Here is an 855307-nt window from a genome sequence, read left to right on the forward strand (position 1 = left end):
TTTTAAGTAGTATCTTCATTCACTCCAAAAACATTTATGGAACATCTGTGTATGTGTCCCACATAGGAGACAAATATGGCATAGTCCTTATCATCAAAACTTTAGAGTAAATACATCTTTCCATGTAAAAACCAGTGGTTGAAGCAAAATATTTCTATCTTATTTGTTTACTTTCTCTTAAAATAACAATGTGTTCAGCTTAGAGGTGTGATACGAATAAGTCCATTTTTATTACCCCACCTAAAGCAATGAAACAAGTTGTGCTTCATTCAATGTTATCATTTTGTTGAAATGAATCAGCACAAGAAAATTTTGGTGATTTTCCATGACATTATAGGAGATTAAACCATTTTTACATTTATTTTAAAACATAGCACAGAGAAAAAAAATACAGGTAAACCTGCATTAAGTCAATGAGGAAATATGTCTATCTGCACTCTCATTCCTTTAATTAAAAGGTACACTGCTATATTTTGGTATGTTTCAAATAAATGTCAGTCTCCAGATAAAGAGAAGAACGTGATGACATCCTGAAACCTTATCAATGACTTATGATATCAGTATCCTGAGAAAAATAGATAAGAGTTTCTGAGGCTAACAAACAAACAAGCAAGACCAAAAAACATGATGTTTCTTTCCTGCATTACATGAGGTTTATTTTGATGCAATTTCCTCTTAGAGTGAGTAAGCCTGGAGGCTGAACTGGAGGCTCATATTTCTGGCACCAAAATCTCGTTATCAGCAAAAATGACATCACAATGGTTACTGGAGTTTTAGTGGTCCTGTAGTATAAAGCCAAATCTCTTAAATGTGTGCAATCTATGGGTAATGACTGGATCCCTACAATGATAGAAGACAGAATTTAGTTATTTTTATTAAAAATTCCAACTCAAGACACCTCTGATTATCTGAACCAGAAATTTGGCATTGAGCTCTGAACATTCACTCACTGATTCATGTCACAAATATTAACTGAGCGCTTCAATCTTCCAAAGACTGTACTTGGTATACATAATTGTGATGAATTCAGGCAACCTTCCTGCTTCTAATGGGGGGAATAAGGTAGCAGAAAGCATTAGGAAACCAAACAAAGCAGGCTAAAAGGATAAAACATGATAAGGGATGCTATTTAGATGAGGTGGTCGGGGAGGGCCTCTCAAAAAAGATGATATTTGAACAGAGACCCAAATAAAGTAAGATAGTGAGCCATATTAGTATCTGAGGCAAAGCAAGTGCCAAAGCCCTGGAGTAAGAGTATATATATATATATATATATATATATATATATATATAGAGAGAGAGAGAGAGAGAGAGAGAGAGAGAGAGAGTATATACTCTATAGAGTATATATATATAATCACCAAAACTCCTGTGAGTGAAACAGAATGGACAAGAGAAAGTGTGATAGTAAGTGAAATTAAAGAGACAGGGATCAGAGAATGACAAGATCTTGGGATTTTAGTCTAAATATAAGAAGACGTTGGATAGATTTGAGCAGGGAAATGATATAATCTAAATTTTCTTTTTAAAAGGATCTCTTTGACTGCCAAATAGAAAGAGGAGGTTGAGAAGAAAGATAATAATGGGGACAAAGAGGTTCTTCTAAAGTGTAACAGTAGCACAAAAAGATAGGATGGGGCTTAGACTGGAGAGTGGAGGGACTGAGAAGGGTTGATTAAGGATATAACCATGAATATATTGTGAAGAGAGGGTTGGAAACAGTTGCTGATGGATTGATATGTGATATGAAAGAAACAGATCAGGATAACTCCAGAATTTTTAAAAATTGAAACCATCAGGTAAGTAATGGTGTGGTTGACTGAGTGGTAAAGAATGGGTTAGGAGCATATTTGGGAAGAAAAATCATGTTTTGGAATGTCAACTGGAGATATTTATTAGGTATCCTAGTAAAGTAGCAGGAGGGTCTACAAGGCTGGAGTAAGGGAAGAAGTTGAGCTGAAACAAACCTGAGCATAATCAGCTTGTAAGTGTTATTTATAACCATGGGACTGCATAGATCACCAAGAGACTAAGTGCAGACAAAGAAGAAGTCCAAAGATGGAGGCATTTCTTGCTCCAACATATAGAAGTCAATAAACAGTTGAATATCCTGAGAAATGTCCAGTGAGGCAAAAACCAGGAAGGTCTGCTGTCCTGGAAGCCAAGTAAAGGTGTTTAAAAAGAAGGGAATAGGCACCTGGGACAATGCTGCTAGAGTGGCTAAAAAAGATGGGGACTGAAGGTTCACAATTAGACTTGATTTTTATGAAGACCTTTATTGCTGACCTTTAAGAGAGCATGTTCTCGGCAGTATTAAGCAGGAAAGCATGACTACAGTGAGTTCAAGAGAATATGGGAAGTGAGGAATTAGAAATAGGTAGAGAAAATGCAAGAGTTTTTTTTCTAGAAAGTGAAGCAGAAGAATCATGTGGAAACTAGACATAAATACAACATGAAGAGAGAATTTTAGGAAAGCTATTATAGTATGGGTATATGTTGATAGGGCCAACACATAAAGAGCAAGATTCATAACACTAGAAAGAAAGAATATTTATTTGAAGGAGTAATGTGCTAAAAAAGGCCAGAGGTATGTATATGGTCCTCCCATATACACTTGGCTGAGTTGGAGCAGGTGGCACAGTCAAGGTGATGCGTACAGGTTGCATGTAGACAGTTGGGTAGATGGATGATGGTACATAAGGACTTACTCTTCTGGTATTGTTTTCTCAGTAAAAACAGGTTATCAGTAAGTTTGGTTATAAGTAAAGTTACTAGCTGAAAATGGGGAGAGGAAGAGCTTATGGAGGTTTGAGAAGTGTAAAACTGACCTTGAAAAGTATGAGGTTAAGTTACTAGACAGTGATGAGAGCCATGTGAACCATACTTATATAGATATAAGATGGGACAAGTCATCCCATGGTGGATGGTGGTCTTCTGTTCTCCAGCCATTTGTGTTTCTCAGGTGCAGGTTAAGAATGAACAGGAATTGGGTTTAGCCAGAGTTGGGTGTTTTTCTTTCCCAGATGAGTACAGTGGTGGAAGAAAATCTGAAGGGATTTGAGAATGAGGAAAAGAATAATTATAATGAGGAACCACAGATGAGCTAGTCAAGGAAGGAAGCAATGACATGAGGGAATGATAGCCAATGAAAACATAGCAAAGTCAATGGCTTGTCTACTCTTTGGGAGTTTCTAAGAATTTTTGGAGTGATGGTGTTAAGGGAATTACCTAAAAAGGGAATAGATGATGATGAGACAGTGAGTGCTTGAAATGGAAGTTTTGGTGATAGTGTAGTTATTGGAAATGGCGTGGAATAAGGAAAACCATGGGGTGGCTGATGTTCGGGCAGGAGAAGATCAAGATTTTCAGAAATGATCAGCTCAAGGAGCTGTGTGGCCAAGTTGGTGGATGGCAGAGGAGTATTGATTTGGGGAAGAAAAAAAAAACAGGTGCTAAATAATTGGTCATGTGACATGTACTTCTATGGAGTTATTAGGGAAGTGGGAAGATCTAAGGTCTGGAAGTAGCATCAAAGAGCAAAGCAAGACCTAACTTTCTTACAAGCTAATGACATGCAGATTGTGAGAAAGGAAAGTAGCCATCCTTGGGAGGGCTGCAAGAAGTGGTGTCTTTAGGAGGTAACCATGTTTTGGAGAAGATTTAGGGGAAGATAATGGCAGCTGTTAGGCTCTCGCATGTATAACGGAAAAGTCTGAGGAGTGGAGAGAGAATCAGAGTTTGAAGCAAATGAGGGAACATGCTGAGCAATGTAGGGATAAACATAATAGTGAAGGCAAATGACATATTTGGACGATTTTGGCAATAGGTGACCAAGGATGAGGGCAAGATGGCACAACCCTAGAGATTACTTTGGTGTGATATGTAATGGATTCTAGTGAATCACGAGGAGGCAGGGAATGTGTGTTGGCAGGAGACGGATTGGATGGCATAGTGTTCACAAAAACAGGTGGTATGCTGAAGGCCAATTTAACACCTTATTCAAACAACTCAGTACTTTCTACTTGAATGGGCTGGTCTCACCTGGGTTTAGCCCTCCAAGGGCTAGAAAGGTAGCAGCTACACATAGTCCATTAATAAAGAGTGTCATTCAGTCCCGGACCTGAGCCAAAAATGGTGCATTAAAAAACACACTTTACATCTGCTAAACTTTATACTCGAAGATCTACAGTAGGTTTGGTAGGTTTTAGCTGCTTGGGGAGCTGTTAGTTTTTCACATCACTTTGCAGCAAGAAGCCCTTAAGCTGGGCAGTCAACCCATTCCCCACTTGTGCAATTAAAGAGACTATAAAGAGAATAACAAAATAAGCCTTTGAGAGTCACAATTCCATACTCCTTTTCTGTGGTTTGTGAGTTCCAACAGGGCAAAATGTGTCTGGCTTTGGCTGTTTTATTTGGATATAAGGGAGTGGAAGCCACATGGGTCCTAAGTGTTTTCCCATCTCCTGGTGGTGTGTAAGTGAGTCTTTATGCACAAGGCCACCCTAATGGCACACACATGATAGGTCATTTTTATTTCATTGGAAAGGCCCCCTAGGCTCCGCCCTGAAGGCACTTAACACATATTTTTCCCTGGACTAGAGAAGCTCTTGCCCCAAACTGCTATCCTGTCTGATAACTTCCTACCTATTCTTTAGGACTCACATAATAGTCATGGCTCTGACGTGCTTTACCCAGACTCACTTTTGTGGTCTCTAACTACTTTCAGAGAACATCATCTCATGTGGTGGTTATTTATAAACTAGGTATCCCATGCATCTAGTCTAGTGCTGACATGACACGTAGAGGCCTTCAATAAATATTCACTAATGGTGATGCACTGGTCATATTCTTAGACTTTCATTATACTTTACCCAAGAGCTTTAAAACTGAACATATTCTTCAGTGTCCAAACAGACAGAGTTGATGCAGGGACAGTTATGGGTGGTCCTTTGGACATTATTCTCAGATCATGGATGCAATTGTATTATCTCAGGTAAAAAAAGATACCTTGGGTTACCTCTTCCTTCCTATTAAATCTCTGGTGGATTATCTGGGCAAAAGTAAAATTAGCCTCTCTGGGACAGGACAGAATTGTATCTTCTGCTGGTGAACATGCTGGCCAAATTCTTGAGGCCAGAATTCTATTTTCTGGAAGCTGGAACACCCTTTGAACACTCAATAGAAACAGAATAGAAATAGAAATAGAAATAGAAACGTTTGAGTGCTGACAGCTACCATTTACGGAACACTTACAATATATATTGTGCTAGTCATTAACTTAGTCATTTCTCAAGACAAAATAAAACAAAAACCCAATGAGGAAAAGACACTAGTATTATCCTACTTTACAGAAAAACAAATTGAGTCTTACAAACGTCATGTAACTTTTCTTAAATTCTTATAGCTACAAAGTGGTAGAACTGAGATTTGAATCTAGCTCTCTGATTCCAAAAGCTTATGCATCATCATTTTCTGTGATGCTATTCTAAGTAGGATGCAGTTCTGCAGTGAAAGGAACACTGAGGTTTTTGGCTGGTACCACAGTCTTCAAATTCTCCTGGATTTCCAAGGGGAGATAATTATATTGATGATTTAAAGTATCCTACCTGGAAATGCCCTATTTTTTTTTTTTTTTTTTCATTTAGGGCTTAGCTTGTGAATAAATAAAAATAAATAGGAATGACATTATTTAAGTTTCCCTTCACGTTTTTAGTCATTTAATAACAAAATGACATATAGAAACTACATTTACATTTAAAAAGCATAGGCTTCAGGGATCCCTAGGTGGCTCAGCAGTTAAGCGTCTGCCTTCAGCTCAGGGCATGATCCTGGGGTCCCAGGATCAAGTCCCACATCTGGCTCCCTGCATGGAGCCTGTTTCTGCCTCTGCCTGTGCCTCTGCCTCTCTCTATCTGTGTCTCTCATGAATAAATAAATAAAATATTTTTTTAAAAGTATAGACTTCAGTATGCCTACTGTCATTCACAATTCTATTTTAAATGTTCTCTGAAGGATACCCAGCCATATGGCTTGGCTAATGAAACCAACATTATAGACTCAACACTTGGAAGCAAATCCTTTCTCCTGAACGCATAGTTTAAGAATCATTCTAGTTACCTAAATAGTTTTATTTCTATTTATTTTTTTAAAGATTTTATTTATTCATGAGAGACAGAGAGAGAGAGAGAGAGAGAGATTGACAGAGACATAGGCAGAGGGAGAAGCAGGCTCCATGCAGGGAGCCTGACGTGGGATTGGATCCTGGGTCTCCAGAATCACGCCCTGGGCTGAAGGCAGGGGCTGAACATCTGAGTCACCTGGGCAGCCCTACCTAAATAGTTTTAAAGAAGCCTATACAGGATGTAGCAAATGAACACTTGGTACTATCTACTTATTTCCAATTTGTTTTTAATCTTTTTTTTTTTTTTAATTTTTATTTATTTATGATAGTCACACAGAGAGAGAGAGAGAGAGGCAGAGACACAGGCAAAGGGAGAAGCAGGCTCCATGCACCGGGAGCCCGACGTGGGATTCGGTCCCGGGTCTCCAGGATCGCGCCCTGGGCCAAAGGCAGGCGCCAAACCGCTGCGCCACCCAGGGATCCCTCCAATTTGTTTTTATGTCAATTTGCAGTTGATATTTTCTAGGCATTTGGCTGGATTAATAGAAAAACTAATAGAAACCCAGATGGACAAGCTACTCATGGTATCCATTGATCAAAGGTTATCATCACTGAGATTGATAATTAAAATTAACGGCAGCATCCCTCATAAATCAAAGGCCAGATTTATGGCTAACTCTCCATGCTGGCCCTCTATGGAATAAAAGGTAGAGATGGAGGGATTTGAGAACAATAGGACAACAATTCTACTCTCTTAGGTTTGGAAGCTTCATTTATTAATAGAGCTGTCAGTGGAGCTAAGTGGTGGTCCCTGGGATAGTCACATTACATATCACTTTTAAGTATTACAAAATTCCTAATTGGTAAGAGTTATTACCTCCACTTTACAGAGGGAAAAACAAGAGGCTCAGAGAAGTTAAGTGACTTGTCGTTGCTGGGCATCTTGCCTAAGGTATGTCGAGATGCATATCTAGGTCTGTTTGGCTCTCTGTTTCCTGCTATTTCTATTCTACCATGCTGCTTCAAAAATGTTTCTTATTTGGTGAAGAAAATAATCAGACGTGGAAAAGACTAAAAGCAATACACAAATTGGGAGCACAAGGTACTTAATTCTTAGTTGAGATCCTAGAAGCTTTATAGGGGAACTGACGTTTGATTTAGCTCTTAAAAAAATGGTAGGACTGTGCCAGATAGAAGGAAGGTAGTCAAGATGGACATGACAATAAAAGGTGGAAAGTTTCACAGGCATGAAATGGCACAGCAGGGGTGAGGGAAGTGGTAGGAGGTGAAAATAAAACTGTAGGTCACAGCCTTATCCACCGTGTTAAGGGCATATCCTGTGGGGAAGTGAGATTCTTCACATGATAGTAGTAAGGCCATGATATGGTCAGATGGGCAGCCTGGAAGGAATATCCTTCCAGGAGAAGTAGCTTTCCTGAAAGATGAAGAGCAACCGATCAAAGAGAATAGATTCAAAAGGCAAGGGTGAGTGGACTAGATAGTACTTGCTGAGTGAATTTCAGAGTGAAGAAGAGTGGAGAGAAAACAAGAATGAACATTTAGGGCATCCTTTTTGTACACTCAGGGCTGTGCTCAGCTCTCACACAATCTACACCTCAATGAAACTACGTTAACAAGTCCATGAGAGGAGCATCTGTGTTATTCCCAGTCTACATCAAAAAAAGTGATGCCTAGAAGTCTGAGTCACAGCTAGTGAATTGTGGAAAAATTGAATGCAGGCAAGTTGACTGTATGGCCTTTGATTTTTACTATTGCATCCTTCAACTTGGGATGAGTCCCAAGGTTTTCACTCACTAGGACAGGGACTGGATGAAATGAGAGATGGAAATGTATAGAGAAAGACCCATTGAGATCAACATTGCACATTTGAGTTTGACTTTTCTATATGATACTCAGGTGGAAGTATCTGGTTAAAGAATCAGAAGAGAGTGAGAACAGGAAACTAAAGGTAAAGAAGGTATCATTATTACAGATAGTGGTTAAAACCCAGGGACCATGAACAAAAGTGAATGGTGACAAGGCTGGATGTGGTAAAGACTATTCTCCTCTTTGAAATAAGACATAGAACCTTCTAAACACAATCCTATAAACTCAAGCAGTTTTTATTTCTAATCATGCCTTTTGTGACTTTTTGTTCTAGTGTGAGAAGTATTTATTTGCCTGGCTTCTCAAGATCACTTGGAGTGTGAAGAGTTGTTTTCCCCAAATTCCAGCTCCAGAGAGCCCTGGGCTCCTCTAGATGGTCACAATTACTAATTGTCATACTTTTTTCAAAACTGGACCTTTACACCTTCACGTCTTAAAATTATTGTGAATAAATACATTTGCAACTGGGAAGAACAATATTGTAAAAATTAGAAGCAAAGTAGTTGTTCTTTCCAAACATGTGTCTCCTTCTCCTTCTGGTCTATCTGCTCCATCCCCTCCTCTTGCTACACTACCTTTGTCCACTGTCCTGTAGACAGAATCCCAGGTGCCAAACCAACACAGGCCTGAGTGAGAGAAAAATGTCACTACTTGGCACATACTTTAGCAGTTTAACTGAGAGGGTTACGGTCTCACCAGATCACTGCCTGCATTGTAAAGTGTGTTCGCTGGGGGCATGGAGGAAAGAAAGGTCTGAGCAGACAAGAGGTGTTCCTGTGGCACAGCATAACAAGTGGTGTTTTTCAACCTCCCAAGAGTGGGAAGAAGTTTTCTTGAAACCATCTAGCAGTTACAGGGACTAGATCCAGAAGGTCAGAGTAATTCATGGCATGGCTCATTTTATGCTTTTACCACTTCCCCCCCACCCCAAAGTGCAACCTGCACCGGAGACATGCATCTGTGCAACGGACCAGGCAGACAATAGGCCTTGAGAAGGGGGCTTTTTTGCAAAATCCAAAATTCTCTGTGTCCAGGCACCTCACAAAGAAAACCGAGCAGTGTCGAGGGAAAAACTTAAAGAGCAAATCAAAGGTTCCTGGTGATTCAATTGTATTTTATAAAACTATTTACATTTCTCTTTTTGGTCAATGGCGAGGTCTATTGGCACAAACAGCACAGCCACAAAGTATTGTTTTGATTTTAATAACTCATCTGATATATATTTATATATATTTATATATCTGCTTATCTTCGTTTCCTCAGCAAAAGGGGAAATAAAAATATTGATCTATAAAATAAGCTGATGATAACACAATGCCAAAAATAGCTTATGTTAAGTGCAAGGGGTGAAGCTTGGAAGCAAGCTAAATTGCAACAACATATTGATTTAACATTTTAAATACAAGACTTGCAATAAAATAATTCTTGAGATATGCTTCTCATTTTTTAGCTTACTTTTTAAAAACTACTCTCTATACACATATCCAGTTGTAACACTTGACAGTAGCATTATGGGGCATGATATAACTTTGGTACACATTGCAGATATGGATGGATAATGTCTGTAAATGATATTCCTTCACCAGTTAGAGCACTGTACAGCAGGTGACCAGCCACCTGATCCCATGTAATGTTTCCACCGGAACCCCAGAGCCCTTCCCAGATCCGCTGGGAGACAACGGGAGGAAGCAGGCTCACTGGATCCATATTGTGTTTCCTCTCTCGGTTCTCCTGGGTTCCACTGTCAGCTCCCCAAACGTGGAAAAAAACTGCTCCATTTCTTTCTGAAGCATGTCATTTCTTTTCTCTGCATCTTCTTTTGCTCGCTCAGCATTTCGCATTTTGATTTCTATCATTGTGAACTTTTTCCTTTCTTGATCCAGTTCATCGTGGAGGGTCATCATTTCTGTTTCCAAAGTCAAGTTTCGCTGTTCCAAGCTAGATGGGAGGGAGGGAATAAAAGGGAAAGTGATTTTATTCACTTGAAATGTGACAGGGACACAGATTTTCTGAACTCTGTCTCCATAATAGTTAGGAAATTGTAACGGGCCCTTTAGAACCAGTGAAGCAAGGTCTAATGGTTTAAAAGATGTATTGTTATTAATTCATTCATTGTATATGCTAGGATGATTTACTATCATTTAACAAGAAGACCCCAAGACCTCACTTGGAAGCACTTAGTTGGTATCTGATTGTGAATAAATGAATGTCAGCACAGAGAATGTCAGCACGCTGAGGAAACGAAGAGAATGTCAGCACGGAGATTGATTATCAGGGAGCGCAGAATGGCAGCTGTAGGAGGCAACCCAAAGCACAGGGCTTTCTGGACTCATTTCATGTGAAGCTGGCTTTATTAAAAGGAAGGGGAAAGTCTGGTAAAGTGGGAAGGAAAGAGGACATCATATTTGCTTTCAATCAAGGGAAAAATAATGATAGTGAAAATGTCATTGCTAGGTATTTCACAAGTCTCTTATGCCAGAAAGTCACGAATCAAAAGTGGCATAGCAATATTAGTACCCAGAAAAAGTAGGTTTCTGGCAAAAAAGTGATTACAATTAAAGATGACCATTACTTAATGATAAGAGGACTAGTTCATCAGGGAGATATAAACAATACTTTATTTTTATTTACCTAGTAGTCTAGCCTCAAAGTATTCAATATAAAATTTAACAAAATTATAAGGAGAAATCTATAATAACATTAGGAGATTTCTTTCTCAGAAATTATATATATCTATCTGATAGAAATTAGGGGAAATGTAAAAGATTTGAACAACTTGATTAACAGACTTGATCTATTAGTCATATATATATAGAATCTCAAACCAGTGAAAAGAGAATAGTTTTAACCAGGCTAAATAATTGATATCATAGAAACAATTATCTCTGAGCACAAACAGTAAAGTTAGAAACTAATTTTGAGGGAGTAAAAGAACATGAAACTTACATGTTTAAAAGCTAAACAACATATATCAGTGATTGATAACTAAACAAAGTAAAATATTATCTATCACCTACCTATATCATCTATCTATGAATTTGTCTCTAACTTTAATATTTATGGGATGGAGTTTAAAAGAAATTGAAAGAGAAATGTATGCCTATAATTAGGAATGACCAAAATTTACTAGAACAAATAACCTCTCCTATTTCTGTGGTTTGGGCATGGGGCAGCTCCTCTGCTGTGTATCTCCTCCTCTGGTGGTCAGGCAGGTAAGAATGCTACAGTAAAAGGGCCCATTGAGATGACATTCTCCTGGGAAGTTCAATTATTTTATCAAGGTCTCTGAAATGTGCCAGATTACAGAACATAAATAGGCCACCAATGTTCTCATAAGTGAAAGTGTCCACCAGCAGCCATTCAGAACAGCTTTTTCCCCTCTGTTCATACAAGTACTAAGTTGAAAGTGCTATCTCTCGTTTGCCAGTGCTAAGTGCTAAGTTATCATCATGCATTGGCAGAAACTCCAGAGTTCTGGTAGCCAGTGGTTCCAAAAACTACACTTAGAAACAGAGTTACCTTATAAGCAGAGGACATTTCTTTTCTTCCATAAACCTCCTGTCACTTGGCATTATATAGAAAAATTCAAGCCAAGTGTCTGCTCAGGAAGGTTTACAAAAATGACTTTCTAAGAAAGTAATTTTTCAACCTAATGTATAAGTAGTACTTCAGTTTACTTGACCAAAGTTCTTGGAATATGTATCGTTTGGCCTGATAATTGACAAATGGGTGGGACACAGTAAAATACGTTGGAGCCACCTTTATGTATAAGGAAGGAGCCCTGTGGCGTCTGGAGCCATGGCAGCAATTGTAGTAGGACAAAGAATGATGTCCATTACTGTGAGGACCCTAGAACGCCCATGAAGGAGGAGGGCCACCAAGTCACACAGCCTGACACTGGCTGCTCCATGCTGAACTGAGCCTCGGGCCGTCTCCTCCTGGAGAGTTAGTGTCCTTTCCCCTACACTAAACTGAAGGGAGAACATAAAGACCATAGGTTTTAGAATTTCTGTAACCACGGTGAAAACACGGGGGTGGGACTTCTGGTTTCTGGCCCAGGGTCCTGTTTGTGAGCCTTGGGCTCATTCTCCATATTCCCACCTCTCAAGTCCATGAAACATCTGAGAGTCAGGGCTGTGAACACAGGACACCCGGCAAACACCCCTTATCCAGCCTAGGCAGCTTCCCTAGAGAAGTTGCTAAGCATACTTCCACCTTGGTCACCTTATGAGAAAATGTAAACTGATATAAATTAGGTTTTGGCATAATTCTTCCTTACAAATCACAGTTTTTGCTCCTTGTTTAGCCTACAGTTTCCCTTGTCCATATGAACACACGTCATATTCACACCTTTCTCAAAACCTCCACGGACTCCAATCTCAGATAAAAGTCAGATTTACAATGATCCCCAAGGTCCTCTGTCACCTCGCTCTGTTCCCTCTTGGGGTCCCCTGCCTATCCCAATTCATGGCATTTCCACTTGCTCCTCTCCAGGTATCTGCTCAGCTTCCTCTGTGACCACACGTGAATTTAGACCTCACCAAGGCATCTGACTCCACTTCCCTGCATTAGTCTTCTACTTAGCATCCGATCTACTTTACTTATTGCTCTGGTTCCATGAGGGCTGAGTTTTGGTATGTTTTATTCACTGCTTGAACCCTCAAGGCCTGGAGCTGAGCCCAGCAGGCAGCGGACACTCTCTTAGCATTCAAAGATTAAAAGAATGAGAAAAAAAGATCTGGGGTTTTTTTTTGACACCTTTTCTTCACCCTCATTTCATCCTCTTCACACCAGTGAAAACAGGATCCTTACTTTCCATTTATCCCTGCCACTCTCTTTCCAGGCCTTAACAGAAACCCACATATCTAATTACAGAAGATAGCATTACTGAGCACTGATTCTGTGCCAGGGACAATGCTTAAGGATTTCTCACATGCTTTTAGGGTAAAAACTACTCATATTTAAGATTTTCACAGTAAGAATCCAAAGCTCATAGAGAGCCTCCCCCATATCCCACAGCTTACAACTAAAGAGTGAATCCTGGACTTGAACTCAGGTCTGTGACTCTGGAGCCAGTTCATTTAACCTCCTGTGCAGACGTGTCCCACAACAGGAGGTTGTTGCACCCTTTCTGGTAGTTAGGAGCTCCAGATTTTCCTCACCTTTTTATCCGGGACTCATACTCTATCTTCTGCTTGGTCATCTCCTGTTTTAGGCTGGACACTAAGCTGTGCAGTGCACTGTGGTTGCTGGTGTTGTTGCCCACAAATGTCTCACTGTTGTCACTGCTGCTGGTGGCACGACTACTGCGGCCTCCCACACTCCTCCGGTCGCTTTTGTTTTCATAGTCCCCAGGGTGGGAGAGGTCATCCTGCGGGGGCCCATCCAAAACAGGGTCCTCAAAATTACCCCCATAAAAGTCTTGCTCTGGGCAGGTGGTGGTGGAGGAACGGCAGGAGTTGGAATTCTCGGGGAGGGAGATTTCACAGGAGGAAGTGGACCAGGTGGCGCTGTCAACACTCTGCTTGTCATCAAGGTTCATCATGGAGAACTGCTGATGGACATTATCATAGGTGGAGAGCCTATTGTGCTGGCCTGACTCTCCTGCTTGCTCTTTCTGCTTATTATCCCTCAGGGTCACGTAGCCATTAGGCAGCCAGCTCATGCTGCGACCGTTCAAGGGGTTCCCAAGTGGGTCGGGGTTCAAAATGCCCATTCGCACCGTTCCATTCTGTACACTGTGGGTGCCCATTTTGGTACCAGACCCCTTCAGCGAAGAGGTCCTTCTGGCCTGTAAGCTCCCATTGGGAGTGGTTTGGGTTTTCTCCAGACCTTCTGCATTACCGCTGCTGAAGGACCCATTGGTGACTATCCCACTGCCCTTGTTGAAAGCAGGATTCTTTTTGACCATGAGAGGGGGGCTCCTAGAGACATCCAGCTTATGAACGCTGTTCCTTGGGCTGTTGGTTTTACTCCCTGGTAGAGCTGTGGGGGATCCATTATCCACGCTGCTTCTCTGGGGAGACTCGGACTTTTCCCAAGAGCACTGCCTACCAGGACTATCCTTGGTATTATTGTTCTCCTTGTTCTGTAACTGGCCCATGGTGGCTTTCTTCTGAATTTCATTGTTGTTGTTGCTCACTCCATCTTGGGGTTTGCCTTGTGGTTCTGTATCTTTAGGGAAGAGGCGATCATGTTTGCTAATCATTACTGACATCAACTGCTGGACCACCACAGTGCCTGTAATTGCAAAGAAAACACAGTTGTATGAGTGAAATAGTTTTATTCCTCATTTTGAAAAAGACTCTTAAAGAACCACATTCAGATGAACATTAAGCATTACTGTCAGTACTGCTGAACTATATTCTTAATGATGACAATAGCAAAAGAAGCTAAAAGTGCTTGAGCATTTACTATGTATAATGAACTGTACGAAGCACTTTACTTTTGTTAGTTTAGTTGGATTTTAAAACAAATCTATGAATAGGTAGTATATTATCATTGTATTGCAAATGTTAAATAACTTGACCAAGGTCACAAAGCCATTAAGGAGCAGAATCAGGGCTTGAAACAGAGTGAGCTAGTTCCAGAGAATAGGCTTTTAATCATTATACACCATTTCCTAGAAGTTTGAGATTTAATTATGAGAAGTCTTAAGAGAAGGTCAATGTTATCTCTCATTTGACAATTGACTCAAACGATCAATATATTTTAGTGGCATTTCTTAGTAGAGTCCTATATGATCTCTGGTGGGTATATGGTCTGTCTTTCTAATGTTGCAAGATAATGAAGTTCCATATGACTTTTGTTCACTATTCAAAAGCTTTGAGGCGTTTTAAGTAACATCAGCCAGAATGGTGTAATAAGGATCTCCAAAAATCCTCTTCTCCATAAGAGCAATTCACAAAAGTATTCTGAATCAACATTTGTAGGAATCTGGAAGTTAATTAAAGGCTCGATACAGTCTAGAAAATGTTTATTCAGGAAAAAAGGTTGACTCAGTAAGAACATCAAGCTCTGTGGTATTTTAACTTTGTCCTCATCCTATTCTCCCTAGCTTTGCAATAGCCTTAAAGACTAATATTCCACAATCACAGTGGGAACTGGCAGCTTGGCAGTCCCTGCAATGGCCAGAACACAGTTGGAATTCCAAAACTCCATTCCCAGAATATTGCCATTGTTTGACCTGTTTGGTGGTTCTCTTGAAGACGCACTCACAATGCATGTCCTTATTTGATCTGACTAGGAATTTGACCAGTGTGAAGAGCGTTTTTCTCAGGGGCGTTTGTCAGAAATAATGAGGGCTCTTTTGTTTACATCATGGCTGCCAGAAGCAGCGGAATAACAGTTGGGACAGACAATAGGCTAACCACAAGCTTAAAAGATAATTCTGAGGAATGAGATTTCCATAGGGGGTTTTGAAAAGCTTGGATCTATTCCAGGGAGTTTAGAAGACTACACGCATGTTTAGGGTTATGTACATCCCTGCAGCTGTGTGCATGCTCAGGAAAGAACTAATAAGTCCCTAGGCTCTCACCTCTGGCTGATTTTGAGGCTCTGTACAAGCAGAAACTGAAGGCTACTGCAGAGTTGCAAACTTCCTACCTGACTGTCAAAGATTTGCATACAGAGCCCCTTGGCAAAAAAAAAAAAAAAAAAAAAAAAAAAAGGGAAACTTATTAGCCGAGGCAATAGAAGGAAATCTTTGTCAATAATTAATTGACAACCAAGCAAACCAAGCATAAACTTCAGTGGCCACATTTGGTGAAGAATATAAACTTTATAGAATTAGTTCAGAAAAAGCACTAAACAAACAACAGCAAATCTGAGGAGGGAGAGGACCTGATATCCAAAGCCCTCACAGTATTTTACTACTAAAAATGTCCAGGGATGCCTGGGTGGCTCAGTGCTTTTAGCACCTGCCCTCGGCCCAGGACACGATCCTAGAGTCCTGAGATCAAGTCCTGCATCGGGCTCCCTGCGTGGAGCCTGCTTCTAACCTCTGCCTATGTCTCTGCCTCTCTCTGTGTCTCTCATGAATAAATAAATAAAACCTTTAAAAAAATGTCCAGTTTTTCAATGAAAATTATGAGACATACAAAGAATAAAGACCTTATGGCCCATATGTAGGAAAAATACACTCTGAGGAAGCCCAGACAGGGCACTCACTAGATAAAGACTTTAAATTGGTTATTTTGAATGTGTTCTAATAACTAAAGGAAACCATATCTAAAGAGACCAGATGAAAATGAGAATACTGTCTCACCAAATAGAGATTATCAATAAAGATATGGAAAGCATATAAATGAACCAAATATTCTGGAGTTAAAAAGTATAATAAATGAAATGAACAAAAAATCAGAGAGGGAATTAACAGCAGATATAAGCAGGCAAAAGAAAGAATTGTAATACCTGAAAATGAGAATGCAAAAGGATCTAAACCTAGACCCATCATAGTCAAGCTGTCTTAAACTAAAAAAAAAAAAAAATCTTGAAAGTAGCAAGAAAGAACCAACTCATGTACAAAGGATCCTTAAGAAGATTAATAGCTGATTTCTCATAATTTCTCATTGCCAGAAGGTAATAGGATATGCAAAATGTTGAAAGACTGTCACACAAGAATTCTGTATCCAACAAATCTATATTCAAAATGGAGGGGAAGGGCAGCCCAGGTGGCTCAGTGGTTTAGCACCGCCTTCAGCCCAGGGCCTGATCCTGAAGACCCGGGATTGAGTCCCACATCTGGCTCCCTGCATGGAGCCTGCTTCTCCCTCTGCCTGTGCCTCTGCCTCTTTCTTTCTCTCTGTGTCTCTTATGAGTAAATAAATAAAATCTTAAAAAAAAAATGGAGGGGAAATAAAGATATTGCTAGATAAACAAAAACTGAGTAAATCTTTTACTACCAAACCTGCTCTATAAGAAACAGCAAAGCCTTAGGCAGGGCATTTTAAACAATGAAAAGAACTTTGAGAAACAATAATTATCTTATACAGATGAAAATACTATAATTTCCATTCGATTCTCATATTTTTTACTATGCACTGTAAAGTATGAATTAGAAATGAATACAAATTTCAGACAGTAAAATTAACAGACCATAATGGATGAAATAGCTGATTTATTATTAAAAGCAATAATTTATTTAAAAAAATTAATGGGTTTATCAATTTCAGCATATTAGCTGAAATCTCAAATATATTTTCATATATTCCTCACTGCCTTAGAAACTGAGTTCCTATCCCTTAAAATTGGCTGTCATCATTAACCAGGCTTCTCAATTAGTTTTCTAACTTGGAGCCCCTCCTCCCTCAATAGCCCAAGAAAATCTTTAAATATTCGGTTATTCATGTACCCATAATAAAACAGTATAGGCTAATAAAAACATCAATCATCTTTGCTTTGGCTTGAACTATACTGATCTGATGTGTTAACTGGGATTATACGATCTTGCTAAAAGCTCTTAGGAATAATCTCCAATAAATAGACACAGCAAAACAACTTAAATTCTAGTTAATAAGTGTAGTTTCTATATAAAATACTTAAATTGAGATTTTGTGAACAAAATGATGAGAAGGGCTTTGACAATGCAGGTTTCTACCAAACAGCTACTAACTGAGTAGCTGTCAGAGAGTAGAGGCCTGATATGTGGGGAGGTCATTCTTTTGCTTAAAGCAACAGTTTGACAAAATCTGACTTGAGTATAATTCAAAATCAAATTTTGAATATGAAAAAATTGTGTTAAATCCATCTATGTCCTGCACACTTCTGTGATCATCCAAAACTTACAGTATATTTAGATCAAGAATCTTCAGTGTGCCAGGTCTGATGTTGGTCAGTGTTGCTCAAACATTAATATTCATTCAAATTACCTGAATTCTGTTAAAATGTAGGTATTGTGGGGGGCATGAGATTTTACATTTCTAACCAGCTACTTGATGACACTAGCAGTAACAGAATAGTAGCATAAATATCACCTGGGAGTTTCAAAATTGCAGGACCTGCTGCAGACCTTCTGAATCAGAGCTTGCATGTTAACAATATCTCCAGCTGATTCCTATGTATATTAGAGTTTGAGAAACACTATGTTAGGTGGAGATGTTTCACTTAAATCTTTTAAATTAAGCTTCTCAAAGGCTATAAGATAGGACTTGAAACTTTCCAGATGAGAAAACTGAGGTTCAGAGAGGTTAAGCTGTTTGCTCAAGGTCATATAGATGATAAATGACCAAGGTGAAATTTCATACTTTGTCTTCTTCCTCCAAAGCATGCACTCATCCTATTATGTTTCAGCTGTTGGAATTTTAACTGTAGTAGTAACAAGTAAACTTAGGGTTATTCTAAATAAGAAATTAAATAAAAGACATCTATTTATTTGTGGAAGAAAAAGGACTCAATAAAATTAATGGTCTTATATATCTATCTTTTCTAGCTACCTCTGAATTTGTCATCCTATTTTCAGTGCATGGAGGAGTGAATGATTCTGATGAAAAGATTTTAGTATAGTTAAAATGGCTGTCAACACTCTCATTATGTACTGTTTGAAGACATGTGTACTTAGTCCTATTTTACTATTTGCTCATATGACAGACACAGTTTCAAATATTAGCAGCCTCTATTATATATGACTCTGTCTAGTACTTTGGGAAAAATGGAGCTTTTCCTCATCACTGGAATATTAACATTTGAAGCATCACTGCTTCTCACTATAGCTGTGAACTATGTAGGGCATTTAATTAATTGAAGAGCGACATTCCCAAGGTCTCTATCATGAGTCTGTGAACAGTCATGCCAGTTACCTGCCATAATTATAGAGTGACTGTCACGGCCCTAGTGATCTAGAAATCTCTTTCTTCTACCTTGGGAGGCTTTGCTTTCATCTAGTTTCCAGAATAATAAATGGCAATAGTTCTTGTAAAGGGAATTTCTTTCAATTTTTATATCTTTTTAGGACAGACTAGCTTAGTAATGATCAAGTATGTATCACTATATACTCTCTTTTCCTTTTTATTTCTTCCTCTCTGTCATTCTCTTCATTGGGTTACTAATGAAAAACATGAAGCCCAAATAATGAGGTCAGAATCACCAGCCCATTCTGAAGAGTCCGAGCAGATTCAGGAGTCCCACTGTGCTACATGATCCAGAAATTCTCTCTCGCTTGTACACTTCTATGAAGGTTGAATTTAAACCACATTATAGGCACTTCTTCATAAAAATTGGATAAGAATTCAATTTTGCTTTAAAGGAAAATTATGTAGGCACTTTAAAATACATATACACATATATGACAGCTCTCTGTGAAATGTAGTTTCAATTTGTATTTTTGCAATGAATAAACTTGTACATGTGTCATTTTGTATATGTGTAGATGTAAGTTATATCATGAATTTTGACAAATGACAGTCCTGGAAACATCTAATCATGATATAGACAATTCCCTTGTGCCTATTTGTAGCCAATTCCCTACCCCCATCTCCCAACCATGACAACCACTGATCTGCTTTCTAACACTATAGTTTTTCTGTTTCTAGAATTTCACATAAATGGAATTATACAATATGAAGTCTTTGTGTCTAGGCAGTATTCACTTAGCATAATACTTATGACATTTACCCATATTATTGGATGTATTAATAGTCCATTCTTTCTATTGCTGAGTAGTATTCCATTTTATGAACGTACCAAAAATTACCTGTTCACTGATTGATGGACACCTGGTCTGTGTTCAGATTGGGGTATTTTGAAATAAAGTTGGTATGAACATTTGACTAAAAGTTTTGGATGAATATTTAAACAGATAAGCAATTTTTCAGTATCATTTGTTGAAATGACTATCACTTTCCCACCGAACTAACTTGGCACATACATCAAAAACAAATGATGACATGTGTGGGTTTATTTCTGGATTCTGTTCTATGACATTGATCTATATGTCTATATTCATATCACACTGTCTTGATTACTGGTGACATTATATTGAGTCTTCAAGTAGTATATTTCAACTTCGTTTTTCCTCTTCATATTGTTTTGGCTATTCTACATAATTTTTATTTCCATGTAAGATTTATAATCAGATTGCCAATTTCTACAAATAAAATTTTTTCTGTGATATTTTTTGGGAATTACATTGAGACTATAGATAAACTTTAGGAAAAGTAATAGCTTATTGATTTTGGCTATTCTAATTGATGAACATAGTATATTTCCCTATTTACATAGTTTTTTTCATAAATGTTTAGTAGTTTTCAGGATATATGTCTTATTTATATTTTCTTAAATTTATCCGTTTTTTATATTTTTTTCCCCACTGTGCGACCCGTTTTTTATATTTTTAAGTGTTGCTCTAAAATTCTATTTTTATTTCAATTTCTAATTATTCAATGTTAGTGTATAGAAATAAATGAATTTTTATGAATTGACATTATACCATGTGACCTTGATGAGTTCACTTATTAGTTATAGTAGCTTTCCTTGTAGATTCCCTAGAATTTTCTACATAAATTATCATGTTGTCTGTGAATAAACAGAGTTTTACAACTTCCTTTTCTAATCTGTTTGCCTTCAATTCCTTCTTAATATTTTGTTGTACTAGCTAGGATTTACTACAGATGAAGGGCCAAAAATAGGCAATCTTACCTTATGCCCAGTCTTAGGGGGAAAGCATTCATCTTTCACCATTAAGTATAATATTATAACTAAATTTTTTATAGACAACTTTTCTTAGGTTAAGTTCCTTTTATTTCTAATTTGCTAACAGTCTTTATCATGAATGGCATTAGATTTTGTAAAATACTTTTTTGTATCCATGGAGAAGATTTTTAAGAAAAATTATTTTGTCTGTTAATATGGTGAATTACATTGATTTTTAAATGGCTAGCCAAGTTTTCCTTCCTGGGATTAAAACTCACTGGTGTTGGTTTATTATCCTTTTTATGTTACTGAAGTCAGGATATTAGGGCCAAAGATGTTAAAAAGATATCAAATAAAATAATTGTAAAATTAAATATAACGCCCAAGAAATATATTTTGTTGATAAAACTATACCGAAATGCAAGGAAGTGATTGATTAAAATGTCTGTGTAGTAAAATAGAATTTTAAGTGAGTGGAGCAGTAAGATGGAGGAACAGGACACAGCAATGGACTTTTGCGATGCCTAAAAAAGTTTTCTTTCTCTACCTAGGTGATGATTTCTAGAGTATTGTCTTTTTTTTTTTTTTTTCCAAAGATTGTATTTATTTATTTGTGAGAGACACACAGAAAGAGAGGCAGGGACACAGGCAGAAGGAGAAGCAGACTCCCCACAGGGAGCCCGATGCAGACTCTATCCCAGGACCCCAGGATCATGCCCTGAACTGAAGGCAGACACTCAACCACTGAGCCACCCAGGCATTCCCTAGAGTATTTGTCTTATATAAATTCACTAAGATTTATATGTGTGCCTGTTATTGGTGGTTTTCCTTATCATATACATTCTAGTTTATAATAAAAGTTTTTAGAAAACAATAGACTTAAGTATCTGTATGCTTCGTATAGCTTCACATTTTACATTTCCTAATGTCTGCTAAACTCTTCCAAAAGAAATTACGTTTTCTGTACCAACTAACGTACTGCCCAAAATGTGATGTTCGGTTGATATCGCCCTAAATATCTGACAAGGAAATGAAGCTGAGCTTATGTAGGCAGACACTTAAAAAGCTTTCTGTCTCATATGACATAGAGGAATGAAAATATTAGAATTTTCAAGAAAGGAACGTATCAGGAGTATATTTTGTTCTAAATAAGCTCAGAGTAAAACTAAAAATCATCATTCTTTCTCTTTCCCCCTTCCTTACTAAATTCTTAAATGTTCAATTAGTCCATTTTTTAAAAAAAGATTCTATTTATTTATTCATGTGAGACACATAGAGAGAGGCAGAGACATTGGCAGAGGGAGAAGCAGGCTCCCTGTGGGGAGGCCAATGTGGAACTCAATCCCAGGACCCTGGGATCATGCCCTGAGCCAAAGGCAGACAATCACTGAGCCACCCACGTATCCCAATTAGTCCAATTTTTAGAAAACAATGATAGTATTAATGGCCATAGGTAAAAAGGGCACTTAAGCAGTAAGGCCTGCTGGAAACAAATGGAAGTAGAAGTTCATAGTGGAAAAGAATTTGAGGCATTTTCTAATCTAAAAAACAATTCATGTTTCAAAACAGTTTATAAGCAGCATTATCTTACAGGGAACCATTTTTTCTACTTCTTGAAATCAGTCAAGTAAAACCAAAATTAATAAAAATATATTAGCTTAAAATAGTTACTTTTAAAACTTTCTGAAAATTGCATGAGGCTCAAAAAGTGAACTAGATTTTTCTAGTTCTTTCATTAGTACTTTACAGCTGATTTACTCTTGTAAGGCGACTGCAGAATCTTTTAGTAAATTATGTTTAGTAAACTCAAAAGAATGCCTGAATCCTAATAAGAAGATTTTGCACTTAAAGAACTTAGGTCAATAAATGGAGTTACCACACAGATACGTATTTCCCTAGATTCCTCAAAAAAGAATACACTCTGATCAGCCAAAAGACAGGTGATTAGGAGTGCCTGGCTGGCTCACTCAATAGAGCATATGACTCTTGATCTGAAGGTTGTGAATTAGAGACCCACTTTGGGTATAGAGAATATAAATAAATTTTAGAAAAAAACAAAACAAACAAAAGAGTTTATTGTTCTCTTGATGAAGGTATAGGTTAATAATTTACTTACCCTCCATGATAGTCAAAGGATCTTCCACTTTGGGGCGCAGGATATTAGGGCCAAAGACAGTGGCCAAATTCTGCACACTCATTTTGTTAACTCCAGAATAGGACTGTACTTCATCCAAGAACCTGTTGGGTATAAGAACATGAACAAAACAATGGGATCAAATTTGTCAGTGGAAGAAAGTGATTTATTGGGAAAATTATTAAGTAGAATATGTTCAAATCCAATATAGAGACAAAATTATTTAGAAATTCAAACATCTCTCAGTCACATGTTGGGAAAATATATTGTAAATGATTAAGAATCAGACTTGAGGGGATCATATCAAATATCATCTCTGGCCTAGCTTAGTTTCACTTCCTGTGTCGATCACAGAAACACGTGTATTTGGATAATATGGACATGAGATTCAAGAATGTGGATTTTCTTTCAATCCTTAAATAAAACATTAAATTTATATGTACATTCTATTTGAGAACTATAAATAAGATCATCTGGTACAATCCTTTATTTCAGAGAGGAGGAATCAACCCACCTTATTGAGTAATTTGTGAACTTCAAATTTATAGCCTATTAAAAAATGAATTCAAACATGGTTTAAATTAAAACCTTAGTTCACTGATATGAAAAACTGGAACTTTTTTTTCAATTTATCAGGTGTCAAAGAATAAAAGATGTGAAAGTGACTCCTCCCCCAAATAATTTTAATAGGAGGGATTATTTTTGTAGTTTTGCTGTCTTTTCTCATTCCCCATCCCCTCTTCATTTCTAGATTTCATGGCTTACTAATTGTACTGATGAGACAAAGAGGAAGTGATGAGAAATAAGAAAGAACTTATTATTTTTTCATTTGGTTTTATTTACTTATTTATTTATTTTTATTTAAATTCTAGTTAGCTAACATACAGGAGTAAGATTTAGTGATTCATCATTTACATATAACACCCATTGCTGATCCTGACAAGTGCCATCCTTAATACCCATCACCATTTAGCCCATTCCCCTCCCCTGCCTCCCCTCCATCAACCCTCGGTTTGTTCTTTACAGTTAAGAGTCTTCTATAGTTTGCCTCTCTCTCTCTCTCTCTCTCTCTCTCTCATTATTCCCCCTCTTCCCCTATGTTCATCTCTTTGACTTCTTAAATTCCACATATGAATGAAAACATATGGGGTTTGTCTTTCTCTGACTGACTTATTTCACTTAGCATAGATGAATGGGTAAAGAATATATATATATTCACATATACATATATTATATGAAGAATATAAATATTATATAAAGTAAAGAATATATATTATATTCATATATATAAAGAATATATATATTATATTCATATATAACATATGTATATGTCAATATATATAATGAATATATATACATATATATAATGGAATATTATTCAGCCATTAAAAAGAATGAAATCTTGCCATCTGCAACAACATGGATGAAGCTAGAGTGTATAATGTGAAGCAAAATGAGAGAACTTATGGTGATTTAAAATAATATATTTTATGTGTTTATATATTTCATTGTTCTAACTTATTAAAGTCTCAAAGCAACTGTGTGAGGAAAATACTATGCTTATTTCCACTTTACAGATAAGACACATGTGGCACCAGAGTGGTTAAGAATATTCTCCAAGGACACAGAGCTGAGATTTGAACCCAGATCATCTGACTCTAGAGTCTGAGTTCTTGACTATTCCCCTGTGACTTTGAAGAAAGGCACCTGTTCCACATATTAATTACTGTTAGATAGGCCAAGCTATGATAAAACTGAAGGGCAAAAACTCATACCACCATAATTTCTTATTTGAAATAGCTGAAACCAAAAGTCTGCTTAAATGTTCAAGAGAAGTAAAGTTCTCCTGTGGAGATAAAGACTATAATACAGTTCTCAAGGAAGTGCCTTCTCCTTTTTAAAGAGGATATTCCCCTTTTTTCATTTAACACAACAGCTTAAATTAGTTTAAAATCTTAGAACAGAACCCTGATGTATTAATGACCCTATGTTATCAGTGAGACTATTTCTTTTCATTTTTAAATTATGAAACCTAAGCTCATATTTGCTTCCTACTATCACCAGAAAAAGTTACAGTAGGATATTCTTGAATTTCTACTAAATTACGGTTGACAGTGAGATCCACAATGTCTGGCATAGTTCTCAGTCTGGTGAACATTTATCTAATCATGACACAACACAAAAAAACATATCCACATGATAATACTGTATTGAATTAAAAATTTGAATTACTTAAAAATAAACTGGTAAGCTTTCATTTAAGATATCTTACAGTGACTTACAGTGTCAATCATCATCTCATTATTTAAATGTTTCAATTTTATTTATCTGATGTGTTTATTCTTTAAGTTTTATTTACATTCCAGTTAGCTAATATACAGTGTATTATTAGTTTCAGGTGCACAATATAGTAATTCACCACTTCCATACCACATCCAGTACTCCTCACAACAAGTGTCCTCCTTAACACCTATCACTGATTTCACCCATCCCCTCACCCACCTCCCCTCTAGTAACCATCAGTTTGTTCTCTATAGTTAAGAGTCTGTTTCTTGGTTTGTCTCTCTTTTTCCCCCCATTATTGTTTGTTTTGTTTCTTAAATTCCACATAGAAATAAAATCATATGGTTTCTTAAACAGGTGCACAGACATGGCATATACTATCACAGGGCATAAGATAAATATGGTCATGAGTGAGGGCTTTACCAGGCACAATTATTGGCCTAACAGAATTGAATAATAATGTCTTTTTAATGAATTGAGATAAGAGAGAAATAAAAAGAAAATAATATTTATCAATTTAAAATACAATTTAAATTTTAAAACAACTGTGTGAAACATGTGTTTTCAATACTCTTTTGTCTGAGAGAACACTTACAGAGGCTAAGAAAATTGCATAAAGACACAAGAAGTCAGTGATAGAAACTAGACTCCCGATCATTTAAAAATCAGGACAACGGATTATGTGCAAGATGGCAAAGGAGTAGGGGTCCTCAACTCATCTGATCCCACAAACTTACCTAGATAACTTTCAAAACATCCTGAACAGCTACTAATTCAACTTGAGATTTAAAGAGACAACAGCCAGGAACGCTACAGAGAGAAGGGTTTTCACTTCTAACAATGTAGGAAGGTGAAAAAAAAAAAAAACACAAAAGAATAAAGTGGGACAGGGGAACCGTGACTAGCAGGGCTGAAGCAGAGCAGCAAAAGCCTCCGAGGCAGGAAAGCCCAGTCCTGGAGAAGTGGAAACTTTACAAATCTGCACAGGAATTTTCCCTGATGGAAAAGTGCTTAGCAGGGAAATTGGGCAGAATCACAGGAGGGGTAGTGAAGCCTCAAGATTCATGACGTCACTATAAGAGGAGGGGCCCCTGGGGGAAAGGTGACTGGAAAATGCGGTCCGAAATTGGTAAAGGGCTGGAGGGCAGCAACCCTCTGGGGGCATTTGGGAGAGGCCAGTTAGGTGGGTAGGCTCCGGAGTGGCCTTTACACTAGAGCCTGGCAATGGATGGAGGTGGCTGTGCCCCATTTCCTCCAGGAGAGGTGGTCCCTGGGAGCACGGGTCCAGTGGCACAGGGCCCCAGATCCCAGGGCATCCAAGTGGACAAAGCCAGCCATCCTGCACTCCCCCTGGGACAGGCAGAAGCGGGGAGGGCACAGGAAAGTAAGAACCCTCCTGCTGCTGGATGCCCCCAAGCTGTGCAGATCACTGCAGCCACACTGGCCCCCAGGAGAATCTAGACCAGTGTTGACAGGGAGACTGGCTACTGACTTGACTCCAGAGCTGGAAACCTGGCTGCTGCCAGTGTTGTTGTTCCTCCTTGTTTCACTATGTGCCTAGGAGAGGTGGGGCCACTAGGGAACACAGGGCTCACAAGTAGACAGCTCCCACCGAGCCCCCACCTGGCAGGAGGCGGGACATCTCCCCCTGGTACAGACACCTGAGAATCAGCACAGCAGACACCTTCCCCAGAAGACCAGCTAGAAGGACAGGGGAAAAGCAAGTTTACTGAAAAAGCAGGACTGGAAAGCTCCAGGACTGAGGGAAAATAGTATATTGAACTAAAGGGTCCTTTTTTTTTTTTCCATTACGACTCATTTTTATATCAGACTAAAAATTTCCAATATTTTTTTTCTCTTTTCCCACCTTAAATACAATATTTTACCAACTCTTCATTTTTAAGTTTTTTTCCTTTTTGACTTTCATATTTCTACAATTACATGTCTTAGATATATTTTTCACTTCTGGATTCTCTTCAATGTATTCAACTTAATTTTGGTAGATATATGAGATATGGGTATTTTGTTTTGTTTTTCTGCCTCATTTTGTTTTACAATGGTGGAAGTTAGTACCTTCTAACACACAACCAAAATATACCCAGAACTAAGTGGAACACTGTGTTGGTTAATTCTGTGAGATTATATTCTCTCTTTCCTTCCCATTCTGTACCCCCTTTCTAATCTTGTTTATGGTTTTGTGGTCAGTGTTGGGGCTTTATATAAGGATTGCTGGTTTGTATAAATTTGGGATTGAGCATCTTCTAACATACAGAACTTAATACACTCAGAACCAAGAGGATCACCCTGTAGGACCTCTCAAGTAGACTACATTCTCTGTCCACTACTACTTCCTCACCACCACCATCCTCTCCTTTTCTTTTCTTTAATTTTCTTTCTTTCTTTTTTCTTCTTCTTTGTTTTTGGTTTTTGGCTTTTGATTTTTACTACTTTGTTTTAAAATTTGTTTTTCACTTTAGTGGTCTTTTTGTTTTATTTTGTTCTATTCTTCTTTTCTTTTATTTTCTGATCTCTGACCTCTTCAGAATCATCAAGGGTGTATTTTACTTAGGTCATGGTTGATATTTTTGACTCAGCCTACTCATAGAGCCACTCTGCACTGGATAAAATGACTAGAAGGAAGAATTCACCACAAAAGAAAGAACCGGAAACAGTACTCTCTGCCACAGAGTTACAGAATTTGGATTTCAATACTATGTCAGAAACTCAATTCAGAAGTACAGTTATAAAGCTACTGGTGGCTCTGGAAAAATGTGTAAAGGACTCTAGAGACTTTGTTACTGCAGAATTAAGATCTAATCAGGTTGAAATTAAAAATAGAGTAAATATGATGCAATCCAAATTGGATGTTCTAATGGCTAGGGCTAATGAGGTGGAAGAGAGAGTGAGTGACATAGAAGACAAGTTATGGTAAGGAAGTAAGCTGATGAAAAAATAGGAAAACAAGTAAGAGTCCATGAGGAAAGGCTTAGAGAAATAAATGATAGCCTAAGAAGGAAGAATATAATCTAATTGGGATTCCAGAAGAGGCTGAGAAAGAGGACCACAAAATATATTTGAAAAAATCAGCTGAGAACTTCCCAAATCTGGGGAAGGAAACAGGTATTCAGATCCAGGAGATAGAGAGGACACCCCAAAAAATCAATGAAAACTGTTCAACACCTCGACATTTCATAGTGAAACTTGCAAATTCCAAAGATAAAGAGAAAATTCTCAAAGCAGCACAAGACAAGAGATTCTTAACTTATATGGGGAGAAATGTCAGATTAACAGTAGACCTCTTCACAGAGGCCTGGCAGGCCAGAAAGGGGGGGCATAACATAGTCAGGGTCCTAAATGAGAAGAACATGCAGCCAAGAGTACTTTACCCAGCAAAAGTACTTTACTTTTCTCATTCAGAATAGAAGGAGAGATAAAGGGCTTCTAGGATAGGCAGAAACTGAAAGAATATGTGACCACCAAACTGGCCCTGCAAGAAATATTAAGGGGGACGCTGTAAAAGAAAGAGGGAGCCCAAAGAAATAATCCACAAAACAGGGATTGAATAGGTAATATGAGGACACTAAATTCATATCTTTCAATAGTTACTTTGAATGTGAGTGGGCTAAATGGTCCCATCAAAAGACACAGGATATTGTACTGAATAAAAAAGCAAGACCCATCTATTTGCTGTCTATAAGAGACTTATGATAGACCTAAGGACACCGTCAGCCTGAAAATGAAGGCGTGGAGAACCATTTACCATTCAAATGGTTCTCAAAAGAAAGCTGGGGTAGGAATCCTCATATCAGATAAATTAAAGTTTATCCCAAAGACTGTAGTAAGAGATGAAGAGGGACACTATACCTTAAGGGGTCTATACAACAAGAAGACCTAACAATCATGAATATTTATGCCCCTAATGTGGGAGCGATCAAGTATATCAATCAATTAATAACTAGAGTAAAGAGATACTTAGGTAATAATACACTAGGAGTAGGAGACTTCAACATGGCACATTCAGCAAATGACAAATATTCTCATCACAACATCACCAAAGAAACAAGAACCTTAAATGATACACTGGACCAGATGGATTTCACAGATATATACAGAACTTTCCACCCGAATGCAACAGAATACACATTCTTCTCAAGTGCAAATGGAACTTTCTCCAGATTGGACCACATACTGGGTCACAAATCAGGTTTCAACTGATTCCCCTACATAGTTTCAGATCACAATGCTTTGAAACTAGAACTCAATCAAGAAGAAATTTGGAAGAAACTCAAACACATAGAGGTTAAAGAGCATCCTACTAAAAGATGAAAGGGTCAACCAGGAAATTAGAGAAGAATTAAAAAGATTCATAGAAACTAATGAAAATGAAGATACAATTGTTCAAAATCTTTGGGATACAGCAAAAGCAGTCCTAAGAGGGAAATACATCGCAATACAAGCATCCCTCAAAAGAGTGGAAAAAAAACCCTCAAATACACAAGCTAACCTTGCACCTAAAGGAATTGGAGAAAGAACAGCAAGTAAAGCCTACACCAAGCAGAAGAGAGATAATAATGATTTGAGCAGAACTCAGTGAAATAGAGACCAGAACTGTAGAACAGTTCAACAAAACCAGGAGCTCGTTCGTTGAAAGAATTAATAAGATAGATAAACCCCTAGCCAGCCTTATTAAAAATAAAAAAGACTCAATAAAGTTACGAATGAAAGAGGAGAGATTACAACCAATACCAAGGAAATACAAATGATTTTAAAAACGTACTATGAGCAGCTATATGCCAAAAAAATCAGGCAATCTAGAAGAAATGGATGCATTTCTGGAAACCCACAAATTGTCAAAACTGGAACAGAAAAAAATTGAAAACCTGAACAGGCTAATAACCAGGGAAGAAAGTGAAGCAGTTATCAAAAACCTCCCAAGATGCAAAAGTCCAGGGCCAGATGGCTTCCCAGGGGAATTCTACCAAATGTTTAAAGAAGAAATAATACCTATTTGGGACACCTCGGTAGCTAAGCAGTTTGATGCCTGCCTTCAGCCCAGGGGTGTGGTCCTGGAGTCACAGGATTGAGTCCCATATTGGGGTCCCAGTGTGGATCCTGCTTCTCCCTCTGCCTGTGTCTCTCTGTGTCTCTCATGAATAAATAAATAAAATCTTTTTTTTTTTAATAATGCCTATTCTACTAAAGCTGTTTTGAAGGATAGAAAGAGAGGGAATACTTCCAAACTCGTTTTATGAGGCCAGCATTACCTTGATCCTAAAACCAGACAAAGACACCACCAAAAAAGAGAATTACAGACCAGTATTCTTAATAAACATGGATGCAATAATTCCCACCAAGATACTAGCCAATAGGATCCAACAGTACATTAAGAGGATTATTCACCATGACCAAGTGGGATTTATCCCCGGGATGCAAGGCTGGTTCAACACTGGTAAAATAGTCAATGTGATACATCACATCAACAAGAGAAAAAACAAGAACTATATGATCCTCTCAATAGATGCAGAAAAAGCATTTGACAAAATACAGCATCCATTCCTGATTAAAACTCTTCATAGTGTAGGGATAGAGGGCACATTCCTCAATATCTCAAAAGTCATTTATGAAAAGCCCACACCGAATATCATTCTCTTTTTTTTTTAAGATTTTATTTATTTATTCATAGACACACACAGAGAGAGAGAGAGAGAGAGAGAGAGGCAGAGACACAGACAGAGGGAGGAGCAGGCTCCATGCAGGGAGCCCGATGTGGGACTCGATCCTGGGTCTCCAGGATCACACCCCAGGCTGCAGGTGGCGCCAAACTGCTGCGCCACCAGGGCTGCCCCGAATATCATTCTCAATGGAGAAAAACTGAAAGCCTTTTCCCTAAGATCAGGAACAGGACAGGTATATCCACTCTCACCACTGTTATTCAACATAGTACTCGAAGTCCTAGTCTCAGCAATCAGGCAACAAAAAGCAATAAAAGGCATTCAAAATGGCAAAAAAGCCAAACCCCCACTCTTTGTAGAGGGCATGATATTGTATGTAGAAAACCCAAAAGACTCCACCCCAAGATTGCTAGATCTCATACAGCAATTCAGCAAGGTGGCAGGATACAAAATCAACGCACGAAATCAGTGGCATTTCTATACACTAACAGTGATACAGAAGAAGGAGAAATTAAGGAATCAATCCCATTTACAATTGCACCCAAGAGCGTAAGATACCTAGGAATAAACCTAACCAAAGAGGTAAAGGATCTATACCCTAAAAACTTCAGAACACTAATGAAAGAAATTGAGGAAGACACAAAGAGATGGAAAACTTTCCACACTCGTGGATTGGAATGGAAGAATCAATATTATGAAAATGTCTATGCTACCCAGAGCAATGTACATGTTCAATTCAAGCCCTATCAAAATACCATGGACTTTCTTCATAGAGTTGGAACAAATCATCTTAAGATTTTTATGGAATCAGAACAGACCCCAAATAGCTAGAGGAACACTAAAAAGAAAACCAATGCTGGGGGCATCACAATGCTGGATTTAAAGCTGTATTACAAAGCTGTGATCATCAAGATAGTACGATACTGCACAAAAAAAACACATATAGATCAATAGAACAGAATAGAGAACCCAGAAATGGGCCCTCAACTCTATGGTCAACTCATCTTCTACAAAGCAGGAAAGAATATCCACTGGAAAAAGGGCAGTTTATTCAATAAATGGTGCTGGGAAAATTGAGACAGCCACGTGCAGAAGAATGAAACTAGACCATTCTCTTAACACCATACACAAAGATCAACTCAAAATGGTTGAAAGATCTAAATGTGAGGCAAGAATCCATCAAAATCCTAGAGGAGAACACAGGCAACAGCCTTTTTGAACTTGGCCACAGCAACTTTTTGCAAGATACATCTATAAAAAAAAAAAAAAGATACATCTATGAAGGAAAGGGAAACAAAAGCAAAAATGAATTATTGGGACTTCATCAAGATAAGAAGCTTCTGCACAGCAAAAGAAACAGCCAACAAAACTAAAAGACAACCTACAGAATGGGAGAAGATATTTGCAATGACATATCAGATAAAGGGCTAGTATCCAAGATCTATAAAGAACTTATCAAACACAACACCCAAGAAACAAAATATCCAATCATGAAATGGGCAGAAGACATGAACAGAAATTTCACCAAAGAAGACATAGATGTGGCCAACAAGCACATGAGAAAATGCTCTGCATCACTTGTCATCAGGGAAATTCAAATCAAAACCACAATGAGATACCACCTCACACCAGTGATAATGGCAAAAATGAACAAGACAGGAAACAACAAATATTGGAGAGGATGTGGAGAAACCCCTTTTTCCCTCTTGCACTGTTAGTGGGAATGCAAACTGGTGCAAGCCACTCTGGAAAACAGTGTGGGGGTTCCTCAAAAATTTAAAAGTAGAGCTACCCTATGACCCAGCAATTGCACTACTGGGTATTTACCCCAAAAATATAGATGCCGTGAAATGCCAGGACACCTGCACCTCAATGTTGATAGCAGAAATGTCTACAATAGTCAAGCTGTGGAAGGAGCTACGATGTCCTTCGACAGATGAATGGATAAAGAAGATGTGGTCTATGTATACAATGGAATATTACTCAGCCATTAGAAAGGACGAATACCCACTATTTGCTTCGACGTGGATGGAACTGGAGGGTATTATGCTGAGTGAAGCCGTCAATCAGAGAAAGACAATCATATGGTTTCACTTGTACGTGGAATATAAGAAATAGTGAAAAGGATATAATGGAAAGGAGGGGAACTGAGTGGGAAAAATTAGAGAGGGAGACAAAGCATGAGAGACTCCTAATTCTGGGAAACAAAGGGTTGCTTGCGGAAGGGGAGATGGGTGGGAGATGGGGTAACTGGGTGATGGGCACTGAGGAGGGCACTTGATGGCATGAGCACTGGGTTATACTATATGTTGGTAAATTGAACTTAAATAAAAACAAACGTAAAAAAATAAAATAAAAATCAGCACATTTTATATAAAAAAGGAAAAAAAAAACTAGACTCTCATACAGGTCTTTTTCATGCCAAGGTAAATGCTCCTTCTCTAAACAAAGATACATGGCACATGTACAAACAACTTTGATGGAAGTTCAAAGCAACGTATCTTTAATATGTAGAAGTAAGAAAGACTCAGAAGAAACAAATTACAAAATCAAGCAATTTTAGTGCTCAAAGAAACCTTTCAGATCATCTTGTCAAATCCTTTAATTTTATAGAGGTCAAAACTAGAACTCAGAGCAGTTCAGTGACTTTATTCATTGTCAAAAGTTAGTATCAGGCTAAATATAATCTTGTTCTGTTTAGTTTTGTCTTTAGGGCAATTCTTACCTGCAAATATACTTTAGAAGGTTGTAATTGACCACTGGCAAACTCTTCACCTGCTTTGCTAATTCCTTAACACCCTGAGTAAAAAGAAATAGAGAACAAATGTTATCTAAGTGTTGCTCTTGGAATTAAAGCAAATAAAAAATCGGTATACAGGTTTTTTTTCCATTAGTTTCACATAACATCAGTGAAGAATCCTGTCCTGAAACCTTGCCACTATTACAGAGGGCATTTCACAAATATTTTCAAAGATTTTAAAAAGTATTTCAAATATTTCCATAAGTACTATTCGTGGAAAAACAGATGTAAGGGAAGCCTTTTTAACATTTTTAGTGCTTGCTAACAGTTGATGAAAAGGGAGGATAGCCTCATTTATAATAAGGTTATTTGGGGGAAAAAAAGTAGCCTTAATGTAGTGAAGGTCTTTTCCGTTTCTGGCATGCTCAAAACAGACAAACACATGTCTACTGACAAACAGGTCTCTCAGGATGGGCCATGTCTAGGATACACTGGGTGGGATGGAGAATGAAAAGCCTGCTCTTCATGGACATTTTGCAAAGGGATTAATTGCTTGGGTTCTTCTCCTTGTAGACCTTCTAAAATGTAAATGGTCCCAGAAAAACTAATAGATAATGTAATTAAATTTGATTTGTTCTTCTTTCTGAAAAAGGCCAGATGGTAAATATTGCAAGCTTTCTGAGACATATGGTCTCTGTCTCAACTACTCAACTCTCCTGTTGTGGTACAAAAGCAGCCACAGACAATATTACATAACAAAGTAAAACTTCATTTTAAAAATAGGCAGCAATTTCAACAAGAGTGCCAAGAAAATCCAGTGGAGGAAACAATAGTCTTTCCAACAAATGGTTCTGAGACAACTGGATAGCCATATGCCACAGGATGAAGTTGGACCTTTCCTCATATCATAAACCAAAATGAACTCAAAATGTATCTGAAAACTTAAATGTAAGAGCTAAAGTCACAAGAGTCTTAGAAGAAAATATGGGAATAAATCCTGGTGAACTTGGTTAAAGACTTCTTAGATATGACATTAAGAGCATGAGTGACAAAAGAAAAATAGGTAAATTGGATTCACTGCAATTAAAAACTTTTGTGTTTTAAAGGACACCATCCAAAAACTGAAGAGACTTGGAGCACCTGGGTGGTTCAGTTGTTGAGTGTCTGATTCTTGATTTTGGCTCAAGTCATGGTCTCAGAGTCATGGGATCGAGTCCAGCATTGGGTTTTGCACTCAGCAAGAGGTCTGCTAAAAATTCTCTTTCCCCTTCTCTCTGCCCCTCCCCCGCACGTGCACATGTGAGCAAGCTCTCTCTCACTATGAGCCAATAAGTACATGGAAAAATGCTTAACATCATTAACCATCAGGTAAATGCAACTCATGCTCAATGAGATTTCACTTCACATATATTACAATGCCTGTGGTAAAAAACAGAGATAAAAAGTGTTGGCAAAAATGTGCAGAAGTTGGAATCTGCACACATGGCTGGTGGGAATTTAAAATGACAGAACCTCTTTAGAAAACACAGAGTTACATATGGCTCAGCAATTCTGCCTCCTAGGTATATACTCAGGAGAAATGCAGATATATGTCCATGCCAAACTTTGCTCATGGATATTCACAGCAGCATTAGTAATAATAGCCAAACAATGGAAACAAGGCACAGGTGCTACAACTGATAAATGGATGGATGGATGGATGGATGGATGGATGGATAAATAAATAAATAAATAAGTAAATAAATGCCATGAAATACTGGTATATGTGGAATAGTGTGAATAAACTTAAAAAACAGTGAAAGAAGCCAGTCACAGAAGACAATGTAATGAATGATTCCATTTATATGACACAGCCAAAATAGGCAAGTCTATAGATCCAGAAAGTAGATTAGTAGCTTCCAGGAGCTGGGAAAGAGTAGGTGGGCCTGGGATATAAGTATGGGATTGGCTATAAGATGATGAAAATGTGCTGAATATTCTAAAATTAGATTTTGGGAGTGGTTGCACAAATCTTGAGAATACAGTTGACCCTTGAGCAATGTGGGGGCTCGGGATGCCAATCCCTCCCCCAACTTGAAAATCCATGAATAACTTTTGTCTCCCTCAAAACTTAGTTACTAATAGCCTATCGTTGACTGGAAACCTTACTGATAACATAAACAGTTGATTAACAAATATTTTGTGTGTTTAATGCATTCTTTGCTGTACTCTTAGAAAAAGGTAAGCTAGAGAAAAGAAAATATTAAGAAAATCATAGACAATAGCCAAACTGTGGATGGAGCCTCAGCGTCCATCGAAAGATGAATGGATAAAGAAGATGTGGTTTATGTATACAATGGAGTATTACTCAGCCATTAGAAATGACAAATACCCACCATTTGCTTCAACGTGGATGGAACTGGAGGGTATTATGCTGAGTGAAGTAAGTCAATCGGAGAAGGACAAACATTATATGTTCTCATTCATTTGGGGAATATAAATAATAGTGAAAGGGAATATAAGGGAAGGGAGAAGAAGTGTGTGGGAAATATCAGAAAAGGAGACAGAACATAAAGACTCCTAACTCTGGGAAACGAACTAGGGGTGGTGGAAGGGGAGGAGGGCAGGGGGTGGGGGTGAATGGGTGACGGGCACTGAAGGGGGCACTTGACGGGATGAGCACTGGGTGTTATTCTGTATGTTGGCAAATTGAACACCAATAAAAAATAAATTTATTATAAAAAAAATAAAAAAATTTTAAAAATTTTAAAAATTAAAAAAAGAAAGAAAATCATAGGGAAGAAAAAATACATTTATAGTACCATATTGCAAAAAATCTATGTGTAAGTGAATCCATGTAGTTCAAATCCATGTTGTTTATGGGTCAACTATATACTAGAATGCACTCAATGTATACTTTAAATAGGTGATTATATAGTATATGAATTATATCTCAATAAAGCTGTTTTTTTGGTAGATAAGATTTGGTAGGAGGTAATTTAGGTAATTTAGAGGGGAACACAATGAAAAAGAGAATATGAAATAAGGCATTCACTTTGCTCATGGAATGTTTGGCCTAATGCAGCACATAATCGTTTAGAGGAACAAAGTAGGCAAGGAGTGCTCATTTCATTTATTGACCTGCATTTTTCTTTTTGATTAGTAGGGGATCAAAAATGGGACCTGAGTTGTGTGTGTAATATCTAAGTGTGCATAATGTCAATAAATACAATAGTGGAAAACAATCCAAGAATGAGACAAAAGGAAATTTACAAGTTAAAAACTAAGAACAATGACAAAAAAAACAAATGAAGGCTTTTTTTTTTTAGAAATAGATGCATCCACTTACAGCTTCTTCTTCTTTGCTGAGCAGTTTGGCACAGGACAAAAAATCTTCATACTTTGCATAAGGAATGACCGGTTCTGGGAGTTCTCGGAGATAGAGTTTAAGAAGTGACGCCACTGTGTGTACATCTGTGTTGCTGTGGAGATAGAAGTGTGAAGATATTCTTCAGAGTAAATTTTATATTATCCTGTTTAGCTTTTCATTGAAAACACGTTTAAGAGTCAGAATTCTATACGAACTGGCAATTAAATCAGTAAATTCAGCTTTTAAGAGGCACATACTTTCATTCTGCCTTTGAAATGTTACTACAGGTAGAGAAGAAAGGGATCTCGAAGGACTCTGGGAAGTTTCAGTGTGGTTTGAAATATTCAGAAGTTCAAGCACTTTTCTTTTGTCTGTACTTGATGTTAGGCAAAAGTGGTAACTTTGGAGAACAATGCCAAGATACCAGACTTTAGATGAAATATAATACAATTTACAAAAAATACGGAATCCACCTATGCGTGCATGCATGTATTCAATATCACAATTAATCAGTTCTGAATCCTAGCTTCATTTCTTATCCTTTAGAAGACATTGGTGATTGGTTACAGATATCAGAAACTTTGTACATGTTATAACTTTTTAAGCAGAACTGATTTTGAAGATGATTCTCAGCATGATTTCTCATCTAATATTCTAACATAGTTGGGAATCCTTAGAGTCTTCTAGAAAGAGAAGGAATGTACTACAAAAATAAACAATGAAAATACACCTGTCTTTTGTATAATGTGCAAAATTTATTTTTATTCCCTATTGACAACCAGAGTGACAGGATAATTTCTTCAAATATTAATTTACATTTTGTGCTCTCTATCTCTATGTTAATTCATGAAGATGGCTCACAGTAAAGACTACAAGAAGTGAATTTTGTTTGTTTGTTTGCTTTATTTATTTATTTATTTATTTATTTATTTATTTATTTATTATTTTGGGTGAGGAGGATAGAAGTGTGGCAAGGAGGAATTGGTGTGCAGGGAGTGAAAGGCCAGTTGACCCTGAGAAGTGGAAGAGTGGTGGTGGACAAGGTCAGGGATACTGCAGGTATTGAGAATGAATATCCCACTGTGCTGCATATCTCCAGGGAGGTAGACCTTGAGAGATACAATATAGCTGAATTTTCTGCCTCAGTGAATAGTCTCTTGCCCCAAGGGTGATATGGAAGCAGTGTTGACATCACAAATCTATTCAGGCTGGGACAATGGGCATCTTAGTTCTCAATTTTGGACTTAGGTTGATTTCATCAGCTATTTCCCACATGCCTACACCATATTGAACTATAGAAAACACAGTGGCTAGGAACCCAAATGGTTAAAAAAGATTATTGCAGCTTGCTTGTAATTTATAATCTAGTGGGACAAGGAATATTAAGTAGATAATAACACACATATTGCAAAGTATGGTGAGTGGTAATAAGACAAAGTGTTGGATGATACCTAATAACAAGAGAGAACAATTAGGGGTTGGAGGGCTTCTCTTAGGAAATGATGCACAGGCCAAGGTCTGAAGAGGTGTAATAATTAACGGAGTGAGAGCAGAAGCACAAAAGAAGGCATTCCTGATTAAAGCAAGGCAGGTAAACAGAGCCCAAAGTGGGAGGGAACATCCTGTCCTTAAGGAGGCAACAAAAAGCTAACGGAGAGCCAACTTCAGAGTGGGACTGGATGAGGTTTGCCTGTGGCAGCATTCTCAAGAGCCTGGGACTCCACCCTCCTCCAAATTAGGGCAAAGGCTGAGCTTTTTCATTTCCATGTCAGTCAGTCAGAGCAGATGTTTTGTCAACCATTTTACAGATGTTAAAATGAGGGAGGTGATCTAATAGGGCCTGTCTTAAATTAATTTTGTTCTTTCATAATTATATTTATTCTTTTTTTCTTACAATTCTGAATTGATAGGCAGTATAGAAGTCAACTCAGAAGCTAGTAAAGAAAATAAAAATCACATCTCTGGGACACCTCAAAAACTGTGCCTGAACTCATTAATTCCTCAAATTGCTTTCTTTCTTTCTTTCTTTCTTTCTTTCTTTCTTTTTTAAAGATTTTATTTATTTATTCATGAAAGACACACAGAGAGAGGCAGAGAAACAGGCAGAGAGAGAAGCAGGCTGCATGTAGGGAGCCCGATGTGGGACTCGATCTTGGGACTCCAGGATCACACCCTGGGCAGAAGGCAGGGGCTCAACCGTTGAGCCACCCAGACGTCCCCTCAAATTACTTTCTACAAAAAAATTTTAAACTGATAGGTCTATCATAGTGTCAATATGTAAGACTAGTTTTTGTTTTGTTTTGTGTTTTGGAAAAAAACACTGTATTTTATGCATATCAAAGCCCTTCTGTTTCCCTGGCTAGGTAGTGAAGCACCTGACCTTTGAAGGTACAATCATCAGCACTGACAAAACCACAACCCATAACTATGTTGGTTGTGTTGTCTTCAAAGACAATGACCATTGTGTTAGAATTATAGTCAGGTATGGAGAATAATATAAAAATAAAATATAAAATAAGTATAACTTCAAAACATGGAGTGTTGTCTACAATTTGTATGACCATATAGACAGAATATATAAACATATTTGTGAAAGAAGTGTAATAAATAAATGGAGCAATAATGAGAAATGAGAAATAAGAAATTCAATGAAAAATCTGTTCTAGTGTTTCAATGACTGAAGTTCATCACATTGACTCCCCCTCACCACACTGTTTTTAAGGTAACTTGCTTGCTACACATATTTTGCTAACGAAGTTAAGGGGTGTGCTGAGGACGTGTGAACACTAGATGGCACCATTGCAAAGTTAGAGTAGTCAGAGGGTTCCAACGTTGTGAAGGGTGAAAAGGCTGCAGACTCATTTTTCATCCACCAGCAATTTTCTTAGCACCAGAGCTGCAGCAATGTTCCAAGAATAGAAATATTTGAGCTATGAATCAAGGTAAGAGACGTGGATGGTATGATGATTTTATTCCTTTCCTAAAGTGATACTTTACATTAACTTTCTAGCATTATAGTACACACCCATACATGGTTAGTTATATAGAAACGATGAAAAAAACGACCAAATACTTTTCTGTGTTTTTTTTTTTCCAAATAACAAAGGCTAGTAAATTTTTACTTAGAGGCTAAAACTTAAAAAAATATACTACTCTCTTTCTGGGGCTTTATTAAACTTAGGTTATTTGGTAGAAATAGAAACACCTACATTTTCCTGGCATTCTCATTTTTGGCTCTGTCCTTTTCCACTAAATGGAAGAAAACAATTACTTCTGGGAAGACCCCAGCATGTGTGCCAGTTCTTATTCACCTTAAGGCGCTCACAGTCCATCTGCCCTTCTTGCCAGAATGCCACCCTCTACAACGGGAAGTCTGGTGCTTGTCTGAAAAATTTCTTCGTATCCACTGTACAAAATGGGAGCCATCTGCATCACACTGTCCAGCCTATTTCTCACTGAAAACCCATGACTTTGACTAATTAATATTTGCTTACTATGGACAGCCAGATAAATACTAATATTGTATGGTAATTGCCCAATGTGCCTAGGAGTATGTGCCATCTTTGTCTCAGAGAAATATATTGTCAGTCTTTACCAAAGTGAAATGATAGGGTGCCTGGGTGGCTCAGTTAGTTGAGTGTCTGACTCTTGATCTCAGCTCTGGTCTTGATCTCAGGGTCATGAGTTCAAGCTCTGCATTGGGCTCCACATCGGGTATAGAGCCTACTTAAAAAAAAAAAAAGGTGAAATGACTGCATTGTGGCAAGTCAGTATACAATGGAGAATGAATGAATGAATGAATGAATGAATAAAATAGCAGCAGCAGCACACCTCTATGTATCTCACTCTCTTGTCAGGCCCTCACAACAGTCCAGTGAGCAGGTCCTGTTACTAACCCTATTTTGGGTACTTGAACAAGAAACCAACCACCCTGGTATGAAATTCTGGTTAATCACTAAGACATGAGTGGCTTTAAAGTCATGCTTTTTGGGTAGAAATTCAAGACTACTTGCAAATGTATAATCAATACACAAACCTCAGGTCTCTTTCACTCATCTGGTGGTAGAACCTGTTTTCAGAAATTAAAATAAATAATCATGCACATTCTAACCAGTGATGGCAAAGAGGGAGAGACAGGCCCCGGATCCTGAGTAAAGGAGCCAGCAGAGCAGGAGACACTCTGTATCATGTGTTAATTGATCAGCAAATAGGTTTTGTTTTCTTCTTATATTGCAATTGGACTTTACTTCTGAGTCCTGCTTCCTCACGTATAGTCTTTTCATGAGCCTTTCGATGATCGACCTAATTTTATAATCTCACATGTGTGTCTTTGGTCATTCTGGAATCCTTCTATCAAAAACAGTTCTGGAATACTTATGATGGGCTTGGCTTTATGCCACATGCTGGGTGAAACAGAAATGAACAACATAGGTCTTTTTGTCCCCCTTGGGTTTATCTCTAATCACCATCAATACTCTTCCATACCATACCAATACCTCATTTATTCTACTCCTTAACACTTACTGTAAATTCTGCTATTAAGTCCCTGTCAGATGTGAGATCTTAAGAATGTGCTTTAGAGTTCCTGGAAATTGCCTGTCCTACTTATAAACTATGTATAATATAGGCCTCTCACTGATCTGAACAGGGATAAAGAAGTCTGACAACAATCCTTCCTTGTTCATCTGCTATCTCCACCCCCTCTTTCCCTGATAAACAGACTCTCATACATGGATCAGTGCAAATGCCTCAGTAATTACAAGTGTAGTAATAACACAGAGGCAAAAACCTTGAAACTTTTAAACCTCAGAATTAGAAATGGGATTTTTTTTTTTTTTTTTTACTCTGGATGCTATGTACAGAACACAATATAATCTGTTGATTTCACTAAAGAGAATGAATTTCCAATGCACCCACACTGGAAATTATTAAGGATATTGTGAACTTATTTGCAACACACACACACACACACACACACACACACAAACACACACAGAGTAAGATGACCTAAGCTTCATTTGAAATTAAGAAAAAAGTCATATCCATCAAACTCTAGGGAGAACATAGATGACACTTAGGATATTCAGCCACACTACCATGATGCAGACTACTGTCAAATTTTCTCAAATAACATGTTGTTCTTTACACCCAATTCAAAGGCACAGAAAAGCAAATCTGAAGGTAGTACATAGTTCCAAACTAAACTACATGTTTGCAAGAAAAGTCTGGTTCTGTTCAAACTTATTTTTCTTATGTATCTGTCAAAACTGGTACACTTTGAACTGCCACTTGAATCTGGTTCTGTGTTGTTATGTGTTACCACTGGATTATACACAACAAGAAGACAGTTTTACCTGTCTGGACTACACTGAATTAGTTCTTGTGCCAAATGAAGCTCTTAGTTTAAAGGTAATGAAGGCAGACAACTGCATGATGATATCTACTATCACCTGAGTTGTGCCCCCTCTCTCATTCACATGTTGAAGCTCTAACCTCTGATGTGATGGTATTGGGAGATGGAACCTTTGGGAGAGATAATTGGGGTTAGAAGAGCTCATGAGGATAGGACCCTGGTTTGATGAGACTGGTGCCCTTATAAGAAAAGACACTAGAGGGCTTGCTCCCCAGCCCCTTGCTCCCTTGTATATGCAAGGAGAAAAGGTTGTGTGAGCATAGGGTGAGAAGCCAAAGAGAGCCCTTATCAGAACCTGACCAAGCTGGCACCCTGATCTCAGACATCCAGGCTCCAGAGCTGTGAGAAAATAAGTTTTTGTTGGTTAAACCACCCAGTCTGTGGTATTTTGTCATGGCAGCCTGAGGTGACTAATATAAACTCCCAAATCTGTATCTCATGAGCTTACCTATAAAACCATGAATTAGTATTGTTAAAGTACTAGGTAATGAAATGTTAGCAGAAACTTAGAAATGTGCTTTCAGATAATGTGGATTTATGGAAATATTGTCAGATCAATGTGATAGAGGAAAAAAGTGATCTTGGTTGCACACTAGAGTCTCATGAAAATTTTTTCAAAATGCCAATGATTGGGTCCTATATATTCTGATATCATTGGTAGGGGCAGTGAGATTTTTAAAAAGCTCCTCAGATGATTCTCATGGTTGAGAAACATAAGTACAAAATATGTAAGCTCAATTATCACTTTTCTATGATAACTACAAAGTATACCTCTTTACATCAGACCTTTCCTTTTTAAAGTCTATCTATCTATCTATCTATCTATCTATCTATCTATCTATCTATCTATTTATGAGAGACACAGAGAGACAGAGGCACACACACACACACACACACACAGAGGCAGAGACATAGGCAGAGAGAGAAGCAGGCTCCATGCAGGGAGCCCGATGTGGGACTCGATCCCAGCATTCCAGGATCATGCCCTGGGCCAAATGAAGGCAGGCGCTCAACCACTGAGCCACCCAGGCATCCCTATACCAGACCTTTCCATTGAATTTGTAATGTTCTGTACATATTTTGAACTCCATGTAAGCAAAGCTGGATAACAAGAAAAAACCTTGCAATAAAATTATTCCTCCTTTGCCATTTTCTCAACCATGGATGGCATCACCATTCACACAAATAAACAAGAAACCCAAGAAGTCAGCTTAAGTTTTGCTTTTCCTGAGACCCTAAATCTTAACAGTGGTTAGTGATTCTCAGACTGAGCTGCACATTGGAATCCCCTGGAAAGTTTTTAAAAATATTCATGACTGGATCCCATAAATTGTCATGTAAAACCTGCTCAAATGAAGTTCAAATCACTCACCTCCATTAATGTAATATAATGCTCACTGGTTTTTATGTTGCAAGTCTGTCTTCCTATATTCAGTTTCCTGAACATACACATATAAATGGTAATTGTTAGGAACAAATAAACATAAATGACAAGTAAATGCCTTGTCATATAGCTTTTGAATATTAGATTTGAGTGAAAGGGCAAATGTATAAGCATATGTAGATAAATATACATCACAAAGAAACAGTATACTTACTTTATAAAGTAGTCATTAGAGTTGTCATCCTTTAGTTAGTTTGAGCTAGAGAACATTGATTCACTTTATAAATAGCTAATATGTCGAAGTAAGTTAAAGTAAATCCCTACATTAAAGAAAGAAGATAAAATCTGACTTCCTCTGCTATATAGTAACAAGATGAGTCTATTGGAGAGGAAAGGCTAGTGGGATTGAGGCGTTTATAAGGTTTGATGTAGAATAGTCACAAAAGTTTCCTTAAAGCAGTATTAGATCAATATAACTATTTTAATAGGTTACCTTGTACATTTATATGCATACACTTTCAAAAACAATAACAAAAAACTATAACCTTAAATTTCAGATAGCAGGTAAATTCTGGAGGTCCAATGTACAGCATATTGAATATAGTCAACAATGCTATTTTATAAACTTCCAAGCTGCTAAGAGCCTTGATGTTAAAGTTTCCATCACAAAAAAAGAAATTGTAATTATGTGACTTGATAGGGGTGTTAGCTAACACTATGGTGGTAATCATATTGCAATACATAAATGTATCAGACCAACACATCATATACCTTAAACTTATACGATGGTATATGTCAATTATATCCCAATAAAAATAAATAATTTTAAAAGAACCCAAGTGTCATTGTTTACTAAATTAATCAGCATGGCTATTAAAATGAATTAATATGTCCCTCCAACTCTGGTGATTTGGTACCTAAGTACCAATATTATATACAAATTTACCTTCGAAGCAATATTCAAATGCATGTGATTTGTACTATAGATGACACCTTGTACTATAGGTGACACCTTGTACTATAAGTGACATTAATATTGTCCAAACTCTTAACAGCCAAGTTATAAAAATTTTTTCCTATAGAAATTAAAGCTGAAGTCAATGAAGCCACAAAGATTTTTCTTATTAAACTGAGATCCTACTCATATCAATTATGCATATAATTGCTTAGAAAAAGGATTGACCTAAGAAATTATTTGAAAGTCACCAATGATAAAGAGATTAGGGGTTAGGGATAGTCTTTTTACAAACCACAGAGGTTCTATTTTTAGTGTGTGGGTATCTCTACATCCTATACATACGCACATAACACACAGATACTGCATACACATAAATATATATTTTGTTCTTTGGAAATCTAGTCACATATGAAGAAAACTAAGACTTTTCTTGATTGACTGTACATGTTGGACTTTGTTCTCACTAATTAGTGCCAGCAGATCTTCACTGCATTTATATATAATTGTTTCAGTAAAAAGCTCAAGACTTTACAGTTCTACAGAGTATCTATAGTTGCCCTTAGATGAAGTAGACAGTTTGCTTGCTCAGCATTTGTAGTAAATATGAGCATTCTTAATCTAGATTGGTAGTTATGCTGAAGTAATATCTATACATTAGCACTTTCTCTGGCTATTCTATGGAGCATAATTTCCTAAACTCACAAAGTATAAAATAAATGCCACACCGCGTTGGCCCTGACAGGGCCCTGAGCACCTAGGTTCTGCCTTTGTGGGGGGGGGGGGAGGGTATTTGTGGCAGGACCATTGGCCTGCAATAAAGCTCTAGTAAGGTAAAAAAATAAATAAATAAATAAAATAAAATAAAATAAATGCCAAAATGTAATAATGATTAAAAAGATTAGATTATTGCTGACTTAGATGACCTATTTTTAGGTGAGTATAAAGAGACTACTCACAGTAACAGATATAAAGAAAATTCACTTAGAGAAAATATAAAATTATACTAAACAAATAGCACTTACTATTTAATGAATTATGTGACTATATGAGGGAGGTGGGATAAGACATCGCTTGCTCACCTCACATTTCCTCTAGGAATGGCTCATAAATAAAAATAACTGGAAGACATACTTTATATTATCTATTTGGATTTTGTAAGTGGTGAGCTTCCAGTTGTTGCTTAAATGGGATATGCTATTTTTCCCAACATTTGACTCCTGACATACAGAGCCTGAGGCATTCTTTCAGAGAGAGTTTACATGACTCTACCAGTTTCCATGTCTTTACCTTAGTAAATGTATATATCTGAGACTTTATCACATAGCCCTTTCTTGTTTCAATTGTATCAAGGGCTTGAAGTGCTATGGGTTGTAATTTCAGTTTCATATAATCCTCAACATCTTAGCAAATAGCTAATGAACTTGGCTTAGCTACAGTAGAGAAGTTACAGCTGCATTTAGTTACTTCACAATTTTATACTGTTTTGCTTACTTATTTTTCCCTTTACTAAACTCTGCAGAAGGAATTTCAGAAGAAACAAAAAAAAATGTGATCATCAAAATACATTCAACAATTTATTTTCTTCCTGGAGAGATTTCAGAATATGCAACCAGGGATTTCTCAGAAAAGTATTGTTGAGGTTCTGATTCGAGGGGGTATATTTATGCTAAAAATGTATTTTTAAATTTTCTTAATAGCATATAACACCGACATACATACTTCAATCTTTCTATTTTAAAATAAAAAATAAAACAGAGCCAAATATCACAATAATTTTCTAGCTAACAAAGACTAAATAGCAACTATATATATATATATATATATATTGGAGACACAGTAACAACACTGACTTTATTGCATATTGCCCATTTCCTTCCATAACTGCCAAACGTTTGAAGAATTTTGATTATCTGATTCTGGGATAAACAATAAATCATGAAAAATTCTTTTCCAGAAAACTTATTTTTTTCTAGTAAAGTCAGTAAGGTAGAAAACAAAACCTTTGTGTCTTATAAAGGAGCAGATTAAATATAAGCCTGGTTTTACATAGTTGAATCTCTAACTAATAGTGCTAGAAGGAACTTGAAAGGATTTGCTGATATATCCAGATGAGTCTAACTCCCAAACCATCCAAGTCCATGCAAAACTCATTCCTTCTCTGAACACTTCAACAGTCTTTTGTTATAATATAAAAGCATTCTTAACATATAGGCTAAATGACATCATCCCAGTTTATTTTAATGGATACATATATTGAGAGAGAGGACAAAAAGTTTTTAAAAAATCCAACTGCATATTTGTTGTGAGTCTCATATTAAAATCTGTCACACTTTTTGTTGGAAAGGATACTTTGCTCCCACAAACACAGAAATTTATCATATTAGCTCTGTTTTCTACTTGGACCATTTTAGGAGAAGTCAGTGTAAGTGGGAAGTATGGTGCATCCATATTCATGAGAGCATTTCTAGAGTACAAAACAAATAAAGGTACTGGACTTAATTTAGAGCTGTGACCCTTATGAAATTTTAAACCCATTCATGAGATTATGACTCTACATTGACACAGGTGGACATTTTGCTTCAGTGGACAAAAATGATATTCTGACAGAATTTTAGAAGTTGTTTTGAAACATGACAATTTTCAGGCTTCCTAAATTGTAAGCTATGAAAATAAACACAGGGTTTGTCTACTTATTGAGATATTAGAAATACTGGCATCCATTCATTCAATAAATATATTCAAATTGTACTTCTTATATCCATTTATTCAACTAAGGTTTGTTGAGCACCTACAGTGTGTCAGACATTTTTCTAGGTGTTAGGGATAAATAAGGTGATCAAGGTTCATAAAATTCCCCACTTTCTGTAAGCTCATATTCTATATGAGTGCTATTTTATGAATACAAAGTTTTAAATGAATATCCACAGTGACATCCTCATGGGTATGAAGATTTATGCTCTCATGGTATCACAGTTATTTATCTCAAATCCTAAATAGATTCTCCCAGAACATTATTATTGATTCTTCAGCAATTTTCAACCATTTCCTTATAATAAATTATCAGGATAATCAAAGAAATCAAATGTTTTAAAACCACAGGACTTCTAAAGGGCACATATAAATGATTCATAAGCACATAAAAAGATAGTCATTAGGGAAATGCAAATTAAGACAATGCTACCATTTCACACTCACTAGAATGGCTAGAATAAAATATTGGCACACTCATACATTGCCGGTAGAAATGTGAAATGATGCAGCCACTTTGGAAAACAGTTTGGTAATTCCCCAAGTGTTAAACATAGCTATGACAAATCTCCTTCTGGGTATATCCCCAAGAGAAGTGAATATGTATGTCCACACAAAAACTTGTACATGCATGTTCACACATTATTTATAAAAGCCAAAACACGGAAACAACAGAAATATCTGCCAACAGATAGATGGATAAACAAAATGCAGTGTATCCACAATATGAAATTCTATTCCTGAATGAAAAGCAACAAACTACTGATATATGTTACAATATGGACAAACCTCAAGAGCATTATGCTAAGTGAAAGAAACTGGATATAAAAGACCATATATTGAATAATTCCATGTCCAGAAAATGGAAAATCTATAGAGACAGAAAGTGAAATAGTGGTTGTCTAGGGATGAGGGCTGCTGGAAATACCAAAGGCATAAGCGATGTTATTCAGGTGATGACAATGTTCTAAATCGATATGTAGTAATGGTTGCATAACTTGGTAAATTTGCCAAAAATTACTGAATTCTACCCTTGCAGTGTGTCTGTCACATGATATGTAAAATATGACTCAATAAGTTTATTTCAGAAAAACACATCCCTTTAAGGGATGCACTTTCACCAAGCTCAGGCAAGAATATTTACAATCTGGGCAGCCCCGGTGGCCCAGCAGTTTAGTGCCACCTTCAGCCAAGGGCATGATCCTAGAGGCCTGGGATCGAGTCCCACATCAGACTCCCTGCATGGAGCCTGCTTCTCCCTCTGCCTGTGTCTCTGCCTCTCTCTTTCTCTCATGAATAAATGAATAAAATCTTTAAAAAAAAGAATATTTACAATCTGATTTCTAAGACACATGCAAGCATCCATTTTCAGAAAGTAAAACCTTGCAGGAATCTTATTTCTTTAAGTCGGAATTGCCATGGAGATTTCAAGACAGAAATGAAGATATACTAGATTTAAACACTAAAGACAGAGTGTAGCGATAGAGGGAACATTCCTCAGCATCTTAAAAGCCATCTACGAAAAGCCCACAGCAAATATCATTCTCAATGGGGAAACACTGGGAGCCTTTCCCCTAAGATCAGGAACAAGACAGGGATGTCCACCCTCACCACTGCTATTCAACATAGTACTGGAAGTCCTAGCCTCAGCAATCAGACAACAAAAGACATTAAAGGCATTAAAATTGGCAAAGAAGAAGTCAAACTCTCCCTCTTCGCCAATGACATAATACTCTACATAGAAAACCCAAAAGCCTCCACCCCAAGATTGCTAGAACTCATACAGCAATTTGGCAGTGTGGCAGGATACAAAATCAATGCCCAGAAGTCAGTGGCATTTCTATACACTAACAACGAGACTGAAGAAAGAGAAATTAAGGAGTCAATCCCATTTGCAATTGCACCCAAAAGCATAAAATACCTAGGAATAAACCTAACCAAAGAGGTAAAGGATCTATACCCTAAAAACTACAGAACACTAATGAAAGAAATTGAGGAAGACACAAAGAGATGGAAAAATATTCCATCCTCATGGATTGGCAGAATTAATATTGTGAAAATGTCAATGCTACCCAGGGCAATTTACACATTTAATGCAATCCCTACCAAAATACCATGGACTTTCTTCAGAGAGTTGGAACAAATTATCTTAAGATTTGTGTGGAATCAGAAAAGACCCTGAAAAGCCAGGGGAATATTACAAAAGAAAACCAGAGCTGGGGGCATCACAATGCCAGATTTCAGGTTGTACTACAAAGCTGTGATCATCAAGACAGTGTGGTACTGGCACAAAAACAGACACATAGATCAATGGAACAGAATAGAGAATCCAGAAGTGGACCCTCAACTTTATGGTCAACTAATATTCGACAAAGGAGGAAAGACTATCCACTGGAAAAAAGACAGTCTCTTCAATAAATGGTGCTGGGAAAATTGGACATCCACATGCAGAAGAATGAAACACCATACATGAAGATAAACTCTAAATGGTTGAAAGATCTAAATGTGAGACAAGAATCCATCAAAATCCTAGAGGAGAACACAAGCAACACCCTTTATGAACTTGGCCACAGTAACTTCTTGCAAGATACTTCTATGAAGGCAAGAAAAACAAAAGCAAAAATGAACTATTGGGTCTTAAGATAAAAAGTTTCTGCACAGCAAAAGAAACAGTCAACAAAACTAAAAGACAACCTACAGAATGGGAGAAGATATTTGCAAATGACGTATCAGATAAAGGGCTAGTATCCAAGATCTATAAAGAACTTATTAAACTCAACAGCAAAGAAACAAACAATCCAATCATGAAATGGGCAAAGGACATGAACAGAAATCTCACAGAGGAAGACGTAGACGTGGCCAACAAGCACATAAGAAAATGCTCTGCATCACTTGCCATCAGGGAAATACAAATCAAAACCACAATGAGATACCACCTCACACCAGTGAGAATGGGGAAAATTAACAAGACAGAAACAACAAATGTTGAAGAGGATGTGGAAGAAGGGGAACCCTCCTGCACTGTTGGTGGGAATGTGAACTGGTGCAGCCACTCTGGAAAACTGTGTGGACGTTCCTCAAAGAGTTAAAAATAGACCTGCCCTACGACCCAGCAATTGCACTGCTGGGGATTTACCCCAAAGATACTGATGCAATGAAACGCCGGGACACCTGCACCCCGATGTTTCTAGCAGCAATGTCCACAATAGCCAAACTGTGTAAGGAGCCTCGGTGTCCATCGAAAGATGAATGGATAAAGAAGATGTGGTCTATATATACAAGGGAATATTACTCAGCCATTAGAAACGACAAATACCCACCATTTGCTTCCACGTGGATGGAACTAGAGGGTATTATGCTGAGTGAAGTAAGTCAATCGGAGAAGGACAATCATTATATGGTCTCATTCATCTGGGGAATATAAAAAATAGTGAAAGGGAATATAAGGGAAAGGAGAAAAAATGAGTGGGAAATATCAGAGAGGGAGACAGAATATAAGAGACTCCTAACTCTGGGAAACGAACAAGGGGTGGTGGAAAGGGAGGTGGGTGGAGGGTTGGGGTGACTGGGTGACGGGCACTGAGGGGGGCACTTGATTGGATGAGCACTGGGTGTTATGGTATATGTTGGTAAATTCAACTCCAATAAAATAAAAAATAAAAATAAATAAAACAATGAAGAGTTGAGGTTCAAGCATATTATTACTTTTGCTTATCATATAAAATGTTAGAATCATCATTATCATGAACATCATGATACCTATGACAACGGCAATAACTGTGCTAAGTGCCCTCTTCCATTGTATCACTTCTTCTGGTGTTTTTGTTCCATTTTGGTTTATTTATTTGTTCAGTTTGTTTTTTTAATTAAACTTTTTATTTTATTTTAATTCCAGCATAGTTAATATGCATTTTGTTTTATTTTTAAGTGCATTAATACAACAACCCTGTGGGTTAAGCATTATTATTTTCATTTTACACTAGTAAAATGAGTAAATAGGTGGTTTGAGAAGTAACTAGTCCCAGGTTGTTAACTTTGGTAGTAAATGGTGGGGCTGCCTGAACTTTTACTCTTACACTGCATCCTTGCAAATAAGTATATTAACACCAACTGATATGCCAAATACTGGGAAGCTTCTTGCTAATTGACTATTTTTATTTATAACTCAATCTGGTTTCAGTGGAAGTGAGTTCCAAATTTACTCAAAGATAAATTTATTCACACTAATCAGAATGACTAAAATTAGTAAGTCGGGAAATGACAGGTGTTGGCGAGGATGTGGAGAAAGGGGAACCCTCCTACACTGTTGGTGGGAATGCAAACTGGTACAGCCAATGTGGAAAACAGTATGAAAGTTCCTTAAAAAGTTAAAAATAGAACTACTTAGGACCCAGCAATTGTACTAGTAGGCATTTATCCAAGGATACAAAAATAGCAATTCGAAGAGGTACATGCACCCTAATGTTTATAGCAGCAATGTCCACAATAGCGAAAATATGGAACAAGCCCACATGTCCATCAACTGATGAATGGATAAGGGTGCCTGGGTGGCTCAGTCGGTTAAATGTCTGCCTTCAGCTCAGGTCATGGTCTCAGGGTCCTGGAATCAAGTCCTGTTTTGGTTTCCCTGCTCAGTGGTGAGTCTGCTCTTTCCTCTTCTTCTGCCCCTCACCCCCAATCATACTCTCAAATAAAATAAAATTAAATTAAAAGTTAAAAATGTGATATATATATTCCTGTATATATTCCCATATACATATATGTAGGAATATTACTCAACAATCAAAAAGAATGAAATCTTGTCATTTGTAATGACATAGATGGAACTAGAAGATATTATGCTAAGTGAAATACTTAGTCAGAGAAAGACAAATACCATATGATTTCACTGATATGTGGAATTTAAGAAACAAAAGAGAAAAACATAGGGGAAGGGAAGGAAAAATAAAATAAAAGCAGAGAGGGAGGCAGACTATAAGAGATTCTTAACTACAGGGAATAAACTGATTGTTGCTAAAGGGGAAGTTGGGGGTGGGATGGACTAAATGGGTGATGGGTATTAAGGAGGGCACTTGTGATGAGCCCTAGGTGTTATATGCAAGTGATGAATCACTAAATTCTACCCCTGAAACTAAAAATACACTATATGTTAACTAACTTGAATTTAAATAAAATTTTAAAAAGAGAAGAAGTTAAAGAACAAAGATATATTGAAAGGAAAGTGAAACTCATGTCCTTGCCTTCCACTGTACAGGCTTTTTACATACATCACCAAGAGAGTAAGCATAATGAAACATGACAGATTTCTAGCTAACAACCTGTACTCCATAAAATATTTAGTAAATATCCATTCATGTGAAGATTTTCCATATAAAAATATTTTCCTTTAAAGCTCATTAATTTGTCAGACCCTGGTATGTTTACAAATGGGTTTCATGGAACCCTAGTGAGTTACACTCATTGTTCAAATTAGATAAGAAGCCACATGCTCCCGGAAGCGGGCCTGTCAGTGTTGCTGAAGAGTGATCTGAAGTGTAGGCTATTCCGAGTACAATGCCACACAGACAGAACACTATGTAACATCAAAACACACAACAGGAACGTTAGTCCTTTTCTTATTATCTTTCACCTCTTCTGATTATATCAAGTAGGAAGTACCAGTTGGAAATGAGAGCAGTGTTGAAGTGGTACTAATACTTGCCAATCTCTGTTTTTCTCAAATAAACAGAAGGCCCTAGGGCCAGACTTCAGAAAGCAGCTGTATTCAGCTGGCATTTAACATGTCTTGTTGTCATTGCATTTATGATATAGTGACCTTGTAATTTACAATGAGTGGTGCTGGTTTTTCAACGAACAATAATGATATCAAGTTCCTTTTACAACAAGATTGATAAAACAATGAATAAATTTAAAGGAAAATCATGATGGTGCTATGGGAATGACAGAAGTTTGGGATGTACTCTAAGGCAATGGTTATCAAATCTGGTCACACCATCATAATACCTAAGAACTGCATCAAAAAATAGGAAAGTTAAAAGTCACCACAGTTAAATAGTTGTTCAGGTCATTGCAGGGCTGACTCCTCTCCTAGCTTCAGAGAATCATGTCAAGTGCTAAAAACAGGTAACCAGTTTACCATCTACACATTCAGGGTTTGCCTTAGGCAAACTTCTGGGAGTCAGTTCTGTGCTTTTCCAACTCTTCACCTATCCGTATGCCCTGAAGCTACCTACCACTTGCTTTTTTCACTTTCCTCCATCAAATCCTACCCGTGGATCCTTTATTCACACTATGATACAGAGGCTCTGTAACCCTATAGGTTGCTACTGAACTCCTCAGTGTTTGATTTTTCACACGGATCAAAGCATAAAGGAGCAGGGAAGTTCTTTTTAGATTGTTCTAAAATTTCAGGCCCATTTCAGCAGGTAGGAAAGAACATATTTTACACATTAACTGTAGACCTCAGAAAATAAGTTATTTTTCAGAGTAGCTTAAGACCAGCCTAGCTGAGTCGGAACTAACATGCTACTCTTCAACCTCAGTGAGGTTGATTTTTTCTCTCATTTCATATATGAGAAAACTGAGGCACGTCACTTCAAATGAGCATTTCTTCTTGCCCCACACTCCTGTACTCTATAGTGTGGCTGGTATTCTCCAAGTTATGATTTGAGAATCATGCACATAAGAATTACTTGAGGATTTGTTTAAAATTCAGATGCCTACACATCCCCCAACTTTCTAAAATTGCAATGAGAGACAGTGGGGTGTGAGCATCTGAATCCTGAGACACCTTGCTGGGTCATTCTTACACAAACTAATGTTTAAGAATCTCTACTATCTGTCCTGCTCTCCACTTTCAAGTCCACTTTTTATAACTCAGGTCAGTGATATTCAAAGCTATATAGCTACTCAGAAGATAAAAATTGAAATATGTGTCTGGCTTTCCTGCCTTCTAAATTTTAGACTTAAAAAAAATCTCTGTAGAGTTGCAGTTGTTTTGCAATTCTAATTCAGTCACCAAAACAAATAAAAACCAAACAAGATGGTAGAAGAGGAGAAAGAGGGTCAAGGACAAAATGAACAGAGTACATGGGAAGGTGTCAGGGGTAACTCGGACTATCTTACAGGATTCTTGGACAGAATTTGTAAAATCATTGACTTCTACAGCCTTCTGTCCTTGCTCTTATAAGGGTGTTGTGTTGTAAAGTGCATAGTTTTTTTGTTGCTGACAATGAAAACTTTGATGGTGACGCCCACATGGTCATTCTTGACCTTGTCTTCCCAGCAATTCCAAAATGTATCTTCTTTAACAGCTGATGCCACCTGGAGCACTTTGGAAATGAAAGAACATTCCGCTTCTAATTTGATTTTACACATTCTGTATTTCATTTTTATCCCCTCAAAGTGGGGAAATTTAAATAAAAGGTTATGATTTGATTTGTTTTCATTTCTGAGCAGATATAATAAAGAAAAGAATGGCTAGTAACTATTATATCTGTTGTTTTTTACAGTTGACATAAATTGATAAAATACAAATTATTTCCGGTCAATGAAAATGTCCTTTCTCACAGAATTCACTTTGGTCGAGGAGTCTGTGGGAATATGTCATCCAACTGTAGGAACAAAAAGTCATGCACACATGAAAGTCTTAAACCTCAACCTCAGAACTAGGAAAACAGCATGAGATAATTAAAGAACAGAAAGTGCATGGTTTAATAAAAGCTAGTACATGTGCCTACCTCTCTAAATTTAAATAATGTATCTTCCAAATTTCTTCTTCTTAAACGATCTTTTTTTCTCCCATAGGACAACATACTTCTTCTCATTCAAATATGAAATATTATTTTCCAAATGGACCCATAGCTCCAAAAGCACAGGCCAATTTTTGAATATAGATGGTTGTTAGCATAGGACTGTTGTGTACAAAAGATTGAAAATGACAGATGCAGAATTAGATAAAGCAATGCACTGATATGATGATTTATTACATAGTCCTTGAAATTATGTTTGTGAAAGCTACTTAGTGACATGCAAGTTGTTCATGATATAATGTTAAGAACAGGAAAGATGTAAAAACTGTGATTCCAATACTTTGTATATATACATATCTGTATTTAGATATATCTGTATGTTTAAGTTTCTACATGTTTACTTTTTTATACATTACATATAGCAATAGCTTCCTAGGTTATCTACTTTTGAAATACTCCTCCTCCCTTCTTCTATTCTTCTATATTCTAAATTGTATACAAAATGTAATAATTAAAATATGATCTTAATAATATTTAAATTAAATTTTAATAACACTTTATACTGTTATAATTTTAAGTTATTAAGAAAGCTCACTTTAAAAATCTAATTTTAGGGCTTCATATTGGAGCTTTAATAACAGTAGGCCTTAAAATTATAATTAGAGATTATCTTTGCAGAATTACTGTGAGAATTTCTTTCTACATTTTAACATACATGGAGATGAAAGCTACATCTTGTTGACTCTTCAGTGAGATAGAAGCGTTTTGAGGCTACACAGGAGAATACACTCATTCAATCTCACTCTGTCTCATATTTCACAATGAAAAATTTCTATACTTTTCTTTACATCCTAATAAATATTGAAAACATTATACACAGTCTATATTTTAAACTTACACCCTTTTAAAAATCAGTTTGATGGTGAACGTTGGTGAAACAAATTCTAACCAAATGTTCCAAGACAGTTTGTTTCCACTCCTGAAAACCAAAACCTGAGCTAGCTAGTACTTGGCCATGAGAAATTTCAAACTCAGACAATTAAATGAAAAAGCACATGGAACAGACTACGTGTTCTGAAAATAATCTTACTTTCCTTGGGAAATTATGGCTTATTTATTCCCCTACCAGTGTAGTTAGCAATTATATTTTGCCACAAATATGTGACTCTGTTCTTTTTATTTCCCCGTTCATGGATCTGGAAGTCTTTTTTTTTTTAATTTTTAATCAGCAGAATTCAGGAATTCACATATGTGCCTCCCTATGACAGGACTCAAGCTTGACAATTTATTTATCAAAACAAGGATATTTAGATTGCCAGAATGTGACATTGTGATACAATAAGAAATATATTTTGTGTGTGGTTTATTTTTTTTTTCATGGCTCCTGGTCAGAGCTCCTAAAATCCTTCTAATTTTCTAAATGATAAAAGTAATAGAAATATCTTTTGTTATGGTATTTGGTTTTTATCCCTAGTTTCTGAAGTAGTTCTAGTGATGTAGGTGAAAGAAAAGTCCTCATTATTCTTAAAAAACCCCTTTCAATCGTACCTGATGAGGTTAATGAGGTGACTTTTGGAAAGCCCCTAAAATAGGAGGTGGGTGGTTACCAGAGGAAGGAAGCATGTGATTAGGGTGTTGGAACTTTCAGCTTTACCCCTCAATCTTTGGGGGGGGACAGGGTACTAGAGATTCAGTTCAGTCACCAATGGCCAAAGATTTAATCAATCATGTTTATACAATGAAGCCTCTATAAAAATTCCTAACTGAAGGGATTCCAAAAGCTTCTGGACTAGTGAACACATCCTCCTGCTGGGACGTGGCCTGCCTGGTGAGGTCCTGGAAGCTCTTCACCTTTCCCTATATCTGCCCTATGCATCTATTCCAATTGGTTACTCCTGAATTGTATCCTTTTTATAATAAACTTGTAATCTGGTAAGTAAACTGTTTTCTTGAGTTGTGTGAGCTCTTCTAGCAAATTACGAAGCCCGAGGAGTTTCTGATTTATAACTGGTTGGCCAGAAGTATGTGACAACCTGTGACTTGCCATTGATCTCTGCAATTGGGGGGATGGGCAGTCTTGTGGAATCGAGCCCTTAACCTTCAGAGTCTGCACTAACTCTGGACAGTTAGTGTCAGAATTTAATCAAATTGTAGGACATCCATTTGGTGTTCACCAATAATTAGAGAATTGCTTGCTGTGGAAAACCTACACATTTGGTGTCAGAAATAGTCTATGGATAGAATAATAGAAAATATTAGTTATCCTTTACAGAGTGACCATTTTTTAACATGTAAATAAAATTATTCCATTTACTTATGAAAAATGTTTCAATGTATTTCCTTTTCACTTAGAAGGAAAGTGAAATTCCTTATCACAATCTATGGAAGCTACACAAGATCCACCATCTCTTCCACCTATCTCCCCACACTGTATTCATCACTCACTGTATTCCAGCCACAATGTCCTTCTTTATGGTCTTCAAACAAGCTAAGCTGTGCCCATCTCAAGGCCTTTGTAGTTGATATTCTATTTTTAAATTTTTTAATTTATTTTTAAGATTTTATTTATTTACTCATGAGAGACAGAGAGAGAGAGAGAAAGAGAGAGAGAGAGAGAGAGAGAGAGGCAGAGACATAGGCAGAGGGAGAAGCAGGCTCCATGCAGGAAGCCCGATATGGGACTCGAACCTGGGACTCCAGGATCATGCCCTGAGCCAAAGGCAGACCCCCAACCGCTGAGCCACCCAGGCATCCCTGTACTTGATATTCTATCTACAATGTGCCTCTACCACATCTTAAATATGGCAAGTTTCTTCCCATCATTCAAGCTGAACCTAAAAGATATTCTCAGGGAGGAGATGTGTGTTTTCACCACTTCACTCACTAACATATTAGCATGTCATCCTTATCACTCTTTGAAATTATTTACATATTGACTGTTTATTGTTTATCTGTCTACCACTAGTAATGCAAACCCCAGAAGAGAACTGATGGTCTTTTGAACTTAGAACAGGTGTCTAAGTGTCTGAGACATACTAAACATCTAAAATTATTTGTTGAATGGATAAATGAGACAGATTATCTGCAAAGATGACTGTCAATAATTTCCCATTTGTATATATTCATGTCTCTCCTTCTACCAAGAAGTAGAACCAATTTTTAATCTCTTTTGATCTGAATTGGCCTTATGATTTACTTTGAACCAAAAGTATTTAGTGGATATGATATTGTGCCAGTTCTGGGCCTAACCCTTCATAGGCCTTATGGCTTCCACTCTTAGTGTCTTTTGGTCCTGAGATACTTACTGTGTATGAATAATTAGTTAAAGAGAGAAGCCTATAGGACATAAGACCCCAAAGAGAAAGAGACAGGCTCAACCCATCATCAGCCATTTCAGCTGGCCTAGCTTAGGCACATCTCAAGAGGTAACTCTCTTGGATACATTAGATTATGGCAACTGATACCAAGTCTTTGCCAAGCACTGTTCAAATGCAGAATCTGAAAGGGTTACTGTTGGTTTGGACTGGTTTACTATGCAGCAATAGATACAGGAAGCAGTCACTGGAAGCAGAAATTGGGTGCTGCCACAAGAAAGCTCTAATGTATGGTGCTGGCTTTGACCAGGCAGTGTCTGGAGAGTCAGGAGGAGACTATCAGAACTGGAAAAACAATGATAAAATTGCTATGAAAGCTTGAGAATGGTAAAAGCTGATTAAGTAGTGGTTGGAAAAATTTTCAAGATTATAGGCTGCCATAACTCACCATATAAAAATGTTCCTGATGAAGCTAATTAGAAACCGTTCAACTCTGAAGAAGAATTTAGAGAAACTATAGTGCTCCCAAGACATGTCTCCAGTTGGTGAAATCTTCTAAAAGTAAGAAATGGCCCTGGAGCAAACATAAAATCCAGGGTGCTGTCAGTCAAACATGACCTGAAGGTAAAGACCAAATGATGGTGTGATTTAAGATTCCTCATTAAAACCTCTGAAAGACTTAAGGCAGCACCTTACAGATTCTCTCAGCAATACAAAAGGATTTAGAACGAATTTTAAGGTTGTTCCATAAAATCCTCATAGACCCCATATGGTAGGACCTAATATAAAGGGATTTATGGATGTGATTTTGTTTCAGCAGGAGGATTATAATTTGACACTTCCAAGGTTTTTAAAGGAACTATGGCAACTTGGAATAAAAGGTACAATACCAGTTCAAAATGAAACAAGTATTTAAGACCCCAACTTTCTATGAGCAGGAAGCAGACTGAGAAACTACTCAATTAGAAAAATGAGCCATTTCTTGTTGGGGGCAGGGAAGAAGTCTCACGGAGCAAAACAAGAGTCTAGAGAGTAGATCAAAGAGCAGAGAAGCACCAAAGGTTAGAGAACCAAGCCCTAACCTAGGTGTATTACCCAGCCACCCGCCCACCCCCAGAGGAGGGGTCCTGACAACACATATAGCAGGAGTTCAGAAGTATGGATGAGAATCTGTTCACAGTCTTCACAGAGTAACAGGTATTATATCTTCTATCAAAAATGAGAAAAATAGTCAAAACAACTTTTTTAAAGATATTGGACAATAGTGCAAAAATGTGACCCTTAAGAGTATGGAATCAAATGAGGTAAATCTTATGCTTTCTCCAGCCTTTGTGAATTGTCACTCACCAGAGTCTCGGACAGGGATTGGAACTCTAAAGAGAGAAGAGCAGTCTCCCCAAGGTAAAGAGACAGAGATTACAGTTTGGAAAGGTTGAAGCAGTTGTCATTTGTGATACAGACTACTAGAGAGGAGAGAGCTTTGCACAAAAGGACTTCTTGAAATCTACACATATGTCTTCTTAAGTCTTCATCTAAATACCAAGATGAGCCTGCAGAGGGAAACATCCTATGGGGCTAAACGCAGAACAGCTACCAGGGAAAGAACAACTATCAGGTTTAACAGAGTATATGAGAAACATGTTTAAAAGAGAGAAAATCGATGACACCAAAACTGGTTCTAAGGCTTAATGAAATTGATAACACATAAATAGACTAAAAAAAAAAACGATGAAACATTCCCTAATATCAGAAGAGAAGGAGAGGACTTTCCTAAAAAGTCTACAGATATTACAGATATACATAATTATTAATTATGTAAATATAATTACAGATATTATATTTCCTAAAAAGTCTACAGATATGCATGTTACAGATATTACAAAAAAAAGAATATTATAAACAACTTCATGATATTAAATTTGAAAAGTTACATGGAACGGGAAAATGTCATGAAAGAGACAAATTATCAAAACTGGCACCAGAAGCATTAGAAAAGCCATCTCCAAAACCTTCCCCATAAAGATAACTTTAGGGTTAAATGACATCACTGGTAAATTTTATCAAAGATTTATGGAGGAAATAGTACAAAATACACATATTCTTTCAGAAAACAAGGATAGATGGGACACTTGCTAACTAATAGGGGGGCCAGAATTTCTCTGATAACAAAACTAGTTGAAGATAGTATAAGAAATCCACAGGTCAGTACCCTTGATGAATGTAGGTCCCCAAATCCTTAAAAAGTTATCTGCAAGTCAAATACAGCAATATATAAAAAGTATAATGTACCACAAGTCAATGTGGCTTATCTTAGCAAGGTAAAGTTGGTTTAACATTTGAAAATAGATTAATGTAATTCAGGACATTAACATCACAAAAGGGAGGAATCAGATAATTTCTGTAATAAATGCAGAAAGAAATGGATTTTATAAAATTTGAATCTCCTTATTAAGAATGTTTGAATCTCTTTATTAAGAATGTCGGCAAACTAGAAATAAAAGGACATTTCCTTATCTCGTAAAGGTCATCTACAATAAACTTATAGCTACCTATTAAACCTATAGCTACCATTGCACATTATAGTGAAAGACTGAAAAGCTCCCTCTACATACAAGAAAAGTATGTCCACTCACTACTATGATTCTATGGTTACCAAGTTCTTAGTAAGTACAAACAGACGAAAGAAAGAGAAAGAAGAATGAAAGAAAGAAGAAAGAAAGAAGAAAAGAAAGCAAGAAAGAAAGAAAGAAAAAAGAAAGAAAAAAGAAAGCAAGAAAAGGAAGGAAATGCAAGGCCTACATATTGAAAAGGAAGGGATAAAACTCTCACTAGGTAAAGTCAACAAGATATGTACAATGAAAATTCTAAGGGATCTACATAAGTCCTGCTAGCACTAATAAATGAACTTGCCAAGTTGGTAGGACAAAAGATCTATATACTAAAAAATCAATTGTGGGCTCCTGGGTGGCTCAGGTGGTTAAGCATCTGCCTTCGACTCAGGTCATGATCCCAGGGTCCTGGGATTGAGCCCTGCATTGGGCTCCCTGCTCTGTGGTGAGTCTGCTTCTCCCTCTGCCTCTGTCACTACCCCTTTCCCCCACTTGTGTTCTCTCTCTTTCAAATAAATAAATAAAATCTTTTAAAAAATCAATTGCATTTGGATAATCCAGCAGTGAGCAATAGGAAAATTAAATATTAAAAATAATACCATTTACAGGAACATCTATAAATATTAAGGATATTATTTATATGGAGCAAGATCTTAACATTGAAAAATACAAAACCTTTTGGAAATGTAGAATGTTCTAATGAAATGGAGAGATGGGCTATGTTCATGAATTAGATTTCATATTTTTGAGATGTCAAAATTTTCTCCCAGTTGATTTCTGGATTCAGTGAAATTTCAATCAAAATCCTAACAGACATTTCTGTACAACTTAATAAGCATACGCTAGATTTCTTTTTTTTTTTTAATGGAGATGTAAATGACCTAGAATTGGCAAAACAATCTTATGAACAAAGAGGATTTACTCCACTTGATTTCCAGACTTTAAACCTATAGTGATTTTCTCTAAAAATAGCCTCCTGCAAATCTTCCTTCTCTTTATGCGCTTACCCCTTTCTCCATCAAGTGGCAGAGTTTATTTCCTTTCTCCTCAAATGTAGGCTGGCCTGTCTTGTGACCTGCTTTGACCAATAGACTGCACCAGAATCACACTATAGTCTGGACCTGGCCCTCGTGAGGCTTACAAACTGTCATTTTCATTTTCTTGGAACCCTGGGGTATCATGTCACCAAGTCTGAGTAATCTGCTAGAGTTAAAGGCCATATGAAGAGTCGCTCTATTAGATGTGATATTTACAGAGAAAAAAAGAGCAAAGAGGGCATGAGGGAGGAGGAAGGAGGAGGAAGGAAGTGAGGGAAGGGAAGGGAGGGATGAGGAGGACAGGAGGAGGAGAGAGAGAGAGAAAGAAAGGCCCAAGCAGCCCCCAGCCATGTTAGCCATCTCAGACAAGGCTCTGGACATCTGAGTAAAAGCATCCTGGATCCTTCAGACCTAACTGATCTGTGTGAATCCACATCCTGGGCAGGAGAAAGGGGCGCATCCTGGCCAACTCCTACCCAAAGTGCAGAACCACAAGCAATACCGGTTGTTATGACTTATGTCACAAAGTTTTGGGGTGGCATGTTACACAAGTGTAGAAACCCTGAAACACTGAATGACTGGGCAAATGTATGACACTCTTTTCCTTGTAGGATGCGAGGGGCGTTACTGTATTAATAGTCCTAACGCTGAAATACTCTCTGCAACTTTCTATAGGTTTTCTAGTTGATAGGTAGCTTCTGTAATTACTCTTTAGAAATTAAAAGATAAGAAAATTTTTCCAGAGCATAAAATCACCAGGTAATTAAAAGATCTTTCAGAATAAATTTATGATTTTAGAAGTAATGGAATCACAATATTAAAAAAGGAAAGAAAAAATCATTTATCATTCATTATTCATTATCCCACGAAATCCGTGTTTATCTTTTGTTACCTTTCCTTCAGTCTGTGTGTGCATTAAAGTATTTCATACAAAAATAAATACTTCTTTATAAGTGGGATCATATTTTATATAAAGATTGCACAGTATTTTATTGTCAGCTCAGTTATTAAGAGCATGATTTGGAGATAATTGCTTATAGGGCATCTTTTCTTATAGGTATCCTAAAACTTATAAAATATCCTTCCATTATTTCACATCACTGAGAATCTTGTTATAATAACCAAACTGTAAATACCTATAGCAAAATAATTTTTAATAAATATACTTTTCTATAATGTCATCTGCATATATATTAGGTCATATATAATATAAGAAAAGGCCATTGAAACTTATTAATGTCACATGAAGTTCATTGTAGAAGATGTTGTTTATCTCATTATATGATATTTTATTATGAGGATCTCCCTAACAAATTTCATTCAATTTTGGAGCCAAAAAATTGCATTTTGTCTAGATAAACCATGTGTATATCCTGTGAATAGGTCTGAATTTTAACTACTTGTTTAGGTTTTCTTCTTCAAAGTATAAAATAAGACATGGGGCTCCCCTGCCAAAGTATATCTGTATTCTTGAAATTTGCTCTCCAACTCTGGTTTTGAATTCATGTTTTTGTCTTCACATTTAATTTTTCTCTTTCAGAGATAATTTAGGAATGCCTATAAACTGTTATACTTTCTGTTAACAGGTAGGATGTTAATCAATTAATTGCTCCTGTCTTATTTTTCCATTTATTATTTCTACTTATGACTGTATAATTAGCATATTTCCAAAAGTTTAATAATTGTATGACATTTTACTATATTAATGCACTATTATTTAATTAACATATTCTGCTGGAGATAATAGATTGGTGTTATTTTTATTATTACTAAAATTGTAATAAGCAACTTTGCACTTAAGTTTTTTTCTACAGATCTGATTTTTTCTAGGACTAGAATTTCCTGCTAAAACGCTTTTAAAATATATTACCAAATTTCTTTAGAAAGACTAAAAATAATTTGCACTCTCACCATCAAGGTACCTAGCCTATATACCTTGTTAGCACTGAGTATTACCATTATTCAAGATTTTGCTGATGTAACTAGTAGAAGGACATTAAATAATATAATGTGCATTTCTTGGATTATTAGAATTAGCCCATATTCCCAAAGGTGCTTCCTTTGTCTTATAGTATGTATTCAAGTATCTACTTGTCTATCTGTTCCATAGATCTGTGTCTATATATCTGTGTACTAATAATTCTATGTTTCCAAAGCAAAATGATACTTAGTATATAATTTTCAATTTTCAAGTAGTAAGAGTATTCTTATCCACAAAGCTCAATACTGAGAATCTCTCCTGAGGAAATAAACCAAAAATAGAAAATATTTATGTAAATGGATACCCTCTACAATATTATTTACAGTGATAAAAATGATAACATAAATGTCCAAATTGTTGAAATGGTTATGAACAATATGCTTGTAGAGTGTAATATTAGATATGAAAAATTATGCTTACAGAGGGTGCCAACCATCAAGTATTCAGCTAAAATATATTGTAATATTGGGGATATTTCAAATAGTAACATGAAAAATATGACTATGCTAAATTGATAATATCAGGATAAAAAAATTATTATTTTCTACTAAGTTAAAAAGAGTGACGAGAAGGAGGTAATTTACAAAACATTACCATAAGTGTTTAACTCTTAATTAGCAGAGTTATGGATGCTTTATATGTTCTTCTGAAACTTCCATTATCTCCTGAATTCTATTATGCTATACTTCTCCTTGATTCTTTGTAAATCAATTCTAGATTAAGGTGAAGCTACATATTTAAAAATATAGTGCTTTTATAATTATTATTAAAAACAGTTACTTTAATTACATTGCCAATATCCCAATCTCTGCTTATTAATACTTGTAATATCTCTTAGCTGAAAGAATTAAAAAAAAAAAAACTGTGAACAAGAGAAGACTTTTCTGACACAAAAGTTTAATATAGTGTTAATTTAGGACCAATGGAAAAGAATAAATAATATTTTAAGGGGGACAAAAGTATGGAGGAGAAAGATACCTAAAGTGCTAATTTTTAAAAAGATTTATTTATTTATTCATGAGAGACACAGACAGAGAGAGGCAGAGACGTAGGCAGAGGGAGAAGCAGGCTCCTCGCCAGGGAGCCTGATGAGGGACTCCATCCCTGATCCCCTGAGCCAAAGGCAGATGCTCAACCACTCAACTGCTGAGCCACCCAGGCGTCCCTAAAGTGTTAATTTTTTTGACTCTATAAATGAATAAAAACAAACCATCTTTGTATGGCTTATATAATCCATATTCTAAACCATTATAATATCAGTTAAGGTTATATCATCTTAGTTCACTGCCTTCTTTCTGTTTAGTTTGGATTTCTCAGTGAAGGATGATTAGTAAACTCTTGAAATCTACCTGTCAAATGATGGCTTCTCTCCACAGTCAAAGGCATCCTGGAGCTCCTTCACTAGGTTAGCCTGGCCTGGCAGTCGGAAGAGACCCTCTTCTTTTAGCCCCCTTTGTCGGATAAAGTCCACACACTGCTCCACCAACATTGGAGCCAGACGGTTCCCATATCTCTTCTCATAACGGACAGTGTCTTCCAGTTTCTGTCCAAAAATGCCTGGAGAAATAAAGGATCACAATGAATTTGAGGAATTTATATCACCCCACTTTGTTACTTTTTAAAAAACTCAATATAAAGGAAAAACAAAGACTGAAATGCTGGCAAGTATTTAAGAACTTGTACTTCACATTTTTACAAAACCAAATCCATTGTACACAATTCTTCAAATGAAAAGACTTTGCCTTATGCTGCCCTTTCCCCCTATAGTCCATATTCAGCCCCCAAACCAAACAGAAATATGAAGTTGGAGATATCCACTTCGATATAAGAAACACTGTAATAAATAAAATTTTAGTTTTGAGTTTTCTTTTTCTTTATTTTTGAGTTTTCTTTTTCTTTTTTCTTTTTTCTTTTTCTTTCTTTTGGGAAAGGAATTGTATTGAGAAGCAGAATATCTGCAGAGAATGGTCAAACTCTACTTTTTGTTACAGCTGTAACTTTAAGTCCAATTTTCATTCAGTATAAATATTGTCCATTTATTTTTTTGTTCACCTTTTGTTTTCAAACAAGTGATGATGCCATGATTATTTTGTTAATTTTTTATTTTCATTCCAGTGTAGTTAACATACAGTGTAATATTAGTTTCAGGTGTGCAATACAGTGATTCAACACTTCCAGTAACATCCAGTGCTCATCACATGTGCCCTCCTTAATTGCTATCACCTATTTCCCCATTCCCCCACCCACCTTTCCTCTGGTAGCCATCAACTTGTTCTCTATAGTTAAGAGTCTGTTTCTTGGTTTGTCTCTCTCTCTTTTTTCCCCTTTGTTCATTTGTTTTTGCTGATTTCTTCATTGAGTTATTTTCTTATTATTGAGTTTTGAGAGTTCTTTATAAATTCTAGGATCAGATATGATTTGCAAATACCACAAGTCTGTGGCTTGTTTTACCATTTTCTTAATGTCTTTCAAAGAAAAGTTCTAAATTTTGATAAAGATCCATTTATCATGTTTTCTTTCATGAATTATGCTTTCAGTGTCATATCTAAGAAATCAATCAAAAAATTTTTCCTAATCCAAGGCCATAGACTTTTACCTACATTTCTTTAAAAAATTTATTCATAAAAAATTTTATTCATTTAAGTTTGACATTTCGATCTACAATCCATTTTAAGATAGTTTTTAATTACTTTTTTAAATTAATTATTTTTTTGTATATTTTTTTATTGGAATTCGAGTTGCCAACATATAGCATAACACCCAGTGCTCATCTTGTCAAGTGCCCCCCTCAGTGCCCATCACCCAGTCACCCCATCCCCCCGCCCACCTCTCCTTCCACTAACCTTAGTTCATTTCCCAGAGTTAGGAGTCTCTCATGTTCTGTCACCCTCCCTGATATTTCCCACTCATTTTCTCTCCTTTCCCCTTTATTCCCTTTCACTATTTTTATATTTCCCAGATGAATGAGACCATATAATGTTTGTCCTTCTCTGATTAACCTACTTCATTCAGCATAATACCCTCCATTTCCATCCATGTCGAAGCAAATGGTGGGCATTTGTCGTTTCTAATGGCTGAGTAATATTCCATTGTATATAGAGACCACATCTTCTTTCATCTTTTGATGGACACCGAGGCTCCTTCCACAGCTTGACTATTGTTGACACTGCTGCTATAAACATTGGGGTGCAGGTGTCCTGCTGTTTCACTGCATCTGTATCTTTGGCTAAATACCCAGTAGTGCAATTGCTGGGTCATAGGGCAGTTCTATTTTTAACTCTTTTGAGGAAACTCCACACAGTTTTCCAGAGTGGCTGTACCAGTTCACATTCCCACCAACGGTGCAAGAGGGTTCCCCTTTCTCCACATCCTCTCCAACATTTGTGGTTTCCTGTCTTGTTAATTTTCACCATTCTCACTGGTGTGAGGTGGTATCTCATTGTGGTTTTGATTTGTATTTTCCTGATTGACGCCATGATTATAATCAAGGTGATAAAACCAGGTAAAAATGCCCAGAATTTTCATCAGAAATATTTCAGACAGAAATATTTCACCTTTTAAAATCCTAAACTACTGGGACACCCGGGTGGCTCAGAGGTTGAGCATCTGCCTTCAGCTCAGGGAGTGATCCCAGAGTCACAGGATCGAGTCCCACATTAGGGTCCCTGCATGGAGCCTGCTTCTCCCTCTGCCTGTGTCTCTGCTATTTTCTCTGTGTCTCTCATGAATCAATAAATAAAATCTTTAAAAAAAAAAATCTTAAACTACTAATTTATTTGAAAGGGAAAAATTTGAATTATGAAGCAGTGCATACCAAAAATGAGGAGGTGGAATCATGATGGTTTGCCCTGACAGACAGGAGGACATATTTTACCACACATTGTCTAGAACTGCCAGCATATGATAGTAATAAAAAGCAGGCCAATTTTGATCAGTTTTATTAGATTTTAAAATAACCACAAAGGGTAAATTTTTTCCTCTATGCATTTGGGTCTAAACATCCCTACTATTCACCCTTGAGGACCCACTGATTAAGAAACAACTCCTCTAGGCTGTTTGTAGTGGGTGTGACAGCTTCAAGGTTAAATTGGAGCACTGGTCATGCAGGCCCTAAGGGCCTGCAGTTGCAGTGGAGTCACTGCTGTGCTCTCCGTAGCATCTGGAGCTGTTCTACTGATGATGAAGAGATGCCTGGGCTGGAAATGGAGTCCATGGTGGCTGCATGAGGCAGCTCATGCTGCCCTTTCAATATGCCAGCCCCAAAGGCGGCTTCAGGTAACAAAGAGGGCCCTAATCTTGTCCCGTCTATCACTAACAAGCAAATAGTGGGGTGTATCTATGAAGAGGACAAGAGTGCTATCATCTGGTTCTGGTTGCACAAACATGAGACCCAACAGTGCCCTAACTGTGGAGTTCATTAAAAGCCAGTGTCCACCAGTTGGCCCACTGAGCCTTTACACTAACTTACTCAAAATGTGCTGTAAAGTGTCTTCTTTCTAATAAAGAGTAGCCATTGTACTGGCTTCTTCTATCAGGAAGAAAGAAAGAAAGAAAAAAAGAAAGAAAGCCAGCCAGCCAGCCTCTAAAATATATTAATCAGGTGGTAGCTTGGCAAAAATGATCAACCTATGAGAAAAATGGTGGGGAAAGCCAAAGCAAATGTCACTCCAATGTACCCAGATGGGATGAGTATCACTAAATGGTTTTAGCGGTCTAATGGTTTCATAAAAGGGGATGAAAAATTAGTGTTGCATGTCAAAATTATGTGATACTCCAGAATACTTGGGGAATTATTTCAAAAACATTAGGTTAAGAACTTGACAATAAAAACACATGTTTTATCTCCCTATCTGTAAAATAATTTATGCATGGACTCAGCAATGCAAAACCATCACATTCTAAGCAATAAATATTACTACCAAAGAGAAAATTTTTAGCCTGGTAGAGACAATAAAACAACAACAAACCAAACTATTCAACACCTGATATCAAATCTGACATTAATGGAATTCATATATTTGTTTTGGGAAAAAGTATTGAGTGAACTAATATTAATATTCAAATACATAGAAAGCAGAATTAGAAAATGGCATCTTCTAAGGGTAGAAAAATTAATTAATTTAAATTAATGTAGGTAACAGGCTACATTAGTCTTTGGAAGAAGCAGTTTCTCAATGGCATGTCAAAAATTGCTTGATAACTCAACAGACATTCATACCCCTGTTTTCTCTTGTCATTTCCATTTTAAGGGCTGGAAAATGCTTTATCTGTATTTCTTTCATTTAGAATTCATAGGACTTTATGACGTGGGCACCACTATTTTGCCAAGGAGAATGAAGCATAGAAAGGTTAAGTGACTTGCTGAATGTCACATAGCTAGTGAATGATGGAGTCAAGATTTGTTCAAGGTTGGATTTCAGAGCCACTCTGTATCTATTACACAATACTGTGTACTGCACACATGTCTGAAAAATGAGTTAATGAGGGAGAAACTTGCTGCCTGCTAGCTTTCTGACCTAATTTCTGCCATCATGCTAGGAGGAGTGATTTCTTCTGAGAAAATGCAAATTTGGAGGAAGGTCAGAAAAGAAAATAGAGAAGGAGAAAACTCTGAATATCTTGTGCCTCCTGTCCAAGGAAATAATTTCCTTTATGTAAAGAGCTATGTTTATTTAGCAATATAATATATAAAAGAGCTAAAGCACATAGACAAAAGATACACATCCTTAGATATTCTTATGGAAAATTAATAGTTTTCTGCTCTAAGTCTGGTCTTGCAAAGATTAGTGATTTTAATAAATGTATACTTTCCATTTTGTGGCACTGGAATAGAATGTCCCAAAAATCTCTTACAATGGTAGATGTGAATTAATGTCCTATTGATCATGTTTTTTTGCGTGTGAAAAGTTAGGGTAAAAATTTTTTTACACTCTTTTGTTTAGAATTTTGGTTGAGGAAGCAGTGAAACTTCAAATTTTAAGATTAACAAGAAAGAGCAAAGGTCATGAGCCTATTCTGGACTAGCAGCATGGGGAAAAGGACACATTGATTAGTAGATTATTAACAAGAACATACTCTGTGATGTGAGTCATGTAAACAGTTCTAGCTATGTCCATTTAAATTCCCAGGGGGGTTTCACACTCCCTGACAAAACCATCCCTGGAATTTCTGGGTGACAAATGTACATCATGTGTACTTCCCATGGAACTACACAAATGTACATCATGTGACTTCCCTTGGAAGTACAAATGTACATGGAAGTACACTGATGATGTCATAAAGCATCACCAAGGAGGTAACTTTTCACTGGATTGAGAAAGTAAATTACACAGGTGATTTTATTATACTTGTGGGAGGCTGTTCCAACGAGAGAGAGAGAGAGAGAGAGAGAGAGATCTAAATCTCCTTCAGGATTTGTGAGGTTCTTCCTTTATGTGTGATTTATACACTCAATAGCTAGAGGCAGACTGTGAAGTTAACTGAGTATGATCAGATAACTATTCATATTCCATTCATATTAAATATGAATAAACAAACACAAAACCAAACTGTTTTGGACTTCCTGTTCCTTGCAATTTATTCCTTTTGCTCCTTGGTTCCTGGTTAAGTATGACTCTGGCTCCATTTCATTACTTTCTATCCTTTTGCCAACCTATTGCAATTTGGACTCTGCTACCGTCATTCTACTAAAAGAACTTTTTCTATAATCATTAACAACTTCCTACTTGACAAATCATTGAAAGCCAAATCTATTCTTTGTATTACTTCATGCCTCGTTCCCTTTAAAACTGTCAATGTCCCTCTTCTTGACACTTCTCATGTGTTACATAGTTCTTGCCTTCCGGAATACTCTTATTGATCTCCTTCTTGACTGTGCTACTTACTTACTACACCCTTCTCATGGATTTGTTCGTCCTTAGGGTTCTGTCCTCAGCCCTATTTTTATGTTACTTAACACAATTTCTTTGCTTGACTACATTTAATCTCATTGTCTATCAAGTATTCTCAGATCTGTATCTTAATTTGGGCCACTCTTATGATCCTTGGTATTAGATTTCTAAGTACCCAATAGACCCCCTCAACATGAATAGCTCAAAAACATCCTCAAACTCAGAATTTCTAAAACTAAATCATCTTGTCTTTAAAATCTGTTCTACTTCCTGTAATCCTGGTTTTGGTTATCAGTTCCCATTATCCCCCTAAACACTGAAGTGCCATCTGAGAGTCAACCTAGATTCTTCCTTCCATCATGACCTTCATTTAGTGACCACATTGGTTCCTTTCAAACTCACTGTCACTATATTAGGCTAGATCCTCAATATTTCTTAAGTGATTTTTTTGAAGAGCAGAGTATTTATTCCTGGCAAGTGCTGCCATAGTGATCTTCATAATATTTAAATTGGATCATGACATTCTTTTGCTTTATTTCTTCCAGTTGTGCCTACTGGCCAACTCTTTTTCATGGAATACAGAGTCTCCACAATCTGATCTCTGCCTCTTTATCTGCCATTCAACCGACAAATATTTAGGTGGCACCCACTGTGTGCCAGGCACTGTGTCATATCCACCCTCCTTTCTACTGCTTGCTCACAAACAACATGCTCTGTATCCATACTGGACTATTAATGGCTTCCTAAATGCAATATGATTTATCCTATCTTTAGGCCTCCTTCAAGAAGATAGGTTTCGCCATCATGGGTCAGCCTAGGGCAACTTACTCTGCAAGATTCAATTCATATCATCTCCTGTGTGAAGTCTTTACTAACATTCTCTCATCACTCCAGACCCAAAGCTTGATATGTTTCTTCTTTGGTTTCTTAGCATTGCTTTGTAATTACTGCCTATCTACCCTGGACTACTCTCTCTCACCAGTCACAGGATGATTGTACTTTTATAATCACTACAGTAAAATCATTATCTTGCATTTGTTATTATTACAAATGATATGGGATAACACCTGTAGAATATGTGTCTATCCAATAAACATCAGAGAAGGGTAGGAAAATTTCTCAGGGTGCCACAGATATCAAGACTGAGCTGGAACTTGAGCCAAATCTGAAGGACTCCAGAGCTCATGCTCCACTCTACCACAGTGCCATGGTTGGAATGTCTATCCCCCCACCCCCGCTTCAACAATTCCTATGTTGAAAACCTAATGCCTAGTGATGGTATTAGGAGGTGGGGCCTTTGAGAGGGTGATGAGGTCATGAGGGTGGAGCCCTCCTGAATGGGATTAGTGCTTTGGTTAAAGGGCTCCAGAGAGCTTTCTCGCTCCTTCCTATTCTGTCACTTGAGAATACAACTGGAAATTGACAGTCTGCAACCCAGAGAAGGGCTCTCACCAGAACCCAACCATACCGGCCTGATCTCAGACTTCCAGCCTCCAGAACTATGAGAAATAAACTTCTGTTGTGTATAAGCTACATGGTCAATGGTATTTTGTTACAGCAGCTTGAATGCACCAAGACAGAGACACAAACTCTCTTCCTTATGTCCCTGGAACTTAATACCCAAGTGGGTAAGGATCAAATGCTCCATAAACATTTGTGGAATTAATGTGTGCATTAAAATAAAATGCTATGCTTCCTCAGTTGTGGAAATAAGTGAATAACTCCAATGTTAAATACTCATCGATAATTCCCAGGCTGTGACACTGATTTCTATAAAAACTTGAAAACAAAAAAGTCTGTGGTATGCTGATGAAAAACCAGAAGTTATACAACTTTTTGGTTATTATTCAAATTTTCTGCTGTCAGTGATTTCTCAGAGTTCCTGTCCTCTTCCTCCTATAGATAACATGCTAAGCCATATAGAGAATCTGCTTTTACTTATCCTTCTGCTTACTGCGCTCCTGCTAGCAGAATAAGTCTTGGTATCTCCAGGATTATAATAATTTTTAATTAAAAATGAACATTCACCCATAATAAACTGACAAATCAAATAAAAGACATTCAGCTTAGTACAGAACTAAGAAACAATGACAGCCAAAGTTTACTTCAATCTGTCACCAATGCTTTCTAAGCAACCAAAAAATCTTTATATGAGTAAATATGAGTATGAGTAAAAATCTTTTAATCCCAGGAGCTCTGAATCTATATAGCCAGTGAATGTCTGGTAGAATCTTGATTCTTTTTGTAGTCAGGGTGGAGAAGGAGGGAGATAAAGAAAGTCTTAGATAAACTGAGAAGTGTAATTATGCCAGCATAGTGGTCTAGTGGCCTAGGCCCCAGACCAGCAGACACTATTGATGTTAGGTACCAAGCCATGCAATTTATATGCATTTTCTTATTTGACACAAGTATTCTTCAAGGACGTCTCCCTTCTACAAACTGATTCAGAGATGATAGGTGATCTGAGATCACACATCTAGAAAGTGGCAGATCTGGGATACAAACGCTTGTCTATACAATTCTAAAAATCTTCCTTTTCTACTATGTTATATTAATTCAGACATTTTTTTTTCATAGGCATGCTGACTACTCTCTTAGGATAATATAGGAGAAAATGTCTAAATCTGATTTCTATCTAAATGATTAAATTTGATTTCACATAGTTCAGATGAATCCAAATAAGCCCATAGACGGTCTTTTGTTCAAGGGCTCCCCAGTTTTCATATATAATTTGTTGTAGTTCTTACCACAGAGTGACTATGTCTCTTTATCCTCAAGGGAGTGTGTGAACTCATAGATTCAAGGCAACCTATCTTATTTGCTTATTCATCTCCAGAATCACCTGGTTATGTGTTCCATAAAATTTTGATATAATGAATTAATGAACTACTCATTTATAGCACCATTTAAAATTATATGCATTTGTGAACAGCTGTATGCCAATAAATTAGGAAATCTAGAAGAAATGGATGCATTCCTGGAAAGCCACAAACTACCAAAACTGGAGCAGGAAGAAATAGAAAACCTGAACAGGCCAATAACCAGGGAGGAAATTGAAGCAGTCATCAAAAACCTCCCGAGACACAAGACTCCAGGGCCAGATGGCTTCCCAGGGGAATTCTATCAAACGTTTAAAGAAGAAATCATACCTATTCTACTAAAGCTGTTTGGAAAGATAGAGATGGAGTACTGCCAAATTCGTTCTATGAGGCCAGCATCACCTTAATCCCGAAACCAGACAAAGACCCCACCAAAAAGGAGAATTACAGACCAATATCCCTGATGAACATGGATGCAAAAATTCTCAACAAGATACTAGCCAATAGGATCCAACAACACATTAAGAAAATTATTCACCATGACCAAGTAGGATTTATCCCTGGGACACAAGGCTGGTTCAACACTCGTAAAACCATCAATGTGATTCATCATATCAGCAAGAGAAAAACCAAGAACCATATGATCCTCTCATTGGATGCAGAGAAAGCATTTGACAAAATACAGCATCCATTCCTGATCAAAACACTTCAGAGTGTTGGGATAGAGGGAACTTTCCTCGACATCTTAAAAGCCATCTACGAAAAGCCCACAGCAAATATCATTCTCAATGGGGAAGCACTGGGAGCCTTTCCCCTAAGATCAGGAACAAGACAGGGATGTCCACTCTCACCACTGCTGTTCAACATAGTTCTGGAAGTCCTCGCCTCAGCAATCAGACAACAAAAAGACATTAAAGGCATTCAAATTGGCAAAGAAGAAGTCAAACTCTCCCTCTTCGCCGATGACATGATACTCTACATAGAAAACCCAAAAGCCTCCACCCCAAGATTGCTAGAACTCATACAGCAATTTGGTAGCGTGGCAGGATACAAAATCAATGCCCAGAAATCAATGGCATTTCTATACACTAACAATGAGACTGAAGAAAGAGAAATTAAGGAGTCAATCCCATTTACAATTGCACCCAAAAGCATAAGATACCTAGGAATAAACCTTACCAAGGAGGTGAAGGATCTATACCCTAAAAACTATAGAACACTTCTGAAAGAAATTGAGGAAGACACAAAGAGATGGAAAAATATTCCATGCTCATGGATTGGCAGAATTAATATTGTGAAAATGTCAATGTTACCCAGGGCAATTTACACGTTTAATGCAATCCCTATCAAAATACCATGGACTTTCTTCAGAGAGTTAGAACAAATTATTTTAAGATTTGTGTGGAATCAGAAAAGACCCCGAATAGCCAGGGGAATTTTAAAAAAGAAAACCATAGCTGGGGGCATCACAATGCCAGATTTCAGGTTGTACTACAAAGCTGTGGTCATCAAGACAGTGTGGTACTGGCACAAAAATAGACACATAGATCAATGGAACAGAATAGAGAACCCAGAAGTGGACCCTGAAATGTATGGTCATCTAATATTCGATAAAGGAGGAAAGACTATCCATTGGAAGAAAGACAGTCTCTTCAATAAATGGTGTTGGGAAAATTGGACATCCACATGCAGAAGAATGAAACTGGACCACTCTCTTTCACCATACACAAAGATAAACTCAAAATGGATGAGAGATCTAAATGTGAGACAGGATTCCATCAAAATCCTAGAGGAGAACACAGGCAACACCCTTTTTGAACTCGGCCACAGTAACTTCTTGCAAGATACATCCACAAAGGCAAAAGAAACAAAAGCAAAAATGAACTATTGGGACTTCATCAAGATAAGAAGCTTTTGCACAGCAAAGGATACAGTCAAAAAAACTAAAAGACAACCTACAGAATGGGAGAGGATATTTGCAAACGACATATCAGATAAAGGGCTAGTTTCCAAAATCTATAAAGAACTTATTAAACTCAACACCAAAGAAACAAACAATCCAATCATGAAATGGGCAAAAGACATGAACAGAAATCTCACAGAGGAAGACATGGACATGGCCAACATGCACATGAGAAAATGCTCTGCATCACTTGCCATCAGGGAAATACAAATCAAAACCACAATGAGATACCACCTCACACCAGTGAGAATGGGGAAAATTAACAAGGCAGGAAACCACAAATGTTGGAGAGGATGCGGAGAAAAGGGAACCCTCTTACACTGTTGGTGGGAATGTGAACTGGTGCAGCCACTCTGGAAAACTGTGTGGAGGTTCCTCAAAGAGTTAAAAATAGACCTGCCCTACGACCCAGCAATTGCACTGTTGGGGATTTACCCCAAAGATTCAGATGCAACGAAACATCGGGACACCTGCACCCCGATGTTTCTATCAGCAATGGCCACAATAGCCAAACTGTGGAAGGAGCCTCGGTGTCCATCGAAAGATGAATGGATAAAGAAGATGTGGTTTATGTATACACTGGAATATTACTCAGCGATTAGAAACGACAAATACCCACCATTTGCTTCAACGTGGATGGAACTGGAGGGTATTATGCTGAGTGAAATAAGTCAATCGGAGAAGGACAAGCAGTGTATGTTCTCATTCATTTGGGGAATATAAATAATAGTGAAAGGGAATATAAAGGAAGGGAGAAGAAATGTTGGGAAATATCAGGAAGGGAGACAGAACATAAAGACTCCTAACTCGGGGAAACGAACTAGGGGTGGTGGAAGGGGGGAGGAGGGCGGGTGTTGGAGGGGAATGGGTGACGGGCACTGAGGTGGACACTTGACGGGATGAGCACTGGGTGTTTTTCTGTATGTTGGTAAATTGAACACCAATAAAAATTAATTTAAAAAAAATGAAAAAAAAAAATAAAATAAAATTATATGCATTTGGATAGTAGCATTCTATTGAACAAATCTACTGTCATAAATCTGACTACAAAATACACAACATACAATAAAGAAAATGTTGGTTTTATTCAACCATGTCACAACCATCACAAAGGTAACCTATTTTTTTAAAGATTTTATTTACTCATTCATGACACACACACACACACACAGAGGCAGAGAGAGAGGCAGAGGGAGAAGCAGATTCCATGCAAGGAGCCTGATGTGGGACTCGATCCCAGACCCCGGGATCACGCCTTGAGCCGAAGGCAGACGCTCAACCACTGAGCCACCCAGGCATCCCAAAGGTAACCTATTTTAACTCATTATTGCCTATGGACTGATAGGAAAAGATATATAATGATACTGTACTTCACTGATTTGCAATAAACTTCGAATCCTTGACTCAATAGACCATTCTTCATCCTGGGAAGAAGTAGACAAATCTCTATCATCTATCTATCTATCTATCTATCTATCTATCTATCTATCTATCTATCTATCTCTATCTTTCACCACAAATGTATATGAAGCACTTTACGATGGCTATAAAGATAAGGTGGCCAGGAGGCAGCATATAAGAAATATAAGGACTACACAGAAGGTTTGGGTGAACAGAGAAGACTTGATGAGAAATGAGAACCAATAATGCCTGGAAGGAAGCATAAAGTTTGAACAGAGCAGGGAAAGTGTCATAGAATAGTGGGAAAAAAGCAAAGAGGTAGAGTAGCACACATGTTTAGGGAGAAAGAGTGGGATAGTCTGGGGAACTGGGAGTTTATTCTCTAGTGGAACTGGTTATAAGGCCTTGATAATTACTTGAAACAGTTAGGACTTCCTCTTGAGAGCAATAGGGACTCATAAAAATGTTTGATCTGTGTGGGACACTTGAGAATACTATTTCAGAAATATCCATTGGTCAGTGCTTTACAAATGACCTGTGTGTTGTAGGACTTTGTGAAGAACATTAGGGTGGAAACAAGTGAGGATGGATGCTGTCTTGAAGAGCTTCTTCTGAGGTTAAAATATGTTGTGCATGAAGTAAAAAAAACAAAAAACAAAAAACGGCACAGGGAGCTAAGGTGATAGAAATTGCAATGGAGCTGGAAGTCTATAAAGAAAGAAGAATCAAGAGTGTACAGCTACTAACTGGTTACCATGTAGGGGAAAAACTCTAGAGAATGAATGATGACTTATCTCTAAGAAGAGAGCAATTCAGAAAAAACAAAACAAAACAAAACCCCAAAAAACAAAAAAACAGAAAAATTTTCTTCAGTGTGTCCTGTGAGTATAACAACCCGAAATCAGCTAGCTAGCCTATTATGACTGGAAATTAACACTACCATTCAGGAACCTAAATAGTATGCACCTCCAGGTCATCAAAAGGCTGGTTGTGCCTCACATATTATATATTAGTCTTAGGTAAAAAAAAAATTACATATATATATATATATATAGTTTCAAAATCAACAAGGTAAAAATACATTGTAATCATTCTCTCTCCAGAACATAAATCCAAAGCACTGCCTAAGAAATGTTTTTCAGCTCCTAGATTTTTAAAACCCCTGGAAAAGCATTTTCAGTGATCTGTATTAGCACCCAAACAAAGAAATGGAGCGATGAAAAGGACAGTAAAGGACCAAACGGATCTGGAAGAGAAAGCAACCCTGAGAAGTCATTTAGGGCCTGCTCAGCATGCAGGCTCCATTACCACCAGGCCTCTGGAAACTTTAAGTCAACTCCACACTTCATTCTGAGGGCATTTCTAAAGTGGCAAGTCTCCTCTTCTGTTGGCCTAGCCTTGACAACGGTAAAAAAAAAAAATATATGTTTTAAATGTGGATCGGGAAAAGCAGATGCGTCAACATTCTTTGCTTCTGGGTGCTTTTCCATGAATCATGCACTCTTCCTTTTGCTTTCATTGAAAATGACTTAAGCCGATGCTCTGCAATAGGCTTGGTTGAGGAAGGCAGAAACGCAGAACCCAGTCCACTTCTTGAACTACTTGAGCACCCGGGAGATTAAACAAGGCACAAAAGAACACTCTCTTCTTAAGGTAGCATGGTTGGGGGGCCCAGGATGGAAAGAAAAGTCCATTCTTTTCAGTGCAGGCCCTTAAATAAAGATGTAAACACTCTGTGAGTCATGCCACAGCGGGCTCCAGCCATTAGGCTGCACACACAGAAGCAGCTTCTCTCCCAGAGCCTCACTGCACAACTGTAGTGTGCAGCCAGGGAATGAGAGAGCCTGGTGTGCCGCCAGCTCTGGCTGGAGGGCCAGAAAACCTACAACAGCTCCATGCTTCTGCTCCTCCTCTCCTTTATGGTTCTGCCAGAAGCCACAATATGGTTTTGTAAATTAGAAATCTGTTCATCCTTGAGTCCCGTGCTGAACATTCCTCAGATTACGAAGACTGCAAAGGACAGGACAAGAGTTTAAAAATAACCCACAGGAGTGATGATAGGTGGAAGCATTCCTGTGGGTGCCATTTGCCAGCCCATGGGAATTCTCCCTGCAGGCGCTGCCTTCCCTCCCTGGTATTTAAGGAGAAAGGGAAGAGGGCACCACAAAGAGCAGTGTTAGGCAGGATTCTTGCAGATATGCTATGCTCCACTATTGGAGAGAAGGTGGAAAAGGTCAAAACCACCTTGCTCTGTGGTTCAAAGATACATTAATTGTCCCCAGAATATCTCATGCTACAAATGAGCACCAAAAGCCTGGAAAAGTAGACCTCCTCTGCCTGTTTGGATAAACTTGATTTAGTTGCTGAGGGCTGGAAGAGCTAGAAAGAAAGTCCTTTAAGCAATTACTCCATAGCTTTTTTCCAATTTCTATTGTTAGCAATTTCCCTGTCAAAGATGCAGGCTTAACAGTAACCACACATGTATCTCTCACTTAATTACCTTTGTGGATGAGAGAGGAATATAAATTAACACCTGTATTCTTTGCTAATAATATATGATAATGACTACAGGTAGATCTTAACTGCTCAGAGGGAAAGACTCAGAAGGAACAACGTTTAGTCTTAAAAAGTTCCTACTATATTTTACTTTATACATGTGGTTTTTTCTTTGTTTTTTTCTTTTTCTTTCTTTCTTTCTTTTTTTTTTTTTTTTGGTTGGTAAGTAGAAAGGGTTAATGAATAGATAGCAGATCAAAAAAAGGGAGAAAGAACCTTTGATGCTAGTCACATCTGCTCCTGATTAAATTATTAGCTCACTATGCATGACATTAAAATCATAACTACCTAGTTCCAATTTAAATAACCACTTCATTTAATTATCCCCATTTTAAAGCAAAGTGACACTTAAAAATATTTTGATACATACATGTTTTCTAAAAGCATTTTATTTTACCTATGCTGTACCCTTCCACTCCCCTTGCACAAATCAATTCTGAAATGCATAGCTCCTTTTATTGATCATAAATTGCTATATTTTCCCATTCCTTACTCCTTATAGTTCGTATCTTTGGCTTCTGACAAGGCCACCTTTTGATACATCTGGAAAGTCAAGGTGACTCCTATTTCCAATCAGTGTTAGTCAATATGGTCAAAAGGCTCCTGAAAAGGGGTCACTACAGATAATCTAGTTATTAAAATTTTCTCAGCGGGGGAGGTGAGGCACAGGCAACCAGAGCAAAACCAATGTGATGGGAATAGAGAACAAGGATTTGAGAGGAGGGGCTGAGTGCAAGAAGCAACAACATGGCTGCTTGATTTGGGTCTGACAGCAGCCCAAGGTGGCCAACCCGGCCCCTCCTCCCCGAAGGGCCAGGCCAGGCCGGCTCCCCGGCTTTCCATCAGTCAAGGTGATCCCTATAGGACTCCCATTCTTTAAGCTCCACCTATCCAGCCCACTCACAGTCATCAACAGATCAATATGAAGCTTGAAAAACAAATACAGACCAGCAGAGACACGCACAAATCCCTCCTGTACAGTTCTAAGCTCTTGGTTTTCAAAGTCCCATTTTATCTGAACATAAACTGACCTTAAAACATCAGAGAATATATGAATATTTTTTAGATGGACATTAACAGATCATCTACCTACCTTTCCGAAAGCTAAAACACCGTTTGATTCTTCTGTATGTAGTTTTAGGAATGAAAGGAGATGACGCTAGGGCACCTGAGGGGCGTCCCCCAGTAGTTCGGTCCTCAGGCATCATACAGGCCCGAAGTTCTGAACCAGTTTCAGGCTTCTTTTAAGACCTGCCTCTGCGCGATACCCCACAGCCACTCCTTCTCATGTTGATTTGTTAGGGTTGAAGTGCTGATTCCTAGAACTTGAAGGCTGTTATCCTCCAGCTCCTGGATCAGGGGTAAGTTACCACCTCTCATTGACTTCTTTTTTTTTTTTTTTTTTTTGGCAAAAACTTCCTTTTCTCTCCCCTATTCCAAGGAGTTTTAAGGTTTGGGTGTTTTGTTTTGTAAGTTTCTGCAGACATTCCAAAATGTCACAGCAAAAAAGAACTGCAGCAAGGCAAGCTGCATCTCCCATTCAAACAGCAGGAATTGTTGTAGTTTTTTCTCTTTCTTTCTTTCTTTCTTTCTTTCTTTCTTTCTTTCTTTCTTTCTTTCTTTCTTCTTTCTTTCTTTCTTTCTTTCTTTCTTTCTTTCTTTCTTTCTTTCTTTCTCTTTCTTTTTTTATTAAGAACGGTCTTCTCAGCTGGAACTGGGGGGTGCTGAGATTCCTCTGGAAAGGTCAGCAAACAGCCGTGCGCAAGGGGGAAAAGGAACAATGACAGAAAAGGCCCCTGAGGGCTGCTTCAGGACCGTCCTTGCCGGCTCCTTTCATCTGAGCAAAGGGGGAAGCAAATAATGGCACCTTCTCCAGAAAGCACTGCAGGGCCTGATAGGTTCTTGTCAAAGGACTCCCCGGTTCCTCTCAAGGCACCCCGCAGCCTTTGATGCTCTCTGCGGGCTTCTCCCTCTTCCCTCCGTCTTCTAAGTCCCGGGGCTGCCAGGAAGCTCCACGTCAGGAGAGTCGGCGCCCGGGCCGCGGGGGAGGCCGCTCTGCAGGGAGCCTCTCCTCCCCCTGCGGCCGCGGCGTTCGTCCCCCTTTCCCCAATGAGGGCTGGGCGGGCGCGGCGGCGGCGGCGGCGGCGGCGGCGGCGGCGGCGGCGGCTCGTACCGGCCCCGCGCGGGCTGCGGCTCGCTGCTTCGCTGCCGCCGGGCACACGCAGCAGGTGCAGGCACAGCAGAGCGGCGGGGCGGGCGCTGGGCGCCTCGCGGCTGCGGACCCCCTGCTCCCTCCTCTCACCTGGCGTCCGCTGCCGGCCCTTGTGCGAGCCGCTGCAGAAGTCCAGCAGCACCTACCCGACGCCAAGGGGGTGAGCTTTTACCCCCCCACCCCACCCCCACGACCATCCCCCCTTCCTGCAGGGACCCTCTTCCTATGCAAGACTTTGCCCAGGATCCGGCAGTTCAGCCTGTCCGTGAGTGCCGGCCCCAGTGTGCCTATCCCGTACACACGTGTGTGTCTGTGAAGTAGAAAAAATATTCCCAATCTGGTAACAAAGCCCCTGCAGGTACAGCCACCATAAAAGAAGTCAACTCAACTCATGGGTGCGTATCCATGCGTATTTATACATATGTATCTACTTATCGACATCTCTGGTTATGGTTTGAAAACCAATCCTGTTTTCGACTTTCTCCTCTGCTCTTGCACGCACCCTCTCCGCCCCAGCCCTCATGTCCACCAACACTCAATCCCCCTGGCTGAACAATTTACTCCCTGGGTTAATCATTCATCCACCTGGCTGTTCCATGGGCAGATTCAGAATGCTAGTGCTTTCACCCCATCTGACCCCCAAGGCCTCGGGGTTCCTTCCAAGCTATTTGACCCGAGTGCTACAAGACTGTGAGGAATCCTGCAAGGGTACTCCCTTTCGAAACATCACTTCTCTGATAAGCATGCCCAGATAGGTAATAGTTTGTCACTGAAGGAATCAGTAGTGACTTCTGCCCTATGGTTCAAATTTTTGCCCTCACTGTCACAGCATGCTACTAGAAAAATAGGGAACCACAAAGTATTACTCAGTATAAACAAGACAGTGACAATGCTGGACCCAGAGGCATCAGCCAGCTGAAGACCTTACTGACCTGAGCATTGGGATGGAGGGAACACATGTAATCACAGGACTCTGGAGCCAGAAAGAATCTCAGTTAAAATGGTTTTGTCTAATTTTCTTATTTTACAAACAAGCAAACTGAAAGTCTGGAGAGGGGGTCCTACTCCTTACCCAAGGTCACACAGCTGACTCTGTCAGAGGTGAGAGACCACATTACCTCTTAATTAACCCTTGCTTGGCCACATGCCAGGTGTTCATCATGAGAATTATTCACATGAAGTATTTTTACTGCATCAATAGGTCTCTGGCTCAACTCTTTTTGTAAGGAGACAGAAATACAGGAAGAACCGATTTTGTTAGTCATTAAATTTAGGCAAAACGCTCAGATCTAATGAAAACTCTGTGGATTTACACTCTTCCCACACGCTTGGGCTTGGCACTTCCATACACATTGCTTCAAAAACAATTGAAAGGAATTAAAACAAACAAACAACCCAAACAGTGCAGGGGTGCCTGAGTGGCTCAGCTGGTTAAGCAACCAACTCTTGATTTCAGCTCAAGTCATGATCTCAGGGTCATTGGATCAAGCGCTGTATCAGACTGCCCACTCGGTGAGGAGTCTGCTAGAGATTCTCTCTTCCTCTCTCCCTTTGCCTCTCCCCCTGCTTGTGCTCTCTCTCTCTCAAATAAATAAATAAATCTTTAAAAAAAAAAAGTGTAAAAAAAAAAAAGCAAAAATAAGTAAGCAAAACAAAACCACTGAGTTTTTCCAAAGCTAAATAAATGCTTTGACATCCTAAATTTCGGATTTGACTTTTAGACAGAAACCATGCCCCTCTCAACATTTTTAATGGGGAAACAGCTGTTTACAAGTGGTTTTAAGCAGATAACACAAAGCTGAAGTATCTAGAGTCAATAGATACTTTTGTTATCAGGCTCCGTTGTTAAGTGAATGCCTACTTCTTCCATTTCCATCGGTTCCCTTCCCTTATCTGATTATCTGTTGTAAGTTTGATTTCTTTAATAAAAAGAAAGAAAAAAAAAACAATTCCACAGCTCTACATTTTAAGATTTTCACATTACATTTTTTCATTCCTAAGAGTTTGAAGAGCTTGGCAAGCTTCTCAGGTGTCTCCTACTTTTCATCAAATTGTTATTGTAATGGTAAAGGGGGAATATTTTACATGCATATGCAACCTGAACTAGGATAAGCCTAGGTGTCTCATGATAAACTTTACTTTTTCAAAACACAGGCTATGAAAGTGCAGTAGAGGTCATGAAATGCCCTTTCTGTAATAAACACATTTAAAATGTACCCAAAGGTGCTATACAGAAATTACACATTAAGAAAAGAAATTATACATCAGAGTGATATGTCACCTTCCAAGTGTCTTTGCAAATACCATTTAATCAATAACCATAACAATATTTAGGCACCAGGAAGGAGACTGGAGTCTAAGAGGTCTTTATTTAGGATTAACAGAGTCTTGGGTTCCATAACTAAGATAAAGAGGAGAAATGTATTTTCTTATGAAAGGCAATTACAGCAACTGAGGAATTTTTTTAACAGATTTTTTGAGATATAATTCACATATCATAGAATTCATCCATTTCATGTATATAAGTCAGTGACTTTTAGCATATCACAGATATATACAATCATCATCTCTTTTTTGGCTATTAACATTAATGCTGCTATAAATATTCATGCACAAGTTTTTGTGTGAACATATGTTATTTCTCTTGGGTATGTATCTACCTAGGAGTGCAAATGCTGGTCAGATGAGAACTCTGTGTTTAACTGATTGAAGAAATACATCAGATTCTTTTCCAAAGCAGCTGCTCCATTTGGCATTCTGTTTAGCAATGTAGGAGCATTTTGATTTTCCTACATCTCACCAATACTTGCTATTATTGGACTTTCTGACTCTAGCCATCCTAGTGGGTATCAAGTGGTACCTTATTGTGATTTTGATTTGCATTTTCTGGAGACTAATGACACTGAGCATTTCTCCATGTGCTTTTTGGCCATTTGCATGTTTTCCTTGGAGAAATATTTATTCAGATTCTTTGTTCATTTATCAGTTGGGTCAAAACGAGTCAATTTTTTAATTTCCCTTCTATTACTGAGTTGTAAGAGTTCATTATAAATTCCAGATACAAGTTCATTACTTAGATATATAATCTGGAAATACCTCTTCCCAATCTGTTGGTTGTAGTTTCACTTTCCATCATTGACAGTGTCAAATTCAGGTGTTTTTGAATGATTTGAAAAACTATATTTATTTTAATTAGCATAATTACAAATTTTTTGTTTTCATATACTTAAGGATATACTACTAGTAATTGTGGGTTTTTCATTCCCACAGTAGCAGTAATGGATCACATTATTGTGCGAGAAAGTAGGAGGATCTCACAAACCAGAAGCCTTGAGTTTTCTTCCTAGTTCTGTTCCTCACAGTGTGATTGGCAATTGGCCAATCACCCTCCCTGGGTCTTAATGACCTAATATACAAAATGTGGGATGGAACTAAATCAGAGGTTTTAAAATATTCTTTATCAGTAGAAAGCATATTTTCAATGAAATGTTAAGTGTATTTCTAGTATATAAGATAATTAAAAGGATTTGTAGTTCTATAAATTTGTTTGAAACACAAATTTATAATATTTCTTTAAAATTCAATCAGTGACCAGAGAGGGTCCCAGATTATGGGTGACAATTGCGATCTTCTACAAATGATTTACTTTAAAAAATTGTATGGTTCAGTTGACTCACAAAGGATTTATTGCAAATGGAATATGTAGTTTAAAAGCTTCCCTTGCATTCTCATAATATTCTTTAATTAAATAAAAAGGGCAGAAAAATTTTTATTGGAGCATTGTTTCTATGGTAAGCATCCTAAGCTAAAATATATCTTTTTGTTTTACAAGTAAATTTGAATCAAACATTTACAAGATCCCTGAAGCTCATTTCATAGGATAAAGTATAGTAATCCTCTCTTATCCACAGGAAATATGTTCTAAGACCCCCAGTGGATGCCTGAAACTGGGATTCAGTCCTGAATCTTATATATACTGTTTTTTCCTACAGATACACACTTATGATAAAGTTTAATAATAAAGCAAGCGCAGTGAGCAATCAACAATAATAACTAATAATAAAATAGAATAATGACAATACACTGTAATAAAAATAATGTGAATGTGGCCTCTTTCTCTCAAAATATCTTGTAGTGTATCCACCCTTCTTGTGATGATGTGAGATGATAAAATGCCTATATGATGAGATGAAGTGAGCTGAATGACACAGATATCATGACATAATATTAGGCTTCTATTGACCTTCTGATGATAGGTCAGAAGGAGCATCATCTGCTTCTGGACCATAGTTGATTGTGAGTAACTGAAAACCGCAGAAAGAGAAACTGCAGATGAGGAGGGACAACTGTACATCAACTTATCAACTACCAGGGCTCCCTGCTAAGTTCATAAATTTGAAGATTTATATACAGCTCCTGTCTAGTCCTGCTGTGAGAACTTCTGGGACTCCTGGGCTGGTAGGACCTCTGTGCCTACTAATTCGATAGAGCTAATTGGACTTCAGTCATTTTTTTTTTCAGAAAAGGACAGATGGAAGAGGAGGAAAGGGAGAAAATAGGACACTTTATGGAAATAATTCTGAACAAAAATACTTCCTTCAGGAGGTACTAAGGATCCTCCTAAACTCAGAAGCCACAGAGATTTGGTAATGGGGGAAAGAGAGTCTTTAGAAGACACATCTTCAGACACCCCACAAATCCCTGGCTCTGGAGGTACCAGCAAAACTCCAGCGGGTGAGTATATGTCCCAAGGACAATCATGAGGGGCTCCTGGGTGGCTTAGGGATTGAGTGTCTGCCTTTGACTCAGGTTGTGATCTCAGGGTCCTGGGTTTGAGTCCCATATCAGGCTCCTTGAGGGGTACCTGCTTCTCCCTCTGCCTATGTTTGTGCCTCTCTCTCTGGATCTCTCATGAATAAATAAATAAAATCTTTTAAAAAATAAAAGAACAATCTCGAGCAAACGTTTGCTAACGTTGTAGATGGGATATCAGCCCACAGGTCTTTTCAAATGTTTGTCATAGTTATTTACTAGCCATTTTAGGATATAAATAGGGTCACTGTCTAAGTTGTCACCAAAACTAGGACACCATGAAAGTGAAAAGCAGCACTATGAAAAATTATCATCCTGGGACAGCAGTTTGAGGGGAACCAGACTGTCACCAGGCAAACTGGATGAAGAACCTCCTCCTTCCCCAGCAGAAGGCACTGCTAGATAACAGACAATTTGCAAACCTGTATCATTTACCTGGTAAAACTTAACCTTCCAGCTTTTAAAGTATACCTTTGAAGTTATTCTAAAATGTAAAATGGTGAGTCAGCCTAGGAAGTAACTGATATGTTAGGTGGAAAAAAATTCACTTCTGAATTCAGGGTGCTGACAATAGACAAAAGAGAATATAAAATAAATATTGGAATTATAATTGGTTTGCTAACTATGAATTTGATTTAATACAATTTATTTTAATTACATCAAAATAAAATAATTAGGCTTTACACTGGGAAATATGTGTTGGTTATAGGTAATTTTTTTTTAAGATTTTAATTATTTATTCATAGACAGAGAGAGAGAGAGAGGCAGAGACACAGGCAGAGGGAGAACCAGGCTCCATGCAGGGAGCCCGATGTGGGACTCGATCCCAGGTCTCCAGGATCACACCCCAGGCTGCAGGCGGCGCCAAACCGCTGCACCACCGGGGCTGCCCAGTTATTGGTAAATTTTTTGGAGTCCTTATCGTTTCCATTCCACTTACTGAGTTTTTGCTTTATACAATTTGTCTGTTTATGTCATATCTTTATATTGAATAATCTTTGATAGACAAAGATCATGTTTTTTACCCCTTCTTCCTCCCTTTAGTTCTATTTACAGTGCCATTTAATTTATTTCTCACAGGGTGCATTCTCAAAACTACATTAACTAAATTTTAAAAAAATTTATTGAATCCACAAACACTTGCCTGATCACAAAGCATTTTGTTACTCTAGTCATCATCAGATTCTCATCTAGAGCTTTGCCATTCTTCTTTGATATCACTGATCATCTCAGGGCTAGGTTCCCCTCCAAAGATACTCTTCAAATTTTTTTTTGCCCCATATCCACATGGTCTTCACTAATCTACATTTATAGTACCATTCTTATGACTGACTATTTATTGTCAGTGAAATGGAAAAATCCAAAACAAAAAAACATATCATCCCTTTTTTATAATTCAAGATAGTCATTTAAAAAGTTGGTTATTGATGATATTTGATTTAAATGAAACTTCTGGGAGTTACTCAGATATATGTCTTAATAATAACATAGAATAGTTTGCTATTTATTTTAACAGTCATCCATTTGAAAATAGGAGCTGATACTAACATCAGTTGAGAGGGTCAAGATGAATAGGTTTGGCCTACCTTTCTATTCTTCCATAATTCTATATATACTCACCTCCTCCAAAAGGTCCCCATATGACTCGGCGGATGGACTTAACCCAGTCTTCCATATCATTCTGGGTGCTCGCCATAAGGAGATAGCTCTCATGGTTTGCTGTCATCCGATCTCGATCGCCTCCTGTAAGAAGGTAACACATGAGTGTGTGCTCAGCTGAAGATTCCCCATCAGCAGTGGGAGTCCCTGAAATGTACAATATGCCTACTCAATCAATTGGAAATATTTACCATGGTTTCAGAATGAAAAAAATCTGCCTAAAAAGGAAAGGCTCTTATGTTTCCAGGAGAAAACTGGGAACAAATATTATTCCCCAAACAAAGCCTGCCTTTTTGTCCTAGCAACAACCCATAGGTCTACATTAACTAATAATCCAATCTATTCACAATGCGCTGCTGAATAAGGAGAAATAACAGTAAAATGAAAGGTGGAGAAGTAATCCACAGAGCCTGGATATACATTGGAAGCAAGTGCTGAGCAGTCTGAGTACTGCTTAACAGACACACAGTGGGTCCATCCATCGTGGACGAGCAGCAGAGTTTTGTTAAGGGAAAAGAACCACAAGAAAAACTTTTGGCCCAGAGGTCCTCCTCTATTGCTCTATCATGGAAGGGAAGCTTCTTCCTCTAGAATACACCTTCAGGGGAGCAAATAAAGAGAAGAGAAGACATAAGCCTGGTCAGCAACAAGGCCAAATCGACGTCCTAGATGGTCCCCGCAACCAAAGCGTGAGACTTAGGAAATCCCAGCGGTGTCTCCATGCAAAAGCTTGATGATTTCTCTCATTTTACCACCCCTCCAAAGAAGAACCCCTAAACTTTTAAACTTTTATAATCTCTAATATCAATTTTGAAGTGCTAGACTTCTGGTGCATGTGATTTAATTTCTTATCTGAACACCTTCATAAGGAGCTTGCAGGCTCCAATTCACAACAGGCCCATCACTCACTATTCTTTCCCATCCAACTGAATACACACATATCTGTGAAAGCTATAGGCATTTGAATCTGTGACCTCTAAATTTTATACAATAGTTCTAGGTTGAGAAATACAACTATCCTACCACTGAAGTAAATTTCTAGATCATGTGAAAGGTCAGAGAAGTGAAATAACTTTAACTCAATAGGATGAACAATTAGGATTGGTATTGTACATTTTAATGCATGAGAGAAGGGGGGGGGCTGAGGAACCACATAAAATTGATTTCTTAATGTTTTCAAAATTCTTGAATAAATAAAGCTAGCCTTCTCATACTATAAAGAACATCTCACTATTTGAGAAATAATGACCCCCTTACCCCTTAGGTCTATCCTTGGTCAATCATCACCGTAAGCAACTTGTATCTGAAGAAGCATAGATTCAGGAGTCAGAGAAAACCCAGTTGAAATCTTAATTTTACCTTGTATTAGCTGTTTGAATTCTGGGAAATTACATAATTTTTGGAAACTCAGTGTTTTTATTTTTATTTTTTTTAAAAGATTTTATTTATTCATGAGAGACAGAGAGAGAGAGAGAGAGGCAGAGGCAGGCTCCATGCAGGGAACCTGACATGGGACTCATCCTAGGTCTCCAGGATCATGCCCTGGGCTGAAGGCAGCGCTAAACCGCTGACCCACCCAGGCTGCCGAAACTCAGTGTTTTTAATCATGCTTTAGACATAATACTGATATAGTAAATTTTTGTGAGAATTTGATGAAATAAAGTAAAAATACTAGCCCTGTGTTAGGCTAAAGGAGAAATTCTGCAAATACTGATTCAGTCTCATTTAACTGCTTCCACACCTACAAATGCAAAAAGAATATATTATATTTATTTTTTAAAATAATATTTTTTTATAGAAATGCTGCAGTTTATTTTTTAAAGATTTATTTATTTATTTGACAGAGAGAACACTTGAGAGAGCATAGGCATAGGGAGTGGCAGAGGAAGAGGGAGAAGCAGGCTTCCCCGATCAGGGAGCCCAAGGCAGGGCTCCATCCCAGGATGCTGGGATCACAACCTGAGCCCAAGGCAGACACCCAATTGACTGAGACACCCAGGCTCCCCATATAATATCTAATTTGATCTCAGACATATTATGTCTAGCAAGTGCTTGGGAACAATTAGTCAGTAGTATATAATATAAATATGGATTTATATTACAAATCTATTTCTTTGATACTTAACAATGCATATTTAAACTGTATAACGTTTATGTATATAAATATGCCACATATTAATATGCATGAACACGGTCATATTACGTAGAAGTGGCAGAAAGAGCTAAATGACAAAGGAAGACATGCTTCATTTGGTGTAGCACAGTATTAACAATTTACTCTGTATCCTTATCCACTTATACCACAATGCTAGGCCAAAAAGAATTACCATTTTGAAATCAGAATATTTTAATTATTATCTTTGCCTAAGGGATACTTAGCAATTCAGACAGCAATATCCTGCTGTGTCACTCCCAGCCCAGGCAGAGACAGCCCTAGTAATGAGTGAGTGACAGCCGCTAGAGTGTGTTTCTGCCTGAAAGCAGGGGAAAAAAAAGAGAATGATAAGCACAACTGGCCATTATCCCCTGACTTTTCATTTGATTCTCTCTCTGCCAGTGGTGCAGTATGTCTGACCCTGAATCTCATTTAGACTGTCAATCACAGATATGAAATCCCATCTGTGAATTTCACCCATGGATATGGATCTTGATTCCTCAGTGTATTAACAAGAGAGAGGGAAATGATTAAAAAAAACTATCTACCAGTCTCAGTGGAAATATAGAATCATTGCTATGAATGTGATTGAAACAATTGGAGACATTTATATAAACTTGAACTAGACACTCTACTAGAAACATGCGATTTCCACCTAGAGATGCTATCTGTTCTAATTCACAACCCCTTAGGTTCTGAGAGCTGGTACTTGGAATTGAAGCAGTTCAAAATCACTTACTAAATGTATGATCTGATAAATAAGTAAACTCATTATTGCCTTTCAACCATGTGAATCAAGTTTCACTCTCTTTGTTAATCCTTTACAGGGCTTAATGTTCCATTTAACTATTAATGGATCTAAAATTTTTTCAAAAGGTGAGATTTTAAAAAGTAGTCTCGAGATATAATTATCACTGGAGTGAGAGTGTCATAGTCATCTTCAATCCCTATATGCATATATATGTGTGTGTATATAATATGACATATGATAGATATTAAAGCCAGTACATATTTTTCATTGTTAAATTCAGCTTGAAGACTAATACCGGTGCAGCTTTGTTTTTATTTTTTAATAGTACTTTAGATTTGCAGGCATTTTTAAAAGACACAATGTTTCAGAAAATTGTATACATCTTTTAAATATTAGCATAGGTTGGTAGCAACGCTTTGGTGCTAGTGTTAATACTTCACACATTTGTGACTTTAAGTGAGTAGGTCACATCATTCAATTTTACTTGTTTATGTATAATTGAAAATATATGTGCACTTTATTGGGATCTTCTGTATATTTGCATTTGATATAAATTTTTCTTTCCCAGAAATAATGTAGATTCTTAAATAAAATACTTGACACAATTTCTATAAAAATTGAAAGGTAGATTAAGAAAAGCTTAATGAATTTAATAGACTAAGAAAAAGCTTGATCTAAAATTAAAAGGTAGTTTAAAGAAATCTACAATAAAGTAAATGCACAGTTAGTTTTAAAATGAGGTGCAATATCCATTAACCATACAGAAAGTTTGACTCCTCTAATAATTATAAAATAATAATTTAAGAGGTAATAGTTTTGGTGTATAACTTTGCATAGAATTTTTAAAATTTTTATTTTTAAGTAACCTCTACACCTAACGTGGGGCTTGAACTTACAACCCCAAATCAAGAGATGCATGCTCAGCCGACTAGCCAGCCAGGTGTCTCTGCATAGAATTTTCCTAAATTTTAAGAGAAATATTGGAAAAGTTATGCCAAGATATACATGCTCATTGTTTAGAAAAATGTTCCTTACGATGAAGCCACTAAAATAGGATTTTGAAGGATTACTTATTAATGTAAGTATTAATATGAGTTTTTGTGATACAAAAGGAAATATGCACATTTTTATGTGATATTATCTCAATTTTCATATAGGCAGAAAGTTAGATAAATAAGACACTAGATTGAAATACACAATAATGTTAACAATAGTTAGATCTGAATGATAGGATTGGGAATTTCTTTGCTCTCCTTTTGTACCTTTCTGTATTTTCCAGATGCTCAACCATGTGTTGTTTCATGTAATATTCCAACATTTTATAATGTATTATTTTATATGGGGAAAAAAGCATTACTGAAAAGAGTAAAATGATTGGAATGATATGGTCATGAAAGCACTAACCCATAAAAAGTCAAGATGAGCTGGAAGATAATTGTCACTAACCTCACTCAATGATGCTCAAGATTATTCACTTTGAATTCTCATTAATTTACCTATAACTTCACCTCTCTCTTTCCGCAGATACCGATCCCTAACTACATCGCCAAAGGAAGATTGGGACAGGAGGCCACTCTGCTCAGAGTGCCGACTACATCATGTCACTAGGATTTTCTCAGTAAAAAAAAGACTACTACTGCTATGTGCATTACCTTTCTTAATAAATATATTTAAAGAAATATTATTCTGATTTATTGTGTGGAAATTTCCAAAAATAGTTACCAATGTAAATTTTTGTTATTTTTTCCCCTAGAAAAAAGTACTTGTAAATTGCCAAAATTGTGAACTAAAAAGCAAAATAATTACTCCGAATTTAAATGTGTGTCATTTTGAGTAAGTGAACTTTTAAAGATATACAGTAAATTATTTCTTTGCATTTACATTTTAAAACTAGTTGTTCAAGGAAAACTGTGGTCATAGACATTTGGGTTTATTTCCAAGTATAGTTCATGGTACAGACCTGAGAACATTTCAGTGAATACCTCTGATACTGTTAATAATTTCAAGAGCAAAATGTTTCCTCATTCCTAATTGCAAATCAGGTCAAAACTAAACCTATTGTACTATTTGTTTTCTATAGCTTACAGAAAAATATTTATATTCTAGTTAGAGTTATTAATTTTCATTCATATAACTGAAGATATTATTTTATTTTTTAAAAGCACTACTTACCTCAAAACTTGGTTTGGGCCTTTATTGGTAGTAGAACTCCAATGATAAATTGCAAGATATACAGTAAATTCTGAAGGGTATCAGTGGAAAATTACTGAGGAAAACATTTCCTCCCTTTCATGGAGCCTGATATTTGGAAAACCACCTAAGTTATGTGAAGTGCAAAGTATAGATCACAGGTTTCTATGGATACAACCACATCTTAATAGATAACAAAAATAATAAAATAGCACATAATTTATAAAATAAGTCCAGAAAACAAATTGGTCTCACAGTCAATAGCATATTTAGTTTTTGTTCATATTGTTTTGTATATTATAGAGACATTGTTATCTGAAAATTAAGAGTTTTGGTATGCTTTGGTAATCATATTTTTTTCCAAGTATCTCTTCCTCAAAGGCTAATTTCAAAAGTATCAGAAGAGCAAAATTTCAATGAATGTTGTCAACAGAAAAGTTGTACAACTCTCTAATGAGATTTTGAATATTTTAAAACCCCTATATCAGAAAATGAGAATTAAGGAACTAATAGCAATAATCATCATTTTGTTTGTAGTGTGTAGTCAATACCATACAACAAACACATTGCCAATGCTATCCTCCACTATAATAAAATTAATGCTATATTTTCATTTCAAGGGTACTTTATAATACTGTTTTACATATTTCTTTTACCCCTTATAAGGTATAATCTCTTTGTAAGAATCCCCTTGCATTACACAGCTGACATGTTTAAGATGAAAGTAGCTATAAACATATACTTTTTAACCAATTATAGATCGATTGGTATTTATTATTTATGGTAGATTTTTTTTTAAGATTTTACTTATTTATTCATGAGAGACACACAGAGAGAGATGCAGAGACAGGCAGAGGGAAAAGCAGGCTCCATGCAGGGAGCCAGATGTAGGACTCGATCCCGAGACCCCAGTATCATGCCCTGGGCCAAAGGCAGACGTTCATCTTGTGAGCCACCCAGGCGTCCCTACGGTAGATTTCTAATCATTAAGTTCAGAAATGATTTGCTCGAAGTCTCTCTGTTTGGATACAGATATAGAGAGCAATGACATAAATAAACATCTTGAACTGTACAAGTTAGTTCCAACTTACCTTTCCTCAAATTTCATTATAAAAAATGTCTAAAAAATGTGAATATGAGACCAAAAGTGCTGGCTGGATCAAACTGCAAAAAACAAATAGTACTTACAAGGAAGTACTAAAAACTGGTCAGTGAAGGACAATGAAGTCAGATTCACCAAGTTCAAATCAGTCATTGATTAGCTGTGAGATCCTGCATCTTTAACTGAGAGTGCTAAAAGCACCTGCCTCATGGTGTTATTGTGAATTAACTGAATGAATAATACCACAAAATACCTTGAATAGTGTTTGGGACATGGTTTGCTATGCTGTCATTTTTATTCCAAGTATAAAAATTTTGATCCTAAATTTTTCAATAATTTATATATAACTTGAACTCTTTAAAATGCAGAGAGCTAGCTTATTTTTGAACACATATTCTGAATACATCTATAAGGAAAAATCCTTTTATAGGAAAGTAACTATTGATTTATTTTTCAAGCAAATACTGATTTTCATATTGGTCATGTATTTATTTTTTGTTTTAAAGATTCTATTTATTCACTTGAGAGAGAGAGAGAGAACTAGTGGGGGAGGGCAGGGACAGACGGAGTGGGAGAAACAGGCTCCCCACTAAGCAAGGAGCCTGAGTTGGGGCTCAATCCCCCAACTCTGAAATCATGACCTGAGCCAAAGGCAGATGCTTAACCAACTATGCCATGCTAGCACCCTTTTATTGGTCATATTTTTTTTAAAAAGTACAACTGTGATTTATTTACTTTTAAAAAATTAATGAAAAATTTAAAACCTCAAATAGGCATAGTTACGTTTCCACTAATTTTTCACATTCTTGGACTCATTCTTTCAAAATACCTACTATTTGTGCTAGGTACATTAACTACAAAAATCATACAGTTCATCACATTTTGGATATCTGTTTTCCAGATTTTCCTGAATCTGGAATAGAGTCTGAACTTAAGTCCAACAATGTATTTTGACTTATGTCAGGTCTTAGGAATCTAGGCACTTCCTTCGCAGCATCTAATTAAATTCTCACTGATATTCCCAAGAAATAGATATTTCCTTGGCAGAGCTGAGACATCTAGAGCTTATGTCGTCTTCTAATTTAGCTTGGCTAGTTTGGGAGATCAGTGAATTCAAAACTTTATTGGACCAATGGAGGAGGCAGGCAGGTAAAATAGCTGACATGTACATTTAGATCAGTGCTACTCCAGCAATGATGATACAGAGCAGTCACAAGGGAAAGCAAGTCTCCATGCAATAATCACCGATTTGTAGCAAATGGAATGCCATTTCAAAGAAATGTCAAAGAAGCAAGGCAGAGAGTTTGTCGGCTTGAGTAAAACTAAAATTAAAAGCACTGTTTTATTAGGAGGTCTCTTAATACACACCACAAATGATCCTTTTTTTTTTTTTTAAGATTTTTATTTATTTATTCGAGAGAGAGAGAGAGAAAGGGAGAGAGAGAGAGGCAGAGACACAGGGAGAGGGAGAAGCAGGCTCCATGCAGGGAGCCTGATGTGGGACTCGATCCTGGGTCTCCAGGATCACACCCTGGGCCAAAGGCAGGCACTAAACTGCTGAGCCACTCGGGCTGCCCACAAATGATCTTTTGAATGTTGAGGAATATTGGAAAGTTTGGGGAAAACATTTTGGAGTCATAATTGAACATTTTAATAGCCCCCAAGAACATGTAAATAAACCCTCTAGTGTAGTGTTTCTCAAAGTGTGATGAAACTAGAGTGTATATGTCCAGAAAGATAGGAAGAACTGGGTATTTGTGGGAAATGCAAATTCCTGGGCCCAAGCTCAGATCAATTGAATCAGAGACTGTGGTGGTGGGACCCAGAAATCTGTGCTTTTAGATGCCTGCCAGATGATTCTGATGTATCATAAAGTTTGAGAATCACTACTATTGTAAGACAATTTTCTTTAATAGGCAGAGGCTATAAATCTTAGAATTCATGTACTTCAGCCACACTCATCCCATTAGCTTGTACCCATATCTTATTCTTTCAGTGACAGCCACTCAGCTCACAAAGCATTATGCTCTAAAGCTACGGATCATATCACTTTTCTAATTGCTTATTTGCATTGTTAATGATTAACACTGTGCAACTAGCCTTGCAAGGACATGTCATTTAAGTTGACATTACTGAATGTAGCAAATTTGTGAGCCTCATACATTAAAGATACCATACTTTTATCAGATCAAATATTAGAGCATTTCTTTTTGTATCTGAATACAGATTTGTTATATCTCTTTCCCTGAAGTCCAGAGTTTGATGAATGATATAGAACACTGAATTTGGGAAGACATAACCACTTTTGAAGATCTAGTTTATAAAGATGAAATCCATTTTAAAAATTCTCTCATATCCCACTCTTTAATTGTTTTTGAATAATAGAAATCTGCAAGATTAATAACTGCAGGTTGATATACAGTTTGCAAGTTACTTTTATATCCCTTTTTAATTATTTTTTATAATAACCCTGGGAAGTAAAGCAGAGCATTAATTAATTTATCCAACATATATTTATTCAACATTTGTATTGTGCCAGTCACTATTCTAGGTTCTGATGATACAGCAGTGAACAAAACAAAGTTTGCAGTCCAGAGGTAAGGTCCAAAGATGCAGATGTGGAAGTCATCCATGTGACGATATTTAAAAACATGGGACTTAATGATGTACCTAGGGAATACTGTTGCTAGAATAGCAAAAATGAAGTTCAAGTGAACTCCAATGTTTAGAGATTGAGAAAAGGAAGAGGAACCAGCAAAGGAGATTGAGAAAGTGCAGCTAGAAAGATTGGAAGAGAAACAAGAAAGTATGAGAAGAGAAAGTGATCAGGTGAGTCAAGTGCTGTCAAGAGGTTAAAGTAAAATGATGATTGAGTGAGTACAGACCACCAGTTTAGGAAACATGGAGATCATTGAATTAGGCAACATGGGGATTACTGGTGTCTTTGGAGGACCGATCAGACCAGCACAAATAAAATCATCGTCAGAATGCTTTCATAAGATTATGGAAGAGAGAAAACAGAAACAGCCAGTATAACACTTCTATGCATTGCAGTATATAAAGGAGCAGAAAAATGGGGGGGGGGGGGGGGTAGGGGTGAATAGGTAAGGGAGTTATGGGGCCAAGAGGATTTAAGATGAGAAATATTACAGAATGCTATATATATTAGGAGTATTAGGGGGAGGAGAGGGAAAATTGATGAAGTAGAAGAGAGGAGGTTTATAGATGCCTCCATATTTCTTTAAAGCAATACTCGATTTTTCTCATTCTCCTCAATATCTTCAGTAAGTGGTGACAATTAATGTAATTGATTTCTCCCCAAAGTTTGCTACTTTAAAAGTATTTGAAACATCTAGAAGAGAATCACTGATAGAAAATGAACTAGCATTGAGCAGATGTTTCTACACAGCTCTGCCCACAGGCAAAATAGGAAGGAATGGGGTTAAATTCATAAATCATTTTTTAAAGCTAAATTTTACTACCTCTACTTGAATGCAGTGTCTGGTATTTGTTCAATAGGAGATTTAATTTAATTGGGACATTTTCCTTTATACAATATCTATTAGTTTTTTAACTGTCACAGATGCTAAGTATTCAATTTTACATAGCAGTTTTATAGAATGGGTTTTGGTATATACAAAAGAACTGGTATTTTAAAATAAAATGCTATGATAGATAGCTCAAAATCAAATTATTCCACTCAATGAGTGACAACTAGTAATCATAGTGTAAAATAATAGTGTAAAATTAAGAAAACTTAATAGTGTAAAATTAAGAAAACTCTTGATTTTGGTTTGAATTTGAACTTTTTTTCTCTTAAGCAACTAAAATTAAGTTTATAATCAGGACAGCTTAACTGTCTAGTACTTCGTCTCTCACAGTTTATGTCTGGATTTGCGGGGTTTCATCAACTCTACTGTGTATGTTTGGAAGGGCAGGATATAAAACTTGCCCTGGGGCTCTGGAATTTGAACCCAGCCTTCTAGCTAACTTCACAGAGAACACATCTGTATAATGTGACAAAAATGCTAAGAATTAGCATCTAAATGCTAAGAATGATGTTTCAAAACTATTATCATTTTCACTAGTCAGGATATTGTGAATATTTTTCTAACTTGCTTGATATAAACATTTCACAAACTATGGTTTCCTCAAGTGTAAGCTGTTTGCTCAAGAAATGTTGAAGAGTCTCTGTTCACTTTGTTAATTTCTCAACCTATGCCTGGAATTGGGGGTCTCATCTAATTGTCTCATTCTAATTACAAATAATTCCAAGACCCTACAGAGGGAATAAGGGCCAGAGTCACATGTTGTTCCCAAACTGACTGTGGACATAGAAATTCCTATAAAGAATACTATGCTTTATCTGCTTCTTAATCCAAAATCCTTGTATACTAATTTAGAATGATTAACACTATCAGGATAAGTGAACATTTTTTTTTTTTTTTTAGATCTCATATTGGTGAAATGAACACATTTTAGGATGATTCCTTTTAAAATAAACACACATAAATGCACAAACACAACTACACTGGGGCTGATTATAGAATATTTGGCTATTTCTTAAAACATGACTTCTTATTATAGGCAAGATTTCCTAATTCAGTCAGTCTTATATGTATCTTAAACATTTTTTAAAGAACTGGATTTCCTTCCAAATTTTCTGGAACTCAAAACTTTTACTACTTTGAAAATTGATGGGTTATTCCATTAATTTTCAATATTATCAACATCACAAACATACAATCAGGGTGAATGAGTCAGCAAAAATTATTATTAAAGGAGGGTGTAGTATTGCTTTAAATTCAAATTGGTTGGCAAAGAGATGGTTTAAAACCAAACAGGGTATGTGTGTGCAGAATCCAAGTAACACAACTGAGTTTTTAGACTTTTAAAAGAAAAATATATATGAAATATAAGTCTTAAGATATAATGGGTTGGTAAATACTCATTGTATGCTTGGGAAGATTTTGGCAGATCTATGTCTGCCTTGGAAGGTGACAGTTGTACTTAGGAGAATTATATATATTATTATGGTTTAAAATAGCTCAGGGATGCGACAACATGGATAGACTTAGAAGGTATAATGCTTAATGAAATAAATCAGATTGAAAAAGAAAAACACCATATGATTTCTCTAATATATGAAATCTAAAAAACAAAATAAACGAATGAATGAACGAAGAAACAAAAAGCAGGATCAGATCTATAAATACAGAGAATAAACGGATGATTACCAGAGGGAAGGGGATGGAGGATGGGCAAAATGGATGAAGGGGAGTGGAAGGTTTCCCATTATGGAATGGGTAAGTCTTGGGAATAAAAGTCACAGCATAAAGAATATAGTCAATGTAATGGTAATAATTCTGTTTGGTGACAGACAATAGCTACATTGGTGGAGAGCACAGCATAACATATAGAGATGGGGAATCACTGTGTTGTATACCTGAAACTGATGTAACACTGTGTGCCAAATATACCCAAATAAAACAATAAAGAGATAATAGGGTTGCCTGGGTGGCTCAATTGGTTGAGCATCTGCCTTCAGCTCAGGTCTTGATCAAGACCTGCATCAAGCTGTTTCTTCCTCTCCTTCCTGCTTGTGTTAGCGCACGCTCTCTTTCACTATCTCTCTCTCTCAAATAAATAAAATCTTTAAAAATTTTAAAAAGAACAATAAATAAATAAATAATCAAATAAAAGCTCAGGGATTTCTATTAGTGCATAAACATTTAAATATATAGGGAAATCTAATGTGTCAAATTTATAAGCTAATTGAACTTTAACCAAAAACAACTAAAAGTTATTTTGTAATCACAAAATGGAACATGTGACTTTCTGACACCTATTCCTTCTGTAAAGTCTTGGAACTATATGTAATTAGAATGGGACAATTAGTTTTGACCTCTAATTCCAATACAGGTTGAAGAACAATCATCATCATAATGATAATGATCATGATGAAAATTGGAACTGAAATTTAAGGCTCAGAAAACTCTAGCGTTCTATTTCTTTAATTAAAGGAGTATTATTTTAAGTGCAAGTAGTATTGAGGAGTGTTTACCTAACAAATAGATCTCCACTTAAATGGTTAAAAAAAAAACTCCCACAACTTTAATGGACACAATTTTGATGCTCAGAAATACATCAAATTCATTATACTAAACCACTAACTCCTTTCTATTTACTCCAAATTAGAGTCAATCTTTTTTTTTTTAAATTAGAGTCAATCTTGTTAAATATTTTAGAATTATTACAGCAAGGTTTTCTTGGACTTTTTAAAAAGTTAATTTTATAATTTTGGATAATATTATGTAAGCAAATGAATGAAAATTTAAATTCTCCCTTAAAACTATGACCCTTAATAATTATTTGCAAGCACTTGGAAACATAAATATGGAATCTTATGTATGAAAGTTTCTTATAATAAATGAGAAACATCTTAAGAAAACCATCCTTGGGATGCTTGTGTGTCTCAGTGGTTGAATGTCCATCTGCCTTTGGCTCAGAGTGTGATCTCAGGGTCCTGAGATGGAGTCCCACCTCTCAAAATAATCTTCAACTACTTCTATAATCTTTAAAAAAAATGGTGACTATCCTTAGGAAAAAAGTATAACATCACTTAGGGCAACAAAAAGAAGTTCAAAGTTCTAACAGTTATCCACATGACAACCAACATGCTAAAAAGAAAAAGTCACCTAGCTTTTATATGAATTTTAGGTAACTGAATCCAAATGAGAACTTTTTTAAATTAAAGAAAAACAAAGGCAAGTAAAAGCTCCTAGAAAAAGCTGTCAGATGTTTTACATTGTAGTCACTTTTTTGTTATATAGTATCTTTCATATCTACTACAAATATAAACTTCTTTATTCCTAAAGCTCTAGTTTACTAGACACATGCAATAAGTTAAAATTTGATCCTGCCTGCTAACAGATTAATATTGTGTCTCCTAATTTTAAATTTTAAATCTGCCAGAATCTGCAAGTCAATTCAACCCAGCATATCATTAATTAACATTTAATGAATGCCCAAAGATATATGCAGTAGTATTAAAAGTCAGTAAACCAACTGCTGTTTGGGGGCATGTAATATGATTCATACATAATTGCCAAACTAAATCTGGATAAACTCTGAATATAGATTGGCAAATTGATGGACATATTATATTGATAAACTAAAGGCAAGATTCCTAAAAAGCATTCAATGAGAAATAACAGAATATTAAAAAAATATGATGTAAAAAGGGCACCAAAGAAGTAATTTTTACATGCTGTAACTTTCCTGATCTATTCTGTAGGGGTGGGGCAACGGGGCCAGGGGCAACGGCATAAAATAAATGGACTGGCACATAAAGGTACATTATATACACCAAGATAGAAAAATTAAAAAAAAAACATATAAAGCCAGTTATTTACTGAAGAAGAATGTTTTGTAGGTGAAAGCAAGACTAAATCAAGGTCACTGGGTTTCTCTTCAGCAGAGTCCATAAACACCTCCAACTTAGTAAACTTGATAGCTTAGAGAACAGCAAAACCTGACCCCACTCAGAAAATCTGAAGAAAGCAGGAATGAACTAGTTATAATAGTTTTTAAAAGATGTTTCTTGAATAAATGGAGAATTGAAGAATTATATGACTACGTTCATTAAAAGTCATTACTTTAGTGCTCTTTAATATGCACACAAGCTGGGCCTGAAATATATTGAAATTCATGTAGGGAAGACCTTTGGATGGTTTACAACATATTACAAAGTAATAAGTGAGCAAAGATGGAAATTATTCGGTACCAATAGTAGAGGCCAACAGAGAACAACCATAAAAGGGAAATAAATGATAGCATTGCTTACTATTATAAGTGATCTCCACCCAAGATGTAAGTTATCATATAACTCCAAGTTGGAAAATTATTTTGTTGATTTGTTTGTTTGCCTTTTTAATCTATAGTTTCTCAGCCTAATAACAAGTTATCACTTTGTAGCTGAAGTGATTATTTGGAAATAGTCTCTGAGTCTAATGAGAATGCTTCTAGGAACTGCACATAATTATTGATACTTTTGATATATTATCTCATTTAATCAGTGCAAATAACCTGCAAGGGAGGAATTACTGTTCCTGTTTTAGAAAAGGTAAAACTAAACACCAGAAGTATTTTGTTCATTTCTCAACATGACATAGCTAATAAATGGCAGGGCTGGAGTTTGAACAGGTTTCAGTTTGACTCCAAAGGAAAAATTTTCTTTTTTCATTATTCAGGTTGTTTTTCAGAGTCATGTTATGCTTTATCATGACTCACCCTGTACACCCTGTGCATAACATTTCTGTCTTCCTTTCTTCATTGAGATCTTTAAGGATCTTACCCAAAATTAGAAGGCTTGCTGACTCTCCAAGTAAAGTTGGTCCCTCCCTCCTCCCACCACACTCTTTGTGTATCCCTGGTATGGCACATACAACATTACTGGCCATTTAAAGTGGAGTTGCATCGTATAGGCATTTGACTTTGTGCATTCAAATATATGTTTATTATTATTATTATTATTATTATTATTATTATTATTATCTAAGAGAAAATAATCCCCATAGTAGTACAAGTTTTTAAGGATCAGGACAGGTTTCAATAAGAGATAATGTGCCAAATATCTTCCATGTTCCCCTTCAAATACACTCTCTGCCCTTCTCTACCCAGCTTCCTGCACAGGGAGACTAACTGGTATGGATGATGGCAGTGGGTTTTTAGCCGACAGCTTCCCATTGTGTTTGGCCAATAGGCAGCCATGGCAGGAGATAGGAGGGAGGAAGAAATGTAAGATCAGGCTATTTATTTCCTTGATTTCCTAGCTCTGGGGTTGCCTTGAGTTGGTTCTGCATTTTGATCAAAAATCACTCCTCCTCCTCCCTGGAAAACTTTTCACATGGTACTCTTTTTTCAGAGTTCTACTAAGACCTTTTTGCCATTGTCCCTTAAACCTCAGACTGGAAAAGCTCCTTCGCTATTACTAAACCCATGTTATTTCACTATTGTTCGGAATCTCCCTACATGCCACCCACACTTGAACAAGTAATACTGTGGTACAGAAACTTTCTTCAAATTACCCTAACTTGAGTGTGTTACTTTTTTCAGTTGGGACTGTAATGAATCCAGTTCAGGGTGGGTAACCGATTCATTTTAAACCCTTTAAATCACAACATTCTCCTCCTTTCTAAAAGTCTGATATGTTGTTAGTTCAGTGTAAAGGAAAAACATAATAAACTTCCAGTTAGTTTAATGCCACACCTACTTACATTTTATATAATTTCGGAACTATGAAGGCACTGTGAGGAGTACAAAAAGAATTTATGATATACTCCTCCACCAGGGCATTTTGATCTTATTAAGGATACAAAGCAAGAAATGAAGAAAATTATAAAGGAAGCATGAACTGAACAGTCAGGTGCAATCATTTATGATCCAGAGAATAAGAGGTATCATTTATTTATTATGGCTCCCACATACTCTGGACTTCCTCCAGCCTGGATCTAAGCTCTAAGAAACTCCACAAGAGCATTCTCTTTTGGTCCATTTCCCTGAGCCTTTTTTAGCTCTTCTTCTACAATGCCATATTTTTTCCAGGTTCATTCCAGATAACTGCTCTATTATTAGAAAATCCCCGAGATAAATTTAATAGAAACAAGGCATCATTTTTTGGATGAGTTCATCTTGAGCAGTGCTACATGGCAGGCACCAAACTAGTTAAGAACCGTTGATACAAAGATGATTAAGTTATAATTGTTGTTTATAAGTGGCATGCCACCTGATAGGGGAAATTAACAAGTATATGCATCTCCAATTCCTAATTCCAATAAAAGTCAAGACTGTGGGTAAATACAAATGCTTATACTCACACAAACACACACATCTGTACATACAAACACACACATACACTTAATATATACACATGCTCACACATGTGCACACCTTTGCTGGTAATTCTGAATCAGCCAGGAATTCATTTGCATATGAGCTTATAGAAAAGAGAAAATATATAATGTTGAAATCATCCAGGAAATCAGTTTCAAAAAGAGTAGAAAGTGTAGGGTCCTTGATAATTATCAAGATAATATTTATTTTAATTGAATTCATCTGGATATATCTACTTGGGTTTCAGAAAGTGATTCAGGTGAGAAAAATATATTGAATGCTTCAATACATGTAAAATTTTAAATAAAATAAATTAGATATGAGTGGCTATCGATTTTTATGTTGGCTGCTATAGGAATAACAAATGATACAACATTGGCCACTGGAGGGCTTTCCCTTTTTCTTAGAACCTAGAAATATATTAACACTAGCAATATATTAACAACTGTAGAGGTGCAAATTTGAAAATCTTTTTCAAAGATTTTGAAAATCTAATAAAGGATCTCAGATTTGGTCAAGGCTGAGTCTTTATTTCATAGTAAGAGTCTGAGCAAGCAAGATTTCTTATATATCAGATTTAATTTTCTGTTCATTTTGTTTCTGTATGAAGATGAAAAAGATAAATTCCTTGCATGCATACTCAATCTCCATTTTCACCAATATTTACCCTCCTGTCAGAACTTTTAACCTTCTTCTTACCTAAAATAAAAATAATGAAAATGTCTCCACAGTTCCTAAAGAATAGAATGAGGGGAATTTGCCTTGGATATGGACTTTGTTTATATATATGTAGGTCACAAATCTTTTTTTTTTTAAATTTTATTTATTTATTCATGAGAGACACAGAAAGAGAGGCAGAAACACAGGCAGAGGGAGAAGCAGGCTCCATGCAGGGAGCCCAATGTGGGACTCGGCCACTGGATTCTGGGATCACACCCTGAGCCAAAGGCAGACGCTGAGCCACCCAGGTGTCCCTAGATCACAAATCTTATGTAGCTCAGCCACATCTCCTTTATTCCTCGCTTCATGAAATTTGGGCTGTGAATCAATTATTGACTTCTGGTGATGTTGATAACTTTAATGCCCAATATTAAACACGAAAAAAAATCTCAATGCAGGTAATGGTGAAACTTGGAGTTCTGTTACTCACTTACATGAAATACGGGGTCAGTATGATGATTTTTATTACACTATAATCTTCCATAGATCTGAGTTTTCAGCTTACGTCAGTTTGTAGAGCCAAGATTAGAATGGCTCGGAATTTAGGGAGCACCAAAATAATCAGTAATCAAGGTAAATGCTATTTTAATAACATATTAAAAAAACAAATTCACATAAAAATCCATAATAAGCAAAATATCAAAATAAAAACAGGATCACTATTACAGATTTTTTTTGCAAGTTTCCAATATCACTATTATTGATCCTAGCCCTGTTAGTTTGGATATTGTCAACCCCAACTAGTACTTTCCTTCCAAGCCCCCATATCTGCCAAGTAAGCACACTCCCTGCCTTCCAGATGCCATAGTTGTCACCACTTATCTGTTATGAGAAACAGCAGAGAATGATATAAGCAGCTTCCTTATATGAATAATGGGTTTTAGTATGCTGGACAAATCCATAATATGTACTTTGTATGCTACTAGTTGTTGCCATAATTCTGAAGTATTTGTGATATATTTTCACTATCTTTCTTTTGTATGAAAAATGAAAAAAAAAACCTGTGTATCCTCTTTTTATTATAAGCATCCTGCATATAAAATAGCTTCTGGACTAAGCAATGTCTTTAGTCTCTAGCACTAGGTTAAATACAGCTTAGCAGTGACCTTGGTGTCAAGATGAAATAAGCTGATGACCTCATTTGAGCTTCTTCCTGGCAGATGTCCAAAGTACTAATTGGCACCCAGGTGACAGCATCATGCAACTGACCAAGGTGAATCAAATGTGAGAAGTAATCCATGTACACAATTTCAGATCTTCTACATACTTGAAACCAGGCATATTGTTTTATTTTGCTTTGCTCCACTAAATATGAGGAGACTGACTGCTTCTGACAGTCCTGCTATCAATACAATTTAAGGTAAAATGCTCTTTGTATGTATTAAGGAATAAGGTGCAACAAAACACTAATGTACAACATAAGCTCAGTAAGAAGACTAATGTTCAATGGAAACCAAATGGAAGGGAATCTTCTCGCCACACAGAACACATGGAAGCATGGCTCTTCATTTAACATTTTTCAGGGAATTTCACTGAGTGAAGAGCACAGGGGTAATTTCCAAAAAGGAAGAAAGAATTAGAATAAGAGAGGATGGGGCAGACAAAGGAAGAAAATGGAGACAGGGTGGAAAGTGTGAATATAGATGTAGAATGTAAAACTCCATTATAACAACTTCTTTGGTTTTTATTATTCAAAAAAAACCAAAATCTTTTCTATAAGTATAAAAGAATTTGAAGAAAATTTCTTTTACCCAAATGAAATAATGTTCATAAAGTGTCTAGTTTAGAGACTGGACCACATGATCTGATTAGATGTTGTTAACAAATTACCCTCCCTCCTCTTCTTTTCTGGAAGGTAAAACTAATGACTCTGCCTTTCTTTTTTGATAATATTTCCCAAAGCTATGGAAGTGCTTCCTTTCTTAGAATTGTGACTGAGTCTCTACCTTCAGACCCAGAACCTTTCTAGTATTTTTCCTATGGAAGAAAAATGTGAATTAAATATATTCCAATCCTCTTTGAGCATATTACATGACATGAAAAGAAATCAAGTAATCCATTTTCACAAAGTCTCTGTCCCTCAATATAATTTTAGGCTTGGTTCTACAATTAAAGATAATAGTAACAATTAAGCATTTATAATTTCTTTTTTTTACCAGTCTATTTTTAAAGTCATGTGATATGAAAAGATCACTCACCAACAAAATGTATTTGCTTACAAATTTCAATTCAGCAATATGGTGACAAGAGCACTTTTAGTAGTTTAGTTTCAGAGAGCCATTATTCTTTTCAGGGAACTGTCACCTAAACCACTGAAATGAGCCATTTTTCTTTTTTCTTTTTTTAATTTGCTTTCTTCCCAGTAATTTTGTCTAATAAGAAAATAAATCATACAAAAGTAGTATGGATCTTCATGTTAGATGCCATGTTAGGTCATCAAAATATTCCATTTATAGGTCTCAACAAAGGTAAAATAACCCTTAATGGCCTTGAAAGTTGCACATTCTCAAAGCTGTCATAATGACATTGCATTAAAAGCAGCACTAATGTAAATAACAATTTAGATCTTGTCAAACTTCATTTAGTAAAATTACTCAAAAACATACTGGGGAAACTAAGTTTTAAGGTTTAGAAAGAGATAGCATGATGGAAATGTTATCCAGGATCAAATACACTGGAGAAACTACAGGTTAAACTCCATTAGACAAGGATTCTTCTCTGCAGGACTTCTCAGTCTTAAGTATTCAGAAATGTTCTAAAAAACTCCAGTAAAAGATAATAAGCAGAGGATTCTTTTCCAACTTGACTATGGAAACTTTTCATCGCAAATCATCTCAAGGGATTTGTGTTTCATGGGATATAGCTTTGCCTTTTAATGACAGTCACCATATTGTACTGATGTTTGGGGTGCACACAAAATCTGGAGAGAGTTGTAAACAATTGGGGTGCCTGGGCCATATTCAGATCAAGTGAATTAGAATCTCTGGGGATGCAGCCCAGAAATTCATGATTTTAATAAAGCTCCTGAAATAATTTTGATGTTTTAGACACTCTAGTACCATGGCTTGTGTAGGTGTGTGTTTTAAAGAATGCTTCAAACTAAACAGTTTTAAGTCTTGAAGTTGTCCATTGCATTTGTTTCTTCACATTACTAATCGTGGAAATTTTCAAGCGTATCTCTTATGTGGTAAATTTTTAATAACCTTTTGATTTACTGAACTAAGCCATCTAATATCACTACATTCTGGAAAAAAATACACCCAAATATGACTGCTATGCAATATCAGAAGCTTGAGGTGAACGAATTGTGAGATTTGTAATCAAACAAGAATTAAAAGCCCATTTTAAATCATAGTAGCTCAGCTGCAGTAAAATCAAATCCTACATACATCAGTGCTCTTAACATTGCTACAGCTCCAGCAAAATCCAAAATTTTTAGATTTTAGATGCTTTTGACCCAAGATCAAAGCGTTCGGTTAATTAGAAAAAAAAAAAAAATCTGACCTTGGGGCTGTCTTTCTCACGTGGAATACAAAAGTGCAAAAAGTTTCTAATTTAATAAAAAAAACACAATGTTTTTGATCTTTTCAATAAATCAGAGGAGATTTATTTTCAATAAAATTTCAATTACATCCTCAGGTGATTATTTCTAAGCATATAGGAAAAAAATCTGTTTACTGGAGAAAACTAACAAACCAACTGGGGTATGGTTTAACTCTTGACCAAAGTCCAGATCAGTTCAACTAAAAAATTTTAAGTTTTCATCAAATTTCAAAACTCTGGTCACATCTGATTGGTTTTGTTGCATTCTGTTCTAGACAGTACTGAGGGGCTTTTTAAAAACAGATTTGTGACCCAGCCCAAGGGGAGCATGTTACAAATAAAGACAACCCAAGATTACCAGACCATGATTGCCAGAACATGGAGGTTTTATTTTCTTCTCTCAGCCAACCTTAAAAATGAGTGGTCAGTTAAAGCTGCAAGGTTATCTGAGACAGGGAACTATGGTGTTGTATCAACCTACATTGGAATGTAGAAGTGTGAAGGCACTAACTAGATCCATTCAATGTAACCATTTGGAAATAAAGCTTCCTGGGAAAGAAAATATCATAATCTTTAAGTGAGACAGACCAGTAGGGTTCAGATGTTAACCCTGTGCACTGTCTGAGTTTACAGAGATTTTAAGTATCTCCAGGAATCTCAACCACAAAATAAGCGTTACACATTAAATAGGTCCTGAAGAATAGGGTTCAGTCAGTATAACCCCAAAGCCATTTATCATTTGGTAAATAGATTATCAACAGAATGACCCATCTCTTCTGGTTAGTAAGGCTACAATAAATATTTACTTCTTGTTTGGCAAATAAATTAGCTGTAAGTTGAACATTCTTGAAAGAGCAGAGCTACAATAAAGTTGTTATAGAAACCAGTAAGTTATTTGGCTTAATTACTTTCCCATATATGTTCTCAAGTTGCTTGCTGAGTAAATGCATCTCTCAAGAAGGCAAACTATCACCTAACAAATGTCATTGATCCTAGTCAAGTTTTCAATATGCTACTATGTTTAGGATTCTAAAACACTATGTAAAAACCTGGTCACCTATCAAATGTTCAATTATGTCTACTATGTCCACTGCAACTAGTCTACTTTATGATAGGTAATTGGAACATGAAGAAGGAGATTTCTTATTGTTTCAAGGTTCTTATCAGCTACTTATCAATTCTTGCTTCTTGGTTTTTCATAATGGATCCTGACAAGAAACAAATCACCATAGTTTTCTTACTACTTCTTTTTTAACATGAGGGGATAACAGCAAATGAAAGCAAAGGCAGGTCTCTGTGACATTAAAAAATAAAACAAAACACCTTTGATTGGTGTGCAACTCGGATTGGTAAATCATTTATTTTTCCTTTTTTTTCTAATACATTTCTAGTGCCAAAAACAAATTAGAAAGTAAATTCCTTTGAGTTCAGTAATTTGCCCTGAAAAAATTCCTTTTACTCAAGAGAAAATAAGGTGACTCCACTTAGCAAGTTAAAGTATGCATCAGTAGTGAAAGGTTAACTTTGCCTTTAAGAATGTAGGCCTTGGTTCCAACTGAGAGGACATACTGTGAATGCAAACAAAAGACAAGAGTAATAGCTATTGTACCTTCCCTATATGCCAAGCATTGTGTTTGGCATTTTCACACATTTCATTTTATTCTCACAGTAACACTACAATGAAGATTTTATAAACGTCTATTATAGGGATGAGATAACCGAGGTTTATAAATACTGAGTACTTGACTGACATCTGAAAGTCACTTGTCCCTGGGCAAGGCACTGATGTTCACTGTGCTCAACTTTTTCAGTGACAAAATGAGACCATTCTTCTTCATAGCTACATTGCTTTAAATAAGCAACAAGTTTCATGAAAAGGTCCACATAATCTTCATGGTGATGGTAATAATTATTAACAAGAACACACTTCAAGGGAGGTAGAAGCAACTTAATTTTGTTCAGACCAAATTTTACTCTGGTTTCTCTAACTCATCCACTCTGAATGCCACAAAGTCTCGCTTTATAATTCTTGCCCTGTTTGTGACCTTTCCTTCTTCCTTCTTAATCGCAAAAGTATGACCTGCTATCAGCTACTGTACTTCCACTCATAATTCCTCTCTCCTTAGCCAATTGTTTGGATGGTTTAATTTTTCTTGTTCCTAAAAATGTAATAGGTAATCCAGGGGAAAAAAAGAGTTGCAGATATAGAAAATTTTGGAAATGTGTAATACTGTATCCCCCGTGAGAGATGCTCAATGTCACAATGTACATCAGCATATTAAAAAATTGGTAAGGGCGCCTGGCTGGCTCAGTCAGTTAAGTATGTGACTCTAGTTTTTGGCTCAGATCATGATCTCAGGATTGTGAGTTCAAGCTCAGTGTTGGGCTCTGTACCAGGTGTGAAGCTTGCTTGAAATTCTCTCTCTCTCCCTCTCCCTCTTCCCTGCTCATGCACTCTCTCTCTCTAAAAATAAATAAATAAATAAATAAATAAATAAATAAATAAATAAATAGTATGCACAGGATTTTCTAAACTTAAATGATCTGAAAACATTTATTGCCCTTTAATTATGGGCAAAGGATCTGAGGAACTCAGTTTCACTATGCTAATATTCTGTATTATACATGTATGAAAGGTTCAGATCTGCTGACACAAAAGAGTCTTACATTTCAGTAAGGCCTTAACATATCGTCATGAATGTCACACCAAAACTGTCCACAAATGACTTGGTAGGAAGACACGTGTTTAAGTATTTCAATCATCATATTTTTGTATCAGCAAAACACCCTTGTGTAGAAAGTTTAAAGTCATGTAGGAATTATTTTTGCTCCTCTTTTTTGAAGCAAAATTTACTGTACTTTCATAGGGGATAGCAACTTCTTTACCCTGAGTTCTCCCAAGAAGATAAACAATGTCAATGAGGCCAATAGGCTTACTCGTGAAAGGTAAAAATGAAGTTATAGACGAAGTATTGCCAAATATGGTGAGAAGAAAAGAATAAGAGAGAGAAAAAAGAAACAGAACAATAAAGAGAAATGAAAGAAATATAGATTGAATCTTGAGAATGGTTGTATGCCATCCAGAATAGACTAATTCTGAAGTATTTATTTGAAAGTTTATGGGTGAGGAAAATAACATATACCTCAACAAAGAAGTTCTACAGTCTTGACATAATAAAAATGAATTTAGAAGAGAGTTTTTTTTTCACTAGCTTTTATCTCATCAATGCATTGGATAACGAACTTTTTCAATTTCCCTCTGTAAAACAGTTTATTGTTACTCATGGCACCCTAAATTTTGTGTCTAATTTCTTTCTTTTTCTTAAGATTTTATTTATTTATTCATGAGAGTCACTGAGAGAGACAGAGAAGCAGAGACATAGGCAGAGGGAGAAACAGGCTCCATACAGGGAGCTCGATGCGGGACTTGATCCCAGGACTCCAGGATCATGCACTGAGACAAAGGCAGGCACTAAACCACTGAGCCACCCAGGCGTCCTAATGTCCAATTTTTTTTAAATATGTCTGTTCAATTTCTACTTCCACCAGCTTGGTAAGATGTGTTTGCTGCCAAATCCATTTGTGTAAGTTACATTTGTTGCAAATGCCATTAAAAAGTCATTCAGACAAAGTCAAAGTCACTTGTATAACTTGCTGTACACTAGCATTTCCTAAACTTATTTGTTCTGAAAACACTTAGAACCTTCCAATACCTATAGACAAATGGTCCAAGGAACCATTTCATAAATATTACCTTGTATACATACAATATTAAACATTCAAATGTCGATAAGGAAACAAAGTGAGATACTTTTATAAAAACTAGTTTAATGCTTTGCAATCAGAACTTATGTAAAATAAAATTACAGTTAAATTAAATGTGGACAAAACAACAATTGTTGATTTTAAAAAATAAAACCTTAGATGTCACTATTTGTAGATGCCATGATACTGTATCTGTAAAACCCTAAAGACTGCACCAAAAACTATTAGAACTGAAAAAATAAAACCTATTAGAACTGATAAATGAATTCAGTAAATTTGCAGGATACACAATTGATATACAGAAATCTGTCGTGTTCCTATACACTAATAACAAAGTAATGAAAGAAATATTAAGAAAACAATCTCATTTACAATTGCACTAAAAAGAATAAAATACCGCTTTGGTTAAACTTAACCAAAGAGGTGAAAGGCCTATACTGTGAAAACTATAAGATGTTGATGAAAGAAACTGAAGATGACATAAACAAATGGAAAGATTTACGTGTTCATGGATTGGAAGAACTAACTTCGTTAAAATGTCCATACTACTCAAAGCAATTTACGGATTCAGTGAAATCCCTATTAAAATACCAATAGCATTTTTCATAGAACTAGAACAAATAATCCTAAAATTTGTATAGAACCACAAAAATCCTTGAATAGCTAAAACACTCTCGAGAAAGAAAGCTGGAAGTATCAAAATCCCAGATTTCAAGATATACTCTAAAGTTATATTAATCAAAATAGTATGGTACTGGCACAAAATAGATGCATGGAATAGGATAGAGAGCCCAGAAATAAATCTACATATATATGATCAATTACTCTACAACAAAGGAGGAAATAATATGCGAACAGGGAAAAGACAGTCTTTTTTTAATAAATAGTGTTAGGAAAACTGGATAGCTACAGGTAAAAGAATTAAACTGGACCACTTTCTTACACCATACACAAAAATAAACTCAAAATGGATTAAAGACCTAAATGTGAGACCTGAAATCATAAAACTCCTAAAAGAAAACATAGGCAGTAATTTTTTGGAAATCAGTCTTAGCAACATGTTTATGGATATATTGTCTTAGACAAGAGAAACAAAAGCAAAAATAAACTATTGGGACTACATCAAAATGAAAAGCCTTTTCACAGCAAAGGAAACCATCAACAAACCAAAAAGGCAACCTACTGATTGGGGGAAGATATCTGAAAATGATATATCCAATAAGGGGCTAATGTCCAAAATACATAAAAAACTGATATGACTTAACACCACACACACAAAAATACTCTCATTTAAAAAATGGGCAGAGGACCTGAATACACATTTTTCCAAAGAAGAGGTACAGATGACAAACAGACACATAAAAAGATGCTCACTAATCACTAGAGAAATGAAAATCAAAACCACAATGAGATATTACCTTATGCCAATCAGAATGGTTAGTATCAAAACAACAAGAAATAACAAATATTAGTAAGGAGAAAAGGAAACCTTCACGTGCTGATGGTGGGAATGTAAATTGGTACAACCACTATGGAAAGCAGTACAGAGGTTCCTCAAAAATTAAAAATAGAAATACCATATGATCCAGTAACTTCACTACTGGGCATTTACCAAAAGAAAATGAAAACACTAATGCAGGGCAGCACTGGTGGCACAGCGGGTTTAGTACTGCCTGCAGCCTGGGGTGTGATCCTGGAGACCCGGGATCGAGTCCCATGTCGGGCTCCCTGCATGGAGCCTGCTTCTCCCTCTGCCTGTGTCTCTACCTCTCTCTCTCTGTGTCTCTCATGAATAAATAAATAAAATCTTAAAAAAAAAACACTAATGCAAAAAAGTATTTGATTTATGTTCATCACAGCATTACTTACAATAGCCAAGTTATGGAAACAACCTGAGTGTCCACCAATAAATAAATGCATAAAGATGTGGCATGGATATATACATAATGCAATATTATTCAGTCACAAAAAGGAATGAAATCTTTACTATTTGTGACAACATGGTTGGACCTAGATGGTATCATGCTAAGAGAAATAAATCAGAGAGAGACAAATACCATCTGATTTCATATATATATATATATATATATGGAATCTGAAAAACAAAACAAATGATGGAACAAACTTATAAATACATAGAACAAACTGGTGGCTGACAGAGGGGAATGGGCAAAATAGATAAAGAGGATTAAAAGGTACAAACTTCTAGCAAAGGATACAGTCAACAAAACTAAAAGACAACCTACAGAATGGGAGAAGATATTTACAAATGACATATCAGATAAAGGGCTAGTTTCCAAGATCTATAAAGAACTTCTTAAACTCAACACCAAAGAAACAAACAATCCAATCATGAAATGGGCAAAAGACATGAAGAGAAATCTCACAGAGGAAGACATGGACATGGCCAACAAGCACATGAGAAAATGCTCTGCATCACTTGCCATCAGGGAAATACAAATCACAACCACAATGAGATACCACCTCACACCAGTGAGAATGGGGAACATTAACAAGGCAGGAAACCACAAATGCTGGAGAGGATGCAGAGAAAAGGGAACCCTCTTACACTGTTGGTGGGAATGTGAACTGGTGCAGCCACTCTGGAAAACTGTGTGGAGGTTCCTCAAAGAGTTAAAAATAGACCTGCCCTACCACCCAGCAATTGCACTGCTGGGGATTTACCCCAAAGATACAGATGCAATGAAACGCCAGGACACCTGCACCCCGATGTTTCTAGCAGGAATGTCCACAATAGCCAAACTGTGGAAGGAGCCTCGGTGTCCATCGAAAGATGAATGGATAAAGAAGGTGTGGTTTATGTATACAATGGAATATTACTCAGCCATTAGAAATGACAAATACCCACCATTTGCTTCAATGTGGATGGAACTGGAGGGTATTATGCTGAGTGAAAAAAGTCAATCGGAGAAGGACAAACAGTGTATGTTCTCATACATTTGGGGAATATAAATAATAGTGAAAGGGAATATAAGGGAAGGGAGAAGAAATGTGTGGGAAACATCAGGAAGGGAGACAGAACATAAAGACTCCTAACTCTGGGAAACGAACTAGGGGTGGTGGAAGGGGAGGAGGGTGGGGGGTGGGGGGGAATGGGTGACGGGCACTGAGGGGGACACTTGACGGGATGAGCACTGGGTGTTTTTCTGTATGTTGGTAAATTGAACACCAATAAAAATTAATTTATTAAAAAAATAAATAAAAGGTACAAACTTCTAGTTATAAAATAAATAAGTCCTGGAGATATAAACTACAGCATAGGGAATACAGTCAAGATTGTAATGTTATATGGTGACAGATGGTGATCATATACAGACATCCAAAGAACAGAGCTCAACAGAACTGACTTTAAAAACAAATCAAATAATCTAGGAGGATTCTGAATTTAAGTTACTTTACAAATGTACTTTGTATAAATGAATCTGGAAATTATAAGCGATACATTATAGGTGCAACTTATGCAAAGACAAAGAGAATACCAATTATTTGACTTCTATTCAAAGAAAAGAACTTGATTTCACATCATAATTAACAAATGTGTTTATACTTAAATATTTTAAATTGATTTTTAAAAGTCTGTTTTATATGTATTATTTCACAGCTACCTGCTTTCACCATATTTTTAGGGGGGCTAATTAATCGAACATCTACAGTTCAAATGTGGTAAAGGTGGCTGCATTGACATCATACAAATTTATCTTGTGGGTACCTGTCTTTTTCCTAGAGGAAGCTGTCCTTTTCTGCTATTGCAAAAGAGAAACCAACAATGTGGAGCTCAAATATGAGTGGGATTTGGAAGACTGATTTTGTTCAATATAAAGGAATCAGGTCTGGAAGTCCAGCCTCAGCATTTCTGGGCCCCAGGAGAATCTCATGACTTCCTGGAGCAAAGAACATTCTTTCTTCTGTACAACAAAGGTATAAGCATTAAAAATGATCTGCAGGATAAGGCAAATTTAAATTCCTCACATTACTTAGTTTTGCATATAAATATACATTAATTATGCTTGCCACAAACTCTATTCCTCCCAGACTTGGTCAGAATGATCAGCCAGTGCTGCTGAATCCACCCTGAATAGTTAAGAGAATAAAATACACTGATAGAGAAAGGTAAACTGTTTATAAATATATCAACCAGCTGGTAGACATCATCAAATGGCCATTATAGACCACTATATTAAGTTTTCCATTCAATAATTTTGATGATTACTCCAGCTTTGCTTTGGACCATAGGTTGACCACATTAACATGTTAATATACACATCCTTTTTGTTCTTATAATTTATTATGGCATCCATTTTAATATTGTAAAACTTAGTGAATATTACTGTATGATCTTTATGATCTTAGTTATTCTGTGAATATCCTTATTACCTGAGGTTCATCACATTTTCAAAATAACATCTTGATGTATATGGACTACTTTTAAATTGTAATATATATTGCAAATAAAGATACATTCAGGGATGTTTTGCAATTTCGAATAGCACTGAAAAGAAGTTAGACTTTTAATTTACTGTTTGGTTTCAATTTAATTTTACCCAGGAGTTGACCAGATGATATCTCAAAGTATATTTTATCTCCAGAACTTATTATTTTGGCCACATAATATTATTTTTGTCTTATTTCTTTATCACTGGATATTATCTTAAGGGCCCCTCACCTAAAAACAAAACAAAACAAAACCTTTGTATCTTGTTTTTTCTTGTTGATTCTGTTTCTGCATAATAGTCAAATAAAAAGTAAAGAAATAGTGACCTAAGTATGTGAATAAAGCAAAGATAGGAAACGAAAAGTCCTATCAAATGGTGCCTGTAACATAGCCAAAGTCATTTACTGATTAACTGACCTTGTCCCAAATGCAAGGGAAGTAAAAATCTATTTTGGTTACCAATACACATAAAAAGTTTTATTCTTTTCTTATTCACATTCTATAAATGTATGCCAAGCTATCTATCGAATATGGAAATCCTTATTCCCTCTAAAGATTTTTTCTTCACAAAACTGGAGGTTCCCAAAGTGAAGCAAAGATTTTTAACTTTAAATACATTTACTGTATTTAAGAACATTACTTTATATTACATTACATAACATTACATTACTTTAAAGCTTGTGCTTTAAAGAATTCCTGGAAAAGTTATCTAATTTTTTTAATGCAGGATTTAGCACAGTTACACACTAAGCCATTAAAACACGTATGCACGTATTAAATCCCAATCGTATAACTAGAGTAACTCTTTTTTTTTTTTCTAATTTATTTATTTGAGAGAGAGAGAGAGAGCGTGTGAGCCCAAGCAAGGGGAGCAGCAGGCAGAGGGAGAGGGAGAAGCAGACTCCTCGCTGAGCAGCAAGCCCAGTTCTGAGCTGGATTCCAGAACCCTGGGATCATAACCTGAGCTGAGGGCAGATGCTTAACCAACTGAGCCACCCAGGAGCCCCTTGGAGTAACTCTTTTACATCTTTCTGGATGTTCGTATTTTAAGAGAAGTGGCGAACCAACAAGATCCCAACTAAAACATGTGAGTGGTAAATCACGATAGAGGAAATATATTGTATGCTGGCTCCCCCTCAACCGCCACCTCAACTCACAGTGAACACACCACACATAAACAAAACTTCCTTTTCCCCTCCTGAGCATTTCATTTGCTTCCTCGCTTCACTGACTTGTTCTGCCTAACAATCTGACTGCTTCTCAGGTTGAAATAAAAAGCAGGAAAACTAGAAAAACATAGGAAGAAGAAGTGATGAGGAAATGTCATAAATAAAGAATGAGGAAGATAAATAAGAAAGAACAAACAAAAGAAATGGAGGGTGGGAGAGGAAGATTAAAGGAATAAGAAAGACAGTAAAATGAGAGCCATGGGGAGAGGGAAGAAGGGGAAAGAAAGCTACTTGCTTTAGTGTTAATATTGGTGATAATGTTAGTTTTTATAAAGGGACCCACAAAATGGAGGCCTCCCCAGTGGCCCAGCCTACATCACAAATCTAAACCTAAGTCAGCCTGCACTTACAGGAAATACCTCATGGTGGAGGAAATATGATACTAATCACAATTCTACAACGCAGCTTCAGCTAGCTTCCCTTACCCTAGAAGACCAGACCTGCCAGCCTTAGAGAATCCCTGACCTGGCCAGTTATGCTCTAGTTGCCCTTTGTGGTTTCTACTGTTCTAGAACACCTGCTCTTGCCCCCAGATCCCTCAGGAATAATGTTCCACTGCTTGTGAGGCACTGCATTCCCCTAATCCATGGATTGCTTGCCCTTGAATTAAAGGCATCAATTTCATTACTAAACTGTTTTAGTTGTTGCATCATTTGACATTTGTTAATCATCCTTTAAATTTCCTGTAAAAATTTTGTCTCCATTCGTTTAGCTATTTATATACTGGTAAATTGTCTGACTTGTATTATAAAATCAGTCAATCATTTTTAAAATCGGGAAGAATAATAATACATAATTCCTTAACATTGGCCTATAGTCCGATGACTCAACCTGGTAATATCTTGGGGTCACATTTACCACTAGGACCAATAATTTATGTTGGTGAAGGTAAGCTAGTACACATATATAGTCCTTAAATACATTCCAAATAGGGCGCCTGGGTGGCTTAGCCTGTTAAGTGTCTGCCTTCACCTCAAGTCATGATCCTGGGGTCCTGGGATTGAGTCCTGCATCGGTGAGGGGTCTGCTTATCCTTCTCTGCCTGCTACTCCCCCTGCTTGTGCTCACTCTCTGTCAAATAAATAAATAAAATCTTAAATAAAATAAATTCCAAATAAAGAGCATAGATTTAAAAAAAAACTAAACATGCAAAAAATCTATTTGTATGCAATATATAGAGCGACAGTTCCTCATATTTGTTTTTGGAATTAATATTTACTTGAAGTGGGTAGTGCCTTTCCCTGAAAACTGATCAGTGTCCACATTAGCCTTCAGACTGAGAGCCTGGTGGAGCTGGGATTGATTTCATGTGTCAGCTGACATTCTTTCAAGAAAGAATTCATCCTGTGGGAAGACAGATTGAGACAGCCATGTCTGTCCGGGACCATGGGAATAGATAACTGTTAATGGAGAGAAAGGGATCATGCAGTGTAGAGTATAATGCACTCTACTTGCAGTGTCCTCAGTGTGGTACATAAGCAATACCTAAGGTGAAAGGGATTTGATAAAGACAGAATAAAATCTCCAACAGATTTTTAAACCAAATCTCATGAAAGGTTTTGAGAGTTCAAAGAAGTTCACTGGCCAGCACTCACAGGGTGTATTCATCCCCCCCAATGGGGCATGTAAGGTCATGAAAAGAACAGAATATCTTAAGCAGCAATCCAGCCCAATCTATATTTGAGTTGAGAAACGAGAAGACATGGCATTTCAGTGACATTCAAAAGAGACCCTCAAAGCAGAAGCGGACAGTGACAATTACAACACTGGGATCTGAGAGTACAATTGAAAAGTATGAAATGCTGCTGGGCCTTTGAGCATCAGGAGAAGAGGAAGTAGTAAAGGGGCAAGATGTCTCAAGCTAGAGGAGCTTTAGCCCAAGGTGTCCCCAATGAACAAGTAAATGAACGTGTGATGCTTTTTATGCAAATGAAACTTCAAGAAGAACAATCCAACATCCCATTCTGGATATATTCTACAAAGAAATTCTATGACAACACTGTTAGGAGGAGAGGAAACTAGAATTCCCAGCATGCAACTGGAGAAGTGTACAAAACAAATGTTTTCTTGGTAGGAGATAGCCACAAGAGAAATAGATGGAAGTTTCTTCAAGACTGAGGGAGAAAATTATTTTAAAAAGGACAATAACAAGCAAGTAATTAAAAACTAGCAGTAAACCTAAAAAAGGTAGCATTAACCTGACAATTGCATAATGGTGTCATAACCTAATGTCAACAAAATAAACCGCAGTAAATACTTCTGTTATATTTGTATCATTTTGTTAAAACTTACTAAATGGTTTAAATTTCCATATTGTCAGGCAGGCAGCCTAGAAATAATAGCAAAATGCTAAGAAATAAGGTGCAAATAGTCCAGCACTAAGCTTTTTGAGGCTGACTTGCTGATCATTAGTCTTCCATATGCCACATAAGCTAAATTCCCATATAATACTCTTCATCCATACACTTTACCATTTGTATCTAGAATCATCTCTGATTTCAAAAATGGCACAGAGGTCAGGCTGGATAAATGTTAGGGAATTAGAAATATGAATTCTCCCATAAACACTGATTCAGACATCCCACATCAGTAGTTGCCAAACACACACACACACACACACACACACACACACACACACAACCTCCCCTACAAAGAATTTTTCCCAGGAAAACAAACAAGCAAACAAAAATAATAATAATAAAAAAAACCCCAGCTGCTCAGAGTGCATGGGTTGAATTCCATGGTCATTTAGATGTCTCTTTCTGAGTGTCCTGCTGGCTGAAGCCCAGGTGATATTCTTTGGGATAAATGCCTTTAACATGAGAAACTAGTCAGAGCATGAATAAATTTCCATGGGCTGTGCCAGTTCTGGTTCTAAACTTGCCAATGTAAAATTCTCCATAGCAAACTATACAAGCTGAAAGCAATAAATGAATAAATTGTGTCCTATGTTTTCATTCCTTTACCAATTCTGTTTTGTCTCCTGCCTGTAACTATTTTAATGAATAATGTGGGGTTTGGTCATCAGCTGTCATTAAATCCCTACGTGATTCAACTTTACCTAGAGTTTACACAGGAAGATAAGCAAAATTTCCACTGTCAATCATGCTTTCTGATGTGGATGAACCTTGAGCCCTCAAAGACCAACAGAAGAGTGCTGGTCATAGAGGAAGAGAAAGAGAAGAGATTGAACTATACACATTTTCCATGAAATCTTTCCCTCACCTTTCTGGCTCTTGTTCCTCATCCTATTCTTTTGGTACATCACCTTCTTCCATCTTCTCTATAGTGACCTCTTCTTGTATGAGTCTCTTTCTGATCTCATACTTAACTCTAAGAACCTGTGACGGTTCTTAATCTTTCATCTCCAACTCTCATGTAGATGAGAGATGTACTATATTGACTCCACACATAGAACATCTCCAAATCTTATTTGGAGATGATCGATATCACCCCAAATTTGCATCTCCTCTTGCCTTTCTTATTTTGTTTAGAAGTTACTCTAGTCCCATTGTATAACTCTTTAATCTCCCTGCTGAGGTCCCAGACCTAATCAGTCACTTACTCCTGTTATCCTACCTCCAAAATCTCTCTCTAGTTCACCCCTCTCACCAAACAAACGCACCCGGCGGCCGGAGTTCAGTCTGTCATTATCTCTCACCTAGATGAGGACAACTGTCTCCTGGTGCTCCTACCTCTGATATCTCTCATCAGCAATTTCCCACCACGCTGACCCCATGCAGTCTTTAGGATAGACATTTGTGGGTGTGTGCTTACTGGTGCCTGCCCACTTTGTTACAGGGATTTAGAAGTGAATGAAACAAAATTCCTGCCCTAATGGATTTTATGAGCTATTGTCAGAGATTTGATTTGACAACCTCTCTGATTAAAAAGCTTTGATAGCAATCCATCATCAGAGAATGACGTCCCTGTTCTAAAGGCACACAAAACCCTTAACAATCTGGCTTCAAAGACATTTCCAGTCCTCTTTTTGTTCGTTTGTTTATTTTTAACCCCTTTTTAAATTTCATTTTATTTTATTTCATTTTTTATTTGAGTAGAGCCGACATACAATGTTATATTAGTTCCAGTCCTCTTCTCAACCCCAATCTCACTCTTCTTGCCCTGTGTTTCCAGGCCGACTACTCTAGCTGCCATTGCCTAAGCATGCTTTTATTTGTGTGTTTCCTCCTATGCCTCTTTATTTACTTGCATGACTTGTTAAAGCTTTAAGACCTAGCTAGAAATTTTCACTTTCAGTGAAGTTTTCTCACTATCCTAGCCAGCCTGAATCGGTGTCTTCTCTGTGACTGTGCTTGTTCATGCCTCCAGCACTGTCCAAATGCACAGAATATTATCATTCTTTGCTACATACCTGTCTTCCCTACCAGACTGTCAGTCCCTTACCTGCAGGAGAAATGGTGTAGTCATCTCTGTATCTTGAGCCCCTACCAAAATTTCTGACATGAAAAGAACTCAGTAAGGGTTTGTTTAATGACCAAAAGCCAAAACAAAAACAAAAGGGAAGAGGGGAAAAGGAAGAGAACTGTGACCACTGGAAAGTTAGGGGCAGTGAAGTCATCAGGGAGGAAAGTACTGGTAATAAAATAGTTAACTACTTCTCTTTTGCACTCAGTAAATGCTAAGGATTAGGTGTCATTGTTAACGGATGGCTAAGAGGAAAGACACTGATTGTCCCCAACAGACCCGTCAAGAGTCTAATGGTTCATTCGCTTAGGTTGGCTTTTCATAACAGGGGAGCTCTCCTTTCCTACAACCCTGACACGCAGTGAGGAAGAAATTAGATATACATCATTTACAAGAAAATGAAAACTGTCAGACCCTTTTCAGCTCAGGGATTTAGGAAAGAAAGAAGAAGAAAAAGAAAAGGCAATAAAAAATGAATGAAACGGCAATAAAAGTCTTAGAGGGTCAGTACAAGATTCCACCAGGACACAGGTGATTTATATATGAATGAGGCATTTGGGGGGCTTAAGAAATATTGTACTGAGGCCGTTTTTGCTACTATACAGTGAAAAGGATAGAAATATCAGAAAGCATGGCATTATTCATCAAACAGGCCATTTCACTTCCTGTGTAAACTTCAGGAGAATTCATGTGCAGTATCTTAACCAATCTGGTACTTTGTGTTTTCTCTTGGCATTCCATCCATTTTGCTCAGTAAACACTAGCAAACAAACAGCTAACTGGCCACTGAAAGAAGGTATGCAGTTATCAAACTACTCTGACATTTCAATCATAGAACCCTTGCATATTATTCTATGCAGGTGTTTTATTTTCATTTTCATTTCCCATGAGGTCCTGTATTTAAAAAGAAATAATGATCCCTGGTAAATTACTGAGACTTCTCCTTAAGTACATTATTTCATCTAGAAAAAGCAACGTTAATTACAATTTTGCTAATTAGGAAAGTTTAGAAATTTGTAGTTCATCTGCACTTAGCATAAACAGGTGACATGTTGAATAGATATGATAATTCTGCCTCTTTATCTTGCAGTTTACTACCAGTGTAAATGCTTTCTCAAAAATGAGAAACGAATATCCAGCTACAGTATTACTCTATGTCCAGACAGAACTTACTTATTTTTTATTAAATTAAAAACTCTGGCATTTTTCTGGATGAATGGTATAAGATATCCATCCTCTTGAAACAATTACCTAGTAAGAAGTTTAAAAGACAGAGCTTTAATTTTTTTGATGGCTATAATAATTGCTGCTCAAAGCAATTAACTCAATGCAATAAAAATGCATCTGAAGCTATAAACATCACATGTAAATAGTAAAAATAGAACTTTTTAAAGTCCAAATTCACTGAAATACACCCAAAAAAAGCTCAAATAAGGGCCTCAAAAGAAAGACCAAAAAAAGATTTATTTTATTATATTTAGGGAGAGTGATTTTTCAAAAAAACATATATCAATTTTTATTTTTTAAAGATTTATTTCTTTATTTTGGGGAGGAGAGGAAGTGAGAGGCAGAGAGAGAGAATCTCCAGCAGACTCCCCACTGAGCATGAAGCTCAAGAGACTCCATATGATGACCCTGAGACCAAGACCTGAGCTAAAATCAAGAGTCAGAGGCATAATGGACTAAGCCACCCAGGTGCCCCATAAAAGCATATATCAAATTTTAATTTAAGAATAGGATAGATATCTTTTAAAAATATATGAAATCATAACCCATAGGCTATCTTGTGTCTATATAAAAAAGAGGGGGTGAAAGGTAAGGGGAAGGAAGGTAGAGCCATCCAACATAGGCCATTGGTTTACATGAAGAAGGTTGGGAGGGACATGATGCTTCCTCTGGGCTCCAGTAAAACTGGTTATAGAGAAGGACTGTATCTCTCATAAAGCACCACTCAGGCTTGTCAACGTGCATTATGCAATCCAGGGAAAATTATGATTCATATATGACCCAAGATACCCTCAGGTTATGAGAAAAAAGGTCAACAGTTTATATATAATAAAACCTGTTGCTGTCTGCAGTGGCCACCAAAAAACTCCAGGTGTTCAATAGATACACTGCCCATGAGCCACTCTTGTTTAAACATTATCTTACTTCAAAACTTATATGAACTACTGTCTTCATATCTCTGTGAGCATATGGGGCTATTTCAACTGGTTTTTTTAAAATATCTCTTGGGAAAAAGTGTATGTGGTCTAGCCTCCATATTTTGGCTTCTTTATGACATGATTTCAATTTGTAATGTATTTGCCTGTTTGGAAGCATGTAATTAATACCTACAAAGCTCTAGGAATATGTATCAATTTTAAAGTGCCATTCAGAAAATAAACTTCAAATTATTGTTTATTATTCCTTCTCCCTAATCAATTTGAGAAACATAAACTCAAGACTATATTTTAGCAATGATTTTAGAAAAGATACACAATCTCAGTCTGGGATAATAGACTTAATATTTGCAGGATCATCTTCTGGGGCACTGATTATTCATCTATAAAGTGCTCACCTTTACATGTCATAAGAATGCTACTCTAGAGTCAGGATGATAACTAAAAATGGAAGTTTTCTTTTCCCTAACCATGGAGCAGTTCACTACTGTGTATGAATCAGCTAAGCAACACAAGCTATAATTTCTCTTTTACTTAATAAAAATGTTTTATGATGGTTCTGTGAAACTTACTGCATTGTGGTGAATTATGTTGTCAGATAATGGGCATTCACAATCATTAAATTTTTGCTAAAAACGGCATTTGCTAAAGAGTATCTTTGGCCCTTAAATAATGAATTACTTCGGAGTTCAGCCACTGCTAAATTAAAAATAAAACTGAATTTAACCCCCTGAAGGTGTTTTGAAATAGCATAAGATGATTCAAAATTCTCTACAGCATTAGAGTAGTGACGCTATGACTCTGATTAATATTTATCTTTAATTTGTTGGTCAAGTACAACAATGAAATTGATTACAACACCCTATTTCAAATTTCTCCAAGTCAGGGATTCTCGTTCTAGGCAGTGCATCAATTATCCAGCATTTCGCTCTCTTACTTAGGTAGAAAAGACAATTGATAAAATATTAACTGGCATAATTACCCTAACTCTAGCTTTAGACAATTAAAAGAGCACAGAGATTAAGAGAAATGACCCCTTTACTATCCATAACAATGCACCATTTTAGTTTTCTATATGGTTTTACACATGAGAGATTATCAAATATTTGGAAGCATGTGGAAGGGTTAGGAAAAACTACTGTTTCCTAAATATATTAGATAACTTAAAAATACATAAATAGCTATTAAAATTCATAGTACTATTATTTTACAATTTAAGTCATATAGTGTATGTTTTGTTAATATTTCAAATTCTTATATTTTAGAGACACTGAATAACCTAAATAATCATCCAAATGATTATTATAATAACTGAATAATCATCCAAAAAGATGATCTGGAAAATTCTAAAAATGCATTATTGCATTCTCTGAGAAAGCTACTAAAGCCCCCAAACCGGGTAGGAGTTAATAGTTATTTATAGGTTTCTATGGGAAAGGTACCATAAATCAGAATTTGTAAAAATGGTCCTAAAGAGCACAATTAAAAAGGAGTACAAATAAAAACAAGTATTTTTAAAAACCTATAAATAGACACCAAGTTTGTAGAAGCAAATGTAAGCCTACAGTAGGCTGTCCATGTGGATTACAAAACTAAAGGCCGAGAGAGTTATATTGCACTTAACTTAAAACACTATAATTAAGACCATGTACGTAAAATTAAACTCTACCAAAGGAATCATAATAAACCTAACGTGTACCACAAAGAACCAAATCCTAAACTGTCTTCCTAAAGTGTGTTGGCTAATAATGAATAAATCTGAACACTAAAGAAAGGTTATTTGCCTTAAATAAGAAAAGTACCCTCAAACCTCATTTTTTTCCCTGTTTGCTTCTACATGGTAATTTCAGGCCACTCTTGGGATTTATTTGCATTTCTTGACAAACATAAAGAACTTATGTAATTTTACAATTTTCAAACCCATTTTCACTATATTTAACTGTGCAGAAAGTAGCACATTCTAGAGATTATATAAACAATTTATTTGCAATAGCAGTTAGTAGTAAACTGAAATAATAAGACTCTAAATAACAATTTTAGAGGCTGCAACAATCTCTCTCTGCACTCAAAAACTGTCCACTCTGTCCCCAAGATTTATCAAAGCTTCCCAATATTTCTAATAAGGAAAAAAGAAATCAACGATTTTACCTTCCATATCCTTCTCGAAGAAAGTAAAATACTTCACAACTTGAAAATTTCAAATTCAATCTTCCTTCATGATAGGTGTGTTTGTAAAAGTGGGTTAGTCTCTAGACCTCTAGAGAACAGCTAACCCAGACTGGGGGTTTGCTGACTTGACACTCATCTCCTTTTATCAGCTAAGGGTGAGAGACTAGTGACCACACATAATACTTCTGTAACTCCCCCTTAACAAATGTTTAGAAAGCTTGTCTTGACAGAAACTGATTACAGGGATAAAAATCACACCCCCTTGTCCCCTCACAACAAAGGGTTCAACAATGAGAAGATTAAAAGACAGGCTTTGAAGTGGCTTACTGTCCTAGTGTCTTTAAAGTCAAAATAGGCACAACTGCTTTTTCTCTCATTAACTTTTCAGCATCTTTTTGTTTGAACGGATTGGAATCTTCTACAATCAGATAGTGCTTAAAAGGGATTTGTTTGAGAAAGTTTGAGCAAAATATCTTTGAGGAAGAGGTTACAGAAAATAAACTGGAATTGCCAATTCACTGAGTAATGATTGGAGAAGCTAAGAGTGTTAATAAAATGAATATTCAGTTTTGTGTTTTTATCAGTTATGACCTAACCTACATGTTGTCACTCAAGATTTAACCACATTTTACTTTTTTGGAGAACAGGTGCTATAAACCAACCTTTCATATACTTGGCCTCAAAAAACCCCACAAGTTTTAAGTGGACAAACATTTTTGTTGTTTAAACCTCTATTTTTTAAATAAAGAAATTGAGGCATAGAGTATTTTTCACTAAACATGCATGAAAAACTATAGATCAACATGGAATAAAAGTAGAAAAAGCAGTTTTAGTATATTTATTAATCATTTAAGATCAAAATGCAGGGGAAAAGAAAGATTGCATGGATTCATAACTTGTGTTATATTTTCCTGATTTCTGTCTATTTTTGTGTTTGGGTTTTTCAGTGTGGTGATATTATTTCTCTAGAAACTCTTACCATTCTTGGCTCCCAGACCTAATATTGTCTTGGTTTCTTCATTTTTCCTAGTTCAGCTAGTTTCTTTGTCATTGGATCTCTTTGTTCATTTAATGATGTACTATTTCTCTTCACCTATATAACATCCCAACAACTGTACCCTAGAATCTGCACCAGAAAAACTAGGTGACTCTGGCCCATTGAGTAACCTCTGTTCTTTGCCTTTGGGTCTTTGCTCATGGCATTCCCACTAGTTGAAACAATCTTCTATCATAGTGTTATTTCAACCTTACTTGCATATTAGAATCACCAAAAAAGGAGAGAAAACGTACTATAACATATTTCATAAGCAATCCAGATGATCCAGTTGATTCCAATATTCAGCCAAAGTTGAAAACCACAAAAGCCTATCAAAATTCTCTCCATCTCTTCAAACCCTGCTTATAAACTCTTAGCCATAGGTGGCCTTTCTGTCTTTTGAGGTTTCTCATCTTGCAAATTTCCAATGACTCCTACCAAATTTTTGCAGGCCGGGTTCTCCAAGCCCTCAAATTCAACAATAAGTTTATGAAAGGACATGTGACAGTCCCATTCATTGCTTCGTCTTTAAATCTCTTTGTTTCCTATAACTATTCCTGCTGATTTGTTTGACCCAGACTATTTAAACATAGGGCAGAGAGTATTTAAACATCCTCAGTGTCTTTCCTCACTAATTTGGGTCAGTCCAGCAAGGTCTTTCTCCCACCACCAGATGAGAGCTCCAGTGGGGGGCATCATCTGCAGTGCGGGGTATCCTGTGCTGTGCAGTCCCAAGCTGTGTTTTGCAGAACAATCTGGGTTCTGGTCTGCTCTGGGCACATCTTGCTTTGGCTCCTGACTGATTCTCATTGGAGACTCTAGTTTTACTCCAGGACCTCATATCAATTGCTGGGATTTGGATAATCACCTACTGATTCTGGCATACCATTTGACTCTGGTATTGTCACTTTATATTCTCTGATGCTACATTTTGGCCATCTGTTAGGAGCTCTACATTCTCTTGGAAAATCTTTGTGAAATACTTCCTGAACCCCATGATCATATAGACATTGCACTCTGATGGCCTCACTAAGTGAATGAATAAATCAATATATTAATTACCACAATGATACAATGCAGTATTTCTGAGAATGTATTCCTACATATTCATCAAACACATTTGGAACATAATTATATTTTGTTAATTCCTCTACAATTCTTATTTAATTGTTTAAATTGTCTATGATTTTATCTTCATACAATGCCTAAATTTATTTTATCAACTTAGGTCCTTGATTTTGAGTCACTAATTTTCCTTCTTTTGTAGTTCCCATTTCAACATAGTTCAAACTCATACCTCTCTCTTATTTACACTATTCAATAGTGACTTCAAGATCCAAGGAAATCTTGGATTTAGTATAGACCTCATTAGTAAGGGTGGACTGAGAATCACCATTTTAAAGTTTTACCAAACTTTTATTCATCCTTAGAAAATTGACAAACTAAATTATCATGTACAATTATTTAGATTATCACTTACATAGTACTCAGAAGATGTCGGGTATTTTGAAAGGCTTCAAGTCTTTACATAAAAATAATTGTATAATTCCTTTGATTTCAGCCTAAAATTAAACTAATACTGCGAAAACTAACTATCAGGAATTATGTTTGGGGGGAAAGAAGTGAGCACTGAATTTTGCAACAATTTATAAAAGGGCCTTAAAATTTGTAGCCTTGGTTTATTTTGGCCCAAGTTTACAACCTTTCATGTTTTCTAAGACTAAAAATAACCAAAGTATTCATGATTGCTAACTATGTTTAGCAGAATGAAGATTTAACTTCCCACTCATTACTGACATTAATGTGGGTTTTGGAGAGCGGTGGTCACTGTTGCAGAAGACCACCACAATTACGTGCTGTGTGCTAACATTTCTCATCACCCAAGTCTGGTTTTCACAGAATTAAAATGTTCAACAAATTGGTTACATAAAAGAGATTTCAACTTAGCATAATGGTCATAGATGATTAAAAAAGAAACTATCTTGAGGAAGTAGGTGGGGGGGAAGGGTAAATTAGGTAAAAAAAAATTAAAGTACAAACTGCCTGTTATAAAATAAATAAGTCATGTAAATTAAAAGTACAGCATAGGGAATACAGTCAATAATGGAATAACATTGTGTGGTGACATATGGTAACTACATCAATCATGATGAGCACCGAGTAATGTATAGAATTGAATCACTATGTTTTACACCTGAAACGAATATAACATTGTATATCAACTAAATTTTAATACTAAAAATTGCAAAACAAAAATAAGCTGTCTTGTCAATGTTGTTTGTCCTTGGTAAAAAATGTACTATTCTGGTGAATGATGTTGATAATGTGGTAGACTACACATGTGTGGGGGTAGAAGCATAAGGGAAATCTCAACCCTTATGACAGTTTTGTAATATAAAACTGCCTTTAAAAAGTCTTAAATATATATATATATATATATATATATATATATATAATTAGATTTTAAATTTAAATTTGTATTTATATTTAATATATAAATAAATAAATAAGTATATATTTATTTATTGACATGTAGGAAAAAACTAAAAGAAAAAAAGAAAGAAGCTACCAGGAGTTAGTACATATAGTAGTGAAAGGAGAAATGAAGCTTCTACACTAGCTTATAATAAACTGTGTCATATGGCGATTTTTGTGTCTGCCAAATGAGGAGCAAAGGGGCTGCAGTAGAGTGTTGGTTGCTATTGTATCATCTACACCACAAGCCTGACAGTACAGTTTCTATTGGAGAACCAGAATCCAGTGCTGCAGAGAAGCCCAGGGTACTTCGGACATTGACAACTATGGGTTTGTTTTCTCTGGTAGTAAGTCTGTGCCTGGTAATTTGAAGCCACAAGCATCACTGATTTGCATAGTTAAATTTGACCAATTTGACAATTCTTTGAAACCAAAATCTGTGAAATAATGTAGACTTAAGGAGATGAAAGAAAACTTATCCCAGAGATTAACATAAATCATGTAAAAATTCCTGGACAATCTGTTCTATGTCTACGGTTTCTTTTTTTCATGAATAAACAGCATGGTGAGGTTAATAATTATAAAGTAAATGAAATGCATACAAATCTGCTGCCCCAACAAATCATTTAATTTTATAATGCTCTTTTGCTATTTTGTTTACTATCCTCAGCACAGATAATATTGTACGTTATTTTTTCAATTGCCATTGCAATTGTAATTAATATTTATATTTGAAAAATATATTTTTTATTTTTGATGGTTTATAATTTCACAAGAAGGAAAACATAATTTAATCTATGAAATGATAATATGAATTTTAAGAAGTTAAAAGCAACTCAAAATAATTACTGCATTGGAAGTCTACATTTTATTTTTACTAGCTGAAACTAGATGATAATTTTCCAATTTGATCTGTAAAGTGACACATAGGTAATACGTTGGTCAGGAATAAATTATATTTCATTATATTTAATGAAAAAAAAATCACGAAGAGTAATCTTCAGAATTAACATCATACAATTGAAATACACATGGAACATGATTTTACCGATTTTATTGTCTTGGAGAAAATGCATAGAACCAGATTACAATATTAAAATTTCATGCAAGAAAAGCTAAGTAAAATACTTTCCTTATTTCTAGACACAGTATGTTCTTAAAAATATATACAAGTGCTCTATTTCTTAATGTTTTTTTTCTCAAGATAAAATTCCAAGACCCTTATTCAGCAACCATCCTTTGTAATACTTCAACAAGCATTGAAACTTTTGGTACTGTATTTGGTTGAATTGTGCAGTGGAGATTGAATGCCATGTCAATTTTTCATTCCATGTTTTTACACAGTGTCTTCAATGTTTTCACAAAAAATGGTATCTTATATCATAAAGATTGGCCAAAGAAGAAAAACCCAAGGTTGTACAGAAAATGGCAATGTTATATTGGAAATGGGGGGGGGGGGGACTTATAAACTGATTTTTTATTAATCTCTTACGGTATATAATTGGAGGAGCATCAAGAATAGTAAGATGCTCGATAATAACAAATACTTTGGACTTTTATGATGAAACGAATGGACTATGCAAGATCAGAAATGACAAGGCTTGCATATTTTTTTCTAAGATAAGATTAAAAAGCATAAATGACTTTTTTTAATATAAATAGAGCTTAATGCCACTTCAAAATTGGCTGAAAACATCATCTGAGTCTGGCTTTACTTTCATCTATTTACAAATACTAATTACTATTTATTTATTTTATTTTTAAAAGATTATTCATTTCTCTGAGAGAGAGAGCACTGTGAGCAGGCCTGTGTGTGGAAGGGGCATGGCAGAGGGAGACAATCCCCAACCAGACTCCCCGCTGAGAGTGGAGCCTGAGGTAGGGCTCCATCCTCTGACCCATGAGCTCAGGACCTGAGCAGAAACCAAGAGTCCTGCACTCAACTGACTGAGCAACCCAGGTACTCCGAATTATTTATTAATAGGAATCTTACACAGAAGTATTCTGTTCAGTCTTAAGAGATGATGGAACTAATAGCAATTGATATTAATTATACCTTTAAAAAATTGGCTATCTCTTCTATAGTATACATAAATGTGGGCTGTACAATTGTTGTGGCTACTTTTTTAGGAATAACTGGACAGTCTTTTGAAATCTTTACCAGGGAGTATTCACCCCATTCTTTTGCATACTATGGTCACTTTTACCTCAGAAAGATGCAATTTGGTCTTTTAAAAAAATGCACAGCATCAAAGACACACATACAATACCTGCCTGTATATACGCATACTTGAAATTAAAGGGATAAAATAAACTTTTCTGAGTTTTTGCAATCACTTGAAGTCACAGACCTGCTAGATACAGAAATAATCCAGTTAGATAATATGATGCTATGTTTTCTTTCATTATGAAAATATCTCATGTTCCATTTAATTTTTAAAAAGATGTTATTTATTAATTTGACAGAGAGAGAGAGAGAGCACAAGCAGGGGGAGTGGCAGACAGATGGAGAGGGAGGAGCAGGCTCCTCACTGAGCAAGGAGCCCTACAAGGGGCTCGATCCCAGGACTCTGGGATCATGACCTGAGCCGACGGCAGATGCTTAATCAACTGAGCCATCCAGGCACCCTATCCATGTTCCATTTTAATTAGCTACAAAACATAAGGCTATTTCTTAACCATTTTAACATCAAATAAAGAGTTTAAAATTCTGAGGTATGTAGGGATGCCTGGGTGGCTCAGTCGATTGAGCGGCCACTGACTCTAGGTTTCGGCTCAGGTCATGATCTCAGGGTCGTGGAACTGAGGCGCATTAGGCTCTGGATTCAGCACAGAGTCCGTTTAAAATTCTCTCCTTTTCCCCTTAACTCTACCCTTGCTTTCATTCTCTCTCTCTAAAATAAATAAATAAAATCCTTATAAAAAAAAATTCTAAGGTAGGCATTAATATTTAATTAAGTAATTATCAATTTCTAAAACTGTATTTTCTATATTTTATCTTGTTTTCACAATCATGGGCCAAACTTTTACTAGCAAATGTAAATGTATTAAACTCCACATTGTTTGGGGACATTTAAGAAGTTTTCTTAATTTCTTAAACAACAAAATTATCTAACATAAATCTTTGTTAAATATAAAATGTTTTGCATAGTTTGCCTCTATTCCATTTCATTATATTTTAGATAGGATGAAATGTGCTATTATGTTCTTAAATTTTTATTTCAAAACGAATACCAATACTAATTACTCATTTTTACTTTTTCTATACCACCCTGCATTAAATTATATAGTTGGAAGGAAACATACAAAATAACAACAAAAATCTACCTCAGGCTAACAGACTACAAATATTTCAAAACTTTTTAAAAAGATTTTATTTATTTATTCATGAGAGACACACAGAGAGAGGCAGAGACATAGGCAGAGGGAGAAGCAGGCTCACTGTGGGGGGACCAATGCAAAACTCAATCCCAGGACCCTGGGATCATGCCCTGAGCCAAAGGCAGACACTCAACAACTGAGCCACCCAGGCATCCCTCAAACATTTTTAATGAGCTACCATATCCTGTAACACAGTTGTGAGAAAACAAAAAGATAGATGTTGGAGAATTACAGAGAGCTAGATATAGTTGGAATAGACAAATAGTATCTATAACTAAAGATTTACATAAAAACTGACTCTAATAAGAGTACAGTAGTTGACAACATATGTCAACCTCAAAAACAGGTCACCTTAGTCTGCTATCTTTTTATAGATGAAAAGAAAAGTCCAGTGAAGAATGATGGAATCAGACTGACCTTGAACTGACAAAGAATCTCTCTTCAAACAAACTTTAGACAGGCTCCTCTGGACTTTCTTTTCAGCTACATCCTACTCTTAAGCTTCTTTGTTCATCTCTGCCTTCTCCAATTTTATCAAGAATCTTCCTTAGTTTAGCCAGAATCCCCATCTCTGATACCTGATGGTGTTCTGCAGCCTCCACCAACCCCCAGTAATGTCTGATCACCTGATCTGCCTTTATCAAGAATCCTATTAGGTTGGTTTAGCCCAAATTCCCCTTTACTCTTAATGTTTCCTCTTAGTAATTTTCTATCCACCATCTCCCCTACCTCCGCACCTTCCTTGGCTATGTGTCTACTCTTCCTTGTTGCATTCAGAACTGAGCCTAACCACTTTCCCCTACTATAAAACCCCATGTCAGTGTTCTCCATATATATCAGGATAGTCCCCCCAACTAAAACCTGCCTTACTATTCTTTAACAAGTACTACAAATAATTTTTTTAACAAAAAAACATACAGCTATTGTCTTACGTACAGTACTAGAAGAACTTCTATAAACCATGCTTATTATGTATGGTTAAAAAGAAAGGCACTAACAGGAGGCCCTAGAGGAAATGCCACTGAAGCTCTAGGAACTTCATCACCTTCAAAGCCTACGGTTACAGGGGCTGAACATGGAAGAAAATACTATAACTTGATTTTATATTATTTTCACAGAAGAAAGTAAAGATATCTGATATTAGAAATGTTTAAAAAATGACGGACCCTGGCACTTTCACTTAGTGCATAGGCCAGATGGTCACTGAAGATGGAAACTCAGGGAAGAGAAAGAGTTTCACAAGGCAAAGGAGCTGAAAGAAAGCAGAGATCTTACAGTGTATTTGAGCTTTGTTTACTGAATACACTATAGCCTACAGGGACATGTTTCAATGAAGTAATGGATTAGAGCACTGCTGTTGAGAAACTAATCGTCACCTGGAAATGGACAGGTGGCTTAAAAAGGTTCCTTCCAAGAGACCAAGGATTAAATGCAATGTTCATAATTCAAGCACAAGCCAACCCTACCAGGTAAGTTATAAGATGAAACAATCTAATTAAAGTCTGATGGGAAGTAGGCAAGAAACTGTGAAAGTATTGCAAGATTATTTATAACATAGAGATATACCTGCTCTTTTGGTTGATAAACCTTGCCCTGGGCGTATGTTGATCATACGGCATGTATACTCTGCCTTTGTGAGATAACTTCTGTCACGCTAACGGTCACCAAAACAATCCCTTTCATACAGTGTTAAAGATTATGAAAAACAATGCCACATATTAAATATATCTCTTTCATTTAAATTATGATTTTTGTATTGTTCACAAATAAAGTTTTATTTTAAAAATACAATCCTCTGCTACATATTTCTTTGACATGAACTTTTTCAAATGTGATTGTTAAAGAGAGGAATGATATTGACAGGACATAATGGTTGTTTTGGTTCATATGTGACTTTTCCCCAGAATGTTAGTGTTTTGAAGGAATCAGAGACAAGCTTTCTCACAATCAAAAGGAAAGCCTTGGCAACATTTGAAACCCTTAAGATTGGAGTTGAAAATTGATAGATGTGCCTTCTTCTAGTAGTGGCTTACTCAGGAATGTTAAAAACTGCTCAGTTTTCATCAGTGAAAGCTTCAAAAGCAGTTGCAGAAACTGTGTAAGACACGGCCCCTTCACTTAAAACAACGCATTAATGAGGAAACCTATGGCTGGAATAAGATTTTTAATTTTGATGAAAATGGTCTCTGTTAGAAGCAAGTACCCTTCCTTACATACATTTCAAAGGAGGAAGTACCCATCCAGGATTGAAGGCCACAAAGAACTGACAAACAGGGGCCAATACTGAGGGTGATTTAATGGTGCTACTATTTGTGTGAAGATTGTTATCATTCTCATTTGTGCTGTTTTAGACTTGCTTCAAGTGTTTGAAAGTTTCTACTGATCTCTTTCTATTTCTATGAGAAAACTCAAGCTTTAATGTTTTTATCAAGCAATTCTGCAGGACACAGAATCTTTCAGGAATGCATACAGAACATAACAGAAGCGCCGAATTTAGTCACCTGATCTTAAAAAATATTTTTATGCGGGGATCCCTGGGTGGTGCAGCGGTTTGGCACCTGCCTTTGGCCCAGGGCGTGATCCTGGAGACCCGGGATCGAATCCCAAATCGGGCTCCTGGTGAATGGAGCCTGCTTCTCCCTCTGCCTGTGTCTCTGCCTTTCTCTCTCTCTCTGTGACTATCATAAATAAATAAATTTTAAAAAAAGTCATGCTAAAAATATTTTTATGCATGTTTTATAATAAAAATACATTAATAAAAACATGTAACATAAGCAAACAAGTATATTTACATTGGACTGCATGAGCTGCCTATTTTACTTTATTTAATTGAGAGAGAGCACGATCAAAAATGTTTTGAAGGTGACTGGTCCAATCTATATTACCCTGTTTGGAAAGGAGTGAATGAAAGCAGATATCAGTTTCAGTGTGGAGAATAGGGAGGAACTCTCAAGGAACAGGCCAGGCAACAGAAACACAAGATGGATACATTGAAAATAAAAAATGCATGATAGGATGTCTCATGAAATGTATGCCTGCAAATAAAAGCAAACAGGCCTTTGTCATGTTGCAGATAAGAGTGGGATCACTCATTCTGAATATTCTGAACACCTGATGGCAACATTTATCACATGGTACTCGGTTAGTTTTTTCTAGCCTACGCTCCTGTGTAAGCTCCTGAGATGGCATCATGTCTTATTTAGCTTTGTAAACCTCTGAACTTGGCCAAAGCTGCTACATAATAGATGACTGCATATATTTGCTGAATGAATAAAGTGATTTCTGAATAAAGATATATGCTCTCTTGGAAAAAAATAGGGTAAAGATCAAGAAAGAAAGAAGAGAGTTAACATTTATCAAGTGGTCATAATGGGTGAGAAGGAGAGTCAGGTACTTTATTATTCTAAAATATTCTTACAGTTCTCCTATGCAGTACATTTACAAAAGGAAGCTGAAGCTAGGAAGTTAGTTTGTTTGCCCCAGATTGACACAGCTAGTAGGTCATGGGGCCAGAGTTTGCAATATGATCTGATCTGGGAGTCCATACTCTGGGCTCCTTCATATGACCAGGAAGGAGCAGGATCTCTTTTGAGGGTAGCTGCAATAATAAACCACAGCCTTTTCCTGCATAGTACTGTTGCCAGCCACAGGGTTCTTTGAAGTCCAGAATGTCAGCTATATAATGGCTATGACTTTCCAATCAGCAAATAAAAATTGACCATTTATAATTTATCCCTTCTTTATACAGTAGCCTCCCCCACTTATCCACTGGGAATATGTTTCACAACTCCCAGCAGATGATTTTTTTTAAGATTTTATTTATTTACTCATGAGAGACACAGGCAGAGAGAAAAGCAGGCTCCATGCAGGGAGCCTGATGTGGGACTCAATCCCGGGTCTCCAAGATCACACCCTGGACTGAAGGCAGGCGCTCAACTGCTGAGCCACCCATCCCATCCCAGCAGATGATTGAATGCAGTGATACTGAGCCCTAGATATACTATGTTTTTTCCTATACATACATAAGATAAAGTAGGACTTATAAATTAGGCACAACAAGAGATTAACAATAAAGAAGAGCAATTATAATAATATACTGCAATAAAATTTACATGAATGTGGTTTCTCTTGCCCTCTCTCAAAATATCTTATTGTACTGGACTCACCCTTCTTCTTGTGATGCTGTGAAGTGATGTCTACATGATGAGCTGAAGTGAGATAAATGGCATAAGCATTGTGACATAGAATTAAGCTGCTTTTGACCTTGTGACCATACATCAGAAAGAGAATGGGCTTCCAGATCGCACTAAACCCAGGGTGACTACAACCATGGAAAATAAAATCATGGATGTGGGGGCACTACTATAAGTTAAAGACCAGTGGATTCATTTTAGTTTCTCTAAGATGTGTTTTAAGACAGAGTGATTTCTACATTAATGTGTTGATTGATTTTATCTCCCTGGTGTAAAATGTAAGACTTAGGAAATTTGAATGCATTTGTGAAAGATAAAAAGTTTCAGAAGTTCAAGGTCACCAGTCTATAATCAAAACATAACCTATTAGATTAAAACAAACGCTCATTCAGCCTGTTTGAAGTATGTGAGTCATATGAGTAAATAATTCATGAATATTTTCACAGTTCTTCCTGTGGGTATACTGGCAATTTAGACTTAATAAGTGGTGCACACTAGACCTCAGTTAAATGTCTAGTTTAAAGAGCAAATAAACTTTTTAAAATATTGGCTATAGTCATTATTTTTTAATGAAAACAATTTCTTCTTACCCTTGTCTTAGCATAATAATGTTATCCAATAATTAGGAGTCCTCAAGAGAATACACCCCATGGATAATATAATGTATCTCTTTGTTGGTGAAAGGAAGGGTCAATGTGCTATCCCTGCTTTGTCCCTCAAGCAGAGGGGAAATAATTATGAAACAAATGGAGCCTAAGCTTTGAGGACCTTCAACTGCATGGGCTGCTTCCAAGGTCCTGGATCGTCTATATCAATGTGCCTCACAATACCTGAAATTAAAATATTTTAGCTAAAATCTATTAAGTTCCTTCTTTCCATTTCAATTTACCAACTATCACACTTTCTTTGGGTCAGCCAATGATGGAAGGGCTGACAGCATTTTTGGTGTCTGGAAAAGGGGAAGTTGTGTTGGGGATATAGCCAATTTAGGGTTAGTGGAATATGTATATATACATGTATATAGTGACATGCAAAGTAGTTTAAAGAAAGGCTGAATTATATCTTTTCATTCTTTCTGTAAAAACTATTTTTTATTTGAAAATAGTTTTCAAATAAAGGATGATGGATAAAGAGTACTCAGTCAATTAAGGTAGGAAAGAAGGTGGTGTTTTGGGCATTTTATAAGTAACAAACTTGTTAGATTTCTGTATTTGTGATGCTTGTGGGCATTTGTCAGCTATCACGAATTTGTATTTTGTTGTGAATTATTTTTCATTCTAAAACAATAGTTGATTTCTTACTCATGATTTTGTATTCTTTGTCCTAAACACTCAGAGGGCATAAGCTTTAGGCTCCTCAAAACCTAGAACCCACCTATACTGTACTAAAGAGTAATGTGAATCATTTGTAGAAATTAAAAATCTAAGTCTGTGTAATAGATTAATACACATTGCCTAGAACAGATGAGAAAATCAGTACCTTTCCTCTCAACCAGGAATTATATAAGAGATTTGTATTCGAAGGAACGAATAAAAGGGAATAGCAAGTCTAATCTCATATCTACTTGATAATTCCTCCTCTTATTTCAACATTACCCTAGGCAGCACACAGAAGTACAATTGTGCCATTTAGTAGGTACTATTCAGTACAAGGAAACTGGAGGTAAACTCATGAAAAGTAAATAATAAAACAGAATATACTATCACCTTTAAAACAAAGCAAGTATCACCTTTAAAACAAAGCAAGTATTATTCCTCCCTTGCCTCACCCAATCTCTCCTCCTAGATACATATGAAAAATATTTTCCCTATACAAACTTAATACCATAAGAAAGGAACATAGTAAACTCATTAAATATTTAAATATCATCATACAATGTAAGTGGGTTTTAAATGAGCCCAAAGTTCTAGGTGAGACCTTTGGGCGTCTATCACAATGTACAAAACACCTGCAATCTCTAAGCACTCCTATGTTCTTATCACCATTAAATAGGTGAGTTCATGGATAAGAAAAATCTATACTAATTAGTAGAATTAAGTTTTGAAAAACTTAACCCCTAAGAGGTGAGGCAATAATGGACAATAAATTGCCATACACAGACACAAATGACACCTTTGACACATGGGTGATGAAAAGTCAGCAAAGAATATTGGACTTACATTTCTTCCCAGAAAGCAACATCAACAATTAAAATCAGTCTGCTTTATAGCCATACCAAATAAAATGAGTTCTACTGCTTAAATTTTATCTTTGAAAGAAAACACAGACACACACAGACACACACACACACACACACACACATATAAAAAGCCTTAACAATACAGGCAGGAAGTAGTTTCATATTTCTAAATACAACTGGTTGACAACATTTAAGGTTAGGAAACAGGAAAACATAAATTATACAAAATAGATGATAACGGAAATAATAACTTTTTATTGCTCTCTTGTAACCAACATTACTGTTAATGATAATAATAACAGCTAACATTTACTAAGTGCTTTCTGTGTGTTGGGAACTTTGAGAAGAGCTCTACATGCATTCGTTTGATTCACACAGTATCTTAGGTAACTACTATTGTTATCATTCCCATTTTTCAGATGGTGAAATCAAGGCACAGAAATATTGAGACACTTGCCAAAGGCACAAAGCCACAGCGCTGGTAGGGCAGAGATTCAAATCCAGGCAATGTGGATGCACAGCCCAAGCTCTTCACTCTTATGCCATATGTATCACGAGCAGACCTTCAGGCCTGTTCTAAAGAATTCTAACTTTAAATATTCCGCCCTGAATCTTTAATAAAATGTTCCTTCAATAAAATGATATATGTCTCAACTGCAGCTTCAGACAACGGCGTTCCCACAAATCCAAAGTAATCGTCTCCTTTAACAAGATGCTTCTGCTAATTCATAAAAGAAAAACGATTATGAAATTCATGGCAAAACAAAGGCTTTTCCTTTTCTTCATGCCAGTGTGAAAAACGTGCTTCCTTCTTTAGTTCCTTAGGTAGGTATCAGACTGGGAAGCTGAAAGTTTCTCAGCTGCACATGTTTCTTTTTTTTTTTTTTTTTGGTCTTGTTGTGGCTTCTTCCCCAGAATAGGACTGTAGTAATTTAGAGAGTTAGATAATTTTAGCAGACACCAGTCAAATGCAGCTGGAAGCATCATTGCCTAACAATACCTTGGGGTTAGAGTGAGTGTAGGTGAAATGCCAGGAGTCCCCTGCAAAGAGTGACAGAACTAGCACAGTGGCATGATATTCTTGGAATGACAGGTGCTGAAGGCTGGATGTATCAACGATCATTCCCACTCCCATCCCCCACTTCCTTCCTGAGCTTTTCTAGAGACTTAGAAAGTAGAGCCTGGGAAGCCATGTACTAAAAGGAGAAAAAAATTGGCAGTTGTCCTTTTCATCCTCTCTCCCTGCCTTAAGGCTACAATAGCCATTCTGTATCCACAGGGAAAGGCTAGGAGAATCCCAGAGACATCAGTCCAGATGTTAAGGGCCACAGAAGCGCCATTAATAACCACCTACCTCTCATTTTCTTGTTAGTCAGAAATATAAACCCTTATTATTTTCAGCACTGTGGTCAAATGTTGTCTTATTTGCTGACAAATGCAATGCCAACAGACCTTAAGGGAAAGGAGAGATCTGTAGGGACCATTTGGACTGATAAAGGATCAGCCATAGGAGTAGGCAGTAGTCGAAATAAAAAAATAAGGGCATTTATCATCATAATAAATTAAAAATAAGGGCGTTTATCATCATAATTGTATTTAGAAAAAGTATCCTGGCAACATTTGGAAGATAAACAAAAATGAGAAGTTGCACTCTCTTTTAGAGTGATCAGATTATGTTTGAGTTAAAAAAAAAAACAACTTTTGGGATCCCTGGGTGGCGCAGCGGTTTGGCGCCTGCCTTTGGCCCAGGGCGCGATCCTGGAGACCCGGGATCGAATCCCACGTCGGGCTCCTGGTGCATGGAGCCTGCTTCTCCCTCTACCTATGTCTCTGCCTCTCTCTCTCTCTCTCTCTCTCTCTCTCTCTGTGACTATCATAAAATAAAAAATAAATAAAATTTAAAAAAAAACTTTTAATTTTAGGATAGTTTAAGATGTACAGAAAAATTAGCACACAGAGTTTCTATATAACTACATCCTCATCCTATTTTCCTATTATTAATATCTTACATTAGTATTACATTAATATGATACATTTGTCGTTAACTAATGAACCAATATTGATACATTATTATTAACTAAAGCACATACTTTATTCAGATTTCCTTAGTTTTCACCTGATTTTTTATGTTCTGGATCCTATCCAGGATACCACATTACATCCAGTCATCCTATCTCTTTGGTCTCTTTTGGCTCATGATAGTTTCTCATACTTTCCTCATTTCTGATAACCTTGAGTTTTGAGATGTATTGGCTAGGTATTTCGTAGAAGGTCCCTCAGGATTTCTTTGATGTTTGAATCTTGATTAATTAAACTGGAAGTATGGATTTTGAGAAGAAAGACCACAGAGGTGAAGTACCTGTCTCATCAAATCATAACAAGGGTATATATTATTAACATGACTCATCCCTGTTGTTGTTAATCTTGATAAGTTGACTGAGGTAGTGTTTGTCAGGTTTCCCGTTTCTAAATTTATTATTTTTCTTTTTTATTTTAACCTTTCCTTTTCTTGTGTACTCCTTGTAAAGAAGCTACTAATCTTAGCCTATATTTAAAGAGTAGGGAGTTATGCTCCCCTTCCTTGAGGGCAAAGTATCTACATAAATTATTTCGAATTCTCCATCACAGATTTTTGTTTTTTCTCCTCTAATTTACACATGATATGTTCAATCATTTATTTATATCAGTAATAATTCAGATTTTTATATATAGTTTGGATTATAATCCAATACTACTTTATTTTGTTGTTCTAATTGTTTTAGCTTCATCTACTGGAAGCTCTATCAGTTGGCTGGTTTGTCTCTTTGATGTATCCCCATAATTGTGTTTTCATTTTTGTTTTAAGAGCATTTCCTTACTTTTTGGCACTGCAAAATGTTCTAGGCTCATTTCATATATCTCTTCCTGGGTCTCAGAATCAGCCATCTCTCCAAGGAGACCTAGTTCTGTGTTAGAGATAGTGTTAGAAATCAAGATCTGGGTGCTCAATATATGGCTGACTTTTTAAAAAATGTTTTTCAGAGTTTATCATTAAGTTCTTAAAATTAAATGTAAGTTCTTTTTCAGCTTTACACAGCTCATATCCCTCACCCATATCTTACTACCTTTCCTTCTCCCTTAGTATCCATCCCAGTTTCACAATATCCTCAAATGATCACTGTATCCTTCTTTACCACAGTCAATGGGGGAAATGTAGATCCCCTAGAGTTCACATTTTCCAATTATAAGGCTAGCAAGATCAAAACATAATCACAACATAGAAACCAGCCTCAGCTTATCCATCTGAATGTTAATCATCATTTCTATGCTCATTCCAGGCTGTACACTTCCAGATTGAATATGACCTCTGGGGAGGGATTATCTTTTGCTGCTATATATCATAATATCCATTATATATAGAAAACTTTTAAAGAGTTAAATATAGGACTTTTTAGATCACCTAGATCACTACTGCCTGATAATAATAGCACTGAGGACTGAGAGTTGAATATAAAAATAGGATTCTAAAAAAGAAGGGAAGCTGAAACTTCTAGGCACTATTATGTTTCCATTTTCTTCCTTTCAAAAAAAGCACAGAATAATTATTGAGTAAGCTAAACAGTCTTTGCTATTTTGAGGAAAAGAAGATGTTCCATCAACAAATAAAAATATAAAAAGAAAATCATGTGTTTATTATTGTTTATTCCCAGATCAACTATAGTTCTGTCACCAACTCCCACTCCTGGCTGACTGAAAAGCCAAATATTTTCAACATTAGCTATTTGGCTAATGAACATACATCTGATGTTCTCTTAATTCTGAGATTGGTTGTAAATTCAGTAGAGCCCAAGATAATGAAGTCCAAACTGTCATTATATGTGTTAAAGATTGAGCACACAGCATACAAATAGCAATGATATTTTAGAAAAAAAATAGAGCTCTTAAATCAGCATTAAGATTTTTTTAAGTGAAAAATGACTGCTATGTACCAGGTGCTTTACATAAACATAAATTATTTCATTTAATCCCCCCCATTTAGTCCTCCTATATCAATTTAAATTCCATTTAAAAATAAAAGTTAAGTGATTTGTCCAAGCACCCATGAAGCATGCAGAAGAGTCCAGATTTAAGGACATTCTTCTAACCAAAATTCACGTACAGTATGAACCACTCATATGCAGTTATATCAGGATCTCAGCAGGAAACAGTACATGCAGATTAGAGTAGTCCATGGAGGGGTTAATAAAAAGACTATTCTCAAAAGTGTAATAAGAAAACCACAAGGACACCACCCCAGACCGGGCACTGTAGAGTTGTACCATCTCCTGGAATGCAGCCAGTCAGAGGCAACCCATCCTTCCTTACCACAATGAAGGAGTCAGAGCAATAGACCTTCTCCCCTTATTCTCCTCCTTCAACTCTATACCTGGGTTAGGTCCTTTAGGGGCCAATTCTAACCAAAAGCCGTAGGAAAAGGCAGGTGTGAGGGTGGTCTTCTAGTAGGTCTGCTTACTACAGCAGAGAGCAGGATGGGAATGGTGGGCAGTGCATCAGGAGAGGCAAACAGAATAGCTCATCAAATACTGAAATTTCTCTATTAGCTTGAGCACAGAAACAACATCTAATTTGCATGTGTTTAGTATGTTAATTATTTATTCTCTTGAAAATAAATTGAAAAGCAGTAGCAAAGACCTTTGAATTGAATCTTATTTTTTTTTTTATTTTTTTTTTATTTATTTATTTTATGATAGTTACAGAGAGAGAGAGAGAGAGAGGCAGAGACACAGGCAGAGGGAGAAGCAGGCTCCATGCACCGGGAGCCTGATGTGGGATTCGATCCAGGGTCTCCCGGATCGCGCCCTGGGCCAAAGGCGGGCGCCAAACCGCTGCGCCACCCAGGGATCCCTTTGAATTGAATCTTTCTAAAGATTTCTAAATTAGAAATGTACAAGGAATAGGTCACTGATAAATACAAATAGTAATGGTTTAGGAACCTTTTAAAATTCAATAATCCATAATATTAGGGATGTCTTCTACAAAAGAATCTAATCGGCAGTATTTTTTAATACAAATCATCTTAATTGAAATGAATAATCCCTTCTATATGTATATATTTTGATTTCTAATCGGCAGTATTTTTTTAATACAAATCATCTTAATTGAAATGAATAATCCCTTCTATATGTATATATTTTGATTTCAATACTTCAATTTCTAAAGTCAATTACACAATTCTGAAAAATATACATAAAATATGACATATATTCTGCTCATGGATTGATTTATTAAAAGTGAACAAATGATTTCACCTCACCTGCCAACTCATGAAATCGTAAGATTTACTTTGGCCATGATAATTCTTAGAAAACCATGGCAGCTTAAAAACCTTTTTATTCACAGAATGATGTCAAATACATAACACTGCAAAGAGATAAATAAGCATTCTAAAACTCATCCCAACAAGAAGGCCAACAAGGAAAAATGTTCTCCAAGAGCAACCAGCAAACTTCCTCAAGTGATTTCTTCATCTATGTCACAGGAAATCTGAAGTGCCTCCTAATGAGTGTTGGATGGGAATTGGGACCATTTGTTCACAGGGCTGTGGCACCACATGAAGGAGGCAGGTATCTGCAGCATGTGGAACTTATTCTCTCAGAATGTCAGAGTTTATTCATTTCAAATGTATGTGCATTCTCAAGATGTTATTAGAAATGATCTATTTGAAGGCATTTTATTTAAAAACTTCAGCCACAGCTCTATTCTTCTCATACATAAAAAGAAAATTCAAAGAAGAAAATTGCAAATTTGCCCTAACTGGTTTACATTTCTGTGCACTTCTTACTGCTCTGCTCCTATTCATTGCAAATGAGCCTGCCTCAGTAGATGTACTGCCACCTTCCTCTTCATCCTCTCATTTACATTCCTTGCCCTCCCACCCCTGCCCATGCTCATATTTTGTGTTTGTTCATCCAAAAAATCCAATCTTCTTTCTTTTCAGAAAATTACCTGTTCATCCTAAGTTTGGCCTCAAGGTTTTTGTATAGATATCTTTGCCAAATTAGAAGAGAATAAGGGTGTTTTTCTTATGATATAATAAATTAAAGATAAATCTCTACCAAGTTTTACATGGCTAATTCAATTCCCCTACATAACTGTTCTGTTTTCTTTGGCAAGGCTATATTAAAAGTCTTGCTCAAAGTATCCTGACCATTCAGATTTTTATTCAGTTAGTAATAAGCTATTTCCTAACAATTGTATCCCCCCACCACCACACCGTATATACTTAATTTGACATTTCAGAGTTCCTATTTTGATAATATTAAGAAAAAATTTTAAAAATACATTGAAGTACAAGTATATGTAAGGATACTTATCTAGAATGTTATAAAGGAAGGAAATATTATAAGGCAAATAATGATAAATAATATCATTAAGGAGTAGATAATAATCTGTGCCCAAAGAGTAACATTCATTCATTTAACTAATACCTACTGAACATCTATTATTGCCAGGTACCGTGCTAAGTGCTAAATACAAAGATAAACAGGCAGACCTCATCCCTGACCTCATTGCACTTATATTCCAGTGTTGGTGACAGAGATTTAAGAAAAAAGAAGAAAGAAGAAAGAAGAAAGAAGAAGAAAAAGAAGAAGAAGAAGGAGGAGGAGAAAACACTAATAAGTAAATAAATGTCCAAGTAAGTAGAGATTGGGACCTACTTAAGTGCTGTGAAGGACATAAATAGACTTTATGATAGAAAATAATGGGGTGGTAGTCTACATTATTTAGGGTGGTTAATAAAGGCCTCACTGAAATTTAAACTGAAATCAAAGAGAAGGAGCAGCCAGCCAAGAAAAATAGGATTAGAGAAAAGAGGTGGCTCCAAACATAAAGAACCTAAATTTTAAAAATCCTAGCAGTGCATCTAGGAATCACAGAAGGCCAATGTGGCTAGAACACAATATGTCATGGGGAAAGTGGCCCAAGATGAGATTAGGGATGGACCTTGTCATGCTGAGCCTACAGGTCATGGAGAGGAATGTAGACCACACCAAGAAGGAGAGAGATAAGATATGATGTTGGTTTGTTTGTTGTTTTAATGGTTGTATTATAGGGAACACATCTGAATGGGACAGAGACATTTTAGGAGACTCCTGCAGTACTGCAAGTGATGGTAGCCTGTGATAGCAGCAAATATAAAGAAAAGTTGAAAGATGTGAAATATATTTTGGAAGCAGAACTAGATAGGACTGGAAATGAATTGAATGTGAGAAATGAGGGCAAATGGGACTCTGTCCAATACTAGATAGATGGGATTGCCACTGGCCAGCTAGGAAAGAGTGGGAAAGGAGCTGGTGATGGTAGGAGGAGTGCATACAGTGCTGCATTTTGGAAAGTGTGTTTGAGACGCATACCAAACATGAGTTGCTGTCTGAGTCTGTGTCTGATGGGAGAAGGTTGGGCAGGAATCTAGCAGAGGAGGTCAGCCCTGATGGGAAAGCTGAAGTTCTTGCTGGGTCTATAGAGGGGATGGGGACTTAGAGACTGAAAGAAGAATTATGGGTTAATCTTGCTGTGGAACAATGAATGAAAGGCTTAGCTGTAGCAGGGATTTATTGTTGGAGTACGTTGAAAGAAAAACGGAGAAATAAGAGAGACCTTTTAAATTCAAACTTATGATTTTTTAATTTTGTTTAATTTTAGGGAACCATCAAGGGTAACTGAGTAGAGATGTGGAGTAGGAAGTGTTGTGTGGGAACAGTATATTATTAAAATAACTATGACTATTCACATGTAATTTTTGAGGTTTGGGAAAACCTCAAGTCTGATGTGGGGATCTCTGGGGACATACTTCAGTAACTGTGTGAATGGATGGTTAAGATGGTGGGCACAGAAACAGAAAGGAAGAGAAGGATAAAGCACCGTTAAAGAAAACATAAAAAATATTTGATGCCTGAGACATAGTGTGTGTGTGTTGGGGGGGGGGGTGGGAGTAAGAGGACATAATTTGGTAAATACTGCCTATAATTTTTTTCTTCCTTAACTATCCAGTACACACTGGAAATGTGTGCCTAAGCAGCTCACACCACGTGGGCTTTGCTTCATGCTTTGTTTCCTCAGGAATGGCAGGCACTCATCTTCAAAGCAATAAAGGTAGGCAACAGGACAAAACTCCTGATTGCTGGCCAAAGAAGTTCCAGCATAGAAATAAAGGAACTTTATTTCTTTATTTGATGAAGGATAGGTGTCATGTCTGCAAAATCTGTACTTTGAGTAAGGAAACATGCGCATGAAATGTGTTATAAAGCCCTACAGTAGAGTGTTTAATCTTTTCCTGTTCTACTCCATATGAGGCCTCTTCTTATATGATGGGAAAGAGATGAGCACTAGTATATAAATATTGCAAAAGCACAAAATAAACAATCAGGGAAATATTGTCACTAGCAAGAGCTAGCTGAACAGCAAGGCCAATTAACAGTCGGTTTTAGGGGCACCTGGGTGGCTCATTGGTTGAGTCAGGGCTGATCAAGTTCAGGGCATGATCCTGGGGTCTGGGAGCAAGTCCTGCATGGTACTCCCCACAGAGAATCTGCTTATCCCTCTGCCTATGTCTCTGCCTTTCCCTGTGTGTTTCTCATGAATAAATAAAATCTTTAAAAAAAATAGTTGGTTTTATGCTTACTTTTGGCATTCTTGTTCTTGTTAGGTTTTTAAGAGCATCTGGCCTTAGGCAATTCTTTCCCATTTTTGTACTCTGGTTTTACCATCTACAAAAGGAAATCATCTAATCTAGTGAAGTGGGACAGGACTGTATTGGAGTGTTTGTGTGTGTGTATATATATATATATATATGTATGCAGAATAATATATATTCTTATAAGAGACTGAGGAAATTTAGAGGGATAATGATAGATATTAAATACTGATAAAATAGGTCTGAGCAAAACAATATTAAACCAATGGCTTCCTTCTAAAGCATTTTATTCAAAATATCAGTAAATAAATATTTGCTAATAACCAACCTGCTCAGAAAATATGAGTAGGAAGAGTGACTCTTGATTCATTTTAATAACAAATGAAAAGATAAGATGGATGCCAGCAATTGCCCTCCATAATGCCCGCTTTCATTCTCCCGGAGACTAACAAATTATTTTGTATTGCACCCAGGGTACAATATTAAATCCATGCCTAATCATTCATCACTTTATGGTTGTCCTGTCCTCAGGAACTTCAGTTATGTTTAATGCCTCCTTTTCTTTAGTAACTGGTACTTCATTCAAAGTGAAGTCATCTATTCTATGCCAGCCTTGGGTTTTGCAGAGGGGTGTGCAATAAAAGCCTCCAGCCCTTCCAGACTATTACGTTAGTGATTCTACCATAATGGATCCTATGGTCAAAGGCTCAAGAGCTGTCCCTAAGAGGGCTGACAGGTTTAATGTTAAATCATAATGAAAAGATGTCACTAAAATATCATACGTGCTTAATATTTGGTCTTTGGTTAGGCTGGCTCTGTAAATCGCAGTTCCTTCTTGGCATCTTCTGTGTTTTCTCTGGATCACATATCAATGTGCCCTCATGGGCACCATATTTCAACAAGTCACCCTGCTTCCTTTCACCTCTCTACACACTTGCTTCTTCCATTCCCCATAAATAGCACCTTGTCCTGTAATTCATCTTCCATGCCTCATTCATTCTAAATCTAAGCTTCTTGGCCCTGTTTCTGCCACATTAAAATACTTCCCATGGTGAGCTCATGTTTAAAAAGAAAATCAATTGTTCTGATTCATCTGACATGAGCTTCTGGGTGTTTTTATAATTTATTGTTCACTCTCAGGTCAATACCTCTATGATACCATCATTAAATATTAAAGGCTGCTTAAGGGCATTATCCTTATAGAAAGCTTTGCCTTGTTAATATCAGGGAGCATGATACTCTCCTTCCTGGGAGAATGTTTGAATTTGTTTAAATTGCAAGCTTGAAAACTTGGGTTTGTTGCTTTGATATGGTAGTGAAGAACAAGCACTCCACCAGAGACTAAAAGATAACTAAGGGAACTTAAAAAAAAAAAAAAAGACCATCATTGTTTCTATCTCTTCCTGGTCTTCCTGGCTTGCTGGGAAAAAAAAACAAAACTAACAACAACAAAAAACCTGCCTCATTAGTGGTCTTAGGCCCTTAAATGAAACGGGAAGCTAGAACTCCAGAACATAGTACGCTGGAAGAATCTGTCTGTAAAAATAGTCCAGGGACTGAAATCTATGAATCTACATCTGGAAAGTTCAGAGTATGTACTGCTGGCCCATAAAAACCTTATTTGCTACCACAATCCTAGCTTTTGCACAGGTCTGTGGAGATGGATGCTGGGACCTAGATCTCACATTAAATATCTGGGATCAGAACCTGAGCCCAAGGTAGATGCTTAACGGACTGAGCCACCCAGGTGCACCCGGGACTTTTATTTTTTATCTGTCAAGATTCTCCATCAATATATCACCATTTTCTATCTGTGCTCCCTAACATTCTTTTAGTACTTTTCTTTGAAGTTTTGATGTCAAAAGTTCATGAACTAATATCCAAAGGAATATCCAATCCTTAGTAACTCTGGTTGAAGGGCTGATTGTGTAGTGCATGAAGACCAAGCTGTTCTCAATTACGGTATAAAGCACAGCACATCATGTGTGTGTTGCATGTGTACATGTGTGTGTGCATTCAGTGGGTATTAGATCTCCGCTTCTCATTCTTTTCTTTTAATGGCAGCAGATCAAACTATGTTTTAAGGATCATAAAAGGCCTGTAATAATATGTGAAAGAAAGGAGCTTTCCTTAAGATCTCAAAGCAAGCAGTAGCAGGAGAATATGAATTTTATGAATTGCTCAAATGTACTCGAGGCTCAGTCTTTTTGATGTGAAAGCCTTTTCAGAATCTGGCATCTATTTATCCCTCTAGCTTCATTTATCTTTATTTTTACCAGACACACCCTTATTACTTGTTCCAGGTAAAGTGAACTCTTCCAGGTCTTTCCAGGCCCTCAGGTGACTTTGCCACTTCTGTTTCTACAGATGGTCTTCCTTCTGCCTAAAATGCCACCTTTTCTCATTCATTCCTGGTTAATTCCTTCTTTTCTACGGCACTGCTTTTTAGAAACGCCCTGCCCACAGAGGCAAAGTCAATCTGAGGAGCCATAATAGGCCAAATGATGTTTTATTTTAATATTTGCATTAATTACTGTGTTTTAATTTATTGAACACCCTCTGTTTGCATGGACACAGTTTAGTTATGCAAAGCATTTATTCATTTTCAGGCAAATACTACTGCTGTGAAGGGCAAGAAGAAGCAAATACATCACGTTACCATCAGGCACCATTTATCTTACCTTCTCATTGAAAAAAGTGAGAAACTTCAAAATGAAATGGTAGAAAACATTATTATTATTTATACTGAAATGGCTTAAATGAATAGTGAAGGAGTGGGCAAAATATTTGAAGTTGAAAAAAGAAGTTATACAAATGGCCAAAAAGCACATAAACACATAACTCAAAGTTATTAGTCATTAAAGAAATGCAAATTGAAACCATAATGAAATGCCACTAAGAACCCATTAGAATAAATAATTTTTTTTAAAAAGACTGACATTACCAAGTGGTGGCAAAGACATTAAGCAATTGGAACCTTCATATATACTGGTAGGAATACAAAATGGTATAAATCATTTGGAAAACAGTTGGCCAGTAGCTCATAAAGTTAAAAATACACTTAGAAAATTACTCAACCATTCTACTCCTAAGCCTCACTCAAAAGAGATCTAAACATATGTCCACAAAAAGAACCAAGCATGAATGTTCATAGGGGCTTTATTCATAAGAACCCAAAATTCAATCAATGGTATTAAAAACTGATTTTATATGAGGGACAGTATAATCACTTCTAGAGGCAACTCCAAAGCCAGGCTGAGGAATAAGGAACTTCTGAGCATCCTGCTGAGAAACATCATGGGAGTCTCAGACTCTTCATGTAGACTAGTAGACTCCCCTAGACATGCTGATCCGATAGTAGGTCACTGTCATTCAAATATGAATCAGCATGTCTAGATTTAATTTCACAGTCTTTTTCTTATGTACCCATCATGTTTGGTTCCAACACTTCAGACTTAAGTTTTACATATTTAGGGAAGGAAAGAGTGCATTTGAAGTCTGAAGAACTTAGTTGATCTTTTGGCCAAGAGTTTCTCACTTTCTTATGGATACACAGGTCATAGGTATTGGGACAATTTATATTGGAGCAGTAATTTAATACTAACCAACCTGCAGGGTTATTGTGTATTAGAATAGTAATTTAATACTAAACGAACCGTGGAGTTATTTTGATTATTAAATGAGATAATGCAGGGAAAATTGTTTTTTTTTTTTAAATGGACAGAAATCCATCAAAATTTGATATTAGCTTCTCAGGAGTGATAATGGTAGGCTTCATCATAGGTCACTCAAAGTAAATGACACTGGTCACCAGGTACTACTTCCATAATAATAAAGACAACATAAAGCTAGGACCTTGAAAAGCATAGAAGTCCTATAAATAGTTTCTTGTTCTTAGGACAACTTCAAAACTTCAAAGTTACAAATGCTGTTGTTGCGGTTTTTCTCTTAGAAATGGTCGTGGAACTCATGACAGGCATGGTTTAATATCTAATTCCTATACTGTGAAGTCATCCCTGAAAATACCATTCCAAGTGGCAATACTCCAGGGATCAAGTGCATGCAAGATGTCTGAGCTCACTCACTGTCTCAGCAGGACACCAGTTCCACTTTAGACCTGTCCTGATGGAGCTGTCATTAAGCTGAGAGGCTTCTTGGCTTTCTCAGCTAAAGAAAATAAAAGAAAGAAAAAGAGCAGGAAAAAAGTGGCTCTATGGAGGTTTAGAACTTGCCAGAAGCTTTAGAGACAATATTTTATAACACCTTTAATTTATAAATATATGGAACAGAAAGGGAATGTTGAGAAAAGGGAAGAAATTACAATTTTCACAAAACAAGGCTGACCAGTTTGCTACTCTTAGAATTTTGCTTCTCATCACTTTTTTCCCCAGTGAATTTACAATGGCTAACATCACACCAACATCATTATCTTAAAAGGCTGTTGAGTCTAAATAGTATTTCTAAATCTTTAGTTTATGGGAAATTAATTTTCCAGTTTTTCAATTCTGCAAACTCAAAACCCCATTTGTCAGATATGTTTAAAATACTATTTTCTCTTGTTCCTGTGATCTCAATTCAAAGGGATAGGATTTCTGTAGTGGTCATTATTTCATACAATTGTCTTCCTTTTCTTTTAAAGATTTTATTTATTTATTCATGGGAGACAGAGAGAGAGAGAGAGACAGAGAGAGAGAGAGAGAGATGCAGAGGGAGAAGCAGGCTCCATGCAGGGAGCCTGATGTGGGACTCGATCCCGGGACTCCAGGATCACGTCCTGGGCGAAAGGCAGGCGCTAAACCACTAAGCCACCCAGGGATCTCCAAATGTCTTCCTTTTCATACAGATAATTTAGAAACATGCACGTAAATATACAATTTGGCTACTTTGTATCTCACATGAATAAGTTTATAAATCAGAGACAGTTCATGTCAGCCCATGTGTTTCTGATTTGGGAAAGAAATGGGCACAGCTGATTTACCTCACTGGAGATAGTGTGGTGAGCCCAGAGGAAGGTTACAGAACACAGATTAGACTACTAGCTCTGCCATTTACAAACTATGCGATCGCATGTAACACAGCTAGACTATTGAGATGTCCTCAACAACAACAACAACAAAACAATTTTTCTACAGCACTGGGATACATGAAACTACTAAACCTACAGCTAGAAGGCTGGGTGATTTGAGTCCTCGGCAGTGTTACCCTCCAAAGACCACCACATCCTGACCCCTGAACTCCAATGCGGTGAGTAAAAAAGATCATTACATATTTAGCCAGTAAGGACCTACATGTGTACCCTAATCTTTGACCTTGCCTGCCTCTCAAACTGATCTTACAGTTCCTTCAACAGGCCAGGTGTACTCCCACATGTGAACCCTACCCATCTGTGGTTTCCTCTGCTTGGACTGCTCATTACACAGCAGGCTCCTGCCCACATTTCACTGGAGAGGCTTGTCTTTTCCACACTACATACAATAGCAGCCTGCTCCACCGTTTTTTGGTTATCTCCTTTATGTAGCTCTATATCTTCTTGGATAGCCCTTGTAGACTGCCATACTTTACACTTATTTTATTAAGCATTATTTAAACATATCATACATTGTAAATAGAGATCTTCTGTGTCTAGAATGCAAGATTATTGAAGACAAGGAGTTTGTAAGTTTAATTTCATTGCTATATCCCCAGCACTCAGTAGTGTTTATCATATAGTACAGATTAACAAATATTTGTTAAATGAATGAGAAAATAGATTATGTAAATTTTCTAGGGGTTAAAAAACAGGTGATACTTTAATCCTTCTTAGTAGAAATTCATTGCAGGGCAATAAACAGTAAAATGTAGATACTGAAGCATTATATAGTTGTAGACATGTACTGATTAGATTTTTTTAAGTGTTAAGTTTAAAAACTGCAGAAAGTTTTGGTAGAAATCTGATATCCAGAAATTCTCAACATAGTTTATAAAATGAATATGTCCTCAAAATTCTCCCTGTGGTTTCTAAAACCGGCTGGCATCCAAGATCTTTCAGAAAAATATATGAACTTAGATGTACTTTGACTGAATTATATTCTAGCCTTTGCAAGAGTTGGGCTATAAACTGGTGGTAAAATTATTGTAAATCTTGCTCTGATATCTTATTCTGCAATATAAATAATGAGATAGTTCTAAAGGCGGTCTTTAGATTGGAGAGTAACATTCCATTTAACTATGTTTCAGAAATAAATCAAACTGTGCAAATTTGTTTCCTTATTGCTTTTCATAATTAAAAGGCCAGAAATCAATTTTTTCTGATACCCACAGCATGCTGATGAAAACTGTATTGGAATCCTGATAAATTATCCTTATCTAAGATAACAAGGTAGAGTGAAAGTTGGTTAATAGCCACATTGTGATGTTTGCGAATGACCCCATTAACATTAGGTGGAAATTAATTAATCGTTTAATAGTTAATCCAATAAGAAAAGTAGAGTGTTGACTTCAGAAAAGCACTTTCCTAATCCTAACGATTGACAGTAAGGTGATTTATGCTGTTATATCTGACTCATTTTACAGCGGTAGCAAAAGGTAAGATATTAATGTATTATCTCTTAACAAAAAAGCAGCATTAATCAAAAATCCTGACATACAACTGTAAAATGCTGAGCTGCCCATCTTCTCACCACACAGACCACAGAACAGATGGTGAAGACAAAGTGTGGAAAGGTAGTTTTTTTTTTTTTTTGTATTCTAGCAATGTCTACGACACCATTAAAAATGAAAATAATAAACAGAACAGTGAAGAGATCATATTTTTTACTTTAAAAAGTATCATCATCAATAAATCTTTATATCCCACTTAGTAGCTAAATAAGCTTTCCTAATGACTCCAAAATTTTTGCTATTTAGAAAAAATGAGTCTTCATCTAGCCTTCCCAATACTCATCAATGGAAACTGTTACTCTTTTACTTAACTTTTCTTAACTCTATTAACATAGCCGGGGGCTTCCAATGCATAGTTTGGCATTTATTGTTTATTTAACTTAGAAATTTGTATTGCTTCTTTTCCCTGAGTGAGATGGGTGCTGATGAGAAACACGGCTCTGTGTCTTTAGGATGTAGAAGCAAATCTGTTGAAAGGAGAGGGGATTTTTCTTTTGAGAATAAGAGGGACAAAGAGAGAGAGCAAGAGAGAGAGCTTTGTGCAAGAGAGAATGGAACAGTGCAAAGGAACAGAGGAAGAGAGAGAATCTTAAGCAGACTCCCCCTGAGCACAGAGCCTGCACATGGGGCTCTATCTCATGACCCTAGGATTATGATCTGAGCCAAAATCAGGAGTTGGACACCTAACCAACTAAGCCACCCAGGTGCCCCAAAAGGAGAGGGAATATTAAAGGTAGAGAAAAAAACCTGGTGAAGAACCCACTGTATTTAATTCCAAGGTATGTACACAAATATACAGTAATGTATTATATCAATGTATATAGTAATGCTTTCATAGTTTGAGAGTTAGACTTGAGTTAAATTGGGACTCTTCCACTTACTAGCCTTGTGACTCTAGCAAGCTGCTTAATCTCTACTGGTTTTAGTTTCTTAGTCTTTACAATGAAAATAAGACCAACAATCTCTAGGATCATTGTAAAAAAGATCCTCTAAAAATAATAAAAATAAATAAAATAAAATCCTCTAAGACATAACACAAGTATGTTCAAATCTGTGTGTATAATAAAGTTCTTGTATGCATAGTAAAATTTTTATATAGGTTGCAGAAATTACACATAATTTAAGTGATATTTAGAATCATAATTATAATTTTTTTGAATCATAATTATAATTAAAGTTACTTTGAGTGATAAAGATAATTTCTCTAAGAAATTTAAAATGAAGTTTCCTTTATTGCCCAGATGCTGTTCAAAAAATTTGACTTGCAGAAGGAAAAAAATGTAGTGTTGACAGTGGCATATATTTTTCTCTTGCTGCAAGGTTAAAGTTAGAAGTGATAAATTCTATAAAATATAAAACAATCCAGGTGGAACTAATACAGACTACTATTTTCCAAACTCTTAGTTAATGATATGGCTGTCAAATTGTGACCATGCAACAGAACATTTGAAGGGACAAATTGGCCATTGGTTCCACTAACCCCATTCCAATCTCTAATAACCCCCTCCCACACAGATATCTGTACTCCCCCTAAATTCCTTAAGATTCACTATGGCTACCATCACTTCAACACATTACAATTACCAAAAATTGAAATAAAAAAAATTTTTTTGAGGTACAGCAATTACCTCATTACACTAATAAAACATTTCTAGACCTTGACCCAAGTAAATTATCTAAAACACATTGCAAACTGTCATTGCAATTTATATGGGACACATTCAAACTATAATTTAGGAAAAGTATAAAATATCCTTTTATCTACTCCTTTAGATAAATACAGGACTTAACTACTACTTTTTTAGTTACTAAAAAACTGTGTTTATGGTATGTGTATGTGCGTGTGAATTCCTAACAAGTGACAACACCATGGTATAGAAGGAAGATTAAAAGTGTTTTTATCTCATCCCCTAATCTCAAAACATTACCACAAAGAAGCCTAAATTAACACAGTAATTTAGGGAAGATGTTGTATACATCCACTCAATAAATATTCATTAATGGCCTATAATATGATGCTAGGTACAGAGTCGTGGCCTAGAGATGCAATAGTGAACAAGGACAGCCAGGGTCTTCACCTTTAACTAGCAGATTCTGCTAGAGAGTCTGTATCTCTAGGATCTTAGGTCAGGCTTCAACCAGTAACTTTTTCTTTCTTATAAAGTCCTAAGTCCATTTTATAGTTTCCCTATTGTATCATTCTGTATTAACAGCTAGTTAATAATACTAAACTACTAATAATAGCAATGTCAATAAAGATAATGAATAATCTACAATATTCTAGGGAGAGGCTTATGTATTAGGCATGTTATCTCATTTATTCTTTATCCAAAGAAAGTAAACAGGATCCATTTAAATGAAAAACATTCAAATGAAAAATTTAAATGAAAATTAAATGAAAAATTTAAAAATATGTCATCTGATTACTATATTTGAGGGTTCTTTGATTAGTACATTCTATTTAATTATTCTGCACTTAATTAAAATATGTCTGAGTGATAAAAGTTTCCTATATTTGGCTATAAAAAAGACATAGTTCAATGTACATTTTGTATAGACATCAGCTTCTGTATTATATTGTGAAAGAAATCAATAATATATAGTCAATGATTTTAGAATATGGTATTATGAAATCAATGGTATAAGTTCCCCACCAAATTTCTAATTTTTGTTTATTTTTCTATAAACAAATGGGTTTCTCATATATTTATACTACTCTTTATTTTGGCAAAATTATATTTTGCCATGGTAAAATATGATTTTATTGTAAATTGAGTAAATCAATAAAGTCAATAAAATCAACTTATTTGTAATCTCTCAACTTCATACACCAAAGTACTTTCTCACACCCTTCTTAGAGGTGAAGCCCTCATTCATTAGGCTTGAGTATAAGTAAAAGTGATTTGAAGACTAAATCTGTAACCGCAATATACTTTTAAGACAAATTAATCCCCCATCTCCATAATATACCTTAATGTGCTAAGTTCAATATATATATGATCTCATAAAATGGAACATTTTGCTCTTTTTTTTAAAGGCCGGTGTCAATACTCACATCTCTTTGTTCCACCGTGCTCACAAAACATACACACATATGAACACATACATGCTTTCAAGCATGTGCACACACATGAGCACACACACATCTTATTCTTATTCTAGGAACACAAAACGATGCAGAAAAATTTTTATCCTGAGAACAATTAAATTTTACTCTAATTACAGTTGCCTATCTTTTCCATCTACTAACACTGTAATAACTTCCATGTCATATTCAATTTGCACTGCTAATTCTACAGAACAAAGCATGCTAAAGAAATTTTCCTTTCAGCATTAATGAAAATCACATGAAAAATGTTGATTCATGAGAAAGGTTTAGCTTTGAATGAACAAACTTTCCATATAATGTCTATCCATGAATATACACATTTATAGTTGTGAGAAATTATTTTAAAATATAAAGTTATTTTAAAGGAATCTTTTTTTTTCTTATTTTTATTACGCACCAACCTCTAAATTCAGATTTGTACTCTAAGTTGGAATTAGCAGTCAAGCATTATTGGTATTCTTTGGTTAAACTTGATTAAGTAATTAGCTAAGAAAAATGAGCATTATTTAGAGAACAATTAAAAACCACTATCTGTCTTCTGGTCTACAATGGATGAGTCAAAAAATTTAAAGTTCAAAATTAGGAATCTACTAACAAATTTTTCTTTTCATGAGTTCTTTTTGCTTTTCCTGTTATTTGCATTTGAATTTGGATATTAGCACTATCACTTATTAGCTGTTTAATCTTTCCTTACCTGTAAATCATGAATAATGATAGGACATGGAACTAGAACCCAGGTTTCCTGACAAATGGCCCAGTATTAATTCTATTAATCTATTTTTACAGTATTAGACAGAGAAAATAAAAGAACTATCTGACTAATCCAGCACTTTAGTGGCATCTGACCATTAAGTTTAGTGGCAGTATCAACCTAAATAGAAAATCTTACTATACCACCATTCTAATCTTTTAAAAACTTAGAGGGAGTCATAAAAATTCTGATAGTATCTTGTGTATTTGACTCAATAACAACAAATTTCTCACTTTCCAGGAGTTCATTTCCTATGGATACTTATAGGAAGAAAGTCTACAATACTTGTTAACCCTGTACATACTACATTATTTTCATACACTTAAAGTTTCTTACTCAGGTACATAATATTCATCCCATCTACAGTTTTGGAATAAGGAAAAAATATGAAGAGTTATAAAGGGAGAGAATAACAGAAATGAAAGACACAGACACTTTGGGGTAAATTATTGATGGAAAAAAACTAGAGGTCATTTACAGATAAGCATTTGTCGATCACACAATTTTTAAATATCTTAATGTAACACGTGATATTTCTTAATGTGAGATTTTTGATTTTTAGTGCTAACTCCAACTGGTTAATGGTGAGTATATTCAGCATTATCAAGAGCTGTCAACAATATGGTCTGGCTGAATTTGGAATCAGAATCCGTTTACTACCTGTGGGTTCTTGGCTGAGCTATTTGCCCTCCCTAAGTCTCAGTCTCCCACATGTGTGTACACCAAGGCTACTGATACTATCTGACCATTAAGTTGGGAGGGTCAAATGAGACAAGTTACACAATGCCCTTGGCACAGATAGAAGCTCAATCAACATGCTCTCCCTTACTCTTCCCCCGATGCCAGCTGGCTGGCAGATCACATTAAACGAAAAAGGAAGCTATGTTCTCCTTTTTCCAGACAGCTGGTAATCCAGACATCACAGGCCTTCTACAAACAATGTTGACTTATTTTTGCCACAGCTGATGTGTATATAATGTGCCTTGCCAGTTCTCCTTGTTGGGTTGAATTCATGACTTGTTTTTCTTTATTGCTCCTCACTTAATGGGACTAGATCGAGGTAAAGTAGCAGTTTTGTAATGTTTTATACATTTCATGGACCTGGAGGACTTCATTTATGTATGGTAATAATAACAACAGAAATGCTTCACATCGTTTAGTCCTCAAGACAGCCAGATGATATGCAAAATATTATTCCTTCCGATCTGTGGATGGGGCCACAGAGACAAAGGTTGAGTTACCTGCTGGGCAGATGATAGCAGAGACAGAACCAGGATTTGAATTGAGATGTCCTGACTCCAGAGCCTATACTCTAACCTCACAGACGTGAGAGACTGGGATTTGTACCTATAGTGAACATGGACCTTAACTTTCCTCTACGTCCTACTGCACTCAACTGAAGGGTCAGGGTGGGGGGAAAGCAATCATCAAACACCTGAATAACATTAATTATGCATTTGTTTCAAAGAGATACCCTGACATTTCCTCTGGAGGGGTACACATTCATCTCCTTCTTAATCACTCAAGTACAGTACGTATAGGATATATGTTCAACAGGCAACACACTTTTATTACATCTAAAAATATTCTACAGTTTCAGAGGCATATTCTTGCTCTTTTGTCTCTCTTTTACATAAGAGGAAAGGGCCACATAAGCAGGCTTGTGTGTAAATGCTTAGAATAGTGCCTGGTACCTAGTGAGAACTGTGTTACTTATTGTTTTTGTTACTATTTTAATGTCATTATTATTATTTACAATTCAGAGGCTGCATAGCATAGTGTTTTAAGAGCCCAGATTCAGGAGCCAGATTGCATGGATTCAAGTTGATCTGCACTCTTTATGAGCTGAGACCTTGGGTAAATCATTTGACTTCTTCCATTTCCTCATCTATGACATGAAAATAATAGAACTGATCTCACTGGGTAGCAATAAGAATTACTGAGAACCGTTCCTGCCTTATACAAGCCGCACACATGTGTCAGACATTATGAGCACTATCATTTCCTTTCACTAGAGCAGTAGTTTTGTTTGTCCATTTGTTTTTGTTCGTTTTCAGTAGAAATTTTTCTTCAGATGCAATTGGATAGAGAAGGCTAGTATACAGATTTTTGTATAGCATGGCAATATAAGTAAAGCCGAATTTGTCTGAAATGCTGGTAAGAATGTCTTCCTCTTGCCCCCCCCGTGCATACCCGAATACAGCACACCTTCAGCAAATGCATTTCATTCAGCAGTGTTATACAGGTCTAGGCACCAGCAAGGGGCTCTTGGGAAGGCTATAAAATTGAACTGAACAGGGTTGATTTAAGAGCTCCTGGCCTCTTGGGTCTCAAGGCCAACTGAGTTTGGGCCCAGACTCTGCTATTTGATAGTTGGGGAAGTAATTCCATCTCTCTAAAACTCAGCTGTTTCCTTTGCTATAGAGTGGAAAGGATACTATGACCACTCCACAGAGTTGTATTTGGATAAATAAATGTCTAGTGTAATTATTTTTATCATTTCAATCGCATGCAGGCCCCAAAGCATTAATGTACAAAGAATCCGAAAAGAGAATTCTTCCATCACCATTTCCTCCCTGAAGAGCTGATCTTGAAAAATGTGGAATCATATGAATCATTGTTACAGATGAAAATAACATCCTCGACGTTTAGAAATAGGAAATTTTGTGATGCACTATATTTGCTTAAAATAGGAGACATCAGTAGTTGATTTCAGAGTTTAAAAGTCTACCCTTACTTCCTCTTTTAAGTAAATAACATCATCTGGACACGTCAGAATTTGTGTTAAAAGGCACAGAGGCATCTTGAAAACTATGTATTTTAACCAACTTTATATCAATGTTGAAAGCATATATTTATTTCAACAGAATTTAAAACAATAGCTTTTAGGGGCTCCTGGATGGCTCAGTGGTTGAGCCTTTGGCTCAGGTCATGATCCCAGGGTCCTGGGAGTGAGTCCTGCATGGTGCTCCCTGCAGGGAGCCTGCTTCTCCCTCTGCTTATGTTTCTGCCTCTCTCTCTGTGTCTCTCATGAATAAATATATAAAATCTTTAAAAAAACCCAGTAGCTTTTGAATATTTGTTTCCCATTCATATTAACCAGATATCTCTTGTCTTAAAGCTGCCATGAAATCAATTATAATAGAAAGTTCTGCAACACATTCTACTTCAGCAACATGAAGCACAAGGAAATAAAGAGACAACCTAGAATGAATCACTGGGAAAAAGATGAGAACTTCAAGATTCCTAGTCCCTTTCACATTAGAAACTCATTTCAGTAGCATTTTATAGGTCAAAAAGAATGTTCCTCTTCATATATTTCATACCATTTTCAGACACTAGCCCTCAGAGATAAACTTGAATTAGAATGAGTTTAAGCTCTCTTGCCTAATAATATGACCTGAAAGTGTGTTCAATAAGCAAACAAAATGTAAGTATAAGAAGATACTCAGAAAAAGTACAAGTGAGGCTGGTGCAAACAAACAAACAAAAAAACCAGAATCTTATTCAGTGCACTTAATCCTCCTGGGCTGTTAAAAAAAAAAAAAAAAAAAAAAAAAAAAGTTCAGCAAAAGATCCACCTTTCTCCTAGAAGCTGTATTAATAGGAATCAACCCAACCTATTCCAAAAGCAAGGATTTATGAGTTTCAAGAGACTACAATGTACTCTGTCTCTCTTTGACCAATTACCAGGAACATCAAATGTGAAAGAAGGTTTCTTTTTTATCTGGTCTTTGACCACAGATGATCCACTAAAAATTTTTAAAATATGTAGCCATTCAAATGAATTGACAGATATCTCCCCTATTCTTACTTCTATAATCGCACTTTCATGAGGGTATTTTTCATTCTAAGACACTAAAAATTTTTAATAGGTGTGTGTGCTCCACTGAACATAGAGAAATAGGTTCAACTGAATGAAAATATTCTCCTGAATAATTATTCTAGATTTCATTTAAGAACTATTTATAGGTAGGTCTAAAATGGAACTGAAGGAAATAAAACATATTCTGTGGTTTCTTAAGTAGATACAAAGTAGCTACTTTAATGTCACCGTTTATATGGTCTTTGTAACACTTAAAGTGACCAAATCCTAGACACTAAAATCAAATAAAGCACCTAAAATAATCAGCAGTTGTGTTAATAAATTGATAAATGCTGTCTAATTGCATAATTAGCATATCTCTCTATCTACTTCTAGCCTTCATCTATGGGACTTTCTAACATGGACAGTCTCCTTTTACCAGGGGACATGACGACTTCAAAACAACTTAGAGGCCACTACCAAGAAGCTATGTTGCAATATGAAATAAAATTAATATTTAAATTTTGATTTATAAAATCTACATTTTAATATGTTAGTCCATCACAAGTAGAGTATTTATTTCTTAAAGATTTCACACTCCGTGGTCCTCCTTTCAATTTACAAAGCCAAAGCTATAACCATCACAGTCAATCGTGTTAAATATTTAAAGCCTTGTGGTGACAACAGTTGTGAATGAGAACATATCATATGAAATAAATAATATGGGATGACACATGGCACCGCTGAAGCAGGACAGGCCGTTTGCCATGCTACATGCACAGGGCCACTCTTGGGCCACTCCGTCACACCTTGCCTGGCTTCTAGGCTCAGTGTCCACTCTGAAGTATATCTCTTCTTTCTGGCTTTTAATAACATAAGCTCACTGCTTAAAAGAGAGATTTAAAATGCAATCCAGGAAAAATGATCCCTCATGTCCCTTGAGCAATTGTGAATTTGGAAGTTTTCTTTTTTAAGATTTTATTTATTTGAGAGAGAGAAAGAGAGAGAGGGAGAGCAGGGGGAGGGGCAAATGGAGAGGGAGAGTCTCAAGCGGACTCTGTGCTGAGGATGGAGCCCAACGCAGGGCTTAATCTCAGGACCCAGAGATTATGTGCTGAACTGAAACCAAGAGTCAGATGCTTAACTGACTGAGCCACTCAGATGCCTCGGCACTAGTTTTCTTAAATATTGTTTTCAGACTTTACTTGAGTTAATTCTGTCATGTGTTTTTTATTTTTGTTTCGTTCTCTTTTCTCCAACCTAATATAGGTCACTGAATTCTTAGCAGAGATACTTTATAGCTTTTAAGTTAACTCCAGTTAAAAGCATTTATTTTACATCTTCTCGGTCAACAGAGTGAAAATACTCTATTCTAGAAATTATTATAGTCTTAAAAATTTTGGAATTATACCTGGACAAATGCAGGTTTAAAGCTCCATCTGCAGTGATAAAGGGATTCTATGTGAACATAAAGGCTGTTATCAGGGATTCAAGTTTGGATAAATAATATCAATTTAAAAAGTATGGACAGCTAGAAAGCTTCTATCCTCTGATATTCAAATTTTAATCAATAATACACTTTCCTCTTTGAGAAAGGTACTTGGAAGTAAGGACTACGTCAAGCAATACATATTTATAAATTGCTATTTTTCATGTGTAAGGTAATCCAAGCAATTATTGTGATTGAGTCTATCTTGCTTTATTATGATTTCCCAAAGCAAGAGTAGTAGTTACTATGTAAGCTAATCCAAGCAATTATTGTGATTGAGTCTATTTTGCTTTATTATGATTTCCCAAAGCAAGAGGAGGAGGAGTAGTAGTAGTAGTAGTAGTAGTAGTAGTAGTAGTAGTAGCTGTTATGTTTCCCCTTTCTGCTAGAAGTAAGCAGGAGCCAAACATTTATTACATGCCATTTAAGTTCATTAGTTCTTCATGGGAATGCCATGGACAATGTTCAGGTTGTGGCAACTGACCTATGATTTTATTAGAACTGCACAGAGACCAGAACGACAACAGCAAATGAAAGTGAGGAGTTCAGTTTGGCTGGACCCAAGAAGCAAAGAGAAGAGCAGAAACATCCAAGGTGTGTTTTCATGTGAATACAGGAGGCAACAGTTGCATGGCAAAGCTAAATAAAGTGGGTATGGAATCAAAGAAGGAGTGGGGGTAAGGAAAATGCTGATTTGGTTTAGAACTCAAAGAAAATGTGCCAAAATATATCACTTGAGGAAGGTTACAATTCCAAAGAAAGAGAGGGACACATCTGCAGTAGTCATTCTTTGTTACAATAAAAGAGATTTTAAAAATACATTTTAAAGTAGTTATTTTGACTTTTTAATGAGATATTCAGAATGATTTACATGTCTCTCTTGAGAGGCAGTATCCACAGCAGGTATGCACAGGGCTCTCAAATTGGATCTGGAATTCTGACTCTAACAACAGTGACATGGCAGTGTCTGTGTGCCTCAATTCCCTCATCTACACAATTTCTTCATCTGCAATTTATAACATTGTTGTGAGAATTAAATATATTCAAGTACACAAAGCACTCGGGAAAGTTGCTGGCACATAGTAAAAATACATGTTCATTATTCTGTCCTGACATTTTTCAAATTCAATAAAGAATGTTAGCAAAAAAGACCATGGGGACAATTAAATCACAGCGCTAGTGAATTTTCCAAGTATGACTTTATTACTTAATAAATAGATAGAGCTAACAGATCAGAAATGCCCGTGCTTATCTAGGAATCTAATCAAGTATAGGTCTCAAGAGAAGATGGTACAAATGCTATCAAGAGTTCTCTAATTTTCAGTTACAAAGGTTCATTCCCATATAGGGAAATTTATCTACAGTATTTTTCAGCATGGAAGTTTGAATGCAATCAGAATATGACTCATGGTGCATACTTACTGATATCCTAGATTTTAGACCAGTAGATTCCTCCAGAGTATATTTTAGTTCTGTGGACAATCATATGTCACCCGAGTCCCCATGCTCATGCTTCATCTTAGGAAGTCATATTTGTTCCCCTGCTATTATAATCATTTGCCCGGACAGTTAACTCTGCCTCCTTTATTTTAAAGTTTTATCTTTCCATTTGTCTTCATGTAACACAGACTCCATGACCACAACGTCTGGCTGAATTACACTTTTAGGGGTGCCAAGGACTATGGGACAGCCAGGCAGAAGAAGTAAGTCTGGCAAGACTTTACATGTTTTTGATCACTTGGAAGATGATGCTATAAACTCAAACGTCTTTTTTCCCGAGGCTAGGGGATAAAATTTTTCCTTTTTTATTATTATTTTTTTGCTTCAGTGGGCCTTATTTCAGGATTAAGTTAAATGACTCAGGTAGCTGGATCAACTCATATTATAGACCAGTTTGGCAGAAAAGAAGCAATTCACATAAGCAAAATAAGTGTAGGGAAAAAAAATAGAGGGGCACCTGGGTGGCTCAGTTGGTTAAGTGTTTATCTTTGGCTCAGCTCATGATCCCAGGGTCCCAGATCAAGCCCCATGTCAGGCTTCCTGCTCAGTGGGGAGTCTGCTCCTCCTTCTCTTTTTGCCTGACCCTCCCCCTGCTTGTGCTCTCCCTCTTTCTCTCTCTGTCAAAGAAATAAAAAAAATCTTTAAAAAAAAAGTAAGAAAGATAAAGAAGTAGAGCTATCCCTTCCTGCATATGATGATCTTCTGAGTTCACTCTCAAGGGATAATCTACAGTAAGAGAAATCAATGATAATTGAAATTTAATTCCTAAAACCAACCCAGATCAATATTTCCTTTATAAACGAATGCTGTAGCTGTGTTGGAATAATGGCTTATACTTGCTGTGTGTACATACTAATGGGGCCTCTGCACATAAACACTATTCTTTTTTGGTTTTCTTTCTTGCCATTTGAGAATGAGGCTTTTCATTCTATGAGCTTACAACAGCTCTTTTCAAACTGGAATGCACAAACAAAACAGCTGGGGCTATAGGGAAAGATGCAGATTCTGACTTGGTAGGCCTAGGATGGAGCTTGTGGCTTGCATTCTTCGCCAGCTCTGAGGTGATAGTGATGCTGCCAGTCCATTGACCACACTATAAAGAGCATGGAGGTAAAGAAGCAGCCAGCCCTGCACTCTGAATTTTCCTAGGATCACTCTTGATTATCACCTTTCTTGAACCAAGGTTATAAATTGAATTGTGCCCCTCCCCAAAAGAGATAAGTTGAAGTCCTACCCTCGAGTGCCTCAGAAGGTGGAAATTGGAAGGGTCTTTATGGGAATAATTAAGTTAAAATGAGACATTAGAATATGTCCTAATCTAGTATGACTGGTATCCTTATTAAAAGGAGAAATTCGAGATAGAAACTTACAGAAGGAAGATGTTGAAAAGAAATAGGGAGAAGACAGCTATCTATAAGGTAAGGAACCTGCCTGGGGCTCCTAGAAGCTAGGAAAGAAGCCTGGAACAGATTACTCCCTAGGGCCTTCAGATGGAGCACTGACCTGCCAACACCTTGATTTTAGACTTCTGGCTTCCAGAACTGTGAGAAAGTACATTTTTGTTGCTGAAACCACCCAGTTTGTGGAATTTTGTTACGACAGCCATAGGAAATTAATACAGCTACTGTATTCATGACTTTTTCCTGACACCTCTTCTGTCTCCTTTTCTCTGACACATACAGAAAATTTCAGTGCACCACTAAACATTGTACAATGTGAGGAATGTGAGGCCAGCATCCCACACTCAGACAAGGTAACAGGAAGGGGTAGGTCATGTTTCTCAGCTCTGCCTAAGAGGAAAGTTTGGGCTAGTCCCATCATTACTGCAGGTGTTAAACTTGAAACAGGTTAAACCTACTATTCATAGTATCTATTGTTTCATCCTCTTAGGAACCAACAAACTGGACTCTGAACACTCTCAAGGAACACATACTGAGATTTTTGTGAAGTCTTGAAATTCTCAAATACTTCTATAACATATAATGTTCTTCAGAAAATGCAACATAACTAAAAACGTGGAGTGGCCCCATAGTACTTCTGTAAACATAGACCTACAGTCGATTATAAAGGCACTAAAACAATTTTACAAATCACTTTTTTATTGTTACTGCTGTGTTTTATAGCACATATGGTGAACTCATTTTGACGAAGGTCACCAATACTGCCAAAGTGGAACTCCATAATTTATCCAAAACCACTCTTGTCTATGAATTCCCACTTAATTCTACCTCTTCGCATCCTTTGCACTTCATTAGCAGCCCTCTCATTGCCTTTCTTTTCAGAGGCATTTTGCACAATGAAACAAAGTTTGTTTGTTTGTTTGTTTGTTTTGAAAACCGTATTGTGAGAGTTATTAAGCTGGCAAGGAATACAAGTAGAAAAACAGCCCACATAGACTTAAATGCAAAGCTGTAGGCAAGCATGAGGCAAGCTAATCTCACTCACTAGCTAAGTGATGGGTGCATACAAATCAGTTTTTATAACAAACAAGATTCAGATTCCTCAGCAAAAGGGCAAATTACTACAAGGCATTACAGACCTTGGCTTTTACTTTAAAATAGTAAAACAAAAACAAGCAAACAAAACATGCTTCCAAGATCCTTGAAAGTCAAGAATGTGAAGTTCTCAATTCTGATACTTGGCCGCTTCTGAATATAGTTCATCTTATTTTTTATACTCTTGGTTCCCAACTGGGGTGGTAATGCTATTTTGAGGGGAATTTGGAAAAACATAGGAGTGTATAAGTTTTCACAATAATGGAGAGAGTTATTGACATTTAATGGGCAGGGTCTGGGGAAACTAAGTAAAGCAAAGCTAAGAATGATAAATCTTTGCCCCTCAGCAAATGCTAAATGCTCTTCTTGTTGAGGTCCTCAACTCATTTTAACATTTCTTTAAGATTAATGGTCTTTCCAGTTTGGGCTCTGGGTTCACCTTTTGACTTCTACCAGAAACCATGCTGACTTCATAGGTTGCTTTCTCTCTGATTTGACAGGTGTGTCATTCCTTTGCATGTTCAAAGAACACTGGTTTCTCATTCTTTCCACTTTACGGACAGTGATAAAGCACATACTATGTAACAAACATACTTGCTCTTGGTTTGTTGGCTCATTTGTGTGAGTATTATAGATAGATCTGACACACAGTGTTCCTCAGATAGAACATCTCAGAGATGTTTCAAAATATTCTTTTATACAACTGTCCATTTCGCTCCACCATTATTGTCTCTGTCTCATTCATCCCTTTAACTGTTCAGTCATCAAACATAAATAAGTGTGCCCTATGAGTAACATACTGTGTCAGTCTCCATGGAAGGAGGCTACACGCAATGATTATCAGATCCCCTTTTTGTGATAATCAGTTTTGCCCTGTTTTATCTCATTATTTTTTCCTGATTCTCACGGATAAACTTTTCCAATTTTATCCTTCTCCCTAATTTAGAAAAAACTCACTTCTCCACAAAGTCATGGCAGTCCTACTTGCTAAAATATCTCCATTTACAATCTATACTGATCAGCTTTTTGATGACTTCCTCTACTATCGACAGATCCACATATATAGTTTATCATTTTAACCTCAAAATATGTGATTTATATTAATAGTGCAGATGATGGAGACTTAAAAGGCTGAATAACTTTCCCATGGTCAAACAACTTGTTCATGGATTTCAAAACAGTTCCAACCGCCCCAGTGCCTATGTTATTAACACATATAAACTATTCCTGGTAATTAAAATCACCTTCCTGTGACTGCCCGTGAACTTTATATGCCCTACTTTTAGATTTTAGCTAGACACATTTGGCCTTCATTCTCAGTCTCTTGACTAAATTCAATATGACTGTTTTAGAAACCTTCCAAGTTTCTATTAAAAATAAACCAAAAAATACTTAAAAATTTTTCTAGATTTCTTAACCAATACATATCCACAAAGTAGAAGTTCCAAATATAACTAAGTAGTCTTCTGTGAATTTTCAATGCCTTCAGGCTTCTGAAGTGCTGCGGATTTGCCTTAATCTGTTGCTAGGAACACTGCACATCGCTCCAAATAGCCTGCCAGACTGAGAAACCTAGCGTGAATGACATAAGTGTTTCTTTTATCCAGGTCAGAGGATGGTGTGAGGCGGTATGAGAGGTCATGGAAAGGGAGGAATTACAGGGTAAATAAATAAACTAGAGGAACAGGAAGTGAAAAGGGGGAAAGAATCGACAGACCCTAATGAGAAAGCTTTCCAGCAGAAGCCCTCCTGCTTCCCACCAAGCACGCACCCCTTCAATCAGTTCAGTCTACTCTGATAACAACTCCGAAGGGCCAGCACACAGCTGACGGTGTGTCATTCCCTTGTCACACCAATGGAAATCATAAATCCCAGAAACCTGCAGATACCAGAGAAAGTGATGCTACTTTGGGATCAAATGCCAGATTTGGGAGTCAGGAGAACTGAGAGTAAGAAATCAGTCTACAGTTTTTTCCTAACACTTGTCTGCCTCCAGGATAAAACATAATACATCAGCTCAGGAATTAAAAAAGAAATCAGATTTACATTTCTCTTTTTTTGTTAAAAAAGATTTTTTTTATTTATTCATGAGAGACAAGAGACAGAGAGACAGAGAGAGAGAGAGAGAGAGAGAGAGAGAGGCACAGACTCAGGCAAAGGGAGAAGCAGGCTCCATGCCGGGAGCCCAACATGGGACTCAATCCTGGAACTCCAGGATCACGCGCTGGGCAGAACACAGGCGCTAAACCGCTGAGCCATCCAGGCATCCCCAGGTTTACATTTTTACCTTTGCTTTCTTTCATCTCAGAAACGGGGGCACCTGAATGACAGAGGATGGGGGGGCAGATGGTACAGAGAAAGGACCATGTTGACGCCTCCCTTTTGCCAAGTAATGACCATGATGGTCCCAAGGGACAGGATGCCCTTTCTACTCCTGCTCAGCTTCTTAATGACTTGGTCGGTACAGCATCTACTCTGGGCAAGTTAGCACACCAAAGCCTTCTGCACCATACGTAATGCTTCATATTCTGCATCTAAATCTTCGGGTCATCTAGAATTTATTTGGGGGTAAAAGGATAAACATATTTTCCCTAAATGGCTATCTAGTTGCACCAATATTTGTCAATTCACTCATCCTTCCCCACTGTTTTGAAGTCCATATTTATTTCACACTAAATTCCTGTGAGGAATCCCATTAACTAGAATGGAGAAATTAAAAAGGAAGTTTTTTTAAAAAATCAATTTCACTGAAAACACCATACACATGCTTTCTTCTTTCTTAAATGTTTAAGAATGGAAAGGAGAAATAGTGCAAGGGGGAAATGCCATAATTCTGAGGTTTGTCCTTCCTTGATTATGGACTATTTTTAGCACACTGTATCTATTCTAATTTGATAAATTAATTATCCTACTCGACTATTAAAAGTTCTTTGATCCCTTTGTACATTGCTGATGACTTGAAGAATAGGGACATTAGGCATTACATTTGCCAGTTCAATTGAACCTGAATTGTTACTTAGTTTATGCATGTTCCATGTCACATTTTATATTTGCTTATAAGGGCATGTTTTGTTACAGATGTTTTTAAATGATAGGAGATTCAGATTTTGTTTGAACAAAATAATCAACCATTTACTCCTTCTTTTCTGAATTGCATTATTATGAAAATCAGACTGGAAACAGTCTAAAAGGTTTTTTAAGGGATGTGAAGAACATTCTGCTGATAAGTTTAGTTGATTTAAACATTTAATTGTTCATTTAACAATTTTTATAACTATTTTGTGCCAGAAGATGATCCCAGCCAAAGGTGAATGGTGAATGTTACAAAGACAAAGTTCTTTTAATGATTCTAGTGTTTAAAAAAAAAAAAGTTTTACCAGAACCCTAATATGGAAGCATTAATCGTTAGTCTCTAAATCAAATAAGATATAGCTGTGTTTGACAAGTAAAATATACTTATTCAGTAAAGAGGATTCCGTTATTTTCAACCCTTTTGTTGTTTTAAAGCACTGAATTTAAAAAACAAACACAGTGAAACAAAAACATCTCTGGAATTCACTAGGAGGGTTGCCTGAATCCATAGGGAGCATTTGATGTCAAGAGATTGTTGTCCCCAGTGGACTAACCAGGTAAACACCATACTTGGCAAAATGATATTAAGTAATCTATTCTTGTTTGGAAGGAATTAAGTTGTATTAGTCACGCCTGCCTTTTTATTTTCTATATTTCTGATGCTTTGACATTTGGTGTCCTGCTGACCCTGGAGAGATTGCCTTTCCCATGCTTAGCTAATTTCTAAAGATAGGGAAAAAAGGCTTACCTAGGCACACACCTTGCAAATAAACCAATCCAGAGTCCAGATCCCAACCCCTTTATTGGCTCTCACAAGGCTGTCCCTCTGGGGCACTATCCATCCACCCTAACCACCTGTCAGGGCCAGGTACCCAGACAACTAGAGATAGTCCCTAATACCCCAAAGCCTGCTGAAAATATTCAAACTAGCCAATTCCAAACCTGCCTACCCTGCCTTGCCTGGTGCTTCCCCAAGTACCCCTTGCCCCCATCCTGTGGCATGCTACACCTCCTCCTCTTGGGAACTGTGAATCACAAACTATCTATCCTTTCAATGACAATCATCTCCTGATCTATTGGTCTCACTATACATAAATAATAATAAAACCTGCATTTAAAAGCATAGATCTTGGGATGCCTGGGTGGCTCAGCAGTTGAGCATCTGCCTTCCGCTCAGGGTGTGGTCCCAGAGTCCCGGGATTGAGTCCCACATTGGGCTGCCTCGAGGAGCCTGCTTCTCCCTCTGCCTATGTCTCTGCCTTTCTGTGTCTCTCATGAATAATTAAATAATATCTTTTTTTAAAAAAGATGTTTAACTTTAAAATTTTTTAAAAAAACATAGTTCTTTCATAAACTTATAAAGAAAACGAGATAGTTCTTATAGATACAAAATAATACCTCTCAACACACTGACATGCTATTTTAAGAGTTATCAGTCCAAAAAAAAAAAGAAAAAAACTTCGCCAGTCCAGCGAAGCCCCATTCTACAAGAGAATAGGGAAGAGACTTCCTCCAGTGTTTTATAATTTAGCATCAAAATATTCAAGCCAGGTTGACCTTTAAAGTATCCTATCAGAAGAGAGCATATAAAAGTTTCTTTCTATTTATTTTGTTACGTTGGAGTAGAATCTTGAACATTCCCTTAAGATCCAATATATCTGTCATAAGGGGACACCTGGGTGGCTCAGTGGTTACTGCCTTTGGCTCAAGGCATGATCCTGAAAACAAAACAAAACAAAACAAACAAACAAACAAAACAAACCAAACAAACAAAACAAACAAACAAACAAAACAAACAAACAAACAAAAAGGCATGATCCTGGAGTCCCGGGATGGAGTCCCACATTGGGCTCCCTGCATGGAGCCTGCTTCTCCCTGTGCCTGTGTCTCTGCCTCTCTCTCTCTCTGTGTGTGTGTCTCTCATAAATAAATGAAATCTCTTAAAAAACAAAGACTTAATATGTCTATCATAGGAAACTTTGCAATGATTTCCTGTTGATGGCTTCTTGGCCATTAGAAATATTTGGAAGTTGTAAATACGCTGCTTAAAAGTGATTATTTGAACTACATATTGATGAGAATCATTTGGCTATTAGAATTTGATGAGTTTAACTGGTTATTAGCACTAAAAAATTACTTGGGGTTTATGGTAGAGAGTAGCTAATAGAGGGAATCTGGTAGACATTAGAATCAGATGTGAAGTCTGCCCTGGCAGAAATAATTTAAAGATTTTTAAAAAGGCTTGTAAAATATGTACTTGAGATGAGTTACTTTGGAGGGTATTTCCTATGGTGACCAAGGATGACAGGCAGTCACAATTTGAATCCATTTTCTAATAACCAGACTGTACGTATTCCATTTCCTTTGTAGACCACTGGATTCAAGACAAATAATGAGATTATCTTAAACAGATTGTAGACAATGTTTATTGTCTCTCTCTCCAATGGAGAATCACTTGCCATATGCTCTTACTCAAGCTGCCAGGATCACAAAGTCTAGTGGCCCACTAAGGAGCTCGGTGACTGTCAGGATATTTTGTGGCCTCAGAGGGATAATTATATCAGAGGAATAATCGTAACACAAACCCTTCTTTCCAAGTTTTTTGTCCCCAAATAATGCAGGCTTACACTAAGGAATCTGGAAGTAAGAGTTAAAAGTTGTGTGAGTGCCCATAACTTCATCTGAATGTACACTACCTGGGGAGGAGTTAATAGAATAGAACTTAATCACCTTAATGCGAAGGTAAAGAGACATTAAAAAAACTACTGATACCACTTTAAGTAACCCCCACGTACGACAAATCCCATTTAATCTCAATTTACCAAGAATCTTTGTGAAAGTGTAACTATGTTGGCACATGTAAAAAATAGTTGATAAAGGTTTCCAAGCCTAGTTACAGACTAGACGGGTAGAAACTAGTTACAGACTCGATGGGTAAGAATAGCTGAAATGCTAAGCACATTCCCTGCCTGGTAGCCATTCGTTCCCAACAACCACCTCATTTTCCTGCTCAGAATGGGCAGTAATCTTTTGATCTCAGGGGAGGTGAGTCTTTCCCCAGTCCCAGGAGATAAATCATAATTTCTTTCTTGCCCCAGGTGAGGAGATTGAGTGTAGGTCTTAAGGAAGAAGTTTCAGTGATTAAAGACTTTGTAATTTTAAAGTCTAGAATAAAGTATAAAGCTGAAAGAAGGAAGAGAAAAAACAAGAACTTAATAAGCTAAATTTAAGTTTTTTATATTTTATATATTTTTTAATGATCTATTTATTTATTAATGAGGGACACAGACAGAGAGAGACAGAGAGGCAGAGACATAGGTAGGGGGAGAAGCAGGCTCCATGCAGAGAGCCTGATGCGGGGCTCGATTCCGGATCCCGGTATCACAACCGGAGCCAAAGGCAAGTGCCCAACCTCTGAGCCACCCAGCCGTCCCTAAATTTAAGTTTTTTAAAGAAGTAAATGTGTTTGAGGGGCACCTGGGTGGCTCAATCGTCTGAAGATCTGGCTCTTGGTTTCAGCTCAGGTCATGCATGATCTCAGGATTGTGAGATCGAGCCCTGAGTCAGGCTCTATGCTGGGTGTAGGGACTGCTTCGGATTCTCTCTTTCGCCCTCTACTACCCTACTACCATCACAAACACACATACACACACACACACACACACACACACACACACACACACACACCCATGCTCACTACTCTCTCTCTCTCTAAATAAAAAAGAAGTAAATGTGTTTGAACAGACTGGCATGTGCTTTGAGGTCAGTACCTATAATCTCTAAACCTTTTAAATCTCTTTTCATATTGCAGTAAGCTAGTTATCCAAAGAATAAATGCAGACAATATTTAAGGCTTCTTTTTTGGCCGCATAGATTGATTATGTTTCATCAAACAGATGATGAAGTTTCTAGTATTTTTGCATGGAAGATGATCATGTGTACACATGGACACCACATTTGAACACATTGGACTGTAATCATCATCGAGATGCAGGTACCGTCATATTTACAAACCAGTGACAAGAAGCCCTCCATCACATATTTTCAGAAATTAAGTCATGTTAAACTGTTAAAGAAGTAATCAAATTTTAGATTATGGCAGTGGAAAAGCCAGGGTAGTGTAGGCTCTAATATGGAAAGGCCAGTCATCAACCTTCGTACACTTCAAATTCCATATCTGTCAAATGAAACTATCGCTGCTCTTAACTCACATAGAAAGTGTGACAGTGTTAGAGTCAGGTGTTTTCTGCTCCCCATCCCACAGTGCTCCAACAGTCTGAAAGCAAGAAACTGACGAGAGCATCCAAAGAACTCAGCAGTCCATGTGCATGTAACAACAGGTGACATTCTAGTTTAGGATCCGAACTGACATAATGCAAAAGTGGGACAAATGATTTTGAGAGTGTGTATTAGTAAACAAAGTGTTTTGCACAACCTTAATATTCATTGTGTTTTAATATAACTTACTATGCTTTATTAGTTTCAAAGAATCTATCCAAATGGAAACCAATCCCATAAAATTTTTAAATTTGCATTTATTTTTTTTAATTCTAACTTTATCAAGCTTGGCAACAGAACTCAAGCTAATTAAGACAGATGAGTACATTCAGAGACAGGTTGACAACATGTTTTACCAAGAACTTTTGCTCTTGGATTCATTTCTGCTGACTCTGAATTTCCTTAAATATGCTATTGTTCTTTCGCTAGACATAAAAATTTGAGCAGCTGATGTACTTTTCAGTATCTCCTCATAATTATTCCTTATCTAAATGTGCTATCTTTTCTTTCCTTGTAAAATTTTATAGCTTTTTGAATTTTTTTGTTATTCTATTTATACAATGCCAAATTCCCATGTTTCCCTTTTCTAGAGCATGTGTTTCATAAATACCAACCTGAGTATTTATTTAGATACAACAACACAGAACATCTCCTTTATATTTTGTATAGGTTCAGTTAAGTAACTAACATACAAAACAAGTGCAAGATTAAGGCCTGTCAGCTTACCCAGAGCGCATTTTGAATTCCTTTGTATTCCTAGTGAGTACATACTCCATGTCCCTGCATGCCTTCACAAGTGTACACTATAGCTGTACTGTCCCTGTGTACTCAAAACGTAAAGTTCAAACATTCAAATATGCTGATAATGAAAGCCGTATAAGCTGATTTGGTTAATTATATGTACATTAAAATATAGCACAGTATTATTTGGGTTTCTCTTGGTTCTCAAGCATTTTTTTAATCGCACATGTGCACACACATGCACACACACACACACACACACACACACACACGAATGGCCAAGCAAAAGTTTTCATTTTGACAAGCAAAAACCCAGAAACTCCCACGTTACTTTTATCACCAGATCAGAGCCCAAGGCACCCTGCTCACGGCAAAGTTTCAACTACTAAAATGTGGATAAAGCAAAAAATACACCACTGCAAGAACTCCAAAAATAGCAATTCAGATTTATGTCTGAAGCATTTTTCACATGCTCAGATCAGCACGAGAATTCTGTGTATGAACCGCTAGATCACTTGGCAGCAGCAATTAATGAAAAAAGCCAAGAAAACGGCACTAAACTGATCACATTTCAGTGTAAGAACAGCACTATGTCCAATCTGTTGCCACAATTTGGACACTGTGGAGAACTGACTATAAAGGGATAGAAAGCAAGGGTATAAACACAACCACACGCAGTCTAGGTCCTAGCTTCGAGGTGATATAAACATCCCCCAAATTATCAAACCCAATAAACAGCAATACCTGGCAATTTGTCTCCAAATTAACGAGAAAGCACCCAGCTCTCACCTTGCACAAACATACACTTCAGTGGTCAGTGGCAAATGCAGGCAGCACTTGCAGGCTGGGAGACAGAGCAGCTGCTCTGTCCTGAGCCGCTTACAGCACATTGGAGCCGGCTCTGGCCCTAGTCTCCCCTCCGTTGGTTCGCTGCAGTTTCTCCCATGACTCCATCACCCAGGAATGGAAACCACTGCCCTCTCCCCAGCGCTAGTGGGCTCCCCAGCTACTGAGCTCAGGTGAAAACGCTGAGTCCTGCAAGGTCGCCACAAGGTGAACACGGGCCAAAAGAATATACGGGAATTGGAGGGACCACCAAGGGAAGACCCTAAACTCCAGACACTTTGCCTTTCAAGAGATTCTCAAGTCCATAAATCAGAGCTGCAACAATAGTCAGAGAAGCAGTAAATCTGAAAATCCCCCATTGGCACTGAGCCAATCTGCTAACCCAGCAGTACTCTGCAAACCCTAATCGCTCTCACTCTCTCGAACACACACACACACACACAGACACACACGCACATGCACACGCGTGCGCGCGCACACCCACACATACAGATTTTCGTGCAGCCATTCTAAATTGCCCAGGCGTACTTCTCAGGCCAAAAAGTTCTTGCATATCCTTTCCTGGTAACAAGGCTTAAAGAGGGGTCTTAGAAAATTATTTTCCAAAGTCAAAATAAAATAATTCTGTACAGAGCAAAATCATTTCTGGTCCATAAACAAATTCATTTTGGGGAAGTCTTGCTTTTTGCACACCTACTACAATTATGCAAACACCCCCATGTGAAAAAAGATGGCAAAGATGTACACATTCAGAGCTGATTGGCAGAATCAATTAAAATTTCTCATAAAAATTCCTACCATCTTTTTCAAGATTAGTCTTGACATATGCACATTTTAATTTGGAGAGGTTTCAAGTAGGCTTTTCTTTCCTAAAATATAATTATTCTGTATGTATATGTTATAGACAGATACAAACATGTTTATAAATGTTTCCCTGGAGAGTCTCTCTGGGTGTCTATTTCTCATATTTTGGTTTTCTTATCAGAAGTGGAGAAGGAACAATTTTAAGCTTGCAAGTACATTTTGAAACATTATCTCGCCTGTGTATTTTTTCTTAGAGGTAAATAAATATTTACTGAAGTTTAGGTTGATTGCATTAACAGAAAATAATTCTCCTTTACCACTTTCCTCTTCCATCTGTCTCCAACCACCACCGTTCACCAGCCATAGGCATGCAAGCAAGCAACTCATTGAACCTCCGAGACATCAGTTTTGTAATCTATAAAATGGGGATCTGTTTCCACCGTTTGCTTTGTCTACCTCCTGGGATGATGGCAGGGTGAAATGGAAGAACGAGCAGGAGCAAGTGCTTTGTAAATCGCAGAGCACTGGAAAAACATGGACTTTCTGCATTTTGCTCCTTTCAATCCCCCATTAGGCCTGGGACTGGGGAATGACTTTCTGTGTTCTCAAGGAGGATTTCTTGGTCTTCATGGGAAAGTGTTTGTTTCAAGTGGTCTAAAAATAGAGTTCAAGATTTTATTGAACTGCTGTCTTACTTGTGGTGGGTCTTGATGGCAGCGACCATATGTCCAGAGTCAGTTAATTGTGAGTAACATGAGCTCCATCTGGTCTTTGAGGCAGAACGGGACCTGCTGAAACTCCAAGAGAAAATCCTCACGTGATGGCTGGTTTTACAGTTCACCTGGTGTCCTGCTGGACTCAACTGTTCAGGCCGGGGGAGGTGTCCAAAGGGATCAAAGAAGGGGAAAGGTTGGGGTGCCATGCCAGACTCACTGCTAAATTCATTCAGGAACAAATGCTTCTGGGCATTCATGCTGATGATCCACAATTATGTACGAGTTATTTAGAGATTAGGTGGTTGTGGGGTAGGGGGATCTGGGAGGGGAGATGAGTGGGAACCCGGAAGGAACCGACAATGTGAGTGCCTGTCTGGAGATACACAGGGCTGCGAAGTTCATGGGTGGTGTCTTAGTTAATCTTCATAGTAATCTACAAGTTAGTCACTATTGTTCCCGTTTCATAGAGGAAATGAAACAGCCCTCAGAGGGGACAGACTGGTGAGTGGTGGAGCTCAAATTACAATCAAGGTCACAGCATGGCCTGGAGTCCCATATTCAGAGTCAATTTGTTTACTTATAACTTTCTCAGAAAGAGAAAGGAAATAACATTTGGATTTTAAATAGTGGGGGTAGGGAAGGCAAGAATGCAAATTACCAAGAGAACTTCTTGAGGGTATTTATTAGACAAGTTAACTTTATCATAAAGAGTGCAGAAATGTTTTGAAAAAACGGGGTGCCAGGGTGGCTCAGCAGGTTAAGTGTCTGCCTTCAGCTCAGGTCATGATCTCAGGGTCCTGGGATTGAGCCCCGCATCATGGGGCTCCCAGCTCAGTGGGGAGTCTGCCTCTGCCACTCCCCTGCTTGTTCTCTTTGTCAAGTAGATAAATAAAATCTTAAAAAAATTTTTTTAGAAAAACACATTTTGAGTTTTTAAATGATAAAATTGTTGCAGGATACAGGGAAAAAATTGTTAATATGTACCAATAGTTCTTTTTTTTTAAAAAAATAGGTTTTTTGGTCTTCAAATTGACAACTCTCTCTGTAGCAGAATACCTCTCTGTTTTTCAACATACACTCAATGCATTATTGTATTTTAATTTGCTTAAATTACTAGACCCTGAGGAACGCCCACAAGAAAGCAAGGTAATCTCTGACCATTAAGCGTAGCAGGAAAGACATTTTTTCAGCTGTAGTTTGGAGTATAGAAGACTCATAATTTTCAGTCTCCTGGGTCTGAGGATGTTAATAAAATGCCAGGTTCTTTCCACCAATTTTATTGGAAAGCCAGCAGCAGAGACTGAACTGCAGCCCTACATGACGTCTGTTTTAAAGTGGCATTCCCAGCTACAAAAGAAACTCTAAAATTGTATGTGCAAGCTAATTCATACCATACCCTCTATTCCTGCCTTCCATCTCTGTTTTCCATATTTTCAAAATATTTTCTGAGGATGCCAGTGTCTAATTATACCTTGCTCCTGCTTGTAATATTCCCATCTGTGAAGTGCACCTTCCAAAATGCCTTCATAAAACCAGCCTTCTCCTTCTTCCCAAATCCAGCCTTAAGAAAAAAAGGATACATTCGGAAGTCTTGCGGATAGAATTATGTTGTCTTGGGTATTTTTATTAAAGACAGAAATGTAACTGGGCCCCTGACTACGTTAGTAGTAAGTCAAAATAAATGATGGGGGGGGGGGGATAAAAAAATAGTTAAAAACAATACTTTAATCTCAATTTTTCAAGTTCAGTTCTGAATGAAAAAACTAAAACACAGCATTCTAAACTACCAGTCGACCCACATAAAAGAAGGCCAGGGACCTTCAGCTATTTGGTGTTCATTTCCTTGCTACTTTTGCCTACAATATATATTTTGGCACTCACCACAACCCACATGTTCTCATGGCATCATATTTAACTGAAGAGGAAGTGAAATAAAAATAGTGGGCTATTGGGAAGCTGATAATGACAAATACAACATATAGCAAAATAATTTTCTCTCATTCCCAAACCCATTTTATTTCTGTTTTCTCTCATTCCCAAACCCATTTTATTTCTGAATGAAGAAAGATGAACAACCAGTCAGAATTATTTTAAAATGAAAGATGGAAGACAGGAAGGAAGGAAGAAAGGAAGGAAGGAAGGAGGGAAGGAGGGAAGGAAAGAAAGAAACAATTGCATTAAGCTTTCAATTATCTCTCAGGTCAGAAATAATAAAAATGAAAACAGTTTTTGGCACTTTCTTCAAATTATTATACTGCCCCATTAAGTATTTCATGTTTTGAACAATGCAACTAGCCTCTGCCTGGATGGAATTCCATAGCAAGAACTAACAACACACTTGGTCTCAATACTTTCTTTTCTTCTCTTGGATTTTGAGACCCTTGTTCAGAAGCATGTATAGAAAAGAAACGTGCATTGAAGTTCAAATGCATTCAAGAAAGCATTTGGAAACATGGGTCACCATTACACAGAGGTGAATAAAGTAAATTAAGATGCTCTGGTTTTGTTTAGTTCTTATTGCCTTCCCTAGTGTAATGACATCATCCTGATGTGTCCAGTGGCAGTGGTCAACTTCATACTCTAGAAGGTCTGGCCTGAAATCCTTAGAACCCTCCCCTTAGGGTGGAACTGGGTTCGTGGGGGAGCAGGATGGAGTTGTTTCTCATCTGCAACCAGAGAGAAAAAGCATTTTTCTAACACATTTTTCCCCTGCTGCTCCCTTCAATTTGATTCCTTTCCTTAGGCTTTTGAAACAACTCCACGTGATAATACTTATCAGCCATGGAGACCAGGTACTGTTAAAACATTAAAGGTGATTCAGGGAAAAATTTAGAGTAATCTGAAAAGTGTAAGTTTTTAGCATTCAAGCAGTTTTTGTGGATGCTTAAAAATAACAGATTTGACATCTCTTACTCCATACATAGTTAAAATCATGAAATTGAACGCTTCCTAAGAAGTCTCAATTTACTATATTTTAAATTTATTTTTATTTTTGAGATAGAGAGAATGTACATATGTGTGTATGCACACACTAACAGGTAGAGAGAGGCGGGGGGTGGGGGGTGGGGATAGAGACCATCTCAAACAGGCTCCACGCCCAGCAAGAGATAAAAAAAAAAAAAACTTATTTTTTATTGGATAGTCATTTTTCCTGGCTGCAAAAAGATGTACCTATTAATGCCTTTCTACTCTAAGATGAGAAGAATCACTGCCCTGGTTTTACTAAAAGCTTTCCTAGATACATTTAAGAGGTTTTTGAAAAAGAAATACTTAAGAGTATGCATAAAGGGGGAAAAATCCTGAATATTATTCCTTTGTGAACATAGGGCAAGGAGCTCCTGAGTGTTTATAGTTACTCTTATTTTTTAGTTATACATTATTATTTACTAAATTCCCTCTGCCTTGCTTTTTATCCCCATGACTTAATATATTTTATAACTGAAAGTTTATACTTTTCAATCCTCTTCACCTATTTTGTCTAATCTCCCAGGCCTCTCCCCTCTGGCAACCACCAGTTAGTTCTCTGTATTTAACAATCTGTTTCTGCTTGTTTGTCTGTTTTGTTTTTTAGATTCCACATGTAAGTGGAATCATACAGTATTTGTTTATCTCTGACTTGTTTCACTTAACATTATACACTCTAGATCCATCTGTGCTGTTGCAAATGGCTATGTAATATTTTTTATGGCTATGTAATATTACAGGGTGTGTGTGTCTGTGTGTGATATAACATCTTCTCTATCCATTCATTCATCTATTGGTGGATACTCAGGTTGCTTACTGTATCTTGGCTATTGTAAATAATGCTGCAATGAACACAGGGGTGCACATGCCTTTTTGAATATGTGTTCTCATTTTCTTCAGATAAATACCCAGAAGTAAAATTGCTAAATCACAGAGCAGATTTACTTTTAATTTTCTCAGAAACCTCCATACACTTTTCCATAGTGGCTACTCCATTTTATATTCCCACCAAGAGTGCACACAATTTTCCTTTTCTCCACATCCTTGCTAACACTTGTTATTTCTAGTCTTTTTTTTTTTTTCTAGCTATTCTGACAGATAATGAGGTGAGGTCTTATTGTGGTTTGATTTGCATTTCCCTGATGATGAGTGATATTGAACATCTTTTCATGTGTCTGTTGGCCATGTAGATGTCTTCTTTGAAAAACTGTCTATTCAGGTCTTCTGCTCATTTTTTAATCAGATTGGTTTTTTGGTATTGAGTTGAATGAGTTCTTTATATATTTGGGATATTAACCCTTTCTCAGATACAACATTTGCAAATATTTCCTCCCAATCAATAGGCTGTTGTTTTTTTCATTTGTTGATGATTTCCTTCACTCTGCAGAAGCTTTTTATTTTGATATAGTCCCAATTGTTTATTTTTTCTTTTGTTTCCCTTGCCTGAGGAGAGAGATCCAAATAAATAAATAAATAGATAGATAGATAAATAAATAAATAAATACTGCTAAGACCAATGTCCAAGAGTTTACTGTCTATGTTTTCCTTTAGAAGTTTTATGCTTTTCAGCTTTACATTTAGGTTTTTAATCCATTTCAGTTTAAGTTTGTGTCTGATATAAGAAAGTGGTCCAGTTTCATTATTTTGCATATAGATGTCCAGGTTTCCCAATACCATTTATTGAAAAGATTGTCTTTCCCCCACTGTATATTCTCACCTTTGTTGTAGATTAATTGACCATATAAGCATGGGTCTATTTCTGGACAACCAGCCTATTCTATTGATCTATGTGCCTATTTTTGTGCCAGTACCATACTGTTTTGATTACTACAGCTTTATAGTACCTCTTGAAATCAGGTATTATATTTCCAGCTTTGTTCTTTCTCAACAAATGCCATAGTGGAATAATGACTGAAATTTAGAGCACATTTAGGTAGGAGACTTTAGATATTTTATGTTATATTGGTTGAGTAGAGCATATTAGAAAATAGTGTGTGCAATGTTATCTGAATTTTGTGATATATATTTAATAATATAGAAAAATCTGAAAAAATTGTTTTACAATGTTAATAGGTTTTATCTCTAGATACTGAGATTCTAGTAAGTTTATTTTCTTCCTGGTCTTCTTCCATTTTCTAATGTTTTACAAGGGCCATTACTACAATGTAGTAGAAAGATGGATGGAAGGAAGGAAGGAAGGAAGGGAGAAAGAAAAAAAGAAAGAAAGTTCGGGAATCATTTTTACAAATGTATTTCTGGATAAGGCTAATTCACCATGCTTATAATCTCTGCAAGTGGAGATCTTCAATCTCCAGACCTTTTATGACCATTGCTCTCACCACTTGCATTAAAAATATTCATGGACACACATAAAAATTTTTTTAGATATTTCAGTATTATAATATTAAAGGAAAATATAGAGCAGTTGGTCTCCCTCATTTTTAAAATAAAAAAGGTGACAGAGGGAAAGACAGGTATGTAAGTAACCTCAAATATAGAGAATGGATGTGGTACAAATATAAGTAGCATGATATAAACATTCATGACAATATAATTATAATTTTGTGGTAGATGCTTATTTCAAAAAGCATAATGATGAACTAAAGTATATATACAACCAAAAAAATCTATTGTCTTCTAAGAAATGATTCTGACGTAGCGCATATTTTAGAGAGATCTCTTCTGTAGTGTCAATACAAATTTCATTGAGGTGAGCAGGGCACCTGGGGGTTAGATTGCATTGATGATGGTACTTGGGCCTTACTTGCATTTTTGTTTGTGTTCCATATATTTTTCTTACTTAGGAGCCAGTTGGTAGAGAACTCAGGATTATAAGAAAACAAACATCAGCCTGCTAATTAAAGGGCAGACTTTGGTCTTCAGTGTGGACAGAAGCCATAAGGCCAGTGAAGAATATTTGAATTTAGCCTAAAATTCATTCATCTGTTATTTGTTTGTGGAAATAACACTTGAAGAGCTGGAGAAATAGCAAAACCAAATCCACATAAATTGAGCATTTTACCTTTTTTTTTTTTTTTTTTTTTTTTAGCATTTTACTTTTCAATAGCTAAGTCATAGCCATATATTTTCCTTTTTAAATTTTGGTGGTAAACTTGGCTACTTGCCAACTGAACAACTCTGGACACATCACTTCCCCTCCCTAAATCTAAATTTCCTTACCTGGCAAATGACATCTCAATCAGATACTGGATGCTGAAATGACATGCAAACTGAGAATCTGAGGATTGTCATTATATGTTAAGCTGCTCTAAATTTTGCAAATTTGGTGTTATATTGATTTTCATTGAGTTTAAAATGAACTCCATAGCTTTTGCTGCTAGGCAAGTCTAAATAATAGCATAGTATAAAGGGATATTACCATCAGTTAATTCCAATATTTATGTAGAAAGCAAAATATAAAAGAATGATGCTGAAAAACTGATTCATAAGCATTTCCTTTGAAAAGTTGCACAACTTTTCAAACTGGTAAGAGTGGTTCTCAAAATATTTCTTCTAATAACTACTTTCCTCCACAAGTCCCATGACATTTCCCATTAAAACAACAAAAAATAATCTATATAATGCAAACAGTCTGTTGTGAAGAGGGCTATTATGATATCTTGAGAGAGAGGGCAAGCCTAAGAATGAACAAATGAGCACAGACAATGGTGGTGGTAATAAACATGTCTGCCCACAACGGGGGACCAATAAATGTTGTTAACTGGCTATACTGAAGAAAACAGAAGGCTTAACTGAGGAGGAAGAAGACTCTGCATAGGGAGGAGGGAAGCTAAAAGTGGAGCCTTATTTCCCCTTGATGAAAATATGTATTATAAGAAAGAGTTTTTACTTCCTTAAGAAAGTTCTGAATGTTATGGTTTCAATAATATTAGAAGCAAGGGGTGGGAGGTGTATTTAAGGGATCTGTTGACACCTAGCTGAAGTTCTTTTGATGGTAAAACCAATTACACCTTGCTGTGATCTTGAATATTAGAAAAATGAAAGTTTAGAGTAGAATCAACCTAGAAATTTGTCATGAATACTGGAGGCAGTGGAGATGGTAGGTCCCTCCTTGCATAGTAAGTCTCTTTGTATAAGACTGTCTCCATTTATATTCACCAGCTACCAGATATCAAGTTCTGGGATAAACTTACCACTAGGATAAGTAATAATGGAAAGACATCTGCTAACATGAAGAGAAGTTTTAAAATTTGCATCATTTTAAAACTTTCATTAAAAATATTTTATAGCATCTGCAATTCAGCATCTTGGGACATATCTTTTGACCTACACTAGTTATATCTCTAGAGATCACTGCGGATGCTGCCATTTTTAATAGCCAATAAACTTCTCAAGAAAGACATAAAAATCATAGGATCTCAGCATTAGAAAAGATGCCAGTGGCCATGTAGCTTGAAGTCTTATTATTAGGTTAAATATATTCATGAACTAATATTTTATCCTGTTCACTACAGCAGAGTGTTAATGTAGGAAAAGAAGTATTCCAAACTTTTCATTTAAATTAAAATTCTAAGTATTGATTAAGGGATCTTTGTACTCTCTTCTGTGTTAGTAATTTTAATAGCATTTAATTTCTTATGACAATACCTCAAATTTCCAATGAATATTTGCTATAATAATTTTATTGCTCTATAACTAAAAGTTAAAAATGACAGTCTAGAAACATTTTGTGTTTGATTGGAGTGAGAGAATGAAATGTTGTTTAGCCAGCTTGTGGTCAAACAATTTAATAATTTCATTAGGACTATTTATACATTAAGAAAGTAGAGTACCACTAGAATATGAGGCAAAAGAAGTTTGAGAACAAAAGATTTTCTCCGTAATACCACTGAAAAATTAAATTGTGCAAAAGAAGCCAGAAAATGAAGAAACTAAGGCACACAAGAACAAAGTTACTTGCCCAGATCAATCAGCTCTAGTAAGTAGGTGAACAAAACAGAAATACAGGTCATCTGGCCCCAGAGTCCAGGCTGATAAGGACTGTGCTGTGCAGCATTATGAAGTGTAGTGATGCATATGCCTGTACTTTGATTGTGATCAAGAACAAAGTGGATAGCATGCTATTAGCACCATGGTCTTGCAGGGCTCTAGTGTTACTCAAGATATTATCCTTATTATTTCACATGTGAAGAAATTGAATCATATAAAAGGTAAGGTCATTTTTCAAAGTCACAGAGCTATTTTAAGCTGTAAATTAAAGACAAAGAAGATACAGTCTAACAAAGCTGGTAATTCATTTACATGAAAGGCAAAGCTGAAATTTTTAAAAAGAAAATTTCGGTAATAATGCTTACAATTTATTGAGCATTGGTTATATTCCAACTTTACATACATTTTTATTATCCTCCCAACATCCCTGAGGAATAGACTCATTTTATCTCATTTTGTAATCCTCATGTTACAGATGAGGAAAACTGAGTCTCAAAATTTTAAATGGCTTGCCCAAAATTACATACCTAGCAGGTGATGAATCAAGATTTAATTCCAAAGACTATATGCTTTCAAAATATTTTTGGAGGACTGGAGTTGATATTTCAATGTCAGGAGTTGAATACAGGAAAATGAGAGAAAGAGAAATCTCATAGCTAGACACACATGTTCCCAGGTCTTTGCAGTCTATCTTTGCCATCTTCTCCTTCTGCCTCCACCCAGAACTAACACACTTATACCACTTTTCACTCATCTGGCTTAAAAATTCCCATCTTTGTCATTCTATTAAAAGCTTCCTTTATCTTCTAAGACTGCCTCTCCAGGATGTTCTGTGAGCCAGAAACTGAATGCAATAATAAAAGATTTTATTAGAACTGATCATTAGAGGTCCTGTAGTAGATTCTATATTTCAAAAAGGGGAAGAGCTTCTTTAGCAAAGAATGGTTAATAAACTTCTACATGTATAAATATATTCAGTTGCACTGACACATTTTAAAAGCGACTAAGCCTTAAATGAAATAAGGCAATTCTGTCTTGTCTGAAGTACTTAATGAATCACATGAATAATGCATTTACCGACTAGGTCATTAACACCTTGATATATGAATCTCAATATAACTAGCTAGATGTGATTGTTTCTTTTCTTAATTTTATATGATATCATCATTCTCACCTCTATTCAAATGGAAGGGCTCACTTAGCTTTTGAATTTAAACTCCTGTCAACACCTAATACAGAAATCCAAAAAATGTCAATGATGTTTATAATTGGGAGAAGGAAGGAAAATGGTGACAGAGTAGGAGGGCCCTAGGCCCTCATCCCATGAATACAACTAGAACTATCAAATCATCCTAAATATCCTAGAAATTGACCTGAACACTGGCAGAACAAACTCTACAGATAAAGGTAAGGAAGATGCCACATTGAAGAAGGTAGGAACTGTGAAGATAAGGCTTGAATGAGAAATGGATTGGGCCACTGCAGTACGGTGGGAGCAACAGTAACCAAGAAGGATGAGAGACAGACTAGCATACCAGAGAGCAGAGGGGGAAAAGGAATCCTCATTGAAACTGGCTTGGAAAGCAAGAAGGCCCAAATGTTATGAGTTCTTGCAGTCGGTGGGGCTTAAAGCCTGGAGTTTGAAAGGCCATTTGGTTTGGCTAGCATAGAGTCCATAGGCATTAGGGCTGCTCTTGAAGAAAAGGCAGACAAACAACTTGCAGATATACAGCATGGAAACAGCTATCTGAAGAGTGCCTGAAGCACACAGTGGGGAAGTTAGATGCTCATCTCAGAGTCAGTCCCAGAGAAGCCATGTTCATGGAAAGACACCTCTGGAAACAAAGGTACTAGCAGGTGCCATTTCCATCCTCAATCCCTTAGCATAAGCACAGGATCACTTGCAGGAACCAGCATGGTGCCAATATTTGCTACCCAAGCTGCTTATACAAGACCCACCCCACCCCCCACACTCTGGTGGAACTACCCTTCCCAGTCATGCTTGCCTCAGTCCCAGTGCAGCAGGCTCCCCTTCCAGGAGACCGGTCTTGACCCCTGCCAACATGGCATCTCCTGGTGAGGGGATTTTGCTAAGCCTTGGTTCTGGTGGCAGTAGTGACAGGTCTCATGTCACAAGCAGACCAGAACACAACTAATTAAAATATATCACTTTCAGGCCAGGGACCAAACACTGTCCACAAGCAAAGAGAGCCTCTCTAGATGACTGGCCTGAAGGACAAGGCAGCCAGGACACCACGGTAGAGCAAATGCAACACACATTGGAAATACTCCTTGAAGTGGTAGGCCCCGGGAAACAGGGTACACTATACTGCAGGGTACTATAGGACCTCTTCTTCATAAAGGCATTACCCTCAAGAACAGGAGATGAAGCTGACTTTTCTAATACAGAGAAAGAGGCACAGAGACTTAGACAAAATAAGAAGACAGAGGATTTTGTCCCAGATGAAGGAACAGGACAAGGCCACAGCCAGAGATCTAAGTGAAAGAGATATAAGCAACATTACTGATGGAGAATTGAAAAAAAATGATCATAAGAATACTCACTGGACTTGAGTAAAGAGTGGAGGACATCAATAAGACCATTAACGTGGAGATAAAGAATAACATAGCAGAGATAAAGGGTTCAATAAACAAAATGAGAAACATACTCGATGGCATGAAGAGCAGCCTAGAGGAAGCAGAGGAATGAATTAATGCTCTAGAAGACAAAGTAATGGGAAGTAATCAAGCTGACCAAAAGAGAGAAAAAATAATGACAGAAAATGGAAATAGACTTAGAAGATTCAGTGATGCCATCAAACGTAGAATTCTTTTCAAGGCCACATGCAATATTCTCCAGAATAGATCATACATAGGCCATTCATACTATTGGAGTTCCAGAAGAAGAAGAAGAGCAAAAAAGAAGTAGAGAATTTATGTGGAGAAATAAAAGCTGAAAACTTCCCTAATCTAGGGGAGGAAACAGATATCCAGATCCAGGAGGCACAGAGAACTCCCTAAAAAACAAGAAAAGCAGATCCACACCAAGACATATTGTAATTAAAATGGAAAAATATGGTGACAAAAAATATTAAAGGCACCAAAACAAAAGAAGACAATTATATTATATTATAGCTCCGAAGGTTATCAGTGGGTTTTTCAGCAAGTTTTCCAAGTCAGAATGGAGTGGATATATTCAAAGTGCTGAGTGGGAGCAACCACAAAAAACAACCACAAAACAAGTAACAAAATGGCAATACATACATACTTATCAAAAATTACTTTGAATGTATATTATCTAAATGCTCCAATCAAAAGATACAGGATAACAGATGTAAAAAACAAGTCTCATCTGTATGTTGACTATGAGAGACTCATTTCAGACATAAAGGAGAACTGAATGTGAAGGGATGGAGAACCATTTATCATGCAAATGGATGTCAAAGAAAGCTGCAGTGGCAGTACTAATATTGAACAAAATAGACTTTAAAACAAAGACTAACAAGAGTCAAAGAAAGGTACTATATAATAAGGGGACAATCTTTGTTAGGATATAACAATTATAAATATAGCAAGAAGATATAGCAATTATAAATATTTATGCACCCAATATGAGAGCACCCAAATACATAAGACAGTTAATAATAAACATAAAGAGAATAATTGATATTATAATAAGCATAGGGGACTTTAATGCCTCACTTACATCAATGGACAGATCATCTAAATAGAACACCAAAAGGAAACAATGGCTTTGAATGACACACTGAAACAGATGGATTTAAGATATATTCAGAACATTCCATCCTTAAACAGAAGAATTCTTTTCAAGGCCACATGCAATATTCTCCAGAATAGATCATACATAGGCCACAAAACAAGCTTCAACAAACTGAAAAAGATTGAAGTCATACCATGCATCTTTTCGGACAAAAATGTTATGAGATTATCAGTCAATGACAAGAAAAAAATGTAGAAAGACCACAAATACATGGAGGTTAAGAAACATGCTACTAAACAATGAATGGGTCAACCAAGCTATCAAAGAAGAAATTTAAAAATGCATGGAAACAAATGAAAATGAAAACACAAAATCTTTGGGAAACAGCAAAAGCAGTTCTAAGAGGGAAGCCTGTAGTAATACAGGCCTACCTCAAGAAGCTAGAAAAATCTCAAATAGACAACCTAGGGCAGCCCAGGTGGCTCGGTGGTTTAGTGCCACCTTTGGACCAAGGTGTGATCCTGGAGACCTGGGATTGAGTCCCACGTCAGGCTCCCTGCATGGAGCCTGCTTCTCCCTCTGCCCTGTGTCTCTTCCTCTCTCCCTCATGCTCTGTGTCTCTCATGAATAAATAAATAAAATCTTAAAAAAAAAAAAAACCTAACCTGACACCTAAAGGAACTAGAAAGATAATAAACAAAACCTAAAAACAGAAGAAGGAAGGAAGTAATAAAGATGAGAGCATAAATAAAAGATACAGAAACTACAGAAACAGATCAATGAAACCAGGAGCTGGTTCTTTGAAAAGGTAAATAAAATTGATTAAGTCTCTAGCCAGAGTCATCCAAAGAGGAGAGGGAGAGAGAGAGAGAGAGAGAGAGAAAGAGAAAGAGAGAGAGAACCCAAATAAGCAAAACCAAAAATGAAAAAGAGAAATAATAACCAATGCCACAGAAATACAATTGTAAGACAATATACAATTGTAAGAAAATAGTGTGAAAAATTATATGGCAACAAATTGGACAACCTAGAAGAAATGGATAAATTCCTAGAAACATATAAACTACCAAAACTGAAGCTGGAAGAAATAGCATTTGAACAGATAATTTATCAACAATAAAATTAAATCAGTAATCAAACTCCCAACAAACAAAAGTCCAGGGCCTGACAACTTCGCAGGCTAATTCTACCAAACATGTATTTTATTTATTTTTATTTTTATTTTTTTATTTTTTTTATTTATTTATTTTATTTATTTATGATAGTCACAGAGAGAGAGAGAGAGAGGCAGAGACACAGGCAGAGGGAGAAGCAGGCTCCATGCACCTGGAGCCCGATGTGGGATTCGATCCCGGGTCTCCAGGATCGCGCCCTGGGCCAAAGGCAGGCGCCAAACCGCTGCGCCACCCAGGGATCCCCTATTTTTATTTTTTTAAGATTTTATTTATTCATTCATGAGAGACACAGACTGAGAGAGGCAGAGACACAGGCAGAGGGAGAAGCAGGCTCTACGGAGGGAGCCCGATGTGGGACTCGATCCCAGGTCTCCAGTATCACACCCTGGGCCGAAGGCAGGCGCTAAATCACTGAGCCACCCAGGAATTCTCTTATTTTATTTTTCTATCGAACATTTAAAGAAGAATTAATACCCATTCTTCTCATATTTCAAAAAAATAGAAGAGGAAGGAAAACTTCCAAATTCATTTTATGAGGCCAGCATTACTCTGGTAGCAAAACCAGATAAGGACACCGCAAAAGAAAGAAAACTAAAGACAATATCTCTGATGAACATAGATAAAAATCCTCAGCAAAATACTAGCAAACAAAATCTAATAATACATTAAAAAAAATCGTTCACCACAATCAAGTGGGATTTATACCTAGGATGCAAGGGTGAGTCAATATTCACAAATCAATCAATGTAATAGAATGATAGAAAGGATTAGAACTATAAGGCCATTATGATAGATGCAGAAAAAGCATATGACAAAGTATAACATCCACTCATGATAAAAACTCTCAACAAAGAGGTTTTATTTATTTTATTTATTTATTTTTTTAACAAAGAGGTTTTAAAGGTAACATACCTCAACATGATAAAGGCTATCTATGGAAAACCCACAGTGAATATCTTCCTAAATGAGAACAACTGAGAGCTTTCCCCCTTAGGTCAGGAATAAGGCAAGGAGGTCCACACTTACCACTTTTATTCAACATAGTACTGGACATCCTAACCACAGCAATGAGACAACAAAAAGAAATAAAATGCATCCAAATCAGCAAGGAAGAAGTAAAACTTTCACTATTTGCAAATCACATGACACTATATATAGAAAACCCGAAAGCCTCCATCAAAGAACTGTTAGAACTGATAAATTCAGTAAAGTTGCAGGATGCAAAATCAATGTAAAGAAATATGCTACATTTCTATACACTGATAATGAAACAGTAGAAAGAGAAATCAAGAAAATAGTCCCATTGATAATTGCACCAAAAACAACAAGATACCTAGGAATAAACCTAAACAAAGAAATGAAAGACCTGTACTCTGAAAACTATAAAACACTTACGAAAGAAATTCAAGATTATACAGAGAAATGGAGAGTCATTCAATGCTTATAGACTGGAAGAACACATATTGTTAAAATGTCATACTACCCAAAATAAGCTACACATTGAAATGCAATCCATATCAAAATATGAACAGCATTTTGCATAGAACTAGAACAAACAATCCTAAAATATGTATGGACCACAAAAGACCCCCAATAGCCAAAGCAATCTTGAAAAAGAAAAGCAAAACATCACTATTCCAGACTTGTTGGATTACAAAGCTGTGGGAATCAAAACAGTATGGTGCTGGCACAAAAATATACATACAGATCTAATAGAACAGAATAGGAGACCCAGTAATGAACTCACAATTATATGGTTACTTAATCTTTGACAAAGTAGGTAAGAATATCTGATGGGAAAAGAGAGTCTCTTCAACAAATGCTGTTGGGAAAACTGAACAGCAACATGCAAAAGCTTGAAAGTGAACCACTTTCTTTTAGCAGACACAGAAATAGACTAAAAAATCTGTCTTTGCTCCTGTTTGTCACTAAATTAATAGAATGTCCTTCTGTCCTAGACCTGTTAATTCTAGCATTGGTATTTCCCCAAAACTGTAACAGTTTTTTTTTTAATGATTTTCCACCCAAGGCTTATGATAGCAACTTACCTTAAATCTGATGAAAGTAGGAGTACGAATGATTCTGCAATAGCCCTTTCCATGACTTCCAGGAAGGCACAGTTTCCAGCTCACGTGTAACAGATGGCTTGTTTTCTGTCTACATATTAATCTTTCAAATCACCTAACTTCTCTCATCAAAGAAAGCTTTTTCTTTTTTTTTCTTTTTCCTTCTCTCTCTCTCTCTCTCTCTCTCTCTCTCTCTCTCTCTCTCCCCTTTACTTAATTGCTACCCTTTTGGTCTTTTTCTTTCATAATTAAAGCAGATAATGACTATCATATGGACATTTAGATTGCAGAACAAGAATGAAAAGTATCATTCAGAATCTCAAAACAAGACTGAGAAAGAGCTGCCTCATCAGGGCCAACTTCCTTTCATTCTAGATTCATAGTTCCCACTGTCAGGATGATTGATCTTGATCTTCCTTCTCTCTGACAACATTTAGGAATAAAACATTATAGACAGCAGCAGAGGGGAGATGGGATGGAGGGAATACCTTAGAATACCTAGAAATCTAGCTTTCCACCCACCTCTCCCTTGGATAGGCCAAGAAACTCTGGAAACCAACAGCTCACCTTTTTTTTTTTCTTTTTTTAACCTAAAGAAGCTGGAACTATAATGTCTGCCTGAGCAACTAAATGAGTATCTGAGAAAAGGAGGAGCCAGTGACTGAAGGATTCACAGTGAACCAAAAAAAAGGTAATGCAGCAGAATGGTTAAAGCAGTTGGAAGGAAGCTCAGAAAACTGTGATCAGAGAGGTATAGAGTGACTTGACAAAATACGGAGTTAGAATGGTGAGGCCTGAAAATGCCCATCAATCACCCCTAGGACTTTTTTAACATTGAGAATCTTGCTTTATATTGATGCCTGCTACATAATGTTTTCAGAAGTATCACACTGAAATAAGCAGCACATTTTTGGAACAGGGAGACAAACACCAGAATGCTGAAACACCTCGTCTCTCATATTACAAGTTGAAACAACTGTGTAAAATTGTCAACAAGTAAATAAATATATGTATTAAAGTGAGTTTGTTAGTAAGGAAACACTCTTTGGCTCCCAAAGAGAAAGATGGATCAAATTTGTGGTCATGAAGGCCCATGATGGGGAGGATGTGAAATTGTTTGGGGGAAGGGTATACAGTGGTGAGAGATAAAGAACAATGCATAGTGGATTAGAGACCAAAGTTGCTGTCCTCAAGCTCAGAAAAGTTACTGAAATAGTGGGGCTTGAAGTGTCCCAGGGAGAGAAGAGAACCTGGAGGGGAATGGTGACACAACACAGCTCTGGGCCAGTCCCCAGACCTCTGGGGTTTCAAGGCTGGACAAAGGTGCAAAGCCCTCACTGACCTTGGCACAGAAGTCACAGAACCATCCACCAGCAGGGCACTATGTGGCTTGAGCATTGATCATTTCAGCCAAGTAGGAGTTAAAGAACTGGGTCCCATTTATGAAATTTTTACACAGCCCCAGTTTAGAGGGTGGGAAAGATGATATGAGGAAGAACAACAATGACTGAGACTGAATTTTTATTTCTTTCACATCCTGGTGACTTGAATTTCAGAGTTTAATTCAAGATAATTAGAGAAACAATGTAACTGATTGGCACTGAATCAGTTAAGAAGGCTAACATTACACTGTTACGTGTATTTATACAATTTTACAAAACACAAAAGGATCTCCAACTTGAAGACACTAGTATTAGTTGGAGATATCTTTCTGACACTACGTGCCTTTGATTTTGTTAAAAAGGTAAATACAGTTGTTGTAAAACAATACTATGTAGGTCTTCTGTTAGGTTAAAAAGTGCATCACAAATGGTTTTCTTTACCAACTGAAAAAGGCAAGTCATTATCCAGATTGATGTGAAGATGATTAGGATTGGGAAAAAGCCATATGCAGCGAAAGCTACGTATTTTGAGTCAGTCACTACTTTCTCTTAATTACCTAATTCTGGACTTATATCGTATTCCATTTTATACATGAAAAATTAAAACTAGAGATTATCCAAAAGAATTTATGAAAATAATAATAGTTAAATGAGAGATCTGGTGAAAAATCTTTATTTTAAAACTCCCATTTGTGTACTTGTCTTATCACATATCAAGGGACTATGTAGCAACCTTCTCTTGAATCCCTAACCTAGTCCCAATTAGGAAGAAAAAGTCACTCCCACAGAGAACAATTGTTACACAATTGAATATGTTATTTGCTTCCAGCATGTTAGGACCGTTCCCTAAAGCCTTCTCTCAAGTGTACTTAGAAGCACAATGTATAATTTTTAGACCAGACAATTCATGATTGTCAAACACTGTTGCCAAATATGAAATGGTTTCATTTACAAAAAGTGCTACAAATAAGCTGCAGTGAACCTTATCTTTTTTGGGAGAAAACACTGTTTCTTTGCTAAGAAGTACATGAGAGAGTCCCGTGGACACACCTCTGAGAATCTACTTCAAGCTTTACCCTCTACTCCTCACCTTAGATCCGTGGAAGCCAAGACAGGTGACTTGCAACCCATTTAGTTTATCACTTCTTCTGGTCAGCAGTGAAATATATTCAGTTGGGAACCATTAGACTAAACCAAATTGGAACGTGTTTAATTTTTAAATCCAAAGTTTATGTTTGCTGAGGAATCTTAAAGTCTGGACAAACGAAGCAGTTAAATGAGGTAAGCTGCTGGAATGAAGTGGATGCGATGCTGCCTAAGAGACAATAAGGGTGTGCCTGAGGAAGAGATATTTAATCTGGGATCCATGGATACACCATGAATGGCCTTCAGAGAGTCTATGAAGCACTCCCTGAAATCATATCCAAAATTCCCTAGTTATGTACAAGTGAATTTTTCTAGGGAGACTATTCTGACTTTATACTAAATGTCCAAACAGGTTTGCTAAGAACATTCCTCAAGTGTTTGGACGCTGCTAGGTTCTGGCTGACCTCTTTTTGAAGCTCAAAGTTGATCAACATGACTCTTTGTGGAGCAAGCAAAATTAATGAGCACTAATGGAGCATTAACACAAGGCCAAAAGAAAAATCTGAAGTTCAGGAAATTTACATTTTAATGCTGTGGCACACCTGAGGAAAGGATTTTGAATCATAAAGTCTTTGCTACTAACCTTTACACAGCAGGGGAGTCATTTGTGATCAAGACAAATTTAAATATAATCCCTTATCAACAGAGCTGAGAAGAAAATTTTGCATCTTTTTATTCCAGATGGTGCCATTTTATCAGAGCTTCACTCCTTGGTATGCTCAGTTAATTAAAGTCCTTACTGTTTGTTAATGGCAGATTTGTGCAGCAAAAATGACTCTAGAACAGATGTTGGCAAATTTGTCAAAGCAGCTGGATAGTCATCCTGACTGCTCTGAAGGACTATTCCATTTCACCCACAGTGAACTCTTGCAGGACTTAAATAGGACCTTTCCCTTTACTGATTTTAAAAGAGAGGCCAGGAGAAGAAGGGATGGTGGTGGGAAGGGGAAGAACCACAGCAAGATCCTTGGTCCAATCCACCCATTTTTCAAGGAATGAAGGCATTCCAGCAGACAGTTTTAAATGCAAAAGTATCAGGATGATATATTTTCATGAGACTCTCCCTATTCGTCTCACCACAGGCTCCCTAATTAGCTTGCATTCGTGCTTGCTATAACCCTGCAACTCAAATAAACTTTTATCGTATATCTTTATTCTTATTTTGTCAGCATATATCCTCAACTAAGATGGCAGCCTAGTAAAACCAAAGATAAAAGGAAAGAGAAATGTTGAGAAGCCATTAACACAAAAGAACAACCGAAGCTATGGCAGATACCTTCCTTGTTCAGCCTCCAAAGCTCTATGGATCTTTGAACTAAAATTCGTAGAGGAGGAATTTTGAATATTGTCTGTCCTTTGGCTATTTCAGACCACTGTCTATCACTAAGGCCTGCAGGAGAAAAACCTAGAACAGACAGCTTTTATTAGAATAAAATAATAGGATTTGAAAAAATAGAAAGCTCTGCACAGATGTCCCATATTTTTGTAAAAAATTAATTAATTTAGCTTTTTCAGAAATCCATTGATTTGTGATATGATATATAATAGTGAAACATCTTTCTCCAGCCTAGTAATTTGTTTGTATTTCTGAGCTGCCTACTCCAAATGTGTCTATGTGTCTGTGTCTGTGTGTATGTGTGTTTTAGTGTTTTAAATAAGCTAAATTCACTTAGGCACTGTTGGTAGCTCTCTGAGCTCTCTTAAGAGAGAAGACAATCTCCCTTCAGTTAAATCATAATGTGTTTTTTATTTATTCATAAAAATCTTATTTTACACAAAATTTTATACCTAAATTCTGCATGGGATATTATATTTGAGTATATATTTATTGCAACTATTGACAGAAGTAAAGAACATTGTATAATACCTGCCATAAAGATGGGAGAAACACTAAATTACTCACCCAAATTGTTGAGGCCAAACAACCAGACTTCCACTTGCTTCCATACCAAGCCTTTTTATTATAAAGTTAATCATAACAAGCTCTACAAAACTTTAAAGATTTTCCTAAATCTAACAGCATATGTATAGTCCTAGTCCATAAAATCCTATTTAAAGAATTTGTCTACTTATAAAAATAGCTTCTTGCTGGGATTGGAAACAGTATGCTTATATTCATTGTAAATGAGAATGTTTCAAAACCATGAAGAGCCTCTCACTCTAATAAAGATAAGCAAAGAGCCATGGCACACACCTTTAAAAGTCCTTTTATATAACCCCCTGCCCTATGGTAGGGTGCATAGTAAATCACACAGAAAAGAGGTGTGAACTACCATTTAAATAACCAATCCAAGTAAATGACAGAAGGGATATTGTGACTATAAATTTTGGAAACACAAGAAAGTCTCAACATTTTAAAAGGTTTGGAGGCAAATTAGGCTTCAAACTCATGAAACATAAGGGAAATATGCAAACACAAAGAGAAGGAGGAGAACGAAGACGAGGAGGAGGGGGAGGAGGAGGAGGAGGAGGAGGAGTGGGAGAAAAAGGAGGAAGAGGAAGAGGGGAGGAAGAAGTGGAAGACTACAAGAGCAAAATGAGCATCACATCAAAGACATAAAAAATATTCTAAGGTGTAGGTATCAGTGTTATCCTAGTTCCTTGGTAGTCTGGTGAAAATGTCTCCTGGCCTTCCTGTTTCACCTCAACAATGGGGAGGAGACCCTGCCAAGGACCCATCATAGTCAGCAAACAGTTAAGGAAATGTTACTAGCAGTTACACACACTTTTCTATAACTCTAGTATTTTCTGGTATTTAGAAATCTCTAGTCACAGAAAGCTCAACCTGTAGAAGGGGTAACTGTTTAACTCTCCATGTACTCATATAAGCCTCAACCAAGCACGGAAGCAGACCCAGATGTATCATTTTGGTATTCTGAAGTTTACATGAATACAAAGCACAGTGCTGAGGACTACATGTTTCTACTCTGTGTCACACAACTACACCTTAATATATCATTTGTTTTTGCCTTCATCAAGTATTTCTAAATAATTATTGCTTTGTCAATGAGGAAACAGAAATTAACAAGTATTAAATAACTCCCATGAGCTTTGCTAAAGAGTCCGGAATTCCACAGAAAGTCAGTCTTAGAATTCCCTGATCCTTTGCATTTCAATACACTGCCTATTGAAAATAGGCATTTACAAATATTGATTTGCAATCAAAGTTACTTTTCAGGGGCATGAGGGTCCCACAGTCATTTAAGCACCTAACTCTTGGGTTTGGCTCAGATCATGATCTCAGAATCATGAGATCAAGCCCCAACTAGCTCAGGCTCAGCACAGAGTCTGCTTTAGACAGTCTCTCCCTCTCTCCCTCTTCTTCTGCTCCCCCACCTCAACTTTCTCCCCTACCCCCCAACTCCCACTCATGTGCCATTTGTAAGCACACTCTCTCAAATAAATAAATCCTAAATTCTTTTTTTTTTAAGATTTATTTATTTATTTAGGGGGGCAGAGGGAGAGGGAGAAAGACAATCCTCAGGCTGACTCACCACCAAGTGCAGAGCTCCAACAAAGTGTTCAGTCCCAGGATCCCCAGTTCATGACCTGAGTCAAAATCAAGAGTAGGCTATCCAACCAAGTGCACCACCCAGGTGCCCCCCAAATAAATAAATAAATCTTTTTAAAAATTACTTTTTAAACCATACATTAACTACTTTAAATCTATTTGTCTTGACTCCTTCCCTTTAATACTAGAGCATTGTTATTCTTTATTCAGCATTCATGCATGTCAATAATCATTAAGTTTGACTATTTCTCTAGACATGCACCTGTTGAACTATTAAGTTAAACTCTTTTCTGTTGTTGGAGAGGAGTATCTGAAACACCATTTCTTAACTCAAAACTATTTTTTAAAAGATTTTATTTATTCATGAAAGACACACAGAGAGAGGCAGAGATATAAGCAGAGGGAGAAGCAGGCTCCCCCCAGGGAGCCTAATATGGGACTCAATCCCAGGACCCTAGGATCAAGACCTGAGCCAAAGGCAGATGCTCAACCACTGAGCCACCCAGGTTCCCCAACTCAAAACCCTTTCTAGCTTTAAAACTGATACAAGCAGTGGATGTGGAGGGAACTATCTTCTCTGAGACCCATTTACATAGGCAGTACCTATAAATGCTAAATTAATTAGTCTTTGCAACAATCCTTAAGAGAAGGCATTATGCAGTTCTTAGAGGCTAAGTAATTCAGTTAGGTATATGCAGCAACTAGTGCAAACCTTTGGAAACCAAGAAGTCAATGCTATCGATTATCATCCAAACATTGTCCATGAAAGGGGCCTAGTTAATGGATTTCATTTATTTCAATCTACCACCAAGTTCACCCCTATTCTGAATTTGGCTTAGTCTAATTGTGACACACTTATTATGTTAAATGTCCATCCTTCATATTCCAGGATCACCAACTCACCTTCCAAACATCATTTGGCTTTTCTTAATTTCATAGAGAAAAGATAATGATTTCACTGATGAGAGTAATTCAGCTCATATAAAAATGGTATTGGAGTTCTGGTCTTCTCCATTCTCTTCAGCTTGGATAATGTGAATATACCAATAATACATGGGCACACTAATAATGGGTTCACAGAATCTGGCTAATGTATTGTCAATGCAAATAATGCCTCTTTGATATAGATGACTCATTTCTAGCTGTTGTGTATACAAGCACATGGTTTGGTCTACAGAGAACAGTTATATAATTTTCAAAAATTTTTATAGTACAGAGAAATATAATAGCCCAAAGATACTCTTTGGTTATTCTTATTCTATTTAGAAGATCTCATAAGATACAACAATCTTTTACATGTTCCAAGGAAGACGCTGTAAATGTATTTCAGTTTTTACTTGGAAACAAAATCTCCATAGCAGAGCAATTCATCTGCTATGTGGAAAGGAAGACTTACATTATACTTTAATTATATCAAAAATTTTAGATAATATTTAATTAATTATAGCTATACTTTAAACCTTTTGTCACGCTTTTACTTAATATAAAATCACACCAAGTTCGAAATATAATTACCAAAGGAATCTTACTAATCAGGAAGGCATTATAATAGGAATATAAGGAATAAGGAAGATAGGACTCAAGAGTAGAATATAGGTTTAGCAAATTTATCACCCAATTAATTATTTTTTATGGATTTTAAAATTGCTGTCCTTGAACAAAAAAAGGAAACAAAAAATCCCCAAAACCTATAAACCTATAAAACTGTAGATAATTTAAAATGACTAATCATCAGTGACTGAGACATAACCCCCCACAGGTCATCCATGATTCCTGCGTTCATCTTCAAGCTGAATGTTGTTTAGCAGTTTGTGTTATTTAGCACAAATACATTTGAACAACAACAACAAAAGTATACTTCATTTAAATAATTTCTTAATGTGAATTGCCTTTTTCTCTTCCTAAAAAATTTCAACTGAAAATACTAAGTGAACTAGAAATTTTCATCTTGTGAATGTGTAAGAAACAATCTATCTGTGGTATCATTTTCTTGCATAAAATTACAAGCATTAAAGTCTTGTAATTCCTGACACTGAAAGGAATTGAGAAGACCATGTGGTTATAAGCATTGTTTCAATATAACCTGTTTTTGTTGCTATGAAGCAGTAACTGCTCTAGCCTTTTGATGATGCTTCATGAAATAAAATGTATATTCTCATAGTTGTTGCATCATTCAAAATAGTTTCTGTTTGAGCTTTTTTCTTCTTCTCTTCCTCCTCTTCCTTCTGATCCCTATCTTTGTCCTATAATGGTTCGAGATATTACTATTTTACCATTTAAGGCCTATTTACCGTGCGTACCTGAGCAATGCTACTGCTGTAGAGGAGCAAATTGCTGATCGGAGCTCAGTGGTCTGTCACCACTACAGTACTAATCTAGTACCACCTGGTTCCTTCCAAGTCTCCTTTTCCTTATTTGTATGTAGTTTTTGAAGTTGTTTTTGTTGTTTTGCTTGGTTTGGTTTGCCTGATTTTACTAAAATATCTTTGGTCTTTAGAATAAGTAGTTTAAGCCCAGTTTTCTTTTTATTTCTTAAATATCCAAACTAATTATTAATTCTCTTCACAGTGAAGAAATCAGAAATTAAAAGGGAACTTTCTTTTTGTTTTTAAAGATTTAATTTATTTATTCATGAGAGACACATAGAGAGAGGCAGAGACACAGGCAGAGGGAGAAGCAGGCTCCAAGCACAGAGCCTGATGACCCTGGGATCATGACCTGAGCCAAAGGCAGATTCTTAACCACTGAGCCACCCAGGCATCCAGGAACTTATACTTTCAATTTCCTGATTCAGTAACAGAATTCCAGCCTCAACTTACTACTATTTTTAACTATTATTTTTTAAATGATTTATTTATTTCCTTGAGAGAGAGAGAGAACATGGAGGAGGGTAAGGACAGAGGGAGAGGGAGAGAGAGAGAGAAACTCAAACAGACTCCCCACTAAGTGTGGAGCCCCACTAAGTGTAGGGCTGGATCTCATGACCCTGAAATCATGACCTGAAAACCAAGAGTAGGTCACTTTACTGACTGAGCCACCAGGTGCCCTTTAACTATTATTCTGAAATAACTTTACTTTTGCATAGAGGTTGCAAACCAGCTTCCCCTAAAGAGAACATCTTTGAAAACCATAGTACAATGATCAAAATCAGAAAACTAAGATTTGTACAATATTATGAACTAAACTGTAGACCTTAGTGGCATTTTGTCCATTTTTACATGCACTCTTTTTGGTGGGAAGTGGTGTATACAGTTCCATGAAATTTTATAATAGGTATTGATTTGTGGAACCACTATTAATCTGGATACAGACTGTTCCATAACTCCAAAGAAACTCCTTCATGCTATCCTTTTATTGTCACACTCCCTCTGCAACCTCAACTCCAGGCAACTACCCGTCAGTTCTCCATCACTATAATTTTGTCATTTCAAAAGTGTTATATAAAATGGAATCGTGCTGTGGGTAACCTTCTGAGATTGCTTTTTTCACTTACCACAGTGCCTTTAGGGTCTACCCCATTTTTTGTATACTATGTATCAGTAGTTCACTCCTTTATATTGTTGAGTTGTATCAGATGGCATATAGATACTGCTATTGCTAAAAGAATATTTACTTAGGTAAATATGGCCTCTCATCTTTTTTAAAAAAATTTATATTTTACAGCTTTTTGATTCTGTTTTAACAGAAATCCTGAGTTCAAAATTTAACATTTGCATTGTTTTTTTCTTTAGTAGTAAACTCAGGGGATCTGACCAAACTCAGTCTAAATTTCAAACTCTAGACCCTTGTAAAAATGATTTTTTTAAAAAAATTAAGAAGCTCAAGAGGACATAAGGCACATGTTTTAAGGCATGCAATAAATTTTGCAGTTTTATTTTCCAGTTATAATACCCCTATTTACTCAGAGCTGTTTTGGTCTGTCCAGCACCATATACCTTAGACCAGTACTACACTCAGATGAGGGTAAGTAGGGAAGCATAATGCCAGATAAAGTTGAAAAAAATCACATCCTCAGACACATTGATCTTGGTATGGCATATGGCAAAAACTCAGCCTAATCAGAATCTGAGTAACAAAATTCAATAATGGGATATTTGTTACAATACCAAGAAGAAAAGCTTTTGCTGCTGAAATAATTGTACCACAACATGGAAGCAGTTAGTTTAGAATGAAGCCAACTGAGAGAAAAGCAATACTGAGAAATAGGGGAAAAGCAAATCTTGCTGATATCATTTGAATCTTTGGATCTTGCCATATTTGTTCTAAATTAATCTTTTTTTCTATGCCAGCCAGCATCATGTTAAACTCTATCAGTAGAGGGCACCAGAGAAACACTGCAGAAGAAAATGGGCTTGGGGACTGCTGGGTGGCTCAGCGGTTGAGCACCTGCCTTAGGCCCAGGGTGCGATCCTGGAGTTCAGGGATCGAGTCCCACATCGGCCTCCCTGCATGGAGCCTGCTTCTCCCTCTGCTGTGTCTCTGCCTCTCTCTCTCTCTTTCTGTATCTCCCATGAATAAATAAATAAAATCTTAAAAAAAAAAAAAAAAGAAAAAGAAAATGGGCTTGCCTTCCTGGTTCCTGTGTGTTGGCTCCACAGGTTGCAGTACCTGCAGCTTCTCAGCAACAAGCATGTGCAGTGCACACTGGCTCAAATATTCAGTGCCTCCAGTGAGTGAGTCACCTCTCCATGAATGTTCTCACATCCTAGAGGGCGCATTTCAGGCAAGTTCCATGGCGAGAATTTCCAGAAAGCTCTGCCAGCATAACACCACAGATGGCTCAGCCATCCAGTGACCTAAGGCCATGCCTTGTTGGAAACAACAAGGTCTAGTTCTCCATTTGGGGGTGGACTTTTCTGTGGGAACTCAATCGCACCCCTAGAAGTCATAGCTACTTCTTATATCTGCTATGCCTATATTCTTGAGACCTGTTTACTTCTTCCTAGCCAATCCTTGATACTCTAATCCCTTGTGATAATTAATAATTCTTTATATTAAACTATCTCTATTAAAATTATTATACAGTTTCTATCTACTGTTTAGACCCAGATTGATATGCCTGAAGGCTGAGCTACCCTTGGACTTGTCTCTTTTGTGATGTAATAAATTCCACTGTCTGCTGATTTTGGCTATATCTGGGTTTTTATAACTGGCACTGGAAGAATTCTGATACAAATAAGATCCATAAAATTAGCAAGAAGGTTAATAAAGACTAACTGATCTTAGAAAGCCCTATTTTTCTTAGACAGTATTGACACTTCATTAATACTGACTCAAATCTAGGAAACATTTTCTCAGCTACACAAGAATGATATTATAGCAGTTTTTTGAACTTTGAAATATGCTTTATTTTTTTAAAGCAATTTTCTTTTTTTTAAAATTTATGATAGTCACACACAGAGAGAGAGAGAGAGAGAGAGAGAGAGGCAGAGACATAGGCAGAGGGAGAAGCAGGCTCCATGCACCGGGAGCCCGACGTGGGATTCGATCCCGGGTCTCCAGGATCGCGCCCTGGGCCAAAGGCAGGCGCCAAACTGCTGCACCACCCAGGGATTCCCTGAAATATGCTTTAAATTATTTTTTAAAACCCTATGAATAAGCTTCACAACTTTGAAGCTTTATTTTTGAAAGACTTTATCTATTTATTTGAGAGAGAGAGAATGAGCAAGGCTGAGGGGCAGAGAGAGAGGGAGAAGCAGACTCCCCACTGAGCAGGGAGCCCACCATGGGACTCAATCTCAGGACCCTGGGATCATGACTTGGGCTGAAGGCAGATGCTTACTGACTGAGCCACCCACGTGCTTTCATTCAGGGCTTTAGTGTAAGGGACCAGTTTCATGCCACTCACCTCGCAACATGCAGTAGAGAACCCTTCTCTCAGGGAATTGATACTAATTACTCTCTGGTGATGAATCAAGGTAACCAAGTAACCATTAAGTAAGTAGTGCACTTAAATTGATCCAGAGACTATGCAAGAAGAACATACGTGAATGGTAAAAGTAGATTTAATATAAGATATAGATACAGTAAACTGAGTGTACTTAAGCAAAGAAATACTGTAAGTTATTTTTAGTTTTGGTTTTGTGTTTTTATTATCTCATGTGTGCACAGAAGTTGGTTCTTAGCTAACTTTTTCCACCATGCTATATTAATTGAAAACAGCTCTCCTATTTTTGGAATAGGTGCCAATTGTGTAGTCAAATTAAAAATATAAAAATAGAGGTGCCTGGGTAGCTCAGTGGGTTAAGTATCTGATTCTTGATTTCAGCTCAGGTCATGATCTCAGGGTTGGGAGATCGAGCCCTATGTCAGGATCTGCGCTGGTATGGAACCTGCTTAAGATCTTAAGATTCTCAATCTCTCTCTGTCTCACTCTCTCAAAAAAAAAAAAAAAAAAGTGGAAAGTAACAAAATCTGGACAGTCCCTAAAAATTATTCTCTGTGTGAGAAAATAGCATATAAATCCTGGCTGCAGAAATATGGGGAAAACCATAGTGATTTGGATATGAAAATTTAATCATTGTTGCCTATCTACCAGTATCAAATTAAGACAACAACAAATAGAAATATGCTAGTTAGAATTTGTCACTAAAGTCAGATCAAGCGGGCACCTGGGTGGCTCAGTAGTAGACCATCCGCTGCCAACAAAAAGTGGGTGGGAGGAATCACCAAACTTTATGGGTCTCAGTCCTAACTTGTGTTTCTATGACTGCTATAAAAGGGACAAGGACAATTATATGGCCAAAAGTTAATAACCCGTCATCTCCTTCAAAAATGGATATGGATCCAAAAGACCCTAAATTATTTGGATTAGAGGTCTGGCCACTGTAGTTTGGGATAGAACAGGGTTTGGAATATGACACAGATTTGAGGCTTTTGTGGTTAATGGGCAATTTTTAAGAAATGACTTGTGTTATGCCATTAATATCTCTGAGTTTTATAGATATTTTGAAACAATCTATTTTTCTTATCTCAACTTTTTGATGTTTTTAATGAAAGGTTAAATTGATAATTAAAATAAAATCTTGGGTACTTAAAATATGGCCTTTATTAGTCAGAAACTAAAGAATTGGAAACAGATTTCTATTCAATTGAAAACATGTTAACTTAGACTCATCATGATACATGCAAGAATCTTTTCGTTTCTGCTTCTGTTATTGCATTGTCTGTTTTTTTTTTTTTCATCAAAGTCCACTTAATCTAACAAGTTATATGAGGGAGATAGAAAAATAAAATGAGAAGTTCCAATAGAATTGGAGCCTGATGGGCACAATGGAAAAGAGACCCAGCCATCATTTACTAGACTTATTCTTTCTACTAGGAACTTTACATGTGCTATTTCATTAGACTCCAAAACAGCCTTTTAACAATGACATGACTTTACAATAGAGAAAAAAAAGTGAATATCAGAAGAATCCACATTTATGACTCTAGCTCAAGCCCTAATTCGTTGGAATCCACAACCCATGGTCTCTTAATAAGTTGTTCTGCCTTTCAGTGGGAGAAAGAGGAAGGGAAGAGGAAATTGAGCCATGATAGAGAATGATGAAGAAAAGCTCATTAGGTTATTTCCATATTTTCATGCTTCCTTGTATGAAATTCTATGTCAATGTATACTTAAATTCAGAGACAGACACCAATTTCAAAAATGTTGAAGTGTGGAAAATTGTAAAGCAGAATGGAGAAACATGATAATGAGAGGACATCCTACTGCTTACTTGGTAGGGCTTCCTTGCAAGTGGATGTTGTGCACTACCCATGAAAAAAGACCTGGCTAAGTATGTGATGTGATATTCCTCTCCCCTGGTCCTTAGATCTCTCAGGATGCTCTTTGAGGGGGCTAACCCCACTGGTGCATGAGGGGAGACTTTATCAGTTGCAGAACAACATTTCACTAAGCCACTGGTGAGATGAAACAGAGGATCATACATAGTAATTAGCTCAGTGTTAATCACTTAAAAGATCACATTAAATAATATTTTTTATGATAGTCAAGATAATGTTTAAGCTAAAAAAAATCTTCAATAAGATGTTGAAGATCCAACATTTTAAAAGCATAATTACACTTGGGTATTATTTTTTTTCTCCCTTTGTACTTTATTGATTATGCCACTGGCTTCCTAACTAATACTATTAAAAAAATACTGAAAATACCAGCAAAATAATCTTTAGCGGCATATGGTATCTCTTTTTCACTCTACCACTTTATTATTTCAATGGAATTCAGATAGCCTCCTGATAGATGTATATCACATTACAAAAGACTTACACAGCTACCTTCAGTAGACTCCAACAACTCCAAAAACAACAGAAATAGTAACAGGAAATGGATACTTCTGTTGAAAATAAAGAAAAAAGAATGATTTTCCCCTAAAGTTTGAAGAATGTATGGTTTTATTCCCTCTCTCTGATACACATTTAGATCATTTAATTAAACTGTTAGACGTGCCTTCCCCTTCAGCATGAGGAATGCTGTTCCCTAAAGAAAATGGCAAGAGCAATACGGTACCTCTTCTTACTCGTTACTTCATGCTGCTAATTAAATCACATTTTCTTCTCAGGTGAAGTCTCAATAAATGTCCTTCAAAATCTTATTATTTATACCCCTATCATGTTGCTATTCCTTTCCCTGTATTCGACATGCTTACAGTGGCTTATATAGTCTTATAAAGAAGGCAAGGCACTGCTTCTTGAGTGTGTGTTTTAGGCAATACCTAGTGCAGCGTGGACAGTGGATTAATACGGAAGAAAACACACTTAGAGACTGTTCATTTCTTCTTTTCAAAGTATTCACAAGAGCATTCTATTTTTATGACAGGAAATAGCCTAATCTCATTCTATCACATATTTAATTTGAGATAAAAAAGAGTATATACAAACTAAGGGTCATAGCTTCAAAAGCCAAAACTTGTTTAAAAATAGATGTGATAGAAAAGAGCTTGCCAGGTACCATAAACAGAACTAAAAGAGAAAGGCCTACCTTATCTTTTATTTTGCAGGAAATAAGGTTTCAAACTTCTACTAATCCCATTTTCATTTATCTGGGCAATGTTTTGCAGGCTTGGGATCCTCACAGCCCTAGCATTTAAAAACCATGTCCCTGGGCCATCTGGGTGGCTCAGTTGGTTAAGCATCTGACTCTTGATTTTAGCGCAGGTCATGATCTCAGGTGGTGAGATGGAGCCCCGCATCAGGCTCCATGTTGGGAGAATGGAATCTGCTTAAGATTCTCTCTCTCCCTTTCCCTCTGCCCCTTGTCTGCCCACCCCGTAAAAAATAATAATAAATAAAACCATGTTCCTAAACCAAAGCATACATCTATCTCTAAGAAGCAATACTCTCAAGATCTAGGGATATAATACATGCTCAACTTGGTTTCCTTAAGAATTCCTCATCCTAGAAACTTACGGTAAACCAGCCATTAGAATGAGTGCTGGCAGTTTCTTGACGTATACATTTCAGAAACACTTATAGTCAAACAATTGCATCAAACTTATTATCTAGACACAAAGTGCATATATGCTGTCCTACTTCATGTTCATGCAAGCAGAGAGTGCAGTGAATGTGTATGCTACAACATCTAAGACCTCATACTAACACAAAATTTCATTCTTTAAAAATTTATCGGTGTTATATAACTGGGAACTAACTGCTTCTTTTATATCTGTCAACTCTATTTATCTTACCATCTCTAATTTATGGGGCTAGGAAAAACATTCCTCTATTTCCACAAGAATTTCTTTAACACAGAAAAACAATGAGTTCTCTGCCTACTGTGACATTTTTTAGCCTAATTAAATAATGACAGAATTAAACAAATCCAAATATTAGTTGATGGATGCAATTTGTTGATGTACTTCAGTGGTGCATAACAATGAGATCTGACAGGACGTCATACTGTACTATAATAAATCAACTTGATGATCTTGGATTTCTGACACAAGAAATGCAGTAGCTCTTTGAGATCAGATATTTCCTAAGAAAAAAAAGATAAACAGGGATGATGTTGGGAGGGAAGACATACCAGAAATGTCTCCTAGGTGCATAGCATTTTGGAATATAATCCATAAATGGTCATAATATCCCTCAAAATACTATTAAGCTGTGCACTCCACAGAGGGCTGGGCCAGAGTATATGATTTATCCTTTAATTAGTTCTAGCTTCTTTTAAGGGGAAAACCACAATTTTTATTTTTTAAAAGAGGCCTGTCTATATAGAAAATGTAACCAATGGCATACTCCCACAGATAAGCAAAGAATAGTTTCTTGAAAACTCATCTCTCATAACTGTGTCAAACATAGGGAAAAAAAAGAAAATATATAATTTTTTCACATTGTATCTCTTTTTTGATTGCTACAGAGCATTTTGTCTTTTTTTTTTTTTTTTTTACTCCAAAGAACATTTAGAGTCTTCTCCATTCTTGCCTTTGGTTTTATAGAATCTGGATAACAGGTAGAGAAAACTGAGAAAAATGAAGAAGAGAAACTGCTTGAAGTAGGAAGAGAGGATTTTAAAAAAAGGAAAAGGAGGCACCATGGCTGAATTTCAGGGGGAAAAAAGGTTTTTAGAGGATTCAGACAAGTTTTGGGGGACAACTGAAAGAAGAGAATTTTAAAATAATGTAATGAATCAGGAATCGGAATGTACGCTAACACACTCATACTACATTAGATTTTTTTTTAATTACAATTATTGGGCAATGTATCTTTAAAGCAATCTATGCTACAAGTAGACCATTTGTGCCTTGGCTTTTATATAGGTCATGTATGATACTACATTTTTCTTCCAAGTCCTTGATTTTAGGAGGATCTTCAGGACCAGTATATTCTGAATTCTCTTCATACTAATCACTATGCTTTATCTAAAAAATTGCTAAAAATTTAGATTTTTATTGGAGTATGGTATTTAATTTTCTCATATTTCTATTTTTAAATAAAAATTGTTTCAGGATCATTTGATTTAAAAAGTTTGAACTATTAAAAGGAAAAGCAGAATATACCATTCACTCCCATTTTCAATGTTCAGGTGTCATCATTGCCAGTTTTGTTGTATGTTGCTGTTATATATAATCATGAACATAATTTTAAATATATTTTTATTTCCTTAGTCTTCAGACCTGACTCTACAATTGAGCAAACACAGTTTTTTCCATCATGATCACTCTAGAGTTCCCCTAAATTATATAATGCACAATCATATATTATTGACAACCTCCATCTCGGTAAATCCCCATATACTTCAAAACACTTGGGGTGTTTCTTGCGTCTGTGTCTATATGTGTCAGGATAGACTAAATGTTGCTGCACTGATAACCAATTCCATAACACATTTTTTTTTCTGACTCATACTGTTGTCCACTCTTGGTCAGCAGGGGCCCCAGCTTGTCCAAGGACCTAATAATGTGCTTCCACCATCCCAGAGCAGTAGGAAGGGCATGTGATGATCTGGACAGTGGCACCTATAACTTCTACCTAGAAAAGAGAAACATCACTTTTGTTCATTTTTCACTGGTCAAAGTAAGTTATATGGCTATGACTAACTTCAGAAGAGGGGAATAATATAATTCCATTAAGTAACTAGAAAGTAGACAGCTGAAAATATTTGCTAAACATAATTCATGACTCAGGATTTTAACACATGTAATTTATTTTCTGGGGTCACCTTTCAAATCCTAACCACTTCTGGTAGAGAGCAATATTTTATATTTTCGTCTTCTATCTTTACCATCAAATATGCCTTAATACTCGACATGTGTGTTACAGAGGCAGAATTTATAAAGCTAAAAAAAAAGGCCATTATCAAAAAATTTTAAGAAGACTGCACAGATTCCCAAAATATGGACATTTAGTTTAATTCTAATTCTGTTTGCTTTTTTTAAAAAAAAAGACAATTTGCTTTATTCACTATTTCATAGAGTTCCTTTATTTCTGTGACTCCTTATTTCTTTGTTGGGTTAAAAAGTTAAGTACACAACAGAACTTAGACTTAATATGCAGCACTAGGCTTGCTATTTGGTTCTTACAGACCTTAGCAATGACAAGTGTTTACTGATTAGTAGTTAAATGCTTGATATATTTACTTTTAGAACAGGTTTTCATTTTTTCCAATCTAGTTCATGAAGAGCAAAATCATATGTGAAAAAGTCATACTAAACTTGGCTGAAAAGCAAAGGCTCTGACTACAGTGCCTGGAAGAATGCTTATTCATTATTCCCTAGCCCAGCATATTTCTCCATAGAGACAAGAGCATATACTGTGGCCATGGAAAATCTGGGGAAATACCATTTATGCTACATCAAACTTGATCCCACTCAGGCAATGTAAATCTTTCCCATATGTGATGACTATTTGTTGCCCAGCCTCCAATACTAAAAGAGACACTGTAAATATCCCAAATACTTTTTAATTTCTACCAAGAGTCTGCAGCTGTCTGTATGCTTGCAGTCGAAAGAATGGTTCTCTAATACACTAGAAAGAGAAATAATTCACTCTGGGAAGAGTAAAGAGATACAATCACATTTCAGGTATAAATTGGAGCAATTTTCATATCACAGAATAGATCTAAATTTCAATAAAAATAAATTGTCCTTTAAAGTGTAGATTCAATAAAATTAAAGACAGTCAAAACACAATCTATCTTGAATTTGGCGTTATACTCTAAAACTTTCAATGTTTTGGCCCAGGATATTATTATAAGGACCATTTTCATAATGTAAAATCAAGGTATGTGGTGTGACTAGGAATAATTTGTACTGCTACATGGAGAGCTAAAGGCCAATGAACTGTTAGATTTCCTGAGACATTTAGATAACTTAAAGTAGGATTTCTCAAAATGTGGCTCATAGATAACTTGCATCATAATCACCTGGAATTTTTGTTAAAATACATATTCCAGGGGATCTCTGGGTGGCTCAGCAGTTTGGCGCCTGCCTTCAGCCTGGGGCATGATCCTGGAGTCCTGGGATTGAGTCCCAGGATCGAGTCCCACGTCGGGCTCCCTGCGTGGAGCCTGCTTCTCCCTCTGCCTGTGTCTCTGCCTCTCTCTCACTGTGTCCCTCATGAATGGATAAATAAAATCTAAAAAAAAAAAAAAAAAAACATATTCCAGGGCCCCATAACAGGTTCACTGAATCAGACACTCTAAACACTGGCCCAGAAGTCTGCATTTTAACTTCTTCAAGTGATTTTGTAACTGCTAAAAACATCTAAATTCCTCAGATTTATTGAGGGAAAACCAGAAAAAAAGAATACTTAAAATCAGAACATGGGAAGACAATGAAATATCCTAACTTAGATCTTTAAGCAAGGAGATGTGCAAACCTAGTGGTCTTTAGAAGAGAAAATATCACAACTGATGGCTTAATAGGACTTCTCAAGGTGATTTTAAAGAATCCTCCACATTGCATCTCAAGGAAGGGCAAACATAATCCTAATTCCCAGTTGACAGTCTCTATAGGAAATGAATTAAAATGGCTGGCACTAACTTCCCCATCCCTAAGACCTTTTGGTAGTCCACCATGGATATCAGAATAGGTCCAGAATAGGCATAGTCCTGCAGAATATCTAGCTTTCCCTTATTGCTAATATTTGTAATTTGCTTCCCTCTACTGCTATTTGACTCTCAATACTAGCTTAGCCCTGCCCACACTTTCTAGGATTAGATTTTGGGTTCTTCTACTATAACCTGAGTTTTTGCTTCTTTGGTGTCTAAGTTCCGATCTAGTGTCTAATACCCAGTTGTGCAATAAGCCTGCATTTTGTTTTCCATTTCACTCTTAAAAAGGGTTCTATCCCTGAACTGCCACCAACCTGCTGACTGATTTCCCTGGGGACAAAAGCGTGTTTGACCTTCTTTGATTGTCTGACATCTCTCTGGCTGGCTGGATCTCATTTGCCACCTGATAGTACCCCTGATATGACTGCTTCCCCAAATTACACCTCAATGTTGTTATGCCTGTGGGATGCCATGCCTGCCCTCCCAGAAAAGATTTTTGTTCAGAGCCTGCATTTGTATTTGCATGGAGTAACAATCTCTTGCCTCACCCATGTATACAAGTCAATTTCTGCATACCATCCCCTCTCTGTCTGCACACTGGGTAATAGGAAACTGGGCCATCCACAAGCAGTTGTCAAGGTTTGGCCAAGAGATCCCATAGATGTCCCAGAAGACCAGTGAAAACTTAAGCAGGCCATACTTTGGAAAATTCTCAAATCAGTCAGTGGAATTAAGAACTTTTCAGAACTTAGATTTTCAAAAGGAAGTTCTTGGTGCGTCCAATTTTAGCCTTTACTCTGAGTAAACTATAATTCCCTCAGAAAGCCAGTAAGTGATTTTTTTTTCCCCTTTCTGTCCTTGATCTGTATGGAGCTCATAGACTTGGAGTAGATGTTACTTCTTGGGCAGCTTAGCTGTGCTTTAAGAATTTGGGTAAGGATCACTCATTACCAGTATAGGCTCACTTTATAAGGCACTTTTAGGATGGAAACAATCCTTCTGAGCAATTTACCAGTTTCTGTGTGTCACTTAAGGTATCATTGATTGGTAAGGGATGGTTTTATTTTGCTGTTTTTGTTGCTGTTGTTATAATTTAAACTTTAGATCCTGAAGATTTATGGAGTTAACTCTTTGAAACTCAAAAACTAGGGACACCTGGTGGCTCAGCGTTTAAGGTCTGCCTTTGGCTCAGGGTGTGATCCCAGACCCAGGATAGAGTCCTGCATTGGGCTCCCTGAAAGCAGCCTGCTTCTCCCTCTACCTATGTCTCTGCCTCTCTCTCTCTGTGTCTCTCATGAATAAATAAATAAGATCTTAAAAAAAAGAAACTCAAAAACTGTTGCAAACAAAAATCTCCAAAGCGTTTTCCTCAATTATCCTTTTTCTGAAGCAATATTTGTCATAAAATTAATGAGATTTGAGAAAATGTAAGGGGACAGACTGTGAATGAATTTCAAAATATTTCTTGAATTTCAGCACTGAATCCAAGCCTCCTCCATCATATATAGGGACTGCAGAAACTCTTTTTTTTTTTTTTTAATTTTTTATTTATTTATGATAGTCACAGAGAGAGAGAGAGGCAGAGACAGAGTGAGGGAGAAGCAGGCTCCATGCACCGGGAGCCTGATGTGGGATTCGATCCCGGGTCTCCAGGATCGCGCCCTGGGCCAAAGGCAGGCGCCAAACCGCTGCGCCACCCAGGGATCCCCATGGGACTGCAGAAACTCTAATGGTGAAGAAGCTAAGACAAACACAGTTTCATAAAATACCTGAATGGTGAAATGAGTAAAGGTGTTCAAAAATAATAAAATAAGCACTGAGTGACCATCTGCTTTAACATGAAATCTGAGTAAATATGAAGTAATACCTAGGTAGAGCAAAAACCTGGAATATTTTAGCCAGGGGGGGGAAAAGGAAAAGCTCCTTGCTCTTGCCTGTATTCTTATACTTTCCATTCCACTAACTAGATGGCTGGTGTGACAGGCTGGCTAATCCTTTAACATACCCTTGTGTGAGAACACCTCACACAGGATTTATGCCCCCTTGTAATAACAAGACTAGAGCAATATTGAGACCCTAAATTTGTCATCCAGTGTCAGGCATTGTGTTAAGTGCCAGTCATACAAACCTATAAGACAAAGTCTTTGTCCCAATAGGTGATGGTGCAGCTGAGCTAGGGAAGTGGGCCAGGAGGCACAAAGTTCAAGTGCAAAGCCATCAGAGCCATAGAAGTCAGGGGATGGAAGTAAGGGTAGGGATGGAGTCAGGGGGAGCATCTCAAAAGAACTAATAACCTCCAAAAAAGACAAGACAAAGGAACACTCTAGTCTGAAAGGCCACCACGAGTGGCAAATGATACAAAAGTGAGACTGAAAAAAGGCAGAAGCCAGTGTTACATATGAGAAAGTGACAAACCTGCATGAAGGGAGAACGTTCACTCTCAAAACCGTAGTTATCCCAAGCCACTTCCCCAATCTGTGTGTGTGTTCATAGAAATATTGTATTTCATATTTTAAAACTGCCACAAGCATAATGTTCACATATATGTATATATATATATATATACATATAAACATATTTATTTTTTTTTTAATGTACAAATATGTCTCTGACACAGATTTACTTTGCTTCAGAGAACACTGTGGAGCACTGGGAGCTGCACTTTCAGGATGATTCATAAATATTTCATTATTTTATTTGTGACACATGTCAGTAAATCCCATTTCAGAGCTGAGAAAGTTTAAAGTCAAACAGCATCTGGAAGGCTTTCTCCACCAAAAAACAGCTCCTGAGAATGAAAAAGAGGGTGGATCTCTAATATACCCACTGGATTCCAACCATTCCTGCCTGACACTAAAAGATGGAGGGAGAAGGAAAGAGAACACTCAGATTTATTTCTATTGTGATTTTTAGACTATTCAATGCACTTAATATTCCAAGAAGTTGCCAGTATAACTGCAACATACACATTCTTATAGAGGAAGCACCCTCTAGACTTGTTCTATGATCATTGATATGTCTCTTAGCCTAGTTTGGCCTGCTTTCAGGCTTCATTACAATATCCTTAAGACCCCTTCCAACTCCCCTATCGTATAATTTAGGCAACTTCCATTCATACATAATTACTGAGTAGATTAAGGAAATGAAATAAACCACAGAACCTTTGATGCTAAGACAGAGCCAAAGTCCTCTGACAGAAATAGCTTAGTCTCTGGGGGAAAGCACTAGCGAAGACACTAGCAATAGCTTTAAAAAAAACTGGTACTGGAGACAGGGGAAAATGGTCAGCGTATCTACCCAAAGTGGACGGCATGTGTCGATTTGGAAAAACCTAAATCAATCTATTACTCCAGGAGAAAACTATAGTGAAATAATATTCCTGACAAACACCTGAATCCCCTTAGTCATTACTTTGAAGTATTTCCACTTAAATTTGATTATGTCATTGCAGGAATTCTTAAATTCACAGAAAGAGAAGCAATCTGCAAATGAGGCAGAGAGCCTGTTGTCAAAAACCTGGGACAGATTCCTGGCTACTCCACTTGTTTATTTTGTGACCATAAGGTTGTATCATAAAGAATAAAGAAAATCACATAGAATGTGATTTGAATCGCATGTGTTTGATTCATGTATTTGAATGAAGAAAAATGTTTATTTGCATCAGGTAGTTTGCAGTTACAAAAAAAAAAAAAGTTTTCGTTTTCTTGCTACTCTTTCTTTTTTTTGTTGTTTTTTGTTTTTTTTTTCCTTCCAAGATTTTATTTAAATTCAAGTTAGTTAACATATAGTGCACAATTAGTTTTAGGAAGAGAATTTAGTGATTCATCACTTACATGTAACACTTAGTGCTCTTCATAAGTGGCCTCCTTAATGCTCATCACCCATTTAGCCCATCCTCCCATCCACCTCCCCTCCAGCAAGAGAAAAGAATGGGCCAGAAGATGCCTTTGTCTCAAATTGAAATAAAACATCTACTTACTGTTTTCCCATCATTTGCAATTGGGCTAAGGTCACTGGTATTATCTGGGTTAACTTTAGAGTAGCTTTCTTAAAAGAAAAAAAAATTGAACTCATAAAGAATAAATCAGCCTCTTTAAGATCAACTGGATTGCATTCTTAAGGCATATTTAGTATAAATCTAATAAAATGTACTCTTGTGAGTACTGATAAAGGAATGCATGGAAAGAACACAGAGCACTCTAGTGCATATATGGGTTGGATATGTGTTAACCATTATTGGTACACTTCTTACACTTCTTTTAAGTGAGAAAATAGAGGTTTAGAAATATTAAGTAACTTGCAAAGGATGATACATGTAAAATATGCCAGAGCTGAGCCTCAAATCCTGTAATTCAACTCCATAGCTCCTGCTCTTATCTATCTACTGAGGACACAATGAAAATTTGGGGATATATATATATATATATCTTATATATCATATATATATATATATATATCTTTAAATTGCCAACAGTGTAGAAGATGGACTGGAGCGGCAAAGGATTGGAGAGAGAGAAACCAGGATCAGGAAGAAGACAATGGGTTAAGAAGAGATAATTTAATTCTGAGCAAGATGGTCATGGAGATGAAAAAAACAAAACAAAACAAAGACTATAGTTTTTAAAATTCTATAATAACTGTCACCTGGTTGCACAGGAAGTGAGGAAGGAGATAAAAGATGAAGGGCCGGCTGGAGTGAGGGAATGATATGGAGTCTGAAGCACTAGAATATCTGAAGCAGCCTGGTATGGGGCACTCTGACAAGCAGGGCAACCAAGGAAGGTTGCATAGTCAAGCTGGGCCTGAAATCTAGCCCACTTACCCATCAAGCCAAAGCTCCTAATACAAGTGCTGCGCATCCAGAGAAAGGAAACCAGTATTATAACTTGTGCTAATTGTGAGTTACAAGAGGTCTTGCCTACCAGATCTCTAAACTGGGCTTTCAACGAAAGCCCTGGGGTTGGATGCAATCTTCTGAGGGAGAAACTATAAAGGAAAGGGAATAAAACAAACCCAGACACCCAGAGCAAGGAGGTGGGAAGAAGACAGGGGCCCTCTAAAGAGAGTGAGAAAAGAAGGTGGTGCCATAGGCTAGTACAAGATCCTTAACACTAAAAGGTGGAAATATTTCAAGAACAGCATGGCAGTAAATGGTAAAAATGGCAAAAAGAGCAGAGCTGAGCAATAGCTAAAAAGCTCTGGCTTAACAGTTAATTCGGCCATCATTAGCAACCTCTGAGAGCTAATTTCAGTATTGTAGTTGAAATAAATGCCAACTGCAAAGAGTTTTAGAGTCAGAGGGAGGTGGGAAAGCAAAACAAAAAAAAGAACAAATTTTTCTTGGCATCAGGAAGAGAGCGCTTGGTTGAGAAAGTTGAGTGTTTGTTTGTTTAGTGTAGCAGAGGCCTGAACATGGGTTGTGCACCGAGGAGAAGTTAAGGTGCAAGTAAAAGGACGTAATTTATAAAACAAGTTCTGGTTTCATCCTTATAAATATTTTGTTTAAAAGTTCCATAAACACTAGTGGCCCAGGAAATGCTTTAGCAAATACTCATTAACAAAGTGACAGCTATTTAAAAATGTTCCCATAGCTATTATATGTTTATCACCCCTTGTGTAATAAAGCCTTCTGGCCCGGAATCTGGAGTTCTTCCTTTAGTATGAGAACCCTTCTGTTCCCTGGAGATCTTCAGAGGATAGGGTACATGGTTGACCTCTTACTCAGACAGACGGAAATTATGTTTTCACCTTTTGCCCCAGAGTAAATGTATCATCCAGTCATTACTTCTGGATGATCACTGAAATTAGACTGAAAACTGGAAGCCTGGGTTCTACATGAGCAATCTTTCTGGACTTCATTCCCCTATACTGCAGAGAGGATTTGGACTTGCAAATTTCTAAGTTATTACAATCCTAAAATAACCCAGTGAGCAAAGGTCACATGTAAACGAATGCCTATTCTTACTTCATGTACAACAGAACACCCCGAAACAACATAGGTCCCCAACAACAGGGGAGCACATTCTGTTACATATGGTGTTGCTGTAGAATAGAATATCACGTTATTTTGTTCCAAAGCATTCTGAATAATATAGAAAAAGTTCCTCATAAAATGTTACATGAAGAAAGGTGGAATGCAAATGTACAGTTTTAAGCTGATTTTGTAAAAGGAAAACCAAACAAAATATTGATGATATGTTATGTACACAAATATAGAAAGAAATCTAACAATAGGAATGAATCTCCACTGGAGAGTGGAATTGGTGATAATAATTTATTTCTCCTTTTATATTGTCACTCTCCGTAATCCTTACAATTGTTAGCTTTCTGGTGAGTTAGGGAGGACTTTCTATACCTCCAGGTTGCAGGAAGTATGCTTTCCTTTCTATTGTTTTCAACTCTATTTATACTGTTTTCATGTGTGGAAATGGAGGACCTATGGATGCTGTCTTCCCTGCTGGACTCACGCTGCGCTGCAGAGAAGGGCCACAGAACACATCTTTGTATTAGACACATTGAAAAGCAAGCAGGTTGGAGGGAGAAGCTAAAGCAAAATGGAAATTGCTCCTTAGAATCACTATTATTATTTTTGTTAGTTTGGAAAAGTATCATTGTTTGCCTAGACTTGCATAATCTTCTATTATTATTATTATTTTTAAAGATTTTATTTATTTATTTATTTGAGAGAGAGAGAGAGACAGAGAGAGAGAGGGAGAGCACAAATGGGGTGAGGAGAAGAGTGAGAAGCAGACCTCCTCCTGAGCAGGAAGCCCAATCCAGGGCTCAATCCTGATCCAGACACTTAACTGACTGAGTCACCCAGGTGCCCCTACAACTTTAATAATCTTTAAAAAATACTTTTTAAAATTTTAAGACCAAAATAATATTTGGCCTGCAAAACTGTCTTAGACTCAGCCACATTTATCTGTTCGTCTAATATCCTATTTTCCCAATAATAATAATAAATCAAATGATATTAACAAAATTATATTAACATAATAATATTAATTTTAAAAAGCAGCATCTGCTTGTAACAAATGTATTATAAATTCCACAATACCTTCAGCAAAATAAACAAAGAGTAGAGGAAAAAGGCTGACACCTTCATGTATTCCATCTCTGCTTTTTAAATTATCACTGGAATAGGCACCTATAGCAATTCATAGTTCTTTTTTTTTTTTTAAGATTTTATTTATTTATTCATGAGAGACACAGCTAGAGAGAGAGGCAGAGACACAGGCAGAGGGAGAAGCAGGCTCCATGCAAGGGAGCCTGACCTGGGACTCGATCCAGGATCACGCCCTGGGCTGAAGGTGGCGCTAAACTGCTGAGCCACCCAGGCTGCCCGCAATTCATAGTTCTTAAATTACTGTTGGCTAACAGCAATTTTATAACTTATTATGAACTATGAAGTTTTTATGTTTTAGCATAACCCAACAGGAAACTACAGAATAAATACTCCAATAATAAAACATGAATTAAAATATAATGGTTTTAGTACTATTTTTTTTTTGCCAATGTCCTTTTAATTTAAGGATTCGAAGTTATATCCATTCAACAGACATTTTTTGCATGACTAAAATGAACAAAAAAAGGATCTTAGTCTTTGACCACATCACCTCTTAAATTGTCCAGGAGTACCAATTTAGGACATTAAGCAAAGGCCAACATATAAGAACATTTTTGCATCAGTTTGAGCATTTTTCCTGGGATGTTGAAATTGAAAATGAACCAAATTCTGATTTTGATGAGAAGAAAGCAATTACCTCTTTCTCTGTTCAACAACTAAGTCAATTTTGATAGCTTCTCTCTCTTGTTCACAATCTACAGCATTGGACTTGACAGTTCCTTGTAATATGTACATTTGCTCACTGAATTTTAGTTCATGAGGGGCTATGTTCTGAGGCTTCTGGAGCAGTCTCACAAGGCTGTGTCAAGAAAGACCCTTAAAAAGCATCATTGGTGAACACTAACAGGCTTCTCTTTCCAGTTTTAAAAAGCTCTTTTTAGGGATCCCTGGGTGGCGCAGCGGTTTGGCGCCTGCCTTTGGCCCAGGGCGCGATCCTGGAGACCCGGGATTGAGTCCCACGTCGGGCTCCCGGTGCATGGAGCCTGCTTCTCCCTCTGCCTGTGTCTCTGCCTCTCTCTCTATCTCTCTGTGACTATCATAAATAAATAAAAATTTTAAAAATAAAAAGCTCTTTTTAAATGGAAGTCTTCATTAGGGTATATTCATCACAGCACTGAGTTTTCAGGAATTTTAGGTTAGGTCTTGTGATAGTATAGTTCTCCTTGTAAAATACATATCCTTTCATATGTTAGATTTCCTAATTAGGTAAGCCTGTGAAAATTACACTTAGATTAAACTGAAAGAATCAATCAAATTAAAAAAAGGGTGGGGGAGACACCTGGGTGGCTCAGAGATTGAGTGTTTGCCTTCGGCTCAGGGCGTGATCCCAGGGCCCTAGGATCGAGTCCCCCATTGGACTCACCACAGGGAGCCTACTTCTCCCTCTGCCTGTGTCTGTCATGAATAAATAAATAAAATCTTAAAAAAAAAAGTTTTACTGCATTGACTTAAATAGCATATTTTCAATTTTAAAGAGTTATGTCTCAATTGGAATAACATTTTATTTTACAATAACTCATGTCATTTAACTGAAAGAGTGAGGGAGCAAAAAATAAGTAAAATCTCTAGCTTTTAGACAATGCTTCTGAACTTAAGTGGACCCTAAATTCAATGTTGAAGGCAAAAGGCAGTCTGTTAACTCATTGTTTCAAACATAAAGAGTTTGTCATTTACACCACAAGATGTTTTAAGACCCAATAACAATTTCTACAGTGACTAGATGAAACTTGTATTTAAAAAATAGCATTAAGTAAAAAAGGCCTCTAAGACAAAAGTCCTCACACAGAATTTTAAGTAAAGCTCTATGGTCAGGTCATTAGCAATGGACTGCTTAAGGAATTTAGAATTGCCATGGACTCAGTTTATCACTTCGTGCTTTTGTCTAATACATCCAGTTTTAATTTTTTTCAGGGGTAAAGTGGGATTAATTATCAAAATCACTGAGAAACCAGTGATTCATTTTGCCCTGCAATGCACAGCATGAAAATATTGAAAGGTAAGAAAACATATATTCTGCTCTACAATTCAGTGCTTCATAGTATTTTCGACTTAAACTGTAAGTGAGGATACAGTTAAACAAATCAAGACATTATTGACACAACTGAAAAATACATCTTTTCTCCTTAAAGCACAATCTCCACACAGAATAACTGCATGGACTAGATGATGAATATTTTTTCCTTTTCCACAACTATTTCCTACAAAGCATGAGTATGCTGTTTCCCAGCCATGCATGCATGTGAACATTTTATGTGTGAATGGAACTAAAATAAAATACTTAGTACTAATATTAAATGTGCCCCTTGAGATGTGGTTAGTCACTGATTCCTTGACACACACCTCCAGTAACTTTATAAAAAGAAGAACAAACAACACTTTCTGTATCTGATGCAGTAATGCCTTACTTATCCCAGAGCCACTTCCATGGCAACTTCTACTACAGACCATAAGTAAGAACTTGGACACAAACCAAAAGTCTCCTGAGTACCTAAAATAGATGTCACTGTGTCTATGCACTTTGGCACGTGCACTTCGCTCACAAGAGAATCACTTGGGCCCTCAAACAAAGTTATTGCTTCTCATTCCTTCCACAATTTTTATAAGTGTTTTTCCCTCCTGGTTTTCTTGTGCACAGCATAAAAGAAATAAGAATTATAAAAACGTGGCTGAGGTTGAAGGGCATTGTGAGAAGAACACAAAACGTCCACACCCATAAGAAGTCACAGTTCCATATGCATGCTGGACAGAGGAGGCAAAAAGTCCTATAAAAATAATACAATTTAAAAGAGCATAATGATTATGTGACCTTTTGACAGAAGAAGTAATAGCCTTACATACCACAGAATAGGCCCCCAATGTATCATTACATGATAGAATAATTCTATAGTCTATATCCATGATGAGAAGGCTGGGTAGTTCAGAGAATGTTAAATTGAATTTAGTTCCCTCCAGAGAGATATCAAAATATATACTGGATCTCAGAAAGTTAACTATCCAAAACTAAATTCTTTCTAAAATTTCTGGAGTTTTCAGTGGTAAACTTGTAAGCTTCACTTTTTAGGAAGTTCATAAATGTAGAGCTCCTTAGTTGTCTCATTACTTGTTTATCGACCAGCTATAAATATTATATATTAGCCAGCCAGGCATCTGGGGAAAGAATGACAATTCAGATAATAGTGGTTCCTTTCAGTCCACTCCACTGCCATTTTGGGCTATTCCCCTTCTGCTCTGAGAGCCTCCACAATTCAGTGATTGGAGATCTTGGAAATGTCCATTTAAGGTGGATGAGCTTAAAGAAGATAAACTTCATTAAAAAAAATATATATATATATATATTTAATGAAAAAAATAAAACATATATTCTGCTATATGTTTTTATAGCAGAATAATATATATATATATATATTTTTTTTTTTTTTTTAATGAAAAAAAATATATTTTTTAAAGGCTTGGGGCACCTGGGTAGCTCAGTGGTTAAGAGTCTGCCTTTGCTCAGGGTGTGATCCCAGAGACCTGGGATCAAGTCCCACATCAGGTTCCCCCAGGGAGCCTGCTTCTCCCTCTGCCTATGTCTCTTCTCTCTCTCTTTGTCTCTAATGAATAAATAAATTAATATCTTTTTTTAAAAATGACTTGCCAGAATTTTAAAAAATAAATGGAAATGAAGGGAAGGATTGGTTAAAATGAACAATTAACTATAGAAGTAGATTAGAAGTAAAATCCTGATTCAAAATTGTGTGTTTTCCAGGTCAGAGCTACCAAGCTGTGCTGAGGTCAAGGAGCCTTTCCCGAGTCAGTTTCAAGTGCCTGGAGTGGCCGGGTCTGGGCCCTCCTATCTGATTGGCTCTATAGTGGTTCTATACTTCAAACGGAAGACGAACCTATCCCTCCCCCTCATTCCAGAGCAGTCTGTACATTCCTTAATATTAAAGCATATCTTTCTTTATCCGACATGAACAACAAAACATAAAACCCACTCAAGACAAGATGCAACAGAGGACAAAGCTAAACTAAGCTTCAAAATAAAATAACAGCAACAATCATTAGGTTCCTCAAAACAAAACAAAACAAAACAAAATCCTAGTAACTTCAAATATCAACAGCCACAAAACAATACAGCTAAAAACCTAAGGTATTTTAAAGAGTGTGTTTTCTCTCAGAATCGAGACAAGGTAGGGGGAAAGGTCAAATGACCACGAAATACTTGTGCCCGAAGCAAGGAAACCCTGAAGGAGATTTCACGAGTAAAAAACAGTACCTTATAAGTAACTGGTCTTGTCTACTCACAGCTGTTTCCAGTGCCGACTCTTGTTTAACTGTCTACTGCGTTCAGTTTAAAGTTAATTCTGTTGGCAAAAAAGTACAGAGCTTGTCTGGAAAATGCTGTTTGGACATAAACCATTCCTTTCAAAGCTGTAGTAGCTATATTTAAGTTTTCCTGTAGAGTGGGATATAAACCTTTCCTGCAGCTAATTTTCTTCCTCCTCCAGCCCCTCAGACTTAGTCAGTGTCCTCCTAGCCCATATATTGAAGAAAGAGACAGAGAGGGGAGGGGAGAAAAAAAAAAAAGAACCAGGAACTATACCTTAAATAATGTAGTAGTTGAGCATTCAGAAAAAGACAAAAAAAAAAAAAAAAAAGAAGAAGAAGAAGAGGAAGAAGAAGAAAGAACCACAGAAAGCGTATCAGGATCTTAAATATAATTTAAACCAATGCCCTCGTTTTATAGATGAGGAAACTGATACCCAGAGAAAATATGATTTGTACGAGGTGATTCACATAGCTAATTAATGCTGCAGCTAAGAATAGTTACCAAGTTTCACAACTCCGGATTCAATGCTCTTTCTACTACTCTAGCGTACCAGAAGGGAAATGATTTACCTTTTTCCTGTGTGTCTTTGGATGATACCAATATGAGTTGGCAAGGAACAAACAGTAAGACAATTACAATGTGAGAACCGTCTGTTCTCAGAGCAAAAATTTCACTCCACTTTAAAATCCTTAATACTAAGAGTTTGTCTATGATGCCCAGTTTCATGTATACCTAGGGAAGAATCTTATCCTTTGTTGATTTTCCATAGTAATTTTATGTCTCAGGAGTCACTAATTTTCAAGGGATGCTAACATCCCTGAGTCCTTATAGAGGACTATGAGGGATGGTGTTGTGACTGGTGTTAGTCTTTAATATTTCTAACCAATATCAGTGATATTGAACTAGAAACACACACACACACACACACACACACAATAGAACTAGAAACACACTACTATTACCACAGGTCCCTATTTCCAATGTCAAGATTTATTTTTACCATATGTGTGAGTTTATTTTTGTTATTAATACAAGAATACATACTGATGTAATACATATTGATTACATATTTTGTCAGATAAAAGAGAAGCAGCATAATAATTTTTATTTGGTGTCCTTCATGTAACATTTCCTACTTATATATAAAGAAATTATTTTTCCCTACTGAAGGAGTGATATTATAATATTTTTTTAATTTTCCTAAAATGTATTCATTCATTCATTCATACACTTATTTAACAAATATTAATCGAACATTTATAAACCTACCTCATCCTTCTCTTGTGGAATGTAGTAACAAACAATAACTTTTTTAGATAAGTGCATAAGTGTCAAAATCAAAGGGCTCACTTAAGAAATAAGGTCAATTTTCTATAACTACGTTTTTATCCATTCTCACATTATAAGCATGTGCCCAAAATTTATTTACATTCTCTCCACTGAGTTGCCCACTCTCAACAACATTCATCCTAGGGTCATGTAAGTCAAAATATGAAATGGCCCAAATCAAAGTTTCTCTGCTCACTATTAATCTTTCTATGTGATCTGACTCCTAAAATACTAAAGGCAAATCTCCATTCCATGCTACAATTTAATGACACAATTAACAAATGCTCAGACCATTCAAAACCCATTTTCAAACTGTGACACATTCTTTCATTCAGAAATTCAGTTTGGTTCTGATATTGCCCATCTACTTTAAAGTTTTTTTGTTTTGTTTTGTTTTTATTTATTTATGATAGTCAGAGAGAGAGAGAGGCAGAGACACAGGCAGAGGGAGAAGCAGGCTCCATGCACCGGGAGCCTGACGTGGGATTCGATCCCGGGTCTCCAGGATCGCGCCCTGGGCCAAAAGCAGGCGCCAAACCGCTGCGCCACCCAGGGATCCCTGCCCATCTACTTTAAAAATGTTACTGTATATACTCTTGCCCTGGTCTTTGGAAGAAAATAGTGTAATTGTGGCTAAATAATTATAAAAATGTATTTTTTTAAGTTACAATTCATTTTTTGAAAGATATTTTCCAAAATGTTGAGCAATTAATAGGTACTAAATCAATTTTCCAACCATGACAAATAAGTGACTGATTCAAAATACACCATAGTTGAGAAAGCAATCTTAAAAACCTTACTTTATACTTTTTGACACGATGGCAGGATCTTGTTCTCCTTCCATTCTCAGTTAATTTGGCCTAACTAAGCTCTGCACAAATATAAATCCCAAAGACATCAACACTACATTTATATATAACACTAATACGTCAAATATGATTAGAGCCTGGCAGTCTGATACATGTTACTTGAGGTTACTAAAAGTATTCCTTATTTTTCTTTTACTTCTTTACTTTTAATTTGAACATTTTGCCTTTTGTCTGTTAGAAGGAACAGGAAGGAAATCTGAGTAAGCCTTGAATGAGAGGTAAGGCTGTGAGGAGAGACACAGAGATTTAGATGGAATAAGTCAGGGTGATCCTGGGCTGTGGACTGGACTCACAAAGGAAGGTGTAAGGAGAAGTCACATACAAGCAGGTTGTTTGGAACAGAGTGGGCTGAGCCACAGACAATAAATTATAGCTATCAAATGCAAAAACCAAAGTTTCTCAAAATAGGTTAAGCAAAGAGGGAACTAGCAATTTTGGTAACCAGTGTCAGCAACAGGAAATTGGTCCTCGAACTTACTTTGTAGTTCATGACATGGTTTGTTACTATCCATTGGAAGGGAAGCATGTGCTGTCAATGTGTGAATTCAATGCAATCTAAAATAACACAGTGACATACAACCATTAAAAAAAAAAATTGTCCCTCTATATTTAGGTCCCTTGGACATACTCCAGGTTGCCCTACTCTGGGCATGCTCTGGATTTTAGAATCCTAGCATAGTTTAGTGGAGACTAGTTACTGTGTCATGAAGCCTGGATGTGTGGAGTTGAATTTCACTGATGGGAGAGGTACTTACAGCAGAGGTGAAATCCAGGGCAGACTGTATTAACACAGGCAAGATAGTCGGAGTTCTCTTAACTCTTGATCTCCTCTCAGTTTTCAGGTTTACAGTAACACTAGAGGAAGGTTTTTATTAAGGAATCCCAGAGAGCTCTTTTGTGATAGCAATGAAGGGAAGTGACTGCATGAACAGCTACTGGATTATAATATTCTATGCTTGGGAGGAGATATCATACATGGACATTTTTAATAGTCCCGGAGAACTATGCACATAAAAATCTCAAGCATCAATTCTCTTCAATTGGAGCTCATGCTTACTTTGTTGCCCATCTCCTCTCAAAAGCCATTCTCCTCACACCAGCTAGGATAATTATTTCCTCGTTATACCATCTGACAATATCCCATGATTCTTCTGCTTCACACCTCCTAATGCTTTCTCATTATCCCATTTCATGCCCTCTAAATGTTTCCCATCATTCCCCTGCTTCATCCCTGCAATGGTTTCCCGTCGCATGCAGTATAAATCCAAATGCCTAACGATGGCTTCCTAGGCCTCACATTATTTCACCTCTGCTTTTCTTTCCTACTGCTTTCCTAACCTGCTGTTTCAACTGCTCACGATATTTTCCCCTCACATCTTTGCCGGATCACCACTTAATCAGAGCTCAAGACTCATTTCAAACGCTACTTCCCCAGATAAAAGATTTCCTGACCACTCTAGCTAATCATCTCCCCTGCCCCTTATATACACACACTCTTTACCTCATTTTTTCTATTTTAATTTTTCTTCAAGGCATTTGCCACTCTCTAAAATTATCTTGGATCCCTTTTGCATTTATTTATTCATTCAGTTAGTCTAAATGTTTACTGTATCTCCTCTAGAATGAGTTTTATAAACCAGAAATGTGTTGGAAGTCATAAGTAAGATCAGAAATATAATACTTAGGGTTTTTAAACTACATTTTCCCCAGTATTCAGAACAGCATCTACCAGAGTATGTATTTGACTAATATTTCTTGAATGAATAATTATATTTGTTGCCTGGGTTACTATTCTTCAGTCAACAAGCATCTAACAGAAGTCCACAAGCATGAAGGCAAAGACTAATCTGTTCCCTCAATTGACTGAACTCTGCAAGTCTCCCTGTGGCTCAAGCAACCAGGCATCGCAGGAAATAAGGAAAGAGCCCCTGCTGGGCTCTAGGAGGCTGCATCCACATGCAGCACGTCGAAACCCTTGAATTTTGTTAACACAAAGGCCAGCAAATACCCTTGAGCTGCTGGTAGGTCCGAAGAGCTTCCGGACATTTCTGTTTCCTGAACTCCACAGTAGTGGCCCTTATTGGAATAGCAGATAGCCTAAAGCTAATTCTATCCTTTCCAGGTGGTTTTAAGAAACTGCTCCCAGCTGCCAACTCTTCAGAAGCAGGAGCTAAATCCTTGCATTCACAGCATATGTTTTCTAAATGAAAAAAAGAGACAGACTAAATAATTTTAGAGGAGTGAGCTCACAGATAATTTAATCTTCCATCTTGGTTCTCCTCCATGCTGATTCAGAGCTCTCCAGCGAGCTGTAAATTAGATTTCCTCTCCCATCTCATGTCCTACGGCTTCCTAATTACCTGTTCTAGTGAGTCAGCCTCTGTGGGTCCTGTGGCTCAGACATACTGTGGGGTAATATTACTAGGTCCAGACATATCAAAAAGGTGGCTGTGTGACGGCAGGCAATGAGAGGGTGAATTTTTGTTTGGAAAAAAATGACTTTCCCCAAACACCACCTCAGGTGTCCCCCCTCCCAGAACACACCAAGGTAGAGGAATCTCTTATCTGAACACTACTACAGCTTGATAGCAAATAACATCATTTAAAATCATTTTTGAAAAAAGTGCCCCTTTCCTATGGTACTGATTACATATTAATCTAAGTACATTGTGGCATTCAGTTAGTAAATGAAAGCTACAAATATTGAATGATTGTCTTCTATGGACAAGGCTCCATGCTAGGTAATGAGGTTTGTGTAATTATTCCTTGTGATCTCAGGTGGTAATATTTCTTTATCCAGAATACAAACTTCTCCTGGAAAATAAGGTGAAATTTCTTCTTTCTTCCCTTCTTTTCTTCCTTCCTTTCCTTCCTTCAATCTACCAAAGGCCATATTTATTGAGTCCAAATAATGTGCTGTGTTTTGGTATAAAGACAAAGACAAAATTCCATGTCAGGAAGCTTGCCCTTTGCAGGTGAGAGAAGTTTACAGACTGTTGGGAAGACTGGCACAACATCACAGGAGACCACATCACAGCAGCGTGGAGTTGAGATGGGAAGTGAGCAAAGAAAGCATTTGTAAGAAGATGAAACCAAGGCACATTCTGAGTGCAGGAGAGGGAGAGGATTAACATTCCAGGCAGGAGACAGTGTACACCAGGGTCCCGTCAAGTATTTCTATGGAGCTGGAATGTAGAATGAAGGACATAGACTAACAGATGAAATATGCAGAAGAAAATATAGGCAAAAGGTTCTGGAATTTGTTTTTGATCCTGAAGGCAATGAAGAACTACTGAAAATTTTTAAACAGGGGATACTTTGTTTTAAGAATTCTAAGTGGAGAAAGAATTTAGGGATAGGTGGTCTGAAGGACTACTTAAGAGGACTACCTAAGAGGTTGTTTCTTTGTTCAAGGAAGACATTGTGATGGTCTGAAACTAGGCAATAGGGACAGAGAGATCCCAAAGAGAGGCACCAAGAGATATTTACATTTTCTCACAGGTAGGAAGATGTGATAAAGTCAGTATCACTTCTAAAACCTCTATGAAATCATTACAGAAAAATGTATCCAGTATTAGAACTGCATGGAAATGTAGTGGGTTCTCATTATCTAAGTAAGTGCTCCCCATTCATAGATGAGGAAATGGAAGGATCAAACTGGAAAGAATGATAGCAACATTTGAACTCATGTCCATCTGACTACAAAACCCATATTTTCTATATTAAGTTGGCTGGCTCTTTGAGATCATAAATTCTGGCCACCTCAAAGACTTAAAAGAAGTTGTTTGGAATATAATTGGGCAGTATCTTGAGAAATTCCTTAGGCAAGACTGTTTGGGTTTTCCAGGTATGAACATGTTCTAACTGGAGATCCAACATGCAAACAATTGGATTTGTGTTGTTTCTATGGAACAACACATTTAGCCATCCTGCAAAGCACAAATACTTCATCAAAGTCTTCTTGATGATTTAATTATTTTAAGCCAGGAAGATTTATTCACACTCAATATTAGGAGAGCCGGTTGAAACCAAAACGAAAGTGGACTTGGCAGACACTACTTCAATCAAGGCAAATACTGAGTTTTGAGTAGAATGGTGTTTGAAAGATAAATCAGTTTCAATGAATCTAGGAAGGCAGGAGGTACAACTCTTAAACTGAAACAGGAAGGGGCAGACATAGCTCAAACAGGAGAAATGTTAAGATTTGCCTTAAGGTTGGCATAGGAAAGTTCCTTCTCTAGCATATTCTACATTCACAATGGGTAGGATAATTATACAATTTAGCATCCAAACCTTGACTCTTTGAGATTAAAAGGAGACACTATTATTAATTGCAACAGGAGAGCAGATAAAAATCACGACTCTTATAGACAAACACAGATGTACATCACCTTACCTAGAGATTGGCATTAAACTTGACCTTTAGAAGATGATAGTATTAAAAATGAGGACATAAGTTTTAGAGTAACTGGCCCCTACAGGGAGGCAAGACAAGTAAAGTCAAGAATTCTTACTCAGGGACACCTAGGTGGCTCAGTGGTTGAGCATCTGCCTTTGGCTCAGGGCATAATCCCGGGGTCCTGGGATCGAGTTCCACATCAGGCTCTTCACAGGCCTGCTTCTCCCTCTGCCAACACCTCTGCCTCTCTCTCTGTCTCTCATGAGTAAATAAAATCTTAAAAAAAAAAATTCTTATACAAGGTGTTTGATAGATATACAGAGGTCAGGTCAATGGAACCATTTGGGATGTATTAATTAATTTAGTTCCATAGTTTATTTTACTAGAAAATGATACATAAAAATGAAAAATGACACTTCATTATAAGATAGTCACAGATAACAGGTATACAGTGTTTAGTTTCCTATATAACATATTCACAGATATATCCCATAGAATATAAGTGTGTTGGTCTAGATGAGTGCTCCTAGCTATATTGGTTATTTAAAAATAAGCACAGACTTTATTTTTTCAATGTATTAACCATCAGTGAGTCAATACTAATAAACACCAAACTGAGTCAAATCTCAGTCCACTTTCCCGCCCCACTCCTGAATTCTTTCCAGAGTTGAGGACATCCTTCCTTACATGGCATGATTCCTTCCTAGGCTAGACAAAGGGAAGGATGGGCATAGCGTGGGAAGCAAACATTCCCAGGGACAGACAGGAGACATCAGCCAAAAGTAATTAGGATTTCAACCTTGGTTTTGTCAGCAACTAGCTGTGTGACCTTAGACAAAATATTTGACTCCACTGAGGCTTGGTTTTCTCCTATATAAAATGAAAGCATTTAGGAAGATTACCTTGGAAGTTCTTTTGGATATGAAAGTTGACTATTCTCTGAGATAATTATCTTCCATATGTTTTAAATTTGCTTAATGTTTACTTATCTGAGAGGTCTGGGAAGATAACTGTAGCATCATAAAGAAATTAAAACAACTAGTTATCGATGAACCAATTGCAATGGTAGCAATAATAATGTCTTTTAAGACTTCCAAGAATATAAACATAGGCAGTGGGGAGACATTTCATTTTTTAGCATATAATAGGATGACTATTAAAAAATCTTGGAGGAAACGTCATCAGATATAAAAGTGCCGAACTGCATTGCGCTCAAAAAATTTTTTTTATTATTTATTTATTTATTTATTTATTTATTTATTTATTTATTTATTTATGAAAAACACAGCGAGAGAAGCAGAGACATAGACAGAGGGAGAAGCAGGCTCCTCACAGGAAGCCCGATGCGGGACTCGTTCCCCGGACCTGGAATCACGCCCTGAGCCGAAGGCAGACGCTCAACTGCTGAGCCACCAAGGCATCCCATGCTCAATAATTTTTTAAATAATAAGTTTATTTGGGGTCCCAAAACACACAAAGGATCAAGCTTTCTGAGTTCATACCAAAAAAATGATTTCTCCCAGAAGTGTAAAGTGGCTTCCATACACTGTCATTTTTCACAAGGAAAGAATGAATCCACATTTACTATACAAGACTGTTGAAAATGAATAGAGGAGGCACCTCCCTGGTCTGTAATCTTTGACAGGTCCCTAGATACAGAGATATGGTTCAGAAGATAATGAAAACAAATTGCCTATCAATCCTCTGCTGATAGACCTCTAACTTTAAAGCAACCAAATACAAGGAAGCCAGACTTTTTCCTCATATTATTTTGATTATTTTTAAATGCAGAAAGTAATATACATTTCTTTATTTAAAAAAAACCCATAAGCAAAAAAAAAAGTTTGTAATGTAAAATTTAGGATTCTGACCCACTCAACCCTCTCCAATACTATTCTTTTTTTCTTTTAAAGGAACACTTTTTTTTTATTAAGATTTTATTTATTTATTCATAGAGACACACACACACACACAGAGGCAGAGAGACACAGGCAGAGGGAGAAGCAGGCTCCATGCAGGGAGCCTGACATGGAACTTGATCCTGGGTCTCCAGGATCACACCCCAGGCTGCAGGCGGCGCTAAACTGCTGCGCCACAGGGGCTGCCCTCCAATACTATTAAGTATTAACCATTATCAACAATTCACTCTGCATCTATTCAGATTATCTCCCTCTCTCCACATACATGTATAATCTACACACATAATACACATGTATATCCACAAATCTGGTCTTGAAAACTATTCTTCCTTTACTCCAATATTTGACACAGTTATTAAATTTATCTTTAAATAAGCAAGCAAGTATAAAAGTATAATGATAAATGTGTCTTCTTTTCCCATCATAAATTCTCTCGTTTTCATCCTTAAGACTTATCTGTACAATATATCAGGTGCCTGAGAAAAGTAAGTGCAATGATATCTTACTGGCAGTCAGGATGCTTATAGCAAAATGAGTACCTTATAAATGTTTACTGATTTGAATGAATGGATGAATCACACCAAAGACCATAATTCACCAATGTGGGAGAAGCTACCAGGACATAACCACACGTGAATTGACATTAGCAATCTCCATTCCTCTTTGTATCAGGTGTCCAGAATTGCTTCTTTGAAAGTTTTTTAATCATCGTTTTTGTGTGAGGATGTGTCTGTTTCAGACTTGAATACTCGATTTTTCATCATCGCTATATGGTCACAAAGCCATAAAAAAGTCTGACTTGAATAGATCCCCTCCTTCATCATAAAGTGGTTTCTGCAGTATCTCCTTCATTATTTTAATCAACACTTTATTGGGTCTATTAATATCAATTGGTTTGTTGAATATACAGTGTCTGAGATTAAGAGATGCCAGTGCATTTTCCCCATAGCCTTTCCGGAAACAAACAAACAAACAACTCCACTACTACAGGCAGCGTTTAGCTAGCACCAATTGAACTATTAGGATAGTTACTGGCAGTTTTAGTTTATCCATAAAAATCCCTTTATTTTTCTTAGAAATTTTATTTATTTTATTTATTTATGATAGTCACACACACAGAAAGAGAGAGAGAGGGGGGCAGAGACACAGGCAGAGGGAGAAGCAGGCTCCATGCACCGGGAGCCTGACGTGGGATTCGATCCCGGGTCTCCAGGATCGCGCCCTGGGCCAAAGGCAGGCACCAAACCGCTATGCCACCCAGGGATCCTTATTTTTCTTAGAAATTTTAGTCAATATAATGTTTATGTTTTCAGCCTGGAAACTACATGGATAATTCCCTGGTCTTGCAATGAACTTCAATTCTGATTTTTTTTTTTTTTCACAATGAATCTATCATCAGCTATTTTAGAACTATCTTCCCTCGAGAGGCTGTGTACTTCATTTACAGGGAGAGGTGTCACTGAATTTGCTGTGGAATGTTAGAGTGTTTCTACTCTTTAAACTTCATTTGTTATTGACAGGTAGATGACATTTAAAGATATAAAAACAGATTAGACTGCCAGAAGAGAGAGTATAGTTAGAAAAGATGAACAGACAGGGATCTGTGTTCCCAATGAAAAGTTAGGAGGGCTAGTAGTGCGTATAGTTTATAAATTTGTGAGTGAAACATACATGCCTTAAGTTATGCTGTTCAGTGAAAAATCTGGAGATGCTTGCTTTCACTCGGATGGATGCACGCACAGAAATGATGGTGTAAAGATGGAAGGGCTATCATAAAGGCATGAGCCATCATTATGTTTTTGTAACTTTGTATTTGGCATGATTTCAAACTTACAGAAAGATTATGAGACTACCACAAACACAATTCATATGCCCTCTACCTAGGTTTACCCATATCCACCTATTAACCTATGTATATACACATGTTTTTTTTCTGAATCACTGAGAATAAGGTGGAGACAGTGTATACCTTTATTAGCACACACAGTTTTACTTCTCAGGAGTAAGGATAGTTTCTTTTATAGCTTCAGTGTAATTCTCAAAATTATTAAATTTAACACTGATACAGTATTATTCATCTAACCAATCCACAGTCCATATTCAAATTTCTGAGTTGTCCCACTGTCCTTTGTAGCTATTATTTCTCCATTTCAGGATTGAATCCATAGTCACACATTGCATTTAGTGTCATTTTTCTATATTCTCTTTTAATCTGGAACATTTTCTCCATCTTTCTTTGTCTTTATTGATCTGAACTTTTTTGAGGATACAAGTAAATCATTTTTAGACTGTCTCCAGTTTAGAATTGCCTAATATTTCCTCATGACTAGATTTGAGTTATGCATTTTTAGCAGAAATGCCAAAGAAGTGATGTTATGTCCTCATTGCATCATATCTGGAGGCACACGATGTGAGATTGCCCTGATATTAATAAAGTTAACATGGATCCATTTTTTTATCATACTCTCACCCAGTAATGTTAGCATCCATGCAATTTATTTTTTTTTAATTTTTTTTAAGATTTTATTTATTTATTCATGATAGACATAGAGAGAGAGAGAGGCAGAGACACAGGCAGAGGGAGAGGCAGGCTCCATGACGGAACCCGACGTGGGACTTGATCCTGGGACTCCAGGATCACGCCCTGGGCCAAAGGCAGGTGCTAAACCACTGAGCCACACAGGGATCCCCTCCATGCAACTTTCTAACTCTTTCATTCCTTCTATATTTATTAGTTGGCATTCTGTTGTAAGAAAGAGCTTTCCTATCACATCCATTTATTTATTTAGATTAATAAGTAATCCATGGATTTTTATTTTAATAAAGTAGTTTATTAAATTGCTTATTTATTATGTACTTCAATATTCAAGTTATTTCAAATTTGGTCAGTGGGAACTTTGCAGACTGGCTTCTCAGTCCTTTTGTTATGTCACCATCATTCTTTGAACACTTCCTTATTTCTGGTGCAGTAAGCTGTGTCAGGCTTCCCTAACTCAGACTTAAATCAGTCTTTCTACCTTGATTTATTTTAATGGAGAAAGGCATTTAGAAACCAAGTGTTGAACATTCATGACTGCTTCCAGACTCCCTTACCATGCAGAGCTAGGAAAATATATTTTTAAAATATATATGCACATACGCACATACACACAGAGACTCTTTTATTTTTCTGATCCTATGTTTGGAGCTTTCACAGTGTGATTGGATTCTCCGGTCTAAAAATATAGGAGATTATCATTTATACATCCTCCCATTTCCTTCCCATCTTCTCTTACATTTTTATTATATATTAATACTCACAAAATAATAAGAATAAAGTTATATGTACTTTCTGTTCTATAACCCTATCTTTACCAGTTGTGTCATCTTAGTCCTATAGTTAAATTAATATAATGTCACTGTGAGAATTTTATCACACATTCTCATTCTCAAGTTTTTTATTTTGATTTATTTTTGGTTTCATTAAGTTCACATTTGAGTAATTTTTTTCAAGAAGGCATAGGATAACTGACAATATCCTCTTATTGCTACTTGCCTAGGTACATTATTATTCATATCCCTTTATTATCCTCACAACTTCCAGTTGTCTTCTGGCATTCAAAATTGCTGTGAAGAAATCTGAGATAGTCCTATTTTGTATTGTTTTCCCTTGTACGTAAGTTGATTTTATCATCTTCATACCAGCAGAATTTTTCCTTTTCCCTTGATGCTAGGTAACAAACATATGATCAGATATCTTAATGTTTTATGTCAATTTGATGTGCACATTAAACCTGCAGATTCAGGTACTCTTTATTCTGCAGATTCGGGTACTCCTTTTATTCTACTTTTTTCTTTCATTATGTCTTTAAATATTTTTCCTAATCCACTTCAGGAATACTGATTATCTCCTCCTGTTTGTCACCCTTTTACTAATCATCCTAATTTCTGTATCTCTCCTCTGCTTTCACAATTATTTCGAGTATTTCTTTCCTTAATGCCAATGATCTCATCTACAGTTCTCTTTCTATGTTTCTTGATTCTGAGTTATTTATTCTAACTTACTTAAATTTTAAAGGTCTTTCAACTGTCCTCCTCCACTCAGAAGCATTTTTTTGTTGTTGTCTATTATTTTGTTTTAGAGTTCATAACTATAGAATTCATGGTTGCTTTACATAATGCATTTTTTTATAGCACTGAGAACTTATGGAGGGCTATAAATTTCTACCTTATCTTTATCTTATCATTAGATTTTTTTTCAGTCTTTATTTGGCATGTTATTCTGATTTGTTTGTGTCTTTCTCTTTTTTTTTAAATTATTTTGTTTTTTGTTATGATTTCACTATAGCATGTTGCAGGTTGTCGTGCCAATTCATTTCACTTTGCACAGAGTTAAGATAGCAGCCACAGCAAAACAGTCTTCCTTCTCTGAGACTGTGATGGTGAATCCCTCTGACATCCCACCTTGTAAGAACAGTTTATCTTTCCTTCAGAGCAAAGACAATGCTTCAAGAGTCGGTACATTTCTTTGGCTTTACTCTCAGAGTATCTTAAGACTTTCAAGTTCAGAGCAATTCCTCTCCTCAACAGCTACCTCCAAAGGCCACACTGTAAACAAACGTTAAAAATGTAAGCAGCATAGCATTGTATATACAAACATGCACTGTGCTCTCCAATTCACACATCAGAGAAGCATCTGCCAGATAAAGACAATGATAACAATTTAACTCCTACCAAGAATCTCATAGTTTGGCAAGAACCTCTCTTTCTCTCTATAACCACATTTGGCATTTGTTAAAAATATCAGCTAGAAATAATTTACTGCTGCCTGGAATAAAATATAATACTGAAATTTGAAAAAAAAATTTCTCTCTCATTGAATAACTTGCTCCTTTATAGCAATCTATATGCCAAAGAGCAGTTGTCATTTTTCTTCCTCCATCCCAGGCACTCAGATTGGTTTTGTTATTATTGTTGTTGAGGTGCTCTGTTCAAATATCCAGTCCTTTTGGTATATACAGAAAAGCCTTCTCCTTCTTCCACAGGAATGCCAGACACTGCTGTGGTCTCTGAACATGTAATAAAGGTGACGAAGCATTCACATGTGAATGTGGCGTGTGTGTGTGTGTGTGTGTGTGTGTGTGTGTGCATCATGGCCACAAAACACACGTATAAAAATTCGTAAAAAAGCACATATCCATATGGAAATGGAAAGTTGGAAGCACTGCAACCTGAAGAAACACAGAAATTCATTCAAAATCAAAACAATGAAATATTATTACCTAAAGATTTGATCTAGGAAGGCTAAACACAACATTTAGAACTATTTGTTAAACATTAAAATTGTGAGGAAGTCTTTGAATTTGAGAAGTAGGGGTGCCTGAGTGGCTCAGTCAGTTAAGCGTCTGCCTTTGGGCTCAGGTCATGATCCCAGGGTCTTGGGATTGATGGGGCTCCTTGCTCAGCAGGGACTCTACTTTTTCCTTTCTCTCTCTGTCTGCTGCTTCCCCTGCTTGTGCTCTTCCTCTCTTTCTCTCTTTCTCTCAAATAAATAAAATCTTAAAAATAAAAGAATTTGAGAAACAAAAAAAGGCAAGTGGACTCAGTGAAGTTTGCTTTGCATAAGTTAGAGCTAATGAATGCCATTAGCAATTTCTTGTCTGGTGGGAAGTGCTTGGTGTAAGTGGAGAATTTTGTAGTTCCTTTTATTTATGCTTTCATCCTGGGAGATTTTTGTTCTATTTTTCACATGCTGTGTTTCTTTGTTTGTGATCCTTGGTTACACAGAAACAAGTGCATATTCTGCAAGTAGACACAGGGCCATATATTGCCGTGCTTCTCTGTCTCTAACAAACATAAGATCACATGGGGATCTGCTTAAAAGTACAGATTCTGATTCTGGCCCTGGGGTGCAGATGAGGACCTGAGAAGTTGATTTTCTACCAAGTTCCCAGTTGGCTGCTGGTCTGAGGGTTATACTTTTGAGTGGCAAGGATCTGCACATTACTAATTTTGAAAGACTAGTTCATTTTAAGGACCTAGAGATACTGCAGTGGCCAAGGAGTAACAAGATCTTTCTTGTATTAAAATGTATTGAAGAACTTGATGCCAATACGATAAATTCCAAACTCATCTTCCAATATTTTTATTATTATTCTCCCCTTCCCTATCTTTTTTCTTTTCTTTCTTTTCTTTTCTTTTCTTTTCTTTTCTTTTCTTTTCTTTTCTTTTCTTTTCTTTTCTTTTTTCTTTTCTTTCTTCTTTCTTTCTTTCTTTCTTTCTTTTTCTTTCTTTTCTTTCTTTTTCTTTTATCTCTCCTTTCTTTCTTTCTTTCTTTCTTTCTCTTTCTTTCTTTCTTTCTTTCTTTCTTTCTTTCTTTCTTTCTTTCTTCTTTCGTCTTTCTTTCCTTCTTTTTCTTTTTCCTCCTTTCCTTTCCTTTCCTTTCATTTCCTTTCCCTTCCTTTCCTTCCCTCCATCCCTCCCTCCTCCCTACTTTACTGCTCTGAGTCCCAGCCTCCACCCCTTTCTCCACTTCCTTCTTCTATACATAAAAGGATAGCTGAATCACAATATCCAGGATTAGGAAACAGGGATGTTATTTTGATGATTTTTCCCTTCAAGACTTTAAGAATTTTGCTCTTGCATTATCATTGTTGATGTTATGTTAGGCTGAAAACAGATTGCAAAGTACAAGAAATCTAATTCTTAATAGTAAAGAACAGCAAATCAACATCTTTAATATTTACACAAACTATAATCTGTAATTCACAAGGGTGGGAGAAAAACCAGATTCATGGTGGCAAACAAACAAGGAAAAACAACTTCATGGTATTAGGTGTAAATTTATTTCTGCTCTGTTCTCAACTTTTCACTACCAAAAGGCCATGCTGTACATGAGATTTCATGTTTTTTAAGAGAATGGCCACTTATTTTTTAAAAAGCATATTTTCCATCTGAAAAAGCTGGTCCCTGTCTTTGAAATCTAAAACTGGACAAGTTTTTATGACAGACTTTCAATTTTTATGGTGAACAACCACATCATTCTTACTACCTATTCCCACTATCTTCCATAGTTAATTTTTTAAAATTTCTGTCCCTCTGAAATGGCAAACACATAATTTTTTTTTTACTTAATTATATTTTCTAAATATACCAGAAGCTTGCTAATAAAAAGAAAAAGCAGGTGCCCACAGTTCTTTATTTAAACTACTTTTGTGGTCAGGGCACTAAGGAAATATGGGAACACTTCTCTAAGAATTTTATAACTCCTACCCACCAAAAATCTTTTTATACATGTACCTTAGTAAATCTTTTAACCCATTTTTTTCTAACACTTATTTGCTAAATATTAATTATTCATTCTGAATCCACTTATGTGCTCTGAACTTAGTCCATGAATCAATCAAAACAAAAACTTCATAATTCCACTCACAAACTCACAAGCGTGTTCTAATACTCCACTCACTATACAATCAATCCCATTCATACATCAAAACCAGAATTATTCTCAATTCAGTCTCACCAAATTAAGTTAAAAAGCACAGCTTTAAACAATAGCTATCTTTCACTAAACTCTTCTTTACCAAGAATGTGTAAGATACTCAACTTAAGAATTGACTTTCATTTAAACTTTAGCCCAGGGAATTACAACCTAAGGTTTGAGTCCTACATGAAGTCATTCCTTAAAAGGCTAAACAAACATTTCATTTGTACTGCAAGAAAGCAGATACAGATTAGACCTTTCAAAGATAACCAGCTATTTGGGCCGACAGGCAAAGATCTCTACGTCTTCCCTATGATAACATAGGTCTTTCACAGGGCAACAAATAAACGTACTTGGTTTATTTAGACACAAACACAAATAGAAGTAATAAAGCTTTCTGAATTGGAAACTACTGAATTGTGGAGCTCCATAATGAGAGATTCTTCAGAATTACAGTAACAGAAAAGGGGATGGACTCATGCCGTACAGAAATTGCTAATATGAAATGCTTTCATCTTTGTGAGCATTCAGAAAGTGTTCTCTCACTTAAATAGCTTTGTGTTCATAGAAACAGAACAAAAATAAGAAAATGTCCTTGATTTCTCCTCTCTGTTAGCTGCTGGTACAAAACAATAACTTTGGGGCTAGAGAAAAGGAGAGGAATGTCCCTCTTGTTTCTATAAACAGCTTGACACTAACAAAATCTCAGATCTTGCTTCTCAATCAATACTCAGCTCCATGGTTAAAAGAGTTGCATCACACCACCATTTTGTCTGGTTAATGATATCAATAAAGGTTATCTCTACACAGAATGAAAAGGTCACTAATCAAATTGCAGTGACTCCATCACATTATTTTTGCTTGGGAATATGTTTCATTGATTGTTTAAGAATCTCTGCATAGATTCTCCTCCCTTCTGACGCACTGAGTATTGCAGAGGAGAATAACAATAAAATCTTGCCTCAGGGATGCCTGGGTGGCTCAGCAGTTTAGCACCTGCCTTCAGCCCAGGGTGGGATCCTGGAGACCTGGGATCAAGTCCCACATCCGGCTCCCTGCATGGAGCCTGCTTCTCCCTCTGCCTGCGTCTCTGGCTCTCTCTCTGTGTCTCTCATGAATAAATAAAGTCTTAAAAAAAAAAATCTTGCCTCAGAAGAGCCCTCATTAGTTAGAAAAGTAGATCTCTTCAGCATATCTCTTTATGATAACACATCTAAAATAATGTACGAGGAGGCACAGATTAAAGAAAAGCTGGACAAAAAGAAAATTCAGTGTAGAATATTTTTGGTGGTTAAAAAGAAAAGAAAAACTGTCAATAGATTTTTTCAAGAAACCACCAATGTTGTTAGTCAACTCCATGACATTCTGCCTGACATATGACACTGAGTTCCATACTTTAAAAAACTTTTTTTGCAAATCTATTTCTTCATGGATCTTAACATTTATTAGGAGAGACAGAAAATAAACACTTAGAAAATAAAGTGTGGTATATACTTCGATACAAAAACTATAGGATGTTGACTTATGAATTTTACACACAATGGTAATGTAAATAACGATCCTGTTTATTGTTGCTTTTGCATTTTGTAAAGGCCCTGAGTGTGGAAGGCCGGTAAGTTTGTGATTGCTTAGATGGTAATTTATTCATGTATCATAGACTCCTGCCAATTCAGAGTGTCGCCCGTTCAGCAGTATTTCAGGAGGGCAAAAGAGAAGTATTTAATACACGCTTTCACTTTAAAATAAAGAAATAAATGAACAAACAAACCAAGACTAAGTGATTAAATAATCCGGCTCCTCCTTCTGTCCCTTGAAGATGCTGGCCTCCTCTCTCTTCTTCCTGGATGATGGGTAGTTAGATATTGACCTCTCATCCCGGCCTCTTCCTTAGCTCCTCTCCTCCTCTCGCTGTTTGTGGGTGTACCCTGCTTAAGGGGCTCAGTTATCCCTGTGGCTCTTGGATGGATTTAATGGCTTTTCTGTAAGTTGCCAAACCAATAGGTTTTAGCACCTGGAAAGTACACGAAACAGCTGTTTATGTAAGTGCCTCAGGCACCACAGTTAATCATTCTTGCAAATAATATTACATGGGATATAATTCTGCTTTCCTGAATGCAGTGTTTTTCCTAACATAAGAAAATAATGGCCTGACCCCACGGCAGAATGTCAGTGATTTATGACAAACGAGTACTACACTGGATACTTATTCAGAGCTATAAGTGCATCAAATCATTCCACTTGGAATATCAGCTTCCTGCAACTATAATATATCAGAATCTAGCAGTGTAAATATATTCAAAATACTAATAAAATGTCTGCAAGGTTCAAAATTGATACTTCAAAAATATTTTATTTTTTAAAAGATTTTATTTATTAGAGAGAGAAAACGAGACAGAGAGAGCATGAGTGAGGGAAGGGGCAGACAGAGAAGCAGACTCCCCGCTGAGCAGGGGGGCTGGACCCCAGGACCCCAGGACCTTGACCTGAGCCAAAGGCAGATGCTTAATGAACTGAGCCACCCAGGTGCCCTCAAAACATTGTATTTTGGATATTAGTAGGAAAACCAGTCATCCATGGGAAGATTTACACTATTAGGTCATTAAATTTTAAACATATACTTTGAAAAAAAATCTTCACTACTCCATGTTTTATACCATGTCACCTTGGTTTACCTTTTTTTTTTTTAAATTTATTTATGATAGTCACACATAGAGAGAGAGAGGCAGAGACACAGGCAGAGGGAGAAGCAGGCTCCATGCACCGGGAGCCCGGCGTGGGATTCGATCCAGGGTCTCCATGATCGCGCCCTGGGCCAAAGGCAGGCGCTAAACCACTGCGCCACCAGGGATCCCCTTTCTTTTTTTAAAAAAAAGCATTTTGGAATTTCCTGATCTTCACAGTTACAACCAATGATATGAAATCAATCTCTATTTTTGGCACATGGGAATTCTTTGCCTAAGTGTAATAGGAATCGCTTCCCTCTCTTTTGGTGGGCCCACTATTGGCAGAGCTGGCTCTAACAGAAGCAGTAGAGCCTAAGTGGTAAAGTGTTGGCTTCGGGGTCTGACAGAACTGGACCCATCCCAGCTCATTTAGTCACGGGTTACATGACCCTTGGCTTTTTTTTTTTTTTAACCTTTTGGCTCCCCTTACTTTTCTAATTCATAAAATAGACATAATAATCTATCCCACAGATTTGTTTGCAGGAATAATTCAGATAAAATACATAAAGTACTTAGTATTGTTACCTTTACAAAAACCATAGCTTTATTAATAATAATATTTGCTAGTATATATCAGGTTTGGTACAGAGAAGGTTGAAAAAACTGGAAGGCTGGCCAGAGGGCATCGTATTTCCTCTTTCAGATGCTATTCTATTCTTTCCTTCTCCCTCCCATAGAAAGAGAACCATGATTTTCTGGACATGAGACAAATGTTCAGAGTCAAATATTAATGCATAAATTTAATTGCATACAATAGTTTTATATAAAAATAGGATCAACTTTCATAATGATATTGATAACTGCTCTATGCTGTCACTTGATATCTGACACTATTTTGAACAAATCATCCTCTCTTAAATAGTATTCTTTATTCATCCATAACCATATGGCATTTCAAATAGGAAACGGAGCTAAACAGAATACTGAAAGATGTGTCCACTGATGGGGTGTATTTATACTCACTAGCAATGCAATTTTACCATGGCCATTGGCCAACTGGCTCAGTTCTTGAAAAGACAATATAAAGGCTCTGAGACATAAACAGGAACTCTGGGGAAGAAACAAAATAGCACTGTTGATCATAATACAGCCGTTACTATGGACTCAGTTTTTCCTCTGCTACAAACACCTTAAATTAATTTGATGGTTCACTGAAAGTTACGCCCCTTCCAAGAAAAAGAGCCAGCATCCTGCAGGTTAAAACCTCTGGAATGCTGAAGTGAAAGAAGCCATCTCTGTTGCCTGCTTTTTTGGGTGTCTTCTGCTGTGACACTCTCACCTTTATCATTTCTCACAGAGGGAACTCATGCCATCCATGTGAGGCATATTTTTTGCCTAATCTGAAACTCTGCCTGTTTCTCAGACCATATGCATTCTTTGTTTGACCCATGCATCAGGATCACATTGTTTTCTCTTCCTTGAAAAAAAAAAATCCTCTGTCAGTCTACTCAGGTTTCTAAATATAATTTCTATTGGTCCGCTTTTAACCCCTTTCTCTCAGTTTTATCTTTCCCCTTCTCATGATTGTAACTTCCAGCTTGGAGGAACAAAAAAAAAAAAAAAAAAGAATTCACTCATATAGACAAGAGGCCAATGGGGGAAAAAAAAAGGCCAATGAAGATGGGCACAATGCTCCCAGGGAGGGATGCAGGTGATTGCTGAGGAGTTTTGGTGCAGATCAGATCAAAGAGGAGAACATTCTCAGCTACTCAGAGGTGTCAGTACACTGTGAGGCTAAAGAGAAATCATCACAAGGCTTGAAGAAATAACTCTAGAACTATCTTTGTGGCGGGGATAAGATTTGGTCTCCTGTTTCTTTAACGTTGCTAAAGCATGGAATAACAAGAGAGAATCAGATTAGCAAGAACTCCAGCTCTCTCTGAGCTGTTTGTGGTCTGAAGCCCTATTTGGGGAGGTAATTTCAGCTTCCACACCACCATGGAAGAACGAGAACTTATCCCTCCAAAAGTAATCAGACTAATGTTTCCCTCATTACCATGTCTTCATTTTTTCTGTTGACAGTGCCATGCCCACCGAGATCTCATTACTGTTGTTTTCATTTTTGTTCTAAATTATTGATAAGCTGTAGTAATGCTGATCCATGACTGAAATCAGGGATCAGGCACAGTCAGGGAGCTGAGAAATATTTTTTCAGAGAGCACCTGGAACATAAGATACACATCTGTCAAAACTGGAGAGCAGAAAAGGTACATAAAACATAGTTGGGCTGTTCAATTTGTGAATTACTTGGGGCCAGTCAGATCTCTTCTGAGTACAGTTTGTAAGAATCACTAATGTGATGGGTCTCCAACTCTTCCAAGCTCCATCCTCCTTGGCTCTGGGGCCCTCTGCTCTTCCTGCATCTCATTCCAAGAGCAATTAGAGTCCAAACAATATCATATGGCAATGATTTAATTGGCTTCAAATCTTGCTCCAAAGGTAAGTGTCACAGGCATTTGGTCCTATTCCCTGTTTTTCCTGTTTGGAAGCAGATTACTCAAATAGCAAAAAGAAAATGTCATCTTTGTTGCCATATGGAGAGCTCAATGCTGCAGTTAAAGAAAAACTCAAACAGAAAATCCCAAGTTTCTTAGAAACCTGCATGCAAGGTCTCATTACAGTATAAAAGAAAGTTACTTTCTATGAGTGAAACATTTACCAATAAGAAGTATAAAAACAAAATTCATAATTTAGTCAGTCATACAATATTTTCAAAACTTTGATATATAATACGACAGCGATCGCAGGTTTAATTATCTCATTGTGACTGCTGAATTATATTTTATCAGTGTTACTGAATATTAAAAGAATGCAACTCTGAACACTTAAATTTGACTTGACTTCAATTATCCCAAGGTTTAAGTGTGTTCATTGTTATTTAGGATTAAAATCAGATGTCTCCTCCTAAAAATAATCTTGTTATAAATAATTTAACAAATAAATTGAATTAATCATAGTAACATGTAACTCAGTGAATTCACTTTCTCCTCCTCCCCCAGGAAAAGGAAGAAGAAAAGTTTATTTTCCTTTAGCCGAATGAAGCCCCAGGCCCACAGCTCTCTGTAACACTTTGGAACTCTCATTTTCCTCTTGTCTTTACCTCTTCATTGTCTTGCTCTCCAAGTCAACTGCTGAGCCTTGACAATGGAATTGGACTGTCTTTGGCCACATCTCAACTGATCCATGATTGTAACACACAGTTTTGGAGACAAAGCTCCTTCCTAATTCCAAGGACTGATGAAGCACATGTTAAAAGTTTCATGTTAATAACCAACTTCTTCCCTCTCTAATGTCTGTCTCACTTAGCCCTTTGTCCCACTGTCACTAATACTGGCCCATGGCCCACAGACTCACTTCCTCGGATCTGGGCAATTTCACCTACTTCCTAACATGCCTTTGCCTTTGTCTTTGCCCCAGCCCTGCAGATAGAGAAACTGTCCTCAAGGCCAATTCTGATCATGGCAGATAACTGCCAAACTGATCAGAGAATAAATTTCAAACTTCTTAACATTCTGCATGGAGCATGTTATAAGCTGGGTTCAACCTCTATTGCAATATTACAGCCAGCAGTCCCTCTTTGCCAGCCAAGCAGATATCTACTAGCTATTCTGCTCCTTTTTGCTAGAATGTGATTCCCAGTACTTTGTAAAAATCCTGCCTATATTTTGAGAACCTGTTCAAATGCCACTTTCCTCATTAAATCTTCCCTGATTCTTTGATTCTTTTGGCAGAGAGTACGTTTCCCCCTTCTTTACAAAGTTCCCCTAACATTTGGTTATATTTTTTTCCTACAGTCCATATGAAATTCTTCCTCCTGAAATTGTTAGTGTATAATTATCAATTGACCCTGTGAGACTGTAATGCAAGGTGTCCCCAGATGACACAGAAAACCTGGGATGGGGACTGATACCTTCTCAATAACATCCAGGTTAAAAGTAACAGTATACAACCGTATGTTATACTTATTCTCACTGAACAGCGGATAGTGAAATTTGGGGATTGACGTGCAATTTTTTTCTGTTAATTGTGATCTAAGTTGTACAGTTCATGCCATCCTGTGGGATACCTTGAGAAGAGTATGGTCATAATCAAAAGGATAATAATAACTTTTATATTCAAGCCTCACTAGCAAAATTATGACAACTTCTGTACCCTAACCCTCTCCTTTCCTCAGAAGGGTCCTGTGGTGGCTCGTGCATCACTTTCCCTGACAGCCCTTAATGTTCTTCTCTTCCTCAGACAGTAGTCTCTGCATTTCAGGCACACTGCAGTACCAATGACTCAAATCATCCTTCCCTTTTGTCTCCTGCTTGTCCTTGCCACCTTCCACAAAGATGTTGCTTCTCATGACATCTCATAAAATCATTCATTCCCCTTGTCAACCTGCTCACTTCCCTTCCTCCCTTGTGCCACATGCTCTGAGATGCTGGGCTCCCCGCTCACAGCATAGAACCGCAAAACGGGATGTTCACAACCTTGTCCCGTGTCCTCAGGGGACTGTCTTCAAAGACAGTGCGAAAGATATTCCTTTTTGCAAGCACACCACCCAGATGGAGCAGGGGACTTGGGCTCTTTATCCGCTGGTGAGAATACTTCCTCACCTGGCATCCCATGTTTCTGTGTCATCCCAGCTTGTTAGAGAGACCTAGTCATTGACTTTTATTTCTCACTGCAGGACTTGGGGCCTCTTCCCTCAACATCCACTCAGTTGTGGCTTGATTCTCAACATGGACACAGAGAGCAGTGCCCGTTAGGGACCCACACTCTCCTGGGTACACAGCTGTCTCCAGGAGCATCGCTGAGGAACGTCCTGGAGCTGACAGATTTGTTCGTTATAATAGCCAAGTTGTATTCCTCTTGTATTCAAGTTTTTGTGAAATAAACACACCCATATGAATAGGTTACTGGTGCCAAACTATTTTTTTTTAACAGAAGTAACTATTCATTCCTTATTTAAAAAACAGTCAGGTTTTTTTTCAAAGTACATAAAACAATCTAGCAAATGCCTTAAGAACTGGTTCCACTGACCCCTTGCTGCCCTCTAGTGAGCGTCTGGCATATCCCCCTGGGTTCCAAGCCTGCTGAGTGTAAATCTGGAGGAGAGAGGTAGTCCCACCCAGATGTGCTATAATTGATTCATTCCAGGCTCAGAAAGGTCACCTGGCCTCCAAAGAAGAGCTGGATTCCAGGAACCTTGTGCTACTCTTCTCACAAGACAAATAAATAAGAAAACACACAAAAATAACCTTGGAGCATACTGAAGATTACTCAAGGTCCCAGTAATACTCTGAAATGAATTTATCCCTGCGTCATTGCTATAGACTTAGAGTCAGTGCAACTACTGAGGGATTCTTCCCTTCCCAGTTGTAATTCAAACCCCCTGGTCAACAAAATATTTTGGAACCATACTGCAATCCGGTAAACAGGTAGTGAGTTCTGGAGGTCAGCAAAATACAGTCAACTGCAGAAAATAAAATGCCTTGCCACAGCAAACAAACAAACCAACAAAAGGTGGCAAAGGGGTTGGCACTATCTTAAGTATGATTTATAAGAAATTTCTCTCCAAAAAGTGTGAAGACATTCTTGACACAAAAGTTATTGAAGTCCTTGAAAAGTTTCAAGTCACTGGGTCACCTGGGTGGGTCAGTGGTTGAGCACCTGCCTTTGCCCAGGGTGTGATCCTGGAGCCTTGGAATTGAGTTCCCTCCTTGCGGGAAGCCTGCTTCTCCTTCTGCCTATGTCTCTGCCTTTCTCTCTATGTGTCTCATGAATAAATAAATAAAATATTTTTAAAAAGTTTCAAGTCACTGAAGAAAGAAAAGATACTAAGAAAAGAGCTTGATCAGTACCTAGAAATATTTGTACAAGCTCCGCCCCCCTTCATTTTACTGAGAGACTCTGATTCTTAGAATTTTTGGAAATGAGGAACTAGGCTCTGTAAGTCCTCTTCCAATGAATATAAGTGAATACTAGTTACTAATATCCAAAATTCAATAATAAAAAAGTTTTGAAATTTCAACATTGTGAAGTCAGGCATAAAATATGAAAGCTTTAATTTTTAGAAGGTAAATTAGGTGTGGGTCATAATGTCCAATTCCTAAAAATACATCTTTTTCAATTAAACATACCCAGCTTTAAAACTTGCAACTATTTTCCATGGGACTTTTAGTTTAATTAGGTCATTTATTAACTTCCCAAGAAATAATTTCATGGCTATGGATATATTGTATCATCTCTTGGCTCTTGTCAACTCAAACAGCACTGCATCCCTTAGTGTCTTAGCTTCTGCTTGAAGGAACTATGAACAATACTCTACTCAGTGTTAACCAGTCATAACTGATAGAAAATAATGGAAGCTTCCCAGAGCACTGGGTGTTCCGCCCCATAGGTCAGTAGCTAACATAGTGATGACACATGAAGGAATATGTTTACTTTCCCATTAAAGGAAGGAAGAAAACATGCTACTCAATCGTTGAAGAATTCATGGTTGTGAAACCAACGTGTTGGTGTTATTATCTCATACACTGTAACACTTAATACCACACAAGCTTTGGCGTGTCTACGTTATGATGTCTGACATCATACGCACTTAGAAATGCATTGCACTGAGATAAGGAATGGCCCTCTCCTGCACAATAAACTCTCACCCACCAAATTTAAAAGCTCTCACACGAGGTAAGCCAGTTAGTTAGCATAAAGTGAGAACTATCTCCATAAGTATGCTGAGATGGCAAACCAGAAAAAAAAAAAAAAGGTTTTATTTCATGAGTCTAAGAAAATGCAAATCAATCTCACAGAAAACCATAGTGGGAGACTTGCCTCCCAGTGTTTTTCTGCCCACATTTATGTCACACATTCCTTCATTCATTTGTTCCGGGCCTGTAGAGTGTTCACGACTCAAAGACACTGTCTTTGTCCTCAAGAAACACACAGGACTTAAAATAGAGGCAATCCATACCAAGGCCTAACAACCAAATAGCATTTTATAGCTGTACACCTCCTTCTTGGGAGGTAGACAGAACAGGAATGATCACCCCAACTTTACAGACTCGTAAACAGAGGAACAAAAAAATTAAGTGGCTTGCTCAGTGTCACACGATTCACAAATGTCATGAGCCAGGACTAAAATTCAGTCCTTCTGTTCTAAATTCAGCACTCTTTCCAGTATTTCTGGCTGCCTTCAGTAATTAACAGACTTTAGAGCCTCTTACTAATTGTTTTTCTAAATTCTCGAGTCAAACCTAGACAGGTTCTTGCTCATGAGAACTGAAAACTCAATGTCTACCCAACTATGAAGTATTGAATTCTTTATTAATTAACAGAATTTAGGATGGGACCTTTATAATTGTATATATATATATATATATATATATATATATATATATATATATCCTTGGAGGACTTTTTCAATCTGAGCCTTTCTAGGAAATATGATGAAAATCTAAATAACCAGAAGTTATTCTGGTAAGGATAATCCATAAGGAAAATCTACTGTTTAAGATCGATGGAAGTTATAATTTAAAATTATAACTCATAATGTTAATGAGAAACTCTCATTTTCTCATAAAATTAAGTGAAAGATACTGCTTAATAAGAAAGATATTGCTAAATAAGCATATTTCTAGGAAAATTATTGCTTGTTCAGAAGAATGATTGCTGATCTAAAATGAGCCAGAGAAGGGAACATTCCTCTTTTAAAAACCAATTTAAAAGACAAGTATTTGAGGAAGCCAACAGCTAATACACAGAGGGTTATTGTGGGACCCACAAATTGCCCTATTAAAATGTTGGCTTCCAAATATTATTCTGAAATGTATCAATTCAGAGGCTAGGATGACACCCTGACATTAAGAGCATTAAGAGAAAGGTTTTTTTTTTTTTTTAGTTCTTGAAGCAAAGGCAGGTTTCATTACAATTTGGTATGTGCATGAGGCTTTGAAATGAAAGCCCCATAAAATGACTACTTTACTATCTGGGAACCTTATGTAAGTATATATGTAAGCTACCCACCCCACAACTACCTTGTTGAAATCCTGTGGAAAATAGAGACATTCGTAATAGTATCTGGCTCATGGGCATATCAAGACTATGCCCATGAGCCAGAATAAAAAGAAAAACAGAAGAACAAAATAAAACCCTACAACTACCAGAACATTTTCCTACAATTAGAACAACTCAAATCTGTGTTTTTCATTCACGTTAACAAATATTCCACAAACAGAGTGCTTGGTATATGTTTTATTCTTGAGAAAAAAAAATCTGTGTTCTTCATTTTATTAAGGGCTTTCCAATCATTTCAACAAGAGCTTCAAAAAGACATCTTTCTCCTTACACCAGTGAGAAACAAGTGTAAGAAGATCCCTCATCTGTTCATTCCCCTGTCCTCTTATACCCACTTTTCCCAAATTAAACATCTACCAAATAACTGAAAAATCTCAGTTTTTAATCCTGAGAAGAATATTTTAATCAGTGCTGCCAAAATTTACACTGTCTTATCCATAGCAATGTAATTTCTCTGCAATCCCAACATTCTGTCAGTGTTTTGTGGCAAGTATCTCTCATGGCAGATCGATATTGAGAATTGTAAATCAAAGGTAACAATTCTTTTTTTTTAAGATTCTATCTATCTATCTATGTATCTATCTATGTATCTATGTATCTATCTATCTATCTATGAGAGAGAGAGAGAGAATGCACGAGTGGGGTGAGGGGCAGAGGGAGAAGCAGACTCCCCGCTGAGCAGGGAACCTGATGTGGGGCTTGATCCTGAGACTCTGGGATCACGATCTGAGCTGAAGTCAGATGCTCAGTCAACTGAGCCACCCAAGCGCCCCAAAGGTAACGATTCTTTAGGGCTTCCTTGTGTTATGTGAGGTATCAGACATGTTACAAACATTTTCTTAACTAACACAGAAGAAACACTAGTTTTAGTGAGAGTTATTAACCCCATCTTACAGAAAAGTGATGCTTAGAGAAATGAAGCACTTTGATACTGAGTGCTAGTGTAAGGTTTTAAACTTGGACTGGGCTCAGTGGTTGAGTGTCTGCCTTCAGCTCAGGTCATGATCCCAGGGTTCTGGGATCGAGTCCTGCATCAGCCTCCTGGTGGGGAGCCTGCTTCTCCCTTTGCCTATGTCCCTGCCTCTCTCTGTGTGTGTCTCATGAATAAAGAAATAACATTTTAAAAATAAAAATAATATAAATAAACTTGGGCCTGTGTTCCTCCAATTCCCACAGTGTCCACCATTCCAAAACATGTAAATACAGTGTCTCTCTTTTCTCATCTGTAAAAAAGTGATGGCTTTAATACTTAATACCAACTGATTACCACTGAATGCAAACCCAGTCAGAATCTGGAACAGTATTTGAATTTATTTGAATTCCTTGAGTTAACAAAGACAAGAACCACTGTAGCAGTTCAACATACGGAAATGATGCTATGTCAGAAAAACACGCCTCATGGGGTTGTAATTTTAGGAAAACATGCCCTGAGAAAAGATTGTGAAACAGGAGAGTCAAGCTTCTTGGTGGGCAAAACAAAGAGTGTTTTGCAAATGGTGGAGAGAGTAATGTGTGTTAGTCCTCTGTTCCCCAGTAACTGCACACACAGATTGGGCCTGAATGAGAACTTATCCAGACCCTGTGCTGCCCGACTTTGAGAGCACTGTCTATGCCATTGAACACCTACTGGATGACTAGAACAGCTCAGTGCCTATCTCTGGGATGGATGTGTTTTCCGGATGCACGTTGATGCCTGTATGGTTACAGAGAGGCGCTCTCTCTTCCTTGCTATGTCTCTGCAGTATGGACTTACAGATAACTGAAATGAAGGAGGGAGGGAGAGGGGGAAGAAGAGAGAGATGAAGGAAGGAGGGTTTGATTTATTAATCTAGGAAGAGCCACAGGGATGATTTCATTTATTTTTTAAGGTAGATATTATCTGTATTCATTATTTTAATCAAGTTAGAAAGGTTAAATGTCATCCTAGACCTAACCTGGAGTCCAGGTCTATTTTCTTCTCTCTATTATTCAGCTAACTAATTCCTGCAACTGTAAAGGACTCTGGCTTTGGCACTAGAAAGAATCAAAAGGCAGTCTCCCAGGAACATTCCCAAATGGAAATGTGGGTCTAGTTAATAGGAAACAATGATTTTGTAGTGATAACAATCCATATGGTTTTCTCACATTATCCAGCAGAGCTTAGCATCCAAGATATTTTTCTCTGTTTCAACAGCTGTTAGAAATTAAAAACAAACAAAGTTGGGCTAAGAACCTTACTCTAGAAAGAGGGTGAGCAAGAGCCATTTTGGGACTAGATATCTCTGATGGTGCAAGGTAACGAGTGTCTCTCAATCTCCTGGGTCCCTAACCCTCCTGCTGGAGCACCTTGTCCTGCCTCTAGAACCACAGCTGCTGGATTAAAATTTCTTTGCCCAACTCTGAAGACTTCCCAGTCATTCCATATAACAATAGTCTGATTTAGTTTATTAAAAACAAACAAAAAAACAACAAAAAACTAGCACTTGTCATTACTTAATACTTCTACATTAACTAATACTTTTTATTTGTATTTTTTTAACTTTTTTTTTTGTTTTCTCCTACACAAAACAAGTTCCAGAAGAGTTGACACCTTAGCTTGTTAGATACAGTCTCCCTTGAGTCTAGAACAGGGCCAGGCACAGTACATGGAGGGATCAATGGATGGGTGTATGTCTGCGTGCATACATGCATGGATGCATAAAAATGAGTGGGAATTCTAGCTGTTGCTGCCAAGATCACAGACAGGAAGCTCTGACCTGGGATCCCTGGGTGGCGCAGCGGTTTGGCGCCTGCCTTTGGCCCAGGGCGCAATCCTGGAGACCCGAGGTCGAATCCCACGTCGGGTTCCCGGTGCATGGAGCCTGCTTCTCCCTCTGCCTTTGTCTCTGCCTCTCTCCCTCTCTCTCTGTGACTATCATAAATAAAGAAAAATTAAAAAAAAAAAGGAAGCTCTGACCTTATTTTTCTTTAAAAAGAACACTATATACTATGGTCAAAACTATATTTGTGGGGAACAGCTTTCAAACAACAATAAAAAAGGTGCATAGTTTGACAATCTGACAAGATTACATGAAAGTAGAACAGTCTTGAAAAATCTTTGGTGTCTGGTGTCTATGACTTATATAGTAATTAGCAATAATTTTTCAGACACATAGTGAGTGAATCAGTTTTTATTTGCAACTTTTTCCTTTGGGCAAAGGATGGATTCCTCTGAGGCTATTAACAATGTTGTATAACAGAGTTGGCACAGGAAATGTTTTCTGAATTCCAAACAACTAGCAGGCAATGTTTGAATGAAAGCTTGGTAAACCAAAGAGTGCTCATACAGCAAGAATTAAAGGAATTCCTAAATTTGATGTTTAAAAAATGACATAATGACAACACGTTAGGTCTATATTGCTGCTATAAGTCTCTCACCTGATGGCCCTAGCTGGTGAACTACAATCGAGCATCTCATCCACTTTGGGCTAGAGTCCCATGCCCAGGAATTTGGAGAGGAGCTGAGAAAAAGATATTTGATATCTCTGTGTGACTAGAGGTATAACCACATCTTTAAAGCTGTGGGGGCCATATTCTGTTACATCGAAGGAGAGAAAGTCAGCCTGATATGAGAGAGAGGAATGATCTAGATGTGCCAGACCATGTGAGAACAGGACCAGAGAAAACTATTGCCTGGAAACTTTCAAGTTAAGTGTTTTTATTTATCCTGAGGCTTAGTAGTAATTTTTCCCTTGAGTTCTTTAAAATAACCACTGAATTTTTATAATATTACCCTCCCTTTTATTTCAAGTAATATGAGTTGCATTCTGCTACTTTATAATTAATACCCTAATAGAGGCAGAAGTTGAACCCCCAGTCTCCCCATGGCCTACATATGCTCATAAACAAACTTATACAAATACTTAACTCTGAAAATAGTAATATAATAACAGTGAATACTATTCAGTTCTTATATCGTTACCATATAATTTCACAACTGAGGCATATGGAGTTTTGGCAACCTTCCCAAGCTCCCATAGTATGTGACAACACTGAGATTTGAACCCATCCTAATTCTGTTCTTATATGCCAGGAAACATTGTCTTTCTGCAACCACATTTGCAGAATGTAAATGGTAAACCATATTTCTTTCTCTACAGATTTTGATTTTCATGTAAGTCTTTTTGCAAAGCTTTCATATATTATGTCATATGACCACCAGTTTCTTACTGTCTCTCATATGCATTTACAATGAAAAAGATACCAACATTTCAGGGTGCCTAGGTGGCACAGTTGGTTGAGTTGTCTGACTATTTCAGCTCAGGTCATGCTCTCAGGGTTGTGAGATGAGCCCCAAGTTGCACTCTGTTCTGGCTGGAAGTCTTGAGATTCTCAGTCTCCCTCTCTCTCTTCCCCTTTCCCCACTCGTGTGCCTTCTCTAAGTAAATAAATAAAACTTTTAAAAGAAAAAAGTACCAACATTTCATTTAAACTCAAAAATGTTTGGCCTTGAAGCTTGTTTTGATCACATATTCTTCCTACTGTTTAGTTTTCATTATCAGGGACAACTGAGTTTAATGCTTCCTCTACTACAAGTAAAAAATATGACTGTTCAGCAGCTTCCCTGTTTTCAGTCATAAACACTTTTCCCAGGCCTTCCACTGTCCTTCTGGCATATCGGGCTACTTTCTTAATTCCAGCATGGCATCTGTATGTGAAAAGGAGATATGTATTGCTAACTGGACCACAGAATGAAAATGTTTCAAGAAATGCTGATACCATATTCATAGAAACAAGGATCGTGTAGCTCTTCCAGAGTATCTGACTTCTATAGGCAGTCATCACACATAGAGGTAGCAGGTGGCCCAGGTTGCTTACTGCTATGACATACATCAAAGCCAAATGCATTTGACCTCTTTCATCTAAGTTAGGGCTCATTTAAAACCAACTAGTCACTTACACACTTGGAGACAAGAGACTGTCTTTCAGGGGAACTGTAGAGGGCAGTATTGTTGTGTATTTTGTACATATTAGGAAACTATTTCCACACAGCCAAACAACACTGGCCGGAACAAAGATAAAGCTACTAGCTTAAGACTTTAATCAATTTTTTAATGATACGGGGTTTATAACTCTTATTTTAAAGTCACTCAAAAATTTCACATTAGAAGATCTACTCATTCATCCCCAAATCCTTATCATTCATTCACAGCTTCATTTTTTATCAACTCCCCTGTCTTAATGATTATATTTTTAAAAAATTAAATATTACTCTGTTTCACACTCTGAATATAAATGATAGTTGTTCATTTCGGGTCTATTTTAATGTCATGGTCTAGAGGGTTTTTGTTTTTGTTTCTTTGTTTGTTTTGTGCTTAGTACTTCTTTTTGCTCTACAGAAGTTCAAGTAATATCTCCCCAAGATTACCTTTCAAACAAGATTTTTTAAAAAGCTATGCTAGATATTTTATACTATGGAAATATTTTATTTTATTTTTTTATGGAAATATTTTAATATTTAATATTGATGCTAAGAGAAAAGAGAAGCCGGAAAAATGAAAGAGCTTATATTAAAAAAGAGATTTACTCATGTTGCTCGAGGCGTGTCTTTTAAAAGTGGAAAAAACCGTTCTTTATAATGCTGTTCATAATGATTTTAAGTGAAAGAAAGAAGTAGTTATTCTCAAGATATATTGGTACTGACTGGCATTGGGGTCCAAGCAATGATTTGGTCACACACAAATAAGGACTCTGATGTCCAGTCAAACAATCTTAGTGCCAATCCAATCCAAGCATGTTGCTAAGAGACACACAGAGACACAAAATACAGCTCCTGCCCCCATCTGTTTGAATGGTTAGGGTATAAGATAAATGTAAAACAAAAACAAAAAAAAAAAAACAAAAAAGAAAATTATGCAAAAGAAATATAACAATCCAATACAAGAAATATAGCAAAAAAATAATGTACCCTCTGTGATTCAGTGGTTCAAGGATTAGTTATTGTGAAGTTTACTAGAAGAATATGTGGCCCAAAGAATGGGTAAGTTTATAGAGAAATAAAAACCAAGATGTACAACACCACATGGAGAGTCAGCTGTGTACTAAAATGGGAGGACAGCATATCGCAATTTCAGAATGAGTCCTTACATGACCATCCTTGGCCAAATAGCATATTTCCAACCTAGAGTCTTCATTCCTGGAACTCAGGTCACCACATCACCTGTGAGTGAATTTTTTATTCTTTAGTTTACCCTCTCTTTCCCTCCTAAGAAAAAAACACAGTGGGATCATCACCTACATTTGCTATTTCTCACTACCACCCCTTCCCCATCCCAAGGAAGTCTGTCAATGTAGGAGAACAAAGTCAAACAAACAAAATTACTCTTGATTTTAGTTAAGTTAAATCAAAAGTACTCTTTACACGTAATGATGGTCATTTGCTGACATGCCTGTTTTCTTAGTCTCTTGGACTGGTAGTCTTCAAGGGAAGGGACTGGGATATGGAATCTAGTACCCAGCACTAAGCCGAGCCACCAGACAGAGCATTAGCATAACCTGCAGAACTTGGAAACAGACCATTCCAGCCTCCAATCCATTAGTCCAATTGATGGGGACTCTCCCTTCAGTGGGTTCTTCCAGTGCTTTCTTTTGCACAAAGAACATTTTTCTAGTTACACACCTACTTTGGTACTCTGCAGTGAAACAGATTATAAATATCTTAGTTTATGCCATTAAATGTTTTATCTATTTTTTTAAATATCTTCCATACCGTGTGGTAAATAAGCAAAACATGATAAATACTTGCCGGATTTGTAGGGTTCCCCTCTTTTCACCTCTCCCAGGCACCAACTTACCCATATGTCTAACAATGATAGCCTCTTTGAAAATAAAAGCACCTTGCTTTAACCTCACATCTATATTTAACATTGTTAAGAGTTAATAATGGAGAGTATTGAGAATAGATTAAGGACCAGGAGGCTTTTGAAAACGGAGGGCGTATTTAGACTTGTCTGGCTGTGTAATGGAGCCTTCCATATGGCATTCTGTACCACCTGGCTAATTCCCTCTAATGACTCAAATACCTATTAAGAATTCTCTGAAATAAGAGCTTAACGAAGGGCATTTACAGGAATACATTTATTTTTTAGGACTCAAGAACCATTACAAAAAAAGCCAAACTACATAATGGAAAATATCCCTGAACCAATATGAAAGATGATTCAACACAATCATGTCCCTTTTGTTACAAAATTGATCTGAAATCCTATCAGTCAGAAATGTCATAGCTACAAGCAACTAACTACATATAGAGGGCTTACTAGAATCTTGGTCAATCTGCTTCTTAGCCTCAGATGATCAGCCTTGCCCCCACTCCTTAAACTGTGCAGTAGTATTTAATAACTGCTAAGGGGATATTCTCATTAAATTTTCACACAAGGTACTAGTTTTTCACTCTCATTTAGGAAATTCTGTTCAGTAATTCGGTGATTTGGGCCTTATATCTTTCTCACACATATAAAGATGTGACAGAGATTAAAAACAGAATTCTAAGAATTCATAGATTCAGAGACCATGGGATTTGAAGTCAAACAAATAACCATTCCAGAAAACACAAGCCAGGCTCTCTCTGCCTCTCTGGGGTTGAAGCTTAATACCAAACATGTTTGAATTGTGGTGTTACCATAAAGTACTCTGGGGTCTTACAAAATGAAAAGCATTTTTCAAGTGGAAAATGGCTTCTATTTTTTTCTATGAATATTTGGGAAAGGTTGACTTCATATATGATAATGAAAACCAACACAACAGAAACACTGGAAAAAAACACATTTACAAATGCATAGTTTCCTTAAAAAAGATGTTTTAAAAAAAAGCAAATAAATAAGATACTGAGGGTAAGGATGAAAATTAGTCACTGAGCAGTGATTCAGTAACTCTTAGGGCCAGCTATCACTAATACTAGGATTTAAGAGCTAGAAAAAGCGCAAACATTTAAATAATCAAGCAGTTTTCAGCCTGGTTGTCATATTGCTGTGTTGTGAGCTATGCTGCAACCCAGCGGTAGCTAATGATAAAGTAGTGGCATTTTAAGAAATTTGCTCATTTATAATTAAAGTTGAATTAAGGTTACTTTCACGTGAATTTTGAGGTGCTTCCTCGAATGATAAAGCAAAAGGACGGGTGATAGTCATTGCACTCTTGTGCTACCTCATGGACTGGTTCAAATGGCCTGTGAGTCTTAGTGGAAAAAGAAGAAACTGAGAGCTGTTACTCCAGTGCAACACTAATGCTTTTCTTCTCCATGTGCTTGGTTTCCTTGACTCTTTCAAATACCTGAGTCCCTCCATCTTCGACTCGATTTTACCTCCAAAGTTCTAGACTTCTCTAGTCTCCTAAATGTCTTCTTAATGATGGTGACGTGTTCTACCTTCCATCTAAATTTGTGATTTTTTTCCTAGCAGAGTAACTATATATAGTCATTTAAAAACACGGTCTTCCTTTTGTTTTCAGTTTCTTCCCAGTGATTCTGAATTTCAGAAACATCTGTGATTACTCAGAGATTCAGATTCTCTCATTTGAACTCAGATCATGGGCCTTGATGACGCACCGAGGCTTCACAAAAGCCACAATTATTCAAGACTTTAGTCTCTTGGTCTCATGTAAACCATGAGGTTTACAACATTTTAAATCATTTCAATGCCCTGAATAATTTCAAATATACTTAGCCAGGAAATATCTACATTCTAACAAGTTTAAACAATATTCTAAAGGTCACAAAAATGATTCTTTATTGCACATAAACTATCTGCAAAATGGCACTGAGATATAACAAAAGTTCTGATGTTGTCTTTGTCCCATAAGAAATGCATAAATTACCTCATTATATAAAAAAATAAAAACAATAATAGAAAATAAACATTAGATAACAGTGCATGCTTTAGAGTCATAGAAATAGAAAACTGAACCTTGTCACAAAACTCAGTATCCACATCTATAAACTGTACCTAACCAATGGGTATGATTATGAAATTTTTGTAACACTTAATTGCCGAGGTTAGACATCACAGTAATTCAATATGCATTTCTATCTATACCTACAGATTTATGTGTACACACACACACTTTTCATTCTCTTTTTTTCTCCTACACTTACAGTAGCTTGGTAATTCTGGTATTTATTCAAGTCGGAAATTCTGGTTGCCTGTTCCACTAGTGAGCAAAATCAATCTCAAGCTTAGCTAGACAGACAGGCAGAGTTCATCAGTATTCCTTTTCTTTATTTTCTTCCTCCTTATACTCTCCTGGGCCCTCCCTCATTTTCTATCAGTTTCATGTTGCTCAACATGAGGGAGGCACCATCACTGTCTCAGCTCAATGACTGCCTCTCTCTCCTAGGAGAAAGCAGACTTTTGGGTCAGCTGCCAGCTTCCGTCTCAAAAGTCGAGGACAATTGCCCACTCTGTGCCTTGGTGATCACGTCCTGCCAAATGGTGGCAGATGGTGTCTTCCTTGTCTTCCATGGCCAGTCTGCTCCACTTCACTCGACTTTTCCACTCCCTCCCCCACTTCGGCAAACAGAACATAGACTTTTAAACCCAGTCATTTTTTCCATAATCCCCTTCAATGGAAAAGAGCCTTTAAAGGGCAGATTTTTTTATTTGGGTTTGGTCTTTGAATTACATAATCAAACCCGTGGTGTTGTGTCTGCCGCCGTTTTGACATTCAACTACCACATAAAACATGAAGGAAGAGCACCAGGGCCTGAAGAAGAAGTTATCTCCCGGGGACCTTTCTTTTCTATCCACACTTGCGAAATGGTGCTGTAATTTTGTAAAACTTGCTTTGAAACAAATCCAGCTTCCCTCTCAACGTTTAGTCAGTTTCAATATTATTGCCTTTCCTCCAATCGTAAGGGAAGAAAAAAATAGCCCACATCTGGGTAACTGAGGTAGTTCTTTACCACTATGCTGCTAACCACCTCCCAGCTCGACATTCCTGCCTGTCTCTGAGACACGCTCATGCCTCATTGAACCAAACTGAATCTATCTATCATCTATCTATCTATCTATCCATCTATCTATACACACACACATATATGTACACACAATAGACGATATATAAATAATAAACAAATATATATATATATATTTATTGAATCAAACTAAAAAAAATATAAAAGTCATAGTCAAAGAGTAAGGAGTTTGACACATTTAATGATATAACTTTCAAACCATTTGCATTCAGAAGTATTTCTGAAAATGAAAACAAAATCCTGTGAATTTTCTAAACTCTCCGTTTTCTTTGAGTTATTTAATAAGAAATCATTATGGACCTTTTCAAGATGTCCCCATTTATTTCTAACAAAAGCCACTCAAGCACCATCTTCAATATATTTGTGATATTGTTTCCTGTATTCTCTTGTGCCTAGAAGGATACCTATCCATCAGTCTGGTATTGAAGGGACAAAAATCTCCTATCCGAGTCTTGTCTTCTCAGCTTCTTCTGAAAGAATCACAAAGTGGGTTATGTGAAAGGTACCTGGGTTCTGTCATTTGAATACATGGTGACCTTGGGCAAGTGACTTCACCTTGAAGCTTAGTTCCTCTGTGAAATGAAGATATTAGCAGCAACTACCTTACAGCATGTTAATCGAAGATCCAGCATAATGAGCAGAATAAACACTTTCAAAAGTTAGTATTATTCTTTTATTCATAGGGAATCTGTGTTTCTGGGATAAGGTAGGGCTGGTAAGGGGCAATTTTAAGATAGTATTATATTTGAAAATATCTCTGAACAGAAGATAATGGGAAGTGAGGCGGGGACCTGTTGCATAATAAACTAAGCCATGGGTAAAAAATATGCAAAGAATGAGATATTATTTTACCTAGGTGAAAGAAATAAGCACAAAGGAGGGAAAGATGATGAGAAAATACTCCTTCATATTTGATTGTTCATTGAGTATGAACTATGAGCTGAGCACATAGAATATAGTGGTGAATAAAACAGGTGAAAAAAGGGGCGCCTGGGTGCTTTAATGGTTGAGTGTTTGCCTTTGGCTCAGGGTATGATCCTGGAGTCCTGGGATTGAGTCTCACATCGGGCTCCCTGCAAGGAGCCTGCTTCTCCCTCTGCCTATGTCTCTGCCTCTCTTTTTGTGTCTCTCATGAATAAATAAATAAAATATTTTTTTTAAATACAGGTTAAAAAAAAGTTAAACATGTCATTAAATTCAGAACATAAAGTCCCGTGTCAGATATGAACAAGAGGACTAATCAAGAAATCGGATTGGAGATAACTATTTTTAGTACGTGGGCTCCTCTGTGGAGAAGGTATTCAAATTGAGATCTGAACTAGAAGATATAGGCAGAAAAAAAAAAAACATGAAGGCAAGGACATAGGAGGGAGTCTAACATGCACACAAAAAGTCTTACATTGACACATCTGAGGGCTTTCATGAACTGTAAGGCAAGCCAGCATGGCTGGAGTGCGGTGAGCAAGGAGTTGCAGGTGGGAAGAGGAACCTGTAGGGCTGTAAGGCTGCACGTGGAGTCTGGATGATGTGTTAAATGTGATAGGAAGCTGTTGAAGCTTCGTATAGCCAGTGCCTTGGTTTAGCTAATTTTAAAATGATCTTTCTGGAATTCTGGAGGAAAATAGAGTCCAGAAATCCAGGAGGGAAATTATATGGCCTAGAACAAAAATGAGAACATGTTTATGGAGAGAAGAGGACAGAGTGGAGATATATTTTGGAAGCATCGTCAGCACCACTGGCTGATGGACTAGACTGTAAGGGAGAGGAAGACAGGGGATTGAAGGATCATTCCCTGAGTTATGGCAAGACCTGAGTTTTCCATTCAATTAAAATGCATATTTGCAACCTGGAGAAGGAAATATTGGAAGAGGTCTGGAGACACTCAGATTATTGAGGCCCAGGGTGCAGGAGCAGGGGTAGGCAGGAGGGAAGAAGGGAGGGCAGAGCATAGCAGTTCTGGCCTGAAGCTAAGAAGGGGCAGTGGCCATATGAAGAAAAGCAGTCAACGGAGTAAGCCAGGTGAGGCATAGTCTCTAAATGCTCCTTTTATTTTCAACTTTTTAATAACATCAAAAGGCAATCCATGGTGATCCCAGGCTAGAGCTTGGGCATCTTCCCTGAGGCTGAAGTAGACAGCAGGCAGCAGAAAAGAGAATGACTGAAAATTAAAGAATGAGGCTTTTTAAGAAACATGCTTGATCTTGTACTATCTGCAGCTGACTAAACCAGAAAGAGAAAACCTCATAACTTAAAAAAAAAAGTGCCAAGACAATTGAATATTTGAAAAAGTACTCTTTTCAACATATGGTGCTAGAAGAATGGGATATCCACATTAAAAAAAAACTCAAAATGAATCATATACCTAAATGTAAGAGCTGAACTATAAAACTCTTCAAAAAAAAACAGAGGAATAAAATTTAATGATTGTGATCTGGGCAAAGTATTCTTAGACATGACACAAAGTCACCAAAGGAAAACTCAGATAAATTGGACTTCATAGAAATTGAAAACTTTTGTGCCTTAAAGATATCATCAAGAAAGTAAAAAAATAAAAAGAAACAAAAAAAGAAACAAAAAACCCCACATGGAATAGGAGAAAATACTTACAAGTCATATGTCCAATAAGGAACTTGTAACCAGACCTCATAAAGAACTCTTACAACTCAACAAAAAAAACAAATAACTCCATTGAGAAATAGGCAAAAGATTTGAACATTTATTTCTCCAAAGAAGATATATAAATGACCAAAAGTGCATAAAAAATACTCAATATGATTAGCCATTAGGGAAACAAATCAACCACAATGACATATCATTTCATCTCCACTAGGATGACTATAGTAAAAAGGTAATAGCATTGGTGAGCATAGCCTTCGGAGGGCCTGTCCAGTTGTGTTAGGAAGGGTCAAGTGGCCTGAGTCAGGGGCTGGCAGGCGCCGGCTCCTGGGAGGCAGACCGGCCATACGTGGTTGTTTTTGTGTGTCCTTCAATTACTCTCATGCTGCATTTACTGTTTACATTTGTTTTATTGTACATAGGTTTGTAAACATTATTGCCTAAGATATTTATATATAACTTGGGCTTTGTAGCTTTTATTTATTCAGAATTCATATGGCATGTTCATGACTGATGGTGTCCTACTCTGGGCAGCTGTATAGGATCATCATGTGGTTAAAAGAGAAAAAAAGAAAATACTTCCACTCAAAAAAATCTTTTAATGTGGAAACAATAAATTTCACAGAAAACAAAACAAAAACAAAAACAAACAAACAAAAAAAAACCGTCAGTCCCTGGGCCAGGGCGCTACAGGGACGATTTAACAATATTCAGTCCCCAGGTACTGGGACTGATCCTGAACCTGCCCTCACCCATGTCCCTGGGGCTGCTGTCCCTGCCACTGCGCCGGCGGCACTGGGTGGCCCTCCGCCAGGTGGATGGTGTCTACTACAACCTGGACTCCAAACTGCGGGCGCCGGAGGCCCTGGGGGACGAGGATGGTGTCAGGGCCTTCCTGGCAGCTGCCCTGGCCCAGGGCCTGTGTGAGGTGCTGCTGGTGGTGACCAAGGAGGTGGAAGAGAAGGGCTGCTGGCTGCGGACGGTCTGACCCAGCAGAGGCAAGAAGTGGGCCACCTGTCGTGCAGTCTCTACGCGTCCAGATCTGGCCCCTGCGTGCTGGGAAAGGGCTAGGCCTGCACCTCATGGACCCCGTGGAGGCCCCAGCCCCTTTCCAAACCCCCTGCTCCCTGATGCCACTGCTGCCTCAATAAATCTGCTCATTTGCAAAAAAAAAAAAAATAATAATAATAATAATTTTTTTTTTTTTTTTGGAACGTAAGCTTTTATTCCTCTAGGACAGCTTGGACTTCACCAACGCCTAGCTTCGTGGGCATGTAGTGTGACTCATGACTGCGGACACGAAATCATCGTAAGCCTGTGCTACCTTCGAACACGCTCAATTGCACAAAAGTGGACTTGCTTTGCACGCGTGAGTCCCGTCTTGTTTCCTGCACCACCCCCCCCCCGCCCCCCCCCGCCCCATCCGGCTTTCCACCTGCCCGACTTCCAGGGACTTCGCGCGGTCTGGGCCTAGCCCCACCTTGGGTCGTGGCTCCTCTGTCACAATCAGTGCCTGGGCCTGACACCGAGCCAGTGGCCTCCAGGGCCTGCCCTGGCTTGGCGGCCGTCGGTGGGCGCACCCAGGGGTGGCCTGGCCAGCAGGCGGTCACGTTAGCCTTAGCTCCCGGATCCCTGGTGCAGCCCGCAGACAGTGGCCTGGTAAGAGGGGACGGGGCACTGCTGGACTCTCTGCGGTGTCCTACAACTGTCACTCGAGCTGGTGAGCTGAACCACGGAGAAGTATGGAGAAGTAGAAACCATGGAGAAGTAGAAACCCTTAAATATTGCTGATGGGAAGAAAGCATACAGTCACTTTTAAAAACAGTTTGGCAGTCCCTCAAAATGTTAAACATATAATTATAATATTACCTAGCAATTCCACTCTTAGGTATATACCCAAAAGAATTGAAAATACATGTCCACACAAAATCTTGTACGTGAATCCCCATAGCAACATTATTCAAAATAGTCAGGAAGAGGGGGAAAAAATACCAAATGCCCACCAACAGAGGAAGAAATACATAAAAAAGTGATATGTTCATAAAATGTAATATTATTCATCCATAAAAAGGAATGAATGTACAATTCGTGCTACCACATGGATAAATGTTAAAAAGGGCTAAGTGAAAGACCACATATCACATCACTTTATTTATATAAAATATCCAGAATAAGCATATCAATATAGACAGTAGATTAACAGTTGTCTAATGCTTGGGGCTTGGAAGAAACAAGAAGTGAATGCTAATAGCCATGAGATTTCTTTCTTGGGGTAATAAATGTGTTCTGAAATTGATTGTCATGATGGTTGCACAACTTTATGAATATATTAAAACCACTGAATTGTGCACTTCAAATGGATGAAGCATATGGTATGTGAATTATACCTGAATAAAGTTAATTTTATGTTGTTAAAACATAAAATCAATTTGTTCTTACAGAACAGTTAGGAAACCAGATGTTAAATAATGATATGTTTGCCCACACTGAAGCTAATATAACATAATATACTGCCTTTTAAGCAAGTCTTCAATTTTGTCACTCTACACTAATTTGCCCACTGTCAATGTGAATATATATTCAAGAAATATCATCTTCCATACTGAAATCTTCTTAACAATAGATGGTTGGCATAACAGTTTGGCACAACATCACGCTGTTGGATAAACACAATATCCTCATATTTCCTTCTTCCATATGGTATTTTAACTGCTTTTGGTCAGTTTCTTGAAGTAACATTCCATCAAATTATTTATCAATGCATTTTTAACATTTATGTACAAGGTCTTAACAAATTACTGAAAAAAGGGCAAGGTTTCACCTGTACCTGTGCATCCTGCCTCCACATTGACACAGAAGAGCATCTTGGCAACTTGTGTATGTAGGGAGGATCAGGAAAGGAGGGTACCTAACCTTCTGTCTCCTGGGGACACAGATGGAACCACTACAGTACTGGCCACTTAACAGGTGTGCCAGGGTGAGGCCCATAGCCTCTACAGTAGATGGGTAAGAGACAAAAACAATAAATAAACCCACTCAAATACTGCTGTGTAGAGTAAGCATTCCATCAAAGTCTAGCACAAACATCAAGCATTAATTTAGCAAGAAAAATTCGGAGATCAAATATGAAAATGATTACCTATGAACACAATTCTTAAAAGGATAGAAAATGTTCATCATTAAAATATTTATTATAGTTAACCATAGATATCATGTTCCAGAGACCTAATAAGATCTCATAAATATTCATAAATATTTTTACTAGAGGACAGAATTTAAATTTCTCTGATCATTTTCTAATTCTCATCTTAAATTAACTAACTTATTTGGATCTGAACTCTGTGTCATTCACTTGCTGGTTTTGTGATCTTGGAAAGTTCCTTAAACTTTGGAACCTAACTTTCTCATGTAAAAAAATATTTAACTCCTGAGTGGCAAGAATCAAATCAAATAATTCATATGAAGGACTTAATATTATAGTTAGCACATAGTAGTATAACAAATAGTAATTATTGCTATGATTATTACATTGTCTTTACTATACTACCCAATTCCAGTGGACTAGGATAACAGCAGTCTTGCTACTTAATTTCAGACTCACACTGATTTCTTTTTTTTTCTTTTTAAGAATTCATTTATTTATTCATGAAAGACACAGAGAGAGAGAGGCAGAGACACAGGCAGAGGGAGGAGCAGGCTCCATGCAGGGAGCTCCATGTGGGACTCGATCCTGGGACTCTAGGATCACGCCCTGGGCCGAAGGCGGTGCTAAACTGCTGAGCCACCTGGGCTGCCCATATTATTGATATTGTAAGGAGGCTTATTTATTTTAAATTTTGTTGAGATTTAAGGGAAAAAAAATTATTCCTTCCTTTGATTTTGATTTTGCTGTTAAAGATAAAAATCTAATTTTATTAGGTGAATCTTAGGGTCCTATTTAAAAGTAATTTTCGATATTTATTTGGCCAAGGAATCCTAAAGATCCACGTTTTGCTGCAAGGGTATGACTCTAATTGCTAATTGCTTCAAAGATATACTGTGCTTGCTAGAGATCCAGCCCAACTTGGCAGACAATTTATTCACACAGGGATCATTGTCCTGTGTAACAGAAGCCAAGCTGTTAAGTGTGAGCCATATTCTTTCTTTTTACTGTGAACCTTTTATTCCTACTCTTTCAGTTCGGTTTCTTTATATTGTTGGTGGTTGTCAAGATTCTGTGCTGTTTCATATTTTTAAATAAGTAACCTGAAGGTGAATATGAATTTGCAAATGTTATGGAAGCAAGAGATGTAAAAGCTCCAAATTCAAGTATTTGAAAAAGAGACCTCCTAATTATTTTGAGGAGCAAGGAGGTGGTAATACTGCACTTTGAAGGTGATAGTGTTTTCAGCCACTGTTAACACACGGAGCCATCGTGCCTGGCTGCTTCTGTGTAATTACACCAGTTAACCAATAGAGGGAGCATACAACTCATCTGCTGCCTGGAGTTCCTATGCATGAGTAGCCCATCACCAGCTGTTCCATCCATAGCATCATTTATGCCCTTGAGGCTTTGTGTTCCTGACAGCCAATGAAGAGGCACTGCGGGTTGCCAGCAAGTGCATGAGGAGGCACTCATTTCAAAGGAAGCAGCGATCAAATCCACTGGGGTTCACAGGTTAACAGCAATGGGCTGAGCCGAGTGGGTGAATTTAATGTTAAGGTCCCAGCTCATACTGACTGAGGAGAGGGTTCGTTTATGGGTCAGATCTGGACTTTCAGCATTTAGAGAAGGGAGGGAATGCAACTGTGTAAGATAAATCCATTTTTTTTATACTAGCACTACAGATCATCCCATTCTTTTTCCACTGAGTCCTGTTACATGATTTAATTTTCACACATCACATCAGCTATGGGAGAAAATGATGGAGAATAATGTTAACTAACACTCATTTTGGATTCTGACATATTAGAAAGAAGAGATGATCCTGAAAGAGAGCTGGGTTGATGACAGGTTAGACACATTGTGATGGCAGACCAGTGGAACTCATTTATATGGGTCTCCATGTTCACTTAAGTGACATTCGTTTGCAGACATTCACATACATTGTCTCATCTGTTAGTTTCAAGATGTAATGTTCATTTCACTGATGAGGAAATAGATGCCATAGGAATTAGAGAACCTGCCTAAGAGATACAGCATGATCAGGATCCCATATGCCCACCTGCTAGTTCTGTAAGTGCTGGGCTGCTTTATAAATGGACTTGATTCATGTTTCCACAGTGTTCAGTGGAACTCCACTTCCAAGGAATGTTCACTGGGATGACAAACCATAGCTCCTCAAAAATGGAACTTTGGCATATAATATCTACCTCAGAGCTGATTCTTACTAAATGTTTAATAAACCAAATCAATCACTGAGTTTGAATTAGGTTATAGAATAAGTTTAACACTCAGGGCTTCTGATTTTCACCCCCAGTATCTATCCATTTCTAGATCACAGTAACTTCCTATGTCTCTCTCTCTACCTCTTCTTTCTCATGCTTCCTTCTTTACTTCCTCTCACCCTCCCTCCCTCCCTTCCTTCCGTCAACAAATATTTATTAAATGACTATGTCAGGCACTTTGCAATGTGCTAGAAGTAAAAGGATGAGCAAAAGCAGAGTTCTAGCTGTCACTGCACTTTGCAATGTGCTAGAAGTAACAGGATGAGCAAAAGCAGAGTTCTAGCTGTCACCGAACTTACATTCTTGTGAGAGAGACAGACATTATTTATAAAAGAAAAATGCCAAGAAATATAGGTCATGGACCTGCAGTAGTCGGTTAAGATATAGACTGGGAGGGAGAATCAAGTGTAGGTTTCTTTGAAGAGACAACACTTGAGGTACTGAGAGATGAGTAGGAGTTATCTTATGAATCTTGGAATGATGGAAAGGAATCATTTTTTTAAAAAAAGAACAACATATATAAAGATTCTATAGCTAAAGTGTGGCACATTTGAAAAACTGAAAGAAAGCAAGTGTGGTTACAGTTCAGAGAGCAAGGGGGAGAAGAAAACACATTGGAACATTGGGTAGTCTATCTGGGGCCAGTAAGCTGTGATACGATTTTTTTAAACAGGAAGTGACTTGACTGAATTTCAATATCAAAAATGTACTCCATATACAGGAACTCTCTGCACTTTCTGCACATTTTCTCCAAAAACCTAAAACAAAAACCCTCTTGGGGGATCCCTGGGTGGCTCAGTGGTTTAGTGCCTGCCTTCAGCCCGGGAGTGATCCTGGAGACCCGGGATCGAGTCCCACATCGGACTCCTGTGTGGAGCCTGCTTCTCCCTCTGCCTGTGTCTCTGCCTCTCTCTCTCTCTCTGTGTGTCTCTCATGAATAAATAAAATAAAATCTTAAAAAAAAAAGAAATAAAGCCTCTTAAAAAATGTGTAGAATGGAGGGAGAGGCAGAATAAAGTCTGAGGACAAGTTAGGAAAATAAAACAGTTCTCCAAGACAAAGAGAACCAGGGACTGAACTCGAGGGATGCCCAGAGGTTAAGGAGCTGAGGAGGAACAAGCTATGGTGACCAGAAGACGTGAGCAGTGAAGTAAGAAGGAAACCAAGAAAATGTAGTATCCTTGAAGCCCAGTGAAGAAGGTATATCAGGAAAGAGGAAGTGATCAGTGTGTGAAATGGCTTGACTGGGCAATTATTATGAGGCCTCAAACAATCATTTAGAAAAATTAGAGGCCATTGATGACATAATATAAGGAAAAGTTTGGTGGAGCTAAGGGGGTGGTGCATAAGTAGACTGAGGCAAAGACAAGAATTGGGGAGAGTATAGTATGGAGTATAGAACAGTTTTGTTGCAAAAAGAAGCAAAACATACAAACTAATGGATAATGAAAAGTTTGGTTAGGATGATTTTTTAAATCAGAGGATAATAACATGATTGTGTGGTCATATTTTTCAAAGTTTAGCATGCATAAGATTAATTTACTTTTGTAAAAAAAAATGCCAACTCCAAGGTTACTGCTTTAAGCGTATGGGCACAAAAAATATGGAAGACAAAACTACAAACAAGATGGAAACAGTACAATCAATAGATGATGGCTCTCTAAAAGGTTAGACTGGACGGAATTCTAAGACAGATGAAGGACAGGACTTAGGAAGGAAAAGGACAGTTCCTCTATTATAATATAGGGAAAGAGGACCAAATGCAGAAGTAACTGGTTTTGAATATAGTTGATCTGTGAACAATGTGTGTTTCAACTGCATGGGTCCAGCTGTACGTTCTTTTTTTTTTTTTCCATAAATATAGTACTGTAAATTTATTTTCTTTCTGATTTTCTTAGTAATATTTTATTTTCTCTAGTTTACTTTATCATATTCCTTTAACATACAAACTGTTACTCAAGTGTTTATGTTATTGGTAAGGCAGGTTTGGTCAACAATAGGCTATTAACAGTTAAGTTTGGGGGGAGTCAAAAGTTATATGTGGATTTTTGGCTGCATGGGAGTCAGTGCCCCAAGCCCCAAGTTATTCAAAGGTCAACTGTATTTGATATCAGGAAATTGGGGGTGATTTCCATAAAATTAAGTTGGCAATAGGTTATCCATGGGAGAGAACAGCTGATCAAAAATAAAATACAAAATAAATAAACTCTTCAAATGATAATTGATTTGTATCAGTTATAACCATATCAGAATGAGTTATTTGTCTTTCAAAGAGCCCATTGTGACACATCATAGCCCCTAGATTAGAGTCAAGTAGCCCTAAGTACAGATCTATCATTATCTCCCCTGTGATTCCTGTAAGCAAAGTGACACATCAGAAATAATGAGTCATGAAAAGACAATGTGATTGGTGCTGAAAGAATGAACCCTATACCATGTCATGCCCCTGCACTAATTGTTTTCCAGAAGCCTTAATTGCCTGTCTGGGTACTCTTTGCTCCTCAACACCCTGAATGACAAGTTGGTAATTCACTACTGAAGACTTGAACAACTTGATAAGATCTATCAAGCACTCCTTTTGGCTTCCTCCTCCTGACTAGACACATTGCAGTAGTATTTAACACATTAGTACACCACTGTTAGAAAGGGACTCATTCCCAAAGAAAATAAGCCTGATTTTAAAAACAAAAGATAATAGCAACACAGGGGGGCATGTCTAGTCTATTTATTTCATGCAAAATGCTAAAAACAAACCTAGAAGCAAAATTAAGAATTTTAATTTTTTTTTAGAGATTTATTTGGTCATGAAAGACACACACACACACACACACAGAGAGAGAGAGAGAGAGAGAGAGAGAGAGAGGCACAGGCAGAGGGAGAAGCAGGCTCCATGCGGGGAGCCCGACGTGGGACTGGATCCCAGGTCTCCAGGATCACACCCTGGACTGAAGGTGGCGCTAAACCACTGAGCCACCAGGGCTGCCCAAAATTAAGAATTTTAAATTCAAGGATAACTTATAGGAAAGTGTAGCTAGATATAAAATATTTGTTCTTTCTCTGAACAGCCTCCATTTCTATTTCACTTGTTCTTAGCTAATACTTTGGTTGCTATATCACTCAGGATTTCCATTATTTATGAAAGGATTAAGTAGAATTCTGGATTGTGGCTTGATGCATAGCAAGGTCTGAATTTTTGCTTCTTTCTTTGAGTAATGGGATGGGACTCAAGTAGTCAGTAATAAATATAACAAGAGTTTGCCTCATAAAAAGAGAAGCTTCTGGAAGAACAGCAATGTTTTTCTTCTTCTTGTCCCTATTTTATTTTTATTTTTATTTTATTTATTCATGAGAGACACAGAAAGAGAGAGCAAGAGGCAGAGACACAGGCAGAGGGAGAAGCAGGCTCCATGCCAGGGAGCCAAACGTGGGACTCAATCCTGGGTCTCCAGGATCACGCCCTAGGCTGAAGATGGCACTAAACCGCTAAGCCATCTGGGTTGCCCTCTTCTTGACCCTATTATGGACTGAGTTGTATTTCCCCAAAATTCATATGTTGAAGTCCCAAGCCCTAGTACCTCAGAGTCTGACCCTGTTTGGGGATGGGGTCTTATAGAGGCAAATAAGTTAAAATGAGATCATGCGAGTAGACCCTAGTTCAAACTGACTACTGTCTTTATAGGAAAGGGAAATTTTAAGACACAGATGGATGCAAATGAAAGACTTTGAGAAGATACAGGAAGAAGGCAGCCAACTGATGCTTTAGAAGAAATCCACTTCTGCTAACATCTTCATCTTGGATTTCTAGCCTCCATAGTTGTAAGAAAAAAAATTTCTGTTTTTTAAGCCACCTAGTGTATGGTACTTTGTTAGAGGGTCTCTGAAAACTAATAAGCACTTTTTCCTACCCACTCCTCTTTCTTGTCATAGACACAAAATGTTATTTTAAAAGCGTGCTGATCAAGTAGGAGAGGAGTTCATGGGAAACCTTTTTGTATGGGATCAGGGGATCCTTAAACCAATGCTACTTCGTAGCAGTCTAGTGACTGTCCTCTAAAGTTGGTGAGGGCCATTAGACTCATAGCTGGTTGATGCACTTTGAATTAATATAAAAGTTCAAATTTAGGTTTATTACTCTGATGTTTGAAATATAAGCACTTGATTAGCATTGAGTTCTATATTTTCACAAAATTAGCTGAATGCCTGTGAGGATAGCCTGGTATCTGAATGCAGCTAAGCTCCCTAAGAATCAGGACTTCTTTGAATTGGCACTGTAAACGAAACAGCCAAGTGGGTAGCTCCCCAGGACAGCCTGGATCAGTAGGACACACACATGAATCACACTGCATGTCCCCAGTACATCCCCTCTCTCTATTCCACAAGTACCCCTTTCTGGTCTCAAAATTTCCTTTATGCTTTGCCAATATTTCTTCTGCCTGAAATTCCTAACCCCAGAGTCATCTAATCAAAATCCTGTCATTTCTTTAAATTCTAACTGCAGACTCACCATATATCTAAAGCAAACAGTTAGGTATTTAGCAAAACAGTTAGCAAAGTGCCTGGAATGAATTGGGGTTTTATAATTCCTAGGTGGTTCTTCTGCTAAATTGCCAGATTTCTTATTTAGGCTGTAGGGATGTCAGCAGGTTAGACCAGTATATTTCTGCAAGATCCAGGATATTTCAGGATTGCCATTTGGGCCCTTCTAGGCCTGATGTAATGGGGCTGTAAAGAAGAACAATTTTTAAGAAAGGCAGCATTTGAATAATGAACCAGGCAAATGAACCTAAAGATGAATAGACAAAGATAACATTTGTTTCAAAGCCAGGAAGTCCAACAGGCTCAAGGGTGCATGACTGGGTTGCAGATGATTCTTGAGATTTCACTTTTTGAAACATTCAGAAGGACTTCAGTTCAGTTTTCTATTAAGAAGGAAAAGAAGGAGAAGAAGGGGGAGGAAGAAGAAGAGGAAGAGGGGAAGAAGAGGAGGGGGAGAAAAGGAAAGGAAAGGAAAAAGAAAAGAGAAAAGAAACAAAAAAAAGAAGGAAAAGGAAAGAAAGTAAAAGAAAAGAATGAAAGAGCCTCCCCTGGTTTGCTGAGAGTTGGCACAGGGCCTAGTGATATGCCAGTTTTACCCTCGCTGAAAGCTTAGTTCCCATCCCAAATTATCAGCAGATGTCTGCTGCACACTCATTTTCCTTCTGCTACACTCCTTTTCCTGTGAAGTATGTTTTCTCTTTCTCATTCCCATATCATTTCTAACATATTGGTTGTTCTGTTGACTGGCCACCAACTCACTCAGACACTCTTTCCCCAGCTAAGATACAGCTCCAAGAGGCCCTACCACAGGAAAAAAACAACCTGGAGAAACTCTCTTTTCATAATAACAGGCACTGACACTTGTTAAGCACTTCGCTACTTTCTTAACATGACTGGATTGCAAAGCCCTCTTCAATTATTGGATAAAAAAAGACAGGTAAACATACACAGCCCATGAATGCATAATTAAAAGAATGTCACAAAGGAAAGGGAAGGAGGAAAATCACATTTGTGCCAACGAATAGCTTGTTAGTAAACAGCTGCTGCCACCCAAATACTAAAAGACACTATTGGTTTTAGTGTTAATGAAGGATGCAGTGCAAACTACTTTTCTTTTAAAGAGTACAGTCTGTGAAATTCATGAACTTCTCTGGTCTCCAGTATCCTTCAGTGTAGAGAAAGCTATGATCAAGTTGAATAATTCAGAGCTGCAAGGCTTTTAAAATTTTGATTAATACAGTGCCATCATTCCATAGATAATAAAACTGAAGTCTAGTTTATTCATTAATTCAACAGACCTACGTGGAGCATATACTATAGGACAGCCACTCTGTCAGGCACCAGGGATAGAATTCAAGAGCTTCAAATCTAATGAGGAAGAAAGAGAATACAGACAACATAAGATAAGAAATGTGAGTCCCAAGGAGAGATGAAAAAAATGCAGAGTACATTAACTTTTTAAACCTTTAATCTCATTTATTTGTCCTCTTTATTTTTCTCAACTCCTAGATATTTGGCTTCTATGGGATCTAGAAAATAAACCTATCCATATTCTTGTCCTGAATTGGTATAAGAAAGCTGTAGATTGTGGTGGTTTTGTGGACTCAGATGGATGTGAAACCTGGTTTCAGCATTTATTAGAAATGTGAATGTACACTACTGCTTACCAGAAAGGAAATTGGTATCAATCACAAATGTGGTCACAGATTAAATGAGTCATTGTATATAAAGCCTGGCATGTTTTATATAAGGCCAGACACCTATTTCAGTAAACCTTAGCTGTAAATATGATAGCAGTGTTTCTCATTGCTGATGTTAAAGGAAACTTGGTGGGTTAGGGGTAGAGAGATGTTAATAAATGAGTGGTAAGAAAAATAAGCTACCCCTCTGAGAAAACGAGCTCATTAGTTCTCCCAGTAAGCAAAGTAGTGTCATTTTCCTTAAGATTAAATTTTTAAGATGCTAGCGTACATTGTAAAACTGTGAGTTTAGAAGCCACTTTGAGCTTGTTTGATCTTGCAAGGGATGCCTCCATTTTAGAATACTTATATCTCCCTGCACTTGTACAGACTAAACAAAACATGGTTTTGTTTTGTTTTGTTTGTGTGTTTGTTTTCATGCTAAGCACACCCATCTCCTATTATTGATATTCATTTCTTAAAAAGTTACATAACAGAGTTCAGCTCTGGGCAGAATCTGGAGTTCTAAATGAGCTAAGACAGGGTTTAAACAGAGAATTTTGGTTTGGTCACTAAAAGTTTTTAGATTCATCATGATTGGGGGGGGGAGGTATTATTAAAAGATGACGCTTCTAAATAAAACTGTTGGCAAACCACTCCTGAATCATGATTTTGAGGCTGTGGGTGATGCTAGGGCCTGGGGAGACAGGCTGTCTCAGAGTTCTAATTCTGGCTCTGGTGGCACCAGTGGGGATTAGTGATTTATATTAGTATCTTCAGCTTCTTTTTCATAGGTTTGCTTTTTTTATCTAGCTACAGGATCCATAAGCTATGGCCCATGGGCCAAATCTGGTCTACTATCTATTTTTTATATGTTTTTAAGTGGTTGGAAAAAAATCAAAAGAAAAGTAATATTTCTTGCTATTTGAGCATTATATAAAATCCAAAATTTTGGTGTTCATTAATAAAGTTTTATTGGAACACAGTCAATACCCATTTGTTTACACTAAAATGGCAGAGTTGAGTAGTTACAATAGAGATGATCTGGCCTGCAAAACCTAAAATATTTATTCCCTGGTCCTTTCCAGAAAATCTTTGCTGACCTCTGATGTGGCATACAGAATGAATACTAGAATTAAATGGGGATGGATGAACATTCTACCAATTCCGTAAAAGAGCACTCTTCAATAAACACTCTTCACAAGTGTGATCATAAGATCACACTCCAAATCGGTTCACAAATGTGCCAAATGCCTTCTGGTTGACATGGCAGCCACTAGAATTTCAAGGGATTACAAACATTTCAAAATGCCCTTTGTATCATTTTAATAGCCTCTTTCAAATGTATATTTTAAGGCATTTTAAGTAGGAAGGGAATTTTGAAGCAATTTTTCTTAAATAAAAGAATACACAGTAGCAAAAACATGCTGATTTTCAAGGCATTTATTTAATTCATGTTCAGAATTACTTGTGTATATAGAATTATGTTTTCATACCATAAACAACTCCTACTCACATTCTCTAAATGATTTCCACACATTAACTAAGAAAAAAAAATACAAGCTTCAAGGCTGCCTACAGACTTAGGCAGACAAAAAAAAGAGATTGTCCTAGTTGCCTTTGGGTAACAAATATAATTACATGGATTTTGCCTTACTGTACTAACACAAAAGGGGGGGGGGAGTTGAGATAAAGAGAGTGGCATAAATTAAATGCCTTAGCAGCATATTTAACTAATGATTAAGAAAATGACCAACTTTTATGCCTGTTTTTTGCTAGAATACTATTAAAATATCTCCACATTTTCACACAAAATAGACATCAAATATTGGTTTACATTTTTAAATGTCATTTAAATGACAGCAAATTAATATAAACAATGACTTTATTCATCCTAAGACAAATTGTAAATATAGACATGGGTGATAAACTACCATTGCAGGTGCCAAATAATTATCTCAAAAATCAAAAACTGGCCAAGCTTTCTTCTTTCTCATAGACACCCAGAGCTATCTCTCAGAACTATCTATTTTCATATGGCCTATTCCATAGTGCAGCTGCATTGACCATCTAAATTGGTTCAAGTTTTGGTAAATTAAAAATTGTGCAGTCTCCAGACCCAGGAAATGTTCCGCCTAGAAAGAGTTCTTTTTATAAATGCATGAAATAGGTCTGGAGAGTTACATTATCATAGAACCAGTAGAGAAAACAACTAGACCAGGGGGATAAAAGTAAAAACTGATTAACTGTATACCATGTGATTACAAATAAGAGAAAAAAAATTTTTTTGTCACATTTATGCATGCATGTATACAGATGGCATAGATAGATGCATAGGAACATAGAGATAAATAGCTAAATATGGAGAAAAAGATAAATTGATAAATAGAAATTAATAAAGTCTCTGGACCCCAAATTTAAGCTATGGATCTTAATCTAGAGTCCACCATTGGGTTTCAGGGAATCTTTGAAATCCCCCAAATTGTTTGCAATTTCGTTAAGTATTTACATTTTTCTGACAAAATGATACACAATGCCGTTTTTGGATTAAGTCCCCATGCTCCCTAACTTTTCACTTAGCTCATAAAAATGCTGAAATTTACGGAAGTGATACGCAATTGTCAGAGGGTACTGGAAATAATTAGCATAGTAACAGCTAATGGCAGGATAGATGACAACTTCTCCTTTTGTGAAGGGCTTAATTTCATTTCCAGGCAGATGAAAATCACTTTGGATTACCCTTCAAAATTCCTCTCTTTTATTTTTTCATTTCCATAGCTGTCTCTTAATCTCTCATCTCCTTTTCTTCTTTTCCTGGAGGAGGGATGAAGATAAGAAAACCTTCCAGTTCTAGTTATTATTGATTTGGGACACTGGGACGACATGGAGCTTTGAGAGTCTGGAATATTGGTAACTACCCTTGAAAATCATAATGAGTCTTCCCTTGGAGAATACCTGTGCAGGTCAGTGTACTGCTTTCCAACATACAAGTAATATTAAGTGTGCTTGCTGGTGGCTAGATAGTGAGTGATAACTTGGCTAGCATGTGAAGGGAGTCTGTGAAGAAGCTGAGACAGTTTTAGCAAAATGAGTTCCATAATGAAGAATGCTGAGCTCCAGCATGAAACAGTTTTCTGTAGGAAAAAATTACAAGATGCACATTCCTTCTGTGACATAGTTATTCACATATAAGTAAGGCATCTGCAGGCAAGTGAGTTTTTCTCTCCAGTTTTTTACGACAGGATAGCTGTGACCTTAGAACATACGTTCAAAAGAACTGTAAGTGGGCACCTTTCTCTAGTCCTATTTTTATGATAGGCTTAAACATAGAAATAATTGCAAATAAATGAGAATGTCTATTCTCACTTCAAGTGCCAAAGTCTTAATACAAAAATATCTATTTCCCTTAGTAATAATAAAAATCTGCATGCTCATATTTCAGAAATCCAGCTCCATCCTCTAACACTTCATATTCTTAAGCCAGAATCTATATAACTTCATTTTGATTTTCTGGAACTTTACCTTTGTAAAGATAAGTCAGTCACACACTCACACACACACACACACACACGCACATGCATTCACTGATAGTGTCAGCTATTTGACCATTGATTGAATTTATTGTGCTTCAGTTTCTTTACCTGGAAATGGAGACAACAGAGCTGGCCTCCTGGAGCTGTCATAATGATCAAATTAAATGATAGATACAAAGAGCCTGGAACATTGCCTGTGATACAGAAAGCTAGATACAAATAAAGCTATAGCTACTCTCATGGATTCCCTACTGCTCTGTCTAGATCCTAGAGGCTGGTATGTTGGCTACTGATGACTCACAGAAGCCTTCATGGAAATTGCTCTTCTTTGCAACAGGGAGCTGCTTCACCGGAGTTTATCTGTCTTCCCTTTCCCCATCACAACTAGACTAGCTGATACCAGGAAACCATGTCTGGTTCCTTTTAGAGTAGCTCTGAGGGGGATTCCAGCTCTGGGGCCCCTGCAGCATCAGCTGAGACCTCAATTGCAACTGTGCTGTGGGCCAGCTCCTCCTTATGCCTGATCCTGCTTTCTTTGCTTCTCACAGATGAAATATCTCCAGAGGGCATTTCCCCCACTACATGGTTTAAAAATCTGTCTATCTGTCTATCTATCTATCTAACATCTATCTATCCATCCATCTTATGTATCTATGTATCTATCTATCCATCTATCTATCTTCTATCTCCAGTATACTTAACATACAGTGCTATATTAGTTTCAAGTATATGATATAATGATTCAAAAATTTTATGCATGAATCAAGATAAGGTATTTTTAACCTCCTTCCCCTGTTTCACCCATTCCCCCATCCACCTGTACTCTGGCAACCATTTTATTCTACTGTATTTAAGAGTATGGTTTTTTGTTTTTTGTTTTTGTTGTTGTTGTTCATTTGTTTGGCTTCTCTTTTTTTGTATATTTTTCATTGGAGTTTGATTTGCCAACATATAGTATAACACCCAGTGCTGATCCCGTCAAGTGTCCCCCTCAGTGTCCATCACCCAGTCACCCCATCCCTCCGCCCTCCTCCCCTTCCACTAACCTTTCTTTGTTTCCCAGAGTTAGGAGTCTCATGTTCTGTCTCCCTCTCTGATATTTCCTACTCATTTTCACTCCTTTCCCTTTAATCCCTGTCACTACTCTTTATATTTCTCGAATGAATGAAACCGTATGTTTGCCCTTCTCCCATTGACTTACTTCACTCAGCATAATACCCTCCAGTTCTATCCACGTTGAAGCAAACGGTGGGTATTCGTCATTTCTAATGGCTGAATAATATTCTCAAATTCTACATATGAGGGGAATCATATGGTATTTGCATTCCTCTGACAGGCTTGTTTCATTTAACATTATACCCTCCAGATCCATCCATATTTTTGCAAATGGCAATTTCATTATTTTTTAAAAACAATATAAAATATGCATACTATAATATTTTCTTTATCCATTCACCTGTTGATAGATACTTGAGTTGCTTCCACATCCTGGCTATTCTAAATAATACTAAATGATGCTGCAATAAACATAGGGATGCATATATCTTTTCAATCCACAATTCACCTTTTAACATCACTATCCATCAGAGAATGTTTCTCCAGAATCCAATCAAAGAGCACAGACAAATATAGATAAAAAGTTGTCTTTCCATTACCCTGGAATTGCTGTTAAGATCAAAATCTGAAGAGAAAAACTACTAAAAACTCACCTTCTAAGTTGAAAACCACAATGGAAGTTGTACCTAGCCACTTCCCTTCAGGGCTTACAGAAAATGCATTTCAGAGAAAAAACCCAAACCCCATTTCTCTGCCCCTGACTATGACAAGAGGAAAATTAGGACAGAGAAAGTGCCTCTTGGAGAAAAGTTTTCAAAATAAACCCTATTTTTTTTTTTTATAAACCCTATTTTTAAGGGGAGGAAAAGAAATTTTCTCAGCCATCAGAACAAGTCAGGAAAGCACAGGAGAGTTGCTGGTAAATTCTGAAGTATGCTAGAACTGTCATTTATACTTTCTCCAAGTTGAAGACTAACATGAAGATTTGCAAGTCATTCTATCTGCAGGGCCTGAGGCTCATGCTTCATGGAGAAAAGGGAAAGATGACAGCATTGAAGGAAGCGGTAATAGCGAAAGAGCCTTTGTTATCCCGCCTTAACAGACCAGGATATGTGAGTTTCCTGGTAGCTGGATAAGCATAAAGAAAGCAGCTGGCCTTGGGGCCTTCTGATGGTATCCCATCTAACAGGACCATGCCTACATTGGAAAATCCTACTATGTGAAGCAGATTTCCCATTCGAGGGATCCTGAATAATTCACAAATGTACTCTATGAGTGAATCAGCTTTTGGAGAGGGTGGTAATAACCAGTCAGTGTTAAGAGGACAACCTAAGCAACAGCTTCTGTGTAGACACACTTCTATCTTCTTCCATCTTTCTCTTGGTGGCATTATCAGAAAGGAAGGCAGAGAAATGGGACATAAAGAATTTCCCTCCACTTTAGCTACTAGAGCTACAAAGAGGACTTTGCTGCACCAGGGGATGGAGAGATCTTACACAGCAGGAAATAAGAGTTCAATACAACCAAGTTAGGAGTAGCTATCGCCAATAATAAAACCATTTCATATGATTGTGAGTCCTCCATAAACCCAGTAAACATACACACTTCAATGAGTATTTATCCAGCACCTTGCATTTTACCACACCAGGTGTTAGAGACACCAAGATGAAAAGAAAGAGGTGGCTCCTACCTCTTATGGAATACACATTTCTTGTCTCCTTTTGCCAGCCTGCAGTCTCTGAATCTCTGTCTTCCCCCTCTGACAGACTATTCTTCAAAGAAAGTTAAGAATCATCATCCATTAATTACTCTGTTTAGTTCTTTTAAGCATCATAAGGAAAATTTGCCCAGAACACATTTTGAGAAGCAAAGAGACTGACTGCATTTTCTTGAAATAAGTACTATATGTTAAATTCTGCCAACATTCCTTTCTCAACCACATTTCCCCAATGCTTAGCACTTGGCCATAAAAGTTCACTCCAGTCTACAATTTGGCATGCCTGACAGCAAAGTCTTCAAATTTGCCAATTTGGCTAAAATCCCCATTTTGAATAAGAGGTAGAGAAATAGGAAAAAAAAAAACTGGAGCGAAATGCTATAAATCATGGAATTATTTAGAGACAATCCATTTCATGGGATAATAACAAGTCTGAAAGAAGCTAATCCTAAATTATGGTAGATTTGTTTTCAGATAGATTTTTTAAAAAAATTTAAAACCTGCATAGAAATATACAAACAAATCTAAGTAATATACAAAGATCTGAGACTTTCAATTCTACTGAGAAATCTTTTTTTGTATTATTTACACATAGCTATTACTTAATTTCAGAGGACATTTCAGACTAAAGCAAAACAGAAATGACAACACAAAAACTATCTACATGGCATATATGGATATATATATACACACACATATATAAAATTATAAAGAATTATATACTATAATATAATATCCTATAATACAAAGAATTATAAAGATATACAGCACCTAAACCAACAAACTGTGTATGTGTATATATATATATGCGCAAAGTACATATATATATGTACACACTCATACACAAAGGTGTGTGTATATATAAGGTACTAGATTATTTGGCAAAGAGCTTTTGGGAGGCTTTTGTTAGTTTTGTTGGAAATCAGTATTGGCAGGTGAGATTAAAGGATTTAATCCTATCCATTGATATACCTTGGGTAGTTGGGCTTGAGGTATTTGTACATAAGGACAAAATCATGTTGGATCTGCAAACATCATTTGTAGGATGAGTTTTCAAATGATTGAGAGAATTCCACAGACAAAGCCTATATAGAATAAGAATGTTTTCTTAGGATCTGCTGCCAGGCAGGACTACAGAAGGTTCTGTACAAGGCACTGACCACATTTCTGCAGTCCTTCCTGTTTACCACACTGTCTGAAAAATGAAAACACTCTTGCAGCTTTCCAGATTCCCTGTGTCAAACTATCACACAACTAGAATACTTAAAAAACATTATCTTATCATTCTCATTTGCAAAGATGGATCAAGTGTATTTAGTAATCCTAATTTTGCAAAAATTGTCCAGAAATCATGTGATACATATCCACACATTTTCATACAAGTACAGAAGTATTTGTCTGGAAATTCTATCTTAATGTGAGGTGCACACTAATAAAGCCTCGATGACCAAGATTAATGGCACAAACACTGGATTCTCAATGTAGCCAGGGTGTTTTTCCAACACTCTCTTTAAAGAAGTATTTGGCACAATTCTCTTGCCACTCCTTAAGGTAATTCAGAATTATAAAACCTAATTTGGAAGCTACTATATATTGTATTAATGATTCAGGAGTCATCTTTTCAAAGGAGCTATGGGCATAATATGTTTATTTCCATAATTACTGCAGCAAACCTAAATTTCCTTGAAGATATTTTTTTTGAAAGGACAACCTTCAGATTTCACATCACACAGTCTTAAACTTCTTAGGCTTTGCTCATCAAAAGCCATTATGTCACATGCCCTGCACATGAAACGCATGCCCTAGAGCAACAATCTTAGAGGGGGAAGTTTGGAGGCTTGCTGGGCTTGAACACACAATTCTTTCTAGAACAATCTTGACAGTATCCATCTATGTTATATCAGAACACCTTCACCAAAAGATGAAATCTCAACTCATTTAGCAGACAGAATGACAGCACAGACCTTTCATATTATTGGAGATAAGGAGTCAAAGCTGTCAGTTTAATACCATGTTCACTTAAAAGCCAATAGGCACTAATGTTGCAAATAAATAGGGAAGGAAATTTCCTCTAGTGATACTTCAAAGACTTTGCAACATCTGGAATTTGGTTCCATACAGGGTATTCCACTAAAAAGTAAGTATAAAAAGATTTTAATAGGGCAAACAAGATTCAGGTTTCTTACAATGTGTTCTCCCTGGGGGAAAACAAATAATACAAGGCATCTGACTAACCTTTCTGCACTTCAGCTGCATTAATTAACATTTAGTCATGGATTCCATCATGAGCCAGATGAACTCAGTGCTACAGCTGTTTCCAGTGAGGGGGGGAAATATGCTTCCACATTTTAGATTCCCAGCATTTATAAATCTGGAAAAAATGTTTTATTGACTGCCTTTGTGCCAGCATTATTGGTATGCTTTACATATTAGTCACCCAAATAAATTCACATACATCCTAGACTGTGATTAAATCAGTGTCAGTATCGCATGAACTGGGTTAGCCAGAGCCAACGCTATAAAAGCCACGTTCCTAATCCTTTTCCTTACATCAAGGATTAAGGAAGGGCTAAAAAACAGATCAAAGAAGTAGATCATGGCCTTGAAACAAAAATTATTGTTGAGTGAATCAAATATTTAAGTGGAGATCAGGTACTTTGAGAGAGAAGGATGCAGATGACTAGGAAAAAAAAAAAAGAACAGATGTTGAAGAAATTTACCTACAGGATCTCATGGCTTGGCAGAGATGTCCTTCATGCTACAAGCCAAACATGTGGAAGTGGTTGGTTGGGAGCAAAGCTGAGTTACAGAACTGCATAGCTTGGCTAGTTGCTGAAAGAGGATTTTTGTTTTATTTTATTTTTAGAGCAAAGGTTCCTTTAAGATGCAGTCTGTGAAGAACTGTGACTGAATCAGCTGGGCAATGCATACCAACTATAACACCTTGTCCAATTTCTTTCTCTTTTTTTTTTTGCCAAATTTCATATCACAAGAGAACTATAAAACTGATTTTGTCTCTAGTAGTCCCTTATAAATGCTATGTCATGACTTCTGGTCAACTCTGGAATCTCATGAGGACAAATGGATATCCAGTAGTAATATGGCCATGTGTCTTTTATGTGTTTGTGTGTTCGATCATTTGTACTGGTATACAAACCTGGAATAATAACCTTTGTAAATGCTAACCGAACTTGACACTTGCTTTTCCAAATTAATGGTCTTCACCACAACCCAAGAAGAATAAAGGTTGTGTGTCTTCACTTTTAATAACATGGAATGGCATCAAGTTAAACCAGAAAAATATCCTACCTGGAACTACTTCAAAGAGGAATTTTCCTGGGCTCTCTTCATTGCATGGATGTTCAAGGACTTTATTTCCAGGCAGAAAAATAGTACCCTGTGAACACAAATATCCCAAACATCAACATCATCATAAGGCAAATACTGAATATCATCATCATCATCAATGAATATCCGAAGTGTATTTGTCATCCAGGATACAGTAATATGCATCAGACTCATTTATATTCCCAACTAATCAAAAATCATGTAACTGAATCATATTCGTTCAACATGTAATAAGTATTTGTTGAGCACCTGATGTGTATTACATCTTGGGTTCATTTTAAGCACTGATTTATTAAATGCATTCTGTGTGCCAAAATTTTTACTGAGCATTCTACCAACGTCATATTATTTAATTGTTAGAATAGTCTAATGAGCTAGGTATTATTTTCCCCCACTTTACAGCTGTGAAAACCAAGGCAGAGATATTAAGCTACTTAGCCAATGTTGTCTAACCTTCTCCTGATTATTCCTTCTCTTTTCTCTTTTTAGATTTATCTCTCTTTAGTGTATTATTTCCATCAGCACTGAGACATACTTAAAATTCTATCCTGTTAAGAGATATTACTTTGACTCTCCCTCCCCCTTCAGCTCTCATTTTCCCCCCATTGCCTAGTCAAGCAGTTGCCTATATTTAATCTATTTCCTTACATGTATCCTCCGCAGCCTGGTTTGTGCACCCACAATTCTAATTCTATGAGTCTCACAAGCCCCATGCTTGACAATTTTCAATCTTCAATAAATTTGACTTCCCAGGAGCATTCAGCGCTATTAACCGCTCTTTTCTGAAGCACCTTCTTTCGTTGGTTTCTTAATGTTCTCCAGGTTTTCCTTTTTTTCTGTTCAGTCTCATCAGCTGGCTCTAAGTGTCCTTTAAATATTAAAGCGTTTTAAAGATGTATCTGTGATTCCTTCTCTTCTGAGTCTATGCTCTCTTCCTCTGAGCTTATTCATGCCTATGACTTCAATACCAACTATAACCCAAATGAATATCAGATTAATATTTCTAACTCAGGATTCTCTGAGCTTTACACCTTTATATCCAATAACTTATTGAATTTCCATCTGGATAGCTTAAAAGCATCTTAAAATAAATTTAGTCAAATTAAAAGTGCAGTTAATTTGGTCATATTTATGTATTGCCTAGCTTTGTGACTGGCATCTTCTTCCAATCAGTTGCAAAAGCCAAAAATGTAGGAGTCATTATCTCTAGTGTATCTCTACTACCTACCACCACTTCCTAACACTTCCTAGTTCAAGTGACTATTATCTGTAATCTGGTATGGTTTTGCTGTGTTTTTCTATTTTTTTTAAAAGATTTTATTCATTTATTTGAGAGAGAGAAAGAGAGAGAGAGAGAGAGAGAGAGCATGCACACACCAGTGGGGGAGAGGCAGAGGGAGATGCAGACTCCCCATTGAGCAGGGAGTCCATCTAGCACAGGGCTCAATCCCAAGACACCCCCAAGATCATGACCTGAGCTGAATGAAGGAAGACACTTAACTGACTGAGCCACCCAGGTACCCCTGTGGTCTGGTATGTTTCAAATTTACTGAATTCCCTATAATACTCAAAAATCTTTCTTTTTTTTTTTTTAAAGATTTTATTTATTTATTCATGAGAGACACAGAGAGAGAGAGAGAGCGAGAGAGAGGCAGAGACATAGGCAGAGGGAGAAGCAGGCTCCATTCAGGGAGCCCAATCTGGGACTCGATTCCAGAACTCTAGGATCACTACCTGGGCTGAAGGCAGGCACTAAACCGCTGAGCCACCCAGGTGATCCTCAAAATCTTTCAATCCACTTTTTTCCTTAATATAGTCAAAGTATCTTCAGAAACAGAAATTTCACCTTGCAACTTTCTTGTTTAGAAATCTTCAATGCCTTTCATCTGCCCTAGGATCACCTAGGATCACGTTCTGAATGGTCTACTCCATCCACGTCTATAAGCTCATTTTTCTACTCTTATGCTTTTGATGCTTTCTATGGCTTTCTATAATCAAGCTGATAAATAAATAAATAGTATAAATTCTCTAAGTAGTATCATACTCCCATCTACCATAGGACTACAATCTTTCCTGGATTATTTTATAACCATTGATTGATTGATTAATCCAAAATATACTTGCATAGCTTCCAGCAAATTTTCCTGCACGGATTTACCATTGTATGCAATTATGTTATTTGTAAAATTATTTGATTAATGTCTATCTCCATCATTAAACTCTAAGAGAGCAAGGATAATGTGTGTTTTGCTCCATTGATTTACCACCAATGTCTAGTGTTTTGCCTGCCATAAGATTAATGGTAAAAATTGTTAAGTGAATAAGTACTGTGAATGCAGTAAAGCCAAAATTCAAAACCACGCATGTCAGATTTAAAAGCCCATGTTATTGTAAACCATATTACATAGCCCAGCTTTGCCAGCTTGAAAGCAATATTTAACTCAAGTAATATTGTACTCAATTTTCATCCTACTTGGTTTGGTACAGAAACTTATGATCATCAATTCTGTCCACTTCTAGGCTTAGAGAGATAAAGCATAATACTCCCTAAGTAAAATTCAAGGAATTATAGGTTAGACACACCCCTCTCCCTCCCTGGTTACAAGATGAACTGTTGGAGGTACTGCTTTTGTTTTCCTCCTCCAGGAAATATATTTGCCTATTTATCAACACATCTAGTGTCTCTGGCCTATGGATCCCATTTTGTTTTCTTGTATTTTCCAATCATTTAAAAAATATTAAATATCTGAGAATATTCATCAAAATTAAGACCTTTTTAACTATTGACATGGTTTCCATATAAAGTGATACAATTAGTTGTTTCAATTAAAAGTTTATTTTACTTACTGAAATTATTTCGTGAAGTAATTAAAATTGTTCTAACACTTAGCTGAGTGTTAGAACATAGCATCTAACTTTCTAGACAGTTACAATATTCATTTATGCATGCATGTATGCTTGTATACTTGTATGTGTGCATGTATGGCTCCTGTTTACTTCTATGCCTTCAGGCTCTACTTCAGATCTTAATCTGTACATATATTGTAGAAGTTGAATTCAAGCCACCTTCCTGCATAAACAATTCTCCTGCATGAGCCATTCTCCTTCATGAAATCCCAAACTACTTCACTTGGTTATTAAAAAACAAAGTAGTGCTACCATTTGTTGTCTTTTTCATACATGTGAAATAGCTACTTCTGGCTGAGATTTTTATTTTAATTTTCAAATTTGACATCTTACAGATTTTATATTTTGACTGTTTTCCAAATAAATTGTGATGTCAGCATAATAGTTTAAATATCAGTAGACAAAGGTTAGGGGAGGTTATGCTATAATTGACAAACATTTGCTGTGGTTTATCCTAGAAGTCATTCAGTGAGTAAAATAAGGCAATTTAATTGAAACAGCTATCTTGATCACTTTGTATAGAAACCATATAAAGTCTATCACTGAGAGAAGTCTTGATAGTGAGTTATTTTCAAAGTATTCTGTAATTTTATATTGTTAGAAAATGTAGATAAAATTTAAAAGCCTGTAATTTACCCACCACCATAGATAATTAATATTAGCCCTATACATCCTCCCATATTTGCATATGTTTATATATGTGTCTACTAACACCTACAGTAATTTTTTAGAAAAGCAATCGAAATGAAGTCTAATTTATTATCTGTTTCAAAACTTAAAAAATCACGTTTTGTTATGCCAATTTAGCAATCAACATCATTTTTTAAAAGATTTTATTTATTTGACAAAGAGAAAGAGAGCACGCAAGCAGTGGGAGGGGCAGAGGCAGAGGGAGAAGCAGGCTCCCGCTGAGCAGGGAGCCCAACATGGGGCTCCATCCCAGGACCCTAGGATCATGCCCTGGAGCCGAAGGCAGAGCTTAACCGACTGGGCCACCCAGGCGCCCCATAAAGAACATTTTCATGAATATCCATGAAGCTCCTCCTTAACCTATTCTGTAGGACAAATCCCTGAGAAACTAGTAGTCAAAAAGTATGCACCATTCATATGGGTTTGGTTAATTCTTCCAGAGCTGCCCTGAATCAACTAAGCAAACAGAGCTAATGAGCAAGTAAAATAAAAGTGCCCATATTACTGAGAGGTAGTTTGTTCAGATATTATTTCTAAAACTACTTCAGCAGATGTGAAGCATGGGAAAGAAATAAACTCTTTACTCTCAATGCAAGAATAACATTAACACATGACTATACAAGAAAGGCATACCTACAAGTATGTAGAAAAGCAAACAGATATAGCAAAAGTGTGAGAAGACAGTGTCATTAGGGCAGTCTGACTAGTTAAGAAAAGTGATACGAAAAACTGGTTTTCAAAGGAAGATTAGATTTTAAGATTTGGTAAGCTAGGGATAATCTTTCAGAATGGAGGAAATAACACATCAGCAAAAGCAACTAATTAGGGCCATGTGCGCAGAGCACAGTAAATAAGAAAATTTTTCCATGAAGGAATAATTAGGAAGTAAAGACTATTGGTGATGCTGAGGACACCTCATGGAAAGTCTAACCCTGGGCAAAGGATGCTGCACTTGACATCTCAGTTAATAACTGAGGACAAGGGCAAAACAGATGGAGATTTAGGAATATCAGCCTCCTAGATGATTGTTACCATGAAGCAATTATTTTGTCATAGATGGCGACATCAAGACTTATAAAAAGGTATTGGCGGCAGAAATGGCATAAATTTTCACCAGGGATGCATTACTGGAGACAAGATTTTTGGAAATATAAAAGAAACTGGGCACAGTTTAAGCACAGGACATGAAGAAGGAAGAGTCAGAGATGACTTTGACTTTTCTGTATGTCTAGAAAGAAGGTGGTGCCTCTCTTATTTGAAATGGGGAATTGGGAAGAATTAAGGTCCATTGAGCCCATGTACTTGAGCCCAAAGTGTGATATTGTTTAATTTTCTGTTAGTAGCTAGGTAGGATGCTCTCTCTGTTTGTCCCTCCCCCTTTTTCCACCCATCACTTTATTCTGTAACTCAGGAGACTAATCTCTATAAATTTCATCAACCAGGCTCTCTTGACCTCTGACTTCAGGTTGGATTTGAGAGGTCATAGCAGAAAATAAGAAGGCCACAAGACAAGCAGACTGAGGTATTTATTGACTTGTCCTCCTCCAAGATAAGCTCCCTAGTTACATTGGATACCTTAGTCCACATCTCCTAAATTTCAGGCTTCACCAGGTTCCAGTGGAACTAACAGGTCCCAGATATTTTCCCTATCTGTGGGTTTCTATGAACTGTTTCGACACTATAAATGGTTTCTTTATCATACACTCTACAATTACCCCTTTTAAAATGGAGCCGTCAATTTCTTGCTGGGATCTTGAGTGACAAAATAGTCCACTGCAAGTGTTCCGAGTTTTCTATGAAATGGCATATATTACCCCATAATGTTCAATATGCTTCACTGGAAATTTGGAGGATCATGGAGAAGAGGCTCAAGTATAAGAAGGAGATGTAACCTTTTATTTTTTTAAATATTTTATTTATTTATTCATGAAAGACACACAGAGAGAGAGGCAGAGACATAGGCAGAGGGAGAAGCAGGCTCCCTGCTGGGAGCCTGATATGAGGACTCGATCCCAAGACCCCAGGACCACGACCTGAGCCAAAGGCAGATGCTCAACTACTGAGACACACAAGAGCCCCAAGATGTAACCTTTTGATCCAAGTTCAGTATCTAAGACAATAATTTAATGTCAATAACTAATCAGCACGTTCAGAATAGAATTATGCTTTTTAAAAATCCATTATAGAGAATATCTGTTTCTCAAGAATCTTTAAAACTTTAGAATGAGATAATATTAAACAAAATCTTTTTATAGTTTGAGAGCTAAGAGTCGGTAAAAGAAACATAGTTGAGAACCATGTTAGTGTCTCACATCCAGCTTAAATTGCTATTAGAAAAGGAGCTCATCTCTAGTTACATTCAAATCACTGAGCCAAAACCATAAGATATCGGGGTAAAAGCAAGATGATGTTGAAAATAAGTACAGTAATCTTATTCTCTGGAATTTGGATTGAAAAAAAAATGTACCACGTGTAGTACCTTTGTTAGTTTCTATGAACACAGTAATAAAAATTTTCTTCCAGCACTAACAATGACCATGAACATCACAAGGGACTTGGCAAAGTCTCAGCTTGACAGTATATATATGTATTTGTAATGCAACGAGACAGAAGTTGAAAAATGATATCAAGGGGAAATAACTATTATTCAACAGGTTTTTTTGGAATAACATAGGTTTATTTGATTTTTCTTTCTTTTGTAGCAAGTAATTTCATTAAGCCATTCAACAAATATTTATTAAACAACATTTGACATATAACAGGCCCTCTCCAGGCACAGAAGATATAATGGTGAGAAATTCCAACAATGTCTTTGCACTCCTGAATCTTAGGATCATGCAGGGAAGGTTGAAAATTGAAAAGAAAAAGACAAACAGACAAACCTAAAATTGTACCCAGAAGCACTGTGGCCATATAATAATCTACCAATGGCAATGAAGTTTCTGGTTAGGTAAATCTGCTCTGCAAGTCAATCTACTTAGTTTCAGATTCCCACACTACCACCAGTTAGCTATATGACTTCAGGCAGGAGAGTTATCCTTCTTTTTCCACAGGTTCTACATTCTTAACATGTGATTAAAAATAGAACCTACTTCATAAAGTCACTATGAGCTAATATGGGTAGTTTGTAGAAAAATGTCTGATACATACTATTTTTTAGCTGTTTTAATATGAAAAAAAAATATCTTTCTTATATCCCAGAAGCCTCAAAGATATTTTGGGGCCATATTTTTGCAAATCCCCAAATAATGAGATAGTTCTAGTAAAAGTTAAATATATATCTGCTAATATTATCATCTAGTCCAGTAAGTAGGGAAGTAAACTAATTGGAATATTTTAAGTCATTTTTTTTTACTATCATGTTTGTAAGCCTAGACTAATAAAAACAAACAAACCTCTAATTAACAATTAATAGTATACAGCACAGCATAATGAAATTGATAATGATGATCGCTAACATTTCTTACCTATTACTTTGCTAAACTAATACGTACACCATTTATATCATTCATTTGCTCAATGACTGTGTGATGTAGGTATTTCTCATTTTACAGATGAGGACATGAAGCTCAGGGAGGCAAAAGGCCTGAGATGGTAAATTCCTAATACATATTTGAACAAAAAAATGAATGAATAAATGAATACAAGCTCCTTTAAGGACTTTTTGATTAGTGACCCAGTTTATGTTCTTATTTCTAACCAATTACTGCTACTTATAACAGGTTGAAGAAGTTTTATAAAGAGTTATTAAGTTTCTTTTTAGCCTCTGAAGTTAGTTACACCAATTCCTGGAATGCTGCTGGTGAGGAAAGTGAAGGAAGACTTGCAAATCCGTACAGTTTTAGAATCTACCAAAATAATTTTGAAATTACTTTGGGGGACACTGACCTAAGTATTATTATAAATTGCCTTATAGAGAAAATAGCACAGTATTCACAAAGCTGTCCACGTTGTAGAATGTACTGTTTTTCCTCAAAGTAATAGATGTAATATTTTCAGACCATTATTTAAATTAACCATGACAAACATAATAACATGAGACTATTCTGTAGTTACTGAAAAAATAGAAATAAATTCTCTATATAGATGTCTCATGTTGCTACTTTATATTAACAGCAGATTTAGCACTTGAGAAGCATTGTCATTCTGGGTTCATTTTCATTTAAAGCAGCATTTGCATAATATTATTACACATGTTCAGATCCTCGGAGGCTAATTAATTGTGCATTAATTGTGATGGAGAGAAATATGTAATGTAATATGATACAATTCATTTAAAGGCTTTTAACTCTTTCTTCTCAGACACAAGGACCCATGTGAAAACCCCCTATGGGCCAAGGTACATATATTTATTCTCCAGTGCAGTCCTCCTGCATGAACATTCACCCTGGGAACATGGCCTTTACCATTCTAGCTACATTTAGATCACTCCTATTTGTCTACATGTTCTTGATTTATTGGAAAATGGAGACATTCCTTGACAAAAGGAGGAAAACAGAAATATGGGAAAAGGAAGACATCATTATTCAAAATCAAAATTCCATAATCACACTCTCAAAATTGGTAGAGACCTTAGAAATGACCTCACTCATGCTCATCAAATATATGAATCCCTTTTCAATACTGTGATCGTCCAGAGTTTGGCCGAAATATCTCACTAATTTTCTTGTGGTGTTTCATGCCATTTTTGAAAGATTATAATTAAACAAAAAAAATCCAAATGTTGATACAAAATCCATTTCCCAACAATTTCTACCTGTGGAGTGAAATCCTCTTTTTTTTTTCCCTCATCTTGAATCTTGTAGCTAATATCTAGTGAGACTTATGTGCCAACATAAGTGCACATTGTAATCTTCTAAAATCCCTATGTGGAAGTACAATAATAACTGTCTATTTCACAGCAAGATTGTTGAGGCATAAATAGACTGAGTAGCATATGCAGTTGGTAAAGTGCAGAGATGCAACTTGACCCACCCTGAGTTCAAGCTCTACTTCCTTTATATGATGGAAACCTACAATGCAATGTATTGGTTCATTTGCTTATTTGTTTTTTCATCAAATATATATTCAATATGTACTATGTGCTGAGGATCCTAAATGCTTAGGGGGAAGAAATAGAGATGTTAATAGCAGTTATCTTTGACTATTCGGGTAATAGATGATTTTTATTTTGCTCATTTTTTTCTATTTAAAAAATTTTTTTAAAGATTTTGTTTATTTATTCATAAGACACACACACACACACACACACACACAGAGGCAGAAACATAAGCAGAGGGAGAAGCAGATTTCATGCAGGGAGCCAGACTTGGGACTCCACCCTGGGACTCCAGGATCATGCCCTGGGCCAAAAGCACGAAGGCAGATGCTAAACTGCTGAGCCACACAGGTGTCCCAATTTTTTCCTATTTTTAAAATAACTTTAAAACATCGAGCACATTTTACTTCCATACCAATAAAAAAAAATACAAGTATATTTTTAAAACAAAGGAAAATGACAGGAGAAGGCAAGGTTGGATAGGGGCATTGGGACTCTCAAGGTTAAATATCTGCTTTGCAGAAAGGACTGTGGAAGACCGTTCAAGAACATGATTAAATATAGTATAGTATTCTGAATATAGGCCACCTGAAGATAGCAAGTTCTACCTCCTGGAACCTGTAAATGTTATTTTATCAGAAAAAAAAGGGTCTCTGTAGATGAAATTAAGAATCATGACAGAGAATTATTCTGGATTATCTGGGCAGGCCTTAAATCCAATCACAAATCTCCTATTAAAAGAGGAAGATATGATATGCCTGGCTGGTGTAGTCAGCTAAGCCTCAGACTCTTGGTTTCCACTCAGGTCCTGATCTCAGGGTTATGAGATCAAGCCCTGCCTAGAGCTTCTTGCCCAGGCAGAGTGGGCTTGAGATTCTCACTGCCTTTTCCTCTGCGGCATCCTCCTACCTCTCTCAAATAAATAAACAATTTTTTTAAAATAAAAGAGGCAGATATGATAATCATACAGAAGGGGGCAAACAATGTGGAAATAGATGCAAAGACTGGAAGGACACAGTGACAAACTAAGAAATGCTGACAGTCACCAGAAGCTGGAAGACTCACTCCTAGAGCCTCTGAAAGAAGTCTGGCCCTGCATATTTACCTTGACTTCTAATTTTTTGGCTCCAGAACTGTGAGACAATACATTTCTATTGTTTTAAGACATCAAATTTGTGGGAATCTGTTATAGCAAAGGAAACTAATATATATAAATTAATACATATAAAACATACTTTGAAGCAAAGCTTCCAATGATCCCTTGTAAGGAGCATGTAAAATGTTGAGTTTTTAAAAGAAGTCCACTGCTAATTCTCAAGTGTTGGAAGGGATGTTTAGCTTTTCATGAGCCAGTGATTTTGGGGGCAAGTCCACAGTGTACAAGGTCCTGAAATTAGACGGTAACCAAAGAAAATCCCTCCTTACCCCACCCTCTACTCTCAATACGAGGAACTGATTAGCATCACATTCATGTCCTTGAAATCCCAGAACAGAGTATCTGTGGCAAGGTTAAGAGCCTTTATTTGGAGAGGACTGAGTTTAATTGCTAACCCTTCTCAATTAATTATTAGGACCTAGTCTTTGTATTTTATGTCCAAAATATATGCCATTTTGCAACGTTTATTATTTCTCAACCAGAAAAAGAAATGTCAACTGTTCAGAAGGTGATAAATGCCAAAGGTTTCAAGTGAGATCTATGGCAGTAGGAGAAAAAGGAAAGAAATAAAAAGAATTATTTTAGACCGTATGTCTCTACAAAACAGAAATATGAAGAGTAAAAACATAGCTATATAATATCTATTATGGGAAAATCTGGGACCCCTAAAAAGAAGGGTCCAAAAAGCCATTTTCAATGAACTAGAAAATTGATGGTAATTTCAATAGTCTCATTTAACCTGTTTTCTTGAATAACTAATAAACACGTTGTGTATTTAAAAATAAAGTGGAAAAAAACGTGGTTCAACCTTGCAAGAAACTGTGTAATAGGTAAACCTATAGTCTCAAAATACATTGAGATGCTGAATACAATGATTTTGCTAATTATTTTAACAACCAGGTATAATCGTTTTAAGTTAAATAACTTTCCATACATTTAAATTTTAAAATTGGAAAGTTTAATCAGAAGAAAAATGTCTTCAGTAGGACCAAGGCAACCTAGGATTTAATCAACTTGCTTTTGACACTGAACTTTAAAAAAAAAAAATTCCTTTGATTTGTGGTGCACCTACTTTTCTTGACTTCCCCGTACTTCTTTGAACTACTTCAACATGGTCCTTAAAATTTGGTGCTGAAATTGCACATGGAGTGTGATATTTACTTGTGTAAAGATAATATGTTTTTGCAAAATTACAAATGTTTGACAACATTTTCTATTAGTAAAGAAAGCACCACTCTCCAGGCACCTAGGCGGCTCAGTTGGTGAAGCATCTGCCTTCCATTCAGGTTATGTATGATCTCAGGGTCCTGAGATCAAGCCCTGCATAGGTCTCCCAGCTCAGAGAGGTGCCTGTCCCCTTGCCCTTCCCCATCCCCCTGCTCACGCTCTCTCTCTCTCATATATAAATAAAATCTAAAAGCAGACAAGCAAGCAAGCAAGCAGCACTCTTATGGTAAGAGGGCAAAATAATAAAATTCTTATAGAAGCTACTTTAGAGGTATTTGTCACACTCCGAAAGATAAGAAATGACATATTTACAAGGTTATTTGCATTATAAACAGCAGAATTGGAAAATTGATTTAATAAAGTATGATACATTTGCCTAATGGAGTATTATGCAGCCATAAAAATAAAATAACATATCTATCAGAGAATTTATATATTAGCTCTCTATAGACTATATACATAGTTATACATATACAGTGAAAATAGTATATACACATTAAATAGAGAAAAAAATATAGTTTGTTTAGAAATAAGCATTCAGAATGCTCTATTTTATGTAAGAAAGAAATGATACTAAGAACATATATTTTGTTTGCCTTTATTCACAAAGAAAAAAAAATCATGGGAAGAATACATGTGAAACTAATCAAAGTTGTTAGTTACTTATAGAAGTGTGTGTGTATGGCTGTTGGAAGAATAAAAATAGTTGGGAAGTAGGATTTTTCAATGTAAACATTTAATACAGTTTTGATTTTGAAATCATATGAATGTTTTACCTATTCATGTTAAATTTAAAATGAAAATAACATGCAAAAATAAAATGTAAATAATATTAAAATGAAAATATAATCATAAACTATTAATTCTTTTCTCTATACTGCTGAATTTTTAAAATATTCCTATCCTTTTTTCTCCAGAATTTCTACATTGCAAGATACTACTTTTTTTAATATGAAAAAATAACCCTTTTGTGTAAAAAGCCGTTTTTGAATTAATTCACTTAATGGTGTTAAAGATACAGCTAGTGGGCTCTATATTATTCTGGATATATTAAGGGAACTTAGAAAAAGTATGAGCCTAGGCATATTTTTAAAAATTGGGCCGGGGGTAAAAACTTTTGTTTCATAGTTAAGTTTCTTTGATAATGTGTAAGTTTAGGTGTGTAAGAGTATTGTTATTTTATTTTTTTAAGATTTTATTTATTTATTCATGAGAGACATGGGGGGGTGCAGAAACACAGGCAGAGGCAGAAGCAGGCTCCATGCAGGGAGCCCGATGTGGGACTCAATCCCAGGACTCCAGGATCACGCCCTGGGCTAAAGGCAGGCGCTAAACCACTGAGCCACCCAGGGATCCCGTATTGTTATTTTAAATTTAATTTTCGCTTTCCTTGGTGAATAGCTATTCTTGCTTAGCAAAATAATCTCAGAGGAAAAAATCAGTGAGTAAAGTTTTGGATTCAACAGTCTAGTATTTTTAATCTCAGAAGTTCCATTGATTTTATAGTTTGCTCTCCATGATAGCACACATTATGCTTGTTCCTGGCTCCTGCTCGAAGCTCCTCAAATGTCACTGACTCCTTTCTCTGTCTTAAAAATGATGAATTGGCTGCTGTGATTACGAAGTGAAGTGTTTCAATCTAAATATGCATTTTCACCCTGCCCCGTCAGATCAACCAGACACAATTAATGTGGTAATCTAATTTAAATCTAATTTACAACAGTTAAAATTAATATAACAATCTTCCCACTTCTAAAATACATTAAGTAGATTTGGGGCTGTTGGTGTTTTGGTTGCAGTTTTAACATGCACCGATTTCCTACACTAAAGAAGGCACTGTACAATGCATAAGTATCCAGCAAGGCCAGATATCATGACAATGATATAATCATGCAACATGAATTTTTATTGCATTTCTTCTCTAAGTCAGAAAACGTTTTGAGCAAAGATATAGCAGCATAGAAAGTAGACCATACCCCTGTTTCATGAGACTTACATGTTAATAAAGGTATAAAAAAAATTAAAACATAAGAAAGTATTATTCTAAGCAAAATAAGTCAGTCAGAGAAAAACAATTATCATATGATCTCACTCGCATAGAATTTAAGAAACAAAACAGAGGATTATAGGGGAAGAGAGAAAAAAAATAAAACAAGACAAAAAGAGGACAAGACAGAGAGGGAGACAAACCATAAGAGACTCTTAATCATAGGAAGCAAACAGGGTCACTGGAGGGAAGAGAGTGGCGGGATGGGGTAACTGGGTGATGAACATTAAGGAGGGCACATGATGTAAAGAGCACTGACTGTTATGTAAGAATGACCAGTCACTGAACTCTACCTCTGAAACCAGTAATACATTATATGTTAATTAATTAAATTTAAATAAAATAAAAAATAAATAAAAGGAAAAAAAACATAAGGGAATGATTAGATAATGTAAAGTGCTGGATTGTAATCCAAATACGGAGGTATGGGGACGTCTGGCTAGCTCGGCAGTTGAGTGTCTGCCCTTGGTGTGATACCAGAGTTCGGGATCAAGTCCTAATCAGTCTCCCCATGGAGAGCCTGCCTAGGTGTCTGCCACTGCCTCTGCCTAGGTGTCTGCCACTGTCTCTATATCTCTCATGAATAAATAAATAAATAATCTTTAAAAAAAATAAATAAAATAAGATGGTATGTTTAAAAGTGCCTGGGTGGCTACTTTAGAATGAATGTTCAAAGAAGTCCTCTCTGAGCAGGTATCATTTTAGTTGTGATCTAAATGCTAAGAAAAATTCATCGATGTGAAGACGAAGGGGATAAAGGCGATGTCTGAGAAGAAGGCGGGGTGCTCAGAACCTGCTTTATAAACTAAGTTTAAATGTTTCTATTTTTATTCTAAGTGCAATGAGAAGCCATTGAAGGGTTCTGAGCACAGTATCACCCGTTTTTTTAAATTTTTTTATTGTAATTCTAATATAGTTAACATTCAGTGTTATATTAATTTCAGGTATACAATATAGTGATTCATCACTTCCATACATCACCCAATGCTCAAGATGACAAGCATACTCCTTAATCCCCATCACCTGTTTCTCTTATTTGCATTTTTAAAAGGACACTTTGATTACTGAATAGAAAATATACTGTAGAGATAAAGGAGTGGAAGCAGGAGGCCAGCCTAGTTCAGGATAAAGAAGATTGACAGCCCTTGAAAAAAAGAAAGGTGTTATTATTTAGATTATGTTTTGGGGGTAAACAGGAGTTGATAATGTGTTGGGCATGGGACTCAAGGAAACAGAGGAAACAAGCCTAGAATTGTGTCAATATTGGAGTACTCGGTGATCATGCATACATCTATCTTCCTCATACATATACCATGATGGGGAAGATAAAGTCGGGAAGAAATAGAAGTTGGGGGAAAATCAAGAGTTTGGTATAGGCCACATTAAGCTTGAAGTACCCATTACACACACAAGAAAATGACAAGTAAGAAGTTAGATACATGAGTCTCAAATCCCAGAGACAGATTCAAGCTGAAGATTTACTTTTGAGAGTCCTCTGACTGTAAACTGCATTTGAAGTCACAAAATTAAGTTAGGTAATCCAGGGAGAATATGTAGCCTGGTTAAGGGAGAAGGCCAAGAAAAGATCTCCAGAGCATGCCTAGATCTAGAGGGCCTACACTGGATTGGGGGCAAGGAGAAAGGCTGAGGAGGGGTCAGGGAAGGAGGAAGAGCAGGACAAGGAAAGCTGTGATAAGAAAACATTTCAAGAAATGGTCATCATCTGTGTTAAATGTGTGCCACAGTCAAGTGACAGCACCACTAGAACACTGACAAACAGAATTGGCCCAAAAGAAGATCTTGGTGACCTCGGCAGGAGCAATCTCAATGACGTGGTAGGAAAAAAAGCAAGTCTTATTCCAGTGGGCTGAAGAAAGAATCCATGACAGGAAGATGGGGACAGTAATTAGAGAGAACTTCTCCAAAATTTTCCATGTGACAGGGATCTATCTGATAAATGATTAGTAGCAGGATGAATGCAGGTACCAAGGTGTCTGTGTTTTGTCCTATTTTGTTTTAGGGGAGGATATAATAGAGTGTATTTATTTGCTGTGGCAATGATTCAGTAGAAATGGGAACAATAAACCCAGAACCATTTACTGAGAAATCTATTCTTTCCCAACTGATCTTCCTATCTCTGCCAACTCTGTTATTACTTTTCTTACATGTGACAATCTATGTTATTCTGTTCTCTTGGTCAATTTTTCTATCCTTACATGAATAATATACTATACTAATTATTACATGAATTACATACTATATTAATTATTATGGCTCCATATTTGGTAAGGTAAGTCTTGTTTCATTCTCCTTCATCAGATATGTCCTAACTATTCTTGGCCCTGTGCACTTCCATATAAAGTTAAAACCTGTTCGTCAATACCTCCCTCCAAAATATCCTTTTAGGATATTTATTGGCACTGCATTGAATCCATAGAACAATTCTTTTCCTATAATATGAAACCTTTTATAATATTTTTGGAATCTTTACAGAATTAAGACTTCCAATCCATAAACATGTTACGTCTCTCCATTAATATACATTTTTAAATGTCTCCACAAATAATTATAATGTGTATATTTTTGTATATATGTGTGTATATATACAGATCTATAATTTTATATATGCTATTATATATTATATATGCAGTATATATATATTGTATATGTTGATGCTCTTTAAAATGGCATTTAAAAATATGTTTTTGAACTGTTCACTGCTAGGGTATGAAAATGCATATTGTTTTTTTATACATCAATCTTATTAAACTCTTATCTGTAACATATTTAAGGTTTTCTAAGCATATATATTGTCTATAAATAATGGCTGTTGTGTATCTTCTTCTCCAATCTGTAATTTCTTTCTTTTATCCTAAAGTTTGCTAACAAGCACCAACTAATAAAATGGTGAATTGAAGTAATGATAGCAAATCTTAACTAAGTCCAGGTATTAAGAAGAATGCTTTCAATGTGCCATCATTAACTGTGATGACTGCTAGAGATTTTTAATAAGATACTCTTTATCACTTAATTTGCTAAGAATTACTTTGTTTTGTTTTTCAATATCATGAACAGAAGTTAAATTTTATTAAACATCTATAGAAATAATCAGATTTTTTTCTCCTGTTACACTATTAATTAATTTTTAAACCTAAGTGAAGCAGGGCTGATACTGTATTTACACAACCATTGCATTTCCCTCCTGAGCACACTGCGAGGTTTAATTTCCCGGTCGCTCTCCTTTCTAGGTAAGATGATATGACTTTCTAGGTACTTTCTGACCAGTAGTAAATAGGCAAAAGTACTTTCAACCTTGGCTCTAAAACACGCTGTGTGACCTTCTCCTTTGTCTCTTCCCATTTGTATGGTTAAAAAAGGTGTCATTAAACTGCAAAGCTACAAATGACAAGTGCTTAATTCTAGACATAACTGTGAGTGGTATGTGTACACACACACGTATGCATGTATATATATGTATGTGTCTGGCTGTCTGTCTGAATCATTCTCTAGGAATATTCTGTCTCTAAAGGCTTGCAGAACACCGTCATCTTATGAGAACTTTGAAACCCTCAGGAAACCATATCAGAATGGGTACTACTTGAATTTTTCTGATGATGACAATTCATTAGAGTAGTGACACAAAGAATCTGAACCCCTAGTATGCCATGGTCTCTGAAGCCCTCATGAGCAGAACTATATTTTATTTATTTCTCTATCCTCAGTAGTTAAGAAGGTACTAGACATATAAAAGTTACAGACAAAAGTAGAATGAAGCCATCTAATTTTTCTAGTGAGTTTTGGCTCTTATAAAATGGGAATAATTATAATGTAGTACATTCTTGAACTAATACAAGGATAATTTGGAGGTTAAAATCAAATAAGGTATGTAGAACTTAAATCATTAAACATTATAAAAAAGATAGCATTTTCCTTTTATTCTCTCAAAATAACTCATGTTGTCTAATGATTATAGATATTGAAGGATAAAATTGGTTTTTAAGATGAATTGATCTCAAAGGAATTCAAACATGACTTGGGACCTCACTTGGTGAGGTTGTTAGAAACAGGATTCCAGAGATGCCTGGGTGGCTCAGGGCGGTTGAGAGTCAGCCTTTGGCTCAGGTTGTGATCCAGGACCCCTGGATTGAGTCCCACATCGGGCTCCCTGCAGGGAGCCTGCTTCTCTCTCTGCCTGTGTCTCTGCATCTCTCTCTGTGTCTCTCATGAATAAAGTTTTTTTAAAAAGAAAGAAAGAAAGAAAGAAAAAGAGGATTCCAATAGTGTGTGCTTTTAAGAGCCTCTTTTCCAATGTAAAGGCACCATGATGTAAGGGTTGGGAAGGGGAGAAACATATGCATTCATAAAGATTATTTTAAGTAGAGAAAGACAGTAAAAAGTAAGAGCACAGGCTTGAGATTCTGATGCACTGGGTTTATTATTATTATTATTATTATTATTATTATTATTATTTGCTTGTTTTAAACTCTAACTTCTATATCCTAAATATAGAACTCTGAGAAAACTATTATAAATATTTGGATCTCTGTTTCCTCATTTGTAAAATGGAGCTAAGAAAAGAACTATCCATGGAGGATTGTTTAGAGTTTTAAACAAAACAATACATGTGCAGTGTTTAGCATAATACCTTATGCATAGTTAGAGGTCAGTAAATATTTGCAATAATTAGGATCATTTTATATTTAAGTCTAGTTAGGTAATTTGGGGGGTAGAGTTTTAACACTCAATAGATGTTATCTATTATTATTATTTATATCTACAACCTAATAGAATAATATATGTTGAAAAGCAATCACACACACAGTATTACTCAAAATAGCATATGTTGAAGAATAAATGAAGTCTGAGCAATATACTTTTTGATACATACATGGGTTTTCAGGTCATCTTGCAAGGAGATTTCTTTGGCAAATTAGGAAATGAAAACCAGCAAGCCTCTGACCTAGAACTAAGCAGAATTCTAAACAATTTCCTCAGCTCACTTAGACTATTATGCCACCTATTAACAACAAGTAGATGGAGACTGGGGGGAAAAAACCGGTTACTTCCTTTCCATTCTAAAAAAGAAATTAAAAAATTAAGTAATTTCTGACATAAATCAGATGCTCTGTGTACATTTAGCATTCACGGTGCAATAGTCATGCTGGCCTCCTTTTCATTCCAGGTTGAGATAATCCACCTTAATTTTTTTGTACCAGAGACATCACAGACCTTATTTTTGGGTGGGATAATAAACGGTCCAATACTCTACTGTTAATTATGTTTTCTTTTTTTTTTTTCAAGAAAATATAGCTTGTGTGCTGCATATGTGTCCAAAGGGTAGAAACTATTTTTAACTACTTATATTTTTAATGAAAAATAAAAACCTGTAGGGGATCACTGCTGTTCATGTAGTTCTTTCTGAGGAAATCTAAAATCTAAGTATGAAGTCCAGTTGTATTCTATGATTACTATAACTAAGTAGTAATTAAGAATCTTACTGGAAATATTTTTCTCAACATAGCAAAAATAAAAGTTAAGTGGATAACAGTTATCTCTTAGATTGTCAAAGTAAAATATCAATTCCAAAAGCACAAGGTAGAGCTCTAAATTTCTCTGGGGAGAATAATAAAAAAATAGCACAAACATCAACTATATTTTTTTATTTTCTTTATCTATAAGCATTGGTTAAAAAAATAACTTCTTAGCATAGTTGTATAGCAGTGGTAGGAGGAAATAAATCTGAATTTTAGAAATATAAACAAAAGGAGGTAGTCATATAGCTCAAAAATACATCTTTTTGAAGAGCACATGTTGCAGTGAAATATGTTTCATGTCCACTAGAAATCTGTTTTCACTAAATTTTTAAAATAAATTAATGATTGTTAGTCATAAAGAATATCGAACTAAAAGTGGACCCTATATGACCATTTTTCATTATGACAGATAAATTTTAATAAGATGAAATTTATGTTAGCATTTAACTAGAAGTTTTCACAGTATATTTAGTCATTTTTATTTAAAAATCAAGCAAAATATATTTTGCTAAATTATCTTTAAAATACACCTAGTTCAACACATACGGTATTTAACAGATTTGGAGTTGAACAAGGAAAGAATTTTTCTAATGGAATTTTGAGAGGTAACTGCCCTCTCAGCTGATTTTACATCACACAATTGTAGAGCTGGGAAGTATTTTAAAGTTTCCTAGTTCATTCTTCTACAACATACCTTGATTCTGTCTTCATTTATCTTCTGTCGAACATTCCAGTGAAAAGGCATTTACTACCTTCAGAGGAAGTTCATTCCATAATAGTAGCCTCTGGTCCTTTTCAAGGGCCACTTCATACTCAGCTGAAATTTGTCTTGCGAATTTCTGCTCCATTTCCACCCTCCTTCAAAACCACTGCGGGATAATGCCCTCTGGCTCTCAACATCTCTGAAGATAGTTACCATGCCCACATTACATCTCTCCCTCCTGTTCATTTTTGACCAACTGTTCAGAATCATAATGTCCAAACACCTCATCATCCAGACAGTCTGCTCTGAATCCAAACTTGGCTGTCACTCTAACTGTTAAAGCATGGTGCCTCAAACCCAGTACCTCACAAGAAATGCCACTGAGTAGAAGTTAAGAGCATGAGTTCTGGAGTTTGCCCAACTTTTACATATAAGCTTGCTTCCTTGTTAGTACAATCTTGGGCAAATTTGTAAACTGCTCTGTGCCTCAGTGTCTCCATCTATAAGATACAGATCATACTAGCAATTGACTCATAGAACTATTGACAGCCTAACACAATGCCTACCCATGGTAAGTACCTAAAAACCACTACTTTTTAGAAATGCTGCACTATATGCATCTATATCTGGGCAACGTAATTCAATCAAAAAGCTCTAAAATTTTGCTAATAGGTATTCTGATTCATTGTTGTTCCCAGTGAGTACATAACCACTTTTCATATGAATGTCTATATGTATGCAAATAATATATAAGCTTAAATAATGATTAATCTACATGTACAAATGCCTTTTTGTATGTTATACATATTCATATATATTCTTTGTTAAATTTTCTTGTTAGTTTGGGTTAAGAAACTAAATTTTGGGTTAAAGTACAGTGTGACATTGTGTAAATTTATATAGTTTACAAAGGATTTTTAAATATATCATCTTATTAACTTGGTCAAAGTCTTCTATTTTATTAATTTTATAATTTGCATTTTTTCACTCTAATTTTTCCCACTCAGAGTGAAAAAGAAAAGTTAGAGAGAAAGCAAACCATGAGAGATTCCTAACTCTGGGGAAACAAACAAAGGGTTGCAGAAGGGGAGGTGGTTGGGGGGATGGGGTAATTGGGTGATGGGCACTAAGGAGGGCACTTGATGGGATGAGCACTGAGTGTTATACTATATATTGGCAAATTGAACTTAAATTTAAAAAAATAAATAATTTGCACTTTTCACATTTAATGTCTTTTCTTTAGGACACGTCTTACAGACAATGGGAGACCATAGTTTAAATTGTATTGTTTTATTCTTAACAATACATAAGCTAAGAGATGTTTTACATTTGGTGTGGTCTCACATTAATTAAAATATGGTTTAAATGTGAAGAATAGATATAGTCATCATAAGAAGCATCAAAATCTAAAGCGAACTCTTTAGGAAACTTCACTTTCAAAAAAAAAAAAAAAAAGGAAACCTCACTTTCCTAAGTGACTGTAGTTTATTTAGATTGATCATACATTTCAAAAGTTTAATAACCCCCTTTATCAATCAAATTACCTCATGATGCTTTCTGACTATTCCTTTTTTAAGTTTTATCTTCTTGTTTAGACTTTCAAAAATATTAACTAAGCCCTATTGTATGCCAAATATTTTTCTAGGTATTTAAGATACAGTGCTTAAAAAAGAAATACAAAGTGACAAACACAAAAAGCACATTATTGTCTGTGTGTTTACTTGATAAGAAGGGAGAGACATAAAAATAAGTGGAATATAATGTCAGATATTAATTAAAATCTTGAAAAATACTTTTCTTTAAAGATTTCATTTGTTCATTTGAGAGAGAGAACATGAAAGAGAGAGAGCATGAGCAAGGGGAGGGAGGGAGGGAGGGGGGAAACAGACTCCTTGCTTAGCAGGGAGCCCAATGTGGGACCTGATCCCAGAACCCTAGGATCATGGGGTCAGTTTAACTGACTGAGCCACCCAGATGCCCCTAAAGAATATTTTTAAACAATTGAGGATAAAGAACTGAGTCCATACATGCCTGTATACATAGTAAATGGACAATACATTCAGTACTTTGTGATGGTCCATTTGGCAAAAGTTACTTTTCATTGTTGCCCAACTTCCCCTATCACTGCTGTATTTTCTCTTATTTTTCTAATGGTCTCCATTCCATAGGTATTTCATAAAAGATCTTTTTCTCACAGCCACCAAAAAAAGTTAATTCATAAGTAAAGGGTTAAGGAGCACCTGGGTAGCTCAGTGTTTGAGTGTCTGTCTTTGGCTCACCTGGGTAAATCCTGCATTAGACTCCCCACAGGGAGCCTGCTTCTCACTCTGCCTGTATCTCTTCCTCTTTCTCTCTCTTTCATAAATAAATAAATAAAATCTTTAAAAAAATAAGGGGTTTGATATTTACAATTTAACATATTCTCATATGCATTTTTACATGTATGCAAATGTATACAATGGATCTACTCATAGTCACCCCCAAACTGGATATAACCCAACTGCCCTCAGCAGAGGAATGGAGAAACAAGGGACCATGCCACCTTGCAATTGAGTACCATTCAAGCAATGAAAAGGGAGGGGCTACAGAAAACACAGAACAGCATGGGTGAATTTCTTTTTTTTTTTTTTAATTTACTATTTATGATAGTCAGAGAGAGAGAGAGAGAGAGAGAGAGAGAGAGGCAGAGACACAGGCAGAGGGAGAAGCAGGCTCCATGCACCGGGAACCTGATGTGGGATTCGATCCTGGGTCTCTAGGATCACGCCCTGGGCCAAAGGCAAGCGCTAAACCGCTGCGCCACCCAGGGATCCCCAGCATGGGTGAATTTCAAGTGCATTTTATTTAATGAAAGAAGACAGGCTCAAAGACCACATGCTGTAGATGGCATTTATATCATATTTGGAAAAGACAAAGTTACAGGGAGAAAAACATGATCAGTTGTTACCAGGGGCTGAGGGTGAGAAAAGAAAAGATTGAGAAGGGACACAGGGGCATTATTTGTGGGGTTATGTAACTATTCTATACTTGATTGTGGTGGTGATTATGTAACTACATGTTACTTATACCTCAATAAACCTGACATTGAACAAATGCAGTGTCACTGCATTCAGTGGGGAGGGGTAGTGGGGATGTTGGAGGATTTCCCATTGCTGCTAATTCAGTCAACCCCAAATAGTGCTTCATCCACACTCCCGCGTTCTGGCCTATGTGTAATCCACCCTGACCACCTGAAGACCTGGTCTTGAAGTATCCTCTCTACATGTCACTCCAGTCAGACTGATCTAGCCCTGATCCATGAAATAGTTTTGCAAATTTCTATCAGAAATCCCCAATTCCTGTTGTACTACTCGTTTTCTCACCTGAGTAATATGCTCCAAGGCAGGAGTTATGTGCATTATGCATTTTTGCAAGGTTCACAATTTTTGCACAATCTCTATCACATTCCATGCAGAGAAAACAGTAGTATCTTTCAGACAGTAGGTACCCAAAATATTTGTGGATTGAGTAAATTATTGAATAAATTAGTTTTTAAAAAGCACATGAATGAATTGCTTATAGAACTATGGCTCTTGGTGATCAGGCAAGCTTCATATTAATTATTCTATCTTAATTATTCTATACTGCCTTGATAGGATCTGTTTTTAACACAAATGAAAGATAAAATCTCCTTTCCAGCCTGATTTTTGCCAACAATGACCCAAATGTCTCATGTGTAATCTTGGTTGGATCTTTAGTTTGTTTTTACCCATTTTTCTCCTTCATCCCATAATATGCAGGTTTCTCTTTTCTCTCCTTTCATGCATGTGACCTTTCCCTTCACATGGGTCTCTGTGATGGTCTCACTGGCAGACCTGGTCTCACTGGATGGACCTCTGTTCATTCACAATCAACCTTACACAGAGCCAACAAAGGTCTCTTCCCTCACTGTTTTGAACATATCTTGTATTTTTCAGACCCAAAGAATGGCCTCCAGGGATTCCTTACAAGAAGTTAAAATTTTGCTTATGCTTACTCACAGGTTAATTATTCAGTTTAAGGAAGCTGGGTGTGTGTGGCACTGAAGATACTAGAATGTCAATACACACATACAAAAACAGTCATATCACAGTAAGCCTCATCTACATTTTCAAAATAACGATATCTGAGGTTCAATGCTCAAAGTTGAGTAGAAATGATGCTGTAAATTAAACATAAACTTAATCTTAACAATCTAGTTGTATATTCTCAAAACAACCTCAACTATATTATATCAAAATTCACAAACCCACAAGGCAAACAAAACAAACCAAATATAAACATATATCTTTTTGTTTTTTGCATTACACTGGATAACTATTAATGATTCATGTAAGAAAAAAAATTATCAAACTGAAAGACACTAATCATTTTCATTGTGCCTTAAGAATTATCTTTTCCGGGGCACCTGGGTAGGTCAGGGGTTGAGCGTCTGCCTTCGCTCAGGGCTAATCCCGGGGTCCTGGGATTGAGTCCCACATCGGGCTCCCTGCATGGAGCCTGCTTCTCCCTCTGCCTATGTCTCTGCCTCTCTCTCTGTGTCGCTCATGAATAAATAAATAACATCTTAAAAAAATTTATCTTTTTCTGTAATAAAGTCTATAAAAACACTAATATGCTAATGGATATTGAAGTGTTTCAGTTAAAAATCCATTTAAGAAGTGCATGTCATTTAAATGGATATTAATAAATTATTAATTATTAGTAAGGTTGACATATTTACTATGATGCTAAGAAGTAACCTGAAAAAATCATTTAAATGTATGCATTATTCTTATTTTAAGAAAGCTGCATCTGTGTAAATACAATGTGCATCTGTCTTTCTTAGCCAAAAAAAAAAAAGAATAGATTTATTTATTTGTTTTTTAATTTTTTTTAAAGATTTAAAAATAATCTTTACCAGGACCCTGGGACCACACCCTGAGCAAAGGAAGACTTTCAACCACTGAGCAACCCACATGCCCCAGAACAGAATTTTTAAAAAAGACTAGTTTTACTTCTCTCTTTCATTGTGCCTTTTCACCACAACATAAGAGTATACTTCCCTTTTTAATTTCCTTCTCTCCCCTCATCTTATTGATATGCTCTTATATAACAGTCACAAAAAGAGAAGCTTTATTCTATATGGGTGTGTATATTTTATATACGTAGATGCTATAACTAGAAAAAAAGAGAAAAAGAGACACACATATTTAAAGGCTTATTAGAGCAGGGTACAGATGAAATAACCTTTCAGAAGGAAAAATATGCACCATGGAGCTGATGGACTTCTTTAGACTAAGGAACTGGATCCAAATCTCTGGTTATTTTGTCCTCTCAGACAAGACATGAAGGATGTGTGATCTGACCACACTGCAGATGGTTTGGATGATCAGCTTTCAAAAGAGAATTTTATTAAATCCACTTACCACGTGTTTTCAGTCAGCTGGAGCCCTCATTTTATTATACAAATACATACACTACCCACATGTGTGTTCATGTCCCTAGATGGTTCTTGATGTCCCACACTCTACAGTTTGTGCTAATGTGAGAGTTTACAAGTTTCCTGAACATCTGTCAGGACCACCCAAGAAATTCTTCATCTTAAAAAGAGAAAAATAGCAATCAACTAAAGTCAGATCAGATCAGATATGAAAAACAAGAACAGACTTTTCCTTATATGATAGCTGTTCCCAATTCTTGATTTATTGATGTTCTTTATTTTACATAGGATGTAGTCAAGCATAAGTATGACTTTTTTGAAAGATTCAAACAACAAAAGCAACAAAAAGTACCTAGTGGCTATTAGGCAATGAATACAATAGATAGATATTGTGGTCATGAAAATAAAGGGGTTTCAAGTGTAGTGTGGCCATCTACAAGAAGAAATATAAGTAGCTGATGGAGTCAGAATTATTGGAAGTGGTTATTGTCTTAGCTCCTCTTTCTTTAAAACACCTATAATTATGCAAACTAATAAAATATCCAAAAGGTATTCACCTTATTCCTTACAGTGAAATATTTCCTCCTCTTCAAGATCTACTTAGTTAATTTCCAGAAGAAGGGTGTAAAAAATTCTCAAGGAATAAATACTGCAAATTAAATGTCCATATAAAACAATTAGGAATAATCTAAAAACCATTTGAAATAATCAGAATGGAGTATTTTATTTTTCTTTTGCCTGCTGGAAGAGAAACCATAAAATGGAAATGTTCACACAGGATACTTCTCAAAAACAATGAGACTGACTTTCCATTGTTTTCCTCAGGGATATCTTTAGCATACATACATAGTTCACTTCAAATCAAACTGACAATAATAGAAGTGAGTTTTGAAATGAAATCAATATAAATTTGCATAAATGTTAAGGATAAAGGCTCAGACTTTTATCTGTAACTTGATATTCACATATTCAAGTACTTACTGTCTCCACCTAGATGTCTGACTAATGGACATCTTAAACTCAACATAACCAGAATTGAGCTCCTCATCTTACCCCCACTCACCATTGGCACCATCAACAAACCTGCTCTCCCTGTAATCCTTCTTATTTCAGTTGATGCTGAGTTTTTCTTTTAGTTTGTTCAGCCAAAAATCTTAAAGTTATCCTTTATTTCCCTCTTTCACACCCACACTTAGTACATGAGTAACTCCTGTCTTCAAAATATATCTACTCATTACTTCTACTGTATGATCTCTTAAGAAAGTAGAAATCATTGCTAGATTTGAATTTTTAAATCTTAATTGAATTTACACAATTTGTGTTTTGTTAAAATGATTAATGGTTGATAGATAAATATGTCCTTTTCATCTAGCTAACTTATTAGCTGTGCATTTATTCATTCAGTAATATATACTGAATGCCTACCATAGGCCAGGCACCATCTTAGGTACTTTGAATATATCAGTTAACAAAATAAAGATCTTTGTCCTAATGAATCTTTTTTTTTTTTTTTGTCCTAATGAATCTTATATTTAGTTACAGGAGACAGACAATCAATAATACATAAAATAAGCACATTATGTAGTATCTTGGAAGATGGTAATAATATGGAGAAAATTTTAAAAATAGAGTGATATCAGGAGTTACCAAAGTGTAAGGTTACAGGATTAATTAGAGTGGTTTGGGTATGTCTCTTGGAAAAGTGAAATTTTCTGTGTCTCTAAAAAGAGGATTAACAAGGAAGTGCCCAGAATGAAGTGATGTATCCTGCCCTAGCCTCAAATTGAAACCTTTTTCCATACCAACCAAAAGATGAGTTAGAAAGGTAGAAAGCAAGGAATGGGTGAGGTGGGGAATGGAAAGAGGCAAACAAACAAACAAACAAAAAATATCCACTTGTTATGGACGGATTATTTGTGTCCCATCAGAATTCATATGTTGAAACCCTAATCCCCAATGGGAAGGTATTTGGAGATAGGCTTTTGATAGGTAATCAAGTCATGATGGTGGGGCCCTGGTCTGTTGGAATTAGTGTCCTTATAAGAAGAGGCGCTAGAGAACTTGATTGTCCCTACCCATCCTTCCTCTTCTCTCTCTTTCCTTCTCTCTCTCTCTCTCTCTCTCTCTCCCCATGCCCTGAGAAAAGGCCAGTAAGAAGATCACAGTCTGCAAACCAGGAAGGGAGCCTTACTAGAATCTGATTGTGCGGTACCTGGATCTAGACTTCCAGCCTCCAGAATCATAAGAAAATAAGTGTCAGTCACTCAGTCAATGATATTTTGTTATGGCAGCCCAAGTGAACTAAGATAATTCTATAGTGTTAAGTACTAAAACACTGAGAATGTAAGTCTATGAAGCTAGAAAAGACATTATACAGAGAAGTCACATTCAAGACATTTATAGCACCTTAGAAATGTTGAGACATTTAACATTCAATTAATCCCAAAAAACCTATTAATTTTCAAAAACTCTTTGGCATCTGTCTACTTCTCTGTCTTCTTCACATATATCCCTATAAGAGCCTCCTGTATGGTTTCCTAGCTACCCATCTTTCCTTGTCAGGCATCCATAAAGACAGAAATCCTACTAATTCTCTGTGTTCTTCAGTTCTTCAAATGATTAAACATGAAGACTTTCTCGAAAGAATTCAAGTTCCAGACTGATAAAGATGTTGACATATCTGTAAACCTGAAATAACTGAGTTTTCTTATAAATTGTCATAATGGGCAGAACCATGGCAAAGTTTTAGTGAATGTACAGTAATGTAGACACTGCTGGCAAGCTTCCCTTTCCACTTTTCTATTCCTCACTCATACTCCCCTCAAACACATACCTCTTGCTTAATCTTGCTTTAAAAATAATAGTGTATGTTTGATTAAGAAAATATATTAATATTAAGACATAATTTTTTTGAAAGACTTAGCATTTCTACTAAATTGCCCATTCCTTTCACGGCTTCTTTCTCTATCAGCAAGGCAGGGGGGTTCACAACAACTTGATAAATATTCTGCTTGACTCATTATTTCTGTATGGTGCCCTTTCATATAAGTCAAGCAGGAACTCTGGAAACCCCTGCCTTAGCTTTGAGGATGATTTGCTGGATACTTTACTCACAATAAGCACAATCCAGTAGTGAGTTAAGTTGAAAGAGTTTGTTTGAGAAATAAAGTCCTTGCAGATATGATATCAGTGAACTCTTTCCAGAAAACAAAATTGCCATTTAATGCAAAATGCAAAAATGTATAAAAGGATAGCCAACTTAACTTAAAAATAACACAAAGTCTTATAGGCATTAAAAGTGGAAATGAGGGATCCCTGGGTGGCGCAGCGGTTTGGCGCCTGCCTTTGGCCCAGGGCGCGATCCTGGAGACCCGGGATCGAATCCCACGTTGGGCTCCCGGTGCATGGAGCCTGCTTGTGTCTCTGCCTCTCTCTCTCTCTCTCTCTCTCTCTCTGTGACTATCATAAATAAATAAAAATTAAAAATAAATAAATAAAAGTGGAAATGAGTATGTTAGCAACAAGAAGGACATAAACTGTGAATCTAAAATGATTCAGGTAAATCATTTGCTTATCACATTCTAATAAGATTGATATTTTGGGGCTCCTGAATGGCTCAGTTGGTTAAGCATCTGACTCTTGATTTTGCCCAGGTCACAATCTCAGCATTGTGAGATCAAGTCCTGAGTTCGACTCTGAACTGGGTATGGAGCCTGCTTAAGATTCTCTCTCTCCCTCTGCTCCCCCAACCCCACTAAAAAAATTAAATAAATAAATAAATAAATAAATAAATAAATAAATAAATATTTCTTTGATATACATCCACCTTTTCCTTATTCTAATGGTAAAATATTATGTAAATAGATTTTCTTCCTATTACTTAGGTTACCAGTCTGAATGTTCCACTCTAGTAAAAGCTGATGATGAAGCAGGATGAAATGAATACATTCAATATGCATACTATTTTAGAAACTTAAATATGTGGCATTTTAGATCTCAGTTCAATAAAAATAAAAAGCTGTCGGTCCCTAAATCAGATCTGTCACTCACAACCTAATTCATATATTCTGAAAATTTAGTCCATCTCCAAATGTTACATTGTCTTTTATCTGTGTACGGTTAAACATAGATGAAGAGGAAACTGACCATTCCTCTGTTTGTCTTAAGTTATTTGTAACTTTGTCAATATATTTCTTTCAGGAAAATCAAGTTATACTCAATCAGTGTATTTTCTCTATGGAACTGTATTTGCTTTTAGTACCATATGCGTTGGGGATGGGATGTAGGGACTAGCAAACACTGCATAATGTATTACACCAATTAATTTGCTCCCTTTCAGATAAACTGATTAAAGAGAAATTAAATGGATTACTCTAATGAATATTAACTAATAGGAGTTAATTTGAAAACATCAATCTCTAATTTTTTGACTTCCTACTGTTATTGCCTTGCAAATGACTTAGGTGTGATTTACTTAGCTTCAGAATTTTAACATATTAATTTCAATATTTCAGGATCAATAACAATCAAATAGAGCACAAATCCTTCACTAATAACCACACTTGTTATGACAATGGAGTTTTAGCTCAAAATAGAAGGTTGACAGTTTATAAAGAGAGACCTTAGACGAGAATTTTGTTTTCCATCAACTGGTTATTCTGATTATACTAAGACAATACTATTCAATGTTAAACCTCTTTCAAGTGGATAAAAGAATCAGAAAGTACAGAATAAGCTACAAACTACATATATAATATTCTGAGCTCACAGTACAGATGATGTCTGGGGGTCGAATTTTTCTACTAAAATCCCAAATAGAAACCTGTAGTTTGGGCTTAAAACACACCTCAGAGTATTAGGCATATCTTTTTTACTTTCACTCCATTACCTTTTTTACCTTCATTGTTGTTTCCCTAACTGAGGTAAATGTTGTAGTTGTATTTAATTCTTTACTTTTAATACCTTGTATGAAACTCGACCACTCAGTGTATGATAAATGGGGCTGATTCATTAATTGAGGAGATTTACTTAAGAATCATAACTGAATTATAATATTGACATGAAGATCCATCTATATACTTAGGAAAGGAAAGACAACTCTAATATTTACACCTACTTGTCTAGCATGCTCTTTTTTTGTAGTCTAAAGGCTAAAGCTAAACTGAAAAATGCATAGTTATGTATATGTAACTGTATTTATGCGTCTAAGTATTTGTTATGTAAAACACACACACAGGCAAGTACACATGGTGAGAGAGGAAGAAAGAGAAAGTCAGGGACAGATAGAGTTTCTTAAAGGCCAAGAAAACCTTTTCACCATGTATACAAACAGTACATTTTCTAGTCCTTTACAGATTACAAAAGTTAATACCAGTAGTTCTATCATCTTCAATAGTAATACAAATATTTTCATTCATGGTGAGAAAGACACATGAAGCTCCAGTTCTGCTGGCACTTACATTTGGTTGACAATAGACTCATTGAGGCCACTGTCAGCCTGACTCCAAACCCTGTCTCCCTGTACCACCTGGTTGATGTCCAAGGCCCTCCTGCATTAACATTGCGGTGAATCTCTCCTGTTTGAGCAATCTTACAGTTTCCCAAAACTTAAAGAAAAGCCAAAGCTATGTATAAATAAATGGATAAATAAATCAATTACTGCATCAATCTAATGTGTTTCCCAAAGTAAGTAACCCCTAGGAAATATCAAAACTTCTTCCTACTAATTACTCCCGAAAAAATTTTTAACTGAAATTATCAAACAATTCATCTATCTATCTGTCTGTCTGTCTTCCATCTAACTGGAGATTGGGAAGTTTTTCTAGGAACTGATGAATATATGGTCCTTTCCCCCAATCCTATTTCTACATTGACAAAGGGTAACACCCGATAAAGATTCAAAAAAATTAATGGAAAAATTTCTACATCAGCTCAAGGGTTCTTTTGCCTACTTTCCAGTGGAAATCTCTCTGAAAATATTTGCAATGCCCACATCTGTTGGCCAAATGTCTGAAGCAGAGAAGACCAATTGACTAATATAATACAATAATTTTACTGAAAATCTTATCCTCTTCTTTTAAGTTACTCCCCACCCCAGTGAAGCCTTATAGTTTAGGATACTGGGGTATAGAGGTATGTTCAAGTTGCTTGCACAAGTATCTTTGTACTTCACAAGTTAGGCTTTCCTTTTCAATAACCAACCAGGCTTTGGGATTTGTTTGATGTATGCAAGGCATTCTTCACAAAGAGAAATAGGAGAGGGCATCTCTCTCATACACACTGCTCTACAGTCTATAAATACTGTTATAAAATATTCTGAGGGGCAGCCCCAGTGGTGCAGCGGTTTAGCGCCGCCTGTAGCCCAGGGCGTGATCCTGGAGACCCTGGATCGAGTCTCACGTCAGGCTCTCTGCGTGGAGCCTGCTTCTCCCTCTGCCTGTATCTCTGCCTCTCTCTCTCTGTGTGTGTTTCTCTATGAATAAATAAATAAAATTTTTAAAAAAATATTCTGAGTCAGCTTTCCGATATTAGACCTCTCTAGAAGTTAATTGGGGAGCTTTCATTAAGAATTGCATCAATACAAGCAGTCATCAAGGGCTCAATATTCCTGGCAAACAACTATTTGCCATGACTTACTCCAAAAAAATATAAGTAAAGTTCCTAAATTTATGCATGTTTGTTACCTAAAAACGGTTTGATAATAGAGCATATTTACTTCACACTCTGATTTTAATAAGTTTTCAGATTATAATCTATTTTTCTTTTTTTTAAATCTTTATTTAAATTTCAGTTAGTTAATATGCATTGTAATATGTGTTTCCAGTATACAACACAGCCACACAACACCTCCATATAACATATGGTGCTTGTCACAACTGTACTCCTTAATCCCCATCACGTATTTAGCCCATCCCCCCACTCATTTCCCCTCTGGTAACCATCAGTTTGTTCTCTATATTAAGAGTCTGTTTCTTGGTTTGCCTCTCTCTCTCTCTCTCTCTCTTTGTTCTTTTGCTCATTTGTTTTGTTTCTTAAGCCAAATAAGTCAATCAAAGACAAATATCATATGATTTCACTCATATGTGGAATTTAAGAAACAAAACAAACGATAGCATATTTTTATCTACTAGATATTTTCTCTATTTCCTTTATTCCTTACTAACTCATTAGTATTCCTTATACCATATGTGGTATATGAAATATAAGTACAAATTCTTTGACATTCTTCCCATCAAGACATGAAGTATTAGGCCTTTCCTTTAAATATAGGTGAGCTCTATGACTACTTTGAATCTGTGTCAATGTCTGTGCACAGGACAGTTTATTGGGACACTTTCTGGGAGCCCTGATCCTCTAGAAAAATCTACAACTACCCTGGGATGGCTCTGCTAGAGAACTCACGTATAGGTGCTCTTATCAACAGCCACGACAGGGCTCCACTGTCTGCACCAAGGTGAGCGAAGCTGTCCCAAACCCATAAACCAGCTCATCCACCAATGAATACTATCTAGTGACCTCAGTTGCTGCCAACTGCAGCAAAAGAATTATTTAGCCAAACTGCCCAAATTTCTGACCCATGAAATCATGAGATATAGTAAAATGTTATTTTTAAGCCTCTAAGTTTGGGAATAGTTTACCATATAGTGATAGGTAATAGAAACATAAAACACTACCTGGAATCCAGCTGCAAATGTAGCAAAAACTAGTATATACAGCATTGACTTTTGGACCAGAAATCAGGGAAAAGCACAAAATGAAATGAGACCTGGGTTTCTCTCAATCTTCTACAGCACAGGAAGCAAGCTGAGAAAGCCATTCAGTTTCAAGCACAATGACGTTTCTCATGTCATAGAATAAATGACTCAGAGAGCAGAGATTTTTTTTAGATATTACACCATATAGGATTTATTCTCTGAATATAATCAAAATTAAAAAAAATGCAATATGTTTTATCACTAATCATCAGGGAAGTAGAAATCACAGTCATAATGAGCTATCACCTCCTATCACCTCATATCTATCTGGATGGCCATTATTTTAAAAAAAGAAAAAAATAATAACAAGGGTTAGAAAGGATGTGGAGAAACTGGAACCCTTGTACACTGTTGATAGAAATGGAAAAGGCATAGTTACTATAGAAAATAGTGTGCAGGTTCTTAAAAGATTAAAAATAGAACTACCGTATGATCCAGCAATCACACAAAAGAGTTTAAAACAGGATCTCAGAGATACAATTGCATTCATGTGTTCACTGAAGCATTAGTTATAATAACCAAGAGGTGAAAACAATCTAAATGTCCTTTGATGAATAAATGGATTTTAAAAATGTGGTACATACACACAATTTGATATTATTCAACCTTTAAAAAGGAGATTCTATCATATGCTACAACATGGATGGATGATGAGGACATTATGGTAAGTGAAATAAGCCAGTCACAGAAGTACAAATACTGTGTGATTCAACCTATATGAGGTATCCAAAGTAATCAAACTCATAGAGCAGAGAGTAGAATGGTCATTTCCAGAGGTTGTGGGGAGGTGAAATGGGGAGTTGCTATTTAATGTGTATAGAGTTTCAGGCTATGCAAAATGAGAAAGTTCTAGAGATCAACCATACAACATTGTACATATAGTTAACAATAATGTACACTTCAAAACTTGTTGAGAGTAGATCTGATGTTACATGTTTTTTTTTTTAAATCACATTAAAATATATTTAACAATGTGGAGGGCCTGGATGGCTCAGTGTTTGAGCATCTGTCTTTGGCTCAGTTCCTGATCCCGGGATCCTGGGATTGAGTCCTGCATCAGGCTCCTATGTTTCTGCCTCTCTCTGTGTCTCTCATGAACAGATAAACAAAATCTAAAAAATATGCATATTTAACAATGCAACGTGTTTTAATATTACAAAGTACAACAACTTCAAAATATTTTAAAATAATTCAGGATACCTAATCCAATAGAAGCCATGTTTTTATGTAAATTAGCTCAAATGCTTTTTTTTTTTTTTAAGTAGTCTCCACACCCAGCATGGAGCCCAACTTGGGGTTTGAAATCATGACCCTTAGATCAAGACCTGAGCTAAGATCAAGAGTTGGATGCTTAACTGATTGAGCCACCTAGGTGCCCCACTCAAATACTTTTTTTAATAAGTAAGTGAGTTAAGAATTAAATGAACAATTAAAAGATCAAATGATTGAAAGATCATGGTGTAGGTTTTGTATAGACCCATCTATAAAATGAGGTTTTAAGAACAGTTTTCTCTGTATCCATAACCTTCATTGGCAGGGATAGAATTTCATCATTCCATAACATTACAATATGTGGGAGAATCTATGTAAACATGTGTTGACAGCTGTGAAAATTTTTCACGGAACTAATATAGGCTCCCTCCCCTGTCATTCTCCTCAACATACCCCAAGTTATAGGAACTTTTTATTATTATCAAGACTCATTGCCTCCTATTACCTCAATCTCTCTCTCTTTCTCTCTCTCTCTCTCCCTCTCTCTCTCTCTCTGTGTGTGTGTGTGTGTGTGTGACCTCCTCCCGCCCCCACCCCCCCGCAAAATTGAGGGAGATAAAAATTGGTAATGAAATCAGGGAAAGTGATAGATTTGGCTCATCCAATCTTTGAACCCTAATCTAAGGATCAGCATAGATACAGAAACCTATAATTTTCCCTCATTTCTTGGAATGTAGCAGGCAGAAAAGGGAGAGAGATGGTTTCTGGCAATGGGATGGAAGATTCATGACCAAATACTCATTATATGTCTTTAAAAGTGCTTAATATATTGGATAAGTCTGAGATGCACTGGTTGCATTGATGACAAACAGGAGTAGGGACACCGCTTCTTGAAGGAGTAGTTTTCGAGGGAGAAAGTTCTCTTTGCCCTGTCTCCTTTGCCCAAAGCCCAATACTGTTAAGATAATGTAGTTTTCATAGTGCCTGCTTCGTAAGGTCTACCAAGAAGAGGTCAATATGCTGTGCAAGCAAGGTTCAAAGAACCACATAAAGTGGTGGGAATATTTTTCTTTTGATTATTCACCTCCACCCCTGAACTTCTGTATTCCTTGCAAGGCAACTTCTTGAATTCTGCTTCTGGCGACCAAACTGATGATTCTGCATTTCCAAAGCATCTCTAGCATCCCTCTTCTTGCTTTTTTCCCAAAATAATGCAGGTCACTCTGCATCATGACCATGTGAGAAAGTCACTGGAGCTTGCAGAGTCAGGATGGCTGCCTTGGATTTTCCTCAGCTTATCCTATAGGGTACATAGAATGAAGCCTCATTGCCTCTGCTTTGTGTAAACGCAGAAGTCTGAGGCAATGCAAACCACTCTATTTTCATTGATATTAGATATTAAGCCTTCCGGTAATACAGTAAGTTAGGATGCTGCTTTTTGTAAAGTAGGCTCCATGACCAATGCAGAGCCCAGTGTGTAGCCCAACATCAGGCTTGAACTCACAACCCTAATATCAAAACCTGAGCTGAGATCAAGACTCAGGCGCTCAACCAACCAAGCCACCCAGGCACCCCAGCATACTATTTTATTATTTTCTTTCTTTTTTAAGATTTTACTTATCTATTTGATATATAGAAAGAAAGCATAAGCAGGGGGAGTGGGAGAGGGAGAAGTAGTCTCTCTGCTCAGCAGGGAGGGCTGTGGGGGATTGTGGGGGCTCAATCCCAGGACCCCAGGATCATGACCTAAGCTGAAGGCAGATGCCTAACTGATTGAGCCACCCAGGTGCCCCTCCCAGCATACTATTTTCAAATTAAAGCACTATTGGGCTGTGAGGACACACAAAAGCAATCAGGAATACTTGTCTATCTGTGGCTAAATTACATTTATGTCCACTTTTGTTTTTAATGCAGTGGCAGGGGACTGCTGGTATTGGTACTTAGAGGTCACTGTCCAACTCAGCTTGGTGACTGCTTCCTAGAACAGATGCTCTTTTAGAGCAGAGTGTATGTAACCTGTTGGTTAAGAAAGAGCCCAGATTTTGAGTCACACAGATTGATTTGAATTGGGCTCTATACTATTTCTTGACCTTGGGCAAGTGTCTCAACTTTTTCCCAGTTTCTCCATCTAAAAATGAGGATAATAGCAGTACCTACATTCTAGGAGTGCTTTAAGGACTTATAATACATGATCCATATAAATCATCCTGAACTGCACCCAACACATACTAAGTACTCAATAAATCTTAGCTACAATCTTTAGTTTATTTTTCCCTACCTTTCTATAAGAAAACATTTTGTTATTGAGAGTACCATTTACATGTAAATAAAGGCATGAATGTAAGCACATATTAACAAGGCTGATCTACAACTTCTCCCTACCTTGAACAATTCCATTTCCTCCATGAGGATCATGTAAGGACTGTTACCCTGTTGTTATTTTGCAGAGGAAATATGAATACACAGATTTTTCCGAATTGCTGCATTTAAGTTTCATACATATAAATTCTTTGGCGTCTTTCCTAGAAAAATTGGGCACTCTCTGGGGTGAGCTTGTGATTTCCAGATGCATTCAGAGAGCTCAATGCAGCTGTTATCTCCTACTGACCAGCCACAACTGGCTCCAATGTTCCAAACAGGATATAGCCCTTGGGAGGGGAGAGGATTGATGAATGTCATATGAGTTAGCAAAGGCTTTCTTGAACTTACATCATGTTTAATTGTATCAAATGCTGTTCATTATGTGGTTAGGTTTGTGGTGTTTCTTGGAGAAAGGAACAAGGAGAAAAATTGTTGGCATCTGAAAGAAAACCAGAAATCTCTGTTCATTGGGGACCTCAAATTAGACTTGAGTCATAGGATTGTCAAGTTGCTCATGCTAGAGTCAGCTGGGCTGAATGGCTTCTTATAGCACAATACACACATTCTTATATAATCTCATTGTTTCATTTTTTTTTAAATGGGGTTAGATATTCTCAGAAAGCAAGATTTGGGAAGAGTTAGGATAGCATTTTAGTTTCAAATCTTAACATTATACTAGGAGTTTTTCTATATATTTGAAGGCTGTCCCATTGAATTTAGAGAAGTTCTGTGGTAACTCTTTTTTTTTTTTTTTTAATTAATTTTTATTGGTGTTCAATTTACCAACATACAAAAAAACACCCAGTGCTCATCCCGTCAAGTGGTAACTCTTATATAAAAGCACTGGTGTATTCCTGCAAGACCCACTCCTGGATGCCAGGATGATCCTTTAAACAAGATATGCTGTAAAAGTCCTCCTTATGGTATTTGCCACCTTATTTTTAGGAGATCATCAGGCAAATATAAAGAGGAAGAAGTATCCTCATTTTTGTTAGAGGAGACTGCCAAGCTTGTGAAATCCAAAATGTAAGTCCTAACTCATGAAATATACAGCCTTATATCCACCCATACAAATGGAGAATAATAATGCAAATGGCCTTGACTTCAGAATACTTCAATTTTTACTTCACCTCTGCCACTTACTACCTGTATAACTCTGGGTTAGTCACTTAACCCATTTGAATATCAGTTCACTCTGAAACATGTAAAAACAACATTTACTTATCAAATTCAAATACTATTGAGTACATAGGGCTCCCTGCGTTGTGATGCAGAAGCCACAGACCCCATCCCCACGAGCTCACAGTCTCGTACCATCAAACTCTGAATGAGAGAAGATATATAAAACTTCTCTGGTATGTTTTTGCCTCTCAGCATTAATTGGTTTCAACTTAGTAATACCTTTCCAAATCTGCAGTTTACTTTGGCAGTATGGTATTTAATGAAAGATTGATTATGTACTGGGTGGTAGGCATAGCTTTTTAACAACCTTTCTGACTGCCTTTCAGTTTCAGCTAATTAGACATTGGGCCTTGGATAGGCATAGAAAGAGAATAGGAGCAGCCATGGGAAGATATATTTCATAACAAAATATTTTTTAAATGAGAGTTGGGGTGCCTGGGTAGCTCAGCCTCTTATGCACCTGACTCTTGGTTTTGGCTTAGATCATGATCTCAGGGTCATGGGATCAGGCCTCATGGTGGGCTCAGTGCTCAGCATGGAGTCTGCTAGAGGTTTTCTCCCTCTCCTTCCTCCTCTGCTCCTCTCCTAGCTTGTGCAGTCTCTCTAATAAATAAATAAGACTTTTAAAAAATAAAATAAAATAAGAGCTGTTCAAGGATAGAAAGGGCAACTATTAGATGCCAGCTGTTTCTCATCAATGAGTCTGTTTAATCAGTCCAGAGAGTTTAGGTAATGCTCATGTTAATGAGATTTAGTAGTATCAGAGATAGTTGTGACTGGATGATATAGGTATTAATGAGGCACTTTTCCTGAACTTCCTCACTGGCTCATGACCATGCCACATTTGGGCCACTAGGAGGACATTTTCATCTCCTTGGAGGGGAGTAGTGTCAGAGAGGTAAAACTTCAAATGAGTAGTAGTAAAGCACAAAAACCTCCGACCAAAAATATGACAGAAAGTCCAATTGGGCAGAACCAACATATTTCCTCTTATCTGCTCCTTATTCCCCTTTCAACTACACTTAAACAAAACAAAACAAAGCAAAAAAAATAAGAACTAGGACCTCTAATGGGAGAGAAGAATTGAAGGAGAGAAGGAGGGACAGACCCAGTGAGATTCTCAGAGAGAAAGGACCCTGTGTTCTAATATCCTTGTGCTTAGGCTCAAGGTCACTTTTTCTGGAAAGCAAGTAATAAGGTTTCATATGCCATCCCAGGATGGTGCATATCTGTTGAGTATGTGACTCCACTGAGTATAGGGAGGAACAGTTGAATATTCATATGTCTCAAAAGGAAGCACTGGAGTTAGGTGAAAATGGACAGTGCTTGATATGTGGGTGAATAAGAGAAAATCTGTGAACCGAGGGCCAGACACCAGTAAGACCCAGGACAATATCTTAACAGATATAAGTATGCAGAGGGAATTTTTGTGAAGAAATGATTCCTATTGTGGTGGATGCCAATAGGGTCTGGATACCTGTCCAGATGCTATAGTGCCGTGTACACTCTAGAATATAGTACACATTCTGGAGATAAGAAGGGAAAGAAAAAAATCCTGTCTCAACTGATTGGAAATCTAAAAACAGCTAAGAATTGTATGAATTATGTTTTGATTATCAGTCAGAATAAGAATTTAGAATTCAGATTAATAGACAAAATCAATTAGGTAAAAATGTAGTTACATTTAATTTTATTCTGAGTTTGTAATCTCAGAAATTTATATGGCCTAATTTTACAATTCTTTTCCACCCTGAATATCTAGAATTACAGACAGAAGCCTAAGCTTTTGTTTTAGTTATATTTCTCCAACTGCCTTTATTATTTGACTCTTGTTTTAATGTCTTGTTTGTGCCTTTTATTGTATGTCATTTTAAAATTCTTTCTGAAAGTTCTATAAATAAAAATAAAATCGGGCACTGGACCCAAGATCTCTGGCTGATTATGTTGAGCCTGGATATTGGTTTTCACACGAAAATCTTAAAAGATAGCCCACCAAATTAAAAAGCAACATATGATACTAACACATGGTTGGCTCATATTTGTTTTTCTGACATTAGCTAAAAAGTATATTCCTGACTTAAACAGACTGTGTGTACCCATGGCATCACTTGTTGGCTAGTAAACCTGGACTTTATTCCTTTTGAGGGACCACTATTAAAAGAAATGAAAAGAGGGGCACCCTGCTGGCTCGGTGGTTGAGCGTCTGCCTTTGGGGTCCCGGGATCAAGCCCGCATCAGGCTCCCCATGGGGAGGCTGCTTCTCCCTCTGCCTAAGTCTGCCTCTCTGTGTGTCTCTCATGAATAAATAAATAAAATCTAAAAAAAAAAAAAAAAGAAATGAAAAGCTGAACAGGATTTTATCAGTGAAATATTATCGGAGGACTCACACAGTCTGTGCTTAAAAACTCACTTCACCATCAACAGCAGCAGGGTAGCAGCCGCAGAAGGAATGGATGCATCCTCAGTGACCTGCCAGGTCCAAAAGCTAGCTGGGAAATACATTCTGCATGCGAAATAGGCTAATTAAGTTCACTGTTCACTGGCTGTCACCCTAAGGGACAGCAAGGAGGTACAGGCTGTGTGCCTAACCAGGTTGGGTGGCAAACTTGAAACCCCTCCACCCCTTGAATCTGCATATGAAGTGTGGACTGTCTCCCAAGGTCAGGAGTACAAGATAAATCTCTGTGTACAATCATGCTAACATAAAAATAAAGGATTAAAATCTCATTAAGATGTCGTGAGGGGGATGAAGAGAGAAGACCAGAGCAGAAGGCAATGCAATGCCCTGCATGTGTCTTTTGCTAATGACCTTTATTTCATCAAAGCTCCTTGATTCGAAGATAGGGATGCCGCTTATTGTAAAAAGCCTGCACAAAAGCACCATTTTGCCCCAACGTGAGTGCTCTGATCTGCCTCAGTAAAAGAACTTCCCCTCTATGAGGCTGAAGCCTCCCCTCTAACGTCAAGGAGGCAACGGCTCTCCATGTGTTTCTTTTATGTGCTGCCATTTTTCAAGACCCCCTGGCACCTGCATCTTGTAATGACACTGCATAGGAAATATGAAAACCCTTTCCTTAGCATAGTATTTTACTTCAAAACAACTAGCCCTTTGGACAGAATTAAAGGGCAATATGTTTAGGGAACGAGATGACATTGCTCTGACGGCCTCAGCAAGACTTCTAGAGATAAAGAGGCAGGCCTGCCCCGCTCAGGCACTACCCGTCTGATCTTACTCCTAACCCTGCTCTTTGCTCTCCCCACCTCCAGACCTATACATCTGCTGTATGTTCCAACAATGGATCCTCGAGAGCCAAAAGGCCACCAGATAACAGTAGGAGAACCAATGCAAACATTTAGGTTTCTTGACCTCTTGTCCAGTGCTTTTTTCCCCCACTTCACTGGGTCCTGACACTGTTCATTCAACACTTTTAACTCTGCCTGCAACTCCCAAACTCCAAGCACCAATCAAGCTGCAGATATAAATGTGAATTCTAGGGGAGCTTGCCTAACAGTTGTTGTTGCATTCTAATAAAAAGATCACTATTGCTCCATTTAGAGGATTTTTGCAAAATGATCTCTCAGAGTTCCTGGAATATGAAAGGCAGAAGCAAAGCAAAATGTCAACATTAATTTGATATGGCTTTTTGTTGAATGCAAAATGGTTCATTAAAACCTTAAGCAGGTGGCAGGCTTGGCAGCCCACTGTGTGTACGCTATGGACAGATTTATTATGCCTTTCATTTTAAAATATTTATGCAGAAACAGCCTCAGTGAGATAAATTATCTTGTTCACAAGAGCATTCTGTTCAAGGCTGCTATGATAACTGCTGTATCAATCAAATTACGCAATGAAAACTTACCATCAATTTTATAATCATCATCAATTACTTGTAACTTAGGAAACTCTTTTCACTACTTCTCCATTTTAATTTTGGGGTCTTCCAGGCACCTTTTATCTAATGGTGGGAGATATCGCCACAACATGGAGACTGTATGCAGGATGTCACTGCAGTTTCTGAGGGTCAGAGTGGGAGGCTGCTATGCATTTCAAAGCAAACATCATTATGTGTGAGTAGCATTGGCTCTACTCATCCTGTATGATGAGTCTGGGTAGACAGGAGCATGTAAACAACAGAGGCATGTTCCAACATTAAGGCAGGTTTGCTTCATCATATGAGGTGAGCCACAAGCCAATTCAAGTTCAGCATAATGTCAAGTGAAGCAGAATATGTGCTTCAGAGTCATTACTGAGTCCTTAAATAATTGCAATAACTCCATAGGCTCACTGCCATCACTTATCCAGGAGCTGGAAGTTTCTACTAGCAGCATCTGCCATTTGGCAAAGGTTAGTCTCATCAACTTTAAATATTATAGGACATTTTCTCTTGAAGAATATCCAGATATGGTTCTCCCACAATCCTGTCTGTCGTAGAACTTCCTAGATTGTTTCAGTTCATGCGGCGTCTGGAGTTTCACGTGTACTAATGAAGGCAACATTCTGGAAGCTACTTTCTGATCATCCTGACCTGCTAAGGTCGCTTCCCACAACTGCAAGATGCATACCAAATCTCCCTATAAGCACACTTGCCTACAGAAAACACCCAGAGAGGACCAGTAAGGGGAGGTGATACAACTTGGCATTTCTTACCCAGACTCTCGCCTCACTTCCATTAGGAAAACCCTGATTATAGTCTCTACTGTCTTAGCTGAGTACTTCAAGGGCAAGGACAGCTTGGTTTTTCAACTGGCCTCTGATGTAGAATTGCCCTCATCTTTCTGCTCCGTGCAGCTTTTCAGTCTTTACTTCTGCCAAGGATGGAGGTTTACCAATCTTTCCTTCCTTTCTTTCCCTCACCAGAATTGCTCTCTCCTCCTCTACCGTGTAGATACACATCATGTATCTTTTCTCAAAGCAATGCTCAAGAAGAACCTCCATGAAGACTTCTCAGCCTAACTCTCTCATGACAAATTGTTATGACTGCCCTCTTGGCACCTGTGAGTAACCACGCAGTTCTAATTGGCAAGATGCGTATTTTTGGATGTGGCTATTTTTGGCTTTTTGTCCCCATCAACTATTAGGAATTCTCAAACAGCAACAAAAAGCTTACCTCAAGGCAGATCCTTCAGGTCAATTTGAGATGGTTATAAGAGTGCTGGAATGTAAGTAATTACTTCAAGGTTTCTGAGATGAATCCTCATTTATCCTGGAGAGCCAATACTCTGCACACTGACACACTTTAAACAACAGTGAGAGGTGCCGTTAGCCCATTGATTTTCACTATGAAACTGTCAGAAGAACATGGGGCTTGGAGTCAGAAAAACTGAGTTCTAATCCCTGCCATCTTCTTCCCTTAGGAGTTGTGCAATTGTAAGTCCTCTGTGGTCTTAGATGTGACTCAGCTTTCTCATCTATAAAATGTGCAAAATGGCATTGGCTGTGGCAACCTTCAAGGGAGGCTGACTTAGGCAAGGTATATATACATTTGTTTAGTAAAGTAGTATTATTATAAAGCTATAGTATTATTATTACAAGCACATATTTGTCAAAGAGATTTTGTATTATTTTTGGATAAATGATAAAATGACACAATTCATGTAATCTTCTTTAAGAAGTGAGTACAAATGGTCTGAATTTTAATACTACTAGGTGTTTTCAGCAAGACTAGTTGCATTTGCCTACTTAATCCCTTTTAATTAGGCTGACAGTAAGATTAATGAGATCTACTATTTCTGCTAGAGCATGGTTCATAAAAGTGTGATCACTGTTCCCACAGTACCAACAGCATCTAGGAATAGTAAGAGAAATGCACATTTGGGGGCTTTACACTACACCTACTGAATCAGCTTTCCAGACAGTTCTGATGAATGCTAAAGTTTGAGAGCCATGGCTTGATCAGTAGACCGGGGTTTTAGTCCAGATGCCATTAACTTGGTGGGTAGGCTTGGAGCCCAGGATAAGACATCATGAAATTCTGGGCATTCACAATAACAGCAGCAGACCATCTCAGATTTTCAGTCAGTGCAGACTTCTGAATGTTATGATGTTATGATTTCCATTAAATATAAACTGTGCAACAGTATAGTTTTTTTTCTTTAGAGAGAATGTGAGTAAGGGAGGGAGGGAAGGAGAGAGTGATAATCTTAAGCAGGGTCCATACTGGCAGCCGATGTGGAGCTCGATTCCATAATCCTGAGATCATGACCTGAACTGAAATCAAGAGTCAGTGCTTGACTGACTGAGCCACCCAGGTGTCCCCAACAAAGTATGATTTTTATAAACCTTTCTAAGTCTTTTCTACATGAGTAAATTAGAATTTTTAAAGTGCATTTCCAGGCCAGGAAACCAGATTTGGGGATTCTAAATATACAGAATATGCAGTTGTAAGGGCAAAGACTCTGACTTTAAGTGACTAAGTGCACTAGACCAAGTTGAGTCATCAATTCCCAGAATGACTCAAGGCAGGTCAGCCTCTCAATGCTTAGAGGTCCCCACTGGTAAATGCAATAGTTGTGTTAAAATGTTCTCTAAGCACTTTTCCAGCTCTCCTTTGTCTAACCTGGAGACTTCTTCTTTCTCTTTCACACCCATCCTGAAAATCGTATTCTTAGAATAGAACAGGAGGCCAGAGAGAAACACTGGCTGAGAAGCAGAGGAGGGAGAACAAGGACACAGGAAAGTCTCATCTCCCATACCATGAAGTCATTAAAAGAAAATCATAAAAAGTAACTAAAATCCATCTCTAAAATGAATATGAAACAGTACCAAATTTTAAGAATTATACAATAAACTGTGTTCACCCTTTTAAAGGAAGCTGCCTATAGGTGTGTGAGAATGCCTCTAGGGCTTTCTGTACAGTTACAAAGGGGGATGAAGAAATGTCCCAAATAAGGACAGCACATGGGCAAGTCTGCAACAGGGGAATCTTTGAACTCAGGCCACTAACAGGAGGTAGATATGAAACAAAAGGAAGGGCAGAAGGCAACACAGCTGCTACACACTGCACATGTTCCTTGTATAATAAGTTCATTTTTATCTTAATAGAGGAAAACCTTTTCTCCAGCTTGTTCTGTCAAAATATGCCATGGCCACTGACTAGCTTCCTAAGGGTAAAATTCACACTCCTCTAAGTCCAGAAAGAAGAAGTGAACCGAATGTTTACAAATGCCCTTAGAGAAAGGATGACATAAATTCAGTGTATTAGTAAAGATGGCATGCTATTACATCATTATGGTTGCAGAACATCAAACAACCAGACCTAATGAAAATAAACACCCAGCAGGGAAAATATTTAATTATACAAAGAGGAGCAGCTAGCCTCTGAATGCTAGAATTCAGTATTTTCCATTTCCACTTTCCAAATGTTATTAAATAACATTTTTTTCTCATTCTGATCGACACTGAGCAGCAACTATTTCCTTGCCCTGGAGAAATCCACAAAGCCCTTTCTTCCTGGACCATCAGGGCCCAACTGGAACCAGGGGTCTGCCTTTCTCACTTGTTTGACTCCAAAACTCACTGCTACAATGGATGGGTCAACTGACTCGAGAGCCAAGATTTGCCAGCTGACACAGAGCAATAATCAAGCTGGCCATGGGAAACATTGTACTTGAACTCATTGCCAAAATCAGTCTCTGCAACTCCAACCATGGGTGGGGTGGGTGGAATGGGTGGGGGAGGATACTCAAAACAGTCCCTCCCATTTGGTGTCTCCGTTGTGACATTTATGTATAAACCATGCCATGACTAAAACAAAGTTATGAAGTCCCAGTTACAAAGTCCCAGCTGAGAAACCATTTGCACACTTCCATACGAAAGCCAGGCTAAAAGGAAGTGCAAGTTAGAAGGAAATTCACAAAGAGGGAGCTTAGTAGCCAGAAATTGGAAGAGCTCATCTTGCCACAATATGGCTTAATTAAACATCTCCTCTCTCTAGTTTATCCCAGGCTCCACTCATATTTATGCCCAGTGATCTTTCTCTTTATGCACTAGGCTAGGTATTTTTAAGAGAAATTCAATCCACAAGGTTTCTGATTCATTTATATACATAAAACACATTAGAAAAATAGCAGAATGGCTCCTGATGGGCAAAAAGTTTTCTTAGCCTGCTTCCCCATTAGGAATGGAAAACTGTGTTGTGTGCTTATTAACTCATTCATCTTTCCATAGGTTAAAGTTTTGCTACAAAGCTTGGGCACCAAAAGGATGGAATATGTTCAAAGTCGGTAACTCTGCTCCTTAAATGGGGAAAAGCATTTATCTCTGATCCTGGATCTTTTGAGGTGTCTTGGCCCTTTCTCAAGAGACTTTTCTATATATGTTCAGAGGTAGGTTTGCAGCACATTCCCCCTTTTAACACTAGCAGGTACTCATTTTTTAGCTAGGCAATCCTAGTCTCCAACTATCATTTCCCAACCGTAGAAGTCAATGTAAGAAAAGTTCTACAGAAAGTTCCCCTTTCAATTGCATAAATAGACAGTTGACACTTGAACAATATGGGGTTTCAGGATGCTGATCCCCCATGCAGTAAAAAATCTGCAAATAATTTTTGACTCCCCTAAACTTAACCAGTAATAGCTTACTGTTGATCAGAAGCCTTAGCAACAATGTAAAGTCGATTAACATGTCTTTTGTGTTCTATGTGTTATATACTGTATTCTTACAATAAAGTAAGCTAGAGAAAATAAATTGTTATTAAGGAAATCATAAAAGAAAACATATTTATAGTACTGTCCTGTATTTATAAAAAAAAACATATGTAAATGTACCTGTGTGGTTCTAATCCCTGTTGTTCAAGGGTCAACTGTACTAGAGCATGTACAAAGCATTTTGGAAAACTTCAGAAGAAACAGAAGTGCCCTCTTAACAGAAATGGATGCCCTGTACTTACAGCTCCAACATAAAAGCCTGCAGCAAAAGCCTCTTTATTCATATTCAGTTCCCTCATCCACAAACTTCATTGAATCACTTCTATTCACTTACACATTCATTAGTTTACTCATACTTTGATTTGGCAAATGTTTATTTCACTGCCTACTTGGAGCCAAGTTATTGGAATATGGAGTATTGTTTTTGATTTCTTAGGAGAGGCAAACTAATATAATAATTTTTATAATTGACCAATGGACTAAGTACGGTAGGAATACAGGAAACAGATCACTTAATTTTTGCTGAGAAGGGCAGAAAGACTCAGAAAAACCAAAGCTAGAAAGACAGGTAGGATGATTCAAGGAAAGGGCAGTCTCATCAAAGGTAACACCAAGTGCAAAGGCACAAAGGCATAAAAGAAAAATGTGTTCCCCATACTAAAGGGAGTTCAGAATTGATGAAGCAAAATATAAGTGTCGTCTGAGAATGTCTAAGATGGGAGCTAATAATGAAGGGCTGTGTATGCCATACAAAATAATTTAGATTTTATCTTGTAAAATAATTGTTCTTAATTGAGTATGACCTAGAGATTCTTTTTCCAACACTCACCTGGGCCCTAACCCAAGAGTATCCAATTTTGTCAGTTTGGGATGAAGCCTCTCATCTATATTTTCATAAACATCCACAGATCCACAGATCATGTTGCCTGTTCCTGCTTTAGAACTGCTTTAGGCTCCTAGGAACCACTGAAGAATTGAGAGTATGGAAAAGCCATAATGAGCTTGAGTGCTGGTGGGTCCCTTCCCGAGGAATGCGAAGGAAATTCTGCAAGGGAGGGAGTGGCTTCAGAGGCAAAGCAGAATTTCAGGCAAGAATGAACGAAGTCCTGAGGACATGGCAGGAAGCAAGGTAAGTAGATTTAAGAGAAATGATGGGCATTAGATTACTAGAAATTGGTGACCTAAAACTACATTCTCCTTGGTGACACCATTCCCCAAGAAAGGACACATGGGATGGAGGAAAGAAAGTGAATTCGACTTCTCATCTGCTTAGTTGATTGGGTTCGGAATGTAAATTAAATAGGAAACCAAGAAGATATTAATTGAATATTTCCTTACTGCTTTCTTCTTTTTTTGCAATGCTGGTAATTTGGGAGTTTCTTTTTCTTTTTATGAGAAACACAGAGAAAGAGAGAGAGAGAGAGACAGAGACAGAGAGGCAGAGACACAGGCAGAGGGAGAAGCAGGGTCCATGCAGGGAGCCCAACATGGAATTGATTCCAGGTCTCCAGGATCATGCCCTAGGCTGAAGGTGGCACTAAACCGCTGAGCTATCAGGGCCACCCATGGGAGTGGTTTTATTTGAATTGGCTAACATAGCACTTATTAAGAATTCCCAATTCCAAACACCATGGGCAAGTTGCAATTCAAACAACTTATGTCAAATAAATGTCAACTAGAATCACTCTGTCCTCTTCTAAAGATTGGGAGCAATATTAAGGAGGCATCTTCAGATAATTTTCCCCAATCCTCTTCCCTCTCTGTTGGGATTACTTGAGCACTATAGTCTGTATTCAGCTGCTTGATGTAGCCAGACAGAGAAGCTTATTGGGAAAAAAAGGGGTTGCTGAGTTACAGAATATTCAAGTAGGAGAAATTATTCCTGGGATAGAATCAGAGTTTGCAAGCCTCCCCATCCCAACCCAGATAAAAGTTACTTTCCACAGCTTCATATCCATTCTCTTCTCCTACTTTTCCTGGTGCCCCTCTAAGCATCAGTGTTCTGGGGATCTGTCCTGAGGCCCCAATAAAGTATGTTGACGTATTTTCCTATACAGTTGAAGAACCTAGTTCACCAAAACATTGAATTTATTTTTCCTGAATTACTGAAGATATCTACATATTTGATTGTTTTTCATTATAATATCTTCATTTGCAGAAGTAGATGTATTAAAATATTTTTCTATCATTATCTCCTACGGACAGTTTGGGCCACTAAAATACATGATTTGATTGCAACTTCTCATGTATTATACAGAAAAACCTGTGTTCTATCTGTTTGAAAGTACAGAGCTAACACAGGTTACTTTTCAAAATCTTTTTAGATTGTATATTTGTATGTTTGCAGTGTTGGTGACTTGCAGTGTTTTTATTTGAATTGGCTAACATAGAATTAAGATTTCACAATTTCAAACACCAAGGGCAAGCTGCAGTTCTAACAATTTATGTCAAGTAAATTACATACATATACACAGGTAAATGCTGATTTTACATACATTATATACAGACAAACATACATACATATATATTTTTTATTGGTGGTCTTTTCTTTCTTTTCATTTATTATTGGGTTGTCTGTCGTATCAAGTTGTAAAAGTTCCTTATATATTTTGGATATAGAATTGTTTCTCAGATATGTGTCCTGCCAATATTTTGTCCCCATTTATGGTTTGGTTTATTTTCTTAACTGTGATTTTCAAGGAGCAAAGGTTTTTAATTTTGATGAAATCCCACTTTTAAATATTTCATTCTTTGTACTCCTTGTGTACTTTCTTAAAAAAAAAAAAAAATCTTTGCCTTATCCAGGGTCACAAGATCTCCTGTTTACTTCTACAAGTCTTACAGTTTTGCATTTTGGTGGTCTTTTCTTTTTTATAACAGCACTTCCTCCCGCCAACACTGTCTCTGTAACTTCTCTTTCCAACTTCCTCTTCTCATATAATGTCTAGCAAAATGTAAAGTGTGATCAAGGATGGGTCTGTTCATCTCGAAGCATCCCCCATTCTCCAAATAATGTGTGCTATGAATTTTTAACAAGATGTGTTACTGTAATATGTTGACCCTATGGCCCTAAAACTTAAGTCCAGCTTACAGGGTAGTGAAATATCACATGAGAGCCAGACTTCCTCAATTAAATAAAATCATGTTGTCTCTCTAGATAACCTACCTTGGCAGTGAAGACTGAATTCTGAAGCAATTTCATGCAAGGAAGCAAAAATAACAGGTAGATTTTGAAGGCTTGATGTTCCTGGATTTTGTGCACCCAAACACGAGTAGGAAGCCCAGTCACTGAGCCAATACCTGGGACCACCAAGCATTCCAGAGTAAATCCTGTTACTTGGTGATAAAAGGGCAGCTCAGAGAGTCAATGAAAGGCAGAATATACATGGGAATGTTAAAGATTCTATCACTACACGTAAAATCCAAGTTTATCCACCTTCAGCGTTAGTTCAGACCTTAGGTCACATCACCCACAACTTTCCCCTTGATTACTTCACCAGCCTAATTGCCTTCACTTGGTATTTGTCCCTTCTCTCTTTCTTCCAGAACTAGAGCCAGAGTAATCCTTCTGACAGGCCTAGCCAACACTTCAGTTTACAGCTTAAGCCCTTAAACCCAGTTTCTCTGGATCAAGGTCCAACTCTAACATGGGTTGGTTCCTGGGCCCATGATGCAGGGCCACCTTCCTACGCTCACAGCTTTGTTTCATGAGGCTTTCCCCCTAAGCAGACAAAGCAAGATTTTCAAAATTCCAGGCTCTTTGCAAGGATAGTCATCTCTTCTCTGTTTCCAGGTAACCTCAATTCACCTTTTGATCAGATTAGAGGTTATTTCTTCCGGGAAGATGCCATTAGCCCCTTCTACGTGCTACTACAGTAAACCGTATTTGCCTGTATTTATGTAGCGCTTTGCAAATGCACTATGATTGTCTATCAACTCCCCCGCTTTCTTTCATTTTCCCCATCAGTTCCTTGTGGGTAGAATATTTTAGTTTCTTAGCAACTCCTGGAGCTAGCTCACTGCCCACACATAGTAAGTTCTCAGTCACTAGTTGTGGAATAGAATGAATGAATGAATGAATGAATGAGTGTTATAAAACTATATACCATGTTCTGTTTTGCTTTAGTGGCCTTTGATATGATGAGACAGAAAGTCACAAATTATAATTCTAGTGGAAGTCTGTGAACAAAGAGATTGGTGTAAATTAACTGAAGTACTGAGGAGAAAATGAATCAAGTGTACTTTAATAAGAAATGTATTATACTTTGAATCCTATTTCTTTTTATTATCATGATGTCAAGGAGTGTCACAAAACTGAAGAGACCATCCCAACCAGCATTTAAATAAGACGTAAGATGTGTAATTTTTTCTTTTTTATTTTCTCCTTATTTTGAGAGAGAGAGAGAGAGAGCGCGCACGGGGTGGGGATGAAGGGGAGGAGGGAGAGAGAGAATCCTAAACAGGCTCCATGCTTAATGCAGAGCTTAACATGGGGCTTGATCTCAAAACACTGAGATCATGACCTGAGCCAAGATCAAGAGTCGGATACTTAACCAACTGAGCCACTCAGGTGCCCCATAATTTTTTTCATTTTTAAAAGAACTTTAGGATTTATGTTACTCAACCACTTCAGAAAATCTTTGCATTAATCTATTTATCTATTTATTTATTATAATTTAAATTAAATTTATTAAAAAAAATAAATTAAATTTATTTAACATATAGTGTATTATTAGTTTCAGGGGTAATATTTAGTGATTCATCAGTTGCATATAACACCCAGTGCTCATTACATCAAGTGCCTTCCTTAATGCCCATCATGCAGTTACCCCATTCCCCCATTCTCCCACCCACCACCCCTCCAGCAATTCTCAGTTTGTTTCCTAGAGTTCAGTATCTCTTACAGTGTAGCTCCTTCTCAATATTCATCTTATTTTATTTTTCCTTCCTTTCCCCATGTTCATCTGTTTTGTGTCTTAAATAACACATGAGTAAAATCATATGGTATTTGTCTTTCTCTGACTGACTTATTTCACTTAGCATAAAACCCTCTAGTTCCATCTAAGTCATTGTAAATAGTAAGATTTCATTTTTTTGTTGGCTAAGTAATATTCCATTGTATATAGATACACATCTTCTTTATCCATTCATCTGTTGATGGACGAGTGGGCTCTTTTCCTATTTTGCTATTGTGGACATTGCTGCTATAAACATTGAGGTGCATGTGCTCCTTTGAATCATTATGTTTGTAGAGCAATTGCTGGGTCATAGCTTAGCTCTACTTTCAGCTTTTTGAGGAAACTCTACACTGTTTTCCAGGAGGCTACACCAGTTTGCACTCCCTTTTTGCACTCACAACAGTGTAAGAAGGATCCCCTTTCTCCCTAACCTCACCAACATCTGTTTGGTATCTCACTGTAGTTTTGATTTATATTTCCCTAATGCTGAGTGACGTTGAGTATCTTTTCATGTGTCTGTTGGCCATATGGAGGTCTTCTTTGGAAAAATGTTGTTAATGTCTTCTGCCCATTTCTTGACTGGATTTTTTGTTTTGGAGGTGTTGAATTTGATAAGATCTTTATAGATTTTGGATACTAGCCCTTTATGTGATAAGACATTTGCAAATATTTTCTCCCATTCCATAGGTTGCCTTTTAGCTTTGTCAACTATTTCCCTTGCTGTGCAAAAGCTTTTCAACTTAATGAAGTCCCAGTATTTCATTTTAGCTTTTGTTTCCCTGGCCTTTGAAGACATTCAAAGGAACTGGACAGGAGTTGCTACGGACAAGGTCAAAGAGGCTGCTGCCTGTATTCTTTTTTAAGATTTTGATGGATTCCTGTCTCATATTTAGGTTTTTCATCTATTTTGAATTTATTTTTGTGTATGGTGGTAAGAAAGCGGTCCAGTTTTATTCTTCTGCATGTGGCTGTCCAATTTTTCTAACACCATTTATTGAAGGGACTGTCTTTTTTCCATTGGATAGTCTTTCCCGCTTTGTTGAAGATGAGCTGACCATAGAGTTGAGGGTCCATTTCTGGTCTCCATTCTGTTCCATTGATCTATGTCTTTTTTTGTGCCAGCACTATACTGTCTTGATAATTTCAGCTTGGTAATACAGCTTGAAGTCTGGAATTGTGATGCCACCAGCTTTGGTTTTCTTTTTCAACATTCCTTTGGCTATTTGAGGTCTTTTCTGGTTCTATACAAATTTTATAATTGTTTGTTTCAGCTCTGTGAAAAATGTTGATGGTATGTTAGTATAGACAGTATTTGTTCTTCTAATCCATGAGCATGGAATGTTTGTACATTTCTTTGTGTCTTTTTCAATTTCTTTTGTAAGTGATCTGTAGTTTTTAGAGTACAGATCTTCTACTTACTTGGTTAGGTATTATTTCTAGACTAAACCTATCTTATGGTTTTTGGTGCAATTGTAAATGAGATTGAGTCCCTGATGTCTTTTTCTTCTGCCTCATTGTTGTGTATAGAAATGCAGCTTACTTCTGTGCATTGATTTTGTATCCTGGCACTTTGCTGAATTCCTGTGTAAGCTCTAGCAATTTTCGAGTAGAGTCTTTTGGGTTTTCCACATAGAGTATCATGTCATCTATGATGAGTGAGACTTTGACTTCTTCTTTGCTGATTTGAATGCCTTTTATTTCTTTTTGTTGTCTCACTGCTGAGGCTAGGACTTCCAGTACTACGTTGAACAAGAGTGGTGAAAATGGACCTTCCTGTCATGTTCCTGACCTTAAAGGAAACGCTCTCAGTGTTTCTCCATTGAGGATGATACTCACTGTGGGTTTTTCATATATGGCTTTTATGATATTGAGGTACATTCCCTCTATCCCTACACTGAAGAGAGTTTTTATCAAGAAAGGATGCTGTATTTTGTCAAATGCTTTTTATGCATCTATTGAGAGGATCATATGGTTTTTGTTCTTTCTTTTATCAATGTGGTATATCACTTTGATTGATTTGGGAATGCTGAACCACCCCTACAGCCCAGTAATAAATCTCACTTGGCCATAATGAGTAATCCTTTTAATGTACTGTTGCATCCTATTGATTAATATCTTGGTGAGAATTTTTACATCCATGTTCATCTGGGATATTAGCCTATAATTCTCCTTATTGGTGAGATCTTTGTCTGGTTTTGGGATCAAGGCAACACTGGCCTCATAGAATGAGTTTGGAAGTTTTCCTTCCATTTCTATTTTTTGAAACAGCTTCAGAAGAATAGGTATGAATTCTTCTTTAAATATTTGGTAGAATTCTGCTGGGAGGCCATCTAGCTCTGGACTCTGGTTTGTTGGGAGATTTTTGATTACTGCTTTAATTTCTTTGCTGGTTATGGGCCTGTTCAGGTATTCTATTTTTTCCTGTTTCAGTTTTGGTTGTTTATATGTTTCTAGGAATGCATCCATTTCTATTAGATTGCCTAATTTGTTGGCATATAATTGTTCATGATATTCTCTTATAATTATATTTCCTTGGTGTTAGTTATGATCTCTCCTTTATTATTTTATTTATTTTCTCTTTTCTTTTTGATAAAATCCCTGGCTAGGGGTTAACTGATCTTACTAATTGTTTCAAAGAACCAGCTCCTAGTTTCATGGATCTAGTCTATTGTTTTGTGTTTATATATCATTGATTTCTGCTCTAATCTTTATTATTTCTCTTTTCCTGCTGGACTTAGGCTTTATTTGCTTTGTCCAGTTCCTTTAGGTGTAAAGTTAGGTTGTATATTTGAGACTTTACTTGTTTCTTAAGAAAGGCCTGTATTGCTCTATACTTCTCTCTTAGGACTACCTTTGCTGCATCCCAATGGTACCAAATTGTCATGTTTTCATTTGATTTATTTCCATGTTTTTTTTTTAATTCTTCTTTAATTTCCTGGTAAACTAATTGATTCTTTAGTAGGATGCTCTTCAACCTCCATGTATTTGTGTTTCTTCTAAATTTCCTCTTGTGATTGAGTTTGTTTTAAAGCATTTTGGTGTGAATATGCATGAGATAATCTCCAGTCTTTTTGTACTAGTTGAGACCTGATTTGTGAACCAGTATGTAATCTATTCTGGGAAATGTTACATATAGACTCAAGAAGAATGTGTGTTCTGTTGCTTTAAGTGAATTGCTCTGAATATATCTCTGAAGTTCATCTGCTCCAGTGTGTCATTTGAAGCCTTTGTTTTGTTGTTAATTTTCTGTGTTGATTCCTGTTTTGTTGTCCATTGCTGTGAGTGGGTGTTAAAGTCCCCTACTATTATTGTATTATTATCAATGCATTTAATTTTGTTATTAATTGGTTTATACATTTGGCTGCTCCCAAGTTAGGGCCATAAATATTTACAATTATTAGATCTTCTTGTTGGATAGACCCATTTATTATGATATGATGTCCTTTTTCATCTCATATTACAGTTTTTGGTTTAAAATCTAGTTTGATGTAAGGATTTCTATTTCAGCTTTATTTTGATATCCATTAGCATGTTAATTGTTCTCCACCCCCTCATTTTTTATCTGGAGGCATCTCTGGGTCTAAAATGAGTCTCTTATAGAGAGCAAATTGGTGGATCTTGTTTTTTTTATACAATCTGATACCCTATGTCTTTTGATTGGAGCATTTAGTCCATTTACATTCAGAGTAATTATTGAAAGAAATGAAGTTAGTCTCATTGTATTACTTATAAAGTCACTATTCCTGTAAATTGTCTTTGTTACGGTCTGGTCCTTGCTACTTTTAGGCTCTCTTTCTGCTCAAAGGATCCCCTTTCATATTTCTCATAGGGCTGTTTAAGTGTTCACATATTCCTTTAGTTTTTGTTTGTCCTAGAAACTCTTTATTTCTCTTTCTATTATGAATGACAGCCTTGCCATATAAACTATTCTTAGCCGCATGTTTTTCCCATTTAGCATATTGAATATATCATGCTAGTCCTTTCTGGCTTTCTAGGTCTCTATGGACAGGTCTGCTGCCAGCCTATGTTCCTATCCTTGGTAGGTTAAGGACCACTTGTCCCAGACTGCTTTTAGGACTTTCTCTTTATCTCTGAAATTTGCAAACTTCACTTTTACATGTCAAGGTATTGTCCTATTTTTATTGATTTTGAAAAATGTTCTCTGTGCCTCCTGGACTTGAATGCCTAGTTTCTTCCCCAATTTAGAGAAGTTCTGAGCTATATTTTCTTCAAATAAACCTTTTGCCCCCCTCTCTCTCTCACTTCATTTTCTGGGACCCCTATTATCCAGATATTATTTTGCTTTGTGGTATCACTGATTTCTCCAACTCTCCCTTCTTTATCCAGTAGTTGTTTTTCTCTCTTTTTCTAAGCTTCCTTATTTTCTATCATTTTGTCTTCCCTATCACTGACTCTATCTTCTGCCTCATTTATCCTTACTATTGGAGCCTTCACTTTTGACTTTCCTGTTGGGATTGTACCTCTCTTAGCAGGAGGCTGGGTTCAGTGTAAGTGACTCCCGATTATACCATGTGATGCTATTTTCCCCCCCGAAGGCTTTCAACACCAATGGGGGGGGGATTAAAATGGCGGCACCCTGATCTCTAGCCCCAGGGCTGAATGTTCACACTCCCTCACTCTTCTGTGAGCTCTTACAGAAAAGCAATCACTCTCATCTCCCTGGTTTCCATCCAAACTTGTATTCATTTCTTAAAAAGATTTTAAAAATTAATTAATTAATTAAAGAGAGAGAGAGAGCACACACACAAGCTGCGGGGGGCACAGAAGAAGAGGAAGAAGCAGACGCCCTGCTGACTGGGAGCCGGACTCAGGGCTAAACCCTAGGATCATGACTTGAGCCAAAGGCAGACGCTTACCTGATTGAGCCACCCAGAAGCACCATCCCCCCCCCCCCCTTTAAAAAAGATTTTATTTATTTATTAGAGAGGGAGAGAGAGAGTGACTGAGAATTCTTATCTCAGGCTCACAACTCAGTTTCCAGTCTCCAAACTACACATACGCCTCGGGTGCAAATCCATGCTGTTCCTCCCAGAGGGAAGGATAGAAGTTTCCCTGCATTTCTGCCTTTTGGCCCCTGCCTGGAGAGCAGTCTCACAACTGTATAGCAGTTCACAATTTATGGCAACACGGAGCAGACAGGTCATGCCTAGAATAGCCTTTTCCAACCGGTTTCCCTGCTCTGATGCCTGGGAACTCTGCCACACTCCAGTGTCCTGGTTGTCCTGTGACCCCAAGGATCCCGAGACCACCCTGTCCCACCTGGGATTAAGCCCTGCTTCACCACTTGAACACCTTTAAGCCAGGGACATCTCCCACTATAGCAAACTTCTAGAAGTTCTGATTTTGCTGCATATAATACTTTGTTGTAGCCTCCTTAAGCAAGCTCCCTCCCCTCTTCCGTATCTTCTGATTTACCTCTTACCTTCCAAGAAGTGGATGCTTTTCTATTTGGAGAATTGTAGCAATTATATTCTCGGATCTCTGATTGATTTTGTAGGTGTTCGGAATGATATGATAACTAGCCTGATTTCAGGGACCAGATGAAATTAGGGTCACCTACTCCTCCACCATCTTACTCCTCCCTCCTTGTAGTTCTTAATTTATTTACCCTACAACAGATAATATTTACATGTTCCAAACTCTTCAACTTCAATTTAAGTATATTTCTTTTTCTTTGTTTCTAGACACATATGAGAAAAAAAGAGATTAAACGATGGTTGGAAACCTCATGAGAATCAGACAGCAAGCCAACAGGTAAGAATCTCTTTCCATCTTTCTAGTAAACTTTTAACTGCCTTTTTATGGTAATTGGATTCTTTTTTTCTTTTCTTTTTTTTTTTTTTTTTTTTTTTTTGGTAATTGGATTCTTTAGGACTCTGGATACAGAAACACACAACTAGCTTACTGATATGCAATTCAGTAAGATAATTAATGGATGTTAAGGGAAGAATAGCAAATGAATGGCAAATTAGGCAGAATCTGTATATTTAATAAGTAAAATCAAACTTTCATGTACCTTGTAGTTTCTGAGAATTTGCAAGTCTAAAGAAATAAAACAAAGGAGGACTATATGATGACTTAATAAGGAAGCTGTAATGGATTAATTAGTGTTATGGGTTATTGTCTTTTGACTACTAGAGAAAAATTTAATCCATAAGAGACTAGAAATTGGATTGCTCTGCTCTCTCCTTGAATCTTCAGAAAGATTCAGTCTCTAACTACTGAATTTTACTAAACCATTTCTTTGCTTATTATTAACTTGTCACAACCTGTATTTTGTATTTTTTATATTATCCACTCACTATATTCAGTTTTAAAAAGATGTGTCATGCAACAATTTTGTTATAAAACATGTTTAAAGCAAAATCGGTGCATGTTCTTAATGGCTTTTCTAGGTTTGTAGCATGCATCAATCATCTTTGTAATGTTTCTGATCAAATGTCTGAGTTTCAGTGTTTTAATAAGAAATAGGAAAATAGAAGCCACATGCATCATAGTATTTGTCTATGACCGTTTCTATTTCTGAAGTCTTAATAAAAGTGGTGTAAGTGAAGATGAACCAAAACTCTCAAAATATCAAATGCACTAGAAACTGAAACTCTATAAATAACACAGATGATTATGTCTACCAACAGCTTTCTAAAAAGTCCCCATGTACAGATTTGCTTTTCAATTAATTCACTGAGTCTCACCATTTCACAACTTGCAGCCTTGGACATCTGGGTTATTGAAACCAGTAGCTGTGAATTAATCATTCTGGCTGTTTTGTTATGTTTACATGGGAGATGGTGTTTTGAAGCTAATTTAACACAATATTTCAAGAGAAAATTGGACATTTGGAAACAAAAAGTGGGAAATATTGAGTAGTGTTAACTAAAGGGTGAGACTGAATTAAATCACTAGCATCTACATTTTCCTTGCTTTGTGGCTGCTGGAGAAGGTCTAAGGTATTTACTGATTAGCTTCTTCCCCTAGAAAAAAGAACGCATGTCAGGAAAGAGTGAGACAGACAGTCACAACTTAAAAGCTAATTAAGAAATTCAATTTTAGGCATTCAACTGCAAAGTTGAAAGACTTTCAAATCTTAGATTAAGCATCTTCCATTTTTTCCAGATAACCTATCAAGCTTGGCTGACAAGTAATAAGGCCAACTTCCCCTAGCAACAAGTCATACTGCCCTTGTGGCTGCTTGTTCAGCTGCAAGCATTCTGGGTTTCAGAGGAAAAGGAAGCTATTTTAAAGGACTAATAGATGAAAAGAAACCAATTATTTTTGGGGATAGCCTTACATGGATATCTTCTAAGCTATCAGAAATGCTGCTTGGAGAAATGTGCGGTATTAGCCCCGGATCCAAAATAAAGCCTGTAAAAGGGGGAGGATCCCTTTTTACATAATCTCTCATTTTCCAGTCTTCTTAGAATTAAAATTTCTCCTTCATAAAAATCAGACTGAGGGATCCCTGGGTGGCACAGCGGTTTAGCACCTGCCTTTGGCCCAGGGCATGATCCTGGAGACCTGGGATCGAGTCCCACGTTGGGCTCCCGGTGCATGGAGACTGCTTCTCCCTCTGCCTGTGTCTCTGCCTCTCTCTCTCTCTCTCTCTCTCTCTCTCTATCATAAATAAATAATTAAAAAAATTAAAAAAAATCAGACTGAGTCAAAGGACATAACTATAACATATTAAGAAAAACATTAATTATAACTTTTATACTTTAGCTATAAAATGTTTTTATCAACATGATAACAGAGAATTTTCTAAGATGAGAATTACATTATTTCAAACAGAGTACTAGAACCAGCAGGGAGAAAAGTATATAGCCACTATATTCATGTTTTTCTATACATTCGAAATATTGGAACCTGTGTTCAGCCTTGGAGACATGGGCAGAGCTGGGGCACTATTTCAATGCCACAGGAATTTAATTTAAGAAGGAACCATTTAAATATAATTTAAAAATAATAAAAATTAAAATATATATATATAAAAATTGGGGATCCCTGGGTGGCGCAGCGGGTTTAGCGCCTGCCTTTGGCCCAGGGCGCGATCCTGGAGACCCGGGATCGAATCCCACATCAGGCTCCCGGTGCATGGAGCCTGCTTCTCCCTCTGCCTGTGTCTCTGCCTCTCTCTCTCTCTCTCACTGTGTGTCTATCATAAATAAATAAAAATTAAAAAAAATATATAAATATAATTTAAAAATAGATAAACTATAATCTAATTTTACTTGATAACATTGTAATACGGAAATTGGTCTCTTGAAAATCTAACAGGTACCTGAAAGAGACAGAATTCCTTGATTTCACTTTCCTAAACTACTCCACTAGCAGCCTCCTGATTCTGTTCCTGGCAAATCCATCTTTCCAGTTGCTCAGGCCAAAAACCTTAGTCCAGTTTCTCAACATTGTTGACCTTTGGGCCCAGTAATCTTTTGTTGGAGACAGCGGTCCTGTGCATCACAGGTCAGGTAGCATCTTGCCTCCATCCAGTAGCTACATATAGCATCCTCCCCAGTTGTGACAACGCATTTTGTCTCCAGACATGCCATAAAATCATCCCCAGTTGAGAACCATTGCCTTAGAGGCATGACTGACTTGGATCTCTCTCACATCCCACATAAATTTCCTAGCAAATCCTATTGGCTCTGCTTCAAAACGCTGACGATACAGGTACTTCGCACACCTCCACTGACCCTGCCTTGATCCAAAGCTGCCGACATTCAAATCCCAGACTATTTCAAGGGCCTCCTAACCTGTTCCCTTCCTTCCACCCTTGGCCACTTCATTCTATTTTGAACACACTAGGCAGACAAATACTATTAAAATGCTATAAATTTCTCTTCCACAAAAACTTCCAATGGTTTTCTACCTCACCAAGAGTAAAAGCCAAAGTCCTTAAAATGGCTTTTCTGATGCCATCTCATTGTATTCCAATCACCTCCTTGTTCTTCCTGCTGTACTTCAGATAAGATTCTGCCTCAGGGCCTTTGTACCTGCTGTATCCTCAGTGGGGTAGACTCACTCTCTTGAGTCTTTGTTCTTATGTCATGCCCTCAGTGAGGCATGACAAATGGATTTAAAATGGGACTTCTGTCCAGCCCCACTCTCCCTTTCCCTGCTTTACTTTTCTCCAAAGTACCTATTATCTCACTATATCATTTATTTATTTTATTGTCTAGTTTTACCCTCTAGGTTGTATGCTCCATGATAAGAGCACTTTCTGTCTACTTTTCACTAATTTATCCTCAGGGTCAAGAACAGTTCCTGGCATATAACTGAAGGGCTCTCAGTCAAAATATATTGAATAAGTAGCCTCTCTAGGATAACTATTGGATGTTCTCAAAGGGACTTTCTGGGATTTTCAAAACCATTTATTTACATTTGGTTATTCAATTTGGAGAATTTAAATGTAACAATTTTCTTTGTAATTATTATATTTTAAAATTTTTGAAGCTGTTTTGAGATCTCAGAATAACTTTTCTTACAGTGTTCCTGAATTTGGCAAGCAAGGAGATGATATGAATTATTCCCTTTACACTTACAGATGTCCGAGGAAATTTCTTTGGGTTTCCTCATGCTTATCGGTTAAAATCAAACAAATCTTCAGCAAAAATTATTTGGTCAAAATTGAACCTTATTATTTCTTAACACAATTTCTAGAGCCACAGAATCCCTTCGTTACTTCATTCAATTTACACAAATGTTTAAAGCTCAATGATCTATGTGCAAAGAGTAATGCTCGATTTTGCCAAGTAATTCATGTTATAATTTAAGAAATCCAACAACTTCATTTTCTTCTACGAAGCTTTTTCCCTTTTGTTGTCTTGGATTACCTCAGCTGATAGCAATGCTACTGATACTTACCCACCTTGGGACCATTTCTTTTCCTGTTTTTCTTTGGCTAAATCAAAATAACTGCTCAGAAAAATATCTTCAATTGCTGGAAGGTTGAAAGCACTTGAGAACAGTTCAATTTTTCACGTCGTTTGTTTATGAGGGAATGTATTTATTTTAATTAGTTTTACTCCTAATTTCCCTTAGTGAGTGTCAAATATGAGAGGCTAGAGGGCTTGTATTTCTCTGCTTACCTCAGTGGTAGGGCGAGCCTGTCTTTCCCACGTGTGCTTGCCAACACTATACTCCCTGAGCCTGTTAAAAGGAACTCTAAGACGTGGCCAACTACAGAGAAAAAAATGGCTTCAAAGATTCCCCATGGCCCATATTTATGACTAAACTGTGTGAGAACATGCTAATATTACTATAAAGATGGTGCTGGAAAAATTCATCTAAATGTTCTGGTGTTATACCAATTCATTCTCACATTAATGAGATACTTTCACATTCAGACAGTCAATGCAATGCAGGTATTTATCCAGTGCTTATCGTGGGCTTAAATCTGTATCAGAGTGGCATTTCACTATAGTAATTTGGTGTCTAAATAATATTTATAAAAATGCTTCTACTTTCTTTCATGAACAACAGGTAATAACAGGGGTTTTCACTAGACAAGTGACCACTTGAACTGTTTTACTTATCAAAAACGAATTGTATGAACAATTTATACAAGGTAGTGGAGAGGTAAAGAGTGTGCTTCTTATTTTGTCAGTGGCAAAATGAAAGTTTTGACAAACTGACCAATGAGAAAGTGATTATAAATAGAGACCAATCGGAGCTGTGATACTTTGCAAAACCTCTTTCATAGTTATCTTCTATCCCTGAAGTCCTCCTCCTTGGCCCACCAACCAAGAATACAGTCCCTCTTGAAAATGCCTCAAGGGGAAAGTCATTAATTTGTCTAACAAAGGACAGCAGGCTGATAGGAAGTTTTCTAAAGATTTCTCTGCTTTGACCATTTTCCCATATTTCCCATATTTCTTTAGAAACCTATTGAAAATTTCATTGCTGGCTAGATGTTAAAGATTCACTGTTAATTTTCAGCATACAAGTTTTGAGAAGGAAGAGTTAAAAGAGAAAGAAGGCATTTCTCTTTTCCTTGAAGAACTCCTTGAATCTTACGGAATTCAAAAGGGAGAGTGAAGTAGGCCACTTAGAATGCATTACCTTCACTCCAAAGATTTCAGTATGCCTGACAGCCCTTTATTAAAATACAATCTTGAATAAGTTCCAAGAAATTCTTCTCTCAATTATACAGTGGAACATAATTTGAGGCTTGGAAAGATGGAGAAATTTAGCCAGAGCCCAGAAAAAAGATGAAAATGTTAAGGAGAAAACAAAATTCAGCAATATTTACATCTAAAAACAAAGAATAAAATAAAAACAAGACAAAAATTCTTTGTTTTATTCGATAGAAAATTATTCTAAAACACCACTAAATGTTAGATTTATATTATTCAGAGCCTTTTTGATTTTGACCCTATTTTGTACTATTCTACATGACTTGCTGTAAACTTTTTCACCAACCTATATATAATCCAGCCAAGAATAAGTGTTAATGAATTATGAAAGGAGAAAGGTTTTTATAAATATTATTGCTGTTAATATTATTAACAGCTGGCCACTATTGTGTGAAAGTTGGATGACAGCTGTGGGTAAGTATGGCCATAGGCCATGATTAGCATGTTTGTATTAAAAAAAAAAAAAAGCTGGGGTTTTGCTCAGTTGGTTAAGTGGCCGACTCTCCATTCCACTCGGATCATGATCTCAGTGTCATGATCTCAGGTCAGTGAGATTGAGCCCAATGACAGGGCCCATGCTTACTGGGGAGTCTGCTTCAGATTCTCTCTCCCTCTCCCTTTGCTTCCCACCACTCCAGTGTGCATGCGCTCTCTCTCTCTCTCTCTCTCTCTCAAAATTAAATCTTTTTTAAAAAGCTGATTAGTTAAACATAAGCTTTCTGATGATGAAAATGATTTAATCATTCATCTGAGACAAACTGATTCCAAAATATTGCTGATCTTTCTGTTGTGTTATGTGTTGAAGGATTTTTATGCTACAACATTTCAGGGAAAATGAAAAATTCTCACTTTCTCAAGTGTCATTTAAACTTTTAATTATAGTTTCAAATTCAGTGGTTACACAAATTGTTTCTTGTTCTTATTTCATAACAGACAGTGTTTTTAAATTCATTTCAGAACTGTCTCTACAGAATATTAAGTAGTTTTGGGTTTATGGTCATCATCTCCTCTTACTCTAGTAAGTAATTCATAAAGTATGCTTTGACCCAAGAATATAGGATTATAACAGTTGATGCAGGTTGTAATAGCTGCAGGCAAATTCTAAAACTGCAATTTGCAACTCAAATTCATCCAGCAGTTATGGAAAGAGCATATGTTTTTTTCTATTGGAAAGCTACTCAATAATAGGTGATTTCTCATTAGCTGCTGAGTGAAATTGCTTTATTTTATCCTGATAAAAATTTCAAATATTTTTTTCAAGCATACATTACACTTATTCTTTCAAGGCATTGTCTAACCAACCTTCCATTTTAAAGCTTCGATCTCTATGATCAAGAGTTATGCATAAGGGGATGCCTGGGTGGCTCACTGGTTGAGTGTCTGCCTTTGGCTCAGGTCATGATCCTGGGGACCTGGGATCAAGTCCTGCATCGGGTTTCCTGCAAGGGAGCCTGCTTCTCTCTCTGCCTGTGTCTCTGCCTCTCTGTGTCTCTCATGAATAAATAAATTAAATCTTTAAAAACAAAAGAGTTATGCATAAGAATTTCCCTTGGCACTTATTAGACTGAATAAGTTATTAAAATAAATACAAATTAAAATGTCATATTTGACTCATGTCATATAAAAGTTACTTTGCAGTATCAAATCCCTAAAGGACATTACTCAATAACAATGCTAAAATAATATGATTGCATAATAAAGCTGATAAAATGTCCATCAGATACAAGAATATTCATGGAAAATACTTTACTAATTGTGAGGGCATTCATCACCCTATGTCCCTGGGCATAGATAGCTCTTGCAATCTGACTGTAAGTAACCTAGTTTTGAATACCATAAGAACTTTCAAAGTTCCTCCCTCCATTATCCAACCAATCAAGACAGACTAACTTTGCAACAATTGCTTTATGTAATGGAAGTGCACCAAACACACCACCTCTACTTGGCCTTCTCAAAATCTATAGTTTTTGTATCTTCAAACCGTGGCACATCTACTCTTACATTTGTGTTACATTATTGTTTGAAGGAAAGGAAATTTATCCTCCATATCTTAGGAACTGGTACTAGAATAACACAGCAAGTTCTTACTACAAAACTTAAAAATTTTCCCTCTTCATTTTCATCATCATTAAATACTTCTGCATATATGAGAATTTTCATTAGGCTTTAAAAAATGTTTGCCTTGATAAAAAATTCTAAACATAAGAGACACGTAAAATGAGAATGCTAATATTAATGACATTGAAAACCCTAATTTATATTCTAGTGATGGATCAACTTCTCGTGGATTTCTTTAGGAAATACAATTTCATGTTCTGAATTACATCCCATTTGATAGGCTGAATCAATAAAGTAATGTTATAGGATAATAAGATAGTACGACTATCCCTGATTAGTAACTCTGTTCCATTATGTGGAGTACTATCACTATCATTTTTGTTAAATTGATATTTCACTAAAGATATCACAGGGTAAATATGTCAAAAGTCATCTAATCACTTATTATTATTAAATAACAAATAAATGTAGAACACATTGAAAAATCTCTAATATGGGCATTGGTCATTAAATGTTTTCACTGTAGTATAGCATGTAACATAAACCATGTTTTGCTTTAACACTAAAAAAAACTTGTCAAAGTTGAAGTGAGAAAGCAAAAAAATAGGCCAGTTTCATCAGCATTTTAAAATTCTCAGATTATAAACTATGCCCAGAAATGAGCTTTTGAGAGAAATATTAAATTGTTCACTATTCAATATTTTTTAACAATTTTCACATCTCTAAGCCCATCTGTTAATATTATGTTTAATTTTGAAAGATCAAAAGCATGTTTTTAAAAATCAGGTCTGGTTTAGTCAATGATATTTTTTATTACTCTTAGAGAAATAACTAATAGTGGAAGATACTTAATGTAATGAAATATATGACCTTGAGAGAATATATATGCATGCAGTCACCAAAATTATTAAATTATATAGAGATGATGTAAGACCATTTATGATTTATTAAGTGAAAATACAAAAATCTAAGTATGGGTATACTCTGTTTTCAGTTATGAAAACTACTTTGGGATAAAGGCTAGAATGAAAAATTTTAAAATGAAAATATGGTATCAAGAATTTTTCAAATTTTAAACATCATTTTTATAATTATAAAAAATAAACTGAATCACAAATTGCATGCCTTCTTCACGTAGGTGAAGGCAAAGGAAAAATTTGGAAAAACTTAGGTGTTTTCCCGATTCCTCTGTGGCCCTCAAATCTCATCTCTATTTCAGTCCATCAGTAAGTCCTGTCATTCCTACTACAAAAACTTTCATAAAACAGTCCACATTTTCCACCCCTGGACTGATGAATTCATCATGTTACTCATCTTCTCCTAAGGTGATATTAAGTCTAGCTCTTGTGAGAACTCAGAACCTCCAAAGAACCCCCACACTACGCCCACCACCAATAGGTATAAGAACTCCAACCTCATGACCACCACTAATGGGTATCTCCTGACTGGGGCCCTTGCTCAGGAGTTCATTTTCCTCAAAACTATAGGCCCTGCACTCAGTGATCTATTTGTTCATGGAAGTCTTCTTTAATAAGAATTACCATTCTGTATATTTAGGCACGCTGTATGTCACTGATACAAGGGAACAGTGTCTGCATTTGCACCATCTTCGAATGTTATTAGTTTTTGTATTGTTTGTAAATCTGTGGACAAAAGAGGATTTTCTTCCTCCTTTCACTCTCTTGGGTTCATGACAGGAAGGGTGATGCTCCATCTGTCCACCTCTTTCTGTTCTGTAACCCAGTCTGCTAAAAGCATCAGCTTAATCTGTCACTTACAGCAGGTGAAATTCATTGCAAGGTTCTCATACATCCCCAAATAGGTTTGTTTTCTTTGTGTTACAGTGTCCACTTTGGAATTGCCATATAGTCCCAATGACCATTTCCCAGCATAAAGCTTAAGTAGGGTGAGCTAGGTTTTCAATTGTCACTCTTCAAAGAACCATGTTATTCTAGAACCTTATACTTATTTAGATCCTCTGAGCGAGTTTATAACTTCATAACTATTTGCTAGAGTCCAATTTGCACTTGAGTGAGGAGGTTGATCTAGAAACATGTATGTTGATTAGCAGAAATGGCCTCCTTAAGGTGAACACTTCCAAAGGTTCCTAATTGTTCTCACTGTTCCCCTTCTCAGTTAAAAATGTACTTCCTTCATGGAGTCTTTTCTAACACAGAATTTACTTCCTTAGCTCCATTTTTAGTATTTAGAATGCAGAGACTACCTCTTATTCATCATTGTATGTCCATAATGCATTGTGTGTAGTATTAACAATAATGATTATCATATTACAGTAGTATGACAATAGCAAAGGCTTATCTAGATAGGGCTTACCATAGGGGCCAGACAGGCACTGTTCTAAGTGTTTGACATACATTAAATCATTCAGTGATGTAAGGATTAGTCAGATCAATCCAATAAGAGAGGCACTCTTTTTTCCCCCCAAGATAGGCATTCTTATTATCCCCATTTTATACATGAGAAAACTAGGAGCTCAAGATTGTTGGTCAAGTTTTCACCAAGCTGTTGGTGAAACTAGCTGTCAAACACAAGTAGTCTGCTGTTAACAACAATGCTAAATACATAGCCACTATTGAAAAATAAAAGAACCAAATAATTGGTCATTTCTTTGGGTAATGCTTTTGTCTTCTGATGGTTTTACATAAAAATTATGGAGCCAATTTTTCAAAGTTTGCCTCAGTGCGTCCTAGCTTGCTTTGGTGATGGTGACACTAAATAACAGATAAGTAGTATTTATTATTCTGCTAAATGGTTCACTTCTAAAATCTACCACCTTTTGCTTCATTAATAACAATATATCTCACAGCACAACATTTCAGGAAAAACATGGAATCTTTTATCCCAAATCACTGCTGATAGCATTACAGAAAGACCATATACTTCTAATATTTGCACTATATATCTGAGCAGTATCATGTCATTGATTGTGTAAGAAACATGGGGGTTGGGGAGCCTGGGTGGCTTAGTCAGTTAAGCGTCCACTCTTGGTTTTGACTCAGGTCATGATCTCAGGGTGGTGGATCAAGCCCTGCAATGGGGCGCTGGGCTCAGTGTGGAGTCTGCTGGAGATTATCTCCTACTCCCTCTCCCTCTGCTCCTCCCTCTGCTCCTGTGCTCTCACTCTCTCCCCACTGCCTCTCTCTAAAATAAATAAAATCTTAATTCAAGAAAGAAAGAAACATAGGTGTTAGTCCAGTGGAAAGACTATAGATATGGACTTGAAAACTGGATTTTTTTCCTTTTTTCTCCATTGTTACCCATATGAACTTCTATGACTGTCTTTCTATCTTTACTCAGTTTTCTCAACTATAAAAAGAGGAAGACAATGCCTAACACTTAAAGACAGTATGAACTCCAAGGAGTATCAAAGAAATATAAGGAAATTATTGATTAAATAATAACATCAGAGCTACTGATCAGGGCAAGACACCACACAGTGCCAGAAGACAGTCCACACATACTCTACAACTTATCTAATGAATGATGAAGGAAGACAGATAAATAGCTTCTGTCAGGATATTTGTTCTAGTTTTGTTAAACTGGTCTTGTTCATAATTACGGAATATTGAATTTTGAGAATAAGTCTCAATAACCAGCTTTATGGATCAGACATGTCTATGACAGATCATGATGCGAGTCAATGATTTCTTAACTCTGAGTTAAAGCAATCTGGATACCAAGCAACAAAAGAATACTTTACATTATATTAAATAGAAAACCAAGGAAGAAAACCAAGTCATAAAGAAAGGAAGCTGTGGCATAATGAAATAAGTCCTAGACTTGGAGTCAGAATATATCGTTTGATTTCTGGTTGTCTCACTTATAGCTGTGAGAACTTAATCTAAAAACTGAACACCTCTGAGACTGTTTCCTTATCTCTAAAATGCTCCTATAAACCCCCACAGGACTGGGATGAATATTAAATATGATACTGAATTTTAAAACAAAATACCGTTCATATGCTAACTGAGACCACCAAGACTAGGGGAACTGGCTGCTGAACTAAGCCATTCTGTGACTATGGAATTTTCTTGTTCTCATGACAGGTAGGGCGCCATTCATGGGTTAGATATTTAGTAAACACTGTGGAATGAAAGTGTCTCACATAAAAGATTTTTTCCATGATATCTTTCACACAATTACCTAGTTCATTCATAGCCATTTTTAGCATTTTACTTTCAGAAATAAAATATTATCATTTTTTTTCATAACCCAGAGTTCTGAGTGTACAAATGTGATCCAATTGTAAACTCATTTTAGGAAGGTTAATTTCTAATTGGCAATGTTTTTAAATGCAAAATTATAATATGTCCTACTTTAGGACATTTTAACCAACTATATTGTTAAAATACCAACATGCTTTATACAAAGAAATTAAGTGGCAGACATTGGGAAGTTCCCCAAGGACACAATAATTAGGTTCTAAGAGGATAAGGCTGACTACATTTACAGAAGAAGAAAACTAATTTTTTAAATAATTAAAATATATCAAACCAGCAAAAATTTCATAAGCTGAGACATATATATATTAAATTTTCTAGTTCATAAATCACAAGCTATATCCTGACTGAAAATCTTCCTATGAAAAATTCAGAGGACACAAACACTAGTTTTCATAATGCATTTGGATTCAGGATTTATAATAATAATGGTAATGTTACATCTTTGGTTTGATTGCTTTAAGGGGTCTACTCTGTCATTGGTTTTGGGTGGGGTGAATCTAATTTATCTATTTGCAAAACTCCAATGTATAACATATATTTAAATATCCCTGTCACCTGTGTTCTCAAAAAATACAAACTGCAATTCTTTTTATCTGTCATTTTTCCCCATTTGTTCTTAAACTGGTTTAAGTAGCAATATGCCCATGCACCTCAAACTCAGTGCAAAATATATTAAACTCATAAGTATGATTAAATATCAAAGAATAATATGCATTAGACAGTAAGATGCCAGAATAGCAGAGAGAAAGGTACCTCAGCCCAGGACTCTTCAGCAGGACTTCTGCAAGACAACTGACAAAACTTTACCCCTTATCCAATATGGCATGGGATCAAGAGCTTCTACCTTTAGAATACCAGGTTAAGGTTTTATATCTGGAGATAATCTGTAAATGCATACATATCACCTAGGGGTAGGTATGGACAAGTCCCATGAAGCATATTAGCTGACTACATTAGGTGACCTACCGAGGGGCATCTATGCTCTCATTCAATAAAAAAATTCAGTGATGGTCACTTTTTTTAAGCATTAGTGATAGAGCAGTGAACAAAAATAGAAGAAAATATCTTCCTTCATAGAGTTTAAATTTCAGTTAGAGAAAAGAGGTATGAAATAAATAAATAAATAAAATGTATAGTAGGACAGATGGTGATAAGTCCCATGGACACATATAAAGCAGAAATGGTCAGAGTGTGGTTTCAGGGAGAGGACTGTAATTTTCAAAATGTTGGTCTGATCAGGTTCACTGAGAAGATGACATCTGAGCAAAGATCACTGATATTTGAAACCTAGGTCAGGGCATCGCCATGGCACTACCACCACCGACACGGCAGGGGGCAGCACTTTTTCATCATCAACTATGTAGTTATGATTAACACTCAGTTCTACATCCATTATTGCATTTTATTCTTTGAGGTAAGTAGCCTTTCCTATTAATTTCATATGCGAAAATAATAACGTGACAAGTATTTAAATAACTTGTTCAATATCACTCACTTATGAGCAGTAAAGATTGGATGTCACCTCCATGTGGTTTGGTTCTCAAATTTGCACACTTAATTCTATACTATGGTGACTGTGGGGGTGGGTCACCACAGCTGGATGTCTCAGGACTCAAGGCACCAAGCTCCGCTGAGGGAGACCAAAAAATAAAAGGCAGAAAAATAATGCATAATTTTGCTCAATTTGCTGTTTTACTATGATTTCATCATATTTGGTTTCACAAATGTATCACAGTAACTACGTAGAGCATTATTAAATGTAAATGTATTTCATAAAATGTTAATTGTAATAATTAAATCCAATTTTGCTATTTCCTTTTACTCTGCACACCTAACCTTGGGCCCTTGGACCTAACTGGATTGTCAGTCCTCCCACTTTATTTTATTTAAAAAATGTCCTGCAAATGTAAACTTGTAGCTGTAATCTTACTATCACACGATTTCTTCCCAATTCCTCATTTTCAGTTAAAATTCATCTCTGTCCCCTTTATACTCTAATCCAACTGTTGCCTTATCAGATTTTTATGCCAGTCTATCTCTTGATTAAAGTATGAATATTTACGTGGCAGGTACAGTGTCTTTTCAACCTTGTTTGCCACATAAATCTGAATACAAAGCTTTACTAATGGTATATTTTAAACAGACATTGACTGAATTGAAATCAAATTACACAGAGAACAACCACTCTCATTTCCTCAGCTAGACTCTAAGCTGCACTACACCATAGCCAGATTGATCCCCTTATATTTTTGCAGAAACATAAAGACAGATAAATAAGAGACTTCAAAAAATTCACAATATTTAAAAATTATAAACTAGTCAAATAGTGGCATGTACATACAGTTTATACACTGAATGCTTATGTATACATAGTTATTTAATCCTAAAATAGTGAATCTTTGTAAAAGAACTTTTGAAGTAAAGATAAATATAGATTGTGACTCTAAGTTACACTAGTGTAAGAAATAATGGTACAGACTTCTTTCAAACTAATAGCATCAAAAGGGATGTAAAACTAAACAAAAGGTAGGTATTTGTGGCATAACATTTTCTGACATTTCAATGACTGCATAAGCTAAATGGAAACCTTTAAAAATATTTGTTTAATAAGAGAGAACATTTATAGTTTACTATTATAGAAATAACTAAAAATTAGGACATTCTTCTGTAATACAGATTCATAATGTATTTTGAAATCTCCATAGAATTAAGCTAATAATCTCAAAGCCATTTAAAATCTTATAGAGAGGCTTCAAAAAGCTCTCAGCTGGGTTATCAATTTCTTCTTGTGGATATCAAAATTCACAGTATGAAAAATTTGTATTAAAAATATTTATAAAATTTTTATAAAAATTTTCCCTCCAACTCATGCTTCTTTTTCAGGGTTGAAATGCAGCTTACAAAGTAAGGGCATTTAGTGCAAGACAGCATTATGCAGGGTGATACCCATTTCCCAGGGTAAAGCAGCTAGATGCCTGGGTTTTAAAAGTCAGTTTGACCTTACACAAAGACTACATTCATACTCAGAGAGGATTCTCCAGCATTAGGGTAAATATTCATATTTTCTATCTATGGTACAGTTTCTTTATAACCAAAAACTGTTCTCCACTATTTCTCCTGATTATGATACAGACTCTCTCATTCTTTTTGCCCACAAAGTAATAATATAAATATTGCATGCAATCAAGATTTAAAAAAAAATCAGAGGGCACCTGGGTGGCTCAGTGGTTGAGTGTCTGCCTTCTGCTCAGGTCATGATTCTGGGGTCCTGGGATCAAGTCCCACATCATGCTCCCTGCAGGGGGCCTGCTTCTCCCTCTGCCTGTGTCTCTGCCTCTCCCTCCATCTCTCATGAATAAATAAATAAATAATAAATAAATAAATAAATAAAATCTTTAAAAACAAAATCAGAGCCTAAAGAAAAGTAGGACCAAATTCTATTAACCAAATCATCCTATTTTTCCCAGAAGTTTAAGATATAAATTGGTGTTGGAATTAAATGTGCCAATGACCAAAACATGAAAATAATTTTGTTATATAGAGATTTTCTTTAACGTATTTTTAAAAATGATGGACTTACTCTTTGTTATTAAGCTGTCTGGAATTTTTATCTTAAGCTACCAACAGAAAGAATAAAAACACTAAAGCATACAAATAAGCAGATGTCTACTGATCATAACCAGAATTTATCCAAGAGAAATCTGCTTAAATGTAACTTATTTTCTAGGCTAGTCTTACTTTCAATGATCAGATTTTTTAAAAAGTAACAGATCACTTTCATGATTATCATTATAAGATCTTATCTTACAAAAAGTGTAAGAAATGAGTAGCTCTTTTCTCTTGCCACCATCTATAGTTTGCAAGCACATGAGTTTCTATTTATCAAACTGAACAGTGACAATTTAATAAGATTCTGCTAGATCTCACAAAGTCCATATATAATTGTCATGTAGACTAAAATGAATGCCACACACAGGTCTGTGGCATTCCTTTAAAGAAAAGTTAACTACAAAAGAGCAAAAGTAAGTTTTCATATATATTATTCAAACGCTTACCCTGTTTATCTGTGAGATGCCATATACATGTCATCATCATTAATTAGTGTTTGTTGAAGTTCCATGTTATCCTTGTAATCCCAACAATTATTTTAATACCAAACAAGGGTTAACATAAGGATAAATTCTATCAGTTTAGTCTCTCTAAATTATCTAGAGAATAAATATCCTACAGAAATGAGTTAGGCATTTCATAAGTATCTCTAAGATAATATGCCATCATCATCATCATTATCAGAGGATTATAGGCTTTTAGAGACAGTAGAGGTCTTAAATGTAATCTGGTACTATTTTGTTTTCAAATACAGGCAGAGTAATTAAATGATTCTTAACCCCATGACACCAGTTAGTGATGAAGTCAGAAGAAGATTTCAATCTTAAACCTAATATGATATTCTTTCAATTAGGAACAAAGCTACCTCTCCAAGGTAGTAATTTTACTAATATCTGATGATTATATATTGGTTCCTATGTGCCAAGCTCTGTCCTAAGCTCTTTATTGATTTAATCTTCATAAGAGGCCATGAGAGAGGTACTCTTAGTTTTGCCATGTCATAGATGGGGAAATCAAGATAGCAAAGTTTAAGTCACTTGCCTTTCACATAACTAGTAAGATACTGAGCTGTTTTGTTTGGATCCAGGAATGATGGTTCCAGAGCCCTTGCTCTCAATCAAGATATACTATTGCATGTATTTTATAAATAGACAACATTCTCCTCATGGGCGGCACCAAGAGTAAAGTCGACAAGTATCATCTTTGACTTAGACTAATATCTAACTTCTAATCTACGATTTAAAATTTAATTAAAGGTAGTTAAAGCAGCCTTTCAGCTAAGCTTTCCCAAAATTACTTGGGAGATTCAAACCCATAGTTGTCATTGCCACTTTGCACATACCCCTACATATAACAATGTGAGTTTACGTTGGTTAATCCATTCACTGTCCTTTCCTACAACAAATATTTACTGAGGCCTACTATCAACCAGATGCTCTTCTAAGAATAAAACGAAAATCTCTGCTCTTAGAAACTTGTGGTCTTGTGGGAAAGACAGGCCACACAGAGTAACTAGGATAAAAGTAAATGCTATCGTATATTAGAAGTTGATAAATACTATACATGATAACAAGAAAACAAATAAGAAATGTAGACCTAGGTTAAAAGGTATTTGAGGTGTGAAGGAGAGGGCAGTTTGCAATTTTAAGTAGTGTCATCCAGATAAACCTTTTTGAAAAAGTGATATTTGAGCAAAGACATAATGAAGGAAAAGAATTAATCATGAAACTATCTGGAAGAAAGGCATGTGAGGAAGAAGGAAGAACAACTACAAAAGCCACAGGTATGATTGTGACTGGGGTTTTGGTCCCAAGCTGAGGAGAGTGATCAAGGGAAAAAGAAATGGGCCAGAGAGATACCCAAGAGCCAGATGGTGAAGGGTCTTGAGGCCCCTGGAAGGGCTCTGGCTTCTGTTCTAAGTAACACAAAGAATACTGCAAAGTTTTAAGCAAACGAGTGACATAACCTGACTTATTATGTTTAGAAGATCACTCTGGCTGTTATGTTAAAAATACACTGTGACAACACGAACAGAAAAAGAGGGAGATAAGTGAAGGGGATTTGGGAATAATTTAGGTGAGAAATGATAGTGGCTCAGACACAGATGTAGTGGGCAAAGTTGTAAAAACTTATAAAGTATTGGATATATTTTAGATATATTTAACAGATATAAGAGGATGAGAAGAGCCAAGTGTGACTCCACAAAGTTTTTGGTCTGAACAACCAGGAAAGAAGGAACAGTCATTAACAATATTGAGGAAGGCTGTGGATGAGGCCGATTTAAGGGTAAGTGCAGTAATTCCATTTGGCTAAGTTTAAGATATACATTAGTCATTGAGTAGACTGTGGGAAGTAGTTGAATAAATGAGTCTAGAAGTTCAGGAGAAAGGAATGGACTAGAAATAGGTATTTGGGAGTCATCATCACATCTACAGAAGTAAAATCATGAGCCTAGAATACAGTATATACAGGGAGTAAACAGAGAATAAAAAAGTACTAAAGACTGATTTGGAAGGCTCTCAAGCATTATATAGCTAAGGGGTCAAATAAGGACAAAAAGAATTAGCCAAGAGGACTGAAAAGCTAATGAGATAGAAGGAAACCAAGAGCTTGTGGGACAGAAATGCCAAGTGAAGAAAATTTATCAACTGCGTCAAATTCTGTTCTCAGTTTTAGTAAGGTGGACAAGTAAAATTGACCCCTGGACTTAGCATCATAGAGAACTGAGCACCTTGATCATTAGTGAAATGACAATAGGTGGAGGTGAGAAAAGCTAGATTTTAGTACTAAGTATTTTATTCTAATTATTCTCATTATTGATTTCACTTACATTACTCCTTATAAGTTTGGGGGCTTATGGGGAAGAGGTCATATCTTATTTAGTTTGATTATATGATCTCATACGTGGAATTTATTTATTTTTATTATTTTTAAAGATTTTATTTATTTATTCATGAGAGACACAGAGAGAGAGGGGCAGAGACAGAGAGAAAGAGAGGCAGAGACACAGGCATAGGAAGAAGTAGGCTCCATGCAGGGAGCCCGATCTAGAACCCGATCCTGGGACTCCAGGATCACACCCTGAGCCGAAGGCAGATGCTCAACTGCTGAGCCACCCAGGCGTCCCTCATATGTGGAATTTAAGAAACAAAAGAGAGGATCATAGGGGAAGAGAGAAAAAAATAAAACAAGACAAAACCACAAAGGGAAACAAACCTTGCTGAAGGGGCAGAAGGTGAGGGACTGGAGTAACACGGTGATAGACATTAAGGAGAGCATTTGATGTAATGAGCACTGAATGTTATATAAGACTGATGAATCACTGACCTCTACCTCTGAAACCAATAATACATTATATGTTAATTAATTTAATTTAAATTAAAAATTAAAAACAATAATAGTTTAAAAAAAAGGAACGACTGCCCATTGAGTGCTAGGTGACCAATTAAAGAAGTAGTAGGATTTCAGTTGGATTTTAGAGAAGTGTGTCAATGTGTATATGAGCCCTACTTACTCCCTGAGATGATTTGCATTGTCACTTTGCTTGTAATAGTAATACTTCCCAAAAGAAGAAGAGGAAGAAGGAGGAGGGGGAAGGGGAGTATGGAAGGAAAGGGGGAGGGGATGGAGAGGAGAAATAGGCATTATCAGCTTATTTTGCTAAAATTTGGATTCTTTATTATTATTATTATTTGAGAGAGAGAGAGAGAGAAAGAGAGAGAGAGAGAGAGCATGAGCAGGAGGGGGAAAAGGAGAGGAAGAGAGACTCTTAAGCCAGGCCTAATCCCAGGACCCTGAGAGCAAGACCTGAGTAGAAACCAAGAGTCGATGCTTAACCAACATCACCACCCAGGCTCCCCTAAAATTTGGATTCTTAACTCAAGTGAAATGCAGCCTGGGATATAGCAGGAATCAAAAGCTAAGTAATAACTGACGTTACTTCTTTTAGCTCAACAACGAGTTATGGAATACATCATGAACTTCTCCCCCCAAAATTCCTTTTTATGACCCAGTACCTCAGAATATGACTGCAGTTGGAAAGAGACTCTTCACAGACTCTTCACAGAGGTTATTCAGTTAAAAGAAGGTGGGTCCTAATCCAGTATGACTGGTATCCTTATAAAAATAAGAAATATGCCCATAGATACATACAGAGGGAAACCAGTGTGAAAACACAGGGAGCCAATGACCAGCTACAAGCCAAGGAGAGAGGTCTGGAACAACTTTCTCTCACAAAACCTCAGAAGGAACCGACTCTATTGACACTTGGATCTCAGACTTTTAGGCTGCTGAACTTTGAGAAAATAAATGAGTGTTGTTTTAGCTGCAGAGTCTGTTGAGCTTTGTTATGGTAGCCCTAGAAAACTAATACAGAATATAAAGCTAAAATGGCACATCTTTTGCATTCATCTGCAAGAGAATGCTGTAAAAATAGAAAGGAAGATTCCCCAAGAGCATGGAAGGCAAACCAAGAAATGACTGAGTTTTGTCTGAGTTTGTAGTAACTTCTCCATGTGAGTGCTATGTTCTTGATTTACTTTTTATCTTTCCATATAAGCAAAAATTGTTTCTATAATTCAATCAATATTAATAATTTTTAAATTATCTCTCAATTCATATAAGCTACTCTGTGGCACCATTTGTGCCAGATAATCAAATGCTGACTATATTTATGCAAATGAAAAAAGAAATACATTTAAAGAGAGAGTTAATATAAAAGGAGATGACAATTACAATTGTAAATAATCATTACTCTTTTACTGAGCTGAAGAAAGAATTAGTAATAACTAGATTATAAATTCTCTGAGGACTATGAAACCTTGAATTGTCTTAGAATTAGTACGAGCACAAAAAATGTCTGTTAAATAAACATAAAAGTGTATCATGCAAATCTTTCAGTCAACATTAAAATCTTGAGGTAGAATGCTTTAAACTGTAGGTTTTATTACTAATTAGGGATGACAAGGGTTACAGATCAGGAGATGATTGCCATTGAAAAGACATTTTGTTATACTCACAGATCCCAAAGGAGGGGGCATGTCATGCCACCCGTGGGGCTAGGCGGAGATACACGGGGTAGCACCAGTACTAGTCAGAAGGTAGATGGGATGGGATGGGAGGAGTGAGAGAAGAAATGTGGGCAAAAGCCTCTATTATGGTTTCCATGGTAAGGATTAGGGGAGGCAGGATAAGCAGGTTTAGAATTAGCTAGTTCAAATAATTTCTATGGGCTCTGAGGTATAAAGGCTATCAGCAAGCAGTCCTCTGGTACTTGGCCCTCGGGTAATTAGGTAAGTGCATAGTGGCTCTCAGAATGTAAGAGTCCAATAGGAGATATGCTCAGGACGGTGATTCTGGATTGGTTTGTTGGCATTTCAAAGGGGTGCTCTAGGGCAAGTCCTCTACTAACTTTAGGAATTGGCTAATCTTAGGAAGAGCTCACCATCCCTCATCAACAATGTCCCTAATGTCAAAGAATCAAAAGACAGAAAATATAAAAAGATATGGTTAATATATAGGAGTTGCTTTATTTCTTAGTAATTTGCCATTTTGTTAGTAAGAACACACTGAACAATATTTGAGACTTTTTTCAGCCTCTCTTCATAACATATTAGTCCAGTCGTACTTTTGGCATTGATGTTAAAACGCAGCTACAATTAAATCCCTATAAATCTTGGTAAATCTTTCCTAATTTTATAACTCCTTTATGAAAACAATGGCTATTTTTTTCCTTTTCTTGGAAATTATTTATTTCAGTAAACAGAAGTGTAGAATTAATATGACTCCTTTTAAATGAAGGTTATTTTCGTACACACAAAAAAAGTATAAAAAGTCATTACAGAAAGAGTTTCTTAAGGTTATCAATTCTTCATTGATTCAAAGGCTATAGTAGCAATTGTTTTCCTGAATTATACTATGTAAATGTCTTGGAGCCAACTTTGAGAGTTTCTTATCTCTTTAGGCTTATTGAAAACTGAACACAGTTTAAAAAATCTTATCTTCCTTCTCCATATCCTATTCTCCTCTGGTCTTTGCCTGGATTTAGGGTGGCTGCCTTTGCTTCTATGTCTTCTGGATGACTTTTTTTTGTGTGTCCAATGTAATACTCAGGATAACACTAGCCATATGGAGATAGGTTCTGAAAATGCACTGAGATTCTGGAATATACTGAAGTAAAAACAAAACAAAACAAAACAAAAAAGCAAACAAAAAAACAGTACTGAATTTTCAGTAGTCAATCTCTCCTAAAGCTGCAGAGTGAGAAATAGGCTATACCCAAGATTGTGATTAAAAATAGCAGTGGTTATGTCTGACTCTCAATTCCATAGGATACATTCTCCTTTTCTGGGTGACCTCAGGAGAAGCTCAGGAACATTCAATAAGAACAGAAGTGTATGGCATCGAATCAATCAAATATATCACCATTCCATTAGATATATATTAGAAGTAACTACCTAAAAAATATTTTACCTTCCTTCTTCAGCTTCATGTCCTTATAGAATAACAGAAGGCCATGAGTAAGGAGTAGAAAGGAGATTCTGAAATTTAGCACCATTAGAGTATGTCAGTGACTCAATTCAATGCTCAATGAAATGAGCCAACAGCATTAGGTTCTTATCTTAAATTCATTAGTGTTTTTATTATTAGTCTCTCCTTAAGGGAATTACTTATCTTAACAATTTTATTTAAAGAAGAGGGGGTCACCTGGGTGGCTTCGTGGTTGAGTGTCTGCCTTTGGCTCAGGGCATGATTCCAGGTTCCTGGGCTCGAGTCCCACATTAGCTCCCTGCATGGAGCCTGCCTCTCTGTGTATCTCTCATAAAAAAATAAATAAAATCTTAAAAAATTTAAGAAAAAAGAGGGGTTTCAGTTTTTTTTTTACAATAATTTTTTTTATTGGTGTTCAATTTGCCAACATACAGAATAACACCCAGTGCTCATCCCGTCAAGTGTCTCCCTCAGTACCCGTCACCCATTCACCCCCACCCCCCGCCCTCCTCCCCTTCCACCACCCCTAGTTCGTTTCCCAGAGTTAGGAGTCTTTATGTTCTGTCTCCCTTTCTTATATTTCTTATATTTCTTCTCCCTTCCCTTATATTCCCTTTCACTATTATTTATATTCCCCAAATGAATGAGAACATATAATGTCTGTCCTTCTCCGATTAACTTACTTCACTCAGCCATTAGAAATGACAAATACCCACCATTTGCTTCAACGTGAATGGAACCGGAGGGTATTATGCTGAGTGAAGAAAGAGGGGTTTTAGTAATAAATATCAAATAGGCAGAGGATATCCCATCTGACCATGACACCTACTCTAGTAATGAAATGTAAATTGTTGGGGATCCCTGGTTGGCTCAGCGGTTTAGCCCCTGCCTTTGGCCCAGGGCATGATCCTGGAGTCCCAGAACAAGTCCCACATCAGGCTCCCTGCATGGAGTCTGCTTCTCCCTCTGCCTGTGTCTCTGCTCTCGCTCTCTCTTTCTCTCTCTCTGTCTGTGTGTGTGTGTCTCTCATGAATAAATAAAAAAAAACTTTTTAAAAAAAGAAAATTGTCATTTAAGTTAAAACTCAAGCTTCAGAAGACTCCTCACTGATCCAGTTTGATGCAGTACCTTACACATTGTGGGAGCACACATGCACATGTGCACACACATGCACACATGCTTACACACACAAATGAAATTAAAATTGATGTTAATGCTAGAAGGGAAGAAAAAAGGGCAAGAACACACAGTCCTGTATTGCCAAATTGAACAATCATGGAGTTTTCTTCAGGTTTAAAACAAGCTGCTATTACTTATGGAATTTGTCTTCCCATAACCATGAGAGGGTTTTGGAGAAGTCACATGTCAGTTGAAGAATGCATCCCTTTTAGTTTTTCAAGTGGTGCCAAAAGGTGTTAGGAAAGAAGAATATTAAATTGCAACAGGCTCTTCTCTAAATTCGTTGGAACAGCTGAACTAAAACCACTAAGTCGAGTAGAATCTGATTCCTCAGAAGAAGTTGTATCATATAACATGGACGGGTCTAGTAAGGATCATTAAAAGTGGTATTTAGATCTAAAATAAAGTACCAGAAGACTAGCACAAAATTATTCCTCTGGTTAAATCACTGCTGCAGCTCTTCCATCAAGGCTAAGCTTGAGTTCTGAACATACAAGCAAGACCATTAGGACTGATAAGAAGCAGGTGGAGATGAGACAAGTTCCTAGGAAGCTGTGCCATGCTCCTAGCCTGCCGTGGTACTGATTCTTAAGGCAAAGACTGGGACAGGAGTGTGTTTCCACTGAGGTGGTGTGTGGTGTAGGTGAAGCTCCTGCTCAGAAGATGATGCAAAGGCAGTGTAGATTTTAAATATTTTATTAATTTATTTGAGAGAGAAAGAGAGAGCATGAGTGCACACGCCTGAAAAGCACAAAGGGGGTTCTGAGCAGAGGGGGAGGGAGAGGGACAAACAGACTATGCCCAACGCAGAGCTTGATCCCATGACCCTGAGATCGTGACCTGAGCCCCAAAACCAAGAGTCAGACATTTAACTCACTGTACCACCTAGGTGCCCCCAGGGAGTGTAGATCTTAGATAAAGCCTCATAAGAATGCAAATCACAGTCCTAGGTCTTAGTGATAGCCCTCTATGTTAATACATGTTCCTATTTTAATGAACAACCTCAAATATCTCTTTGATCTAAATCAGTACTGCCCAATAGAAACATGATGTGAGCCAAATATTTAACTTAACATTATCTAGTAGCTACATCAATAAAAGCAACAAGAAACAGGTGAAATCTATTTTAATTGTGCATTTTATTTAATAGATCTAAAATATTCTTGTTTTAACATGAATATGTGTTGAAAAGGTTAATGAGATATTTCACACTCTTTTTTCAATAGAAAGTTTTTGAAACTGAGTGTCTTAGAGCACATCTCAATTCACATTAGCCACATTTCAAGGCCTCAATAGCCACATGTGGTTAGTGGTTACCATGTACAGCTATTGACAACATATACCTAGATGCTGGAGTCTATTATTGAGGGACATTTTGAAGGCTAATGTATGTTTAAAAAGGAAAAATCTGTAAAGCTGAATGATTACTTAGTGGTATATCAATTAACTTAAATCTTTTACTCTTCATGATCCCTAAAATTATTTTTTGCTGAAATTTGGAGTTGTAGAGACTAGAAAGTGGATGTGAAAATTTTGTATTATACTCTTGGCTCTAACCTTAGCTCAGACCAGTTTGTTTGTTAGTGGATCTAAACTATGGTTATAGTTACACCTTCACTATCCATGGATTTGATCCAGGGAAACCTATTCCAGTTTCAAACACCTTATGAGTATGTACTGATACACCGTTAGAACTAAAGAAAAAATACACTGACTTCTAGATAACACTGGCTCTATATGCAACTCAAGCATTCAATTACTGTAAGCTTGTACATTTTTCTAGTTGAACTGGCTCCAGACTCAATATTGTTTACACATTTATTTATGCAGGAAAACTATTACATGTCCATGAACGTGACATTTTGGGGGCATTCTAAAGAAATTCATTCATTCATTCAAAAAATTAATTCAAAATGCTTACCATGTGTGTAGATAATGAAGCACTGAGGGCACAACCATAGGGGTTTGGATCATGCCACAAAGACCTTATGCTTTGGTTTGCAGTAAGATGTACATAAATTTAGTGTATATAATTAGTGCAAAAAGTGACATAAGAGGGAGAAATTAATTGGCCTTGATTTATCAGGAGACTTCATGGAGAAATTTAAACTCATAGTGGGTCACAAGGATGCCTGGGTTTGGATCGACAACTCCAGACTGAGGAAAAAGTTTCAACGGAGGAATGGAATTGAGTAGGTGGGGATAAGAAGAGCCTCATTTAATTGGCAATTTTGTGTGAAGGAGTAATAATGATGACTAGTGCTGATTATATAACACTAGTATATATTATATAATATAGAATAATGAGGATGTAAGAATGAGGACACTGAAGCAAAGAGGTTTAATAACTAAGATCTATAGAGCTGGAAGATATATGTTGAGTTTGGGTTGGACACTTTGAAATCAGATTAACAGCAAAACATTCGAGTTTCAGGGGACTGTAGTGTTAGAACATCTATACACGGTTGAGACTGAAATATTATCTTGGGAATGAAGTTTATGTTATTAATTTACTGTAGGAAAGGATCTAAAGAGATGAATAGTAAAGCTAAGGTCTATTTCCTGGGAAATACCCACAGTTGGAAAAAGAACTTGAGGAAAGAAGAGAGAGAGATGGTCCATGAGAAAACAAGGAAAGTGCTATATGATGGAAGCCAAGGAAGGAAGAGTGATGAAAAATCACATCAAATGGTGTATGAAGATAAAGAGGAATAAAGTCAGAAAAACCCATGGGATTCATTTAGAAGGAAAGAGAAATTCAACCAAAATGGAAGAGATTCTCAGTGAAATAAAGGAGACATTGAGTATAAGCCCTTAGTCTGACAATTTTGGTTTGGTGCAACAAAGGAGAGAAGTATAACAAAAAGTTAAAATATATCAACACCTCTGAAAGTCTTCATTCACTGACTAGGCCACCAGATAGTTGAGTGGTTGGGATGGATGTGTTAGTAAGGTCTTCTGAGCTACTTCCTTAAGCATAAAAAGGAGGATGAAATGGATGAAAAGATAAAAAGCTAGAAATCAGTGAAATCAATGAAAAGAGGAAATTTCATGTAGCCTTTGGAGAAAGCATACTTTTTAAACTAGAGAAATCATCTGCCAAAGTGAAGAACAAATAAGCGGGCTTAGGAATTTAAAGGTGAAGATTACTTGAAAAAGACCTGATAATGTCTCTATGGATCAAATTAAATGAACTAAATGAATAAAATTGTTGTCAAATATTGGGAAAGATTTGGTTGTAGTCTGACACCATGTTTTCTTAATGGGTAAAGTCTTCACCGTTCTCCATTTTCCCCAATAAAATTTTGAACCCAGAGGTATAGATATGGAAGAAGAAACTGGTGATTTATAAGGACTTGGGATAAAAAGTAGTTCATGAAAAAAAAAAAGTAGTTCATGTACTCTAAGACAAAACTTCATGAAAAAAATCATATACTGGTCTAGGTAGCAGAAATAAATAGCTAACAACCATAGATGTTTTGAAATATTTATTTTTAAATTAAGTACAGATGAGATTTCCACCTGATCAGAAGATGAGTTCACTTAAGAATTCAGGCACTTTTTTTTTTTAATCAAGCCTTAGGGATAAATAAGGTTTGAGTTATATTCATTTGAATTGTAAGAGAAGAAAATATCTTTTTCAAGGAGAGTAGACAAGAGTCAAAGGCTAGTAATAATTCTGAGTATCTCAAGGGTCTGTCACTGAAAAGGTCTTTTGGCCAATGCATCCAAGCCTCAGATACAGAACAAAGAGCAATGAAAAAGAATAAAGCTTTGAAGAATTGCCATTAGTGGTAGTTTCTTTTAGGATGTGTGTATCTTATGAATACAGGTCAAGAAATACCCATGGGTATCAGCACATAACAATTATATCTATTCTAAAAATATATCTTGAACTATTTATTTACAATTGTAATTAAAAGGAAAAAAATCTAAAGTCTTAATCTAAAATTGCATTCTAATTTCCTGGATCTTAGTGAGAAGGGGAATAAGGTAAAAAGGTAAGATAGCCAAAGGCTGTAAATATCTCTGTTAGAAGAACTTCTTGGTGAGAAATTATATATTTTAGGTAAGGCAAAATAAACTGAGAGGTCAGTTCAAGGAGCAACCTGCATTAAAATTTTAGGATTTGCAGATGCCTAGAGTTATAAGAAATTGCCCAATTTAAATACATGAAAGCACAGTTCTATCCTAATAGAAAATATTGAATAAACAGTGATTACAGAAAGACTAAACTGCATGCTAATTTGTCAAAGTCATTTATCCTGGGTAACTTTCTAAACATTCCAAAATAATCCAAGAAAGAGCAAAATATCATAGAAAGCATGTCTTTCCTATGTGTGTAATTTATAGTTAGGTTGACAAATAACCAAAAAGATACACATCAAGAGGAAAAGAGACTCCCAGAGGCAGCCAAAGAAATGCCAGACAGTGAGAAAAGCAAAGAAAAACAGACAGCCATTCAGATGAGCTGTTAATAGAGAAGTGCCAAGATTTCCATATGGGCAGTGTGGTAACACTATATGTAGACATATACTAAGCATTTTAATAGCCAGGTTTCACTAGGAGCTCAAAACAGTAGAGGCTAGACAACAGTGGGCTCATTATTAATTTTTCCTTGAGCCAAACACACATATAAAAGAAAGCAAAAATGCTATCCATTGGAACAAAACCAAAAGGAAAAATTTTTAATGAGCCCAATATATTATAAGTAAATGATACTGTTCCTAGGGTAATTAGTGTCCTAGAACACCTGTTACCAGGGAAAACAAAATCTAATTTTATCTCCTGATAGTCAAAAATATTTATAAATCTGCAAATGACACCCTCAAGCCATGAAGAAATATACAGCACAGGGTAATTGCAATTGCAAAACTAAATGGAGCTTGGAGAGTCAAGCATTTTATCAGACATTGACATTAGACATTAATTTGCTATTAATTAATGCAGACATGACAGCTGGACTGCATACCTGTTTATAGAAAACCAAATCCTAAATCTTCATTGTATATATGTTATATAAAAGGCTTTAAAACACAGTGAGACCACAGGAATATTTCATTTTGTATTTTCTTTAACAATCTACCTTAGAAAAAAAAAAAAACAATCTACCTTAGTTTCTGTTACTATATAAAATTCAGTGAGATGGAATCCTGAGGTCTTGTACTAAGAGGCCACAAGAAAATGCCTCCTACCCCAAGCAGCTGTATTCTTTCACCAGTTATGTGACATACAGCTTAGGATAAGAAAAAGTTTCTCTCTAGAAGGCCAGCCTTTACTCATGGAAAAACTGCTAATTGTCTCCCAATATGTATTTTCTTATTCTTTTAAACAGTAATATAAGCCCAATTTTTATATGGGTGCATGGCTATACAATAGATCAGAGAGCAGATGGTGAAAAAACAAAAATAAATGAATCACAAGCTGATAAAGCTCAGGAAAGAAATGGAAGAAGAAACAAGTTAAGAACACCAGAAAACAAACAAAAAACAAACAAACAAACAAACAAAAAGATTTACCCCAAAGATACAGATGCAATGAAACGCCGGGACACCTGCACCCCGATGTTTCTAGCAGCAATGTCCACAATAGCCAAACTGTGGAAGGAGCCTCGGTGTCCATCGAAAGGTGAAAGGATAAAGAAGATGTGGTCTATGTATACAATGGAATATTACTCAGCCATTAGAGTTGACAAATACCCACCATTTGCTTCAACGAGGATGAAACTGGAGGGTATTATGCTGAGTGAAGTAAGTCAATCGGAGAAGGACAAACATTGTATGTTCTCATACATTTGGGGAATATAAATAATAGTGAAAGGGAATATAAGGGAAGGGAGAAGAAATGTGTGGGAAATATCAGAAAGGGAGACAGAACATAAAGACTCCTAACTCTGGGAAACGAACTAGGGGTGGTGGAAGGGGAGGAGAGCGGGGGGTGGAGGTGAATGGGTCACAGGTACTGAGGGGGGCACTTAACGGGATGAGCACTGGGTGTTATTCTGTATGTTGGTAAATTGAACACCAATAAAAAATAAATTTATTATATAAAAAAAATCACCAGAAAACTAAAGACAAACAGAAAGCTTTAGAGCAAACTAAATTATAAGACACAGGTACACTGGAAAAGATGAGAAAAAATTTAAAAAGAAAGAGTTAAAATGGGTTTTATAAAACAACAGATACATTGTATATATACAAAATCAGACGAAGACAGAAAATATTAGAATATAAATTAATTTTTTAGAATAAAAGGAAGAACTGGTTCAATGGGTAAAAAAGACACACTGTATACCAAAACCATTTCACAGTGAGATGTCTCCTAGTTACATTATTGTTAGGTAAAGAAAAAATTCTTTGGGTGGCCACACACTATGATCAAATCACTTTTAAGCAGCTAAAATTCAGTCTGATCTTAGTTTTCTCTACCACAATATTCAACATTAGAAAGTAGTAGGAAAAAATGGCAGCAAAATCTCAAAGAATAAGGTATGATCCAATAATTTTCCACTCACAGTTTTGAACAAGCAAAACTAAGAAATATTGCTATGAGCTCATCTTGAAGAAGTGACATGAGTAATAATTTTTGCCAAACAGGAAAGAATGGGAAACTATAGCAAAATGAATAGAAGTGAATATTGAATCTATTTAACTAAAACTCTTGGGGAATAAGGGTTATAAAACATTTATAAATGTTATATATCCTGACAATATAATAATCTAACAAAATAGGCAAGTAAAAAATTTAAGACAGAGGTTTGGAAAAAATTTTAAATGTTATTTTTTTCTTACAACTAGTTGAAAAGCTGTATTACTTAAATGTGATTAATTAGAGACATTTCAGCTTATTTAATAACACATATAGAGTAAGAAATATAACACTGTCAACTAAATTGAGTGTGGAGAAGGAAGGGTACTGAAAGAAATATGCTAACATAATCATTCCTCTTTCTAGAGAGTAAACATATTTGCATAAAATATACACAACAGAGGATTTTATACAAATTTCAAGTTTAAAGATATCTTCACGTGTAAAAGTAAGAATTTCCATAGTATCAGAACACATTCAAAACAAAGGAAACATGAACCCAAAACAAAATATTGAAAAAAATATCCTATACAAACTAAAAGCATGATGTAAAAGGACACAACAAAATTCTCATATCAATCATACCAACATATTATAAGGCTAAACTCAATATATATATATATATATATTATATATAATATAATATATATTTTATATATATTTTTATATATAATATATATATATATAACTAACAAATTGGAAAACAAAGTGAAACCCAATTATATGTTGAATTCAAGAGATGAAGTTAAAATACACACACACACACACACACACACAAAATCAACTACATAAGGCCTCATTATATTCCAGAAAAGTAGAATAAGCATAGATAGAATTTTCTTATAAACACCTAATAAAACTAGAAATGAACAAGACAATGAGAAAGAGGAGCTAAAAAAATGGAAAATCAAAAACAAATTAACTTTATCTTCAAAAACATGAGCCAAAGATAAAACCAAAATGGAAATTTTAGAATATATAGAAAAATATTAGTATTAGAATAATTACTTAGCAAAACTCCTGGGGTGATACCTGGTAGAGCCCAAGAAGAGTATTCCTACTTTAAATATTCCTATTAAGCTACAAAAGTAAATAAACAATTACATATAAAGAACCTTGAAAAAGAACAACAAAAACTCAGGGAAAGCCAGATTGAGAAAATGATAAAAACACAAGTTGAGATAAATAAAACAGCAAAATAAAAGAATAATGAAAATATTAGGGATCCCTGGGTGGCGCAGCGGTTTGGCGCCTGCCTTTGGCCCAGGGCGCGATCCTGGAGACCCGGGATCGAATCCCACGTCGGGCTCCCGGTGCATGGAGCCTGCTTCTCCCTCTGCCTGTGTCTCTGCCTCTCTCTCTATCTCTCTGTGACTATCATAAATAAATAAAAAATTTAAAAAAAAAAAGAAAAAAAAAAGAAAAAAAAAAGAAAATATTAGAAATCACTATTGAAAACATCAATAAAACAAAAAAAAATTAACACAATAAAGTTTTTTTAAAAGATTCATGTTAAGTTATTTAGCTCAACTCTTTGAAAATGCATTTTAAAACCTGGATGAAATTATTAGTATTTTAGATACTATAACTTATTAAATATGACCAGAAAAAATAGAAAATCTAGACAAATCAATTTACATGGAAAATATGAAGGATGCTGTCAGAATGCTACCCTTGTACAAATGTCACATCATGGTTATACATGTAGTTCTCCCAAGTTGGAGCAGTGGTTCCATCACCTGGAGAGCTTATTAAAACACAGATTAGTGACCCTAACACCCAAGATTCTAATTCAGTATTTCTGGGATGAAGCCATGAATTTGTACTTCAAACAAGTTTCTAGATCAGTGGTTCTCAGCAGGTGGAGCTTTTGCTCACCAGGGGACATCTGTCAATGTTTGGAGACATTTGTTCTTGTAGTCACCATGTAGGAGGGTGCTAATGACAAGGCAGCTAGAAGCCAGGGATGCTGCTATCTTACGTGCACAGGAGAGTCCCCACTGCAAAGAATAACCTGGCCTGAAATGTTCATGGTCCTGACATTCTAAGTATTGCTAATTCTGTTGGTCTCTAAAACCACACTTCGAGTAGCACTATTCTAGAACCAGAATAGATAAACTTTCTCTAGAGAATCAGATAGCAAATATTTTAGACATTGTGGTTCTCAGTCTCTGTCACATGTTCCTTATTTTTGTAACCCTTTAAAATATAAAATCTATTCTTAGCTCATAGTCCTTACCAAAACTGATCCTTCTGTGAATAATAGGTACACAAATTTGTTGTGGGATATAAATACAGAGAATATAAATTCTTCCATAATGTGAGAAACACATCTTTCTTAGTCTTAAAAATAATCATCAAAATTAATTATAAATTCTAGCAGGCCATTAACATCAGGCTCACACACACAAAAAAAGGATCTTCACTGCCATCACTATTTTTTCACACTTTCTAGTGATGATAGCCCATACAACTATATGAAAGAAATAAATTATTCTTCTAAAGGTCGTCAAGCAGAAGTAATAACGGAAACAAGCTGGATGATCATCATATCTGTTTTTTTGCTTTTCTAGGGCACTATATAAACTAAATCTCCCCAATAGGCAAGTCATATATTTGAGTTCTACAGGTAGAACATGGACAGAAATGAGGTGGACTCATTCTAAATCTGTTTAACAAAAACATTTCCAAGTTATCCCGGTTTTTTCTTCGCACATCTGCCAAATGGCTACAGAAAATCCAATGCAGAATTCTGAGGGGTTGGCAAATTATGGTTCATGGGCCAAATCTGGCCTACTGCCTAGGTTGTAAATTCATTTTTATTGCACAGCCATGCTTAAACATTTACGTATTGTCTATGGCTGCTTTCAAGCTACAACAACAATTGAGTAGTTGCAAGATAAACCGTATGCTCAGCAAAACTTAAAATATTCACTGTCTGGCCCTATGTGAAAATAAATTTTGACAACCATTGTATTAAGAAGACAGAAACAGAAGATAGAAGATACCTATATCCCCGAATTACTCTTTGGGTATATAAGATCACTCCACTTCATCATACTGCATTGGACCATAATGCAAAATAAGATCTTAGTAAGTCACTGAGATTTATTGCTTATTTAGAAGCTAGCTAGTTTTAACTATGTTGGAAAGGTAAAATCATGAGCAGATATGATTGGTTACCTACAATATCCAAGGGAACAAACTGAAAATTTATGGGAAGTGAGAAGGGTTTATATAAAGGCAGCTGGATGCAAAATTAATTAAAAGAATCCATACTATCTATGTGTGTGTGTGTGTGTGTGTGTACATATATATACACACATACATACAATCACCAGTAACGGTTTGAAGAACTCTCCTCCATAAACATGCAGCAGAAGCAAGACATACCTACATTAAACTGACCTGAAATGTAGAAAATGTACTTGAATAATGCTTGAAAACATTACTTGGAGATACCAAAAGGAACTAGGACATACCATATCTTGATTAAAATTATAAATATCATATAGATATCAATTTTCACTAAGTTATTTCAAAATATTAACTTATTTCCAATAAAAAAAGTCATGGGATTTTTTTCCCCAACTAGACAAGTTTATTCCATGCAAAAGTAAGTAGGATATAGACATTATAACATACCAAAATATGTGCCAGGTGGATCAATGAAGTTAAAGTGAAAAGTAAAACTTAAAAGTACTAGAAGAAACCATGGGAAATTGTTTTAATAATCTCAGAGTGTGGAAGACCTTCCCAAGTATGATGCAAAATCCATAACCTATTAAAAAAGACATGATTGAAAATTTCAGTGCTATAAATTACACCAATATCTGTCTCTTCCTTTCATATATACATGTGGACATACACACACACACCCTCATACACATATATAACATCTATATACAATATAACATATATATACATATATAACATATATACATAACATGTAACACATATATAATATATGTGTGTTTATGTGGAAACGTATTTCATATATACATGTGGAGATACACACATCCATACACATATACACACATATATAATATATATGTGTGTATATGTGTATGTGGGATAGTATTAGCACTGTCAAATGTAAAGAAATATCTTAAAATATTTTCTCACCAATCAGACTACCAAAAATAAAAAAAGAAAGTTTTCGAACACACAATTTTGGAGAGTGTGAATAAAAAGATACTTTTATATATTGCTAGTGGTGGTATCAATTGACAAAATTCCCATAGGTGACGATTTGCAAATATTTACCATAATTAAAAATCACTTTCCATGCTTACGAATCTATCTTATTGAGAAGTTACATATGCCAAATGTTACGTAAGTATTATTTATAATAGCAAAAGGTTGGAAACAATCAAAATGCCCATCAATAGAGGACTGATTAAATAAATTGGGGTATATCCATATAATATAATTCTATGTAGCAGCTATGAAAATGATGAAGTCATTGTATGTGTGTGTATGCATACATATAAACAAACTCAAAGACATTATTTTTATCAGAAAGAAAAAATAAAGACTAAAATCTATAGTTTGCTGCATCTATATAAAAAAGAGGAAAAATACTTGTGTGTGTCTGTGTGTGCATTAAATATCTCTGGAAAAATATATAAGGAAGTAGTAACTAAGGTTGTCTCTAAGAGGGCAACTGGATGACTGAGGAACACAAAGAGGAGGGAAATATTTCACCCTATGCTGTTTTAAACATTTAAATTTTTACTTTACAAATGCTAAATATGGGGGGCGCTTGTGTGGCTCAGTTGGTTAAGCATCTGAATCTTAATTTCAGCTCAGGTCATGATCTCAGGGTGGTGAGATCGAGCCCCAAGTTGGGTTCCATGCTAGGTGTAGAGCCTCCTTAGGATTCTCTTTTCTCTCCCCTCCCTCCATTCCCCCACCCTGCTCATGCTCTCTCTCTCTCTCTGTCTCTGTCTCTGTGTCTCTCTCAAAAAAAAAAAAAAAGTTAAACATATCTGTATATCCATATGTATATATATCTATATAAATTTATATCTGGATATACAGATATACTTAACATTTAGATATATCTAACACATAGCTATACAAAAATATATTTTAAAATAAATATAAGTAAATTGCTGTGTTTAACAGGGATATAAAAAAACCAGAGATATATAAATACATGAAAACTGTTATGCTTTCCTCTGTCTCAATGGTATGTAAATAAAGGCAAAGGTTTACTTCTTTGAATTTGAGATTTAGAGAAAAACACTCAATTTATTTCTAGAAAGGAGTAAAAATACAAATAGGCAAAGGAGGGAGCCTTTGCAAAACTGGAAATAGAGGAAATAATACCAAAAAAAGTGACTGAATGCCTTCTATATCTATTTTTCTAGGCCTTATAATTTATACAAACTCATGACCAAGAAAAGAATTGGAGCTAATAGTATTTAGAGACTTCAAACATTAGAAATATCTAAAATATTATAAATAAAAGACTCATAATAAGAAGTCATGACAAAATGTTAAGATTAATGGTTTCTTTCAAAGGTCAGACATTGCAAAAACAAAACAAAAAAAAACTTCCAGCGAAGTAGAATCCACCAATTCTCTGCAACACATATCTTTACATAACTGCCGGTCAGCCATTCTGATCATAATATTAACTGCTTAGAAATTTCAGGAAAGCTGTTGCTAAGAAAATTTCAAATCTTTTATTTGAAATATGCCTCTCAGCTGCTGGATTAATATAGTTTTGTGCCTTTGGTTTCGCTGGAAAATGAGATGAGGAACTCAATAATGCAGAAAAGGCATAAACGTTTCTCTTCCTTTAAAGGTACCAGTTTGTGGTTATTAAAACTCTGAGTTCTCCATGAGTCTGATCTGCTTTGAGGCACATAATTTTTTTAAAATATACATCTTTCCAGTATCAGAGAAACACATATACACAAATAAACTAGATTTTGTTCAAAATCAGACAAGGACATTGTTTTGGAATTGACACTCTAATAAGTATTTTTCCAAGATATATAATATAAACAATACTTTCAATGAGCATATATTTTTGCATATTTACATGCATTTTTTTAAAAAAGCTTTTTGGGCCTTTATATCTTAATTTTTTTAAAGATTTTATTTTATTTATTCACGACAGACACACACAGAGAGAGGCAGAGACACAGGCAGAGGGAGAAGCAGGCTCCATGCAGGGAGCCTGACGTGGGACTCGATCCTGGGTCTCCATCCTTGGTCTCCAGGATCATACCGCAGGCCGAAGGCAGCGCTAAACCGCTGGGCCATCGGGGCTGCCCGCATGTTTATGTGAATTAAAAATACTTAGTAACTAATGAAATAGACCTCATCAATTGACTAAAATTTTCACTAATTCTTTGTGAGATTTCCCACATTAACTATTAATTAGCAATTAATACTAGAAGATATAATCACATTCTGCTCTCTGCAAGGTTACATTTGCTTAAAAAATTCATAATTACAACATAGTTCATTCTAACCCACATGTTTAATATTCTCAACTAATAATTTTGTTATAAAAATAACATCTAGTAATTTTAAGAATGATATGAGCAATGACATATCTCAAGCCAACTCTGAACTTTGGAAAAGATTCAAGATATGCGAACCAAGGAAGCAAAAACGGTCCCTGGGGGGCTTTAGTTACTTCTCTTCAGGTAAACTGTATATTAAATTTTGTTTGTCATTGCTGCATATGAAGGAAATCTCTCAGTGACCATTATTTTTTGCACTAACCATTCATAAAATTAATTTTAATCTCCATTTTAAGAAGAGTTTCAATACGGATGAAAAAATATTACAGAGGGACGCCGGGAGGCTCAGTAGTTGAGTGTCTGCCTTCAGCTCAGGGCATGATCCTGAGGTCCTGGGATTGAGTCCCACATCGGGCTCCCCATGGGGAGCCTGCTTCTCCTGCCTATGTCTCTGCCTCTCTCATGAATAAATAAATAAAATCTTTAAAATAAAAAAATATATATATATTACAGAGTAAAATCAATAAAAAGCAATAAAACCAAATAAAAGCAATAAAACTGCGGGAAACAGGAAATGAGGGAAGAAAAACAAAATGAAATACAAAAAGTTGAGAGTGTTTATAAAACAAATGTACACCTGATATAAAGGATTTTTTTAATGATAGTGAAGAGAAATTTTTTCTGTGGTTCATCTTGAGAATAAAATGGAAATATGAAACATAACATCCTTACAATAAGTACAATAAGTTAGTTTTCACAGACCTTTATCTTATAATGTTTCTACATATAGGCACAGTACATCAAGTCAAATTACATTTTAATAAAAACAATGCTGAGATAGGGAAGGAGGGCCATCTATTAATCAGTATCTTTGTGACTTTTTGATGGCCTCATTTAATCACAAGATCAATGAGCAATTTTTAATAATGACAGAATTATATAGGATGTTATCAAAAGAAGTTAATGTGACATTAAAGTGTTTTAAAAAATGGGAAATTCACCCTGGAGCATTACATAATGGAAAGTAATGGATCAAATGTGTATGATTTGTCCTGTGTTTGGTGCTTAGGCTTGGGATCAGTTCACATGCCCTCTGGCTCCCTGTTGGCCCAGAATGGATGGCTCTGAGAAAATGAGGGCTACTCTGGAAGTAATGTAGTTCAGCCTCTTACAGCTGAACAGAATAAAGCTGGTCAACATTGGGTCATGGTTTAGGGAGTATGGATATAAATGGTTTGACTCGGGAACATTACTTAACCTAGAAAGTCCTCATGGCAGTAGTTTGTCCTATAGTTATTGGTCTCCTTATATAAAGTTGTTTGCCACCTTTTTCAAAAGATAGAATGAAGCATGTTCAGCTGCTCTGCATTTCAATCAATAAAATATGTCTGCCTTTGCAAAATAAATTGGTGAACTGAAGACTGAAACAGACTTTCCCCTAATTTTTTCCTACCTTATCCCACTTCACCCCTGTCTTCCATATATAGGCTTTCATCTTCTCTCTGGTTTCTTTCTTTCTACTTCAGTCTATCACACAGTTATGAGGTGGCTTGCATGGAATTTCCTCATTCATTTTTTTCCTCCTTTTTTTTTTCAAAAGAATATGAAGAAATACTCCTCATCATTTCTAGAATTTCTGTTAAGTGTCTCTGATTTTCTGTGTACTTTTCCCCTAAGATTTATCTATTTTAGAGAGAGAGAGAGAGCACAAGAGGGAGGGGCAGAGAAAGATAGAGAGAATTTCAAGCAGACTCCAGTAGAGTGCAGAGCCACTCGAGGGGCTCAATATCAGGATACTGAGATCCTGACCTGATACAAAACCAAGAGTCAGAAGCTTAACCGGCTGTACCATCCTTTCCTATATACTTCTTTGCTTCCTAGTAAAATATTTCATTGGAGTAAAAATAAATTATGTAATTTTCAAAATCCATAGTGAAGGTGAATACCTTTTTTAAAAATTTCCCAACAATCTTTATTCCCAGTGGCTTTTTAATTTTCCCAAACATCAGAATTTTAATATTGAGTCTGATGTTTTTATATTCAATGGTTACCACAGGAACTAATCCAAAATTGCGATATAGTTCAGGCCACCTGAGTTTGGATCTCATTTTTTCATGGCAAAAATAGGTATATAGGTATCTTCTGATCATGTACTTGGTTACATTGGATTCATACTGTTCAGAAATACTGTGGCACATGAAATAGATCACAAAGGCCTCTACGTATTACAATATGTTAAATGACCTCCTCCACAAACCAAGTGAAACGATATGCCAATGACCTATACTTGATCTAATCAAACATCTCTGATTAATTGTGAGTACTCCATGCTCCAGTTCTATTAGCATCTGTACTTGTGCTTCCTTGCTTGTATTATATTTTCTCCCTCTGTAATAACTAAACTTTGCCTTTCCTATCAAAATTATGCCATCCCCCCTCTGAAATTTTGTGATCAAAATATTTAAAGTAATGGCACTCTTTGGAACTACATAGTTTTATCAGCGATTCTTTTACAAGAAATCACAAATGGCCTTCCTTTCTTTTTCTCTGCGTACCTCCATTCTTATTTCCATTATCATATTATAATCCTTTTGAGGAAGGGATTCATTACTAATTCCTGTTTTTCCTAAGAATGCTTAACACTATGCCTATATTATCAGGTCCTTCAATTCTTGGTGAATGAGTGAAGATTTCCAGTGTCCATATAAATCATGTAACAATTCCAACAAATTATTATTTAACATGGCAAAAATCATTGGGCTGGGCTTGTCACAGTCATTTAGATGCAAACTAATCAATGATAAGAAATATGGTTAAGGATTTAAAATACCACTTTTTTTCCAATACCTTTCCTTCCTTTCGGACAAATATTATATGAACAAATATTCATAAAAATTTAAGAGTCAATAAATATAAAACTTAAATTAACCATTGCAAAGGAAATCACTTTTCTGGCTGTATAAAAGATACATGGGTATATCTAAGGCAATTCCTCTAAACGTGATCCCAAACTCCCTCCCCTCATAAGCACTGAATATTTATAAATATTTGTTACAATTTAACTTTTACAACTTTAAAAGGTACGTATCCTTTTCCCTATATTACTCTTAAAGAACTTAAATCCAGAGATATTACATAGATGCCCAAAGTCACATAACTAGTCAGTGGTAGTAGTGAGATGCACCTCCTTAGCTTCCATCGCTTTACTTCAGTAGAATAAAGAAGACATTTGGGGGCCTAAAATTATTTTGTCTTCTTCCAGGAGATTGTATATATTATTGTGTGTGTGTGTGTGTGTGTGTGTGTGTGAGAGAGAGAGAGAGAGAGAGAGAGAGAGCGCGCGCACAAGTGGGGGATGGAGGGCCAGAGGGAAAGGAAAAGAATCACAAGCAGGCTCCATGCCTCACAGAGGCCAATGTGAGGCTCAATCTCACCACCCTGAGATCATGACCTGAGCTGAAACCAAGAGTCAGATGCTGAACCAACTGAGCCACCCAGGCACCTCCTGGAAGACTGTATTTTGAATAAAGATTGTAGAGTTCTTTACCACTTTGCCTCAGTTTCATCAATATAATCTGGTTATACGTTCTGCCATTGAAGTTTTCTAAAGGAAAAAAATTATATACTTAGAAACATAGAAGAAAACAAAAATTCAGACTTCTTATTCTTATTTTAAGTTTGGTCCAGTTGTCTTTTCCGTTTTCACTATTTTTTTTTTTTTGGCCTCAAATGGATGATGCTGTTTTATCTCCTCTGCTTCTCACAAGAAAGGCAGTGAGGATAAAGTGATTCTGAAGAACACACAGAAAATACTGATAATTCCATGGCCATATGTGTCTAAATTTTTACACTAAAATTCTGGGATATTCTAATGGAAGTCATATGGTTTGGGGAAGAAAGAGCATATATCTGAAGACTTAATGATCTGGATTCAATTCATGACTTTGTTACTCTTTAAGTTAATGAGTTTACTCTTCCAAGTCTTAGTTTTCTTGTTGGTGAAATGGAGATAACAATGTGCATCTCATGATGAAGACACGAGAATTATGTGGTTTTATATGTAAAGTACCTACTGCAGTATCTAGCCCATAGGAGGCAATTAATAAAAATAAGTTTTTCTTACTTCTTGTGAGCAATTACATTATTTTTCTTAATTCTTTACTCTTTTTTCTTTGCCATCCAAGTCTGATTACCCTTTCCTGCTTCTTGACCTTAGGATTTAATTAATGGGATGTTACGGACGTGATACAAACAGACACTTGAATTACTGAATTTTCCCTTCTGAAATGACCAAGAACATGTTAAGCACCAAGTAATCCATAGTCCAGGGAAGAGAAAAGGCATGTGGAGCAAATCTGGATTCCACCTGCAGTTTATAATCCAGCCTAGTCAAACCCAGCCTCGAGCAGCCAGTCTCCAACTGTGAAAATCCAATGTGAAAGTAATGATTAATGACTGTTATCAAACACTGAGCCTCATTATAGTTTGTTATGTATTATTGTGGCAATAGATAAGTGATAAAGAAATTGGTACCTAGAATTAAGGTACTAATGGGCCAAAAGCCTAGTATACGTAGTACTGACTTTCACATCAGGTGGTGAGTGACAAGAAGCTATAATAGGAAGCTAGAAAAATAGGGAACCATTTCAGGTAGTAGTAAAATGTTTGGTAAAAAATGTCTGTGATAACTTGGAGACAGAAAATATATTTAATACACTCATAAACCTAGGCAAGCAGATTTCCAGCTAGAATATCAAAAGAATGAGTGAGCTTCTGACACATATATTTGCCATGGTGCTACAAGAAATAGATAAGCTCAGCAAATAGCTGACTGGTTTGCAAACAGAATTGAAAGGACATATAGTGAGCCCAGGAATGCTGGGTTCTGTATAAGACAGGAAAATAAAAGTTTCTCATTTCTACCCTTGTCAGTCAGTAAAACATCATACAATTAAGGTATGACCCTGGGCAAAAATCAAACCAAAAATATATGTGAATATCTATCATAGTACATGACACTTGGAGGCATTCAATAAGTTTAAGATTTCTTAAATTATAACAGGACTGGTTTCATGCACTGGAACATTATAAAGCAGTCAAAATTAATGAACTAAATACTGAATATATCAACATGGATAAAATTTTAAAATAATAAAGCTGAATGATAAAAACAAGGTATGAAAGGAGGTACGGACTATGATGGGACTTATTAAACTTTAAATATGAACCTAGAGTATGTTTTTATGGATACACATGTATACAAAAATATGCAAAAGCATACATGGATATTAAGCACACTAACTTTAGGAGGATAGTTAAGTCTAACATGAAAAGGAGAGGAAAAGCTAAGGCTTTCCCTGTATTGTAACATTTTATTCCTTTACAAAAATGCTGTCTGAAAAAACCTGGCAAAATGTTAATTTTATTAAATGTAGGTGGTACATACATGGCTATCTTTTAATTTGTCTTACTTTTCTGATTTCTGAAATCTTTCATAATTAAAACTAAAAATAATATTCAAATAAAAGTAATAAAAGCATTCATATAAGTATACAGCTCCAAACTAGTTCTTCACACATGAAAAAAATAAGATACTATTTAAAGACTTGCGCATCTTTACTTGGATCATTTTACTATATATACCTTGATCTTAAAATGCAATTTTCACAATCCCAGGATAGGGTCTAGAAATTAGCATATTGTCCCTTGCATCGTGTGTGAGTGTGTGTGTGTGTGTGTGTGTGCAATGAAAAAGAACTCAATTATCTATATATTTGCCTGAGTAGTCACCAAAGAAAAAATATATAATCCTAATTACTGCACCAGTTATTTTTTAAGGGCAACTTGCCACTGCATGCAATCAATTATAACACTGATACTATACCAGAACCTGAAGAAAAATACAGGTCAAGTAGGGGATTATAATTAAATATCTGAATGAAGAGAGAAACAATGTGTCTGACCCACTAAGCCAGCTGAGAGTTTAAAAACAAGCAAGTTGTTGTGTTCACCTGTCTCCTGCATAACTGGTCAAGTTTCAACAAGTAGACCCTACATATTTTCATTAAACATCTCATCAGAAATCTCATTCTGCATTTTCTGAGACTCATGTGCCTGCAGTGTTCTCCTGAAGAAAGAACATTTTGAGGAAGAGATCAGATCACAGGAGGAGAGGGAGGTGGCGGGGATGGGGACCATGAGGAAACAGCTCAGGTAATAACCAAGTTTTACAGGGCAAATGAATAAATCCAAACACCTCTATAAATCGAAGAACATGTTTTTAAAAGAGCTGAAAATAATTTATAAAGCCCTAAAAATGCAGTTTTTAAGGCCATTTTCCTTAGGTGGTTAATTGTCTTGGCATCCAGGGGAGATGCATGCTTATTATTACACAAGGACTTTAATCTATCCAACATGACAGCAAGTGTGTTTCATTCATATTAGTTTATGCACACAAGAACTTTAGACAAATTATCTTTTTATTTGGGAATTTATCTTTCAAGTCCCTACATTTACAAAGTCACAATGAAGAATATGATTACGTAAAACATTCACTTAGATGGACCTATAAGATAAGTTCCCATTCATTATTATCTCCAGCTTACCATACGGCAGTAGCACATAGCTGCAATTATGATTATTCTACATTAGAGGAGATAGACTTAGTTGTATAACTGTATTTTTAAGTCCTAATAAAATGTATCCACTTAATATTTATTACAAAATTGAGTCCTTTAAAATGGATTCATTTTTTCTATTTCCAATTTTCATTAATAAGGAGCATCCTTTGTCTTAGTATTGTTATAATTTTTAGATGACTAAATTGATGCCAAAAGGCAGTCCTTCTCAATTTTTCTTATACCCACAGAACACCACACCACCAAGTTTGGACAAATCCAGGTCTCACTGGTTTCAAATTTCATGCTTTCACCCACTAATGCAGCCTTAAGTCTGCAAGGGAAAATAAGAGCCACCATATTTGAGGCACGGCTATATGGGGTTGTGGAGACAGGGTGACAGAGTCAGTAAAAGAGTCTGGGTGAATAGGAATGGAAACCCTGGGGACTACTAACAAACATAAGACCTTGGAAAATGGGAACATCTGTTCACCATGGTAGCAAGAATCACTACACATGAGAAAAAAGTACTCCACTTCTTTCCTAAGAGGCTGGAAACCAATTTGAGAGATTGATGTGGATATTGTTTCAATTCAACTTCCCCTGCCTCAGAATCTTTGCATCTGATCTATTTCTGTGGCTGATAACGAGCCAAATCCACTAAAATATATCGGTTTGGCTCAATAATCCCTGGGTGCTTTTTAAGGAATACATGCCTAAGAGCAGAGCATTCTGTTACCCTTCCAATTCAACACACCACTGCAAACTGTTGGACCTGAGCAATAACTTGACTCAGATTTGGTCCTTGCCCTCAAGATGCTCATACAGATAAACAACATTCATTAAATCATCTTATGCCCCAACCACTAAGAAGTCTAGAAATATCCATTGTGAAATGGCTAGAAATAGGGTAAGCTACTGCAGATTAGATGCAGTTTGATGACATTTATATTGAAAGTGTCACAGTGCTAAGCAATGAAGAATCTCTTTTTCAGTTCACAACCCAATCGTAAACTTGGTCATCCCGCAAAAACAGGTGTTGGGGCACCATCCTCATTGTTGTAACGGGAGTGACAGTGAGAGAAAACACACACTCAACAAGAAGCACTCATGTGAGAAGAGAAGTGAAGACACTCCCAGATTAATTTCTTTTTTTAAGTAAGAGTTCATACTTTGTAGAACATGTTAAAAGGGAAATAAATTTGCTTTAGAAGTTTATGCATATTGAACTAACAGTGAACTTGGGACATTCATAGAAGCAGTGACAAACAGTCTTGAACCAAAGTAATACTCCTGTTACAGAAGATTGTGGGCATAGAGAGGAGGCAGGGTCAACTGGACTGACATAACACAAATGGTCCGGGTTAGAAGAGAAATAATGTCATTGTTCCCATTGGCTAATGGTGGTCACAAACTCAGCTGATAGCAGCACCCAGCATATGCTAGTGATTTTATTCAGTCTATGTTTAACAAAATGGAAAATTGTGTAGGGTTTCATTTCAGAGTGAGGACTTCGTCAGTTCCTAATTAAGTAATAGCAAATATTATTCTAGCACTTATTATATGCTAAGCACTTTTCTAAGCATTTTATATGAATGATTTCTTTTCATTTTTAGAATATATTTATATTCATAACACCCCACACTGGAACTAAACCAATGATCCGTTATTAAGAGAATGAATAAACATTTTGTGATATATTCTTACAAAATTATTTATAGTCATTATAAATTATTCAGCCCTAAAAATAGAATGAACAGCTCACTCAAATCAAAACATATGGCTCTCAAAGACATTACTTTGAGAAAAAGAGATAGACATCAAAGTAAACATTGTGACTTATTTCATTTATATGAAGTTCTGCAACTACCCAACTAATGGACATTAATAGAAATTAAAACAGAGGCTACGCTACATGTGGTGAGGTGGATGTATAAATAATTTATTTAATCATCACAACAATCCTTTGCTGTAGGTAATATTATTTTCAGTCTATAGATGGGAAATCTGAATCACAAAAAGGTGAAGTAAGAGGTTGAAGGTCACATAGGTGGTAGGTGGAAGAGCCAGGGTTCCAAGTAAGCAGTAGGGCTCCAGAGTCCATCTAAAGAAGATCCTCAGGTTTGATTATATTAATGAATCCATATCAAAGAATATTTAGTGACTGCTGTCAACCAGGTGCTATAGTGAGCATATGGCTACAGAGATGAATACTAGTGTGTACATGTTTGTATGTAACTAATAAAACAAAAGAGAACTCACAGATGAGGCTATATACATGACATGAGTGCAGGGCACAAAGGAAGTGGCCAGCACATTATAAACTGTTTGGCTATTTGCCCTAACTATAGCACTCAATTTTGTTGCTTCTGTCGACAAAAATAGGGAAATATTCAGCAATTATCATATCTTTAAAAATTCCTTATTAACATGTCTTATCTATGTCCTAAAGCATTACACGTTACAACAGCCTACCCTACCCTCCCTCCCTCTACTGTTCTCTGCCTTCCTGTCTCCTTCCTTCCTTTCTCTTTTTTTCCTGCCTTTCTTCCTGCTAAAATTCAGTTCATATTTTTTGAGTATACACTAGAACAATGCATTTTCTGCTCATTCATTATTAACAATGCAATAGAATCTGCTAATCACAGAAAAAAAAAAAAGACCTTGTATAGAAGACATCTTTAAATAGAGTTTAGAAATTTTCATCCCATTCTTAGCTTCCCCCCTACCCTGGCACATTTTATAGCTTCCTTTAGAGAACTGCAGTCCCATCGACAGTAAGAGGCACACCTGTATAAACAGCAAGCCCCAGAGCTTTGAGTTGGTCTGCAGCCAGCACCAGACACCATGCACTCTCAGATTCCATCTTGCTCGAGCCCCATCAACACCTGAGAGAAAGCACAAGACTGGAGGAGCAAATCCTGAGAAACTTGGCGCAGTGTGGCCACAGCTCCAATACTGGGGCTAAGGAAGAAGTGTCAAAATTAATGTTTGATGGTCTTTGAAAACTTTTTTTTCCTTCCTTAGAATTTAAAATTCATCTCAGAGTGGCTTTATTGTATGTGACTAGAAACAAATCTACAGAGAGATATCTAGGAGAGATTAAAATGAACAAAATTTACTAAAGATCTTAGGGGAGGAGTACAGAGACCACACGTGTATGACATTGTTTAGGGATATTTGCTGACCTGAAACCAGTGAGCTGTTGGACGGTATGGATTCTTTTCTCTTTTCCTTTTTTTTTTTTTTATGCTATTTCTTTCTTTTTTTGGAGAATCTTTGTGAATAAAATGAAGGAGACTTAAAGGTGCTTTGATGCAAAGTATATAGATCTCTATTGGGAATATTGTAATCTGTATTTCATTAGCTCCATTTAGGCAGAATGGAAACTGTCTGACCATTCTGACCCTGACAGAGACTTTATTTCACTCATGCTCATCTATTTATGTCTTCTCCATCTCCAAAAGGAGAATTCCTTTAGGCAGAGGGAAGTGAACTCAGGTCCTCTCTACCAAGGCAAACAGAACTTCACAGACCAAGCTGCACGCTGTTGAAGATCCCCTTCTGGGGATGCCTGAGTGGCTCAGCGGTTGAGTGTCTGCCTTTGGCTCAGGGCGTGATCCTGGGGTTGTGGGATCAAGTCCCTCATCCGGCTCCCTGCATGGAGCCTGCTTCTCCCTCTCCCTATGCCTCTGCCTCTCTCGCTCTGTGTCTCTCATGAATAAATAAATAAATAAATAAATAAATAAATAAATAAATAATCTTTAAGAAAAGAAGAAGATCCCCTACTGTGTTTGTGAAGCACTTTCCCACAGCTTCTCTAACAAACCAAGGAAGGAAACAAGGCATTTAGCATTACAATCTCTCATATCCTCCAAGACTTTCTCAAATGTCTTATCAGTCTTTCTTTGGCAACTCTTTTTAAAAACAGTGATCGCCTTCTTCCACCATTCCCTCTGGCCCTTCCTATCCCCTTTCTGATTTAACTTTTCATTGAAGCATTTAACTCCATCTGGCATTTTACATATTTATGTATTTATAGATTGTCAGTCTCTGTCTACTAGAATGAGAAGAGCGACTTTGTTTTATTCACTGGTCAACCCTAGGGCTTGGAATAGTGCCTGTCAGAATTTGTCAATGTGTGTTGAATGAATGAATGAATGAATGAATGAGTGAATATAAGGGCTCAGAAGAATGTGATTTGCTCAAGTTATAAAATTAATTGGTGGTAGCTTCTGGACTTCACCTTTGATCTTGGAAATCTGTATCTTAAGCTCTTTCTGTAGAAATTCTAAGTGCCCATTTGTGGCCTGATGCTATGCTCCAAAGAGTGAAGATATTTAGTACATAGTATGTTCTCAGTAAATTTTGTTGCATCTGAATCTGAGTAACTAAGAATGCTACCCACCACAAAAATGTTATGATTTCCCATGTGCCTAAAAATCTTTGAAAGAACTCCAGTGGGAGGAGTAGAAATACAGATGGCTCCTGAGGCGGTTCCAAGGAGAATAAGAAAATGAGGTCAGGATTGTAAATAACTTATTATTCCTGAAGGACTTTATTGAGATCCCCTTAATCACTGGATATCTTCATCCCTATTTTCCCACTAATGTTTTCAGAGTGAAGTGTATTTTTGTTGTTGTTGAACTTATTGCAGCCTCTTTGTAGACATTTAGAAATGGACAGAAAAACACAGAAGAATGGATGCATGGATGCAATTTCACTGTTCAGAAATATAACTATAACATCCCCATAAGAATATAAGATCCTCCAGGACACGTGGGTGGCTCAGCGGTTTAGCACCTGCCTTCGGCCCAGGGCATGATCCTGAAGTCCCGGGATCGAGTCCCACATTGGGTTCCCTGCATGGAGCCTGCTTCTCTCTCTGCCTGTGTCTTGGCCTCTCTCTCTGTGGGTCTCTCAGGAATAAATAAATAAAATCTTTAAAAAAAATAAAAAATAATATAAGATCCTCATATCTTTTCATTTTCACCATATGCTATATATTTTTTTAAAATTCAGATTTTAATGTACATACTATTCCATACCCCCTTTTTAGAAACTTAATAATGAATCATAAGCATATTCCATTTCATTGAGTATTCTTACAACATGTGTTTAAATGACTACATATAGCTTTTTTTGTATGAATGCAATATAATTTATTTAGCCATTCCCATATTTGTAGATATTTTATTGTTCCTATTTGCTGTTATAAAGCCATGAAAGTAACATGCAAATAAATATTTATAAACTTCTCTGATTAAAAATAAATCCCATTTTGTAGAATTGATGGTCAAAGAATACAAACACTTTAAGTTTTTGAGGTATGTTGTGGACTTTACACCTGGGAAGGTTATTTTAGGTTAAACTCGTTTAACAATATATTTCCCGGAAGTTTTGCCAATAGTTGATGCTTAAAAATATATTTTCCAATTTGATAGGCAAAAAAATCTCTATATAGCTTTATTTTATGACAAAAATAATATGTGTTCATTATCACAGAAAATATTAAAATCTGGACATAAAAAAGAATAAAATAAAAATCATCCATATCCTAATATGTGCAAACAAACACTGCTAACACTTCAGCATAAATATTTTCAGCTTTGGTTCTTTGTGTGCATGTATGGCACAGCCATATATCTAAATAAAATCAAAATTTTAAAGTGGGATGACACATATATCTTTATAACTCAAAATATCATACACATTATCTCCTTCTTATTAGTTATTCACCTATAAGGACATTTTAATGGCTACTTAGTGTTCTAAGATACAAATAGCATTTATCTCACCAAGTCCCCTATTGCTGGTTATGAACATTAATTCCAGTCATATCATTTCAAGCTTGTTTAACATCAATAAAGGTATTTTCATATTTATTAACAATGGGTAATTTGTCAGTGACTTGTCTCATCTGGATCTTTTAAGATTTTTTTTTTCAAAAGATACAGCCATAGTTTTCTTTCAAGTATTGGATCGATGGAAATTTCTATGACAGGCAAGAGAAACAACAGGCCAAGGATGCACTTCCCACTTTGACATGCAGAAGAGAACATCATTGTTGTCACCCCAGTTCAAAGCATCTCATTCAAGTCTAATGAGTCATCTAAGTCTGTTAGTGGAAAACAGGAAATCTCAAGTCCCAGTCCAATTTTGACATCATCTGCTTTTGTAGTCTAAGGCAACATCTTGTTCTGCAGATAGCATTCTGCCCAATGGATGTGATATTTAATGAGCCACCTTACCAGGATTTGCAAAGATGCATACCCCTTTTTAGCAGTTCTCAGAATACTGGGAAAGGTGAATGAGTCTCCTTTTTTTGCACAGGTGGCAACCTAAACAATAGTAAGAGATGCCTGTAAGCTTTGATTTTGAAGATGGAAATTATATGGATACCTAATTGATTCAGAGGGTGTAGTCCATTACCTTCTAGTAACATAACTAATTACCTGACTGCAAAACTTGTCCTGTTGCAATGCTCTGTTTCTCACTGCAGAATCATGAATCATTTGATCACACTAGCTACAGATCTCCCCTTCATAATCACATACCACCATCTAATCCATCCTCAGATACCCTTAACTTACATTCTTTGCATGACCAGGAGTCAATCCACTTCTTTCATCTCAACTCTTGCCTCTTTGATTTAACCCTCCTCCCACATTTCCAGGCCTCTTCTTGGAATCTTTCTGAATCTTCTCTAGTCTCCTTATAGACACTTCTCCATCCCTAAGCAGTGTGAGCTTTAGAATATGGAAACCCTACACTTTGTCATGACAGTCTTCCATTATTGTTTTCTAAACTCATCTCACATCATTTTACCCCTCATTCTGTCCCTGCTCTATAGGTTTGCTTCTAGTTACTCCCACCAAAACACTTTCTCATATACTATTCCTTCTGCTTGAACAGTCCACCACCATTACAACTGTCCCCCTGCTACCCTATCTTCATAGGTTATATCCTATTCATTAAGACTTGAATCTAAATATCATTTCCTTAATAAAATACATTATTGACTTCTCAGTTTAGGTCATATTCCCTAATAAGTGTTTTCACAGCTTCAGGAACTTTTCTTTTCCTAGCACAGCTACAATTTTACATGCATTCACTTACATCTATCAGCACATCAAATTAAAAGCCCCATTAGGGCAGACACATTAATGAACATCTAGTGTATTATCATAAATGTATTCCCAGCACATAGCACATGCCAGAACACATGAAGAAATCAAAATCTAAACATGAAATGAAGGAATGAATGAGTGAATGGATCTTCTTCTCCCTTTACTTATGCTGTTTTCTAGCATATGACATCCATACTGTACTACCCATAACTATTTTCATCTAAATTTGATCATCAGCTATGAAGTGAAAAAACTAATGATATTCTGATGATTTTAAAAATCTTAACTAATTTCCTTTCTCTTACTTAGAAACACACATACTATGTATGTATTATAAATAAAAATATTCAGTATTCAAATTGACTTAATAAGGGTCCTTTGGAAAACATAAGGAACATTTTTTATACCTAAAATACTTTTAAAAGATAAAGTTAATAAGTTATTATATGGGGAAATATGTCAAGGATGATAAACGAGATGTGCCTATGCTACAATGGTCAGCAAAGGACAGGAGACTGAAAGAACAGTCCCTTACACAGATGCATTTCCAAGGTGGGCAACCATTGCCATATGTTTTATTCAGGCCTTCCAATAAATGGTTTTATCAAAGACACTTTATTATGTGTACTTTGTTATTCTACAAATTAATAGAGGACAAAAGACTTTGTTAATTATGTAAAACTTTAACTTTCAGTTTCTTCTGAAAATGGAAAATGATAGTTTGCTTACAATGGTTAAGCAACTTTTTCCCCCACAGTGCCATGAGGTATAACAATATAAGTGCGCTGGTGCATTTAGAAAACAACATCTTTGCTCACAAATGCCACTGATGGTGGGTTTTTATGAGCTTGAGATATAAAATAATTCCTAATATATTAGACATTAAAATAGGGCAACTTGATGCAGTGAGGTAATAATGATTAATCAAAGATATTTTTTTCAATGTCATTACAAAACACTGTAAGATTTCTCTCTATCTAATATTATGGGACCTAAGATGAAAGTCTCTCTTATCAAGGAGTGAGGAATTTAAAATAGGATTTGAAGAGAAAATCAGAACTTGCCACGACAGGAAGAGAGATAATATCTGATTCCCCAAATCAGCTGAATTAAAAATCCCACTGAGAATTTAGCATGACAACATACAACATAATTTTGGACTTACTTGGGCATCATTTTTCTATTTGCTATCATTTATAAATTCTTAATTTTTAATAAAGTTAGTAAAATAATTCTAATATAAACAAATATGTAAATTACATGCATTGAAAGATGGTACTGTGATGAACAGGGAAGGGGTAAGAAATATTATTAAATTTTTGTGTGATAATGAGTCTACTGAGCACCAGAAACATATCCACTGCTTCCTTCCAAATAGGATTATGCATTCTTGATTTGTGCAGTTGCCTGAATAAAACAAAATAGGTAGTAGAGAAACAAGTAATTATGCTATGAGTTTTGAAGTTACTTTCCCCCTACTGCAACCTAAAGTTTCCCTTAAACTTTTGTGTTTTGACAGAAAAGTCAAGCCTCATTATAAATTGTGTGCTCATTTGCTTCATCATATCTTGCCCTGGAAATTGTGTGTGATACAATTTATTTTTTCCTTCAAATGCTATTTCCTTTTTCATGTTCAATGCAGAATTTTATCTGTACCATGGTTTACTCTGATCAATATAAAAGACTATATTCTGGAAATAGCAATGTAAACACTATACTGAAAGCTTTCTTACACAAAAAAAACTCTGGCTATCTTCCCCACTCTTACTTAGAAATGCTTTGCTTTCCAACCTGAACTATAGATTCAATGCAATCCCAATAAAAATTCCAGTAAGTTATTCAGTGGCTGGCTACAAATTCTATGAATATCTACAAAGTGATTCTAAAGAAGTTTATATTGAGGGGCAAAAGGCCCAGGATAGCCAACACAATATTGAAGGAAAGAACAAAGTTGGAGGACTGACGCTACATGACTTGAAGACTTACTCTAAAGCTATGGGAATCAAAAAAGTATGGAATTGACAGAAGAATAGACAAATAGATCAATGGAACAGAATACAGAGCGCAGAAATAGACCTCCATAAATATCGTCAATTGATCTTTGACAAAGAACCAAAGGCAATACAATGGATCAACAAATGATGATAGAACAACTGGATATCTACATGGAAAAAACAATAAGAACCTAAACATAGACCTTAAAATCGTCACACAAAATAACTCAAAATGGATCAGAGACCTAAATGTAAAAGTCTAAGATCTAAAATTCCTAAAAGATAACATAGAATAAAACCTAGATGACCTTGTGTATGGTGACGCATTTTTAGATATAAACAAGCCCAAGAACATAATCCAAGAAAGAAATAACTGATAAACTAGACTTCACAAAATTAAAAACTTCTGATTTGCAAAAGATAGTGTCAAGAAAATTAGAAGACAAGTCACAGACCAGTAGGAAATATTTACAAAAGACACATGTGATAAAGGACTGCTATCCAAAATATGCAAAGAACTCTAAAAGCTCAACCATAAGAAAATAAACAATCTAATTTAAAAATGGTCCGAAGATCTTAAAAATAGCTCACTAAAGAAGATACACAAATAGCAAACAAACATATGAAAAGATGCTCTCCATCATGTGTTATCAGGGAAATGCAGAGTAAAACAACAATGAGATACCACTGCACACATAGTAAAATGGCCAAAATCTGGCACACTGACAGCACCAAATGCTGGCCAGGGTATAGAACAACAGGAAATCTCATACATTCCTGCTGGGAATGCAAAATGGTGGTCATTTTGGAAGATGGACAGTTTCTTACAAAACTAAAGATACTCTTTTCACATGATCCAGCAATCACTCTCTTTGGTATTTACCCAAAGGGGTTGAAACATGTCCATACAAAAATCTGCACATTATATTTATAGCATCTTTAATCATAATTGCCAAAACTTGGAAGCAATCAAGATGCCCTTCAATTGGTGAGTGGATAAATAAACTATGGTACATGCAGACAATGGAATACTACTCAGCACTAATAACAAAATGCTCCCTGCATGGAGCCTGCTTCTCCCTCTGCCTGTGGCTCTGCCTCTCTCTCCCTCTCCCTCTTTCTGTGTGTGTGTGTGTGTGTGTGTGTGTGTCTTGAATAAATAAATAAAATCTTTAAAAAAAGAGCTACAAGCTGTGAAAAAACATGGAGGAAACTTAAATGTGTATTATTAAGTAAAAGCAGTCAATTTGAAAAAGCTACATACTCTATGATATTAATGACATGACTTCTGGAAAAGGTACAACTACAGAGACAGTAGAAAGAGCAGTGGTTACCAGAGTTGGGAGCAGGGAGAGATGAGTAGGCAACACTGAAAGGGGGTTTTAGGGCAGTGAAAATAATCTATTTGAAATTATAATGATAGATACACATCATCAAATATTTGTCCAAACCCACAGAATGTACACCAGCAAGAGTGAACACTAAAGTCAACTATGGACTTTGGGTAATAAAGATGTGTCCATTACGTTCATCCTTGGTAACAAATTATAATTCTGCTGAGTGATGTTGATCATGGAGGAGGCTATGCATATCTGGAGGCAAGAGGTATATGAGAAATCTCTACATCTTTCTTTCAATTTTGTTGCCAACCTAAAACTGCTCTAAGAAAATAAAAATTCTTAAAAAAAAAAAAGAAAGAAAGAAAAGCCCTGGGGTTTTGTAGGGTGCTAACTGAATTCTGTTCTCCCTCCTTCCTATGCAAAAAATGGTTCTGTCCAATCATTGCAGTTGAACCCTTTTTGCTTCCTATGAACTTTCTATGTTCTCACGTTGGGAAATTGAATTCATGTGCTAATATTTTGTTGCCAACAAAGGAGAGTCTTACTGAAAATGTGTGTTCTTTCTTGATTTCTGTGAATTAGCAGGTTTAAAGGATGTGTAAACCCTTTTAGGAGCTTTTCCAAATGGACACAAGGAAATTATTATTTCCATTTCTATTCTCCTTCTTGATACAATTCAATACAAATTAAAATGTTCCACATTGAAAAGGCCAGAATTGGGATCCCTGGGTGGCGCAGCGGTTTGGCGCCTGCCTTTGGCCCAGGGCGCGATCCTGGAGACCCGGGATCGAGTCCCACATCGGGCTCCCGGTGCATGGAGCCTGCTTCTCCCTCCGCCTGTGTCTCTGCCTCTCTCTCTCTCTGTATGACTATCATAAATAAATAAAAATTAAAAAAAAAAGAAAAGGCCAGAATTCAGTATTCAACGCCTCAAAACCTAGATACTTTAAACATCACTATTTGCGTGAAAATAAGTCTTTAGGGCTTCTCAACTAAGGGCATTTGACAATGTCTGGGGACATCTTTGATTGTCACGACTTGGGGGGTGTTACTGACATGTAATTGGCAGAAGCCAAGGATGCTCCCAAATACCCTACAATGCACAGAACATTGAATTTGTCCATTGTATGTGACAAAGAATTGTCCAGCCTCTCATGTCAATAGTGCTGAGGTGGGAAACCCTGCTTTAACACAAAGTGAGTTAAAGGAGAGGTTCAAATAGAATAGGTTGTTGCATATAATACTGGGCAAATAGTTATCTACTAAATGGGTTTTGATATAGTATAATACTGAAGTTTATTTCCAAGTGGCCATTCAGGCATTTATTTATCTAACAAATACTTATTGAGCATTTGTTATGCATCAATAACTATATGAGTTCCTAGGGATCTAATCCTGAACGGAACATAAGGGAATACGATTTCACTTCACCAGAAGTTACATTTCAGTTGAGAAGTAGAACACAAATTAAAAATATAATTGTAATGAATAGCATAAGAGGTTCTTATAGAACATTGAGAAATAATCAGAAATGAATAGAATAAAAATGCTCAACATGCCATAATATTATTGACTTGTTTGGACAAAATGAATACATTATTTAGTGCTGTAAGAGCCACCACCCTAAGAGCATATTCAGATTTTATCCATTACTTACCAATGATCTTGCTGAGGAAGAAAGCCTGATTTGAGCATCCATTTCTTACACTGTTTTGTAAAAGATGACCAGAATGCAAAACTAGAAAGGATTTTCAAGGCATGCATCAATTTGAATACATTACCCTGGGAATGTTTTTTAAAAAGGTTTTGTGGGAGTTGCTAATAGAGTTGAATAAGTATAGCATGCTACATGTCCCTTATATGAAAGGCATATTGAGGGAAGCCACATAATGAAGGTGAAGCAACACAAGTGAGTAGCTCATCACAGAAATGCCTGAATTGTGAAAATATATCATCACATTTGATCTAAAATACTCAATGGGGTTTTAGCCTTCCAAAAGAAGGTAAGTGATTTCTTTAAGACAATTTAATGCAAAACTATTCTATACCAAAATTTGAATGTGCTGTGCCTTCTAGACCTTATTCTTCAGTAGACAAAGGCCCATCTCCTGTCTTCTCCTCTGGAGTACACAATTGCCTTCTTATATTCTTTGTTCCTTTTTTGCTCTTCTGAAACTCATTTTCTACATAGTAGCTACAGTGATTTTTTTTAACATAAATCAGATACCCCTCTTAAACTCTTTAATACATCCTTCCTACATGCTAGAAAAATAAAGGTCCTTAATATTCTTAACAAGGGATTATATTTTATGGCCCCCGTCTATAGCTCCTGACTCTTCTGTCCCTACTTATCACATGACCCTGCTTCAGTCACAGTGATTTCTTTACTGTGTCTGAAACAGATCATGCTTTTCCCAACTCAGGGCCTTTGCACCATTAGGTCCCCTTCTCCTACCCTGGACCTCTCTACCCAGAGGAAATCTGCTACCCTATCCCCTAATTCTCTATTTCATTATACTGGTTTCTTTTTGCTCTTTATAACACTTAATGCGGTTTATAACTGTGTATTTATTTTTAGTTATATATTTATTATTTGTGTTCCCAAATAAAATATTAGCTTCATGAGGTTGAAACCATGCTACTTCATCTTCTATTTTAGTGTCAGCATCTAACAGGCTGTTTGGTATACAGTAAGGATTAAATATATATTAGCTGAATGAAGAAATAGTGTAAAATGAATTCATTTGTTTAAGAAACAGTTACCCTTGCACACCACAATTTTTAAAACATCCACAATTACTATAGTCATAGAATTTATGAAGGGCACTTTATAAAATACTAAATATAAACAGTAGAGTCATTTTCACATATGCTCAAATTTTACATGTAGGAATTGCATATATATAATACAAACTAAAATTTCACAAATTAATTTTATTTTTCATTGAGTTTTAAAATATTGATTTATTTATTTTAGAGAGAGAGAGCAGAGGAGAAAGGCAGAGGGAGTGGGAGAGAGAGAATCTCCAGCAAACTTCCAACTGAGCCAAGAGCCTGACACAGAACTGGATTCCACAACTCTGAGATCATGACCCTAGGCAAAATCAAGAGTCAGACACCTAGTCAACTGAACCACCCAGGCATCCCTCAAGCATTAATTTTAAAAGCAATTCATATAAACTCTTAGAGGAAAACATTTCCTTTCAATAAAATCACAAGGTGCAAGGTTATTACATCAACATCACCAAAGTGCAGTTATTAATATAACACATCCATTAGGAGGGGGTCACCTGGGTAAACAAGTCCAGTGGAAGTTTTCTACCCAATAATCCTCTAAGGTGAGGAGACTTCTTTTCTATAGACCTTTTATGTACAGGATGATTTTCTGGCATTATTTACTGATTCTTTTTATTTTTCCAGAGAAGATATACAGTATAGTGGGGAAAGAAGGGGAAGTTTAAGAGCAGCTGAGCTCTGTTTCCAGTTTGGCCATTTCTATAGGTCCAAGCTCTTGGGCAGGCTGTTCAACACAATAAGACCCCAACATCCTCACTTGGTAATGAGATGTATACCCTCATATGTTTTAATACCCTATGCCAGCATCCTCTTCTAAACATCTCTCCAGAGTAAGACAGCTAATCACCTCCTCTTTTAATTCCTCCTTCCCATCACTGCTAGCAGCATGTTAGACTGTTTAGACTTGTGTAATCTAATATGGTAGCCATTAGCCATACACGGCTATTGAAAACTTGAAGCATGGCTTGTTAAATTAAGGTGTACTGTGAGTATAAAAGACACATAAATTTTGAAAATGTACATGAATGTACAAAAAGAAAATTTAAGATATCTCAATGATTTTTATATTCATAACATGTAGAAATTATAACATTTGGATACATTAGGTTAAGTAAAATATATTATGAAATTAATTTTATCTGTTCATTTTATTCCTTTTAATTATGTTCCTAGAAAATTTTAAATTACTTATGTGGCTTGCATTTGTGACCTGCATTATAATTCTACTGAACAGCCTGATAGTTTCTTTAGCTTGTAATTATTTGCCTTGGGAAATGTTGTAAAAATTTTTTACTAAAATTCTGTCAAACTTGAATATCGAAGTTCTATAAATCTATGATCATATAACCAAATGGAATTATTATTATGGATCATCATTAACACTATATGACATCCAGCACTACAGTTCAACTCCTTGATTGATACCCTTCATTTTATTCTTTTTAAATAGCAGTTTTAAGCACCAATAATCTCAAGGAATCATCAAACATTAGTATAATGGTGAAATACTGAGAAATAGCAAATTATAGTTTGGCAAAGATATTAAATATGCACACACATACACACAAAAATGCATTCTCTTATTCTTTTAACTCTGCCATTAAACACCTATGGGATTTGAGACAAGATATTCACTATTCTGAGCCTCAGTTTTCTTATAAATGAAGTGATGGATAGCGTTAGGAGAAAGGAAAATTAGTCACCATAATTCTGATATATCTAAAATATAAAATGAATCGCTGAAATGAGTAAAATTATAGAATATGAGGATAGTTCCATATTTGGACCTAATAAATTCACCCTTGTAATATCCCTAAACCTTGTATCCATTTGATAACTGGACAGATCATAGCTCAAATTTTACCTCTTTTAAATACGAAAATAAATGAGTCTCTAAAATTAAAAAATGGGGGTGCCTGGGTGGTTCAGTCAGTTTGGCCTCTGGCTTTTGATTTTGGCCCAGGTCATAATCTCAGGGTTGTGAGATTGAGGCCCAAGTCAGGCTCCAAACTCAATGCAGTCTTATTGTCCCTCTCCCTCTGCTCCTCCCTCTGCTTTACTCTATCTCTCTCTCAAATAAATAAATAAAGTCTTTTTTAAAAATAAAATAAGTAAGATAAAACATAAAGGGAGACAAAACATAATAGACTTAACTATAAGGAACCAACTTAGGGTTGCTGGAGGGGAGATGGGTGGGGAGATAGGGTAACTGGGTGATGGGCATTAAGGAGAGCACTTGATGTAATGAGCACTGGGTGTTATATGCAACTGATGAAGTACTAAATTTTACCCCTGAAACTAATAACACACTATATTTTAACTAAATTGAATTTAAATTAAAAATTTTAAACTAAAAGATTAATTGATATCAAATTCATCTTTAGAGAAGTCATAAAGCTTCTATCATGTTTTCCTTATAATGTGGCTGCACAATAAAAAAAATTCTTGTGATATATTAAACTTTAATATATCCATCCCTTAGGAGAGCTTGAAATCATTCTCCAAGTTAAAATGAAGATGAAAGTTACATTTGATAGTCTCCCAGTGTCATTTCTGTCATCACAATACTATCATCTGTCATAACTATGGCTTCACAAGTCTTCAGATATTTTCACTGATATTTTAATTGTGAAATTGCTTAATTTCATGTTACATCCAACTTACTGTGGGCTCAAGGGATAAAATATTCTGAAAGTTGACTTTGTTTATTAAGATTCTCTACTTTTTGGTGCACCTGGGTGGCTCAGTTGGTCAAGCATCCGACTCTTGGTTTCAGCTCAGGGCTATGAGATTCAGCCCAACATCCAGTTCTACACTCAAAGCCTGGAGACTTCCTGAGATTCTTCCCTTCTCTCGCCCTCATCCTCTGTTCCTCCCCTAACAGGTGCTCTCTCTTTCTCAAATAAATAAATAAAATCTTAAAAAAAAAAAAAGATTCTCTACTTTTCAATCTGTTGAGACAACCATTCCAAATGGAAATTATCAAGATATTTTTGATAACAGTTATTTTATATATATACATGTATATATACTTTTTTTTTAAATTTTTATTTATTTATGATAGGCACACAGTGAGAGAGAGAGGCAGAGACATAGGCAGAGGGAGAAGCAGGCTCCATGCACCGGGAGCCCGACGTGGGATTCGATCCCGGGTCTCCAGGATCGCGCCCTGGGCCAAAGGCAAGCGCCAAACCACTGCGCCACCCAGGGATCCCTTTTTTTTTTTTTTTAATTTTTATTTATATATATACTTTTATTAAGCAAACTTTTATTTAATGTCTCCCATATATCAGTGTCTACACAGAGAAAAGTCACTGCCCAAAAGAATATAATTTTATAGTTTCAAAGAGACTCCATATAAAATAGCTTATAAGATCTTAGTGGAGGGATCCCTGGGTGGCGCAGCGGTTTAGCGCCTGCCTTTGGCCCAGGGCGCGATCCTGGAGACCCGGGATCGAATCCCACGTCGGGCTCCTGGTGCATGGAGCCTGCTTCTCCCTCTGCCTATGCCTCTGCCTCTCTCTCTCTTTCTCTCTGTGACTATCATAAGTAAATAAAAATAAAAAAAAAAAGATCTTAGTGGAAGCCATGTGACTAAAGATAAAGAACCAAAAACACACAACAAAATTGGGAAATAGGTAGTTTTTTTCTTTACTCCTTACCCCTTTGGGCAATCCCCAACTTCCACTGTTTTTACTCTCTCAGTACCACTTCACTGTCCTCCAAGAAGGGCTTGGTTTTCTCAAAACACTTGTTTTTTTTTCAAGTGATTTCTTCATAATTTCTTAACTCATATTACTCTCAACAATATTAATTAAATGCTAACTATGTTCTAGGCAGTGGGATCACATAAATAAGACTCTGACTTCCCTTACAAAGTTCATATTCTAATTACTAACTATATTTAAAGCAAGGAACTCTTAAAGATCAAAGAAGTAAGTACTGAGTTGTGAGCTTTGGGGCATACTGTATGATGTGAGGTGATATTTGATGGAAAGGAGAACCTGTCTTCTTTTTAATGAAGAAAAGAAAATCAAAGTTATCTTTGTCTTTTGTTCTGATGACAAATTCATACCAATAAAATCTTGTATCTTAAGACAAAGTTAAAAAAATATTTCCGAAGTATAATTTTTAATATGTAATTTACTCATTAAAGTAACATATTTAAAGAAAATAGAAATTCAAATACTAGGGGGTTACAATAAAAAATGAAATTGTTGATTTAAAAAAACAATATTTTGCAGTTCCAGGGTGAATATACTGTATGAATATGTGGGTCACTGTTAGTTAAATATGTGCATTTTTAAAAAATGATTATATAAATATATTTTTTTATTTTATATATTTTAAAAGTAAATTTATTTCACAAGATACTTGGACTTAAATATTATGATACCTAGTCCGCATCAAAAAATGGACATTTTGAATACTGTTGAATCGTAATGGTAAACATTAAATTACATTCCACACTCCTAATTATAGTTTAAAAAAATTCTAGCTATTAAGCCATAAAATCTCTTTTTTTTTTCTCTTTAGAATACCTAGGGCTTATGCTAGGTAAGCTGAACTGTTTAATGTATAAACATCATGAGATTCCTATTTCAGTAGAATATTCAAGATTCCAGCCCCTTGGAATTCCCATTTTCTATTTTAGAAAAACTGGTCTTAACATTGAAAGAGAATAAGATTACGAGAGGAAAATGCATATAAGATTTTAACTGCCTTTCTCATAGCTACAGCCATCTTTAGCTAAAGCAAAAAAGAATTCCTTGAATCCCTGAAGAAAATTCCGTATCTCTTCTCTTCTCTTAGTTCATCTGGCACTTACCTAGACACCACTGGGGAAAACAATATTTTCTATGGAAGACAAAGCAAAAACTGGGAAATGCCCACTCATTAGTTGCTTTTAAATCTCTATACTTTGAGGCTCAGGATCTTGACTGTTGGTCTTTTTCACCACCCACTCTCTATTTGCTATTTGACCTTCAATGCTGACACAAGTCTCGCTCCATTCCCGAAAGCTCAAGACTGCAGGCATATAAGAATGAGAATCCTTGAGACAAAACTGAACTCATGAGCATGCATCACAGGTTTTTTTAAGGAAAATTTAAGCACATTCCCAGGCATTATTTGGTTTCTACTTGTCATATCCCATTCTTTCTCTACCAGGTTAGCAGTGCTGCCTGGGCAGGGCATTATAAACTATTTCTGTCAATCCTTTCGTCTTACAATTATGAAAACTAAAACCAATATAGGTCAATTATATTTGACTACTCTAACTTTTTCTCACATGCATTTCTAAGAACTGTGGAAAATTTTTTGGAAAAAAAATGAGAGTGTTTATGTTAAATTTTAAGTAATTGTATCTTTAGGTCTATTTAAAAGTACATTAGTAATTTTGATAAAAGTTGTAGGGAGTGTCCAGTAGTAAAATGGGGTCTATTGCAAAGTATGTTCTTCTGAAGGGCAAGCATGGCAGATGACAGATACTCAATGAGTGTTTATCTTAATTAAAGAAAGAAGGAAAGAAGAAAGGAGTGGAGGGAGAGAGACAGGGAGGGAAGGAGGAAGAAAGGGAAGATTGAAGTTTTTCCAAAACAAATTAATATCTCATTTATATTAAACAGTAATTTTCAAAACATTAGCATCCTTGTGCTACCAATTCACTTCCTGGCAATCAGACATCAAACTTTGCTTTAAGAAAGTATTCTCTTTTCCTTCCTAAAAAGGGGATAATCTAAATTAACATGCAAAATACACATCATAGTAATTTGTATAAAAGTATGGCATAGTACGGAAATTTGCAGCAATGGTTCTAAAAATATAAGATTTAATTTCTGGACTTACAAATAAGAGGGAAACATTTGTGAAGTGAAAATCTACATTCTATTTTTTTTTTTTTTTTTGCTCTTGGCTATACTTTGAAAGCATTTTAACATATAGGATTAGTATATAACATGCATATATTTATCAAAATATTTTGACCATAGATGTCTCAAAACTAAAAGCCCTCAAAAAAAGCACTAATTGCAAATTTGCATCTCAAAATTCACACAGTGTTCTTTTCTTTTGCTGTAAGAATAAAGTACCTTTGTTGTAAGTTTAACAAAGGCAACCTGTTGAGTTGGTTGCCCTGAAGCACACCCAGCCTCCATTCTAACCAATTAGGTTGCTCCAGCCAAAGATATGTCTCTAACTAAATCCAAAGAGGAATTTTTAGTCTCAAAAGAGAATCACAGACAATGATTGCTTGATAGGAGAACCGAAGGAACAAAAGATTTATATATCTCTGGCTAGGATTAGTCAGAGGTATAGAAGGTGTTACCAGGAGCCACGTTCACTACCTAGTAAGTCTTCAGACATGCCCGAACTGGCCATTATCATGATTATACAATTAAAAAATGTTGAAATATTAAAGTAAAAAATAAAACTTCCTTTCCCTACTCAAGCTTACCAGTGCTACAATGCCCTGTCCCCTGGCTTTTGTGTATGCATGCTGTAAGTTGAAAATAATATATGGAATTTTAATAAAAGATGTATTTAAAGAGTTATTAAAATTTCAAGCTAGAAATATTAGGTGTTCTCTAATGCAATTCTTTCTTTCTTTCTTTCTTTCTTTCTTAGATAAGAAAATGAGCCTGTGAAGTCATTAACTGTTCAGATTTTAAGTGGCAGAAGTTAGGACTAAAATCCAGGTCCTCTGATCTCTGCTAGACCTTAGTTCCATCTGTTATCAAACATAATTCACCTCCATGCAAATGCCTGTAGAAGTTTTACTCTGCAGAGCTAAAAAGGAGATAGTCTAGTTTATTGACCTTTATCCATCATACACCATTGGTTCTGAGGTCCAATGTAATTTCTTTTATAGAGTCGCCTTCTCCTGCAAGCTTCACCTTGCTGGTGACTTACCTCTAAGAATATCACCAGATGTCCTGTGGAGAAGAGACGACTTACCATGCTTCCTCATTTTAAATCACAATTAAATTAGAAAATTTAAGGGCAGAAAAAGGGATCAAGAATTCAGGGTACAAAGACTTCAGCAATCATTCTCTTTACATTCCCTCCTCTGCATCTTAGAAGTTTTGCCTTAACAATAAAATATAAAGGCTAACATTCTTAAAACCTTAGGCAAAAAAGATATAGTTTATTTTAACCCTCTATAGTTTATCTTAAATTACTAATTTAAAACAATCCCAAGTATAAAAGTAAAGAGTCATCACTTTGAAAAATTGTGTATATGTACTATTCCATACAATTTTTCATAACCATACACTTCAGAGAATCTTATGTTCATGTTGAATGTGAGTTTATGATATTTCTTTAGTCAACAGATGTATTTTGTGCCAGATACTGTGGCTATGTGAGAAGATCTTTGGACTCAAAGGTTAGATAAGAAAGATAATAGCAATCCTCTGTGGCAAATGCTACCAGATACTCACAGGACTCAGAATTCACAAGAGGAAGCTACTAATTTCCACCTTCAGATAATATTGAAGAAGGAAATCATGGACAGGCAGAGTGACATGAAACATGTTTTTATTTTCTCTTAAAAAATAAAAGCTTTTACATTAAAAGATAGCACACGGCATTTAGCAAGCAGGAAGCATTATTAATATAGTATTAAAAAGCAATAGAGGGCTTCTGTGGAGAGTCTGATCATGTGCGTACATAGTCACTGGTCCATGGAGAAAGCAACATCGGTTGGCTAAAACCATTTCCAAGATCAAGGAAGGGACAATGAGAAATCCCTAACTAATGAAGTTAACAGTACAGGCCTATTTTTGCTGTGTGTGCTCTTCCCTTGGGCCAGAATGTCCTTTCCTCTTCTTCTATGACTGACACTGATTTTCCACTGCCCTTACCACCACTGCCATGTCATTATTGTCTGTGTTAGGTATCTATTCATTTCCTTATACCACTTTATTATGTTATTACTATGTTTTAAATGGCTGTCTCCCTCATTATAACTTAGCTTCACAAATGCAGTGATTTATTTTATAATCAAGTACTATAAGCCAAGTATAGTACTGCATGTATACATCCATTCATGAAATACAGAGGGAAGGAAGGATAGAAAGAAGAAACAGGAAAGGAAATGAAAAGTCCTATCCTAGCAAGTGGATGGATTCAATTGTACTTATTTCATCTGTTAACATGCTGCTTGCTTAGACTATTTGTCAGATTTGACCAATGTATATGTATGTCTAAAGGAAAAACTTTCTCATTGGCTCTTAATGTAAATATTTTTATGGTAATAAGATAATGTATTAATATATAACTCAAAGAAATATATAAATCTGTGCTAAGCAAACTTAAAAAAACTAAGCTAAAACCACTAATATACTTATATAATTAATATAATTTAATTATCAACATCAGTGTTACCTACTAGATGATGTTATTCTTAAGAATTAATTACCACTCACATGAATTAGGTACTGATTAGCACAGGGAGCATGTGATGCCCCAATTTGCCTACCACTTATCTCTGTCCCAACAACTAAGAAACCTTTCTTAAGACAGCACCACATAGTACCATCATCTGGCCTTCACTTTTAGGGAATGCAACATTCTCTGCATTAAACATATCTCTGTTCTTTTATTGGGTCAATTAAGGAATACTATGGAGCCAATGGGATTATAAAAACAGCTATTGAAAACATGAGGCAGCCCTTGATTATATAATAGTTACACAGATTTTTAAAATTATTATGAATATTTTAACAATTCTGATTGGAAGTTTATCCATTTCCCATTTTGAGAAACAGGCACATCTGAATTATGGTCTAAATCTCTGGCTTTAGTGCTTGCAGCAAAAGACCTAAATTTGAAACTCTGCTCAAAAACATGAGCTATGTAAATCTAAGACATTTTCAGTTCTATTGAGCATGACAACCCCTATCTACAAAATTGCAATCTTCTCTGATCCTCAGTTTCTTCTTCTTTAAGATGATAAACTTAGAACAGTTGATATTCAAGCACCATTTTGTATGAGACATATGGATTGGCATGCCACTTAAAATGGTATTATGATAGTATTAGGCAGAGATTGTAGAAATATCTGAAACTTTCTTTCAATGAAACATCTGTCACCATGAGACAAAGGCACTGAAGCAAGGCCAAAAATACTTTATTATTGGCTCAGGCTTTGGTCCAAAAGTCCTATATAGATCTCTGATAAAATAATGTTGACAAAAGAAGACTCCTTTTTCCTACACAGGGTGAGTGTAAGTGGTCTTGAACTATGATGTTTTATTTCCTCTCATTTTACTCAAAAGTCCAAATGTAAGTCTTGTCCTGCCACTGAGATGTAATTCCTCATCCTAGAAACAGATCTGAAAGAGTGAGAGCAAGAATGAGAGAAAGGTGACTGAGAGACAGAGAGAAAGAAAGAACTAGGTAATGTCCCAAAGCAAGAGGATTTCTACTGAGATCATGAGAAAGGTGCAAAAACCCTAGAACAGTTGTTGCAGGTGGGATGGAGAAAAGGAGTACAAGCAAGGCAGAGAGACTCAGAGATACAAAAAAATGATGCAGAAAATCAGAGAGATTGAGGAAGTCATAAGGTGTTCCTCTAATGAGGGATCAAGATCAAGTATTTTATACACTGTCAAGAACAAACCAGCTGCAAGGGTAAAGAGGTAATTGGCCCTTTTTCCTTCTGGATAGTAGTCCCCTGAGAACTAAAGGGGGGATGGGGACTCATGTCTAAGCATGCACCGGATTGGCCTTTTAAACTTGTTATTGTGAACCATTACTATCACAGTGGCCAGTGGAAAAGCCCCCAAGTGTGACCTGCCAAGGTAGAACTTCTCCTTGGAGATGGAGTAAGGATAATGGAAGGAAAGCTGAACATCTTTCATCTACTCAATTCCATTGAATTATAAAAATTAACTTCATTCCTTGCCAGAAATGACTAACTCTATTCTCCAACAACATCTTATCAGCAGGTGTTCAAGTCCCATAGTCTTGGGTCTTCTAAAGTCATAGTCCTGGAATAGATACATAATTTAATAGAGGACCTTTACTGTGAATCCTTCTAAGTTCCTCTAGGACTTCAGTCACCAGAGGAACATTCCAGATTTGCTTCCATAGAAATCCATAAAAATGAAAGACAGAAGGTGGGATTGATAGGCCAGCACATGCTATACTCAGTTTCCTGTCACATGTCCAAGAGGATACTCTATAGTGCATTTCCTATTAGCCATTCCCATGCTATGTATAGGAATTCAGTAATCATCAGTCACTGCTATGTATCACGTGTATCTTGTGTTAGAATGCATCCCATCTGCTTTTTTTCAATGAAATCCTCTTCATTGTATGAGTTTGTAAAGAGAGCCAGAGTTAAAACACAGGTTTATTAGGGGGTATTGCTGAATCAGAGCAGTATAATGTGGGAACGGCCTCCAGATGTCTGCAGAGCTAACAGAGATTCATTTCATGAATGACTATGAAAACTCTGCATCAGATGTAGGTACATGGGTTTTAGCAAGCCATGCATCCCATCTTGGATACATGTTATTTCAGCATATCTCCCAAACAACCAAGTATTGCCTACAGAAGGCCAACACTTCCTCTCCTAGGACTTCTCAGCCAAAATTATGAGTTATTAACATAATTCCTGAGACTCAGAGTATGCCTCTAAATTGGCATCATTATTTCTTTTTTAAAAATATTTATTTATTTATTATTTATGATATACATAAACATACATATGAAGAGAGAGAGAGAGGCAGAGACACAGGAGGAGGGAGAAGCAGGCTCCATGCCAGGAGCCCGACACGGGACTCAATCCCGGGACTCCAGGATCGTGCCCTGGGCCAAAGGCAGGTGCTAAACCACTGAGCCACCCAGGGATCCCCTGGCATCATTATTTCAAAAATTACAGGATTCCTCAGCAAAGATCTAAGCAAGCTATATTCCCATTTATTAAAGTAAGTATCCATTTCTTTTTTTTCTCTCTCTCATATTTGAAAAATATGTGTACTCAACAACCTCTAGGCACTAGATCCTGCCTACCTCCTCAGACATTTTTTGGCCTTCTTCTACTATTTCCTTCACTGTTCTGCCTGGTTTTGTCAAACAGGAAGTTAAACGACTATCAACTGTGTGTGGAATGCCACATAATGCAACTCCTGATGGACAGGATCACACAACTCCTGTTTCTCAATCTAGACTATGAGAGGAGAAAACTGGTCGGAAACAAAAATGCAGTTTTCAGTGAACGTAGTTCATCAGAGACATATAGACCTAAAGAGACAACAAATTTTGCTGCTAAAAATTATTTCCATAATCAAAACAAATTATATGATTAAAAATAACTTAATTAAAATATGTTGAAAGTTTTAATTCATACTATTACCTAAGATCTATAAGTATTTTGAAGTTTTTAAATTTTCCCCAGTAATATTAAGATGTGTTATAAGAATTGAAAAGTTAATCTGATATTTACATTGACCCTATTATAAAGGTTTTGGATAGTGACACAAAGAATTTCACAGACACTACTTTGAAAAATGACTTAATTGACAAAATTTCAAGCAGTAAACAAGAGTCTGATGAATGATATATGCATATTTTAAAAATTCAGCCAACTTGTCTATTTCACAAGTTTTACATATCATAATTTCAGAAGAAAAGGGCATCAGAGGGGGCAAACTCATTTGGATCTTAAAAACATTCCCAAGCATGTTTAAAAGTCAAAAAGAGAAACAATATTTTAAATAGGTACTATCACTTTATCACAATTGCATGTGAAATGACACTTTAAAGAGGAAGTTTTAAAAACACTGAGAATTTTAGATAAGTAATTGTGTCACTATCTGTGATGACTAAAACTGCCTTCACCAAAGGTCTTTGCCCAAGTATGCAAAATGCAGACTAAGAGAACATTTGGAACATTTGTGAAATCTTTGTATAGTTTGAAAGTGGAATTCCTGCTTATATTCTCCTAGGATGCTCTAAAGATAAATTACCCATTTCCAAAATAACTGTGAATATTACAATGTGTATTTTATAGGCAAATACAATGACTTCAGAAATAATTTAAAATATTAGCTTACTGGAAGAATTATGAGAGTTTACTTTTTTTTTTAAGATTTTATTTGTTTATTCATGAGAGACACAGACAGAGAGAGAGAGAGAGGCAGAGACACAGGCAGAGGGAGAAGCAGGCTCCACGCAGGGAGCCCAATGTGGGACCCAATCCCAGGACTCCAGGATCATGCCCTGGGCCGAAGGCAGCCGCTAAACCACTCAGCCACCCAGAGATTCCCGAGAGTTTACTTTTTAGAAAGCAGTAGCATTTGTGTGGCTAAGCAAAATTTCTAGAAACCCAAAACTGAGAAGTGACTCTGAAACCATCAGTTTCATGTCTTCCTTTAACAGAGGAAGTATGGGGAAAAGTGACTAATTGAAGGTAACATACCTCACCGATGGAAGAATAAAGTCCATGAGAACCCTGGGTTTTATAAAAGACAAAAACTGACAAGATGTTGAAAGTCTCCTTTAAAAATCCAGAGAATATCTAAGTATTGAGTCTAAGCATTTAAAACAAAACAAAACATCTAGGAAAAATATCCAGAATAGATGCAGGAATTTGGCTCTGGAAGGCTGTCTGAAAATGTTTTAGAGTCTTACTGCTGATGTTTCCTGCCTGCCTTTCCCATAGGAGGTTCTGAATGATAAATAACAGAGTTAACTTAACATTATGTTGTCTTATTTAAATAATCAGTGCATGCTGCAAGCAAGGCCGGGGATTATTGCACATTCAATCCACATACAGGTCAGTGAGCTCACATCTACAGATTCAGTTCTTTATTCTAATAACCTTGTTTCTCAAGACAGGCCACAAGGGACACCAAGTAGAAGGTGTGCATCAATTTGTCCAAAATATGGTTTTAACTGCAATGAGGGATGCTATACTATTTAAGCATTGTGACCCTGTACTTAGAAAATATATTTAAGTCAGAACCCAGATTCACAAAAATTAGCTGAGAATTATGCTAATACATGGATTGGATTCTGTTAATCTCTTCTTTGACTATGACACAAACAGGAACAAGGAGTTAGAAGAGAAAAATACTTTATCTTGAGTCAAAATATATGAAGTGCTTATTATGATATGTTTTTAGTAGTTTAATATGTTAAGATATTAAAAATTATATTTGCCTAGCTAGAAAAATTAGGCAGAAAAAGAAATAAGAGGCACTCAAATGGGATAGGAAGAAGTAAAACAATCATTGTATGGAGAGGACATGATACTAAATATAGAAAACCCTAAAGACACACACACAAAAAACTGTTAGAAGTAATAAAAAAATTCAGTAAAGTTTTAGGATACAAAATCAATATACTATGTCTCTATATACTAATAATGAAATTTATTATGTTTCTATATATTAATAATGAAATTATTTGTTATGTTTCTATACTAATAAATGAAATATCAGAAAAAAAAATTAAGGAAACAATCCTATCAATATATATGACCTCTGTGTTTATTGCAGCATTATTTACAAGAGCCAAATTATAGAAGCAGCCCAAGTGTCCATCGACTGATGGTGGATAAAGATGTGGCATATACACATAATGGAATATTATTTGGCCATAAAGAAGTATGAAATCTTACCATTTACAATAACATGGTTGGAGATTGTATAGTGCTAAGAAAAACAAATCAGTCAGAGAAAGACAAATATCATATGATTTCACTCATATGTAGAATTTAAGAAACAAAATATAAGAAGAAAGGGGAAGAAAGGGATAAACCAAAATCCACAGTCTTAACTATAAAGGACAATCAGGTGGCTACCAGAGGGGAAGTGAGTGGGAGGATGAGTGAAATAGATGAAGGGAATTAAGAGTACATGTATTATGATGAGCACTGGTGCAATGTGTAGAATTGTTGAATCATGATGTTGTACACCTGAAACTAATACAACACTGTATGTTAACTAACTGGAATTAGTATTTAAAAATTTAGTAAATAAAAAAAATATCAATCCATTTATATTTGTATCAAAAAGAAAAAAACTACCTAGGAATAAATTTAACCAAGGAGGTGAATGACCTGGGAAAACTACAAAGATCCACTCTATCAAACGCAATCTTTATAAAAATTCCAATGACATTTTTCACAGAAATAAAATAAACAGTACTAAAATTTGTGTGGAACCACAAAAGACCCCACATAGTCAATGCAATCCTAGGAAAGAAAAACAAAGCTAGAGGCACCTCAAACCTGATTTCAAACTCTATCACAAACCTATTGTAATAAAAACAGTATGGTACTGGCATAAAACTAACCAGTAGATGAATATCAGACAATAAAGAATTCAGAAATAAACTCACATTTATATGATCAATTAATTTACGACAAAGGAGCCAAGAATACACAATGGGAAAGGCCAGTTTTTTCAATAAATGATGTTGGGAAAACTGGACATGCAAAAGAATGTAACTGGACCACTGTTTCACACCGCACACAAAAATTAACCTGAAGTGTATTAAAGACTTGAACATGAGACCTGAACTGATAAAACTTCTAGAATAAAGTATAGACAGTAAGCTCCATAACAAAGGTCTTGGATCTGACACCAAAAGCAAAAGCAACAAAAGCAAAAATAACAAGTGAGACTACATCAAACAAAAAAGTTTTTGTACAGCAAAAGAAACAATCAACAAAATGAAAAAGCAACCTACTCAATGGGAGAAAATATCTTAAAATCATATATCTGGGGCAGCCCGAGTGGCTCAGCAGATTGGCACCATCTTCAGCCCAGGGTGTGATCCTGGAGACCCAGGATCGAGTCCCAGGTCGGGCTCTCTGCATGGAGCCTGCTTCTCCCTCTGCCTGCTTCTCCCTCTGCCCGTGTCTCCGCCTCTCTGTGTGTGTGTCTCATGAATAAATAAACAAAATATTCAAAAAATATATATATCTGATAAGGGGTTAATATCCAAAATTTATAAAGGATGCATACAACTCAATAATGGAAAGAGAAAGAGACAGAAACAAACCAAAGCCATTCTATCTAAAAAATGGGTAGAAGGTCTGAATAGACATTTTTCCAAAAACTTACAGAAAACAGATACATGGAAAGATGCTCAACATCATTAATCATCAGTACTTACAAATCAAAACCACAATTATATATCACCTCACACATGTCAGAATGGCTATTATCAAAAGACAAAAGGTAACAAGTGTTGGTGAACATGTAGAGAAAAGGAGACCTTTGTGTACTGTTGGTGGGGATGCACACTGATGCAGCCGCTCTGAAAAACAGTACAGAGGCTCCTCAACAAATTAAAAATAGAACTACCATGTGATCCAGATATCCACTTCTAGATATTTATTAGAAGAAAACAAAAACATTAACTCAAAAAGATATATGCACCTTCATGTTCATTGCAACAATATTTATAATAGCCAAGACAAGGAAAAAAAAATCATCAGTGGATGAATGGATAAAGAAAACATGATAGATACAGATAGATAGAGACAGAGATCATATAAACTCAACGGTGTGTTATTCAGCTATACCAAAAGAATAAAAGTTGGTCATTTGCAACAACATGGATGGATGTCAAAGGTATTATGTTAAGTGAAATAAGTCAGGTAGAGACAGAATAACACTGTATGATCTCACTAAAACAACAACAAAAAATGAGCTCATAAATACAAAGACCAGAGTGGTGGCTACCAGAAGTTGGGGGTGGAGGGGTGGAAGAAATGAGTAAAAAAGGTCCAGAGTTACAAACTTCCCCCAAAAACAATTTTTGTATATGGCAAGGTACTTGACTCATAAATGGAATAGAATATTGTTTCAAGTTCATAATCATAAGAAGTCAGACACATGAAGGATTTTAACTATCTCCAGAATTCTTAGTTAATAAGGGAATACTAGTCCCACTTATCTGGGAGGGAAACAAGTATGTACATTTGATTTATAAGCTGCAACTTAAAAATTGCAAAAATACGATATAGGCTTTTTATAATAGGGTGTTGAGTAGTAATTATCCTGTTGTCCTAGACTGATTTCTGGAACCTAAAACCAAAAATAAAGAGATGCTAAGTGCCTTGATTTGTTTTTCTTTTTTCTTTTTTCTTTTTCTTTCTTTCTTTTTTCTTTCTTTCTTTCTTTCTTTCTTTCTTTCTTTCTTTCTTTCTTCTTTTTTTTTTAGAGAGAGAAAACAAGCTGGGGAGAGGCAGAAGGAAGAGGAGAGAGATAATCTTAAGCAGCTCTCACGCTCAGCATGGAGCCCAAGGCAGGGCTCGATTTCATGACCCTGAGATCATGACCTGAGCTAAAATCAAGAGTCAGATGCTAAACCAATAGAGTCACCCAGGAACCCATTAATGCCATTATGTTCCAACAGATAGAATAAGAAAGAAAGAATAGAATCTGATCTAATCAGGGCACCTGGGTGGCTCAGTCAGTTAAGCATCTGCCTTTGGCTCAGGTCATGATCCTGGAGTCCTGGGGTCAAGCCCCACATGGGCTCCCTGCTCACTGGGAAGCCTGCTTCTCCCTCTCCCTTTGCCTGCTGCTCCCCTTGCTTGTGCTCTCTCTCTCTCTCTCTCTCTCTCTCTCTCTCAAATAAATAAATACAATCTTAAAAAAATAAAAAGAATCTGACCCAGTCAGATACTACCACTGTGGTCAGCACCAGTACCTATCTTCTTCCTACTTAAGGAAAGAAGTATGGGGAGGAATGCCATAAACCCCTCAAGGCAAGAGAAAGAACTCCAGAATTTTGAGCAACTGGGGAGGATGGCGGCTTGTTCCTCACTTGTAATGTGCTCAGGTTGTTCTGAACCTATCCCTGAGTACAGGGCAAAAGAAATGCAGAGTGAAGAAAATTTTGTGAAAATGTAAGGGAGCCTGCAGTACTAATTTGTCATGTCAGCTATGCTTGAATTTCCAGGAGTTCAAGTTCAACTAGGGAAGGTGGGACACCAGGTAATGAGATCCCAGTAGCAAGAAGCTGTGGGCATCCTGCTCACTCTGAGAGCTGGAGGGTGAAAAAGGAGGACAAGATATTGCCCCATCTCCAGCACCCTGGGTAGTCAAGATCTTTATAAAGAACCATGAATTTAGCCAGAGAAACAAGACCAATCACTGCAGTCCCCACAGAGCAATAGGTTCTTAGAGATGCATTTGTCTTTGCTCTCCTCTTCCTCTCCCAGTCTTCAATACTAGAGGCCTCAGAAAGAAGGAGAGAGTATCCCGTTCACGGCTCTCTCCAAGCATAGACAAACATTCCCTCTCTTTCTGTCTCTCTCCCCTCTTCCACCCATTTCTTGCTGCTGGAGGGAGAAAAGAAAAACACAGGCACACTGTGCTTCCTCCCTACTTGGAGTATACCCTCGAGACTGGTAAGTGCTGAGATGGAGTGTGGAGGGACGCAGATGAGATTAAATCCAAGCCTGAGGCTTCCATTTTAAATTACAATGAAATTTAATCACTGAAAATGATGGGTATAGGGGGTGCCTGGGAGGCATCTGACTCTTGGTTTTGGCTGAGTTGTGATTTCAGGATTGTGAGATTGAGCTCCAAATGGGGCTCTAAGCTCAATGCAGACTCTCCTTCTCCACCTGCCCCTCCCCTACATGCTCTCTCTCTGTCTTTCTAAAATAAATACGTTATAAAAAATGATTGGCATAGTTTCGCAAAAGGTTAAACATGAAGTTACCATATAAATCATCAATTTCACTTCTAAGTACATTAACTAAGAGAAATGAAAACATACATTCACACGTAAACTTGTACCTGAGAATCCATAGCGGCATTATTTATAACAGCCTCAAAGTGGAAACAATCCAAATGTCCATCAATGTGTAAGAATGAATAAACAAAATGTGGCATATTGATACAATGGAATATTATTCAGCCCTATAAAGAAGTGAAGTATTGATATATGCTAGACGTGGATGAACCTTGAAAATATTATGCTAAGGGAAGGAAGCCAAAATTCAGAAAGTAGGCATACCAATTCATGTATTGCTTCCTGGTAAAAGCAGTCAAACATTTTGTAAAGTATAATTTATGTAGTTTACAATTGATAAACATTCACTGAATGAATGAACATATGGTAATAGTGCTAGGAAAATAGAGAGCAGCTGGATCTAGGCAAGATCAAGGTAAAGAAGAAAGGACTGGAAGATTGAGTGCCCAAGAGAAACTTTTAAAAAAATCACTTAAAAAAAGAAAATCACTAGCAACTGCCTATGAAACACTTCATATCAGGGGAAGGAAAAAGTAACCTTTGAAAATAGATTACTCTAAGCACTAAAAATATAAATGTTCAAGTCACATTTTCACCTTTCATTTTCCTCCCATAAAGTCTTTTTTCCACTAAATGGATAATGGAAATATGCCTAGGTTCATGTTAATGAGATAATCCATATATAGACTATCTGGTTCCATATATTGAACTGTATCACAAATACAGAAGCCCTCAGTCAATATGATTAAATGTTAGATGCAGAACTCAAGGGATTTAACTCCAGTAATTCTCTTTCAAACTGGTGTTGAGGAATAACTGCTGTACATAAGATAAGAAAACCAGGGCTGCTGCTCTCTGGGGTGGTCCAGTTCTCAAAGAAAATCCTTCAATTCTCCTTTGCTGTCATCATAATCCTTTTGATAAGCTCTGAAGGAGCCCCAAAAGTAATTTAAACAAAAAGAAAAGACTGACGACAAAGGTGAGCATTGTACTTTAGGAATCTTTTCGTGTGAGTTCAGTAGTTTGATAGCATAGGTCACCAGCAGAAACAAGTGATCTTCTGCTTTGAAGTTAGCATTACTTACTTGGGGTGATCATCTATTATTTTCTTCATTATTCAAGTAATAAGGTCTATTTTACAGATCCTGACTTCTAAACTGCCATGTCAGGGTATCCTGATAGACAAAGACAATAAAAATGATGATGGTGATGATGATACTAACAACAATACTTAATATTTACTGAGAGCTTAATATATATAGTCAGGTACTGTATAAGTATTCTGGAAATAAACAGTATTCTAGAAACATCATTTCAGGTATGCTAACAACTACTCTGCGAGATAGGTATTATTACTTACATTTAACTGATGAGTAATTTAATCAAGTAAGTAAAAAGAAATCTACCCGAGGCTTATAGAGAGTGATGGAGTCTAATTTGACCCTACAAAGTCTGACTCAAGAACCTGTATACAAAATAATCGGCTTCAGCTGCTTTCCAGGGAAATGCCCATACTGTACAAAAACAATTCTAGAGAAAATTATGAGGATGAAATCTTATAACTGTGTTCCCACTGACTACCATGTCCCACCCATCAATCTCTATGTTGTCTTTGTTTTGTTTTGTTTTGTTTTCTAGATCTTATATACTTATTTATTTGAGAGAGAAAGAGACAAGCAGACTCCATGCTGAGTGCACAGCCCACTGCGGGGCTTGATCCCAAGACTCTGAGATCATGACCTGAGCCAAAATCAAGAGTTGGATGCTTAACAGATGGAGCCACCTAGGTGCCCCATCAATTTCCACATTCGTGCAAGATATTGTCTGCTGCTCTTCATCCCAGATGCCCTCTCCAGCAGCAACAGATTTTCTCAATTCTTCCTACTGCAGTCAAAAGTGAGCCGATGGGCATGCCCATAATTCATGCTTAAGTACTAATGTATGATAGAAGGTCAAGTATTTATCTGTAGTATAGTTGCTTTTCCATCATTTTTCCAGAGATTATGTCATAATACAAAATAGCCAATTATAGATATTCCAGATAGAATCGCAGAGCTTTCAGAGAAAGACTTTCTAGTTATGTGGGTATTTTGGATTCCTTTACAATGAGCTACACCTAGAATGAGCCCTATGGTCACTGCTTAGCTCTAAAACCAATAAACCAAGGAAAACAGGCACATAAAAGCAGGGAAAACATAAGTTCTTAGGATACGATCTGCAATCCTTGACACAGCTTCCTTGTATGTACATACTTCCCCAAATTCATCTCTCAACACTTTTTGCCTTCTTTTCTTAATTGACCATTACATATTTCCCAAAAATCTCTCAAAAGGCTATATCCTACACCTTTTATTATGTCACATACACTACCCCGACAGCTTATTAGCTGTATCACTTTTCTATTCCCAATTAAATATATATTCTTTTGGGATGCCTGAGTGGCTCAGTGGTTGAGTGTCTGCTCTGGGTGTGATCCCAGAGTCCTGGGACCAAGTTCTGCATCAGGCTCCCTGTAGGGAGGATGCTTCCCCCTCTGCTTGTGTCTCTGCCTCTCTCTGTGTGTCTCTCATGAATAAATAAATAAGGAAAAATAAATAGATAGATAGATAGATAGATAGATAGATAGATAGATAGATAGATATTCTTTTGAAAAACTCTTCCTGAGTCTTGAAGTGGTGATAGTGTCCCTCCTTTGGCCTCCAATGGCAAAATAGATATTATATTGTTTGGTAACTGAAATAATTTATAACAATACTGGAATTTAACACTGGATTCATGATGCTTAGTATCATTTTATCACCTGTGGCAAAGTCCATTAATTCTTTCTCAATACCAATGTTCTCCTCTGCTCCCAGGACAAAGCTGGGCTACATGTTCAGCCCCTTTTGCAGTTGGGTTTGGTTCTGCGACTCAGTTCTAGCTAATGAAATGTGAACAGAAGTAGAAAGAGCCACTACCACAGCTGGTCCATCCAAACCTTCTATGCAACACTCCCTTTTACATCCTCCTATTTGATCAGAAAAGGAATGACTGACCCTATGGTGAATTTGGAAGCCAAACGTTAAAATTACAAAATCTCTGGCAGCCTGGGTTTCTAAACATTTGTTTGGAGCAGACCAAGAAGATCCCCCTCACTTACCTGGAATTCCTTTGGACCTTCACCTGAGAAAGAAATAAAGCTGCTTCTTTTTAAATTCTTTTTTTTTTTTTTCAGAGAAGGGGGAGTCCATTTGTTATAGAATTGGTTATATCAACTTGATATTTCCTGGAAACTAGCATAATAACTACAGGTGCATTAGAAATTTGTAAGTATGTGCTGAAGTTTTAAAAAATCAAATGAATGCATGAGTAGCATGAATATCTTAAATACATTCTATTTCATCATGCTAATATAAAAACAGCTAACATGCATTTTATGCTTACTAAGTGCCACTGCTAAGATCATTTACATAAATTACTTAACCTAATCCTCTTAAAAATGTTATGAGATAGGTACTATTATTATCTCATTGCGCAGATTAGTAAATTGAAGTTTAAACCTGCTTACTCACTACTCAATATATCATAATTAGCATCTGGTGGAGTCAAGATTCAATCCAAACAATCTGACTCAAAGTCTATATTTTTAACCACTCTGAAATGGCTGTGTAGAAGTAAGCTATCAAAAAAAAAAAAAAAAACTTCAACTAAAAGCAGAATAAAATAATATTTTAGATTAATAACACTGCTTCTTGATATAATTATTTCTAGGAATGAGCTAAGATTTCCCCCAAAATTTATGATGATACACAATACCATTTTATGTGTCTTTTTAAAGGCCAAGAGATTTAGTTACCACTCAGAAAGTCAGTTTTAGATTTAAGGAGGAGATCCAAGTTTCAGGGTTCCTAATATTACCTTAAGCATTTAACTGGGGTTTTGTCTTCTTCTAGTTCATATATTTTAACAAACAGCAAATGCCTTAGAGATTTCTTGATTTCATTAACTCACAAGTTTCATTAAATATATAAAATTAGAGCTTACTCTTAAATTAGTAATCAATTTTTGCACAATTAGAGGTAAACACTCAGGTCATAATTCATTCAAAATCACTTTATCCCTTAAGTCAAGAAAATTCAGTGTTATCTAATGTAGTGTCATCTTCATCATGTCCAGAAAAAAATCCTCTCCACACAATCAGATCAATTTCTCTGTTTTAGAAAATCTAGACTAGTTTAATTGGGTTGGTATCTGTTTGGATTTTAGTCATTTTATCAGGAGTCTCAGGCTGGCTTCTAAAAATCACTGCTTTCCAATGTCAAATTCTAGTACCTAAGGTATGTAAATATACAAGTATCATCAAACTTGAAACTTAGCTATTATTTAGGTAATAATATATTTCATGATAGAAGTGAAACAGATGGTTTCAAAAAAGCACTAGAATTTCTCACTGGATTCATTTGCAAAATCTACAAAACTACTTTATATTTAGAATAACTATAATGATCATACTTTATCTCTGACTCAGCTGCTTCCCTCATGTTACAATATCCACAATTAAGGTCACAGTCATTTGTCATGATCATTAGTGAAAGACGGCCAAACAGATATTTTAAAACCTCTCTAAAGAGCAATTCAAAGGTGCTAGGGATGTTCAGTGTTGATGGAAGAACTTCTCTTTTTCATAGATTCTTCAAACAGTATAATTGTAATTTTTTTTTCCATATATAAGAGGAAGGGAGACAGAACATGAGAGACTCCTAACTCTGGGAAACGAACTAGGGGTGGGGGAAGGGGAGGTGGGCGGGGGGTGGGGGTGACTCGGTGACAGGCACTAAGGGAGGCACTTAATGGGATGAGCACTGGGTTTTATTCTATATGTTGGCAAATTGGTTTTTATTGGTGTTCACCAATAAAAAATAAATTTACAAAAAAAAAGATAAAGAAAAAACATTACCTAAAATCTGGAAAAATATAGTACTTATAACATGTCTATAATAATCATGGGTATATTAATTTATTTTTAATTGGCTATACGCAACATTTTTTGTGTTTTATTGTTGTTTTTTGGAAACAACCAAAATCAACCAAACAACCAAAAATCCTTTATTTTTTAGGAATAACATTTTTTTAAGTAATCTCTACACCCAATGTGGACCAAATGTGCAACCTCAAGATCAAGAGTTGCATGCTAGGGATGCCTGGGTGGCGGAGCGGTTTGGCGCCTGCCTTTGGCCCAGCATCGGGCTCCCGGTGCATGGGGCCTGCTTCTCCCTCTCCCTATGTCTCTGCCTCTCTTTCTCTCTCTGTGACTATCATAAAAAAAAAAAAAAAAAAAAAAAAAAAAAAGAGTTGCATGCTCTATTGACTGAGCCATCCCAACTTTATTTTTTAAATCTATTCTGAATAAAATCTATTTGCGTAAGCACAGACACTGTAGAAAATGATCTGGGAGCAAGTTTTGGCCTAAATGAACTAAAGTTTCTTTCATTTTAAAATTATAGGATATAAATAATTTTAGCTTGATTTATTTTAAATGTAAAACTTAAAATATTTTAAGGCATACTTCATTTTTTTTTGTTATTTATTTATGATAGTCACAGAGAGAGAGAGGGAGGCGCAGAGGGAGAAGCAGGCTCCATGCACCGGGAGCCCAACGTGGGACTCGATCCTAGGTCTCCAGGATCGCGCCCTGGGCCAAAGGCAGGCGCTAAACCACTGTGCCACCCAGGGATCCCTTAAGGCATACTTCTAATGTATTGCCCAAGGAACTCTGATTAAGGGCGGAAAGTCTTATTTACAAATCAGGCACTATCTCCAGAGAGAGGAGAACTTACGGGTGTTTTTGCCTTTTGCTCAAAAAGAAAAGACAAGAAAAGTGGCAGTGAGACTTTCTAAGATCTCAAACTTGTGCAGGTTGTAGAATATTTAGAAGGCAAGGTGCGATTTGAATAAGAACATCAGACACCAATGGCAGGTTCAAATAATTAAATGTTTAATGCACTAAATTGGATCTATTAAGTTCTAGTAGAGATAAAAGTTGATGGTACAGATAAAAGAAAAATCTAACTGGAAAAATTGTATTCATTAACAGAAGTTTGCAACATATTAGGCATTACAGACTGAATTGTGATTCCCCAAAATTCACATATTGAAGTCCTACCCCTCAACCCCATGTGGAGATAACTCAAGTTAAATGAGGTCTTAAGGGGAGGGCCTGGACCTAATCCATCTCTTGTCCTTACAAGAGAAGAGATATCAGAGCTCTCTTATGCTCCTCTACACAAGGCAGCAGGCATGTGAGGACACAGAGGGAGAGCAGCTGTCTGCAATCCAGGAAGAGAAGCTTCACCAGAGACCAACCTTGATCTTGGGTCTTCCAGCCTCCAGAGCTGTGAGGAAATACGTTTTTGTTGTTTAAGCCACCCAGGATATGGCATTTTGTGATGGCAACCCAAGCAGACTTATACATTTTTTTAAATGGCTGCCATTATTCCTTTCTAATAGATTAATGTAGTTTTGCAACTTGAGTAACTACAGGTGTTCTAGAAATAGCTTCCCATCATGTACCAGAATAAGTGTCTCAAACAACACATGCATCCCTTCATATTGAGGCCCCACATATCACTTAAACCCCATTTCTTGTCATTTCACTCCCCTCACAAAATGGAGCTATTGATGTCTATTTTACCGCTCTCTGGCTTTCCTCTGCTCTCAATTTCTTTCTCAGTTTAACTACCTGGAAAACTGCCTCCAACCTTCAGCACCCTGGGTAAGGTTCATCTCTTGGTTTATGCCACCTTCCTCAACCCTCCTACACAGAATCATCACTCAATCCTTGGCATTAATTGTATCTGTGTTTTTAAAGTGCCCAGTGCTCTCTCTCTCTCTCTCTCTCTCAAATAAATGAATAAAATCTCTGACCAAAAAAAATAAAAAATAAAGTGCCCAGTGCTTACGTTATTAACTGTCCCAACTATAGTTTTGCTCATTTATTTCCCCCAACAGATGTGTAGTTTTTAATAACAAGAATAATACAGAGTTTGACTCTCTTCATTGAGTTGAGGAGAAAATCAGTATAAGTTTTACTAAAATAAATTGAAAACCTTTTTCTAGAACAGGAGAAACACATTTCAAGGGTGTTAATACTCTCCTTTTAGAAATGCCTTCTAAGAGAGAGAAAAACAAATCCAGATTAAGTTTATTGAATATTTTTAGCTGGTTAGGAATACTTAAAAGGGTGATTTTTTCATTTCATTAGTGACTTTCCCTCCAGTAATAATGAAATAGCCCTCATCAAAATAAATGAAGGCCAAGGGCATTCTTATGCTTGAAAGCACCAATGCTGAAAATAATAAGTAAGAAGTAGTTCTGATTGAAAACAAATCTAAAGAAAAGTTAAGGATTTGTGAGCAAGTGAAAAGCAAAACTGAGGGAACATTGGATCAAGAGCAAGGGAATCTGGCTTTTAGTTTCTCATCTGCCAGTCATTAACAATATTCTATGGCCAGTACACACATACATTCAACATTCACGCATGTGCATGCACACACACACACACACACAATTCATCTGTAAAAGGAAGGGATTTATAATAACTAAATTTTTTCCAGTTTTAACATTTTTCAAGATGTTCAATTGTTCTTCATTGAGGTGATTCTTTAAAAAAGATTTACTTAATGTGATTTAAACTTTGTGGTTATGAAGTGATTATGATTTAATATACCAAGTTATGTTTTCAGTTATGACTTTAATAAATGAGGTTGAGAATAGTCAATACTACTCCCAGCACCTGGTACTGGCCCTGCCCTTCCTGGCTATAGATACCTTCTAATGACTCACTCACTAACTCATGCAAAAATACACTTCAGAACTTACAATGTGCCAGGCATCTACCTACCTTCACTTAAAAAAGCTACTTTTTTTTTTTTTAAGTAGACTCCATGTCGAGCATGAAGCACAACGTGGGGCTTAAATTCACGACCCTGAGATCAAGACCTGAGCCGAAATCAAGAGTTGGGTGCTTACCTTACTGAGCCACCCAGATGCCCCAGAAACTACTTTTAAGTAAGGAATTGCCCATTCACAGGCAAATATGTGGTCCTTAAAATTACTAAGTGCCCTCTAAAACAGAAACTGAGTTTTTAATCTGATTCTTTGTGCGTGCATTTGAATGTTAGTGTAAAAGATTAAAGTTAAAATGCACAATGTTAAGATTCTTGGTGCTTGAACTGCGAAAGACAATATAAGGGACGCCTGGGTAGCTTAGTAGTTGAGCATCTGTCTTTGGCTCAGGTTGTGATCCCAGAATCCTGGGATCAAGTTCGCATTGGGCCCCCCAGGGGGAGCCTGCTTCTCCCTTTGCCTATATCTCTGCCTCTTTCTCTATGTCTCTCATGAATAAATAAATAAAATCTTTTAAAAAAAGATAATATAAAAAAAAAGATAATATAAAAAATAATAATAATTCAAAGTTATTCAACCTCGATTTTTTAAGGGGAGGAAGGGCAGAGGGAGAGGGAGAGAGAGAATCTTAAGGAGGTTCTATGCCTAATGCAGAGGCCAACACGGGGCTCAATCTCACAATCCTGAGATCAGAACCTGAGCTGATATTAAGAGTCCAACACTTAACTGACTGAGCCACTGAGGTGCCCCTACCCTAAATTTTGACTGCTTCATTAACAAATGATATTTGGAAACTTTTGAAACTTTTGGGGGGGAAATAAGAGCATCGTATCTTTGGTTTAAGAATTAGTAATTTCTTGACAATATAACTCTATTTTGCTAATATTAATTATTATAAGTTTAGAAACACTGATAATATAATGATATCAAAATACAACTTGTCTTAGAAACATTAGTAATTAAAGGGATTTTTATTTTGAGGCAATTTTCACTTGAATTAATCAGAAAATTTTGCATTTTCTTATTTATATGTCAATTTGTTAACAAAATAACTACATTGTAGTTATCTGAAAACCATCTGTAACTATATAAACCTTCTGAGAAACTACATAGAGAAATACATAGCATAGCGAAGGCAGTATAATAATATTCTCCTTGAACAGCTTAGGGCAGAGTTCCTCAAACTGGGGTTCCTGTGCATATTCTCTGACATCTGCAAGTTTCAGATTTTAGAAACATTGAGCTGGGGCCTGATCCACTCTATCCCACGTTCCTCACTAGAAAATACACTAAGTTCACCAAAGAGTCAGAACATTTGTTTGATCTTCTTTCACATCTTCACTCACTCAGTTCCTGAATCCTCTGCTCTCCTTATCCCCCATTTAGGTCCTAGATCCTACCTAATTAATAATTTAAAATTGTATTCATTCTGGCCAAACTATGCCAGAAGAAGTTTCCATGAGATAAAACATTGGATCTTACTCATACTTCCATTTTATTCCATGTGTTTCTCCATATCAAAGCCCCCATACTGGCTCCTCCATATTCTGTTTTCTCAGAATCCTGAACCCTTTATCTGAGTTTGATAAAAATGATTTTACATTTAAGATAATACCATAATGTAATCTATAGTATAAAATAAGTATAATGAGAAAAGAACCCTAGAGCATAGGATAAGAGGCAAAAGATTCTACTGCTTTGCCTCTAATGTCCATAAATCTTTGTCATATTGCTTCTTATCATTAAACCACAATTTCTCCATCTGTAACGCTAATCCCCATCTCAACAGGTTTGCTATGACAAATGCAATAATTGGTATGGACATGCACTATAACTATCATGATACCAACAATATGGGATATTCTCATTAATTTATTTATGAGGTCTTTGGCTAAGGATATATGAGGTCAGACTTACCTGGAAGCAAATCATGGCACCATTGTCTAATTTGGAGTAATGCATATTATCCCTGAACCTTGGTTTCTTCATGCATACATGAGGATAATCCTACCTCAAAGGACTATTTTGAGCATTTCATAAGATAATATATATAAGCTCTTAGTCTAATGCCTGGCTTTGGTAAATAAATGCTTAAAACATAGCAGCAATTTCAAAAAATATTTATAGGATGTGCCTTTGTTGCTATTTTTTTTAAATAATGCAACTAGACAAATGAGAACTTTGTGGAATTATAATGTCTGAGAATGTACAATACTAAGCAGAGCCCTGATCTAAATTCTTAATTAAGTTCTTGAACTTTAACACAAGGGAAATAGCCTCAAAAACATACTGTTAGTAATGTTTTTGTCATTTAATCTATAATGTTTCTTCTTTCATTTACACATCCTATGGCTAGAGATGAAGGGAAAACACACAGAGGATACCTCAGGTTGCATCTCCCTCCATCAATTGATGATCACAGCTAAGAAAGCCTGTTGTAGCTACAGGAAGAGCTAGGGATTTTTCCTCTCTCTCATTGTAACCTAGAGACTCGTGGCCGAGAAAATGATAAGTAAATAAGCAAATATAAGACTACTGAGGAACTACAAAAGACAAAAAAATGATTCCCAGAAGAGTGTATTGTGTCTGCTAGTTGGATGTATCAATGTTGTTCCATTTAGCACTATATCCATACTTTATTATGTGAGTTAAGGTGGAAGGAAGCCCCCAGAGAACTGATGCTGAGGGCGTCTCAAAAATTACTGAAAGCTGTGTTTATAGTTTTCCTTCAAATCTGCTGGCAATGGACTTCTGAGTAAAGGAAAGATGTTTTGGCTATGATATATATCTTCTAGCAGTCGTCCATTAAAATTTCTCGTAAAGCATGCATGCCTGAGGGACTCAGACATTCTGTTCCAGCTTAGTAAAAGTCAAAATTAATATCAGACAAGTATAATTTGCCTCTTGGCCTCAATTAGCAAGTCCATCATCTTGAACCAAAGTAAACAATGAGAAAAAGTGTGAAAGATGCCAATAAGCTGAAGGAGACCAGGGGAACGGAGTTGATCTCAGACTCCATCAGTTTCTAGCAAACCCTTCTAACTTTTGGATTGCTTGTGACCTTAGGGCTTTTTATTTTCTCTAACTTACCAAAGGCTTTGTTTCATCTTCATCTTTGAAATAATAGAGCTGATCACCCTTGAGCACAAACCAGCGAGTATGCCAAGTCTTGACAAAGCCTCCTTGCTTCCTCAGCCACCCACACTTCATGGCATTGTTCCGCCCTTGACCTTGCTGGGGGTAGTCGGTGGAGTCATTGTTCTCCTCCATTATCAAGCTGATGAACTTTCCTATTTAGGAGAGAAGAAGAAAAAAAGAGAGAGAGAATAAGGTACTCTGGCATATTCAATTCCCTCCTAAATCACTTCTGTCCCTTAAAAAAAGTAGGAAGAGTAAAAAATGTATATCCACTTACTTGCCAAATTTCTAGAGGCAAACCAGAGACCTGACAACAATATGCCTGGAAAAAACTTGGAGAAAGCTTGTTGTGTCTTCCTTTAACGAGCTAGTCAGCTGGGTGATAATATTCCTTTCTTCCTAAGTAGAACTAAAGAATGGGAAAGTTCTAAAGATAATGTGTTAAGAAGCAATTTTTGAAAATAAACTCAAACCACCAACAAAAACATAATTCTCATGATAAGGGGCCTCTGTCTGGTGTGCACTGACTGGGTCCTGTATGTGCAGGCCTGTGATTATCTGAGCAAACACTAGCCTGACACATGTTTAAGTTTAAAGGGACTATTTTTAAAACCTCAGTGGAAGACATTTGTTTTACATATGTGAAAATTTCTCCAAATGTATCTACTCCCCATTCTCCCAAAGTATTCCTTTGAGAGTTTCTTTGGCTGGTAAGGAATTATTGCAGCTGAAAAAGTCTAGGAAAACAAAAGACAAAAAAACAAAACCAAAAAAAAAAAAAAAACCCCAAACCAAAACCAAAAATGCCCTGCTTGGCCTGGAGTGAGTGGTGCCCTCCAGCTGCTCTAGGAAGAGGATTTCAAGGGTATGTGTGAAGGTGTATAAGTTCATACACACTATATATAGCAAGAAAAGGAGTTTATCATGGAAAAAATATTAATCAACAGGTAAAAAGTTAAAATACCACAGTAACAATAGATGAGGTGGCTTTCCGGAAGAGCCAGGGACCAGAGGGTAAGAATAAAAGATATTTTCCTGTCCCAAAGGCTTCCAGAAAATGCTTGCTAATGTTTTTTTCAGCACTTTTCCAGGAATTGAAAAGTTCAGTCTTTACCCTGTGTCTTGGAGGAGGATATAAGAATACATGTTAATTAACAAGACATAGAATATTCCTGTTTGGCATATTATTGCACAAAGCTCTGGGTTTTTTTTTCTGCTTGATCTCAGAAAACAAGCTGCCTTTATGTCTAGTCTTTATTTTCACCACTATTTTTTTCACTTAATTTGTATGTACACAATCTTAGTTATATTCCATGAAATTTCCATTGTCGGCCTCCACATTTCTTCCATAAAGGGAGGTTCGAACCCTCCACATTGGGCCTCGTTTCTTTGAATGTAGTCCTGCCATTCCATCTGCAGGGATGAAGCAGAACTTTGATTCTAATTCTTCTTATTTGGATCTTTTCAACCATCTTAGTAGTTTTGCCTCTTCTACTGGCATGCATTGCAGGTTTTCTCCATCCCTGCTTTCAGGCTCCAAGTAGGTCACTTGACTACCATCTGTCTCATGCAGTATCCACTTTCCTCTTTCTTGTCCTGAAATATCCTCCTCATTAACAGGCCCTCATCTCTATAAAACATCTCAAAACTTCCTCTGCTCTACAGAGCATTCCCATGAGAGTAGCCACTTAGTGCAGGAAACATTCTCTCATCGTGTGTGTGCATGTGTGTGTACAGACTGGATCATGCCTGTGCTTCAAGTTTGTTATGCCCTTAGGGCAGGCAATTATCAACTTTTGTCTTTCACAGTACTTGACCTAGTATAGTAAAAAGAGCCAAGTAAATCTCATTCTAAAAGAACAATAAATGCTGTAACATAATTTAGATAATAATGCTTATTCAGAACACTCTAAATCATCTTTTTTGGCTTCTTGGTATTTAAATTGTTCAAATCTATACAACTTGAGATGTCACCATCGCTTATTTATTCTTTGACCAAATACTTTAACTTCTAAAGTTGAGTAAGGCATTAAAGCAAACATTTCAACATATGCACACACATCCAGACATACACAAAAATCTCTAATTCATTATACAACAACAAATTCCTTCTCTAGGACTCTTCTTTTTTTTTTTCTTTCCTCTCACATTAATATTTTTGATTAAATTTGAAAAATCCCCTCTAAAATGCTTCAAGGTAATGGGAAACCTAACCATCAATAATAATAAAAAAAATACAAGTGCTTAGTTTTGCCTTTGTCTACCATTAATACCTTAGCAAAAAATGTGCACACAAACATGATGCATGATTCTCCTTGTCTATCTTCCAGAAAGCCAGTGAAATCGATGGCAGCTATAATGAACTCCTGGCTATAATGCCTATATTTTCCTGATTCCAGAATATATCAGATAGTATTTTAATAGTACTAGTTGTAAAAATTCAGTAAAACAGGAATGAAAACAGAGTGTATCAAATCCCTAAGAGAAAATAATAGTAAAATTAAGTTTTACTAAAGTAACCATGATTTTTATAGAGGAGGTTTTTTTTAAAGATTTTATTTATTTATTAGAGAGAAAGCATCAGCAGAGGGGAGGGGTAAAAGGAGAGGGGAAGCAGACTCCCTGCTGAGCAGAGAACCTGATGTAAGTCTGGATCTGGGACCCCTCACAGGATCCGGGAATCATAACCTGAGCCATAGGCAGCCACTTAACTGACTGAGCCACCCAGATGCTCCCAGAGCAGTTTTGATATTTCTACAGAAATTAGATGGTTCAATTTCTAAATCTTCATCTTTAAAACAAGGATTCTGGGTTGAATCATTTCTAACTACGGACCCAGAAAAATTTTAGCACTCTGAAATCTACCATCTCTGTAATTCCATAAAAATAAAGACCCTAGGTAATATCAACACCTAGGACAATGCTGACATATGGTAAAGCTCAATCAATGTTTGATGAATTCATAAATTTTGTAATAGGTTTGGTGTTAGATATCTAAAAATGAACATAACACCCTCTGAAACCTAATCCTGCCCCAAACCTGATCTTAGTAAATGGTACCATGATATACCCATTGTGTGTGTGTGGGGGGGGGGGGGGGGGCAGTAGAAAGAAAAGAGAAAAAAAAGAAAAGTGATCATTTTTGATTCCTGACCCTCCTCATACTGATTATCAGAAGATTATATACCTCTCAAAAATATTTCAGATCCATTCAATTGTCTCCATCTCCACCAAGACCCTGTGATCCAAGCCATTGTCTTTGACTAGAGGATTCTAACAGCCCTCTGACTGGTCTCATTTCTTCCATTCTTAACTACAGACACAAACACATGCTCACACATACTTCATTTACCACAAAAAAAGCCAAAGTGAGCTTTTAAAATTTTAAATCAGATGATTTTCTACTTTTTACATTTTAATTGGCTCCCATTGTGCTTATTTTAAAAACTTGAGTCTTAACCATGACCTGTAAGACTCTGAATCATCTGGCATCTGTTTACAGGTTAACCTAATCTCATACCACCCCCACCTCATTTCTCCCACTTCAACATACACGTGCATGTGTGTGCAAACACACACAAACACACACACACACACACACACACAAACACACACACACAAGCTCTGATGCAAGCAACCACACCAGCTTCCTTTCAGTTCTGGAAACACCCAAACCCCATCATGCCTTGAATCTTGTTACTTGCTGATCTCTGTTTAGGCCACCCTGCAATTGCTCTTTAGATACCCAGCCCCTTCTCATTCTTTAAGTCTCAGCCTAAAATCCACTCATTCCAATAAACACTAACTAATCACCTAGTGAATTAGTTCCCCTGTTGCTATTCTCCATCACTGAACTCTGACCTCTGTCTTCCTGAAACTTGACTAAATTGTTATTTCTTTAGCTATTTACTGCCAATTATCCTTCCAGGAGACCATAAATTTCACAAGGTCAAGGACTTGCTTTTCCTCACTACAGTGTACCCAGTGCTTTTAAGAATGCTTATTTGGTATTCAGGAAATAATTGTTGAATCAGTGAATAAGCTATGTGACAACCACAATAGAATTCCTACAAATAATATCTTGGACTTTTTAAATTGCATTTAATGCCATAAAGAAGATTGTACACTTTAAGAACCTGATCTTTTTCCTTTAACATAAAAGACTTCAATTAGTATGAACATTGTACTTAAACACAATGTCAGAATCATCAAACCTAAATGAACCTGAAACTGCCTTTCAAGAAAAAATACAACACTCAGAATTTACACATTTTAGCCTTGGCAGGAAATACATGTAATCAATTGTGGTTTAGCATGAAGAAAAATACAGATTACTCAAATTCTCAGAGAATGATTTAACTGAATTTCCACTGGGAAAGTACTTTCACCATGGTCAGGATATGGCAGCTAGGTAGTACAGGAGATTACAAAATAGAACCATCAGCTTAAGTGTTTAGCAAATCAATATAACAATGACAACACAACAATCACATAAATAAATGGTTGCTCTAAACTAAAACAAAAACAGAATTGCGAAGTTAACTGGTGTCCTCCTATCAATCTTAGGAAAAACCCTTAGCAATGACTACTGTGCCATGCTAGGGTTTAGAAAGTTCTAATCATTTGATGGGCTGGTAGCTTTGAATTATTTTCCAGGGATGGAAACTGGTTCATGTATCCTTCTTGCAATCATATAGGTTTAAGTTAACAGTATTACATGATGCAATCAGAGGTAAATTCATGCTCCTAGCAGAATTTTCTAAAAGTCAAACAGCCACATGCATAAGTATTTATGTATATGACTTCATGTCAACAGGAAATAAATAAGCAACCACAAAAACAAAACAGTTATAGATAGAATGCCATATGCCATAGAGTTGCAATAGGTGTGAATTTACCTACATGACTACAAATGTTCAGCAAACCCAAGAGAAAAATGAAGGATGGAGCTAGAGAGAAAGAGAAGGGAGAGAGAGCTTCAATAGCATGACAATTACACCACAAAGCCTCTAGTACATTCAGTGAACACCTAACTAGGACAAGTGGGAGGTACATTCTTGCAGCGAGGGTTGTTCCCTGGGCCTCTGGAAGCCCTGTGGGAGGAGGGGGGATACAGGGGGCAGGAGTCTCTCACTGTGCAATATGATCCCAGAGTTCCAGAGTACACATGATTTCACACCACACGACCCCTCAACACAAACAGCTACTCTAGTTGATCGGTCAAAAAACAGCGATTTGTTCTATTGCTAGGGGAGAAAACAAAAATAAAACTGGCAGATTTGGTACAATGCTGCAATTTGGGAGAGATTTATGTAACTTTCAAGAGTTTGTTCACATCAAATTGCCACCTTTGGGGTTGACATTAGAACCTTATTCCTTTGCAAAATGAATGTGATCGCACTGTATGCCATATATAACTACAGATAGTCAATATTTATCAAATTCTAACCTTATTTTTTTCAAAAGCTGTTTTGTAGCTGTTGCTAACATGCTGGTTTGTCAAGCAGTAGTATATATTATTGGGCTATATGTCTAAATGCCAGCTTATAACTTTTCTATAGGTAACGGTTGACACAACAAAAACATACGCACAGAAAGAAACAGTGCATATAGGAGTGCATACGTGTGTACGTGTGTGTGTATATGGTGGGTATGGGTATATATGCATGTTTTACATTTTCCCTAGTGAAGAAAATCCTGACAGGCAAAATATTTATTGATATTTTCCCCCTCATTTTTAAAATACTAAGTTCCATTCTACTACAAGACGTAAATATATGCCTGCGGATCTGATATTCTTTGCTGAAGCGAAAAAATAAATAAATAAAAGAACTCTGCCACAGGATGCTCACTGAACAATCTGATCATGGAATATGTCGCAGTCAATCTATAAAGCTATAGGTTTATATTTATTATTTCCCAGAGCATTTCTTCAATAACTGTAATTGCTTACCTGATTTAAAACTTAAGACTCTTTTTAATATTCTGTTAAAGTAATTTCAGACTTGACATTTCTCTCTCTCTGTCTCCCTCTGGCTCTGCCTTTTCTCTCCATGAGAAGGCACAAGGAAAGGCTATATGAGCACACAGCAAAAATAAATAAATAAATAAATAAATAAATAAATAAATAAATAAATAAAATAATAAAATAAAATAAAATAAAATAAAATAATAAAATAAAATAAGTGGTCTTCTCCAAGCCAAGAAAGAACCTTACCAGAACCTGACCACTCTGGTACCTCTATCTCAGACTTCAGCCTCCAGAATAGTGAGAAAATAAATTTCTGTGTTTAAACCACCCAGTCTATGGTACTTTTTTATGGCAGCCAGAGCAAATTAAGACAATGCATATTTACAAAAAATATATAAGAAAAACTTTGAAGAATTAAATCTTAGTAGCTTGTGGTAAGGTAACTGCTAAAAGAGACAACTATTGAGTGAAATATAATTCAATCTCTATCCCTCATTCTCCAGCATTCCACCTCCCACCTCAAAGAATGAATCAAATTGTGGTGCCTACAAGGGAATCAGTATTGTAAGTTCGAGAATGTAGAGGATCTAGTGTAGATAGTTTTAGCTCCAAGAAAAATTCGAGGAACCTAAATCTGTTTTTAAAAAGCAATTCCTTCAAGTACTTCAAAAGGACCTTGAATTTTCACAAATGGTAGTTCTCACTGCCTGGACTTCATCGTTCACCTTTATTTATCCTTCAGTTTTACAGCCTCTACAAAGGCTTGCCTGGAGCCACTGCCATCCCCAAATGGACATTTCCCTTCCATGAGTCCCCACATTACTGGGAATAATCTCTATCACATGTGGGTCATATCCTTCTTACTTTTCAGTCTTTTACATCATAACTCATTGTGGATATGGGCTCCCTGAAACCACCCCCCTCCCAGACTAATAGCATATGTGAATCCTCAAAGGGTTGTTAAATAAATGTAAATAAATGAAGGAATGTATGAGTGAACAAAAACGTGAGTCTTTGGGGAATAACAGAATTGGCTTCAAGACTCCACAGAGTACAGTGCAAAAATCCTCAAGCAGTTCATGTTACTAAACACCAATACTAAAGACTTGAATCCAAATTCTCCCACCTAACTCTAACCCTTTACTCTTTTAGTAGTTTAATGCTAACCTGAACTTCAGAAACTATTGAGCAAAGAAAACTTCAATTTGTCTCACCAGATGTTACCCTCAATCATAATTTGAATTAAAAAGAAACAGCTCTTCTTAAAACTCAAGAGTTTACATGTGAAGAAAACAAAGGAATTGAATAAAGTGCAATAGGTTATGAATATGAAGTTTAAAACAGTCACCAGAAGAACACACCTGGGGGAAGTTTAACAGTAATAATTTTATAAATGTGCAGTTATTTTCCTGAGGAAACATGAAATATCCTATTACTTGATTCATTTGAAATTAAATTGCCCAAACATCAGAGAAGAGACTATACTAGGAAAATTATGTATATGCTGGGTTAAAACAAGAATATCAATCTACATTTTATATTTGAAGCTTCGATATTTCCATAACCGTTTGGTGAGAAATCAAAATGATTTAATAAGATGAACCATTTTAAAAAACCCTTTTAAGTATTTTTTTTTCTGTTGTATGTTTAATGTCTCATAGTTTGGAGAAAGAATATGCTTACCCTTAAGGCGGTTTTAAATTAGATAGAGAGAAAAGGTTTTTAATACGTACTCAGATGTGTTCCCCACCACTGTTGAGGGATAAGTGAAAAAAAAGAATCATTAGAATTCCCAAAGCTGATATCCTGAGTAGAAACAAATACTTTACTATCAATGGGATTAAGAGAGAGGTGAGGGATACATGGCAACCTTACAGATGCTCTTCAGGCTCATAGCAGACATTATTAATTAATCACAGTCCTCTTTCCTGTGGAACCTAAGATTGCCCCCAGATGCCTTCTCAATATAACACTGTAGACAGTCACAACCAATCAATCATTTATGAAAAGGAGAGGGAGACTCTTTGTTACTTCAATTCTATAAATAAACCAAGAACCGAAGGTATTCCTCTAATATAAAATCGAAATTCAGGTGCTTTACAAATGAAAATGATGCTCGAAATGGGAAAAGAAGAAAAAAGTCAACTTCTCCATCCTTCCTCCTTTTTTAACTGAAATATCATTGACATAACATTATATTAGTCTTAGGTGTACAATGTAATGATTCAATATTTGTATATACTGCAAAATGACCACACTAAGTCCAGTCAACATCCGTCATCATGCACAGTTACAAAATTTTTTTCTTGTAATGAAAAATATCATAATCCACTGTTCTATGTTCAAATAGGCAATGCAGTATTATTAACTATGCTCACTGTGCTGCATATTACAGAAAAATATGGAACACGTTATGAACTTGCATGTCTATCTTTGCACAGGAACCATGTTATCCTCTCTGTATTGCTCCAATTTTAGTATATGTACTGCTGAAGCAAACGCTGAAGTCAGCTTTTCTTAAAGGAAGGAAATAAGAGCTCACTGAGAGCTTTTTTTTTTTTTCCACTGAGACCTTTAAGACAGCAACTACCATTCTATCATATGGCCACAAAGAAGAAAGAAAACAGATTTTAAGTAGGTAAAACTCCTATTTTTAATAGGAGTTGGATGTTCCTATTTTATAATAATCCAATTTATGACTAGATCCTTAAAAATAGGATCAGAAAAAAAGTGGGATCAGAAAGCTGATTTTATAAACATCTTAATTTTTAAGCTTTTGTGTGTCCCTTCCCTCCCTCCCTCATTGCTCATCAGTAAAACTTTGTTTTGAAAAGCTGTGTCAAGGAACAAAGATGTTATCCACACCTAAATCTGAAAAGTAATGGACTTATAATATCCAAAGGATAGAGGAGCAATGGCAGCAATGAAAGAGGGCTTTTGTATACAATGGGAAGAGTGGAGAGAGCCAAGTTGAAGCAAGTGGAATGTCAAGCAGGATAGTCAGGGTTGGGGGCGGGGTGTGGCGCAGGGTACCTTTTCAGCTGAGTCATGTCCACAATAGGGAAATAACCTCCAGGTTTATCATTTACAGAGCTCCTCCATCTCTGTCTCCTGATGGTCATCTTTCTAAGCTTAGATTAAAGCCTATATGAAATACTGTTTTTAATGCAAGTTTCCTTTAGTGAGTCGAACCAAGGAAAATCAGATATCTTGTCAATTACATTATCATTTCAAGGCTCTTTAGGGAGCCAGCTTTTTATTCAACCACACTTCAAAGAAAATGCTTTACAAGTAGGTAACTTTTACCTCTGAAACTAATAGTGCATTATATGTTAATTAATTTAATTTTTAAAACTTAAAAATTAAAATTAAAATTAAAATTAAAAAACCAAGTAGGTATCTTTGGCTGAGATAGTTATTCGTCTACAATGAAATCTCAAGTTTTCTTCAAATGGAAGCCTTGAGGTACTTAATGATTTCCAATAAGGACTGCTTCTTCTTTGTCAATTAATCCTGTGTGGTGAACATCATCAACCTTGTTTTATAAGCTCTAGAAAATTACTAGGTACTCTGAGTATATAAATCTTGTTCTAATCACTGAACCACAGTTGCTGTCCCAATGTTTTATTATATTGAGGTACTGACAACACAATTTTTTCATTAGAATTTAAAGAAAGTGGAGGGATGCCACAGTGAAAAAATATCTAACTGCTACTCTATTCAGAATCATTCATATTATGATGAACTTTGATGTGTTAAACTTTGATCTTGGATGAGGTATAATTATTCTCAGATAATCTGAACACATTTTATTCCTCAAAATATCTAATTAATTTGCACTCTAGTTTTAGATAAGCTGAATTGAAACTCAGCGTTACTGCCTCTGAATATATTTAATTAGCAGTTCAGTGAAAGATAACTAAATCCTAAACATTAAAAAAAGAAGAAAAAAAAACTTTTTTTTTCTTCTTTTTTTAATAGGAAGCTTGACAAGACATATATGTTATTTGGAATTCCCTGAAACCTGTTTTTGGGAAACTGTCCCTCCCTCATGCCATGTTGTTTCAGTTTGTAGTACCATCCCACTGCCACAGGGTAGGCCTGGATGTGATTATGCAGGGTTCTTGAGCTCCTCTCAAAGTGACCAGCCCAGGAAGTGTGCATGTGACTAAAGCAGTGCTGGAGTCTTTCTCCAGGACAGAGGCACTGGAAGCATGAGCATCAAAGGCTGACAGAGTTCATCTCTCCTGCCCCATTCAGAAAAGCTGTCTGCAAAATGAAGCTATGCAGAGATAAACAGATGTGAGTGAAGAATAGAGAGAGAGAGACTAAAAATATCCATCCTAGTTCTAGTTCCTGAAGTCCTGGCCTTTGTGTATTTCCCTTAGGACCTATGAGATATATGTCTTATTCTTCCCAGTAAGGTGAGAAAAAAAAATTCCTCTTTACTTAATATAGTTTTAATTGGATTTATTCATTTGCCACCCAAAAAAGACATTATTAACACCAAGGAAAAACACTTAATGAGAATATTTCTGGGAAAAAATTATTTAAAATAATAAAAATCAGGTTTGCAACATATAGAGATTTCCCTATCGAGTATCATACAGGAAAATTAATCCAAGATAGATATTAGACCTAAATATAAAACTAAACTTCTAGAAGAAAACATAGGTGAATAAATTTACTACCTGGGGAAAGAAAGTGAGTTTTTAAAAAGGATACAGAAAGCAATAACCATAAAAATTTATAATTTTGATTTTATTAAAAGAATAAACATATGCTTGTCAAAATGGATAGGCAATGAATAGGCAAGCCAGACACTGTCAGAAAATACCTGCAAAACATTGGTCTGTACCAAAAGACCTATATCTATAATATACAAAAGATTCCTACAACAATAATAAAAAGACAAAGAAATTAGAAAATGGCAAGAAAATTAAATAGATATTTCATGAAAGAAGATATACAAATGTTTAATAATGTCATTAAAAAGTCCCAGCACCATTAGGCATCAGAGAAATGTGTATTAAAATCACAATGAGGTACCATTAAACAAGTATTCATATGCTTAAGTTAAAAACAGACTGAACAACACCAAATGTTGGTGAGGATATGGAGCAACTGGAGCAATTTTTATACATTGCTGATAAAAAGATAAGTGGCACAACTACTTTGATAAAAGGTTGGCAATTTCTCATAAAATTACACATAGTGCTATCTATGACTAAGCAAATCCGATTGTAGATGTTTAACCAAGAGAAATAGAATTCATATGTTCATAAAAATATCTGTAAAAAGCATTCACAGGAGTTTTACTTATAAATTTGCCCCAACCAGAAATAACCCAAATGATGCCCATCAACAAACTGTGGATAGCCGCAGTTATAACCACTGCTTAGCAATAACAAGAATCAAACTATACATATACATATCAACATAGATGAATTCCATAGCCATTATAATGAGTGAAAGAGGTCAGATACAAGAAATTACACTTCACGATTCCATTCATAAGAAGCTTTAGAAGAAGCCAAATCAGTCTACAGTGACAGAAATCAGAAAAATGGGTACTCTTGAGGGGATAGATATTGACAAGGAAGGGGTACAGGGGACTTTCTAAGGTAATGAAAATGTCTTATATCTTGATGAGACATAAGTTACATGGGTGTAGACATTTATCTAAATTCATGAACTGTCACCAGAGATTTGGGTACGATTTATGACATTCTAATAAATTTTATTCAAAAAACTGGAAAATATTGAATTCTAGTTAACAGGTTTGCTTTCTGCTATGGTATGGGTTAGCAATTATGAAATTACCTTCTGTGTATTTCAAGTTGCACAAATAAATATATATGTTGAACATAATGGGAAACCAGATTTCTCACTTTTTGAAGAGAAAGTTACAAATATGGAAATGGGAAGAAAATAATATATCCTGTGGTTTGGAATCAGAATTAAAGATATTAGTATGGACTCACAGTTTTTATTTTATTTCTTAATAAAAATTGTATATATTTAGGTGTATAGTGTGATGATCTATATACATATACATAGTGAAACGATAACTACAATCAAGCTAATTAACATATCTCCTCACACGGTTACCATTTCTTGTGTGTGATGAGAATATCTAAAATTCATTCTCAGGGGATCCCTGGGTGGCGCAGCAGTTTGGCGCCTGCCTTTGGCCCAGGGTGCGATCCTGGAGACCCGGGATCGAATCCCACATCGGGCTCCCAGTGCATGGAGCCTGCTTCTCCCTCTGCCTGTGTCTCTGCCTCTCTCTCTCACTGTGTACCTATCATGAATAAATAAAAAAATTAAAAAAAATTATTAACTATAGTCATCATGCTATACATCAGATCTCTAGGCTTATTCATTGTATGTAACTGCAACTCTGCACCCTTTGACCAGGATCTCATGGTTCTAAATAGATAGATGTAAATATATAGAAATACATAGACATATTTACTGCTGTTTGCTGAGAGGGCCTACAAGTAATAATATACCAATAGCAATGAATGAGTACATTTAGTGTCCAGATCTTGACTTCCAAATGCCATTTACTTTGAAATAAAAAGTTGATTCCGGGGCTTGGTCAAAAAAAATAATAAGATGATCCTAGAATAAAATTGCCAGAAAGTAAGAAAATACTCAGGTATGATGGGAAAATGGCAAGAGGACACAGAAGCTAATTTAAAATGGTTTTCACTGGTCAAACATAGGACAATTTAAGCATAGAAATAAACAATAGTAACAGATGATGCCTGTAGAATAAAACAAGAATACATGGAGGCACCCGGATGGCTCAGTTGGTTGAGTCTGCCTTCGTCTCAGGTCATGATCTCAGGGTCCTGGGATTGAGCCCCATATTGGGCTTAGCAGGTAGTCTGTTTCTCCCTCTCCCTTTGTCATTTCCCCCTGCTTGTACTTGCTCTATCTCTTTCTCAAATAAATAATTTTAAAAATCTTGTTTTTTGATAATAAGTTCTATTGATATGATACATAGATGACAGATAGGTAGATAGACATAAAGATAAACAAATAAACAAACAGAAGAAGTGAGAAATCTTTTTATTCAGTGGAATGTCAATAAATATGGAAGCAATAATAAAGTTACAAGTTATCAATGGATGCAAAAGTTACTGGGAAAAAGTTTGTTGGGGAAGGAACACGACCAACAAAACTAAAAGGCAATTGACAGAATGGGAGGAGATATTTGGAAATGACACATCAGATACAGGACTAGTGTACAGAATCTATAAAGAACTCATCAAAATCGGGACACCTGGGTGGCTCAGCAGTTGAGCCTCTGCCTTTGGCCCAGGGCGTGATCCTGGAGTCCCAGGATCGAATCTCACATCAGGCTCCCTGCGTGGAACCTGCTTCTCTCTCTGCCTATGTCTCTGCCTCTCTTTTTCTCTCTCTGACTCTCATGAATAAATAACTAAAATCTTAAAAAAGAAAACTCATCAAAACCCAAAAAATAAATAATCCAGTTAAGAAATAGGCAGAAGACATGAATAGACATTTCTGCAAAGAAGACATACAAATGGTCTCTTCGACTGATGAGTGGATAAATAAGCTGTGGTATATACATACAATGAAATATTATTCAGCCATTTGCAATGAAGAATGAAATCTTGCCATTTGCAATGATGTGGATGGAACTACAAAGTATTAAGCTAAGTGAAATAAGTCAGCCAGAGAAGGAAAAATACTATATGATTTCACTCTTATGTGGAATTAAAGAAGCAAAACAGATGAACATAGGGGAAGGGAAGGAAAGTAAATAAGATAAAAATAGGTAAGGAGGCAAACCATGAGAGAGACACTTAACTACAGAAAACAAACTGAGGCTTGCTGGAGGGGAGGAAGGTGAAGGGATGCAGTAAATAGGTAATGGGCTTTAAGGAGGGCATGTGTTGGGATGAGCACTGGATGTTATAGATAAGAGATGAATTACTAAATTCTACTCCTGAAACCAATATGACATTGTATGTTAACTAACTTGATTTTAAATTAAAAAAAAAAAAAAAGAAAAAGGTAAGAGAAACTGTTCCAAATAAAGGTACATTAAAGAGACATGACTAAAAACTAAACACAAGCCTTGACCCCAGCCTGGATCCTGACCAGAAAAAAAGATTTTTAGAAAGGGGGCATTACACATTCTCATTTAAGAGAATACTGGAAGTTCTGGTCACAACAATGAGACAAGAAAAACAACTGGTAAAGAAGTTAAGCTGTCACTATTTGCAGATGACATGATACTATAAATAGAAAATCCTCGGGATCCCTGGGTGGTGCAGCGGTTTGGCGCCTGCCTTTGGCCCAGGGCGCGATCCTGGAGACCCGGGATCAAATCCCACATCGGGCTCCCGGTGCATGGAGCCTGCTTCTCCCTCTGCCTGTGTCTCTGCCTCTCTCTCTCTCTCTGTGACTATCATACATAAATTTAAAAATTTAAAAAAAATATTAAAAAAAAAGAAAATCCTAAAGATCTCACTGAATAAATAAATGAAATTAATAACTATAAATCAGAAATGCTTCTATGCACTAATAATGAAATGGGAAAAAAACAATAATGAAATAGGAGAAAGAGAAATTAAGCTTGGCAAGTCTGCTGACTGCTGTGAGAGGGAAGATAATCTGTGTGGAGGCCACTAGGCCCAACCCATGACTCACCACCCCACCCTGGGGGCAGCACATTAGTCAAAACTGCAGAGATTAAAGCCAAAATGGCTCAAAATCAAAAGAGCAAGACCACAGCATACCACCTAATGCTACTTAAGGCTTGCCATGCTAAGCCACATAGAGAACTCATTACCCCAAAAGGTAGTGGTGGTTGTGAGGCAGGAGAAGGTTTCAATATGGCCAAGAGAGGGGATGCTCGAATCCCCCTTGTGGGTTTTCCATTGGTGGAAGTCAACACTGCTTAGTAACCTGGTGGTGGGGTATATTCTGAAGTGGCAGCCTCTGAGTTCACTACTCTGAACACTGGGCTCGGTGCCATCAGATACAAAGGTGACAAGACCCAGCTCCTGGATCTTCCAGGTATCATTGAGAGTATCAAGGATGGGAAAGTTAGAGGTCCACTGAGTCACTGCAGTGGCCTGAACATGTAATTTGATCCTGATTGTTCTGGATGTCCTGAAACCCTTGGCACTTTTTATGCCCTGGGCATAAAAAGATCATTGAAAATGACCTGGAAGTCTTTGGTATTTGCTTGAACAGTAAATCCTTCAACATTTATCCCCCCAAGAGGAAGGATAAAGGAGGCATTGATCTCACAGCCACTTGCCCTAAGAGTGAGTTGGATACTGAAACTGTGAAGAGCACTCTGGCCTGAATACAAAATTAACAATTCTGATGTGACTCTGAGTAGTGATGGCACAGCAGATGACTTCATTGACATAGTGTAAAGAAATAGAGTTAACAAAAGAAACAGAGTTTATATCCCTTGTATCTATGTGTTGAATAAGAATGATTAGATCTCCATCAAGAAATTGGATATCATCTATAAGGTGCCTCACTTTGTACCCATTTCTAACCATCACTGTTAGAATTTTGATGACCTATTGGAAAAGATCTGGCACTACCTGAAACTAGTGAGAAATCATACCAAACCCAAAGGCCAGCTGCCAGATTAGACATCCCAGTGGTCTTGCCTTATTCCAGGACCACAGCGGAGAATTTCTGCATGAAGATTCACAATAATCTTATCAAAGAATTTAAATACGCTCTAGTCTAGGGTCTGTTTGTGAAACACAATCCTCAAAGAGTGGGTAAAGACCATATGTTGGAGGACAAGGATGCCATTCAGATTGCAAAGAAGTGAAACCTTTTCCTCTGCCCATCTTCTGGGCCAACTACAGCAGCTTTCTCCATGAGCAAGCACTCAACCTTAACACCCTTCTGGCTTCGGCAGCCAGTAGATAAGGATTCATGGTAGGGAGATGAGGTCACCCAAACGGGAACTTTGGTTGTCTTAAGTTGACGTCACCTTGTAAATTCAACTTCATAAAGGACCTGGTAAGCCAGTCAGCTATGTGTAAAAGAGAGAGAGAGAATGGGAGAGAGAGAAAAAAAATTTAAATTCCATTTACAATTAAACCAATAAGAATAAAAAACCTAGGAAGAAACTTAGTCAAAGTGGTGAAATATTTGTACTCTGAAAACTATAAAACAGTGATAAAAAAATTGAAGATGACACAAACAGATGGAAAGATACTCCATGCTCATGGACTGGAAGAATTAATGTTGTTAAAATGTCCACACTAACCAACATAATCTACAGATTCAAAGCAATCCCTATCAAAGTACCAACAGCATTTTTCACAGAACTAGAAAAAATAATACAAAAATTTCTATAGAACTACAAAAGACCCCAAATAGTCAAAGCAATCTTGAGAAAAACAAAACAAAACAAAAAACCCCCAAAGCTTGAGGTATTAAAATTCCAGATTTCGAGATATACTAAAAAACTATAGTAATCAAAACAGTATGGTACTGGCATGAAAATAGATACATAGATCAATGGAACAGAATAAAGAGTCCAGAAATAAACCCATGGTTACATGGTCAATTAATCTATGACAAAGAAGGCAAGAATATACAATGGAGAAGATGATAGTCTCTTCAATAAATGGTGCTGGGAAAATTGGACAGCTACATGTACAAACATGAAATTGAATCACGTTCTAACTCCATACACAAAAGTAAACTCAAGATGGATTAAAGACCTAAGTGTGAGACTTGAAACCATAAAAAATGCCAGAACAGAACACAGGTAGTAATTTCTCTGACATCAGCCATAGCAACATTTTTCTAGATGTCTCCTAAGGCAAGGGAAACAAAACTAAAAATAAACCATTGGGACTACATCGAAATAAAAATCTTTTGCATAGTAAAAGAAACCATGAATAAAACAAACAAGCAATCTACTTAATTAAAGAAGATACTTATAAATGATATATCTGATAAAGGGTTAATACCCAAATATATATAAAGAACTTCTACAACTCAACACCAAAAAAACAATCAAATTTAAAAATGAGCTGAGGACCTAAAAATAGACACTTTTCCAAAGAAGACACATACAGATGGCCAACAGACACATGAAAAAATGATCACCAATACTAATCATCAAGGAAATGCAAATCAAAACCACAATGAGCAATCACCTCACACCTGTCAGAATGGTTAAGATAAAAAAGACAATAAATACAAGTATTGGTGAAGATGTGGAGAAAAAGAAACCCTCATAGACTGTTGATAGGATGTAAATTGGTACAGCCACTGTGAAAGACAGTATGGAATTAAAAATAGAAACATCATATCATCCAATAATTCCACTACCGGGCATTTACCCAAACAAAACAGAAACACTAATTCAGAAAGATATATTTATGTTTATTTTAGCAGTATTTACAATAGTCATGAGAGGGAAGCAACCTAAATGTTCATAGATAGACAAATGGGTAAGGAAGATGTAGTATGTATGTATCAATAATACTATACAGACATTAAAAAGGATGAGAGTGTGCCATTTGCAACAACATGGATGGACCTAATGGGTGTTATGCTAAGTGAATAAGTCATACTGAGAAAGAAATACCATATGATTTCACTCATATGTGGAATCTAAAAAATTAAAAAAAAAACAGAATCAGACCTATAAATTATAGGGGACAAACTGATGGTTGCCAGAAGGGAAAAGGGTAGTGGGATTGGCAAAATAGAGAAAAGGGCATGAGAGATACAGGCTTCCAGTCATGGAATCAATAAGTCATGGGAATAAAAGGCACAGCATAGAGAATATAGTCAGTGATACTGTAATAGTGCTGTATGGTGACAGATGACAGCTACACATAATGGTGAGCACATAACAACATACAGAGAAGTTGAATCCCTATGTTGTATCCCTGAAACTAATGTACCACTGTGTGAAAACTATATTCAAATTTTAAAAAATTAAAGAAAGGAAGCACTACTAGAAAAGCTGATAAAATTTAAATATTAACTGGATTAGAATATTCTATCAATGTGAAATTTCCTCATTTCAATTATTGATAATTGCAGTTATGAGATAATTGCCATTTGGTCTTAGGAAATGCACACTCAAGCATTTATAAATTGACAAGATGTCCCAGATTTATTTTCAAAAAATTTAAAAAATCATAGATAGAAATATAGATGGAATGTTAAAGCAAATGGAACAGAATGTGAACAGGTGGTGAATCTGGGTAAAGGGTGTTTAGGAGTTCCTAGTACTATTCTTGTAACTTTTCTATAAATGCGAAAGCATATCAAAATAAAAATTATACAACATATATAACTTACTATAAGAAGACACAAAGGAGAAGCAAATTCTGTTCTTCACTGGACTACCTCCAGCCAGTTTCAAGTATTGCTATTATAATTGAAAGGGCACTACACTAAAAGTGGCTTTGGAATTAGTTACCTGACCCTGAGAAGGTCATTTGATTTTCTTGGCCTCAGTCCTCTGATCCCCAAGAACACTATTTGATATCTAAAATTTCTGTTAATTCTAAAATATTATGATTCTCCAAAACGGTCTTTTAATAACATTGCACTTTTAGAAGTCACAAGATTGTAGAAAAAATTTTCTAGTTCAGTTATAGTTAATACTTCTAAAGATAAAAGGGCAAAAAATAGAGGCCCTATTTTATTCCTGGCCCTTTATTGAATTGCTGTGCTATTTTAGCATTGTGTCATTTTACTTGAAAATGCCACACCTTAATTTGAAGCCTATAAAAAACATTAACTATCACTGAAAATCTGTATGTAACATTTCCTTTACTCTTATTTTTTTTCAATATTTTATTTATTTATTTGAGAGAGCGCACATATGCAGTTGTGAGCAGGGAGAGAGGCAAAGGGTGAGAAGAACAAGCAGATTCTTTGCTGAGCACAAAGCAGGATGGGGCAGATGCGCCGGGGCAGGAGTTGGATCTCACAATCCTGAGATCATGACCTGAGCTGAAATCAAGAATAGGCCCTTTAACTGACTGAGCCACCCAGGCACCCTACATTCTCTTTGCTTTAAAGAGAAGTATGATTACATGCTTAATAAAGGATATATAGGGTTCACATATGCTCAGATCACTATTTAAGATATATATATATATATATATATATTATATATATAAAACTTATATACACACACATATATGTATGGGTAAGTGTGTGTATATGTTTTAATCCTTACAACCCTGTAAAGTAAATACAATTATGATTTTCACTTTACAGATGGGAAAGCTAAGGTATTGGAAGGTACCTACAGTCCTACTGCTGATAAGTGGCTGTTTAAAAACAACCATGCATTTGAACCAGGCAGTGTGGCTGTAGAGACTTCTGTTCTTAACCACCACTCTAAATTGCTTCTCAAATATTACATAATAAATAAATTCAAAAATTCCATGAGAAAAAGTGATCTGAGTAATAAAACTATTCTTTATGCCAAATCGAATACCTAGAGTCTATCAATCTAGATATGCCTATATGGAGGGATATATCCATGACCGCTAAGGACATATATACATATATATGTATGACTATTAAGAACATATTTTTATGACTACAAATATATATATGTATGTATATATATATGTGTATGTATATATATATGTATATATATATGTTATGTCTTGGAAAATAAGACTATGTATAATAACACTGACTGATATATATGTATGTGTGTGTGTACTACTAATATATTCTTATCTTGATATTTATACACATATATTTCAAGTTTTTACTTTTGAAATTCTAATACTTGGCAGACCCTTCCGTGTGAGACTTTTGCCACATTGACTTGCTGCTCTTTCCCCTTCAGCAGCTTGAAAGCATTCAGGTGGAAGAGCCCAGAAGCTGCTCTTTGTCCATTCTTCACAGAGGCCAGCAAATAAAGCCCCGCCATGCTGCAGCACACTTGATATTCTCAACCCAGGGGGAAAAAAGAATAAGGCTCATATGCTTAGTCCTTTATGAAGAGAAAATTAGCAGTGAAAGTGACAAATTCCTTTTTGCCTTTAAAAAAGGAACCATAGAGCACAGTGTCACTTTAGTTGGAAAAGTACAAAGTTATTAACTCCTAAGAATGTTATTACAACCTGACTAACACATATGCTCTCATTCCAGGTGCCAACAGCTGTAGTCACGTGGTTAGCTCAGTTAGGTCTCCCTAGACACTGGAAAATTACTCACGTGAATCCCAAGCTTACCTTTCATAGGGAGAAAAATGGGGAATTGGGAGAAAAAATAAAGGTGAACAACTGTTAAGCATGCTTTTAGGTGGTAATGGTATTATTTGAGAGGAAGAAAAGATAGGAAGTTATGGCAACAATTAAGAATTGGGTTCCATCATATTTTGACTCTTCTAACATATAACCTTGCAAATAATTATCATCATTAATATTTATACATAGGGCTTTTCATAAATCCCATATAATCCATGCAATTTCATATAATCTTGACAAACAAAACTCTTAAGAAGTATGGCTGATGTCCTTGCTACATATAGGATCCAAGAGGCTAAGGTGGCTTGCTCAAGCCATAACCTAGTAAATGTCTGAGCAGTTATTATTTTACTCTGGATTGTGGAGATTTTTTTTTTTTTGCTTCCCCTCCACAGACACATTTAACTATATTGCTGCATACTTACACCATCACCTTATACAGAACACCACCTTTATTACTAGAATTCCTAAAAATGAAGCAACAAATAAAGTAGTAATGGAACAAAGTGTAGGTACTTAAATTTATTATATCATGGCTTAACATGGTTATAAAAATGCAAAAGACAGCATTAACAGATCCTTGAGGAAATACTCTAATAGTATTTACTTCTCATAGATCTGCTTTAGGATTTCAAGAATTTAAACATAAAATGAAAACATCACATAAAGGGTCCCATAAAAATTCAAGCATTAGCACAACTTAAATTACAATCTTAGAGCAAAAGAAACATGAAACAAATTGAAGGATTGTAGAAAATTCTGCTCTCCAACATGGTTATGAAATAAAATGTCTAAGTTAATCAAATATGAAGTCTAGTTATATCATCTTTTTAAATACTATCTTATATAACATGAATAAATGTCCAATTTCCAATTAATGAAGAAAAAATAATCATACTTGTTAATGAAACAATTGTAAATACAAATCTGGCTTGCTTTGAGATCCAGAAGCCATTCTCATAATGCTTTAAGGTCATTTATCAGGATTTTTATCATTAACAGAATGCTAAATAATCCAGTTAGTCATTGTTTTCTCTTTCCTAGCTATACCAACAGTTGTGGTATCATTCATCCTTCTCCCCTACTAAAACACTCTTTTTTCCTGTCCCCCTCTTTCCCTGTCTCCTAACTAGCTTTGTTCTGCTCTCACCACCCTGCCTTTGCCTCACATCTAGATGATGACTTCATTCTAACCCCCAATTTCATGCTTCTAAGAGCCCTTCTCTCAGTGCCCCAGCCAAACTGATCACTCCAAATATGTATTTTATATGGTCCACAACCTTCAACATCTGACAACTGCAAAGCACACCCTGTTTACATTTAGCTCATTTTCAAGGTATCATAACCTGACTCAGTTTACTTTCCCAATTTATCGTTCATTACTCCCCTCAACAAATGTCCTATGAAGCAGTCCACCCAAAATTGTGTAATAAATTTAACCCAGACACACAATGCTTAGTCTTACCTCTTTTGGAACTTACGATAACTAAAATCATCATCATCATTATCAGCATCAACAGCCAACACATATATTACTTAGTTTGTACCAATGTCACAGGTGCTTTATACATTTGAATTCACATAATCCTCACAATAACCTTGTGAAGTAGATGCTATTATTACTACCTTCATTTTACTGAAGGTCTAAAGCTGTCAAGTAACACTCAAGGTCACACAGCTAGTAAACAGTAAAGGTGGAATTCAAACCAGGCAGTTTGGTTTCAGATTCTGTACTCAACCACTATATGTATGCCTCTCAATTACCAATTAATTCAATGGACTCAGTAACATAATTAGGTATTAACTATTTTACATATGTTACTTTTATCCCTTTAGTAAATTATAAAATCATACTAAATGTTTTATTTCTTTTAGAGGCCCCTTAATATCAGATATACAGTTAGCCTGAAACAAATATTTCTAAGGAAGATCATTTTATTCAAAGAATAAATACTATGAAAGCTAAATATTCAAGAATTATAATTAATTGAAGTGTATAGAATTAAGCTTCCTCTCACCAAAGTCTTCTGAAGCAGGACTTGCCCACAGTAAAAGCACTGAAAACATGTAGAATAGGATGTGGGCTTGATAGTAGCTGTTTCTATATCAGAGGGGCTGCAGGAGAGCTGTTGGTTTGGGGGACCAATCAGAGATTCAGAGCCTTTGAAGCTATAGTTGCCAAACAAGTACACTTATTTAGATAGTAGACTGTAAATCTATAAAAATAGCAGCATTTCCTAAAGATGATCTTACTATCTGCGTAAGATTGGGAAAACATAAATAACCCATATTAGTTAAATTATTGTTCATTTATTAAGTATGGGGGAGGGTGGACAGTGCCCCCACTAATGCCTCAAAACATTACAGTGCCATTAGAGACTGATCATGCAGATGACCTGAAGAAGAGTTAAGTTTCCAGGATGCTTAAACATAGAAGAGTCACCTCTCTCATTTTCAAACGAAGCACAGAACTTTTTTTAAAAAAAATCTCTTATTCATGGAAGTATATATATAAAATTCAAGACTAGAAATTTGAATAAACTCTGATTTCTTTTTAACAGGGCACTAGGTCAGGTCTTCTATACTTTAACAAAGAGAAGAGACTCATTCTTCAATGTCCACCTCAAATGTCAACTCATCTGTAGAGTTTTCTTTTGCATAATTAATCACTCCTTCTTCTGTACTGTGAGAGCATTTTATAAATATCTCTATTGGATTACATGGTATAATAACTACTACTTAGAAAATATGCTGATCTTGACTTCTAGAGTGTTACCAACCCAAGTGTACATCAACAAGTGACCACAAACCAATCTGAGATAATCATGCCATTAGTACAACTCAGCAATAAAAGGAACTAATTATTAATTTGTGAAACAACATGGATAGTGTTCAAAAACATTCTTTAGCTAAGCTAAAGAAACCAGGTACAAAAGAATATATGCTGTTGTCAAGAATTATGAAAGGCTTGAGATTGCATACAGTGTGTGAGCTTACAAGTTTCATGTTTGCAGGCACAAGACATGAGACTACTGGGTGAGAGACAAATGACTTTATTACTCACAGCAATAGGATTAGCCAGAGTATCACACTTGCACAGTAAGTTGTGTTACAGGAGAAGAATGTGGGAACTTTGGAAATTTGAATCTATTACAATGGGTAGCAAGCCTGCCTGACCTGTGCCCCACAGGGGCACATTATCTTTAGTACACTAGACAATAACAAACATGCCCTTTTCTCAGGAGGGAACGTAACTTCTAGCTTCCAACTTTACACACTATACAAACACCTTTGGGAAAACAGTCCTGAACAAAAGCAGTCATTACCTCTACTAACAGAAATGCAGAATTGTGAGAGTCATGGAGCATTGTCTCCTACTAACGATATGCTTTCATTCATAAAGCATTTCTGAATAGGCAACATTAGTCTATGGTGGGAAAAAAATCAGAACAGCCATTGTCTGGAGCCAGAAGTGACTATGACTATATAGGATTATAAGGGAAATTTCTAGGGTAAAGGGGATGTTATATATCTTATATAAGGTGATGGTTACTTGGATATATATGTCAAACTCATTAAACTGTACACATAAAAGTATATGTAAACTATATGTAAATTATGTATGTACAGTTTAGGTATCTAAATTATTCCAAAATAAAACTAACATAAAAAGAAAAATATACTGGGACACCTGGGTGGCTCAGCAGTTGGGCATTTGCCTTTGGCTTAGGGTGTGATCCTGGAGTTCTAGGATCAAGTCCTGTATCGGGCTCCCTGCATGGAGTCTGCTTCTCCCTCTGCCTGTGTCTCTGCCTCTCTCTGTGTCTCTCATAAATAAATAAATAAAATCTTTAAAAAAAGAAATATGCTAATCATAACTTCTAGACTGCTATCATCTACAAGGCAAGGACTGTGTCTTATTCATTATTTCGCTGATTACTGAGAAGAAATTAGCCATGTATTCTTAGTAGGTGCTCATAAAATTTGGTTGCATTGAATTATTGGTATTGTTTAAAATGGCCTCAAAGTTATATATAAACCTAATGATAATCAAATGTTAAAAACCACTAATAAATATGCAAAGAATAAAGAGAAAGAAATTAAAATATATTACTAAAGAAAATCAGCAAAACACAAAAGGGAAAAAGACAAGAAAGGATCAGAGAAAATCTTCAGAAATAACCACAAAACAATAATAAAATGACAATAGTTACACACGAATAAAAAACGACCCACTGGGGAGACTGGATGGCTCAGTGGTTGCGTGTCTGCCTTTGCCTCAGGGCATGATCCCAGGGTCCCGGGATTGAGTCCCCCATAGGGCTCCCTGTGGGGAGCCTGCTTTTCCCTCTGCCTATGTCTCTCTCTCTCTCTCTCTCTCTCTCTGTATCTCTCATGAATAAATAAATAAAATCTTAAAAAAAAAACCCACAAGATCCATTTATATGCTTGCCTATAAGAGACCCATTTAAGACCTAAAGACACATGCAGATTGAAAGTGAAGGGATGGAAAAGCATCTGTTGTGCAAATGCATATCAAAAGAAAGCCAGAGTAGCAATACTTATATTGGACAAAATAGACATTAAAGCAAAGACTATAACCAGAGACAAAGGACACTATATATAAAAAGGGGGATGATCCAACAAGAAGATATAACAAATGTAAATATTTGTGCATCCAACACAGAAGCATCCAAATACATGAAATGGTTAATAACAAACATAAAAAAACTGTTCAATAATGTAATAATTATAGAGGACTTTAACCCCCAACTTAAATCAATGGACTGATCCTCTAAACAGAACATCAAAAGCGAAACAATGGCTTTAAATGAACACTGGAACAGATGGATTTAACAGATATATTCAGCACATTTCATACTAAAACAGAAAAATATTCATTCTCTCAAGTGCACATGGAACATTTTCTATAATAGATTACACAGTAGCCCACAAAATAAACCTCAAATAATTCAAGAAGATCAAAATGATAACTTGCATATTTTTTTTTACCACAACGCTAGGAAACCAGAAGTCAACCACAAGGAAAAACCTGGAAAGACCACAAATACATGGAAGTTAAATAACATGCTACTAAACAATGAATGGGTCAACCAGCAAATCCAAGAAGAAATAAAAAAGGACATGGAAACAAATGAAAATAAAAACATAACATTCCAAAACCTCTAGGATGCAGCAAAAAACTATTCTAAGAGAAAAGTTTATAGCAATACAGGCCTATGTCAAGAAGCAAGAAAAATATCAAATAAACTACTTAACCTTGGACCTAAAGGAGCTAGAAAAAGAATAGTAAGTGAAACCTAAAACCAGAAGAAAAAAGGAATTAATAAAGATTAGAGCAGAAATAAATGATGTAGAAACTAAGAAAAAACAATAAAGTAGATCAATGAAACCAGAAGCTGGTTCTTTGAAAAAAAATCAATAAAATTAATAAACCTCTAGCCAGACTTATCAAGAAAAAAGAGAAAGGACTCAAACAAAATCACAAATGAGAGAGGAGAAATAGCAACAAACACCATTGAAATATAAACAATCACAAGAGAATATTATGAAAAACTATATGCCAACAAATTGCACAACTTGGAAGAAATGGCTAAGTTTCTAGAAACATATGAACTACCAAAACTGAAACAGGAATAAACAGAATACTTGAGTAGACCCATAACCAGTAAAGAAATTGAATCAGTAATCAAAAAACTCCCAATAAACAAAAGTGCAGGGCCAGATGGCTTCAGAGGCAAATTCTACCAAGCATTTAAAAAAGAATTAATACCTATTCTCAAAATATTCCAAAAAATAGAAACAGAAGGAAAAATTTCAAATTCATTCTATGAAGCCAGCATTACCCTCATTCCAAGCCGAAGACTCCACTGAAAAAGAGAACTACAGGCCGATATCCCTGATGACCATTAAGTGCAAAAATTCTCAATAAATACTAGTAAAACCAAGTCCAAAAATACATTTTAAAAAATCATTCACTACAATCAAGTGGGATTTATTGCTGGGTTGCAGGGTGGTTCAATATTTGCAAATCAATCAACATGATACACCACATTAATAAGAGACAGCATAAGAACCACATGATCATTTCAATAGATGAAGAAAAAAGCATTTGACAAAGTACAATATCCATTCATGATAAAAAAAAAAAAGAAAACCTTCAACAACGTAGGGCTAGAGAGAACATATGTCAACATAATAAAGGTCACATACCAAAAACCCATAGCTAATCTCACCTCAATGGGGACAAACTGAGGGCTTTTCTTTAACATTGGGAATAAGGGATGTCAATTCTCAACCTTGTTATTTAACATAGTACTGGAATTCCTAACCACAGTAATCAGAGAACATAAAGAAATAAAGGGCATCCAAACTGTGAAAGAAGCGAAGTTTTCACTATTTGCAAATAACATAATATTATACATAGAAAACCCAAAAGACTCGACCAAAAAACTACTAGAACTGATATACAAATTCACAGGATACAAAGTCAACAAACAGAAATCTGTTGCATTTCTACACTCCAATAATGAAGCATAAGAAAAAGAAATTAAGGAATCAATCCCATTTAAAATTGCACCAAAAACTATAAGATACCTAGGAATAAATGTAACCAAAAAGGTGAAAGCCCCATACTCTGAAAACTATGAAACACCGATGAAAGAAATTGACGATGACACAGAAAAATGGAAAGACATACCATGCCTATGGATTGGAAGAACATATATTTTAAAAATGTCTATACTATGCAAAACAATCTACACATTTAACGCAATCTGTATCAAAACACCACTAGCATTTTTCACAGAGCTAGAACAAACAATCCTAAAATTTATATGGAACCACAAAGACCCCAAATAGACAAAGGATCCTTGAAAAAGAAAAGTAAAGCTAGAGGCATCACAATTTTGGACTTCAAATAATATTACAAAGCTGTATTGATCAAAACAGTATGGGACTGGCACAAAAATAGAAATATAGATCAATAGAAAAGAATAGAAAGTCCAGAAATAAACCCACAACTATATGGCCAATAAATCTTCAACAAAACAGGAAAGAATATCCAATGGGAAAAAAGTCTCTTCAACAAACGATGTTGAGAAAACTTGACGGTGACCTGCAAAAGAATGAAGCTGGACCACTTTCTTAAGCCACACACAAAAATAAATTCAAAATGGATTAAAGACCCAAATGTAAGATAGGAAACTATAAAAAATCCTGAAGACACCAGGCAGTAACCTCTTTGACATCAGCTATAGCAACTCCCTTCTAGATATGTCTCCTGAGGCAAGGGAAACAAAAGGAAACATAAACTACTGGGACTACATCAAAATAAAAAGCTTCTGCATGGTGAAGGAAACATTCAACAAAACTAAAATGCAACCTGCAGAACAGGGAAAGATATTTGCAATTGATATTTGCAATTGACGTATCCAATAAAGGGCTAACATCCAAAATATATATGGAACTTCTAAAACTCAACACCAAAAAGCAAATAATCCAATTTAAAAATGTCCGAAGTGATGAACGGACAGTTCTCCAAAGAAGACATACAGATGGCCAGCAGGCACACGGAAAGATGTTCATCATCACATACCATCAGGAAAATGCAAATCAAAATTACAATGAGATAGCACTTCACTCCTGCCAAAATGTCTAAAATCAACAACACAAGAAACAAAAGGAGTTGGCAAGGATGTGGAAAAAAGGAATCTTCTTGCACTATTGGTGGGAATGCAAACTAGTATAGCCACTCTGGAAAACAATATAGAGGTTCCTTAAAAAGTTAAAAATAATTTACCTTACAATCCAATAATCACACTGCTGGGTATTTGCCCAAAAAAATACCAAAACACTGTATCAAAGGATACATGTACTCCTATGTTTATAGCTGCATTATTTACAATAGCCAAGATATGGAAAGAGCCCAACTGTCCATCAACTGATGAATGCATAAAGAAAATGTGGCATATGTACATACAATGGAGTATTATTCAGCCTTAAAATAAATGAGATCTTGCCATTTGCAACAACATAGAGCTAGAGAGGTAATGCTAAGTGAAGTAAGTTAGAGAAAGACAAATACCATATGATTTCACTCATGTGGAATTTAAGAAACAAAAAAAACAAAGGGGAAAATAGGAGACAGACAGATAGACAGACAGATAGACAAAGCAAGAAATAGACTTTTAATTATAGAAAACAATCAGATGGTTACCAGAGGGGAAAGGGGAAGGGGGAGGGGGAGGAGTTAAATAGGTGATGAGGGTTAAGGAACACACTTGTGATGAGCACTGGGTGATATACAGAACTGTTAAATCGCTATATTGTATACCTGAAACTAATCTAACACTGTTTGTTAACTAACTGGAATTAGAATTTTAAAAAATGGACCTCTAAGCATTCTTTCTTGTCCTTAGTTGATGTAAAATACCATTACACTTGAATTTTAAAAATTCCATTTGATTGTGTTTGTTTATAAATATTGATACATAAGAATATCAAGGAGCCATTACAAATTTGTATTTTAAAAAATAGATTCTCTAAATATTACCTTATTTTGATACAGATCAATTTTAATAATGTAGTGAGTTGTTTAAAACCATGAAAATTTGGGGGTGCTGGGTGGTTCAGTCGGTTAAGCATCTGACTCTTAATTTTGGCTCAGGTTGTGATCTCAGGGTCATGAGACTGAACCCCGTGTCCGTGGGGTGGGGGAGGTCTACACTCAGCAGGGAGTCTCCTTAAGATTCTTTCCCTTTTCCTCTTCTCTCCGCTCTACACTGCTCATGCACAGGCCTCTATCTTTCATATAAATAAATAAATATTTTTAAAAAAATGAAAATTTGTGCTAATCTTAATAAGGTTATTTGAAAAAGCATTATTTTCTATATCATAAACCTGGCTGACTAGCTCCTTTAGAAATAAGATACTTTTCACATAAATCCTCAAAATGAATATAATAGAAAAATTTTTGAAATTTGAGAGTTGTAAAGATTCTTTCTTTCACCTAACCAATTTAAGTTTGGTTAAAATATATGATGTCTGTTAGATGGTAATTTAGGCTAGCAAAGCCTGAGGAGCAAAAGTTACAGCTGTAGTTTCCATTTATAACAGAATTTTAAAACCCTTTCTTTTTAGTATATAAAGCGTTTTTTTCTAAAAAAATAAAATAAAATAAAATAAAGTGTTTTTTTCTAATTTATTTTATAAATCATGACTATGTAATTTTTCAAAGAATATTTAATGTAGGTTAAGTAATTCCCTCAACTCACATTAAAATATTGTTTGAGAAAGTAAGACAGAAGATCTAAATAAAGCTATAAATGGTTTGCCATCATCATATTAAATTATAAGTAAAAAAATTTGTCTTCCTTTTACATTTTTATCATGTTACACTTTATTTTTTTCTAGTAAAAGCGTGGAAAAAAGGAAAGTAATTCCCACATATACTAAATGAAACATACAGGAAACCATTGTATTTTCATTCCTAACAAAAATACTGTGTTCTGTTTGTAGCTCTGATATGCAAATAAACCAAATATTTTTGTTTCAGGTCTTAGAGACTGTGCCAACATCTATATTCAGGGATATTTTCTCATTTTGTAGGTAATTTCTCTTCCATGCTAAATTTACCATTTATACATCCCTCTAATTATCCACAAATTCAACGATTGTGTAGACTGGGGAAAGTGGAAGCAAAACTCTTTGCAAAAGCCATCAGGATTCAAATGTCATTAATAATGTAAATTAAATTGAAAAGCCAATATTTATAAAATTTATATTTTATCACTGCATAATAAAATCAACTTTCCATTATAAACACAGAGGCTATTTCTTGACTATGACTTTGTTTGCTGAAAAAGTAGAATCAGACCTACAAATACAGAGAAAACAACTGATGGTTACCAGAGGGGAGTGGGTGAGAGATGTGTAAATGGGTAAAGGGGAGAAGGAGATACAGATTTCCAGTTATGAAAGAATAAGCACAGGAATAAAAGATGCAGCACAGAGAATATGGTCAGTGATATTGTAATAGCAATGTCTGGTGATAGAAGGTAGCTACACTTGTAAGCACAGCATAATATACAGAATTGAATCACCCTGTTGTTACCTGAAGCTAATTGACATGTGTGTCAACTCTACTAAAAAGAATTTTTTTAATTTGAATATTTCTAACAACTACATTGGTCTAACCATTTCTGTACTTATGCCATGTTCTCACAAGACTTTGTTCAGTCATGGTAGCTAGGATATCAAATAATAAACATGACATCTCATGCCATAAATATAATCATCTGCCCCCCAACTCCTTGATTAGGTTGATCCATACCAAATTGCTGATGTTTGATAGATTCAACTGGCAAAAAACGGTAATTTCATCTGACTGAACATAACATAAAGTTAAAAACACTAAAATGAAAATGATCAACATTGAACGCTGTGTACTCAAAATACACTGTTCCTACAATAGCCTTTTAAAGGCAAGTTTATGTGCACAGAGGAGATTGCAATTTCCTACTTTCTTTCTTGAGCCCTGATAATAAAACCATTGGGCAAATATTTCAGATCCAAGTGTCTATATTACCTCTGTTTCCTAGCAGAGGTAGGAAGTTCAAGGAAGGAGAAACCCACGAGAATGTTACTGGGTTTGTCCCCCTCAGTTCTTAAGAGTTACCAGGTTAAAACATAAATTGCTTTTTCTGAAAGCAGCACAACTGATTTTTCTTTTTCTTTTGCTCAGATTGCTTAATTTATTTCCCAGGTGTATATCTTCCATAAATTATCATGTCACGTTTCAGACTCGGCACACATATCTATACCTCGAAAGGAGAAGTTAGTGGGAGAAAAAAACCCTAATACCAAAATACAAGTGAAATGTTATTAATTGATTTTAGTACTTTTGAATAACTATTTTAAAGCTTCTTAATTCCCCAAAGGTAAATAAATCTCTAGGGGTACAAGTTCAACAATTCAAACATTTTCCCTCAGTGATATGCTGACTACTAATGGCCAGGGAATATCACAATTTGTAGCAAAATATGTTTAGTGACACCAAGAGTTAATTACAATCCTCAAGAAAATTTTCTACACTAGTAGATGCCAAAAGTAAACATGGGAAAAAGAAGTGTTAAACATTCAAATAAGCAATACTTTTTCTATATATTAGAACCCACCTTACTCTACAGAATACTTTCAATATTTAGCAGGAAGAAGATTATTTTCCCTACAGGAATCTCTCAGGCCTATATGGATTTTTACACTTGAATTGTTTTTTGCTCATATTCTTTCACACTAAAGTCTTATATTTCCATGACTCAAAATAGACACCTTCTGCCCTAGACCAGAGTCAATAATCAAAAGAGGAAAAGAAAGAATGTTGGAATATGAATAGCACCATGAAGGCACAAGAAGGGAGACCTTGCATCAACAGTCAATGTATTTTTCTCTAATTGTGTTTTAGGTCTGATCCTTATCTTACCAACCAGCTGGAAAACTTCTCATGGTTAAGGATTGTATCTTATAATCAATCCCCTCCTGAAAAAAAAAATCCCCTTCTGTATAGACAGAACTGAATATGGAGGGGATTACTCATGTGGTAAGCATGAGTGTGCTTGTCCAATGATTGAAATGTAAATAATAAAGATATTATAAAAGTAGCAACGAAATACGGAGTATCTAACATACAATATTACTTGGTAAAAATGATTTTCCTTCTCTGGATTAATTTTTTCTTGAGTAAATTGGAGAAGAAAAATTAGGTTCTTACTCACAAAATATGCTTAGAATATCATAGCCTCCTATATTGAGCATAGTAAGAATGTAGTTAATTCTTTTTTTTAAAATTTTATTTATTCATGACAGACACAGAGAGAGAGAGAGAGAGAGAGAGAGGCAGAGACACAGGCAGAGGAAGAAGCAGGCTCCATCATCGGGCAGGGAGCCCGATGTGGGACTAGATCCCGGGTCTCCAGGATCACACCCCAGGCTGAAGGTGGTGCTAAACCGCTGGGCCACTGGTGCTGCCCAATTCTTTTTTTTTTTTATTTTTATTTTTTTATTTATTCATAAGAGATACAGAAAGAGAGGCAGAGACATAGGCAGAAGGAGAAACAGACTTCCTGCAGGGAGCTTGATGCGGAACTCAATCCCAGGACCCCAAGATCACGACCTGAGCCAAAGGTAGATGCTCAACTACTGAGCCACCCAGGTGCCCCAGAATGAAGCTAGTTCTTGTGGCTTTGAATATTCATTTTTTATAATTCACTGTATAAAATTGCATATGACCTAAAATGTTCATAAGATATATTTTTTACTACACATTTTTAAATATTTGCACACACACATCATTGTATGTCTTGTGTCCTTTAAGTTATAAAAGGCACTATCCTTCAAATCACATCCAAGTTAAGATATTAATTGTAATTTATCATTGACAGTTTTAACAAAAGGCAACTCTTCCTCACTATTCCTCATCTTTCTTTAAGATCTATAGTTAATTTAAGCTCATAAAATTTATCTAAGCTCTTCCATTATAAAGAAATATTGTTTGTCATAGTTGTCATAGATACTATTACTTTTTTAGCAAAATAGCTATAATTGTTGGCATCCAAACACTAAATGTCCTTCTGATCAAAGGTTCCCACATCTTTTGTTTACCAGCTGAATCACTGAAACAGCAATCTGTTATAATTAGGTAGATATGTGAGTAAGTAATAAGAAAGGTATTTAGAACAGACTTGAAAACTAAATATGAGGAACCACTCAAAAATAATTGCTATACTAGAATATTTTCAGTGATCTGTAATTAAATGGAGAAATGAAGCCATAATTTAGAGGTATAGGACTTTTAAACTGCCTAAGGGACTGGAAGACATATTCATGGACACACACACATACATGATATGCACACGCACAAAACACACCCCATCACTGAAGTTTGTGTAAACTCCATCTTGGCATCTTTTTTGAGGAGGAGGTGTGGTGGGAGGTTTGAAGAATCTTACGGACAATAGGAAAAGCTCTGTGATTCAGATGTGAAAACATTTAGCTTTGGAACTGATTGTTCACCATAACCAAACGCATCCCTTCTTCTGTGTCCTAATGGGTTCCTTTATTTTAATCATCACTAGGATTGTCAAATTAGGTAATCATGGGACTCATTTCTGTCTCTAAATCTCCTCTGAGCACTTCCTAACTTTCATATCATTGTGCTACTAATAACATAGTAACTGCTAACTTCTACATTCTTTAGTATTTACCATATATCTGATACGCACATTCCAATTAGTGATGTTACATGTATCGAATTGAATGTGTGCTCTTCATACAGAAAACAATATTTTGTGCTTGACTTGCAATAGTTAAGAACGATTTTGGATATAATGATTATTTTACTTCAGCCTTTTTTTTTTTTTACTTCCTTCTCTTTAACAAAGAGTTATAATTTATTTACCATCTATTAAAAGCTATAATGATACAAATGTATTTTTGCAAATAATGCACCTTTCACCTCTAAACATTATATGAAAAATCAATCAGTATCCAAATTTGAGGCATTTTATTATTATATTTTGCAACTGAGCTTAAGGAAATTACATATTTGGAATCTGAATTGGACTATGTGTGTTCCACACACTTCAACTCCTTGCCTTTTTTTTTTTTTTAAGATTTTATTTATTTATTCATGAGAGACACTGAGAGAGAGGCAGAGACACAGGCAGATGGAGAAGCAGGCTCCCTGTGGGGAGCCCAAAGCAATGGATCCCAGGATCCCAGGATCACGCCCTGAGCCAAAAAGCTCACCACTGAGCCACCCAGGCGTCCCTCAACCCCTTGTCTGGGAGACATTTAGATCCATTTAATTAAAAAACACAGATTTAGGGAGGTTACTCTCTTTGACTCATAAATATGGCCAACATAAGCCCAGCAGATTTTAGGTAGGTCTGTTTTAGCTGGAGGGAGAGCAATCAAGTCTCCCTATTCAGTCACTTTGATCTGCTGCCCTGAGGCCTTTGCTAGTGATTTTGATTAGCTTAGAAAAGGAGAGAAGTCAAACAATTGGATCTCACTGATGTTACATATGTCTGAAATTGGTAACTGAAGGCTTTGTACAAATTGTCTTATGCGAAGTTAATCACTGAAATAATATGAGGAGTAGCCATTGTACTCTACTTCAGTACTCAGCTGATTTTGGGTTTTAAAACTTGTCACTAACTCTCCCTTACCACCCTTCTTTTAACCCTGACATATTTCCATTCCTTCGTCTTCTCCAAATGCCTTCTCTCTTAAACAATAGGCGAATACCCTCTACCCATAACTAGGCAAATCTGTCATTGCATAGGCTCCTTTAGTTATTTCCAATCACATTCCTTCTGCTAGAGGAGGGACCTTAATGGTCCCAAAGACAGACCTTGGTAGGAATCCCAGCCCACCCATGTCCTAGTTCTGCAAACTTAAAGAAGTTATTTATTATAGGTTATTATTCAGAACGTTAGGATTAAGCTATTAGTTTTTCATAACTTATCTTTAAAAACCAAATTTGCTGATTATTGTGTGATTTACACCAAACAGGATGTACCAAAAGCTGAATGTATAACAAAGGCACTCAAAAATCCTCACTTTTCTTTTCTCTGGTGTCTTTTTCAAGTTATCCCAAATTATTTACCTTTCACTATGAGTAATGCTTTTCATTTCTATATCTAATTATATATATTATATAAATTATTTACATATGTATACACACACAGTGCCCTGACTTATGATAGTTTGACTTATAATGTTTTGACCTTACAGTAAGTAATGCAAATGCAATACATGTTCAGTGGAAACTATACTTTGAATTTTGAATCCTTCCCAGGCTAGCAATATGCAGTACAATACTTTTGTGATGCTGGGCAGCAGCAGTGAGCCTCAGCTCCCATTCAGCCACACGATCATGAGGATAAACAACCAATACACTTACAATGACTGTATCTGTACAATCATTCTGTCTTTCACTTTCAGTATAGTTCAACAAATTACATGAACTATTCAAAACTTTATTATAAAATAGGCTTTGTGTTAGATAATTTTGCCAACTGTAGCCTAATCTAAGTGTTCTGAGAATGCTTAACGTAGGCTAGGCTAAGCTATGATGTTCCATAGGTTAAAATTATTAAATGTATTTTTGGTTTACAATATTTTCAACTTATGATGAGTGTACACACACACACACACACACACACACACACACACACATCTCCTATATCTAACCTCCACTGCAGTGTTAGCTGGTTCACATACTTCCTTAGACTAGTTCCATATGCACCAGATCATTCCATTCCCACATTGCCTGGTTCAGGACTTGTAGATTTCTTATTCCCTAATGATTGAGCTCTCCTGAGCTCTCATGTACATTGTCAGCCAAGGTTGGTGCTATATTGGAAAAAAGTGTCTTAACTAAAGTTCTAATGTTCTGTATGCTACATCCTCTGTCTTCTTGGAAGTGAATAACTTAACATTTAAAATCTTTCTAAGTTTTAAACTAATTATTATCATAATGTATTCTAGTATATTTAGTAGAGTTTTATTGCATTTAAATATGTACTGATTTGATATTTACAATAGTATTTATCATCACATAACAATCATATCCAAAATAACCCAAATTTGCTAATGACATCTTTACTAGTTTTTTTTTGTATTGACACCTGAGACAGACGCTGAGAGATATATTTTAGACTATATAAATAGCACCCTAAAATATAAAAGTACATTCCAACTTCAGTTGTGAGGGAGGATACCCTTTCCTCTATGCTGTAAATCATGCAGAATGCTTTAGCCTATAAAGGTGAGTAAATACTACAAACTATATATTCTAGATATGAAACAGAAAAGAGTTCATTTGAGAGAATATTGCCATTCAAAATTTGAATCTTGAATGCATATAAAATAAAATAAACTATTGATATAAAGGAACTTGACTGACAGAATAATATAAATTTAAGGTCAAAAGTAAAAATAATTAAAAGAAAAATGTAGGAAAAACATTAAACGCATTTCACCAAACCATGGTTGGAAACCAGGAATTTCGTTATGGACAAAATTAACAACAAAAAAACAGTAACGTGGAAAGGATTAAAATGCCCCCTCCCTCAAGACAGTGCCCAAAAATTTATATGAATTATTTTTTTGATTAATAGGAAACATTTCATTTGAAGTTGAATATCATAAGCCCCTACAAAAACATAACTAGTAGCTACTTCTCTTTCTAAATTCTCCACTAAATACCCTAGTTGTATATTTTTGTCTCACACTGTCTCCTGGAACATTTTATTTAGGCTTTTGTAATCTGTCATATATGGAAAGCAAAAGACACAGCCATGGTCTTGAAGGTGACTTTGTGCCAAGTGTTGCCCTGTGGTTTTAGCAGAGTTTTCTCTCCCAAGTCAGTGCCTTTTGTTGACAGAATTGGTTTTTGCCTATTGAGAGCTGCCACTGCTCAGTGACCAGAACAAAGTCAGGAACTCAGAAGCTTTCCATCACTGACAGAAAGCCATGGACAATATAAAAATAGTATCACTATACACTAAGGATTTGTTGAGGCTTCTTAGAAGTGACAGGATTAGAATGGTCATGGTACAAAGTGCATTTTCATGCAACAAGACTGTGAAATAGCAAAACCTCATGGAAAATAATAAGCCACCAGGAATAACTGTTGTCAGATGCTAACTGAAGTTCAGTGTTTATGGTGTAATCGCAGAATTCATATTTTCTTCTTTCAAAAATCATAGAATATTATATTTGATATTAAATATTATGCAGTCTCACATGAGAGAACTAAATTCTGTAGGGTCAAATTGCACATAAAGAATAATGTTTGTATAATACCAAATTTATTCTCCAATTGTACCATGTACTGTCTATCTGAAGAAAGTTATGCAGACATGATTATAATTATGATGTTCAAAAATTAATAATACTATCCTCATGATAAGTGTTTGTTTTAATTATTAATCATTTGCCATCCACAGCCCTCACCACTATAGGATCATTCCTTGTTTTTCTCTGTCCTGATAAGAAATTCCTTCCTAAAACCCTCTTCATTTTGACCATCTAGGGTTAATGTTATTTTTCCACAAGGACCCTTAGTAAAACACTATCATTCATAAAGAGACAAAATAAGAACAAATGAAATGTCCTACTACATACTTCTAAATTTTTAGATAACAATTAATTTCACACTATGAGTTTAAAATTGATACCTGAAAACAGTGGTACCCATCCATCATCTCCATTATCACCTCATAACTGAGTTGCTACCATAGCTTAAACACTTGTGCTCTGCATTTTTACTATACAGACTGCATATCCTAATGAGCTGTGCAAGACTTAGGACTCTGCAGGCCATAAATGTTAATTACAAAAAGAACTATGAGAATTGCTCACTGATACAGCATGCTGTAGAAGGGGATAAAACTGGAAATAAGAAACCTGGAGATAGAGTCCCAGTATGGGTCTTTTTTAGCTTATACAAGTGATCATGCACAAATCAGCTTACTTAGCTTTTGTTTCTTCACTTGTTAAATGGAGTTAATAAAAACTCATTTTATAGGATTGTCGTGAGGATAAAAACAGGCCTTGAATCTGAGTGTTTTATGAAAAAGCAAAATAATAGGCTCAGCGTAGTAATAAGTTTATCTTATACTTAAAGCAAAGATAGTATAAATCCCCGTATCAAGGATTAATAAAGCATAAGTAAGTTGTAAGGCCAGTAATAAAATACTGGGTCTTGAGATGCCTTTTGTTTTCATACAACAATGATCTTAAAATCAAAATGGTTTGGAGAAGCTGCCAGTTATTCTTGGAAGGTCACTGGTGAGGAATATACTGTTCATCCTTTCAACGCACTCACTCATGTCAGTCAAAGTCCATGCTTAGAGAACTTATGTTCTTCTATACCGCTTATTTATTCATTCATTAAACAAATATCCACTGAGGATCTTTTATGTTCCAGCCACTCTTCTTAAGTTTTGGGGATACAGTAGTAAACAATATATACCACTGATGTTATCTTGGCAACAACAATGCCAACTCTCAGAATTTGATGTGGATTTCTTTAGTTGAAATATTCCTTTTTGTTCCTGTATTTTTTAACCTGTATGTCAAGCCAACTGCTGGACTATGGGCTTTACTCAGAGAGTCAACACATCAGGTCCCATTGATATGCTCAACATTTATACTATAAAAAAGAACGGGCAGAGTTTTACACAGAAAGTGAAACCAACCATCTGGCCCACATAATTAGTGCTGCTGGAAAATTATGGAATACTACCAAACTACATAAAAGCTATTCTTAAAGCCCCATATCACTTTGATTATGGAATAAAAGCCCTGAACACTGTGCAAATGAAAAAAACTAAAACCTAAATTTATTTACTCATTAATTATTTCTTTGGACAAAAATTCTTAAGTGTCTACTCTCTCAGTCTTTAGAATGAGTGTCCTATGGATTCCTGTATAATTAAATACATAAAATAATACCAATCGTGAAGAGAATCTAGACTTGCTGAGTGATTTCTTTTTTTTTTTAAGATTTTATTTATTTATTCATGAGAGGCAGAGAGAGAGAGAGAGAGAGAGAGAGAGAGAGAGAGGCAGAGACACAGACAGAGGGAGAAGTAGGCTCCATGCAGGGAGCCCAAGGTGGGACTTGAGGCCCGGTCTCCAAGATCACACCCTAGGCTGAAGGTGGCGCTAAACCACTGAGCCACTGGGGCTGCCCTGCTGAGTGATTTCTGACTGTTTTCTTATACTAAGGAATGTTAAAGAATGTCTATTTGGGGAACTAAGATATTATACATGGATCGATTAGTAAAGCTGGTATTATATTTCTCGATAAAGTACTATTGGGGTGCTTACTGGAAAATCACAAACCAGAAATACATTCTAAGTATCTTTTTTCCTACAAAATGAGGGTTTTGAAAAGGTACAGTAGAGAGGGCTGATGTGTTCCTAGAGACTTCCAAAGTGATAAGCCAGCTGAACTAGTGAAGGGGGTAGAGAAGATATTCTTAACGAAAGTTAAGTATCACAGTGAAATAGTCCAGACCCAATAATCCCATAGGAAAAGTTCTGATAATAAGGTAGTACTACACTGTAAAGATGAACGGTTTATCATGATTCTCATTCATTTGGAAAATCAAGTATACATTTGTTAGAACTTCATAGGCTTCATACCTAATGCTCTTCTACTATTTTTAGACACACTAGAGCCCTACATTTTTGATAAAAACAAAGAGTGGCTTAGAAATGTTCACTTGTTAGCTAGGCCTGAAAGAGTATATGGCACTTTGTTTTTTAGATTAAGAAGCAGTTCCCTTTGTAAGACAACTGGAAGGTAATTCTTTCACCATAGGTTCATATTTTCACAATAAATTAGAATGAGGTCCATTTTTTTTCATACATTCAACAAATATTAATTGAACACAACTCTAGCTGTTAGCATTGTGAATATAATAAGAATAGACTTAAATTAACCAACTCTCAAAAGAAACAAAATAAAGTGGAGATTATTTTTTAAAAAACAGGAAATACAAATCAAAACTATAATGAGATATTACCTCACACCTGCCAGAATGGCTAAAATTAGCAACACAGGAAACAGCAGGTGTTGGCTAGGATGCAGAGAAAGGGGAACCCTCTTACACTGTTGGTGGGAATACAGACTGGTGCAGTCACTCTGGAAAACAGCATGGAGGTTCCTCAAAAACTTAAAATTAGAATCACACTATAAGCCAGCAATTTCACTACTAGATGTTTACCCAAAGGATACAAAAATACTGATACAAAGGGACATATTCACCCCAATGTTCCACATTATTGTTACACTTATCAACTGATCTTCTACTCTGTACCAATCTTTCTCCTTCCAATCCATATCCTACACTGATGCCAGAGCCATTTTTCGGTAGCATATCTACTCATTAATTTCTCTGCTTTAAAATCTCCAGGGGCCCCAGATTTCTTGTGGGATTGTTTAAAAATAAGCAATAGTAATTTTAGCAATAATAGCTAATATTTTTTCTGCTTTCTGTGGATGAAGCCCTATATTAAGTACTTTACAGGTATTATATTGCTCAAACCCAGCTGTTATGGTACAGAATACAGGGTTTGCCACAATCTGACTCGTGTGTACACCTTTTTCCATGCTTCACTGCCTTTGTATAGATTGATTCTTTCCCTTAGTGACTTTCTCCTCTTTCTGGCACTGTCCTACTCATCAGCTCCCCCAGAGATAGGCATTCTATTCTCTGTGCTCATAATGCACCTCGAATATACACTGCACTGACCATGTCACATTATAGTCTATTGTTCATACACCTGTTTTCTTTATCAGTGTTTAAGAAACACATTCCAGACTTATTTATGTTCCTGACATATAATAGGTACTAAACAAACTTATTGAATATATGTCTCAGGAAATCAGAGAAAGAAATTGGGTGTTTATTGTCAATGTTGAGCAGCCAGAAAATCCGTATCTACTTCTCTGATCAAATCAAAAGATTTTGTGCATGAGGTGAAATTTCAGGAGTCACTTAAAAGATGGAAGAAAAAAGTACTTGGCAGGTTTGAGAGAGAGAGAATTTCTGTTTTCAAAGTGATGCTTGGTATACTGTTTACCAAGCATCACTTTGAAGGGCAGCCCCGGTGGCCCAGTGGTTTAGCACTGCCTTCGGCCCGGGGCGTGATCCTGGAGTCCCAGGATCGAGTCCCACATAGAACTCCCTGCATGGAGCCCTTCAAAGTGATGCTTGGGAAACAGTATATGAATGAATGTACAAAAGAAAGTTTTGAGTTATTCTCTCTTAGATTAAAAGAGAACTAAAGTATATGAAGGAATGAGTGAAATAGTTTAACACACTCAGGTAAAATTTTCCGTATGCAAAATAAAGTTCTCTGATGGAATGGGCGATAGAGTAACATTTACAAAGAGTGGCTTCAAGTTGGATATTTACCGTACCTGAACTCTGATAACACTCTTATGTAAAACTTATGGCTCAGAACTTTTAGTTTTGCCTCTTGATTATTAATATGCATTTTTATCCTCCAAAATAGGAAATAATGCCCTGTTCATCGTAATACCCTGCACTCTATCTAGTGCAGTGTTTGCACATAATTAATGTCCAAAATGGGTTTGCTAATTGAATAGAAATCACAAGTGAAGCTAGCAGAAAATATGTTGGAGCTATACTGAATGTCAAAAATACAAAATTACTTTGTATTCTAAATTATAATGAATTATTAATAAGATATGGTCTCAGAAAAGACATTAATGTTCCTTGAAACTATTCTCACTTCAACTTTCCCTATAATACTGTAATTTAATATTTCTATCACACTTTTCTCTGGAGTTCCTCAATGCTATTCCATTGGTCTATCCCATATCTCCCGAGAAAATCAAATGTGTTAGATATTGCTGACCTATAATAGACGAAGCAGTGAGTGAACTTCAATCATGAATCAAATTACTATTTGAACTACTAAGAAATAAGTTACATAAAAAATATACAGATCATGTGTAATATTCCTAAAGGTAAAATGTTAACACAACATAATAGGATTGGTCCATAAGTATGTATCTAATATAAATAAGTTACACATTATTTATCTTTTTTTTTTTTAGATTTATTTATTCATTCATGAGAGACACACAGAGAGAGAGAGGAAGAGACACAGGCAGAGGGAGAAGCAGGCACCATGCAGGGAGCCCCTCGTGGGACTTGATCCCAGGTCTCCAGGATCACACCCTGGGCTGAAGGCAGCTCTAAACTACTGAGCCACTCGGGCCGCCCCACATTATTAATCTTTAAGGATGACAAGAGAATATTTTCTCCATGTGTATATTCTCCATAAGACACTAATAAATTTATTACTGACACTCAATTGTGCAATAGAAATAAGAGTGGTATTTGCTTTCAAAATTTCAGTAACCATCTCCAGTAGAATCCTCAGTATTCTCCAGTAGAATCAGATAAAAGTGAGTTCTTAGACAACATCAGGAAAAATCCCATGAGTTGTCTCCTCTTTTCACATAAGTAGAATCCCTGCGGTCTTCAATAGTGGCTTCAAGACACTCCCTGTATCACTAATATCTAACACTTAAAAATCATTAAGGTTTTCCCAGGCTCCTATTTTTTTTATCTTAAATCTAATTTTAAGAAAGCTATACTGAGATATGTGTGTGCGGGGGGGAAACTTTTAAAATATATTTCATGCTCTGTCCCTCAATTAGTATCCCTCAATTCATGTCCATCAAAACAAAATCTGAATTCATTAGCTCTATTTCAAAGGAAAGAAATGCAACAAAAGGATTAAAAGCATGCACCTCCCAAAACAGGCATCCCAGTAAGGGAGGGGTAATAAAAGTTCCTACAAAAAAAACCCTGATTTTATTTTTCTAAGAGAAAAGAGAAGGCAATAAAAGGGTGACTCTCTAAGAAAACAGGAATACAGGGAACATCCACTATCACTCTCTGGGAACTCCAAGCTGTGGCTCATTATAGGCATTCTCCATGGCTTATGCACTAACAGTAAACTATCTGCTGTGATGCTGTTTTCTAAGAATAGTGACAAGTCTGTACTGAAGCAGCCACAGTATATTACCTGTGGATTAGTATGTAATCTCCAAGAGAATAACTATGGTGAATAAATTTAATGAGCCCAAAACTAGCTAAGACCTAAGACAGGACAGGACACATAGTAGGTGCACAATAACAAGTATAGTTTATTTATATAATATCTTTGGCTCAAATAGCAGTATGTGCTAAAGATTTAGCCATGTCTTTTTTTCTGAGAAATTAATGTCTTTCCATACTTACTTTAATTTTTTTAAGAAAATCCAACAAAATTGTGTAAGCTTTTTTTTTTTTTTTAATAGAATGGTTAAAACTGTCCCTGGTTTTCTGAGATGAGTCCTAGTGGAGAGAATAAAGAAAGTTTGAATCAAATATTAAGATATCTATAAGGTGAGGTAGAAGAGGTCTGAAAAGGATTTAAATGTATTACATGAGCCACAAGCATAAGCTGTATGTTTTTAAAAATACTAATAATATATGGACATATAAAACTATTAACAAAAATATAGCTATAGGAAAAAGTCCAGTTAGATCTTGATTATAAATATGACTGATGTTTGGTATTAGAAGTCATAATTTGAATTTTAATAAAATAATGGATATAGTAGAAACCAAGTCAAACTAGGCTACACTGTAGTTAAAAGGTTGAGATCATTTGGTATCCTCCATCACAAAATAGGAGTGTAAAGCCACTCCATTTCACAAGAAACCCAAAGACAACCAAAATAAATCAACAGCATTGGGCAATCAATAAGCTATCTCCTAATTTTACCTTCTTTTTATGCCTATGACATTTACTGGATTTTAGTCTGCAAGCACAAATTTTGTGTTTATAAGATATTATATCTATATTACAGAGACTTAGAACTTTCTCACTAAAAGCATCATCTATGCCACCACCTATGATGATTCAGGTTCCTCACTACACAGAGGCATGATGAAGAGAGAGAGGGGAGGTGAAATCTACCCCATGTTCTGTGCATGCAACCTAGCATGGGCTATGTCTTTCTGAAGTATGAGAATAACTTTTTCTACTTCATATAAAGGTGCCATATGAATTTGTGGTAGCCCTGTGCATTGCTATGAATTCATAAATGGGCACTTTGTCATAGTAATTCCATTACAGGCTTTGGACTGGGCCATTTTGGGATTTAAATCTGAATATTATCTCTTAGTATAGGTGTGGCCTTATCCAAATTATTCAACCCCTCTAACCCATCTTCTACATGTAAAATAAGAATAGTATCATCTACTGTGCAGGGCTTCTGTGAGAACTGCAGATCTAAAATGTCCAGAAGACATCATTTTATGTTCAGATGCTCAATATATGCTTGACACTACTACTAACTCCACAATTCCGTGATAGAAACTTTATTTAACTAAATTAAATTCCTATCTCTTATGGTTAAATCTTCTACAGTGTGTATTCAATGTTTACTAATAAACATAGTAAACATTATCTACTAATGTAGACTAATAGTAGAGGAAATATTAAAGAATAATATTTATGCCAAGAATATGGTTATTAAGTACAGAACGTTTAAGATTAGCCAGGTGTTTGGTAAAAAGATGGCGCATCCCAAGATTCTGATTCAAGGGTCCAGAATGAGGGTCAGGATCCTGCAGTAGAATTTTCCAGGAAAATCTGACATATGTAAACCACACTTCGCAAAACTATGCTACATCTAGAGAAGATTGTTACCTTCAATTTAGTCTGTAATGAGAGAGAAATTATCTAATCTCCAAAAGACTGTCTAGATATACAAATGAAAATCATGGGCACAGAATTGAGTTGTTCACCACCACATCTATATGAAAATGGCCAACCTCTTTAAGTATCAATTCCTTCTCAGTGCAATTATGTCAAGAGTACAGATTATGGGGGCAACCAAAAATATATTTATTGACATGGTTATTTCTATAAAATTAAATTCCAACATAAGGAAGTAAGTAAGAATCAAATTCTTTAAATACTTCATTTCATTTTCTTACCAATAAACTTCCCTCCAGAGAGGAGAAAAATGATCTTTCTTTTTGCCAACTCACTTTTAAGGCATTTACTTATTTGTAAGCTAACTGACCCTTATTGCTAACTATATTTACATATTATGGGTGTATAATTCCACTTAGAAATTTAACATGCTCCTTTAAACATGCTAAAAACCTCTCAAATGACATTTTCAACTTTATGCCTTCAAATTGTTCCTAATTACACAATTATCTTTAGCTAAGTGTAAAATTTTGGTAATTATGTCATTTTCCCACCATTTACCCTTAAGGTAAGGAAAAAAGCATTTCTGAAGTGTTTTGTATAATGTTTTTGTAAAGCCAGTTTGGAATCCTAAAAGATAAAGAGAGTACATCTCCTAGACTAGATAGAGAGGAAATAATAATTTGATTTCAGCTTGGCTTGGAAAGTCACCACCTCCGAAGGCAAATTGTGCTGGCAATATTTACCCATACACCTCCCATAAATCTCAAATCTGAATACTATTATGACAGTGGCTAAGACAAGGGGTCTTAGGAGGTATCATTCCTTATTCCCAGTCTTCACTTTATTGCTATATTGTTTCATAAGGACAGGAACTTCACAGACATGAGCTCAGTGAATCCCACAAAGTGTATTGCTGAGAGCCTAAGCACCCATCATGTTACATAATCACAGTGAAGCACAGATCCTAAATTCCTTATATAATGCACACGATCTGGAAAGGCCCTGAATACCTTCATCCCTCAATACCTTCATGTTAACGGCTGCAGAGCAATTAATGACTTAACTAGTAGTGTTGGCCATATTTGCATTATGAATTGAAGAAGGGAAAAGAAAATAATAAAGTTTAGCATCATTAGGAAAAGTCTCATTATATTAATGAGGTTATCAATGGTACAAATAACATTTATATTTGTTTAAGAAATGCTTATGTTTATTTCCTCCAGAGCGGCTACCTCAGTCATATTTTGATTAAGGCATGTCTAAAATTGATTTACGTTCTTTGAGATATAGCAAGGGATGGCAATGAGGAGGTGCTCTGGGGCATATACGGTTGTAGGTCACAACCCTAAATTATTTTTAAATGGGAAATCTGGAGTCCCACACAGTATTCAGTTGAGTGTTTTAGTTCTTGGAAAATTTAAGGGACTTAATACATTATTTTCATTTTAGAGTTAACAGTGGAATTAGATGACACATGGGGAAGTGTTAGACATGTAATAAGCATCCTAAAATAGCAGAGGCCTTCCTTACTGTCAGAGAAAAGAATGTGGTCTCCATTTTTGCATGAGCCTTTGTTCTCAATACTAAATAGCTAACATTATCTGAATACATCAGATACCATTCTACCATGTCAAAGACTGGCAGAGCCACCTGGATGTGAGTCAGCCACCAAAGGGCCAAATGACCAGCCCATCTGGTATGTGGTCATGTGACAAGTAGGCTATTTACATACACACATCAGAAAGATATAAACACAGCCAATTATATGAATATGCAGGGAAAAAGGCAAGCCAAGACAAAGTGAGACAATAGTTCTACAGTGCATCTAAACTGACCCAAAGGAAAAAGCCAAATTATGCATTTGTACAATTCCCTTACTTTGTATCATGTGGACAAATAGAGACAGGACAATAGGACAGCCCAATGTACTGAAACAGGCAAGAGTTTTGGAGCTAAGAATATGAATTCAAGTCCTGGCTCTACCAAGTTATGAGTTGTAAGACTGTAGGTATATTGCTTAAGCTATTTGAGCAGTCTCTACTCATGAAAAGGTGGAATAGCACCATCTACCTAGTTAGGTTGTTGGGATGTTTACAGATAATCTTTATGAAATACCCAGAACAGTACCTGACCAAACAAGAATGTGCTTACCTGGAAACATAATGTAGAAAGAATAGCATAAGTAGCAATAACAACACATTGCCTGTATATATTATCGCCATGACTTTCATTGCTGCTGCTGCTGCTGCTGCTACCACTACTACTACTATCACTAACACTAACACCAACACCTATACAATATTATGTATGTTGTGAAAATACTGATTTGTAGCATGGTAGGTATTCTCTATCTTGATGTTTCATCAATTGAGTTTACCACCTAAACCAAAAGACAAAAGCAAAACAATACTCAGAGCTGTGTGATTGAACTGGACTAAATTTACAGGGTTTACTTTATCAATGTGCTGTTTAATTAATGTGCCATTCAGTCTTCATGATGGTCTTGAATAAATCAAAGGTCAATTAAGAACCTTATTTTTCTTTATCAGGCATAGTCTATATTCAGATACTAGTAAGACAGGTGCCTAGCCTTTTTCTGTTCATTTTATGACGTTTTAATTGAATATTTTCCAGAACAATTCACACAAACCATATTTTTCTAGAATCCAAACACAAACTGATTTGAATACCAGCACTGTTATACACTAAGATACATATAGTTTCCTATTTTCTTTAAACTTCTCAGAAAATTCCACGATATAAGGCACCAAACATTTCAATGATTTAAGAAAGGAGAGCTAAATGACTTGATAGCTTTAGCTTTTCCAGTGACATTCTGATACAAACCATTTCTTCCAAAGAGTAGCTTGCCATTAACCTTGGTTAGTGTCCTTGGTTGTCACTAATACATGATAATTCTATCAGCCTCTTACATGGGTCAGAATGAGATAGTTTCTGTGGAGTTTCTTGTGAGAATCATGAAATATCATGAATTCATGGAGAAAAATAATCCTAAGAGCATTTTAAATAGGTAAAGATTAGTTAAAATGAGTATCAACTAGTTTTATTAACTGAATAGATAGCATATTAGAATCAACAGTAGATTGAGATGCTAAAAGAGGGAAAGGAGTGGAAATATCACTAAGAAGAGTATACAATCTGAGGATGAAGCACAACAAGAAGGTGTTGTTGCAAGATTTCCAGTTGGGATGCTGCTTGCATTTCCAAGGGAATGAGGATAGGAGGATGTGAAGTAGAGGGTGGTACTACATGAGTATGGCTATTTCAGGATGGAGGGAGTAAAAAGGGGAGGGAGCATTAGATACATACATACAAACATACAAACATACATACTACCATTTTAAGTTGTTCTTAAGACCATCTGCCAGCATCTTGCCCTCCATTTAGCTGGCACACACCGTCTGTCATCATGTAACTTTCAATGACTTGTCTTCATATTAGAGGCTGCTAAAGGTTAGTACTGAGGAGGGAGATTAAATGAACAGCATTTTTCCTTAAGAGTGAAACAATGTTATTTTGAGAATCAATATATTGAGGCCATTGTTAAAGAGCTTGAGAAAAAGACCATTTAAGCAGGCATGTTATGACCAAATAATATTTAAATTATAATTTGGCATAGTTTTTCTTAGCCAACTTCACTGCCCTCAAATGCTCCTCTAATCCTTGCCCTACTCCTCCAGCACACTCTATACTTAAGTAATCATCATCTACCTGAGTGCTTCCTAAGTACACCACACATTTTCACCAACTCCTTGGGCAAATCATTAACCAAGCCTAATAGCCTCTCTTCCCCATATTTGCCCATCCAACTCCAATTAATGCTAATTCACATCTGCATCTGCAAGATTTCCTGCAATGTGCATTCTACATGTTCAGCTGATTTTCCTCTGACTCGACACTGGTAGAATCAGGCACTGCATTGATAAGAGAGACATAAATGAGTTCAATACCTTATAGGTAAGAGAAAAGACAAGAGGTATTTTAGTATAAATTAGAAGACAGAATGTGGAGAAATACTTAGGAAAATTTCTCCCCCTCCCTTATCATTGCCTCCATTTGCAAATATTTGTTATTGATTGAGGACCTACTGTGTTCTTGGTACTACATTAGGCATTGTTGAAAACTGTGAGATAGAATTGGTTTTCTTGGAAGGAACATTATCTATGCTCACCCTCTTAGTTATGGAGCTTTCTATGTCAAATGAAATCAAACTAGACAAGGTGACCAGTTTTGACATTTGTTGTATACTCTGAAAAAAGGTACTGTGATCTGAGAAATTCATCAGTGCCTCTAGTGACTTATCCACATCCCTCCTCCAACACCTGGACACTCAGATTTATAAAACATTTGAAAAGTCCCTGACAACCTTTTCACCTTTGCATCACAAAACTGCATAAATCTTGTATGTTTTCCTACACTGAATGTGGAAATTAAACCTCTATTTAATATAGTATCTGTCTTGCTTGACTGGTTTATGGTGAGAAAGAAGGCCAAATATGTTTTTGAAGCAATAACTCAACAAGTACAAAGGACAAGTGTGCAAATAGCTTCATCTTACTAAGTAAGCATGTTTTTAAATCCACATAAAATATGATGTCATACCTCATCAAAATTGTTAAAAATTGGGGAGGGTGGCAATATTTAGGTGGCTAGAAAAGGTATAAAAGTGACTTGCAAAAGCCATCATCTCCACAAAAACATTTTTGCACGATGGAATGTGGAAAATGATGTAGGAGAACACTCGACAACAAACCACAGACAGGGAAGGCTTTAAAGACAAAGAGCTGTCTTTTATTTCACTTTTATAATCAACAAGACTAAGAGATTGCCAGTCCCAGTGAAGAATTCAGTGCAGGGAAGGGTGACAAAGCACCCAACACATGACCATATATTGCTTTGATCCTGATGTCAACTGATGAGAACTATATTCCTCCAAAAAACAAATACAAAATTCTTCTAATGCCTAGAAGGATCTAATCATTGCTTTGGAAACCCTTCAGGGCTGACTCAGTTGCTCTGAGAAAGGCAATTAAAATAATGAACTTTAAATTATGATTTGATTGAGATCTGTGTACGTCTTATTTCTCCAACAAAATTAGAAACTATGTCACCTACTTCCAACCTCTTGTTAACAATAATTAATAATTAAAATAATTAATTTTCTGATTTACTTGGCAAACAGTAAAAGAAATCTAGGTATGACACTGTATCAGGTGTCATGAGAAAGAAATTAGCCATGTGGGGAGGGTCAGACAGTCCTGGGCTCAAAATCTACCTTGGGTAAAGAGCATAACCTCTCCAAGCTTCTGTTTCCTCCCTGGGAAAGTGGGATAATAAGCAAGTTAAAAAATAAGTTTATAGAACAATGGCACTCAGCTGGCATTCAGTCCCTATTGATAAATGGCACTAAAAGGGAATTGAGTAAATCATGGTCCTTATTCCCAAAGAACTTAAAATCTAGGAAGCCATATAAAACAGGTGACAAATAATTTTTATAAAACGTCATCTCACTGGTACCCCTAAGAACAAAGTCATTCTTCACAGCCAATTTTCCTGGTTGGCTAAGGATTTTACACTTCTAAGCATTTTTTTAAAAAATTATTTGAGTTCAAAGTGTTTCTATTAACACTTTGCTTTTCCCCATGATAACCTAAACATCATTTAATATTTTCATAACTCTGCAATCACTTTATGAACATCAGCTTAGGGCACTTTACTAAGTGGGCACTTTGCTAGGTCTATTTGCTCTACCTTCAATGGCCTTAAATTGTTCTAATTTTGAGGATTTCTGTGTGATATTTTTAGAAAGTCTCTTGTCCTTTCATCAGATGTAACTTCTTTTTTTTTTTGTTTTTTTGTCATCAGATGTAACTTCTAAAGCTGTAAGAGTTTGTGTCTATAATATCGCTCTGTCTCCTAATTTACTGCTTCAAATCTACAGTAGTCCAGGGATGGAAATCACTAGCAAGTCAAAATTGCTTTTACATTTTCTAAAAACATTATGGATACATATCAACCTTTAAATTTGAAGTTATTTCAGAAGTCACTAAGCAGAGTCATAGGTTTTCAACCCAAAGTTTAAAATATCAGCCTCATAACATACAAAAAACATTAAAAACTAAATAAACTGAGCATTGCAGTAAACATTATTGATGAAGGATTAATGTCTTTATATACAAGTTCATATAAATCAACAAGAAGACAATGAAATAAAAGGCAACATGTAAAGCAAGTCACAAAGAAGAAATGATAATTAGTGAATGTACATACATATGAGAAAGTGTCTAACCTTTTTAATGATCTAAGAAGTATATATATTAGCCTCTAGTGACTAAAGTAACAACTTTAAAAAATATTTTAAATGAAAAAATGTTTTTAACTTTTTGAGAGTTGTGCATCTGTGTTCTGTTTTAAAAGGCAATTTGGCAATCAACATAAGGAATCATTAAAAAGTCCAGTTACATAATATTTGGAAAGGCAAAGATAACATGATAATAACATTTACTGTTAAAATTGGAAGGAAGATACTAGTAGTCCAAAAATAAGGGATAGGTGACAGAAATTACGTTTCTTGAGTTAAATACAGTTATGTGGCGGTGGATTAACTAACCATGTTAAATATACAGGTTTAAATATGCTCTGAAGTCTCCTTTATGTATAAAACAGTGAGATATTGGTATGTATTGACAGACTAACAGAAAAAAAGAGAAAATTCAGAAATGGATACAAGCACCATGGAAACTTATTACATGATAAAAGTGTCATCTCAAATCACTGGAGAAAACGATGGACTTTTTAAAAAATGAGGTTGAGTAAAAGGGGTAGCCATCTAGAAAAACACAAAGGGGAATCCTACCTCACACCATATATCACAATTAACTCTAAATGACTTAGACATCTAAATGTTAAACAAAAACAAACAAATAAAAAATATACAAGTACTAGAAGAAAGCACAGATACACAGGAAGCCTTTCTAGTTATGATCCAAATTCAAGAAAATTTGATAAATAATATAAAATTATAGAAAAAAGTCAGATAACTTTTCAAAAAAGCAAAGTCAAGACTAATGACGAAATATTTGCAATGTGTACCACAAAAAATAAATCTTCAGTTTGTCACTTTAATATGTAAAAGCTCTTAGAAATTGAGAAATAAAAAAACAATTTTAAATGCCAATAGAAAAAAACATACAGGAGATCCCTGGGTGGCTCAGTGGTTTAGCACCTGCCTTCAGCCCAGGGCGTGATCCTGGGGTCTTGGGATCGAGTCCCACATCCGGCTCCTGCATGGAGCCTGCTTCTCCCTCTGTCTGTGTCTCTGCTTCTCTCTATCTCTATCTCTATCTATCTCTATCTCTATCTCTATGTCTCTCATGAATAAATAAAATCTTAAAAAAAAGAAAAAAAATGTACAAAATATAAAGTTGACCCCCCAAAAAGGTATACAAATTTCCCAGCCCATAAAAATAAAAAAGATGGAATTCTCAAAGTAGAAAAATTCAAAGTATAACTATACCTACTAGATTTTTTAAAATGTTAATATTTGACAGCATACTCGTGTTGGTAAGGCTGAGTAGAAAAAGGTATTGTTACATATTAATGTGAGAGGTACAATATTTTGTAACTTTATGGATAATATAGTAATACCTAAAAAACTATGTGCACTTACTCTTAACCAAGCAATACTACTTCTTGAATTTTACCTTAAAGATCCACCTCTAAAGTTAAAAAACAACATACTTTCATGGTTTACTTAGAAAAATAATAATTTTGCAATAATGATAATAATTTCAAATGATACTTTTGTAATATAAAAAACAGAAATAGCCTAAATGCTATTGAAAAAACTTCTGATACTTCAACACAATGAAATTATATGAAGCTATAAAATCAAACAAACAAAACAAGGAAAAGTTCTGAGAACTGCTAATAAGGGTGATTTACAGGCAACAATGTCAAGTGAAAACAACAAAATATAGAACAATATATATACCAAGCATTTTGTGTAAAAAAAATAAGGAAGAATAAGAATATACATATCTCAGGGGCACCTAGGTGGCTTAGTCAGTTGAGCATCCTACTCCTGATTTTTGGCTCAAGTCATGATCTCAGGGTCATGAAATCAAGCCCAGCATGGAGTCTGCTTGGGATTCTCTCTCTCTCTCTCTCTCTCCCTCTCTCTCTCTCTCTCTCTCATTTTCTGTCCCTCCTCAACACCCCTCTCTCTCTCTCCCCCCAAAAAGAAATATACGTATCTTAGTTTACTCATCCCTTTTTGCATAGTTTTGACTTTTAAACTATGTAAAAGATTTACCATTCATAAAACAAAATTAAATTTAAAAGAATTTAAAAAAATAGTGTCCCTCTGCTTAGAGGAGTTCTTGAATCATAAGAGATGCTATGCTTACCCATATAGGGCAAACTGAAAGTTCTGAATTATAAAGCCTTAGGCTGGAGCTTCCTATGGGAGTTAATTCTGAAGAATTTTAGCCCTCTCAGAGGGCCCCACATGACTGGGACCCAGCTGCCCAGAGCCATCACCTTCTCCATAAGCAGCCTTCATTGACTTTTTTCCTCGTGTCTGACTTCACTTCTTTAACATGCTTCCTTGGATCACTTCCCTAAAGTGATTTTTTTTATTCAAATCTTTGTTTCATGTCTGTTCTGGGAACACCCAAACCAAGAAGGGTTATATTACTTTTAATTTGAAAATTTAAGTCACAAGAGTTATCATTTTATCACGAATTTAAAATAATTCCATATATTAATGCAAAGATAACACATGATCCAATGGGCCAACTGATCATTAAGAATTGTGGTCAATAAGTCACTGGACAGGAATTTAGGTAAATTTAATTAGGGCTTCCTTCCTCTACACTGTTAACACTTTTCCCTGCCAGACCTGATTCAAAGGGTTACCGTATCTGCAAGTGGCTGGAACCTGAGTAGAAATTCCTGTGTGTCTGTGTGTCTGCTTCCCCTGTGGGCTAAGTGAGCCTCATACATATGCCTGTTCCTCAGAGCCCCAGAAGCTCAAGGAAGGAGAGTCTGAGTTCTCTAGGCCCTTGAGTGTGGAAAACTGAAAGGCAAAGAGAGCAGGGAGCTTTATTCAGGAACGTTAGCAGGAGAATAAAGGCCAATTATCTTCCTCCACACTGAGCAGCTGTATAGGGCAAAATCCACTTTCTTGCCTTTTCTCATTTCTAAAGTCTGCCTACATTCCTACGCTCATGAGTCCCTTCCGTCTTAAAAGCTTGCGATGGCAGGTAGAGTCTTTCTCCTGTCACATCACTCTAATACTAACTCTTCTCCCTCCTTTTTTCATATTTGAAGGACATTTGTGATGACATTGGAACCTTCTGGATAATCCAAGATAATCCCTTTAATTTAAACCTAATTCCATCTGCAAATTGAATTCCCCTTTGCCAACTAACCTAACCTATCCACAGATTTTAGGGTGAACAGCCAATTGGGAGGTCACTATTCTGCCTACAGTAAATGGTGTCTATTTTTTAACTTTGACATTTTCTAGTTGGTTAATTGCTGATTTCCAGGAATCCTACTATTTTATGTATATTAATCTTGAATCTGAGAACATGCCAAACTCATGTATAAATTGTTCTAATGATATACCCGATGTCTCTCTTGGATTTTCTACTTAGTCAGTTTCATTATTTGTAATTTTTTTCTTAGAAAATTATCTACTTCATCTAAAATTTCAGGTTATTGCTACAATATGGCCATACTACTCTCCTTTGAACTGTAAATCCCTTTTGTATCTGTAGTTTCAAGGTGTTTTCCTTCCAGTGCTATTGATTTGTGCTATCTTCCTTTTTTTCTTACATCTACACATGGCAATTTCTCATGCAGCTGCCTACAGATAGTTTTGTGTCACTGACAAATCCTCCTGTGAGAAAGGAGATTATAAGGTATTTGAGAGAGGAGCGAAAGGTCAAAGCACCTGAATGAGGCTGCTTCTCTTGGTAGACAGAGATGATGCGAGGAACTTAGAAAAGACGAGTGTTTAGTGATTTGAATAAATATCCGCAGAACAGTCTATCAGAATGGCTCTCTATAAGTTAGCCTCTATGAATATGGAAAGAATGCTATAATACCTTTGTTACCCATCTAACTCCATAATTTATCTTGCATTTTCAGACTCTCATAAATATTTAATAAAGTGTTACTGACATGGGAATTGGAGACATATAAATCTATTTATGTAATAGCTCTAAGACTCACTTGTGACTGACACTTTGCATAAGCAAAGCAATAGATAAAATTATACATGATAGTTAATGTACTGCTTGCAAAAGGCAGTCCGACAATCTCATTCTTAAACTCATTAAGAAATAAATGGATTACCTATAACAGAATGGCTGGGGATATGATTAGTAGCTGAATATGGAAAAGGTGAGCAATGTGACAAAGAATTAACACTGGAAAAGAAAAGGTATACCCAATGTGTGCAGTATCACGTGGAGAGGAAGGAATTTGCACCATCACAGAATAAAAGTTGCAGAAATTACATGGAAACAGACTACTCCACAAAGACTGTCAATAAATCTCATGAGGAACTAATTTCCCCAGATAGAAACAGGATTTCAGATCTTTTATAAGAGAACAGATTGTAGGTAAAGGCAACGTAAACACATTAGAACCTCTGTCATGACAACAAGCAGGTAGAACAAGTGAGATGAGGACACCACAACTATGACTTAGATCAAACCTTTCACAAAAATGCCAAAATTATAAACAAATCAGAATTAGGCAGTCTGAAGAGCAGAGAAGAGAACCCATCATAAGGAGGGAAAAAATCCTGGGAAAAAAAACAAAGCAGCAGGTAAGAAAACATTTCACAACGTCAGATACATTGAGCACTTATTATTTTAATACCCAAACATCACCTGTTCTTTCAAGAAATTCTCGTCCAGCCACGTGGCTCTGGTGTTAGCTGATTATGACTGAGTCCCACCTGGCTGGCTAGACTGTCTGTCTGTATTCTACTGAGCAAAGCTAATCAGAGTCTGTTGAGCCTGACCAAGTTTGTGCTAGAACTTCCGTTTGTCTGGCTATAGCAATGTGAACAAGGTCTTCCCACAGAAGGTTCCCTCGCTAGTGGAGAACTCAGAGAAAAAGAGCCTTAATGCTGAGAGGAAAAAGATAAATGTAGAATCCCAACAGTGAGATTCTAGATCTAGTCAGCCCTAATGTGAGCTCTACACCAGCCCTTCCTAACGATTTGCATTTGAACTGATAAATTCCTCTCTGTTAAAACTATTTCAAATTGGTTTTCTGTCTTCAAAGACTCATGACCAAGAGACCAACTACACACATGCAGTCAAGAAAACACACACACACACACACACACACACACACACACACGAAAAACCTTTACAAAGAAAAAGGAAGTGAATCTGAGAGTATTTAGGCAGCTGGACAAGGAGAACTGAAAACTTGAGCAGAAGAAAATGTTTCTCCTTAAATGTGGTATGCTACGATTATTTCACATTGCTTTTGTAAGTGGATTAAAAATTATGGTTAGCTGACCAGTAAGGGCATATTAGTAGTCCCAGGGGCCAAAACGAACACTGGAGGAAGAACCTCCATGTGGCTGACACGGTGGCAACAGGGAAAAGATTTATGCTTCCTCTGGAGCCTGATCACACTCAGGCTTATTTCCTCTTCACTTGAAGTGTCCATTTGAGGTTTGGCAGCTCCTTCTGAACTGACAGAACCTAATAAATCTCTTTCCCAACTCTCTTTTGGAATTAGGTGGCAACTTCCTTGTAGAATCACCTCTTGATTGAGACATTCCTGCAAATAAATTAAGGTCTAGTAGCTATTACTTCCACCCTTCTGTTTGTAGAGCAGGAGGTGACACGACAGGACTGAGAGAAGTGCCAAAGATCCACAAGGCACAGACAAAGCCAAATTAATCTAAGGAGCAGGAAACGTAATCTATGGCCAAATATTGGATGAGACGGTCCACACAGCTAACCTGGAAAACACACTCAAACCCTTTTTCAGTACTCTGTCCTCTGGAGTGTGAACAATTGACAGAGTACTGATTCCCCCTACCCTTTTAAAATTGATTTATAATTAACAGTGTTATCTTAGTTTCAGGTATATAGTATAATGATTGAACATTTCTCTACATTACTCTGTGCTCATCAGAGTAAGTGTACTCTTAATCCCCTTTATATTTTACCCATCCCTTCCATCCACCTTCCCTCTGGCAACCACCAGTTTGTTCCCTGTATTTAAGAGTCTGGTTTTTTTTTTTCTTTTTTTGTCTCTTTTTTTCCTTTGTTTGTTCATTTGCTTTGTTTCTTAAATTCCAAAAGTATGAGTAAAATTATATGGTATTTTTCTTTCTCTCACTAACTTATTTCATTTAGCATTATATCCTCTAGGTCCATCTATGCTGTCCCAAATGTTAAGACCCTATTCTTTTTTATGAATGAGTAATATTCCATTACATAGATGGATGGATGGATAGACTTAAAGACAGATATATAGATATAGATATCTCACATCCTTAAGCATCCATCCATCTATGAATGGACACTTTGGTTGCATCCATATCTTGGTTATTATAAACAATGTTGCAATAAAATAGGGGTGCATATATCTTTTCAAATTAGTGTATTTGTTTTTTGGGTAAATATCCAGTAGTGGAATTACTGGATGACAGAGTACTGATTTTAATTAGCCTCTAACTCACTTGAACCTCTTTGTGACAACGGAAAGTAATTTAACCTCTCTCTGCCCCTCTTTCTTCTGGATCAAAACATGGCTCATCATTATCATACAATGTCTAATAATCTTAGCTTTGTATTTGTTACATGTAAATTAAATAGCTTTTTACCTTTTAAAAAAATTATGACAGGTCATAGAGAAATCTGATCAGGATTCAGGTACCTTGGACTTCATTTCATTAGTAATGACCTTGAGTACTAAATTATCCTAGGAATATCCTACATTTCCAAACAATTCCAAAAGACATGGTAAATGAAATAATTCCTTAGAATCCAGGTGGCAAACCTTTACTAAAATATAGTAACCTCGGGACACCTGGGTGGCTCAGCAGCTGAGCATCTGCCTTTGGCCCAAGGCATGATCCGGGGATCCAGGATCGAGTCCCACATCAGGCTCCCCACAGGGAGTCTGCTTCTCCCTCTGCCTGTGTTTCTGCCTCTCTCTCTCGCTGTGTCTCTCATGAATAAATAAATAAAAATCTTTAAAAATAAAAAAAATATATAGTAACCTCAACCACTCTGTAGTTGAGTATTCTCTAACAGCATTTTCAACATCAGTACACAAATTATAACGGCCCTAAGTGACTGAAATTTAACATGTAATGAGCAACTACAGTGAACCAGGTACTAAGCATGGTGACCCCAGCAATAAAAATAACAACCTATATAATAACTAGGGTAATGACTAATATGACTTGTACTTAGTATGTGCCAGGCATTTTACTAAGCATTATTTCTCTCTTTAAAAAAAAATGGAATGCTTCATGAATTTGTGTGTCATCCTTGCACAGATGTCATGCTAATCTGCTCTGTAGCATTCCAATTTTAGTATATGTGCTGCTGAAGCAAGCACTAAGCTTTATCTCATTTAACCCTTTTAGCACTATGAGGTAGGATCTATAATTATTTACCTGTTACAATTGAGGCTCAGTGAGGTTAAGTAATTTGCCAAAGGTCACATGGTTAATTGGTGGAGAATTGAGACCAGAACCCACACTTCCTATTCTGGGTGAAACTGCATTCCCCACAAGAAAGATCTTTTGAAGATCTGCCTTGGAATAGACCTTGTTTGGAAAAACAGTTATTGCAGATATAATTAGTCAAGAGAAGGTCTACCTGAAGTAGGGTGGCCCCCAACCCAGTATGACTGGCGTCCTTGTAAGAAAATGAACACAAATACAGAGACACACAGCAAAGTGAAAGATAACAATGAAGACAGAGCTTGGAGTGATGTAGCTCCAAACCAAAGAAAGCCAAAGACTTCCAGCAAACTACCAGAAGCAGAAAGATCCAAAGGCGGATTTCCCTACAGGTGTCAGAGGGTGCATGGCCCTGCTAACACCTTGATTTCAGACTTCTGGTCTAGGAGACTTCTGGTCTAGGAGAAAATACATTTCTGGGTTTTGCAACTACCTAGTTTGTGGTACTTTGTTACAGCAGCTTTAAAAATCGAATAGACCTCTTTGCAAATGACATGATACTGTACATAGAGAACCCAAAAGACTCCACCCCAAGATTGCTAGAACTCATACAGCAATTCGGCAGTGTGGCAGGATACAAAATCAATGCCCAGAAATCAGCGGCATTTCTATACACTAACAATGAGACTGAAGAAAGAGAAATTAAGGAGTCAATCCCATTTACAATTGCACCCAAAGCATAAGATACCTAGGAATAAACCTAACCTTTACCAGAGGTAAAGAATCTATACCCTAAAAACTACAGAACACTAATGAAAGAAATTGAGGAAGACACAAAGAGATGGAAAAATATTCTATGCTCATGGATTGGAAGAATTAATATTGTGAAAATGTCAATGCTACCCAGGGCAATTTACACATTTAATGCAATCCTTATCAAAATACCATGGACTTCTTCAGAGAGTTGGAACAAATCATCTTAAGATTTGTGTGGAATCAGAAAAGACTCCAAATAGTCAGGGGGAATATTGAAAAAGAAAATCAGAGCCAGGGGTATCACAATGCCGGATTTCAGGTTGTACTACAAAGCTGTGGTCATCAAGACAGTGTGGTACTGGCACAAAAACAGACACATAGATCAATGGAACAGAATAGAGAATCCAAAAATGGCACCTCAACTCTATGGTCAACTAATATTCGACAAAGCAGGAAAGACTATCCACTGGAAAAAAGACAGTCTCTTCAATAAATGGTGCTGGGAAAATTGGACATCCACATGTAGAAGAATGAAACTAGACCATTCTCTTACACCACACACAAAGATAAACTCAAAATGGAGGAAAGATCTAAATGTGAGACAAGATTCCATCAAAATCCTAGAGGAGAACACAGGCAACACCCTTTTTGAACTTGGCCACAGCAACTTCTTGCAAGATATATCTATGAAGGCAAGGGAAACAAAAGCAAAAATGAATTATTGGGACTTAATCAAGATAAAAAGCTTCTGCACAGCAAAAGAAACAGTCAACAAAACTAACAGACAACCTACAGAATGGGAGAAGACGTTTGCAAATGACATATCAGATAAAGGGCTAGTATCCAAGATCTATAAAGAACTTATTAAACTCAACAGCAAAGAGACAAACAGTCCAATCATGAAACGGGCAAAAGACATGAACAGAAATTTCACAGAGGAAGACATGGACATGGCCAACAAGCACATGAGAAAATGCTCTGCGCATCACTGGCCATCAGGGAAATACAAATCAAAACCACAATGAGATACCACCTCACACCAGTGAGAATGGGGAAAATTAACAAGACAGGAAACAACGCATGTTGGAGAAGATGTGGAGAAAGGGGAACCCTCTTGCACTGTTGGTGGGAATGTGAACTGGTGCAGCCACTCTGGAAAACTGTGTGGAGGTTCCTCAAAGAGTTAAAAATAGACCTGCCCTACGACCCAGCAATTGCACTGCTTGGGATTTACCCCAAAGATACAGATGCAGTGAAACGCTGGGACACCTGCACCCCGATGTTTATAGCAGCAATGTTCACAATAGCCAAACTGTGGAAGGAGCCTCAGTGCCCATCGGAAGATGAATGGATAAAGAAGATGTGGTCTATGTATACACTGGAATATTACTCAGCCATCAGAATCGGCAAATACCTACCATTTGCTCTGGCGTAAATAAAACTAGAGGGTATTATGCTGAGTGAAGTAAGTCAATCAGAGAAGGACACACATTATATGGTCTCATTCATTTGGGGAATATAAAACATAGTGAAAGGGAATAAAGGGGAAAGGAGAAAAAATGAGTGGGAAATATCAGAAAGGAGACATAACATGAGAGACTCCTAACTCTGAGAAACGAACTAGGGGTGGTAGAAAGGGAGGTGGGCAGGGGTGAGGGTGACTGGGTGACGGGTACTGAGGGGGGCACTTGATGGGATGAGCACTGGGTGTTATTCTATATGTTGGCAAATTGTACACCAACAAAAAATAAATTTACTTAAAAAAATGACTGGGAAATATCAGAGAGGGTGACAGAACATGAGAGACTCCTAACTCTGGGAAACGAACAAGGGGTAGTGGAAAGGGAGGTGGGTGGGGGGTTGGGGTGACTGGGTTATGGGCACTGAGGGGGGCACTTGACGGGATGAGCACTGGGTGGTATGCTATATGTTGGCAAATTGAACTCCAATAAAAAAATTGAAAAAAAAAATCTCAGGTGGAAAAAAAGAAGACGAATGGAATGCCTAACTCTAATGCCTTCAGCATGCCATGTATTTTTTTTTTTTTTAGCATGCCATGTCTTATTACGACATCAGCTTAAAGTCTCCTCTGGATGATAAAAGAAATATTCAATTAGATGAAAAATAGATATAATTTTTCAATTTTATTAAATTCTAATTACACAAAGATCCACATAAGAGATTTTTTTTTTAATCAGAGTTCCTATTCTCTGCCTCACCTGTGGTAAACATAATTTTTGTAGGTATTTTTAAATATTTTATAAAATAGCCTTTTAAATTATGGAAATGGCTAACATTTATCCTAAAGCAATTTTCATCTTTAAAAAAGGAGTCATTGTATTTTGTGGGTGGCCATTCAACTGTTTTATTTAAATTACCACACTCTAGGAACTCATCTGGAAGAAACAAACACATAGTAGAAAGGACAAACAAGACAAGCTCACATGATACATGAGCCTATGCAGCCAACAATTTACTAGACCACAGACATGGATTTTGCTGCAAAGGAAAGAACAGGTAGAGAGAATACAGACTCAGAGAATAGAGGAAAGATACAGTGAGGATATCTTATCTTGAAAGTGATAGAGAAAGAAAGACCAGGAAAAGCAGGTTCAGGTGAGCAGAGGAAATAGAATGAGGGTAAAGATAGGAGGGAAAGCCTGTGGAGAACCTGGAAGGAGATTAGATGGGGGGTAGGGGTTGGGGGGAAAGAGAAATCGGGGAGAAAAGAGATGAGGCAGGAGGGACAGTAAAGGAGAAAAAAACTATCTGAATTGTGTGAAGGTGTGAGATTCTTTGTTTTTCTGTTTACTGATCTGCATGGCAGACATTTTCTTCAGGGTCCCAGTGGCTGCTTCAACAGAATGAAATGAGACATCCCATGGCACTTTCTCATAATGGTAAGTAACCATCAAAAACTCAAAGGAGGAAAATACTCTTATAAAGTGTCTTTTTTTTTTTTTTCAATCTTGGCAAAGTCTGTTCTCTGAAACAAAAGAGCAGTGTATATCCCCATCATGTTGTTGAAGAGTCCCTTTTAAGAGCCGCCACATCACATGCAATACTTGATCACCATTAAAGCCCAAGTTTTCTAGTGCCAAGAGCCAAAGTGTGTTGTGGTTTGATCTTTGAGAAATATTTCTGGATAGTAAAGATCAAGGGCCATAAATTTGGAGGCACATCTTGTCACCATTCTGTTTGTGCTGTTACAACATGATATTTATTAGGAGCAGAGCTTCTCCAGTAAAGGGCATAATTACAACAGCCCATACTACACAAGTAGCATTTTTTAATGTACCTTATTTAATTTGTAAGTATATATAATTATAAATGTATTTATTATGTACCATAAATATAAATATATATAATATAAAATTACATGAAAAGATTCAGGGTTCAAAGTAAAATTATCCTTTAATAAATTCAAACCAGGAAAAGCATCATGAAAAAACGAAAGGAAAGTTAGCAGCATTAAAGTTGCAGGTCTTGAAGCAGGTTTTTATTATGCTTTAAGAATAAACATTCTGCTAGTTAAGAGCACATGAGCATTTCCAAATACCTAAATAAAGGAGAGTATCTCAAAGAGAAAGTGTTCTTCAAGTACTGCTTCAACTTTCAGTGCTAGAAAATGTTTCTATATTTAATATATTGATAAATGTCTCCTCTTTCTGCAACACATCACATATGTTTTTAATGTGTGCATGTCTTTTTATAATCTAGGCACCCCTTTTTTCTCATACTTTGGGGTTTTTTAATTCAATTAAGCAATATCCAGTTAAAACATGCAGATGAAAGCTAATACTAGGAAGTAGAATTTGATAAATGATAAAAATCACTTATATAGCTAGAATTCTCTAACACTGTAGACAATGGGGTGATCACCCATTGCAGGAACAGACTGAGGAAGGTTTCATGCAAAGATAGGACGGGACCCAGGGCTGACCAGTCTCACCGAAGGAGAGAGGAGGGAATTCCAGGCAGCGAAAGGCCTAGAGAAGGACAGACTATTGGAATGTGGGTGGAGGAAGTGGAAAGAACAGCCTGTGGGGAAGAACACATGGAGAAAGAAAGTTGACTAGGTCAGTTATGACTGGAAAGTCCCCGCAAGAAGTGGCCAGTGGAGCCTCGTGGGAGAGGAAAGATAGGAAGAAAGCAGTGGTTGGCTGAACTGGCTCCAATATAAAAAATGAATTTCACTGCAGCAAAAGCAAAATGCAGATATATTAAACCGTTGTGCAAAACAGCAATGACCCAGGCAGCAGATGGTGACAGCCTGGGGAAGACTGACAGTGGTGAAAATGGAAGGAAGGAGTATTACGAAAGATGATTGCTCAGAGCTTGGAGACAGGATGCTGCAGTTTTATCTGTAGGACCTGCATTGTGCTTCTCTTTAGGCTAGTGGTGACAAAACTTTTCTTAAGCCTTTTAGCCTTAGGTCAGGCAGTGACTCTCAATGCTTAAGAGTCCGGCAGAGAAACGCTCTTTTTCTCCCCCAGCTTTACTGAGGTAAAATTGACAAATAAAATTATAAGATAGAGAAAGTGTACATCACAGAGAAATACTCTTTGAAAGCTATAATTGAAGAATGGAAGATCACTCCTACAGCCTTCAAAACAAACCACTCAATTCTGCAAATCTCTCTCTTGAGATGGCATCTTTTTTTTTTTTAATTAGAATTTTTAATGCATTCTTTTAATAGTAACCTTGCCCTTGCTGCCCTCAAATTATTTTCTTTGGGTATATTTGAATCAGGATTTCAGGAAAGATACTTTATGTTTCCCCAACCCGCTTTGCATAAGCAGAACCACACGAGCAATGTGAAGGTATATTTTAAATGAAATATGCTTTCTATACAGTGGAAAACTCAATCCTGAGGCCATACATCTGGAAACTTCAAAACTCTGAATCAATTCTAATGACCAAAGAATATGTATAAAAAGTTTTTTTTGGGGGCGGGGGGCGGCGCCTGGTGGTTCAGTCAGTTAAGCATCTGCCTTTGGCTCGGGTCATGATCTCAGGGTCCTAGGATACAGCCCCATGTCAGGCTCTCTGCTCATCGTGGAGTCTGCTTCTTCCTCTCCCTCTGCCTCCTGCTCCACCTACTTGTACTCTCTCACTCTCTGTCAAAATAATAAATTATTTTTTAGAAACTTTTTTAATTAAAAAATAAAAATAGGTTTTTTTAAATATTACTGAAAAATCAAAAGAGATATGAAAATATTCATGGACTTATAAACATGAACTCTATTCGTAAGCAAAGATGCCAAGCTTCTCAAAGTTTAACCAGGGTTTAGACACTTTTCTAATAAGAGAGCTACCTGCATTCTCAGGTAGGTGGAAAATAGAAATATAGAAGTAGCAAAACTGGGGCCTCCCATTCATTGTTTAATTCGATTAACAAATTGATTCCTTTATTAAACAACTATTCATTGACTATCCTTTTCTATGCATTATGACAATTACAAAGATGAATAAGAACCTGTCCCTGGGTGAATAATAGTGAAGTCTAGGATTTAATAGTACATTGCAGTTTATCAAGTCCTTTCTCTTAACATGTGAAGATCTTCTCCTCAGAAGTTGGGAACCACTTCCATTTTTTTAGATAAGAAAGTAGAACCATAATAGTCTTCTGCAATTCATATCTCTTATGCCCATACCCACCACTGTTTCTTGGGCTATTCTCTTTCTTCCAATGAGAATTCTCTCACTTATTCATTCAGACATTGATGCTATTCATAAATATAACTGAATACCCACCATGTGCCAGCCACCAAAGGCTTTGGGATAGGTAAGGTGAAATAAATAGAATCATTGTCTTCAAGGAATTCATAAGACTTGTGAGTAAAAAGGCAAGTAAAAGTTATAGGGAAGTGATCAATGGCCCAAAAGAAAGCCCAGTGGGCCAATGAGCAAATCTCCGGGGGCTCTCTCTCTAGGGCCATGCAAATCTGACCATCCAAGTTCAAGAAGCATCTTCACCCTATAGCCTTCACTTTAGAAACCCTCAGTTCAGGGATCCCTGGGTGGCGCAGCAGTTTGGCGCCTGCCTTTGGCCCAGCATGTGATCCTGGAGATCCGGGATCAAATCCCATGTCCATGCTCCCGGTGCATGGAGCCTGCTTCTCCCTCTGCCTGTCTTTCTCTCTCTCTCTCTCTCTCTCTCTCTCTCTCTCTCTCTCTGTGGGTGACTATCATAAAGAAATAAAAAAATTTTTTAAAAAAGAAACCCTCAGTTAACATTTGTTTGGTTTTCCTCTAAATTTCCAAACAATTAGAATCTACAATTTAGTCCTTTAATATATATTTCCTTTGATATCTCATCAAAGATTTTATTTTTTTTAAAGATGTATTTATTTATTTGAGAGAGAGTGTGTGTGAATAGGGGGTGGGGCAAAGGGACAGAGTAAGACAGAAACTGAGCCAAATAGCTGTTTAACTAACTGAGCCACACAGGTGCCCTGGTTATTAATCTGTATTCTTAGAGGGTAGTCAAACTATTTTCTAAGGACATAAAATTATTTATTGTCATCACCTAATGTATGTTTATTCTCTATTGGAGTCATGGCATTAAAATGAATACCATGGAACACTAGACTTCTCAGTACCTAATACTATGGAAATATGGGACTGTCATCAACATCTGAATCAGTGTTGTCCCACATAAATATAATGAAAGCCATGTATAGAATTTTCTACTGTCTACATTTAAAAAAAAGAAAAAGAAACAGGTGACATTAATTTTAATAATGTATTTAAACCCAATGTATCCAAAAATTTATCATTTCAACATGTAAGCAATATTAAAAACATTAGTGAGATATTTTATATTCTTTTTACTAAGTCTTAGAAATCCAGTGTATATTACAGCACATCTCAATTTGGAGGCTAAATTTTTATCAGAAATACGTGATTGGTATTAGGAATGAAATTTAAAATTTACAGTTTAAAAAGTAGATTTCCAGAAACCTAGTTATTCCCCCAAAAATACTTATTATTTTTTAAGATGTTATTTATTTATTCATGAGAGACACACAGAGAGAGGCAGACACAGGCAGAGGGAGAAGCAAGCTCCCTGTGGGAAGCCTGATACAGGACTGAATCCCAGGACCCTGTGATCACCACCTGAGCCAAAAGCAGACGTTCAACCACTGAGCCACTCAGGCGTCCCTTAATTATTTTTAGTAATTACAAAAATATGTTTTGAAATTTAACTATAAGTTAATTAAGTGAAATAAAATTGGAAACAAATTAAAAACTCAGTTCCTCAGTTGTACTAGCACCAATAGCTGTGGCTACCATACTAAACAGCACAGACCTAGATCAATCTCTATCCACATTTCTTCTTCAACAATGTGTAAAACATATGCTTATTTGTCTTATTTTGGTTTGTACTTTGTTATTTAATGGGACTCTCCTTAAGAGGTGATAATGCGAGATGATCATAGTAGCTAAGCAAAGGAAGGGCCAATCCTGGGTCCAGTCAAGGGTACAAGCTAAGTGGGAGCTCTCCTCATCTGGACCCCTTGAGAATGCACCTTAACTTTTTGTGTTTTTGTATATTTGACCTTCAGTCTTCACCATAGGCAGGAGGAAAAGAAGGAATGAAAGAATGATAAAGGCTTTCTAGGCTCCCAGGTACTTCTTTCCCACATAAGGCCATGTGACCTCTTAGAGGTCTCTTTCATTTACTCAGAATGTAGATAAGTGCTTATTAGTTATATATGTCTGCACTTTTTTTTCATAAAAGGACCATAGTTAGGGGAAGACATTTTAGTACATATTTTAAAACTTCTGTGTACACAAACTCATGTGAGAAATTTGTTAGAATGTCGATTCCAAAGCCCTATCTCCAAAGATTCTAATTTTGCCCTAGGCTTTCAAGGAGAAAGACTCTCTCTCTTTGCTCTCTTCATTCTCTTATGGCCAGGATAGTCTATCAGACCTATGGATTTCCCTTCTTGGGGAAGTGGATTCTCATTGCCTAAATGGTTCAGCATGAGGCTCAGCCCAGACACATGCACAGTGTTCTTCTTTTTCCTATTAGGAAAACTGAAAAATTCAGAATACCAAAGTAAGCAGGTCATAGAGAAAATAACATCACAACCCCTTTGGCTGTTTAGTGTTGGGTTAAAGGAGCAAGGTTGTGTCTGTGAAACCTGAGTGAGACCTGGACCAGATCACCAGGGTACAAGCCACATGGAAATCTAGTCTGAAAAGCCAAGCCAGGTAGTCAAGATGGCCATTATTTTACTGTGTCCTTAGTTCCCCCGTAGTAGGTATCTGGATGGGATTCAAAATGTTAGTCACCTTTGACACATTAACACTGATTCTTTGCAAACAAGTATTTTGTTTCCTCACAAAAATCTCCTTGTTCCTGTCACCAAAGAAAAGAAAATAAACTATTAGCCTGCCTCATGGCTTATACATTTATTTTACTTGGATAAAAGGAAGTACTGCACACTTTTCATTAACCAACTTAAGAGAAAAAGGAACTCAACCATAACTACTTCTTGTTTAGATTAGAAATTTAAAAGATGGAAAAGGGACTGGAATGCTGGGGGAGACCCAAGTGTATGGCAAAGCTACGATGTGTATAGAGATTGCTACAACAGTATAACTAAAAACTTGGGGACTCAGTATTGCATTGCTTAATTTGGCGTGGTGGAACTGCTTTTGCAAATACACATTTTTAATGCTGACAATTAATAGCAGTGGACAACAACACATTTTGCATGTGTGTAATTATTTCAAAGTGACTTCTCTCCTCCAATTAGTCTTTATAAGATCTCTGAGACATAAATGTTCTTTTCTAGAATTTAATACCCACAGAAGTTATTTCCCCAAACTTGCTCTTATGACTGACAGAGCTGAGGCATGAAACTGTATTTTTAGGCTTCACAAAAGCACATGATTTAATGCCCTAATCGGGCTATTCAGAAACGGATGGGGCAAAATGAGATGTAGTCACTAACATCTGTGACTAATAAGCTCAGCTGGGTAGGGTCTTTCCAACCTCCTTCTCTCTAACCTCCTTCCATTAATTAGTCACCAAGTTTAGTCCTTTTAACCCTTTCATATCTCTTCACTGCTTTCCTCCTTCTTCATCAGCAGTGTCTAAATTCATCCTAAACTCCTGAACATTTACCAAATGTCTCCTAATATTCTGATCACAGCATTGTTTCTTTGCACATGGGTTTACCTCAGCCTGAGATGACTTCCTTCCTTCCTTCCTTGTCCACTTCTGAACTTTAGAAAAGAACTTAATTCCTTCATCATCTATCCATATATCTCATCTCTATTTTGTAGGTAAGACTTATCCCAGAAGGGATAAACTTTCACCAAAGACACTGGTTATAACAATTTCCCTAAAGATTTTCAACTTGTGACCAACATATGGGTGCTAATGTCTATAGCTAGGAATCTGCAAAACTCACAGGAAAATGTGATGAACCATGAAGCACCTAAGGCTGTGCTTTTTTATTATTACAATTAAATATACTCTGGAGCTTAAGTATGCTTGTCTTCACATTGTTGCATGGCCATTCTTATTTATATGTTGTTGAACTTGAAACGTGTCCGATATGATATCAAATACACTTATGGTCAAAAGGTGATCAACAAATCATGCAAAAGATTATAATCTTCTCAAAAGCCAGAGGGGAAATAGACTTCTTTAAGGAAGGAGTTCTTTAGGTTATGAAAAGTAAACAAATAAACATTCCCACCATACCAAAGATTCCCATGCACAAATCAACAGTGGTTGTGATGGTCCTATTTCTGCTGCTTGATGGCCCTGTCACTGGTGATACTCACAAGCTGTTCTTGTTTTACAACTGCTAAGCCAGAAAGGCACATGCAACCAAAAGCTTTCCTAGATTCCTGCAGACAAAAGATGATGATACCATATCAATGAGTCTCTTATTTACCCTCAGTAAATAAACACCTGTGGTCTCTTCCTTTTCATGGTTCTCAGTAACTTTCAACATGCACACTCCGTTAGCCAGGAAGTTACAAAAATGTTGGCATTTGTATGAAAGAAAACAGAACTCTGTAACCACTGAGTGTGACTAATGGTGGAAAATGCATTCACTAAAACAAAGAGTTCACTATCTATTTAAAATGAAAGATCAAAATCTCACAACAAGAATAACAGTAGTCTAACAACTTCATACGTTCCCCAGGGTTTGGAAGCTACCAAATCAAAACGAGATGCAAACATATATAAAATAAGCAGTACTATTAAAGGATTAAAATTGTCTTTCTCTATCCAAGAGAAATAACGCTGACACTCGTGAATTACAGCTAAGGAGAGAAACCCGAGTACCGAGTCACTATCATTCCTCTATCTGAGCATCAAAAATGCTTGTAACACCTCTCATGTTATACGGCACTAAATTCAGACACACTATTGAAAATAGTCATTCTGATAGAAGTCAATTTGCCCTCATACCTGATAATTCCAGATTATGGAGTTCCAGATTATTAAGTTTATCACAATAAACTTTTTCTGGACTCAACTGCTACTTGATTTGGGCTATTTCTCCTCTTTTTAGCATTTCCCATCAACCCCTCTGGTCCTTCTAGCTCCCTTCCCTCTTCCTGAAGCCCAAAAACAAAGCAGGGAAAGAGACTGTGATACACTGCAATTTCCAAGTCTCATCTTTTGGAAAAACAAAATGGCTTGTCAGGTTGGAGTATCTACTTTTGGCTTAGGTCTCTCCTTATCTTGAGGCTTCTCATGAAACTTTATCTCATTATAGTCAGAAAAACATAGGGGAAAAGTCTATTTTCTATTGTTTCATTTCATATGTGAGAGACTTAAATCAATATGAAAGATATTAGGATAGTAAAAAGCATATAGTAATGTATCATTTATTCTTTTTTCCTTAAGTTTCTGTTTTCATTACAGTATAGCTAACATACAGTGTTATGTATGTTTCAGGTGTACAACAATGATTTCATTCAATACTCTGGTGCTCACAACAAGAGAACTCCCTAATCCCCAGCATCTATTTCACCCATCCCCTCCACCCACTTCCCCTCTGGTATCCATCAGTTTATTCTCTAGAATACCAGTCTGTTTCTTGGTTTCTCTCTCTCTCTCTTTTTCTTTTAAAGCAAGACATGGAACTTGCAAGAGGAAAGGGATGTTGATACAGGGCTGTCATCTGCTCAATACAATTTCGAATTCATTAGAATTCAGAGCATGAAGCAGCTGAAACTTCTAAGGGAACCTAAGGTTCATTGTTCTGAAATGGCATTATGGATGCTCAGAGGAGTTGAAGGCTGCCATGACAAGACAAAATCTTTGGTCTTCTGGTTAACAATGCACTCTGGCCAGTGTTTTCCTTAAGCCAAGAAGCAAGGGTAGATTTATAACCAAAGTATAGATGAAAAATTTTGCTTCCAAGACCCCAGTAAGACTTAATCCACTCAGAATACCTCTCAGGACCTTTGCCCAGCATCACTGCTCTCTTCAGTCTAGTTTCTAGGCAGCCATGTGGGTGTGAACAGACTCTAGGAGTCCTGGTGATTTCTAGATAACACCTGAACTGAAATAAAGCCTGGTTGACTTATTAATATTAAATGAGGAAAAAAGTCACAGAACAGTAAGTGGGTAATTAATAGCAGGAGAGACATGTTTCCATTACTTTTTTTGTAGTCATAATTTATGAATCTGATATTTATAGTTAAACACAAAAAATAGAAGAAACAAGAGGAACAGAACTGTTATTTTCCTAAAGTCTTGCTTTGAATGGAAGAAATGTACCATACTAATCATCAGTAAGCTAAAAAATAAACAATTATAATCTCAAAAGCCATTAATTATGAAAACATTAGCAACTTAAAGTTAGTCTAAGAAAGCATTTTTATGTAATAAAGCCCAAGACATTTAATATCATGGACAATTTAGTCAAAACTTTGAAGAGAATAAAGCAAGATAATAGGATAATTGATCAACCCAGAATACCAAGTCTTGCACTAACTCATAAATACCACTCATAAATGAAAAAATAAAAGTCAATCATGCTTGAATATCAGAAAGGCGTTAAAATAAACAAACCTATTAACAAAAGGTAAACTGCAGTCTGCAGAAAGAAGCATTTGTGTTGGCCGAAAAACATAAAGATTAAAATATCTGAGACTCAGAATTCTATCAGACGGTCTCTACGGGGAAAAAATTCATTAATAAGTTATAAAATAATGAAGAATTTTATGATATAATTCATACGAGTTCTGCTTTTAAAAAAAATTGTTTTCAAACAAGCTGTAGACTCTTCGTTCGTGGCCGTTTATTCATCAGAAACAGAGGGCTACACTCAGGCCACAGAGGCAAACATACGGTTCTAATAGGAGTTGGGGCTGCCAGGTTAATAAGTCACCCCAAACTGCCAAACATCCTATGAATTGTTTACTACAGTTCTTAATCATCAAAAAATAATAGGGCTTCCCTGCCTCTGATTAGAATCAACCACCACACAGAATTCAGTCTCTCCGAAAGCAGGCAGGTAGACAGATTCCTATGTGAATGCATTCTACAGAGAATTCTCTGGAAACTTCACAGTGGAATAGCAGGAAGTTGTAAGGTAAGGAACTACCGACTCAAAACAAAAACCCAGCTAATACCTTTGTTTCAAATCAAAGCCAAGATTTAAGATAAAAATTTAATTTGGCCCATTGGAAATAAGTTACCAGGGGTATTTGCTGCTTATCCCCAAGTCTGTAAACACAGCCCTAATTATTCTGGTTACAGTTTATGGGTCAACATTGGTATCAGGGATCAATCTCCAGTCCCTTAAGCAGTCACAGGATCTGTTCCCTGACAACCTTGACAAACGGCAGCACCAGCTCTAATGCAGCATATCCCAGACTCCGAGGAAACATCACCAGCAATTTCAGTCCATTCCCCCTTCGCCTCACATGTGTATTTACTTCTCTCTCTCTCTTTACACCTCTCCTCCATCCCCACCCCCTCCTGGATCAGGGTAATATGACCTTTACATATCATTTACTCTTTCTGAATTATTTTAGCATTTCACGTTAATAATACAGCTCATTAATGATACCATCCGCTAATTGCTTGGCATTTCCACAAAATAGTTCGATATAATTTTATTTTATTTCATGGCTCTTTCTAAGACATGAACAAAATCTTTATTGCATGAAACACACAGGAAACAGCAACATAAAGTATGCCACTATTATTATTCCTATACATCTGTGCAGAGAGGGTTATTTGCTAACCAAACAAGAACTGCCCCTCACAAGCCACTAATGTGCTTGAAAATAAATATATTAGAAGCAAAGTCCCAGATGTAATACCACTGAGCCACATGCAAACATGTGAAGGAAGTCTAAGCATGTAGCAGTCTCTCTTTTGAGATACAGGAGTAACCCCCACTTTCCTGAGATTGCATCCTACACTCTTCAGAACTACCTGCAAAGCTGCATGGGGCAGCATGTTCTGGCATCCCATGGCTCCATGGCAAAGATCTCACCTGCTCCCAATGAAAAGGCTGTCTCAACCAGCTGAGCCATGTGCTACACAGCCAACTGGCTCTATTTGTCCTTCCCTGTTTCAGAAAGGAGTCCCTCAGAGCCATCAAGCCCCAGTCCCAGACTCATGTCAGGGAAGCTAAGGATACTCCCTGGAATGTTGCACAAATTAAACAGTAGAGGATGGGACCGCAAACAGAGAGATAATAAAAGCAGGCACAGAAAGAAGGCTCCCTGTTTCTTAGCCTTACACAGCAGTTGCCAGGAACAGAAGCCTCTTCCCCCCCACCATGTGCTCACCTTCAGTGATTATTTGACTCTGTAAGGCAGCGCTTAAAGAGATTAACCAGTTTTTGTTGTTGTTGTTAATTCTTGTTTTTGATTTCTGCAGGAAATCCTTTAACTATTTAATATCATCAGGCTTACTTATTTCATGGTTTCTCAAAAATATGAACAGCATAATATAAGAGAAGAATGTATAGCAGTAGTATGGTTTGAAGACTGAATTGAATGAAAATCTACAGTGTATTGAGAAAACATTCATATTAGGTGGATTCAACATAATTAATATTATTACAATGAATTTGTTTTAAAATGTAACTAAAACCAGAAAATAGTATAAATTACACCTTGATTTTAATATGCTATATTTTTTCGGCTGCCTTTAGGGTAATCTAGGCTCAGCAAAAATACTTTTTAAAATTGTAGTTACGGGGGCACCTGGTGGCCTTTGGCTCAGGTCATGATCCCCGCATCAGGCTCTCCACAGGGAGCCTGTTTGTCCCTTGCCTATGTCTCTGCCTCTCTGTCTCTCGAGAATAAATAAATAAAATCTTAAAAAGAAAAAAAACTGTAGTTACAGATTCACTTGTACTTTTCTCAGCCACAATTCCTCACCTAAACAACCAAACACCAAACACCCATGAGTGACTGTTTTCTCTATTTTGCCAGATGGTACACTAGTACCCTTCTAGTTGCAGAGAAGAGGAGGTGATTCATTGTATGCCTTGGCTGCCTTAGGCTAGCATTTGCAGTTAGTTGTCTCCAGGACCCAAAGTGTCTCAGACCCTAGGCCTCTGAGGAATAGGGCAGTGTGGCAGGAAAATCAGTCACCAAAACTCAAGAGCCTCATCTGCCTTGTCCAGACTGAATTGGGAGGCAAACCACACAAATCACCTACATCACTCTGAACTCATTTTCCATATTGAGTTTGAAGTAAAATGGTTATATAGCTATTTTCTAAGTGGGCCTTTGTCCAAAAAATTCATTTTGAGGGGAATGTAACATTAATTGTGGAGGCCTAGCATGGATGATGAACATGAAAGATTACCAAAAAGATTGTTTTTAATTCTGTAATTTCAACCTTCTCCTGAAGTCTACATTTTTACCAAATTTATAGGAAAAGGGAAGTTACACATTTCAACTTCCCTTCCCTTTCCCTCTTTTCCTACAGGTATTAAGTCCCAGATTCACCAAAGGGAGGAAAAGTAGGGGTTCCCTTTCATTCCTGGAAAATAACAGGTTGGCTTTGGTTTGCTAGACAACAGTTTTATCCATCCAACATAGTCACAGTTCTAAGAGCTGAATATAAGCAATAGTTTAAAAGTATACAGATCGCATTAAAAAAAACCAAGGACTTGACAAGCAAAGGAGATAAAATAGATGAAATAATTTTAATAAACTGATCCTATGATTTAAGTACTTCCAAAGCCAAGTTCACATTAAATTTGAAAACGTTACCGAAGTTCTTGAGGCTGCCCTGGAAAAGACACTCTTGCTAAATGGATTCCATCCTTAATCTGACCTGGAATATGGCAAAGTCAACCCAACTACAGAAGAAGTCAGACAGGGAACCAGAAGTGCCAATGTCTCTCACCAACATATAGAGAACTGTTAGGCAGGTGGTATTTCTCAACATAGAGAATCAAATCTATGCATTTATTGCCTTAATCAGAACATTTATTTGGACATGAGAAATGTCTACTTATATTGAATGGAAACTTCTATAAGCCATTTCATTAAAAAATATGGCTGTCATAAGGAACTTCACACCCAAAAAACTATTCTTAGTATGTTTTTAAGTTATATTTGCACACCGTACTACGGAGCTGAGGTTTTTCCTGCCTTTCTTTACTGCATAGTCAATATATAGTGGAGGGAGCTGGAGGCACTCTTTCCCATGCATCGTTAACACCTGTTGTCATCTAAGAATAGATATTGTTCGCATTTGTGTTACTGAAACCGCAAAAAGTATACAAAATTTCATTTCCAATTTCCCAGAAGACTTTGTAAAATATGGAGTTAAAACCAGTCCTTTAACTTCATTTGCTAGTTCCTAGGGGAATGTTCTTGCAATTCAGGGAGGGAAGCTTCTTTGTAGTGAGGGACTATCACACACATTACAAGACATGTGGCACTTTTGGCCTCTGGGCACTAAATACCAGTTCACTCAACCTTTGTGATGACCAAGAACACCCTCATGCATTTTCAAATGCCACCTAATGAGTGGTATTACCCATGCCCCCAAACCCACAGTTGATGAAAACTAGCCCAGTGGTACATGAAATTTATCAAGGAAAGGTCAAGCTAAACTTTGTCACATAATTTATAAGGCTTCCAATCCTCACTCCTCTATAAAGTCAAACATCTGCTTTTTGGGACCTGTTAATATATATACACATAGCCATACATAGCCATATCCTTACCAGAATTGCTCAAAAGGAACACATGACCATATAGTGACAGAAACTTTTTTCAAGGCTGGAACAATCTTAGAAAGTATTTATTCCAATCCTCTTATTTTACAGAGAAGGAGACTAAAGTCCAGAAAAGCTACATGATTTGCCTGAGTTCATAGATGCTAATTAATACCAGAAGTAGGATCCAGCCCACAACCTCCCCTCTTTCTTCCGCTCCCACTCTTCTCTAACCACAGAACACAAAGCAGGAAAGGATCTTTGGAAATACTTCTTAAGCTACCATTAAATATGAAATTTCACCTCTGGTGAGCCAGAAAGTAGACTTTCGTTTCCCCTGACACTTTTGTCTCGAAAAATACTTTCACACATCACTAAAAACTTTTTAAATGCTAAAAATAGGGACCCACTGAAAAGCTACTTTTTAAAAATCCAGGGGAAAAAATTTTTAAAGAAATTTTTAAAAATCCAAAAGAATATTTATTTTTTTAATGTCAAAGAAAGTCCTCAAGTCTTTTCTAGTGAATTTGGATGTTGTGTTTCAAAGAGTATATTCTTAAGTCTTACAGTACACACACCCTCCAACCCAAAAGCAAATATAACAGTAAATTACATTAAACACAATAATGAATAAAGACTGGTCAAGCCAATAGCATCGACTCTCTCTTACCAGTAACATGGCATTCAATAAATAAATATCTTAAACTATTTCACTCTTTCCTTTGAGGAGAAAAACATTCCAGTATAAAAATTACTATCATTTTCATTTTTACCCAAAGGATTTTTTTATCATCAGTATTAGTTTTACATTAACTAGACTGTCAATGTCTTCTTGTCTGCATGTGCTTTTCAAAATAAATATCTCAATTAGTAAAATATTGAGTGCAGTTTTTTATGAGCTCTTAATTCCTAACTTTGCAGCTGTTCAGGCATCTGGACTATTATCATTAAACTGTTTCAAATTGAACACAACTTAGATATGCAAGGCTCAGGGCTACTCAAAAGAATTTTAACTTTTAATCTTGTAGTGCTAGAAGAAAGTATGGTTATCTAACTACTTAGTGTCCTTCTACATATAAACTAATTGATGTCCGTGGGACTCAGCCACCTACACTGTGAGCAGACAGCAAAGAAAAAATTGAGGAAAACAAGTCATACAACACGGGATGGCATTCTGTGGAAAATTTAAATCCCTAGCCAGTATAATACAACATGTACTCTTAGCTATTCTTAAATAATTTACATATAGCCTTATCTAATTTTTTCATGAATTCCAAATACCACTTTTGAATACAGAATCATCCTTTATCACCTAGAGGGCTTGTTAAAACACACATGAATGGGCACAGGTGGGCTCAGAGATTGGCATTTCTAATAAGTTCCCAGGTGAAACTGATGCTACTGGCTCCCAGGCCACACTTTGAAAAATGCTGCTTTAAAGGATTTTTTACAATACTTTTTTGGCAGTTAGTAAACAGAAATGTATTTTTTTTCACTTGTACCCAGTGTGCAAGATGCACCTACACACAACACAAAACAGAAATCAAAACATATGAAACTCTTACTTTTAGTATATAGAACGAATCCTGATTTTTCCCCCATTCCATTCCATCCTTTTCTATTCCTTTTCATTTAAAAAGAAACATTGGTCATGAACCACTAATTTGATTTTGTGAACACTGATAGATCAAAATCCACAGTTTGAAAAATACTGCTCAGGACTCCCATGTTCATCATTTAATTTGATAATAGCAACTGTTAACATGCATTGATACTTACCAGGTGCCAGATACCCTCCCAGTCTCTTTACAAGTGTTGCTCACTTCATAAATTAAAAACCCATAATAATGTTATGAAGGGGCTATTATTAAATGCCCATATCCATAGAGTGGAAATCTCTGGTTCAAGGAGATGATGCAACCTGCCCAAGCTCACAAAGTTGGTGCATTTTCAGAGCCATGTTGGAACAGAGAACTAATTCCAGAGCATAATGGCAAAGATCTCTCTTTCAGAGTGAGATATTTTTATTTTGAAACCCAAATCTACTCTTTAGTTGTGTGATTCTGGTAAGTTCCTAAGCCTCTCCAAGTTTCAGTTTTCCCATCTATAAAAGAGAAATAATAACAGGGCCTCCTCGAGTGGCAGCCATGAGAATTAAAGGGGATGATGACCTACCACAAGTGGTTGGCATGACTAAGTACATAGTAAGGCTCCAATAATTGTTATCTATTATCAGACAGAGACCACATTCTCAGTTGCCACACCATACAGAGCCTCCCTTCCCTTGGCTTCTAGTCCCAGTGTTGTCTCTGGATTGGCCTTTTCTCTATTCCTTGGCTTCTGAGGATATCAGGTTATCCTAGGACCTTGCTACTGTCCTTCTCCCATCCATCCTCTCTGGCAACTTCACCTGTTGTGCAAAAGTTCTCAGAACTCCTCATGCACATAATTCCTTGTGGTTTCCACCTGTCTCTAGGAACCAAAAACCAAGGCTCTGCCATGGAATCTGCCACCTTGAACCTAACAGCAAAAATACAGAAAAGGTATTTTTTTCCGTGATGAAATGATAAGTTGTTACCAAAAGATGAAGTCTTTAATCAGCAAATCACAATTGGGAGAAGGCTGGGTCCTTTTGGATACCCCATAGATGCCTTTATATAAAATCATCAACACCGCATTGACTATTTTACAATTACAATTGAATCTTTATGAGGTTTGAATACCAAATGAAACTCTGAAGGTGCTACTCATATGGCTATTTCTAGATTTATGAAATGAAGTTGCAACAAGATAACATCAGGCTCTTTTGACTTCTCTGGCTCATCTTTTCTTTCTAGAAGTTCTTTCATGTGAGAAATTTTTAAACCATCTGTGGGAAACATGTTTGAATGAATGAAACACTAAAAGATGACCCTTTGGTCTTCTTTGGAAGATGGAGCAGTCTCTTCTGTATCTTCACAAACAGGAGATGGATTTCAACACAGGCCCTGTAGTGAATGTCCCTCCTTGAGAAAGACTGGCTTGGAAATCACCTCCCCTATGCTCACTTCACTTTTGTGTGACCAGTGAGTACTACCACCACTAACTCAACTTTTCTCCCCTTCTCATTTGCTCCCTCCAAGAAAATCATCCTTTCATGCTGTATTTCAGCTTTCTTAAATTGGGCTTCCAGTCCTCTGACCAAGGACCACTTGCACCTTCTCATTCCTCCACCTCCACCTCTTGCTCACAGAGTTCCTGGGGTTTACGTCTCACATATGGGAATTAAGTAATAGAGATAGATCACTGAAACCCCATGGATCATACCTTTTCTATTTACTTCTCACCAGAAAATAGTCTGGTCAGGCTGATCGTAAATTGATTCAGTTACCAGTCTAAAAGGTTTCTGGAATCTCTTTTCTCACAGGAGAACCTTAATAGTGGCAACTCCCCCCAGGGACCCCAATTCATCAGCACAAGATACTGTCACCTGAAAAATCCATAAGAAAGTACCAAGGTGAGTTCATGGAGATCATGTTGAGACCAAGGTCCGTAGTCCACACTGTACATCAAACTCATAAAACACACAGACTTTTAATACTTTAAGATTAAGAATAGAAAAGGACAAAGAGGAAGATGATATAGTAAAAATAGCAGGCTATCTGGACTTAAATAGATATGATTTGGGTTCTTGACTCTCTCCCTTCTATGTTCCCTTAGCTGAGCTTCTTTATCTCTCCAAGCCTAAACATTCTCAGGTAATGGGGATAATAATATCTGAAATAAATAGATATTACTGCTAGAACTACTAATCACTTCTAATTACTTCTAGAACTATAAGTCATATATGTAAAAACAACTCGTGGAGTGTTTGGTACTTAGTAGGTATTTAATTCATTAGAGTGATTATCACTATGAGAGTCTGTGAGACTCAAAGAAAGAAAAAAAAAATCAGGACAATTTCCCCCAGGAAGTTGGAAAACTTACTTTGTTTTCTGAAAACCCAATGTGGGGGGCAACCGCAATTACATAGGGATAAGCCTCAATTTATTGATAGATTTAATTTGTAACAAAAAGAATGTTTTCTGTTTCTCAGAAATCTCCCTGAGGGAACTCTTGTATACACTTGTGATACATGTATTGAAGAAACACACATGTATGGCCTTAAATATTGATTTTCAAAATTATTCAGACATGATTCCTCTTCTAAGCTTTTCAAGAAATGTAACATTTGGGGCAAGTCTATTTTATCCAGGGAGTATAAAAACAGTACCTAGAATGTTTCTAGGAACCACACACACAGACAGACAGACAGACACACACACACACACAGGTGTGGCAGGTGCGGGAGGAGCTCAGTGCAAAAATCACTTTGGGTCCTGATGAACCCTTTAGAGACCAGCTTTGCCCAAGGCTGCCGACCAAACGCTTAGGGAAGATTGATACCAGCTTCAGTCTCTACTGGATTAGCCCTCCTCTTTTCTTTCCTATTATTTAGTGACTCTGTAAGTTAAAAAAAAAAAAAAAGACTTTATTATCTAGTTGTTAAGTAATTATAATGAAATCTGCTGCAAATACCCTCTTGGAATCATTGTGCCCCAGGACTATATTAGCATTATTTTTAATAAATGTATCTGCATAACGAAAAACACACACACACACACACACACACACAAAAGATCTGGAAAAATTATTGGCCCTAAAATACTAAACTGGAGTTACAAAATAGAGACTTATAAATACTTAACTACACATCTAAAAAGGGTGAAACATATACAAAATGAAGGTAATTCAATGTATTTCCATAATGGATTTGAGTTAACTTAGTTAAAAGGTATAGGTATGATAGGTGAATAAAAGAATGCCAACTGTTACAAGAAGACCTAGACAAGGCTACAAGTAAGCATCAAATTTAGTTCTGAGTTTCTTGTGTGACAAATCCAAATGAGAAACATGGTTATTTCTTAGTCTCTTTTCTTTTAACAAAAGAAACAACACTAGTTAATCATAAGAGACAGTTTTTAAAGTAGTAAAAGCAAAAATGAATTTACAGAGATCTTTATGCAAAGAATATTGAAATACATAACAAAAAGTGCCAAGGTATTTTGCATGCCACCTCTTTTATGTTGACTCGGTAAAATCTAGAGCACTACATTATAGCCTAGCATGATGAAGACAATGTAACAAACAGGTGTTGTAATGTGAGTGGGATAGGTAAGCTTCTGGTCATATAATTTGATAAAAATAGAGAGCATGGAAGATTTAGGAAACTGAGTAGACTATTACTCTTAAATTTATCAATGCTTGCTCTTCTACTCTTCTCAAAGATATTATATAAGGAACAATTTGAGCTTAAGGTCCCTGACTGGTGACTAAAACACAAGCATTATGCATTCTTAATTGACAAACCATGAGCTAAACAGTACAGGTAGGCAAGTGACAGAGGTATCACTGCTCTGAACATGAAACAAGTCCATTTTTATATTGGTTCAATGGAGAATAACCTTCTACATGACAGGCAGCAGAAATAACTGTAGAGTAAGACAAAGTTTTTCAGGGAGAAACTCTGGATTTGCCTAAGTGCTCAAATGAGATGAAAAGAAAATCAATAGGGGCACCTGGGTGGCTCAGTTAGTTAGGCATCTGCCTTCAGCTCAGGTCATGATCCCAGGGTCCTGGGCTCAAGCCCCACATTAGCTCCCGCTAAGTGAGGAGCCTGCTTATCCCTCTCCCCCTCGCTCATTATTTCTGTCACTATCTCTGTCTCTGTCTCTCTCTCTCTCAAATAAATACATAAAATCTTTTTAAAAATTAATACAATAAAAAATCAGTAACATGAAAACAGATGCCCCTCTGAATTTCCTCCTCTCCATCCACCTCCACATTCTCCTTTAATTAAATCCAACTTCCTCCAAGCACTAGCACTCAAGATAATTATTAAATAGGCAAAATTAGTATTTCTATTTTGTTTGATTAATTAAAATTATTGCCCATCCACAGGCAGCAGAGTCTCCAAATTTAATTCCATTATTACTCCTCACAGCCAAACCCAGGACCTCCCACTGGGATTTGATAGATTAAAGACTTTCTAGTATAATATAAAAAACAATTGTGAAAAATGCGTATCTATTAAAACTGTTTCCATTATCTTTAAACTCAAGTATATTTTGTGGTTTTTCAAAAGAAAAAGATGATTCCACAGTAGTTTTTTTGCTTCGCTTTTGCTTTATAATTTCAAAAGCACAGATTTTATCTATCATAGGAATTAAATAGGCATGTGTGGGTTGATCTAGGAAGCGAATTATATTTTGTAGCATTGTCACTTTTGGAAAATGAAGTGAATTGAAGTCCACTGGTACTTCATTCATTTATAACTTTATTGCCCATTTATTAAGGAAACAATTACACATATCTATTATACGTTTCAGACATTGGGGTGGGCACTAGGATACAGAAGCTCCTCCACCCCCAAGATAACTGTTAAGGAACTCATTGTAGTTGGTTGGTAGTAACATTTAATAATAAAAATTATTAAAAAATAATTATTCAAAGTATGTTCAAAACACCATGGAAACAGACAAGATGAAATGGTTTATCTCCTGCATAGAATTGGGTAAATTCTCCCAAAGTTCCAGTTGAAATGGGCCAGCAAGAATCAAGTGGGACTTTCCAGGCAAAGGGAATTCCTGGAGAATGGAAATCCATGAGCAAAAATTCTGAAGTGTGAACAATGAGGAGTCCTTGTGCAGGAAGAAGAAACTAAAAAGTAAGGGCTTTGAAAAGCTTCTAGTCTAGACTATACTACAGAGTTTAGAGTTAATGTTGTGAGTTATTGGGACCCTGGGATCCATCATCAAAGGTTTTATTTTTTTTTTAATTTTTTATTTATTTATGATAGTCACAGAGAGAGAGAGAGAGAGAGAGAGAGAGAGAAAGAGGCAGAGGCAGAGACATAGGCAGATAGTAAATTATTTATTTAATTTTTTATTTATTTATGATAGTCACAGAGAGAGAGAGAGAGAGAGAGAGAAAGAGGCAGAGACATAGGCAGAGGGAGAAGCAGGCTCCATGCACCAGGAGCCCGACGTGGGATTCGATCCCGGGTCTCCAGGATCGCGCCCTGGGCCAAAGGCAGGCGCTAAACCGCTGCGCCACCCAGGGATCCCTCATCAAAGGTTTTAGAACAAGGGATTGACACAATTAGATCTGTCCTTTTTATAAATTGTAGCAATGCCACAGTCCAGTGTAGATGCTGCTTAAAAGCTCACATGTACACAATAACTTCTGAAAACTGAACATTCCTTGAATGTCATCAGAACAATCCCCCCACTTTCAAATGTGCTTTGCCTTAGCCACTAAAGCCATCATAATCTTATAAAATTTGAGCTCAAGTAGCAAAGACAGGCGGGTCACCATTTCAAGACTCAATCTGAGCCTTGAACTCTTCACATGAAGAGCATTAACTTCATGGCAAAGTTGACTATTTACAATTTTATTTTTTAATGCTCTTCTCCAGCTGGGAGAAATGTTAATCCTCTGGCCACTGATTTAAGAGTAAAACAAGCACCTTCGGATTTTAAATCCCGTATGCTTTTCTTCTCAGGAACATGTGACCATTAGAGACTACATGCCTCAGGTTCTTGTTATAGTCAACCTCCTCCATACCCACGTGTGAATAATTGAGGGGCTGTGCCTTCCACTGGCTCTATCCACCTTCTCCATATGGTTTTTCCAAAGCACTTACCTTGACCAAAAATTGACACGTGGCAGAAAGAAGGGATCAGTATTACATAAGCTCAACTCATCAGGAAAGAACACTTCACGACTAGCTGAAAAATACCACGGGGAAATAACTACAGGTAGCTAGATGACCCTACAGCTCTGCAAACCCTAAAAACAGAAACAAAAGGCCTGGTCTGGATTTTGCAGCAGTTCTGCCTGCTTTTAGCCCTACGGAGCCAACCCGGACATGAATAAGCCAAAAAGAAAACATACTTGAATGGGCCAGAAAGTCACAACAAAACTACTAAGGCACTATTGGTAAACATCAACTAGGCTTTGGCCAAGACAGCAAAGTAATCAGACTCAAACCACTTATTACCACCTGTTGCACATTCCTTACCCTTCCTGCCCTTCCCTTACCCCCCACCCTCCATCCTAGAGAGTTTAGGAGCACACAGTAAATAAAGCTCTGACCAGTAAAAATTCTCAGGGCTTTGGCCATTGCCATACCAAGCAAAATCGGAAAGCAACCCACTGGAGATTAAGCCCAGAATGCTTTTCTCTTTTACACTTAAACCTACACTCTTGTCTAGAAGGGTACAGCGCTATTTGGTTTTTTTGTTTTGTTTTGGTTTGGTTTGGTTTGGGTTTTGTTCCTTGAGAACTTAGCTTTTCCTCACTTACTATCAGGTTGTGTTTTCAAATGGTTCAAATTCACCAGCAGAAACAGCACAAAAGAACATTATTACTCAGAAACCATCCACCTCTCAATTCCAAATCCCTGAGATTAGGTAATAAAACAAAATAATACAGTTGAAAGCCAAAGACAGACTGAGTTTCAACAGCTTTTCAGATGTAGAAAAAAAATTACAGGTTCTCCTTCCTTTTTCTCACACTAGTTGTGTATTCCTTACACATACCTCAAACTAAATTCCAAATCTAAAAAACTCATCGTTTATCCCTTATTCCTACTTAAAGGTCTTCCACCAAGTACATACCTCCTTGGAGTGGAAGGGGAATGTTATTTATTTTAAAGTTTTGCCAATATCTCAGTCCTCCAGGATGTCTACAGTGAATTCTCTGACAACACAGTAATGGATCTAAAGAACAGATTCCTTGACTCGCCACCTGAAGGTCAGGCACTCAAGAAATACAAGAAGGGGAATTGCATTGTTGGGCTCCCTTAGAAATTGAAATGTCCCCCCCAGAGAAGAGGAAGTATTAAGAAATATAAAAGGGAGAGCAAGATGTTAGCAAGTCTGATGTGGCTTTATACTTGTCTTCTGTTTTTTTTCTAATATATTAATTCTCTGTGTTTTATGATGCCCGGCTTAATACCAACATCCATTCTTGCCCTTAAGGGTTGGTTTTGAGTTCTAATTAGAATCAGGGGACAGACTGTGTTTAATCGGTCTGTCCATCTTCTTCTCAATAATTGAGTAAATCTCTTAGCTGTACTGTAAATATCCCCAGACTTCAATTAACTTGTCTTCCTTAGTAGACACAGTAACACACATTGTTTTACTTACGCGTAAGCAAGCCCCTTACAGGTTTTATATTCCAAATACCCAATATGATTTATGCATTTCCTCTTTTTAGAAAGAGATGAAGTGATGATGTCTTGCCAAGGTTAAAAAAAAAAAAGAGCAACAAAAACTATGATGGAAACACAAATACTTTGGAGATTATCTTTTATTTCAAATGAATTAAACAGACACAGACTACATAGGGAGTCCGGGCTCCCTATTACTAGTGGATATTGAAAACCTAATATCTGCAAGAAATGTTACTCTTAGAGTAGTATCTCCCCTGCTGTTTGAGGACTTAGAAAAGAAATACAGTCCAAACTAAGGGCAACAAATTACCTATTCATACCCAAGAGAGGATGGATAACGCCTTCAAAAAGTTACTTCTTAAAAAATCTAAACAAGATCTTTTGGGTGGCTCAAAATTCACCAGATTCCCTATCATTCTGCGCTTGCGGTGAAAGAATTCATTATTAATACCTACCCCTGCGTGCCTGTTACCCAGGAAAATCCTCTAAGACACGAGCGGCCACCAACGGAGAAGGGGGGCGCGGGGCGCAGAGGGAAGGATGCGTGGTAGGGGAGACGAACCGCACCAATTTATTAATCCAGCTATGTTTCGGGCCAGAAGCACGAAGTACCGCCCCCGGCCCGGCCCTGGCCGCCGGGTGCCCCTCGCCCCCCGGGGGTCCCCGCCGGGCCGCACGCAGCTGTGCCGCAGCCCCCGCCCGCCCCCGCCCCGCGCGCCCCGCGCGCCCCGCGCGCCCCGCGCCCCGCCCGTCACCTACCCGGCCCCGAGCACACGGACGCTCCACGGACGCGGGCAGAGGCTCCCAGGACGAGCCGAGGGCAAAGGAAAAGCAAAGACGGGGGCGGGCCGGCCGCTGTACTTCCCGCAACAAGGGGAAGTGTCGCGCCCCGTGCCCCCGGGCGCTCGCAGCTGTGGCTCGGGAGGAGCAGCGCGCGGCCGGGGGGCAGCCGCGGGGGGCAGCCGTGGGGCGCAGCCGTGGGGCAGCCGCGGGGCAGCCGTGGGGGGCAGCCGTGGGGCTCCCCCCGCCGACCCCGCCGCGTGCGACCGCTCCCCGGGCCTGGGAGACCCTCCGCGCCCCGCCGGCTGCCCCCGGGGCCCGGCTGAGTTGCCACATGCACTTGAGAAACCCTGGCAGTTGCGCAAAGAGTCCCAGAAGTTAGGAGGAGTGACGGCGTGTGAGTGTGTGAATGCGCGAACCCGCAGCGCAGGAGGCTGGAACCACTGAGCGGGGCCCACCCTCGGACGCAGCCGGGGTGTCAGATTTCATTTGGCAACTGGCAGCTTCGGAGCGCTCGAGCCGCACCGCTGGGGAGGCGGGGAGGAGCCCGGGCCCGGGCCGCGAGGCGCCGCTGGGTCACCTCGGGCCTGTCCCCCACGGCGGACGCGGCTCGCCTGCCCCTGTCCCTCCGCGGCTGACATCACTCGTTTCCTTACTCGTGAGCCACAGATGCGCACCGGCCACAGACCTGGGCTGCGGGTGCGCAGGAGGGTGGAGAGCCTGGTCCTGCCCGCGGCAGCGCGGCACTTCTCCGGCGCAGCCACCCGCACGGGTTGTACTGGCTTCCCTCGGCTGCCTCTGCAAAGTCTTATTTCTCCAATCAGAATTACCTGGGTCACTGAACCCGCATCCCTAGAGGTGCTCATTTGGATGGATGCCCGCAGATCCTTAGAGAAATGCAAAGCATACGCACCTCCTTATCATGGTTGAAGAGCTCTCAGAATCGCCCGGGACGAAGAAGGGACGGAGTAGTGACATTTTTGCTGATGCAGCCCCCTCTCTTCCCACCACCACCAAAACTGCCTGTTCCGAATCCAGGTCTTACAACCTCAGTCACCTGGAAAGCCAGCTAACTCCACGGAGCTTCATGAACATCTCTGCTTTAGGTTGCTTTAAAACCATCACTGGATTTCTTTAAGACGCAATATGAGTGTTCTCATTAGGAATCTCCAGTGATATGGAAGAGGAGCACACATGCAAATTTAGAAACAGCAAAAATAAAAGCCTATGTAGACACTTTTTTTCCCTCTTTTATCTTCTTTCTTGGAGTCTTTCTTCCTGGTGATCTGCACCATCCCAAGCCGATGCCCCACTACAAAGCTGATTTTCTGGCTGAGGAATTCTCAGCCCTTTAATGAATCGAATTAACTTCTGCAGGGGGAATCATCTCTCCTTTGGCATTTCCTTTTTAAAAATGTAGGGGGGGTTGGGGGGGGTTGGAGGGGACGCTGAGTGGCTCAGTGGTTGAGAGTCTGCCTTCGGTTTGGGCCGTGATGCCGGGGTTCCAGGGATCAAGTCCCGCATTGGGCTCCCATGGGAAGCCTGCTCCTCCCTCTGCCTACGTGCCTACCTCTCTGTCTGTCCCTCATGAGTAAAATAATGCAATCCTTAAAACTAAACAAATAAAAAAAAAAAATGTGTGCGGAATCCCTAACCAGAAGCAATGTAGTTTATTTTCTAATTGGTAGGACTAAATGACCTTTATCAACCCACATGGCTTTATGTGTTCCAGCTCCACCCTGGCAGGTAAATGCCAACGGGCAGTTTTTAATGAAAGCCAGAAAACAATGAAATTAACCAAAACGAAATCTGCACACATTTGATGGACTCAAAAGCCTCAGGAAGACAAGTGTCAATAAGTATGATTCAAGATGGTGACATTTAAAAAAGGCAAGGAAACTATCACATCAGTAACCTATTTCAGGATCTAACAATTATTACCCCAAGCAATTTAGACTCAAGACAATACGAAATTAAACTCAGGGTGGTTACTGGGTAGTCCCTGATCCAAAGGTTAAGAGATGCCTCTGGACACAGCCTTGTAACCAGACCTTGCCCTTCACATCTCCTGATTTCTGTCCTTACGCCTTCCATCTGATATTGCTTCATTGACATGCGTGATGTATGTGATTGTCTTGAGCTGGACAATACAACTGAAAGATAGGAAGATTTTCACTTGAGGATTAAGCATGGGGGAGGTATACCTACCAAAGCCCCTGGCTTTCCCTCTCACTTCTCTGCAGAAAGACAAGGATCAACATATTCCTTTTCTAGAAGCCCCTGAGAGACATAGCAGAGATCTTTGTTACAACAGAGTATAACCCAAATTAGAAAATGCTTGGTTGTTCATTAGACTGTTATTCCTCTCTTAGTTCTGGATTAATTGGGACTGGGAGACATGCCTCATACTGCTTGTAGCAGCTTTAAAGGAGAAATAAACTCTTAAACAGAGATGTGCAAGATTCTAACCAAAGGAGCACGTTGATGTTATTGATCCAGACTCCAGGGCAAAGATGGCATCTATCATTCAATTCCCAGAGCATCTAGGGAGAACTTACCCAGGGCATTACGTAAAGCTGAATTTTAGCAGTCAACTCAATACTGAGTTAAAAGCATGCTTGAGATACACTTCACGAAACCTACAAATGCTTCAGGAGTGCGGGCTAACTTTCCTGAAGATTCCTAAGTCATAGATACCCCCAGAAGAAAGGTTTATGAAAATTGGTATAAAAGACAGGCAGGGTTGGAGGGACCTTAGATTTACAAGAGAGAAGTTTAGTGCTTCCAAGACTAAGGGGATTTTAGGGACCTAGAAATGCAATAGGAAGGAAAGAAAGAGGAAGAGGAGGAGAGAAAGAAGATAATAGCCTCTCTGCATTTGGACAAGTTCGAGTATCAGTATTGCCAGAGTCAAGGATAGAAGAGCATCCATAGACAAAGCCCCCTGGATGCTGTTTCTGTCAGGCCACTTTGATTGGAATTTAGTTAAAGGAATCTCAACCAGAATTTGTACAATCGCTTTGTCTAATGTTTCAAGTACCCAAGTCTAAGGAGACTAGTAAACACACGGGGGTGGGAAGGTAACCTAAGAGATACAAATTTCCAGTATGAATTTTTTTTAAAAAACCACATATATGAAAAAAAAACAAAAAATAAAAATAAAAACCACACATATGAATTAAAAATATGTTTTTCCTGAAAGTGTTCATATTCCTTACCAGATTCTTTAAAGACCTCAGCATAGAGTAATGTATTGTCATGTTACCCACTTGCCTGTTAATGTCAGATTCTGGGACTCTTTAGTTATGTTTTCTTTTGGGAACACATACATTCCTAAGAGGGCAAAAAACATAGTAACAAAACTGAATAGTCAACAACTGCCAAAATCCTAACATTTCCTTCAGGCTCTCACCAACAATGCAGAATTTGTGTGGGTATGCTGGAACATGCCAGGATCTGATTTCAGTATTAAGATAGAGGCTGTGCTTTAAAACGCATCTATTTCAAAATGCCTGGTTTAGTTTTGTTCTCTCTTTGTATTTCCTGGAAGAAGTTCCTTTTTGAGAACACCAGCTTTTGTCTTAACTAAGTAAGGAGGGGATATGATTTGAGGGAGTTTCATGCCTACTATTCCCAAAACCATGATTCAGGAAAAGGGGACATATTACTACTATTAAAAAAAAGTCCAGTGAAATCCTTGTAAGAAAGATAATAAAGAAGAGAAAGTACAAAAGAGAGAAGGGCTACTATGGTGTCAGTCCTTCCCGACTCTCTAATTCCATCACAGGCCTGCTGTCAGTCAAGGGTTTTTTTTTTTTCTTTTTTAAGATTTATTTATTTATTTTAGAGAGAGAGAGAGTGACAGGGGTGCAAAGGGAGAGTATCTTTAAGCAATCCCTGCTGAGCACGGAGCTGGTGTAGGGAATGAGGCTCCAACCCATGACCTGTGAGGTCATAAGCCATGAGACCATTACTTGAGCCTAAACCAAGAGGCCAACGCATAACTGACTGAGCCACCGAGGCGCCCTAGTCAAGGACTTGAAAAATGAAGCATGTTATATGCCTGTTGAGATTCTGGGGGAAGCATAGTATCAACCATCACTATACTCTTATTGAATTAGCGTATTTTGGTGGTAGCCTGTGTCACACTCCATCGCCCCCTAGACTCCTGAATTAGATCATACCCCCCCTAAAAAAAAAAACCCCAAACCAAAAACCTATGATTAAATTTATTTTCAAGATAGTGTTTGTTGTTTTTTTTTTGCTTAATTACAAAATTAATATATGTTAACTTGTGAAAATAGTAACTACAAAGAAGCATAAAAAGAAGAAATTAAAAATTGCCATGATATCACCATTCAGGGATAAGTATTATTAACTTTTTTAATATGTCTAAGTGACTCTTCACCTCTTTGGGCATAACTACCTTATATAATAGTTTGAATCATATTACCAACAAAAGTAAGGCTTTTTTTTTTGCCTGGGCCCCAAATTCATGAGCCTATACTCATGAGTGAGTAGAGAAAGGAGAGAGGATGTGGTGAGCTGACATGTGAATGACAGGAAAAGATAGGCTACCTTAAAGAAATTGTGAGTCAGCAAGCACAGGGAAACTCTAGAATAGTGAGAGATTTAGAAATGGCCAATGAAAGTATAAAGCAGGAGATTTTTCTGGGAGCTGATGGAGGGGGTGGGATTCTGTATATCTTGGAAGGGACAGTTTAGTTCTCTAACAGAATCCAGTAAACTTCTGAGTCTCGGTCTAAACAGCATCCAAGAAAACCATTTTAATTGGTAACTGAGATTTGAATTTGGGATAATTAGCTCCCCAATATTTGGAAAATTACCAAACATAAACTTTCTAGGAAATCAATAAAAATGTGATTTTTGGAAGATTCTCAAAATAAACCAGGAGAATATTCTAAGAAGATAATGACCAAAGGGCAGTTCAAGATGTGGGCTATTAGGAAAAACACTAATTTGAAAGAACATATGCACCCCTATGTTTATTGCAGCATTATTTACAATAGCCAAGATACAGAAGCAGCCAAGTGTCCAATGATAGATGAATGAAGAAATATGGCATATATATATATATAATGAGTATTATTCAGCCATAAAAAAGAATGAAATTTTGCCATTTGCAACAACGTGGATGGATCTAGAGAGTATAATACTAAGTAAAATGAGTCAGTCAAAGAAAGACAAATACCATATGATTTCACTCATATGTGGAATTTAAGAAACAAAACAAGGCAGCCCAGGCGGCTCAGCGGTTTAGCGCTGCCTTCAGCCCAGGGCCTGATCCTGGAGACCTGGGATCGAGTCCCACGTCGGGCTCCCTGCATGGAGCCTGCTTCTCCCTCTGCCTGTGTCTCTGCCTCTCTCTCTCTCTCTCATGAATAAATAAATACAATCTAAAAAAATAAAATAAAATAAAATAAAAATAAAGAAAAGAAAAAGAAACAAAACAGGGATCCCTGGGTGGCACAGTGGTTTAGCGCCTGCCTTTGGCCCATGGCGCGATCCTGGAGACCCGGAATCGAATCCCACGTCGGGCTCCCGGTGCATGGAGCCTGCTTCTCCCTCTGCCTGTGTCTCTGCCTCTGTGTGTGTGTGTGACTATCATAAATAAATAAAAATTTTAGAAAAAGAAACAAAACAAATGAACAAAGGGGGGGATAAGAGACAAACTAAGAAATATACTCTTAACTATAGAGAACAAACTGATGGTTACCAGAGGAGAGTTGGGGGGGAGGGGTTGCTGGGTGAAATAGGTGCTGAGGGTTAAAGAGTACACGTGTCATGATGAGCACTCATCACGTATAGAATTGTTGAATCACATATTGTATACCTGAAACTAATGTAACACTGTGTGTTAACTACACTGGAATTAAAATGAACATTTCTTAAAGATATGAGCTATTGAGCAGACAAAAAAAGACTATAAAGTTATCATCTTCTCCATTTATTTTCTTGTCTCAAATTTCTCAACTTTTTCAAAGCTTAAAAGCATTAGTAGCAAGCAAGTCTATGAGGGCTTACTTTGCAAGAGCAGAGAAGTTAGGCTGGCAATAAGGTGGTCTAAAGTGGGGTTGAGGCTGAGGAGGACAAATGTGGGGTTTCTGAATGATGGCTTTCTCCATTCATCATAGATGCTTCAGTGGAGGACTTTCTGCCTGGCTTGCTTTATTCATGAACAGAGACCAGTAAAAGAAACTGGCAAGTGGCTCTAGTGGAAATCATCTCATGAAATGTGAACTGAATGCAAGCCTCAACCCAAGATACTGATGCATTTTCAAGGAAGAAGATGCTTCTGAAAGGGATATCACATGAGTCCCTTCAAAGGTCTGACTCAAACTTGGAGAAAATGATTCCCAATTCCTCAAGAAAGGGAATTTCAAAACCAAATAAACAATGACAGAGAATGTGATCACCCTTTAGGGAGACCAGTAAAATAATTTTAAGATCAGCTTAGAAAAAGCATCTCCTGTCTCAGTTGGGAGCAAGGGGTACTCAGCATCTCTACAAGCAATCTGCAGCTACAGCAGAATTAAACCTAACTAGGCCATCCACATCAACTCTGGGGCAGACTAAAGCCACTAGGTAAGAGATTGGCACAGAGATATGTGGTGGGAAGATATCAATACCTCCCAAGCAGAAGCTGTAAGATGCCCATATCATATGAGGGGTAGGTAAGAGGCTCAGTGGGGACGGAGGCTTCCACTGATCCTACTGGGTGGAAACTCAGAACCTAAAGACTAAAGCCTAGGCCTTAACCAGTACATAAAAGTTCATTATTAATATGAATTTTATTAATATCCCTACCTATGTCCTTTTAAACTGCTGTGTATACTACAATACAATACAAGGAATTTGAAGTGCAGTGTAGTTAAACCCAATTTTGGTAACTTTTTAAGAAAGACAATATTGGGAGAAATGAGCAAATTTGAGGAAGTAGCTAATGGCTATGTACATGGGTGGCTCCTTTACACAGGTCAAAAATATCTGACACCTCCCAAATGTAAGGCCTGTGCAAAAGGCAAAGTCAATTCAGGTGTAATCTGTTCCTTCATGAAATTTATATTCAACCACTGAGAATGACTGAATTAAAAAGGTTTAGAGTAAATTTGTCCTTTTCCCTCTAAGGTAATGTATAAATAATGCTACAATATATAAATTTTTCTCAGCTCATATCTAGCCTCTGAAAGTTGTTGGCATCATCTTCTGAGACAGACAAAAGATTTAACCCTTCATGTGGTAATGTTGTATCATTGCTTTAGACAGATGCTAGCCTTGACTTTAACCAACATGTAAAGACATTTTGACATTTTATCTTTATGCTCATTTGTTTTTTAAAATTTTTAAAATGCATTGCTTTATAGACCAGAAGACAATGAATATATTTAATGTGAAAATTGTCCAGGTACTTACCTTACCACGTGAGTTTTTTTTTTTTTTAGCATACCTTGCACAGAATCTCTGATTTTGAGTTGTATAATAATAGAAAAAATACTCACTATTTATAAATAAATGACAGAAATTTAGTGATGGTATCAAATTTTCTGAAAATCAGCTTGAAAACACTGAAATATTTTCTGGATTGAGCATTATACTGGGAAAGCCTAAGACATCAACAAAGTCTTTTCATTTTAATCTCTAGCTTTAATTGCTTATGAAGTTCTAAGTTGCTTATGAAGTGATTCAAAAGTAACTTTTTCTCCCATCTCTCCTCTCCTTTTGGAGGATCACAGTACCAATGTACATTTCATTAAGACTTTTGTAAAAATAAATATTATAAGACAAGTATTTAAGAGTAAGCTACTGCCACGTGTAAAATGACTTATTAATTCTTCACGATGTCCCTCATTGTATTTTGGACACAAAGACAATTTTAATTTAGAATTTTTGAGATGAAAGATTTATGTTAACATATCAACGGAAAGAAGATTATAGCAATATTGTTCTCTAATTTTATTAATGAAAGATGTCAACTTTAGAACTGAAATGCTTATCTAAATTAGCCTTGTCTACATGTAGTTCCTTTTAATAGATGATCATATTCTGAGAGTATTTGGCAGACAAAATGATACCTTTAATTTTTACTTTTTAAGGCAAGAGAGAGTGTGAGGGGTTAGGGTTGGGGGGGGCAGAAGGAGAGGGAAAGAGAATCTTAAGCAGGCTCCATGCAGAGCACAGAATATGATGGGCTCAATCTCAGGATCCTGAGATCTTGACCTGAGCTAAAATCAAGAGTCAGTCACTTAACTGACTGAGCCACACAGATGCCCCATCAAGGAAAATGATTTCTAAACATAATGTCCAATAAGACAAAAATTCTATGCTCTTAATGTGAATGCAATTAATTGACCCATGTTAGACTCATCTTGATGTTGTAATCACTACTTATGTTTCTGAAATACACAACTTTGTAATACATATATTATATGAACAAGCCCATTAATAGTAAATTTGCATCTGCTTTTTGTCAAGCTAAGATTAGTGACTTTATGATTGCATTTTTTATTTAATAGACACACAGGGATCACCTACAAAAATAGCCCTTTCCAGGGCAAAATACACTGTGCTCAAATGTAAACTAATAGTCCATGAACACACAGCTTTGTAACAACCTATGCCACCGTGACAAATTTGTATAATAACTTCTTATTAGGCTACTAATGAGCCTTAATAAGTCAACCTATAGATATTTATCAGAACTTTGTGTGGTTTTTGAGCAATCATGAGGTTTTAAAATAAAAAATAAACTATTTAGTTAAAAGGCTGCAATAAGAAGATATCTACATGGAGCAATGTTTACTAACATCGTTTGTCACTCTGGAGTCCATAACATCAAGATTTACTTACTCTATAAAGAGCCTTAGTTATTCATTATATGAAGTCTTAATATTCGCAGAATCAGGGGCAAAAAAAATAAATATCCAGCTTCATTCTTTCTTTAACTTTATTTTGTTCCAATTACAAAAACAAATCTATAAGGTAGACATTTTTTGTATATTCTACATCCTCATGTAAAGAGCAAATAGGTGTCAGATGTGTTGATATCTACAACATGGTAATTCATTCTCTTTTTTTCCAACTTCCTGCTCATATTGACTTATCAAGGAGTTGCCAAAACATGAGGTCCTACCTTTCTCCAGATTTCTAATACCAACAGCCCAATCCTGAGAGAGGATAAATAAAATACAGTCGTGTTGTCTGAGAACTAAAAAGTCATAGAGTCAAACAAGAACTCACTAATATTTCCCTTAGGTATGCAGAGTTGTGAAAATTACTACTGAAATCATAGAGTTTCATTATACCTTTGATTAATCAATAGGATACTAAACAACTTCTTATGTGCGAGAAGACTCTTAAATATTTTGACATGAAAAGAGTTCCCAATCATTGAGAAAATATTGGAGACTTTTGCCTTAGACTCTTCCCTCTCCTTTAGCATTACCAGTGTTTTTTAAGGGTAGAAGAGCAGTGTAGAGAAGAATAATGTACATTGACTATAACTACTTTTCTCAAATAGCACACACAGTTCACCACAAAGCAGTCAGGGCCACAGCTATTTCTAGAGTCCACAGTCTAAATTTCCTGCTACTTAGAGTTTTACCAATGGGATATGAAAGAGTTGTGCACAAAATATTCCATATGAAAACAGTAAGCTGAGTTCAAAATAACTTAATTATTATTGCTACTTTGAAAGGAGCTCATTAAAATGTCTGTTATGAGTCTATCTAGATGGCACCATTATAGTTCAATTTTAATTAACTTGATCATCATTTTTAACAATGTTAATAAACAAGCTGTGCTACAACCTTATCTTAACCTTGGATCTTTCAACATAGAATTCAGAGATTTAAAACCTTTCTTTCTTTTTCTTAATTGCTATTGTGACACTGAACAAATTACAGTATTAAAATTGACTAATTCCTATTAGCATCAATTAGTCCTTCATTAGACATCTTCATTATATTTATGTTCCAAGAGGATTTCAACTGCCCTCCTGCCTGACCATTGGTTTCATATCACAGCACACAAAGGCTCTCGCAAAAACAATGTTTATATTGGTGTTTGTGTATTATAAGTACAGAGGTTCAAACATTTTACAATATACTCATGAACCTGTCAAGCATTTGAGATTCTTTGGAGATAGAGGGTGTTTAAAATTGGAAGTGCTCAAAGCTCATAGTTCAACATACAATGCAACCTGAATTACTATTAATATTATGATTCCACATATACCAGAATCTAAATAGGTGTTTTACCCAATGAAATTGTAAAGGGTGGGGCAAAGAAGCTGGAACAATATACTGGGAAACTATCATCAATGCTAAATGACTTCTTAGAAACTCCCAACAGGAAACTGACGCACCTATTCTATAAGAACCATGGATTCTGCCCAGAGATACTCATTTTTTTTGTTAGTCTTTGGCACCAGTTGTTTCAATGATCTATTCTTCACTTAACCATTGACATCCTACCATTTTATGTATAGTAATGGATTCTAATAATAGATTCTTTCTTGTTTGGTTCTTGTTAATTGCCATTCTGTTCACCAGAGATTTGTTAGATGTCAGCCCCTATCTTCTCGTTTATCTCATAGGTGTGTCCTCTCCAGCTGGGAGTTAATAGTGTTATGACAGTATTTCACAGAATTGTTTTGAACACAAAGTGAATGACTGTATATGAACTGAAAACCACAGTGCCTGACACAGGAAACACATTTAACAAATGGAGGCTCTTATTATTCCTACCATTCAGCTTTGGACATCTTCCATCAAGCCTCTACTACATTAACCTACAGGAAACACCCACCTCATTCATTCCCCAAATGCTTTCTGAGACTTTGAGCTTCATGAGTCCCCAATATACAACATTATAGAACCAAAGTGGCCAATACATTCAGTATGAACATTTGTGGCAAATACTGGAAAAAGACAAAGGTTTCAAAAACAAAAATCAGGAAGATGTTCTTCGGAAAGCTGACAAATTGAGTCAGGTATCAGTTATATCTGACCCAAGAAAACATGATGCTGCCCAATTTTCCAATTAGGTAGTTCTTAATATATATACCACTACCTTATGCACAACTTTTTAATTTCAATAGCTGTCTAGCCAAATGGCTAATTGAATTTCAATCCTATCCTTGGAATTCCTCTACTTTCCTTTTTTATCTTTTTTCCACTACTCATCTCTGTTTTACACAGCAGTCCAAAAATAACCCAGGGTAGGCTTACAGAGCTAAGGAAAGACCGCTGAAAATAAAGAGGAAATGGGAGAGAGTTCTCTCCCTCACAGGCTTTGCCCTATCTCCTCTTGTGCCTCTCTCAAAGGTGTCCCACCTTCACATTGGAATGCCTATATTGACTTCTGAAACAGAATGTCTGCGATGGATTTTCTTATGAAAACTGACTCTATCTTCTCTCCTAAATGAAGATGCGTCTTCACTCAGCCTATTATGGGCCTCAATTCTGGTGTGAGCGATGGGACAGGATATAATTCCCAACCCAATCATCTAACTTTGGAGGTGGGTCCCACCAATGTAGGTCTAGAGCACAAGTTCTTTCCTGAGAGCAAATAGTGAAAGGACCATAACCAGACCTGAAAAAGTGATTTTTTTCCTTGACTGCCTCCTATTTCTGCTAACAACAACAACAACAACAAAAAACAATAACAAAAATTTATTTACTAACTTCAGAGACAGGGGATAAGGACTCAAATTACAGAGACTGTTTTATCACAGTCCTTGGGGGAGCAGAGAAATCCTTGCTGAAAGAAAAAGCTATTGCCAATTACAAAGAAAAGGAAAATATCAAGATAAAGCAGGAAAATAAGGCAGAAAGCAAGCCTGAATTGAAGAAGTGACCCCCTGAAGGTTTTCATCCGCCTCTCTTCTGGGTCCTCCTCATCATCCAGTACAGACACTGGAAGAGATCTCAACCCCCCTACTTAGTAGCCATGTGAATGGGATGACAGGAAGCAATTTACCCTGGTACCACACACTTACAACAGCAGGTAACATGGTCCTAATAACTTTGACTGAAATATGAATATATTTTTTCACCTAAATATTATGCACATGGCAGATCAGAACATATTAGTATGATAGAATTACACTGATGTGATGAGATACTATCTTTGAAATACTAACCAATGTATTTTTACTTGTAGTATTCTTTTCTCCCCTGTACCTTCAATCTATGAATTCATTTGCCTCAGGCAAGGGATGGCAGAAGGAAAACAATGAAAACACCACAACCAAAAAATAAGTTCAAAAGTATATGACTCAGGGTGTTTTTCTGTATGTTGGTAAATTGAACAACAATAAAAATTAATTTATTAAAAAAACAAAACAAAACAAAAGTATATGACTCAGGTTAATGGTAAAACTCATGTAAATGGCAATAGACCTGGAGAGAATCCATTGTGTTTTAGAGACAGCTTCTTAACTCTAATCTAGAAAGAATTTCCCAGTGTGGAAAACTAGAGACAAAGAGGATGCAGTGAGAGAGAGGGGGAAAGGCAAAGGAATGACACACAGAAACACACAGAGACTTGGCAAAATCATTCTCCTGAAATCTCCAAACATGCACCCAAGTGACCATGTCTACTACTTCCATCCAGATATTGCATGGGAACTGAGGCCATGAGGTCCATTTATACTTCGGTAAACTATGTATATTATGTACTCTGAAAAGCTGTTTCTCCTTTTGGTAGCCCATCACTCTCTATCCATCCAGCAGAAAAACTGGCCATCTGTAGGAGGAAATAGCCTCCAGAACATATACACCATCATGTTTCAGGTATCTTAATGGGTAAAATCATATATTGTGGTCATGCTTAGGAGTTTTATCTCCATTCTTAGTTCTTACTTCATTCTAAGATACTGAAGGGTCAAAGAAAGAAATTAGTGTGACCAAATTTGTATGTAGAGGAGGGGCCATGTAAAGAATGAAGGCTTTGATAAGACAGGATATGGGTTAGTAATATTTATTAAACACCTATTTTGGTCTAAGAGTTCATGCTAGACCTTTTGTATATATTGTCTCACTTGATTCTTTAACCAACTGTGTGGAGTCTAGAAGAAATTGACATTCAGAAATATTAAGTAGCATGCCTTAACCTAGAGGGTAGGCAAACAGTTCTGGGGTAAGAACCAAAGTCTGTCTAATGCCCCGTTATTTTCCCTCTAATCCACGTTCTTTTCCAACTCCCCAAAACCTAATTTAAGAACAGGCACATCACAACCTCGTCACAAATAAGGGTTTGGATGCCAGGGACACCAAACATGCTATACTTCATTTCTATTTTCAAAAGAAATCCCTTAAGCACTATTCTTCATTCCAATAATAATCCAATCAGTAATGTGTTCTTAAATAATAATCAGTCTTCTCATCAAGCACATATCATCTCAAGATTTTTGAAACAGGTATATAAAGACTGAAATAAACATGAAGAATCTGATAAAGCACTATAGAGAAAACTAAGCAATGCAGCTACAACCACAGAGAGAGACTGGATTTTACAAGGATACCCTTGAAAAGGACACAACAATTACTGACAATTCTTTTTTTTTAATAATAAATTTATTTTTTATTGGTGTTCAATTTGCCAACATACAGAATAACACCCAGTGCTCATTCCGTCAAGTGCCCCCCTCAGTGCCCGTCACCCATTCACCCTCACCCCCCACCCTCCTCCCCTTCCACCACCCCTGGTTCGTTTCCCAGAGTTAGGAGTCTTTATGTTCTCAGACAGACAATTCTTAAATCATCAGACAGTCATCATCAGACAGTCATCCAAAAAGCAGCTTACTCTTTATATTCATAAGTGGCAGCAGATTAAAGACTTCAAGACCAAGAAGTAGTTTCTGTGTGAACAAGAAAGGTAGGCAGCAGGTGAGTCGAAATTCAAGGAGGCAAACATCCAAAACCAGAAGGTGGCAAGAGGCTCAAAGTCCATGCAAACAACAAGCACCCAGGAGGTCTTTACAAGTTGACTGGGCAGCTAGATAGGTATAGTCAAAGGACCAAGAAAGGGCCAACAGCCAAGGGGCACTGGACATTGTAGGAGTGAATAATGAGTAGAAAAATAGATGCCCAGCATCTTATGAGGAAAATGCTCTCAGAAAGAGACAGTTGTCACTTTCACCTTCACTCTGAAATTCTCAGTGTGAGCCTAAAAACAGTTGTCTGGAAATTGAGTCCTTGAGAGTAGAAGACCATTATGGTAGAGATATGTCCTGACCAGAATTGAAGCAATGACCATGCAGCCTATAAGGGAGTATGGCTTAGTAGATATTTTATTGCAAATAGCCAATAAAAGAGTTGTCAGTGAAGGCTAGACTACCTGTCACAATATTCCAGCTTCATTGTCTGCATATGCAAACTTCAACAAATAGACATTAACACTGTACATTGCATATTTGTGTGATTAATTCTAGGATGATCCAAGTCTTTTATTTAAAGTTATTTGAAGAGGCAAGACTGAAAACCTAATCCAGAAGGCAATAAGGTATTACTTAATGCTCACTGCCTTTAAATCAGTTGTGAAGTAGGCAAAATCTATAGAGAAATTTGAAATGCATTTCCCTTTCTCTCATAGACATGCTTAGAAGGCTTAAAGTAAAGAATAGGCTTGATTTCATCAGTTGTCTATTCTTCAATGGAGAATGTTGTTCACTTGTTGAGTTCCAGAATACTGGAAAACAAGATGGTCTCCATGGCCAACAGGTAGGGAGGGAGTCAGAAGGAGAGACAAGTAAAGCTGCATATGGTTCTTGTTTCAACCCCAAGAAAGTTCAATGATCAGTGTTGCTCTACGGTGTGAAAGATTTTGGTTTAGATTATGTCTTTTTTCCTTTTGCTGGCATTCTTAAGATTGGAAGACTACTCTATTGCTGGAGCCCATAAGAGCAAATTGCCCTTGAACTGCGATGTGTTATTCATGACTTGCAACTCTCTTGACATGTACTTGTTCTGCAAAACCCCCTGCTTTCTCCTCTTATACACACCACCGCCACTGACAAACCATGCAGTAAGGTGTGAGGTTTTGTTGTTATTGTTTGTTAACATTTTGTTACCTACTACTTAATAATATGTTTCGGAATGAAAAGCTATATCCACTGTACTAAAGTCAATATGAAGAGATTTTTGTTATACAATTAGCCTGGAGGAAGTGGGGACATGATACAGAATAAAGTAGCAGAGGCAATACACAAGAAGACAACCCCAACAAGAAAAGGTCAGAGTCTGACTGAATTGTAGTCCCCTCTATCAGGGCTTCTCCTCCTGGGATCTTTTCTCTACTCACATGCTGGACCAGAGCAGCATGTGTATTGTACAAAATGGCCAGTCCATTCCCACAAATGTATAACTTTTATATCAATGATACTGAATAAATAAGCCCCTTAAGGTCAATAACACTGACATACATACATGTCCCATAATGTCTGTCCAAATGCCTACCACAGTTATGAACACACAATTGGCTCTAACAATTTTGGGGCTGACTGAATCATGCATGAGTGTATTAGACACTATAAATGGTGAAAAGGGTATACAGTTCTTGTGACACTCCACAAAATAGATGGGACCTAAAACGTTCATGCATACCATAGCAGGTAGGGTATCAAAAAATGGCAGAACAGAAATGCAGGTAGGACTAGGTCACTAATTGTTCTAGCTGGTGACCTTTAATAGGAGGGAAGGACCAAAGCTAAACACTCATTTTTTCCCAGGTAATTAAAAGAGTCCTTGCATCCTAGGGCAAAAGGCCATTTGGAACAATACAAGCTTCAAAGTTCAGAAGTCCTGGGCACAAAAGTTAGATGGTGGAAAAGCCAGGGATGGATAAAACAACAACAACATAGGATCACACAGGATAGCAGAGCCAACTTGAGATCATACTAGGCATGTAAGACTGCTGGCAATTTGGCAAAGCCAAAGCACAAGTTGAGCAATGAGAAGAAAGGAAAGAGTCAGAAGCCAGTAGGGAGTAAACAATGTCAATGAGGCAGAGTGAAATCATTATTTTTGTGAGATCTTAATAATAAATGGAAAGTTTTTGGTGACTAAGATGTTTTGATATGACAATCTAGACATTTTCCTATTTTCTAAGGTGGTCATAGATTCCCAGAGACTAGCCTCAGGTTAAGTTTTGACAGTTCCCTAAGAACCGTTTCAGCTCTGGTAGAAAACACTTTTGTCCACCTCCTCAGCCCCTATTTCCCTGTGTTTATTCCTGCTGTGTCTCTGCTTTTACATCTAACACCAATGACCAGCCTGGGGAGGGTAGGAGGTGGGAGGCTAGGAATATAACATTCAACTCTTTAGGATTCTGTGTCACGAAACAGTTACAATCACTTGAAAATCTAGAATCATTCTTTTCCTCAAATGATGGCTTTGAAATTCTGCTATTAGTTTATCCTATGACTGGGGTTCCAAGTAGCCTGACTCATTACTTGAAATACATAGCATGTCCTTAAATTTACTTCATTAAAGTCTATATTATCATGAAAAATATAGAAATTTAGGCCTATCTCCTATTACAAATGAATTATATGTACTTTTCTTTTGTCTTTTTCTTCTTTTTACATGTTCATTCTCTGTTCACATATTTTTTTCTTTTATGTCAAAAAGCATACACTTCTCTCTCTCTCTTTCTCAACCCATTTGCATTACTCTGAACAAGAAATTTTATGGATAAGGGGGGGGAGAGAAGGCTGCAGAGTTCAAAAACTTAGATAAGGTCACTCTCATCCTAAAATAAAATATATAGGAATACAAAAAAAAAAAAGTACTACCATCAAAGTAAAGGATCATGGTTGGCAATATCTATTTTTAAATAATCAAGCCACAGATATGATTTCTAAATAATAGAGATTGAAAATTCCACATGTATTCATTCTTTTCCTTATCAGCCATATTGATGAGCACATAAGGCTGGAGCTGTGTGTTCAGTTGCCTGTGAGAAGCAGTGTCTAAATTCAGGTCCTTAATCCAGCCTGAACAATTGTTCAGGGCCTCAAAGACCACAATTGATCACTTTAAAAGGAAACAGAACCAAGTTTCAAAATATATTAATGACAAAATATTCTGGAACGAATATTAAAGATCTAATAAATAAAATTCCACACTTAGAAATGCCACATGAAATTAATAAAATGAGGAATTCTAGGCAATCACTGAACTTCATAGCATTCAGTGTCAGCTAATGTGAAAGTTGCTATATAGGAAAGAAAGAATATTTTTAAAAAAGGTTCTCTTTTAGGAAAACTAATATCAAAAACAGTTTAACACTCCACTTTGAAATTAACTTTTTAGTATCTGGGTAAACAGAGGAGTGGATATTTGTAATCAGAGAAAAAAGAATTTCATAAAATCAATACTCTGTGATGGTTGGAATTCACAAAGCCATGATGGCTTTGACTTTGAAATTGATTTAATATTTCTGCCATTTGTTTCCCGCATCCCTTGTTAATAACAGCAAATAGTGAGACTGAGCTGATGCTATTTTGAACTTTTGGGGTTTCTGCTACTGTTAGTCAGTCACTCTTGGATTCACTATCATTAACATCTTCCTCCCTTACTTTGCTTAAAATCACTCTCTGGGAATGCATACATATACAGAGTGAGACAGAGAAGGAGTGAAATTTCCTTCTAAGGTGAGAAACCAGTATGTGGAAAACAACCAAAAGCATCTGCTCTGTTTGGAGAACCCTGACATTTAGAAAGAATAGTGCTTCATTACTTACAAAGAGAGACCTGTCCAGTGGTGTTTCTCTTCTGCCAGAATCCTCTGGTGTTTCCATTTACCTGTTCAACAGAGGGAAGGTCTGGGAAGACCAGACCATCCCTGAAAAAGTGCTTCTTTCATCTCCTAGATCAAGAGCATTGGACTTCTGAATATATCTCACACTATAGCTCTGAAATGTGTATACCCTGTTCGTTCCTTTCTAAATGGAGCAGTGTACTGATCTGAGGAAAATCACAGAACATGCGAAGCGATCCAAGATTATAAAGTAAATATGTTTGCAAGAGTGGAATTTCAGTTTTCTCTCAGGCCTATAAGTTAAATACTAGTAATTTGGGGATTCATTCAAAATACATGGATAGGAACCCTCTTCAACCAAGTGTTATGGGTGAATACTGATACCCTCTCAGTAAGGGTAAGTGAGAGAAATGTCCTATTCTCTACTTGAGATCTCAAGATCATCACCCAGATTTAAAAAATAAACAGAAAAGGGGCATGAGAGCCTATATTATGTTCTTGATCACTTACTAAGAGCATTAGTAAATATTACTTAACATTCAATATTTACCTGAATATTTCTCAACTTACAGGAGATTAGAAGTGGCAAGCTCAAATGTGTGACCAAAGGGGAAGGAAGGAGGGATAAATCAATTCAGGAAAGTTTGAGCAAAGCTATTTGGGGGATGATAAAAAAACAATAGAAACAACATCTCTGGGCCTTACTTTATTATTATGACTAAACAAATAGAACCTATGCTCACTAGTCATACTGTACTGGATAATAACTTGCATTTATAATGTTATGAAGATAGACATCCAAAAAAGTATAATATTTTCCTTTAAGAAATCAGAAAGCTTTCCTTATAATGGATAAAATAGACAGGAATGGGGAGAAATAAGCCCTCAGTATTTGGAAAATGATCTGATGTTAAGTATATAAATACTGATAAATGAGATATCACTAAATCGCATGAGGGCAATATTTGCTCTGTCATGCCCTCTTTCCTTGTTGAAATCCTGAACAAGCAATATCTCTGTATCTTTGGTTTCCTCATCCTAAAATTATGAAATTAGAATACTCAGTTTCCTTTTAGCTCTTAGACGTTTCAGTGACATCATTTTATTTCTTATAGCAATTTCATTATAAAATTACTTCTTAATGCACTGCAACTTTGAGCAGAACAGATTGGGTAAAGTCTAGGACAAAAACCCACCTAAGCCTTACTGTAATGCTGTTGCTCTGGGGAAGATTTCTAACTGTTTCTTTTTTTTTTTTTAATATTTATTTAGTTATTTATTTATTCATGAGATACACAGAGAGAGGGAGAAAGAGGCAGAGACACAGGCAGAGGGAGAAGCAGGCTCCATGCAGGGAGCCCAACGGATTTCTAACTGTTTTAACTGAAATTGCTAGTCAAATAATTATCTGTCATGAAATCTATATAAACAGCCTAAAATCACCTCAAAAGATATATATGTTTATCAAGGAACGGGAAAATAAAAAAAAAAAACAGCTTTTATTATATAAGCCTTAAAAACAACTATTGAACGAGATAGCAGAAAGCAAAATCCATTTTAAGAAAGAAAGAGAGAAATGAAGAAGTTGTGTCTCGGGATTCCATGGTATAACCTAAGTGTTAAGTTCGGGGATCCCATTAGTTCTTTTTTCTCAGAAGGAGGAAGAAATGAATGCATTTGTCTGATAAATGAAGTCAGGAGTGGTAAATTATATAGTTCTTAACAAAGTTCTGTGGCAGAACCAGTTGTTCTTGTGTGCTACTATGACCCCAAAATATTCAGATGATTTTTCTTAAGAATGAAAGTTTGCCCCATCTAGAAGGCTCGAGCTTAAAATTTAAAAAAAATCATCCAAGAAAAATGTCAGTGGAGAACTTAAAAATAAAGTGAGTATATTGATATTACTCAGTGAAATAAGGACAATTTTACAAATATGAATGATGTAGGTTAGATCTGAATGACAAGCAGACGTTTTCTCTCAAAAGGTAGTAGAGAGTTGGAATTTGCATAATAAAAGGAACTTTACTTGACAAGAAATACTGAACAGAGCTAAAAAACTTTTAAACAGATTCAAATGATCAGGTTCCATAGACACAAGCAAAAAGGTAGAAGGAAAGTCACCCACTTGAGGACATCCAAAAACCCCATCTACTGCTGGGGTTGATGCAAGAAGATACTTTGGACAGATGTAAAGATATTTGGACAGATGAATATGAAGACAGAAGAAATATGAGAAGAAAATGAAATCCGAGAATCTAAAATTATCATAGATGGAAGAGAAGAGCAGATATAGGAAAATTTGAGTCAAGACAATTGATAAAGAAAGCTCAATTTTAACTATTAAGATGGGTCTCTTGCTTGAGAAGCCAAGTCTCTAAAAGGGGAATCAGAAAAGGAGAGAAAAGTCCTCTGTCTGACTAATACAGAATGTCTGTTATGATTGCCTGAATGATAAAAAGTTGGTCTGGAAGACATTATGTTTTTACAGCTCTGTTCCCAACTCCTTCTGAAAACAATTTTCTGTCTATACAGCTATTAACCCATCTCCTCTTTTTAGCAATAGAAAGGAGATGGAGCACAGCTGTGCAAGGTATTAGGTCCTTCCAGGAACATTTTGGAAGAGGAAGGCTGGGATCTCTCCTCTAATGGATGCTGAACTGTGTATCACAAGATCAGCACACCTGGAGGTGTGTAATGCATTTATAAAACCAGAATGATACACCCCTGTGATGTTTATAGCAAAAATCTGTTCCTACTGAGATCAGGAAAACCCTGACAACTGATTGTTCATGCATTGTGGTCTTATATATTTCCCCTTTCTAGATGCTGACAGTCACATCTCCAGCCTGCTGCAGCTTCAAATTTTACCCAATGGAACGGGTGTGTCACCACAAGAAACACCAATCCAATGACAGTAAACATTCAAGCTCAAGGTTGTGCCAGTTTTTATCAGGATGGATGATGAAATAAAAACAAATAGCAATATATTAAGACTGCAACCTGGAGTGATTCTGACTGCAGGAATAAATATTGGGGGCATGATAAAATTTTAATATGTAATACTGACAGATAAAAGAATGTTAGAGAACTCAAGAAAATTAAGTTATAAGAATGTCATCTGATCTGTATTTCAGAATTCCCAGGCCCTTTGCTCAGCTATCTGCATGCACTATCCAAAGGGCAGTTGTTCAACTATCTGTCAGGGTTCATCCTGAAAAGACACTGGAAAAGTGAGAACATGAGCAGAGGATTTTGTGCAGCACTTTTTTCCTAGGTAGATTAGTGAGAAAAAAGGGTTGCTGACTTAGCATTCTCTGGGATTCTAACAATATCCCCTTGATCCTGGAGGCCACATTAGCTCGTTTTGGAATTTACCTAACAAGAAAGCAAATTTTCTTTTCTAAACTAGATGAGGCCAGTAGGCCCATAGACTCTTTGATCCATGAATTCTTTTGCTCCAGGGAGAGCCCTTAGATTCTTGTTACATTTCCCTATATGACTCCCTGTACTCTTCTAAACCCAGCTCTACCCCGTACCAGCTTGAATCTTGGTTAGTTGAACACTCCACTTGCTTGGCCAAAGCATAGTAACACACCTCAAACTTAACCCTCTCCTGCAAACGTCCCCCCACCTCCTGCCCTTCTGCCTTTTAAAAAATTCAAATTGGAGTGTATGTACTGTGTTCCCCTAGGTTTTTTCTCTAAAATTTCTCAGTCTCACAGACAAGTAGACACATGAGAGGTAATCTTTACCAGGCTCCTGGACATGATGAGACATAGCCTAAATATCATGGTAAACAACCCAGTTCAGTCTCCAGCTAAAGCTTCTGCTGCACTTAACATTTTAGTAAAGTTTATGTATTAATTACACAGCATCAGACACATTACTACTTGAAGCCCTGGCCTCAACAAAAATAGGCTACGGTCCAGTTTGGTTGGACTGTACCTCCCAGGAGCTACAGTTATCTTCCAAAATTATAGTAATCTCTCAAAAAACTTACCATTAATTTTAATTTAAATGACTTTTAAAATTTATATATGTTAGGTAACAAAGCAGAACTCACATTGAAACAATATTTTCTTTCTTCTTTCTTTCTTTCTTCTTTCTTTCTTTCTTTCTTTCTTTCTTTCTTTCTTTCTTTCTTTCTTTCTTTCTCAGTGACTGACATTTATTTAGTACATATAGTTTACCAGGCTGTAGGTTGAGCATTTTATCAGATTTTGTCATGTAATCCTTCCAACAACACTATGAGGTACCAGTATTATCCCAGAAGATCAGTCTGAGGCTCCGCCTGGTTAAGCTATAAGGTCACTGTTGTTCATTGTAAAAGGTTTAGAAACTCTCATAGGGGGGGAAAAAAAAGAAAAATGGAATTTACCCCAAATCATACCTTCCACACTCAAACACTTTGATGTATTTATATGGCTAAAAAATATACATTTATAGGATCAACTTGTCATATAGTTTTTTACTTAATATATTTGGTTCACATCATTTTTACTTACTGGTATTACACTCTATAGCTCCACTATGATGTATTTACAGTAGCTTGTTGGATGTTTAGGATATTCATAAAGGTATAAAAGTTCCAAAGAGGAGGAGCCTATGTCTTAGTTCTAAATGTGCTTGAAAATGTGTGGCTTTGATAGGAGAGTTCCCCGCATAACTCGATGTGGTACCTTGGTCAAGTCATTAAGCCATTTGAAATCTGTTTTCTCATCTGTAAAAGGAAATGATTACTTACTCCTCTCAATTGTCCAAAGGATTAGAGATAATCCCTGAGTGTCTGACGGAGCCTGTGCTCACCAAGCTGTCCTCATCAGTAACACCATGTGCACTTTCACTGACCTCACCTCTCTGCGGCTGCAAGGGGGTTTAATTAGCTGATCTCTGTGAAATGCTTAGTTTATTACTAGACCCTAAGACTGCAATTTTAAGTTTCTGCTCAAAGACTAGAAATCATCTACTCTAGTCTCGTGCTATTGAAGGAAAACTTGGAAAGACTGATGATCCTTGGGGATACAGGCAGAATCAGGTCTTCTAACCCCTCTCTAGCCATGCCCCCACTGATACCATCCTGCCTCTTGTGGCTGCAGGAATCGGTGGTGAAGCGCTGACCACCTTCCACGAGTGGCCTGCAGATGTATTGGCTTGAGCATCTGCAGGGCTGTGATGCACTGAAGTATGTGTCACAAGTCACGTGGTGCCTAAACACTTAAAAGAGCAGTATTTTCAAATGAATCATGAATAGTAAGTAATACAGTAAATTAAAGAGTATTCCTCTTGTTAAGATTCCCAATCTTTTATTCCACTATGATATACTTTTCTCATGAGAAGGAAACGAGCTAAACTGTGCACTGGGGTTATAGCTATTCTATGTCACCTGGATGTCCCATCTGTGGGATAGTGCTTGGCATGTTAAACTCATAAGTCACATGAGTCAGGAAGAGGAAAGGTAGATAGCCACTAGGTGGGAGCACTGGACTGAGGCAAACCACATGTTTATCACCAAATAGCTTTATTCTATTCCATGACCAGAGACCTTGCCTATCTGGCCAGTCCCAGCTTTTTGTCAAGACAGCACCAAGGTGACTATGTAGAAACTAGCAACAAATTAACGTAAATCTACTACCCACAAAAGAAATTTCAAGGAGCCTGTGGCTTATCATAGAGTTGTGTTCCTAGATGAAGGGCAGCATATTTATGTCCGTATTTCTGAACTCAAAATATCTTTAGTTAGTTGGCACTTTACTAATTTTTAATTAAACATTTGCTTATGTGAAAACATTTTTAATGGAAAATAGTGCAAACTTCAAATGATTGAGTAGAAGAAGATAATGGTTTTCAGAGAGCTGCAAGATGATAGAGAGGAGGAAGTGAAATAAGTGGGTGTTTATTTTTGCAAATTAGGGATCTTTCTGGTACTTAGATTTGAGGATTAAAAAAAATGACCAGATACCACTATTCTCTCGATACAGACCAGTCATTTTCATTGGTAAAGAGACTTGCTGATGACAGAAAAATGATGGATTTTCCAAACCCTCCTTTGATTAGACAGCAGACTGGAGTTTATAAGGATGGCAGTCTGCAGCATAGAGAAGCGAAAAACACCCTGACTCACACCTGCAGTTTGTTTCGTGTAACCCCGGAAGAAAGTTCCAGCGCAATTTAATGAAGTCATGTCCCATGCTAGAAGAATGTGTTTGCAAGGCTGATGAAAATCTGATGGGCATTCTGCCTGGAAGATTGTAAGGAAATGAAAAAATGTTTTCCACTATGATTATCAAATCAACAAGCCTGAGCTTTGGTTCACAGAGGACAAATCTACAGAATATTGACACGATCAGTAATTTGTACGTGATCACATTAAATCAATTATCTTTCAGGATAAATACCTCAGAATCACAGTAAACTCTCAATTTTGAAAATAAAGTTCTTGTGGAAGAAAAACACTGTCTTTGTGTGGCACCAGTCTAAACCAAATCCCTACCTCTTGGGTACCTTCTTCTTCCTCTAACTCAAGGATAAACCAGGAATAAACTATATGCTACTAATAGTCCTTCTCTGTCATCATTCCATTACCTGGCAGCATTTATTTATTCATGTTTTTAGCATAGATTTCCTGAATCAATGTTGCAATAGGAATACACAAAAATATTAACATTTTGTACACGTCCTCAAAGTTTGTAGTCTTACCTCCTTAGAAATTACTCCTGCTCTTCAAATATCCTTCTTAAATATATTTTGTTCTCAGACAACCAAGTGTTTCTCTCTAAAGCATCCCTTATTTACATAAGACTATATTTGTGAAGGATGATGGTACATCACAGCTACTAAAACCTAGTAGGATCGCTTCTCGGCCTTTTGGCTAAGATCAAGTGTAAAACCTAGTAGGTGCTCAATAAATATCTGTCTCTTCTCCTTGATAGCCAAGATGTCAACCTAAAATGTGACCCATTCAAAGGATATTTTCATATTACTAAAGACTCTTAAATACCTAAAGGGATGAAATTATTAACATAAATGGCAAATGGGGAGAATAATACTAGGGTCAGGAGGTCAAATGTTGGATTAATTGCAGTGGGTGTCCTTCCCAGGCCTCTTTTACCACCAGTGCATACACTCCAATCTAACTGTTATGGTGCACAGCTGTCCCTCTTCTCCAGGGAATTGCCTTCATCCCAAATCTGATTGTCATTGGGGTACAAATGGCTGCTCCCCTTGCCTCAGGTAGGACAAACTCTGTGGTGTCATTGATGCTTCTGAGCTCCCCATGGTATCAGACTGAGGCTGGAGTTCTCTTGAGGATACATCATTGCTTAGCTTCCGGGAAAGCTGCCTTCCCTCATTCCCTTTCTCCTGCGAGCATTCCCTCAATAAATCATATGCATTCAAATTCCTATCTCATATTCTGCTTCCAAGGAACTTGATGCAAGACACTTCCTCAAGTGATCCTTTGTAGCCAGTAACCTACAGGGCATGTTCTTGTTTCTCTAAAATCAACAAAAACAAAATAATAATATGCCTAAGTCTTGAGCAAGATCATCAAATTGCTTAACAAATCCAAGATATTCATTGTAAAAATATTTACCTGGTAACCAAAATGTCAACCTCATAATAAAGCAAATTTCTGGTGTTTAATGTCTAAATAAATGATAAAAAGAATCTTTTTTCATATTAGCAGTATCATAAAATTGTTTCCATTACTTAACCTGAGAGAAATAATAAGTAAGCCAGGACTTATTTGAAAGTAAGTAAAGCAAAAAAGTAACAATAGTAATATAAACCTTTGCTTTATAGACATTATGAAATTTTATGCACCAAAACTAAAACATAGGCAAGGCTTAGCAATGCTTACCAAGGGATATAGAAGTCTTGTGTCATGTTGTCTCATCATCATTAGTTTTATAGACTCAAGTTATTTCCACTGATCTTCACAATGACCGCAGGACATAGAAAATTCAGATACTTTGTAAATCATATGGTGTATTGAAATCCAAATAATCTCAACTCTGGTCACCCACAGGAATCACCAAAAGGAGCTTCTGAAAAAAATTGGAGGTCTAAACCCCATGCCAAGCTCTTTAAACCCAAGCCTGGGGGAAGGAGGGAACCTCGGGAATCATATGTTAACGCTTTTGGATGATTCTAAGTGTCACCAAATTGAGAAGTACAAAATTATTTGGCCAAATCTTTTCAGCTACTGAGTCCTGAACCCCAGTTTCTTTAGCCCCATCAGACTTCCTTCCAGTCATTCCATTTCACTGGAAGTTCTGAATTTCAACTGGAATTTAGAGAAAAGAATGTGAAGTAGGACTGTTTGCATTCTACTGGAAGGCAAAAGACAGATGATAGAGAGATCGACAGATCAAAATAAAATCAAAACAGCTTTGGCTTTGAATGGATTTTCACAGAACAGGTTGAGATGGGTAAACTACTTGGGGATGTGTAAATGAGATTTCCTTTTCAAACATAAATGGATTTCGAGAAGCTGCTCAGTGAAGCATAACCAAGGTTTGGTTGTTCCCTCAACTGTTTTTGAAACATAATGCTTGAGTTTATTTAGCCTAAAATATGTCCTCATCAACACAAGCTGTGAAGAAGCATTAAAGTCTCAGAAGATAACAGGACAACAGAGAAGAATGTCTAGTAATTGACAAAGAATTATCTCACTGGTAGGATCAACAATTAGATATCTGACCTTTTTTCCTGTAAAATAATATTTTCTTGAAGCTATATTTATATTGAGTTTAGTTTATAGGGACATTTTACTAATCCCTTAGAAGTCAATGGTGAGGAATTGGGTGTATAAAACATGGTTTTTAAAGCTGTTTGTAGAGAGTTGTGCATGTTCGATTAGCCATAGTGAATGTGCGTCTGGTCAGAGAGAGAGAAAATGGAAGAGTCTTAAATTGTACTCTGAGGACTCGAGCAAATACTGAACTCCAGCATCCTATTTGACTTTTACAGGGCCAGTTCCCTCCTGGTAGAACCCGGCTTCATCTCAAGCCTGGTTGAATGGAGTGCTGAGATCCAACTAATGCCTACTACTCCCCAATACTCTAGATCAGGGTTTCTTAAACATTTTGTGTTGTGGACTCCTTGACAGTATGGGAAAGCCTGTAGACTCCTCAGATCCCTCAGGATGGTAATGAAAACCAATCACACTGAAAAGCCATTCTAGCTCAAAGTTCTCACCATGAAAAATCACTCCTAAAAATATAACCATGGTGTTATTTGGCACTGGAAATCACTGCAGTCTAGATGTTTTCTTAGATTTATGATGCTTTGAGCTCTTTATGTGAACTACTGGAGCTTCAAAGTTGTAAGGCAGCCTTCAGGTTGACTCAGATATTTCCTGCCCTGGGTTCCAGAGAACTGCAGATTCTTAGCATATCCCAAAGGCATGCAGCTTCCATGCAGCTAGCCATCAGAGGCTGGGTTGGGTCATACTGTGATTTGCATTCAAGGAATTGATCAATTTAGAGATTTTTTTACTTCAATAATGTGGCTTATATGATAAAGAGGAGGACCAGGCTCTTTGATTTTAAAAAGTTGCATTTAAGACAGAACTTGATACTTCATATTTCCTTTCTCTTATGGATATGGATTTCATTGTTTTGGTGCCTTCTGTCACTATTAAAAAAACAGGAACAAAAACATTGGTTGTTAATTAGACTGCTAGACCCTTATGATTTAAATCCTCACTTGGCATCATAAATTTTTATTAACATGCTATGTATTTGTCTTTTTTGTTATGTATTGTGCCCAGAAGTCATTCTCACCCAGGCATGTAAACTGTGAAAAAAATTTCTTAAATAATTTTAGGAAAGAGTCATAAAGGAGAAAGTGTTTTTCACTTTTTGGGGTGAAAAGTATAATTTTTATCTTCTCACTGAAGTTCTCTGAATATTTAATAATCATCTATTGCACTAATAACACTTTTTCTCAAAACATTAATTGAGCAAATGCTTTTTTGTCAGGAAATGAAATAGCTATAATCTTTTAGAAAGAGAAAGTTCAAGTCTGTAAAACATTTAAGGAAGCAGCTTCTTAAGTTATTTGCCTATTAGTCACTGCCTGTACATTCTCCCCAGCCAACACAAGACCAAAATTACCAGAATAATGCTGCTGAAACTTACCATGAACCAAATGATATAAGGTAAAGGTAGTATTTGCAGTAATGAAAAAGGCTGTGTGCTTTGCAACCACAGTTGATTGTTTATGGCAAGTTTGGGATCTTCATGCTTATGGGAAGAAATTTTAGGCTGTCAAAAAATATCAATAAAAGCCTTCATCTCATCTTTATTAATGGTAATCAAACTTAACCTTAAGGCTTTATTCCATGAAAACTACTTCTGCCTTGTAAGTTTCTCTTTGATGGGAGCCCTGCTTCTCAGAGAAAGGAAATAGCTGGCCAAGCTGGTAGTCCATGTTCTGACTTTAATTGTGTATTAGCTAGGGCAAAGTTTGAGCTCCTATAACAAAAAGACCCCATGGCTTAAAAAGGGAGATGTTTTAGTCTCTTCCATGGAACAGTTCATCTGGTCCAGGAATATAGGGCAGCTCCACTCTACAAGGCTCTCTTCAGGAATCCAGACTGGAAAAGCAACTCTGGTATTCTTAACACATAGCTTCCAAGTATAGGATGGCGGTCGTCACCATGCTCAAGATGACTCGAGGTTGGAGGAACTCAGAGGAGTGCAGCTACAGTGTTTTAAGGACAGCCCGGAAAGGGAGCACACTCACTTCTGCTCATATTTCCTTGGGAGACATTGCCATTTGTCCATGCCAAGGGGAGATAAGGAATCTTAAGTTCTAGCTCAGTAAGTGCCAAGCCAAAACTCCGTTAATAAGGAAAATAGATGTGCAAGACAAATGTTAGAGTACCACCAGCCAGATCTGCATATCTATTTAAAATTTCTGTTCTCACTTTATAAAAGACACACAACTACCTTTTATCAAATATGATAAGTCATCCTGGCAATAGGTCACAATTTTCCCATTTGTAGGATTTAAATGAGGTGGGCATGTATGTAATTTATGTACTTAGTGTTTAGACTCTTTGAAAAAAAAGTCTTCTATTATGGCAATATAAGGAGAATTTTAGACTTTTATTTTTGCCATATGTTCATAAATGTTACCACATTTTCAAATTTATATTCTCAATAATTATACAGTTATGAGAAGATTGGGCCTGTAGAATTATATGTATAAAATGTTTTAAATTCTGCAAAAAAAGTATTAACCACAACCATCTATGAAGTCTGTACTGTGTTCTAGAGTTTGGATTAGTTTCATTACGTATATTATTAAACTTTAAAAGCTATACCTTAAAAAGCAGGTACAAATCAGTTCATTTAGCAGATCAGAATACTTAGGGGCAGAGAGTTGAAATAATTTGGCCAAGTTCCTCCATAGTAGAGTAGGGATTTGAAACCAAAGCTGTCTGATCCTGAAATACTTTCTATTCATCATCTCACTTAATCCTTATAACAATCCTTTGAAGTAGGAAGCTAGTCCTGCCTCATTTAATACAGTAGATCAGGAAGGTTAAATAACTTGCCAAATAAGACAGTAAGTAATGAAGTAAGAATTTCTAATTCTAAAAATCTATGATCTCGGAACAATTTGGTGAATTAAAGTCACATTGTATTTATAATCAACAGATCTGTCCAATCAACAGAACAGGTATCACCTCCATGTGGGTGATCTTGGACAAGCCACCTAATTTCCTGATATCCCAAGAATGATAATAAATATCTTCAAAGTGCAGTTGTGATAACTAAACATATTTACATTAACTACATACAAGGAACCTAATACAGTAGGTGCTCACTCTTGAATTTTCAGCCCTTTCTCTCTGCATTTGAATTTAGATATGGCTTTAGAAAGATTCTATGTCCACATTTAGAAATAGAAACCCAGAATGGAAAATGGAGCTCTCCAAAGTAATAATATTAATTAATAGGCCTTGGGATTCCATTAAATTATAATGATGAAGGAGCAGTCACTTTGAAGCCAAGTACAAGAAAGCATTTTTTCACATATCAAATTTAGTGGGTGCAAAAAAGTGCAAAACTGTCACTTACTTTTGGCTCAAGGAAAAAGCTAGGGACAAATAGAAGCCATCAAACACCACCTCCTCTCCTAATCAGTCTTTTGGCCTCTTTACGATTAATCTTTACATTTAGTAAAACTCAGAAGCTTAAGGAATTCCCTCTCTAATTCCTCTCTTACTTATTAATGCAATTTATATACTAGATTTGTTTATCTCTGAAGTTATTTTCTTTATGCTGTTGAGTCCTAGGATTTCAGGATAACAGTCATTCTAATGTCATACAACGTGAGTGGTGAAGCTAATAATAATGATTAGTGGTCACGGTAATGGCTATTATTTATTTATTTAACAGTTTTGCTGGTAGATTCTATTAGTTCTGTAATGTGCAACAACCCTATTAGGTAGGTACCATTATTATCTCTATTTGCATAAAATGAAAGCATAGGGAGGGGATGCCAGGGTGGCTCAGCAGTAGAGCATCTGCCTTTGGCTCAGGGCGTGATCCCAGAGTTCTGGAATCAAGTCCCACGTCGGGCTCCCCGCATGGAGCCTGCTTCTCCCTTTGCCTGTGTCTCTGCCTCTCTCTCTGTGTCTCTTATGAATAAATAAATAAAATATTTTAAAAAAAGAAAAAGCATAGGGAGATTAAGAAATTTGTCCACGGTCCCACTCTTGGTAGGAAGATTTCAGTCCCACACCAATTTACCTGACAACCATTCCACCACTGTGTTCTCTGGGAGCTAAAGTAGTCCTGCTTTTGGAAGAGGAAAAGACTTCAGTGGGTTCCAGTACACTTTTTCAAGTATTCCTTTCTGGTAGAGAATTATCATCACTATATTCTTGTAAAAGTTCTTTGATTGGAGAGTCAAATTGATATATTTGTAAAATCTTCTTTAAGATGTCATAAATATCTGACTTAAATATTTATGTCTAAATACATTTAACTCTCCTCTTTTTTATGATGTAACACAGTTAAAATTGAACTTCATTTCTCTTTGCTGTTGCCAAATCGTGACCGTTAAGAATGGCATCTCCCATATGTTATAGTAAACGGGCTTGGCCTGACAGTGATGAATCTATGAATTCTGACAGTTTTAGATAGTAAATATTAATTATTACACAAGAAGTTCCTTGTAAGTGATTAACTATAAAGCAATTTCATTTTAATAATGCATAAATAATATGCTTTAGAGAACAAAAACAAAACCACAGATCAAAGGGTTTTTATTTACCTCCTTTTCTAATCAAAGATATATATGACTTATAGAAATCATATCAGAATCAGATTTTTAGTTTTCTGATGATTTGCCTTAGGCCTTATGGCAATTCCATCTTCTCTCAGCTGGGCAGCACATTGGTCTCAGATTCAAAAGACAAACAGAGGATCCTGCACGGCTGGCTGGACAGATGGCCTTTCAGACTGGGCTTGCCACACGGTGGAGATGAAAGGGGCCCTTCCTTTCCCTATGAGGTGGTCAGGCTTAGTCATTGACATTCTCTGTCTTGTAACCTGAGGCCTCTAAAAGCCCCCACAAGTTTCTAAATCTAGACAACTCTGCTTTGAGTTGTGCCCAAGTCTTACATCCAAAGTCACTTTTACTTTTATGTAAAAGAGAGTGGAAAAATTGGATCAAAAGGCTCCACCTGTACCCTAATACATTTGTGGTCCTGTGTCACTCGAACTTGGAAAATCATCTCTTAGAGAATATGACTGCATATGACTTCCCAAATGTCATTGTGAAGGAAGTTTGAAAGTTTCCAGGAGCTCTAAGACGGTATCTTGTCAGTGCCTAACGCCTTCACTGATTGCAACTGCATTGGGAACTTTTTAAATTGATACCATAGAGTTTGAGGTGTGTATTGGTTTGCAAGTCAAGAGAAGACAGAAATAATTATTTTAGGATATCAAAGTTTGTCTACCTCCTTAGCTTGCCTTATTTTCTTCATAGCATTCATCACCTGAAATGATGCTGAATAGCAAGTTAGTTGCTGTACTGTCTACCTCACCTACGAAGAGGTGAATTACATGATGGCAAGGACTTCATCTGCTTGGTTGACTGCTGTATTCCCAGGGCCCATGGTAGTGTTTCTTGCATGATAGACACCTAGTTGGAATAAATGAATGTGAGTATTCTTCATGTATGAATATGTGCACAGCATCTGCCACACAAATGGTTATTCAACATCCAAGATTAAAAGGTATGAGTTGCAAAAACGAAGCACGAATAGTTAAAGAGCTAGGGTCCATAAATTCACTGGGGGATTCAAAGTTGCTGTCATCATGGAGAGAGCTTTGGCTGTGACAGCTGCACCATTGGTGCCCTCAACATCAAACATCAGGAAACTAGAGGAAAATGTTGGCTCCTTGGCCCTGGGCATTGGCAACTCCAGAAGGACAATAATACCTTAGTCAATATCAGTGGTATATCTGCCACTTTGGGCATCAGTAGTAAGCCCGCTCACCATGATGAGCAGAGCAAGTTAGGTAGAAAACAAAAGGCATTGATTCTAAATTTCCAACTCTGACTCGAGATTTCTCTTAGACTGACCTGGAAGGAATCAAGACAATTTAGAGTTCCTTCAGAGCATGTAGGTCAATGTCATAGGAATATGACTTAACATTATTACTATTATTTTATTATTATTATTATTATTATTATTATTATTATTATTTTCTATCCTTATAACTGCCAAAAGCACACTGATTATATTTTGTTTTTAAAATGGTGTATGGGGAGAGATATTAAAGGCTGAGTAAGCAGAAATTACTCCGAGGGGAGAAGAGAACCAAGTGCAGCCAAGAAGTAATCTTTCTTTGTAAGAGCAGGTGTCACAATCCAGCAAAAGAGAGAAGAAGAAGGATGGTGACCTTCAGTAAACTGGTACCAGGAGCCACAGCTAAGTATCTATTAGGTAGAGCACAGCTCTGGAATGATCCATGACATTCTCAGGAGGGCACCCAAGTGCAAAATTTGGCTGCTGTCGCAGAGATCACTGAAAAACTAGGAAGAGGCAGAGAAGTCTCCTGCCAGAATGGAGTAAGGAAAATAAAAAATGAAAGATAAGATCTAAGCAGGTGGGGGGGATGCAGATCACATAAAGCCGGAGGATTTTAGACCATTAAAAATTTAGGATTTGGGGATCCCTGGGTGGCTCAGCGGTTTAGCGCCTGCCTTCAGCCCAGGGCCTAATGTGATCCTGGAGTCCCAGGATCGAGTCCCACATCGAGCTCCCTGCATGGAGCCTGCTTCTCCCTCTGCCTGTGTCTCTGCCTCTCTCTCTCTCTCTCATGAGTAAATAAATAAAATCTTCAAAAAAAATTAGGATTTTATTTTGTGTGAATTGGCAGCCTCTGGGGAGTCCCCAAGAGAAGAGTAACACTTAGAAGAATCACTCAGGGCAGCCCAGGTGGCTCAGTGGTTTAGCGCCACCTTCAGCCCAGGGCCTGATCTAGGAGACCCAGTATGGAGTCCCACTTCGGGCTCCCTGTATGGAGCTGCTTCTCCCTCTGCCTGTCTCTGACTCTCTCTCTCTCTCTCTCTCTCTCTCTCTCTCTCTCTTTCTTTCTCTCTCTCGCGTGCACTCGCACGCGAATAAATAAATAAAATCTTTAAAAAAATAAAAAAATAAAAGAATCACAAAGAGTGCCAAGGAGGGGCAAGAGTGAAAATAGAGAGCAGTAACAGTCTACAGTGAGAGTTCAATTTCTGAAAATATTTTAAAGATAGAGAAAACAAAACTTGCTAATGTTTTAGTTGTGTAGTGCAAAAGAGATAGTATAGAGCATGACACCAAAGCTTTTGGCCTGAATAACTGGAAGGATGGAGCTGCCATTTGCTGTGACAGGGAAAGGCACAAGAAGAGAAAATTTGGGCATAAAAATTAACAGTTCCTATTTGGCAGGCCTACCCGATATCCAAACAGAAATGCCAGTTGGTACTTGTGACACATGAATCTGAAATTCAAGGAGTGGTCTGAGCTAGAGGGATCACCATATAGCTAGGATTTAAAGCCAAATGAAATCACCTTGGAGGTAAGTGAAGATGAAGAAGTTGCCCCATGACTGAGCCACAAGAATGCTAACATATAGAGGTCAGAAAGATAAGGAATATCCAAAGAAGGCTGAAAAGAAACAGCCAGAAGGTAGACGGAGAACTTATAATATAATTTAGATAAATAATATGTGTTCAAATAAGGAGATAAAAGAAGGAAGGGAAGAAAGAAGGAAGAAGAAAAGAAGGAGGAAGGAAGGAAAAACTAGCTCTTTAGGTAGTAGGACAGTAGGCATTTTCTTTTCCTTCCTTGTCTTTTTTTAAAATTTATATCTCTTTTGTTTTTTCAAGATTCCCATAGATAATTTTTTTAAAAAAGGATTTTTATTATAAAAATAAAGAATACATTGGTTTGAGGTGCCTGGATGGTGTGGTCGGTTGGGTGCCAGATTCTTGGTTTCTGCTCTGGTCATGGTCTCAGAGTCATGGGGTTGTGGGATAGAGGCCCCCATCTGACTCCATGCTCAGCAGGGAATCTGCATGGGATTCGCTCACCTCCCTCTGCCCTTCACCCACTCATGCATTCTCCCTCTCTCCTTCTCTCTTTCCTCTAAAAATAGATAGATCTTTAAAAAAAAAATACATTGGTTTTAAGTATTTTAATTGCCATAACATATGAAAATTGGGACTTCTCTGGGCTTGACTGTGATTGTCTCAAACATGTTAAAGTATACATTACATTTCTGGAAAAGAACATGAGTGAAGAGACTGAGGCAGAAATCATGGTTCCTTAGAGAAGCACCAAAAGAACTCCCCCAGATAGACAAGGCATGCCTTCCATTCCTTCCACTTAAATCCATTTTCTTTACTGGGCTTTTTCACAAACTTGGACTAAACTTCAACTTTCAACAAAACTATAGAAATTTTGCTTGGCTTTTTGTTTAAAATGTTTCACTAGAGACTCCACAAGGTCAATAGGATGAAGGTGTTCAATTTGAGCTGTGGCTCATGGTCAACTAAAGTTAGTCTGTTGTCATTAGCCTGGTCGAAAACAGCTTTTTGTGTTTATGAATTTATTTTGCAAAGGATCAGAAACTATACCCTTTTAAGTTGCCTCAGGGCACAGATAAACATAAAAATCCACTAATTAAAATAGTAAACTACCTAGATCGTAAATAAAGAGCTGGTAATTATACTAATTGTTATATATAGGCAACTAAGAAATCCGAGTCTTTGCGCTGACCTGATCAGGACAAAAGTACAAATTTTAAAAAATGTTTTACTGTAGCTTCCCAAAGACTATTTTGGAAGAGGCATGAAAAGATGGGAAGAAATAGGAGTGTATTATATGACCAGAGGTTCAATCCATTTCCAGACAGAAATCTGTAGACTAATGTGGACTCTCTAAACAACAGATACTGTCAGAGTTTCCTTGAACCTGCAAATCCTTGAACCGCCAGAGCAATTCTGGGTAATATGGGATAATAAGTGTGAGGCTTGCTTGAGGGATCTGGGCTACAGATAGATTGAGAATTATCAGACTATAGATGGTATGTGAAACTGGATATTACCTACTAAGTCAGTGGGAGAGATGAGTCTAGAAGACAGGAGGGGGAATAGGTGGGAAACGGGAGGTGCAAAAGAGAGCACAAATGAAAGAATCTCCCAGTTAGCCAACTAATGGGATTGCTGTAACAAAGATTCAGATGATGTCTGTTCACATTAAACTCCAAAAATAATTAATCAGATTCTCTAAATCAACCTATTTATTTTCAGAATGATAGTACCAAATGTAACAGCATCTTTTAAAAATAATCTGCAGCTTAACTGAATTTATTCTTTACATCACTTTGAATATATCGAAGACCATGTTAATGTTCACAGCAGGCAAAACTCTGAGAAGTTCAAGAAAAATCTTCTGTTCATGTTCCCAATAAACAACACTAATTGCTGAATATATTTGCCTCAAAGACTGGTCCTGGAATACAGCAAAGTTAGTGTTAATTATACATGTAATTTTTCCACTTGGCAAATAAGCTTGTATACTATCATCCCTATTTTTCCCACCAGAGATCCAAACTCAGTCATTGCTCCCCTCTGTGGTTAATAACTAACATTTAGTCTTATGAAGTAAAGCACAAGGGTCAGAACAAGAAATGAATTCTTAAATGCTTTTTATTTACTTTTGTAAGTCATTAGTCAATATTTTGTGTCTTATTTTTATAGTGTTGATAAAACAGAAATCTATGTCTAAAAAACTGTTTGTTCTCCAATGCTGTTTGGGTATTTATTTCCCTGTTGATTTCTCTTTTTCTTTTTTCTCCCACTGGCATTCAATGGCTTACAAATTATTGTCCATTTTAGTTTCAAAACAGCTGCTCTTGATCTTTCTCCTTTTTATCCCCACTGCTTTGACCTTATTTTTTAATGCATTTTTATTTCAGTTGTATTATTCATAAACAATAAAATTCTCAGATTCTAAGTATAAAGCTTGGTGAGTTTTGATATATGTAAACCTCTGAGTAATCTCTACCCAAATCAAAATACAGCACATTTCTATCATTCCCTCATGCCCCTTTCCAGGTAAACTCAGCCCCAGCCTCATTCTTGAGGCATCCACCATTCTGACTGTCCTTACCATAGCATAGCTTAACCTATGCTGGTACTTCAAATGAATGGAATCATATGGTGTTTATTTCTTTTTGTCTGATTTCTTTCATTTGGCATAATGTTTTGAGGTTCATCCGTTCTGCTAATACTAGAAATTTGTTCCTTTATATTGCTAAATAATGTTCCACTGTATGAATATACCACACTTTGTTTATCTAATCTCCTGTTGGTGAGTATTTAGACTGAATTTGGAGCTATGATAAACAAGTGCTATGAGCATTTCTGTAGAAGTCTTTTTGTGGATATGTGTTTTTACTTCTCTTGGGTAAATACCTAGCAGTTAAAGTGCTCATCCATAACCTCATTTAAGTCCTCATTGTTGCTAATCTGGATCAGAGAAACTCTGTCCTAAAGGATATCCCCATTTCAGTCTTCTGCCACCCTATGGTAGATGGAATAATGGCCTCTTAAAGCTGTCCATATCCTACACCCGTGAATGTGTTTGTTACCTGGAAGGACAAAAGGCACTTTGCAGATGTGATTAAATTGAGTGTCTTGAGATGGGGAGATAATCTTGGATTATCTGGGTGTGTCCAATACAATCATAAGTGTCCTTATGAAAGGGAGGCAGGAGGATCAGAGAGAAAGTAAAACATCTGAAGGTACTACATTGCTGACTTTGAAGATAGAGAAAGAGGCTATGAGTTGACTATGAGTTGAGAAATGCAAGCAGCCTCTAGAAGCTGGAAAATGCATGAGACCCAATTCTCTCCTAGAGCCTCTAGAAGGAACACCGTTCTGTCAACACTTTGACTTTAGGGTTTCTGACTCCAAAATTATAAGGCAATACATTTATATTGCCTTAAAATTACTAATATCAAATAAATAAATAAATAAATAAATAAATAAATAAATAAAATTACTAATATCATGGCAATCTGTTACAGCAGCCATGGGAAACGAATTCACATTCCTCAAACCCTTCTTATTTATTTATTATCTCTGCCATCAGAAAGATCATTTTGACTTGAAAACTTGATTTTCTTATTTCCTTGCTTATTTTTTTCTTCAGGTTTAAATCAAAACTCTGGCATATTGCATAAAGCTCCTTAGTGTCGGCCCCTACCTCTCTATCCAGATTCACTGACCACCACTTTCTCTAAGATACTCTGCCCCCTACTGAGCATGTTGTTCTTGATTCCACAACATTCTACACTCTGTCCAGAATCTGTGACTTCTGCCCCAATAGTTTTCCCTTGATTATTTAGCAAACAAAATCTCTATTCATTCATAATGTTTTAAATCTATCACTACCTCTTCCTGCAAAGCCTTCCTGATTTTTTCATTTAGGGCCTCTCTTTGCAGAGCCCATAGAATCTCTACTACGACATTTTCATAATATATTACAATTGCTTCCTTGAAAAATCTGCCTCCAAGAAGTGTATGAAATAACTAATAAAAAAACCCCACAAAAACAAACAAACAAAAAGAAATATATGAACTTCTTGAGGGCAAGGATCATGTCTTTCCAATGGAATATTCCCACTACCTAGTAAATAGTAAGTATTCAATCAGAGTTAATGAATAAATAAATGACTAAATAATTAAATATCCCTACAATCACAATGCTAATACAATTTTCCAGTTAACATTTATATACATTTTTATCATCTTATATCTTGCCAATATTCTTATTTATCATTTTGTGTTCCCTTAAGAGATTCTTACATATTTAAAGGCAATTTTTATTGTTTTAACAATCAATAAAATGTTCACAAAAGAGATTTCTCTTTTTATGGAAAAATGTACATTCTTAAAGTGCTTTGGACTATACACTTAAAATAAAACAATTCTCAAATGAAAAATACACCAATATATGATTATTTTCACAGTACTCTTACACATACACATCTTGTTTCTTAATCTACAAGCTTAATCTAATTTACTCTATAATCACAGATGTTCATTTAACATCCCTCGGGAGTTTGTTCTGAGTGAAGGATACTTCTAGTTCTAATGATAATTTTGATTCCTCACCTGGGGACAATAAAACTACATAGCCCCAAAGTTTACATGATGAAACTCTTCAGCCTAAGATAAAGTTCAGACATAGCCCTCCTCTCAAGCCTGGGTTAAGAAATGCCATCTATAAGGGGTAGGCCCATGTACGTCATGCTGAATATACACACAGCACCAAAATACAGCGCCTGAAACTCAAATATTTGTTGACTTACTAAATGAAAGAATTCTATCAGATGCCTGCGAGCAAGATTGGAAAGAGTTCTGAAGTTACTTAGGCTAGAACTCAAAATGGCACAATGACTAAAATGCTCATTTTTAGGTCTTTACTACCCCATAAACCTTTCTAAGCAGGATTTTCTCCCTGGCAGTCACCACCTTCTATTATTTCTTTATTTCCTGCGTTATATGAAAATCCCAACAAAATTCATTATTTCTATCCACAGTGAATAGCCTCTTTCTACCTTTGCCTCCAAGTACCACTGTGATAGTAACTCCTGCTATTTTAAAACAAGGATTACAGAAAAATACCAAAAGAAAGTGAAATGGATCAAGGAGAGTGAAAAAGGAAAATATGTCCTCGTTGATTGCCAATCCCAGCTCCCAGTCAGTTGAGCCAAGCAAACAAAGGCTTATTTGGTTCTTCCATCTCCGCCTGCCTGCTCTGATCTCCCACAGACCCAGGCAGTGTAAAGAGGCTCCAGTTGTTCCAAAGTTCTCTCTCTGCCATCTGCAGATCCCAACTGTGTGTTCCATAAATGCTCTCGGTGATTTCTCCCAGAGTAATTCCTACTCACTCTGCTGCATGTATCACCTGCTGTTGCTCATGGTTGGCTCTTTCTCCTGGGACTATCCTGTTATTTCTCTATCTGCAGCTGGGCTTCCTCCAAGAATGATGAGTGCCTGGAGAGAAGTTGGGAGGACACCAGGAAAATGGACCCCAGAAAGCAGAGTCCTCCCAGTGGCACTTGAAGGCAGAGAACTACAGAGAGAGAGTAGAACTACAGGTTCCCAGACTGACATGTCATTTGGACCTCTCACCACCAAACACCAGAAAGGCCCCCTCATGGAGTTTTGTGTTATTTCTAATAATCCCATGTTGGATATCTCGTGGGAGACCTTGTTATACTCTGCTCTCCTTTAAGTACTTTTTAATCAGTTATTAAGGGATGCACTTGGAAGATATTTAACAAATAACTTCTCAAAGGAGGTAACCAAAACAAAAAAGAGAAAAGACAAAAAAGTGGCACATAGTTTGTAAATTTTAATTAGCATCCAAATGAGCATCTGTTTATGGCTGAGACTCAGCCAAGTCAACTGTTCTAGGCCACGTTTGGCATGGCAAACAGGTTAGGATATCTTAATAGCAGAGGGTACTGACAGCTTTAGTTTATCCTCCAGTCTCCACAGTAAATCTCTTAATGTCACAACACAGCATAGAGCACCGTATGTACCCCCTCACTGATAAACTGCTTTACCTGAAGGCATTTTAATAAACAATACAAAATGAATGATGATGATTAAAATTCATTAAACAAATAAGGGTGCTGTCCAGAGCTTTACATTTGGCTGAGCATCCCTATGGACTGGGGCTACACTGGACACCTCAGAACATACCAAAGATACTGCTCCCAATCCTCCAAGATGATTACCTTATAATTCATTATTCCTATAATGAAGAAACAATGGTAGGTTCCTCCCTACCTTTTCCATGGGGACAGGGTTTCATGAATATTAACAAAATAAAATGCATTTCCTTCTTTCTGTGTCAAAAAATAATCCTTAAAATAGAATTTTCTAGGTCACATTTCTCATTTAAACTCTCCCAGTACCTAAGACTTTTGAGAAAGAGATTCCAAAGATTATGCACTTGCCAAATTTGGCTATCTCTAGGTGGACACAACTTACTCAGTTTCTCAAATCCTGGAATCTTCAGTTTCATGACCCTATTTCTCATTTAACCTCTCTGAAATCTGGAAGCCAAAAGCAGACACAGAGCCAGATCTTATTATAAAAGCTTCCTTGCTTTGTCCAAAAAGTTGGAAAAGACTCACCTATGAAGAATGTGTTCACAGAGAAAACAATTGCCCTTTGCTCAGGACTACAATCCTCCTACCACCCACATCACTCCAATCCTTCTTCTCTCCTGGCCAGATCTGCAACTGACCAGAGGGAATGAGCCCTGGGCTGCCCCAAGCAGAGTCCTCAGCACCCCCAAAACATAACCTGCCTCAAGCTCTCCTCCCTTATAACCCAACTATCATATTTCTGGCTTACAGAAATTAAAAAATATATATATGTTGTTTTTTATTGGATCCATACCTTTTCTTACTTATAACTTCTTCTGGGAGTGACCCACTTAAAATATAAATCAAATGATTATTTTGCTCAAAACCAATAGCTTCCAAGTGTATCTAGAATAATATCCAAACTACTTCTCACAGACTATATTAAAAGATCTCTCCCCTTTCCATCTCCAACCATGGCCTCCCTACTAGCTTACATGCACATGTGTATGCACACACCATACATGCACACATGCACACACATAAAGCCCTTATGTGACTGGCTCCTTCCATCTTTCAGATCTTAGCTCCTCAACATCACTAATCAGAGAAAACTATGGTATTGCAGAATGATGACCTCCTCCGGAAGATGTCTACATCTAAATCCCTGGTTTAGGTTACATGGTAAAGAAGAATTACGACTGTTAGATAGATTAAAATAGATAAAGATTGTTACTTAACTGACTTAAAATAAAGATATTATCCATTAGGGAATTGCAAATCAAAGCCATAATGAAATAGCACCTCACATCACAAGAAATACACATTGTTGGTAAAGATGTGACTAGGGAACCCTTGTGCACTCTTGGTGGGATGTAAATTGATGTAGCCCCTCTGGAAAATAGTACGGAGGTCGCTCAAAAAGTTAAAAATAGAGCTACCATATGATCTAGTCATTACACTACTGGGTATTTTCCCAAAGGAAACAAAAGCACTAGTTTGAAAAGATACATACACCCCTATGTTTTTTGCAGCACTATTTACAACCATGAGTGTCCAGTGATAGATGAATGGATAAAGAAGACATGATATATAGATATAGATATAACAGAATATTACTTGGCCATAAAAAAGAACAAAATCTTGCCATTCGCAACAACATGGATGGACCTAGTAGGTATTATGCTAAGTGAAATAAGTTAGAAAAAGGAAAATATCATGTTTTCACTTATATGTGGAATCTAAAAAGACAAACAAAGAAACAGAAACAGACTCCTAAACACAAAGAATAGATTGATAGGAAGATGGGGAGCCAAGTAGGTAAAGGGGATTAAGAAGTACAAATTCCAATTATAAGACGAATAAGTCAGAGAGACAAAAAAATACAGCATAAGGAACATGGTCAATAATATTATAATAACACTAATGGTGACAGATGGTAAATACATTCACCATGGCGAACATTGCATAATGTATAAGAACTGCCAAATCACTGTGTTGTACACCTGAAACTAAAATAATATTGTATTGCTACTGTGCTTCAATAATAAAAAATAAGATATTATGCTGAATTATCCTAGTATTCTCAATGTAATCCCATAAGTTTTTAAAAGAGGAAGAGGAAGATAGGACTACAGAGGAGAAAGCAAGAGAGATGGCAATGTAAGAAGGACGAGGCATCTTCAAAGATGGAAGAAAAGGGCATGAGTCAAGAAATGTTATTGCCTGGAAGTAAAAAACAGCAAGAAAATTTCCCCTAAGGCCTCCAAAAAGAATGCAGCCCTGCTGACACTTTGATTTTAGCTGAGTGAGACTCATGTTGTACTTCTGGACAACTGAACTGTAAGGTAATAACTTTGTGGTGTTTTAATTAAGCCTCTATATTTGGGGTCACCTGTAACAGCAGCAGTAAGAAACTGATACATACCCCTCCTCTGAGTATTCCACTAATAAAGCCATTCCCTGTTATCCATTGGATTTATTCAACTAATATTTTATTATTGCAGTTTCTATGTGTCAAATACTGTTTTTGCTTCTGTAGATAGATTTAGTGAACAAAATAGACAGAAATCTCTTCCTTCATTTTGCTTACAATCTAATATGTAAGCCCCATATTTTTTTTATCCAACGTGAGGTTTCCATGTAATATTTTGCATCCTTTTTGGATTTTTACTGTGGGATTTTTTTGCTTGAGTTTCCCATGTGAGTTACCATCTCTCATTACTATGCAAATCCAATAGTGTCTGATACATAGTGTTCAATAAATACATTTTTGAATAAATAAGTAAATGACTCAGATAATGAAGGATTTCTGACAGCACATGTTCCCCAGAATTTCCTCTTCTCACTATTTATTTCTTTGGCTCCCTTTTGTTCCTGTGCACTTATTAATCAAAGACCCACGAAACAGCCATGCATAAAGGAACTACAGCCCAAAAGAATCCTAGCAGTAACACTGCCTAGGTCAGTTAAGGCTGCTATGTCAAGAATACCATAGATTGGGTGGCTTAAATAATGGAAATTTATTTCCCACAATTCTGGAGGCCAAAAAGTCTAAGGTCAAAACAGCAACAGATCTGATGTTTGGTAAGAGCTCTCTTTCTGGTCGGTAGATGACCCATTTTCTCATTGTATTTTCACATGGCTGAGAAAAAGACAGACGGTCTCTATCCTGTCTCTTCTTTAAGGGCATTAAATGCATTCATAAGGGCTTTACCCTCCTGATTTAGTTATCCCCCAAAGGTCCCACCTCCAAATACTATCACATGGGGGATTTAGGCTTTACAATATGAAATAGGAGGGGGTTATAAACATTCTGTCCATAGCAATGGCTATTTGGTGTGTTTTATCCTCATGCATTAAATGGCTGTGATAAATGCTATTTCATTCTTTAATCAAGTCTGACATTTCCCTAAACTAATGGCTCTGAGAGGGAAGAAACCATATCTTATTCCCTAATTGTCTGTAACATTCTTTACCTGATTGTTAAATGCCTGGAAGAGTCTATGTCTGATTGTTAAATGAAGGCATGAACAAAGGGATCCCTGGGTGGCGCAGCGGTTTGGCGCCTGCCTTTGGCCCAGGGCGCGATCCTAGAGACCCGGGATTGAATCCCACATCAGGCTCCTGGTGCATGGAGCCTGCTTCTCCCTCCGCCTGTGTCTCTGCCTCTCTGTCTCTCTCTATGACTATCATAAATAAATAAAAATTAAAAAAAAATTTAAAAAAAAAGAATAATGAAGGCATGAACAAAGAATATATCTGTACTTCGGATGACAGATGTTTGTAAATCAAAGCTTTATTTGGGAAATATTTTGGTTTCTCTCCACTCAGAGGATGCATAGCAAAATATTGACTTGCTATAATTAGCAAGACTATGCAACAAGGTAAGTAGAGACTTGCCCAGCGGTGATTGGTGATTTTATATTAGAGGTGGGGGGCGGGAGGTGACTGCATGGAGTGTTTTTCCATATTTATGGAAAGGGAACAGTAACTGAGTAAAGTTATTTAATGAGCAGTTAATGCCTTGCCCCCTTTAGGGTGGCAGTATCCTACCATCTAGAAAATAGTTATTTACTGAGTCAATGTCATGGGAAATCTTCTTACTGGTCTGTGGAATATCTCAACACTGGCGCCAGGGACACTTAGGTAGGAAAGGGGACTTAAGGCATTCATAGTAAAAGGGGAGGGAACCATGATCAAGGACACAGGCAAAACATTAGCAAAAGACAGAGATGAAACAAGGATTGTAATGCCTCTTGGTTTAAAAATCCCTCAAAGAGATCAAAAATAGATTCCTTCTTATAAATGAATGTCATATGAGAATATATTCAAGAATAATTGCTTTAAAATGAAAATCAGTTGTTTTCACACATGGAAAGTATATTTTTAGTCTTTTCAAATCTTTCACATATTTACTTTTCATTTTAAAGACTGGAATAATATAAACATGACTGTAAAGGAAGTTTGAGTATTTAGTGGGTTATTGTTTTCTTTTATGAAACTTCCTCAGTTTATTCCTAGTCTATTTTTAGAAGCTATTCCTTTAGCTTCTCCATTCATTTAGGTTAGAAATTTTAAAAACCTTCAACTTGTAATCATTTTTTGTTCTCTATTAGAAAACTATTTAAGCTATCTCAAATATTAACATAGGCACACTAATTATAATAAAAATCTCAAATTTATTTTTTTCCATACCCCTTTATCCTAGCACTTGAACTTTCACACCATAATTTGATGATTACAGTAGGATTGCAATGCCTCCTCTGTCAGATTAAATATACAATACTTTGAAATCTTTAGCCAAAGTAAATAAAACTTAGGGTGCAAAGTAAATTTAATTTTTTAGGAGTGAAGACTATTCTTAGTCTGTGACATGATGGATTAAATACTAGATTCAAGAAGTGTGGCTTTTATTTAGCAGACTTGGTGCTTTGTGTCAATGCCAAATAAAGGATGATAGTTGATGTCTAAAGACACTTATTCTCCAAGATGCTAAACTATGAGGATATCCATTCCCTCTTACCTTACACCATCCCATTTAAGCTCTTGGTTTTGAAGACACTTTGGGCAATAGTTTGGAGATAAATTTAGCTTTAGACTTCTCTATTAAGAAAAATCTGCCATTGCTAGAGTGTGGCAGTGAATAGTGGTGATTGCAGGGAACAAAGGGAATGATTACTCAGTATAGCAGGTCATGTTAGTGCTCACATTGCTGAGTGATAAAGAGATATTCTGACAAAAGAGAATGGTAAAGATCTTGTGTGATCTAGTCACACATACCTCAGGTACACTGTCTGGAGAATGAATTGATCCAAAGCCCTTCATGTCTAAGAAAGCCCTTCTCAACTTTAAGATCACATTTTTTAAAAATGTTATTGCTTTGCTGACTACATATTTACAGGGATATGTGTATAAAATATTAAATATATATCTTTAATATTTAATTTAAGAATATTAAATTTTTTTTGGCATTTGTGTGGGAAGGAATACTAGAATCTGGAAGCTGATGGTTATACAAATCAAAGAGATGCTGTAGGGAATAATGAGTTTATAGTGTACAAGAGCTCAGATGACTAATGCAAGGGATTAATGATGCCAAGGTCGCTGGCCCCACCCCTACAGAGCCATTTAGTGTCACACAGAGGAAGAGTTTGCTAATTAAGGAACCTTGGGCCTGATATTGAAATGTCTGCTGTTAGTCACAAATGAGACAGCATGAACATTTTAATGAGTCCCATAATCCCACTGGAAAAACAATTCAAGTGCATTATTGAAAATCAATAGCATTATTTTTCTGACTGTATACAAAAGAAGAGGCACTGCTTTAAATGGAAAGCATAAACAAGCCAACCAAGCTCACCATATGAGCCAGTAACGAATTTAAATACAAAATTCTTAAAGTGTGGTTTTGAATCTGCTACAATATTATTATTAGCTAGATATCATTGGACAAGATATCTTAGAATTTTCTGTCTTATTTTCTCCATATAATACCCCGAGTCTGACATACACACACACACACACACACACACACACACACACACACACACAGGGGGTTGTTGTCAGGTATAAAGATGCTTTATATAAAAATACTTACCATATAATAGGTTCTCAATTAAAGGGGCCGTGTTGTTGTCACATCTCCTCCACTAGGCAGAAGTCCATGAGCAAAGAGACCTTTTAATCGTCCCTTATTTACCTGTACCAGTCAACCCAGTTCAGTTCAAATCAATGTATGCTTGTTGAGTCCTTATTCTAAGGTAAGTTTAGCCTCATGTACTAAGGATATAAAGACAGATATAACAAAAGACAGGAGGCATGCCTCAGGGAGTTCACACTAGCAAATATTCACAGAGTTTATACTAAACACTTGTAAACACTGGTTGAATTAATAGATGAATAATGATAAACAGACAATGAATGACTGTTGTCATGTCATTTCTGACCATCTGATGATATATCTCTCCTTCTGTACTGAAACACAAACCACAAAATATTTATGTTCTTTGTCATTAATACTTCTAGCTATACAACTAAATTAATCAGCTGGTGAATGCTACTAATGATTTAAGATGCAACATAAATGATCTTTGTTGTGTTTCATCCACTCCAAAATGACCATAATGACAAGTTCATAAACTACGTGAGGAAAGTCAAGACAGAGATTTGCAATGGAGGGAGTTTAATTTGCCCAAAGAATATTGAAAAGTTTTATTTAACCCTTCTATTTCCAACATCAAACTAAAGAAAGAACTAACATGAATTCTGAATTATTGATTTCAAAAGCACACTGAGCAAAGTTTTTTCTGCAATAGATACTATTCTAATAGCTGGATGTGGATCTAATTTTTAATAGATCACTTCATAAGGAAAACAAGCAATGATAGAATTTTATAAAATCTAGAAAAGTAAGAATAAATTATAATTGCTAAAATGTTTTGCTATTTATCTTTGTTCTTTTCTCCATATTCAGAGACATTTTGCATAATTCTAATCAAATTGCATTTAAAATATGGATTCTGCTTTTTTAAAATGTCATAGTTGTTTTAGATACTCTATTTTCTTCTGACCACATATTATATATCATCCATCCCATCCCAGTTAAACCTTCAACTTGGTCATTGCAGGAACCATGGTCTTTTCTTGACCTTACTTTAATGGCATGATGGATTGATCCAGAGGAAGGAACCAGAGCTGGATCAAAAGGGTTTTCATGAGAATATGGATTTGATACCAAAAGAGATAATCAGACTAGTTTCTTTCTGTTGGTTAAAGTTACAGAGTCTTAAAAACCAATCTGAAAAGAATCTGTGACATACGTATGTGGACATATATACACATGCGTGCACAGAGAGATCAAATGATAGATACACATACTCATATTCTGATTTTACAACCAAAACAAGATGTCCTCAGAGAAGTTCCACTTGTTTCTCAGGCTCAGCCTTGATCCTGTCCTCAGGCTCCATTTGTTATGTCACCTTAGGGTAAATTAAGCTGTTTGCTTAAGCTATTTGCTTAATCCAACTTGGGTTTCTGTCCCTTGTAATCAAACAAGTTCTACTACAACATTCTATCAGTGCTTTCCTATTTAAAACATGGAAGGATCAAATTTAAGTAAGAAAAAAAATTCAATCATAGAACAGAAGGCTAAATAAAAAATAACTGTCAAAGCAACCAAGACATCCTTCAACAGGTGTAACGATAAACTGTGGTACATCCATATGATAGAATATTATCTGGCAATAAAAATATGAGCTGTTGAACCACAAAAAGACAGAAGGAACCTTAAACGCCTGTTACTAAGTGAAAGAAGTCAATCTGAGAAGGCTCCACACTGTATAATTCCAGCTACATGACAACGTAGAAAAGGGAAAGTGATGGACACAGTAAACAGATCAGTAGTTGCCAGGAGTCTGCAAGAGGGAGGGATGAGGGGCAGAACACAGACAACTTTTGGGACAGGGGAAGTACTCTCTGTGAAACTATAATGGTGGACACCTGTCATCACACATTTGTCAAACCCCAGAGACTGTATAATACAGAGTGAACTCCAATGACTTTATTCATAGTAATGTATCAATATTGGCTCATTAATTTGTAACAAATATACCATACCCCACACTAACGCAAGATGTTAATAACAGGAGAAATTTAGGGTCTGGGTTAGGGGGTTTACAGAAACTCTCCACACCTTGCACTCATTTTTTTGTAAACTGCTGAAAAAAAAAGTGTTTTTTTTTTTTCACCTTCAAATCTATGCCCCTCTGGGAGCAAATTTTCAAAGACCATTTAATATGTTTCCAACGCCGAAAATTTTTGTATCGCGCATTGTCAGCTCCTTGAGGACAGGTTAGTGTCTTGCAAAGTTGCATAATTTGCTTATAATCTAAGACAGCATTTATATGTGGGAGGTACCCAATAAATATTTGATAGATAGCAGATGTATGAATGAATATTATACTGTCAATAAGCTGATGCATAACCTTCAATGATTAAAAATTGAAATAAGTTTTCCAATTAACGCTTGGTTTCTCTTCATCTATAAACCATTCACATGGCAAGTATAATATTCCTCAAATGTCTAAAAATATAACTCAATTTAAGTTAGCTTTCAAGTTGCAATTATGGTTGAAGAACAAAAAAGCAAAGAAACAAACATAATGTTTCCAATTTGAGAGAGCTCACTTTCTCTTTAATTTAAAATTCAGTCTCCTGGGGCAAATACCCAGTTAAATTCCAGATTGTCTTTTAATTTCCTTACTCCCTAAGGTAATTTAAATCATTAAGGGCTCACATCCTGTGAGGGAGACTGGGGTCTGGGTGCTGGCCTTTGCCCTCATTGGACTACACTGAGGTTTAGCTGCCCTCACCTCCAGCCATGGCAGCCAGACTGTCCCCTCTGCATCGGCACCACTAGCCTTGGCAGGGCCTCTAGCTGGTAAGTGTGTACCACTATGATCTCTTTTCAACCTCAAGCTACCTCCTGGCTAAAAAGCCAGGCCTACCTGCCAGCCTACCTTGTACCTTTCTGGCATGCAAAGGAACTTCAGGTGAATTTCTGCTCTTCTTGTAAGGTTTGGGCCCTGTGACATCAACTGCAATTTTATTTTCCATCCCCTTAAGCCCTTAGGCCTAAAACATTTGTGGTGGCTCTTCCCTCTGTCTGGAGTGCTCTTTTCTAAGAAATCCATGTAGCCATTCACCTTTCGATGGACACCAAGGCTAATTGAACATCAATAAAAAATAAATTTATAAAAAAATAGTAATAAAAAGAAAAAGAAAAAGAGAAAAGAAATCCATGTAGCTCTTGTGGTTCTTTTATAAAATCTTGCCTTTCAATAAGCCAATCCTGATCATCCTTTATATTTTTATATACTCCTGCACTCTTGATTCCCCTTACTATTTTTTCACACTGTTTTTCACATAGTAGTTGTCACCTTTTAAGATAGTTTCACTATTTGTTAATTGTTTATGGTCTCTGTCCACCTCCCATGCCCAGTATAAACTTTATAATAATACAGAATCTTTTTTCCTCTTTCTCGAGGATAGAGCAAATGCTTGATAAATATGTTTTTAATAAATACATTTCTGGCCTTTTATTTTTTTAAAGATTTCATTTATTTATTCATGAGAGAGATTAAGAGAGAGAGGCAGAGATACAGGCAGAGGGAGAAGCAGGCTCCACGCAGGGAAGCCCGACATGGGACTCGATCCCAGGTCCCCAGGACTGTGCCCTGGGCGGAAGAATGCGCCAAACCGCTGAGCCACCTAGGCTGCCCCCATTTCTGGCCTTTTAAGTAAAACTTGTCCTCCATGCAATATAGAATGATTCTGTCAATGCAAACCACATAGAACAATGACTGCCCCCATCATTCACGCGTGTTCTATACACTCCACCCTGTCCTACTTCCCTACTTGCCTCTTGTTTCCCTCTTACTTATCCCAACCTCCCTGATCTCAGGCCATATTCTCATGTTCAAGATCCGTCTTTGATCTTCCTTTTTCACTGGGTGACCTCTCTGTACTCACCCCTCCAGTTTATCTGTCTTGCTTTTCCTTAAATTGTTCTTTAAAGTGTCTTAGGGGGTAACCCTGGCGGCCCAGCGGTTTAGCGCCTCTTGCAGCCCAGGGCGTGATCCTGGAGACCCTGGATCGAGTCCCACGTCAGGCTCTCTGCATGGAGCCTGCTTCTCCCTCTGCCTGTGTCTCTGCCTCTCTCTCTCTCTCTCTCTCTCTGTCTGTCTCTATGAATAAATAAATAAAATCTTTAAAAAAAATAAAGTGTCTTAGATGTCTTAGGAATGTTTTTCCGCCAGTTCTCACAATGGAACTTCTTCTACTCTACCTCCTACTCTTGAGATCCCTGTCCAGACAGGAGAGTTGGCAACTGACACCATGAGATGAACACAATGCTTAGGGAGACATGATAGAATGAGATAAGTTCTGTGTATGGAACCCTGGAAAACACTACTGTTTAAGAGATAGAGTGGAATAAGTGGGCAGAGACTCTAAATACAAAAAATAGGGACATAAAGAACTCTTGGAAGCGAATGGGAAAAACATTTCATGAAGATAGTGGCCATATTAGTACCAAAGCTGAAATACAGTTAGGTAAGTTAGATCTGAAAAACCTCCATTGGTTTGGGAAATTAAGTAGGACATTGGGTTCTCAGTAGGATCAGTTTCTGTGGAATTGAGGAAAGGTGGATCCTAGGTATAGGCTAGGTTATGAGTTGAGACATAAGGGATGAAGATGCTGTTTCCCTAGCCCCCTACCAGACTTTTATGAGTGAGCCCATCTGAGACCAGAGAACTGCTCAACGAACCCAACCTAGATCACCCACCTACAGACTCAGAAGCTAAATTAATAGTATTATTTTAAGTCACTGAATTTTGAGTGGATTTGCAGCAAAGCTGATTTATTAGCAAGGCTTGACCATGTATAAAAATGGATAAAAAGTTGTTCAAGAAGAGAAAGAGCCTACAAATTTGGAAATGAGAAGATTATGTAAGGCACATAAGGGAGTGTGAAAGACTCGGATTCCAAGCAAATGTGGAGGAATAGATATAGATGAAATGAGTTAATAGATGAGGGGACAGGAGACTGAGGTAGAGAATCCAGGGCTTGAAGACTCACACTCATAGCCTAGAGATGAATCAGAGGCTTGAGGGGATTGGTGAAGCTTTGATTGATTCCCTCTTAAATAATGCTGTTACCAAGAGACTCTATGTCCAACAACACTTCTTTAATCACCATACTCTTCCTTGACCATACATTTCTGAGTTAGGGAGCAATGAATACCAAACCTCATTTAAATCACTACTTCCTAGGTAGTTTTGCAACAATTCTGCAAATTCTTTGAAATAAATAAGCAGGAGATGACGTCCATCATTGGAAATTCAGACAATTAGGGTACCTCTTCTTATAATAATCAAAGATTAAATAATCAAAGATTAAACTACATGCCACATGACCATTATTCAAAGAAATAAAATGCTTCAAATGAATCTGATTTAACGAAATACTAAGAAATAAAAATTATTTTTATTTGGAAAAATGAGGTGTATGAAAAAAAATTACATCTCTCTAAAATTCATATGTTGAAGCCCTAACCCCCAGTACCCCAGAAGGTGACTGTATTTGGAGATAGAAACTTTAAAAGGGTGATTAACTTAAAATAGAGTCATGAGAGTAGTTTGGTCCACTATGACTAATGTCCTTAAAAGAATAGAAGATTAATACAAGCAATACAGACAGAGGGATAAACAGGTAAGGACACAGGGGGAAGGCAGCCATCTGAAAACCAACAAGAGAGGCCTCAGAAGAAACCAGCCAAGCTGACACCTTGATCTTGGACTTCTAGCATCCAGAATTGTGATAAAATAAATTTCTGTTGTGTAAGTCACTCAGTCTGTGTTATTGTGTTATGGTAACTGTAGCAAAGTAATACATGAGGATGTTCTCTATTAAAAGTAGATCAAGGAAACAAAGGTTAGGTTTTATAAACATCCATCAAGAGGAATGTCAGAAATTTTGATTGGTGAGTGAGATAATGAAGCCATAAACTGGAGAAGATAGACTGGGATGGTGCTAGTAATAACCCATCATGATAAAGGTCTAACATCCGATGGTAGCAATCAGTAATCCAGTAGAAGATATCTAATGTGTGAGCAAAAGACGCACTTTAGGGATAAGAAGGTCCATGAAATGTAGGGAGCCTCAGATTATGGGCAGGGACAAACATGGGATAAAGCTGAGAGTCAGGTGGATGGGGTCCTATTTATGATACTAAATGCATAAAGTGGAGTATATATCTCTGGAGGTAAGGAGAAGAGTCTAGTTCCTGGGCAAAAGACGATTTGAAAAGCTAGAGAATAATAGAGTTCCAATCAAGCTAACCAGTAGCGAAACCAAAAGGCTCAGCCACAAGTTCGATCACTGGGCCCACAGCGTTGTGCCCACTGAAAAGTGGCTATGGGAAGGCAGTCATTTGTCGGCCGAAGAGGGCTGGTTGACCTGGCTGGAGTGTGGCTAACTCTATCGCCCCACCTGCTGGTAGAAGCGGGGAATAGTTAACATACGGCCTGCGTTTGCCAGGGCTGCCCCAGGAATTGCGATGAGTGGAGCCTGCCAGTGTCAGATGTCAACGCCTTTTACTAAATAATGTCTGCTGGAGGGACACAGACATGGCATAAAAGCAGCACGGTGCTCTGAAATGAAAAATTTCATTAGATTCTCCAAATTGTCCTTTTTACATCCTAAAAAAGGATTTAAAATGTTACTCCACATTTCTGCATTCTTAATGCTCAGATATCTAAAGTAAGAGAACTCAGACTATATTTCCAAATCAATGTGTCAGACACTACTTGGGACTGAATATACCATTTAATAATTTTGTGTGTGTGAGGACAAAGAAGAGATTGTTCAAATAAAGCTCTCTTGCTTTTTCTCTAAAGCTCATCTCAATATAGGGACACTTATAAAAGACATATAAATCCTATTTCCAGAAGCCTTTTATTGAGATTTTGCAGAGGTAACCTCAACACATCTCTTTATATGTGTTCATTATTATTTATAAACCTCACACAAAACTGAGTTCAAAAAGAAAAATGATATTCTAGATATATTAGCCAGAGTTCTCCTATGAAAATGCTAATACATAATGCCAGAAATCTCAATGGCTAACAGCAGACATTTTTTTCTCTCTTGTGAGGCTTTAGCTTGATGAGGATGGGGCTGCTTTAGACTATGGGTCAAGTTCAGTTTTAAGTCTGCTCCACAGGCCTTCTCTTGTCCTGGAACAAGTGGCTTCCCAGAGCACGGTCTTCTCATCTAGGTGGCATAAAGACAAGAAGCCACACCTATTCATGCAAACATATTTGGAACCTCAGTTTCTGCAACATCTGCTAACATTTCATCAGCCAAAAAGTCACATCACATCACCAAACCCAAAGTCCGTGGGGAGGAGATATATACTCCACCTACTCGACTGGGAGGTAATGCAAAGGCCATAAATGTATAGTCCTGCTACGGGATAAGAGTGAGGTTGGCAAACAGTAATCCACTCTACCAGAACAGTGTAGTCAGTAGGTGTAGTTGTGGAATCTTCTAGAGTACTGGAGAATAGTAATGATTCTCCTGCCTTGCTGCTCCCGTTTCTGGGAACTTTGGCAATACGTGACTTCTACAAACATAGATTTATACCTGCTAGCTAATTCTGTCTTCATAATGGGGCATATGATTCATCAAGGGGAACATGTCTGAAGTCTTTGTCTTTGAGATGATTGAACTATAATATAAAAGCATTCCTTTGGCTTTTATTAAGAGTTTTTATTGAGTTAATAAAAGTAATCACATATGTCAGCTAGGCAGTTAAAACATCACCAGCTAGCCAACATAACATAACAGAAATTCACAAAACTGTCTTTAAGGGCTCTTACCATATGGTAGGTCATAGTGAAATTTTGCTTTGATCATCAAGGAAGAGATCCCAGACATAGAAGTAGTGGCATAGCAAAGACTCTAAGGCTTGGACAGAAGAGACAAGCCTTTGCACACAGATACAGTGTTGTGCCCTTCCTAGTTTATAACTAGGCTCTGAGTTCCTTCAAAATTAAGGTCCCCCACTAGTTTCAGGAGGAGTGACCACTGAAATTTGTAGAAGAAGTAGGAGATATCAGAGCATGGTGTCTACTCACTTGTTATCATCTCCAGTAGATATTCTTTGCCTCACGAGTTGCTTGGTCTCATTGTTAAGTAATGTGAAAGCACCTTGACTTATGTCTGGGTAGTAGTTCTCATTGTCAGTCTTCCCACCCACCTGTACAAATTCCCTAAACCAAGTCATTTGAAACAAGGCTACCTTTCAGTGAGAGATTAATGAAAATTAAGGTAGCAGAATATATTAGGAAAAATAAGGAAAATAAAGACCAAAAAATGCTAAAAGCTACTTAAGATTCTAGAGGTTAGGGATTTTTTTCCACTGTTTTCATTTGAATACCAAGTAGTATTGTAACAGGACAATAGAGACACTTGCATTCCACAGCAACCTGAGTTTTTCAGTAATCCAAATTCTGATGCTACATAAATGTCAGCTCAATATTACTGATTTCATTCGTCTGAGAATGTGTTACCATTTTTATTTCTTCGTAGTTCTTATAATTCATAATGTAGAGACGTCGGGATAATTCCATAGAGTTTTAGAACGATAAAATCTTACCTCACTGAAGGCCACTTAAGATTTATCCATCATAACATACAGTTGGACAAAAATAAGCAGTTCAAAATATCTGTCTTTCCTATTCTCCCTGAGAATCCTGAGTCATAAGCAGCCTAGACAAACGGGAGTTGAAGTCTGAACATCATTATGACTCTTAGATGTTGACTTTCAGGAATACCAAACTCCATTGTAACTAAGAAACTTCTGAAGACTTACTACATTTACAAAAATACCAGAGAAAAGGACCTCCATTTTTTTTCACTCCATATAAATACAGCAGGACCTGCCTAGAGCAGAGGTAGGGAACTCTTGGCCCAGAGGGGCCCCTGACTCCAAGGCCTGAATGAGCCAAACTGTGCAAGAGAGGGGGATGCCTCTTCCTCCCTTTGGATTGCTTTTCCCTCTTCTTTGACATCATTCCCTCTGCACACAATCTCCATTACCCTACCTGCATTTCTCTTTTCTTCTGCCAGTCCTCTAAGAGCAAGAGTCGGGCACACTGAGATTTGTGCAATATGCTCCTGTGTAACGGGCAAGTGCCTCAATGCTCCATAGTGCAGGGAATAGCATCACAGTGTGAAAGTGGGCTAGGCAGAGGCAGTGACAGTCCCTGAACCAGGCATCATGAGCACAGGGCATCTCACAGTAGGCAAAGTCCTCTGCTATTAGAGAGCTTGGCTGGCAGCTGTCTAGCCTTATTTAAGCTTTTAAATCACCTTTGCTGTTGCTGCTGCTGCTGTTCACTTGCTTGTTCGGTTTTAATCTCAGAAATTGAGCAGGGCAGGTTTTCTGAAATAAAATTGGAGCTAAAAATATTTCTCGAGTTTCCTTCCATTGCATGGGTTGCACTTTCGTATTTTCTACTTCCTATAATCAAAGGGAAGAATAATGATTGCTAACATTTACGGAGGGCTTATTTTGAAGCACTGTCCTTAGTCTATATGTGGACTACCTCATTCTGTTCTCACAAAAGCTGCATAAATTAGATGCCATTATTAGCCATGCATCTAGATTAAACAGCTGGCAACCGGAGGTGGCCAGGATTGCAACCAGGCGGTAGACGCAGGAGCTGGCATCCTTGAGGTATACCCATAAGGAATGGCTACAGCCACTATAGCTATTTCCAATTCAATGGGGAGCTCATCTTTTGGAGCACTTCAAGTTTGATTCCTTGGGCTTCAGAGAAGCAGTGGATCTCTTTTCTGACATCCCAGCACCTACCACGAAACAACACTAGAACCCTAGCAACACCTTCTGAATTAAAAACAACAACCAAGGATGATCCTTTCTGTCATTAGCATCATTAATCTGATCCTGAATTGGCCCAGTAAGTGTACTCAAAATAATGCTCGGCCATTTCTTTCATTGGCAAAGAACAGATTTACCCCTGTGCTCATCACATCCTCATCTGCATTTCCTCTCCCACAGTTGATCTATCAAACAACTCATTTGTAACTTATCCTCATCTAACAGACTAAATTTAGCTGGTCTCAGACAAATGCATAAAATGCTTTCAAAATTTCCAAGTTTCAACAACTGACAAAGAGCTAATGTTTTGGCCATGCAACATGTCCTTACCTAATGCAGAGACCAAGAGCCCTTCCATAGATGTTTTATTGTCATGCATAAAATTTAAAATTCACTAGCCAGCTCTGGCTTTTTAGACTGCACAGCATCTCTTTTTGCAAATTAGGGCTGTGTCCCTTCTAAAAGGAAATCTGTAATTTAGAAATAGAGCCTTTGAAAGTAGTGCCAGGTTAAAAAGAAAAAAATCCAAGATAAATAGCAGGTGTTGATGGCTCATGCTGAATAGTCCTTAATTGCAAATAGCACATGCAAGAGAATAAATCAGTTTAACTTAAGCCATTCTAAACTCAAAATACATAAACAAAATGGAGGAATTTATGCACTTCATTTTTTTCCCTAGAATCTGCATTTTGCTTTCTCCCACTGACAATTTTTATTCTTACAAAAAAAAAAAAAAAGAAAAGGTCACAGAAAAAAATAATAATACCTTTGCAGAGATAACCCTTCCAGTTGGGAAATTTATCCTATTCCTATCCATCTCCTTTGAGACTCAACTCTTTCAAGTATACCAGTATCTTCTACAATACCTCCTTCTCTACTAGATTCCTTTTTTTTTTTTTCAACTAATTTGAGCATATCTAGATTTCCTCATTTGTTTAAAAAAATAAAACTATTTTACAGTGCTTTCTCTTAAATTTATTAGAAAAGAACTCTATTCTTGGGGCCTCCTCTTCTATTCGTTCTTTATTCACTCATTTATTCATCCATTCATCAATCCAATCATTAATTCAATAAATATTTACTAAGCTTCTATTATACATAAAGTATTATGTTAAGTGCTGTTGGAAAACATATACATAATTATATATAATTATGTCTGTGTTTATCCCATCATCTATTTGCCACAAAAAATAATTAAAAATAAATCAGTATGATTTTCAGTAATCAAGAGCATGTAACTTCTTCTAGAGATCTGCATTTTTTTTAAGATTTTATTTATTTATTCATGAGAGACACAGAGAGCGAGAGAGAGAGAGAGAGAGAGGCAGAGACACAGGCAGAGACAGAAGCAGGCTCCATGCAGGGAGCCCAACGCGGACTCGATCCGGGGTCTCCAGGATCACGCCATGGGCTGAAGGGAGATCTGCGTGTTTTAAGGCTGTTCAGTGCTATGCTCTGACTTCTAATGGTGAAATTTCAGGCACAGGAAAGAAGATCTATCTGGCATTGTTCTAAGTACTTTTTATGGATTAACTCATTTAGTCCTCATAACCAATTATGGGTAGGTAGTAGAGTCCTCTCCACTTCATCAGATAAAAACATATAGGCTAAGAAATGTTAAACAATTTGCTTAGTGTTAAACAACTGGCAAAGGGTAGAGGAAGCCAGGTGCCAGAACCCACATACTGTCTCACTAAGATTTTCTGAAGTGTTGGTTGATCAGTTGCCCCATTGTTGAAGATACGAAGTATGAGGTAGGATATTCAGTTAACAAATAATTCTTAAGTGTTTATGATGTGCCATTTACTATAGATGGAGTGACAAGTAAAAGAGATGTCATGCCTGCCCACATGGAACTCATAATGTCAGCCAGTGTGCGCAGAAGAAAATCTTGTCAAAGATGTGGATTCCCAGATTCATCCTGGAGAGTCCAGTTTAGTTGGTCTTTAGCAGGGCTCAGGATTCTGCATTTCTAACAAACCCACCAAGTACCTGATACTAATGGTCTGATGCCAACACTTTACAGAGTACTTGGTCAACCACTGGTTTTGTAATGTGTGCTGCTAGGTTGAAATGGGACCACATATGTACATTAAAACTCAATACTACTTATTGGGAATTCAAAATATAGGTCCCATGCTAGACAGTGGACTCATTGAGGGCAGAAGGAGTATTCGAGTAGCACTTAAGAAAGACAGGTTATCTACTGGGCATAAGCTCCTAAAAAATGACCATTTAGGAGTTGAGAATGATCAAACCCCCTTTCCAGAGCAAATGCCTTGTGCTGTTCCCATAAAAGGTGTCCCCTAGTTAGTCCCTCTCAAGGCCATGCAGGGCAGTGACACGCTGTAGAGCAGAATGACTAAGAATCAAGGAAATCTGAGTACAATGAGAGACAAGGAACCCGAAATTCCAGCTCTCAGGAGTAGCTCCCAATTTCATTCTTCACATTTTTGAGCCTCTGCCTGTTCCCTTTGCGTGGATACGGAAAGTGTATGTATCACTCACTGAACAATAAAATCTTAACATATATTTATATTCAACACTACTACACATTACAATTAAAATCCTTATGCAGTCTAACATATACACTATCCAACAGAAATATTAAAAATTAATGCCCTGCACCACTAATTACACACTCCTATCAAGAACAGAGCATCCCTAGAAGTATCAGAAGACATGAGTTCTAGGCCTAACTAGCCATACAGCTTCTGAAATTCACTTAATTGCTAGGCTATCCAGTTCTTCTGTAATATGAAAAGCTGGTCAAGGTGACCTATAATAGTACTTTCCAATTTCTGTTCATAACCATAGATGAAATGTTAAATTAATTTAGTGATTCAAGAATAGAAGAGACAATAAGTGCTTCCCTATTGTAAGTATATGTATTATTATTAGTGTGTGTATGTGGGTGCCTAAAAATCTTGTTTCAGATATACCTATGGAGATACTGAGTCATGACATAAAATATCTTTCTTATTGTGGGTTTTTGTCAACACAATTGGAAAGCCACTAATTTAGAAGATCCCTTCTAGATCTGTGACTTCACCTCACCTGTTAATGACCTTGCAAATCACCACACAATGCTAACTAATCCAAATTTGTCCCTGCTTTGTTTGCTACAGTGTCAAGTACCAGATGTGTCCATTATCAGCATATTTTGAAGAATATTTATGCTTCCAGAACATTACTGCCCAATCTCCTGTGGCCTCCTCTTCTCTTGTGAGCTGATTCTGGTATTTTCCATTGGCCAATAGAGCTAAAGTAACTAGATTCCATAGTTTACAGCCATATTCTCTAAAATGATAGATATGAAATAATCATTACACCCCCCACTCCCATAGAATGAGAAAAAAAACCCACCTGAGACATACCTCAGAAAATTGACAATTATGTAATTAAGCCATGATGCTTGCAGGAGCCAAAAATAGAGAGTACAATAAAACTGGTATAAACAAAACCCTGGAGAAGCTATTAACAGAGGTTTCCCATGCTCTTACTCCTCAAATCCTTCACACCCATTCCAAGAATTCTGTTTCACCTATTTTAACTCCTGCTTAAGTGTAATTAAGTGAGGCACATTATTTTATGATTTAAGATGTATTCTATATCCTTTTAATGACAGTGATGTTTTGATACTCTCCCCCAACACCCATGCTTCCCTTTCATTTCTTCTTTTAAAAGTATATCAGAATCACCTGAAGGATGATCTTCAGTTATACCTGTCCCCTACACATTCTAAGAATCAGAGTGTAAATGCTAACTTTTTCATATATAAAGGCCATCCCAGTTGACTTGGGTAAACTGGAATATTTTAGTTATGTGACATCTTTGCATCATATTCCTCCCGCACCATATCTAATAGTATCAGCTGATTTACACAGGTGTTGGGGATCTCCCAAACTGTGATTGCATGTAAACATATCTAGCAAACCAGGGACATAGGCAAAGAGGGACTAGTAGAAGTCAAATTTCAGGTAAGGTCAGTGGGGACTTACAAAAGAATTAATCTTGAGGTGTCTGGGTAGTTCAGTCGGTTGAGAGTCCAACTCTTGATTTCAGCTCAGGTCTTGATCTCAGGATTGTGCATTCAGGCTCTGTGGGTTTTTTTTTGTTTTGTTTTGTTTGAATTAATCTCAAGGGGAAATATGGAAAAGGTTGAGAAGAATTTGCACAGAGTTTGAGAGTCAGTGAGGAGATGTGGTTCCAGATACACACCTAATACTGGAACCTCTCTCCACCTAGATTCTGGGTGGATTTGTATACACCCAAAGAAGAAAAAGGTCAATAGGGTTAATTAAGGAAATTCTTCACTAAACTTCTAACATCTTAAGTTCTAAGCTACCTTCCTAAGAAATCCCCATAATCAATCATATTTTAGAGGGAGGATGCCATTCCCATGACCAGTCTGTGGTGGCAGAACTGGGAAGGATGAGAGCCCTGTGACCCAGACATCAGCCTGGCTGCCCACGCTGGCAGTGGGTCCTGTGCAGCAGAGGTGAGGGTTACAGCACTGTCTTGCAACCACAGCAGTGAATGTTCGCCTCTAGCTCAGATGGTACCAGTGATTACAGATCCTTGGGCTTGGCAATAGAAGCAAGGGTAGTAGTGTTATTGAGTCCTAAGTCAGTGGCATATACTGTGTGTCTCTGCATCTAGAGACGAACCACAGAACAGGCAGGACTAATTTGGGGGTAGAAGGGAAATGGCTTTGAAGAATCTCAGATATATTTGGGGAGAACTTTGCAGGCCTGCATGCCTGGTATCCAGTGCAAACTCTTACTCAGTAAAATTTAGATTCAACCACTATCAGAGTATTATCACAAACTAGTGAGGGCTATAGGTATTTGTATTATACACAAAGACAAGTAACTTCATTTTAAACAATTCCAACCGAAATCACTAAAGCCATTTCTGAAACAAGAACATTAAACATTCATGGTTATCTCTGCAGGCAAAGTAATTGCAAAGAAACATCACCTTTACTCCCAGAAATAATTATAAATAATTTAATAATTATTAAAAATATTATTAACAGTAGAGTGGCTCATCGGTTAGGTGATATTTACCCATCATTTGCAAGATAGACTGCATCACGTGAAGTGCTGTGAGAGGAACAGAAACTTGCCTGCTAGGTTTGGATGCTCAATATTCTCTCCTGGTCTATCTGAGTTAAATTTCTCCAAGAGTACATAGCACAGAAGTTTGTAGTAAATTCACTGAGAACTGGAATTTTCTCTATGCTTAAAAGAGTTGGAAAAAATTACCTCAATAAGCTTTCCTGGGAGCTTTAAAACATAAGCAAAATTAGCATTGATTAATCTTGAAACACACTTACCTTGTGAACCTCAAAATGAATTTAATTTCCCAGTTTTTGTAAAATATCAACTCCAGATTTAGTCCTTCTTTCAATGGAATGTATTGAATCCAGCACTGCCTCAGGCATTTGGAAATTGCGCTAAGCATTTCTGTGGATAAAAACGGGGCTGAAAGGCACCACTTAGTTCTCCATGAATATAAAAGTCTGACTGAGAAAGTAAATTATACACAATGAAACAAATCAAGATTATAATTTCCAGAATACTCCTTTGCTCTTTCTGTGGACGATCCATGAGATCCTATAAACACTTCATTTTCACACAGTATCATATGAGTAAGCATTCTCAAAAGAATTATTTTATATACTCAGGAACATAAAAAGGATGAATAGGTGATTGATATAAACAGTGTCTGTGATGGATGGTGAATCTTTTTTGGACAAATCCTTCAACATGTGTTGATTTCCATAGTTCAAATTCAGTAATATGGCCATGATCTTGTTGAAGACCATATAGCATACAAAATAAATGGAGCAAAATTTATTCATAGGAAAAACAAAGAAGTGAGAAATTGGGTAATCTTTATTAAAATAAATCTCAATACAAATGCTGTAAGTAGCTTGTAAGTAATCAAGCTTGTAAGTAACCAAGAACGGGTGGATAACGTCAGCTTTATATATACTGCTATGGGCAGGGTGTTATAAAACGCAATCTGTTGTCAATTTTTTTTAAAGATTGTATTTATTTATTCATGAGAATATATAGAAAGGAGAGAGAGAGGCAGAGACACAGACAGAGGGAGAAGCAGGCTCCATGCAGGGAGCTCCACGTGGGGCTTGATCCCGGGTCTCCAGGATCACGCTCTGGGCTGAGGGTGGCGCTAAACCACTGAGCCACCCAGGCTGCCCATCAGTTGTCAAATTTAAAAAATAAGGCTACCTGGGTGGCTCAGTGGTTGAGCATCTGCCTTTGGCTCAGGGCATGATCCCAGGGCCCCGGGATCAAGTCTTGCCTCAGGCTCCCCAGAGGAAGCCTGCTTCTCCGTCTGCCTTCGTCTCTGCCTCTCCCTCTCTGTGTCTCTCATGAATAAATACATAAATAATCTTTAAAAATTAATTAATTACTTAATTAAAAATAAAATAACCTTTTACCAAGTAATTGGTTTGCTTCCCAGGAAATTTCAAACTAGTAGAACCTCTGAATTAGGAGAAAAATTTAAGTTCTCTATTTTAAACATCTAAAAATCAAAATCCCTATATACTGTTCTAGCATATGTTCATCTATTCAGCCTCTGGTGAGATCCCAGTATGGAGAATTTGCTGGTTCCAAGGACATAGGTGGACATGTAGTTGCCTCCTTCCGTTTATGTGACCATAGGCAATAAGAATACTACTTGTACATATTTATCATCTTTATTTAATTCACTGTTTTATTTCACTTAAAGAAGTATTGTATATTTCATCTCATTTATGATAGCATTTGTTATAAGATAGCCTGTAGGTTGTTATTCATCTTCATCCAAGAGCATTACTAGACGATACTCCTTACACACATAAATAAGATAGTATTTTTTTCCATGTTATCCTTAATATTTGGCTTTTGAAAGATTTCTAGGCATAAAAGATATTGTCTAGAGTGCAGACTACGTATTACCATGACATTAAAGGTATTGTGTCATGCTCATCACAATAAGTGTACTCTTAACCCCCTTTGTGTTACAGGTTATGGAGAAAGAGGAATCTTCGTGCACTGTTGGTGGGAACGTAAACTGGTGCAACTACCATGGAAAACAATATGGAAGTTCCTTTAAAAATTAAAACTAGAATTGCCATATGATCCAGCAATTCCACTACGGGGTATTTACCCAAAGTATTATATTATTTTTAGGGGCACCTGGGTGGCTCAGTCAGTTAAGCATCTGACTCTTGATTTCAGCTCGGGTCATGATCTCAGGGTTATGAGATTGAGGCTCCATCAGGCTCCACACTGAGCATGGAGACTGCTTAAGATTCTCTCTCTCCCTCTCCCTCTGCTTCCTACCTCAATTTCTCTCTCTCCCTCTCTCTCTTTCCCTCTCTAAAAAATATAATAGTGAAATAAAAACCATACATATTATTTTTAGATTTAAGCAGGGGGCTGAGCTCCAGGTGCACTAGGGGACAGCAGAGGTACTTCAGGGCTGGATGAGCTAGAGGAGCCCAATGACATCCATTTCTGCAGACATACAGAACTGCTGCCAGATGTGGGGAACCAAGAAACACTGACCAATAACCTGAAGCTTTGAGAGAAGAACAAACTAGTATCAGGATGACTGAGGTCAAACTGAGGAGCAGAAAGTTGGAGTGAGGAGTATACCAAAGTGCAGAGTAGGTAGGGGTAGATGAGCATATATAAAAAAGCCTTGTTTTAACCAGAGTTTAAGATGAGAAGAATGCTCCTCCAGCTGTAATGTAAGCTTCTTGAGTCTTGAGCATAAAAACTATGCCTAAATGTCTATATGTCTATAATAAGCATTGCTGTGACATAAATATATATAGAGAGAGACACATATATACAGATATAGACATACATATAAACATAGTGAAAGACATATATAATCATTAGCACCCATCAGAATGATCATTCAATTAATGTTTGACAAAGAACAAATGATTTATAGCAATGGTTTGCTTGGGAACAAGACATCAACCTCCAGTCTTCTTCCACTTAACTTTAGTTATGTAGCAAATCCTGTATGCAACCAACATCTCTACTATCTAGAGAACTTCCCTAATGTCCCTTCACCATACATTATTTTCACCTATTCTAGAACTTCTAGAAGAAACACTGTATTATCTTTTTAAGAGGCCTCACCTATAGAGAATCCAGCAGGAGACTAGATCTTGAAATATTGTTTCAATGTAACAGGTCAATGACCAATCTTTGGTAATAGCTTTTCATAATTTCTGGTCTACCTGGAACATCATGAGAGTTTAATGACTGTGCATGGCTAAATAAGTGAATAAATGATATTTAATGTTTTCCCAGACTCTAAAAACCTGCATCTTTCAAGGTCAATGCTTCAACCAAGCATTTCTTTCTCTCTGGAACTTTGTTGGTTCTAAAATATTCCTCTTACAAGGAGAGAAAATCTGGGAAACAAATAAAAAAATAGATATAACTTGTCCCTTTATGTGTTAAATCACTCTAAATGAGTAAATGTGTAACACATTCGAAAATTTCAGAATGATTACAATTTCTAAAGAACAATTACCTACACATTATTTTAATGGGGGCCAGTAATACCATCACATATATAAAATCAAGCTAGTCAATTTCATTGTATTCCAGATGCACTTCATTCGCCCATTATTTCTGGGATCAAGGTTGACAAGTAATATTAACAGTAATAGTAACAATAAATAGTTTCAGCATCTAACATTTATCAAGCACTTATCATTACCAAGCAATATGCCAAGGGCTTACACATGTTAACAGTGTGACCTTGGGCAAGTGACTCAAGTTCTTTGTTTGAAAATGTACCTTCCCCCTAGGTTTATAAGGATTATTGAGGTTATCTACAGTGTGCCCAGCACAGAAGGAGAGCTCTGCAAATATTAGCTCCTATTAGCATCAGGTTGTAACTAAAACAACAATGCCTGCAGAGACTGATGAACTCTCCAGGAGGGTAACTGCCATTTAAGTGAGGGGATCAGGATTCTAACCTGTCTCTCTGACTCTGAATTCTTACGTTGACTCTAAAAGACTGCTTGCCTGGAATGACAAAACATACCTCACAGGTCAAACAGAAATTCTATGCATTATTTCTCTAAATAGATCAATAAATTGTTCTTTATCAAAATATTTGCCATTTTACCATGGAGTGCTATGATGGACTCCGAAAGCCTAGTCAAGCAACTTTGTGCATACTTTTCAGCAATCAGTGAACCAAAGATAGCAACATTTTCTTATCTTCTTGCTGGGAAGTACTCCCATGAAACCCAGCTGGAGACTAATTTAGCTGCATGCATGAACCAAGTTAGTCAACAGCTTTATTTGATTCAAAATCTACCAGGAGCTGTCCTTTCCGAGCTGTTTTACATAGCAAGGATATCCAAATGTTTCTGTCTTCTGAATTCTGGAGAGATTTCTTTGGGTATCTCTTTAAATATAGCACAAATTTCACAGATTATTAACCTTTAACTTAGAAAGCTTGAACTTGATAGTATGGAAATTTGTACTGACTGTCTTCTCTTTGCCCCTCACAGCCATTCCCACCCTTTTCCACTCTGGGCCGCTGACCTGCATGGGTTGTGCAAGAGACCACTTTGCCCTCCAGCTTCTAGGAAGGCAGCACTGGCATCCGGAGGAGGCAACAGCAGGGTTGAAAGGAGAAAGGAAGAGAACATCAGGCTTCTATGCATTTCTCTCCTTCCAAATGGGTCACTTCATTTTTGCTGTATCTTTTTTCTTTCACCAGGCAAGTTCTCTCTCTGCAGTTTCCTTAGTCTGGGAGCAGTAATGACTCTCTGATGTCACGACCCCTTTTCCTCACTCTCTGTTGTTCCTTTACATAAGTTGAGCCCACACCTTTGCAAACAGTCCCTTTATTAAACTTTCCTTACTATCAAACCTTGATTGATACAGGTGACTGCATGACACATCTGTATCTGGTCTGTATCAACTACAGCAGAATTTTCCAAAGAATGTTCTTGAGACAGAAATAAAAACTTTCCCAATGCTAAAGTAGACTGGGTTAAAAAAATTAAAGGGGTTCTCTAGAATCTCACATATTTTTTTATATATAAATGTTCATTGAGATTCTCCAAGAGGAGGAAATTAGGAGCAGCATTTCATTTCCTAATTGTTTCCCCCAGAACATCTTCTAAGACTACAAAAACAAGAATCAAGACTCTGAAGATCAAAGCAGGACTATAGAAAAGTAGTGGTGAGTAGTAAAGGAGGTGGTGATGCAGAAGGGTTTGCTGGGAGCCAAAGACGTTGGATGTCCACAGGCTCCTGTCCTGTGCTAGTTGAAGTGCCCCAAGTGCCCCTAGGACACAGGCAAGGTATTAGGGTAGACTGAGTCATGCTTGCCAGCACAGCAAATGACCTCTGGCTGCTGGATTCAGCTAATTGGTATTTCTTCCACCTCCTCCCTAGCGAGGATTTCTGTTACTGGCTGTTACTTCTCATCACAGTCTCTCACGACAATTCATTGCTTTCTTTTCTCTTCTGGTCACATTGCATTTGCAATGAGACTAGACAGTTGTCTTTCTGAGACAAACTAGTGTGTGGATATTTCAAAATATCCTTTCACCAATCTTTTTCACTGTTTACCCTGTTATTTTTCCAGGGCCTCTGAGCTTTGGGGCCAATAAGCACTGTTACTGTAATTATTAGCCGAAGAAATAATGCTTTTTCCCTGTAGCCATTAAATGTTCCCAAATATATTATAGGCTATTTTCATTGTTTTGGGTTATTAGCCCTTTTGTTTATTTTCATGTCCATTGCTGGTTTGGAGAGTGAATAGTCCCAGATGTCTGAAAAGTCAGATAACCACCCAATTGGACATGCTATTTTTTTTCTCAGTCTGTTGGACTCATTGAGTTCATATTGCTAGTATACAGCTCTTCTTTAAAGTATGTTTGCACCCTAATTTGTTCTTGAATAGCACTGTTGTCTGCATTCAATGGTATATTTCACCATTCTTAGATAAATACATCATTTACAAAGGACATACAACTTTACAGCCTGAAACCTAGACATAGCAAATGACTCCCCTTGACTTCTTGCCTCTCATAACTCCCATAGCTACAAAGCCTTAACCTCAAAAAACTGGATTGAATCTACTCTTATGATACAGGACTAGTCCTAGACTAAAATACCAGTGATGCAGCAACAAAGCAGGTTTGCCCCTGACCCCACACTAATCCTGAACACCACTTGGCATTTTATTCTTGCCTTATTTCTCCTGAGAGGCTGCCTCCTCCTGTGATTGTGATGACTAAGCCTCTGCCCCACAGACAAGTATAAAGTAATGCCTGACATTGGCGATATGTCTTAGAGTGAGTAGTGACAACTGTGAGGGTTTAAGAGTCCAGTGGCTTGGGATTAAGTCTCTGTTTCCCCTCAAGCACTAAATTTCTGTGCCCAGTTTCCTCATTTGTCTCACGAAGCTAAGTAATAGTTTCTACCTCACGGGCTTGCAGTGAGGCTTAAATTGACACACAATAATGGCTCATTAAGTGTTTATTATTACCTTAGGTTCTTTGAGACCAGGGTACTACCTTTTTTCTCCAGTTATATCAGTCAAAATCTCAGTAGGAAACAGAATGCAACTCAAAATATTCAAGAGACTTGAATGAAGTTCAACCACTAGAGGGATGGGCACAGTCAAGAGTATGACCCAGGGATTCTGAGGGACCTGAAAAGTAGTAATAGTGGGAAGCCATTACCATCTGGTCTTGAAACACTGGATTCCATTCAGAAGGAGAGTTGTGAAGGAGAAGTTGCTTGAGAGGACCTGGGGCTGTACTTGGCAGAAGGATGGAGTCACTGGCAGAAACATGGCACAAGCAAGGCATGGGAAAGAATTCCCTACCTGGCTCTCTTCCACACCTTTTATCACTACTGGCCTTCCCCAAGGAAGGGCCAGCTGGCAAGGGACTCTCGGTAATTATGTCTACAGGCACAGGCCTCTAGTGGCAGATAGTGAAGGTAAAGGCAGGAAATGGATCTAAGGGCAAGGCCAGCCAGAAAACAACGTAAGGCAGCTAGTCCTTCAGGTATTTTTCTTCTAATCCAGTTCTCTAGCCACAAAACTACCACACTCGCTGATGTTCAGCTACTTCTTTCAATTCTTTGTTTCAGAACTGGGGCCTGGGATCTCCAGAGCCTGACTATCCTAGTTAGGCTTTCCTCTAGGGGGCTCTTGATCCTCAAGCTTCGGTTCCAATAGAGTATTTCTGCATAACTGTTATTTCTGAGAGTCTTAGTGGCCAATTTCTGCACAAGTGATCAGGTCAGCTATAAAACAGATCCAAAGTGATTACTGAACCAACAGACTAACCATTTTCCTCTCTGTTGATTCTGGTCATAAGTACAGGTGATAGTGTGTAAAGGGGAGTAAAAATAGATGCTAAGAAATGAAAAGTAGAAAATTGAGACAATTCTCTCTGAGTCCCCTGCATTTCCATAAGTCTTAAAAATTCTTCCCTGTAGACTATATTTTTTAAGGATGTTTGTATAATAAGCAGACTTGGGAGATAGAGATAGTGCTTTCCTCCAAGGCAGAGGGCTGCCTTGGCTGTCAGTCTGTTCCCTAAGGTCAGTGCTCCTCTGTTGTAAGTCAATCCACTGTGTGTATGGGGGTGTCACTGGCCTCTTTACATCTCCTTGTGGGAACTGGGACTCAGGAAACAGCACAAAAATGCTGGTTATCTGTCTGCAAGAACTGGCTATAACAAACTGTCCTCTCTAAAGTCTTAGACTTTAGTCTAAGTCTAAAAAAAAAAAAACAAAATATTTTCACTTAAATTGTATAAAATTTCATATGAAATCTATTGAGAAATAATACATCAGCTTTATACACTGCAGCATTTCTGTTAGGTTGAGAGTTATCCCCAACCCTGAAACACATACACACAGACACATGCACCACCTAAAGCCATATACAACCACATACATAGTCCGTGAAACTAGATTTTACCCTGGATTTATTTATTTTAGGATACAACATCTGCTTAAAAGACAAGGTAACCTCAAAGGGTAGCAGCAGTGATAGCATATCTCAGCAAAATTTCCCTAGCTTTGAGAAGCCCTGACTGGAAAGATAAGCTACAAGTGTCAGATGAATGCAGAGAAGGGTTTCACTGTATCCAAGAAATGTAATTCTTGCTCTGCTACCATTCTTTTATTCTTCCAATTCACATCAGCATTTTAGAAGCACTTGTAAGTCAAATCAGCACTCTGTACCTTAAGGAAATATTTACTATTGAAGGGGTTTAAGATTCTTGAACCACAATCAGATTCACCAAAGCTTCATCCTGATTTAGGATAGTGGTTCCCGTGGGTGTGGCAAGAAAGAAGATCCCCTTAGCTTCAGCTTTCCAGGTAACCCCATTTCCTCCCCCCGCCCCACTCACCCTTTTGTGAAGGAAATTAGTCCAGAGACATGACTGAGAGTTTCAGGCAAGTTTCCAGTTCCCCCCAAACCTGAGCCACCAGCAGAAATTCTGCAATTTATAATTCACTCATTTGTAGTGAGCATTGCCTGCTGCCTATATTCTTTTTATAAAATCACCACAAATTCATAAATGTTTCCATCTCTAAGAAAAATAGCCTAATAACTCTATACATACAACTTTTCCTATGGCAACACAAAAGAGGTAGGAGGGAGATTATAAAGATATGAATGTATAAATGAAGAAAAGAAATAAGTGTGCTGAAGACTGAGGCTATCTTTGAAATCAAAATGGCACATTCCTTGCCATTGTCCCCATGGAGGTTCTAGTCAAGAAAGCAGTGCGATGTAATGAAAACAGTGAAGGCTTTGGCTCTGGTGTTAGGTGACACCGGCTCCCAATCCTAGTTTTCCTCTTACCAACTGTGTGACCTTAAGATACATACTCCATCTGGGCTCTAGTTTTCTGATCCATAAAAAAGGAATCTTTTTTTTTTAATTACCTGCCATGAAAGATTACTGAAAGCATGAAGTGACATAATACATCACCCACAGAACATAGCATTCTGTGTGTTGGTCGCTGTCATTTTTTTTTTTTACCATTATTATCATTAACCATGACACTATATTGGCCAGGAAACAATCAGTAGACATTGGTGTCCCCAAATTAAATCAGATTTAAGTGTTGTGTTTGACTACATAAACAGACATTTGTTTACACATAGGTGTTGATTCTCAAATGGGGAGAAGCAACAATGAAGGAAATTCCTCAGTGTCTATATAAATACTGAAGAGAAGAGGAATGTATGTGCATGTATTTTGCAAAAAGCATGTTAATAAACCTATTATTTGAAATTAAAGTATGACAAAATTCCAAAAAATAAAATAAAAATAAAGCATGACAAAATTATCTTAGAGGTTGACATCTTGAAGAAGATAAAGAAACTATAGAAATAGCATAGGTTAGAAATGGTAGCTTAGAGAACACATGAGTCTCAGAAATGTAAATGACAAGAGACTCATTTCCACTATCTTTGTAGATACAAAATTCCCTTCTTTTTCCGTGAATTTCCTCCTTTAACATAAACAACTAGTTCGATTATCCACTCATCAAGCTTAAAGAAACATACACATTTATTAGGTTCAAGATTATATACAATTTCTAGGTGGAGAGGTCACCTCTAGGTCCAACCCTCCTGGAAAATGCTGGTTCATGTCCTCCCATATGGATCCATCACCCAGCCTACTTCATGTAAATTGTTCAGGCCTGACTGTAATTTTTCTCAGGCCAAAATAACCATGAGAGACTCTGCAAGACTTAATGGAAGACTGTTGTTACGTGTGGGAGAAAAGGTGGTTAATTTCAAAGCCAGACTCACAAGATTTAGGCCAGTTAGTGTCTCAGCAAGGAACTTTTTAGGAAAGAAGATTCTGTTTGTTCTTCTTTATATCATTTAAATGTTAGTTTTCATAAAACAGATGTCTTCAAAGCAGTGCCAGTTAGCTTAAACATAAATGCGAAATTAGTCATTTGTCAAGCAGATTCAAATATTTCTCTAATGGGCTGCAAGACTGTGATTTTTGAGTACTAATTCATGTTTTAATACATTTCTAGTGGCTCTCGAATTAGCTTTTCAGCCAAGCATCAGGGACTATTTTTGGATCATTAGACTATTAATTCTAAGCACAAAAAAAATTCCTATGAGAGAATGGATAAAGAATTTGTCCTTTAAGTTACACAAAGAAGCAAAAATTCCCTCCAGGAAATTAATACTCTAATTATAAACTTTCTGGTTGAGAAGGTCTTGAAAAGCTTTGTCTCCTCTATGAAGTCAAAAGTCTTTGGTTTGGCTTCACTTAATTTTTCCCATTCAGAACATATGGGAATATTCCCAAAACATCAGAGCAGCTGGTGCTTTCGAAATCAGAAAAACTCTTCTTTCTAATGCTACTTACATTATAGAAAAAGAAACCCACACTGCTGGCAAAACAGCTGTTCTTATTTCTGAAGGACATGGCAATGGCTAAGGCAACATGTTTTCCTACTTAAATTACAGTTTTGGAAAAGAGAGAGATCAATCATTGTTTATAAATTTAGTTGTAGTAACATCAATTCCCTTCTTTCAGCTTAGCCCACTTAAAATGTTTCCAAATATTGGGAGGATTATCACATAGCCCAAATGCTCACATTTTGACTGACTTTCTCAGTTTACACTTGAAAAAATGATATCTTACAGTAAATACAGTTTTTTCTGGAAGTTACTATGCACTTCATTTTCTCCCAATATCTACAGTTGTACATGCAAGGCACCAAGAAATGTTAATAATGAAGGAGAAAGAAGCAATGTAACAAATCAAAAAACTACATGCAGAGTTTAAACAACATCCTAAGTCATATATGCCCTCAGTAGCAAAATGGAATTTAATATCTCAATCTGTGCTCTCTGTTCAGTGTCAAACGTTCTCTTGACACTTAGCTTTTCTGCACAAAGTTAACAAACTTTCCTGTGAAAGATGTTCACGATTCAAAATGGGATCTATGGTAGAGTCCTCCCACCTTTTTTTGAGTATAAATATATACTTCTTAACAGAGATGAGTAAAGATTTAAAGGAAAATTGTTTGCCTGGATTTAAAAAAAAGGCATAACAAAAGCTTGACAAATATTTGATTAATGAAATATTTAAAGATTCAAAAACAAAGAATCTATGTGGTAAGTCTCCATCTCTGGCAAGACCAAAGCCACACAATAGTCCTGTGTTGTCATCTAATTGATATGATCTATAGGGCACAAAAAAGTTTGCTGCTGCTTAGTAAGTTCCTAAGTTAGATTTCTTAGTTTTTAGCTTAGCAACAAAATGGAAGTTATTTTCTTTGTTGAGCCAAGTTACCTCGCAATGAAAATAACTAATGATTTTTAAGCTCTTACTATACGCTAGAAATGGAGCTCAATGCTTTCCAGACATGATTAACTTTAACCTTTGTGTTACGCATATGGAGTTGGTAAAATTATTTCATTTTAGAAATGGGAAAGTGAACTTAGAGAGCTTTATACTGTCTCTCTTTTATCTTAAAATTCTTTGGTATGAACAGTGTGATATATATCGTTTTATACATCATTGTATTTTATTCTCTAGAGTAGTTACTCACATCTGAAGTACCTAGTTGGGACAACTCCAGGGCTGATGAGCACTTTGAAAGACTAATCAAAAACAATAATTCAGAGGTCGGGACTCTAAATTCTTCATTTATCTTTGAACAAAATCTGATATTTGTTAATTAGCATAATAGAAGATACCAACATTTACGAAAGGATTGAAGAAACCAAATTGGTTTAGGTCCATTCACAATACTGGTTACACAACTTGCTCAAAATGGCATAACTGGGATTTGAACAAGAGTTTTTCTGATTCAAAGCCCCTCACTTTGTTTGAACCACTATTATTAATCCCTCTAACCTTATCTTTCACAAACATACACAGCATAGCAGTTTAGATGAACGCTTGGTTGTTAAGTGAATGATATACAAGAAAAGTAAGGAGATAAAGGGAAAGGCAAGAATGCACCTCCCACGACTGTCACACCACTGACCTCACTACACAATTCTTTATCGTGGTGAATCAAAGTCCTAGCCCCTTCTCTGTTCTCCTACTGGCATCTGTATTAGTTTGCCAGGGCTGCCATAACAAAATACTGAAGACCCGTGTGGCTTAAACAACAGAAATTTATTTCCTCACAGTTCTGGAGACTGAAAGTGCAAGATCAAGATGTCAGCAGGGCTAGTTTCTCCTGAGGCCTCTCTCTATGATTTGCAGATGGTAACCTTCTCACTGTATGCTCGCATAGCATTTTCTCTGTGACATGTCCCATGACTCTTGTGTCCTAATATCCTCTGGCTACATAGACACCAGTCATATTGGATTAGAGTCCACTACAAGGGCCCCATTTTAACTTAATTGCCTCTTAAAGGCCCTATCTCCAAATATAGTCCCATTCTGAGGTACTAAGGGTTAGGGTTTCCACATAGGAATTTGAGGCAGACACAATTCAGTCCACAATAACATAATAAATCTCTAAGTCCAGGACATCCTGCTCTCCCTCCTTCTCCACTGGCATCATTGTTCCCTTGCTGTAGGTCCTCAACATGTCCTGCCTGCTCAGCATAACAGTCTCTTCTGTCCTGTCTCACATACATCCAATGTGTTCTTTATACCAGTGCCCTGCTGACAATTCTTGGCCAAGCCTCATTTTTTGAGACTATGCCTCCAATATATATGTAGATATATGAATATGCTTAAGATTTTCATTGATACATTAAATATTTCATTGATACATTAAATATTTCTACATTCTAATCTAATTCTTGATACATTATATTATACATTAATCTAATTCTTCATTTAACAGAACAATACATGCAATTCTCTTTATTACTTCTTAGCTACAAAGGTTGAGAACCACTGTAAAAGGAAATCTGTACCCAGATACCACAGAAAACTGCCATGTCACTTATAAGAATGTGCTAAGAGATGGTTAAATCTAATCTTCAAGAATTAGAGATCACTCTCCTCAGTTACAAAAAGACTGGAATTTATCTGGAGTTTGGAGAGAGTCACGGAGCTCCTCCACCTTCCTGGAGTCCGTTTCCCCTGTCTCCCAAGGCAAGTGAGAGGTACCTTAAGGATACCAGTCAGATGGCTAATAGCTGGTTAGGAGTTTTAGGTGTTAGGAGTTTCAGGAACTTAAGAACTACCATGAGATACCAAAGTTAGATCAGCCCATGGTAGGAGAGAAAAGAAAGAGTGTGTGTATCAATATGTTTGTGTGTGTGTGTGTGTTATACAAAGAAGGAGAAAGATAGTGTGTTAGAGTGAGCTGGAGAGAAGGGCTGCCCTAGGAGGGTCCTGCATTTCCCTTATGATGGAGGTGACAGTGAATATACAAATGGCCCAGGGCAGAGGAAACTGGCCTAAAGATATCCTGAAAGGATCTCCACCCAAAAGCACTAGAGTAACGCAATAAAGGAGTGGATTTCTAGGAACCTGAAGGGTAAAGGAGAGTAGAGCAAGGGGCCTGCTGAGGGAAAAGAGAGAGGTATTCTTGGGTGGTAGAAATTGCAGCTGTAGGTCCTGAAAGGATGAAACTCCAATAAAACATGAAAAGCACATCATGCCAGCGAATCTATCTCCCAGCCCCCAAATGTCCAAAGTCAGATCACAAGGGCATTCACCATGCCTCCACCTGTGATCCACTCCAATCCTGGAGATGAAGAGAGGAAAGAAGAGAAGATCAAGGACAGAACAAGAAAGAAGCTTATGCTTTCCAGCTTCCTACCCTGAAGAAGACCCAATCTTGGGGAGAGGAAAGCTTGAACAATGAAGGTATTGTTTTTTTTATTATCGTGGGGATTTGGCATTTTAACTGATAAACTGATATTATACTTACCCCTAAAAGTAACCAGAAAAGCAATGAGACCTGTGTAAAATTTCATTCCAGTCGCAGGAAAGGAATAGTTCATGCAATGGGTTAAAAGTAAGAGAAAGAATAAAGCTTCTTTCTGATTCATCCCACTAAAATGAGCACATTCTAATGGTTTTATTATTTTGAAGATACATAAAAAGCATAAATATAAGCTTTAGTATTTCTTTCTCAGTTGATCCAACCTCCGAGACCACTGGCCCACTATGTGGTTGGTTTTCTGGGCTAAGCTGATCAAATTACTGTCCACCTTAAAATCCTAGATGTGTTCCCCTTGCCTGTGGTGAGAATCTGACTTTTTGATGAGACAGAAAGGCTCTGTATGCTTTTCAGGCCTCCCTGCCTACCCAGTTGCTCTTGAGGTTTACCAAAATACATGCAGTTCCATTACACATGACACAAAAGAAGACATCCTTCTGCATCTCTATTCATATCATTCCACTGATTTTCTCTTCTTTTTCTCATTCAATGATCAGTTTTTTATTTAAAACTTCAGATGGCAGCTTCTCCAGCTTCTCTGCTTACCCTTTGCACACCCACTGTGCTTCATCAGAGTGGTATTTGGTCTCATTTCTTTCATGGTTCTGCATATATCCTTCTTAAATAGCAGATATATAAGTATTATTATTATTATTATTATTATTACTCTTCATTCATCTACCTTCCCCATGAGATTGTAAATTCCTGGCAATAGGATTTGTTCTTGTTCATTGTCATGTCTCCAGATTCATGAGCAGAACCTGGCTTTACTAGATCCCTAACAAAACTATTGAATGAAATCTCCAAGGATAAAAATTGGACTATAATCATTTCTCCTTCTACCACAGCTTCTACTACAAAGTTCTTCAGTTTCTATTGCAAAGATAAGCAGTATGGGGTTTTTGGCTTGTTTGTTTGGGTTTTACCCATTTCATAATTTTTCAAAAGACTGAAGAGAGTATTAGTTTTTTGTGGATCTCAATACATGTATGATGATTGTTCTGAATCTAAGTTAATAGAATTCAGTCACTGAAACATATCAAAGAATTATTTATATGATCTAGAAGAGCCAATGTTTTATTGCCTCTGAACTCCTAAATCTAGGCATGTTACATATAAGGTGACTAAACTTTACAAAGGATTTCTTTTTTGATCTTTGTTTCAGTTAATTTTTTTAACTCCTAAGGGAAAAAAAGGCTCCTTTTGATACCTAATTATCAGTACCTTTTAAAACAAATTTTACCCAGGAAGATAGCATTGAGGACAAAGCTTTATTTGGCAAGACACTGTCCTGGGGTGGTTTATTTTAAGCCCTGATATGATATGAACAAGTGGTTATTCATACAAGCATCGATCAATATGCTTTTGCTCCTGACAACACCAAAGCACCAGCTTCCCACCCTTTTCCTCAGCCTCCTTCCACATGCGAGTCCCTGACAACTTATTACAAAGGCCTACTGCGGTATTATTTCAGTCTTTGTACAGATATATTGAGCATAGGCTTTGTTGTTCAATGAATGGAAGTCATATCACTTCAAAACATTTGTAGGTTGTCTTAGCAATTTATTTAGGGTCAGGAGATCATTTTTAGGCTATCAATGATAAAACTGAAAAGAAAAGTAAATTTTATTAACAAGGACTTGATCAAGTCAAACATCTCATAGGGAAAAGAGTGGGTTGGAATAAATGACCTTAAGATGCTTAACTTCTCTCTAAAGATAGGGGCTCTGGTATATTTCTCATGAGAACCAGATTTCTTTTTCATCAATCAAATACATATCATTTAAATGTCAGCTTTCAAAAATTAATAAATTTAATTCATCCTACCATCATAAGTAACAAAAAGAGGCATATAATAATATATTACATGTAATATATCATATGTTAATGTGTAATAATTAAATGAGCAAACATTTTAAATTATATACTTAATGATTGTCAAAGTATGATGAGAGGATCCTTTTAAAACATAGTTGTCCAAAATAAGAATTTTTTAACATAGAATCAAGGTGGCCAACAGACACATGAAAAGATGCTCAACATCACTCATGAGGAAAACCCAAATCAAAACTACAATAAGATATCACCTTATACAAGTCAGAATGGCTAAAATCAAAAACACAAGAAACAACAAGTGTGGGAAGGATGTGGAGAAAAAAGAATCACTGTGCACTGTTGGTGGGAATGCAAGCTGGTGCAGCCACTGTAGAAAATACTATGGCATTTCCTCAAAAAATTAAAAATAGAACCCAACTGTATGATCCAGTAATTTCACTACTGGATATTTACCCAAAGTATTTAAGAACACTAATTTTGAAAAGATATATGCATCTCTATGTTTAATGTAGCATTATTTATAATAGCCAAATTATGGAAGCAGCTCAGGCATCTATCCATAGATGAATGGATAAAGAAGGTGAGATATATTGTATATACATATATATACTATATATCACACCATTAAATTACATACATATATTCCATTATATATTATATTACATACACATATATTACATATATAATATATATTTTATATATATACCATTCCATCATGTATAAAATATATGTGTGTATACATATATATGGAATATATGTATATGTGTGTGTGTTTATATATATATATATATATATATGGACAATTACTCAGCCATAGAAACAGATGCATTTGTAACAAAATGGATGGAGCTAGAGAATATAATGCTAAGTGAAATAAGTCAATCAGAGAAAGACAAATACCTTATCATTTCACTCAAATGTGGAATTTAGAAATGAAACAAACAAAAGAGACAAACCAAGAAACAGACTCTTAACTATAGAGAACAAACTGATGGTTACCAGTGGGGACATGGGTATAAAGTGAAATAAGTAAAGGGGATTAAGAGTACACTCATTATGATAAGCAGTAATGTACAGAATTGTTGAATCATTATATTGTACACTTGGAACTAATATAATACCTTATGCTAACTATACTGGAATTAAATTTTTAATTTTTTTTAAATTTTAAAAACTTAAAATTAAAAAATATATATATAAAGCATCAAGAGACTTAGATTCTTTGACCTAACAATTGCACATATAGAATCTGGGCTAATGGAAAAAATATTTATTTACAACTATGTTCATTACAGTGTTATTTACAATATTTTTAAATATAGAAAGTGATTAAATGGTACATGCATAGGATATAATATTCAGTTACTAATGTTTTGAAAAGTAATAAACAGGGCACTTGGGTGGCTCAGTTGCTTAAGCATCCTACTTGATTTTGGTTCAGGTCATGATCTCAGGGTTGTGAAATCAAACTCCACATCAGGCTCTACACTGGGCATGGAGGCTGCTTGAAATTCTCTCTCTCTCTCCCTGTCCCTCACCCTCTGCCCCTTCTCCCCCACACTCTCTCTCTCTCTCTCTAAAATAAATAAGTAAACAAACAAACAAATAAGTAAGTAAGTAATAAACAGGAATAACTCAATGGACACCATATGCCAAGTACCACTTTAAATGTTTTGCATCTATGGACTTACTTAATCCTTATAACAGCCCTATTAGGTCTGAACTATTGTCATTCCCCATTTTATAGGTTAGTAAGCTGAGACAAAGTAAGGTTAGCCGGCCCACAATAACACAGATTGTCAGAGGTAGAGCTGAATTTTAGACTCAGAACTTAGATTTCCTGGCTATATTATCTACACATTTAGCCACCATACATATGTATCAGTTTGCTAGAACTGCCATAAAAAAGTACCACAAACTGGATGGCTTAAACAGTGATGCCTTAGAGTACTTGAGACTTGAAGTCCAAAATCAAAATGGTGGCAGAGTTGGTTTCTTCTGATACTGAGGGATAATGTGTCCATATCTCTCCCCTACCTTCTGATGGTTTGCTGCAATATTTGGTATCTCTTGGCTTGTAGAAGCTTCAGCCTGACTCCTGTCTTCATCTTCACATGGCATTCTCTTTAGGTATGTACCTGCCCAATTCCCTTTTTTATATAAAGACACCAGTCCTATTGAATGAGGGGCCCATCCTACTATATGACTTCACCTTATACATCTACAAGGACACGTTCTATTTCCAAATAAGGTCACACTCTAAGGTTGGTGTGTTGGGGGGATTTAAAACTAAGAATTTGGTAGAATATTGTTCAACCCATAACACCATCATTTCCAATCATATTAATATTCACACAATAAAATACTAAGTGAATAAAAGTGGGAAATAAGAATCTATATTTACTGTCATCCCAGTTTAAAAATACACATACTAAGAGGAAGGGCATCATAGTTCTTACTTTTTTAATCCTCAATTGTATCCAACAAAAAGTAATTGATACTATTTAATCATTTAAAATGCAGTAATGACATAAGCACATCAGAAAAGAAGTAGAAATATTTTTCTAAATTTAATAAGTTTATTTATTTTGGGTGGCCTTAAAGAGCTATGTTAGTGGTTTAAATATTCAGGTCGGGGCTACATCCTGGGCTAAAATATTAACTTCAGTGTCAATCTTCCGTACTCTATATTCTTTAAACACCATGTTTGGGTTCCATGTTCTTCTTCTCATTTTATTTTCTCCACTCTTCAAAGAATAAAAACTTGCTGCTGTGTGGCCTCAGCATATTGTCTGAAAGGGCTCTTGAGATATGACTCAAACAATCAAACAGTTTACATCTCTTACACTTGAGATGTAAAAAGTCTCCAAAGTGGGGTGAATGTACCCAAAGTGTTGTGCAAGATGATGCACCCATTTAGGATGGGAGAACAATATAAAGATTTCTCTTAGTATTTAGGTACTGATATTAACGTTTGGGTTGACACTTTGACCTCATTCAGTTTACATTCAAGTGTGTACAAGTCAGGTATGGTGCTTAGTATCCTCTGTAAAGAGTGGGACAGTCACAGACAGAAGAGTGGACAATTTGTTTCCTAGGGCTACCATAACAATTACCACAAAGTTGGTGGTTTAAAAGAACAGGAATGTATTCTTTCACAGTTCTGGAGTCCAAAATCAAGATGTCAAGGTATATCCAGGAGAGATTCCTTCCTTACCTCTTTTACCTCCTGGAGGAATTCTTGACGAGAAATTCTTGACATTCTTTGGCTTGCAGACACATTACTCCACTCTGAGCTTCTGACTCCCCGTGGCCTTCTTTCTGTCTCTTTTCTGTCTCATAAAATGCCCAATATTGAATTTATGGCTCACCTAATCCAAGTTGATCTCAACTCCAGATCCTTATCCTAATTCCATCTACAAAGACCCTTATCTGGGGTTCTGGGTAGACATATATTGGCGGTGGGAGGATCACTATTTAACCCACTAAATGGCCTTATATTGCTTCTTACTTTCAGAGTAATGAAACACCTTCCAGCATGCATGTAAATGGTTAGGTGGATTTATAGACAGTTTTAATCAAGCAAATCTTCACAAATTGACAAGTGAGTCAAAATTCTTCAGGTTAAAAAACAACAGATTTAACATAGTAAGAATCAGGCATGCCCAAGAGAAAAACAAGAAAATAGAAAGCCTGATACTTGATACTTCTTTCATCCTTTACACGAACTCTCTATCAGCCCTAGAAACTGCAATGACATAATCATACCTAACAAGAAATAGACCAAAATCTCTAAAATTTTCAAGAAGTTTATTTGAAATGTGGATTTACAGCTACTACTATTAACAATAGTATAACACTCTCATATAGTGTTCTTTGAGATTTTCTCTAATGATGGTATGAAGTTATCACAATTTTTAATGGATATTAAAATTAAACACTCAGAGCATAAAGACACAGATCCATAATTTTTTCAGTCATGTTTAAAAGTCACCTTTATTCTTCTTACTTGGTAGAAATTAGCTGAACACACACACACACACACACACACACACATACACAAGTGTGCTCACAGGCACATGCAATATAAAGACAAAATAATATGCCTTCCTATATGAGTAAATAGTACTTTTGAAAGCTATACAGAACATGCACCTGAAGACTGGAAGAAACAAGAACTAAGACAACAATGTATACATGGTGATGTTTTCTCTAAAGTTTGATGGAAGTATAGATATTTTTAATATGAGTTAATATACTGTTCTTACTAGATTCTATTTCAAAAATAAAATACATCAAAACTAACCTTTTGAAAAAAACTTTCTGTACACTGTAAAATTACAAATGTATCATAAAAGACATTGTTGACAGAAAGTTCTTTAATTTTTTAAAAAACTAGTGGTTTTCTCCCATTAAATTTACATAACATTAATGAAAACTATTTTGGCTGACATAAAGAAAAGATTATGAGGGAAAATTACAGAGATAGGGTCACATTTTTAATCCATTCACTTCATTTTACACAAGCAAGCAATGCCAGCAAAATAAAAGCAAGAAGTATACAAAGTACTCCAGGAAGTCATTGATGCAATTCATTTGTAAAAGGACCTTTAAAATACAATGGAGCTCTTTAAAATTTTTTTTTACTTAAATTCAATTTAGTTAACATATACTGTATTATTAGTTTGAGGCAGAATTCAATGATTCATCAGTTGCATACAACACCTAGTGCGCATTCCATCAAGTCCCCTCCTTAATGCCCATAATGCAGTTAACCCATCCCCTTCACCCACCTCCCCCCCCATCCCCCAGCAAGCCTCGGTTTGTTCCCTAAGTTAAGGGTCTCTTATGGTTTGCCTCCCTCTCTGTTTTCATCTTTTATTTTTCCTTCTCTTCTCCTACGTTCATCTGTTTTGTTTCTTAAATTCCACATACGAGTGAAATCATATGGTATTTGTCTTCCTGTGACTGACTTACTTCGTTAAGCATAATACCCTCTAGTTCCATCCACATTGTTGCAAACGGCAAGATTTCATTCTTTTTGATGGCTAATATCCCACTGTATAGATGAATGGATAAAGAATATGTGGTATATGTATACACACACACACACACACAACGGAGTTCTTACAATACCTCAGCAATGAGATAGGGAGTGAGCAAGAGAATCTGTGGCACAGCCCAGAGATATATTTGTTATCTTGCATCAAAGTCTTGAAAGAGTTGTTGAATGAAAGATAGATGGTACATTTTTCTGTTAAAAGAAGACAAAGGTCCTAAATTTGTTAACCTTTCCCATGGACATGTAGCACTTGGTAGTATGCCACCTAGCAGATAATTTCAGAAAATAATGATAACTATGTATTATCTGTTCCCTCAAGGTAAAGATGAAGTTTTAATAATGAGCAGTAAAAATAGGCATTTTGAAGAGGTGTTTAAATAACTGTTTTAAATGTTTCTACATTTATATGCGTTTGTTATAAAAGAGTAATATAACGTAACTTGTAGGACTTACAAAAATTCATATATGCACACTTTAAAGACTTGGGAACATTCTATAAAATACCTGATCAGTACTCCTCAAATCTGTCAATATCATCAAAACCAAGGAAAGTCTTAGAGAAAAGGAAAATTAAGTGTCACACTCTGGAGAGCCTAAGGAGTCATGTCCTATTCCTGAACAGAAAAGGGACATTAGATAAAAACAAAGGAAATCTAAAGGAAGGGTGAACTGTATATATAATACATTAACACTGGTTCATTAGTTGTGACAAATGTACCATATAGTGTAAGAATGATAACTATAGGGAAACTGGGAGTGGGCCACATAGGAATTCAGTATATTCTCTTTGCAACATTTCTGTAATCCAAACTCTTCTAAAATTAAAATTAAAGTTTATTTACAAAAACATAAGAATTTTCTAACCTGTTTATTAGTTTTCTAAAAAAGGGCTATAGTGGATCTTGGACTCCTATGTTAAATATATAAAAATGCAGCATTCCCCACGTAATTTTAGAGAAAGTTTAACAATTCATATCAAGGAATTTACTAACTTGAATTAAAACATTTGCATGACTAGTATCTGGGATGAAAATGAAAGTCATGATTTAGTAAATACCACTAACATGGCATTCCTCCCATTTGCCTCTGGATAGCTCTCTGAGGTATCTCTAACCTCTGACAGAAATTAAGAACAAATATTCAAATAAAGTGAACCAGGTCTTTGAATCTGTATGAAAAACTGTAATCCAAAAGTTTAAAAATAATACAATACACACTAAATTATTATGATGTTAGTGAGAGGAAAGGTTCTCTATAATCATTCCCTGAACAAACAACAGATAAAAAGTTGTATATAATAATCATTATATTTGATTTGCATCACATCCACCTTCATTTCTATCTCTGCATATATTGTAGAATACATATATATTACTGAGCTCCTCCAAAATCACTGATTAAAAAAGCAAAAATTTTATTAGTGTGCATACATTATAAATTCAGTCTTAATTATTGATTTTTAATAAAAACTAAAATTATTTCATTCTAAGCAAGGCAAAGCACAGGTGAAATGGCAAATTTGCTCTAAAAAGACCCACTCCTTGGCCAGCCCGGGTGGCCCAGTGGTTTAGCGCCGCCTTCAGCCCAGGGCATGATCCTGGAGACCCGGGATTAAGTCCCATGTCGGGCTCCCTGCATGGAGCCTGCTTCTTCCTCTGCCTGTGTCTCGGCCTCTCTCTCTGTGTGTGTCTCTCATGAATAAATAAATAAAATCTTTTTAAAAAAATTAAAAAAATAAAAAGACCCACTCCAGAGCACAACAGAAATGCTGACAGTGTCTGTGTTCTAGTCTCCCCCAGCATCCACAAGTATCTCCCCCTCTGAGATGTATGACTTCTGAGAAGGAAGACCACATGAGTTTTTATCCCAAGTGAGACACTTTGGAAAGTGTAAGCAGATTCTATTAATAACCATACCTGGATAATAGGTGTAAACTAGGCTTGTCTCAAACTTACTTTGAGCTAAAATGGCTTAGAAGTCACACATGAAGACTATCAAGTCAGACCCACCAGGATTCAAATTCAAACTTGATGCTCAACTAATTCTATAACCTTGGCCCACTTAAATAATTCCCTGTAACTCAGTTCTATAAAATGGGAATAATATGGATGCCTGGGTGGCTCAGTCAGTTAAGTATCTGACTTGTGATTCTGGCTCAGGTCATGATCTCATGGTTGCTAGACCTCTCTACATTCATAAAATTATTGATGGCAAAAATATTTTATGTAATTATATCTATTAATATGTACTGTGTTAGAAATTAAAATAGAAATTTTTAAAATATTTGCTCCATCCAATTAAAGAATTAAGACCTATTAAATGTCAATATTACATATTTTGTGTAAAAAATAACTGTTTTCCAAAACAAAACAAACAAAAGAAAATAGAAGCGTGGCATTGTTTTTGCAAATCTCTTTAACAGCTGGCTAAAGAGAAGATTGCTGGATCTCATATCTGCTTCTACATTCAATCTACTGTGATTTTACATGTCATGCAGCTTCTGGCAAAAGTTGTATATTCATGAGAGAATGAGAATAAAAAGGAAAGTAACATCTTAGCAATATTATGAAAATAGTTTTTAACCCATGGGCCTGCAGAAAGTGTCTTGGGCACCTTAGCATCCATTGGACCACACTTTGAAAACAATGGAATGAATGTCTGTGTATGGCTGGATGCAGGACAAAATCCAAATTAAAATCACTGGAGGAGAGAAGTTTAAAAAATCGAGAGTCTGGAGTATTAGAAATTGCCAGTAATTACAGTAGAAATTGTGTGGAGAGAATGGCAGTCTACCAAGAATCTTTAAGGTATGAATGGAGATAAAGCAGAAAAAGGGTAAGCCCTCCTGATGACAACAGAAATAGGTAGTGACTTGTATTGTCTTCCTTTGGAAGTTATTAAATTTAAACAAACCTACTAAGAGGAAGTGTTCAGCTAAGTAAAAATAAGAAAACTCATTAATTTGACTATTTATGGAGCATTAAATATGACAGTGCCAAAAAAGATCTAAGGATTAAAATGTTTTTTATTCTCTCCTTGCTGTGATTTCTGTGCATTTATATTTAATTGATAGTTATTAATTTCAATGTCTATATTGCTGGCAGAACTGGATAACGCTAGCTAGCCATGGTTTTTATTTTCTTGACACTCTATAAATCTCCTACTATGGTACAACAGGCCAATAAAATAAGCACTGCATTCCTTCAAGAAACAGTCAATAGTTTATAAAATCTAGACAGTGATTGACATGTCTGGTTTTATTCTCTGCCAGCTATTAGTAGCAAAGGTCAAAGAAGAACTATAAGTCAACTAAAACTTCAAATGAGCTTACATCTCTCTTTTTCAGACAAATGAGACCCATGCTCCCAGGAATGTGCAGCTCAGAAATCAAAACGACACATTTGGCTGAGCTACAGGAATAGAAAATTGGGAATTTCAAGTAGACCTAAATGCCACACTTAGGAAGGTTTTAAAATAAATCACATCTAAATCCCGAACCTAAATTAAAAGTCAATTACTCTTCTTCAGTTTTGGCATTTCTTAAAAAAAAAAAAAAATTAGGGCAGAAGAAGGAATAATAGGGGATTAGGCGAAGAGAACAGAATCCAGGGACCTCCTGATTTCACCAACAAAAACTTTATTTAACAGAATAGAAATGATTTGTCAAGGCGACGTTCACATTCCCAGAGTAATTAATTTTCATTCCCATCATTGAGCATGAGGAATTAGAAAGTACATGAAGCACAGAGTTATAAATGTCCCCAGGTGAAAAATAAGAAGCACTTGACAGTATTGGTATTATTTAACGCTCACTGGGCATGAGAAATGGGCCAGGCATTATCTAGAACAAGGCAGCAATGTGCCATAAAGTCCTGCACACTGCGATGGTGAGCCGAAGCCCCTTCTGTTTGATCAGAGATACTACCTGTCAATCTGGAGTAAGTAGCAATTTAAATTCTGGCCACTGTTTGGGAATGCTTTGTTACACTATTTCAATGACTAGCTACTGCCATAAAGCAAACTCAGCAACGGCTTAATTGATTATGCGCCTATTAAGGACACCTTCACTTTGATCCATGATACCTGCATTCTGTGTGCTGAAAGAAGGAGAAGGACTCAAGTCACAATTTACAAATTTGTAAGCCAATGTACCACCTCTTCTTCCCTGCCCCAACCTGCAGCATTTTGAAGGAGTGTAAAAAAGGTGTTTTATTAAGAGAAGTTGCAGAAAAGGAAGCTGATGAATTAATGTTTGTGGGTGAAGAAAGCAAAGGACATATACCCGTATTCCTTTCCCATCCCTTACATTCTTATCTGTACTGCAGAGGTGCCATGAAATCTTGGCTCTTTTTTCCTTGGCAAAATCAAGAATAGTATCTAGAGCATTATGTGCTCCTTGTTTCTGTACAACAAGACTCAGTAAATGGGAGAATGGTGAGGCGTGGCTTAGAGAACTGAGCATAAGGAAAATCAAATGATCGAGCACTAAAACCTTAAAGGAAATAATGGACTTAAATATCACTATAGGGGCTGCCTGGGTGCCTCAGTGGTTGAGTGTCTGCCTTTGGCTCAAGTCATGATCCCGAGGTCCTGGGATCGAGTCCTGCATCAGGCTCCCCACGGGGAGCCTGCTTCTCCCTCTGCCTGTGTCTCTGCCTCTCTCTGTGTGTCTCTCATAAACAAATAAACAAAATCAAATAAATAAATAAGTAAATATCACTATAGCCAGTATCATAAATCATAATCTTAATCAAGGAACAGAGAACAATGGCATCCTCTTCAGATTCCTTTCTAGGATTCCAGAGAAACACAGAGAATGCCAGATGTGTCATTTCTGTATAATCATGGGATCACCAGACAGGAAGCAGAGAATTTTCTTTCACTTCTGATACTTCTTTCCCAAGAACTAACATATTTGATCTACAGCATGGATATGTGGCACCCTGGCACAATTGAGACACCTTCTAAACAGGGCTCCAAAAGGAGCAAACGGAAAGCCCTGTCCAGTATGCTCTTTTCAGGCTGTAATACATTCTTGATGTAAATTTCTAATATCATTTTCCACTTTATTCCTCTTAACTCTTAAGACGAAGTTTTACAATTAAAGATTCACTCTAGGAAGGTTCTGTACTATTTCGTTAAAATGGCCACCCACTGATAATACATTTACAATGGGGCCCTATTTGCATTACCTTCACCACTGTTTTGATAGGCATCTATGGAACCATTTTCATACGTACATAGATTTTCAGTAATGTTCCATCCCATTTAATGTGTGTTTGTGTCAAATGATCATTAATGATTGTGCATCCCCAAGGTCAATTTATTTCATTTAAGTCAAGTTCAAAATTATACGGATTCAGTTCAGACTCTGATAAAAATGATGGTATTTTAGATGATGTTATTAATTAATAACCTAGCCCAACTTTAATTTTTTTCAGGGAAGTAGATAATATACTATGTCAACATGGACGAAAAAAGTGATGACAAGGGAAGTAATAGAGTGTAGGAAAAGATAAATACCAAAGACAATCACTCCAAGCAAATTCTCTCATCTAGAGAACTTATCCTGTGTTTAAACAAGTGATGTGTTTTGAAAATGAATTGTTTGATGTTACAGTTAAGAAAGGGGATAAGGCGGAAAGCAATTCAGCTATAGTCAGCCAGAATGTTTTTGTGTCTGGAAAGCTCTCAACATGGCATTAATAATGAGTTTTGTGGCTTTTGGAAATTTTTTCAAAGTATATTCATATCTATTATGTCATTCTCATCACTACCCCTAGGTCATTCTCATTGACCCCTATCAATGTGAGGAACAATGTGTTCAGTATTCCAAAGCAGGATCTCTCAAATTCAACACTATTGACATTTTGGGCAGGATGATTCCTTGTAGGAGATGGAGGGTGCTCTCTTGTGCATTGCAAGATTTACCAGCATTCCTGTCTTCTACCCACTAGATGGGAGTAGCACCTCCCTCCAAGGAGTAACAACCAAAAAAGGTTCCAGGCATTGCCAAATGTCCCCTTGGAGGGGATGGGGAGCAAAACTATCCCAGCAAAACAACCAAAAAAGCTTCCAGGCATTGCCAAATGTCCCCTTGGAGGGGATGGGGAGCAAAACTATCCCAAGTCAAGAACCACTGATCTAGGGACAACTTCAAAGAAGTCACACACACACACAAAAAAAGTCACATGACTCCCCTGGTCTCAGTAGCCAGGAAGAGAATTGTGGAGACTTTTACCATTTAGAGCTATAAAAAGTGGTCTGCACAATTGCTTTTAGTCATCATGCAGTTTCTAGAGCAGCAATCTTTCATCCTTTTCCGCTGGTGTCTGGAACAAGGAATTCAAGCACATTACTATAAGGTTGTTGGTACCCTAACAGTCTTCACCCATATGACCTTGTTGGGGAGGGGCATCTTCTTACATCTTGGGAGTGCTGAATGATGGGTCTAGCAAGCTGCACCATCAAAACTGGGGCTGTCATGTGTGATCATAGACGTTGCACCTTTAAAAAGATCACCTAGCTGAGATTGCAGATGAGGACTAAAAAGACAAGTAGTCAGAATCACCTAAATAGGCACAGCGTTTTTAATTATTATTGAAAGGCTGCGTGTTCCATACAGAGATTTTTGAATGGTCAATACTTAGTATTATTTCAGAATTCATGTCAGGGTAAGGGGAAGTGGTAGTACTTCTTCATAGAATAAGATAACCAACTCTTTAAAAAATTATTATTGAAATTAAAATTATTATTGAAATTAAAATTATACTCAACCTCAATTTAAAAATAATGACAATTATATATTCCTTTAAAAAATTCCTTCACGTTTTAGGTCTGTGTTTCATTCAACGCTGTAGATAGACATCCAGATATCTACATTTTGATTTTAAAATGTTTTTCCTGGGATGCCTGGGTGGCTCAGCAGTTAAACGTGTCTGCCTTCGGCCCAGGGCGTGATTCTGGGGTCCCACATGGAGCCTGCTTCTCCCTCTGCCTCTGCCTATGTTTCTGCCTCTCTCTTTCTGTGTGTCTCATGAATAAAATCTTTTTTTAAAAAGTCTTTCTTAAGGTCTCCTCTGTAGTCAACAAGCAAGAATGAGCTCTCATAAGATGTATGCTCCCTGTTTTTTAACAAGGCAAGACCTTAGCAACCAACTGACAGAAAAACTCATTCCTTAAGCAACGTCAGTGGCTCTCTGATTCTTTGTAATACTGCCCAATAAAGTAATTCCTAACAACTGTCTCTGCAACTCAGGATTTTATTCATCTTGCTTCTCCCATCAATGGCAGTGTTTGCTATATAGGGGGAAGGGTTCTTCTAATTTCAAGAAAATTCTTGACATCTTCCTAAAAATTTAAAGGAAGATAGAAATCAAGAATCTTTATATTTCTTTTACCTCTTAGCTCATTTGCTTATTTGTAAATGGCCAGAGACAAAGGTATTTACTAATCTGAATGAAAAGAAAACATGCAGGACCTTAGGAGTTCAATCAAAGACTGGGGGTATCAACAAAACAATATCTCTGTCTCTGCACAGCCCCCAGAACTACAATCAATCTGCAGATGTCTCCCTTCTCATCGAGGACTTCCAAATGGCTGTTTTTCTGTTTCTTCATGCAGACATTCACCACACTATTTACTTATTTATTCATTTATTCTTATCTGGGTGAAGCAGATTCTGCTAATTGCCCATGCAATATTCACTCTCCACTTCTTCCTCAGAAAGAGAATCCTAAATTTGTTTGGTGTGGCTAAAAAATCAGCTGACAGACATTTCCCAGCTCCCCTGAAGTAAAAATTACCATATGAATAAGTTCTGGCTAATGAGATCTAATCAAAAGTTGTGGGGTAGGACTTTCAGAAAAGCATTTTAAGACAGAACAGGGGTCTCCTGATTCTTAAAGTTCCAATCGCAAACTTGGGCAATCGGTGACCTTGAGGATAGAAGACACTGTTAAGGAAAATAGGCAGACACAAAGTTAAAGCTTAGGTTCCTATGCAGAAGAAACCATATCAGTTCCCAACTGGTAAACTTTTATACATTTTCTATTATATGCAGCTAAACCTTATCATAACTAATAGCAAGATAACACCAGGGAAAGAAGGCATACATAACCATAAAGTGTGGTGAAAACACAACTACAACTCTTCAAAGATGTCAAAGGCATGAAAAACAAAATAAGACAAAGAAGCCACCACATTTCAAGGAGAGTAAAGAGACCTGACAATTAATGTAATGTGGCTTCCTGTTTGAACTCTGCAACAGAAAAGGACATTCATGGAGCACCTGGGGGGCTCAGCCAGTTAAACATCTGCCTTCAGCTCAGGTCATGATCTCAGAGTCCTGAGATTGAGCCCTGTGTCCTGTGTGTGGGGATGGGGTGGGGGCGGGGAGTCCCCTGCTCAGTGAGGAATCTGCTTTTCCCTTTCCCTCTGCCCCTCCCCACCACTTGTGCTCTCTCCTGCCCCCAGCACTTTTTCTCTCTCAAATAAATGAATAAGATCTTAAAAAAAAAAAAAAAAAGAAAAGGACATTCATAGGAAAACTAATGAAATCCAAACAAAGTCTATAGTTTAGTTAATAATAGTATTACATCTATATTAATGTTTTAGTTTTGACACATGTTAGGCAATTGGTCATATGAGATATTAACACTGAGAAGGTTGGATGAAGGGTATATGGAAATTCTCTGTATCTTTACCACTTTTCTATAAATCTAAAATCATTCCAAAATAAAAAGGTTTTAAAAAACATGTAATTTATAGTCAAGTCTCAATTATTAGAAGTATGTTAGTAGGCTGACAGGCCAAACACAGTTTACAAGAGCAATGACAGTGCTGGGAAAAGGAACAATCAAGAAGCTGGATGGCCCTAGTCCAAAGGCGACAGAGTAAAAGTAGGACCTTTACTTATTTAGCATCCTTCTCTATAATCCTCCCTCCCCCTAGCCCAGGCACAAGATTTGCCTGCTTTTCTCCAGAACCAAGAAAACTGCATCCTAGCCCCCTGATTCACCTTGTTTAAACATGTGTCTCTTTTCACTAAATTGTACACTTTCTGAGTATAGGATAATTTCTGATTTCGTTTTGGCATCCTTAGGTCCTAATTTTTATCCTGACACGTTATCAGCACTCCATTGATGTTTAGTGAAAAAATAAGAGAATGGCTTATACTTTTCTATTAGATGAGAGAAAGTAGTGACAAGAAGAATTCATTAAATCATAGGTTTCTGACTTTGTTTTCCTCTAAATATAGTTTGAACCCTCTGATTTCATCATTATCCTTGAGTTTCTGTTTAGTGAAAAAATAAATCAAATAACGGCTTATATTTTTCTATTAGATGAGGAAAAATAGTGACAAGAAGAATTCATTAATTCATATGTTTCTGACTTTGTTTCCCTCTTAATCTAGTCTGAACCCTCTGATTTCATCATTATCCTTGAGTTTCTCTATACCTGTTCTCCTTTTATTGTTCTTTCCCTTACAAACCTCAGCTCTAGACAAATCTAAATATTCAATCTATTTCATATTCATGTTCTTAAGTACTAATGAGACTATAATTCTACAATGATAAATAGATGATGAACTCAATTTTTGAAGCAGTTGTTGCTTAGATGCCCTTTATCAGTAGCAGCAAAACAGATATTCTATTAACTTGTGGCATTTCAACTCTAGTCATTATTAACTATATTTGATATTTCTACCTGGATTGCCCTTGCACATCTGAGCTTTATCCAGTCTTCTTGGCCTTAGGAGTCAGCATAGCCCTCCCAACCTCAAAGAATTTTGCTTGACTCCTCCATCCTTAAGCGATTTGCCTCTGGGTTCTCAGGCAGACTATGAATATCATAACACTTTCCCCAGTGTTCTATAATTTATTTAGACTATGAATATCATAACACATAACACTATAATTTATTTAGACTATGAATATCATAACACTTTCCCCAGTGTTCTATAATTTATTTATGTTTTAACTTCCACAATAGAATGTAAGGCTCTTGAAGGCAATGATTTTGTATTGCTAATACCTAACACAGTGTCTAGTACATGTGTACTCAATGAATAGTCTTTTCTTTCTTTAAGATTTTGCTTATTTGAGAGAGAGAGAGCACAAGCAGAATAAGGGGCATGAGGGAGAAGCTAACTTCTTGCTGAGCAGGGAGCCTGACATGGGACTCGATCACAGGACCCCAGGATCATGACCTGAGCTGAAGGTAGATGCTTAACCGACTGAGCCACCCAGGTGCCCCTCAATAAGTATTCTTAGGAAGATAGAAATATGAAAGGAAAGAATGAAGGGTGAATGGCAAGAAGGAAGTGAGGGAAGGAAGAGGGCATTATGAAGGCACCTGGAAAATTTCTCAGAAGACAGATTCAGACAAACTTTTTTAAAAGCATAGCCCAGTCACATCTACCTCTCAATTTACTGCCAAACTTCCCATCCACACATGCCCTTCCTGTCACACCACCATTGCTATAGTCCCGATTTCTCCCCTGCTATGCTTTAAAGAACAATGTGCCAAAGGATGTGAATGTGTAGGAAATGAAGAAAATCTAAAATCTAGATGCCTTGTGTGCCTGCTTCCAACACACCTGTAGTGATATGTCATCTTCACTGAACTCTTTTTAGTTTGCCTCACAATGTCTTTCTCTGTCTTTCTCACCGATTTCCTGGGATGGAGCCAGAGGTTAATTTTAGTGATGCTTCATTGCTATGTCTAAAATTATCACTCATTGATCCCCAACCAGAATACACCCCATAGGCTTGAGTGACTTGACTCTTTTCCATCAATTTAATCATGACACCATGAGAGATTTTAAGGAGTGGCTTTTATGATTGTTTAACTTATGGGTCTTAGTATAGGATTGGTAGAGGCAAAACCTGCCAGGTTCCAATGTGTCCAGTCTTTCTCTTTCACACGATCTTCCAGTAGTTATATGCAAATAAAGCTCATGATAACTAGGTCATCAGCTCTTCCAAAAACATAGGACAGATGTTCTCAAGCTCAGAACCTTGTCTTTGTGCCCTCATTCTATACAGAGCTTAGGAAGAGGTGTAAATTGACAAACACTTTTATAAAGGTTTCCTTGGTAAAGAGGTGCTTACAATTTTTATGTCAGAATAAAAGGTGAAAGTAAAAGCCTTTGAATTACTATAGCTACAACTCATCTTAGAGGGTGCAGTTCATTGTTAGCTTATTTATGTTGAAGAAACACACAAATTCATTTTGACTAAAACTCAGTTGGCATGCATTTTGCATTTCCTTATAGGAAAAAAGTTATTGATAGACACAATAATAATACAGTTGGTTATTCAATTAATAGTCATCTTGCTGTGGAAGATTTAACTTTAATCATGATTTAAACTTCTTTTTGTTATGCTATCAATCATAATTCTATATTGCCTCCTCATTGAACTTAAGATGATGGTAGACATGCAAGTAAAGTTTTTCTGTTAATAATTGTAATGAAAAATTAGAAAACAGCAAAAGGACATTGCCAGAAAAATGGATTTAGAAGCTTTTTATAGAAGTGATAATTGAGCAAAAGGATTGATTACAAATAGTAGGAGGACAGGGCCTTGAAAACTCGCTATTGACAGAAAAAAAAAAAAGAGTGAAAAGCCAGGAACAGAGAAAGTCACCACTCATGGAAGATTTCTGGAAAACAAGGAAATTCATTGTTATTGAGGCCAAAAATGTCTTCTTTTCCAAGTATCCTTAGTGCTTGCCACAATAAGTTCTCTGTAAATGTTATCTATTTGTGTGTGTGTGTGTGTGTGTGTGTGTGTGTGTGTGTGTGTAGTTAAGTTCTCTGGAAATATTTGGTGACTGAATAAGCAACAAGATGTTAAATTAGATATTACAGCTGAAACACATTCCAAATTTAAGTACTATTAGCCGATAAAAATTAAGATTTATAAGGCTAAAACACAATAGTTTACTTCTCCCTTTCATAAAATCTAACGTGTATTCTTGATCAGTTTCTCTCTTCTAAGTGTTGCTCAAGAACTCAAACTCTTTTTATCTCATGACTCTGCCATCCTCAACATCTGTCTTCCAAGAAGTTGGAACACCTACCTGTGTTTATCTACATAAAGCTGCCAAAATAAGAAATTGGCAGAATTCATCCCCCCTCACATTCTACTCGCAAGAACCAATACCCTGAACCCACTTAAATATAAGAATAGCTGAAAAATATAACCCCTCTTGGACAACTACAGTATAAGAGAGTAAAAGTTTTTTGTGAGATGATTAATCACCTCTGAAATGAGTTAAGAGTTTAGTTGTTTGTACAATCATTCAGGTTAGACAAATTAGCTTGATTTAAAATATCATCAGAGAGACAAAAGAGATGCTATAGCTTCAAACAAAGACTTGAATGATAACTACATTCTAGGACCAGTCATACCAATTAAATGGCATAAATGAAATAATTCCTAGTCTTATCTTGTTAGTGGAGTAAAAAAAATCAGTGTCTTGACCCTGATAGATATTACCAATAAAAGTGAAATAAATTCTTCATCTTTTGAAGTAGAATTTAGACAACAATTTCAGTTCAGCCTTTAAGCTGCTTTAAGTGGCTGGTGCTTCCAGTTGGGTGGAAATATTTGCCCTGAGGCGGAAGGATGGAGTGAGAAAGAGGTACTTACTTCTACAATTAAAACATATGGCAGAACGAAGTTGTGAGAAATGGAGTACTATAGCATAAGTAATTGGCCTTCAGCTTTTGATTGCTAAGGTACTTATTTCAAAAGCCATTTATTTTGAATAAACATATTTCCAATTGATTGACACAGCTACTACAAAAACAACCAGATAAAGAACTAGGCTACCCACACCTATGAAATTGCCCTTTCAGAAAACCTTGGACAATCTAGATAAAAAATTATATCAAAACAAAAGAAAATAAAAACACAACATATCAAATATCATGAGATGCAGCAAAAACAGTTCTGACAGGAAATTTTATAGCAAAAATGTATGTATTAATAAATTAGAATAACACCAAATAAACAACCTAACTTTACACCACGAGGAATCAGAGAAAGAAGAACAAATTTTTTTTTTAAGATTTTATTTATTCATGAGAGACACAGAAAGAGGCAGAGACACAGGCAGAGAGAGAAGCAGGCTCCACGCAGGAAGCCTGATGTGGGACTTGATCCTGCGACTCTAGGATCACGCCCTGGGCCAAAGGCAGGTGCTCAACCGCTGAGCCACCTGGGCATCCCAAGAAGAACAAATTAAACCCAGACTTACCGGGACAAGGAAATAATAAGGATCAAAGTGAATACGACTGAAATAGAGACCAGAAAAACAAGAGAAAAATTAAAGAACTGTTTTTTTAACAAATTTACCAAATTTTTAAACAAATTTAATAAAATTAAGAGCTGAGGTTTTTTTTTAAGATAAGCAAAGTTGACAAACATTTAGCTAGACTAAGAAAAAAAAGAGAAGACTCAAAAAAATTATAAATGAAAAGGAGACATTCCAACTGATACTACAGTAGCATATAGCATCATAAGAGAGACTATGAACAAGTTTAAGCCAACAAGTTGGCTTCTACAGAGAAGTAACATGCATAATAGAGAATTTAAAGGAACAGTCATAAGGATACTAATCGGACTTGAGAAAAGAATAGAAGACATCAGTGAGACTCTTACCACAGGGAAAAAAAAAGAGATAAAAAATAATCAGAGATGAAGAATGCAACAAACAAAATTTGAAACAGTCTTCATGCAATGAAAACAGGCTGGAAGAATCAGAGGAACAAATTAAAGACAAAAATAATGGAAAGACAAAATAATGGAAAATAATGAAGCTGAACAAAAGAGAAAAGAATTGTGCAATGTAAGAATAGACTTAGGAAACTCAGTGACTCCATCAAGCATAAAAACATTCATATTATAGGAGTCCCAGAAGAAGAAGAGAGAGAAAAGAGGGAAGAAAATTTATTTCAAGAAATAAAAGCAGAAAACTTCCTGCTATCTAATAAGGAAACAGACATTCAGATCCAGGATGTACAGAGAACTCCCATCAAAATCAACAAAAACGGGCCAACACCAAGACATATTATAATTAAATTTGCAAAATACAGCAATAAAGAAAAACATCTTAAAAGCAGCAAGACAAAAGAAGTCCTTAAAGAGGTGTCTGGGTGGCTCAGTCAGTTGGGTGTCTGATTTTTAAGTTTGGCTCAGGTCATGATCTCAGGGTCCTGGGACTGAGCCCCACATTGGGCTCCATGGTCAGCAGGGAATATGTTTCTCTCTCTCTCTGCCCCTTCTTGTGCTTTAGTTCTCCCACTCTCTCTCTCTTTCTCTAAAATAATAATAATAATAATAACAACAACAACAACAATAAATATATCTTAACAAAAGAAGAAAAAAGAAATCCTTACAAAGGAAAACCTATGAGGTTAGCTGGAGACTTCTCAACAGAAACTTGGCAAGCCAGAAGGGAGTCGTATAATAAATTCAAAGTGCTTTAGGGGGAAAATCTGCAGCCAAGAATACTCTGACAAAGCTATCATTCAGAATAGAAGGATAGACAAAGAGTTTCCCAGGCAAACAAAAACTAAAGGAGTTCATGACTAAACCAGCCCAGCAAGAAATATTAAAGGAGATTCTAAGTGCAAAGGAGAGACCAAAACTACAAAGACAAGAAAGGATCAGAGAAAGTCTCCAGATGTAATGACAAAACAAGTAATAAAATGGCAATACATACATATGTATCAATAATTATTTTGAATGTAAATGGACTAAATATTCTAATCAAAAGACACAGAGTGTCAGAATGGATAAAAGGAAATAAGACCCATTTATATGCTGTTTACCAGAGACCCTTTTTAGACCTACAGACACTTGCAGACTGAAAGGGAAGGATTGGAGAAATATTTATCACCCAAATGGACATAAATAAAACCTGGAATAGTAATATTTATGTCAAACAAAGTAGACTTTAAAACAAAGATTGTAAAAAGAACCAAAAAGGGTATTATATAATCATAATGGGGATAATCAAACAAGAAGACATAACAATTGTAAATATTTATACCCATCATGGGAACACCCAAATATATAAAACATAACAACAAATATAAAGTAACTAATTGATAATAACACAATATTAGTAGGGGACTTTATCATCCCACTTACATCAATGGTAAATCGTCTACACAGAAAATAAACAAGTAAACAATGGCTTTGAATAAGGACCAGTTGGACTTCTCAGCTATATCCAGAACATTCCATTCTAAAACAACAGAATACATATTCTTTTCAAAGGCATATGAAACATCCTCCAGAATAGGTCACATATTAGGTCACAAAACTGGTCCCAACAAATACAAAAATATGAATTCAAAGAGATACATGCACCTCCATGTTTAGAGCAGCATTATCTACAATAGCCAAATTATGGAAAAAGCTCAAATATTCAACAACTACATGAATGGATAAAGAAGAGGTGATGGATATATATATATATATGTATATATATTACTCAGCTATAAAAAAGAATTAAATCTTGCCATTTGCAATGACATGGATAGAGCTAGAGAGTATTGTACAAAGTGAAATAGGTTAATCAGAGAAAGATAAATATCATATGACTTCACTCATATGTGGAACTTAAGAAACAAAACAAACCAGCACAAGAAAAAAGGAAGAGAGAGTCGCAAAACAAGAAACAGATTCTTAACCATAGAGAACAAACTGATGGCTACCAGAGGGGAGGTGGCTGTGATGAGATTATATACATGATGATTAAGGAGTGTATTTGTCGTGATGAGCACAGGGTGATGTATGGAAGTGTTATTCCTATATTGTACACCTGAAACTAATCTAACATTGTACATTAACTAACTGGAATTAAAATAAAAACTTTTTAAAAAAAATACGGAAATCAATTACATTCGTTTATACTAATGATGAAACATCTTAAAGAGAAATAAAGAAAACCATCCCATTCACAATAGCTTCAAAAACAACAAAATACTTATGAATAAATTTAAACAATGAATGAAAGACCTGTACAAGAAAACTACAAAACTTTGCTGAAAGAAATCAAAAGAGACACAAACAAATGGAAACACATCCCATTTCCAAGGATCAGAAGAATTAATATTTTTTAAATGACCATATTATCCAAAGCCATCTGCAGATTCGGCACAATACTTATCAAAATACCAAAGGCATTCATCATAGAAATAAAAGAAACAGTACCAACTGGGTCTCCTTTAGGTCCTGGCAACGGCAGTGTAATATGGTTCAAGATTCTGCCTGAGATCAAAGTCACAGCTGTGTGCTCGGTCATCTCTGGCACAGCCACTGCACACATCCAAAGTCCAGTAATGGGGGCAAGAAAAAAACAGTTGCCTATTATCCATATCAGTGGGGTTTGATGCAAAGAGATAGGCCTATCTCTGGAATTAATCATTACTGTGTATCAAAGGGGTTAGAGAATATCAATTAAGGAAGCCTTTTTCTGATTGATGAAGAATAACTTCATTATGTTCATCTACCCCTTCTAACAGGTTATGCAGTGTATTAATGTAGCACATAATAAAAACAACAAAGTAGCAAAATAAATAAAGAAGTAATCCTAAAATTTGTGTGAAACCTTAAAAGTCCCTGAATAGCAAAAGCAATCCTGAGAAAAAAAGCACACAGCCAGAGGTATTATGCTTTCCAGATTCGAACTATACTAGAAAGCCATAGTAATAAAAACAGTAGCACAAAAATAAAAACATTGGCCAATGGAATGGAATAGAGATCCCAGAATTAAACCCTGGCATATATGGTCAACTAATATTCAACAAGGGAGCCAAGAATACCCAATGAGGAAAGGATAGTCTCTTCAACAAATGGTACTGGGAAAACTGGAGAAACACATGCAGAACAATGATTGGACCCCTATCTCACCTCATTCATAAGAATGGACTCAAAATGGATCAAAGACTTAAACATATGACATACTACCATAAAACTCCTAGAAGAGAACATAAGAAAGAAGATCATCAATACTGGTTTTGACAATCATTTTGGGGGGTATGACACCAGAAACACAAACAACAGAAGAAAAAAATCAACAAGTGAAACTACATCAAGCTCAAAGGGTTGGCAAAGAAAAGCAAAACAAAACAAAACAAAAACAAAAACCCATACACACACAAAGAAAAAAACAACTAACAAAGTGAAAAGAAACCTACAGACTGGGAGAAAATTTTGCAAACCATATATCAAATAAGAGATTTATATCCAAAATATATAAAGAACTCAGTTAATTCAATAACAAAGGAACCGACACCTCAATTAAAAAATGAGCAGAAAACTAAATATTTCTCTAAAGAGGACACCGAGATGGCCAACAGACACATGAAAAATGCTCAGCATCACTAATCATCAGGGAAATGCAAATCAAAACCACAGTGAGATATCATCTCACACCTGTTAGAATGGCTATCGTCAAGAAGACAAGAGATTTGTGCTGGCAAGGATGTAGTGAAGGGGAACAGTTACACATTACTGGTTAAATGTAAATTGCTCCAACCACTATGGAAAACTATATGGAGGTTCCTCAAAAAACTAAAATAAGAAATGCCATATGATTCAGCAATTCCACACCTGCCTAAAGGAAATAAAAACAAGATTTTGACAAAATATATGCACTTCCATGATCATTGTAGTATTATTCACAATAGCCAAGCTATGGAAACAACCTAAATGCCCATCAATAGAATAATGGATTAAAACAAAAGTGCATGGGGTGCCTAGGTGGCTCGTTCAGTTAAGCACCTGCCTTTGGTTCAGATCATGATCTCAGGGTCCTAGGATGCAGCCCCACATGGCTCAGCAGGGAGTCAGCTTCTTCCTACTCCCTTGCCCCCCACTCATGCTCTCTCTTGCTCTCTCCCTATCAAATAAATAAATACAATCTTTTTTTAAAATGTGGTATATATGTACAATGGATATTCAGCCACGAGAATGGATGATAACCTCCCATTCACAACAACAGGGATAGGCCTTAAGCACATTATGCTTAGTGAGATAGGCAGATAGAAACACAAGTAGTGTATGATATCACCTACATATGGAATCTTAAAAAGCTACATCTGTGAAAAAACAGAGTAAAATGGCAGGTGGGGGACAAGAGTGATGTGTAAATGTTAAACTTGTAATGAGTAGTAAGTAAAGCATAGAGATCTAATGCACAGTATGATAAATGAGACAATAATATTATATAATATGTAATGTGATAAACTTCACTACATCAGCAATCATACTACAATATATATCAAAGTAGGAAAAAAATATCATTGTAAAACCCTCCCTAGCATTCACCTTTCTTAGGTAAATTTCCTAAGCAGTTTCTCTAAATAGAGTTACCCATGGTCATCTGTCTTTATTTTTACATACACAAAATATAAAATATGATCTAATTTACCTTTCATCATAATTTCTGTCTGACAGTGACCAACATGGCTGGTCAATATTTAAAATCCCAATGCTGGACAGCCCGAGTGGCTCGGTGGTTTAGCACCGCCTTCAGCCCAGGGCCTGATCTTGGAGACCCAGGATCGAGTCCCGCATCGGGCTCCCTGCATGGAGCCTGCTTCTCCCTCTGCCTGTGACTCTGCCTCTCTCTCTCTCTCTGTGTGTCTCTCATGAATAAACAAATAAAATCTTAAAAAAAAAAAGAGAAGAGAAGAAAAAAGAAATCCCAATGCTGGGACACCTGGGTGGCTAAGCATCTGTCTTTGGCTCAGAGCATGATCCCAGGGCTCAGGGGTCGAGTCCCACATCAGGCTCCCTGCAAGGAGTTTGCTTCTCCCTCAACCTGTGTCTCTGCCTCTATCTGTGTGTTTCTCATGAATAAATAAATAAAATCCTTTCAAAAAAAAGAAAAAAATGAAATCCCAATGCTTAGAGAATATCTTGCTTTCTCTGTGCTGAGAAAAGAACAGAGTGGCTGCTGATTTTACAATTTGCCCTACTAGATTTTTTCAGCTACTGTAATAGATGAGTTAAAATGTAGTTGTATCTTTTTACTCTTTTTATTCATTTGCCCTACTATGCTACAGGGCCATACCTTCTGACTTTTGGATTTCAAAGAGCCCTGAAATTTTCCCCCCAAATTTGCAAAACCAACATTTTTTCCAATTTACTTTGGACCAGTGGAACCCTTATTACTGACAGATACTGGTCTCCGTCCAGCACTAGGGGGCCACTGTTCCAGGGATCAATGTTAAAATTACAGCTATCCTGAGCATGCGATAAACTTGAAGACATCCTGGGAATAAGGCCTCAGTCTTACTAAAATCAAAAGAAAAAAAATCCAAAACTGTTCATGAACCCAGAGACTCTAAACTCTATATCCTTTTGAGCCTTTGATCTCAAAAGACAGCTAACATTAACCAACTGGCAAACTGTAAATTTTAGTGCTTCTTATAACTTGTACCATCCTCTCAGCAGGATTCTCTCATCCTTCAATTCCCAGGAGGCCCCAGACATATTGGTAAAAGAGGAAAATATCAAATAATACTTCAGGGAGACAGATATTCTGGGACATTTGGAAGCCAAAGGCAGACTTATTTTCGAGAGACACTCAGGCATCAACTCCATTTTCCACCCCAGTGAGCATTGCTAGTTCTGAGTTTGTTTCATGAACTAGGAGAACCTGATGTATTTAAATAATTCCTAAACAGGAACACGTGGATTATTTGTGTCATTAAGGAGATATAAACTTAAACAGAAAAACAATAGGGAAGTAGCAATAATTCAGCCTCTTTCCCCACACTAGCAGGATCCTAACAGTCCAGGAACATCACAAGTATAAAGATTCTAGGAGCAAGAGAAAATCTTACTAAAAATACTGTTCTTGTTTCTGCTCTGTGTAATTACTTCACTTCCTTTAATTCTATATCCTTGGCAGCAATTAGAGACATAGAGAGAAGGAGAGACAGACATAGACACACACATACACACACACACTTACAGAGAGAGAGAGAGAAAGAGAGATTTCCTTGCCATTCCATAACCCAATTTGCTACACTGCACATAACACCTCTTTAGCTATAAACTGACTGTTACATTTGTTGGCAAGTCACCAAGTTCCACAGCCATTCTCCAAAACACATGGGAAACATAATTTCTACCATTTATGGACCACCATACAGGTGTTCAGAATGCTGCTTATTTCCAGCAGAAAAACTGATAATGTGGAATTACATCATCTAATTAATTATAATCTAATCTCAACAAACCCATTAATTCCACATGTGCATAACTCCTCACTTCCACTTTAGCCTGAGGGCTGGGAAGAAGTAAAATGAACACTATTGCTGAGCTCAGGTTTCTGTGACCCGACAGCATAATGACAAGAGTCACGTGACTAAATGACCCTGTATCTATACCCCTATACACTATGCAATTTGAACAGAAAATAGCCAGCAAAATATAGTAACTATATTTGCAGATGATAAGAAAATGTAATGTCCTTAACACAATGTCCCTAGTACATGCAATCATTTTAACTATTCTACGTATGAGAAAGCACATTGTATTGATTTAAGGTAGAGTTTAAGGTAGGGTTTAAGGTAGAGTTTGTGAAATATAAAATGTGAAGTGTTACGTTTATTTAAATCTGTGACAGGTAAATTAAGCACTCTTGGTTTTGTGGCTCCTTTTAGAAACATTTATTTTAAATGATCCTTTCTTAATTTTTTAGCATAATAGGAATTGGAAGAGTGTCATCCAAGGTAATAATGAAAAGGAAGACTATGTGGTACAAAATCTGTAAAAGAAACTTGCTGAGTCAAGGGAGATGAAAAACAATGATGAACAGAAAGTGGAGTTAAATTACATTGTTGAGCCATGCACCAGGCACTGAACTCAGTGCCTTCTAAGTTTTTTCATTTTATCCTCAAAAATACTATGATTTTCTTATTATCATTCACATTGTTATAGTTGATGAAATGGATTCAAGTAGTCGAAGTCACTTGTCCATGTTCACTCAGTTGGTAAGTGGTAGAGTGGGGTTTTGAACCCAAATGTTATGTGCATACTTGCCTTATTCTAGAGAATTCTGGGAATTTGAGAACCACACACGATATCACTGGATTTCCTCCTTGATTCTATCCAGCTCTCCAAATTGCTTCTGAGTGCATCTGAAGAAACACACCTTGGATAAACATTTCTTTGACGCTCTCAGGCTCCAGTTTTCTCTTCCCTGTGCGAAATCCTGCGGTATTTACTCCACCATTTACACATCCTATATCATATGCTACCTAGTTTGCTAGTAACTTCTACACATGATTTATCTTCTGGATTAAATTATTTACGCACAGGCAGAGATCATCTATTAAAGATCTTTGAGTTCTGTATTGTGCAGGAATGTATAATAAATGTCCTCCCTCCACAAACTTTGGACAATTAATGGTTGCTGCCTAGAGTGCCATGTTGAAAAATTTGCACAGCCTCTTTCCTGTCTCAGTAAAAAACAATCCTTCGACTGATTAGTGATGGTGCTGTTGAGTATGATTGAAGAATAGGAGAAACAAGCGGTAGTGGAGGGGCAGACTATGATAGCACTTATGCATGTTTGCTAAATCTTCCATAGTACTCCAAAGAGAAATTTGTACATTTTAGATTTCTGATTTCAGTGAAACACTCAGATAAATGAAAATAATTTGTCTAAAATTTATACCAAAATTATAAACCATTAATAAAGTAATTTTTTTAAGTTTGGTTAAACATGCAGAGCAAATGATGCTTTTTCGTTTCATTTATAACAAACTCCTATCCACAAATAATCCCTGTGACTGACTCCCTAGCCAGTGAGGGGAAAAATTAACTAATTCTCCAATCCAGATTCCAGCTACAGATTTAGGATTAAATCCATACCAAGTTTGTTTTCTCTGAATAAAAATTTTCAGTGTTTCCAATATTCTCCCCCTTTCACTAACTTCCCCTCTAAGGAATCTGCATGAGTAAAGAAAAGTAGAGTGTGCAACACAGATGCTTTTGTGGGCATTGTGGTACCCTTGGCATTGGTAGAAATAACTTCATGCTAATCCTTAAACATATGCTCCCTGCTGTCCACTGTTCTAAAGCACTATGGCCTTGGTTGACCTTGCCACTCTGAATCCTGCTGGCCTCTTCTGCTGCAGTTTACAGTTGGTAATTCATGATTCAATTCTTTAGATCTAGAAGCACCCATAGGGAACATCAGCCATCTAACCACCACCCAACCCACTCAATCTGCTTTCAGTTCTTGATGACTATAACTTTTTTTCTTAAATTTAACCAGCTCCTGAGTTTAATCCCTACCAAGCCCCAAAAGGAAATTAGGACCCACTCCTAAATGCTTTGATATCTTCTTTTCTTCCCAATCTTCTTCGTGCAAATTCCTGGACCACCCTTGTAGAGAAAGACTTCTTTTCTATTTCCCTTATGTCATACATCCTTATATCAGAGAAGGCTTATCATAGAAGGAAGGAGTATCCTTTTTACACTATTGGAAAGAATTATGAATAGAGTCCTTCAAACCTAGTTTTAATATGCTAACAAGGATATAAAAGAATTTGGAAAGCCCTTTTTTAAGGCTATGGTAGAATTTAAAAGCCTAACATGTAGCATAACTTTATTTTGCATGTCAAAAGGTTAATTATTAAGTAGTTCTTTCTCTTTGTTATTCTATGTTATCAGTTCCTAATATAGTCCCAGGTGATGTCTACCCCTGAGGAACTAGGGCAAAGGTCTTATATTCAAAAAGGCAGAAGAGAAAAGCACATTAATACTTTTCAAACTATATTCTCATTATACTTCAATGTCAGTAATATACAAAATAACTAGTGGTTGGTGTATCCTGATGAACAGAGGCCAAAGTTAATATTCTGACTCCTTAAAAGACAAATTTACTTCAATAGTTTGATTACAGACTAAAAATCTAACTTCAAGCTAGTCACGAAAGGAAACAGACATATGGGTAAGTTTTACAAGTTGTCATCATAATTAAAAATCATAATTGTAAAATATAAGACCTCATAATGTTGATCTTTAGTGTCATCTTTATAATATTTGATAGAGGGATCCCTGGGTGGCGCAGCGGTTTGGCGCCTGCCTTTGGCCCAGGGCGCGATCCTGGAGACCCGGGATCGAATCCCACATCGGGCTCCCGGTGCATGGAGCCTGCTTCTCCCTCTGCCTGTGTCTCTGCCTCTCTCTCTCTCTCTGTGACTATCATAAATAAATAAATAAAAAATTTAAAAAAAAAAATTTAAAATAAAAAAATAAAAAAAATAATAATATTTGATAGAATCAATTTAATATTTGATATTCTGAACCCATTAAAATAATATGGCAGTATTTCTCTTTTGGGGCATACCAGCCTCAGTTCTCCTCCCCACTACTAACTTAGGCTTACTGCTAAAATTATATAAAATTTAGCTACATGAATCTAAATACATTGGATATTTTCCTGGTTGTTATTCATGTACTGTTTCAGAAGGTATTCAAACAATCTAACTAGATTAAAACATATATATGAGCCAAAGACTCCTTTATCATCTTATAAATAATATCTGGATCTTAAGTAAACAAATAGCCAGCTCTTAAGAGATCTCACTCATGTTTCTAAGCCTCGTCATTTGACCAAACTGGTTTTGGATTCAGTGAGTGTGCAACTGATGAATGCATGCCTATTTGTGGCCTCTTTCAAATAAGAAGGGACATATTGCCCCTCAACTAGAAAAAATACCCAGTGCTTTATTCATTCATGCAGTGTTTCATTCACTTTATCCAAAGAGTGCAGGATCAGACATTGTATTTAACTCAATTGCTTCTAAACAACAAAAAGTAGGACACTGAATTCTGCCTCTGACCATGATAGAGTAAAAGGAAAAAGACTTATCCCTTCTCAGTAAACAACTAGAAAAATGGACAAAATAGATTCAAAAACTGTGTTCAGACATTAGACAACAGGCAGCATATAAAATGTTAATCTTTGCAAAGAGGGAAACAAATGAGGTGGCCCCTACAATCTTCCCAACTTTGTACCCCCAGGCACTATCCAAGCCATGGTACAAGGAGGGGGATCCTACGCAAAGCCATCTGTATGGCTCACTGAGTTAGGAAGACAGAGATCTGTGTGCAGTGAAGATGAGTAGCTGGAATTTGAAGGGCAGAATTCTAGAGAGGAAAGCGCCACAAAGCTAGAGCTCCAGAAAAACACATAGAGGCTTCCTCCATCCTTGGTGAATACAAAGTCATGAGGATTAACTAGAGTCCCACAAGTCAGGACCTGGCAGCTAAGACTTAAACAAGAGCACATATAGGACTAGCCGACATTTGAGTTTTGGCTAGCCAGAGTCGTGTCCTTCTTGAATACCTGGGGGTTGAGAAAATCTAGAAAGGAAATACTTTAGTAGTAGGTCTAAATTAAGCACAGATTAAAAGCTATTCTAAATTTAAAAGCCAGTACTACTACAATAATTTGTTTTGAAAATACACATTACTAAAAAACTCCAGATTATTACTTCTCATGAACATAGATTAAAACCTCTTAAAAATATATGCAAATAAATTATAATAATAAAAAAATTAGAAGGATAAAATCATGACTAAATGGAGTTAATCCCAGGAGTTTGGGTTAACATTAGAAAATCAGGGGTGCCTGGGTAGCTCAATCGGTTAAGCATCTACCTTTGGCTCAAGTCATGATCTCAGAGTCCTGGGATTGAAACCCTGTGTCTGGCTCCCAGCTCAGTGGGCCATCTGCTTCTCCCTCTCCCTTTGCCTCCCCACCCCCACATGTGTGTGCTCTCTCTCTCTCTCAAGTAAATAAATAAAATCCAAAAAGAATTGAGAAGAAGAAAAGAAAAGAAGAAAAGAAAATCAATCGATGTGACTAAGTATATTGACAAGATATATATAGATAGAGATAGAGAGACAACTTAATTGGAAACCAGACAAATGTAAATGACCAATAAGCATCTGAAAATATGGTCAATATTATTAAATGCCAAAAAAAATTATTAAATGCCAATTAAAATACAATATGATGTCACTACATATTAAAATGACTAACAAAATTTTTGACAATTGCAAATACTGTGAAGGATGTGGAGCAAGTGGAATGCTCACATACTTCTCAATGCATAAAATGGTATAATTACTTTAGAAAACAATTTGGCAGTTTCTCTCAATATTAAACAAACACTTACTAGATAATATAACAATTTTACTCCTAGATATTCACCCAGGAAAAATGAAATCTTATGTCCACACAAAGAATTGTACAAGCATATTCACAGCAGTTTTATTTGTAACAGTAAAATTGAAATGATCCAAATATCCATCAATAAGTGAATGGACAAACATATATTGGTATATCCATAAAACTGAATACTACCCAACAATAATAACAAGTTATTGATTCACACACAGGTGAGTCTCAAAAACATGCTTATAAAAGAAGTTAGACAAAAGAGTATGCATTCTATGTTTCCATTTAAAGTTAATTCTAGAAAAGGTAAATCCAATCTATAGTGGCTAGTTATCAGTGGTTGACTAAAACTGAAGGTAGGAGTTTGATTGAAAAGGTACATAAGATATGTTATGATGAGCACTGGGTGTTACATGTAAGTGATGAACCACTAAATTCTACTTCTGAAACCAGTATTATACTACATGTTAACTAACTAGAGGTTTTTTTTTAACTAACTAGAGTTTAAATAAAACATTTTTTTAAGTTGTGTGAGAGAATGCTTTAGAGTGATAAAAAAATGTCCTCCACGTTGATTTTGGTAGTGGTTATATAAGTGTATGTATTTTTCAACTCTCCTAACCATGAACTTAAAATTTTATTTTATTTTAGATTAAAATTAGTAGATTTTATTCATATTCAGTATTCAAACCATGAGATATTTGTTCAACCTTGAATATATACCCTCCTACTCTATAACAGAAGTCTATTCATGGCACTACTATTTTTTTCAAATCTTTGCTGCGTGAACTCTCTAAGTATTCAGGTGCTATTTTCCAATAGGATCACCAGCTTCTAGACTGCTTTGAAACTGCCTTAGAATAAGTAACATCAAATGAGAGACACAGACAGATTAGAAAAAGACCTGAAATATAGTTATAACTTTTCACTGCATAGCTATGGGAAAATAACTACTCAGGCTACAATAAAGGACAGTGATTGCCCGTAAGTAAAACTCAGAAAAATGGAGACAGGATGAAAATAGAAGTCTTACTCCCTACCTACTTACTCTTGAAATAAACCAAACTTATAACTTCATCTTGGAAAAGAAGTTTCTAGGACTCCTATTGACCACAGATTGCTAGGACCAAATGATGCATGTAGAAGTGTTTTAGAAGAGCAGTCACTAGGAAGAAGACAAATTAACATCTCTCTTGCATTAGAGTTCTAAGAGATTTGGTAAGGGTAGATTTAATAGTACTTTCCTCGTCTAGAAAAAGAAAGCGAATATTTTAAAGCTAAAAAGTAGAAAATGTCTTTCAAATGTATCTGAACTTACCTAGCATACCCCTTTTTTAAGAGAGAGAGAGGAACGGATGCTTAACTGACTGAGCCACGCAGGCACCCCTTAATTAATATGATCTTAAATGAGCTTTTTAAAATCCGATCTGAAAAAAAACAACCCTATTATTCTCTTTGGCAGTTTAAATATGAGAAACAATGTACTGAAACACGAATGTATATCTTAAATAGCTGAAAGGCATCATAGGAAAAATGACAGTTAATTTTCTATAGCTAGAGTTTTCTTTCCATAACATAAATTCTTATATGATTAAAAAAAAACTTCTGTGATCCTTTCATTGCGTATAGGATAAGCCCCCCAAAATCACTTGTCTGACAATACATGGTCATTTACACCCAACCTCACACTACCTTACCAGCCACATCTTCAATTACCTTCCCAATCTCTGCCTTCCCTAAAAAGTAAGCTAATCCTCATTTCACAAATATTCGGTGTTCACTCCATCTTTAACCTTTATACATATTCTGCCTTTTTTTTAACCTATTCTTGACATACATCATCCTGTAAGGTCCAGCTCAAATGCTGTCTCTCCTTGTAAAGCCTAGCTCAGCTCTCTGTTTCTCCTGGTCCCGGTCAGTGATCTTACACAATACATCACAAGGCACTGTTAATTTTGTATGCTAGCCTCCCAGACTGTATTAGAGGATACTTTTTCCAGAGTCAGAACTATAGTCCTTTAATTCTTGTTAGTTTGCTTATTAATTATCACATTTTCCATTCCTTGTATGGTCGTTGTAAATAGTGGGAATGATAAAGTCTAATACATCAAATTTTATGGGTCTTCAATTCATTTATGTTTGTTTTGAGTGTAAGTATTGTGTTGTGGTTTTTTTTCCTTCCCTGACCTCAATTATTTCTTCTGAATATGGTGTTTTTCAGGACTGATAAAATACAATTGATTCCTCAGAACTTCTGAGGTAGAAAAACTCCCTTGCTTGCAAAATAGTGATCAAGATTGGCTTATATCATCACTGCTAAGGAAAACTCAATGTGCATATACATTTGAGAGAGTGTCAATATAATTTAAAGGCAATGTATTATGTAGGAAAAGCTAAGTATTCAAGATCTCTTAGGCTTTTCCTAATGCCTCACACTTAACAGCATATATTTCCCCACAGATTCTGTCCATATCTTCCTAAAAGGTATATTTGTATTTTTATTGTAGATCTAAATGATTATAAATTCCAAAACCCAAAAGTGGAAACCACCACTTCAGAAATTCAAGATGGAATTTAATTTCAAAATCTCTTAAATCTATTTCCAACACTGTTGTTGGACTAATTATAACTTGTTCTCTGATATTAGTTCTCTGCATATTATCCAAATAAACGAAGCTGATTTAGTTACTTGATTTAGTCAAATAATCAGTCAAATAATCAGTTAAAAAATAATCATATTAGATATCAGCCTGTAAAATCTCTGGCCCCCAAGATATTTAAATTATTATTTCATTGTCAAAGACATATCCTAATGTCTGTAGGCCAAACCTTAGCTCTCAGTGACTGCGAAAATGTAAAGCTTGAGCACCATCCATTGAGCCTCTTCTGTGTCAGTTTCTTCTTAGATATAATGATGGGCCTAGAGAACTTTATCCAGGAGACATAACCTGATAGGAGAGAGCTAAGTTACAACCCAAAATCACACCTTGCATTTTAACTCCAAAACTAAAGAAAAAGTCTTTTTAATAGCATGTGGAAGTTGTAGGTCATCACACCCAAGTCTTTTTTCCAATAGAGAAGATTCTCATGGTTCTCTCACTTTATTTTTTTCTTTTTTTTAATTTTTTTTTAATTTTTATTTATTTATGATAGTCACAGAGAGAGAGAGAGAGGCAGAGACACAGGCAGAGGGACAAACAGGCTCCATGCACCGGGAGCCTGACGTGGGATTCGATCCCGGGTCTCCAGGATCGCGCCCTGGGTCAAAGGCAGGCGCCAAACCGCTGCGCCACCCAGGGATCCCTCTCACTTTATTATTTTATTTATAAATAGCTATATAGCACTAACTATAGGCAATGCTTTAAGTAATTTACAAATAGGGGATCCCTGGATAGCTCAGCTGTGTAGCAACTGCCTTCAACCCAGGGCATGATCCTGGCGTCCCAGGATGGAGTCCCGCATGGAGCCTGCCTCTCCCTCTGCCTGTGTCTCTGCCCCTCTCTCTCTGTCTCTCTCTGTCTCTCATGAATAAATAAATAAAATCTTTTTAAAAAAAGTAATTTACAAATATTAACTCATCCACTACTCATGAAAAATCCTGTGAATAGGGACTAGTAGTAGTGCTAATTTACAGATGAATGCAAGGCTAAGTTTGTTACCCAAAAACTTGAAACTAATAAGTGACCGAACCAGGATTTGAATTCAAGCAGTCTGGCTGTATGATCTATAATGTGAACCTTTTTTTCAACTCTGCCTCTGTGTCACAGTTCCCAGACTTCTAGGAGCAAAGCCAAGATATCTTGATGGCTCCCTTCACAGTTCCCATGAGTGAGAAGAATTAGCTTACCACTAATGACTATCTACGAGTTGGTAAAGAAGTCAAAATTGATGTTATGTGGCTGCTACATTCTTGTAGAAAGGTCTTTTTTTCTTTTAAGTGAGGATACATATCCAGCTTTCTCAATTCTTTATACATTAGAGTAGCTTATAAGAAGACAGTGATAATTTCAATCCCATAAAATTGACCCAAACAACTGATTCTTTAAGTTACACTTCTATGGGGAAGCCCAGGTGGCTCACCAGTTTAGCACCTGCCTTCAGCCCAGGGCATGATCCTGGAGACCGGGGATCGAGTCCCATGTCGGGCTCCCTGCACGGAGCCTGCTTCTTCCTCTGCCTGTGTCTCTGTGTCTCTGTGTGTGTGTCCTTCATGAATAAATAAATAAAATCTTAAAAAAAAAAAGTTACACTTCTAAGAATGTAAATGTCTTCTCTCAGTAATTTCTTAAGTTTTAAATTCACGGATATTTTGAGCTATCGCTGACCTCTATTTCTGATGCAAATGACCTTCTTCCTTTTGAATATTATCACATAAATTATTCAAAAACAATCCTTTTACCTTCCATATATTATTTAACATCAAAGAGTTGTTAGGAACTAAAACTTCTTAAAAAATTACCTGTCTTAAAAATCAGAGCCACTTGCAGCCTTCTAAAATCCAGAGATGTCTGAAACTTTTAAATGGGTTTAGTACAACAAAATAAAATGGGCAAAGTGGGTGAATGAGAGAAGAGCTGTGCCCAATTTGATGGGGCTGGACTTCCCAAAAATAATCAGTGGTTATTACCTGAGCCTCTGGGAACTGAACTGCCCACATCTATAGGAAGACTTGTAAAGAACCATGCCTTGCAATTTATCTCTAAGCTGCATATTCAGACATTTCTAAAAATAAGTAAAGTCAGTGAGACCATAATGGTGTTGGGTTGCAGTAGTCTTCAGATTCCAAAAAGACGAACTGATGAGTCAAGAAGTCTCTCAGGACAGGTGAGAAGAGTTAACAGTTTGGTTTCTGGAGGCCTTCAGAGGATTAGGAGAATTTCTATTCTTGATTCCTCTAACTACACCTTGACTCACATAATGGGGTGGAAACACATGTGGAAGATTTGGCCAAGGAAAAAAAAGTATTTCTAAGAATAATTATCTAAAATGATATCATTTGTCTAATAGCATATAGTGGTAACAAAACTTATAAACACAAATATACTTGACAAATTTTATGTTTATGTGTACATGGTATTAGAAGTGCATGGGTACACATATACATACCTGCACACATGTTCATGCAAATGTGACAACATCACATACTCTTGAAAAAAATGATGGCAGCTCTCAAATAGATGGAGGGCTACTAATGGGGGGGGATCAGACATGTAGTTCTACAGAGTAGAACTAGCATTCAAGAGTTGGAATTAATGGAAACAAGTCTCACCCTCTGTGAAGACAAGAAGCTTATAAAATATTGAGCACAATTTCCTCTCCTACAGTTTTCTCTGAAAACTTGCCATTACCTCTACTACAGTTTTCCTTTTTATGGCACATCTACTAACCCTTTTGTTATTCCTCATGCTTGAACTTCCTAGAAACTAATTTGGCAAAGAGAAAAAGAATTTTTGTTCAGTTTCTACAGCTAACACAAATGTATTATAAATAATAAAGGAGAGTTGAAACAAAGGTCTGATTGATTTTTATGGCATTTTTATAAGGGCATTATATTAAAGTATTTAGTGAATAGTCATCTTTTCCTTCGAGGAAGTATAAAACAATGTATGTCACAAGTATTTAATAAGCTTTCTAATAATGATGTCCTTTGTTTCTTGGCGGCCACTACCAAGGTAAGATTTTTGTAAATAACCAAGAATAATGCCTCCAACCAGTCCCCTGAGGAAAGAAACAAGAATATTATAGCTGCCAACAGCCACCTTCTCTAACCATTGAACTATAATAAAAACACAGATAGGCTTACAATAACATGTACAGCTCCACCATTCTGGAGAAGCAAAAAGAGGTAAAAATATTTCCAGGCGACAAAAAACTCTAAATAACAGACAGCATCCTTGATCCTCTCTCCTGTATGTTTAGGGTACAAATACCTTCTATTACGTGGGAAAACATAATTACAAAAGCACTGATTTGTATCTGGTTTACCTTAGTGAAACCAAGTTTTTTCCTAGGAAATATGTGAAAAGGAATATAAAGAAGACACACTGACACACTATGTATCACAATTTGAGGCCCCCTGGATTTGATCCAGTTCATCTCAGTGGACCACATTCCCCTCTGTGGCCTGAAAGAGTTATAGTAGCCTTCAAATAAATTTACTTTCATCCCATATGTCTTTCCACACTAGACGAATCAGAGAGCAAAACTTTTGTTTGTCACCTGACTTTCCTTAGACTCTGAAAAAGATTTCCTATTTGAAAGACCAATATTTCAGGTCTCCAGACCCATGGCACAATTGTTTACAGGTATTAAAGCATAGAAAAGGGCTGTTCACTTCCTCACAATTAACTGTTACTCATTTCAGGCTGGGTTATCCAGTTAGGCAGAGCAAATGTAAACAGCAGCTACACCAGCATTTCATGAACATACACCATTTCTGCCCCTCAGCACATGCTTTAATACCTCACAGAACTAATGCTTCATGAAAAACAGCTTGACAAACACTGGTTTAGTCATTACATGCACAGACACATACATCCACACTTGCACACACACACACATCTCTAAATAGTACCAATGAAATACCTAATATATGGAAGTCTAATGACATTTTAGGAACACGCAAATCCTTCTAGTAACAGATGCTAAATCATAAAGACAAGGTAGAAAGTTGGAATAAATGTGTGTCAAACCCGAATAATAAATATTTGCTAAAATGGCTTAAAATATTCATACTCCTTGAGCCAGTAAGTCTAAAATTGGCCTTCACGAGAAAATTCAAAGTTCAGAAAAATATTTATGCCTCTCCAATTTTTTATTGCAGTGCTATTTATAATTCAAAAAAACTAGAAGCAACATAAATATCTAACAATAGGGGAATCAAATAAACTGTGATATATACATTTATTCAGAGTATAACTCAGTGATTAAAAATTATAATGTGGGAAGATTTTTATGATATAATGTTTGATGAAAGGGCCAGCAGATTCCAAAACTGTTCAGACAGTATAATTTCAATGCATAAGATAAATGCCCATAGAAAAAAGCTAAGCAGAAACGAACAAAATATTAAAGTATTTATTTCTAAAGAATGCATGAATGCTATTCTCTTTATACATTCTAGTATCAACAAAATTTCCCACAAATGACATATATTGTTTTTATTCACAGGAAATAATAAATGTCTCTTCCTCATAAGCTGTCAATAACTATTTCCTGGAGAAATCGCTCTCTACCTTTTTATCTTACAGCATATTGCTTCTCTGGTGACATTTTCACAAAATTTAATTGGTAATTATAGAAATGAGAGAAAAGAAAGTTAAACCGAAGAATGTGACCTCCTCAAACACCTTTCTTCTAAAGGGAGTTTTGATAGTCATGACAACTCTGTGGTAACTTGACCGTTTAGGAGGAAAAATTTTCCCCCAGAGCAGTGAAAGGCAATTCCAGTTTTTATCTCTTGGGATTTTTGGTTTCCTCTCACCTCCTTCAAGATGTCAATCAAGTTCCTGATAAACTTGGTAAAACTGAATCTAAAGCAGACCATTATTTGTTTACCTTGCCAGCTCTGGGAATGTGAGCCTCTCTGGGAATTAAGGGCAAAGTGGTTGCTAGGCACTCAGATGTGTGACTTCATTAACTACACTTTATACAAGGCTAGAAATCAAGCCTAGAAAGGACAAATAAGCATCCAAATCACAGCCTCTCTTCAGTCAGCATAAAAGGGTTTGGGTTTGTTTGTTTTTTTCCTCAACTGAGGAGGAGGAGAAAAACTTCCTTACAGCAATTTGGATAAGTGTACATTTACAAAAAACACAACAATTAAGACATATGTTGAAGCCTTCCCCAATTGCCACTATTTCTTCTCTCTAATCCTCTCACAAACCAAAATGCGATTGTTGTACGATTGTATGTATGTGTTTGAAATTAAGAATTAAGAACAACCTATTAAAAAGCTCATCTTTTGTGGCTTCTCCAATTCCAAAAATGTTCATTTTATTTTTTATTTATTTTTTATTTATTTATGACAGTCACACACACAGAGAGAGAGAGAGAGAGGCAGAGACACAGGCAGAGGGAGAAGCAGGCTCCATGCACCGGGAGCCCGACGTGGGATTCAATCCCAGGTCTCCAGGATCGCGCCCTGGGCCAAAGGCAGGCACCAAACTGCTGCACCACCCAGGGATCCCCAAAAATGTTCATTTTAAAAACTGCTTGTGAACCCAGGAGACAGAAAAGAGGTATGTGAGCCATGGATCACACTCACAAATGGGAGAGACAACCAAATTCCTCATTTTGTCAAAGAACAGCACAAGCCTCACTTCTAAATGCGTGTATCTCTCCAGCATCTGCTTCTTCCACGCCTTCTTTCATGCTTTTTCCACTAGATAACTGGTCTTATCAAATGTGAGTGACCAGTGGACAACTGGTCTTGTTCAAGATGGTAATACAGGAAGACTCAACTCAACTCTTCCACCAAATTACACCTATTAATAGAACCATTCCTCCTGAAGAAGAAGTGAGGGCTGACTGAACAGCTACTGAACAACCAAAGGCAGAGAGAATTCCAAAAAACAGCAGGAGAGACAGAGACATGGGAACAAAGGGGACCTCCACCCCCAACAGTGCAAACAGCCGTGGGGAGACATAGTAATGAAGGATCAGGAACAGATTCTTCTGTCCTTAGGCTCAGAAAAATGGCCACAGTTTAAGAGAGTAACCAGTATATAAAAGAGAAAACACTAGAACTCTGAGAAGCAGCAGAGGAGCTATGGGAAAGCTCTCCAGGTCAGAGGAACTGGAGAACAGCAGAGTCTATGTTCCCACCCCACCTTAAAAGCCTAGACCAGAGCAGGATCCAGATACCGTGAGAGGTGGGTCGGATCATCCCAGGGAGCTCCTGACTTCAGGGAATCCAAGGTCCTGAAGCTCATACCAGTCTCAGTTGTGCTCAGGAGCTCTTTTCCTATCCACATCAAAAGGCCAGAGCAGAACAGGGTCCAGCTCACAGTGGACTTGCAACCTCAGCAAGCCTAGCATCCACAAACCCACACAAACCACCCTGTGATGCTGGGGCACAGAAAATAAGCCAAGGCTTCTCTGAGGTTTTTGTTTATTTGTTGTTGACTGTTTTATTTTATTTTATTTGACCTTTTAAAATGTGTCTTGTCTTGTTTTGCTTTTTTTTTTTTCTTTTGGGTTTTGTTATTTTCTTTCTTGTTCTCCTTTTATTCTTTTTTTCCTTCTTTTTTAAATCTTTTCCTTTTTATTATTCATTTTTTGTTATTCTCTCTATAAAAACCATGGTAAATTTTTTAAAGATTTCATTTATTTATTCATGAGAGAAACAGAGAGAAAGAGAGAGAGGCAGAGACATAGGCAGAGGGAGAAGCAGGCTCCCCACAGGGAGCCCAATGTGGGACTTAATCCCAGGACCCTGGGAACACGACCTGAGCCAAAGGCATATGCTCAACCACTGACCCACTGAGCCGTCCCAAAACCATGGTATAAAGTAGTAATTAGCATATACACCCACAGATCCAGCCAGCTAGCAAAAGTCACAAAGCACACATAGTCTGCATAGGGGTCACCAACATGAGACCACTCCTTCAACTTTAGAAGTAGCCATTTTGCCATTGAAACAAACACACCCAAGTAAAATGAGGAGATAGAAGAATATCCAAAAGAAATAAAAAGGAAGAAAAAAGAAAATAACTTCAGTAAAAAAAATTAAATGAAACAGAGATAAACAGTAAGCCAGATAAAGAATTTAAAGTAACGATCATAAAGATACTCACTGTGCTGGATAAAAGAATGGAAGAATTCAGTGAGACCTTCAATAAAGAGATAGAAAATATTAAAAAGAATCTATGAGAACTGAAGAAAACAATAACTAAAATAAAAACACACTATAGAAAATCAACAGTAGATTAGAGGATGCAGAAAATACATCTGGAGAGCAGGATAATGGAAAGCACACAAGCTGAACAGCAAAATAGAAAAGAATTTTTTTTAATGAAGATAGATTAAGAGATCTCTTAGACAACATCAAGTGAAAAAATATTCATATTTAGGGCTCTCAGAAAAAGAGAGAAAAGTGTAGAAAATTTATTTGAGGAGATAACTAAAAACTTACCTAACCTAGGGAGGGAAATGGACATCCAAGTCCAAGAAATTCAGAGTTCCAAACAAGACGAACCCAAAGAGATCCATACCATGGCACATAATAATTAAGATATCAAAGGTTAAGGATAAAGATAGAATCTTTTTTTAAAAGATTTTAGTTATTTATTTGAGAGTGAGAGAGAGAGAGAGCATGAGAGAGAGAAAACCCAAGCAGGGGGGAAGGGCAGAGGGAAAAGCACACTCCATGACAAGTAGGGAGCCCAATGTGGAACTCAATCCCAGGACCCCAGGATTATGATCTGAGCTGAAGGCAGAGGCCTGACTGACTGAGTCATCCAGGCACCCTAAGGAGAGAATCCTAAAAGTAGCAAGACAGAAGCAATAAGTTACTTACAAGGGAAAACCTATAAGACTAATAGCTGATTTTTCAGTAGAAACTTTGCAACCAGAAGAAAGTGGCATGATATACTCAAAGTCCTGAAAGGAAAAACCTTCAAGCAAAGATTACTCTACTTACTCTACCCAGCAAGGTTATTATTCAAGCTTAATGGAGAGATAATTTCCCAGACAAACAAAAGATAAAGGAGTTTATCACTAATAAGCCAGCCTTACAAGAAATGATAAAGGGAACTTCTTTAAGTGGAAAAGAAATGCCATAGTTAAGAAAAATATGACTAAGAAGATGTAAAATATAAAAACATATACATCAAATGTAGAGAAGAGAGTTAAAAATAAAGATAAGGTGAAAAAGAAGAAGAAAAACAGACTTTTTCTCTTTTTCTGTTTTTTTAGAATGTTTGAACAAATGACCATCAAATTAATATGGACTGCTATTTATGTACAGTGTTAAATATGAACCTCATGTAACCAAAATCCCATACCAATGGTAGCTATACAAAAAATAAAACCAAACAAAATACTATATATACTCATCAATCACAAGGAAAGAGAGCAAGAGATGAGCAAAGAACTACAAAAAACAAATAAAAAATAAGTATATATCTATCAAAAATTTAAATGTAAATGGCCTAAATGCTCCAATCAAAAGACACAGAGTGGGAAAATGGATAAAAATCTAAGACCCATCAATATGCTGCCTACAAGAGACTCATCTCAGACCAAAAGATATACACAGAATGAAAGTGAAGGGATTAAAAAACATTCACCATACAAATGGAAGTGAAAAAAAAAAAAAAAAGCCAGGGTAGCAAAACTTATACCAGACAAAATAGACTGTAACAAGAGACAAAGAAGGGCAATATATAATGATATAAGGATCAATCCAACAGGAGGATATAACAATTGTAAATATCTACACACCCAACACTAAAACACCTAAATACATAAAGCAAATATTAACAGGCATAAAGAGAGAAATTGATGGTAATGCAATAATAGTAGGTGACTTTAACACTCCATTTACATCAATGGATAGATAATTCAGATAAAATCAATAGGGAAATATTTTTGAAGGACATATTGGACAAGATGGACATAACAGATATATACAGAACATTCCATCAAAAAACAACAGAACACACATTCTTTTTCAAATGCACATGGAACATTCTTCAGAATAGGTAACATATTAGGCCATAAAACAAGCCTTAGTAAATTTAAGATTGAAATCATACCATGCATCCCTTTCTGACTACAACAGTATGATACTAGAAGTAAATCATAAGAAAAAAATGAAAAAAATAAAGAGATACAAACACATGGAGACTAAACAACATGATGCTAAAAAACCAAGGAGTCAATGAAGCAATCAAAGAAAGAATTAAAAAATACATGGAGACAAATGAAAATGAAGTAATCCAATATTTCACCTAAAGGAATGAGGAAATAGAAGAACAAACAAAGCCCAAAGTGAGTAGAAGAAAGGAAATAATAATGATCGAAGCAGAAATAAATTACATAGAGATTAAAAAGCAACAGAAAAAAAATCAATGAAACCAGGAGCTGGTCTTTGAAAAGATAACCAAAACTGACAAACTCTTAGTTAGACTCATTAAGAAAAATAGAGAAAGGACCCAAATAAATAAAATCACAAATCAGAGAGAAGTAACAACTGATACCACAAAAATAAGAAGAATTATAAGAGTATACTATGAAAAATTATATGTCAACAAACAGGACAACCTAGAAGAAATGGATAAATTCCTAAAACATACAATTTTCCAAAACTAAACCAGGAATAAATAGAAAATCTGAATAGATCAAATACAAGTAATGAAATTTAATCAGTAATCAAAAACTACCAAAAAATAGAAGTCCAGGAACAGATGGATTCACAAGTAAATTCTACCAGACATTTAAAGACTTAATACCTATTCTCCTCAAACTATTCTAAAAAATAGAAGGAAAGCTTCCAAATATACTCTGAAAGGTCAGCATTATGCTGATACCCAAACCAGACAAAGATACAAACAAACAAACAAACAAAAAACAACTAGAGGCCTATATCCCTGATGAACATAGATGCAAAAATCCTCAACAAAATATTAGCAAACTGAATACAACAGTACATTTAAAAGATCTTTCAAGGTGATCATGTGGAATATATTCCTGGGATGCAAGGATGGCTTAATATTTTCAAATTAATCAAAGTCATACAGCACATCAACAATACAATGAGTAAAAATCATATTATCACCTCAATAGAGGGGAAAAAAAAGCATCTGACAAGATTCAACATCCATTCACAATAAAAACCCTCAACAAAACGGTGAGAAAGACCATACCTCAACATAATAAAGGCCACATATAAAAACCCACAGTTAATACTATCACGTGAGAGCTTTCCCCCCTAAGGTTAGGAACAAGACAAGAATGTCACCTAGGAATAAATTTAACCAAAGAGGTAAAAGATTTGTACACTGAAAACTTAAAACAGTGATGAAAGAAATTGAAGATGACAAACAAATGGAAAAATATTCCATGCTCATGGAATGGAAGAATTAATATTGTCAAAATGTCCATATTTCCCAAAGCAATCTACAGATTCAGTGCAATTCCTATCAAGTACCAACATCATTTTTCACAAAACTAGAACAAATAATACTAAAATTTTATTGGAACCACAGAAGACGGTGGATAGCCAAATCAGTCCTGAAAAAGAAGAGCACAGCTAAAGCTATCACAATCCCAGATTTCAAGATATACTACAAAACTATAGAAATCAAAATAGTAGGTACTGATATAAAAGTGGAGACACAGATGAACTGAACAGAATAGGGACCCCATAAATAAACCCTCATTTATATGGCCAGTTCATCTATGACAAAGGAGGCAAAAATATACAATGGGGAAAAACAGTCTTTTCAATAAATGGTGCTAGGAATACTGAAGAGCTACATGCAAAAGAATGAAAATGGACTACTTTCTTACACCATACACAAACTGAAAGGGATTAAAGACCTAAATGTGAGACCTGAAATCAGAAAAATCCTGGAAGAGAACACAGCCAGTAATTTCTCTGACATCATCCATAGCAACATTTTTCTATATATGTTAACTAAGGCAAGAGAAACAAAATCAAAAAATAAACTATTGGGAATACATCAAAATAAAAAGCTTTTGCACAGCAAAGGAAACCATCAACAGAACATAAAGGCAACCCATTGAATAGGAGAAGATATTTGTGAATGACATATCTGATAAGGATTAAAATCCAAAATATTATAAAGAACTCATACAACTCAAGATCAGAAAAACAATCTGATTTTTTTATTCTTTTTTTTAAGATTTTATTTATTTATTCATGAGAGACACACAGAGAGAGGCAGAGACACAGGCAGAGGGAGAAGCAGGCTCCATGCGGGAAGCCCGATGTGGGACTTGATCCCAGGACTCCAGGATCATGTCCTGAGCCAAAGGCAGACACTCAAATGCTGAGCCACCCAGGTGTCCCAAACAATCTGATTTTTAAAAAATGGACAAAAGCCTTGAACAGACAGTTTTCCAAAGAGTATATATGGATTACCAACAGACACATGAAAAGATGTTCAATTGATCATCAGAGAAATGTCCATCAAAATCACAATGAGATATTGCTTCATATTTAAGTGGCTAAAATCAAGAAGACAAGAAACAGTAAGTGTTGGCAAGGATGTACAGGAAAAGGAATCTTTGTGCACTGTTGGTAGGAACGTAAATTGGTACAGCCACTGTGGGAAATAGTACAGAGTTTCCTCAAAAAATTAAAAATAGAAATAGCGTATGATGCCACAATTCCACCTTTGGGCATTTACCCAGGGAAAATGAAAATGGTAACTTGAAAAGCTATATGCACCCTTATGTCTATAGCAGCATTTATAATATCCAAGACATGAAAGTAACCTAAGTGTCCATCAATAGAAAAATGGATAAAGAAAATGTGGTATATATACACTATGGAATATAATACGACCATAAAAAAAGGGTAAGATCATACCATTTGAAACAATATAGATAGACATAAGAGGGCATTATGCTAAGTGAAATAAGTCAAACTGAGAAAGAAGAATATCGTATGATTCCACTCATAAATTGAATCTTAAATAAAATAAATAAACAAAAGGCAGAAGCAGAATTATAAACAGATAATAAAATGATGGTTGCCAGAGGGGTCAAGGGTCAGGGAAAATGGGTGAAGGCTGAATAAAAGATACAGGACTCCAGTTATAGAATAAAAAAGTCATAGAAATAAACTACAAAGCATAAGGAATATAGTCAGTGATATTACAATAGCATTGTATGGCAACAGATGGCAGGTACACTGGTGGTCAGCATAGTATAAGGTATAAACTTGTCAAATCACTAAGCTGTACAACTAAAACTAATGTTACATTGTGTGTCAACTCCACCCAGATTTTTTTAAAAAGTGAGTAATAAACAGGAATTCATCTACGACCGCTATACAAAGGCTTCAAAATTGAAGAGAGACATGAAAAATTCATAGAGATGGAGAGTTTAGACAAACCAGTCAGTAATTTTTAAATAATTTAAAGTATTTTAAAATAAAAGTATAATATCCCTTTAAAATGAAAATTGAGCTGATGGTGCTCAAAAATATGGAAAAAAGAGTTAGGGATAAAAAAATATCACACACACACACAAAAAAAGTATCACACAAAATAAAATAGCAATTAAAGAGATGATTGATAAGAGAGATAAAGTGATCCGGTGTATAAACAGTGTTCAAATGTACAAACAAAACAAGTAGAATAGAGAAAAAAATTCAAAAGTATCACAGAAGAAAACATTAAAATAAAAATTGAAACTGAATATTGAAATGGCTTACCACATATCAAGAAAAAAAATGTAGACAATACCAAAATTAGGATAGGTCCCTGGGAAATTTGATATAAAAATCTGATGCAGGGACACCTGGGTGGCTCAGGGTTGAGCATCTGCCTTTGGCTCAGGGCGTGACCCTGAGGACTAGAATCGAGTCCCACCTCAGACTCCCTGCATGAGGGAGCTTGCTTCTCCCTCAGCCTCTGTCTCTGCCTCTCTCTCTGTGTCTCTCTCTCTCTGTATCTCTCATGAATAAATAAATCAAATCTTTAAACAATTTTTAATGCCAAGTGAGCAACATCATGATATATTTAGGAAAAGTTTTAAAAATTACAAGGATTAAAAAACAAATCATAAAGGATATTGGAAGAAAGGCAAGGTACATACAAGCCTAAGCAAGAAGAAGAAGAAAATGTGAACTTGCCAATTGATTTCTTCACTTTTATGGTACTATCTAAAGTGGAAACATGTAATTAAGTATCAAAAACAAAAGTATAAATGAGTACCCTTTCTTTTTCTTTAGCTTTAGGGAGATATTTAAAGACCCAATCAATCTCTCTTGTCCTAGAGAAACATTCATCTGAAGCCCTTTGCTTCAGATAATTCAGCAATTCCTTTTTGTTTCAGAGAATTAACTTTGGTTCAGGGTGTCATCCTGGGGTCCCAGGTTCGAGTCCCACATCAGCTCCCTGCGTGGAGCCTGCTTCTCCCTCTGCCTCTGTCTCTGCCTCTCTTGTTAAATGTAATTATAGTTCAATTCAATGCTTAAAAATTGAATGTATAGTGTAATCCATTTATTTTTCTAAAATTATCTCTAAAAATATATCTGCATATATGGATAAAGACAGGTTTGAAATGATGTTATTAAATTTGGATTTTTCGGTTGTGACATTTGAGCATTTTTTCTTACTTTGCTTTCTTCTTTATACTTTTCTATACAGCTTGAATTTTTAAAGGGAATAATTTTTATGAAAACAATTATGTATTAACAAATACATAATAATTTAAAATGCTTTCTCTAGGAAAAATAATTTGCATGTATTTAATGTGTCCAGCATGAGGGTCCCGTCATTCTCTGCTGACAGGTATCATGATTGCAGGCAGTAACTAAACTGAGGACTCTATACCAAGAACATCACTCTAAGAATCACATCAGATGAAAGGCAGCACAGGAAATTCAGGTTTAGACCTTTACACCTATCAATGCAAGGATTAAAAACATTACCTACATCAGTGCTTTTTATTTTGACCCTTTTTAGTGACTCATACAATACTTTGAGATACAATGGATCACTTTTGTTCCTTTAATGATTTATATTCAGAGAATTAAAGCTGTCCTTGACATTTAACCTATACTTACAGCAAAAGAGTTACAGCATAAATTAGAAAATCATGAGTTGTATGAGTTGATTTCTGATGAGTGCCACTATCTTATGGTTACAATTATGGTGCATCAAACAGGCATTCTTTTCTTAATCTTTTAGCAATCTTATGGTTGAGATCTTCATAATTCTAGCTAAGATGCAGGAAGCCTTCTAAATGAGCTCCTGCTTTTCATCCTTATTCTTGTCCCCAAACCCCAACCCCATTTATCCTTTATGTGTATGCCATTCCAGAATAAGCTTTCTAAAAGTCAATCTTGTTTACCTCCATTATTAAAATTCTTTAATAAATACCCATCACCTCTACTATAAGATCAAAACCTATTATGTCATAGAAGGTTCTGATTCCTGCCTCCTTTTATAAATGAGTTTTATAGGGGGTGAGTGTCTCCAAGTTTTCTTGAGGAGGGATTTTTTTCTTAAGCAGAGGACTAGAATTTCTCTACCTTTTACTCAATCCAGTCCTGTGGAGGTAGAAATCTGATTAATAAATTTTAGAAGAACAAACTAGAATGTGCATAGTAAGCATCATCCTTCCTCTAGGTTGTAAGCTACACACGAGAAGAATGATTTCTGCTCCTCTTCCAAATCTCTGTCTGCTCTGGTCCTGTGCTTTTTTCATTAGGCCAGGAAATCTCATCTGTCTGGGCTTCAAAATTATTGAGTACATTTGACTACTAAACCTAAAGCCATGTGCTCAATCTAGCTTCTATCAGTAAAAAAAAATTAAATAAATAAATAAATAGATAGATAAATAGATAAATAAATAAATAATTTTTAAAAGCCTGTATTTCCTCTACTTTTCTTTCTTTTTACTTTTCAACTTTTTCACAATCCTGGTAGGGGAGTAGGGTACTCTTTACCAAATGCCTCCCCAAAGGCCCCAGTGCAAGCTTGCCTTTCACTGAGGACTTAAACTTTGCCAAATACTATACCGGTGGATTCTCTAACATGGGTTATGTCATATAGTCATCACAGTCTCCACCTCTCCACAGCCTCTGCCATGTGGCTCTTGGCTCCTCAACTCTCCTCACCACCCCACATCCTCAAGCTCCATATTATAGGGAAGGAAAGATTCCCTATTCTGATTTGTAAAATAATAGGATGGAAATTTCAAGAAAACCAAAAGATCGAACTGGTAAAGTGTTTCATATATGCTAACTTTCCTATGGAAAGGTAAAGTTCAAACAATACTTGGTTATCGTATACACTCTCTTGAACTTTCTGCCCACTTAAGGGAAATGGTTCTGTGCCCAGAGCTGTTTCTAGCTTGATGATTAAGGATTAGATGATAAAAAGGACATTTCCTGACTATAGCTAAACTATCTCTGGGGAATTTTTTTTTTAATTTTTATTTATTTATGATAGTCACACAGAGAGAGAGAGGCAGAGACACAGGCAGAAGGAGAAGCAGGCTCCATGCACCGGGAACCCAACGTGGGATTCGATCCAGGGTCTCCCGGATCGTGCCCTGGGCCAAAGGCAGGCGCCAAACCGCTGCGCCACCCAGGGAATCCCTCTCTGGGGAATTTTTATTCTAGAGTTCCTGTTTCAAACCAAAAGAGCATGTTGAATCTTTTGTTATTTAACCTGGAGTATGATTTTTGTGCCTTGATAAACAATGAATTAGATACTCCACCATGATAAAATGCCTCTAGACCTCGACCTGTATGGAAAGATAACATTCTATGTTTCTTTTGAACTGTTTTTGCAAAGGACCTAATCTCTCCCTAAACAAACTGGAGAAACATACTTATCAAAAAGCAAGGCAGTGGGATTCCTAAAGAATTTCATAAAAGGATTTACTTATTGTGTATTATCCCTTAATGTACGTTGGGAGACATATTATAGGAAAGGGAAAAGTTATGTCAGTCTACCTTGTTTAAGAATAATTGCCCTTTTCCATTATTATCCTTTATTCCCATCAAATAAATGTCATTGCATCATTACACAGTCAAGGCCTGAAGGTTCAGTTCTTGGTGGGAATTCTCCAAAATCTCATATAACACCATATTGCTGTTTTATCTGATTCTTAGTCCTATTTTTTTTTTCTATTCTGTTTCTGATATAGAATTGATGACAAAAAATTACTCCTATTAGTTCTTGGAAACAAATGTCATTAAAGTATTTATAGAGCAATAATCATAGATTCAAGTAAGAATGAAGTTAAAGATGTTTTTTGTATATTTCACACTTTTAAGCAATATTGAGTATAAACATAAATGATACAGAAAGGAGGAATAAGAAAACTACATATGCATATCTTAACAAATATTAAAATTTTTATTAATAATCTAAAATTTTTAGATAAGTGCCAGAGTTTTTAAAATTTGAGTAAAAGCTCCAAATAAAAGGCTTATATTTAACGACCCTATTAAATTGTATCACAAACTTGGAACGTTATATTCTTATTTCATTAATTTTTAAAAAAATACTAGAGAGGAAATTGATAGGTATAGCAGCCAGCTAGCTAAGTTCTAACTTGTAATAAGTGAGACAGACCTCTTGCAAGAAAATACAGCTTCAAAATCAGATCAAGGGACCCCTGGGTGGCTCAGCGGTTGACCGTGTGCCTTCTGCTCAGGGCATAATCCCTGAGTCCCAGGATCGAGTCCCACGTCGGGCTCCCTGCATGGAGCCTGCTCCCTCTGCCTGTGTCTCTGCCTCTCGCTCTCTCTCTGTGTCTCTCATGAATAAATAAATAAAATCTTTTAAAAAATTAAATCAACATCCCATTTTAGCTAATTTTTTCCATTGAAAATGAAATCAGTAGTGTCAGCCAGCATGTTGTTATTTCAACTTAATCTGACAGTGCTACTTTCTGAAGGTAGAATGTCTGTCAGTAGCACCAAAATGGAGCCTAACCTATTAGGTTAGCCATCGAGTCAGGAACTGAAGAGATCTTTTATTTCTTCAAGAAGAAACTATATCTCTCTAGTAAGTACAATTTATTAGTTAGCATCTAACAAAAGTAATCAGATACATCTTTCTTAGCTTTAGTCCAATTCCTGAGAAGTTTAATGTAAAACTAAAACTTAGTGTTTAATTACATGCCCACAACCATTGCTTTTGCAGAAACGAGCTTCTACGCTAGACAGAAACAATACATATGAAACATAACCAAACCCATTACCTAAGTCACCTCAATCAATGGCCAGGACTGCAGCAGCAAGCCACAATGGCAGAACTATCAATCTCTCAATGTGGCTGAATAAGCACCAAATAGACCACATTCCAAGCAAAGCAAATCCATGACATTTAGATCAGCACTACACTCAATGGCTGGGCAAAAACAGTGTTTTGATTATACTAACACTTAACCTATTTGGTATGAACTGTAATTTGTGCTAAAACTATGCATGATACTGTGTTGCAAATAACACTTCCATATGGTGAATTTAAATTTCTGAGGCTGGAATGAAAAGTTTGAGGTTTCTTTTCATTCTTGGTATTGATCTAATGTCAACCTCCCTGGGTTTATTTCCTGCCAAAATGCGGTAAAATATTGGACAGGTTAGGAAGATGATGTTTTTCAAACATTGAGCTTCACAGAGAAAGGATTCTATTAAAAAATCCAAGTAACAGTATTGCTGTTTGTAATGCATCATAATACATTCAGGAAATAATATTCCCTGAAATTAAGGGAAGTCTGTCTGAATTGGATCATAAAAATAGTTTACAAAGCATTCTCTAATAAACCCTTGAATGTTTCTGAGTACATTGTCCATAAACAATACCAAAATTTAAAAAATATTAATTTACTCTTACAAGTAATGACTTGTCTTCATAGGCAGTGAATTTATGTTCAGCTTTTTACTCTCATAGGTATGGAAAGAAAAGAACTCAGTTGTCCTGTTCTCATTCTTTAAAAAAAAAAAAAAAGACTTTAGTTTTTTATGAGAGAGAGAGAGAGAGAGAGAGAAAGAGCATGAGCAGGAGGGGATGGGTAGAGGCAGAGAGCAAGAAGCAGACTCCCTGCTGATAAGGGAGCCCAACACAGGGCTCAATCCCAGGAGCCCAGAATCATGACCTGAAATCAAAGACAGACACTTAACCAAGGCACCCTGTCCTGTTTTTACTCTTGATTCTTTCTGCTTTCATTTTCAAGTTTGAAGAAGAACATCTTCTGCTTAAATGTTAGATACACATATTTGTATTTTATGACATGCTATTGAAACATTCTAATTCACCCATTTATTTACTCAAAAAACAATTTTTGTTACTGGGCACCTGCTCTTTGCCAGGCAATGCCCTGTTATCTGTAAGGTGTGTTCAAAATGCTTTAGAAACTACAGGATAATCAGATGGGGCAACCAAAACTTCACTGGCAATATGTACGCTTGTACTTTTTTACACATTTCTTTACTTATTGAGTTGAGAAGTACAAATTTCCAGGAAGGGCCAGAAATGCATTTGCACAAAGTTGTTAATCAAACACTTCCTTTTTGTGCTTACAGAACTGAATACTTACCTTGGCGATTAAGAAGCCTAAGTGGTAGCCTCTGTAATTCGATTCCAAGGCCCATTCCACATTAAGAATAATACCTTTCTCTCATATGGATAAACAGCTAATTAAACAGCCTGCCTACAAGACATGTAGTATCAAGTACACAAGTACTGTCAACTATAAGCACAATGGCGGAAGGCTTTTGCCTCTAGAAAACAAATCACAGCCAGTATAAGATTATTATAAACTCTATTTGATTGGTTCAACAAACATTCCCATGTGTCAGCTACTCTTCCAGGGATCATGTATACAACTTTGACCAAAACAAAGGTCTCTGTCCTCATGGAGCCCCAATAATTCCAATAATTGATAGCACAAAAGTAAATCAGAAAGTTGACAGCTGTGTAGGAATGTGTAATCTTTCCTTACAACTTATATTAAAAGAATTTTCTCTTGATAGGCAAATACCTTTAGTTTCTATTTGTTTATTCACTTATTCATTCTACAAAAATTCACCAAATTGGGAACCCTGGGTGGCGCAGCGGTTTGGCGCCTGCCTTTGGCCCAGGGCGCGATCCTGGAGATCCGGGATCGAATCCCATGTCAGGCTCCCAGTGCATGGAGCCTGCTTCTCCCTCTGCCTGTGTCTCTGCCTCTCTCTCTCTCTCTCTGTGTGTGTGTGACTATCATAAATAAATAAAAATTAAAAAAAATATTAAAAAAAAATTTCACCAAATTAAGATTCAGGCACTATGCTGGGATTTACAGTTGAAGTTATAACTATATAATTACAGTTGTAAATTATGTAATTTTTATTTTTAAAAGTAACTTTGACTGTAACTGGGATTATCTCACTATTTTCCATTATCATGCCTTCAAAAGATGTAATTGTCTTATCCAGAGATTTCAAATATATGGCATCTAAAATACTATTTATTCTCTTTTTGCCCAAAACAAAAATCACTCATGAATCTGGACTTTTTCCCACTGAATTTAAACATAGCCTCAAGATTCTGCAAAGGTTGACCTTTCAGCTTTCCACAATCAATCCTGTAATTGTCTTAACAAGGTGAAACTTAATTACCATTTTTGGTTGAGCCTATACTTCAAAAGCCACAGTGGATTTCTGAATGGTAGGCATAATATTTAAGAAGAGTGGTAAATCTACTAATAAACTGTATTGCTGAAGTCAAACCAACTACAAAATAACAGCTCCAAAATTTCTGGCTGAACACTGTAAAAATTAATTTTTTACTCAAATTCAGGTTCTCAGCAGAACATCGAAGTGGGTCCATGGCTCTACTCTATGCAATTACTCAAGGAACCAGTTTTGGGTTTTTTTTTGTTTTGTTTTTTCATCTAATGTCTCTACCATTCTGTGCAATCTTGAAATCTTCCACAGAATCCTCCTTTAGGAGCCATGTGAATGGGGAAAGAATGGGTATGTAGGATGGTTAAGAGAACGTTTGTGTCAGGGCTGTACATGGCATATTTTATTTTTGCCCACATTCTTTTGGTCAGAACTCAGTTATATGACTATGCTTCCTAACTGCAAGTGAGACTGGGAAATATAGTCTGTGTTCCTAAGAGAGAAATAAAATGAGGTTTGGAGAATATATAGTATATCCCTACCACATCAGCCTCAGGCAGGATGAGATGGTAATGCACTTTGTAAATATAAATTTAATTTATAGCAATAATTCTCAGCTTATAGCACTCAGCCAGTTAATAATAATTTAAATTTGGTGTTAATGATCAGTACCTCTAAACATCATTAAATCTGTTAAGACATTCCATTGTCATGAAAATACTATTATTAGTAGGACCAGTAGTTAGTGTTAGAAAATTTTTGTTTGCAGTTTTATTACAGTTATGATATTTGTTTTCATGTCTTCCTTTGTAAATTTTTCTGTATGAGCCCATTGAAGTTTGCAGCCCTATATAAACATAGATATAAATTCTAAGACATTTTTATCCTTTCTAGGTCACCTTGAATTTCCAAATTCAACTGGAGTAATGAAAATCTGGTTTGATATTCTATTTCTGGAGTAATTAGGCCTGTCAACCAGTAACAAACTTCTTGGAGGTCCCAAAATATTATTGCCCAATTTTCTCAAAAATCACCTTGAATCTTTTGGAACCACCAAGATGGTAACCAACAATAGTTAATTCCAGGGCAAAAGGCCCCCCATGGGTTTATTTCATACTGTTCTGGTGGAAATGAAAGACCTACATCTACAAAACAAAACAACAGCAATAAAAACTCTTTTTGATATTGCATAATGAAATAAGATATTTTCAAGCTGGAAATTTGGCCCTTCTGACTCTTTGGTGTTGCTCAAGAATGGGGCTTGGACAGAGCCAAATTTTGCTTACTGTTTTCCAGCCTTTAGCAATCACTTATTAATCAATTTTTTGAAGCTCTATTCCTTGGGTCTGGCTATTAGGGAAGAATATGTTGATTGAAATTACTGGGCAAGCAATGTAAGAAATGATCTGCTCCGTGTGGAATACAGAAGAAAAAAACAGCCGGTGTCAATGTGTATGTGACAGGCTGTTTTCTGAATAAAACATAAAATACTTCTATGGCCATCGCCAAGAGGAGAGAAGTAGCTGATGAAAATCATTTGTTCCAACACAAGGGCCTGGGGAATAATATTCTTTAGATGAAAAACATTGCTGATTTTCTTCCCATTAGCAATGGGAAAATCTTGCTGCAAAGAATACAGCATCAAGAGTCCTGATATGATAAAACACATTTCCAGCTAACGGTTAGAAGGCTAGTAAGGAGGCAAAATACACCAACTTCAAAAATAAATTTTAATTCAGTCTCAATACCTTTTTATTATAGCATTTTATTTCCTGAAATTTAATTCAATAAAGAAACTCTTTATTCACAGAGAAATAATAAAGAAATCTTACATATAGTCACAAATACTGCATTTTCTGAAAAAATATATTATTAATAAAATCTGTTTTATTTGTTTCAAAGGATACTTCTTCCTGAGTTGATATTCATGCAAAGTGTGACCGTACATTGGATTGATCCAATCCAATGCCTTCATCATAAAAGCAAGCAAACAGATAACTGGAAAGGCTAAATATTTTCTCAAAGTCACAAAATGAATTTCTACAACTGAAACTAGAAGGTAAGTCTACAGAACATGAATCCATAGTTCTTACTACTGAAAATAATAAGCTCAAAAGAGGTTTTTTATTTAGTGTTGCTTTGTGCCTATAGCCAGCAGGTGATGGCAACTAATTATAATTTTTACATACTCTAATTTGTACATCATTAACATTAAATTACATTGTAGATATGAACTGTAATTCCAGATATACAAAATAAAATGAATACCAACTCATTAAATCTTCATCCCTACTGTTTTAAATATAATTGCCTACACACCTATGAAAATATGGAATATATCATTTTAACACAAAACAAAAATGTGAGGATCCTGATAATAGTAAGAATGGGATCAGTTACCTACTGTTTATAATTCAGAGACACAAATCTTAGAGGCTTGCATGATGGAATGTAGTCAATATAAATAATTATAAGCTGTAATCAAGGTTAGAGGAGAAAAATCAATATAACAGTTTCTAAAATTAGGGAAACTAATATTAGTCTTATAACTAAATCACTTCTATAGCCCAGAAATAAATTATTAGTGAAGTACACAAAACATTTTCAGGGATAAAACTGTGCAGAATGCAATAATAGAACAGAATTTCCTCTGAAGTAGTAGCAACTAATAAAAAATGAAAAGAACAAACTGTAGCTTGAGCAAGTTTGTATGGCACTCAAATCCACTCTCTTTGTTTATAAAAACATGCTCCCCATGCTTGAGGGTAAATTATTTAGGGAGTTCTTGGTCTATTTGGGGAGACAAATATGTTTGAAATAACAACTAATATTTCCCACTTTTCCAATATCTCTTACTCTCCCCTCATTTGTGTAATAATTTGATCTTGCAGCATGCAAGGTCAAGAAAAAACAAATTACTATAGAAAAAAATAAATATTTTTAAGTTTCAAAAGTCTAACTTCTGAGGGAATTCAGGGCAAAGAAGAAACTAGATGAATTAGACCTAAATTTCCTGCCTCTGTGACAGAATAAAAATGTCTCAGAACTGAAAGAAGAGAAATTAATTAAACAGGAAAGGAGGAAGTACTTATAAGAGAAGATACATTGGTAGAGCCTAAGATAGTGTAACCAGGCATCAAGGGATCTTACTGCAAGAAGAATGAGTACTCAGAGGCCATCTTGCTTCCAGTGCAGTTCCAATTTATGCCATCTTATTCTGTAATATACGTGGTAATCTCAAAGGGCAGCTGCATCCCATTGTGATGGTTTTGAACTTCACAATTCTAAAGAGTTACTATTCACATAGATACTGACATGAATGGCACCCTCGGGGGTCGTGCCACCATATAAAACAACTCTAAGAAGCTTTGTGGAGCCAAGGTAGCCCTTGAAGACTGCCCAGTCCCTATCCATGGTACATGGCTTGTGTTGAGAAGTCATGTTATCTATCCTTCCTGCTAGTGTCTGGTGAGCTTCTTCTTTGATGGCTGTCAGCACTTCACCCACTGACCATCAAATAGGCTAGCAGTGCCCTGAATATTTGGCCCACCATCCAACCTCCTCTCCATTCAGTATACAAGGAAACATACAAGTTACAAAATTCTGTAATACTATTACAGAAAGAAGAACAAAGGCTTGAAATGCCTGTGTTGGTGATGAAGGATCAGGGATATTTTTAAGAACTGTCATCTAAGTTGAGTTTTGAACCTTGGCGAAGTTTTGCAGCTTGCTGATAGTTTACTACAATAACAATAACAATAACAATAACAATTATGTCTTTTTAAGTGCCACGCATTGTTCTAAATGCTTTGGAAAATAAGAGTATGGGATAACGAAATATCATTTAAAATAAAAATATGCATATTGATTAAAAATGAAGTCTTTGGGACCAGGCTGCCTGTATCTCAGCATCAACTTTGTAATAGTTCTGAAATCCTGGGCAAATCTCTTATCTTCTATGTGCTTCAGTTTTCTCATCTGTAAAATGTAGCAGCATAAAAAAGATGCAAATCAAACTTCTAGTGATGAAAACTACTATTCTCAGGTGAAAAATACACTAGGTTGGAATAAACAATGAATTGGACATTATATAAGAAAAGAATATTGAACTTGAAGACATAGCACTAGAAACTACCAAAAATGAATCAGAAAGAAAAAAATATCAAAAACAAATGAACAGAGCATCAGTGAGCTATGAGACAGCCTATGAAGTATATAATGTAATTCCAAGTAGAGTCTTCAAAGAAGAAGGGTGGGGACAGAAGCCATAAATGAACCAATGACTTAAAAATGTCCAAATTTGATAAACATAAGCCCAGAGATCCAAGAATCTCTATTAACCCCAAACACAAGAAATAAACAAAAATATTATTGAGGCACATCAAAATCACTTAAAATAGTGATAAAGACAAAAATTTTTAAAGCAGAGAAAAAAAAGCACACAACATGTACAAAGGAACAAAGATGAGAATGACTATAGGTTTCTCATTAGAAATAATGCAAGTTAGAAGACCGTGGAATGGTGTCTTTAAAGTACTGTTAAATTGAAATGAAAATATCTTTAAAATTGAAGGGGTGGGGCACCTGGGTGGTTTACCGGTTGAGCATCTGCCTTAGGCTTGGATCCTGATCCTGGGGTCCTGGGATCGAGTCCCACATCGGACTCCCCGCGGGGAGCCTGCTTCTCCCTCTGCCTATGTCTCTGACTCTCTCTGTGTGTCTCATGAATAAATAAATAAAATCTTTAAAAAAAACTGAAGGGGTAATAAATGTTTCTTCCTCAGGTCAGAAACAGGCAAGCATGACCACTGTCGCTAGTGCTATTGAACTAGTATTGTATTAGAAGTATTTATATTAGAAGTGTTAAGCTGAAGAGAAAAAAAAAAAAAGAAGTGCTAGGCTATGTGATAAGGTGAGAAAAACAAAGTCTGAGGACTTAGATTTGGGAGGGTTTTTTTTTTTTATTTTTACTTATTTATGATAGTTACACAGAGAGAGAGAGAGAGGCAGAGACATAGGCAGAGGGAGAAGCAGGCTCCATGCACCGGGAGCCCGACGTGGGATTCGATCCCGGGTCTCCAGGATCATGCCCTGGGTCAAAGGCAGGCGCCAAACTGCTGTGCTACCCAGGGATCCCAGATTTGGGAGTTTCAAGAATTGTACAAAGCCACAGTAATCAAGATAGGGTAATAATGGGAACAAAACAATGAACTCTTCTCGTTACTTCACCCACCCTTAAAAATTAACTCAAAAGGTGCTATAGACTTAAATGTAAAACCTAAGTTTAAAAAATTCTAGAAGAAAATATAGGAGATAATACCTGTGACCTTGAATTAAGCAAAGAGTTCTAAGATACAATACTTACAGCACAATCCACAATAATTTTTTTAAAAAATTGATAAATTAGACTTCATCAAAATTAAAATGTCTGCTCTTTGAAAGATACTATAAAGAGAATGAGAACATAACCACTGACTGAGAAATTATTTGCACATAGAAAATACTTGCTAATCACATATCAGATAAAGGACTTGTATCTAGAATATATAAAGACTTCTCAAAGCCCAATACAAAAACAACTTGAATTAATTAATTAATTAAAGCAATAGTTTGAGCAGACATGTCACCAAGGAAGAGATACAAATGGCAAATAAGCATATAAAAGGATAGTCAATGTCATGTCATTGGAAAAACTAAAATTAAAAATACAATGATATACCATGACACACCTATTAAAATTATTAAAACTAAAACACTGAACATATCAGGGGTTGTCAAGATGTGCAACTAGAACTCTCATATACTGTTGGTAGGAATGTAAAATGCTACCATCGCTTAGAATAACAGTTGGCAGCCTCTTAAAAAACTAAATACATACCTATCATTTGACTAATCCATCCTACTGGGGGATCCCTGGGTGGCTCAGGTGGTTTAGTGCCTGCCTCTGGCCCAGGGCGTGATGCTGGAGACCTGGGATCAAGTCCCACATCAGGCTGCTGCATGGAGCGTGCTTCTCCCTCTGCCTGTGTCTCTGCCTCTCTCTCTCTCTCTCTCTCTCTCTCTCTCTCTCTGTCTGTCTGTCATGATAAATAAATAAAATCTTTAAAAAAAATCCATCCTACTCCTTGTATTTACCCAAGAAAATGAAAGATGTCAGTACAAAGACTTGAAAATAATTGTTCATAGAAAATTTATTTGTAAGAGCTAAAAACTGGAAGAACCCAAACAACTGTAAATAAGTTAATGACCAAATTGTAGTACATTTATACAATGGACTACTACACAGCAGGAAAAAAGTATGAACTGGGACACCTGGGTGGCTCAGTGGTTAAGCATCTGCCTTCGGCTCAGGGTGTGATCCTAGAGTCCCAGGATCAAGTCAGGCTCCCCGCATGGAGCCTGCTTCTCCCTCTGCCTATGTCTCTCCTCTGAGTGTGTGTGTGTATGTGTGTGTGTGGGTATGTGATGAATAAACAAAATGTTTAAAAAGAAAAGGTATGAACCACTGATACATGTGGCAACAGGGATGAACTCTGAAATAATCCTGCTGAGTTAAAGCCACATGAAAAAAATATATACACTCTATGCTCCATTTCTGTATAATTTTTGAAAATGCCAACCAGTTTATAGTGCCAGAAAACAAATTAGCAATCGGGTTTAGACCAGGAAAGACAAAAGGGAGGAAAAACCAAGGGGCTTTATTTAAAGAGACTTCTAGGGATGACAGATGTGCTCATTATCTTGATTGTAGTGATGGTCTCACTGTTTATGTCAAACTTATCAAATTGTGCATTTTAAATATGTGGAACTTATTGTGTGTCAATTATACCTCAGTACAGCAGGTTTCAAAAAATAAGAATATATAGCACCACCAAGATGACCCAGAAAGGCACAGTAGAGACAGATTTCTCCTTCTCAGGAAACACAACATTTTTTTTTCCATTCGTAAACTAGAGGCCCTCAACCATTCTACACACATGGCAACTATGTAAGTAGACACACAAATACACACAATTTTCTTCTAGAATCCCCTAGTTGCCAGTAGGTAATATAATGCTGGGATAAGCATACTGAGCCTTCTTTAAATACAATGACTTATTCTTGTTTCTCACGTTAGCTCACTGAAAATTAAATACAGGCTACCGGATCTGACCTGTCATTCATTCTGCTGCTATTATGGGAATTCTCAGGCCACTGAGGCTACAGAGGGCAAAGATGCCAACCATTTACATATCATATCAAGCATGTGATGACAGAATTGCCGGGCAACTTTAATTTTTCAACCCACATTTACTCCAAAGGTGTAGTTAGAAAAGGAAAGTGCCTCTAATGTGTTCTGTGGGAAATATACATGATGGAACATTCCAGAAATTCCCTAATTTAGAATAAATACATAATCTGGACAGAGAGTCAGAAAAATTATAATGGTGTTGCCTCTGGGGAACAGAAATGAAAATAAAAGAAAGATTCACATTTGGGTGAACGTTTACATGCCTGGAAGTTGATGCCATGTGTGCAAAATACATTTTCAAGAGAAAAATAAACAATAAAAATTTTTAAATGAAGCACAGCTCTGCCACTGGGATTGCTGTCCCTGGGTCAATCCCAAAGAATGGGTCTGGTACTAGCATTTCCCTCTTCAGATCAATATAGTTCTTTCTTTTTTTTTAATCTTAATTTAAGTTTTTATTTTTTTTTTTTAATTTACTGCTGCTTCTACGAATTTTTTTTTGACATGTTAAATTGGTGTTCCACTTGCAAAGATACTTGGGGGATGGTAGCTGATAATCCTCTAATTACAAATGGGGGTGAGATATAAATTATTAATATTCAGTGTGATTCCTCGCCCCCAGGCTATAAAAGCTGTGGAAACAAAGGTTAATCCAATTGATTGTTTTTTCATCTATAACTTAAGGGCTGTCTTTATCCTTGTGTGTAGTTGTAGCTAATTTACATTCATTTGGCATCTTCTGAAAATGTTCATTACATACTGCATTAATGTTAACTGCTTTCCATAGAGAAAGAAAATTTGTTATCCATCTTCAGACATGTCATTGAAAGATATTTTTCACTATCAGTAACTTTGCATTCTATTAGAAAAGCTTCCAAAATGTTAGCAGGCATCCATCATCAGATCAAATACCTTTTACTTTCAGTTTTTCATATGTATAACTGAAGAATAGAATAAATGGTCTTTGTTCTATTATCTTCCGATAAACTCTACTAGAGAAAAAACTGCTAATACTTAAGAAAACCTAATTAAAGATTTTACACATGTTCAAGCACCCACAGGAAAAGCAACATCTGTCCTTAATCATTTTTTTAAAGAGGAAAGAAAGAAAAAAGAAATTAAAAGAACATAGAAGAAGTATGTATAATTATTCTTTACAAATCTGTATAAACCCAGGTTATATATAATGATATAATCTCCTATACAATATCTGTAAGTTCTTTTTAACAATAATATATTTTTAACAATAATGTATTGCTTCTCTTTACTGTATCATCAGAGGAACCTTAGTATAAAAATTAAATGGGTCAACGGCTGAAGTTCTAAGAGCAATTATTGTGCCAAATCTATCACCAATTATTCTCAGACATTTCTGGCTTTAAAACCAGACTTCATCACTGACTAACTCTGTATATTTGAACAAGAAACATCATATCTATATCACTAGCACCTATGAGCTCACTTTTCTCATCTATAAAATGGGACAGTAACCCATGCATTATATAGGCTTACTATAAGGTTTAAATTAGATGATATATGTAAAATGCTTGGTATATGGTAGGTATTCAACTCATGTTCTTTTTTTAAGATTAATTAAACTCTTTAAGTGATATAAACCTCTTAGAATTAAATACTTCTTCTTATCTGTTAAATATACATCATTTTCTTGACAAGAGAATAGTCTTCTCAATTACATATGTGTTTATTCTTAAATGATATACTTTGTTATCTGTAATTATTATTCTTATAATGATAACAGAACTAACTTCACACAGTTATGAGAATTTCATGAATACACGTATGTGAACTTTTTTACATATCATAAGGTTACCAAATATATTTTATGAAATTAAATATTACATAATATGAATTCTCATAACACTGAAAAATCATAGGGGGATACAAGTTTATTTTTATTTCTAAATTATGAGCTTGATGATGAAGAAGTGGATTTAATCAAATAATCTCTAGAATTTAGTACTGTGTCTAGCCCATAATAAATATTCAATCGCAAAGAATGTTTAATTGATTATAAATAAGAAATACTTTTTTTGAGGAATACTTTAAGTGAGATGATTTTCAATACATTTTATGTCATAGAAATATTCTTAAGGGGTATTTATTTAGACTAAGGATCAGCTCATGTTCTTGCCTTACCCTTCAGAATTATAAGCAGCAGACCCAACTCAAGTTGGGTAAAAAAAAAGTAAAAAAAAGTAAAAAAAAGAAATAAAAAAAGAAAGAAAAGCTTCTTCTGCTATTGGTTCAATCTTAACAAATGTATTTGGCTTAATGGGTCATTACTAGATCACACATATACGTTTCTATAGATTTGCATTCGGTAACTTGGGTCTTACACATTCTATTATTGGAAACATGATTTCAGAACATCAACCTCATAAATATATATATTAATATATATTATTTATTATTATTTATATATTATATATAATATATTATTTATATATATAAATACATATATTTCTGAGAAGCAGTTCCATATCAACTACATATATGATTGTGTATGTTTAAAAACAATCTTTAAGTTATAAGTTATCACTTAGATATTATAAAACTTCTAAGACCCAGAAAACCACTCACAATCATTTGAACACACTGAGACACTAAAGGAATAATTTCAGAGAATCAGGCTGAAAAGCGGCATGCTGGCCACCCAGAGATCTTAGCATCTTGGTGAAAAAAAGACCCAAAAACCTAACCAAAATACCTTTGTTATAATGATATTCTCCAACCAACTCTACTAAAACATATCCCATAATCAAAAACATACCTTATGAATATTCTACACACAAAAAAGGCATAGATATTCACCAACCTTAAACAATTGTAATTATACCACTTTTGATCCAACAAATTTTTACTAAGTACTTATTAGGTACCAAGCTTTGGAGATCCTAGGTTAGAAAGACGTACCACTGTCCCCCAAAGAATCCACTTCTACTGGCTAAAGCTGTAAGACATGTAAACAGGTCATTGTGGTAGCAAGTGATCTATGCTTTGATGAGGCAGATACTAGACTGGATAAGAAGGGCACCTGCCCTGTGCATAGGCTTGAGGAAGTCTTTCTCTTTTAAGTTTTTTATTTCAGTTCCAGTAGAGTTAACATACAGTGTTGTATTAGTTTCAGATACACAACATGATGGTTCAACAATTCTATATGTTACTCAATGCTCATCATGATGAGTGTACTCTTCATCCCCATCACCTATTTCACCCAGCCCCCCATGCACCTCCCCTCTGGTGACTATCAGCTTGTCTCTATAGTTAAGAGTCTTTTTCTTGGTTTCTCTTTCTTTCTCTCTTTTCCCCTTTGTTCCTTTGTTTTGTTTCTGAAATTCCACATATGAGTGAAATCATATGATATTTGTCTTTCTCTGTCTGACTTATTTCACTTAGCATTGTACTTTCGAGCTCCACCTCACACCTGTCAGAGTGGCTAAAATCAAAAACACAAGACACAAGTATAAAGTGAGAATGTGGAGAAAAAGGAACCCTAGTGCACGGCTGGTGGGAATGCCAACTCGTGCAGCCACTCTGGAAAACAGTATGAAGGTGCCTCAAAAAGTTAAAAATAGAACTACCTTGTGATCCAGGAATTGCACTACTGGGTATTTACCCCTAAAACACAATTCAAAGGGATATATGCACCGCTATGTTTATTGCAGCATTATTTACAATAAGCATGAGGAAGACCTTAGGGATAAAATAATGTCTCAATTGTGTCTTAAAGGATGCGAAGAAAGAGTCATCTAGGCAGACACCCCTAGATCCCCATCTGAATAAAGAGCTGGGCGCTGGATGAAATGCTAAAAAACTATTTGAAAATCTGCCTTGTGGATATTAGTAAGGATGCCTTAAAATGAAGCACAATTTCTATGGACTCTGACAGGCTATTCCCTTACCAACTTAAAAGTGTAAATATGAGCTGCTATAATATTGAGTGAAAATGTCACCACATGCAATTCAATCTTCATTAATCCAAAATTGTCAGGTAGCATATTTCCAGAAGCTGTATCAGCAACCACCAACAACCAATATAGGCAAGCAAATTAGAAGATTTACTTCATGAAGAGAAAGCTTGGCATGTGTTAACTAAGGAAAGAGTATGCATCCAAATGAACTCATTAACAAGAGCCTAGCAGCTGCCAGATTACTACTAAGAAATGAAGAGCCTATTGAAATGTAAGCCACAAGAATGTTCCCCCAAAATATTTTAAAACACATCAGTTGGCATTGCTTCATTTAAAAGAATAATACTTCCCTCAATATAGGAACTTCCCATATTAAAACAGAGGTCCAGTCTTATAATTACTGCTTTTTACATTCACTAGGTTGAGCTTTATATATTGTATGTACTAGATGTATTTTAGAGTCAGAGCACCAACCTGATAAGTGACCAAATTGATCCAAGTGTTTTAACATCCCATAGGCATAGATGCCATGTTTATTAGATAAAGCATCATGTCCTTAGGATAAAATCTGAGGTTTTCCCACATCTCTAATAAATAATCATTGACACTTACTATTGAATTTCAATCTAAAATGATGATGATGATAGATAGATAGATAGATAGATAGATAGATAGATAGATAGATATGCAGTACTCCCAATTATCAATGAATATTGGAAGATTCTCCTTTACCTAAAAATCATACTCTTTAAAGTGTTCATTTCCTTTTAGACAACCAGATCAATAAACAGATCCTAAAGTCGCCTCATTATATTTTATAATGTAATATAATTTTAATTATATTCTGGGCATGTTTTGCCATAAAATTTGTATGTTTTTCTTCAATCTAAGAGTATTCATTATTTGCTACCATGCAGGAAAATAAATTTAACCACAAAATCCAATATTGCTATAAGTTTATCATCCCAATATGCTTTCATATTAACTGTTTGAGGTATCATAAAAATAATTTATGTTCACATTGCCCTGCACTGAAGAATATATTATAAACAAAAAATTTCATGGAAAGGTTAGGCATATTGTGAAAAATTAGCCTTTGAGCTAAATTATGTCTGCAAGCTTAAGAGATATATGTTCATCATAGCTTGACATTTTATAGAGTTCAGAACTCACTATCCAAAGATCTCTATAAGTTATGTTTTTGGCCTCTATTATGCCTAGGAACAAAACTTTTAATGACATATTCCTTATGTTAAAAAGAAAGATGTGTTTCTGATTGTGATAGAACCAGGTAAAATATTTCCATTCATGTAATTTATGAGCATTCACTTTGCTGCCTATATCTTCAAATGAATGTATCAAGCTTCCAGATATATATGCTGCAACAAGACCACGATTTCTCTTTTCTTTGCACCCTGCAGTGCAATGGTGTGCAATTAGCAAATGATCTATAATCATTAAGGGTTTGTTGGCTAAATTTTTCTAATTTAAAAGTGAGCCTATAATCAGTCTCATGAGGTGTCAAATGCTAGGCAGGAATATAATGCACTCAAGAAAGAGTTATCCAGAAGTTACTCTCGTCACCCTTCCAGAACTTCATCTTAATTCCTGTATCTCTATTAAATATATAATAGAATAGGGACATTTATGGATTTACCTCTCTGACACAAGGCTATTGGAGGGTTACCGTGAAGGTTCACAGGACCCTGATTTGCAATTTTCCTACAGTACAAATTTAATTTCTCTGAAACTGTTGCAGATGTTCTGAGAGCTGAGCTCTGAATTACAGATGTTTTATTTTAAGCTAATTATCCTTGAATTACTTTCTTTGGAAGTATTGTGATTTGAGAATTTCAGACAAAACTTAGGATCCATCCCTCATATGTATCTCCGGCCTCATTTCTTGTCACCCTTATATTTCATAAGGGGCACTTTGAAAGGTTAGTTTCCCACTAGGTTTAACCGGGTACCTATCTTCTGTGTTCCATTGTTCCATGAGCATATTTGCTATTTGCCAAAGATTTCAGGGACAAGAAAACCCAGATCCTCAAAATTCACATCTTTTCCCTCTAGATCTTGAGTATTTTTTTAAAGTATGTTCCACACCCAGCATGAAACCCAACATGGGGCTTGAACTCACAACCTTAACTGAGAACAAGACCTGAACTGAGATCAAGAGTCAGACACTTAACCAACTGAGCCACCCAGGCACCCCTTCAGCTCTTTTTACTATTTATTCTCTTCAAGATACTCTACCTAAAACTTCATGATCCTAGTAGTTTCAATAACACCAGAAGAAACCTTCTCTTCCAGAAAAATTGAGTAGCAGGGGATGGATTTGTCTTTTTTTTTTTTTTCTGAAAAAAAAAAAAGCCAAACTTTAAATGGACAAATATGTGAAATGACAATTCTCAACCTATGAATGTCAGACTATATCTGTTTCATTTAACAGGTGATTTTTAAGAGACAGGAAACACAGCGAGCCCTATGATTGCCTCAGCTTAGTGCCTAGAGACTAGTCCTACAGGTCATGATGATTCAGGCAGGGTGAACATATGCCTGATGATTCATAAGAGATGATACTGGGAATTCAAGGAAGCCAAGGCAACTGGAGTTGAGAGAGAACAGAGCTGCAAAAACAGAGAACCAAGAGCTGAGGAGCATCTCCTCATGTCTTTGGCTAAGTACTGATCAGAGCGTAAGTGTGAGGAATCTACCCAAGGCCAAGGAAAGAAACATCCAAATGATTAGGGGAGGGGGGGCAATGTCAGAGTTCACACAGAGCCATGAAGAGTTCCTGGTCACACGAGACAGAACTGAGAACCTCGTAAGTCACAGGACCTTGATTATAGTATTTAGAAGAGTTTTGCCTTAATACTGAGGGGGGGCGGGGGGGAATTGCCCCAGAACACATGTTGGTCTCATTCTACCTGACAGTTTAAGAGTAAGGCTCAAAAGGAACCAATGGTTTCCAAGTAACTTAACTGTGCCCCAGTAATTTCAGAAATACAAAAATATCCAACAAGAGCAAGGCAAAATTCATAATGCAAGCATCCAATAAAAAAAAGCAAGCATGTACAGAAACAATTTCACCCATACATAGAAAAAAGTTGATCAGTTGGAATTGACCTAGAAATTATACAAATGATAGAATTAGCAAAGACTATAAAACAGTTTTAACTGCATTCCATATGCTCAAGAAGTTAGAACTTAGCATGTTAATTGGAGACATGGAAGATATAAACATACACTCAAATCAAACTTCTAGAGATGAAAACTACCATGCTTGCCAAGTATAGAAATCACTTTAATGTAAAGACACATATATATTAAAAATAAAAGGGCCAATAACCTCAGAAGAAATTAACACATTTTTCATTTTTGCAAAATTATTTTGCCCTGGGACACCTGGGTGACTCAGTCAGTTAAGCATCTGACTTCAGCTCAGTTCATAATCTCAGGGTCCTGGAATCGAGTCCCATATCAGGCTCCGTGCTTAGCAAAGAGCCTGCTTGTCCCTTTGCCTCTCCCCCAACTAGGGCTATCCCCTCTCTCTGTCTCTCTTTCTCTATCTCTCTCTCTCTCTCAGATAAATAAAATTGTTAAAAAAATTTTTTGCCCTGCCTGACCAAAAAAAATAATTTTGTAAAAAGCATGTATCTCTTCAAAATTTCACCAAATTGTATGTTTTTGCTTTACTATGTCTCATTTATTTTCAAGATTTCAAAAACAAAAAAAGAATACAGGCAAATTCATCACCTCTAATCCTAGTTTTCTCTTCTTTGTGATAGATTAGCAAATTAGGCATCTGTTTGCATCCTATGAAAATTTTCTACAAGAGAATTCAATGGAACTAAGAAACCTATTATCTATTCAGAAGTATATACCTAGTGCAACATTTTGGCAGATGCTTTGCAAACTGAATAGACACAAGCAAGTCAATTTCCCTTTATTATCCATAAACATTGTATAAAACTAGGCATTTCAGTGTTTACCTATCTTGATTTATCATTTTTATGCAAATTATACTTATTTACATAATTCTAAACTACTCAATTACAAATTAAGTAAGCAAAATATTATAAAGAAAAACATAATTAATAATCTTTCCAACAAAAGTATTCAAGTTTATAACAAAGATGTTGGAAGAAAGGAATACTCTATTTTGTCAAACAATGATTTACAAAGATTTAGGATTACAGATAGACATAGTACTATAATTTAGAAGAGTAAACATAATTGCATACAATTTCTAGACTACTTTAAAATTTGTTTCTTTAGGTTTTTAGCTCTAAACAAAATGCTTTGCAGAGAATAGTTTAAATATTTTCTCACTAAATATCACAATCTTAAGATGCTCGAAGACTTTTTTAAATAGAGGAACTAAGATACTAATAGACCAAGCACTTTGTCCAAAGTCCCCTGAAGAATTAGTTCGCTCATTCATTCACTCATTCATTCATTCATTTAAACATTTATTAAAGCCTATTGCATACAAGCCACTCTGCTAAGTACTAGAATGACATAATCAAATAAAAAATAATCCTTCCTTTAGATACTGACACCTGCTGTGAACTGAATGTTTATGCCTTCCCAAAATTTATATGTTGAAATCTTATTCCTCACTGTGATAGTACTTGGAAACACCCATTTTACCACCTGTCTCTGAATTTGACTATTTTTTTCTTTTAATTTTAATTCCAGTGTAGTGTACACCTGATATTAAATAACACTGTATGTTAGGTATTTTTCTTTTCTAGGTATTTCATGTAAATAGAATCATGACACATTTCTATTCCCTTCTCATTTCTTTTTGTGTATAATTGATAGATACTTTCTTTGTGGTTATGACAGGGATTACATATAACATCCTAAAACCATAACAATAATCTCAATAGATAACAATTCAACTTTAATCACATACAAAATCTCTATTTCTATATAGCTCCACTCACTCACCACTTTAGATTATTGGTGCACAAGTTACATGTTCATACATTGTGTATCCATTAACATAGATAATTATTTATGCATTTGTCTTTTAAATCCTGCCGAAAATAAAAAGCAGAGTTATAAACCAAAATTACTGTAACATTGAGTTTTATGTTTATACATGCAGTAACCCTTTACTGGAAATCTTTATATCTCCATATGGCTTCAAGTTACTGTGTAGTGTCCTCTAACATTACTTGTAAGGCATAGCATATCTAGTGGTAATGAATATCCTCAGCTTTTATTTACCTGAGAATCTTTTAGTTTCTCCCTCATTTTTGAAGGATAGCTTTGCCAGACAAAGAATTCTCAGTTGAAATTATTTTCTTTCAGCCCTTGAAGTAAATCCTCTATTTTCTGTCCTGTAAGATTTCTGCTAAGAAATTGACTTTTACTATATTGAGGATCCTTGTGTGTGATGAGTTGCTTCCCTCTTGCTGCCTTAAACATTCTCTCTTTGTCTTTTTCTTTTGACAGTTTGATTATAATGTGTCTCGGTGTGGGTCTCTTTAGGTTTATCCTACCTAGAGTTCATTGTAGATTTGTAGATGCATATCTTTGTCCAATTTGGAAAGTTTGCAAACACTATTTCTCAAATAATCTCTCTGCTTCTTTCTCTCTTTTTCCCTTGATTCAATTAATAGTGCCTCTCTCACAAATCCCTGATGTTCCATTCACTATTCTTCCACCTATTTTCTTTCTGTTCTTCTGACTCAATACTTTCAATTGTCCTGTCTTCAAGTTCACTAATTTTTTCTTCTGCCTACTCAAATATGATGCTGAACCTCTGCATTTAAATTTTTGACTCAATTATACTATTTTTCAGATTCAGAATTTGTTTGGTTCCTTTTCATAACTCTTACTTCTTTGTTGATATTTTATTTTGTTCATATATTGTTTTCCTGATTTCAAGTAGTTCTTTGTCCATGTTTTCTGTTAGCTCTTTGAGCATATTTAAGACAGGTATTTTTAAAATATTTGTCTAGCACAATGTCATCCTCAGGGATGGTTTCTGCCAATTTATGGTGTTTCTTTAATGAACAGTGTTTTCCTGTTCTTTTGTATGCCTTGCGATTTTTGTTGTTGGAAAGTAGGCTTTTGAAAAAAGCAGACACCTCTGTTAGTCTTTGCAAATGGCAGTCTGTGCCAGAGAAGTCCTTCAAGTAAGACTTGCTCTCAGCCTTAAGATCCAGCTCAGGTCTTTTGTAAACATGCATCTTACTTGGGCCTGGGTGTGATATCTCAATTCCCCTGTATTTATGGATGATTTTGAGTTTCTTAATTTTCCAAACAGCCCAATCCCAGTTGCTCTTCAAGGCCACAGATAGTCTGCTATATGGCCCTACCTGTAACCTTTTGTCCCAAGAGTCTGCACATCTGTTGTCTCTTTGCAGCTTTCACTACCCATACCCAAGCTGTTTTCCACCTGAGATCCACATTAAGAGAAACAAAGACCAATCCTTCATGCAGCTCTCAAACAGGTAAGGATGTTGCAAATAAGGTTTGCTCTGCTCCCTGCAGTTCAAGATAGGCATCATGGACTGAATATTTATATTCCTACTAAAAGTTAGAAGTTGAAGACCTAACCCCTCACTGTGATGGCATTTGGAGGTGGGACTTTGGGGAGGTAATTAGAGTTAGATGAGATCATGAAGATGGGGCTTTTACGAAGGGATTAGTGCTCTTATAAGAGACATCAAAAAACTTGCTCTTTCTCTTCTATATGTGGATACAAAAAAAAAAAAAGGCATATATCTGCAAGAAATGAGTCCTTAGCAGAACCTGACCATGCTGCCACATTGGTCTCAGACTTCTAGCCTTCATAACTGTGAGAAAATAAACTTCTGCTGTTGAAGCCACCCAATCTATGATATTTTGTCATGGAAGCCTGAACATGTTAACATAACACAACTGGGCTGCCACAGCCTCTAGCCCAATTTCATATCATGCCAAGAATGGGCTGGGACAAGGTTGAGTAAAAATGCCACAAAATTTCCTACCATTTTGTGGATTTTTATTGATTGGACACTCACTTGGTTTCTATAGACCTCTGACTATTTTCTGAGTCTGGAAATTTCTAGTTGTTTATTGATGTTTCCATGAGGGAACAAGGACCAGGAGTTTCCTAGCCTGCCATGCTGCTGACATCCAGCCTCAAATCTTTTTAAATCAAACTTTATTTAATCATCACTATTACTTTATGTAGATTAATCAAAAGATATTCATTAAATTAAATACTTATAATAAGCAGGATACACCATTTTGTTTATAAATCTTTTATCAGGTCATGGTAGCTATTAAATATACCATCTCACTCTTTTGGAAGAGTCATTTACTATTACTAGATTAACTGTTATTAATAAACTTTGTAATTTTATAATTAGTTCTTAATAAGTTCAATTATAAATCACTCAGCCATTTGTTTGAAAAATAGAATCAATGCACAATAACTAGCATTCTTATTTCTTTCCCTTTATTTTATGGTCTTGGAATTTTCTGATTTTCTCTCAGAGATTTATAATTACCCTCTGCTAGCAGACTCCCTTTGTTTATTTTGTTGCTTTTTAATGTCCCCCACTGGCATTGCAATTTGAGCCTTATTTTAATTAACTACTATATGTTTCCTAAATTAGGATGTAATTCAACTTGAATAATGGAGATTATTACCTAGAATCATAAACATATTTATACTGATCATGACTTTAGAGATCATATAGATCAATTCCTTCATTATCCAGATGTGGACATGTCAGACCTGATTAATGTTATTCAGCTAGCTAGTCCTAAAGTCATAACATGACAAGCCCCTTTACTGATAGTTTCATGTACTTTTTATTATTTCATACTTTCTTTTATCTGTTCTGCCAACTACTCTGATAAAAACTGAATTGAACTATATAGTATGGTCATTTCCAGGGTGATATTAAAAATGTTTAACAACTAGAATGGCTGGGGCAGAGTTCTGAAGAATAGCCTTATGGTTCCAGATTCTAATCCTTCGGATGTACAGGGTAGAGGTGAGCCCAGGGGGTAGGGGAGGGGGAACAAGATGGTGAGGAATAGAGAACACCTATCTGGATCAGAGCAGTGGCTATCTTCTAACTAATATGAATGTATTTCAATATCATAACAGCAGAACTAGGTCACACTGGCTTAATGTAAAAATCAGCTCATTCTCTGACTTTATCTTTGTGACTCTGATGCTTCCAGGATAATTTTCCAAACCCTAGAACATATTTGGATAAATCTAATCTTTTCTATAAAACTGTAAAATGATTTGCTTAGGAACACTTCCTGCTTTATGAAGCTGATGGGCAAACTGGTTGCTAGGCAACAACTAATTTATTCTGGCAACAACAAAAATGAACAGGTCACCTTTTTTTTTTTTTTTTTCAACAAAAAACAAAGCCTTAGATCTGTAGAGAACTGACCAAAACCAGATCTGGGGGCTCTCATTGGAGTCTCTTATGAACACTGCCCATAATTAGATAACTAAGACTCATTCGTATTCAAGGATACAAAGGAAAAACAGCAGGAGAGCTTATCACATCATAAATGATGAGAGAAACAACATTCCAACAAACCTACAAAAGATGGGCAGTTTAAATCACCTTATTTTCCAATACTTTGCATTTCAATAGCTACACATTAGTAATACTATACTATTCAAAATGGGATACAGAGCGCTATGCCAAGAGTTATGTTTCCACAGGATAAATAAAACACATATTTCTTAAGCATCAATTATATTTAGTGGTAGGAAAATTCTTAAATTTATTTCTGGATCAGAATAAACATAAATATATCATTGAAGAGAATCCCAAATCACACAATATTTTAAAGCAAACATGAGACAGAAATTTTATAATTAGCGATTGGCAGTTTGTATTACACCTCAGCCTTCGACTCTCTAGAGATGGGGGCCTACTCCTTGCCTATTCTCTATCCTGGGTTGTTTCAGTTATTTATTGCTATATAAAAACCATGCTAGGGATGCCTGGGTGGCTCAGCATTTTAGCGCCTGCCTTCTGCCCAGGGTGTGATCTTGGAATCCCAGGATAAAGTCCCACATTGGGCTCCCTGCATGGAGCCTGCTCCTCCCTCTGCCTGTGTCTCTGCCTCTCTCTCTCTCTTTCTCTCTCTCTCTGTCTCTGTCTCTCAAGAATAAATAAAATATTTTTTTAAAAAAGAACCATGCTAAAATGTAGCAGCTTAAAATAATGACTTATTACTTCTCACAACTCTATGGGTTGTCAATCTCAGGAATTCTTTTAGCCTCACTTGTGATCTCTCATGTAGGGGCAGTCATATGATGGCTCAACTGGAGCTAGAGAGAGGGCCCAGAATGGCCTCACTCACACATGGCAGTTGTGTGCTACTTGTCTACTTGGAAGCAGCCATTCTCCTGCAATTTGGCTTCTCATTCCCCAATTGGCTAGTCTGGGTTCTTCACAGGATGGTGATTTCAAGGTCCCAATGAGGTAAAAATAAAAGCTATAAGACCTCTTAGGTCTAAGCTCTAGAACTTGCACTAGGTCACTTGTGCCACATTCTATTAGACAAAGTAAGTCACAAGACCAGTGCAGATTCAAGGGGCATAGAAATAGATTCCACATCTTGCTTTAAGGAACAGACAAGTCACAGGCAGAGATATATGGATACTAGAGTTGTGATTTATTGTGGTCACTATTTGAAAATCTATCATGAGGTGTTTTAGTCAATTGGGGCAGACTCTAGTGAACTGAGTAATACCCACTTTACAAGTCTTTAGGAAGGCAAATCATTCACTTCAGCGAAAAGAATGCCAATTATTGGCATGGAATATGTTTTAAAGCTTTTCTATATTTTTATTTTGGGAGATAAGGCCAACAGAAGAAGGGTTTATGTAACCTAATATTATCTTTAATAAAGGCAAAGTCAGAAATAATGCAAGTAGTTGCTAAGCTGCTCCCTGAAGTGAATATAAGTGAAAGTCAGAAGCCCCAAGTCTAATAAATACTAAATCAGAAAGGACCACACCATGACGGGTGGAACTCTCCATGGAAACCTTCCAATATATGCTATTCTTGTATCCTTTGTTCTCCAAATTAACTAAAAGTATATATGAGTGTGTGTGTGTGTGTGTGTGTAGACATATATATCTGTATAGACAGATGGAAAGGTGTACATGTATTATACAAGTAGGTATGCGTATCCAAAGAGATCACTATCCATTAATAATGAGGCTTATCATTTATCATCTTATGCTCTGGTGCCTCTGTTATCATTCTTCCTCATAATTCTGACTAAAAAAAAGAGAAAAGCACAGACAGTCAGACTGTGCCCTAAAAGGAAACCTCTAAGACAAACTTCAATAAGGGCTCGGGGTCAGCTAAAGCTTACTATAGTTTTCCTGCTTTTTTCTCACCAGTTCCTCTTTCCTGCTTCTCAGCAGCAGCTACATCACCACAGAAATCTGATCTAAAGCATTCCAAGGACTAGGTAGTAACTGTTAAAGCTTCATTACTGGCTATTGAATTCAATCTATTAGCTTTAAGGAAAACAAAACAAAAAAACAAAACAAAACAAAACAAAAAAACAGAATAAACAATGCCAATTGAAAAGGACGAGAGAGAAAGATTTAAACAGGAAAATCCATTACTAAGAAAATACACATTTAGTGGGGCGCCTGGGTGGCTCAGTTAAGCATCTGCCTTTGGCTCAGATCCTGATCCTGAGGTCCAGGGATTAAGCCCCGTATTGGGCTCCCTGCTCAGTGGAGAATCTGCTTCTCCTCCTGCTTGTGCTTGTATTCTCTCTCTCTCTCTCTCTCTCTCTCTCTGTTTCTCCCTCTCTCTCAGATAAATAAAATCTTTTGGGGCACCCAGGTGGCCCATACAGTTAAGCGTCTGAATGTCTCAAGTCATGATCACAGGGTCATGGGATCGAGCCCTACATTGGGCTCTGCTCAGTGGGGAGCCTGCTTCTTTCTCTCCTGCTCCCCCTTCTTGTTCTCTCTTTCTCTCTCTCTCAAATAAATATATAAAATCTTAAATAAATAAAACCTTTAAACACACACACACACACATACATTTAGCAATATGGATGTCAATGGGAACCATCAACACAAAAATAACATATCTTTCTAACCCTAAGACCTTACAAGCCTTCATCCCATATACAGTTTAAGACTTTCAAAAAAAAGAAAAAAAGACTTTCCATACTACAGCACTGAAATCTATAAATACAAAATCAATAGAAGCCCATTTGTTCTCACTATTACTCAAGGAAATCTGGGATATCATGATGTCAGTTGACTACTCCTTTGTATTTGAGAAACTGTTTTCCTATTATTCTTCCTATGTAATTAATATGATAAAAGGTGATGAAACAAGAAAAACTATTAACCTCTGAAATAAATCACTTTGTCTTTTGACATTGCGGTTTTATTTAGTCACAACATTTAAGCAACTTGAATATTTCATTGTAATAGCCCTCAAAATGGTATGTGAGAATTGATTGACACAATTAAGTTATACATGGATCATAAAACAGAAAATCACTTAACATGGGAACTGCATACATACATACAGAAAATGAAAGCTAAGAAACAGTTGACACCCCTAAGTAGTTGTCACAGTCAAACTGGTTCCTAACCTCCACATCCATTCTCCTTTTCCCAGTGTGAATCAACTGATTTCATATTATAAAATCAATTCCAACCCCAGTGTCTAAAACCAATTCAAGTCAGAGCCACAGTCCCACGGTTTGGGATAAGCATCATATCTCTCTTGATGAAATACACTAGAATGATCATAAGGATGCACTTCTTACTCATTCAACCACAGAGAAAGAAAGCAAAGTGACCAAGAGTCTTAGCTGTTGTGCTCTGAAATCCACTGCCACATTGACACCAAGGCCACACTTTCTCACAGGTCCCTCCAAACCAATGCCTGAGCACAGCAGGCATATTGGGGCAGGTACCCTCTTGGGAGAAATAGGAGGTGTCTTATGGTTGACACTGCCTTGAGAATTCCCAAACAGCCTGGTGGAGTCTTCATCAGACTTGAAGGTCTGGCATGGCAGACCAAGGCATTTCTACCCGGCCCTCTCCCCCTTTCCTCTGCAGGGTAAGATTTACATCTAATGGTCACCCCAGACTTTCATTGTTCCCTCCCCCATTGTCTCCCACACAGCCATTTCCTCTAATAAAGTTCTTGAACTTTCAATTCTGCTTTGACAACTGTCTCTGAGAGGTCACAAACTAGCACATGCTGCATAGATGTGAAATAGAGATTCCTACTTTCTCTCAATTCCTAATTTCCTTTCATGAGTGGTCATATGAATCTCAATTCTTATATTTAAACTTCTGTCTTGGTCTTTTGTTGTGAGTTTGCAGGTGTTAACCCACCATTCAATGTGCCGATAATACCTGGGGCCTTCATGTCCAAGTACAGGCTTTCCAGACACGCTGTTTGCTAGCCTCATCTTCAATGAAATACAGCTCCCTCTCCACACAACTCCCTCTGATTGAACCAAATCCTCTTCTTACAACAATATGCTACTTCATGTAATATTCCCTCTGCCAATCGACTATGACCAGAGATTACTGAAATCCTTGCCTGTTCTGTTTGATCACCAGATTGATTCCTCTAACCAGGGACCCTGATAGATCATCAACTACCTTGGTGCTCATCAAACTTCAGTGAGGAGATCTAGTAGTTCTGAATCCTGCTCTACCCACATGTCTAACCAGATCTAAGGATATGACAGTAAATATTCAGCTAACAATCTTAAATTCGGCATTCATTGGCTAAATATAAAACACTTGGGACACCCAGGTGGCTCAGCGGTTAAGCGTCTGCCTTTGGCTCAGGGCGTGATCCTGGAGCCCCCGGATCGAGTCCCACGTCGGGCTCCCTGCATGGAGCCTGCTTCTCTCTCTGCCTGTGTCTCTGCCTCTTTCTCTCTCTCTGTCTCTCTCATGAATAAATAAATAAAATCTTTTTTAAAAAAATTTAAATAAATAAATAAATATAAAACACTTATCTAAAAATAAACAAGAAGGGGCACCTGGGTGGCTCAGTCAGTTAAGCATCACTGTCCCAGAGTCCTGGGATAGAGCCCCACATTGGGCTCCCCACTCAGTGGGGAACCTACTTCTCCTGCTTTGAATGCTTGTGTTCTCTCCCTGCCAAATAATAAAATCTTTAAAAAAATATAAAATTAAACTAAACAAGAAGCATCACAAAAGAGAGTGAATATACCTCCTTAGAAGGAAACTTGCGTAAAGAGGAAATCAAAGCTACTGAACATGTGCACTCACTGAATGAAAACAAATGGCTTTAAGGGCCTGAAACATACTATATTTGAGGACATGATTTCTTAGGTTTCCTTCTATCAGTTTGTGTAAATGTAAAATTTAGATTTACTCATCACAAAGCAATCATTAAAGTAACATGAAATAGGAGTTTGCTTCTTATAAAATATTGGACAGTAACACTCTTTTTACTCAACCATTGCTAAATTGAACTGGATCACATGTGAACAAAACATGACCTATTGACTGATTCTTACCCAGGACATTTTTTTATCCAGTCTTTGGTCCCATCAAGGAAAGCAATGGTGTTTTTGCCTGGGGAAAATATCACATTATTACTAACATTGCCTTTCTGAATCAATGACGGGTTTTCATGTTAATAATAATGCTGCCCATCTGCCACACCGTAGGGCAGGGGAAGGGAATTTGTTGCTTGATGGGCAATTTTATGAAAAAAGTCACACATCTTTGGAAGCTGTAATTTAAGAATATGGTGATAGTCTTAAAACCTTAGCTATCCTTAAATGTTGGATAAAAACACTCATGAAAGAGAGCTACTTGCTCAAGTTCCCTACCTAGCATATCATGTGTGCGCTGTAATGACTGGCCTATAATATGCCAAATACAAGCAAAGACACCAGGAATCTATGGAGACCATTTTTTAAAATACTATAGTTCTACTTATAAATATCATCACATGTTTCCTATCATGTTATACTAGCTGGAGTAGTGTAGTGTCTGAGCAGATCTCTGGATGATTTCAAACTGATTAACAACCAAACTTTTACTAGGAGTGGGAATCTATCTCCACACTTAAATCCTTCTTGACAGCTCTTTACAATACTTTTTTGTTCACTATTTTCTGGGATAGACTTTAACAACTGTCAGCTATTTCTTTATTTTTCCAGGAGACAGCTTATTTTTTCTCTATGAAGAGAATTTCTTTTGGCCCACAACTTCAAACAGAAGACAGCCTCCCACTATTTCATAGTTGAGCAAAGAATTAAACATTCCTGGGGAGAGAAAAACTGAGCATGGCTGGGAAAGAAATCATGAACACACCACAAAATAAAACAAACTAACTAAAACTACTTTTATCTAAATGAGTACAAAAGAACTTGGATCTATATAGAGAGAAAGACTTAAGACTCAAAAATAAAGATCTTTGAATTTTTGGTAAATAAAAAGCTTGTGGGACAACTAAATATTGTACAGGATAAACTTCATTAGAGAGTCAAGATTATGAAAAACAAGACTACAAAACAGTCATAGACCAGAGGAGGCAAGCAAAACATAACAACTAAGTACACTGAGACATCCAAATAAACTTTGTGGAGTTCAGTTAATAGTAATAACATACCAATGTTAATCTCCTAGTCTTGACAAATGTACCACAGTTGTGTAAAATACTAACGTTAGAGAAAGCTATGTGAAGGGTGTGTGGGAACTCTCTGTGTTATATTTGCAACTTCTCTGTAAATATAAAATTATTACAAAATAAAAGGCTTAAACAAAAACATAAGATTGTCAACAATTTTATTTTCACACAAGAGACAGAGGACCCTTTGGAATCGTACGTTAAATGATGGATAAGTGACAATCCTGTGCTTAGGAATTGTACTTTACATATTTTGAAGCAAATCTTTTGTTTCCATTACTACTTTTTTTTAAAACAGTATTTCCTAATTTTTAAGTAAGCTTAGAATTAGATTTCACTATGATGGCCACTGTTTCAAAGAGCCCTGATGAAAGAAGATAGGTATACAGGGAGATCCAGCTTTGGCATTCTTATCACAGTATTTTACATTGTGTAACAAAAATGGGATTTTCCCAAAATGTTTGTTTTATATCAATAGCCTATCTCTCTTTATTAATGAAAAGGAGACACAACAGAAATGTTTCAGCAAGAGCATAAAACTGAAAGGGCTCCTGATGGCTCAGTCGGTTGAGTGGCCAATGCTTGATCTCCGCTCAAGTCATGATCTCAAGGTCATGAGACAAAGCCCCATTTTGGGCTCCACACTCAGTGCAGAGTCTCCTTGAGATTCTCTCTCCCTTTCCCTCTGCCACTCCCCCTACTCATTTGCTCCCTCTCTAGGAAATAAATCTTTAACAAAAGAAAGAGTAAGACTAAAGATGCAAGAGTTCACTGAATAAAAGGAATTATTTTATATTTTCATTCCTCAGTTCATGTTCCAAAATAAAATGGAAGCAGAAAATCTCATCCATTACAGGGCAGCTCTCAACAAATGGCAACAGTTTCCTCAACCAATGTCTAATTAAGCATGGGTACCCTTTATCTGAAGCAGACTTCTGTGAATGGATGGCCTTTCCTCAAAATCATAAATAACATCATCATTATGCCTTTTCCTTAAATCTATCTACATTTTTTAAAAGATTTTATTTATTTATTAATGAGAGACACAGAGAGAGAGAGGCAGAGACACAGGCAGAGGCAGAAGCAGGCTCCATGCAGGGAGCCCGATGTGGGACTCAATCCCAGGTCTCCAGCATCAGGCCCTGGGCTGAAGGCTGCGCTAAACCGCTGAGCCACCGGGGCTGCCCAAATCTATCTAGATTTTTTAATATGTGTGTGTTTTTTTAATTTTTTTTATTTATTCATGATAGACAGAGAGAGAGAGAGAGAGAGGGGCAGAGACACAGGCAGAGGGAGAAGTGGGCTCCATGCCTGGAGCCCGATGTGGGATTCGATCCCGGGTCTCCAGGATCGCGCCCCGGGCCAAAGGCAGGGGCTAAACCACTGTGCCACCCAGGGATCCCTCTATCTAGATTTTTAAGTGGAATTTACCGCAGTGATTTTGAGAAATATTTTTTAGAAAACCCTCTGCCCATTACCATTTGAGTAAGGAACCATGGAAGAAAAGCAGTGCTTTCAGATTAGTTAATATAATAATGCACTGTTCCTGCTTCTGGGAGCCTAAGGCAAATAAGCACTCTTTAAAACATTGGTTTTCAATGTCCTGTGGCCTCAGAATACTCTCTCTTCAGTCAATACTTATTCAGAAGCCTAATACCACAGTGTTTGTAAAGTCTAGAAGCAGAGAGGAATATAATGTCACCAAAGACATCCCAAATCTATAAAGAAATAAACGTTTCCAAATATTGTGGATATCCTGTATTTGAAAAACTAATAAATTTGTAGGTGTTTTGGTTAAAATAAGGATGCAACATCCCGGGGCATGGGTGGTCAGCAGTTGAGCGTCTGTCTTTGATTCAGGGCATGATCCCAAGGTCCTAAGACCGAGTCCCACATCGGGCTCCCTGTTGAGGAACCTGCTTCTCCTTCTATCTATGTCTCTATCTTTCTCTGTGTATCTTTCATAAATAAATGAAATCTTAAAAAAAAAAAGATGAGAGATCCCACATATTTGTGCTCAGTACGTCCAGATTAAGACTAAGAACAAAACAGCCACAGAACAAAGTTTGGAAACTAATATTCACTAATATTTTAGTCACATATTTACTTTTTACTCTCCCCTCCACATCAGATTCCATATTTTAAAACATAGTATGTACCAAAGCAAATTGTACTAACAATTAACATATTTTCCCATTTTTATTATGCAAAAACATAATCAACTAAATATGCAGTAAGATATTCCCAAAATACAGTCAGCATATGTGATCTATATGAGATCATCTGTGTTACCAAAGGAATTAAAATGTATCTCCAGTCAAAAGTAAACTATGGTTCAGCATTGCAGGGAGGTATGCTGTTTCAGGTAAACATTTTTTTTTAACATTTTTTTTAAATCTTTATTTATTTATGATAGTCTTAATGAATACTGTTATTTTTATGGATACCTAAAAACCCAGGACTCAAGTTTGAGAATCAGTGCTTTAGCGACAGACACTAACAGACTGCCAGTAGTTGCTCAATTAAGATGAGTTGGTTAATAATTTGATGTCAACTAAATATTTTTGGCCTAGGTCTGCATACTATCACCATGAATGAACTAAGACAAGTTTATGGTATAGGGGTGAAAAGCATACAAAGACGAAGAAAGAGAATGATTGGTTAGTAAGGATAAATTCAAAGACTATCAAAGAAGTTTGGCTCCAGGGGGTACCTGGGTGGCTCAGTGGTTGAGAGTCTGCCTTTGGCTCAGGTCGTGATCCTGGGGTTCTGGGATCAAGTCCCACATCAGGCTCCCTGCAGGGAGCCTGCTTCTCCCTCTGCCTATGTCTCTGCCTCTATCTCTGTGTCTCTCATGAATAAATAAATAAAATCTTAAAAAAAATAGAAGTTTGGCTCCTACATTAGGATAGACAGTCATATACGTTTTATGTCTAAAAGAGAAGGTATGGTTAATGGAGGGCATGAGGGGGCACTGAGAAGGATGCTAGAGAACCATTCTAGTACCAAAGGAAGACACCTTTGTTGTTCAAATAGGATTCACTAGGTGAAATGTCACACTAATTTACTCAATTTCTTAAATATCTTTTTTCCCAACATGTGAAAGAAATGAGGAACTGAAATAGTGATATTTGCAAAGCAATTATTTTACAATAGTTCTTGAATTTTAAGGAGAATTCAATATGAATTCAGTAGGAATTTTGACTAGATCATGTGACCATTCTACCTAGAAGAGATATATCATCATGAAGTAAAATCAATGTTATCATGCTTGCTTATTCAAATAGTCTTATTTTTTCATGTAAAGTTTCACCTTATCCGTTAGAATAAGAAAGAACACAAAAATTTAGCCATGGAGTCAAACACATTGTCAGAGGACATTGATATCTTAAGGAATTAACATCATGGACAGTAGCACTCTTCATACGTAATTGTTGACTATGTTAAGGAAGGCTACTCAATACTCTATTTTTGTAGTAAATAATCAGCTTTTATAATTCACAATGGATCTTTACACCCCAACTCTCCTAGCCTTGTGCTATAAGGGATTTAGCAGCATCTTCAAGAACAGTTTAAACACAATCAGGGTTTTCTAAGACCAGACTCCCTGGGACCAGGGCATTATGGTGGCTGTATCCAAGAAAACTAGGTATCTGTGTAAGGACTATAAGACAGAGGAACGCTGGCTGAGAGTAAGCAGAATCAGGGGTACAAGGGGGTCATATAAAATCTTTTTAATGTGCAACTTGACATGTTCTGGACCACCAAATCCTGGGGTCTAAGGTGGCAGAGTAAGCAGAATCAGGGGTACAAGGGGGTCATAATAAATCTCTTTAATGTGAAACTTGACATGTTCTGGACCACCAAATCCTGGGGTCTAAGGTGGAACATATCCATAAGACATATGGACATATGTCTTATATGTCTTATAGACATATCCACATAGTGATAGCAATTGTCACCCCTTCCTCAGCCCCATATAATTCTTGCTTTAGGGCTCCTATATACAGTGTGACTTATTCTAAACCAATCTCTACAACTACAGAACAGTCCGTTTAATTAAGAGAAATAAACAATTCCTTCAGAAGAGTTTTCTTACTCAGGTTCAATAGAGGATTTATATATGTATACCTATCTCATAAATTCAAGTTCTCAGGGTTAGTGTGGCACTGGGATTTCCATGAAGTTTTGCTTTTACTGAAATCCACTATAGGCTTCATGGGTGCCTAAAGTGGGTAAAAGTCCCCAGATTACTTGCATACCCATATCTCCCCTATATTTTATGGTTTAACTCAGGAAACCATGACTTGAAGACTGCCAGATTCACAAGGAGGTTAATTGTCCCAGTTTTCCATGACCTGTGGGGAGACAATCATTCTGGATTTGACTACAGAAAGACCACATCAGAAACGCACGTATCAAAAGTCCACTGCCCATTTTTAGAGTATTTCAATTGCCATTGATGCAATTCACAGTCTTGTAGCTTCCCACCAATTTACATCTGCCAAGAAGGCAAATTCCAATTTGTATGCTATGCAATTATTCAAAAGCAACCCAAGCACTAAATCCTCAGAAACCTTTAGCAAGAGTGAAATAAGTCAATTGGAGAAGGACAAACATTATATGTTCTCATTCATTTGGGGAATATAAAAAATAGTGAAAGGGAATAAAGGGGAAAGGAAAAAAATGAGTGGGAAACATCAGAAAGGGAGACAGAACATGAAAGACTCCTAACTCTGGGAAACGAATTAGGGGTGGTGGAAGGGGACATGGGCAGGGGGTGGAGGTGTCTGGGTGACGGGCACTGAGGTGGGCACTTGATGGGATGAGCACTGGGTGTTATTCTATATGTTGGCAAATTGAACACCAACAAAAAATAAATTTATAAAAAAAAAATAAATAAAAATAAAAATAAAAAAAGAAACCTTTAGCAAAGTAAGCAATACATCCACTTGCACATGTGTGTGCATGCACATACACAAATAGAAGTAAAAATAGGAAGTGGAGAAGCCTGAGGAAAAAAACAACACAAAACCAAATTATGATAAAATGTATACAGTCTAGTCCATAATTTTGTCTTATACCTAGAACAACTGGAAAATTGCTTCTTTACTGACACAAAAACAGTATGTTATTTAGCCACCTTATTAGTTTTCATTATTGTTGTTATTGCCTTTTGGGTGTACTCTCTCCATTCCACTTAATTTACCAGTTATTATGGATATCACTGTTGATCCACAAAGCTGACTAAAATCAGCCTGAGTTTCAAGCATTTTTATTATGCAATCTGACAAATTGATACTGCCATTGTCTCCAGAGAACTACCTGGTGTTACCCAAATGAGCATGTATAACTTGAGTGGAGAAGCAGCAAGGACAAGCCATATCTGCACCATCTATGGGCATTCACCACATATGCACTGGGATTCCTTTGAAGATAACTTTATAAGGCACTTGGCATTTTCTTTATGTCCCTGTGTGGTAGTCCCTAGTGAACTTTCAGGGCAGCCTGTTACCACCTGCCTCAGTCTTAGCATTTAGGGGGTAGAAAGGAAATGACTATTCCAAATACAGATTTTTCTCATCTGCTGCTTGAAGAATGAGGCACAGAGCAATTTCGCTCAGCCCTGAAAGTTTGTGTATCTACAGTGAGAAGCTCTAGGTCAAAACCAAGTATTCACTGGGGCGCCTAGGGGGCTTAGTCAGTTAAGCATCCGACTCTTAATTTCAGTTCAGGTCATGATTGCAGGGTCATGAGATCAAACCCACATCCAATGCCATGCTCAGCATGGAGTCTGCTTGAGATCTTCTCCCTCTGCTCCCCTCCCCGCTCGCACTCTCACACTCTCTCTCTCAAAATAATAATAATAATAAATAATAATAAACACAAAACCAAATATTTGTTATTTGTTAACCAGGAAAAAGAGTAAAAGAAAGAATAGCAACAAACAAAACAATTCCACATTATACACAATGAACATCTTTAAATATAAGTCTTAATTACAATTGTATTCATTCATTAGATGTTTATTTAATACCTATTATTTGCAAAGCACTAAGGAAGACACTAGGGAATATAAAGGTATTTAATGTGCTGTCTCTCTCTTTAGAGAGTTTATAACAAATAGGAATTATAAAATTAAAGCCATTACAACCCATAAGTAGGGACTGGATATGATAAATATCAGGTACATGAAAAGTGCAACGTATAAAAATTGCCTTTTCCCAAATGTGTGACAAAAAGCTCCCAGGTGAGTGGGAACAATGCCAAGTAAAAAGAAGATAGGGCCTGAAGGGAGGAAAAGTGTAGTTCTGACTACGAGGAATTCATGGAGGCAGAGGAAGGATAAATGCCTGGACAGAATTAGATAGCTTAAAGGCAAGGAAAGCAACTAACAATATTAAAGTTTTAGTTGAGTGCTACAGGTTATGTGCATTATTCCTAAGACATGTATATCTGATGGAGTATAAATGATGGAGTAAAGTAGAGATGCAATAATAGGAGGCAATTGCTATAATGAATTTATAACCTAGAAGTTTGGCCAAGATGGAAATAGAAAGATCAGGGAAGAAAGATAGCCTTGCTTAAGAATGAAGACCAGAGGGGAGTCTGGGTGGCTCAGTAGTTGAGCATCTGCCTTTGGCTCAGGTCGTGATCCCAGGGTCCTGGGATCGAGTTCCACATCAGGCTTTCACAGGGAGCCTGCTTCTCCCTCTGCCTATGTCTCTGCCTTTCTCTGTGTGTCTCTCATGAAAAAATAAATAAAATCTTAAAAAAAAAAAAAAGAAAGGAGACCAGAAAAAACCTAGGGAGTTGTTGAAAGAATATTTGACATAAAAGGGAATCAAGAAAGCAACAGATGAAATTGAGCAAGGACCAAAAAATCTCTAGACAATAGACTGGCTGCTGTATCTGGTATTGGGGTCAGGGCAAGTCATCGCAGAGTGATGTCTTAGAAGTGCATGGCCTCTCCACCTTTAAGCAAAGGGAAACATCTATTTCCATAGTCTGTTGGGTCACAAGATAAAGGTTCTAAATGCATTCCTCTGATACTCTCTAATTTGCTGGAAGAAGGGAAAGCAGCACATTCAGAATAGCAAGAATGGGGACATGCTAGGGCAAGAGGAAGGCTTGATTCTGGGAGTGTGGAGGAGGAAGAAACTGCTTCCAATTGTTAGAATCATGAAGGCTGTGAGTTTAGGGAGCACGTGAGCTGGACATGAACCATTTAGTTAGACTGCAGCACATAAAGGGGGAAATGGCAGCAGGTAAACTTAGGACTATTGAGGAGTAAATGGGGAGTTTAATTAGACTACAGCGGAGACTATATTTGGGAAAGGAGAATTGTAGGAAACTAGAAAGGGAGGTCATATTATAGAAACTATTGCCTTTCTCTTTTATTTATTGAAAACTTACCAAGTGCTAAGAATTTACATACACGAACTCATTTACTCTTCACAGTAAGAACAAGAAGCTGTTATGATTGTGCCTGCTTTCCAAAAGCACAAAGTGAACCTCAGAGAAAGTATATAACTTTCCCCAGGTAAGCCATGTAGTAAGAACTCAGCTCAGAAACAAATTCAAGAAAAGAACCAAATCAAGGAAAAGAGCTTAAATCTGTTGCAACTTTCCAAGAAAGAGATCATTGGGGAAGGCTTAAATTAATAATGCTCAGAGGTTTGTCTGGGAGACTTGGCAGAGGTAGAAAGAATATGGCCTGGTGACTGATTATGTGAAGGAATTAAGAAGGGAAACAAAGGAATATACAGGAGAAACAATAGCCAAATAAAACCAACATTATCAAATCTTATTGCACTGTGTGCTTGCGTGTTTATTTGCACATGTAAATACACAATTCTGCAAATAAACATAGAGAGTGCCATTTAGTAAGGGCAAAAAAGTGGAACTTGGTCTTTATAGAAGGAGAATCTTTGCTCCATGGATCGAGCTTTACATGTTTTTGTCTCTAGAAATAAATACAGTAATAAAAGTCTATTACACTCTTAGTCTGTAACATAGACGGGAGTTCTTCCCTCATCGCTAACAATACTGTAAAGTTCCACCAACCTAAGCAGTATAATATAAACTGAGAAACAGGGAATTGTCTCTTAAAGAAATCTACAGGTTAACAATTTTCTTCTGTGCTTTTACTTGTGCTTGCTTCCATAAAATGGAAAGTAAATAAAATAAACTACCATGTCATAGTTATATCTGAGGCAATGTAAGCTGGTTGACAGGGGCACCAAGAGGATGGGAGCTATTATCTAATTGTCATGTAAATTCAATACCTATGAGGCTTGGGAGCTTGAAAATTTGGTGAGCTACTAGATATACATAAAATATTTGTGACACAAACTAATAAACAAATTAGCAATTTAACAGTTTTGACCATATGGTCATTGACATACGCAAATGTACCAGGCTTTATAGCAATTAACTGAAATTCCAAACTAAGAATGCAATAACACATATGAATGAGGGGAGGATCACATTTATCTATATGGATATATGTGTTTTATAAGCAGAGTCGCAGATATCAAAATGTTGATTTACTGTGTCCTGAAAAATCATGTGACTCAATTAGCTCCCCTACTGACCCACTAACCACTAATATATTTCTTCCTTACTGGATTTTTTGTTGGTTTATCTTATATTAAACTCATTTAAGGAAATAATTTAAATAAAGCAGATGTTCATTGCACTAGAAGTTCTAAGGGAAATAACCAATGCATTCTGATAGGGTATAAAAACATTTTAGTTATGAGAATATCTCTGAGGGAGAGGCCTCTGAGCTAAGACCTAGAAAATAGGCCAGAGGCTATCATGTGCAGAAATGAGGAGAATGTACTGTAGGCAAAAGGAACATCAGGCTTCCCATGTGAAGGAATGAAAGAAGGCCTTGAACACAGAATGCTTAGTGGAGGTCTGGAGCTAAGAATGGAAAGATAGCTCTTGAATATATCATGAAGGGCCTGCATGACCAATAACTGCTAGTATTGCCTTCTCCCTGGCTTGAATTTCAACATGAAGCCAAGTCTTTGGGGCATAACATTTCCCTAAGTCTTTTGCTTGCTTTCAAACTTTTCAAACTCCAGTGCCTTTGCTCAGCCTCTGAATCTTACCAGATCTCCCAGTGTGACCCCAATACCTCACACCTTGTGCTAAATTACTTATAGTCAACCCAACATCACCACCTCCCTCTTTTAAAATTGTCTTTGACCACAGAGAGAAAGCCAGCCACCTTGGATAAATAATTTTGGGGTCACTGTTTCAGCCTGAGTGGCTAAAAGTGTTTCTACCAGTTTACTTAGTTCATTTGGAATGCAGACTCAACACTGGCCTACATCAAGTGAAATTAAGATGGTAGAATTTCTTTTTATAGTGCACAGGAAGAAGTCCAACAGCTAGGGGGATTAGGGAGGGGACTTATTACCTATGACCTCACCACCTACTAACACGTCCCAGTGAGGATCTAAGAAACATTTCCTTCACTAAGATGTTGACTGACCCATTTAAGCCATACATTTCTTCTCAAACTCTACTCCTTTGACAGCTGTGACACTATATCCTCCTGATTATTCCTTTCCAGTACTTCATGATTATCCCTACTCCTTCACTGAGCCATAATATTGCTGTTCCCAGGGTCTATTCCTGGTTCTTTTCTTCTTACTCTACTTGTCTCCATATATTATCCATTCACATAGTTTCGCCTACAAAGCACACACTGTTGATTCCCAAGCAATGTTTCTGCCTTGTATCTCTCCACCTCCAGACCCATATATCCTTCTGCTATTAAGTTAATCTATTTCATAAGTCAGTCGGAGAAGGACAAACATTATATGGTCTCATTCATTTGGGGAATATAAAAAATAGTGAAAGGGAATAAAGGGGAAAGGAGAAAAAATGAGTGGGAAATTTCAGAAAGGGAGACAGAACATGAGAGACTCCTAACTCTGGTAAACTAACTAGGGGTGGTAGAAAGGGAGGTGGGCGGGGCGTGGGGGTGACTGGGTGACTTGCACTGAGGGGGGCACTTGATAGGATGAGCACTGGGTGTTATTCTATATGTTGGCAAATTGCCAATAATAAAAATAAAAAATAAATTTATAAAAAAAAGTTAATCTATTTCAGTACTTCTCAGATATTTCATGCCAGAAACCAAGCCCTTTACATTCTCAAAAAATCATTAAGAATCCCAGAGAGCTCCTATTTATGCAGGTTGTACTGATAAATATTTACCACACCAGAGATTAAAAATGAGATATCTTTGAAATATTTATTATCTTAAATATTAATTTAGTCTTTTAATATTAAAGAAAATATTGATTCATTCAAAAATAATAATTATAAATCCATTGTAGGTTGCATAAAAAATGTTTTTATTTTTAAAAACTATACTCTTCAGAATAAAAATAGTGAGAATGACACTTTTATTCTTTGCATATATTTTTAAGATTTGTTTATTTACTTCAGAGAGAGAGAGAGAATGAGGGGGAGGGGCAGAGGGAGGGGGACAGAGAAACTCAAGCAGACTCCCTGCTGAGCGCAGAGCCCAATGTGGGGCTTGATCTCATGACCCTGAGATCAGACCTGAGCCAAAAGGAAGTGTTTGGCACTTAACCTACCACACTACCCAGGAACCCCCTTTTTTGCACATTTGTTAATGTCTTACTGAAGAGAAGACAGTTGGATTCTCACATCTGCTTCTTTTAGTTTGCTGTGTTATGTTATTGTTTTGGTTGAAATATGTGAAATTCAGCCTTGCACAGACAACTAGTTAAAAACTGGAGTATTTGGACAGTTCCTTTAGATTACTGTGAATATATGTCTTTAATACTACACCAAAACTCAAAAGGTATTAGGTTAAAAGTAAGTTGCAATGTGAAAATTAAAATATTAATAATAGGAGATGCCTGGGTGGCTCAGTGGTTAAGCATCTGCCTTTGGCTCAGGGTGTGATCCCAGATCCCAGAATCGAGTCCCACATTGGGCTCTCTGTGGGGAGCCTGCTTCTCCCTCTGCCTATATCTCTGACTCTCTCTCTGTATCTCTCATGAATAAATAAATAAATAAATCATTAAAAATAACTAAATGAATATCAATAATAAGTTTTCATAATTTCAATTTATATTAAAATCCATTGCTCTCAGAATGTAGAAAGCTAGAAAGTCACCCCCACCTTAACAATGAGAGACTAAGTCAGATAAAGTATAAAATCAAAACTATTTTGATCCCATTAGATAGCTAAGTGCACAAGACAACCAAATAACCTGAATTTTAAGTTAAAACTAGTTTCTCTAAGACCAACTACAGAAAGTATCTTACTTGTATCAGAGCATGCATGGGAAAAAGAGGTGGTCACTATTCAGATGTATAAAAAGAAATCAACTAAAATTTTTGAATTGATTATCAAGGGTCAATTGTGGACTATCATGTTTTTCTAGAATAGCTGGAGGAGACACAGGCATATTTGCACTCACTTGAGAGCTCTTTTTCTTGGACATCCTCTAAGTGTTCACATGAAAGAATGGAGCAAGGCAGGAGACCAGGAAGAACCTACCTCAATGGTACAGAACTATAGAGGGTGGTCAACTGCTACTGGGGGAAAAGATGTGAACTCTTGTTTGCTTCCCAGGACTCTTTTTTTACTGAGAAGCAAAAGCCTTAAACTGCTAGAGATGGGGTAGTAACCACTGTAACTTCCAGAGAACAGGCAATGACCCACTGCATTTGAGTGAAGGGTAGAAAGAAAAGCTATTTTCCCTGGGAGGGGCAGGAAGCCACCTGGTTCAGGAACCTAAGCATATACAGAATACAGAATCTACTATTGCTAGGGTGAAGGGAGAAACTCCCAGTCAAGATGAGACATAGATACAAGGCAGTTTGTGTACCACAGGGAAAAAGGGGCAAGAATGCTAAAAAAGGCCTACCTCCATGGGCAGCCCGGGTGGCTCAGTGGTTTAGCGCTGACTCCGGCTCAGGACCTAATCCTGGAGACCCAGGATCGAGTCTCACCTCAGGCTCCCTGCATGGAGCCTGCTTCTCCGTCTGCCTCTCTCTCTCTCTCTCTCATAAATAAATAAAATCTTAAAAAAAAAAAAAAGAAAGGCCCACCTCCAAGATTCAAGTATGCAATCCCTTCATAAGACTGACATTGAACTAGGATGATGGGGAACCTCATTGCCACCATAACAAACCTAGTGCTGGAGCACTGAGAGATCCCTTCTGTGGTGCAGACATACAAGGACATCTGAAAGCTGAAGGTAGAGCACAAACGCAGGAAAATCTGCTGGCACCCTAGCTCCCAGACTAACCTGAAGGCAAAAGTGCCCCAAACCAGGGAAATTTGAAGACTGTGGTGCCCTGAAGATAACAAAGCAATTGCAAAACACCAAACCCAAACCAACTCCTTACTAAAGGGAATCAAGCCCCTACAAGAAGTTCTGTGAAAAAGTGCTTATTTTCTTGCAAAAATACTATTTATCTCAATCTTTACTGTTCTATGTCCAGCATTTAACACACACACACACACACACACAAAACCCACAAGACATGCAAAAAGAGAAAAGAATTCCTTTCCAAAAGATAAAAACAATTTATTTTCAAAAGTTAAAACAAGCAACAGAATAAGAATCTGATGAACTACTATACAAGAGACTTTAAAATAACTATGGTAAATATGCTAAACAATCTAATAAAAAGGTAAACAACATGTACAAATATATAAGCTCCAGCAGAAATGGAAACTATAAGAATCAATTGGAAATATTTGAATTTATTTAAAAAACACAATATCAGAGATAATTCTATTGAGAGGCTCATCAGTATACTTGACAGAGCTCATAAAAAAATCAATGAACTGAAAATCTATATCTTGCACAATTTTGTAAACATTACAGATTGGTCATTTAAAAATATTGGTTCACTTAGTTATACAGATCTTCCATGTGTTGGCACATTTTATTACACAATGGTTTTTTTTTTACTACACTTTTAGTGTTATCACCAATCTCATTAGAAAAACCTTTAAGAGTTGGGAAACCATCAGGCTGATGATGATAAATACAAGCTTTCTAAAATGCTTATTTTTGCCTGATAGCTTAAATTTTATCACTAGCATCAAATACTATCTGTTATTCTTCTCCAGATAACAGTTCATTCATTTGCAAGAACATAACAGCCAAAGACTCAATTCTGAATAAACACAGCTTTTCTGTCAGTTTTACTTTTAAATAAAAATGACATTCTGTGAAAACAAGTGGTTAGTTCAGCTCATAACTCAAAGACAAGTTACTATCCTCCAGACAAATTTTGTAATTCACTGTGCATATTTCCCATTTCACCAAGTGGAGTATAAAAAGATATGCACTTTACATATTTCTAAGGAGTAACTCCTGTCTATGAAATACTAAAAAGAGCATTCTGAGGAAAAAGAAATATTTTAACAATTGAACTGTACACAAAATTTTTAGAGCTAGAAGTATACAGGTTTATATAAGTTGGTTTCCTATTAAGTACTTTGAACTAACCTTTGCCATCATATCACAATAATATTTTTTAAAGATTTTATTTATTTATTTATTTGAGGGAGTGAGCACGCACAAGATGGAAGGGGTAGAGAGGGAGGGAGAAAGAATCTGAAGCAGACTCCACACGGAGCATGACCTAATAAGATGCTGAAGTCGGCCTCTCTTTTCAGCATTGTTAATATTCTTGAGAGCACCTACCAGAATATTCATGCACACCTTATGGTGGCACAGAAAGATGGCAGAAAAGAGGAATAATACCTTAATATTATTAAGAAAATGATTTTGACTTCATTGACCCTTTGAAAGGGTCTTAGAGACTCCAGGCATTGAGAGATCATATTTTGAAAATCACTGATCTAACCCAATATTTCATAATACCTCAAGCTCAAACTGTACATTTCTGGGTTGAAAATCCTTCCCCTAGAAAGGAGAGAAAATGAGTGGGAAATATCAGAGAGGGTGACAGAATATGAGAGACTCCTAACTCTGGGAAACAAACAGGGGTTCGTGGAAGGGGAGGTGGGTGGGGGGATGGCGGGATGGGCACTGAGTGGGGCACTTGACAGGTTGAGCACTGGGTGTTATACTATATGTTGGCAAATCGAACTCCAATAAAAAAATATACAAAAAAACAAAAAAGAAAATCCTTCCCCTAAAATTCAGTAACCCTCCTACATTTCCCACTTTGAAAAATTATACCATAATCTAGTTATTCATCAAAGTCTAGAAATAACGCCAGAAATAACACTAGAAAATAATCTCTTTTGTCTTCCACTAACACCTATATTCACCCTGTCAACTTCTCTCAGTAAAGTAGCTTGCATCTATTTCATCTATCACTCCACTACACTTTTCCACTTTTATTGTACCAAGGTACTTCCATATAATCTCTTGTCTACATTACTATAGTCTACTAACAATTAACCCTTCTTCCAGTCTTACCCCACCCCACCCCCCAGTATCAACTTTCCACACTGCCATTTTTTTTTTAAGATTGTATTTATTTATTCAGGAGAGACACAGAGACAGAGGCAGAAACACAGGTAGAGGGAGAAGCAGGCTTCATGCAGGGAGGCTGACGTGGGACTCGATCCCGGGTCTCTCCAGTATCAGGCCCTGGGCTGAAGGTGGCACTAAACCGCTCAGCCACCCGGGCTGGCCTCCACACTGCTATTAAAGTGATCCTTCTGAAATTCCAATCATTTTCTCCAGCCAATTTTGCCTTGACAAACACAATAGAATGATACATAAAGTCCTGCCTGACTGATGCCTGCTTACCTTTATAATTTAATCTTTAACTCACCTGCACACACATATATACTACATTCCAACCACAGGATATTTCATTAAATCTCTGATACATTCCTATTTATTTTTTAAAACTCATGCATATCCTCACCCAAACAAAAATGATTATGTATCCTTAAAGATCTGAAGAAGGAGAAGAAGAAACCAGTCATGAGACAAAGACTTTTTCCATGGGGAAGAAGAGCCTTCCCAGTGGAACAGGTACAAAGGAAAGAACATGTGCAAAGGCACAATGGAATGCCCAAAATGTTAGTACTGGAAATTAGGCTGGAAGAGGTGATTACCTTAGAACCATGTTATTTCAGGAGGTGATTACCTTAGAACCATGTTATTTCAGGATTTTGTTACATGTGCTTATATTTTTGGTAATAGTTTTTCATTAATGTTATGTACAATTCTTAATAAGGTTTACCATAATAGAGAGGTACTCAGGAGTGCCTTAATTTCATTTTTAAAAATAATAAGAATGCAGAACATCATATTATACTGATCTACCTTTTTATAAATGGTTATTTTTAAAAAGAAGATTTAGGGGGGTGGAGCCTGGGTGGCTCAGTTGTTTAAATATCTGACTCTTGGTTTCAGCTCACATCATAATCTCAGGTTCCTGAGATGAGCCTCAAAACCTACTCCAACCTGCTCCATACTTAGTGAGGAGTCTGCTACTCTTCCTCTGCCCTGCTCCCTCCCACCACCACTCACTTGCTTGCTCATTCTCTCTCTCTCTCTCTCTCAAATAAAAATAAATCTTTTTTAAAAGTAATTTTAAATTTTTTAAATAAATAAATAGGAAATCTGGGTAAGTTTCTAATGAGTTATTTTTAATGTCCTCATTTTGACTAGAATTAAACCACATATACTACTATAGATCTAAGTAAAACAGACACTTCAGTACAATTCACCAGAAAAAAGAATTTTCTTTATCTGCACAGAAAAGAAACATCTATTTAAAAAGTGCCAAAATGTCCTCCTTACTCTGTGCTGTCTTCACTTTTAAGGACAATGGCATCCATTTGCATTTCTTTAAGCAAATTCTGCTGTTCCCTTGTCTGTGGTTAATGAATGTGCCAGAGAATCCGACTGTCAGCTTTTTTTTTTTTAAACCACTATGAAGTAATAGCCAGGCATTTATTTTATTACATTTACAGTGAATTCCTCTAGAAAAGTCCTATATGATGGGATACTGGATTCTATTATCCTTCATACTGTTAACCAGAAAGACTGATTATACTTTTGCATATAATCAAAACATTGATAATTATTGCTAATAATAAGATCCCTGATGTGCTGTATCTTGAAATACATAAATAATCCAAATCAAAGAAAGGTTATATTTTAGCCCTTCTTAAAATATAGAGCTTAATGGGGCACCTGGGTGGCTCAGTCAAACATCGGCCTTTGGCTCAGGTCATGATCCCAGAGTCCTGGGATCAAGCCCTGCATCAGGCTCCCTGCTCAGTGGGGAGTTTGCTTCTCCCTCTGATCCTCTCCTGTTTTCGCTCTCTCTCTCTCTCTCAAATAAATAAATAAAAATCTTTAAAATAAAATAAAATATAGAGCTGATCATGTCTTTGCCCTACTTAAGCACCTTTTTATTCTAATCCATTGCTTATAGTGAATTGAGTATTCCATCTACTGATTATAAAATTAGAAAGTTTGTATTCATCTTATAGAGTAAATGTTTTTTTAGGGCGAGTGAAAAAAAGGGGAATACCTCCATAATTACTCATGTTAGAATATAAGACATTGAGGATCTTGGCTTTGGTGATACAAAAGCTTCAGAAGAAGAGGAGAGTTGCTTTGTTTTTTGTTTTTGTTTTTAAGAGAAAGAAAGATACTTGTTTCTTGATTGATTGGCTTCAGATTTTTGTTGGTTTCTGGTTTTGTTTTGGGGGGTTTTTTGGTTGTTGTTGTTTTTGCTTGCTTACTTGCTTACTCCCAAAATGAAATTGCAAAAAGGAGAGAAGGGAAAAAAAGAAAGAAGAGGCAGTAGGGTAAGAAAGGCTGAGATGAGAAGTTTCATAGTGGCAAGGCAAATGGTGGATATTTTTTAAATAACATCTATGTTGACAATTAAAATCATGTGTGTCATAGTAATGTAAACCCTTTCTCGGGTCACCTGGGTAGCTCCACAGTTGGGCGTCTGCCTTCGGGTCAGGGCATGATCCTGGGGTCCTGGGATGGAGTCCCACATTGGGCTCCCTGCATGGAGCCTGTTTCTCTTTCTGCCTATGTCTCTGCCTCTCTCTCTGTGTCTCTCATGAATAAATAAATAAAATCTTAAAAAAAAAAAAATAGGGCAGCCAGGGTGGCTCAGCGGTTTAACGCTACCTTCAGCCCAGGGCCTGATCCTAGAGACCAGGGATCAAGTCCCATATTGGGCTCCCTGCATGGAGCCTGCTTCTCCCTCTGCCTATGTCTCTGCCTCTCTCTCTCTCTCTCTCTCTCTCTCTCTCCCCCCCTTCTCTCTCTCTCTGTGTGTGTGTGTGTCTCATGAATAAATAAGCAAAATCTTTAAAAAATAATAATAAAATAAAATAATTAAATAAATAAACCCCTTCTCTGACTCCTTCATGAAATTCTCAGTAAATGCCATTTGCTAATTAACGTATCATGGGGGGTAAGACTGAAGAAATGCAAACTTCATGTGTAGGTCACCATTAGATATCATGTTCTCAGAATCAGGAGGAGGTAAAAAGTCATTGCAGTATAAGATCCCTGAAAAATAGCATAAATCTAAGTATGACCTTTGTCTTTGCACAAGCCATAATTTTAGTAGGCTTTAGATCCAGGTATACTTATTTGGTCCTAAACTTCAACTTAACCACTTACTAGCTATGTTGCCTTGGGTAAGCAAACTCATTTCTCAGAGTCCTCATTTTCTTATCTGTAACATAAACATAGTGACAGCGCCCCATTATGTACCTTGCACTTAGTAAGCACCCATTATGTTAGTTACATAAAGTTTAAATTGCTTAGCAAATGGATTTGCTAGAGCTAGGGCTCTTGAGGAGCTAGTGCTACCATGAAAAATATAAACACTTTATTAAGGAAGCATTTTTTGAAATCACATGAAATTTATTTGAAAATTACATGTGTCTTGTGTTATAAAGCAGTCCCTTCGTGACTCTCACTACCACACAGAAGGGACTGTGATGTTCCAAGGATTTCTTCCTCTCAATCCCTGCTGCCTTGACTGACTGCCACAGGCTGGCCACTCAGAGAAATTTGTAAAGCATTACAGAAACAGCTGGAACAAAGTGCTAGAGCAACCCTCATTGAATGCTGAGTTAGTAAATCGGGCCCAGGGGCCACCAAAGCATACAGCTGCCACCATAAGGCTGGGATCAGGCCTACAGCAAGGTTGGTGTTCACCTAACCTGATATGAGATGGAAAAACAGGGCCAGGGGCCAAATGATCCTTATTATGCCCCTGATTATGCCAGGACAAGGGCTGGTTTCCCAGGGCAGGCAGTTTATAAACTCACAACTAAGTTCCCTCTCCTGGAGTCTGATGTCTGGTGCTATTAGATCTGTGTGCTGACCCAAAGTTCAAGGAGACACGGGTGCCGCTCCTATTACTATTCCTATCTTTGTGTCTATCAATCAACACTGTTCCAAAGAATTTGAGATGCGCGTATGTACTGCCTAGTGATTTTCCATTGCCTTTTAGGTAAGGGCTCAAGGGAGTCCTCCACTCTGTAATATTAGATCTAGCATTAATTGAGCATTCCATCTGCTTATCATAAAGAGGAGAGCACAAGAGGAAGGCATAAAGAGAGGAAATATGAAGTTGGTGGCTGACAGCTTACTGGACAGTTTTGCACAGTAGACTGTCTGATAGAATTAAATTCAGAAGCAAAAGTAAACGCCATTTTCCAATTACTAGCCATGAGCTTTTGTTTTCACTGAACCACTTCCACCTCCTTCATGTCTTCTCTCAATGGTCTTGTCCAAAGACATGATATTACTTTAATTAGCTCCTTTTTTTCCTATCTCATTAAGATAATCCATTTTAGCAATACATGGCTAATCATTTCTTTTCATAATGTTGCTAAGAGAAAGTGTTGAAAAGTTTTAGAAGTTCACATATAAATGTCAACAATACTCAAAAACCAAAAACAATCAGAGAAAGCCTGACTAGTAAAGGTGAGAGCTAGCAGTATTTGCAAGGGTTCTAGATTATGACCCATGTGGCTCTATTTATAAACATGAAAAGATCCCACCCCTAAGAAAGTAATAACTGCAGGCAGACTGCACATACTTTAGGACATAAAGATTCCTAAGAGGGATGTATAAGCAAAGTAAAAGAGCACTGGCTGAGATCTGAGAGCATCTATGCAAATTAAAAGGGACTGGGGAGAAACAGAAATAATAGGCTATTGGAGCTTAACTCATTAATTGATACTTCTGTTTTACCAAGAAGATAGCTTCTCTTAACCCCTGGGAGTCAAGTGTTATATACTGAGGCTAGAGGTATAAGGCTCCTAAAAAAACATTCTCACATGCCTTGACTTTGAGTTTTTCCATGTATTCTTACACTTAATACCCAAAGCCCTGGATGAATCACTGACGAGGCACAGTAAGGTTAATGTGAATATTATGGCAGTAACACCATCCTTTCCTTTTGCTTCTTCAGGGTCAGGTGGAGTTCCTGGCTAATAATAGGTTTATAAGGTTTTTTTTAATTTTATTTATTTATTCATAGAGACACAGAGAGAGAATGAGAGGCAGAGACACAGGCAGAGGGAGAAGCAGGCTCCATGCAGAGAGCCTGACGTGGTACTCGATCCAGGGTCTCCAGGATCACGCCCCGGGCTGCAGGCAGCACTAAACCGCTGTGCCACCAGGGCTGCCCAGGTTTATAAGTTTATGCCAAAGAAGAACTAACATAGGCAAATAATTCTGAAAATTCAATGTAATTCCCAAAAGACTCTGAGCACTTGAACTTTTCAGGTGTAGCCCAAGGAGGTAGGTCTGTCACAATGTAGGCCAAATGATGACCCTAAAGTGGATCTTTGTGGAAACTCCAGAAAAAATTATCTTCAAAATACATGATACGGATGATCTAAAATAACTCTGGACATTCCTAAAGTAAATCAGATTTGATCTCAAGGCTTACAGAGAAAGGATCTAATGTTTTATCCTGTGTTCTCTTCGGTGCCATAGTTTCACAAGGCATTCTACTGGAAAGACAGTCTTTACCCAACTTTTCTTCTTTCCACCCTCCCTCCTCCTCCCCATATGTTCCCCCTCAAGAATCTATTGACAGTTTACCATTTATAGTAAACAATGATAACATGAATGTGTAAGATAATGTGCAAAGGGCCATTTCTTTTCAGTATATTCCATGAGATCATCTCCCACAAGCCTCACAAATATCAAGATTTCTCCAAAGTCTTGGTTCTTCTTTAGCACCAAAGCTTTAGTATCCGCATAGACTGATGATTTCAAATCTATATCTTTAGCTCAGAACACTCCATTGGCTTCAGGCACATACATTCAATTTTAGAGTGGATATGCCATTGCCACTTTTACCTGAACATGTCCAAAATAAAACATCATCTGTCCCCAAAAAGCCTGGAGTTTTTTCTGCATTTCCTTTCTTACAGATTAACATCACCGACCTATTTATTCACCCTGGCACATAGAAGAAATACCAGAGACATCACCTGCATGCCTCTTTAAATTGTTTCTCCTCTACTCTTACCATCACTGCCTAAATTGAAGTCTGCATCTCTTTTTTCTTGGATATTGCAATAGTGTCATAATTTAGTTGGCCTTCCCTCAGTCTGGCCTGCTTCCACTGCTCCTCCTAATTGCTGCCAGAATGATGTTCCTAACTAGAAATATCATTTCTCACCTCTGCTTGAAAACCATTTTGTAAATCCCTGTAATTTTCATAGTCAAGTTCAAAATTCTTCATTTTCATGCAAAGAAACCTCTTCATGATAGGTACCTACCTACTCCAACCTCTCCCATCACTCCTTCACATTCTTCTTCCCTTTAGGCCCACACCTCAGTGGATTTATAATTCTTTAAACAGATACATCTCCAGGATGCCTGGATGTCTCAGTCAGTTAAGCATCTGCCTTTGGCTTAGGTCATGATCTGAGGTTCTGAGTTCAAGTCCTTCATCGGGCACTCTACTCCATGCGGAGCCTGCTTTTCCATTCGAGAGTGCTTTAATGGGGAATGCTCCCGGGCGAGGTTCCGTGACTCCGAGGGGCTCGAGTCAGGGAAGTCACGCCCAGGCAAACTGCAGGGGGGTCTATAAAGAGTTTTCGACGGGAAGATGGGGGCAAGGTGGCATTCCGAATAGGGCAAGAGTTACAGGTCTTTGTAAACTAAGTTAGGGTAGGGAGGTAAGGTGGTCTTGGTGGGAAGATGGGGGTAGGGCTGCATTCCAGTTAGGGCAAGGGTTATGGGTCTTTGTGTGCTAGGTTAGGGTAGGGCGGCAAGGCGGCCTTATTGGGAGGCTGCTGGCCTGGGGTCACCGTTTTGAGGTCCCCAGTCTCGCCAACCCAACAATTATGTTGAAGTCCTTCTGTACTCCAGAAGTTAATGACTATCCCTAATGGTTGCTAGTAAGTTGACTTAAAGGGCACTAAAATCCAAATGTGAAATGAATTTCACTATAAATTGGTGGCAGGAACAGAAATTCATATTGCACCTTAAAAGTTAACCATACAGTGAGTATATGGGAACCCTGTACTTTCTGCTCAATTTTTCTCTGAACCTAAAATTGCTTTAAAAAATAAAGGCTGTCTAAAAAAAAAAAAAAAGAAAGAAAAAGAAAAAAAAAGAAAGAAAAAAGAAAAGAAAGAAAAGAAAAGAAAAGAAAAGAAAAAAGAAAAGCCTGACCATATATTAAGTTTTCACTTTGTCAAAATGCTACTTTGTATGGTGAAGAAAATGTTCTCCAGCAATGCAAACAACAGGCTGGCTAAACTATAATAATTCAATTCTACCTTTCCTTTTTGAGGTCTTTACATGGTTACCTTCTGTTTTCTAATTTATAAGGAAAAACAAAAAGTTTCAAAACCACCTCTTCCAAGAATAGGCAAGTTTTCTTATTTCCAGATCAGTACATCTTCATTTCCAAACAAGTGCACCCCAAAATCAACAAAAGAAACAAATGGCTGGGCCTCTGAGACAACACATCCATAGAGTTCTTCCAATGCTTCTCACTGTCGAAACAAGGTAACCTGGTATCAGAATGAAAAATAGGCACCTGGCCCACAGCAGTGAAGTTCCTCAAAGCCTTCTTCAATGAATCTTTTTGGAGCATGAAAATTCTCAGGCAACTTACTGACCACCTTACTGTCTACCTTTGAGAGGAGGTGTGTATGTGTGTATATGTGTGTGCGTGCATGCGTCTGGTAGAAAGTATATGGTTATCTATGAGATGATCAGAAAAAATTCACACTATTGGGGAAACCTGGAGTATCCATTCTTGATCATTCTATGTGACCTGTAATGTCACGTGCGACAACGAATTCTCTTGGATGTTATCCTTTTTCAAGTAATTCAGAGAAGGAGAAATGAACTGGGAGAGGAATCAGGACAGCAATATGTTCTGGTGTGAAACCAGTTTTCCTCTGGTTAGGAAAGGAGGTTTCTCCAAAGGTGTTCAGAGAAAAGGTACTCTCAAGAAAGTGTTGTGCCCAAGATCGCGAATCCGAGAAACCGCCAAGGAGCCGACACCGATGCAATCACATGTAAATAAACAATCACTTGTTTATTTACAAGCTCGAGCCTGGGTCCAAGTGCACCCGACAGAGCGGAGCAGGGACTTGGACCCCGAGACTAAGAGGCTTAGCAACTTTATAGGGGCCAGTGGCCAATGGGATACGCAGAAAGTTGCACAGTCATGCTGGTCCCCTGAGCCGGATTTCCGATTAGGGTGTGTCCTGGTCATTGACTAGGGCGGGGCAGTGCCCTAAGTAATAAGCAGGTCAGCACAAGGCGGGTGCAGCCCAAAATAGAGTCAGTCCTGCTCTGCTTGTCCAGGGGTAGAGGATTCTGTTCAATTTCCTGGGTCCCACAGAAAGAACTTAATAGGCAGGAGCAATGGAGAAAGGCTCCCTCTGAAATACTGGTATCTTAGATTGCTCTTCTTTGACCATTAAAAAGTCCTCTTTTATAATATAGCTTCCACTTTCTACTATCTACATGGAATTCAATATAGTTAACCAAATCTTGACTGAGTAAAGTAATAAGCCACAGAGCTTGATGGGAGATTGGCATTGAGCATCAAGGGCTTGTCTTTCCAAGGGAGCCTTCAGGAGAAGGAAGCAACTCACTGAAGGGACTACATCTAGACATGCCAGAGGGGACCAGAGAAGGACGAGGTGGCCCACCTAGGAATCAGAAGCTCCAAGAAATGGGACCTCATTCCAGTGAGTAACAGTCTGTCAAAACTTCAGGACACAGTGAGACCCTCCACCTACCCATCCTTTGGCCACAGGAAGCATCAAAATATTGTAAAGCCAAGGCATGATTTTCAGCTCAGATTCTGACATGAAAATGACAATATGAACTGAAAGGGAGCATAATAAAGTCCTGCTCTTTGTGCCTGCCCTCCAAGGGGAATACAGCTGACCCTGAGAACATACACACAGGAGGGAGCCTTGAGGTCAGAAAGGGGGAGGCAAGGCCAGGCACGCTGACCACAGCTGTTCCTCTGCAGACAAACAGAGCCATCAGCCAGGATTGTCAGAACGGATTAGAGAGAAGTGTGGTATTTTATGGAAATCATTAAGTTAAGATTTTGTACGTGAGGGGAACATGGTGTAAAATAAGGGACTAGGGGTAGTTAACCCTAATACAAGAATACAGCCATGGAGAAACTATCCTCTCAGTTGCCACCGATCTCTTTTTTTATAAATAACAGAACCCCAGTTTTAGCTAAAACTAAACTAAACATTTCCTAGCCATCATTACAGCAGGCAGTTGTCATGTGACTAACTCTAGAGAATAAGATACAAAGTGTTGAGTGGGAGTTCTAGGAAGGCTGATTAAAAGCAGCTGCCTCCTTTGGAAGGAAAGTCCCAGTTACCATTCCTTTTTCCTTCCTCTTTCTGTAATATGGACATGATCACTGGTGCATCAAAACCCTTCTATGACTATGGAATGACCTTGAAGGTGGAAGCACAGGCTAAGCTCATGGAGAAACAGAAGTTGTGAAGAAGTCTGAGTTCCTAGTGACTACGGAAGCACCAAATCCACCTTGTATTATCTCTGGATTCACATTGCAATAAAAAAATAAATAAACTGTTATTTAAGTAACTGTTATTTTAGGTGTTCTGTAGTATTCAGGTACATCTATCCTAAATGATACAATGACAATCCCAGCACAGAACTTCTGCACAGTAATGCATCACTGCATCAGCATCATTGGACAGAGTGGAGGAAAGGAAGAGTACAGACATAAAAGGAAGCCGTTAACTTGGGTGTATTTTGCTGTTAGTGAGAAGTTTAGTCACTGTCAACAAATCCTTTTGTCACCTTCATAAAGTATGGAGATAAGGAAACTCACCAACACTTACAGAAACTGGGGTTTTGGGGCACCTGAGTGGCTCAGTGGTTGAGCATCTGCCTTCAGCTCAGGGAGTGATCCTGAGGTTCTGAGATCTCCCTCTGCCCATGTCTCTGCCTCTCTCTCTGTGCCTCTCACAAACATATAAATAAAATCTAAAAAAAAAAAAAGACATTCCCATAAAAAAAGAAAGAGAAAGGAAAGAAAGAAAGAAAGAAAGAAAGAAAGAAAGAAAGAAAGAAAGAAGAAGAAAAGAAAGAGAAAGAAAGAAGAAAAAGAAAGGAAGAAAGGAAAGAAAGGAAGAAAAGAAAAGAAAGAAAGAAACCGGGACTTTGCCTCTCTTATACTATCAAGTGTCTAGCACCTGGAGTGAGTAAAAGAGACCAGCAGCACTCATACAACACTGACATTTACAGACTTGCTCCTGAGTGTGATGCAAGCTACTCAAGTGCCATAGACAACAATACACAATACGATGTATAAAGTGTAGCCTCTTACTTACATTTAATGACGATTTATTGGGCATCTACTGATCTACTATTGCATGAGTCTTAAACCAGGTCCTAGAGGCAGAGAGGTTGATAAGACATATGCCCTGCCCTCAAGGAACTTACTGTTTAGAAAGGGACAAAGACAAGTGTCATGAAAGGGGAAAATCTTAGAATTCATAAGAAGCAAACTGATTCAACCACCAGAGAGTAAGAAAATGCTTCTCACAAAGCATTACAAAAATGCACATTAGCTGTCCAGCCAAAGATAAGTAGAGGTAGTGTGGAGACTACCCAGGCAAGGAAAGTCATGTGCAAATGGAGGGAGATTCGAGAGAGAAAGGTACATTTAGGGAGTAACTGGTTTGTTAAATGAGCTGCATCTAATGGGATACAAACAGGATATATTCTTTTTCTCTGATCACTGGGTCCATCACACCCCTCTGACTCTTGCCTGCACCCAGTCCCTTAATGCCATCCTGGGCCAATCCTATAACCTTTCAGTCATTTTAAGCTTTACAGAAAGTTTCAATTTCAGGTATTAAAAATTCCAAAGTCATATAAATCAAGACTTCGGTCTCATAGTTTCCTACAGCATCCACACACTGACCACTTCAACATTTCTCTCTCTAGGCCCAGCTTCTCCCTTCAACTTCAACTGCCTGCATCACATCTGCACTCCAATGTCTCTCAGCCATCTCAAAATTAAGCTGTCCCAATCTGCTCCTCCTCTAGTAGAGCCCTTCTCAGGTAATAAGAATTTCATCTCTCATTGCTCAGGTTAAATGCCATGCTAATCTGCCCTGTCTCTCATACCCCATGTCCAACCCTCGGCAAACCTGGCTATCTTTATTGCTTGGCAAACATTTATCATCTCTCCCACTCTGTACTCCCTCCCCACGTGTCTTCTTCCCTTCCCTACTTAATTCATTTTTTTTCCATAGCCAAATACCATCTTCTACATATTTAGTTTATTTTTACTGTTCAAATTTGGTCCTTCTCCTCTATTAGATTATACAGTCTGTAAAAGAAATTATATGTTTTGTTCCCTTAGGTATTATTCCCTGTGTCTAGAACAGTGGTGGGTATACCATAAGTGCCCAATGAATGTTTATGGAAGGCATGAGTTAAGCACATGCCATTCATGCTTTCTCTCCTCTCCCCAGCTCGAACCTCCCAGAGCTGCAGTCTGGGAGCTGGGTCTGCTTCTTGACTCTTCCTGTTCTATCTCTTCCACATGCCTGCAAGCCTCCCCAAGGAAGGAAGGAAGAAAAAGGGGAGAGGGATTAGAAGACATGGGGCAGAGGTCTTATCTAGCAGATGGGAATGAAGTTCTCTCTTAGGTGACTCCAGCTGGGTTTCAGGCCCTCAGTTATGGAGAATATTCTAATACTGGTTGTTTCATGATATGCTAGGATGTTCCTTAGAGATTGTCCCTGGTGTCCACAGGACCTCTGCACTGCATCTGTTCCAAACAGAGAGCACACTCTCCCCACTGATTTTTTTTTTTAAGATTTATTTATTTGAGGGAGAGTGACAGAGAAACCCAAGCAGACTCTGCTGAGTGCAGAGCCCCGTGCAGGGCTTGATTCCGTGACCCTGAGATCACAACCTGAGTTAAAAGAGTTGGATGCTCAACCCATGGCACCATCCAGGCGCTCCATCCCTCCACTGATTTTTGGCAAATTCCCCCAGGGAGTTTATAAATGACCTCCCTCCATGACATGCACTTGGACCATGGGAAGCTCCCACATCCTTGCCCTGAAAAATCTTTCTTCTATGAACTGTCACCTGGTCCACTTTATATTGTTACTCCTGTCAGCCTCCTGCCATTCAAATTCATCAGGGGGATGCAATTACAAGGTTCAGTGTTCATGTTTCCAATCCCCAGGGAAGAATTCTCTCAACTCTCTGCTCCAGTACACACTAGAGTGCAAGCTAGCAATGCCATGGTACAGTAAATAGACAGCAAGGTTGTAAGATATGGTTCCCTCTTTTAGACACCTCCAGTATCTGATAGTCTTAATGACTTCTTGCATGTCCTGGGAAAGAGGATGTAGTCCCTCTGATTTCCATAGACAGGGGGTGGGGGGGGAAATACTATAGCATTATCTAGCACAAATAATTTTCCTACTTTACAACAAACTGTTTTTTGAATTTCTGATTTTTTTCTTGTAGAGGCTAGAGATGGGTTATGCAAAATGATAAACACAAACTCACAGTTATCTTTTTGAAAGTTCCCTAGAAATGTCTAGCAGCTGTCTTTAGAAACTGTAGATACCTATTGCCTCCTACCCTTAACTTTGAGGCTTTAGCAGAACTTCTAAGATAACAGGAGAAGTTCCATTACACATTCACCAACTTAGGCAATATCTGTGTTCATCTCAGTATAGCAAGAGCTTAGAGAGGAATGTGGACAGAATTCCACATTAAATGATGTAAGGGCATCAAAGGAGTTCGTGTATCATGCTAAAAATGTTGTAATTTATTTTTAAAGCATTTCAAAACTGGGATACCTGGGTGGCTCAGTCAGTTAAGTGCTGACTCTCGATTTTGGCTCAGGTCATGATTTCAGGGTCCTGGGACTGAGCCCTGAGTTGGGCTCCATGCTCAGTGGGGAGTTTGCGTAAAGATTCTCTATCTTCCTCTCCCACCTCCCTGCTCACATACTCTCTGTCTCTCTCTAAAAATATATATATAAATAAATAAATAAATCTTTTTAAAAAACAAAGTATTTCAAAACCATTGAAAAATTTTAAGCAGGAAAGCAAAAAGGTCACATTTGCATTTTAGCAAACATCCCAGCTGCATGAAGGAGAACCGATTAAACGTGAACAGTGATGGAACCCAACCAGTTGTAGAAAGCTGTAGCAGTATCTAGGCAAGAGATGATGACATTTTAAGTGAAAGAACAATGTCAAAAAATGGTAGAGGACAGAGATATTGAGATGACACAAGATTTTGTGTTTACATGTTGAGGAGGTAGATGGAAGAGTCACAAATGATGCCCAGGTTGTGCTTGAACACCTGTTTGGATGATTTTCCATCATTCATCCTGGAATAGGAAAAGATTTGGTGTGAAATATGGTGAATTCAAATTATGAGCACACTAGCAATATGACAGGTAAATGACATGTGGCAAAGAAATGGCACAGTCCCCGGTGCCACAGAAGTTCAAAGGTAGACTGATTAATTAGGTCTTATGTGGGCAGATGTGTCCTTGGGAGAAACAGAGATTTGTCTTGGCCTTCTAAAATCAGAAAAGAGGTTAATAAAAAAAAAAGGTGATAACATTAAAAGTAGGGGAAAGAAATGAGCTAAGTCACTGACGCCACAGAGAACCCATATGCTACCATACACATTGGTGGAGAACATGATATTTGGTAAACTTAGCAGAAGTTAGCTAAGATCAGGCCTTTAAAAGCAGATGTATTCAGAATATACAAAATACTGAGAAAAAGCAATAAAGAACCTATCCTCTCTCCTCTGGGTTGTAATTCAACATGAATAGCATGTGGAGGTATACTGCACTTTGCCTTACTCTCCCCTTAAAAATAAGGCAAGCTTCTTTTTCCTATCTGGCAGGTTAATAATGTCTATTACAAGGAAGGACATCAGCACACACTTAAGTAGGAGCAACCTACTAACTGGGAAAGACTTTAAGTCTTTTAAAAAATACTCATGCCCAACTAATCTGCCATTATTCTTGAAAGGGAGGGAGGGAGAGAGGGAAAGAGAGAAAGAGGGAGGGAGGAATCAGGTAAGGAAGAAGCAAACAAGTGAATAAATAAGCATGTGGAAAAGTAGATAATCTCTAATTTGGATTACTTAGAAATCTTTGACAGCATTGCTTAATGAAGAATGCTTTGAGAATTTAAATTAATGTAGATTTGTGGTACAAAAGATACTTTATCAGGAATGGAGAATTGGTTCAATGTCAGGGAAAAGGGACAGTGGTAAATGAGAATCTGTCTCTGTCTCTCTCTCTCTCAGTATTGAGCACCTATTCTGTTCCAGATCATTAACATATATCCATTTAACTTCATCAATCCAAGAACTCTCCTGAAAGAAATGTTATTATTTACCACTACTCTGATGAGAAATCTGAATGTTGAAGACAGAAAAATAAAAATAAAAAATCTCTGATTAAACCTTGGAAGGATCACATTAACTTTATAAATCAAGTAGAACTTTTATGAGAAAGTAGTTCATAAAAATCACTTGTAAATCTGAAATTATGATCTGTGAAGTCTGTGGAATGGTTTTACCAAAGAATGGTATATAGAAGATAATGTTACTTCTCCAAATTCAATCTGAATCTCTTTGATTTCTGTACAAAGAACATTAACCTATAAAGCACTGACTTTTTAAAAAGATAACCCACCTAAGAATCAGAGTATGGCATTATGAGCAGAAACATTTTATTGCCTTTTCCGCTTTGAACTTGTCACTAATTTAACTAAAAGTAAGTTTTTTTAAAAAATCGCATTGGCTATCTCCAGTGCCTTTTAATGTTTTTTCACACTGCCAAACAATGCTTTCAGTAGGAATCCATATCATTCCATCAACATAGTACAATGAGGTAAGCAGTGGAAGTCTATTATAGCTATCTAAAAAGAAAGAAGCAGTGTTCTGATATAATACTGACATAGTAACCCCAGTGAATCTAATTTCTTGAGACAATTCAATTTCTCAATTGGTATGAGACCCAAATAACACTAAGAGTTTGTTGACAATCCAAGTTTTTAATATTTTTTATCCAAAGGTCCCTGCAGAGCATTCCTGCTAATGGAGCTAATCAAGCTTCTCAGACTACAGTGATAGCAACATGTGGACAGCACCGTGGTTTTGCCTCAGCCTCCATTTCATGTGAGCTCAGTGAAAATAGCAATAACAGCTAAGACCACATAAACCAGAGTTCTAGGAAAACCAGTTGTACAAATACCACAATATATTCAGCATTTCTGGTCTCATCATATAGATATATTTTTGCTAAATAAACTTAGTCAACCCACTCACTTAACCACATTGGACCACATCTTGCCAACTTAAAAAACATAGATATTTAATGCTAGTACATGATATTTCACAAGAACTGAAAATCCTGTTTTAAAGAAATTCCCAAACATCTAGAAGAAACCTTTATCAAAAAAGCATAGAAAGAATATCACATGGCTTCCAATTGCTGTTAAAGGACAGGTTTTATATGATGGCTCAAAATGTATTCAAATCCAAATACAATAACAACAATAAAATAATAAAAACAATGGGAGGTTTCAGACAGTAAATAAGTATATTAGATAGCACTCCATCTTCCTTGTTTTTATCCCTTATAGAAAAGCCTCTTCTAAGCTACTTTCAAGGAATAAGGCTATCACCCAAGGTCCAAACTTCATACTAAAAAAATCCTGTTAGCCCTAAAAAGAGAATTATTTTTACTAGTGAGCATCCAAAAAAGAAGTAAATGAAGTAAATTGTTATATCCAGGCTCTCTGCTCTGTGTTCCTTCTCTCCTAGCCAATGTGATTCACACATTTATGCACCCAGATACTGCCATATATGCTTCTTCTTTTAACTTTTCTGATGCTATTAACCTAAACCAATTTTATTTTAAATGAGGCTATACATTATGCCCCTTATTTATTCTATTTAATCTCTCCCCACCCCCATCCTGAAAAAGTCATCCATTGGGGGGTTGGGCATGGGCTGGGGGGTGAGGTAGGGATGAATCCCAACCTGACAGAGGCACAAGGCCATCGCCAGTCTCACACACTCAACAGTAGTCCTGCTCGCCACTACCCCCTCTCTATTACAGTGAGCATAGCCACAGGCCAGGCAAGGTAAGTGAAGACCATCACAAAACACAAAGCACTTTCATAGCCATTACATTGCTTCAGCCTCAAAGCAAATCCACAAAGTCCATAAGTCAGTAGTTTATATGTTACATTCCCATTTTACACAAGAAAAAGTAGTCAAGGAGCTTGCTCAAGTACTGATTACTAGTAATCAGTGAATTGAGGCGCTCTCACACAAATTTAGTGCTCTTCTACCAAATTACAATGCTTCCCTAAACCATGTTACAAGCGAAAGGATATCAGCCAGGGATATGGAGAAGTGGACTTGGGGACTGACCCTACGTGGAGGTTGAGGGAGAGGGATGAAACAAATAATTCAAAATTTTTTTCACATAAGTCATTTCCCTTAAACTGAAATGGAGAAAGCCAAAAGAAGAGCAGTTTTATTGATAACATGAAATACATTGTACATCTGATTGATAGAGACTTCTATTATTTTGATTTACTGCTGTTAATAACAACATTCAATCAATATGTCTATGTTCATATATTATATGTACACATATGCGGGATTTTCTGGTTATATATAATGAATTTCTAGAAATAAAACATAGGTTTATAGTGTATTAGAAATACATTAAGGCTTTTGATATATGATGCCAAATTGACTCCTTAAAATAATATAATCACAGTTCTACTAGCAATGCATAAGGATGTCCATTTTCCAAAATCATGCCAATACTACCTACTATCATTTTATCAATTTATAAATAGAAAATGGAATTTTTTGTTTACTTGGAGTTTCTTTGATCACTCTGAAGATTGAACGTTTTTTTACTTATTTTTAATCAAATTGCAATTTTTTGTGTGTTTGTGTTTGCACAAAGTGTTCATATCTTCAGTATTTTTATACAAGTAGGGTATTACTCTGTTAAATTATAGGCTCTCTTCATATACTTAGGATAATAATGCTTTGTTCAACACCATCCAAAAGAAACAATGTGAGATGATTATGTGTAGGTATTCCTATACCTGAAAATATATATAGTCGTCAGCCTTTTCTTCCATATATTCATCTTTTGTGTATGTATCTTTTAAGCTACTTCTAATCAATAAAAACATTTTCTAGGAAACAATTCATTCCATGGAAAGAATTCCTAATAGTACTAAAGAGAAAACTTCATAGATATGTCTTTACAACTGAAGAAACATAAAGGTGCATAAACATGTATAAGATCATATAGCTAGCAAGTCACAGAACCTATGTTTTTGTCACTGCTAGAAATAAATTATAATTTCCAAGAATTCCTTCCTTATCTAAAGAGACTGAACATTCTCAATCTTCCTACAGAACTAGAATAACTCTGTAATTAGTTTCATGTCTCGCCTAGAGAAGTTCACTTTGTTTAAATTTGACATCCATGCTTCTTAAGAGCAGACCCCTAAAATGTCTTAATTTGCAAGTTTTTAGAACAAGAAGCTACATGTGTAAATGATTTAAATATGGGAAACACTTTTAATGTGGCATCCATTTGTGAAATTACAGTATAAAGAAACATATGTGCCAACTGTCCCTGTTAAAATGAGAGAACATGAAACAGGAAAATATCCTTTAAATACTGAGGAATCTGGCAAAGATTCCTAGTGAGTCATAGACAACTGGGTGTGAATACTGCCAATGATTCATAAATGGTAAGGCTCAGGAGTATAATGCCAGATGGATAAATAAGTGGAAAGAAGAAAAACTGGCAGATCATAAATGATAACTATGTTCAGGAGATGGAATCTTGCCCCAGAATTAAGGATTGGTAGATAGTATACATAACATTTGGAGGAATCATCTCTTGAGATATGTACCATAGGAGAAATTATATCAGTGAAAACTTAAGGGTAGATATTAAAGCACACAGAATAATTGAAAGTTAAAAATGAAATCCTCATAAAAGTAAAGCTGTATAAGAACCTCTCTCAAGAAAACATCTTCCACCATATAAGTCAATGGTAGCTAAGGACTTCCTTTAAAAGAGAGAGAGAGAGAATTCATAACTACTGCTGTTTTAGAAACACAACATAAACACAAGAGCACTGGGTTTATTTTAATGAGCTACTTTTATATACTACAAATGAATTAAGTGGATACCAGTGGAAAAATTTGAGTCTGAGGGCCCCAAAATTTGAGTCTGTGTAGTGGTTCTAAGTAGGATCAAACATAACTTACTAAAAGCCAAGAAATGCAAGAGGGTTTTCAAAGATAATATCTATCATCATGAATGGTTATCACACAATCTAAAGAAAATACTCATCAACAGCTAGCCACTCTATTCCAATTTTTTAATGTATGAGAGAATAGATAAGGAAATGACTATTTTTTTTAATTTTGAGAAGAAATTAATATGCTTAGTATCATCTTACTGACTCTGAAACATAAAATAAATTCGTGGAATAATAAACTTTCTTATTTTTGCAGATAATATTACAAACTGCTAGATTTAAGGAAATTTTCCTGACAAATCAAAAGCCAAGTTTAAAAAAAGTCGGGGGGGGGGGGCAGCCCCAGTGGCTTAGCGGTTTAGCACCACCTTCATCCCAGGGCCTGATCCTGGAGACCCGGGATCGAGTCCCACATCAGGATCCCTGCATGGAGCCTGCTTCTCCTTCTGCCTGTGTCTCTGCCTCTCTCTCTCTCTCTCTCTCTCTCTCTCTCTCTCTCTCTCTCTTTGTGTCTCTAATAAATAAATAAAATCTTAAAAAAAAAAAACCTATGCTATCACTTGTTTACACTAGAAACTTAGTTCGTGAAGTCACAGGTTCTTTTCTACCTTGGAATTCCAGTGTAGCTGGGACCGTCTCTGACAGACTTGGCATTCAATTAATGTTTACTAAATAAGGAATTAAATTCTTTTCAATGGAGCCAATGATTTTACATCATCTAGAAAAATATGCTAATAACTATTCCAGCTTAGTTTCCTAAGGCACTTTCACAAACACGGTTCAGTTTTCACTGAAATATGACATGTCACCCCCAAATCCATATTTAATGCAAGACTTTATTTGTGAGCATCTAGTAAAAACTTCCTTGTATCAAGCACTCTTATGAGTCTAGGAAATTAGAAATGAAAGACTTTGATGGGATTTAGGTAGTTCCTGCTTCCAGAGCCCACCTTCTAATGTAGATGACAATAAGAAGACAAAAAAGGAAGAGAAGAAGAAAAGAAGAAAAAGAAGGAGAGGGGAACCTGGATGGCTCAGTGGTTGAGTGTCTGCCTTGGGCCCAGGGTGTGATCCCCGGGTCCTGGGATGGAGTCCCACATCAAGCTCCCTGCGGGGAGCCTGCTTCCTGCTCTGCCTATGTCTCTGCCGCTCTGTGTGTGTCTCTCATGAATAAATAAAATCTTTTAAAAGAGAAGAAAAAGAAGAAGAATCATGTACTATTCCAAGCTCTGTTTTCAATGTCTTAAATCATTTAATCATTGAAATCATGAGATAGATTATCATAATTCTATTGTAATGATGAACAGACTGAGGGAAAGAGCTTAAGCAACTTGCCCAAAAATTGGTAACAGTAAAATTAAGCCCAGTGATTTCTACCTTCAGAGCCCAGGTGCTTAACCATTCTGCTACACTGTTTCTCAAACCCCTGAACAAATAATTATGAAGAGTATGGTATGTGCAATGGGCAAGGCGCTGGGTGCTTAAAAGCATAAAAAAGCACTCTAATCTGAACTGAGTGATCAAGGAAGGCCTCCTGAAGAAGATGGTATCTGCCCTTAACCCGGAAAAGCGCATCAGGTTTGCCAACCAGAGGATGGAGAAAGAATACACAGTAGAAAAAGCAAAGCTTCGAAGGAGAAAATCAGGCAATGTCTCCCTTTTTCTTTGACATCCACAAAAATATAGAAATGTCATATTCCCTCTAATTCAAGACACTACCAATTGTATACTGCATCTAGATTTTTCACTGTAAAATGTGGAAAAATGTGCATCTTTGAATCAATGACATGTAACATGCATGCCTCTGTTAACAATGAAAGCTCACAGAACCAGGGGAACCTTCTGCCCTTAGAGTCTACCTGTTAGGTTCCAGCTTTGTGGATAAAGAGAAAGTTTTCAATGGAAAGCCTGTTATGTTTCATTTGTGTATTTTGCTTACTTAATTGTACTCATCTTTGTTTTAAAATGACCTGAGGAAGTTTATTAAAAATATCTACCACATAATATTTTCTAAAAATAATAAGAGCTAAAATGAAGACTTTTTAAAAGTGAGAAACAAATTGGGCTCTGAGGTTAATGATTGATCCAGAAAGAGAAACACAATTTGTTATTCAACACACAATTTTCCTTACTTGAAAATAAATAGTTACCGTCAAGAAGCAAAATATCCCCCCCTACTAAGCCTTGGAAAGAGTTTCTCCTCTGAATTCTTATGAAGAATACATCTTGATAAAAAGTGGAATCTGAATGGTATTTCTTAAAACATCTTTCAGCACAGACTAATAGTATACTACCAACTGCAATTTACTAAGAGCAATTCAAGAAGAGGATAAAACAATTCACTCTAAAATACACACCACTCTGACAATCTGGCTTAATTCAGGGATAAACTCTCATACCTCAAATGGGGAATGGATGGATTGCATATCACTCATGTAATCCTGTGTCTAAAAAGATGGCTAGTCTCAACTTCCAAAAAGCGTTGTGTGGCAGCAAAATCAAGAAAATACTCTGACAAGTACCTGGGCTGCAGCTATTGTATTTTTCCAATGAGCTCAATGAGCTAAAAGCTTAACAGCATTCTATTAATATGGAGAAGCTTAATCATAACATATGTATAAATAAGGGTCTCTTAGAATATTCAGCCACTAAGAGTATGGCATAAGACACTAACTTATTGTGGCATAGGTCCCAGTAGCCCCCTACTAAGCCAGATCTTAACCCTTAACTTAATGAGTGGTATGGATAACTTTGGGATGAGTTGCTAGGTCACAGGGGCAGCTAGGGCAGCAGACAGGCACTCGAGAGTTTAGAAGCAGTGGCTATATACTATCATGCATGGAAGTGCTCAAGGTTTTAACAACCACTCTCCCTGTACTAGCATATGCTGCTGAATTTCAGTACGCAGAATTAGTAAATTCCACTTTTGTAAGATTTGAGAAAGATAACAAAAAACATAATAAACTACAAATATAAATTAAGATCATTCTTTTTCATTAATCATTTGCTTTTTCTCTGTAGCAATCCTAAACATTTTGCGACTCCTTTGTTTCCCCCTCTATACATAGAATTCCTCTGATACTCCTTATTCCATCTCTTGATGACCCTCAAAATAATATTTGAAGAGATATTAAAGAGTAGTCAGTTAAGATTATATTCCAGGAATGTCTGAGTGGTTCAGTGGTTGAGTGTCTGCCTTTGGCTCAGGTCATGATCCCAGGGTCCTGGGATGGAGTCCTGCATCAGACTCCCAGCCTGCTTCTCCCTCTGCCTGTCTCTGCCTCTCTCTGCGTGTCTCTCATGAATAAATAAATAAAATCTTAAAAAGAAAGACTATATTGCAGCCCAGAAAAGAAGATGTAGACAATAATATTTTAAGAGATATTAAAGGGAAGTCAGTTAAGAGTATACTACAGCCCAGAAAAGATGTATGGTCATTTTGATTTGTTAGCTGTATTTTAAGCTGTGTATCTGCAGGGGGGAGCATAAGGCTTGGCAGAGAAGAGCTAGGGAAGTGTTTTGAGCTCAACTGATGTTCTGGAAGACACACAAGAGGGTATTAGAAAACCAAGAAAAAATATTTTTAAAAATTAAACACAGACTTTGGGATCTGTGGGAAAATATCAAGCAGATTAATGTGCAGGTAATTTTACTTTCAGAAAGAAGAAATAAGACAAAATAAATAATTGATCATGCAACTGAATGATATGGATGGACTAAAGTCCATTATCTTGCTATTTCTTTTCCATTTGTTCCATCTGTTCTTTCCTTTTTCTTCTTTTCCGTTTTCTTTTGGACTAAGAAAGCACAGAGACTTTTTCCCATTTTATCTTCTCTCTTGGTTTTTTAGCTTTGCTTCTTTGTTATTTAGTTGGTTGCTTTAGAAATCACAATATTAATTTTTAACTTAACACAAAACCATATGCCTTTTCATATAAAGTGAAAGAAAACTTCAACGATAAACTCTCATTAACCCTAATTAAAATGGTCAAAAGGTTTGTACAGACACTTTACAGAAGTTATATCAATAGGTAATAGGTACAGTAAAATGTGCTGAGTGGTATTAGTCCCCGGGGAGATGCAAAGTAAAAACATAATGAAACATCACTGCACATCCACTAGAATAGGAGAAAAAATTAAAGGTTTTCTATGTCAAATGTTGACCAAAATGTGGAACACCCAGAATCCTCATATTTGCTCATGGGAATTTAAAACAGACAATAATTTTGGAAAATTATTTAGCAATTTCTTGTAACACCGAACATATTCCCACCCTATGACCCAGTAATTCCACTTCTAAGTATTTACCAGTAGAATAAAAATATGCAACCACAAAAAAGACCTGTACAAGATTGTTCTCAGCAGTTTCATTCATAATACAAACCTAAAATATTCTGTATCTTGATAATAATGTGTTATAATAAAGTATGCATTTGTCAAAATCATTAAACTTAAAATTTCATCAAATTTTATTTTTCAAATAAAAAAATGAACTGATAATAAAGATAATAGTTTTAAAAGATGTGCAGGGATCCCTGGGTGGCGCAGCAGTTCGGCGCGTGCCTTTGGCCCAGGGCGCGATCCTGGAGACCCGGGATCGAATCCCACATCGGGCTCCCGGTGCATGGAGCCTGCTTCTCCCTCTGCCTGTGTCTCTGCCTCTCTCTCTCTCTCTCTGTGACTATCATAAATAAATAATAATAATAAAAAATAAAATAAAAATAAAAAAATAAAAGATGTGCATATTTTTACTCCCACTTAGAAGCAAGTGAGCTATACTAAACCCAGAAACAAAGGTTTATTAAATGCCTATATCAAAAAATGCCATTTTTTTGATTTGGAGATTCTTTACCTATCCCAGAGTTCAACTACATTTACTTTTTCTACTCTCAATTACTGAATTCTATCTTTGTTCTAAATATGAATGAATTCAAACATAGTCAAAACTCTCAGGTCAATTTGTAACCACATCAACAAAGCACAGCATAAGAATCCACATCTAAACATCACATGAAGATAAACTAGAAAAGTGGCCTTCACAACCCACTATAGGTAAACTAATACTCAATCTTGAACCCCTGTAACATGAGGAAATGAAGTGTCCCTTAGCCATAGGTTATTTAATTTGCAATGGGAAAGAATAAGATCAGGAGACAGTGAACTTAATATGTTTTACACCTGAGCAATGATACAATAAACTTTGATAAGGTTATCAAAGGTTTTTTGTCCACCAAGATAATCTGGTACTTTGCTTATTGTCTAATTACAAAACCCTGTATAAGGCAAGAGGCATTAATATTCTCCTCTGCTACTTCTGTTAATTTTTCCAGCATCATCAGAGCTCAGGAATTCTGTTGTGAGCATCTTGATGAATGTGATTAGCAAGAGCAATAATATAATCTTTCTATTCTAGAGGTGCAATTATGATCAGAAGTAGGGGTTTCGTTTACAATACTGATACTTTCCTACCTTGGACATCTTGCTAGACTATTTTTTTCTCCTGGCTGTTGATATTTGTACCACATCTTTAACATAAAGTAATGATGAAGAATGTCTTTTTTCAATAAGCAGATAAATAACAAATACGATCTTCCCTAATTTTTAAAATCTATAAGCTATCTATGTTGTAGAAAGCAGCCCTGAGCCACCACCACCCCCCCTTCCCACCCTGTCTTATTGCAATAAAATAATTGATTCTACTTAGGAAATGCTTCGTAGCTAATGAACACAAAGCAAAAAATATTCTCTGCAGTCCTAAACCCTGTATCTTTAAAAATCATCTTAAAAGCGTCCAAAAATTAATATTAATAAGAAATATTGCACATTCTAAGAAGGTGCCTAATGAGTGGAATGTCACCTAAAAAGGCTGGCAATTGCCAACAAAAGATTTCCAAGTTGGTTGTTTTCTATGTTAAGTTTATTGAAGGCATAAACTGTGCCGATTACTTGAATTTGTGACCACAAATGAGAATAATCAGGTTCTCAGAATTGTACCAGAATAACAAAGATCTCAGATACTAAAATGACAATTTAACCAAATCCGAACCTTCTTCCCTACAACCAAGCGAATAACAATACAAATTATCATAAGTTTCTCTACCAGGCATAGATTCAAAAGAAGGGGAGTTAGTTGATAAGATTCAGCTCTCAAGTGAAAGATTTGCCACCATCATTTCTTCATGAATTCATTTAGTGAATTTAGTGGCTGCTCGTTATATGCCAGTCAACAAAAAACGTACAGTTCCTGCTCTCGTGAGGCTTAAGAGACACATGCCTACTTGGCTAAGCCACTGGATACTGCTTAGATGGGCCCTGTCAACAGGTGTTCTTCTAATTGTCCTACCTCAGTGCATCCAAGACGCATCACTGTCTCACACGCTCCATGCTGAGCATAAAATCACTGATAAATCCATAAAATCCTCTCCCCAGTTACAATTTCATCCGCCACTTTCTCCTATAAATGACTCTGTCCACTTTACCTTTCTTGGTGTTTTCTTTGTTCCTTTACCCATTTATATATTTGCTCTTATAATGACATTTATTATATCTGGACTTGATTAGCTTAACTCTCAGAAGACAAGCTGAATTTCTAAGTTTGGAAGGTAATTCATTAGATTCACCATATCCTGGCACCAAGAACAAAGTTCAGTTTTCCACCTTATATAAATTAACCATATATTTGTGTTTTATTTCATCATTATCTTTATCAACATTGACAAACATTAGACTACAGATTCCATTTTTTAATTAAAAAAAAAGGCAGATTTTTCTTTTCAAGGTTTAAACTATATACCACCCGGCATAGCTCAGTTACAAAAGAACATTCATTCTTGGGTGATAGCTTCATTCTGAATCCTCTCTCTGCTTGCTTGCAAGGTCACAGCAGGAAGCTGAATATCACTGAATCTGAAAACAGCTTCCATGTTAAGGGGCCTATAGCATGCATGAAGAGTCTTGAAATCATCTCTTCTTGAATAATATTACTTAGTTATGGTTGGAAACGTTCATGCACTACTTACCAAATAGTGTTCATATGGGCAGGCATTTATATTGTGCAACCTAATCACTACTGCTGGTTTGACGGCTCGGCAGACAGAGGTAATACACCTATAATCACAGCCTGATTGCACTACCCTTCATTGCCTTCACAGCAGCACTCTGCACCAATTCATCATTTCCCTTTCAAAAGAAGGTCTTTGCTGCTTTGTTTTGATAGGATCTTGAAAGTCTGGATATTTTCCAACAGATCAGGAGTGGAGATTTGAATTATCCTTTTGATAATAAATGACAGGACCAGTCTCACAATATAAAAGAGCTTTTCTTCTGGAAAGAATTGTGCTTCCTCTCCATATTCGAAAAATTAATGTTCCTTTCTCCAAATCTAATTTTTAACTATATATTAAAGGAAAGGCACTGGAAAGTCGGATTAGGAAAGTTGTTTTCATCTGTGATCAGATACCTTAGGGATTTCTTAAAGTCTTTCTAGAAATAGGAAAGGAGGAATCTGTGGGGCAGGGGTTGGGGGGAGAAAGAAGGAATTAATGGGTTTCACTGGGCTTGGTTCCAGCCTCCAATTCCACCCATATCCCCACTTCAACCAGAACAGCTTTGACTTCAGGGGCATATTCATCTTGAAATGATGAGGCTAAGCTTCAAAGACCCTCACTTGCAAAGACTCTTCCAAGACCCCAAGCAACGTGTTCACATGGTGATAGGTTTTGTAAAACTTGAAAAAGTAGGGAAAAAATGATAATTAATTAAGGCCTCTATCTCTTTTCATTCTTACTCCTCCTGGTGTTAAGTGGCAGTTAAGAAGTTATTAGTTAGGGAGTTATATACAGTTAAGGAGGAATCTGAGGATAGATTTTGTTTAGGTATAGCAGGATATATGTCTATGCTTCAAACCGCCCCTGTGCGTGTTTTAAGTTATTGCTAGCTATCCTAGTGTAGGGATATTTCCAGGAATATTCCCATCACTCTATGGTGCCAATTCACTTAGCATCATGATACGAAGTTGTAAAGCCAAAGATGCTGTAGTGATATGAACATGTCCTACAGAAAGCACCAAATTTTTACATTGTATAAAATGTCTTCCATCAAAAGACATGTAAAAACAGAAGTGGGCTCGTCTTACCTATGCTTAGTCTACAGCACAGGCTCTACACTTGAAGAGAGAGGCAGGGAGGGAGAGAGACAACCAATCAATCTATAGATACAAAATCAGATAGGGATATTTCTATAAAAAATAAAGCAAGGATGAATAGGAGGGTTGAACTTTTTAAGTAGGATGATGTGAAAAATAAGGGTACCATTCCCTCCAGTTTCATAACAGTGATATGGAGTATGCCAAGCATCAATATTTATTAAGTGCAATGGGTTAGGCACTACTTAGACACAACTGTGAACTATGTACGAATAATCCTTGTTCTAATGGAGCTTCCAGAGGGTTATACAGCCATAAAGAAGCAACTGTAATTAGATGCATCATCTACTATGGTGGCAGACTGTTTAAGGAACCACTCATTTGACTTAAAGGATAATGAGACTCTTCCTCATAGAAAAAATTTAATGCCAAAATCTAAAAGATACGTAGGAGTTATGAAACATGAAGTGAAAGGGAGGAAGGAGACCACTTCAAGTGTAATGAACAGGAATGCAAATGGCCAGAGGCTGGAGAGAGAAGACATCCTGTGCAGAGAACAGAAAATGGCTCAGTAAAAAGTATAAGACAAAAATGAGATTAAAGAGAAAAGCAGGCTCCATTCGGAACAAAACTTCATAAACTACAGAAAAGAATTTAGACTTCTAAAGGTTTTCAGCAGGGACAGACAAGGATATAATCCTAAGAATCATATTTTGTATTGTTATTATTTTAGTATAGTTGGCATATAATGTTATATTAGTTTTAGGGGCACAACATAGTGATTCAACAATTCTTTATGCTATACAGTGTTCCCCACAATAAATGTAGTTACTGTCACCATACATTATTATAATATTATTGACTACATTTCCTACACTGTACTTTTAATCTCCATGACTTATTTATTTTGTAAATAAAATCAAAGTTGTGCCTTTTAATCCCTTTCATCTATTTCATGCATCCCCCCACCAATGTCCCCTCTGGCAACTCCTAGTTTGTTCTCTGTATTCATGAGTCTGTTTCTGCTTTTGCTTTATTTGTTTGTTTGTTTTGGTTTTTCTTAGATTCCACATATAAGTTAAATCACACAGAATTTGTCTTTCTTTGACTTATTTTACTCAGCATTATACCCTCTAGGTCTGTGTTGTCACAAATACCAAGAGATTACTTTTTATGGCTGAGTAATAGTCTACTATAAATATATGTAAATATATATTCCACTATATATATGTATATTTGGGTAAATAATAATATATATTATATATATTATAATAATATATATCCATATATTTTTGGGTAAATACACAGTAGTGGAGCTATGGGATCATATAGTAGTTTTATTTTTAATAGGAAGACAATAATATATAAGAATTATAATTTTTAAAGAAATTGCCCTGGCTGGATTTCATGTGGAAGAAAGAGGAGAAGAATGCAATAACAGAGGGAAAGACATAAGGAGATTATTGTCATTATCTAGCAGAAAAAATAATGATGACAAAAAGTTAGGAAGTAACAGGTAAGATTCACAGAAGTAATAAATTTGACAGATATTTAGGAAATAGAAATCAATGTTGATACCTGAAGTGAGGAGGTAAATTGAGAATAATAAAGGACAATGTCCAGATTCCTGGCTTGAGTAACTGCCTGGTATTTGTTGTGGCCCAAATTATTTAGTCCCCTAAATTCATATGCTTTAAGTTCTAACTCTCAGTACCTCAGAATGGGCTATCTCTGAAGATAGGGCCTTTATTGAGGCAAGTAAGTTAAAATGAGGTCATTAGTGTGGGCTCTAATCTCATATGACTGGTGTCCTTCTAAGAAGAGATGAGGGCAGACACTCAGAAAGGAAAGACCATGTAAAGATAAAGGAAGAAGATGGCCATTTATAAACCAATGAGAGATGCTTCAGAAGAGCCAACTCTACCAACACCTTGATCTTGGACTACTATACTCCAGAACTGTGAGAAAAAATGAGTGTCTGTTGCTTAATGCACTCAGTCTGTGGTGCTTTGTTATGGGCAGCCCTAACAAAACTATAGTAGGGCAGTCTGGGTGGCTCAGCGGTTTAAGCGCCTGCCTTCCACCCAGGGCATGATCCTGGAGTCCCATGATCGAGTCCCATGATCGAGTCCCACGTCAGGTCCCCTGCATGGAGCCTGCCTCTCTCTCTCTCTCTCTCTCTCTCTCTCTCATGAATAAATAAAATCTTTAAAAAAAAAACTATAGTACCCTTCATTGAGAAAGAGGAGAAGCAACGTTGGGATAGAGGAGATGATGGGATATTTTTGGAGAAATTGGCTTTTAAGTCTCTGTGAAACATCAGGAAGAATTTGTCTCTGATGAAGTTGGAGCCCGTGCAGAAGCAAAATTAGAACAATGATGGCATACTTCCATCATGTAGAATACTCTTGATTTCCATGAATAACAGCTTCTTTTGAAAGCTAGTTCACACGGTTACAAGCCATACCAGAAAATAAACTCCTTTTAAGAATCATCTAAAGCAATGGAGGAATGTGCATCCCAAAACTGAATGTAGTAATCTATAAAGATAGGAATAGAAGCCATGAGGTAAAAACAGAGAGTAAAAAAAAGAAATAAAACTAGAAAAACTTTCATGCTAGAAGTGAAAATTCAAGCCATTGAAATAAATACTTCAAAGGGATATATTGAAGAGTTGACCAGATACAGCTGGGGGGGGGGGGGGGATGTAAACTGAAATGGATTTAAAATAATTACCCAGAATACAAAACAAGACAAGTTGATAAGAAGTATCAGAGACTATCTGAGTGACATGGATTATAGAATGAGTAATTCTAAGATATGTATAATAGGAATCCCAATAAAGAGAAAATAAACAATGGCAAAAATCATTTTTAAAGAAACAACTGATTTTTTTTCTGAATAAAAGAAAGACAAGAACTATTCTCAGACTGGTTAGATTTACCAGCCCCAACTGGGATAAACCTAAATCTATATCTAGTGAAATGTAGAACATCATATATAAAGAGTATATCTTACAAAATATCTAGAGAAAATACAAATTATCTACAAAGGAACAACTATATTGACAGCAAATCGTAAGTAATGATACTTGCCAGAAGACAACTTCAAAGTGCTGAGGAAAAATTATTAATCTATATTCAGCTGAACTATCATTGACAGGTAAGAGTAAAATTACTGTCCTGCACAATAAGACTGAAATATTTGCCACTTTGCTGAAATAACTAAGTATGGAATGCAGTAATAAGAAAATTGAACCAAGAAGAAAGGGCTTGGGATGCAAGAACCAAGAGTAAAGAAACTGCTAAATATGGGGCGCTTGGGTAGTTCAGTCAGTTAAGTGTCTGCCTTCAGCTCAGGTCATGATCCCAGGGTCTTGGGATCTAGCCTTGCATCAGGCTCCCTGCTGAGCAAGGAGTCTGTTCTTCCTCTTCCTCTGCACTCTCACTTTTGCTCTCTCTCAAATAAACAAAATCTTTGTAAAAAAAAAAAAAAAAAAAAAGAATGAAACTGCTAAATATGATGGAAATTTAAACATTAATTGTTAAAAGAGTAATAATAATCACTGATTACAGGGGATCGGAAAACGAGATACAACTAAAATCGGCAATAATGAATGATTGCACTGAAGCTGAAAGACGGAAGGTCAGAGTTAAAGCATTTAATTTCCTTACCTTGGGAGAAGGCTCAAGGTCTTAATCCACTTCCTTACTTGCTAAGTGTTATAAAGTAAGAATAATCACTAACATAAGAGAAATTGACTGCATGAATTTCCAACCAAGAAATCAGTAGGAAAGGCTTCATCTGTAGAAGCTGCAGTCAGCATTTAACTTGGGTTCTACAACTAACCTGCAGAAATTCCCTCTGACACTGCCTGCAGGTTGTAGAGCTCTATGTAGCAGCCCTACACTGCTGCATCCAATGTACAACCTCAAATCTTAATTTCATCAATGCTTTTTAAAATCCTAAATAAAAACAGACAAAAAGAAAAAGAAAAAATCTTTTTAACAATCTATTTCTTTTCCCTAATGACCACCCTAATGTAATCAATGATAAATGGCATAGTCAAAAGATGGATAGTGCAGATTACATGAAAACGAAAGAGAAGAACATGAAAATTCCCCAAAGTGAGTAATATGATCAAGAACTGATTGTACTATTTATTGTCATTTCTTGACAGCCACCATAGATATTGTGGTCTTCATTTCATGAATGACTCAACTAAGGTAAAACAAGATCACATAATTTTCCTGCTGTAGAACCAGAAACTTCATAATCTCTAAATCAGTCGTGATCTCTAAATTTATAATCTAGTTTTATAACTTGAGCATAGCCTCAATTATAAGGTCTAAAAACACTGATTCATTCTTTCATTGCTGTGAATTTTTAAATTCAAATACTTCTATTTCAAGTGTTGGATTACTTCTAGTATTCTTATTTATTTATTTATTTATTTATTTATTTATTTATTTATAAATGCTTATTTTTGCTGTCAGGTTATCCAGCTTCAGAAGGAACCCTAGAGTTAATTTAGCAAAAACTTTACATATTCTAAAGAAAACAAACCAAGCTGATCTTTGACTTATTCTTGCATATTTCAATTCTTTCTTTAAATTGTGACCCCAGGTTGGCTATGTAATTACCAGGAGGCATAAGGAATTTTCAGCATTCCATTTTATTTTTTCTTTTTACTCCTCAAGAGGACAAAAGGAAAACTTAAAACTAGCTAAAACCAGTGTTCTAAAGACTTCCAAAAACTCTCTACGACATTACAAAACAAATAACCTTATTCTGACCTCTTTACAAATGGCTGAACACAGCTCTCTAGCAGAACTCACTTAATCAAAGGCAGACATGTAATCATATTAAAAAAATGAAAAAACCATTTCCTTACAACTTTCACCTGAACTTTTTAGAGTCAAAAAATATTCTTTGTCATTTGATATATCAATCAATACAGATAGGACTTTGGTCAAACATTAAGACATTTATGAGATAGCCTTAAAAATTCTTTTAAAGAACTTTGATAGTATATTATATTTTAATTGCCTGTTTTTTTGTCTGAATCCCTTAGGTTCCAAGTTCCTCACCATTAGCTCTCAAAGACTTAACACAAAGTCTGGCACATCGATGTTCAAGAAATTAATTGCGTGTGTAAGGCACAGTCTAGTCATGATTTATAATTTAGTGATGAGTTTCACTTCTCCATTTATTTATGAGCTTAAAACTCTGATTATTAACTGTTATAATTCAACAAGCACTTCTGTTGTTTTATAGGAACAATGGAAATAATGAAACATTAAACAGACATGTTTTAATGTACTGAAAAATAACAAAGAAACAGGACTGAAATTCGGCAAAAATGAAGTGCTATTCCTATTAAAAGTAACTGAATATTCCATTCAGCTAGAAATATTCAAAAATATAATACTTAAATGAAGTAACACAGAAAGTATCTGCTGAAATAAAAGGGAACACAATGGTTGCTGCCAAATATCCGTGAAGAAAATTCAAATATTTTTCATCCATTTTCTTAAACTCTTAAGTGATTTGATTTGACCTTTCAACCCAAATACTCATGCTAAATATTAAATTTTTTTAAAGATTTTATTTATTTATTCATAGAGACACAGAGAGAGAGAGAGAGGCAGAGACACAGGCAGAGGGAGAAGCAGGCTCCATGCAGGGAGCTGGAGGTGGGACTCGATCCAGGGTCTCCAGGATCACACCCCCGGCTGCAGGCGGCGCCAAACCGCTGCGCCCACGGGGCTGCCCCTAAATATTAAATTAAAATGATTTAAATCTCTTCAGTGATCAATATTTTTCCTAATGCTTTATTATTCATGTCATTTTATTTTATTTTTTAAAGATTTTATTTGAGAGAGAGAGAGCAAGCATGAGAGAGAGCATGAGCAGCAGGGAGAGGCACAAGAAGGAGAAACAGATTTCCTACTAAGCAGGGAGCCTGACATGGGTTTCAAATCCCAGGACCCCAGGAAAATGACCTAAGCCAAAGGCAGACACTTAACCCACTGAGCCACCTAAAAGTCATTTTATATGTCATAAAAAGTGAATCAAGTGACACAAAGCCTAAAATTTGAACTATGAAATTGGATAATCTTGGGTATTTTTCCAAAATTTGAACCGAATCAATGTCAAAACATATTGCATTCTTCGTTTATAAGTTTTTCTGACCCTTAAGATTCAAAACTTATAATCTATTTCTCTTTTTTTCTTTTTTTTTTAATGATAGTCACAGAGAGAGAGAGAGAGGCACAGACACAGGCAGAGGGAGAAGCAGGCTCCATGCACTGGAAGCCGACATGGGATTCGATCCCGGGTCTCCAGGATCGCGCCCTCGGCCAAAGGCAGGCGCTAAACCGCTGCGCCACCCAGGGATCCCCTAATCTATTTCTCTTAAAATAGGAATAAATTGCTTATAATTCCATAAATTCAGAAGAGAAACTATTATATGACTGGGTTTTTTCTATTAAATTACTTAACTGTTTCGAGCAAATTTAATTATAAAATAAATCCCTAGCAAATAAAGTTGGGGAAAAAATGATTAAGTCTAGAAATTTCAGCTTCCATAACAGAAGAGAAACTTCATAAATGGACCCACAACTATATGGTAAACTAGTCTTTGACAAAGAAGGAAAGAATATCCAATGGAAAAAAGACAGTCTCATCAACAAATAGTGTTGAGAAAATTGGAGAACACCATGCAGAAGAATGAAACTGGATCACTTTCTTACACCATACACAAAAACAAATTCAAAACAGATGAAAGACCTAAGTGTGAGACAGGAAACCATCAAAATCCTGGAGGAGAACACAAGCAGCAGCCTACTTGAACTCGGCCACAACTTCTTACTAGACATATATCACCAGAGACAAGAGAAAAGCAAAAATCACTATTGGGACTTGATCAAGATAAAAAGCTTCTGCACAGTGAAGGAAACAATCAACAAAACTAAAAGGCAGGCTTTGGAATAGAAGACAATATTTGCAAATGATCTATCTGATAAAGGGTTGGTATACAAAATCTATAAGGAACTTATCAACTCCCAAAAAATCAAATAATCCAGTCAAAAATAGGCAGAAGACATGAACAGACATTTTTCCAAAGAAGACATTCAGATAATTAACAGACACATGAAAAGATGCTCAACATTACTCATCATCAAAGAAATACAAATCAAAACCACAGTGAGATACCACCTCACACTTGTCAGCATGGCTAAAATTAACAACATAGGAAACAACAGACTTTGGGAAGGATGTGCAGAAAGGGAAATCCTTTTATACTGTTGGTGAGAATGGAAACTTGTGCAATAAATCTGGAAAATAGCATGGAGGTTCTTCAAAAATTAAAAAATAAAACTACCGTATGACCCAGCAATTGCACTAAGTATTTACCCAAAGTATACAAAAATACTGATTTGCAGGGGCACATGGACCCCAATGTTTATAGCAGCACTATCATCAATAGTCAAACTATGGAAAGAACCCAAATGTCCATTGACTGTTGAATGGATAAAGAAGAGGTGGCATACACACACACACACACACACACACACACACACACATACACATACATATATGGCATATATATATATACATATATATACACACACAATGGAATATTACTCAGCCATCAAAAGAATGAAATCTTACCAATTGCAATGACATGGATGGAACTAGAGGGTATTACGCTTAGAAAAATAAGTAAGAGAAAGACAAACCATATGATTTCACTTATATGTGGAATTTAAGAAACAAAACAGACAAACATAGGGAAGAGGGGGGAAAAAAGAAAAAAAAAAAGAGAGAGAGAGGGAAACAAACCATAAGAAACTCTTAAAAATAGAGAACAAACTGAGGGTCAATGTTAGGAAGTGAGTGGGGATGAGTTACATAGATGATAGGTATTAAGGAGGGCACTGGTTATAATGAGCACCTGGTGTTGTACATAAGTGATGAATCACTGAATTCTACTCCTGAAACCAATACCACACTATATGTTAACGAACAAGTTATTAATTTAAATAAATATTTGAGAAGAAAAATAATCATGCTGAATTTTTTTTAAAAAGTTTCAGCTTTCATAAAAAACTAAAATCAGTAAATCTGATTAGGTTTTGCCTGAGGTTTCTTACTCGGAGAAGGTTACATTTGTAAAATACTTATAGAAAACCCAATCTATCAAAATATATATATCATAACTCATTATGTTCTCATGATAATAACTTTGATCAAAAGTATATGTGAAATTATTAAAGAAAAAGTTATAATTTTTTCCAAATAAATAATATATTCAATCATAAATTGTGTACATCAGAGTTGGTGGTGACTGGACTTATGGTATTACATTATATGTGACCCATCCCCATTGTACTTTAAAATGTGGAGAATACTGTGATTCATTAAATGATTATTTTCTCTTATAATCAAAAATATACAGTAGAGATTAAACCAGAAGGTAAAGAACTTACTTTGCTTTTCTTCAAAATAGTATAAAAGTTTTTCATTCAACAGTGCCTATGTGTTCCATAATGTCTTATGGAATGTAAGCAGCCTAATGGAATCTCATGCAAACATAACTCTTATGGTTTATATGGTTTATTTATTTATTTTTGTATATTTTGTTTTGTGGTTTATATGTTTATTGATGTGTTTCTGTGTGTGCATCTGTATGTGTGTCTATCTGGATATTCCTACAGTGGATGTGCTCTTTTATATTGAACTTAGGAAAAAAAGGTGACAAATATAAGCAAATATTAAGTATAACCAAAGGGCATGATAAAAATCAGAATTTTTCTTTAAAAACTGAAAATTACTCAGTAAATGATGTTGGAAAAACTACATATCCACATGTAAAAAAAAAAAAGGAACACTGACCTTATACCATATACAAAAATTGGCTCAAAATTAATCAAAGAATTAAAAGTAGGAAATGAAACTTTGAGAAGAAAAAGTGGAAAACTTCATGGCATTGGATTTGACAATGATTTATTGGAGATGTCACCAAAAGCACAGGCAACAAAAGAAAAAAAAATAAATGAATTTCATCCAAATTATAAATTTTCATGCATCAAAGGATCAGATTAACAGAGTGAGAAGACAGCCTATAGAATTAAGAAAATATGTGCAAGTCAGGTATTTGATAGATTAACATCCAGAATATATGAAGAATTCCTACAACTCAACAACAGCAACAATAAAAGCCCAATTTGAAAATGTGCAAATGACTTAAATAAATAGACATTTCTCCAAAGAAGATATACAAGTAGGCAAAAAAGCACATGACAAAGTGTTCAGCAGAACTTCAACGGTTTTGCAAATCAAAACAAAAATGAGATAATGACTTCACACCCATTAGGATAGCTATTATCAAACACCAAAAAACAAACAAACAAACAAAAAAACCAGAAAATAACAAGTGTTGGCAAGGATGAGCAGAAATTGGAAGCTTGTGCATTGCTGATGAGAATGTAAAATGGTGCAGCCAGTGTGGAAAATGATAGATCATTCCTCAAAAGAATAAAAATAGAATTTCCATATAATCCACAATTCACATCTAGATATAAACTCAAAAGAACTGAAAGCAGGCTCAAATAGATATTTATACACCCATATTCACTGCAGAATTGTTCACAATAGCCAAAAGGTGAAAGCAACCCAAGGGTCTATTGCTAGATGAATACATAAACAAAATGGGGTATATTCAGCCTTTAAAAAGGAAGAAAATTCTGACACATGCGACAACATGTGTGAACCCAGAAGACATTATGTTAAGTGAGATAAACCAGCCATAAAAGAACAAATATTCTATGGTTACACTTATGTGACATACCTAGAGTAATCAGATTTATAAAGACTGAAATTAGAAGGGTGGTTGTAGGGTTGGAGAGGTATGGAGGTTGGGGGTTAGGAGGGGGAAGGGGGAATGGGGAGTTAATGTGAAATGGATACAGAGTTTCAGTTGAGGAAGATGAAAAAGTTCTGTAAATGGGTGGTGATACTTACTGCACAATATACTTAATGAATATACTTAATGCCACAGAATTGTACACTTAAACATGTACAGTTAAGATGGTAAATTTTATACTATGAATATTTAACCACAATTTTTTAAATTAAAATTTTTTTAACCCATAGCAAAATTCTATCTACAGCATTTTTAAGTCATGGATTTTCATTTTTGCTTTCAGATCTGATACCACTAGAGCTATGACAAGGAACAAATCCATTCCTCTATCCCTCTGCAAACTATGAAATAGTCCTAATCTGAAAAACTTTTTAAAATAAAGGAAGCTTAAATCTGCAATCCTGGGACACACTCTCCAACAGAAGTTTTCACCAGTCCTTCAAAGTTTTAAAATCCTGCACACTATTCACCACCTCACTGTATACATCCTGTTGCCATCTTTCCCTTAAAATGGAACAATTTCATTTGTAGTGGGTGAAGAACTTTCCTTCTTCTAAGAAATTGCATTAGCAGCCTCACAGCCTCTGTCCTTACTTTGATGTGGCACAGATTCAAATAGGCCTGGAGCCTACAAAGCTAGGTGTAGTTTGCAGCAATAATCTCATCAACCTCGCTTCCACCATGCTTGGCCTTTAGTTCTTCCAACAAACTCCTAGCCATCTCCTGAGTGTACATGAAGCTGAAAACATTCAACTTTGATGCTGATCCTCTAGCTTCACAACCAAAAGTTTTCAATTCTGGCAGTCACTCTTCCTACTATCACTGGCATAGGTCCAGCCCTTTTCACAAAGAACAGATGATCACTTCTTGCTCTTTCTGATTGCTTCTCCTGTGAAATGATTCTTCCTCTATGCTGTATTTACACTTAACAATTACCTTTTATTTTTTGCCACTTTCAATCTTTACCATTTATCCCTATTCTTACAAGTAGTTACACAGCCAATACGACAAACTTAAATGCCATTAAATGCCAGCCAGGTACAGGCATTTAAAATGAATAGGCCATATATAAAAGAGACTGCAGGAGTTTTATAGCAAAATCTTTAGGTAAATGTTCAACTAAAAAGACACAAATTGAGTAAAAAGAAAAAGAAAAACACTGAGTTGACAAAATAAAACAGTTTGTAGTCCAAGGGCCACCAATTTATGACTAATCTAGGAAATAGTAAAACATAGCCAAAACTAAAATGATTATAGACCACTACTAAAACTATTTGTTGATGGTGAGCAGAATGAAAATAGTTTGCTCTGTAACGTAGCTCTGTTCATAACTGTGGAAGTTCTAAACTGACTATAAATAAAAAATCATTGGAATAACATCATCACCACAGGAGAATTAGTTAAAAAAAAAAAACTTTGGTAACTGCAGAAAGGTGGTAAATATGTAGATCAGCAATATTTTTTTAATATTTCTTAGCCTAATTTTATTATAAGCTGAATAATATATTTGTCTAGACACATGTATATTCATGGTCTTTGACTTTCATTTTAATCAGACAGAGAAGAAAGCAAATATGACTTCATTTAAGGGCTTGGATTCCTTGGAGACATTCATTATAAACAACATTACAGAGAAGAAAAGGAAATTCATATATTGCATTTGCAAGCATCCGCTAAGTTGAAATCCTTCGCAATATGGCAGGTTAAAACTACAGAATCTAATTTCTAAGTAGGGAATATAATTAAAACTGGGTTAACAGTTCCTTATAGTTAAGAGGCACTCCGTGCTTTTCACTAATATGATGAAATCAATGAATTGATACCAAAAAATAAAAATAAAAAAAACCTTTCCAAAGTGTGTTTAAATGCAAATTTGCCATCTGCTTTGCAGAGTCTGTTGAGCAATAGGTTGAATACATTGAGAAAATCTTGTTGAAAAAGGTACATTAGGTGATCTTGTAAATGAGGAAGAAGTGCAGCAAAGGTGGGCACCTCCAGGAAGGTCAGCTTTGGGATAGGGCCTTTGGAAAGGAAATGACTATATACTTTGAGTTAAACCTGCTCTGCTTTGTTTTATTGCTTTTATTTATGTGTGTGCTTGTTACTTCCCGTTTTCACTTCAATAATATGTATGTTGTGTAAGATATGTGTAATGTCTAGTTATCCACTCATAAATCCCAAATGAACAGTTAGTTTTTTCCTCTTTATGAAAATTTCCACGCTCCCTAGACTGAGGGCTTGCAACACAATCGGAATTCAAGGAGTATGCCTGAATTTACAAATAAATAAATGTTCAAATCCAGGAACATGTGGAAATAATAACAACTACCCCCAATTTTTGAAATGATTCCAGTTTTTTAAAAAAAGGAAAAGAACTGCCAGTGTATTAATAAATATTCCACAAAACTGAAGGTCTAATTATAAAGCATAATCTATTACGTAAGCATTTCTACTAAAATATTATTTACCCCACATATATCAAAATTACAAAACAATAATTAATTGAGAATATCATAGATCTAATACTTCCAATTATTTTTTAATATCAGGATTATGACCTTCATTTAAAACATGCTCATTTGTCAGGTATATATTGGACCCTATGAAAATGCGGCTATCCACACAGTATGATTCCACAATGATATCAGAAAAGCCACATGGAATCACTAACCTACGTATCTTCCACAACACCTGAAACTCCCATGTTGCCCTCAACTCCTGGGTTTGTTTTGCTCCTGAGAGGGGACTTGTAAAATATATTACAGGATTGTAGCAAAGCTTGTATACATAGCCTCTTTGATCAGAGGAGCTAGCTACACCCTGGGAGAATGGCATGGAACAAGTAGCTTTTGATGATGAGAGTGTGGGTGCAAGAACTGAAACCACCCAGAGTTGGGTATATCAGATGACCACGAGATAATACAGTGAGACAGGAGCCATGAACTAAGCTTAAAAACCTTACAATTTTGCCCCTCCTGCATATGGATACTATAGCACACAACCTCCTCCTCTCACTACTAATAAGCATGTTTTTTTTTAAAGATTTTATTTATTTATTCATGAGAGGCAGAGACACAAGCAGAGGGAGAAGCAGGCTCCCTATGGGGAGCCTGATGTGGGACTTGATCCCCGGACTCCAGGATCATGGCCTGGGCTGAAGGCAGATGCTCAACTGCTGAGCCACCCACGCGTCCCATAAGCATGGTTTTTAATTCAAGGTAGGCACTTAGTACAAGTCTGTGGGTGTTTTTATTAAAGGCTCTATACATAGGATACAAAACGAATCATTAGATTTACCCACTTATGTTGCACTCTTAAAAACTCAAACACCCTTCAGTGAAGTCCAAGCTGAGAAAAAAAAAAAAAAAAGTCGTTAATATAAGAAATTTAAAACCAAATTAACATCACCTTTAAGAATTCAGGTTTCTTACTTGTTTTGTTAGAAATGACCTTATAGGGATCCCTGGGTGGCGCAGCGGTTTGGCGCCTGCCTTTGGCCCAGGGCGCGATCCTGGAGACTCAGGATCGAATCCCACATCGGGCTCCCGGTGCATGGAGCCTGCTTCTCCCTGTGCCTGTGTCTCTGCCTCTCTCTCTGTGACTATCATAAATAAATAAATAAAAAAGTTAAAAAAAAATGACCTTATACTCAGAAATACCAATTTAGCAGTATACATTTCACACAATCCAATGACACATTTCTCTTTAACTTTGAGGGGAAAAAAACTAAATATTGACTTATGGAATACAGAAGATAATCATTCGTTTTATGACATAGGTGACACTATTGCCCCATGTAGCAATTAAATATGGATCTTCTGCTGTTTTTCTGGCAATGGTAACAATTTGTACAAAGTTACACATACACTGTCAGCTGTACTCTCCTGTAGCCAACAGTCTATATTTACACTATCATGCTAGTAATTGAGGATAAAAGAAACAGTCTGTGATTATGTACCCTGGGGACATAAAATCAATACCGTTTGATTTATTTACAAGTGTCTGTCAGTGCTCAGAGAAGCTGTGGCTACTTGTGTGACCCTCTCCAACTGTGATAGTTGAAACAAATAATACATATGGTACAGATGGGCAAGACTAAGAAGTGAAGTCTTCTAAATTTACCAAAAGAGAGAGAGAGAGAGAGAGATTGAGATAATGAATTAATGGCAAACTATGAAGGGTAATGCTGTGTTATTTTTGCAGTCCCTTCTTCAACCCAAATGGACGGTTTTTTATTTAAAAACATAAAACAGATTGTATTGTTAGATTTGTTTTAAGTACAGTAGCTGCCTTGTTTATCTCTTTGTCAAGTAGACAAGTAAAAGGAACTGACACAACTAACAGAGCCATCTATATCTTCCTTGTCTATCTAGAAAGAAAGAGAGTTAATCCACATGATTTCTGTTCCCTGTCTGGGTGTTTACCACAATGAAAAACAGCACAGAAATCTCTAACCACAGTCTATAATGCACTAGCAAACATTAAAAGTCAAGGCATGAAATCCTTTGGCTAAAAGGTTCAGGTAATTTAATTACCAAAGATAAAAAGATTAAAAAAAAAAAGATACCAAAGATAAAAATGAATCACTCAGGAACTTCAATGTCACCTATCCATCCAGTGCAAACATGTTTTTCATCTTGCCTATTTACAGAATGACTTAGACCCTCTAAAGAAAAATATTTGAAAATACATTTTCAACAAAACTGGTTTCAAAAAATACTGACTTTTTTTTATTCTAAGAGAATTGTCTTATGGGAATGAGAGGAAGAAACTCTCGAGTCAAAGGCAGTGCTCCAGATGCCTTCACACATAGAATATTATTCTTGCACATACATTGAACATAGCTCACACAGCACTGCTACTGAAGTAGGTGTGAGCTGAGTGTGCCAGACAAATTTCAGGCCTCCTGGCTTCAAATGGAGAACAAAGTATCTCTAGGGATTCTCCTTTTCCCCAGAGGTCATCTGATATGTGGATCATGAGAATTAACTATTCTAACCAGCAGAAGCATCTCTAGGAAAAGCAATATGCTTTTTGATGTCTAACGTCCGTATCATCAACATTCAAAGCTTATTATAGAATTAGTGTTCTAATACCTGATTTCATGTATGTGTATTCTGCTGTTGCTGAATGAAGTGTTCTATAAATGTCAATTAGATCCTGTTAGTTGATGCTATCGTTGAGTTCTTTCATATCTCTGATGACCTTCTCTCCCAGTCTCTATCAATTATTGCAAGAGGGAAGTCACCAACCACAATGGTGAAGTGGCTTATTTCTCCTTTCAGTTCTGTCCTCTTTTATTCTACTTAATTTGCCATTCTATTGCTTGTTTGCTACATCTTTTTGTGGATAGACTCTCAGTTCCTAATAATTTTATTTGCTCTGAGGTCTATTCTAACTGATACTAATGCAGTCATTCCCGCTTTCCTTTGATTAACATTTTTCATGATGTATCTTTTCTCATTCTTTTACTTCCAGCCTTCCTATTCATAAAGTGTTTATTCCCTATATTGTATATCTGAAGTGAAACAGCATATAGATTTGTCATTTTTGACCCATTTTCACTAATCTCTTTTAATTGGTATATTTAAATCATTTACATTTACCATAATTACTGATATCTTAAGGAGTCAGTCTACCATTTTATTTGTTATTGACAGTTTTCCCTGGTTTTTATTTCTCTGCTCCCTTTTTCATAAATTTCAGTTGGTTATTTCAACACTTTTTTAGAATTCTATTCTGATTTATCCATATTGTTTTTGAGCGTATCTTTTTATATATGTTTTTTACTGGTTTCTCTAAATACTTTTGTTTATGCATAACTTTCCACTGTCTACTGGTGTTATTTTATCTGTTCAAGTAAAGTATAGAAACTTTACCCATATTTACATTCCTTTGTTTCTATTTTATTTTTATTTTAAATATTTTAAACTATTTACATCATTTAAATATTTATTATTTTATTATATTTTATTTAATTATTTTAAGTATTTCCTCTACACATATTCAGCATATCAGATAGTGTTATAACTTTTGCTTCAATCATAAACATAGGGCAGCCCTGGTGGCTCAGCGGTTTAGCGCCGCCTTTGGCCCAGGGCGTGATCCTGGAGACCGGGGTCAAGTCCCACATCGGGCTCCCTGCATGGAGCCTGCTTCTCCCTCTGCCTGTGTCTCTGCCTCTCTCTCTCTCTCTCTCTCTCTCTCTCTATCTCTATCTCTCTATCTCTCTCTGTCTCATGAATAAATAAAGTATTTTTTAAAAATCATAAACATAATTTAGAAAACACAAAAGGACAGTCTATTGTACTTAGCAATATTCTTGCTTATCATGATCTTCTATGGTTCCTTCTTTTATCTTTTCCTTTCTCTTTAGAAAACTTCTTTAAACCATTCTTTTAAGGTAGACCTGCTGGTGACAAATTCTGTTAGTTTGCTTTCATTCGAGAATATCTTGATTTCTTCTTCACGGGGATTTTTTTTCTGAGTATAAAATCTTGGGCTGAAATTTCTTTCCTTTCACCACTTGAAAAATATGATGCCACTTCCTTTGGCCTCTGGTTTGTGGTGACAAATCCACTATCATCTGAATTGTTGTGTTGGGTTTTTTCCCCCATATAGATAAGGTGTTATTTTACTTTGGCTGCTTTCATGATTATTCATTCCCTTTAGTTTTCAGAAGTTTAATTATGATGTATCTTGGGAGTAGATTTCTTTGGTTGTATGCTTTTTGGGATTCACTCAGCTTCCTGAATCAATAGGTCTATGTCTCTTGCTAAATTTAGCAAGTTTTAGCTGTGATTTCTTTGGGTACTCTTTCAAGCCCACCCTCTTTCTGCTCTCCTTCTGTGACTCTAAAGATATAAATGTTGGAACTTTTGTTAGAGTCACACAGATATCTGAGGCTCAGTTTGTTTGTTTGATTGATTGACTGCTGGGTTTTGTTTTTTTTTTTTTTTTTTTTTTGCCCAGTCTCTCTATTGTTCAGATTATGTACTATCTTCAGTTCTTTCTTCCAGTTCACTGATTCATTCCTCTGTCCCCTCCATTCTGATGTTGAGCCCATCCATTGTGTTGAGTTTTGTTTTGTTTTGTTCAGTTCAGTTATTGTGGTTTTCAATTCCAAAATTTCCATTTGGTTCTTCTTTATATCTTCTATTTTTTGCTGAGGTTTTCTGTATTTTTCATTTGTTTCAAATGTGTTGAAACATTTTAATTGCTTGTTGAAGTATTCTTGTCATAGTAGCTTTGTCAGATAATTCAAACATCTCTGTCATCTCAGTATTAGCATCTATTGATTGCCTTCTTTCATTTAGTTTGAGATCTTCTTGGCTCTTAATATGCTGACTGGTTTTTTTTTTTATTTAAATCTGAATATTTTCATAATGTTACAAAACTCTGAATCTTATTTAAACCCTCCACTTTAGCAGGCTTGTTTGGGTGGGGGAGCACTGCCTTACTACTGCCAGGTGGAGACAGACAACCAAGTGCCTCATTCAGCATTCACTGACATTAAGGGGGAGGAGGAAGGCTCCTCATTACTGCTAGGCAAGGTGGGAGTTCCAGCATCCCATATGGTCTACGTTGGCACTGAAGTGGAGGTTGCCTCATTACCTCTGGGTGATGAGAAAAGTCCTGACTTCACTAGTCCTTCTCTGATATGGCCCCAGAGGAGGAAAAAGGGACACTTATTTGCTGTCAGATGGGATTGGAAGTCCAACTTCCCCACATAGGATGCATTTTATTTTTAAAAACCAATGTTGGGGACACCTGAGGTGGCTCAGTAGTTGAACATCTGCCTCCAGCTCAGGGTATAATCCCAGAGTCCTGGGATTAAGTCCTTTATCGGGCTCCCCATGGGGAGATTATCCCTCTGCCTCTGTCTCTGTGAATCTCATGAATAAAATAAATAAAATCTTTAAAAATAAATGTTACATTCATTGTCATCCACGTACACTGGGAGTTTTTTTAAGGATAATATTTATTGTTTGAAAATTGAAGCCTGAATGAAAAGGATCAATTCAAGACAAGGTCATAATTAAGTTTCAAAGTCATATAAGTCTATCAGGTTATTTTTCTTCATAAAAAAAACCACATTAATAGCATCCCATTTCTAATGGGATGAATAATTTCTTTTTTTTCTTTTTAACTTATGATAGAGAGAGAGAGAGAGAGAGAGAGAGAGAGGCAGAGACATAGGCAGAGGGAGAAGCAGGCTCCATGCACTGGGAGCCCGATGTGGGATTCGATCCCGGGTCTCCAGGTTCGCGCCCTGGGCCAAAGGCAGGCACCAAACCGCTGCGCCACCCAGGGATCCCCGGGATAAATAATTTCAACAGTGATATGCAACCTTTTCAGGAATCTGGCCCCACATACCATTGCAATCTCGTATCCTACCGTTGTCTACACATTCTCTATATAGCCTCAAGGGCATTTATCAAAATTATTCTCAAAATATTATTCTTCTTACTATATTTCATGTGATCTAAGATGCCCTCAATTATAAGGCACTGTATTATTTTCTACAAACTAAGAAAGAAAAATACTCACCATTACATTTGTATAATACTATCAATTTCAAGATTTATCTTAATTTCAGAAGTATTGAAATATGAAAAAATACTGGCTTAAAAATTAATGAAATGTGATAATCATTGAGTAGATACAAAAAAACAATTTCTAAAATGTGTGTAAGGTATATAGGTATGAAGAATAACAACAATGTGAATTGAACTTTATACTGTGACCTCTATCCACACATTCCTGCCATATTTCATTCTCCTTTCCTCATTTTGGAGGGAACATTAATTTGAATTTTTAAAAATCACCTCCTGCTTTTCTTATCATTTTACCACATATGTTTGTACCTCTAAGCAATGTCACTTGTTATCATATTTTGAGCTTTACACAATACTTATCATATTTTGAGCTTTACACAAATGTGTTCTTTCAGTACTCCAAAATGTACATTTTTTACTTCATATAACCTTCCAGAGATTTATCCATACTGGCACTATAACTCATTCATTTTTACTGCTGTAGTGTTCTATTATGTACAGTTGACCCTTGAACAACATGCATTTGAACTGCATGGGGACACTTATACACAGATTTTTTTTCAATAAATATATACAGAACTGTAAGTGTATTTTTTCTTCCTTATGATTTTTCTTATAACATTTTCTTTCTCTATTCTACTTTAAGAATACAGCATATAATACATATAAGCATACAAAGTATGTGTTAATCCACTGTTCATGTTATCAAGTCTTCCAGTCCACAAGGTATTAGTAGGTAAGTTTTGGGAAAAGTCAAAAATTTCAACTGTGTGAGAGGTTGGAGCCCCTAACCCATCCACCCCCCCCCAACATTGTTCAAGGGTCAAGTATACATTTACCACAAAGCTTCTATCTATCCTGTAACTGCTGATGTGCTAATAACAAACATTTGGTGTTTGCTTTGTGTCTATGTGCCATTACAAACATGCTGCCACAAATACCTTTCTCCTTGTCTCCTCGAGCACATGTTAAGAGTTATCCTGGGTAATATACCCAGGAGTGAAATTGTTGTGTCTGAACTAGGGGTTGAACCAATAAAATTTTAGAAGATTTTAAGTAGAAAGCTCTTTTCCAAAGTGTTTGTAACAAAGTACCCTCCCAGAAGCAGCATGTAAATATGTCCTTGAGTTCCAACTTTCACTGTTCACTTAGTTTTAAGGTACCTAATTTCCCATACTGTTAAAAACAATAGTTCAGCTCTCCAGCCATCTCTCCAAAAAGTCTGTAATATAGAACTTAAAGGAAAATATTTTGGAGGCATACTACTTGAGATTGCTATGATAATTAGATCAGTCAACACATATAATGTGTTTCGACTGGTACATTGGAGGGACGCCTGGGTGGCTCAGTGGTTGAGCACCTGCCTTTGGCTCAGGGCATGATCCCGGGGTTCTGGGATCAAGTCCCACATTGGGGTCCCAATGGGGAGCCTGCTTCTCCCTCTGCCTATGTCTCTGCCTGTCTCTGTCTCCCGTGAATTAATAAATAAAATCTACAAAAAAAAAAAAAAAAAAAGACTGGTACTTTGGACATAATAAGCACAAATAATTATTAGGTATCACTAATAATAATTAGTGATTTATTAATTACCTAATTAGGTAATTAGGTATAAATATTAGAGATACCTAACAATTATTGATGTTGTTTTATTGAATTACTTATAGAACCCCAAAAACACTTAGGTTGTAGACTACTGTATTGGTGTATCTGTACACATTGCTTCCTTATACTGAGATATCCTTTCCTCCATCCTCCATCTGAATCTCCTCCATTCTTCAAGAGCAATTCAGTAAGTCACACTTAGATACATACAGAGTTGATCATCTTCATGAGGGCTACCACAGCCTCTGACACATGACCTATCACATTCATAACAATCATTCATTCATTTCCTGTCTCCCTTCCTGCAATTTCAGTTATCTTGCAGACATAACTTTTTGTGTTTATTCCTTATTTCCTCATTTTTAGTAGCCCCTCAGTAAATGTTTGATAAATAAATAAGTAGATTAATGAATAATTATGAACAATTATAATGTCAATGGGACCTACCTACAAACATTTATTTAGCTTTGCTAAATAAACTGGGATAATTTCAACTGGGATAGTAGAGTTAAAATGTACATTCCACCTGTTCTCCTAGCGAATCTTACTAAAGGAATTCTATGTTGTTGTTTTTTTAACATCCTAGAAGACTCTTTAAATGTGACCTTTTTATATGTTGGTAACCATAATAACCTTTTCTCCAGTCAACTTTGTAAATTACCGTTCCCTTTATTTTCTTCTTCTATGAGAATGTCACCCTATAAAACAACTGACAAGAAAATGTCCAGAGCATTGGAGCACAAATTCATTTTATGGATCTACTTTCTCCTGTTTTAGCCTTTAAACTAATTAAAGCTTTATATTATATATTATATATTATATACTATATATTAAATTTAATAAATATATTAAATATATATTACATATATATTACATATATATATGACAACACTTTGTTTCTTTTTCCTTTAGATTTAGAATGAAGAGATAATTGGCTGCTAGAATGTTGATACATACCTGCCAACCTTATGCAAACAATAAATGAAGTCCACTGTCTATTAATAGGACTGGTTTCTGCTACTCTTCCATCTGGTCTTACTGTGAACAGCTTCCTTTTTTCTTTTTCTTTTTTTTTAAGATTTTATTTATTTAGTCATGAGAGACACAGAGAGAGAGAGAGGCAAAGACATAGGCAGAGGGAGAAACAGGCTCCCTGTGGAGAGCCTGATAAGGCCCTCAATCCCTGAGCCAAAGGCAGACTCTCAACCACTGAGCCACCCAGGTACCCCATGAACAGCTTTCATTCACATAGCATAGCTCCAATTACTGGACTATTACATTTTATGATGTATCAAGTCTTCCTCCCCAGTATTGCTACCCAAATGGCCTGTTTTAACACTGTAATTAGGCACTTCAAAGCAATTTTTCTCCTAATTGTGACTAAGTCTTTTAACTCTCCTGACCTGACATAGAACTAAACTTATCTGGTTGACTGGTGCTTAAAATGTAGCATCTAGCATTGAACACACTACTGTAGATATGATCTGAAAAGTTTACTGTGGATTTCACTTATGCATCTATTTAATTTACAAACATGTACTACATCTTTGTTTTATTGTATATTTGTATTAATACACCTTAAGAATATATTTGGGAGGTAGCTATGTCATACTATTAACAGACACCAAGTTTTTTTCATACAAATTTATTTTTATTAAATTTCATCTCTTTAATTTTGTACCACCTTGCCAATTCAATAACATAATTTTTATTCATATTATTTTATATAAAAGAATTGTTATTCCACTTTGAGTCACCTAAAAATGTATTGACACGAAGTTCTTTTTTTTTTTTTTTTTTTTTTTTTTTTTTGACACGAAGTTCTTTAAGGAAATGTCTTGATAGTATCATTTGTGTGCTCAGAGCTTACCACAATGTCTGGTAACAATAAGTATTCAATATAAACTAAGTGAATTCATTCTTTTAAAAATGCATATTCTTTAGTATTAAAGTCAGTTAAAAGCAAAGTTCCATATACTTTCCTTAAATATCTTTTTCCCTATTTTTCTGCCTCATAAAATGATATAACCATCTTTAATGTTATCCAAATGTTAAACCTGGGAGTCACTTTGGATTGCAGCTTTTTTTTTTCACTGCCAATATCTAATCATTCATTCACCAACTCTTCAACCACAATGTTGATTGCATCACTCCTGCCCTTTCTATTCTAATGAGAGATGCTATTTCAGTCCTTTATTAAGAAGAGTGACATTAATAGCTGTTATTGCTAATGAGACATGTGTCTCATGATATTATATAATCCTCATTATGAATTATGTCTTGACTTACTGAAAGTATGCTATTTACAGAATATTCCCTTTTCCAGAGAAACTATCACATCAGCAAGTACATTTGCTCAAACAGCTGCACTTAGCAGCAGGAAACACACATGCCATCACAACAGTGAACTGCCAGCAATCTACTGATAGTTTTCTATGTTCAGGGAAGAAGTCAAGAGATTTGCATATAAATACTCAAAATGTTTATACTTGTTTACATACATACCAAATATCACATCTATTCTACATTCATTAACTGATAACCAACTGGGCCAGGCTGTATGCTGTTTGCAAAGATTAATAAGACACAAATCTTGACCTCAAATTCAGAGTCTTGGAAGATGGACAGATATGGAAATAACAAATATCCAACATTAGGTACCAATGGTACAGAGCATAAAAAAAATATCTTCCAATTTCTGGGACCTTTGGGAATAACATTTTAGAAAAAGGTACAGGAATGCAGCTAATATTCATCATGTTCCTCTTCCATGTCAGGCTTTCTGCTATAAGTTTGTTCATATTGTTTTATATGTATAGGAAATCTATGAATAACTAATGCTAAAATTTTCTTGGCAAATAAGAAAATAAGGCTAATGTCTTTCGACAAGAAAAACTGCAAATACAGAATCAATGACTTCCAATCGAGATGAAATAGCAAGATATACCACCTCTGCTCTGAACACATAGCAATGATGGATAAAATATGGAAAGATAAATCTAAAGAGAGAGCTAAAACAAGATAAATACCTCTGTTTTAACCTGGCCTCCCATGAAAGCATAGCCTTGGGCAAAGACTTACTACTTTATTAGGTAGTACAATCCCATAGAGCAGAAATGAAGGAAAAGAAGAATGAGACAATGAAGAAGGAAAAACCAATTCAAGGTGCTAAGAATGACTGATTGATCATCTCTTAAGACTGTCCTCTGAGAGGCTATAAAAATGACCTTTCAGTCCATGGAAGAAAGGAAGACTTTATTGACAGGGTCCCATCTCTTATTGGTTAAAACTTTACCACACAAGTCTTTAACTCTCTCCCAAACTCCCTCACATACATACACACACACTTCCAGGTTGTACATGTTTGGGGCCATAGTATCACCTGCCCGTCTTCAATCAGGAGCAAAGATGATGGAAATGAGAGAGTACATGGTAAGTGCTATTTAGCCACACCTTTGTGAAGGTTGTTTGGCTTTTCCAAAGAGAGCTGGTCAATGTTGCAGTGCTGTAGCTAAAATGAATGGCCAAGAGTACCAAAGACAAGTTATGACAAGAAGCCCTGAGGTGTCCATGCCTAACGGGTGTCTAATTATAATTTTTATAGATTGGAAATGCAAAGTAGTGAGTAGAACTAAAGTTATGGTCTACTGGGCTTGGACCTGGAGCAGAGAGTGACCAGCATCAGACATGATAATGATAATCACAAAATACAGGATGGTGTTTATCCCCAGGGAAAGGGAGAGAAAAGGGAAACAAAATTAGAAAGAAGTTGGCAAAGATTCAACAGTCACCATCATGTTTTTCAAAAATTTATTCAAAAGAGCTCTAAGGGAAGAATGACAAAATACTACACTTGTGTAAAACTGAGTGTTGGATACACAGATAATTTCTATATTCTCTTAACTTTTATATATTTGAAGGATAGCTTAATTATAAAATTCAAGAAATTAAATTACATATGATGATTAAAATGGTACTGATCATGTTAACCATACTAATTATTTCTATTTGGAATGTGTGTAAGTATTTGAGTCCATAAGTGATGTATTTTAGTTGATGATATTCCCCTGTAGTTTTGTTTTGTGGGAAAAAAATCAGTATAATTTCAAGAGTTATTTCTTAAAAAGAAATTAAAATTTAAATTTAAATTTTAAAAAAAGAGTTATTTCTCATTGACATACACCAAAGGAATTAGGATAACTTTTTGTAGTACATCTCAAGCTTGAGTCACGCTTTAAGATGTCACTAAAAATTTGAGAGGCTTCTGGCTGGTTCAGTCAGAAGGGCATGTGACTTATGATCTCAGGATCGTGAATGTAAAGATCACTAAAATAAATAAATAACCTTTATTTTTTTTAAAAGATTTTATTTATTTATTCATGAGACACACACACACAGGCACAGGCAGAGGGAGAGGGAGAAGCAGGCTCCATGCAGGGAGCCTGACGTAGGACTCGATTCCAGGTCTCCAGGATCACACCCTGGATTGAAGGCGGAGCTAAACCGCTGAGCCACCCGGGCTGCCCAATAAATAACCTTTAAAAAAAAGGAGGGGGAGTTTAAAAAGGTGGCTTGTGTAGATCCTATTGCCCAGTCCCTCTATTTTTACCTAGATTGTATGTGGTTTGTCCTATTTATTCATGAATTTATTTAGTTCAGAAACAAAATGAGAACCTAGAACATCAACTCCAAGTCTTTGCTTTAGTATTTATATTGAAAGAGTGCATCGGGATCCCTGGGTGGTGCAGCGGTTTAGCGCCTGCCTTTGGCCCAGGGCGCGATCCTGGAGACCCGGGATCGAACCCCACATCGGGCTCCCGGTGCATGGAGCCTGCTTCTCCCTCTGCCTATGTCTCTGCCTCTCTCTCTCGCTGTGTGCCTATCATAAATAAATAAAAATTAAAAAAATAAATAAAAAGAGTGCATCTTCATTTATATCTCTCCAAAGTGCTTTGCTGTCATTCTATCTGGAAGCAGAAGTACAAGTGTGCAACAAATCCTAGAATCTTATACTTTCTCACTTCCATGCTTTACTCTTAAATCTATGGAGAACCATCTTTTTCCTTTCTCTCTCAACTATGCACTTCAAAAAGAAGTTGTCAGCTTTGCTTACCAACTAAAGAGCAATGAACACTACTGCTGAACAGAACTCATAGTATATAATGACCATTTAATCTGACCAATCTCCTCTGGACAGCCTAAATCAGATTATCTTTCTCAGTAGAATACTCATCACACTTCCCCTATACTGAACAAATCAATCTCACTGATCTCTTCAGGCTTTCTCAGCTAATCCTTGACCAGGTCTGAGGAAGGATTACTTTAAGCCTCTTTGACAACACAAAAAACCAGAACTGTAAATATAATTAGTGACTTCTTTCTACATTTTCTAGGAGACATTTCCTGCTTTAGGAGACTGGATGCTAGGAGCAAGCAAGGGAGGAGGGAAGAACAGAGAAAGAGGGAAAACAGACATGATGAAGGAAAAAGTCTGAGTCCTATTGCAGTGACTTGCAAGAGCTTTGCAAAAGCAGTAGGAGCAGTGTCACATCTGGATTATTTGGCACTGAGACGAGAGCATTTCCCCTACTTTATATAACAAAATTATTTTCAGTAATAATCGTGAAATAGAATGAGTAACGGCCAGAAAAGATAAAAAGACAGCCAACTTTTCTTTTTATTAAATTTTGTGAATATATAATCATGCCAGTGTAAGTGAATTTTAATAAAACTAAAATGTCTACACCTACTAAATCACACTGATGCAATGTTTTATTTTCTTGATTAGTTTTTAGTTTTAAAGTAAATTACAAATACAAAAAGAGCAAATTCAATTTAAAAGACATTATTTGAATTCAATAAAATATGTCATGTAAGAACTAAAATTTGCACTTGCCAAACAAAAATATCACATCTCTCACACCACACTAGTTTAGCGTTTAAACGTTAAACACAAATAAAACCTCCAAATCATCACATAAGAGTGACAAAATTTAAGTTCTAGTTCCTAATCTTTACACTTGTTGTGCCATCATTGTTTGTTTCCAATCTATTGTTAAATGCAGGAATATGTATTTTCACAGAGGTTGGAGACAAGCCATGCCCAAGCAAGCCAGAAAAAAAGCCAAACCTTTACAAGGAAACTCTGGAAACAAGAGATGTAGCTAATTCCACATATGTTGGAGGCCAACTTTGTTATATATATATATATATATGTATTTCAGCTTGATGGTCTCTGAGAACATTCTTGAACTAATTAGGTAGCCCCTGGAGTAGGTAGGTATGCGTGGTACTGGTAGAGAGATTGGGTACTTAGAAAAATGTTCAAAGACATATTTTCTTTATATATATACATATATATGTATATATCTTTTGCGTAAGGTGAATATCCTTTACAGTGTAGCTTTTAACTTTGGATGCACATTGAAATCACCTGGGAATCTTTAAAAACTACTGATGCCTAGGATCCACCAAGTGATTCTGATTTCATTGTTGGAGGTGCAGACAGGCCATAGGAAATGTTAACCATCTCCTCTCCTTGACTCTAAAGTGCCACCATGATTAAGAACCATTGCTTTAGAAAACTGCTTCTCTGTCCTCAGCTTTTAAGTGGCAGCTCCAAAATTTCTCTTTAGAAGAAACTTGGATGAAGCAGGCTGGTGAAAGCCAGGCAACTTAGAAACCTGTCCTGAAGCGGCGTCTGCTTATCAACCTCCTACATGGTACTGAGGTTACATTATTTGGAGATGATTAAGGGTGTTATTTCAATTGGTGAGAAACGATTCCTGACACCCTGTAGAGAAATTGGACTCAAGCAGACCTTGTCTTGAATTATGATGATGGGCCGGCCATTGCAGTGCACTACTCAGGTCTCCCTGCAGAGAATCCACTCAGTATCACAGTTGACTGGCAGCTTCTCGCTGCCCACACCTTTGGAGCTCACGGTGTCCATGCTTCCTTTAGGTTGCTCCCAGCCAGTGGTGGAATATGGCAAGAATACCAGAACCATTTGTCCCCAACGCCAGACTCTTCTAATGGGCATCTTTGGTTCTGGGATGCCCTGACTCACTGACCTGGATGAGACTTTCTCAAAACTCCATGCATTTTAAGGCTTTTCTTACCAAGACCGCCTTCCTTTTCTCTCCTTTCCCGCATGTCAGACTGGTATCATCATCTGAAGATCCTCCTGCTCCCTCCCTTTATCTGTCATAGCAGTTCCCTCAATAAACCTCTTGCAAGTCGAATCTCATCTTTGTGTTCACACAACAGAGAACCCAAACTGATGCCTGACTCTAACACCACTCAATATGGAACAGCTAATGACCTTCCATGAGCTTCAGTTTCTTCCTCTGTTAAAATAGTGAGCAAAAGGGGCACCTGGGTGGCTCAGTGGGTTAAGCGCCCAATTCTTGATTTCAACTCAGATCATGATCTCAGTGTCCTGAAACTGAGCCCCAAATCAACTCTGAACGGGTTGTGGAGCCTGCTTAGGATTCTCTCTCTCTCTCCCTCTGCCCCTCCCCTGTCAACGTGTGCATGAGCTCTTTCTCAAAACAAAAAAAAAGTATAAACAAGTATAAACTATAAGAGATAGTGTGATGACGAGATAAGATATATTATCAGTGAACAAGGTAGCCAACTTCCTGGAACACAGAAGGAAGTTAGTAACTATTAATATCTCTTTCCAGCTTTTATGAACAAGTAGTATATTTCCCTCACATCATTGAACATTTTGTTCTATAATTTATGTTTTATGCACTGTGGTTGTGCATAGGGTATGGCACATGATGAATGGGATAAGAGGTATACAAAAATAAAGGAGTTTCTAAAAAAAAAAGATAAGTATCTGAGGTGATGGATGTACTAATTAACTAGATGGGAGGGGGATCCCTGGGTGGCGCAGTGGTTTGGCGCTTGCCTTTGGCCCAGGGCGCGATCCTGGAGACCCGGGATCGAATCCCACATCAGGCTCCCGGTGCATGGAGCCTGCTTCTCCCTCTGCCTATGTCTCTGCCTCCCTTTCTCTCTGTGACTATCATAAATAAATAAAAATTAAAAAAAATAAATAAATAAAATAAAAAAAAACTAGATGGGAGGAATCCTTTTACAATATATACATATATAAAAGTATAGACTTTAAATATCTTATAATTTATTTGTCAATTACACCTCAATAAAGTTTAAAACAAGAGGCTTCTAAAGACAAATACAACAATAAATATTATAGTAAAGGCATATACCAGATACATATTAGTCACCTGGCCTGAGATGGATGCACAAAACAAAAACAAAATCATGGGGAAAATGTTTTTTCCTTATGTACATTTCATCTATATATTTATCAAATATCATATATGGAAGGTTTTGACTGCCAAACTTCCTCTCAAATTCAGAGCATGGAAAAACAAGGATGCATGACTGCCATCAATCAATATCTCTGAGGCTAAAGACAACTGTAGGTTTCTGTCTGGTTTCAAAGGTATATATCTGCAAGAAATTGTTCACAGTCCATGTAAATCCAAACTGGCTTGCTTCCCACAGAAACTAGCCAGCAAACAGCAATCTTGCAATAAACTAACAGCACTGTAAAAAAAAGTTTGGGAGGTGGGGGGAAGGACGAGAAATACAGAATTATATTACTTGGTGCTCCAAAATATAAATAAAAATGAAAAACTGAATTTTAAATCTAGTCATTTCTGCTGGAACACAACATTTGCATTCCTTAAAATGTCCATGCTATGCAAAATCACACAATAAAAACTATAGAGCTTATGAAAAAGTAGAGTTAGGGACACAACACTCAGAGATTTCATCAGTGACATGTTTTTTAAGAAGGTAGGATCCTAATAAAATATGGTAGCACAGTTTAATACATGTGAAATGGTTATGAAATACATAAATATGCAATAAATACAGCACTTTACCTTGAAACAGACCTGAAGTTTGCAGAAGGGTTGCAGCTTGTGTGTTGTGAAATGATGGAAGGATTATCTGAAATAGATCTGAAAGCTCCAACCCCAGACATGGGTAGGTGTGGCTTATGTTACACATGGGGAACAAGGTAACAGATAGTTGGAGGGAGGGTGGTGTATGTGTGCGCTTGCATGAATTCCTGTGCATCTGGGTTTGGCTGGCTGCAGCTGACTGCTTTCACCTAGTGTTTCTAACAAACAAAACTGTGCAGAAGCAAAGACAAAATTTGTATCATGAAACATTTAAAGTTCCCTAATATGTCACTTGTCTTGGAACAATTTCATGTTTTCAAAACAAGCTCCTCAATAGCAGAAGTTAGTGTACATTGAAAGTTCTATAAAGAATTTTTTTCTATTGAAAGTATTTCATTGGACATTAGATAATGCATCACTGAACCAAACTTTCACATGAAATGACAAAATGATAGGTGTTAATTAGTCCTCTGGATAAAATCTCTATGTATAACTAATATGTGTAAAAGAAGGACATAGATAAGGACCTTTTGTAATATTGTTTTATCATTTTTTAAGAAGCTATTACTAATCAAATAATTTCCTTACATTATAGGGAAAAAAGCAAATAAAAGAGGGGGGTTAATTCCTTTCAGGTTCCAAAATGTACATATCTTTTTTTCTTCATATCTGGAGTTGATGTTACTAACATGTTTTTATAACCAGGTTTTCATCTTTGTGAGGTCTCGTGCACTGGTGGCTTTCATTTCACCTGAAACTAGGCAAGCATGAGCTTCTGGCACCAACCATTAAGAGAACCAAATTATCTTCTGGTCCCACTTGCCTATTCATTAATTTGGTAACCATAAACTCTTTAAGATTTGGATCATTTACCCCTTCAAGGCTCCTGCGCCTTTAAGAGAGAATGGAACTAGATTTTAAAGTACCTACCAAAATTCTTATGATAGGCACAGTAGACTCCAAATTGCAATCCATTTAGGCAGAGTGTAATAGCTAAAATTTTATCTTCATATGGTATATATCTCAAGTCTGCCAAAAGCTTTCACAACTATTACCTCATTTAACTTAATATAATTACATCTCCCTATATCAATGTGTACTGTGAATCATTTTCCTATTCATTCCATTTTTTTTTCCATTTGTGTTACTTGAAATCTTTCCAACCTACTTTTGGAAAACCAGACTTAACCAAGCAGTTCCAGAAATGTGTTACATTGAGTATTTGAAGAGATCAGTTACAGCTAACATATGTAAAGCACCTGCAGAAACCTTCTGCAGCAGAATTGAAATTGATGAGGCATCAGTTGAGCCATTCAACTGTTGAGCTTCTCAATTACTTAGTCTTTTGTGTTTGTTTGGTTTGGGTTTTTCATTCTGGAGAGTGAAACTAGTTTCAAGAACACGCTATCAAAGGAGGCCACAGGGGAGTAATCCAATCAAGTCCTGTTAAGGGGGAATAGAACCTTTCTCCTCTCCTGCTTTCCATGAGGAGAGACTTGTCCAAAATACCTACAGCTTCTTGTGCATGAAGCAGAATAAGTTACCTGATTAGTGAGTTCCAGAAAAGAATTGGATAGGAGTGGCTCAGCTCCTTCTGCCTGCCTCTCCCTTGTGACCCAGCTGACTACAGAGCATAGGCATTCACTTCTGTTACTCCAAATCCCATGGTTTAGAGGGCAGACTCTGCCTCTGCCCACAGTTTGGAAGTTCATATCAAGGGAGGGTTAGGATATGGTGTCCTATACCCAGAATATTCAGAAATAGAATATTGCATGGTATGCAGTTTAGAGAGTAAAAATAACATTGAACCTTGAGGCACTGGGTGGGATCAGACTGTGTCAGTTGTTGATTTTTGTGGTTGCACCATGCAAGTGGTTTTCACAGTTGTGTGGTGTGCTTATAATCAGTGTAGCCTGAGTAGCAGCTCTGGATTTTGGACTTTAAAGAGATCAGTCACTATGGGATTTTGCATTTGGTGGGAAACTGAAGCTTTTGGTGGCTTGTCCACAGGTGTGTGGCTATTTTTATACTGTGAAAGGCTCTTTTTACATAGTCAGGGCTCCCCAGGCCTTAAATAAAACCCCATGGGCCACACATACCTCCAGAAGCTAGCTGCTATAGCATGACCTTGAACCACCTAGTGTGTGTGGACAACAGGTCAAACAGTTTTTGTTGATGTTACTATGTTTCCCAACCATATATGTAGGCATTGTCTTTAAGTGCACAGTGTCTACGTTTTATGAGTGCTTTTGTTTTTTTTTTTAATTTTTTTTTTTAATTTATTTATGATAGTCACAGAGAGAGAGAGAGAGGCAGAGACACAGGCGGAGGGAGAAGCAGGCTCCATGCACCGGGAGCCTGATGTGGGATTCGATCCCGGGTCTCCAGGATCGTGCCCTGGGCCAAAGGCAGGCGCCAAACCGCTGCGCCACCCAGGGATCCCTATGAGTGCTTTTGAAGCACATGTGTTTGAGGGCTTAACTTTAAATTTTTTGTGCCACATAACATTTTCTTGAAGAACACAAAAAGACACCTGTCCTCACAAAACCCCTCCAAAGATACAAGCTTCAAGAAATAGAAAGCAAAGAGTGAGTTCAGAAATCTGCTGAAGATGTTTCGCCAGCTGGAATAAGGATGAAGAACAGAAAGAAACTTTCTCTAGGTGAGAGTCCTTAGCGCTAAGCAATTTCATAGCAAGATCAATGGAATCACCCACCTTTGCACAGAGAGTGGTGACCTGTCACTAGACAAAAATCCACACAAAATCACCATTAGGATGCCCCCAAATGGAAGGCCCAATGGCATGCCAAATAAGAATGTAGAAACGCTTGCAAATTCTGTAGCTTGCCCAGCATGTCTCAAATATCCTTTCCAAGAGTAGCAAATAGTTCACAGATGGATTTTCTCTCAAGATCCAGTAATTCTCAAGGGCCAAAGGTAATATATTTTATACATGAATTCTCCCAATTGAATTCAAGTTTCCAAGTCACGCAGTCTAGAAACCTGGCCCAGATGGAATGGCATCCTGATCAGATTAAAATCAAGAAACAGTCTACCCTGTTCTCAGATCTCATTGAGCCTCTTCTAGAATCTTTAACATCACTAGATACTGAGTCTGGAGAACACAATTTTCCCTGGAAAAATTCATCTAAGGGCTAGAGATTATTTTTTTTTCTAAATTTGGTGGGAATGGGGCCAGTGTTGTAATAATCTCATGAGCCCCTTTTTAAAAAAAAATAGGTACATCAGAAACTTGGCGATGAATTAATGCAGTTTCTGAATTTATAAAGGAACTACACCCATTCCATGAGAAATAATCCAGGCTGCAGCTGCTAAAGGAAACCCATCCTCTCCAGCCATCAAGAAATCTTTGTTGAAGTTGATGAGAATCAGAAATTGGCAAGGATGATTATTTTTTTTTTCACTGATTTCTTTGAAACCACCAAGGTAAAATAATTTGGTTCTGGGTTTTAATTCATTTCTACAGTTTAAATTTGAACCTTGATTTTTGATGAGGAATTTTAAAATGGGCAGAGATTTATATTTAAATTTAGGATGTCTAGTTTTCTTGGCATATTATTATTGGAATAGCTCCACGTGGTCATTTGATATCATTGCAAAATCTCTAATAAGCCTGGACATGTGGGTAACAATTTGGATTGGGAATAGAAAGGGGAGAGAGACTGTTTAGCTTTAGTACAGACTGACCTTCTTAGACCCTGCTAGGGGAATAAGATGTCCCTCTTACCAGTGTCCCAAGCAGATTCACAGAAAGTCAGAGACCAGTGAGGGCAACAGCCTCACAGAGCAGGCTGTGTTGGTAGACTGTAGATTTTCTCCTGCAGGACAAAAGTACAGATCCTGCTTCTGCAGGCTTGATAGTTAAGTTCCATAAGGTAAGATCCCTGAAGAGTATTTTGAGTTTTGGGGGGTGGGGACATTCACTCCTCCCCTAGGAAAAACTTAATGGGGTTTTTCTAAGGTTTCTTGCCCAGAAAGTTAGAGTCAGCTGATTGATGAGTTTGGGGGAGGAACTAGCCAGCTGTCACTCAGCCGCTTTCCCCACATCCTCAAGGGAGCCAGCTGTACTGATAGAGTATGTGCTCTCCACCCTGCCTTTAGGTGGAGTTTGGTATTAAGGGACTACTGTCACCACTTCCCCAAGTCATATTCTCCAATAGTAATTTTATCAGTCCTAAGGTTAAAGCAGTATTTTGACCTCTTTGATGTCTGTCTATCTTACCCCATACATATGGGTCAGATTGAAGTATCCGTGCATAGATATAGATATAGATATACTATTATCTGAGGTATGGAAACCAAGGCTGTCATTTATTGGGCTTCTTTAAGGATGTACAAGGAAAAACAATGGGGCTCCCTGACAATAGTCAGTCCGGTGAGTAATAAAGGGATGGCTACCTCCAGAGTTTCAGAGCCACAGAGTTATACCAGTGGAAGCTACTGAAAAACCTTAGTCCCCTTAAGTTCTCAAATGAGAAAATCTGAGTGTAAAATAAGAGTTTCAAGGACAGTATTTCCAATTTCACATCCACTCTGGTTTTAAGTCTGTAAAAGGGATCCCATGGAATTATTTGAGCATCTAAGTTTAAGAGACCAAGAATTCAATGTGCCTTAAACCAGGAGTTGGGGCACATAAAAAGTTATGAAGCAAGCAAAAGCAAAAGCACAACTGTGGGGTGTTGGCAGTGACGCTTGTATATGACATGAGAAGATAAATTACCTATTCTACTTCCCTCATCATCACACCTTTAGCATCTGCTGTCAGGCTGAAACATAGATATGGTTATCTGCAAGATAGCCAATGGATAGAAAAGAAGCTGGAATGCAAAAAAAATGAAAGAAAGAAAGAAAGAAAGAAAAAGAAGAAAGAAAGAAAGAAAGAAAGAAAGAAAGAAAGAAAGAGAAAGAAAGAAAAGAAAAGAAAGACCCAAAGAATGGGAAAACAAGCAGGGTATTTTTCTAATAGTGTTCAATTAATTTAGTAAAACCAATTTTGATGACCATATTGTCACAGACCATGGCAACAGTTCTATTGGCCTTTATAGTTTTATGGTATTTTTTTATATGTTGCTCCTAACAATCCTCTGATATAAACTTAGTCAACGCTATTCTTTCTTACAAAAAAAAAAAAAAGTCAAAAACAAAACAAAACAAAAATCCAGCAAAGCTTAGTTATGTCCATGGTTTATTCAATGTACAGCCATTAGTCACAACTAGAAATGGCACATCAGAATCAGAGGGCTTCAAACCAGCTTCCTTCTAATTGAACACTATTTCCTGTAATCCATGCGTTCATACAGCTGGAAAATTAAAACGAAGATATTTTTCTGAGTAAAAACTCAGCCCAGACTTGACAATTACCTTTCTGATATCCAGAGAAAGGTACATTAGAGTTTCCTTACTCTTCGAATATGAACACTGAGATAATCCCATTCCATTTTATTCCTATCTTCAAATAAACTTGAGTGAAAAGACATGATCTACGTTAATGAAGAAGACAAAAACAATTTTTTTTCATATTTTAGTGCCATCCAATTGTTCCCAGTCTCAAATTCTTTGTACAGGGTTTGAACTATGGGACTGAAAGTATCTCAATGGTGAATAATAATCAGAGCCTCCTGACTTCTCCCCCACTGCCACCGATAACTATCTAACCCAACATAAGATGTAAACAAGCTAAAGAAGCTGCATTAACACAATAAATTAAAATGGGATAAGACTGAGCTCTTGACTGATATAACCTGTTGAAGTCATAACGAAGAGTATGTGTGCAGAGTGCATGCACGCGCGCGCGCGCACACACACACACACACACACACACACACACACCATGAGCCAGTTCCCTATGTTTTGTTTAATCAAGTCCAGCCCAGACTGTTGAATAGTTTCCTTGACTAAGAGGAGCTCAGAAGACCTGATGAGCTGGGCTCTTCTGGATAATTTTGTCTGAAAGTTTTTAGTTGTTCCTTTCACTTATGCAAGTCAAATCAAAAACCCTTCTTTCCACTCCTATTTCAGAAGTAATAAGTAGTAGGAAAATACCCCTCAGAAAGATAACTCTTCTATCGGGGATCAAGAATGTATACACTGAAACCCCCCAATTTTTGTATAGTTCACTTGTATTTGAGAAATAGAATTATTTTAGGTCTCCTCCTCTATTTCTTCCTCTCATCCAATGACTGACAATCTTCTTCCATCTCTATCATAACCTCATGGCTGGCTAAAAGGACAATAGTTAATCTGCAGAAATCTTCTGACTAAACCCTGTGCTGACTGTGTTTTGTCCTTAGATAACTGACTCCACAAAAGATGCACTTGCTGCTGGATATGAACTATAGACTAAGGCTGGTATTCATAATTGAAGCTGACACTCCTTACAACCTGTCACCAACATGACATTAACTTTCAACCCAGAGTACTGGAAATGGAGGTCGCGCACTTAGCTTCTGGGCACCTCACCCACCTGAATATATTTGCGACCTTTGGATCCCTGAAATATTATTTGTCAGAGGGCAAAAATAATACAAGAAGATCTTCACCAATCCTCATAATAAAAACTACCAAGGACAGAAGAAAATCATTCTACCAAACTTAAAGCAACAGATGCCTAATCAAAGCACAACACACATATTAAAGCCAGCTTATCTCTCACAAAAAAGTCATACAGCCTCCCTATTTTGTTTGGTAAGAAATATTCACAGTTTTACCATACAGAATTGGCATAAAGCTTTACTTAAAGAAAAGACTAATATTTTATCTGAATCAACTTTTGTGGCTTACCGAAACTATTGCTATTTACTTCCGACACAAACGATAAATGAATAAATTGTATCCGGATACTCACAGCAGAGAGCTCAGTTCTGGCCCCTAACATCAGACGTGGCCGCTGCAGACTGAATGCTACTGTTGGGAGGTGCTTTTATTTTCCTAACAAAGTAGCACCCTCTAGTGGCTTTTCAAAATTATTAAGAAGTACAAGCCAAGCATGTGACATAATCTGTTTACTATACAATTACGCAATGTCAAAACACTCAGGTAAGAACAAAAGCTCACTCTGGGCATTACGGGAAGCAACTCACCCTATGTGCTCTCTAGGGATGGTGGCTTTAAGCAGAAAAGATGTTTAAACATCATTCCTATTTCATTTTTATAGTGTGTCTCAGAAAAATATATCTTTCCCTGGTAATAGTTTATTATTCTATTAAAATTATTATCATTATCCCCATTATCATTCGTACCACCATTGTTATTAATATTAATTAAAAAGTTGCCATTTACTGAGCATTTATCATATACCAGAAAATGCATTCTTTATTTTCCTAATTATACCTCATTTAAAACGCACTATAAACATACCCTAGGTTTATGCTTATCCTGTGTTATGGATGAAATAATTGAGGCCTAAACATGTAATATAAGTTGGTAAGGTCAACTACCTGAGTGGAAGTAAAGAAAAACTGAAAATCAAAGCCATCTTTCTATGTTTGCAAAAACTCCTACAATCCTGATTTCAAGAAATCATCAGTAGCTTTCACACGTATCCATGTCATGAAAGTGTAAGTTTAAGGGGTTTACTCAATAACAATGAAAATAAAATTGAAAGTTTGTGCAAAATTCTTTAAGTTCATGTTGAAATACCAACATTTCCCATGGTTTATAAAAGTCAAATATCAGTTCTTGGATGGCAAAGCAATCATCTCTAGAGAGCCAATATATTTCCTCATGTTTCAGTGCATGCATTACAAAAGGACCCAATCCTTTTTCAGTCATAATACTTTACAAAATCAGAGAGGTACATTTATTCAGTGAGGCATTCAACAAAACATTTAGTGAATGCCTGTAATATTACATCTCGTTCTGATAGTCAAAGAACCAAGATCATTGCGCTAAGCAAGTTGCTGTGTGAATATCAAGAATTTTCAGGAAAGAACACCTATAAACTAAGAATTTTTTCATGGCACCAAGATTTATATATTCCATCTTAAATGTCATGTGTCTGATCCCCAGAAGATAAAACTCTTTTTGGTATTTATGTAAGGCTTGAAGGAACCCAGGGGAGCAAACAGGAAAGAATGTTTATGTTTATTATGCATCTCCTAGGTTTTCATTAGTAGTCTATGCCTTTCCCATATATCATGTCAGACAATACTAACTGTTCTTCAAACTTATTTCCTTCTCTTCTCAAGCAGAGTTGACTGCACCCCCAGGCTACACTGTACTTAGTGTGACCATGCAACTAGATTCTAACCATTGGAACGTTCTAACCACCACTTGAAAAGCAGAAGCAATATGTACCATTTCCAAGCCTATCTCACAAAAATCTTCCTCTTGAGATCCTCCATGTTTCTTTGTCCTTCTGGATAACTGGAGTGGAAATAGTTCCTAGGAAACCTGGAACACCATGCATTGCAGATAGCAAAGCTATGGAAGGAAGGAGACTGAATTTTTTAATCAATGCTTGGAGAAAAAACATCTGATAGAATCATCCATTTTGCAGTTTATGTGAATAAGAAATAAACTTCTATAAATTTTGAGTCATTATACATGTTTCCATTTGATTGTTGGTTACAGCAGTTAGCCTTATATTAACACGATTATTTAATCTCCACAGAAAAGTTAGTAATTTTAGGTAGGTTTATCCTCATTTTATAGATGAAAAAAATAAGGTTCAGTTTAATAACTAGCCCAAGTATTCACAACTAATAAAATTCAACCCTGAATCAAAACTCCATCTCCCTAACTCCAAAACATGTACTCTTTCCTCTGTGTTACAATAACAGCCCATCTACCTGCCTTTTAACAGTAATGAAACTACCGTTTGCATTACTCAGCTTAGTTATATGCTGACAGTAGCCCTGAAAATGGCCCTGAAAATCTAACATTTTTACAATAATAATGTCACTTACCACTTCCTGCTGAATGCCCTCTTCATCCAGGGATCCAGGCCCTTACTTTGATCTCACAGCAGAGGAAAAAGAATAATGATAAAACTACATGATGGCTCATTAATGTTACTCCACAAACATTCCATTGATAGCAAGTCAATTAACGTAATCTGATATCAATTGAATCAAGAAGTATAGCCCTTAGAAAGAGAAGGGTAAAAAAATAATAATAATACCTAGAAGAATGTATTCTACCATAGCCTCACTCTTGAAAACTAAAAGTTAAGAGAAATGTTAAGAGAATGTTATGCAAAGAGAAAAGGAATTGTAACCAAATTATGAAAAAAGAGAAAAAGAACCAAAATATCAATGAGATGATTTACTCTCCTTGATCACCACTTGAAAAAAAGTAATAAAGCTACAAATTTAATTAAAATATATGAGTCAATCCAACTTGCACATCTGAACAAAAATTAGATTTTGAAATCTTCTGAGGGACTATCTTAAACTCACAAAGACACACACACACACACACACACTTAGATATTTTAAACTATGGGTTGAAGAACAACTTATGTCCTCACAGAGAAATATTACTGAGTGCAAAAAACAAGCAAGCCAAATATATGTTTACCAATTAATAAAAATGGAAAAAAAGAAAAGAAAAAGGAAACAGAGGTTAGGGTGGGGACAATGAGAAAAACTGCACAATTTTGCTTATAGAACCATAGACAAGGAAGTCACGGTGCAGTTCTAGCAGGTGACATTCCCTATTCATTTGTCTCATAGCCCTACCTATATTTTAAAGGAAACTACTTTTTAAAAGTATGATTAAGCTGTCTCAAGTTATTAGTGTCTTAGTGTATTAAGTCAAACATATTGATCCAAATATTTCATCTCAAATATTTGATCCAATTTTCAGCCAATAAATGACCAGTCAAACATTGTCTAACTCTGATGAACTCATCTCTGTTGCCTTATAAAACAAATTAGCCTGAGCATCTCTATCTTTTCTGAAATTATCTTGTACATTCTAGTCTCATTGAGTATTTGATAAATGGATGAATGAATGAATTGAATGGAAATTCTATACTCCCCAGCATGATTTCACTCATGTATTTAATACCTAGAAAATTCTATAGTAAGACTCAATGTTATGCTATTCCTTAAATCGAATAAAGAAAATCAAGATGACATAAGTATTATGAAAATAGTAGTGATCCAGAACTAAACATTAACTTCTAAAAGGAAAAAAATTAGAAATAAATCAACAATATAATGGACAAAATAGTCAAATTTAGCAATCATCTGCAGAACATCTTTTTTTTAATGTTGGTATTTGCCATTGGACAGAAGGTCTATGAGAGCAAGACATCCATGGCTGTTTTAGTTGGTGTATCCTTAGAACTTAGTGTAGAAGCTACCAATAAAGCAGTTAGTAAGTACTTGCCGGGATGAATGAATATTAAAATGGCTCTATGATTAGGGCACCAGGGTGGCTCGGTTAAGTGTCTAACTCTTGGTTTTGCTTAGGTCATGATCTCAGGATGGTGAGATCGAGCCTCACATAGGGCTCCACACTCAGTGTGGAGTCTGCTTGAGATTCTCTGCTTCTTTCCCTCTCCCTCTGTCCCTCCCATTTGCGTAAGCATGCACTCTCTCTTTCAATAAATAATTAAATAATTAAATAATTAAATAAATAAATTCATTCCTTAAGAAAATTTAAAAAATTAGATGGCTTGATGATTGATTATTTCACATAAATTATCTTTGTTAATCTTCAGAACACCCTGGGGTTCGGTTTATCACTGTCAATTTTGCCAATGAGGGAAATAAGACTAGAGGCGTAAGATGTGTTGCCCAAGTTCTCATAACTACCAAGAAGCATAAGCAAAGGGAAAATCATTAGTAGGTAAATACGTAATTTATTCTGCCCAGAATAAGTGCTTGATAATTCGATGAAAGCAGTTTCCTGGGTTAGCTAAATTGGAGGGCAGGATAAAGGACAAAAAAAAAAAAAATAGATTTATTTACAAAAAATGGATCAAACATTCAGTGGGTTTTTCCAAGATAAACAAGAGAAACTAACATGAAGTAGAATGAATGGCATGTGATATTATAAACATATTTATCAGAACTAAGAATGTATATTATGAATAATGGCAGCAGATAGAGAGATAATGCCAGACAGAGGTCCTGATAATGGGAATAAAAGAATTGAATTTCTCTGTAGAAATACAAACTTTATAATGAAAGATATTTCTTAAGCCTACCAAGCACTTCTTGCGCCAGAAATGTCACATGTATAAGCCAATTGCAACACATCCTGCAATGACAAGATTAGACCCTTTAATTCTCATGTGTCTAGGTTTCTGATTTTTCCATTGTATTACGTCATTTCTCTGTTTTGTGTGTAAGTTCTTGCATATATTAGTCAAGATGAGGGCTTGATAGTTGCCTCAAAATGATATGATAAATAACATGCGAAGGAAAAAGATAAAATAGTTGCCTTGCCTATACAAGCTGTTTTACAAATTATTGAAATAATCCATAAAATAATGTTCTTTATGGATAAATTCTAGCTAATAAATACAAGTGGAATGATAGAATTAAGAGTATAACCCTTTTGCAACCCTAATGAAATAATGAATCTGGGCAAAGGCTGCTAAAATCAGTAGGTGAAGGGCAGTTGGTGAAGTTAAAATGAATGGATCAGCTGACAACATCTGACCTCACTGATCAATTACCACAAAAAAAAATGACAACCAGATATCATGAGCCTTTTCATGTGATTCAAGAAGAAATACATTATACCACCAGTCAAGTGGTCTTGCCACAAAAGAAAACGTGAATCTGATTAAGCCTCCAAGCCTACCTGCTCTTTCACAGAAAATCCAGGAGTTGAAAGGAGCACAGTAAATGACACCTCCTGGAATGCAATCGGCTACAACCAGGATGTAGGAAATTCTAAAAACAAGTGACCTATTTTCTTCAACAAGTAAAGGGCAAGTGAAAAAAGAAGGGAAAAAAAACCACAAGTTATTTATAAGTCTTGATGTGCTCCTTAAGCATAAAAAAAAGATATACCATGGGGATCCCTGAGTGGCTCAGCACTTTAGCACCTGCCTTCGGCCCAGGGTGTGATCCTGGGGTCCCGAGATCGAGTCCCACATCGGGCTCCCTGCATGGAGCCTGTTTCTCCCTCTCTCTCTCTCTCTCTCTCTCTCTCTCTTTCTCTGTGTGTATGTGTCTCTCATGAATAGATAAAAATAAAATCTTTTTTAAAAAAAAAAGATATACCATGCATTGTGGACCTTGTTTAGGACCTGATTCAAATAATACCAGCTGTATACAGACATTTATGAGATAATCAGGGAATTTGGATACTGAGTGGACATTTAGTGATATTAAGAAATTGTTGTTAATTTGGGGAATGTAATGATACTAAAATAGTCCTCACTTTTTTACAATGCACACTAAATTCTAACATAAAGTAGTAGGCTATCTCAAGTTTGCTTCAACATAATCCAATAGGGAAAGAGGAATATAAAAATTATAGTTTAAATAAATTTGATCATATGCTGGTAATTCTTGGAACTGAAGAACCAGTTTTTTACATTATCTCTCTTCTGTTTTTATTTTAAATTTTCCATAATGAATGATACAGATCATCTGATAGAGTATATAAAGAACCTCAGATCTCCTTATCATAAAATGAAATTTCAAGGCATTGTAAGGAGCACTGTAGTAAATGGTTAAGTTCCAATACCTAGAAATCTAGACTTAGACTCATGCATGCTATGACTGGAAGAGCAAAAGAAATTTCTTTCTGGAGTAATGTTTCATAACATTGCTAAAGTTTCTCTTGTCTTGGATACATTGGTTGATTCTGGTCTTGTCTGAACCTTGTCTTCCAGTTGAAAAGCTTCCACTTGTGCTGGGGTTGGGAGTAGAGAAGCAGCCAGTCTCTCTGCCACAAACCCACGACGTGTTGTCACTGCACATTCGTAGGAAACTAAACACTGTAAATCCATGGCAACCACCTTGGTGCTGTCCAGACTTGCAGGAAGCTCTGGGAAACGTGTGTTAATAAGGGATATGGTGAGTCACTACAAACCTGGCAGTGTTCCACACTGTCCACCTCACCCAATTCTTCTGCACCTAGTTCCAGTGACTTCAACGGGATCGATACAGAGATAAAGATACCCTGATAATTTGGCCTCTTTTTTTCCCCCAAAAATGCATGTTTTGGTATGGCTGGCAATGTGCTTTAGCTGAAAAACTTTTTTTCTTCTTTCGGGAAAGGCAGCGGTGCACCTGTTCACATTCTTCATCTGCAGTAGAGTATCAGAGAGAAATGGTCAGCCAGTGTGGCAGCTGAGTTAGTCAGGGCTTCTTTTTGTGCAGTCCTCAGAATGGTAACTTTTATCTGGCAAATACTTGAAAACTATATAGAGCGGCAAACAGCCTCTGAGAGACTAGTAATTCAGATATCAGGAAATAAGATAATATGGCATGTCATACAATTAAAAAGGAAATCATAAGAAATTGGTTGTTTTGAATCAAGTATGTTGAAAATCTGGAGAACACCTGCCAAATTCAAGAATTCTTAAGTTGAAAAAAAAAAAAAGAATTCTTAAGTTGGCAGCCAAATAGAAGAGGAAAACGTCACAAAGAAAAAAAGCTGAAATTTATTCCTCTGGTTATATGTTAAGTGGTGTTTTTTTTCTGGTAGAAACACTTACAAAATAGTATTGATGAGTTTTTTGGGGGGAAATATTGTGTGACTTTCTAGTATATTATAATTCATCTTATATATGATATTTGGATTTTTCAAAGACAAAGTCATACTAAGATGGAGCCAGACCACTACTAAATAGTAAAAATATATTTAGAAATCTAAATATATGACTACTTGCTCTTAATATATACCTTTAAAATAGCATTAAACCACTATAAGGAACTGCCTTTAAAAATTAATTCCACAGGAGGACTACAATGGCTGCTGGACTCCACCAGTCAAGGCACAGACCTCTAAAACTCCAGTCTTTGAGCTCCACTGGTTGTAAAAACTCACAATGATTAGCTCCTCTTGTCTTCCCAGGTGATGGTGTTGGGGAAGTGTTTTTCTTGTGTGGTTCCTTGGGTACTGCTTTCTCACTCCATCTTCCTCTTCCTCCTTCTCTCTTCTCTCTGCCTCTCTCCTCTCTCTGGATTAGGTCCTCCTCCCCTCTGCAGCACCTATGATCTTTTTCTCCCCCAAATTACGCCCCCACACCTCCTACCTTCCATGATGTGGCCTCTTCTCTCCCTCTAGTTGTGCAGTTTGTTCTCTCAGTTCTCAGATCGATTTCTTGGGTGTTCAGCATAATTTGATTGTTATCCAGCTACATTCGAGGGATGAGGCAAGCATAAGATCCTCCTAATATCTTGCCACCTTAACAAAGCAGGAAAAAGTATCCAGCAGGAAAAAAAGCCTCCTCAACAAACAATGTTGGGAAAACTGAACAGCAATATGCAGAAGAATGAAACTGGACCACTTTCTTGCACCATACACAAAAATAAATTCAAAATGGATGAAAGACCTAAATGTGAGACAGCAATCCATCAAAATCCTAGATGAGAACACAAGCAACAACCTCTCTGATGTAGACTGGAGTAACTTCTTACTAGACTTGTCTCCTGAGGCAAGAGAAACAAAAGCAAAAATGAACTACTGGGACTTCATCAAGATTAAAACCTTCTGCACAGCAAAAGAAACATCAATAAAACTAAAAGGCAACCTACAGAATGGAAGAAGATATTTGCAAATGACATATCTGATAAAGGATTAGTATCCAAAATCTATAAAGAACTTATCAAACTCAACACCCAAAAAACCAATAATCTAGTTAAGAAATGAGCAGAAGACATGAATAGACATTTCTCCAAAAAAGACATCCAGATAATTAACAGACACATGAAAAGATGCTCAACATCACTCATCATCAGGGAAAAACAAATCAAAACTGCAATGAGATGCCACCTCACCTCTATCAGAATGGCTATAATTAACAACTCAGGAAATGAGAGACATTATTTCTCATGCATAGAAAGAGGAACCCTCTTACACTGTTGGTGGGAATGTAAACCGGTGTAGCCATTCTGGAGAATAGTATGGAGGTTCCTTAAAAAGGTTAAAAATAGAACTACTCTATCATCCAACAATTGTACTACTAGGTATTTACCCAAAGAATACAAAAATGCTGATTTGAAGCGGCGCATGCACCCCACTGTTTATAGCAGCAATGTCCACAATAGCCAAAATATGGAAAGAGCCCAGATATCTATACATACAATGGAGTATTACTCAGCCATTGAAAAGAATGAAATCTTGCCATTTGCAATGTTATAGATGGAGCTAGAATGTATTATGCAAAGCGAAATAAGTCAGTCAGAGAAAGACAAATACCATATGATTTCACTCATATGTGGAATTTGAGAAATGAAACAGATGAACACAGAGGTTAAAAAAGAGAGAAGCAAACCATAAAACCATAAAAGAGAGAATCTTAAGTATAAAGAACAAACAATTGCTGGAGGGGAGATGAGGAGAGAGGAGGACAGGTTAAATGAGTGATGGGTATTAAGGAGGGCACTTGTGATCAGCACTGGGTGTTACATGTTAGTGATGAATCACAAAATTCTACTCCTGAAATCAGTACTACACTATATGTTAACTAACTAGAATTTAAATTAACAAAACAAGAGAATTCCTAAGACACAATTGGAAATTGAAATTTACTATCAAACCCTAGAAACTACAATTTACCTGATTCTGGAAGAATAGTATCTCAAATGGAAAATTTGGCCAGGAAATTAGAAAGTAATGTAGAAGAAGTTTTTTCTGTTTTTTTTTTCTTATATAAGATTTATTTATTTATTTGAGAGAGAGCACATAGCAAGCAAGGGGGAGAGAGAGAAGAAGAGGGAGAGAATCTCAAGCAAACTCCTTGCTGAGCTCAGAGTCCTTCCCCAGGGCTTCCCCATGACCCTGACCCTGAGATCATGACCGGAGCCAAAACCAAGGGTCAGACACTTAACAGACTGAGCCACACAGGTGTACCTGCGGAACAAGCTCTATACTGATAGTCAAGGGACTGGTCTCTAGCCGTGGTTCAGCTGCATATTGGCATGAGACTAGGCTAGCCAATTAGCTTTAGGACCCTCCATTCTGTTGCATTTAAGATCAGGGATTTGTACTTTCTGCTTCCAAATGTTGTATGATTTAATAAATCAAAAACATTGTAAAACTGGAGAATACCAGTTTTAAAAATTTCAAAATAGAAAGAGGACCATCTAAAAACATAAATGGATTATCCATTACAAGATTTCTGAAAGAAACTAATTGCTAGATTGGGACATTATATTTGATGTGAAGTTTCCCAGGGAGAATAATTTTTTGAAAAAGAACAAATTCATCAGCAAAAACAACCTTATTCCTGGAAATAAATTTAAATAGGAATTATTTCATCTCCTGCCTACAGTAGAGTGTCTGGCTAACATTGTAAAAATTTGTCATTTAATCAATTATGGCTTCATAAACAGCACAGAAATGTCACTCAAATGCAGGTTTCAATTACAAACCCTCTCAATAAAGATAGAGCAAAACATAAAGGGATACTAGGATGAGACACTAAGGCTTAGAAATGCTGTTCCCTGATGACTTCACCAAAGAATAGAAAGAACTCCTTCTCAAATATCAGATGTCTTAAAAGAATTTTATGCAAAGCAGCTTTGTAGTCAGCATGAATTGTTTCCTCTAACTTCATTTGTATTGCTTCTAGGCTGCGATGTTAGCTGAGTTTCAAAGCACATGCATGAGATATCAGAGAAATAGAGATAAAGTATTCATTTTGTTGTGAAAAATGGAGTAGCCTGATTGGTATTTTGCCTACCTAAGACGCTAACCTGCTCTGTATGCACAGCCATAGACACCTTTCCAGTTGAGTTAATTAAACAAGGATTTAAAAACTTTCCAAACACCCACACATGTTAATTGCATAGTGCAGAGCGCCTACACATGTAAAAACGTATAGGGATCTTTTCATTTTAGGGATATAACCCTTGATCTATGAAATTTATTATTGCCCTTTCCAACTATCATTTATATTTGGAGTTTGTGTCTTTTGTCATATTAATTTATTTTTATCTTTGTTTTTTTAAAGATTTATTTATTTATTTATGATAGACATAGAGAGAGAAAGAGAGGCGCAGAGACACAGGAGGAGGGAGAAGCAGGCTCCATGCCCGGACTCCCAGGATCACGCCCTGGGCCACAGGCAAGTGCTTAACCGCTGCACCACCCAGGGATCCCCATGGGATTTTATTTTACATATAAGTAAGGACATATGCAACTGAATGTTCTTTTTTTTTTTTTTTTTTTTTTTTTTTTTTGGTGTTAAGTTTTTCCCTAGGATAATTACTGGCCAAGACATTCAGGTGCTCCTTGAAACTTAGACAATAAAATTATGTCACAAGCTTAAATAATGATAATTATCTTTGTGCTTATTATAATCTAAGATCCTTAAAGACAGAACCCATACCTTATCCATTCTATCTCACACCATGATTCATGGACAACTTTGCATATAATTAGGTATTCAATAATACTTATTTAAATCAACACTATGATAGTAGAACATGTATCAAATTTATCCAAGAGACTTGAGGATATTTTGTTTGGTTGGTTTGGGGTGGGTTGTTTGTTTTTTTAAGATTGCATCTATTCACTTAACAGAGAGAGAGAGCACAAGCAGGGTGGGAGCAGCAGGCTGAGGAAGAGGGAAAAGCAGACTCCCTGCTGAGCCGGGAGCCCTGAGATCATGACCTGAGCTGAAGGCAGATGCTTAACCTATTGAGCCATCCAGGCACCCCAAGACTCAAGGTTATTTTGAAAAGAGGCTCAAGCACAACTGTCACCATTGAAGACTCATTTTGAGGGATGTGATAACATGTCTGGCAACTGCAACTAACAAGAAAATTACCATAGCTTTAGTATGATTACAGTATTTGAAGGAAGGAGGCGACGACATAATTGATCATGATAGCAAACTAGGAGATAGCTAATTGTTACAAATACTGTTGATAATATACAGGAAAGCCCCTTCTTCCTTGATAGCAAGTCAGACTTTTGTTTGGGGCTTTATTCTTATGCAAGAAAGTTAATTCTCCTAGGTGAATTATGACTGTTGTCATAAATTATGACATGTTGTCCATTTCCCTTGTTAGTGATTGGTCCAGGCATGGACATGGGACCCAATTCTGGTTGATGAGACCTACAGGCAAATCTGCTGAAGGATTTCTCAGAAAAGTTTTGTTTTGTTTTGCTTTTTAAGATTTAATTTATTTAGTCACGAAAGATACAGAGAGAGGCAGAGACATAGGCGGAGGGAGAGGTAGGCTCCCCACAGGGAGCCTGTTGCAGGACTTGATCCCAGGATCCAGGGATCATGCCGTGAGCCAAAGGCAGAGGCTCCACCACTGAGCCACCCAGGTGTCCTGAAAAGTTTTTCTCTGATAATAACATGGAATGCAAGAGATGAGACCCTCTTCTCTTTCGCTAGTTGTTTTTGATCTGTCTTGCAAAAGATCTGGGGTCGTTAAGGACATTATTGTATCACTAAATCAGCCAACCCAGGAACTCCCTCTAATTCCAGACTTACTAGTACATGGAGAATTATTTTTTTTTAAGATTTATTTATTTATTCATGAGAGACACAGACTGAGAGAAAAGCAGAGACACAGGCAGAGGGAAAAGCAGGCTCCCTGCGGGGAGCCTGATGTGGGACTCGATCCCGGATTCTGGGATCACAACCTGAGCAGAAGGCAGGCGCCTAACGCTGAGCCACCCAGGGATCCCTACATGGGGAATTAAACACCTTATGTTTAAGTAGGGTACTTGTAGTTGGATTTTCTTTACTTACAGTTGAAAACATCATAACTGCTACACACCAAGCAGTGAATAAAAGCACAGATTTTAGATCAAAGCCCAGCTTCCTAACCACTACTTTTTATTTTGAAATTGAAATAAACTTTTACATAGTTTCTTCTATCTTGTTTTGTTCTATGCAACTGAAACTAATCTCAATTGCCTTTGTTAATCAATGAAATAGATAATTACTGGCAGGAAAAGGATAATATGAAACACGGTATTTTTATTTAGAAAGAGTTGAAGTTTTTCACCAATCTGTAAAATAAGGGCCAAGAACCTTTCTTTGATTACAGAATCAATGACTGGCATTCCACATCAATATTATGGATGACCATATAATTTACCATCAAAGTAAGAGTTTTGAGAGTGACAGAGTTACTAAAGTAATTAAAATCTTATAATTTTTTGAAATATTTACTTATGGACTGACAAATGGTTTGATTTAAAAGCTAATCTTGGGCACCTGGGTGGCTCAGTTGGTTAAGTGCCTGCCTTCAGCTCAGGTCATGATCTAAGGGTCCCAGGATCAAGCCCCACATGGGGCTTCTTGCTTAGCCGGGAGTCTGTTTCTCTCTCTCTCTCTCTCTCCTTCTGCCCCCATCGATCATTCTCTCTTACTCTCTCTCTCAAACCAATAAAATATTTTTAAAAAACTATTCCTAATTAAAATTCCTGCTAAAAGAAGTATGCACATACATATTAAAATGAATGCTTAAAAATCTTTATATTGATTACATGAACACTTTAACATAAGCAGAATAATTAAATAGTCTCGATATGCATTCACATACTTTAATCATATCAGTCTAATCTTGGGTCACTAGACTTCTAACTGATGTAGTTTTCCTAATATGCTTTTACTGGTTTTTGGCTATTGTTCTTATTTTCCCCCCTACAAAATTGCCCACAATCATTTTCAAAGTAGCATTTTATAGTTGATAAATTTTAAAATGTTGACACCTTCAATGAACTTTTCTGGTAGCATAACATTTTTTAAATAAGAAAATATTCTTACTATAGACAGTAATTTTTTTTACTTAGAAATCTATAAATATTTCAACCCAATATTTTCAGAGCATTGCCTTTTCACCTACTTCAGGACACCTTTCTTCATTAAATACTTTTTATAAGACATAGCTTGTCTAGTGAGCCATCTCTGCTTACTGCATATGCATCTCATACACCAGAGAAGGGGTCACAGCAGAAGCTCCCAGTATCAAATAGAAGTCTAACCCATTCAGACTTATTTTAACACAAGAATTAATGATGCCATTTGGTTTCAGAATAAGAGACTAAATTGGGTTGTGAGATGCTGGATCTCCACCCATAAAACAAGCAGTTCCAGATAAGCCTACCTATGATGCAATGTCTATGATTGCAGTTTGAGGTTTTCTAAGCAGAATAAAAAGTTAAATATTTTAAGTATCTGAATTTATGATTTTTTCAAAATTCCCAAATTGTATCTTTTTTTTTTAGATTTTTATTTAAATTCAATTTAGTTTACATACAGTGTATTATTAGCTTCAGGGGTAACATTTAGTGATTCATCAGTTGCAAAGAACACCCAGTGCTCATCACATCATGTACCCTTCTTAATGCCCATCACCCAGTTACCCCAACCCTCCACACACCTCCCCTCCAGCAGCCCTCAGTTTGTTTCCTAGTGTTAAGAGTCTTTTATGGTTTGCTTCTCTCTGTGTTATTTTTATCAGCAGCTGAGCATCTACCTTGGACTGAGGGTGTGTTCCCAGGGTCTGGGATCAAGTCCAGCATCAGGCTCCTCATAGGGAGCCTCTGCCTGTGTCTCTGCCTCTCTCTCTCTCTGTGTCTCTCAAGAATAAATAAATAAAATCTTCAAAAAAAAGTTCAGTTTTCATAGGAACAACCACTATCTTATTACACTCTTGTAGATTTTCCTAATTTTAAAGCAAGGAATTTAAAAACATAAACTTAACCAGCATAAGCATGTTTGAGACCAAATGCAATTACTCTCATTAGTCACCATTGTAGAATCAGAATAGCATAACCCCCCTGGGCCATGTGGGTGGCACTGTTGGTTAAGCATCTGACTCCTGGTTTTGCCTGAGGTCCCAATCTCAGGGGTGTGGGACTAAGCCCTGCATTGGGCTCTGCACTCAGCATAGAGTCTGCTTAACACTCCCTTGCCCTCACCCCTCTCCCTCCATGTGAGCTCTCTCTCTCTCTCAAATAAATAAATCTTTATTTTTTTTTTGTTTTTTTTTTGTTTTTGTTTTTTTTTAAATAAATCTTTAAAGAGAGAGAGAGAGAATAGCATACATAACCCCTCTCCTTGCAATAGGAAATATCAAGTCAGAAATATAAATCTCTCCTTTAAGAAGAGAATTGGCTTTGAGGAAAATTATAAAGCAATTACTGGATTGCTTTTTAGGAGTAGTGAAACAAATTGCCCCTGCTTTGGAATATCCACTGTACCTTGTGATGTACAAAACTTCATACTTGTTAGGCTAAGACCAAAGGTTCTGATAGAGATTATGCTTTGCTATGTGTTGCTGAGTTTCATACTCCTAATATTTCCTGACACTGAATACCTAAGGAGACAAAAGTCTTCAAATATGTGTATTTTATTTTAAAATACAAATCTTAGACTGCCTGAGTGACATAGTCAGTTCTCAGACTCTTGGTGAAACCAAGAGTCAGGTCTGATCTTAGGATCATGAGATGGAGCCCTGCATTGGGCAAAATGCTCAGCATGGAGTCTGCTTATGTTTCCCTCTCCCTGTCCCTCTGCTCCTCCCCACTGCACATTCTTTCTCTCTCTAAAATAAACAAAATAATACTTTTTTTAAAAAAAGAAAAAGTAGAGGCACCTAGGTGGCTCAGTCAGTTAAGCATCTGCCTTTAGCTCAAGTCATGATCCCAAACTCTGGGATGGAGTCCTGCATTGGGCTCCCTCTCAGTGGGGAGTCTGCTTCTCCCTCTTGTGTTCTCTTTCTCTCACTCACTCTCAAATTAAGTAAATAAAATCTTTTTTTAAAAAAAAAGAAAGAAAAAGTAAATAAAATAAAACACATTCTAAGTTCTATTCTTATATATATTTTAAGTTTTGTAAAATTATGGAAATTGCATGTACACAGCTGCATGACCAGTAAGGAAAAAAGGGAACAGAACTTTTGCTCACAACAACTTAAAATGAGAATAAATTTGCAGTGAAACTAGGTATTTTTTTTAAATTTCTTCCTTTCTGAGCTATTCTGAGTCTTCTATTTTCCAATAATATAGAAATTCAATGTAATACCCACAAGTCCATACTGATATGAACACACTATTGAATAAATAAGAGAGAATAGACAAATCTCTCAGAAGAATTCCAAATAATTTATAGAGTTACTCTGCCTTCAAAGAAATAGAGTATAACTCCCCACTACTTAAATGTAGGCTACACATACTGACTTTTTTCAAAGAGAACAGTATAGGAAGGAGGGGGGGGCAGGTGGGTAACTTTACAGGAAATCTGACAAATGCTACCTTATCCATGTAATCAAGGTCAACACCAACAGTGATAAATCATGTTGATAGTAAGTACTCGTGGTATGATGTAATAAAAATGGCACTTTACCTCCAAAAAAAATCATAACCTCAGTCTAATCTTTATGTAAAACAGTTTGGAAAAGTTTCAATTTTCAATGACAACAAAGTTACCTTAATAATAATCTCCTCAAAGTTTTAAAAGACCATCCAACAGACAGATCAGTTTATGATTCAGGACACACACATGTCTAATTTAGACTGTCTTTTCTGAATTATAAAGTTATTTTCTTCAGGATTGGAGCCAATTATTCTGGACAGATTCTAAACATTGTAGCAAGAGAGCGTCTCATAAGGACATGTTCCATATTAATGACAGACCACATCAAGAGGGGTGTGTGTGCTGGAGGGCAGAGATGTATTGAATAACACCTTCTACTAACTTCTAGATGGAAAGGTGCTTAGAATAAATAAAATAAAATAAGAAGGGATTAATTCTAGTGAAGATCTATACTTCTATTAATCTTCTCATTCAAGCCATGTTACAAAAGATCAAGATCAAGATAGCGAGGCCTAAGACTTTTTTGAGACTCCTTATAAGCCACTTGGAATTTTGCTATTGTTTTCTGCTTTTTTTCTGGGGAAAAATAGTAAAAACGAGCAGTGCTTTCACAGATAGGGGTGAAATGGTGGTGATAGTGGTATAGAAGATGCTTGCTAATGATAACAGAGAACAACAGTATAAAACCACTAATAATATAATTTAGTAAAGAACCTATCTGTCCCAACCAGTGTACTAGGTGCTATGCATTTAGCATCTCATATAATACAACAATTTGTGAATAAAACACTATTCCCAACTTAATTATGAAAAAAAAAATAATAAACTGCAAAGTAATTGTTAAAAGCCAAACTAAACATAAGTGACTTCAATGTCTGGGCCTTCTCCACTATATGGTACTGCCTCTGAAGAATATGAATTTATTTCTGGTATATCAGTAATTCATGTGTGAATGATTAGCATACCTGCATTAAAATGCATTGACTAGTTGTTGGGAAAAGATTGGAGAAATGTATTCTTTTTATGTGAGTCAGGTGGCCTCAATGCTAACTCTTGGATAACAACTAAAAATACAATTGTTAACCCACTCTCACTTCCTCATTTTTTTTTTTTTTTAATCTGGAAGTCATGGAAGAAAAGTGAACTGAAATTTCAGAGGCAAAGAATCTTCTCATATCAGCTATACTGCCATAGCCAGACAAGAACATTGATGATCAAGATCTTTGCCTTTGATCCCCAACCCTGGGGATGTCATTAAGAACACTGACAGGCTTATGGAAGATACTTTCACTTGAGACTTCATGGTTATCAAGGAACAGACATGGTCAGAAATAATTAGATCTAGGACAGTAGTCACTGCAGTAAGCATGATGAGCTTTTCACTATTTCAGAGGCAAGTAGGAGAGCTAAAGCAGAGGGTACTAGAATCAGTGATTGAGTACAGGTTCTGCCTGGACTGAGTGATATGAAATGAGGGGTCAGCCTGAGAAAAAAGAATCACCAACTAGAAAGAAACTTGAAAAAAAATTACACAAATACATGTAGAGAAAATCCCAAATTACCTGATGCTCATGGGGAACTGGGCTAAGAGATACAATAGCTAGAAACTTTGAGTGTCATATATCATCAATTAAATTTGTGCAAGAGAAATACTTTCTATTTCTCAGTGTTCTGTTTTTCAAATATGTCACACACACTGCAATTGGTATTCTTCTTTTCCTTACAAAAATAGGTAAATAATTTAAAAAGAAGCTCTTCAAACTGCTTCAAATTACAGGCATCGAGAAATTCCCTTATTGAACATTGCATCTTTGGACAAGATATGTGGCAGTCTTTGTGATTTCATGGAATTCATGAAGAGGCTCTAAATTGTAAACTGTGCTTTGGTTGTCATAGCAAATTTGTATTCAACGCTAATGTATTATATCCAGGGGTAGCATGACAGTCACCATCCTAAGACCTTGTTGTGAACAATTCCAAGAACAAGAAACTGCAGCTTTGTTTTCATGTTAACAGAAGGGAATTAAAAAGCACCAACTGTAAAGATTCTGTCTTGATAATACGTGGAATATTTATGAAAGCCGTTCTAAAAATAAAAGAGTATCAAAACAAACAAAAATGAATAACTTATGTGAGATAGCCCATCCCCAGCCTAAGAAACTTTTGAGAGAAAATTGTGATTATGTGTCATATCTTTATATTAATTTTCTAAAAATAACTGAGGATGCTGAGAGATTATATTGAGTAGCACCACTGACTTTAATAATTATAGTGATAATAGAAAACATTTATTGTCCTTAACACATATAGGTTAAGTCAGTTGTTTAAGATCTTACAGCTCAACTGACAGAATCAGGATCCAACTCCACATAGTTAGGTTCCAGAATTTGGGATCTTAATAAATACTGTGCTGGTTCTAGAAGAATGGGACTAACTCTGAATGTCAGGAAATGAAAAGTGTTCTAGGACTTCCTCTCAGGTATTCTGTGGCTGGATTCCTATTTTTTTGTAAGAAAACACTACTGATTTTTTTAACTAATCTCTAGGCCCAACATGGGCTTGAACTCATGACCCCAAGATCAAGAGCCACATGCTCTCACTAAATGAGCCACACAGGCATCCCAAGGAAATCCTACTGATTTTAAATGTGGAGCTGTCAAATATCCCCTGAAATATTCAGACTGATTCTGAGGATCTCATGGGGAAGGACAAGGGTGAAGAAAAGAGTCAGTCTTTGGGAGAACAAGCATTATCTACTGGGCTTTTTAGCCTAACTTTTGGTACCTCATGATAAGGTAGAAGCAAATTAATATAAGGTAGATATTATCAAAACAGATTCATGGGATTTGAATAGCTTGCAGCCTAATCTGGTCCAATAGTATAGTATCTGAGGCTAAATTCTATTCAGCCCGTATTTCAAGCACACCTGAGAGGTCCATTCTGTATTTTCTTTGGCAATACACAAGGTTAAGTATGTCAGAATTGACAAAATCACACAGTAGATTAACATGCGATCCAAAAAATAAAAAAAAATAACATGAGATCCACAAGATGAATGTCTTGGGCAAAGAATGTTTGATATCTTGCCTGATATCCCTTCATATGCTGACATCCCCCTGGAATTTTCCCCTGGGGTGGATGATGGCTAATGAATCTGAACAGAAGGCAGCAAACAAAATACCTGCTGGCCAAGGCACAATTATTCAAATGCTTCACCTTCTCTTCCCTTCTCAAATTTGGATACCAAGCATTTCTATCTCATTTTCAACCAGATGAATTCTAAAGACTCAGAATGATGACATTCTTTTTTTTTAAGATTTTATTTATTTATTCATGAGAGACACAGAGAAAGAGGCAGAGACACAGGCAGAGGGAGAAGCAGGCTCCCCGTGGGGAACTCAATGCAGGACTCGATCCTAAGACCCTGGGATCATGACCTGAGCCAAAAGCAGATGCTCAACCACAGAGCCATCCAGGTGCCCTGATGATGACATTCTGAACCTTTGTGGGAAGAAAGCAGCGATGACATACAAGAGAAAAATCCTCTTTATTTTTTGATAAATTAATTACATATGATAAATCAGTTTCAAAGCTGTACCTGTTACAAATATTTCTCATTTGAAAAAAAAAAAACAAATATTTCTCATTTGAAAATTAAGTATGTGTGGAAGAGAAGTTAAGATGTCAAAGAAGTAGGGGGACCCTGGGTTTTCCTAGTCCCTTGAACACAGTGGTATTGAGGTCAGATCACTTGGAACATCCAGGAAATTGATCTGAGGGTTGGAAGTAGGATCTCTAAGGTTGGAGGGAGATGGCTTTTCAGGTGCAAGGTGTGTGGAAGTGAATTGGGGGAGAGAAATGCTGCCTTGCCTTGGAAGGGAGGGAACCCTTCCTATAGGGAGAGAAAAGGAAGAGAGGAAGAAAGGGGTTGAGAGAGTGTGGCATCAGGTCACACGAGAAGAAAATCTCTCTGACCACAAACTGGAGAGCCAGTAGGGGCTACAACTAAGCGGCACACGTTTTTTTGCTAACAATGAGTGGAACTCAAGCTCTGAGGTTTTGGCAGTGTGCAACTTTCACGGGAGTGCACCTGCAGCATGTGCTCCTGGAGAGAAGGAAGGGCTCTGGCCCAGGAACACACACAAAGTGGTGTAGGGATCCCCTGTATCACAACGGGAAACTTCATTCCCCTTCCTCTAGAACACTTGAAAGGGGGTAAATACCCTCTTCAAGGACAATAGACCCTTGCAGGCACCAGCAAACAGCTTTTCATCCACAGGAGACAAAGGTGGATGCTGAGGGTGGATAACAGTGGTCACTGCTTTTCAAAGTGACATACCATAGATTCCACGCACCTCACAGGCAGGGCACTGTTTTTCTGGGACAAAGGACACACTAATCAAAGTGCAGGGAGGCTCTAATCTGGAGGAGGGAGTGGATCTGAGTGGTGCTGGCTCCTTTAAGATTTGAAGTTTTGTATCTCAGCCGTGTGCCAAAGATAAAACGTGGGAGAGCTAGGTGTCTGGAGTGCTGAAGGCCCTTGCTTCTCTATGAGGTCTTCCTGAACAGCGAGGGGGTGTGAGATCCCTTGACCCGGACAAGAGAGTGGGGTGTCACCATTTTACCCTCGCTACCCAAATGGTGGGACATCAGAGAGCCACACAGCAGCCCCCAGTGGAGATGGGAGCTGCTTATGTCAAACCCCCAAACCCCAACCCCATAGCCCATGCTTGACAAGTGCTTTTTTTTACTGGGGCAGGATTGACTCAGAGCCAGCCCAGGGGGCCTCTCCCCAGGAAAAACAGCACAGGCAACCCGTCCTAGGCACCAAGTCTACTGATCTTACAGTGCTTCAGAATGCCCCCTCAGTTCTGCTGGAAATAGAACCAGGCGGTATTTTCTCCTTTTTCTTCTCCTCCTCCTCCTCCTTCTTCGTCTTCTTCTTCTTCCCCCCCTTTGGAATTAGGCTTATAGTTTATATTCCTTTGTTTTATGGTTTGTTTGGGTTTTTTCATTTCCTTCCCCCCCTTTTTTGGGGGGGGGTCAGTCTTTTCTTTCTCTTTTTTTTCCTTTCTTTTTCTTTGGAATCAGACTTATAGTTTTCTTGATTGGGTGTTGGGTTGGTTTGTTTTTTTTTTTTCCTATAGATTTTCCTTTTCCCCTTTTTTTATGGAGTAGGCTTTTTTCTCTCTCTTTTAAAAAATCTTTTCCTTTCTTTCCCTTTTTTCCAGGCTTTTTTCTTTTTTTTTTTAATTTTTATTTATTTACGATAGTCTCACACACACACACAGAGAGAGAGAGAGAGAGGCAGAGACATAGACAGAGGGAGAAGCATGCTCCATGCACTGGGAGCCCGATGTGGGATTCGATCCAGGGTCTCCAGGATCGCGCCCTGGGCCAAAGGCAGGTGCTAAACGGCTGCGCCACCCAGGGATCCCTCCAGGCTTTTTTCAACACACAAATCAAACCATTACTAGATAAAGGTCCAAGCGCTCCCCACTGAAAGCGAGGAAGAACTCTGAAGAGGACAGATAAGTGTGAAAGAGCACTAAAACCCAACAGCAGAGTGCACACAGTATCCACGAGAAACACTTTCTGTAGCACCAGGCCCTGCACAATGTATGACCTCTTTTGAATATAGCATTTTGCTGTGGTGCAGGAAACATAATAAGCTTTCATAACATGTAAAAGACAGAAACTTACCCAAAATGACAAGACAGAGAATTCTCCCCCCCAAAAAAAGGTCAGGAGGAGATCAAGACCAGGGACTTGCTAAAAACAGAAATAAGCAATATATCTGAACAAGAGTTTAGATCAACAGTCATAAGATGACTAGCTGGACTTGAAAAAAGCATAGAAGACACCAGAGAATCCTTTGCTGCAGAGACAAAAGACCTAAAAACTACTGAGGCTGAAAAAAAAATGTTATAACTGTAATGCAAAATAAACTGGATATAATCACAATGAGGCCTGAAGAAGCAGAAGAGAGAACATGTGAAATAGAAGATAAAATTATGGGGAAAAAATGAAGCTGAAAAGAGGGAAAGAAAACTATTAGATCATGAAGGTAGACTTAGGGAAACCAGCGATTCCATAAAGAGAAATAATATCCATATCATAGGAGCCAGAAGGAGAAGACAGAGAAAGGGGCAGAAAGGGGTTTATCTGAACAAATCACAGCTGAGAACTTCCCTCATCTGGAGAAGGAAACAGGCATTCAAGTCCAAGAGGCCAGAGAACTACCCATAAAATCAACAAAAACAGAGCAACACCAGGACATATCAGAGTAAAACTTGCAAAATACAAAGGTAAAGATAATTCTGAAAGCAGCTAGGGGGGAAGGTCCTTAACCTATAAGGGTAGACACATAAGGTTAGCAACACACCTAGCCATAAAGACCCGGTAGGCCAGGGAAGAGGGGTATGGACATTCAGGAGGTCACGCGATGTAATGAGCACTTGGTGTCATGTGCAACTGATGAATCACTGAATCTTACCCCTAAAACTAATAATACACTATATATGTTAACTAACTTGAATTTAAATAAAATCTAAAAAATAAAATGTGTGTGTATATACATATATATATCCATATATTTGTATATACATATGAGAGAATTTTTTCCCTTTGAGAAATTAGTTTAAGGTATAGTTTCAGTTTATATGAGGTATAGATCTACTAATCTATGCAGTTCTTGAAGAAACAAGTGAAGATATTGTCAACACTCAAAAGGCTCCATATCACACCTTTGTGACATTCTTTAACACACTTTATCTGAGTTAGGTAACTCAGAGCCCTGAAGAATCATTCCTTTGCCAGCTAATTCTCTATCCTTCTGCTTTCACAATAATTTCTTTAAAAGTGGCCAATCAGGGACACCTGGGTAGCTTAGTGGTTGAGCGTCTACCTTTGGCTCAGGGCATGATCCTGGGGTCCTGGGATCGAGTTTTCCAACAGGCTTCCTGCAGGGAGCGTGCTTCTCCCTCTGCCTATGTCTCTGCCTCTCTCTGTGTGTCTCTTATGAATTAAAAAAAAAAAAAGTAGCCAATCAAGGTTTGGACCTGCGCTCCCCCCCCCCCCCCGCCGCTTTTTTTTTTTTTTGAAGATTATTTACTTATTTATTCATGAGAGGCAGAGAGAGAAGCAGGCTCCATGCAGGGAGCCCGACATGGGACTCGATCCTGGGTCTCCAGGATCACGCCCTGGGCTGAAGTTGGCACTAAACCGCTGAGCCCCCTGGGTTGCCCCTGCCCTCCCTTTTAAAATCCCTTTTAAAAATAGAGGTATCCAAACACTGCAAAAGTAAAACCTAAAAGCTGTGTTCTTTTTGTGGAGAAAAACATCACAATGGAGAGAGAAAGAAATCCTCTTTGTCTTTTTAAAGGACCTATATTCCTCACTGGCCCCTAACAGGAAATCTTCTCTGATAGAAAAGACATCTGTCGTGCTGTACTGAAAGACACAGCAGAAGTAAAAGGGCCAGTGCAGAGGACAGGAGTACAGACAGGCTCCTGGCCTTGCAGGCTAAGGGAGCCAAAGAGTTGTCAAAAGCAAGATTTTTAGAACAAACCAAGAAACCAATCCAAATTGAAATCTCTTATTATGAATTTAGTTCAGGACCAGTCATTCTTTCTTCTTTTCTCTGATAATGTTGCTAATAAACCATGTTTTCTCCACCTTTTATTTCAGCTCATCTTCTGGACACCCAGTGAAATTTAATTTTGTTTGATTTGACTCATCATCCTCTCCTGCCTTCGTTCTTTGGCATACTGTCTGCCATCAAAATGCACAGCCTCCCCCATCCCGTCCCCACAGCTCTGGGCCATCCATAGGTGTTCTGGCAGGGTGCATCTTATTTATGCTCTGGGACTGAGTTCCTTGGAGCACCACAAACAAAATGCAGGTATCATAAAAATAAAACCTTACGAAGTGTGACTGTAAGTTAATGCTTAAGTATTGGCCATGTAATTAGAATATCTGCACAGCCTCTCAAGATTTGTGCTTTGGTTTGTTATTACTTTTTTACACACACACACACACACACACACACACACACACACACACACACACCCAGCTTTAGTAAGGAGTAAATGACAAATAACTTTGCATGAGTTTAAGGTATGTGATGTGATGATTTGATGTATGTGTATATTGTGAAATTATTGCCATCATAAGGCTAGTGAATACAAGATCTGCGCTTTTGAATGCATTTATTCTGTCAGATTTGCTTTTAAAGTTATTCAGATTAACATATATACACCTCATTTACTGATATGCCAGTCAATCACTGTCATTATTAAGAGACGATGTACTCAGTACTGTATATAGTAACTGTGAAGTCTAACCATGTAAGTAAAAAACTGATAAATAACAAACAAGATCTTGTTAGAGCTCAGCCTCAGTGGTAAGAAAGGCTGTTAACATTTGGATTCAACTCAAGAGGTGAAATCAGACCACTCGTCACGAGCGTGCAGCCATCAGGCATGAGACATTGCACGTTTAATGAGGAGACAGGCTTGGGGGACAGCGCTTATGGAGGACTTAAGAGAAGGTCATTACAAGACGGTCTCAGTTACAGAGATGAAAGCAGCAGTGTAAACTCAGGCAGGAATCAGAGCTGAGGGCTGAGCAGGTCATCAAAGGGAGAAGGAGACAGAATGCAGGAGGCATCCTGAGTTCCTGTGATATAAACAACCAGCTGGTAGGGAACTTAATACATCAGAACTAATTAAGGAACACAGCAGAGCATTTTTAGATGGCTAGCTCTTTAGTATCCCACATGTTCCAATAATTTACCTGAATGGGAAGACCTGACCTCACATTGGATACGACCAAATAAGAGCCTTCCACGGATAGGGAATTCTGGAGGCCCTAAGAGTCTCAGTGTGTGCCAGCTGAAGTTAAGCAGCAAGTCTACCTGGTACAAACATACCCACTAAGGTCACACCTTCAGCTGAGTAATTTCTGACACATATGATTTTAAATTAAAAGGAAAAAAAAAAGGAAAAAAAACAATCAGGTAACATTAATTGTAATAATATTTTTATATAACTATATATCCAAAAAGCATCACTTAAACACACAATCAATACTAAAAAATTAGATATTTTGCCTTTATTTCATGCTAAGTCTTAAAATCCTGGGTGCATTTACATTTATGGCCTGTATCATTTGGACTAGCCACATTGCAATGCTTAATAGCTACATGTGTTGGTAGCGACCACACTGGACAGTGCAGAGCTGAACTATGACTCAAATATGTCCAAGATAGTCTTCAAATGATATGTTTAAAAAAAACAAAAATGGGGGCACCTGTGTGTCTCAGTAGTTGAGTGTCTGCCTTTGGCTCAGGTCATAATCCCAGGGTCCTGGGAATGAGACCCACATCAGGCCCCCAGAAGGAGCCTGCTTCTCCCTCTGCCTACGTCTCTGCCTCTCTCTGTGTGTTTTTCATGAATAAATAAATATAATCTTGAAAAAAAATAATGGCAACTATCACTAGGAAATCACCTTACAATCTAATGAATGTTTTCATATTTTATCTGCTAAAATCCAAAACAATAACCTATGGGGTTGTATGACACTTACTATTATCTCTAGCTGACAAATTAGAGAATAATTTTAGATCTTTATAAGATCACAACCCTAGTAATAAACTTGAACCCAAGTCTTCTTCTATCCAGAAATTAGGTACTTCAGGGAGATTAAATGAATTGCCAAAGGCTAGCCAGCATGTTAGTTACAGAATATAAATTAAAATCTGAGCCATTTACTCCCAAACCAACGCTCTCACCACTGCAACAACACTGCAGATGCCCTCGGACTTATCTATACAATTCTCAAGACTCCTTTTCCCTACGTTGATCTGAAAGTCAATGCTAATCACATTACTATTGGGTGGCCCAATGGGTTAAGCACTTGCTTTCTGCTCAGGTCATGATCCCAGAGTCCCAGGATCCAGCTCATAGGGCTCCCTGCTCAACAGGAAGTCTGTTTTATCCCTCTCCCTCTACCCATCTCCCTGCTCTCTTTCCCCCTTCCCCATAAATAAATAAATCTTAAAAAAAAACACACATACAGAAAGATAGGTACACATACTTTGATTAAGCAAATAATTTCCTTTAATAAAAGGTTAAATTGAGGGGCACCTGGGTGGCTCAATCAGTTAAGCCTCTGCCTTCATCTTGGGTCACAATCCTAGGGTCCTAGGATCAAGCCCCACATCAGGCTCCCTACTCAGTGGGGAGCCTGCTTCTCCTTCTCTCTCTGCCTGCTGCTCTCCCTCTACTTGTGCTCTCTCCCTCTGTCGAATAAATAAAATCTTTAAAAAAAGTTAAATTGATTATTAATTCTGTGTATTTTAGTGATATAATGGGAGTTCCTATATTTATGTTGAACAAATTAGTTTTCCAGATGTAAAGGTCCCTCATTTCAATAGTTGGATTTTCTGACTTTTCCCAAATATCAGAGCAATGCATGTGAAAATAAGAAATAATAAATTGTAATGTTACAATGTATCACAGGAAAAGCAAGAAAGAATTCTCTTGGGAAAGTCAATAAATAGGCACCTTAATTAAATATTACAGTTGTATTACCATGTAAGCAATTTTTTAAATTTGGAAATGGGAAAAAATCTCTAAAGACAGTTTATTTTCTAAAGATGATTTTACTCAACAATTACCAAATAATTAAATTTACAGTGATATATGCTCATCCAAACATTCTTAAATGTGGAGTAGGCCATCATCTGCTCTACACAGCGTTTGGAATCAGAAGGCTATTGAGTAATCATAAGGACCAAGGGCTTTCAGCCGTATGCTGCCAGGATCCCCTGTTGTTGAGAGGCAGGCTGATGACTCTAGAACTGACTCCTCCATGAGTCACGAAAGACCTGATATGATTAATAAAATCAATAGTTTGGGAGGATGCTCACATTGTTACACATACATTCACTGACTCTTTCAATAAACAGACCTCTGAAGGAAATTTTTTGAAAACACATATCAATAATTAGTACTAAGGATATTATTCTCTTAGAGCATTAAGTCAAGCATGTTTTTATAAGCCAAGTTTTTTAAAAAGATTTATTTATTTTATTTGATAGAGAGTAGGGGAAAGGGGCAGAAAGTCTTAAGCAGACTCTATGCGGAGTGCAGAGCCCCACTTGGGACTTGATCTCAGAATCCTGAGATCACAACCTGAGCCAAAACCAAGAGTCAGAGGCTTACCCAACTGCTCCACCCAGGTGCCCTTTTCCTAGGCAAAGTTTACTACAGCTCAGGCAATATCCAATTTCATAAAGCCATTGGCCACATATTATGTGACACGAACTGGAGTAGATTCCTTATGCAGATGTTATACAGGACCAAATTTAAATTAAAATCATAGCCCTTAGGAATTTAGAGTATAATTGAGAATTGAATGCATGATAAGCAGTAATACACACCACTTTTTTTATCCTGAAAATATTCTATCACATTTTAATCAGCTAAAAGCATTATGCCTTTTTCTTCCCCCACCTGATTGATAGCTTAACTGAGTGCAGAATCCCAGATTGGAAATAATTTCAACCAGAATTTTGAATATGTCATTCCATTATCTTCTGGTACTCAGGATTGCTCATGAGAAAACGTGTACAGTTTTGAACACTGGTCAATTTTCTTCTTCCTTGGAAGCTTTTGGGAGTTTCTCTTTGTCAATTTTCTGGAATTTCATGATGATGTGCCACAGTGTGGATCCTTTTCTCATCCTTCGTTCTGTGCTCCCTCAGCGGGTCCTATCAGTCTGTCAATTCATACCTTTCAGATATGGTATGTTTTCCTGATAATTCTCCCCACCTTTTATTCACTTCTGTTTTCTCTGTTCTCTTTATTTATTCCATTATCTCAATAGAGGACCTCTTGAACTTATTTTCTAATTCTCTTATAATTTCTCAGCTTTTTCATCTCTTTGTTTTACTCATAAAGTTTCCTCAAATATATCTTTTAACAATTCTATTAAATGTTCAATTTCTGGTCCTAAATTTTTCATTTCCAAGAAATTTACTTTGTTTACTCACTGTGATCCAATAGTTCTTATTTCAAAGAATTATAGCTTATTTGGTGGCCTTTTTTGTTTCATTTATAAAATATGTTTTCTCATCTACTTAGGGATATTAATTACAGTTTTCATTATTTTACTTTGTTCTTTGCATTTTTCATCTACTCTAATGTTCTTTATTTCTACAGATTTGGTTTGGCTTTCAAAAGAATCCAGCTCAAAGATCTATGGATCCTTGATTGCCGACTTTAAGAATGAGGCACTGAAAAACTGAGTAGATGCTGTACGTGTAGATGGGACTTGACTGCTTCACTGATGTGGATCTGATGGTGTCATCCCACTGGACCCCTAATTGTCCACAACTGTAGACATTTACTTTTAGATGTAAATTTCAAGAGATGAATCCTCCAGTTCTTACCCAAGAGTCTGTCAGTATCATGAGCACTCACTTAGGAAATGAGGAAAAGGGGATTCCATGGCACAATATGAAATTTTAATTTAATATCTTTGTTTTCTACATGTTTCTCCTGCTTTCAGTTGTGCTCCAGTCCAGAGTCTTCTTGATTTAACTTCTCTGGAAATTAGACCTCTAGTCTTCTATGAGCATGCAGAAGGAACTCAGCAAACAGTGGAAGGGGATCAGAAGACCTACACTGCTTTTATACAGACATTTGACCAATCCTTATATTTTTGGCACAACTTTTACCACCTCCCTCTTTTCAGAGGTATCTGCAATTCCTAAGCCTAGTTTTCCAGAGCTCTAAAGCAGACTTAGGTGACCTCTGTGTTTCTCTCACTGCTAGCTTGAGTTTCAGATTCCTTGCCCTAAGTTACTCTTACTATTTATATATAAATTATATATATATATATAATACATTATATATAATAAAGATGGCCTTAATGTTCTTGGCCCATTTGTTCTATTAAAACTACTAAAATATGGCAGAAATAGAGCTGCACCAGTTGTCACACCCAGGCCCTAACAGAGGGGCTGCATCCATATCCTACCTCTTGGACATTCATTGCAGGTGCCCTGAGCTCCTGAGTAAACAATCCAACCACCCTGCAGAAGAGGTAATATGGTAAGACCCTGACTGAGACTTCATAGAGAGAGAAAGAGATCCAGGTGAACTTAGACTCTAGCTCCCTACTCAGATGCATGAGTAAAGCCATCCTGGATACTCCAAAACAGTATTTTTGGATACTGCCAAAAAAAATAGTCCCCAGAGTTCATAGTCAATGCCACTCAAAATGGAAGAATCGCCCAATTGAACCCTGTCCAAATTTTTGACCATAAAAATTGTAGAGTAGAGGGGCACCTGGGTGGCTTAGTCAGCTAAGTGTCTGCCTTCAGCTCAGGTCATGATCCTGGGGTCCTGAAATGGAGCCTTGCTCCATGGGGGGGCCTGCTTCTCCCTCTCCCTCTGCCTGATGCTCCCCCTGCTTGTGCTGGCACTCTCTCTCTCTCTGTCTCTCTCTCTGTCTCTCTCTCAGTCAAATAGATAAAATATTTTTTAATTATAGGTATGATAAAATATTTGTTTTAATCCATTAACTTTTAAGATAGTTAATTATGTAGCCATAGATTACCAGAACAATCTGTTTTTCCCTTCCAAATTGTGTGGTATTTTTCTCTTCTCCTAGTGTTTTTGTCCTTGAGGCTTATGACTTTTTTTTTTTATCTCTATGTTGTCATTTGAGAGAGCTTTCAGTGGCAGTGATAGAGAATGCATATACTGTCCACCATGCTTAATGAGAAGTCCCCTCAGTTATTCTTTAATTTCTTTTATATTCTTAAGTATGATTTATTTTTTTAATATATTTCATTGTCAGGTTTCTGTTAGATTTTCAAAACACAAGTGGAAAATTCTGATGGTATAATCTATCTCTTCCATTAATTATACCTCCACAAACCAAAGTCATTCTGATAAAACAATTACATTCCTTCTGCTCTACCAACACATTTATGATATAAAGATTGAGCCATATTTCTAACAAAATTTAGCACTCATTATTTTTGCCGGAAAAGCCAATGACAGATAACAGCAATGAATTTAATGCCACATGTCAACTCATTTTATAGAACTAAAGAGACTGTCCTTTTTTTAAATCTAGTTAAGGAAATGTCTAACCTCATCTTTTAGCCCTATTCCTGACAAGATCCACAAGGACTTGGTAAAAACTGGATCAAATTAATGCTTTCTGGCAATGCATTAGCAGCCAGCAAGTTCACTCATTAGTGTGTGAAATAAACCCAGCATTTCAGAAAAATAGAGGTGCCATTTGAGAAGAGAACATATTAGTGCTTCATCCCAGTCTCTCCTACACTGTAGCCTAAGTTGTAGCACATGATCTTCTTCAGAAATATGGCATTAAGTAGGAGTATAACCAGTAAGAGGTGCTCTGATATTTCCTGAGAAGTCAGCATTCTACTGACGTATGGCTAAACAGCCATTACAGTGATTTAAGGATTTATATGAATTGGTGACTCCTGCTACTATAAGCCTGTTTATAACAGAGAATTAAGGAGTGGGGGAAGAAGAAGGAAGGATAACCCTAGATATGTCTGTATTTCAAAGTGAGTCCTCAATCAACATTAGTTTCCTGACGCTTTCTTTTGTCCCCCTGTGGAACTATCCGATGAACACAGTATATGGAGCCAATTCAAGAGAAGGGGAAAAACAGGGATTCTGGAGAATGGGCTGTACAGTGTGTGCTGTAGTCAGGTACTTCTCAGGCTAATGTGCATACAAATCAATGAGTACATTGTTAAAATGCAGATTCTAATTCACTAGGTCTCAATAGCACTGAAATTCTGCATTACTAATAAGATCCAAAATTATGCCAAGGCTTCTGGTCCACAGAACACACTTTGAGAAGACTATAATCAGATGTTTATATATCTCTCTTCTGTCATTAAATTTCAAACCTTATCCTCATCAACAAAATTCAGAAAAGATTTTACCAAAGGTGTAGGGCAAAAGAGTACAGCACAGCAAGTTAAAAATCAGGCATGTATGTACCCCTAAATACCTCATTCTTTTATACGGGGTTTTTTTGAGCTCTATACAAAAATGTTATCAACTATAATCTTCTGACACCTGCTTCTTTTCATCACGTTTCTAAAATTAATCCATACAGTTGCAGCTTCAACAATAATGATATTCTCATTCTTAGCTGCGTGGTATGTTCACAAGTGTTCATTTTACTGCTATGCTTCAAAATTAAACATCATTATATTTCTCTTATATGTATTAAGTACTACATTCTAAAAACATCTCAACTAAATATTTGACATCTCTGTTCTTAAGGTTCACACAGCCATTAACACGGCCAACAGCATCCAACCTCTGAGCATCCGCTCCATGGAGCCCAAAGGCCACATCACTTAACTCCAGCTCCCCTCCTTCTGTCCTTTCATTTGTTTTCCTCTCATTGAAGCTCTTAACCCTTCAATCCCTATTACTGATTTTTCTACAAGTCTTACTCAACATTAACTTGTGACAGACAGTTGCAATGTCTCACAGCTTTATTTAATAATACAATATTCCTGCTCATATAAAATCCAGAGCTGAAGCCCCTGGCCAGGAAATCTTCTGGGCAGCCCTTCCAAGTGCTCAATTCAGGACTCGAGATATTTCCATTGTGTTTTCTGTCCTATCAAAAGCCTCCTTTACTGCTGTGGGGTTAGGGGGAAAGAGCAAGGAAGATTGCACAGGGCTTTTTATGGCCTGGAAGTGGCGTATATCACTTCCACTCACCTTCCATTGCAAGAGCTCAGTTACACAGTGCACCTGGACACAAAGGGATACTGGGAAATAGAGGTCTTCCTGTATGCTTTGGAAAAAAATAAAATAGCTTTATAAACTAAAAAAAAAAAAGAACTTATCCATTCTCCCTGCCACCATACACAGTGCCTTAAGAACTAAATTCTCGTTAATATTCATGAAATGAATGGGCATGGGTAGTCCCTTACTCATGTAGAGGGATATAATCTGACTGCATACACCTGGTTCCTTGAGCTACTGCTAAATGTTCTGAAACTCCATTTTCTTTTATTGGTTAAAAAAATGTTCCTATATAATTGAAAATCAATAAAACATTCATTGAGAACTACACTAGGACCTTTGGGTAATACAAAAAGTAAATTAGGGTCACTGTTCTCTGAAGGCTGATAATCCAGTTAGGGGAAAAAAAGAGATACTATCTGTGCAATAATACAGAATCTAAATATGAATTCTAAAATAATACAAGACCAAATGATTGTTGCCAAATGATTGTTGCAAACTCTAAGGAATATAAATTGTGATAAGCAAGTAGTAAATTATGGTTGGGGAAATTTGGAATCATTTGAAAAAATAGATGATTGATGATAATTACATAGATAAGTAGATAGGTAGAATAAAACTTCTTCTCCAAGAGGCATAAGACACTCTTATGATGCACAGAAAAGTACAAATAGAATTTAATGTATTTTATTAGCTTGACCTATGCTGCAATAGAACCATTTATCCTATGGCTCAGTTCCAAGTATAGTTTATGCCCCAGTAAAAATAAGATACTATAATGTTCTACTCTAACTGTTATGCTTCCATTTTATATTAAAAATTCCCTTGATAATAAGGAAACAGGCAGGTACACTTATCCCACAGGGCTTCTAAATTCAGTAGACAACATCCTGTATTGCCCTTAAAATTAATCACATCCCAGAGTGCCTCAAAATGAACTTTAGCAAATAATGCAACTGTGATAAAATTTGCATATCAGATTTACAATGTATTCAAGGCTTCTATTTTCCCCCATCTCAGCACTTCTCTGCTAAATGAAATTGCACATATCTGGTAAGAGCAAAGGTGAAGTGCTCTGCAAGAAATGTCAACCTTTCTAAAAGAAGCATATATGTGACTTGTGCTCTGGAGCCACAGTAACAATGTTTAAGCAGATGGTAAAGCTGCATTTAGATTTGCAGTTGTGCTTTGGGGTAGGACACACAGGTAATCTAGCAAATAAGATCTTCTTGTACTGGCAGTTTCATAACAGAAGTGGAGCTGTTTAGAATTATTAAAGGGAAAAGTTGTGGCTCACATTTATTAGTATATGAAATACACCTAACATTTCAAAATGACAGAGGTGCCATTTCAACCACTCCTGTACCCCAATCGAAGTTGTAACACATAATCCTCTTCAAGAGCATGGCATTAGGTAAGAGTGTAACCAATAACAAGTGCTCCAAGAGATATTATCCTAGAAGTCAGCATGTTACTGATGTATTACCAAATAGCAAGTACAGGAATTTAGAGATTATATGAGTCATGTAAATTCACTTAAATGAATATGAATTCTAATACATCAGCACTAGCCAAAGGAAAAATCCAAAGGGATTCCCACCATAAACTTTCATTCACCTGTCCCATCCCCATGACAAACTCTTTTCTCCTGCCTCTACTACAAACACCTGCACCCCCAATGTTTATAGCAGCAATGTTCACAATAGCCAAACTATGGAAAGAGTCATTGATAGAAGAATTGTTAAAGAAGATGTGGTAAATATATACAATGGAATATTACTCAGCCATCAGAAAGGATGAAATCTTGCCATTTACATCTATGTGGATGAAACTGGAGGGTATTATGCTGAGTGAAATAAGTCAATTAAAGAAAGACAATTAACATATGGTTTCACTCTTATGTGGAACTTTATAAGAAACAGTGCAGAAATCATAGGGGAAGGGAGGGAAACTGAATGGGAAAAAATCACAGAGGGAGACAAACTATGAGAGACTCTTAAATAGGAAACAAATCGAGAGATGCCAAAGGGAGGGTAGGAGGGGGAGATGGGGTAACTGGGCATTAAGGACAACAGGTGATGTGATGAGCACTGGGTTTCATATGCAACTGATAAACTACTGAACTCTACATCTGAAACTAATGATGTACTATATGTTAGCTAATTGAATTTAAATCAATAAAAATACAAAAAGTAATAATATTAAATAAATAAATAGTAAATTCACATAAAGTACATGCACTCATCAAATTATATCACAAAAAGAGACTATCTTATAATTAACACATAGATCATTCAAACAAAATAAAGAACCCAAAATGGATCCTTAATAAATATGTTTAACTGATTTTTGACAAAGTTACAAAACGGTTCAATGAAAGCAGAATACCCTTTTCAACAAATGATGGTGAGGCAATTGTACATCCATAGGCAAAAAAATAAACCTTTATTTAAAACTTATGCGATGTACAAAAATTAACTCAAAATAGATGATGGACTTAAATATAAAACCTGAAACTGCCAAACTATTAGGAAAAAAATACAGCAGAGAAATCCTTTGGAATCTAGAGCTAGGAAGAATTCTTCGATTAGCACCGAAAGCAAAAGCCATAAGATGAGAAACTGATAAATTGGACCTCATCAAAATTTAAATTTTTGTTCTATGAAAGCCCATACAAAGAGGATATACAGATGGCAAATGAGCACATGAAAAGATGTTCAACATCACTATCCATTAGAGAAATACAAGGTAAGACCACAGTGTAATTTCAGTACACACCTATCAGAATGGCTAAAACAAAAAAGCGACACCACCACTCGCTGGCATAGTTATCTATGTTTAGAAACTGGGTCACTCATATATAGCTGGTGAAATCATTAAATGATACAGCTATTCTAGAAAACAGCTTGGCAGTTTCTTATAAAACCAAACACTCAACTCCTATACAATCCAACAATTTTTCTCCTGGGCCTTTATCCCAGAGAAAGGAGAATTTACATCCACACAAAAACCTGTACATGAATGTACCCAGCAGCTTTAACCATAATAGCCTAAAACTGGCATCTGTCCAAATGTCCTTCAACAAGTGAAAGTTTAAACAAATTGCAGTACATCCATATCATGGGATACTACAGCAATTTTAAAAAGGAGACAAAACTATTCATACACACAACAATCTGGATGAATCTCGAGAGAATTACACTGTGTGAAAAAAGCCAATTTGAAATCCAACTATGACAGGTATGGCTCCAACTACATAACATTCTGGAAAAAGCAGAACTATGGCAGCAGGAAAAAGATCCATGGTCATAGGGGTTGAGGGGAGGAAGGATGGAACAGGAAGAGAGCACAGAGGATTTTTAGGACAGTGAAACTATTTTGTGGGATAATGTAATGGTAGATATATGTCATTTTACATTTGTGAAAACCTACAGAATGTACAACACCAAAAGTGAACCTGATATAAAATATCTAAACTATGGACTTAGGGTGATAATGATGTGTCAGTGCAGATTCATCTATTGTAATATACATACTATTCTGGATGGGGAAGCTATGCATGGGTTAAAGCAGAAGTATATGGGAACTCTCTGGACTTTCTGCTCCACTTTGCTGTGAACCTAAAACTGCTCTAAAAAATAAAGTCCATTACAAAAAAAGTTACTTCAGGCATGACTATATTTATTGACAAAATATAGCAATAAGAAACAGATTAGTGATTGTTTAAGGAAAATGTGGGAGCAGAAGAAAAGTAGATGTGGGTATAAAAGGGTAACACAGGAGAGCCGTGTGATATCGGACCTGTTCGGTATCTTGACTATGGTGGTGGATACGTGAACCTATAAGATGATAAAACTGCATAGAACTTAATATACACACATACATACAATACACACACATAAATGCATGTGTGAGAGTATAAGTAAAACTGAGAAATAGGAATAGGTGGATTGCATCCATGTTAATATCCTGGTGGTTCTTACCCAACAGTTGTTACCATTGGGGAAAACCAAGCACAGGGTATAAGAGATCACTTTGTATTATACATTACAATAGTATGTGAATAATAATTATTTCAACTTTAAAGCTGAACGTCCTCTCCAGCAAGTTTTAATGATGTCATAGAAACTTGCCATACCCTGCTTAATTTTGCTATTTATAGCCAATTTCACTCTTCAGCTATGCTCATCAGCAAATAAATATGACATGCTTCCTCTCTTTAAGAATTGAAAGCTAGCCTAGCCTTAGAAATTGCCCAGTGTACTGGCATTGGGGGCTTGTCTCACCCTGCCTGCGAGGCTGTGCAGCCCTACCTTCCAGAGATTAAAGAAACCACAGTCCACACAGAGTCAGGCTCTGACAGTGTTTGGTAGCTCACAGGCTTTGTTGATGTCACTGAAACATCTGTGAAAATGATCTGCTCAACTGGGTTAAAACAGCAACTTACTGGCCCAGGGAAAATAAATTTATGCCATAGAAAATTATATTATAAAGATGTAGCCAGCCACCAACAAAAATATTATGGCACAAGGCAGGGGCCAATGAGAATTGGAAAGACCTTTCTTCCTCTTCAGAAACCATAAGGGGACACTTCTGGCATTCTCTCTAAAGAGAATCAAACAAGATGCCTGTAAGCTTATCACTGCTCAAAATTTAATTTCATTTTGAACCCTGAAATGGCATCTACTGTATAAAGTGTAAAATGTAAAGATTGCGTTGGGTTCCAACTGATACCACCTGATAAGAAACATCGATTTTGATACCAAGAGAAGGGAAATGTTAATTAAACAAAGAAACATCAGAGTCAGAATATTGAAAGACCACATACTGAGCAAGGGAGGAAAGCAGACTGGGAGACTCGCTTACTCTTTGCTTTTATTTTTTTTTTCTCTTTTGCCTTTCCTTTCTCTTCTACTTGTCCTCCACCTCTTCTCCTTATTGTTTGTTTTGTTTCATTTTTTACGATTCTGCATTCAACCTGATCTCCTAGCTTCTATTTAAGTGGCTCATTTTCAGGCTTCCGATATGTCTAAATTTTTCTGACATATTTGGGAAAAGGGGTGGAGGAAGAAATATGGAAATATATTTGCATTCGGGACTGAGAAGCAAGTCCCTCAGTAAAGAATGCATCCAAAGAATATAAATAACTTGGCCAGATAACATTAGTCATCAGGAAAGAGAAAGCAAAGTATTTATCATAGACCATCTATCCTGGCACATTAACTCAATCCAAGTTAGGTTTAAATCAATATATATATGATCTTCTCACTAAAACCTAAATAAGCTATCTAAACCAAGCAGCACCAGTTTGGTATCCACATGACAAAACAAAACTCAACATGGGAGAGAGACATCCTCCCACATCTGTGGGAGGGGGGCCGAGTGTGGCTGAATGCCCATGTTTCACTAAGGTCCCACATAGCAGGGACTGCGTTAGGACATCCAAGAGCAGCATTGACACTGGGTGGTGGTGCCCAATGGCCATGCCTAGTGGAAGCTGTGGACACCAGAAGCAGCTAGGAAAAGCTTTACATAGCAGCTAAAAAGACATCTTTGTGAGATCACATATACATTTCTGGCCCCTCAGATGTCCAGAAATCTACAGAAGAGATACAAGGGGTAATGGAAGAATGAAATAGTAAGCGGTAAAAAATCCAGGGGGAAAAAAAAAACCCCAAGCACACAATTTACTGTGATTAATATAAGTACATTTTTACCCTTAAGTTGGTATAGCTCAGGGAAATGCAAGTTTCATGTACATGTAGTATACTTCCATTTAACAAAGAAAGTACTCAATTGGAATAAATTAACATTTGGTCTCCTCCCAGATCTACCTAGGTAGACCCTATGTTTGTCTTTTGATTCTTTATATAGCTAGCCAAATATAATGCTCTCCAATGACACGTTTAAAAAAAAAAAAAAAACATTGTATTTATTTATTAGAGAGCGAGTGAGCCTGAGAGCAGGGGGGGAGGGGTGAAGGTAGAGGGAGAAGCCGACATCCCGCTGAGCAGGGAGCCTGACACAGGCTCCTGTGTTCCATCCTAAAACCCTGAGATGATAATCTGAGCTGAAGGCAGATGCTTAACCAACTGATCCACCCTGTAACCCTTCCAATGACAAGTTTCTGGAGGTTTCACCAGCATATAAATACTCGTAAATAAAAATTTCAAAATGTGATTTCACGTATACAACAAGTGATTGATTGTCAGAAATGAATTAAATGCAGCATAAAACATACGATCAACTGCCCAATAGATGTGATCTTTCACCTCTGAGCAAGCTACTTATAACATATACTCCAAGACATAAAATAAGTTCTTCATGAAGGAACATCCAGGTCATCCTTACAACACCTTCCAATCTGTTATGTGATTTTACTAAATATCTAATAAATTCCTTCTTCCTAAATGGAAAATTCCATGGCCACCTTTGGTCATTATTTCCACATCTAAACTTCACTCTCTCAATAATATTCTTTAAGGGCAGCCCGGGTGGCTCAGCAGTTTAGCACCGCCTTCGGCCCAGGGCGTGATCCTGGAGACCCGGGATTGAGTCCCATGTCAGGCTCCCTGCATGGAGCCTGCTTCTCCCTCTGCCTGTGCCTCTGCTTCTCTCTCCCTCTGTGTCTCTCATGAATAAATAAATAAAATCTTTTAAAAAAATAATATTCCTTAAACATCAGTCCCTTCTTTGTTCTATTGCATGCCCTCTTGCTTTTGAACTATTATATCCTTGAACACTTTCCTTTCATATACATTTTCTGTCTTCCAAACTTGATTCACGTTCATCATGTTCACCTTTCATTTCACTCTCGAGAATGAGCACTGACCTTATATTTTTAGTCTCCACAAGGATCTATGACCTAAAGATCTTTTATCATCATGGCTGTCTTTATTGATGCTTCATTACCATTCCTGTCATATAAGGTTCAGAATCATGCACAAAGCTCCAAGTAGGTTGGATTTCTGGTCCTTTGAAATGCTTTTATAATGATGTGAACTTGAGTTCCATTAGCTTTCCTGAATATTAAGATCTACTGCTCTCATTTTGTTTCATCTCACCTATAACTCTTGTTACTAATATGCCCTTTAAAAATGTTATTTTAATATATATTTCTTTGCAAGCCTTGGCCTAATTCTTTTCTCCATTTTTCTAAAATTTTTCTGTGTGGTTTCTAATACAACATACAAGCTTCATGCAGTGGAAGTATCACAGCCAGTGAGGTTTATCTGAGGTGCGATTACTGCTAACTGAAAACTTTTCCAATATGATGTACAAGTGCAATGACAAATATTTTCTTTAGTACAAAAATCAATACAGTAATTGTGTTCTTCTAATTAAATCAATTTACATGAATGTTTTATCTCACCAAAATACAACTTAATGGTCTTCTACATGATATTTGTCATAAAAGGAAAGGAAGCCAGGTGAAAGAGGAGCATAGAATTATTCCTGGTACTTAAAGAGGAATCTAAGAACGTATATTACTGATTCTGGACTAGTTGAGTCAGCTCTAAATGAAGAGCAAATTTTGTGGATTTGGAAATATTCACATGACTGGAGAGTATTCACAAAAACACAAAATTTTCAACTAACAATAATCTAAAAACTCATAAAGTCTATATTTTCTTTATCAGCTTTAGTTTGATATTTTGATTGACTTCATTTTAGTTTTTCTTTTATTTTACAATTCTGAGAATTAGGTAGTGAAAAAAGTGCCCAAGCACAAATTGTTCAAGGTGGCATACAAGTTGATTATACAAACTGGAATGAGAAGTCAAAGCAGCCATGTTTACACTGCAGATAATCTTTTGACTTATTACTTTAGAATAGTCAGAAATTTTACTTTCCTTGTTTCACTGAAGTTACAGGAAAAATGACAATTAATGAACTCTGTGATGTGCCATCTTCTTTTTCCTTCCTTATCAATTTCCCTGAAACTGGGTGCCTGGGTGGCTCAATAGTTGAATCTCTGCCTTTGGCTCAGGTTGTGATTTGTGATCGCAAGGTCCTGGGATGGAGTCCCACATCAGGTTCCCCGTCAGGAGCCTGCTTCTCCCTCTGCCTGTGTCTCTGCCTCTCTCTCTTTGTGTTCTCTCATGAACAAATAGATACGGTCTTTAAATTAAAAAAAAAGGAGGGGCAGCCCAGCTGGCCCAGCGGTTTAGCGCCGCCTTCAGCCCAGAGCTTGATTCTGGAGACCCAGGATCAAGTCCCACATCAGGCTCCCTGCATGGAGCCTGCTTCTCCCTCTGCCTCTCTCTCTCTCTGTGTGTGTCTCTCATGGATGGATGGATGGATGGATGGATGGATAAATAAATAAATAAATAAATAAATAAGTAAATAAATAAATTCTCTGAAACTAACATGCTCAGACTTATCTATCACATTCACATGTTATCTGCAGTGTCCAGAGCAGAGGAAAACTGTCCCAGAAAATAGAAATAGGGCACCAGTATAGGTAAAATAAGAATAAATCAGCAAATGGTCAAATTATCCATCTCCCTGCTTGCTTTCTTTTGTATATATTTACCTTTTTCACTCACACTTCCCACCCCAAACTGTTTATGTAAGGAAGTTCCTACAGAGGTGTCCCTCTGTTCAATGGAAGCCACGTCTGCCATCCCAGGAAACTTTGTGCTAGATTCTAGAAGTGAGAATTGGAAGAAGGAAAGCATGTCTTATTCATATTTTTTACCTCCGCAGGTAGCAAAATACTTGCCACATAATCATAATCAGTACTTAATTAATGATTCCATGTCCCAGTTAATCAATCTGTTATAACACTACCTACTTCATCGAGATATATAAATATTAAATGAGCTGATATTTGTAAACATCTTAAAATAGTGGCTGGCAGATGGTAAGGATTATATAAATGTTTTTAAAAAGTTGTCTTCTGGGCTATTACCATTAGTTGGTTAATTCTGAAGGCAAAAAATGGTAGGCTGCATCTCTGAAAATATTCCATGCTAGATATAATATTTTAATTGGTAAAGCCTATCAAGCACAGAGAAAGAATACAAGTCCCACCAAAATGATTTTTGTTCCCTAAGTCTAGATTTTTTACAGTTCCCTTGGGCCTTTTGAAATGAATAGGGGGAGGTTTGGGATTGGTAAACGGGGTAGGTAGATTTTGAGTTGTTTCTAGAGTCATTTTCTGTTCCCATAAAGATTAAATTTGTAAGACAAGTGCGGTTGTTTGTGGTTCCTCAAAGAACTGAATTGCAAACTGAAGGGTATCTAGAGGCTGACCTACCACCCATACAACTATATTGTCCTCAGTTTCTTCTTTATATTATGGAGAAGATTTTCAACTACAGTGTAAATGGAAAGATCCCTATATTCTAGATTTAGAATTGTGTGTCTTGGAATGTTTTAATAAATCCTTCCACAAAGTTTTCAGGATGATTGCTGCTGGGTACATAGTTTCATTTTAGCTTAGGGAAGAAGGAAATTCCTATCAGGCTCTGAATATCAGCTTCCAATGTGGCCACCTCCGACCATAGAGTTACTTCAAACAAAAACCAAAAACACAAAAATTGTTTTCAAATATTTTGTCAGGCTTCAGCTAACAATAGTAAATACTCCTGTCAGTATTTGAACAACCCCTTGGACTCAAGTGGCATCCACAGAGAGGGTACAAAAGATACAAGAATGGAACCATTCCCAAAGATAACCAAATGACAGACTGAGACAATTGCCCTGAGAGTGGGCAATGGTGGTAGGATCCTAGCAGCAAGTGGAGTACGGCCCACATTGCTGTCCAGCCAAAGGGGATGAAACCTGCATTTTTCTTTGACCATATTTTGAGGCTTCAGCCTGATGGCTGCCAAGCCAAGTTCTTAGGACACAAAATGAGACAACAAGAAGGCAATAGCTGTCCATGGGAGAGTAAGGATCAACAACCAGTGGGTCCCTGAAAAGAAATTGCACTTATGTTCTCTCTTGCTATCTCTGTCTCTCTCTCTCTCAAATAAATAAAAATAAATTCTTAAAAAAAAAAGGAATAAAGGATTCTAAGGGTAAGGAATTCTAATTAACACATATAATTAAAATACTTAGAAACAACAAGATTGGAAGGAAACAATGTATATGAAAGTAGGTAAGGAAAATAAAATGAATCATTGCTCCAGAATGAGAAAAAAAGAAAAACTACAATAAATGTGAATGAATATAAATAGTTGTAGAAGTTTTGTTGAGAAAAAAATTTTACATGTAGTCAAGGTGGCTAAGAGTAGAATGGATTTATTTAAGGTTCTAAAATGAGTTTTGATATCAAAAGTACATCAGTGCAAATTTGATTCTCTCTCTGTTAGAAAGACAGTTTTGGGTTTTTTGCCTATCAAGACCACATAAAACTAAAGTTCTCTTTGCCATCCTCCTCTCCCTGTTCATACTCACAAAAAAATTTTAGAGTAATAGTTCCTCTCAAAATCTGGAAATGTTCTTTAAAGCAAATTGTTTCTCCTTGCCAAATGGAGGAGGCTTTGGCCTCTGGCAATACAGAGAACAAGATATCCTGTGCTTTTTGAGATGGAAGTATTCTACTAGTTTGCCCTAGAAACCAAGGAAATTCTTACGAGAAGGAGAAAAAAGGAAATTTGTTTTTGTTTTTTTTTTTATTATTGGTCTGCTCTTGATAAGAGATTGTGAAAGGTTTTTGTTTTCTTTTACTTTTTGAATAATCTGTGCGGAAAGCAAAGATGTTGTCTTACCAAAATAACTTACTATGCTTCACATTACCTTTATCAGGTCTTTAATCACTTAAAGAAACCCAGTCCTCCCAATATTAAGAGCTAAGTTTTGTTCACAACTCTGTAACCTTCTGTATTTGCCTTTAAAATCTTCTCTTAAAAATAAATAAATAAATAAATAAATAAATAAATAAATAAATAAATAAATAAAATCTTCTCTTGTTGGGGCACCTGGGTAGTTCAGTGGTTGAGCATCTGCCTTTGGCTCAGGTCATGATCCCAGGGTTGTGGGATCTAGCCCTGTGTCAGGCTGTCTGCTCAGCAGAAAGTCTGCTTCTCTCTCTGCCTCTGCTTCCCCTCCCCTGATCATGCTCTCTTTCTCTTTCTCTCTCTCTCTCAAATAAATAAAAATAATATTTAAATGTAGTCTTTTTGACTTCAAAGTAACTTTGAGATTTCCCTGAGAATCCCTGAAAAATCTCAAAGGATTTATCTCTCGTTTTGTACAGGAGAAATACTAAATTAATTAGGTTTATTTGCCATGTTAATTTACATGAGAAGCATTGCCAAATAAGTGATGATAAACCTTATTAGGTATGGGTGCATGCTATTGAAAATAACTATGCTAAAAAATTGTAAGAAATTCCTAAAAGTCTGATATGCCCTGATATAAGGTTAACAGTAGTATTTCCAGGTATTATCTTAAAATGCTATATATCACAGAAATAACCAAATTTCCTTGTCAGTTCCCTTATAATGAACTCTTATTGGATCTTTAACCCTGGACATTTTAAAATATTTTGTCATTTACAGACAGTTATCGTTTTATCCTGCCATTTTTTAAAAGATTTTATTTATTTATTTATTTGACAGAGAGAGAGAGAGAGAGAGAGAGAGAGAGATCATGTGAGAGCACACAAGCAGGGGGACCAGCAGAGGGAGAAGGAGAAGAAGGCTTCCCACCAAGTAGGAGAGAAATAGCAACCCAACAAAAGTCTTCACATTCTGGCCCTTGTTGTTCATGATGGTAAGATAGCCCTTAACTATGTTTTAGCTAAGCAAGGAGATGTCTCTGCTATGGTCAGCAGCACTTGCTGCACTTAGATTAACATTTCTGGGGGAGTTGAGACTCAGCTACATAAGATCACTGAACAAGCCAGTTGGCTTAAGAAAGTGACTCCTTCAAAAGGGTTTTCCTTTGGCTTATTTGAGTTTGATTGATTTGGGTCTTGTGGACCATGACTATAAAGTGCACTCCATACATTGGGAATAATCTTGCTCATAATAATCATAGAGCACTGTATTCTCTCAAAAACTTTAAATGCATGTTCACAGCTGCTAACCACCAAACAAATGACCTCCCTAAGAACAGAACATTGTAAAAGGGAAAAAAGAGAATGACCAACTTAAAGAATGTGAACCCAACAGTGTGACCTGTGAATGACAAAGAGATTTAGCAAAAACTGCAAGAACTCCAGAGCAGTAACTGATAATATTGCTAATGCCTTAGATTTTTTTTTATAAAGTCTCTCAGACTAAGAGTCTGAGATCAAAAGTGGGAAATTGCTTTTTAAAAAGGACAACAGACCCGAAATAGAATTGTTCATGCTAAGCTTCACATCACCATACTAAGACTTAATTACAGTTCTGGCTCTGAAATGAGATTTTAACTCAGTCGATCAGGAATCACCTGATCAGGGACACCTGGGTGGCTCAGCTGTTGAGTCTGCCTTCAGCCCAGGTTGTGGTTCTGGTAATCCCAGAATCGAGTCCCACATCAGACTCCCTGCCTGGAGCCTGCTTCTCCCTCTGCCTGTGTCTCTGCCTCTCTCTCTCTCTCTCTCTCTCTCATGAATAAATAAATAAAATCTTAAAAAAAAAAAAAAAGGAGTCACCTTAGGTAATCTGCCTGAGAGACCTTTGCCATCCCCTAAAGGAGAGTAACCTTGCAATAACCAATCTGGTTTTTTTTGGTCTACTATAACTTGTTCCTATTCCCTTCTGCTTACAAGTCTTTCATTTTGTAAAGCTCCTCGGGGTTTCTCTCTATTGGCTGGATTCCACGCTGCTCAATTTAAATCAATTTTTGCTCAAATAAACACTTAAAAATTTTCATATTCTTCAGTTGATCTCTTTACTGAAACATATACACCACCACCACCTCGAGGCTGGAGCTTTAAGTCTATGGTGCCTTCGGTCTTCTATTTCTGTCCCCAGCTCTTCATGGGAGTCACCTACTCCATGGCAAGGGGTGGTACCATTTTCCCCCTTGTTGATGCTTCCAGTGCGGTTCCCCACCACTAGTTAATGTTCTCCCCACTTTTCCCACCTCATGTGCCCATTTCCTGCTCAGATCTTGAGTAATAGGACCTGTATGAAAATGCATTTCATCTGTATGAAATGCGTTCATTAGAAGGAAACAAAGCTGAAGTAGTTCTGTTCACCAATGGGCATGGTTTGTTTCTTGATTACCCAGGGTACAGAAAGAGCTCAAATTTCTGACCCCAAGGGATGAGACATAGAAGAGGCATGTTTTGATGAATGGGCAAGTAAAATGACTTTGTTGGGTGCCCACAGTAGTTAGCATGGAGCAGCTGAGGATAGTAAGAAGAGCAGCAGCTGGGAGAAGGGACTTCCCAAAAGTAAATGGCAAAGTAGAGAGGACCATCTATTTTGATTCCCACAAGATACCAAAGAGAAAAATTAGTCCACACTCCCAAAAAAAAAAAAAAAAAAAATTCCCCCACTCCACAGTTTTGCCTGGGGCTAACTTTATTGATCCCTTAATAGCCCCTAATTCTTTTTAAGATTGATTGATTGATTGAAGTGAGAGAGAGAGAGTACAAGGGTGGGGGGTTGCAGAGGGAGAAGCAGACCCCCTGCTGAGCAGGGAGCCCTATGTAGGACTCCATCCCAGGACCCTGAGATCATGACCTGAGCTGAAAGCAAATGCTTAACCAACTGAAGCACCCAGGTGTGCCCCCTTTCTAATTTTTTAACTCAGTACCCAATGACTTCGATTAATAAAATTTGTTGCTTTTTTTAAATGGTTTTTCTTCAACTAAGAGCTTAATGCTTTCTTTGTTTCTTTTATTATATGTATTTCATAAGTAAAGATCCAAACAAAATTCACATTCTCCCTAGTGAGAATTTCCCAGATTAATATGCCTACATACAAAAGTAAGCTAGGGTACAGGTATAGAGCAGCTATTACACTTCCTACCTGAGAACACTATTGTTTTTCAACTTGCATCTCATGCCATCTAGTGTCCTAATTTGGTTTTACAACTTGACACTACCAACAATTATGATTGCAGCTCTAAAAAACACAACTTCAAATTTCCAGTTTCCTGTTTAATGATTCTTTTTTTTTCTTTTTTTTTTCCTGTTTAATGATTCTAAGGGAATTTCTCACATTATACCATCATGCAGTAAAAGCCTTCCACAGAATGGTACTATATGGATACCTGGGTTTTCTTTAAAGCTAATTAAAAATACATATTAAAATAAAACATTTTTTTATGATTCTATCAACCTCTATTCTTCTCTTCATGTAAGAACAAGAGCCATTCAAGTAAACTGAAAGTAAACTTGTTTGAAATCAGCATTACAAATGTTTTTGACCTTTCTCTACCAGAGTTTTCTTATACTAGTGAAGAATTCTCCAGGTCTCCTATCAAACTGTTATCAGCCCCCTTTCATGTAATAAATTACAAAAAAAAATCTGATTCTTTAATGGAGAGATAGAGAATAAAAGCCAAAGCCCACTTTTCTTTCTCCATGTATAGCAACAGTTTTTGAAACTCAACAAACAATTTTGTGCAATGTAATGTTCTAGCTTAATGAATCCATGGGGAAAAATTGACAAAATCTCTGCCTTTATGTTATTAATTATATTCTTGAATACTCTAAGCATTAGAGACTTGTATAGTTGGAAGATATCTTAGAGATTAGTTAATCCCATCTAGTTGTTTCATTTGTAATTCATTACTTACAAATAGGAAACACAAATTCAACTGGCAAAAACAGAAATGCACAAAAGCCTATCTTTGAGCATTTACAGTATCTTGAGTTTATAGCAAAGTTACACTTCTAACCATATCTGGTCCTTATTACATAAGAATAAACCCTGAGTTTGAACTCCAAGCCACAGATTTGCAATTCTCATCCCTGCCTTGTACTGGTCCCATCCATATTGGACCCCTGCCTGCCACCATCTTATGCTCTTCCCAGTGAATCTATCCACTTTTCTAATCTGTCCTCAGCACTTCCGTTTTATGCTGAAAACCAACCTGCTTGAGTAGGGCCAGGATGCCTCAATGACTCCGGCTAGTCCTCCTTTAGTTGTGGGGTCGGATTCTGCTTCATATGAGGCTTTAGAAGGCTTCCTGATGAGAAGAAAGAATTCCTGTAATTCCTGTTTGAATAATACTGACCTACTCAGCTATTGAATTCACTTACCAGATCCTGGTAGTGATACTCCACAAACCACACTGTGCCTTGAATTTTCCTCATCAGGACCAGCCATTGCACTTAGAGCAATAACATCGACTCCATTTAATTTTCCAATGGCCCCCTCTTTTCCTTGGCGCCACCTGCGGAGGTGGCAGCCATCGATTGCTGGGCATCATGGCTGCCCTCAGACCTCCAGTGAAGCCCAAGATTGTTAAAAAGAGGACCAAGAAGTTCATCCACAAACAGTCAGACCCATATGTCAAAATTAAGCACAACTGGTGGAAACCCAGAGGCGTTGACAATAGGGTAGGCAGAAGATTCAAGGGCCAGATCTTGATGACCAACACTGGTTATGGGAGCAACAAGAAAACAAAGCACATGCTGCCCAATGGCTTCCGGAAGTTCCTAGTCCACAACATCAAGGAGCTTGAGGTGCTGCTGATATGCAACGAATCTTAATGTGCAGAGATTGCTCACAATGTATCTTCCAAAAACTGCAAAGCCATTATGGAAAGAGCAGCCCAGCTGGCCATCAGAGTCACCAATCTCAATGCCAGGCTGCGTAGTGAAGAAAATGAATAGACAACTTATGTGCGTGTCATATTTGTGCTAATAAAACCATAAAACTACCAAAAAATATAAATAAAAAATGATTTTCCAATGGCTTTCCAGTGTAATTAGGGTTCATTTGTATTATGAGATTTGCAAGGTATCAGCACATAGGTGGTAACAGAAGTTAAGACAGTGGACACCATAGTCCCAGGATACAATGTACAGAATAGGAAGAGAAAATGTTCGATATCTCTTTGAGAGCTCATCCTTCTCCCATTTTCAGGCCATGTGTTTCAGGAAAAGATATAAACAAAATCCCAATTGCAGAAGTGGGTATGTGATCCAGGCCTGGTAATTCCAAGCCCTCCCTTCTCTTGGCCATAGTGATTGACTCAAGGATGATCACAGAACCCAAGCACGCCAGTAGAGTATACCTCAGACATCTACAAAGTTATCAGAAAACAAACATTCTCTGTTCCCCAGGATTGTTAGCTATAATGATAATGTAAGCCTAGAATGGTCAGTGATCAACTTTGCCACCACATGGGGCCCACAGTATGGAGAAATACAGTGCAGACGATTCTACTGACAATATTAGAGCCTATGAATCAGGCCCACTGTTAACATTCTTGTTATTGCTTAGATTGGTCTGAGTTGGGTTTTGGTTCCTAGTAACTGAGTATAGAACCTCAATTAGCACCCATATTGTTGCTGTTGCATATGAAAAACAAGTACCAATAAAATAAATAACATATGAATGGCCAAATAAGTATAAAGAAAAACAAGGAAGCTAAAGAGAGCTAACAAAAATGACATATGGTTATGAAATATAGGATGGATCAGAAAGGTCATATGGTATGAAGATGAAGAAAAATTACTGAATTTGATAATGAGAAGATAACAGGTTACTTCTGAGGTAAAAGAGCTGTGGAGATGAGGCAGTAAGAAGGAGGGCTAAAAGAAAGATTAAGAAAGCGTAAATTGGAGCACCTGGGTGGCTCAGTCATTAAGTATCTTTCTGCCTTTGGCTCAGGTCATGATCCCAGGGTCCTGGGATCAAGCCCCATGTCAGGCTCCCTGCTCAGTGGGGAGTATGCTTATCCCTCTCTTCCCTGTTCCTGCTCTCTCTCTCTCTCAAATAAATAAATAAAAATCTTTTTTAAAAATTTTAAATATAATTTGTGGTGCCTGGGTGGCTCAGTAAGTTAAATGTCTGACTCTTGATTTTGGCTCAGGTCACGATCCCGGGATCCAGCCCCAAGTTAGCCACCGCAGTCAGCGGGGAATCCACTTAAAATTCTCTTCCTCTCCCTGCGCCCCTCCCCCAACTAGTGCATTCTTTCTCTTTGTCTCTCTCTCTCTCTAAAACAAATGAATAAATCTTTTTTAAAAAATTAAATACAATTTGAAGTTTAAATAAAAAACACAGAGAACATGAGGGAATTTACATCTAAGAGGGCTTGTATTTTCAGTAGATAAATCGGAAAATATTCTACTAATCAAACAGCATGTTGGGTGTGAAGTAATTCACAAATACACAGGTTTGATGCATTGATCATGGATAGTGAAAGAGGCAACAAAAGAGAAAGTCCTTAGAGATGATGAAAAGAACATAATTGCAGGTCCTTAAATTCAAAAGAAATATTCTAATGAATAAAAACCCATTAGAGCAAAATCTAATTTCTTGCATAAGAATGAAAGGGAGAGCAGATTGTGAAGACATAGAACGGCTGTGCATACAAACAGGGGCAGAACCAACATTCAAAAATAATTAGCACAAAATTCATCCATGTTCACTCAAAAAGTTGGTATAAAGAGCCTACTATATACTAAACACTGTTTTAGGCAGCCAGAGATTCCGAAGAAAACCAACTAGAGGGATGCCTGGGTGGCTCAGTGGTTGAGTGTCTGCCTTTGTCTCAGGGCGTGATCCTGGAGTCCTGGGATCGAGTCCCACATTGGGCTCCCCATAGGGAGCCTGCTTCTCCCTCTGCCTATGTTTCTGCCTCTCTCTCTATGTCTCTCATGAATAAATAAATAAAATCTAAGAGAAAGAAAGAAGAAAGAAGAAAGAAAGAAAGAAAGAAAGAAAGAAAGAAAGAAAGAAAGAAAGAAAGAAAAAGAAAGAAAGAAAAGGTCGCCAGAGCCCAGGTCATGAAGAGCCTTGTAGGTGAGAAATATGGCTTTCACTCTCTATATCATATGGAAGGTACCAAACAGGGAAAGGCATAGTACCACCCATAAGTCAAAAAGATTGAGTTTCTATGTGTATGTGGAGGCAGGAGATAATATGGAAAATCTCTGTACCTTCCACTCAATTTTGCTATGAACCTAAAACTTTTTTTCTAAAATTTTATTTATTCATAAGATACAAAGAGAGAGAGGCAGAGACGTAGGCAGAAGGAGAAGCAGGCTTCCTATGAGAAGCCCGATGTGGGACTCTATCCCAAGACTCTGGGCTCATGACCTGAGCCGAAAGCATATGCTCAACCACTGAGCCACCCAGGTGCCCCTGGACCTAAAACTTTTGAAAAGCCTATTTTTTAAAAAGTACCTAAGATATAAAATTTTTAAAAGTCAGAAAATTAACATCCTAAAAAACAAAAACAGGAATGGATTTTCCTGGTTACAGTGTGAAGCAAGGAGACCAATTAGGAGATTGCTACAGAAATTGAGGCAGAGATGGGGGTTTAATATATAGATGTGAATCCAGGCAGTAGGCAGGAATGGGATACACAAATTATAACCACATAGATGATATTTAAAACCATGAGACTGGGGGTGCCTGGGTTGTTCAGTTGATTAAGCATCTGCCTTTGGCCCAGGTCATGATCTCTGGGTCCTGGGATCAAGCCCTGCGTCTAAATAAAACTCTTTTTAAAAATAAAATAAAATAAAATACAACACAATACAATCAAATAAAACCATGAGACTGGATGAGACAGAGGAGAGAGAGAGAGAAGGTCCAAAGACTGGGATAGGGTAGCCAACATCTCAGAAGAAACCCTCTAAGAAAAACACACTTGTAAGTAACAAGGATTAAACAAAGATGGGGAGGTGGGTAGGGAATGCAAAAGGAATTAAAATAACTCTTGAGTCTTTTGTTTTCAATTAGTAAGTCTCTAGAGAAAACTAGCAGTTGACTTTATACATTATAGTAATCATATTATCACTGACAGAAAACCATCGGGGATTTGTCTATGACAGCAGTTATAAAAGTTCAAATGAATTATATGACAAGAACTGAGATATAATTGACTTATGCCAACTATGCCATTAACAACAGTTCTTTGCAGTTGCTTCTCTGTATTTGTTTTAAAAGTCCTCTTTCACACCTCCAACTATTATTCACCATAGTACTGACAGGTATTCATTATATATCATTATCACTGATGTGAAACTTAATGAATTATCACTGATGTGGAAACTTAAATGAATCCACTGCCCTTAGTAATAATGGACTTTTGGGGGATCCCTGGGTGGCTCAGCAGTTTAGCGCCTGCCTTCAGCCCAGGGCATGATCCTGGAGTCCCGGGATCGAGTCCCACATCAGGCTCCCTGCATGGAGCCTGCTTCTCCCTCTGCCTCTCTCTTTCTCTTTCTCTCTCTCTCTCTCTCTCGCTCTCTGTCTCTCATGAATAAATAAATAAAATCTTTTAAAAAAAGAAAGAAAGAATGGGCTTTTCAAAATCATTTCATGGTATAAACAGATAAATAATACCCTTCACACTTAGCACAATTCAAAACAGCCAAGAGGTGGAATCAACCCAAATGTCCATTGACAGATGAATGAATAAATAAAACATGGTATATATTTACAACTAAATATTATGCAGTCTTAAAAAAATAAGAAAATCTTGTCACATGCTTCAAAATGGAAAAACCTTGAGGGCATTATGCTAAGCCAAATAAGCCAGTCACAAAAGAACAAACATTGTATAATTCTACTCATATGAAGTATCTAAAGTAGTCAAAATTATATAAACAGGAAGTAGAAGGTTGGTTGCCAAAGGCTGGGAACAAGGAAGAGGAAAAATTAGTGCATGGTAGGTATACAGTTTCAGATTTGCAAAATGAAAACATTCCAGAGATCTTTTGCACAGTGATGTAAACGAATATACTTACTACTAAACTGCACACTTAAAAAGATGGTAAATCTAACATTATGTATTTTTGCAATAATAAAAAAATAATAATAGTCCCCTTCAAACTGGCATCAGTTCTTACAATAAAGCAAGACTACAGATTTCCTTGCTTTCAATCTTGACAGGTAAATTTTTTTCATCCATCGAGCCCTGTATTAGTCTAATCAGGCTGCTGTAATAAAATACCACTCATGGGGTGGCTAAAACAAACAAATTTATTTCCCACAGTTCTGGAGACTAGGCAGTTTGAGATCGAAGTTCCAGGGCATTTGGTTCCTGATGAGATCTCTCTGAATTGCAAAGAGCCACCTTCTCACTAAGTCCTCACACGGCAGAGAGACGGGGGAGAATGAGCTTTCCCATATCTCCTCTAGTAAGGACACTAATCCTATTGTATCTAGGCCCCAACCCTATGACCTCATTTAACCCTAATAACTTCTTTACCCCAAATACAGTCAATAATTTGTTATCATCTTCCCTATGGACTTCTACCTCTCTTTGATGAAACTGGCTAGTCTTTCCTCTTAAAAAAAAAAAAAAAGATTTTACTTATTCACAAGAGACTCACAGAGAAAGACGCAGAGACATAGGCAGAGGGAGAAGCAGGCTCCCTGCGGGGAGCTGGATGCAGAACTCGATCCCAGAACCCCAGGATCACAACCTCAGCCGAAGGCAGAGGCTCAACCACTGAGCCACCCCGGTGTCCCTGGCTAATCTTTTCAATACAACTTTTTAAAGAAGTTATAATGAATGGCTATTTCACAGTCATATTTTGCGTTTTCTCTGGTCTACCCACTGAACTTTGAATAAACAACAAATGGACGTATGTATGAAAGAAAAAGGAATTCATGAAACTTGACCTGTGTAAAAGGACCTTGAAAAAAAGGATCAGTCTTCTTTACCACTGTTATATTGCCATGCCTAGTGCTATCTATCCACACACACGTCCACACATGTATTTATTTATGATATCAATTAAGGAGTGAAAAAAATGAAGAAGATACTGATAACTGATTCAGACTAGTAGCTCACTAATTAGACGATTTACCTGTGACAGTTCAAAATTCAACTATGATATGGCATCACAATTATAGGACCATATTTTATGAAGGTTTTACCTGTTGACTTCATTTGCTTCTATATTATACTTTTACTTTGTTCTAAAATGTGCCCTTGACATATCAAAGATGAACAACATGGTGGATTGGGGCTGAAAAACTTCAGATGATGAAAGTTATTTACAAATATGGCAGTTTCCCAATGGTTCTGAGTGTTGAAGTGCCCCATGTTCCTAGGAAACTCTTAGCACCACAAGAATGAAAGCACTAATCTGTGACACAATTATTAACTCATTTAACCCCCACAACAACCCTTTGAGGTAGGTTCTATTACTTAGGTAATAGCTACTGATATTTATTATATTTGAAATTAAAACTGAGAATTTCATAAAGCTCTCATTTTAAAATGATAGCTTTAAGAAATTCATGTAAAAATTAATAAACTTAAAAAATGTAAATACAAGGGCACCTAGGTGGCTCAGTTTGATGTACATCTGCTTTGGGATCAGGTCATGATCCTGGTCTTGGGATCCACCCATGTCAGGGCTCTCTGCTCAGCGGGGAGCCTGCTTCTCCCTCTCTTTCTGCTCCTCCCCCTGCTCTCTCTCTCTCTCAAATAAATAAAATCCTTTACAAAAATAACAAATAAGTAAATATAAACACAAATTACATATATTATATGAAAATAACTACATTTCCAAAAAAAAAAACAACAACAAAACGTAGTAAGGCAAGTGCCATTGTTTCACATTTTTACAAATCTCTGTAGTTAATGACACAAAGTTTTACCACCACTGCTTTGTATCACTTCAAATGACCAGTGCAAATGTCAACATGGTGAAAAAGGTAAATAGCATTTTAGTGTTATCACGAAAACAGTTTTGACCTCATAGATCCCTAAAAAGATTGGGGGGAAGTCCAGGAGGCTATAGACCACACTTTGCGAACCACTGCTCTATTTTTCCTGTGTTACAATTACATTTTCCTAAATGATTGTTTCCTCCTGGTTGATTGTTCTCCGTCACCTACAGCACAGAACTCCAACTTCTGAGCCAGCCTCTATAGGATACGTCATTCTGCGACATCAGTCTACCTTTCCAATGACACCTCCCCAAATCCCTCTATAGTCACCAAACCCTACTCTAGAAGCAGGTCTGATCTATACCCCGGATTCCCATTTTCCTCTCATGTTAATATTGCACATACTATCTGCTTATGGGAAACATCCCACCCCTTCCTCACTGGCCATAAAATCATAGCCAGCTGAAGAGCACCTTCCTCAGTAATGGCGCCCCCCTGACTATTCCCATCCACAGTAATTTGTTCCTCCTATACACTCAGCATTTATTTTCCACGTCATTCTTTCAGCACTTTCCGCACTGTTTTTGTTGAAGATATCCTTTGTGGTTCTTTTTCACAAATTAGTCACACTTTTATAAGCCAATGCCTTGGCTCCTCAGTTCCCTCAGGGGTGAGACTGTGTGTAACAAACCTTTGTACCTACCACAATGGGAAGTACATAGGTCCCAAAATAGATTTTGGGTGAAAAGTTGTGGTTGCCCCAGTTAGGCTACTGAAAGCCAACTCCTGACAGTCCTCAAGAAATAATTTGCTATCTAATAATCATCAATGAATATCTTTTATGGAATGTCAAAATAGAAAAAAAATGGAACATAAATTTCAGCTACAATGATGTAGACTCCTCTAATATGGTCCCTGGGACTACACTCTATGAGACAAACATTTCTTAAAAACTGTAAGCTTGACAAAGAACACGCACTTGTTAGTACAATACCCAATGGCCACTGCTCTTGATGACAATTCCTATTGTCCCAGCACAGTGGGGGAAAATAAAAAGACTAATTAGTGCTGATTGTGGTTTGTGTGCTCTTGACTACAGATCTTCTTGCTAACTGGGTGTCTAAAAACTGCTGCTTCTGGGTATATGCTGACAGCTTCCACTCTGTCTGAAGGTTTATTATAGAAGAAACAAAGAAAAGGATGCTCCAAGCTACTAAGTGCTGAAAATGTTTAGTCTCTTGCTCTCTAGGCAACAAGATTACACAGTATATTAAGCAAATTCTATTGAGAAGCCTTGAATGCTTTGAGGTTCTCATCATGGCTATTACAATGAACACTGGAAGTGTGTCTTTGAGTCATCAAAAAATGATTTTATAAGCCTAGACTATTAAGTGAGCAATTAAGACAGAGATAAATATTCTCCAGGCTGATTTTAGTTTCTCATAAATTAGCATTAGAAAATCACCATGTCAAAGGTTTGTAATCTCCATGTGAGGTCTATCCTGAAGTATCAAGTGAGTGAGCAAGATTAAGTATACAGAAGGCTTGAATGGGTATTGGAGGTAATAGGAGGAAAAGTATTGAGACAAACCTGAAGATGAAAACTTTACATCTGTCTGAATGTAAATTGATTTTCCTGATAAAGTATATACTCACACCCATATCCTCTTTTGTATAGCTACTATGAAACAGACAGAGATTGAGATGTCAGCAAATCTTTACCTAGGCTTTCAGTCTTATGTGTAAAAAGCTTCTTACGCAGAATTGAGTCTGGCCCATTTCTTGATATCATGATCAATTCCTAAGGATGGACTGTCCAATTAAATAAAGATATCCCATTTAAATATATTCATTTATCTGTTAAAGACATACTTTAAAAAAGTTAATATTTTATAAATCTTTTTTTTAATGTTTTTTTTTTATTTATTTATGATAGTCATACAGAGAGAGAGAGGCAGAGACACAGGCAGAGGGAGAAGCAGGCTCCATGCACCGGGAGCCCGACGTGGGACTCGATCCCGGGTCTCCAGGATCGCGCCCTGGGCCAAAGGCAGGCGCCAAACCGCTGCGCCACCCAGGGATCCCCAATATTTTATAAATCTTAAGGAAATTATATTAATCTGCAAATAAGCCTAAAAGAGCCTCAGAGATTATTTACTCCAAATCATGTGATTTCATAAAGGGAAAACCAGAAGTTCAAAGAGGCTATGATTTTCCAAAGCCCTACAGGTAATTATAAATAGAGGTAGGACTAAAACCCAGGCTCATAGTTCTCAGTCCAGGACTCTCCAGCACACTGTCTCTTTCATATCACACCTGCATAATCACATATGCCTGGGGTGATGGTTATTACAAATGTCAGTATTTATTAACCACATTCTCAGTATTTCATAAATGAATACAAATTTCAAAAATCTGACAACTGCAAAATGAGGAAATATCTTTCCTCTTTAACATAGTGCTACCTAAATTAGACTAAATTGGAAGAAATATTTGTCTGAATTAATAAAAGTCTGAATTAAAGTATTTTGTTTATAACATATGTCATCCCACACAGCATTTGGGGCTGTTTATGGAAGTATAACTGCTAAATATGAATAAAAATTTATCATCAGAACCACAAAGAAAAAAAGGTTGGCAGAAACAATTACAGACTCTAGAGATCTGGAGGAGGAGGGTGTGAAAGAATTAGAGTATTTATCATGATGAATTTCTGACTATTGTTCAACTATCAATTTGATGAAAAGCTGCCTGACTAGCAAAATGGAAAGAGAAACATGGTCAGTTACAATTTGACATTAAGCACTGGGATAAAATATTCTAATTCTCCAGGGAAAGTAAACATTTCCTACATCTCATGCTAAAATTAATTTCTCACATGGATCATATATCTCATCTACACCAATGAACAGCTAAGGCTATCTGTAAGTTTGTAATTTTCATACCAATTAGTATAATTAGATTGAGTTTGTAATATTAGCAAATACCACATATATAAATCTAAAAACGAGTGTTTCTCAATATATTGTTGAGGTACCAGCATCATCAGAACCATGTGTTTGTCAAAAATGCATATTTCTAAGTGTATACCTAAATCTAAAGAATCTGAATTTCTATGGGGTGTCTGGGTGGCTCAGTCAGTTAAGCAGCTGCCTTCAGCTCGGGTCATGATCTTAGGGTCCTGATATCCAGCTATCAAGCCTCATGTCACATCCTCCACTCAGGGTAGAGTGTGCTCCTGCCTCTCCCTCTGTCTACTCTCTGTCTACTCTCTGTCTTACTCTCTCTCAAATAAATAAATGAAATCTTAAAAAAAAAAAAAAAAAAGAATCCCAGGTGGGATTAAGAGTCTACATTTAACAAGTTCCAAAGTTGTTTCAAATGTACTCTAAAGTTTAAGAACCACTGACCTAAACCATTAAAGCTTTGATGAGCAATTCTCATTCCATAGGGATTCATGGAAAATTCCCACATGACACATGGCTACTATCTAATTCCAAATGCAACTTTCATGTCATTAAAAATACAGGAATCTGAAATCAACCATTGGTCAGAATTTCCCAATGAGAAAAAACAGATTACCACTATAGTTCAACAATAACTCTATCAACAGGGTTTGTGGGAATCTCTGGGTGGCTCAGCGGTTTAGCACCTGCCTTCAGCCCAGGGCGTAATCCTGGAGTCCCAGGATCGAGTCCCACATGGGGCGCCCTGCATGGAGCCTGCTTCTCCCTCTGCCTCTCTGTGTGTGTGTGTGTGTGTCTCTCATAAATAAATAAATAAAGTCTTAAAAAACAAAAACAGGGGTTTGGGAAAGTGTTGTCAAGTAGATCATTCTAGGCTATAGAATGTAAGCTTATAAAAGCAGCAATTTTGCTCAGTTGACGGCTACCCCTCCATGCCTAGAACAGGGCTGGGCTCATGGGAGACACTCAGTAAATATTTATTCATTCATTCTTTGCCAAGGACCCAGTCAATAAGTATTCAAGGTTATTGAACATATATTTTAGCAATCAATTCCCTTTTAGAAAATGTTCATTTTCCTTTTAGGAAATTCTAGCACTGCCATATGAAGGCAAAATAGAATCCCTTAAAGTGACAATTTTTTCTAGTTGAGAACACAGAGTAGAGAAATGAAGGTTAAAGCAATGACTAATAAAGATCTGTAATTAGCATTTTAAGATCATATGCATAACAAGTAGATTTTTCTAATTTTATCATTATAATGTTTACATTAAAATTGATTCTAAAACAATGTGTTGCCTTAGATAAATACCTCACTATGGTCTTGTTTTCGTCTAACTTTTTATAGCTACCACAAAGGTCAAATTACAAGAGATCTTAGGGGTGAATGGTGACACAAATAAAGCGCATATAAATTACTGAGGATTTTTTCTCATAGTTTCTCCTTTATGTCACAACAAAATAATGCTAAATTAGATGCCTAAGATTTGTTATAAAACCCCCTTACAAAATAATGATAACTGCTGATATTAATGTTTCTATCATTTAGTTGAAAAGTATTTTGTTTTCCTGTGGAGATAAAATTAAAACCCCTCAGTTAAAGCAAGAAATTAAAGCAATAAATAAACCATGATACCATTTTATGGCATAAAAATTTCAAGCAAATCCTAAAAGATACTGTTGCCATGTACTAAGGGCAACATGTCTTCTTCCACATCTAAACATCACAACTAAAATACTCTGCTGGTCACATAAGGAAATAAAAATAGAATAATTCACAGGAACATACACTGCTGTTAAGTGTAATCCTGAATGGTTATAATGTTTATAATCTGATCGCTGGACATAACTCCAATTTACATCTTAAAACACACTGGTTATGGCCACAGCAATACAAGCAGTTCCATCAGGCTAACAGACATATATATGTGTGATCAATCAAGGACAAAACAATCATCACTGAAATCACAAATAGAAAGAAAATGTCAGCTGCTCATGAAACCAAGTGAGGTAGAGTAACAAGTAATGACCAACAAAAATGGGTAACATCCCAAAAAGGTCCATCTCAGTAACTGTAGACTTTATCAATCTGATATTAGCCCTGATGTATGATAATAAACAATTAACACAATTTTCTAAGATTTAGGACTATTTTGAAAATAGTTGTTACAAGATGTACTAACTGCTGTTAGTGCCGATGAATCTTTGCCAACACGCTGAGTTCTGGGATTTAGTAAAATAAATATGAAAAGCATTGCTCTAGTTCCCTTGCATAGCTATAACAAGTGAAAAATAATCTCTAAAGTAGGTTCAGAACTGAGTATTTATCATCTTTAAGCAAACAGTCAAAACTTTTACAGACTTGTATTTTCATCCAGAGGTTTGTTTTCCAACAACAGATTATTGAAATGTGTTAAGGTTTTAAGAATTAAAATAGGGGTGCCTGGGTGGCTCAGTGGTTGAACATCTGCCTTTGGCTCAGGTCATGATCCCAGGATCCTGGGACCAAGTCCCACATCAGGCTTCCTGCAGGGAGCCTGCTTCTCCCTCTGCCTATGTCTCTGCCTCTCTCTGTGTGTCTCTCATGAATAAATAAATAAAATCTTAAAAAAAAAAAAGCAAAAACCCAACTTAAATGTCACCTCCTGAATAAATCCTGAAAGCTTTTAACAGTGAACTACAGTGACCTACACATTTTGTTCAAACACATACAAGAACATTAACTACTTTTATTGTGACTTATTTCCTATAGGTCATGTCACTAGACTCTTGAGTTCTCCGAATATGGAGATCTCTCTGATTCATTCTGATATCTTTCATGCCAATCACCGGTGGTGGGACAAGACAGATTGTCAATACATATTTGATGAATAAAATGTCCCTCATTAGTAGGTGAGAGGTAGAAAAGCCTTGTAACCATAATGCAAATATGTTTCCAAATTACGTCTGGGTAGACAATGAGTGAATAGTTAAAAACTATATTTTCATTAGTTTTTGAGACATACTTTCTACAACCTTGTTTTCTCAACCTATTTGCTCTACCATTGATTTAAGACCAGTCTAGAAGAATTCTACTCCTAAACTATGACATATTGCCAATTTCTATCATCCAAATTCATGAAGTATGGGTATTTCTAAAGGGAAACAAGATACTAAAAATTGGAATGCCAAAAAAAACATAAGTAGTTATTTTCCTTTAATAATCAGAATAATCAGATTTAACAACCTATTCAATACATTTTATCCTGTTACTATGGAAATATACTTGAATAATCTTGCTCAAGCAAAAACTCCAATGTCATGAAAATAAATTTTTACAAAGAGTTTAAAAAGCGGATGTTTTTAAAATTCCAAACATTAGTGTATATCTTTTACAAAGTTTTAACAAAACATACCAAAAAGCAAAAACAAAAAAACAAACCCAGACCAAGTGAAACTTCCATTAAAAGGAAGGAACAAAAAAAAAAAAAAAAAAAAGGAAGGAACAAATAGTTATCACTGCCCTCTTGTCCTCATTCATCTCTCCTAGCCTTAGGAAAAGATGCATTCTCATGGAAATTACACACGTTTTCAAAAACTACAAAGCAATGACACAGTAACAAGATAAAATAAGTTTCTCTTCTCTACTGAAATCAAAAGGCAGTTGATTTCCTATACTTCCATGATGTTTTTCTACCTAAGATCATTGCTCTGATAATTTCATCAATAACAACAGCATTAATAATGTTTCAAGAGGTGATATTCTTTCTGGAGATTGTTTTTATTATAGGGTTTCCCCACACCAAGAGCAGCAAATGATCTCTCCACCATCCCTGAAACAATCACAGTTTAGGAACCAGCCAAGGAGTACCAGAGAGGGCTCACATGGAATTGGTGGTCATTTGGCCCTCATAGTCACTTTTGTGACAGTAGATGTTCAAACAGGAAGAAAGAACAACCACCAAACCCGTAAGTCCACGGGAAAAGAGGAACTAGTCAGAGAAAATACTCAGTGATTCCTGAGTGTGTGTGACTAAAAGCAGTAGCCACCAGGCCTGGCAGAGGGGTTTCTTTGAGGGCAGAGTGAAAGGTCAACGTGATTGGCATTAACTAGCAAAATACAACGGAGGGGAGAATGGGAATAAGGAACCCCCCCACCCCCCCACCCCACCCCGGAATTAATTAGAGTATATACAGTATCCTGTCTCCAGTTTAAGAACTGGTTGTGGTCAACCCACCTGCTGATTCCTCTCCCCTCCCCTTTGGAAGGCTGTGAAAGCAGCCAATCAGGAGCAGTTACAAGAGACACCCACTTCCACTGCCAATCAATCGTTTGTCAGCGTGAGAACCGCCCCCTCGCGCCTGACTTTTCACTCAGGGTTAATAACTGATGATTATTTGGTCACTGGTGAGTCCTGTAATTGCTACCTCCTCCTTATCTCTCATATTTGCATTTCAACTGCCTTCCCCCAACACTGAAATGGCTCATGGCTTCGTTTGCCTGACGTTGTGTAGATACAGGTACTTCTTCATAGTCAGTCACTACTTACCATCTGTGTCTTCCTTCAAGGAAGGAAGGGTGCCTGGGTAATGTCCTCCTCTTCTGACACATGTTCTAAAAATAATCGGGCGATTTTTTCTTTATAAGCATGAGTGCTTATAATACCTACATGTAAAACATATACAAAGGTGTGTGTGTGTGTGTGTGTGTGTGTGTGTGTGTGCAATCTGATCATATGTGCCTTTTCTTTCAAGCTGTTTGGTTGGTGATCATTCAGCTTGAAATGGTTTTACAAACAGCATAGTCTCATTTTGACTAAAGACGATAATGTTAGTTCCATCTGTAAAGGAAGCTCTTAAACTGCAGCATATTTATATATTGAGCCTTGATAGCTGGGAAAGTCAAAGTGTGGGCTTCACCAACAAATGTGATTTGCCAAGTACTTTCACAATATTTGAGACACTAAATCAGGCACTTCCTTCAGCCAGAAAAATGGCAGTCTTTTCCCTTATCGGGTTTATATTCTAACAGATATCACCATCTGCTATTTATTCTTTATTTTGAACATGGTATCACAGAGACACAACAAGTTTTAATGAATTTGTAAGATTTTAGAGTTAACTTATTCCATCCAGGGAGCTAGGAAATTTTAGAGAGAAAGAGATATCTAAAAATTCACTTGTATTGGAAGACATTCTCTTGCTTACACTGGTGAATAAGAGCACAGACTCTGAAAGATCGTCTGAGTTCAAATCTTACCTAGCTCTACCACTTGATAGTTGTGGTAGCATCCTACGTAACTCTTGATTTCCTCATCCACAAAGTGAAATAATAGCTGTCACTACTTCTCAGAGTCATGGTTAAGAGTTAAATGAGTGAATACATACAAAGACCCAGATGCATAATAAATACCCTGTGAACATTAATCATTATCCATGTGCTGGGAAACCAACCAAAAGGTATATCTTCTTTTTTATTAATAGCATCTAAATCTTAAGTTCAAGTCTACATTTCTACCATTTCTATATTTTTATATACATTTTTAATTATAGTTGCAAGCCTAATGTAAGTATGTGTACAGCAACATTTTCTTAGTACCTATCATGTGTATCTTTACCTACTCCAACACAGCTTCCTATCCAATATCCAATCCCCACTTTTTCTTACCAGCCTAACCCTTTTTATTTTGGCAACAGCAATATGCCCAGCTGAAAGAAAGAGGACACATTTCCTAGACTCCTATTCAGAGGAGGGGTTCATGTGACACCATTCTGGCCAATGAGATATAGTGGAAGTTTTTGGTCAAGACTGAGAAATATCCTTAAAGGGAGACAAATCACTCTCATGTAAAGTTTGCTTATATTCATCTCCTTTTTCCCATCTGGAGAGCAGATGCAGTAGCTGGAGCTTCAGCACCCATGAGGTGACCATAGTAAAAGGCACACTCCAAAGCTGACTTAAAAAATGGGGAGAAAGAGCCTTGGTCATGATTTCATAGATATGGCACACAGCTCTGAACTACCTCTCTTTCAAGCAACTTCTCATTAGGTAGTAAAAGATAAACTTTTATCCTATTTATATTGAAATCAATGTTTGAACAATGCCAGGGGGTTAGGGGCACCAACCGTATTCCCATTGTTGTTCATGGATCAATGGTACTCTTATTTGGCTTTTCTATACATTCAGCCAAATTTGTGTCCCTGATGTATATCCACTGATATAAGTGGGTATAATTGTCCCCATTCACAGATAAAGTTAGGGAACATCATGGGATGGCACATCCTGGAGATGACAAAACTAGATTTAGAAACTAAGCAGCCTGAGTCTTAATTACACACTGTATGTCTCTCAAAAGAATACCAATATGATTAGATATGGGAACCAAAATTTGACTTTTTCTCCTATCTGTACAAGCCCTTTTCTTGATTCAACATTCATTCCTTGGTACCACTAACAACCACTTAATCCACTAAGTGCCAAGCACAATGTGTCAGGCACTGGACATACCACTAGGAAAAAGCAGACAAGACCTCTCCCCTCACAGAGCCTACATCTGTGGGGGTATAAAGATAAGAACACACACAACTACTGTACTGTAAGCCCTGGCGCATGGGTGATACAAGGCTCTGTAAGAGAACAAAGGAGGCCACCTAACCGGGCCAATTTTCTCTCCCTCCATGAAACTATTCTGTTGCTGATGTGCAGGAATAATTCTGTAATGGGCAACAACTATACTTGAATAGTCTCAGAGATGATTTTCCACCCAAGGGGAGGAGGGCAGGCTGAACTACTTTCCCCTTGCACCATCTTGACTTGACACTGGGTTCCCAAGGCTTTTTCCGACTAACTAAGCATTCACTCTTTCTTACTTATAATTGTTCTTACTCTCAACATGCAGAGGTAAGAAATGTCTCCCTATTCTCCCACACATGCATTAAATGGACTATTACTCTGTTACAGGCTAGTCCTACCCATGTCTGTCCACAAGCTCTGCTCTTGCCAGCACTCAGAAGGACATCCTTTCCATCTATTTTGTCACAGAGCGCTCACCACTGTGCTTGCCTTTGTTCAGTCTTATCACTCCTGGACAGCATGGCAATTAAAATGGGACAATGAGGGCACCTGGGTAGGGCTCAGTGGTTGACCATTTGCTTTTGGCTCAGGGCATGATCCCGGGGTCCTGGGATCGAGTTCCACATTGGGCTCACCACAGGGAGCCTGCTTCTCCCTCTGCCTGTGTCTCTGCCTCTTTCTGTGTCTCTCATGAATAAATAAATAAAACTATTTTCATAAAATAAAATAAATAAAAATAAAATGGGACAATGAGGACCTTCCTTTTAAATCTCCAGTGTCACATCCAAGTAAAATAATTCCTTACTCTGAATCATAAAGCCTGAGCTTTTCTTCTGACTCCATCTTCAGCTTCGTCTATGGTTCACATACCTAATCTACAAAGACCTCCTCCACTTATTAATCATCACATTGAGAAAACAAGTAAAATGATACATTAGTCTCTTTTGTTCTCACCCTCCACGTCCTTCTTTCTCAAGAGAGCAATCTATTTCACGAGATTCTAAAAACAAAGGCAAGGGACGCCTGGGTGGCTCAGTGGTTGAGCAGCTGCCTTCGGCTCAGGGCCTGATCCTGGAGTCCTGGGATCAAGTCCCACATTGGGCTCCCTGCATGGAGCCTGCTTCTCCCTCTGCCTTTATCTCTGCCTCTCTCTCTGTGTGTGTCTTTCATGAATAAATAAATAAAATCTTTAAAAAATAAAAGAAAAATAAAAGCAAAGGCAGAATGACGTTGTTAAAACCTCTACTGTGTTTTGATCTTTTTTATCAGTTAATTATCCACTCACCATTTGCCTTGTGAGTATGAAGCATGAAAATCTGGAACACCATAGGAACATCAAGCCCTACCTATTTCATTTCTACCAATGATAAGAGATACTGTGGAGTCCCTTGACAAACCTAAAAGCAAGGTCAGTGTCCAGACAATAGAAACCACACAGATAACAATGAAAAAAAAAAAAAAACCAAATACCTATTTATTTCACTTGTCCTTGGTGGATTAAAAGCATGGCACAGTCTATATTTGTTGCCTGAATAATGGCCCCTTTTGCCTTTCAGCTTTTTGCATCAATGGACTTCTATGGCTGCCTCACCTCTTAACACATTACCTCTGGTCATTCCATTTGTCACTATAATTATGTGACTCAAAGGGCAATAATCTGGTGAAACAAGGACTGTGAGTTCTCATCCTGACTAAGCCAAGAACTTCTCTTTTGATCTTGTAGGAGTTACCCAAGCTCCACATTCTCATCATGAGAATGGCAGTAAAAATAACCTACCTCACAGGTTTGTGTAAAAACAAGTAGATTTTTCAAATTATGATAAAACACTTCGTAAACAAAGGACTTTGAGGCAGCATTATCATTCTCAGACTCCTGATGCATTTCCAATTACAGAATGAGTCAGTTACTAATTAATTATTACCAGAGCACTGGTCCCCTTCCCATCAAGTACAGCCACAGGGCAGAAGAGTGTCAAGATAAACTATGCATTGGAACATTGCTCTCACAACTTTGGATATCAAAAGATGCCATCAGATCTTTCCATTGTTACAAAAAGCACAGGGGCTCTTTGCATCCTCATACAAAACTGAACATAGGGAAGCCTGAGAGAGGGGAGTCAAAGATGAACACATTGGTTTCCATCATTTATCCCTGCCACATTGGAGAAGAATCAGCAATGAGCATGAAATCGAGGCTGCTAGCTTCCAGTCTACTCAACTGCGCTCAGTATCTGAGAGAAGCAAGGTTTAGTGTGTTGGACAGAAAATGCAGATTCCAGTTGCAAAGTTGTGCTCAACAGAACCCTGGTAGGCTAACCCTTTTGAATCTCATTTTCCCTTTTCAGCATTCCTGGTTCATCCATGACTCTGATTAGATTTTTGGACACTATAGTTCTTGTTTGGCTCCTGGTGCTGGGCCTTTAACTTGGTCCCAGAACTTCAGGAGACATTTCCACTTATTTATGGTGAATATTTACATTTATTCAAGGCAAAAGAAAATGGAGGCCCTTAACCCTGCTGGAACACTCCATTTTTTTCTGTGGTTTCTGCCTCAATGTTTCCTGTTTCTTCTGTCCCTGACCACTTCTGTGAACTCCATCTGCTTCTCTCTTGGTTCATCATCTCTTCAGATTCTCCAGTAAGAGTTGAGGGTAGGATGAACAGATTAGGAGCAATGGAGGACAAATGCCAAGCTCATATGCCCTTGCTTCCATACTTGTCCACCCCCTGCCTTCATACTTTCCCCATGAAGTCACAGGTAAAGATATATTAGTGCCCTGCTTCACAGTATTCCTGTAAGGCTTAAGAACATGTTATATTTAAAGCATTTAGAGCAATGCCTGACATTTATTAGGTACTTAGTAAATATTAGCTATTCATAGTAGCTGAAATATGGAAAGTTGCCTAGCAATTGTTATTAGTGGGACAATAGTCATTTCTCTTCTTGTGGCTACCATAGGGCCCAAGTCTCTAAGAAGTTGCATTATTGATATTTTTATTACATTTCAAGAAAGTTTTTTTTTTTTTACAATTGTATGTGATACATCCCATTTCGACTAAACAAACTCAAAAAAGTATAAAAGGCACATACACAAATTATTTCAGAGTAAATATATTCCCTTGATACATTTTTCAAATCTTTGATTTGGAAAATAGAGATGAAAAATGAGGAAGCTTTTTAAGGGAAAAGTTCTCATATCTGAGCTATATATAGCAGACTATGGAAAGTAGAAAGTATGAGGATAAGGGTGTTACTTGAAGTAGATCTTCTTGGGAAGGTATTATTTTAGCAAAAAAAAAAAAAAAAAAAAAACAAAGAAATCAGCTGAACATCTGAGAGAACAACGCTAGAGAAATAACAATTGAAAAAAGCCATTTAAAGAGAAAGATGCCTGGTATGTTGGGAAGACATCCAGAAGGCCAGCCAGCATGGCTTTTTTCATGGAATAGAATGGGAAGGTAGAAGAGTGGGTGGGTCATGGTGGTCATAGAGGCCTGAGTGCTAAGGGCCTCAGAGACTATTGTAAGGACTCTGGGCCCTAGATATATTTGAAAGCAGAACCAAAAGATCTCTTAATGAATTGGGTATAAGCTACTGAGGCAAAATGAAGTCAAAGATAATTTCAAGAATTTTGGCCTGAGTAACTAACCCTGAGGGGAGAATTGCCATCGACCTAAATGGGAAGGCTATGGGTAAAGGACAGGGGATTAGTAGTAATTCAGGCTTTAACATGATGATTTTTAGATGTCCTATAGACATCCAAATGAAGATGTCTTGTAGAATGTTGTATATATGAATCTGGAGTTCAGAAGAAAAGTCTGGACTTAGGAACCATGGGCATGATATTAGATGACAGCATTGGGTGAGTATTAAAAAAAAAAAAAAAAAAAGAGGGCAGCCCTGGTGGCTCAGCGGTTTAGTGCCGCCTTCAGCCCATGGCCTGATCCCGGAGACCCGGAATCGAGTCCCACATCAGGCTCACTGCATAGAGCCTGCTTCTCTCTCTGCCTGTGTCTCTGCCTCTCTCTCTCTCTCAGGAATAAATAAAATACATTTAAAAAAAAAAAAAGGAAAGAAAGAAAAAAAAAGAAGAAGAAGATTAAAGGAATGAAACCACAGTTAATATCATCCTTAATGGGGAAAAACTGAAAGCTTTTTCTACCCAGTCAGGAAAAAGACAGGAATGTCCACTCTCACCATTACTATTTAATATAATATTAGAAGTCTTAGCCTCAGCAATCAGACAACAAAAAGAATAAAAGGCATCCAAATTGGCAAAGAAGAAGTCAAACTTTCACTATTTTCAGATGACATGATACTTTATGTAGAAAACCAAAAAGACTGCACCAAAAAATTGCTAGTACTAATACATGAATTTAGCAACATTGCAGGATATAAAATCAACATACAGAAATCTGTTACATTTATATACGCCAATAATGAAGTAGCAGAAAAAGAAATCAAGGAATCAATCTCATTTACAATGGCACCAAAAATAATAAGGTACTTAAGAATAAGTCTCCCAAAATGGTGAAAGATCTATACTCTGGAAACTATAGAAAACTGATGAAAGAAATTAAAGAGGACACAAAGAAATGGAAAAAAATCCCATGCTCATGGATTGGAAGAACAAACATTGTTAAAAATATTTATATTGCCCAAAGCAATTTATACATTTAATGCAATTCTTATCAAAATACTACAAGGCATTTTCCCAAAGAAGACATCCAGATGGCCAACAGACACATGAAAAGATGCTCAACATCACTTACCATCAGGTAAGTACAAATAAAAACCACAATGAAATACCACCTCACACCTGTCAGAATAGCTAAAATTAACAACACAAGAAACAACAGATGTTGACAAAGATGTGGAGAAAGGGGAACCTTTTGTACTATTGGTGGTAATGCAAACTGGTGCAGCCACTCTGGAAAATAGTGTGGAGGTTGCTCCAATAGTTAAAAATAGAACTACCCTATGACCCACCAATTGCACTATGAAGTATTTACCCAAGGAATACAAAAATACAAATTTGAAGCCACAGATTTCACTTATCTGTGGAATTCAAGAAACAAAACAAATGAACATATGGGAAGGGAAAAAAAAAAGAGAGAGGGGGAAGCAAACCATAAGATACTATCAATGATAGAGAAAAAACAAAGGGTCAATGGAGGGAAGTAGGTGGGTAATGGGCTAAATAGGGGGTGGATATTAAAGAGGGCATTTGTTATGATGAGCACTGGCTATTATTTATACATGATGAATCACTAAATTCTACTCCTAAAACCAATACTACAATATATGTTAACTAGAATTTAAATAAAAATGTGTAAAAAAAAAAAGAAATTAAAATTATGGAATTAAGACTAATGACAACGTCTAGTATATAGCCATGAGAATAAGGGGCTACACTAGGCTGGAGACAAGTTCATTAAAGAAGAGTTCAACAGGTCAGGATGTTAGAAGGATTCTTTGTGTCCGTATTAAAATTAGCAAGAATTATGAGTATATTAGAGAAAGCAAAAATGAGCCACAAGTAAAACCATAGAAAATAAGGGGAAAAGCCTGGAGAATCAGTAAATGATGGCAATTACAGGGGACAATGACAGATATAATATGACGGCATGAGAATCAATGTTGAGAGGCCATAGGTAGGGGAAAAGGAGAATGGTCTAGAAACAGCAATAAGGTGCAAGGAGAAGACCTTCTTCAGTCTCAGGCCCAGTGGTGAGAAAGCTATGGAAAAAAAAAAAAACAAACAGCCATCATTTGAGACAGATGTTAGGAAAGCAGAAACTTCAGGAGGGAGCCAGGTTTCTTTTAGAGCAAGATGAAGAGAATATTCAAAGAATAGGCTGAGGAACAGGAGTTTTACTTCCAAGAGAACTCAAATTCCAAAGGATGCTGTGGAAGAATTTTAGAAGTTGGATAAAGGCAGGGAAAGGAACAGAACGGGAGTATATGGAATGCAATGGGAATTAGAGTGCAGGAGAGGAGAGGTGACCTGGATGTCTGGAGACTCCTTTGGAGGCTGACATAAATAGACATAAGTGGGATAATAGAGTAGTCCAGGGAAATATGATACAGATGCTGCTGATAGCCTATATTAATATGTAGGGGAAATGGATTTCTAGGGCTTCCTAACAATGAGAATAAAAAGTTAGAAGTAAAATGGTCCTAATCTAATGTTCTTCTCTTAGATTTTCTCTCTTAGCTTCTGTTAGGGAAGGAGCAGTTTTATTATAAGCCTATGTGCCCCATCTCAACCCCTACCAATGGACTCAAGGAATTTGCCGTAGTTACCACACCACACTGTACCTGTTCTCTCTCCTCCCCTCCATGACTTGATTATCTAACCAAACTAATGACTTGAATAAAGAGAATTTTGAGAGAGTTGGAAAACAATGTCATGGCAGGCTAGTGAGGGTAAAAGTTCAGACCAGATAGAGCAGTCTTGTGTATCCTGCAATCCACTGTGACTATGCACTTAACTTAGTGGTAGGATGAGTCCCAACTTATCCTTCTCTATAAAGTCTCTGATATCACTTACATTTTTCTCAAGACACATAAATTCCACTCTACTTATTATTTCCCTAAAATAACCATAAGAATGCAATTCTGGTGTATATCTTGCCCTTTAAAATATATGTATATTTATGTGTGTTATTAATTACAGCTGATGCAATAATTAAATTTTTCAGCTAAAAATCTCCAATATAAATGACATTATGCTCTATTCTATTGATAGTAATAATACACTTTGAAGATATAAAAAGCTGACAAGCAATCAACCTATAATCTCCAAAAAGAGAATTCCCCTACTTATGAATGAAAAGTTATCTAATCAGTTATTTACTTAGTCTTATTCAAGATCAATAAGTTGATAAAAAAAAAAATCCTAACATACTCAGTTTGAGCTAAATTCTCTAAATGTGCTCACATTCCACTGATTAACTTCTTAAAGGTAAATTGTTAATATAGGCCTGACCAGATAGGCAAAAATGTAACTTGTGCTCCAAAACATAATTTGGGGTCATCTTATCCTTATTCCATGCTTCAAATATCACCTATATTCTGATCCTGATTCACCTATTCTCCCAACTACCAATCATAACAGGAGGTTAAGCAAAAGTGTTGATCTCTTCTCTGAATGCATATATTCATCTACTAAGAAGAAAATGACATGGGGGCATGTATCAGTCAGGTTACTCATAGACACAAAATAGTACCCCAAAATGAGTATCAAAAAGAGCTTAAGACAGATAATTTGGGATGCCTGGGTGGCTCAGCGGTTGAGCCCCTCCCTTTGGCCCAAGACATGATACTGGAGTCCCGGAATTGAGTCCCACATCGGGCTCCCTGCATGGAGCCTGCTTCTCTCTGCCTGTGTCTCTTATGAGTAAATAAATAAAGTATTTTTTTAAAAAGACACAGACAATTTACACTGGTGTGGTCAGTGTTAGGAGGAATCCAATAAGAAATAAGGAGCCACCCTGAGTCTAGGAACAGTAGAAGCAACTACTATCCCTAGGTGTGTAAGGGCAAGAATAAGGAGCAGTTCCGAGAGCGTACTCACTAAGCTTTATTCATACTTGTTAAGCCTAGTAGGAGCTGTGATTCTCTGTAGAGAAATTCAACCACTGCCCATACATGGCTCAGCAGGGGGGTTTCCATAGGAATAAACAGCGCAATTTTACCTTCCTCCCACCTTCTATTATGAGGCTTTCCATTGTTTAAACACAACTACTGAGAGCCAGAGGGGTGGGGATGGGGGCTTATTTTGTAGTCCATAAAACCACCCTCCTGGGGCATACCTCAGGATGAAGGGTGGAAAGTGCATCCAGAGAGACAAATGGAGAATATCCAGCATAGGAGCCAACACAATGAGCCAGAAATAGCAGGCATAGAAAACAAAGATCTTAAAACTAGCAAAGGAGAATAGAGACCTCTTAGAGGGAGGCCTCTAAGGAAAAGGGGATGGGGAGAGAATTCAATACAATCTATGGTATGGATGAGGGCTTGAAAAACTCAAGGCTGCATGTATTTCTGCTTAATTATGCAAGTAAATAAAGAGATAAAACAACACAAGAGAAAAAGAAACAAAAAAAGCTATAGGAGAAAGGCAGCTTAAATTTGAAGTTAACAAAAATACAGCATGAGTTTGAGTAAACGACAAAAAAATTCTACTGGGATTATTGTTTTTTGGATGACACCAAATCCTCACTGTAAACTTACAGTGCATTATTTGGCTCACTAAGCAATTTTTTAACAGCTTGGAATATCATAAATGCTATTTGTTGGCCTCCAACGTTAAGAATTTATCTCTATGTGGCAACGGCCTGCTGCCAGAACACAGGTGTCATGAAAACCACCACTAAACCTAAACCAAAATGGGAAAGGAAAAGCCTCACATCAACATCGTCATGGTTGAATACGTACATTTGGGCAAGTCTACCACTACTGGCCATCTGATCTACAAATGTGGTGGGATCAACAAAAGAACTATCAAAAGATTTGAGAAGGAGGCTGCTGAGATGGGAAAAGGCTCCTTCAAGTATGCCTGGGTCTTGGATGAACTGAAAGCTGAACGTGAACGTGGTATCACCATTGATATCTCCCTGTGGAAATTCGAGACCAGCAAGTATTATGTGACCATCATTGATGCCCCAGGACACAGAGATTTTATCAAAAACATGATTACAGGCACATCTCAGGCTGACTGTGCTGTCCTGATTGTTGCTGCTGGTGTTGGTGAATCTGAAGCAGGTATCTCCAAGAATGGGCAGACCCGTGAGCATGCCCTTCTGGCTTACACACTGAGTGTAAAACAATGAATTGTTGGTGCTAACAAAATGGATTCCATTGAACCACCCTACAGCCAGATAAGATATGAGGAAATCGTTAAGGAAGTCAGCACCTACATTAAGCAAATTGGCTACAACCCCGACATAGTAGCATTTGTGCCAATTTCTGGTTGGAATGGTGACAACATGCTGGAGCCAAGTGCTAACATGCCTTGGTTCAAGGGATGGAAAGTCACCCGTAAATATGGGAACGCCAGTGGAACCACACTGCTTGGAGCTCTGGATTGCATCCTGCCACCAACTCATCCAACTGATAAGCCCTTGCATTTGCCTCTCTGGATGTCTTCAAAATTGGTGGTATTGGTACTGTCCCAGTGGGTCGAGTGGAGACTGGTGTTCTTAAACCTGGCATGGTGGTCACCTCTGCTCCGGTCAATGTTACAACTGAAGTAAAGTCTGTTGAAATGCACCATGAAGCTTTGAGTGAGGCTCTTCCTGGGGACAATGTGGGCTTCAATGTCTAGAACGTATCTGTCAAAGATGTTCGTCGTGGCAAGGTGGCTGGTGACAGCAAAAATGACCCACCAATGGAAGCGGCTGGCTTCATGGCTCAGGTGATTATCCTGAACCATCCAGGCCAAATCAGTGCTGATATGCACCTGTGCTGGGTTGTCACACACCTCACATTGCTTGCAAGTTTGCTGAACTGAAGAAGATAGATCGTCATTCTGGAAAAAAGCTGGAAGATGGTCCCAAGTTCTTGAAATCTGGGGATGCTGCCATTGTTGATATGGTTCCTGGCAAACCTATGTGTGTTGAGAGCTTCTCTGACTGTCCTCCTCTGGGCCGTTTTGCTGTTCGTGACATGAGACAGTTGCTGTGGATGTCATCAAAGAAGTGGACAAGAAGGCAGCTGGAGCTGGCAAAGTCACCAAGTCTGCCCAGAAAGCTCAGAAGGCTAAATGAATATTATCCCCAATACCTGCCACCCCAGTCTTAATCAGTGGTGGAAGCACGGTCTCAGAACTGTTTGTGTCAATTGGCCATTTAATAGTAAAAGCCTGGTTAATGATAACAATGCTTTGTAAAACCTTCAGAAGGAAAGGAGAATGTTTGGTGGACCATTTGTGTGTGTGTGTGTGTGTGTGTGTGTGGCAGTTTTAAGTTATTAGTTTTTAAAATCAGTACTTTTTAATGGAAACAACTTGACCAAAAATCTGTCACAGAATTTTGAGACCCATTAAAACAAAAGTTTAATGAGAAACCTGTGTCTTCTTTTGGTCAACACTGTAACCTTGTATAGTATTCAGGTAAAAGATCTGAGTTGCACAGAACCTATTTCTGGTGTTTAAAAATACTGAAACTGAAATTTGGGTTAACTGTTTTCCTGGGTGGAAACTTCAGGTTTTCCACCTTGTTTAAGGGAAAGAAACTATTTAAATACATAGTAAAAACAATGTTATGGGAAAGGGGGGGGCAGTCTGTTGGTGCAATACAATTTCTCTTAGAACAGATAAGCAGAGTAACACCATAAGATAGTTTATAAAACAGGTTAAATTCTGTAATATCAAATCCAGTGTATTGTGTATAAAATTTGTATTCTATCACTAGGGAGTAAACTTGTTGATACAAAAAAAAAAGAATTTATCTCTGTGATTCATTCTAGTTTGTAGATTAGATTGTAAATTTTATCAAATTTAAAGGGGGGGCAGAGGAGGGAGTGAGAGAGAATCTTAAGAGATCTGAAGATCTCTAATATTTCATTATCCTAATAGCCTCTGAGATCATGACCAGAGCTGAAATCAAGAGTCAGACACTTAACCAACTGGGGCACCCAGAAAGCTCAGTCAGAGTAAGACTCTTCATCTTGGGGCTGTGAGTTCAAGCCCCATGGGTACAGAGATTACAATAAATAAATAAATAAATAAATAGAAACTTTTTTAAAAGTTAAAATTAGGGCACCTGGGTGGCTCAGTGGTTGAGTGTCTGCCTTTGGCTCAGATTGTAATCTCAGGGTCCTGAGATCGAGTACTGCATCAGGCTCCCCAGAAGGAGTCTGCTTCTCCCTCTACCTGTGTCTCTACCTTTCTCTGTGTGTCATAAATAAATAAATAAATAAATAAATAAATAAATAAATAAATAAATAAAATAAAAAAGTTAAAACCCTTAAAAATTAAAAATAAAAACAATTAAGAAAATAGAAGCAGAGCTGATACATATAGGGAGACAAAAATGGTGCAAAAATGTGGAGCAAAGGAGGAAAGTGATAATGTTCGCACCTTACAAAGTTATTGACAAAAAATATTTATATGTTTTCTTTAGGTGCTAGAATAAGAAATAGGGATTAAGTATGTAACTTGAAGTTACAGGGTGACCAGTGGAGGAACTTAGAGAGATATTAGTTTCAAGGGGAGAAGGAAGGGATGAGAGAAGGGAGAAAGGAACAGAAGTGATGCAGATAGTACAAAAATATACTAAGTCATCATTTATCTTAGAACAGCCAAAGAGAAATCAGAAAAATTAAAATGAAAAATTATTTAAAATAGTAAAAGCAGGAGCATTTGGCTGGCTCAGCTGGAGGAGCATTAGACTCTTGATCTTGGGGTCATGAGTTCAAGTGCCACACTAGTTGTGGAGATTACTTAAAAATAAAATCTTATTTAAAAAAAAAATTAGTGCAGCCCCGGTGGCACAGCGGTTTAGCACCGCCTGCAGCCCAGGGCGTGATCCTGGAGTCCTGGGATCAAGTTCCGCATCAGGCTCTCTGCATGGAGCCTGCTTCTTCCTCTGCCTGTGTCTCTGCCTCTCTCTCTGTGTCTCTATGAATAAATAAAAATCTTTAAAAAAAATTTTAAATGATAAAAACAAAAAAATAATAAGAAGTATTGCCTCCAGAGAATGGCATTAGATCTGTGGAGGCGTAGAAAAAATGATTATATCAGCCAGACTCCAATCAGAAGAAACACCCCAGTAATTTGAAGCTGGGAAGTTAAAAGTGCTACTAACTATAACATAGGGTTGAAGTAACAAAAGATTGACCAGTAGGAACTAAAGAGAAGTCTGAAGAATACAGGCCTAACAGAGAAAAAGGGCAGCAGCTGCTATGGCTAAGACTGAGCTAGAATACTTAGGGGAAGTGCAAGCCACAGAGCTGAGATCCAGACCTGGCACGAGAGGGCACAGCTGTTCTCACTGGACCACAGAGGAGTCACTGCAGTGCCATGCCACAGAATTTTCTGGAAATCCATCATCTGGAGCTGGCTGGAAATCCACCCTCTGGGATGCCAGAAAAGCCATTCATAGGAAAGTCATTTACAGAGAGACGTCAAATCTAGCAACTTGCTGCAAAGCTGCCAGAAGAGACATCCTAGGAAGCTGTGGGCCACTGCCTGTTGGAGACGCTGTGCCCTCTGCCAGAGCCCAGAGCTGGGGAAGGCTGCATCTGCTTCTAGCTCTGGCCCTGACAGGAGCCATCCGTTCTGCGGGAGCGGATTGAAGGAACACACAGGAATCAGTAAGAGAACTCTCTTCCTCTTCAGGTGCCCTTCCAGCACCCTCTAATGTGAAAGCTTAATGTTGTCCTTGCTGCAAAGGGGAAAATGCTCAGAGGATCCAGGTCTATTAAGGCAGAGCGGGCATTGAGGGCGGACTTAGAAATGAGAGGCAATAAATTGATAACTGCTACACTATAATCATGATTTTTCTTTATACAGACGATTTGATGTTTTTAACTATGTGTATGTTTTATTTTGATAAAATTTTATTTTCTAAAATCCTGTATCTGTAATGCAATTTCTTGATTCTCAGGCCTGCCTATAGAGTACTTGCTTTTAGATGTCCCATAATATGTAGATTCATATATGAGCCATCCTCTTCCACCGCTCCCCTCCAGAAATCCTGTTCCTGCTTCTCCTCCTGTCTCCCTTAATCTCACCTGGGAGCCCTAAGTCAGAAAAACAGGAGTTAATTTAGACACCCCCTACTGAGTCACACTGTCCCTCATACACAAATACACTCAACTCCCTATATTCAGTTTGTCACTAAGTAAAAGCATTCAATGTTCCTTATCTTTCTAAATTGTTCCCCTTTGCTTTACTACTACCTTACTTCAGGTCCTCATTATCCTAATAGCCTCTTAATGGTCTCTCATCACTCCCCAACGCAGCAATCCATATTTCACACTGCGACCCACCAGAGCAGGGACTTTACTAAATTTAAATCTTATACTATCTCTCAATGGTCCCTGAAATTCACCAATCACACTCTCTTCCTCGCAGAATGAAATCCAAATCCCTGAGCTTGGAACACAAAGCCCTCCAGAATCTGGCTCCTTGTCCAGCCTCACTCTCAACATAACCTTATGCTCCAATCACAGCAAATTTCAGGCATTTCTCCAACAGAACAAGCTGCTATACATAGGAAATCAGATATAATGCAATCAATTAATTATAAAACCTACTTTGTATTGTGTAAACTACTATTGGTTATAGGTCAGTCTCTACTGGGAATTAATAGCTCACCAGTAGAGGGAGGAAAAAAAAAAAAAACAAACTCATGCAGACAAAACACATTAACACTAGTTTGATCACATGTCCAGATGCTCTGCCAACATTTTCCTTTGGACCTGTAATCCTGGGCTCTCTTCATTACCTTTGGCACCCGTGATAAATGGGAGTCCTGATACATCAGGACTCAGCAGAGGCTGCATGGACCAGAGGGTAAAGGAGAAAATGTTTAGTTTTGATTTTTCTCATTTTGCTTTTTTTGTTGCCGTTTGTAATACAAAAAAATAAAAAAGCAAGCCTATAACAACAGAAATATCTTTATCATTGAAATTTCTGCAGAAGAGGGGATCCCTGGGTGGCTCAGGGCTTGAGTACCTGTCTTTAGCTCAGGTTGTGATGGGGTCCCACATCGGGCTCCCTGCATGGAGCCTGCTTCTCCCTCTGCCTGTGTCTCTGCCTCTCTCTCTCTCTCTCTCTCTCCTCTCTCTCCCTGTGTGTATCTTTCATGAATATATAATAAAATAAAATATTTTTTTTTTAAAAAGAAAAAAATTCTGCAGAAGAAAACAAACTTCCACTAAAATCTAGGATCTTCCCTGTCTCTCCATTGAAGTGTACAATGTGTTATAATGTGACTTTTTAATAATAGGAAGTTTCTTAGGAAGGCAGCCAGACTGTTTCCTCTGTCAGGCTAATGTCTGCTGGTCCTCCTTGGTTTAACAAAACGTATCATCACCTTGGGAAAGATATTTCTGATTCTTTCATGATGCCATGATGATGGCATGCCATGGCACTCTAGTCATATTTCTCCCATTGAACTTAGCACTCTATGTTCCAATTGTTTATTCAATGCTCTTTCTCTCCTGCCTGTTTAAAGTGGGAACTTGAGAGCAGAAGCCTTCTTTCATTGTGTATCAATGTGGCCTTAAGTGGTGCTTTATGCATAATATGTTCACAAAACATATTTGTTATAAAGAAGTGACTAAGGGATGCCTGGGTGGCTCAGCGGTTGAGCGTCTGCCTTCGACTCATCAGACTCCCTGCAAGGAGCTTGCTTCTCCCTCTGCCTGTGTCTCTGCCTCTCTCTCTCTCTGTGTCTTTCATGAATAAATAAATAAAAATTTTTAAAAAAAGAAGTGATTGTAGGATGGCTATTAACTGATTGTACAATCGCTATTCTTACTTATTTGCAAATTGTAAATGGTTTGGGATCCCCTTTTGAAAATTTTCTCAAGGGCTTCAAATTTCTAAGCTAGAAATTTCTCTAAGCTTCAAATTTTCTCACAGCATTTGCTACTGTAACTCACATGCAAACTGGGACACCATATTGTGGAAAATTCCATTTATTTCCCATCCATGGAGCTGGACTATACTTAAACCATTATCCATCCTACCTAATAAAAAGGATTAGCTGGCATTGTCCCCTAATATCTGATTCTCTTGCCAAACTGGAAGACATTTAGAAATCAATAACTCACAAAACATGCTAATAGCTTCAAATAAGCTTTTTTAGAACTGTACCATTAGTGAAAGTCCTTGGATGACATATACTCTAACCAGCCTCTCCCACACACATCAAACATTAAATCACCAACAGTGTATATTTATTTATTCATTTGTGTACTCATGATTCATACTCCAACTTCCTTAAAATAATGTTGTAAGAGTGATTAGCTAGGAACATCACTAATACCTATATTTTGGGGATCTTATGATTCATGGGCATGCTAATAGTAGCTTGGGTCTAAATTAGTAGCTTAGTTTTACATGTGCTTTCCCTGGGCTTGTATCAGCAATTTTTCCAGATCAGTTTATAGATCAACAATATTGTGATATCACATAGCTGTGTGCAGAAAGTATGGAGTGATGCCATGTGAGTTTGTGTGTACAGAAAAAGAAGAGAAAAAAAAAGAAGAGAATTCATTTAATGCTGTCCTATATGAACAAATGATTAGGAAGAGAATTCAAGAACAAAACATCATAGAGACAGTAATTTTACTTTTTGAAAATCAATAGCTCTAGCAAACTGCACGTTTAAAATGAATGCATTATCTTGTATATAAATTATGCCACGATAACTTGAAAAAATCCATATCTGTGGTGACTGAAAGTAGATTAGCAGGTTCATTGGGCTAGGGAGGTAAGGATGTTACACAGGGGCATGCTCTTTATCTTGACTGTGGCTGGTGATTATTCAGGTGCATATATTGCCAAATCTTACCAATGTAACAAAGGGTTTATTTAATTTTATGTAAATCATAACTCAATAAAGTTGAGTAAAAAAAATCAATGGCTAATCAAAGCAAAATTCTTTTCTTATTCAAGCCACGCTAAGTTGCTATTTTAAAGATTTATAATAAATTAACAATAAATACCATATCTTTATGGTGACTTTGCTTTGCCTGATAGCTCACAGACAAAAATTACTCACAGAGATCTCATTAAATGCGTAACATCATAAAATTTCTTTCCCTATGAATAGAAATTATTAATTTTCAATAATGTAACATGAGTGAATTATGCATGTGTATTAAAATGTTTATAACACTACATATATATGTATATATAACAGCTTACCATCTAGTTGTGAGTCCTGTTCTAAAAGAAATGCAAATAGTAAATAAACTTGTGAATTCACAAATATAGTTCACCCTGTGTTATATTTAGGTGGAGAAATTGTCACTTCAAAATGGAAGATTTTGACAGTAACCATCATCAATTACATGCTATCTAAAGCACGCACCCTCACAGGTAATAGTGGAATTCTGTAATTGCTAGGTATGCATGGCACATTATTGGGAACACTTCTCATGCATGGCCTTCTAACACCTTTTATTTTTTGTTGTTTGTTTTTTAAAGATTTTATTTATTTGAGAGAGAGAGACAGAGACAGACATAGTGACAGAGAGCACGAGTTGGGGAGGAGAGAGAGGGAGAAGCAGGCTCCCTGCTCAGTTCGATCCCAGGACCCTGAGATTATGACCTAAGCCTAAGGCAGATGCTTAACCAACTGAATCACCCAGGCGCCCCTCCTAACACCTTCTGAATAACTTCTACATTTTATAAGTTTCTCCACTGTGAGCTTTACCTTCCCAAGAGAAAATCCATAAAACCCATTCCCCCTTCCCCATCCTAGCAACCAGGATGCAAGCAGATAACGTCGGTTCTGGCAGCAGGTGCATGCATATGAGGTTTCAATTCACGGTGTGAGGGAACAGGCGAAGTGTTGAACATCTATTTTCCTGGTACAAGTGGCAGCTGAGGATCTTGCTTTAAAGGAGTAGCAGCAGAAGTTGCAATAAAGTCAAGTTCTTAGTATCAACAGCAATTTGAGAGAAGTCCAGTTCCTGGCATCAGAAGCCTGGGTTGTGGTGGTAGTAACAGTAACAATTCCCACATAGGCAAGTCCTGCAGCATGCTTCTAGGTTCTGGATGTAGTTCCTGGTAATTTGACCTGATGACAAGGATTCTGTGAGCTATCTGATTTTCTCCACTAATTTTTTTGTTAGCTTACATGAGCTGGAATGGATTTTGTTTGCCCTTTGATCAGTATGCACACCTTATACAGAAGCTTGATAAGGAAGGAGTACTCTCATTGTCGGAAGCTTCCTAGGAAATTAAGACCGTATGGAGAAAATTCTATTCCAATTTATTCCAAAAAGTCAATTTTAGTACAGTGGCCACAGAGTAGAAGTGATCTCACAAGCTCTTCCAAGGAGATATCTGCCCTATCCCTATGTGGGCAGTCTTAGTGTTTATTTATTAGGTTAGGTTCTCTTTATTGGTAGATTTTCCCAGTACTCCGGGGCACTCACTGAACCTCAATGCTATGTGTAATGATTATAAATTGTGTCCTTCATGACTTGCCTGCTTCTACTCTCTCTCTTTCTCTCTGTGTGATCCCATCAAGGCTCAGAATTTTAAATATTATCTATACACTGATTACTCCCCAATTTCTATCCAGTGTGAACTCTCCTCTGAAGTTCAGACTCCTATGCAATTGCCTATCTGCTATCTCCATTTGGATGCCTAATAGGTAACTAAAATTTAACCTAGCCATTTCTTAGATATGACACTAAAAGCAAAAGTGTCTAAAGAAGAAAATAAATTAGGTTATACCAAAATTTAAAATGTTCGTCCTGCAAACAATACCATCATGAAAGTGAAAATCCAGTCCAAAAAAACGAAAAAATATTTGAAAATCATTATCTGACAAAGGCTTTCTATCTGGAAGCCATACAACTCAACAATAAAAAGTAGTACAACTCAACAATAAAAGGAACAAATAATCCAACTTAAAAATGGGCAAAAGAAGTAAAGAGACATGTCCCCAAAGATATACAAATGGGCAATAAGCACATGAAAAGATGCTCAACATCATTAATACTTAGGAAAATGCAGACTTAAGCCATAATGAGATACCACTTTATACCCACCAGGATGGCTACAATGAAAAAAAGACAACAACAGAGATTGACATAGATGTAGTGGAATTGGAACCTTTATACATTGTTGATGGGAATGTGAAATGGTGTGACCACTTTCAAAAATAGTTCGGCAGTTCCTCAAAATAGACATAGAGTTACTACATAACCTAGCAATTCCAGTCTTGGTTATATTCTGAAGCGAAATGAAAATATATGTCCAAACAAAAATTTATACACGTTCATAGCAGCATTAATCATAATAGCCAAAATGTAGAAACAAATGTTCAGGGACTTCTGGGTGACTCAGCGATTAAGCATTTGCCTTTAACTCCGGGCGTGATCCTGGGGTTCTGGGATTGAGCCCCACATCGAGTTCCCTGCATGGAGCCCGCTTCTCCCTCTGTCTGTGTCTCTGCCTCTTTCTTTCACTCTCTGTGTATGTGTGTCTCTCTCTTTCTGTGTTTATTAAATAAATAAAATATTAAAAAAGAAACAAATGTTCATAAGCTGATGAATGAATAAGCTAAGTGCAGTGTATCTCTATGGTGGAATATTATTTAGCACTAAAAAGGATTAAAGTCCTGACGGATAAGATTAAGTTAAATAAAAGAATGCACCCATAAAAGACTACATGTTGGAGCATTCCTTAACATGAAATTCCAAGACTGGAAAAATCTGTAGAAACAGAAAGTAGGTTAGTGGTTGCCTAGGGCCAGGAAAATAGATACAGGTTTCTTTTTGAAGTGATAAAATATTCTTAACTTAGATTGTGATGGTGATTGCCCGGCTCTGTGAATATACTAAAAAATCCTTGAAATGAACACTTTAAAAGTGTGAATTTTATGGTATGTGAATCATATCTTGGTATCAATGTTAAAACAAAACAAAACCTAACAGGGCTAAAACTAAACTTTGAAGTTCTTACTCCCTCAAACCCAAGTCTGTTTCTCTCTCAATTTTATCCTCTATTTTTGTCTAAGCCAAAAGCATGGAAGTCATCCTTAATTCTTTATACATTCCCTACAACCAATCTATCTACAAATCTACTTGTCATTACCTCAAAATAGATCCCAATTCGACAACTTCACTCCTTCCCAGCTCTTATCCACGTCACCATCATTTGTGTTCCAGTGAAAATGTGTTCTAACTGGTGTTTCAGCTTCTATATTTACCTCTCTCTGTCTCCTTATTATAGCTAGCCGACTTTTTTAAAACTGTGAATCAGCTTCTGCACAGCAAAGGAAACAATCAACAAAACCAAAAGGCAGCCTATGGAAGGGTAAAAGATATTTACAAATGACATAGCTGATAAAGGGTTAGTATCCAAAATCTATAAAGGATTTATCAAACTCAATACCCAAAAAATAAATAATCCCGTTAAGAAATAGGCAGAAAGCATAAATAGACATTTCTTCAAAGAAGACATCCAGATGGGCAACAGATACATGAAAATCATCAGGGAATCATCAGGGAAATGCAAATCAAACTACAATGAGATACCACCCTCACACCTGTCAGAATGGTTAAAATTAATAACACAAGAAACAACAGATGTTGGCAAAGATACAGAGAAAGGGGAACCCTCTTGCACTGTTGGTGGGAATGCAAACTGGTGCAGCCACTCTAGAAAACAGTATGGAGGTGCCTCATTCATAAAAAAGTCAAAAACAGAACTACCCTATGACCCAAGAATTGCACTACTAGGTATTTACCCAAAGAATACAAAAATACAGATTCGAAGGGGTGCATGCACCCTAATGTTTACAGCAGCATTATCAACAATAGCCAAATTATGGAACAGACCCATTGACTGATGAATGGATAAAGAAGAGGTGGTATATATTACTCAGCCATCAAAAAGAACGAAGTCTTGCTATTAGCAACGATGTGGATGGAGCTAGATGGTATTATGCTAAGTGAAATAAGGAAAAAAAAAAGAGGGAGAGGCAAAACGTAAGAGAGACTCTTAACTGTAGAGAACAAACTGAAGGTTGCTAGAGGGGAGGTGCACAGGAAGATGAACTAAATCTCCTTTCCAAAGCCCACCAGTCCCTACAGAATCCGTCTGCCTTCATCAGCAAGTTCACTACATGCCCTCTGAATTGCCCTCCTCTTCTTTATGTACAGCAGATTGGCTTCTGCCTCATGACCTTTGCGCTTAACTATTCCTTCAGATTCTCATGACTAATCCTCATCATCATTCCAGTCTCAGGCTCAAAAGCCACTCCCCCAGAGGGGCTTTCTAAAGTAGCAAGCCTCAAAGTAACTCTATGTTGTTATCCTGCTTTATTTTCTTAATAGTACTTATAATTATCTGAGATTAACTCCGTAATTTCTGTTACTTATTATGGTAAAGAAATACATAAAATTTACTATCTTAACAATTTTTAAGTGAATATACAGTAGTGTTAACTACATGTACATTGTTGCACAGTAGATCTCTAGAATGTTTTCATCTTGGGAAACTGAAACTCTATATTCATTGAATAACAACTTCCCTTTCCCGCTTTCCCCAGCCCCTGGCAACCACCATTCTACTTCATGTTTATATGAATTTGCTTAACCTAGTTGCCTCATATAAGTGGAATCATGCAGTATTTGTCTTACTGTGATTGATTTATTTCACTTAGCATAATGTCCTCAAGGTTCTTCCATTTTATAGCATATTTTCAAATTCCCTTCTTTAAAAAAAAAAGGATTTTATTTATTTATTCATTAGGGACACAGAGATAGAGGCAGAGACACAGGCAGAGGGAGAAGCAGGCTCCATGCAGGGAGCCCAGTGTGGGATTAGATCCCAGGACTCCGGGTTCACGCCCTGAGCCAAAGGCAGATGCTCAACCACTGAGCCACCCAGGCATCCCAAATTCCCTTCCTTTTTAAGGCTGAATGATATTTTGTTACATATATATACCAAATTTTGTTTATTTCTTTATTGATCTGGTTTTTATCTGTTCCCCCACTAGATTACAATGTACAAGCTTGCAAGCTTCATGAGAGCAGATACACTGTCTACTTGTCCACTGCTATATCCCCTGCACATAGAACAGTTAAAGGAAAGTCCATAGAGATGGCAAGACAGAAGCTGAAACTTGGAGCAAATGATTAAATAGAGGAAGCAGTAGTCCCCAAGAACAAAGAGCAAGATTGTTGACAAAGATGTCTGAATAAATATGGCCTGTTTGTGGCACAAAGAGATGTGTATGATTAAATGATAGAGATTAGTGGAAAATAATTTGATACAGGTAATTACAACTCTCCTGATCTGGAATATCAGTTTGAATTTCTAGATTTTATCCTGGAGACAATAAAACAATGAAGTTCTGCAGAGAAATGCATTAGTAAATACCATTTACTAAGCATCTGGTATATGCTATAGACTCTCGCATAAATTAATTCATTTAAAACTTATAATCCTACAACAACCCTACTATTACCTTTATTTCTCTGAAGAATATTTTAGGTAAGCATTTAATTAGTAAGGACAATTCAGATGAGAGCAAAAAGAGTACAAGTCTTTATTTAACTTTAATTTTTAAGAATTTAATTTTTCAAAGAAAAATTACTAAGACAAGGTAACAGACTGAGACTGTGAACAGAGAAAGAAACAGAAGGAAAAATTATTGCAAAATTTATTACCAGGGTGTCAGTTGATTGGGAGAGGGCAAGGCTGGTTGGTGGAAGAGAGGAAAATTTTGTTTTGTTTTGTTTTTAAAGATTTTATTTATTTATTCATAGAGACACAGCTAGAGAGAGAGGCAGAGACACAGGCAGAGGGAGAAGCAGGCACCATGCAGGGAGCCCAACGTGGGACTCGATCCAGGTCTCCAGGATGGCACCCTGGGCCAAAGGCAGGCGCCAAACCGCTGTGCCACCCAGGCATCCCAATAAATAAAAATTTAAAAAATAAATAAATAAATAAAGAGAAGAGGGGACACTTGGGTGGCTCAGTGGATTAAGTGTCTGGCTTCAGCTCAGGTCATGATCCCAGGGTCCTGGAATTAGTTGAGCCCCGCATGGGGCTCCCTGCTCAGTGAGGGTATGCTTCTCCTTCTGCCTCTGTGCTCTATCTCAAGTAAAGAAACAAAATAAAATCTTTGAAAATAAATACAGAGAAGACAAGCCAGTTCATATCTATCATAGACGTTTCCGGCAATCATTTTTGCTATACATAAAACCTAAGCTAGGTAATCATTAACTGGTCAAATGTGAATTCCTTTTCCAAATACCTTTGTGTGCCTTTATAATACAATCTTCCTATACCTAACACTTCACTTAAAAACCAACATAAAGCTTAATAAAGCTTTTCTTTTCATCATGTAACATTTTCTCACAAATGATATTCCAAAATTCTGACACTCTGATCTGATAATTGATACTTTCTTAAAGAAATGACAAGAACCAGTATGATATTGATCTGTTCAACTAAAGAATTACAGATGGTAAAAATTAATCTTACTGACTGAAATGGGAAGACCAAGCAGGAAGATTTCAGTGAAACCCATACATTTTTGGAAATCAGTAGCTATTAAGTTGTTTCTGAAGAGAACCCAGATCTTCATCAGTAGAATTACATTAAAACAAAAGTAACTGGGCAGCCCAGGTAGCTCAGCGATTTAGCGCCGCCCTGCCCAGGGCGTGATCCTGGAGGCCTGGGGGATTGAGTCCCACATCGGGCTCCGTGCAGGGAGCCTGCTTCTCCCTCTGCCTGTGTCTCTGCCTCTCTCTCACTCTCTCTCAAGAATAAATAAATAAATATAAACAAATAAACAAAAGTAACCTTTGAAAAGGAGTAGAAACATGAACAAAAATAATAAGTGCATATGGGAGAGGAGTTAATGTCCATTTCAGAGCAGGGGTAAGGATAAATGGAATGTGTGTGAAGTTGCTTTTTAAGTTCCAAGCAGGTGTTAATTATCTACCTTTTCCATTAGACATGCACAATTAAAGTTTTTTGAATGAATGATTGCTAGCTAACTAAATAATCAGTTAAAATAAATGCTTAGTGAACCAAGGAAATGAAAATAAGAAGGTACTGCACTGCAGAATGATTTCTGTGACTCAACCAATTTTCTCTTTTCCTATGATAGGTAAGATTATGATTCCCATTCTAACTGATTTTCAGCACAGCTCTCCTGACAACATTACTTTTATGCTCATAATATGCCCTAATGCAAGTAAGTCAGAAGAGCCAAAATGCTATAATAATACTTCCCATTGATCAGATGGATGAAGTTCATTGTCTCAATTATTTAAGTCAGCATAGCAACACCTCTATTTGGAGTATTTGTCACTTGAAGATCTCAAGGTACTTTATAAAACTTTAGTGGGATGTATCTCCTCTCCACTTCAAATGGTAAGAAGCAGGGCACACTTAATTTTAACGAAAATTTTCCAATGGAAAAACACCTTTGCTCTGAATTTAACACATTAGAATGCAGTTGCCCCTAGTACTTCAAGTTAGTATTAAATGAAACATTGAAGAGAATGAAAAAATTTTCTTTGGAAGATACAACAATGCATTATTTCCCCTGAAGAGTATACTTCAGAGAATAACAGAAAGAACACTTTCTAAAAAAATCTTGTGAAGCTTTGTGGCAGTTAAGGGCAAGAGCAGATCTGGATTTAGATGGCAGGACCAACCCTTACTAACTGTGTGATTTGGATAAGTTACTTAACTTTGTAGGTCTCACTTTCCTTTTCTATACAATGAAGATGGTAGCAGTAATTCCTTCATAAGGTCAACGTAAGGATTAAAGTGTGTAAACCGAGTAACACAGTGTCTGGCACATGGTAAGCATTCAATATGCTGTACATGTCAGCAGCAGCTCTAAGCACCTCTAACCAGTGCTATTTAACTTTATGTGTCAGCTTCAAGGATATTTTTGGATAAAATTATCATTTAAGTCAGTGAACTGTGAGTAAACAGATTGCCCTCAATTGGGTTCATCTAATCTAAATAGAACAAAAAGACCCACTGCTCCAAGCAAGAAGGAATTCTCCAGCAGATTGCTTTTGGACTTGATCTGCACAGTCAGGTCTCCTGGGTCTTTATCCTGCTAGCCTTTGGACAAGAACTGGGACTTTCATGAGTCTCTGTCTATTGGCCCATACTGCAGATTTGGACTTACCAGCTTCCATAATCATGTAAGCAAATCTTCATAATAAATATCTTTCTGTGTATAGACACATTTTATTGTTTCTGTATCTCTGGAGAACATTGACTAATACAATTAAACAAGCTTGAGAATCTAAATTATAAAATAGGTTCGATGGTAAAAAAAAAAAAAAATCATCACTTAGAATATAAGATCCTTGAAGGTAAGGATCAGCATTCAAATATTGACCATGCAACAAATATCCAGTAAATACTCAAAGAGTAAATTAACCAATCAGTGAATTTTATCACAACCATGTAAATACTGTGCCATTTTTTTAACTGTGTGCGAACTGATGGCATACATTCGGCAGAACCTTAGGATTATCATGTTAAAAAGGTGTCCATAAAGATGTGGTCAAATCACCAGCGATGCCAGATGGCTGATAGAGAATATGAACTGCCACAAATGACATCCTAGGGAACAAAATGTCCCAAAGGAAATAGAAAACTAGGGAATGGATGTATCACATCTGCCGTTGTCATGGATACTGTTCATCTTATCTGTGTCAACTTGGAAACTGAAAGCACTACAGAATAGAGGGCTAGCTATCTAATTGAGGCCTCATCTGTTACTAGCAAAGTCCAACAGAGGCATCCTTAATGTTTAATGAGTACTCCAAGTATAGTTGGGCTCTTGCAAATTCTGCAAAATTTACAGTTTCTATTCTTTTGTCCAGTTGTTCTCTACTCTGAGGGCTCGTTAGAATTGTTTGGAGAACGTTAAAAAATATCCTGGATAGCATTCCCATCTCCAGATATTCTGAGTTGGTGGTAAAGGGTAGTTTTAAAAGATCCCCAGGAGATACTAATATTATGCATCTAGGGTTAAGAACTGTGGATCTGGGCTCCTACGGTCTAAGTAAGTCACAGAAACACATGTAACATGCACACACATCAACGCTTTCACATATTAATACTCTTCATAGTCCTTCACATCTCCAACTCAAATATTCAGAGAATAATAAGCCGTGACAATTATATCTTAATGCTTGGGTTTTTTTTTTTTTTTTTTGGTCTTAATGCTTGTGATATTATAATTATATGTATTTGATCCTCATCCATGATTCCTGCCTCCCAGCTTCTAAAACCTTTGGAATTTCATGTGACTGAGCAATAAAGGTGTCTCTTGTTATTTTAATGCTATGACTTTTAGAAAGCCCTTAGGGTAAGGATGGGGGGAGGGGTTGTGCTTGAGAACCAACCAGATGATTAGAGAATAGGAAAGTTCAGTCCCAGCCAGTCCCTCCCACCCCTCACCCTCTGCCCTACAAGGAGGAGAGAGGGGATTGGATTTGAATCAGCCAGTGGTCAATAACTTAGTCAATCAGGACTAGGTAATGAAGGCTCATTAAAAATCCAAAAGGCCGGTTTAGAGATCTTCCAAGATGGTTTTCATCTGACTGTTGATTCATATCCTTTATCATATCCTTTAGTAATCTGGTAAACTAGGTGTTTTCCTGGAGTTCCGTGAGCCACTCCAGCAAATTAATCGAACCTAAAGAGGAAGTCCTTGAAACCTCCAATTTGCAGCCAGTGGTAATGAATGATGAGGGAGTAGAAGGCCAACTGAGGACAAAGCACAAGGGGACACCCCCACAAGTCCCCCCCCCCCCCCCATGTGTGACATTTCTCCAGGAAACTTCCAACTATCTTAATGTTAATGTTTTATTAGAGAGAAAAACAACCTTAGCTTGACAATAGCAAGGCCTCCAGGATCCTGTGAGTCTCAGCGTATGAAAGTCCTTTTGGACATCTCACTTTTTCCTTACCTCCCCCAACTCCCTATTATATATTTTCAGCCACCACTCACTATCCCAGGGCAGCAGCTCTTTCTGCCCATGGCTATTGTCCCTGAGCTTTAATAAAATCAACCTTTTGCACCAAAGACAGGTCAAAAATTCTTTCTGGGCTGTGCCTCCAGACCTCACCAACATTCCAAAACTACATCAGTAATAGCCTAGGGCTTGCGGCTGTCATCTACACACCCTGCTGGTGTCCAAGAACTGCTGGTGTTTGGGGGAGGGGGTTCCCCTCATGTTGGAATTATCTGAGAATCCCAATTTACTGCTTGAAGTCTCTATCTTCCAATTAGGGGAACGCTTCGCTTTCAAAGTCTATCAAGGTAGGGACATAGGCAAGTGAAAGGTAGCTGGTTTTATAATTGACAAGCCTGAGAGAAGTCATTTGAAGCTAATGGTTAAATCAATGGTTGTGTTAACCTGTGTGTTTTAAAACAATCACATAAAAATCAAAAGACTAATACAAGATAGAGACAAATTCAGGTGATTAACTGAAAATAAACTAATTTGTGAACATATATTTATAATTTAAAGCTCTGCAACATCTACATTTGTAGGGATTCACTAGAGTTACAATGATTTTGGAGAAAATCATCTCATTTAGAAGTTTTAAGTTTAATTTGTGGAACAAGGCATCATAGTATCCAGTAAAAATACTATTTAGAAAATTTATATGTATATATTTAATGATTTGTTTGCTATGTATTCTTTTTTAATTTAAATTCAATTAATAAACATATAGTGTATTATTACTTTCAGAGGTAGAGTTCAGTGATTCATCAGTCTTATCTAATACCCATTGTTCATTACATCACTCAGTTACCCCATCCCCCAACCCACCTGCTTGCTATATATTCTGTCCTAAAGGGCTTGCTTGCTTGTGATCAGTTTGGTAAACCCATAACAAGTAGAATAGTACTTCTTAGTTTTATTTATTTTCACTTTTCAGAAACAAATGACAGTGAATAATTCCATTTCTAAGTATATATCCAAAATAATTAAAAATAGCGGTTCAGATATTTGTATACCCATATTCATAGCAGCATTATCTATAATAACCAAAAAGTAGAAGCAACCAAAAAGCTATTGATAGATGAATGTGGAATAGAACACAATGTGTTATATACATACAATGAAATATTATTCAGCCTTTAAAAAAAAGAAAATTCTAATACTACAACATGGATGAACCTTATGCTAAAGATGACATTATGCTAAGTAAAATAAGGCACTCACCAAAAAGAAAATAAATAAATAAAGCTTTCATTATTCCACTTATAAGAGGTACTTAGAATAGTTAAATTCATAGAGACGTAAAGAATGTCTGGTTGCCAGGGATGGGGCAGAAAAGAATGGGGAGCTGTTGCCCAGTGGATATAGAGTTTCAATATTGCAAGATGCAAGGTGTTCTAGATATGGATGGTGATGATGGTTGCACAGTAATGTGACTGTATTTAATGACACTGAACTGTATACTTAAAAATGGTTGATAAATTTTGTTATGTGTATTTCACCATAATTAAAAATAAAAACGCCAAAATCAGTTGATGTAGGAAACAAAGGCAAAAAAAAATTAAATTTCCTTACTACTTACAGCCCATTGACGAGTTCTTGAAACAGGCAGAGTGACATTCATTCCTCTAGGAACTCAGCTGCCTTGAGGTTAATGCTTTGCTAAGGGCAAAAGGCAATCTTAGCCTGGCTTCCAGGATCCTGTAAATCTACTTTCACATATAAAAAATTCTTTGGAAACTTGCTTTATCTCTAACCCCCAAGATATGTGTTGTCAATCATTCCCCAAACATATGACCCCACCGATACACATCTGCGGAGTCTCATGACTGAGACTTTGTTTTTACTAAGCAGTAATGAATGACCTTTTCCTAACAATGGCTGCCCCCCCTCAATATCCTGGAAACCTTGTTTTCAAAATACCTTGGAGGCGTATGCTATCCCTAACCCCCTTCCAACTTGAAAGTATATAATGCACAATTCCTCTGACCCCACTGCAGCTCTTTCTGCCCAAGGGTCCTGTCCCCATGCTTTAATAAAACTACCTTTTTGCACCAAAGAAGTCTCAAGCATTCGTTCTTGGTTGTTGACTCTGAACCCCAATATCTTTCCTACATTATCACTCATTTATTTTGCTCATGAACCTGCAGTTTGGGGAGGGCTGGATGTACCATCCTCTTCCCATGGTGTCAACTAGGGCCATTCAACTGTACCTAGAAGATCCAGTTCTGATGGGTTACTCACATGGCTGATATATTGGTGCTGCTATTGTCTGGGAGCCCATTCTAGATTACTGAAAAAAAGAGAGGGGGCCTTCCTTCTCCACATGGGCCTTTCTATGAGTCTTCTTAGTGGCATAACATGTTGGTTTGTTTCCTAGAGCAAGTATTCAAAGAGATAGAAAATGGATACTAACAATCTCTTGAGATTATAAAATAGTACAAAGTTACTTCCATTGCATTTCATTGATTAAGCAAACAAACAAACAAAATTTCACCTAGATAAAAAAGGAGGAGATATAGACCTCACCTTTGTATAGGAGAAATTGTCAAAGAATTTGTAGCCATCTTTAATTTACTACACCAACTAGCCTAGTTTTTTCTTTCTGTATTCTAGAACTCCCCTTCCCCACAAACCCATAGCTTCTGCTTGTAACTCAGATTGTCCTGATTTTTCATAGACTTAAATCTAATCTCTCATACATGGCTACAAATTTGTCTCAAGGGTTTCTCTCTATGCATCCTCAGCCTCAAACCCAATGTTAATAATCTGATTCTTTCTTTTCTCAATTCATGCTAATGGGAGTGAGAATGTGGTTGATCCAAATCATCATTTCATGGTAAGTCATGTATGTCATAGGTTACAGACAGATCTATGCATTGGCTGCCATTAGATCAAGTGCTCCTAATGCCATACCAATAGCCAAAGGAGCAGAGTCATAAAATATAAGACATGGATGGTTGATTATCTTTTTTATACATGCTGTATAAATGTATACATGCTTTTATACATGCTGAATATAAAGTGAGGGATATAGGTGAGGGATATAGGTAGAGTGAGGGATATAGGTAGAGTAGTATATAGGTCATGAATGCAGCAAGCACTGTAATTCATTTTCCTAGAATAAAGTGAACCCCTTAGTGGCTCTAAAAATACTTACCACTGCTTCCCAGGTCATTAAGGTATGGAAGATAGGACTGGCTTCTTATCCCTTTTATACTTCCTTCCAAAAAAAAAAAAAAAAATGCATGTGGTTTTCCTATAACATTTTATTTTCCCCTTAAGACTACCCTTAAGATCCACTTAATACTGCTTCCTCTGAATAAAATTCATAGTTGATTTTCCCTGGACTCTGCAGTTTACACAAGATTAATTCTTTTTATTCACATTAGCAGTGAAGAAATAGCAATACAGAGGTGATTATTTCTTCTTGCTTGATCAAATTTCAGTTAGGCACTCCTAAACCCTTTTCTCAACCAGGCTTCAACCTTGGGCTTCACTGTCCACACTTATTGGGACTGAATTATCCAGTTCATTAAGAATCCTAGCAAGTCAGTTTAGTAAGAATATTCCTTATGCCTGATGTTTCCTCTTAGTACTTTTTAAAAAAGATTTATTTATTTATTTGGCAAGGTCAAAGGGCAGAGAGAGAGAGAGAGAATCTCAAGCAGACTCCACACTGATGGGGAGCCTGATGTGGGGCTCAATCTCATGACCCTGACATCACCACCTGAGCAGAAATGAAGAGTCAGATGCTTAACCAAATGAGTAACCAAGGTGCCCCACCTCTTAGTGATTTTCTATACACTGATTCCCACTCTGCTTCTTGTTAATAAATCCCCCAATTGTCATTATTGCATTCAGAATTGAGCCCAGTTCCACACCAAGATCTCTTCCTTCCTATCACAATGGTTCCTGAATAAAATCTGGTTTTTTTGGGGGGGTGGGGGCAGCCCGGATGGCTCAGTGGTTTAGTGCCACCTTCAGCCCAGGGCGTGATCCTGGAGACTTGGGATTGCATCCCATGTCGGGCTCCCTGCATGGAGTCTGCTTCTCTCTCTGCCTGTGTGTCTGCCTCTCTGTGTGTGTGTGTGTCTCTCATGAATAAATAAATAAAATCTTTTTTAAAAAATCTGTGTTTACACTCAAGCTTGAGTTTTTCTTTAACATGATTTATTATTTGACTTTATGCATCACATTGTATTTCTCACTTTCATCTTTACCTATTCTCTCTTAGAGGATTTAATCTGCACAAAAGAACTTTGACAGAAGGTTTAAAGAGAGAGAAATCCTTAACAAGGGAAATATTTTCTCATATAGCTGAGATTCAGAAAACTAAGAAACTTCAAAAAGTAGAGGGCAGACCAGAGAGTAGAAAAATGGGTGAAGGCATCAAAAAAGAGTCACATTAATAAGTGTTCATCAAATATAATATGTGTGTTTTTAGCACAAACCTAATTTGGTTGAAAGCAGCAACAAATCCCAACTAAATCAACTGTTTCCAGATTTTGAAGAATGTAAAAAGGTGTAGTGATCCTTATTTTTCCCAAGCTACTCCCCGCTTTCCCCTCATGATGCAGAAGAATGAGTTTCCAAAGCATCCACACTACCCCTTTCTCCATTTTCCCAACTAAAACCAGAGTTATCTTTTTAGAATTCATTAGACTATGTCTCTCCTCTGTTTAGAACTTCTCAGTGGCTTTCAACCACAATTAGAATAAAAGACAAGATCACCCATGATCTGGCTCTTGCTTATTTCTCTCTCTCCAATCTGATTTTGTACCATTCACTCCCTTAATCCAGCTGTATCATTACTTTCTTGGATTTTTGCACCTCTTGTTTTCCTTATTTTTTTTTAATCTGAGCTTTAATGCCATTTTCTCAAGAAACTTCCTCTGGCATTCCATCAAAGTTATCAGAGTCATTCTCTATACCATGCTCCCTAGTGTTTTTACAGGACTTACTGCTATTAGAGTTACCATAAATTTGTATGTTCCTTTGTTACCCTCACCTATTAGCTCCATAACAGTCAAGACTATTATTAGTATTACTAGTTACCAGATCATTACCCAGCATGTCATTTTCTTTTTTTTTTTTAAAGATTTTATTTATTTATTCATAAGAGAGAGAGAGAGAGAGAGAGAGAGAGGCAGAGACACAGGCAGAGGGAGAAACAGGCTCCATGCAGGAAGCCTGACGTGGGACTTGATCCCGGGTCTCCAGGATCACACCCTGGACTGAAGGCGGCACCTAACCGTTGAGCCATCCGGGCTGCCCAAACATGCCATTTTCTTATAAAATATTTGGTGAATGTATGAATGATGAAAGCCATCTTTCACAAATATCAAACTTTTCATTGGAAAGCTCTTTCCCTCACATGCATAAATCCCTAGCAACACAATACAGCAATGCTAATAAGTCTTTCTTGTCCTCCAGTGTGTTTTTAAGTTACAATATAGAAAGCGTCATAAAAACAGCTAAAGAGAGACTGATCCTTACCAATACTGATGTTTAGGTTCAACTTAAACATCCCTATAACTAACTTATGTCTTAACGCAACTGAATTCAGATATTCACCTTTTGCTATTTGTTATTGTGCCTAGATTTATCAATATTAGTTTCAAAGATTAAGATATAAATTTACCTGTATAAAGTGGCCCACCTACATGGAATAGAAATGAAAATTCAAACATGTATATTGTCAAGTAAACTAATTTAAAAGAATTTTTTTTAATGAAAGCGATATAGGGAATACACTAAGCATAGCAATGATGTGTTATTCTAATAAAACTTGAACATCAAAATGATGTATTTGATATTAATAACCAGTTCCCAGAGAATTTAGAAACTTGAATTAATAGTATTCTTTTAGAAAAGTCCAAGGATCTATAACTAAAGAAACAAAATCATTAGGAAGCCAGCAAATAAAGGAGAAACCATGAGGATTAGAAAGATTTCCTAAACAATACCTTCAAAATTCCTAATTTATGAGGTAGACCCACTAAGGGATAAGTCAAGGAAATAAGCAAAATGTGACCTATACATCTTATATAATGTTATTTATTTATTTATTTTTAAAGATTTTATTTATTTATTCATGAAAGATACAGAAAGAGAGAGAAAGGCAGAGGGAGAAGTATGTTCCATGCAGGGAGCCCGATGTGGAACTTAATCCCGGGACTCCAGGATCACACCCTGAGCCAAAGGCAGACACTCAACTGCTGAGACACCCAGGCGTCCCTCTATAATGATATTTAAAATGCCATCTAGCAGGGGCACCTGGTGGCTCAGTGGTTGAGCATCTGCCTTTGGCTCAGGGTGTGATCCTGGGGTCCTGCATCAGGTTACCTGCTGGGCACTTGCTTCTCCCTCTGCCTATGTCTCTGCCTGTCTGTGCCTCTTATGAATAAATAAATAAAATCTTTTTAAAAATAAATAAATAAGGGGATCCCTGGGTGGCTCAGAGGTTTTGCGCCTGCCTTCAGCCCAGGGTGTGATCCTGGAGACCCGGGATTGAATCCTGCGTCAGACTCCCTGCATGGAGCCTGCTTCTCCCTCTGCCTGTGTCTCTGCCTCTCTCTCTCTCTCCTCTCTGTATATTCTCATGAATAAATAAATAAAATCTTAAATAAATAAATAAATAAATAAATAAATAAATAAATAAATAAATAAAATAAACAAAATAAAATGCAGTCTGACAGGAATGGAGGAATGGTAGAATTTTAATATACTCTGAAACTTCGTAAGTATAACATCAAATCATGCCAGCCTATTTCTTGCATAAGTTTTTATTATGTTCATGAAAGAGCAATCCATTCTATTTCATGTCCAAAAGGATGACCTGCATGTTTTACATAATAATCTAATCTTCCCTACAGGAGATAAGACGAATAAAAATCAGCACAGAGCATCTGTTCCCAACATTTGGAAGTCAAGGCTTATAGCAATGCTCAGTTGATTACAGCTGAGCTACTGTAGTAGCATGTGCATCCATCTTTCTGCTGAAATACATTTCAAAACCAAGCTTCCACAATTAGTAGAAAAATGGTAAAAACAACATGTGCAGGTATAAATATAAATAATAAACATAAATTTCAATGTTAGTAGTAACCTTACTTTGGGGAAGAAAGTAACAACTACAATTGAGATTCTAAAGTATGTGAATTTCTATCTCACTGTTCTGCTGAATTCCAAAATCAAAATTTCATAGTTAATAAAAATTGGTAAAATCAATATGTGCAGGTATAAATATAACTCCAACACTAGTAATCTTAGCTTGGGAGAGATATCAGCAACAGGTACAATCTCATTACTATGGTTTATGAGGTCAAGAAAAGTTATCTTCCTAGATTTCTAAATATATATTCTATTATCTCTTAGAAAATCACAACAAGCTGGCCCCTGAGATGTAACAGATCAAAGCATGAAGGCACAAATGTCAGAGCTAGTCAGGCTATTTAGTTATTACATGGTAACAAATTTCTCCAGGCTACAGAAAGTGATCAAATATACATGAATCTAAGGAGATGATCTAAGATAGTTTTATTCTGTAGATCTCAAGTTGTACAAGAATAGGTTCAATTTGCCACCACCTTTCAGGTTCTCCATTTTGATTCAGGTTCAGACTCTTTTTCCACCTATATTTACTTAATACTTACTAAGTTTGAGACACAGTAGAACACTGCCCTCATGGAGCTTACATTCCAGTGAGGGAGAGACAGACAGTAAATAAGTCTATTATGTGGTATATTACATCCACATTCAATGAGTAGGAGAAGAAATCAGATTAAAGAAATAGGAGAAAGGCTACAAGGATTTTTTTTTAAAAAAGCAATTTAAAATAAAGTGTAAAAAGCTTCATTGAGAAAGTGATATTTGCGAATACCTAACATCATAAAGAATCCAGCTGTGTGAATATTGGGAGAAGCTTGGTCCAGCCAGTGTTAGATGTATCTTTGGACTATTCTAGAAACAGCAAGGAGGACAGTGTAATCAGATAGAAGAAGACAGTATAAGGAGGAGAGTTCAGAGAGATTGTAGGGACCAGATTGTGTGGGCTTTTGGTGCCCAATGCTGAACTTTGTTGAATAATTGGGAGGGTTTTAAACAGAAAATTGATATAAAAAGTATTAAAACTTGCAACTCGCCTCCCATACCCACAGACATTTGAGGTGTGTCTTACCCTCTACAATTCTATTCCACAGTAAGTATCATCATATGTTATTTGAAATTTCATATTATGTTTATTACTTATTGTCTGTCTCCCCTGGTTACAATTTAATCTCCACAAAAACAGGACTTTCCTCTTCTTTTTTTTTATTTTTTTTATCGTGTTTGGTAATGTATTCCAAGTGCCTGACACACAGTAGACATTCAATAAGTAAATATTTGTAGAATGAATGATGTGACTTTTATTTTATTAGGTTATACTGAAGCAAAGCCGAAGAGATAGGGAGGAACCAGAGGAACTAAAAATCAACAGCTAAACACCCCAGAAACAGAGCAGAAATACCAGATGCCACAGGGTAAGCCCGGGTTGCTTAACAAGGTTTAATATTGTAACAAAAGGGCCATCAATCAATTATACTTTCTGCAGTATGAGACCTGAGTGCTGCATTTTCATGACCTCAAATGAGAAATAGCTACAAATGAGGCCACAAAGTGGGCAGGCAAAGGTCAGGCGCTAAAACGCCTTGTATTCAGGGGTACAAAGTTTAGAATTTATCCTGTAGGTCTGGCTATGAAGTAGGATTAACTAGATACGATGGCAAATTAGATTTGGCAAGAGGAGAAAGCCTTGACCTCCAAATTTCTGTTCTGGGAACAGATTATATGCGCTGCACTAGGTTAATAGTTGGGGGGGGGGGCCAAGATGAACTGAAATTCATCCCTAACCATCAGAAGGAAAGGTACGCCCAGGCTTAAAACCTTGGCACTGTTTCTGACCCAATCCAACATTATAAAATACCTACATAAATAGCACATCTGCCTTCCAGGGGCTTGTTCCCTTAGCACAATATTAATGGCATGCTGTTGATAATGATAACACACTAAATGTTCAAAGATAGGGGTGCCTGGGTGGTTGAGCATCTGCCTTTGGCTCAGGTCATGATCCCAGGGTCCTGGGATTGAGTCCCCCATCAGCGTCCCCGCAGGGGGCCTGCTTCTCCCTCTGCCTGTGTCTCTGCCTGTCTGTGCATTGCTTATGAATAAATAAATAAAATCTTTTTTTAAATGCTCAAGATAAACTGAGGTACATTACAGTTTTGAAGAGTGTATTTGAGCATACCTCCACTCAAACTGAACCCTTAGCACCAAACTGAAAGTGGTGAGCAGCACTCCATCAAGTGCAGCGAGAGCAGAGGTAGAAGCAAAGCAAGGAAATTATTTGATTGGCTAGAGCTTAGGCAGTTCCTGGTTGGGAAAATCTAGTTGGTTGGCTGTTTGGTCCTCCTGAGGTTTTGATTTCTCAGCCTTGAGACATGAATAGGCATGGACTCTGGCTTAGCTTTTTTTGCTTTGATTACATAGGCTGCCAACGCATTAGAGCCAGCTTGGTCTAAGGGCCTCCCTGTTTCGTAACTTTAACACTATCATTTCCCAAAGCTTATTTTGGAGTTATAATAATAGGAAGAATTGAAATTCTTCATGTTGAGAAATTGGCAAAAGGAAATAGTAAGGAAAGATGATTTTAGATGAGGTGAGACTATCTATAATTGAGAGTCTGCAAACAAATCATTATTCCCTAAAAAGATATATTTTATACCCTCGTAAAATCTTCTAGGAAAAACTTTATTACTTTTTCTAGTGTTTCTCTCAATCTGCTCTTATAGAACATCACAGTTGTGAGAGCTATGCTATGCTGCTCACATGGGATAATGGTGCTGATATTTTTATATATTCTAAATTTGTGGTGCTGATAAAGAATTTATTGTGGAGGCTGGAAGTCTAATACATGATTATATTGCATCAGAGGCAGAAATACTCCTGAAGTTGCAAAGTGTTACTGCTATTTTTAAAATGTTTTTTCTATAACTTAATCCTTATCTATACCAATTGTGGTTTTTTTTGTCTTGCTCTTTCTTTGCCAAAAACATAGCATGCCATCTCAGTTGAGAGGCTCAAATTATCATCTTTGTTACAGGGTTCATGCAGATTATGCAAAACAATGTCTGTGTTTTGTGCATATGCTATTCAGGTTTGAAGCATTCTCATTATGTCTCATTTTTGGAGAGTATGCCCCTCTATATGTTGAACAAATCCAGGTACAAATGCTACATTGATATCTAATTTTTTTTTTGAGAGAGAGAGAGAGATAGAGAAAGCATGCGTAGGGTGGGGAGGGAGAGAGAGAGAATCTTACACAGGCTCCAGGCCCCACTTGTACCCCATGGGCTTGATCTCACAACCCTGGGATCATAACCTGAGCTGAAATCAAGCATCAGATGCTTAACCAACTGAGGCACCCAGGTGACCCAATATCTAATTTCAATACACACGTCCCAGGGTAAATGGGTGGCTCAGTCAGGGTCAAGTCCTAATTCAACTCAGGTCATGATCTCATAGGTCATGAGATGGATTACTATTCCCCCCACCCCCCATAGAGCCCTGCATGGGGCACCACAACTCAGTGGGGAATCTGCTTCTACCTGTCCATCCTCCTCTGCCCCTTCCCCCACTCACATGGGTGTGCATACATGTGCTCTCTCTCACTCTCTCTAAAATAAATAAGTAAATCTAAAAAAAAAAAAAACTTAAAAAATACATATACCTTCTTCCAATTCTCCTTATTCCTTAATCTCACATTGAGGATTATAAAAGCAAACTAGATTAAAATTTACAAATACTCAATGCATTAATGTTTTTAATGAGTCCATAAAATGCAAAGCCTGTAATTTTCCATGTGATGATTTTTCAACTGCTCTGTAATGGTAAGTTCTGCCTGAGGTTCTCATGGGAGTGATATCCAGAAACAGACAAACTGGTGTGCCAAAGGATAGTGTGGCTACCAAATAACAATTTTTATAATTTTCTGTCAAATTCTAAAAAATGCTACTCATTGGGGCACCTGGGTGACTCAGTTAAGCATCTGCCTTTGGTTCAGGTCATGATCCTAGAACTATCTTTCTTTAATTGAGCCCCACATCAGGCGCCCTGCTCAGCAAGGAGTCTGCTTCTCCCTCTCCCTCTGTTGTTCCCCCTGCTTGTGCACACACACTCTCTCTCTCTCAAATAAATAAAATCTTTTCTTAAAAATGTTATTCATTTTTAGGAAAAAATAAAAAGAAAACATGTTCACTGTAGAAAGTTCAGAAAATACAGATTAATAGAGGAAAATAAAAATCAACCATAATACTACCGCCTAGAGATATTCATTGTGTTTCAGGATTTCTTTTCCTTCTGTGCCCATGGTTCTTGGTCATGCCACTTTGAAGAATGAAGAGGTAAATCAAGCAGAGTGGTGGGCAGCAAAGCGAGGTTTATTGAGTGATAGTACAAAGCTCCCTAATAGGGAGGGGACCCAAGAGGGTTGTTACCAGAGTCTCTAAATCTAGGGGTATTTATGGGCTTTGTTGGTGGGCTGTTTTAATCATATTATCTTTTCAAGTCAGTGCTTGACCCTCCATGCACCTGTCACCCAATCAAGTTTTTGTCCACGTACTCATCTACCCATTAAGCAGCTGTTCATGTGGGAAAGGGTGGAGGGCTCCTTACAGGGTGGTGTAAAATCCTTTTAAGGGTGGTTTCCTCCTAAGACAGGGGCCTCTTGTCCCTGCCTAACTTTCTTGCAACTGTATTTCATTAATTGTTTTTAGTAATACAAACTTTTTTTCTATCATTTGTATTTTTGAAAAGAGGCATCATACTGTATGTATAAAACCTATTTGTTCTATTTTTTAGGTAAAAATATATGATTTTTTTTGAGATCATTGAGCTGCAAGAAACAAAATATTCAAAGAATTTTAGAACAAAAGAAGAATTTATAGACAGAACATGAAGATGTACATTCAGTTCAGACTGCATGTGCATCATCTTAAAACTCCAAATCCCAGTATAATATGACTAGTCTCTGCACATCTTGGTTCAAAATATTGAAAGAAAATATATTTGAGATTATTTCTCATACAAACAGCAATGATTACTACAGTAGTATTACTTTATATAAATGAAACTGGTTGCCTAAGCCTACCCCGCTTGATGTAAATGAAACGTATTAACTAAGCCTACCCCTTAAGTAGGGACTAAAATTTAATTGTAAAATAATGATGAGCTAGATGAGTATCTCTAATATTTCTCTCTTTTTTAAAATTATTGCAATAAAATTAACATACAATGTTACATTAGCTTCAGATATACAACATATTGATTTGACAATTCTACACATGATTCAATGCTCACCACAATAAGTATAGTCATTATCTGTCACCATGCAATGTTATTACAGTATTATTGACTGTATTTCCCATGCTATACTGTTCATCACTGTGCCTTATTTATTTTGCAACTGGAAGTGTATACCTCTTAATCCTCTTTATCTTTGTCCGCCTCCCCACTCACCTCCTTTCTGGCAACAGCCAGTTTTGTCTCTGTATTTAAGAGTTGTTTTTTGTTTGTTCATTTGTTTTGTTTTTAGATTCCTATGTAAGTAAAATTATATGGCGTTTGTCTTTGTCTGACTTCTTTCACTCCATATCATACCTCTAGGTCCATTGATGCTGTCACAAATGGCAAGATCTCATTCTTTTTTATGGTTGAATAATATTCCAGTATGTAATATAATGTATGTATATGTGGTGTATATGTCTGTGTAAATATATATTTATTTAGGTCTTTAATCCACTTTGAGTTTCAAACATTTCTACTATAGCACTGAACTACTTTTGTTGTCTTGTATTATATATATATATGTCTTCTTTATCCATTCATCTATTGATGAACACTTGGATTGCTTCCATATCTTGGCTATTGTAAATAATGCTAAATAAACATAGGGGTGCATATTATCTTTTCAAGTCAGTGCTTGTGTTTTCTTTGGGTAAATACTCAGTAGTGGAATCACTAGATTATAGAGTAATTCTATTTTTAATTTTTTGAGGAACCTCCATGCTATTTTCCAGAGTGGCTGCACCAATTAACCTTTCCACCAACAGTGCATGAATGTTTGCTTTTCTTCACATCTTGGCCAACATTTGTTATTTCTTGTCTTTTGGATACTAGCCATTCTAACTGCTATGAGGTGATAACTCATTCTGGCTTTGATTTTCATTTCCCTAATGATTAGTGATGTTGAGCATCTTTTCATGTGTCTATTGGCCATCTATATGCCTTCTTTGGAAAACTAATCAGATCCTCTGCTCATTTTATAATTGAACTTTTTGGGTTTATTTTTGTTTATGTTTTTGTTTTTTGGTGTTGAGTTATATAAGTGTTCTATATATTTTGGATATTGATCCCTTCTCCAGTATATCATTTGCAAATATCTTTTGTCATTCAGTGGGTTGCCTTTTTGTTTTGTTGGTTGTTTCCTTTGCTGTGCAAAAGCTTTCTATTCTAGTGTAGTTACAAAATTTATTTTTGCTTTTGTTTCCCTTGCCTGAGGAGACATATCCATAAATGTGTTGCTAAAGACAATGTCCAAGATATTACTGCCTACATTTTCTTTTAGGAGTTTTATGGTTTCAGGTCTCTCACATTTAGGTCTTTAATCCATTTTGAATTCAAACATTTCTACTATAGCACTGAACTACTTTTGTTGTCTTCAAATATTCAGTACATCATTTTAAGGGCGATAGAGTATTCCTTCACAATAATGCATAGTAATCTATTTAAAAGGAACACCTGGTGGATCCATGGGTGGCTCAGCGGTTTAGTGCCTGCCTTTGACCCAGGGCGTGATCCTGGAGTCCCGGGATGAGTCCCACATCGGGCTCCCTGAATGGAGCCTGCTTCTCCCTCTGCCTGTGTCTCTGCCTCTCTCTCTCTCTCTCTCTCTCTCTCTCTATCATGAATAAATAAATAAATAAATCTTTTTTAAAAATAAAAAAAATAAAAGGAACACCTGGATGGCTCAGTTGGTTAAGTGTTTGACTGTTGTTTCAGCACAGGTCATGATGTTGCAGTTGGCTTCATGCTCATCTCAGAGTCTGCCTGAGATTCTTTCCCTCCCCCTTTGCCCCTCTCCCTCTCTCTTATTTTCTCTCTCAAAAATAAATAAACAAATAACATCTTACTTATCTAGTCTTTCTATATATAACTATAGATAGTCTAACTATATATAGTCTCTCCCTTTCTTTTTGCTCCTCCCTCCATCATGCATTGTGTTGATTCCAATTTCTACAATTATACAAAAAGCTGTGATACTTGCAGGTAAATCTTTGGGACCAGTCATAATTTTTAAAGTTAAATTTTTAGAATGAAATTACTGAGTCATAAGTATGGAAGAGATTATTAGGTGTTCACAAAATCTGTTTTTTCATCCTTCTTACACATGGCTGACCAACTAATCTATATTCCTTGAAGATTAGTATATAACTACATATAACTACATTTTCACCATATAAATATATTTTCACTAATAGAATATGAGTGGAAATGACATGTGCTAGGTTGGGTCTTGACAACATTGGACATGCCTCTTCCATATTTTTCCCCCTTTCTTCCACCAGGAAGTTGGATATAGTGGTGACCCAGTCTTTACCACACACATGATGACAATGCCTTACATTTGTCGCGGTCTTTCTACTAACTCATGAATGATTCCATGGGACAGAAGAAGTATATGTCTTTCTTATTCAAGTCATTGCTTTGTAAAGCCTTTTTGTTACAGAGGAGAGAATAGTTTTAAGGTTTCTTATGTGATTTGTTAGATTGCTGTCCAGAAAGAAAGCTTATACCAATTGCTTTCCCTCCAGTATGAATGTTCTGTTTTTCTATAACCTAATCCATAATGGGCAATCATTTTTTAATCTTTACTTCTTGTAATTTGAAAATCATTGTGAAATTCAAATATCTTTCCAAATTTTCTGACCATTTGTGGTTTCTCATTTGTAGGGTTTACTTCCTGTTCCTTATCCGTATTTCTACCCTAGATTTTTAAGAGCTTTTTATACAAAGTTGTGAACTACATAAAACAAGAGAAGCAAAACATAGATATATGTTGAACTAGAAGATAGCACATGAGGGATTTATTATGCTATTGTCTCTATTTACAGATATGTTTAAAGTTTTCTATAATAAAAGTTCAAATTTTCTATAATAAGAAGTTAGCTCTATCTACTGAAAATGTCTAAGCAATGACCATACCTAGTGACAGATGGTGAGCTCTCTAGATATCATTCGTCAATAAAAGAAAGTAGGGATCCTTATAAAAACGGCCAGATTCCAGTTCAGATCAAGAAATTTATAAGAAAAAAAAAAAAAGAAATTTATAAGAAAAGCCTTAGACATCTTGTGGTGACAAAAGACAAAGCGGCCATCAAACTATAAAATAGAGTTTTGTCAAAAGGATGTAAGATCCTGCTTGGTCAAAGATGGAATAATTTGAGCATAAAAACAATAATTTCAATTCATTAAAAATAATTTTATAAAAATGCATAAGTGATAATGATATTCCAACAGAGAGAGAGAGCCAAAAACAAAAAATTAACAAGAAATCATTGGAGTTAGTTAGAGCACTGACTCATTACTTTGAAAATGGCAATTTGTGAGAAAGAAATCAGCTTTTATCACATCAATTCTGTGTAAAATATTTAAAATAGTCCTCACTGATAAAGGAAAAATTACTTAGAGAAAAATTCCAGAAAATAACTGTAAAAGAATTGATGGACTAAGAAAAATTCATTAGGAGAAAAATTGATAGGAAACCTTAACAGGGATCCCTGGGTGGCTCAGTGGTTTAATGCCTGCCTTCCGCCCAGGGAGTGATCCTGGAGTCCCGGGATCGAGTCCCGCATCGGGCTCCCTGCATGGAGCCTGCTTCTCCCTCTGCCTGTGTCTCTGCCTCTCGTTCTCTCTCTCTGCACCTCTCATGAATAAATAAATAAAACCTTTAAAAAAAAAAAAAAAAAAGGAAACCTTAACAAAGGAGGATTGATTTGCCATCACCAAAAACCAGTGACCAAACTTAAGCAACAATAAAAGTTGGGCAGCCATATATCATGTGCCTTCAGATACGGTGCAATATGGAGTATACATCATACGTAGTCTTGCAAATAAATAAATAAATCTGAATCTTTTTTAAAAATTTTTTTTTATTTTTTTATTTATTTATGATAGTCACAGAGAGAGAGAGAGAGGCAGAGACACAGGCGGAGGGAGAAGCAGGCTCCATGCACCGGGAGCCGGATGTGGGATTCGATCCCGGGTCTCCAGGATCGCGCCCTGGGCCAAAGGCAGGCGCCAAACCGCTGCGCCACCCAGGGATCCCAATCTGAATCTTTTAAGAAAAGATTTAGTTATAAAAAAAAAATTTAGTTATTTATTTGAGAGAACGAGAGCATGAGCAGGGGGTAGCAGCACAGGCAGAGGGAGAAGCAGACTCTTTGCTGAGCGAGACAGATGTAGGACTCAATCCTAGGACCTGGGGAGCATGACCTAAGGTAAAGGGAGACACGTAGCCAACTGAGCCATCCAGGTGCCCCAATAAATCTGAATCTAATTAGAACTTCCAAGCCAAATTCTAGCTTAAGAAATATAGGAGCTAGAGGTGCCTGGGTGTCTCAGTCAGTTAAGCATTTGGCTCTTAATCTCAACTCAGGTCTTAATCTCAGGGTCATGAGTTAAGCCTTGCATTGGGGTTCCATGCTGGGTGTAGAGACCACTTAAAAAATACAAAAATATAAAATATAAAAATATACATATATGGCCCCTCTAGGGGCTAGAGGACAAGTAAATAATACCACAAGGAACCAGGCAAATGGGTCATTTCTCAAGACTCAAGACAAGTGACCCAGTTTCTCCAATAAATCAATGGCAAGTTAAAAAAAAAAGTGAGACTTTTAGATTAAAATAGGGCAATAATGTATTAAGTGTGAATCTTATATGCATCTCTAATCTAACAAACCAACCATGAAAAGGGAGTTTGGATGCAATTAGAAAACTGAAATATGAACTGTATATTAAATGGTATTAAGAAAATATGTTGAGTTTTATATAATGTTGACAATTTGTATTGGAAAGAAACAAATTCTTATTTTTTAGTGGTACATATTAAAGTATGTATAGGTAAAACAACCCACTGTCAGGAATTTATCTTAAACGGAGCACAGTAAAAGATGGAGAAGAGAAAGAATAAACCAGTCGATAAAAGAAGGTTGGTGAATAATGACAATTGTCCAATCTGACAACGGAAATATGGTTCAATATTTAACTGTCTCTGCTTTGAGGTGACTTGGAAAAGAATAGTCTTTTTTCCTCACCTCATACCTAACCTTGGTCTTTTGAAGTTTCATAGAAGTAACAAAGTGCTTAATATAGCTCAATTCTCCACCAAATAGGGTGGATATTAGGATTTCTTAATGCCAAGAACTTCCAACATTGTAGAATTAGAGACCTCTCAGGACAAAGGACAAAGAGTTCAACCTCACTTGGTAACATTCCTTCCACCTCCCTACACTTAATCAGGTAGAGTTTAAAGTATTTTGTGATGACAGTAATGGGGGAAGGTAGGAGAATTGCCTATCTAATTACATAGTGAATTTTCTATAATTAGATAGCAGACAGGAAAAACATGAACTACCTCCATTTTGACCTAAGTCTGCACTTTCTGATTAAGTTCTTCTTCCCAGCTTATTTCTTGACTCAGCTAAAAGATGCTATAGGCAAACCATCCCTTAATGGGAACCAAAACTACCTCTTAAGCAATAAGCACTGCTCTTATTAATGAGCCAGCAAGACCTCAGGTGATAGACTCCAAGGCAATGATCAACCTGACCTTTACTTCCCACCTGCACAAGCTCACCCACCTTTGCCTCATATTCTCCTTAAATAAAGCTGAGAGGATTTCAGCACTTTGTACAGTCTTTGAGAGACTAGTCTACTGTCTTCCCAGTGGTGGCTTCAGAGAATAGAGAATTAAATTCCTTTCTTGTTTCACCATCACTTGTCACTCTGCTTTTGGATTTTGTTTTTTTTGTTGTTGTTGTTGTTTTTTGGTTTTTTTAATTTATTTTTTATTTTTTATTTTTGTATTTTTATTTTTTATTTTATTTTATTTATTTTATTTTTTTTAGCTTTTGGATTTTGTTACCAGCGAGTGGCTGAACCTGGTCTGTTTGGGACCCCCAAGGCCAGATCCTCTTGTACCCCTGCACTCCAGTCACAGACAGACAATTATAAGGAATTTGCTCATGTGATTTGGGAGGCTAAGAAGCTCCAAAATCTTCAGTCAGCAAGCTGTAAACCCAGGAGAGCTGGTGGTATATGTTAATCCAAGAGCAGAAGACCAGTATTGTAGCACAGGCAGTCAAAATGCCTAGTTACTCAGATTTTTGTTCCATCTGGATCTTCAACTGATAGGACAAGGCCCACCTGCCTTAAGGGGGGTGATCTGTTTTACTCAGTCTACTGTACTGACTCAAATGTTAATTAACCTCATCCAGAAACACCCTTATAAACACACCCAGAATAATGTTTGACCAAATATCTTGGCACCCTGTGACCGGTCAAGTTGACACACAGAATTAATTATCACACTTTTGATCTAGAATATTGCCTGAATTCCAGGGTAAAATCTCCTGAGTATCTAGCCTCCTGTGATTTTAATTTATGTTATTCCAGGATAAGGGAATGTGTTCTGGTTGCTAAAATCTAGGCTTTTCTGTTTGCTATCCTCTCATGTTTTCTTTGTTCATCCTGCTCTTTGTCACAGTCCTTTTTCTTTGAATATCAAATACATTGCATGATGTACTGTAATGATGACTAAAAATTTTAATGTATCCATATCAGTGAAAAAAATTTAGGTACTACCAATATATTTATAAATTATATATGTAAACAAAATATATTGAAAAAATGAAAGAGTTTTTAGAAACAACTATTTTATTTATTGAACATGTAAAGCATTTTTGCTGTCACTAGTAATAATTATTTTAGCGAGATTGATGTTTTTAGAAAGAATAATGTGAATATTTTATTATTCTTGAAAACATTGTCATACTACTTTGTAATATACCAATATGACAGTCTAAATCTACGTTCATTTTATTCAAATACTCAGATTTAATTGTTATTTGGTTAAAAACATACCACATCCAAATATATAAATCTTAATCCAGAAAATTAATCATTGATTCTGCTTATCTAAATAATTCAGTTCAGTCTACTAATTAGGTAAATATTTTGTTGAAATTTGGAGAGTAAATTTTGATCTTCCATGATTTTGGACACTAAAATCTATACAACCATCAAAAGTTAATTTTTTATTTTTTGTAAATATTTTCTTATTTCTTGTTTTTGGGGGGGTGCGCAGAGGGAGAGGAAGAGAGAGAATCTTAAGCAGGCTCCACACCCTGCATGGAGCCTGACACAATGCGAGGCTCAATCTCACAACCTTGAGACCGGGACCTGAGCTGAAATCAAGAGTCGGATACTTAACTGGCTGAGCCAGCCAGGTGCCCCTTCATAAATATTTTCAAAACCATTGGAACTCTTCATAAGGAAGATTTTTTTAAAAGTTAAGAAAATCTGTTTCCAAATTTTTTGGTGTGCAGAGTTTAAGTTGATACATGTTGCAGTTTAGGTTCTCAGAAAGCAGACATTTCTGAATTGGGGGACAAAAGAAAAGAAAGAGGAAATGAAGTGATGCAGAGGAAGAAGGAGAACTCCAATGGAATCCAACAATGCTTAGATTCCACCCCACCAAACAAGGGAGTCTGGAGAGGGTATCTTGCATTGGTCAAAAAGGGCTGAGCCTTCATACGTCTGCATCACTCATTCACCATGTATCCCAGCTCTGTAGCTGGGCTAACCATGAAGCAGCTGACCTCATTCCCCACTGCTGGGCAGGAAGTCTTTCTTTAATCTGGTCAGCTCATCTCACTATCGCCCATATACTTACATCACATCAAGATGGAAATATTTCTGAATATCCATTTTTTAAAAAAAATATTCTTTTTATAATATACTTCTTTCCAAAAAAGTCCTAATTTTCTCTCATTAAAATATCCCTTGGAGGCAAGGGACAGATTAAGTGTAATTTTCTGATAGGTAGCAGATAGTGCAATAGTTTAATAGACAGCCACATTCATTATATTAGAAAAGGAATCTTTATCTTTTTTATTTATTTGTTTGTTTATTTGAGAGTGCAGGAGAATGGGGAGGAGGCACAGAGGCAGAGGGAAAAGCAGGCTTCCTGCTGAGCAGGGAGACTGATGAGGGGCCCAATCCCAGGATTCCGGGATCATGACCCAAGCCCAAATCAGCCACTCAACAACTGAGGTACCTAGGCTTGCCTATTTTTTTTCTTTTTAAAGAAAAATGTATACTTGTCTACAAATTCAACTTTTAAAAAGTCTTTGGGAAAAAAAAAGTCTTTGGTACAAAATAACCAACCAGACTCACTATAGTATAAAAGATTTTTATAATCATGCCACATATGATTACAATATTCAGAGCTTTTGTTGTAAATTTAAATTTGTCATTTTTATAAAATTAACCATGTTAATGACACCCTTTGTACATGTATGACTTTAATTTCACTTCATGTTTTTATGATTGGTGGACTGAACAAATTTGAGTTGTGCTTTCTCTGAAATTTATCTGTAACTTCACAGTACTTTTTAAAATTCCAAACAAGGGTGGCCTGGGTGACTCAGCGGTTGAGCATCTGCCTTTGGCTTAGGTCTTGATCTCAGGGTCCTGGGATGGAATCCCACATCAGGTTCCCCACAGGGAGCCCTGCTTCTTCCTCTGCCTATGTCTCTGCCTCTCTCTGTGTCTTTCATGAATAAATAAACAAAATCTTTTTTAAAAGTAAATAAATTAATTTAAATTAGTTAATTAAATTAAAAAATAAAATTCCAGACAATATATCTTGATTATATAAATAATATTTGTAGAAAATGTTTTCATTAAGGAAGTTTTTGAGATATATCTTTTCTAGTTCATGTTCTTTAGTGACTTACACAGGAATAATGCTTTATTGTGAAATTTATTATTGCAATGAAATCTAGCAAAATATCACAAGTTTTCACTTTGGAGAAACATTGATACTTTGCTGTATAGCATTTCCTATTTTATTGTGAAATTTGTTGTAACATTTTTCAAATCCTCAGCAATGTTCACTAGGCATGTTCTGACACTTTGCTGGAAAAGGGTCTGTTGGTTTGCTACTATATTGGGTGTATTATTTCAGTGATTTTACTGTGACATGGTGAATGACTACTTGCTGCCTTTGCAATTAAATAAAAATTTTAAAGGAAACTCGAAATTTTCATTAATGTTTAGAAAAATTTTGTAAAGTACTGGTTTGAATTTGATTTGAAACATAGAATTTTGTCATCATGTTAGATATTTTGTGTTAAAATGGCTTGCAAATCATTAGCCAACATCTCAAGGGAAAATATATACTTCATGTGATATTCATGAATAATGACGGTGGATATAAATCTATATTTTAAATAGTATCCTTGATTGTCAAAATATTTTTTGGCTAACTGCTCTCCAGATCATTATTTTGTCTTATAATATGGCTGATAAAAATTTACATTATGGGGATGCATGAGTGGCTCAGTTGATTGGGACTGGCTCAGGTCATAATTCTGGGTTCCTGGGATTGAGCCCCACATTGAGTTCCCTGTGCAGGCTGGCAGGGAGCCTACATCTCCCTCTCCTCTGCTTGTGCTCTCTCTCTCTCTCTCTCTCTCTCTCAAATAAGTAAATTTTTTTTTTAAATCTTACATTATGAATAAGGGAAGTGACAGTTCTGCCATTTTGTAATTTACTTGCTTAAGCATTGTTCATCTTTATTCCAATGTTCATCTTTTTTACAGGAATCTCTGTATGTCATTTCTTTATTTTGTGGGGATGATTTAGTTAAAATGGGTCATCTAAGCCATAAATCCTCTCAAATGGGCACATGAGAGTTACTCTGTGACATGATGAACTGAGAGTAAATACACAAGAGAAGGGCCCCTGTGAAGTCATCTGCATGTGGAGCTTCTACACTTCCATCAAACATGTCCCATATCCAGAGTGCCAGAGAGCATGACCATTTAAAATGCAGACTGTTCAGCATGCAACAGTCAGTATATTAATATTGGTAAAATTTAACTTCTATGTTTTTTAAGATTTTAATTAATTAATTAATTTATTTATTCATTCATGAGAGAGAGAGACTGAGAGAGAGCAGGCATGCATGAGCAGAGGGAGGGGTAGATGGGGAGGGAGAGGGAAAGAATACCAAACAGACTCTCCCCAGAGCTGGCTGGCAATGGGGGCAAGAGGCCTTGCTTGATCTCACCACCCAGAGATCATGGACCTGAACCAAAACCAAAACCAAGAGTTAAGTGCTCAACTGACTGAGCCACCCAGGTGCCCCAGTATCTTATTTTTATATTTAAAATATAGACAGGATCATTGTTTCTCACATCTAGTGGATTTTGGGTATAATACCCTTTATTCTATTTTTTAGAGGCCACTGGGGAGCCCATGAGACTTTAGATTAAAAAAAAAAACTAAAAAACTCAGGAAAGTTGCTTAACGTCTCTGAGTTTCATTTCATTCA

The 855307-nt window shown here is 36.8% G+C and overlaps 1 protein-coding gene, 1 long non-coding RNA gene, 3 other non-coding genes and 2 pseudogenes across 10 annotated transcripts; 4 read left to right on the forward strand and 3 right to left on the reverse strand.

The window, feature by feature from the left end:
- Positions 1 to 9101: 9101 nt before the first annotated feature.
- Positions 9102 to 744287, reverse strand: ARHGAP24 (Rho GTPase activating protein 24). Of its 6 annotated transcripts, XM_072755701.1 has the most exons (11): positions 744237 to 744287; positions 594003 to 594120; positions 426819 to 427018; positions 285539 to 285626; positions 88282 to 88404; positions 65358 to 65565; positions 36793 to 36925; positions 33450 to 33523; positions 22752 to 22873; positions 13171 to 14248; positions 9102 to 9946 (listed from the first exon to the last, which is right to left on the reverse strand). In XM_072755701.1, exons 3-11 carry the CDS (start codon positions 426996 to 426998, stop codon positions 9703 to 9705), a joined length of 2250 nt encoding a protein of 749 aa, XP_072611802.1. In that variant the 5' UTR covers positions 426999 to 427018; positions 594003 to 594120; positions 744237 to 744287; the 3' UTR covers positions 9102 to 9702. The 6 variants fall into 6 exon arrangements, with proteins under 6 accessions (XP_072611802.1, XP_072611801.1, XP_072611803.1 ...); XM_072755700.1 differs by lacking the exon at positions 594003 to 594120; XM_072755702.1 differs by lacking the exons at positions 594003 to 594120; positions 744237 to 744287 and adding an exon at positions 513059 to 513243.
- On the forward strand, positions 82062 to 92905 carry LOC112919679 (uncharacterized). Its single transcript, XR_003234937.2, has 5 exons — positions 82062 to 82244; positions 86452 to 86583; positions 88294 to 88414; positions 91303 to 91351; positions 92751 to 92905. It is a non-coding gene; the product is annotated as an uncharacterized lncRNA (long non-coding RNA).
- Positions 435233 to 435337, reverse strand: LOC112919774 (U6 spliceosomal RNA). Its single transcript, XR_003234968.1, has one exon. It is a non-coding gene; the product is annotated as a U6 spliceosomal RNA (small nuclear RNA).
- On the forward strand, positions 439973 to 442681 carry LOC112919565 (developmentally-regulated GTP-binding protein 1 pseudogene; annotated as a pseudogene).
- Positions 484987 to 485093, reverse strand: LOC112919762 (U6 spliceosomal RNA). The gene has a single exon (XR_003234959.1). It is a non-coding gene; the product is annotated as a U6 spliceosomal RNA (small nuclear RNA).
- A 38550-nt stretch (positions 744288 to 782837) lies between the features above and the next one.
- On the forward strand, positions 782838 to 782975 carry LOC112919783 (U4 spliceosomal RNA). Its single transcript, XR_003234974.1, has one exon. It is a non-coding gene; the product is annotated as a U4 spliceosomal RNA (small nuclear RNA).
- A 7967-nt stretch (positions 782976 to 790942) lies between these two features.
- On the forward strand, positions 790943 to 791382 carry LOC112919617 (large ribosomal subunit protein eL32-like; annotated as a pseudogene).
- The last annotated feature ends 63925 nt before the right edge of the window (positions 791383 to 855307 follow it).

Source organism: Vulpes vulpes, chromosome 4, assembly GCF_048418805.1.
Source record: "Vulpes vulpes isolate BD-2025 chromosome 4, VulVul3, whole genome shotgun sequence".
NCBI classification, from domain to species: Eukaryota; Metazoa; Chordata; class Mammalia; order Carnivora; family Canidae; genus Vulpes; species Vulpes vulpes.

Coding starts and splice junctions, on each gene's coding strand:
- ARHGAP24 (XM_072755700.1), bottom strand. CDS start 426,998: ATGGAGGAGAACAATGACTCCACCGACTACCCCCAGCAAGGTCAAGGG. Junction 88,405..285,538: donor CCTCTTTGAAGTAGTTCCAG/GTAGGATATTTT, acceptor ACCTTCTTACAG/GAGGCGATCGAGATCGGATG. Junction 33,524..36,792: donor TCAGCAAAGAAGAAGAAGCT/GTAAGTGGATGC, acceptor CTTTTTACTCAG/GGTGTTAAGGAATTAGCAAA.